This window comes from Felis catus, chromosome F1 (assembly GCF_018350175.1).
Source record: "Felis catus isolate Fca126 chromosome F1, F.catus_Fca126_mat1.0, whole genome shotgun sequence".
NCBI classification, from domain to species: Eukaryota; Metazoa; Chordata; class Mammalia; order Carnivora; family Felidae; genus Felis; species Felis catus.
Window position 1 is genome coordinate 1,014,023 of NC_058384.1, and position 1,087,003 is coordinate 2,101,025.

The 1,087,003-nt window shown below is 50.7% G+C and overlaps 11 protein-coding genes and 9 long non-coding RNA genes across 73 annotated transcripts; 8 read left to right on the forward strand and 12 right to left on the reverse strand.

Annotated features, from left to right (window-relative positions):
* The first annotated feature begins 4,899 nt into the window (after positions 1–4,899).
* CNIH3 (cornichon family AMPA receptor auxiliary protein 3) lies at positions 4,900–225,135 on the forward strand. 18 transcript variants are annotated; one of them, XR_006591400.1, is made up of 10 exons: positions 88,578–89,062; positions 130,499–130,567; positions 135,431–135,478; positions 166,149–166,261; positions 169,483–169,626; positions 169,874–170,053; positions 170,272–170,652; positions 170,925–171,467; positions 173,100–173,345; positions 173,582–174,718. XR_006591400.1 is itself a non-coding variant. In XM_045048401.1 (9 exons), exons 6-9 carry the CDS (start codon positions 166,191–166,193, stop codon positions 177,795–177,797), a joined length of 936 nt encoding a protein of 311 aa, XP_044904336.1. In that variant the 5' UTR covers positions 4,900–4,958; positions 6,941–7,132; positions 42,966–43,089; positions 130,499–130,567; positions 135,431–135,478; positions 166,149–166,190; the 3' UTR covers positions 177,798–177,892. The 18 variants fall into 18 exon arrangements, 10 of the variants coding, with proteins under 10 accessions (XP_044904336.1, XP_023103791.2, XP_023103783.2 ...); XR_006591402.1 differs by having other exon boundaries at positions 170,537–170,652; XM_045048401.1 differs by lacking the exons at positions 88,578–89,062; positions 170,272–170,652; positions 170,925–171,467; positions 173,100–173,345; positions 173,582–174,718 and adding exons at positions 4,900–4,958; positions 6,941–7,132; positions 42,966–43,089; positions 177,257–177,892.
* Positions 206,488–208,167, reverse strand: LOC109495506. The gene is made up of 2 exons (XR_002150927.3): positions 207,531–208,167; positions 206,488–207,191 (listed from the first exon to the last, which is right to left on the reverse strand). It is a non-coding gene; the product is annotated as an uncharacterized LOC109495506 (long non-coding RNA).
* Positions 225,136–228,580: 3,445 nt separating the features above from the next.
* LOC123382818 lies at positions 228,581–241,197 on the forward strand. Its single transcript, XR_006591836.1, has 3 exons — positions 228,581–233,190; positions 233,664–233,763; positions 239,911–241,197. It is a non-coding gene; the product is annotated as an uncharacterized LOC123382818 (long non-coding RNA).
* Positions 241,198–297,323: 56,126 nt separating this feature from the next.
* On the forward strand, positions 297,324–618,162 carry DNAH14 (dynein axonemal heavy chain 14). 15 transcript variants are annotated; one of them, XM_045049335.1, is made up of 87 exons: positions 297,330–297,517; positions 315,462–315,566; positions 324,754–324,917; positions 332,676–332,819; positions 338,560–338,690; positions 341,291–341,443; positions 342,595–342,707; positions 352,086–352,148; positions 356,845–356,989; positions 361,107–361,238; positions 369,507–369,757; positions 375,519–375,648; positions 380,635–380,911; positions 381,412–381,457; positions 381,547–381,644; positions 385,531–385,697; positions 386,415–386,759; positions 392,931–393,272; positions 395,759–396,128; positions 397,891–398,078; positions 401,010–401,255; positions 407,791–407,912; positions 409,769–409,940; positions 418,466–418,570; positions 418,659–418,777; positions 419,526–419,600; positions 425,224–425,311; positions 428,423–428,676; positions 432,984–433,215; positions 433,926–433,979; positions 435,391–435,536; positions 437,239–437,307; positions 438,114–438,300; positions 439,259–439,335; positions 442,155–442,326; positions 452,861–452,950; positions 454,436–454,570; positions 463,221–463,436; positions 466,040–466,133; positions 467,409–467,617; positions 468,372–468,624; positions 480,480–480,564; positions 481,944–482,173; positions 485,539–485,541; positions 490,237–490,353; positions 493,789–493,947; positions 495,494–495,626; positions 497,223–497,284; positions 498,210–498,397; positions 499,579–499,707; positions 501,589–501,726; positions 503,203–503,370; positions 504,269–504,439; positions 508,230–508,397; positions 509,676–509,768; positions 518,720–518,917; positions 521,327–521,488; positions 523,896–524,087; positions 525,398–525,579; positions 526,095–526,203; positions 527,139–527,264; positions 529,885–529,979; positions 533,503–533,662; positions 541,020–541,151; positions 541,492–541,587; positions 551,230–551,370; positions 552,492–552,707; positions 555,904–556,134; positions 556,463–556,584; positions 558,416–558,660; positions 562,107–562,525; positions 562,603–562,801; positions 568,561–568,797; positions 570,786–570,871; positions 573,448–573,604; positions 574,904–575,114; positions 577,857–577,959; positions 579,580–579,807; positions 588,800–588,997; positions 590,008–590,204; positions 594,486–594,646; positions 595,865–596,061; positions 611,916–612,028; positions 612,933–613,072; positions 615,464–615,627; positions 616,690–616,836; positions 617,926–618,162. In XM_045049335.1, exons 2-87 carry the CDS (start codon positions 315,520–315,522, stop codon positions 618,139–618,141), a joined length of 13,845 nt encoding a protein of 4,614 aa, XP_044905270.1. In that variant the 5' UTR covers positions 297,330–297,517; positions 315,462–315,519; the 3' UTR covers positions 618,142–618,162. The 15 variants fall into 15 exon arrangements, 13 of the variants coding, with proteins under 13 accessions (XP_044905282.1, XP_044905283.1, XP_044905280.1 ...); XM_045049344.1 differs by lacking the exon at positions 615,464–615,627 and having other exon boundaries at positions 297,329–297,517; XM_045049340.1 differs by lacking the exon at positions 551,230–551,370.
* LOC123382924 lies at positions 586,790–588,805 on the reverse strand. The gene is made up of 2 exons (XR_006592106.1): positions 587,816–588,805; positions 586,790–587,050 (listed from the first exon to the last, which is right to left on the reverse strand). It is a non-coding gene; the product is annotated as an uncharacterized LOC123382924 (long non-coding RNA).
* LOC123382925 lies at positions 611,588–612,938 on the reverse strand. Its single transcript, XR_006592107.1, has 2 exons — positions 612,636–612,938; positions 611,588–611,867 (listed from the first exon to the last, which is right to left on the reverse strand). It is a non-coding gene; the product is annotated as an uncharacterized LOC123382925 (long non-coding RNA).
* Positions 618,163–618,810: 648 nt separating the features above from the next.
* Positions 618,811–662,760, reverse strand: LBR (lamin B receptor). 3 transcript variants are annotated; one of them, XM_045049356.1, is made up of 14 exons: positions 662,085–662,760; positions 637,942–638,120; positions 636,265–636,468; positions 633,648–633,731; positions 632,735–632,924; positions 631,839–632,035; positions 630,784–630,838; positions 627,812–628,003; positions 627,077–627,180; positions 626,133–626,258; positions 622,643–622,811; positions 621,070–621,150; positions 620,850–620,972; positions 618,811–620,713 (listed from the first exon to the last, which is right to left on the reverse strand). In XM_045049356.1, exons 2-14 carry the CDS (start codon positions 638,104–638,106, stop codon positions 620,553–620,555), a joined length of 1,851 nt encoding a protein of 616 aa, XP_044905291.1. In that variant the 5' UTR covers positions 638,107–638,120; positions 662,085–662,760; the 3' UTR covers positions 618,811–620,552. The 3 variants fall into 3 exon arrangements, with proteins under 3 accessions (XP_044905291.1, XP_023103639.1, XP_044905292.1); XM_023247871.2 differs by lacking the exon at positions 662,085–662,760 and adding an exon at positions 641,465–641,587; XM_045049357.1 differs by lacking the exon at positions 662,085–662,760 and adding an exon at positions 640,517–640,837.
* LOC123382923 lies at positions 640,660–644,372 on the forward strand. 3 transcript variants are annotated; one of them, XR_006592105.1, is made up of 2 exons: positions 640,660–640,737; positions 642,404–644,372. It is a non-coding gene; the product is annotated as an uncharacterized LOC123382923 (long non-coding RNA). The 3 variants fall into 3 exon arrangements; XR_006592103.1 differs by lacking the exon at positions 640,660–640,737 and adding an exon at positions 641,792–641,906; XR_006592104.1 differs by lacking the exon at positions 640,660–640,737 and adding an exon at positions 641,819–641,952.
* A 12,320-nt stretch (positions 662,761–675,080) lies between the features above and the next one.
* Positions 675,081–812,130, reverse strand: ENAH (ENAH actin regulator). Of its 12 annotated transcripts, XM_045049349.1 has the most exons (17): positions 784,089–784,232; positions 743,069–743,234; positions 734,066–734,243; positions 715,991–716,047; positions 711,585–711,596; positions 711,086–711,170; positions 696,754–697,103; positions 694,835–695,629; positions 692,596–692,900; positions 691,540–691,685; positions 691,323–691,380; positions 690,543–690,591; positions 688,336–688,402; positions 685,368–685,430; positions 682,382–682,460; positions 678,539–678,596; positions 675,081–678,006 (listed from the first exon to the last, which is right to left on the reverse strand). In XM_045049349.1, the coding sequence occupies exons 2-17, from the start codon at positions 743,198–743,200 to the stop codon at positions 677,969–677,971; spliced, it is 2,472 nt and encodes an 823-aa protein (XP_044905284.1). In that variant the 5' UTR covers positions 743,201–743,234; positions 784,089–784,232; the 3' UTR covers positions 675,081–677,968. The 12 variants fall into 12 exon arrangements, with proteins under 12 accessions (XP_044905284.1, XP_044905288.1, XP_023103449.2 ...); XM_045049353.1 differs by lacking the exons at positions 711,585–711,596; positions 784,089–784,232 and adding an exon at positions 811,850–812,130 and having other exon boundaries at positions 694,835–694,951; XM_023247681.2 differs by lacking the exons at positions 711,585–711,596; positions 715,991–716,047; positions 784,089–784,232 and adding an exon at positions 811,850–812,130 and having other exon boundaries at positions 694,835–694,951.
* A 79,293-nt stretch (positions 812,131–891,423) lies between these two features.
* SRP9 (signal recognition particle 9) lies at positions 891,424–902,626 on the forward strand. 2 transcript variants are annotated; one of them, XM_006942597.5, is made up of 4 exons: positions 891,424–891,634; positions 896,611–896,679; positions 900,624–900,776; positions 901,137–902,626. In XM_006942597.5, exons 1-3 carry the CDS (start codon positions 891,563–891,565, stop codon positions 900,741–900,743), a joined length of 261 nt encoding a protein of 86 aa, XP_006942659.2. In that variant the 5' UTR covers positions 891,424–891,562; the 3' UTR covers positions 900,744–900,776; positions 901,137–902,626. The 2 variants fall into 2 exon arrangements, with proteins under 2 accessions (XP_006942659.2, XP_003999136.3); XM_003999087.6 differs by lacking the exon at positions 901,137–902,626 and having other exon boundaries at positions 900,624–901,079.
* A 13,095-nt stretch (positions 902,627–915,721) lies between these two features.
* Positions 915,722–922,033, reverse strand: LOC109495508. The gene is made up of 3 exons (XR_002150929.3): positions 921,808–922,033; positions 916,081–916,301; positions 915,722–915,968 (listed from the first exon to the last, which is right to left on the reverse strand). It is a non-coding gene; the product is annotated as an uncharacterized LOC109495508 (long non-coding RNA).
* Positions 922,034–923,746: 1,713 nt separating this feature from the next.
* EPHX1 (epoxide hydrolase 1) lies at positions 923,747–950,275 on the forward strand. 2 transcript variants are annotated; one of them, XM_023247923.2, is made up of 9 exons: positions 923,747–923,900; positions 935,546–935,733; positions 937,518–937,698; positions 943,199–943,426; positions 943,898–944,027; positions 944,445–944,650; positions 946,160–946,268; positions 949,296–949,412; positions 949,857–950,275. In XM_023247923.2, the coding sequence occupies exons 2-9, from the start codon at positions 935,551–935,553 to the stop codon at positions 950,056–950,058; spliced, it is 1,356 nt and encodes a 451-aa protein (XP_023103691.1). In that variant the 5' UTR covers positions 923,747–923,900; positions 935,546–935,550; the 3' UTR covers positions 950,059–950,275. The 2 variants fall into 2 exon arrangements, with proteins under 2 accessions (XP_023103691.1, XP_019677010.1); XM_019821451.3 differs by lacking the exon at positions 923,747–923,900 and adding an exon at positions 924,748–925,745.
* Positions 950,276–950,815: 540 nt separating this feature from the next.
* On the reverse strand, positions 950,816–979,662 carry TMEM63A (transmembrane protein 63A). Of its 6 annotated transcripts, none has more exons than XM_045049271.1 (25): positions 979,532–979,642; positions 976,600–976,773; positions 975,101–975,300; positions 972,647–972,726; positions 970,895–970,961; positions 970,008–970,045; positions 967,118–967,260; positions 965,969–966,020; positions 965,692–965,800; positions 964,786–964,856; positions 963,347–963,427; positions 962,772–962,895; positions 962,553–962,686; positions 961,422–961,559; positions 960,135–960,288; positions 957,693–957,799; positions 957,515–957,601; positions 957,041–957,103; positions 955,246–955,408; positions 954,787–954,892; positions 953,254–953,421; positions 952,699–952,786; positions 952,476–952,591; positions 952,182–952,244; positions 950,816–951,662 (listed from the first exon to the last, which is right to left on the reverse strand). In XM_045049271.1, the coding sequence occupies exons 3-25, from the start codon at positions 975,284–975,286 to the stop codon at positions 951,574–951,576; spliced, it is 2,427 nt and encodes an 808-aa protein (XP_044905206.1). In that variant the 5' UTR covers positions 975,287–975,300; positions 976,600–976,773; positions 979,532–979,642; the 3' UTR covers positions 950,816–951,573. The 6 variants fall into 6 exon arrangements, with proteins under 6 accessions (XP_044905206.1, XP_044905207.1, XP_044905205.1 ...); XM_045049272.1 differs by lacking the exon at positions 979,532–979,642 and adding an exon at positions 977,518–977,700; XM_045049270.1 differs by lacking the exon at positions 976,600–976,773 and having other exon boundaries at positions 967,130–967,260; positions 979,532–979,662.
* A 2,302-nt stretch (positions 979,663–981,964) lies between these two features.
* LOC101086029 (left-right determination factor 1) lies at positions 981,965–985,098 on the reverse strand. Its single transcript, XM_023247924.2, has 4 exons — positions 984,849–985,098; positions 983,628–983,874; positions 982,967–983,209; positions 981,965–982,694 (listed from the first exon to the last, which is right to left on the reverse strand). Exons 1-4 carry the CDS (start codon positions 985,096–985,098, stop codon positions 982,331–982,333), a joined length of 1,104 nt encoding a protein of 367 aa, XP_023103692.2. The 3' UTR covers positions 981,965–982,330.
* Positions 985,099–985,399: 301 nt separating this feature from the next.
* LOC109495509 lies at positions 985,400–987,525 on the forward strand. Its single transcript, XR_002150931.3, has 2 exons — positions 985,400–985,535; positions 987,309–987,525. It is a non-coding gene; the product is annotated as an uncharacterized LOC109495509 (long non-coding RNA).
* A 14,203-nt stretch (positions 987,526–1,001,728) lies between these two features.
* On the reverse strand, positions 1,001,729–1,005,207 carry PYCR2 (pyrroline-5-carboxylate reductase 2). The gene is made up of 7 exons (XM_023247605.2): positions 1,004,985–1,005,207; positions 1,004,834–1,004,904; positions 1,003,929–1,004,108; positions 1,003,612–1,003,833; positions 1,003,343–1,003,435; positions 1,002,961–1,003,124; positions 1,001,729–1,002,432 (listed from the first exon to the last, which is right to left on the reverse strand). Exons 1-7 carry the CDS (start codon positions 1,005,049–1,005,051, stop codon positions 1,002,267–1,002,269), a joined length of 963 nt encoding a protein of 320 aa, XP_023103373.1. The 5' UTR covers positions 1,005,052–1,005,207; the 3' UTR covers positions 1,001,729–1,002,266.
* A 181-nt stretch (positions 1,005,208–1,005,388) lies between these two features.
* LOC109495510 lies at positions 1,005,389–1,006,071 on the forward strand. The gene is made up of 2 exons (XR_002150932.3): positions 1,005,389–1,005,700; positions 1,005,806–1,006,071. It is a non-coding gene; the product is annotated as an uncharacterized LOC109495510 (long non-coding RNA).
* Positions 1,006,072–1,010,573: 4,502 nt separating this feature from the next.
* On the reverse strand, positions 1,010,574–1,014,698 carry LOC105261327 (left-right determination factor 1-like). The gene is made up of 4 exons (XM_023247870.2): positions 1,014,107–1,014,698; positions 1,012,857–1,013,103; positions 1,012,054–1,012,296; positions 1,010,574–1,011,780 (listed from the first exon to the last, which is right to left on the reverse strand). The coding sequence occupies exons 1-4, from the start codon at positions 1,014,354–1,014,356 to the stop codon at positions 1,011,417–1,011,419; spliced, it is 1,104 nt and encodes a 367-aa protein (XP_023103638.2). The 5' UTR covers positions 1,014,357–1,014,698; the 3' UTR covers positions 1,010,574–1,011,416.
* A 23,394-nt stretch (positions 1,014,699–1,038,092) lies between these two features.
* SDE2 (SDE2 telomere maintenance homolog) lies at positions 1,038,093–1,052,350 on the reverse strand. Its single transcript, XM_023247502.2, has 7 exons — positions 1,052,176–1,052,350; positions 1,046,421–1,046,538; positions 1,044,654–1,044,765; positions 1,044,239–1,044,408; positions 1,043,394–1,043,508; positions 1,041,116–1,041,611; positions 1,038,093–1,038,425 (listed from the first exon to the last, which is right to left on the reverse strand). Exons 1-7 carry the CDS (start codon positions 1,052,293–1,052,295, stop codon positions 1,038,204–1,038,206), a joined length of 1,353 nt encoding a protein of 450 aa, XP_023103270.2. The 5' UTR covers positions 1,052,296–1,052,350; the 3' UTR covers positions 1,038,093–1,038,203.
* A 1,612-nt stretch (positions 1,052,351–1,053,962) lies between these two features.
* LOC109495511 lies at positions 1,053,963–1,058,749 on the reverse strand. Its single transcript, XR_002150933.3, has 2 exons — positions 1,058,162–1,058,749; positions 1,053,963–1,055,643 (listed from the first exon to the last, which is right to left on the reverse strand). It is a non-coding gene; the product is annotated as an uncharacterized LOC109495511 (long non-coding RNA).
* Positions 1,058,750–1,087,003: the final 28,254 nt, after the last annotated feature.

The following is a 1,087,003-nucleotide window of genomic DNA, read 5'->3' on the forward strand; positions in this document are numbered from 1 at the left end:
GTGAGTACAAGTAGGGGAGGGGCAGAGGGAGAGGAAGAGAGAGAGAATCCCAAGCAGGCTCCATGCCCAGCACAGAGCCCAATGTGGGGCTTGATCTCATGACTGTGAGATCATGACCTGAGCCAATATCAAGAGTTGGGCGCTTAACCAACTGTATTACCCCTGTATTACCCTTTTAATAATTGTTGGATTCCATTTACTGAAATTTATTTAAGAATTTTGTATCCATGTTCATGAGGATATTGGTCTGTGGTTTTTTCTCTTATAATGTTTTTTGGCCTTGGTATCAGAGCAGTGCTAGCTCATAGAGTGAAGTGGGAATTATTTACTCTTCTTCAATTTTCTGGAAGACTCTGTGTAGAGTTGGTGTTACTTTTTCCTTAAATACTTGGTAGAATTCACTATCTGGGCTAGGAGCTTTCTTTGTGGAAGGATTTAAACCTTAATTAATTTAATTTAATGTCTTTAACAGAAATAGTTCTATTCAAGGGGCACCTGGGTGGCTCAGTCGGTTAGGCATCCAACTTCGGCTCAGGTCATGATCTCGCAATTTATGACTTTGAGCCCTGCCTTGGGCTTTGTGCTGACAGCTCTGAGCCTGGAACCTGCTTCCGATTTTGTGTCTCCTTCTCTCTCTGCCCCTCCCCCACTTGTGCTCTCTATCAAAAATAAATAAAATATTAAAAAAAATTAAAAAAAGTCTATTCAAGTTATTTCTTCTTGAGTGAGTTTTTGTAGTTTGCATCTTTCAAACAATGTTTTATCTAAGTTGTCAAATTTATAAGCATAAAGTTGTTTATAATATTCTCTTGTTATCCCGTTAGTATCTGTAAAGTCTGTAGTGATGTCACTTACTTCTGTCATTCCTGATACTGGTAATTTGTCTCTTCTCTCTTTTTTCCTGATCAGTCTGTCTAGAAGTGTATTAATTTTATTGATCTTTTCAAAGAACCACCTTTAGATTTCATTTATTCTGTATGTTGTTTTTCTGTTTTCTAGTTCATCGATTTTCTCTTTGATCTTTGTTATTTCCTATGTTCTGCTTACTTTGGTTTCATTTATTCTTCTTTTTCTAGTTTCATATCATAGGTCCTGAGGTCATTGATTTGAGACCTTTCTTTTATTCTAATAGGCAATTAGTGCTGTAAATTTCCCTATAAGAATTGCTTTAGTAGAATCCCACAAACTCTGATAGGTTGTATTTTCATTTTCATGTCATGAAAAGTACTTTCTAATTTTCCTTTTGATTTATTCTTTGACCCATGGGTTATTTAGAGATGTGTTATTTAATTTCCAAATATTTTGAGATTTTTCCGGGTATCTTTCTGTTATTCCTAATTTAATTCCATGTGATTACAGAACATACTTTGTATGAGTTAAGCCCTTTTACATTTATTGAGATAAGTTTTATGGCCCAGAATATGATCCATCTTGATAAATGTTTCATGTGTACTTGAAGAGTGTGCATTTTGCTTTTGTTGGACACAGTTATTATTTATCTGATTACATTTTTAAAAGTTTATTTTATTTAGTTTGAGAGAGACCGTGTGAGTGAGCGACCAGGAGATGGGCAGAGAGACAGGGAGGGAAAGAGTCTCAGTAGGCTCCCACTATCAGCACAGACTGATGCGGGGCTTGATCTCACAAACAGTGAGATCATGACCTGAGCCAAAATCAAGAGTTGGACGCTTAACCAACCGACCGAACCACTCAGGTCCCCCTCATATGATTACATTTAAATTTATCATCGGAGCACCTGGGTGGCTCAATTGGTTGAGCGTCCGACTTTGGCTCAAGTCATGATCTTGTGGTTCGTGGGTTTGAGCCCCGCATCGGGCTCTGTGCTGACAGCTCAGAGCCTGGAGCCAGCTTCACATTGCATGTTTCCCTCTCTGTCTGCCCCTCCCCTGCTTGTGTGCATTCTCTTTCTCTCTTGAAAATAAATAAAAAACATTAAAAAATTTGGTTATGTGAAATATTAGAAAAATAAATTTATCATTTATATTTGTTTTCTATTAGTTTCATCTGTTCTTTATTCCCTTTTTCCTCTCTTGCTGCCTTCTTTTGGATTTGAATATTTTTTGTGTTTCCATCTTATCTTTTTTATTTGTTTGTTTATTTATTTTTGAGAGAGAGAGCATGAGCAGGGGAGGGGCAGAGAGAGGGAGACAAAGAATCCAAAGCAGGCTCCAGGCTCTGAACTGTCAGCACAGACCCTGACGTGGGGCTTGAACCCACAAGCCATGAGATCATGACCTGAGCTGAAGTTGGATGCTTAACCGACTGAGTCACCCAGGCGCCCCTACATTTTATCTTCTTTTTTGGCTTGTTAGTTGTATCTCTTCACCTTGATGTTTTAGTGGTTACGTTGGGGTTTTAGGGTCACGGTATTGTCTTTAACTCGTCAGTCTGCCATCAGGTTACATTCTGCCACTGGAGGTGTAGTGTGAGAGCCCGTGGAGTCTACCTTTGTTTCTCTCCTCCTGGTTTCTATGCCATTGCTGTCATATCTTCTACTTATATATTTGCTATAGTACGTAAGAAACCCTAGGCTATATTGTGGTTTTTGTAACAGTAAGAAACCCTAGGCTATATTGTTGTTTTGTAAATAGTAAGTTTTTTATTCTCTTTAACTTTGTCTTTTGAAATGATTATAGATCCACGGGAAATGGCAGAGAAATGTATAGGAAGGTCCGGTGTCCCCTTCAGCCGCCTCCTTCAATGTTGATCTCTTGTGTAACCATAGGACTGCATTAAAACTAGGAAATTGGCGGGGCGCCTGGGTGGCGCAGTCGGTTAAGCGTCCGACTTCAGCCAGGTCACGATCTCGCGGTCCGTGAGTTCGAGCCCCACGTCGGGCTCTGGGCTGATGGCTCAGAGCCTGGAGCCTGTTTCCGATTCTGTGTCTCCCTCTCTCTCTGCCCCTCCCCCGTTCATGCTCTGTCTCTCTCTGTCCCAAAAATAAATAAACGTTGAAAAAAAAAATTAAAAAAAAAAAAACTAGGAAATTGGCATTGATACAACCCAGAGTTTATGCAGATTCCTCAGCTCTACATGTACTCATTTGCGTGTGCACGGATGTGTGTATGTATGTATCTGTGCAGTTTTACTCTATGCGTGGCTTCCTGTAATTGCCACCGCAAGTGAGATATAGTGTCTCTCATCACCACAAGGCTCCCCTGTACCTTCGTAGCCACTCTGCCCCCCTTCCTCCAATCCGTGACCTCCGGCAACCACTAATCTGTTGTCCATTTCGTATTCTACTTATCTCAGGAATGTTATGTAAATAGAATCGTTTACATGGTATCGTGCAATGTAAAGCCTTTTGCTTTCCCTGGAGGCCAGCCCAAGATCTCATTGTACCAAGAATTTGTGCCTTTTGATCTCTCAGTAGTATTCCTTGGTGTGGATGTCCCACGATGTATTTAATTATTTATACATTGAAGGACATTTGTGTTGAGTCTAGCTTTTGGCTATTACAAATAAAGTTGCTATGGACGTTCACGTATAGGTTTTTGAGTGTATGCAGGTTTTGATTTGCCTGGGATAAATACCCAACAGTGCTAAGGCTGGGTTGCATGGTAAGTGCATTTTTAGTTTGAGAAGAAAATGCCAAATTATTTTCCAGAGTGGCTGTAGCCTTTTATATTCCTCCCAGCAATCTCTGGGTGATACAGTTTTTCCACATTCTTGCCAGCACTGAGATTTTTTGTTTTGTGGCTTTAACGTGCATTTCCCTGGTTGCTGATTTTTGACATTGGGTCATTTGGTTGTTTTCCACCTGCATATTCACTTCATTGACATGTCCTTAACCAACTTTCTAACCGTGTTGTGTGCTTTTCTGCTATTGAGTTTTGAGAGTTCTTTATATATTCTAGACACCGAGTCCTTTGGTAGATGGGCGGTTTGCAAAGATTTTGTTCCAGTCTGTAATCTGTCTTTTTGTTTTCTCAACAGGTTCTCTCTCAGAGCAAACATTTTTAATTTTTAAGAGGTCTAATTTGTCAAGTTTTCCTTTTTACGGATCATATTATTAACGTCAGATCTAAGCACTCTTCCTAGTTGAACATCTTCAAGATTTTCTCCTGTGTTGTTTTTTTCCTCATAATTTCATAGTTTTACATTTTACATTTGAATCGATGCATTTTGAGTTAATTTTTGTAAACGGTGGAAGGCTGCGTTTGGGGTTCGTTTTTTGTTTTTGTTTTTGTTTTTGTTTTTTGCCAATTGACTTTTTATCAGTTTTCAGCATAGATATGATGTGCCTTGAAATGGCTTTCTTCATGTTGCAAGTGCCGGGGTTTATGGGGCCTCTCATATCTGTGGCTTTACAGTTTCCATGCAATTTGGAAAAATTTCAACCACTGTTTCTTCAAATATTGTTTTATGTCCCTATGCCTCGTACCCTTGGGGGATTCCCATTACATGTATATGAGGCTGCTTGACATTGGCCCACAGCTCACCGAGGATTTTATTTCTTTAAATTCTTTTTTTTTTCTCTTTCTGTTTACTTTTGAGTAGCTTCTATTGCTATGTCTCAAATTCACTAACCTTTTCTTTTGCAATATCTACTTTGCCATTGATTCTATCTGACCTAATTTTTGTTTCAGATAATGTAGTTTTTGTCTCTAGAAGTTTTTTTTTTTTTTTAAGGAGTTGTTTAGGTGTTGGCTGGTATTTTATTTTATTTTACTTTATTTTTTCAGCTTTATTAAAGTATGATTGACAAAAAAGATGGTAAGATATTTATTTTTAAAAAATTTTTCTTTGTTTAATTTTAGAGAGAGCGGGAGCAAGGTAGAGGGGAAGAGGGAGAAACAAAGAGAATTCCAAGCAGTCTCCACACTGTCAGCGCAGAGCCCCGTTCGGAACTTGAACCCACAACCTTGGGATCACGAGCTGAGCCGAAACCGAGAGTCAACGCTCAACTAACTGAGCCATCCAGGCGCCCTAAAATGGTAAGACGTTTAAAGGATACACTGTGATGATTTGATATATGTGTACATTGTGAAAGAGTTTCTCCCATCCAGTTAATTAACACACCCATCACTTCCCATATTTATCTTGTGTGTGTTTGTGCGTATGTGTGTGTGAGAACATTTGAGTTCTGTCTTAGCAAATTTCAGTTATGTGACACAGTATTATCAGCTGTAGTCCCCATGTTGTGCATTAGATCCTGAGTCCTTATTCATCTTCTAGCTGAAAGTTTGTGCCCTTTTTTTCTTTAATTTTTTTATTAAAAAAAAATTTTTTTTTAATGTTTATTTATTTTTGAGGCAGAGAGAGACAGAACATGAACAAGGGAGGGGCAGAGAGAGAGGGAGACACAGAATCTAAAACAGGCTCCAGGCTCTGAGCGATCAGCACAGAGCCCGACGTGGGGCTCGAACTCACGGACTGTGAGATCATGACCTGAGCCGAAGTCGGACGCTTAACCGACTGGGCCACCCAGGCGCCCCTTGTGCCCTTTTAACAACCTCTCTATTGTCCCCTCCCCCGCTGTGGCAACCACTTGTCTCTTTTCTGTTTCTTTTTTCTTTTTTTTTTAAATTTTTTAAATGTTTATTTTTGAGAGAGAGACAGAGAGAGAGAGAGAGACCGAGAGACAGAGTGCAAGCAGGGGAGGGGCAGAGAGAGAGGAAGACAGAATCCGAAGCAGGCTCCAGGCTCCGAGCTGTCAGCACGGAGCCCGGCGCAGGGCTCGAACTCAGGAGCTGGGAGATCATGACCTGAGCCGAAGTTGGAAGCTTAACCGCCTGGGTCCCCCAGGTGCCCGTCCGTTCTCTGTTTCTGTGAGCTTGACTTGTATTGTTTGGTTGTACACGGAGGTGACACCATGTAGTTTTTCCCCTTGGCTTAGTTCAGTTCGTGTGATGCCATCAGGGTCCATCCACGATGTCACGAGTGTCAGGGTTTCCTTTCTCGTGGCAGAATGATATCCCAGTGTATGTACGCGTATGTGCGTGTGCGTGTGCACGTTGTTGTCCATTCCTTCGCTGATGGACACTTAGGTTGTTTCCATATCTCGACCCTTGTGAAGAATGCTGTAAGAGGGGTGCCTGGGTGGCTCAGTCGGTTGAGCGTCCGACTTCGGCTGAGGTCACGATCTCACGGTCCGTGAGTTCCAGCCCCGCGTGGGCCTCTGTACTGACAGCTCGGAGCCTGGAGCCTGCTTCGGATTCTGCGTCTCCCTCTCTCTCTCTGCTCCTCTCCTGCTTGCGCTCTGTCTCTCTCAAAAATAAATAAACATTGAAAAAAGAGAAAAACAATTTTTAAAAATGTTTATTTATTTATTTTGAGAGAAAGAGAAAGAGAGCACCTGGGGGAGGGACAGAGAGAGAGAGAGAAGGAGAGAGAGAATCCTAAGCAGACTCTGTGCTATCAGTACAGAGCCCCATACACAGCTCGATCCCATGAACCACGAGATCATGACCAAAATCAAGACTCAGATGTTTAACTCACTGAGCCACCCAGGCATCCCATGAAAAACAATTTTTTAAGGATCTTCTTTTTTAAAAAATGTTTACTTATTTATTTTGAGAGAGAAAGAGAGAGCTGTGCACGAGAGTGGGGGAACAGAGAGAGAGGGAGAGAGAGAATCCCAAGTAGGCTCTGTGCTGTCAGCACAGAGACCAGTGTGGGGCTCAATCTCACAAACCGTGAAATCATGATCTGAGCCAAAATCAAGAGTCAGACGCTTAACTGACTGACCCACCCAGGCACCCCTAAAGATTTTAGTTTTAAGTAATCTCTTACTTGGGGCCCGAACTCACAACCCCAAGATCAAGGATTGCAGCTCCACTGGCTGAGCTAGCCACGGACCCCGAAAGACAGTTTTTTGAAGAGAATTACCAGGACTTTTAGTTTTGTTTAGTTTCATAAAACAAACAAACAAACAAACAAACAAAACAAATATGTCATGAAGCTTTTTTTCCTTTAGGGAGAAAAAAAAAAGGAACAATTTTCAGAAAATCAAGTAAGCCATGGTAACTTGAAAAACGTCGGGAATCACCAGTTTACAAGTTATGCGTGAACGGAAGAATAACCGTCACAGCCCCAGCTGGCCGCTTCATGCCAATGGCAGCAAACAAGGTCAACTCGAGAAAGATCAATTAAGTGTTTGGAAGTCCTGGTGAGTGCTTAAGCAGACCGATTCACGGGGACGTCAGTGTAGATCTGTCTTTGGTATGCGTATGTCAATATCCGCGGCATGTTTTTGAGTTCTGCTGTGGGATGCTGTTACGTTCATTGTCAGCAGTCGTCTGGTGTCGCCTGCCCTTGTTCACGAGGTCCCTGTGCAGGCGCTCGGGCTCCGCCATAGCGGGCCCCTCTGGCGTCTCTTCCAAGATGCTGGCTTTTCTTGGTCATTTGGAGTCCCTCACGTCTCGTGAGAACACACTCGGGTTTTCACAGGAGGACCTTTCTCTCTCCTCCCTGCATTTTCTCCTCTTGAAGTCTCAGAACTGTTGTCCAGCCGGGGAAAAGAGGCCCCTTCACGAGTCACTCACTGTATCAGGATTTCTTCTTTGTTTTCAGGCCTTGCTTGTTTTCCATCCCAGGCGGACTGCCGTTTTTCTTTTGCTTTCTCTTTCCCCCTTTCTCGCTTTTAAAACTTAGGTTATGGGAAATCTTAGTCCTGCCCAAATACAGAGACGGTACAGTGGGCTCCCGTGTGCTCGTCAACGACCATTTTTCCAGTGCTGCGGATTTACAAACATTAGAGACTCGTCTCCGAGTACAGACGTCATGTGGGGGGACGCACAGCCCTGGTCTCGTGTGGTGTGGGTGTAAGACTCCTGGTTTGTTTTCCAGGTCCAGACGGATACAACGCAAAAACTAAGAGTCTTCAGTGATTTTCAGGGGACGCACCAGGCATCTAAATACTCTCTGACTTTTTGTTTTCTGTGTGGTCCTCGCAGCCTGTAGCTTTTTCTGTGCTTTGTTTACAGTCTCTGGTTGATTTAGGCCGTATCTCATCTTTGATCTGGATTTATACTCCATGCGTGTAGTTCCTAAGCTTCCTTCGTCTTCCTCCTCTTCCCCCTCTCCTCCTCCTCTTCCTCCTTCTTTTGCGTCCTCCTCCTTCTCCTCTTCCTTCTCCTCCCCTTTCTCCTCCCCCATATATATATGTATATATACATGTATATACATGTATGTATGTATATATGTATATACATGTATGTGTATACATGTATGTGTATACATATATATACACACGTAGAATATTTTTATATATCAAGTAATGGATAAAACCACACTAAGATAAAATCACAAGAGGCGTCTGGTAGAATCCTGTCACTACTACGTACTAGTTAGCATGACTTTTCCAAATCTGAACCTCTCTGAGATTCAGCATCATCATCTATAAGTTGAATAGTGCCCACCTTTAGGAGGGTTGGTAGGATCAGAAATAACACAAGTAGGGGCGCCCGGGGGGCTCAGCCGGTTGAGCGTCCGACTTCGGCTCAGGTCATGATCTCGCGGTTCGTGGGTTCAAGCCCCGCGTCGGGCTCCATGCTGACAGCTCGGAGCCTGGAGCCTGGAGCCTGCTTCGGATTCTGCGTCTCTCCATCTCTCGGCCCCTCCCCTGCTCATGCTCTGTGTCTCTCTGTCTCTCAATAATAAATAAATGTTTAAAAAATTAAAAAAAAAAAAAGAAAGAATGCAAGTAGAGTGCATCACAGTGCCGGGAGCACAGGAGTAACTCAGGATGACAACCGCCACGATATGACACATGTGGCATGGCTGAGAAACGGGTGGCAGAGAATATTATCCCCGACTGGCGGCTACGCAGGCACCAGTGACTACAACACTGGCTGAAGTCACTTATGGAGCCAGTGACAGATCCAGAACCAAACTCATAAATGCCACTTCCTGGACGCAGAGGCTCCTGCAAACATACCCAAATCTAATTTCTGCTCGTATCTTTGTGGGTGAATTCTTTTTTGCAACAGAAATGAGACATTTCCAGCGGCTCTTTTCAGGGGTTTACTAAATTCATGGTTCCGGGCGTCTCGTTTTGGGCATTGTGCCCCAAACCGTGCCCTTGTATCCACGGTGAGACCTTGAAGGAGCCCCTCAGACCGGCACCCGTCTGCCGGGGCGTGTTGTTGAGTTCACTTGCGGACAGGCTGCCTCTCAGAAGCACGGGCTGCAAGTGGACAGCGAGCAGGCAGCCCGAGGAAACGGCCGCGACGCGACGTTTCACGGAGAGGAGGGAATGCTAAGAGTCCCGCCCACCCTGCGTCTGCCTCTGCGACTCTCTCTGCCTTGCTGTCTCTCTGACATACACACAAACGGAGTCCTGTCGAGCTTCTAGACTTTACGCCCTGGAGGGGCGTTCACACCTCTGCAACTGTGTACGCTTTCCAGGTGGAGAGATGGTCCTGTTCAGCCGTTTCTCCTTACATGGGACACAAGCGTCGCCGTGTGTCGCGGTTAATCACCTGGAGATGTCCCTAGGATATAAATTCTGCCTAAAAGCGAAAGGCGCCTTCAAGCAGAATTAGTGAAAATTGTGTGGACGAGGCTCCCGCTTTTGTCCTAAACGGACAAAGTTTGGGGAGAAAAGGACTGTTTGAAGGGGATCTGGAGAGAGGCCCCTGGAACGACGCCTGCTGATAGGAGACCTCTTCTCACTCGGGACTCACAGGGTTATGTTCTCCCTTCAGTAGGGATGACCGTGAGCAAACCGAGCAAATCAGGATGCAAGGCCTGGGAGAGAATGAAACCCTCTCCTTCCTCAACAAGAAGCAGCTGGGTTCCTCCCTCTTGTCTTTTTCAAAGACCTACAACCCCCCCCCCCCCCCCCCCCCCCCCCCCCCCCCCGCACTGAGCACAGCGGCTGTCCCTGAGGCATCTTTGTGCCCCTAGCGCCTTTCACCGTGCTTTACATACAGTAAGCACTCAATAAAGAATTAGGTTGGGTGCTGAACGCATAAATGTGTATAAGGGGCAAATCTGCCGTTTTGCCAGGCGCTGAGTGGACCACTAAGGATGTGTAGCCTGGAGTTCCTGAGTTTCACTGAGCTTGCTGTCTAGATGGGGTAGCAATTTGGGGAAGAGCTTGGCCATTATGTCTTCAAGTGTCTTGTCTGTTTCTCTTCTCCTCTGTGACTCTAATTGCACGTATGTTTACTCTTCTCATAATGTCCTGCAGCTTCCTGAAGCTGTTATTTTTTCTTTTTTTTTCCCCTTTGGCTCTTCAGAGTAGAAAACAAATCTACTGGGGCGCCTGGGGGGCTCAGTCGGTTAAGCGTCTGACTTCAGCTCTGGTCATGATCTCATGGCTGTGGGTTCAAGCCTCGCATCAGGCTCTGTGCTGATGGCTCAGAGCCTGGAGCCTGTTTCAGATTATGTGTCTCCCTCTCTCTCTCTGCCCCTCCCCTGCTCAAGCTCTGTCTCTCACTCTCTCTCTCAAAATAAATAAATAAACTTAAAAAAAAAAAAGAGAGAGAAGAAATCTATTCATCTGTCTTTAAGTTCGTCTTCATTCTGCTGTTAAGCCCATCCAGTGGTTTTTAACATTTCAGATATATACTTTTCAGTTCCAGAATTTCTATTTAGTTCTTTTTATAGTTTCTAGTTACCTGCTGGTATTTTTCATTTATTATAAACATACTTTCCTTTATGTCCTTGAGCTTAGTTATGATAATTGTTTTATAGCCCTTATCTGCTAATAGTATGTGAATCATTTCAGGGTTGATCTTCATTGATTTTATTTCTTTCTGGAGTGTAGATAATGTCTTCCTGTTTCTTTGTAATTATTCTAAGTACTTTTTTAAGTTTATTTTTTTATTTTTTAAGTTTATTATTTTCCAGAGAGAGAGAGAGAGAGAGAGAGAGAGAGTGTGCGTGCATGTGGGTGGGGGGAAGGGCAGAGAGAGAAGGAGGGAGAAAATCCCAAGCAGGCTTCTCGCTGTCAGAACAGAACAGAGCCTGACATGGGGCTCAGACTTGTGAACCGTGAGATCTTGACCTGAGCCAAGGTCAAGAGTCAGATGCTTAACCAACTGAGCCACCCAGGCGCCCCAATTGTTAAGTAGGTTAGAACCGTGTCCTGAACATTGTGAATGATGTGTTGTCGAGATTCTCAATTCTGGAATGTTCTTGTGAAGAGTTGTGTTATGTGTCTGTAAGAGTTGTGTTCTGTGTTTGTTTGTTTGTTTGTTTCTGGTGGTAGGCAGTTAACTTGGTTGCATTCAGACTGCTAGCTTTGTCTTCTGTGCTGTGAACCGTAGGTCAAATTTCTGCTCACTTCATGTAGTCTTGGCTGGATGGCTTGAGGGCTGCTTCCTCCAGTGTGGTTCTGGCACGAGCCAGGGACTCCCGCAAAATTTATGCACGCAGGCTGGGGCTCTCCCTTTCTGGCTCTCCACTTTCCAGGGTTTCCCCTTTGCTTTACAGGAGCTGTGTCTCTCTCAACTCTATGTGCTGGTGCTTCACGGGAGTAAGACTTGGGGTTTTCTTTCTGACTTTTAGCTGCCTCGTGTACTGTAATCCGAGCACGTCCCCCTGGATAAAAGCCATAAAAACCAGGAAATGCACCCACTTTTTTTCCCTCCATCCAATTGCTCACTTCCTTCCGGTATCTGCCTGTTCTGGTTACTCCCCAGTGTCTTTGGTTAGTTGTTTTTATGTTTTGCCCAGAGTTTACAGTTGTTATTTGTGAGAAGGTTGGTTGACAGCAGCCACACGGCCATGACTAGAAGCAGGTATGGAGAGAGGTATGTAGGACCACAAGATGGGGACAGATAAGCAAGTCACTGTCACAGAAGGACTCAGAGATGAAAATACCTTAAGAAAACAACTTGGCTTATAAAGAGGTTTGTAAGGGAGTCCAGGCTTGAGAAAGACAGGCTGAGCAAGGAAAAAAGGCAACAGGTGTTTAAAGGGAAGAAATTACCGAATCACTGAGTTTACAGCCAGTCTGTTGAGGGTAGAAAAATTAGTTTTCTTCCATGATTTTAGTATTTACAGAGGCTGAGACGGATCTTCAGACGTCAACTTTGTAAAAGTTAGGGAGAGACATGTTTTTTTGTAGGGGGTCAGTAACCTGCAGGAAAGGTTCGAGGTTTCATATTTTGCGGGCTGGGAGCACACAGAGCGATCCTGGTTTTTGTGATATGGTTCCGTTTGTTTGTTTGTTTTGTCTCCGGGTGCAAAGTGGACGGGTGTGCAAAGTGGACGGGTGCAAAGGTGAGGGTGGGCCAGCCAGTTCTCCTTACAGTCCAGCCCCAACCTGACACTCAGATTTGACCTCTTAGGTTGTTTTGAAAGTTTTCTGGTTCGGTGTAACTCGACTGATATCTTGTTACGTTCACTGGTTCACCGCTTATGTTCACTGGTTGTTAACACACAACTTTCTCGACTTACGACGGAGTCAAGTCCGATAAACCCCTTGTCAGTTGAAAATACCGTTAACCCGGAAATACAGTTAATACACCTGCCGACCTGGAAACTTCTCAGAAACCCCCATTAGCCTGCAGTTGGGCAAAATCATCTAACATGAAGCCCATTTTGTAGTGAAGCGTTGAGTATCTCGTGTAATTTATTGACGACTGTACTGAAGAGTGTAACGGTCTTGTGGGCAGAGAATGGCCGTGGGCGTGCGGTGCTAACCCCTTGACCGCTGGCTGGCAGGGAGCGGGACCTCTGCCCAGCCTCGCCGGAGAATGTCACAGATCGCTAGCCTAGGAAAAGGTCAAAATTCACCACTGGAAGTGTGGTTTCTACCGGCGTGTAGTGCCTTGCTTCCGTCTCAAGAGTCGGAAACTAGGAAGCGGAGCCGTTCCAGTCAGGGGCTGTCTGTACAGAGGCATCCTTGTTGCACGCTCATAAAACAGGGGCGGATCTGCTCTCAGAGCTAACTTGTAAATCCTCTGTCGCTGTCATTTACTTTTTTTTTTTTTTAAGAAAGAATTTTTCCTTTTGTTTTTGATGTCTATTTATTTTTGAGAGAGAGATAGAGTAGGGGAGAGACAGAGAGAGAGAGAGAGAGAGGGAGACACAGAATCGGAAGCAGGCTCCAGGCTCTGAGCTGACAGCACAGAGCCTGACATGGGGCTCAAACTCACGAACTGCAAGATCATGACCTGAGCCAGAGTCGGACGCTTAACCAACTGAGCCACCCAGGCGCCCCTCACTGTCATTTACTTTTATGTGTCAGAATTATTTCATCACCTTGATCAGCTCGTCTCCTGAGCTAAGGAACAAGGACCCTTCCGTGTGGTCCCCTGTGGTTTGACTGTAGAGGCGTCCTCTGTCTGAGACGCTGCAGGTTGTCAAGTTCCTGACCTGCGGGGAAATTCTCTATTACCTGTAAAGCGGATGTTCTATAAGCGTGGGTTCCAGGAGACGTCCCCCAGAGCTGACTGCCGTTGGCTCACAAGCGAGGATCGTTAAATCTGCAGGAATTTTGTAAGCTGCTCGCTAAACAAGGCCATTACTGGAAATTAAACTTTGTAACTTTCATTCAACTTTGTCATTTTCATCACAGGTTTTCTTCCTGCTGGATCCTAAGGTGGGATGTGGGCCTAGTGTATCGCTTACGGAATGTTCCATTGCTGTTTATGAAAGCAGGTTAAGCTGATGGTTAGAGACGAGGGTGGAAGGGGCGTTTTTCCTCACATACCTGCTTAAGACAGAACCTTCACCTCAGTTCAGTCCGCTCCCTCAGTCCCAGGAAGTCGAAGTCTGTTTTGCCGATCTCAGGTTGATCATCGACCTTCACCGAGTCACCCGTTTCCACGCTGGAAGGTCCTGGAAGTCCTGACCAAACCTGGTGGCCCGGACCGGACGGATGTCCGTGGCCGCACTGGCGGGGAGCACTCGTGAGTGGGCTCACTGCAGTGTCGCTGGTCGGGAGCCCCTGCTCCGGGGTTATTGCATCTCGTTTTGAGGTTATTTCCAGAAGTTTCAATTTCATGCCTGAGTTTACAGCAGAGGCTGTTAGGCGCGTGGAAGATAAAAGTAGACGCCGTCCGTTGATGGCAAGACTGAGTGACTTTGGCTCCTTTGTTGTAACGTCCAGCAGGGCCAGAATGGAACCAAGGAGCAGGCTCGTCACTTTACAAGGGTGTGGTCAGCGACGTCCCCGGGTAGCGAGAGCTTTTGTCCCAGGGCGCGTTGATTTCTCACCGGTGGACAAGGGCATTTCAGGATGAGAAAGGAGATTTTTCCTTTCTATTAATTAATTAATTAATTAATTAATTTTTAAAAGTTTATTTATTTTGAGAGAGAGCGTGTGATCACGTGGATGGGGCAGGGGGCAGAGGGAGGGAGAGAGAGAGACTCCCAAGCGGGCTCTGTACCGCCGCCACAGAGCCCGACGTGGGGCTCGAACTCACGAACTGTGAGATCATGACCTGAGCCGAAGTCAAGAGTCAGTTGCTTCACCGACGAAGCCACCCAGACGCCCCTATATGCGGCAATTTTGTATTTGCAGAGCATGGCGATGCTTACCGTTTTGTTTTCTTTTGTTTTGGCCTTTAGAGTTGTGCTTAGCAAACCAAAAGGCCAGGGAAACCTCCCTGAGGCTCTGAAGGGTTCGACACCGAGTGTGTGTGAGTGTGGCTGTGAACATGTATGTGAGAGTGTGCGTGTGTGGTGTGTGTGTGTGCGTGTGTGGGTGGGGGTGTGTGTGAGTGTGTAGATCCAGGGTGCGTCTCTGAGGTAGTTTCCGCCCGCCCCAGGGGCTCAAGGAAGGGGTGTGTGTGCTGTCCGCCAAAGTACCAACGCTTCCCCATTTGGACAGAGGCGCAGGGGAGGTTGCACGGGTCCCGGGACAGAACCGGCACAGAGGTGGGCCAGAGCCTGTCCTGCGCGCGTGAACGGCCTGGGGAGTTGCTTACAGAGAAATCTTCCGTTTTTCTCCTTCACCTGTTAATTTTGATTGACCTCAGGGTTGTTCTATTTGTTACATTTAAATATTATTGTAATGAGAAATGTTGTTTTTAAACCCTTTGCAATGCAGATTTGCCTCAACTTAAAAGAAGTTCATTGCGGAAAGATTCAGAATAACAGCACAGTGGAATAAATGTTCAACTTTTAACATAAGATTTGTTGCAGAATTCTCTTTCTTTCTCTCTTTCTGTCTGTTTATTTATTCAAGTAATCTCTATACCCAACGCGGGGTTCAAACTCATGACCCCGAGATCAAGAATCGCATGTTCTAACAACTGAGCCAGCCACACACTCAGAATTCTTTTAATTCATATTTTTAGTTTTAAAAACATCAATCCAGAAAGTTTGGGAAGTAGAATGAGAAATAGATTACCCAGGGCGCCTGGGTGACTCAGTCAGTTGAGCGTCCGACTTGAGCTCAGGTCACGATCTCCTGGTTCGTGAGTTCAAGCCCCACGTCAGGCTCTGTGATGACAGCGCAGAGCCAGGAACCTGCTTCGGATTCTGTCTCTCCTTCTCTCTCTGTCCTTCCCCCACTCACACTTGGTCTCTTTCTCAAAAATAAAATAAACATTAAAAAAATAAAAAAATTACCCATATTCCATCACCCTAATGTATTATCAATTTTGGGAAATTCTATTCCAGAATTTTATCAAATGTACATCTATGTTATTTGAAACCTTTATCCATAGTGCGCACACAGGTTTGATTGTGACTCTTTCCTCCTAACACCGACTCTAAGCATTTTCCCATCTTTGTAGCCGTCGTTTCGGTATTTGAAGCTCCCTCAGTGCCTTTCCAATGTGGGACTGTTTACAAAGACATAACTGCGCACAGGTTTTCGGCAACACGGCCGTGGTGTTAGAAGCACAGACGGGCTGAACCGAAGCCAGATCGGGGTTGGTGACGGGGAGGCACACGCTGGGAAACCGGTGCACCTTCTCATCCAGGAAAGTGATCCAGTAATTTCTGAGTTTCTCAACCAGGTGTCCAGGCGACCTAGAAAGGTGTGTCCCACATGTCTTGTTTCGGTCATGGTAAAAAAAATGGTGTCATTTGCGGATAACGGGTTTGTCTCGAGTATCGGAGATATAACTCGGGTCCTTCTCTTTGCCTGGTGGCCCTGAGTGCCTGGGGGCCCAGCAGTGGCGCAGGGGAGGCACTCTCTGTCCCCAGCCCCAGACCCCATGCCCTCCCCCCAGTCTGCTCACGGGCCCAGGCACCTCTGTCTACACCACTCTGCCCCGGAGCCATCGCTGCGTAAGTCGTCTGTGACCGACTGCAGACTTTTCACAGACGGTGCACTTGAACACGTCGATCTGATCTGATGTGGCTCTTCAAAGTAACAGCAAGGTCCGGAATCAAGTCTCCAGACTCTCCATCTTAGAAGCCACCGGGGCCCGTGTCTGAGCCGGTCTCATCCCCTGTGCTGGGCCAAAAACTGTGATAATGTAATTTCTGAGTATTGTACCTGCGGTGTTGGTATTTCACGCCCTCTGGATAGAATGGACCGCAAGGACTTGGAAAAATTAGATCTCATATCATTTTCATACAGAATCTCAAAAATCACCAAGTCCTTTTGTTAGAAAAAATTTTTTAACATTTATTTATTTTTGAGAGAGAGAGAGAGATACAGAGTGTGACCAGGGGAGGGGCAGAGAGAGTGGGAGACACAGAATCCGAAGGGGGCTCCAGGCTCTGAACTGTCAGCACAGAGCCCGATGCGGAGCTCAAGCTCACGCACTGGGAGATTGTGACCCGAGCTGAAGTCAGACGCTTAACCGACTGAGCCACCCAGATGCCCCAAAAATCACCACGCCCTTGAAATGCCGCGTAGTCCCAGGGACGAGAAGGAATGGAATGTGCACATCTCCCCGGCGCCCAGCTGTCCCTGTGTGTCCCCGTGTCCTCCCCTCGCCTGGCAGCATGGGGCCTCCTCCAGCCTGCCTTCTGGAAGCAGGAAGGCGGGCAGAGAGAGTAGACCAAAGGTAGGAACCGGTTTATCAAGTCCTCTGCCTGCCGGCCCTGTGCCTGGAGCCACATTTCTCGCAAACCTTGTTCCTCGGTCACAGTAAGGCGGAAGCGGGCCCAGGAATGAACGCAGGACCCACAGCCTCCTACTGCCGCAGTTTTCAGGCTCTTCTTGCCACCGCTCCGTCCCCGCGAGCTCTTGGGGCTTCTTCCTCATCATCATGGGAAGAAGTGTTTTCAGTGACTGCACGGTGGTGGTTGTTAGCCAGACTTTCTTGTGCTGATCGTTTCACAATATACACAAATATTGAGTCACCGTGTCTGCAGGTTAGACCTCAATAAATAAGTGCGTCGGTGAAAACAAAGAGATAAAACCGAGCTCCTTGGCTGGTCAGGTCGGTGCCAGGTTGTGTCGCCGCTGAGGGTCCCAGGAGACACGGGGGGGGGGGGTCTGCGGACACTGATGAGGGGGTCACCCTGCGTGTGCACGGCCACGACAGCAGCAAGTGTGCCCCAGAAGCTGGGTCCACGCGGCCAGGAGGGCACAGTGGAGAGGCGGCGTGGCCGGCGGCTGAGGGGTCCTCCCTGGGGCGGGGGCCCTGAGCCCCCAGGAGCGGTGGGGCTCCCAGTGCGGGAGGAGAGGGCTTGGGAAGTCGCTGAGCGCAGGGAGGGCGGGATGCGGCACGTGCCAAGTCCCTGGGGCGAGAGGAGCAGAGATAAAGGAGGTGAAGAGGGGCCAGTGAGTTTGGAGGACGGAGGGGATGGGGGAGAAGGGGAACTGTAGTTCGAAATTACAAGTTTAAGATGTCTATGAGATGCCCAAGGCGGGAGGCCTACCCACAGGGCTGAGCTCCTGTCTCCTGGAGCATAACCCGGGGAGTGGGAGAGTCCCCGAGGCCTCTGGGCCAGGGGTCGGGGGCTCTCTGAGCTCTTGCGACACAGCCGGCCCCCAGGCAGCTGCCTTCCCTTCTCGGTACATCGGAGTTTGTGCTTTCGCCTCCTCTGGGGTCAGGCCCGTCGCGGAGACTGCGAGAAGGCCGTCTGTGTGCCGCCCGGACACGGAATCGGGGACCCCTGGTGGCTGGGCCACACAGTGAACCCGCTGCCACCTGCTGACCGTGGATTTTTGTGTTACGTGATGACGTCTGGAGTTCTGCTAAGTCTAGGAATTAATCAATTTGCCGTGGCGTATCCTGGTACTTTGGGTCAGAGACCTGGGTCGGATGTACGTGTGGGGTCCCGTCCCCCTGGTCTCTTAGTTTGGGTCAGAAGACCTGGGTCAGAGGTACATGTGGGGTCCCGTCCCCCTCGTCTCTGGCATCAGGAGGGGCTGCATTTCCCGGGATGCGGTGCAGGTGACCATGCAGGTGACAGGCCCACCTGTGAACTTTCGTGTCCGGGTCTGGGCGTGGCTTGGAGCCCCTGAGTTTTGTCCCTGCAGAAGCCGCGGGGCTTGCTGTGTGCAGAGGCCCCTCAGGAGGCTCTTGGACTCAGGAGAAACCCCGAACTGCCTCACAGCAGACGGTGAGGGACTTCTCCAGGGTGGGCCCTGCAGCCAGGCCCGGTCCTGGGCCGGACTGAGAAGTGCTGGACGCCGTGCCTGTCCCCTGCCCGCCTCTCCCCGCCTGGTCGTGTTTGGCCGCGTGCCTTCCATCCGCCGCCCCCGTGAGGAGTGTTTTCCACAGTGAGCTCATCACGTTACACACTGGGGTGTGAGCGGCCCGTTTAAGCTGCACTTGTGCCTTAAAGGAAGACCGAGAAAACTCGGAGGGAGGACTCTTCAGCCGTGTGGAGGGCGGGGGGTGGGCCTGTTTGGAAGCAGGGGTGCCTTCCTGGGCATCCCTGGAAAGGTCCCGATTCAGGCCCCATCTGGTCCCCGGATCTCAAGGCCAGCCTGTTCTTGCTGCTGCCAGGCCTGTGCCTCCCGGGACAGACACTCGGGAATGCGGCTCGCCCGCCGTGCTCCCGGGAGCCCGCTAAGCTGGGGCCGCGGCAGCCCCGGTGGGGGCAGCGCCCACAGTGGCCGGTGCCGGTGGCAGGGGCGTCATTAGCCACACTCATGAATCACTGCCGGGCCGGGCTCTCTGCTGTGACTCAGCCTGAAACTTTGTTCTGCTAACAGGAAGCCAGCGGGCAGTGCAGTCAAAGCTTGTGGGAAACTCTCTGGATTGGAAACCCCTGGGTGTTTTCAAGCTTCTGTTTCTACAACAAAAAGGGAAATGATCAGATAGCGGCTCCCCGTCTCCTTCGATGCGGAGGGACCACACTGGCAGGGGGCTGTCGGGAGCCGGGCTCCTGGGTCTCGTGACGCGCAAAAGCTGTATAGGAGTTTCCACAAACAGGAAGCCGGCAAGGAGCGTGATGGGAATCGTGTAGATTAAACAGCGGGTCTGGAACGCGGGTGGCAGTCTGCCCGTGGGAAGCTCTGGGGACTGAGGATGGGCGCGGCCAGGTCGGGGAGCACTGCGCGGCCAGGAAGAGGCTGCGAGGCAGGGGGGGTGGGGTGTGGAGCCCCAGGCCGTGCCGGAGCAGTGGGCCAGCCGGGGCTGTCTGTGGACGCAGGGACAGGAGATGCGGGTGTTCATATTCCTCGTGGACGTGGGGACAGAGCCACGTGAGCCCTGGAGGCCTCTGGCCGTCCCCAGGGGCCGGGAGGCTGGAGCTCACTGGCAGCTGCCGTGGCAGGGGCTCCCGGTGGACATCTGGGAGCACCGTGACTTAGATCAGTGGCTCGCAAACTTTTGGGAGTGGGGACACCTTGTTATAGCTTGTTTTGGGGTGTATTCTTGTCCCCACTGTTTCTTTTTAATCTTTTAAAAAAATGTGTATTTCTTTTGAGAGAGGGAAAGCAAGCAGGGGGAGGGGCAGAGAGAGAGGGACAGAGAGAGAGAATCCGAAGCAGGCTCCAGGCTCCGTGCTATCAGTGCAGAGCCTGACGCAGGGCTCGAACTCACCATCAGTGAGATCATGACCTGAGCCGCAATCCAGAGTAGGATGCTTAACCGACTGAGCCCCCCAGGCGTCCCTTCTTTCCACTCTTTAAAGTATTGTTAGTTGGGAGCGCCTGGGGGGCCCAGTCGATTAAGTGTCCGACTTGGGTTCAGGGCATGATCTCGCGGTTTGTGAGTTCGAGCCCCACGTCAGACTCTGTGCTGACAGCTCGGAGCCTGGAGCCTGCTTCGGATTCCGTGTCTCCCTCTCTCTTTCTGTCCCTCCCCCACTTGTATACTCTCTCTCTCCCTCTCTAAAATAAATATTAAAAAAAGTTTTTTGAAGTATTGTTAGTTAAAAAAAATAGATTAAAATTAACTTTGCTTTAGATTTCCAAATAAAAAGCTTCTGTCTTTTTGAAACTTCTAAGACAGCTGGATAGCCGTCGGAGTTATTGCGATATTAGGATTTGGAGCCTCTCAGCTGTGGGCTGTTTGCTCTTAGGGGGTGAAGGAGAGGCCTTCAGCGCTGATAACAGGAGACGCTGTGCAGAAGTGACTGCCTGCTCGCCAACGCCCCCTCTCCCCACGACGTCGACATCTGGGGATATTTGATAAAATGTGCTTTCCCATACCCGTTACTAATCACATTTTTTATTTATTTATTTATTTTTTGCTTCTAATCTCCCTTCCCTCCAGTCTGCCACTCATCCTGCCATGAGAGCTAATTTCCGAAAAACAGATTCCATTACGCCACCTCCTTCCTCAACAATTTTCAGCGAGTCTCCCCGCTGCCTGTATGAAGTCTGGCCCCCTAGCATGGAACAAGGAAAGCCTCTCGTGGCTTAATCCTCAAACCTTTCTAGTTTCAATGTCTTTTACATCCCTCTCTGCACCCGCAATCCTGCTATACATGAGCGTCAAGCAACTGGAAAGCTTAGCTCAAACTGCTTATCTGAGACAGGGATTTATTTGCTCCTGGGGCTTAAAAAAAAAAAAAAAAGTCCATTATAGCATGAGCTTCAGGCAAGGCTTGATCTAGCAGCTGAGCAATTTCCCCAAGGACTCCATTTCTCTCTGTCTGATTTTCACAGTCCCAAGATGGTTGCCAGCAACCTTTGGCCTTTGTGTTTCTTTGTTCTCATCTCTAAAGAACAGGAGAATGCGTTGGCACCGCATTCCTAACCCACCTTCATTCTGACTAGGTTTATTTACGTCCATGTTTACCCTGCAGCCATCCCTGTGGCCAGTGGGACGTGCTGACTGGTTACCTGCTGCAGGGGTTTCCGAGGCCAGCCGCAATCCCAGCCTGTCACTGTACTTCTGACTGACTGGCTACACGTCGGGGTTCCCACGACTCCCTCCTGGGTTGGATAATTTGCTAAAATGTTTCACAGAATTCAGGGAAGCGCTTACACCTACCAGCTTATTGCAAAAGACACAGATAAAGGATACAGATGAAGCGGCGCATAGGGCGAGGTCCAGAAGGGTCCACGGAGCCGGAGTGCAGCAGCCTCCTGGCAAGCAGACGTGTTCACCAGCCTGGAGGCTCTCATTTTATTTCTTTTTCTTTTCTTTTCTTTTTAACGTTTATTTATTTTTGAGAGAGAGAGAGCGCGCGCGCGCAAAAGTGGGGGAGGGGTGAAAGTTCCAAGCTTCTAAACATGGTCTAGACTCTTTGGTGCCCCCAGGACCCACCCCTCCACCCCACTGAGAGTCACCTCATTAGAACAAAAGGCACTATCACCCAGGAAGTTCTGAGGAATTTACGAGTTCTGCGTCAGGAACTGTGGTCAAAGACAAGATATTAGTAGGAATGGGGGGCAGAGACCAATAAACATATACATATATATATTCTTACAATTTTGTAGCATTATATCCATTATTTCTCTGAGTCCTTAATTCAACAGAAAGAACCTTGAGTTAGAGAGTTGTTTTTTTAAAACATTTATTTATTTTTGAGAGACAAAGCGTGAGCAGGGGAGGGGCAGAGAGAGAGAGGGAGACACAGAATACGAAGCAGCCCCAGGCCTCCAGGCTCTGAGCTGTCAGCACAGAGCCCCGTGTGGGGCTCGAACTCACAAACCGTGAGATCGTGACCTGAGCTGAAAGCGGGAGTCAGACGCTCAACCGACTGAGCCCCCAGGTGCCCTGAGCTAAGAGGGATTCTGACTGTGCTCAGTGTAGAGGCTTGAGTGTTGAATCAATGGTTGCCAGTAATAATAATATCTTTACCGAGAGCTTTCTGCGTGCATGGCTCTTTGTTAAGGTCTCTTCCCACAAAATCGGACTTAACCCCCTTCCTCTGGCCTTGTAGCCAGCAGGCAGTGTGGCCTGGAACCCGGGCTCTCCTGCCCCTCAGCTCATGTTCTTCTGCATACTCGAGTTTCATACAGAGACTTATGTGCCCAGAGTCACTTCCCTGGATGCTGAGTCCGGCAGAGATGACAGGGAGGGTGGGGGGGGCAGAGGAGCCTGACGCTCCCCCCAAAACTGCACGGATGGTGTCGAGGAAGGTGGGGTGGGCAGGTGAGCGGAGGACCCTCAGGGCCCCGTGCAGGGTGGTTTGCGGGACAAGGGTCTCCCTCCAGGACGCCGCTTGTGGGCAGGGTCCAGGCGCGGCGGAGTATGGCGGGCAGAGAGCGAGCCCCTTGTCTCCCTGGGGTCCTCAGAAACTGGGGGGGGTTCAAGCCATTCTCTGGCCCCACAAAAGAGAGACACCTGCCAGGGTGAGGTGGCTAGAGATTACGTGTGAGAAGGCGGTGGGTCAGTGGAGAGTGGGTCCACATGGCCCACGGGGAGCAAGGGGAGAGGGGCCTCCTTTGGTCCCTGCAAACAGCCGCCCATCTGGAGGCGCTCAGCCCCACCCCACATCCCTGCTTCCTGGGACTCCCAGCTTCGGGAGAGCAGAGGGCGGATCCTCTCTCCTGGTCAAGGCACCCTTGGGGAGGGGGATGCTGTCCCAGCAGGAAGAGGGGGGAGTGGAGGGGGCCAGGTGACTGGAGACCCCATCGCTGGGCTCCCCCCCCCCCCCCCCGTACTCCCTTCTGAGCTCTACTCTTGAGCAGTCGGTTGGGAGAGACCATTCCCCTCTGATAGTCTTTTCTGGATGTTTTCCAAAGGCATTTAAACGCTGGCCAACAGAAAGGAAAGCTGTCCTCCGTTCTCTAACCACAGAAAGGAAGCCGTGGATTTAAGACCATGAGAATGGGGAGGAACAGAGACAGGCCGGCAGGAGAAGGGGCGGGGGGCACGGTGGGCCGGGTGCTCTGGGGGAGAGCTGTGCGCAGGCACCCGGCCACTCGCGAACGTGGAGCCAGCACCCTGGGGGGGAGGATGTGAAAGAGAACGGCCTTTAGTTTGTATGAGACGCCAGAACACCGTTTAGCCCACGCGCACCGAATTCTGTCTACGACGTAACTCTGAAGAACTCTGAAGAAAGTTGACATGTGTTGAGCGCGGTCTGAGACACGGGCCCCATACTTGCTCGAAAGCTCATCTTGCTTCTTTCCTGTGCTGGTCCTCTGGCCCCCAGTCCCTCTCTGTCTTTTGCTCCCCTGCTTCTTTCTTCCTGCCCCGGGTCTCTGTGTCCCCCGCCCTCATCCTGGCTGGTCTCCGGGACTGAACTTCACAGGCCGAGGCACGGGGGCCAGCCCCCCCGCCTAATCTCATCCTCACACACCCTGCCGGCTGCACACGGAGCCTGAGATTCATAAGGCAGCTGGTGACTCTCCCTGTTCACAGCACAGCTGGGGCAGAGGAGATAGGACCGCGGGCCCAGCCCTCTGGCAGAGGCCACAGCGGGGACTCTGGCTACCGTGGAGACGCAGGCCTGGCCCAGTGGGGACACACACAGGCCCGGCGGACTCACACAGGGGCCCAGCAGGACACACACAGGCAGTCCCAGCGGGGACCCACACGGGCCCAGCGGGGACCCACACGGGCCCAGCGGGGACACACACACGGGCCCAGCGGGGACACACACACGGGCCCAGCGGGGACACACACACACGGGCCCAGCGGGGACACACACACGGGCCCAGCGGGGACACACACACGGGCCCAGCGGGGACACACACACGGGCCCAGCGGGGACACACACACGGGCCCAGCGGGGACACACACACGGGCCCAGCGGGGGGACACACAGGCCCAGCGGGGACACACACACGGGCCCAGCGGGGACACACACACGGGCCCAGCGGGGACACACACACGGGCCCAGCGGGGGGACACATACGGGCCCAGTGGGGGGACACATACGGGCCCAGCAGGGACACATGGGCCCAGCGGGGACCCACACACCCAGCAGGGACACACACAAGGGCTCAGCAGGGACACACACACGGCCCCAGTGGGAACACACACACGGGCCCAGCGGGGACACATACAGGCCCAGCAAGACACACACGGGCCCAGTGGGGACACACACAAGGGCCCAGCGGGGACACACAGTGGCCCTCGCTGGGGGCAGGTGGGCATGAGGAGTGGGTGTCACAAAGCCCAGCTGGTTGTGAGTGGACCAAACTTACACTCAAATTACTTGCTGTCCCTCAGACTCTGTCTTCATCTCAAGAATGCAAATAATACTGGTCCTGCTGAATAAATAGGTAGTTTTGAGGACCGTGCAGTTGAGCGGTGCCCTCCACACTTAGGTCTGGGGTCCAAGCCCTCCATGGCCGCAGGTCAGCCAACCCTGGCACCTGCCGGTCCAGGTCGCATTTCTCCTTCGGGACTCAGCTCCCCCGAGAAGGCTGGGCCACGGCCCTGACTAGCCCTCAGTCTCTGCCCGACTTCCTGAGACATGACCGTCACCGGCCGGCACACGCCCGTGTTCACAGATCCGGATCGTGGGAGTCCAAACCCAAGCCTGGAAGCAGGTGCTTCAGCGGGTCGCTGAGGGCATCGAACGAGACCCACCCCCGAACCAGTCAGCGTGCTTGGCTCGCCGTCCGTGCTCGGTCGAGGTTTGGGAAGACTTCTGCGCTGCTCAGCGTCTAACAGGATCGTTTGCTCCCCGTCTCGGGCGTGAGCTCTTTAAAAGCCAGCCGTGTCTTCTGTTCTCTCGCTAGATCACCAGTTGTGGCTTTCGTGTGTGGGGTGATCCATAAACACCTTGACGCCCCTCCCACCCCCATTTTGGCTAACTTGTGTCTCACAGCTGCAAGAACATCAGATTCCTGCGGCAGGTGTAAGTGTCCCTGTTTCACCGACAAGAAAACGAGGGCCCAGAGGGACTTTGTGGCGGGACCGAGGTTTCGCGGCTGCCAGACTGACACTATGGCCTTGTTTGTGCCGCGCGGCACAGTCTCGGTAGAACAGATTCTAAGCCTTAATCTTATTTCCTGGTTATATCGATACCGTACAGACTCTCGGTGTTCAACAAAACCAGCAAACTCTTGATTGATTATAAAAAGTCTGGAGGTGCAGGGGTGCCTGGGGGGCTCAGTCGGTTGGATGTCCGACTTTGGCCCACATCACAATCTCGCGGTCCGTGAGTTCGAGCCCCGCGTCGGGCTCTGTGCTGGCAGCTCGGAGCCTGGAGCCCGCTTCGGGTTCTGTGTCTCTCTCTCTCTCTGCCCCTCCCCTGCTCTCTCTCTCTCTCAAAAATGAATAAAGGTTCATCAGCAACCTGGAGGTGCAGGGTGTGTGAATGGTACCAGAGCTTGAACTGAAAGCAGTAATGTGCTCCCTGTTGTGCTGCAGGTTTGGTTTTCTCCCGAATCGATGGGCTTGCAGGCTCAGTCGCGTTTGCCGCTTTGAAAGCACGCGCTTTCTCCTGTGTGCCCCAGCCACCCCGAGTCACAAAGATTTTGGTGCCCAAGGTCCTCGGGCAGTTTTCTGACTTTCAGGAATGTTGGATCATGGAATTGTGACCACTGGCGATCTTTTGGGAACGAGTCTTTGGGGACTAGCGCATGTCTCGGGAACGAAATTCCTTCATGACGGGGGTGGGGGGGGGCGTCACACAAAACCCAGCAGGGAAGTGGCGCTGCGGTGACTCAGCAGGACGCGGCGTCTGCCCCTCGTCTGAGAATGGTGGCGTGTGCGGCCCTGCGGGCAGAGCTCCGGCGCTGGCACGTCCCATCTTCACGGTCTCTGTTCCTTCCCCTTCGGGCTCGGCTCTCCCTGCGACACTCCCCTCCCGGCCCCCACCGCAAAGGTCCTGTGGCAGCCAGGACTGTGCTGTTTGCTCCTGGGCCCAGCCGTGGGGGAGCTAGTGGGCTCGGGCTGTGGGGGCGGGTCCGTGACGACAGCCCGCCTCGCCCCTACTTCCAAGGCCTTCCCTGTTCGGGGAAGCGGGGGAGCCCCAGGGCAACCCACAAGCCCCCAGGTCTCTAGCAGCCGCCTGTGGGACGAGGAAATGGTCGTTTTTACATTAGACCCTTTCTCTGCTGGAATGTTACGCGCGTTCGGCAACCGGGCCGTGGCGGTGCGGGACTAGGGAGAAGATCTCATTTGGATTCTCAGCACCCGCGTGAGAAGTCCTCGTGTTCACAAAACAGTGAATGCGCCGGTTCTCAAAACACGAGAGGCTAAATCGGGAGAATCGTAGCCACCCAGAAAAGAGGCCCGGCGTTAGCGTCGTCACAGGAGGGGGTCCAGACAGGTTGGGTTCCAGTATGGACTCTGTCACTTAATAGCACTGTGACTCTGGCCAGATTAAGTACCCTTTCTGTGCCTCCGTTTTCTCGTCTCTCGATGAGGAGAAAAGAGTAACCGCCTTCTGGGTTTATAAGAGCATTAAATTAGATGCATATCGTTATCTTATTTTATTTTTTTAAATGTTTTATTTATTTTTGAGAGAGAGAGAGAGAGGCAGAGTATGAGCAGGGGAGGGGCAGAGAGAGAGAGGGAGAGAGACAGAATCCATGAAGCAGGCTCCAGGCTCCGCGCTGTCAGCCCAGAGCCCGACCTGGGACTCAAACCTGTGAACCACAAGGTCATGACCTGAGCTGAAGTCGGATGCCTAACCAACTGGGCCACCCAGGCGCCCCAAACTGAATGAGTGTCTCAAAAGTGATTAAAATAGTGCCTAACGTGTAATAAATTCTGCACCAGGGTTTGCTGAATATGCACGCATATTTAGAAGCTCTCTCCGCTGTGTACATCCCCATGACGTTGGATACAACAGCCAGATTTGTCAACTAGGGCCCATCATTAAGCCAAAAGGCTTTGAGTATACAACAGCATACTGCAGTATGGAAAGCTCACCTCCACCCCTGCTCTTTCCTCGAGGTTGTCTGCAAGCAATGGGTACCTGGCATCGCGTCTCCCCGTCGTTGGATTCTTGCCGAGGTGCAGACGCCCATAGGCTTCCCAGACTGAGGGGCGCCATTGGTGTTTCCACCTTGAACTGAGGCAGGGCTTTAAACGGGCTGTGTGCGCTCGGCTTTGGAGAATGCTTGCTCTGCGCGGGCCCTGTGATGAGAGGAAGAAGGCCCACACCCGGCCCCTGCTGGGAGCACTCTCTCTGGGCCACACACACGCTGGGTGCCCGTGGGCCTGGGGTCAGGCATTTCTGGAGAACTGGCATGGAGTCCTAGGGGTTTCTGTCTGGAAGGAAAGTCCATCTCCCTGCGTGCGAGGAGGGCCGCCTGCCCCCCGGAGCGGTGGATGAGAGGCGTTTCCATCGTCGGTCCTCACGTCCCGTCACGCGGGAGCACTGTGAGAGCCGGGCCTGACACGCGTCGGCAGTGGCAGGTTTTACAAACCGGAAGCTAGACGGTTTGAGACAAAGCACAGCGTCCTCCCTTTGCCCGAAACACACGCTTCTCCTTCCTTCCCGGGTCTCCAGATACGTTTCTTCTAGACGGTGGTCATTAAAGCCAGACGCGGGCCTCTGCAGACTCGTGGGAGGGCGCAGCTCGGACGTGGGGGTGCGGATGCTTCCGGCCCTGGAAGGAGCCGGCTTTCCCGGCTCGCACCGTTGGATCTCGTGCTGTGTGTGTCTGTCTGTCCTGATTTGCGAGATGTGAGCTTCGGTGTCAGGGTCAGGAGGTGGCCGGCGCTCTGTGGTGCGGCCCGAGGGCCCCTCGGGATGCTCCGTGCAGGGACTGTGCGGGAGGGAGGGAGGGACTGAGAGCTCCGAGCGCCCTCACTTCGGGGGACACAGGGGACCAGGTTTCTTTGCTGAGCGCAGCTGGGATCAGATCTCCTTGCGAGCCGTCCGCCAGTCCGCATCGCTAATGGCACCAAATATGCCAATGTCCCCTTACTTCGGCATCCCTCAAAGCGTGGCTCAGCCCAGCCTCCGTTTCTCCTGCGGAGGCAGGCTTCCCTCGCTGTCCGAAGGCGGAGCGTTCCTCCGGAAACTTCCGTAAGCCGAAGCGGCGTAAACGGAAGAAGCAGGTACCTCTCGTTTATATGGAAGGCATCGGAGCATTCCCACCCCCGAGAAATAGCCCGCCAGGCTTTCCTGGTACCGTCGGGCACATCTGGCCGACGGCTGCACAAAACTGATGCTCCGAGACGCCCGCCGTGGGGAGGCCGCCTGGGGATGTCGCGTGGGGCCCGGGGACGGAGCTGGGCGGGCGCCGTCGCTGCCCCCTAGCGGCCGCTGTTTCACTTTCTCTCGTAAAAGGGAAAATCTGCTTCGGGTTTCTCCTGCTTAGCGAGACCGGGTGCTAAGGAAGGTCTTTGGAAGAAGCAGAGCGCACCGCACAGGCTTCTGGGAAGCGGGGTTCGCGCCCCTGGCATAGTCTGTCTCCCGCAGCGTCACTGGCGGTGGAGCCATAGAACGGGCGGCACAGGGTCAGACACCGGAGCTGAGGCCCGGGGCACCCGCGTGCCTGGGGAGCCAGTCTCTGCTGGTCCCTGCTGGCCACTGGGGGCCCCTGCCGGTGTCGGCTGTGACGCCGTGACCCTGTCCCGGACAGCGGCCAGAGCGCAGTCACGCCACCGCCCACGGAGGACCCTCACGGCTCCCCCTCGGCTGCGGGACAACCCGGAAGCCCTGAGCTCTGGGGGGAGGGGGCTCTGGGCCCCGCAGTCTCGACGCCGGGGTCACCGTGGTGCTTTTGCGCGGCCCCCGAGAGCGGCGTCCCCAGGGCTTCGATGGACCGTGCAGGTGTCTCCCACATCCTCCCCGGGGAAGGGGCGCCTGAGAAGGGGCGGCCTTCCAGAAGGCTGTCTGCCTCGGTGGGTCTGTGGGAGACGTGGAGGGGGTTGCGGCCTCGTGGCTCAAGTCCTGTTCCCGCGGCCCCCCACAGCTTGGAGCCCCTGCTCTGCTACCCGTGCCTCTCCCCCCCGCCTGTCCCAGCTTCATGGGATTCCCTCTCCGGACTGGCCTCGGGGGGCGGGGGGTCTGCGGTGCTCCCCGAGGACCCGCCCCAAGGGCTGCCCTACTTCTGGGAAAGGGGACAGGCTGCCGCCTGCAGGGGTGTAGACCCGCCTCCGGCAGGTGGACCTAGGGTTTTCCCCGGGGTCGGATCTGGACTCTAGGATTGTTGCAGGTGGCCGTCTGGAGCCCTGGAGGCCCGTCAGGGGGCCAGGACTTGAGGCGCGGAGCCAGGGGGAGCAGACACCCCGCTAGTGTCTCGGGGACCGCCAGCCCTCGTGCCTCGGAGTCGGGTGGGCAGGTTAGTGTTGCCGCGAAGAGGTGGGTTTGCTGCGGCTCTGAAGGGGCTTCTGGAGCGGCTGTTCACCCCCGTCCCTGCTCCTCCCGGGCCCTGTCTGCCGAGAGGGGACAGAGGACGGATGACCCAGTGCTTGAAAAAGCCTAGCTGAACATATAAAATAAAAGGCAGAGGATGTGGTTTGGGTTGTCCCCGAAAAAGGTCTCTATTTATATGTGGAAGGATATTTATAAGGATATATGTGGAAGGTCTCTATTTATATATGGAAGCCCACAAGATGGGGCTTCTTGTGGAGGCGGTGGCTGTCCTCTGCCCGAGCTGCCCCCACAGGGCCCGTGGTGGATGCGTCACCGCCGCGGTCGGGTGGGACGTTTGTCCGCTTTCTAGACCCGCGGCCCCCCGCTGCCCCCGCCACGGCTGCGGGGTTAGACCAGATGCTTCGCCTTGCCCAGACTCTATTTAACGAGTGCCTCTCCGCCTTTTAGGAGGTGACAGGAGGTGCCATTAACTCCTGTCTGTGACATGCTCAGAGGTCCCCAGATGAAAGTGCTGTATAAATACCTGGATTTTGTCCATGAGGAGAAACCTGTTTTCACAGCCACCTGTGATCATCGAGCCGGTAGACCAGCTTTCAGGACTTCGTGTTCAGATCCTCGGAGGATGCTTTCTTCCTTCAGCCTCTTTTCCTTCTTCTTCAAAAATACTGCTTAGCAGGGGCGCCTGGGGACCTCAGTCATTGGTTAAGCGTCCAACTTTGGCTCAGGTCATGATCTCACGGCTCCCAAGTTCGGGCCCCTCATCGGGCTCTGTGCCTACAGCTCGGAGCCTGGAGCCCGCTTCGGATTCTGTGTCTCCCTCTCTCTCTACCCCATCACCTTGCTCACGCTGTCTCTCTTTCTCTCTCTCAAAAATAAACATTTAAAAATAATAAAATAAAAATACTTAGGAAATTTTTTTTAAGTTTTTAAAAAATTTTAAGTGTTTATTCATTTTTGAGAGAGAGAGAGAAAAAGAGAGAGAGAGAGAGAGAGAGAGAGAGAGAGAGAGACAGAACCTGAAGCAGGCTCCAGGCTCTGAGCTGTCAGCACAGGGTCTGACGCAGGGCTTGAACCCACAAGCCGTGAGATCATAACCTGAGCTGGTCAGATGTTTAACTGACTGAGCCCCAGGCAACCCAAAACTTTGTTTTCAAAATACAGGAAGTTGGGGCGCCTGGGTGGCTCAATCGGTTGAGCATCCGACTTCGACTCAGCTCATCATCTCACAGTCCGTGGGTTCGAGCCCCGCGTCAGGCTCTGTGCTGACAGCTCGGAGCCTGGAGCCTGCTTCCGATTCTGTGTCTCCCTCTGTCTCCGCCCCTCCCCTGCTCATGCTTTGTCTCTCTCCCTGTCTCAAAAATACATAAAACATTAAAAAAAAAGTTTTAAAAAACAAAATACAGGAAGTAAAACATTTGTGCGCCCCCATCGTAGCCCTTCCCTTCTCTAGCCCCCGAGGTGACACCGTCATGGCTGTGTGCTCCGTGCCGCCGCGTCCCCCCTGCGCACAACAGAACTGAGACCCGGAAGGACGTGGGCACGTGAAGCATGGAATTTGGGGTCCTCCGGACCAGGGCTCGAGATCTGCCTCTGCCACCTGTGGCCTGTGTCCTTTGGCCTCTGAGACTCACACAGGGACACGGGCTGGGACAGGGAACGTGGGTCATAGGGGGCACAGGGGACATAGGACACGGGTCACGGGGAGCGTAGGACACAGGGAGCGTTGGACACAGGACACGGCACGGGCAGGAAGGGACAGCAGGGGGCAGCAAACCCGCACGTTCCTGCCGGGAGATGGCACCTGGCTGAGTGCTGAGGTTTTCTCAGCCTGCTCTTCACTCTGTTTCCGGGGATTTGGTCATTTCTCCTGGTCACAGTTAGATTCCCAGCTTTGTCACACAAACCACCCCCCTTTCTGGAGGATGGAACAGAAAGCGGCCCGAGGTTGTAAGGATCCACAGGAGGCTGGCGGTCAGCGCCCTGCTTCTAGGCGGTGGCACCTTGGCGGCAAAGAGCCCCTCGTTCATCATCCTTTTTTTTTTTTTTTTTATCATCAATATCAGATTATTTATTTATTTACTTATTTATTGTTTCAACTTTTTATTTAAATTTTAGTTAGTTTACCACACAGTGCAGTCTTGACTTTAGGAGTGGAACCCAGTGATTTTCATCTCTTACCTGCAACACCCAGTGCTCGTCCCAACAAGCGCCCTCCTCAGTGCCCATCCCCCACCAGCCCCCCCCCAACCTTCCTCCACTTACCGCCTTCCTCTCCAACATTTGCACACAAATCTGCACTCTATAGCTACATTATTTACTCGGTATTTTAACCGCCACTCATATGAAACGGACACAGACGGATTTGAAAAGAAGCCCACTATCATCTATGGGAATTACTATACTTCCAGTACATACTGGGCGTTGTCGCTCAGAGCGGTGGCTTCCGGAACCTTCTGATGGCCCGCTGTTGTGTGAGTGGGCGCCCAGCAGGTGTATACCCATTTATTTGTAATTTTATACATGCATTACGGTACCAATGTATTATGCTCCTTATAAATATGCATAAAAATCCAGAAAAGACAGGTGAAGATAATGTAAACAGTAGTCTTAAATGTCTTGTCAAATGCAATGTTTCTGTTACTGCCATCAGCTAATATCTGAGGCACCGTTTATGCCTGGGATTAGGTTTCTCGTTATCAACACCGAATGTAAAGGTACCTTGCCGATGGTCTTGATAATTTGGGAAACGTTTTGGCTGCCTCGTCTCCCCCGTGATGTGGCTGACCGAACGCAGGCTTTTACTTGTTCACTCGGTCTTGCGTTGTTATTTAACCCACGATTCCTTCTTAGAAAAAAATGGAGGCCTCTTGCCCATTTTTCAGATGATTAATTTAGTTAAAAACTAGGTCTGCTCTGTATATCCACTTCCCTAGGCCGTCGTAGGTCACGTTGTGAGATGGCCCCGGGATGGAGTCCCCACTGTCAACCCGGTGTCCCGTCCCTGGAGAGCTCGATGACGGATCGCTGATGAGTGGACCAGGTGAAGGTGTGAAAGCCGTTGCTTATATGAATATTAAAAGAGCCTCATTTATTTTGTATTTAATTGTATAAAAATAGCTGGAGGTTCCCCGCAGCATCTGAAAGTATCTGAAAGCGTGAAACCTTCCATAAACCGAAGTGGCAGAGAGGAGAAACAGTTACCGTTGGTTTTTATGGGAAATATTTTTAGCGTTTCCAGACCAAAGAAATAACCTGTCTTGGGCTTTTCTGACACCGTAGGGCACATCTTACCGACGGATGCACAAAACTGATGCTTAGAGGCACCTGCTGTGGGAATGCTGCGTGGGGGTCCGCGTGGTGCGGGGGGGAGGGAGCTGGGCGGGGGCCCGGGTGCTGCCCCTGTAACAGCCACTGAGGGCTATTTTCTCTTTTCACTTTCTCTCGTAAAAGTGGAAGTCCGCTTTGGATGCCTTTCAGTTAGCAAGAACAGGTGCTAATGTAGGTCTTTGATAAAGGCAAAGCGGTTTGAACTGGACTTTCAAACACCGGGGGGCACCTGCTCTTCTTCAACTACAAACCCACTACCGTTTGGCCACGTCCGTGATTTTTTTTTCCACGAGAATGTGAACTTTTTAAAAAAATTTATTTCGAGAGAGAGAGACAGAGAGAGAGCATGAGCGGGGGGGAGGGGCAGAGAAAGAGGGAGAGAGAGAATCCCAAGGAGCCTCTGAGCTGTCAGCGTAGAGCCCGATGCGGGGCTCGAACCCACGAACTGCGAGATCGTGACCTGAGCCAAGATCAAGAGTCTGATGCTTGACGGGCTGAGCCCCCCAGCGCCCCGAGGCCATGACCTTTGAGCGCAGCCGTGGCACCCTATTCATCGCTGCATTTTCAGAGCCCCGCTCAGAGCTACCAGTGGCAAATTCTTGCATCTCAAAGCAAAAGTGCTGCGGTAAAGCGTCCTGGGTCTTCCGCTGTTGGGGTCGGGTCGGGGCGAACCCTCTCCCCAGCCCCGACAGTGGGGCCTGGCACACCCTGTCTCTACAGCCGTCTCGGGGCACGTGGTCAGTGGCGTGGTCCCGCACAAAGGAGGCTGATGGGCCGTGTGGCGGGTGTGGCGTCTGCCACGGGTAGGACACGGCGGAACGGACGGGGCAGGCGCTTCCCTACCCTCTGTCCCTACACATCGCTACGGTGACATGGTTCTCCCCGCGGGGCCTTCCTGGGCCCCCTCCGGGTTTTTCAGGAGGCCTGGGTGTGCACCTGATGGCTCGATCCACTCCTCAGGGCTGGCTCGTTTCAGGGGCAGGATTCGCGGGGCCTGGAGATGGGGCACCTGCATATTCATTGGCAGATGTGGGACGTGTGTGTGTGTGTGTGTGTGTGTGTGTGTGTCTCAGCTGTTTCCCTCCCCCCTCTCAGCTCGCCTGAGCTGATGGAGGTGGGGGGAGAGTGGTCCCCATGAACCCCACGGACCTGGGTCGCTGCGGAGGGAAGGGGCCGAGCTGAGCAGATCTTGGAGGGATGCCTGGCCCTCAGGGCCTTAGCCTGTGGGGTGTGCAGGGGCGGCAGGCGGGGGAGCTTAGGTGGCCGAGCTGGCCCAAAAACCCGGATGCTGGAGCTTGGACCCCCAACCGAGCTTGCGCTAGGCTGGGGCGGGTCTGGTCTCAGCCCTGCCGGGGTTTGCTCATCGCCCTGGATTGGCCTTGGTGCCTCGCTGCCAGGGCCTTGCTGTGTGATGGGAGATGCGTTCTTGGCTTTCTGTTCTGGAGCGAACACTGGCCAAGGAGAAATGCCGCACTCACGGCCGCCGGGGAGGCCGCAGCAGCAGAGCGGGCCCTCCCAGGGGTGGCCACTGACCGCAGCCTCCACACCTCTCTGTGTGTGCGATGCAGCAGCTTGTTCAGTGCTGTGGATGCATCATTACCGCAATAAACATTTATCGAGGGCAGGGCGTTGGGTATGCAAGATAGACCTGGTGCCTGCCCCCGGAGCCTGTCTCTTTCATGCAGTTGCTGTGATCACTCTGTGACCCAGGCCGGGCGGGAGAACTAGCCTCATTTTTACCCCCGGGAAACTGAGGGAAAAGAGTGACACTCTGGGGCAGGAGGAGCATCTGTGGCTTCTGTTCCTCATTTAGTCCTGTGTTGGCACGCTACCGGATGGTGATCATCCGGATAGTTTTAACTCAGCAAAGGGTGGTTGACTGAAGGCCTGCTGGTTCCTTGTTTGCCACGACTGTGTGAGGAGAGGCCCCGTGTGTCCGTGGATTGTAGTGGAATAGTTTGGACGTGTGCAGCTGTGAGAAACAGGCAGCCTGGCTTCGTGCATGTGGTTTTCCCGATAAGCAGCCTGGAGATGGCAGGTCTGGAGCTGGGTCGGTAGCTCCGGGACATCAGGGCAGTGGGTTGGCATTTATGCTATTCTCTTGGCCCTCCCCTCACAGTCACAAGGTGGCTGCAGCAGCTCCAGCCATCACATCCCCATCATATCCCCGTATACTTGGCCCAGAGGTAAGCCCAGGACAGCATGTGTGTGGACTGTCTTCATGAACCTCCTTTCCTTTCAGGGAGGAGGATTTTTCCCCGAGCCATACGTCCACAGCAGATTTCCCAGATTTCCACTCTAATTCATTGACCAGAGCTTGTTTTGAATCCATCCATTAAATAATCTGGAAACGGGAAACGTGTTTGCTAATTTTGACTTGGTTTGATTCATGCCCTAAAGCGAGCATATTGCCAAGCAAGCAAAACTGAGATTCCGTCAGCCGGGAACAGGAAGTATTGGGAACGGACACGGGGTGGGTGAGTCGTACTGTTTGCCCCGAGTGATCGACACCCTTCGAGTTAGGAAATGACTTTTGTTCTCACCCGTCCTTCCACCGCCGTGCCCCCTCTAGTGACGCTCCCCGGTTTTCCTTTGGGTGTGGAGGGTGCTGGGGGAGGACTCTGTCTCCACCGTCCCCAGGGTGGGAACACGATCTGAGCCAGGCTGGGGGGAGGGGCTCGGTTTCAGGACTTGTCTGAATGTTGGGAGGAGATGTGTTTGCCTCACCCGGGGTGTGTGCAGGGAGCATGCTAGCCCGGGGTGGCTGCCTGCACGAATGAGCAAAGCTAACCCAGAGGAAAGGAGGATTGAAGGTGGGGACAGACGTGGTCCGAATGAAACTGCCTGAGCCCCCGTGTGCAGCCGTGACAGGTTTCTGCCTGACTATTCGGTTTCACGACCCGGTGAACCTGTGCTCCCTGCTCCGATCTGGTCTCTTACACACAAGCTAGTTTACGTTGTGAAAGCTTCCTGCCTGGAATCAGTACAGGGCAGTGGGGTGTTACACGCGAAGGAGCCGCCGACAATGTCCCATCCCTGCTGCTGGCTTGAATTTCACTGCTGTGGGGGGAGGGATGGGGTGGAGGCCGCCAAGCTGAGGGGGAGGGTAGAGCCCTCGGGCGGTTGCTAAGAGACGGAACTCCCAGGCCAGAGCCCGCAGTAAGGATGACTTCTCTTGCTTTGGTTAATATCCTGTGAAATGACTAAATGCAAATGGACCGACGGAGCGCTAGGTCCTGGGCTGACGGGCCACCCTAATTCGGTACGACCTCAACTTTATTACACCCGCGGAGATCCCATTTCTTAACAAGGGCACATTCACGGGTACTGAGTACGGTTTCTTACAGGTACTTGTACGGCCGGGGACACAGTTCGTCCTGTTGACGCCTGCTAAGCAAGAAGTAGGTGGTTAATTACTACTTGTTGAGTGAATAAACGAAATGCGTGATGTGTGATGGGATGTAAGGGGTGTGCGTGGTTAAGCGAGGTGACGGGACCTTCAGTGCTGCGTGGAGTTCGGGCCGTGCTTTGCCTACGGTGGTAAAGCCCATTAATGGGAATGCTGAGTTGATTTTGCAGGGTCAGGTGGCAGAGAGGAATGGTTTATAGTTTGAGAAGATTTACGAATCTTACTTTTGAATTAACTTTTATTTTTTTATTTTATTTTTTTTATTTTTTTTAACGTTTATTTATTTTTGAGACAGAGAGAGACAGAGAATGAGTGGGGGAGGGTCAGAGAGAGAGGGAGACACAGAATCGGAAACAGGTTCCAGGCTCTGAGCGGTCAGCACAGAGCCCGACTCGGGGCTTGAACTCACGGACCACGAGATTGTGACCTGAGCTGAAGTCGGACGCTTAACCGACTGAGCCACCCAGGCGCCCCTATCTTTTTTATTTTGAGAGAGAGAGACAGACAGCGCAAGCAGGGAAGGGGTAGAGAGAGAGGGAGAGAGAACCCCCGCAGGCTCCTTACTGTCAGCACAGAGCCCGATGTGGGGCTCGAACCCACAAACCGTGACCTGAGCTGAAACCAAGAGTCGGATGCTTAACCAACTGAGCCCCCACAGGCGCCCGGGATTTAAGAATTTTAGATCTTCGGTCTGTCTAGAGATGTCACCTTGATTCTACAAACGAACGATCGTTAAAAATACCACCGTTGGAACACCCGAGCAGCAAGTCCGCGCGGGCTCAGAACAGAGGTTCCTTCTGCGTTGAAGTCTTCGAGAGGAGCCGTAACTGACTCCGGAAAAGCAAACCTGGAAAAAGCCAGCGGTCAGACCAGCGTGACCGTGCCCACGTCTTCTACTGCAACGGGGTCCCTTACGGCCTCCACGATCGCACGTCGTCACCACACACGGCGCCTCCGCCCGAGCCTCCAAAGTCTCGCGCGGACGTGGCCTTTTCTACGGCGTCGTGACAGAGGCCGGTGCTCTCGCTCACGGGCACGTCCAGGCTGGTTCCTGCCGACTGAGCGGCGGCGGGTGCGGGTGCCGTGCTGGCGGGTCCTCGTCAACGGGCACAAGAGGAGAAGGCCGCGTGGGGGCGGGGACGCGCACCGAGAAGGCCAAGGAGAAGGCCGCGTGCAGGCCCAAGCCCCATGGTGCGGTCCAGCGAATTCCAGGACGGCCAGCAAGCGCCAGGACAGGTGTGGGTGGGTGCTCCCCTCCCTTGAGGGAGCACAGCCCCGTCATCACCTCGATTTCACGCCCGTGGGGGAGCCCTGCTGGCCGAAGCCGCCAGCCTGTGGTGTGGACGGCGACCCCGGGCGACGAGGACCTCGTTCCGTCATCCCAGGTTAGCTGTCCGAAGCTTCGTGTCCTCGTGTCCTCTGCTCCGTCAGCACATTAGCCGTCGCAACTGTTGACAGTCGTTGGGGCTTGGGGGCTGCTGCTGAGCTTGTTCTGGAAGGGGACCGTGTCGGCAGGTGCCCCTCAAATGTGGTGGTTGAGGACAGTTAAACGAGGGGACATGCAAAGGTGTGGGCGGGGGAGGGCCTAACGGGCGGTGAGGGGTGAGTCCCACCACAGGGTGACAGAGGGTGCCGGAACAGGCAGGGTGGGGGTGGTGCCCACGAGGTGCCTGCGTGCCGGGACCTGGGCCTGCCACGGACACGAGTGGCCACCGTCACCTTCAGAGCGGCAGGGGGCGGGGGGCATGTTTCCGATCGTCTGCTTCATCTATCCTCGGATGCCTGTTGGCCTCCCCCGACCAGAAGCTGGAGGCCAGGGAGGCCGCGGCCGCCATCTGCGAGGCTGGCCTCCCTGGATGCCGAGTGAGGTCCCGGGACACGGGGCGTGGGCAGTGTGTGCGGCTGGGGCCTGTGCAGTGGGGGCCGGCAGTTGGCAGCCTCCCCCAGCCACCTCTGGTCTGCCTGTCCCGGGTGTGCCCGGTTGGGACAGCCCCCTTTCAAGCCTGTTTGCATTTTGGTGGCACTTTTTTTTTAGGTGGGAAGTGGATGTTTCTTAATGCCAAGTTGTCATGTAGGTTCTCTGATGGCTCAAGGGTGAGGGGGCAGAGACGGAGGGAGGGCCACCTAAAATTAGGACAAGTCACGGGGGAAGGGCTGCCAGCGGAGAATACTGACTCGGGTAGAGGCGAGGATCACCGGCCACACGTGAGCTGGGTGCCACGCGGCGGAGAGGACAAGCTGCAGAAGGTTCCGGAACGATGACGCAGACTCAGCCCCGAGACAGAGGGGCCAGGGGTTTCCGAGCGTGTGAATCAGGGGGAGCAAAATAGCGTCCTCCTTGTGGGCTGGTGGGGCGGCGTAAGTGCGTCCACGTGTGGAGAAGCGCTCGTTGGCCAAAGCGCTGTGTCGATACGCGGCAGCCTTCAGGGAGACACCTGGCCAGCGTCAGTGGACCCAGTGGGCTGTGAGCCACCGCCTGCTCACCGTCAGCGTCGCCCCCAACACACGACTCCATTCCCTCCACCGGCAGCACGGGACCCGGGGCAGGAAGGGCAGATTGAAGAATAGGAATCGGACGCACCGATCGAGGGGGAAAGGGTGCAGCCTGGGCTTTGCCAAACTGCCGACTTTGTTCAGTGCTGGAACCATCCCCTGAGAGTCTCACGGACATGGTAGTTTTCTGCCGAGAGGAGGCGTGTGTCCTGAATATTCATGAGCAGGTGTGTGGGGGAGGGCCAGGGCCTTGAACCACCCCCAAGGCCAGGTCCGGTTTGATCGTTCCACTCTGGTTTTAGCCAAGACAGGTAGCAAACTCAAAGAGCTTTGGTTTGGGGGGATTGTCTTTCCTTTTTTTTTAAATTAAAAAAAATTTTTTTTAAGTGTATTTATTTATTTTGAGAGACAGAGCACGCAGGAGGGACAGAGAGAGGGAGAGAATCCCAAGCAGGCTCCGCACTGTCAGCACAGAGCCCGATGCGGGGTTTGAAGTCAGGAACCGTGAGATTGTGACCTGCGCAGAAATCAAGAGGTGGATGTTCAATCGACTGAGCCCCCCAGGCGCCTCTGGTTTGGGGGTATTGTCAAACCCCATGACCCCGTTCCCCTTCGTGAGCGCCGGGAACATTCCTCTGGCTCTCGCTGTATCTTGGGCTGTGTCTTCTCTCTGATTGTTCCTGGTCCCCTCTCTGTTTACGGCTTAACTTCACAACTTAAATGCAGCTTTCCTCCAAGTTCTATCTTCCCACCTTTTATCTTCTTTTCCAGGCTCCCTTCCTGCAGGGTCTGAGCTATGACTGTTTTTCTGACCCTCTCCTGGATGTCCTCATGCGCATCTCTCATCGGTGACGAAAACTGGCCACATCGAAACAACACCCGCTTTCCACCTCGCTGCTCTGTTTGCCGTGTTTACCTGCGTGGCTGCTGGGGGCCCCTACCCTGGCCGGATGCCCCGCCAGCTTCCAGCCCTTGCCCTCCATTCTCTCTGGACTCCGGTGCCTCTCGACGTCCGAATGATCGATTGCCAACCCTGTGCTTTCTTCCTGTGAGCCTCCCATCCCAGGGCCGTGGCTCTGCTCTAACTTCCACCCTGATTAACTCTACTCTGGGTATTTCAGGAGCTTCTGGGTGGGTCAGGTTTCCAGCCCATTTTCCCCGTTGTCACGCGGGTGTTCTTCTATGACACGGGTCAGATAGTGTCTGGTTCAAGCCCTGGTTGTGGCCTCAGGCCCTGGAGGATGTGGCCCCGACCTGCCTTTCCGGCCCCCTCGCCCACCGCGTCCGTCTCCTCCGGCTCCCCGCGCCGCCCCACCTGCCTTTCCTGCCTCCGTGTCCTTGCTCTGCCGTCTGAGGGACCCTCCTCGCTTCCACTCAGAGCCTCCTCCCCTGGAAGCTCTCCCTCCGCCACCTGGTTGGAACGCGTCGGTCCCCGCTTTGCCCTTCCGCATGGTTTTGCTTCCTCTTCTCCTAGGGAACCTCTTTCCCGTCTGCTTTGTATTATAGCCACTCGCTCTGTCTCCAGATCGGGAGCTGCGGGAGGACGGCCACGGAATCTTACTCACTTCTGTGGTCCCGTGGCTCCATCCACGGGACCGTGCGTGAAGCCCGGTGGGTTCTCCTCACCCGTCAGCTGGTGCACGACGACTGCCGAAGTCACACGCTGTGGGTAATCGTGGCCTTCAAGGCTGGCCTTGAAGATCGCAGCTTCAGAACCCCTGCCCTCTCGTCGCCGGGGACAGAGGCGCAGAAGAAGAAAATCCGGTTCCTGGAGGCACAGTGCAAATGCAGCTATGTTTCCATTCCGCGTGGCTCCCGTGGCTTTTGTCTCATGGCCTCGACTTGAAATTTCTGTTGGAAACTTGAAGTGCAACCCAAACTGTTCCTTCCGTGTCGCTTGGTAATATGGCTCTCTGAGCCCTCAGCTCCCGCTCGGGCATTTGCCCCGAAAAAAAGGAACAGTGCTGCCAAATGGGGCTAATTCCTCTCTACCGGCCCTGCGGGTGTCGTCGTGAGGAGGGCTTTAACCAGGCACTTGTAGACTCTCCGATACGTCAACAAGCTAAGCGTTGCGTTCATTTAAAACATGTGAATAAATGCAGCTGCATCTGGCCGTACGAACAATCAAAGGGAGACTGCGGTGCTAAACCAGGTGAGAAGAGGCTCTAAATCGAGAGAGACACCCAGCTTCAAGGATAATTTAAGGAGTATTAATAAACATATGTGGAAAACTCAGGCAGCAGAATTCATACCTCCAGCTTGCCTTTCTGTCGCCCTGCGAGCCAGCAAAACTCGTAATGACAGCTTTAGAACAACAAAGAGAGGACAGGCAGGTTACCAGAACCAATTAAGTGGCGAGAAAGGAAGTCACATGCGTTCGACACGCATGTTGGAATTCTCCGCTACTATACTTAAAATAATTATATAACTTCGTATGTCTCATTAGAAATTTTTTTAATTAAGAGTTAAGCTGTGTTCAGCTTCCAAAACCTGCGTTTCCAGCAGTCACCTTGGAAGTGTTTGTTTGAAGGCCTAACACACTTTCTCCTAAAAATACACGGGGCGCCTGGGTGGCTCAGTCGGTTAAGCGGCCGACTTCAGCTCAGGTCACGATCTCGCGGTCCGTGAGTTCGAGCCCCGCGTCGGGCTCTGGGCTGACGGCTCAGAGCCTGGAGCCTGTTTCAGATTCTGTGTCTCCCTCTCTCTCTGCCCCTCCCCCATTCATGCTCTGTCTCTCTCTGTCTCAAAAATAAATAAACGTTAAAAATAAATAAATAAATAAATAAAATAAAAATACAACTGGGTGCCCAGGCTGGCCCACTAACACCATTTAAACTTATAATATTGGGGCGCCTGGGTGGCTCAGTCGTTTGAGCATCCTACTTAGGCTCAGGTCACGATCTCATGGCTTGTGAGTTCGAGCCCCGCGTCGGGCTCTGTGCTGACAGCTCGGAACCTGGAACCTGCTTCAGATTCTGTGTTTCCCTCTCTCTCTGCCCCTCCCCCGCTCACACTCTGTCTCTTTCAAAAATAAATAAGCATTGAAAAATTTAAAAAAATAAATTAAAAACTGATAATATCAGTCGGTGCCAGGTTGTATGTCTGCAAGAAAAATTTGTAGCAAAATCCGTCTCCGTTGCAACATTAGCATGTAGGTAAGTGATTTAATCCGTCATCCGTGAAACTGATTATGGAAGGTTTTCATTTTTACTAAACAGTGACACCTATGGGGACGTAGGGCTAGTTAAGGAAGGATGATGGTATAGATCGGTGCTGGTGGTCCGCAGGGAAATGTGGGTCCTTAGGCATTCCGGGAGGTGATGGGATCTTCAGGACATGAGACCTGGCTTCCTAGTGTCAGGCCTGCCTTCCTCCTCAAGAGGGTGTGTCGCTGGCACTATTGTGCACTAACCACGCTGGGGTCGCTTTTCCTCGGCTCACACGTGGAAGAAACTGGAGGACTGGGGCGCCTGGGTGGCTCAGTCGGTTAAGCAGCCGGCTTCGGCTCAGGTCATGATCTCGCGTTCCGTGAGTTTGAGCCCTGTGTCGGGCTCTGTGCTGACAGCTCAGAGCCTGGAGCCTGTTTCGGATTCTGTGTCTCCCTCTCTCTGACCCTCCCCTGTTCATGCTCTGTCTCTCCCTGTCTCAAAAATAAGTAAATGTTAAAAAAAAAAATAAAAAATAAAAAAAAAGAAGAAACTGGAGGACAGAGGGAGTTTCCCTGAGGGAATTGAGGACAAGTTGCACGAGAGGAAAGCAGGAGACGAGGCTGTTGAATAGGGTGCGTGTGCGTACGAGAAATAAATTTGCCTGACTGGGAAAATGGGGCTGAGTCAGCAAAACCGCCCCATTTCCCCTTCAAGGAGAAGCAGCCGTTCACCAGATTTGAGCGTCTGGGCCGTTAGCAGGCGGGGCCGTGGCCTCTTGACTTCGGGAAGAAGCAGAAAGGACGCGGCGAGGAACTGACTGTTCTTTTTTTTTTTTTAATTTTTTTTTTTAACGTTTATTTATTTTTGAGACAGAGAGAGACAGAGCATGAACGGGGGAGGGGCAGAGAGAGAGGGAGACACAGAATCGGAAGCAGGCTCCAGGCTCTGAGCCATCAGCCCAGAGCCCGACGCGGGGCTCGAACTCACGGACCGTGAGATCGTGACCTGAGCCGAAGTCGGCCGCTTAACCGACTGAGCCACCAGGCGCCCCAGGAACTGACTGTTCTTTATGGGACGTGCTTCATAAATCGGTGCCTACTGTTCTCCCTCATACACAACTTTGGCTTTCACGATGATGATTTCTCTCTCTTCCATCCTCCATGCAGAGGGAACATCCGTATCCTATCTCGACACTGTTTGTCTCTCTCCGTCTCCACCACCGTCACCTCTGGATCCAGCCTGGTGCCACCATGCAGACGAAACTTCCGTCACACCTGTCTCCAGCCAAAGGTTTGGCGGTTTCCCGTCTCGTTGTAAGCGGGAGCTTTGTGCCGAGCGTTCGAGGCCCCCGCCGCATTCTGGGCTCCTATTTCTAGGCCATAGGAGCCTAGAAAGGTGTGCCACGCTTAGGGCTCTTGGTGGAAAAGTACAGAAACCATTCCCGGTGAACCTGGGCAGAAACACTTTGTTACGAGGGCATTTTGTAGCTCCCAGAATGACCGGGAAGGCCACGGAACCAGGCTTGGACATGGACAGGACCCAGGGCACTAGGTGTCTGCCCGGGGGCCATCTTGTTGGAACGCCACCATAGATGCTTGCTGTCCACCCCTCCACATAGCAGCTGCGATCGATGATCTTTGTAAAACTTAACTCTGACTGTGAAACTCCCCTGCTGCTACGTCGTAAGGAATTTCTTTGGTCTCTGTCCCAGGTTCCTAGCGTGGAGCTTCTAAAACCCACCAGATTTCCCAAGTGATGGGAGTGCCACTGTTTCATGGTGGTTCTTGATGGTTTATGCTGACGAGATAGCCCACCCCAGAAACACCAAGCCTGTGGTCAGTCGGGCTGTGAGCACGTGGTGCCAGCCTGCCCTCGGGGGAGGAGAGGCTGTTGAAGGTGCAGTCCAGGGGCGCCTGGGGGGCTCAGTCCGTTGACCGTCCGACTTCGGCTCAGGTCACGATCTCGTGCTCCATGAGTTCAAGCCCCGCGTCGGGCTCTGTGCTGACAGCTCAGAGCCTGGAGCCTGTTTCGGATTCTGTGTCTCCCTCTCTCTCTTCTTCTCCCCCCTCTGTGTTCTATCAAAAATAAATAAACATGGGGCGCCTGGGTGGCTCAGTCGGTTAAGCGTCTGACTTCGGCTCAGGTCATGATCTTGCGGTCCGTGAGTTCGAGCCCCGCATCGAGCTCTGTGATGACAGCTCAGAGCCTGGAGCCTGTTTCAGATTCTGTGTCTCCCTCTCTCTGACCCTCCCCGTTCATGCTCTGTCTCTCTCTGTCTCAAAAATAAATAAACGTTAAAAAAATTAAAAAAACAAAAAAGGTGCAGTCCAACCACGTGGCCCACGATTCAGCCCGCCAGTCTCTCCGTGGTGACCAAACCCCACAGATACTCTGGGCACTGAGGCCGGAGGGAGCTGCCCCGGTTGGTGACACACCCTGGGTCCCTGGAGGTCCCTGGGGGAGGCGATGGAGGCTCTGCCTTTGGGCCTCCCCCAGACCTGGCTTTATGTGTCTCTCCATCTGGCCGGTCCTGATTCGAATCCAGCTCTAACCACAGGCACTGCGCTTCCCTGGGGGCTGTGAGTCACCCTAGTGAGGAGGCCATAGCAACCCCTGCATTTTTAGCCACTTGGTCAGACGTGTGGGCGGCCTCAGGACCCTGAGCTCATAGCTGGCATTGAAGCAGTGACTGCCTTCTTGGGGGCTGTGCCCTTGATCCAGGGGGCTCTGCGCTGCCTCTGGGTGGTCAGTGTCAGAACCCCAGGAAACCGCCTGCTTTTCGTCTTCAACTGGATTTTATTAAACCAGAAGAAAGTGAGTTCTCATCCTGGCTGGGCCAGACGTGACCCCCCTGTCTCTCTGTCTCTGTCTCTACGTCCCTCTGAGCTCCTCCTTGTTTGCCGTGCTCCAGACACGCCGGCCTTTCCCCGTCCCTCACGCTCGCCATGCTGGCTCCCTTTCTGGGCCTCGCACCTGCCGTTCCCTCTGCCTGGAATGCCTTTCCTCAGATCTGTGCCTGGACCTTCCTGGGGCTGGAAGGGCCGTTGGTCCTGTGTGCCACGTGCGTCCTGTGCACCTCCAGACCCACCACCTGGAGATGCAGCTGGGTTGCTTGCTTGGTTATAGATCACAGGACAGGACTCAAAAGAGACGCGGTGGGTCTGTTACTGATAATTCTGCAGTCTGCCCGATCAGGTGTGAGGTCTGACCTCTAGTAGGTGGCTCTGGGGCTGTGAGAGACAAGAGGTTCTCTTTCACGGTCGTCGAAGCTTTATGGGTCTCGAGCCTTGCAGCCGCTAGCGTCCCTTCCGGTGACCCATCCAGACGCCCACGTTTGAGTCCGTTCGTGGGGCTGTGTCAGGAGCTGAGCGTTAGTGCTGTCGGGGAGCAAAAGTTCCTCTAGGGCTTTAAACAGAGGGAATTTAACGCAGGAATTTGGTAATGGAGGTCTCGCAAGAGCGGCCGAGCAGAAAGGGGAAGGCGAACGACTCAAAGGCCGGCTGCTTTAGGAAGCCCGGCCACCTCCGGGGGCTGGATGCACAGAAGAGAGCGTGGTGTTGCCCTGAGCCCACGGCCGCCACAGCAGCAGCGACCGCATCTCCCTGCCTCCCACTTCCCACCTCGCCGTGCAGAACCCGCTGGCAAGGGAGTCTGGGAAACGCAGTGTTCAATCTTCCAGCCCTGGGGTGGGGAGGGGGCGGAACTGTGGGCACAGACTCTGCCCTTCCCCCCGCTCCCCCCCAGGCAAGCCTTCCCTGCCCTCCCAGACCAGAGCAGATCACACTGGGCTCCCTCTTAGAGCTTTCTGGACCTAGACCCTCACAGATCTTCCTGCAGCTTGTTCCAGGGTATTATGTTTATATGCACACACAACGTGCATGTGTATGTGTACACTACACGTGTATTTATATCAGTTTCTGTTTTCCCTGCTAGAAGTTTCTAGAAGGCAGGGCCTGGGTGGGTTTTGCTCTTCGGTGTCCACGGCACCTGCACAGAGCGGACACTCACAAACGTTTGTGGGACGCACGCGGAGCTGCGAGCATCCCACTTACTTCACCAGGCCTCGCCTCTGGTCTGGACTCGGGCGCCTTTCCCCTAACTCTCAGGAAACCTTAGGGTCAGCAGAAGCCTTAGCTCTGACAAATAAATGTATTTGAGTCCGTGACACTGTCTCATTGTCTGCCGGTGATCCTCACGGGGCATCTTTCCTAAAGAGACGGTGATGGGGCACGTTTGACGCAGGGCTCTGGACGGAGACATGTTTTTTTTTTAGCAACAAGGACTGTGACAATCATAAGCCAGAACTAAGACATTCAGCCCCTTAACTGGACCGTTGAAGGATGGTCGATGACCACAGGATGGGTGAGTACCCAGGGGCTACCTGTGTTCACACTTTCAAGGTTGTCTCCATACTGGAGGCCGAATGAACAAAAGGATGTCAAAATTCAAAACAGCGATATTTCCTAACAATTGGAGATATTTCAGCTTCTCTGGCAATTTGATAAATGACCAGGGAGGAACAGAGAGGGCCCCCGGCTCTGAATTGGTCTGGAAACAGTGCCAGAGTTTTCAATGTGAAGAAATTCTCTTTTTGCCCCTCTCTTTCCTGGGCTTTGCCTGGTAACTACACCATAAATATCCCAAAGGAGGCAGTGCTGAGAGTGACATAGACACCTGTCACCCACCGGGCTCCAGGGCCTGGAGGGCAGAGCGTCTCGTCTCCTCTGGCCCCTCTGACTGATGTTGATTCTGACCGAAGTGTATTAGAACTTACATTAGTGTTTCATGGTCATAATGTATTTGGTTAATGATTGTTCATTTTAGTTGTCACTTTACAGATTTATTATTAATTGCTGAGAAGTCAGAAGTCCCCAAAGAATTGCTTTTTCTTTCCCTGTTATTTGTATAGTGTTCTTATTAAAGGAAAACTTTTGGTTAGGAAATGCCAATGTTTCTCAGACCATAGTCTGAGGGAGCTACAAGACCTCGACACCATTCTCTGGCACGAGCTGGGAGATTATATGTGGGGAAGGATTCTGAGGGTTCTAGATCAGTGCGCATGGGAAAGGATTCTGTGGGTTCTAGATCAGTTCATGTGGGGGAGGATCCTGAGGGTTCTAGACCAGTGTATGTGGGGGAAGATTCTGAGAGAGGGTGCTGGACTGGATCAGTAGATCCTGAGGATCCTGAGGGTTTCAGATCAGTGTAGATCCTGAGGATCCTGAGGGTTTCAGATCAGTGTCCATGGGGGGAAGATCTTGAGGGTTCTAGATCAGTGTATGTGGGGGAAGATTCTGAGAGAGGGTGCTGGATCAGTAGATCAGTGTCCATGGGGGGGAGATTCTGAGAGTTCTGGGATTCTAAATCAGTGTACGGGGGGGGGGGGTCCTGAGCATTCTAGATCAGCATACATGGGGGGTTCTGAGGGTTCTAGATCAGTACATGTGGGGGAAGATCCTGAGGGTTCTAGATCAGTGTACATGGGGGAAGATCCTGAGGGTTCTAGATCAGTGTACATGGGGGAGAATTTGGAGGGTTCTAGATCAGTTCGTGTGGGGGAGGATCCTGAGGGTTCCAGATCTGTGTACATGGGGGGAGGATTCTGAAGCTTCTGGATCAGTGTATGTGGGGGAAGATTCTGAGAGAGGGTGCTGGATCAGTAGATCAGTGTCCATGGGGGGGAGATTCTGAGAGTTCTGGGATTCTAGATCAGTGTACAGGGGGGTCCTGAGCATTCTAGATCAGTGCACATGGGGGAGGGTTATAGATCCATGTATGTGGGGGGATTCTGAGAAAGGGTTCCAGATCAGTAGATGAGTGTCCTGAGGTTTCTAGATCAGTGTACATGGGGGGAAGATCCTGAGGGTTCTAGATCAGTGTACGTGGGGGAGAATTCTGAGCGTTCTGGGATTGTAGATCAGTGTATGTGGGAAAGTGTTCTGAGGATTCTAGATCAGGAGAGGACGTAAAGTTGGATGATGGAAGCATATCAATATGGGACTACGCTTTCATGATACAGGATTTAATATCCTTGAAAAGATCCTGGGAGATGGTTCTAATATACTGCAAAGATGGCTCTTAGAAGCCTGGAAAAAACAATGGTTCATGCTAACGGAGGTAGAAATGTCAAATGCTGTGGCAGTGAAAGAAGGAATCATAAGTCTCAGAGAAGTGGGTATGCTAGAGTGGAAATCTTATCTAAAGGTTTTCCGGAAAGCTCACCAATGACTGTGTTTGGTGGGCAGGTCTGACAACGCTCTGTTTTCCAAAGTAATAAGGTACATGCTGAAGAAAGGAACACCAGCATCCTTGGGAAGCTCAGTGGTGACTCTACAGTCCAGGGCTGCTCTCGGGAGACACTGTGACAGAACCAGGTTCTCTTACAGAAGTGGAAATTATAGATTCCCCAAAGAATTAAGGCCAGGTGGTGGCACATATGTGTCAGAAGCAAAATGGAGCATGATTATTATTATAGCGAGAGGCAAGGTCAGAGTGATAGCCATAGGACCAGACTCTCGGGGACCAATGGGGATGGTCAGAACACGGTCAGAACACGGTATCCCTAGGGGCCACGAGGGATAAGTGCCATGGGTATTGCTCAGATATGCAATCAAAACAATCAAGGATGGAGGGCCAGGAGGCTGAGGGCAACTGTCACAATTTAAAAAGTAATTTTTTGACTAGTTTCCAGACATGAGACAGTTTTCGGACCCAAAACCGACTACAGAAGAGGCCAAGTCTCCATGGTCTCTGCCATAGAAGGACCCCACAGCTCCACAGCAAGGGGGTATGATAACCATTCCCCCCATCCCTATTGTCATTTACTTGGGTAGCTGGGTTTACTGACGAAAAGGGAATGTTCCGACATTTCAGTGAACGCTCTATATAGGGTCAGAGTTGAAATCGATTCCCAAAGTGTTATCAGGGCTTTCTGTAAGATTAGGGAGGCAAATGGAAGCCAGGTAATAAATGTCGTCCTGGATTCGGTATGGTTTACAGCACCTACGACGGAAATGCACCAATCAACCAATTAGGCAGAATGGCTTGACCAGTGATGTAGGCTAGCCTTTCTCACTGGTCACTCTGGTGCTAGTGAGACAGCTGTATGGATGGAGTAGTCTTGTTGGCGGGGGAGGCTTCGTGGACACAGCAGTGGGGACTCTGACTCGACAAGGCTGCTACGTATACTGCTGCTGCTGGACGCCCATCTTCTGGTAATAGGGATCAGTGCTACGCTCCCAATACGTCATCATCTCTTGAGAAGACGGACCAACCACTTGGTGTCAAGTTGATCGCACTAAACCTGTTCCCCTTGGAAGGCAGAGTGATTCATCTTACCTGCAGTAGACCTGTATTACAGGTATGAGTTTGTCTTTCCTGACTTTAGGGTCTCAGCCAGCACCGCCACCTGAGGGACTCAGTGTTTGACCCACCAACATGGGATCCCATGTAACATCTCAGTGCGTCAAGTAACCCATGGAACAGCACACGAGATGGAACAGTGGGGATGTGATTATGGGGTCCACTTGACCCATCACACTCTCCATCACTCAGAAGGTGCCGGACAGAGGGAGAAATGGAGTCCTCTTTTGAAGGCAAAACTGAGGCATCAGATTGGAGACGGTGCCCTGAGAGGGTGGGACGCCTTCTCCAGAAGGCGACATACACCTTAAAGGAATAGCCATTGTATGTCATGTCTCCAGTAGGTACCATGTATTATATGGGCCTGGACACGAAGGAGTGAAGGCAGGACTGGCTCCACCTTCCGTCACTTTCCAAGATGTACTGTTTAAACCATTTGCAGATAATGTGATTATAAATACAGTTGGCTTTAAATCTACCATCTTGTCTTCTGTTTGCTCCATCTGTGTTTTGTCCCTCCTTTCCTCTTTTTTCTGCATTTTTGGAGATCAACTGAGTACTATTTATGATTCCATTCTATTTACTTTGTTGGCTTATTGGCTTTAACACTTGGTCTTTTATTTTAGTGTTTGCTTTTGGGTTATAGTCTACATCTTCAACTTGTCACAGGTAATACCATGCCAGTCAGATATCACAAACAACTTATAATAGTATATTTCCAACCTGCCCTCATCCTTTGTGTGATCTTGTTGTAACATATTTTATTTGTATATGTGCTATAAACGTCAGAATACATTATTACTATTGCTTTAAATTGTCAGCTAGCTCATAAAAAGATTTCAATAATAATAAGTAGAACATTTTATATTTACTGTGGGAAGCAGGATTCACACAAGGTCTCCAGGAGTCATGCCCTAGTGTACATTATGCCTTGTAATATTCTCCTCCCCTTGAGTGTGGGTGAGGTTTGTGAATATGATGAGATCTCTCTGTGATGAGGTTACTAATGAGTTGGCCTTGAGTTAACCAAGACAGAGTATCCTGGTAGGTCTAACCTAATCAGGCAAGCCCTTTGAAAGACGGTTTGGAGGTCAGAGGCTCAAAGTGGGAAGTGCGGGAGATTTTCCTGCTGACCTGGAAAGGGCATACAACCATGTCGTGAATTGTCCGTGGAGGGGCCACAGGGCCAGGACCCACGGGCAGCCGCTTGGAGCTGCAAGTGATCTTCGGCTGACAGCTAGAAAGAAAAAGGGACTTCAGGTTTACGACCTTGATTTTAGTTTAGTGAGACCATGAGTAGAGGACCCTGCTAACCTGAACCCAGACTCCCGACATATGGGAGCTGTGAGATAATAAATAGGTGTTGTTTTAAGCCACTAAATTTGTGGTAACTTGTTATGTGACAAGAGACAAGCAGTACATTTACCTGCATGGTCACCTTGCTGGTTCTTTTCCTTCTGCCTGAAGGACTTCCTTTAACATTTCTTGAGGGGTTTGCTGATGATGAATTCATTCACATCCCTGAGATAGAATTGAAGGGTCTGACCAGCTTTGTGCTGTTGACTTTGGGGCTTACCCTAGGGGGATGAATTTGTCAACCTTTGTAGGTATGCATAAGTCTTTATTTCATGTTCATTTTTGGAAATCTATTTTGGTTGGGTATAGAAGTCAGGGTTAACGTGTTTTCCGGTACTGAAAACATTTTGCTCCACTGTCTTCTAGCTTCTGTTGTTTCCAGAGAGAAGTCTGCTGCCATTCTCTCTTCTGATGTGTGTTGTGTGTTTTCCTCCTCTGGCTGCTTTTAAGACTTTATCACTGGTTATGAGCCATTTGATTTTTGATGTATTTGTGTAGTTTTCTTTATGTTTTGTGTGCTTGGTGTTCATTGGGTTTCTTGCATCTGTGGGGTCTATAAAGTTTTAAACAAATTGGGAAAAATTTCTTTAGGGGTGCCTGGGTGGCTCAGTCGGTTGAGATCCAACTTTGGCTCAGGTCATGATCTCACAGTTCATGAGTTTGAGCCTCACGTCGGGCTCTGTGCTGACAGCTCGGAGCCTGGAGCCTGCTTCAGATTCTGTGTCTCCCTCTCTCTCTACCCCTCCCCTGCTTGTGCTCTGTCTCTCTCTCTCTCAAAAATAAACATTAACAAATAAAATAAAATAAAATAAAATAAAATAAAATAAAATAAAATACTTTTTCTGTGCCTCACTCTCCTTTCTTTTGGATTCTAATTGTTTGGCTGCTCAAAGTTATAGTACAGGTACTATTGCTATGTATTTATGTTCACAAATCTTTTCCTCTGCAATTTGTACCTACTGTAAGTCCATCCAGGATACTTTTAATCTTAGACATTGTAGTTTTCATTTATAGACCTTCAGTTAGAATCTTTTTAATATCTTCTGTATTTGTACTTAGTATATACAATATTTCTGCTAGCTTTTTCATCATATGAAATACAGTTAGAAAACTGTTTTTATAGCCATGTCCACGAATTCTATCATTTTTGTGATTACTGGATCAGTTTCAGTTGATAGATTTTTTTCTCCATGTTATAGATTATATTTTCCTCCTTTTTGCATACCCTGTATTTTTTGATTGGATGCCAGACAGTTAATTTTACCTTGTTTGGTCCTGGGTGCTCTTGTATTTCCTCTAAATATTATTGAACTTTATTTGGGGATGTGCTTAAGTTACTAGTTTGATACGTTTCCATCTTGTTTTTAATATTTGTTAGGTGAGAGCAGAGCAGCAGTTAATCTGTGGATAATTTTCCCCAAGTACTGGCACAGACCTTCTGTATACTCTGCTGAGTTTCTGTGAATTATGAGAGTTTTCACTCTGCCTAGTAAGAAGAGGAACTCTTTCTGTCATTGTGAAACCCCCAGGAATTGTTCTTTCTAAGACTTTCTTGTGATTCTTTCCCCAGCCTTAGTTTCCTCACACATAGAAGCTGGTCAGCATTTGGCTGACAAATAGAGGAGGAATTTCTGCAGATCTCTTAAGTTCTTTCTGTGAACAGCTCTCTCTTCTTTGGTACTTTGTCCTGGGAACACTAGCTGTCTTGGCTCTCCTGTGTTCCCGTATCTGTGTCCTCCATTCAGGGAGACCATGGGGCTCTGCCTGGGTCCCCCTTGCTCCTCTCTGAGCCATAGCCTGGAAACTCTCTCAAGACAGTAAGGGGGCCAATGTCGGACTTACGTTTGTGTTCTGCCTCTCAGAGATCACCATCCTTCATTGCTGCCTTCCATCCTGTGTCTTGAAAACCATAGTTTTATATATAGTTTGTCTGTTTTCTTAGTTGGTTCAAGCAGGAGGTAAATCTGGGCTCTGTTTCTCCATCTTACCTAGAAGTCAGCCTATAGTTTCCATTTTTTCTTTAATGTTTATTTTGTTTTATTTTTAAGAGAGAGAGAGAGAGAGAGAGAGAGAGAGAGAGAGAGAGGCAGAGAGAGGGAGACACAGAATCCAAAGCAGGCTCGGACTCTGAGCCATTAGCACAGACCCCAAGCCATTAGCACAGACCCTGTTGTGGGGCTCGAACTCACAGACCAGGAGATCATGACCTGAGCCACCCAGGCACCCCTCGTTTTTTCTTTAAATAATATATTAAACTTACATTTCCTAATACATCAATTTTCATAAATAAATCTGTGTCTTGACTCTCCCTGTGAATTGTGGAAAGAAATACAACAGCACCTCCCTTTTCAATCTCCTGGTTTTGACAAGATGTGAAAATTTCCCCCAATATATTATCATCAGATTATTATTATTATAAAATTGATTTAACTCTTCTTCCACGATTTATAATGATTTTATCATGTATGGTAACTGTAGTTACCACTTATTAGGATTTATTTCTATGTTTAACTGAATTCAAATCACCATTAGTTTTTTTTTTTTTTTAATACCTTGGCTTCTCCACGCATGAATTCATTATTTCAATTCTTCTTTTCATTGTGGAGTCCACTGTTGAAGGCAGAGTGCTTGTGCTGTGCACCATGGTGACTTTGCATTGATTTGTAATCTCAGCTTTCTTAGGGTCACCCAGAATGGACCAGTCTCTCCAGGGAGGGTTCGTTTTGTCCAATGTCACAAGAGATTTGTAAGGAATGTAATATGCTTTGTTGTTCCTTTATAATGAAAAATGAAAAGACCAAGATACTTGTGTTCTTTGGTCAGTGTATTGTGTCTCAGTAGGAAACTTACGCAGCAGGTCAAAGTGCAAAGCTTCTGTGCACCTTTCATAGCAAGGTGGTTGTGGGGAGTGAATTGTACCTCTTTTTTTTTTTTTTTTACTATTTTTTAAAACTCAAGTACAATCAACATACAGTGTTATATTACTTTCAGGGGTACAAAATAGTGATTCAATAATTATTTTTTTAAAAAAATGTTATTTAGGGGTGCCTGGGTGGGTCAGCCGGTTAAGTGTCTGACTTCGGCTCAGGTCATGATCTCGCAGTTTGTGAGTTCGAGCCCTCCATCGGGCTCTGTGCTGACAGCTGGGAGCCCGGGGCCTGCTTCAGATTCTGTGTCTCCCTCTCTCTGCCCCTCCCCTGCTTGTGCTCTCTCTCTCTGTCTCAAAAATAAAATTTAAAAAAACATTTTAAAAATTAAATTTTTTGGAATATTTTGATTTATTTATTTTGAGTGAGAGAGCGAGAGAGCGAGCATGAGTGGCGGGAAGGGCAGAGGGAGAGGGAGAGAGAGAATCCCAAGCAGGCTTCATGCTCAACGTGGAGCCCAAAGTGGGGCTTGATCTCACATGATCACGAGATCATGACCTGAGCCGAAATCGTGAGTCAGACGCTTAGCTTACCAAGCCCCTTAGGCACCCGTGATTCACCAATTCTATACATCACCCGATGCTCATCCGGATAAGGGTACTCTTAATCCCTTTCACCTATTTCACCCACCTGTCCTCTTCCCCTCCCGTCTGGTGACCATCAATTGTCTGTATTTAAGACTCTGGGTTTTTTGTCTCTTTTTTTCTTTGTTTTATTTCTTAATTCCACATATGAGTGAAATCATATGGTATCTGTCTTCCTCTGACTGACTTATTTCACTTAGCATTGTACCGTCTGGCTCCATCCACCTTGTCGCAGATGGCAAGATTTAAATCTTTTTCATGGCTGAATAATATTCCATTGTGTATACGTACCACATCTTCTTTATGCATTCATCACTTGATGGACATTTGGTTTGCTTCCGTAATTTGGCTATTGTAAATAATGCCACAGTAAACATAGGGACATACATATCTTTTTGGATTGGCGTTTTCATATTCTTTAGGTAAATACCCAGTAGTGGAATTACTGGATCGTATGGTAATTCTATTTTTAATTTTGGGGGGGAACCTCTATGCTGTTCTCTAAGACGGCTCACCCGTTTGCATTCTCACCAATCGTGCACGAGGGTTTCTTTTTCTCCACTCCTCGCCGACACTCGTTATTAAACTTTAAAAATATTTGAAGACCTCAGGGTCAGAACACCTGCCGGCGAGGTGGAGACGTCCCTCCTGTGCGCACTCCAGATCTGTGGCCAGAGTCGTCTCTGTTTGCAGGTATCTCGAGTGGATGTTTGGCAGCAGCCGCCCCCAACTGCCGTTGATTCTGTCTAAGTGCTAACGGGATCCCTCCTGCGCTTGCATCATCTTCTCTGCCTCATCTTTGGGTCTCTAACAATGCAGCAGGAATTTGCTTGATTATCCAGTGTTTGGCCCTGGAAATGCTTTATCTTTAAGGCAATTTTTGTACATGTAGGATCTTTTGGGGGAACTTTGCAGGTGCCTCTCTGATGGTGATCTTTTCCTTCTCTGAATGCCTACCTGTCACTCATTATTCGTTCCTGCCTCATTCTGCTTGTCCCCTTTTCTAACATTGGTCCTATCACATCTGACTGTCAGTATCTTGAGGGAGGTCCTTTGTGTATTTGCATACATTAGTATTTAGCTCAACGTCTTATACAGAGAAGATGTTCAAGAGATACTTGTCAGGTGGAATAAAAATATTCCCTGGCCTCCTTCTTTTCTTTGGCACCTGAATGCCCAGATCTAGACTCATGTCCCATGTGTCTTTTTAAAAAAGGAGATTTAGGGGAGCCTTGGTGGCTCAGTGGGTTGAGTGTCTGGCTTTTGGTTTCGGCTCAGGTCATGATCCCACAGTTTCATGAGTTCGAGCCCCATGTAGGGCTCTGTGTTGGTGGTGTGGAGCCTGCTTGGGGTTTTTTCTCTCTCTCTCTCTGTTCCTCCCCCACCTTGTGCTGTCTCTGTCTCTCTCAAAATAAAGAAAGAAACATTTTTTAAAAAGGAGATTTGGGGACACCTGGGTGGCTTGGCCGGTTAGGCATCTGACTCTTGATCTCGGCTTAGGTCATGATCTCATGGTTCGTGAGATTGAGCCCTGCATCCGGCTCTGTGCTGACAGCTCAGATCCTGGAGCCTGCTTGGATCCTCTCTCCCCTTCTCTCTCTGCCCCTCTCCCACTCATGCATGCTCTCTCTCTCTCTTTCTCAAAATAAATAATAAAAGTAAAAAACTTAAAAAAAGAGAGATTTGGGGGGTGGCTGGCTGGCTCAGTTGGTGGAGCATGCAACTTTTGATCTTGGGGTTGTGAGTTCGAGCCCCACATTAGGCATGGAGCCTGCTTTTAAAAACTTAGAAATAGGGACACCTAGGTGGCTCAGTCAGTTAAGCATCCGACTTTGCCTCAGGTCATGATCTTGTAGTTCATGAGTTCAAGCCCCACATTGGGCTCTGTGCTGACAGCTTGGAGCTCAGAGACCAGAGCCTGCTTCAGATTCTGTGTCTCCCTCTCTCTCTGCCTCTCCCCTGCTCACTCTCTGCCTCTCTCTCTCTCTCTCTCAAAAATAAACATTAAAAAAATTTTTTTAAATAAAATACCTTGAATATAAAAAAAGGAGATTTGGAAACTGATTTGAATCTGCTCAATATTACGAGGCATGGTTGACCCAAGGGCGGAGACTCATGAGTGGTGGGGGGAAGGGAGCTGTTCAAGAAGGAAAATACGTACTAAAACGCCATGGCAAGTGTATTGAGCATAACGTTGCAGCGTCCCGAGTGGACTAAATATGATCACTGCTCACAGCGTGCCCAAGCAGCTTTACTGGGTTATTGAGCATTCGAGACGAAGCGTCTCCGACTGCAGGACCGGTGTCTCTCAGCTCCAGCTTCTTGGGGGGGAGGGGGTAACAGCTTCTATTAGGGATCTAATCATTGTCGCTCACAGTCCTGTATGTGCTTAGAGAAACTCAAACAATTCAGCGGGGGGAGGCCAGGACCACGTGTGGCACAGAGACCGTGGTCCGGCAGTCGGCAGTGAGGTTTGGCGTCAGGAGTGTTAGCCGCAGGGGACATTGGGGTGTGGACGGTCATCTCCGTCGTCCACATCAGCGCTGGCCCTTCTCCAGGGCTCTGTCCAGGGGCGATCCCCTCCTGACGGCTGCTTCCTGGGCTTGTAGCGCGAAGCCCACTGAACCGTGGCGGCCTGGCCGCTCGTTTGTGTCTCCCAGGGGCCGTACCGTGTCCTCCGCAGCTTCGAGTACGGTGCTCGGTGCGCCGTGGTGGTGAGTGAACGTTCGAGGCGCGTCCGCAGGAGGGGCGGTGGGGTTAGCAGAGGGGTGGGCGGGGTTGCGATCCTGGCCGACCTGCCACCCAGGTGTCACACACGCACCTGGACTGCCGGGGACCTGGAGTGCAGACCGCCTGAGCGCGGTGTCATCTCACGCGCTCAGTCGGACACACGTGCGAAGGTGCGCTTGCTCCACGGGGACGCTCGTGGGCTCGCGTGGCCCATCCGGCCAGCTGGGCGTCTAGCCGGTTGGCGGGTTTCCTGCCTTCGTCGCCTGGTGTTGGCGCTCAGCCTGTAGGAGGCACGTCGGGTGTCTTCTCCTCTGGCAAGAATCCCTTTCTGTTCACCCCACAAGCACATCTGGGTTGTGGCACCCCCAGGGGGGCGTGGCCATGTGAGTTCAGCTCGAGGTGCGGGCGACGCAGCTGATCCAGCCACCGAATTTTGCTCTTTTTACACCGGGGGCATCTCCACGGGGTGCTGGTGCCCCCCACTCCCCATTGGCCCCCTACCCCAGCCCCCACACAACATCTCCCCTGTCGGAGGTGGGGCTCCGAAAACACCTGTGTGCCCCTCAGCCTGTTTCCTACAGATTTATACCCAAACATGTACCGAAGTGGAGTCTGGGTTTCTTTCACATAGCAGTTCACACTACAAATGTTTTGGTAGTACGTTTTCTTCCCTTCCCTTCTTTGCTTCCTTCTTTTCTCCACCCTTTCTCCCTCCCCTCCCCTCCCCTCCCCTTCCCTTCCCTTCCCTTCCCTTCCCTTCCCTTCCCTCCTCTTCCCTCCTCCCTTCCCTTCCCTCCCCTTCCCTTCCCTTCCCTTCCCTTCCCTTCCCTTCCCTCCTCTTCCCTCCTCCCTTCCCTTCCCTTCCCTTCCCTTCCCTTCCCTTCCCTTCCCTCCTCTTCCCTCCTCCCTTCCCTTCCCTTCCCTTCCCTTCCCTTCCCTTCCCTCCTCTTCCCTCCTCCCTTCCCTTCCCTTCCCTTCCCTTCCCTTCCCTTCCCTTCCCTCCTCTTCCCTCCTCCCTCCCCTCCCCTCCCCTCCCCTTCCCTTCCCTTCCCTTCCCTTCCCTTCCCTTCCCTTCCCTCCTCTTCCCTCCTCCCTTCCCTTCCCTTCCCTTCCCTTCCCTTCCCTTCCCTCCTCTTCCCTCCTCCCTTCCCTTCCCTTCCCTTCCCTTCCCTTCCCTTCCCTCCTCTTCCCTCCTCTTCCCTCCTCCCTTCCCTTCCCTTCCCTCCCCTTCCCTTCCCTTCCCTTCCCTTCCCTTCCCTTCCCTTCCCTCCTCTTCCCTCCTCCCTTCCCTTCCCTTCCCTTCCCTTCCCTTCCCTTCCCTCCTCTTCCCTCCTCCCTTCCCTTCCCTCCCCTCCCCTCCCCTTCCCTTCCCTTCCCTTCCCTTCCCTTCCCTTCCCTTCCCTTCCCTCCTCTTCCCTCCTCTTCCCTCCTCCCTTCCCTTCCCTTCCCTTCCCTTCCCTTCCCTTCCCTCCTCTTCCCTCCTCCCTTCCCTTCCCTCCTCTTCCCTCCTCCCTTCCCTTCCCTCCCCTCCCCTTCCCTTCCCTTCCCTTCCCTTCCCTTCCCTTCCCTTCCCTTCCCCTCCCTTCCCTTCCCTTCCCCTCTCTTCCCTTCCTCCCTCCATCCTTTTCTCTCTCTTCCTCCCTTCCTTTCCCTCCTAACAAACAAAATGGACGCTTATAAAGAATTACCTTGACCTTTTAAGGGCCTATAAAACACCAAGTTGGCATTCAAGTAATTGATTCCTCTGTAGGAAATATCTATTTGCTGCAGATCAACCACTCGGTTGTTGATTAATTAATCATGTAGTTTTGCAAAAATTCTCCTTTTTATCTCTACAGGCATAAATAATCCGCCACGGGGAGGCTGGAAACTATTTGAGAGCCAACAGCGTGAGGGGCTCCATTGGGAGAATCGTGTCTGTGCCCCAGATTTCTAGCTCTCTGCTCAGCTCCCACCTGGGGTCTGCCTGAGTGACGTGCCCTCGCCTTGTCCCGAGAACCCTGGTCGAAGAAGCGTCTCTGTCTGCTCTGGCACTCACTCACTTTGGAAAGATGTGGTAATGATTGTGGGTTCGCGTTCCCACAGCGGAGCCACATTTCCACGAACAACACACTCAGTCGACACTTGCTATGTGCCGGGCACGGTTATGAGCACTTTATGTATTAGCTCTGTTAATTCTCCCAACCTTTTGAAGTGGGTCCTTATTGGGCTCCCGATGTTACACGTGAGGAAAATGAGACTCCGAGAGGTTGATCCACTTGCCTCAGGACGCACAGTGAGGTCCGGGAGCAATGGTTTGCACTGGGGCAGTCTGACTGTGGGCCCTACACTCACGATCACAGAGGCGTGACCTCCAAATGCAGTTAGGATTTATTTATTTACTTATCTCGAAGAATTCTGACGTTGGTTTTTATATAAAATCATGCTATTGAAATTTCTTTTTTTTTTCACAGTTCAAAAGCATCTTTATTCAAGGAACTTACATCGTTAAACTATCAGAGAAATCCACAACCAGATATAATAAACTGTTAGCTCTTTGAAAGTAGTCACCCATTTTATTTTTCTTTTGTTATTCAGGATCCCAATAGATGGTCTGGAATGCATTTAATTATGCATTCAACAACCGTGAACTTGTGACTATGATATGCTATTCCAGGGCTTGGAGATAAATGAATATCACAGTTCCCTTTTGATGATGAGCTACATAGAAAAACCTGTGGGACAATGTAAGATAGTCCCTTTGTCTAACCTGGTGAATGACAAAAGATTTCCCAGAAGAGAGGATTCCTGAGCTGAGCTTTGAAAGGGGGTAGGAATACGGGATGCACAGGAGAGGGAAAAGTCAAGGGTCAAGGGAAGAAATAGTGCTTAGAGAAGGAAAAGAGGTAAGAGAAGAGGAATGCCTTGGAGGTTAGGATGATGTCACACAATAACATGATAAATAAAATATTCTCAAACAACATTGCATTGCCTTTTTCTTTTGGTAGCCCATACCTTTCTTTTTATCTATCATCTATCTATCTATCTATCTATCTATCTATCTATCTATCTATTATCTACCTATCTATTTTAATTCACATCCAAATTAGTTAGCATGTCGTGCAACAATGATTTCAGGAGTAGATTCCTTAAGCCCCTTGCCCATTTAGCCCATCCCCCTCCCACAACCCCTCCAGCAACCCTCAGTTTGTTCTCTATATTTAAGAGTCTCTTCTGTTTTGTCCCCCTCCCTGTTTTTATATTGTTTTGTTTCCCTTCCCTTATGTTCGTCTGTTTTGTCTCTTAAAGTCCTCATACGAGTGAAGTCATATGATTTTTGTCTTTCTCTGACGAATTTCACTTAGCGTAATACCCTCCAGTTCCATCCACATAGTTGCAAATGGCGAGATTTCATTCTTTGTGATTGCCGAGTAATACTCCATTGTAAATATACATACCACATCTTCTTTATCCATTCATCCATCGATGGCCATTTGGGCTCTTTCCATACTTTGGCTATTGTCCATAGTGCTGCTATAAACATGGGGGTGCATGTGTCCCTTCGAAACAGCACACCTGTATCCCTTGGATAAATACCTTAGTAGTGCAATTGCTGGGTCATAGGGTAGTTCTCTTTTTAGTTTTTTGAGGAACCTCCACACTGTTTTCCAGAGTGGCTGCACCAGTTTGCATTCCCACCAGCAGTGCAAAAGAGATCTTCTCTTTCCGCATCCTCGCCAACATCTGTTGTTGCCTGAGTTGTTCATGTGAGTCATTCTGACAGGTGTGAGGTGGTATCTCATTGTGGTTTTGATCTGTATTTCCCTGATGGTGAGTAATGTTGAGCATTTTTTCATGTGTCGATTGGCCATCAGGATGTCTTCTTTGGAGAAGTGTCTATTCGTGTCTTTTGCCCATTTCTTCACTGGGTTATTTGTTTTTTGGGTGTTGAGTTTGGTAAGTTCTTTATAAATTTTGGATACTAACCCTTTATCTGATATGTCATTTGCAAATATCTTCTCCCATTCTGTCAGTTGCCTTTTAGTTTTGCTGGTTGTTTCCTTCTCTGTGAAGAAGCTTTTTATTTTGATGAGGTCCCAGTAGTTCATTTTTGCTTTTGTTTCCCTTGCTTCTGGAGACGTGTTGAGTAAGAAGTTGCTGTGGCCCAGATCAAAGAGATTTTTGCCTGCTTTCTCCTCGAGGATTTTGATGGCGTCCTGTCTTGGTTTAGGTCTTTCATCCATTTTGAGTTTATTTTTGTGTCTGGTGTAAGAAAGTGTCCAGCTTCATTTTTCTGCATGTCGCTGTCCAGTTTTCTCAGCACCATTTGCTGAAGAGACTGTCTTTTTTCCACTGGATATTCTTTACTGCTTTGTCAAAGATTAGTTGGCCATATGTTTGTGGGTCCATTTCTGGGTTCTCTATTCTGTTCCATTGATCTGAGTGTTTGTTCTTGTGCCAGTACCATACTGTCTTGATGATTACAGCTTTGGGATACATCTTGAAGTCTGGGATTGTGATGCCTCCTGCTTTGGTTTTCTTTTTCAAGATCGCTTTGGCTATTCGGGGTCTTTTCTGGTTCCATGCAAATTTTAGGATTGTTTGTTCTAGCTCTGTGAAGAAGGCTGGTGTTATTTTGATAGGGAGCTATCGAAATTTCAAATAATGGATAGGACTGTTCAGAAGAGTCATCACTAAGAAAGCTGGACTGTTTGGTATCAGTTAGTTCCCTGGGTTCCCTAGACCCTTGGATAGAAAAGCCTCCAAAAGATCTTTTTTTAGGTCTACTTTTTTTTTTTTAATTTAAATTTCAGTAAGTTAACAAACAACGGAGTACTGCTTTCAGAAGTAGAACCCGGTGGTTCATCATCTACCCAGTGCTTGTCCCAACAAGTGCCCTCCTTAGTACATATCCCCCATCTAGCCCACCCCCCCCCCCACCTCCCTCCAGCTGTCCTCAGCTTGTTCTTTGCCATTAGGAGTCTCTTGTGGTTTGTTTCCCTCTCTCTCTCTCTTTCCCCTCCCATATGTTCATCTGTTTTGTTTCCTAAATTACACATGTGAGTGAAGTCATACGGTATTTGTCTTTCTCTGACTGACTTGTTTGACTTAACATAATACCCTCTACTTCCATCCACATCATTGCAAATGGCAGAATTCCATCCTTTTTGTTGACTGAGTAATATTCCATTGTATCTGTACACCAAGTCTTCTTTCCCCACTCACCCATTGATGGAAATGTGGGCTCTTTCCATACTTTGGCTATTGTCGATAGTGCTGCTATAAACATGGGGGTGCATGTGCCCCTTTGAATCTGTAGTTTTGCATCCTTTGGGTAAATACCCAATAGTGCAATTGCTGGATTCTAGGGTAGTTCTACCTTTAGCTTCTTTTTTAATGTTTATTTATTTATTTTGAGGTGGGGGAAGGGGCAGAGAAGGAGGGAGAGAGGGAGGGAGAGAATCCCAAGCAGTTTATGTGCTGTCAACTCAGAGCCTGACTTGGGGCTCAATCTCACAAATCATGAGACCATGACCCAAGCTGAAATCAAGATTTGGACACTTAACCAGCTGAGCCACCCAGGCGCCCCTATTTTTAGTTTCTTGAGGAACCTCCATTTTCTAGAGTGGCTGCACCAGTTTGCATTCCCACCAACAGGAGGGAAGACGGTTCTCCTTTCTCCACATCCTCACCAATACCTGTTGTTTGCTGAGTTGTTAATGTTCGTCATTCCAACAGGTGTGAGCTGGTATCTCATTGTGGTTTGGATCTGTATTTCCCTGATGATGGGTGATGTTGAGCATCTTTTCATGTGTCGGTTGGCCGTCCGGATGTCTTCTTTGGAGAAATGGCTATTCGTGTCTTTTGCCCGTTTCTTCACTGGGTTATTTGTTTTTTGGGTGTTGAGTTTGGTCAGTTCTTTATAGATTTTGGATGCTAACCCTTTATCCGATACGTCGTTTGCAAATATCTTCTCCCATTCCGTCGGTTGCCTTTTAGTTTTGCTGATTGTTTCCTTCTCTGTGCAGAAGCTTTTTATTTTGATGAGGTCCCAGTAGTTCATTTTTGCTTTTGTTTCCCTTGCCTTTGGCGATATGCCGCGGCTATAATTACGATTTAATGGAGACCAATAACATTTCCGTCATGGTGCAAAGAATTGGATTTATTGATGGCTTTGATGGCCCTTCTTTGTGGATTCAGGACGACACTGGCCAGGCCTGTTTAAAGACCTGACGAAGTCTTTCTGAGGCCTCATCCTACAACATTAAGAAAAAATAAAATGCTACATTAAATATACATTTTTGCTATAAATACTTGGAAGATGTCCTGAAAGTAATTTGCCTTTGAAGTAATCTGGCTGTGAACAATTTGCTTAATTCATGATTGGCTGCGATGTCTGATTCACACTTGGAATTCTTGTGGTTGTTTCCAAATGTAATGACATTGTTATGAATATTAATTTAGCAAATGAGGTTGACATAATATTATTACATCTCGCAGACATATAATGAAACGTTCAGCGATTGTGGTTTGCAATGTTCTTTTCAGAGTTTTGAGCCAATATTTTCCCTTCCTCAGTGTTGAACCTTCCCTTGCCCTTGGATGGACTCTGGGCCCCGCTCCTCGTCTGCTCGTCCCCTGATGCCGACCCTGAGCCGGGAGGCCTCGAGGCTGACCCCACGGTGGGTTGGCTGCAGGGCCCCTCCTCCAGCTGCCGGGGGTGTCACAGGGACTCCGCCAGGGCTGATGAGCAAGGGTGGCGAGTGCCCCATGGTGGGCACAGCACGTGACATCTTTACCACATACCCCTTCTCTCTCTTGTCATTTTCTGCCTGAGGGCGCGGGGTATCGGCTGTCTGTCCAGGGCCCTGAAGGGAGAGGCGGGCATGCCCGGCGGCCTGGTTTCCTGTCCTGCATCACCTGCCCTTGACTTTGGGATGGTGCCTGCCTGCCTCAGCATGCGCTCTCCCAGGTGGTAGGGAAGAGCCCTGGCTCTGGGACTCGGACCCACGGAGGACGTCATGCCAGCACCGACCCCTCCTGGGCGACCCTGGGCTAGCGCTCACCCTCTCCAGGCATCCGTGTGGACGTGACCGTGCTCACCTGGTCGGCACTGTCCACGCTGGCTGGCTCTGCACTGGACCTGGCAGCAGGTTCACCCTGCCGGACTTCCGGGCAGCGGGTCCCCCGCGTGGATTTGTCACTCGCTGCCTCTCCGTTCCCGCTTCCCGGAGTGTCCCGTGTGTCCCACTTCCCGGAAGCGTCCCGCTTCCCGTGTGTCTGTGCCACACGGCCGCTCTCCAGAGTGACCCTCCTGGCGGTGGCCCTTCTCCCTCTCGTGGGTCCTGCACCCTTCCCGCTGCTTTCAGAGGGGGTGGGCCTTATGTCCCAGGCAGCGCCCCTCACAGGCTTGGAGAGAGAGGATGTACTGTCAGCTTCCCAGCTTTCAAGGACCCTCACCCCTGCTTCCCCCCAAGAGACCTCATCACAGGACAGTCTGTACTCCAGTGAGGGGCAGTCGAGGGTCAGGAGTCCTCGCCGGCTCCCGACTGTGTGCCTCGGGAGCTGTCCACGGGGAGTGTTCATACCCACTTTGGTGTCCCAGCACTGTGACACCTCTGTCCCCCACCATCCTAGTGCTTCCCCGACCGCCCGTGGAAGGCGTATCACTATCTCTATTCTGCAGAGAAGGAAGGAGACTTGGAATTCACGGTCACACCGCGAAGGGGTGAGGACGGGCACGCCCCGTGGACAGCCCCGTGGCTCCCAGGTGTGAGGTCCCCGTGGGCTGGGCCACAGCCGTCTGACGGCTGGGTGCCGGAAGGAGGCCTCACGCACCTGCTGGCTGTCTCGTGCCTGCTGGCCTCTCTCTGCTCGTGAGGACAGTCCCTTCTTCCGGGAGGCTGGGCAGGGCTTCCCGACACAGTGGCCTGGGGTCCCAGGACACAAAATCTGCAGAGCCCTTGAGGTCCGGGCTCCGAAGCTCCGGTGTCACAATCGCCACATTTATTGGCCAAAACACGTCACGAGGCCCACGCGGATTACGAGCTGGCCTGCTTTTTACTGACCTCGTGCTGGCTGGCGAGGCTGCACGAGGTGCTGCTCCCGCTGGAACAGACCGCTGTCCCAAGCAGCCCCTGGTGGGAGTGGTGACGAAGTCACAGGAGGGGGGTACCCCCCAGGGCTGGGCGGGATTACAGTGGCCCACGTGGGCCAGCAGCCGGGGGCGGAGGTGGGGGGGGGGACGAGAGAGACGGAGAAATGAGGCTGTGGGCCAAGGACGGCCCGTCCTGCCTCACGGTCCACGCACACCCCGTGCCGTGACTTCTGCACGACGACCCAGTCATTTCCAGCTGTTCAAGTCAGTTAGTTCTATCGCCGTGAGCTAGCAAAATCCTAATAAATGTTAACATTTGCGTGTTGTTTTCATTAAAAAATAAATGTCATCGAAGGACAAAGGGGCTCGAAGGTACCCTGTGATTGCCAGAGGACTGACACCTGGGTGCGGCCGGCTGCCAGGCATCCCCCAGGAGGAGGTGGCCCCGGGGCCGGGACCAGAGGCGTGTCCCCCAGACTCTGTGCTGCTGGGCGGCCAGCTCTGCTTCCAAGGACGTTTCTACTGATGATATTTCCTATTTCCTCCTTTTGTTTAAGAAAAGGAGGGTTGGCGACGCTTCATCCTATCAGGACATTAACTTGCGGTTGGTCCTAACGCCCCACTTTCTGGCAGAATCTTCATCTCCTACCCGTCAGACAATGTGTGCAAGTTCAGAGGCAGGGGCCAGGTGTGTCCGCACGGCAGGCCTGGCGTGGAGGCTGGAGGCCAGGTGCAGAGGCTGGAGGCCAGGTGCTGGCTGACCCAAGGCGGGGGCGGGGTGGGCCCGGGACGTGCACTGACCCGGGTGGCGCGCCGGGATTGCGACTCGCTGGAGGAGGTCACGGAGAGGACGCGGCCGCTAGTCAAGCCAAGAGCTGGCCTGGACAGTGGGGGGCTCCTGGCCCCTCGCCTGTCCTCAGGTGCCCCTTCCGCTCACTGTTCCCGCAGTGGAGGTTCGGGAGACCAAGGTGGTATTGGAAGCACCTGGAGGGTTTACATGGCTGAACCCAGTTAAGGCCACTGCACAAACCTTTAAGAAGTGGCAAGCAGGTGCGCGGGGATCCAGGCGATCTCGCTGTACCTCGTGTGACCCCGCCACCGCCCCTACACAGTGTCTGCGTCTTTCCTCCGTCCCTCCCCGTCCTCATGCTCAGGGGTGACAGATAAATTGTATCAGCATCACAGAAGGGGACGCAGGCACGGCGTGAAGCGGGGAGGCCCACGTCCGTGAGAAGGAGAGACAATCGTGGCCGGGTTGACGGAAGGACGAGAATACCGGACATTTCACACGGGGGTGCGTGTGCACGAGTGTGTTTCGTGAACTCAGGCAGGGTAGTCAGAAGAGAATTGGGTGGAGGGAAGAGAGGGCGGAAGGCGTGTTGGAATCACAGGGGTCCCAGAGAATTTGATTGGCCGCCACCCTCTAGGATTGGCCGCCACCCTCTTGGTTGGTTGGTCCTGCGGCCGCGAGGCTCCAGATGGTGACGGTGTGGACTCGTGTCCGGGAGGGAACTAGACTCTGAGGTTCCTCTTCAAGCGAGGGTTGGACAGATGGTTCAAGGGAGTTTCTAACTTTATACTGTTGGGTACCAGGTTTCAAACTAAATTTGGCCAAGAGCTTTTCTGTTGGCCCTGGACTGAGAATAGCCTCTCATGTCCCAGCCATCTGGTCCCTCCTGGTCTCTCTTGCCGGGTGGTGTCTCCCGATATCTTCCCATGGAGAGGACAGAATTTCAGACGAAATCTATATGGTGAATGACGTTTTTCCAACCGGCGATCCCCCGGCGGGATTCTGGAGAGGCATAGGTCCCCACACTAAAGGGGTCTGTGGGGTGTGGGTCGTGTTTATGTTTGATCTGATGGAGTGGGCTCCCGGGGAGAGCCACGTTGGGGTGGGCCCTGGATGGGAGAGTCCCTGCACGAGTTTCTGGATCTCTGGTTTCTGGAAGCTTCCTTTTCTGAACAAGCAGGCTCCGGTGCTGCCCCTCCATCATCTAGCCTCGGTGGGTATGTATAAACACCTGCTACCTGCAGGTCCAAACTGGTGGAAGGAACAGTCACTGCTGGTTTGGAACGTGTCTGGTTTTGTAAGACAACACAACTAGTTAGGTCTAACCATTATCATTTAAAAAATGTTTTTTTAACGTTTTATCTTTCGAAGGACAGAGAGACAGAGCGTGAGTGGGGGAGGGAGGGGCAGAGAGCGAGAGGGAGATGTCAGCACAGAGCCCGACTTGGGGCTCAAACCCACAAACCGAGTTCTTGAAGTCAGACACTTAACCGACTGAGCCACCCAGGCGCCTCTTAACCGTTATTTTAAAGGAAAGAATCCGGTGTTATGTCCGCCAGGACTGTCTGTGCACCAAAGACCGGTACCCGGGTTTGTGGAGACCTCAAGACAGACCGCACGCTGAGCTTTCTTCCCCTCGAACCCTCAACCCCTACCTCTGGCAACCGGCATTTTTATCCCGGTGAGGTCAGGGTCAAAAGGAACGTCGAGGGCTGGTTGAAAGCGGGTCAGTCACAAAATGAGCCCACGTGACCCGAGGGGCGGAACAGAAGTGGAGGGAGGTGTCACCACTTGGTCAGCTCTGGGAAGTCTGGGGGCTCTGGCCCCCTCCTCCCGCACCTCGCCCTCTCCGTCCCACGTCACAAATGCCCCCCGCTGATCTGATTCATCAGTTTCTCAATGACAGCAAGCAGGCCGCTGCAGAACAGGTACTTTGGCCAAATAAACTTTGCGAGGCTCAGAGGTACCGGGGGTGGGGGCGGGGTGCCCCTACAAGTAGGGGACCTAAAGGTGCCTGTGGGGGGGGCTCACTGCAAATGTTTTCTTCTTGCAAACATTGCAGGCAAGGCTTGTAACGGTGCTTTAGGTTTCTTTTGTCCGGCGGTGCACCTCGGGTCGCTGTCCTGGCCCAGCCACACCTCTCGCCCGCACGTGCCTGCAGTCAGGCGTGTTCTCGTCGCAAAAGTGCGAAGCGCGGTAGAAAATCGACGTAGGGTTTGTGAGCGCTGACGCTCCCTTCTCAGGGGAGAAGACTGCACATTTCCTGGGCTTGTCCGGCAGGCCTTCAGCCCTGGGGAGCTTGGACCTGCACCCCTGTTTGCTCCAGGCCCTTTGGTCTGCGTGGCTGCCTTGTGCCCTGTGCAGGCTCCCTGCCCTTGGCCAGCTGGGGGCTTTCTCCCCTGGCTTCCTGGGCCTGCCCCACCCCCCTGCGTCGGGCCACCGGCCACTCCTCTGTGGTTTGTTTCTGTGTCCCTCCTGGATGCCGCTTCCCTCAAGTCCGTCCCGGCGAAGGGATAGAACTTTGTATGTGTTAGTTGCTTGGACGTTTTTCTTTCTTTCTTTTTTTTTTTTTTAATTTTTTTTTTCAACGTTTTTTATTTATTTTTGGGACAGAGAGGGACAGAGCATGAACGGGGGAGGGGCAGAGAGAGAGGGAGACACAGAATCGGAAACAGACTCCAGGCTCCGAGCCATCAGCCCAGAGCCTGACGAGGGGCTCGAACTCACGAGTCTGGGAGATCGTGACCTGGCTGAAGTCGGACGCTTAACCGACGGCGCCACCCAGGCCCCCCAGCTTGGACGTTTTTCAAGTTGCGTCGTGGTCATGGAAGAAAACTGTGGGGAGAAGATCAACGTCAGAGCCTTTACTTATGAAAATGTCAACACGGCCCGCAACTCCCCTTGGTGTGACAGGTGTTTTCAGACTGACTCAGAGAGTCACAACATTTGGGCTAGAAGGTGATTGAAAAGCGGGCACCGAGCAGGGGGTTCTCTTCGGTCCTTTCCTGTCCGTTACGGAGCCCGAGCTGACTCTGACCGCTGGCCGAGACAGGTGCAGCGGGCAGGCAAGCAGGCCGCCACGGTTTCATTTCTCCCCCCATCGGACCGCCTCTTCTCTCATCCTGGCCTCACGAAGGAGACCTTTCTAGTCAGAACCGTGGTGGGGGGAGGGGGGCTGAAACACCTGCGGGCGGTTATTTGTAGTAACATGGGCACAATGGCCAGGCTGGGGGGTGGTAAGAGCCGGGGACGAGTGACGAGTGGGGAAGCCTTGCTCTCCGTGACTTGGAGCAGACCCTGTGTGTTCCCCCATCTACCAGCCGGTTGGGGTTGTAAGGAAGCCACCGTTTGGTGTGAACTCAAGTTTGTTCTCGAGTACGTACAGCGAGAGAAGAACGGGAGGACGAGGCGCCCAGCACACGCCAGCCCTGCGCTCCGCGTCACACACTTGTCACGTCACTTAATCTTTTCATTAAATACTAGTAGCCTCCCAAGGACACTCGTGAGGCGTGTGCAATGTATGGCGGATGGTGGGAGTGCGCACCTGTGTGCGGCTTCCTGTTGAAACCTTCCTCCCCCCACCGCTTCCAGACACAGCCCTTCTCCTGAACGCGTTTATGATTCGCTTTCCTTTTATTGATTGATTGATTTTTTTTTTTTTTTTTGCTTTCTTTCACTTTTACCTTCTCCCTTTTCTTTCTATCCCCAAACAATCTCCTTTGTCGTTTTTGCGTGTTTCTGGACTTCGTCGACGCGGAATCGTGCTGTACGTATTTTCTGCAACTTTCCTCTTCCACGGAAGTGTTCGATTGTGAGACCCATCCGTGCTGTCGGCTGGACGTCTGGACTGCCTCCCACTGCTTTCGTGCACATGGACAGGAGGCTCAGGGCGTTACCTCGGACACCGGACCACAGGCACTCGCGTCTCCACACGCGCGGGTGATTCCAGGGGGTGCTCCAGGTGCTCGTCCCATTTATACTCCTGCCAGCACCGTGCAAGCGTCCGGTAGTTCTTCTCCATCATGGCCAACGCTGGATTTTGTCAGACCTTTTACCTCTTACCAGTCTCTTGGTGTGAAACGGTGTCTTCTGTGGCTTAATTTTGCTTTCGCCGATTATACTTGGGGTTGAACGTATTTCATTTGGACGTAGCTGTATTTCTTCTTATGCAGAGAGCTAGTTCAAGTCCTTTGTTAACCATTTTCTATTGGGATGTGTTTTTTTTTTTTTTTTTCTTCTAGACTTCTCTCAGCACAGCCCCCGAGCCTCATGTCCTCTGCCCAGTTTTGAATTGGGCTGTTTGTTTTGTTGTTGTTGACTTGGAAGGGTTCTTTACATGTTCTATTTTTAATCCCTTATCAGATATGTGATTTGCAAATATGTTCTCCCTTTTAATGGGTTTTGTTTCACTCTCCTGTAGTGTCTGTTGATGGGCAATAGTCTTTAATTTCGATGAAGTCCTGTTTATTTTCACTTTTGTTGCCTGTGTCTTGGGTGTGATATCCAAGAAATCGCTGTAGTCATGAAGACTGTCCTCTGCATTTTCTTCCAGCTCTGTAGTTAGAAAACATTTTTTTTTAACATTTATTCATTTTTGAGAAACAGAGCGCCAGTGGGGGTGGGGCAGAGAGAGGGGGAGACGCAGAATCCGAAGCAGGCTCCAGGCTCCGAGCTGTCAGCACAGAGCCCGACGCGGGGCTCGAACTCGCGATCCGTGAGACGGTGACCTGAGCCGAAGTCAGATGCTCAACCGACTGAGCCACCCAGGTGCCCCTAAATTCTGTAGTTTTAACACTTACATTTAGCTCTTTGATCTTTTTGGATTAATTTTTGTATATGATGTAAGGTAAAGGTCCAAATTCCTTCTTTTGCATGTGGATATCCACTTTTTCCAGAACCTTCTGTTGACAAGATTGTTTCCTCTCCATGGAATGCTCTTGGCACCCTCGTTGAAAATCAATTGACCGTTATTCCAGGGCTTGGCCTCACCACATGTCTCCTTCGTGTTTCTGTGGGTTTTGAGGGAACAGATACTCGTGAGTGTGTTTAGTCTGCGACCTGAATTGGAGCCCTAAGATTTCTGGAAATAAAAGAGGCATCGTTGTGGGGAAAGCCCTGGAAGTCACCACACTGGCTCTTCTGCTCCCTTCTCTCCGTCATTGAGAAGCCTTCGCTCTCGGGTCCGCTTCCACCCTCTGCTGGTTCATCTGACCGTGTATCTTGACTGACACGCGACACGTTGCTCATCGCTCTTGAGACGGTAATATGAAGAGCCCAAGGCATGCTGATTATCTCCCAGTGTGAGGAGGTAAGAGAGGTGGTCAGTCGCGGTGCTGTGCGGCGTGCATCGTGGGGTGAAGGGATTGTCCTCCTGAGCGCCTTCTTTCATTATCGACCGGTTGGCTTTGTCAAGGGGACAGGCTTCATTTTTCTTTCCTTGGAAGATGATGCGTTAAGGCCATATTTGGCTCATCTGCTTTGCTAAGGGTCTTTAGGGATGACATTTGAGTCACTCATAAATAAGCCTGGAAGTGGAGAGAGACAGACAGACAGACGTTGTCATACCCAAATTGGGGCAGGATAGGGACTCTCGGAAGCTGGAGGGGAGGCAGCCGGGGCTGGGTGTCCTGATGTGTTTCCGCACCTCTGGAATCAGACAGGACGTGGCAGGGGGGAGCATCAGCCATCCGTCCGTACAGATGAGAGCGCGGGTGTGCTGACGATGACAAAAATCAGCAGAGGAGATGGGGGAGGCTGGGGTTTCCTCTACCCTCTTTTCGTGCTCCCTCCTCCAGCTCTTCCCGCGTTCATTTATTTAACTGCGGTGTGTGGTAGACACGCAGCCATCGAAGGCCAGGCCTCAGAGTGTGAACGAGTATTAGCAGGAAGTTTTAGAGGGAAGTATTTTCTTTAGCAGGGTCTGGGGTGAAGACGGGAAAGAACAACGTCTATCACTTTTCTCCCCGAGGTAAGTGCTGACTAGTTTTTCGTCCAGAATAGTGATCGATATTGAAATAACCGGGGTGCTGTCCTATGCGTGACGTTCCCGGACGGATCCCCGCAGAATTCCCTTCTTACCTATATAGGTAATGGGAGGGAAGGGGTTTTCCTTGCCTGGATTCCTCTTGGAGAGAGAGTATGTGTTTTGGGGCAATAGTAGGAGGGGCCTGTTGAGGGCAGGGCCGGGGACCCCACGGGACATGCTCAGAATCAGAAGGCGTCGGACGCCTCTAGGAAGGGGGAGTCCCGCTAGCCCGCGGGCTGTGCTGTTCTGTGAGCCGCTCCTATATACCTGCTTGACTCTAAACCATAGAGGGGAGGAGATTTTGACTTTAATTTACTTCTCCGCCCTGTGACTTCAACTGACGTGTCGCTGAGGTCCACAGCATGTGCCCGGGGCCCGCACGCACATTTCCCGGGGCGTTGGTGGTCTCCATGAACAGACCGTGGAGAATTCGGAACTCACTTACACTTTTAGAAGAAACATTAACCTTTAAAGACATTGCTCTGAGTCCTGTGAATCTGGGGTCCTGGGCCTTCCCACTCCATCTGCCCCAGGCACATACCAGGCGCTGTAAGAATTGAGAGGACGGAGGGAGCGTTTCTGGCCGGGATCAGTCCCGAGTGACCACGGGGACGAGTCTCCAAGGACCGAGAGCTTTGCTAGGGAGAGATGGGTGGGTTTGTGTTGGGTGGGTGGGGAATGCCAGGGGTGTTGAGTCCCTGTTCGAGGGTGGAAATGCCAACCAGAGAGGGGACCAGCTCGGCGGAGCTGTGGGACGGTGAGGGACGAGATCTGAATTGCGCGTGGGGCCCAGTGAGCGGGAGCCAACCGTCAGCTACCCTCCTCATTGTTGGGAATCTCTGATGGTTTTGGACAGCATCCGAGAGATGCCTCAGGGAGGGCAACGAGGGTGCGGTAGGCAACAGTGAGGGTGCGTAGAGACCGGTGGTTTGGTCAGTGATCCCTCATCACAGATGCTTCAGAATCACCTGGGGAGCATGTTGAAATTCCCAGGACGTCGGGGTCTGGAGTCTCTGAATCAGGAAAAAGCTCTTCGACCATTTTTGTTCATTCCCTGGTTTTAAACTGCCGGCACGGTAGGGACCCTTGGGTGGCTCAGACGGTCGAGCGACTGACTCTTGATTTCAGCTCAGGTCATGGCCTCGAGGTTCGTGAACTCGAGCCCTGAGTCAGGCTCCGCGCTAAGCGCTGAGTGCAGAACTCAGCTTGGGATTCTCTCTCCCTCCCACCCTCTCTCTCTGCTCCTTCCCTGCTACTTTGGATTCAGGGCAGTGGCAACGGAGATAGACGAGAAGGGTCAAACACCCAGATCGCAACAGAGAAAATTCTGCCATGACGTTGGCTTTATTCAGCAGTTCACGAATGGAGCCCATCTCGCCCGTGGATAGGAAGGAGCCCCACTGGACTTTAGCGAAGGAAAAGTTATTGCAGGTGGAAATCATGAGCAAAGAACGCATCGTTTGGGGCAAGGGCGCCTTCCTGAGGGGGATGGAAGAGGTCCGCTGGGCGGGTGGCCCCCTGGTGCGGGCGGGCTATTCCACCATGACTCGTTCGAGTTGCTGGGGCTGGGCAAGCAGACACTTTACAGAGCAAAGGCATTAGAAAAACATTCTCAAGTTTCCGTTGCAGAGAGGCACATGCAATCCCCATAAATACCACACATCTAATTTGTCCTTAAATCTCAGAATAACGGGAGATTCACAGACAACGTTATACCTGGTGTTATATCAGACAGCGAGGTTCTGCTTGATCTTGAACAAATTGGATGTAAGTCTGGTCTGTGCGCTAGAAGAAAATTAACTGTTAATGCCAGAGCAGACAACGGAAAGGCAGAGAAAAAGTGCCTATGTAGACCCTTCCTTTTGTCATGGAGCAAAGGGCGGTAAAAATATCCACCTTGCCGTCATCAGGAAGGCAGAACTTGAATGTGATGAACAAGCATCGTTATCATTTGACACGGTATTTTGGCTCCACGATTCAGCAATGCGAGCCTTCGTGTGAGACGAGGACATGGGAGTCTCAGAGATGTCCATGCGGGTTGGCCAGCGTTAAGTCTGTGACGTTAGGACCGAGGGGTGTGTTTGGGAACGCGGAGGACCCAGCTGCTGCTGGTGTTGAGGGGGAAAATTTTTCTTCTTCCCTTCAAAGCTCCCCCGGCTGGTCTAAGAACGACATTGACACGATGAGACAGACTAACAGGAACAAATCGAATTTAATCTCGTACCTCCCGGAACCCCACACACGAGAGGTTCAAAGACAGAAAAGGTAGGGTGAGACATTTGCCATCTGGCGCTAAGGCATGGGTGGGGGCCTGGGGCCTCAGAGTGGAGGACAGTGTTGGGTAAGGAGATGTTTGCCCTGCCACACAGGCGGGCCACTCAGATATAATGTCTCTCTGGTCATAACTCTTCATTCTGGGCAGGAGCCCCAATTTTCATTCTAGGACGTTAAGGCAGGGGCACAGGTGTCTCTTGATTCGGCTACGCCTTCATGGCCTTCACCTCAGATAGGCCTCGTGCCAGAGGGGCACATTCTGGGGAGACTTGCTCTGAACCCCTTCACTGGCTTCCCCAGGAATCTGTTACAGGCCAGTAAGACATTCGTGCATGTGAACGACCCTGGAAACACCTTCTGTTCTCAGCCTACACGGCTTCTCTCCGTTTCCTTCCCTTGAAAATCCCAAGCCTGGGGCACACCCCTGGAGCCTGAGTCCCGCGGTGTGGGCCACAGTTTAGCCCTCCAACCCCATCTCTCGCCTCTCGGGGCACCCTGGGATCCTCCGGGCCAGGAGATGCCCTCTCTATCATGCTTCCATGAATTTGGTCTTTTGCCCTTTGCTTATAATGCCTTTCCTGCCCGTTTCCCTCGATCCAAAACCTACTCACTTATTTTTCAAGGCCTGACTCAACGTCCCCTCCATCGTGAAGCCTTCCAGCCCCCACAGTCATTCAACACGCATGTAACAAAAGCATCCTGCCTCTGCCCGGCACGGTGCTGATGTGAATAAAGGTGGGGATGGTCCCTCCAGGGGGTCACATATGTGCCTCCTTAGCCTACGAGGGGATGTGCAAGGTACTGGTGCGATTGAATCAAAGTGTGGTTCTTTCATTCGAGAAAGTCCCTGCCCCTGGTCGTCCTGAGCTCTGCACGTGATGAATCCGCGTCTCCGCGGAGAGTGAGACGGGAACAATCAGGTCCCAGTTTCGTGTTTGGAGTTGTTTTTGAATCTGTAGTCGGGCAACTGTCTCGAAAGGCAGACTTTGTTGAAAGAGGAAAGGGCTTTCTAGAGATACAAGTCGTCCCCTCTCATGGCGAGAACCGACTGGGCCTGTGCAGGTAGGTCACGGGCTCTTCCCTGAGCGTAGGCAGAAGTGCAGATCTGATGTGGGGAAGTTCTCACCGCACAGGAAAAGGACTTACAGAGGGCTTACAGGCTCAAGCCCCAGAGCACACCCACGTGCGCCCCACACTTCTGCGTTCGGGATCTTTCCGGACTCACCCTACACGTTTCTTCGTCCAGCTGCGCCCTCACCGTAAGCTGGTAATCCCGCAAGGACGCTGGCTGCCCCGAGTTCTGTGAGCTGCTGGTCCGGCAAATGAATGGAACCCACATGGGAACTGCCCATTTACAGTGTTAGAAGGAAACCACAGGCCCCAAATGGAATCACTCAGGCCAGGCCGCGTCACCGAACCGGGGCTTAACATCTAACCTGACTGCAGTTTCAACCTCCCCCCAGAAATGTCGTCTGAGCGGGCCAGGAATGCTCTGGTCGGCACGGTGAGGCACTCTGTCCTGAGGGCCTGTCGGTCCGAGGAAGGTGAGGTGATTCACCTGATAAGATCCCTGCCTTTTCCCCCAAGGGAAGGCCACCTGGCCTGAAGCAGTCTTGTCTTTGCTTGCCTCACCCTCCAGCCTATAGAACCTTCCATGTTGTAAACTCCCCAGAGCTCCCCTCTACTTGCTGGACAGGGTGCCGCCTGATTCGTGAGTCGATTAATAAAGCGGATCAGATCTTCACATTTACTCGGTCCAATTTTGATTTGTAACAATGGGTCGGAAGCCCGGTAGAGACCTGCACTTGCGTTTGGCCTCTGAAGCAGGGGATGGTCTCGGGGGTCCGACGCCCTCTCCGGGTGGGCAGGGTCTGAATTGGTGAAATGGTAGGTCACCCAGCTGGTGTCAGGAATCGCGTGATGCGGGGGAGCCCTCCCATCAGGGGACTCCCTGCTGACTCGTGAACGATCTGGTTCTCCCAGCGGCATCAGCATCTGGAACTGCTCAGGGGTGATGCGTGGTGACCTGGGGACTCTGGGGACGTGAGGGCAAATTCTCTGCTTCCCTGGGACACCGCCAGCCCCTTAGAGAAAGTCTGGCTTTGATGCGACTGTCGCGGCATGGTGTGCAGAGCGGGTCGAATGGGTAGCCCCCAAGTCTGGGTTCACCTGGAGGCTCAGAATGAGACCTGATTTGGAAATTGTTTGCAGATGGGATCCGTTAAGGCTCTCTAGAAGAAATCCTCCTCGATTTACGGCAGGGCCTACATCCAGCGATTGGACTGGTGCCCTTATAAGGCGGGTGAGGACAGAACCCAGGGAGAGACGGGGAGGACGCAGGCCGAGACGGGGCGATGCGGCCACGGGTCCAGGAGCGCCAAGGGCCACCAGAGGCTGGAAGAGGCGTGGGAGGGTCCTGGAGAGACCATAGGGGGCGTGGCCCTGCTGACATCTGGGCTTCAGACTTCCGGCCCCCAGCACCGTGAGGAAATCAATTTCTGTACTGTAAGCCCTCCAGGTTGGGGGACTTGGTTCGGGAAGCCACGGGAGAGGGTACCGTGTGCCCCGATGGGTGGTGCTGGTGCTCTGGGTCATGTTCCTGTTGCCCGTGTCCAGCGTGCTGCCATGGGCCCCGCAGTCTGCTCGGCTGGTGGGGGTGTGGACCTGCCCGAGGAGCCGCTGAGGGAGAGGAGGCCAGACACCCAGGACCTCAGCCTGGGATGCTGGGAGACACCGGTCACAACCCAGGAGAGGTCAAGGGACAACAGGTGGACCGCAGGCCTGTGCGGGATGCCATAAGGTAGGAAGATTTCTCCTGCACCTGGTGCCATCGGAGAAGGAAGCAGGTATGTGGCCAGCGCCCCTCTGGAAACAGGAAGCAGATCTGATAGGGAACTCGCACTTGGAAAGTCAGTGCACATATACGGGAAAGAAATGTTCCCAGTCTACAAGAGCCTGAGCTATTTTTTTATCGGAAAATCTGTGTGTTGTCAGTGGGGACTGAGCACAAGGAAAGACTAGTTATAGAAAATCTATTTATAGTTTTTGCATGTTTGAGTTTTAGTATATAAATTCCCCGGCATCCCTAAATATTTACCATAAGCTGTGTTTTTTCCCTCCTGTGTTTGCTTCCAAAACTAAACTGTGAACTCTCTGTGGGTAGAGATGATGTTGTGCCTCTTTGGATATCTGTCCCCAAGACTTAATGGGACAACCAGACACATACTATGGTGTCACTGAGTATCCGTTGAATGAATGACAATATTCAAAATGTGTAAGCAGCATTTTCTTTTATTTTTCCTCAATAGCTTTCTTTCAAATTTTTTTTAAATTTAGTATTTACTTTTATTTTTTTCCAGTCTTATTGGGATCTGTCATACAGAGCTATACGAGCCCAAGCTGCACAGCATAAGGTGCTATATGCGTACATATTGTGAAATGCTCCCCAGGAGAAGGTTAGTGAACGCCAGTCATATTTACAATGAGCCACACTTTTACAATTTTTCTTCTTGGGATGAGAACTTTCAAGATGTCTTAGCAGCTTCCAAATGTAGGGCACCGTGCTCCCCACCGTGGTCACTATGCTTGTGTCCCCAGGACTCACTCGTCTTATACCTGGAGGTTTGTACCTTTTGTCCCCTATCACTCATTCTTTGCTAGTTTAAAAAAAAAAATTTTTTTTTAATTTTTTTTCAACGTTTATTTATTTTTGGGACAGAGAGAGACAGAGCACGAACGGGGGAGGGGCAGAGAGAGAGGGAGACACAGAATCGGAAACAGGCTCCAGGCTCTGAGCCATCAGCCCAGAGCCCGACGCGGGGCTCGAACTCCCGGACCGCGAGATTGTGACCTGGCTGAAGTCGGATGCTTAACCGACTGCGCCACCCAGGCGCCCCTTAAAAATTTTTTTAATGTTTATTCATTTTTGAGAGAGAGAGAGAGAGAGCGCACGGGGGAGGGGCAGAGAGAGAGGGAGACACAGAACCCCAAGCAGGCTCCAGGCTCCGAGCTGTCAGCCCAGAGCCCGACGTGGGGCTCGAACTCACACGCTGTGAGATTATGACCTGAGCCGAAGTCGGATGCTCATCTGACTGAGCGACCCAGGCGCCCCTCTTTTCAAGTTTTAAAGAGTGTGCAAACTTTCTCAGGGGCTTTGCCTTGGACCTGCACTCTGCAAGAGCCTGAGGACCAGGGCGCAGGCTCAGGGTCCGGGAGGGGCCAGGAGGCCCCGGTGGCTCCAGGTAGGATGTCTGTCCCTGCTTGGGACCTCTGCTAGCACAGGAGTCCTGGCCCTGGGCCCCCGACTCCATCAGAGATGGAGGAGGGGGATTTTTCAGAAACAGCATAGTTTCTGGTGGGACCTTTGCAGCTGCTTTAACAAGAAACGTATTTAAAACTCCCACAGTGTAACCTGGGCTCTGAGATGAAAGGTTGGACTGAAATCGTTGCTGCTCAGAAAACCTGTCTGGGTCTGCAGTCGCCCGGCCTTTGCTGGACGTCAGAGCAAGCGAGCAGTTGAATATTCGTGGGCACGAGCTCCGCGCACCTGCTCGCACTGTGGGGGCCCGGCTACCCCGTGCTCCCACCCACCCTCACTCTTGTGAGTTCACATTCGAACCAGAAATAACGGTTTGGTCTTCTCTGGTGAGACGGAGCGTCCGGGGTAAACGACAAGCGACATTACTTCCTACGCACGGGCGAAACTGGTTCTGTGCCGGGTGAGGGCAGACCGTGGCCCTTTTTCAGAGCAGACTCTTGGAGGGTTTGGTGGGGTCTGCTGTTTGCACAAAGTGTTCATTGACACTTGGACACGTAGCTCTGATGGCTGCTCCGTATAGTGTAAGACTTTGCCCCAAACTTGAGTTTTGGGGAGGAGAAGAATTATTTTTAAGTTAATTTACTTTGAGAGAGAGAGAGCAAGTGAGGAAGGGGAAGGGAGAGACAGAATCCCAAGCTGGCTCTGAGCTGTCAGCACAGAGCCGACTCAGGGCTCGAACCCATGAACCCTGAGATCTTGACCTGAACCGAAACCAAGAGTTGGACATTTAACCGCCTGATCCCCCCAGGTGACCCAGCATATTTGCTTCTAATGGCAGCACCGTACCTGCCACGCGGCAGACCTTGACTTCACTTGAAGTTGTTTTTATTTCCTCCGGGTCGGCATTTGAGGCCGCCAAACTACTTTTCTGGTGATGCTGTGTCTCTCCCTGTTAACTCAGTCGGACGGGCCTGTTAGTAGTCGACGAGGGCACCTGCACCCCTTTACTTCCCTGGATCTTACCTGTGCTCCTGGGTGCGGTTGAACGGTCACGTCCTCCCTACAGGTACCCCTCGAATCCCAAGTCACTTACAATACACAGGACTCGGGGCCGTTAGCCCAGGCCCTCTGGGAGGCTCGGGGTTTCGGGATCTGTGTGGGCAGATTGCCTGGGTTTGAACCCTAGCCCCTCCGCCTACTGGCTGTGTGTTCCTGGCAAAGTTCCGTGACTTCTCTGTACCGCTGGGCGTCGCCAGTGGCATGGGGGGAGGGGCTCGGTCTCACTGCGGAGACGCGTTTCCCGGAGGCCCATTTCAAAGGATCAGGAGAGACCACAGACTAATCGGGCCCAACCGTCTTGCCATCTGCCCCTTGCCCCGCGCACCGGGACGTGCTCGGGCCTCGGTTTGCGGGTCCCGGATAGCGAGCTGCACAACGGCCCATTCTGTGCGCGCACACACGTAGCTGCTAAGTTTCTTGGCTCTCTGTCCTGGAAGCCAGCGTCCCTAGGCCTCGCCGTCTTCGCGGTCGGGCTCCCGCGTCGCGCACGAATCCTGGCTGAGCCTGCAGTTGCCCGTGTGACCTGACGCAAGCGGCTGACCCTCTCTGAATCTCCGTTTTCACGCGGGGGCCTCGGAGATGCTGAGACACACGTGGCAGTGCGTGAGGATCGGGGGAGACCGGGCGTGGCACGCGCTGGGGGGTCGGGTGCCCCCCAGTTTACAGAGGGAGACGGAGATTCAGCACGTAGAGGGGTGACGTGTCGGGGCGGCGTTCCGCGGATATGAGGGACCCAGAACGGTCAGGTGCGCAGAGGTCGGACGTGAGATGGTGGGAGCCAGGGGCTGGGGGAGGGGAGAATGGAGAGTTGCGGTTTCGGTTGGAGAAGGGGAACGTTTTCTGGAGACCCTCGAGTGGGGGTGATGGTTGCACAACTCTGGGAATGTCCTTCATGTCACAGAACGGAATGTGTAAAAACCGGTTAAAAAGCTAGGTTTCATGTATGTGTTACCACACCCTGCCCCCCCCCCCCCAAATGAGGTGGTAATAAGGACTCAGCCTCTGGAGGACACGTGACCCTGTAGCCCACGCCTAGCCAGGGTGCCCTGGACGTGTCACCTGCCCCAGACCCCAGAGGATTTGTGCCCTGCTTGTCAGGAGGGGACTTGGGGGGCTGCGGGGATCAGAGCAAACGGAGTGAAGGGATCTGCAGGCAGGCCTCATCGGAGCTGCGGGAGAGCTTCCTTTCTGGATGCTTCCCCTTCTCGAAGCCGCGAGCTCTGTGCACGGTGGGTTCCACGTCGGGAAGGTCGCTTGGCGAATAAAGGACGTTTGCAGGCCGCGGTCGCCGCACCACCAAGGCTTGAAATGGCAGCTTTTCTTTATCTGCTGGTGACTCAGCTCTGGGCTGGGTTCCGCGTGGTGCTGGCCGCACTTACAAAGGGCCTGGGGCAGGAATAGCCAGGAAGGCCTTCCCCAGGGCGTCACCTCAGCCTCGCGACTGGAGAGCGGGGACCCGCGGGGCCTCTCTGTCCTCACAGAACGTATTTCATGAGTTGGATGGATTTTCGTTAATTTTTGGTCACCCTCGTTCCGTGGAGCTTTGCAAACCTCGTTTGGTGAAGTCACAGCATTTAACAGACAGGAAAGGAAATTCATTCTGCTTCTTACCTGTGTCATCGCTTTATGTAATTTACTAGATAATCGAATAGCTTTCTTGGGATTCATAATTGGCTTTGTTTCAAGTGGTACATCGTATTTCTGTCTCCCTGTAGTTTCTCTGACTTATCCTTAGCTTGATTACTTTTGCTGAGTGGCGTTGAATGAAGTCGCTTTAACAGAAACACTTATTTCTTGTAAAGTCACACGGAGCAAAAACAACAGAGGGTTGTTTTCTAAGGCTTATTCTTTAAATTCGTTTTCCATTTTAATGTTTATTTATTTTTGAGAGAGAGAGAGAGAGCGCAGAGACAGAGCACAAGCAGGGGAGGGGCAGAGACACAGGGAGACCCAGAATCCGAAGCAGGCTCCAGGCTCCGAGCTGTCAGCACAGGGCCCGACGCAGGGCTCGAACTCACGGACCGCGAGATCATCACCTGAGCCGAAGTCGGCCGCTTAACCGACTGAGCCACCCAGTCGCCCTTAAATTTCTCATTTTAAAATAAATTGTTGATACGCTTTGATGCAAAACACAGATGTGTCATAGAAAATGAGTATTTTACTGTCTTGATTTATAACTTTTCAATTAAATTGTTTTCTCATTTCATTGGATGTATGTTTTCTAACAAGTGGGACCACAAATCTAGAATGCAATGTGGGCTCAAATAGATACTATTCTTGTTTAAGAAGCTCCTGAATATTTCATGTTTGGAAATGCTCGAGCATGTTTAAGCACATGCTGGCTACTGTTAGCATTTTTTATTTTCTCGATATTTTTAATCATTTTATCGACATTGTAAACATTTAAATTTAGGGGCGCCTGGGTGGATCAGTCGGTTGAATGTCTGACTTGGGCTCAGGTCATGATCTTGCGGTTTGTGGGTTCGAGCCCTGCGTCGGGCTCTGTGCTGACAGCTCAGAGCCTGGAGCCTGCTTCGGATTCTGTCTCCCTCTCTCTGTCCCTCCCCCGTTCATATTCTCTCTCTCTCTCTCTCTCTCTCTCTCTCTCAGATAAATAAGTATTTAAAAAATTAAAAAAAAAGAAACTTAAATTGCTTAAAGTAGCAGGGAAAATGAATGCTAGTGCAAATTGTGTTGATTTTTGTAGAGATGCTAACTGTAAATAGTATCACAGGTATGTTTCGGAGTGTTTTTGATACCTGTCTTTATCACAGACAGATGGATTTATATTCAAAGTCCCTCCTTTGTGGGACACCTGGGTGGCTCAGTTAAGTGTCCGACTCCAGCTCAGATCATGACCATTCCAGATCACTCCAGGTCAGATCATGACCTCCCGGTTCGTGGGTTTGAGCCCCACATCGGGCTCTGGGCTGACAGCTGGGAGCCTGGAGCCGGCTTCGGATTCTGTGTCTCCCTCTCTCTGCCCCTCCCCTGCTCATGCTCTCTCTCTCTCTCTCTCTCTCTCTCTCTGTCAAAAATAAATAAACATTTAAAAAAATTAAAAAAATAATCAAACTATGATGGAGAGTGGAGTATTGAGAAGTATCGTGTTACTTTGTACTAATTCTCACGAGTGTGGAAGGTGTTCGGGTGGTTGGGACACGCTGCAGTGACAGAAAGGTTCCCCGCAGACTCAGAAGACTGAGCTGCGTGATACTTAGGTGAACGCTAACAAATGGATCCTTGCTCAGTTTCCTTTCTTTTGTGAGCTCATTGTTAATACTTTCCATACAAATTCTTAAACCTATGAGCATGGAAACACTGCGTTTACCGCTTACACAGAATTCCGACGCGCCCATGTGACCAGAGTGATGACTGTTCAGGGCCACCACGCGATTTCCGTCCGGTGAGAATCCAGGGTGCCGATCGCATGGTGAGCCTTGTGCTGGATGAGCAGGTCGGGGCCCGTTCATCAACGGTCCTTGTGACATCCCGTGACAATTAGCTGGAATGAATGGGTTTAATTTAGAATGTAGTCACGTGTTAATTTTCCTGTTCGCTACAACAGCCGTTGTGATGTTTACCAGTCAGAACAGAAAACTTTTCGATATTGTCGTAATCACGGCAGTTACGCTAACGAATATTGGCTGGATAAACCGGGAGGTGGAAAGTTAGAGAGCTTTGAAGTCCAAGGTTCCTTCCGGCTCTGGAGAGATTCTGGAAGATTCTGGGAGATGTCCCTCTGGGGGAGAGAGCCAAGGGGAGACTGGCTTTGCCAACAGCTGGACGGAGGCAGGAAGCGATCCCCTGCAGACCGGAAAGACGCTGAAGCTGGGGTTCGGGAGGGGGACCCATACCTACACTGTTTCACGCCCCCGACTCTTGGAGCAGGCGAGACCTCAGAGACGGGGCTGTGGGTGCCCGGGGTGGGCAGAACTAGGCATCGGGGCTCCCGGCACTCCATCTGGGAGGGAGCAGAAGGCCAGAGGTGTGGGCACCCGGGACCGGTCCAGCTGGGACGTCGGCAGGAACCAGCGTGGGCAGATGACCAACCGATGGCAGTGGGAGGAGCTGCCCGGTGTTTGGTGTGTGTGAGGTCCCCAGACCCCCTGGGCAGCCCCAGCCAAGGCTGATACCGAGTTTCCTGCCGGTCAAGCGGGAAGGGGACTCAGAGTTAGATTTCAGTTGTTTTCGGGAGAATGAAGAGCAGGTACGTCGAGCAGGCGTGAGTCAGTAATCCGCGGCTGGCTTCTCCACGCGCGTGTATGTGCCACGCGAGTTATGTGAACACAGTCCGGAGTCAGACAGCGCCAGCTTAGATACACACGCACGCGGGCTCCCACCGGGCACGGTCACTGAGCTCGGCACGCTGCCGTCAGCAGCAGACGTTCAACCCCAAAATAATTATCGTTGGGTAAATTACCCACGAGGAGAAGGTTAAAAAGCCCTGGGGGCGAGAGGTGTGGAGGGAACATCTTTAGATTCTGGTTTGAACAAACCGGCTGGAAAATGCAATTTGGGAAAACCAGGAGCGTGCGTGTGCAAGGGAGGGAGGGGCAGAGAGAGAGGGAGAGAGGGAGAGAGAGAGAGAGAGAGAGAGAATCCCAAGAAGGGGCTGAGCTGTCAGCGCACAGCCCGATGTGGGGCTCGATCCCACGAACTGTGAGATTGTGACCTGAGCCGAAACCAGGAGTTGGACGTTCAACGGATGGAGCCACCCAGGTGCCCCCCACCCCCCAAAGTCAGAAGTTTTATTGTCTCAGTCTATAAGAAGCCAGGGAATTGGAAGTTCAGGCCTGGTTTGGTGGCTCTATTATGATGTCAACGGTTCTTACTCTTTTAGCTTTCCATTCTTAATGTGTTGATTGCTTCCTCATTATTGCCAGATGGCTGCTGTACCTCCAGGAATCACATCTGCATTCCAGCCCAAAGGGGTACATATCTCATAAGCTCCAAGACTGTCACATGGCCACTTGGGGCTGCATGGCGGCTCAGAAAAAAAATAAAACAGTTGCCCTTTCAATGTCTACGGTAGATGAATCCATGTAGGTTGGTCACTCAAAATCCATTCCTCATTACTTTCTCTCTTGCCTTCCTCAGGCAGTAAGTGTTACAGGCAATTCTTCCTTTTCTTTCTTGTCTTTCTTCTAACTCCCATGTGAAGGGGTTATTTATAACCTCACCACTTAGGCTGGGAATCCTGTGGGTCCCTGACACGTGCCCACCACCACTAGAGAACATTTGTTGAATTAATATAACTGCCTGCAGCTCTCACTTTCTGAAATTCTAGTCCTGTAGACAATTCTGCAGCAGGGCTGGGGAAAGGTCAAGAAAAATAGAGGCTGAGATATGTATGGAGCCTTGGAAGTCAGAGTGGTGGGATGCGGGATTCAATTTTTGTTTGACATTAGATTTCGACGTAGACACTCCTGATTCTGATAATGCTGGGCTGGATAATTCAGACCAATCCTCCCACCACACACAGTTTAAAGAGCTGAATAAAATCTCTAAACAGCTTCTTAAAAGCATCAAAGACTTGCCCTGAGAGCAAGGACTTCTGGGGACAAGTTCGGAGAGGGGTCAGGATCCGGAGAGGTCAGCCCAGCAGTGGGGGCCAGTTTTGCCCTTTGGGGCATTTGCCGATCTGGAGGAGGGGTGAGGCTGGGTTGGGCTTTTAGTGCTTTGTAGGGCTTGGGGAAAAGCCAGAGTCCAAGGACCACCAGGGCTTAGGACGTGATAAAAACCTGCTTCGGCCCGGGATCCAAAAGGACTGCTCCTTGTGAATGAGGGTGAAGCGGAAAAAACCCGCCTCGGGCAGACCACGGTCATCTGGTTACCCCTGAAAATCTCAAACCGCGAATTTGGAGTAGGGCAATTCTTTTTTTTTTTTTTTTTTTAATTTTTTTTTTTAATTTTTTTTCAACGTTTATTTATTTTTGGGACAGAGAGAGACAGAGCATGAATGGGGGAGGGGCAGAGAGAGAGGGAGACACAGAATCAGAAACAGGCTCCAGGCTCTGGGCCATCAGCCCAGAGCCCGACGCGGGGCTCGAACTCACAGACCGCGAGATCATGACCTGGCTGAAGTTGGACGCTTAACCGACTGCGCCACCCAGGCGCCCCTGGAGTAGGGCAATTCTAGCGTGCTCGCGTCCCCCAGACAGCCGGCAAAAGATGTAGAAAATCCTCCTTGGAGAAAGGTAACATCATCTCAGTCCTTGAACTTCTGCAAATAACTTTTTTTTTAAAGTTTATTTATTGTAATAATATATTGTACAATAATATATTGTATTACAATATTATATATATTGTATATATTATATACAATAATATATTATTACAATATTATATATTGTAATAATAATAAATAAATTATTTATTTATTTATTGACAATTTATTGTCGAGTTAGTAACATAACTGTGCACAGTGTGCTCTTGGTAGATGCCCATGATTCAACACTTACAACACCCAGTGCCCATCACCCACTTTCCCCTCTCCCCCATCGCCCATCCACCCTCAATTAGTTCTCTGTATTTAAAAGTCTTTTATGGTTTGCCTCCTGTTTGTAACTGTATATTTTTTTCTTTCCCTTCCCCCATGGGCTTCCGTTAAGTTTTTCAACTTCCACATATGAGTGAAATCATATGATATCTGTCTTTCTCTAATTTCACTTAGCCTAATTACCCTCCAGTTCTATCCACGTTGCTGCACATGGCAAGATTTCATTTTTCATCGCCGAGTCGTATTCCATTGTATATATAAACCACATCTTCTTTATCCATTCATCAGTCGATGGACATTTGGGCTCTTCCCAAATTTGGCTACTGTTGAAATGCTGCTATAAACACTGGGGTACATGTGCTCCTATGAATCAGCACTCCTGCATCCCTTGGGTAAATTCCTAGCAGTGCTATTGCTGGGACGTGGGGTGATTCAATCTGCAAAGAAATTTTTCTAAAAAGTTTGACATACAGTGAAAACTTACTGGACATATGAGGAGCTAGGACACCATAAGCAAGAACCAGCAGAAATAAAAGACACTAGATCAGACCCGGAAGGAACTCAAAATATTTGAACGATGGCATTTCCCTTTGATATTTTCTTATTGTTTTGGGGCCACAGAATTTATATAGCATAATTACCACCGTTAAAAGAAATGATTGGTGGGGCACTTGGGTGGCTCAGTCAGTTAAGCGTCCGACTTCGGCTCAGGTCATGATCTCACAGCTCGTGGGTTCGAGCCCCGCGTCGGGCTCTGTGCTGACAGCTCGGAGCCTGGAGCCCGCTTCGGATTCTGTGTCTCCCTCTCTCTCTGCCCCTCCCCTGATCACACACTCTCTCTCCCTCTTTCTCTCTCTCTGTCTCGAAAATAAACATTAAAACATTTCTTAAAAAGGAGAAATGATTGGTATAACATCGAAAGCAGAAAACAGAGCTGGGAAGGAGCACACCACTATTCTGTTGCTGGTTTCTGAGATCAGCCAACTCTGGTGTTTGTCTCCTCTTTTCCATTTCCATATTTTCCAAATCTTCTTTAATGAGAATTGATACTGGGAGACACACGAGTGAAAGAGAAAGTGATAAAATGTATAACCCAAAGCACGGCTGGATTCACAGTGCACAACCTCCACAGCTGTCCAGGGTCCTGGGCTCAGGAGGACCTTGTGCTTGGTTTAATGCTTTGCTGCTTCGCTCTTGAAATTCTTCGTTTTTGTTTTTTTTGTTTTTGTTTTTTTTAATGTTTATTTATTTTGACAGAGAGAGAGACAGAGTGGAGGAGGGACACAGAGAGAGGGAGACACAGAATCTGAAGCAGGCTCCAGACTCCCAGCACAGAGCCCCAGGCTAGGGCTCGAACCCGTGAACCCCTAGATGATGACCCAAGCCAAAGTCGGAAGTTCAACCGACCGAGTCACCCAGGCGCCCCCGTCTTGAAATTCTTAATAACTTTTTAACAAGGAGTCCTGTTTTCATTTGTCCTTGGCCTCCCCAGTCCTGCGTAGCCGGTCCTGACCCAGAGGCAATCAAACGCTGATCCGATGACCCCCTGTCAACACTACGACTCGCCCTAGTAGGTGCACTTCGCCGTTGAAAGGCGTCTAGTTTCCAAGTTGCAGGCGTGGCCAGGCAGCTGCAGGACGTGTCGAGGTACGGAGCAAAGACCCCAGGGCCAGGAGCGTGCAGAGCCCGTCCTAGTCTAGGACTAGCTCTCCGTAAGCCGTCCCTTCCAGCTCTCCCGCCGTTGGAATCGCAACCGTGAGCGGCACAGTTAGCGCGCCAGGGTCCGGGCGGATCAACGCCGATGGATTTGTTTCGCGCGCAGCCTGCAAGGTACCCGGTGCTCTGAGATCTGCTCCGAACCGTGATGCGCTTCCAGCGCCCCCACCGGGGTTTGCCGGTCACGTTCCAGGACGTGTGCGCTTGCTTACTGGACGCGCTGACTTCTCTGGAATTTCTTTCACTGCCCTGTCAGACAGCCCCACACAGGAGGCACGGTGAGTTTCCCAGGCGCCGGGCCAGAGGCGTCAAGTGTGCACGTGACAACCCTGCGGTTTACTGAACGTGTAGCAACTTCCCGGCCCCTGCTAGGCTCTTACTTTAACCCCTTGAAACGGATTGGTGGTACTCTTACCCCCGCAATTATTTCAGATCAGGAAACCGAGGTTTAAGAAGGTTAAGAAAGTCGCCCGAAGAGGTCTGGCTCCAAAAGCACGTGCCCTTGACAACTGCACTGGACCAACGCCAACAACAGAGTCCCGCTCGCTGTCTGGCTGCCCCGACCCCAAAGTCAGATGGTGTGGGGGGGGGGGGAGGTGGAAGCTGCGAGGGAAAAACGCCACTGGGGGCTTTTGCAGGGGCTGGGGCGTGAAGGGCACGACAGTTTGGGAAAACCCACCCTAGCAGCCCTGGCCCCGCCCCGGCCCCGCCCCGCGGCCGCACGCCCGCCCACCCCCCACCCCCGCGCCGCCGCGGGCACCTGCGGGCGGCAGCCGCGCGCGCACACACCGCCCCCTCGCGCAGCGCCCACCTCTCCCCGCGCACGTGTTCCGAGGCCCCGCCCCCGCTCCCGCCCCCGCCGCAGGTGTCCGGGGAGAGGCGGGCCGGGAGGGCGCGCTCGCGGGACCGGGGCCCGGGCGTCCCCGCCGCGCCGCGCGGTCCTCGCCGAGGCAGAGGCGGCGGCGGCAGCAGGTGGAGCGGGTTCCCGGTCCGGCCCGGGGCTCCGGGGAGGTCGGGTCGCCGCGCGGGGCACCGGCCCCTCCGCCCCCTCCCCACCCCCCCAGACCTGTGCTCCCGGAAGGGAGCCGCCGGCTGCTCCGGGGTCCGCGGGGGGGAGCTCGCCGGGCGGCGCGGGCGGGGCCCCGGTGGCGCGCCCGCCTCCCCCTCCGGCTCGCGCGCGGGAAGCGGCGGCTCTTCCCCGGGACTCCGGGCGCTCCTTGCGCGGCCCTCGCCGGCTTTGCCTCCGGGGCCCTCTAGCCTTGTCGTCCGCCGGAGTTCTCCACCGACCGCTTTCCTCCATTTGGGGACACTTCCCGCCGGCGACGCCCGAGCGCCCCCTGAGGGTCCGGCCGCCGGAGCTGCGGGGTCCCGGCCCTGCTCGCCGCCCCCGACCCTCGAGGCTCTCCCGCCGGCCTGCCTCCTCCCAGCCTCCGGCCTCGACCTGGGGGTGCGGACCTGGTCCCGTCTGCGCCCCCCAACACCCCCGGAAGGAGTGCGGTCCTCCGAGGCCCCGCCGCCGGCCATGGCCTTCACTTTCGCCGCTTTCTGCTACATGCTGTCCCTGGTGCTGTGCGCCGCGCTCATCTTCTTCGCCATCTGGCACGTGAGTAACCGGCCGCGACTTCTAACTCTTGCCGTGCGCCCCTTCCCGGCTTCTCTGAAGTGCACCTGAGGCAGGGGACAGGTGGCGGCATCCCGAGCCGGCGGCCCCGCGCTCCCTCGGAGCCCGGCTGCTGGCGGGGGGAGCGCAGGTTCCCGGGCGAGCCCCCCACCAGCCCCGGTGCGGGGCCCGGGGCGCGCGGCTGCAACCCCCCGCCCAGCCGGCTCCTCCCTGTCCGCAGTTGCGGGCCCGGCGGTTAGTCTAGTAACTGTAACAACTAACCCGGAGCGTGTCAGCGTCTGGCCGAGGCACGTTTGGAGACAAAGTGGGAGAGGGCGCGCGGCGAGCCGGGCCCGGAGGGCAGGGGACCGGAGGTGGAGGTCGCCTGTCCCGCGGCGAGTCTCCCCGTCCTCCGCTGCCACCAGCCCCTGCAAGACCCCAGCAGGTGGCAGACTGTCGGCGCCGGCGTCCCGCCGCCCTCCCCGGGCTACGCGGGCTGGGGGCCGTGGAGGTGGGCCGCGGGTCTGCAGGCGCGCTGTGGGTCCCGGGCGTGGAGCGCTTCTGCGTGGGGACCGGGGGAGGCCGCAGCGCGGAGACCAAGCAGCGCTTGGCAAGCCCACCGCCCTCAAGGCCCCCTGCCCTCGCCCGCGGGGGGCCGGTGGGGAGGGGAATGGTGAGGTCGCCAGTTCCGGACGGAGCCCGCGGCGCGCAGCCTCCCGGCCCAGCGAGCCCGGAGGCGGGGAGGGACCCTGGGATGGATTCCCGGAGGCTCGTCTCTGGCGAGCCCTGCGGAGCGCGCCTGCAGGGGCAGGTGCCGGGGAAGCAGACCAGGAGGGTAGCGGGGTGGGTGGGATGCTGGTGTTTCGTAGGAGAGGTTTCTAGAGCGTGAGACTAGGCTAGCGCAGCCCCTGGTACAGGCTCTCTGAGAGCGAGGACAGAGACCGGGCGGCAGGGAAGATGCTTGCTGGGCTTCCTTCCACAGCCCCAAAGTGAGAGTTGACCTGGGTGGTCCCCAGGCCTCCCCTTGCGTCTGGATGGTGCAAGTCTGTGCATCAGTCGGTTTAGGAATCTAGGGGGAGTTGGGGGTGAGGTGGGGTGGGGGGAGAAGGAATTCAGACACAGGAATTTCAGGCCGGATCAAAAATCCTGCGGTGGGAAGTGATGGCATTTTGTGGCCTCTCCTCTGCCCCAGGATCCCAGGTCTAATCCTCGCTACAGCATTGAGTCTAGAAGTTGTTGACGGTTATTAGGCGAGAATGAAACTTTACCTAGTTTAGAAGGAAAAGGGGTGCAGGGCAGATCACGCCCCAACAGGGCAGCACATACGTGCTCATGTCTTCAAGGGAGTTTTCTCTGCTTCCTTGGATTTGGGGAGTTTCCTTGCATTTCAGAAGGCTCATGATTCCCTTTTTTCAGACACTTCACTTGCTGTTTCCTCGTGTCTTTGCCTTGGCCAGAGGGTGGCAGGAACCAGGGCCTCCATCAAACTGCCAGGACTGGAGTTGTCTGAACAAACCTCTGAAGCAGAGCGGGTAACCAGCAAGAATAATTTGCTGTCACTCGGGGGAAGATAATAAATAATTCAAGAGCAGGTTAATTAAATGGATGGTGGGTGCCGCCCGTTGGCTAACAGATGTGTGAATCAAAGCCAGGCGTGCCGTGATCCCCCATCGGCCCCGCCAGCCGGGTCCCCAGCGCCCACCCCCTTGGCCAGGGGTAGTCGAATGCCGTCAGGTCCCGACCAGATTCCCGGTGGGAGTGCTGAGATTCCAGTTTCTAATAATGAAAGGAATCCGTGCTGTTTGAATCCACATTAGAGGAAGCGTTCCTGAGTCTCTAGCCTCTTGTTTCTTTCGTCTGTTCCTTCTCCCTTCCTCCGGATCAAACAGCCCAGAGCCTCCCCTCATCGATCGGGCTGCTGAACACTGAAAGGGGAAATCGATGCACATGTTGTATGTGTGGGTGTTGCTCATACAGTGGTAATTACTTCAAGGGAAATTTAGGAGAGCGAGTTCTGGGTTGGGCGGTGGTTTGCTTTCTTTCTGGCTTCTTCCTCCGATATTTTTTGATCTGATAAGGCGTTTTGATCGCTTAGCCTATGTGAACATCCCCAGGAATGAATGAATTGGTCACTTAACATACACCGCAGCTGGGGACATGCCCCGTTGCCGGGTCTAGGCCGTAAGTCACGAAGACGGCACTTTCTTCTTGTCAATGGTACACACCTGCTTAGGGGTCATGATGGTAGCTACTGGCATTGAGTGTGGACAGCAGGCCGGTTCTAGGCACCGAATGTTTACTTCCCACCGGAGGCCTGGGAGAAGGGGTGGCTGTGGCCATAAGCATATCGCTTTCAAGTCTCATGTTTCACTTTGAAAATTTATTTGCGTTTGTTTTCAAATGAAAATATTTTGAATTACCGGCTAATTTTACATCAGCCGCTATTTGCCACATTTGGAATGTACAGAATGTGAGGGTTTGTTTTCCGGCGTGTCTGTGTGTGTGTGGCTTTGCATGCCTGTGGGCACATGGGCTCTTTCTGCCCCGGAAGCCCTTTACTCCTCACAGCGGACATCTTATGGGCCAGGGAACTGTGGATCAGAGAGGTTATGAAACTTGCACAGCTGCTGTGTGTCACAACTGGGACTGCAGCTGAGTCCGAGCCTGGTGTGCCCGTGTCTTTTTTCCAGCTGTGGTTATTATCTTGGGCGTGTTTAACTTTGATAATAGTGGATCACGCTTTTACCCAGAGGATTACGTTTCTCTGCATAAATAAGATATCTGGAGCTGGAACTTCTGGTTGGAATCATAATCACAGAGACACCTAACATGTGTCCCTTTTAAGAGGAGGAGATTCTGTTTCTTTTTGTAAAAAAAAAAAAAAAAATCAGTGTTTCTGCTCATAAAACGATACAGGCTCCTTGTGGAAAATTTCGAAAATACAGGGACATCTATAGAACAAGATCACCGTTAACCTTATCCTCCAGAAAAGATTTGGGTGTTTCTTCTTTCAAACATTGTGTGTTTTAAAAAATTGCCTCTGGATGTTTAGAAGGGAGAAGAGGTGTTGTGAAGGGTTTCGGATGTGGACTGATGTCCGTTTCCAGCCAGGATAAAATGAGCAGCATTTACTGGCACCAGGCCTCTCAGCACCAGCTTGGTTGGGCCTTTTGCCGACCGTCACGTTTGTATAAATACAGACGAAATCAGTCTTCGAAAAGATCAAAGTTTCATTTTCAGGGTTTTGGCTTTTAAAGGTTTTTTTTTTTTATGTTTATTTATTTTTGAGAGAGAGAGAGAGAGAGAGAGAGAGAGAGAGAGAGAGAGCGCGCGCGGGAGCAAGTGAGTGGGGGAGGGGCAGAGACAGATGGAAACACAGACCCCGAAGCAGGCTCCGGGCTCCAAGCTGTCAGCACAGAGCCCGACGCGGGGCTCGAACCCACAAGCTGTGAGATCGCCACCTGAGCCGAAGTTGGACACTTAACCGACTGAGCCCCCCAGGCACCCTTAAAATTTTTTAGTACCTAGAGTCACTTTTTTTTTTTTTCAACGTTTATTTATTTTTGGGACAGAGAGAGACAGAGCATGAACGGGGGAGGGGCAGAGAGAGAGGGAGACACAGAATCGGAAACAGGCTCCAGGCTCTAGGCTCTGAGCCATCAGCCCAGAGCCCGACGCGGGGCTCGAACTCACAGACCTCGAGATCGTGACCTGGCTGAAGTCGGATGCTTAACCGACTGCGCCACCCAGGCGTCCCCAGCCTGTCTTTTTGAGACCCTGCTTTGGTCTCTTGGGTAAGGGTGCCTGTTCCGTCGGGGACAGCTCATCCCCTCTCGCGGCCGAGGTCCCTAGCCAGCGGTGTGGACGCCTCTCCAGCCCCCGCCTGGAGGAAGGAAGCTCCGCGAGCACCTGTTCTGGGTCACCGGGTGTCTCCAGAGCCGGGATGTTGCTCCGCAAGTACGAGGGCTCAGCGAACACCCGCAGGATAGCTTCTCCCTCTCCTTGGGCTCCACGCGCTTCTGGCCGATGGAGCTCGTTTCTCACGTGGCTTCTGCCCACGGGTGGTTTGGGCACGTGTGTTTTCTGCCGTCCCAGCACCTGGAAACTTGGGAACCTGTTGTGTTCCGGAAGAAGACTGGCCATCGCCGGGGGTGCAGGGCGCGGGGTGGGGCTTGTGTGGGGGGCACGGGGTGGGGACAGGTGCTGGCTGTTCCCAGAGAGAGTGTCTTCCATCGGGTGTGATGAGTGGGCTGGCTGCCCCTGCAGGGGACAGCCTACAGCATCATCGTGGTGGGTCCCCCACCGTCAGGTGGCAGAGGGGAGGGAGGAGCAGAGGAGGGGCACGGGCCCCCAGCCTGACTGCTCGATGAGGTTCCCGGCCCGGCTGGGGTGGGATGTTGTGGGCCCACCGTGACGTCTGACTGTGACGTTCGAGGGGCTGAACAAGCAGCAAAGGCAGATACGGTTGTGATCGGAGCATCCTCCTGTCCTGGCCCTGCAGCCGTGCTGGGCCCAGTCCCCTCCTGCACTGCAAGGCCCGTTCACCTGGCTTGACTCCTGTCCGGCACCCCCACCCCTGCCCACGGCCTGCATGGGGTTCCCCGCTGCTGTTCTCCCTCCGGGCAGGTCTGCAGACTGGCTCCCTCCCCACCCCACGCCCGCTGCCCTGTGGATGTCCGGTCTCCTGTGCCCTGTCGGCCATGCCCTCGGGGGTCCCCGCAGGACCCGGCATCTGTCACAGTCTCGTGCCCTCTCCACGGCCCCTGCTTTTCTTGGGGGGGGGAGGGGGTTGGGCAGGGCTCTCTTGCATGCACTCTGCTGCCCTGGTCGTGGCCCCATGTGACTGGGACCATTTCCTGTGCCCCACCCTGTGTCACTGGCCCTCACCCACCTCCAGCCAGCTCTCACCACTGCTCTCGGCCCCTTGTGCTCACGGTCTCCGAGGGACCCGCCAGGGACTCCCCGTCTGCCCATGCCCAGGGCCGCTGGAGTGGGGTCGTGTGTGGCTCACCTTCACCTCCTGGCCCTCCAGTCAGGTGATCCTGGCTGGTTCTTTCGGCTCCTGCGATGCTGGTCCACATCCGTGGTGTTTTCCCAGAGCCCCTGAAGGCCCAGCCCCCTCCTTGCAGAAGATCTCCCTTGGGGCCGACGGAGAGGGCACAGTCACTGACAGGGACACCTGGACGCCTGCCTGTCCCTGAACTAATGCCTCTGCTGCCACATTTCTCCTTCCTTCCCAGACTCAGAGCCTCTCCTGCCGGAGGCTCCGTCTTCCCCTGCTGGCGCCCGGGGATGTTGCCCGCCTCCTGTCCCCAGCTCCCGCATCCTCGACCGCCGGCCCATCCCCCGGAGTCTCTGAGCCTGCGGATGAGCCATTTGTCCGGGCCCTCCTGACTCGGGGGCCGGAGTCGCCTCACCTCGTCCTGCCTCCCCGCTCCCTCTTTCTGTTCTTGTAGCAAGTGCACAGAAAAGCAGAGGCCGAGAAGCCTCCTGGTCGCGTCATCTGGAATCAGCAGATGTTAGCGCTTTGTTGCTTTGATTTCTTGTCCACACTATTTCAGGCATTTATTTCCTCTGGCCGCTGCCTTGCGCCCACCTCTTCTCCGGTGGCTGTGGCCTATCTGGTGGCCATGGCCTCGCGCCTACCTCTTCTCTGGTGGCTGTGGCTTATCTGTGGCCTTGACGCTCTGGCCCGCATCCTCCTCATGGCTGCTCTCATGGCCTCTGTGTTCCTCCTCGTCTCCTCTTCCTCCCCTCCCTCCGCTGCCCTGTGGCTGCCCAGTGCCCGTGTGCCGGTGCCCCCGACCCTGCAGACTGTGTGTTGGGCCGCCTGCCCCACACCCTCGGCCGTGCCCTCCCCGTCCCCACGGTGACCGCCCACGGTGGCCCCGTCTCCCCGTCAGCATGTATTCCCGCCCCCCCCCCCCCCCCCCCCCCCCGCCCCGCAACCTCAGCCCAGGCCCTCGCTCTCAGAGCGTGCCCTTCCAGACCAGCACCCTTGGTTAAATGTCACCGGGATGGGGCGCCTGGGTGGCGCAGTCGGTTAAGCGTCCGACTTCAGCCAGGTCACGATCTCGCGGTCCATGAGTTCGAGCCCCGCGTCGGGCTCTGGGCTGATGGCTCAGAGCCTGGAGCCTGTTTCCGATTCTGTGTCTCCCTCTCTCTCTGCCCCTCCCCTGTTCACGCTCTGTCTCTCTCTGTCCCAAAAATAAATAAATGTTGAAAAAAAATTAAAAAAAAAAAAATGTCACCGGGATGACCCCCACCCCCCAGCCCCAGCCGCCGGAGTGACCATCGTTCCCGCTAATAGGACCTGTCCGTGTTACCTTCCTACCACTTTCGTGGCGGCCCAGCTAACAGTTCGACCTCATTCCTGGTCTTCCGTGTTCTGGACGTTCTCACCTTCCTGCAGGTACCTGCTGGGGCTGTCCCCCCGGGGCACTCTGCCCACACCTGTGTTCACCTGCGCTCCGCCCCAGCCTCTGTCCTCGGCCCCCTGGTCTGAGCACTGCCGCCGAATCAGCGGTCCCTTTTGTCTCTGCACGTGGACTGCAAGCTCTTCTGGGGCGGGAGCTGCCCCCCTCATTTGTAACCTGCGTCCTCTGCACACGTCCCTGTGGTCGGATCTGGGTAACTTACTGCCCCAACCCAGGCTGGCAAACTCCCGCTCAGCGGATGGTCTCCCAGACCCTCCTGGTTATAGCAGCAATCCAGGTGCTTATTAAAAATGCACGTTCCTGGGCCCCACTGGAGGCCCGCCTGGGAGGTGGGAGCCCAGAATCCCCGAGTTGGGGGAGACGCTCGATGCGGCGTGTCAGCCTGGGTGCTGGGGAGGAGGGCCACGCTGGTCTGTGGTTCCGATCGGCAGATGTCGGGACGAGTCGCTGTCACACGGTCTTACAGGATGATGTTGGGGCCGCGCCGATTAATGCTTCGCGATGGCGGGCGCACGGCGTCCCGCGGCACCTGTGTTTGACCGTGGGTGATCGTGATATACACCGTTCTTCTGTCCCTTGAGGGCCGGGTGTGGACAGTCCCCTTGTGGCTCAGATAAGGCAGATACTAAGTGCCAGCCTGATGTCTTTGCCATTTGGATTTCTTCTGACTTGCTTCCTCTTCTGGGAGAGGGAGGACCCTTAGAAAAAGGCTGCGGACTGTGTTAGCTTAGAGAAGAGAGTCACCACGTCCTGGCATGGCACGGTGGCTGGGCACACGAGGTACACACCCAGATCCGTGGGGCTGGAGGTGGAGGCGGGATCTTTCGTAGCCCGGACCTCTGTGTGTCAACACAGGTGACTGAGACTCGCAGGAACTTCTTTTAATGCCTCTTGGAATGTGATTAATTCCTGTAAAGGTTACCGAAAATCCCAAGTGCACAATTAAATCCTGAATTGGTCTCTGAGTACCAACCCAGAACCCAGCGATGAGGCTGGCAGATATTTTTAATTTGACATAGAAGGAGAGGCAGGCATGAGACGTTCTCACACACACTGAAATAAAGCCCAAACACAAAACACTGAAGAAGGTACAGAAATCAAGAGTAAGCTGCGAGGCTGTCACGGAGCCACCGACATGCCCGCGTGCTCAGCGTCTGGGGTGTGAGGACGGCACAGCCTTGGTTGGAGGCTCCCTGCCACGGGCATGCTCCCGGCATCGTGGCCACGTGGCTCGGCCGCTGGAGGCTGTTACAGTGTTGTGTGCCTGCCTCTGCGGGTCCGCATCCGTCTCACGCCCCGGCGCCACAGCACGCCCGGGTTTGTGTTTACTCCTCCCTCTTGGACCTAAGTTCTGCACGTTCTTCCACGTGTGACCACGTGTCTTGCCGCGGTCAAGCCTGCTTGGGCTCAGCAGCGACCCCTGGGAAAGCTGCAGATTGTTGGCCCCTGTCCACAGGCGACCCAGGGTCAACGTGCAAGTGACCCGGGGTTAGTGCACACACAGGACCTGGGTTTAGTGCACACACACACGACCCAGGGTTGGTGCACACACGTGACCCGGGGTCAGTGTATGCATGTGACCTGGGGTTAGTGCGCACGCATGACTCGATGTTAGTGTGCACGTGACCAGGGTTAGTGCACGCACATGACCTGGGGTTAGTGTGCACACGCGACCTTGGGGTAGCACACATGTGACCTGGGGTTAGCATGCACACGTGACCTCGGGTTAGCGTGCACACGTGACCTCGGGGGTAGCACGCACACGTGACCTAGGGTTAGCGCGTGCCTCAGGCTGCACGTCTGCTGTCCGTGAGATAGAATTGATGGAGGGCAGGCTCTGCCGTCCCTGTTACGCATTCGTGGCCACGATGAACAGGCGCGGAGCGTGGCTGTGGTTGGTGGCTCTGACTGGTTGTGAGGGGAATGGCAGTCACCTCTTTGTAGCCTGGTTTGTGTTGTGAATCCAGAAGCCTCCTTGAAGAGGAGGCAGCCAGTGGCTTTGGGGACAGTGATGGCCACCCCCGGGGAGTGCCCGGCTGTCCAGCGAGCGCGTGGGTGCCTTGTACCCGGGCCGAGCCCGTCTGCTCCGAGACGAGTGGACGCAGCAGTCCCAAGGGTACTGTCAGAGGACCGGCTCGCCCCCCAGGACTCGGCGCCGCAGGCCTCGGCACCCCTGTGTGACGGGGTTCTGAGAACGGACCTCCCGTCACCACCTGGCCCCCACGCTGGCCTCTCGCTGAAGGGTTTGCGGGCGCCTCTGTGACGGGCAGGCAGAGGAGCTGGCCTGCGCTCGCCGGCTTCTTAGCCCAGCTGGAGCCGATCAGGGCTGTGGAGCCGGACGGGCACACCTATCCAGTGCCCCTCATTTCACCGTCTGGTCCAGGTCCAGACTTGGGCAGCCTCGTCAAGACCCCAGGTTTGTCTGCTTCTGGCCTCGGCTGGCCTTTCTCTGAGTCTGCCTGGCTACCTGCCTGGGACGGGGACCTCACGCGGCCTGGCGGTTTCTACCTTGGGCTCTGTCTGGCTCCCCTGATCTCTTTTATTTATTTTTTTTACGGTAGTGAAATACACGTAACATAAAACTTACTGTTTTCACCCAGTTTTAAGTGCTTGCTTCAGCGGCATCGAGCACATTCCCACTGCCGTGCAGCACCCCCCCGCCCCCCCCGAACCTTCTCCTCCCAAACTGAAACTCTGTCCCCACCAAACGCCGACCCTCACTGCCCACCCAGCCCTGGTACCACTGCCCTCCTACCTCCTGCTTCCCATCTCTGTGTGCGTGTGTAAGCCTCTGTCTGGGCACAAGTTCCGTGTGCGTGTGCAAGCCTGCATCCGGGTGCGAGTTCCATGTGCAGGCGCGAGCCTGTGTCCGGGTGCAAGTTCCATGTGCGTGTGTCAGCCTGCGTCTGGGTACAAGTTCTTTGTGTGTGTGTGTAAGCCTGTGTCTGGGTACAAGTTCTGTGTGCGCGCGCGTGTGTGTGTGTGTGTGTAAGCCTGTGTCTGAGCATATCTGTATGCATGTGTAAGCCTGCGCCTGAGCACATAGAACTTGTTCTATGTGCGTGTGCAAGCGTCTGTCCGAGCACATCCGTGTGTGTGTGTAAGCCTCTGTGCACAAGTTCCGTGTGCGTGTGCAAGCCTGTGTCCGAGCAGGATGCCCTGGAGATTCCTCCGTGTTGAGGCACGTGTCAGATGACATCTGTTGTGTGTGTTCCATGGTGTGAATATCCGTCCTCTGCTGGGGCCACCTCGGGAGGGGGGCGGTTGTGTGCCCGTGCTGCTGGGAACATGGGCGTGCACGTATCTCTGGTGCCCCAAAGTGGAAACACAGGTTGGAGTGGAAATTCTGTGTTCTTTCCAGGCAGAGACTCTGGTCCTGTCTGTGCTGCACCAGATCCGTCTGGACGTCTGACCCCTAGGGCTGGCCTCTCTCCGCCTTCCTCCTGGACGGGGCGGACCAACAGCACAGCAGCACTCGCCCTGCGTCCGCTCGTGGGCTTGGGTATCTGGTCCGTGTTGCTGCGTTCCTCGGGAGTCCTCAGGTCTCGTGGGAGAACAAAGTAGTTACAGAACATTTTGTCAAGTTTCCGCTTTGGGTCCTGGGTGTACAGGTTTCATGGGATGCAGCTCTTGGCTTGGCCGGGGAAAACGCCCCTTGGCGCAGTCATCTCTTCCTAGGGATTTCCTCTGGCAGAGAACAGCGTCTTCTCCCCGATTTTAGGCCTGAGAACTGAGGAATGCACCTGAGTGAGGAACGGAGAACTCAGGGATCTTGTGAAAATGTTGTTGTTCGTTAAAGCCTTATTTGCATTTCCGCTCTCACAGTGTAGGAGGAGGCCCGGAGGCCCAGCTCTGCGGAGGCGTAGGCCGCCGCCAGGGGGAGGACCAGGCAGCTCACCTGGGCAGGGAGGAGCTGCGAGAAGGCGGCTGTCAGCTCATGGGGCCCATTAGGAGGATGGCTTCATTTTCTAGTCCCTTTAAGTTGCCTTGAGTCACAAAAGTGGCTTAAAAAAACCAAGTACGTTTGTAAAAATGTAATTTCCCTCAGTTTGTCTGTCCCTGTCTCTCCCACACAGTTACCAGCACAACAAAATACTCCTTTCCTGGCCGCACGTTTTGGGAGGATGCCTTTGCTTTCCTCTGTCCCCCCACCCCTGGGTGAGGGTTGGTGGGCTGGTGTGGGAGGCAGGGAGTGCCCGCGTGCCCATGGTTTGGGCTGAATCCCTCCATGGGGGCAGTTGACCAGACACATTCACCCAGCCCTGGTCTGCCTGGGGGTGGTCAGAACCTGGAACTGCCCGTTTTGGGGGTCGGCTTGACACCCTCTGGCGAGGATGGAGCTGTAAGTGGTCCTTTGCAGTGTCTGTAAAAACCCTAGATGCGCTCAGGACCCGTTTCGGACTGAATGACACCCTGATCTCTTTTCTGTCTACCACGTAAGGAACCGCAGGCCAGGACACCGCGAACCCACATGATGTCCCCTCTCCGTCCCTTGGCTTCCCATGCCCAGATTTCTCAGGATGTGGCCGCACGGCGCCCCACCGCCCCCTGCGGCTCCTCCCGCCGACCAGCTGCTGGGAGTCTGCGGCGGGTGGGGAGGCCTGGAGTCAGGGGCGCCGGGGCCTCAACCACTCTGTCTCCTTCCTCCGTCCTCTCTTGCTTTGACCTCCTTTTGTTCCTTCTTGCTGGCGTAGATCCTGGACCTGCCAGAGGCTGCACAGTATCACTGAGCCCAGCCGGGGGGCCCCAGGGCCAGGTGGGCGGCTGGCGGCGCCCCCTCCCCCAGAGCGAGGAGAGCTCTGGGCTGACATTTCCAGAGCAGCCTTGGGCGTCTTTGCTGGTTTCGCCTTCACACGGTCCATTTTGGCGCTGGGATACGGCTCTCCTGCTGGGGAAAAATGCAGGGGAGGAACGCAGAATCTTGGAGCCGACTTCCTTGTTTTTTTCTTATTGGCAACTGATTCATGAACCCTAAAAAAAGAGTTGATGGCAACACAGCCAGCTAGCCATAGCAGCCCAGATGGTCCTCTATATAATAGAGACATTTGTCTCTTGGATAAAAAAATATTTAAATGTGTTCTGTGAGCTGATTGAGAAAAGGAATCAGCAAGTGCAGGGCTTGTGGGCATGGAAGAAGCCCAGTGATTCCAGCCCCCAGGGTGCGAAGATTAGGAAGTGGGAATTGGCGGTAGAGAGGGCGGATGCGAGGGGGGCCCTGTGGGAGAGATGGCTCCAGGGTGCCCCCCATCCTACCCCCCGGCCTGCAGGCCGGACGTAACCCACCGTGGGGCGGGCCGCGGGCACAGGGGCTGGGACGTGTGTGCACACAGACACGGAGCTCCACGTAACCCACCGTGGGGCGGGCCGCGGGCACAGGGGCTGGGACGTGTGTGCACACAGACACGGAGCTCCATGTAACCCACCGTGGGGCGGGCCGCGGGCACGGGGCGTGGGGACCAGACCTGTGTGCACGTGGACGTGGCGGGGCTGCCAGCTGGGGTGGGTTCACAGCAGCTGTGGGGAGACCAGGGCCAAAGAGAACACGTTTGTGCCAACCGTTTCCAGATCCCACACTGAACAGAGAGGCAGACGATCCCGCTCCACTCCCCTTCTCGCTGGAAATGGCGCAGGCCTGGTTGCCGCGTGTCCTGGGCAGGCCGTTGCATGGGGATCCTCGGACGATCGGGGGCGTCAAGCTGTCGCTGGCCGCTTTGTGAGCAGGGAGGGGTGGGTGACCGCTCGGGGCGGAAGTGGGTAGAGGCGGCGGGCAGAGACGCGGGATCGTCATCTGGGGCTGGGGATCGAGCCAGATGCGCAGAGCATCAAGCCCCTTCCTCGTTACTGGAGCATGACTCATCCCAGGATGGTTTTTCTTGGAGGTTCTGAGGGCGATGAGGGAATTGAGCCGAGGCCAACAAAGCATATGTGCTGAGTGCAGAGAAACGAATGGAGAGAAATGTGTTTGGTCTCGACACCCTTTTCCCTCATTGGCTGGCATTGGCAGTTTTAGAACAAAAGTCATGCCCTGGCAAGGGGCTGGCAGCTACCTGGGAGGTGCTGATGCCAAACGGTGTTCTCCCGCACCCGCTGTGTGGATGTGCAGTCCCTGAACCTCCTGGTGCGTGTGCACGTGCGTGCATGTGAGCGCACATGTGCCCTTGTGCATGTGTGTGAGCATGTGTGCAGGTGCATGTGAGCATGTGTGAAGGTGAGTGTGCAGATGTGTGTATGTGTGGGCATGTGTGCAGGTGCATGTATATGTATGAGCATGTGTGCAGGTGTAAGCGCACATGTTCCCGTGTGCATGGGTGTGAGCATGTGTGCAGGTGTGTGTGTATGTGTAAGCATGTGTGCAGATATATGCAGGTGCATGTGCATGTGTGAGCATGTTTGCAGGTGCATGTGAACGTGCATGTGTGCGGGTGTGTGTATGTGTGAGCATGTGTGCAGGTGTGTGTGAGTGTGCAGGTTCATGTGAGCATGTGTGCAGGTGCGTGTAAGTGCATATGAGCAGGTGTGCAGGTGCATGTGTGTATGAGCATGTGTGCAGGTGAGTGAGCGCAGGTGCATGTGTGTGCATGTGTGTGAGCATGTGTACAGGTGCATGTGTGTGTGTATGTGAGCATGTGTGCAGATGACTGCAGGTGCCTGTGAGTGTGTATGAGCACTGTGTGGGTGTGTGAGCATGTGTGCAGGTGACTGCAGGTGCCTGTGAGTGTGTAGGAGCACCGTGTGGGTGTGTGAGCATGTGTGCAGGCATGTGCGTGTGTGAGCATGTGTGCAAGTGAGTGTGAATGTGTGCAGGTGCGTGTGTGCGTGCATGTGTGGGTAGGTGTGCATGTGTGTGCGTGCGTGTGTGTGAAGTGAAGGCCCTGGACAAAGCGGTCTCCGAGGTCCCCATCCAGCTCTGGGATCCTGTGGTTCTTCTATGCTCCCTACATGCATCTCGTTCTCTTCCTGGTCTCCGTGTGTGGCTTTCTTTCCCACGGCCTTGCCGGGCACTTGGGGTCAGATTCCCGAGCAGGGCTGTATCAGCTGAGGTTCTTCGGGGTCGATTCTGGCCACCTTACTCAAAGGGGTTTTTGGGAAGGGGGGTGGAGTGCACATACGATGCGTGGCAGCTCTGGGACACAGACCTGACACACGGAATAACGTGGGTTAGGTCACTGGTCTTCTTCCTCCTGTCCTTGAATCGCTGCTTCTGAGGATGGAGAATCTTCTAGGCTTGTGCCCCTGTTGGCACGTGTTGCACTGAGGGGTGAGTAGAAGTGTCGTGGGGTCTCCAGGCACCTGGATTCACCATCCCACGGGGAACTGCGCTCAGAGGGGGGAGGTGGTTCTCCGGACAAAGTCGGACCAGTGTGGAAGGGGCCGTAGATGCTGGGGACCAAGACACAACAGGTGTTCAGGACCCGAGCTCTGCAGCTTAGCCATCACCTCCCCGGTGTTCAGAGAGAGCTTCCTGGTGCCCAGACCGTGTGCCGGGTTATCCCAGGGAAGCTGCTAGAAGTTCAGGCAGCCTTGCGCAGGGCTGCTGTGCCCTGACCAGGAGGCTGGATGTGCTGGACTCGCCCGTTCGAGTGATGACCGTCCGCTGCCCCAGAGTAGAGGCCCCACCTTCTCTTCCTTAAAGTGGTCCACGGGGGCCACGTGACGCGCTTCCATGGCACGGCACACGTCTTGCCTTCTGAGCCCACAGCTTTTACCCAGTCCGCTTGGTGGAGAACTTTGCAGGAATTTAGAGGAGCACTTGCTCACCAGGAAGGACTGAGCAGCAGGCGTGCGAATCAGGAATAAGAAAAACGCGTCTTGCGAGCTCGCAGTCTCCCACACTGCTTGGCCCCAGATTCTGGAGGATAAATGGGAAACTGAACCCCGGCTCTTCCCTCTCCTCTTGGAAGAGCAACCCCCTGGCCCAGATTCCCACCTCTGCCTGGGAAACGCCCCCTCTCCCTGTCGGCGCACGTGTGACAGTGCTGAGCCTCAGTTCCCTGCTTCGCGCACAGCTGAGGGCAGGAGGCCCCGTCTGTCCCAAGGAAGGTGCCCCCTCTGTGTTCCCGCCAGGAGCCGGGAAGGGCGGGAAGGCCTTTCTCAAAAATAATAATGTTAAAAAATTAAAAAAAAAAAAAAAAGAAAGGTTCTTTCTTGGGCTCCTGGGGGGTTCAGTTGGCTGTGTCCGACTCTTGATTTTGGCTCAGGTCATGATCTCAGCATTTGTGGGTTCGAGCCCCGCATTGGGTTCTGTGCTGTCTGCGCAGAGCCTGCTTTGGATCTTCTGCCCCTCTTTCTCTCTGCCCCTCCCCCACGTGTTCTCTCTCTTTCTCTCTCTCTCTCTCTCTCCCTCTCCCTCTCTCCCTCTCTCCCCACCCCAATAATAATGAAAAAAAAAAGGCCCTGTCTTTGCAAAGGGTGTTGGTGTCCACTTTGGGGAAGTCACCTGTGCCCTCGGTGGTTCAGACTCTTGGGGCCCATCCACTGATGCTCTGAATAATTTATTTACCCCCCACCATCACCGCTGCCTCTCGAGCTACTCCCTGCTCACTGGTGTCCCTGCTCAGGCGGGCAGTGGCCAGAGGGGCAGGTGAAATGGAAATCCTTTCCGGGCCCACCCTGTTGGGCAGGGCCTCTGCTGGACTCCCGGACCTATTTTGGGCACTGGCTCATTTCTCCCGGGAAGCAGGCTGACTGTCAGAGGTTATGGACCTCTGCCCATAGTGCACCTCTCTTCTTCTCTGCCATGTTCTAGCATCTGTCACAGGATGGGACACTGGCTTGTCTCCACCCCTGGGGACTCCCGGGATACTGGCCTGTCCCCACGCCCAGGGATTCCCGGGACACTAGCCTGTCCCCATCCTTGGGGACTCCCAGGACACTGGCCTCTCCCCACCCCCCCAGGGACTCCTGGGACACTGGCTGTTCCCCCCACCCTGGGGGATTCCGGGGACACTGTCCCCACTCTCAGGGACTCCCTGGACACTGGCCCCTCCCCACCCCTAAGGATTCCTGGGATGCTGGCCTGTACCCACCCCCAGGGACTCCTGGGACACTGGCTGTCCTCCCCCCACCCCCAGGGATTCTGGAGACACTGCCTGTCCCCACCCTCAGGGGCTCCTGGGACACGCCTGTCCCCACCCCCAAGGATTCCTGGGATGGTGGCCTGTACCCACCCCCAGGGACTCACGGGACACGGGCCCGTCCCCACTTTCCTTTTCCGTCAGTAGTTCATGGAGGACAGATGGGTTGTCTGGTCAGAAAAGCTAAAGCGAGTCCCGTCTACACCACCACCAGTGAGGCCCGTGGCCGCCGTCTGCCTGCCACGGCTCTGCCCCCCGCTCTGCCTTCTTCCCTGACGGCGCACTTGACGGGAGGTAGGACGCAGGCCTGTTTGTGGAGCCCGTGAGGCTGCAGGTACGGATGCTCCCACACACTTGGCCGCCGGAGGCGTCTGTTCCTTTCAGGGCGCTTAGAGCACGGCGGGCCTCACACTTTGGGGTGCGTGCGAGGCAGTGGGACTGTTGAAAATTCCGGCAGTTCCTGCTCGTGGGGATGTGCGAGGGCTGGGCGTGTGTTCGGACACACGGGTGTGTTAGCGATATTTACCTGCCCTCCTGTTTTGTGCGGGGGCGTGGGGGGTGGGCATCGTGGTAAAGTCGCTGGTGCCGTGTGCCCGCTCCTCCGGGCGCTGGCGCGTCCGTGGGGACGGCATTCTGTCGCGAAGAGCCTACGAGTGTCCGTCTCAGGTGAGCAGCGGAGGCACGGAGGTGTGGCCGTGGGCACAGGTGGCGTGTGGCCGAGCCAGGACCGCTCCCCAGCCGCCCGGTCCCCGCGCGGCTCCCGGCCTCCGTGCCACCACACGTGTCTGCTGTGTGACGCCTTTTGGGAACCGTTTCAAGCTCTCTGTGCTCTGTAGAGATTTGTTTGTTTGTAAAGAGAACAATCGGTCTTCTCGATTCCATGCGTCTTAAAATTGCACGGATGTGAGCGGGTCTGGTGGCGAGCCCGTCATCCCGGCACGGAAGGCCTGACCCTCCGGGAGAGGCTCCGGGTCGGGTGGGGGAAGCGTGGGGCGTTGGGAATGGGTGCTGCTCTGGGCTGTGAACCCCGAGGGCCCCGAAGGGACACGTGTCACTGCCGCCGAACGTGAAAATCAGGACACGGTCTCTTCCACGGCCTCCCGCACGGTCCTGGGTGTGGGTCCCCAGACATGTCTGCGGGCCGTCTGTGGTCTCGCCGGTAGCTGGAGAGCGCGTTTGCCGAGCGTGCGCTTTGGTTTTGGCTCTTACGTTCCTGTCCTCAGATGCATTTCCTCGTTACACAATTATCGCACGCGTTCCAAGGAACAGAGCAGGGCCCGCCCTGGAGCAGGCAGCCGCGTGCGGGAGAAAATGCACGCGGTCGGCGCACGTGCTTGCTGCGTCTGCAGACCGTCTTAGGTGCGCTGCCTTTAGGACCTTGGTTCTAGCCACATCCGCGTGGAGGCTCGTTTGCAGTGAGCAAACCGGAGAAAATGCAGCAAGATGTTAGGTATACCTGGTCCTGCCTGAGCCCTGCGGGCCGGTCATCTGGACTGGAGTGACCCAGGCAGGATGGTGGGTCGTGGAAGCAAGACGGGGCGGCGGGGGGGGGGCAGCCTCCCCACTGGGGCTGGAGACTCAGGGCCCGTGGTCAAGAGCTGGTCAGAGCGTGGACGGAGCGCGGTCAAGCCTGGCGGGCGGTGTAGGTACAGCCATGGGCACCTAGTGAGGTGTGTGAGTTGCGGCAGAGCCCATGACCGCGGGGACCTCTTTGACGGAAAGCCCCAGCGAGGCGGGACCCGGGTGTGCCTTGATTTGCCCGTTGCCCCAGCTCCCAAGCTGCACGCGGCTCTGACCCTGTGGAGGAGACTGAATACACCTCCCGGATGATCTCGGTCCCACATGGGGGCTGTGGAGCTGGACCCGAGGACCTTGGAGAGGGCGCACGCGGCACACGATATCTGAGGGCCTCGCGGCCCCGACACCCGCCTGGACGCATTTGTTGAATTCAGGCAAGCTACAGATCTTGCGGGGGGAAGGCATCCTGACGCCCTGCCCATCTGTCTTTGCTCTGTCCACTCTCCGTGAGGTTTGTCTGGCTGCACGAGGGCAGGTCACTGTCCTGTGGACGCCTGACCCTCCTCAGCAGCCTCGTGGTCAGCTTGGGACCTGGTGTTTTCCTGCCAGGCCGCAGTGTCACCTGCCACCACTAGAGGGTGGAGGCTTCGGGGACAGGGGAGACGGGGCCATGGGGAGGGGGCAGGGAGGGGGGCGTGGGGAGGGTGGCCAGCAGGCCTGTGTGGGCATGGGCAGGGAGGGTGGCGGGGAGGCGGGCAGCGGGGAGGGTGGCGGTGGTGCAGCACCTCGTGGGCACACCTGTGCTCTCCCCTCTCCAGCGCTGGCCTTGCTTGCTTTGGAGGAGCAGACTTGCTCAGAAGGGTGTGGTCTACACCAGGGAAAGCTCGCGGCTCCCTGTGTCCCCTGGCCCCCTGCCCGCCCACCTCTCCTCTGCCTCTTGCTCCCCTGCTCCTCTTTCTGCTGCATCCCTGGGCTGCCCGGTGCTCGATGCTCCTGTGGGTGCCAGGCCCCCACAGACAGCCGGCCTGGCTCCAGGAAGAAGGGACAAGGACACTTGGTGTGGCCTTGTCCCCTTGCCCCTTCCTCAGCTCTGTGCTGGGCACGTCTGTCGCAGAACTTGCCATGGGGGGTGGAGATGTGGAGCACTTCCAGCCTGCTCTCAAGTCCGGGCCATGTGACATGGCCTCTGTGCTCCTGACACGCCTCTTTGCAGTGTGTGGTGGGCAGTGAGGCCCCATGGAGGGTCCTGACACCCGGGCCGGCCCAGCCTGGAAGGAGGACTGGACCCCTTGTGGCCTGTCACCGCCCAGACATCTGAGGAGGACAAGTGTACCCAAACCCGCTCACGTTCACCCCTCCCGCCGCCCCCGACCCCGAATGGAGGAATCCACGTTGCAGTGAGCTCTCTTTTCCCGGCCACCTGTCCCTGCAGGAGTTAATAGAGACCAAAATGGCCGAGTGGCCGGAAGCAGAGGGCCGTGTTTAATTCCTAAATCAGATAATCTCTCGCCCTTGGCAACGCACAGGGTGTTTTCAGCCCTGAGCAGGGAGTCCTTAGGCAAACCCATGTGTTTACGGTTATTCTTCTTTAGTCAGTCCCTGTTTGTCAGTCGCTGTGTTTGGACTTACAGGGCACAGGGGTCCTGCCTCTCAGGTAGTGAGTATAACCTAACGGGTCTGGGACGGAGGCTCACGACAAGTCCCGTCTGGGGACGTCGCAGAGAGGTGGCATTTATATGGGCCTGAGCGTCGTGACAGGTGCACAGAAGGATGGAGGGGTCGGTCCCGAGGGTCCGGATGCATCTGGAAGAACTCGTGAGGAGTCTGGCTTAGCTTGTCCGTGGAGCGTGATCTCTGAGTTGGGACTGCTGAGGCGAACGGGAGTGCATGACGCCCCCTTGCCTGGGCCGGGGACTGGGGTACACAGAAGGTGGCCGTGTGGCGGCTGGTGGGGACCTGGTTCTGTGTGGCCAGGGCCGCGGCAGGAAGTTCCCACCCAGGTTGAGGGTCAGGACAGGACCCAGTGAGCTGGCTCGGAGCCCCCAGGAGAAGGCGGTGCTCAGACACTGGGCAGAACATAGAACAAACAGGCTACGAAGCCCCCGAAACACACAGCACCTCGGATCGCTGGTTGCTCGGTGCAAGACGCCGGTCTGAAGAGGCTCCGTCCCGTGCGATCCCAACTCCAGGACGTTCTGGAAAGGGCAAAGCTCTGGGGACAGTAAAAGATCAGGAGTGGCCGGGTGCTGGGGGAGGGAGGCGTGAACAGGCAGAGCGCAGAGCATTTCGAGGGCAGAGAGAATAGAATACTCTGAGTGCTACTGTCCCGGCGGACCCCTGTCACCGTCTGCGTGTCCAGACCCACAGCACGCACGCCACCAGGAGTCACCCTGATGTCAGCGCTGGGCTTCGGGTGGCCGCTGCGTGTCGGTTGAACAAACGTCCCGCCTGGTGTGGGATGCTGGTGACGGGGAGGCCGTGTGTGTGTGGGCACAGGGACTCTGAAAAACCTGTGTTCTCCACTCAGTTGCTGTGAACCTGCAACTGCGCTAAAAAACACGTTCTGTTTAAGAAACAACTTGGGGGAATGTGGTCTGACCTCAGCCTTGTGCCTGGAGCAGGGGAGGAAGCGAGGCTGTGCAGCGGGAGGTGGGAGTCTAGAGGTGCTGGTGGAACCGAGGGAGGGGTGACCTCAGCAAAGGAAAGGTGGTAGAGACGGTCTTCCCCTCAGCGACGCGTTCGTCACGTGTCTGTTGGCACCAGGTCCCGTCACAGGCGATCCTCGTCCTCCGGAGCCATTTTGGGGCAAAGAGCGCTCTTGGGGTTGGGGAGAGGCTTGCTCGTTGTACGGGAGTTTGAGCTAGCGATGCATTTCCCGTCCCCTCACCCTGGGATGGTCTGCAGGAGACACAGACGGAAGGGTCGGAGCGGCACGCGGTCAGGACTCACTCCGCTGCGCTGGAGCCCGGGGCTCGCGGTCAGCCCGCACGGGAGTCTCTGCATTCTCTAAGCTCAGGTGCAGACTTTGGGACCGGCTTGCCCGCACGCTTCAGGGGTGTCACAGAGCCGAGGAAGGTGGCAGCACTCAGCTCAGCAGAGGGGCGGCGTGCAGGGCTTCCTGAATGTCCAGTGCGGGGCCCTGCTGCCTGCTGGCAGGACCACGTCCCGGAGTGGGAGGAGCGGGAGGTGCTCAGCTGCTGCGTGAGCGAGGGGCAAGGCAGGCCCGGTCCGGTGGCTGTCGTTTGTCCCGCGTGTGAACCGTCCGCCGTCCCTTGTTCCTTGAGTTTCTTCCTTCCTGAGTCCCCGGCCTGCACAGCCAGCCCTTAGTGGTGCGGCCTCCTGGGGTACTGTGCTCCCCAGGTGTAGGAAGCAGGATGAGGGCCCCCAGCGATGCCCACACCCCAGTCCCTGGGACCCGCTGCTGCGATACCTGATGTAGCCAAAGGGGCTTTGCGTTTGGGGTTAAATTAAGGATGCCCAGATGGGGAAGGGGTTGTCTGCTGGGCCCGACGTGACCGCAGAAGTCCTTTGGCAAAGGAGGCGGGAGGGCCAGAGTGATGTGGTAAGGAGGCAGATCCTCGCCCGAGCCTCCAGAAGGGACACGGCCTCATCGGTACTTGATTTCAGCCCCTAGGGGACCCGTTTCAGAATTCTGACCTCCGTTGTGAGCCGTTAGGATTGTGGCAATTTGATACGGCAGCTGTAGGAAACGAATACGCCCTCCTCTCCCTGTTTCCGCGTGTACCTGGAATCTTGGTACATAAGAAGATGCCCGGTGTCGCTTCATGGCTGAACGAGTCCCACGTTTGCCGCCACTCGAAGCCGCGTTCTCTCTGGCGCCGTTTGAGATCTGCCTGGCTGCATTTGGATACACAGACGCTCGGGGGGAACTTTGTCCGGGCGGGGAAATCCCCAGGGCCCCTCCGTCAACTCCCGGGTGCAGAGCGCGGGTGCAGGTCTGCTGGGTAGGGTCTGCGGCGGTGCCAGCCGAGTCGTCCTCCTCCCCGCCTTTGTTCTCTCTCACTGCGAATTCACGTAGGGGGGGCTCCTGGCAGGTCTGCGCACGCCGTGCTCGACGGACTCCTAGAGGTCTTTGCCTTGGTGGAAATTTCCAGTAAGCGGTGTAGCCCCTGCACTGGAGTCGTTTACGCAGGCTGCAGGCATGACCGGGCAGCACGAACAGAACGGTTGTCCCGAGAAGAACGGGTCAGCGCAGTGGAACGGGTCAGAATGGGTCAGCACATGCAGAAACGCTCCGTGGCCGCGCAGGGAGCCGCGTGCAGGGAGACCGCCGAGGCGAGTGTCCGGACCGAGAAGGATCCTCCGCCCCAGGCGGCGGCCACACCGGACGCACCTGCAGCAGCTCCTGAGGCCGGAGGAGCCCTTGCGGGCTGTACGGGACCATCCTTCAAGGACGCCGTGTCTCGGGGGCGGCCGGGGCTCCCCCCGCCCGAGCGGTGCTTTTCCGCAGCCGGAAGTGACCCTGGACCCGGGACTGTGCAGGGGGTGCTGACCGGCCACGTGCTGCTGAGAAGTTCCGCAGAACAACCAGTCTGGTTCTAAGCACTGGGAATTCGGCCTCCCGAGGCTCGCATGTGAATTTGTGTAAAACCACCCGCAGGTGAGCCCGGAGCCCGGCGGCCCCGCCCCGCTCCCTCGGCCCCCGCTGCCTCTGCACGTGGTGGGCTCTGAGACCCCCGGTTGGGTGGGCACAGCGTGGGGCGGGCGGGCGGGAGGACCGTCCCAACGGAAGCTTCCACATGGCAAACGTCGTAGAGCAAGTCGGCGCCGGCTCCTAAACGGTTTTCCATTCCCGTAAGCTATCGTCCGGGGAATCCGAGGAAAACATTGGTCAGAACCCGACTCCCGAGGTCACGATTGAGGAGACTCCTTGGCTCTGTGGGGTGGGGCCACACGGCTGCCGCCGGGACTCAGCGTGGCCTCCCCACCGCGAGCCAGCTCAGGGTCTGGGCTCCTGGGGCAAAGCAAGGCAGTGGGTGTGGAGCCCACGCGTTCAGTATAGATGCTGGCTTGATGGGGTCTTCTGGTCCTCAGTTTTCCATGTGCTTGTGCAGATGGTGGTGGGCTGGAGCGAGAGGGAGAGAGGAGAGGGAGACGTCAGACACGCGCACACAGGCAGGCACACACACGTGCACACACACACGCACGTGCACATGGTTGCACACAACTCAAAACTAATGAACGGTGAGCCCAGTGCAGTTGGCAGCTGCTGACTGTGGTTTATTTGGTTGGAAGCAGTGCGTTCGAAGTGACAATAGGGTTGTTAAAGCAGGGGAACGAAAAAAACCTGGTGAGACAGCTTTACTGGGTACTTTCCCAATTGCGTGAATAGTTTATGCTTATCGTAAAAATGCAAACGTCACAGAATGGTGAGGGGACCGCCCGGCGATCACCCTGTCAGCGTTCTGGTGACCGCACTGTCACGTATCTTTCAGCGGACGCACGTGTGCACAATCACACGTGAAGGAAGTTGTAGGAAGTACGTCATGCGTTCCGGGGTTTTGTTTTGTTCTTTTCACCACGACTTAAGTTGTGGCTTTTGTTGCTGTTCCCGCCTCACCGTCCCCTCCACCCGCAACGCCCGCCACAGCCCCCTCTCATACCCAGGGCACCCGTGGTAACAGTCTGGTGTCTGTCCTTCACAGATTTCCTCGCGCTCATATACAAACGCGAACACTTTCTAGGGTGTTTCTTGATGCTGGTTTTGCGTTTTCCTGCGTTTTGCTTTTCTCATGGAGCAGCGCCAGGAGGCCCCTCCGGGTCGGGATCGCCGGTAACTCCAGCCCAAGGAACCGCCAAGCCGCTGCCTGTTCTGCCCTCCTCCTACGATGGGCACTTATTTACCGTGTCTCCGGTGTTTTGGCCACTTTTCGCTCAGACGTCTCTTCTTATACACCAGTGCCTTTATTTCAATGAGCCGGATCCCCAGAAGGGGGGTTGTGGGACGCAGGCATGTAGTTTCACCAACGATAGGTATCATCTAAAGGCCGTATCGGTTCATGTTTTCACCGGCATCGGGTGGCATTCCTTTGCCTCTGCCTCCCCAACAGCAGTTTACTTAGCGCAGTTAAGTTTCTCTTGCGATCCGTAGGTATGAAGTAATATGTCGTTGTTACCTAGGTTTGCGCTCTCAGCCTATCAGTGAGGTCGAGCAACGTTCGTGAGATTGCCGATCCCTTGGCTGTTCTTGCGAAGCAGGAGTGTTGTGGCCTGGAGGTCTGACCTGTAATTTCTGGGTTTGGGGAGTAGCAGATACCTGGCCTGTGACCTTCCCCAGACCTTCTTTCCCAGTCTGCTGCCGAAGGCCAGAGGCTTGAGCAGACGGGGTCTGTACTCATGCAGACCGGCAAGTCTGGGGACAGCTTTGGTACAGACTGGACGTCGGGCGGCGGGAGGTGGTGTGGCTCCAGGCCCCGAGGGCTGCTGGCTGGCTGTGCACAAGCCCCAGCAGGCTTGATAACTTAGCAGGGAGGTTGGCCCTTCGCGGTCAGCGGGGTTCTGGCCCGTTGTCTGGTGCGGGAGGAGAAGGGTGTGGGAGGCACGGGCTCAGGGCCCAGGGGTGACGGTAGACGAGGGCTGAGCAGTGTTGCCTGACAGCTACTTCTGCTCACAGCGAGCAGGTCTTCTACGGGGCAGGGGAGCTGAGGAGGGATCCTGGTCATACAAACCACGTCGACGCAGAGGGAGCAGGACAGAGGGCTCCCCACGGGGGATCCTCTCAGGACTTCCAGAATCCAAACCCAGGGAAGAAGGATGAGCCCAGCTTGTGCCTGCTGGTGGGGTCGGGACACTAATGTCCTGTCCCTGCTGGGGGCTGCAGGACTCCTGGGCCCCCGTCCTCCCAGGCCCACTGGGCAGGGTCTCCCGGGTCTACCCCTGCGGGGCTGACAGGGCAGAGGCGGTGCGCAAGGGGCAGAAGCGGGACTCGCCAGAGATTTCCTCACTCTTGCAGGGGGAAGGCTGGCTCTCAGGAAGGGAAGCCTTCCGTGTCAGCAGCCGGACCATCAGCCACGCGTTGGCCGCTAAAAGAATTACCGATCAGGTTACAATTCGCGCCTAAAGCACTGTGTGGTCAGTTGCGTTTCAAATGGAAGAACCTCACCATTAAACAGATTGTACTTGATTAGACGTTTCCAGGGCATTCTGTGGTTTTCTTCCTTACGTTGGTGGGCCTGCCGTTCTCAGGTCAGTATTTTATGTGGGGAGCAGGTGGAGTGTAGGTATTCCTACATCTTTACAGGTCACGTGTACACACGTCTCATTGGGGGCCCCTGTCGCGATCCCTCTGTATCCTCCCCTTTGGACGGGAGGCCACATGAGCCCCGTGTGAACTCTCGGGTACTGTTGCTTTTTGCTGTGCACGAGGGTGGCCTCCTGCGGGCCTTGTGTCCAGCTTGAACAGAGTAAGGCAGCTGTGTGCCAGCCCCTCTTCCGTTTTTAACCTAAGCTCAAAGGCTGAGCTCCTTTTGGATAATCTCGATGCCTGCCTCCTTGCTCTGGAGTTTGTTGTTGTTGTTTTTATTTTTATGTTTCAGTTTTCTTTATCATTTCTTCATTCACTCTTTAAGTAGGCTTTGTGCCCGGCATGGAGCCCAATGCAGGGCTTGAACTCATGACTCTGAGATCAAGACCTGAGCCAAGACCAAGGCTCAGACACTTAACCGACTGAGCCACCCAGGCGCCCCTGTTGTTGTTTTTACGTGTTTTTTTTTTAATGTTGGTATATTTTTGAGAGAGAGAGTGAGTAGGGGAGGGGCTGAGAGAGGGGGACAGAGGATCTGAAGTGGGCTATATGCTGTCAGCACAGAGCCCAATGTGGGGCTCGAACCCATGAACCGTGAGATCATGACCTGAGTGGAAGTCAGACATTCAACCGACTGAACCACCCAGGCGTCCCTGTTGTTGTTGCTTAATGTTTTTATTTTTGAGAGAGAGAGAGAGAGAGAGAGAGAGAGAGAGAGAGATACAGAGTTTGAAGAGGGAGGGGGCAGAGAGAGAGGGAGACACAGAATTCGAAGCAGGCTCCAGGCTCTGAGCTGTCAGCACAGAGCCCGATGCGGGGCTCGAATCCATGAACCGCAAGATCGTGAGCTGAAGTCGGATGCACAACCGACTGAGCCACCCAGACGCCCTTCAGAGAGATTATCTAAATGTAAAAATCTTCCCGTAAGGAGGGTAAGTATCAACCATTTGCCATGTGGGCAGTGAAACTTACCAAACACCCTTTCTTCTTCTCCTCCTCCTCCTTCTCCTCCTCCTCCTCCTCCTCCTCCTCCTTCTTTTTTTTATGTGTGTGTTTATTTTTGAGAGAGAGAGAGCATGAGCAGGGGAGGGGCAGAAAGCGAGGGAGACACAGAATCTGGAGCAGGCTGTCAGCACAGAGCTGACAGTACAGAGCCCGACGTGGGGCTCGAACCCACAAACCATGAGATCGTGACCTGAGCCATAGTCGGATGTTGAACCGACTGAGCCCCCAGGCGCCCCTTTTGTTGTTTCAAATAAAGAGCACAGGTTTCTTCTTTTCCTCCTTGGTCATAAGCGAGGAGTGACCTGAATAAACATTGACTTCAACCATTGTCTAGAGCCTCATTCTAAACCCAGACTCAGCCGACGTCCTACAATATTTAATTGTATATATCCAATAATTCCAGCTATTTAGGGACATGCTTTATAAATAATTCAGCCTGGAGAATTCACTGGGCAGCTGACTTGTTCACAGCAGCACGCCTGAGATTTAAACAAACAAACAGAACCGTCTGCTGAGCAACTAGAGCGGCCAGTCACCAGCAGTACTCGCTTTGGAAGCTTTTGGCTAAAATAATCCCATCCTCCACGGAACAGGACGTGGAGGCTGTGATCAGTCGTGTGTTCACGTGCTGGAAGGTATCCAGAGTTACTCGGTTTTTAGGAAAGGCAAGTTGGCCTGCCCGTCAGGGCTCTGGGCTCCTGCCTCAATTAGGGCCCCAGAAAAAGACAGAAAATTACCCCGGAGCGGGGTGATTGAGGAGAGCTCATTTACAGAGCGGGGCAGGGTTCACACAGCAGGTGTGGCCCAGATGTGGGGAACGGCTGCCACCCCAGGTCTGAAGGGGCGAGGGGAATGGGCCCTCACTCATGAGAGTTGTGGGGTGTCCCCAACAGGAGGAACAGAGACCCCAAGCCACTGTCCTGCAGGAAGGGAACAGGGAGTAGGAACCCCCCCCCCCGCCCCCCAGGACCCTGCCACCTCCCACGGGCGCCTCCTGCCGGAAGGGAACAGGAAATAGGAACCCCCCCCTCCCGGACCCTGCCATCTCCCACAGGCTCCTCCTACTGGCCTAAGGTGAGAGAAGCCAGCAGGTGAGGAGGGCCGGGAGGTGCACTCTGGAGAGCAGGTGGAGGAGGGCAGAGAGGCATCTGGAGACTCCGCTTTGGGTGGAAGGAGAATGGGTCCGGGCGGGAGAGAGAAGCCTGTTCGACCCCTCCGTTCTCCCAAGTCGCTGTCAGTGTGTGGGGCCACACAGGTCACCTGCAGGCAGATCTCTGCTGGGGACCCCGACCTCTTCCCCTTTGGCCCTGGCTGTGCCAGCGCCCGCCTGGGAGGTGGGGGGCGGGGGGCGGGGAGGATTATTTGAGGCACGTGGACACCCGGGCCGCGTTGTCTTGCCTCCCCCATAAATGCTCCCGCTGTGCCACACGGCTGTGCTGTTCGCAACTGTCACTGACGCCCGCGGTAAAAAGTCCGGTGCCTGTGGCTGTCGTGCGTGTCCTCCGCTGTCGTTAAAGTACGTGTGGGAAGCTGAGGTACAGGTGTCCGGCGTTGTGGGGTCCCAGGGTCTTCGTGCGTCTGTGTGTGTTTCCCCCTCTCAGCTTTTACGTGCTATTCAGGTTTGAAGTCGTTTCTGGACCTGACTTTTATTCCCAATTATTTTTCACTCTCTTATATAGTTCTGATGAGCCACCTGACATAATTATTTTATAAGGTGGCACGTCCTTACACAGTTCTGACTGTGGGAGGATCACTGGGTCATCGGTGGGTCTGCACAGAGGCTCTGAATCCCGGGCCCCGTCTCCTGGGGGACGGACAGGGGACGGTCCCCAGCGGACAGCCCTCCCGGACATAGGATTGCCCCTGGGCTCCAGTTTGGGTGCAGAGGAAACTTGTCGTCCAGCATGCGCATACCCACCTGGGAGATGGTGCGGGGTAGCGGGGCATCCCCTCGTTTGTCTGCAAGAACGGGGTGGGTGGGTGCAATGTGCTAATGAAGTATTTATGAAGGTATTTTGGGAGGTGTAAAAACCCCTCGCGTTTGTTCCTGCACCGATTCGCCAGTTATTGCAAACACGAGGCCAAGGATACAAAGGTGGGTAAACCCATTCGTTCGTTCTCTCCGTGGGCGCTTAGCAAGCACCTGCTGTGCGCCTGGCCCCGATCTGGGTGTGGGGCATCCAGCCGTATGAGGAAAATCTTCATTTCTTCCCCTCGTTGGGTGTCCTCCTGCTCATATAGAACACTTCACTCCGGTCACCTGACGGGAGGGGGTTTCCCTGCACTGAGCAGTTCTCTGTGACATGGGCTGCGTGTCCTACAACTTAACTCGGTCCTGACCCTGTTTACCTGGAGACAGTGCGGACCCCGCTGGTTAAGGGCTCAGTCCCACGAGACTGCCCCCCACGCCAGATGCCAATGGCAGGTAGTAACTCCCCAGGTGACCCACGACCTCTGCCCAACTTGGCTATAAGCCGGAGGTTTGTTGGGCACCTCTTGAATCTGACTGATCTGCTAGAACAGCTCACGGAGCTCAGGGAGATGCTCAGCTACATTTCCCAGTTTATTAAAGGAGGCGATAAAGGGTACAGGTGAGCACCCAGGTGCAGAGACACACAGGGCGAGGTCTGGGGGCTCCCGGCCACGGGTGATTCCGTCCCTGTGATGCTGGGGTGCGTCACCCTCTCGGTGTGGATGTGCTCCCCAACCTGGAAGCTTCCGGAACCCTGTGCTGCCGGGGTTTTACGGAGGCTCCCCACAGAGACACGACCAACTACTCACTGACTCCCACCCTAATCCCTTTCTGGAGGGTGCGGTGGGGTTGACAATGCCGAGCTCCTAATCGTGGCTGGGTCCGTCTGGCAACCGGCCCCCATCCAGAAGACCACCCAGAACAAAAAGATGCACCGTTAGACCCAAGATGCTCACAGCTCTTACCACTAAGGAAACGAGGATTTTAGAAGCCTTGTGCTGCCGACGGGGGCATAGGCCAGTGTCTGCATCTTCTCTTGTCTCACAGCAGCAAGGAACGAAGCCTTGTCCCCTCTCAGCGCACCAGGTCCTGTAGTCCTGAGGCACTTGTACCCCAGCGGGACTCTGTACCTGTGTCCTCTGTGTTCTTCGCATACGTGGCCTGTGCCGGGACTCACTTTTCAGATCAAAGCTATGTTTTCAAATTAGGGTTTATAGATGTAGGCGACTAAGTTAAAGACGTTTGTATTTGCAGAGGTTTTATTTATTCACTTATTATTATTTTTTTTTAAGTTCACTTATTTATTTTTAAGAGACAGACAGAGCAAGTAGGGGAGGGGCAGAGAAAGAGGGGAGAGAATCCCAAGCAGGCTCTGCACCATGAGCACAGAGCCTGACGCAGGGCTCGAACCTATAATCCATGAGATCACGACCTGAGCCAAAACCGACCAAGCCACCCGAGCACCCCTGTATTTGCAAAGGTTTAAAATAGTATCTCCATGAAATGGCATCCGTAGGTAGGAGTCAGAGACTGAGCGTCAACCTGTGACTTGGGTCTGTAGTTCCCCAAGAGGCTGGTATGTGGGCTTTTATTGTGGGAGGGTTGCTGCAGGTGGCTTGGCGTGATCACATCCTCCGAGATGCTTCTAGAGCTGGATGGAGGGTCGTTCTCACCGGCCCTGGCGATGCTCTCCAGTTTTGATTTAGCAGATCCAGGGCGGGGCCCGTGCCCCCTTGTGGTTTGACAACTTCCCCAAGAAATCTGAAGTGCTTACCGTCCAGAAATGGTGTTCAGCAATGCTGATGTAAGCCAGTGGGCTAATTTTGCACATGAGGAAACCGAGGCACAGGGGGCAACGGCGCACGGTCAAGAGCAAAGCCAGGACCCAGACTCAAGTTCCTGACCGGCACACGATACCCTTTCCGTGAGTGCAGGCACCGCACCGTTTGTGAGCATACAGGTGGTGAGGAGCGTGAGGCGGGCTGGTGACGCGCACTTGCCATGAGATCGTCCATCCACCTGGGCCCTGCTCCGGGAACCCATGGCCTGGGCATCCTTCTGTGGGGCCCCCACGGCTCAGGGACTCCCTGCTCATAATGAGGGCCTGCTGCCGCTCCTGGGATGTGATGAGCCCCCTGCGTGTGCTGTGGGGGCAGGGTGACCTGCAGGTCCTTTTTTCTTTTCTGGTCGTTAGGGTCCCCATCCCTAAACGGATCACACACGGTTCCCAAGTTACATTAGGGCAGGCTCCTTCCTAAAATGAGCTCACTGACAGATACCAAATTTCACGAGGGATCTACGGGGGCCGTGACTCTGTCCTGCTGGTCTAGCCGAGCCCGCTGGCCAGGCCCAGCACTGCCCAGAGCCTGCGACAGCCCCAGCTACTGGAGGTTTGGGTGGTTAATTTTACATCAGCTTGATGGGGCCGTGGTGCCCAGATATGTGGTCAGCATTTTTCTGAGTGTTCCTGTGAGGGTGTTTGTGGATGAGATTAACATTTGAATCAGGGACTTTGAGGGGCTTCCATAGGGAAGATGGTCGAGTAGGATGGGCTCATCTCGTCCCACGGATGCAACGAGCCAACTCACATCAGCGTAAATGACCCAAAGACCGGCAGGACAGACTCTCCACAGCTAAATAGAGATAAGAGGCCACAGTGAAGGGTGTAGGAAGGGTAGAGATGTAGTTGGGAACCAAACCAACTGAGACTGTCCAAGGAGGGAGGGATCCCGAGGCGTGGAGAGGGAAGAGGAGCAGACCCCACCCCAGGCACGGGGACCCTCATGGGGAAGACAAATCCCCGTGGTATTTGGCTTTGAAAACCAGAGGGGCCTAACTTCGCCATTCTTAACAATCAGTGAGGCTTAACACCTGGAGCCTTAAAAGTCATCAGTTCGGCTCTGGGAGAGCCAGGAGGGCGGGAGGAAACTGAGTCCCTGTCCTTAAAGAGACCGAACAGCAAACAGCCCCACAGAGCTTCAGTGTAGAAGCAGCAGTTTGAAAAACTCCTGTGGAACAGGGGAGGGAGGTTGATTTACCAATCTGAGAATGGGTGCTGGAAGGGCAGGGGTCTTCGGGAGGCTTCCCCAAGAACAAAAGAGCTGGCAGGTGCCGTTTCTCTCTCCCGCCTGCAGCCTGGACACAGGACACCTGGGGGAACCAGGCCAACCCCCCCCCCCCCAACACTCCACCCAGCTTACTTGCGGCAGAACCTGCCCCTTTTGCTCCAGCCTCGGCAGGAGTTTTCCTGGGTGGCTGCATTGTCCCTCCCACAGCAGACCAGCACAGGCCTTGCTGGCACCTTGTGCCCTGCCCCTGCATTCTCCTGTGGACCTTCCCTGCTCCAATACACCTCTGTGGAGTCCATCCAGAGCAGTGCCCGAAGCCTGGCAGAGTGCAAGCAGCCCAGACAGGGGCCAGCACAATTCCAAAGTGAGTCCTGCCCTGGGGAGAGGGGAAGATAACCATATACACCAGTCTGACTGTGGCTCCAGCAGTGGGCTGGGGACAGACATCAGGTCTGACTGTAGCCTGCCCACCAATAAAAGATTCTGGGAAAATGCCCTGCAATTTGGAGCTACCACATCTCTGGCAAACTCCTGGTCTGATCCAACTCAAGCCCAGGGAGATCCCAGACTGACCCACTAACAACACAGAGACCAGACCCTGCCCACAACAGGCAGAGAGAGCCACTTCAGATGACTGGACAGAAGGCAAACAGAGCTGAGCCACAACAGGGTACATGCATCATACACAGGAGACACCCCTGAAGAGCCACATTCTGGTGAACAGGGGACACTGCACCATGGGCACTACCGGACCTCTTCTTCATAAGGCCATGACTTTCAAGGGCAGGAGATGCTGCTAACACAGAGAAACAGACACAGAGGGTTAGACAAAATAAGGAGACGGAGGAATATGTCCCAAATGAAAGAACAGAACAAGATCACAGCAGGAGACCTGAATGAAATGAAGATAAATAATATGCCTGTTAGAGAATTTAAAGTAATGGTTATAAAGATGACCAGTGGACTTGAGAAAGGAGTGGAGGACTTCAGTGAGACCCTCAACAAAGAGAGAACATAAAAAAGAACCAATCAGTGGTGAAGAACACAATAACCGAAATTAGAAATGCAGGAGGGAATAAATAGTAGACTGGAGGAAGCAGAAGAATGGATCAGTGACCTGGAGGACAGAGCAATGGAAAGCAATCAAGCTGAACAGGAGAGAGAAAAGGAATTATGCAAAATGAGAATACATATAGGGAGCTCAGCAAAACTATCAAGTATAACAATCGCATTATAGGGGTCCGAGAAGGAGAAGAGAGAGAAAAGGGGACAGAACATTTATTTGAAGAAATAATAGCTGAAAACTTCCTGAATCTGAGGAAGGAAACGGAAATCCAGACCCAGGAGACACAGAGAGACCCCAACAAAATGACCCAAGGAGGTCCACACCAAGGCATGTAAGGAATTTAAATGGCAAGAAGCATGGATCGAGAGAGTTTTAAAAACAGCCAGAGGAAAGAAAACAGTTACATACAAGGGAAACCCCATAAGGCTATCGTCTGATTTTTCAGCAGCAACTTTGTATGCCAGAGGGAGGGGCATGATATATTCAAAGTGCTAAAAGGGAAATTCCTGCAACCAAGAACACTCTATCCAGCAAGGCTGTCATTCACAACAGAGGAAGCGATAAAGAGGTTTCCAGACAAACCAAAGGTAAAGGAATTCATCACCACTGACATAGCCCTGCAATAAATGTTAAAGGGACTCTTTGAGTGGAAAGGAAAGACTCTAGGTAGGAGTTAGAGCAGGAGGAAGCATAAAGCGGTATAAATAAGTATATCTATAAAAATCAGTCAAGGGATTCACAAAATAAAAGGATGTGAAGTCCGACACCATATACCTAAAGTGTGGGTGGGGGGCAGGTGGGGAAAAGGAGTAAAGAGTGAGTTCAAATGTAAACTATTGTCAGCGTAATATAGACTGCCAGATGCATAACATGTTATATACAAAGCTAAGCCACAAATCACAAACTGGTAATGCATATGCAAAAAATAAGGAGAAAGGAATCCAAGAATGTAACTAAAGAAAGCCAGCAAGCCATGAGAGAAGAGAGTAAAAGAAGAAAGGAACAGAGAAGAACTACAAAAACAACCAATAAAGCAAATGGTGATAGGTACATACCTATCCGTGATTACTTTGAATGTAAATGGACAAAACATTCCAATCAAAGACATAGGTTGATGGAGTGGATGAAAAAAACCCCAGACCCATCTATATGCTGCCTACAGGAGGCTCATTTCAGATCTAAAGACACGTGCAGATTGAAAGTGAGGGGATGGAGAACCATCTATCATGCAAATGGATGTCAAAAGAAAGCTGGAGTAGCAATATGTGTATTGGACAAAATAGATTTTAAAACAAAGACTGTAATGAGAGACAAAGAAGGACACTATATAATCATAAAGGTAACAAACAAAAAGATTTAACAATTGTAAATATTTATTCACCCAACATGGAAACACTCAAACACATAAAGCAGCTAATGACAATAAAGGAAGTAATTGATAATAACACAACAATACTGGGGGATTTTAACACCCCACTTACTTAAATAGATTGAAAATCAACAAGGAAACAGTGGCTTTGAATGACTCATTGGACCAGATGGATCTAACAGATATATTCAGAACATTCCATCCTAAAACAGCAGAAAGCACACTTTCAAGTGCACATGGAACATTCTCCAGAATAGATCATGTATTAGGCCACAAAAGAAGTCCCAACAAATTGAAAAAGACCAAAGTCATACCATGCACCTTTTCTTTTTCTTTTTCTTTTTAAATATTTATTTATTTTTGAGAGAGTGCACATGAGTGGGGGAGGAGCAGAGAGAGAGGAAGACAGAGGCTTGGAAGCAGGCACCACAGAGCCCAACACGGGGCTCAAACTCATGAACTGTGAGATCATGACCTGAGCCAAAATCAGATGTTTGACTGAGCCACCCAGGCGCCACTCCATACATCTTTTCTGACCACAACTCTATGCAACCACAAGAAGAAAAATCTGAAAAGAACACAAATACATGGAGGTTAAATACATGCTATTAAACAATGAATGGGTCAACCAGGAAATTGAAGAGGCAATTAAAAAATACATGGAGACAAATGAAAAGTGAAAACACAATGATCCAAAATCTTTGGGATGCAGCAAAAGTGGTTCTAGGAGGGAAGTTTATAGCAATACAGGCCTACCTCAAAGAGCAAGAATAATCTCAAATGAACAATCTAATCTGACATGTAAAGGAGCTAAAGTAAAACAAAACCCAACACCAGTAGAGTGAAGGAAATAATAAAGATCAGATCAGAAATAAACAAAACAGAAGTGAAAGAAAGAAAGAAAGAAAGAAAGAAAGAAAGAAAGAAAGAAAGAAAGAACAGATCAATGAAACCAGGAGCTGGTTCTTTGAAAAGATCAACAAAATTGATAAGCCTTTAGCCAGACTCACAAAAAAAAGGAGAGGTGACTCAAAATCAGAAATAAGCACCACAGAAATACAAAGGATTATAAGAGAATATTATGAAAAAATTATGTGCCAACAAATTGGACAACCTAGAAGAAATGTATACATTCCTAGAAACATACAACCTCCCAAAACTGAACCAGGAAGAAATAGAAAATTTGAGCAGACTGGATGCCAGCAATGAAATTGAATCAGTAATTAAAAAAAAAAAAACAAAAACCTCCCAGCAAACAAAAGTCCAGGACCAGATGCCTTCATAGGGAAATTCTACCAAACACTTAAGAGTTGATACCTATTCTTCTCAAACTATTCAAAAGAATAGAAGAGGAAGAAAAGCTTCCAAATTCATTCTATGAAGCTAGCATTACCCTGATACCAAAAAGATAAAGACATCACAAAACAAAAAAAAGAGAGAGAGAAAAGAGAACTACAGGCCAATATCCCTGATGAACACAGGTGCAAAAATTCTCAAGAAAATATTAGCAAATGGAATCCAGCAATATATTTAAAAAATTATTCACCATGATCAAGTGGGATTCATTCCTGGGATGCAAGGAAGGTTCAATGCTTGCAAATCAGTCAACATGATACATCACATCAACAAGAGAAAGGATAAAAACCGTAATGATCCTTTCAGTAGATGCAGGAAAAGCATTTGACAAAGTATAACATTCATTCATGATAAAAACCGTCAACAAAGTAGGTTTAGAGGGAACATACCTCAACATAAGGGCCACATATGAAACACCCATGGTAAACATCATTTCTAATGGGGAAAACAGAACTTTTCTCCTAAGGTCAGGAACAAGACAAGGATGTCCACTCTCACCACTTTTATTTTTAATTTTTATTTTTTCAATTTTTATTTATTTTTGGGAGAGAGAGCATGAGTGGGAGAGGGGCAGAGAGAGAGGGAGACACAAAATCTGAAGCAGGCTCCAGGCTCTGGGCTGTCAGCACAGAGCCTGATGAACTGCAAGATCATAACCTTAGCCAAAGTCAGACACTTAACCAACTAAGCCACCCAGGCACCCCTCCACTCTCACCACTTTTATTCAACAAGGTACTAGAAGAACTAGCCACAGTAATCAGATAAGAAAAAGGAATAAAAGGCATCCAAATTGGTAGGTAAGAAGTAAAACTTTCACTACTTGCAGATGACATGATACTATATATATAAAACCCTAAAGACTCCACCAAAAAGTTACTAGAACTGATAAATGAATTCAGTAACGTCACCAAAAATTGCACCAAAAATAACAAGATACCTAGGAATAAACCTAACCAAAAAGATGAAAGACCTGTACTCTGAAAACTGTAAAACACTGAGGAAAGAAAGTAAAGATGACACAAAGAAATAGAGAAACATTCCATGCTTCTGGGTTGGAAGAATAAGTATTGTTAAAATTTCTGTACTTCCCAAAGCAATCCACACCTTAAATGCAATCCCTATCAAAATACCTACAGTATTTTTCACAGAACTAGAAAACACAATCCTAAAATTTGTATGGAACCACAAAAGGCCCTGAGTACCCAAAGCAATCTTGAAAAAGAAGAGCAAAGCTTCTTTGTGAGGCATCACAATAACAGATTTCAAGTTATAGTACAAAGCTGTAGTAATTAAAATACTATGGGACTGGCACGTAAATAGACACATAGGTCAATATAAAAGTATACAGAGCCCAGAAGTAAATACACGATGATACGGTCAATTGACCTTCAAGAATGAGGCAAGAATATACAATGGGGGAAAGACAGTCTCTTCAAGAAATGATGCTAGTAAAACTGGGCAGCTACATGCAAAAGAATGAACCTTGACCACTTTCTCACACCACATACAAAACTAAACTCAAGTTGGATTGAAGACAGGGGTGCCTGGGTGGCTCAGTCGGTTAAGCGTCTGACTTCGGCCCAAGTCATGATCTCACAGTTTGTGAGTTTGAGCCCCGCGTCGGGCTCTGTGCTAACAGCTTGGAGCCTGGAGCCTGCTTCAGATTCTGTGTCTCCCTCTCTCTCTGCCCCTCCCCAGCTCATGCTTGCACTCTGTCTCTGTCGAAAATAAATAAACTTAAAAAGAAATTAAAAAAAAATTGGATTGAAGGCAAATGTGAGACCTGAAACCTTAGAAATCCTAGAAGAGAGCACAGTCTCTCTGACATCAGCCATAGCAAGTTTTCTAGATATGTCTCCTAAGGGAAATAAATGCAAAAAAAAAAAAATGTGATTATATCAAAATGCTTCTGCACAGTGAAGGAACAATTAACAAAACTAAAAGGGAACCTATGGAATGAGAGAAGATATTTGCACATGATGTAAAGGGCTAGTATCCAAAATATATGAAGAACTTACACAACTCAACATCCAAAAAAACAAACAAACAAATAATCCGATTAAAAAATAGAAGACATTGTCCAAAGAAGACATCCAGATGGTGAACAGACACATGAAAAGATGTTCAACATCCCTGATCATCAGAGAAATACAAATCAAAACCACAACGAGGTATCACCTCACACCGGTCAGAATGGCCAGAATCAACAACACAGGAAACAGCAGGTGCTGGGGAGGATGTGGAGAAAAGGGACCCCTTTGTGCACTGTTGGCGGGAATGCAAACTGGTACAGCCACTGTGGGAAAACAGTGTGGGGGGTTCCTCAGGAAATTAAGACTACCATATGATCAGTAATTCCTCTGCTGAGTATTTACCCAAAGAATATGAAAACACCGACTCGAAAGCATACATGCACCCCTGTGTTTACAGCAGCATTACTTACAATCGCCAAGTTGTGGAAGCAGCCCGAGAGTCCATGGACTGATGATGAAAAAGAACGGAATATTAGCCATAAAAAGGAATGAAATCTTGCCATTTGCGATAACGTGGATTGCTCGTAGAGGGTACGATGTTAAGTGAAATAAGTCCGAGAAAGACAAAGACCGTACGATCTCACCCATATGAGGAATTTAAGAAACAAAACAAAGAAACAGACTAACCAAGACACAGACTCTCAACTCTGGAGAGCAAGCTGATGGTCCCCAGAGCGGAGGGTGGGGGAGTGATGGGTGAGCTAGGTGAAAGGGATTAAGACTACACTTCTCATGATGAGCACGGAATCGTGCACAGAGGTGTTCGACATAACACTGTACGTTAACTGTACTGGATTTTAAAAAGATAACTAAAAACTAAAATGGAAACGAATCTGTGACTTTGAGCACAAGCAGATTGTCCTTCCTAATGTGGGTGGGCCTCATCTAATCAGCCAAAGCCCCGAATAGAAGAGAAGACTGGCCTCCCGCGAGCCAGAGGGAATTCTGCAGCAGGTGGCTTTCAGACTGCTCCTGCAGCATCGACCTCGCCTGTGTCTCCGGGCTGCCGGCCGCCCCGCAGGTTTGGGACTTGCCAGCCCTTGGAACTGCATGAGCCAGTTCTCTCCAGAACGCTGACTGATACGGAGGTGAAATCGGGGTGAGGTTAGGGGGAGACTCAGACGCCCTGTGCCGGTCTGAAATAGTTTTCTTTTCTAAGCTCTTGGCCGGGTAGGGTTAAGCAATTTCCTTGATTGGGAGTCCTTAGAAGACAGGGCTGTCGGTGCTAAGCCCGTTGTGTCCTACCCAGTATGGCACCCTGTACCGGTGGGGGCTTAGTAAACATTTCTCACTCCCCCAGGAAGAGCGGTGAGGCTGTGCGGCCCCGTGCAAACAGCACAAGGAGGAACATCGGAGGGAGGGACGGTTTTAGTCCCCCTTCTGCTGGGTGACCTCGGGCATTCCTGACGACCCGTCATCCTCCTCGATTGTTCACTGGGAAAGCGGACGGCACCCCAATTTGGGATGTTACGGAAAACGAACACAAAATAAAACACGTGAAAATACTTAGGGAAGTTTAAGGTACCCGTGACCTGTGGGCCTTGCACGGTTTTAGGAAAGGAGGTGGGCAGTAAATTGCGTGTCAGAGACCCTGGGTCTCTGCATGCGGCGCGGCGACAGGAGCTGAGGCAGGACCCGAAGGAGCGGCTGGTGCCCGTGAGTGTGGAGCTTTCTTCCGAGGGGCTGAGAGGTGGCTTGGCAAACCCTGGCCTGGAGCGGGTCAGGGTCAGGGAACAGAGATGTTAGGACTCACGGCCGCACCAGGGTCAGACATAGAACCGGGACCACATGTCACGCCACACAGGGGTCCCCAGCAGTAAACTTGTTCCCATCAGCCGTCCCTCTCCCGTCCCAGAGCGGGCTTGGGCTGCGTGTTGTGTGGGAATGGTGTGATAGGGAATAGGGAAAAGACGTGGTGAGGTCATAAAAACCCCCTTCTTTCTAAATTACAAGTGCCTTATTATTTTTTTAATATTTATTTATTTTGGGGAGAGCGCGAGCGGGGGAGGGGCAGAGAGAGAGGGACAGAGGATCTGAAGCGGACTCTGCACTGACAGGCCGTCAGCGCAGAGCCTGATGTGGGGCTCGGACTCAAGAACTGTGAGATCATGACCTGAGCCTAAGTCGGACGCTGAACTGAGCCACCCAGGCGCCCCTACAAGTGCATCCTGAGTGTGGCTTTGGAGGACTTACGGGAAGGCTCAGGGTGCAGGTAAAAGCCTGCTTCCCTGGGGGCGGGGGTATTTATTTTGGTCCAGAAATGCTCCTGTTTGTCACCAGAGCCATGTCTTCCCGCAGATGTCTCAGGTCCCGGCAGTGGCAATTTCAGACACTCTGTGAATGGAGTGTATTGGTTTTCCCATGACTGCCTTCACAGGCCACCACTGACTAGGTGGCTTGAAATCACAGGTGTTTTTCCCTCCCACGTCTGTAGGGCGAAGTCCGCAGTCGAGACTGCTCTCTCCGGAGGCTCTGGGGAGGCTCCTGGCTTGCGGTGGCTGCTGACGATCCGTGGCTCTCCTAGTTTGTAGCCACAGCACTGCAGTCTCCCGTGTCCTTTTCTCTACGGGGATGCTGTCGCTGGATTTCGGGTCTGTAGTGTCATTTTGAGTGATTATATCTGCAGAGACCCTACTTCCAAATAGGGTCACGTTCTGAGGTTCCGGGAGGATGAGAACCCGGGGACGTTATTCGGCCCACGACACGGAGAAACAAGGAGAGGGGTTGGCCCCGCTGGACTCCGTGTGGGAGTCTGAGCACAGACCCGGGTGAGGGAGCCGTGCCTCTCCAGGTGGGCCCGGAGGCAGAGATTCCGGGCTCGGGCCACGAGCCCCCCCATTAGAAAACGATGGACTGTTTTTCCCAACGCCCAGCTGCCACCTGGCTTCCCCGGTCCGATGCGCCAGGATGCCCCTCCTTCTGTCCCCCACTCTCTGGGCACTGATTTTCCGCTGGGTGAACTCGCGGCCTCGCTGAAAGACCTGATCTGCTCGCCAGCACCTCCCCGGCGTGCACGGTCGGCGCCGGGGTCACCAGCACCGGTGTGTCGCCGATGGCCACTTGGTCACGTCCAGGCGGTTGGTTCCCTTTGTCAGATTGAGAGCAGCAGACGTGCTCAGCTCTGCAAGCCCCCCGGAGGCCACAGCGCCCGGGACCACAGAGGCCTAGCTGGTGGAGCATGGCCACAGGAGCCCTGCACGGGTGGGGTTCTGGCCAGTCCCTGCTCCCGGCCTCGTCTCCCGTGGTGTCTCCATCGGGGGGCTTTGGCCTCTGTGGCCCTTCTGCATCTCCCTCCTTCAGACCTTGCTTCCCCTTCGGGGCCTCTGCAGCCTAACTTCCTTCTAGAACTTTCCATGTCTGGCTCCTGGTCATTCAGGTCTCTCAGGTGAGGGGGCACCTCCCCAGAGACCTCTCAGACCTCCCCCCAATTCTGTTTCTTCATATCACCCCCACCCAGTCCCTGTGGTAAGTTCTGTGACGACAGGGCCATGTCTTCCCACTCACCGTTGTGTCCCGAAGCTATGAACAGGGCGGGGAGTCTTCCGGTGTCTTTAGTAACTCCGCACTTCCTTTCTGCCCTTTCGATCCCAGAGAAGCGACACTGTGTTGCAAGGCACACAGCTGATCCTGGATTCCGGACCTGGGGCACGGTGCTCGCTGTCCGAGCCCGGAGACCCCGTCATCCGAGCACGGTGCCTGGGGCTCGGCTCCCCGAACCGGACGCCAGGCAGGCGCCCCACCCAGTGCGCCCAGTGCGCGAGCAGTAAGGTCCACGCGATGCAGACTCGAGATCGTGAGGGCTCACCCAGCGAGGAGCTTGCGGAAGCCAGAGGGCACTGCCGGGAGAGAACATTCCAGAGAAAAGAATGTCTCCTAAATGCTCAGCTCTCAGTGGGGCAGCCCCGGGGACTCATTACCTATAGCGGGTTGAGATTTCAGCCACTTCTCACTCTTCCAGGAAGGGTTTGCCGCAGTGCAGCACTATTATTTTTAGCAAAATAACTGTTTTAGACAAGCAAGGTGATTTTTAATCCCCTGATTATAAATGCTGTTGGCCTGAAGAAGGAGAGCTCCTCGAGATACAACTTCCCGCCTCTTGAGGTGGGTCCAGGCCGCGAGAGTCTGCTGATGTTGTTGCGGGGAGGGTGCATCGCTAGCCCTGGTGGGGCCCCTCGCGGGGACTCCATTTGGCCAGTGAGTCGTTGCTCTGTGACCCTGTGGCGGTTGGGGCCGGGGAGAGGCTGGAGAGTCTGGGGCAGGACCTCTGTGATGAGTTAGCTTCGGCTTAGCGGTGGCACAGACAGGGCTCAAGTTCACAGACACAGCTTCCCACATGGGGGCTCCCGGGGGGCTCTGTTGGTCAAGCGTCCGACTCTTGATCTTGGCTCAGGTCATGATCTCGTGGTTCGTGAAATGAAGCCCCGTGTAGGGCTCTGTGCTGACGGTGTGGAGCCTGCTTGAGGTTCTCTCTGTCCCTCTCTCTGCCCTTCTCCTGCTTGTGCACGCTCTCTCTCTCCTCTCTCAAAATAAACAGACTTTAAAAAAAAAGTGTTGCTGGCTCATATAAAAGGGGGGAACCTTGAAAAGTACTTTGACGTGGGGCTTCTGGATGGCTTAGTTGGTTAAGCGTCCGACTTCGGCTCAGGTCATGACCTCGCGGTTCGTGAGATCAAGCCCCACATCAGGCTCTGTGCTGTCAGCACAGAGACCTCTCTGGATCCTCTGTCCACATCTCTTTGCCCCTCCCCTGCTAGTGTGCTCACTCTGTTTCTCTCTCAAAATAAATAAATTTGAAAAAAGAAACAGCTTCCCACTGAGTTCTTCTTCCTTCCTGACTTCTCTGCAGACCCCCCTGGCCTGGCCCTGCCTCTCCTGACCCGCCAGCTCCGTGCACCTGAGGCCCTGGCCTCTGACCTCCTCTAGGGCTAGTTTGTGAGTGAGTTTAGCTTTGAGAGGACGGTTCTGTCGTCTGTCCTCACTAGGCTGCGTATGAGGTCTGTGGGCCTTATTTGTCTACCAGTCACAAGGATGAGGCCTTATGCAGCACCTGGCCTGTTCCCTATTTGGGGGACTTTTAAGCGGATGCAGAAGATGACACAGGAGCCTGGTCAGCCCCAGGCGTCTGTCGCCAGCTCTGACAGCCACCGACTCCAGCCAGCCTCCTGTCCTTGACCTCCCCGCCCCCTGTATCATTTGCAGCAGATCTACAGGGAGCCTGTGGCCTGGTGCATTGGCTCACGCTTGCACTAACATCTCGATTCTGCATATTCGTTTCAGATAATTGCCTTCGATGAGTTAAGGACAGATTTTAAGAGCCCCATAGACCAGTGCAACCCTGTTCATGCGGTAAGTGGTGGGAGCTGGTGGCGGGCAGGGTTCAGGAGGGCAGGGTGGCAGGGGGCAGGGTGGTGGAGGGCAGGGGTGTGGTGGAGGGCAGGGTGATGGGGGGACCGGGGGGCAGAGGGCAGGGGGGTGGTGGGTAGGGTGGCAGAGGGCAGGGGGGCAGTGGGCAGGGTGGCGGAGGGCAGGGTGGTGACGGGCCTGTGGAGGAGGGAGGTTCTGATACGGGTGGGGCGGGTGAAGGACGTACCAGCCCTGAGTGCCTGGCTCCGGGCTGTTGAGGACACATCTCGCGCCCGAGGTCGGATGTCTCCACTTAACTCACAAGTATGAGCACCCCAGTCACCCAGGTGGGGGCCTCGTGCTGTCTTGTGGTTATTCGTCCTTGAACCAGCATGTTGTGGGGGATGGGAGCCTCCTCAGTGGTCGTTCGTGCTCGGCACTGGCCAGCGTCTCAGTGGGACACGTGCAGAGCGGGTGTTCGGGGCCCCTGACCCCACACCACCGCCCAGGAGACGCCCACCTCGAGAGGCTCCGTGGGCCCAGGCCGACTCACTTCCCGCTGGGGAACCTGACGCGGTCTGGTCGTCGGTGCGGTGACAGCCCCTCTGCCCCAGGTCGCCGCTCCGGGTCTTACCACTCCCTCTCAGTTGTCAGCTGCTCCCACATGGAGGTGGGCGTGGAGAGCGGCCTTGGTGCAGGAGAGGGATAGGGGCGCTCGTGGGGAAGGGGTGGGTGGGGTCTCTGCTTCTCTGGTCAGTGCAGCCTACTTCCCGGAGCCGGGGACCGGCCACGCACGCAGACAGGGCCTTGTCCACACTCATTCCAGACCAGCACTGCTGGGCTCAGAGGATGGGGTGCACACGGGTCACTCAGGGGGCATCTCTCCATCTGAACTCACGGGGCCCCAGCACCGATGAAGGTCCTCCCAGGCCTTTCCAGCATGGAAGCAAGTGTTGGTTTGAGTAGCTCTGTTGATACTTGTTTTAAAAAATTTTTTTAATGTTTATTTTTGAGAGAGAGGGACAGAGAGACAGAGAATGCAAGCAGGGGAGGGGCAGAGAGAGAGGGAGACACAGAACCTGAAGCAGGCTCCAGGCTCCGGGCTGTCAGGACAGAGCCCGACGTGGGGCTCGATCACGCAAACCACGAGATCATGACCTGAGCTGAACTCAGGAGTCAGATGCTCAACTGACTGAGCCACTCAGGCGCCCTGATGATAGTTTTATTTAGAGGCTGTAGACTGAACAGCAGGATTTACTAGTGTGACGCTGTCCTAACCTGGAAGGCTCGCGGCATCACTCTCTAGTGACAGGGACACAGGGGTCCGTTCTTGGAGAAAGTTAAGCTCCCTGGAGGAACCACAAGACCGGGGGACTAGGCTTCAGGGTGGCCTCCGTGAAGTGCAGGGTTTTTACTGGAGTCGCCAGGTTATGGTCGTCTTTTCCGCCTGCGGGAACCTCGTGTGTGTAACGCATGATCCTCTCCCACGCCGGCATCGTTTACGGCGAGTACAGACCTGCGCAGGGGCCCACGGCTCGCAGGCGGCGAGGTCGGGATCCGAGGTGGGCCGTCTGTGTTCTTACCTCCTCCTCTGTGTTGTCTCTTTCGGAGACCTGATTTTCTAAAGCGTGATTTCAGAATCCCTTTGGCACCCATGCTTTGGTTCCATGGCGTAGAGCCAAACCCTTTCAAAGTCGACTGTGGGAAGCAGAATTTTGTTACAAGTTGAAAGACTCCCTCAGAGGCACTTGGAAACTCCTTAGTTTTATGAAACTTGCGTTAAAATCCATCTGGTTTCCATCGGCCGGTGTCCCCCCCCACCCCGGCTAACCTGGCTCCACAGGGCCTGAAAGGCCTCACTTCTTTCTGGATGTTTCGTTTGTTTGGCAGTGGCTCGTCTGCACCCGCCAAGGGCACAGAGCTGCTCAGCTCGAGAGGGCGCGTCCCGGGGGGTCAGCTGCCTGCGCTGCGTCCTCCTAGCTGTCCGGGCTCAAATCAGGACGCAGCTCACTTAGAACACCCAGGGCTCTCTGAAATGACCCCAGGGTCACGCGAGTGCAGAAATGTGTCCTCCACTCAGCTCCGTCCTGCAAATCCGACCCACAGACAAACGTCACGGAGCAGGCAGTTTTCTTAGTTCAGATGGGACGGAGGACACAGGACCCACACGGGGGCCGAGGCGGCCTCTGCTGAGGGTCGGAGCAAGAAGGGAGCCTGCATACAGTAGCAGCTCAACTGTTGTTGATGAAAGTGAATCCTGCAGGGTGAGGTGAGCCTGGAGGCTGGGTCTCAGCTCTTTACTCCTGTCATTAGAGCCACGCTTCCAACAGGTTGTGATGTAATTAAGGAGCCTGGACCCTGCTGGCCAAACTTGTAGACAGACTGAAGGCCCAGGGAAAGGAGTCTTGTCTGGGATTTTGAAAGTTTATTTATTTTGAGAAAGAGGGAGCGAGCAAGGGAAGGACATGGGGGAGGAGCAGAGAGAAAGAGCGAGCGCGTGAGCGAGCATGAGTGGGGCAGGGGCAGAGAGCGAGGGAGACACAGAATCGGAAGCAGGCTTCAGGCTCTGAGCTGTCAGCACAGAGCCCGACTCGGGGCTCAAACTCACGAACTATGAGATCATGACCTGAGCCGAACTCGGATGCTCAACCGACTGAGCCCCCCAGGCGTCCCTCTTATCTGGGATTTAAAAAAAAAAAATCTGTTAAAACCCTACATGGAAGAATATTAGGCACATTTTCTTGGTTCTTAGGATTTACTCCCTGGCAGGAAGTTAAGCGCTTTAGATGCCTCCTTAACTGTGTTGGAGCGATCTCGGCCTCCGTGGAGGCAGCTCAGCCTCAGGAGGCTCGGAACAGTTGCTCCCCTGGGCGGTGACGCCAGCCCCGGGGGGACTCAGCTTATAAGCCGTTGCTCTAGGAAGATCCCCTAAAGTACAGACTTGCTGGGCCCTCGGGGCAGACCCCCTTCCAGGAGGAGGAGGGGGCCCCCGTGTTACTCTAGCATCTCATTTAGCCCTTCCCTTCCTTCTCCCAGTGGGGCCTTCACTGTCGCCACGGAGCGAGGGGGCTGTTGACCCCTGAGGACCAGCCCGTGTGTCCCACGGCACCCTCTCTGTGCCTGGTTCTGCACACCTTTCCTTATTCTGCACGTAGGCAGCCTCGATGCCCAGCTGCGTGGGGGTTTGTGTGGGCGCACACGTGCGTGTGTGGGCGCGCACACGCATGGTCTGCCTTCCTTGCCACGTGGGCGCTAATCTGTCCTGATGTGGGCTCTTAAAGGGCGCCCAGGAATCACTGTATGAGTCAGTTAGGGAAATAGAAGCGTCCCAGCCACCTGTCTCCTCCAGATCCGCGAGGAATTTCATTACCGTCACATCCACGGCCACCACATTGCCTCGGTAACAGAGCGCCGGCGGATGCCGCAGCCGTGCTCACAGTGGCTCCAGAAAACAAGAAAGTCATTGCGGGAAAGGGGAGGCAACACACGGTGTGTCCCCAGCAGTGAGCCAGGCTCCAGACAGGGACCTCGACATTTGCAGAAGTCTTAGCCTGGGGGCATAGTGGGATGATGACTTCCCCTAAATATACTCACTTTAGAAAAATAAAACCAATGGCGGGGATCCACCCTACCTCGGACACAAATCAGGGCACCCGTGCTCCAGGGCCCCAAGTGGGCCCAAGCTGTCTTCCCAGGAGGGCTGACTGTGGGCGCCCGGAAGGATGTCCCTGGTACTTGTCTTATAACCACAAGTTTGTGCCTTTTCACCCCTCCCCCGCTCCCTGTCTCTGATGACCACACTTCCGATCTCCTTTTTCTAGGAGTTTGCTTTGTCGTTGTTGTACGTTTGTAGATTCCACAAACATAAGTGAGATCGCACGGGATTTGTCTTTCTCTGTCTGGCTTACTTCACTCGGCATAACGCCCTCTCCTCCGTCCACGTTGTTACAAACGGCAGGGGGTTCCTTCTTTTTTTATGGCTGAGTAATATTCCAGTGTTTGTGTGTGTTGTGTGCATGTATCATGCTATGTAATAGTATACTGTATATATGCTGTGTGTGTATATGTGCATGTGTCTCATACTATATAATATAGTATATGTATACTGTGTATGTATATGTGTGTATATCATACTATATAATAGTATATATTTGCTGTGTGTGGATGTATGTGTGTGTGTGTGTGACATTTTCTTCTTCCATTCATCTATCCAGGGACACTTAGGTAGACTCCGTGTCGTGGCTATTGGAAATACTACTGACGCTGCAGTTAGCACAGAGGTGCAGATATCTTTTCCAGGCAGTGATTTCGTTTCTTCCAGGCAGATATTCGGAAGTAGAATTATTGGATTGTAGGGTAGTTCTATTTTTGACTTTTTGAGGACCCCCCCCATACTGTTCTCCACAGTGTCTGCACCAGTTTGCATTCCCACCAGCAGTGCACGAGGGTTCTCCTCTCTCCGCATCATCCTCGCTGACACTGTGGTTTCCTGTATTGTTGATTTGGGCCATCCTGACAGGTGTGAGGCGGTACCCCACCGTGGCTTTGATTTGCATTTCCCTGATGATGGGTGATGAGCACCTTTTCGCATACCCATTGGCCGTCTGTATGTCTTCTTTGGGAAAATATCTATTCAGATCCTCTGCCCATTTACAATTGGATGATTTGGTTTTTTGCTAGTGAGTTCTATGAGCAGAAACTCTCGTTCGGAGGCGCTGGGTGGGAGCATGCAGGCCACGTGGCCGGGAGGGGTCTCTGGTGGGTTCTGCCTCCTGTACTGGGGGCTGAATGTGGGGGCTTCTCAGGTTCTCGCAGCAGAACATCTAACCTCCAACCTCCCCTCTTTTCCTCTCTTGCGTCCTGAAGAGGGAACGGCTGAGGAACATTGAACGCATCTGCTTCCTCCTGAGAAAGGTCAGTGCAGGAACGCCACACCGAGGGTGGACGGCCACGGGGTCGTGGCCGGTCACACGGTAAAAGGGGCCAGCGAGGCTCATGCCTGCTCCAGCCCCGTCTTCCCCGAAGGCAAATGGCAGGGGCGGGGGAGGTGGGAGCGTGTGGAAACCTCCAGAGATGAAAAGAGCTGATTAGAGTGGTGGCCATCACCAGAGTGGTGGCGCTGGATCCTTGCGGGTGCCTCTGGTTGGATCAGGAGGTCCTCTCTCTTTGCGTGATGATGGATGGCATTTGCACCTGATGCTGCCCCTGCGGCCTTTGTTCCTGGCTGGCGCTGGGGATGCACCTGCCCGGCTCCAGGAAGCTTTTAACTAGCTGCTGGCTTTCCTTTGAGGTTTCAGCTGCCACTCAGCCTCGCAGATTGATTGACAGCGTCACGGGGAGCGTGTCAGGGCTGGGACAGGACGCGTGATGAAGGGGAGCCTGCGTTCGGAGAGTTGTTCTGAATGGATGGGCAGAGGTCACAGCCGCCGGGCGCCTCCGGAACACACGTGTGCATGCACATTCATGGGTGCGCGTGCTCTCCGAGACATAGCTGGGGAAGCCCGATGGCAGAGGGACGTCACCGTCCAGCAGGAAAGTGTGTGCAGAGAGCAGCAAAGTGTAGAGACCAGCAACTTGCAGGTAGAGGAAGCGGTACCCACAGCCGAGAGCCAGAGGACATCTCCATCTCTGTTCAGAGAGGATGGGCTACAGGACACCGTAAAGCCACCTGTCAACCCGAAAGGAGTGTTTGAGCCTCCTGTGAGTAGGAGAGAAACAGATACCTTGCCAGCATCGACAGAAGGAAAATCATCGTGCAAGCTTTTGAAACTTTTCTAGATTTCAATAATGATGCCTTCCATTGGAAGAGCGAGCTTAATCAAAAGTTAGTTATTTTTCCTGCCAATTCCTTGCCCGTTGATGTTTTCTTAGACACTCAGTGTGTTAGAGTTTCACGTCTTGGATGAGGCAGCAGGGAAGTATGGTCAGATGATGAGAAGCATATGAAAACACTAGTGATCCAAGAGTAAAGAAGGATTTAAGAGAACAGCACGTGTCATTTGGTATTAAGGGCAGTTCATGAATCTGTGAATTACTTTCCCAGGTAATATCTTGGGCACCAGTGATGCCTTCGGCTGTGACTTCCGATCTTTGGCTGGTGCTTTACGACTGACAGTGTCTGTCACATCCCTTTCCCCCATCCTGAATGTACCCCAGCCCCCCACCCCAGACTCTCTGGCAAGGCAGTAATCCACATCCTTCACATCAGGCTTGCTCACCCTTCTGACTGCTTGACCACTGACTCTGGTGGGACAGGGACCAGTGGCCTGGCCGTGTCTGCCAGAGTCCTGCCTTACAGCCTGAAAGTCAAAGCCAAGGGTGTGAAAGAAAAGGGGCTGAGCAAGAATTAGCTTTACCATTTGCAAATTTGCATAGAGTTTGCATACAGTTTCTAGAACTGTATGCAGTAGATGAGGCGTTTTGCTCCAGGAAACATATTCCAAGGGCCTTTTTCTGTTTTTTTCCTTTTCATGGGCTCCGTCCCCTCATCTCTCCCCCAAAACCCCACCTTGCTGCAGCCTCCACTGCTCCCGTGAAGGCATGTTTCGTTCAATGTTAGCAGGCAACACCAGGGGGGAAAGTTCCAGTAGACACAGGGGACAGCAAGGAGAGTTCCAGTGGACAGCAGAGGACAGGGAAGAGAGTTCCGGTAGACAGCAGAGGACAGGGAGAAGAGTTCCGGTAGACAGCAGAGGACAGCGAGGAAAGTTCTAGTAGACAGTAGAGGACAGGGAGGAGAGTTCCAGTAGACAGCAGAGGACAGTTCTAGTAGACAGTAGAGGACAGGGAGGAGAGTTCCAGTAGACAGCAGAGGACAGGGCACACTGACTTCAAGTCTGCAGGTGTGAGAGCCATGCTCGATCACTGATCACTCATCCTGCAGCCTCGCGGCCTCGGCCCCGCCACCGGCTGGGCGAGAACCTAGCCGGGAACGTGTCTCTCTTACTACACTTACTACTTACATCAGATGTGTATTTTCATATCACATGTAACTCTGTCGTGCTCGCCGTCTACACAGAAGGCCCCTAGCGGACAGGAGGTAATGTATGCAGGCTTCTGCTGCTTCCCCGTCCTGCCCCCTGCCCCGATGATCCACGAGGCCCTCAGTGCGACTCTAACCCTGGGCGCAGTGAGCACGACCCCTCCCCTGGGAGGCTGCTGGGGAATTAGCGGGGAGGACACAGGTGTGCGCAGCTCAGAACGGCTGACACCGTCACACGTTACCGCTGTCGTCCTGACCCTCGGTGGCTGCCAAAACCCCCGTGAACGCCCCCGGGGCATGCCTTCCGTGCCGAGGCGGGTGCAGGTGCGGTGGCCCATGGCCGGCGGCCTCCCCCAGGCTCCAGCTCTGGTCCTCCTGCCAGAGTCTGAGCCCGTGCCGGGCACAGGGGGAGGCTGAGTGGGTCTGGTTAGCACCACCACCTTCTGGGAACTGTACCTTCCAAGAAATTCCTTGGAACTTGTCTCCTAACACCCAGAATGTGATGCATTTCAGCAGCTGATTGTTGTGAAACCACCTCCTCAGCTTTCTCGGGAGGAAGGAAGGGATTTTCAAGTGGATCCATTTCAAGCTCTGTAATTATCAGGAAATGTGTTCTTTGGGTAATTGTCTGAACGGCAGGGTTCTTGTGTTGACGTGTGCGTATGATTCACGTTCTAGGGCAGGACCACTCTGTGAGCCGCTCTCCCACTGGAGCAGGATGTCGGCTCCGTGGGTCACGGAGAAGGGCGGGGTGGGAGCAGGAAGCGTCTGACGAGGGGCCCCTGCTGCCTCTCCAAGTTCAGGAAAGGAAGTTCAGTGAGAGCCCAGGGTCGGCATGAGCTCAGGGAGAAGCGTTCCTGGCGAGCTGTGGTCGTCACACCCTGGATTTGGCTGTCCTGGGACGTGTCAAGTGTCACTTCCCTTGGGCCAAGTTGGTCGTGTGTCACTGATGGTCTCGTGTTCGCCGGAGCCTGCGTGCGTGGCAGGACCCAGGGCGCCGTGTGGCTTGACGGAGCTGCGGTTCTCCTTTTTCCCCAACTTCCGCAAGCTTGTGTCCAGTCTCAGTGTCGGTTTTCTGACCTCTGTGGCTGCAGAGAGCCCCGGGGGATGGATGATTTTCCCTCCCTCCAGGGCTGTGGAAGAGGAGGACGGGCGGGGGGTGTTGCGTCCTTTGGGGCCGTGTAACCAGGTGGGAGGCAGCAGGTGCACCAGGTTTTATTCTGGAAAGAACGGGGTGGTGATAAGGCCACAGGAGTTACCACCCTGACCGCCTGTGCCCCTCCCCCTTCGTGCTTACCCGAGCCACACCTGCTTCGGGGGAGGGGTCAAGGCGGGAAGTACAGCTGAACGGTGTGAAACCGGCACCGCCGCAGACACTCCACGATGTGATCCCGCCGGCGGAGCTGGCGGAGGTGGGCGGTGGTCGAGTAGGAACACCACACTGCTGTTCCCGATTCTGCACCCTCCGCTGTATCCGTGGGGTCACGTCCCTGAAGCCATGACCTCCCCGAAGCCAGGGATTGTGGGGACCCTCTCCTCTGCAAGCACGCTGGGCTCTGCCAGGTCTTCCGAGTTCTGGGAGTGCCTGCTCGCCTGACCTGACGTCACTGGGGCCAACCCACTGCAAGGAGCCCGGGGGCATGGGGTGCAGACCCCAGCCCAGCTGTAGCTCAGAACCAAGCCCGCTAGATCCAGTGACCCCTCCCCCCCAGTCAACCTTCAGCTGTGCGAGCAAGTATAAATGATTATTGTTGCGAGGCGCTGAATGCTGGAATGATTTGTTATGCAGCATTGTTATAGCGATGACTGACCGATACTGCAAGGTTGTGCTGCTTACATAAGGGGGAGTCTTTTTTTTAAAAACCTGATTGTATCCTGTGCCACACATCAGCTGTTTGCTGACTCTGTACATTTATAAATAGACCGTTTCAAACTCTGTCCCAATTTCTTTGACCTCAGAGGAGGCTGCTAAATGCATTCAGGTACCGGAGCCCAGAGAAAGACCCACATCACTTTGGATCACGTTATTTGTCCGGCATTAGCTACCTGGAAGAATAGTGAAGACGGTGCCTTTTCCGTAATTCCCGGCACTCCTGCCACAGTGAACTGACTTGATCGCCAGTCTTTTTAGCCGCTGCCACTGTTCTTCCTCTGGGCTCTGGAGAAAACGGTGTGTTTAATTGAGGGACACGATACAGTTGAAAAGGGACACATAAACCCAGAGGCAGTTGCGTGGAATGCCTTAGAGACACCATCCTTGGCTCAGGAATTTTCCAGAATGGAAGTCTGTGTTGGCTGGCAGATTTCTAAAATGTGCTGGGGACAGGAGCTGTTTCTGTTTTTAGAGTGACCACTGCCCGCCTTTAAAAGAATTAGCTCTTTTGGGGCGCCTGGGTGGCTCAGTCGGTTGAGCGTCCGGCTTCGGCTCAGGTCGTAATCTCGCGGTTCGTGAGTTCTAGCCCCACGTTGGGCTCTGTGCTGACAGCTTGGAGCCTGGAGCCTGTTTCGGATTTTGCGTCTCCCTCTCTGTCTGCTCCTCCCCACTAATGCTCTGTCTCTCTCTCTCTCTCTCTCTCTCTTTCAAAAATAAATAAACGTTAAAAATTTTTTTTAAAGAATTAGCTCTTTTATATATATATTTTAATGTTTATTCATTTTTGAGAGACAGAGCACGAGCGGGGGAGGGGCAGAGAGAGAAGGAGACACAGAATCCGAAGCAGGCTCTGGGCTCCAAGCTGTCAGCACAGAGCCCAACACGGGGCTCGAACCCACAAACTGTGAGATCATGACCTGAGCCCAAGTTGGACACTTTATCGACCGAGCCACCCAGGTGCCCCTAAAAGAATTAACTCTTAATCCTCATAACGACACTGTGAAGCACTAATGATTAATAGATGAGGAAGTCTGGGGCGTAGAGAGGTTTACTGTTCTGGGGTCTCATGTTTCTCACGTCGGTGGATCTGAAGTCAACATTTTTAATCACAAAATAGGGGAAGTTGTTGCTTCTCTGACACCTGCTGTTTACGGACCACCACGACGGTAATATCGCTCAGCTATTTGAAGGGAAGGCAGGAATCCCCAAAGCCACAGGGACCCTGTAATATGCTTGGCTCACCATGATGGGGCCGAGTGGATTCCTTTAAGGCTCTTTTCTATTTCCGTTTAACTCCTTGGTAGGATAGTTCACCCCTCGAGGGAATGTTTGAAGAAAAGTAAAAATATCCTAGAACAACGCTTGCAACTAGTTCAGAAACTGTGTCTCATGTATAATGTATTTTCCATCGCTTTCTGCGGCAAAGTCCTCGTTAGAGGGAAGGACGGAACATTTTGCTCGCCGTGTGAGCAGCGGTGCTGTCCCAGGGTTGCTGAACCGGAAGCCGGGTGGTGGGGGCAGCGGGGGCTCTGTCCTCACCTCGCTCGCCCCCAAGGCCGTGGCAGGACAGGCAGCGGACCCTACAACGGCTCTGGCTCCCCATTGCCTGTGGCTGCTTGGCCGGATCCTCCCTGCTTCTTCGTCACCACCGTCATAGAGGGTCAGGCCAGTCAGCAACAGCTACGACGTCTATTTCTCGTGGGTCCGTGGGTCACTGGTTGGTCCTCTGACCCTGGCTGGGCTTACAGGGAGAAGGGGTGTCACTTGCTCTTGCCTGAGGCTCATGCGTGTCTCTGGACACAGGCCGTTAGCTGGCCTAGGACGGCCTCCACGGGGGCAGTTGGACCCGCTCCGCATCTCGTCCTCCAGCGACTCGCCCAGGCTCTGCTCACTGCGTCACGGAGAAGCCGGAGAACAAGTGGAAACACGCGGGCGCTTTTTCAAGCTTTGGTTTGCATCAGACCTCCTAGTGCCCTGTGGGCTGACGCGAGGGACACGGCCGAGCCCAGGGTGTGGGTTCAGAAGCTCCCCGGGTTTGTGCAGGGGGCAGGCCGTGCCAGGTGGCAGGTGGGTAAGTCAGGGAACCTACGCAGGAGGCTTGTCTCGGGCAACCACAGGGCGGGTAGATTTCTGCACCCCTCCCCACCTGTTTTAGAAGCTTATAAAGAGGCCTTCACGGGGTTCAGCCACATCTGTTCACGTGGTCCCAACACCAAGTCACCATCTCAGGCCTGTCCTGGGGGCAGGTCCCGGGAGCGGGGAGGGCAGGTGGAACCCGCATTCCAAAGCTAGGAGAGTGGGTGAGGAGCTCTGGGCACCAGGGTCCACCTCACCGGTCACCCATTGGTCGCGTCTTCTTGGTGACCTCCGCCAACACGGAGTAGGACTGGGAGGGACTACAGAGTCACAGGCAAAGGTGTGGCTATGGCAAGGGTACCATAAGTGCCGGCCATCTAGCACGTCAGTAGGAAGGGGATTAAGATTCAGGGATCGGGACAATGAGACACCACCTTACTCCTGTTAGAACAGGCATCAGGAAGACAAGAGATAGCAAAGTTCGGTGAGGATGTGGAGAAAAGCGACCCTCGTGCCCGGCCGGTGAGAACGCAAGTTGGTGCGGCCACTACTGAAAACAGTATGGCGGAGCCTCGGAAGTTAACAGTAGAACTACTCTGTGACCCAGCAGTTCTGCCTCTGGTTATCGATCCAGAGGAAATGAAAACACCAAGCCGAAGAGACGTGCCACCCCCGTGTACCTAGTGGCCTTATTTATAGTAACCGAGACGTGGAGACAACCCAAGCGTCCGTCAGTGGATGAGTGGACAAAGAAGATGTGGTGTGGACACCGGTGTCTTGGTCTTCCTTGAGTCCCCAGACTTTAGCACGATGTGGGACCCAATCCTGATGGTCAGCATGTGACCAGGAGATGAAATGCTAAATCTGGACCTTACGGGTCATCTGATCGGACCCGTCATTTTCAGATGGGGAAACTGAGACCTGAGGGCTCAGTGATGAGATGACATCACAGCCAGTGTGTCTGGGCCACTCGGCTGCGTGGAGTGTCTGGGGTCACTGAAGCTGGACAGAACCGGACCGATCTGTGAGCTCTCTGGGGCAGGGACCACACCTTGCCTGCTCACAAGGGCATCCCCAGAGCCGAGCTCAGAGCGCAGGAATCAGTAAGTGATGAAATTTCTGGCATCCCTACCCCGTGTCAGTGGCCATTTCACCGTGTGTAGCGTTTACTACACATGAATTTTGTCTTCCCCTAGGGTACAACCACTCACCAACATGGCACGGATAGACCTAAGAAGGAGGCGTCATGCTGTTATATCCTTGGCAAAAGGCGTGGAAAAGACCCTTGGTTATTTCAAAATAAGCTCTTCTCAGGTGAAAAGTGGTCTTTCCGTGTAGATCCAGGGACCCACAGGTGCAAGGAGAGCGGCACAGAAGCGTCTACATATTCTTCCCGTCGTGACGACCGTGTGGAGATCTCAGCCCGCTTCCATCAAAGGGGTGGCCTCGTTAGAACCACGGGGGTTCAAGGACTTCTCCTTCCCCGTTCTGTTTGGGAGCAGCCCTGAAGGTCAGCCACGTCCAGAATCGGCAATAGACGCTGGGGCAATAGATCCGAAGCACAAATCTGAGTGCTACGCCTTCTAGGCCAGGGGCGCAAACGTGTCACTTAGCTAGTGAATGAGCCCAGCCAGTGCCCAGCACCGTCACAGCGCTGCATCACAGCTTTGCTCTTCTCTGCTCGGTATCCAACAGCCGGGAATTTCAGAAGTGCATGCAGGAGGCACTTAGCACTCGCCGTGAAACCTCGCTGCCCGTGTTGTGCAAAATCGTGTGCGAGTGCCGTATGGGGAAGCGATAAATGGTAGAGTCCAATGCTTTGTTGTGTTTGTCATTAGTGGAGCTGGTGGGTCCTGACCATTTTGCGGATCAGAATCCCCCCTGGAGATCTAACGTGCATCTTGGGAGGGGCTGGCTTTTGTTGTTGTTGTTGCTTTTCCTGCTGCAAAAAGTTTTCCTGGTTCCATTTGGTCCGTGGCGTGGGAGCAGGCTCCAGGGTGTTGCAAAGCTGCCTGGTGGCCACAGAGAGAGGCTCGGGCACCAGCCCTGGCATCCGGGGGCTGCCGGAGGGGCCCCTCACGGGCTGCTGGGCTCCAGAGACCCCGAGTCATGCTGGGGGGTGAGCCTTTCCAAGAGATGCCGGCCTCGCCCAGCCTGGGGAGGGGGGCGGCCGGCCTGCGGAGGTGAGTCAGGGGGTCGCCCATCTTCCTGAAGAGTTTCACCTCCGTCTAGGAAGTGCTTCTCCTGGAAGTCATGGCGCTGGGGGTCTGCGCAGGCCAGACCCAGGGCGTGTAGATCCAAACGGGCCTGGTCCAGACCAGGGCGGCTTCCATGGCATCCAGGCTTTCACCCCCTCATCCCGGCACCTCTTCTGCACGTCTGGGAAGAGGGCGCGGCTGCCGTGCTGGTTTCGCACCTTCGAGAGACGCTCAGCACCCTCCCGCTTCTCCTTAGCCGACTCGTGGGAGAAGCGGTCCCCACCCTCCAGAGCCACATCCTCCCGGTGGAAGTAGGAGCCCAGAGAGAGGGAGGGGTAGGCGGCCCGCGGGTTCGCGCGGACCGGGACGTTGACGGCGGCCTCCACCTCGGTGGGGTAATTCTGACGGACCTGGGAGCTCACGGTTGATCGGTAACGAGGAGCTGAGTTCAGAATAGGGTGTTGTCCGGTCCGGAGGCAGAGGGTGGCCGCGAAGATGGCTCCAGAGGTCATGGCTGGAAAAGCGGTTACAAGTGGTCGGAGGCTGGTGGAAGGGTGTCCCTGGGTCCGTTCTGTCCCAACACTGTTGAAGCGGGAGACAGGTCTGTGGGGCCGCCGGGCGCACTGCTCAGGAAGGTCCGGTTACCTGTATTTGAAGACGCCCTGTGTGCGTCTCACGGGCGGCCACAACGGAGGAACCCAGTGAGAGCTATTTGGTGATTTGGCGGGTGTCCTGGTGATTCGCAGGCAGCTTCCCGGTGGCTGCCCGGGGTCTGGAGAGTTGTCTCAGCTGCGGGAGGTGGGGGGGGGGGCAGGAGGCGAGCAGCACAGGCTTGAGGAGCGTCCGTCGTCTGCTGTGTCCCTGCTGCGTGCCGAGGGAACACCTTCCCGCTCCATATCATGAGGAAGACCGGTTCCCCCTCACAAAGGAAGTCCAGGAACCCTCGTGGAGATGGAGGGAGAAACCCTGGAGCCACCAGTGACCTTGGGGTGGGTCCCCGAGAGTGGTCCCCAAAGCTGGCTGTGCCTCACATCACACTTGGAGAGGTTATTGAAGATACAGATTCCTGAATGGCCACCCCCTGTGGTGGTTATTTTTATAGGTCAACATGGCTGGGCCGCGGTGCCGAGACATGTGGTCAGACATTACTCTCGATGTCTCTGGGAGGGTATTTTGGGGTGAGATTAATATTGAGATTGGTGGACTTTGAATAAGGCAGATTGCCCTCCCTAATGTGGGTGGGCCTCATCCAATCAGTTGAAGGTCTCAGAGAACGAACACTGACCTCCCCAAGTAAGAGGCGGTTCTGCAACAGACGCCTTCAGACTTCAGCTGCAGCATCGGGCCTTCCCGGATCTCCAGTCTGGCGGCCCACGCTGCAGAATTGGGACTTTCCAAACCACTGCAAGTACATGAGCCAGCCCCTCAAAATCTTTCTCTCTCTCTCTGTATGTACCATATACGTGCATGGGACCAAGCCATGTTGCGATGAGGGAGTGGGCAGCTGATTAGGCTCACACACATGCTCACACACCATGCACACTCACACGTGCACACATGTGCTCTTACATACACATGTGTGCACATACACCACCCCTCACACACACCACGCACACTCACGTACATGCACATGCCCTGTCGGCTCTGCTTCTCTGGAAAACTCTCACCGACATCCCCGCCCCCGTGAGGTGGCGAAGCGATGGCCTCCGGCAGATGGTAGGCCCCTTGCTCGAGATCACCTGCTCCCGGGTCTGTGGCCCCGGAGCCCACGCTCACTCTCTTTCTTACTGTTGCCATGTGCTTCCGTCTGTGCGAGATGCTGACTTTCCATGCCGTTCACCAGGGGCCTGTGTCTGCAGGCCACCAACCGAGAGTGACGACACTTGGTTTCCCCTGTGGTCTCCACAGAGCGCGTGGACCAGAAAAGGAGGCCAGTTGACTCACTGCGTTCGTCAGCAAAGCGTGTTCTCACAGCTGACCTTCTAGGTGGGTTTGTGGACTCGGTGGGAAGTCCCCAGACCACTGGCCATTGTCATAGAAATGATCTTTTCTGTAACCCTTTCTTCTCTCGTGAGTGTGGAAAGAGACTCCGGGTGCTCCGGGTTTGGGAGGCGGGAAGGGGTGATGAGCGTGGGTTCCGCTGCCGGGGACGGACGCAGGGAGCCCATCCAGAATGGGGTGTGGTCAGGAGGACGGTGCCCCCAGGGGCCACCTGGGGACCCGCACACACTCCTGCCCGGTCCACAGTCTGCAGGTGTCATACCACGATGTCCCTTCAAGCCCAGGGGGGAGGGGGAAGAGGGAGAGGGTGGTTTCTGCAGGGACGTGTCCCCGAAGGTGCACAGACCTCTTCCCCTTAACTCATTGGCCGGATCTTAGGCAGATGGGCACAGCTGGTGTTGTTTTGGGGGCTGTATGCTCAGCCAAAGATGAGGGATTTTATTCCGGAGAGAAGGGGGCAGTGAACACTGGGGGATGGGGCAGATCGCAGCCTCAGGGAGGAATCGGTCTGCAGAGCCGCCCCGCGGGGCACACGGCCACGGCTGTGCACCTGGGACTCCACGGGCCGCGTGGTGGGGGGCAGACCAGGCGTCAGAGGTCGCGGTGGGGCTTGGCGGTATCCGGAGAAGCCTGGGCATCGTGGGGCTGGGCAGGGGAGCCAGGACATCCTGGACACTGGCCTCGGTGGGTTCGGGTGGGCACCGGCCTGACTTGATTCGGTCATTTGAGTGGAATTCATTTTGCTGTGCACATGGTGCTGTATCGGGTGCTGTTGGGGATGTGTGTGTGTGTGTGTGTGTGTGTGTGTGTGTGTGTGCGCACTGTGAAGACAGGCTCAGTCCAGCTAAAAGGGATCTCGTGTTTTTTCCCCCCTGAATTCCTGCCTCATAGTCTCTCAGAGCCCCCGCTACACGACACCTGATGTTATAGTCGCTCGTACACATACCTTACACATTGGTATTTTTGAAGGGTTCTTGCCCTCTTGATTTTTGTACCCACCGCACTGCCTGACGAGGTGTCTGCTTCGCGTTAGTGAGCTAAATGGACTAGGGAACGTGAGCCTGGCAGCCACCGTTATTTCCATGCTGTGCGTGGCAGACTTCTCCTGCCGAGTGATTATGGCAAGGGAGGTGACCAAGGAGAGGCCAGTGGCAGGTGCGACGTGCTTTGTCTCATCAGAGCGTCCCTCCCTGCCCGGCGGGCGAGCGAGGTCACGGACGGGCTTAGAGCGCTGGTTCTCAACCTCACGGCACGTTGGCGTTGCCTGGGGGGCCTAAGGCATGCTGCTCCGGGGGTCCCACCCCAGAGTCCCTGCGGGACGTGGCCTGGACGTCGGGGTTGGGGGAGCGCCCCTCCCCCCGGGCGGGGTGCAGATCCTGGAGCTGCAGGACGAGCCAGCCTTTGGCAGAGCAGGCGGGAGGTGGCTCAGTCTCAGCCCCGGGGGATGATTTAGAGAGCCATCATTTCCTAAATGGCACCAGGGTAAAAGCAGTAATTTGCCAGTGGGCGCCCAAGCGGACCGAAGGAGTGAGTGCCCGACTTCCCATTTCTGAGGACAGGGTGGACCCGGGGGGAGGACTCTGCCCGTAATCTGCAGAAACCTTGTTTTTCCTGGCCCGGCTTTGCTTCCAGAAGCTCCCTTTTCCACAACGTGATGAAGAGTAAAGACTTGTGTTTTTCAATCCCCCCCCCCCCCACTTCCAGGGCCCACCCTTCCAGATATCCGTTCCTGCCCTTTTCCTCATTGCTCGGAAAGCAAGAAACATTTCTGGGTCGTGTTTCTAGGCCACAAGATGTGCCAAATTCTAACGGCCTCTCGTTAGGGCTGTAGGGCTCCCTAGTCTCTGCCTCCTTGAAGTTCACCTCCGGCACCGACCTGTACCGACCCCCGTGGCTCGGCTGGGCCTCCCTGGGGTTCCCTGCTGGACCCGCGCACGCACTCCGGATGCATCTTCTCCCCACGGTTAGCTGCCACGTTGTCATGCCGGATCCGTTTGCTGCTTTTGTGGGATTTGTTACTCTTGAGGCGGTTTGGGGCGTCGGTCCTCGTCCAGCACCGTCTCACTGGCTCTGATCCCTGAGCGGTCTCTATGGCACAGTTAGAAACACATGGAGTTTTGTTTCATCGGGATAAGAGGAGGCAGTCAAGGAAACGCAGCGAATGTGTCAAGTGCCCTATACAAATGCAAAGTGCCTTTGTTGTAAAGGGACAGAGAGACGTCCTGTTCCCTTTTTGTATCTGCCAAAGGGTCGCGGCTATGATGAGATCCTGGAGGACAAGGACCACCAATTACAGCCCAGGACGTGGGCAGGGACTCATGGTGGAAACGGCTCTGGCACTGTGGCCTTTGAGCGCTGACATCACCGCCCCTCGAGGCTCAAGGCTCCGGGACCCGGATGTCCTGGTAGGAAGCAGATAAAGGAGCCGCTTAGCAAGGTTCCTGCCCTCGGGGGATGTGCTCAGATTACCTCGGTGGGACCCACGATGACAGAGGTGCCGTGTCACCCTTCCTGGGTGAGCTAGACTGTCACACACGCCACAGCGCGCCATCATGCTTTGTGATAGTGGTGATGCCCACTGCCAAGTAGACATTGGTTTGTTTGACGTTATCGATCAAGTATTTCAAGCGCGGACAGTCGGGACTTTAAGAGGAAAGCTGCGTGGGGGGGACAGGGACAGTCAGAGGTGAGGTGCTTCCCGAAGTGTGGGCTTTCTTCCCTGAGCTGCTGGGGGGGTGCGGGCGGGTCGGGGTGCCCAGTTCTCCCTGGAGTGGTGCGCAGCCCGGAGCACTTTGCTGGCGGCCTCGGGGCCCCTCCTCTGTCCCTGTCCCCGGGGCAGCCGGTGTGGGGTCACACCCATCTCTGACTCCCAGCCTCCTGCCCTCCAGAAGTCCTCGTGTTTCCGCATCCACGTTTCCCAGGACAGCCCCGTGCCTTTGTGGTTAGCAGAGATGCCCGGAGGCCAGCCGTGACATTCACCCCTGCTCTCGGGGGCCCTTTGCGTGACATTCACCCCTGCGCTCGGGGTGGGGGGGCAGCCATGACATCCACCCCCGCGCTCGGGGCTCCTCTGGTCTGATGGCCCTTCTCAGCTCGTTCTCGGCCTCCACGTCAAGTGCAGTCTGGGCGCTTTGGACCAAAGGCATCTTCTCGGCGTCAAGACGCTGTTGGGGACGGCTTGGCCTGCAGGAGAGCCGCTCCCGGGCGGGCAGCGGGGACTGTGCTGGCAGCTCCAGGTGTTTTCCCTCAGCCGGCAGCCTCAGCTCCCTGGCCAGGTTCTGCAGAAGCACTTGGCTGGTCAGACCCCACGCCAGCCTTTGCACAAGGCCCCTGGCTGGCTTTCAGAGCCTTGAGGACCCTGCAGGACCCCGCTGCCCTTGAGAGAACCTTCTCTCCCAGCCCGTTGGCAGCACGCTTTCCAGGGGAGAAGAGGGTGTGCACGCAGGTCCTATTTCACGACCAGGAACGCGTGGAAGTTCCAGCGGGTTCCTGCTGCTGCACGGGCGATGCCGCTTAGATCTTCCGGTTGGTGTCCCCCAGCCCCACCCCTCCCCGTCCCTGCAGCGTGCGCTCGTGTGATGCACACAGCTCCCTCGAATGGCAGCCCTCTCAACTGTACGGGGAGTCCAGGGCGCCAAAGGGTCGAGTCCTGGTCTCCTTCGTGACACCGTGGGTGCCCTGCGGTTCATTGCCATCCAGCCGCACCTGTCAGAACGGCAGGAAGCCTACAGACCAGCAGCAATGCAGGTGTTGTTCTTTGCAGCAGGTGTGTGTGAGCGTGTGCGCCTGTGTGAGTTTGCCTGCGCGTGCACGTGTGTGCGTGTGCGTGTGTTGGGGTGGAGGAGGTATGCAGGTGCTCCCTCATTCCGCCTGGATACTGCCGTGTGCCGCACTGCCCCAGCCGGTGGCTGCGGGGAGACCTCGCAGAGTCCTGCAGAATCAGGAGGTGTTGCAGGTGCAGAAAAATACAGGAACGTTTATGCTTCGTGGGAGTAGATGAGCTCCTGTCTTTCAAGAAACAAATCGCATCAGAACCTCTATTCTCGGGCCGCCTCGGGGACTCAGTCGGTTAAGCGTCCGACTTCCGCTCAGGTCATGATCTCACGGTGTGTGGGTTCGAGCCCCGCGTCGGGCTCTGCGCTGACAGCTCGGAGCCTGGAGCCTGCTTCGGATTCCGTGTCTCCCTCTCTCTCTGCCCCCCGCCCCCCTACTCATGCTCTGTCTCTGTTTCTCAAAAATAAACATGAAAAAAAAAAGAACCTTTATTTTTAGCTCAAGAACTGACTTAGGGATACTTGAAAGAGGTATCTGGTCAGGTGAAGACCCCAACGACAGCAGAAATCAGTAGCTGGCCACGGTCCTCGCCCGGCCCACATAGTTACTGACCGTGATAACTAACGTGTGCGGAGTGCTCCTCGGGGCACTGTTTTTCACACTCAGCTGCACGTTGGAATCCCTTGGGAGGTTTTAGGAACTATCGTTCGATCCCCAGAGATTCTGACTTAATTGGTTTGGAATAAATCCTGGGCGTCAGGACTTTTAAAACTTCCCCGGGGTAATTCTGACGTGCAGCCTGGTTGGAGACCCTTTGCTAAGCGGGCTCCGTCATTCAGGTTCTCTGACGCATTTCAGCCGCCTTGGTGGCCCGGCTGCCGGGGCTCGGCTGGTCTGGTGGCCGGTCCACCGTGGCCCTGCCCTTCCTGCCCAGGGCAGGACCGCGTGGGGCGCGAGGGACCCCATCGCTAGCTCTCTGAATCTCCTGGTACCTCCAGCAGGCAGAAGAAGCTTTTGCCGGCCCCCCAGGACAGGTAGCGTTTCAGAGCCAGAGGTCGAGGAACAGGAAGTGGTCTTGTCTCCTACCTGCGCGGTGGGGCCCCGGCGGCGGGTTCCTGAAACGCTGCGGCTCTGGCCCCACCCCCTGAGTTTCTTGGCAGGGAAGGACGTCAGAGGTCAGCGTGCTGAATGACCCCTCGTGGCCTCGTCTGCCCCTCCCTCCCCGGCGCCGGGAGCACACGCTTGTTTTGTGGGACCGTTTGGTCGCACACGTTACAGTTCTTCACCCCAAATGCATTCGCCAGCACGACCGCAACGCGCGGCCGCGCCAAGGACGCTGTCATGACAACGACATCTTCACGGTCATCTCCCTTCTCCCTGTTAAAGTGCTTTATGGGTTGGTTTTGTTTTGTTCTTTGGGAAAAGAATTCGGGATCCAGCCAAGTTTGACACGTTCTATTCAGTTGTCATGTTTCGCACAATCTCTTTCAGTCTAGTACAGTCTTCGTTAGCGCTTTGCTCAGGACACTGGCCTTTCTGCGGAATCCCTGATTTGGGTGGTTTTTCGGTGTCCCCACGCGTGTGAAGAGCAGGCCTGAGGACCTCACGTCCTGTTTCCCGTGTGAATGTTTCTGTGCAGACGGGAAGCGGGCCGGGCTGCCCCGTCCTGTGTACGTCTAGCACTGGCCTCTGACGGCCCTGCAGCCCCCGCGGCCCCATCGCTCGCCCCCCCCTACTTCCTGAGCAGTTTGCCAGCGGTGACCCCGTGTGCTCGTGAGTAAGTGGGGCGCTGGGCTCCCTGTCTTTGTCCTGCTCTGCCCGGCGCCCTCCTGTCTCTGTCCTGAGACAGCCCGAGACCTCCTCTCGCCCCGCTCGGCTCACCTCCCCTAGTACAGGGGCTGCTGTCTTCACTGCCCTCACAGTGGCCCCCGAACCGTCCCTGGTCTCCTGCTCGCTCTCTCGAATTCCAGGCAAGCGGTTGCACCTTTATCTGTTCTTGTATGTACCTCAAGCTCAGAATTGGGGTCAGACGTGCCGAACACCCACACTCGGCCACTTCTCTGGGTCTCAGCCCGTCGAGAACAGACGCAAGAGTCTAGATGAGGATTAAAATGCAGTGTCTGGTCCGGCCAGCTGCGTGGACAGTCGTGGTGGGACTCCGGTACCTCCAAGTCTGAGAGAGAGAGACAAACAGACACAGACACACAGAGACAGAGAGGGGCAGAGACAGAGAATTGGAGACAGAGACATATAGACGCACACAGAGACAGGCACACACGCAGAGATAGAGACAGACACACACAGTCAGTGAGACAGACACAGAGATAGATACACACAGAGACAGAGAGAGAGAGACAGACACACAGACAGAGACCCTCAGAGAGACACAGAAATGGAGAGGCAGACACACACACACACAGATGGACAGACACAGGCACAAAGAGAGAGAGAGAGACAGAGACATACAGAGACAGAGACACAGGGACAGACAGACACACAGCAGGTGCCAGAGAGGGGAGGGCTCCAGGCTTGTGCTGCCGCGGAGGCAGGCTTTAGACCCTGACCTGGGCACCTGCCGCGAGCTTGCAGGAGTGGGGAGAGACTGCATGCAGTTCAGGGACAGGCAGGTCCCAGAGCACGAGAAGCCAGGCCGCAGGCCTCCTCCCTAACGCTTCCCCACGGTGTGGAAGTGGCTGGTGGGGATTCCCGTTTTATCGGTTGAAGCAGGAACACAGAGCGCAACCTTGTGCGGCTCGGAGGTCTCCCTTCGGCCCACCGCAGACACGTCGCTTACTCACACCTGCTCTTTCTGGTGACCTGTCTCGGTTACTTGGGTCACCGTCTTCCGCGTCACTCAGGTTTTATTTAATTTTTTTATTTAATTTTTTTTTAACGTTTATTTATTTTTGAGACAGAGAGAGACAGAGCATGAACGGGGGAGGGTCAGAGAGAGAGGGAGACACAGAATCTGAAACAGGCTCCAGGCTCTGAGCCGTCAGCACAAAGCCCGACGCGGGGCTCGAACTCACATACCGCGAGATCGTGACCTGAGCCGAAGTCGGACGCTCAACCGACTGAGCCACCCAGGCGCCCCTTATTTAATTTTTTTTAATGTTTATTTATTTTTGAGAGAGAAACAGCACGAGCGGGGGAGGGGCAGAGAGAGAGGGAGACACAGAATCGGAAGCCGGCTCCAGGCTCCGAGCGGTCAGCACAGAGCCTGCCTCAGGGCTCGAACTCAGGAACAGTGAGATCGCGACCTGAGTCGAAGTCGGACGCCCAACTGACTGAGCCACCCAGGCACCCCCCCACCTCACTCAGGTTTAACACCACGTCCGTCCTTGGTCTGTGGGTTCCGTTTCCCATGTGCCTCGTGAATTGCAGCCCTCCTCCCCCAAGTCACTTCTGTCAGAGCTCAGACTCTCTTCTTTTGCCTGGACTATTGCAGTAGCTTACTAGCCGGGCTCCTCCTGGCCTTTGGTCTGTTTTCCAGTCCTCCCGGGTTCACCCTGCGTGACACTGTTGGAGTGACTGAAGAAGACCTTGATCTTATAAAACTGCCTTACCCCAGAGCAAACTGGGTCCCAGATTTGCAGCACAAATGACTAAATATTCCATGCTGCTTCTAAGGCTCTCTCTGATTTCTCACCACCCTATTAGAATCTGCTTCCTTCCAAACACTTATTTGCTCTCCCAGCACTTATTGAGTGCCTACTGTGTGCCAGGCCTGTGCCAAATACTGTTAACAGAGGTGTGTGAGGCTGCTCTGTGATTTCCTTTCTTTGTGCCTTTTTGTATGCTATTTTATTTGCCTGGAATGTTCTCTTTCGGCTAAACTATTATCCTGTAGTCCCAGCTCAGATGCTGTGCCTTCCGCGAAGATTTCTCTCTCTCGTCCACAAGACGAGAAATACTCTGTGCCTTCCCTGTCCTGCTGGGTTCTCAGGTGGCCCGACGGTGAAGCCTGGTGCACGCACTTGACTTCCGGACCCGGCTGGTCTTGGGACCCGCGTGTCCCGCTGTGCCATCCTCGTACACGGGGCACTCTGCTGATGAGTGGTTAGAAAATGGCTTTTTCTCCAAAGTAGGAAATGGAACAAAGCCAGAGGAAAGTGTTTAAAACCACGAATAAGTTACACATGATCCTAGGTATTACTAAATATAGCCGTGCAGAAACAAACATGTCACGATTAATTAACACATTTGTGAGCCGCCCACAATCCATTCTGAAATAAAGCCGCGTATAAAAATGTTAAATAGCGTCTCTTCATCTCTTGCTTTTCCTTCCCGCTGTGACTTAGGGTTTTATGTCTTTCCTCTTGAGGACCAGAGGCGTGCTTAGCGATCGCTCTGAAACCGGATGCCGACAGGTGCTGACCCAGCATCGTGACCCCGCTGAGCCATTTCTGCCGACGCCGCTGTGCATCCCGGAACGCGTGTCCTGTCGCCTGGGGCGCCAGGTCTCGCGTCCTCTGCCCGCCTTCCCGGCCACCGCGCCCCTCCCCCCCCCCGCAGGGGTCTGTCCCAGGTGTGTGAGTCCTGCTTCTCCCAGGACAGCCAGGTAGCGCTCCCATATTTTGGAGCCACGATTTCCCCAGACTCCACGGGCTCCACGCAGCCGCCTCTGACACTTGTACCTGTCCCATCACCCAGGCCAGCTCTTCCTCCCTCACCCGGTTCCTCATCAGAATCATGAGCACAGCATTTGAACTAGAGATCATGGGCCCCCGCCCTCTGGAAATTCTGACGTGGTGCTTGGAAATTTACATTTTATTTATTTACTTATTTTAAAGTTTATTTATTTTGAGAGTGATGGGGGGAGCAGAGAGAGAAGGAGAGAGAGAGAATCCCAAGCAGGCTCTGTACTGTCAGCACAGAGTCCGGCGTTGGGCTCGATCTCATGAACCATGAGATCATGACCTGAGCCAAAACCAAGAGTCGGAGGTTAACCGACTGAGCCACCCAGGCGCCCTAAAGATCTACCGAAGGATTCTGATGCACAGCAGTTTTGGGAACAAGCGACTTTGGGGACCCTCGGGTCAGGATGGGATCTCCCGCTGCCTTGGGTTGCGAGTGTGTATCTGTCTTCCTTCTGGATCATTCTCCTCCCGAAGGCAGAACAGCATCCTCAAGTCGTCCAGCCTTCGGAGCACCGGGCAGGACACGGCTCACGTTTATGTGACAGTCACTGCACAGGAGCGTGTTGCATGCACGCGGGTGGTGGGGGGGGGTTCTTCAAGGAGGTGAGGGGTGGGGGGGGGAACGTGTGACGTACCCAGGACTTGAGAGAAGACCCGGGTGAGAGAGATATCACTATTCTGTGCAAAACGCAGGCGGCAATCAGGCCTCTGGGGAGTCACTTTGAAATCTGTTTTCTTCCAGGCTCAAAATATTCCTCCCAGAGTGAATTATTTCCAGGCGCGAGAAAAGCTCCCCTTTATCAGGCTTTCCGACGTGCACCTTATTATTTGCTTGTTTCCCTTCTGGCGTTCTGATGATCAACTGGGTGTTTTTAAAATAGAACGTTTCAGCTCTTCCAGAATGTGGTTGCTCCGGCAACAACCTTGAAAACTCCGGAAAACTCCGTCCCGTCTCCAGACTCCTGGCGACTTCCGGCTGCCGCCCCGCTTCGCGGCCGGACCTTGGCGGAGAGGCGACCGCCGACGGGTCCTCGGCCAGCGCCGAGCTGTCCTGCTTGCCTGCAGGGCGCTGCCTTCCGGCCCCGTCCGCGGCGCCGCGCTCCAGCCCGAGCCGCGTCTCCAGCAGCCTGTGGGCCAGCGAGACACACGCCTTCCTCTGCAGCCGGGAGCTTACGAGGAACCTAATCACCGCGCGGTGGCTTCCAGAACGTGTCTCTGCTTTTACCGAAAAGCCAAACACAGGACGGACCGCGGCGCTGCGGGAGGCACGTGTGCTGCTGCTGATCACAGGCCAGTCTTGGGCCGGGTCCGCGGTGCCACCGAGGTCCCGGCTCCCGCCTCGTCCTGCTGGCGCCGGGCGCAGTTCTGGGGGTGGTGGGGGGAGGGTCGCGGCTGCTGGGGTCAGAGGGCAGGGCTGCAGCCCCCTGACTCTCCGAGGGGCTCTTTGGAGCCGGGGGCCGGTCACTGGTGCCTCTCTGACCTGCACCTCCTCCTCGGCAGAAATTCCCGTCATCCCACGTGGACGTGTGCGGCCGGGCCTTCCGGAAGGAAGGGGTGAAGTTTGCTCCCACGATGAAATCTGCTGTGTGGGGTCTGACCCGAGCTTGCACCTCCCCTTCCAGCGCGACTTTTAGTTGGTCTGCAGCACACAGCGTCCACGTCGTGTAGCTTCCCAGCGGCGTCTGCGAGGCTGGGCTCCTCGAAGTCACGGCCGTGTCCGGAAACCAGCTTGGGGGGGCAGGCGGGACGGCGCCGGGAGCCTTGCCGTTCTGTCGAGCTCTTCCGGGACGTTCCATCACAAGCGCTCCACGAGAGCGTGTACCTCTGACCCCCACTCCCGAGTCGCCTTGTGTGGCAGACTCCCATGGGCCCCCGGGGATAACAGGAGGGTTCTGGGGCAGGAGGCGTGTGCTGCTGGCGTCCCGTTCTCCAAGCACCCTCGCCTCGCGGGAGGGTGATGGTGGCGCGATGGAGCGAGGGGGCCGCACCCCTGGGCCACTTGGGCCCTCACAGTCCCGGGGGAGTAGCCGCACTGTGCTACTGGGGGAGGGCCGCGAACCGTGTCCCCTGGACATGTGGATAGAGAGGGGTGCTGGCCGTGGGGAGGTGATGACCCAACCTCAGGGCATCTCACCCACACTGGGGACCTAGTTACCATCGGTGCCGACTCAGGGTCACCTGACACCCCACCCCCCGAGAGCACGGGTCGTCTGCATTCTGAAGATCTAGCCGGAAGGCCACGGCTGGCGCCCAGTGTCCCGCCAGTCCAGAGTCACGTCACCTGGTGTGGGGGGTGGCAGGGTCACCGTGGCCGCAGAACCAGTCTGTCACCGCGTCGGCCTACGCCTCATAAAACCTGGAGAAGAGCCCCTTGTCCCTGCGCCTTCCAAGGTCTGCCCATCACAGACACACTGTCTCAGCAGCCGGGGACGTGGCGGGACGTGGTGGGACGTGGCAGGGATGTCAGTGCCCCAGGCCAGCGGCGGTTCCTCCCCACGACGTCACCTCCCTCCTCTGCGTGCCGCTGCCATCTCTCCCGTCTTTTTTTTTTTTTTTTTTAATTTTTTTTTTCAACGTTTATTTATTTTTGGGACAGAGAGAGACAAAGCATGAACGGGGGAGGGGCAGAGAGAGAGGGAGACACAGAAGCGGAAGCAGGCTCCAGGCTCTGAGCCATCAGCCCAGAGCCCGATGCGGGGCTTGAACTCACGGACCGCGAGATCGTGACCTGGCTGAAGTCGGACGCTCAACCGACTGCGCCACCCAGGCGCCCTTCTCCCGTCTTTAACGTACCTGTCCCAACACCAGCCTCTGCCACCTCCTGCCTTGCATACCCTTCCTTCTCTTCTCTTCCTTCTCTCCTCTTCCTTCTCTCCTCGTCCTGGCGTGTTGGGGACCCAGGACCTGGTACTCGACTTTGTACATCTTGTCTGCTCGCACCCTCCCGCCAGGCGGTCTGTCTGAATTTTGTTCACCATTTGTTTCCTCGGCCCCCCCACCTTGTGAGGACTGACCCTGCCCCCAGCCATCCTACAGACACTGCTGTCTCCCCAGAAGGCCCCCTCTTCCAGCACTCTCCTCTCCCTGGGCCCTCGCCAGCCGTGCAGGTGCTGAGTGACCTTGGCGGCTGGGCAGAGAGGCCATTGTCCCGTGTCCTTCTGAGGGCGCCCATCCCATCATGGGGCTCCAGCCTCGTGACCTGACCACCCAGGGGCCGCACCTCCAAACAGCACCGGGCTGGCGACCTCGCTTCAGTGTGTGACTCTGGGGGACACAGACGTCCCGTCCATAGCACCGCATGTGTTAGCGAGGGGCAGTGATGGCTAAGCGGCCTCCTTCCTCCTTCCTGCCCGCTGGGCTCACACTCCTGTTCTCCCCGTGTGGGATTAATGGTCCCCAGTGTGCCCCGCTCACCTCTCCTGGTCTCTCGCTGTGCCTCCTTGCCGACCCACTGCCCTGGACGCTCCGAGCTCAGGTCGTTGAGCCTCCTTTACTCAAGCCCTTGGGGAGCAGTGGCGGACGTCGTGAGGGACCCGGCCGGGGCTGGGGCTCCCATCCGTGGGCGGGGGGCCAGACCAGCGACCCCGGGCTCACCAGCTTATTGCTGAGTCCGCACCCTGCTTTAGCCCGCGACGGCCATTTGCGTTTCTCTTACCGAGGAATTCGCTCTGGGATGGTGATTGTGACATTTACGGGCACACACGACACAAAGTGGCACCGCGTTCCGGCCACTGTTCCGGGCCCCGCGGTGCAGCTGTGAGCATTCATTGTGGGTGTGGGACACAGGCTATAAATGAGCAAACAGATGTGTGATGTTTTCAGGTCATGATGATAAGTGTCCACTTCGAGCAAATAGAATGGAACATGAGGGAGTCTGGGGAGGGGCTCCCTGGTCAGGGGCGATGGCACGTGCCAAGGCCCCGAGGTGGCGACAGACAGGCTGCAGTTGAGGAACAGCAGTGGCTGAGTGGGAGCGACCTGGGGTGCAGGGTCGGGAGGGCCTGGAGGTCATTGTAAGGAGTCGGGTCTTGTTCTAGAAGCCACAGGGAGGCGGTGCAGGGTAGGGCAGAGACGTGGCATGTTCTCTGTGGCTGCTGGTGAAGGCAGGCCAGGAGCAGGGCTGGGGCGGGAGAGGGCCCGTGGTCAGGAGGCTGCCATCATTCCCGTGACGGGTGACGGAGGCCAGCGCCGGTCACGGTGTTTCCCGTGGCTGCCTGCTGGGGGGGCGCGCCTGCCTCGGTTTCCCCACTGCCTGTTCAGCCAGGGTCCCTCCCGCCAGCCTGGGGGGCAGCAGCGGCACGGTGCCCACGGATCGGCACCTCCAGGGCCCGTCACGGCATCTGGCGCCTCACGGGAGGCTCTGCGCGTGAATAAACGGCGGGTTCGCTCACACTTGTAGGCGCTGTATGGAGAGAGACCCACAAAGACACACGGACAAACGGACGGTGCAGACGTGTGCATGGCTCAGGAGGAACGTGGGAGCTCCCGCGGTTAGCGTTGACACAAAGTGCTCGGACACCCCAGAGCACATGGCATTTCTGGGGCCAGAAGTGAGGGGTGGGAGGAGACTTTGAAAACTTGCAGGCGCTAGAAACAGACTGGAGAAGGGAAAGGGAAGATACATCAGTTTAACTCTCAAGAGAGCTTAAGTGCTGTTTTTCCCACAGTACGTGAGCCGACAAGGGCAGGGACCATCGCACGCAGCTTAGATGTCATCTGTGCGGTCTCACTATGAGCCAGACATGATTTTAAGAGCTTCTCACCTATTCACACTCATTACAGTCCCGTGAAGTGGATGTCATTATATCCCCATTTTAGAGATGAAGAAACTGAGCCCATTGGGATTACGCAGCGCATCTGGCGCTCGACAGGCAGGTCTGGAGCCCGGGTCTCTTGCTCCCTAATCTAAAACTGTTTTCACCGGGACACCGCCCCTCCAGCCCTTCCTGAAAGCAAAAGTTGCAATATTATATTGCTTTTCCCCCAGAATGTTGGCTTGTACAAATTCCTGGTAAAGCGTGGCACAGTCCCTCTAATAGTCGCCTTTGCCCGACTCTGGAAAGCACACTCGTGTGCATAGTCGACCCTTGAACAACGCAGGGGGTTGGGGCGCCAACCCTCCCCGCAGTTGAAATCCGTCAGGTTGTATCCTGTGTTCTTGCGGTAAAGTGAGTGGAGAAAACCTCCAGCCTGTGCCGTCGAATGTGCGCGTGTAAGGGTGCCTGTGCGGTTCCGCCCCCCGTTTGCAGGGGTCGCATGCGCCGGGGGCGCTCTAGAGGGGGTCCGCCGCTCTTGGCTTTGCTGTAGGCTCGGGGCCGGGGCGGTTAGCCCACCGTCCGCCGTCCGTCCGTCCGTCCGTCTGTCTGTCCGTGTACCTGCCCGTGGGCTCTGAACAAATGCTAACTGAAGGTGGTGCTGACGACTTGCTCTCCTCCCCCAGGTGCTGAGACTCCTCTCTCCTTCCATTCACCCTCTTAAGCTCGTTTGGAGCAAAAAGTCTCCAACGAGCTGCAGGTAATGGGTAATTAACACCACTTGATGGCTGTGAAGTAGGGTAATCCTGTTTTTAACCTGGGAAAGGCTCTCCTTTGGGAGCTCATGCTCAAGACCCAGGCTGCTCCGAGCCTCGCTCTATTAACAAACTGCCTGTGGGGCTATGTGAGATGGTGTGTGTGCGTGGGGGGTCCCTGCTCCATAAAAGGTGTAGCAACAGAGCCTCGTGGAGAGGACGGGACCCCAGAAGGTGCGCCCTCGATGGTCCCAACGGGAGCTGGGCCTCCCAGCCTTCACACTGGACCTGGAGGGCGGCGGGGAGGACCGAGCGCAGAGGCCCCGAGACTCACCGTCCCCACCATGTGCACGGATTTCCGCCCCGGCCGTGGGCAGAGTGAAGGCGGAAGCTTCCTTGTGGTCCTGTGGCTTCTGTGGTCCGGAGAAATCTCCACGGATGCTCCCTGGAGTCTCGACGCTTTAAGAAGGATTTGGGGGCTCCAGGTCACTTCTGTGGGAGATCTGTTAAGTCGTGTCATTCCAGGCCAGGGAGGAAAACGTGACTGTGTCAAACCACGCCCGATGCCCCTCGGGGACGCCCTGCGCCCGGACACTCCATCCGCTGGACCTCAGCCGGGTTCCCTCTGAGGATCGTGCCTTCATTCCCTCATTCAGACGAGCGTTTCTGTCTTCGCTCTTCCCGCAGCGAGGGTCTTGCGCGCTGCCCTCCGTACTTCGGCGCCCGTTTCTTGGCGAGACGGACTCCACGCGTTTCGTGTGCACTTGCACCGCGGCCTCCGCTCGCCAGACTGCTGGGCGCTCCCGGCACCCACCTGCCGAGTGCGAACGTGGGCTCTTCGGCCCCAGCAGGCAGGCTTGTGAAACCTGCACCCCTCTGCCCTTCTCCTTCTAGAACGTTCCCTCCTGTTCATGCCTCTCCCCCTAGACCGTCTGAGCAGTTGGCTAATCACTCCCTGCATCCTGACCGCGGTTCCTACCCCCAGCACCCCCACCTTAAAGGGAAGGAGGAAGAGAGTGGGTAGCTACAAGTGTAACTTAAGATCTCTCTGGGTTCCCGCGAGTCGTAAGAGAATTCTGTTCCTTTGAAAATATGGCATTATTGTCACCTCCTCCCCAACGGGCCCCCTAGGTTGTTGGTGATAGTGTGAGGAATTCAGGCTGCACGAGAACAGGGACAAAGGCAGGTTGGAAGGCGTGGGCCGGGCAGAGCTGGAACCCAAACGTTTGGTCCTAAAAGGAACCACCCACCGCCCAGATCTAGAAAGCCCCCTGGGGCAGGAGGAGGGAGCCGGTGAGGGGGGGAGAGTTAGCCTGCTGAGAGCAGGCAGAGTGGGTGGGACGGGAGGCTCGGGCCTCAGGGGGTGAAGGATGCTGGGGGACATGGCTCCGCCCAGAAGAGTTCATGGCCAAGCCTCTGGGTTCTTCTGCAGGGGTTCTCCCGTGTGGTGGTGGCTGGGGAGCAGGCCACGCTGCTCTTAACCCGTGGAGGCTACCTGTGCGCAGGACGGTCATAGCCCCGCTGGGGGTTGGGGTTGAGGACTGAGACCCAGGGTCTTCAGAAAGGAAGCCTCTGCTCTGTGTTCTCTTCAAGACCTTGGCCTACGAATCTTAGCTAAGATGCTTCATAAAATCATTTGGGATGCTTCTGAAAGATACAGATTCCCAGCCTATGGAGTCTATCTTGGTAGACAGGTGTAGAACACAGATATTTGCAAAAAAATTTTTTTATGTTTATTTTTGAGAGAGAGAGAGAGAGAGAGAGAGAGAGAGAGCGATCGCAGGGGAGAGGCAGAGAGGGAGACACAGAATCCGAAGCGGGCTCTAGGCTCTGAGCCGTCAGCTCAGAGCCCGTCGGGGGGCTCAAACTCACAGACCGTGAGATCGTGATCTGAGCCGAAGCCAGAAGCTCGACCGCCTGAGCCCCCCGGCGCCTCCAGAAATCTGCACTTTAGCATACGTGCCCCAGGCGACCCTGTTGCAGCTGGCTGGTGGACCCTATTTTGGGAATCAGTGCTGAGCAGTCATTTCGCAGACTTGCTTGTAAGTCCCCCGGGGATCTTGTTAACCTGCAGGTTCTGACTCAGCAGGTCTGGAGTGGAGCCAAGCTTCCCATTTCTCTCAAGCTCCCCGGTGATGCTGGTGACGCCGGTCCCGGGACCACGGTTTGAGGAGTGCGGTTCTCGGTGGGTTCCTGGTAACTGGTTGGGAAAGGCCCACGCACACCTACACAGTCTGGGGGTGGGCCCCGGCCGTCTGTGTGTTAGCAGCACCCCCATTGGATTCGGGAGTGCCATGAGGCTCGAGACGCACCGCTAGATTACCGTGAGGCTGAAGGAAGCCGGCTGGGGGAGGAGGCGGGTAGAGTGTCGGGGAAGTAGAGCTCACGGCAAAGCCCATTCTGTTCCCTCTGTCCCCGGTTTCCCCTCCCCCAGAGACAGAGCTGAGGCCCCTCGGACTTCGGATGGAAGAAACCTTCCTCCCTGTGGGTGTTGGACATGAAGGCGTTTCCTCCTGGATCAAGGCGGGGGGGGGTCCCCAGTCGGCTGGTGTCCCCAGCACACGGTGCAGCCAGTGTGAGGGTCCCTGGGCAGTGGCGGTGGGGCCGGAGGGCGTCAGTGAGGCTGGGAGCTGGTCCCGAGGAGCGGTCAGGGCAGGGAGGAGCAGTGGGGGCTCGGGGCAGGGCGTGGGGGAGCCAAAGTGCCAGTGTCCGGGGCACGTGTGACAGGTGGCACGGATTTGTCAGTGCACAGCCAGGTCCCGGCTGGGGCCTCTGGGCTGAGCTGCGACTGGGCCGTTCACATGCTGGGTGCCCAGGAGCGGTGGGTAGAGGGGTGTGGGTTCGCTCCCCACCTTCTCCCTGGGCCTCTGCTGCAGAGAAGTGAGTCCACACGGCTGGAAAGCAGCAGAAAGTCCCCAGGTTTGGATTAAATGTGCTCAGGGAGGGAGGGTGAAGGAGAGGGTGGGTGGAAACCAGAGGGCCCCCCGGGGCTGGGAAGTGGGGGCTAGAGACCACACTCCTCAGCTCCAGGCCCCACCTCTGTGCTCTGCCCCCCCCCACGACCCCCCAGGTGTCCTCACGTGCTGCTGGGACCCAAGCAGGGAACTCCTCTCGCCGTCTCCCTCTGATGCCCCCCCCCCCCACCCCGGGCTCCTCGTGTACGATGGGAACTGGCCCACAGGGAAAGCGATCGGGACTGGCTTTTCTTGAGGCCTGGCCTGGTCCCTGGGATCAGCCGTGTGGGTCTGACCCTGACCCTGACCCAAGGTGGCCACACTTGGCCCAAGTGCCCAGCACGGCTGCTGGCCGCACGGGCTTCGGAGCCAGGCCCGCGGTTCCAGGGACACGAATCCACACACGTCAGGCCGATTTGTGGTGGGTTTTCACGTTACGGTTCCACACCCAGTGATTACGACCCAGTATGACCCAGAGTCTCCCGCTGACCCCTGGGAGTATCTGGTGAACATCCGTGCGAATTCCGCTAGGGCGGAACGTTAACTGGCCGGCACTCAGGTCAGCCTGGCCCCAAGCCTAGCTGTCGGCGTCTCCCTGCGAATCACGGCACCTGAGGCTGGGGCGCCCGTCTCCAGCACGAGGGGCTCACAGGCCTGGGAGCCCAGGCCCTGCCCCCGCCCCAGCTGCTGTGGGCTCCTGCCAGGCTGCCCTCCGGGATTGCTCTGTTCAGAGCGACCCCAGAGAAAATGGCCTCTTCTGGGCAAAGGGACTCAGAAGGTTTCCTGCCCGCGCTGGGGTTTCCCCGCAGCCTTCCAGCCCAGCGGTCCCAGGTTCCCCGCCTCCGAACCTGCCTGCCTCCTTCCCGCTGCCCCTCGTGCACCTGTTCACCCAGAGACAGGCAGAGACGGTGGTACCTCCACTCTGGATGCTTATGAGAAAATTGCCTCCACCCCGCCCAGCCCGCGAGGGCCCCTGTTTTAGGACCTGTTTAGCTCCGGCTGGGGAGTCGGACGCAAGGACATCATCCTTTTCTTTCACACCCAGGGGCCCGCGGGCATATAGACGAGGGGGGCTGGATGTCCGTCTGCTCCAAGAACAGTCAAGGCCTGGGTTTTCACGGTTGGAGAAGCAGGCTTGTCTCACGCCCTTGTCTTACATCCTTGGGTTTCTCTCCCCGCTTGGGGCAGCTGGGGGCTCGGTGTAGACAGGGCGGGTGCAGGTCAGAGGAGACTCAGGAAACCCCAGTTGGCTCTGGGCCATTTGGCAGAGGTTCTGGGCAAGAGTGACGAGCTCCCTGCTTGGGGACTGGCTGGTACGCGATTGTTAGCGATAATAATAGGGACAGCGCCTCTTCCTTTACGATGCTCCTTCACCCGAGAGCGGCCTCATCCGCGGGACAGGCTGTGTCCTCACCGCGGCCCCATCGGTAGGTCGTAAATGCTGGCGTTTACAGGTGAGGGAAATAGACACTGCCTGGTTAGCCACGTTCTCGGTGCCACACGGGATCATTATGTAAGTGTCGGGACTTACGTAACACTTTGAGACAGCGGGCTAATATTTTTAGCCCGATGTGGTCACGGCTGAAAACCTGATGTGAGTCCACGGAGACCGGGTCTCACCCACGCGCCCTGCAAGCTGCACCCGGCCCTGGGACCTTCCTGGTGGCGTGGTGTGGCTCTCAGTATGTTCGGTCCCGGGACGTGTGGTGGGAGACGGGGCGGGTCTGCAGGTGGGGGCGCCTTCTCACCACCTTCCCCTCCCCCAGTCCCAGGGGATCCCATCCTTCCGCTCCTTCACACCCCCTCCGTGGGGGCTGGGAGAGCGTCCGCGCCCTGCAGCCCCCCTATCCCTCAGCGGTGACCTAGGTGCCGCCTCACTACCCGCTCCTGTAACAAGTCAGGTTACCAGTCGGCAGACCACGGGTGGGCTACGGCTGGGGGTGCGTGGATACACCAAGGAGAGGGGCGGTGCAGAAATGCAGTCAAACCACCCTAGTGGCGGGGGGCGGGGGGTGGCACGTGTGGAAGGAAGGAAAGTTCTTGCCTGGGCTGGGGGCACGTGCGGGGGCCGGACCCGTAGAGGCAGGAGAAAGAAGGAAGAGTGGCCACAAGCGGCCGTGGAGGAGAAATGGCAGGATTTGGAAGCTGGCTGAGCCTGAGCGGGCGAGGGCCCTGGGTGGGGGGGTGGGGGGGGGTGGGGGGGGGTGAGGGGTCCAGGCCGTGAGGGGCCTGGGGGGTTGGTGAGGGGTCCGGGTGGTGAGGGGCCCGGGGTGGGGACGGTGAGGGACCTGGGCAGGTGAGGTTCACCCACCGAGTCCCCTACTCTGGAAAGTGGCCCTTTGAGCTCGACTCCAGGGTTCCCGGGTGTGGGCCGGTGGACGCGTGAGTCAGGGACACGCCACGTGGGTACAAAGTGCGTTTCTTACACGCGTGCCTGGCATGTGTCTCCTCTTCATTGTCACGTGGGGCGGTTAACACCGTGGCCCGAGGGGAGGGGCCTGCAGGCGAGTCCCGTACCCGGATGGGGCGGCCGGTGGCGGTTTGTTTCCTGCCCAGAGGAAGCCTGGTGGGTGACCGTGGGCTGCGTCCCCAGCGCCAGGCGGTCATGCTGCAGACACGTGTGCTTGTTCGGTCCCTACTGAGTCCCAATAGCACCTGTGAACAGATGAGCAAAGACAGCGCTGGTGGGGGGGCAGGTGCATGTGTGTTGGGGGCCGGAGAGGGGTGCCGACGCTGTGGGCCTGGGGCTGCAGGGTTGGCACGGGGTGAGGAGGGGTGGGCTGGGCGAGGCTTCTGTTAGGAAGCGGCATTTGTGGTGAGCCTTCCGGCCGGGGTGGTGGGGAGGAGTGTCCCAGGGCCCCGAGGCGCTCGTGCCCCACTGAGGCACCGAGGCACAGCACGCGCTCCTACGTGACGGGGATGGAGACCCACTTTCTCCCGTGCCGTCACTTTGGTTACCGTCCCAACTTTGACTTCCGCTAAGATGTACGCACGCTGGGGAGTTTATAAACCTTGTGGCATTTACACCCGCGTGGGCACGCTGGGGCCGGGGAACTTGGCCTTCTGCTGGTCCCAGCATCTGACCCTTCTTGGTCCGGGCTGGCCTCCCTGCCTTCATCGTCACTACATGTTCTTTCTCTCGGGCTCCCCCTGGTCCAGCCGCCACCAGGAAAAATGCTGTTTCTCAGGGCTTTCCCAGCCCTCCCAGGTTGGACATAAATACGCCTGTTTACGCGGCGTACGGGTTCGCACGGGAGGGCGCACAGGGCTCGGAGAGCAGGAGCCGGGCGGTCGCAGATTCACTGGAACCTGTATCGGCGCGTCTCTTCCCGGGCCCTCCTCCCGCCTCCCGTGACCCCCGGCGGCAAGCGCTCTCGCCTGGTACGTAGGGCGCCGAGAGCCCGGGTCCACCGGGCTTGGGTGGGAAACATGGCTCTGGGACCGCTAAGAGGAAAGCGTAGCAGAAATGGAGCGTAGCCTTGGGGCGGTGACTGGGTCATGAGCACGCTGGCGGCCCGTCGGGCAGCAGTGACTTGCCTCCGTCTAACGCGGGCCTGTGCCTCTGCTCCCCCTTCAGCTGGTGCTGCCCGAATACTCCATCCACAGCCTCTTCTGTATCATGTTCCTGTGTGCGCAGGAGTGGCTCACCCTGGGGCTGAACGTCCCCCTGCTTTTCTATCACTTCTGGAGGTAAGTCTGCCGGGGACGGGTGTGTGCTTCCTCTTCTCTGCCTGGACGGCCTGCCCTCCAGAGACCGTGGCCCCGGAGGCCCCAGCCACCTCATGCCTCCCTCTCTTCCGTTTGGGGACCCGTTCTCCGCAGCCTTCTTGTGGAGCTCCTCCCATACGGCAGCCTCGTAAGGGAAGGCCCTTCTTCTTCCCTGGTCGGCTCACCGCGGCCTCGAACCTCACACATCCCCGTTACAAGCAGCTGTAGAAGTCGCAAAGTGGAGAGAACCGCTTTGCGTGGATTAACGGATACACAAAACTCGGCACGTCCTTGCAATGGCGTGTTACTTGGTGGTAAAAGGCGGTGTTGCAGTGATACGCGCTGTAACATGGCCGGGCCTCGAAAATGCAGGTCAAAGAGGCGAGTCATCAAAGGCCATTTCTGTGAAACGTCCAGAACGGGCAGCTCTGAAGAGAAGGGAGGAGGGTTGGGGGCTGGGACAGAGGGCGGGGGACCATCGATAGGTATAGGGCTTTCTCCTTCAGGCGTGAGAGTGTCCTGAAATTCGATCCTGGTGACAGCTGGGCCACTCGCTGAACATGCTAAACATCCCTGAACCGTATATTTTAAAAAGGTGAAGTTTTTGGTATGTGAATTACGTCTTTTTTTTTTTTCAAATTTGTAAAAAATATTTATCCTCAGTTTTGAGAGCAAGAGACACAGCATTAGTAGGGCAGGGGCAGAGAGAGAGGGAGACACAGAATCTGAAACAGGCTCCAGGCTCCGAGCTGTCAGCACAGAGCCGGACGCAGAGCTCGAACCCACGAACCGCGAGATCATGACCTGAGTCAAAGTTGGCCGCTTAACTGACAGACCCCCGGGCGCCCCTGTGAATCATGCTAATAAAAGACAAGCATCTGTCAGATGGGCTGGATTTTCTGGGACCCCGCCCAGAGTTGCCCAGGGCCTGTTCAGCCCCGCCTCTGTGCGGGTCACAGTCTATGTCCTTGTCACCTGTGCTGTTCCTTGTGAAGTCCTCTGCCTGTGAGAGGAGTCACCCTGAGACCCTTGCAGTAATGAGGTGTCTCTCCAGGCGCCAAAGTCATTGTGGACTCACAAAGTCGTATCCTCAGGGCTATCGCTCCTCCCAAAGTGGGAGGCCGAGCCAGAGAAGGGGTCCTCGACGGCCCCCAGGCCCGGGGCCAGGACGTTCTCCTGAGCTCAGCCCCTCCTGTGCCCACTCTCAGGGCGCTTTACCGAAAGCGGCCTCAGCACCTGCCACCTGCTTGCAGGCTGTTGTGTCCAGCGTCCCCCACGGTGGTTCCAGGGGCCCGTGGACATAGGCTATTGTGTCCAGCGTCCTCCAGGGTGGTTCCAGGGGCCTGTGGACATAGGCTATTGTGTCCAGCGTCCTCCAGGGTGGTTCCAGGGGCCCGTGGACATAGGCTATTGTGTCCAGCGTCCTCCAGGGTGGTTCCAGGGGCCCGTGGACATAGGCTATTGTGTCCAGCGTCCTCCACGGTGGTTCCAGGGGCCTGTGGACATAGGCTATTGTGTCCAGCGTCCTCCACGGTGGTTCCAGGGGCCCATGGACATAGGCTATTGTGTCCAGCGTCCTCCAGGGTGGTTCCAGGGGCCTGTGGACATAGGCTATTGTGTCCAGCGTCCCTCACGGTGGTTCCAGGGGCCTGTGGACATAGGCTATTGTGTCCAGCGTCCTCCAGGGTGGTTCCAGGGGCCTGTGGACATAGGCTATTGTGTCCAGCGTCCTCCACGGTGGTTCCAGGGGCCTGTGGACATAGGCTATTGTGTCCAGCGTCCTCCACGGTGGTTCCAGGGGCCCGTGGACATAGGCTATTGTGTCCAGCGTCCTCCACGGTGGTCGCAGGAGCCCGTGGAGTGGGCACTTTCACCCCCATTTTACACATGACAAAGCTGAGGCTCAGAGAGGTCAGTGGCCGGCTGGAGGAAGGTCGGTCTGGTGGCCTGTGAGCCCCAGAGCCTGGCTCTCCCCACTGAGCCGTCCTGCGTCCACTGGGCGAGGTCGCCTAGAACATTCTCCGCCAAGGTCCGTAGGTTTTGGATCAGCCCCCAGGGAGGCAAGGAGCGCAGCCTGCGGCGTCCTCCCGGCACACGGTGGTGACTGACACCGTCACTGTCCTCTGACGGGGGTGAGGAGGGGCTGGAACCCCAGCCCCCACAGTGCTGGTTAGAAGATGTTCTTCTGAGCCCCTCTCCCCGCCTGGACACACAGCATCCGCCTGAGAGGCCAGAGGTCGGCCCCCCCGGTGGCCCCCACGCCCCACCCAGCCTCCCGCACCGGAGTCTCCACCTCCCGTGAACGAGGCCGGTGGTGTTTCCAGGTAGACAAAGTTAGCTTTAACACTCCTCCCCACCCCCACCCCATCTATTCCCTGTGCTTTCCCTTCCCTGGTTCCCGGCTCCCTCACTGCTCTCCCCCCACCATGGCCAGTGTTCTCTGGCTGCTCTGGGTCCTTCCAGCAAGAAGACAAGTGATGTGAACCATTCCCACTCCAGTGAGGATATGACGTCCCTCCTGTAGTGTTCAGGATTCTATTTTATTGTTTTCTTAAAGTTTTTATTTATTTATTTCGAGGGGGGGTGGAGAGCGAGAATCCCAGGCAGGCTCTGTGCTGTCAGCACAGGGCCTGACGCGGGGCTCGAACCCACGAACCGTGAGCTCGTGACCTGAGCCAGAGTCGGGTGCTTAACCGACGGACCCACCCAGGCGCCCCCGGAATTCAGGATTTTGAAAGAGGGTCTGGGGGGAGGACGGTGTGAAAACAGCCAGTGGTAGTTAAGCGAGTGTGGTCGGTGGCATTGCGGCTCTCTCTGTGCGTAGCACCCCATACCTGTGTGGATGCCCATGTGGGTGTGCACTGTGGACCCCCCCACACCCCTGTGCTGTGGACCGCCCCCCACACACGTGTGCTGTGGACCCCCCCCCCCCCCACCTGGAGGAAGGAGACTCTTCTCGCTGTCTCCGGGCGTGACACGTCCTCCTTCTGTTGTGTAAGTGGGTGGCATCCCTGTGATGCCAGGGGACCTCGGCGTCCGGGAGCAGCCACGGGCCGGGCCAGGCGGTGACTCCAGTCGGCGAAGGCAGACGCACGCTCAGCGGAGACCCCCGGACGCAGTCCTGCGTCAGGGGGGCTTCCCCGGACGCCCTCACATCCCTGCCCAGCCTCGGGGCCAAGGATGCCGTGTCCTCTTCTCCGCAGGTACTTTCACTGTCCGGCAGATAGTTCCGAGCTGGCCTACGACCCGCCCGCGGTCATGAACGCAGACACCCTGAGTTACTGTCAGAAGGAGGCCTGGTGCAAGCTGGCGTTCTACCTGCTGTCCTTCTTCTATTACCTCTACTGGTGAGTTTCTGCCCCTCCTGACGCTTTCACTCCTGCAGCAAAGGAGGCAGGTTTTTTTGGGGGGGGCCGTGAGCGTGGGGGTCACAGCCTGGCGGGTATGACGCCAGCCACCTCACTCTGGGTCGGGGGCGAGGGCTCGTGCCCAAAGGCAGAGGTCCTCGCCTGCGGGCGGGCGCGTCCTTAGGGCCACACGGTGCACCTCTGAGGAGGCGGTTGGGGACGTGTGGCCGCCAGTCCTTCCCCACAGGGCTCCCTCCACAGCTCGGCCATTCGGGCCCAGCCTTGTGGCCCCTAGTCCACATGTAAGCATCCGGGGAACCAGAACGGGGACTCCGCGTGGCAGTCACGCTCCCGGAAGGGGCACGCTGGGTCATTACATGCGCGTGCTCACAATTCTCCTGATGGTCTGTAACCTCGTGCTAATCAGGTAAAACTGACTTTGCTGACTTGGCAATTGTTCAGGAGCCTCCCCCCGCCTTGGGTAGAGTGTCCTACCCAACAGATGGTGTAAACAGGATGCCTTTGGTAGGGGGGGGGGTGCCTTTTCTTAAAGCGTCCCTCTCTGGTTCCTCTTTGGGCTCGTCTCTGGGGACCTCACCTGTCACCTTGCCACCTTGCGGTTACCTGCGGCCACGAAACCGCCAGCATCCCAGTGCTGCCTCCAAACTGGTCTGTGGACGGTAGCCGGGTGAGGAAGAGGAGGGAGGGGGTGTTACCAAGGCCGCCTCAGGCAGGGCGCAGGCTGGGCCGGCCGCGGGGTGGCCACACTTAGCCGCATTTACACACGAGCCCTGCTTCGAGCCAAGAGCTTGGTATACATCGCTCAGTCTGGAGGCCACATGCCGTCACTGCCCACACGTTAGCAGTGAGACCACGTCCCCAGACGTCACATGTTTTCCCGTGGTCACAGCTGCAGGTGCATCTCAAGTCCGGTCCCAAACATGGAGCTCCCAACTGCTGGCTGTCATAGGAAAGCTCTAGAAAAGTCTTGATGAAGTCTGGTCTTTCTTTCGCATCAGAATCAGGGTGAGGAGGGTGTGTTTCTTAAAGATGCAGATTCCTGGGTTTGGATCTGCTGACTCATGATTTCGGGGCCGGGCATCCCCCCAGGGGTAAGACCTGCCTGTCTCCCCAGAACGTCCCAGAGTCCAGAAGACCCAGAGGTCCTTGGGGTATAACTTCCTCTGGGGTAAATCAGCCCGGGGGGGCAGGGGATTCAGAGTTATTCTACCACATTCTTCTTGGGGTGGAGGGTCGGTCCAGGCTCAGGGTGACCCCTCTCCCCTCCTTCCGTACAGAGGGTCCTGGGTCATTGCCTGCTTCAACGTACAAGGAGCCCGAGGGTCTCTGAAGTGTCCCTGGAGAGTCCCAGGGTGCCCGACAGATTTGCCTGGGTCTGACTCCAAATCAGAACTTTCTAGCGACTAAAGTTTGTTCAGACTAGTTCCTGCCTTGGGAAGCTTCACAGCCTAACGGCTCGACAGCGGGGGCTAGCATGAGTGAGGCTGCTCACGGGCGTGTGCCCAGCCTCTCTTGTTGTGGGGCTCCAGGTGCCCCTGCCACAGAGTCGGGCGTCCCGTGAGAAGCGGATCGCTCAGGGCCCCGGAGCCATGGAGGTCAAGGCGAGGAGGCACATCCCTCTGCCAAAGCCCGCGCCCTCTCTGTGATGACAGCAAGTGATGTCACAGACACCCTTCACTTGCCCTCCTCGCTCTCGGTTACTTACTCACGCAGCATTTATTGAGCACCTCCTACATGCCGGGCACCCTTCTTGGGAGACCGTGGTGAGCGTGTGGCTTGACGCCTGCCCTCGGGGGGCACAGGGTCAGAGCAAGGAGAGCGTGAGTCCTACTGTGCGCACTGTAGACACGCAGGCCAGCGAGTCAGACAGGGTGTCTGCTGTCGGGTCAGCCGTGGGGGGAGGGGTGTCTACCAGCCATGGGGGGAGGGGGGGCCGTGGGGGGGCCAGCCGTGGGAGGAGGGGGGGTGTCTGCCATCGGGCCAGCAGTAAGGGGAGGGGTGAACAGAGGGAGGCCGCATGACCCAGGGTAACCGGGCAGGAGGCTGTACCGCCTCAGCTCTCTTGGCTTGAGAAGATGGCCATGTGGCATCCGCTCGGACGCGTCCCAGGAACCTGCAAATGTCTCCTGGCCCCAAGGCCACCCGAGAGCTGGTGCTGGGGTGGTCAGCATGCACTGCTGAGAGGATCCCAGGCTCCGGGCCAGACACTCGGCCGCCAGCCAGGGCCTCGGACACATTTCTTAACGTCTGTGAGGTCCTCGGGAACGAGGTGCCAGCCCCGGCTTTACTGGGGTCCCAGCGGCTGTCACTTCAGTCTGTCACCGTGCTCAGCTTGGACGCAGCTCTCTGCATGCACGTGGACCCCCTTCCCCCCTGAGGGTGGCCGGGGCTGACGGTCCTGTGCTCCCCTCGAGGCCTGCATCGAAGGGGCTGGGGGTTCTGGGGCCGGAGGGACGGGGCCTCTGAGGAGCTCTCAGAGCAGTGAGGCACCAGGTTCGACGGGGAAGGGACGCCCAGGGTGCCGGCCAGGCAGAGCGGTGGTTCCAATTTTGTTCTAGAAACAAAGAAATAAGCGAATGCAGCGTGGAGGCAGAGACAAACTGAAGGACAGACAGGCAGTGTCTGGAACACTGAGGGGAGGCGTGCTGTCGCCCTGCTGGCTTCCAGGAGGGGCAGGGCAGCCTCTGGGCACAGGCCCGCGACTGCGGCAGGGGCGCCCGGAGCCCCGTGACGGAAAAGGCTGAGCACCCACCAGCGAGCGGCCTCACCCCTGAAGCCCCCGCTGTCGAGCCGTTAAGCCTGTGAGGTTTCCCAAGGCAGGGGTGCAGTGGGCCCTCCAGCCGGGGCCCGGCCAGGGATGCTCTGTGCCCACGAGGTGTACCAGCCGTCCCGAGGCGTTCCTGAGCTTCAATCCTGGGTAGGGATTGAAGGAAAACACTGCGGTTTCTTTCATGTGGTTTTCTTCCTTAGATTATCCATTTTTCTCTCTATAATGTGAAAAAATGGTCGCTTTTCTTGGTGCCGTCTATTTTGGTATACGTGTAGATACGTGTATGTGGTGTATTTTGGTGTGGAACGTTCCTCGGTCTTGCAGAATTAGCCTGCAGCCCTTTCTAAAAGCACAGGGTTCCTTACCCCTCGCTGGCAGGGTTGGGGCACCACCTTAGCACACGTGCTCTTTTTTTAAAAAAAAAAATTTTTTTTTCAACGTTTATTTATTTTTGGGACAGAGAGAGACAGAGCACGAACGGGGGAGGGGCAGAGAGAGAGGGAGACACAGAATCGGAAACAGGCTCCAGGCTCTGAGCCGTCAGCCCAGAGCCCGACGCGAGGCTCGAACTCACGGACTGCGAGATCGTGACCTGGCTGAAGTCGGACGCTTAACCGACTGCGCCACCCAGGCACCCCGCACACGTGCTCTTAATGCACATTTGATGTCTGGATTCTGTTAGCAACAGGAGGGCCAGGGAGATACCCCGTAAGAGATCACGTAGTTTGTGTGCCCCTCGGACCTCGGAAGAGTGATGATGGTCATTGTGGTGGTGATGGCGAGATGTGATGCGGCATAATCTGGGAGCCCCGGACGCAGCCGTCATGTCAGCACGAGGCAGCTGCTGGGAAAGAATCCGCTGCACCCCTACCCCGGGGACCGCCTTACAGTCTCAGGACAGGGGACGGCCGCCATCATAGCCGTGCGGGTGAGAATAACAGGCGCGCAGCGATCCCGTCTCTCAGCAGGGGACACAGTGCACGCTCACAGCAGGTGTTTGGTCCGACGTGGTGGGAAATGATGTGGCCCGTGGGGGGCCTGGCTCCGGTGCCAGGACGGGAAGGGAGCCAAGGGCTCCGGCTTCAGGAAGGACCCTGTTGTGAGGGTCTGAGTCCTTCCCGGGCTCCCACTCACTCCTTCTCTTCCTCTTCTTTCTGCATTCAGCATGATCTACACTCTAGTGAGCTCTTAACCCGGGCCGCACAGGTCATCAGAGACGGGGACGGGAGAGGCTCGAGGCGGAGTCCTCGCGACTGGCTGGCGGTTGGAGAAGGGCCCGGACTGGGGTGCGTGAGAGACACCTGCGGACGGCGGATTCCTGCGGCAGCGGGGACCGAGGTCACGGAGCGTGGGGGTCGCTGCCCAGCCCGCACCCAGGTGGCGATCCCGTCTGGGCCACGGGACCTCTCCTGAGCAAGGACTGTTGCTGCCTGAGTGACCCCGCCCCTCTGAGCACCCCTTGCGGTCCACAGTGAGCCCGGGACCGCGGGCGGGGGGGGGCACGGCTGGCAGGCCACAAACTGCCTGCCCAGGAACAGAATGACCCAGGACCTGCTGAGGCCTCCAGGGTGTCGCGGGCTACCCGAGCCCTCTGTGTGTCCTCGGAGCCCTGCAGCGCCCTGCGCTTCCGCGGGAGGGTCTGCGGGGGAGCGGATTCGCCATTGGCTCCCACCGGCCCGAGCCCGCGGGTGGCCTGTTTTCGCGCTCTGCTTTGTGGGAGTCGGCCCGGCGACACTGGGAGCTGGGGCTCGGGCTGCTGGCCATGAATTATGTCCAAAGTCACAGGGGAGGCGGGAATCGGAGGGAAGAATGATTTTTTAAAGCATTTTCATGTTCAAAGTGTTCTTTGCCACCACAAACTGTGTTCTCCCGCTCTCGGTCCCAAACCGTCGCAGAATCGACGAAGGCAAATCGACCGGTCGACGTCGTCAACGCCTGTCTTCTCTTAAGGACCCCAAACAGCGGCACCCGGGAAACGCCCTGCACCTGCTCTGTGCTGTGTGCATCGGGCAGCCAGGAGGCGAGACGGCGCAATTACAGCCTCCTTTTGTGATGCTACGTCATTCGTTCTGTTAGTGCCACTCGAGGACTTTGGCTTATTTAGAATTTTCCCTCTGACGTCCTCTCCTGTTTGGGTAGGAGGTGTCCTTGGGGTTGTAAATAATGACAAGGCTGAGGTTTTTATGTTTAAATTGGGCACGATGATTTCTACCTTATTCCCCACACTTCCCTCTCTTCTGTGTGACACACACACAGGCTATTTATACACGTGCGCGGCTCCCGTTGGAACCGGTGACTCAGGTTTGTGAATGGTGTCTGTGCCGCACGTTGTGAGCTATGTTTAAAACGCAGTGACAGCTTGTGCGCCACACCTACCCGGCCGCCTCATTTCAACCCCTCGCGGGCTGGCTGCCTCTCAGTACGGGCAGTAAACTGGTAGGTAGGGAGGAAAAGTTTCAAAAAGCTGTTCTGTTTCTAAAAATTCTGTAGGGAACAAAACTCAGGCTTCCGCTCTGAGGCTGAGGGTATAAAACCGGAGGATTCCAGGGGGCATTTTGGGGAGCAGACTCCCCCCTGTCCAGGGCGCACCGTGCCGGCTGCGTATCGGAGGCCGGGGGAGAGCGGCCTTCAGGGCTGCTGGGCCTCGCCTCTGAGGTGGCCTCAGAAGGCCACTTGCACGTGACCCTCGCCCCCACATGTCTCTCCCTGGAGCGGTCTCCTTCGGTTTTGTACTTTGCCTCCTTCCCAAAAGGTGACAAGTGGCTCGTGATGGCATGACACAGGGACACAGAGACCGCTAGAATGGAGGGAGGGGATTCACACACACGCCTTCCCCGAGGTTCTGCTTCCCGCAGTTGAGCATTTCTTCGCAGCAAATCGTGGCGGCTCACGTTTGCCTGGGGCTTCATCGTCCACAGATTGATTTCGTTCCTTTGATCTCCTCGCCATCCTGTGGGGTTGACACGATCCTTTTCCCCATTTTCTTTCTTTTTTTTATTTTTAAAATGTTTTTATTTTTTGAGAAACAGAACACAAGTGGGGGAGGGACACAGAAAGAGGGAAACACAGAATCGGAAGCCGGTTCCAGGCTCCGAGCTGTCAGCACAGAGCCCGACGTGGGGCTCGAACCCACAAACTGAGATCATGACCTGAGCCGAAGTCGGGCACTTAACTGACTGAGCCACCCAGGTGTCCCCCATTTCCCCCATTTCCCAAGTGAGGAAGGGAAGGCTCAGAGAGGGTAAGTGACTTACCTGTAGTCACGCAGCAGCCACAGACCTGTCTTTAAACCCAGATCGTCTGACTTCGAAAACCCCGTGTCTTTTCCATCACCTGAAAGCCAGCAAAGTAGCTTGGGCTCCCGGTAAGGTTCAGTTAGCATAAATTCTGAGAAAAGGAGATTTAAAGACAGAGTGGGAGAAAAAGTGGCTGGTTTTCTTTTCCTTGGGCCCCAGCCTCAGACCTGCTTTGCTGTGTTGGGTTCTTCCCGAAGGGGGTCCCTTGAAAGCTCTCAAAGCTGCCAGCACGCCCTGGGAGCGTCTTATGCTTCTGAAAGAGGGACATCCGAGGACTTCCCTCCCCTGAGCTGTGGCTGGGACCCAAGTCCACCGGTCTGTCCGGAGCTTGAGCCGATTTTCAGTTCCCGGGAGAAGCGGACGGTGACCACAGGGCTGAGAGCAGTGGGCACCCTGTTGGAGCCGTGCTGGGTGCCGGGCTCTGGGCCACGACCCCTGACACACGGCGACCCCACGTTACCCACCAGGAAGCCAGGGAGGCTCTGGCCAGCGCGGCTGCCCCAGCGACGGAGCCAGCAGACAGGTCTCGGTGCTGTGCCCGGCGACCACTAAGAACCACACTTGTTGGGCGGGCACAGCTGCCCTCTGGGTACCTTCGCCATCACTGTTCATCCCACAGAAGTGACCTAAGGAGGGAGGAGAGTGGGGCAGGGGCAGTGCTCTGGGTGAATCCCAAAGTGGCTGATGGACGGCGCTCCCTCCCCGGCCCGGGCCTGGGCACCCAAGAGAGAGCTTCTCGGGGACACAGACACTGGGAGGGCGCTGTTGTGACTGGCTCCTGCCTCCTCAGAGAGGCAGCGCTGCAGGCCTGATGGCCGCGCCCGAAGGGGGAGCGCAGGCCCCAAGGGGGGGGGGTCACTTCAGCTTCCTTTTCACGGTGGTGAGGGAAGTTTGTAACAGCACCCACCGCACTCACTTGTTACAAAGATCCGACGTGGTCAGGGCCCTACGTGCGGTAAGTTCGGTAAGAGGCCCCCACTCCACAGGAGGCAGTGTCCTCACTGTGCCCTGTGCCCTGTGCCCTGCGCCCAGGCAGGGCAGGGGCCCCACCTGGACCAGCTGTCCTCCTGGTGCCTCGTTCCGGAGGCACCACCTCGGGGAGGGCCACGGCTAGAGGAGGGAGAACGGGAGTGGCTGTCCCAGGAGGGTGGCTCCTGGCATACCTCCTGTCTGCTCAGCGTAAATGACTTCGTGATCGGTCTTGGGCAAGCTTCCCGGCCTCCCTGCGGCTCAGCCTTCTCATCTGTAAAGTGGGGCAGTAATACCTCCCTGGCTGGTGTGCTTGTGACAACCAGGGGCCCTGTCTTGTAACGAGCCCTCCACAAACCGTGGTCCTCCGCGCTCAGCTCCCCTCTGCGCCCCCGCAGACTTGAAAGGAGCCTTTACTAGAACAACAGAGCACTTCCCCTCGTGGGCCACGCCCACAGCTAGTGAACCTTAGCTGCCTTCCTCTCGCCCATCCCGGGCCTGCTGTCCCAGGCACGCGACCCGGGTAACCGCCCAACCCTCTCAACAGGATCTTCCCCTTGCTTCCTGTTTTCAGGTGTGGGACTCGCAATAAAGTTGTCGCTGTTAAGACAGTCTTGTTCTCCCGCGTAAGAGATGAGTACAGCCAGCACATGCTTCGAGGACGATCACTCGTGCTCACGCTGTGTCCCCGCACACACCCTCGTCTCCGCCTTTCCCTTCCTGGGACGTGGGCTTGCTCCTTTCCAAACTGGGCGCTGGGGAGAGCAATCTGGATGTCAGGGCGGGCTGTGCAAGCTGGACGTGCTGGGCCACCCCTGCCCCGAGGCTTGGGCGGAGGGCTGCGGCCACCCTGGGTGCTGGACGAGGCCCCCGCGGCGTTCCCTGGATTGCGTTCCTGCTGTCCCTGTGCCCGGGAGCCGTGCAGGGTGACAGGCCACGAAGTAGAGCCTCCCGGGTCTTCCCCACGCGGCCAAGTCATATCTGCTCCCGTTAAGCTCCTGGGTGCCCAGGAGTGTCTTCGTGTGCTGAACTTGACCCCTTGGACGCCACGTGATGCCCGCACGTTCCTCCTTCCCAGCTGGCCAAGTGCTAGGCTTGTGCGAGCCGGTCGATAATTTTGTCGGGAGTTTGCTAATCTGCCGTCCGTGCACGGCCCTTACTAAAACTGCTTATGTAAGCTTACAATTAAATAAATTATATTCAAAACAAAGGTGACGTGTAGTCACAACTCCCCACCTCCTGATTATTTCAGTACGTTTTCCTGTTACCTGTGCTCCTGAGGGCGCGACTGTGGTGCCCACGCGGAAATGTTACTCGGCAGGGACAGGACGCCTCACCCTATTCGGGGCCGCTGGTGCCTCGCGATGGGCCGTGGCAGGAGTGTTTGCGACACAGACATTGGCAAAGCTGCGGATCACGTCCCCTGCTCCCCCCTACACCCCTCGCGCTCGCCGTCAGACGTTTACTAGCACGGGGCCCACGTCTACCCACAGATGGTAAGTCTGGCTCCAGGACACCCGACGGGGACGCGGGGGCCCTGAGCACCGGAACCCAGTGTCCAAGACCCTCAGGGCCAGACCTGCACCCTCCCCAGCACTGGCACCAGTGGCTGTCACTCCATGTGCTTTGTGTCCCCGAGAGATGACAGGAAAGGAGGCTTTTCACTGGCGTGTCGCGAGGGCCTGGGCTTGGGCGTGACATAAGTGAAATCCTCTGCTGAGCGCGAGCATGGTTTTGCGCTTGGACCCCGACCCCACACCCTTGAGTTCCCTTGGGGACCACTGTCCTGTGAGGGGGGGCGTCCCTTCCTAGGGGCTCCCGCGTCCTCCCACAGCTGGACCCATGCGTCTTAGGTGGGCGCTGGGGTGAGGACCGACCGTACTCGGCCACATTATCCGCCCCGCGGGCGGTCTCACGAGGGGCCCCAGGTGTCTCCGGGGCTTGGCTGAGCTTTGCACGCAGAATCGGCTCGGTGAGCACGGCTCCTTCCTTGCCGGGCATTGCAGCCTGTTGAGTGCGGGCGTCCTGCCGTTCCGGCACGCACCCGTCCCCCGGGAAAGCCAGGCTCCTCCCTGGACCAGGCACCCCAGGGGCAAACACAGCTTTTGGTTTAGAGAGGCACCAGCACCAGGAGGCTGTTTGGCTCCTAGAGGGTGACTTACATACCACCACGGCATTTCCGTCCCAAACGCCGTGATGGGGCTCTGAGCGGCAAACCCTGTCTCTTTCAGAGACACCTGGTACCTCAGAGAAACAGCACCACCTTCCCCGTCGGAATATATTCCTCACTTGAGGGCAGGGGAGGTAGGGAAAGTGAGAGCTGGATAAACACCAGTCCCTGTGTGAAGTTATGGTGAGACACCTCCATCAGGCCCCAGGGCTGCAATGGAGACAGCAGGGGCGGAGCTAGAAGCTTCCAGGGCAGGGTGGCTGGTTAATGGCATCAGAGCACAGGTCCTGTGATGCTGTTCTGATTCTCCCGCAGCTCCACGGAGAGTAAGCTTGCTTTGGGGTGGCCTTCTGGGCTCCGCGGGCTGCAGAAAGCCCTGTCCACAGAGGGGACCAGGGCTCCGCGTCATGCCCAGACCCCAGGGACGGCCTGCACCCCGCACCCTGGGCGACTGGTCTTCAAAACCAGCAACTCTTTGTGTTGAAGGAACATTTCACGATTGGATGAAGACAACTTAGCGCTTGCCTCCCAGGGAAGCAGAAAGGACACGGCCGCATGTCCAGCAGCGGCCACGTCTGAAACGAGAAAATGAGACACGTGTCACTCAGGGCTGCATTACTGGGAGACGCCCGTCCTGGGTCTGGGGAAGCTCGCAGTTGGGGAGCCCAACCCATGCCAGGCCCAGGGGGTCAGAGCAGTGGGATGACGGGACTTCCTAGGGAGACGCAGGGGCCCCACGAGCGCTGGTTCCTCGGGCAGCGGCATCCTGGACACTGGAAGGTCATCCGGATGGGGTGCGAGGGCCTGGCACTGAGCCCTGTCCCGTTGAATGGTTAGTATCATCCGTGACTCTCACGTGAAGGCCACCGATCCATCCCAGGAGGACACAAAGCTGAACAGGATTCCATCAGGACAGGCTCAGAATAGGAGATGAGGCTCCGAAAAAGCAGGAAACTCCAGGCGGGGCGAGGAGCCCAGGGCGTCTGGTGGGCAGTGGGTCCTGGCGCTGAGCTGAGGTAGGGTCAGCTTGTGAGGCCCCTTTGTGGAAAGCGAGGGTGGGTCCCCAGCGTCCTCGGCCGCCGCCAGCAATCCCGAGGGGCACTGTACAGCTTGCGGCCGCGTGCTTTACGAGGGATACCGGGAAATCGCATGTGCCCGGAGCAGGGCGTCCAGAGTCCCTTTTATAGGCTGGGCAGAGAAGCTTCAAGAAGACTGTCTACAAAGAATCCAAGGTGCCACGAGGGCGGAGGGCAGGGCCGGGGTGGAAACACCCTGCCCCTCCTTCCAGGGCGGTTCTGGAGATGCCGCAGGTGGAATTGGAGCTCTGTGCTCGCACACCTGTAGGAAGGGCAGGGCCACGCGCCCTGCAGACTGTCCCCAACCTACCTGTGCAGGGAACTCTGGTCACGGCGTCACAGGGGGAAGGCTTGCAGGGCACTGGCTGTGAACTGCAGCCGTGGGGAGGAGTGGGGCAGAGCCGTGGGGTCGAGGGTGGCCTGACAGACGAGCACATCGGAGGGGGTGGGATGGGTCCACGAGGGGAACTAAGGATCGGAATTAGTGTGCGAAAGTGGGCTTGCCCCAAATTGAACAACAGCATAATAGTCAATCCACAGAATTCAAATGCAGATAAAGGCAGGAAGGGCTCGATTCAGGATCCCATGGATTATAAACTCTCTTTTTTTTAAAGTTTATCTATTTATTTTGAGAAAGAGTGCGGGAGCAGCAGAGAGAGAGAGAGGGAGAGAGAGAATCCCAGGCAGACTCCGCACTGGCAGCACGGAGCCCGACTCAGGCTCAGTCTCACGAACCGTGAGATCGTGACCTGAGCGGAAACCAAGAGTCAGATGCTTACCCGGCGGAGCCCCCAGGCGCCCCGTAAGCTCTTGGAGGACAGGTTTGCATTAGGAAGCTCCGGACCTGGGCTTAGCTCGTATTAGGACGCAGCAAGTAGGTGCCGAATGGAACGCGGATCACTTGTGGAATCAGCGGGAAGCAGTGAGAGCTGCTCGGGGTGTTAGGAGCCCGTGTCCTGGGAGGAAGGCGGGGGAATGACTTTAACCCCAACTACTTCTGCAACATCACCCATGGTGCGGGCCCAGCTTTGGGGCCGGTGGGCCTGGTCCCAGGGAGACCGGGGCAGTGGGCAGGGTGCAGCCGGGCCCTGGGGGTCTTGTGGCTCCGGCCGTGGGGTCACCATGAGCCTGACTCCATCTTCCATGCATTTGCCCACATCTGGGCCCGCGGATGAGACAGCCTGTGTGCTCCTCCCCTCGATGTCGGTGGGGAGATCCAGCCACACACAAGCCGGCCTGTGCGACGGACCCCTTGCCGAGCCCCACCCCTGATCACAATAGAAGCCGGGGCCCGCCCCCTTGTCACTCTCACACCCTCCTGTTGGGGGCCTGCCCCGCTCCCCCGAGAGACCCATCCTGTCAGTGATTAGATGACTCCTTCCTCTTGGAGCGCATGTACCATCAGGCCCAACATCCGAGTCGCGTTTTGAGTGGGGGGTGGTGTAGCCCCCACCCCAGGGCGAGCAAGACCCGTGGTGACAGGTAGACCCTGGATGCAACGGAGGCTGGTCAGCGGCCCGCGTCACGGTCCCCGGGAGACGCTGCTGGCAGGGGGCCTTCCGTGAGCCCCTTGGAGGCTGGGCCCTTCCATCCCCAGGCCCCACCCGTTCAAGGCCCCTGGGCTTGACCGTGCTGTGCACAGACCGGCGGGCGCAGGGACAGCCGCACCACAGGCCTGTGAGGGAGCAGGTGCGAGCCGTGCACACTGTCCTCACTGTCCGTGGCCCGGGGCTCACCGGCCACACGGAAGGCGCCGTGCAGCCCGTGGTTCGGTGAGCGACACCATCGGTGGGTCATGGAGGGAGGGGTCAGAGGAGAGAAAGCTCTGGGCTAGTGCCGCACGTTTGTAATTAACCTTCCGGACAAAGAGAGGGGAAGGCGGTGCTTTTCTCCGTAATATCCTTTCTGGCTGATTTTCATCCTTGAGGACTGCCTTCCAGAGCCTCGCTGGTGGCAGCGGGCTGTTGTCGGGGGGCAGGAAGATATGGGGTCCCATCCCCTTTGAATTGGACTCCGCAGTTTGTCCACACCCCCACACCCATGCACACTCACGTGTGCTCACTCACACACACACTCCACACACTCACATGTGCTCACACACTCGTACATGTACACACATGTGCTCACACTCACACACGCTCTCACACATTCACCCCCACACCCACATGTGCTCACACACATACATGTGCATACATGTGCTTACAGTCACTCATATACATGCACACGTGCTCACACTCTCACACACTCACCCACATACCCACATGTGCTCACACACACTCATGCATGTGCCCACATGTGCTTGCGCTCACTCATACACGTGCACACGTGCTCACACTCACTCATGCACGCTCTCACACATTCACCCCACACACCCACATGTGCTCGCACTCACGTGCACACACCCACACACTCGTGTGTGCACGCTCACACACATGTGCATGCCCACATGCACACTCATGCACACTCTCACACATTCACCCCACACACCTACACGCACTCACATCCATACACTCTCACTTCAGGTACCACACTTACACACAGGCATACACTCACATCACACACCACCTACCCACACACACTCACATGCACACACACCCGCATACACCCCCTCACAGTCTTACACATTCACCCGCACTTACACATACCACACACATATGCAGTCACATTCACACATATGCTCACACACATACACATGCACACACATGCAAATGCTTTTACATCACACACCACCCCCACACACACCCCCACTCACACACGCACACACATTCACACGCTCTCACATCGCACGCCCACACACATCCACACAAACTCTCATAGCATATACCACACTCACAGCCCTACACACTCACGCATGTGTACACACGCTCACACACACGGACACCCACACCACACGCACACACGTTTACACTCTCACGCATGTACACACAGACGTGCTCTTACGTCACATACGCATTCTGACATGGTCACCCACACCTTTACACACTCACACATATACTCACACACTCTCACAGCACATACCACACTCTTACACACACCACACACACACCTCATATACACACCTTCACTCACACTCACACACCATACACATATACACACACGCACCCATACTCTCACATGTGCACTCACACATACACACTCACATATGTGCACGCACACACTCACACACGCTTTTTCTCAAGATCAGTCCCTCGGGTCCCCTGTCCTTCTAAGCCTCTGGTGAGAAGGAAAAGGAAGAGGCAGAAGACCAGGAGGGGAGGGAGGGCTGAGGGCAGAGGGGAGAGGACGTCAGTCGGCTGTTTTAAGGACATGAAAGTCCTCTCCTAAGTCGTTACGGTCTTGCCAGTTCATTTCTTTCAAATGGAGTTAAAAGGTAATCTGATAGGTTTCGTTATCTTCACAAATAATTCATAAATTCAGATGAACTCGGAACCACGACATAGCGTGTGGGAAGATTTCAAGGTCTGACAAGGTGATAATTATGGGGCCACGCTGGAGCTGACAGCCGGCGTTGCAGTGATCTCCTTTCATTGGAATTCTCTGTGTGATTAGAAAAAAGGCAACGAACAGAGTTCAGTGGGCACTCCTGCCCCAGCGCAGCACCCAAGAGGTGTGTGGTGTGTGTGCGCGGGTGGCTTCGTGGGCAGAGGACTCTCATGCGTAGCCAATGACAAGAGCAGCACAGATGTCTGCAGGAGAAGGGCGTGTTCAGCTGCAGAAGCCTGAGAGAGTCAGAACTCTGTTATCGGCACAAGGCAGCTCATGTGCGAGAGCTACTGCTCTGCTCAGTCTGGACACGCATCTCTGAGGTGAAGCCAGAGCACACGTGTTTGTCTGGTGGACCAGAAGGAAAGGCAATGACTTCTGGAAGGAATAAGGCATTGCTTTGTGCTGAGCGTGCTTAAGTTGGCAGAGTATCTTCTATAACCTTGACATACACATAAGCTCATGAAATAAACCATGAGTTTCAGGATAACCACACAGTGAGTGCCATCCATCCATCATACATCCTCCATCACCCCCATCCTCCATCACTCCATCCCTCCATCCCTCCACGCACCTATCCATCCACCCATCCCTCCACCCACCTATCCATCCACCCATTCACCCACTCACCCATCCATCCCTCCATCCCTCCATCCCTCCATCCACCTACCTATCCATCGATCCACTCATCCATCCACCCACCTATCCATCATCCACTCATCCATCTATCCATCCACCTATCCATACACCCGTCCATCCATTCATCCATCATCCACCCACCCATCCATACATCCCTCCATCCATCCACCCACCAATCCATCCACACATCCATCCCTCCATCCATCCACCCACCCACCCATTCAGCCACCCACCTATCCACCCATCCATCTATCCATCCACTCATCCATCCAGCCACCTATTCACCCACCCATCCACCCATTCATCCATCCATCCATCCATCCACCCACTTATCCATCCACCCATCCATCCACTCATCCACCCATCCATCCACCCATCCATCAATCCATCTATCTACCCACCCATCCATCCACCCCCCATCCATCCATCCATCTATCCATCCATCCACCCACCCACCCACCTATCCACCCATCCATCTATCCATCCGCTCATCCATCCAGCCACCTATCCATCCATACACCCATCCACCCACCCACCTATCCACCCATGCACCCATCCATCTATCCACTCTTCCTTCCTTCCATCCACCCATCCATCCCTCCATCCATCCACCCACCCACCCATTCACCCACCCACCTATCCACCCATCCATCTATCCATCCACTCATCCATCCAGCCACCTATCCACCCACCCATCCACCCATTCATCCATCCATCCATCCACCCACTTATCCATCCACCCATCCATCCACTCATCCACCCATCCATCCACCCATCCATCAATCCATCTATCTACCCACCCATCCATCCACCCCCCATCCATCCATCCATCTATCAATCCATCCACCCACCCACCCACCCACCTATCCACCCATCCATCTATCCATCCGCTCATCCAGCCAGCCACCTATCCATCCATACACTCATCCACCCACCCACCTATCCACCCATGCACCCATCCATCTATCCACTCTTCCTTCCATCCATCCATCCATCCATCCATCCATCCATCCATCCAAAGTGCTCATTGGGTCCTCATCCTCAGCAGATGTCGGAGATTCCACTGTGTTTCAGCCACCCAATATTATAGCTCTTTGAAACTCTGAAAGCCCTCCCGTAGTTCCTCTGTGTTCCTGTCTGCTGCCATGCTTGAACCATCCATACTCCAATGCATTGGTGTGAACACAGAGATTTGCCCCATCATGGCTTTTGCCTCTCCAACTAATGTGGCTCAATTATTTTGTGAGTTTAGTAATCTTACATAAGGTAAAGGGGGGCGAGGGGAGGCTTCCCCCTTCACCCCTTCCTCTTGCTCTTCCTGTGTTTCCTCTAAAGGTACACAAGCGAACCCGACTTGCAACCCTCCCCACCCCACCACACACACACACACACACACACACACACACACACCCTCTAGTCTCGTATTGAATAAATCATGCCCTGAAGACTCAACTTTTACCCTGAGTTAGTCAAAAACTGTTTTCTGAAGAAACCTTTCCAAAAGGAAATCTAGAAAGAAAAAAAATTCTTTCCCCCTCTACTATGTATTATTTATCTACATAGATTCTATCTTAAAACCCCAGCGGAATGTCACTGGTCACTGAGGTCAGGTTTCCGCACGTGGCCGTGAAGACGGATGTCCCAGCACAGGGGCTGTGGGAACGGCATCCTAACCTAGAGGGGAAATTATGCACAGCCAGGCAAACTGATGGGCACGTCTGCTCGAGCAATCACTCTGTCAAGCTGAAGACCTTTCCTCAGTCCCCTCCCTTAGCAAATAGAAGTCCACGTGTGCAGATAGCAACTGATAGTGTTGAAGGTCCCACGAAAGATTTTCTCTGGGACACCGGTGTTTAAATGTAACCATTCCTCCTGTTGAATTTTCCCGTCTCGTGGTTTGCCTTTCAGCGACAGAGGAAGCGGGGGGTTTTTGGAAGGTGACGGGGCACAGATCCAGCGGGTGCCTTCCAAACACACCCCCAGCTGCTTTTGCCAATGCAGGAGAGGCTAGGAGCCAGAACCCCCCTGTAGAATGTACAGAAATCACTTACCTACCAAGCACGTCATCCCACACTACTATATTTTTTGTCTCATTCCATTTTTTTACGTTGTTTTTCTGTTTCTGGTGAATTCTTCTTCACCAAGCCAGCCAACAGGGAGAATGGAGAGATGGGATCCATTCTGAGCCAAGGGGGTGTTCACGCATTCATTCAGCAGTCACCCGGTGAGCATGTGAGGTGTCCTACAGGGTGGTGGCCTATTCCGAACTCATTCACCATCCTCTGACTGTATTTACCAAGTGCTTTTCAGCTCCCTGGCACCCTGGTAGATGCTGTGAAGTTGTTTTTGTTTTTTAAAGAAAAAAAAATGCAGAAAGCAAGTAAGAGAAGCAACCTTCTCGTTCCTATAAGATCTTGAAATGCTCCCGGAAAACTAAAATTAACATGAAACGATCAAGAAACGTAACAAGACGGTCATTTCCCCCCAAACAATGGGACTTTATGTTTATGGATCCTTCTGTGTTCTACACATTCATAGAAACTTCTCTCGTGACAAAATGTAGAAATGATCCCTGAAGGGTCGTCTGAAGACAGTGACGAAGTGCAAATTTCTGTGGGAGCACCAAATGTGCATACGGGGGCCGGCCAACAGGAGCCGGTGAAAGTCAGGGAGGCTTCTCAGGGGAGGTGTTGGGGGCAGATCTCTGCCCGCAGCAGTGGGCTTGCGGGGGGCTGCTTCCAAGAGCCCGGGACAGCGGAGTGAGTAAGAAGGGGGTGCTCTGGACCAAGTCCCACCTCCGTGACCTGGTTTCATCCCGAGCCACACATTGTTCCATGTTGCACCTCACCCCTCCCCCGCACCACCGAGAAAGTCCAGAGCTGAGGCGGATTCTGTGATGAGCACTCAGGTTCAGACTGGATCCTGACTCCTCAGCCCACACCCCCGCCCCCCCACCCGCACCCCTGACCCCCCATCCACAACCCAGACCCCCAGCCTGCACCCCCAACCCCCAGCCCACGCCCCCTTCAAGGACCCGACTCCTGGGGTCCAAACCCCGGGTCGAGGCCATCGTGGGGATGACCTGGGGCCAGGGCGTGAGCCCCCAGCCTGGGGGACTAGTATTAATCACCCCATCTGGAGAAAACTGAAGGAAGAAATAAACACTATCCTTAAGTACCTCGAAGCTGGTGACTGACGCGGATTCCTCTGGAAGCATCCGAAGAGAACTAAAGGGCAGTGACCACACAGTTGGGAGGTTTGGGGTCAGTGCCCTGGGCTGCTGCCCGCCCTGACGTGGCCAACATCTCTGTATAGGAACCGCCCGTGAAGGGCCCTGGGGTTCTCCGAGGGTGGCCCCGGGCAAACCAGGGACAAGAGTCCCTTCTCTGGGTCACCCTGGTCCAGCCCTGCCAGGGGTGAGGTGGGCAGAGAGGGAATCTGGCCGAGACCCCCGGCCCGGGTCAGAGAGGCCAGTCGTGGCTGGGACCACCCAGCGAGGCCCCAGCTTGCGGGCACAGCGGGAGCACATTGGGCGAGGCCTGGGCACAGGACGAAGATGCGTGGCCCTGATGCCCGGTCATTCGGGGAGCAGCCCCGCCCCAAGCGGGGAGCCACCACCTCCCCCTCCTCCCTTGGGCTCCACACGAGGAAACTCATTCACCATCTCGTGGCTCCTGTGGGACGCGTCAGGCGCAGTTCCTGACAGTTAACGAGACTGACTTTCTGAGCTTTTTAAAGGGCCTATTGTCTCTGGAGTAATTTTAATTTGATCTCGAACGGGAATTCTTTTAAAAATGGAATGGTTTGGGGATGCCTGCGTGGCTCAGTCAGTTAAGCTACCAGTTTCAAATTTTTTATTCATTTTTTGAGAGAGAGAGAGACAGAGCACAAGTGGGGGAGGGGCAGAGAGGGAGACGCAGGATCCAAAGCAGGTTCCAGGCTCCGAGCTGTCAGCACAGAGCCCCACACAGGGCTCGAACCCACGAGCCATGAGATCATGCCCTGAGCTAAGTCGGATACTTAACCGACTGAGCTGCCCACACGTGGTGCCGGTGACAGGCCGGCTCCAGGCTCTGCTTCAGCCCCCGGCCTCCTCGACTCCGCACGGCGGCCCCTCCCGGGAAAACCCAGCAGTCTAGCTTTGCACCACTACGGGCCTTTGCACGCACACAAGGACAGAAAACAAGTAAGACACGGTCCCGGCTCTCAAGACCCGCACAAATCCTCCCTCGGTGGGGAAAAGCAGATGCTTGGAAAGGGAAAGAATGTGCCTGTGAGCAGGAAGTGGCCTGGGAATGGGGGTGGAGTCAGGGAGGGCTCTCTGGAGGAAGGGGCACTTGCTAGAGCTACACGGAGTGAAGCAGGGGTAGGTGCTTGGGCTCTGCGGTTGCCTGGAGCCGGGGTGAGTCTTCTACCGCTCGGACGGGTGTCTGTCCTGTCCACGCCTGTAACTTGTGGCGGCGTTAGGACCACTGTCCTGCACGGCTGTGCTGGGGCCCGTGGGCTGCCTGTATTGTGTAGACTGGGCGTGGGGGCAACGAGGCCACAGAGGGTCAGCCTCGTGCTCGTAGGAGGGTCAGGTTGCCAGAGCCTGTCCCCTTCCCTCTGAGGTGGGGACACCCCCCCCCCCCAGGTGAAGCCGTCCCTTGTGCAGCTGGTGAGCCTGACCAGTAAGCCATCCAGAAGGAGGGGGTTTCAGAGAAGAAAATTCGCTTTGGCTTTGTTCCTCAGAGCAGTTCCTCTGGTGGGAGGTGGGGAGGCCGCCAGGGAGAGAGGCCACCTGGGGGACAGAGAACCCTCTCCTGCCTCCCGGATTTGTGCGGGTGTCCCTGTGCTGTGAGCATGCCTGAGAGAAAGACCGGCTGGGACCGCTCACTGCCTGGCTTGTCTCTCAAGGTGCCCGTCGGGTCTGGTCCTCAGTCCCGCAGACTCACCAGAGAGCCAGCTCGGGGACCCTGGGGTCCAGGCTCCTCAGGGGGCCCCCCGCTTGTCCCATCCCTCCCCTCACCTGGGCCAACCCCCCAGTGTTTCCAGAGCTGGAGTCCGGGGCCTGGGGGACCCCGGGGTCGGCCGGCCGGCTGAAGCCTGGCCGCGGTGTGGGACTTTCCCGATGGAGCCTTGAACAGGACACTGGCTTGTCCACTCCCTTTGACACATGTGTGCGGCCTTTCCTCCGCCCGGGGCGAAGCGTCTCCCTGAGTGACCGACCGTGGGTTCCCGCAGCGAACTCTGGGGTGGGGGCTCAAAACCCACACCCGCCAAGGAGACTTCATTTCTGGGATGGGGCTGTCCCAGCAGAGGCTCCCATCCCCGGCGATCCCAGCGCCCCCTCTGGGCTCCCGACTGCACACGTCCTCTCTCTTGGCGCTGACCGTCTCGTGTCCCCGGGGGGCAAGCGGCCTGACGTAACTCACCCTTTGCAGGAGAGCATCACTCTCCCGGGAGGGCTGGCCTGCGGCAAGACAGCGGCGTCTACAAGGCAGAAGCGCTGGGTAGAGATAAGCCACGCTCATTAGGCGGTTCCCTGCCCTGCACGGCTGCCCCAGACGTCCCTCCTGTTCTGCCCAGGTGGAAACAGTGTCCCTGTTTAGAGACGGCGAGGTGGGAGGTAAATGAATCGGCCAGGAGGGGCTGATCACAGCTCATCGCACTGAGAAGCTTAAAAACCCTTGATGTGAAAACGCTAACGCCCGTCAGGTGGGGCCCGTGCTGGAGGCCTGATGTCCTTTATCTCCCGTAATCCCGGCGCTGCGAGCCTCCCCTTCTTCCAGCTGACGAACGTCGGCCCCGGCAAAGCGAAGGAAGCAGCTGGTTGGGGCTCACGCGGGTAGCGCCGGGGAGACCGTGCGTCACACGGTCGTGTGATTTTCACCAGACCCCGCTGCTGGCGACGCACCAGAGCGCGGAGGCGATCGGGACCGCGTTAAACCTGCTTCCCTCGCGAGCGTCGGGCGATTCTTGGCCTGATGTTGGCCGAAGGACGGTCTGCGGCGAGGCTGCTCGGGGCGGATGAAGCCCGAGGTTCACCTCCCGCTGCTGTGGCTGAGACCCCCCCCCCAGGCTGCCCGGGCCCCAGGCTCTCGGCCGGGCTCCCATCTGTGATGCCCTCGGTGCCCTGCCTGCCGGTGTGCGCCGGCCTTTCCCAGGCGGCTAAGGACAACGGCCCTTGGGATCGTGAAGGAATCCCCCAAACCCCGTCCCGATTCCGAATCGGAGACAAGGGGAAGGGTCAGGTAGAGGACGCCCCGCAACCCCCCAGCCACGGACAAGGCTACGTCGGAGGACACCGCGAACCCTGAGATCGGGGGGCTTCTGCCGCACGAAGCAAGTCTGAGGTGGGCAAGAGGTTGTGGCGGCGGTCTGGGAGCCGCGGTGTCTGGGACGGTGGGACGGAAGCGGGGCGGGCGGTGGGAGAGGGGTGCCGTCCCCTCTAAGGCTCGGCCGGACCCTGGGCGCTGGCGGGTCTTTCTGCTTCCCCGAGTCCCAGCCATTGGGTTCAGGCTGCCGTGGAGACCTTGGGGGTGACTTTGGGGTTGGCAGCAGAGGGGACGAGTCCTTCAGCCCTCAGAGTGGGTCCTGGCGCCACAGGGGAGCACCAGCAGGGGATGACCCGCCCGCTGGATTCGTGGCGCCCGTTGTCCACGGCAGCCCCGTCCTCCCGCGGGTCGGGGGCCGTTCCCCCGACGGGACGGTGACCCCACTTCTTGCCGGGTCTCCCGGCACGGCCGGTAACTCAGGCCCGGTGGTCCTTCCACTGTGTCCCCGTGGGAATGGTCCCCATGCTCACCCTGGACCTCCAACCCTACACGGCCCATATCCGAGGCGTGCGTAGCTCAAAATCCCCAGCGTGTCACCGGCAGTGGCGGTACAAAGGCCACATCGCCACGGCTTCCTCCCGCTGAACCCCAAATTTGGGACTAGCGGTCCGGTGGGTCAGGGCTCTCCCTCTGCCCCACTCGTACGCAACACCCCAGCCCATCCCCCAAGGAAGGCACTGGGTCGAGGTGGCCGTCCTGCTCTTCCCAGACTGAGGGACAGGGGTCACCCAGGGTGAGGGGGCAGGCACACCGGTGTTTTATGGTTGGGCCCTCCCCCGATGTGGAGGGACTCAGAGAGGGGTGTGAAGAGCGCCGCCTTCCGAAGCTACTGTTTGTGGAGAGCTCGGAGCACCGGCCCTGCCGAGCTCCTCCTCGCTCTTCCTCACGGGCAGCCATGCTGGAGCCCTTCTCCTCAGTTTCCCCCGAAACCGGTCCCGCTGAGCCCTTCTCAGGTTCCCCCATAGCCACCGTGCTGAGCCCTCCCCCTCAGTCTCCCTCAGAGCCGGATTGCGGAGCCCTTCTTCCGTTTCCTCACGGCCCTCCGTGCTGAGCCCTCCTCCACGGTTTCCCCCCATAGTCCCCCATGCTGATCTTTTCTACTCAGGTTCCCTCACAGCTGCCCCACTGAGCCCTTGTCCTCAGTTTCCACCACAGCCGCCATGCTGAGTCATTCTCCTAAGTTAGCCTCAGTCTCCCTCACATCGGGCCCGGCTGAGCCTTTATCCTCTTTATGTCCCTCACAGCAGGCCCGTGACTGACGTGGGGACTGTCTGCCTCCCGTTTGCTAGTGACGAAGTGGAGCCAAGAGGGAGCACCAGGGTTGCTTAGTGGGTGGAGCCGCAGACTTGTTTTGGGCTCAGTTTGTGATCCCAGGATCCTGTGCGTGAGAGCTGAGTGGGGCTCCGTGCTGCGTCGGGGATTCTCTCTCTCCTTTCTCTCTGTCCCTCCCCTGCTCGAGCTCGAGCTCCCTCAAATAAATGAAGAATTAAAAAAGAAAGAAGCCAGGAATCAAGCTGAGTCGACCCTGGGGTGTTTGTGAAGCAAATTGCTTTGTCTACATCATGGGGCTGCGCTCCACAGCCCGCTGGACGTGATGTGCCAGGCCCGGGGCGGGCCCGGTGAGCTGGCGGCCACATGGGGCCCACAGCCCGGGTTGGGATGTGGTCAGGATGGTTCCGTGCATTCTCTGAGCTGGTGGTTTTCCACCGCTGGGTTTGCCCGAGGAGTTTTGAAAAGAGAGACGGGGGCGCCCGGGTGTCTCAGTCGGTTAAGCATCCGACCTCGGCTCAGGTCGTGATCTCCTGGTCCGTGGGTTCGAGCCCCACATGGGGCTCTGTGCTCACAGCTCAGAGCCCGGAGCCTGCTTCGGATTCTGTGTCTCCCTCTCTCTGCCCCTCCTCTGCTCGTGTTCGTGCACTCTCCCTCTCTCTCTCTCTCTCTCTCTCAAAAGTAAATAAACATTAAAAAAAAAGAGCCAGATGGCCCGTCCACATGCCTTGAATAGTTTGCCTCGCTGACCTTTGACCTAGGGAGGGCTGCCCAGGTTCTCTACAGGTAGGGCTGAAGTGGAGAAAGGCTGGCTCACCGCTTGCCTCCCTGCAGAGGCTGGGGGCCTCCTTTAGTTTCTTATCAGCAGGCCTGGGGGTTCCTGAGGATTTGCATCTCTACATGTTCCTGGTGCCGCTGGCCCTCAGGCCCCCACTTGCAGAACCGCTGTCCTACCATCCCATTCGCGGTCTCTGACCCGTCAGCATCCTGGTGGCAACACGGCAGTGACCAGAGGTGGACGGTGGCTGTCCCGGCTCGCTGTGCACAGCCTCCCAGGGTCCTCCTTGATTTGCTGCAAACCGCCTTCCACTCTTGAGCGAGCTCTGCCCGGGCCCCTGGGCCACAGCGTCTGCAGGGGGCCCCGCCTTTGCCCCCGGTTCCCCAGCCCGGACCCTTGGTTCCTCCCCAGTCTTGCCCTGAGCCTTCCTGCTCCCGACCGCTGACCGCGGACGCCCCCCGGGGACCACATCCAGCGCTGGCTCGTGGGCTCCAGGAGGAAGGCGGCCGGTGACGGTGTCAGCGGTGAGGACATGAACGCGCTTTCCAGCGTGGCTCCCGTGCTGGGACGATAGCCTGGCATCATCAGGAGCCACCGTGGTAGTGCCATGGCTCGCGCGTCTCGAGGGCATACGCCGTGCCGGGCAGCTGGTGCGCCCAGCGTTCGCGTGGCTCCCCTGTTGGTTTCTCGTTTCTCTGCCCAGGGCCTGGGTCACGTCCCGCACCAGTGCTCGCCCCCGCACCACTGCAGGTTTCAAGTGGTGGAGCTAGTGGTCTCGCGTGGCTTGTGGTTCACTCCCCCGCCCCCGGTCCCACTTTCTAGCAGGCAGCGTGCCTGTGAGAAGTTAAAAGAGAGGGGAGATAGTGAGGCCCGTAGCCCGTAGCCGGGCTGTCTTACGTCACTGGTGAGTGCTGTGACCTGGGGAGCAGCATGGTGCCCTCAGCGGCGGGGAGCACCGCGGGGGACCCTCCGTCCCGCTGCGGTGCCGAGGGCATTCTCCCCCTCCCCCTCCCCCTCTGCAGCAGGTGCTGGGGGGATGCCCGGACAACACGTACAACTAATCCTGTCTTCATCCTGGGTCATCGGAAGTACAAGGAAAGCCCAGGACCGACGGCGGGGACGGCGGGGATGGCAGGATGCGGCTGATCTGCAAAGATCCGCAGATCATTTGATAGCCAAGGGTTCCAGACTTGCTCCCGTCCACGCTTCAGGGCGGCAAAGGCTCCCGCTAAGACGTGCGGTGAAATTCTAATCTCTGTTCTAGGATCACGTTTACATACCTGACTTAAGACTGTCTCGCGGTGGATTCAGGCTCTTTCCGAAGGCAGATTTCCAAGGGCCGCCTTACAGAGACAGTTTGTAAATCTTGGCTGAGGTGAGGTTAAGGGGAATGACATCCACGGATTGGAGAGCTCTCATCAGAACCCAGCCCTGCTGGCTCCTGGGTCTTGGATTCCCCACCTCCAGACATGTGAGGAATAAATGCTCAAGCCCCCAGTCGGCGGTATTTGGCTATAGAGCCTAAGACACCGTCCCAATGTGTGGGGGAACATGGCCGAGTCTACCTCCCCTCCATTCTGGCCTGTCAGAGGCCGTGCGTGAGGGTGCTGGGCTGGGAAGGACTGGCCGCCTGTCTCCTGCCTAATCCAGAGCCCGGAAAGTGACCCAGGCCTTCAGTTAGCGCGAGGTGTGCCCGGGGTGCGGGGCCCCGTGAGCGGATCAGCATCCGGCGGACAGTGTGGGACGGCGGGAGCCCCTCCCCTTCTCAAGCAGTGTCCACAGGATTTGCTGATAAAATGCATTTTACAGGATTTGAGAGGATGAGAAAGCGAGCGATTCTCAGTTGAGAGAAGGGCTCCGAATTTTCGGGGAGGCATGGATAATTTGGTCGGGTCCCCTGGAGACTGGCCTCTCCCCTGGCCCCTCTCCGAGCACATCCAGACATCACAGCCACAGAGCAAGGGACCTGGTCTAAAACGTGGCAATTGGACTTGGGGGACTGTGTTCTAGACCTACACCCTAGTCTTGGCCCTTCAGATGTCGCCGCATTGATGGGAAGAGTCCTAAGGAAAAAACTAAATTGTGGAGTGACAGTGTCTCCTTGACCCCCCGGGTGTGGAGGAGAGAGAACCCGTGAGTCTCCTTCCAAGGGAGCGTTTGAATGTGTCGGCTCAGCGCTTGGGCTGGACCATCCCCATCAGAGAGGAAGACGCTATCCAGTAAGAGAGAGAAACAGATTCCGGGACGAGGGGCAGGGGCCCCAGGAGTCAAGAATCACTTGGGTGGGTTCCAGGGAGGATGTTCTTTGGGAACACCAGTGAACATTGGAATTGCTGTCACGAGCACAGATGAGACCGCCCTGTGCCCTGGAATCACTGTTAACTCTCCTATGCCCTCCTCCTTCTGACCATGTACTTTCTGAGTCTCCCCCCACCCCCCACCCATGGTCTCGTTCCGGGAGCTAAAATTTGGAAGAGCCTTGTTGAGCCTTGGACCTGTGCACCTTTCCAACAGCCTCAGGCACGTAAGAAGCTCTCCATTTTCTTGAATCGATTCTGCGCCCTGGAACAACACTTGCAGGCAGGAAAGGAGGCTTGTGAGGAGGTGCTGCTGCTGGTGTGGCCGAGGAATCGGTTGCCCTGGGGATGGGAGCATGTTTACTTTGGAAGGCAGCTGTGTTCACGACTGGGGGATGTTTACTCTGATGGCTGTGCTTCCCGAAGGTGTGGAGGTTTGGGCGTCTTCTCCCACAAACCGGAAGATGATCGCCGACCCGTGAATGGGTACAAAAAGGAATAAAACCGAAGACTCGGCTGGGTGTATGTTGAACTAATGTCCGGACAGCTGGGTCTCCTTCACTAACAAACACTTTGGTTTGTCAAACCGTGTTTCCTGGAGGTTTATGTTGGGCAGGGCTGGCCCGTGGGGTCCGCTGATGAACTCCCAGCAACAAGAGCCCTCAGGCAGCCCTAAAAGACAGCCGATCTGACCCGTCCTCTGCGGCCCCTTCGGGAGGTAAAGAAATCATCCCAGTGGTATATTCTCGCTACCCTCAAGCCTCAGCCTCACTCGAAAGGCACACAGGAGAGGAGAGCTTTCGGGGCGCCCCAAAAGCCATCTGAAGAGGGCCGGGTTGTCAGGAAACAGCCCCATCCAGTCCTGTTTACAAGCTCTCCTGGGTTCTTCCTCTGGCGAGTGGCCCCTCCCCTTGGAACCCTCTTTGTTCCGGACCCATTTCAGGAAGAGTAAAATCGGAGGGGCCGAAGCCTGTGACGCCCCCAGAGGTTAGAGAGGGTACTTAACTCCTGGTCGTAGCTGCTTTATTCTTCTGCTAACGACCTGGCCCAGTGTTGTCCCCATTGAGGACGTCAGTGAAATACCAGCAAGGTTTTTCTCGCGGCATCTCCGCGAAGGTAGTCCTCTGACCTCCTCGTGGCCACCATCCCTCTTCGTTCTCGTTGTAGGTGTGCCGTGTGTGTTAGCCACGCCTTTTCCTTTTCTGTACTTTCTTATGTTTTCACATTCCGGGGCCCCGCTGATCCTGGAGAGACCGCTCCTCCCAGCATTAACTAGTTCCTGGAGTCGTAAAGGTCGTGAAGGTCATGCCAATCAACTAATCCGGAGCCCACACGCCCGACCGTCTGGGCTGTCACAGGGTGCTTGCACTGTGAGTCTCTATCCACCTGCCCTAGTCCCCGGGGCGGCCCCTACCCACCCGACACCACAGCCACCGCATCAAAGCTCTGTGCCCACCGTCCCCCCTCCCAGCCTGCCGACCGGCCCCGTGTGGTCCTGCGTGGCCCGCACGCTCCCCGCTCCTGGGGACCACAGGGAGCAGACTTTCTCAGTGACCGTCACCCCCTGATCCGCTGTCCTCACGGTGAAACCTACACTTTAAAACACTCTAGCACAGTGTGGGGGGCACGTTCATGACACTGGGTGTATACTGTTGAAGGGACGCCAGCGGGATGGACTGCTTTGCCCGTCAGAAGGTGCCTCCACGGAGCAGGAAGTTCCTGCACGTGAGGCCCACTCCCGGTCGACTGAATGCCAGGCCAAAGGTCACGGCCAAGGTTAAGTTCATGTTTCTATCATATCTGCCACATCCTTCAACCAAACCTCCCAGAGCCCAGACCACGGGAAGGTCCCGGAACAATGCCACGTGGCAGGAGGAGGGCGGGCCCCAAATCCGCTGCGTCCCCGTGACACTGGAGCGTTCAATGTCCCCTCCATAGCCAGAGCGATTCGCCGTCCCCTGGAGAAACGAATGCTCCCTGAAATTGCAAACGTTACAGCGGTCCTCGCTCGGAGGTCTGCTGGGGGCCAGGGTCTCTCCTGCAGGAGCTTGGGGAGTCTTGCCCCTGAATCCACGGGCTGTCTCCACGCTTCCAAGCTGGGCTAACTCAGGGCCACCCCCCTTTCCAAAGCTGCCACGCGACTTAAACCTGCAGCGTCTCCAGAAGAAACCCCCAGATGTGACCATCACAGCAGCTAATCATCTAGGGAAACGAGGATCTTACACGAGCAGCCATCAGTGGGAAGCATCCTACGAGATCGCAGAAGAAACGAAATTCAACACCTGTTCCTAATAAATGCTCTTTTAAAAATTAGGAATAGATGGAAACTTTCCTCACCCGATTATAAAAGTATCCCATGAAACAGTGAAACGGGCGGCCCGGCTGGCTCAGTCAGCACAGCATGTGACTCTTGATCTCGGGGCCGGGAGTTCGAGCCCTGTGTCGGGCATGGAGCCTCCTTAAAAATTTTTTTTTTAAGTTTCACACAGTGAAATTATGACAAACCAGGCACAAAGTGAGGAGGCCCATAATCACCATTATTATTTATTTTTTTGGATGTTCTGGCAAATTTGATAAAAAGAATAGAGGGGAACCTGGGTGGCTCAGTCGATTGAGTGTCCTACTCTTGATTTCAGCCGAGGTCATGATCTCAGGGTCATGGGGTCAAGCTCCAGCGTGGAGCCTGCTTGAAACTCTCTCTCTCTCTCCCCTCCCCACCCCTCCCCCACTCACGCATGTGTGCGAACACACGCTTTCTCTTTAAAAAAAAAAAAGGAAAACAAAGTCCTAAATATTGTGAAGAGAGAACAAGACTATTGTTGGCAGATGGGAATGCATCTATAAAAATTGAAACAAGTAAAACTGGGGAAAAAATGAGAAGCAATGAGTAGCTGAGATGCATAATAGAGTGCAGAGTAGCTGAATGCATAATAAATACATAAAAATTAATAGCTTGATTTTATAACCTAAAAGCCAGATAGAAAATATAATAAAAACTGGAATCCTGATTATAGGAGCAGTGAAAATACAAAATGCTTACAAACAAGCTGAACAAGGAAATTGAACAATGTACTTGGAAAAAAAAACTATAAAACTACAACACGTTCCTGAGAATTAGAAAAGCAAACGGGAAGGGAACGGTCTTGGGATATAATGATGTCAATTCTTTACAATGTACTCATTCTATTTAATGTTACTTAATTTGATCGTACGATGTGATAGTCTCATTAGTGGGGAAAAAAAATCATTCCTCCTCTCATCTAGCAGGATAAGGAGACCAAAGTATGAGTTAGGGAGGGAAAGTTAAATGACTAGGTATTAAAATTCAGAAAACTTCAGTAGCTGGAAGGTTGGTATTTGTACGGGAACAAGTCGGGGGCTCTTGCCGTGAGCCGTCATAGCACACGCTCTCTGTCCTCCTTGGCTGCCAGACGCACCAGAACACGTGATGGTTGGTTTGATCATCTGAGCCGTCTTCTACCCCTGGGCCCCGAGGCCTGGCCATGTCTGGCACACGGCGGGCACTGAACAGATACTTGCTGAGCGAGTGCATGGAAACAGAAGAACGAGTGAAGAAACACGTTCTATGGCGGATCAGGAACCCGCTATCTCTCATAGGAAAGAGACTGTCTTCGACGAATGGAACTAGGTTAAGTGGCTGGGAATTTGAGAGAGAAATCAGTTGAGCCTCACCCTACATAGTAAATTCCACACCTGATCCCACATCCTGAGCTAAATGCTTGAAGGAATGAGGTAAATGTAAAAGCATTAAACCATGGAAGAAACAGAAAAGAAAAAGTAGTAGGTATTTCCCAACCTTCCATGCTTAGAAGTGGGAAAGACTACCATTTGGCGATATAGACTTAAAACAATTTTTTTTTAACGTTTTATTTATTTTTGAGAGAGAGACAGAGCACAAGTGGGGAAGGGACAGAGAGAGAGCGAGGGAGACACAGAATCCGTAGCAGGCTCCAGGCTCTGAGCTGTCAGCACAGAGCCCGACTTGGGGCTCGAACCCACGAACCGTGAGATTTGAGCCAAATCTGAGCTGAAGTTGGACACCTAACTGACTGATCCATAGACTTTAAAGGCTGCTGTAGGTCCCGTAATCAATCATGAACTCAGATGTAAACAGATCGCTAAAATTAAAATTTCCCATGCTGAGGGAGAAATGACAGAATAAACAGGACACCTGTGTCCTCTGAGAGACTGACGTACCGATATGTGTGCAGGAAAGGAAGGGCTCAGATGTCAGTAGGGGTCTCGGTGCAGCCCTGGCTGGGCTTTGTATCGAGGCCAACGAATGTCTGAGTCTCAGTTCCTCCATCTACGATTTGGTGACGTTAGCGTCGACCTCGAGAAGTCATTGATAGGAGTAACGCAGGTAAAGTCCCCGGAGAGTGTCAGCGCTCAATAAGGGATCCTGATTATTGGCCGTCATAACTATTTCATATCTAAAAAATCTATTTCAGATCACAGCTAACTATGAAGTTAGCTTTACGCACAAAGGTGTTGACCTGGGTTCCGTCCAGTCAGAAATGCCCTAACTGACCTCCCAAGGGAGCAGCTACATAAACGAAGCTTCCTCTGCTGGCTGGGGTACCTTGTGGCCATTAAGATGTGTACGAAGTTTACAGAATACGTGGAAAAGCGCTCACAGCAAGAGGCTGGGTGAGAAACTGCTTTTGTGGTGTGTTGACAGCCTTGTAAGGGAACGATGGGACCACGGTTCAACAAGAGACCACGGGAGACACTGAAATCGAGACACTTGTTATAGGTCCTGGAGGGAGTGCTGGGCATGTGTCCAGGGGCTGCGTGGGCAGGTTGAAGCAGGAGCAGGCAGGGAGAGGTAGGACCCAGGGCCCATGGGCGGAGGGACTTGGGGTTCCCAGGCTAGGGCCAGATGAGTCTACTCAAACCCAAATAGTGGGGTTTGGGGGCGCCCCACGGGGGTCCCATCTAAGGGGTGCACACGGCACAGGGGTCTGGGAGGCGGGGTAGACGCTGATCACAGGCTGGTTCGGGAAGTGCTACCAGGAGCTTGAACCTGCTCTTGACTCTGTGGGCTGCTGTCCGGGCCGGCGCTGGTGTGGGCTGCCGTGGCGGCTGGCTTCCTGTCCCCGCAGGCTGTTAGGTGGAACAAAACAGATGCTGAGGCACCAACCACGGAGTCACTGAGCTAACCTGTCGACAGTGTGTCCTGTTGAGACGAACTTCGTCCACCACGAGACCTTGGGGAAATCGCTTCTCGTGTCTGAGGCTCAGTTTCCAAACCCATGAAGTGACTTGCTTACAGGGTCGCTATAAAGCAGAAATACACAGTGGCCGGCACACAGCAGCATTGCCCCCGACGAAAGTTAATTTTCCTTCCAGAGAGAGAAGCCTCCAAATCACATATTACTGTTTACTTAATTAGCCGCTATAGACCGCTCTTTGCAAACTTTTAATCTACAACTTCCACTTAGAATAAAAGCTCTTTTTTTTTTAAGCAAAAACAAGTTCTTTAAAAATTCTTGTTAAAAGCAATTGTAGATGTTTTCATGGCAATATTAAAATACTTTCATACATTTGCAAATATGTAAAATTGTACAGAAATATACAAACTAGCTGAAGGTACAGAGAGGAAACTTATTTTTCCCAACTCCCCAGAGGGAACAGGAAAGGGGACATTTATTAAACAATAGTCTGCAGCCACGTGACGTGCATTGTCTTACTTATTTCAAGCTTTCGGCCATTTTCTTCTTCGTTGTTTAGCAAATGAGAAAACTTCGGCTCAGAGATAGCAAGCAACTTGCCTAAGATCACACAGCAGTGGAACCTGATTGAACCCTGAGGCTGTTTGACTTCAAAGCATGGACTCTTTCCTCTGCCACTTTTGGGAACCAGCCCGTAGAAGGCGTGTCGTTAGGGCCTCGCCTCGATTTCCTGCCCCTTCTTCTCCTGGGCCTCTAGCTGTGTGCGCCCTCAGAATGGCAGGGTTTCCAAGGCAAAGCTGAAGCTGGAACTTAACATCCTCTGGTGCGTGGGGTTCCGCGCTCTCCCTAGGACTGAACTGTGTGATTTAATGCACTTGGGAGTTTATGTGTTTGCTTGCTCGTTTTTGGCCAGCGGAGGAGGGAGGATCCAGGGACAGAGATGGGCGGGAGAGCTGGGGAGGAGGACTACGTGGCTCCCTGGTGGGCCCTTGCCATCTGTATTTGTTCGTTTTTGGATCCCAACGTTGGAGCCCTCTTGGCGTATTCGGGACTTCCATGGCGTGAGTTGAGAATGCAGGCAATTGTTGTCCGCGCCTTCTTGCGGCCCGGGTGCAGCGTGTGACCGGGGCCCGGCCTTCAGAACAACCCAGCAAGGACTCGGAGTTGGGGCTGGTGGGCAGGGGGAGGCTTGTTCCAGAAGCTGAAAGGTCAATGTCCCTGATGGACCTTGTCAATGTCCGGGAACTGTTGGCATCTCTTTGGGGCCAAGAAGCAGCGCGACCCAGTTGGAGAGGGGGCTGTCTTCCTCTCTGTTCCCAGGACCCGGGGAGCAAGGCCCGGCTGGTACCCTGAGAAGTCTGGCTTCAGAGAGAAAGTCTTGGTCTCAGCATCGTCCTGGAGGGCGCTGGCCTCAGAAGGGCCAGGAGCAGACGGCACCTGTGAGATGCCCCCCCAGGGCGTCCATAGAGACCGGGGTTGGGGGGGGTGCCTCACAAGGCCGGCCTCTGAATACACGGTGGGGGAAGGGCCGTGGTGCTTTGGGACAGACGGGGGCTGTGATACGCGGGTGACCGATGCAGTCCCGAGGTCTCGACGCCTCCACCAAAGAGTGTGGGCTCAAAGCCGTAAAGACCCAGTTCACATCCACCTCCAGCACAAGCCAGGTGCGTCAGTGACACGGCACAGGAGTGGGGCCACGGTGTCTGCACCTGTGAAATCAAACCTTATCTGCTGTTTGCGGAGGTAGCATGAATAAGTGAGTCTCTAAGAGCAGCACACTCTCGGCGGGGGAGCTGGGGATTCAGTACTGGTTCTATCTGTACCGTGGAAAACACTGCCTTAGCCAATGCCAGGAAGGTGAGAGGCATCCACGGCAGAGTTTTGATTTCCTTATAATTGCCTCTTACACGTTAAAAAACGTTTTTTTAACGTTTATTTATTTTTGAGAGAGAGAGAGAGAGAGACCAAGCGTGGATGGGGGAGGGGCAGAGAGAGAGAGAGACACAGAATCCGAAGCAGGCTCCGGTCCCCGAGCTGTCAGCACAGAGGCCGACGCGGGGCTTGAACCCACAAAGTGTGAGATCAGGACCTGAGCCGAAGTCGGACGCTTAACTGACTGAGCCACCCAGGTGCCCCTAAAAGTGACCCTTTTCGGGTGTACAGTTCAAGAGTTTTTAGTTTATTTACAAAGTTGTACAACCATCTCATGTTTTTTTTTTTTTTTAATTTTTTTTTTTCAACGTTTATTTATTTTTGGGACAGAGAGAGACAGAGCATGAACGGGGGAAGGGCAGAGAGAGAGGGAGACACAGAATCGGAAACAGGCTCCAGGCTCTGAGCCATCAGCCCAGAGCCCGACGCGGGGCTCGAACTCACGGACCGCGAGATCGTGACCTGGCTGAAGTCGGACGCTTAACCGACTGCGCCACCCAGGCGCCCCCCATCTCATGTTTTTTAATCGATTACCCGGGGCGTCACTCTCTCTGGGGTTCAGTGTGGGACAGACGCATGGGGTCACAGGCCTCTGGTGCCGCACGGGAAGGCAGACCGCGTGTGCCTGCCCACCGGCCCTGCTGACCCATCGTGTCTGCCTTTGGAAACCACCTTTCCAGCTTGTTCTTTGTAGGCCCAGCGGGTCCCCCTCCTGGACATTGCAGAGTTCGCTTCTGTTGCTCTGCGTAAAGCATGTCTCAACAGAGAGCTTTGTAATTTACGTAATGGAGACAAACTGTCACTGGAAGCAGCTTTTGATTTTAAATTTTTTTTTTCAACGTTTATTTATTTTTGGGACAGAGAGAGACAGAGCATGAACGGGGGAGGGGCAGAGAGAGAGGGAGACACAGAATCGGAAACAGGCTCCAGGCTCTGAGCCATCAGCCCAGAGCCTGACGCGGGGCTCGAACTCACGGACCGCGAGATCGTGACCTGGCTGAAGTCGGACGCTTAACCGACTGCGCCACCCAGGCGCCCCAGCTTTTGATTTTATTTTATTTTTTTTTCAACGTTTATTTTATTTTTGGGACAGAGAGAGACAGAGCATGAACGGGGTAGGGGCAGAGAGAGAGGGAGACACAGAATCGGAAACAGGCTCCAGGCTCTGAGCCATCAGCCCAGAGCCTGACGCGGGGCTCGAACTCACTGACCGCGAGATCGTGACCTGGCTGAAGTCGGACGCTCAACCGACTGCGCCACCCAGGCGCCCCCCAGCTTTTGATTTTAAAGGGGAGGGCGGTCCCGAGATGATGGCGGTAGGTTCTGAGAGGTGCCCTCCTGTGGCAGGGGCTGGGGGGGGAGGGATGCGAGGAAGAGCCGGGTGGTGCATCTCTCAGCAGAGCCACGGCGCGTGGGGCGTGGACACGGGCTGAGGGGAGGGCTGAACCGCTCCACTAGCAAAGTGGGGGAAGTTTCCAGAAGATAAGTAAGCCAAACAAGACGGTAGGAGGCTCCCGTTGAAGAGAAAGCGGCCAAAGGAATTCTGAGAATAAGGGTGACGTATTTGATGCTAAGTAGTTTGTTACTTCAGTGGAAACCCAACGTCCATTTCCCCTGGGGTGAACACGGGTGTGCACGGACGTCTGTATGAGTGGATGTGCACGTATGTGTGTGCGTGTGCACGTGCCTCCGTACGACTGAGCGTGAACGAACGTGTGTGTGTGTGTGACTTCGTGTGACTGGACGTGCACATACGTGTGTGCGTGTGAGTCCAGGCAAGACGCGGGGATCCGTGTCTGGCAGGACGTGGTGTGGAATGGGGTGGGAGACCCAGGAAAGCAAGAAGATTCCTAAACTAAACCCTTGCAGCCAAACAGGGTGGGCTCACCGGCCCCGGAGAGCCTGGACGGTACACGGCCCTCCCCTGCGTGCGTTTTCCCGTCAACCTCGGCGAGCACAGTGCTTCAGCTGACATTGGGTCGTAGGATGTGGACTCACGTGTGCGTTTTGATGGCCCAGAGAAGAGCGTGGGAGACAAGCAGGAAGGAGCCTGTTCCTCCTGCCAAACCGCAGGGGCACCTGTCCACACAGCCTGATGCCTGGGGCCGCTTGCACCCGACTCGGGCACAGCTGACCCGCCCCACAGGCTGTGTGGACGGCAAAGCCTGACAAATTTCCTCGGCAGCCCTTCGAGGGAGAGTTGGCCTGTTTCTGCCTCAGAGGCCAAACAGCCTGGTGGGAATACGTCAGCCTTTGGGTCAAGGTTTAAAGAAAAACGTCTTACTATGTGGTCACATAACCCCGAGGTGAGGTTTCTCTGTTCATCTCCAGAGAAAACAGCAAATCCAAAGTAAGTACAAGAATGCCTTAAAAAAAAAGCTTTGGTCAGAGACTTTCTTTTCTTTTTTGTTTTTTGTTTTTAGTTTATTTATTTATTTTTTTTAATTTTTTTTTTCAACGTTTATTTATTTTTGGGACAGAGAGAGACAGAGCACGAACGGGGGAGGGGCAGAGAGAGAGGGAGACACAGAATTAGAAACAGGCTCCAGGCTCTGAGCCATCAGCCCAGAGCCCGACGCGGGGCTCGAACTCACAGACCGCGAGATCGTGACCTGGCTGAAGTCGGACGCTTAACCGACTGCGCCACCCAGGCGCCCCTGTTTTTAGTTTATTTTGAGAGAGATAGAGAGTGATCGGGGGAGGAGCAGAGAGAGAGAGAGAGAGAGAGACACTCCCAAGCAGGTTCTGCACTGTCAGCGCAGAGCCTGATGTGAGGCTTGAGCTCACGAACCGTGATTATCACGACCTGAGCCGAAAACAGAGTCGGACGCTTAACCGGCTGAGGCACCCCCCCCCCCCCCCGGTGCCCCTGGTGTCAGAGAATTTCTTAATCCTGTTCTTTCTACTGCCAGAAGCAGCCTGGTAGAGGCAAAGGGCACGGGTGTGGGGCCGGTCGAGGGTCGCAGGCCTGCACCCTGGCTCTTTAACACACTGGTTTCGTGACCTCGAACAACGTGCTCGACGGAGACACGTGCCTCGTGGTTTGTCAGCCGGCGACTGAGGCCCACGTCACGGGGCAGGTGTAAAGGCTGGAGGGTGTGACGATGCTCCTGGAAAGTGGTCGGTGTCCCCCCCGCCAATGTATTGCTGTATTTGGGGCATTTGCACCGGCAAGCATCCTGAGGTCTCTCTTCACTGCTCCACGGCTGTAACTGCGTGGACGGGCCCAGCCAGGAGACGAGGGCCGGCCGAGGGAACACGCTTGGGTCCACTCAGAGTCTCCACGTTAGTCTAGTGGGGAGGGGATTGGACCCGCCTGTCTCCCTAGGATCCCCCACCTTCTGAGCCCCAAGTCCCGTGTCAGGGCCTCAGTGTGTGTGTGCAGAGAGGAGGCCGAGGCGGTCAGGGACTTTAGGCCAGACTTGGCGGGGGTTGGGGGGTGGGGTCGGGGCAGCGGCCCCACGGAGGAAAGGTCCAGGCTGAGCTCTGGAGATGCTTTAGGACAAACACCTTCCCCCGCCTTGGGAAGCGGTTTGCTGGATATGTGACGTGACTACGGGATTCCCGCTTGAGCCCGGCAGTGCCCCACCTGGTCCCACAGAGGAACCACCCGCTTACCGCATGGAGAGCACGTCACAGACAGAAATGAGCCCACACCTCAGCCACCAATGTGGCCTCGAGGTCTGGCCTCTTGGACCGGACTCCGTGGTGGGATTCGGGCACCCACCGCGCTGTCTCCCGCTTGGCCGCCAACCCGGCAGCTCCCGGGAGCGCGGGATCAGGGGAATCGCGGCCTCCTGGGTCAAGTTCAAAGTCCCCTTCGGCCTGGAGAAAATCGTTGTCACCGTAACGCCGCTGGTCCCACCACGGGCAGAGCTCTTGGTGAGCACCAGGGGTCTTGCGCAGACCTCATCCTCCAAAGGCTGGATCTCAAAACGGAGGCGCTAGGGTGTTAAATCACTTGCCCAAGACAGAGCGGTCAGGTGTTCCCCCGAACCCCCTGTGCTGGCTGTGCTCGCCTCCAGGCCCCTCCCCTGGAGGCTCTGACCGGGCGGGTCCGGGTGGGTTGGTGCGATTTGGGATTTGATAGGTGATTCCTGTCACCAGAGAGGTTGGGAAATGCAGGAAGTCCTCAACCCCCTCCCCCACGGCCTCAAACTGTGACATGTGGAGGCTGAAGGCAGACTTGCACAGGACGAGGCCAACAGGCCTCTGAGGACGCCGTCCCTTGTGAGCTCCAACGTGAGGAGGTGGGAAAACCCAGTGAGAACAGCTCCCTTTCCCCTGGGCCCGACTTGACTCCTCGGGGACAGAAGACACGGCTGGTAACCAGGACCGGGGGACGGCACTGAATTAGCATAACCAGCTGCTGTAGCCGAGATGGGAAAACCAGCCGGAATGAGCTGATGACCGACGGAGGGGGACTTCTCCGGCTGCAAGGCCATCGTGCCTCAGTGCCCCGGACACCTGCAGATGCGAGGTCACCAAGCCGCAGGCCACAGATGTCAGCCAGCTGTGTGGCCTGAGTGGCTCGCGGGGTGTCCGCCCTGCAGAGTGAGTGTCCCTCCTCCCAGCTGCTGGAGACGCGCCACAGAAGGCCCGCATGTCCATGGCAAAGACAGGGACAAAGAATTTAGAAAAGCCCTTAATTTACAGCAAAACTGACAAGAAGTCTTTTGCGTTGAGACATTTCGAGGATTAAAACAAAATCATAAAGCATTTATCTCCAGGCAGAAAGTCTTTCAGAAACAGAATCGAAAAGAAAAAGGCAGGGACCCAAGGGAGACTTTGTCTAATGTTCTGAACGGGCATGCAAAAGAAGAGGGGAAAAAAAAACCACAGAAAGACCAGAAGAGAAAAAGAGAAAAGAATAAACAAAAACAATAGCAAAATAATTTAAAAACAGAACAAACTTTTCTGACTGTCTAGGATGAGAATCCTTTGGTCCTATTACCACCCGGAGAGTCTTTTCTGCTGGTGCGTGACGGCCAGAAGAATCCTTTCTCAGAAGTATCTGTTCGGATCAGGTCCAAATGTGCACAACGGAAATCAACGGATAAGCGAAAGTGGCTTCCACAAGATAGTGCTCTCCATCATAAGAGAAGTCAGAGGGAGGTCGTCCGGAGCTAAAGTGGCCATTCAGAGTCTTGAAGACCTAGGCTCCAGGCTCCCTCTTCCCACCTGCCCTTCCTTCGGCATTTGTTTTCTGCCCCAAGAAGGTCGCTCAGCCTCCGGCCATCACGCCCACAGTCTAGTCCGCAAGAGTGAGAGAGAAGGTGGCAAAGTGTGAAGTCGTGTGTCCCACTTCGGATCTCGTCTCACCGACCAGCGCTTACCCCGTGGCCGCCGTTAACTGCAAAGGGACAGAGGAAACTGGTCTTTGGCACAAGTGCCCGGCTAAAAACAAGGGATTCTACGTCTGAGGCAGGAGGGGCCCACGGGGAGTCGAGTGGCACACGGTGGTTCTCACCACGAGACGTGACGCCCTAGCCACAAGGAAGCGGCCTCTCGCTCTGGGTTAGGCAACCAACGGGGCGTGGAATAAGCCTTTCCTTTCATGCTGTGCCCCCTCCCCTAACGCGGGGAGCCCTCTCTTGACCCCCTCAACCGTTCCACCCCAACAAAGCTCCAAGCAGGCGCCCCAGGAAAGCTCTTGCCGCTCTGGGAGGTCGCCCATGCCGCCAAGTCTCACCTGCACCTCGCGACTGACCGTGACCGCCGTGGGGGCGGCGGGCTTCGCTTTGCCGTGTCACTCGGAAGCGGGCCGGGGAGAGCTTCCGTGCAGAGCCCATGTGGGCCCAGATCCCCAAATAAGACTCTGCCCATGTAAGCCTGCAAGCGGCCCCTTTCTCCCCCCGCTTCACCCCTCCTGCCCAGCTCTGCCGCGTCTGTGCAGCTGTCAGTCTGCTAGCAAGCGGGCAGGGCATGTACGCAAAGGGATAATTTATTCCCCTTCCCTAGCAGCTGCGGGGGTCACCTCCCCGGGGACAGACGCTCGCTTCCTGTACGGACAGAAAGAGGCAAAATTTGGCATCCTAACGAGCGGCCAGCTGGGGCTTCACGCCTGACGCTCTCAGGGAGGAGGAAGGGGGAGGCTCTCGTCCTGATGCGCGCGCGCGCCGCGGGGGGATGCTGGCTGGCTGCTGGGACCCGTGAGAGCCGGTGCCGCAGGCCCTGGATGCCTCCGGAGACCATCAGAGAGGGACTAGGCTTCGAAGATGAGAAGATGAGAAGGTTCGCTTTGGGGGGCGTCTGGGGGACTCGGTTAAGCGTCCGACTTCAGCTCAGGTCATGATCTCACGGTCTGTGGGTTCAAGCCCCACGTCGGGCTCTGTGCTGACAGCTCAGAGCCCGGAGCCTGCTTCGGATTCTGTGGCTCCCTCTCTCTCTGCCCCTCCCCTGCTTGCACTCTGTCTCTCTCTCAAAAATAAATAAAACAGTAAAGAAGGAGGAGGAGGAGAAAGTTTGCTTTGGTTGTTGTTTAGTCTCAGTTTTTATTTTTCTAATAAAGTTCGCCTATTTGGTTTCTGTAGCCATTTTCCCCATTGCCCATGGCCAGCCAATACTACAACCCTGTGGTGGTTCTATCAGATTCAGACCCGTGGGCAGACGTCACGAGAACAACTTCCTCGTGACAAATCTCCATCCAGACCCATTCTTCTACACGGCTCATCGTGGCCAGAAGGAAACAATGAATTCATTGCTCACAAGATCATCTAACTCCTTCTGGAACTGAGACCTTAAAGGAGTTTCTGCTAGGGCTCTTCATAAGGCGGCCTTTGTGCCACAGCGAACAAGGTAATAGGATATTCTCCTGATTAGGATTGCCATTTCTAGCAAATACAAATACAGAAGACCAGTTAAATTTAAACTTCACATAAGCAGTGAATAATTTTTTTTAAATTTTTTTAATGTTTATTATTTTTTTTGAATTTTTTTTTCAACGTTTATTTATTTTTGGGACAGAGAGAGACAGAGCATGAACGGGGGAGGGGCAGAGAGAGAGGGAGACACAGAATCGGAAACAGGCTCCAGGCTCCGAGCCATCAGCCCAGAGCCCGACGCGGGGCTCGAACTCACGGACCGCGAGATCGTGACCTGGCTGAAGTCGGATGCTTAACCGACTGCGCCACCCAGGCGCCCCTTAATGTTTATTTTTGAGAGGGAGAGAGAGAGAGAGTGCAAGCAGGGGGGGCAGAGAGAGAGGGAGACACAGAATCCGAAGCAGGCTCCGGGCTCCGAGCTGTTGGCACAGAGCCTGATGGGGCTCAAACCCACGAAGCATGGGATCATGACCTGGGCCAAAGAAGGACGCTTAACTGACTGAGCCTCCCCAGGTGTCCCCCAAAATTAAAATTTTAGAACGTTGATGTTCATCTGAGATTCAGATTGAACTGAGATTTGCATATTTTGTCTGGCAGCCTGACTTAGGACAAATTCAGCATCGAGGCTCGTAACACTGCTTTTTCATTCTGTTCCTGTGCCGCCTGATTTCCAGCCAGGCTCCGTGCACAGTCAGGAAATCAGACTGTTCCACCCGGCTTGCGACACCGTTCCCTGCAGTCACTTCTCACAGCTCAGAAACAACCCTCTTCAGCTCCTCTGAACTCTCTGGCGAGGAGGGCTGGCTCCGTCTCTCAGGTGCCAGGCTTGGATTGCTGTGTACGAGATGAGAACGTGAGGCTTCACCGCCCTGCTCGGGCAAGCTTCCTTTCTCCGCAGCCTCCCGAGAGTGTTTCAGGGTCAATTCTGACCCCATCCACAGTCAGGGTTTACGTCACTATGACCAGGACAGTCCTGTTCACCAGCCGAGCCGGTCACACTTCCTTTGTGGCAGAACTTTTTGGGAGTTTTCTGGGGGGGATGTTAGTAATGGTCTTTTTCACTTAGTTTTTAAGGTGTTTATCACTAACCCGTCCCAATTGTGTAAATCCTTCGATACCCTCGGCCACACCGGGCCTTCCATCAACTTCATCTTCCGGATGACGCCCTTCCCCCCTCCCACCTGCTCCCATGTGAAGTGGTTCATCTACTGTCCAGCCTCACCCGGGGTGGCCCTTGCCGGCCGCTGGGGACCGTCCCTCCCCTCTCGTGCTGCGTCACCTGCTCCCTGGAGGCAGCGACTCCTAGTTCTCGGGTTCGCTCCCTCGTGTTGATGGAGCAGACCCCTCCCAGCCCTCCATACCTGCTGGTTGGACGGGCCACGAGAACCACGTGTGGGATGAAGACCAGAGCCTTGGAGGGTGGCCGTGCCCTGGACTTGGCTTCGCGTGTGTTGTGGTTCCTGAGACAAGGTCTGGACCCCGTCTCCCTGCCCCCACCTGCAGCCCCTCACCCTCCATGTGAGCTGTCGGGGTGAACAGCACCGGTGAGCTACCTGACGGGCGGCCCCGGTTGGCGGGTCCCCTGCGTCCTGTGGGCTGGGTGCGGCCCAGGGACACCCGGGTGCTGTGCTGTAGGACCCACCAGCGAGAGGGACGGGTGGGGGAGCGCGTGGCATGCTTGCTTTGTGCTTTCTTCTTCACTAGCGATTAATTAAAGACAGTGCCATCTACTAACTGCAAAGGGACGGTTCTCAAAGGGGGTAGATTCATTTTCTGTCTCCAGAGTGTTCTGTTTCTGTTTTCTGATTCACACGGTCATTCTTCTCCGTCATTCACTGCTCCGCCCGACAGAATAAACATCGTGCAGGATGAGCTCTCATGGACGTCCCTCTCGTGCACGCTGGAGACAAGCGCCAGGCGCCCCTGGTCTGACCAGAGGTCATGGCAGGACCACAATCGTGATGCTTTGTGGTCCAAGCTATGCATGTGGATCAAAGTCCATTTGTTCGAGGGCAGAAGGGGCTTCCCTCCCCGCGATGCCACATGGGTCGTGAAAGACCAAGGAATCCAAACGCCTCTCTTATCCTGGACTCTCGTGGTAAGAGCGAGGAGTGCCCACCTCCGATCCCACTGTTCGGCAATTTCTTGGTCACGACTTTGCTCCCTGCTAGAAAGCATGCACCTCTGAGACCATCTTATTAACTTCCACAGCCTGAGAAAGTGCCAGGATGCTGGAAAGACAGTCTGTATCTAGAAAGTTGTTTCTAAACAACAAAATACGTTGTTGGCCGATTTCATAGGTAACTGTTTGTTATTTAATGACAATGATAGCTTGCTTTTGAATTGTACTTTATAATTTTCTTTTTTTTTTTTCAACCTTTATTTATTTTTGGGACAGAGAGAGACAGAGCATGAACGGGGGAGGGGCAGAGAGAGAGGGAGACACAGAATCGGAAACAGGCTCCAGGCTCCGAGCCATCAGCCCAGAGCCTGACGTGGGGCTCGAACTCACGGACCACGAGATCGTGACCTGGCTGAAGTCGAACGCTTAACCGACTGCGCCACCCAGGCGCCCCTGTACTTTATAATTTTCAAAGTAGGTTCACATACATGATCTGATTTGCTTCTCGGAGCTGACTGTGCAGGAGGCAGGGCAAGTGTTACACAGAGCTTATCCAGAAAATTCCATCACTTCCTCCTCCACTTTGGAGAGATGATAGAGCCTGAGTAATACTGGTTATTGTGTGACGAGAAACCACGGGGAGCAGTGTGTGCTTCATCAGAATCCTTTTGTGGGATTCTAGAAAAACAAATTCTAGGTGGCCTCGGAATTCCTCCTAATCATCTGTAGCTGCGAACAGATGGCCTTGTTCCCCGAGTCAGGATGGCAAAACTCAGGCACACATGTGCAAAATTACTCTTGAGGCTATAAACTCAGCAGCAAGGACAGAAGGTTGGAGAACAAATCTATGTTATCTTTCAGGGTGTGAGCCACGACAGCTCGGGCTTCTGCTGCATCACTGGTCCCTCTGCTTTGGGGTCCACCATCTGGACCCTAGGAAGGACCGCACTGGAGTGGAGAGAACCCCAGGGTAGCCGCTGAGCTTGGAGGAAGCTGTCTTTATCCCGGTGTGTGGAGAGAAGCTATAAAACTATGATTCTGGGGGCGTCTGGGGGCTCAGTCAGTTAAGCATCTGACTTCGACTCGGGTCACGATCTCACCGCTGGTGAGTTTGAGCCCCATGTCCGCTCTGTGCTGACAGCTCAGGGCCTGGAGCTTCTGTGTCTCCCTCTCTGCCCCTCCCCTGCTCGGGCGCGCTCTCTCTCTCTCTCTCCCAAATCAAAATAAATAAACGTTAAAAAATTAAAACAAAACTATGGTTCTGGGAACGGGGGAGCAAACAGCAAAGGTAGTCCAGGAACAGGCCTTTGTGTGTCTTTTCTGCGCGCTGCGCCCCCGTTCTTCGGACACCTCTGACTCCTTTGAAGAAACCCTTTCGCTCGGGGAGGTTCTGGCCAGGAAAATCCGCTGGCAGCCGGGGGACCACGTCCAGGGCAAGCAGGGGACCCGACGTGGCCGGCGAGGGTCTCCCACCTCCCTCTCGGCAGAGACTGGCTCGTGGGAGCACAGGTGATTCGAGTCTCTGTGGACTCAGCGGAGGCCCTCGGGAGAGGCGGTTAGAAGGAGACTAGGAGCGCGGGGCTGGGGGCTCACCGGGGCCTGTCCGGGGTGAGGCCCACCAGGAAGAAAGCAGAAGAGACAAGAGACACGGGCTCGGTGTGCTTGATCTCCTTCCGTCCCCGGGCACGGCTGCACCTGCTCTCAGCGCTACTGACTTTGGCCTTTGCAGTCACGTCGGCTGATCCGTACGTAGCGAGCGGAGAGCTCCTCCTTGGGTTCGCGCGTCTGCGCGGGCGTGGGGAGGACAACGTGGGCGTGTACGTGCACGGGGAGGGCGACGTGCGTGGGGACGACGACGTGAGGGCGCACGGGCCTGGGGAGGATGGTGTGGGCGTGCACGAGCGTGGGGAGGGCCGCCGGGGAGTGCTACTCGCTGGGGCGGCAGGTGCGGGCCAGACCGAAGGAGAAAGATCGGCGCGGGTGGGTCGTCAGGAGGTGTGGCCGGGAAAGCAGAGGTAAGACCTGGCCGCAGTCGCCGTGTTTGGGTCCAGGGAGCACTCTGTTATCAGGCCCTGAGAAGCACCTCGGGACCGTGTACGTTGACTTGGTACAAGTTATATGGCCGACGCACTTCCTTCAGGGTAGAAGAGGTGAAGAGGAGGGGACTTGACTCCCTGCCTGGGGTCCCCGGCTCGCCGATAGGCCTCAGAGGATCCGTGAGCCTCCAGGGCTATGGGCGAACACTGCGTGTACGTTCGTTTTTCTGAGCAGAGGGTCCTATGCTCCAGCAGGAAGATGCGCAGAGGGGAGGTGGTTGGACCTGAGCGGACACCCGTCCCACCCCTTCCGCCCTCCGCGCCCCTGGAATCGGGGGTGAGCCAGGGCCTGCCTGTGTGAGAGACGGGCACCGTGGTGGGGCTGCCCTAACTCGGGGAAGCAGACGGCCTCGGAGAGCAGGGACGGGAAGGTGGGCCCACGGCCCGGAGAATGAGGCGTGAAGCAGGTGGCCCCGCAGACGGGCCGCGATCTGTGCTCTGGGTCTCGGGGGCTCGCTGGTTCCCGGGTCAGGTACCCCCAGCGCCCGAAGCTTGGTTCCGCCTCTGCCTCCCCACCTGTGACCCGCTCCGAGCTCTCTGCATTTCTCTCCTCTTTCTTTTCTTAAAAAGGGACCAAGTGAGGGCTTCCGTGGTCATTTCCTTTCTTCTGCTAACGGACATAGCTGGTGTTTTTTTCTGGCTCCTTGAGATGCAAAGTTAGGTTGTTACTTGAGGTCTTTGTTCCTGTTTCATGTGGGCGTTTGTCCCAGTAAACCTCCCTCTTAGGGTTGCCAGTTGCCGCATCGGTGGTTTTCTTTTCTTTTGTGTCCAGGTATCTTCTGTTTCCCCTTTTTGTTTCTTCTTTGATCCCACCATCGCTCAAGAGCGTGCTGTTTAATTTCCACCTTCCCATCCTTCCCTACGCTGTTGACTTCTAGTTTAGTCCCTTGTGGTGAGGAGATTGGTGGGGTCTCAATCCTCCTCCGTGTCAGAGATTTTTTTTTTTTTAATGTTTATTTATTTTTGAGAGAGACAGAGTGTGGGCAGGGCAGGGGCAGAGAGAGAGAATGAGACGCAGAATCCAAAGCAGGCTCCAGGCTCCGAACTGTCAGCACAGAGCCCGACACGGGGCTCGAACCCACAAACTGTGAGATCACGACCTGCGCTGAAGTCGGATGCTTAACCGACTAAGCCACCCTGGCGACCCTCTCGGGACAATTTTTGACGTAAAGTCGATTTTCTCTGACCTAAGTATCACCACCCTGTTTTCTTGATTTCCATTTGTGTGAAGTATCTTTTCTGTCCCTTTGCTTCTGGCCTTTACATGCCCTTGAATCAACATAAAGTGAACTTCGAGCACACGGTTGGGTTGTGTGATCTTAACTCACCTTGGTAACCCTGTAAGTAACGCGAATCCTTCTCGTTTCTGTTGGAGAGGGAGGCCCCGGTGCTCACAGACTACGTGACCCGCTCCGCCCCAGTCTCCCCGTTGGCAAAGCGGGGCTGTTTCCGCAGACCCCCCGCCTCTCTCCCTCCCGCCCTTTTTTTCCTCCGGACACAAGAGGACCTGCTCAGAGGTGGGGCACAGACGCCAGGCGAGGAGTCTGGTCTCAGGCGGAAGGGCCCAGAAAACCTTGGAAACTGTAGTCTTCGTGGTCACGGGCTGACATGCTCGAGGGTCCCGTGGTTGGTACGTGATTGTGGTTCTGGCGCTCAACGGTATTAGGCGGTATTATCTGTCCCTTTCTCCGTATCGTTTGCTACCATTTTACCATTAAGTGATATCACAAGTTAGGCGATCTCCATCCACTATTGGCGGTTGTCATGGGGCCTCACCGTGTGTCTCTGCGGGCTGCTAGGGCCACGGGAGACAGCAGTTCCGCGTGGGGGAGCTGCCCACAGACGTTCCCGTGGCTCAGAGCTCCTCCGCCAGCACTGGGGGGGGGGGCAGGGAGCGTGGGGGCACGTCCACATGGCTTCAGCCCGGCCACACCTTCCCACATGCACTCCGGGCGGGGAAGGCTCCAGAACGTTTCCAGAAGGCTTGGAATACTTTTGGAAGGTTTCTTTCTCTGCGGAGGCAGCATAGAAACTAGAAGGAATGGTTGGGATTTGGACGAGCCAGTGGCTTTCACACAGTTTTGGAACACGATCCACAATACGAAATGTGTGTGTGTGTGTGTGTGTGTGTGTGTGTGTGTGTGTTCACACAAATGCATGTGTGTAACAAGTATTAAACACATAACACTTAACACACGCTGTGGCCTCCTCAGTGCTCTGATGATTCCCTCTAGTCAGATAATTCGTTCCGGTTAGAATAAATGTTAGTTCGGACCCACTAAATACAGTTACCACCGTGAATCCACCCCAGGTCGCGAGTGTGGGTCTCTGCTCCCCTCCACTTCCCCATCAGGACGGGGCAGGTGGGTGTGATGGGGACGTGCCATCCGTGCTCACCGGGCGCGTGGGAACTTTCCCAGCACAAGCGCGGGGCCTGGCCCAGAGTTGCTGGTTGTTCTTACTCTTCTGCACCCCATCCTGCCCGGTGCTGCGGGTAGGCGAGTGAGGCGTGGCCCTGTCGCGCAGGCCTTCACAGGGAGAACGATCTCGGGGCCTCTGTGTCCACCGTCAGCCAAACCCGCGTCTGTAAATAATTAAGGGTGAAGACCCAGGAACAGCACTGGACTGGACCCGAAAGAAACTTTCTTGGTTTGTTTTGGAGCCCCACTTCCTAGGAGTTCGCCCGATGGAAGAAATAACTCAAAAACAGTGGCGAGGAAGGTGAGGGACGGAGCGTAAGCCTACACTGCACGTGCAGAACGGCTGCAGGGCCAGCCTCTTGTCGTGGATGCATTTCAGTGCGTGCGGGGGAGGCTCAGGACAAGCTGTGAGGACTTCATCATGACCTGGAAGTGACGGCATGCCGTCGGTCTCCACGTCACGTGTGCGTGTTTTGTACTCGGTCCACACGGTGGATCTGAGGCTCCTGACGGCGCTGGGGGGACCTGGAACCCTTAGTACTGAGAAAAAGGCCTTTGCGGTAAAACAGGGTTCGTCCGAGCCCTGCCACCTTCCAGCCCCCGTGGCCAGTGGCTTAATCTTGCAAAACGGGGCCGGTGACCGCACCCGCGTCACGGCATCTTTGGGAAGTGGATTCAAATACTCAGAACCCCGCACGGCTTCTAGCGACGACTGGATGCTCCAGAGCTGCGTAGACTCTCCCGTGTTCACTGCCCTGTGCGCTCGGGCTCGAACCTTGGAGAACCAGAGAGAGGAGGGGTCACCGCCACGGATGAGGCTTCCCCTCACACGTTGTTCAGGCTTCCTGGAGGGGGTCGTTTTCATGGTGGGGGAGGCTGGCGGTTTCCCAAGCCTCAGAGAAGGTGGAAACAGCCGAACCCCCCGAAGGAGAACACGCCTGCGTCTCAGCCACACCCGCTCGCGAGCTCTGCCACCCCCGGCACAGGCGGGGTCACCGTGTCTCATCCCGCTTCTCTGAGGTTGACAGAGAGAAACAGACATGAGGCAGGTTCAGGAGCAACTATTTTTGGTGACACAAAGTGGCTGCAATCAGCCTGTCCTTTTTCCTGGAATAATGCTCTGCACGGAACACAGCCCATGGTGTCTGCTCTGACCTTGGCGGTGTCCTCCCACCTGGCGTTGCCCTGCCCCCACCCCTCCTCCTAACACACCTGCCCCGCCCTTGGGGGAAGGGCTCTTCCTGCCCCAGGGACGGCAGGTTCTGTCCCCAGCCAGACCTTTGGCGTCACCGGGGCCCTGCTGACATCCCGCCAGCACCACACATATTGGAGCCCAAATAATTGAAGCTCCTTCCACGTCCAAAACTGCCACCCTGGCCTCCAGTCTGACCTGACCCCCCACAGGAGGGACAGACGTGATGATGAGGGGTCCTCAGGAGACAGCCACACGCGGCCAGCCTGTTGGGTGTGGAGGGGCCTGGCTCCAAGGCCGCACCTAGAGGTCGGGCTCTTCAGATCCGGCCGCTGTGTCCCAGGTGGACGGTTCTCGATCAGCGACCTGTCCTGGGGAGGTGACCGTCGCCCCGTGACCAGCAGGTGCCGCGTGCTCCCTGGAGATGCGCGAATCGGACCTGCGACCCCGCTGCTCACACCCCACCGGGTGGATGTGGCGCTGTGGCGGGTGAAATGCGGCGCCCCCGCGCCTGGGCCGGCCGTGTGACCCGTCCTCACCTGCAGAGCGCGTCAGGCAGGCCGCGTGACCGCCACGCCTGGGCCTCAGCACGCTTGCTGTCCCTGCTCCTGTAGAGGCCGTGTTCACCTGTAGGGCCTTCTGGTCTGCGGGGGTCTTCCGCAGACCTCAGCGCCATCGGTTCTCATAGCGTTCCTTCTGGTCACGGGCTCCCCAGAGACAAGGAGCGGGTGGTCCAGTGTGGGAGGGGCTTCCAGGAAAGCACAGGGAGGGAGAGGGCACCGGCCAGGGCTACGGCGTCTCGGGCCAAGCTTCTTTAGGTCCTTCCCGGGGACAAGGAAGCCAGACTTCATTCTCTGTGCCTCTTGGTCACTGGTGCAGGACTGCCGGTGTGAGGGGCACAGAGAAGGGAGAGCCAATTTCCAGACGTTTCTTGCCTCCTTCCCTGGGGGCAGAACCTTGGAAAGGAGCTGCAGGCCCTGTTTGTTGGGAATATACCAGAAGCAGGCAAAGCCGGGAGTGTGGGGAGCCCCTCTGCGCTGGGGCCTGGCGCCCGGGCACAAGTCCCCGCAGGGCACCTGGCGCCCCGTGTGCCTCCGCAGGGGAGTAGGGAGCCAGTGGTAGGCCCTGAAGGGGCCTGGGAGGATGTCCAGAGGCGGGGCTCTTGGTCCTGATGAGACTGGAGGCTTTCTGTCTCGTCCCACCCGGGACTCCGTCACTAGGAGACAATGTGGCCGCAGCATGGCCCTGACTTGCATTCTGTGTCCCTTTATGGGGTCGTCGGTCAGGTGAGGCTGCGAGAGGAGGCCGAGGGAAGGCTCAGGAGCACAGTCCGTTACGCTCCCAGGTGCTGGCGGCGGAGGCTGCGGGCTCACAGGGCCATGTGAGACACCAGGAGGTCAGGAGACAAGACAGGAGCGAAGGAAGCATCAGGCCGGAGGAAAAGGCAGGCAGGGCTGGTGAACAGCCGAGGACGGGCCGGCCAGTTTGAGGCCCGTGGGCCGGGGGCTACGGGATGTCCCCAGTAGTACGTGGCCCCGGGATGGTCAAGGCAGAGGAGGTCCCCCCCAGCCCCGCATGGTCACTCTGCAGATCAAAGGCACGAGGGGGCCTCTGCTGCTCCAAGAACTTGTTCTCTAAAGGGGGCAGTCCCTCCCCAGCCAGAACAGGCTTTAAGATGTCAGAATATCCCACCGTACGTCCAGAATATGAGAAATGTTTGTGGTACAGCTTCTCAGCAAAAGGCGTCCGACCTATGATTCTTTGCTTCTTTCTTATTCAGTTTATTTCTTTATTTTGAGAGCGAGAGCGAGCAGGGGAAGGGACAGAGAGAGGGAGACAGAGAATCCCAAGCAGGCTTTGGGTGGTCGCGCACAGCCGGACGCAGGGCTCCAACTCACGAGCCGTGACATCGTGGCCTGAGCCGAAAGCAAGACGCAGACGCTCAGCCGACTGAGCCACCAGGCGCCCCTATGATTCTTTGCTTCTTGAGAGAAACGTCCCGTGATTTATCATTATCGAACTTAAAGCGATGGCAAGTGTCCCAGAAAAACTACCTTCACGTGTCAGTTTTAAAACCGTGTTATGTGCTGTTTGTCAGATTAGAAGCTACGTTACGATCAGTTTGAATTGAGCTGTTTCAAAAGGGTGACTTTGGTTAACACGAGCAGCCAGTGTTAGTCCTACGTTTAACTATTTTGAAATCATTTCAGACCTGGAAAAGACACAGTACAAAGCATTCCCGTGTAGATTTTACTTAGGTTCCCCACGTGTTAACATTTCACCACACCTGCTTTATCATTTCTTCTCTGCCTACACACGTGCACAGACACGCACACGCACACACACGTACATATACACACACACAGACACGGTTATTTTTCTGAAATGTTTGAAAGTACCGACCGCTCTATATTTTAGCGTGTTTCCTAAACACGGGCGCCTTCTCTTACCTGACCACGGTGCAGTCGGAAAAGTAATGCATCGACATCCCTATGATTTTAACGGAGGACCTGATGCAGTTGGCCGGGTGTACTACCCGTGTTTTGTTCTAGTCCACGATCACGTGCTGAGCTGAAATTTTATTTTAACATTTTTCTTTATTTTTGAGAGATCCAGACGGAGCGGGGGAGGGGCAGAGAGCGAGGGAGAACCCAGAATCCGAAGGAGGCTCCAGGCTCGGAGCTGTCAGCACAGAGCCCGACGTGGGGCTTGAACCTACGAACCGTGAGATCGTGACCTGAGCTGAAGTTGGACACTTCACGGACTGAGCCACCCAGGCGCCCCTCTCACACGCTGAGTTTATGCCTGTTTTGATTACAAGTGAGGTTCGCTCTGATCCTGTGTTCACAGTGTCACGTGCCAGATTTGCCCATTGTCAAGTTGATGTGGTCGTCTCTTCTAATAAGTATTTGTGGGCAAACACTTTGAAACTGTAAATATCCCATTTCTCGTGCTTTCTCTCACGGCATTCATCTCTTGTGACTGGTTCTGGCCTGAAGCGATTCTGCTGTGCTGCTTTCCAAGTGGGGCTTTCCTGTTGTCCGTGATACTTTTATGAGTTGGCAAGGCTTCTCCTCCCCCCCACCTGTTTATTTGTGTCGGTGTGGATTCATGGGTTCTTTTGTTTTTACTGGATATAATCCGTGGTGGTTTTGTGGTTCAGATTGTCCCGTATTTGGCCAGCAGAGCGGCTCCAAGCTGCCTCCTCTGTCCTTAGCCCACCTTCATCTTTGTGGAGCATCTGCTTGGTTTCTGGCTCACGAGATGCCCTCGGCTTCTCCTGTGTACTCAGTGCCCCAGCCCTGGAGCAAACCCATTTCTCAGGAGACGTGCCTTGTGATTGGAAAATGAATTCGGAAATCAAGGTCCAGGCACTGGGTATGCTCGCTGGGTTTCCCTTCTCTGGGGTCAACGTGAGCCTCCTCGGTGAGCAGACCTAGGACGTGTGTCTTATGGAAGTTTCTACAACGTGAATATGCTCCTCCACACCCATACCCACATCTGCGTGTGCGTGCACGTGGCCATGAGCTCAAGTCCACGCTGACACCTCCAGGTCCCCTGCAGTACCACACAGGGTTCATTCTACCACCCCCCCTTTTCTTATTTGGAGTTTCTTCTCCAACAGTGAGAAACCCCTCTCACTGTCTGCAATGAACAGTAAAACCTTGGTTTGCAAGCATCATTCGTTCCAGAAACATGCTTGTAATCCAAAGCACTCGTATATCAAGGCGGATTTTAAGAACCATCGGCTCAGTGGTGATCATGTGACGTTCAGTGTCACGTACAACTCGTATCGCAAGACGTCACTCGTTTATCAAGTTAAAGTTTGTTAGAAACGTTTGCTCGTCTTGCGGAACACTCACAGAACAGCAATCCAAGGTTTTACGGAATTAACTCATTTACTCGGTGCTAGAATAGAGCTAAAGTTGCATTGGAGTTGGTGACCCCGTGAGCCCCAGTGAAAACAAATCCGCTAACTGGAGCACAACATCCATTTACCTACAGTAAGTCACTCCAGTAACGTAACTTCTGTTCCCTGCGCCCCTTACCCCCTCCAAGTGGTAATTTTGCTCGTTGAAATACAGTTCGGGTCACTGTACAGACACTAACGTGATTTTTTTTTTTTAACGTTTATTCTTTTTGAGAGAGAGAGCATGGGCAGGGGAGGTGTAGAGAGAGAGGGAGACACAAAACCGGAAGCAGGCTCCAGGTCCTGAGCTGGCAGCACGGAGCCCGACGTGGGGCTCGAACCCATGGGCTGTGAGATCGTGACCTGAGCCAAAGCCGGAGCTTAACCAACTGAGCCACCCAGGAGCCCCTAATTTTTAATACGTTTTAATGGAGGAGGGGGTTCACAAATGCAAAAGCACGTAGGGCCCACGTGAGCCACACCGTGGCCCGTGGTGATGCAGCTGGGGCTGCGAGGTTTTCCACTCCACACGCTGTGTGCTTTTGGCCCAGGCCAGGTGGAGGTCTGGACTGCGTGCACCTCGAAAAGCTGGAATGTGAGGGGTGTCTGTAGGAGCCACGCAGGAAGCTGTGTCTTGGGGACCAGGAGAGCCAACGAGACGGGACCCCGTTGTGGCTCTTTCCTGTCCCCAGGAGTCCAAGGGATCTGGTCAGGAGCACCCGTGGGAAATGAGGATTGGTGCCCAGGAAGCAGTGTGTTAGGGAGCGTTTTTAAATCCACATTACTGTCTGTGCAGCATACGGATGATTTTGATGTGGCGGTAACGTCCCCCTCAGCAACTGTTCACATCGGCAGATCGCACGCGGCCAGTGTAACTTTGCCCTTTTCTCCGCTCCTGGGTGCTGGCCTCAGTGGCCCCGGGGTCTGCGTCTCTCCGTCTCTGCTGACACGCTACACCCATAACAGGTGGAATTTAACAACATTCCACTGGATTCATTTGAGATTGTAAATAGAACTACCGATTTTTTTCCAAGTCACCTGTATTTTTGCCGGTTTATGAAACGTGCGGTTCTAAACACCACGGACGCGACAGTATGGGGTGCAGCCCGAAGAATAAGCAATTATTTGCTGCAGAGAACCCAAAATAACCCCGTCAGGTGGTGCCCAGGGGCTTCCGTCAGGGGTGGGAAACGAGCCGTCGTCAGTGTCACTGCACCGTGGCTCGATGTCACTGCTCTCCGTGTCTTTTGTTCAAACACGGGCTCCTCAACTTCGGTGCCTGTATGACACGGTGAGCCTGCAGGGAGACGCGGAAGGGGGGCCATGTGCCTGCCCCCAGCAGGCAGGACTCGGTGACAGGTGCTCAGGCCCTCCACCCTCTGTCCCCCCCTACCCAGGTGAGCCCAAAGGTCACAGCGGCCTTGTTTCTGTGACTTCATATGCGAGTGGCTGTTGTGACATGTGCCCTTACAGGAGGGGGACACCGTCCTGTTGAGAGACACAGACACCAGCGTGCCACACGCAGCTCCTCTCCTACCCCCATTACCCCCGAAGGAGAGCAAAGAGCAGACAGGGGAGCCCGAGCCGGGGCCGGGGCCTCGGGGCGGGTGATGGGCGCCTTCCTCTCTGGGTGCTGCATCCCAAGAGGGGGCCGGGGACACCCCCGGGATCGGTGAGCTTCGTTCGCAGTCCAACTTAGCTTTGAAATTACAGGAAGGGCTTTCCACCTGTGAAGTGAGAGTTTTGTCAGATTAACCCAGAAAGAAAAAGTAAACCCCAGGTCAGGGGCCCATCTCTGCCACACCCCCACCCCCACCCCCACCCCCACCCCCACCAAGGCTGCTCTTGGAACTGTCCTCTTACCAGAAATGCAGCTGGGCTCCTTTAATGGTGCAAAAAAGCCCCTCCGTCAAGCACTGGCTTGGCTCATTCAGTCCGCTGACGACTCGAGGGCCCAGGGAGAGAGTCACAGGGCACAGCCTGGTCCACCTGCTGGGTCTGCCTCCCGCCCCATCCCCGCTGCTGCACCTCAGAGGAGACACAGCTGCTCCTTGGGCTCTGGGCTCCGACCCCACGGCCGCCGCTCTCTGGGGACCTCGGCTCCGGCTCTGAGCCCACTCCCCTGGGGGCGCCAGCCACGTGTCACGACGTCTAGTTGGGGTTTTCTTGTAAAGGGGGCGGAGAGCTGGGCATCATCCGTTTCAGTGTTGCTGGTTTCCCCCGGTTTACGGTTTGCAGTAGCCAACGAGGGGCAAGGGCAGCATTTAAGGAACGAAATGGAACAGGGGTGCCCGGGGTCTCGGTCAGTTGAGCGCCCACTCTGGATCTCAGCTCAGGTCATGATCTCATGGTTTGTGAGTTCAAGCCCCGCGTCGGGCTCTGTGCTGACAGCTCGGAGCCTTCTTGGGATTCTTTCTCTCTCCCTCTCTCTGTCCCTCCTCGCCTTGCTCTCTCACTCAAAATAATTAAAAAAGAAAAGAAATGGAATAAAAACAGCACAAAATAGATGAGGGCCCGGCAGAGGATGAGCCCCAGGAAGCTTCTGTTGTGTTTGTACGAGTGTGAAGGTCTTGTATGTGGGACCATAACACTGGTTTCTTACAAGATCGTCCTCACGAAGTTTGAAAACTGCGGGTTCTATTTTACCACGTCTCCCAACTCTGTCTGTTGGATCACTTGCCTCAGAATTACCTGGAGGACGGCCTGGTAGTTAACATGCAGGGTCCAGATGCCCACAGGGCAGGTCTGAGGGCAGGGCTGGGGAACCTGCACTTTTGTCCCCTGGTCTGGTCTTGTGTCCATGCGCCCCACATGCTTGGAGCTGCTTGCCCTGCGGACCAGTTCTCTGTGCTCCTCTACATCAGGACCTGGTCCATGCAGGGGTGCGGGGAAGTGGGTTGTGTGAGGCTCAGTGCCCCCACCTCCCTGCCTGGTGACTCAAGCACTCAAGTTAGTGGTCCTGTCATTTTAACAAGGTTTCACGGAGCAGAGACCCAGAGAATCTCATGTAGCAACTGCTCAGATCACATGTTTTTTTGGTGTTTTTTTTTTGTTTTTGAGACAGAGAAAGACAGTGTGAGCAGGGGAGGGGCAGAGAGAGGGAGACACAGCAGCCGAAGCAGGCTCCAGGCTCCGAGCTGTCGGCACAGAGCCCGACGCGGGGCTCAAACCCACAAACCGCGAGATCGTGACCTGAGCCCAAGTCAGATGCTCAACCGACTGAGCCCCCCAGGCGCCCCATGCAATGTGTTCAAAACTCTAAACTGCATTGTCCTCCCTCAGCACGTGCGATGTCTGCGTCTTTGAACCCGTGTGAAGATGCGGATGCGATGGCTTGTCTCCCTGTGTCACCTGCAAACTCTGCCGTTGGAGCCCCTGGAACCGCCGCCTCCATTGGTCCCCTCCCCTGCTGGCTTGTGCTGCCTCCAGGGGCCACCGGTAAGTCTCGGTCAACCGAACATCACAGAACATCATGTCGAGGGGCGATGGGGGGGCTGGTCCTCCGGAGAAGGGGCCAAGGGCCTTCCCGCACTCAGCCCCCTCCCACACTGGGGGAGCCCGGACAGCCCTGTGTTTCCTTTCCTGCTCCTGTCTCGTCAGGGGGACATCCTGTGGCTCCTGGCTGTTCCCCGACACTCCTGCCTTTCCCTGGGATGACATTTCCTGACCTGTGTCACCAGCCGCACAAGGAGAGACCCCAGCCTTATTTGAGACCCCCCCCCCAGCTGTTCCTGGAGTTTCTGGGGAGGCTCTCATGAGAACCCACAGGAGCCATCTCATGTCTCCCCAATTGCCCGTGAAGCTTGTCTGGGCTCTGATGCAGGCAGGACCCCACCTGTGTGGGGGGAGGCCCACCCAGCTGCCTGCCCTCATGAGATGGGTGTAGACTTCACTGAGTTGGGGCCACCCGGCCCCAAGCAGGAAGGAGGACAGGGCCCCTGCTCTGGTCAGTGTGTGTGCTCCTGGGTCACATAGAAGCCCCTAGAACCTCCACCCTCCCTGCAGCACCTCTCAAGGTGTGGATCCCTGAGCCCCAGTCTCCCAGAAGCCCCCGTCCCCTCCTGGCAGCCCCCATAATCCCAGCCTGTGGGCTCTCCCCCGCCCTGTCCAGGTCCCCTGGGTGAAGAGATGCCCCCAGGTGCCCTACTGCACAGCCCGCAGATAGGACGGCTCTGAATCCAGGTATGGACCCAGCGGGCGCGAGCCGGGACCTTGTGGTCCGGGTGTTTCCCTCGTGTCTGTGCCGGCCCTGGGAGGAGCCGACGCACACAGTGAGGGCCTTGCCCCTCCGGGCACCCAGCTCAGAGCAGCAGAGTGCTGACCGTCAGATGTCGGCACCACTGGCTGTGACCGGTGAGCCAGAAAGCCTTTCTCCCGGGAAATGAGCCGTGACAGGTGGCCCTGCTGGGTGTCCCTGCGGAGCTCAGCATGTGGACCCAAGTGCCCTTCTGGCCTGCTGGGCTCTCCTGCCCTTGGGACCTTGTGGAAGGCGTGGGACGCAGTGAGAAGCGGACCTTCCAGCATGTTCCCTGAATTCCCATCCGCCCTCCGCAAAGCCCTGCTCCCCACCGGGACCAGCGAGACCTCTTCAAGGGCACAGTTCTGGCTATGTCCCTCCAGGGCCTGAAGCCTTCAGATTAAGGCCCAAATCCTTCCCGTGACCCTGAACTGTTGATGGGGTTTTGGGGTGATGGGGGTTCGCAGCTGATGGTCAAGAAAGAATTCTCGAGACATCGTTGGTGCAAAAGAAGGTGATTTTATTGAAGCACGGGGACATACCTGTGGGCGGGAAGAGCTGCGCTGGGGTCGTGAGGAGTGACTCCTTCTCTACTGTGGAGGTGGGGAGGTAAAGGCAAAACGGAGGTTTCTAGAAGGACTTGATACGCTAAAGAGGACCCAGCGGGCGCCAGGGGCCTCGCTGCTGTCAAAGTTGTTTCCCTCTACTAAGGCCTTACCACCAGGAGGGGCGGGGCTCCTGGACAAATGCTCTGCTCCGTATTTGCCTCGAGCATTTGTCCGCGGGCTGCAGGTCACGAGATGTTCGGTTTCAGCCGCCTTTTCCTTCTGGCCTGTGTTCCCCCATCTCTGTGGAGGGGAGGGTGATGTGGGGGCTCCGGGAAACTGAGTCTACAGGTTTGTAGGGATGAAGCCGTTGATAAGACCGCCTTTGCCTTGTAATTTACTACCAAGACATGTGTAACCTGATGGAGACTCATGTCCTGTATGACCGTGATCTCTCTCAACCATTTGTTTTTCCCTTTTCTTTTGTCCTTGGGCAGCCTGGAGTGCCTGAGGAAGGAATGTCACCCATATCCCACCTGGGGTCCGGGGATGCTAGCTTGTGCCGGGCCTCGGCCTGCCTTGTGGTCCCTCATCACTGTCACAGCGTCAGTTAGTGTGTGAGGTAATGGCGGGCTCTTGGTCCACGTGCAGGCACGGGGCTGGGACCACGGGGCTCCTCGGTGGGTCCCTCCCCGGTCCTTGACGGTAGCTGGACCTTCTCACCTGCCCCTGGGCTGCAGGCTCCCAGGAAGGACCAGCAGGTTCTGCAGGGGCCGTTTCTGAGCAAGTGTCGGGGTGACCGTGCCACGGCCGCCCTCTGTCGGGGCGATTGCGAGTTCCACCCGGACTCGGGGAGGCCGGGACCTGCGTCTCGATGTGCTGTCCACGAACTCACAAACCTGCGTCCTCCCGAGTTGTGGCGGGACGCGGAACAGCCAGATAACGGGGTCCACCTGCCCTGACGCCCCATTTATGTTTCTGGGCTCGACACCAAAGCACAAAGTTGCGATTTTAACAGCCTCGTGCAGCGGCCCTGGGGTGACTCCTAGCGGGAAGTACTCAGCGTCTTCATGAGATTCAGGGTGAGAGGTGGGGCATCCACTGCTCCCCTGGGGGCAGCAGGTGCATCTCCTGAGTCAGGAAGGAGACCCTCACCTCCCTTCTGAGCACTGAGCAGCAGCGTCACGTTAAGTGGCTTATTTTCACTGCTTTTCTCCTCGAGTGAGGGGGCCCCAGAGCGGTCATGACTCCTACGCGAGCGGGCACCTACAGACCAAGGCTGGAGGGAGCCTTGGAGCAGGTGTGGCTGTGCCGAGGGAAGACCCCAGAGGATGGGTTGGCATCGGACGCAGAGGCTGGCGGGCGGTGGAGGCCGTGAAGGCGCAAGGCCAGGAGACGTTGGCACAGTTCTCCCTAGCGGATGGGCAGCGGGTACCTGTGCCGGCGGGGGTCCGTGTTGAGGTGGAGGTGGGAAGGGCCCGCAGCCGGGCTCTGATGGACACGATTGAGCCCTGGGGTGCCCATTACGTGGGAGACCCTGTCACACACAGGCGAGCTGCGTGCTGTGAGCAGAGCCTGACCCATTGAGATTCCCCCAAGGTGACCGTCGGGGTCACAGGTTTGTTAAAACACTGCGCAGGGGGGCGCAGGGGGGCGCAGGGAACAGCAGGAGCGCGGCCTTGCCCTCCCGGAACTTCGACCTACCCTGGGGAGACAGATCATAAAATGCTAAATGTACCCGTAAGCACACTATTTCAATAGTCACGTCATGCTGTCGCGAGAGTGATCGGGTGGTGGGGGGGTGGTGCACAGGGGTGTTGGGAAGTACTTTCCGGAAAGGCTTCTTGGGGGCCGAGTCCTCCGAGGTGAGACTTGCAGAATTCAAGGGGCGGAAGGACCTTCTGGCCGGAGGAGAGAACAAACACCCCGAGTCAGGAGGGAGGCAGGGAGGCCTGTGGGTGGGAGGGGAGGCCAGGGGCTCGCCATCCAGTTGGATTTTGCGAGGAGTCTGGATTTTACTCTAAGGGGAAAGGGAAGGGTGAGACCTGTGGGGCTCATGGGGGTGTCCAGTGCTCAGAGGAGGCCACGGGGGGACTGGGTGCCCGTTCTCAGGAAGGTGCTCTGGGTCACGCTGGCCTTCCCTGTGGTCCCGTCTCTCCAGGTGGGCAGCCATTAGAGCTCTCAGCGGAGTGCCCTCTGCCTTGATGCTCCCATTCACGTCAGGATATTAAAGCCCAGGAGGCGTTCCGTAAATTCCGCGTTCCTCAAGAGGACAGAGTGGCAGTAAGAGGCCGTGATGGGCACCACGCAGGAGGGAGGCCACCGCGAAGCTGTCCGGGAAGGGTGCCGGCTGCTTTGGGAGAAGAGCCCCGGGGCCTGCAGCGCGGACGCTGGGTCTGGGGCCCCCTTCGTGTCACCCCTGTAGGGCGGCGTGAAAGCCATCACGGTCCCCCTTCAATTCCGGATGCCTCTTCTGGGCTTCCCCGTCGGGCACGGGGCCCTAGCCTGGCAGACTGGGGTTACCTGTGGGCTTTGGTGGCAGTCACGGTGGCGTTCTGCTGCCGCTGTCTCTTCGCCTGACCTCGAGGGACCCGGCTCCGCCTGCCTCTGGGTCACGTTGCTCATCTGGCCCCTTGGCACCCGAGTCGGTACGAGAGTCAGGGGTGTTGAACGAACATGCCGAAAGGCGGGCAGTTTACTCCCTTCTGGAGATCGCGATGGACACTGTCTCCTCCTCCACCAGGTCACAGACCCTGGTTCACCTGGTTCACGTCCACCCTTCGCCATGTGACTAGGATGCTGGAACGCGGCGAGCGGCATCAGATCCCGTGCGCGGGGGCTGAGAGGCCCTGGGGCGGAGCATGGGCGGGAAATCTGTTGAGAGGATCAAGTTCAGGGCAAGGGCACAGGCCCAAGAAAGACGCCCATTTGAAGCCCAGAGAGTTTGTCTGACACAGACGAGGGGGGAGTGTGGTCAGACGTGGCCACGTGGGTGAGGGGGCTTCTCTGACGCCGACCTCATACGCGGCTGCTCACCCTGCAGCCCTTGCTGCGTTTCCAGGGATAAAACCCTAGATTGTAGCTTACCGCTTGAGTGACGGTGGTGACCTCTTTATTCCTCCTCCAGGGCCCCAGGGCTTGCTTTTAGGGGCCACATGATGTGGTCAGAACGCTTTCCCTGTCCCCCTTCATCAGTGCTTCCCGCTCCAGGCCACCGACACGCCTCCTGGAATGGTTGGTGGCATTGATGGCACAATTTTCTTGCCTCCCACAACATTAAGTCCGAGTTTTTCTTTATTTTTTTCTTTTTAATGTTTATTTATTCTTGAGAGAGAGACAGAGTATGAGCCGGGGAGGGGCGGAGAGAGGGAGGGAGACACAAAATCAAAAGCAGACTCCAGGTTCCGAGCTGTCAGCACAGAGCCCGATGCGGGGCTCAAATTCGTTAATTGCAAGATCTTGACCCGAGCCAAAGTCAGTCGCTCAGCGGACTGAGTCACCCAGGCAGCCCTGTGTTTTTCTAAAGGAATATTTCCTGTCTCCACTGAGGCTATGATGATTTGCGGCACTGAAAAGAAACTGGTAACTAAACATTCTGCTTTCAGTTTTCTTCTAGAAGTCTCTCCAGGTGAGCCACATAAGTATAGGAGGAGGTGGGGTGGGGAGGGGTCCAAAGTGCTCTTCTGTGTTCTGAGGTACAGTAGCGAGTTGAAATAGACCCATTAGATCTTGGGGAAGAGGTCAATATTCTGAGGACATCTACTGAAAGCGGTCTCGGGAGCGCTCAGAGGGAAGGGCTGATTAAGTTCATTTAAACAAATGCCATCTGTTATTGAGCCTGCGTGTGCCCGCCAGGTCCTGCGGGAGCCACCCAGGACTAAATGGCCCTGCCTACTGGGCACATATAGATTTCCCAGGGAGCCTGTCCCTCCATGTTGGAGTGGCTCCGCGCTGGGCTCTGGGCGGTCACCGGGCAGGGGCGCTCACCTGGGGAGCCCTTTGATCCTCTGTCCTAGGAAAAGTTTTACAGCGTTTTGTTCTGAGTTAACCTTAGGCCAGGAAATTAACACTGACGCGGTACAATTAATCAACCACAGATCTTACTCAGAGTTTGCAAATTAACCCACAGATGTCCTTTTTCTGGTCCAGGATCCTGCATTTAACTCTTATGCCCCCTTAGTTTCCTCCAGTCTGCATCTCGAGGAAGTTTTAGTTCGTAGGTTTGGGGGATTCCCTTTCTCAACAGCTTTACAAATGCAGGCCCCCCTTCGGGGACCTCTGCTCCGGAATATAATACCGATACTGATAATAATACTGTTTCTAGTAATTCCTAGTAATGGTGAACGTCTCTTAGGTGCTTCGTGTACGAGACACCGTTCATCGTGTTACATTTCGCATCATGTGAACCTCACAACGAGCCTGTGAGTTGGGTTCCGTTACCGTCCGAATCTTTCAGCAGAGGAAGCGGGCACAGAGAACTTAGGCGACAGAGCAGCTAAGCAGCGGAGCCGGGATTCAAACCCACGCAGGCGGGCTCCAGAAGCCCCGCGGGTCTGGAACCTCTGTGGTCGTACTTCCTCCGGGAGCCGATGGTGGTTCTGTGATTGCAGACTGCGGGGCGCTGCGACACGGCGGACGAGATCCGGGACACAGGTAGTCAAAGCAGGGCTGTTACAGAGTTCTGTCCACAGAGGAGGAAGTCCTGTCCCCGGCTAGAGAAACTTCCCGGAGCAGGTGGCAAGTCAGCTCGTCCAATACTCACAACCCCAAGTGATGTCTGCCGGGAAGTGGGGACCTCCCAGGAGAGAGCTTCCTTGTTCCCCACAGGCTGAGTGCAGACGAGGCTGTGAGGCCAGAAGGGCAGGCCTGAGCAAGGCATGTGAGGGGCCTCGAGTGCCGAGCAAAGGATTGCAGTCTGCTCCCTGCGGGGAGGGGGAGATCTGAGGCAGGGGATTTCGCAAAGATGTAAGTCGGCAGAGTGGAGGATAGATCTGGGCGGGGGGTCCCAGATTACATGCCCAGATGTGAGCTGGAGGTCACGGTCAGAGCAGGCCAGGGAAGGAAAAGCACCTGCAGAGAGGAGGGGGTGGGTCGTCTTTGTTACACAGAAAGCCTGACCCGGAAATACGATAGCTTCTCATGGGCAGGTCTTTGTCGACACGTGGTGTCCTAGTTTGGGCCCCTCAGAAGGGGACCAGAGATGAGGGCTCTGAGGCGCAAAGCCGACCTGAGGAGCAGGAGGCCAGGGTTTAGTGAGGAGACGGGGGAGCAAAGCAGCCTCCTTTGTGAGCGTCCGGAGCTAATCCCTGGCGAAGCTCAGATGATAATGTAAAACAGGCTCCTTAGAAAAGACCGCCGACGGGGGAGGGGTCTGAAGTGCTTGTACGCGGACTCCTGTCTGTGACCGTTGAGGGCAGCTCCAGAGGGGTGTTAATTCCAACCCCTGCCCGGCCCTTGAAGCAGAGAGAGACGTGCCCCCCAGGGGTCAGGGCCCCAGAGCAATGGGTGGGGCCACGGGGCGTCCGCTAACAGGGCTTGGCGGATCCAGGAGAGCGAGCGAAGCAAGACAGATCCTTCAAAATGGCATAAAGTGACATGTTTTCATCAAAGCCACAGAAGTTTCACCTGTCAGCTTTCGATGGTGGAGGACACGTACACAACGCTGACACCAGAAGTGTCACGAGGGTGGGAGGGCCTCGGGGAGGACCTGGGATTTAGCCCAGGGCGAAGGACCGGCGCGTTCCAAGAGGCCCAGTGGCGTCCCTGCGGAAGGGTCTGTTTGGTGGGAGCAGTGCTGTGCGCGTGGAAAGGGATGGCGTCATGCCTGGAACAGAGGTGTCGGGAGGAGGGAGGCAGATGCTCTGATGACGTCCTCAGGGAGTCCCGCAGGGTCCTCTGTCCACAGGGAGCTCCGGGCTGAAGAGTGAAACGATGTGTTCCTGAGCGGTGGGCACACGAGGTAGAGAGGGTAAGTGTGAGGGCCCAGAGTCAGGACCGTCCCCTCCAGCCATGGGGATCAGGGCAGGCTGCCGGGGAGCACTTGCGTTAGATCCCGAGAAGCAATTAGATCCCCACCAATCCCGGTGGGGTTGGGACAGGTGAAGAAAAGAGACTCGGAGCCAGATACAGGGACAGATTTTCTCCCCTGTGCTTGAAGAAGTGTAGACTTTAATTGACAGCCATGGAAGCCTGTTGAACTGGGACCGGCAGTGTCAGAGGACAGGTCGGCCAGGGGACTGCGGGGGGCAGGAGCTGGAAACAGTGAAATTGAGAACAGGACGTATGATCCGGGGAGATGAACCAGCCGGATGGTGCGTGACGCCAGGCGAGCGGCTCACGTCCAAGCTCGTGCCCTTTTGTGGCTCAGAGCGAGGTCCAGGCTTTCCCGTTGAGGCAAATTCGGTGGGGCTGGCCAACCTCGAACATGTCTCACGGGTTAATTAGCTTAGGTTTTCCTGCTCTTCCAAGATTTCGCTCTCGCAGCCGTGGCTGCCTCGCTGCCAGCGGGAAGCCGTAGGCGGATCCAAGACGGCCGGTGGGTGAAGCGCATCGAAATGCATCCGTCCAAAAATTCTACAAGTCTGTTACCAAGTGACAGTGTTTACTGCCGTGCAACAAAAGTTTGTTTCAAATGACCTTGAAGGAAGTTGGACCGCCTCCCGTGTCAGCCACGAGCAGATGGAAATGTGTGCGCAGACGGCAAGAGAAGAATTTATTTTGAAAGCTCTTGAAAAATCATGTCTCCTACCAGTGTCAGAACACGTATCAGTGTAAGAAGACACTCTTCTGGCACAAACAATGAGAATCTCATTTTACTCCCGACAAACAATATTTGTTATGAAACCATATGAATGTGTGCTCTGTTTTCTCCATAAAATGGTGGAGAATTTTTGTTTTAATTTTAAACGTAGCAGTCGAAGAACAAGAAACCGGAGGTTTGCAATTTGAGGTAGCCCTAACTACTCCCATCGTGATTAGAAATGGAAAGAAATGGAGTCTCCTGACGGGGAGAGCCCACAACATCACCGTCGCGAGATCTCTGTGGCCGCATGCATTTTCCCCCAAAGGCGCGGGGATATCTCTGCTTCTACGCGTGCTCCCAGAGCATCACCACCGCCCCTCCCCCCCAACCCAGAGGTGGAGTCTGTTTTCCCTCCGCTTGAAATTGGGCTGGGGGTCGGGGCTGGGTGGAATTTGCACCTGCCTCAATTTTAGACTGTGGTGGGAGAGGGACTCCAAGGTCATGGAAGGTGGGATGACTCCTATCCGGCTCACTCTGTCTCTCAAGACCCTTGCCTTTGGGGCTCAGCCACATGGGGAGGCCACGTGTCGCTGCTGTAGTGTTAGACTCGCTGACAGCCCAGCATTAACCACCAAACACGTACATGCACCCTCAGAGGATTCCAGTCGCCAGCTCCAGACCATCCTCACTGAAGCCGAGTAGAGCAGAGACCAGCTTCCTCCACCCGGCCTTGCCCGACTGCAGAGTGAAATAAATGTTGTTTTAGGACCCTGAGTTTTGGGGTAGTTTCTTAGGCAGCGATAACTGGAAAAGTCCCCTAAAGCTGAAGCCTGGGGCAGAAGAGCGTGCAAACAGGATGGCCGTGACTTCCAGGTGCCCGTTTGGAGCTCTTGACCACGAAGAGGCCGGGCAGCACGTAAGAAACTCAGAAGAATTGCAAGGATTTGTAGCAGTCCGGCCCACGAGGAACCTACGTGTGTCAGCAAGGTCAGGTTCAGTGCTGCAGGGGGATCGCTTTCGCAGAAGCACAGGCGTGAGCCCAGATGAGCACGCGCACAAGCAAGGCTCACAGTGTTACAGACGGGATCGAAGAGCCTGCTGACAAATAGCGATTCGTAAGGAAGCCCGAGCCACGGCTCCTGGACCACGGGGGCAAAACCACCACCGAGCGTCTACCTCCCCTTCCCAGTGAGGACCACTCAGCCCAGCTCTTTCGCCAGTTTGCCCATCGGTACAGAACTTCAGACACATATCACCAAAATAGGTACATATCTTTATTGATAGATTATGTCCGTGTACAGCTGTGCCGGTACAATGCATACATCTAAAAATTATGCAAAATACAAAACATTAATAGAGTTTTCATATTTAAACCCTGTCCTCTCGAACACTGGGTTCTCTTGGGCTCCGCTTTTCAGACCAGTGGTTTGGAGTTTGGATCTTAGGAAAAGCCATGACCAAATCACTGCATTGCTGTGCCGTCTTGAGTCTGTTACTTAACCATTTTAAGGTGCATCTCATTGTGAGAGTTTGGATAGGCAACAGCTGACAAAGGGACCCAGTTGTATAATGGCTATAACACAATAGCCTTTCTTTTTTTTACCTTTTGATCCCCCCCCACCCCCCCAACCCCCGCCCCAACCTTGTCTGCCTCTGGCGACCTCCAGTCTGTTCTCTGTATCTCTGAGCTGGTCTTTTTCTTTCCTTTTTTTTTTTTTTTTTTTTTTTTTTTTTTAGATTCCACTTATAAGAGAGATCATACAGTATGTGTCTTTCTCTAGCTGACCTCTTTCGCTTAGTGTAATGCCCTCAAGGTCCATCTATGATGTTGCAGGTGGTAAGTTTCATTCTGTTTATGGCTGAATAATATTCCATCGCATACATATATACCTCTATTCCTGGATCCATTCATCCGTTGATGGACACAGGTTGTTTCTATCTGCTCTTATAATTGGCACTGCAGTGAACATGTAGTTGCAGATACCTTTTCGAGTTAGTGTTGGTATTTTCTTTGGATAAATACCTGGAAGTTGAATTGCTAGATCATAAGGAAGTCTTATTTTCATTTTTAAAAAATGTTTATTTATTTTTGAGAGAGAGAGAGACAGACAGGCACCGGGAGACACAGAATGCAAAGCAGGCTCCAGTCTCTGAGCTGTCAGCACAGAGCCCGACACAGGGCTCAAACTCATGGACCGTGAGATCATGACCTGAGCCGAATCAGGACGCTTAACCAACTGAGCCATCCTGGCGCCCCTGAGTTTTTAAGGAACCCCCATACTGTTTTCTACAGTGGCTGCAACAATTTACATTCCCACCAACAGTGCATAAGGGTTCCTTTTTCTCCGCATCCTCACCAACATCTGTTGTTGCCTGTGTTAATTTTAGCCATCCTGACAGATGTGAGGTGACATCTTGTTGTGGTTTGATTTGCATTTCCTTGATGATGAGTGATGTTGAGCATCTTGTCACAGATGTATCTGTTGGCCACCTGGATGTCTTCTTTGGAAAAATGCCTATTCCAATCTTCTGATCATTTTTAAAAAGTGGATTGTTTTCTTGCTATTGAGTTGTGTGAGTTCTTTATATATTTTGGATACTAACCCCTCATCATAGATGATTTGCAAATATTTTCTCCCATGCCATAGGTTGTCTTTTCATTTTATTGATGGTTTCCTTTGCTGTGTAGAAGATTTTTAGTATGATGTCGTCTCAATAGTTTATTTTTACTTTTGTTGCTTTTGGTGTTAGATTAAAAAAATCATCACCAAGGAGTTTATCCCCTATGATTTTTTTTCTTACAAGAATTTTATGGTTTCAGGTCTTATGGTCAGATCTTTAATACATTTTTTAAAAAGTTTATCCATTTTTTCAATATGAAATTTATTGTCAAATTGGTTTCCATACAACACTCAGTGCTCATCCCAACAGGTGCCCTCCTCAATGCCCATCACCCACCCTCCCCTCCCTCCCACCCCCCATCAACCCTCAGTTTATTCTCAGTTTTTAACAGTCTCTTATGGTTTGGCTCTCTCCCTCTCTAACTTTTTTTTCCATTTTGAGAGAGAGAGAGAGCAAGCAAGGGAGGGGCAGAGAGAGAGAGAGAGAGAGAGAGAGGGAATCCCAAGCAGGCTCCACACTGTCAGCACAGAGCCCAATGCGGGGCTCAAACCCATGAATGGTGAGATCATGAATTGAGCCAAAATCAAGAGTTGGATGCCTAACTGACTGAGCCATCCAGGTGTCCCTACTCTTTAATCCATTTTGAGTTAATTTTTGTATATAATGTAAGATAATGACCTGGTTTCATTCTTTTGCACATGGCTGTCCAGTTTTCTTAACATCACTTATTGAAGAGACTGTCCTTTCCTCATTCGATATTCTTGGCTCCTTTGTTGTAAATTAATTGACTACAAATTTTTAGGTTTATTTCTGGGCTCTCTATTCTGCCCCATTCATCTACATATCTGCTTCTATGCCAATACCGTATTTTTTCATTACTACAACTTGATAATATGGTTGGAAATCAGGGAGCATGATGCTTCCAGGTTTATTCTTTTTTCTCAAGATCTCTGGCTGCTTGGATTTTTTGTGGTTCCATACAAATTTTAGGATTATTTTTTCTGTTTCTTTGAAAAATACCATTGGGAGGGGCGCCTGGGTGGCTCAGTCGGTTAAGCGGCCAACTTCGGCTCAGGTCATGATCTCGTGGTCCGTGAGTTCAAGCCCCGCATCGGACTCTGCTGACAGCTCAGAGCCTGGAGCCTGTTTCATATTCTGTGTCTCCCTCTCTCAGACCCTCCCCCGTTCATGCTCTGTCTCTGTCTCAAAAATAAATAAATGTTAAAAAAAAAAAAAAGAAAAGAGAAAAAAAAAAAGAAAAATGCCATTGGGGTTTGATAAAGATTGCCCTGAGTCTGTAGATTGCTTTGGGTCGTGTGGACATTTCAACAAGACTGATTCTTCCAACCCATGAGCACAGAATATCTTTTCATTTATTGGTGTCTTTTTCAATTTATTTCATTAATGTCTTGTAGTTTTCAATATAAAGGTCTTTTATATTGGTTAAATTGACTTCTAGGTATTTTATTCTTTTTGATGCAGTTGAAATTGGATTGTTTTCTTAGTTCCTCTTTCTGACGGTTTATTAGCATATACAAATGCAATCGATTTTTGTATGTTGGTTTTGTGTCCTGACACTTTACTCAATTTTTTTATTAGCTCTGACAGGTTTCTGGTGGAGTCTTTAGAGTTTTATAAATAGAGTATAATGTCATCTGTACATAATGACAGTTTCACTTCTTCCTTTCTGGTTTGGATGCCCTTTATTTCTTTTTCTTGCCTAATTGCTGTGGCTAAGACTCCTAATACTATGTTGAATGAAAGTAGGAAGTGTGGTCATCCTTATCTTGTTCCTGCTATTACGGAAAAAGTTTTCAGTTTTTCTATTGAGTATGATACTAGCTGTGAGCTTGGCATAGGTGGTCTTTACTATGTTGAAGTACATTCCCTTCATATCCATGTTGTTGAGTGTTTTTATCATAAATGGATGATGAATTTTGTCAGATGATTCTTCTGCATCTCTTGAGAGGATCATATGATTTTTATCCTTTATTTTGTTAATGTGGCATGTCACATGATTTGTGGATGTTGAACCATCTTTGCATCCCTGGAATAAATCCCATTTGATCATGGCGTGTGATCCTTTTAATGTGTTGTTAGACTCAGGTTGCTAATATTTTGTTGAGGATTTGCACATCTATGTTTATCAGGGATACTGACCTGTAATTTTCTTTTCTTGTGGCATCCTTGTCTGGCTCTGGTATCAGGGTAATGCTGACCTCATAAAATGAGTTTGGAAGAGTTCCCTCCTCTTTTACTTCTTTGAAGAGTTTGAGAAGGATTGGTATTAACTGTTCTTTTAATATTTGGTAGAATTCATCAGTGAAGCCAACTGGTTCCTGGACTTTTGTTTATTGGGAAGTATCTTTTTAAAAAAATTTTTTAATGTTTGTTTTTTAGAGAGAGAGAGACAGAGTGTGAGCAGGGGAGGGGCAGAGAGAGAGGGACACACAGAATCCAAAGCAGGCTCCAGGCTCTGAGCTGTCAGCACAGAGCCTGACAAAGGGCTCAAACTCATGAACCATGAGATCATGACCTGAGCCACAGTTGGATGCTTACCCAAGTCACCGAGGTGCCCCTGTTGGGAAGTTTTTAATTACTGATTCAATCTCCTTACTAGTAATCAGTTTGTTGAGATTTTCTATTTCATCATGATTCAGTCGGATTGGTAGGGCATACATTCCTAGGAATTTATCCATTTCTTCTAGGTTGTCCAATTTGTTGGCGTGTAACTATCCATAGTGTCTCTTATGATCCTTTGTATTTCTGTGGTATGAGTTGTAGCATCTCTTTCATATCTGATTTTTTAAAGTTTACTTATTTATTCTTGGGGGGGGCGGGAGGGACAGAGGGAGAGGGAGAGAGAGAGAATCCCAAGCAGGCTCCATGCTGTCAGTGAAGAGCCCGATGTGGCTCTCTCATGAACCATGAGATCATGACCTGAGCTAAAATCAAGAGTTGGATACTTATCTGACTGAGCCCCTCTGATTTGATTTATTTGAGTCTTCTCTCTTTATTTCTTGGTGCGTCTAGCCAAGGGCTCATCCATTTTGTTTATCCTTTCAAGGAACCAGCTCTTAGTTTCATTGATCTTTTCTATTTTTTCTTTAGTCTCTATTTCATGTATTTCTGCTCTGCTGTTTGTTATTTCCTTCTTTCTACTAACTTTGGGCTTTGTTCTATTCCTCGTTCCTTGAGGTATAATTTAGGTTGTTTGTTTGAGACTTTTCCTGTGTTATTGAGTTAGGCGTTTATTGCCATGAATGTCTCTTTTAGGACTGATTTTGCTGTGTGCCACGAATGTCGGTATGCTGTATTTCCATCTTGGTTTGTCTCAAGACATTTTTTGTTTTCTTTTTCGATGTCTTCTTTGCGCCCTTGGTTATTCAGTCGCATGTTGTTTAACTTCCACATATTTATGAATTTTCCCGTTTTCTTCAGGTAATTAATTTCTCGTTTCATACCATGTGGTCATAGGAGATATCCATGTGCACACTTGGCACAGGGCTGGCACGTTAAAGGTGCCAAATAACCAGCAGCCTTTCTGGGGAGAGAGAGGCAGGAAGGGAAGGGGGGAGGTGAGGGGGTGGGAGGCTTGGATCCTTGGTGTGACCCTGCCACCAGCTGGATGACCTTGGACAAGTCACCGACTCACCCTCTGGGCCTGTTTTCCCACATAGAAAATGAGCAAAGCAGACTCCTCATTTGCGGGGTTGCATATGTTTGCGCACTTTAACTTACGTTACTTTCGGCTTATGTTTTCGGTCCTTATTAGACTGACCTCCTTGAGGACAGAGTCTGTGTCTCTTACCCCTGGCTTTCTACGGAGCCCTTCTGTTCCCTCAGTTCATTCCACTCCTCTCCCAGCTCTCAGGCCCCCAATGCTGTCCAAGGTCATCCACCCCCTGGCACTAGAAAAGCTTCTGGATACCTACATACTCATCCGTCTAAAGGTTAGAAAAGCTCATCCCATCTTGGTTCCGTTTGAGTGAAAAGGTCTGACGGGGAGGGGGACTTTGGTTCTTAGAGATTGCAGGGTCTCTTAGAGCTGAGAGGCCTTCCCAGAGCCCTTACCCCATTGCAGAGTGTCCCCGCAGGCTCATCAGCCTTCCAAGGGAGAAGAGGCTAATTTCTTTTTTTCTGTCTTCCAATTTATCTTTCCATAAAAAAAAATGTTTATGGATATTCTGGAGGCCCAGGGGCCCTGCGTCGTCCTCCTGTGTTCCAGACCGCCCACCGAACTCATACCCTCTCACTGTAGAGCAATCAAGCCACGATCATTGTGGGGACAGATCTGTGTTTCCGGACGGCTCACCTATATGGGCATGTGGACCTTCCACATGGCCCAGAAGCCACAAGCAGAAAAGAGAAATTAACAGAAGGACAGAGCACAAACATTTATATTATTAGCTGGCACGTTATTTCTGGAAGACTTGCTTTCCCCAGGGAAATAGCTTGTCACAAGCTTAATTCGTTGGCACAGAGCAGGACTGAACCGTTTAGAGAGCACACGTTCATATTGATCGCCTTATTTATTTGGGACTCATCGGTGAAGACACAGAGGCCCAGAGAGGCTGTGACTTGCTCAGGGTCAAACAGCTAAGAGGTGGCAGAGACTAGACTGGCACGCAGGTCTTTGGGCTCCCGATCGAGTGCTCTTTCCTGAGCTGAAAGCTACTTTAAAATGCAGAGCTTTTCGGGGCGCCTGGGTGGTTCGGTCGGTTAAGCATCCAGCTTCAGCTCAGAGTCATGATCTTGTGGTCTGTGAGTTCGAGCTCCACATCAGGCTCTGTGCTGACAGCTCAGAGCCTGGAGCCTGATTCTGATTCTGTGTCTCCCTCTCTCTCTCTCTCTGCCCCTCCCCTGCTCATGCTCTCTCTCTCTCTCTCTCTCTCTCAAAAATAGACATTAAATTTTTTTTTAAATGCAAAGCTTTTCAAATCAAACATTAACCTCTTCAAACAAAGAACCGATCAATGATGTAGAAGGATTATTTGGGCTTGTTGGCAGAACTCTTCTCGTAAATTCTCATCATCACTACACTGTTTAGAGAGACTCAATGGCGGGGCTGACGGCGTTTACTGCACATTGGGTCCCCACCTGCCTCCTAATTGCAGTGATGCCGTTGTCACGTTCCAGTCCCTGACTGATGTCCTGCCCTAGCTGCTCCCCGCCCCATACTCCCCGCCTTTATTTCAAGCAGGAAACAGGAAGCACGGCCACGGGTACAGCCACGAGACAGGAATGCAACATTTGCTACTACATCCTTCATTAGACTCCAAAGTTAAAATAATTCATGCAGATGGCAAGGTCATCAGCGCTCTGCCGGTTTATCTTAGAAGTGTTATTTTCCACAATTCAGATGCGGGCTGGATGCCAACTCTAAGAAGGTAGAAAATTCTTACAGCGGAAAACCGGGTGTGTGTGTTGCTGACAAACTCTGAGGACCCACAGTGCGTTGCCTCATATAGAGATTGTTTTTGTTTCCTGGATCATGAATAGGCTCGATGCCAATCTCAAAGGCAAATGTATGTGGAGATGTAAAGAAATGGGCGAGTGGGGAGGGGGGCAATTTAAAACACGACAGGGTCTCTCTCAGCAAAATGAATAATAAAATTTTGGATTTGTCGTCCAACAAAAGTGGTAATGCGGGCAGACGCCGATGGAAGTGTGACCGTGGTGTTAATGACCATGGATTGAATGAAACATTGCACTGTTCTCTTGTTGTGTGAAGTTGGGGGTGAGGGAAGGAAATGCATTTACGGACAGAGCATCCCACGGAAATGAAGGCAGTTCTGCCGTTTTGTGATCTTGCCGCGGAGTTCGTTTGTCCTGACGCAGAGTTTTATTCTCTTTCATTCTATTTTCTCTCTCACTCTTCCTTCCTCTCCCTTCCTGTTCTTTCTTTCCATCTATCCGGCCCTGGTTAAACACCTTGATCTATTCCTTGATGCTGAAAAATTAATAGGTTAGGAAGAAGGCATTTCGTACTACCGTCCACGTTCACAGCTGATACACGGGCCACCGCAGCGGTGTTCACGGTAATCGTAGACAGGAAGCTACCAGCCAGGAGCATGGGTCAGACGTAGCGTCCCCACCCAGCAGAACGGAGATGACCTATAACTTCCTGCTACAATGTGGGTGAACATCACCTACACAACGTTCAGCCAGAGGAGCTGGACAAGAGAGAATATGCCATATGAACCAATTTACAGACATAGAGCGTAAAACCAGGCAAAACCCAACCCGTCCTGTTAAAAGCAAAGGCTGGGCTCATCTTTACAGCTTTTAGTGACAAGGCAGGGAAGAGACCCCTTGGGTTCCTGTAATCTTGCTTCTGGATTTGGGTGTTGGATCCACAGGTAGAATCTGTTCGGTTTGTGAAAAACCTTTGAGCTTAGCGATCCTTTTTTGCACGTAGCTTTTATTTTATTGTTTATTTTAAAGAGAGCATGGGCAGGGGAGAGGGGCAGAGAGAGAGAGATTGAGAATCCCAAGCAGGCTCCATGCTCAACACAGAGCTTATGTGAGGCTCGATCCCATGACTCTGAGATCATGACCTGAGCTGAAATCAAGAGTTGGACACAACCAACGGAGCTACTCGGGCGCCCCATGAATGTATATTTTAATAAAAGATCCCCAGACTTCACTCAATAATAGTTTTGTGGGTTTTTTAATGTTTACTTTTTGAAAGAGAGTGTGAGCGGGGGAGGGGCAGATAGGGAGACACAGAATCCGAAGCAGGCTCCAGGTTCCGAGCCATCAGCACAGAGCCCGACGCGGGGCTCAAACTCACCAACCGTGAGATCATGACCTGAGCCAAAGTCGCATGCTCAACTGACTCAGCCACTCAGGTGCCCCAGGAATAGTTTTTACAAAGGGACTTAACAAAGTATCATGTGCACGCATCCGGGACCCCAGCCGGATGGGTGTTGGTGCAGACGGAGGAAGGAGGTTGACAAGCAGAAGTCATCACACAGCCGTGTCCTTCCTTCCCTGTGCTCTGCTCCCTCCTGGCTCAGCCTGGGGTTCTGGGTTGCCCCCCTACTCTCTCCAGCTTTTCCAGTCTTGCGCATTTCACTTCATTCTGGGGAGTGACACCTGCTGGAGGCCACCCTGGGGTTAAGAGCCCCACAGGCTGAACAAGTCACGCTGGTGGTGAGGAAACAGTTTGCACCTTATTTGATACAAAGAGAACAATGAGTGTGCCTGTGACCCCTGGGTGAATAAGACAGCCCCCAGGGCCCCAAGCATTTGCAGGGTCAGGGAGGTGGGACGGAAAGGAAGAACAAAGCACAGCACTGGGAGCACAACCCCAGAGGGAGCACCCCGGACCGGCGCTCGCCCAGGCCGGAGAATCATGCTGGAATTGCGTCCCCTGTGTCTGATCTGCCACACATTCATCGTCCACGATGGGACGACCCAATCCAGGCAGAAATCTGACTCTCCCTCCAGCTGTCCAAGATGCCAAAAGATAAAACATCCAGCTCCAAAGGGACTCCCCCGCTTTGTCATCCGGCCCCGCTATGGCCGGCGGCTGCAATCGAGTCCGAAAGCGTCTCCCGCGATTAAGGACCGGGCCTTGGGCCGCCAAACGACTACTCACCTGCGGCAGGTGGCCCCCACACACAGACCAGAGACAAAGCAGGAGAAGACGCAGAGGCAGTGGGCCCGGATGCCCCCCTGAGAAGCCCCCTGACCCTCGAGCAGGGGTGAAGCCCGTCACCACCCTGGGGGAGGGAAAAAGCTTCCCCTGGCACTGGCAGCACATGATGGGGGCCCCCTTGAGCACGCTGTCTTCCTGTGGCTCGTGTCGGCAGAGCCCCGCATGGTCCAGGGGAAGGCAGGCCGGGCGGCCCGTCCACAGGCAGGCCCGCACCCCTGCCGCGGTCTCACAGGTCAGCCCGGAGACAGCGGTGCTTGGGCTGGGCTGCTGGAGGCGATCAGGACCAGCTGTGGCGGGAGACGGGATGGGATCCGCCACCACTGGGTGTCCACGTCCTGCGTCCCGAGCCGCCGGCTCGCGGGCTGAGCTGGAAAAGGCAGAGGATAAAACACTGGCCGCTGAACTGGGCTGAGTGGATGCTGTTGAGCTTTTTGTACGCAAAAGTAATAAAAATTCAGCCAGTGTCCAAAACACAACCCCACCCCCCACCCCGAAATCTGACCAGGCCTCTCCCAGCCAGGTGGCCTGTGCCCTGGGCCTGTGTCACGCGCCGGGAACAGCCCAGGTCTGCCCGCCACATGATCGTCTGCCCGCCTTCCCGGCTCACCTTGTGTTCTCCTCCTCCTCCACCTCGAAGCCCATTCCTCTTCTGACTCGTGGGTCTGTCCTTCTGGAACACCCCCTACACGTCCACACCATTACCTTGCGAGTGGCAGTGTCCGTGTGACCTCTGGCCACCGTCCCGTCAGTTCTGGGACTGGCTTGTCACTGAATAGAGACCGTTTCGGTTCCTTCCCCGAAGCATGCGTTCCCTGCCACAGCCGGTCGGTCCAGAAGTGAACACCTGGCCAAAGCGAGTGACGTAGCGACTTACGGTTTTTCTGTGGGACATTTTGGAACTAGAACAGAGAAGGAGAAATCAGTCTCTTGCAGGAGTTGGCTGTCATATTTAAGAGCCCTATCAGCCATGTTCCCTGAAACGGGGACACAGAGAAGCCCTTGGGAGAAGGAGGGAAATAAAAATGAGGGAGGGACAGAGAGATGTCATAAGAAGGCAGAGCTGAATGCCGGAAAGTTCTGACAGTGTTCAGGTTCTTGGTTACATCCTTTCCCGAAGGCCTGCGGCTTCCTCGGGGCCACAAGGTAGCCCACTGTCCGTAGTATAGACTTCTGTTCCCTTCTTTTTCTTTAAGTTTATTTATCTTGAGAGAGAGAGAGCAGGGGAAGGACAGGGAGGGTGAGAGAATCCCAAGCAGGCTCTGTGCGATCAGCGCAGAGCCCGACATGAGGCTTGATCTCACGAGCCATGGGATCATGACCTGAGCCAAAATTAAGAGTCGGACACTCAACGGACCGAGCCACCCAGGAGCCCCATCTTCTGTTCCTTTTAACCAAGACCCTCGGTGGTTCTAAAATTGACCAGTATCTTTGGTTCCTCACACACACAGTCTGATGGCATGCTTGTCAACTTGCTCCCCGTAAGCCAAAAAAAAAAAAAAAAAGTCCTTATTTGTAGCATTTGCAATTTCCATGACATAAATACTCCCACCGAGGCCAGTTTTGAGGAACCAGTTTTAACAGGCGGAGACCGATGAGCGTCCAAGCTTGGAGAAGCCGGCCCCGTGTGCCCCTGCCACGGTTTCTCAGGTCCCCATGCGTTCCTGGTGTTGTGTTGCGGCACCTCCCAGCAGCTCTCTCCCGTGGCCTGGTTACTTCCTCGGGGCCCATCTTCTGCACCACCTCCTCCCCAGAACCTTCTGGAACCCCCTCGCCACTCCCTCGGTTCCCTTTGTTTGCTCCTGTGGTGCTCACGACCCAGAGCTGAGGTTCACATGTAGACTGTGTCCCCCCGCCCCCCATCTACAACAGCCATGTGTCAGTCACGTCTGTGGCCCCGTGCCCATGTGCCTGCTGCATATGACTGAGCAGGAAGGGGCTGGGATGCCCTGCGAGCCATCTAGCAGGTGGTCCCTGGCTAGGACCCTGCAGCGGGGACCCTGTGGGGACAGGCGGCTGTGTGCTGGCTCCTCGGCCTTGGCCCTGAGACGCTTCAGGTCAGGGCGGCCCCCTGCTGATGGGAACAGCAGAATCAGGGAAGAAATCATCACCGGCCGGAGCTTGACTCTTGTCCTGGGAAAATGGCTGTGGCTGAAACAGAAGCAGTACCAGACTTTCCGGGGAGAATCCAAATCCAATGGAGTTAAGAAATACCGGTCTTTGTGGCTAAATGCATCAGATGGAAGAAGAGTGCTCAGCTCCCAAACGTTTCCACCTTCAAGGCCGTCTGCCGCCCCCTCCCCCCTCCCCTGTGCCAGGTGTCTGACTCACAGCAGCTCTGTTTTCTAAAGTCTTAGCACTCTTTTTCTTTTTTTCTTTTTTTTAATGTTTATTTCTTTTTGAGAGAGAGAGAACATGAGCAGGGGAGAGGGAGAGAGAGGGAGACACAGAATCTGAAGCAGGCTCCAGGCTCTGGGCTGTCAGCACCGAGCCCCACGTGGGGCTCGAACCCACAAACCGTGAGATCATGACCTGAGCTGAGATCAAGAGTCACTTAACCAACTGAGCCACCCGGATGCCCCCCACAGAAGTCTTAGGACTCTGATCTACAGCATTCAGTTGCCAATTAATCATGAATTGATTATTAATATTCAGATAACTTACATTTTTATAAAATTCAATTTTGTGGCACCTATGCATATCAGTGCCAAGTTTGAAAGCCAGGAGCCGTGATTGAGCCTTTCTGTATGAGGTATTCCCTGGTGTCTTCGATCGTGCCTGGGAATCGGGTTTCTCCTTGGATGCTCACCTGGAACAAAGCCAGAGAGCCTCCTCTCTGTGTGGGGGATGGCTCAGGGCCTGGCAGCCAGCAGCTGGGGACGGTGCCCAGCACTCAGGTTCACGATGCTTCTCTGTGAAACGCGAGCTGGGTCTTCCTCCCCGTCTGAGGGTCACGGCTTGGACAGAAAGGTTGGTGCTGCAAGAAGGTGGGACCCCATGGGGCGCCTGGGTAGCTCAGTCGGTTAAGTGTCCGACTTCGGCTCGGGTCATGATCTCGCAGTTTGTGAGTTCGAGCCCCGCGTCCGGCTCTGTGCTGACAGCTCGGATCCTGGAGCCTGCTTCGGATTCTGTGTCTCCCTCTCTCTCTGCCCCTCCCCCATTTGTGCGCATGAGCACACACACACACGCTCTCTCAAAAATAAATAAATGTAAAAATAAAAATTAAAAAAATTTTTAAAAAGAAGGTGGGGCCCTGCAGGGGCCCCCTGATTACAATGTCACTCTGGGATCTCGCAGCCCAAACTTGCCGTTGTGGTTCATGAAGCGAGCCGCTCCCGATCCTGCTAATTACGAGACATTATCTGAACCAGACCCTTTCACGTGAGGTGAGGCCTTTTCTCAAAACCTACCTGTCCCACCAATGGAGTTTCTAATGTTTGTTTATTTTTGAGAGAGAGAGAGAGACACAGGGCACGAGTGGGGAAGGGGCAGAGAGCGAGGGAGACACAGAATCTGAAGCAGGCTCCGGGCTCCGAGCTGTGAGCACAGAGGTGCCTCACGCACCTGACCCCCTCACCCCATCCCGCCTCAGCCCACTTCTGCCGAGCGTACTGAACTGAACGTCCCGAAGCCCGGGGTTTAATAGTGGGCGTGATCACAAGGCTCCGGCTTCAGGAATGTTCTTACGGCACATGGAGCCTACAGAAGCCTGAGGAACGCCAGCTCTGGCCAGGGCTCAGGGCCCTCTGCTGGGGGCGGTCACCTGCCTGGCTTGCCACGGGGGAAGGGCAGGTCACTGGCTGGGAACAAAAGCAGGGGAGTGGAAGAGGCTGGTGAGGGTGGTTTCGGCTCCGCTCCTCAGCCTGCTCCATCCCACCCCGTTCCCGTGACAAATACGGAGTCTGGAAAGTTCGGAGGCTCCTCGCGCTGTCCTGTGTGTCTGTGTCAGGGAAGGTCCCGCCTAGGTGCCGAGCTGAAGACCCCAGTTCAGGGGCGATGCGCTGATCAGAGCCCCACCCCGCTCGACGGGGAACCACCCGGGACCCTGACCGGACGCCCTCCAGCTCCACGAGGAACCCGGGGCCCCTGCGGGACCCTCACCCCCTCCCAGCGGTCTGAGTGCCCGCTCCCAGGGCACGGACGGCGGGCCGGGAGCGGCAGAACACGGCCTGGGACCCCACACGCCAGCTCGCACTGCAGGCCTTAGGAGAGGCAGGCCGGCCCCCTGCACTTACGTGTTTCACCTACTCACCTCTGCACGCGCACGCTTAGGACCGCCTCACCACTGCCTGTCAGGCTTCCGCCTCTCTGTTTCTTGGTTCCTCTTGGGAAACTGAGTCAGCATTTCGTCTCAGCATCGCAAGGCCCCCATCTAGCGGCCATGAGAGCCAACTGCAGCTGTGACCGTCCCCTCTGCCCCCTGGGAAGCCCCCGTCCTTAGGAAAACCAGGAAAAGCCAGGGTGATGTTTGATGTGTGAGTCAGAACTGGTGTCTAACGCGGATTGCCGACGCAGAATGGGGTGACCGTTTTAGGGGGGGCGTGTGGCACTCACGGAAGGGAGTTTGCCAGGACGGCACTTGTGCGGGGTGGGTGGGGTGGGAGGATCCCCGGAGCTGGCTGGTGGCCTCACTGCAGGACCCGGGACGGTGGGTGGAGGAGCTTGGCTCTGGCGGGAAACTCCCGAGACACCACGGGATCAGCCTCGAAAGCCACCCCCAGCCAGGGCGTGGCTCCCAGGGAGGGGTCGGCTGCGGGGGACGGGGGTCAAGTGCGCGGGTTTGGATCAGACGCGCCAGCCGTGCTCCCGCTGAAGCCATTGACCTCGGCGCCCCCTCTGGAAGTTTCAGGAGGATGCACCTGCGGCGGGGTCACACCTGGGCCCCGAGGGGGTGCTGTGAGGGTTACGAAGGGTGGAGCGCGTGCCGGGCATAAGCTAGGTGCCCCCCCCCACACCCCCACCCCGCCCACGGCGTCGCTGTTAATGCCTCCCTTTCCCTCGTGGATCACTTTACTCCCCCACCCCCACCTCCACAGCTTTGACTTGCTTTATTCTTACCCAGGTGTCTTGTGTGTCCTACTTGGGTAAGAGGACAGCAGACACACCCGTTGCTATGGTAACGGGAGCAACACAGCCAGGGCAGTGGCCCCTCCACGCCCACACCTGCAGGTGCAGAGAAGAAGAGGCGGAGAGGCCACAGGACGCCTCGAGGGGCCGGGGGGAGCTGTCAGGGTACAGGGGCCGAGGACCCGGGGCCTTTCCCTTGGCCAAGAGCCGGAAAGGAAGGCGCCACCCCACGGGGTGCCGCGGGCTCTCCAGGCTTGAGGAGCGGCCGTCAGTAACCTGCACGGACCTCCGCTCGGGAGTGCTCTGCGCGTGGGAGGCACCTGCCCCGGGAGGGGCCGCGGCCGTTTTGCTGGAGGCAGAACCTGCGTTGGGGTGGGCAGGGAGCTTGTGAGCGGCCGGGGGACCGACCGCACCAGGGCGGTGGTCCCCGGAGCAGGGTTCGAGAGGAACCGTGAAGCGTGTCGCTCGGGTCCTGTCCAACCCCCAACCCACGTGGAGAGGCCCCAACTCCAGCTCCCGAATGGGGCGGAGGAGACGGAGACAGAGAGGGCCCGCTCTCGAGGGGCCCCACCTCCGTGAGTGCCCTGTAACCCCGTGGAACGGTCTGTAGCCCCGTGGAAAAGTACATAACCCCATGGAACCGTCTGTAACCCCTGGCGCAGGGCCTGTCTCTTACAGTCCCTAAGTGTGACTACTGCCCTGGACAGGTCACCGCTGCGATCCTGCACGTGGCACAATAACGCACGGTCTGTGTGCTCCAGGAGCTTCTGTCCCGGGAAGGGGGGAGCCGCGGTGCGTGGGTAACCCGGGCAGTGAGTTTTTGGTGAGGGCTGCACGTTTTTACCGACTTCTTTATGGAGGCGACAGATGCTTCGGGTCGGACGTCAGTATTCTTAGGCGAGTTTGTAGCTGAACAGAAGACCAAATCCAGAGTCCTTAATTAATAGGTGCAGTGCGGGCGGCAGCATGGGGCAGAAATGACCCAGGGGACTCCCTCCAGGTTGTCTGCACAAGCAGCCAGCTCGGCTTCGGGGCACCTGTTCCCCTGTGGCACGTGGGCAGTGCCCGTGGCGTCCTCCCGTGAGCTCTGCGGCGTCCCATGGCCCCGGGTCCCTGCCGGTCCCCCTGCTGGAAAACAGCTTGCTTTCCCAAGAAGGCCCGGGAGCAGCCGTCCCCCAGACCCGGGCGTCCGGGGAGGTGGTTCTCCAGCCCCTCCCCTGGCCCCCAAGGTCACGCGGAGAGGGCCGCTGTTAAGCCCTGGCCCGCCCCCTCCCATGAAGACCTTGTGAGAAAGGACGACCCCACTCTTCCCTGCTCTTGCGGACCATCATTTTTTTTCTTTTTCTTTTTTTTTTTTTTAACGTTTTATTTATTTTTGAGACAGAGACAGAGCATGAACAGGGGAGGGGCAGAGAGAGAGGGAGACCCAGAATCGGAAGCAGGCTCCAGGCTCCGAGCCATCAGCCCAGAGCCCGACGCGGGGCTCGAACTCACGGACCGCGAGATCGTGACCTGGCTGAAGTCGGAGGCTTAACCGACTGAGCCACCCAGGCGCCCCTCGGACCGTCATTTTGTAAGCTTTCCCCTTTTCCTGGTGGGGCTGTTCCCTGCCCAACCTGCCTTACGCCGTGAAATGCCCCCAGTCCTGGCACGTGACTTTGTACCCCACGTGACGAAGATCTTCCAGATGGTTCGGATTCTGTGTCTCCCTCTCTCTGCCCCTCCCCAGGTCGCACGTGCGTGCTCTCTCTCTGCCTCTCTCTCTCTCTCTCAAAAATAAACATTAAACAACATTAAAAAAAAAAAAAAGGAAACGCGTGGATGGCGGCATCAAAATTCTGAAAGGTCTTAACACGTTGAAGTTTGGGGCCCACACGCTAGAGAGGAGCCACAAGGTCAAAAGAAATTTGCCACAGAATGGGAGCACTTGTCTGCATAGGGGGTCATGTGAAAAATACCTGGGCTTTTGCAGAACACAACTCCTTCCACGCCCCCAGTACCGTGCGGTTGACAAAGAAGCCAGTTCAGCCTCAGGTGATGGCAGGAGCAGGGACAGCATTCATCCCGGCAAGGTCCCCCCCCCCCCCCCTTGGCTGGCTCAGATCCGGAACGTTCCGCACAGCCCGGGAGCCTGTGACAAGCTGGAGGGCAAGAACAGCGTCGGGAACGGAAGAGACGGAGCTCGAAGAACACAGCCTTCCATTTACCACAGAGTGGCTTTCTTTAAGAATGTGACCCTTGTCCCACCAGTGACACGTGTCCCACCGCTCCATAAAGCACTCACTGTCACACTGAAGGGAAGCGTGGATGTGTCCGGTGTGGCCTCATGAAGCGGGGCTAGTACAACTTGGCAAAAGTCACAGGGAAAGGATTGTCCCAGCCCAAAGCAAACAAAAGAAAAAACAGAGACCCTCAGACATTTATTGTTCCAAAACCGTGGCGGGCCGCGTCACAGAGAGGTGCCCTGCCGCGTGCTGAGGTCGTGGAGGCAGAGCCCTGGGGCCGGGCCTCGCGAGGAGTTTGGGGGGGGGATCCTGGAAGGAGGGTCCCATGGCAGACCCTGCCAGGTGCCTCGTCAGTGCACACTCTCCCCTCCTTTTAAAATATAAAGCCCTGGGGCGCCTGGGTGGCTCAGTCGGTTAAGCGGCCAACTTTGGCTCAGGTCATGATCTCTCGGTCCGTGAGTTCTAGCCCCGCGTTGGGCTCTGTGCTGACAGCTCAGAGCCTGGAGCCTGTTTTGGATTCTGTGTCTCCCTCTCTCAGACCCTCCCCTGTTCATGCTCTGTCTCTCCCTGTCTCAAAAATAAATAAACGTTAGAAAATATATATATATATAAAGCCCTGATTTTAATTAAAAAAATTTTTTTTAAATCAGACCTGATTTTTAAAAAATGTTTTACATGTTTATTTTTGAGAGAGAGGGAATGTGAGTGGGGGAGGGGCTGAGACTTCCCTCTGCATTTTCTTCCAAGCTCTGTAGTTAAAATTTTCTTCTAATTTTTTTTTTAATGTTTACTTATTTTTGAGAGAGAGAGAAAGAGAGACAGAGTGTGAGCAGGGGAGGGGCAGAGAGAGAGGGAGACACAGAATCCGAAGCAGGCTCCGGTCTCCGAGCTGTCAGCACAGAGCCCGACGCGGGGCTTGAACCCACTAGCCGTTGAGATCGTGGCCTGAGCCGAAGTCGGACGCCTAACCGACTGGGCCACCCAGGTGCCCCAACAGCCGTGTTTCTTCTGCAAAAACAATGCCCAGGAACGTACCCAGAGGAACAGAGAGGAAGAGAAGCAAGAAAAGGCAGCGTTTTAGAAGCGGGGTGGGGAATGAACGCGGATGAGAGGATTTGGAGAGTGGCCGTCCTTGACCTTCAAGAGGACAAAGCTGGTAATGAGCTCCCAGCTCCCTTAAATTCTCTAAACCTGAGTCTCTTTCCTCTCTGGAGCAGGTTTACAGAATCTTTCCTTTTTATGCCTATTATTGAGATGTATGTTAAAAATAGATTTCAGCAACTGTTGGGGAGCATAATTATTCCTGACACCAGAAGTACATCCAGTACCGATTTCTTTTGTTGTCAGTCTCCCGAGTGCCACGCAGGATCGCACCCTGTGCGGTGGCGGCAGCTGGTTTGCAGCCGTTGACGCGTCGAACGGAGAGGCTTTTCACGAGCGGCTTCACGACGGCTCGTCTGCGGGCCTGAAGGGTGTCTGTGTGCCGTATGCCTCTCTCTCTCAGAGTAATAAATCACACCGCCGACATCACGACCAGGAAGCACACGTCCTCCTCCTATCTTGAGGGGCGTGCAGGTTATGTTTCTAAAAAATGCTCCTTCTGTGAAAGTGCCCTTTTTAAAAAATTTTTCATGTTTATTTATTTTTGAGAGAGAGAGAGACAGAGCGCGGGTGAGGGAGGGGTCGAGAGAGAGGGAGACGCAGAATCCGAAGCAGGCCCCGGGCTCCGAGCTGTCAGCACAGAGCCTGACGCGGGGCTCGAACCCACGAACCGCGAGATCGTGGCCCGAGCCGAAGTCGGACGCTTAACCGACTGAGCCGCCCAGGCTCCCCCTGCCACCGTGAAAGTGCCCTCTTGATTGTCAGGGGGGCCGTGGGCGGTTGTAAACATCCCCAGGCATTTCCGAAAATGGTCTGTGTTTGAGCGGGAGGCGGAGGGACAGGCAGGCAGGTGGTGGAGTGGCCTGTGTGCAGCGCTCCCAAGCCCCGCCACCTTCTCCCTCTGTCGCTCCATCGTCCTGGCCTCTGCATGCTCACCCCCTCCAATGTTATTGTCTTTTAGTGTTGTTTTATTTATTTATTTTGAGAGAGAGGGTGCACAAGAGGGGGAGGGGCAGAGAGAGAGGGAGAGAGAGAATCCCAAGCAGACTCTGTGCTGACAGCGCAGAGCCCGATTGCAGGGGTTGAACCCGTGACCTGTGAGATCGTGACCTGAGCCGCAATCAAGAATCAGACGCTCAACCGACTGAGCCCCCCAGCCCCCCACCCCGCCCAGCATCCAATGATAACAGCACGTTTCTCTCCGTGCTTAACATGGAGAATGCAGGGCCTTCACCGCTGTAACCGGTGCTGTGAAGTTATTTCCTGGAGGACGAACACGGCCACGATTCGGGGGTTGCCGGATGGGGAGCAGGGCAGAGGAAGGGGCCCCCGTCCGGCTGTCAGGGGACTTCTCGGCAGAGCCTTGAGGGCCAGGAGGGAGGGCGCATACTGTACTCCAAGTGCTACAAGGAAAAAATTGCCTAGCTATCTCTCCGGTTCTGTTTTGTTTGTTCAAACTTGCGCAGAGACAGTCGGTTGGCCTTTGGGTCTGGCTTCCGTCACTGACTTTACGCATTTCAGGTCTGCCCGTGCTGATGCGTGTGCAACGATAGTTCAGCCTTCCTTATTTGGGGTATTATTTTGTGTAAATGTCCCCTGGTTGATCCACTCGTCTAAGAGCACGTGGGTCCTTCCCGTTTTCGGCAGTTGCAAATAAAGCCACTATAAACATGCGCACGCTGGTTTTTGAGTGAAGTGACATTTTCCTTTCCCTCGGGCAAATATCTAGGAGTAAGGTCGCTGGGTCATGTGGTCAGCGTATGGCTGACTTTGTAGGGCGCCGTCGGGCTGTTTCCAAAGTGCTCGTGTGTTTTCTGTTCCCGCCAGCAGCATGAGCGCTCTGGCGGTCCGCGTTCCTGCCAGCCTGCCCCCCGCCCCCCGTAGGTGGGCCAGCGGATGAACGAATAGTGGCATCTCCCTAGTGGCCACTTATGTGGAGCATCCCACGTGTGCTTCTTGTCAACCAGATGGTTTCTTTGGTGAAGTGTCTGTTCAAATCTTCTGCCCCTTTAAGAAACTGTGTCGTTTGTTTCTTTAATTAGTGAGTTTTGGGAGTTCTTTGTATATGCTGGATACGAGTCCAATGGTGCAAATGTATAGATGTATTCTCCCAGCTGATGGCTTATCTTTTCATTCTGTTAGCAATGCTTCTTAAGTTTTTTTTTTTTTTTTTTTTTTTTTTTTTTTGAGAGAGAGAGCGAGAGAGAGAGTGGAGGAGAGGAGCAGAGGGAGGGAGAGGGAGAATCTTGAGCAGGCTCCGCACCGGGCACAGCCCTGCGATCATGACCTGAGCCGAAATCAAGAGTCAGATGCACAGCCACCTAAGCCGCCCCATTGTTTCTTGCTTTTAATAAAGTCACACTGGTCTGTTTGAAAGCACGGTTTAAAGAACACGGAATTCAGACATCCTGAGACTCGCAAGACGGAAAGATGCGGGTGCTGCGGACACAAGCTGGTGACATGTATGTGTGTACGTGTGTGGGCTGGGGCCTGTGTGGTATGCACGCGTGCCCGCCTTACGGGTGTGCGGCGGTGTGGCTGCGCGTCGTACGTCTGTGAGCGTGTGCACAGTGCCCGGGTGTGTGTTTGGGGCGGAATTAAGAAGCAGCCCGTCGTCAACTTTCCCGGATACGGAAAAGTGCCCCAGTTAGGGAGACTCAGTACAGAGCAGCTGGAAAGAAGCAGACGTAATAGGCCACCTCTCGTTGGAGGTTCTCTACGAAGTGTGTCATGTTTATGAGGTTCTCACGTACCTCAAGCATCATCCACGTAAGTGGCCGTAAAATACGGTCTGTGTTTTCTTCATCCGTAAAAGTGAAGGGTGGAAGTGAATACGTCATGGCCTCCTTTCTGTCCAAAGTACTGTGTTTCAAACACACATTTTCTGGAGGTACAACCATCATTTTTTTAATTTTAATTTCATTTTTTATTAAAAACTTTCTTTTAATGTTTGTTTTTGAGAGAGAGAGAGCGAGAGCAAGCGAGCACGAGCATGGGAGGTGCAGAGAGAGAGACACACAGAATCCGGATTAGGCTCTAGGCGCTGAGCAGTCAGCACAGAGCCCGACGCGGGGCTCGAACCCATGAACCACGAGATTATGACCTGAGCCGAAGTCGGACGCTCAACCGACTGACCCGCGCAGGCGCCCTGAACCATAATTTTTTTTAAAAGTTCTCAAGGAAAACAGCAACCACAAGAAAGCCGCCGTGTGGAACAGTCTGGCTGTCCCCGGTCCCCTGTGCCTGCAGCCGTCAGCAGGGCCCCAGGGCGAGGCAGGGCGGCCCGCGCCCCTTCTCCAGAGAAGCCACCAGAAGACCACAAAGGCGGGAGGCAGGAGGAGGGAGGGACTCGGCCAGCTGTGGCCCCTGCCCTGGTGCACGGTCAGGGGGCTCGCTGGTCGCCTGTGCTCACTGACCTGCTCGTCCCTTTCTGTCCCTTCCCCTCGCTCGGAAGTGATGCTCGGGGGGCCCCACCTTTTCGGTAGGGCGCTCGATCCTCCTCTGGCCTCTTCCCACCTCCAGATTACCCCATCCTCCCTGGTCTCTTGCCACATATTCACAGACGCCTCTTTCCCGAGTGAGGAAGCCAGGCCGGAAAGGGGCTCGGTGGCTCCCCCAGCTTGCGGCGCACTCACCAGCCCTGAACAGAGCTTACGATCACCGCATTCTAGGCTAAGTGACACCTTAAGTCTCCCCACAGTCGCTCGCCAGCGAACACTGACGCGGACTTCCACGTTTCTGCTTGTCACCACGGAGAGAGCCGGTGAGCACGGTCCAGACCCGGCCCGGTTTCTGAGCCGCGACCAGGGAGGGGAGCCCGGGAACGAGGCTGGCTCCAGGCCCGATGCCGTGAACTGATCCCAACCACGGAAACCCGCCTGTCATCCACCGGCAGGACTTCTGGGTCTCTTCGCCTCGCTCTCGAAAAGGCCGGTGTAGGGTCACCTTTAAAGACTACACTCGCGTTTGGAGGACGTCAGGTGCTGATCTCGTAACGTAAAGACTGATCCTTAAATGCATGGGAACAACAGCTCTCGGCGTGCGGTTCCTTTCAGAAACCGGACTAGATACTAGAGGTTGCACTTGGCGGGGCTCGGACGGTTAAGCATCCGCCTCCTAGCTCAGCTCAGGTCTTGATCTCAGGGTCGTGAGTTCAAGCCCCACGCTGGGCTCGGCGCTGGGTGTGGAGCCTGCTAAAAAAAAAAAAAAAAAAGAATTACTAGAATAATTAGAATAATGACCAAAGGAACCATATGTTGCTCTAGGCGTATACATTTACATACGCGTATAAACAGGAATATGAAACAGAGCTATTAAATAGAAATATCGAATCAGGTTGATAGCTCGTAACTTTTTGTGGTTATTTTTCCTTTGGCGTAAACGCCCAAATGTTTCCTGCCCAAGCTGAACAAATCGTGAGGCCTCTCTTGTGGCCGCCAGGCTGGACAGTTGAACCCCACACCAAAGTGTGTTTTCATCTATGAAAAGAGGATGAGCCTGTGCCTGGAGAAGGCTGTGTTAGTCGTAAGGCCCCTGTTCACGCTTGGGAAGGGAACAGCCTTTTACTAAAAATGCTTGCTCTCTTCCGGAAAGAAGCCAGCTTTCTGCGTAAGTCGGTCTGGCTCCTAGGATGACTTAGGAGAATGGTCCTGACTGGTCCATAACGAGCACAGAGGTTCCGGCAGGTCAGAAAAGAGCAGAAACCTAGCACCGCAGCCATTTGGAAAGGAATGGGCTGTGAGCATTTGTTCTAAGGCTATAAAAAGGGTAATTACCTTGGCAAGTAGTTCATTTTCTGCCCCATAAAGGCAGCTGTAGATGGGTTATAAATAAATGATGGCTCATAATTCATTAAAAACAAGAAGACGGGCAAAGTTTTAAGGAAGCGTGAGTTTTAAGGAGAACCTTGAAAATTCAGGAAAGGGCACAGGGTTCTGGAACAGCCTGAGGCCCACTGCAGACTTGGCATCGAGATAACCCAAAGGGGCTTCTTCCTTCACGGGGGCTGCACCTGCCCAGCGCCACCTGCCGCAGGCGCGTCCCTGGGGCCACCCTCCCTCCGCAGGAGCAGGCAGGACACAGGACTCGGAGTCAGAAGGATCCAGTTGACTCCCTGTCTTCTCGGCGAATCGCTTATGTCCTGGAGCCTCAGTTTCCTCAACTGCAGAATGGGTAAGAGAGCACCTGCCTCACAGGGCGGTTGTGGGTGTGGCTTATTCACTCGACAGACACCCGATCAGGGACTGAGGTCCTGCCTTGTGCCGGGCCCTGGGGGGGACAGCGCCGAGGATGTAACGCCAGGCCCGGCGCCCCTAGAATCTGAGCACCGCTGTGCTGGGCTTCCCCGAGGCCAGCTGTGTCCCAACGTCTGCGAGGGGCCCCGAAGGCCGGTGCCTTTACAAGATCGCCAGGCGAGCTCAGGGCTAACTTTACCTCCACAGCCAACGCCGCTGCTGGAGGTAAAACGCTAGGTAAATAGCAGGCGGGGGTTTCACAGGTGGTCTGGACAAAGGCACGGCAGGTTTGGCCTTGACCTTTGGACTCTAGGAAGCCCAGGACGCGTTGGCTCGTGCCCGGGAGCTGAGTTCGAGGTGCAAGGGAAGGTGTGCCCACGGAGGGACAGGGCGCTGTACTATCGTGAAGGCAGTGGGGAAGACTGGTGCTTTTCATGTGCACATGGACGGGGCCCAGGACGCGCTACCCCCCAAATGTGGGGGATTAAATATTCCCGAGCTGAAGAAATAGCAGAGGCAGGAAGGTCACCCTGACCGCCCCAGCCCCGGCCCCTCCTCCCTGGAACAGGCCATGACACCCCATGTGGAAGTGCCCTCCCTGTACCAGGAGGACAGGAGACAGTCTCGTCACCAGAGACCCAGCAACGGGAACTGGGGGCCAGGAAACCTGTGCCGACAAACCTTGTTAAAGCAACCGCACCTTCCTAGTTACTTCTCCACCACTCACCGCCCGCCCCCCTTCATCTTGAGGGTGCTTCACCATCTATCCCTTTCTTGCCCAGAAGCTATAAAAGCCTCTCGCTCCGTTTCAGACCCAATCAGGCACCCCGAGAGGGTCAAGGGAAAATTTTTGACGAAAAAGGAGAGCATTTGACAAAAATCACCACCCATTCATGATAAAGCACTGGAGGGAATGTACGTCAGCATCGCGAAGGCCACAGCTGACATCGTAAACAGTGAAAAGTGAGAGCTTTTCCTGTAAGATTGGAAACAAGACAGGATGCCCACTGTTGCCACTTAGTCAACAAAGAGCTCAAGTCCTGGCCACAGCAATTAGGCACAAAATAGAAAGAGAGAGAGAGATAGAGGGAGGGAGGGAGGGAGGAAGGAGGGAGGAGGGAGGGAGGGAGGAAGGAGGGAGGGAGGGAGGGAGGAAGGAAGGAAGGAGGGAGGGAGGGAGGGAGGGAGGAGGGAGGGAGGGAGGGAGGGAGGAAGGAAGGAGGGAGGCAGGGAGGGAGGGAGGAGGGAGGGAGGGAGGGAGGGAGGGAGGAAGGAAGGAGGGAGGGAGGGAGGGAGGGAGGAGGGAAGGAGGGAGGGAGGAGGGAGGGAGGGAGGGAGGAAGGAGGGAGGGAGGGAGGGAGGGAGGAAGGAAGGAGGGAGGGAGGGAGGAAGGGAGGAGGGAGGGAGGGAGGAGGGAGGGAGGGAGGGAGGGAGGAAGGAGGGAGGGAGGGAGGGAGGGAGGAAGGAAGGAGGGAGGGAGGGAGGAAGGGAGGAGGGAGGGAGGGAGGGAGGAAGGAAGGAGGGAGGGAGGGAGGGAGGGAGGGAGGAAGGAAGGAGGGAGGGAGGGAGGAAGGGAGGAGGGAGGGAGGGAGGGAGGGAGGGAGGAGGGAGGGAGGGAAGGAAGGAAGGAAGGAAGGAAGGGAGGAAGGGTAGAAAAAAGGAGTGGGAGGGAGGGGAGGAGGGAGGAGATCCAGATCAGAAGACCCAAAACTGTCTCTATTTGCAGACGATATGATACTATATATAGAAAACCCTAATGACTCCCCAAGAAACTCTTAGAATGAATAAATGAATTCAGTAATAATTCATGATTCAGGGCATTCTGCTAAGTGAAATAGTCCAGACAGAGAAAGACAAACACGGGAGAACATCACTTACGTGTGGAATCCAACCCTCCCCCCGCCCCCGAACTCATAGCTGCAGAGAACAGACTGGTAGTTGCCAGAGGTGGGGGTGGGGAGTGGGCCAGATGGGTGAAAGGGGTCTGGGGGTGCCCACTTCCAATCCCAGAAGAGTAAGCCCTGGGGAGGCGAGGCACAGCACGGTGACTGTGCATGGTGACTAATACCGCATTGCGTATCTGAAAGTTGCTAAGAGTAAATCCTGGGGGTTCTCATCACGAGAAACATAAACTGTGCTCTGTGTGGCGACGGATGATTTCACGATATGTACGTAAGTCATATATTGTACACCTGAAATTAATACGGCAGGAACACTTTGTTCAGGCCCGGCCAGGGGACCTCAGCAGAGCAGGAAAACATCTTCCTCCCCTGCAGTGTGTTAGGAAGACGAGTCAGACGCCAGGAAGGGGATACTCCCGCTCTTAGAGAGGACGCATGGGGGGTAAGAACACACATTTAGGTACCAGACCGCGTGGGCTCTGTTCCTGAGGGGGTCACTTACTCGCTGTGCTGATGTTGGGCAATTGAGTGCCTTAACCTCTCTGTGCCTCACTTTTCCCAACCACAAGTGTGATTAAAACCAATTTCCAGGGGTGCCTGGTGGCTCAGTCGGTTGAGCATCCGACTCGCTTTCAGCTCAGGTCATGATCTCACGGTTCATGGGATCAGGCCCTGAGTTGGGCTGTGAGCTGCTGGTGCAGAGCCTGCTTGACATTCTCTCTCTCTCTCTCTCTCTCTCTCTCTCTCTCTCTCTCTCTCCTCTCTCTGCCCCTCCCTGCTTGCACTTTCTGTTTCTCTCTCCGAATAAGTAAATAAACATTAAAAAAAAATTTCCATCTCCTGGCTCTGTGGTTCGGATAAAGTGACCTCCTTGTCGTGAAGCAGTCAGGGCAAAGCCAACACTCAGCAACACTGCTTGTTACTGTCATTTTTCTTTTCTTTTTTTAATTTTCTTTAATGTTTATTCATTTTTGAGAGAGAGAGAGAGACAGAGACAGAGACAGAGTGTGAGCGGGGGAGAGGCAGAGAGAGAGAGGGAGACACAGGATCCGAAGCAGGCTCCAGGCTCTGAGCCGTCAGCACCGAGCCCGACGCGGGGCTCGAACTCACGAACCGCGAGATCACGACCTGAGCCGAAGTCGGATGCTCCACCGACTGAGCCCCCCAGGCGCCCCTTCTTTTCTTTTCTTTTTTCTTTAACTTTTACAATTGTATTTATGTATTTATTTTAACTACCGTCATTTTTCAAGTGCCTGCTCCAAAGCCCCTTCCTCTGTGAGCCCCATCACGCCTGGTAAACGCCTCTGTTTTCTCCCTGCCATTTGTATGGTGGTTATTTATCTATAGGCTTCTTTCCGGAGGCTGTGAACGGCCCAGGGGCAGGGCTGGTCTTACTCATTAACCTGGCTTAGGTCTGGGGCAGGGACTCTCTGCTTATTTATGGTATATGACGAAGTTTTGATTAACTTAAGAAAATAAAAACTACTAAAGCAAAGGTGTTTGAACCACCAAACAACAACCTTTTATTGTGTTTTAAAAGACCGAAATCAGATTTTTGTCATGTGTTGAGAAAGGGCATGCAGAGGCAAAGACATTTCAGTCCCTTGGTTTTTTTGCTGTGAAGACTTTGGCCTTCTTGTGGCGTTTTGGATTGCTGCAAACCCAATAAAATATTTAGTTTCCTAAGCACACTGGACTTTAATCCTTGTAAGGAACCCTCCGTCTGGAAACATCTGGCATAATTTATTAACTCCTTTTTCTCGCACACTGATGGTTATACTTCTGCATTTCTCATTGGGAGCTGAGTTGCAAGTACAGTGGAGATACACGATGGGATGAATCACTTTTTTTTTTTTTTTTCCAACGTTTATTTATTTTTGGGACAGAGAGAGACAGAGCATGAACAGGGGAGGGGCAGAGAGAGAGGGAGACACAGAATCGGAAGCAGGCTCCAGGCTCCGAGCCATCAGCCCAGAGCCCGACACGGGGCTCGAACTCACGGACCGCGAGATCGTGACCTGGCTGAAGTCGGACGCTCAACCGACTGCGCCACCCAGGCGCCCCAGGATGAATCACTTTCAAGGCACAGTTAAGGAAGCTTTTCAGGATGATTTTGCAACTCGAGTGAATGCCTTGTGCGGCCCGATTCATGGGATGGTTTCAGCTCTCGGGGGCTCTGGCTGGTCCCTCTGCCCAAATGCCTCCCCCCGCAGGTATCCTGGAAGCTGGTGCCCTCACCCCTTTCAAGCTGAAGGGGAGTAGAATACGTTACCCCAAACGCGCCTCTTTGGCATAAGGGTTATCTTGACTTGGTTATTTTTATTTCTTTAGTTTTGCATGTTTGTTTATTTTGAGGGGGAGGGGAGAGCAGAGAGAGAGGGAGGGAGAGAATCCCAAGCAGGCTTCATGCTGTCAGCACAGACCCCGAAGCGGGACTCGGTCTCATGAACCGTGAGATCATGACCTGAGCCGAAATCGAGAGTCGGACGCTTCACTGACAGAGCCCCCTGGGCATCCCAGGCTGGTTAGTTTTGAACAGCAGCCATAAGAGAAGCTCTGGGAGGGGCGCCTGGGTGGTTCAGTCGGTTAAGCGTCCAACTTCAGCTCAGGTCATGATCTCACGGTTTGTGAGTTCCAGCCCCACGTCAGGCTCTGTGCTGACAGCTCAGAGCCTGGAGCCCGCCTCAGATTCTGTCTTTTTCTCTGACCCTCCCCCACTCATGCACTGTCTTTCTCTCTCTTTCTAATACAAATAAACATTAAAAAAATTTTTTTTAAAAAGAGAAGTTCTGAGAACTGACTAGAAGTGACCCTTTCGTAAGACACCTTTACGTTTATAAGGGAAATCTCCATCTGTACAGTGTCTCCCTCTCTGCACCAGGAAGGGGGGAGGATGACCAAAACTCCAGAAACTCTTACCGGCAAAGAAGGCAATGTCCTAAAAGTGCCCAACAGCCCTATCCCTTACTACTATGTTTTGTCTGAACTCACATGACCGGTTCCCCAGCTGCCCACCCCTACTTTCCCACCCCCAGCCCTACTCCCGAAGTCTCCTTTTGTCTTTAGCTGGAGACAGTATTTAAGGTGACGATCTGGGCCATTTCAGAGAGTTACTCTGGGGTCTCTCCCGTGGATGTAGGAGGTACACGTATCATTAGACTTCCGGCGGTTTCTCCCGTTACCATCTGTTATGACGAGAGATCTCAGGCGAGAACCTAGAAGGGTGGACAGAAAATTACTTTTCCTCCCCTGCAAAGTGCCTCCTCAAATCTCACACTCTCTCCTCCTGCAACCCACCTCCCCCTCCTTAGGCGTCCCTGGCCCCCCTTTACCGTACCGCTCTGTCTCCTTCACCTTCCTGGGCTGGCTGCACCCTCACCCCAGCGGAACATGAGTTCTGAGGGCTGGGCACTCTGTTTTGTGCCCCGATGGAGCCGAAGTGCCCAGGTCAGTCCCCTGCATACAGTTGGTACTCAACAAACATTGGTTGTATCAAGAACCAGCTCCCCAAGATCACCAACATCAACCATTGATAAGACAGAGCTGGAGGGGAGAACACCACCTTGACCTCAGGGTCTCCCAGAGGGAAGGGCCGGTTGGAGTTTACTGACGGTTTGAAGTTGGGTTTAAGGCAAATCTCACAAAGGGGGGGGGGGGGCATCCTAGGAAGTTTTCAACGCCTTTAGAAATACCTTTAGTATCTTCAAAGCTTTAACATTACGTTTTATATATTTTTATTTGTTTATATTATTCTGAAACCAGGAGGTCTCTGGATCCAAGCAGATGATTATTTACTTAACAGCAGTAGCTTTAGAGTCCCCCCGCAGGCTAATTCTTGCCTCTTTTGGGGCGATGTGAGAACCAGATGTGTGTACGGGGGGCTCCCTGTACCACAAGACAGGAACCCCGAAATTGTCAATCTGTTTACATAGGGCTTCATGTGCCGTACCCCGGATCCCCATAAACACGGTCTCCTTGGGAAGAGGCAGACCCCCCTGGAATGTAACTAAATGTCTCTGGGGGATACATAAGACAAGCCTCTCAGGACTTCCTCACAACCCTGGAGTGTCTCTCTGTGCATGGCCAGAGAGGTGATCCTTTCTGGCGTTCGGTTGTATCTACACGCCCTTCGACGTCTGAGGCTTGTCCTTTGACCAGATCCCAGTAAAGCTTGCTCAGAGAGCCCTATGAAAACGTTTACTTCCCAACATAGCGTCAATTGGGACTGGGGGTGGATTGCGACACAGCGGTGGCGGGACCAAAGGAAGACCATCCACACGACAAGAGGCAAAGATTGTTTATCAGGGCAAAGACGTCAGCCATCATCGCCTGCAGTCAGCACAGAGACAGAGGAAGGCAGGGGAGTGGGAAAAAGGGAAGTCACGTGTGTCCCGATCGGGGCCATCGGCACCGGGAAGGTACGGGCAGGCTGGCCAGACGCACGGCATCCGATGCGACTGGTCAGGGGCACGTGTCTGGCTTTCTCCTTCCGTCGGTCCGAGTGGGAAGTAGGCCCAGAAACCAGGCAAGTATTGATCGAGTCCTGGCTGCTTGAGGCGAGTTACAGGTGTCACTGCTTGGCCTCCTGGACCGTTTGCGAGAGACGGTGGGCTTTCTCAGAAGTCCAATCTGCAGGTGGTGGGTTGGCTTCCTGGGCTGGTTTCTGTTGACGGTGAGTCCGTTCCTGGGCTGGCCACCGCAGACTGTAGGTCAGAGCTCTGTACGTGCGGTCTGGGCACTGCTCGTTTGAGGATTGTGTCTCCCGTGGTTTAGAATGGGTGGGAAACGGGCGCCCGGGACGCTCAGTCGGTTAAGCCTCCGACTTCAACTCAGGTCATGATCCCGTACCTCATGGGTTCGAGCCCCACGTTGAGCTCTGTGCTGACAGCTCAGAGCCTGGAGCCTGCTTCGGATTCTGTGTCTCCCTCCCTCTCTCTGCCCCTCCCCTGCTGGCACTCTGTCTCCCAAAAATAAATCAACATTAAAAAAAATTTTTTTTTGAATGGGTGGGAAACAGCAAGGCAAAGATTTTGAAGCAGAGAAACCTTAGGCTGCAGCCCCTCTGTTGATGGTTCCTAGGCAGAGCTGGTGAATCTTTGGGACGTTCTTCCAATGAACAAGCGGGTTATTTGCTTGGAATAGTCAGGTTACGAGGGCGGACGGGTAGTTAGGGTTTCCCGGTGAATGGACTGAAAAGAAGGGAAGGGAAGAATTGAGATTTGTCTGGTGTCACAGACGTCCTCCACTTTAGCCCCCTCCGCAACCCCTCAGCTACGTGTGGCGCTGGGATAAAAACGAGATGGTTCTATTTCACAGGAAACCGAGATTCAGAGTTTCAATAGGCCGTCCGGGGTCACGCTTAAATTCACACCCGAAGCCAGCTGTGCAGGGCCTGTCATCCGTAAATACAACAGAGTCACGATTTCACTGGCAACATGAGTCTATCGGGGAAGAGCGGAGGAATTGCAATTCGGGACGAGCAGACATAGCAAAGCAGGGGCAGGTCTGAGGGGACAGAGGGCAGGTCAGATTCCGTTAGGTTTCAGGAGGACGTGGGGAGGGGTGTTCTGAGCAAGCGTTCGTGGAGGAAGAACAGGACGTTGTGCGGGTGTCTCCACGGCCTGCTGCAGGGAGGGATTTTCCTTTTCCCGAGGAGTCAGAGTCCCGCGTGGAAGGTGTCCTCCCTCCCCCTGCCGGGGGCCCTCGCGCCTTCGCGACTCGGGTTTTGGTGAGGTTTCCCTTCTCGTGCGCCCCCTCCGAAGCCCCGTGCTCTCTCTAGAACCGGGTGCTGCCATCCCGAAGTGTTAGTATCGCCCAGATCACCTGACTGCCGTTGCCATGAGTTCGCGCAACAGGTATAAACGCACGGATGTTTTGGGGGAGACAGAAGGTGGGGTAGACCTTGGACGGAGGGAGGACGTTTCGAGTGTACGTGTTTTTCCTGGCTGTTTTTAGGGCTGAAGCCAGAAGTGAAGTTCATATCTGCCCTTCGTTTCAAATATTCTCTGGACTGAGAGAAGGCCCTCTGAGCTGCTGAGTTACAGTAACACGTTTCTCCTTAATTCCTCGTACTCCTCCCCCCCCCCCCCCTTACCAGTAACTGGCAAAGCAGCTGGCGTTGGCGTCGAGTCGTCCGATGGACGTGATTCCCGGGAACCGGTTCAGATTTCGCCCGCGCTGTGCCGCTTCCAAGAAACACGGGGATGAAACTTCGGGCTGTTCCCAGATCCACAGCCTTCGCGGTGTGCCTTCTGTGCCACTGGCACCTTTACCACGCCGGCAGGCTCTCTGGAGAGCATCATTTTATCTGTTAGAAACCATTACAACAATAATTAGTATTGTTATCACCTTCCTCGCCGCCGCAGGGGCGTGCAGAGATCGGCCTCCGGCTCACGAACGCGAAATGCTGGCAGCGATGTCGCGGGGGGGGGGGGGGGGGGGGGGGGGGGGGGGGGGGGGGGGGGGGCTCCGTGCGGCCTTCGTCCGAGCCGAGGCCCTGAGCGTAGGAAGCGGCGGGGAGGGCTGGGCGGTTGCCACGAGCCCCTGTGCGCGGCTGTGTTCCTCTCTTCTGCCCCGGGGCGGGGGCCAGGGGGAGGTCAGCGACTATCCCACTTGCTGCGTGTTGGAATCAGCAGGGAAGCTTTGCCCGCAACCCACCCCCGGGCCGGACCCCAGACCCGTCAGTCAAAGCAGAAGTGGCCGGGCGTTGGTTTCTCCCACGCTGCGCAGAGGACTCCCAAGTTGGAGAATGAGTGGACGAGAGCCCAGTGCAGGTGGGTTTCCCAAACGCCCTGGAAATCTCTGAGGGAGATTCCCGAGAGTGTGGAGGAAGGGGGCGGACGCTGGAAGCAACGACGGTGGCCCTGGGCCATGGTGTGTCAGGCGCTGGTGGCAGCTGGGACTCTGCCCGCGGGATGGCTGCCTGGTGCCGGAGGTGGGGGTGCGTGTGCGTGCCAGACAGGCTGACGGCTGGAGTCCTAGACAGACACTCTGGACGCCTGTCCGCGGGACCCAGGGGCAGGTGGGGATCAGCTTCCCCGGAGGGACTGCTTCTTAGTAGCTGGCGGAACATAGACCCGCCTGGGCGGTGCTGTGCGGGAGCGGACACTACGGTCTTGTCCGCGACACCCACTGCCCAACCGGCCCTGAGCACCGTTACCCGCCCCCGGCGGTTCTCAGCGGCCCCGCAGGCTCCACGGTGACAGCCTTCGAGGCTGTGTTCAGGGACGGAAAGGAGCCAGCTCAGGGCTGAGGTTCACGTCTGTCTGCTCGGAGGCTGGAACGATGACCACGCAGCTCAGAAAGCCGCCTTTCTGTGGGGGATGGGCGTCTCCTCTGCAGGCTCACGTCCGGGTGAGACCGAGTCCTGCTGGCCTCCGCTGGTGACTCGGGGGCACGAGGCACCCCGGGCACGTAAGTGGGGGGTGGCTGTCGGCATAGCCTGGACTTCTAGATTTCCTCTGTTACCGCGGTTGACGAGGAAGGTCAAGTATCCACAGAGTTTCCGCAGAGGCCAAGAAACCAAACAAGGGGTACAAAGACCCCATATCCTGAGAGCTTGTGTACCTGCACAATTTCTGGAGAAGGACGGTCCGATCCGTGACGGAAGGATGCCTTTGTGAAATGTAGTCACCCTCTCGCGTGTTGTGGCAATGTCAGATCGCCAAAACGTTTCCACGCGCTCCGCCCCCGTGTTTACGCCTTCGCGGCCTAGAGCAGATGCGCGTCGCCCTCCTCTGATCCACGGGCCATGGGACTCAGGCCGAGGGGAAGAGAAATCCCCTCCAGAGCTCAGCCACGTCCCCGGAGTAAGCAGGGACTTCGATGTGATTCACACTAGAAAGGAACAAAACTAGAGGCTACAGAGAAAAGGGGGGAGCTGTGCGTGGGAGGTGTCCCCGTCCCCGGGGAGGGGCAGGGACGGAGGTTCTCGGGGACCAGGATGCGGGCTGCTCGCCCTCCGTAAGAGCCTGGCCCAGGCAGCCTCCTGCCGTGTGGGGACACCTTGACGGAACGAGGCTAGAGCCACACCAAAGGGAACGGAGACTGGAGGGAGGGGACAGCGCTGAGTGGCCGTGGGAGGCGTGGGCTGAAGCGGGGGCAGGGACGAGGAAACCTCACAGGGCAGGGAGCCTGGGGGGGCGTGCCTGCCTCATGGAAGGCCTGGCCCCAGGTTACAGCACCAGCCAGAAAACACTGCACCTGTCCCCCACCTGGTCCCCTCCAGGCCCGCTGTGGCCTCTATAGCCTGAGGCCAGGCCAAGCTGGAGAAGGGAGACTGGATGGGGTCCGGGCTCTTGACACTGTACTGGCCTTGATGTATTATTGTTTTGTTTTCTTTTAATTTTTTTAAGTTTATTTATTTATTTTTGAGAGAGGGAACCAGTTGGGGGAAGGGCAGGGGCGGGGGTGGGGGTGGACATAGGATCCGAAGTGGGACCCGTGCTCACAGCAACAAACCTGACATGGGGCTCGAACCCATGAACCGTGAGATCATGACCTGAGCCAAAATCAAGAGCCGGACTCTCCACCTACGGCGCACCCCCCCCCCCCAGGCGCCCCTGGCCTCGATGTTTCAATACCTGGAAGAATAATAGACTGTTTGTTACCTGAGAGTAACCCGGTAACCACTCCGCGGGCCCCTCGTGTGAGAGGTGCCCTCCCCGTACCTCTCCAAGGAACATTTGTCTCCAAGTCGAGGGACGATGGGAAGACTCCGGACGAACAGACGTTGCTAAGTTTCCCGTTTGCTACGGTTAGCTCGTACTCTGCTTGTTTTATGTCCCCGTGACCTCCACTCTCCAGCAAACCCAGCATCGAGGCGCTCGGCTTTCACGGTTTCCCTGAGTCTTCATTTCCTTACGGAGCCTCTCGTGTTATGTAAAATTTATATTAAATACATTTATATGTTTTTCTCCTGTTCATCTGTTTGGGTCAGCTTAATTTCCAGATCCAGCCGGGGACCCTAAGACAGTTGAGGAAAACGGTCTCTTCCTCTCCTATACTAGCGTTGTTTTCCTGGACCCGAGGGTCCGTGCCTCGGTTTCTCATCTGTGAAATGGGGAAAATAGAGTTGCTGTGAGGATGAATGCATGAATGAATATAAAGCATTCGAAACAATGTAGGAACAGTGATTATTAATCGTGTAGCAGTCCCCTGGCAGCTTGTTAGAAGTACCAGGGGTACCCATGCATTAAGTCTGGGGTGGGGGACCAGAAAACTGCATCTTAAACAGATACTCCCAGATTTTTGATGAGGGCGGATTGGAGACTATTCTGTGAAATCCTTGGTTTAGGGGAACACAGTGTCCCGTGTGTAAGACATTTGTTCTGGTTAAATGGGAATGAGGTTAGAGGGTTGGGAGAGGCAAATATTAGAAACTAGTTAAAATATTCTGTGGTCAAGATGGGGCGCCTGGGTGGCTCGGGCGGTGAAGCATCCAGCTCTTGGTTTTGGCTCAGGTCATGATCTCACAGTTTCATGGGTTCGAGCCCCGCGTCGGGCTCTGTGCTGGCAGCTCGGAGCCCGGAGCCTGCTTCGGATTCTGTGCCTCCCTCTCTCTCTGCCCCTCCCCAGCTCATGCTCTGGCTCTCTCTGCCTCAAAAATAAATAAACATTAAAAAAATAATAAAAGTGTTGGCTATTATTTAAAAAATAAAAATAAACATAAATAAGAATACCTACATCCCATAAAGAACTATCACAGCAGGTGCTGTATTCAGTGGGCGTATGTATGTGAAACACGTAGATAAAAATAATGATGAGTGGGTTGTCCTCATTTTTAAATAAATTAAAAATAATGAAAAGTTGTTTCACTGGGGGAAAAAGTCCTATCTGAAAGAAACTTCATCTGCAACCAAGAGATCACCGATTATCTGGAAAAACTCATCTCCTCTATTTTTTAAAAAAATGTTTAGGGGCGCCTGGGTGGCGCAGTCGGTTAAGCGTCCGACTTCAGCCACGTCACGATCTCGCGGTCCGTGAGTTCGAGCCCCGCGTCAGGCTCTGGGCTGATGGCTCGGAGCCTGGAGCCTGTTTCCGATTCTGTGTCTCCCTCTCTCTCTGCCCCTCCCCCGTTCATGCTCTGTCTCTCTCTGTCCCAAAAATAAATAAACGTTGAAAAAAAAAATTAAAAAAAAATAAATAAATGTTTAAACATTTTTTTTTTCCCGAGAGACACAGAGAGACAGAGCGCGAGCAGGGGAGGGGCAGAGAGAGAGGGAGACACAGAATCCGAAGCAGGCTCCAGGCTCCGAGCTATCAGCACAGAGCCCGACGTGGGGCCCGACGTGGGGCTCGAACCCACGAGCTGTGAGATCATGTTCTGAGCCAAAGTCAGATGCTCAGCTGACTGGGCCACCCAGGCTCCCGTCACTGCATCATTTCATAGCCATTTGCACAAAGGACTTCAGCACTAGCGGATTTGGTGAAAGCAAATTATATGAAGGAGTTTCCATGAAATAAGAATTGATTGAACTAGGTGCCTGTTTCCTGTAAGTTTCTAGTGGATATGTCTTCTTTTTATTCACTAAGTCAGAATGTTTGGGCCATGTATTTTCTATCAAACACCATTTTATTTTATTTTTTTTAAATTTTGTTTTCAATATCTGAAATTTATTGTCAAATTGGTTTCCATACAACACCCAGTGCTCATCCCAAAAGGTGCCTTCCTCAATACCCATCACCGACCCTCCCCTCCCTCCCACCCCCCATCAACCCTCAGTTTGTTCTCAGTTTTTAAGTCCCTTATGCTTTGGCTCTCTCCCACTCTAACCTCTTTTTTTTTTTCCTTCCCCTCCCCCATGGGTTTCTGTTAAGTTTCTCAGGATCCACATAAGAGTGAAACCATATGGTATCTGACTTTCTCAGTATGGCTTATTTCACTTAGCATCACACTCTCCAGTTCCATCCACGTTGCTACAAGGGGCCATATTTCATTCTTTCTCATTGCCACGTAGTACTCCATTGTGTATATGAACCACAATTTCTTTATCCATTCATCAGTCGATGGACATTTAGGCTCTTCCCGTAATTTGGCTATTGTTGAAAGCGCTGCTATAAACATTGGGGTACAAGTGCCCCTATGCATCAGCACTCCTGTATCCCTTGGGTAGATTCCTAGCAGTGCTATTGCTGGGTCATAGGGTAGGTCTATTTTTAATTTTTTGAGGAACCTCCACACTGTTTTCCAGAGTGGCTGCACCAATTTGCGTTCCCACCAACAGTGCAAGAAGATTCCCATTTTCCCACATCCTCTCCAGCATCTATAGTCTCCTGATTTGTTCATTTTGGCCACTCTGCTGGCGTGAGGTGATATCTGAGTGTGGTTTTGACTTGTATTTCCCTGATGAGGAGCGACGTTGAGCATCTTTTCACGTGCCTGTTGGCCATCCGGATGTCTTCTTGAGAGAAGTGTCTATTCATGTTTTCTGCCCATTTCTTCACTGGGTTATTTGTTTTTCGGGTGTGGAGTTTGGTGAGCTCTTTATAGATTTTGGATACTAGCCCTTTGTCCAATAGGTCATTTGCAAATATCTTTTCCCATTCCGTTGGTTGCCTTTTAGTTTTGTTGACTGTGTCCTTTGCTATGCAGAAGCTTTTTATCTTCATGAGGTCCCAATAGTTCATTTTTGCTTTTAATTCCCTTGCCTTTGGGGATGTGTCAAGTAAGAAATTGCTGCGGCTGAGGTCAGAGAGGTCTTTTCCAGCTTTCTCCTCTAGGGTTTTGATGGTTTCCTGTCTCACATTCAGGTCCTTTATCCATTTTGAGTTTATTTTTGTGAATGGTGTAAGAAAGTGGTCTAGTTTCATTCTCCTGCATGTTGCTGTCCAGTTCTCCCAGCACCATTTGTTAAAGAGACTATCTTTTTTCCACTGGATATTCTTTCCTGCTTTGTCAAAGATGAGTTGGACATACTTTTGTGGGTCTAGTTCTGGGGTCTCTATTCTATTCCATTGGTCTATGTGTCTGTTTTTGTGCCAATACCATGCTGTCTTGATGATGACAGCTTTGTAGTAGAGGCTAAAGTCTGGGATTGTGATGCCTCCTGCTTTGGTCTTCTTCTTCAAAATTCTTTTGGCTCTTCGGGGCCTTTTGTGGTTCCATATGAATTTTAGGATTGCTTGTTCTAGCTTCGAGAAGAATGCTGGTGCAATTTTGATTGGGATTGCATTGAATGTGTAGATAGCCTTGGGTAGTATTGACATTTTGACAATATTTATTCTTCCAACGCATGAGCACGGAACGTTTTTTCATTTCTTTGTATCTTCTTCAGTTTCCTTCATAAGCTTTCTGTAGTTTTCAGCATACAGATCTTTTACATCTTGGGTTAGATTTATCCCTAGGTATTTTATGCTTCTTGGTGCAATTGTGAATGGGATCAGTTTCTTTATTTGTCTTTCTGTTGCTTCATTATTAGTGTATAAGAATGCAACTGATTTCTGTACATTGATTTTGTATCCTGCGACTTTGCTGAATTCATGTATCTGTTCTAGCAGACTTTTGGTGGAGTCTATCGGATTTTCCATGTACAATATCATGTCATCTGCAAAAAGTGAAAGCTTAACTTCATCTTTGCCAATTTTGACGCCTTTGATGTCCTTTTGTTGTCTGATTGCTGATGCTAGCCTTCCAACACTATGTGAAACAACAGCGGTGAGAGTGGACATCCCTGTGGTGTTCCCGATCTCAGGGGGCAAGCTCTCAGTTTTTCCCCATTGAGGGTGATGTTAGCTGTGGGCTTTTCATAAATGGCTTTTAGGGTGTATCAAACACCATTTTAGGTGCTGAGGAATCAACTGATAAGTGAATATATATCCAGCCGCTAGGAATAGAGATAAATATAATACCTACCTCTGTAAATATCCATACATGTAAATGTGAAGTCCTAGAGAGCAGAGTCAGTGCCGTGGGGCGTCTCAAAGCTGCCAGTTCAAGAAGCAAAAACATACGCGACCCCACTGGTTAACTAGTAGGATTGTTTGGGGGCAAGTTACAGAAATCGGCTTGAGACACTTGACGCAGAGGGTTTTCCTAAGGGCAGGGATGCAGCTGCGCCTCGGGGAGGAATGGGACGGAAACCAGGAAATTCTGGCTCTTGTTTTGGTTCCTCTCTGCCGGCCTCTTCTCTTCCTCTGTCGTCTTCCGCGAATTGATCACTAGCACAAGTGTGGGGCTGAGTTTAGAGACCCAGCTATGCAGACAGTTAGTCTGTTTTCTTTTTTAGCTTCCTTCTCCCCTCCCCTTCCATTTCGATTCCCCGCATAACCGAAAGCACCCCAAGCTGCAGGGAGCAGAACACCCAGCCCAGGCTAGCTTGGACCCTCACACTGCAGGTGTGGTTTATGGACCAGCATCGTCCCTGTCACCTAGGGAAACACAATCTTCGGCGCCACCCAGGCCTGGTAACTCATGGTCGTACTTCCCGAGACCTCAGGAGGGTGGACGCATGTTAGTTTAAGAAGTGGCTGAAACGATAAGGCCGATCCATCCCCTCCTGTAACGACAGGGCCCAGGACACGGTCCCAGGGCTGGGGGTTGGGGGGCTCAGCAGTCACCAGCGTCCCCCTCCTGCTTTGCTCTCCTCCTCTCGGCCTCAGCACGTGCCGTCTTCCCAGGATCCCCACCCTCGTGCAGTAACACCCTATGGCTGGAAGACAGGATGCTCATCTTTCTAAGAAAGGAAAGACATTTCCAATCTCCCCTGTGCAGACTTCCCTGCCTGCTGTTGGCCGATCGTGCGGCGTACCTATTCCTAGATCTGTCGCAGGCACGGGGATGGCCTTGCCCTCAGTGCCAGACTAGCCAGTCCACCCGGATCTGGGGCGGCCCTACCTTGACCAGAAGCAGAGGGACTCCTACTCTCTGGACCAGAATTTGGCTCTGAGATCAACGACCCTGGGACGAGCGGGGCACCCGCCCTGCCTGCACGGCAGCAAACAGCCAGGTGGCCACAGCACATGCACGTGTGAGTCTCATTCCTTAGTGCACCTGTTAGTGGGGGAGGAGCTGGTGCTCAGACAGAGACGCACGAGTTCTCTGGTCATTTCACGTCAGTTCCCCGGCAACCCCCATGTTCACAGACCTGCACCAGCAACCTTCACCTCTTTGTCAGAAAGCACTTTCTCCAGAGAGACCGCCAGGACGAAATGAATGCTCTTGCATTTGGAGAGCCGGGAGAGCAGTGGTGAGATGGCCATGACGCTTTCTGGCATGACGTAAGTCACCGCGAGAGGCTGAAAGTTTTCCTTTTCGTTTTAGTTATTCCGTATGATCTGAGTCAACAACCCAAACTCTGGACTGATATATCAACTAGTAACTGCGGTTTATTGTCAGGCACTGTTCTCACGTGCTCTCCACGAATTAGGCAATACGATCACCGCCTCAACCCTGTGAAGTATATACTATTATTACCTCCAACTGACAGAAGAAAAACCAAAGCGGAGAAAGGGAAGATAACTTGCCAAGGGAACACTGTAAGGGACAGACGCGGGTCTAATGCCAGGGCTCGTGTTCAGAAGCTTTGCAGCAAAGGAGCATCCCCTGGCTTTTATGCACGTCACCGTCTGCAACTGGAAAAATCACTAGTTAAAATGATCTCAGGCAACATCCTGAGAATCCGGGATTAACAGAGGAAGGAAATACATAAATGATGTCCTTCTTTGGGGCCAATATTAACCCACACAGAAATTCATTTCTGAGTTATAAACCCCTAGGAGCGCTCTGCCCTTTGATTTTTCTTCATCCGTCTAGTGGTTTTATCATTTATAAATAAACTCAAGGGAAAGAAATGAGCTCATTATGTAATAATGCTACTCGCTGGTTTAAACACTTGGTGATCGCCTCTATATCCTCACGTGTATATGTCCCAATTACTGGCTAATAGTGTGGGACAGAAAGTATTATAACTAAGATACTCACAGGTTAGTATCTCCAGCTTTCTATCAGCTACTGGTTTTTAGTATCTACCTTAGGATGTGATTTAGTGATATATGAAGCTGATTTAGTCTACACTCCAAAAGGTAGTTATGGTTTCATTATTCTTGGGTTGTTTTTGAAAGAAAAAATGTAGTTATCTTTTTATGGTTATTCAGGAAGGACTCGAGCAGCCTTACTATATCGTCTCAATAAATTCTTTTGTTTTAAGTGCTTGGAGTTAAGTAATAGTATGTAATTCCTGGACCTCATTTTTTTTTCTAAATCAGTTCATTCAGTTGTCACCATGAGTCCTTACCTCCGCAGCGAATTCAAATGGGCAGATAGAAGGTGAGTTGTAAAATTTATGGATTTTTAAAATACTGGAGGATTTATAGGTTCACACGAGAGAATTGTTAAGGTATTAATTCATCAGTTACCACGGAACTAATCGGAAGAAAATGTTATCATCCTCAGATTTTAACAAACAAACAAACAAAAAAGCCCTGAAACACACATGGAGTATTCTATACTTGAGTTTTCCATTAAGTAATGTTAACACCGGTCTACCAATGGAAGAACATTTGTTAGAATTGCATATGAAAATTATCTCATTTAAACTGAGGGCTGGAAGGTGGTGGCAGAGGAGGAGGACCCTAGGCTCCCCTTGTCCCATGAACACAACTAGATAACTATCAAATCATCCTAAATATTCGGGAAATCGACCTGAAGTCTGGCAGAACAAACTCCGCAACTGAAGGTAGAGAAGAGGCCACGTCGAAGAAGGTAGGAAGTGTGGAGACATGGTTTGGGGGAGAAGTGGCTCATGGCTACTGTCATGGGGAGGGAACCATGGTTGCAAGAAGGGTGAGAGACAGACTGGCACAGGGGAGCTCACGAGGAAGACGAACCCCCAGAGCAATTGACTTGGAAAGCAAGAGGGGCTGAATCTCCTGAGTTCTTGTAACTAGTGGGGCTTTAAGCCTGGAGTTCTAAAGGTCAGCAGGCTTGGCTGGCATAGAGCCTGGAGGGCTTTGTGCTGCTCTTGGGTAGCAGGCAGGTAAACGACGCACGGACACGCAGCATGGAAACAGTGCTCTGGAGAGCGCCTGGGGCACATAGTGGGGAGGTCATTCGCTCTTCTCCAAGCACGACCCTGAGAGACAGCAATCACAGAGAAACCTCTCTGGGAAGCACAGGGCCACCTTTGGGAACTAGCACAGAGCCTACGCTGCTACCTAACTTGCTTCCACCAAGCCCCGCCCCTCCTTCCAGGGGATCGTCTCTTCTCGGTCATGCTTGCCTCAGAACCAGCATGGTGGGCCTCCTCCCCTAGAAGACTGGCCCAAACCCCTGCTTGCAGTGTGTCTCTGGACACGAGTTTTGTAGAGCCTCAGTTCCAGTGGTAGTGGTGACAGGCCTCATTCTGCACCACATTCAGGCCAGGTACCAAACACTGCCCAGAGCAGAGAAAGAGAGACTCTATAGATGACTGGCCTTAAGGATATAGCAGCCAGGACAAAGCACCAGAGCACAAATAGCACACATTAGAGACATTCCTGGATGCACCAGGCCCTGGAAACAGGGGACACTACACAACAGGGCTCTATAGGACCTCTTCCTCATAAGGCCATTATCCTCAAGACCAGGAGATGTTGCCAACTTTAACACATAGAAATAGGCACAGAGAGTTAGACAAAGTGAGAAGACACAGGATTTGTCCAAAATGAAAGAATAGAACAAGGCTACATCCAAAGATCTAAGTGAAATGGATATAAGTAACATGCCTGATAGAGAATTTAAAACAACGATCATGAGGATACTCACTGGACTTGAGAAAAGAGTGGAAGACATGAGTGAGATCCTCTATAGACAGATCAGAAATGACGTAGCAGAGATAAAGTGCTCAATAAATGAAATGAGAAACACACTTGATGGAATAAACAGCAGACTAGAAGAAGCAGAAGAGTGAATTAATGACGTAGAAAACAGAATAATGGAAAGTAATTAAGCTGAACAAAAGAGAGAGAGAGAGAAGAATTATGGAAAATGAGAATAGACTTAGGGAACTCAGTGACTCCATCAAACATAATAACATTAGTATTATAGGAGTCCCAGAAAGAGAAGAGAGAGAAAAGGCGGCAGAAAATTTATTTGAAGAAATAATAGCTGAAAACTTCCCTAATCTGGGGAAGGAAACAGATATCCAGATAGAGAACCCCCAACAAAATCAACAAAAGCAGATCCACACCAAGACACAATGTAAGTAAATTGGCAAAATAGTGTGACAAAGAAACAATTTTAAAGCAGCAATACAAAAGAAGTCAGTAATTTACGAGAGAAAACCCATAAGGCTAGCAGGAAATTTTTCAACAGAAACTTGGCAAGCCAGAAGGAAGTGGCGTGATGTATTTAACATGCTGAATGGGAAAAATCTGCAGCCAAGAATACCCTATCCAGCAAGGCTATCATTCAGAATGCAAGGAGAGATAGAGAACATCCCAGAAAAACAAAAATTAAAGGAGCTCATGACCACTAAACCAGCCCTGCAAGAACTATTAAAGGGTACAATCTGAGTGGGAAGGAAATACCGAAAGTGGCAGATTGAGGTGGAAACAAAAGCAGTAAAAAGGAATATTTCTGTAAAAAAGCAGTCAAGGAACTCACAAAAGAGCATATAAAATATAATAACATATGTCTAAAATGTGAGAAGAGGAGAAAAGAATGGGTTCAAACTTAAATGAACATCAGCTTAAGATAGACTGCTATTTGCAGAAGAGGCTATATACAAATCTAATGGTAACCATATATCAAAACTACTAATAAATATGCAAAGAATAAAGAGAAACAAATCCAAATACATGTCTAAGGAAAATCAGCAAACCACAAAAGAAAGAAAGACAAGAAAGGATCAGGTAGGATCTTCAGAAATAACCACAAAACAAATAACAAAATGACGATAATTACATACTTATCAGCAATTACTTTCAGTATAAATGGACTAAATGCCCAAACAAAAAAAAATACAGGGTGACAAAATGGGTAAAAAAACAAGGCCCATCTATATGCTGCCTGTAAGAGACTCATTTTAGGCTAAAGACACCTGCAGATTGAAAGTGAGGGGATGGAGAACCATCTATCATGCAAATGGACATCAAAAGAAAGCTGGACAAAGTAGACATTAAAACAAAGACAAAGAAGGGCACTAAATAATAATAAAGAAGACGATCCAACAAGAAGATACAACAGTTGTAAATAATTATGCACCCAACCTGAAGCACCCAAATATATAAAACAGTTAAGAACAAACATAAAGGAACTAACTGATGATAATACAATAATAGTAGGGGGCTTTAACATCCCACTTACATCAATGGACAGATCATCTAAGCAGGAAATCAACAAGGAAACAATGGCTTTGAATAACACACTGGACCAGATGGATTTAACAAAACAATCCATCCTAAGACAGTAGAGTACACATTCTTCTCAAGTGTACATGGAACATTCTCTAGAATAAATCACATATTAGCCCACAAAGCAAGCCTTAATGAATTCAAGAAGATCAAAATCATACCCTACATCTTTTCTGATTACAACAGTATAAAACTAGAAGTCAACCGTAAGAAAATCTGGAAACACCACAAATACATTGAGGTTAAGTAATATGCTACCAAACAATGAATGGGTCAACCAGGAAATATAAGAAGAAATTTAAAAAGTACATGGAGGAGCACCTGGGTGTCTCAGTCAGTTAAGCATTTGACTTTGGTGCAGGTCATGATCTCACGGTTCGTGAGTTCGAGCCCTGTGTGGGGCTCTGTGCTGAGGGCTCAGGGCCTGGAGCCTGCTTCAGGTTCTGTGTCTCCCTCTCCTCTCTGCTCCTCCCTGCTTGTTCTGTCTCTCTCTTTCTCTCTCTAAAAAATAAATATGCATTTTAAAAAAGTACATGGAAACAAATGAAAATGAAAATACAACAGTCCAAAACCTTGGGATGTAACAATAGCGGTTCTAAGAGGGAAATTTCTAGCAATATAGGCCTACATCAAGAAGCAACAAAAATATCAAATAAGCAACCTAACCTTACACCCAAAGGAGCTAGAAAAAGAACAACAGACGAAACCTAAAGCCAGCAGAAGGAAGGAAATACTAAAGATTAAAGCAGAAATAGGGGCGCCTGGGTGGCTCAGTCGGTTAAACGTCCGACTTCAGCTCAGGTCATGATCTCGCAGTCCGTGAGTTTGAGCCCCGCGTCGGGCTCTGTGCTGACAGAAACAGGTTCAGAGCCTGGAACCTGTTTCGGATTCTGTGTCTCCCTCTCTCTCTGACCCTCCCCCATTCATGCTCTGTCTCTCTCTGTCTCAAAAATAAATAAACATTAAAAAAAATTTAAAAAAATAAAGCAGAAATAAATTATATAGAAATTAGAAAAACAATAAACAGATTGATGAAACCAGGAGCTGGTTCTTTGAAAAACTCAATAAAATTGACAAACCTCTAGCCAGACTTATCAAAAAAAAAAACTGAAATCACAAATGAGAGAAGGGAAATAACAACCAACACTACAGAAATACAAACAATTTTAAAAGAATATTATGAAAAACTATACGCTAACAAATGGACAACCTAGAAGAAGTGGATAAATTCCTAGAAACATAAACTACCAAAACTGAAATAGAAAGAAATACAAAATTTTAACAGATGACCAGCAAAGAAATTTAATCAGTAATCAAAAACCTCCCAAAAAACAAAAGTCCAGGGCCAGATGGCTTCACAGGCCAATTCTACCAAACATTTAAAGAAGAGTTAATACCTATTTTCAAACTATTCCAAAAAATAGAAGAGGAAGGAAAACTTCCAAATTCATTCTATGAGGCCAGCATCACCCTGATATCAATACTGGATAAAGACAGCACTAAGACAGAAAATAACAGGCCAACATTCCTGATGAACATAGATGCAGAAATCCTCCACAAAATATAAGCAAAACAAATCCAACAATATGTTAAAAAAAATCATTCACCACGATCAAGTGAAATTTATTCCCAGGATGCAAGGGTGGTTCAGTATTCACAAATGGATCAATGTGATACATCACATCAACAAGTGAAAGGATAAGAACCATATTATCGTTTCAATAGATGCAGAAAAAGCATCTGACAAAGTACAACATCGATTCCTGATAAAAACCCTCCACAAAATAAGTTTAAAAGGGAACACACCTCAACATAATAAAGGCCATATATGAAAAACCCACAGCCAACGCCATCCTTAATGGGGAAAAACAGAGAGCGTTCCTTCTACGGTCAGGAGCAAGACACCAATTTTATTCACCATAGTACTGGAAGTCCTGGCCACAGCAATCGGACAACAGAAAGAAATAAAAGCATCTAAATCTGTAAGGAAGAATTAAACTCGCACTATTTGCAGATGACATGACAGTCTATACAGAAAACCCTAAAGTCTCCACCAAAAAAAAACAATTAGAGATGACAAATGAATTCAGTAAAGTCACAGGATACAAAATCAGTGTTCAGAAATCTGTTGCATTTCTATACACCAATAATGTAGCGGCAGAAAGAAAAATTAAGAAACAGTCCCATTTACAGTTTCACCAAAGAGAGTAAGATACCTAGGAATAAACCTAACCAAAGAGGTAAAAGACCTGTACTCTGAAAACTATAAAACACGGAGGAAAGAAATTAAAGACACAAAGAAACAAAGGCTTTCCATGGTCCTGAGTCGGAAGAACAAGTATTGTGAAAATGTCTATACTCCCCAAAGCAATCTACACATTTAATGCAATCCCTATCAAAATACCAACAGCATTGTTCGCACAGCTAGAACAAACAATCCTAAACTTTGTACGGAAGAGCAAAAGACCCTGAAGAGCCAAAGCAATCTCGAGAAAGGAAAGCAAGGCTGAAAATATCACAATTCCAGATTCAAGTTCTATTACAAAGTCATAGTAATCAAGACAGTATGGTACTGGCACAAGAAACAGGCACATGGATCAGTGGAACAGAATAGAGGACCCAGAAATAAACCCACACTTATTTGGTCCATTAATCTTTGACAAAGGAGGAAAGACTATCCAATGTGGAAAAGACAGTCTCGTCAACAAATGGTGTTGGGAAAACTGGACGGCAACATACAGAAGAATGGAACCGGACCACTTTCTTAACACCACGCACAAAAATAAACTCAAAATGCATTAAAGGCATAAATGTGAGTCCTGAAACCATAAAAATTCTAGAAGAGAACACAGGCAATAATGTCTCTGACATGGACTGTAGCGACATTTTTCTAGATGTCTCCTGAGGCAAGGGAAACAAAGGCAAAAGTAAACTACGAGGACTTCATCAAAATAAAAATTTTCTGCCCAGTGAAGGAAATAATCAACAAAACTAAAAGGCAACCTACAGAAGGGGAGAAGATATTTGCCAATGACATATCCGATGAAGGACTAGTATGCAAAATCTATAAAGAACAGATACAACTCAATACCCAAAGGACAAATAATCCAATTACAAATGGGCAGAAGACATGAGTAGACACTTTTCCAAAGAAGACGTCCAGATGACCAACAGACACATGAAAAGATGCTCAATATCACTCATTATCAGGGAAATACAAAGCAAAACCACAATGAGATGCCACCTCACACCTGTCAGAATGGCTAAAACCAACACAAGAAACAACAGGTGTTGGCCAGATGCTTTATCAAACTTAATCAATGAGCTCTCTCTCCTCCCCCCAATTTACTCAGTGCACTAGCTTTATTCTTGCTGAGCGTGGACGCGGATGTCAGCCTGGAGTTCGTGGGCGGTCTCCACGTGGCTTGTGCTTCCCCGGGTCCTGCCAGCCGTGCTTCAGACCGGGTCTGAGAATCCTTGTCCAGGTGTGACGGGGACACCGCTTCCAGCCTGTCGTGCAGGCACAGAGCCTGAAACGTCCAGCCTTTCCCGCCCCTCGCGGGCTTGCCCGGGGGCTGAGCCAGGCCTGTGTGAGCCATGGTGGCAGAAGATGCCTCTTCGGCAGCGGGGTTATTTTGAGCGGATTATTTTGGGAAACAGCAAACACAGGAAGGAGAAGCTTTGGAAATAGAATGGACGTTAGCCTTTTCTAAGGGACTGGACAATGACAGAGGGGATCTATCCCCCCTCCTGTGGCAGGGAGAGAAGGATGGCTACGTCTCAGGACACGCTCACCAACAGAGAAGACACGACTCAGATCTGCATGACGAACCTCAGTCCCGTTTACTTTTCCTGGTCACCTGCCCAGAACTGGCCTCGGCCACAGCTTTGCTCTCTTGGATTTAGCTGAAGCTGTGTTGAAGCCTGAGTTCCAAGCCACCTCTTTGAGATGTACTTGCTTCTCCCCGGCGTGTCCCAGGTACACATGAGGTCTGTGTATTAATAAACTACTGTTTGGAGCGCCTGGGTGGCTCAGCTGGTTGAGTGTCCGACTTCGGCTCAGATCACGATTCTGTGGTTCACAAGTTCAGGCCCCACGTCCGGCTCTGTGCTGACAGCTCGGAGCCTGGAGCCTGCTTCCGATTCTGTGTCTCCCTCTCTCTCTGCCCCTCCCCCACTTGCAATCTGTCTCTCTCATAAGTAAACATTAAAAAAAATTAAAAAGAAAAAACTTTTTTGTTTCTTTCTTGTTAATCTGTCTTTCGTGGCAGGACCTACAGCAGAGAATTTAGAAGGGTGAAAGGAAAATGGTGTTCCCTCTCCCACACCAGAATCCCCGTCTGTGTCCACCTCGCCCTTTCTCTCGCTGGGCTGCCAGAGCTCGGACCGCCCACTTTCCAGCGTATTCGCGCATCCCGTTTACAAATTTTCTGGCTTCTGGTTCATTTCCTAGCATTCTCTCGTTGCTGATCCATAACATTGTCCCATATTCCGTGACAACGGCCATGAGTCCTTTCCGCTGCCCTGTGTAAAAACAAGTTCCTCCCACCTGTATAATATTCTGTTCCGTGTGGCATTTGTGCTCTTCCTGTCTCCGTAGTGAAGACCTTGAAAACAGACAGCTGGTCTCACTCACCGTCGTTTGGTTCAAGGCCCCCAGGAACTGTAGAGAATTCTCAGCCCATGGTGACTCCCCAAACTCCCCGTGCTAAGAGACATGAGCAAACGTGAACACGGTTTCTGTCAGGCTGAGGCCAGCGTCCCTGGGACAACCCGGCCCTGCTTTGACCCGTCTGGAAAAGCTCAGAGCTGTCGAAAGAATTTGCCGTTTGTTCTAGCCAACACCTGCCAGTCGGCCTCTGACCTCCGTCTCTCAGAGCATTCGCTGTAAAGGGCACACAGTCGTGAACGTCTCTGTCCCTCCGAGGTGTATATGAATCTCCTGTAACTCCGGGGTGTCTCTCTCCGGGACATGACAGCCATCAGGAAAGACAGGGCCTCTGCCTCCCGATCCGGTGGGATGATGGTCTCGACTCTGACACTTGCCAGCTAGCGGACATAGCTGCCTAACGACGTTGTCCTTTTTCACTTCTGTGATGACTTGTGTCCCCCCACCCCACTTCTCCCTCTAAAGTCCCCAGCCACGTCTGCACAAATCGGAACGGAGCTCCGCTCTTCCCTTGCCATCGGCAGTTGGCGAATGCCGTTTCCATCACCTTGACTGACGCCCGGCCTTGCTGCTGCCCGCACCCTAGCACGGGCCGTGTGCGACAATGTTTGGCAACGCCGGGAAAAGCCTGCAAGGCCGGTTTCGACTATGGGAGTGTGGGGGGCTGTGCCGCGCGATGAACGCATGCATTCGTTCACTTCTGCATTTGTGAGTCGCGCCCCGGGCGCTGCGGCATGCCACGTGACCCACAGAGGCCGCACGAAGGGAGGACCTCGGGCTCCCAGAAACCAGCCCCCGCCACCATGGCGCTTTGTGCAGACCCCGCGGCGTGTGGAGGGCGGATGGAAATTGGGCAGGCTGGCAGATTTAATCACGAGGGTGTTGTGGCATTAGGAAATGTAGTGTGTTCTTTGCATTTCGACGGAGGGTTGTAAAACCTCACCGCTCACGATTTTGTGAAGTAGAGATAGCAAGTGAGAAGAGATCGTTTGCACCTGCCTTCCGGATTTGCGGTTTCGCAAGGTTTTTTTTCGGTTGGTTTAGCGTCTGCTGCTTGATGTCGTGTTGGAAATAGACCTCCGAGAACCCTACCTGAACGGTGCAGAATGAGTTCTAGGTGTTTTTCCTTGTTTCTTCACCCAGATATCGAGTCACGGGCTTCTCAGCCTTGTGATCATATGCCAGTACTCGGCGAGGTGCTCAACCCCTGCGTTCGATTCCCCAATTGTATTGTCTCTCCCCCCTTCCTCACCTAAAGGTTACATTTACATAAAAGATATTCAAGGATGACACTTTACCATCGAAGAGGCTTGTGTCCTTAACGTTACAGGCTGTGGCGGTGACAGGCCGGTCTGAGAGACTTCTCGGCGATCCGGGCGCAGGCTTCGACGTCGTCACTAAATCGTCCTCATTATGGAGCTGTAGCATTCTAGTGTCTCAATTACCGCCTGTTATAAGCCTCCGTCTCACGCGTTGTCTTACCAGCCTGACTTTCGTAATGCTCTCCCATTAAAGGTAAGAAATGGAGAGATTATGCTCAGCTCTTGTGCAGTTCCCAGACTGAACCACGCATCGGAATCAGCTGGGGTTTACACACACACACACACACACACACACCCTCACTCGCAGAGAGACAAATTCTGTAAATCAAAGGTTGGAGCGCAGGAATTTGTATTTTTTTTTAAGTTTATTTATTTGAGAGAGAGTGGGGAGGGGAGAGAACGAGTGGGGGAGGGGCAGAGAGAGACGGAAAGGGAGCATCCCCAGCAGGGTCTGCGCCGTCAGCACAGGGCCCGACTCGGGCCTTGAACCCGTGAACTGTGAGATCATGACCTGAGCTGAAATCCAGAGTCAGACGCTTAAGCGACTGAGCCCCCCACGTGCCCTGGGATCTGTATTTTTAAAGCCTGCCGGGTGCCATGGACACACACCAGGACTGGAAAACAAGTACCTACAGAACAGAAATGTGTTATGCAGCCACGCCAAAGGAGGGGTGTAGTAACCACAGGCAAATAATGGCCCGGAATCCAAGCGCTCCCCAAAAGACAGAGTAGCATTCTTTGCCGAACCCTGTCCTCTCCCCCCCGCCCCCCACCCCCCCGTCACAGGGCATGTCGGAGTATAAATACCTCTCTACGCACCCCAGCGTCACCAACGACGCCCCAGGAGGTGTGAGCTCACGTGAAAAGCAGATACCACGTCCACGGTGGGAGGGCCAGCCAACGTTTTAGCAAGACTTTGTTTACCTTACATGTTTCTTACTTTGCTTGTCCCTGAAATAAACTCTAAGACAAGGGCTTAGATGCAAGTGAGGGAGCGGGGAACGTGAGCCAGGGGAGGCAGAAAAGCCAATAAGGACGTGCCGTCGTGCGGGCTCCCCCTGTAGTGACCAGGGCTCGGTCCTGCAGTGTGGATGTCCTGCAGCTCAGGATGTTCCAGCAGGGGCCCGGGAAGCAGGAGGACTTCCCCACCGGCAACCGTCCCAGGCCGACTGAGGGTTGCCACTGGGGCGTTAAGTCTGGCCATTGGGGGTGGCCTTTCCCGAACAGGCAAGCTTGTGGGGTGCCTGGGGAAGCCTCCGCAGAGAAGCACAGGTGTGGGTCCCAGAGTCTAGAAGTGGCCCGTGTGCACAGATGCTGTCCGCTGTCACTGCAGGGGAACTGAGAGCAGGCAGAGGGCATCCAACATCCGTGACAATATCTGAAGCCTGAATTTTGAGCCATCTCCAACTGGACGTTACCTGGGTGTAGTCTCAAAGGCCCTGATACAAAGGAGTGACCGTGCCAGACTGACCTGGGACGTGGTCAGTGGGAAATAAAAGACCGGAGAGGACCAGGCCACAGACGTTTCCCTTCCCATGGCCACGAAAGGTTTCATTTCCTGCGAGGTAGCAGCTACTGGAAGGCATTCCAAGCACTGAACTACCTGCTCTCAGATCCTGCCTTCCTCTGTGCTGTGTGGCAGGGAACATCTTTTCCAGACTCGCTGGCTTCCTGGATAGGTGGACTTTGCCAAAGACGGAAGGTGGGGGCAGGGGATAATTCCAGAGCATTCCATCCCACCCCCCCTGCTTTGAGGTTGTTCCTTCAATCGCTGCACTCCTCTGTGACTCCACCTCCCATTGGACAGGCCGTCCCCAGTCCTGGAGATCAGAATTCCAAAATGAGTCTCACCAGAACAAAACCAAGGGGTGGGTCCCTTTCCTGCTTTTAAGCACTCTCTGGTCCACCCAGATAATCCAGGATAATCTCCACATTTTGAGGTCAGCTGATTAGCAACCCTAATCCCATTTGCTACCTTAACTCCCTGTTACCAGGTAATGTAACATATTCCTAGATTCTGGGAATTAAGATGTGGACATTGTGGGGAGGCCACTGTTTGGCCAGCTACACCATATATCTAAAATATCAGCAACTCTGTTTCTTCTTTTTAAAAAAACATTTTTTTTAATGTTTATTCATTTTTGAGAGAGAGACAGAGAGACAGAGTGTGAGTTGGGGGAGGGGCAGAAAGGGAGGGAGACACAGAATCTGAAGCAGGATGCGAGCTTTGAGCTGTCAGCACAGAGCCAGACGCGGGGCTTGAACCCATGAACCGTGAGATCATGGCCTGAGCCGAAGTCGGACACTTAATTGACTGAACCACCGAAGTGCGCCAGCAACTCTATTTCTTCTGCAAAACAATGCCTTTAGGTCCTGGAGGCGTGCATGGTTACATCTAAGGAAAAAGGAGAGGCATGGCGATATGTAGCAAATACGGGAAGAATGTCCATCTAGTAGGGTCGTGGTGAGTCATATATTTTCCTTTCTCCTAAAAGGAAGCTGGGTTCTTCTGTCTCTTTGTCCAATATTTCGTCCACATAAACACTAGGTACAAAACACCCTCCCACAAGGGAGATAAAGGTAAATCTGGCATGGCTTTCACACTCAAGTAACTTGCAATCTACCAGGAACTTACACGTGTCCACAAATAATACAGGAAACAATGAAGGGAGTGAGCAGAGCTGAGTGAAATTCTGCACACAGTCACAGAATCGCTACATCAGCCTCGAACTTCCAAGTTCAAGCCCTAGTGGTTATCTTCCAACCTTGGGAATGTCGTAAACGTCACCCTGGGGTAGACAAGGGAGGCTCAGGCTGCAGGGAGATATGGTCACAGGACACTGAACATGTTACTCTGTCTGAATCACAACTTACATGTGGGATTTATTCTTGAATCCTTTGGGACAAACTGGATGTGACCTCCTGTTCTTTCTACATCTCATGAGGTCATCGAGCAGACATTTACTACGACGAACCAGGGGCGCGAACATCTCCACGGCCTTTCATTTTTTCTCCCGCTTCCAGTGACTGTCCCTGTTCCGCGCTGCTTCAGTGTTTAATCCCTTTAAGTATCCTGTATCCTGCATTTCTTTTTTTTTTTTTTAATTATTTTTAATGTTTACTTATTTTTGACACAGAGAGACAGAGCATGGGCAGGGGAGGTGCAGAGAGAGAGGGAGACACAGGATCTGAAGCAGGCCCCGGGCTCTGAGCTGTCAGTCCAGAGCCCGACGCAGGGCTCGAACCCACAAACCGTGAGATCATGACCCGAGCTGAAGTCGGACGCTTAACCGACTGAGCCACCCAGGCGCCCCAAGTATCCTGCATTTTAAAGGTGTCTTAACCTTAAAAATTTGCGTCTCTAGAGTGATTATTTTATACAATCACAATTGATCTGTATCGAAAAAGTTACACTTGCCATGGTGGAGGTCATGTTCAGATAGAGATGACCATGGATGGAGCAGGACTGGGGGGCTGGACCCAAGGATTAGACTAGACTGAAGGGAAACAATCGGGGATCAGATAGGACATTTTGTCATAAGTCACGAGAACCAATTCAAGTTTTCAGGGGAAAGCTCGGGGAGGCAACTGGAAACTAAGGGCCGTGGAGACGCAAGAAAGCTTTGTTGCTCATCTCTGCCTCTCTCTTTGGGGCTCTTCTCTTGTCCTTTACCTACACACTGGCTGCCCCGTCAAGTCAGCCAACGTTGCACCATGTGGCCCCACACAGGGATTGCCTGTCTCTCAGTCCCAGTCTACACCGGTAGGAGGAGAATCTGACTCACCAGGTTCGGTCAAGGGTTGACCATGTCTAGCCAACTATGGGTAGGAGGGCAAGACCATGTAGTGTGAATGAGGCCATTCTCAGAGAAAGAATGATCTCCAAGAGCTTCAAAATGACGACACAATGGCGGACCATGTCCAATTTCAAGTCCAGGAGAGGCAAAAGGCATCTGTCTGGAATTAGCCAAACTCAAGCTTAGGGGCACAGTTCTCCAGACCGTCACGTCCATCCAAGACTTCTGACAGCAACTGCAAGCTTACAGGTTTCCCAGAACGACCCTCAGGTTCCAGATCTCACAGAACTCACTGAGAATCATTATACTCATGGACACATTCACTACAGGGAAAGGGCACATGTTAGAATCAGCCACAGGAATAGACGGAAGACAGTCGAGGAAGCTAAAGATGTGGGTTCCGTTGTATCAGGTGACTCAGGTAACTTGCGCCTCCCTGGGCCCTGATGTGCGGCTATGCTCATGGAGTGTTGTCAGTCCTAGAAGCTCAGCCCAGCTTTGATGTCCAGAGATCACACTGAGGCTTCGTTACTTAGGCATGATTGATTGATCAATTGCCCACGTGTTTGAACTCGGTTTCCAGCTCCCCTCCCTGGAGGTCAGGCTGGAGGCCCTGGTGCTTAATCACATGGGTGGTCTTTCTGACCTGGCTTGCCCCACCCTAGAGTACTAGGTGTGTCCCTTGAATAGTCATCTTAGTAGGATAACTCTCAGGTGTGGTCCAAGGGGCCCACCATGAATGAGAAAGACACCCCAATCGGGAAATTCCAAGGAGCTTACCACGTGGAAGCAAAGATAGTAGCTATTCTGTTTAAATGGCCTTACTACGCAAAACACGATAAAGTGCGCTCTAATTTTAAAGAAAGCGTCCCGTTTTCTGCTCTGTGGTGACCACGACAAGCAGGGTCAGAGGCCTCGTGGTGGACTCCATCCCTAGCGGATACACCGGCCCACAGTGGAGTTTACCGCGGCCACTAGTCCTAGGTGGCCGGAGAGGATGACAGTTCCTGCAGTGCCGAAGGGCATACGGGGCCACGCTCGGTTCCAGTGAGCAGGACGGGTTCCACGTCCCATGGATTCGGTGAAGTCGGGCTTCCAGATTCCACCCCCTTCCTTTTCTGTGTCCCTGCCCAGTGTCCGGGGCCCTCACAGCCGCCTTCCTGCAGCAGGGACCCAAACCCCAGGATCACAGCTTTTTCTTTCCCGCAGCCGGCTCCATTCACACACCCCTGCCCACCGTCCAAATCACTCAGCTGCCCGGGAGGCTCGGAGTCAGGTAAACTCATGCAGACTTTCAAGTTTAGTCATGTGTGTGCTTCACAAATCCTCTTCTGTTTACAGGGAAGGAGACTGGAAGTAAGAATTCAGAGTGAAGTACAGTCAGGGACTAGGTTGGGAAAGTTGCCGAAAGCAAATCTGTTATTTTAAGCAATTTGATGCGAACTTGGTCAGAAACACGGGTTCAAAGAACAGGAAATCAGGCAGCACAAATGAGTCAAGGGGAGAGCAAATTATCTCCAATTGTTGGAAATAGACTATTGCAAGGCTTTCCACAAACTAAGGTGCACAGACTCCTGCCTACTTCTTCCCAGAGGATCTAGGAAGGATCGTCTGCCTACTGATGATGTTAGCTGAGAGCACAGATAGAGAACAGAAGCCGTCTACACCAGCAATTCTCTGAGGCAAGTTCAAGGTGACGAGTCCCGGACAAGGGACTTTCAAGCTCCACCCTGTTCCAAGCTCCCTGTTCTTCTGAATTGGAATACAAGACCTATTTGTGAACGCTCCCAATGGGACCAAACTGTGCAAGTGAATGGTGTGGAAGCAGAGAGAAAAACGCGCTCGTCTAGATGGATCTGAGCCTCACGCAAGCCTTCACCACGAAACCCAGTGTGCAAACAATGCAGAAGTTGCCGGAGAACCAGCTCAGCCTCATTGGGTACGACGAAATGCAAACTCGGGGTGGCTCCCAGGGCTGAGGTCACCAGGCTTTCTCCAGACTTAGTCTCCATGTCTGTAAGATTCATGCTTGAGCGTGTCGATGTGGGAACTGCCCATCAACTCAACTCAGAACAGAAAACGGAATCTGTCTGGTGACCCGAGAGACAGAATACCTCCACAGAGGTGATACTAATTCACGCTCGGGGGACATTCTGGACTTGGGTGAATTCGCTGGGAGTGGCCTCCGTTACCGACATCAGCCACATGTTACCAGACAAGAATCTGAGAAAAGTCTTTGGATAACATTGGTTAGGAAATATTTTTTTAAGTTTATTTACTTTTGAGAGAGAGAGAGAGAGAGAGAGAGAGAGCGCGAGCATAAGCAGGGAGGGGCAGAGAGAGAGACACACACAGAATCCGAAGCAGGCTCCAGGCTCTGAGCTGTCAGCACAGAGCCCGATGCGGGGCTCCAACCCACGAACCGGGAGATCACGACCCAGGCGCCCAGATGACATTGGTTATTTCCATAGCAGGCCTAGGGAAGTCCTCAGGTTTATCTCTAGATGGGTACCGATTTTTACAACTTGATTTACAATTGGGAATTTAAGGTTCTTGATTTAAGTTGACAGATTTGTGAGTCTAAATTATTGCAAATTTCTGACTATGCCAGTGATCTTATGTGCTTAGACAGCACTGCTTTGGACGGTTATGTTAATTGCTATAATTTTCTTCTGCCATTTTGAATCAATTTCTTTTGTGTGTGTATGAAAACAAACTGTTACAAATCACCATTCTGCACCACAGCTTAGCAATCAATTACAGTATATTGAACTAAAGTGTTTCCGTTGTAACATAGAATGGAAGAAATTATCAAAATTTACTATCCATACTGAAAAGCTTGGTGTTCATTGTCTTTTGTAAACATTAAGATTAAAACAATTAGCAGGAAGAAATGAATTTTGTTTCTGTCAACAAACACAATCAATTCTATTCATCTTTTCTGGTCTTTATGGAACCCATTGTTCCTTCTGTGACAGTTGGGCAGATTTAGATGTTATTCTCCCAGGCTTCGTTGTAAATTAAACACACTCAGTAAATATTTACAGGGCGCTTAGAGTTGTAGGGTGCTGCTGGGGATCCAAGGGGACAGACCTGACTTCTGTCCTTGAATATTTAGGCTCACATTGAGATATAAAGGTCCCGGTTCAGGGGTCATTTTCTAGGTATTTTTACATTTTTTAAGGTAGAGAAAGTACTTTCGGTAAATGTAAGGTATATTCTAAGGTAGATATAGCCCTGCGACTGGGGGCTGAGGTGTGAGAACGTTCCAGATGACAAGTGAAAGGACCCTCAGTGCATTTCCAGACAGAGTCAGGTGCCCGCCTGTAAAGAAAGTGCCAGAAGGGTTTGGAGGAGGTTGTATAACAACAATTGCAGAAATCTCCCCCGGGAGTGATTTATGAATCTCCATTTCTTCTTGGAACCTCTGCTGGGTATGTTTGACCCCCTCGTTCTAGTTATTTCTTGGGGCAGATCTAAATTTTGTAGGCTTGCCTTTGTAATGGAACCAACGTGAGTTCACTCCTTGGTGAGTCAGAAACCCCACGAGGTGCATTGTCGCACGAACTTTACTTGCAGCAAATGGTTTCCAAAGTGGTGACTCCCGAGGGAGGATGAATGTGTTCCTCTCACTTAGGACGAGTATTTCGGAAGGAAAGCCTTGGGACTGCATGTAGAGGCAGGCACGAGGTCACACGTGTGCCTTTAGGGAAACATGCCTGCACATACGATGTATGTTATGTAAATGAGGCCTTTGCTCCTCCTTGGGCAGAGCTTTTCTATTACAATGGGGTAAAGGTAGCCGTCAGTCATTCTGGAGGTCACTCCGTGGTCCCTCTGTGCAGGTGCTTGTCGGGTTTCACGCAAACGGGCCTGGGTGATCGGGGTCGGCTAGAGGACCCGTCAGGACCATTGCTGTTGCTGCACAGGTGGTTTGGTTTCCACCTGCCTGAGTTAAGCTGGAGAGAAGAGTCCAGGCAAAAATGTGGGATGGAGGTCAGTGAGGAGAAGCAGGTGGGCGGTCAAGGTCAGGTCTTGGGGTCCAGCTGGTGACACCTTGACTTCTCTGGCCTGCATTTTTCTTTTTCTTTCTTTCTTTCTTTCTTTCTTTCTTTCTTTCTTTCTTTCTTTCTTTCTTTCTTTCTTCTTTCTTTCTTTTTAATGTTTATTTATTTTTGAGAGAGAGAGAGAGAGACAGAGCTCAAGCAGGGAAGGGCCAGAGAGAGAGAGAGAGGGAGACACAGAATCCGAAGCAGGCTCCAGGCTCTGAGCTGTCAGCACAGAGCCTGATGCGGGGCCCGAACCCCCGAACTGTGAGATCATGACCTGAGCTGAAGCTGGATGCTTTAACCAACTGAGCCACCCAGGCGCCCCACCTTTTCAAGGATCTTTAACAATAAAGGCTCAATTGTTGTGTGACTTACCTAATCTCCCCTAACTTCTTCATCTGAAAGTAAGGTTGAAAGTAGAACTCACTTCATAGGGTTGGGATGGGAGGTGAACGAGTCAATATACTTAAAGGACCCGCGGTTTGGTCCCGTCTGGAGACAGAAACCACACAGTAGGCTCGACTCGGGAAGTTTCATGTGAGAATGTATTAATCATGATGAAAGACTAAGTATACGGTAGAGGGAAACTCCGCGTGGTCCCGCAGGCTGAGGGAGGCGGGCAGGACAGACCTGGAAAGAGCTCAGACCTCCGTTGGAGAAGATGTGGGTCAGCCCACGAGTAGCAAAAAGTGACCTTGGTTGGCCAGGCTGGAGCTTCTGGGCGAGGAAAGCAAGCTGGCGATGAGCAGGCACGGTTGGGGCTTGCAGTGGGCGTCCGCAGGGATGGGAGCCCTTCAGGGCCCACGGCTTCCATGTTGAAAGGGCTTTGGAAAGGGTATCGCCAGGGTCACAGAGGCACCAGTTCGGGCCCGTGGCTGGCGTGGGCTCTGCTGAACGAACTCACCCCTCTACCACCGACCCCCGCTTCTGCCGGAAAGAGCAGGAGGGCCCCCTCCTCTGGCAGTGTGTTTCCAGAACTCTCTACTGAGAAAGCTGGACGCTGTGTTCACTCGAAGGGGGAAATACTCAAAGGAATTCCACTGCAGATCAGAGTTTACACTGAAGGGTGGTCGGAGCTGCGGGAGGTTATGGGGGTCACTGGTATGGAATTCAGAACGGTGCCTGGTTCTGGCTCCGTGCTGTTACTGTTGTGTTCCTTTCTCTGTTTAACAACCTTGAGTGAGGGAGACACCCGTGTAGCCTGCTGGGGACCAACGGTTGTACGGGATGTCGTCAGCTCTTCTCAGTTTTAATTTGAGAGCCAGCAGATTCTTTCTCTCTTATGAAGGGTTAAGGTTGATACAAAAAAACAGCCCTTAGCCCGAGTGTCTTTAGAGGTGTTTCTCCAGTGGGGTCTTCCCCTCCCTGCCAGCTGATTGTCCTGATTATTAGGCACTGATGCAATATGGAGGGGGGTCTTCGTACAAAATCAAAGACCTCATTTCTTTTTTTTTTTTTCACCTTTATTTATTTTTGAGAGAGAGAGAGAGACAACGTGAGCAGGGAAGGGGCAGAGAGAGGGAGAGACAGAATCCGAAGCAGGCCCCAGGCTCTGAGCCATCAGCACAGAGCCCGATGCAGGGCTCAAAATCACAAACCAGGAGATCATGACCTGAGTCGAAGTCGGACGCTCAACCGACTGAACCACCCAGGCGCCCCTTATGTATTTATTTTGAGGGGGCCAGGGGCGGAGAGAGGGAAAGAGAGATGATTCCAAGCAAGCTCCACACTGTCATCACGGAGCCCTGTGTGGGGCTTGAACGCACAAATGGTGAGATCATGATCTGAGCCAAACCCAAACTGAGCCATCACGCGCCCTCACCATTACTATTCTTGAACACATCTACTCTCTTATGTTTTGGTAAAATCAGCTTTTTAGATACAAATGTATTCTATATACACCCCTGTGAAATTGGGTCATGGTGGATTTGGTCTACTGCTCCAGTTAATTGGGGTTCTCCTGGGTCATGGCTCAGTCACCTTACGTACCCCATTCCTGTTTTACGTTGTACACACCTAAAATAGCATGCCATACACACCCACGTCTCAGTCTCTGAAAACAACTCGTAATGAGATTTGGGCCAAGGGCAGGCTAGAAACATGATGTTAGAAATCTTTCCCAGGGCACCTGGGTGGCTCAGTTGGCTAAACGTCTGACTTCAGCTCAGGTCATGATCTCATCGTTCAAAAGTTCGAGCCCCGCGTCAGGCTCTGTGCTGACAGCTCAGAGCCTGGAACCTGCTTGGGATTCTGTGTCTCCCTCTCTCTCTGCCCCTCCCCTGCTCATGCTCTGTCTCTCTCTCTCTCTCTCTCTCTCTCTCTCTCTCAAAAATATACATTAAAAGTAATAGAAAACATAACTAAAATGGGCACACATACAAATAGAACCTGGTGGCGGAATTGCTGTGGATTTAACCCAAAAGGTGGGTTTTGAGGTGTGTGTTCAGATTGTGGGGGAGTGCGAATTCACAGAGAAGGGTAGGAAGAGCTTTTCAAAAATAGACGAATTTCAGTCTCTAAAATTAGAGCTAAAAAGTGGAAGAAAGATATGACTCACGTGGGAGCTGATGTTTTTGCAAAGAAAACAATGCTAATTTATCAGTCTTACTTCATTTGTGTGATGTTTGTGTGATATGTGTTGAGAATCTGCTGTGTGTTCACCACCGCGAGAATGGTGTTGAACGAAGCAGAGAACAGGCCCTCGTGGAGCAAAGTCCAGTCGGGGTGACACACGTTAAACCAGTAATTATACCGATAAACATATAATTATAAAAGGTGATGTGATTGCCAAGGGACACAATTTAGATTGGGGCACCAGGGTAGGCTTCTTTAAGGAAGTGACGTTTCAGTTGCTCCCTGGAGGGTGAGTTGAAGTTGAAGAGGTGAGGGCTTCGGGGCAGACAGCTCAGGCAGAGGCATCAGGGTCACGGTGAGTGACCCGTGGTCCAGAGCGGAGGAGTAGAATGACAGACGGGCTGGGCTCTGGCCATCCTGGGATAGAGACCTTTGCAAACAATTATTAGACAGAATTGTTTTGGAAATCACCTTTTGTGAGATGAATGAGGTACTTTTTTCCCCAAGTACTTCACATCTCCGTGGGAAACATGATTTATTTCAGCTGTTGATGGGATTAAACAGGGTTCAGCAATTCTGGTCCTATTTTTCATTTTTATAGCTGAAAGAGGCAGCACCCACGTTCATATAACTACAACAGGTAAGAATGAAGTTTTGTTGTAATTGTTTGAACCCCCGAGTTACATGCGAAAATCCAAAAAAAAAATTCATCGTAAAAATTATTTTCTATAATCTATCAGTTAACAATTTTATTAGATCTTCCTTCAGTTTTTTTTTTTTTAGAAAGCAAAAATTTGGAAAAGATTGATTTATAACCCTGTATGCCCTAACATTCATAGGGCTGAAAGTAAAGGAAGCCCCAAAACATGTTATTTAACTCTGTAAAAATATACAGTTGATTCTTGATATTTCCAGAAGCTAGGTGCTAAAAGGTTGCTGCAAGCACTGATTTAGCAAATATTGAATCATTGCTTCGAGGGAAATACAGGGTTAGGTTCCTGAGAGCATTTACTCACAGCATTTTTATCAACTGATCAATCCATAGCCTTGTTTTATGTGTGTTTCTGTTTAAAGGTGTTTAACATGTATTATGATTCATTGACATTGAACTCAGAGCCAAGAGCACTGTAACAAAACCTTGAGCTAACTGTATCTAACACATCTATTTTCTCTCTAGGACACATCATAGCCTTCTTGCACTTAGGAACACTAGACAGCACTACATTTGGGGGCCATTTAATACAGCCAAAATACCAGCAAAAGTCATAAAAACGTGTGAAACATGGCACTGACTAGGTCTGGAAAGATCGCCCGTTCGCAGTATGAGGGCTGAGACGAGAGGTCAGGGCATCGCCTCCTTCAGCCTCAGCCAGGAACCTGCCTGTTGGGCCACTCAAAATTGTCACCGCTCTGTGCATGTCCGCACATAACCACAAAGCCCCACAAGTACTGATTTGGGGGATACACACACATCTGAGTGAGCAGGCAAATTTACAGATCTAGAACCCGTGAATGAAGACGGGCTGTTGAAATCAAATTCATACATTGACAAATGAAATAGATTCTATGGATCTCTATCATCATCGATCTAGCTCCATATCTACATATACTTTCATAATGACATGGAAGGCTAGATTTAAATTTAGAAGTATCAGATCCCTTGGGGTTCTACGCAGGAGTAGAGCAGGAAGAGTCCACTCAGCTTGGCCGGACTGGAAGAGAAGGGCAGAGGCTTTGTGCGGACTCCCTGCTCCCCCGGGAGCCGCCCAGCAGTGGAGGAAGGTCTCAGGGTGGTACTGATTACCTATGCATTCATTCTCTCAATTTTAGGCGAGTATTATCTCCAAAATATTACCAAGATTTTTATCAAAGGATTTAATTATACTGTGGTATCTTTTTACCCTAACAGGTGCCTCATTTAAACCAATGTTTTCAGAGCGGGCTAGGAAAATAGAAGTATTTTAAAACCTTTTAATACACTTTTGGTAATACAATTTTAAAGACTCTTGTTATTTCATGTCTTTCAATAATATCTTTTTGCCAAAACCATGAGACCATCAGTCTATGGATTTAGTTAACAGTTTATGGAAAATGTCTGCTGTTTATGAGCATTGCCAAATCAATTAGGTAAATCGGATGGACTTACGATCATAAAATTTGACTTCAGTTTTTAATTCAAACAAATTGATTAATAAACATTTCCAAAGCTATTACAGAAAGTACTGTGAAAGAAATTATGGATGCACTTTTAGAAATGGATTAATAAAGCCAATCAAATCAAGGTTAAGTAATGTAGATATACTCATATTAATAAGCTGTATAGATAAGAATAAATCTATATACCATTTCTAATTACCTAAATTATAATACTGCCATGTAATATATAGTTAAAAGATACATCATTCATGAATGAAGGGTTGTGATTAAAAGCATGCTACTTCTTTGGAGTTGAAAACTGATTATCAGCTTTTGTGGTAAAGCATTGTAGAGATTGCTTTGGAAATAACTCTTTATGTCATATATGTCATGAGCAAAATATCTCTACGTATTTAATGAAGGATGTGAGGCTAAAAACATGAATTTTTTTGATAGTAGAAAACATTACACATATTATGAAATAAAATGAGAAGAAAATTCAATGTAATTTAACTTCATAGTTTATAAAATTAAATCTGATACTTCATGGAATAAATTATATCTATAGTTCATGAGATAATTAGATAAAATGCTTTAACTTAGTGTATCACAGGATGAATTTAAAATAGATCTCATAACATTTTAGTCCTCAGGTTTTGTCCAGTGTGTTTTTGAAGAATCTGGTGGTCTAGAAAGTATTCTAGTTACATTTAGAAGAATTAGTGTCACTAACCTGTTTGAAGGTCTTTTATTGCTAGCTAATGTATTCTGGGGAATGAGTGTTATGAGCAGCTGAAAAATATTGCTTACGTTTTAATACTTGAAATAAAAGCCCTATTTAGTGAGCAATATTTATTAGTGATTCTGTTTTGCATTTATTGGATTCCCCATTAAGAGCAAAGAATTATTTGACACTGGTCAGGGTATGGAAGAGATGAGTCCATTGAAAGAAAATCCTCATGAATCCATTGTCCACATTATGTACAGTAATCTGCCATCAGGACAGCCTAATGGCTGTGATGTCTAGCATCCCTCTTTGCTCTTGACAGAAATAAAGACAGAAAAATGGGAAGGCTTACAACGTGCTTATAGATGCCTTGATTAATCATTAAGAGATGTGCCTCATCCTGATTTTTTCGTTTTTCGGTTTTTTGCACTGGCTTTTTGGTGTCCTTGCAAGTTTTTGTAGTGGGATTTCAGATAGGAGAGAACTTGTCTTTCTCTTGTAAAGTGGATGAAGGGATTTTGAAAGAGGGGTTAGAAAAGGCGGATCTTCAGGCTTTTAGCAAAGGGTATATACGAAGGTCTGGATCTATGAACGGGTTCCTTTAAAATCATCACTATCCGCACAGCCCCGAAAGTCTGTGATTCCTCCAGAGGCACCGTTCCCTAATTTGAAGACCATTGCTCTGCCTACGGCTGAAACAGTAAGGATGGGACAGAGTGACAGACCAAACATAGTTTGTGGGTAAAACCTGCAGAACTTGGTAATAAATTCAACTGGGGTGGGGAATAGGAGAGGAAAATGTCAAAGAAGATTCCACCCCAGAGACAGGGAAGACTGAAGAACATGGTTTCATAATCTGTCTTTTTCACCTTGTTTTGTTTTAGACGTTGTGTTGACGGATATTTCATTGAGTTGACTCTAAACGTTTTGGCTAATTTTATCAAATATAAATGATTATTGGCATATAGTATTTCCAAAATGATTTTTCCTTTTAACGCAGTAGCTTTCCTCACCCTCGACACTCAAACCCTCTCAACAGTTTCTCAAAGGCTCAAAGGCATCAGATTTTGTCCTGACATGCGGAATGATTATATATTCGAGCTTATTAACATTAAATGTGGGAAGTGTATTCTTTTTTTAAGTTAAACACACTTTTAGATACAGTAGACCCTATATTGTTTTTCTGTGGCCTCTACCACGAAATGTAAAGAAAGGGGCCTATGTGCCTTGTGCACCTGGCATATAGTAAGTGCTCAATAAATAGCTGGGCGAGTGAAACACAGGACATTCCGTGTTGTTTTTTTTTTAATAAGACACATAAAAAGAAGGTATTTTCACACCCACGCTTCTTAGAATGTTTCTCCTAGACCCATTGTATTACATCTCCATATACAATCTTTTGCTATTAACAGGTGCCTATTCATGCCCCCAGGTTGTGAAAATCTTAATCACTCCTGTCGTAGGTCCCAGAGCCGCCTGATCTGCAGTCACCGGTTTCTCCAGCATTCAGGCCACCTTCAAGCAGGTGAAGAGAGAAGTTACCCCCGGTCCTTGGCCTGCTTAGTGTGCCTATCTGATCCGCCCATGACGCGCATTTCTGGGTCCCTCAAAGGCATGGCCGGTGTCACGACCCCCCCCCCCCCCGCCCCCCTCGGGTCCATCGCCTGGATGGGAGCCTCCGCGGAGCCACCGCCCGCCTCCTCCCTCACCTGCGGACTCCATCCCCAGCCTCGGACCCCATCATGCATTGCGTGAACCACTAGCTCCAGCCCCCAGCATGCATTGCGCAGGCCTTGAGACCCTTTCTCCGGCATGCATTGCGCAGGCCCCGAGGCCCAGCACGCAGGACACGCTGCGCAAGCAGCCCCAGCATGCACTGCGCAGGCCTCGAGGCCCAGCACGCAGGATGAGCTGCTAGAGCCGCCCCACCCCCCACCCCCCCCACCCCCCCCCCACCCCCCCCCCCCCGGCCCCAGCCCCCAGCATGCACTGCGAGGGCCTCAGGATCCCAGCAGCCTCGAGGCCCCAGGCTGGCTGGCGGTTAGGAGCAGGAAGGGTAGCGGCGCCGACCCTCGGGGCTGTCCTCGCCCGGCTCTCTCCGGCGTGTGCCGGCCGGACCTTCGCCTCTTGGCCGGAAAAGGGGCCGAAGCGGCCGTGCGGCCACGGCGCTGTGGGTGAGGGCGGGCGGCCGGGACCCTCGACGGCCCCCTAACTTTGAGGGGCGGGAGGGGGGGGGGGTTGTCGAGCCGGGCTTGGGGGGAGGGGCCACGCGGGGTGGGCAGGGCTGGGGCGGGGCCGGGGGGAGGGGCCAGGTGCGGGGCGGGGCCAGGGGCGCAAGGCCAGGGCGTCGGGAGCCGGGAAGGGGCTTTATTTCTGAGAGTTTGTGCTATTACGAGGATTCTCAGTTCTTTGCGTGTTGGAGAAAGCTCGTTGGCCAGACTCCCGTGGCCTCGTGTCTTCGCGTAAAGGAGAGCCCTGTGGGTACTCTTTCTCTCCTTTCCTCATCAGCGTTTGGTTTTATTGATCTTGATTCTTGTTCGTTTTCTGTTATATTAATTTCTTTTACTTTTAGCTTGTTCATAGCCTGGCTTCTTTATTGAACACATCAGCCTTTAAAATATTAAATGCGTTAAGGGCGCCTGGGTGGCTCGGTTGGTTGAGCCTCCGACTGGGGTTCAGGTCAGGATCTCACAGTTTGTGGGTTTGAACCCCCACCCCCTGCCTCGTGCTCTCTGCAGGGAGCCCACTTGCAGGCTTTTGTCCCTCTCTCCCTGCCCCTCCCCTGCTTGAGCTCTCGCTCTCAAAAATAAGTAAACATTAAAAAAATAAAATATTAAATGCATTCAGTACTCATAAATTTTAATTTCTAAGTCTTAAGAACTACTGTAGCTGGATCCACCAAATTTGAATATGTGATATTTTCATTGTGGGATGGTTCTAGAGGGTAATTTCCTTATTTTTAATCCATGGTTTACTTAGGAGTGCTATTTCAGGCTTCTAAATAGGGAGCACTTCTAAAAGTGCATTTTTGTTGACTTACGATTTATTTGCATTATATTGGAAAACGGGGTCTGCATAATATTGAGTCTGAGATTTGTGAAGTCTTGTTACGAAGGATATGGTCAGTTTTCATAAATGCTTTATATGATTTGAAAAGTGCATTCCTTGATTTTTATGTATAGAGTTCTTTGTTAGGTCAAGCCTATTAATTGTGAAGGTCAAATCCTTCCTTTTTTTTTTTTTTTTTTCCTTTTTTAAGAGACAGGAACTTTTTAAAAACTTACTTATTTATTTAATTAGAGAATCCCAAGCAGGCTCCATGCTGTCAGCGCAGAGCCGAATGCGGGGCTGGAACTCATTAACTGTGAGATCACCGCCTGAGCCAAAACCAGGAGTCAGATGCTTAACTGAGCCACCCAGGTGCCCCAAGGGTCAAATACTTTCGTTTACTTATTACTTTAGTTCACTTGATCTGTAAATCATTGAAACGGGTGTGTTAAAATAGCACACTGTCACTGTTTTTTTTGAAATGTCAGATTTTCTGTAATTCCGTCAGGTTTTGCTTTATATATTTTGAGGCAGTGTTAGGTATGTAAAAGTTGTAAGTTGTGGCTTCTTGATGGATTTTCCCTTCTATTCTGTTGAGATGCAGTTACTCCTTCTTACTGCTTTTCCCTTACTTTGTCTGGTAGAATATTGTTACCAGTTTTTTTTTTATTAAATATTTATTTTTTAAAATTTATTTTTTTAATGTTTATTTATTTTTGAGAGAGAGAGAGACAGAGCATGAACAGGGGAGGGGCAGAGAGAGAGAGAGAGAGGGAGACACAGAATGAAGCCGGCTCCAGGCTCCGAGATGTCAGCACAGAGCCCGATGCAGCGTCGGAACCTATGAACTGCGAGATCATGACCTGAGCTGAAGTCGGACGCTTAACCGACTGAGCTACCCAGGCACCCCACCAGTTTTCTTTTTGTTTGCATTGGCATAGTACGGTGTTTTCTATTCCTTTATTTTTTTATTGTGGTAAAATACGCACAACAGAAGATTTATCACTTTAATCATTCTTAAGCGTACAGTTCAGCAGCATTAAGTACATTCACACTGTTGTGTAACCATCACCAGCATCTATCTCCAGAATGTGTCATCATCCCAAACTGAAATTCCAGACCCCTTGAGCAGTAACTCCCCTATTACCCCTTTCTCCACTCCTCATAGCCGCTAGGAACCTCATATAAGTAGAATCGTACAGTATTTGTCCTTTGTGTTTCGCTTATTTTACTTAGTGTGATGTCTTCGGTCGAGGTTTATCCATGTGGTAGCACGAGTCAGAAAATCTCTTTGTGTGTGTGTGTGAGACACTTGGGTTGTTTTTGACTCTTGACATTGAGAATACTGTTGCAGCAAACATGGGAGTGGAAATGTGTCTTCAAGATTCTGTTTTCATTGCCTTTGGCTGTATTTCCAGACGTGGGATTGCTGGACCATATAGTAATCTCCTTTTAATTTAATGAGGAACTCCCTACTGTTTTCATAGTAGCTATGCCAGTTACATTCCCACCAACCGTGCACGACGGTTCCCTTTTCTCCACATCCTCGCCAACACGTGTTATTCCTTTTTGATAATGGTCATTCTTACAGGTGTGAGGTGATATTGTGGTTTTGGTTTGCATTTCCCTGACGATGAGCGTGTCGAACACCTTTTCACGTACCTGTTGCCCGGCCGTTTGTACGTCTTTAGAAAATCTGCCCATTTGAGTTGGGTTGTTTGTTTTTTTGCAGTTGAGTTGTGTGAGTTTGTATATTTTGGATGTTAACCCCTCATCAGAGGACTGGCAGGTGTTTTCTCCTGTTCCATGGGCTGCTTTTTTGTTTTGTCGATGGTTTCCTTTGCTGTGCAGAAGCATTTTCATTTGATGTGGTTCCACTTGTTTCTTTTTGTTTGTATTATTATTTATTTGTTTTTGATGTCATTTCTTCTGGTGTTTCTTTTTGCTTTTATTATTATTGTTGTTATTTTTGTTTTTGGTGTCATCTGAAAAAAATCACTGCCAAGACCAATGTCAGGAAGTTTATCCCCTATGTTTTCTTCTAGTAGTTTTATGGTTTCAGGTCTGAAATTGAAGTCTTGAATTCATTTTGAGTTAATTTTTGTGAGATAATGTGATTCTGTACCCAATTCCAATGAGTGTGCGTGCGTGCGTGTGTGTGTGTGTGTGTGTGTGTGTGTGTGTGTGGTGGGGGAGGGCGGGGGGGAGGTGGTTCTTACCACCAAGCAATGCCCAGACACCTGGTGATGTCCTGCAGTTCAGCTCACTTCTGACACTATCCGTCTGGAGATCCCATCCCATCTCATGGGTTAAGGCCTCAGTCCTGTAACCGTGTACTCATCCTACCCCCTCCCCACTTCAATGCCAGTCTCAGGCCCAGGTTATCACCTGTGTTTCCGACTGACCAGCTGTAGATAGGAGGCTGTAATGACTCCTCTGTGGGTTCCATTACTTTGCCAGAATGGCTCACAGACCGCAGGGATAGATTTCATTTATTACCGGTTTGTTATAGATGGGTATAACTCAGAAACAGCCAGATGGAAAAGAGGCCTGGGGACAAAGTAGGGGGAAAAGGCACGGGGCCTCTATGCCTTCAGGTGCACCACACTCCCTGAGTCTCCATGTGTTCACCTGCTCAGAAGCTCTCTGAAACCTATCCTTTTGGGTTTTTACGGAGGCTTTATTGCATAGGCACGATTGGTTAAATCATTGGCAGTTAATTCCACCTGCAGCCCCTCCCCTGTCCCCAGAGGTCAAGGTGGTGGGGCTGAAAGCTCCAACCCTCTCATCAGTCATGTGGTTGGTTCTCTCGGCAACCAGCCTCCATCTGTAGGTGAGGTCCAAAAGTCAACTCATTAATGTAGCAAAGGACACCTTTATTTATCACTGTACTCATTTAGGATATTTTGGGAGTTTTAGGAGCTTTGTGCTGGCAATGAAGACAAAGACCAAATAGATATTTCTTAGGAAGTACAGTATCACAGAGGTGTGAGACGGTGGTCCGGTTTCGTTCTTTTGCATGTGGCTGTCCGGTTTTCCCAACCATTTGTTGAAGAGACTGTCCTTTCCCCATTGTATATTCTTGCCTCCTTTGTCATAAATTAGTTCACTGTATGTGTGGGTTTATTTCTGGGCTCTCTTTTCTGTTCTGTTGGTCTGTGTGTCTGTTTTTATGTCAGCACCACACTGTTATGATTACTATAGCTTTGTAATATAGTTTGAAGTCAGCTTCTAGCTTCAGTGTTTTGTTGTTTTTTTTTTTAATTTTTTTTTTTAACGTTTATTTATTTTTGAGACAGAGAGAGACAGAGCATGAACAGGGGAGGGGCAGAGAGAGAGGGAGACACAGAATCTGAAACAGGCTCCGGGCTCCGAGCTGTCAGCACAGAGCCCGACGCGGGGCTCGAACTCACGGACCGCGAGATCATGACCTGAGCTGAAGTCGGCCGCTTAACCGACTGAGCCACCCAGGCGCCCCTAGCTTCAGTGTTTTTTTCTCAAGCCTGCTTTGGCGATTTGGGGTATTTTTTGGTTCCATACAAATTTTAGGATAATTCTGTTTCTGTGAAAAATGCCATTGAAATTTTGATAGAGATAGTACTGAATCTGTAGATTGTTTCGGGTAGTGTGGACATTTCAATAATAGTAATTCTTCTAATCCATGAGCACAGAATATCTTTGTTTATTTGTGTCTTAAATGTCTTTCATCAGTGTCTTAGAGTTTTCAGTGTTCAGATCTTTCACCTCATTCGTTAAATTTATTCCTAAGTATTTAATTCTTTTTTGATTCACTTGCAAATGACATTGTTTTCTTAATTTCTCTGATAGTTTGTTGTTAGTGTGTGGAAACACAAATGATTTATATGTTTTGATTTTGTATCATGCAACTTGATTGAATTTGTTGGTTCTAACAGAACTAATCTTTCCCTCTTCAAAGCTAGCCCACAACAGATTGTTGCGAAATAATAATAAACATATATATCATAGGTCTCTGATCCTGGTTCCTGATGCAGGACTCCTAAATCCCTTGTAATTTTTTGGGTGATAGGAGTTTTTCATTTTGGTGGTGGTGGTGGTAGTTGTTCTTATGAGGTTCCTCTAGGCAGGCTCTTGGAGGCTTCTGGAGAGGGGGGCTATGTTATCGGAAAGACCCAGCCATGATCAGGAGCTTGACATTTGCAGCCCTTCCCATCCGTCAGTGTCTAGAGAGGGAAGAGGGGCAGGACGTGGAGTTAATAGCTGGTCGTGCCTGTGTGGAAGTCCCCATAAAGACTCCAGTAAGATGGGGTTCAGAAAGCTTTCAGTGTGGTGAGCACGTTCACATACTGGGAGGACGGGTCCCATCTCCACAAGGACAGAAGCTTCTGCACTCGGGTGTAGACTTCGACCTATGTATCTCTTCATCTGGCTATTCATCTGTATCCTTGATCACATCCTTTAATAACTGGTAAATTTACGTCAGTGTTTCCCTGAGTTCTGTAAATGATTCAATTAAATGGGAAGGGGGTCCCGGAAAACTAATTTTTAGCCAAGTCAGACAGAAGTTGCGGGTCTCCTGGGGACCTCCGACTGGCGATTGGCATCTGGAGTGGGGAGCAGTCTCCTGGGATTGAGCCCTTAACCTGTGGGGTCTGACATGGTCTCCGGGTAGGCAGGGTCAGAACTGAGTTAAATTGTAGGACACACGGCTGTTGTCACAGAATTGTTTGGCGTGGGAAACCACTCGTTTGGTGACCGGAAGTACCTGGGTGTGGCAAATAATGTGAAAGGAAAAGAGATATATCGGAGGAAGACTCCGTTTTTCCCATTCTGCTCCACATCACCCTGATACTCTGTACTTTTTTAAGTCCTCTTGTCAAAAACTTAAAAAAAAAAAACTTAAGATTTTGAATGGGGTTTTATTGAATGTAAGGATCAGTCAAGAGACAAGTGACATTTTAATGTCTTTCTATTAATGCTTAGCTCTTTTGATCTTCTCTAGTACGTGTTTGTTTTCTCTTTGTTAAGTTTCTGCTCTAGGTTTTTTTCTGAAAATTCTGTTTCCGGTTTTATTGAAGTATATTTGACAAAAATACTGTATATATTTAAGGTGTAGAATGTAATGATTTAGCATACGTATGCATTGTGTAACGATTACTGTGAGTAAATTCGCACATCTGTCACCTCGCAGTTACACGTGTGTGTGTGTGTGTGTGTGTGTGTGTGTGTGTGTGTGTGGTGAGAAGCTTATACTCGGCAAATTTCAGGTGTACAACATGGTATTATTAACTACAGTCACAGTGCTGGTGTTCACCTTAAAAGTAAAAACTACCAGTTATCTTACCAACAAAAGATGGGTTTACTTGGGAATAAAAGAGAATTGCAATCCAGGACAAGCAAGCCGTGGCAAAACCCCAGGCAAGTCTGGGGAACAAAGAAGAGGTACACTTTTTTTAAGGAGAAAAGCGGTAAGTTGGGAAGCTGTTATGAGCTAAAAGTCCACAGGAGTAAACTGGGAGTTCAGAGTGTGGTGGCTTCTCATTGGCTGAGCTGCTGTGAGGGGCTTGGGGGGTGGGGGGGTCGGGGGGAATGAGGAAATTGTCTCTTCCTTCTGCCAGAGTAGCGGAGTAGTATCCACGGGCAAAGGTAAGGTCAAGTTGGTCTCTTCCTGTTGGGTCTGCAGTTGCTGGGAGTGGTAGGGCTGAGATCTCCCCCTGCCGAAACCCCCTGACCACATTTTTACGCTGTACGTTAGCTTTCCAGAACGTAATCGTCTTGTAACCGAATGTTTGTATCCTTTGACCAGCATCTCTCTGTCCCCTCCATCACTCGTCCATCATTTGATTCTCTAGGAGTTGAGCTTTTTTTTCTTCTTCTTGAGATTCCACATATAAATGATACCGTACAGTATTTATCCTTCTCTGTCTGGCTTATTTCACTTAGCAGAACATCTGCAGGTTCATCCGTGTTGTTGCAATGGCCTGAATAATATACCATTGTATACATAGACCACATTTTCTTCATCCATTCATCTGTTGACAGATACTTACGCTGTCTCCCTGTCGAGGCTGTTGTGAATAATGCTGCAGTGACCATGGGGGTGCAGATACCTCTTTGAGGTGCTGATTTCATTTCCTTTGGAGGTATGTCCAGAAGTGGGATTGCTGGTCATGTGGTAGTTCTATTTTTAATTTTTTGAGGAATTCCAGAGTGATTTCCATAGTGGCTGCGTCAATTTACATCTCTTCTAACGGTGCGCGAGGATTCCGTTTTCTCTTCGTCTTTGCCAATATTTGTTATTTCTTGCCTTTTCGAGTCTAGCCTCTCCAACAGGTATGAGATGATATCTCTTTGTGGTTTTGATTGGCATTACCCTGATGATGAGTGGTGTTGAGCATCTTTTCATGTCTGTTGGCCACCTGTGTGTCTTCTTTGGAAAAATGTCTGTTTAGGTCCCCTGTCCATTTTTTCATCCAATTATTTGTGGGATTTTTGCTACCGAGTTGTAGGAGTTTGTTACATATTTTAGATATTAACTTCTTGTCACATCTGTGGTTTATGCACTTTTTATACCACTCTGTAGATTGCCTTTTCAGTTTGTTCATTATTTCCTTTGCTCTTCGGAAGGCTTTAGTTTGATGTTAGCCCCACTTGTCTATTTTTGCTTTTATTACAAGTGCTTTTTTTGTCATGTCCAAACAATCATTGCCAAGACCAATGTCAAGGAGCTTTCCCCCTCTGTTTTCTTCTGGGAGTTTCACCATTTCAGGTTTTCAATTTAAGTCTTTCATCCATTTTCAGTTAATTTTTGTGTATGGTATAAGATAAAGGTCTAATTTCATTCTTTTGCATTGGAATATTCAGTTTTCTTAACACCATTTGGTAGAAAAACCTATCCTTTGCCCATTGTATGTTCTTGGTGCCCTTGTCAAAAATTAGTTGATGTGTGTATGTGTAAGTTTATTTCTGGGCTCTCTGTTCTGTTCCGTTGGCTTATGTGTCTATTTTTATGCCAGTACCGTACTGTTTTGATTACTGTAGCTTTGTAATATACCTTTTAAGTCAGAACATGTGATACCTCTAGCTTTATTTTTCTTTCTTAAGATTGCTTTGGCTATTTAGGGTCTTTTGTGGTTTCATACAAATTTTAGGACTTTTTTTTTCAATTTCTGTGAAGATGGCATTGGAATTTAGATAGAGATAGCACTGAATCTGTAGACCATTTGGTGTAGTGTGGACATTTCCATTATATCAATTCTTCCATTCCATGCTCATGGTAGAGATTTCCATTTATTTGTGTCTTCTTCAGTTTCTTTCTTCAGTATCTTAGAGTTTTCAGTGTACAGGTTTTTCACTTCCATGGTGAAATTTATTGCTATGTATTCCATTCTTATATTATTTGTAAATAGGATTGCTTTCTTAATTTCTTTTTCAGATAGTTTGTAGTTAGTGTCAATAAATGCAAAGAAATGTATATGTTGATTTTGTATCCTGCAACTCTACTAATTTATTAGTTCTAACAGCGTTTTGATGGAGTCTTTAGCATTATATATATATATATATATATGTATGTATATGTATATATATATATATATATATATTTTACCTCTTCTTTTGTAATTTAGATGCATTTTATTTTTCTTGCCTAATTGCTCTGGCTAGGACTTCAAGTATGGTGTTGAATAGAAGTGGCGAAAATGGGCATCCTTTTCTTATCTTTGAGGAAGGGTGTTTACTTTTTCACCATCGACTATACATAAAATTATCTGTGGTCTTGTCATATATAACCTTTATTATGTTGAGGTATATTCCTTCTGTGTCTACATATGTTGACAGTTTTTTCATCATAAGAGGATGTTGAATGTTGTCAAATGCTTTTTCTGTATCTGTTGAGATGATCATATGGATTTTTATCCTTCATTCTGTTAAGGTGGTGTGTCACATTTATTGATTTGCATATTTGAACCATCATCACAACCCAGGGGTAAATCCCACTTTATCATGTTGTATCATCCTTTTATTGTGCTATTAATTTGGTGTGTTTTTTTGGTTGAGGGGTTTTGCTTCTGTATGCCTCAGGGATATGGCCTGTAATTTTATTTTCTTGTTTCCTAATCTGACTTTGGGATCAGGGTAATACTAGCCTCATAAAATGACCCTGGATGTGTTCTCTCTTCTTGTCCTTTTCTAGAAGAATTTGAGAAGGATTGGCATTAGTTCTTCTTTAAAGGTTTGATAGGATAATGTTGGCATTAATTGTTATGAACTTTCCTCTTAGAACTACTTTTGCAGCATAGCATAGTTTTTGGTATGTTGTATTTCCATTTTCATTTATTTCAAGATATCTTTGATTTTCCTTTTGATTTCTTCGTGGACCCAATGGTTATTTAGGAATGTGTTGCTTAATTTCTACTCACTTGTGAATATTTCAGGTTTCCTCCTGTTTTTGATTTCTAGTTTTATAACATTGTGTCTGGAAAAGATATGTGATATGATTTCAAGGCTTCTTTAATTTCTTAAGACTTCTTTTGTGGCCTCATATGTGATCTATCCTAGGGAATGTTCTGCATTCACCTGAGAAGTATGGATATTCTGCTGTTTGATGGCGTGTTTTCCATGTATCTGTTATGTCCATTTGGTCCAAAGTGTAGTTCAGATAAAAACTTTCTTTGTTGATTTTCTGTCTGGATGAAGATTTATCTGTTCTGAAAGTGGAGTACTAAAGGCCGCTATCTATTATTACTGCATTGCTATATATTTCTACCTTCAGATCTGTTAATATTTGCCTTATATATTTATGTTCCCTAACGTTGAGTGCCTATATGTTTACAGTTGCTATATCCTCTTGATGAATAGATTCCTGTGTCATTATATAATGGCCTTCTTTGTCTCTGGTTGTAGTTTTTGACTTAAAGTTTATTTCATCTGATATAAGCCGCCCCCCACCCCCAGTCTTTTTTGGTTACTGTTTGCGTGGAATATCTTTCTCCATCTCTTTTCTTTGAGCCTGTATGTGTGCTCAGAGTTGAAGTGAGTCTTTCGTTGGCAGCATACAGTTGAGCCTTTTTAATCCAATCAGCCATTCCATCTTTTTATTGGAAAATTTAGTACATTTACATGTAAAATAATTATTTGCAGTTAACATCTTGTTAAATCTTTTCTGGCTATTTTATAGTTCCTTTGTTACTTTCTCCCTTCTTTGCTATCTTCCTTTGTGGTTTGATGATGTGGTTTGATTGTGGTTTGGTGTGCTTTGATTCCTTTCTTTTACTTTTTATGCATTTACTACAGGGTTTTCCCTGGTGGTTACCAAGAGGCTTACATACAACCCCTTATTGTGATGATAGTCTGTTTTAAGCTGAAAACAATTTGACTTGCATACAAAAGCTCTATCCTTTTACTTCCCCCTCCCACATTTTATGGTTTTGATGTTACAGTTGACATCTTTTTATATTATGTATACATTAAAAATTATTTTAGCTATAGTATTTTTCATACTTTTGTTTTTTAATCATTATACTAGAATTAAGTGATTTATATACCCCCATTATGGTGATATTCTAAATTTGTCTATGTTATCTTTACCAGTAAGTTTTAAGTATTATACTTCCATATGTTTTCATATTACAAATTAGTACCCTTTTATTTCAGCTTGAAGCGTTCCCTTTAACATTTCTTATAAGGCAGGTCTAATGGAGATGAGCTCCTCCAGCTTTTGTCTGTCTGGGAAGGCCTTTTATCTGTCCTTCACATGTAAAGGACAGCTTTTCTGGGTACAGTATTTTTTGTTGGCAGATTTCTCCTTTCAGTGCTTTGAATATATCATTCCACTCTCTCCTGGTCTGCAAGGTTTCTGGTGAGAAATCCCCTGATTGCCTTACGGGAGTTCCCTTTTATGAGATGAGATTGTTTTGTCCCACTATTTTCAAAATTCTCTCTTTTGATTTTTGATAGTTTGAGTACAGTGTATCTTAGTTAAGTCCCCTCTGTGTTGAATCTGTATGGGGATTTTTTTTAAGTTTTTATTTAAATTCCAGTTAGTTAACATACTAGTTTCAGGTGTAGCATTTGTTGATTCAACACTTACATAAAACACCCTGTGCTCATCACAAGTGTACTCCTTAGTCCCCATCACCTATTTGCACCCATCCCCCACCCATCACCCCTCTAGTGACCAGCAGAATGTTCTCTATAGTTAAGAATCTGTTTCTTGGTTTTCCTCTCTTTGTGCCCCACCACGATCGTTTGTTTTTTCACTTAGCGTAGTATACTCTACATCCATGTCATTGCAGATGGCAAGATTTCGTTCTTTTTTTTTTTTTTTTTTTTTTTTTTTCAACGTTTATTTATTTTTGGGACAGAGAGAGACAGAGCATGAACGGGGGAGGGGCAGAGAGAGAGGGAGACACAGAATCGGAAACAGGCTCCAGGCTCCGAGCCATCAGCCCAGAGCCTGACGCGGGGCTCGAACTCCCGGACTGCGAGATCGTGACCTGGCTGAAGTCGGACGCTTAACCGACTGCGCCACCCAGGTGCCCCAAGATTTCATTCTTTTTTATGGCCGAGTATCAATATCCTGTTGTGTATTTGCACCACATTTTCTTTTTCCAGTCATCAGTCACTGGATACCTGAGCGGGCTCTAATTATAGCTTCATGCACCTGGACGTCCCAGCTTTCTCCCCAGATATGGGCAATTTTTAGCCATTATTTGAAAAAACGTTCTCCTCCTTTCTCACTTCTTCTGGGACTGTCATATCCTAATATTATTTTACTTGATAGTACCCCACATATGTATAGGCTTTCTTTAGTCTTTTTCATTCCTCATCCTTTTTCTTTGATCGCATAATTTCAAATGATCAAGTCTGCTGTTGATGCTGCTGCATTTTTTTTTCCATTAATTGTTTTCTTCAGTTCCAGAATTTGTTTGGTTCCTTTTTATGGTTTCTCTCTCTCTGTTGGCCTTCTCAGTTTGTTCACATTTTGTTTCCCTGATTCTGTTTAGTTGTCTGTGTTCTCTCGTAGCTCACTGAGCTTCCTGAAAACAGTCGTTTTGAATTCTCTGTCCAGAAATTCATACGTCTACGTTTCTTTGAGATCTGTTAGGGGAAAATTACTGTGTTCCTTGGGTGGTGTCATGTTTCCTAAGTTTGTGGAAGCCCCGTGTTGATGTCTGCTTTTGGTGGAGCGGTCTCTCTCCCAGCTTTAGGGACCGGCTTTGATGGTTAAAGACCACGTGCCGGTGGGTGCAAGGGCACTGGCTTGGGGCAGGGGGCGGTTCTGGCTCTGGGAACGACCCTGCAGCATAATGTCCGCATAGCGTCTTCAGAGAAGTCGGTGTGGGCATCGATTTGTCCCCCTGTGAGGGCTGTTACAGTTGAGGGGATCCCTCTCGGGATCTGGCTCCCGAGTGCCCTGGTAGTGGTGGCAGCACTGGTGTCTGACGTGTGGGCGCTTTGGGAGTGACAGAAGCTTTGGGGTCTGAGTCGCTGGTTACCCCACAGTGGCTGCCGGGCCTGCGACGTGGATGCCTGCAGAGTGGCCACGAATCGGCCTCTGCCTCTGCGTCGTGCACACAACTGGAGCACTTTGGGGCGCCGGGACCCACGGTACGTGTGGGGTTGCGGCCCGGGGCAGCAGAGCGGCAGCCCCTTCTGGGGGGAGGGCTGCAGCAGTGTCTCCACGCGGAACGGTCCCTCGGTGGCTAAGGCCACTGCTGTCCTCTGTGGAGCAGCACGCTGGGGTCCACGCGACTCACACTGTGGGATCCTCCCTATGAGCGCCGTGGGGGGTCTGCGGCTGTTGTGGGGGCCGCTGAGATCCTCGGTGACGAAGGCTCCCAGGGTCCTCTCCGCAGAATGTGCCACTGGGGACCGTGACGGCAGCCCCTGTGTGGCTGATGCTGACAGCCCGGCCCCTTTGTCCTCAGCAGGTGTCTCAGCTCCGCCAGTCTCCGCAGGGGTCCTTCTGTGCAGTTACTCTGTTCTCTCCTCCGCTGTGTGGCTGCCGGTTCTTAATTGGACTCTCGAGCCCCCAGGCCTTTTCCGCACGTAGCTAGCTGTCTGTTCTTTTTGTGGGGGGACAAAGAGTGGGTTCTCCTACTCCATATCTTGCTGGTGTCCAGAGGCCTGATCTCTTTTCTGTTTTTTTTCTATTTTCTTTGCATTTATAAAGTTTTGCTTTTTCTAACTTCTTAATTTAGCCTTTTTTTATATGAGATCTTAAAGCTTTTATTTACCTATAAGTACTTCTTTAGATGTATCTCACAAGTTTTACTACTTAATATCTTAGCATCTAATTGTTAATGTTTTGGATTTTCATCGTGATCCCTGAGTTACGTAGGTGTTTCTTAATTTCTGGATTTATGAGATTTCATTTTTTATTCCTTTGTTTCTAATCTGGTTGAATTGTGGGCGTGGAATTTGGATTGTATGAAGATAAATTATTTGAAATTTGTTGAGATCTGCATTATGACCAAGTAGTGGTTAATTTTGAAACTGTGCCGTGTGCACTTTAAAATACATGCATTCTCTGGGGCGCCTGGGTGGCTCAGTCGGTGGAGCGTCCGACTTCGGCTCAGGTCATGATCCCACGGTCTGTGAGTTCGAGCTCCGCGTTGGGCTCTGTGCTGACCGCTCAGAGCCTGGAGCCTGTTTCGGATTCTGTGTCTCCCTCTTTCTCTGACCCTCCCCTGTTCATGCTCGCTCTCTCTCTGTCTCAAAAATAAAAAATAAAAAAATGTTAAAAAAAATTTTTTTTAAATACATGCATTCTCAGGGCACCTGGGTAGCTCAGTCGGTTAAGCGTCTGACTTCGGCTCAGGTCATGATCTCACGGTTCGTGGGTCTGTGCTGACAGCTCAGGACCCTGGAGCCTGCTTTGGATTCTGTGTCTCCCTCTCTGTCTGCCTCTCCCCTGCTTATGCTCTGTCTCTCTCTCTCAAAAATAAACATTAAAAATTTTTACTAAAAAAATACATGCATTCTCCATTTCTTGAGTTGTACGCAGTGTATTTGTTAGGTCATAGTTTTAAATTAGATTAGTAAAATCTGTATCCTTGCTAGTTTTGTTTTTGTTTTGTTTGGTGCCAGAGGGGGTTGGCCTGATTAACTGAATTTGTCACAGTGTTTCATTATCATGCTATATTTATTTGTTTCTCCCTATGATTCTGTCAGTTTTGAATTGTGTATTTTGTATCACGTATTTTGAAGTCATGTTGTAGGTGGAAGTTCAGAACTGTTTCATTTTTCTGGTGAAATGAACCTTGATCATTATATAGTGAACTTCTCTAGATCTAGTGACTCTTTCTGCCTTACTGCCTATTTTTCTGATATAAATATAGCTATAATATCTTCATTTTGCTTACTAGTTGTCTGGTATATCTTTTTCCTAGCTTTTATTGCATCCTCTTGGTATCCTTTTGTTTTAAGTAAGATCTACCTGGATTTCTCTCCACCCCCCGGTTTTTCTATCTTTGTCTTTGTAGAGAATTTAATCTACTGGTGGTGACTATAATTATTCATATGTTTTGGGTTATTTCTGCCACCTTATGTTGTGGTTACCATAGAAACTTTAAGATGTACGCTTAACTTACCAAAGTGTCAATTTAACCAATCTTCCTGCAGAAAATACAAGGATCTTAATTTAATTTTGATCATCCCCCTCCTGACCTGTGTGCTGTTGTTATAGAGTCTGGTTCCACCTCACTTTTAATCCCCCAAGAAATAATCACCGCTTTATGTAGTTAGTGTTCATTTAGATTTACACATATTCATTACTTCTGCTAGTGATTCTTCCTTGTATCTTAGACCTGTCATCTTGGGATAGTATTCCTTCTTTTTTAAGTCCTTGTGGAGTACATTTTATGTGTCTATTGATTTTATTTGCCTGAAATGTCTTTATCTTGCCTTCATTTTTTGAAACACATTTTTGCTAGGTATAGAATTCTAAGTTGACAGCACATAGAACATTGGAGATGTTATACTGTTGTTTTAGGGGTGTGTGTGCGCGTGTGTGCACACGCATGTGTGCTATAAAGAAGTTCATACTTATTCTCATTTTAAGTAATCTGTCTCTGGCTACTGTTAGGATCTCCTTTTTGTCTTTGGTGTTCTACAGTTTCACTGTGTTGAAGGGGTGTGTGTACACATGCATGTGTACACTTATATATGTATATGTTCATATATATGAACATATGCGTTAGAATTTGTGGAACTCTGTGAAACTGTAGATCAGTGTCTGCAAAACTCTCTGTCATTATATTCCCCATTATCTCTCTTCTTCCAGACTCCTGATGAGTGTTATGTCAGATTTACCATTCTACCGTCTCTACTGTTTAACCTGTCCTCATTTTTTCCATCTCTATCCCTTGATAATTTGTTCAGATCTACCTAAATAAAAGGTGGGTACTATTTGGGAAAGGGAAGGAGGGATTGAATATTATATGGGCAGCCTACTGAAGTCAACCACAGTTATCCTTTGTTTATTTATTTTTTTTTTTTTTGGTGTTTTAAATCCCTGTTTTGTGTAAACACAGAGTTGTGTTTTGCTTCTGATATTTTGAAAGGTTCATGCATTATTCCAGTTCTTCTAGACTTACGACATAGAATATATTTTAACCTTTATTTTGTTATCTATGCACTTTAGGTATCACCCGTTGACTCCATGTTGTGAAATGGAGAAATTAGAACATGATTCATGCATTTACATTCTTAACTGGTACTTCATACTCCCAGATTTTTATTGCATGTATTATAATTTTAGTTCTTCTTGTGGGTATCTTTATACTTTTAAGTAATATAGTTAGACTTCTCTTATTTATCAGATTTAAGTAGTGTCTGTTGACCTGTGTATTTGAAAGATGAAGAACACTCATGCTTCCTATATTCCATTTACTTTCTCTTCTCCCCCTCTTGATTTTTTTCAGTACTTATACTATTTTTCCTGTACAAAAGTGTTCGGTTCTGTAATCATACGTCCGATAGTTGTTTTGACCTAATTCTATACTTGACCTAATTCTATACTTGAGTTTAATGTTCTTACCTTTGTTTTATTGCCATATTTTTGCCTTCATCTCTATGCAAAAATTATTGCATACATTTTACAAGAAAGGTCCGTGGACAATATCTTTACTGAATTCTGCACGTGTGAAAATGTTAGCTTCATACTTACACGAAAACTTGGCTCTGATAAAATTCTTAAGCCACTCTTTTCTCCTGAGTAAATGTTCTGGCATTTGAATGTTGCTGTGGAGAAGTGTGAGGTTGACTTGATTTTTTCACTTGTCTTCTAGGAAAAAAGAATAACTCATTTGATTTTTTTTTACCAACTCATTTTGATTTTGTTTAAGAGTGAGATTGAACAACTTTCCTCTTTTTTTTTTAATGTTTGGTGGTGATGGTGATAGCATGAAAGTATAAGCCACTCCACAGTTAAAGTAGCTGTTGGGACTGATGTCTCCTCTCTAGTAGTGGCTGGCAAATGATGGCCTATTGGTTGAATCTGGCCTGCCACCTGTTTTTCTGTGTCTACAAGCTGAGAATGGTTTTTATGAAGGAATAATGACAAGCAGTTTGATGATAGGTAACACCAGCTTTGAATCCCAATCACATAAAACGTTGTCCTTCTCAAAAGAATTCTATTTTCTTCATTAAAAGGTTTGTATTGGGGTGCCTGGGTGGCTCAGTTGGTTGAGCATCTGACTTGTGATTTTGGCTTGGGTCATGATTCCAGGGTCGTGGAATGAGTTTAATGCTCTTACCTTTGTTTTCTTTATTGCCATATTTTGTACGGCAATATCCCCTCCCTTCGAGTCCTGCATTGGGCTCAGCGCTGAGCAAGGAGTCTGCTTGGGATTCTCTCTCTCTCCCTCTGCCCCTCTCCTCTGCTCATGCTCACTTGCTCTCTCTCTCTCTCAAAAAAAAAAGGCTTGTATTAAAAACACTTATACTCAACTATTTTTGTACATTGAATTTCATCAATAAAACATTTGTGGAAATTTGTTTTATCTTTTGTTGTATGACGAATACATAAGTAACATCTTTGATTTTTGCCTTCTGGTCCACAAGCCTAAAATGCCCTTTGGCCTTTTAGAAAAATTTTGCCAACCTCTATTCTGTTGCAAATCCAGAATGGGTTTGATTCAGGGATGCTTTTGAATCTAGTGGGAGTCTCCCTTGGATTCGTCTCCTTGTCTCAAGTGTGGGCCCCAAATTTGTAGCCTTCAGTTCCTGGTTGCAGTAAATGATCTTTCTGTGGCCGTTCCTGGTACTCTTTGGGTCTGATTTCTACACTCTGAGTCTCATCACCAGATAGACCTGTCCCGTGTTGATACTGCTGTTGTTGGCTTCATAGCTAGTGTGGAACTCTCTATCCTTTCTATTCCAGTAAGAACTACTCTTGCCTCTGGCCTATTGCAGTCATAGTTGATTTGTCTGATGCTGAGTCACATGACAATTAAAGCTTTTTCCACCCTACATGGATTCTAGGCTAACATCTTGCCTTACTTTAGTTACAGTATACTTCCACGCCTGGGCAGAACATCATCCTTTTTTGGAAGATTTCTGGATCTTGTTAGATATCCCTCAGGAATCAGAAAACGAGCCTTTCTTTTTCTTATTTCAAAACCCGCTCCCTTTTGTTCTGTCTGAAGAATGCTGGTGGTGTATGGATATGGCCCGTTAGTACTCAGTGAATATGGTGAACGAGTTTAATAGCTTCGGCCACCGGTGATGTTGACTACCCTAAGTTCTTTCTGATGATTCTTCCTGAGGGGAGGCTCTTAAACCTTATAATTACCTTTAGTGTGGAGTTGAAGGTAAGTTGGAATTATATGCACACAAACCCGTCTTTGTAAGAAGGAAAAAGCTGCCTTAGAGGAAGTTAGAGAATATCGAGACTGCCCTGAGAGGGATAGCTCGCCTCGTGAAGGGTCAGGAAATTCTGCGATTCGGAGGAAATACTTGAAGGTCGTGGAGATGTTAAATTAAGCCTAGTGGGAGGATGGGAACCACATATGCAGGTGTGAAACTGGTAGTCATAGCTGTGAAAGCATCCTTTATGTTTAAAAGATAACATGAATGTGTATTTTGCAGCCTGTTATTTCAGAGTCCTGTTTAGAAAAAAAATATCGAAAATATACCCATTGACGTGATGACAGATGAAGACATGAACCGGGAGAAAAGCGACACAAAAGCAAGGTAAAATAAGATATAATCAAGTTAAAATCTCAACACTGTATGCTAGCGGTAAGCCCTTCTGACAGTGAAAAATGCCACGTGTCCTGGGAGGAGTCCTGGGAGGATCGGATGATGGTGCCGGCCTTTATGACGGAGTGGTCCTTAGGCGTGGTGCCGGCAGGACGGGCGGATTCACGCCGGCTCCTCGCTCCTTCCCCAGCCCAATCCTGGACGTGCCAAAAAGTGAGAGAGGAGTTGATGGGAATGGGAGAGTGACCGAAAACTGAAAAGCCCCGGGAAGGCAACAGGTGGTTAGCCGTTGGTGTCGATGGTGGATAGAAAACGACAACTCAGAGCGGAAGAGGCAGCGCAGAGAGAGTGGAGAGGAGGTTGGAGGGACCCTGTGTTTTCCTTTTTCACATTCCTCTCGGATCAGCATCCACTTGGGAAGAAAATAAGGAAACGCTGACGGGCTCAGGGTCTCCTTCCTGAAATCCCACTGAGCTGGTAGGGGGAGACTACAAAGGAACGAACCCACAAAGGACGGAGGGAGGAGACAAGAGCATGTGGGAGACACCGGAGTAGTTCTGGGAGACCAGAGACACGGTTAAGTGACTACGGATTCCGCAGAGAGGACACAGCACGCCCCAGGCGGCGGCAGGCGAAGCCCGGAAGCAGCTGCTTCACCCCTGCGTCTCTCCCCGCCCCTCCTCTTCCCTCCCCTCGGTGAGCATGCTGGGGCTGAGGGGGCAGTGGCAGTGAGAGCAGGAGCTTGGGAGTTTGTAGAAGCAGCAGGTAGAAGGCAGGTGCCCTTCCTTCACCCCACCCGGCCAGGAGAGTGTTTCTTCCTTCATTCCGATAGGAGAGTTCCGGGATGTGGGGACAGCAGACCCAGCTGAGGGCAGATTACTGTCCCCGGGTCAGAGGCGACTTTGGTATTCTTCCTCCGCTTGCCTCTGAGAACACTCACAGCCAAAGGTAAGAAAAGTGTCCTCTGGGAAACTGACCAGCCAACAGGAAAGATCTACACCTAATGCCAGCGGGGAAAACCTCCGATTGTCCCGCAGTGAAATCTGCCATTTGACAGCATGACAGAGCATGAAGAGTGGCCCCACAGCTTGATCTCGGTGAGGATTCTTAAACACGAATGGGTGACCCGTGACCGTGGGAGGGAAGTTTATAGCTTGATAGAAACTCAAATCACAGAAGCCTGTCATGGATCGTCAGGTGACCGAGGAAACAGCAGGGGGAGAATTAAAAATGAGAAACATTTGGAGGAAAAATATCTTTTGGATATTAAATATCTAATAGCAGAAGTAAAGCTGAGGAAATTCTCCAGAAAGAAGAATGAAAAGGTAGAGAGAAAATTGGGGAGTAGGAGGGGGAGGAAGATGGCGGTGTAGGAGGACGCTGAGCTCACTGCGTCTTGCAGATCACTTAGATTCCACCCACACCTGCCTAAACAACCCAGAAAACCACCAGAAGACTATCAGAACAGATTCTCCGGAGCCAAGCATAGACGAGAGGCCCACGGAAGAGGGTAGGAAGGGCGGAGAGGCGGTGCACGCTACATGGACTGGCGGGAGGGAGCCGGGGCGGAGGGGCAGCCCGCTGGCAAAGCAAAGCAGAGGCCCCGAGTCTGGCTCGCAAAAGCGGAGGGCCCGGACAGAGTGTGTTCTGACAGCAAGCGGGACTTAACATCTGGAAGGTTATAAGTTAACAGCTCTGCTCAGAGAGCGGGAGGGCTGGAGGACAACGGGAGGGAGAGTTGTTGAGCCCCGGACGACAGAGCTCAGCTTGGTGGAGAACAAAGGCGCTCACCAGCGCCATCTCCCTCGCCCATCCCCCAGCCAAAATCCCAAAGGGAACCAGTTCCCATCAGGGAACTTGCTTGCACTGCGCAAACACCCAACGCTGTGCTTCTGCAGATCCATCCCTCCAGCGGCGGGTCTGACTCCCTCCCGGTGCCACAGGGCCCCTCCCGAAGCAGATCACGGAAGGAAAAGCGAGCTGAGCCTGCCCCTCCCACCCTCATGCACCTTGCCGATCCACCCCAGCTAATACGCCAGATCCCCAGCACCACAAGCCTGGCAGTGTGCAAGTAGCCCAGACGGGCCACGCCACCCCACAGTGAATCCCGCCCCTAGGAGAGGGGAAGGGAAGGCACACACCGGTCTGACTGTGGCCCCAGCGGTGGGCTGGGGGCAGACATCGGGTCTGACCGAAGCCTCGCCCACCAACGCAAGTTATTCAAGACAGCACAGGGGAAGTGCCCTGCAGTCCCGCACCACTCCAAGGACTATCCAAAATGACAAAACGGAAGAATTCCCCTCAAAAGAAACTCCAGGGAGTAGCGACAGCTAACGAACTGATCAAATATGATTTAAACAATATAACAGAAAGTGAATTTAAAATAATAGTCATAAAATTAACTGCTGGGCTTGAAAACAGTATAGAGGACAGCAGAAACTCTATTACTACAGAGATCAAGGGACTAAGAAACAGCCAGGAGGAGCTAAAAATTCTGTAAATGAGCTGCAAAATAAAATGGAGGTGACCACAGCTTGGATTGAAGAGGCAGAGGAGAGAATAGGTGAACTAGAAGATAAAATTATGGAAAAAGAGGAAGCTGAGAAAAAGATAAAAAAAATCCAGGAATATGCGGGGAAAATTAGAGAACTAAGTGATGCACTAAAGAGAAATAATCTACACATAATTGGTATTCCAGAGGAGGAAGAGAGAGGGAAAGGTGCTGAAGGTGTACTTGAAGAAATCATAGCTGAGAACTTTCCTGATTTGGGGAAGGAAAAAGGCATTGAAATCCAAGAGGCACAGAGAACTCCCTTCAGACGTAACTCGAATCGATCTTCTGCACGACATATCATAGTGAAACTGGCAAAATACAAGGATAAAGAGAAAGCAGCAAGGGGTAAATGTGCCCTCACATATAAAGGGAGACCTATAAGACTCGTGACGGATCTCTCTACTGAAACTTGGCAGGCCAGAAAGGAATGGCAGGAAATCTTCAATGTGATGAACAAAAAAAATATGCAGCCAAGAATCCTTTATCCAGCAAATCTGTCATTTAGAATAGAAGGAGAGATAAAGGTCTTCCCAAACAAACAAAAACTGAAGGAATTCATCACCACTAAACCAGCCCTACAAGAGATCCTAAGGGGGATCCTGTGAGACCAGAGACATCGCTACAAACATGAAACCTACAGACATCACAATGACTCTAAACCCATATCTTTCTATAATAACACTGAATGTAAATGGACTAAATGTGTCAACCCAAAGATATAGGGTATCAGAATGGATAAAAAAACAAGACCCATCTATTTGCTGTCTACAAGAGACTCATTTTAGACATGAGGATACCTTCAGATTGAAAGTGAGGGGATGAAGAACTATTTATCATGCCACTGGAAGTCAAAAGAAAGCTGGAGTAGCCATACTTATACCAGACAAACTAGACTTTAAATTAAAGGCTGTAACAAGAGATGAAGAAGGGCATTATATAATAATTACAGGGTCTATCCATCAAGAAGACCTAACAATTATAAGTGTCTATGCGCCGAATATGGGAGCCCCAAATATATAAACAATTACAAACATAAGCAACTTTATTGACAAGAATGTGGTAATTGCAGGGGACTTTAATACTCCACTTACAACAATGGATAGATCAGTTAGACACATGGTCAATAAAGAAACAAGGGCCCTGAATGAGACATTGGATCCGATGGACTTGACAGATATATTTAGAACTCTGCATCCAAAGCAACAGAATGTACTTTCTTCTCGAGTGCACATGGAACACTCTCCAAGATAGATCACATACTGGATCACAAAACAGCCCTTCATAAGTATACAAGAATTGAGATCATACCATGCATACTTTCAGACCACAATGCTATGAAGCTTAAAATCAACTACAGGAAAAAGTCTGGAAAACCTCCAAAAGCATGGAGGTTAAAGAACACCCTACTAAAGAATGAATGGGTCAACCAGGCAGTTAGAGAAGAAATTAAAAAATATACGGAAACAAACGAAAATGAAAATACAACAATCCAAACGCTTTGGGGTGCAGCGAAGGCAGTCCTGGGAGGAAAATACATTGCAATCCAGGCCTATCAAGAAACAAGAAAAATCCCAAATACAAAATCTAACAGCACACCTAAAGGAAATAGAAGCAGAGCAGCAAAGACACCCCAAACCTAGCAGAAGAAGATAAATAATAAAGATCAGAGCAGAAATTAAAAATATAGAATCTAAAAAAACTGTAGAGCAGATCAATGAAACCAAGAGTTGGTTTTTTGAAAAAACAAACAAAATTGACAAACCTCTAGCCAGGCTTCTCAAAAAGAAAAGGGACATGACCCAAATAGATAAAATCATGAGTGAAAATGGAATTATTACAACCAATCCCTCAGAAATACAAGCAATTATCAGGGAATACTATGAAAAACTATATGCCAACAAACTGGACAACCTGGAAGAAATGGACAAATTCCTAAACACCCACATACTTCCAAAACTCAAACAGGAGGAAATAGAAAGCTTGAACAGACCCATAACCAGCGAAGAAATCGAATCAGTTATCAAAAATCTCCCAATAAATAAGAGTCCAGGACCAGGTGGCTTCCCTGGGGAATTCTACCAGACATTTAAAGCAGAGATAATACCTATCCTTCTCAAGCTATTCCAAAAAATAGAAAGGGAAGGAAAACTTCCAGACTCATTCTATGAAGCCAGTATTACTTTGATTCCTAAACCAGACAGAGACCCAGTAAAAAAAGAGAACTACAGGCCAATATCCCTGATGAATATGGATGCAAAAATTCTCAATGAGATACTAGCAAATCAAATTCAACAGCATATAAAAAGAATTATTCACCACGATCAAGTGGGATTCATTCCTGGGAGGCAGGGCTGGTTCAACATTTGCAAATCAATCAACCTGATACATCACATTAATAAAAGAAAACATAAGAACTGTATGATCCTGTCAATCGAAGCGGAAAAAGCATTTGACAAAATTCAGCATCCTTTCTTAATAAAAACCCTCGAGAAAGTCAGGATAGAAGGAACATGCTTAAACATCATAAATGCCATTTATGAAAAGCCCACAGCTAACATCATCCTCAATGGGGGAAAACTGAGAGCTTTTTCCCTGAGATCAGGAACACGACAGGGATGTCTACTCTCACCGCTGTTGTTTAACATAGTGTTGGAAGTGCTAGCATCAGCAATCAGACAACAAAAGGACATCAAAGGCATCAAAATTGGCAAAGATGAAGTCAAGCTTTCGCTTTTTGCAGATGACATGATATTATACATGGAAAATCTGATAGACTCCACCAAAAGTCTGCTAGAACTGATAACATGAATTCAGCAAAGCCGCAGGGTACAAAGTCAATGTACAGAAATCAGTTGCATTCTTTTTTTTTTTTTTTTTTTTTTTTAAAAGCATTTTTTTTCAACGTTTATTTATTTTTGGACAGAGAGAGACAGAGCATGAACGGGGGAGGGGCAGAGAGAGAGGGAGACACAGAATCGGAAACAGGCTCCAGGCTCCGAGCCATCAGCCCAGAGCCCGACGCGGGGCTCGAACTCACAGACCGCGAGATCGTGACCTGGCTGAAGTCGGACGCTTAACCGACTGCGCCACCCAGGCGCCCCTCAGTTGCATTCTTATACACTAATGAAGCAACAGAAAGACAAATAAAGAAACTGATCCCGTTCACAATTGCACCAAGAAGCATAAAATACCTAGGAATAAATGTAACCAAAGGTGTAAAAGATCTGTATGCTGAAAACTATAGAAAGCTTATGAAGGAAATTGAAGAAGATACAAAGAAATGGAAAATCATTCCGTGCTCATGGGTTGGAAGGAAAAATATTGTTAAAATGTCAATACTACCCGAAGCTATCTAGACATTCAATGCAATCCCAATTAAAATTGCACCAGCATTCTTCTCGAAGCTAGAACAAGCAATCCTAAAATTCATATGGAACCACAAAAGGCCCGAATAGCCAAAGTAATTTTGAAGAAGACCAAAGCAGGAGGCATTACAATCCCAGACTTTAGCCTCTACTACAAAGCTGTAATCATCAACACAGCATGGTATTGGCACAAAAACAGACACATAGACCAATGGAATAGAATAGAAACCCCAGAACTAGACCCACAAAAGTATGGCCAACTCATCTTTGACAAAGCGGGAAAGAATATCCAATGGAAAAAACACAGTCTCTTTAACAAATGGTGCTGGGAGAACTGGACAGCAACATGCAGAAGGTTGAAACTAGACCACTTTCTGACACCATTCACAAAAATAAACTCAAAATGGATAAAGGACCTGAATGTGAGACAGGAAACCATCAAAACCCTAGAGGAGAAAGCCGGAAAAGACCTCTCTGACCTCAGCCGCAGCAATTTCTTACTTGACACATCCCCAAAGGCAAGGGAATTAAAAGCAAAAATGAACTATTGGGACCTCATGAAGATAAAAAGCTTCTGCACAGCAAAGGACACAGTCAACAAAACTAAAAGGCAACCAACGGAATGGGAAAAGATATTTGCAAATGACCTATTGGACAAAGGGCTAGTATCCAAAATCTATAAAGAGCTCACCAAACTCCACACCCGAAAAACAAATAACCCAGTGAAGAAATGGGCAGAAAACATGAATAGACACTTCTCTAAAGAAGACATCCAGATGGCCAACAGGCACATCTGGGGGTGGGGGGGTGGCCTAGGTGGGTACAGGAAGATCTGCAGAGAAGATGAGTAAATTAACTGTTCAATGGCAGTTAGTCTGAAACACGATATCAAATTTTTAGGAAAGGTATGAACAAAATAGGCTCAATAGGTAATAGGGAAGATGAACTTTTTATCCACTAAAATTGTCACATTGGTAGTTATGAATCATGACTGAAACCCCCCACCCCCACCCCGACCACACATATCAGGCTCAGGCAGATTCCCAGAGTTTCTGAGTTTCTAACAGGTTTACAGGTTCTAACATAAATTCCAGAAAAAATAAGTCCAGTCTTTCACAACTTCTTCCACAGAACAGAAAAAGAGAAGATAGTCCCTAAATTGAGTGAGGACATAATCTTCCTAGTCAGTTTCATTCACAACCTGAGAAGTAAAAAACCCTAAATGCGTTATAGGTTACAGGTTACTTAACCTGTAACCTACAGGTTATAGCAGCTTGTAAAAGTGGATGATACACCAAGATCAAATTGAGTATCTCATCTCAGAAGTGCAAGGTTAGTTGAACAGTAGAAAATGCATCGATACCAATTACCATTAATAGATCAAAGGAAGAAAAGCATTTGATAAAATGCATGCATTGTCAATGATAAAAACTGTTAGCAGACTACACGATTAGGGGCATTTACCAAAAATCTGAAGCAAATATTTTTAATGGTCAAGAGCTAAAAGTGTTCCTTGTAAGTTGAGAAAAGTGACAAGGATATTTGCTATTGCCACTTCTATGTGACAGCCTATAAAAGGTCCTAGGGCAGTAAGACAAGAAAAAAAACGAGGACAAAAGGAGATGAAAGCTGAAAAGTTTAAAAAAGGAGAAACCGTAATCATTTATAAATGATGTCTAGAAAAAAGTAGAAAAGAATTTACAAAGTTTCATAATAAGTGAATTTAAATTAGCAAGACTGCTAGATTAAAATCAATTTATGTAAGTGAATTTCATTCCAGCGATAGATTGAAAATGTAAATAAATCATAACTAGCATTTGTAATTGTAAGGAAAAATCCAGTACCTGGAAAAAATCATTTTTGAAATTATATGTTTGACCTTAATGGAGAAAATTACAAAATATAATTGAGAATGCAACACAATTTGTATAGAAAAGCCAAAGGGCCACGAGTGTGTCAGCACTCTTCAAGAAAAAGAAGGTTGGGAGTCTTACCCTACAGCTGTCACAACTCTAGCAATTGAAGCACTGGGATACAGAAACCAGGAGAAACCAATACAAATAAAGAAACAGGTGGATAACGGTATATACATTTTGAGTAACACGGACTTGCTGTTACAGGTCAGGGAAGGGAAGGACGGGGTGTTCGATAATGGTGCTGGGCATCACAGATCCTTATGGGAGTGTGGAGGGGAGGGCCTGCCCCACACGTCGTACCCAAAACTCGGGGATTTAAGAACCAACATATGATGTATAAGACTTGTAAAAGGCAAAACTTTAAAACTGTTAGGAAATAGTACAAGAATTTTGTCAAGATTGGAGTAAGGGCAGAGTTCTTAAGAATAAACACAAATCACAAAGACAAAGATAGATAAATTAGCTTATATTAAAGTGAAGAACTTACGTTTGTGAAGATTTCATCAAGGAAGTGAGAGGACCAAACCGGAAGACATCTTCAGCGCATATAAAATGGCAGAAAGTTACTATCCAAAGTGCACGAAGAACTAAGCATTGTTAAGAAAGTGGCATGCGATTCAGTATAAAAAATGAACAGAGGGTATGGAATGACATTTCAATGAAGAGGAGACTGTTCAAGGAGTTTTTAGACTAAGGGGACTCAAAACACTCAAGATTTAACACCTAAGGAAAGTATCCATGAGCAAGTATAGAGAGGTCGTGCTCCGTCTTTGCGAGGAACTTCCCTTCTTGTTCAGGTGATTAAGTGTTTTCATTTACCCTACTGGTAGTTACTGTTTCCCACCGAGCAGTATGTGAGGATCTACAGAACCCTGAATTTCCCCCGCCTCGTAAAAGGTGTAAGTCAGGTGTAGGCAGTGATTGTGGATTCGGTTCTTATGGAAAGGTTTTCCAGCATTTACAAACAGGCAGTTGGCTAATGTATTGTGAAAAGATTTTGGTTTGAATCTCAATAAGTGTGGTTGTGGGTGATTGTTTTATAACGAAGGGTACTGAATTCCAGGAAACTATTCTGACCTCACTCTGCCGCTAATCGGGTAACAGTTCTTCATCTTTTAGGTGAGGTGAGGATTCTTAAGTCCTTTCCAGCATTAAAATTTCAACAATAATATCAGATCTCTTTTGCATTTAACTAGATAGCCTCTCCTTGTTCAGATCTACTTTTTAGAGGGTCTATCAAAAATTGTTTGAAAGGATAGGTGTTACATTGTATAGTATAAAGATTTAAGCGTCAAGTCCTAGAGAACGTCGACCACGCCATCTGACTTTCTTTGTCACATCAGGCTTCGGAAATACGAGGAACAGGAGTATGGAGACGACACATCATCAGAGACTCAACCAGCTAAAGCAGCAGCAAAGGAAACCTTAGAATATGAAACACTTGAAACGTTTTCTGGAGCCTTGAAGTCAGGACAGACAGAAGAAATCTATCAAGATTACTATCCAGGCATGTCAATTTATGTTTTCTTTTACAGAGATGGGAAGAAATTTCAATAGCGTAAACTGAGAAAACAAGTAACGTACACTGAAATACTAGTTCACTTTCAAAATACGAGGTTTGGTACCTGATGGGTTTCATTAGTCTTGGCAGTTGGTAATATCTTCAGATAGAGAGCTTGCCTCTTAAAGGGGACATAATCTAAATGTTGTCATCGTAATCAAAATAACAGTGATCTCGCTGCCACCACCGAGAAAATCTGACGTTTCTGTAACTTTGGGGGTTTTTGTGAGGCAAGGACTCTAAAGTTGGCTCAGCATTCCCTGAAGGCCCCCGTACCTCTGGTTGTGCCGTGACCTCCTTTGTCGCTCTTGTCTGTGGGGGCCCTGATTACTCCTCCACACGTCTCCGTTGGTTCAGTCTTCTTTCTGCTGGTCTCAAATTCTGCCATTAACCATATGTAAAATAAATTAAAATTTTTTTAATTTTTCAACTTTTATTTTGAGAGCGAGACAGAGACCGAGGGTGAGAGGGGGAGGAGCAGAGACAGAGGGAGACACAGAATCTGAAGCAGGTTCCCGACTCCACGCTGTCAGCACAGAGCCTGACGCGGGGCTTGAATGCACGAACGATCACGACCTGAGCCGGAGTCAGGAGCCGGACGCTTCACCGACTGACCCCCTGGGCGCCCTGTCCACAGCTCTTTTATGTCCTCACCTTATGAAGGTTGCTCTTGGTCTCCATCCATGGCCCCCTTCTCCCTCCAGCAGCCTCTGTGATACCAGTATCCTCCGCCCTTCCCACTTCTCTGCTCCCGGGTTGTCCAAACTTCAGCGCTACTCAGTTTAATTGCCGGTTTCCCCTGCTTTCCCTCTCGGACTGGTAAGCCTTTTTGCAGAACACTCTCCCACCCTTGTCATGTGGTGAGCCATGGTCCCCAGCATCCGTGGGGCACTCCGCACCACCTGGTGCCAGCTGGCCTGCTTTTAGCTTTGCCTCTCGTTGCCCACGGCGTCTGTTTACCCTGTTGCGGTTCAACCTTAAGCCTCTCTTACTTGTTTATGCTTCCTGCTTTATGAAAACTAAAAATTAAAATCGAGGTAATCACATGGAGACCTCTAACTTGCAGCTCCCTGGCCCCACGTCGGTACTTGTCTCGCTCCTAGAGTGCCTGGGCCTTATAGCTAAGTGTCCGCAGGGCTGGCAAAGCTTCCGCTCCAGCAGAGTGAAAAGTAGAAGAGCTGCGACCCTTCCGTCACTTTCCTCAGTAAACGGGGGGCAGAAAAACAAGGCTGGATAGGAATACAGGGGCCAGGCAAAGTAACGGCTTGTTGGCTGTGTTAAGGATTCAGGTCATTATCTTGCAAAGACAAAAGCCATGGCAAGGGTCTAAACAAAGAGCTGACATCAGATTTCTACTTTGAAAAGATCACTCTGGCTGCAGATTGAAGAATAGACTGGAGGAGAATAAGAATTGGTACAGGGAGCCTTTGGATACTCTTTTTTTTTTTCAATTTTTTTTTTTTATTTTTAGAGAGAGAGAGAGAGCACACAAGCAGGGGGAGGGGCAGAGGGAGAGAGAATGAGAGAGAGAGAGAATATCTTAAGCAGGCTCCATGCTCAGGATAGAACCTGCCATGGGGCTCGATCCCACAAGCCTGGCATCATGACCTGAGCTGAAGTCAAGAGTCGCACGCTCAAGCGACTGAGCCACCCGGGCGCCCCGAGGCTTTGGCTGTTCTGAAGGTAGGATTATCAGTCAGGGTGGTGGGTTGGTGAGAGAGAGGTGGTGTCAAAGGTGAGAGCTAGGTTTCTGGCTTGTCTGATAGAACGAATAGTGGTGCTGTTCTCTGAGGGAGCCCTGAAGAAGGGTCAGTCTGTGGGGGCTGGGAGCAGATTGTGATTTCAATTTGGGACACGTGGAATTTGAACTACCTTTGGTACACTCCGGGAGATGTCAAGCAAGCAACCGAATATGTGTCTGGGGCTCAGAGAAGCCAGGGCAGAGACGACGTACTCGGAGTAGTTATGTGGGTGGCAACTTAAACCGTGGACGCGGTGAGATTCCCGAAGGAGAGAGTATGAAGTGAGATGGAAGCGGGACCGAAGAACTGTAGCAGCAATGACCCGGGTAAAGGAGGGTGGCTGTAGTGGACACGTGGGGATGGTCAGAGCCAGGCTAGATAGAATGATGAGCGAGAGGATGAGTACGTGGTGTCACAGAAGCCAGAGGAAAAAACTACCAGGAACGAAGGAGTGGGTCCCGGTTCAAGACGGCTGATGTAGAAGGATCCTGAACTCCCCTCTTCCTGCATGCACACCAAGTATGCAGCTACATGTGTGACCGTTTCCACCGGAAAACACCCCAAAACTAGCTCATCAACTGCACATTGGAGAATGAAGGGAAAAGCCCCATCAAAATGGGTAGGAGAGACTGAGGCACAGTCTCACCGTAATCCCCGCCCACGGCCCCGTAGCCCACATCCAGGAGGGGACTCACAGTCCTGAGCCTCTCCCTGAGCCACACTGGGCACCCCAACTTTTAAGGCCTATCCCTGAGAGATGAACCCCGCAGACAGCTAGCTTTGAAGTCCAGAGCTTTGATCCAGGACACCTACAAGGCTGCAGGGAACTGAGAAACAGTTCTTAAAGGACTTAGTGGTCACCCTCCCCAGGGCCTAGCGCACAGACAGGCGAGCGAATGACTAAAATGTTCCCAGCCTTTCAGTGAACGAGGCCTATCAGATTATCCTAAAGCTCAGCTCTGAGAGTCAGCCTTCTGACATCCAGGGCCCTATTGAAATGCTCTCCAAAAAGGGAGACTGGCAGGTGCCGTCCTGACCCTCTCCCTGTGCCTTGCTCCAGAGCCCCAGCATCTCCAAGAAAGGAGCACGTATGCTCACCTGGCGCCCTGAGTTTCGTGGCTGCTGCCCTGGGGGAACCTCTAGATGGCCTGACCGGTGGCCAGAGGGGCTTACTGCAGGTCCCATAGAACTGTTATAAAGGTGGAGTTCTTACCTGGCTCCACCCAGGGCCCAGCACAGACTCAGCAGACTGGAAGAGACTCCCAGTCCTTCTGAGAAAGGGGCCTGTTGTCTTGTCCTGAAGCTTCAGCCTACAGGGCAGGCTTCTTTGGTGAACGTATGAGGGCCCACTGAGATACCCTCGGGGGACAGAGCCCAGTGGGCACATCTGGTGGGGGGTGCTCTCCTCTATCCCGCTCTGGGTCACTGGACTCTCCTGGGGCGGGGAGCTGGTGCACTAGTCTGGCACCCTGAGTTTTGTGTCTGCCACCCAGGAGACCCCTTTTGACCTCCTGGGCCCGGTGACCATGGGGCTCGCACATGTGAGTCCTGCTGAACTGTTACAAATGGAGAAATAGCTCTTACGGGCCACCTGTCCCACAGATCAGAGAGTGTAGTGAGGTGCATCCACAGTCTGTCAGAATAATCTAGTGTAAAGGGGGGGTGGGTTAATCACTTATATGCAGAATACTTATGAAGGTTAAGAAATTAAAGTAGCAAAAAGAACTATGACCACAAGATGTTGTTAATGAATACACAGGATAAAAAAGTAAATTGTGAACATCAAAGACATAAAAATGTGGGATGGAGGAGAAAAGTGTAGAATTTTAGAATGTATTCAAACCTAAGTTGCCATCAACTTAAATAGATTGTTATAAGTTGTTTTATGTAAGCCTCATGGTAAGCACAAGGCAAAAACCTATGGTAGATACACAAAAGATAGACAGGAATGTAAGAATACACTATAGAAAACCAGGAGATCACAAAGGAAGAGGGCAAGAGAAGAAGGAACAAAGGAATTACGAAACAACCAGAAAACAGTTAACAAAATGGCAGCAAGGCCATTCCTATCATTAGTTACTTCAACTACAAATGCACTAATTCTCCAAACAACAAATACAGAGTGGCCAAATGGATAAGAAACAAGACGCATCTATATGCTGCCTACAGGAGACTCACTTCAGTTGCACAAACACACACAGACTGAAATGAAAGGATAGAAAAAGATACTCCATGTGAATGGAAACCAGAAGAAAGCAAGCTGGGGTAGTAATGGACTGTAATAAGAGACAGAGACGTCAATATATAATGACAAAGGGTTCAATACAGCAAGAGAATATAACGTTTGTAAATATGGACCCAACATAGGGGCACCTGAATAGAAATAGATAGCGAAACAGTAATAGCAGGGGACTTTAACATCCTACTTACATCAGTGGTTAGATCATCCAGACAAAACAAAAACAAAACCCACACTCCAAAACAATAAGGAAACCTTGATCTTAACGTGTGAGACCAGATGGATTTAACAGATGTAGTAGTACATTTCATCTAAAAGCAACAGACTACACGTGTGTACATGGGACATGTGTGTACATGGGGCAGACATTCTTCAGGATAGATCATACAGCAGGCCACAAAACAAGTCTCAATGACTATAAGAAGATTGAAATCATATCAAGCATCTTACCTGTCACAATGGTAAAAAAACAAAAAACTAGAAATATTTACAAAAAGAAAACTGGAAAATACAGAAACATGTGGAGATTAAGCAGTGTGCTACTGAACAACTAAGGACCAAAGAAAAAATTAAAGAAATACCTTGAGACAAATGAAAATCTAAATACAGCATAGCAAAGTTCCAGGATACAGCAAAGTAGTTAGAAGAGGGAAGTTCATAGCAGTACAGGCCTACTTCGATAAGTGAGAAAAATCTCAATCTAACTTTACACTTGAAGTAGAAAAGAAAAAAAGTCAGTAGAAGGAAGGAAATAATGAAGATCAGAGCAGAAATAAATGAAATGGAGACTAAAAAGACAATAGGAAAGATTAATGACACCAAGAGATGTTTCTTTGAAAGGATAAACAGTTGAAAGACCTTTAGGAAGAATTGCGCACGCACGCACATGCACACACGCGCGCACACACACACACACACACACACACATGAAGACTCAAGTGAAATGGGTGAAGGTGGTCAGACGTACAGACTCCAGTTATAAACAAGTTTTGGGGTGTGATGTTCAGCATGGTGACTGTTAATGATACTGTCTTGCAAATTTGAAAGTTGCTAAGAGAGTAAATCTTCGAGGTTCTCATCACAAGAAAAGAAATTGTAACTGTGTGGTGATGAACGTTAGCTAGACTCTTTGTGGTGATCATCTTGCAATATGTACAAATATCAAATCATCGTGTTGGGCACCCGAAGCCAACCTGATGTTATTTGTCAATTATAGCTTAAAAAGGAAGGAGAGGTTGAAAGTAACGATACTGGTGAGTAAAATGAGGGCTGAAAGTGTGCATTGAAGTAGTAACCCCGAAGGGTCTGTCGCAGGAGTGCTGTGTGAGTGGAGGTCCAGAACCTGCCCAGAAGAGAAAAAGAAGTGGGTGGCAGAAGATGAAGAAACAGAATACTGATGACGTGCAACTCTTTCTAGAAGTCTGTGACGGAAGGCAAGATAGAGATGGTCAACTGGAGGGGTGTGTGGTCTAGGACGAGGTGATTCATGCTGGGAGCTGGACACACAGAGGAAAAGAAGAATCGTTAATAGTGTAGGCATGAGGGGGTGGTGTGGGCAAAAGGCGGAAAGGATTGGTTTGGACGGGAAGAGAAACACACCCCCCCCTTATTTAAGTCAGAAGGGACAGGAGGGAAAGACGGGTGCAGGTGTGGGTTCGTTGGCTTGTGTAGTGGCACGTTGAGAGAATGCCCGCCGGATGCCTTTGTGTTCCCCGGGAAGTAGGCATGAAGAGCAGGTGAGTAGAGAGCGGAAGGTGGTTTGAGGTGCATGGAGGAATTGTAGCCACTGATGAGCCGGAAGGGCAAGTCAGCCAGGCAGACCGGGATTTCAGGTTGTGATTAATAAAGGTGACCTTCGGGAGTTACCGATCCACTCGTTGTGGGCCTTTGTGTGACAGCACTGGGCTGCGGGACGTGGGCACGTCGAGCACGCAGAGTTGGGTTCATCCAGGGCGGCTGCTCTGCCACGGAGATGAGATCAAAAGACGGTGAGGGTGCAGCGTGTTGGCGACATAATTTCAGCTGGATAGAGAGAAAGAGGAAAATAAACAGAGGGATGATGGATCGTCAGTGATGGGGCCATGAACTGGAGGTGCTGGTGAAGTTTAAAAACGTGAGGGGCGCCTGGGTGGCGCAGTCGGTTAAGCGTCCGACTTCAGCCGGGTCACGATCTCGCGGTCCGGGAGTTCAAGCCCCGCATCAGGCTCTGGGCTGATGGCTCGGAGCCTGGAGCCTGTTTCCGATTCTGTGTCTCCCTCTCTCTCTGCCCCTCCCCCGTTCATGCTCTGTCTCTCTCTGTCCCAAAAATAAATAAACGTTGAAAAAAAATTAAAAAAAAAAACAAACGTGATGTTGGGAGCGTTAAGTGTGCAGGAAGGAGACAGGCAGGTGACGGCAGGTGCTGGGCTGTGATCGGGCTAGAGGTGAGGATGTTCAGGGAGCGGGCCAGGGTGTTGCATCAGATGTCAGAAAGATGGCAGGTCTGATTTGGGGAAACAGGCCCTCGCTGGAGCCTGGGCCCCAGATTCATTGGTGGATGTCAGTGAGCTGTGCAAGAGTAGGACGTAGTGAGAAGGCATGAGTTTCGGGCGTAGGGTCTTGTTTAAGGGGGCGAGACGTAATGGTTCGGGAGTGGAAGTGGGAGCAGGGACGAAAACGAGCCCACTTTCCAGCCTTGAGGCACGCGGGGTGCAGGACTGTCACCGACCGGTGCTTGAGAGGGCTGCGTGTGCGTGACGTCTGGGAGATCACGGGGTTTCAGTTAAGGCACAGGAGTGGGAGAAACTCCTGGGCTCGATGTTGGGGAGAAGGGAAGGTTTCACGGCTCTTTCCCACAGACGTTCTCATGGCCCCCTGGATGGTACTTGTGTTTTCTTACGTCTCTCCTCCCCAGCCCTGTCCCCGCCGCAGTGAAAGTCCTTACCCTCCTCGACGTGATTCCTCCGGCCGGGTGGGTGTGTGGTCTCTGACTCTACAGATGGGATGTTCTCTCTGTCTGTCTGTCTGTCTGTCTGTCTCCTCTGACTTGGGACTTGGGTGGAAACGGAACTTACCGGCTGTGTCGCTTGTACTCATTTTGTGTTGTATGTAATTATCGTACCCTATTCCCTACTTAACTGGAGGCTCACCACACTACATACGTTTTCATCATATCAAGGAGAAAATGTATAATTTGTTTGCTTTTGAAAAGTGCATTTTCAGTAATTTCTGCCTTCTTCATGCTGAGATCCCACCGGTCAGGTGAGTCATAGAAGGAATCTGAGAGATTGGCCAAATGTGACTTTTCTGCATTTGTATCTGTTTCTGGCCTCGTTACTAAACCGCAGTTAATAAAAAAAGCTTTTGTTTTAGATTTCACAGGAGCATTCGCATTTTAAAGGTTTATCGTAACAATAAAGTTAATACTGGTCTTTGTAAGCACTTACCATGCGCTTTAAACGTAGGAACCGGCTTCAGCCTCTAACGCCCTCCCGAGGTTCTCCCTGGAACAGTCCTCGTTTCCCAGGTGAGGAAAGGGAGGGAGACGGTTCCTCACAGAGTAAATCGCAGGACTGGGCAGGGAAGCTCGGAATGGCGCGTGGAGCTCGGGCCGTCTGACCCGGAGCCTGTGCTCTTAGAGACTGAAATTGCACTGTGATCTCCTGCGTGGCCTGGCACGTAGCGGGCCCTGCCATCGTGTATGGCGCGTGCTGGTTTCTCAGTTAATGATGCTTTTGTTTTCAGAGTACCTTCAAGAAAGTAGAACTCTGCAGGAGCTTTCAAAGCCAGTTCCTCATAAGAAGAAAGAGGTATCAAAGGAAAAAAAGGGCCCAACTAACGCTTGTCCAAAAGTTAAGAAGAAAAGGCTCGCGTCGTACGATAGGACAGGTACGTAGCATCGCAGACCCGGCTTGTTTAGAAGACACTATGTTCTTTCAGATTATTTTGTGGTTTTATGTGCTTAAGTAGGACACTGATTTTAGAAGAAACAGTCTTACTGAATTTGGGTTGCTTAGAATTGTTGGGTTTTTTAAATCCTTGAAAACCTAAAATATCAATAGATCAAAAAATTGACAGATGGTTCACTGACTGTGTTCTTAATTAGGAGCAATCCCTGAAGGTTATGGTTAGAGAAGTGTGAAGAAAATGAAGTTGTGTGGTTTTGTCTTCTCCTTTCAGTAAAATTTTATGGTATCATTATATTTAATAATTTTGTGTCTTCGTCTGACACAGAGGTTAAGTCCCCAAATAAGTAATTCATTGAAACTGAATTTCTTACTGACATTCTCCAGTTTGTACTTTCTCTATGCCTCCAATTCTGATTTGTATTAATATTTTCAGTTTGACAGGAAAAGGAAACTTTTCTATGTTTTACTGACATACCACGGTCCAAGGCAGATGAATCGTAAAGCTATTGAAGCTTAAATTTCCGGGCCTGACACAAACAGGCTTCATTCTTTTATTTTTTTTTTATTATTTATTTTTTAATGTTTATTTATTTTTGAGAGACAGAGACAAAGAGCATGAGCAGGGGAGGAGCAGAGAGAGGGGGAGACACAGAATCCGAAGCAGGCTCCAGGCTCTGAGCTGTCAGCACAGAGCCTGACAAGGGCCTCGAACCCATGAACTGCAAGATCGATTGTGACCTGAGCCGAAGTCAGACACTTAACTGACTGAGCCACCCAGGCGCCCGCTGTGTGGGTGTGGGGGTTCGTGCTTCTGCAGTCCCCTCCCTGCGAGTGCAGGCAGGACCCCAGTGGGATGGAGCCTCGCTCCCAGAAGTAGGTCATTCCATGTGGCATTTCTGAGATGTAGTTAAGGCCCTTTTTCCTGGGCAAGCCCTCCCTACTGATGGGCCTGTAAAAGAGACCAGAGGCAGTAGTAGATGCCACACTGCCGTCACCGAAGGGGCAAACTGCCATGTTGTGGGAGGGGCCCCATCGCAAGTAGCTCACGAGAGTACCCCGCCAACAGTCAGCAGGAAAATGGGGACCTCGGTCCTGCAGCCACAAGGAAACGGGTTCTGCCAACACCCGAGGGGAGCTTAGAGGCGGATCGCTTCCTAGCGTGTCTCGAGATGTGGACCTGGTCAGCCGACATCTCTGTTTCAGCCCTGCAGACGCTGAGCCGAGATCCCTGACCCGGGAAACTGTGGGGCTCTGAAGGTGTGTCGTGTTAGACCCGGTTTGTGGTAACTTGTTACGCAGCAGTGGAAAGCAGGTACAGGGGTGACATGGTGCACGTGTAGCGAAAGGCACTCCCCTTTTCTGCTGCCCGTTCTCTGGCCCCAGTTACAGTTCACGCCAGCGAACAGTTTTTCTGAAATCGGTGACTCGTTTCCCTTTATGGTTTTATGCATTTTCTCCATTTATATTCGTCCATCATGGTGGTTTAAAAATTTGTCCACATCTGTTCTGACACCCCTTCCTTCAAAAGGTGGAGCCTTGCTCTTCTGCAAGTGAAGGCCAGACTCACAGCCTCCGTTCTAACCAAGTGGTATGGTGGAAGCGACAGTTGGCAGTTCGACAAAGTACGGTGTGGTGGAAGGGACAGTGTGTGACCAGGCGTAGCGGTGCCTTCTGCTTTGTCGCTCTGCTCACTCTCTGGGGGACGCCAGTGTCACGTGGGACACTGCAGCCCCGCGGGGAGGTCCACGCAGTGAAAGAGCTGAGGCACCCGAGTGCGCTGTCCTGGAAAGTGATCCTCCCGCCCCAGAGCCTTCAGGTGACTGTCACCCTGGCCAACATTTTGATTGTGCCCTCGTGGGAATCTGGGCTGGAACCACCTAGCTAAGCTCCTTCTGAATTCCTGACCCATAGAAATTGAGAGATGATCAACATTTCTTGTTTTAAACCTCTAAGTTTTAGGACAGTTACTTACACGTTGGTGGATAACTAATACATCCATTAAATACATGCATTATTTTGTGCGTGGGAAGGTCACACAGAGAAGGATACATGCGGTACGATTCGGTTATGTGAATAAACGCTAGGAAAAACTGATCTCTAATCTTAGAACTCGGCGAGCGGTACTTCTGTGGGAACGGGTCGAAGCGGGAATGGTAATAGGGCAGGGCTCCAGGGGGGACATTAGGATGGCTGATGTCGCTTTCTTCCTGACTGCTGTGCACGAAGTCCTCTACCTGCGCGTGCCGTGTGTGCTTCTCCGTGGATGTCACGCTTCAGTGGAAGTGTTAAAGTCTATGCCTACGTGACATTTTATTGTAACCTTTTGTAACCTGTCTTTTTGAGATGATTCTTGCTGACGTGTGCCTTTGGAATTTACTCTTTCGCTCTTTTTTTGTGTGTAGAATGCCCCCTTTTCTCTTTTTGCCCGTCTCGAGCCTTAGGTTAACATGCGTTCTGTGAGTCTCTTAGAGCTCTCAGCGAGGCCCCTAGAGTGCAGCAGCGTCCCGCCTCGGAGCTCACGTGGCACTCAGTGGCAGTATGGCTGCTTGACGGCTTTTCATTATGACGACACGTTCACATGGCAGGATAGCATCATCACTTACATCTTCGACTCTAAGGCAGCAGTTCCGTTTTAAACTTTTCAAAAGAAAAGTTTTATTTTCATTCTGAAGATAATGTAATTTTCCCCTTAAGATGTCAGAACTTTTCTTCGCCACTGTCTTCACTGTCACTGCTGTCGAGGATTCTGTCCTGTGGTAGTGCCTCTTCAAGGCTGTGAGCTGAGAAGGCGAGGGAACTAGAAGCTCAGCCTCCATGCTCGCTGGTGAGGTTTTATTGTGTCTAGAACAGAAGATGCTGTGCTGTGTCTACGTAGCACAGTTAATGTAGTCTTTATGCTGCTCTCTCCCTCTCTCTTTTTCTTGTTTCATGGTTTTTCTCTGGAAGGCTTTCTCTTGAAAGTTACAATTTCCTGACCTGACTTCTGGTACCCGTATTCTTTTTGTTTTGTTTTGTTTTGTTTTTTTGAGTTCCGTGATTATTTGTTTTGAGAGAAATGGAGAGAAGGCACGCACGTGTGTGAGCAGGGAAGGGGCAGAAAGAGAGGGGGAGAGATGGAATCCCAAGCAGGCTCCGTGCTGTCAGGGCAGAGCCCAACGTGAGGCTCAATCTCACGAACTGTGAGATCATGACCTGAGCTGAAGTCAAGAGTCCGTCGCTCAACCGACTGAGCCGCCCAGGCGCCCCTGGTCCCCGGATTCGTGACTCACTGCGAAAGTGGGATGCAGGCTCATCTTCTATTTCTGATGTAAAGAATTGCTGTCTGGGATCGTACCGTGCACCCAGCATGCTAGGGCGGGGCCTCACACTCCGGTGTTAAGGTGTGTAACTACTGTCCGGTTTTAGTAAATATCTGTGATTTTCTGAATTAATCTGGCTTTCGACAGAAATTTCCCCCCGGCTTTTTGGAGGCTGTATGTTTTCCTTAAATTTACTAATGATTGTGAAAATCATTTTTTTTTAATTTGCCCTAAATCGCTTCCATTTCCCAACGGCCTCCATCAGTTCATTAAATCTGCCAGGTAGCCACCAAGAACGGACGTGTGCTTTTACAATATTGCATAAAAGGAATACGCTGGAAAAAAAAAAAAAAAGGAATACGCTGGTCAGCAGTTGATATTTTCTAATTTAATATTTTGCAAGTCTGATGGGTGAGAATGATTTTTCATTATGATTTTAAATTGTGATTTCCTGAATACTAACTGGGTTAAACGTTTTTTAGTATGTTTACTGGCTGTTTGTCTTTTCCTATAAATTGTTCACCTTTGTATCAGAATGTTTATTTCTTACTGAAATATTTTATACGTTAATTTAAACGTATTATTTAAAATACGCTTTAAAATATACGTTAATCCTTAGCTTCTTACATAGGTTATAAACATTTTCTTCTCACCTGTTAATTATGCTTTAACTTTATTGATGGTGGCTTTTTTGCACATAAGTTGCTAAATTTCAAGAAGTCCAGTTTATTATTTTTTTTTAACATGCTTTGATTCTTTTTCAGGAACATATTCTATATTTTCTTCTAATACTTCTATCATTTTCTTTTCCACATTTACTTCTGTAATCCATGTGTAATTTACACTTGCATATAACTGCATAGTTTTCCAAGTGGCTAACCACTTTGCCATTGTGATTTGTGAACAGGTAATGATTCCTCTATTGATTTGAAATATCTTTTTCGCTTACTAGATTGTCTTTTGTAAACGGTCCTATCTCTGGACTCTAATAGGTTCTCTGATCTATTTTCCTAGGTCATAACCATATCCTTTGATTTTGGTCGGTAGGTGTTTCTGTACCCTCGTCTGTATTCCTTACGTCTTGGTCCCTTGTGCCGGTCTCTGTTTGTACTAATATTAACTAGCTGCCTTGTCAGTTAAGAATTTTAAGTTTCTTTCTGTGTTTCAGCAACGGATAGGGCCCAGACGAGGCTGAGGCCAAGGGCACAAGGTTTAAAGAGGAACCGACGCTTGGGGTTTTGCAGTACCTTACCCTCATTCTGTCCTGATGCTGTTTTACATAACAGTTCGTCTCCCTTAATCCTTAGCAGAGACCCTGTTTCGATCAGCTGGTGTTTGTTGTTTCTACATGACCAGAAACCTTTTTTTTAATATTTTTTTAAATGTTTAAATGTTTTGAGAGAGAGAGGAGAGCACAAGCTGGGGAAGGACAGAGAGAGAGAGGGAGACACAGAATCCAAAGCAGGCTCCAGGCTCTGAGCTGTCAGCACACAGCCTGATGTGGGGCCCGAACCCACGAAGTGTGAGATCATGACCCGAGTCGAAGTTGGCTACTTAACCAACTGAGCCACCCAGGCATCCCTAGAGGACCAGAAATCTTTAAAAAAATTTTTTTTTAAATGTTTATTTCTTTACTTTTGAGAGAGAGAGACAGAGCAAGAGCAGGTGAAGGACATAGAGAGGGAGACACAGAATCTGAAGCAGCTCCAGGCTCTGAGCTGTCAGCACAGAGCCCGACATGGGGCTTGAACTCACAAACCACGAGATCATGACCTGAGCTGAAGTCGGACGCTTACCCAACTGAGCCACCCAGGGGCCGCAAGAGGACCAGAAATCTTGAACAACTTCAAAGCATTGCCGGTTTTGCCAGCATGGTGTTGGGATTGCTTCCCTTCCCGTGGTGTATCAAGAAAAGCTTAAGGGCTAAGAGGGACAACCTGTAGGCATGGCAGATGCAAACCAAGCAACAGGAACGTTTCCAGAAGGAGAGAATCTTTAGCCGCTAAGAGATCAAGAAAAAAAGGTCTCAAAGGTGTCTGTGGGATGAGTATCTTTAGGAAGCATATTCCCACCGTGGGTGGTCATCACTTCTTTCCCAGCCCAGCATAGGCTTCTGTTAAGAAAACCTTCTAACTGGCGCCTGTTCGGTGTCTTCTCGCGCCACCGACCGTGTGATTGCGGAATTAGGGCTTCTGCGATACCTTTCTTAGGTGGAAAGATATTATTCCTTCTTTCCAGCTTATGTTAAAAGTAAATTTTAAGCTATTTTTTCTCTTCCAATTATAGAGCCTTTGTGTAAACTTTTAAGTTCCCATTAAAATGTTTTCTCCGTGTAGAAATATTTGGAGTAGCATACATTATCCTTAAGTGATGCCCATATTCACACTTGTATTAGATCTTTTTTTTTAATGTTGTAAACAGAACCGGAGGATGATGATGTGACAAGACATATTATAAGGCTACGAGAAAAGTTTGGCTGGCAAACAATGTTACCGCAGCGCTGTTTGGAGTACAAAAGTTCCAAACTTGCAGTTCAGAAGATTATTCTAAAGGTATTACTCTGTTTTATTCAGTTTTGTGCTATAAAAGTTGTTATTTGAAAGTGTACCTTAATCTTTATTTCATTCACTGCACATATTACATCAAAATTAAATATCCCATTAATATCAAATTAACAATCGTGATTTCATAGTACATGCTTATAAAAGTGTTGGATGTCAAAAAAAAAAAACCCAAAACAATCAAAAACTGAAAGTGTGGGGCATCATTTCATTTCACTTATTCCAAGAACAGAGAAACAGATACGACATGTGTCCGAAATTTGAATCTATTCTTATGTTCCTGTTTATCAGTTATTTTGCGATTTAAGAAGAAATCCTAACGTGTGTTTGTAGCATGTATCTGCACCCTTACTGCTCGTGCCCCATTTTCTGTCTCATTATCTGTGTATGTCCTTATCCCTTCCTGTTCGGGGAAGTTCTAGCATGTCCGGGGTCACGTGACCGGAGAGTCCAGGCAGCGACAAGCACTGGTAACTCTGCCTCCTGTGACCTCCTTCATTACAGAAGATGAAAGACTGGGCAGGACCCTCTCGTCCTACTCCGGAGACCCAGGGCGCTCAAATGGCAGGCCCCAGGCCAGCAGCATCAGTGTCCCCTGGAGCTTTTTAGCAATCCGAAGTCCCCTCTCTGCCCCCGACTTGTGAGTCAGAGACTCTGGGGGTGGAGCCCAGCGATCCGCGGTTTATGAAGCTGCCCCAGGCGATTCTGACGCACAATTGAGAACGGTGTTTCTAGACCAGGGGCCGACTTCCCTTTTTCCGAAAAGCGCCACATGGTAAATATTTTAGGCTGTGCGGGCCCCCTGACCTCTGTCGTAACCACTCAGGTCTGTCATCGTGGTGCGGGAGCAACAAGTGGGTGTGGCTGTGTTCCAGGGGGGGACTTCATTTACTGAAACAGGCGCGTGGGCCCGGCCGTGGTTTGCTGGCCCTGCTCTAGGCTGTCACCAGGAGGATGAGTGCTCTTTTGATCGTTGTCGGAGGCAGCGTTAACGTAAAGGCAAGCACCACGCATGATGGAATCGGAGTCTCCCGGGTGTGAGGCTCTATCTGTACGCTCCCGGCGTTATTTTGGGCAAGTTCCTGGCCTCTCTGAGCATCAGCTTCTTTGATGTTGAAGCGGAAATAATAGTACTTAACGTTAGGGAGCTGTGGCCAGGAAATGAGGCAATGCGCGTGGCGTGTGCCTGGCAGATGGTGGGCGCCGTGGTTTCACAAAGCTGTCCGTGAGCTGGATGCCCCTGGACTCACTGACAAGGTGTGTTTCGCGTGTATGTGAAGAGAGGATTGAGAATGTGAAACAAATACTTGTTTTTAATCGAAAGACAATATTTAATTGGAACATACTGTGCTTCTCGAAGTACGTGGATGATTTAATTACATACACGACCCATTGGGAGAGTCGTGTCTGCGTTAAGGTTCTAACATCCTTAACTTTTTGAACGATAATTAGAACAGAAATGCCTCGAGTGGCCCAGTAACTGGAACACAGCCGCCACCGTGCACGTGGCCACCCAGAGCTGAGTTATTAACGTTGACTCGCGGTTTGTAGACTTGTTTCTTAAGGTTTCCAGGGATGCATTGTGTCCGGTCAGAACAAGAAAGGGGAACGGTTGAGACATTGAGAAGGAACACGAAGGGTCTTAAGGGAAGACGGTTTTTTAAGAAGTAAAACTGGATCCAGAATTTTAAATTCCAGTAATTAGAAACTGTTTACTCAGTTCAATAGCTTCTGAAGGCATCACTGAATTATAATTTTTTTAATAGTAAAATTTAATTATCCAGGAATGACTAACTTGAACTTTCTTGTAGAGGGTTCATAGTGAAAGTTAAAAATGTTCAAAACTAGAAGAAAGAAATGTCACTTAGAATTTTTCTTAATGTGGAATGGCTGATTTCTCAATAATGCCAGGTGAAAAAGAAGCAAGCATTAGGGTAAATTGCAGTGTGTCGGAGTGTGGGTTTGGTCAGACACATGCTCACATCTTAGCCTGCCCCTGCCTGTCTTTGTGGCTCTTCTCAAATGACCTAATTTCTCAAACTAGTAATTTCTGTATCTATTTAACGATCATCATCCGTGGTTAATTTAAAAAATTAAAGCAATTAAATTCTCATGGTTATTAACATAACATATATGAAAGTTATTACTTATTAAATATTTATTATTTACCTACCAAATTATTTACCTAACAAATATCAGCTACTGTTACTCTAATACTAAGCCACCGTCATTAACAAAATAAATGATTAATGTGCTCAAAAGGCTTCCGGTGTTGGAAGATTTACTGAAGGTGGAGCGTGTTGTAAAACGTATGTTGTCAAGTTCTTTGTGTGAATAAGCACGCATGAGTGAGCACATAGATCAGTTTTCGTGAATGTTTTTTCACCACGCTGTAAGAATGAAAATTATATATTTTAAATCTTTCATAAGATCGATCTTGTTGAACTTCGGTTGGACACAATTTGATGTTAACTTTCCTCAGGGATATTATTCTTAATTTTCATCTAAAATCGTTTCAGTTTATTGAGTAACCTGTTCAGCCATTTTACTACTTAATTTGATCAAGTTAATTAAAATTTTTTTAACCTCAGGAACCTTTAAAAGATGATGGAGAATTTGTATATTGCCTTTCTCGGAAAAATCGTAAAGGTGTCTATAATCCGTATGACCTCCAGGTGGTCTCTGCTCACAGAGCTAGACATGGCAAAGAATTCTGGATTATTACAGCATCATCTGTCTCCAAGGTAACAGAGGGTGGGCGTGCTCAGCTTGGAGAGTCATAATGGAAAAATATTATTCAATTTAGAATATCTTTGTGTGTTTCAGACAAACCTGGCCATTTGAGAAGTAGCTTATGTTTCAGATCCTCTTTGGGAGAAAGCTTTTTAATGGCAAGGTTCCTTTTCTTTTTTATAGAGATTTAGGTTTGGGGATTCAATTTTATCTCAAATACCTTAATGTGTGTGTGTGTGTGTGTGTGTGTGTGTGTGTGTGTGTGTTTAAAGAAAACTAGACTACAGGGATTTGCTGACATCATAGGAATTATAATAATGAAAGAAAAAACTGTTTTCTCAGGTTGGTCAGAAAGTTCATTGCCAGAGGTAGAAACCTCACTCCCCCCAATACACTCAAATAGCACTTAGATACTGATCACAAGTTGTGATGGTACAACTTGTTACTTGTTTGGGCCGTTTGTTTAGTGTCTGTGGCACCAGCCTCCCGGCTACACTGTAAGCACGTGTGGGCGGGGCCACATCCAAAGGAAACAAATCTGTAGGTGCACGTGTGGGGATGCCCCGTGTGTATTATCAACTGAAAATGGAAAGAACGACTTCTATATAAACAAAAGTATGCACATAAATACGTATGTGGTGATATAGGCATACTTTTATTCCTAGAAGACATTTAAGAAAAGGCTACCATTCACATGGGGGAAAGGGGTTCTTTGGAAGAGAATTCCTTGAGGAAAGAAAGTCCTGTGGTTCTTGAATGTCAAAATGGGGTATCTTGGCAATGGGATTATTAGCCCCTCTGGAACCACTCTACCCCTGTAGTTAAAATTGAGCTCATAAATACTACCTGTATAGAAAATGTGAGAATTTTGAGACTGAAAAGAACAGGCATCTGTGAAAAGTATGTCAAGGTGAGGAAGTTTCTCGTATTCTTTCTCTATCGGAGCACAAGAAATAGCATTAGAAAAATGGCAAGAATGGAAGCCGTGTGGGACGGGAAACCAAGTTTGGGTAGAGGCGAAGTGGTGGAGGTCGTATACAGAACAGGCCTCATGATCAAGGCAAGTAGTTACGAGGCAAACCCAGGGTTGCCTAAGTCCTTGAAAATTGTGCATATTTGTTTTAAGGAAATAAAGTCATGCTTTTGTGCTCTGTGTTTACAGGTTACTAACGTAGGTGGCGTGGAAGAAGTAGAATCTGTACCGACTGTGGAGTGGCTTTTAGAAAGAACGTGTTACCATTTATTGCAGCAGTTCAGGATATTTTCCAAGTTTCGGTGAGATGAAAGAAAACGCAGCCAATTATTTGCAGTACGGTCCTGTTGAAACCGGAACCGCTCGGCTGACATGTGGGTTCTGCCGCCCGGTGCCATCTTTGTGGGGAGTTACAGAGGAAACGGGGTACTCCATAGGGGTGTTTTAGGCTAGATGCAGGTGCAGGAAGATCCTGAACTTACTACCTCCCACAGACACAACACACCTACATGTGGAATAATTTCCTCTGGAAAAGTCCTGGAAACAGAGGACAGAGGCCTCATGGAGACGGGTAGAAGAGACAGAGACATGCTCTCACCAAACAGCCTATCCCCAGTGCGGCAGCCACAATCAGGAGAGATCTCAAAAATGTGGGGACTCTCCCTGAGGAGTAGGGAATGTTTCACACATCAGGCACCTCAATTGTTGGGTTCTGCACCGGGGAGATGAGCTGCCAGAATGTAAAACAATGGGGATTGTGTCCAGGAAAACCATAAAACTGGGGAACAGAGAACCTGCCCGTAAAGGGTTTGCACGCACACTCAACTCACCCTGGGACCCAGAACAAAAGCTGCACTTTGAGAAGCATCTAGGCCATACCGAAAGGAGACTGACCCCCTTATTCCTGAAGTGAATGCCGGAGAAGCAGGATCTTTCTGGGACGGGTGTCATTTTGCAATCCTGTTGTACTTTGCTAATGCCAGTGTTGGCATTAGCCGTTTTGGCCATCTTCCTGTAACCTGGACATGCCCCATCACTCCATGCCACAGCCGCACCACAGCCAGCCGGGCAGGCATCCTGTCCTCCCCTGGCCATAACTGCAGCCACCTTGCCAGATGAGTGCCATGCCTCTCAGTGCCACGGCCCCGGCCTCCCCACAGCCAGCAGGTGTGAGTGGCCCACACTCGGGACTACCCTGGAGTACCTGGCACTGGTGGCCAGATGGGATTGTGCTTCTCGGCCTCAGGGGTCATCTACACAAGGCCACTTCTTCAAGACTGGGAGAGGTGGCTGTTTTGCCTCATATATAGAAAAAAAAAAACAGAAAATCAGGCAAGATGAGACAGAGGAATCCTCTTCCAAATGAAAGAACAAGACAAAACCTCAGAAAAAGACCTTAACGAAATGGCAACGTCAGTAAATTACCTGATGGAGAGTTCAAAGCAGTGGTCATAAAGATGCCTCCCGAGCTTGGGAGAAGAATGGATGAGCGCAGTGAGAACTGCAACAGAGAGATGGAAAACCTAAGAGACTACCAAATGGAAGTCGGAGAGCTGAAGCAGAACAAATAACTGAAGTATACACTAAAGGGGTTCACCAGCAGACTGGGTGAATCAGAAGAGGTCAGAGAGTGAACCAGAGGACAAAGCAATGGGACTCACCCAGACAGAGCAGCAAAAACGAGAGAGATTTTTTAAAAAATGAAGACAACTTAGGTGACCCGTGGGACAATTTCAAGCAAAGTAACATTCACATTATAGGAGCCGCAGAAGGAGAGAAAAGGGGGCAGAAAAACTTATCTGAAGAAATAATGGCTGAAAATTTCCTTAATCTGGCAGAGGAAACAGACCTCCACATCCAGGAATCCCAGAGAGTGCCAAATAAGAATCCAAAGGGTTTCACCCCAAGATATAATTAAAATGTCAAAAGTTAAAGGTAGAGAATCTTAAAAGCAGCAAGAGAGAAACAACTTGTTTACACACAAGGTAAACCCAGGAGGCTATCAGCAGGTTTCTTAGCAGAAACTTTGCAAGGCAGAAGGGAGCGGCAGGACATATTCAAAGTACAAAAAAAATTGCAACCGATAATACTGTACCCGGCCACTCAGAATTGAAGGAGAGAGAGAATTTTCATATAACAAAAGCTAAAGGACATCATTACCAGTCAACCAGCCTTGCAAGAAGTTCTAAAGGGACTTGTTTAAGCTAAGAAGAAATGGCACTAATTAATGACAAGAAAACATACGAAAGTGAAAATCTCAGTGGAAAAGGTAAATATATAGTGAAGGTAGTAAATCATTTATAAAACTAATGAAATTCAAAAGACCAACATAGTAAAATTAACTAAAACTACAATAATTAGTTAAGGAATACATAAAAAGTTGTAAAATGTGACAGAAAACCTAAAACATTAACAGAGGGGGATGAAAATGTAGAATTTTGGAATGTATTCACATTTAAGTTGCTATGAACTTAAAACACATCATTATATACGTACGATGTTGTATCTGAACTCATGATAACCACAAAAACTTTCAATGAATACACAAAATGAGAAAGGAATCTCAACACTAAAGAAAGTTATCAGACATCAGGGGAAGAGAGAAGGGAAGAATAAAAGAACAGAAACTATAAAAACAGCTAGAAAACAATAACAAAGGGCAGTAAGTACATACCTATTAAAATTAAATGTAAATGAACTAAGTTCTCCAATCAAAGGATGTAGAGTGACTGAATGGGCTTCTAAAAAAAAAAAGTCTCTGGGGCGCCTGGGTGGCGCAGTCGGTTGAGCGTCCGACTTCAGCCAGGTCACGATCTCGCGGTCCGGGAGTTCGAGCCCTGCGTCAGGCTCTGGGCTGATGGCTCAGAGCCTGGAGCCTGTTTCCGATTCTGTGTCTCCCTCTCTCTCTGCCCCTCCCCCGTTCATGCTCTGTCTCTCTCTGTCCCAAAAATAAACATTGAAAAAAAATTTTTTTAAATAAAAAAAAAAAATAAATAAATAAATAAAAAGTCTCCTCCATATGCTGCTGACAAGAGACTCACTTCAAAAGTAACAGCACACAGACTGAAAGTGAAGGTATGAAAAACTATATTTTATGCAAAGGGAAATGAAAAGAAGGCTATGGTAGCTTATATTCACACAAAATAGACTTAAAGACTTATAGAAAATAAAGTAGGGCATTAAATAGATAATGATAAAGGGGTCAATCCAGCAAGAGGATATAATATTTATAAATGTATATGAACTCAACATAATGTTTAATGAACCCACCAAAATGTTTAAAGGAAATATCAACAGACATAAAGGGAGAAAGAGACAGCGATCCAATAATAGGAGGGGACTTTAACATCCCACTTTTGTTAATAATTACATCATTCATACAGAAAGTCTGTAAGGAAACATTGGCCTCAAATGACACATTAGACCAGATGGACTTAATAGATCTATATAGAACATTACATTCAAAAGCAGCATAATATGTTTCATCTTGAGTGCACACGGCACACTCTTCAGGGTAAATAACATGCTAGGCCACAAAAACATCTCAGTAAATTTAGCGAGATTGAAATCATCAAACATCTTTTCAACCATGATGGTGTAAAACTGGAAATCAGCTACGAGAAGAAAATTGGAAAAACCACAAAAATGTGGAGATTAAACAACATGCTACTGAAATGAAGGGACCTTTGAAGGAAAAAAAGGAGAAATTTAAAAAAAATACCTAGAGACAAATGAAAACATAAATAGGACATCTCAAAAATCTACAGGATGCAGCGAAAGCAGTTACGAAAGAAAAGTTCATAACAATACAGGCCTACATTAAGAAGAAAAATCCCAAACAGCCTAACTTTAAACCTAAAGAATTGGAAAAGAAGAGCAAATGAAACCCAAAGTTAGTATAAGGAAGGAAATAATGAAGATCAGAGTGGAAATAAGTAAAATAGAGACTAAAAAGACAAAAGATCAATGAAACCAAGAGCTCGTTCCACAAAAAGATGAAATTGGTGACTAATGAAGAAAAAGAGAACTCAAAATCAGAATAAAAGAAGTTATAACTGACACCATAGAAATAAGAATCATAACAGAGACAACAGTCACACACAGGCAAACCGGACAACCTACAAGAAATGGATAATTTCCTAGAAACATATAACCTAGCAAGGCTGAATCATGAAAAGGTAGAAAATTTAAATAGACCAATTACTAGTAAGGAGATTAAATAATAATCCAAAACTTCCCAACAAAGTCCAGGATCAGAATTCACTGGTGAATTGTACTAAACATTCAAAGAATATTTAATACCTATTATTCTTAAACTCTTCCAAAAAAAAAAAAATGGAAGAGGAATGACAGCTTCCAAAGTCATTTTATGAGGCCATCAGTTACCCTGATATCAAAACCAGAGCATACCACAAAAATAAAGAAAATTACGGGCCAATATCCCTTATGAACATACATGCAAAAATCCTCAACAAAATATTGACAAATCAAATTAGAAAATACGTTAGAAGGATCATACATCATGGTCAAGTGGCATTGATTTCAGGAATGGAAAGGTTCAACATCTGCAAAACAATGTGACATACTGTGATACACCACATTAAAAAAAATGAAAGATAAAAGTATCATCTCAATAGATGCAGAAAAAGCATTTGACGTAAGTCAACATTCATTTATAAGAACTCTCAACAAAGTGCATATGGAGGGAATGTACCTCAACACAATACAAGCCATATATGACAAACCCACAGCTAAAATAATATTCCAACTTTGAAAAGCTAAAAGCTTTTACTCTAAGGTCAGGATCAAGACAAGGGTGACTACATTTCTTAGCATAGAATTGGAAGTCAGCCACGGCAGTTAGGCAAGAAAAAAATAAAAGGCATCCAAATTGGAAAGGAAGAATTAAACTGTTATTATTTACACATGACATTATACTATGTATGGAAGAATAAAGCTGTAGATATTGCAATCTCAGATTTCAAGATCCACTACAAAGCTGTAGTGATCAAACAGTATGGTACTGGCACAAAAATAAACATGTAGATCAAAAGAACAGAATAGCGAGCCTAGGAGTAAACCCACGATTATATGGCCCATTAATCTTCCACAAAGGAGGCAAGAATATGCCTCGGGAAAAAGTCTGTTTCACAAATGGTGTTGGGAAAACTGGACCGCTTGCTTGCACCACACACAAAAGTAAACTCAAAATGGGTTAAAGACTGGAAAGTAAGAACTGAATGCATAAAACACCCAACAGAAAGTAGGTGGTAAACTCCTTGACGTCATTCTTGGAGATGTTGTCTTAGATCTGACTTAAAGGCAAAGGCAGCGGAAGGGAAAGTAAACAAATGGGATGGCATCTAATGGAAAAGCTTGTGAGCAGTGAAGGAAGCCATCAATAGAATGGAAAGGCCAACTGCTGACTGGGATAAGATGTTTGTAAATCATATATAATGAGGAGTGAATATCCAAAAAAAGAAAAAAAAGGAATGCATACAACTCGTTAACAAAAACAATCCAATTCATAAATGGGCAGGGGATCTGAAGAGGCATTTTTCCAGGTCCTGCATCCAGGTGGCCAACAGACACATGAAAAGATGCTTAACGTCATTAATCAGGGAAATGCAGGTCAAAACCACAATAGGATATTACCTGCTACATGTCAGGATGGCTATTATTAAAAAAAGAAATCACAAGAATTGATGGGGATGTGGAGAAAAGGGGCCCTCACTCACTGCTTGTGGGAATGTAAACTGGTGCGGCCACTATGGAAAACAGGATGGAGATTCCTGAAAAAATTAAAATTAGGACTACCGAACAATTGAGCAATTCCACTTCTGGGTATCCTAAGAAAATGAAAAGACTACTTTGAAAAGATAACGCACTCCTTTGTTTCTGGTGGCTCTATTTGCAATAGCTAAGACATAGAAACAACCAAAGGGCTCACTGATAGAGATGAATGGATAAAGAAAAGGTGGTACCTATATACAACAGAACAGTACTCAGCCAGAAAAAAAAAAAAATGAAATCTTGCCATTTGCATCAACACGGATGGGACCCTAAAGTATTCTGCTAAGGGAAGTAAGACAGAGAAAGAACTATACCACATCATTTCACGTATATGTGGAACCTAAAAACCGGAACAAAACCAAGACTCATGGATACAGAGCGCAGAGTTGTGTCTTGCCAGAGGGGAGAGGTGCTGGGTGGGGGATGAAACGAGTGAACAGAAGGTACAGACTTCCCGTTATGAAATAAGTCCCAATGATGGAATGTACAGCCTATGGAATACAGTCGCGAGTGCTGTGTTAACCATACGGTCACAGATGATAACTACATTTATTGTAGGCATCAGTTCACAGGGTATACAATGTCAAATTACTGTGTTGCACACCTGAAACTAATATAATACTGTATGTCAATTATACTGCGATACAGTTTTCTTTAGATAAAGGAAGCTGACCCATTTAGGTATGAAAACGCCCATCTTTTTGGATAAATATTGTAAGAAAAAGATTTTTTTATGGTCAGATTTAAGTTGACTGTAATGACTTTAATTTACCGTGTACTTTTCATGCATTGATTCATTAAATGAGTATTTATTGAGAGTTTGCAAAAACCACGCATTGTTCTGGATGCTGGAGAGACTCTGTTGAACAAAACAATTGTCTTGCTCTCAAATGTCTTGTAGTGGGTAAGAGGTAAAAACATAAATACGTGGAATATCAGGGGCAGAAGGAATGTTATAGAGGAAAATAGATCAGAATTAGGGGGCTGGGGCGGCTTGGTTCCAGGTCATCGCTTAACAACTCATTCAGTTCAGAGTGACACGGCGGGACAAGGACACCAGGGTTTCTGCGAGTCCGATCCTTCACACAGCGGTCCCAGATTTGTTCTCCTAGTGTTTGTACCTGGTTTTTTTCTTTCCTTTTGTTTCGTGTGTAGTTGACAACTGATGTCACATTAGTTTCAGGCGTCCGTACATTGTGCTGTGCACCACGCCGCACCCGTCCCCGAACAGAACCGTGCTGTTACCATAATTTTTTTGTTTCTAATGTATGTATTTCCTTGTGGTCTGCTGCTACCTGGTGGAGACTAGGAGAAGAGATGTCGTATCTTAAATGGTTACATTTGATATCAAATAGCTGGAATAACTAAGAACCTGAGGAAGTTTACTTTTATAAGAGAAGTGAGTGGATTTTGTAGCAGAGAAGTTACTCACTTACAAAACAAGTATTGTGTACTTTTGCTCCACCGTTCTGGGCACTGGAGGTATCATCGTGTAAAAAAACGTACAACGTCTGTGTTCCTGTAGAACTTCATTCTCATGGAGGGAGATAGATAACAAGTAAATAAATAAGATTATTTCAGCTGGTGATAGGGGCCAGAAAGATAATAAACAGAGATGTGTGGTTGCTACTTTAAGTAGGACAGCCAGAGAGGTGCTCTTTAAGCGGAGGCCTCAGTGATGAGAAGGACACGTCCACAGGGGGTCTTGAGGGAATAGTTTAGACAGAGCACACAGCGAGGTCAGAAGTTGGAAAGCAGGATCGAGGTCGGTGTGTACCCAGAGGTAGAGATGGTACCGCTGACGCCGAAGTGTCGGAGAGGTTGGTCGGCAAGGACGCGGGCTCTGGCTGTCTGTCCGAACCTGAGTCACGTGCCGTGTAGGTGACTGACAGTCCTGAGAAGTTCGTCTGCAAGAAAATAGATGATCGTCGCATCCCTGTAAATTAGGTGCCAGTGTAAACTGTCATCGTTGGGCTTTCCGCCGTCATCCTTGCCTTGTAACACATCCTTGGGGTTCGCTCCATTCTAAGTAATTTCAATTGATTAAGCTTTTGAAGCATAGTTGGAACTGGGATGAGTCATCTTATAGGACATTTAGCATCAGTAAGTCCGTGGTCAAAATGATTCATTTTTTTAAAATTCATGTTAAGCAAAGTATAAGTTAAAGTTTACGCAGATTAAAACCTATAAATTCATTTGATTTAAAAATTTTATTTTTAACATTTTGTAAAGTTTTTTTTTATGACTAATAATTGTAACAACATGTCAGGCAGAAAAAAGGTGAATCTGAAGGGTTAGTGGCTCACAGAGGCGATGTGCTGTGTCCGGTGCAGGGGGGGTTAGCGGCTTATGGAGGAGACGTGGTGTGTCCAGTGTAGGGGGTTAGCGGCTTACAGAGGTGATGTGTGTCTCGTGCAGGGGTGACTTGAGCTACAGTGCCCGCCTTTTACCTCGTGGGCCGTCCCGGAGGACTTGTGCCGTGGCCCGGTGTGGACACTCATCACACTGTCATTGGGGTGATTTGTCTGGCTTCCAGGGTTCTGGAGTCCTGAGGTTCTGTGACCAGATGGAAGGGAGACAGGAACTCAACTGGAATGCCTGTTGGGAGCCTGATTTAGGTCACGTTACCAGATCTGAGGTGTTTCTAAGGCCTTGGGTGTGCCTGTTTGTGTGACATCATGGGATGCTTTCTGAACTGCTTGCTTGTCCCTGGGGCTCCTTCAGTCTTCTGTGGTTCAGAATCAGCCAGGAAGATAGGCTGGTTCCGATTGGCCGCTCAGGCGGTCCTCTCCCAGTTGGCTCTTGCCTGCCACATAAGGAATCTCGCTTTGGCAAACAAGTGTCACCTTGAAAGTGTCACCAAGTGTCACCGTTACCATCCTTCTCAGACGGGTTCCTTGAGGTTTTAAAATTACAAATGCATCCTTTCAAAAACATAAATATTAAATATCAATATGATATACACTATCTTAATTTTTTATTTATTGATTTCTTACCAACGTTACTTTTCTTATCACTGAAAATTGAATCTTGACTCTTCTCGAAATAGAATCTCTTTTAAAACCAGTAAGCTAATAAAGGTATAAGGGAAAAGAATATATTTTTATAGATTTATATTAATTGGGATGTGGTAACTGTTAGGGTCAGGCGTAGGCTAGGGTAAAGGTAAGAGTCAAAAACTAAAAGTTTTAGCAGTCAAAGGCTTTATTGGGAACTAAGGTCTCGGGCGAGGTTCCGTGACTCAGGGAGAGAGAGAGAGAGAGGAGTTAGGGAGGTTGCGCCCGGGTGTGGTGGGGTAGGGCTTTTAAGCTGCAGCGGTTCGGTTCGGGTTTAGGTCCGGGTGGGCCTTTTTCGCGCCAGGTCGTGCTGTCGCTCGGTGATTGGTTGACCTCCAATTCGTTCTGGCAGCTACTAGGGGCTTTTCATTGGGTTGAGCTGGCAAGATGGCCGTCCCCTCCACTGTGGTTCCAGGGACGTCCTAACAGTAACTAAACTAATTATGTGTCTATGAGAATTATAATGAGTTTTGATGACATTTACTTTTCTCTATGTTCTGTTGATAGTTGGGGAGAGAAGTGATGTGGTCTGGTATTTGCTTTAAGTAAAGTTTATGATGAATGCGACCTGTTCTAGGAAATCTAGGATTTCTAAGACGTTACTAAATGTATTCCAAACCATAAGAGACTCTTACAAACTGAGAATAGACTGAGGGTTGATGGGGGGTGGGAGGGATGGGTATCGAGGAGGGCACCTGTTGGGAGGAGCGCCGGGTGTTGTGCGGAAACCAATTTGACACTAAATCTCATATTAAAAAAAATAAAATAAATGTATTCCATATAAATACATGACTTACAAATACAGAATGTAAGAAATATCTTTCCTTTCAGAATTAATAAAGCATTTGTTACTTGGAAATTGAATGTTAGAAGAATTAAGACAGAGAAGAGCAGGTAAGCTTAAAGAGGCAAATGCATTTTTAACTATGTTAAGGGGAAACCTTATTTTAAATATGTAGTATGGAAGTAGGTATAAATCACTTCTCACTCAGTGTTTGGAAAGTCACGTCACGGTTATGAGTAGGTTTAGTCAATCTTACTTTCAATCACCATTTTTGTATATCACACGTGATGATAAACACTGACGACATTTCCCAGTATGTCAGTCTGCGGCATGAGGAGATGATAGTTCTGTGAACAGCTTATGATGACTTCCCCTGGTCACTTGATTGACCTTTCTGCTTCCAGAAAGGGGAGTGACTACGTCATAGGAGTCAAATGGCTGTTAATCCTTTTTTACGGGGTCTCTGGCAGCCCCGTGTTGTTGTTGTTGTTGTTGTTGTTGAACTTTGTACTTTGAGGTAACTGTGATTGAATGCAGTTGTAAGAGATGATGCCGAGAGACATCCTGTTTCCCCCAGAGGTAGAACCCCCAAACTTACTGTACAACATGGCAGCCAGGACAGTGGCACTGACGTCATCAGGATACAGAAGATTGGTCACCGCAGGGTCCCTCGTGTTGCCCTTGTACAGCCGTACTCGCTTCCCTCCCAGTCCCACCCTCTTCTTAGCCTGTGGCAAGCGCGACGCGGGTCCCCATTTCTGTGAGTTTGTCTTTTCGAGAATGTTGTATAAATGCAGTCATGCAGTGTACGACCTTTGGGGTTGGGGTTGGCTCTTCCCTGAGCGCAACTCTGGACTTCCATCCAGGCTGCCGCATTTATCCGGCGTTCCTCCATTGCTGGGGAGCAGCGCGTGCTGGGAGTGGGAAGTACACGTGCTGTTCTCCAGCTTTTGTTTATTGTAGATAAAGCCCTCTAAACCTTCGTATGTAGGTTTTTATGGGAACACAAGTTTTCATTTCTCTGGGGTAAGTGCCCAGGAGTGCAATCCTGGGTCATATGGCGATTGCACGTTTAGTTTTGTTTTGTTTTTTCCATCCCCGACAGCAACGTAGGAGTGATTCAGCTTCTCTACCTCTGTGCCGCCATTTGGAATTGTCACTGTTCTTTTGTTTTAGATATTCCGGCAGTTTTCCGGCAGTATCATGTTGTGGTTTCAGTTTGCGTTTCCCTAACGATGTTGAGCATCTTTCCATGTGCTTATGGGCCATCTGTGAATCTTCTTTGGTGCGATGTCTCTCCATGTCTCTCTGGTGAGATGTCTCTCCATGTCCCTTACACATTTTCTGGTGGGATTATCTTTATACTGTTGAGTTTTTAAGGGTTCTTTTTATAGTCTCGACATGAGTCCCTTGTGCATGGTTTATAAACATTTTCTCCCAGATTTGGCTTGTCTTTTTTTTTTTTAATTCAAAAAATTTAGCATCTCTACATGCCAGGCATGAGGCTAGAGTTAGCCTGCTTTGTGAATGGGTTAACGTAACTCTCTAGCCTCACTGCTTTATTGGCCTGGGTGGCTTTGATGCGGAGAGCTGAACTCCTCCTCTGTTCAAGGGACACCCTTTGCTACAGGGGTGGTTGGAGGGAGGGGTGTGGGTGAGGGGTTGGGAGGAAGGGGGGTTGTTGATGGCCATTCATTTCTAGGAGACAGCATATGGTTTGATCATGTTTTCAGATCCATCTGCCAGTCTTGGTCTTTAATTGTTGTGTTTAGACCCTTGACGTTCAGTCTAATTATTTATTTGTTAGGGCTTAAGTTTGCCATTTTATTTTTTGGTTTCTGTTTCTTCCCTCTGCTTTTTGTCTGTTTCTTCTTTCTGTGGATTATTTGAATATTCAACTAAAGCAGTATTTCTTAGAATTCTATTTGGATTTTTCTATGCTATTGTTTACAGTATGTCTGTGTAGCTGTTTGGTGGTTGCTGTTGACGTAACATCATACATACGTAGCGTGCAATTTACTAGCGTTGCATTTTATTAGTTTGAGTGAACTGTAGAAACCTTACCTCTGTGTCTCTCTGCCCTCCCCCATTTACAGTATGACGCTCTTAAATGTTTCCTCCACTTGCTTTCGGCACTGTTACCGTTTCTGCTTCCACCATCAAATATACATTGTAAAACTCGAGAACGAGAACGACAGTCTATGTGTTTTTAAAATGTATTCAGTTTGGTTTGTTTATCATGCTCTTGCTTCTCAATGTCACAGGGCTCCTTGGGCTGTTTTGTTGTGTATTTCTGTTGCGAGAACTTCTGTTAGCCATTCCGTTAGGGCAGGTCTGCGGGCAGCAAAGTCTCCTGCTTCTCCCGTGTCCGAAAGCGTCTTCTTTGTTTCTCCGTCATCGAAGAAGATTCTGCTGAATATGGGATTCTGAGTGGACAGTTCTTTCCTCTGAGCCCTTCTCTTGGCCTCCGTGGTCATTCGAATTGCTTTTCTTCTGTAGACGGTTTTTTCTCTTGCTGCTTTTGACAGTTTTTCTTTTGGCTGTAGTTTTCGGAAGTTTGACTTTGATGTGTGGTGGTTGGACTTCTGTCTTTATCCTGTTGTAGTCGCCCGGCTTCTAAACCTCTGGCTCGTGCATCCGTTGACAAACTTGTTGCATTTTCGTCCATATTTCTTCAAGTGTTTTTAGCCCTGCCCTCTCCTTCCTCTGCTTCCAGGACTGGGGAGGCAAATGCTGGATCTTTTTTATGGTCCTGCTGGTCCCTGAGGGTCCGTTTATTTTTTTCCGTCTTTACTCTGTTGTTCAGATTGAATGTTTTCTGTTGCTCTTCTTTCGGTTCACTGATTTCTCTGTCCACTCCGTTCGCTGTTGAGCCGACATGCTGAGTTTTTCATTTCAGTCATTATATTTTTTAACTTACAAAATTATATGTCTTCTGTTTCTCTGCTCACCACCACCCAGGGAGGATGACCTTCCCTATTCCCTGCTCAGCTTTCCCTGAAAACCCCCAGAGGACCGCTAGGGAAGCTCACTACCAGTTGCCCGGGGCACGATGCCAGGCTCTCCACGTGGCCTTTCCCCGCTTTGGTATCTCGCTGGGATAGAATGGTGGTTGTTGAAAAGTTTTCTGTCTTGCTCGGCTGCCCCTTTCTGGCCCTCGAGCCAGACAGCAGGCGTTTCTGTCCGCACCTGTTGGCATTTCCAAGCCTGGGCTGTAGAAGGCAGAAGAAGACGCGCCTGATGACCCTGTCACTCCTGGCCGGTCTGTCTTCTCTACCTCTCAGCGTCTTCTCATGTTCACCTCACGTGTAACGTTCAGAGTTCTTAGTCGTACCTAGAGGGAAGAGTAGTGAAAAGTACACTTACCCCATTTTTATAGGAGCCAGGACCTGAGTTTCAATAGATTTCTGTGATATATGTTCTAATGCCAAGCAGTTCAATCTTGTGAGTCAAGTTTGCGAGAATGTATTTAGCTCTCTAGTACAATACGGTGGAAATTTGTTGGCGAGTTCCTGGTAACACCTTTGCCTGAATAGTCATCAGATGATGCATTATTTTTCTCTTGTCAGATCTCACCATCACAGTTCTCAATGTCTTCATGCTTTCCCCACCTATAATTGTTTTCACAGTGAACCCTCCCTAGTTTCCTCATACCTGTGTTAAAATACACACATAAAGCCAATTATATTTTTTTAAAGGAAAGAAGAAAGCTTTAAACAATGCTGGGTAATGTGGATTCGTTACTATGTGAATCTTCATCACCATTCTCCTGTGAATAAATCCCAAGATGGGGTTTGATTTTTTTTTGTAGCGGTTCACTTTCTGGAATGTGCCATTTGTCTTTAGTATGATTTCTTTTCTTCCCTGTACTAGATACCCAGGGGAGTGTCCATGAACAAATTCCACCTCTCTGAGTAGCTCCAGGTTGTGCGAGGCCTGCGTCATCTGAGGAGGCCTTTATGACAAAGACCACAAGGCCTTGGGGAGGGGGAGGGCAGTGAGAATAAAGGGCCCAGGGAGCTTCTTCGTGGTGCATAAAGCTTTCGCCAATAAAATGGAAAGACAGGAAAAGGCTAATTTCTGATGATTGTATTTTTATATAAAATATACGAAAATCAGCTATAAAAGTTAGCCACCCCACAAGGGATCGGTGAAGGGCAGAAGCCCCCCCCCCCCCCGCCCCCTTCTTTGATACACTGTTGCACAGGGAGGTTCGCTTTTCTTGATGCAGTTTTTAAGGAGCCTGATCTCTTTCGCTTTGCTCTTTTCTCCTTCAGTTCTGTCTTGTGTTGTTAGAAGTGATGTTACTCACCTTGGTGACCACGATCGGGCCGGCAGAAAGGGACAGAGGAAAGAGCAATGCCCGTCTTTTCTATTCTAGGATATAGGTGGTTGGAGAACTTAAGAAACATTCTCCAAATGGTTCCCAAGTCTAGCTAATTTTTCTTCCTGTAATTGGGGAAAACATAAATTGAGGAAAAGTATTTAAATTTAATAGGGGAAATATAACTTATGTTGTACATTGCTGCCTACTGTTTCAAAGTTGTTAGAACTCAGTGGCGTAAAAGTATATCATCGCTTGTTTGCCCTCGTATTTTTTTACTCAACACACCCAATACCAGAACCTTGCTTTCAACATCATCAGCCAAACAAACCCCATTATGCTTACTAATGTTTATTAATGTCATTTAAAATACAGTAGATATGACACATATGGATACGAAACAAATTACACGGTTCCCTCTAAGTGAATTGTATTCATTTTGAACAGGAGCCAGATAAGTCTGGAAAGTTTTTACCTTTCAGGTCATTTTTGTGCCGCCATCTTTTTGGGGCTGATGAGTTATTTCAAGGCTGTCTGCTCTATGTAAAGGGACTTTGTGAAGATGCAGTTGATTGCAAACATGGAAAAGAATATGAAGAAACTCCATCTGCCGTTTGCCTCATCAAGGTGAGGAGCAGCATACTACTGTTAGTCTCTATTTGCAGGTAGAAACCAGGAGGAACAAAAGGAGTTTTGAATCAAAGGGATACCTGTCTCTAGATCCAGAAGAAACCATCACTACAGATGACTAACGTTCCAAAATAGTTGCAAAGAACATCATTTCCATGGATAGTCATTTTTAATAATTAATAACATTCCTTATTTAAAAAATTCTTTTAAGTATATTTACTTGAGAAAGAGTGAGCAAGCAGGGTAGGGGCAGAGAGAGAGAGAGAGAGAGAGAGACAGAGAGAGAGAATCCCAGGCGGGCTCCGCACTGTCAGTACAGAGCCCGGTGAGGGGCTTGAACTCACAAAACGTGAGATCATGAACTGAGCTGAAATCATGAGCTGGACGCTTAACTGACTGTGCCGCCCAGACGCCCCTAACAACATTCTTTATACATAGTTTCATCCCTCAGTTTAACCTAAGTCTGTTATGAGGCCATTTCTTTATTTTCAAAACTCTAAATGTGCAATATCATTTATAAATAGTAATTTCTAATATATAATTGTTAGCTACCTGCGATGTTCTTCTCTCTCAAGATTACGTGGCAAGAAATTGTCATAAGTTGCCACTTGGAGGTTTTGCTTCAATTTATGGGTTTTTCTGTTCCACAATTCTAAGAAAGGGTGACCTTCTTTTTAAAAAAATTTTTTTAATGTTTTTATTTATTTTTGAGATAGAGACAGAGCACGAGTAGGGGAGGGGCAGAGAGAGAGAGAGACACAGAACCTGAAGCAGGCTCCAGGCTCTGAACTGTCAGCTCAGAGCCCGACGCAGGGCTCGAACTCACAGACTGTGAGATCATGACCTGAGCTGAAGTCGGATGCTTAACTGAGCCACCCAGGCGCCCCAGAAAGGGTGACCTTCTTAATGAATGTTTTAGTTTATATAGTTCTTTCTTTTTTTTTTTTAATGTTTTATTTATTTTTGAGAGAGTGACAGAGTGAGGGTACGGAGCAGAGACAAAGAAGGGAACAGAGGATCCGAGCGGGCTCTGTGCTGAGAGCAGGGACCCTGATGCGGGACTCGAACTTACGAGCAAAACCATGAGATCGTGACCTGAGCCAAAGCCAGACACTTAACTGACTGAGCCATCCAGGCGTCCCTAGAATAGTTCTTTCAGAGAGGTTAAAGCATATAGAACTGTATGTTTTAAGTGTTTAGTATACAGTTGAACAGGATTCCAGCAGCTCTTGCTTCATTTACCCACTGTGTGAAGGAGGTACTAAAAAGTAAAATTGATAGTCATGTAGACTTAAAAATAGTGAAAGGATTTGATAAATCAACTCAAATTGGATAATCAACTAAAAAATTAATTGTGTTGACTATATATGTGTAATATGGTTAATACCTATAAATCAGCGTATTTTTAGAATTGATTGTATATAGTGGCTGATACGTAGATGCTTAATAAGAGTCTTCGAGTGAATAAAAGAATTAATGAAAAAATGAATTATTACAGATGAAGTGTATTTTTATAACTGTATTGAGATTAATGTTTCAAAAGGATTAAATTCAAGTTAAGTATGAGACATTTCATTGAAGAGTACTTTTATATGGTTTTGTTCTAGAAGGAAATTGGTTGGACAGCTATATTAGATTGTTTTATGAGTGACCGAGTCACAGAATTTACCAGTTAATGGTGGGCGTCAAGGCAAAGGAAACTTTAGTATATCCGTGAAGGCTGTGCCTCATGGATGGTAATGCTCACAGAGTGACAGAGAAGGGATGATAGGACTCTTCCCTGGAGACCTTAGACCCTGTAAATATTTGTCAATTACCTATTTTACGCAGAGGAGATGGGTAAAACTAAAAATGAGGTATTGTTAATTTTCCTTTGCTTACAGTTTATTGGAAGAGATGATTCTTTACACAGAAAAATGATTGCTAATTCTAGAGGCAGTCCCTCAACTTTGCTAATCATTCTAGCCAACCAGGTAGCAAAATAGAAGGCAAGGAGGATTTATCGGCAGACGATGCTTGTGAAATACTCACGCCCCAGAGATTCGGGGGAAGCGGAGACCAGCCTTTGCAGTGGAAGGCTAGGCGTGTTGTGGGAAAGGAGGACGTGATGAGCTGGGCCGCGCTGGACTTGAGGAGCTGGGGAGCTGGGTCGGGGAGGGGGGGGTGTATGTGAATGTGAGGAAAGCGCTCAGTTTATGTTAGATTCGAAAGTTAGGTTAGGTCTGAATGTTGGGCCAAGAATAGCAGACTGAGGGGGAGCTAGGAGCTGAACCTGCTGTGAGCGGGGGCGCTCCTGGTGGGGGTCGTGAGGAAAGTTCGCGGGGACAGGAGTTCCTGAGACCCACTGGAGAAACCAGGCCCAGAAGGAGGGACAGCAGGGAATTGTAGTCTGGAGAACCGAGTCGGGGGTCAGGAGTCAGAAGGTGGACTGCTGGGGACGCAGGTACCAAGGAGGGGTCCCCGAGGCAGGTGTGGGCGTGCTGTGTGGACGAATGTGTGCCACAGGGCCCGGAGCGAGTGTGCGCGTGCTGTGTGGACCAGTGTGCGCCGCAGGGCCCCGGAGCGGGTGTGTGCGTGGTATGGTGGGCAAGCGTGCGCGTGCTGTGTGGACGACTGTGCGCTGCGGGGCCCTGGAGCTGGTGTGCGCGTGCTATGTGGATGAGTGTGCGCCACAGAGCCCCGGAGTGAGTGTGTGTGTCTTGTGGACGAATGTACACTGAAGGGCCCTGGGATGAGTGTGCACGTGCTGTGGTGAGCGGGTGTGTGCTTCAAGGCCCTGGAGCAGGTGTGTGCGTGCTGTGTGGATGAATGTGCGCCACAGGGCCCAGAGCGACTGTGCACGTGCTGTGTGGACGAGTGAGCGCCGCAGGGCCCCGGAGCGTCCACAACAGATGGGAAAGGGCCTGCGTTCTCATTTCGTCCAGACCTAGGGAGACCGGTTTATCCAAGGCCATAGAACCAGCTGGAGAGTTGGGATTTGCGTTCAAGAATAATTGTGTCTTGGGGGCTCAGTACTTTGCCTCGTGAAAATGTGAGTGTTTGTGTCGCACCCCTGTTGGGGGAGAGTGCGGTGGGCGGTGCTAGTCATCTACACGTTTCACAGGCTCCCCGCGCGGTTCTTCTGCAGAGTAAACTCTGAGAATTATTCTTAACAGTGATTGAAAGTTTCTGAACATGTCATTTTAGGAAAATTAATGTGATGTCACTTTGTGGGGGAAATGGAAGGCAGGGAGAGGCAAAGAGATGGTTAGAGCACTAGAATAATGCAGGTGTGAGCAAGAGTGACTTCAGTTAGTGGTTGGCAGTGAGCTCAGAAAGGAAGCGACATTTTGAGACACCTTTACTGGAAAGATCAGGGCCTGGTAACCAGAAAAAGGACGAGGAGAGGGAGAACACAGAGTTAATGCAGAATTTTAAGGTTAGGGGAGCACTTTTCAATCTTTTTTTTTTTTTTTTTTTTTGCAAGCCTACACTTACCAAGTATTAGAGTACCACTCGGGATAAAGGTGCGTGTTTGTCGATGAAAATGCGTTTTGGTGAGAGAATTAACACATGGTGGGAAAAACAGGAAAACACTGCAAGGAGGAAAGACGCTGGGCTACCGTGAGTGGGTGAAATGTCTGTGTGCTGTGGGGCCCAGTAGCACAGCCGATGGGATTTCCCCCGTGCTGCATTCCGAGTGAGCTCAGCACACACTTCACGTCATTTGGATTATTTAATTTTAGCCTCTTTATCCGACATTTAGTGCTCACATCTGTAATTTTGCACGCAATCGAGATTTCAAGGGTAAAAGCAATTCCTGGGTTTGGTGGCTCCCCGGGGCTCCAATATTTCAAAACACCCCAACTCCTGAGTTCTTCTGCTTAGGCTTAATCTTCATTACAGTTAAAATAATAACGTATTTTTCTGTGTTTTATTAAGATGTAGTTTAACTGTGAGTGTGTGGATTTGAAGAACACGGAAAGCATTTGGTGTACAAAGCATGATGTATATGAAAGAGAGTTTAAAATATGCTCTTTATGACATGAAAGGGTGACCAGGATGTTTCGTGTCTTTTTTGTTTTTTTTGTAACAAACTTGACTTTCCAACATTCAACATCTCTCGGGGGAGTAGCTGGATAGGTCCCGAACGTATTCTCTGGATGGATTTTGTGAAGAACAGGCACGGCAGGCTACCCAGGCAGTGAAACAGCTTGAGGATATCAGAGAGAAGGCTATTTGCGAAATGAAACGTACATTTTTAAAGGTAATTCTTTCATTCTCTCCTCTCTCTCTGTCAGCCTGTAACGTACTGACCTACTGATCGAAGCAGCGTCTCCCGGTTGCGTGCCTGGAGGCGGAGTTAGAAATGGGCAGGCGGAGGGACAAAGGTGGTTCCTTAGGCCAAGCAGCTAATGCCGCATGGTCACCGGGCACGGGACACTTTGCAGGGGCCGTGTGGGGTGCAGGTGTACGCGCGTGCAGGTATATTCCCCCCCCCCCCCCCCACCTTGTGAAAGTTCGTTTACACCACTTTGCTTCACAGCAGGTGTATATGCATAGCTGGTTTGTTAGCTGAAATCCAGAGAGGATGTTGCTTTTACAAAAAAAGGCCAGAAGCACAGAGAACCCTCCGCGTCTATTACAGCGGTGGTTACGGGGCAGCAGGGCTCCGGCCCAGCTCCTTCCCCGGGCCCCGCGTGGCTTCCCTTTGGCCGGGGCTTCGAGAGCGGAGGCGTCTCTGAGCGCCAGTTAGTTTTGTGCAGCTGTCAGCAAAGCCTTTTGGGGTGTGGGAAGGCTCAAAAAATTTCCATATAAATTAATGGTAATGGCTTCTTGGCTTTATGCTGCTGCGGCTTTTGGAAGGTTTCGTAGCAATTCTACCTTTGGAGAGTGGGGGAAGCCTGCATAAGAGTGTGTGTGTGTGTGTGTGTGTGTGTGTGTGTGTGCGCGCGTAAATGCACACGTATGGATGTTTACGTGTATACCTTCAAGATACTTAAAATCTGACCCGACCTGGCATATATAGGGAAATACGATTTGTTACAAAGTTCAGTGTTTATAAGACAAAAACTCATTGCTCAAGAGAAACATAACCAGATGAGACAAAACTTGCCTGAGGATTTTATGAAAAGGACTCAATAATTCAATGAGCAGTGTCCTCAGAACATTGTTGTCTGAGATGCTGTGACTCACTTGACAGGATTATTTTACGGAGTTTCCCCGGTCGGGGAATGACAGTGCGTGGAAGTGTCATTCACAGACGCCCTTGGATGAGGGACTGATGCCGTGTCGTCTGGTTACAGGCTGGCGGCCTCTCTCCGCTGCTTTGGCCGAGTCCAGGCGCACAGCGGAGGCTCTCGGGGGGAGAGGTGGACCGGGTCCCCCTCGGTTTTCAGACAGAGTTTCTCTGAATTAACTTCTGGTGGAGACTGGGTAGCAGTGAGTTCAAGCCTTCGCCTGTTGACAAGAAGATGCAGTGCGGCTGTTTTTCATCAATGGAACAAGGACTCTCCTTCCTCATCTGGTTCCTCAGTCACCCTAACTTCCTGAAGCCCAGTCGTGTCCCAGGCAGACTCCGGAACACTGGCCAAGGGATTAACGGCATCTGTCTTGCGACCCTGGTTACGGATTACTCACAGTCTGGTTTCTCCCATTCAGCTTCATCAGGGTCTCATCATAAATATTTGTTAAGAGGTTTCCATTTAAGTTGTGATAGGCAACAAGTCCTCCCTCCCTACAGAAACTAGTTTGATTTGGTTTATATGACTTATAACTGAAATGTTTAGACTTTTGTTCAAGTTTTTATTTAATTCTCGTTCGTTAACATATAGTAAAAATTGGTTTCAGGTGTAGAATTTGGTTATTCATCTCTTACATACAACACCCAGTGCTCATCACAGCAAGTGCCCTCCTTAATGCCCATCGCCCCCACCTCCCTCCATCAACCCTCAGATTGTTCTCTATAGTTAAGGCTCTTATGGTTTCTCTCTCTCTCTCTCTCTCTCTCTCTCCCTCCCTCCCTCCCTCCCTCCCTCCCTTTATTTTTCCTTCCCCTATGTCCACCTGTTCACTTTTTTAAAAAATTTTTAATGTTTATTATTTATTTTTGAGAGACAGAATGTGAGTGGGGAGGGGCAGAGAGCAAGGGAGACACAGAATCCAAAGCAGGCTCCAGGCTCCGAGCTGTCAGCACAGAGCCCGATGTCGGGCTCAAACCCACGAACCACAAGATCATGACCTGAACCAAAGTTGGATGCTTAACTGAGCCACCCAGGTGCCCCCCCATCTGTTTTGTTTCCTAAATTCCACAAATGAGTGAAATCATATGGTATTTGTCTTTCTCTGACTCACTTACTTTGCTTAGCATGATATACTCTAGCTCTATGCACATCATTGCAAATGGCAAGATTTCATTCTCTCTCTTCCCCCTTCCCCCTCCTTCCTTCCCTCCCTTTCCCCTCCTTCTTCCTCTCCCTCCCCCCTTCCCCTCCCTCTGCCCACTCCTGCATGCTCACTCTCTGCCTCTCTCTCTCAAAAAAAAAAAAGTTGCTACAGCTGAGGTCAGAAAGGTTGCTGCCTGTGTTCTCTAGGATTTTGATGGTTTCCTGCCTTACATTTAGGTTTTTCATCCATTTTGAATTCATTTTTGTGTCTGGTGTAAGAAAGTGCTCCAGTTTCATTCTTAGGTGGTCACTATCCAGTTTTCCCAACACCATTTGTTGAAGAGACTGTCCTTTTTCCACTGCATGTACTTTCCTGCTTCGTCAAAGATTACTTGGCCACACGTTTGTGGTCTATTTCTGGGTTCTGTCTTCTGTTCCATTGATCTGTGTCTGTTTTTGTGTTAGTACCATATTGTCTTATTGGTTACAGCTTTGTAACACAGCTTGAAGTCCAGGATCGTGATGCCTCCTGCTTTGGTTTTCTTTCTCAGTATTACTTTGGCTATTTGGAGTCTTTTCTGGTTCCATAAAAATTTTCAGATTGTTCTAGCTCTGTGAACAATGCTAGTGGCATTGTGATGGTGATTGCATTAAAGATATACATTGGTTTGGGTAGTACAGACATTTTAACGATGTCCGTTCTTCCAATCTGTGAACACGGAATGTTTCTCCTTTTTTTGCAACGTCTTCGGTTTCTTTCATAAGTGTTCTATAGTTTTCAGGGTGCAAATCTTTTATCTCTTCAGTTAAGTTTATTCCTAGGTATTTTGTGGGTTTTGGTGCCATTGTAAATGGGACTGGTTTCTGAATTTCTCTGTCTGCTGTTTCATTATTGTATAGAAGTGAAACAGATTTCTGAACATTGAGTTCGTATCCTGCGACTTTGCTGAATTCATGTGTTCTAGCAGTTTTTTGGTTGAGTCTTTCAAGTTTTCTACAGAGTATCATGTTGTCTGCAAATAGTCAACGTTTGACTTCTTCCTTGATGATTTGGTAGTCTTTTATTTCTTTTTGTTGTCTGATTTCTGAGGCTAAGATTTCTAGTACTATGTTAGATAGTATTGGTGAGAGTGGACATCTGTGTCTTGTTCCTGACTGTAGAGGAAAAGCTCTCTGTTTTCCCCCATTGAGGATGATATTAGCTGTGGGTCTTCCATATATGACCTTTATGATGTTGAGGTATGTTCCATCTATACTTTGTTGAGAGTTTTTATCATGAAAGGATGCTGTATTTTGTCAAATGCTTTTTCTGCATCTATTGAGAGGATCATATGGTTCTTATCCTTTTATTAACAGGGTATATCAGGTTAATTGATACGCGATTAGTGAACCGACCCTGTAGCCCAGGAATGAATCCCGCTTGATCATGAGGAATACTTCTTTTAATGTACTGTTGGATTCGATTTGCTAGTATCTTGTAGAGAATTTTTGCATCTGTGTTCATCACCTGTTCATTCTCCTTTGTCGTGGGGTCTTTGCTTTTGGAATCAAGGCAATGCTGGCCTTGTAGAATGAGTTTGGAAGTTTTCCTTCCATTTATATTTTTTTGGAACAGCTTGAGAAGAATAGGTAGTAACTCCTTTAAATATCTGGTAGAATTCCCCTGAGAAGCCATCTGGCCTTGCACTCTTGTTTGTTGGGAGAGTTTTGATTACCGATTCGATTTCTTTGCTGGTTATGGGTCTGTTTAAATTTTCTATTTCTTCCTGTTTCAGTTTTGGTAGTTTGTATATTTCTAGGAATTTGCCCATTTCTTCCAGATTGCCCCGTTTGTTGGCATGTATATATATTTTTTTAATTTTTTATTTTTATTTATTTGTTTTTAATAATTTTTTTTAACGTTTATTTATTTTTGAGACAGAGAGAGACAAAGCATGAGTGGGGGAGGGGCAGAGAGAGAGGGAGACACAGAATCGGAAGCAGCCTCCAGGCTCCGGGCCGTCAGCCCAGAGCCCGACGCGGGGCTCGAACTCACAGACCGCGAGATCGTGACCTGAGCTGAAGTCGGACGCTTAACCGACTGAGCCACCCAGGCGCCCCAAATTTTTTAAAGTTTATTTATTTTGAGAGAGAGAAAGCTCACAAGCGGGGTAGGGACAGAGAGAGACAGAAAGAGAGTTCCAAGCAGACCCTGTGCTGTCAGCACAAAGCCCTGTCTGGGGCTTGAACTCACAAACCATGAGGTCATGACCTGAGCTGAGCTTAAAGTCTAATGCTTAACCAGCTGAGCCACCCAGGCACCCCTTGGCATGTAATTTTTAATAATAGTCTCTTATAATTGTTTATATTTCTGTGGTGTTGGTTGTGATCTATCCTCCTTCATTTGTGATGTTATTTGGGTCCTTTCTCTTTACTTTTCGCTGAGTATGGCTAGAGGTTTATCAATTTTATTAATTCTTTTGAAGAACCAGCTCTTAGTTTTGTTGATCTGTTCTGTTTTTTTGTTTGTCTACATCATTTATTTCTGCTCTAGTCTTTATTATTTCCTTTCTTCTGCTGGCCTTAGGCTTGATTTGCTATTCTTTTCTAGCTCCTTTGAGGTGTAAGGTTAGGTTATGTATTTGGGACCTTTCTTCCTTCTTTTGTTAAAATTTTTTTTAATGTTTACTTTTTGAGAGCAAGAGAGAGAAAGCGAGTGCAAGCAAGCGGGGGAGGGGCAGAGAGAGAGAGAGAGAGAGAGAGAGAGAGAGAGAGCGAGCGAGACAGAAGATCCAAAGCATGCTCTGTGCTATTAGCACAGAGCCTGACGAGGGGCCCGAACCCACGAACCGTGAGATCATGACCTGAGTTGACATCAGACGCCTAACTGACTGAGCCACCCAGGTGCCCCCTTTCTTCCTTCTTGAGGTAGGCCTGTATTGCAGTATACTTCCCTCTTAGGACTGCCTTTGCTGCATCCCACAGGTTTTAGACTGTTGTGTTTTCATATCCATTTGCTTCCATGTACTTTAGTTCTTTAATTTCTTGGTTAATCAGTTCATTCTTTAGTAGGATGTTCTTTAATCTCCATGTGTTTGTGGTTATCCGAATTTTTTCTTGGGGTTGACTTCAAGTTTCATAGTGTTGTGGTGTGAAAATATGCATGGTATGATCTCAATCTTTTTGTACTGTTGAGGCCTCATATTTGATCTGTTCTGAAGAATGTTCCATGTGCATTCAAAAAGAATGTGTATTCTGCTGTTTTAAGATGAAATATTCTGAATATATCCATTAAGTCCATCTGGTCCAGTGTGTCATTCAAAACCACTGTTGCCTTGTTGATTTTCTGCTTAGATGTCGTGTCCATTGCTGTTAGTCGGCTGTTAAAGTCCCCTACTATTATTGTATTATTATCAGTGAATTCCTTTATGTTTGTGATGAATTGATTTATATATTTGAGTGTCCCCAAGTTTGGGAATAAAAGTTTGTAATTGTTAGATCTTGATGTATAGACCTCTTAATTATGATATAACGGCCTTCTTCATCTCTTCTTACAGTCTTTGGTTTAAAAATCTAGTTTGTCTGATACAAGTATGGCTACTCCAGCTTTCTTTTGACTTCCATTAGCACGATAGATGGTTCTCCATTTCCTCACTTTCAATCTACAGGTGTCTTTAGATCTAAAATGAGTCTCCTGTGGGCAGCATATAGATGGGTCTTGTTTTTTTGTTTTTTTTTTTTATCCATTCTGATGCCCTATATCATTTGATTGGAACATTTAGGCCATTTACATTCAGAGTGATTATTGATAGATATGAGTTTGGTGCTATTGTGTTATCTGTAAAGTTGGTGTTTCTGGTGATATTCTCCGTTCCTTTCTAGTCTTTGTCACTTTTGGTCTTTTTTCTCCCACTCCTAAGAGTCCCCCTTTAATATTTCTTGCAGGGCTGGTTTAGTGGTCACAGACTCCTTTAGTTTTTGTTTGTCTGGGAGACTCTTTCTGTCTCCTTCTGTTCTGAGTGACAGCCTTGCTGGATATAGTATTCTTGGCTGCATATTTTCCCCCTTGAGTACGTTGAATGTATCCTGCCACTCCCTTCTGGCCTGCCAAGTTTCTGTGGACAGATCTGCTGCGAACCTGATCTGTCCTCCCTTGTAGGTTAAGGACTTTTTTCCCTTGCTGCTTTCAGAATTCTTGCCTTGTCTGTGTGTTCTGTGAATCTGCCTATGATATCTTGGCAGTGGCTGGCTTTTGTTGAATTTGGTGGGAGTTTTCTGTGCTTCTTGGACTTCAGTGGCTGTTTCATTCCCCGGATTGAGGAAGTTCTCAGCTATAGTTTGCTCAAATAAACCCTCCGCCTCTTTTTCTCTCTCTTCTTTTGGGACTCCTATGATACAAGTGTTTCTGTGCTTTTTCCCTAAGTCTGTATTTGTGATCCAGTGCCTTTCTTTCCCTCTTCTTTTCTGAGTCATTAGTTTCCATAGTTTTCCCTTCCATGTCACCAGTTCATCCCTGTGCTGTGTCCGTCCTCACTGGCATTGCATTCAGTTGGGCTTGCAACTCAGTTACAGCATTTTTAATTTTGGCCTGACTGGGTTTTAGTTCTTTTATCTCTGCAGTAAGGGATTCTCTGGTGTCTTCTGTGCATTTTTCAAGCCCAGCTAGTATCCTTATAATTGTTTAATTCTAGTTCAGACATCTTAACTTATGTCTGTGTTAATTAAAACCCTATCGGTTACTTTTTCCTGTTCTTCCTTTTGGGGTAAATTCCTCCGTCTGGTCATTGTGTCTACATCACTGTTTTTTGGTGTGTGATTGTTAGGAAAGCCTGAGAGTGATGGCTATATTAAGAAGAGGTCCATGGGGCGCCTGGGTGGCTCAGTCGGTTAAGCGGCCGACTTCGGCTCAGGTCATGATCTCGCGGCCCGTGAGTTCGAGCCCCGCGTCGGGCTCTGTGCTGACAGCTCAGAGCCTGGAGCCTGCTTCAGATTCTGTGTCTCCCTCTCTCTGACCCTCCCCCGTTCATGCTGTCTCTCTCTGTCTCAAAAATAAATAAACGTTAAAAAAAATTAAAAAAAAAAAAAAGAGGTCCAGAAAAGAAGGGGTGAGGCAGCCCCTCTGCACTCTGCTGTCGTGTTCTGGCTGCTCCTGCCCTCAGGCCAGTCCTTTGCACGGTTTCTCCTTGCCTGCATGGGGGGTGTTTGGACCTTGTCCTCTCACCGTACGGCAAGTTTTAACGAGATGTGTTTTGGTCTGCTCGTTAATAGAAGCTAGATCAAAAGAAAAAGAAAAAAGAAGCTAGATCCTGTTTGCCCTAGAGACGAAATTTGCAGCCTCTTTGATGAGTAGACTTGATGCGTGGGGGAGGTCTGTGCTGGTCTTCTCGGTGAGGGGCCTGCAGCGCTGACTCTCAGGCGGACTTGCCCGAGCGAAGATGCACCTGCAGGGCGCAGGGGCACGGGCGGTGTAGGTGGCTCCTGTCTCCACTGGGGGGTGCTGTGTTCACTGAAGTTCATCAGTGCTGGTGGGCTGGAGCTGTGGCAGTGGCAAAATGGTGTCCCCCCCCACTCATGTCCCCAGAGTGGCGAGTTCGCACCTGTCACTTTTCAGGAAAAGCAAACAATCACCCCTCTTGTGTCCCCAGCTTCCGTCAGATCCCTGCCTTCGCCCTGTCTGCGTCCGAGCTGTGTGCCAGGCGGCACAGTACTCCTGTGTGTTATCTGAGGCACGTGGCTGGGTGTCAGAACTCCACATTTTAAGGTCCCACGTGGCACAGACCCCCGCTGATCCTCTGGAGGAGGGTCTCACTGTGCTTTTGCCATTTGCCGTTTGCCAAGGAACCTTTTATTTAGATTTGACTCTCCCCCGTTGGCAGCTCTTAGCGTACTTGAGGAGGGTCCCTCTATGCAGGAACGCTTAGGTAATCATCAGTATGTACTTCCCGTTGGACTTCCATAAACTCGTCCGCTTGTAAGGGACACCCTGAACTTCATAGGCCTCTTTTGGTCTGCTCTTCAAATACAGTGCAAACATAAAGTTTTTTGAAAGTTGTCCTAATAACGTTGAGTTGTAGTGTTATTTAGACTAATGAAAATACTATACATTAGAAATCGTGCTGTATTAACATAGAAAGTTGTCACTTGTTTCTCCATTGTTTATTGAATTGTAGGTGGCAGAAAAGAAAGAAATTAAAGAATATTTTGAGTCAAACCTCTCTGAAGACTATACAACACATTTCAAGCTGCCTGAATATCGACGTTTATTAGAAACAATTTTGAGGTTTCTGATGCTGGTTGACTACATATTTCAGGAACTCATCCGTCAACTGATGAACACTGCCGTCACACTGCTTTTGGAATTATTTAATAATTCTGCTAGAGTGCCATTTTCAAGGGAAAGAAAGAATGAAAATCTCATCAAGTAAATCACACTTTTTTGGCTTGTAAAAAGAATTTATGATCATAATGTAATATGTTGCCACTTACGGAGGAGATATCCAATAACTTAAGCTAGAATTTGAAAATTCTCCTTGTAAATTATATGTACTCAGTTTTTGCAATATTCTGAACTTCTTATCTGGTAATACCTTCCTTAATACTGTCCACGAAATTTAAGAAAATTTCCCTTTTCCCCTTTCCACCCCCAAATTCTGCATAGGTTAGGTTGCCCTTTGAGATACATGATGTCCAGTGAAATTTGAAATTCAGATTAACAATGAATAATATTTTAGTATAGTATGTCCCAATATTACCTAAATTATTGTTTATCTTGGAACTCAAATTTAATTTGGTGTTCTTTATTTTTAATTTGTTAAACCTGGCAATCCTATGCGTAGGTATACTGTATCTTCAAAGTTCAGAACTAGCCCTTAAAGATGTGTGAGGCTGATTCTGGAAGTAGCCACAAGGTTCATTTGGAATTTGGGTCAATTCCAACTATCTATGGAAAACAAAATGTTTTTAGCTTCTATTTAAATACTATTGTTAAAACATTTTTCTTATTTTCCGCAACTGGATCTATCACTGTGCCTTGTGAGCCATGGAATATGAACTGAGACTGTAGATACTTTATGTTCAAACCGTCAAAATTTAGCAGTATTATTTTAAGTCAAATCAGAGTTTTAGTATCATAACTGGAGAGTGAAAAATATATCAATTCATAAAATTTTGAAGAATTTTAAATATGTTATTTCTCTAATTTATTATTGGATCCAGCAGAGCTTAAGTCATTGATCTAAAGCCTCATAAGTGCTTTGAGTCAGTGCCAGGACTTTAACCTATATAAGAGCACTATTTAGTAATAGCGCATTATAACTTTATTTCTCCTAAAACCACAAGTATGTGTGTATGTGTGTGTTTGTGTGTTTAGGAGAAGTTTTTAATTTGGAACTTCCTTCCTTCCTTCCTTCCTTCCTTATTTATATTTTAGTGTTTATTTTTGAGAGAGAGAGAGCACAAGCAGGGAGAGGGGGACAGAGGATCCAAAGAGAGCTCTGTGCTGACAGCAGACAGCCCAATGTGGGGCTCAAATTCATGAGTCACGAGATCATGACCTGAGCCAAAGTCAGACACTTAACCGACTGAGCCACCCAGGCGCCTGAACATAATTTTTTAAAATATATATTTATTATTATATTAAATTGGTCATATACTAGAAAATATTGAAAACAAAAATTCCCCTAATTCCATCGCTTAAAGACAATGTCTTATTGTTTTGGTACAGTTTCTTCTAAACTTTTCCCATGTATTTTTCCATGGTACTATTTCATAGCTTATTTTAAAAATACAACATGCCTTGTATACTTTTTTTTTAAGGTTACAGGAGAAATACTTGTGTATTTCAGTGTATGTATTTTTGGAATCATACCACCTGGGTTAATCCCTGTTTCATCTCTGACATGTGTGACTTAGGTTAGCTAGGAGACTAACAGAGGTTACATAAATTCTTTAAACCTCAGTTTCCTCATCTATAAACTAGAGATAACAATAATACCTATATCATTAGGTTCTTTGAGAATAAACAGATTAAATGCCTGCTAAGTAGGTGCTACCATTACTGAATCTGTTCCCACTGACCTCCTTAACAGTATTGGTTTGTATTTCCATAATGACTGATGATATTGTGCATCCTTTGATATTATTGGCTATCTGTAGATCTTCTCAGACAAAATGTCTGTTCAAGTCCTTTGTCCATTTTTATTTTTATTTATTTTTTAATGTTTATTTTTGAGAGAGTGCAAGCAGAGGCAGGGCAGAGAGAGACGGGAACAGAGGATCCAAGTGGGCTCTGTGCCCACTTGTGGAGAGCTTGATGTGGGGCTTGAACTCATAAACTGCGAGATCATGACCTGAGCTGAAATCAAGAGTCAGACACTTAACTGACTGAGCCACCCAGGTGCCCCCGTCCATTTTTAAATTATGTTGTCTTGGGGGACCCTGAATAGCTCAGTCGGTTAAGCATCCGACTTCGGCTCAGGCCATGATCTCACAGTTTACAGATTCGAGCCCTGCATCGGGCTCTGCTGACAGCTCGGAGCCTGGAGCCTGCTTCGGATTCTGTGTCTCCCTCTCTCTCTGCCCCTCCCCCATTCATGCTCTATGTCTCTCTATCTCAAAAATAAACATTTAAAAAAACTGTATTGTCTTTATTGTTAAGTTATAAAGAATTTTAAAAATATATTTTGGGTACAAGAGCCTTATTATCATCAAATAATTACTTGCAAAAATTTTCTTTCATTCTATATATCATCTTTTCACTTTCTTGATAGTATCCTTTCAAACACAAACGTATTTTGAAAAAGGCCAATTCTGGGGCGCCTGGGTGGCGCAGTCGGTTAAGCGTCCGACTTCAGCCAGGTCACAATGTCGCGGTCCATGAGTTCGAGCCCTGCGTCAGGCTCTGGGCTGATGGCTCGGAGCCTGGAGCCTGTTTCCAATTCTGTGTCTCCCTCTCTCTCTGCCCCTCCCCCGTTCATGCTCTGTCTCTCTCTGTCCCCAAAATAAATAAACGTTAAAAAGAAAAAAAAAAGAAAAAGGCCAATTTATTTTTTCTTTGGTTGTACTATTTTTTAAAAATTTTTTAACGTTTATTTATTTTTGAGAGAGTGACAGAGCACGAGTCGGGGAGGGACAGAGAGAGGAGAGGGAGACACAGAATCCAAAGCAGGCTCCAGGCTCTGAGCTGTCAGCACAGACCCCAACACAAGGCCCAAACCCACGAACTGTGAGATTATGACCTGAGCTGAAGTTGGACACTTAACCGACTGAGCCACCCAGGCGCCCCTCCTTGATTGTACTTTAACTGTTATATAAAAGAAATCATTTCCCAATCCAAGATCATGAAGATTTATACCTTTATATTCTCCTAAGATTTTTAATTTTAGCTGCTGCATTTAGGTCTTTGATCCATTTTGTTTTAATTTTTGTATACAGTCTGAGATAAGGGTATAAATTCATTCTTTCCCGTATGGATATCCAACTGTCCCAGCACTGTTTCTCAGAAAGACTATTCTTTCTCCACTGAATTGTGTTGGCATCCTGTTGACAATCAGTTGACGATAGATGTATGGATTTATATATGGACTGTAAATTTTGTTCAGGTGATCTCTATGTCAGTACCACAGTCTTGATTACTGTAGCTTTGTAGTAAGTTTTGAAATTGGAAAGTGTGAATTTTATAACACTGTTGCTTTTCAACATTGTTTGGACTATTCTGGGTCCCTTGCATTTACTGTGAACTGTAGAGTAAGATTGCCAATTTCTATCTAAAACAAAAACAACAACTGGAATTTATGTAAGGATTGCGCTGAATCTTTAGATAAATATGGGGAGCATTTTTATTTTAACAGTATAAAGTTTTCCAGTCCATGGATGTGAGATTGTCTTTGCATTTATATGGGTAGTCTAATTTCTTTCAGTAGTCTTTTACGGTTTTCAGTGTATGTGTCACACTTCTTTTGTTATGTTTATTTTGAAGTATTTCATTTTTTTGATGCTATTGTAAACACCATTTTTTAAGTTTTATTTTGGATTATTAATTGCTAACGTATTGAAATATAGCTGATTTTTGTATATTGATCTTGTATCCAGCAACCTTGCTCAACTTGTTTATTAGTGCTAATGGTGTGTGTGTGTGTTAACTCCTTAAGATTTCCTATACAGGATTGTGACACCTGTAAATAGAGATCATTTTACTTCTTTTTTTCCCAGTCTGATATCTTTTATTACTTTTTGTTGCCTGATTGCCCTGGCTAGAATCTTCAATACAACGTTATTAGAAGTGGCAACAGTGAACATTCCTGTTTTATTCCTTGTCTCAAGAGGGAAACTTTAAGTCTTTTATCATTAAGTATGATGTTAACTGTGGGGTTTTTGCAAGTGTTTCTTATCAGGTCGAGGAAGTTCCCCTCTATTGTTAGTTTGTTTAATGTTTTTGCATGAAATGTTGGATTTTGTTAAATGCTATTTTTCTGTGTCAGTTGATCATGTGTTTTTTACTTTATGCTGCCAATATGGTATACTACATTATGTTACATATATACATTTTTGTATGTTGAACCAACCTTGCATTTTTGGGATAGTTTCCACTCAATTATGATATATAATCCTTTGTATAGGCAGCTAGATTGAGTTTGCTAATATTTTGTTAAGGATTTGTGTGTCTCTGTTCATAAAGGTATTAGTCTGTAGTTTTCTTATGATGTCTGTGTCTGGTTCTGGTTCCAGGAAAATTCTGGGCTCATAGAATGAACTGGTATAATTTCTTTCTCAAGTATTTGACAGACTTCACAAGGAAACCTGTCTGGGCCCAGGGCGTTCTATTTTGAAAGCTTACAAATTATTTGTTCAGTTTCTTTAATAGATGTCCTATTCAGATTATCTGTTTCTCTGATTTTTATGAGGGGATGTGGAAAGATTTTTAAAAAAGTTCTGTGCCATTCTCTTGCTGCCAGAAGCTCCTAATAGTTTTATTTTCTGCCCTTTTCACCTTAAATTGAGATGCCTATCTTATTATGGTTTGATATTGCTTTTTAACTTAATCCGATAGTTTCTGTCTTTTAATTAGGAAATTAAACCTATTTAGATTTAGTAACTGGTATGCTTTGCTTTTGCACCTCCCATTTCATTTATGCTTATTATTTATTTTACTTTGGTTTTTTTCTCTTTCCTTTTCTGTTTTCTTATTTTTCTTGATTCACTCAGATGGCTCTTAATTCCCTATGCCTCCTTCTTACCTCCTTGTTTTAGTGTTTCTTATGCTTTGCAGTGTGTTTACGTATTCTCCATCTTCCTAATAATTATTATTTAAATTCTATTTTTGTTAGCTTATATCTGTAAATCTTTACTTTTCCATAAAAATGCTTCACTTATTAAAGCTTATTTTTAGACAGAGGGAGAAGGAGCACATGCACGTACATGCACACGAGCAGGGGAAGGGCAGAGAGGGAGGGACAAGAATCCCAAGCAGTTTCCATGCTTTCAGCGCAGAGAGACTTTCTGTCTATGGATTTACCTATTCTAGGTACCATTTGGTGGTACCTCTACCATTTGGTGGAGTTCTACGATATTTGTTCATTGTTTCTGGCTTATTTCTCTTAGCATAATGTTTTCAAGGTTCATCCATGTTGTGACACGTATGAGAATTTCCTTTTTAAGGCTAGATAATGATTGTATGTGTATACTAGATTTTATTTATCTGTTCATCTGTCGATAGACATTTGGGTCATTTTCACCTTTTGGCTATCGTGAATGATGTTGCTATAAACATTGACGTGTAAATATCTGTTTGAATCACTGTTTTCAGTTCTTTCGTTTATATGCCCTGAGGTGGCGTTGCTGGATCACCTGGTAATTCCACAGGTAACTTTCTGAGGAATTTCCCTGGTATTTTCCACAGTAACTGCCCTATTTTAATTCCCACCAGGAAGCACCAGGATTCTAATGCTCACCAACACTACTTTCCTCTTTTAGAGAATAGTAGCCATCCTGTTTGGTGTAAAGTTACATCTCATTGTGGTCTTGATTTGTATTTCCCTAATGATGAGTGATGCTAAACATGTTTTCATGTACTAATTGACCATCTGTATATCTTCTTTGGGGGAATGTCTAATTATTCATGTGTTCTGGATATTAGTAAGATATCAAAGTTTAGAAAGACTTTTTTTTCTTATTTCTTAATCTAGACTGTACAAGAATATCTTTACTTTCCCTGGGAAGATAACAAATGATGGTGAAGAATTTGTTGGTAATTCAAATTTACGTGCCACTTCTGTTTTAAAGTCAGAAGTGAAAATGGAAGCAGATATTAATGAGGTAAGTGGTCTTTGAAAAATATAAGCACAGATTTTTAATGTAAAATGAATAAGTTTTGTAATTAAAAATGTGATTTATGATTATTCACAATTGTTTGCGCACCACACACACATACACGTCCCTCCCACTGTAGAAAGCTGTAATGACACTTATCTCAGTTGGTTCATTTGTTCATGCATTATTGAGTACTTATTATACACCGGTCACTGGGCTCGGCTCTGAAATTTCACCAGCGGGTGGAACGAATTCCCTGATCTCTTGGAGCTTATATTCTGCACCAGGAGAGACAGGGACTGAAGTGATGAGTGCAGTGAGGAAACACAAAGGTAGATAAGGGAATGCGGAGTGCTGCCGTATGCTGGCTTTCACACGGGACTGGTGCGGGAGGGCCACCCTATCTAAAGTAGCAGTTACCCCCTCCGCCCCCACTATTGTCTACCTTTGACTCTTTACCATTCTACAGAAAACAGCAAATAACAAAAACATTTTTTGTTGTTAACTCAAAAATGACACAAGCCAAATTATAAAACCTCTTAACAGAATCCTAGAAAAACTTACACTAGGAAATCTTTTTTTTTTTTAATGTTTATTTATTTTGAGAGGGAGAGAGAGTGCATGTGAGTGGGGGAGGGGCAGAGAGAGAAGGAGAGCAAGAATCCTAAGCAGGATCCATGCTGTTGGCACAGAGCCTGATGCAGGGCTCGATCTTACGAACCATGAAATCGTGACCTGAGCCCAAATCAAGAGTTAGATGCCTGCCTGACTGAACCACCCAGGTGCCCCGGGAAATCTTTTCTTGACATGAGGAATTGTATCCTGCCCCCGACAATATTTTCTCGGGATTCAACTTTATACAGTAGATACTTTTCCTGCTTTGCAAAAGCAGCATTTTTATGAGATAGCACTGTATAATATGTATGTTTTACATATTTTTAAATATTTTAGGTAGATTTGGTAACAAGGGAAAATGTTCACGTTTTAAATTTCAGTTTGTATTTCTCCTATTAGTAGCTTAATTCTGTATTTTTAAAAATACGTTATTGGAGGGGCGGCTGAGTGGCTCTGTCGGTTGGGCGTTCGACTTCGGCCCAGGTCATGATCTCACGGTTCGTGAGCTCAAGCCCCGGGTCAGGCTCTGTGCTGACAGCTCGGAGCCTGGAGCCTGCTTCGGATTCTGTGTCTCCCTCTGTCTGTCCCTCCGCTGTTTGCACTCTGTCTGTCACATTGTCTCAAAAAGAAATAAATGTTAAAAAAAATTTTTTTTTAAATATGTTATTGTAGACTCATATTTTGCCTTCTATGTTTTTTGTCCATTTATCTGCTGAATAGATTTTTCTATTATTTTGTAGGAATTCTTCGTATTTATATTGCAATTATCTTTTCTGCTAGATGGCTTGCTACTTTTATTCCCTCGTGGTAATTTTTATCAATAATTCTTCATCTCAGTGTAGTGGAATTTATCAATCCTTTTATTTGTGTTAGTGTCTGAGATTAAATTTACCATCCTGAGTCATAAATATATTTTCCTTTATTTTCTCATAGAAGCTTTAGAGTCTGGCCTTCACATGTGTCTTTAATGTGTCTGTGTGTAGTGTAGGCTGGGGTCCATTTTCAGGTATTTCTGTGTGAGTAGCCATTGCCCAGACGTAGTTTCTTTACATCCTTTCCCTGCTGATCTGCACTGGAAGCTCTTTCTTTATCATTTACCATCTGATTCCCGTATGTGGGTCTTCTGTTCCCCAGCTGTTACTCTGTCCTGTTGATCTATTTGCCTCTCACTGTGCCGATCCCACACTGGATTAATGGTATATAGCTTTGAGATAAGTCTTCTTTTATTCTCAGCCATTTGCTCTTCTGTATACAGTTTAGATTCAAACCCTATTTGGATTTTGGTTGAAATTGCCTAGAAGATGGGGAGAGTTAATATTTTATGATATTGAATCTTCGCGACATGATTGTGCTATTTAAGTCTTCTTGAATTTTTTCAATGTCTTTTATAATTTCTCCATAAAAATCTTAGATTTTTTTTGTTAGATTTAACCTGTGAGCCTTGTAGCCCCAGCCTGTACTGGGAGTTGTTATTTTATTTATTTATTCATTTTTAATTTTTAATGTTTATTTATTTTTGAGAGAGAAACAGAGCATGAGCAGGAGACAGGCAGAGAGAGGTAGACACAGAAGCTGAAGCAGGTTCCAGACTCTGAGCTGTCAACACAGAGCCCGACGCGGGGCTCAAACTCACCGTGAGATCATGACCTGAGCCAAAGTCGGACGCTCAACCGACGGAGCCACCCAGGCGCCCCGAGAGTTGTTATTTTAGATGCTTCTACTAGTTCTTTATGAACACTTTAGAATAGAAATATTTTTAGATAAAAACACATGCACGGTTTTTTTAAATTTTTTTAATGTTTTTAAATTTATTTTTGAGAGAGAGAGAGAGAGACAGAGTGTGAGTGGGGAGGGGCAGAGAGAGAGGGAAACACAGAATCTGAAGCAAGCTCCAGGCTCTGAGCTGTCAGCACAGAGCCGGACGTGGGGCCTGAACTTGTGAACCACTTGGGACTCTCACTCCTTGTCTTGTTCTAAATTGTCCTTGTTCTAAATTGTCCTTGTTCTAAATTGCATTTCTCTGATGACAAATAATGTGGACCACCTTTTCATATACTTGTTTGTCACCTGTATACTTTTCTTTGTTGATGTGTCAGTTAAGGTCTTTGACTCATTTTTAATTGGGTTATGTGTTTTCTAACTGTTGAGTAGGAAGGGTTCTTTGCATATTTTAGAGAACAGACCTTTAGCAGCTATGTCTCTTGCAAATATTTTCTCCCATCCTGACTTGACTTCAAGTCTTGTGGCTTGACTTCACTCTCATAACTTTGGCTTGACTTCACTCTCATACCTTTGTATTTTGCCAAGAAGCTTTCTATTTTCTATTTATTTATTTATTTTGCAAGAGAGAGAGAACGGGCAAGGGAGGGGCAGACCCATGACTTCCACCTTACCACATGCTGGCAATATAGCCTTTAACAAATTAATACCAGCTTTTTTATATATAATAAGAGTAACCATTTCTGTCCAGGTTGCTGTGAAGATGAGGTGAGGGCAACTTGTTTACTCTAGCGCCTAGGACATGATAAGCACTCACCCAAGAGTAACTGTCCAATAATAGAGTGTGCTAGGAGTATACTGTATCAGGTGTACTCAAGCAGTGGACATAGATACAAGTATGCCGTATCGAATAGTAGTTGTACTACATGCATTTCAGGAATGATTCTACGCCAACTATTTGTAATACTGTAACATGAGAAAGTGTGTAGGGTTCAAGGTCCGGTCGTTACCAGGATTAGAGGTTATTTTCCAGAAGGAGCTATACAACGCATTATGTTTGTTTGAAATTGTCTTTGAACTTCTTGATTGTGATAAAACATACATAACATCCACTTGCCCGTTTCGAGCATATTTTACACGTGAAATTCAGTGGCGTTACCACACGCGCGGTGCTGTGCGCAGTCACCATTACCCACTCTGCAGCAGTGTGTCACCCCCCGAAACTCCCGCGTTTATTTGTGTACAACCTCTAAAGATTGCGTGTCCCCTTCGGCATCTGCTCAGGCTCTTCCTTAGCGGCTTCACAGGGTGCTGACGATGTTTGTTTACAGTGTCAACCGCCTTTATTCGTTATGGAGTAGTTGAGGTTCTGGCAGGTGAGTGAGACAACCACTCTGAGAAACCCTGGATGCCTCCAGAACAGCGGGCTGTGTGTGGGTAAGAGAGATGGATACATTAGTTGAGAACACCTGCCTAGACAGAGCCTACGAGCAAATACATTGTCTAAGAAAGGTGTTTTTCCGTGAAATAGTCTGGCTGTTTCTCAGTAGGGACGCGTACCTGTACCGGGATGTGCGTATTCTCAGTACATATCCTCTGTACCGGGATGCATATACTCCAGTAGGGACAGGTACCCGTACTAGGATGTGTACACTCCAGTAGGGACAGGTACCTGTACCTGGATGTGTATATTCCAGTGAAGAAGTCAGACCTGCAGCAGTGGTTTTGAAGGAGATTCCCGATTTCTAATTCTCAACTGTGAGTACACAGTAGACTCACTTGCACAGCTTTTAAATGATTCATATTCTTGGTATAAAATTGTTCAATCAATGTATTGTACACCTGAAACTAATATGACATTGTATGTTAATTATACTTTTAATTACAGAAAGATTCTTGGACCCTGCCGCAGACCTTTTAACTCAATCTCTGGGGATAGGGCCCAAGAATTTGCATTTTTAATTTTTTTTTTTTTACATTTATTTATTTTTTGAGAGACATAGAGAGACAGAGCACAAGTTGGGGAGGGTCAGAGAGAGAGGGAGACACAGAATCTGAAGCAGGCTCCAGGCTCGGAGCTATCAGCACAGAGCCCAGCACGGGGCTCGAACTCACAAACTGTGAGATCACGACCTGAGCCGAGGTCGGACACTTAACCGACTGAGCCACCCAGGCATCCCCAGGAATTCATATTTTTAAAAAAAAATTTTTTAATGTTTATTTATTTTTGAGACAGAGCATGAACGGGGGAGGGTCAGAGAGAGGGAGACACAGAATCCGAAGCAGGTTCCAGGCTCTGAGCTGTCAGCACAGAGCCTGACGCGGGGCTCGAACTCACGGACCGTGAGATCATGACCCGAGCCGAAGTCAGACGCTTAACCGACTGAGCCACCCAGGCGCCCCCAAGAATTTGTATTTTTAACAAGCTCCCAAGTGATCAATATGTAACCACTCTGGTGTTAATTTACACAGTCTTTTGGGGGAACTCCTGCATTACAATGCATCGTGTATTTTACATTACCTTATTTTAACATGCAAGTATTCATTACACCAAAGTTATTGTTTATCATTTAAAGTCTAGGTCAATATTATCCTGAATTGAAAGGAATATTCTTTCGGTTATATATTGTCACTGTCACTCTAATATCTATTAATTAGATTTTGAATCATATCAAAGTGGAGAGCAATTTGAGAAAAGTATATGCACCAGTATTTGAAGTGACTCTACGCTTGAGGCCTCCTGAAGAAAGTGACTCTTCAGAAACTTCCACAGAGAACTTTCATGAGGCTGACAATGGCTCTGAAGAACCTGGGGTGTGTGAACAAGAGGAGGCACCAAAAAATGAAGTCAGTTGTGTCATAAAACAGTCGAGTGAAGAAATGCCAATAATGAAGAAACCAAAAGTTTGTTACAGCCTTGAAGAAATACCTTCAGGTAAGATGAGTGAGACTATTAAGAATGAAAGGAGATACGCTAACAGCCGGAAAAGAGCACATGACAGAAAATTTTAGTAGTTTATCTATTATCGCTGACCGGCGATAATAAATATTAAGAAATAATATCATTTCTCAGCAGTATAAATGTTAAGAAAGCTCTAAGCACAAGCTCAGGTCATCTGTGGTGCATGTGAGCGATAACACCGTTACTCATTCTGGTCTCCTACGCACACCATTCTCAGTCCTGGGGCCTGATGACCCCCTTCCTGGCAGTGAACACCCCTGCGTGCTTGTCAGAAACCCAGGCCCTCAGACCGCAGCTCGGCCCTCATTATCACAGTCCGGGGTGTGGTGGAGTGCTAGAATGCTACCTCTTAGGTGACCTTCCAGCGTATTCTCGGATGTCTGCAAAGCACTGCCACGTAGCAAGTGGTCACCTAGCTGGTTTAAATACCAATCAGTGTTTCATTCTCTCTTTTTTTCAATGGACTCTTGTAGACATAGAAATCATGACCGAGTTCGAGAATAAATATATGTGTGATGAGTAAGTAGCAGACCTTTTTGATATTACAAGTAATTGTAGTCTTTGGTGGTTACTGCATTTTTATGAAATATGCTTTTATCTTTTTTCAGGTTTTCAGAATTTGCTACAAATCTCTTCATAGTTCCCAACAGATTAGATTTTTCAAGAAAAATTCAAAATATGGTGACTGACATTGAAAAACGTATAAGTAAGTGTTTTTGAAGCGTAGCTAGATACACTGTCTCCTTCGGGAATATTCTCTCAGGCTCAGGCATCTGATGTTCACACCCAGTGGTGGAGCACACACCCCCGTCCATTGGGATCGGGAATGTGCAGTCTTTGGGATCAGTCAATGTGAATTTGGGATTATTTGAGGATGTGTGACTTCTACACGTAACTAGAATGCATAAAAGACGGGAATTAGGAAAACAGTGTAAGGTTTGGGTTTTTTATATACCACAGAATTTTATAAGACTTAACTAAGTTATATCTTACTAGCATAACAGATACTGTTTCCATCTGAAACCGATTTTGATCAGTCCTTTTCTAGTTCTGTGTATCCAGTCTGACGCTACACAGCTATTACTAGCCTGGCCACCGAACGTGTCCCTTCCTCTCGGTCTGAGTCTTAAAACCTCTTAAAACAGCAGGACCCGTGGCAACTCTTAGAAGGTGTATATTTCCTCTTGTTATTAGTCAGTTTGGGGAGGGGTGTTTTAAGATTGTCAAATATCTTTTTGTTTCTTCTGAAAATTTTACCCCCTAATTTTAGCCTTTATTAGCGGATCTTATCACCTTAGCAGATCCATTTCTTCATTCAGTTATTTATGTAAATGTGGACTCACTGATCTACATTCACATTTGTATATGTTTGCATACATACGTGCATTTGTGTGCATGTAAACTTACTTGAGAAAAAAAATAAAAAATTTAAACCACCCCATCATTTCAGCTGCCTGCATATAACAACTATGTGTTTTCACATAGTTTTTGCATTTTTACCTTCATAAGCATACAAGAGTGAAACTTACATTTAAAATGGTTTGTTATCAGGGTGCTTGGGTGGCTCAGTCAGTTAAGCATCTGACTCTTGATCTCAGCTCAGGTCGTGATCTTGTGGTTTTGTGAGTTCGAGCCCCGCACGGGGCCGTGCGCTGACGGCTCAGAGCCTGCTTGGGATTCTCTCTCTCTGCCCCTCCCCTGCTCACACTGTCTCTCCCAAAAATCAGTATTAAAAAAAAAACTTTAACAAAACATTTTATTATCACTTAGCGTTATATTGGAGGCATTTTCCTCATTGCTGCAGTCGCTCTCATAATTGTCACTTAGATGGCTAGATAACACTCCCTTACACTAACGTGCCATAATATGTTTAACCATGCATGCAAAATTAAACGTGCTCATCCTATACCCAGTCATGAAGTTAACGTCTGGCACACGGCTTGTGGCTTCCATGGGGTCCTTCTCAGACTGAGTCCACAGGAGCGGCACTGATGGGGCAGAAGTCTTTCTCGTGCTGGTTGGTAGTCCTTCTGGGTTAAGAAAATTAACCCTTAATCTTTAATAGGAGTTTTAAGAAAAATGGGTCATTTGCCTTGATTTTATGGTGATATTTTTTCCTAAGCAGAACATTATTTTTAAAGTATAACATCTGTAGAGCCTTTGGAAAAAGGCTTCAGGGCGTGGTATAGTAGAGACGCTTGCCCATATTATGATCACATATTATGAACAACATTCTCCTACTTGTCTTCTAATTATGATTTCATTTTTATGTTTAAGCTTTCGATTGCTCTAAAATGTATTTGCATACACTGACTTATAACTTTTTCCCAAAGCACTAATGATGTGTCTGTCCCAGTATCATTCGTTGAATAATCCATTCCTCACCCTCTCTGACTTGAAACGGCACTGTGATCATTTATTGTATTTTAGTATTTTATTTTATTTCATTTTTGGACCGTGTCTATAACTCGTGTGCCAGTGCTGTGCTGTTTTAATTATGTCACATTTTGCCCCCAGGGATTTCCTAGGTTCAGGGATATTTGTGTTAGTCTGGGGAATGTAAAGAGAGTATTACTGTTACTTAATTTGTTGCTCAGGTTGGCCTTATTTTCAGAGAACTGCTCTTTCCGAATGGGCCCTGTGCCCTTTTGTGGAGAGCACTGTAGCTTCTTTGGGCACAGGAGGCTCACACCCGTCTTGTGTTTCCTCGGGGACAGCCGCGGGACGGGCTCATTGTGGGAGTGGGGCCGCTTAGAGGCCCATCAGTGAAAAGACCTAGAAAGTAACGTGGAAAGTAACAGTGTAGTTACTGACTTGTTACGCAGGTAGAATAATGTCAGAATGGCTACTCCGCACCTGTTTGAGACGCAAATGTATCAACCAGAGTGTTTGTGGGCGGTTTTTTTTCCCCCTCTGTCCTTAGAGTTTTCAGTCAAAACACTGCTCTCCAGAGTCTCCTTTGTTACCCCTCCTCTTGAGTCACTAGTAACACAGCAGGCTACTTTGTCACCATCCGTATTCGTGTTGGGTTCTCCCAGCATCCTGCTTGGCGTTTTAAGACCTACTACGTCACTCTGTGCGCCATGCAGTTTGTGGGTTTTGACAATTACGTATCCGCCATCCAGGTTCCATACAAAACCACTCCATCACGCCCAGGTTCCCTGGTGCTGCCCCTTCGTGGTTGGACCCTCCACACCTCTTACCCCTGGCAACCTCGGATCTGTTTCCTGTCTTTATAGTTCTGCCTTTTCCAGAAGGTCATACAAGTGGATGTGTAGGTAGCCTTTTGGGTCTGGCTTTTTTCACTTAGAAAGATGCATTTCAGATTCATCCATCTTGCTGCGGGGGACAGCAGCCTTACTCCTCTTCATTGCTGAGTCGTAGTCTACTGTCTGGATATACCAAAGTTTCTTTCTGCAGTCACATCTGGGTCGTTTCCAGTTTGGGGCAATTATGAATAAAATTGCCGTAAACATTCACATACAGGTTTTTGGACAACGTAAGATTCCTTTTTTCTTGAGTTGATAACCAGGGGTGGGTTTGCTGGGTCATATGGTAGGTGTATGTTTAATTGTATGAGAATTGTAACGTGGTTCTATCATTTTGCATTCCTGCCAACAATGTATAAAGCTCCAGTCACTCTGTATCCTTGTCACCTCTTGGTATTGTCAGATTAAAAAAAAAAAAAAAAAGTAGCCATTCTGTAGGTTGTAGTGGGTCTCATTGTGGTTGTATTTTGTTTCCCTGTTCGTCTCTTCATGAGCTTATATGCATATGCTTGGATACATTTTTTGTGGTCAGATCTTTACATCTTTTGCTTATTTTCATTAGGATGTTTGTTTCCTTATTGTTGAGTTGTGAGAAGTCTTTATATGTATCGTCGATACAAGTCTTTTATGAGATACAAGATTTGCACACATTTTCTCCCAGTCTGTGCCTCATCTTTTCATTCTTTGTCACAGAGTGAACCTTCTGAACTCTGATAAAGTACGGCTCACCACTTTTTTTCTATTATGGGTTATGTTTTGTTACCTACAAACTCTTTGTCTAACTCACAGCCAATACAGATTTTTCCTGTATTTCCTCTTGGAATATTAATAAAGTTGTGCTTTATATTTAGGTATATGGCTTATCTTGAGTTAATTTTTGCATAGTGTGTGAAGTGTAGGTTAAAGTTTTGTGTTTGTTGGTTGGTTGGTTTTTGCCCATGGACACCCGGTTTTTCAGCTTGTCTGTGAACGCACTGGCGGTGAAGCTTTGTCTCCCGTTCATCCCCTCACTGTGCTGGTCTAATGCTCTCCACGTGGCATCACGTAGCATGGGCATTCCAACTATTTCTTAATGACTTTTCTTAGCTTCTATTTAATTATGCCTCGCCCCGACACCACCCGGTACCTGTGAGTGGTTCTGTTGTTTCCATAATATTAAATCCAGACTTTTACACTGTCTTAAATTCCGTTTATCGGTATAGAATACTATATAGCCCTCATAAATTAGCCTCAGTCCAGTAGTTTTAGATGTCATGGATAATTTTAAGGTGTTGTTTTCAGTGGGACATCAGAAAATACTAACTTTCGAATTATGTATTTTAGCCAAGATTATTCCTCTTTGCCAAGATCCCCGCCTGTCTGTCTTTACTGAATCGGTTTTAATTGTGAATTTACCTAATAAGACTGAAAGTGGCATTGCCTGTAAGAAGACAACCAGATGGCCAGATTGTCAGGTTCTTTTTGAAATGGATCCTACCTACCAAAACAAAGTGAGTTTAAGAACGATTTGTCTTAGGGAATACTGGGCTGATTCTTAGATTAAAGGGATTTATTGAAAAATTTGAGTATCCTAACTTAGGACAATTGAAATGCCATTTCCATCTTCTCCCCCGTCTGTCCCGCTCATGTGCTTTCAGCTCAGTTCTTCTCCTTTGTTCTTTTCCAACTTCCCCTCCGAAAATGAGCTTTCTGTTTTATGGTTCTTGCATGATATTGACTTCCAGTCGTTGACCTGCATTGGCCCCTACGTTCCTGTTGCCATCTGGCTGGGTATTTTTGTTCAGATTTACAGGAGAATCTAATTGTCTTCACTTGGGTCAGATGATTCCTCGTCCAGGAGCTGTGTCTTGGGGGAGTTCACACGGTACATAGAAGTGCCCTGGTGCAGGGCTGTGCACAGTGTCTATTCTGAAGTGGGATGTCAAGGGAGGGAATGAGGGAATTGGTGTTTCTAGGCCACGGCTCAAGACAACATGCTGACGATAAAGATAAATGGCTTGGTAGGCCTTTTCAGAAACACCACATATTTAAAAGGCTCTCTTAATTTCTTAAAGTCTTATGTCCAACATAGTTCTTTAGTGTAGGTTCCCAACAAAATGAACTCCACAAAAAACTATGGTTTTAAATATTTTAATAGAACTATTAGCCCCGTAGAGCACAAGTTTTTTACTCTTAAAATTCTGACTTTTTGACATTTTTATTTACAGATTGCCAGTCTCCTGACTATTATTGGTAACTCAATGGGCCTGGTTAGTGCTTACAGCTGCCAGTTTAGAAAATACTGTACCATCGTACAGAGTGCCAAAGTCATGAGTATGAAAATGTTCTCTATGGAAGAATTAACTCCAACACAGTTTAAAACTATACTAGCTAAATTCAGAAAGTATCTGAAACACATTGTCAACATGGTCATTGAGAAACGCATTGGTATTTTCAATGTTACAAGTCTCGACTATCAGTCAGAATGCTTACCATATGTTGAGAATATCATACGTCTGAGTCACGACCTCCTGCGATCTGTAATTGAAAACAAGAGCACAAATCTATTAGAAGTAAGTATTTTTGGAAATGCCTCTTGCGTGAGAGTCTTTACGAGTATTAGGTTATAATTTTAAAAGACGTACTTCGGAAACATACTTGATGAGTGTTATCCTCAGAAATGTGATACGTATTACATTTGTTTGGGTCTTTGATCAGATGTCATTTCCTCAAAGAAGCCTCCTCCACCATCTCTAAAATTGCACCCCACGTTTTCCCTTTTTTCCCTGCTGGGAATCGTTGCAAGATTATAAATGTGAAAGCGACATGATACCACTTTCATTTCTGCAGGGACCACTCTGGCTGCAGCATAAAGAATGGATTCGGGTAGGATGAGACGGGAGGAAAGTGGTTTCTGGACCCTAGGGGAGAGGTGATGAGCGCTCGGACAAGGGCAGTAGCAGTGTGGAGTCTGGGGAGCGGAGGGAGTTGAGATCTATTTCAGAGAGAGAATCGACAGGTTTAGTGATTGGCAGAATGTGGGAATAGGGAAAGTCAGGAATTAATGACACTTGCAGCGTGTTGGTTAGGCAGCGGGGTGGGCCGTGGGGTGCAGGAGAGGGAGCACCGTGCTTGCTTCACAGTGCCGTCCTCAGGTAGAGATGTGCACGTGTGTATGTCCGGCCAGCAGGAGGGAGTCGGTAGGGGAGCGCACATTTAACAACCAGCATCCACGTGGTCCTAGAGGTCGTCAGAGTGAACGGGAATGCCCCGGTTATGTGTGTGGTGACGATGGAAAAGAGCCTCCAGAATATCAATATTTAGGAGGTTGTTAGAGGAAGGGGAGCCTGCAGGGTGACCGGAGACATGGGGAAGCGAGGGAGTGTCCGCAGAAGGAGGGAGCGTTTAGTAGTTGTTAAATCCGTGAAGAGTGAAGAGGATCGCAAGTGTCCGTTAGACCAGAGGCACTGTGTGCTGTGTACGTTGGGGTTCCCGTCATCTTTACAACCACAGCAACCCCGAGACACATAGGAAGTCACTTCTGGCTCACTCGGGACCGAATTCCCCCAACAAGGATCCAAAAGCCCCCAAAAGGCTATTAAACGACGGGTTTCTCTGTCTCGTGCGCAAAGAAGTCTGGGTGCCGGTCGCCCAGGCCGGTCCGATGGCCGCACGTGGCCAGGAGCCCGGCGTCTTGGCTCTTTCCGCTCCGCTCCCGTGGTGGGGACTGCTCCACTCGCGCCGCGCCCTCTCTTAGGCAGAAATTCGGGGAAGCGGCAGCGTGGTGCATGTGACTGCACGTCCCCGTGCCGCCTCCACCTCTGGCTGCAGAGGGACCTGGCCCAGTGGGTGCATCTCAGGCTCCTCTTCCGTGGCGGCGGAGGGAGGCAGGCGAGAGAGGGGTGGCTTGAGTGTCAGGTCTGCCAGTTCACGGCGTCTGCGCACTCGACACCTTGGCTGTCCGCACCCTTCTTCCCATGTATCCAGGTTTAGGGGGCACAATAAATGTTCCCACTCTGGGAATAAATATAGCCAGCTGGGTACTGAGCCAACTGAGAAGTAAGACAAGGTAAGGCAAAGGGAGATGAAAATAGTTCCTTTGTTGTTGACTGATAAGGTGGACCTTGGGGAAGATGGCTTCTATTTATTTAAAATTAGCCCTCCCCAAACTGAAGGCCAGAATGAGGGAGAGACTCAGCCCTCTCGGCACCGGCTGCCCTGGAAACTTTGGCCAGCCCCTGGCCTTGTCCATCAGTGAGCAGAGGGTAGCACACGGCCTTTGTGGGGCAGGCTGGCTGGCTGAGAGGAGGTACCTGTGCTGAGCCTGGCGCTCCCTGCCCCCACACTCCGCATCTCGGGAGTCACTCGGCTTCACCGGGAGATGGGTGCGAAGCGGTGGGACACCAGGGGGCTAGGCGAGCGGGGCTCCCTCCTCGTGGACACCTGAGAGGTAGGGGTGACTGTGGGCCCCACGCCACGTCCGGCCCTCCTTATCAAGTGCAACCTGGCTGCTTAGTGTTCTGGTGATCCGTAAATAAAGACCAGGCTGCAGCCCCCCTGGCCCGGTGTAAGATGGTGAAGGGACAGGGTAGCTGTAATTAAAACTTCCCTCCAAAAAGAAAAAAAGAAAATGGAGAAGTAGCTATCTTTAGTGGTCTGCAGCTAATACCAAATCTTGGTGGACGGAAGGGACAAGAATTTGCTTCTCGGTAGACTAATTTCTGTGCTTAGTCAGTCTGGCAGCCTTCCTCTCAGATCTCGGGGGAAATCTCCGTCTCTTGTCCCCTGCGGCCCCGCTTGTGCCCGTAGGATGACTCTCCGGGTGTATCATTCTGCGTGACCCGCCCCATCCGAGCCGGGCATTGGTGAGGTTGTGCTTGCTGGGCACTGAACAACTACGGCAAGGGCATGAGTTTGGACACCTGGGTGGGCCTTAGGAAGCATCACTGATGACTATTAGGCTTGGACTTTCTTTTTTTTTTTTTTTTAAATGTTTGTTTATTTTTGAGACAGAGAGTGAGTGCAAGTGGGGGAGGGGCAGAGAGAGAGAGGGAGACACAGAATCTGAAACAGGCTCCAGGTTCTGAGCCGTCAGCACAGAGCCCGACGCGGGGCTCGAACTCATGAACCATGAGATCATGACCTGAGCCGAATTCGGATGCTCAACTGACTGAGCCACCCAGGCGCCCCAGGACTTTCTTCCTTAAATACTTTTTCCCTATCTGCTTCTGGTTAATTGCATACAAGTCCAGGTGTGATTTTTAAGCCTGAGACCTTTTTATATTCAGCTGCTGTCTGTGCTGCACACTACGGTTCTGTGTGTGGCGCTGTTTGGAACATGGACTTGGGGGGAAGTTACACCCTTACTAGTCCGCCGGCGAGCTTTCTGCCAGTCCTGTCGTCCCACCTTCGGTGAGGGTGCTCGGTTAAGGCAGGGCTCTAGTCACCTCTCCTGCTAAGGCCACCACTGAAGCCGCCTCTTTCATTGAGAGCTCAGAAGCGGTTAGCTGTCTCAACTTCTACGGCCTTTGACTTCAAGAATCCTCAAGTCGACTCTGTGCAGAAGGCAGAGGAAGATTTTCTTACCAGAGCTGTGGTTCCCTCAGTCTCTGCCCAGCTTCGTGTGGCGTGAGGTCGTCTCCCGGGGTTTCACTGAAAGTAACAGAAGAGACGGCACGCGATACCAAGTTTTCCTACTATTCGCCCGAAGCTGTGGCTTTGGTTAGCGCACGGGATCAGCCCCAAGCAAGAGCAGGCACCATCGTGACCACTGTTTTGCCACCGCCGGTAACAAACGCAGCTTCCCAAAAGAAGGCAGTCACCAGATTCAAGTGTTCCCAGCGTCGCCGTCCTCAGGGAAGTCAAATCCACAGGGAGGTCCCACCGCGCCCCCGTTTCAACGGCTACAATTGAAAAGGCCGACAATAGCACGTTCTGAGGAGGACGTGGAGGGACCAGAGCTTCCGGCCGTTGTTGGTGAGAACGAAGCAGGTGCAGTCACTTAGGAAAACTGGCCCTTTCTTATAAGGGGACGTGTTCACCGACCACTGGACCCGGCAGTCCCACGGCACGTCGTTTACCGAACAGGAATAAAAACAAGTCCACACAAAGACTTTGACTCAAATACTCGCAGAAGCCTCGCCCACAAGTACCACACCACAGCCTGTAGTGAATCCAGATTCCCCACAAGACGTGAGCAGAGAAAAGGCGGCACATTCGTGCGTGGGCATAGCGTTCACTGGGGAAAAGGAGCTTAACTCCCCCTATGTGCGATTTGGATGAATCTCAAAAATACGTTGACCGAAAGAAGCCAGACACGGAGTGCCTGCTGGACAACTCCGTGTGTATATCACGTGACAAGTCCGAGTTTACCCGTGGTCACAGCAACCAGAGGTGGCTGTGTGAGGCCAGGGGCAGGAGAAGATGGGGATGGGGCCCGAGGCGTCTCAGGGCAGTGAAAGCTTTGTATGTTTTGATTATGGAGGTAACTACACAGGTGCATAACTGTGTTAAAACTCACTCTAACGTTCAGTTAGCATCTTTTATATGTAAATTTTGCTTCACCTGATTTTTTTAAAAAAAAATCTTGGCCTTTCCATTTCCTATGTGGAAGACCTTAGTTAATATCCTTATTCTCACCCTACCTCAGTTTCTTTATCTGTAAGTTGGGGATAATATTAGCCACTCACCTGGAGAGGTTGTAGGAGTGAAATCAGGTACCGATCATAAAGCTCTCAAACGCTTCCGGAACACAACCCTAAGACACATGTGAGCCTCCGCAAACCGCATCTCTGCGGCTGGAAGAATCAGGGTTTTTTGTTCCAGAAAACTCTCTGGGTTGTAATTGGTTTAGGAACCTTCTGAAAGTTCTCTCTGTTCATCCTCTCTCTGGCTCCAGCATGCTCCCTGGTGTGTTTTTATTTATTATTTATTTCCTGAGGCTTCGGGTAGCTTCCCTTGGTGTGGTTAAGGCAGTTCCCCTATCTGGATGAGAGTTACTAATCTGACACGAGTAATTTTTATCAGAAATGAATTTTATCAAATGCTTCTTCTGCATCTATTGACATAATCATGCAGGGCTTTTTCTTTAAGCCTTGAATGTGGTTGCTGCATTAATTGACTTTCTCAGGTCGCTCTTGCCTCCAGACTGCCTTAGCGGCCAGCGTGCACGTGCACATACACGAACTTTATATTTTTAAAATTTTTTTTAATGTTTATTTACTTTTGAAGGAGAGGGAGACCGAGCGCGAGTGGGGCAGGGGCAGAGAGAGAGGGAGACAGAGAATCTGAAGCAGGCTCCGGGCTGCGGCCCAACATGGGGCTTGAACCCACAAACTGAGATCATGGCCTGAGCTGAAGTTGGACACTCAACTGACTGAGCCACCCAGGCTCCCCTGCAGGCATTGTTTTTAGGACTTTTGCATCTATTCCCGTAAGTGAAATTTGTCTGTGACTTTCTTTTACCATCCTTATCGGTCTTTGATATCCGTGTCCTACTAGTGACATAAAGGAAGTTTAGGTATATTTCACCTTTTCCTGCCCTCTCTTGCGCAAAATTGGAATTACCTGTTTTCTTTGTGATACAAATCTACATTTTAAAATGTTTCTTTTCTCTGGCCTTTAAATGGGATTTGTGGGTAAAGTCAAGATAGCCGTGTTTACTCGGTCTTTTGTTTTGAACATTTTCAATCAAATGTGGAAGTTTTATCCTCAAAACTATAGATGAAGACTCCAAGTTTATTAAGGTAAAGCTACTTGCTCAGGGTCACACAGTCAGGAAGTGCTGGAGCTGGGATTCAGACACAAGCCTCTCCGTAAAGCCTGTTCGTGTGAACTGCTGGTGGGTTAACAGCGGTGACCTCTGATGATGGCGTAATAGGGATTTTCTCTTTTAAAAGCTTTTTTGTATTGCGTGTTTTGTACGAACATCTATTTGACGATCAAAGAGAATACAGTGCTTGAAAAATTAGACACATACGGTCAATTAACTCAAGCCTGTGAAATTGAAAATGGAAATGACATTGCTTCCAAAATCACGCCAGAGTATTCATTAAGAGCCTGGAAGTAGGAGACAAAAATAAAAATTGTAATGTGAGTATAGAAATGCAATTATTTTGAAAGTTTCATGGAATGATATAAATACACTTAGGAGAAGTATTGATGTTATGCATATAATTCTAATGAATACTTATAATGGATAAAAATAGGATTTGGAATCATGTTCGGGTGAATCATAGCTCTGTAACTCACTACACCTTTGCCTGTAGTAAGGTCAAAATTGAATCCCTCTGAGACTCCTTTCCTCCTGCATAAACCGGAGAAGACAACACCGAATGAACCAACACGCGATCGGAGCAAAGCGGGATCACGTATATACAGAGCTGGAATGTACACGCTCCAAACGTGGTAGCAATTCCGCGTTACCCACGTGGTGGCCACACCCTTCCCGTCGTTGTTGAGTTCATTTCTTAGGGACAGAATTATTCACAATATTACTTCCTTTATATCTTAGCGTTTATTTTATATGCAGGTGCCTTCACGTTCCCTCTATTAACAATAGAAAGGGTTTGAGCGTGTTCACGCTCCAGTGTTTAAACACTATCTAGAATAATGTCTGGATGATGTCTTTGTTTTCTTGTGAAATTATAATTCTGTAAGGTAGTGACAGATGCTAAAAGAGTAATCCGTCTTCTAAAACCGTGAACAATCCTTCTGTAATGACAATTGATGTGTTAATGATCCAGGTTGTGGAGACCTCACTGAGGAGGATGGAGTGCGATCCCACTGAAATTGAAGAATTTGTGGAACATTTTGCTTTTTTGGAGGGGATTTCCTCAAAATTGTCTGTGTTGGAGAAAGAACACTCCGTCGTTGCTCAGCTGCATTCTGTCGTAAGGTATTACCAGGTCCAGATTTCAGGAGAGCAAATTGCCATCTATAAAATTCTTCTCGTCAAGTTTGGGCAACTAAAAACCTCCTTGAAGTTAAGGGAGATGAATAAAGACGCCGCTATTGCTAAATTCAGAGACAATCTGGAAGCTCACATCACGGGTCTGCGAGTTGACGTCAGCAACTTGAAGGCCAAGGTCAGTGTGTGTTTTTCATCAGAAATCAGCTGGTTCTTAGTTTCCCGTAGGCCTAATAAGCATAGCGGCACTTGCTGCCTGCAGAATCGCAGGTAAATAATTTAATCCAAGTGTTCCTCACCTAGACTCCGCAGACAGCACGTCGGTGACTTGTGAACCTCAATGGGAGGAAAAATTGCATGTCTGTTTTCACGAACCTGTAACTGACATTTAGCATTGTCTTCGGTGATGAACGCATGCAGACCACGAACAACAGCACAGTGGTGACTTTTTCCGTAGGATTCGTCGTTCTGCCACAGGAGGCCCCTGGCCCAAAGGGCTAGACCCGGGAAGTCTCTCTGGGCCTTATTCCAGGCCGGCGGTAACGAGCGCTACAACTTGAGTCGCTTCAGAGGAGCAAAGCGTACGATAAACCCCCTCCCCGAGGGTCAGAGATGCTGTGTGCCGAGTGCTTTACGCCTGTACCTGCCTGCAAATAACAGTGAGATTTAAGGAGGTCTAGTAACTTGCTGAAGGTCACACAGCAAGTCAGAGCCAGGCTCCAGAGACCGTGGTTGTGTGCACCCCTCTGCCCTCAGCACCACCCCAAGTTGTGAGTCCCATACTGACTGTGCCTCGGGCACAGTGTCATTCAGTGAGATTATGCCTGTTCAGTTTCTCCACCGACATGGGCGATCTGTACTGTTTCACACAGACACAGGAAGGTGAAACACATTCCTCACGAAGGTGCTTGGTGCACACATCCCACCTGCGGTCTTTCAGATATGACTGAGGGGCTCTTGGGGGCTCAGGTGGGCGACTGACTTTAACTTTGGCTCAGGTCCTGATCTCCGGGCTCGTGAGTTGGAGCCCCGCATCGGGCTCTGGGCTGACAGTGTGGAGCCCGCTTGCGATTCTCTCTCTCTCCTTCTCTGTCCCTTCCCCTGTGCACTTATTGTAAATAAACAGTACTCGAAAGTTACAGGCCCTTACACAAGTGTCCAGTTTACACAATTCACATTTGTTTAAGTGTGCAAGGTGGGACACCCGACCGAGACCGGGGCCTGTGTTGCAGGTCGTGTGTACCAGTGAGCAGAGCTGAGCTGAGCAGGTACCGACCTGTCTCCCCCAGACACACGGGGTGGGGCCTCCTTACCGCCTTCTGACTTGAACTGTAACGTTTCACACGATTTACGTACCTGAGGGCTGAGGTCCTTCTGTGAAGATCTCAGTTGGAAAAGGCAGCAGACGGGGCTGCGGAAACCGACCGCCTGTGGGCCAGAAAGACCCTTTCTACAGCTGCCTCTCCCGGGGGTTCCTCATTGACAAACACAGATGAATGTTCACAAATGGAAAAGTATGGGAGATGCCTAAGGAAAACTTTATTATATACGCATGACACGGGCATCCCTCTTACAGAGTACATATTAAGCTCTATCCATTATCACCAATACCGTTTAGTAGTTTCATACAGTGTATTACGTTATGATTGTTCTCAACGTTTACTGGGTGACCACACTGCATATAACACAACGTCACACGCAATTCCATTCTACATTTTCTGTACAAGGGTCCATGAGGTGTTCAGAAATAAGTGGATGAAACTGTCCTTCATCTTGAGAAGCTGATAATTTAATAAGTAATAAATCAGGGAAGACCTTTACTTCTATCTTTGTTTGGAGGTCAGTGTTGCAAATGCCCACAATTTCATGTGCGGTAGTCAAACCCAAATACAAGGCAGCGTGTGACAAGCGCCCTGAAAATAGTACAAAGTTACAGAGTTACGGGGTGCCTGGCCATCTCAGTTGGGTCGTGAGTTCAGGCCCTGCATTGGGTGTAGAGATTACTTAAAAAAAATAAAATCTTTTTAAATTTTGTGTAATGTGTATTTTTGAGAGAGAGCGGAGAGGGATAGAGAGAGAGGGGGACACAGAATCCGAAGCAGGCTCTAAGCTCTGAGCTGTCAGCGCAGAGCCCAATGAGGGGCTCAAACTCACAAACTGTGAGATCATGACCTGAGCCGAAGTTGGATCCCCAACTGACTGAGCCAGCCGGGTGCCCCTAAAAAAATAACATCTTAAAACAAAAAATTGTACAAAGTTAAACAGAATCAGAAAAAGGAAATGACTTCAGGAGCCAGCCATACCCTGAAACTGCCACTTACCATTTGATGATGGGACAATTATTGATAACTAGAAGTTCCCTGAAAAATTGTGAAAAATATTAACTCCTCTCAGGATTGTTGTCCAGATTTAGTAAGTAAGGTAATGTGTTACTTAAAGTTCCACGGTGCCCGAGAGAGGGAAGAAACACGACAAATTATTGCTACGATGGTAATAATAATTAAAAGTCCTCCTGATAGACACAAACAATTATAAATTAAGGACAGTCCTTGCAGATGCTGACTGTTTATTAAAGCTTAGGTCACATGCTAACCTGCTGTCAGTAAAACATGTTGGGGTCCTGAACGGTATGATCTCTTAGAATGTCTTCCTGCCGTGTTTCAGATCAGAACTCCTGTTCTGCTCTGTGCCGAGACTGGTGTGGCCAGCGCCATGGAGATGATGCAGACACTCACGGAGGAAGCCGCGGGTCTGGCTCACAAAGCTAGAACCTACTCCAAATTCCAGCACTGCTTTGACGACGCCGAGTCCCACATGCACTCCCTGAACATGGAGGACGTCGCGCAGATCGTCCGTGCGGAGATCGCCGACATCGAGTATGACCTGACCTTGAGGAAGACACTGTGGGCTGCACAGGAGGAATGGAGAACGCTCCTTAGGGAGTGGAGGAACAGACCTCTCCACAGTGTCGACACAGAATCCATGCAGAGAAACGTTTCAAGATGGATGCATGTGATCTCCGTGCTAGAGAAAGGTAATGGCATCTATTTCAAGCTTTCCCACCTAGAATTACGCACACCGCATGGCCTCTGGGTCAGGAAGATCACTGTTCTTGACCTTAACCACTTTGCCTATTCCCAAGGCCTGGCCATTAGTGGCTGGAGAGGCAGCACAGGAGCGTAGGGGCCGGAATCGTTTCCTGAAGAAGAGAAAGATTAAAATTTGGTGGGAAAAAAATTTTTTTGAGTAATAACAATTTTGTGTATTCTTTAGAAGCCATTTCCCTAGGCCAGACCGCAGACGCTTCACCACGATCGCGGCTTTGATGACAGAGGCCCACCCGTACGCGGAGGGTTCACCCAGATGCTCACTGTTTTCGCCCACAGCTTCCCTTGGACAGTGGGAGAAATAGCTAAAAAGTCCCTTTGAGAGGTTTCCCTTCTGCGAATCCTCAAATTTGAAATCTCGCCGACACTGATGTTCCTGTTCCAGCGATTCTGTGAGACCTGTCCTCTCCGCAAGGCGAGCGTCTCACCCGCCTGGCAAGGGAGCACCTTCGCTCTTGATGCTCCTCCCTTACCCTCAGGACGCTGCAGACTGCAACCTCCTCGCCAGAAAAATACTTGACCTTGCTCGGGTTTGAATTCTACGAGAAATAATAACAATATCACAAAACATTTAGAAAAGAGGAAAGCCGGGGACACATCATCCGTAGTGTCACTGCTGGGACGTGACGCTCGTTCTGCGAATCCTCTCCCGGCGCCTTGTCCCGTCTCTGCCCCAGCGAACGGTGTAGCAAATAGACACTGCTTCTCTTGTCCACATTTTCCCAGAAAAATCTTGCTCTTTTCCAAAATGTAGCCTTAGAGAAGCCAAGGCTATTCTCTTTTCCTTTAGGTCTCTAGAAACATTTTATCATTCAGCATGGCTTTATGAAAGAAGCCCCATCTGGACAGACTGGATATTCAAGCATATAGGTGTAGTTTTGGGGTTTTCTGAGTCCCCGTCTTTGGCTAGGCCTCTGTCTCCTGTCTTTTTCTTTTAGGAGGTTTGAACCTTCAGCGGCAGAGGTTTTGAGTCCTGTCTGGCAAAGTTTGCCAGGGCCAGAGGACAGACTGGCCCTGGTCTGTGGCAGAACTTTGACCTACATGCCTATGTTGCAGTGTTAAATATGTTCTTTATGAAACGCTAGTGAGGGACCCCGCCCTTTGATGGTCCTCCTTACTGAGCAGAATGTAAAAGCCCCAAACCTGTAACAGTCTTTTGAATGTGTATACGTGTACTAGTCTGTATATCTAGTCAGTAAAAATCTGGGAAACTTTGTGGTAGCTGGCTAGCCCTGGCGTCAGATTTGCCAAGAAAACTTGGCTTTCCTGGTCTCGGGTTTTAATCATCAGTTCTGATAACTGTTCCTGTTTGTTTTTTGTTTTAATTTTTTTTTTAATGTTTATTCATTCTTGAGAGAGACAGAGCATGACTGGGGGAGGGGCAGAGAGAGAGGGAGACACGGAATCCGAAGCGGGCTCCAGGCTCGGAGCTGTCAGCACAGAGCCCGACGCGGGGCTCGAACTCACGAACCGTGAGATCATGACCAGAGCCCAAGTTGATGCTTGACCGGCTGAGCCACCCAGGCCGCCCCTGTTGCTCTTCGTTTTAATCCACAGTTGATTCCTCTGGGAGGGTGATGTTAATAGAACTCACTATTTTAGTACAGCCTAATAACTGCAAAACTAGAATTATGTTAAATAGCAAACTTGTTTTCTGGTTTAAAAAGTATGATTGGTTGTTATTTGCAGGTTTACCTAAAAACGACCTGGTGACCCATCTTAAGCAATCAGTGACAGAATTTAAACAAGGGCTGCCTACTATCATAGCTCTGGGAAACCCCTGTCTGAAGCCAAGGCACTGGGATGCTCTCCAGATTATTGGAAAGTCAGTTTCTCTTGATAAGAACTGCACAGTAGAGAATCTTCTAGCTCTCAAGGTAAACAAAAATTATTTGAAAACAAAAACAGGTTGAAATACCAGAGGGGCCAATTTTTTAAGCAAGTGAGTAAATCTGCAAGGAATAGGAATTGGAAAAGGGAGACGTTGGTCGACCGTCCGTGCAAATGGGAGTAAGGCTGGCAGGGGACAGGTGGTCAGAAACTACGTGTAGCTGCAGGGACGGGGTACGCCGTTCCGTGGCACCGTGATCCCGGTGATTCGAGAGCAGCGGCGGTGGTTTGCCTGTGTGACAGATGAGATTAGTGTTTTATTTTGTAGCGGGGCTACTTCTCACAGAGAGCACGCCTTCTAGGAACAGAAACATCAAGCTGCTGTATTCCGTTTCACGTAAAATGAAGAGCATGTCGGGATGGCTGTGCCGGTAACTTGATATGATACTTAAAATACACAATTAGGAGCTCTTTGCTTTGCCATCTAGGTTTTGTTATAAAAATAGAATCCGTGATTTATATGGTTACAACTTTTTCTATTTTCATAACTAGTTTACAGTAAGCTTCATTTTTATTTCAGGCTTCGTGATTAACAGCATCTGTTGTCATTTAAAATAGTATTTTATAATTTTCTACTAAATGATCTGTCAAAATGAGGAAATGGGGGGGGGATAGTTTAAGGAATTTAAAAAGAAGAAGTTTAAAAGACACCTTTAGGTGATCTTTAAAATTAGATTACTGCATCTGTCTTGCCCTGACCTTGATTTTCCCCCTGAACTCACATATCCGCTTCCCTATTTAGTAGGTGCACTTACGGGTCTCAGAGACCTCCCAGGTAGCGTTCTCCGTCTCCCAGACCCCACCCTTCCTTCCCTTCCCCGTCTCGGCACATGGCGCCTGCATTGTTTTCCAGTGGCTTGGGCTGAAAGTGATGAACTAACCTTTCAGTCTTCTTTTGCTCTCTCCATCCTCATCCTGTCTAAATCTCTTACCCTGTCTTGGGTCATCACCAGGCCTCCTAACTGATCTGTGTGCCAGCGGTGAATTCAGCAAAATGTCTAGATAACTTAAGAACATACATGTCAACGTCATTGGCTAGGTGTATCCAAAACAGCATTCCAGAAACATAGCACAACTGCAGTGGCATTTTCCTTTACAAAGTCTTGGGCTATGGGAGTCATCATCCCTGGGCAAGTCACGTAAAGGGTGACATTTGGCAGTCTAGCAGCAAGCACTAAAAGTGAGGGCAGACGGGCCTCGAGGGGATCCGCTGGTGGGCTGGTGGCTCCAGAACCTAAAAGGGTTCCAGCGTGCTATCCCTGTATTTCTAATGTGAATAGATAGTTTAAAAAGGGATTCTCATGCAGTTTTCAAAGGATCCAAATTAAGACAGTTAATGCAACATCTGAACAAAAGTGAACAAGGTCTTCAGCCTCTGCAACGCCGTCGGCGGGAGTCAGAGGAATCCTCTCTTCCCGAGGTTGATCGTTGCAGTGGTCAGAGGGGAGAGCAGGCCATCAGCTGCTCATCTTAACCGAACTCCAAGAGTTCCTGGAAGATGTGGGTCATCCTGTTTCTGTTCACCAACTTACGTAGTAGAGCATGGGTACCTAGATGGACAGGATTGGGCCTCGGGACCCAGCCTTCATTTCCTACAGGATGCGTATCACGTGGTTGACCCAGAGACGGACGGCAGTCATGCTGCAAGACTGCTCAGGACAGCCCGTGACAGGAGCCCACTTGTGGTCCTACCAGGTGGATAAATGATGACGTTATAGGACAGCAGTTTCTGTCCAACATGTTATGTAGTCTCTGAAAAACCTGTGACATGTCACAACGTAAATTCAGAGGAAGAGCTCGATAGTTTCCATAAAACGAACACAGTCACTTCGTGGTTGATCTTTTTCACTTTAGAAACCGTGTGCTTTATCACAGAGGCAGATAATCAACGATAGGCCTAAGACTCATCGGAAGCCTCCTAGATATTACCAAGTTACTTGGGAGATCCCACCATTGGTCAGTCAGGTCCCAGACTCAGACCATAAGGCGTTGAAAGGGCTATACGTACACTTCGTTGAGATTTTGCCCTCCACGTTCTCAGTGTTTGGAGTTGATCATTAGCAATTTCAGAATGTCAGTGTGACGCACAAGGTTCTTTGTTCGGCGCAGAGGCTTGGCGGTCCTATGGTTGCCTATCTGCCTTTGGCTGAATAATCTGCATCCAGAGGCACGCGTCCTTCTCACACTGTCTGTTTAGGCCATAAGCATTCAGCTGATTTCATCACCGTGATGCCCGTCTCTGGTAGGTGATGAACACTGGTCGTGTTTTACCAAAACACAGGTTCAGGCATCACTCTTCAACCCCATGGAGGTGACATGTGGGACCAGCGGGAGATCCTTTGAGGGATAAGAGCAGTTAGCCCGTGAGTTAATTCTCCGATGTGGAAGTGCAAAGCTCTCCCAGTATTTCTGTGGCAGTGATTGTGAGATCTTGTATCAGGATCTTGTCTGTGGGGACTGGAAAGAAGGCCTACGCGTATGCTCCATCCACCAATGTATGCTCGAGCCACTTATCCTCATGGAGATAAGGAAGGGAAGGGAAGCCGGGGAAAGCTGGGTCTTTCGGATTACGTTCTCTCAGATCGACGTATCACGAGAGTTACTGTCAGAAGTAAGAGTGTGTCGCGGAGGGGTGAGGCCGTCGGCGTTAGTGCAGAGAAGGGAGTGCTGAAGGGGGTAGGGCCATCTGCACGGGTACCGAAGGTGGTGTCCACTGACCTTCTCGCGGGCTGCAATTAGAGGAAGTACACGATGACTAGAAACTTCACTGAGAGCTCAGAGTGGGAAATGGGAAATGGCTAGGAAGGGCCTTGTCCTGAGGATCAGGCCGGGAGGGGCACGCTCACGGAAGTCCCGCATCGTAAGCGCATCAGGAATCCTTCGTCCGCTGAATATTAAAGAATGATGTTTCATTTCAGATGTTTCAGCACCAAAACGAAATAAACGAAATCTCAATCTCCGCCACTAAGGAGGCTATTCTTGAGCAAACGCTGTTTAAGATTATTGATCTGTGGAACACGACCCCGTTACACTTGGTTGTGCATCACTCCGAGACGTACTCCGTCCTGATCATTTCGTCCATAGACGACATACTCACTCAGCTGGAAGAGTCTCAGATCACACTGGCAACAGTTAAAGGGTCTTCCTCTCTCGGGCCCTTTAAGGTAAATATTACGGCAAAGGGAAAATACTGTCATTGTTTATAGTTTTATTTGTCACTTTAATTTTGTGCATTTCACAACCTTTTGAATTGTGTAAATCATGTACATACCCATATAGAAATGAGATTATTTAGTATTTTGAATACTAGAAATAACTTTTTTGGGAAACATTAACTGTTCATGAAGAGTTGTCATAAACTTCAGTTTGGGCAAATAAAATAAGTTTAAATCATACAAAAATAGGACCCCGTAAGCCAGGACTTACCGGCAGTGCCACTGCTACTGGAAACATCCGTGGTTTTGGCGGGGCCCACGCCAATCCCACTGCCTGCAGACTCTGCTTGCTGACGCAGTCACTTCATTTCTGTTTCCTGTGCGGTTGCTCTTAAGATGAGTCCTGTGTGTCCACACCTGTGTGTGTCCCTGCCGTTTGCTAGAACGCATCATGATTAGGAATTGAAACATCGGGTCAGCTCAGGTTCAGTGGTCCTGATAGTCCCTCTCTGCACAGCCCCACGTCCACTAACATGGCCAAGAATCACTTAAAGAATTAAGGAAAGTCAGCAAGGCATGTAATAATAGGAACGTCCTTAATAGTAAAGGTACCATAATTGATTATAGGTAGTGTGACAGAGAGAAATGTGTACCCATCAAATGGAGTTCATATTATTAGCAAACACACTAGCATTTAGGGAAGATGTCAGTTAATTGAACCTTAGAGGGGGGAAAAAAACTCAATAAATTGCAAAAAAGGGATAAACCATATAAACCATATTCTCCAACCACAGACATTAAAATAAATGAACAGAGAAACAACAAAAAATAGACAACAGCAGCAAAACTATCACAAAAAACGAATTTAAAAGCATCCATAAGAATATATAGGAAATGTACTAAAATATTTTAAAATTAGAAAAAGCAGAAAGAATTCTAAATCAAACCTTGTCACAATTGGCTTAGAGCCCCGTGAAAAAGAGGATTTAGAGCACCCGGTGCTTTCATTAAAAAGTAAAATGAAGGGGTGCCTGGGTGGCTCAGCTGGTTAGGTGTCCAACTTCAGCTCAGGTCATGATCTCACGGTTTGTGAGTTCGAGCCCCGTGTTGGTCTCTTTGCTGACAGCTCAGAGCCTGGAGCCTGCTTCGGATTCTTTTCTGTGTCTCCCTCTCTCTCTCTGCCCTTCCCCTACTCACACTCTGCCTCTCTCTCTCTCTCAAAAATAAATGAACATAATAATTAAAAATAAATAAATAAAAAGTAAAATGAACATAGTGAATGGTACATGGGGTGTACTCAAGCTGAACAACAGCACGCCTGTGTGCATACATACCCGCGCACACACACACGTGCACACACACCTGCACCTGCACATACATGTACACCTGCGTGCACGCACATGCGTGCACACTGACTTCCGCTTCCAGGTGAGGGACCGGATTCACCTTCCGCCTGAAGTACCCACAGCAGAACAGAAGAAAAGAGACGGATTGTGCTTCCAGGGCGCGACATCAGGCATCGAACGACAGGACCCCACAGAGAAGGGAAACAAACGAGAAGAGCCGAGGTGGCCCCCACCTGAGTTTACAGGCCTTGCGTGGGGGTGAGCAGGGTGACCCGGCCAGAGCCTGGAAAGAGGAGGTGCTGCTGAAAGTCGGCCGGAGCCTGCAGGCTGCAGGACCAGGGGGGCACAGCTCCAAGGGCCCGTGGAAGTACTGATGCTGGCACGTGAACTCCAGGAAATTCCCGGGCACCCGGGAAATGACGACATGTCAGGGTGAGGGGACCACTCACACTGGGCTGGGAGCAGTGCCCGTCCACCAGCCGCATTACATGAGCGGTCGATGGAGCGCTTGAAGGGCACAGCAGTTAGCCTTATGTTAAACGCTGCTCTAACACACCTTAACAGCAAAACCCGTGATGATGAAACCGGTTCTAAGCAATTTAACAGCACTCGGAACAAAGCTCAGGAATATTCATAGGAAAATATTTATAGGAATATTTATAGGAAAAGTATCCAGTACCCACATGATAAAATCACCGTGTCTCGAATCCAACCAAAAATTATCAGACATTTTAAAAAGTAAGAAAATAGAATTCATAATGAAGAAAATTTACTGATGGAAATGGATCCTGAACTGATGCAGCAGTCTGAATTGGAGACGAGGACGGTGAAACAAGTAGATTGTGGAAGACCATATACACCAGATACAAACGTGGAGACCAAAGTCACACTTGTGTGGATAAAAACCGTAATACCTTAGGTGAAATACACACCTTTGGGGGAGGGGGGGAGGGAGGGAATTGACTGCAGGTCAGAAGGTGAAATGCACACTGGGGGGGATTGACCGCAGATCAGACTTTACAGGAAAGAAGATGAGTGACTTTAAAGTTTTAAAAAGAAGAACAAAGTTAGACCATCAACACTACCTGATATTAAGACTTCTTGTAAAGCTAATCAAAACAGTTCTTTGTATTGGCATAAAGACAGACAAATGGAACAGAATAGGGATTACAGGAGCACCGGGGTGGTGGTGGTGGGGCTCAGTCGGTTAAGAATCCAACACTTGATTTCAGCCCAGGTCATGATCTCACGGTTTGTGGGTTCAAGACCCACTCAGGCTCAGCACTGACAGTGCGGAGCCCGCTTGGGATCCTCTTTCTCCCTCTCTCTCTCTGCCTGTCTCAGTCTCTCTCCCTCTCTCTCTGTCCATCCTCTGCTTGCACTCTGTGTCACTATCAAATAAACCTAAAAAAAAGAATAGAGATTACAAAAAAATTATGTGTGCATACACACACACAGGCACCTGATTTTCAACAAAAGTGTAAAGACATTTCCAGAAAGAAGTCTTTTTAGAAATGGTGCTGACAAAGCCAACAGTTATATGCAAAACAAATTTTTAACATCCCCTCAAGCCATATCTTGTAGCACATGTAAACTTTAACTCAGAAGCAGATCATAAACCTAAAAGAAGAAATTTGTGAAACCTTGAGAAGAAAACAGAAAATTTTTGTGACCTCAGGCTAGGCACTTTTCTTCAGCGTGACACCCAAAGACTGATCAATAGAAGGAAAAATCTATCACCTGGATTTCATCAAAATTAAAAATTTGTGCTCCTCAAAAGACACTGTTAGGGCAAAAATATATATAAGCCAGAACTGGAATAAAATATTTGCAAAGCCTATGTTTGGTAAAGGACTTCTTTCAAGAATATATAAAGAACTCTCAAAAAAAAAAAAAAAAAACAAAAACAGAAATGGGCAAAAGATTTAAGTAGATACTTCACCAAAGAAAATATTTGGAGGGAAAATAAACATGTGAAAAGAGGTTAACTTCATTACTCATTGGGGAAAAGTTGGATTCCCAGTGAGGCACCACTGCACGTCTTATGGAATGACTAAAACAAAAAAGACTGATCACCCCAAGTGTTGGTGGGAACTCTCGTACACTGCCGTGTAACAGGTAAAATGTTATAATCACTTGAAAGGTTTCTTTAAAAGTTAAAAAATAGACCCACCACGTGATGCAGCCATTCCACTCCTAGGTATTTACCCAAAAGGAAGGAAGTTTTGTGTCCATACAAAGACTTACACCTGAATATTCACGGCGGCTTTATTTGTATTAGTGAAAAACAGACGCAACCTGGGTGGACGCTTGGTGGATGATACACACATTGTCGTATATCTATACCATGGAATACTACTCAGCAGTGAAAAAGAAATGCAGTACTGATCTATGCAACAACATGAGCAAATCTCAAAATAATTATGCTGAGTGAAAGAAGTCAGACCAGAAAGAATACCTATCATATGGTTTCATTTATATAAAATTCTAGAAAACATAAACTAGGGTGTAGTTTCAGAAAGTCAATCTGAGCTTGTTTAGGGATGGGAATAGGCAGGTGTAGGGGAAGGAATCACAGCAGGGCACAGGAAACCTTTCCAAGGTCAGGGTATGTTCCTTATCGTGAGGTGACTGCTTCACAGTTAGAAACACATGTCACCGCTGCAACTTCTTACTCAACATGTCTCCGGAGGCAAGGGAGACAAAAGCAAAAGTGAACTACTGGGACCTCGTCAAAATAAAATCTTCTGCACAGCGAAAGAAACAACCAGCAAAACTAAAAGGCAACCGACAGAATGGGAGAAGATATTTGCAAATGACATATCAGATAAAGGGTTAGTACCCAAAATCTATAAAGTACTTACCAAACTCAACCCCCCAAAACCAAATAATCCAGTGAAGAAATGGGCAAAAGACATGAATAGACACTTCTCCAAAGAAGACATCCAGATGGCCAACCGACACATGAAAAAATGCACAACAGCACTCATCATCAGAGAAATACAAATCAAAACCACAATGAGATACCACCTCACACCTGTCAGAATGGCTCACATGAACAACTCAGGCAACAACAGATGTTGGTGAGGATGCGGAGAAAGAGGATCTCTTCTGCATTGGTGGGAATGCAAGCTGGTGCAGCCACTCTGGAAAACAGGATGGAGGTTCCTCAAAAAACTAAAAAGAGAACTACCCTACGACCCAGCAATTGCACTACTAGGCATTTATCCAAGGGATACAGGTGTGCTGTTTCGAAGGGACACATGCACCCCCATGTTTATAGCAGCACTCTCAACAATAGCCAAAGGATGGAAAGAGCCCAAATGGCCATCGATGGATGAATGGATAAAGATGTGGTATGTATGTGTGTGTGTGTGTACACACACACACACACACACACACACACACACACACACACAACGGATTATTACTCGGCAGTCAAAAAGAATGAAATCTTGCCATTTGCAACTACGTGGATGGAACTGGAGGGTATTATGCTAAGCGAAATTAAAGAAAGACAAAAATCATATGGCTTCCTTTATATGAGGATTTCAAGAGACAAAACAGGTGAATGTAAGGGAAGGGAAACAAAAATAATATAAAAACAGGGAGGGGGACAAAACAGAAGAGACTCATAAATATGGAGAACAAACTGAGGGTTATGGGAGGGGTTGGGGGAGGGGCGATGGGCAAAATGGGGGAGTGGCACTAAGGAATCTACTCCTGAAATCGTTGCACGATATGCTAAACTAACTTGGATATAAATTAAAAAAAAAAAAAAAGAAAACTAAAAAAAAAGAATGATTTAGATATATGCACAGGTACGTATATTAACATATTTAAATGTAACTATAATATCAAAAATACAATTGTAGAATAATGCATATAGTACAATTCAATATTTGTTTTAAAAAAATCTAAAGTTATCTATCTTTTGTCTATATTTGTTTGAGTGTAGAGGAAAGCACCAAATGATTCATAGCAAACTACTAATAATGGTTACCTCAGCAATGTGTGAAAGAGAAGATTATAAGCTTTTTCTTAATATACCTTAGTACTATTTCCATCATATGAAGATGATGTGCTACTTTTACAATTTTTAAAAATATAATAAAGAAAAATGGGAGGAAATAATCAGGAGCTGTCTCTGGGTGTTAGGATTTTGAAATTTTTTTAATTACGTTTTCTTTCTTTTTGTGTCTCAGTTTTGCAATGACCATAAATGAATTAAATGAATTTAGTTTTAAATAAATTTTAAAAATCAGAAGTCAACTATAAAAGAACTTTGAAATGTAAACAAGAAGCCATTGTACTCAGTGGAGCTTCACTCGCCAGCCTGACTGTAATGTTTGCTCACAGTAACATTTAAAATGTGAAACTCATCAGATGCTTTCCATCAGAAGAATGCAGAGTGTTTCTAGCCTATGAAATTTTTGATATTTAAAAAAATCACACATGTCAAAACATTCAATTGTGTGATTTAAAAATGCACCATTTACTGAAGTCAGTTATACCTTAATAAAGGTATTGAGATATAAAATGGATTTAGAGGGAAACATGGAGATACACCGCAAAAGTAAATGACTTATGCGTGGGTCCGTCTTATGAGTCCACGTTAGGGGGTGGACCAGTCTCCTGGTTTGTAAGCATTTTAGTACTAATTGGTTTTTAACCATTTTTCTCTTACTTTAATAAATATACTAGCTGGAGAAAGATGTGATATCCACACAATGCTTACTATATTTAATTAAAAGAATGCGGGGCACTGGGTGGCTCCGTCGGTTAAGCCCCCCGACACTTGATTTCGGCTCAGGTCATGATCTCACGGTTTGTGAGTTTGAGCCCCGTGTCGGGCTCTGCACTGACAGCTCAGAGCCTGCTTGGGATTCTCACTTTCTCCCTCTCTCTCTGCCCCTCCTCTGCTCATGCGCTGTCTCTGTTTCTCTCAAAGTAAATAAATAAACGTTAAAAAAAATTTTTTAAATAAAAAAAAACTGTGAGTACTGATGTAAAGCCTCTCTAAAAGACACTGTTAGGTAAAAAAAGCCAAAAAAACAAAACACAAAAAAGTTAGAAAGCAATGTGTATAATATGAGTGCATTTATGTAACATTAATGTAATATGTACTATTTATGGTTACATAAATGCAGCCATATTATACACCTTGTTTTGTGACCATGCATGTGTTTATCTTACAGGATCTTGTGGAAAAGTGGGATCAGAACTTGTCTCTCTTCTCTTCTACTCTTGAGGAATCGATGAATTGTCAAAGAAATTGGCTTTATCTGGAACCAATCTTTCATTCTGTGGAAATACAAAGGTAAAAAAAAAAAGCTATATAGAGGTTAAAAAAACATTTGGTGGGTATTTATTGCCTGTAATCCCTGAGAAGTCATTTGTTCAATGAACATTCTAAAATAATCTGCCACGGGCACAGGAGTAAATTGTGCTGAATTATTATTTTTCCTTTCATGAAAGCAAGCATCAGCTCTTTAAAAAAGTCCTGTTTCTCAATTTTAGATATAAAACTGTTAAGGATTGGGTAAGAAATGTCAGGTCATTGTAATCCCTAAACCACAATACCGTGTGTCTACTTAGTTCTAGAACATTAGTGTGGTGTTGATATGAGCAATACACATGTTTTTAATAGTCTACATACATGAATGGTAGTTTGTTTCTTTGGACCAGGTGAAAGAATGGAGGTCCTAGACAGTTGGGGGAAATTCTCCCTTTTCTTTTTATTCACGGCATTCATATTACTTGGTCTCTCTTTAGAAAGTCACTGGTCTTAAGAGTGCGTAACTTGTGACATCTGTGTTGTCTAGACAGAATTTAAAGTGTTGACCATAAATCACACAAGCTAGCTTAGGAGCCGTCCTGAAGTAAGTAGGCATCGCAGAGCGTGTGTTTGTAAGGTGTTAGAGCAGATGAGGGGAGACCTTGGGTATCAGGTTAAGTATTGCGAAGTTTATTTTAGGGGCAGAGGGAGCTTCAAGCGGCTCACGAAAGAAAACTGTGTAGGTTTGAGTACTACGTTGCAGAGAACAATATCCATTTTTGTAATACGTGTATATTTCTTGTCGGAGGATGGCTTTCTAAAGGGCTTGGGTCAAGCTCTAGTTATTGTGTAGTTCTCATGGGAAACCACATACCTGGGGAATGTGTCCTTTGTGGTTACAACTTAGCGCCTTAAATTCAAACTTCAGTAGTCCTCTTTACGAAAGACTTCTTAATCGATGGAGAGATACGACTTCTGGCTCAGAGTGTCACCATGTCGTTCTTCCCCGGCTTTGCTATGAGAGAAAAGGGAGCATGTAATTAAGGGGTGCTGAAGACTCCTGCACCCCAGTGCTAAAGGAAAGGAAACACACGTCTGCCATGGCCCTGCCTTTGAGAAGTGGAGAAGGATGGTGGGCCCTGATTCCGGGGGGGGGGGGGAGTGTGAAAGAGAGGAAGGGGAAGGGAGGTTCATTAGCAGGGAGAATTCCTTACAGAGACTGTGTGAGGGACAAGGATGCAGTCCATTCCCCTCTCTCCAAACTCCCCGTGAGGTCCCCCCCAGAGCCTCCTGTTGCACTCGGGAGGGTGCCCGACAGAGGGGAGGGTGAAGGCCCCTCCTTGATAGGACTTTTGCTGAGCTGAAGAAGTTTCTAGGCCCATCGCCCCAAATGGGGAACGGGATAGTGGTGGGGGGCTCGTGGAAGAGCTTGACAGGTATTGCCCTGGGTTGGGGGCATCGGAAATGAGGACCTGCGTCTTCTCTGGACAGAAGCACGAGAGCACCTAGCTGCTGTGGGCCACCGGTTCTCAACCGCAGGCGATGTTGCCCTCTCGGGGACATTGGGAGAAGCTAGTGCCAAAAATAGCTGCTTGGAGAAGCAGCTCTCTAAGATCCCACTTCCTCTAGAATTGCAGTGGCCTTTGTTTTCCTACATCCTAGGACACAAGTCACTTTTACTCATGTTATGTGGAACTGTGTTTATCTGTCTCGGAACTCGCACCAAGTATAATCCCGTTAAATGACGGAGGGATGTCTGGTTTGTCACAGATTTCCTACGTGTGCGTCGCTGTATATAATAAACGCTATAAAATATCTGTAGTTAATGATCAGCAAAAAATAAAACATGTCACGACATTTTTAAGCAGATGACGTTCTCTCTTGTTCCCTTCCTAAAGGCAACTCCCTGTGGAAGCAAAACTCTTCTCTCAAGTGATCTCCATGTGGAGAGAAATCATGTCAAAAATACAGAACAAGCTGGATGCTTTGCGGATAACCATTTCTGCAGGGGTCCTTGAAACTCTGCAGAATTGCGATCTGCATCTTGAACGTATAATGAAAAGTCTCGAGGTAACACCGGCAATCCGAAAGTGGGGAGTGATTGTATCTGCGAAATGTAATGTAGGGCATGACGGAAACGAATCCCAACGTGGATTTTCTGTACTGTAGCTGCCCACGATGCTTCCGGCTCTCGCCAACTACAGGGTTAATGAAAATACTATCAAGTCAGACAAAAAAGTGGATAGACCGATCTAAACGGCCCGAGACAAAACCAATTTTTCAGTGCCTAGGTTTCCTTCTCTTCACATTGGGAATAATGGCGGTGCCTACCTTGAGGGGCTTTGTGTGAAATAAGATAATGCGTTTACAGCACAAGAGCTGGCACGGAGAAAGTATTTCATGAGTGCCAGTTATTTATATTGGCACTACCGTTGTTATCAAATTGACAAAATCGGCAAAAGTTGAAATTGAAAATAGTTCGATGGCTTTATTTTTTTTAATTTTTAAAATATTTTTTAAAGTTTATTTTCAGGAGAGAGATAGAGAGAGAGCTCAAGCAGGGGAGGGCCAGAGAGGGAGGAAGAGAGAGAATCCCAAGCAGACTCTGAGCCATCGGCACAGAGGCCGACTTGGGACTCAGACTCACAAACCATGAGATCATGACCTGAACTGAAATCAGGAGTCAGATGCTCAATCTACTGAACCACCCAGGCGCCCCTTTAATTTGATCTTAAATCCAGTATAGTCAACATGGAGCATAATACTAGTTTCAGGTGTACGATATAGTGATTCAGGACTCCTGTATCCTACGGTGCTCATCGTGATAGGTGTACTTTAATCCCCTTCACCGATTTCACCCATCCCCCCCCCCCACCTACCCTCTGGTAACTACCTGTTTGTTCTCTAGAGTTAAGTGTCTGTTTCTTTTTTTCCCTTTGTTTATTTGTTGTTTCTTAAATTACACATGTGAGTAAAATCATACGGTATTTGTTTTTCTCTGACTGACTGACTTCACGTAGCCTTTTACCCTCTACGAGTAATCCATGTCATTGCATATGGCAAGATTTCATTCCTTTTTATGGCTGAGTAATATTCCGTTGTGTATATACACCATATCTTCTTTATCCATTCATCATTCAGTGGACACTTGGGTTGCTTCCATAATTTGGCTATTGGCGATAGTGCTGTTATAAACATTGGGGTGTATGTATCCTTTTGAATTAGTGTTTTCATATTCTTTGGCTAAATACCCAGTAGTGGAATTACAAGATCATATGATAGTTCTATTTTTAATTTTTTGAGGAACCCCCATATTGTTTTCCATGATGGCTGTGCCAGTTTACATTCCCACCAACAGTGCCCGAGGATCCCTTTTTCTCCACATCCTCGCCACATTTGTTGTTCCTTGTGTTTTGGATTTTAGCCACTCTGACAGGCATGAGGTGATATCTCATGGTGGTTTTGATTTGCATTTCCCTGATGGTGAGTGGTGTTGAGCACCTTTTCATGTGTCTGGTAGCCATCTGTATATCTTCTTTGGAGAAATGTCTGTTCATGTCTTCTGCCCATTTTTTATTTGATTATTTGGGGGTTTTTTTTGGTATCAGGATATGTAAATTCTTTATATATTCCAGATACTAGCCCTTTATCAAATATGTCATTTGGAAATACCTTCTCCAATTCTGTAGGTTGCCTTTTAGTTTTGTTGATTGTTTCCTTTACTGTGCAGAAGCTTTGTATTTTGGTGTGGTCTCGCTTGTTTATTTTTGCTTTTGTTTCCCTTGCCTCAAAAGACATATACAGAAGGAAGTTACTATGGCCAGTGGCAAAGAGGTCTGTGTTCTTCTCTAGGATTTTAATGTTTTCATGTCTCACATTTAAGTCTTTAATCCATTTTGAATTTCTTTTTGTGTATGGTGTGAGAAAGTGGTCCAGTTTCATTCTTTTGCACGTAGCTATCCAGTTTTCCCAGCACCATTTGTTCAAGAGACCATTTTTTTCCCACTGGATATTCTTTCTTGCTTTATCAAAGATTAATTGACCATATAATTATGGGTTTATTTCTGGGTTTTCTGTTGTATTTCATGGATCGATGTGTCTATTTTTACGTCAGTACCATGAAATCTGGGATTGTGATGCCTCCAGCTTTGTTCTTTTTCAAGATCACTTTGTCTACTCAGGGTCTTTGGTGGTTCCATACAAATTTTAGGAATGTTTGTTCTCATTCTGTGTAATGAGAACATCCTGGGAATAAATTCCACTTGATCATGATGAATGAATTTTAATGTATTGTTGGGTTCGGTTTGCTAGTATTTTGTTGAGGGTTTGTACATCTATGTTCATCAGAGGTTTGGCCAGTTATTTCTCTTTTTTTTCTAGTGTCTTTCTGTGGTTTTGGTGTCAGGGTAATGCTGGCCTCATAGAATGAATTTGGAAGCTTTCTTTCCTTGTCTATTTTTTGGAATAGTTTGAGAAGAATACGTATTAACTTTTTAAAAAAACGTTTGGTAGAATTTACCTGTGAAGCTCTGGTCCTGGACTTTTGGTTTTTTGGGAGGCTTTTAAGTACTGATTCAATTTCATTGCTGATAATCAGTCTGTTCAAAGTTTATGTTTCTTTCTGATTCAGTTTTGGGAGGTTATATGTTTCTAGGAATTTATCCATTTCTTCTAGGTTGTCCAATTTGTTGGTACATAATTTTTCATAATATTCCCTTATAATCTTATAATCCTCTGTATTTCTGTCTTGTCATTTGTTATTTCTTTTTCATTTCTGATTTTATTTGAGTCTTCTTTTTTTGGGGGGGGATGAATCTGTCTAAAGATCTATCAATTTTGTTGATCTTTTCAAAGAACCAGGTCTTGTTTTCATTGATCTATTCTATTGTGGTTTTTTAGTTTCTGTTTTGTTTATTTCTGCTCAGTCCTTATTATTTCCTTCCTTCTACTGATTTTGAGTTCTGTTCTTCTTTTTGTGGCTCCGTTAGGTGTAAGGTTAGGTATTTGAGATTTTTCTTCTTCATTGAGGTAGGCCTGTATTGCTATAAACTTCCCTCTTAGAACCACTTTTGCTGCATCCCAAAGGTTTTGGACCATTGTGTTTTCCTTTCATTTATCTCAATGTATTTTTTAATTGCCTCTTTGATTTCTTGATTGACCCACTCATTGTTTAGTAGCATGTGTTTAACCTCCACGTATTTGTGCTCTTTTCAAATCTTTTCTTGTGCTTGATTTCTAGTTTTGTAGCATTGCAGTCAGAAAAGCATGGCACGACCTTGATTTTGTTAATTTGTTGAGATTTGTTTTGTGGTCTAACGTGTGATCTGTTCTGGAGAATGTTCCCTGTGCAGTTGACAAGAATGTGTATTCTGCTGTCCAGGGATGGAATGTTCTTAATATATGTTAGATTCATGTGGTCTAATGTGTCATTCAAAGCCACTGTTTCCTTATTGATTTTCTGTTTGGGTGATCTATCCATTGATGTAAGTGGAGTGGTAAAGTCCCCTACTATCATTGTATTACTGTTGATTATTTCCTTAATGTTTGTTATTAGCTGATTTATGTATTTGAGTGCTCTCGTATTGGGTACATATTTTCAATCGTTCTATCTTCTTGTTGAAATAGTCCCCTTATGATTATATAGTGTCTTTCTTTGTCTCTTGTTACAGTCTTCAATCTAATGTCTACTTTGTCCAATATAAGTATTGCTACCCTGACTTTCTTTTCACTTACTTTCTTGATATATGCTTTTCTATCCCTTCACTTTCAATCTGTAGGTGTCTTTAGGTCTGAAATGAGTCTCTTGCAGGCAAGATGGGTCTTGCTTTTTTATCCATTCTGTCACCCTGTGTCTTTTAATTGGAGTGTTTAGTCTGTTTCCATTCAGAGTAATTATTGACAGGTATGTACTTATTGTCATTCTGTTACTCGTTTTGTGGTGGTTTTTGTAGTTCTTCTCTGTTCCTTTCTTCTCTTGCTGTTTTCTCTCATGGTTTGCTGACTTTGTTTAGTGATATACTTAGATTCTCCTCTCTTTATTTTTTGCATATCTATTACTGGTTTGGGATTTGTGGTTCCCATTGGGTGTGTATATAACATCTTATGCATATAGAAATCTATACTAAGTTGATGGTCGCTTAAGTCTGAGCCCATTGAAAAAGTACTAAATTTTTACTCCTCTCCACATTTTATGTATATGGTGTCATACTTTACATACTTTACTTTTATTTTGTGAATCCCTTGACAGATTTTTACATATATACTTATTTTCACTGCTTTTGTGATTCCTGCTTTTCTTACTCCTGTTTATGGTCTTTCCTTTCCACTCAGAGTCCCCTTTATCATTTCTTGTAGGGCTGGTTTAGTGGTCATGAACTCCTTTAACTTTTTTGTGTGTAGGAAGCTCTCTATCTCTCCTTCTGTTCCAAATGATAGCCTTGCTGGATAGAGTATTCTTGGCTACAGGTGTTTTCCTTTAAGCACTTTGATTATATCATGCCCCTCCCTTCTGGCCTGCAAAGTTTCTGCTGAAAAATCAGCTAATAGCCTTTTGGGGTTTCCCTTGTATGTTACTGTTTTCTTTTCTCTTGCTGCTTTTATAAATGTTTACTTATTTCTGAGAGAGTGACAGAGAGAATGTAGGCGAGGGGCAGAGAGAGAAGGAGATAGAGGATCTGAAGCGAGTTCTGTGCTGGCAGCCCAAAGCCCATCGTAGGGCTTGAACTCACAAATGGCAAGATCATGACCTGAGCTGAAGTTGGACACTTAATTGACTGAGCCACCCATGTGTTCTCTCTTGCTGCTTTTAAAATTCTCTCTTGATCACTACGTTTTGCCTTTTTAATTACTATGTGTCTTGGTGTTGGCCTCTTTGGGTTGGTTTGTTAAGGGTTTTCTGTGCCTCCTGGATCTGAATTTCTGTTTCCTTCCCCAAATTTGGGAAATTTTCAGCTATTATTTCTTCAAATAAATTTTCTGCCCCCCTTCTCTCCCTTCCCTTTCTGGGATCCCTATAATGTGAATGTTACCGTGCTTCCTGGTGTTTCTGTGTTCCCTTAACCTGTTCTCGGTTTTTATTATTCTTTTTTCTCTTTTCTGTTCAGCTTGATTGCTCTCCATTACTCTGTTTTCTAGGTAGCTGATCCATTCTTCTGCTTCCTCTAGTCTACTATGTATTCCCTCTCATGTATTTTTAACTTCAGTTGTCTTCTTCGTCTCTGATTTCTATCTTTGTTGAGTGTCTCACTGAGATGCCCCACTGTCTTCTCAAGTCCAGTCATTTATGATGGTTACTTTAAATTCTGTCAGGCACATTACTTATCTTTCTTTCATGTAGCTCTCTTGATGTGATTTTGTTCTGTTCTTTCATTTGGAACCTATTCCTCCGTCTCCTCATTTTGTCTACTGCTGTGTCTGTGTCTCTGTTAGCAAAGTCAGCTGTGTCTCCCACACTTAAAGCAGTGGCCTTAGGAAGACGAGGTCCTGTAGTGCCCCGCGGTGCAGTGTCCCCTGTTCACCGGAAAATGGTGCTTCAAGGGTGTCCCCTCTGTGCGTTGCTACAGGGGTGTCCTACTGTTGTGACCGAACTGTGTTCACCTTCCGTCCAGTCATCTGCAGTGGCTCTGCCTGTTGTGGGCCGGGTCCGGTCCCTGTGCGGTTAGTGGGTCGGTCTGGGGCACGGCGGATCAGACCAGGAGTTTGCTAGAGATGCGGTAGCTCCAAACTGCAGGGCACTTCCCCTGTGTGGTCCGGAGAAACTTGTATTGGTGGACGAGGCCGCAGTCAGACCCGATGTCTGCCCCCAGCCCCCCGCTGGGGCTACGGTCAGACTGGTGTGTATGTTATCCTCCCCTTTCCCAAGGGCAGGACTCACTGTGGAGCGGCGTGGCCCCTGTCTGGGCTGCTTGCACACTGCCAGGTTTGTGGTGCTGCTTCGATGGGATCTGGTCACGAGCGTATTAGACAGGGTGGATCCACAGCATGCACATGGATGGGAGCACTGTGCTACCGTGGTCTGTGCAGGTGTGCTGTGGGAGGGGACCTAGAGCTGAGGTCTGGCTGGAGGGGGACTGTACACACCCGAATAAGGGGAGTTGCCGTTAGCAAGTTAGTTCCAGGAGGTGTCAGGATATCTCGGCTAGGGGGAAGGGCGGGAAATGGTACCTGCCAGAAACTTTGTTCCTGGAGAACTCCCGCACCGATCTCTGTCCCTCCAGCACAGCTACTGATTTTTAAAATTCTAGATTTTTTAGTCCTGTTGGTTGTAAGAACTTGTGAAATTTGACCTGTCTCATTTTCCAAGCCAGATGTTATGGGGATTTGTTTTTCTCATGCTGGCTCCCCATGAGAGGCTCTGTTTCTCTCCCTTCTCTGCACCCATTCTCTCCTGCAGACAGACTCCTAGGTCCATTTAGGTCCTCAGCACCACTCTGCCCTTCCTCTCTTCCCCACTGTGACCTCTTCTCTACGTTTAGTTGGGGGGGGGGGATTGTTCTGCCAGTCTTTGTGTCATTTTCTGAGTTATATACGCTGACGTAGGTGTACCTGAGTGGTGGGGCAAGCCCGGGTCCTCCTACTCTGCCATCATCCCTAGAAGTCCTAGTTTGATAATTTTATAAAGTAAGTTATTGATTCCATATATTTAAATTGCCAGGGCACCTAGGTTAAGTGGCTTAGTCGATTAAGCATCTGAATCTTGGTTTTGGCTCAGGTCCTGATCTCACAATTTGTGAGATCGAGCCCCACGTCAGGTTCTATGCTCAGTGCAGAATATGCTGAAGATTCTTTCTTTCTCCCTCTGCCCCCTCCCTGGCATGTGTTCTCTCTACATCTCTCTCTCTCTATCTCAAATAACAAAACAAAAAACACCTTTGCCAGAACATTAAATTGTCATCTAGACATACATATTTTTTAAATATCGGGTTTTAATATTTGAGATTCGGGGTGAATATATTCACTTCATAAACCAAGATCTCTTTCCAGTTTTTTATCTCTTTCTCCTTGTTGAACACAATTCACAGTGGTTGGAATGACCTCTCCAGAATACCTACATATGGCAGTTTCAGCCTATAGAAAGTTCTCTGCCCAGGAAGACCTTCTGCTATATGAATCCAGGATCTGAGGCCCCTCCCAGAGGGATCTGGTTAATAATAGCAAGTTTACCGAGTAGGGACTGAAATAAGTCTTCTCATTATTTCTAGCGCATCTTTGGACTATTACTAAGCATCATTACCAACCAGGGATTTTCCATTTATTCATGTATTGAGCACCTGCTTCATACCAGGCACTGCAGCTGCATACTGGGACTCCCCACATCCTCCCCTCCTATTACAGAACTCGAGATCTATTATAGGAACCAGAGTAGAGAGATGCTAGCATGTGATGTATGCTGTGATGGGTTGGATGGTATGGTCACATGAAAGGAGAGAGATTCACCCCTTGCCCTGGGAGAAGTGAGAACTCACCTGGGTTTGGGAAGAAGCGTGTGAGTTAGCCAGGCGAAAGAGTCCGGGAGGGGGTGGCTGGGAGGAGCACCCTAGGCCAGGGGGAAGAACACGAGCAAGTGTGGCACGTTCGGGAGTTGTAAATGGGTTGGTACAGAGGATGCCTTGGTCGCAAAGGGGCAAGAGGGGAAAGGGGAGATTCTCCGGGAAGCAGGACCAGATGACGAAGGGCCTTGAATGTCATTGGATTTTTGACTGGGGGAGTAAAATGACTTGATTGAGAAATGTGTCCGTAGAAGGGAGCACAGAGGATGTCTAGATCGGGGGCAGTGGGAATACATATACAGAAACCAGTTAAAAGGCTAGAAGTCCTGGGGGGACTGAGGGAGGACGATGGTCAGGATGAAAGAAGGTGGACCGGGAGCTTCAGGTGGGTGTGTGGAGGAGAGAGGACAGAGGCCCAGGGTCATGGCCACGGGAGGGGAAAGTGATTACACCGCAGGGATAGGAGGTAGGGGGAGGAGGCTTGCGTGGAAACAAGTGAATTCTGTACATGTTGGAAATCTAATTCTTACGGGGCAGTCAAATGAACATCTTCGATCAGCATTTGGACGCGTAGGTGTGGGACACAGGGAGGTGACAGGAGCCACGGAGCAGGTGCCCAGCCGGGCAGGAAGTAGAGTGGCAAGTGGGAGGAGAGAGGGGCTGGGGAGCGTGGGCTCCACAGCAGTCCTGGAAGCAAATGGTCATGAGTGGCGGAGGGATGAAGAAAACAGGAGAGTGGCATCCCTGTCAGTCCATTAGCAGGGGGGCCACCGGCAGAGGGACCTTGTCCTCAGCGGGACCACGGGGTTGGGCAACAGCAGAAAGGTGGGACCTGGGGGCCCACAGCGCTTTGTGAGTGGTGTCTGTGCGCGTGTGTTCACCTGCGGGACTTTTGCTTTTATTTTCATTTGTTTTAGTTTTGTTTATTAAGAATTGTTTTTAGCAATTTAAGCACAGATCGAGCACGGGTCACCCTTTTACTGGTAGTCTGCACACTGCAAGTTAAATACTGTGGGTTTTGTGTGTAAACAGAGGCCCGAATGGGGAAGTGCGTCCTAGCATAATTAATCATAGTTATGAACTCTTATTTCTTTCGGTTCCGGACAGGACTACCTTGAAACTAAAAGAATGATTTTCCCCAGATTTTACTTTCTCAGCAACACTGAACTTCTCGACATCATAGCGAATAGCAGAAATCCAGAGTCTCTACAGGTAATGTCATCATTCCACGCTCAGCGATGCTATTTCCCAACCAGGTCAGAATTTCTCAGCGGTGCTGACATTCGTTTCTGGTCCACAGCCTCATCTTGCGAAATGTTTTGAAAATATAAAACGGTTACTGCTGTGGAAGCAAGAAATTGGGCCCCCTGCCGTCATAATGCTCATATCCGCTGAAGGAGAGTGCCTTCTGCTGCCCAAGTACGGTTTGTAGGTTACAGACTCAGCATTCCCAGTCTGTAAAACTTCTTTATTGAATAATCTGCTTGGACATTTCTGATATTTCACGGAAGTTTGCTGAGCCAATGATTTCTTCAAAGCTAACGTACCTATGCAGAATTTTACCTTTCCGTTTCTGTATTTGTTGCTATCGTCCTGAATGCCACCACGAGGTTTTGTTCTAGGAACTTAGGAAGGGGATTGGCAATTTGCTTGGGGTTGTTAATGCTGCTTCCCCTGCTTCCTCCCCGACCACGGGCCCCGTTGTGAATGTCCCCAAGTTAGCCAGGTCCTGCTGCCACACTGGTCCAGTTTGCCAGCCAGCCTTTGGCGTGTGCTTCCTGATGTGAGCTGACTAAAAAGGCTACACCCATGTGCTCCCATCACCAGCCTCCCTAACCCAGCCCTGCCCCAGGCCGGCTGTTGAAAAGAACCAGGGAGGAATACAAAAACGCTTTGTAATGTAATTTATCTACTTTATCAGTTCACATCTTACTGGAAACTCTTAATTTTGTAAACCCCTGGTTTCCACGTCAGGATTTCCTCAAGTTAGGTGGTATGTTTTCCGTGTAGATTTCCAAATTAAGATCTAGAATAAACAAAATCACAGATTTATGATCTTTTGACCTGTGAATGTTATAAGTGTAGAAGACTTAGTCTACAGTCTTATCAAAGGAATGAGACATGAATAAAAAGAATTCTTTGCAAATTATTTTTGAAAAAAATATAGGAAAATTCGAGTAAGAAGTGCCGTGGAACAGTGGCTGGTAAATGTTGAGAAAAGCATGTTTGATGTGCTGAAAAAGTGAGTACGATTTTTAAATCCTAAGATTACATTATATATATTTTAAACTCAGTTAATTATTTATTAATCTAAGTGGGAAGTATCCGCAGAAATGTATGGAGTAAAGTCTTTGAAATGGGCTTGGATAGAACACGATGGCATATGGCTGAATGGAAAATAATCATTTTTACGGTGTGAATGTCCGTTTGAGAGCATCATCACAGAACGCACTTGGGCGGGTTTTGTGTGCTTTGAGACTCGCAACTATCTTCAAACTGGCCCGGACCTGAACCTGGGGTGGGCATCGCCACCTGCTTCCAAAAGAGCCAGCTCACCCGGCTTCTGCTTCCTCACACTGTTTGTTCGGTTCGGTCTTCACAATGTTCTCCTCCTTACATTTCAGTCTGTCGTTGGCTGCTGTTCCTGAAGGAAGAGCCTCAGAGTGGGAACTTGTAAAACTAATTTGACTAGAGCGGTCTTGTACATTTCTAGTTATTTGTGGTCGATTCTAGAAAGGCTACTTACTGCTTGGGGGGTGCCTGCGTGGCTCGGTCGGTTAAGCATCCGACTCTTGATTTCAGCTCAGGTCATGATCTCATAGTTCGTGAGTTTGAGCCCCACATCGGGCTCTGTGCTGACAGTGTGGAGCCTGTGGATTCTCTCGCTCCTCCTCTCTCTCTGCCCCTCTCTGGCTTGCTCTCTATCTCTCTCTCAAATTAAATAAAAATAAACTTAAAAAAAAAAAAGAAAAGCTACTTATTGGTCTTGAAGGTTTTAATATCTGTATTTATTAATATGATCCTGAATGCCCACACAAGGCTTCTAGAGTAGAGTAGATTATTATTTACTTACATAAATAACCACAGTGGCTTTCCCTGGCTCTGGTTTTTCCCTGGGGTGATGTGATAAGGGCCAGATGTCCTCTTATGTGTGAGGGCAGGAACTCCTGTGGGCAAGGACGCCCCCCCCCCCCGCCCCGCCCCGCCCCGCAAAAGGCATCTGGGCATTTGAGAGACCAACAGATTTCCACTTGTTACTCTGGGAGTTTTCTGGTTAGAGAGTCTTGTCATTTGCTAATAATGCTAATAATGATAATACTGCTACTAAGGTCTCTTTACAGTCCTTTGAAAAGTGTCACTTCCTTTTCATGTTGTTTAGGATGACAGATGTACAGTGTTGAAAAGCAGAGGTGACAGTGAGCATCCTTCTCTTGTTCCTGACTTTACTGGGAACATCTCTAGTATTTCCATTTGTAATGATGCTTAGATTTCTGGAATATACCCCTCATCAAAGTAAAGAGTTTTGTTCTATTCCTTGTTTGCAGAGTTTTTAATAATTAAAGGATGTTTATTAAGATCAGAGGGTTTTTTTAATGAAACTATCAAGAATCCCAAATACTCTTTTAACTTTGATTTGTGGTTGTCATGAATTACAATAACAGATTTCCTTATGTTGAATTTTCCTTGTTTTCCTGTTCATTCTTTGGTCCACTTACTTTTTTTTTAGAAAACTGTGTTAAACATTTCTTCCTTTTCTGTGGATTTTTATCCTTTTCGTATTTCTAGCATTTCTTTCTTTCTTTTAAAAATTTTTTAAAAGGGGCGCCTGGGTGGCGCAGTCGGTTAAGCGTCCGACTTCAGCCAGGTCACGATCTCGCGGTCCGTGAGTTCGAGCCCCGCGTCAGGCTCTGGGCTGATGGCTCGGAGCCTGGAGCCTGTTTCCGATTCTGTGTCTCCCTCTCTCTCTGCCCCTCCCCCGTTCATGTTCTGTCTCTCTCTGTCCCAAAAATAAAATTAAAAAAAAAATTTTTTTAATATTTGTTTATTCTTTGAGAGAGAGAGAGAGTGAGCATGAGTGAGAGAGGGGCAGAGAGAGAGGGAGACAGAATCCAAAGCAGGCTCCAGGCTCTGAGCTGTCAGCACAGAGCCCCACATGGGGCTCGAACTCACAGACTGTGAGGTCATAACCTGAGCTGAAGTCGGTCACTCAACCAACTGAGCCACCCAGGCTCCCTCTTTCTTTTTTTTTTTTAAGTTTATTTATTTATTTTGAGAGAGCACGCATGCATGTGCGAGCTGGGGAGGACCAGAGAGAGGAGAGAGAGGATCCTAAGCAGGATCCACGATGTCAGTGCAGAGCCAATTCAGGACTCGAACTCACAAACCGTGAGATCATGACATGAGCCCGAGTCAAGAGTTGGATGCTTCACTGAGCCACCTGGATGCCCAGCACTATTTTTAATAAATAAATGCTTCACCACCCGTGTTGCCTCCCTTAACCTTGCCGCACGTCTGCAGGGTCCCTTCCGTAAACTCCCCGAGCACCCTCGTGTGTGCTCCTTCCCGCGGTTTCCTGTTGTATGTCTTCTCGTGACTGGGCTCTTGGTTTTGGTGGGGGGAGTTCACTTACTGTTGTTATATTGAGTTTCCTCATCTCTTTTGGGGGAGACATGCCAAAGTCAGAGACACTTTTTCCTGGTGAATACTCTTAAAATGTTAATGCAATCAAAGCCTGTGGTAAAATCCGATTTGTCCCCAGTGTTCATGGTCACTCCAGAATGCCCTCCCGTCACCTCCGTAATCATGTGGGATTTTATTCCAAATTGAACTCCCTGTGTATGCATCTGTAATTCTCTAGTGTTAGTAATTTTTTGGTCTGGTTTTTGTTCATGATGGATTCATACGTCTCACACTGTAGAGTTTAGTTTCATTCTGCTATATATTTCCAAGTAATTTTTTCAGAAAGCATCTGTGAGTGGCAAATATTTTTATTTTGCTCTCTTACTTGCATGCTAATCTGAGTGGAATTAATTTCTAAGTTCAAATCCAACGTGTTGAATGCTAGCTCCCCCAAAATATCACCAAAGCGATGCGTTGGTGAGGAAGAGCTGAGTGGATCGGGTCAAGGAGAAACACCGCGAGACCCTCGGAGCACCAGGCGGGCAGGACAGAGCTGGAATGTCTGCTGGGATGCTGCAGTGTGGCCTCAGGCGGGCCTCTCGGTGGGGGGCTTGATGACACCTGGGTCAAGAGCAGGAGACAACAGCGCAGGGGTGGTGGACATGCAGGGTCTGCCCTTTTCTGCCGGGTTTTGGGAGAAGCATGGATTTCGTTCTGATACGTGACCATTCTGCAGGTCAGCCCAAACTGAGGTCTTCTCTCACCTTGGAGAAGTTACTTTTATTTTATCGAGTGTTGCAGGACTTGGCAGTGTTCTGTCTCTCCAGGTGAGGTTCGTATTCAGAAGTGACGCTCCCCTCTGGCTGAGCGATCGTCAGCCGCCGCCCACCCGTGACATGCATCGGGTCCCGGGGCCTCGGATGTGTGCTCGCTTTGGGAACGGAGCTGCGCGAGGCTGCGTGGGCTCCGTTCACACCGCGCCCCTGGGCAGACTGGGTTATTCACGCTCACACCGGCGAGTCCCTATCCCCCGGCGAGCAAACAACAGTGCGTAATCGCCCCGGGCCGCCCGCCACGGCTGCGGTTGGCAGGACGGACGCGGGGGCCCAGTCCGTGGTGGCTCATCTCTCAGCGTCTGCAGATTCCTTCTGTCTCTCCCGGAGCCTGCACACCCCCTCTGTCACCTCCCGGGTCACCTCGCTGGTCCCGGAGTTCCAGCCCCGCTTCAGATCTTCCTCCTCTTAGGGGAAAATGCCAGGGTCCCCTTCCCTTGTTTGCGCTCCTCCCTCTCTCCCCACCCCCACCCTCCCTTCCTCTTTATCTTCCCCATCCGTGGTTCAGGGTGTGTGCTGTGATTTCGGGCACTGCTCTGCTGCTCCCTCCAGCATTCGCCCTAGGAGGCTCCCAACGCCCCCACCCCCGCCCGGAAGTCAGCGCAGGGCAGGTGGTGGGGACACAGGCAGAGGTCACGGCTCTCGTGACCATCCGAAGATGCTCCCCGGGTGCCGTTGTGTTTGTCACACCCGACAGTGGTGTTCTTTGGTTTCTCTGCTCTTCTTTCTGTAATTCAATCCCAGTTTGCTGTCTGTCTGCGAGACACTTTCCACGTCGTCAGTGTCCCGGAGCACACTTTGTTGTCGTCCAATGTGGTGTGCATGTGTGTGCGTGTGTATGTATAAAATATGTAATATGTGTATTATATATAATATTCGCGTCTCATCTGTCATTTGAAAGAATATGGTTCAGGATGAAGACAGGATTATTAAGTCAAAAATCTTGATCCACTCACACTATAGACTATAAAAAATCAGAATAAATATTTCCCAAACCCTGGGGGAAACAAAATAAAGAAAATACAGTATGCAGTGGGTGGGGGGAGAGGGTCAAAATAGGAATACGATCCTAATTAGAAGATCTTGTCAAAAGATAAATGGAACTATATCCTGTTACAGAGATACAGCCATGCTACAAAAAGTTATGAATAAAAGCAATAAAGACAGTTCATGGAATAGCAAACCAAAAGAAAACAAACACTAAATGAAATAAAAGACCAATTTAATTGATTAAACATACATTCGCCACTGATGTTGTCTTGAAATATATAAAAAGTCACTATAAACCTATTTGCCCTCAGTGGCAATGATAAAGAAGAAAATAATAAAAACAGACACCATTTGCAATTACAGCAAAAATTAGAATCAATATTCATTTTAAAAATCAAGTAAATTCTAGGGGCACCTGGGGGGCTCAGACGGTTAAGTGTCTGACTCTTGGTTTCAACTCAGGTCATGATCTCACGGTTGGTTCTCTCTCTCTCTCTCTCTCAAAATAAATACACATTTTTTTAATTAAAAAATAAAAATCAAAGTCTAAATAAAGATTGATAAATGAAGTATTAGAAGAAAACAGATTTAGTGTTGAGAATTTCTAATTTCAGTGAGAAAACGTGTGAGAATTTCAGTGAGAAAATGTGAAGAGTCATCAATTTGACTATATAGAAACTTAAAACTGTGAGTGAAAAAACCCCGCCGTAACAATATGAAGACATATACTGATGGCACACATGAACTTAGTCTTAAAGAAAAATTTCTACATATTTTTCATAAATCCTGTTTTCTTCATTATGACTCATTTTTAAAGTTAAATGCAAGGCTTTACTGCTAAAGTTCATTTGGTGGTTTCAGCCCAGTACTCCATCTTGTACAAATTAGTATTATTTTTTAAACATTTTATTCATTTTTGAGACAGAGAGACAGAGCATGAGCATGGGAGGGGCAGAGAGAGGGGGAGGGAGACACAGAACCCAAAGCAGGCTCCAGGCTCTGAGTCAGCACAGAGCCCGACGCGGGGCCTAAACTCAGGAACTGTGAATCGTGACGTGGGCCGAAGTCCGACGCTTAACCGACTGACCCACCCAGGCACCCTTGTACAAATTATTTTAAATGCTGACTTTGTCACTGATAGTATGAAGTTCAAACCTAAATATGGTGTCGTCTCCCCCTTCTAGCTTTACCATCCCCAAAACTTGGTGGCCCCTCACTGGACACGTACAGGTGGTATTAAAGAGAAGTTTAAGGAATATTAATTATGCATGAATTAAGGCTCTGTTATCTCTAGCATTTGATCCCATACATGTACCTAGAGTTAAAAAATTAGAGATCCTAAGGGAAAATCTTGTCACGCTTGATCATTAAGGGGCCACAATGATCACATGTAATAATGGAAATAAAACGTTTTGTTTATAGATTTGTAAGTCAAGGGGTCGAAGACTGGAGCTACCAGACTTTTTCCGTGTGGGTGGTGTCTCATCCGGGACAAGTGGTCCTCACAGTGGTAAGTTCATTTGAACTAGACTGCCAAGGAAGCAAAGATGTAGAAATAAGCCATCACGAACGGTACTTATATGTGCCACTTACTTTGAAATGCATCAAAACATAAGATGGACGAACGGACGGATGCATGGACAGATGTGCAAGAAGGCAAATGTAGCAAAAAATTAGCACATAGGTGGTGGGTATATGGGTATTCGTTTTATAATTCCACCTTCTCATGTTTTTAAATGTTTTCATAAGAAAACGTTGAATGAAAATAAATCGCACACTATTTTCTTAGGGATGTCACTCTGTTGCATTGTGCTTGTTTTCTACCATCGCCATTAGAGAGTTACCACAAACTTAGCACACGTTCATTACGTCGCGGCTCTGCCGGTTCCAGGCCCCCCTGGGCTCGCTGGCTAAAATCAAGGCGTCAGCCGGGCCACATTCCTTCCTGGAGGCTCTGGGGGAGCCTCCCTTTCCTCATCTTTTCCAGCTTCTAGAGACCACTGACACCCCTCGGCTTGTGGCCCCTCCTTCATTTTCAAAGCCAGCGTGGTTTGTGTCTGTCTGGCCGGTCTCCTTCGTCTGACCTCCCTCTGTTTGCAGGCAGAGATAGTTCTCCCATGTGATCATGTCGGGACCACTCAGATAATCCAGAGTAATCTCTCCACCTCAAGGTCTTGATGTAATTAAGTGAGGTGCCAGACGCACCTGGGGATTAGCACCTGGTGCTAATCTTTGCAGGGAGCCATCGTTCTGGGCCTCGAAGGAGAAGAGGAAGAAACGCCAGGCACGTGTGGCACCAAGAAAGCCAAGGCGGGCAGCTCCTGTGAGCAGAGCCAGTGAAGTGATGGCTGAAGCTGAGTGTATGAAACCTGCAGAAAAAGACAAGGAAGAGGAAAGACCCCAGTGGACACCCCCCTGTAACAAACAGATGAAGGAGGGGGCGGTGCAAGGCTGGAACCGAGTGCCCAGGAGGGGGTCCTGGAAGCTAAGGCAGGAGAGAGGGAATCTGATGGACTTCCCTCTAGAAAAAGTGCCTGGTCATCATTTTAAGATGCTCTAGAGAGGCCTGAAGAGTCCTCTGTGTCCCTTGGCGATGAGGGTCTGCAGGAACCATGGAGACAGTAGTTTTCCCGCAGCGGTGAAGGCGGAAGTCCCGTCATCAGGAGTTCCTGTCGTCGAGTGGCTTTATTAAATCCTCTGTTAAATGTGAAACCAACGTCACCTCGTTTTACTCTGCCTTGTGCCACCACAACGGCCGAGTCTCTGTTAAGAGAACCTGGGATTATGGACCCGAATTCCGATGTCAAATCCCCTTGGTCCCGTCTGTCGTCCCCTTGACTGAATATCGATCAGATCCTCTAAGATCCTGGGCCGAGGACTTGCTGAAGCTGTTGTCTGCAAAGGCGGCGAAATTGTAATGAATCCATCTGGATGTTTCTGTGGTTTACCGGGCATTCAAATGATCGAATCTGCTCTACGAAGAAAAGATCTTCCCCAGGTCCCTGGTCCTCCAAAAATGTTAACAGTAAGAAGCAGGCTGGATCATTTCCAGAAATGCTTTATTATAGGCTTGAGCTTAAATCACCGAACAGACTTTGCCCCGTTTTCTCCCAGGCTGCCTACTGCTCATCTCTCCTCCCTGTACAGTTGACAGCCTCCCTTTCTCCTGCGCACGTGACGTGACCGGGAACCTTCTCCCGGCAGACGCCTGTGGGCGGGCGGGGGTGAGATGTTTGCACGCTCTGGCCACCGACAGAATTCCAGAATCCCAGCGTGGGTTTATCCAAGCCGTAGCGAGTGAGGACTCCCTTCCATCCATCTACATAAATAAATGAAGATCTGGTTCCCGGTCCACCTCACTGGGACCAAATCCTCCTCCGTCCCCACTGCTGCAGCCCGGGGAGGGCACTCGGCCCATTGGATGCTCTCCCTCGAGGCTGGGAATCTTGAATAGATGCCTCAAAACCCAGCAGTGGGGTGGCTTCTGGCTCTGGTATGTGCTGTGGCCTCGATGATGGTCCCTGCTGCCTGGCCCAGACTTGCTCCCGCCTACTTCCTGAGCCTCCGTGTCCAGCCTCCTGTTGATCCACTGCTGTGGGTTACCACATCCTTGAAGAAAGTCAGCCTGCAGCACCGACGGGTGCATCAGGTGTCCCATCCTCTACCCTCTGACCTTGCTCTGGGCAAAAGCTCCCCCCCCCCCCCCCGCTATACAGATTGCCTCCATGTTAATTATTCCGGTATTTATTTCTTCACAGCCTTACTTATATGCTTCTTAGGCACTTCAGATTCATAAAATCCCAAAACGAATTCACTGTCCCCTCTCACCCGCAGCACACCCCTCTTCTCCCTCAGTAGGACTATCCTAGTGGCCGAAATCACGATTTATCTCATTATGGGGCAGAAGCCTACAAGCCTCCTGACGTGTCCCCTCCACCGACTTCCAGGTCAATGTGACGTTAATCCAGTAGCCTTCTTAAAACAGCTCTGGTGTTTATGGGAAGAATGAGTGTCCGAAAATGGATCAAGTAACAAGTTATTCAGAGTTCCTGAAAATTATGATTGCAGACACCATATTCTAAGACTAGTATTTCTGGGTTCAACTGAGGAAACGGTGCTGACTTCCTGTTGGGGTTTTCTACCATTATCACTGTCCCTGGATTACTACTCAGGCTAGTGATGGTGGTTAAGAATACAAGATTTCAGGGCACCTGGGTGGCTCGGTCGATTAAGCGTCCGACTTCAGCTCAGGTCATGATCTCACGGTTCATGAGTTCAAGTTCCACATCGGGCTCTGTGCTGACAGTGTAGAGCCTGCTTGGGATTCTGTGTCTCCCTCACTCTCTGCACCTTCTCCACTCAATGCTTTCTCTCTCTCTCTCAAAAGAAATAAGTAAACTTAAAAAAAAAAAAGAATACAAGATTTCAAAAGTATAAATATTGGTGGTAAATACATTTCGGCTTCTTAAAAAACAAGGGCCCCACAGGCGTTAACCCGAGTTCAGTGTCTTACTCTCAGATACGTACGAGCGGGTAAACTGCGCACACTCACGTGGTATGAAAACGTCTGGTTTAATTCATCAAGTTTATTCTTCACTCGTCATCTTGACCTCTTTTTCAGAGCCAGATCATGTTTTCTAATGATTGCATCAGAAGTTTTGCAAGCTCTCGTTCAAGAGAGGAGCTGGAGAAAGTCCGTGCTGGTCTGATGGGTCAGCTGGAGGAGATTTCGGAGCTTGTGGCGCTGGGTCGCGGTAACGCGCGCACGAAAGCCGTCCTGGGAGCGCTGCTCACGCTGTACGTTCACTGCAGAGACATAGTGGGGGACCTGCTGCTGACAGGGGTCTTCAGTGCAGATGATTTTGAGTGGACAAGGTGAGTAGGTGAGACGACAACACCACCTAAAATAACTCGTCCCTCGTCCAGCGCTCCCTCTCGGTAAATTAATTCTCTGCCTCAGATTTTGTCGAACCCAAGTTTTACTTTTCCAGGACGTGTGGAAATTCTGAGCAAACCGTGTCGGTTTGGATACCGCGTGCCTCTGCTGCTTCCTCCTTTCCACTGTCCTTCCGCTTGGTTCGAACCTCTTTCTGCTCCATCTTCCTGGACTGGCTTCCTTCTTCCTGTGGTTGCGTTTTCCCTCGCCTTTCAGCCAGAGGGCAGCTCTCAGTGGGCAGTGACAGCAGCTCTCCCTCGGGCCTCCACTTCCCCCCGTGCGCGCTCCATTCTGGGACACAAGTCAGGTGCCAGAACCCCTTTCTCCCAGCAGGAGCCTGGGAGCGCGTACTCACGCTTACGTGGTGTTTCGTGTGCAAACACGACACTGTAGAAAACAGAACCACCGGCTTTGGGGAGAAAAGATCAAGCAGAAGAGTCCTGTGATAAATGTGCAGTTTCAAACTTCTGAGCTAATTTTTCTCTACGGTTTCCTCTGTTGATGGAAAAACAACTGTCCTGCCTGCGTAAGGTCTTTGGCTCTTAAGAAAAGCTCACTGTTAAGAAATTCTGCGTTACTATAAACCTCCTTATTTTTGATGTGACAATTTCCTTAAACTCTAGGGAAAATGGAGCAGAGAGGCCGATATATTTGACTAACACCACTTGCGTATATCTTACCAGAGTACTTTCTATTTGACACATACTCACACGTTCGTCTTCTGGCAGAAGTATAACGGTCTACATTTTTAATTGCCAAGGAAATACGCCATCTTTTTGAACCATCACCCCAGAGTTTAGTGTGTCATTGCTACTTTGCTAGTGACTCTCGGAGAGTGAAAACCAAGGGTGGAAGAGCATATGTAGAAAAGCAAAGTGGAAAAGACGTGATTCCAATAAACCCTGAGAGCACCTGTGATTCTAGGGCTACGGTTCCCAAATTACAGGCCAGCATGACCTAAGGCACCACAGGGAACTCACAGGACACCAGTGAGCAAAAAAATGTTAAACTTTTGAAGGACTCGGAGGGATACAGAACACCTGTCAGACACCAGGCAAACTAGTAGCTCCGAGAAACTGACAGGTTTAACGTGAGACCACGCGATAAACGGTCAGTGATTTCTTATCCTTGCAAAGCTAGGTTTTGGACAGTTTCCCTGATTAATAAAAAAGGCAAGCACTAAATGAACATTAACGTGAAACAAGATTGGCAGTATACTATCTGATTCTAAGGTTTGAGAAATTATGTAGTGTACAACACATACACACATCCCATCAGTAAATAACTGTGATTATTTAACAATGACAAAAAAAATGATTTTCTCTTGGGGCACCTGGGTAGCTCAGTCATTTAAGCATCTGACTCTTAATTTTGGCTGAGGTCATGATCCCGGGGTCATGGGATCAAGTAGAAAGATAACCCATGATCAAGGATTGAAAAAAATTAACATTGTTAAAATGTCCATACGACCCAAAGTGATCTATGGATTCCATGCAAACCTTCTCAAAATTCCAATGGCAATTTTCACAGAAATAGAAAAAAAAAATCCTAAAATTTCTGTAGAACCACAAAAGACCTCTCAAATATCCAAAACAGTCTTGAGAAAGAAGAACAAAGAAGGAGGTATCACACTTCCTGATTTCAAGCTGTATTACAGAGCTATAATAATCGAAACACTATGGTATTAGCATAAAAATTGACACATAGACCAATGGAACAGAATAGAAAGCCAGGAGATAGATATACATATATATCTATATATATGTATATATAGATATGTATAGACATGCATATAGACGTATATACGTGTATATATATGTTGACGTATATGTAGTCAATCTGTGACCAAAGAGCCAAGAATAGGCAATGGGGAAAGGATAGTCTCTCCAATAAATAGTGTTTGGAAAACTGGACAGCTGCATGCAAAGAATGAAATTGGACCCCTACCTGATGCCACTCACAGAAACCAACTGAAATGGATTAAAGACTTGAACATAAGACTTAAAACCATAAAACTTCTACACAAAAACATGGACAGTAAATTCCTTGTTATTGGTCTTGGCAATAATTTTCGGATTTGACACCAAAAGTAAAGGAAACAAAAGCAAAAATAAACAAATGGGTCTACATCAAACCAAAAGCTTCTGCACAAGAAAGGAAACCATCAATAAATTTAAAAGGCAGCCTATGGGGGCACCTGGGTGGCTCAGTCAGTTGAGCGTCCGACTTCAGCTCAGGTCAGGATCTCTCAGTTCGTGAGTTCAAGCCCCACGTCCGGCTCTGTGCTGCCAGCTCAGAGCCCGGAGCCTGCTTTGGATTCTGTGTCTCCCTCTCTCTCTGCCCCTTCCCCACTCACACTCTGCCTCTCTCTGTCTCTCAAAAATGAATAAATGTTAAAAAAAATGTTTTTTAAATAAAATAAAGGCAGCCTATGCAATGAGAGAAAATATTTGCAAACCATTAATCTAATAAGGGGTTAAGATCTAAAATATATAAAGAACTACAACTCAGCAAAATAAATGTTTTTGATTAAAAAAATGGGCAGAGGAACTGAATAGACATGCAGTCGAAGGAAGAAATGCAGATGGCCAACAGGTATGTGAAAAGCTGTTCGGCACGACTAATCACCAGGGAAATGCAAATCAAAACCACAATGAGATATCACCTCACATGTGTCACAATGCCTATTACCAGAAAGACCAGAAGTAACAAATTTTGTTGTGGCTGTGGAGAAAATACATTTATACACTGTTGGTGGAGATGTAAATTGGTGTACGTACTCTGGAAATGGATGGTGGTCTCTCATAAAATTAAAAATATAACTACCATGTGATCCAGCCATTCCACTTCTGGGTATTTTCCCTAATGAAATGAAATCACTATCTCAAAAATATATCTGTACCCCATGTTCATCGTACCATTATTTATAATAGCCAAGACATTCATTAACTGATGAAGGGATAAAGAAAATGTGGGGGCACCAGAGTGGCTTAATCAGTCGAGCGTCCGACTTCAGCTCAGGTCATGATCTCATTGTCTGTGAGTTTGAGCCCCATGTTGGGCTCTGCTGACAGCTCAGAGCCTGGAGGCTGCTTCGGATTCTATGTGTCTCTCTCTCTCACTCTGCCCCTCCTCCCCTCCTCCCCTCCTTCCCTCTCTCCCTCTCTCTTTCTCTCTCTCTCTCTCAAGAATAGATAAACATTAAAAAATATTAAAAAAGAAAATGTAGTACATGGATAGAATGGGCTATCATGCAGCCATAAAAAATGAAGGAAATCCTACAACATGGATGGACCTTGATGGCATTGTGCTAAATGAAATAAGTCAGATAATCTATGACCCCACTTATATGGGAAACCCCAAAACACTGAATTCATAGAAACAGAGAAGAGATTGGGGGTTGCCAGAGGCCGGGGATGGAGCTGGGGTGGAGGGTGGATGAAGGACGTCATAGTACCAACTTCCAGTTATAAATAAGTTCTGGGGATGGAATGTATAGCATGGCGCCTGTAGTTAACAATTCTTTATTGGAACGATGCCAAGACAGTAGATCTTAAATGATGTCATCACAAGAAAATGAAGTTCATAACTGTGTGAATGAGGGATGTTACCTAAATTTATTGTGATTCTTTCACAATATGTACGTGTATCAAATCATTATGTTGTGTGTTCACCTTTAACACAAAGGTATATGTCGATATCTCGATAAAAATGGGGGGGAGGGAAGAACATATACTGTAAAGCTACAGATTGGTCACAAGTTTTACCCAGAGCCTCTTATAAAAGAAAAGATTTACAGTTAGCACACAGTTGACGGGGTCATAAGATAAATACAATGGTTTTGTTCGATACTAAGAACAAAGAGCATTTCCCTCAGTTACCCTTATAGGAAGGGTCCTGGTTATAATGAGCAATGTCATAAGCCACGTTTTTATTGAAAACCGTAATAAACTTCATAGGGATGATTCTTGTATAAATCCTCCGTTAGTGCTGCCCACACCACACCAAAGCAGCGGCAAGATTCAGCAAGGCCATTTTCCTCGCCGGGAAAAGTGCCCGTAAGCTTGTAGAGTTCTGAGTCCTAATATTTCGTGTCTGATCTGTAACTCCTGTCATTTTTATTTTAATGTTTGTACTTGTTTTTTAGTCAACATCCCGTTTTTAGTTTTTATTGTTTCTACATGTGCAAAAAAAACTAAAAATAGTTTTGTCCAAATAACATGAGCATTGAAAATACCGTTCTCAGACATTTGCAGTATCAGTGGAACGAAAAACAACAGCTGTGCTACGTGTCCCAAGGCGATGCCAGCTTTACTTATGGCTACGAGTACCTGGGCTGTACCCCCAGACTGGTCCTTACGCCCCTCACCAACAGGTGCCAGCTCACGCTCACGGGGGCTCTGCTCTTGAATCTCGGAGGCTGCCCCTCTGGGCCCACCGGGACGGGCAAAACAGAGAGTGTCAAAGATCTAGCAAAGGTAAGCGGTTTCTGTATCCAGAATAAATACACAGACCTTAACAGTACCTTAAATTTACACCGTTTCTGCTATTGAAATGTTCCTAACATTTAACAGACATCTCACCACGCTCATTAATTCATATAATTCGTCCTTTAATTTTTAAACGTCCACAGTGCACGGGGACTTGGCCTCTCTGCATGCCGAGCGTGTGTCGTGTTTGGGATTCCACCGGACAAGCTGACGCGTGAACGGTGGTCTTGTCCCCCTTCATTTAAGGGTGACCCGTTTTGTTTGAGCCCCCCACACAGACTTTTACCTAGTCTTTGTGATTAATAGCAGTGTGTGTGTGTGTGTGTGTGTGTGTGTGTGTGTGTGTGTGTGTGAGAGAGAGAGAGAGAGACAGAGACAGAGACAGAGAAGTAACTGATGAACGCAAGGCATATTTGACGTCCCTGGAACGATGTCACTGGAATGCTTTTTTCTCAGTTACTCGGTGTGTTTTAAAAACAGGACCTTAGCGTTCCCCGTACTGATCAACTTAACAAACAGCATATGTGCATTCAGACTCCACTCGGTTTTGAGTGTCTCTAAATTTGGTGGGTAATGCATGCGTATAGTGCAACGTTTTCTCAAAAGAGTAAAGACATTTTATTACTCTAGAAGTTTTAGCATTAGTGTGTCGCGTCAGAAGCTGAGCAACGTACTAAAATGATGTTGTTGTTTTTCAGTCGTTAGGCAAACATTGTGTGGTGTTCAACTGTTTTGAGGATTTGGATTATAAGGTAAAGTCTATTCATATCTATGCAGGAAAAAATAGCATACGTAGAAATCGTTCACGGAGGATTGAAGGAGCAAGGAAAATAGTTCCCTTGCAGAGACCCTGAGTGTTAGCAACTGCAAGTGCTGTTAATTCTTTAAACTAACGTAACTGAGACTTGCAACATTCTGCAGTTGAACTACCTAAGACAGTGGTTTTCAAACTTTCTAATGGGGGACTTTTCCAAACAAAACCTGATATGGGACGTGACTATATTAAGAAATTAAGAGTACTGCTTTATTATCATAAATTTATAAGTTCTAACCTTATACCTTTATTTACTGAAAAGGTAATCATTAAGAACAATGAGGCTATTAACACAAAAACGTGAGGCAGGGTTGATACGGAGGATTGAGTTTATGTCAGCCTTGTTATGATAGCACGTGACCTAAGGCGTAGCTCATAACATTCTGAAATATTTATTAAAGTTTAATGTACCTCTGTGCCCGTCCCAAATTGACCTGAAGTTTTGAAACACTCTATTTTGTCTTGCATGTTAAGTTCCGGCCAGTTACCTTTTATGGCAGTCAGTTGATTTGCAGTTCAAAGTCCATTATCGGGAGATCTTGCGTTTTCAGTTTGTGCTCACTTAGCACATCAAGAATATCAGTGAAACCTAAACAAGCTGATTGCATCCGTATCATTAAGACCCTTAGGAAGTAGTCTCTTGTCTCTTCCTGCGGCGGGGGCAGCAGGGCTGGGGGAGGGACAGGACTGAGGCGCCTGCCCGCCCACGCAAAACCTGAGGGGGAGCTGGGAAGCCTGCTAATCAAATAATATTTTAATGCAATACTTTTTTAGAATCAAAAAACGCACGATAAACCAAATATCAAAATTTTAAATAAAGACACAATGTGATTCCTGCAGCCAGTGGGGAGAACCAGGCCCTGTGTCCCACCCGGAGGGGCTCCCATGTGCGCTCCCATCTCCCAGGCCCCAGCTCACACGGTCCCTAGCCTGTCTTTGTCCACACAGGTTCTGCCGGGCCTACAGAGTTTTCACTTGTTTCTGTGGCCAGCATTTACCCATTGGTAGGTTCCAGACCGTGAGTCTCCCGGGAGCGCCGAGAGCCCCGGGCACTCGGACCTGCACCTGCCGGGGCTCTGGGGGGCCGCCCCAGTGTGGCCCAGCTCCCGCAGGTCCTCGGGTGCATCACCCAGCAGCAGCACGCCCTCTGCTCGGCCCCGAGGCTGTGGCTGCAGGAGAGCCGATGTGAGGACCCCTGTGCTGAGCCATGAGCTCCCCAGAGCGCCAGCCTGCCCTGCGGGGTCCGAGCACCTGCCGCGCACAGTGCACCTGTTCGGGTAAAAGGCCGAATGCGCGCACGGAGCCATGGCCCCGGGAGAGTGATCACCTGTGTAATAATTGTTTTCAAGATAATAGGAAGACTCTTCCTCGGACTGGTTCAGTCGGGAGCGTGGTGCTGTTTGGACGAGTTCAATCGGATCGATGTGCAGGTCCTCTCTGTGATTGCGTCGCAGATCCTAACAATTAAGGCCACAAAAGACAGCTATTTGGTCAGGTATCGGTTGAATGTGTTTGGTTACTTACTATCAAATACTTTGTTGTACAGTAAGTGTTTGGGTTTGGGTTCTTCCCCCCTCCCCGAACATAGACCGAAAAGAATGACATTTGTCTTGAATGTCCCCTTTGCTCGTCAAGTAACGTGTGAATATATGTAACTAACTTTCATGCCAACCTGGGGGTATCCAGGCTCTTGCCCAGCCTTGGAACGGTCTTGGGAGCCACCAGGACAAGGTCGCAAATATGTTCCAACTAATTTTACTTTAGGGCTTAAATTCTCTTAGTACCTATTTCACGTGAAGAAACCAAAGACTTTTTCTTTAATTCTACATCTTTTTAAAAAATAAAATTATACTGGCCACACACCTGAAGCCCTCCCTTATCCCATTACTCTGAATTAATAGACTTGTATTGAAAAAATCCTGTAAAAATACTATTTGTATGTTCTGATTACTAATGTTTACTAATCCAAGCAAAAATGTCTTTCTCGTCAGATAAATTCAGGAGCTTACACGATTTACTTTATGGGTGTAATTGGACTTGTGGGTTTAAAATGTCTATTACAATCTTTTTAAAAAAAAAAAGTGTGGGGGGGTGTCCCCAGGCTTTGTTGCCAGTGTTTTTCCTTTCCTGCTTCGACCACCCTCACCGGTATTAGATGTCCATAAAATCACTGGAGGATTTCTCTCCATGGTCCCTCTGTCTGGTGCTGGCAGCAGGGCGCTAATGTCCATGCCAAGGGTTCTCCTTCCCAGCGTTCCCAAAATTACTCAGTCGGGGAGCCGAGGGCGGGCTGTGTCCCGTGCTAACGCAGGAACTCTGCGCCATGATCACTCTTTGCTCCATGCTGTCGCCAAGGGAGAACCCTGTGTCCGAGGGTCTCCTAGGGTTCTTTTCCCGTTCAGTCAGTTCATTCAGGTGGGTGCCTTCCCGCCTCAGGCCCCACAAAACTCCGCAGACACAATCAAATAAATCTGAACCCCAGCAGGGCTCGCAACATGAGCTCGAGATCAGCCTCTTCTTTCTCTCTTACAGTCATTTTTCCCCAGTCCGTGCGGTTTGGATTTAAATGTAAAACAGCCTTAGGAAAGTTCCCAAGCTCACTTATAGTTTGAACGTCCTTTGGCTTAGAGAAAACAGTCCTCTTAGTAATGAATCATATCGTACAGGGGAGGAAAATTTTTCCTTTACCCTTTTAGGCTCTTTTGGCCGACGTAAGATAAATTAACAGGAGAAAACTTTAATTCCATACAACGGGGAGCCTCACACCCACGTGAGACGTTCAAAGACAGGCAGACGGTTAAGGTTTGTGTGCCATCCTGAGCTAAGGAGAAGGGGGAAGGAGTCTGGGGCGTCGAGGGAAGGAAGAGAACTCACAGGAGATGGGAAGAGCACATGTTTGGTGGACAGACAGTTGTCGTGTCCTGCAGAGACCATGGGACACAGGAATTGGGATGAGCAGGCTGTGCTGAGCTCCCCGCGGCTTGCCACACGCGGCCCAAACCTGCCGTAGTCGTCTCTGGTGACCACTCTCCTTCTGGACCGGGCCCTCCGTCCGAATTCTTAGAAGCAGTTCAGGGGGAGGTAGAAGGTTCTTTCTGGGTTTTTCGGGCCTTCGTTTTCAGGGAAAAATAATCCACCTACCAGAGTGGCACATGGGGGTGGGGGCTCATTCTGAACCCCTTTCCAATGTCTTCTAGGTTTGTGCTGGAAGGAAAAGACATTCGTATCAATATGTCTTGTGCGGTATTTGTCACCATGAATCCTGAGTAAGTATCGGTTAACCTGTGCTGGCGGTTGGAGGCAGGTCAAAATCTTTTCTTAAATCTTAGCCATGACGCAGTTGTCTGACACTGTAATCTGCCATCCCCTCGCCAACGCCCGAATCTCTCTACCCCCACGTGTCTTAAACAGCCGTGGCTCCGGAATTATCCACGTGGACGTTTCTGACAGGGATTTTTCACTTCATGAATAGCCAGGGAGAAAGGCAAAGGTCAGCAGTTTGTCACAAAGAAGACAGAAAACAAACAAACAGAGAGTAGCAGAGGGAGTAGAATATGGTGGTTACAAGGAGCGGAGGCTGGGAGGGCTCGAGGGAATAGAGGGAATACGGATGGTCCCATCTGATGAGGGGATGGGGGGCCCTGTGGGAGGAGGCACAGGAAGAAAGGACAGTAAAGGAGGAAGCTCTTGAGATGAAAACTACAATAGAAACTGTCTTGCAAACTTGTTTTCAGGTAAAGGTCACACAGGGCGCCTGGGTGGCTCAGTCGGTTAAGTGTCCCACTTCAGCTCAGGTCATGATCTCACGGTTCTTGAGTTCGAGCCCCGTGTCGGGCTCTGTGCTGACAGCTCAGAGCCTAGAGCCTGCTTTGGATTCTGTGTTTCCGTCTCTCTCTGCCCCTCCTTCCCTGCCTCCCCCTCACCTCTCTCTCTCAAAAATAAACTTAATGTGACAAACTAGTAGAAAGCTAACTGGATTATTTGGGGGGAAACTATATTGTGTGGTTCCTCATTAGAAAAACTGAAAAGTGGTCTGTTTTTTTTGTTTCTTTGTTTTTCTTACCCGCTTAAGGTACAAAGGTCGAGTAGAACTCCCAGATAACTTAAAATCTCTGTTTCGCCCAGTGGCGATGATGGCTCCCCATTATCAAATGATTACTGAAATAATGCTGTTTTCATCCGGTTTCAAATCTGCAAAATCCCTCTCTGGAAAGCTGGTTAGCATTTACGAATTAGCTAACAAACAACTCTCACAACAGGTAACAAACTGCTTTTCTCAAAATAGAAGTGATTCTATGAAACTTCAAATGAGACTCTTGGGGCATCGGACCAGGGATGACCTGGGGAAATAATGGAGCTGGAATCCTGTTAGCGCATCGGGTTCATGAGCCAGTGCGGATGTGAGGTGATGTGTAAAGTCAGGCAGGGCTCTAAGCCTTTCTTTCCTCTGGGCCCTGGAGACAGTCACGAAGCATCTGCTCTGTTACATGATGGGCTGCTCTCTCCCTACCAGGCAGCTGACAGATACAGCGGTGACTGTCACACCTCATTGTGCTTCGAAACACTTGGGAGGACTGGTTAAAACACCAGTCACTGGACTTCTCCCACCAGCTTTCCGCTTGTCTGGGGTGGCGCTCGAGACTTTGTGTTTCTGACAAGTTCCTAAGAGTGCCTGATGCTGCTCATCTGAGCGCCACATGTTGAAAACGATTGCCCTGGGATACACCAGTGTGAAGAGTACTTGTCTGTAACCTAACATGGTTGGGACAGGGACAGCCAACTTTCTTTTTAGAAGGAGGCTTCGAGGGTCCTCCTGGGGGGCTCAGTCGGTCGAAGCGTCCAGCTCTCGATTTCAGCTCAGGTCACGATCTCACAATTCGTGAGGTCAAGCCCGACATCAGGCTCTGCACCGAGCCTGAGTGGGACTCTCTGTCTCCCTCTTTCTCTGCCCCTCCCCCTTCTTGTGCGCGCTCGCGTGCGTGCGCTCTCTCTCTCTCTCAAATAAATAAACTTTAAAAAAAAAAAAAGGCTTGGGGCACCAGTTTGGGAGGGAAGCGAGGGGATTGGAAGCAAAATGGAGGCTTTCTTGAGTTGCATCGTGGTCTGTCTCCACGGTGTACGTGAAGAGGGAGTTGACTGTGTCGGAGACGCATTTATTTCCAAGTTCCGTTTTTCCCTGAGACACTTTAATAACTCAAATATTTTAATGCTTTATAGGATCATTATGATTTTGGCTTGAGGTCTCTAAAGACAGTTTTAATAGCGGCTGGAAAGAAGAAATGGGAGTTTAAACGGTGAGTTGAATTTTGATTGAGTGTTAGGTCAAAGAGAGTTACATGACATGGGGAAAATAATTTGTAAAACTCTAAGTCATGATGTCAAGATAAAACAGGGAGCTCTCAGGATGTTTAAGTAGAGATAAAAATATGGTAGAGGTGAAGAATGTTTAAGAATGTGAAAGAAGAAGAAAAAAAATGCACAAAATCCCTGGGTATTTTTCCACAAAAGGACCTATTCTTTAAAAAAAAAAAAAAAAAAAAAAAACTGTATCTTAGCTTTATATAATGAAAGATACACTGGGGCGCCTGGGTGGCTCAGTCAGCTAAGTGCCCGGCTTCAGCTCAGGTTATGATCTTGTGGTTCGTGGGTTCAAGCCCCACATCAGGCTCTGTGCTAATGGTTCAGAGCCTGCTTGAGATCTTCTGTTCTCCTCTCTCTCTGCCCCTCCCCACTTGTGCACATGCTCACACATGCTCTCTGTCTCAAAATAAATAAACCTAAAAGATACACTGGAATAAAAGGCCTCATTTAAAATGAGAAATGTAAAAAACCTATATGAATATGCCTATATGAAAAATGTGTACGACCCACACGAAGAAAACATTCGTAAAGGACACAAATGAAAATGTGAATAAATGAAATAATATACCAGGTACGTAATATTATAACATCTTAAAGGGCTTAGCATCATAAAGATTTAAAGACTCTAAATGTTCATTTATAGATAGAAACACAGCCCAGTGAATATACCTAAAGGTATTATTTGTTTTTAGGTGGGCTGATTCTAAAGTTCACATAGACAAACGATAAAGACTAGCTAGAAAAATGTTTAAAGGTGAGAGCAGTGAAGGAGAAACATCCCTGTAAGTATTGAGACGTATTATGGAGTTTCACTGGTCCCGGCACCGTGGTGCTGGCTTACGGACAGAGAGGCGAGCCATCGGGTCAGGAGAGCAAGCCCAGAGGCGGGACCTCACGACTGGGCATGTATTCTGTCATCAGTTGTGAGGCAAGAACAGACTTCCAGTGAGTGCTGATGGGGAACTAGAGTGCCACGTGCATAAGACCGAGTTGGAGCCGCAGCCAACGTCATTTTCCCGGATAAGAGGACCAAAAAAGCACGAAAAACATACAAGTGTTTGAAGAAACGAAATGCCCTTTATATCCTGCAACTAGAGAAGACCTTTAAAACTAAGACTCAAAATCCAGAAGCCATAAAGGTAAAGACTGATCGCTAATGGTCGAAAAACACGGTAAGGTCAGAAGACAGATGATAAACTGGAAGAAAGGCGTTTGCATTTCCTGTCACGGTGGGATTGGTCATCCCCATGATGCGTGAGGACTGCCTAGAAAATGCAGGGAAGACATCGTAGGGCCAAGGACAGTTCTCAGAAAAAGAAACATAAAAATCTTGAAGGGGCGCCTGGGTGGCTCAGTCGGTTAAGTGTCGGACTTTGGCTCCGCTTATGGTCTCGAGGTCCGTGAGTATGATCTTGAGGTACAGAGCCCTGTATCAGGCTCTGTGCGGACAGCTTGGAGCCTGGAGCCTGCTTCAGATTCTGTGTCTCCCTCTCTGTCTGCCCCTGCCCCACTTGCAGTCTCTCAAAACTAAAGTTTAAAAAAAAGAAAAAGTGCCCAGTAAAAAGTACCTAATAAATGTTAGCTATTACCTATCTTTACTAAGGATCGAAGACTTAAAAATTACCACCATCCTGATGAAGAATTTCTGGACCAGCCGTCGACAGGAGAGGAGAAGGACACTTTTGCACAGAAAACTCTTCTTCCTTTGCCTCTCTACAATTGTATCCCACCACATGCAGTTATTTCTTTCGGTTGCCGGTTTAATATATAAGAATATGTGGTAAAGGGATAAATGTGTAAAATGTTGTTATGGGACAACATATTATGTGACAGCTTTTACATCTGGAGCCCTTTGTGGCAAATAACAGAAAACTGAAGCTGGCTTAAACAGTAGGAGGAATTTACTGGTTCAATCAGAAAATGCAGAGGAGGGCGGGGTCTGATGACTTGGATGCAGGTTTCGGCTTTATTTCTCTGTGATGTTGTCAGCACTGCAGCCCTGCGCGTCCTGGCTTGGTCGGCTTCCTTTCTGGTGGTTTGGAAGGATCCCCGGAGCCACCGCCCCACTGAACCGAGTCCCGAACCACTCTGAACACACAGGGCATTGGAATCACTGTGTCCTCGTGACTGCCACTGACCAGAGCTGGGATCACAATCCTTTAAGGAACATTTGTTAGCCCCCATTCTTGCCTTTCAAAACTCCCTTATAATCATGGCTTAAACATACAGCCTGGGCAAATCGGAGACAGTTAAACTCCAGTCTGAACCTGAAGCTAGTGGGAAAAGAAATGCACACGCAAGGCCCCTGGACCTGTTACGTTAGCTGTCAGGTGTTCACAGGACCGGTTCTGTAGCATAGTCTTGGCCACTGTTCCCAGCTATATAGCCTGCAAGCCGACTTCTCTGGCCCACCTAGAGATTTTTAATAAATCATCATGTTACTTTCCATTTCATATCAGCCCACATGGATTTCTGTTGTCGGCCACTGAAACACCTTACTGATACAATGCCCATCCCTGAATCAGTGACTGGGGAGTGGCATTATCCTGATTGTTCGAGACCAGCCACGGTCCGTCTCTGGATCTGGGGACCAGATTAGCCTCACCCACACCACGTGGCTGCTCTGCAGTGAAGGAGAGGGGGAAAGGATGTGGGGTGGCCACCTCTAAAAAAGACTAAAGATGGCCTTTAATGTCAGCAGAGCGTACTTGCTAACTTGTTCTTTATATGTCTTTTCTTTCCCCCCTCAAAGTAACACCAATAGCGAGCTTTCTGAAACGGATGAAAGTCTGATCCTTACCGAGGCTGTAAGAGAAGCTAGTTTACCAAAATTTCTCCCTGAAGATGTCCCACTTTTTGAAAAGATCATGGCAGACATTTTTCCTGGAGCAGCAGTTTCGACAGAAAATCAAGTTGCCTTGGAGGTAATAAGACTTTTGGAAATCGTCACAAGTGGTTTAGATGTGGAATATTAGGATAAAAAGCGTAATGTAAGTTAAAAATAGTATAGTTCTTCCTGAAATAGTCTATTCCTGTTATAATTGGGGGGATTAAAATACTTGCACGTATATTTTCCCTTTGGGAGAGACACAGCCTCGACGAAGAAGCTTCAAGCAAAGAAGGTGCTCTCGATTTGGTTTCCCGGTTTTCCCATCTTTCCAATGGGAGTGATAATGTTTTCTCTTCCTCCTGTAAAGGGGTGCTTTCAGACTCAAATTAGGTCAGAATTATGAAAAAAGACTTTAACATGCAAATAGTTTGTGATCGTGAAAGATTAGGTGTTAATGATTGTAGAGCCCTCTGTTTTCCCTCTTACACCTGCGGCCTTACGGTCATTGCCTTCGTGTGGGTGGGACCTCGACAGCTCTCGTACTGGGAGCCAGCCTCCCGCTACCCCCTGGCCTCATCTGGGACCGGTGGCCGCCAGCAGTGCTTTCCAGAAACGTATGTTTGATCACATCAACAAAGCCACTGTTGGACGAAACCCAAAATCAGTTACCCTGACATATATTCTTACGATGCCTCCACGGTCTGGCCAAACCAGGCCACCTTTCCAGGATCTCCCATCCTTTGTCCTTCTGCCGTTCTTTCTGTCCTGGATTTCTCCCAGTTCTCTGGCTCTTCCTGGGCTTTTATCAGGTGTCAGGCCATCAAACCCACAGATTCCTTTCCCTGGGACCCTGCCCAGTTTTTAAAAAGACTGTGTAAAGTTTATTTTAAAATACATGGGCACCTGTTGGGATGAGCACTGGGTGTTGTATGGAAACCAATTTGACAATAAATTTCATATTAAAAAAAAAATACATGGTTTCAGTAGCTTATAGTTGAAACACCTTCATAATGATCTGTTCTTTAAATACAGGCATAAACTATATATGTAACTTCATTCCCAGCAGGCGCAGAATACGTATTATTTGTAGGCCACATGAAGCACTTCTCAAAAACTCATTCATTAGGTTATGTATTTGGGAGCATGTTCCTTGAAAACCATGTGGACCAGGAGTTTTATGACAGGCTAGTTCTTTCATGGTTCTGGTCTAGTTAGATTTCATGTCCCTCCTGGGTCAGTTTCGTTAAACTAGGTAACATTCTCATTTCATTCAAGTGTTAGAACGCCCCATGTGGATTTGAGCAAACCCCTACCTTGATATCCTTTCAGTTTCCAATTTCTGACGTCATTTGCCTGGTCATTTCTGGTTTTCTTAACTTGGGTTTTCTCCATTACATAGATTGCCTAGAAGTTTATCTAATTGCTTTCTTCAAAAAAACCAGCTTTTTATTTATTTAATACCTCTTTTTGATTTCCAGTCTTTCAATACCCATATTAATATTTTTTAAGTATCTTCCATTATTCCTCTGGGTTTTGTGTTGTTTTTCTCTGTCCAGCTGTTTGAGGAAGATGTCTAATCCATGTAGTTTATTTTTTTACTAATGTAAGTTCATAAAACTATATAACTTCATCCAAGCACTGCTTTAGTTACATATGCTTATGTTCAGGTAGGTAGGGTTTTCCCAAGCATTTTTTTCTCTAGAAATCCGATAGCTAACTCTTCCTTTTTTTCCCTAAGTGTTCCTTTTTTTATATATAATTTTTTTAATGTTTATTTTTGAGAGAGAGAGAGAGACAGATGTGAGCAGGGGGAGGGGCAGAGGGAGGAGACACAGAATCAGAAACAGGCTCCAGGCTCTGAGCTGTCAGCACAGAGCCCAATATGGGGCTCGAATTCACGAACCGTGAGATCATGACCTGAGCCAAAGCCGGATGCTCAACCGACTGAGCCACCCAGTACCCCCTCCTAAGTGTTCTTTTAAAACAGAGTTTTTTCATGCTTTTAATTTCCAGGTAAAGAATCTTTTTATTTTCTGATTCTGTTGCCAGCTACTTACTGAATTATGTTCAGAGAATATTGTCTTTGTTATTTTTCCTTAGGAATTTAATTTAGACTTTTTAATGGCCTAATATATAGGTAATTTTTATGAATATTCCCTATGCACATGGAAAAAAGATATATTCTCTTATCGGCTGCAAATATAGACAGAGTTCAGTTTATCTCCATTTGTTACGACTCTTAAATTAGCGTTTGTTAAGTGGAGCGCAGGATGTGGGAGGGTGAGCCACGGTCAGCAAGAGACCACAAGAGACACTGAAGTCAAGATGCTTATTACGGGAAGTACTCTGTACAGGCCTCCAGGGCCCCTCAGGGCAGGGCGCAGGCAGAGAGCAGCCAGGCCCCCGGCACATGCCTTCATCAGGGTCCGTGGGTGGCGTGCTTTGGGGGCTCCAGTCTAAGCCAGGGTTGGTCAGTTCACACCACGCACAGCAGGGTCTTGGAAAGTTCCACGTGGGTCCTACCTAAGCTGTGCATGGGGAAAAGGCCCTGGGTGGTGGGAAAGACCTACCAGGAGCTCGCACCTGCTCCCGACTCCGACTCCGTGGGCTCCTGTCCCTGGGGGCGCTGGTGTGGTGGCTTCCTGTCCCCGCAGGCTGTCAGGCAGAACAAAAGTACCTTCTCTGAACCCTCAACCCCATTTTCTCTGTCTTCTTGATTATGTTCTGTGTCCTTATAGCCAGACGTGTACCTGTGTACTTGTTTTCCTTGGGCCCAGAGAAGTGAGGGGATGTCTCCTACTAGCACATGAATGTTTACTCCTAGGATCTCTGCCTTCTCCTAGTTGTTAGTATGTTGTTTGATATACAAACATCAATACCGAGTCATTGTATGAGTTGTGCCCTTTAATAATATACAGTGCTTTTGCATTTCTTGGCTACTGCTTTTTGGCTTGAATTCCACTTTGGTAAGACTGTTACTCCATTTTTTGTTTGCCTGGTATACTTTTGGACTGTTCTTCTTTCAAACTATAATTTCCACCGAGTGAAGTGGTTTTTTAACTTTTGTTTTATTCTGCTGATGTTCCTGCAGGTTAATATTTTACTCTAAGGGTAGCTTTGTACATTTTTATAGTAATACCCATAATTTCCTACTTACTTGGGTATTGTCTGTTAGTTTCCTGATATGAACAATGAGGAAAATTAGTTCATGTCTCTTCTCCCCTTTCTGTTGTCTCTTTGCCCAAATTTACACAACAGTATTACTTGCCTTTTTTTTTTTTTTTTTTTGAATCTTTGTAAATTAGAAGTGGTATCTGTGACTGCGGGAAAGGCACCCGTGAACTTCCTGTGCTCCCCAGGCCCCTGGCCTCATCCCTCCCACTCTTCTCAGCTGTGTCACTGCGGCACGGCCTAGTGACACTCAGCTGCTTCCCGATGTCGTAGAGTTTTTGGTGAAAGTGGTGTCATATTTTTATGATACTCCTAGAGGTTTATTACAGGTGTATTGAGATGCCTTTGATTCGAAGCTCCTCTCGAATATGGCAACGTTGCTGAATTCTCCTATTTGTCCAAAATTAGCTCTGATTTTGTGTGTCCTCTTGGGGGTTCCCATCATACAGACAGTGGGACCTCCTCCCTCCAGTCCTTGGGTCTCCTGTTCTTCTTATGATACTTTTCCGGTGTGAAATCACTCCCACATTCCTGGGATACTCCATGCTTTATCGCCATGTGATTTTTAACACACCAAGAGGAAGTTAGTTAATGTCTTATTTAGGATTTTCACATGTACACTTACACGTGAACTATCCTTATCTGTTTTTAGAACCAAGATTATTACTAGCTCCTCAAAATAGGCTGAACGACAGATGTTCTTTTGTTTTCTGAAAAAAACTTGCTTGAGATTGAGATGAACTGTTGCATAGATTTTTGGTCAAACTCACTATGGAAGTATTTGGATCTGGGTTTTGTAGGGGTGGGAAGGAGAAGCTTTGACTACTATTTTAACTTTTTGTTGCTTAGCGATCACATTCCCTATTTTGTATATAACATTTCTGTGTTTCTAAATTTTTTAACTTATTTCTCCCACTCTCATCAGTTTTCAGTCTCTGCTACAGTTATTTCTTTTTCTCATTACTGATCATTCTTTCTTGAGGTCTGCCAATAGTTAGTTTTCCAAAGAGCTAACTTTTGGTTTTGATTATTTTCCCTTTTTTTTTTTTTTTTTTTTTGTCTATTTGGTTGATTTCTTTCCTTCACTATTTACATATTCCTTTATTTCATTGGACTTGTTCTCCTTTTTCCTAGTTTCTTGAGTTTAATGCTTAGTTTATTTACCTGTGTTTCTTCCTCAAGTATTTAAAGATCTGAGTTTTCCTCTATATACTCTTTTGGCTGTCTCCCACAAGTTTTCACATGTAGTGTTTTAATTAGCATTTCTCTAGAAAGGTTTCTTAATTGCCTTTATGACTTTTTGTCGCCCAGGAGTTTGTTTGTTTTTTTTTTCCAAATTCGGAAAATCTAAACTACCCTTTTATTATTAATCTCCATTCATGGTTAGTTTTGACTGGGGACAATATGCTGTCCCGTATGTATTTATCCCTTTGAGATAACCTTCTTTGAGCTTTTCGACCTCCCCTAATGGTATTGTTTTATAAGTGATTCATGTGTGCTTAAAACAATATGTATTCTGTGCCCATTGGATGTAATGTTATATATGTACACTATTCTGTCCCCTTGATATCTGTTTCATTTTTATCGATCCATCAGTTTCTGGAAGGGGTCTATTAAGATCTTAACTACAATTGTTGATACATATTTTTTCCCGGCCTTTCCATCAATTGCTGGTCTTACGTAGTTTGAAGATGTAAGTGGTATATATATTGATGTCTTCGTCTTAAATTCCACAGATGAGTGAAATCATATGGTATTTGTCTTTCCTTGACTGACTTATTTTGCTTAACATAATACCCTCTAGTCCCATCCCTATTGTTGCAAATGGCAAGGTTTCATTCTTTTTATGGCTGAATAATATTCCATTGTGTATTATACCACATCCTCTTTATCCGTTTATTTACCAGTGACACTTGGGATCCTTCCATATCTTGGCTATTGTAAATAATGCTGCAATAAACATGGGGGTACATACATCTTTTCAAATTACTGTTTTCTTTTTTTTTTATTTAAAAAAAATTTTTTTTTCAATGTTTATTTTTTGGGGACAGAGAGAGACAGAGCATGAACGGGGGAGGGGCAGAGAGAGAGGGAGACACAGAATCGGAAACAGGCTCCAGGCTCTGAGCCATCAGCCCAGAGCCCGACGCGGGGCTCGAACTCACGGACCGCGAGATCATGACCTGGTTGAAGTCGGACGCTTAACCGACTGCGCCACCCAGGCGCCCCTCAAATTACTGTTTTCATATTGTTTAGGTAAATACTGTGGAATTATTGGATCATATGATAATTTTATTTATTTACTTATTTATTTTGAGGAACCTCCATACCGTTTCCCACAGTAGCTGCACCAATTTGCATTCCCACCAACGGTGCACAAAGATTCCTTTTTCTCCACATCCTCGTCCACACTTATTGTTTCTTGTAGGGTTTTTTTGTTCTTTAATTTCTTTATTTTTAAATTTTTAATTCTGATGTAGTTAACATACAGTGTTGTATTAATTTTAGGGGTAAGTATAGGAACTCAATAATTCCATATATTGAATGCATTCTTTTTTTAAATTTTTTTTAATGTTTATTTATTTTTGAGAGACAGAGAGAGACAGCATGAGCGAGGAAGGGGCCAAGAGAGAGAGGGAGACCCAGAATCCAAAGCAAGCTCCAGGCTCTGAGCTGTCAGCACAGAGCCCAACGCGGGGCTCGAACTCACGAGCCGTGAGATCGTGACCTGAGCCAAAGTCGGATGCTCAATTGACTGAGCCACCCATGTGCCCCTTGAGTGCATTCTTAAATCCCCCTCTCCCCCCCACATTTTAGGTATATGGTGTCATACTGTATATCCCTTTATTCTGTGAATTCCTTGGCTGATTTTTATGGATACATGTAGTTTTACCTCTTTTATGCTTCCTGCTATTCTTCTGCTTATGATCTTTCCTTTTCACTCAAAGAATCTCCTGTATCATTTCTTATAGGGCTGTTTGGTGGTCATGAATTCCTTGAAATTTGTCTGGGAAACTCTGTCTCTCCTTCTGTTCTGAAGGACAGCCTTGCTGAATAGAGTGTTCTTGGCTGTAGGTGTTTTCCTTTAAGCTCCTTGAATATACCATTCTGCTCCCTCTGGCCTGCCAGGTTTCTGCTGCACAATCAGCTGATACCATATGGGGTTTCTCTTGTATGTAACTGTTTTCTTTTCTCTTGCTGCTTTTAAAATTCTCTCTTTATCACCACTTTTTGCCATTTTAATTACTATGTGTCTTTTTGTGGACCTCCTTGGGTTGATTTTTTTGGGGGTTCTCTGTGCCTCCTAGATCTGAATTTCTGTTTCTTCCCCAGATTTGGGAAGTTTTTGGCATTATTTCTTCAAATAAATGTTCTGCCCCCTTTTTTCTCTCTTCTCCTTTTCGGATCCCTATAATGCGAATGTTATTACACTTGAAGGTGTTGCTGAATTCTCTTAACCTGTTCTCAGTCTTTATTAGTCCCTTTTTTCTCTCCGTTCAGCTCGATTGCTTTCCATTACTCTGTCCTCCAAGTTGCTGATCCATTCTTCTGCTTCCTCTAGTCTGCTGTTGATTCCCTCTTGTGTATTTTAAATGTCAGTTATTGAGTTCTTCATCTCTGATGGGTTCTTTTTTTGTTTTCTCTCTGTGATGGTCTCACTGAGGTCCTCCACCCTCTTCTCAAGTCCAGTGAGTATCTAATGACTGTTACTTTAGATCCTCCATCAGGCATATGCCTTACCTTTGTTTTGTTTAGATCTCTTGATGTGAATTTTTTCCTGTCCCTTCAGTTAGAACATATGCCCCTGTCTCATTTTGTCTCTCTGGGTCCGTTTTTATGTGTTAGGAAAGTCATCTACATCTCTTGCTCTTGAAAGCAGTGGTCTTACAAAGAAGTCCTATGGTGCCCTCTGTTCTGTTCACTAGAACTTGGCACTTCAGGGGCGTCTCCTTTGTGTGATGTGTGTGTCCTACCATTGTGGCTCAGCCGCCTTTGCCTTCAGTCCAGTCGTCTGCAGTGTCTCCCTTTGCCTCTTGTGGGCAAGGTCCTTGTGTTGTTAGTGGGCCAGTCTGGGGCTCCCTGGGCTCAAGTCGGGCCAGGCCTGGCATTTGCCAGAACTTTGGTGGCGTCAGACTACAGGACATATTCCCTGTGTTGGGTGGGGCCAGAGTCAAACTCATACGTGTGATTATCCTACCCTTTCCCTGGGGCAGGAGTCACTTCAGAGTGGTGCTGGTCGCTGTTGGAACTGTTTGTACCCTGCCATGCTTGTGGTCCCACATTGGATAGGCTTCTGCCGAGGGTGTGTTGGAGGGGGCAGGTCTTCAGGAGAAGGTGCAGGGGCGGGGTGGGAGGCGTTAGCAAGGTTTGCGTGGGTGCGGGTGGGACCCGGAGCTGAGGCCTGGCCAGAGGTGGCGTGTCTGCAGGAGAACACGGGGTGGAGCACACTGTTAGCAGGCCGGCTGGAGAGCGTCCCCCTGCACCGGTTCCTGCAGGTGTCTGTGTACCTAGGCCAGGGGACGAGGGAGGGAAATGGTGCCCACCAGCTCCTTTGTTGTTGGACAAGTCTCCGAAGATCCCCGCTCCTCTAGCACGCGTTCTGAGATGAGCAAGTAAGCCTCTTCCCGTGTACCCCACGTGTTTTTCAAACTGCTGCTTTTTTTTGCTATGTCTCAGAGGGGCCGTTTGTTGTGCTGTGTCTTTAAGGGCAAGGACTCAACTTCCTCTCCAAGCTGCTAATATTTAAAGTTCCAGGTGTTAAGCCCCACTGATAGTAAGAACTCTTGAAGTTAGGCCCCTCTGGTTTTCAAAGCCAAATGTTATAGGGTTTTGTCTTCCCCATGCAGCACCCCTATGTCTGGGGTGCCCGGGGTGGGGTCTGCTCCTCTTCTCCCTCCATGCCCACAGGTCCCTCCCTCCCACGGACAGTGTCACAGGTCAGTTCGGTTCCCAACTCCGTCTCTGCCCTTCCTACGCTCTTCAATGTGGCCTCTGGTCTACGTTTAGCTCTGGGGAGTCTGTCCTGCCGGCGGGTCATTTTCTGGGTCATTTACGCGGATGTTAGCGCTGTCTCCTTGTAGCCATTGTGTCCGAGGGATGAGGTGAGCCCAGGGTCCTCCTACTCTGCCAACTTCCCTGGAAGTCTCTCTGGGAGTTTTTAAAACTTTCATTTTGTCTTTGATATTCTAAACCTCACTTTAAATTCTCTAGTTAGGAAGTTTCATATTCTGTTAGCCCTTTTAACATGTAATCATTTATTTTTAGTTCTCTAAGTTGATAGCAAGGAGACTTACCCTGTCAGATTCTCTCTTCCACATGATTAAACGAGTTGGACTTTTCCAGACCACCAAATTGTAGGTTCAAACTCTAAGCTAAGTAAGCTGAATAAGCTTACCTATTCCCACAGCACTTACATGAGTTTTAGATCTTGTACGTATTTTTTTGTGTTCTTATTTTAATAAAAATGCAGTTTGATATCAATTCTATGTATATCTCTCTGTGGTGCTCTGCGTGGTTTCCAGGGGAAGCACAGTGGATATTTGCACCTAAGCTATTGCCTATATTTTGAATATCTACATTTACATTTTGAGAATTTTCACTTTGCTAGAACAAAGGAAGGAAGATGTTAGTTGACAAGTCTTGCTTTCTCTGTCTTATATAAGCATTTTTCATCCCAACCCGACAGGACCCACAGATTCCTTCCTGTCCTTCCTCCAGTTATGTGTTACCCTTAACATTTCTCAAGTCACAGCTAAAACAAATAGCGTGGCCATCATAGCAGCATTTCTACATGCACATCGATGATGTGACTTTTTAACTTCATTATATATTCACGTTTTCATCAGTTTTACAGTTTTTTGCAGCCTGAGCTTATAGAAAAGTTTTCTGTAAAACCTATCAGTGTATTCTGCTACTTTCCCCTTCATACAATTTTTATATTGCTAAATATGCAGGCTCTCAACTGTTAAATAAACAAACTGTTAATAAAATGTTACCAAATAGCAATATATGGCTCAAGAAATAGCACAAAGATCACGATTTAAAGTTATCATTTTAATATTAAATTTCGAATAATCCAGTCTTTAATGGTGTATTTTGGATGGTTTACACAATGATCGGTCATATAGCATATCCACACAGGAATATATGTTGCTAAATAAATATTCTGTAGGCATGCTGTTTATACTTCCTGTTCATTTGAGATACAAGAATCCGAATTGCATGCGATGGGCGAATGGAATATATCCAACTTGTTCACGTTTCTGTCGCTGACAGTATCTAACAGTGTGGGTGGGGGAGGGTCATTAACTCAGAGCAACCAAGGGATTAACAGAGAATTACTGAAACCATATCCTGCAATAAACTATATATAGTTTGTCATCCGGTTGACTCTACGGAACATCATATACAGCCATAAATACTTGACAGTACAATTATGATTTTATGTTAAAACCTTCTGTGAAAACCTTCAGCCAACTAGGATTACCTGTCCAAATATCTCTTCTTTGACTGTCCCATCTCTGCTGATCTTCTGTGCTAGCCATGCTATCCCTAGTCCACTCCTGCGGGCCTGTTTGCTTACATCCAGGGAGATGTCTAGGTTTGTATTATCCGTGGCAGAGGACTCCTAGCCCCTGCATCTAAAACCGCTCCAAGTACACGCCTGAAGTGGGTGTCTCATCAACTCCACTTAAATGAGATTGCTCTCAGCCGATTTCCTACCCCCAGGGGCCTTGCCATAGGAACTACTTTTTCTCTGTTTGTACAGCCCCTGCTGAGTGTTCTGGGTCTCCTTCAGCTGCTCCCTTGTCCCACTGTGGGAATGCAAGGAATGGGAAATGGACTGGGAGAGGTCGGTGAGAAAAAGGATAAATCCCGCTTTTTTCTGTCGACAATTACCAATAGTATTGACCCCACCGTGGAAGGAAACCTGGCTGCCCTCATAATTCCTGTGTTATAATATTAAGCATCTTTCCAAGCTGCAGCCACTTCTGGATGTTTTAATATATAACCACATCAAGTCTTCAATCTTAACAAATTGTACTTACTATCCTAGAATATTCTGAACATGGAAACATTAAGATACTTGTTACAGAGCCGAAAATCTACCTTAATGGTGATTGGAATTACACAAAGATAGAGACTCTTAAATTTTCTTTCAGTGTAGGATAATTAGACAATCGTACTATGGTAACAGACAGTTCTTAAATACATCCTAAAGAATAAATTCCTAAATTGAAGGAAGGTCTGTGAATCTGCTACCGGGGATCTGTCAACATAAAATTTTGTGTGTATCGTAGTTTGGGGGGAAAGTAATAATCAGGTGGAGGAACTAAGAAATTAAGAACTACTATCTTCAAGTGCAGTATTCAGTACCTGGTTAAGAGAGATTTTATAGGATTATGTATTAAGGGTTCAATTTGCAATGCATTTTAAACGTATTTATTTTCTTTCAGAAAGTGGTATCTATTGCAACACAACAGTTGGGTTTCCATCAGTGGCCAGCTCAGAACAAGAAAACCATACAGTTTTATAATCAACTTCAGGTAAGTGTAGAATGGCACGTTGGCACTTCTTTGCTCCTGAATTATAATAGGTCTGATCAAGGAGAAAACCAGGATAACGATAAAAGAGAACTAGTCTAATGTTCTTCAGAGTAAAGTGGCTTACTCATTTGTTTACCCACGTGTGGTTACTCAGCCCTCACTTTAACTTTGAACAGATTCATTTTCTTCACCTTCATCCCCTTAATACATAATTGTAAAAAACCCCACAAATGTGGTATAAATGTGGCCTTCCATAACTATACCTTCTTTGAATTTCCCATCCCTGTGAATGAACCATTTGGAAACGGTGATGCATTTCATTGATGACTGGTAAAACTGTATGCCTTTGTCTATATTTACTTGCCATTTGAGTGTCCTGTGAATTGCCAGATTATGTAATATACTCATTTCTCAGTTGAGTTTTTTGTCTTCTTCTTACCAAACGTGTAGGCTTTTCATTATGCATTTTATATCCTATTTCTTAATTGTTAGCAGGCTTGGTTTCTGGTGAGAGCCCTCTTCTGACCTGCAGGTGGCCACCTTCTCACTGCGTCCTCACATAGTGGAGAGATACGGAACTGGTCTCTGCTTCTCTTTCTAAGGACACTAATCCCATCACGGACCCACCCTCGTGACCTCATCTAAACCTAATTACCTACCAGAGGCCCCACTTCCAACATTATCACATTGGATGTGGGCTTCAACATTTGAATTTGAGGGAGACACAGACATTCACAGACTTTCACTCCATAACAGCAATTGTGATCGGGTTGGAGAAGAAGATGAAATCAAGCAGGTTTTATAAGAGCTGAGGGACTTTGGACAATGTATAGCTAGTGATTTGATTTACTAGATCAGGAATTAAGAGAAGTGACAAGTGTGAAAAGAAGGTGTAGAGTAGATTATGTTGACTCTGAAACTCTTGTGAGATATCCAGATGGAAATATACAGTAAACTACCAAAATTTCACTCAGGCACACAGAACCAGAGACTGGAAGAAATGCGTACGTTAGGAAGTCATTAGAACTCAGGTTGTAGTTAGAGATATTCAGGTTGATGAGACAGGATAAGGCCAATGTAGGAGAGAGAGATAGAGAGAGAAGGATGAATTAGGGAAGACTAACACGGAAATGGCATTCAAAACTCAAAAGAGAAAAAATTCAGAAGAGGTAAGCTGAGAGAAAACATATTACAGAAACCAATCTTCGAGAAAGGTACAGAAATAAAGGAGAATAGGAAAGTGAGACAAAGTGTCAAAAATAAGAATTGACAGTTATGCTTTGAATTTGAAAATTAGATCTCTGTACATTTTGACATTAGCCTAGTCAATGAAAACAGAACACAGATTACAAGAGATTGAACAATAATTTGAAGGAAGGGTTTGTGGATATCAAGATGTATTTGTAAATAAGAACCTTCAGATTTCAATTTAGCTGAACCATCAGTAAACCAAAATTAAATCACAAATTTGCAATTTTGTTTTAGACTTGTGTTGGTGTGATGTTAGTAGGCCCAACAGGTGGAGGAAAGACAACAGTCAGAAGAATTTTAGAAAGAGCATTAACACTATTACCAATTGAAGACTTCCTATCAACTAAAGAAAGCGAATCTATTTCACAGGTAAATTGTGTACTAACCAAATGTTTCTATTTCTTCAGATCTTTATACTTCAGTAACATTTTATATCCTATTTATATAAGTATATTCTTATTAAATTTATTGCTGGGAATCTTGTAATTAGGAATCATTGTAGTAAATGGGACTTATTTTTTTCATTTGAATCTCAAACTAGTAATTACTAGTGTAAAATAAATGTAGCGAATTGTATATTTATTTTGTATTTAGTCACCTTAATGGACTGGTAATGGTAAGTTGTAGTTGTTTTTATAGATGATCAATTGAATCATCTTCAGTGAATATAATTTTGTCTCTTTTGTATTATTTATATAATTTATACTCTTATTGCATTGATTAACCCTCCAAAACAACGTTAACCGTAATAATATCTTATTCCTTATTTTATCTGAAATGCAGTTAATATTTCTACATTTAATATGGTATTTGCTCTTGGTGTATGATAGATACTCTTTCATACTTTGGAAATTTTCTTCCATTCTCATTATACTTTGGTTTTTGACTTTTTGGGGTTTATGAAGTAATTTTTTAGAATCTATTGTAGGATTTTTTAGAATCTATTTTTTTATGTTTTAATTGGTTAATGTAATAAGTTATGTTGATAGACTTGCTAATGTTAAATTGTCCTTGAATTCCTAGAATAACTCCCACTTTTTCATGATATATGTATTTTTTTTTTTTAACTTAAATGGTAGTTAACGTACAGTGCAACATTGGTTTCAGGAGTAGAATTCAGTGATTCATCACTTACATACAGTACCCCAGTGCTCATCACAACACGTGTCCTCCTTAATACCCATCCCCCATCAGGGCGCCTGGGTGGCTCAGTCAGTTGGGCACCTGACTTTGGCTCAGGTGAAGATCCCACGGTTTGTGGGTTTGAGCCCCAAGTCAGGCTCTGTGCTGTCGGAGCCTGGAGCCTGCAGCCTGCTTCGGATTCTCTGTTTCTCTCTCTTCCCCTCCCCCACTCACACTCTGTCTCTCTCTGTCTCTCAAAAAATGAATAAACGTTAAAAAAAAAGTTTAAAAAGAAATACCCATCTCCCATCTAGCCCACTCCCTCCATCAACTCTCAGTTTGTTTTCTTTCATTAAGAGTCTCTTGTCGTTTGTTTCCCTCTCTTCTCTTCCCCCCCCTTCCCATATGTTCATCTGTTTTGTTTCTTAAATTCCACATATGAGTGAAATCCCATGGTATTTGTCTTTCTCTGATGGACTCATTGCGCTTAGCAGAATACATTCTGGCTCCATCCACGTCATTGCAAATGGCAAGGTTTCGTTCTTTTTGATGGCCGAGCGATATTTTATTTAATATAAAGTTAGATTCCAATAAATAACGTGTACTTGAGTTCTCTTATTTAAAGACCCGTTGGCAGTATATTCCAAAAGTTTTAGAAAGTCAAGTTTTCAGTTTTGTGGATTTGTTTTTTCAGTTCGTGTGCAATTCCCTGCTTCAAAATCGCGCCTGTGGCGCTTCATAGCCTTTGTTCTGTTCTCTTTCTACCTCCCTGTCAACCAGTCGGAATTGGTTCTTAACCAGTTATTGTCATTAATAAGAGTGAGCTATGACAGTAGTAATAACATTTATGGAATACTAAATATGAGTCAGATACTGGCTAAAGCACTTTTAGTTGAATTGTCTCATTCGTCCTCACAATAGCCCTGTGGGCAGGAATTTGTTTTATTAAAAACATTTTTTAAATTACATAAGAAGTATGTGCAATTGTGAGAAACTTGGGGAAAATGCAAAAACATAAAGAATTAATAACCACCTAGAGAGAATGACTACAAACATTGCTGTATTCCCTTTGATTATTTTTCCCACACAAAATATATTTTGAAATAATTGAGATAGTACTGTGCATAAATTACCGAAATTTTATTAATGTTGGCATTTTCACCTAATACTGTATACTGAGAATTAACCCCATGTCATTCAAATTTTCTTACAGTGTGATTTCAGTGACTGTATTCTGTATACATGACTATACTATCATTTATTTATAATTCTCTCATGCGTAACATTTTTAAATTTGGTGTTTTTAAAAATGTAATGACAATAAAATATTTAGGTTGGTGGCAGGGCCTTAGGTAATGGAATTGTTTTTTATTTTCCTCCTTAGTTCGTGGCTTTTTGCTCATTAGTCTCTTCAAGGCCTTCTCTTTAGTTTCTTTTAGTGCAGTTTCGTTTCCTTTATTTCCTAACCTTACCTTCTCTTCCCTCTTCATCATAGGAACCCTATAATGTGTTTACTGTGGGTCCTTGTATAGGTGTATCCCTTGAAAATGTCTCTCTAGGAATGGGATTGGTTTGCAGTAAGGTATAATTTCGCTACCTACTGTGAGGTGAGATTGAAGGTGAAACTCACATATCATGTAATTAGCCACTTCAAGATGTACAGTTCAGTGACATTTCGTGCACTCACAGTGTTGTGCAGTCACCACCTCTCTCTGCTTTCAAAACTCTTTCATCACTGCAGGAGAATACCCCGTGTCCATTAAGGAATCTCTCCCCATTACCTTCTCTCTCTATTCTCTGGAAACCGCTGGGCGGCTTCCTGTCTCTATGGATTTGTTTGTTCAGAATGTTTTGTGTAAAAGGAATCACAGCATGTGACCTCTTGTCTCTGGCTGCTTTCAGTTAGCATATGTTTTTCAGGTTCATTCACGGTATAGCATGTGTCGCTGCTTAATTCCATTTCATGGCCGAATAATGGTCCATTTTGTGGAATCTTTGTCGATCCATTCATCACAATGTATCTGTTCCTCCTTTGATGCATATTTGAGTTGTTTCGGCCTTTTAGCTGTTATGAATAATGTCACTACAACATTTGTGTACAAGCTTTTATGTGGGTATATGTTTTCATTTTACGAGGACATCTGTGCCTAGGAGTGGACTTGCTGTGTCATACGCCAGTTCTGTTTACATTTCTGGGGAAGCACCACACTCTTCTCCACAGCAGCCGAACCATTTTAAATTACCACCAGCACTGTAACGAAGCTTCCCGCTTTCTCCAGATCCTCACCTACACTTGTCTTTGTTTTTTTCCATTTTAGTGGATGTGAAGTGGTATCTTGTAGCAGTTTTATCTGCATTTTCTTAATTACTGATAGATGTCGAAGACCCTTTTACGTGCTTACAGGCCATTTGTGGATCTTCTTCGGAGAAACATCTATTCACATCTTTTGTCCATTTTATAATTGGATTGTCTTTTTGTTGTTGAGTTGGAAGAATTCTTTATATATTGTGCTTATGAAGCCCTTATCAAATGCACGATTTGCAAATATCTTTTCCTGTTCTGTGAGTTGCCTTTTTGCTTTCTCGATAACGTCCTCTGATGCACTAAGGCCGTTGATTTTTATCGGGTCCAATTTATTTTTTCTTTTATTGCTTGTGCTCTTGGCACCCAATCCAAGAATCCGTTTACAAATTCAAAGCCGTGAAGATTTACCCCTGTGTTTTCTTGTACTAATTGTGTACTTTTAGTTCTTAAACTGAAGGAACCCATCCATTTTGAGTTAATTTTTTGTATATGGAGTGAAGTAGGGGTCCAACTTCATTCTTTTGCATGTGGATATCCAGTTTCCGTTCGTTAATGAAATTATTATTCTTTTCCATATAGAATGGTGTTGGCATTCTTGTCACAAATCAGTTGGCCATAGGGATGCCTGGATAGCTCAGCTGAGCATCTGACTCTTGATCTCAGCTCAGGTCCTGATTTCAGGGTTGTGGGATAGAGTCCCGCATTGGGCTCTGTGCTGAGTGTGGAGCCTGCTTAAGATTATCTCTCTCTGCCCCCCTCCCCTGCTCCTGGTCTCTCTTTCTCTTTAAAATAATTTATAAAAAATCAGTTGGCCATAGATGTTTGCGTTTGTTTCTGGACTCCCAGTTTTATTCCATTGTCCTGTGTGTGTCCTTGTCCCAGGATATACATAATTTGATTATTGTAGTTTTCTAGTAAGTTTTGAAGTTGGCAAGTATGAGTCCTCTTTGATTTTTTTTTTTTTGGTTTGTTTTTGTTTTTTAATATTATTTTGGATATTTGAGGCCCCCTTGGATTCCATATGAATTGCCTATCCCATTCTTTTTTCTGCAAAACAGGCCATAGGAACATTCATAGGGATTACAAAGTATCTGTAGATTACATTAGAGAATATTACCATGTTAACAATATTAGGTTTTCTAGTTTACAAACATAAGATGTCTTTCCATTTTTAGGTCCATTGTTTGTAAGTAAGAAAATTTTTTTCTTTTTTGTAGTTTTCAATAGGTAAGTCTTTCTCCTCCTTGATTAAATCTATTTCAAAGCATTTTTTTCTTTGGATGCTACTATAAATGGAATTGCTTTCTTAATTATTTTTTGGTTGTGTTGAAGTGGGTTCGTTGGTGCTATATATAAATGCAGCTGGCTTTTGTATGTTGATCCTGTACCTATAAATATGCTGGTTCACTTATTAGCTCTAGCAGTTGTTTTGTAGATTCACTGGGATTTTCTGTATATGGAATCATGTCATATTTCAGTAGAGATACCTTGACTTCTTTCTTTCCAGTTTGGATGCTTATTACTTTTTTTTCTCACCTAATTACCAGGCTAGGACTTACAGTACAGTGTTTCATAGCTGTGGTGAAAATGGGAAGTCTTGCCTTGTGCCTGACTTGAGGGAGAAAGTTTTCAGTCTTTCACCACTGAGTGTGATGTCAGCTGTGGGTTCTGCACAAATACCCCTAATCACAGTAAGGAAGTGCCTTCCTATTTCTAGTTTGAGTGTTTTTTCTCCTGAAAGGGTCTGGAATTTTATAAAATGCTTTTTTGCCTCTCTTCGTATGATTATGTGGTTTGTTTCTTTTGTTATATTAACATGATATATTACATTGGTTGTCTTATGTTGAACCTGCCCCTCCATTCTTGAAATAAATCTCATTTGGTCTGAGTGAATAATCCCTTAATGTGTTGTTGTGTTCTGTTTGCTAGCACTTTCTGGAGAATTTTGCATCTGTGTTCATAAGGGATGTCTGTCTGTAGTTTTCTTATGGTGTCTTTGTGGGGGTTTAATATCAGGGTAATTCTGGCCTCATAGAATGTGTTAAGAAGCATTCCCTCCTTTTCTATTTTTTGCAAGAGTTTGAGTAGCATTGGTGTTAATCATTTTTCAAGTGTTTCGTAGAATTCATCTGCCATCTGATTTTGGACTTTCTTAGAGATTTGGGTTACTAATTCAATCTCTGTTTGTTACAAATCTGTTGAGATTTTCTACTTGTTCTTGAGTCACTTTTGGTAATTTTTGTTATTTCTAGGAATTTGTAGCCCGTGGACTATGTAATTTGCTCCTGGTGTTCTCTTACAATCCTTTTAATTTCCTTAAGGCACTAGTAATGTTCATACTTTTATTTCTGATATTATTTATTTGTGTCTTTTTTGTTTAATAATCATTTCCTTTTCATTGAGGTATTATTGACATACAATATCATATTGCTTCAGGTGTACAACCTAGTGATTTGACTTCTATGTACACTGTGAAATGATCACCACTAGTCTAGTTACCACCTGTCACACACAATTAATGCAGGATTGCTGACAATACTCTCATGCTGTGCATTGCAGCCCCATCACTTACTTATTTTATAGCTGGAATTTTTACTTCTTAATTCCTTTCACCTATTTTGGCCCCTCTACCAATTCTCTTCCCCTCTGGCAACCACCAGTATAGTCTCTGCATCTGTGAGTCTCAGGTTTGTTTTGTCTTTTAGGTTCCACGTATAAGTGAAATCATGTGGTGTTTGTCTTTCCCTCTCTGACTTATTTCCTGAGCATAACCCCACGATCTATCCATGCTGTTACAAATGGAGAGATTTCTTTCTTTTTTAATGACTGAGTAGGATTCCATCATGTGGAATCCTTATCCACTCGTCCATCATCTTTATCCACTCGTCCATCAGTGGACGTTTAGCTAGCTTCTGTATCTTGGTCATTGTAAACAATGTTGAAATTAACATCGAGGTGCATATAGCAAATTAGTGTTTTTGTTTTCTTTCAAATAGATACCAAGGAGTGGAATTGCTAGATCGTATGGTAGTTCTATTTTTAGGTTTGTTTTTTTGTTTTTTTTTTTTTTTTTTTTTTTTAGGAAACTCCATACTGTTTTCCGTAGTGGCTGCACCAATTTACATGCCCACCAAGAGTGCAAAAGGGTTCCCTTTCTACACGTTCTTGCCAACACTCGTTTGTGGGGTTTGGGTTTTGTGTGTATGTGTGTCTTTTTGATAATAGTTGACAGATGGTATCTCACTGTGGTTTTAATTTGTATTTTCTTGATGATGAGTGATAGTGGGCATCTTTTCCTGTGTCTGTTGGCCGTCTGTAGGTCTTTCTTTGAAAATTGTCCATTCAGGTCTTCTGCCCATTTTTTAATCAGATTGTTTGGGTTGTTTTGGTGTTGAGATGTATAAGCTCTTTATATATTTTGAATAGTAACCTTTTATTGGGTATATCATTTGCAAATATCTTCTCCCACTGAGGAAATATTACAATTAAAACATAAAGTTGCCCTTTTGTTGTTGATTTCCTTCACTGTGCACAAAGCTTTTCATTTGGATGTAATCCCAATAGTTTAGTTTTGCTTTTGTTTCCTTTGCCTTAGGAGACACATCTATAAAAATGTTGATATGGCCAGTGTCCGAGAGATTACTGTCTGTGGTTCTCTTCTGGTTTTTTTATGGTTCCAGGTCTCACATTTAGGTCTTTAATCCATTTGGAGTTTATTTTTGTTCCTGGTGATGGAAAGTGGTCCAGTTTCATTCTTTTACATGTAGCTCTCCAATTTTTCCAGCACACTGAATGAAGAGACTGTCTTTTCCCCATTATATATTCTTGTCTCCTTTGTCATAGATTAATTGACCATATAAGTGTGGATTAATTTCTGGGCTCCCTGTTCTGTTTTATTTACGTGTCTGTTTTTGTGCCAGTACCATACTGTTTTGATTACTGCAGCTTTAGCATACAGCTTGTCATGTGGAATTGTGATACCTCTAGCTTTGTTGTTCTTTCTCAAGATTACTTTGGCTATTCAGGGTCATTGTGGTTCCATGTAAATTTTAGGATTGTTTGTTCTAGGTTTGTGAAAAAATTGTATTGGTATTTTGATAAGGATCACATCGAATCTTTAGATTTCTTTGGGTAGTATCAACATTTTAACAATATTTGTCCTTCCAATTTGTGACTATGGAATATCTTTCCATTTATGTGTCATCTTCAATTTCTTTCATCATTGTTTTATAGTTTTCAGAGTATGGATCTTTTACCTCCTCGGTTAAGTTTAATCCATAGGCATTTTATTCTTTTTGGTGCAGTTACAAATGGTAGTTTTTTTTTTTTTATTCCTCTTTCGCTACTTCATTATTAGTGTATAGAAACACTATTTCTTGGTATTCATTTTGTATCCTGCAACTTGACTGAATTCATATATTATTTCTGATAAGTTTTGGTGGAATCTAGGATTTTTTATGTATAATGTCATGTCTTTTACAAATAGTGCCTTCCTTTCTACCAGTATGGATGCCTCTTACTTCTTTTTCTTGCCTGATTGCTGTGGCTGGGACTTCCAGTACTGGGCTGAATAAAAGTGGTGAGAGTGGCTGGCCATCCTTGTCTTGTTCTTGATTTTAGGGAGAAAGCTCAACTGAGAGTTATTTTATGGCTTCTTTTCAGACTAACCTTCATCCAGGATGGTTTCTGTCAATTTATTGTCTTTTTAATGGGCCAAGTTTTTATGTTTCTTTACACGCCTTGTGATATTTGTTGAAAATGGGGCATTTATAAAAACAGCCACCTTTCCCAGTCTTTACAAAGCTGCTCTGTCACGGGGTTGTTCCTCACTGATTAGCGGGGTCTCCTCTCTGAGATGAAAGTTGAACATCTTCTCCAGTTTTTTCTGGGCAATGCATCTTGACTGGGCTTTCACAGTTTGACTTTCACCATTCCGCTGGCTACACAGCTTAACTTGAGTGTCTTAGTTTCCTAAAAATTCCTCCTACCCTAGTGTCTCCCTCAGGCTCTATATGGTCTGTTGCTTGAATTCATCCATAAGGTCTGGTTTTAGGCTTTTGTGGGTCTGTAGTCTCCCTGAAGCCTTCACAAGAAGTGCCTGACTCTTTTCCCACCTGAGATCTGAGTTTGGTGGAACGGACACCGGTCCTGCAGGCAGCCCCCAGGCAGGCTAGAAGGTAGCAGACAAGGTCTTCTTGGGTGCCAGCTCTGACCTGAAGCTAAAAACTGTCTTCTGCTCTCCCGCATCCATATGTCTAGCCCTGACTCCAGACACACCACATCCCAGTTCATATGTTGTGTTCCTGGATGAGGACCAGTGGGATTTGTTCCCCCATTTCTTCCAGAGATATCATTATAGTATTTAGAATTTTTAAAGTAGTGATTTGAATATTATGGCTAATTTTAAAAAGTCAATTGTTACTGTCCTTTTTAAATTGCTGTCCTTTTTAAAATTTAAGTTACTGTCTTTATCGGGTATCTTTCTTTGGAGTGAAAAACCTCTCCTAAAACCCTTTGGTGTTAATAGCGCAAAAATGTAAATAATTATACTCTGGCTGATGCTTTTAAGAAACCGTCCTGGATTTTGTTCAGGTTCCAGGAAGAAAAGGAAAGGTAGATGTTTGTGTTTTAAATCCAAAGTGTATCACTCTTAATGAACTATATGGACAACTGGACCCTAACACTATGGAATGGACTGATGGATTATTATCAAGCACAGTTCGAAATTATGTATATTCTAATACTGCAAGGTACTCAAAAAAAGACATCGATCTTGGACTGAAATCAAGAATCTCGGATGCATCTAATGTAAGTTAATGTGGAAGGATTATTATTATTTGACTCTGTGGATTACTTTCATTGTTTAAAAATTGGTATTTAAGCATTATTAGATACTTACCAGTATAAAAGTAAATTTAAAAGTTATTATAATCAGTTTTTAAAAAGAAAAATTATAAGCTATGAAAAACAACAGAAAATATGTCATTGCGTTTTAAAATGGTTGGTAAACAATAAAATGAAAGATACTTGCTTTTAAAGGAACACAGGGGATTAGGTGTTAGTGGGGGTTGCTCTGATGAATCTAGCACCACCAGGACACCTTACAAATTAATGAGCTACGAAAACACTTCGGTGGAAAAGCGAATAAAGCTTTTGATACAAAGTTCATCGTAGAATAAACATAAATAGCAAAAAACTTTTGAAGACTTGTGTTCTCATTAGTTATAGAGCTTACTAGTAAATTTCATTAGCCAAACTATATTAACAGAAGAATGACATTTAGAACCAAACAGATAAGCAGAGTTGTTGTTTTTTTAAGTTTTTACTTAAATTGTAGTTAACATAGTATAATATTAGCTTCAGGTTACAATATTGTGATTCAGCACTTCCCTACGTCACCTGATGCTCATGCTCACAGGTGCACTCCTTAATCCCCGTCACCTGTTTCACCCACTGTCCTACCCACCTCCCCTCTGGTGACCAGCAGTGTGTTTTCTGTAGTCAAGAGTCTGTTTCTTGGTTTGTCTCTCTCTCCCTCTCTTTTTCCCCCTTTGCTCATTTGTTTTGTTTCTTAAATACTACATATGAGTAATGTATAGATTGTTGAATCACTATGTTATAGACTGAAACTAATGTAACACTGTATGTTAACGACACTGGAATTAAAATAAAAAAAGAACACTATTGAGTCTTCTAATCCATAAAAGTATTTATATCATGGACACACACACACACACACACACACACACACACACACCTGTATATTCTGGATACAAGTCCCTTATCAGGGACTATGATTTGCAAACACTTTCTTTCATTTTGTGGGTTGTCTACTTTCTTGAAGGTGTCTTGTGAAACACCAAAGTTTTCAACCCTGATGAAGTTCAGTCTACTTTTTACCTTGTCACTTGTTTGTTTGTTTTTTTTTTTTTTGATATCATAGCTTTAAAAAGCTTTGTATAATTCAAGGTCACAAAGACTTTCTTTTAAGTTTTATTCTAAGAGTTTTATAGTTTTAAGTTTTACATTTAGGTCTTTAGTCTATTTTCAGTTGATTTTTTGTGGACAGTACAAGGCAGGGATCCCAGTTCAGTTGTTCCGGAATTATTTGTTGAAAAGACTATTCTTAAAAAAAAAAAAAAAAAAAAAGACTATTCTTTCCCCCATTGCTTGTATTGTCTTGTCACCCATGTCAAAATCAGCTGATCATAAATGTAGGGATTTATTTCTGGACTCATAGTTCTGTTCCATTCATCTTCATATCTGTCCTTACGCTAACGCCACACTTGAAAACTAGAGCTTTGCCCTGAGTTTTGAAATAGAAAATTAAAGTCGATTTTAAGACCTTGGCAAACTGATTCTGTAATGTATATAGAAGAACCAAGGGCCATGACATTCCCAAATTTAAAAAAAGGGAAGAATTTGGGTGATGAGATCTGCCAGATGTCAAGAATTATTATAAAATTAGGGGAAAACAGTGTGTTCTTGGTGCAGAAAAAGATGGCAATTCTGGGCTATTATGTGCCTGTGACATAATGTAAACATGTACGTCAATTTCATAGGGAAATTGACAAATGCAAAGCTAGTGTGAGATTTTATTACATCTTCCTCAGTAATTGACAGAGAAGGAACATGACACAATTCACTAATTATACCAGTTAGAAATGGAAATAGGAAAAATTCTAACAGTGATGCCGCTATGAAAACTATATTGGAAAAATGTACAAGAAAGGAACTTGTCATAGCAGGATGGCAGGGACGGGGGCAGGGGAGGGGAGGCAGGGATGCCTGTACAGTTGGCAAAAATTGAATAAATGGAAGATATACTCTATTCCTGTATAAAAGGACTTCCATCCTAAAAATGCCAACCTATACCAAATTAATATATGTATATAGTGTCTTTCCAAGCAAAATCCCAATTAAAAAAATTGAATTAAATGATTGTAAAGTTCATTTGGAAGCACAAATGTTCCAAGAGTTTTAAGAAATCTGGGAAGAAAACCATAGTACTTTATATTTCTAAAATGTTATTACATTTTAGAAACATTTAACATTTTAGTGTGTTACCCCAAAATTTTAAAACTACTGTGAAGGAGGGTCTAGGAAAAATATATACTGAAATATCAACAGTTTCTTTATAGATGGTGGGAATTCAGAGAACATTTGCTTTCTTGCTTTATGGCATTATTTTAATGCTGTACAACAAACATGTACTAACTGGAAAAAAAAACTGAAAGAATTTTCTAGAAGAAAATGGCCTGTACTCACAACTCAGCTAAGCCACCCTGTGCTGGTTACAGGGAGGTCTTTCAGCCACAGAATGTGTGCCTTTTCTATTTTAGTACTCAGCATATTGATATGTTTGAGTTGGAAAGTGTGATGAAATAAACATTATTGATTACCTGTTTTAGGTTTTCAAACTTGATTCCTCTGATATAGCAGATATTGACGATAATATTTCTAAGAAGGAGATGGAGACAGATGTTAAAATCCCAGAAAGTCAGAGTAAGTGTTACTATTAAATTCAGTAAAGATGATTCATTAACAGGGAAAAAACTGAACAAATGAGCTGAATCTATATCTTTAAAAATGTTGATTTTTGTTCCTATACTATTTATTTTTCCCTCACTTAAAATTTATGTACGTGCGTATTTACCGCATGTTATAGCATCCTACCTACATACATAATTATGGCGCTGAAGCGGTAGGTCGTGCACGGCCCTTTCAGCTTATAAACGGACATTAATATCTCACAAGAACCAAGCAGACGTTCAAGTAGAGAGAAGTCTTGGGTGGAAGCCTGCGGACGTTCCCAGCCCAAATAACACAGCCCGTACACACGCGTCTAAACAGAACTACGCATCCATCGTGTGCTGCTTTGTGGCGTGGGTGTGCGGTGCCGGGTGCGAGGAGGCGGGACACAGAGAGCGTGTGGTAAGGCGCCTGCTCCGGAGGAGGTGAGGGTCCCAGCCGGAGCCCCATCAGCTCACTGCTCCGGGCTGAGCCTCGAGCACCACAGGCACCAGCCGGACGCTTATGTTCCAGGCCCGGAAAGAGACTTCTGCTCTTGCTTGTCCTGATTTAGAATTCCTGAATGTCTGTGTGTCCCTCTCCCGCATTCAGGTTGGGGAGTGTGGTCTGCGGGCAGAGCAGGTGCCTTCCGGGGGTTCTAAGACAGGCCTGGAGGCAAGTATGGCCGCCGCTGACTTAGCATCCCGGCCTCTTGGTCCTGGCCCTGGGATCCTTTAATGTCCTTCAGGCGGCTAACTCTTTTCCGTCTGCACGGTGACCCACACACTCCTCCCCTGTCTTGACCGACAGATTTCCTAGAACTGAGGAGCAGGTTGGTGCGTGTAAAACATGGAAAGAGGAGCCAGTGGGGCCACAGCACAAACAACTCTATTTGTCTACTTGCCTTCTCTGTCCCCCAGAGGCAGCATGTCCAGAAAGTATCCTGGGTGGAAGGGGAGCTCACCAAGCACATGATTATGGGAAAGACAGATCCAGGGTCTTGCTCTTCTCCAAACGTAAGGGCCGACTACACAAGCAGCAATCAGAGAACGTGGGCCGGGTTTGAAGAGTGGTTAAGCCTGTGGTCCGAGTAGTTCTTTCTACCTAACATGTTAGAGACTACACATGAACACATTCACTCTGCTGTTCTCTAGGATGTCATTTTTCACCTTGTTAGAAAATATTTTCCAAACAAAATAGGGAATTTGTAAAATTGTAACACAAGAAGACTGAGATACTCTGTTACATTAAAAATATTTCTCTCTCCAGACCACGATTGGCAGTGGATTATTTTGGATGGTCCAGTGGATACGTTTTGGGTAGAAAATCTAAACTCCATGCTGGATGATACTAGAACGCTGTGTCTGGCAAACAGTGAGCGAATAGCCTTAACTAGTAACATACGAGTGGTTTTTGAGACGGACAGTCTCTCTCAGGCCAGTCCTGCAACCGTCAGCCGGTGTGCGATGGTCTACATGGTAAGTTCCCAAAAACAAACGTCTTAAGGAAAACGTGTTGTTTAGGGTAATAAGGGTAATAACTAGTCATTACCTACAGCATTCCTGATGATTGTTTTATGATTACCTCTGGATCTGGCAGGGTTTTGTGTCCCCTCAAGTCTCCTAACCCTGGAGTGAAAGGAGCGTAGTCTCTCCTGTTTAAATGAGGACGACCCAGTAATTGGGGTGGCAGGTGTCCCACAACTGTGAGCGGTGCTTTCGATGGACAGCACAGGCTGCTGGTGGCTTGTCTTTCCCACGGAGGAGAGACACCTTTCCTCACCTGCCTGTGCCCCTGAGGGCCCGTGAAGTATATTTTGCCAAGACAGTGGTGGGGGATGGAAGGCACACAAAGATTAAGTGTCTTCTCTCCATGAAATTAATCATTAGCCATGGTTGGCCCTGTGTTCTGATCCGCTGAACTCGCCGTAACGAAGCTAAGAACAGCGCTGTTTTTCTGGCTAAGCCACTCCCTTGCCGGGTACACGTAACCTCCCCCCCAACCCCTCCCTACACACAGTCCCCCACCATGTGTTGTCTTGTAAGACCAGGGTTAAAACCATAAGTCGTCTCAGAGACAGGTGCTTCTTCAAGGTCTTGATCAGCTGCCCTTTGACGACTGATGATGCTGTGTTTTGCTGGGGGCGGAGGTGAAGTAAAGATAGTAAGGAGGAGGATGGACGCCTCATTTTTCTTTATTTACGTAAAATTACCTTGTGCTTTATATTGTTAGGATCCTGTTGATCTGGGATGGGAGCCCTATGTCAAGTCATGGCTGTTGAAAACTTCTAAAATTATGAGTCAAACAGGAGTGAGTTGTCTTGAATTCTTGATGAAAAATAGCGTCACAGACGGACTACAGTTTATAAAGAAGCATCAGAAATGTCAGCCGTTTCCTGTACAGGACCTAGCAGTGGTCACAACTCTCTGCAGGATTCTCGATGCCTTCTTTGAGTTCATGAGTGAAAATGGAGGCTTTGGAAAATGTGAGCTTTTTCCCCTTCTAAGTCATATCAATGGTCTTGTGTGTCACTTAATCAATGCCAACTATTTATCACCTTCTATTAAATTTTACAAGAGAAAACAGAGAAAGGAAGACCAGGAATTTTCAGTCTATTTGAACCAGACACACATGGAAGAAACTAAAAATCACTAACAAAGGGGCATATCAGTGACGTAAACTAATGTCGTGCATATGTTGGTGGGTCACATGGAAAACGAGGATAAGGAATTCCAAGAGGGTCTTTCTGAGGGAAGAATGCTTTGCTTGTTTGTGGTTTTAAGGATTCTTAGAGATGGAAATAAGGGAGGGAAGTGTGTCCAGAATCCTCGGCAAAAGCTGTAATCATGCACAGGTGTAAACCTGGAGAGTAGTAAAACGTGTTGGGTGAGAGCAAAAGATTCTGGAGATAGTGTAGCATTATTGCTAACAGCACGGCCCCTGAAGTCAGAAGCCTGCCTCCCAACACCGGTTCCATTGCTTCCCGAGGAGATGGCTAATTAGGCCAGGCTCCCAACGCTGTCTCTGAAACCCAATTCTGGATCCCCCAAACTAACAGAAATGGTAAGAAGCCCCTGAGGTGACAAGAGGGTAAGGTCCCACGTGGGGAGCACGGTAGGTCCGAGAGGAAGAGAGCCGGATACCACGAATGGGCGAACATTTAGGTTGGCCTCTCCCCTTCTCGTGGCTCTGAATGGACCGTCATTCCTGCCTTTGCCCATCGGCACGGCCCAGCCCGGCTGGACGGAGGCAGCAACAAAATACCGTGTTGGCAGTGAGGCCCCACGAGGTTAAGGAGCAGGTAAGTGCATGTTTCTTCCCACTGCCACCCCTGCCCCTGCCCATCTTAAAGTCTAAGCGATTAAGAGAAAGAGCCCGCATTTGAAAGAGAGCAGTGTCAGCGAGGATCAGGTTTCCTGCCTTGAAGAGCGTCCACTCCCTCTCCGGATACACAATTCCAGACGCACCAGGGGCAGGAGCCGGGGAAGTGGGAGCGCTGGAAACACAGCAGGAAGCGGGTGAAAGAAAGAACACGATAAATGGGTTGGACGCTGACTTGGTCACCTGAGGGTCTCACTTCCCTTGGCGTCCATCATTCTCTCTAGGTCCATCCAGGGACGCTACAATACGCGTAGCCGCGCGGGCACGTTTCTGAATTCGTGTTTGCATTTTCTTCGGGTAAATACCCAGTGGTGGGATTACTGTCTCTTATTTTCCCTTATTTTTGAACTTTATTACAGGGAAATCTCAGGGTTGCGTACATGTGGGGCCCATACCTGATGTCCTGTTTTCTCTTGGGACACTTGAGTCAGCCAGAAACCTAGGCAGGAGGACGTTTCCTTGTAGCTTCCCTCAGCGGCTGACCTTTCCTAGTCCCGTTTTCACCGGGAAGCTCTTTCAGGGCCTCAGGGCCCCAGGTCCATTCGAGAGTCTACTCCTGCTGCCTTCCCTCTCTTGCACAAAGTCCACCCTCCTGGATCACTCACAAAAGCCGGGTTCTGCCGCAGCCCGTACTGGGTGCCACACCCCAGGGCGCAGTGGGAGGTGCGTGCGCATTCACTCCTCTGACTTTCTTCTTTGTGTCTGATTCTGAGGGAGCGCCCCACCCCCTTCTTATAGCTCAGCTGTGGTTAGCTCTTGTTAGGATAGTTTTTCTCCATACTTATGTGTTTGTGTCTGGCTGATTTGCCACATTAATGAGATTCAGTAAATTGGAAAACCTATTTGAGATGGATAATTTTGAAGTGAAATATAAATTTTCCCAAGTGATCTTTAAAAAAGGAAAAATCTGATAGAAAGTTTAATTTTTTTAACATTTATTTTTGAGAGAGAGAGAGAGAGAGAGAGAGGGAGGGAGACACAGAATCTGAAGCAGGCTCCAGCCTCCAAGCTGTCAGCACAGAGCCCGATGCAGGGCTTGAACTCACAAACGGTGAGATCATGACCTGAGCCGAAGTCGGACGCCTAACTGACTGAGCCATTCAGGTGCCCTGAAAGTTGAATTTTTAAAAGCCTTCTCCCACCCTCCCAAAAATACTGAGCCAAGCTCATTAAATTTTGTTGGTAAATTTCACCAAGCTTTTGCAGAACAAATTATCTTTATAGAATCTGTTCAGAAGGACAGAAAAAGAAGGAAAGCTGCACAACTTGTTTTATGAAGTTCGTATGCAGTTGATGCCCAAACCAGACAAGGTGATACGGAATGGACAATTATAGACCAAGTCTGTTCATAAATGTGGATGCTGAGATTATAAAAAAAAATGCTAGAAAACTAGGGGGACTAAAAGATACACCACGACAAAGTAGCTTTGCCGTCAGCATGTAAGAATGATTTAACGTGACAGTTATCCATCAGAATAACTTGCCAAATAAGCCTATCAAAAGAAAGAAACTATGTCATTATTTCAGTAAATGGGAAATGCATTTAAATAACATTGTACAACTTATATGTTAAAAGACACTTGGTGGGGTGCCTGGGTGGCTCAGTTAATGGACTTCAGCTCAGGTCATGATCTCACAGTTTGTGGGTTCAAGCCCCACATTGGGCTCTGTGCTGACAGCTCAGGGCCTGGAGCCTGCTTTCAGATTCCCTCTCTCTGGAGCCTGCTTCCCTCTCTCTGACCCTCCACCCCCCCCCCCAAAATAAATAAACATTAAAAAAAATAATAAAAGATACTTGGCAATCCAAAAAAAGATAACTTACTTTTTTTTTTTTTTAATGTTTATGTATTTTTGAGAGAGACAGAGACAGAGTGTGATCGGGGCAGGGGCAGAGAGAAAGGGAGACAGAATCTGGAGCAGGCTCCAGGCTCTGAGCAAGCTGTCAGCACGGAGCCTGATGCGGGGCTCAAACCCACAAACCGCGAGATCATAACCTGAGCCGAAGTCGGACGCTCAACCGACTGAGCCACCCAGGCGCCCCAGAAAGATAACTTTCTTAACTCTTGGCTTTTTCTATTAAAAACCTACAGTAAACATTTTCAGCGGTAATCATTAGATGCATTCCTATCGATTCAGAACCTTGGGAGTTTCTTGGGTGAATCTGAAACTGGCACCCACACCTGGAGGGTGAGGAGAGACCAAAGAAAGAGGCAGACTAATCCAGATTGGGAGCTGGCAGGGTTTTCTTTTTTGTAATTGAAGCAGAGTTAACAGACAGCATTGTTAGTTTCGGGTGCAGTACAGTGATTCAACCTTTCCGCACCTCACCCTGTGCTCAGCATGACGGGTGTTCTCTTAGTTCCCTTCACCTGTTCCACCCATCCCCCACCCAGCTCCCCTCTGGCAACCACCAGTTTGTTCTCTGTTTTTAAGGGTCTGGGGTGTTTTTGTTTTTTGTTTTTTGTTTGTCTCTGTTTGTCTTTGTTCATTTGTTTTGTTTCTTAAATTCCATGTATGCTCGAAATCATATGGTATTTGTCTTTCCGACTGATTTCACTTAGGATGATGCCTTCTAGGTCCCTCCATGTCATTCCAAATGGCAAGATTTCATTCTTTTTCATGGCTCAGTAACATCCCATTACACACACACACACACACACACACACACACACACACACACACCACTTCTTTATCCATTCATCTGTTTTTTGTAAGTTTTTACTTAAATTTCAGAGAGTGAACATACAGTGTTATATTAGTTTCGGGTGCACAGCACAGTGATCCAACACTTCCCTGCATCACCCGGTGCTCATCACAAATGCCCTCCTTAATCCCCATGTCCTATCTCCCCGTCCCCCACCACCTCCCCTCTGGTGACTGTAAGTGTGTTCTCTAGAGTTAAGAGTCTGTTTGTTGGTTTGCCTCTCTCTCTCTTTTTTCCTTTTGCTCATTTGTTTCTTAAATTCCACATATGAGTGAAATCATATGGTATTTGTCTTTCTCTGACTTATTTTGCTTAGCATCATACTCCCTAGCTCTGTCCACATGATTGCAAATGGCAAGATTTCATTCTTTTTATGGCTGAATAATATCCCATTGTATATATATACACCACATCCTCTTTATCCATTCATCAGTCACTGGACACTTGGGCTATTTCCATAATTTGGTTATTGTAGATAGCGCTGCTATAAACATAGGGATGTATGTATCCCTTTGAATTAATATTTTTGTATCCTTTGGGTAAATACCTAGTAGTGCAATTGTTGGGTCATAGGGTAGTTCTATTTTTAACTTTTCAAGGAACCTCCACACTTTTCCAGAGTGGCTGCACCAGTTTGCATTCCTACCAAAAGAGCAAAAGTGTTCCCCTTTCTCCGCATCCTCACCAACATCTGTTGTTTCCTGCGTTATTAATTTTAGCCATTCTGACAGGTGTGAGGTGGTATCTCCTCATGGTTTTGATCTGCATTTTCCTGATGATGAGTGATGTTGAGCATCTTTCCATGTGTGTGTTGGCCATCTGGATGTCGTCCTTGGGGAAAATGTCTGTTTATGTCTTCTGCCCATTTTTAATTGGATTATTTGTTTTTTGGGTATTGAGTTAGATCAGTGTTTTATATATTTTGGATACTAACCCTTTATTTGCAAATATCTTCTCCCATTCTGTAGGTCACCTTTGAGTTTCATTGATTGTTTCCTTCTCTGTGGAGAAGCTTTTTATCTTGATGAAGTCCCAGTGGATTATTTTTGCTTTTGTTTCCCTTGCCTTAGGAGACTTATCTAGAAATAAGTTGCTACAGCTGAGGTCAAAGAGGTTACCAACTATGTTTTCCTCTAGGATTTCTATGGTTTCACGTCTCACACTTATGTCTTTCATCTATTTTGAATTTATGTTGGTGTAGTTCCATTCTTTTGCATGTAGCTGTCCAGTTTTCCCAACACCATTTGTTAAAGAGAGTGTCTTTTTTCCATTGGATATTCTTCCCTGCTGTGTCAAAGATTAACTGACCATAGCGTTGTGGATTCATTTCTGGGTTTTCTGTTTCGTTCCACTGATCTATGGATGGACACTTGGGTTGTTTCCGTATCTTGGCTATTATAAATAACGCTGCAAGAAACACACGGATGCTATGTCTTTTTGAATTGGTGTTTTCAGTTCTCTTTAGGTAAATACCCAGTAGTGGACTTCTGTTTTCAATTTTTTGAGGAACCTCCCTACTGTTTTCTACAGTGGCTGCACCAGTTTGCACCCACAGCGGTCCAGCACAGACCTCATCTGTCAGTTTCCTTGCCTGTAAAAACCGCCTGCTTCTGCTGCTACAGTTCAGTACGCTAGGGAACTAAGAGATGACGTTTGTCTTGGGCAGCTATGGGTAGGTCTCCACACCTGCTTTCCAGAGTTTTAAAAGTTTATGTAGAGGCCTTAATGAGGTTTGGTAACGTACATAGTCCAGATGGTGTCAACACGTTGCTGTCTCAAGGCCGCATCCTTGAAATGGCTCCGATGGAGGAAGCGGGCAGAACATCTATCCCCAGGACAAGGGAGGGGAAGGAACCTCTGATTACCTCCATCCAGCTTAGAGGTCACCAGCAGTCATGTCTTCTCGATGACTTCCTTCACCATTTTATCTCCTGTGACGGGTTTTTACAATCTTAATTGCCCCCTCTTCCACAGTGTGCCCTGAGTGGTCAGCATGGGGTCTCAGCAGCGTGGAGATGGCTCGTTTGGTGGTTATCTGGCTGCACTGGGGCAGGTACCACAGCAACAATACAGGCACATTCAGGAGAAGACACAGATGAAGATCATGATTCCCAAAATAAGCAACAATGTTTGTTTCCATTCAGAGCCCCGTGATCCAAACCACTGATTTCTCAAGTGCCCTAGGCTGGGGCTGGGATCATTAACACCTTCACTTGTGGGTTCATGTGACTTAATAAATATGATACGTTAACAGACTCATCAGGTATGAACGCATAACATTTTGCTTGTATAATAGTACGGGGGCCTCCTTGTTAGACAGTAATCATGGCCAAGGCCATCTTATTTTGTAAGACAGCTTTTCCATTAGAGATATTTTCAGATTCAGTAAAGATGGGCTTTGTTGGCTCTCCTGTGAGGCTTGCCGAACGGATTTGGTGGCTTCTGTGTGTGCTGTGGTGCCCTCCAGGCCGGTGGAGGAAACAAAGGTGGCAGCCATGCGAAAACAGGATGTGCCCACCTTGCCTTGGGGAGGGAGAGGTCGACAGCTTTAGAAACCTGACTTGGTTGTGCATACCACACCTGTTGGCCAGGGGCGGGAACTCCTCTGTTCCAGTGGGAGGACTCATTGCAAGTTCTAGGAGATAATGTCTTCCCAGGCATGATGGGGCTTGGACGTGTCCTGTGATTTTACGTCTTTGTGCTACTGGGTGTTTGGGCTGGGGTCCCCAGTCTGGCCCATGGGGCAGTAGACTCTGACTGTTCACACGTCTTAAAGCCTGGGGCGGTACTTCAGTCTACCCGGCCAAGGAGATCTTACTCGTTAGTAATTCAGTCTGCTGCTTTATATTTTTTTCAGTTAACCTTTCTGCTTGCAGAAGACACTGGAAGGTGCATCCTGCATTTAGTGTGGTGTTCTTTTGCCTCGTCTTGTATATCGTGACCTTTAAAATGTGGCCCTCAGTCATCGTTCTGTTCAACAAGGGCATTGGTATACGGGGCTCAGCTTCTTTAGTCCCCTCGCGACAATAGCCGGGCTTGCATAGCAGTAGGGGAAAGCTTGGGTTAGACCCGATGTGGCGTCCAGACCAAATAGGACATGTTTAGAACCCTCGCTCAGAGGGAGGAGTTCAACATAACCAATGTGTTGATTCTTGATACCAAAGCTTATTTTTCTTCAGGCCAATTAAATAGAGATCTTTTATAAATTAATTTTGACAATATTATCTGGAGGTACAAAAATGTTATTTATAGAGAGCATATACCCATACACATACATACACACCCAGACAGCTACAGAGACCCTATAGCTTTAATAATAAAATGTACCCAGGAGTCTGGTAAAACCCACTAGTGTATAAATAACAGTTGAGCTCAGACCGTGTCCGTGGCAGATGGGGCAGGTTGAGGTTTCCCGACCGAATGGCCAGAGTGTTTTACTGGTATTCGCCGGGAAGACTTAAGGTTTGTGTTTGCCCTTGATGAGTTTCCTCCTGGAGGCTGAGGCCTGGATGTGGGGGAGAAGCTTGTACTGCCCCCTGTATCCACCCTTCTGTTCCTGTCTCAGGTGCGCAGGGGCGGCGTCTTAGTTCTCTCGTGGGGTAATCACATTTTAAAGACATGATCAGATTTCCATTTTCAAGGGACAGAGAGAAAATGTAAGTTTTCCTCCTAGGACTTTTGGGGTGTACTTCTGTATTAGCAGACGTCCGGGGTAGTCGCTGTTTAAAATCTGTCTTCAGGGGCGCCTGGGTGGCGCAGTCGGTTAAGCGGCCGACTTCGGCTCAGGTCACGATCTTGCACTCTGTGAGTTCGAGCCCCGCGTCGGGCTCTGTGCTGACGGCTCAGAGCCTGGAGCCTGTTTCCGATTCTGTGTCTCCCTCTCTCTCTGCCCCTCCCCCGTTCATGCTCTGTCTCTCTCTGTCCCAAAAATAAATAAACGTTGAAAAAAAAATTAAAAAAATAAAATCTGTCTTCATATTAGGGTCAGATGACATGGGGCACTTCATCTGCTTCGTTGTCCAGCCGAACGTCCTCCCCTCTGCTGTCCTCATTTTGTCCGTGATTCCCCCTCTTAGATTCCCCATCAGGATTTGTCCGAGGGCTCGGGCCCTGACGTGTGACACTTGGGCCCTCCTCGTTCCGTAAAACCAGCAGACGGAAGGGGGGCAGACAGGTGCACATCTCGTTCTCACCTCGGTTCTTCTCACTTCCTAACCCGAACTCCAGACCCCGCTCGGGCGTCAGTGGCCAGCCCCTCACGGCAGCCACCGGTGCCCTTCTCTGCTGCGCCGTGCTACCGTGTGTCCTCAGCTCACATCTGACTCAGGGGCCATCCCTCCCTGTGCAGAGGTTCGTGGCTAGCCTGGGACTTCCCCTCGTGGATGCCTTATTCCCAAGTCGAGTTTCTTTTGTCCCCTGACAGTTGTAGGTTTGCTTCCCGGGTGGAGTTCAAATTGGCCCCTATACGCGGAGGCAGGGAGACACCCAAGAGGCCACTCCAGGTTGTAGGTGGCTGTGGCGGTCAGCAAGAGAGCCTACGTACAAGGCTCGTCTTGAAGGACTGCAAGATGAGCGGATCCCCGCACCCACGCACAAGAATCTTAAAAGCTTATACAGAGGCCTTAGCGGGATTCAGTCATCCTATTCGTTCAGGGTGTTCTCGACAACACGTTGCTCTCTCGAGACCACATTCTTGGAATGGCTCCTGGCGTTGGAACAGTGGGCAGCACGTGCACTCCGATGACGGGAGAGGGGTAACAAATGTCCAGTTGCCTGGGTCCAGCTTGTGGCCCAGCCGCGGTCATGTCCTCTCGATGGCCTCCTCCAACAATTCTGTTAATGCTGCGTTTACTCCTGTTACTATTCACCATGGTCTTGGGGGTGCTAATCAATGTAGCAATAGTTAGAGGGGAGAAAGGAGGTTTCTGAAAGTAAAAAGGAAGAGGGGCATCTGGCTGGCTCCGTCCGTTAAGTGTCTGACTCTTGATTTTGGCCAAGGTCACGCATGAACTCAAGGCTTATGAGTTTGACCCCATATCGGGCTCCGAGCTGGCAGTACGGACCCTGCTTGGGATTCATTCTCTCTCTCTCTCTCTCTCTCTCTCTCTCTCTCTCTCTCTCTCTGCCCCTCCCTCGCTCATGCTCCCTCTCAAAAATAAACATTAAAAAAACAGAAAGAGACAAAACTATTACTGTATGCAGAGGCTATAGTCCTATTCATTATTTAAAAAAAAACAGAAAAATCAGCAGTTGATTAGAATTGGAGATTACAGCCAAGTCACCAGATGTTAAATCAGTGGGCAAACATCAGTAGTGTACTTACCACCAAGTTTCATAAAAATATCCTTCTATATTTTATAACCTGGTTATGAAATATATTTTGTTATAACCTATATTTTTTAACCTTGTTAGAGTTTTATTTTTAGCTGAAATTATCAACAGTGTAAAAAGAAAACCTCAGACTGGGAGGAATTATTTTCAAATCACATTATCTGCTAAAGAGTTAATATCCAGAATATATAAGGAATTCCTGCAACTTAACAAAAACCCAAACAACCTAATTGTTTATTTATTTATTTTGAGAGAAAGAAAACAGGGGGGAGGGGCAGACAGAGAGGGGTGCAGAGGACCTGAAGCAGGCTCCGAACTGTCAGCACTGAGCCCGAGGTGGGGCTCGAACTCATGAACCGTGAGATCGTGACCCGAGCCGAAGTCAGACACTTAACCCACTGAGCCACCCGAGCACCCCAAACAACCTAATTTAAAAGTAGGTGAAAGGCCTGAATAGACATTTCTCCAAAGAAAATATGCAAATGGCCAACAAGCAAATGAAAAATGCCCGACATCACTAATTACTAAAGAAATGCATGAAGGCAAAACCACAGTGAGATACCACTTCATAGCCACTAGGATGGCCATTATAAAATTTTTTGAAAATAAGAAGATAACAGATTGGGGCATGGATGTGGAGAAATTGGAACTCTTGTGCACTGTTGATGACCATGTAGAATGAGGCAGCCGCTATGGAGAACGGTATGGCTGTTCCTAAACAGATTGGACATAAAATTATCACTTGACCCAACAATTCCACTTCTGAGTATATATGCAAAAGACCTGAAGCAAGGACTTGAACAGGTATTTGCACACCCGTGTTCACAACAGTGCGATTCATAATAGCCCAAAGGTGGAAACCACCCAATGGTCTCTTGACAGAAGAATGGACATTCTTCAGCCACAAAAAGGAATTCTGACACACGCTACAACATGGATGACCCTGGGGGACAGTATACTAAGTAAAATAAGCAAGTCACAAAAGGACACAATTGTATGAATCCACTTATATGAGGTACCTGGAAAAGGCAAATGCATGGGGACAGAAAGTAGACGAGCGATTACCAGGGTCTGGGAGAAAAGGGAATGGGGAGTTATTGTGTAAAAGGTGTAGAGTTTTAGTACGAGATGATGGAAAGTTCTAGATATGGATGGTGGAGATGGTTGTGCAAAGCCATAAACGTACATAATGCCATTGAACTGTACAGTTAGTGGTCAAAATGGTCAATTTTATGGTATATATTTTACCTAATAAAAAGAGTTTTTTAAATTATTCCCCCAAATTTTTCAGGACTTTATATAAACCCTCAAATATGGAGTGGCATTCCTGCCATCATAGACCATTCCACACCCTACAATATATACGTATATGGAGGATTCTTCCTCCACATTTTCAGCTAAACTATCGACCGAGACAGGATAGAGGGGAGAGCAGATGTAGAAGTTACCCGAGTCCGGGGATCTTTTCACAACTACTAAAATTTCCAATACATAAAATTCTTAAGAAAATGTTTAACCTTACAGATCATGAAAGGAACATTTCTTTGAAAATAGCATACAATTTTCATCTGATAAGAGATTTTTGAATGAAGAAAACACACCGATAGCTAAATGTATTCACCTATAAACTCTCACAGAAGTTATTTGAGGTATAAATTGATTCAGCCTTTCTTAGTGAACCATCTGGCAATATATGTTAAAAATATGGGGTGCTTGGGTGGCTCAGTCGGTTGAGCGTCCGACTTCAGCTCAGTTCACGATCTCACGGTTCGAGAGTTGGAGCCCCGCGTCGGGCTCTGTGCTGACAGCTCAGAGCCCAGGGCCTGCTTCGGATTCTGTGTCTCCCCCTCTCTCTGCCCCTTCCCCTGCTCACACTCTGTCTGTCTCTCTCTCTCTCTCAACAATAAATAAACATTAAAAAAAAATTTTTTTTGAATAGCAAAATACTCTGCCCTAGAATCTCTTATTCTAAGAATTCATTATAAAGAAGTAATAACTGAAGTATATAGATTTATGCACAAGGAGCTTTATTTATAGCAGAATTATTTATAATCATAAAACAGCAAGAATCTGAATTCCATCAGCAGGAGAAGGACTTCCTGGACTATGGTGTGGCAGTGTCGCATTTTACTGGAAAGACATGAAGATGAACTTAAAAAGCAGGATGAGAAGCCAACCCTCATTCTAACTTTTGATTTGAGCTTAGATGTTAAAGTATTGTATTTAAAAATACTAGAATGACATTGTATTATTAAATTCCATCATGACATGCATGAGCATTTAATCATCGTTACCCACGTGTGGTGGAATCATAGAATGGCAGGTTCTACAAGAAGCCTATATTATGTCAGTGTAAAGAAAACAAACATCATAACAACAAAAGTAAGCTAAAGGGAGGAAGAAATAATCGCTCACTCTTTGTGCTCCTGCATGGTGTGCGTGAGGGGGACGAGACAGGTGGGTGACGGGAGATGGAAGGAAACCAACACCCCGTCCCCCTGCCGAAGATGCACCTGTTTGCTGTTTGTTTCAGCGAATTTAAATCTGTTGTCTGAAAGCGTCCTTCTCTTCATCAGGACCCATGTATTATTTAGTTTGTCACATGTACCACATTACCTGAATGTTCTAGGGTTTCATGTTAGAACAGTCAAACTTACAGAAAAGTTGCTAGAATAGAATGACGAAGTATGTAGATGTACGCTTCAAATAAGTAAGAGGCATTTCAGACAATGGCAGGTCCGTTCCCTGCTCCTCTTTCCTTCGAAAGGTAGCTCGCACTCTGGTCTGATGAGTAGCTGTATGTGCAAGAAAAACCTCTGTGACAGTTCAGAAATGAAACGGTGTTGAATGTTAAACCTCGCTAATTAACCAGGTAAATTCTGGGTCTATTGTTCACTGCGGAAAAATACTCTTCCCTTTTTAAGGTGACGATTGGAAGGACGTTTCAACTGGGGAGAAGAATTCTCCACGTGCAAAAGTTTCTGCCAAATTCAAGAATACAGAAGAGAGGTCAGTGATTCATTCAGCAGACATGGTTAAGTACCTTCTGGGTGCCAGACCCTCAAATAAGCACAGAATTACTAGGCAATAAACCTGTACCAGTTCTGGAAAGAAGGGGTCGTGTTTGTTCTGTCTGGAGTAGCTGATACACAGTAGGAATTCAGTAAACATTCTCTAAATGAACTGTTTCACAGGACTGGAAATTTTAAATACCGTTGTGTATGTGTACTGTAGAAGAAAGTTTGCCAATACACTTCGGTTCAGTGATCTGTTTTTAGGATTTTCATAATTTGTAAATAATTTTATGATAATGCTAAGTCCTGAACTATTTTACATGCCTTGAAATCAGGCCCAAGCCCCTGATTCAGCTCCATCACCTTCGGCCCGGTTTCTGTAGAATTTCAGGGTCCACAGACCAGGGTGACCCCGTCAGCCCAGACTGGACGAGACTCTCCCCACACTTACAGCACCTGCCACTAGCCAGGTTGAAGTAAATCAGGCCCTAGGACTTGGTTGAGAGGAGACAGTATGAGCAACTATTCACTTGCTTGTGTATTTCTACATAAAATGGAAAAATACCAGATCCTCTCCCAAAAGATAGGTAAATCTCAGCTAATAACTTGACCTAAAATAGAAGTGAATCACGTGTACTAAATCAGTGAAATAAAGGTTGACTACAAATCTCTTACACTAATGGTACTTTAAAAATAGTGACAATATTGGGGCGCCTGGGTGGCTCAGTCGTTTAAGTGTCCAACCTCGGCTCAGGTCATGATCTTACGGTTCGTGAGTTCGAGCCTAGCATTGGGCTCTGTGCTGACACCTCAGAGCCTGGAGCCTGTTTCAGATTCTCTGTGTCTCTCTCTCTCTCTGCCCCTCCCTCATTCACACTCACTCTCTCTCTCTCTCTGTCTCAAAAATAAACATTAAGAAAAATTGAAAAAAATATTAACAGTATATAATCTACATGACTTAGCAAAGAAGATTCTACATTAACCTTAAAACATTTATGTCAAGGGGCGCCTGGGTGGCGCAGTCGGTTAAGCGTCCGACTTCAGCCAGGTCACGATCTCGCAGTCCGTGAGTTCAAGCCCCGCATCAGGCTCTGGGCTGATGGCTCAGAGCCTGGAGCCTGTTTCCGATTCTGTGTCTCCCTCTCTCTCTGCCCCTCCCCCGTTCATGCTCTGTCTCTCTCTGTCCCAAAAATAAATAAATGTTGAAAAAAAAATTTAAAAAAAAAAAAAAAAAAAAAAAAAAAAAAACATTTATGTCGATACCTAACTGTATCCTAACGTTTAATAATGAGACTTGGACATGAAATTGAAATACATCACTGAACTTTCTTCTAAAAATGTTAACCTTCGTCCTTCCACATGCATCTACCCCAGAGCTGAAAGTACATGGTATCTGGAAAAGAATCCTGATAAATTGAAAGTAGTGATTCAGAAGCTCTTCATGTTTGCATTTACGTGGGCGTTTGGAGGCGTTTTACAACATGAAAGTGACCCTGAAGGTGAGACGGTGCTGTATCGGAGCTGTGATCCCAGTTCAGCCGCCAGAGTCACTTACGGCTTCGACAATCTCGTCCGCAAACTGTTTGAAAATAACCCACAAATAGGTAAGTTCTGGGCGGTGTTCGGGGGAAACAGTCGTAATTATGCTCACTTTAGAATGTTAGTTTGAAACTCCGTATGGTTGGGCTCATATTAAAATACCCATCTTGGAACTGGAGAGTGTGATGCTAAGTGAAATAAGCCATACAGAGAAAGACAGATACCATATGGTTTCACTCTTATGTGGACCCTGAGAAATTAACAGGAACCCATGGGGGAGGGGAAGGAAAAAAAAAAAAAACAGGTTAGAGTGGGAGAGAGCCAAAGCATAAGAGACTCTGAAAAACTGAGAACAAACTGAGGGCTGATGGGGGGTGGGAGGGAGGGGAGGGTGGGGGATGGGTATTGAGGAGGGCACCTGTTGGGATGAGCACTGGGTGTTGTATGGAAACCAGTTTGACAATAAATTTCATATATTGAAAAAAAATAAAATAAAATGCCCATCCTCGCAAATGTGAGGTGAAAGGCAAAACGTTACTATCCACACTCCAGCCCCGTCCTCCCAGGAAATGAGGTAGAAGGAAATTAGATTCCGGGCTGCTTCTGGCTTCCCAGGAAGCTGTAATGCAAGGAAGGCAGCGCCTCCAAACTGTGACCTCAGCCCCGCTGAGCCCTTCGGCTGAACAGCTGGGTCTGTGTTCTCCACGGCATCTCCCAGCGGGAACTTCTGCAGAAGGAAATACCTGTTTCGTATGGTTTTATTTTATTTTTTTAACGTATGTTTCATGTTTATTTATTTATTTAGAGAGAATGAGCAGGGGAAGGGCAGAGAGGGGGGAGAAACGGAGAATCCCAAGCAGGCTCCACACCATCAGTGCAGAGCCCGACGCAGGGCTCGAACCCATGAACCGTGAGATCGTGACCTGAGCCGAAATCAAGAGTCAGACTCTTAACTGACTGAGCCACCCAGGCACCCCATATTTAAAGACTAACATTTTAAAAATTATCTTAGGAGGACTTAGGTTTCTTTATTGTGTATGTTTTTTGTATCAGTTCTAACAAATGGAATCTATCCTAACGTTCTGAAACAGTCACCCTTACCAATTAGCTGTTGTCGATTAAAGGGACCTGGAGAAGACAAAGACTCCATTGGTTCAGGTGCCCGAAAGGCCCAAATACTGAACGTGAATATATTTAGAAGAACTTTGTTAGATAAAGATGAGAGAGAAAAAAAAAAATGACCAGAAGTACAAATTCTACTACTTTGTGTGATGTAACTCTTAAAGCATCCTTTTGAAGTTATTTCTAAAAGTTCTGTTTAAGACGTCTGGATCGCAAAGTTTTATGTTATTTCCTATGGAAATTAACTTTTAACGTCAAAGCATGGCATGTTAATTTGTCGTCAAACTCTGTGATTCGACTTGATGTCGCTAACTCTTATGGTGTATAAACTGCCCTCAGTTCCATTGTTTCCTCTCCCTGTGAGCCTGAAGACAAGACCATAAATTACACATTATCTTAGATTGTTGATCTCAAAATGATAAATAGGAAATTCTGTTCTGTGATCTGAAGCACCAGTGGAAAAGCTAGTTTGGGACGAGCGCGTATGAAGGCAAGGAGGGAGAGGCAGGTGGTAGCAGTTGTACAAAGTACGAGACCATCCGAGTGGAAACGAGAAGAGAAGGCAGCCCACAGACCTCCCACTCGTAATCGTCCCGTGAACAAAATTGTAAAACACAAAACAATACCAACACAGTCACCCATCATTATATTAACTCATTCCAGATGAAAGTATCGGATCCTAACAGAGACTTTACTTTAATGTGAATGTGTTTAGGGTTCTCTAAAAGATAAGGAAATGGCATCTGTTTTTACATAAATAAGCAATTATGAAGCAAAAACAAACAAACAAAAACAAGTAGAAATGAACAAACATGTGGCTATGAAAAAGGACCAAATAGAAATTCTACTCTTGGCATCACCAGAGAAAGAATTAGTAAATAGAAACCTAGAGACAAGTCTTCGAGTTTTCCTCATATTGACTTTGTGTATTTCTTACTAAGCTTAGTTGTAAGTATTTCATCTTTTTTTCCTTTGGTTTTAGGTTTGCCATTCTAAATGGTAGCACTTAAAAGTGCTTCCCCAGTAAGTGTGGTCCTGGTTTTGTTATTGTGTCCGCACTCTTCTCATTTTTAGGAGCTGTATTTGGTTCCTTTGTTTCAAATAGGCTTTGTCACTTTTTCATAGTTTCTCATTCTTTTTAGGTCTTTTCAAGCTTACTTTTATTTCTTTAAATGTAGCAAGCATGGCCGTCTTAGATTATGCACCTGATCATTCCAGTCATTCAAGTCTTGTTAATTTATGGCTGTTCCTTTGTTTCTGCTCATTACCTTTAACTGATGATTAAATTTGAAAAAGCTATCTGTAGGAATAATTTACGGTTGAGGCTAACAGTTGCATTCTGTAGAAGGTGTACCCACTGCAGCCGTCACAGCTAAAGATCGTCAGTACATGTTACCCTTAGGGCAGAATTAGGTGAGGGGCAGGCTCGTTCCCTGACCGGAAACCGTTTCCTCACAAACTAGCTCTTAGTTGTAGGAGATAAAAACAACAGAGAAAGAAGGCAAAGGACGGAGGTTACAATGAGCCCCCTTGCAGAATAGTGGCTTCCCGGAGATTCCCACATCTCACCCCTTGGACCCTGTGAATGTGCTGTCTCATAACAAAAGGGAGTTTATGGATGTGATGAAGTGAAGGATCCTGAGATGGGAAGATTATCCTGGGTTACTTTACGGGGGGCCAATCTCGTCACAGGAGTCCTTTCCGATGCAAGAGGGAGGCGGAAGAGTCCGAGAAGCGGGTGTGAGGATGGAAGTGGATGGCTGAAGAGATGGGCAGTTGCCAGCTTTGAAGATGGAGGCGGGGGCCACGAGCCACGGACAGCAGGTGGCCTCCCAAAACTGGAAAGGGAAAGAGCGGGATTCTCCTCGAGAGCCTCCAGAGGAACAGAGTCCTGCCAACATTCTGATTTTAGCCCAGTGAAAACGGGCTGGACTCCTGACCTCTAGGACTGAAAGAGAATAAATCTGTGTTGTCTTAAGACCCCTAAGTTTGTGGTGATTTGTTACAGCAGCAATAGGAAACTTACACAAAGGCATTTTTAGCCTGAACTCCTGCTTTCTTTGCTTGATAGATATGCAGATAATGCAGAAGTGAAATCAACATGTGTACATTTGTTGGTACAATAGACACATTTCTCAGCTCTTTACTTGTGTCACCCTTCCCTTGGCGGCACAGCCCAGTGCCAGGAGGGGAAAGTGACGGCGTGTGTGTGAGCAGCCAGCTTCTCAGTTGTGCGGGACCCTACCAGGGAGGCCCATTTCTCGTTAGCCCCACACGAAGGACTGAATTGTGAACTATTGAGTGTGAGGCAGTGAGTGGCTGGGAGAACAGCAGTCAGGATTCAGAATGGGGCATATCAAAGGGACATGAATCCTGCTGAACAACTTTAGGACTCCAAGGAGCTCTACCCATGAGCTGCTGGGGACACCTTACCTGAGGATCCCATGAGCTGCTGGGGACACCTTGTCTGAGGATCCCCTGAACTGGCCCATGGGCACCCGAACACTCCATGAGCCTCACCCATAAACACCCTCATCCGGTGGCCAGCACCCTGTGTGCACCACAGAAGGGAACTTTTTCAGACGGCTGGTACGAAACTAGCCCAGCTGCAGGATTGGGAGAAATCACACGCAAATACAGCATCCAACCACCACCTTAGGGAAAGCAACAGGGAGGCTGTCGGTGCCCCGCCTGGCCAGGCAGGATGGAGAGAAGGCATACATGCCCAAAAATTACCCAACTGGAGAGAACCAGAAGAGTGCAGCAAGCGTTTCCATAGAAAATACTGAGAAAGCCTCAGAATCCTCAATGGGTCGAAGGGAGTTTTTTCTCTCCCACAGCCAGTTAGTAAAGACTGGAGGAAACTGCATCATCAAATGTGGAGACTGCAGTGAAGGACTTCAATGAGCATGAAAAGTCAAGGACACATGGCAGCCAAAGAAGTGCAGTATTTTTATAGTAACTGGCCCCAAAGAAACAGAGGTCTGTGGTTTTCCCAGTAAGGAATTTAAAATTCTTGTTTTGAAGAAGCCCAGTGAGCTAAAAAGAAAATACTGAAGATGATTCAATGAAATCAGGAAAACAAAATAAGAAATTTAACATGAACAAAATAAGAAATTTAACAGAGATAAGAATCATAAATAAGAACCAAACACAAGTGGTGGAGCTGGAGAGCACAATGAATGAAACAGAACATCAACCAGACTGGATCAAGCAGAAGAAAGAACCTCTAAGACAGAAAGCAGGTCATTTGAAATTATCCACTCATAGGAGAACAAAGAGAAAAGAATGAAGAAAGCCTGTGAAATATCGGATATCATTAATTTTTAAAACTCTACACATTACTGGGGTCCCAGAAAGAGAAGTGAGGGAGAGAGGGGCAAAGGCTTAAAGAAATTATGGTAGAGAGCTGACTGAATCCAGGGAGAGATTTAGATACCCGTTACATGAATTTCAGAGGTCCTCCAATAATTTCAACCCAAGAATCTTCTCAGACACCTTATAAACTATCTAAAGAAAGATAATTTGAAAATAGGCAAGGGAAAAAATTGCCCACCTACAGGGAATACCATAAGGCTCAGCAAATTTCTTGGCACAAACCTTGCACACCAGGAGAGAATAGGATGATATATTCAACGTGCTGAAAGAAAAAAACCTGCCAACCAAGAATACTTCACCCCACAGAGTTGTCCTTCAGAAATGAAGGAGGGATGAAGACTCTCCCACGCAAAAGCTGGGGAGTTCATCACCACTAGACCTGCCTTACAAAAAATGCTAAAAGGAGCTTTTCAAATTGAAATGAGGAAGGATGTTAATTAGTAACAGGAGAACACGTGAAATTGTAAAAAACATTGGTAAAGGTTAGTATATAGTCAAATGTTCTAATATTGTAACATGTCGGTCTGTGGATCACTTAACTCTAGTATAAAAATTAAAAGATAAAAACATTAAAAATTACTGTAGCTCCAGTAATAAAGAGAAGTAAACTGTGACATGAATAGCATAAAATAGGAGGAGGGGTAAAAGAGTTTTTGCATGTGACTGAAATGAGCTTGTTATCAGCTTAAAAGACTGTTACAGCTATAAGACATTGTATGCAAATGTCATGGTAACCACAGACCAAAAACCAAAAACCAGCTGTAGATACACAAGAGATAAAGAGAAGGAAATTCAAGCACACCACTAGGGAAAATCATCAGTTCACAAAGGAAGGCAGGAAGAGAGGAAGAGGGAACAAGGGAACTATGAAAGACTGAGTAGACAAAACAGTCCTGTTTTGGCAGAAGGACAAAGCTGAAGGCATCACACCCCCTTATATCAGACTGTATTACAAAGCTATAAAAGTCAAAACAGCATGATGCTGGCACTGAACACAGACGCATGGACCAGTGGAACAGAACAGAGAGTCCAGAAACAAGCCCGTGCTTATATAGCCAACCAATTTTTGACAAAGGCACCAAGAAGATAGTCCCTTCAGTAAAGAGAATTGGGAAAACTGGATAATCACATGCAAACTGAATAATGGAGTCGGACCCCTATTTACACCACTGACAAAAATTAACTCAAAATGGATTAAAGACATAAATGAATCCATAGAACAGGAGAAAACGCTTGCACGCCATATACATGTGTGATAAAGGGTTCATATCCAAAATATATAAGGGACTCCTACAACTCAAGAGCAACACATAAATTTATAAATAACCCCAAATGCTCTGATTAAAAATGGCAGAGGACCTGAACAGAAGACACTTTCCCAAAGACACACAAATGACAGATAGGGCCATGAAAAGTCCAGTGTAATCATCATGTAAATGCACATGAAAACCACAATGAGGTATTATTACCTCACATCTGTTAGAATGACTATTATTAAAATGGCAAACGACGGCAAATGTTAGGATGTAGAGAAAAGGGAACCTTGTACACTCTTGGTGAGTATTTAAATTCACACGGCCACTGTGGAAACATTATGGGGTTGGTGCAGCCACTGTGGGAGACAATATGGAGGTGACCCAAAAAATTAGAAATAGAGCTACCGTGTGATCCAGCAATCTTATTTTGGGTGTATATCCAAAGGCAATGAATTCACTGTCTCCAAGAAATAATATTATCCCCATGTTCATTGCAGGATTATTCATAATAGCCAGGACATGGAAACAACCTAAGGGTTCATCGACAGATAAATGGATAAAGAAAATGTGATATATATAGCAAAATAAGTCAAACTGAGAAAGACAGATACTGTACGATTTCACTTATACGTGGGGCCTAAAAAAGCCACACTCCTGGAGAATAAGACGGTGGCTGCCAGGTGCCCGGCAGGTGGGGGACATGAGGAGATGTTGGTCAACGAATACAAACTTCCAATTATCAAATAAGCAAAACTGGGAATGTAACGTGCAGACTGTATGTCGGAACGTCGCTAAGAGGGTAGATCATAAGTGTTCTCACATGTTCACAGACAGATAATTATGTGAGGTGATGAAGTTATTAACTAACCTTGTTGTAATTTTTTCTCAATATATGTATGTATCAAATCATCCCATTGTGCACTTTAATCTTACATGATATCATTTGCCATTTATGTCGCAATAAAGATGGAAAACTAAAAATTTTTTAAATCAATACCAAGTGTTAGCATGACTATATAGCAACAGGTGGTTTCATATACTGCTAATTGTAGGATAAAAACACAGCCACTCTGGAAAGCGGTATGAGTTTCTTAAAACGTTCAATATGCATGCACCATATGACCCACCGTCATGCCTCTAGGTACTTATCCCAGATCAATGAAATCTTATATTCAGTCAAACCTACACACAAATATTCATGGCAGCATTGTTCGTAGTTGACAAAAATTGGGAAGAACTCAAGTGTTCTTTAATGGGTCAGTGGTTAAACAAACTGTGGTCCACCCACACAGTGGAATACTATTCAGCAGTGAAAGGGAATGAGCTATTGATGAAGAGTGATGAACAACAGGAATGAATCTTAAATGCATTATGTAGTGACAGAACTTAGTTTCAAAAAGGTGCATACTGTAGTTTTCCATTTCCATGACAGTTTGGATAAAGCAAATATAGAGAACAGGGGCATCTGGGTGGCTCAGTTGGTTGAGTGTCCAACTCTCCATTTTGGTTCAGGTCATGATCCTGGGGTCACGGGATCGAGCCCCACATTGGGTTCTGCACTGATAGTGCAGAGCCGGCTTGGGATGTGTTTGTTCGTTCTCTCTCTCTCTCTCTCTCTCTCTCTCTCTCTCTCTCTCTCAAAAAATAAATAAATAAATAGATAAAAATAAAAAAAATAATAGATCAGTGGTTGCCAGGGGTTAGGACTGAATACAAAAGGGGTAGGCACAAGGGAATTCTGGGGGGTTTTAGAATTGTTCTCTTATCTCGTCTACTGCAGTGATTACAAGAATACATGCATGTGGTAAAAAAAAAAACAACTCATAGAACTGTATACTCCCCAAAAATGAATTTTCCTGTATATGAAAATTTTAGAAATGATTCAAAGAACTATATGAAATATTAGCACTGTTATCTTCATATGGTGAAACCATGGCTCAATGATCCTGCTTTTATTATCCTGTATTTTCCCGAATCTATTAAGAAAAGTTACTAATTTTATAATGGAAAAGTGAATGTGATTTGCAAATAAGTGGCAGACTTACCTGATATATTGTTTTGACTCTACCAGTGACTGTCACTTAATAATATCCAGCACAGGGTGATAAGCAGGACGTCCGGGTAAGACCTCAAAGAGTATCACATCATGATTCACCTTGCTTTGGGAATATAAAAAAGATGTTTTTATATAATTAAAGATAAGAAGAAGAAAAAGATAGGCCTGTTTTATATATTTGGATATACCCTTGGTGAACAGTTACTGTTTCTAGTTCAACAATTAGATTTTTCACATAGAGATCATATCATTAATGAAAATTCCATAAACAAACCTTTCTTACTTGGACCTGTTTATTTGTCATTTTCAAACACAGGCATCAGCCTACCAACTGGTAAGCATTCGATCTTTGGGTATTTTGTGGATTTACAGCAATGCGAATTCATACCATGGTCAGAGTTACTTCCTAGTATTCAGACCCTCATTCAGAAAGGTAAGACTAATTCTAAGAATCATTCTCTAACTTTTCTAAAATATTGGAATTACTCTACATATAAAGGTAGATATGTTAGCAACTTTGAAGATTGATATATTCCAAGTTCATGCGGGATCTAGTTTTTTTCCCCCTTTTTTAAATATGATTTGTTGTCAAATTGGCTTACATACAACACCCAGTGCTCATCCCAACAAGCGCCCTCCTCAATGCCCATCACCCACTTTCCCCTCTCCCCCACCCCCCCATCCACCCTCAGTTTGTTCTCTGTATTTAAGAGTCTCTTGCGGTTTCCCTCCCTCCCTCTCTGTTTGTAACTATTTTTTCCCCCTTCCCTCCCCCATGGTCTTCTGTTAACGTTTCTCAATATCCACATATGAGTTGAAAACATATGGTATGTGTCTTTCTCTGCCTGACTTATTTCACTCAGCATGATACCCTCCAGTTCCATCCACGTTGCTACAAATGGCAGGATTTCATTCTTCCTCGTTGCCAAGTAGTATTCCATTGTATATATAAACCACATCTTCTTTATCCATTCGTCAGTTGATGGACATTTAGTCTCTTTCCATAATTTGGCTATTGTTGAAAGTGCCGCTATAAACATTGGGGTACAAGTGCCCCTTGCATCAGCACTCCTGTATCCCTTGGGTAGATTCCTAGCAGGGCTGTTGCTGGGTCATAGGGTAGATCTATTTTAATTTTTTGAGGAACCTCCACACTGTTTTCCAGAGCGGCTGCACCAGTTTGCATTCCCGCCAGCAGCGCAAGAGGGTTCCCGTTTCTCCACATCCTCGCCCGCATCTGTGGTGGAACCAGTTTAGATCTATGTTTACAAAACATGCCTTTAAACAAGTAACCACTGAATGTTGCTTTCTGAGAAACTGGAATATATTTGATTGTGTCAGGTGTGCATGGTGAAGCTGTAGTTGATTGAAGGGCTTCCTGATGGAAAATACGTATCATTTTAATTAGCTGTGATGACTGAGAGCAGAGAAGGGGGAGGACTTCTTTTGAAAGAGGAAAAGTAGGGGAGCCTGGGAGGCTCATGTCAGTTATACGTCCCGACTTCAGCTCAGGTCATGATCTTATGGTACATGAGTTCGAGCCCCACGTCAGGCTGTCTGCTGTCAGCCCAAGCCCACTTTGGATCTTCTGTCCCCTTCTCTCTCTCTGCCCTTCCCCTGCTCACATCCTCTCTCTCTCTTTCTCTCTCAAAAATAAACATTAAAAAAAAAAAAAGGACAACCGTATATGTAAGAACTACACTTGATTATAAAAGAAACTGCTAATGAGAAAAAACCAACTGCGACTTAACACCCACAACATGCTGCATGGTTTTCATTCTCAACTTCTGCTTATACACATAGAAAACAAAGATGTAGAAAATTGTTGTGCCGTGAGAGCTCGGTTGAAGTTGAGGCAAAGCTGCACATACAAGAAATTCAATAAATGCAAATGGAGTTGGATTTCTTTGACGTTAGGCTTCTCTCATCAGTGAATTTCAAAGTTTGGTTATAAGACTTTTTGATAGAAAACAGCCAGAGATACCATAATTATAGGCATCCGGAAAGCTCTAATTTTGAACTAATTTATACAAACAGTCTGCGTATACGATGTGGAGAAATGCTGGTACCAGATCATTTGCATAAATAGAAGCATCTTACATACCTGCTCAGTAGGTCAGGAACAGGGAAGAGTCCACCAGTATAACCAAACAACTTTCACTTGTTGGTACTATTGAAGATGCGTACCTTCAATCTGAAAATTATGTGTTCCTTATTTTTTATTTTTTTAACAAAATATACAATATTGATCTTAAAAAGTACATAAGTATTAGTGGGGGATTCTGTTTCTTTGAAACCTCTGAATTGTGTCTCATATGTCAAAGCAGCTGATGTTGGTTATTTTTATCCTTAACTTTTACTACTACATACAAAAATATAACAACGTCAGTGTACGTAACTCAGTATCTTAGTGTGCCGTTCCTATGGGAAAACAGAGGTATTTCCTCCAAACCTATGAAGATCCCACTTCCCCCGGTTCCATCTTATCCTAATTGTAGGCAACAGGCTTAGAAGAAACTGAAACCCTCTCAAGCTTTCAAACCCAAACCTGTAACAGGAATCTAAATGTCACAGCATCACAACGGCCTGTTCGATCCAGCACCATGCAAAGTAAGTTAGGGGTCCTGGTCCAGGACAGTCTCTGGCATTCCCACAGAAAAAAAAAAAAAAAAAAAAAAAAAACAGAAAAAAAAAACCCACATTTTGTTCATAGAATAATCCAGAAAGCATCTCAGAAATACCACTGGCTGTGTGAGGTGCTTTGGAAGGAAAGCACTGGAAGGCAGTTTGTCAATACGTATCAAAATTATAAACCATGTCCCACTTTGTAGTGACCCGACAACTGTGCACATGAGAAGCTATGTGCAAAATGGTAGGCATATATTACATAAACTCAGCCCAAGACCGAAACCACAGTAATTATCCATTGCTGGAGCACTGGTAAGAAAAGTACAATACATTCATCAAATAGAAGAATATTAGCTGGAAAAAAGTCTCTGTGGGATAGAGGATCTCTAAAATGTACTAAATTTTTAATAATTGCTGTGCAGGGTACACAGTGTGGGGTGGGGACTGGTCCCTGGGATGGAAGGAGTGAGGAAGAGACCGCTGAGTGCATTCCCTGATGTACGTTTGAATTGTGCACCATGTGAATGTCCTGGCTGGTCCGTTTCTAGTGCTTCAGAGATGAAGTGAGGTCTGTGTTGTATTTAACCCTTTCGAGAGTTTTGGCCGTGTAATGTGGGGGGAAGAATTGGGATGGTATTCACAGGAAGCTGTTGTATCAAGAGAGATTTGGTTTAGTTTTTGTTTGTGTGTGTGTGTGTGTGTGTGTGTGTGTGTGTGTGTGTGTTTTACTTCCTATAAAATTGCCTATATTCAACGGGTTTTTACTAAATGTCAGTTTCCCATAGTTCAACCAATAAAAAGATTGGAGATACTAGTGCATACGTGTTTCCACAATGGAAAATTTCAGCAGAAAGAAAGAGACAGATCATGGGGGGGTGGGGGGGGGGGGGAGAAGGCTCACCAAAGGAGCGAAGTTCTTTAAAAGGACGCAGGAGAGGGGCTGTCTTCACTTGCACTCCAGGGAACGAGGAGGAGAAGCAGGCAGAGCACAGGGGGGTGGGAGGGTGGGAGGGTGTGTACATGCTAGACTTAGGGATGGGGGGGTGGTTTCCAGCTGCGAGTGTGGACGAGATCCGCAGGGACCCCCCTCCCAGGCACTTGCATCGGGTTTCGCCTATCCACACATGTTGATATCGCTTTATACCAAACAGACTTTTCCAGAAAGTATTTAGAACCTAAAAAAATAGCTTAACATTTATGTATAGGCTATTTGAAACTTTTTTTAAAAACTTTACCTTAGGAACTTCAATGCTAGCTGACCCGCAAGCATCCAGCGAGAACCTCTTGAAGATCACAGAGTACGGCGAGAACATCAACCATATCGCCACCAGCGACACGGTGTCCTTTTCTTTCCTCATCAGCCTTCTTTTAAAGAATTTCTGCCCTGTACTTCTCACAGGTATTAAAAAGATTTAAAGAAGGAGAATTTCAGAGGCACCTGGGGGACTCAGTCAGTTAAGTGTCCAACTCTTGATTTCAGCTCGGGTGATGATCTCACAGTTCGTGGCTTCAAGCCCCACGTCAGGCCCTGTGCTGACAGCCTAGAGCCTGGAACCTGCTTTGGATTCTGTGTCTCCCTCTCTCTCTGCCCCTCCCCCACTCACTCTCTGCCTGTTTCTCTCTCTCTCAAAACTAAATAGGTAAACCTTAAAAAAAAAAACAGGAGAATTTCAGGGTTAGGAAGAGGCTTAGTAATTACTTAGTCTAAACATTTTATGTTAAAACTTGGGGAAAAGATATGCCCTGAAAAGCTTTATATACTATATATCAATATATATTCTTACTAAAAGTATATGAATGCCCATTTCCCCACATGTTTGCCCACAGAGGACATTATTAGTCTCTTCATGTTTTCATTCCTTCCCAGACAAATTCCAGAAGTGCACTACAGGATTCATACATGCATGGCCTTCACAGCCTGTGGGCTGATGGCCCCAGAGGGTGCCTGATGGTAGGAACGTTGATTGGTTTAGCTAAATTTACTCACATAATTACATACAAGGAAAAAATTAAAAGAAACTGCCTGATTTTTTAAAAATTTACACATATAGTTCCTCAACCCAATGTTAAGAATTTTCAGTCTTTTAACATTACCAAATGAGTAATTCAATACGGTCCCACTTCTTTGTTAGCATTTATTTTACCCTTTTCTTACCATTTCTGGCTCCTACGCGGTGCTGCCGGTCACCAGAGGCAACAGGATGACACTCCGAGTCCCGTACTCGGCAAAACAAAATCGGAACTCTCAGATAATCCACACCTTGCCTCCAATTTGGTCTAAGAAAATTCTTATTCTTACTTAATATTTGGTGGATTGTAAAGTCATGACTCCCCATTCTGTTGCTATAGTTCATCCTCTCCTCTCTCCCCAAGACTGTTTTGGCAAACATTTTCAGGGAAATTCATTTCATGGAGTAGCTCTGCTCTGCTAGAAGCAAAAGGATTTGTGATAGGTGTGAATGAACATTTGATTAAATACAACGGCTAACTCCTGGGGCATCTGGGTGGCTCAGTTGGTTAAGCGTCCAACTTCGGCCCAGGTCATGATCTTATGGTTCATGAGTTCAAGCGTCAGGCTCCGTGCTGACAGCTCAGAGCCTGGAGTCTGTTTTGGATTCTGTGTCTCCCTCTCTCTCTGCCCCTCCCCTGCTCATGCTCTGTCTCTGTCTCTCTGTCTCTCAAAAATAAACATTAAAAAAAAATTTTTTTAAATAACGGCTAACTCCTAATCTATCCTTTTATAAGAGATGTAAATAATTAGAGCAGATTTCATATTTACTCGCTGGTTTACCCAATCTTAACCACATATTTTAAAAAGGGAAGAAAAGAATCCATTTTTTCACACAATTTTCAAGTAAAATGTTACTGGTTCATCTTAGTATGTTAACGTCTATTCATTTTCTTGGCTATAAATCTAACCTAATGTCTTTTTTTTCCCCCCTTAGGAGACTCTGGTGTTGGGAAAACCACTACCATTAATCAAATGCTTGAAAGGTTGGAGGGCCCTGGAGCATTTGATGTGAAATATGGGTCAATTTTAGGAGAAGTCCTGTTGTATAACGAAATTAAAAAATCAAGGTTGTATATTTAAACTCTAAATTTGATTTGTGTGGTAAAAAAAAAAAAAAGTTTGCTCTAATATATAAATGTGCCTTGTTTTAAAAAGCAAACCTGTTATGTAAAAATGCAATATTACTCAAAAGAGGAGTTAAGAAAATCTTTACTTTTCCAAAGTATTAACTCCCAGATTAATTCCTTTAAATGAGAAATTTTTACATTTATTTTAAATACAACTAAATTTAAAATCTCGATTTTTTTACATAACAAAGTTATTTAAAATCTCAATTTTTTTTACATAACAAAGTGCAGGTATGAGCTATTTTCCTTCCTGAAGAAGTGCACCTGAAACATACAAATGAAGTGTGGCACGTAATGGGTTCTCTTGCACTACAAATACATTTTCTTCTCATGAAATACAAAAGTATTCTTTACAAAGAACTTTGTCATTCTCTGTGTCTCTTCCTGAATTACAAAAGAAGGAATGAGAAAGAATCCTAGAAAAATGCAAAATTTTGAAGTTAATTAAAATGGTAGGTGTGCTGTTGTTTGGACAGAATAAGCAGGTGGACCGTGGGGACACCCGTGTCGGGCCCTCTTGTAAACGTCAGACACCCAGGTCCGGGGCCCCCTCGAGGCCCAGCACGAACCCCGGCCCCGGCCCTGTGGCTCAGGCGCAGGTGCGGAAGAGACACCTGCCCTCCCTGCAGGTGGTCTCCTGGTGGGGAGCCTGGCTGACTCCCCCCAAGCCGCGGTCCCATTTTGCATCCGCACTAGTCAAGGCTGCCCTGTCTTCCCAAGACATCATGAATTCCTGCCCCTGTCTTTACCCAATACCACTCTTGGTCTGGGCCATTGTCACCTATGTGTTACACGAATGATTTGGGAATAGAATCCCACTGACCTTAAATGAGGCTGTAAGAAATCAGAAAAACATTTAATACCATAAGAATTTTTCCTTATCTGAATTGTTATAGTGGACCTTAAAAAATAAATCTCACTCTATGCTCACTATCTAAACTGAACATTTTAATAAAGAAAGATAATATTAAAAAGAAACACCTGAAGCCAAAACCAAACTAGAGGTGAGCAGGGCTTTATAAAGGGACAAGTGAGTTAATAATGGTTCACTACCCATCGGAAATACCAATAGCCTGGAATCCTAAGAATTTGTTTGTTTTTAAAAAAATTTTGTTAATGTTTATTCAGTTTTGAGAGACAGAGCGTACGTGGGGTTGGGGCAGAGAGAGGGAGACACAGAATCCGAAGCAGGCTCCAGGCTCTGAGCTGTCAGCACAGAGCCCGACACGGGGCTCGAACCCAAGAGCTGTGAGACCTGAGCCGAAGTCGGATGCTTACCTCACTGAGCCACCCAGGCGCTCCTGTCTGGTTTGTTTTTTAGAGTCAGCCTGTGTTGTTAAGTCTGGGTATCGGTTGTGATGGTGACAGTGGTGACACGGTGTTACCTGTAAAAAAGCGGAAACAGGAAAAAATATTTGTTTCCCTGTAGGAGAGAGAGATAAACTCAACACCCTGACACTTTGATTACATTTTGTTCCTCCAGCTGCAGTGGCGAACAGGCAAATTTTGAATCTTTAAAACCTTTTGTTCCAACAGCCTGAAGCAGAATATCAGCATCTTGCTTTCTGAAAGTCACAAGACAGGATCCGCAAGTCTAGGTGCGTATTCATTACCTCATGTGAAAACTGCTTCCTGTCTCTGCTTGTGCAAGTCACGGTGTGCTTGTCGGGAATCTCGGAACCAACACTTCCACTGACAGTTTCAAATGGAAAATCCTGAAAAAGATCCACTCTCCTGTCAAACGCCATGCCCCACCCAAATGCTGGAATAGTTATGGGAGAACTTGCCAGAAAGTGGGACTCCGGCTTCCCCGGGGATTCTGGACTAGGTCTAGGTGTCCCTGGAGGCAGCGTCGGCCTGTTTTATTCTCGTGCTTGTGGAGAAGTTAAAATTCTGGATGAGCTTCCGGAACCTCGTCCTGGAGAGCCCTGACTGAAGGGTTTGGGAGCAGCCCCCCATTTCTGAAGAGGAAGAGCCAGCCTCCCACGGGGAGCTGCGGGGAAGCGAAAGGGCCTGGCCGCAGGGTTCCTGCCACAAGAGTTTTGGGGTCTGGTTTTCCCATGACATTTGCTGTCGTTCCATCCCAAGTGGCCGTGGTAGACAAGCCTCACTCGGGGAATGAATGGGTCCTGCTTCCGATGCCTTCGGTGGACACACCTGTGTGCGGCCTTCACGCCTCTCACGTGCACTTCCTTCCAGTAGATGCGTAACGTCTTGCAAACCTAGATATTTTTAAGTCGTAGAAAGTTACCCGTGTCGATTGTGCAGAAAAGTACAGAGTTTGTGGCTGCCATACCATTGCACGTGGCCGTGGTGGCACAGAGACGCTGCACACCACATACGAGTAAGGAAGTCACTGGAGACATTCCTTCTCTCCCTGAACTGTCCTCGGGGTAATTGCTTGAAAATGACTACAATATACTAAAATTGTGTAATTTTCGTATTTCCTAACACCTTAAAATAAATCACGGATATTCTCAAAGTACTCTAAATTTGTGTTTCTTTCCATATTTGGCCTAACAGATGGGAAGACTATTAAAAAGCCAGAAGTCAAAACTGAAGAAAGTTCACTGAAAGACAATAATAAAGGAATTATCGTCTCAACGATAAATTTTAGCATCAGTATGACCGCTGCCAAAGCCAAGGAGATGATCCTTAAGAAGTTAGTAAGAAGAACGAAAGACAGTCTTGGAGCGCCAAAGAGCAACCAGGTAGAGCCCTCCCATGCCTTCTGACCAACTTCACCCACTCACGTCACAATGTGACTTATTTTCATTAATAATAATAAACAGAAAAGGATAAGTGTAGCATAGAGTCCTGCGCGTTACTAGAAAATGCACTTTGAAATGGAGGCTTTGGTTTTTGGTTTTAATGTTTTTTTAAGTTTATTTTTGAGAGAGCGCGAGTGGGGGAGGGGCAGAGAGCGAGGGAGACACAGAATCCGAAGCAGGCTCCAGGCTCCGCGCTGTCAGCACCGAGTCCGACGCGGGGCTTGAACCCACGAGCCGTGAGATCGTGACCTGAGCTGAAGTCGGACGCTGAACCGACTGAGCCACCCAGGCGCTCCATGGAGACTTTGGTTTTAAAAATCAATATAATATGGTTTCCAACACGATGAATTATACTCATTCAGAATTACTAAAGCCAAAAGAAGCTCCTGGAATCTACATTAAGCGTGAAAAGAGAAGGCAGGAAAATGTGTTAGATGCCATTGGTTTGGGAACAGCGTATTTGACCACGTTTTCTTCCCGTGAGCATGGCCCGGGACCGTTAAAAACCAAAATTTAGCTGAGTAAACTTTTAACACTTATTGGCTTTATTCAGTTATTTGTGAATCTGCGAGGTATCCACCTAGAGACAGAGGGAGCTCCACGAAGCTGTACGAAACGAACGACTTTTCCAGGCGCAGGGCGCGGGAGCAAGGAGGTTACTCCGGGCCAATAGCGGTTGGTCGTGGTGGTATCACTGTCCTCCAGGCTGGCACGGTCCGCCGGGCAGATGACCTCATGGTGCTGAGGGTCTACTTTAAGATTCCATTCTGGGAGAGCAGACAGCTGTCGCTCTGGGTTTGGTGACATGGGGCTTACTGTTAAGTGATGGCTCAGGGTCTGTTGTGTTATTTTGAACATGACAGAGGGAAACTACCCACAGCCTCAGGGAACGGTACCAAGAGGATGACCTTGTGGAGCGGTTTCTGCTCTTCTGAAAACGTGCTGCCTTCTAAAATCCTGTCTTCAAAACGGAATCGGGGCTGCTGCCTTTCATAGAAAAACAGGGCTGTCGTGACACGTGACTTTGTTCGCGCGCCGCAGCATAATTACTGTTCCTAATTTGTAATTTAAAGGAAGGCAGTACTAACTCATGTCTTCTAAAACCTTTTGTCTTCCTCAAGATTGTAATATTCATTGATGACCTGAATGTGCCCGAATCGGACACGTATGGGGCACAGCCGCCCCTGGAGTTAGTCAGACAGCTACTGGATTTGGGAGGACTTTACGATACCAAAAAACTCACGTGGAAGGTACAGTGTACCTAAGATCTTGTTCACATTAACTGTGGTTACTCAGCAATGAAATATTTATAACAGCTTTGAGTGAATTGAGAAATTTAGAATATCCAGTCAGATGAACATATAGAACAAATCCAAAATCCTAATTTCACCCTAATTTAACCAATGGCACCTTTTGCAATTTGACATAGGTCCGTGGGTTCATGGAGATTCTTGCAGTAGGATTAAATATTGGTAAAAATTACAAGTGTCCTGTAGGTTTAATTTCTGGGTATATATAAATGCTCACTATTATCGCATCAAGAGTTATCCAAACTTTTCAGTATGTTGGCAGTTAACGCATATGAGAAAAGCTAGTGAAAATGTGCCCTAACAAATACATCCTTACTCTCTATGGAAGACTACTCTTCATCTTTCTTTTCTTTTTTTTGTTTTTATAAATTTTTTTCTAATGTTTATTTGTTTTTGAGAGAGAGAGAGAGAGAGAGAGATAGAACATGAGCAGGGGAGGGGCAGAGAGAGAGGGAGACACAGGATCAGAAGCAGGCTCCAGGCTCTGAGCCATCAGCACAGAGCCCGACACGGGGCTTGAACTCACGAACTGGGAGATCATGAACTGAGCCGAAGTCGGACGCTCAACCGACTGAGCCCCCCAGGCTCCCCTCTTCATCTTTATTTTCAAGAACACAGATCAAGGATCTTTAGTTGTATTGCAGAGTTCAACAAATTCCCAGGGAGCTGTTCCTGTGCGATTATTTTTGTTAATGGAACCAAATCAGAATGGCTTAAGGTTTTTAAAAAGTAAACGGACATGCCTCATTCGATTCCTTCTCGGTAAATCACAAGCCCTGTGCTCCAGAACGGACTTTATCTGTAGAATTAGATGGTTGCATTACAAATGGTTTCGTGTCTCAGAGAAACTTGGGCCCAGGATCCTGGACGGCACCCTGGCTGATGAGTGGTGTCAGCTCAGACACCAGACCATCCTGAACCATCCATTGAGCCACAGTGGAGGGAGAAGCCCAGGGAGAACCTAGGAGACTAGGGCAAGAGAGGGAGCAAGAAATGGGTCTGGAGGACAGCCTGGAGAAGTTCTGGAACTGAGAAGAAAGTAGTGAAACCGACCTTTTGTGGAGTTTCTGTGGCTGGGCCGGGGCCCCAGGCAGAAGCACACCTGTTAAAAAACATTTCCTGTGCGTAGATGTGTGCATTTCCTGTGTGCAGGGCCCCACCCAGCTTGCAGGGCTGGGATGCTTGTGATGTGACAGTGCATCCACGGGCTATGGCTGGATAGACAGTCCCCAAGCCAGCCCTGGCTTTTCTGGAGACTCAGTCACGTTCCTCTGGTTCCTTGCTCATCACCAGGCTCTCTTCGCTAGCCTCAATAACATGTTGCTTATTTTCCAGTAACTGCTTTTTAAAAGACAGTCTATTTCTGGGGCACCTGGGTGGCTCAGTCGGTTGAGCGTCCGACTTCGGCTCGGGTCATGATCTCGTGGTTTGTGGGTTCGCGCCCCATGTCAGGCTCCGTGCTGATAGCTCGGAGCCTGGAACCTGCTTTGGATTCTGTGTCTCCCTCTCTCTGCCCCTCCCCTGCTTGTGCTCTGTCTGTCTCTGTCTCTCAAAAATGAATAAATGTAAAAAAAAAAAATTTTTTTTAAAGATAGGCTATTTCTTGATGGCCTTTAGAAAGCCTCCTAGAAGTAATATGCCTTGGAATTGCATTTTAGGATTTTGGTTACTTCTAAGAACATAGATCTCTGTTATCATCATAACTTTTGTTTTTGCAGTAAGGGATTTTTTTGTCTAAACAAATGTAAATCTTGGTTCGTTGGGGGCTGGGAAATGGGTGATACCTCACTTTCTGCATTGTCCTTTTCACTCTTCCCACAGAATATTCAAGATCTTTCTCTGGTTGCCGCTTGTGTCCCTTCAGTAGCCAGGAGGCACATGAGCCCGCGTCTCCTCAAACACTTTTCCGTTCTGGTGCTGCCGCATCCTTCACAGAGCGCCTTACGTACGATTTTCCAGGTAACACGTCCACTACATTTTCTACTGAAAAAGAATTTTAGTTCCGCAGTGTGAGAGAAAACGTGAGAGTTTAAAACCACTGATGTTGAACGAAAATTCCCTTAAGGGGATGGGTTTTACTCCCCCGCTTTCCAATTCTTTCTGGCCTGTGGTTGTAATTTGTCTCTAAATAGCAAAAATGTTGTGTTAGTGTGCATAAGAAATATATGTGGTGCACACTTTTTAAAGATTTTTTTTAGAGTTTATGTATTTATTTTGAGAGAAAGAACAAGCACGTGCAGAGTGGGGGAGGGGCAGAGAGAGAATCCCACGCAGGCTCCCCACTGTCAGCACTGAGCCTGATGCAGGGCTCTATCCCATGACCATTGAGATCATGACTGGAGCCGTAATCAAGCCCCCCAGGTGCCCCGAGAAACACCTGTGATGCACATTTAACGCGTGTTTGCAGTGTAGACCCTCAGACCCCATCTTCACAGGATTCTGATCCAGTGTCTCTGGGTTGGAGCTCAGGGAGCTGAGTCATTAATCAGCACACCTGAATTTTTGCTAAATGATTTGTTCTTTTGTTTCATTGTAGAATACAAAACGAGAGAAAAAATCTGAAATGCCTTATTAGAAAAATAGCTCAACTTGAAATTAGTTTGATTAGAAAAATAAATCTGCAGGGCACCTGGGGGACTCAGTTGGTTAAGCGTCCGACTTCAGCTCAGGTCATGATCTCACTGTTTGTGGGTTTGAGCCCCGTGTCAGGCTCTGTGCTGACAGCTCAGAGCAGCCTAGAGCCTGCTTCAGATTCTGTGTCTCCCTCTCTGTCTGCCCTTCCTCCACTCACTCTCTGGCTCTCCCTCTCTCTCTCTCAAAAATAAATAAAAACATTTAAAAAAAATTTTTAAAGGAAAAATCTGCGAGATTACCAATTTCTTCAAAACTAATTATATGTTTTCTTCTTCATAATATAAAATTTAAATATTAATTTTTAAATCTATTTTTCAAAAAGCACTTGGTAATTCTACACAATAACCCACACCTAAAAGAAAAAGTCTTGATGTAGAAGAATGTGTGTGTGCATGTGTGTGCGTGTGTGTGCATGTGAGTGTGTGTGCGTGTGCGTACATCAACCCAAACCAAGGTAATGGTTTTATCACTTTGTGTTTCATCTCATGATCCCTACTGAGGAGCAAAGAGGTACAAGAATTGCCAGGGCATCCGGTGGGATACACACAAGTAGGGCATGAATATTCCCCAGAGAACGCACAACACAGCCCTCTAGATCACTCACCAGACTCGGACCGGCCGGAATTCTCCCCAGTTTGCGAGAACTGAGTGTCTGCCGTCTGCTCAAAATGGATTCGAGATGCTAACGGTTTAAATGCCATTAATCCTCCGTGAGAGCACACGCCTCTCCTTTCTATCAGGGATTCCCTAGGAAGGATCGTGCTTAAGATTTGGGGCTAACTATAGCATTTCTTTCTAAAGGCTCATTTGGGAATGTACTTCTCCATCAATAACTTCACCGTCGACGTCCAGAGAAGTAAGGATCAAACAACATCTTGCTCTCTGGCTGTGTACCACCAAGTCTGCCAGAACATGCTGCCGACCCCCGCCAAGTGCCACTACATATTCAACCTTCGAGACATGTTTAAGGTGTGTTTTCAATTCATTCGCTAGCCTCGTGGTAAATGTTAAGGTGAGCAGATGTATTTTACTAACTTGATTCTTTTCTCCATTTCTCTGCCATCAACATGCGATTATTAGAAGGGGGAGAAGGAGAAATCCAAGTCGATTCGTTTTGCTATTTCTCAGCCACTTATCCCGGGAGCCACTTAGAAAAGAATCATTAAGATAATTCCACGCAGAGAATTCGGTGATGAAGCTGCTAAGACCGTTAGCGTATTAAGATTCTCAGCGGGGAAAGCACAGACTTGGGGTTTGCTCTCTTTCCGAGATGTTACTGCAGCTCTCGGGAAGTGAAAGCGTACTTGCATTTCATAAAGATGCTTGAATTTCCACAAGCCCTGCTCTTCACGACAGGAAACGTTGCCCGCGGTGCCGATTCGGTCATTAGCCTCGGTCAAATAATTTTCCGAGTGAAAATGTGAAGACCGACTATTTTGAATTTGGTCTCTCCCTCCTTGCCATGGACTCCATAGTCCAAGATAGTGCATATCATGTTTGAGCCCCAATTCACAGTCTTAGGACACGTCAACCTTAAGAAGCACGTCTCTGTCACCACCGGCACCCTGCCTCCAGGTCGGCACCGAAGTCCAGACTCGGCTTCCCGTGCTGGCGAGGCCTCCGAGGCGCCTGGCCGAGGGGTCCTCAGACCCTCTCCCTCCAGGGGCGATGCCATGCCGTCTTTCCCTGACTGGTGACCGGCCCATCTCCTCAGAACTTCAGTTTGTCACTTGTAGAGATGGACAGTTCTTACCTTGGATAATTGCTCCTATTTTTACAGAATCCTAAACGTGCAAAAATTGAGCCTTTACTTCACACACTGCCTTCTAATGTTAAAAAGGAACTCTCATGCTGCGATCTCTAATAGCTTCTCCTAGGCTTGCTACAAGCTGACAAGGCCGTTATCAACTCCAAAGAGACGGCGGCCCTGTTCTTTGTTCACGAAGCCACTCGAGTGTTCCATGATCGCTTGATTGACTCTGCTGAGAAAGGGCTTTTCTATCAGTTTCTTTCAAAAGAACTTGAGAATTATTTTCAGGTAAACTTCTATTTTAAAAAGTATTTCAAATGGTATCTTGGGCAAAAGTGTTGTTTTCTAAAAATCCTCAGACATTTCTATTTCTTTATTTTAATTTTTTAATTATTTTAGAGAGCGCGAACGCAATTGGGGGGGAAAGGGGCAGAGGGAGAGACAGAGAATCCCAAAGGGGCTCTGTGCTGAGCCTGGAGCCCAGCGCGGGGCTCGATCCCACGAACTGTGAGATCATGACCTGAGCCAAAATCAAGAGTTGGACAGACGGTCAACCAACTGAGCCGCCCAGATGCCTCCTTAGACATTTCTATGGTATTAATGAAAGGAGTTTTATTAACAATCCCCTTTTTTCACTTGATAATGTCTAAATAAGTCTAGATTTGATATGATGGAAATGATCGGGTCTGGATGCCTCTGCTCGTGCATCTGGCCTCCGCGAGCCCTGAGGCTGCTCATTTCTCTCCGGGCCGGGCAGGCGTGTGCACTCGCGGTACCTGCGCCCCCTTCAACTTTGTTCTCCCAGGTGCCCTGTGGTCCAGGTCCCGAAGGAAGGAAGGAGGTTCCATGGACCGGCCCACGAGGGTTGTAAGGAAGCGGAGGGACGAGCTCAGGGCCTTTGAGGGGCCTCCTTGCTGGCTCCTCTCAGGAGAATTAGGGAGACGCTTTGGAATTCCTTTTCTGTCTTCTTGGTGGTGCCTCTTTCTCTCGGCCCATTTGCAGGAGCCCAGGAAAGATGAGAAAGTCAAAGGTACTACTATATTTACAACAGTAAAAACAGAATGTTGGAACACAGACCTTATCCATAGAGATACACACATGAACATAAACTCAGAATACGACACGTGCACGGGTATGTCGATCTGTGTTCGTGAACATACGTACTTTTCACACAAGACACAAATTCAAAAACTTTCAAAAATATTTTCTAGGGGCGCCTGGGTGGCTCAGTCGGTTGAGCGTCCGACTTGGGCTCAGGTCATGATCTCACAGTTTGTGAGTTCGAGCCCCGCATCGGGCTCTGTGCTGATGGCTCAGGGCCTGGAGTCTGCTTCGGATCCTCTGTCCTCCTCTCTCTGCCCCTTCTCCGCTTCACTGTGTCTCTCAAAACACACACACACATTAAAAACAACAACTATTCTCTAGACACTCTCATCCTTATTTTTTTCTAATCCAAGTTCTCTGCTCCTCCGTCCAGATCCCTCTTGCTGTCTTCATGTTAACACACATCACTCCGCCTGCCCATCTTTTTTTTTTTTTTTAACATCTAGTAAAATAATCCTTCTGCTAAGTGCCCAGGGGTAATCTTTCCTATGCCCATGTTCAGCTCCACCTCTACTCTCTTGTGGAGTCTCTCAGGGCTTGGCCGGCGGCCGGTTCACCTTCCTTGGACCTGGGGGTAGCCCGCATACCCACCTCGTAGTCTGAGGTGAGAATTAATGGCACTAATTTACGTCAGGTGTTTAGAACAGCTTGTGAGGGAAGAACTAGACCTTATATCGACGCTTCGAATATAGACAGGTGGTTTGGCAGAAAGAACCTGAACTCCAAAGCCAGACCTTGGTTTGCCGTCCAGATCTGTCTCGTGCTCCCCGGGGTACTTCACGCTCAACGCGCAAAACCACCTGCAAGACCGTTCGGTGTTTGTCCACTGTGCCCTCTGCACCGCCCGGTCGCCCTGGCCCGGTGTTTCCCACCTCGGGTCGGGGGTGTGGCACACCCACCCAGGCCCGCAGCTGTACCAGAAACCTCGGCATCTCAGCCCACGTGGTGGCCGGAAGGTAGCAGGGTCCCCTGTCTCTGCCTCCACTCGGTGGGTCCCTCCCCAGGCGCGCCTCTGGCCACCCCTCAAGATCCAGCTCGCACTTCCTCTTTCGGCGGATTTTTCTGGCCAACACCATACCCTTTCCAGTTTGAGTGTCCCCTCTCTGTATCTTCCTAGGACTCTGGACTCTTCCTACCTTACAACTTATGATCATGTGATTACTTACCTCTCCCTCCAGCCTCTGAGTCCATGAGAATGAAGTCATTGATTTTTCTCTCTTCCTAAGTCTCCAGAATTTAGCACCCTCCTTACTCTCAGTTGGTGCTTGATAAAGCTATCTGGGGGGAAGGGAGGGAGGGAGGAAGGAAGGAAGGAAGGAAGGAAGGAAGGAAGGAAGGAAGAAGGGAGGGAGGGAGGGAGGGAGGGAGGGAGGGAGGGAGGGAGGGAGGAAGGAGGGGAAGGGTAGGAAGGAAAGGATGCAGAAACTTTGCTAAAATAACTACCTAAAGAGAGCCCATTCCTGCCCCTGGTGAAGTTCCTAAACTCTCTCCTGTAGATGCCGACTGCAGTTCAGATTTAGGGCTTTGCTAGACCGGGGGCGCCTGGGTGGCTCAGTGGGTTAAGCGTCTGACTCTTGATTTCGGCTCAGGTCACGATCTCACGGTTCCTGAGTTCAAACCCCGTGTGGGGCTCAATGCTGACAATGCAGAGCCTGCTTGGGATTCTCTGTCTCGCTCTGTGTCGTATTTTATTTATGATTTATTATTTATTTCACAAGCTTAAAAAAAAAAAAAAAGACTTTGCTAGACCAAGCAATAGCTGTAGAGGGGTAGGACACGAGTTTGCCCTAGACTCCTGCCCTGTGGCGGGCCGCAACAGCTGCGGTGCCCCAAGTTAAAGACGGAGTAACAAACCTTCCCGAAGGACAGAAGGTCACCAGTTAACCCCGTGCGAATGAGGGTGTATGCAGTATCAGTCCGTCAGCTGGTCGGCTGGCTGGCTTTTTAAATAGCAACATGCGGTGACGCTGACAGCAGCTAACGCTGGGAGCACGCCTGTTTTCAGAGACGGTCTCCAAGGCATCCCTGCGAGGTACGTTCCGTTGTTACCCTCACTTTACAGATGAAGACACTGAGGCAGAGAGGGGCTGGGAGCTTGTCCGGGATGACAGAGCTCGCTAGGTGGTGGGGTCCTCCAAACCCAGGGTAGCTGCCTCCAGGTGCCCCCGGAACCGGAGCCTGACCTTGTCTCCCGAGGGCCCGTCAGGAAGTTGCGTGCCGGACACCACGTGACGGCAGTGCCGGGACCCCACGCGGGGGGCGTGTCTCTGGAAGGGCCGAGACAGGTCCACGCACATGCCGCGAGGACGGGACCAAGAAGGAATGCTCCTTCCCCCTAGTTTTAGGGGAGCAGGACATGGTCCGACTTCAAAGGGGAGGTAGCCCGTGACCTTGGTACGAAAGATGGGAGCTGGCCCCGGGGGAATGGGATGGTGTCATTGTTGACTAAACTACAGACTTTATTTGGAATCGCCAGCGTTTAATTAAGCATTCGTGGAGGCGGGGAGATTGCAGTTTGGGAACCATCATCACGTGGATGGGTTTGCGAAACCACCACCGCGGTCGTGACCTAGAACTGTTCCCCGCCCCCACCCCTGCTACCAGCTGCACGGTGGTATTTAACACACGAATAAGGGAAGAGTCTTTATTTTTCATTGTTGGCGAGACTTCAAGGTGCTGTTTCCACAACAGGGGCTCTTAGGGCCCGCAGGCCTTCAGGGAGACCGTAGACGGAAGTCCACATCGGTGCGTGTGGTTTCCTTTGCAGCCCCTGTATGTTACTCTCTGCACTTAAAATACCGTCCCGAGAAGGGCTGCATAGGCCTCGCGGCCTAAAAAGGTCCATGGCCCAAAAAGGTGAAGAACCCCGGGATCGACTGTGCCCAGAGCTTCTCCGGAGTAGATATATTACATTCGTTTTCATAACAAGTAGAATTTTGCTCTTAACAGATATTCAATTATCATCTTACAATAGATTAATTGGACCAAAGAAAAACTGATGGACGACTCAATTGTCTTTGTGGATTTCTTGGATATAAACAAGCCTCACAGGAAAAAGTTCTATCAGAGCACCAGCGACTATGAGAAACTGGCCAGTGTACTGAATGAATTCCAAATGAAGCTGAGTTTATCATCCTCGGAGGTACAGACACGCACCACGTGAAATCGGAGGAGTGCTGTTCTTGTGTGCGCGTGCGCGTGTGTGCCCGCGAGTGTAAGAAGGAGCAGGGGAAGGGTGTGTGCCCCCATCAGGCGGACCATTGCAACTGCGGGTCTCCACGGCTCCGTCCTGGCTGGCTTCCGCTAGCAGGGCGCGTTGTAAGCCAGGTGCACGACTCAGGCTGTGGGGGCTGCGGGGTCAGGGCGAGAGGGGCTGAGAAATGCAGGAGAGGCCGAGGCCGCTTCGGGAACAGCCCCCCTTACGTCGCGGTCGAGGGCAGAATGGTGTCGGCACAGAGGCGCCCTCTAAGTCACAGACGCCTGACCCCATTTCCTGGGAACTCCCTCCCCGCCCCCATGTCCCGCCCCTAACGGAGCAGTAGAGGCACAACCTGGATGCTGTTGTTCCCCTGCTCCTCCTCTCTCCAACCCGTACCCCTCCTCCTCCTCCTCCTCCTCCTCCTCCTCCTCCCTCTCCTCCTCCTCCTCCTCCTCCTCCTCCTCCTCCTCCTCCCTCTCCTCCTCCTCCTCCTCCTCCTCCTCCTCCTCCCTCTCCTCCTCCTCCTCCTCCTCCCTCTCCTCCTCCTTCCCCTCCTCCTCCCTCCAGCCCAAACCCCCTCCTCCCCCTCCTTTCTCCAGCCTGTACCTCCTCCTCCTCCTCCTTCCTCTCTTCCTCCTCCTCCCTCTCCTCCTCCCTCTCCTCCTCCTCCTCCCTCTCCTCCTCCTCCTCCCTCTCCTCCTCCTCCTCCCTCTCCTCCTCCTCCTCCCTCTCCTCCTCCTCCTCCCTCTCCTCCTCCTCCTCCCTCTCCTCCTCCTCCTCCCTCTCCTCCTCCTCCTCCCTCTCCTCCTCCTCCTCCCTCTCCTCCTCCTCCCTCTCCTCCTCCTTCCCCTCCTCCTCCCTCTCCTCCTCCTTCCCCTCCTCCTCCCTCCAGCCCAAACCCCCCTCCTCCCCCTCCTTTCTCCAGCCTGTACCTCCTCCTCCTCCTCCTTCCTCTCTTCCTCCCCCTCCTCCTCCCTCCAGCCCGAACCCCCCTCCTCCCCCTCCTCCTCCCTCCAGCCCATACCATCCCCCGGCATGCCCACAGGAACACTGACGTAGGGACTGGCCTCATCGCACACGTTTCCCTTCCACACGTGTGACCCAGTTGACGGGATTGGAGAATATTGAGTCTCACTCCTGGGTCCCTGTATGCACAGCTGCAGTGAACACATGATTTGCCTGTGCCTCCAAGCAGTTTTCTTGTCCCCTTTCCTCTCCCAGACTTCTCATTCCATGGTGTTCTTCAAGGAAGCCATAGAACACATCGCAAGAGCGGCCAGGGTCCTCCGGCAGCCGGGGAGTCACATGTTACTGGTAGGGATTAAATTGCTCAGATATTTTTAAGCTCGCAAAGTAAACATTGAGGAGGTCTGATAAAATCTACCTCGCTTGCAGAAGTCCTATTTACGCCAACTTTGTACCAGTGGAAGCTTGCAGCCATCGAGCCCCGCGGCAAGACCATTTTCCTCTCTAGGGTTTGCATGAGACCTGTGTCCGCACAGAAAAATGCTTGGTTTGGGAAGGCAGGTGATGGCACTGTCACCGTCTGTCACATGTCCCCAGCACTAGTGCAGCCTCTGTGCAGGTGGAACTTGAGAACAGTGCAGTTACTGGAAGATTGACTTAGAAACATGAGTCTTCGCACAAAGTTCTACCTCTCACGAAAGCAAGTGGGAGTTAGATTTTTGGACAATCCCCAAGTAACTGGACTAGAGGAAAGCTTTCAGGAGGCTCAGTGAAGTCCAACATACTCGGCCAATTACACGAATCATGTTATTCGTGAACATTTAAGCTACCGTTCATGCCTATTACTTATCTATTTCATACTATTGTAACTGTTTGCTTAACACCGTTTTTTTTTTCCCAGAAGTGCTAGAGCTTTCTTTAAACAGACGTGTGCAAGACTAATTAAAAGGAGTTAAAATTTGAAAAATTGAATTGAAGTAAAAACACGAAAGCCAGTACTTTCTCCACCAAAACGCTTCCTTTACTAGCCTTTCTCACCTCATAAATGGCTCCCGCGTAGATCTGCTCTGGCCAGAAAGCCAGGAACCCCTCATTCTTGAGGCGTCTCCGTCACACCCCACCCTCGGTCATCAGTATGTCCTGGCGATGCGACTTCTGAGATGTATTCCAAGTCTGCTCTCTTGTACGCATCTCCGCTGTCGCCACCCTGCCCGGGCCGCTCCCACCTCCCCTGGGCTCCTGCAGCCGCTTGCCTCCCGCAGTCCCTGTCACTCGTCCCTTGATTCCACTTCCTAGTCCTTAGCGCTATCTGATCTGATCTATTTAATTTGTCACTTACTTATTATCTGTCTCCACATTTGGAACAGAAGCTCTAACGGCGATGATTTCCTCTGTCTTATTTCCATTATCAGCACGTTATTTTTTTGCTCCCAAATGGTACATAGTCTCCGTTTGCTTCTTTTACCACAAAGTGACTCTTTCTTTCCTAATAACAAGTAAGTTTACCAAAAGTTCTCAATTCTAAGATTCCTGAGATTGCATTCAGAACAATTTTTTAAAACATAACACTCAGCTGGAAGCTTGCCTCCTTAACGATGCCTTCTCACGGCCCTATCATCGTATCAGAGGCCCTGTTAAAATACAAGGTAAAGCCTGGCAAGTCCCTGTTTCCTCTCTGATCCTGTGTCTACTTTTCCCAGTTTAACACCATCAATGGATCTTTGCCCTGGGTCAAGCTAGCACTAGGGTTCACTTGTGTAAAACAGTAATATGGGGGCGCCTGGATGGCCCAGTCAGTTGAGTGTGCAACTCGATTTCAGCTCAGGTCATGATCTCACGGTTGTGGGATTGAGCCCTGCATTGGGCTCTGTGCTGACAGCATGGAACCTCCTTGGGATTCTCTCTCTTCACCCCACCCCGCCCCCCTCCCCCACTCACACTCTCTCTCTCTCTCTCTCTCTCTCTCTCTCTCTCTCTCTCAATAAATAAATAAATAAATAAATAAATGTTTTTTTTTAATTTTTTAAATTTATTTTTAAGACAGAGAGAGACAGAGCATGAGTGGGGATGGGGCAGAGAGAGAGGGAGAGACAGAATCCAAAGCAGGCTCCAGGCTCTGAGCTGTCAGCACAGAGCCCGACTCACGAACTGTGAGATCATGACCCGAGCCAAAGTCGGACGCTTAACCGACTGAGCCACCCAGGAGCCCCTAAACATTTTTATTTTTAAAAAATAAAAATAAAACCAAAAAGTCACAGCTGGCATTAAAAAACAAAAAACAAAAACATGACTGAAAGCTGACCCAGCCTGAGGCTTCAGCAAGAAGAGGCAGCTGGAAGGAGTGTAATGGCTTGACGAAGAACGTTTAAAACAGATTTAAAAATGCACAAGATCTGGATTCGTTAATTCAAATGAGCTTAGTTGAATAGGTAAAGTAAAAAACAAATCCTACATGACTTGTTAAAAGTAAGCGTTACTTAGTTCAGCTGGATTGTGTCGCTGAACTACCAGAGCCAGAAAATAACCTTCTAGAGGCTGCCCTCCCACCTTGGCTCATGGCTTCTGTCTCCAAAACCGGCAACATGGCATCTTTCTGACCCTTCAGCTGTCACACCTCTCCCTCTGTCTCTCCATCTGACCACAGCTAGGAAAGGTTCCCTGTTTTTAAGGACTCATATATTTAGACTGGGTCCAACCAGATTATCCGAAATCATCTCCCCATTTCAAGGTCGTTAATTTTAATCACATTGGCAATGTCTTTTTTGCCATATAAGGTAATCCATTCACAGGTTCTAGGGACATATTTGGGGGTGACGGCGAGGGTTGCAAGGGTATTATCCTGCCTAACACAGACAGTACAAATATATATTTCTTTTAACTGCTTTCAAAGACGGGTACATAAAACAATAATTATAAAATTGTTAGGCTTATGACATAAATATTTAGTATCTATAATAATAGCACAAAAGAGGAAGGAGCAAATGGAGTTATACTGAAGCAAACTTTCTATGTTTTACTGGAATTAAGTCAGTATTAATCTGAAGTAGATAAAATATCCAGCATAATTCCTAGACAAACCATGAAAAAAAAACTCAAAAAATACATTATAAAAAACAACAAATCAATTAAAATAGAACTCTAGAAAATATTGAGTTAACACTAAAAGAAGGTAGTAAAGGAGAAACAAAAGGGAAAAAGACACAAGACATGTAAAAAACAGCAAAATGGCAGACGTAAATCAAATCATATCAATCATAACATTAAATATAAATCCATGAAATGTTCCAATAAAAAGAGATTGTAGGGGGGCGCCTGGGTGGCGCAGTCGGTTAAGCGTCCGACTTCAGCCAGGTCACGATCTCGCGGTCCGTGAGTTCGAGCCCCGCGTCGGGCTCTGGGCTGATGGCTCAGAGCCTGGAGCCTGTTTCCGATTCTGTGTCTCCCTCTCTCTCTGCCCCTCCCCCGTTCATGCTCTGTCTCTCTCTGTCCCCCAAAAAATAAATAAATAAATGTTGAAAAAAAAGAAAAAAAAAAAAGAGATTGTAGGAAGCATTTGTAAAAGGACAAACTCCAAGCATACACCATCAACAAGAGTTGCGCTTAAGATTCAAAGACACAGAATGGTTGAACGTGGAAAGATGGAGAAAGATAAGTCATGCCAACAATTCCCACAAGAGAGTTGGAGTGGTGATACTAATATCAGACAAAATACACTTTTCAGGGAAAAAAAGTGTTCTGAGGGAAAAGAAAGATGCTGTGATGATAAAAGGATCAATCACCAGAAAGATATAACAGTTATACACACACACACACACACACACACCCCTAACGACTAAGCCCAAAATATGTGACGCCAAACAGACAGCAGCGAAGAGAGAGAAATCAGCGTTTCAACAGCAATGATTGGAGACTCGATGTCCCCACTCTCAATAACTGGCAGAGCTGCTAGATAAAAATCAGCGAGGATGTAAACACATCGATGATATTGTAAAACAACTTGACCTAGTTGACATATGTAGAAGACCCCATCTAGCAGCAGCAAAGTACATGTCCTTCTGAAGCTCGCTGGAACATTCTCCAGCATAGACCACCCGCCAGGCTCTAACACAGGCCTCAAAGTTAACAGGATTGAAGTCATTCGAAGTAGGTCCTCTAACCACAACAGAATTAAAGCAGAAATCAGTAACAGAAAGAAACTTGACATATTCACAAGCATGTGGAATTTTAACAACATATCCCTATGAGTCAAAGCAGAAATCACAAGAGATATTAGAAAGTACTCTGAGATGGATAAAAACACAAGATACATAGAGCGGTGCTTGGAGGGAGATTTACAGCTATCAATGCCGATATTTTTAAAAAGAAGAAAAATCTCGACCTTCCACATTAGGAAACCACAAGAAGGAAAGAAAACCCAGCGCAAGCAGAAAGGAAGAACCAATAAAGATGAGAGAAGAAAGTAGAGAACGGAAACACAATAGAGAATATCAATGAAACCAAAGGTTTGCTCTTTGAAAAGATCGACAAAATTGACAAACCAAGAAAAAAAGAGAAAGAAAAGTCCATTATTACAATTATTGAAACCAGGAGTTAAGGAGAGGACGAAACTACCAACATTACAGAAATAAAGGTTCTACGAGAATACTGTGAACACCTGTCTGCCTGCACATCGGATGGCCCAGAGGAAACGGACACTTGCTGGGAAGACACAGATGATTGAACTAAGGAAGCCAGAAGTCTGAATAGACCTCCACAACGAGATTTAACTGGGAATTTGAAAACTTCCCGTGAAGAAAAGCCCGGGGCCAAACGGCTTCCCTGGAAAACTCTGTCCAACATTTAAGAAACAATTAAACGAATCCTTACAAACTCTTCCAGAGAATAGAGGAGGGAACAGATCACAACCCACCCACGAGGCCAGTATCGCCCGATACCAAAACCAGACAGACACATCAAGGCAAGAGAACACTACAGACCAAGATCTCTTGTGAATAGAGTTGTAACTTTCCTGAACAAGGTGTCCGTGAACCAAATGCAGCAACATGCTAGGTATCCTCCGCGGTGGCCAAGTGAGACTTCTCCCAGGAATGCGTGTCTGCATTAATATCCAGAAAGCGGTGCTGCGGTGAATTGTATTTATACGACACAGGGCAAAAACCACAGGAGTGTCTGTGCAGAAAATGTGTTTGATAGAATCCAACACCATTTATGATCGTTCTAAACTCTCAGCAAAAAGAAACAGAAGGGAGCTTCACCAACCTATAAAAGGCATCTGTGAAAAACTTGTAGTTAGCCTCATGCTCACTGGTGAAAGAATGTTTTTCCCTCAGACCAGGAACAAAGCAAGGATGTTGTCTCCCATGATTTCTACTCAGCCATACACTGGTGCTTCAGCCAATGCAGTTAGACAAGAAAAAGGGGGGGGAAAGGCATCCAGATACTTATAAGAAGTAAAACTGTCTTTATTCACAATCCACATGATCCTGTTTCTAGAAAATCCTAAGGATGAACCAACTGATTAAAAATAGTCCAAGGGACACCTGGTTCACTCAGTTAAGAGCCCGACTTCATCTCAGGTCATGATCTCACAGTTGGTGAGTTCAAGCCCCACATCGGGCTCTGTGCTGACAGCTCAGAGCCTAGAGCCTGCTTCCAATTATGTGTCTCCCTCTTTCTCTGCCCCTCCCTTCTGCGCACGCTGTCTCTCTAATAAAACATTAAAAATTAAAAAAAAACATAGTAGGAATTGCTAGCAAGGATACTCTGTTTTTTCGCTGGTGGGAAGGCAAAATGGCACAGTCACTTTGAAAGGTAAGTTGGTGGGTGTTTACCAAACTAAACGTAGCCTCACCCCATAGTCTAGCAGTCACGCTCCCAACATATTTGAAAACTTCTATCCTCACAAAAACCTTCCCATGCATGATGATAGTGACTTCATTCTAAACCTGACACAACCAAAACGTCCTTCGATAAGAGATGAAGTGGAGTACAATGGAATATTATCCAAAGACCCGAAGAAATGAAATAATCAAGCCACAGAAAGACATGGGCAAATCGTAAAGGCTTGTTGCTGAGTGAAAAAAGTCAGTCTGGAAATCCTACACGCCGTGTGATTCCAGCCCTGTGACATTCTGGAAGCAGCAAAACCACAGAGATGACACATGATTGGGGGTCGGCACGGGCTTGCAGAGAGAAGGGAGGGTGAGACACCTGCTGTCGGAGAGGAGCGGCTATTCTGTACGATGCTGTAAGGAGGAACAGGAACATGCGTGTGTCCAGGCCAAAGAGAGAACCTTGATGTATAAAATTTTCAAAAAGTCATTTAGGCGGTCGGGGGTCCCGGGATGGAGTGCAGAATGTGACAGGACGATCAGACCGTTGCCAAAGGTGCAGCCAGCTCCCCGAAGAGGGTGGGGGGGAAAGGAAGTGACCTGAGGAACTCTGGAAATGAGTGGCGTCTGTAAGACCAAAGGTGGAGGAAACCGCTCGTGAGCACTGATCTGGAGCTGATGGAGTGTGTCTGTGGGAGGACGGTTAACTTCTGATGCCACCATATGTATGTACGTACGTGTCACAGCTGAACGGTTAGGTAAAGGATGGCACGCGGGGCAGCCAGTGTTCTCACTACGGGAGTAGGCAGTTAAGACGAGCCAGCGGAAGAGGCGACAGTGATCCGTGGAGTGACGGATGAGAGGTGAAGACCTCAGTCGAACTCACATTGGATTTAACGTGGACGGTTACATACAGACGTACTTACGGGAAAGTGTGCGTGCACAAGGTTGGCATACAACCACAAGTGTCCTCGTATCAGCCGAGAGAAGCTGGAAACGTGCAGCAGGAACACAGGCACACCCAGCACCCAGGTCTTGGTTCCTGATGCCATCCTTCAATAAGAGGGCCAGGGCTCCTGGGGAAAATGGCTTACTGAGGGCTGGCATGAGAGGCACCGTATGACCATGGAATGTCTTGGCTTGTAGGGCCAGAAAGGAAGTGCTTCAAAAGACTCTCAGTGACAGGAGTATGTCAGAGGGATAAAAGGAGCCAACTCAGAGATCTCCCGGTGGCCGTACCCCAAAACAACAAAACAAAGTAGCACTGGTTATAACTCAAATGATAAATCTCCATGAGTCCATGCATGTAAAAACATGATTGGATAAACAAGTGGGGGAAAGAGACACATCTCCCATACAGAATTCTAAATAATGTATGCAGATATCCGCCCGCAAGGAGTTGGAGCATAACTACCCCCTCCTTGACTGTGAGCTGCTATCAGTGACTTTCCCCCCAAAGGGTGCAGAGTGGAAAGGGGGAAAAGCAGTAACTTCACAGTGGAGAAGCCTGACACACACACACAGCATTATCTAGGTGGCCAAGGTCAGCATCGACGGTGATAAATCGTGTTGGTAAATGGCACTTTATCCCTGTGGTCTTCCCACCCCAAAGCACGTACCCCTAGTGTGGTCACAAGGAAAACACCAAGAAGGTCCCAACCACGACGCCTGACCAGCACTCTTCAAAACTGCCCAGGTCATCAAAACCAAACAAACAAAAACGAAAAGTCTGAAACTGTCATAGGCCAGAGGAACCTACGGAGATTTAACTACTAAATGTGATGTGGTGTCCTTGATAGGACCCTGACCCAGAAGGGGACGTTAAGGGAAAACAGAGGAATGCCAAATAATGTATGGATTCTAGTTAATAATTACATATCAGTATTGTTTCACTAGTGGTAACATGCATCCTACTAGTTAGATGTTCGTAGGGGAAACTGGATGTCGGGTATATGACAATTATCTTTTGTATCTTGGCAATTTTATTGTAAATCAAAACCCTCCTAAAATTTTTTTAAAAAACTTATTTTTTTTAACGGACAAGAGATTTAACTAGATAATTCACTAGAGAAGACGCATGAATGCTAGTAAGCATGCAAAAAAAATAGTCAACATCATTAATCCTCAGGGAGACACAAATTGAAACCACACTGAGATGTCACCACACATCTACTTGAATGACTGTCGTCAAAAAGATGGTCAGTAGCCAGTGTTGACCAGGATGTGGATAAACTGGACCTCGGATACATTGCTGATGTAAAAACAGTTTGAGCATTTCTTCTGAAGTGAACCCAGATTTACCCTTTGACTGGGTGGTTCCATTCCTCCATATCTACGCAAAAGAAAGTAAAACAAACGTTCTCTCAACGACTTGCACAGAAAGGATCACGGGAGCATTATTATAGCGGCCACAAAACGGAAACTCTCGGAACATCCATCAGTAGATGATGCATAAACAAAACGTGGTCTAGCCCATCCAACAGGATACTATGTAGCAGTAAAAAGGAGCAAACTACTAACACACAAGAACCACACACCATCCTGCTGAGTGATGTGCAAAAGGCTTCATGTTTATGATTCAGTTTGTAGGAAACATCCGAACACTGCGAATCTGTAGAGACAGGAGCATGTTAATGGTTGCCTGGGACTGATGCCAGGATGAACACTATAGACAGGCCTTGGGGTATCTTTCTAAACATGGACTGTGGTAGGGGCGCCTGGGGGACTCAGTCGGTTAAGCATACGACTCTTGATTTCAGCTTAGGTCATGATCTCATGGTTCATGGGTTCGGGTCCCCGAGTTGGGCTTCGCGCTGACAGCATGGAGCCTGGAGCCTGCTTGGGATTCTCTGTCTTCCTCTCTCCCTGCCTGTCCCCTGCTCATGCTGTGGCTCTCACCTTCTCTCAAAATAAATCAATAAGCTTTTTTTTAAAAAAAAAAATGGACTGTGGTAACAGTTGCATAACTCTGTGATTTTACTAAAAATTATCAAATGGTACGTATGAAAGCCGGTGGTCTGTAAATTATACCCCAGTAGAGCTAATACTTTGGTAATAAAGGTAATACTTTGTCATGATTACCAAAGAGCACTTAAGTTTTTACTACTCAGAATAAAAGACCTACTTCAATTCTTATAAATGAGAAATCAAATATTGGCAATAACATAACGATGATTTTGTAAACCTGTCGATGCCATTTTTCCAGATGGGGTTATCTTTACAATGAAGGCGTCTCATACATTTCAAGAGACCATAAAGAGCAAAGAAGAAAATACTGCATGTGTATGAACACCTTACAGAACTCTGATCAATGCTTTAGCTATGTTTAATGTGTTTCCCAAAAAGGTTATAAAAATAGGTACTTTCACTGTGTGAATTTCTGGTGCACAAACTTGGGAAACGGTGAAAGATTGAAAGATTCCCGGGGCGTCCACAGGAATCTCACATTGGATTGTTCTTCTTCCAAAGATTGGAGTAGACGGGTGTGGGAAGGAAGCGTGTGCGACCCTGGCGTGTCACCTGATGGAGTGCAAGCTGTCCCCTGTGCCCTCAGCTCACAGTCAGGCCCATGCGGAGTTCAAAGAAGCCCTCAAAAGGGGGGTCATCCAAGCAGGATTAGAAGGGAGCCCCACCGCTTTGATAGTTGCTAACATAAACCTAAAGCAGGTAAGTACCTTTGATCTTTGTTATTTGCTGACGTTTGCTGTGTAAGTGGCTCCCCTGCCCATTTAATATCCGGAAAGAAAATCTGGCCGGTCCCTGCTGTGTTGTTCATGATTCTGCCCTTCCCCACGCACAGCCCACAGAGGCCCTGGTTGGGAACCCACACTGCACGTAGTTTTGCATGAGCCCTACGACAGAAGCATTTTCCGTCTTTATAATTTTCGTTGTAATCAACGAAATATAATTTTCGTTGTGAGTAATTTGTGTAGCTGAACTTGTTTTCTAGTCTGGGTTTTGGAAAAAAAAAACACAGAAACACAAAACAAAAAACGCTATCATCTGAATCCGCTGTCTACTCTTGGGCACAGCATCCTGTGCTAATTTCACCGTCGAATTTAGCACTTTCCTTGCAGGAGATGCTTTGTTTACGGGTAAGCAAAACAAACAAACAAAACAATGCTAATCACCCAGCTACTTTTTTAATCTGTTGCTTGGTGTAAACCGTGCCTTTCCACGGCCTCCACGGAACTGGGGAATCCGGCTCAGATTGTAGTTACTTCTTTGTGGCGACATTTAAAGGCAACATTGTTTATGATCTATGATCCAGACTCATACACTTATGAGTGTTGTTTCACTTTCCTCTTGTTTCTTCTCTAATCCTGAGCCTCTGTCCCTAGAGTTTTGTTTTTCTTTCATGTGCTATTTCGAGGGTAAATCCGAGTGCTATATTGTATCTGCTGTTCTCCATAGTATCCAATTTTCTGCCTTAATTATATGTCTTCCCTCTCCCAAATTTATTTATTTTTTTAAGTTTTGTTTTTGTTTTTGTTTTTTGAGACAGAGACAGGGTGAGTGGGGGAGGGGTAGAGAGAAAGAGAATCCCAAGCAGGCTCCACGTGGTCAGCACAGAGCGCAAAGTGGGGCTCGAACACATGATCCGTGAGATCATGACCTGAGCCAAAACCAAGAGTCGGTGATCAACCAGCTGAGCCACCCAGGCACCCCTCCCTCTAGATACCCCGCCCTCTTCCTCTGCTTGAGGTTTCTTCCAGGCACTTCTGGATTTCAGAGGCTGTCCTGTCTCATGCCAGGGGCCTGCTGTTTAATTTAAGAAATCATTTTTCAGAAAACCACTATCAGGTCAAAGCTGAGATGGACCCATCTTACCCAGGACTTCAAGGTCATTGGATCTCGTCTCCACACTCTACAGGTTTCTCCTGGCCGCATCATTGCTTTCCATGTGAATCCCCAAAATAGTGTCATGACCCTGTTAAATTAACATTCGTTAAGTGGAGCACAGGGGGATGGTGAGCCACAGTTCCGCAGAAGACGACAAGAGACGCTGAAATAGAGAAGTTTCTTACTCACAGGTCCTGCAAGAAGCACACGGCCTGCCTCGAGGGACCGTGCGGGGAGGTCAAGGTGGGGTGCGGGCAGAGAGGCAGGACCCGGGGCGTGTGCCTTCATCGGGGTCTGTGAGTGGAGTGACTCGGGATTCCCGGGTCGGGGCCAGATCTGTCCGCTCAAATCTAAAGAGCGGTGTTTCAGTGCGCCCCCACGGGGGTCCTATCTAAGGGGTGCACTCGGTACGGGGACCCCGGGTGGCGGGGAAGACCTACCAGGAGCTCGTTCCTGCTTGTCACTCTGCCGGCTACCGCGTGAGCGGCTGGCGTACCATCAGGGTCCCCGCAGGCTGCTCGGTGGGACAGAATAGATGCCGAGGCCGCGACACCACAGGGTAGCTAAAACTACCAGTGGGAAATCGGTGTGTTTCATAAGCTGAGTCCCGGGAGCGACAGGAAATCCGGTAGCCCTGCGTCAGCAATCCTGGCCCCTGCCCGCCAGCTGGCTGCCCTCCCCCACCCCCACCGGGGCTGAAACACCAGGAGCCTGAGGAGCCTGAGGATGGTAGAAATGCATGTTTTTTAAATACGGCTTGGATTTATTCTTAAAATGAAAATGCTCGTACTTTTCAGTAAGAACTCCTCTCGTAGAGTTTCTTTCACTGCCCTTTGTCCCCTGGCCCCTCTCTCGCTGGATCTGGAACCCTGCCGCCGTGTTGCTTGTAGCCCGTGCGTGTGTGGTGGTCTCCATAAGCCATCTGGAGCCAGGTCCCCGCGCCGCTCGTACCGCCCCCCGCCCCCCACCCCCCACCCCTGCCATGAGTCTGGTCCCAGGGGCACGGGCGTTTGCATGCCCTCAGTACCGCACACGTCTCTCTCCTGTTCCAGTGAATGAACGGAGGGACGACGCTTATTTTTACTCAGACACAAAAGACATTGGATGGGTTTAAGAGAAGTTTAGCTTTCAAAAAAAAAAATTTAACCTGAATTGTCCTTAAATACTTCGGCCGTCTCAGTTTGGTGTGTTAAGAATGGAATCACTCCTGATTGAATATCCGTTTCACCTAAGGAGTCATTTTTGGAAGATTTGGACAGCGTTCTCAACTCGCAGAAAACCCTTGACTTGTTTGAAGATGACGAGCTGGGCTCCGTCGCGCTACAGATCCGATCCTTTGCTGAGCCGTCTGGTTCTGTTGACGACAGGCAGTCTTTACTCGCACTCTTCCAGAAGGTGCGCTCTTGTGGGTTCGCTTCGGCAAATTACCACTTACCTTAAAGGTAGACACGTGTATAATTCTGTACGTGGTTTCCAAGTTGGATCATTGTTTTTAGTCTTTAAATGAGCCTTGCTTTTTTCTTTGTTTTAATCCTCTCAGGAGGGGATAAATGAGTTTTCAAAGCTATAACTAATGGGTCCACTCAAACCATCCCCACACATAGACACACACACATCACACTCTTAGGGAAAGCCAAGATTAGCAAGGATCTGGGCCTGCCCGGTGATCAGGGGCTAAAGAAAATGGTAACAGTGAGAGGCAATGATGAGAGAATGAGGGGACGCCTGGGGGGCTCAGTCGGCTCAGCGTCTGACTCTGGATCTCAGCGCAGGTCATGATCTCACGGTTCGTGGGTTCGAGCCCTGCATCAGGCTCTGCGCTGACAGGGCGGAGCCTGCTGGGGATCCTCTCTCTCTGCCCTTCCCCTGCTCGTGCTCTCTCTCTTTCTCAAAATAAATAAATAAACATGAGAATTTTTTTCTAAAGAAAAATAAGGTAAAAAAGAGAAATAAGATCCTGGGAAGGGCAGGATCCAAGAGTCCTTTCGTCCCTTTGACAGCCCTGGGAGTGGCACAGGAGGAGTAATCCAGAGAGGGCAGGTGATAGTCAGGAGGAGCTCAGCAGCGGGGTCGGCAAAGGACTGGGTGGGAGGGAGACAGAGTCCAGACCAACGAGCTAAGCTTTCTGTGTCTTAAAGACGAGATGACTGACCAGCGGCTCAGTGGAGACAGACGTGACCGCCCAGACCAGGTGTTCACAGGGGAAGGACCACAGGCCGACTTGTTTCTGGGATCCGTTTCTGTCTATCATGGAGTCATCCGAAAATTGAACTGGGCCGTCTTCCATTCTCAGTGGACGGTTAGTGATCCGGCACAAGGAGAAGATGTAGAAAATTCCAGGAATGGGATCCACAATTAAGAGACAATGTCATATGAATGGATGTTTACGTTGAGTTATATTTTTATTTTATTTATTTATTTTTTTGAGAGAGAGCAAGTGTGAGCAGAGGAGGGGCAGTGAGAGAGAGAATTCCAAGCATTCTCTGTGCTGTCAGCAAAGAGCCCAGTGTGAGCTCAAACTCACAAACCACGAGATCATGACCTGAGCCAAAGTCAAGAGTCAGACACTTAACCGACTGAGCCACCCAGGTGCCCCGAGTTATATTTTTTAAATCCTATGGCAGAAAGAACAATTTTTCTGATCCCTGGTGGCACTCCAGTGCCTTGTTACCAAATCGGTGTATATAGATTATGATCAGTAAGAACAGCAAAGAAATTCTCATTTGGAGTGTAGAGAATAGTGCACGCCAGAAGTAAAAAAAAAAAAACAGGCCAAGAATCCCAGTTAGAAATCAGTTGCAACTGTTTATTTAATTACTTACATGTGCATTTCATGCCACAATTCCACTTCCAAAAATGATTTGAAGTGTCTTCCAATAATCATAACAGCAAAGGCATACTTTAAACTGTGAACACTGACTATCCTCAAGTAGGAATTGGGGGACGAGTCAAGCAAAGAGAGGTCATTTCGTTTTTGATTTAAACATTTCTGTGTTGTATGCATTTTGCGGCGAGTGGTTTAATTTGCTTTTCTACGTTTTTGAAAGCCGAAAAGGCAGAGAAAGAATCTTCCGCACATCACCCTTCCAGCCTTAGCACGCTCCTGGGGCACACAGGTTCCTTCACACGCAAGCACACCTTCGCTTTGTACACACGGGACTGTGCGTTGAACGCTGATTGACCGCAGCTGCTTTCGGTAACGTGGGTTCCTTCAAAGTGACACCTGGAAACGAGGGGGACTCTGTGCCCACGCCAGCCTGGCAAGAAGCCAGGAAAAGCAGCCGCGCCGCGAGGCCTTCTGGAGGGAAGAGGCGGGGAGATTTCGCGGAAACTAGCGCTTTGCCAAAGACCTACAGGAGCCTGGGGGCTCCGATCCTTCTGCTGTGGGAGTTGAGGGATGCCCCCTGTCTGTTCTCTCTGTGCCTTTCGGCGTTCCATCATCTGCCCACTTGTCCCCTTGGCTTTCTGAGCGTCCCGAATGCCCGCACCCCAGGGAAAGAGGGCAGCAGACGCCCCCCCCTCCCCCCACCGCGCCACATCTGACCTAAGGTCCCTGGGGAGCAGAACTTGAGCGCCACACCCCCCAGGGTCCGACTTGTACGAGGGGCGCTCCGGGCCCCCCCGCCTCCAGCACCACCCGGCTGCTTCCCCCGCAAGAGCTCCCCGCTCTGGGAGGCCCTCGGTCTCCTCTCCGCCCGTTGGGTAAGGAACGGAAACGAGTTCCAAATGGAACTTCCATCGCAGTGTTTTTTCCAAAGCAGTGGCTTCCACGTTCACGACCTGTGTTTTTATTAATTTGCAGAGAATACATAAAAATCTTCACGTCTTTGTGACCGTGAGTCCCACAGGACCCAGCTTCCGCCGGCAGTGCCGACTGCGCCCTTCCGTGGTCACCGCCTGCACAGTGGACTGGTACGGGGAGTGGCCAGAGGACGCCCTCCTCGCTGTGGCCGATTCTTTCCTAAGAGAGAAGGTGGACTTAGGCAGCAGGGAGGTAAGCACGGCCTCCTTTAAAGACCTGACACGAGAGGCGCCTGGGTGGCGCAGTCGGTTGAGCGTCCGACTTCAGCCAGGTCACGATCTCGCGGTCCGGGAGTTCGAGCCCCGCGTCGGGCTCTGGGCTGATGGCTCGGAGCCTGGAGCCTGCTTCCGATTCTGGGTCTCCCTCTCTCTCTGCCCCTCCCCCGTTCATGCTCTGTCTCTCTCTGTCCCAAAAATAAATAAAAACGTTGAAAAAAAAAATTAAAAAAAAAAAAAAGACCTGACACGAGGGAAGTTCCAGGCTGTTAACGGCGTCCGGCAGAATTACGTCCGGGACGGCAGTGAATCCTAGGTGGACAAAAATGTGAACTACGTCAAGCGGTTGTCTTGACTCTGTCAGCTCCCGTGTCTTTTGCCCCCTGGTCCATCCGGTGTCAAAGACGCCCAGACTCCTCCCTGCCTGGGTCTCCCCGCTACTGTGCCCCGAGGAGACCAGCAGGTGTCCTTGACGGGGAGAAGATGTGCCAGATGCCGTGGTGAGGTGGCCGCAGCCTTCTGTGTGTTCCCCGGAAACGCCTCTGGCTCGTGTGCGGCAAACCACATTCGCTCAGAGTTCGCGAGCCGCAGTAAGGAGGGCTCTTTACCCAACCTTTAAGAACAAAGGAAGCTGTAAAAGCATACACCCCGAAACTCGGTGCGGCACCCAGAAAAGGGCTTGCGGCCTTACTAGCCAAGCGTCCAAGGAGCGAAAGGCTGGGGGGAGAGTCTGTGCAGAGCCGGCTGGGGGGACGCTGGCCAGGGAACGGCTAGACCCCCGTGGGCCGGGGTGGGCGCCAGCTTGTGTCCCAGACAGAATTCTCCCTGAAACTTACCCCCGGGCGTTCTTTCTCCTCTGGTCTTCCCACCCAGCGTATCAGTATATCCTTTGAGGCCTTACGGTGTCACAGCTTTACTTCACTCAAGGAAGTGAAATTGAGTCTTGTGCATTTGATAACCCACTTTAGGAAAGGATGATAGGAGATGTTAGTCAGTCAGTCAGTCACCGTGAACCTTGGCCATGATGACGGCTCCGTAAACCCTTGGATGGCTGTAGCAGAAATGCGGGTCAGGCCCGGAGGAACGAGTCATTAGTCACTGGCCATATTGTTGCCTTGTCCACTCCTGACACCATCCAAACCCCTAAAACTTCTATTTTCTTGGTCCCCTTCACCCAGGCTCTTTATCAACTGCCCCGCACACCAGAATGATACTCTTTCAAGTTACTCAGCATGTTCAATTTCCCCTTTCTTGATGCATAAATTCTTGAAAATTATTATTTTGCAGCACTTAAAGGAAAAACTCGCCTCGACGTGTGTCCAAATCCACAAAAGCATAAAAGACTTGAACACAAAATACTTTCAGAAAACCGGACGGCATAATTATGTCACTCCCAACAGCTACTTGCGATTCATGGATACATTTGCTCACATTTTGAGGTCACGCCAGAAGGAAATGCAAGCAAAGAGGTAAGACTTTGAGGCCAAATCAGAAACGCGTATCTTTTTTAAATTGGTGCTTTTAGGGGCACCTGGGGGGCTCAGTCGGTTAAGTGTCTGACTTCGGCTCAGGACATGATCTCACCATTTGTGAGTTCAAGCCCTGCGTCGGGCTCTGTGCTGACAGCTCGGAGCCCGGAGCCTGCTTTGGATTCTGTGTCTCCCTCTCTCTCTGCCCCTCCCCTGCTCGTGCTGTTTCCCTCTCTCTCTTTCTCTCAAAAATAAATAAACGTTGAAAACAAATTTTTTTAATAAATAAATAAATTGGTGCTTTTATTTGTAAAAGAAAAAAGAGACACAAATACAAAAGAACGAGCCAGAATCTATCTTCCCAAGGGGGAAAGACAAAAGCCCAAGAGGTAAGGCGTTCGGAGGCTGCCGCAGGGAGTCGGCACCTTCACGATGACGGCACGTGGGCACAGAAGGTCCTGCTTCGCTAACGTCTCATCGTGTCTCACACCTTCTGAACCCTCTCTTCCCCGCAGGAGTCGTTTGCACATGGGCCTGTCCAAGATCCTGGAAGCCAGCGCTCTGGTTGCAGAAACACAGGAGGAGCTCTTGATTCTTGGCCCTCAGATAGAACAGAAAACAAAGGTGCGTCTGGTGCGAAACCTCTTTTGAATACTTTATAGTTGAGTACGGCAGGCTGGGAAGCCGAGCCCTCGCACTTGGCAGAGACGGATCAGAGCCCCGCTGTGTTAGCACGTGGCTGCGTGGCCTCTTGGGCTCAACTTTCTTATCGTAAAATGAGCAAAACAATAACAATGATAGCAAAATAGTAACATCGTTGTATTTTCTAATTAAGTGTGATAGCAGGCATATAACTAATTATAAAAGCTCACACAGGAAAATTCTGTCATTCTTAGTTAAATCAACCCAAACTATGCTGTAGTAACTTGCAACCTGCAGGGTGTTCTAAAAATCATGCTTCTCACACTGCCTGGATGGCTCAGTCGGTTAAGCATCTGACTCTTTTTGTGTGTGTGTGAGAAAGAGAGAGACAGAGTGGAGGAGGGGCAGAAAGAATGGGAGACACAGAATCCAAAGCAGGTTCCAGGCTCCGAGCCGTCAGCACAGAGCCCGACACGGGGCTCGAACTCACGAAGCGCAAGATCGTGACCTGAGTCGACATCGGACGCTTAACCGACGGGGCCCCCCAGGTGTCCCTAAGCATCGGACTCGTTATCTCAACTCAGGTCTCGATCTCAGGGTCATGACTTCAAGGCCCATCATTGGGCTCCATGCTGGGTGTGAAGTCTACTTTAAAAAATAGAAAATAAATAGTAACAATAATAATAATAATAAAATACGAATCATACTTACCACTCTTGACGTGCACTGCAAGAGAATGATCTTGGCTATGTCATCCTCTCTGGTTTCGTCTGTTAACCAAATATATTTAGTCTGATTTTGATACATTTTATAGTAATTAAATGAGCTGTGGATTTTTCTTTAAACGAATTTCTCTTCAAAAAAGAGATGCCGTGTCTCTGAAAATTCATCTTCCAAAGAACTGTGTGTTTCATTAGGAAAAGGAAGCCCTGATGGAAAGACTGTGGAGAGATTCACAAGTAGTTGAGAAAGTTCAGATGCTGGTTCAACAAGATGAAGAAATTATGGCAGAAGAAGTCAGAATTGTGGAAGAATGTGCTCAGGTAAGACTAAAATACAATCCATGACAATCACTTGGAGGTTTGCAAAATTATCCCCCAACCCCAAAATTTGAAGGTGGGTTGACTGCTGTTAAATCTATCGTGCTCAAGTATGGATGCTTTTAATTCTTAGCCCCACAAGGATTTATTGCAGACGGAACTGGGAGCACAGAGACGCAGGATCCCTGTCCCCCAGAAAGCTGCCTCCCCAGGCAGAGACAGAGACAGCCCCGCTCTCGGGGTCACCACAGCGGGAAGTCCCCTGAGCCACATCACAGACACACGTGGCCTGCGAGAGGGGCGCCTGCGGGGACCGAGCCGCCCCGGGCACCCGTTGTCACCAGTTACACGCGTAACCGGTCTTAACCCCGTTTCACTGGCCGAGCCCTCCTCGCCCTCCGGTGGGAGCCCGGCAGGAATCCACTTGGTACAGCTGTCGGCCAGCTGCCCCCCTGGGCTGCTCGGGCGCACCCTCTCGGAGGGCATGAGGGGTGAGCCTCTCGCGTCTTCCACGGGCGGCGGTTTCTCCTCCATCAACTCCATCCGTCCAAAAGCTACACGTAAGCCGGTCCCCGCGATCTGTGTGCAGTGACTTATTTGTAAATGACACGCACGAGCTCCTATCGCTAGCAGACATCACAGCACAGTCAGCCCCCACGGGCGGGTTCGCGCAAGCAGAGTGAATGCGGACACACATCTCAGACGGTCCCCGAGGGGACTTACAGACGTGACGGCTGGCTCCGTGTCAGGCCCGATTCGATCAGCGTCGTGTTCACGTTAGGCCATGGCTGAGGAGACGGGGGGAAGCTCATGGCCGGGACAAGCAGGGAGCGGCCGCCCCCTCTTTACCCCCTCCTGCCTCCGGGTTCACGTCCCCAAGCCCCCGCTCCTCTCGGGAGCCTTCTAGGACCCTGTTCGTTTTGAGGGCTGGCTTGCTTCACACTCGATGGCGTAAGAGCAAATGCCCTTCCTTGCGTGCACACAAGCACACGTCCTAAATGGTGGGCCACCCCCTGCCAGCCCTCCCAGCGGTGGGCCTCTCCCCTCCCTCGGGTCTCCAGAGTCCCCCATGGGCGACCCGCGGGCCCTGCTGGGCCTGATTTCAGTCTTTAGCTTCCGGCTGAAAGAAAATGGATACAGAAGAGTTCATGTTTTGTTCTGCGGTTCCTGTTTGTGCCCCCATCACGGGGTGTGGCTTCAGGGACAAGTCCAGGTTGTGCGGGGCCTGAAGCTCACACGGCTTTGGGGGCATATTTTTTAGAATCTAAAATTACTAGTTCACAATTAAACATAAAAGTATTTATTTAGATAAATAAAACATCAAATGAAATACAAATTTTTAAAAGCTGACAGTTACTACAAACGTCACAAAATCTAGAAAAGTAACATGATAATGTTTGTTGATTATCTGCCTTAGATGCCCGGTAACGCCTCCCCCCTGCGTTTTCCCACTGCGGGCTGAACGTGTCCTCGTGTGAAAATCAGGGCTATCGTTCCCATGGGGTGGCCAGCACAGTTCACAAAGGTGCGGTTTTCGTTTTTGCTGGTTTAAGGCGTTTTCCTTCAATTTCGTAATGTCACTGATAACACCATGAATATTTTTAACGTCACTCTCGATGGCTGTAGGCAAACTGGCATTTCAAGGTTTCTTGGGCGGTGAATAATTTTAGATGTCGAGTGAATGGAAAGCATTCGTTACCAATTTTCCACCAGTGTCTCCAGTTGTTTTCTGATACTCGTGTTTTCACTCATGTCAGTGTCAGTATTTCTTGCACACTCAGCCAGAACCTTGAATTTTTCCAGTGTGATCACATGACACATTCTTCTCTATGAATTGGATTATTAAGCAGACAAGAGGCAGATCATTACCTCTGTCCTAAATGTATTTTTTCCTCTTACTAAACTATAGCTTTTGGTATGACCTGAAAATTGTCATCGCATTTCCTCCTCTCTCCACATAATCTGTATGGATTTTAACACTTAATCCCTTTCGTGTTATGGTCCACGAATTTTTGCCTTCAGTATTTATTTGTAAATAAAAATTTTAAATTATAAAATAAGGCACTTTTCACATATGTCTGTGTGAGGAACCTGTAATTTTTCACGGTTCATTGAGATATCCCAAAACAATTTTTTAAATGCGGTCACTATTCCCCAAAACTTAGAAATTCTGATGAATTCTTTTTGCGTAGCCTCCCTTCCAGAAAAGCGGAACACGAATGGCAGGTTTGGAATAGTGTGCCCTGCGTTATCTGGAGTCGTTGCGAAGGCGTGAACTTCCGCTTTGAGTAGGTGTCTGTGAGAACCTGACCCCCCACTTCCTGATCAACAGAAGGACTTTCCACAGAAAACCCGGGTTCTGGATGCAGATGTCGCCAGCCTCGTTTCTCTGCCACTACCCACTGAGCTCTGTCGTACGAATGTATCTTACAACAGGACCCCTGGCCCCAGCACCGCAGTGTCACACGACCAGGAAAGCTGGGGCGGGGGACGGCAGAAGTATCTGGAAGTCGTTCTGACTTGAGACGGCTTTTGCAATAACGGAATTATACAGCGAGGTGACCGTGCACGGTGTATAAACCCTGTGCGTTCACACGGCCTCGGGGGCTTCTGACTATTGCAGAGAACCGCCAGAGAGATAAGGAGTGTGCTGCCAGCTCTGGACAAGGCCACCGTGGCCCTGAGCACCCTGGATAAAGCCGACATCACCGAGCTAAGGTAATGCACCTCGTTTGTTCTGAGTTGGAAAAGCTCAAACTAAAGCATAAACGCGTGGTAAAGTTATGAGTCTGTATTCAGACATTTTCAGATTGAGTCCCTTTTGCCCGTCTTGGCTACTTTAAGTTCTTCACTCTGTGCGTCACCTGCCGCACCTTCTCAGTGTCTGGTGCCATCAGAGGCAGGCGCGTTGGCATTTTTTGGAGCCTCAAGAAAGAAAACCGACTGCCAGGTAAACTGCGTGATGGGCTTCTGGCTGTGAACCAAACGCCAGTCTCAGAGACGTGAGATGTGCCCCCGGGACCGGCGCAGCACCGTGTGCCCAGGTGTGCAGGCGGAAGCCAGGGCGGTTCCGGAAACCCCTGACGCGGGGTGATGTGGGGTCCCACAGGTGGGGTGACAGCGGTTGTGGGGCCGCTGCCTGTGCCCACGGGCTGCAGGGACACAGGGACACGCGCCTGGTGCTGCAGCCCCCCGGGACCCACCGCCCTGTGCCCGAGCCCAGGCGCCTACTGCGCGGGAAGCCAGGAAGGACCAATGTGTAGGAACATACCAGGAGAAATGAGATGCTCCGAGGTCCAGAACCTGACCTGTGTGTCTAGTTTGGATCTTTGGGTGAGACACTCCAGACTGAAGCTCCGCAGCCCAGCAGGCAAGACTTGCCATCACCTCTCAGATATGTTCTGTTTTCTATTATTTATAGAAAAGTAGGACATGTATTGCAAAACTTTTTTTAATGTTTATTTACTTTTGAGAGAGAGAGAGAGAGAGAACGCACATGTGAGCAGGGGAGGGTCAGAGAGAGAGAGGGAAACACAGAATCTGAAGCAGGCTCCGGGCTCTGAGCCGTCAGCACAGAGCCCACGCGGGGCTTGAACCCACAAACCGCAAGATCATGACCTGAGCCAAAGTTGGACGCTCAACCTCCTGAGCCCCCCAGGTGCCCCAGGAAAAGTAGTATTTCAATTAAAGATGCAGGAGTGAGCAAATCCACCATGATATTTACAACATTAGTAACTCTGGGGACAAGAAGAGAAGACGGCAAAGAAGCACTCTTTAATCAGCGTGACTCTACGGGGAGGAGAGTGTGCGCCATGGGCTGGGAGGCTGGTCCCATAGCGACAGTCGGACGCAGAGACAGACGACAGGAACAGAAGACGTTTTTGATCGTTGTCCTTTCTCGCCTCACTCACGGGAACGCGTCCTCACGCGGTCATCCCGCAGACATTCTCAGTGTCCGACGAGGCGGCCGGGAAGCGGAGGACCTCGTGAGACCGGACAGGTGTCTGCAGGAGGAACGTTCTAAGCAGGAGAGATGGAAAGCGCCAAAGTCCAAAAGCAGAAATGTGCTTCCTGGGTTTCAGGAGCTGCTGACGCCACGATGGCTGCAGCCTGTGAGCGCGAGGGGGTGGCTGGAGTTGGCATGGGACGGGAGCCGCGCCCGGGCCTCCCCAGCGTCACCCTCCCTGTACCTCCCGACTTTGTCCCAGAAGTCCTGTTCTCTTGGCTTTTCTCCGGCAGATTCCCAGGAGAGCCCAGCTCGATTTCCAGTTGGCTCCTGAGCGCAGGGTGTGAAGGGGGCTGAGCCCACGGCTCCAGTGCCAGGCCTCCTGGGTTGGGACCCTGGCTTTGCCGCTTTCTACCTGTGGGGCCTCTCTGGGCCTCGGTTTCCCTCTTGTGCAGCGGGGATCACAGGTTGGATGAGTGGAAACTGTGAAGTGCTCACAACGGAGTCTGGCTTGAGGCAGGTGCTAAGCCACTTCAATGCTGACAGGTGTCCTTGGACCCAGCGGCTCCCCCCACCCACAGTAGCTCAGACAAACTCCCTCCCCCGGGATTCCTTCCTTGTGTCTTGCGGGGGACGGGGGGTGGGGGTGGTGTTTGTCTGTCTAGGATTCTCCCTTGTGACGTTGCTAAGGCGCATGTCTTCGACCCCAGTGCCAGATAACGGGGGAGCCTTGTGACACGATCATTGTTGCTGCTCTTAGGAAGTGCAGCAGAGGCGCCCAGCGGAGACCAGTCCAGTCCGTTCTCCTTCCTCACGGCCGTTCCCAGCATCTGAGTGCAAACAACGGCCCGGTGACGGCACGGTCCTTTGCCAGCTAGCAACGTCACCGCTAGGAGGGAGATAGGAGAAGGTGCAGATTGGAGCAGTAGTGAGCCTCTAAAGCAGATTGTCAGTGTCAGTAGGTCTCACTTGGAATCGGGCATGTGTTTCCGGAAGGTGACATGTAGGCGGAACTGTCGTCAAGTCAATCTGTTTTCCCTTTAATTTACATTAAAATTTTAGAGATAATACATTTCATCTCAATTTGACTACATTCCTGTGATGTTTGCTTTAAAAAAAGGCAGGGACTCCTGGGCTGAGTGACCGACTCTTGATTTCAGCTCAGGTCGTGATCTCGCGGTTCGTGAGTTCAATCCCTGCATCAGTCAACACAGAGCCTCCTCAGGATTCTCTCTCCCCCTCTCTTGGCCCCTTCCCTGCTCGTGCTCACTGGCTGTCTCTCTCTCTCAAAGTAAATAAATAAATAAACTTAAAAAAAAAAAAAGAGCCAAACACAGGCAAAACTGAGGAAAAGCTTGTTTTTGGAGCTCTCATTTCTCCTCTGGGGACCTTGTCTCTCTCTCGCCAGTTCCTCTGTTATGATCATTCTCCTTACTTCAAAAAAGCCATACTGAGAATCCCAGAAAAGCAATCTGATAAATTAGTTCTAAACACAGTGTTAATGACTTAATTAGTCCTGAAAAATATCTGCATTTTAAAAGGAGACTGTAAAAGAACAAAGGTGAATCTAAATGAATGAATCTCTAATGATGAGATTTAAGGCGGGGCGGCCTTCCCGGTGACCCCTGTAGACAGTGTTGCACTCGTAAATCTGGCTTCGTTGCCTGCCTTCTTTCGGGAAGTGCGTATGGCTTCGTGTGGGGGAGACCCATTACCACGGGGGGACCTGCCCTTTTGTTCCCGAGTCCCAAAGCCTGTCGCATAGCAACCACACCTGGTGGCTTTTCAGCGAAACTCGCTTCTTGTGACTGTTATCCTGACCCCTGGCTCTCCAGAGTGTCACCTTCCCGCTACTCGGACTAGGACACAGCGAGAGGTGGCCTCCGGTGTTCCGGTAATCACATTATTAACCACCTGAGAGACGCCCCCTCCCGCACGGTGTTGTTTCCGTGACTTTACGATAGGAGCCCGAGATCAGGATGAAGAGAAGTCAGATGACGCATTTGAGGGGAGGGGTGTGCTGGTCTCATCACGTCGTCACTAGCACATCGACGCTGGGACGGAACGGGAGGCCTCCGACTCTAAGGAACTGTGCCCTGAGTGCGTTCATAGTGACAAGAACTGCCCTCTCCCTCACCGTTCTGCATGTTCAGGTCTTATCATCTCGTCTTCCTAAAGCAAAGATGCCCACATTCAACAGGCCCCCCTGTTTAAAGATCCCCGAGGGTGAAATCGCACGACCGTGCCTGTTCAGTATCTGTGCGTACTGACCTCGTGGTTTCCCGCCCGCTGCAGGGTGTACACGCGGCCTCCCTCCCTCGTGCTGATGGTCATGAACGCCGTGTGCATTCTTCTGCAGAAGAAACCCAACTGGGCCTCGGCGAAGTTGCTTCTTTCTCAAACCGGTTTCCTAAAAAAACTGATCAACCTGGACAGGGACAGCATCCCCGACAAGGTAAGAGAGTCGGTGCCTAATTAGTGCGTAATTAACGCACTCCACCCCTTGGTCCCCAGTGTGGAACTTGGACCCGTGCGCTCCAACTGGAAGGCGGTGGTGCAGCAGGCCCCACGCCCACACGCGGCGGGGTTGCCGGGAGCGTCCGGGGACAGCAGCCCGCCGCGCCGCCCACGTTGGAAAACGCCTCCACCGAGGATCTCTGTAAGGAGCGGGGAGGCCACCGGTGGGAGAAGGTCTCTCTGGGTGGATCGCACCACACCAGGTAACGCAAGGAGGGAGCGATTCAAGCGTCTGAGATTTTTTTATTTGAGATACAGTTGGCGTGTAACGTTGTATTGGTTTCAGGTGTGCAGCATTCGGTGCTTGTTCCCGGAATGATCACCACAGCGCACCTGCTTATCATCTGTCCCCTCCTAGCTACAAATATTTTTTCTTAGGATGATAGATGATAACTTGCAAGATCTACTCGGTAACGACCCTCAAATGTACAACACGGTATTGTTAACTATAGTCATCGTGCCGTGCGTTACATCCCCAGGACTTACTTATCTCTCCTAACTGGCAGTTGGCACCTTTTGACCCCTTTCACCATCCCTCACCCCCACCTCTGGCGGCCACCGGTCCACTCTCTGTGTCTGTGAGTTCAGTGTTTTGTTTCAGATTCCACATCTAAGTGAGGTCGTCTTTCTCTGTCTTATTTCACTTAGTGTGATGCCCTCAAGGCCCATCCGTGTTGCCACACTGGGAGGATTTCCTTCTTTATTACGGCTGAATAATACTGCATTGTGTGTGTGTGTGTGTGTGTGTGTGTGTGTGTGTATCGCATTATATATGTGTGTGTGTAGATCTATATCACATTATATATTTGTGTGTATGTATATATATCACATTATATGTGTGTATATATATATATATCACACTACGTGTATGTGTGTGTATACATATATCACATATGTGTGTATACATATATCACATTATATGTGTGTGTGTATATATCACATTATATGTGTGATATATATATATCACATATACGTGTCTGTGTGTATATATATCACATTACATATGTATGTGTATATATATATCATTATATATGTGTTATGTATATATATGTCACAATATATGTATGTGTATATATATATATTGCATTATATGTGTGTATATATCATATTATGTGTGTGTGTGTATATATATATCTCTCACATATATGTGCATGTGTTATATGTATATCACATTATTAGTGTGTGTGTATATATATCGCATTATATGTGTGTTTTATATATATATCACGTTATATATGTGTGTGTATATATATGTGTCACATTATGTGTGTGTAGATATATCTCACAATATATATTTGTGTGTATGTATATATATCACATTATATGTGTGTATGTTATATATATCATATGTGTGTATACATATCACATTATATATGTGTGCATATATATTATATCACATTAATTACATGTATGTGTGTATAGATATATATTATGTTATATATGTGCGTATGTATATATATATATATATCATGTTAGATACATTGTGTTATATATATATAGATTATATGTGTGTGTGTATATATATATATCACATTATATGTATATGTATATATATCACATTATATGTGTGTGTATATATATCACATTAATTATGTGTATGTGTGTGTATATATATTTACATTATATATGTGTGTGTATGTATATATATGTATATCACATTATATGTTGTGTTATATATATATCACATTATGTGTGTGTGCATATATATATCACATTATGTGTGTGTGTATATATATAACATTATAAGTGTGTGTATGTATATCACATATATGAGTGTGTGTGTATACGTATCACATTGTATATGTGTGTATATATATATATATCACATCATATATGTGTGTGTATATATATATATCACATTATATAGGTGTGTGTGTATATACACATCACATTGTATATGTGTGTGTATATATATATCACATTGTATATGTGTGTGTGTGTATTTTTTCTTTATGTGTTCATCCTTCAATGGACACTTAGTTGGCTCCCATGTCTTGGTTGTTGTAAATAGTGCTTCAGTGAACATAGGAATACATGTACCTTTGCAAGTTCGTGTTTTTGTTTCTTTTAGGTAAATGCCCAGACGTAGAACTGCTCGATCATATGGTAGTTCTGTTTTTAATGTCATTGAGGAGCCTCCGTACTTTCTTCCATGATGGCTGCCCCAATTTACATTCCCACCACCAGTGCACAAACGTTCTCTTTTCTCTACATCCTGCCAACACCTGTTGTGTCTTGTCTTTTTGCTACTAGCCATTCTGAAAGGTGTGGAGTGGTGTCTCATTGTGGTTCTGATTTGCATTCCCCTGATGAGGAGTGATGTTGAGCATGTTTTCATGTGTCTGTTGGCCATCTATGTGTCTTCTTTTAGAAAAATGTCTATTCAGATCCTCTGCCCATTTTTTAATCAGATTGGGTTTGGGGTTTTATTTATTTCTGTTTTTTGTTTTTGTTTTTGGTGCATTTTGTTTTTGTTTTTGTTTTTTGCTGTTGAGTTGTATGAGTTTTTTATATACGTTGGATATTAACCCTTTATCAACATATGTGGTTTGCAAATATTTTCTCCCTCTGCGTAGGTTGCTTTATCATTTTGCTGATGGTTCTCTTTATCGTGCAGAAGCTTTTTAGTTTGATGTAGTCATATTTATTTATTTTTGCTTTTGTTGCCTCTGTTTTTGGCGTCAAATCCAAAGTCATTGCCAAAATCGATGTCACGGAGCTCACCGTCTGTGTTTTCTTCCAGGAGTGTTATGGCTTCAGGTCTACCTCCAAGTCTTCAATCCATTTTGAGTTATTTCTGGGTGTGATGTGAGATAGGGGTCCAGCTTCCTTCTTTCACATGTGGCTGTGCAGTTTTCCCAACATCATTTATTGTGCAGATTGTCCTTTCCCCGCCATATATTCTTGGCTCCTTTGACATAAATGAATCAACTGTACATATGCATGGGCTCCTTTCTAGGCTCTCTGTTCCATCGACCTGTGTGTCTGTTTTATGCCAGTACCACACTGTTCTGATCACTGTAGCTCTGCAACACAGTTCAAAATCAGGAAGTGTGCTGCCTCTAGCCTTGTTCTCCTTTTTCAAGACTTTTGGGCTATTTGGGATTTTTTGTGGTTCCATATACATTTTAGGATTATTTGTCCTATTTTTGTGAAACATGCTATTGGAATTTTGATAGAGATTGCATTCGATCTGTAGATTGCTTTGGGTATTACAGACATTTTAACAATATTCTTTCAATTGGTGAGTATAAAGTATCTTTTGACTTACTGTGTCTTCCTCAGTTTCCTTCATCCGTGCCTTATAGTTTTCAGGGTACTGGAAGGTCTGTCATCTCCTTGGTTAAATTTATTTCTAAGTATTTTATTCTTTTTTTTTAATGTTTATTTTTGAGAAAGAAAGCGTGTGAGCAAGCATGAGTGGGGGAGGGGCAGAGAGAGAGGGAGACAGAGAATCTGAAGCAGGCTCCAGGCTCTGAGTTGTCAGCACAAAGCCTGATGTGGGGCTTGACCCCCAAACCATGAGATCATGACCTGAGCCAAAGTTGGATACTCAACCGACTGAGCCACCCAGGTGCCCCAAGATATTTTCTTTTCGATGCAACCACAAATGGGATTGTTTTCATAATCTCTCTTTCTGATGGTCCATTGTTGACGTAGAGAAATGCAGCTGAATCTTGTATATTGATTTTGTATCTTGCAACTGTAATGAATTTGTTTCTTCTAACAGTTTTTGGATGGAGTCTTTAGGGCCTTCCACATGTAATATCACGTCCTCTGTAATGGTGACAGTTTTATTTATTCTTTTCCGATTTGGATGATTTTCATCTCTTTCTTGCCCAGTTGCTCTGGCTAGAAGTCCCAATACTGTGGGAAGAAGCATCCTTCTCCTGTTCCTGATCTCAGAAGAAAAGCTTTCAGCCTCTCACTACTAAGTATGATGTTAACTGGGGGCTTGTAATGTACAGTCTTTATTATGTTGAGGCGTATTCTGGCTATACCCAGTTTGTTGAGAGTTTTTTCATGAATGGATATTGAAGTTAGTCAAATGCTTCTTCTGCATCTATTGAGATGATAGTATGATTTTTATGCTTCGTTTTCTTAGTGCGGTGTATCGCAATGATTGACGTTGGACCATCCTTGCCCTTGGGAATAAATCCCACTTGATCATGGTTTATGGTACTTTTAGTGTAATAGTGAATTCAGTTTCCTAATATTTTGTTGAGGGTTTTTGCATCATTGTTCATCAGGGATATTGGTCTTTAATTTTCCTTTTTTGCAGCATCCTTGTCTGGTTTTGGTATCAGGGTAATACTGGCCTCATAGAGTGAGTTTGGATGTGTTTCTTCTCTTTCTGCTTTTTGGAAGCCTTTGAGAAGGATTGATATTAATTCTTTTTAATGTTTGGCAGAATTCACCACTGAAGCCAACTGGTCTTGGACTTGTTTGTTGGGAGCTTTTTCACCACTCATGCAGTCTCCTTACCAATAATTATTCTGTCCAGATTTTCTATTTCCTCATGATTCAGTTTTGGTAAGCTGTATGACTTTAGGAATTTATCCATTTCTTTTAAATCGTCCTATTTGTTGGTGTGTAACTGTTCATAGCAGTCTCTTGTGACCCATTTGTACTTCTGTGGTATCAGTTGTGATATCTCTTTTGTTTCTCCCTTTATTCTTTGGGCACTCTCTCTTTTTCTCTTGGTGAGTTAGCTACAGGTTTTTCAATTTTGTTTGTTTTTCCGGAAAAACCGACTCTCAGATTCATTGATCTTCGCCACTGCTTTTTCAGTCTCTGTGTCGTTGATTTCTGCTCTCGTTCCTGATGTTTCTTCCTTCTACTAACTTTGGACTCCACTCGTTCTTCTTCTGCTAGTTTTTGGGGGTGTGTTGAATTACAAGACTGACCCTCAGGTCGAAGCAAATAGGCGTCTTTCACTGAAAGGCTGGAAACTTTTCAGTCGCCCTCCTGGGTGCTGGGCCCTGGGGTGGGTGAGTCTGCACCAGCCCTTTCAGGACTGTTTCTCAGCTCACTGTGGCCTTGTGGGTCTCATGAATAGAAGCCCTATGGATTTGCAAACCTAGGTGTTTCCAGTATCTTCTCTCAGGTACAGGTCTAAAAAGTTGAGGTGCCAGGGGTACCTGGGTAGCTCAGTCGGGTTAGGTGTTGCAGCTCAGTTCAGGTCATTGTCCCCCAGTTCGTGGGTTCGAGCCCTGCCTTGGGCTGCATGCTGACAGCTCAGAACCTGGAGCCTGCTTCGGATTCTCTGTGTCTCTCTCTCTGCCCCTACCCGACTTGTGTGTTCTCGTTCGTTCTCTCTCTCTCTCTCTCTCTCTCTCTCTCTCTCTCTCTCTCTCTCAAAACTAAATAAACATTAAAACAATTTTTTAATTTAAAAAGTTGAGGTGCCAGATGTGGGGTTCAAGCCCTCTACTCTTCAGAGAGAAGCTTGGGCTGCTGAGTTCCCTCCCGATTGTGGGTTACTGTGCCAAGAGTGGAGGTTACGGCGAGATTGCGTCTTAGCTCCTCCTGCCCATTTCGAGGGTGTCTCAGAACATCCACGCGATGTGTATGGGTCATTCAGGTCGTGTCTGGGTTTCTTTTGGAGATGACTGTTCTGTGTGTAGTTCCCGGTGTGTCCGTGGGAGGGGGCGAGTGTGGGATCCTCCTACATCGCCATCTTGAACTAGATCCCTGAGATTTATTTTTATTTGCTCAACAAATATTCATAGAACAGCATGTGCCAGAAACTCTTACGAACACTTAAAAAATATTAGCTCATGCTTGAGGAGATGGGGGACAGACTGGGGCATAGAACAAATTGAAGAAAATAAGGTAGTCTGGATGCCTAGTGAAGGGCTTTGCTGGAGTAGATTGAATTCAGAAGAATATAGATTTCCCGTAGGATTCCAGGGGCATGAGAACAGGGCCAAGGCCTGCAAGCATCGGGCTCAGGGCCCCGGGCAGGTGGGAGGCCGTGCTGGGCGGGTGAGTCTTGGACGAGCAGCTTGGTGGAGTAGCTTCCTTCCAGGGGACATAAGAGACATTATGCTAGGTCACAGGAGCAACCCGTTCCTTTATACGGAATAGGGAAGCCAGACATCCAAGAGCTCACTGCACAGTTAATTAATTACTTAGAATGATGATCTGGCTATTGGGATGTAGGGCCCTGTATGAACAAGGTGAATTGTTTAGCAAAGTGTTAATGTCGATGTCCGTATTATTCGTGAATTAACGTAACAGCTGCTCGCTCTCTGAAGCGTTCTTACCAAAAGGATTCCCTGTGGTTTAAACAGATCTTTCAAGCTAAAATAATAGCTCATCTAAAGAAGTTGTTAAAAGCATGACAGTATTCGAAGCAATAATGAGAACGCCAATAGTAATCCGATAACGGGCCACCTGCCGTCTAAATTATTTAGCAAAATGGTTCTGTCCTACAAGAGGGGAAATGCCTGGTTGGAAAGGAAGACAAAAGGACTGTCAGTCTGAGAAAGATTTTATTCCGGTTCTGACTCCCCAAAGTAGATGAGAAATAGTATGTGCCCGCCTCGGAACAAGGAGTACCACGGAGCTGAGGTGGCTCTCTGGGCATGTGACACGGATGAGCGAGAGAGTGTCCTCAGTGAGTCTCCGTGTCCCCCGGCCGCGCCGCCACCCCTGACTAGACAGACCTTTAAATAGGCACCGTGCCCGGCGGATGTGCCTCTCGGGCGGCAGAAGCTGTGGGCGGGGTCCTGCTCCCTGACGCCTCAGGTGCACGAGGAGGCTTCAGACCTTGCCAGCTGGAGGAAGTTAACCTGGTGTACTTTTGTTTTAAAACGGAGTTCCCGGGACAGCCGGGGGGCTCAGTTGAGTGTCCGACTCTCGATTTCGGCTCAGGTCATGATCTCATGGTTCCTGGGATCGAGCCCTGTGTTGGGCTCTGCACTGACAGCTCAGAGCCTGCTTGAGACTCTCTCTCTCCCTCTCCCTGCCCCTCCCCCCCCCTCTCCTTCTTTTGTCTCTCTCTTAAAATAAGTAAATAAACTTAAAAAAATAAAACAAAGTTCCTTTTTAAACAGTACAGCAAAGCCGCTGTGACAACAGTAGCAATAATCAGATGTTTACAGCAGCGACTTCCCCCTCCTCTGCTGCAGGGCCGTTGCACCCGCGGCTACGTGTCGTTAATTCTGCCACCGAAGAGTAGTTGAGTATTTCTCATACGAAATGAAATTTCACTTTCATGTGAACTGGGGGAAGAAAGCCTCAGCTCAGCACGTCTTTTTCTTGTAATACATGAATTGTGTTTTCTCTAGGTTTTCATGAAGCTGAAAAAAATTTTGCTCTTCCCTGATTTCAACCCAAGCAAGATTGCCCTCGTTTCTATAGCCTGTTGCTCTATGTGCCAGTGGGTCATAGCTTTGAATAACTATCATGAAGTGCAGAAGGTACGCCCTTTCCCCGGAAATATCGAGAACAGCCCGGAAGTAGCTCGTGCTTAACAGTGCTCACAGAATACCTCACGAGAACCACTTTCCTCAAAGACCCTATGCTGACGCCTGCAGATAGCAGGTGCATCTGTCGGGTTGTTTTATTTATGGCAGCTGTGCTGTTTTAGTTGTTTTCGTGTGTGTTACCACACCGAGTTACTTTACACCCCTTTTGTGCACATCATTCCGGGAGAGGTTGTTATAAGAATTGACACAAATGCCTGCCAATCAAAAGCGACATTTTTAACGGCGCACTTGACCTTTTTGACCACTTAGGTGTTGTGGCCTTCTTTTTCAGCTCGTGGGCCCCAAGCAGATCCAAGTGGCAGAAGCTCAACGTGTCCTAAAAATCGCACGACAGAGGCTGGCCGAAAAACAAAGAGGTTTGCAGCGGGTAAGGCATTATTTGCTTGTTAAACTTACAGCCGCTTTGTGAGACGACTCGCCAAGAAGAGTCATTGTCCCAGGAGAGTTTACCAGTTCAGGAGAAAACGAGGATAACAAGGGTGGTGAAGAGATTAATCGTGGTTAAGTAAATAACAGAGACACTATATGTAAGGCGCCATCACATAATAAGACGCTCAGTAATGCTAATTATTACTGTGTCCGTAATATATTGACCTGTTTCACCGAATTTCTCCCAGGAGAGCTTTGTGACTTCAGTTTACCGAAGACTCGCCCAGTATCAACCTGTGTTCTTAAAAACTGTCCTTAACCTGTTTATATCAATTACTCTGTTGCTTTGTAAAGACATGGTTGTTTCTTTCTTTCTTTCTTTCTTTTTTTTCTTTTTTGATGTTTATTTATTGTTGAGAGAGAGAGACAGAGTGTGAGCAAGGGAAGGGGCAGAGAGAGAGGGAGACACAGAATCTGAAGCAGGCTCCAGATTCTCAGCAGGCTCTGAGCTGTCAGCCCAGAGCCCCACGTGGGGCTCAAACTCACGAACCGTGAGATCATGACTTGAGCCGAAGTCGGACGCTTCACCGACTGAGCCACCCAGGGTGGCTCTTATAACCCAAGACATGGTTATTTCTTAAATGTCTTGGTTTTAAGCTAAAGTTGGGGTATCATTATGAGAGCCAGGACTGAGGTCACCAGCCCTCGGACACACATCCTGAGAGTGGGTGAGGTGGCACCCTGCGGATGGCCACATAGCAGGGAATGTCTCCCAAACCCCTACATTTCAATGTGGTTATCTACACTTTAAAATCTGGGAATTTATTTAATGGGGCACCCGGGTGGTTCAGTCAGTTAAGCGTCCAACTTCAGCTCAGGTCATGATCTCACGTTTCGTGAGTTCGAGCCCCGCGTCAGGCTCTGTGCTGACAGCTCGGAGCCTGGAGCCTGCTTCCGATTCTGTGTCTCCCTCTCTCTGCCCCTCCCCTGCTGGCACTCTGTGTCCCTGTCTCTCTCTCTTTCTCTCTCTCAAAAATAAACATAAAAATGTTTTTTTAATTTAAATCTGGGTATTTGTTTAAAATTTGAATTTCTGTCTTCTCCTGATTAATTCAGAAGATCCGGCAGCCCTGGGCCGGCATGCTCACCAGGCGATAATGAGCCCCCAAGTCACGTCAGGCATTTCTGTCACCTGCTTGGCCCCCTGGGCATTTCTTGCAAACCCAAATATATATATAAAGTGTTGGACATTTTTGAAGGAAATTATTAAATTTTTTTCCTTATGTGGATAGGTCATTTTTTTGCTAATATTTTGTTGCAGGTTATGATCTACCTATATAGTAATATATAGATACGTGTGGATAATAGCTGACATCTATGGTGTGTGTGCAATATGTTGCAAATACTATGCTGCTGCTTTATACAGACTTGTCATTTAATCCTCAGGTCAGCTTTCAGAAGGTTTATAAGGGCGATGTTTGTAAGGGAGAAAACTAAATCGAAAGATTCAACATTTGGGGCGCCTGGGTGGCTCAGTCAGTTGAGCGTCCGACTTCAGCTCAGGTCACGATCTCACGGTCCGTGAGTTCGAGCCCCGTGTCGGGCTCTGGGCTGATGGCTCAGAGCCTGGAGCCTGCTTCCGATTCTGTGTGTCTCTCTCTCTCTGCCCCTCCCCCGTTCATGCTCTGTCTCTCTCTGTCTCAAAAAAAAAATAAATAAACGTTAAAAAAAAATTAAAAAAAAGAAAGATTCAACATTTGCCCAGCATCTTTTTTTTTAATGTTTTTATTTTTGAGAGAGAGAGAAGCGTGAACAGGGGAGAGGCAGAGACAGGGGGACAGAGGATCTGAAGCAGGCTCCACACTGACAGCAGAGATCCCGACGTGGGGCTCGAACTCATGAGCCATGAGATCATGACCTGAGCTGAAGTCAGACACTCAGTTGACTCATGCCCCCAGGCGCCCTATTTGTCCAACATCTTGAGCCTCTACGTGGTGCCCACGCTCTAACCCAGGCCGTCTCGCTCAAGCCCACACACTGACCTCCGACCCTACAAAACTCTCCTATGCAGGAGTGATATGGGAGGCATCCGGCAGCCATTGTGGCTCAGGCACCAACCAGGGAGCGCCAGCTCTTGTCACAGAGCAGCTTCAGGTCCAGAGGCCACCAGAGAGGACCGACGGGGGGTAGAGGGCCAGGGTGGGCAGGGGTAGGGCCGACAGTGGGTTCTCCAGGGCATGAGGCAGGCCCGTTCAGCAACCACCACAGGTGTATCTCGACATTTTAACAACCGGTGTGCCTACATCAGTGTAGTTCTGTCCCACACACAAGTTAATGATCCAGGAAAGGAAAAAGTCTGCTTCGGAACTTAAAGGAAAACAATTAGACGCTATACAACCCGGTAAGCAGGCAGTTCGAGAACAGATGCAGTCGAGTCTCGGACAGCACCGGTCCGTCTACACGGATTTTTCCCCATAAATACCAGGACAGGCCTGTAAATGTATTTTTCTCTTCCTTATGGTTTTCCTAACGGCATTTTCTTTTTTCTACCTTGCCATATTGTAAGAATATAGTCTGTAATACATGTGACATGCCACGTGTGTGTTAATTGGCTGTTACCAGTGAGGCTTCTGTTCAACAGCAAGCTATTAGAAGAGAACTTTTAGGGAGTCAAAAGTTTTACGTGGATTTTCAGTTGCATGGGGGGTCGGCACCCTAACCCCTGTGTTCAAGGCTCAGCTATAATTTTTAATTTAGCGTAAATGTCCATTTGGGCTTTTTTTCCAATAATTATTAGAAACACTATGTAAATAAATCTTAAAATGATGATGTGCCTGGTTTTCCAGGACATTCTTAGTCACTAAAAGTCAATTCAAGAAAACTTGAGGGATGCCTGGGTGGCTCAGTCGGTTGAGCGTCCAACCCTTGATTTCGGTTCAGGTCATGACCTTATGGGTCATGAGTTTGGGCCCCGCATCGGGCTCTGTGCTGACGGCTCAGAGCCTGGAGCCTGCTTGGGATTCTGTGTTTCCTTCACTTTCTGCCCCTCCCCCGTTCATGTTCTGTCTCTATCTCAAAAATAAACATTAAAAATTTTTTTTAAATAAATAAAATAAATTTGCAAAATGCTAAATCAATATACAAAAATCAGTTGCATTTCTATAAGCCAACAACAAACTATCAAAAAAGAAATTAAGAGAACAATCATATTTACAATTGTGTCAAAAGAATAAAATGCCGAGGAATACATTTAACCAAGGAGGTGACAGACCTATTTTCTGAAAACGTTAAGACACTGAAGGAAGAAAAGGAAGAAGACACAAATAAATGGAAAGATACTCCATGCTCATGGCTGGGAAGAATTAATATTGTAAAGCGCCCACACTACCCAAACCAAGCCTCAGATTGGATGCCACCCCTTGTCAAAATTCCAAGGCACTTTTCACAGAAATAGAACAAACAGTCCTAAAATGTGTATGGAACTACGAAATTTATTACCTTCTGTCTTTTTGATGATGGCCATTCTAACAGGTGCAAGGTGGTGTCTCATTGTGGTTTTGTTTGATCAGCATTTCCCTGATGATGAATGATGTTGAACATCTTATCCTGCTGGCCTTTGTGTGTCTTCATTGGGAAAATGTCTGTTGAGTTCCTCCGCCCATTTTCCAATCAGATACTGTGGTTTTTTGTTATTGAATTGCAGGAGTTCTCTGGAGATTAGCCTCTTCTCCAACATATGGGTAGCAAAACTGTTCTCCCATTTTGTTAATTGTTCTTTCATTTTGTTGATTATTTATCTTGTTCTGCAGAAACTTTTGAGTTTGAGATAGTCCCATGAATCAATGTTTGCTTTTGTTGTTTGTGGTGTTGGTGTTACGGCCAAAAAAAATCATTACCAAGTCCAATGTCGAGCAGTTTCTTGCCTACATTTCCTCTAGGAGTTTTATGGTATCAGTTCTATGGTATTTAGATTTGGAGTTAATTTTTGTGAGTGGTGTAAGATAGGAGTCTGCTTTCATTGTTCTGTGTGTTTTCCCAGCAGCATTTGTTGAAGAGACTGGCCTTTCCCCATTGGGTGTTCTTGGCTCCCTTGTTGAGTTGCCAGATTTGCCAGATTTGATCCTGGGCTCTCTACTCTGTTCCACTGGTCTGTGTATCTATTTTATGCCAGTACCACACTGTTTTATCACTGTATAGAAATGCTACTGGTTTCTGTGTGTTGGTCTTACATCCTGCAACCTCACTAAAATCGTTGATTAGCTCTAACAGTTTTTTGGTTGAGTCTCTGGGATTTTCTATATACAAAGATCATATCATCTACAAATAGTGACATTTTTACTTATTCCTTTTTTTTTATTTTTTTAATCTTTATTTTTGAGAGAGAGAGAGAGAGAGAGAGAGAGAGAGAGAGCATGTGAGCAGGGGAGGAGCAGAGAGAAAGGGAGACACAGAATCTGAAGCAGGCTCCAGGCTCTGAGTTGTCAGCACAGAGCCTGACGCAGGGCTTGAACTCATGAACTGTGAGATATGACGTGAGCTGAAGTCGGACACTCAACCGACTGAGCCACCCAGGCGCCCCAACTTATTCCTATCTGATTTAGGTGCTTTCTATTTCTTTGTCTTGCCTGGTTACTCTAATCAAGACTTCCAGGACTACATTGAATAAGAATGGAGGGGGCGGGCATCCGTGTCTTGTTCCTGAGCTTGGAGGGAAAGCTCCCAGTTTCTCACCGTTGAGTATAACGTTAGCTGTGGGTTTGTCATAACTGCTTTTTATTTTATTTTTTTAATTTTTTTAATGTTTAGCTTTGAGAGAGAGAGAGAGAGTGAGTAGGGGAGGGTCAGAGAGAGAGGGAGACACAGAATCCGAAGCAGGCTCCAGGCTCTGAGCTGTCAGTACAGAGCCCAACGTGGAGTTCAAACTCACAAACACCGAGATCATGACCTGAGCAAAATCAGACGCTTAACTGACTGAGCCACCCAGGCTCCCCTGTAACTGCCCTTTATCATCTTGAGGTTTGTTCCTTCTGTATCCAGTGTGTTGACAGTTTTTATCATGAAAGTGTATTGTGTTCTGTCAGATGCTTTTTCTGCATTTATTGTGATGATCATGTGACTTTGATCATTCTATTGATGTGATGTCAAACATGTACTGATTTGCACATGTTCAACTACCCTTGCATCCAGGGGTTAAATCCTTCATGGTCATGGTGTAACAAATCTTTTAATGTGTTTTTAAATCCCGTTTGCTACTATTTTGTTGAGAATTTTTGTATCTATATCCATCGAGGATATTAGTCTGTAGTTTTATTTTTCAGGTCAGTTGCTTTATTATTCTGTAGTTTGGGATAAATAATTATGTTTCTGGATCTCTCTTGACTCTCTGTGTTGGTCTCTGTGCATTTGATAAAATAGCCACCCCTCCCTGTCCTGACAGAGTGGTCCAGAGGAGGGGATGAACCTCATCAGCCCAGCCTGAGCTCCTGGTTGTCTCTCACACCACTGCGACTGCCCAGGCAGCCTTGTGCGTTCTCAGTGGCTCCCCGTATTCAGCGTGTGCCAAGATCTATCAATGTCCCAAAGATGAGCATCTCAGTCAGCACTGAGGCTCATTGGAAGCCTGTGTAAATAGTTCTCTTCAGGGACAGCTTGGGAGATGGGTGTTTCTGTCTGCATCCTCGGCACTGAGCCAATTAAGATCTGTTTCTTTGTTTATTATAGTTCTATGGGACCCACAAATGCAAGAGCTGCTGGCCACCAAAGCCAGGTGCTCAAGTGGTATATCCTCTGGGCCACAGCCACCAAGGCCAGGATGCCATATATGTGCACAAGTTCCTTCCAGGGAGAGGGCAGAGACCTTGAGTGCGCCAAAGGGAGAATGTGGAGATGGTACCTACTGGTCCCCCCTAAATGTGCACTAAGCTAGAAGCCTGGTCCTCAGGCCACAGCCTCGTTCAGAGAGGCCTCTTTAAACAAAGCCTGGGAGGGAGGCATTTCTATCTCCACCTTTGTGCTGCGTCCAGGGGGAACAGCCAGTCAGAAAGTATTTGTTTGCTATAGTCTAGCGGTCTTATGGATGCAGGCCCTCTTGGCTTTCAGAGCTAACTGTTCGGACTCCCATCCCTCAGGCAGAAGTCTTAAAAGTTGGGTTCAAAACCTTTGCCGTCAGGGAGAAGTTGGGAGTTGGGAGTTCTCTCTTGTGTATCTCTTGCGTATCGCTGTGCCAGGGGCGGGGTTATGGTGAGAGTGTGTCTCAGCCTTCCGTGTTTGGATGTGAGTACTTCTCGTTCACCCAACATATAGGAGTTGCTCCGCTGGTTTCCGAATTTCTTTCATGGGGAACAGCCCCATGCGTGGCCGTAGGCTTGGTGTGGCCACAGGAGCAGGTGAGTTCAGATTCCTCATCTCACCATTTGGGACTGGAACTCCCTTTCACTTATTCTTGACTCGTGGTGTCTTCCATTTTGGTATGTACTCATTTCCCATGATCCTCACGATTTTTTGTGTATTTTTTATATTTTCACTCATTTACCCAACAAATACTTATTTATAATACTGTCTATTTGTTTTTATTATTATCAAGTAGTAGGCGAGAAAAAAATAAAGTCTAAATTTCAATCAGAACCTTACTCACTGATACTCTCCATTCCCCTCCAGCTCGCAACATGGCCTTCATGAGAAGTTGCTAATATGTTAACTCATTGAACTCACACAAGTGTATTTGAAATGTATATATGTATATAAAATACTGACAGATACACTTAATACTTTAAAAGTGAGTGTAGTAGTTAACTCCACTGATTTTAAGCCCTTCACTGAGGTTTTCTCCTCGCTGAGTTATATTCTGTCTCCCATTTTAAAAATAGGTCTCTTGTTCATCTGTGCCCTAGTGTAAAAAATAATTCATAAAACTCTAGGGAACTTAGGGGAAATCAATAATGCAAGAACATATTATATTACATGAACATTCATTTAAAAATGTTACCTTGGGGAGTACCTGGGTGGCTGAGTTGATTAAGGGTCCAACTCTTGATTTTGTCTCAGGTCGAATCTCATGGTTCATGTTTGAGCCCCACATCCGGCTCTGCACTGACTGCACGCAGCCTGCTTGGGATTCTCTCTCTCCCTTGCTCTCTGCCCTCCCCCATCCTTGTGCGCATGCTTTCTCTCTCGATCTCTCTCAGAAATAAATAAGATTTTTAAAACACGTTACCTTGGGAACACAGCGTTGTCATATAATAGAAATTCCGTGTGTTTAAAGATGCTCAACATCACTGACTGTCAAGGAAGATACAACAAGATGCCATCATACACCTGTCAGGGTGGCTAAAATCAACAACACAAGAAACCACAGTGCTGGCAAGGATGGGGAGGAAGGGGAACCCTTGTGCACTGTTGGTGGGAATGCAACCACTGTCGAGAACATTATGGAGGTTCCTCAAAGCATTAAAAAGAGAATTTCCATATTATGACCCAGTCATTCCACGACTGGGTATTTACCCAAAGAATACAGAAACACTAATTCGAAAAGAGGTATGCAACCCTGTGTTTATTGCAATGTTATTTACCAAAGCCAAGACATGGAAGCAACCTAAGTGTCCATCAGTAGACAAGTGGATAAAGAAGATGCGGCATATATACACAGTGGAATATTACTCAGCCATAAAAAAGAATGAAACTTGCCATTTGCGATAACGTGGATGAAGCTAGAGAGTATAATGCTAAGCAAAATAAGTCAGAGAAAGAAAAACACGTATGATTTCGCTCATATTTGGAATTTAAAAAAAACAAACAAGCAAAGGGGAAAATTGAAAGAGAAACCAAGAAACAGACTCTTAACTGCAGAGAACACAGTGCTGGTCACCAGAGGGCAGTGAGTGGGGGGGATGGGGGAAATAGGAGATGGGGGATAAGGAGGGCACTTGTGATGAGCACCGGGTGATGTAGGGAAGTGTTGAATCAATGTATTATACACCTGAAACTAATATAACCCTGTACATTAAACTGGAACTAAAGAAAATAAAAAATTTAAGTAAGTAAGTGATGGTACAAAGCAAAAAAAAAAAAAGATTTCATGTGTTTAATTGAATCTGTAAGTCGTTCGCTTGAATCTTTATATGACTCGCTCGGCCATGAGTAGCAAGAGTGTTTTCTCAGAAAAATCAAATCGGAGGGAATGAGCAAACAAACACAACATTTTATATCAGAGTAGAAGCAACGGAGTAATGATTGTGGGTGAACCTGGAGTGAGTCGTAAATCATTAGTCACTCCAAAAGTAGCTCGTGTGTGTATGTGTTTAAAGATTAGGTATTTTCACCAGGATAACATGTTTAGAATAGGAGGAGAAATCACAAATTATGAACTGCGTTCAGTAAGCACAGTTTTGTGTACACAGTTTGTGAACCTGCCGTGTTCAAGTCCCCATGCTAAATACAGCCTTCCAAGATTTTGAGAAGACGAAAACATCTTTCAAAACTACAAATGACAACATAAAGATAATATAAGGATACTGAGGCCACAACCCCAGAGATAATAACAGGCAACGTATAATTACGTCTCACATGGCAGTCGTAAAGTGTGGATTTGACAAGACTGAGGCTTTGTGACAGCTGCGAGGTGGTGAGAATTTTAAAGAATGCCTTGGATTTACATCCCTTTAAGGAACGGTTTCAGGCATTAGGAAAGGACGGGAGCCACGTCCCAGAAGGACGCACGTTTAAGGAGTGTTTCAGAAATGTGGACAAAATCAGTCTGGCTGCAGTGTACTATTACGGGAAAGGACGTGGCATGGGGGAGGAGGGGGTTGGGGTCAGACCATGGAGGCTTTCATTGACAAGGCCAGAAATTTGAGCCATATCTGTAGGCAGTCACTTCTACAGAGACTCAGATGCTCCAATGCTTTTGAGCAAGGGCGCTAGCAAGATAAGTGGTAATTGAAGAAAATCATCGTATCGGCTGTTCATGAAAATGTGTTGCCGGCCGACTGCCTGCGGACAGTCTAATGGCCACTTCGTCCGACCAGCCTCACTTCGAAAACTCATCGGTTCCTCCAGGCTGGTCAGTGTATCTAGAATGACGAAGTTCAGTCATTTTGTTAGAGAAGGAAACTGGATGTGACACAACACTTTCAGTGCAAAAAATAAATCAGAAAAGGATGAATCTTCAAGGGCCAAGCTCGTAAGAAAGCCTAGTGAGGAAGGTGGCATTTTACACAGTAACTTTAGTATCAAGAAATCCTGTACTGGGGCGCCTGGGTGGCGCAGTCGGTTAAGCGTCCGACTTCAGCCAGGTCACGATCTCGCGGTCCGGGAGTTCGAGCCCCGCGTCAGGCTCTGGGCTGATGGCTCAGAGCCTGGAGCCTGTTTCCGATTCTGTGTCTCCCTCTCTCTCTGCCCCTCCCCCGTTCGTGCTCTGTCTCTCTCTGTCCCAAAAATAAATAAAAAACGTTGAAAAAAAAATTAAAAAAAAAAAAAAAAGAAATCCTGTACTTAGTTACTACATTTTTCTTGTCAACACAATCCTCTGTCCAGGATGTGTAAATGGAGTGGTTACACACCATACGCGTACAAATGATGGTTAAACTCTTGAGGCAACACGAGAGTGACACTTGGTCTCAACAGTGAACGAACTGTCTTTCAGGTGGAAGAACACGTGCTGGCCTTGCAGGCGGCCTACAAAGACCTCGTGGCCAAAAAGCAGCTGCTAGCAAACAGAAGGAAACTGGCCACCAGGCGCCTGCAGTGTGCATCTGTCTTACTAACCAGCCTGGAAGGCGAGAAGGTGTGGCTCTCTCTGGCTTTATGATCCGTCGTTAATGGCTACTGGGCTTGGCGAACCCAAGATGTCACTTTCCCTGAAGGTCGTATCACGTACCTCCTCAAGCTCTCTTCTCGTCCAGTCTTTTTTACTGAGATCAGCAGACACTCCTGATAAAAATAAAGGAGTCCTGGGGCGCCTGGGTGGCTCAGTCGGTTGAGCGTCCGACTTCGGCTCAGGTCATGATCTCACGGTTCGTGAGTTCGAACCCCGCGGCGGGCTCTGTGCTGATGGCTCAGAGCCTGGAGCCTGGTTCGGATTCTGTGTCTCCCTCTCTCTCTGCCCCTCCCCCGCTTGTGCTCTGTCTCTCTGTCTCTCAAAAATGAATACATGTAAAAAAAAATTTTTCTTTTAAATAAACAAAGGAGTCCTGGTCAAGTAGCCTTAAGACAGAGGGAACAGACTGCACAGATCAGACCTTACTTTCTCTTGCTCCCAAGACGTCAGTTCCCTTGTCTGATGAGGGGCACAGAGTCCATGAGTGTGTCATGAGCTCCCCGGTCCAGCGCAGGGACCACCCCTGCCGAACGCATGAAACAAGGGTGGCTGAAAGGGAGGGGATGTCATCAGGAAGGGAGAGGAACACCTCTAGAGCTCTTTCATCTTCTGTTTTACATTCCCCCTGATCCTCCCTAAGCTTCACCCTCCTCCTCCGAAAGTGAAGTCAGTGGCTTTTGCTTAACAGGGTATTAGAAGTGCCAAGTGAGATGTTCAAGGTAAAATGCCGGTTAGACATGTTAGGATTCGATAAATGCCGATCACTATTATTATTGAATATCGTTAATAATACAATGAATTACTCTACTTATGTTAAAAGTTATCTTCATCACACAAAGGATTTGACATGGCTATCAGCCCTAACACACATGACACTGTTGACAAATCCAAGGGTAGGACTCGTGTTATCCTCAGAAAACAGTTTGTGTTAGAATGTCCTCCATTACTCCCTTCGATGCAAACACCGATGAAAAGGGTCATAGTGGTAGCAACGCTGGGTCCCAGTGGAGGACCATGAATATGTTAATGTCTCATGATAGCATATTTGATGTCAAGTTTCAAGAGCTCACTTTTATGTTAACATTTAGACTCAATGGCCAGAAACAATCGATCAAATAGACAAGAAGTTGGAAAGAATCTGGGGTGACGTGCTTCTTTCAGCAGCGTGCATCGTCTACAGCGGGGCGTTGACAGCAGAATTTCGCCAGTTGATTGTGAACAAATGGGAGACTCTCTGCACCGAAAACAGCATCCCTTTGTCGCCCCACTTTTCTTTAATTGAAGTCATGGCCCCAAACCACGAGGTACTAACGTATTTCTATTATCAGTTAAGGGGCTGCTGTTGTTGATTTGAATTCGGGGCATAAGTGCATTTTGTTTTGGCTTAGATCTTTTCCCCAACTTGTTTTAACAAAGGAAAATACTGAAATTTGTTCCGGGTCTTTAAAAAAAATTTTTTTTTAATTATAGTTCTTTTTTTTTTATTTTTTTAACGTTTATTTTTGAGACAGAGAGAGACAGAGCATGAACAGGGGAGGGTCAGAGAGAAAGGAAGACACAGAATCTGAAACAGGCTCCAGGCTCTGAGCGGTCAGTACAGAGCCCGACGCGGGGCTCGAACTCACGGATCGCGAGATCATGACCTGAGCCGAAGTCAGACGCTTAACTGACTGAGCCACCCAGGCGCCCCTTTTAAATTATAGTTCTAATGCCTCAGTTAGTTCCATCTCTTTCCCATCCTCTGGGCAGAAGTCACAGAATATCCTCTTACTCGTTGTAATCCTCCCGACCTACCCTAAGAAGTATAGCCAGTTTCTCTCCCAGAAACCCCTTTCATTAATAAAATCGGTGAACTTACTGAACCACAGGTAGCGTTCTTAGAAAGAGCCAAAAATATAGACCTCACATTTATCCACGTATCAATAAATATTTGTTGTCGATCTATGTTGAAAGGATAAAAAAAAGAAATACCTCTTTTTTAATTCATCCCCAAAGAGTAATTTTAGATTGATTCCCCCAGTGATAACTCAACTTAAACTGACTATCCAATCTATAAAAAGTCTCAGAAGCAGATACTGGCTTCTCATTTTCATAATAGTAGTAACCAACTTAAGCCCAAACATATCCGTAATTACATTAGATGTAAACAGTCTTAAAGGTCCGTATGTGTGGCAGGACAAACGGTGACACCAAAGGAGAACAGAGAGCCCAAAACAGGCCCATACACACATGGACAAAGCTGATATTACAGTGCAGGGAGGAATGGGTAGTCTTTTCAGTAAATAGGGCTGAGTAATTGAATATCTGGAAGGAAGGAAGGAAGGAAGGAAGGAAGGAAGGAAGGAAGGAAGGAAGGAAGGAAGGAAGGAAGGAAGAAGGGGAAAAAGAAAGAGAGAGAGAAAGAGAGAGAGAGAAAGAAAGAAAGAAAAAGAAAGAAAGAAATTTGACCATGACCTCACACCAAACATAAAAAGTCAACTGCAGTTGAACTGTGGACCCAACTGTGGAACACACAGGAATAAAGCATAATTTAGGAGAGTATGTTCATGACCCAGGTTAAGAAAAGATTTTTCAAGCAGAACTAACCATAAAGGAAAACATTAATCGAATTACATTAAAATTTACACCTTCTCTTCATCCAAAGACACCACTGAGAGGGTGTAAAGAGAAGTCAAAGAACAGGAGAGGATATTTGTAACACCAGAGTTCAACAAAGGGCTGAAGCATCCTAGCCGTGGTACAGTAACCAGCAATCAATGAGCAAAAGACGTTCAACCCAGTAAATAAATGGGCGAGAGCCTTGAACAGGTCGCTCACAAGAGACTATGCAAATAGCCAATAAATATTTGAAAGGGGCTTACCGTCACTATTCATTGGGGAAATGAAAGTTAAGTCTAGAGATATCACAACACATCAGCCAAAGGACTAAAATCTGAAAGACTAACAATATTAAGAGTCAGCACGGATCTGGAGTAACAAATTCTCATATACTGCTGGTGAGAATACAAAATGCTAAAATCATCTTAGAAAGCCGACTTTAGCTACAAGTATTAAAAATCCACATACCCTAAGACCCAAGATTCCTAGGTGTCTCCCCAAAGAAATGCATATATACGTTGATCAAAAGAATATAAAAGAACGTTCATTGTGGCTTTGTTTTAGCCAAAAACTTGAGACACAATCCAAGTGCCCTCCCCAATAGGACGGATAAATAAATAAGCCTGGGTATGTTCATACAGTGGATACAGTTGGAGCACTACACCCACGAAACCAGGCAGAAAAGAGGATATACTTTAACTTTCCTTGATCGAAAGTTCCAAAATTAGCAAAATGAAACTATAGGAATACCTACTTCAGTAAGAAAATAAGGAAAAGCATAAAAGTTGGGGGCATGATTAATTTTTTAAAATACAAACTCTGGGGGCGCCTGGGTGGCTCCATCGGTTAAGCATCCAACCTCAGCTCATGTCACGATCTCACGGTTTGGGAGTTCAAGCCCCACGTCAGGCTCTCTGCTGACAGCACGGAGCCTGCTTCGGATCCTCTATCCCTGTCCCTCTGCACCTTCCTCACTCATGCCCTCTCTCTCAAAAATGAATACACATTTTAAAAAAAAATCCAGAAGCAATTACTGAATATGAAGTTTTCTTAAAAAAAATAATAATATAAAGTAGAAACTCGAGTCAGCAGCTTATATCTCTGTCCACGCTGACCTCTGCTCCACGCCTCTATTTGGGGGCAGTCTGTGCCCCAATCAGCGGGACTCCCTGTGGTTTTCAGGATTCTTCGCCCCCTCATGTTTCCTTCTATGTAGACGTCAAGAGCACACAGTTCTTCACAGGCTCAAACAAAATCTTTTTCTTTCTTCCAAAACTGAAAAGTATCCTTGGCTCCTCACGGGGATGCCCTGGCGCCTCTCCCTGGAACGTCTCTGCTGTCCTTTCCTTCCCCGACCTCCATGGGCCTTCTGGGCTTTTTTCTCCCAACCTGCTGAGACTGCCAGGAAATCCGGATGAAGCTTATCCATTGGCGTCAGCTTCGGAGTCAAACCCTCGGTCTGCCTCTTACTCTGACGGCACGACCGCGGGCGAAGCCCAGTTCCTCCTCCTGAGAAGTGAGGGCTGCAGCAGTGTAACTAGACGGTGGCGGGTGTGCGGTGGCCACCGCGCCTCCATCTGTACGATTCTGTGGCGTCGCGCGTGTCACAGACGCATCGGAGCCCAGCGTCCTTGGGAACAGGCGCCCGTCCTATTTCGTATCGATCTCCCGTCGCATCTTTGTTGTGAGGGCCGCTCCTCCGTCCTGATGAACAGAAAGGGGTAATTTAGCGAATAGTGACCCGGAATTCGTATCCCGGTGTTTTAAATGATTCGTGTCCTCACTCCTTTTAAACGTCATTGGCTTTTTCGAGAGCAGTGGCCCTGTAGGGTGCCTCAGTGTCCCGTAGGGACACACGCGCAGGCGTGCGGAGCAGTGGAAGCACTAACGCTCTCATTCCAGATCCGCCGGTGGCATTCTCAGGGGCTCCCGCTCGGTCAGTATTCAACGGAGAACGCCATCTTGACCAGGAACAGCCTGCAGTGGCCACTGCTGATTGACCCACATAAGCAGGCTCACAACTGGATCCGGCAGACGGAAGGGTCCAGGCTGCAGGAGCTCTCCATGGAGGACGGCAGCCACATCCAAACTATTGAAAATGCTGTGAAGACAGGAGGGAGTGTCCTCTTGCAGGTATTTGGACGGAATGGCCTAGCTCCCTAATTCTGTGCGGCTGCACTGTAGACCATGCACCGAGTGTAGACTCCCCTAATTCCCTGCAGCTGCAGTATAGACCACGCGCCGAGCATAGAGACTAAAAGCTTTTAATTACAGGTAACTTTGTCAAGGGAAAAGTAATAAGTACATACGTACAGTGACTTTTCGATGTTCAGTTCTCTCAGATCAGGCTTTCTTTGGTGCCCAAGTACTAACAAGATTTACATTTTTAAATGCTGTGACTTTCCAACTGACTTATTTATTATAAGATGAACTTTTTATCTTTGTCTGTTGGGTCTTTCAGAATCTCCCTGAAACATTAGCTCCAAGTTTAAAGGCAATTTTGAAGAAGGAGATCTATCAGAAAAGAGGACAATATTTCATAAGGGTCGAGGATTCTGAGATTGAATACAATTCCCAATTTAGGTAATGTCTCTCACAGTTAAATTGAGTCAAATGTTTGTGTTCTCTAAGATCGATATCATGGAAGGCCCTGTGCCTCAGTCCCGGTGAGCTTTTCCTGGAGGAAATGGTGAGATTGCGTTTGGAGTGTTTTGTTTGTGTTTCCGGGGCACATTCATCAGTACACAGAAGAGAGAACGGAGTTTTGTTCATCAAGCCGTTCCCAACCAGCATTTTCCGTGCCGTGCCTGATAAAACCTGGGGCAAGAGGTCCCCAGAAAGGCGTGGAGCGGCAGCCAGCCGGAAGCCGGACCCCACTCGACCCGACTTGATCTGTTTGCATCACATCTGATTTCGGCAGAAAAAGCTTCTGCTCCTTTATCAGACAAAATCCGTACTGGATATGTGGAGGGAGCAGGGAGAGATTTTGCCTGGTCCGATGAAAACGCTTCCATGTTCCCGGCAGTTAGGGACCTTCAGGAACTCTGCCCCCCCCCCACTCCCCGACCAGCCAGCTTCGCCAAGGACTTTTATACAGTCACATTGAACACTATAAAAATGCAGTTCCCGAGGGAATGAGACATTTGAGTTGCCAGAGACAAGCACTCTCCCCGTGAACTCATAACCAGCAGGTCGTTATGTAGGGAGTGATCAGCACAGGGGAGTTAGAAGCTGGGTTTACTGGTCCCCAGCCCGGTGCGCTTAACTGCGCTACAGGGGCTCTGACACACTGGGTCCTCACCTGGTCAGTGGGTCGATCTGTCGGTCAGCGGGTCCTCGCCCCCGGGCAGGGTCCCAAAGTCTGGCTCCTCACCACCCTCTTGCAGCCGGGAATCCCCTCTCCCAGCCTCCCTCCTTCGGTTAAGAAAACATTTTGCAAAGTACAGTTATGTTCCTCCAAACAACATTCTAGGGATTTGATAGGTGTCACTCAAAAAAGGGGTCCCATAGTTTTGAAAAGTGCGAGGTTAAAGAAGGTTAGACAGGAGGCTTTTTCCCTCGAGGACTTAAAACCCCTGATTTAACAAACACTCTCCGGGACACAGCCGACAAATTATGGACTGAGCAACAGCCCCAGGAATGAATGAAGCAACGTCTTGCTGAGTGGAGAGCCTGGTGCCCGTGTCTGAATTGTGTGTGAGGAGGGGGCAGAGGGCACGGTCGCGGAGGGCAGACTGGCGACAGGTCCCCGCTCTGTCACTTTCTGGCCGTGGACTGTGAGCAGCTTACGTGGACCCTCGCAGCCCCCATTCCACCCTCTATAAAATGGGACGAGGAATCGCCCCTGCTGTATTGGGGTATCGGGTCATGTGGAGACCGCACAAGGCCCAGAATCACTCCTGACCCTCCCCCCGGGCACCACCCTGCTCCAGGCCACCATCACCTCTCCCATGTTAACCAGTCTCCCGCTTCCTTCTCCCGCATCCCCACCCCCACCCTGGTTACTGTCCAGGCGGCAGCTGGAGGGGCCCGTTGGAGAAGGCCGGCCACCCTCTGCCCCCAGCTTCCGTGGGGGCTCTCACTCGGTGCAAACACCACGGTGCTGACGGTCCCCAGAGGGCAGGTCAGGGCTCCTACTAGTTAGTTAACACTTTGCTCTCCTCTGTCCCGATGCGGGGACCAAATATGGTCGGAACGTAATCTGTGGCTGTGTTTTATTTTAAGTTATAAATAGCAAATTCATTCACAGAGTATAGATTGAGAGCCTATTTTGCATACAGGGCTGAACAACACTAAAAATTAACCGTGTCTGCTTCCGGAGAAATATTTCTTTCCATTATTTCATAAATTAGTTTCCTTTGTTTTCCTGCCGCCGCGGGGCCTTTGAATAACTGGCGTCTTTCTCTTGCTTTAGGTTGTTCATTTCCACAGAGGTAGACAACCCCCGTCTTCCTCCGTCGGTTTATAACTTTGTTACCGTGATCAACTTCACCTTAACGTTCCGAGATTTGCAGGATCAACTCCTTTCTACGGTATTAACTCACGAAGTTCCTCACTTAGAAAGTCAACGTTTCCAGTTGTCGGAGAGGATATCCCTTGATGCTGGGACTCTTGAAGAGCTAGAAGAACAAACGTTAAATGTACTGGAGACCGTGCAAGGTTAGTGAAGGTATTTCGTGGCATTGGGAGACCTTTGCTAACTCCGTGAAGGACAGAAGAAAAGCCAGAAGGGCCCTATTCTGAATCGGTACCAAAAATACCAGATCTGCCGTTTCCATTGGAGAACTGATTGATGGGGGTGAAACACCCTGTCTCTAAAATGAAATGCGGTCCCACCTCTGTGTCAGCTCGTCATGCCGCAGGACATTCGCCACGAGGCAGTCAATAGAAGTTGTAAGAAAAATCCTACAGAGGCTGGCGGGTGCCTCCTTGTCCTCTGCCATTTATGTCAGTTGTCTGACATCTGTTCTATGTATCAGGTTGGACTGGAGACCTAAAGAGTAGGTTTCCCCACGAATTCATCGCTAACATATACAAGGCCATACTGCGGTGACTCGTGTGTGTCCCATTAAAAGATGGTGTTTATTACAATAGCAGTAGAAACGGTTTTCCTCTTCGACACAGGAAGTAGCTAAGAAACCATAGTCTTTACATTTCAACAAAATAATTTCTAAACAGCTAAAGATGAAGCATTACAACTTCCTGGGGCGCACTGGCTGCTCTGCCCCTGAAGGGGTCCTGGATCCCCAGTTTCAACACGCAGGATGGGGGTGCGCTCACGCGAGCAAGCATGAGACGCTAGAAGGGTGTCCTACGGGCGCCGCCATCCGACACTGTCTACCCGGAGCCGGCATCAGATTCCCTTCCCCTTGGGGTTTCAGTCCCACGAGACCGCCCCCTCCCCACAGACGGGCTTCAGATCGCAAGTTCCAGGACCCGTCCTGAGGTCTGATTCGTTTGCTGGAGCGCTCACAGAGCCCAGGAAACCCGTTTGCTGTCTGGATTCCTGGTCTCTTGTGAAAGGATGGAACTCGGACCAGCCAGGTGGGCGTAGACGAGGTCCAGGGAGGGTGCGGCTGCCACGTTAACCCTCTGTCCACTGCCCTCCCTCCCGGTGAGGTGATCCGCTGTCCTTAGGTGGAGTCCAGAGTCGCCTCGCTAACCTAACAAAACACACCTTTCTCACCCTCTTCTGTCCTTTAGAAATCCCCAGGGTTTTTAGAGTTCTCAGCCGGGAGGAAGACCTCGTGTATATTTCTTATTATAGGTCACAGGGTCACAGCTCATCTGAGGTCACATACTTGTTATCTAACGCTGGGTTCCTGTTCGTTCTCTCTCTTTACTGGCGACTCTGGGGCTCGACCGACTCTCAGATGCTTTCGTTCCTGTTAAGGATAGACTACATTCCTTCCTGTTCTAATCACAGCCTTACGCTATTTCTGTGTAACGTACGGCTAAGCCATGCTTCTGTTAATGACAAGACCAGTCACATGGACGAGGTTGTCACATCTGTTTCCCTCGGGAGGTGGAATGAGTCAGCAGCAAAAGCAGGACACGTAGGTCCTAGGTGACACACAGAAGGCGACACGGTTGGTCCGACTCACAAGTCCCGTTTCATGAACCGCTATATATGCAACTGTCACGTTTGGGCTATAACTTTTGTCTACATTGAACCAAAGACAGACTTGATGAGACAAAAGGAAAGTTGTTTCTGATAACACACATCGGCACATGCCCGCACACGTCCACACACGCCCGCACATGTCCGCACACGTCCGCACACGTCCGCACACGTCCGCACACGTCCGCACACATCCGCACAGCGTGTCATTATGCCTTTGGTGCTTATTCCTACCGCTTGTTCCTCGTGGTAGAGTCTGAGGGTTTTTTTTTTTAAGTTTATTATTTTGAAAGAGAAAGAGCACAAGCGGGGGAAGGGCAGAGAAAGAGAGAGAGAGACAGAATCCCAAGCAGGCTCCACACTGCCAGCAGAGAGCCCAGCACAGGGCTCAGTCCCACAAACTGTGAGATCTTGACCTGAGCCGAGATCAAGAGTCGGGTGCTTAACTGACTGAGCCCCCCTGGTGCCCCTCTGAGATTTTTGTAAAGACTCACCTTTTACTAATAGTGGTTATAATTTTACCAGTAGTGGTTATAATAAAAATTGTTCTGGAAAAAAACTAAAGAGACTCCTTGACTCAGTACATATTTTTTCTTCCCTTTTTCCAAGTTTTAGTAAAGTAGATCATCCTTATATCTCTTTGTAAATATTCTCTCTTTACTGTGGCTCCCCAACCGCTGTGGGAAACCCAGGTAGAGTGGGGACTATGAGAGGTAGCCCACAGCTGAGGTCCAGACATCACTTAGGAAGCATCACCGAAATCGAGAAGCATGCAGCATCCCGGTCGTGGAATGTAATAATCCCATCATTCCTTGAAATGATCATGTGAAGCTGGGTTTAGTTCTAGATACCACGTTTGAAGAGGGCTCTTTTCAAACCAAGGTGTCCCAAGGTAAGCATCAAGGACAGTGAGGAGTCTGTCAATCATATCATTTACAAAAGCACCTGAGGAAAATGGGAATGTTTTGTTCATAAAATAAAGAATTTATGATGGAAATATGAGAATCGTCCTAAATATTCAAAAAGGATAGAATTATTCTGTGTTTCTAGAGCAATGCCTTTTCAAAAGATAAGTTGTAGCCTGATAGTGGAATGAGAAATCACTTTCCTTGGTCATTATCAACTTGATTTGCTTCACAAAATAGAATACAATAGAAAATATCAGAGTGCATCACAGGAAATAATGAGGAACTTGTTATTTTCTGGAAATTTGGTTTTCATTTCCTTCCGTCCTTCGGATGGAATGGCTACTTACTATGTGCTTACAGTAAAAATAGAACCCACATGGGGTGCCTGGGGGGTTCAGTTGGTTAAACATCCGACTTCAGCTCAGATCATGATCTCACGGTTCATGGGTTCAAGCCCCACATCAGATTCTGGGCTGACAGCTCAGAGCCTGGAACCTGCTTGAGTTGTGTGTCTCCCTCTCTGTCTGCCCCTCCCCCACTCATTCATTTCTCTCTCTCTCTCTCTCTCTCTCTCTCTCTCTCTCTGTCAAAAATCTATAAAAATTAAAAATAGAACCCACACACACTGAAATAATATAAAGAAGAGATAAGTGGGGGAGGGGGGGTACATGTGTGCTATTAACCAGATTATTCAGAAATATGACTCAGTTAAGAGCCCATCTCCAAAATAAAACCACCAAAAAGTCAACTGTAAAAACTCTTACAGAGGGGCACCTGGGTGGCTCAGTCGGTTAAGCATCCAATGCTTGATTTCAAGCTCAGGTCATGATCCTGGGTCCGTGGGATCGAGCCCCACATCGGGCTCTGTGCTGACAGTGTGGAGCCTGCTTGGGATTCTCTCTCCATCTGCTCCCTCTCTCTCTCTCTCTCTCTCTCTCTCTCTCTCTCTCTCTCTCTCTCTTTCAAAATAAACTTGAAAAAAGAAACTCTTTAGAGAAAGATTTGAGGATGAGGGAATGTACTGTGTTTAACATTCCCATGGTTTTTATTCATTCAAATTCATTTTTTGTCTGTAGCATGTGTGTTAGATGATGAGGAAATTGTAGACATCTTAAAAAAATCCAAAACGGCTTCAAATGAGATTTCCAAGCGCATCAAAGCGACAGAAAAAGCAGAAAGTGAAATCCAAGCGCTGCGGGAACACTACCGGTCTGTCGCGACTCGAGGCGCCCTGCTCTACTTCCTCGTGGCCGGGCTCGCCCGCCTCAACTCCATGTACCAGTTCTCCCTGGACTGGTTTCGCCAGGTGTTCGTTCGATCAGTAGCTCCCCGGAACAAAGAACAGGAACACGGCCTGAAGAGCGAGAAAACGTCTCAGAAAAAAGTTGGTGATATCACAGACCTCGCCAAGGAACCAAAGTTCGAGAGCGACAGGCATCTCTTGGAGAAACATCTTCAACAGTCAGTAGACGTGCTGACAAGAAATGTTTTTAAGGTGAGACCTTCTCTTCTGTGACTTTTACAGACTTCTGTACAGGAGGAGGGCTAGTCTGACGTTACGTTTCCCCCTAGGTGGTGTCCTCAGCTCTGTTTCATCAACACAAGCTATGTTTCTCCTTCCGGCTTTGCACCACGATCATGCAGAATAATGCTAGGGGCAGTCCAGTGCCGGATGACATCGGGTCCCTACCGGACGAAGAATGGGACATCTTCTTACATTCCGACACGTTGACGAACGTTAAAGGTGTGATGCCCCAGCCTAGACTTAACAGTAAGTAAAGGGTCCTTGCTCTGGGTTCAGCAAAAACCTGTTAAAAACGTGTTTCCCTGAAAAACCCTGAGAGATGTTTAAGGTGCTCCAAGCCGGTGTTTCTATACGGACTAAACTAAAAGTAGCTTCAGGTCAAGTGTGACGTGTGATTCATCCTTGTATCTTCATCCGTTAAACATATAATTGGTGCTTAGTAATTGTTGAAGAAGTGAATGAATGAATGAATGAATGAATGGCGTTTGCTGTGGTTATTGTAATCCTGTTGTATTACACCGAATGCCCAGTGCTGGTCATTAAGGACACATGCACACACACGTACACACACGCACACACACTGATTAAATACCACCTAGAGCGAAACTTTACCCCTCCTAACCACAGTCCCCCTCAGTTTCTTATGAAAATTCCTTGAAAATTTGAATCACAAAAAAATCATGCTTCTGCAAAATGGTTAGCAAAACCACGTAAGTGCGGGATCTTTTCAAATCCTCCTGTGCTGCACATTTTTAAATATATTTATTTCTTAAATTGTGGTAAAATACACACAGCATAGAATTCACCTTCTCAGCTATTTTTAAGCATGCAGTTCAATGGCACATCGTAGTGCTGTGTTGGGACCTTAAGTCACAGGAAGTGTCCAGTTAAAGGTCGTCTGATGCTGTCCCCGAGGGAGAAGAGGGGCTGGTTTGGAATGTCCTTGGCAAGTTTTTGAGACTATTAGCAGAGCATAGAAGTCAGAAGGGAAATACAAAAGAATTGCTCTTGAGGAGACCAGACGTTTGGATAGTTTTGTTTTGCTTTTCGTTTGTTTTTATTTTACTGAAGCCTGGTATGCGGATGTTTGGTCAGTAAATGTTCTTATGAGTTTATTAAGATTGCTTTGCTTGCAGAAAAACAGACAATAACTCAGTATCTTGGGGCACCTGGGTAGCTCAGTCAGTTGAGCGTCCGACTTTGGCTCAGATCGTGATCTCGGGGTTCGCGAGTTCGAGCCCCGCGTCGGGCTCTGTGCTGACGGCTCGGAGCCTGGAGCCTGCTTCGGGTTCTGTGTCTCCGTCTCTCTCTGCCCCTCCCCTGCTCACGCTTCTCTCTCTATCAAAAATAAAAACATTAACATTTTTTTAATAACCCAGTATCTTAAACCAAAAAATGAAATGAAATAAAAATGTTGAGGAGGAGTCCGGGGTATCTCAGGAAACAGCAAGGAAAGTACGCAGAGCCACGCAGCAGCACGAGAAGAGCGGCGACCGCCGTCACCACAACTCAGCGCCCAACAGTCCTCGGTCAGACCCCACGCGTCCCAGAGGGCGGGTCTGCGCGCCACAGCCCCAGTCGGGGGCCCACTCCCGAACCCCTCACCTGTGACCAGGAGACAAGGCCGGCAGCCAGACAGCCAGCCCACCGGCATCCCCTGCACTCGGAACCCTGAAAACATCTCCAGTGTATTTAAAGAAACAACAAACTTTAATAGCTTCCTTTATTATTATTATTATTATTATTATTATTATTATATAAGCAGCATGGGTTTATTAAGCAAACCGTTACAACCTACAGAGAAGCAAAAAGAAGCAAGTGAATCTTGTGTGATTCCACAGTCCTGAGATAATCGCTGTTAATATTTTTGTGGTTTTTCCTCCCACTAGTTTTCCTCCCTATATGTCTTCTTTACATACATTCATACTTGTATAGGAATACTCCTGTATTCTTTAAGGTGACTTTGCTGAACAGACTTACACCTAACCTTTTTCAAATTAACGACATGTCACAAGGAGCTTCCTCTGTCAGCAAATAGACTTTTAATGTCTACACGACATTCCAGTTTTTGAATGGACCAAAACTCAAGTAACCACTCTCTTAAGTTAGAGACTTGGGTCTCGAAGCACTATGGTTGACATATAAAGTATCCTTTTCTGTCCACAGGGACTGAAACTAGAAATCGATATCATATGAAAAATCCAAAATGTGGATATTAAATAACATACTCTTAACCAATGGGTCAAAGAAGTCACAAGGGAAATTAGAAAATATCTTGAGACAAATAAAAATGAAAACAATACGTCACTTATGGGATACAGCAAAAGCAATAGTAAGAAAGAAGTTCATAACTATAAATGCATACAATAAAAAAACAGGTCTCAGGGCGTCTGGGTGGCTCAGTCAGTTAAGTGTCCGACTTCGGCTCAGGTCATAATGTCGCGGTCCGTGAGTTCAAGCCCCATATGAGGCTCTGTGCTGACAGCTCAGAGTCCAGAGCCTGCTTCCGATTCTGTGTCTCCCTCTCTCTCACTCCTGCTCATGCTCTGTCTCTCTCTCTTTCTCTCTCTGTCTCTCAAAAATAAATAAAACATTAAAAAATATTTTAAGGGGCTCCTGGGTGGCTCAGTTGGTTAAGCATCCGACTTCAGCTCAGGTCGTGATCTCACGGTTCGTGGGTTCGAGCCCCGCGTCGGGCTCTGTGCCGACAGCTCAGAGCCTGGAGCCTGCTTCGGCTTCTGTGTCTCCCTCTCTCTGGCCCTCCCCAACTCACGCTCTGTCTCTCTCTCTCTCAAAAACTAAATAAACATTTAAAAAAAATTTTTTAATATTTTAAAAAAACAGGGTCTCAAATAAACTACCTCAAAGAACTAGCGAAAACAAAGAACTAACTAAACACAAAGCTAGCAGAAGGAAAGAAACAGGAAAGAATGAAGCACAAACAAAATAGAGAATTAAAAAATAGAAAAGAAAACCTATAGCTGGCTTCTTGAAAATATCAACAAAATTAACAAAGTCTAAGCTAGATTAAGAAAATAAGACTTGAATAAAATCAGAAATGAAAGCAGGAACATTAAAACTGATGCTCAAAAATAAAAAGGATCATAGGGGACTACTATGAACAACTATATGCCAACCAGTTGGACAGCCTAGAAGAAATGGAAACACATAATCTACCAAGACTGAATCATGAAGAAATGGAAAATTTGAACAGACTTATAACAAGTAAGGAGATTGACTCATTAAGCAAAAATCTCCCAACAAAGAAAAGGCCTGGGCCAAATGGCTGCACGGGAAAATTCTACCAAACATTTAAAAAAGAATAAACACAAATTTTCCTGAAACTCTTCAAAAAAAATGAGGAGGAGGGAACACTTCCAAGCTTGTTCTGGAAGACCAGCGTTAACCTGATACCAAAGCCAGGGATTCCTTCAGAAAAGAAAACTACAGACCAATATTTCTGATGACTATAGATGTAAAATTTCTCAACAAAATACAGCAAACCAGATTCAATAGCCTATTAAAAGGATTACACACCATGACCAAGTACAATTTATTCCTGGAATTGCAAGGACGTTTTTACATAAGAAAAACCAATCAATGTAATAACCACATTAACAGAATGAAGGACAAAACCACATGACCATTTTAATTGAGGCAGAAAAAGCATTTGATAAGATTCAGCTCTTTCAGGATTAAAAACACTCAACAAACTGGGAATAGAAGCAAAGTACGTCCACAGAGGAAAAGTCATTTGGGAAAAACCCACAGCTAACATTCTACTCGGTGGTGAAACACTGAGTTTTTCTCTAAGATCAGAAACAAGGCAAGGATGCCCCCTGCTCTCACCACTTGTTTTTAACAACGGAAGTTAAAGCCAAGCATTAGACAAGAAAAAGAAAGAAGAGACATCCAAATTGGGAAGGAAGAAGTAAAATTATCTGTGTTCACAGATGACATGATCTTCTATGTAGAAAACTCTTAAGTGTCCACAAAACCCCTGTTACAGGTAGTAAACCAAAACAGCAAAGTTGCAAGATACAAAACCAATGTACATCATCAGGTGCTTTTTTATACATTAACAACAAGTAATATGAAAAGGAAATTAAGAAAACAATCCCATTTATGATAACATCAAAAGGAATAAAACACTTCGGAATAAACCTAACCGAGGAGGTGAAAGACGTGTACACTGAAAACTATAAAACGTTGCTTAAAAACATCAAAGACAACACAAATAAATGGAAAGACATCCCATGTTCATGGATTGGCATACTTAATATTGTTAAGATGTCCATACGAACCCAGAGCAATCTACAGATTCAGTGCAATTCCTAACACAATCCCAAAGGCACTTTTTGCAAGTATAGAAAAATTCTTCCTAAAATTCATGTAGAATCCCCAGGGACCCTAAATAGACAAAACAATTTTGAAAAAGAAAAACGAAGTTGGAGGCATCATACTTCTTGGTGTCAAGCTATAGTATAAGGCTACAGGAATGAAAACAGTCTGGCCCTGGCATAAGGACAGGTAAACAGACCAATGGAGCAGAACAGAAATTAACCCTCACCTATATGGTCCAGTGATCTTCAACAAGGATGGAAAGACCACTCAGTGGAGGAGAGGACAGTCTCTTTAACAAATGGAGCTGGGAAAACTGGATATCCACATGAAAAGAATGAAATCGGATCCTTATGCCAAATCAAAAATAAACTCGAAATGGATTCAAGATCTAAACATAAGACCTAAAACTACAAAACTCTTAGAAGAAAGCCTAAGGGAAAAGTTTTCTGATACTGGAGTCGGCAGTGATCTCTTGGATATGACACCAGTGCACAGGCAACAAAAGCAAATACAGACAAATGGGACTACATCGAACTTAGAAACCTCAAAGGACACAATCAACAGAGTCGGAAGGCAACCTGTGGAATAGGAAAAGCTATTTCAAATTACATATCAATAAGGATATATTAATAAGGATATTGATAAGGAGTTAATGTACAGAGTACCTAAGGAACTCAATAACTCAACAACAACAAAAAATCAAATAACCCAATTTAAAAATGGGCAAAGGACTTGAATAGACGTTTCTCTAAAGATGATACACAAACGGCCAACAAGCATATGAAAAGATGTTCAACATCCTTAATCATCAGGAAATGCAAATCAAAAGATCATAATGAGATGTCATCTCACACTCATTAGGATAGCTGCTGCAAAACAAAACAAAAACAAAATAACAAGCGCTGACAAGGATGTGTGGATATCAGAACCCTTGTGCGTTATTGGTGGGATTGTAAAATGGTGCAACTCTTAATGGAAACCAGTATGGAGGCTCCTCAAAAAATTAAAAATAAAACTACCGTATGATCCAGCAACACCGTATCTACGTACATAGCCACAAGAATTGATAGCAGGGTCTCAGACTGATATTTGCACACCTATGTTCACAACAGCCGATAGGTGTAAGCAACCCAGATATCCACCAACAGGTGAATGGATAAACAAAATGGTGTATACGTACAAGGGAATATTTTTCATCCTTGAAAAGGAGGTCACCTGCTACGGCACGGATGAACCTTGAGGACATCGTGCTGAGTGAAATAAGCCAGTCACAAGGAGACGAAGACTGTAACTGCACTTACACGAGGTATCTGGAGTGGCTGGGATCCTAGAAACAGGAAGTATGACGGGGGTGCCCAGGGGCTAGGGGAGGGCTGTTTCACGGGGACAGAGTTTCAGACTCTCAGGGGAAGTTCCGGAGATCTGTTTCACGACAATATGAACGTACGTAACACTGATGAAGTCTACACTCACAGTTGGCTAAGATGAGAAATTTTATGTGTTTTTGCCACAATAAAAAGCGGCCATTTGTGTAACTGATTTTTACATAACATGGCTTTTCCTCGACAACAGGTATTTATTAATCGTCTGCTTTTGGTGAGCAACTCAAAGGTCCAGAACATCGTCTCTTTTTAACATGCTCCTTCCCCATTCTCTATTAGACAGGTATGAAACTTGCAGAAATCGGCACCTTCAGTGGTTGTCGGATTCCACGTGGAAGCAGTGTCTGTACGTCAGCCACGAACTTGAACCGTTCGCTCTGCTGTGCGAGTCCCTTCTATCAAATGTGTCACAGTGGGACGCTTTCAAAAGCAGTGAGGCTGTCTATTGCCTGATGAGCCTGCCTTTCTCTCCAGAAAAGGCTCCAGCGGAAGAAAGGAAGAAACCACCGGAGGGAAGTAAGACAGCATTCAGCGTTCTGTTTACTCTGACCTAGTCGCGCGTGTGCGTGTGTGTGGATGGTCAGCTTACACACGTGGCTCGATATCTTATGAGAAAATCGCAGGGAGGAACGTAGCTCAGCCGTGAGCCCGGCTCGTGTCGCTTAATGCGGGCTTCACGCGGGTCTTGCGACTGAGCACGAACTCGGGCGGCTCCCGCGCCACCCACCGCCACACGTGCACCCCACCCATGTCCCATGGGTCGTTGTATGTAGCAGGTGCGCTCTGGAAGTCGCTCACTGCAGGTGGCGCTGTTTTCGGCACACCTGTCCTGTCGCGTCTGCCCCTCGGGCGCCCTGCCCTGCTCGCTGCCCCCTGACCTCCACCCACATCCTAGCATGTCTCCCTCCACACTCCTCTCCACTCTTCTTCCAGATTCCTGACACAAGATACCTACCACTCTGTCTCGCGGGAACCGACACATCCTTACAGGCATTTCCTTTGCTCTTTTTCCTTGGGACAGGCGGCCAGAAAGGGAACTCGTGGATCAAAAGCATATTATTTTTATGGTAATAGATTGCCGCTAGGTTGCTTGTCTGAAAAGTCCAGCATAATTTCTGTTTCCACCAGCGATACATGACTTCCTCTTTTCCAAGAGGGCTATTGATTTTTTGGTAACTTTTGCCAATCTGAAAACGTTAAGGTACTCTAACTTGGATTTCCTGGCCAGCACTACATTTAAGTACCTGACCATTTGGATTTACCTGTTAATGTACTCGGCCCATTTTTCTACTGAATTGCTTATTCTTCTTTGGCCGTCTGTAAGAACCCTACTGGTGTAATCGATGATCAGCTTTGTTTTGTTGAGGATGCTAACTTGTTCGTTCAAGTATTTTTACAAATCGGTCACTGTCGGTTGGATTTATCGATGGTGTCTGTGCCGGCCATGCTGAAGTGTCTGTGTGGCCAGTAGTCACGTCTATTTTTCTTCCTTTTACAGCTTCCTGATTTCCAGTTCTGATTTAGAAGCTCTCCTCCCCGCCCCCCCCCCCGGTCATTATTTTGTAAAGTGAAGATCTTTTTATTTTAGGGGGAACAAAACGATTTATCCATTTGTAACTAGACTCTCATGTATCGTAGGCTTTTTTTTTTCTAAGACCAGCAAACCTGTTTTCACTCTATTCAAAAAACCTATTTCTATAATCCAAGTTGTATTTAAAGGTAGACGCTGGGGAAGGGAAATACCTAGGGATAGGAGGTAGGTAGAAAGCATGACTGCGTCGGGGATGGCTGGAAGCAAAACCAGAAGGCTCCCCACCTCGTGGGGCGGTGAGCCCAGGGGACCCTGTGGCGTGCACGAAACAACCAGATACGGATAATAGCCAGTTCTTCCAAAATTTAGGAATCGTGTTGCGTTTCCATTTAATTCTCATGTCCCATATCTGTTACGGGTAGATTATGAATAGAAATCTCTTTTTTGTATATATTTAAAAAAAAATTTTTTTAATGTTTATTTATTTTTGAGAGAGACAGAGACAGAGTGTAAGCACGGGAGGGGCAGAGAGAGAGGGAGACACAGAATCCGAAGCAGGCTCCGGGCTCTGAGCTGTCAGCGCAGAGCCCGACACGGGGCTCGAACCCACGAACCACGAGATCGTGACCTGAGCTGAAGTCGGATGCCTAACCGACTGAGCCGCCCAGGCGCCCCATGAATAGAAATGTCTAACCCCTAGAGTTATCAGTGTGTATTCACCAGGAAAGCATGTATTCACATGCGGAGCAGGTTAGGAAGTGTCGGCCAAGCCCTGCTCCCTGGCCCGAGGTCCACCTCACCTGTGACCTCAAGGACCCCTCAGGTCTTATAGGAATAAAGTTCGCTTTAAAAGAAGTCAGCCATGTCTAAAAAAAATTGACAGTTTTATGCCAAAATTTTCATCGCGGTGTCTCTTTAGTGACCCGGGGCATTTGACTGTCCATCTCTGTGTCTCTCTCTAAATTTTATCTAGCTGAACTTCTGAATGAAGTTGAAGAAATATATAGTCCTGTGAATTTCCACTGGGAGAAACTCACTCCATTTCAAAGACTCATTCTGGTAAGATGCGCTACAAGAAAGTAGTGATGTTCTCAGTGTTTTGAGCACTTTACCAGTAACTGAAACCATTCCCATTTAAATTGTTATTAGCAAAATACGTGGATTTTACGAGTAGTGTTGATGTTGGAGGGAAGCAGTCAGCTCCTTACTGTTTCTTTTGTGCGGAGGGTCCAGTCGGGTGGTGCTCCGCCCCCCCTCCCTCCCCCCAGGGGACGAGGACTTAGAAAGTGGGTACATTTGAGAGATGAACAGGCCTTCTCCCCAGCCCCTTTCAGGACCCGCCCACTTCTTCCAAGTACATCATCCTGGATTCACCCTTATCACCCAAAAAACTCTTTCGTTTCCTCATCTGCCATCTAGTTTGGTGATGGAGAAATCCCTCCTCTCTCTCCCACCTCCGCCCCGACTTCTGCAAACAGCAGCCTCGACAGCCGGTAACCCTTCGATTTCTGCCTTAAATTTTACTCCAGAGGGTGATTGCCCCAAACACTGCATGTGGCTTATAGACATGTTCACTTTGTCTTGCTTGTCCCAACATTTCGAGTGTAATTTGTCCCGGACCAACCAGTGGATCTGAACCTGTGGAGAACTTTCTTACGAGGCTTCAAAGTCTCGAGGAAAGAGAACCAGACTAACACAAAGATGCATTTAAGCCGCGTTAACACGAATGCCGGGCACCGGTCGGCGGGTAGGACTCCCCTTGTGGAAGAAGCGATGTGCGCGCGCGCACAGAGAACGGAAGGAGCCGCAAGAAACGACAGTGGTCTTCTAGAAAATAGGGCCTTCGTTTTTCAACTTCTGCCCTTTCGTATCACTCGAGTTTTATGTAGCCAGTACGTATGACCTTCACGGCGAAATTAACTGGTCGGTAAGGCCTCTGCTACATTTCCTTGGCCCGGTAAGCGCCAGATGATCTCCGCTCGTGAACTGCGAACTCTGTGAGTATACTGATCCGGTTTCCCAAACCCACAGTCGGAAGACCTGGCCTGATAAAGTGTTGCGTGTACGTACAAAGAAACTGGTTAGGATATTTGAAACGGGGTCTGACCTGTAAGAGTCAGAAACTGAGACGCCCCCTGCGAGGTGAAGCGAGACGAGATTAGAAAGAAGGCGGGGCGCCCGGGGAAGGACGATACCGCAGAGCCCCGTCAGGACAAGGCCCGGTCCGGTCAGCGCACCGCTCGCCATCGCGACGGCCTGCCAGACAGGAGCGCGGCCGGGAAGGATGGCGACGGGGGGACGTGGATGCCAGGAACCTTTCCAGAACTGCTCGTGGCTGCTTGGAAAAGAGTTCAGCACACCCCCGACCTACGGTGCTGCTCTGTTGGCCAGTAAAGTAAGGGGGGCGGGGGTACACTCACATCTGGGAGCACAGACGCTCGGCGGTGACACCCTCGGTGATGACGTGTGGGGACCACACCTCACTGTCTGCTGGCCTCAGCTGATTCTAATGCTTCCACTCACTGGACACACTGGCCGAGCTTGGCCCTTAGACCCCAGATGCTCTGTGTGCGGCCGATACTCATTTAAAAATATACACACACAGGGGCGCCCGGGGAGGGGCTCAGTGGGTTCAGCGTCCGACTCTTGATTTCGGCTCAGGTCACGATCTCTCAGTTTGTGAGATCGAACCCCGTGTTGGGCTCTGTGCTGACAGTGCAGAGCCTGCTTGGGATTCTCTCTCTCCCTCTCGCTCTGCCCCTCCGCCCCCCTCAAAATAAATAATAAATTTTGTAAAGACTTGAAAGAAAAATATATACATAGACACACACATACATGCTCCACTTAAGTCAAATAAAATTAAGATTAATTTTTCCAAGAAATAACAGAAAAGATTCGAATTTGACGTATTGATCACATGTATTATGTTAAACAGTGACTTTGCCGATATTTGACAGAATCGACATGTAAAAATGGCAACTTCCCACGGTCCAGCCCAGGGCACCCTCACAGACCCACACGGTTTCAGCTTTGCCTTAACTGACAGACTCTCTGATGCTGAAAATGCTCAGGACAGAATCCATGGTCAGTTCCCAGAGAGCACAGAAGTGGCTCGTTTGAAACGATTTTCATGCCGAAGGTGTTTCCTCCGAGAGGTGCAGTGATTTCTTCCGACGGGCCCTGAGCCCCTCTACTCACCACGTGGACACGGTTTCCAAAACCTTTCGGTCCCGCTAGAGTTCTTTCCGGATCCGCACCCAGCTTGCTGGGCTGTTTATCTCCGTGTTGTTACTAGAGGAGCCAGGGCGCTCCTGACTTCCATCCACACGCGGTGGGGTCTGCCTGCTCCAGACGCAGACAGCGGGGAGGACGCGCCCACGAGAAATCGGGGACCATCACCTGGATCTCACGTCCGAGGCAAGATCTCTGTCAGAGTGTGAGAGACAGAGGCCCCGAGGAAGGGCCACGTGAGGGCCCCCGAGCGGTGGCCGCGGTCTCCCCACCGCACAGACCCGCCCGCTGCGGTCTCCCAGAACGAGGGACACCGCAGAGCTCCGGGGACGGCAATGACGAACGCCTCCTTGTTTGGTTCCGTTTTGCCACAGGGAACGTGCCTTTGGTGCTTTCTCTTTCAGATCAAAATTCTTCAGCCGGAGCAGCTAAAGAATTCAGTGAGAAGGTTTGTAACTGAAAAAATGGGAGATGAGTATGCTCTCAGGACTGGAATTCGTTTGCAAGAGTCCTATGAGGGATCCAGTGCCACAACGCCACTGATGCTTCTGCACTCCCACGGTAAGAGGCCCGTGCGGCGCTCACCAAACGGGGCGCCGGGGGCTCCGTCGGCGAGGCGTCCGACTCTGGGTTTCGGCTCGGGTCACCATTTCATGGTTCGTGAGTTCAAGCCCCACGTCGGGCCCTGTGGTGACAGCGTGGAGCCTGCTTGGGATTCATATTCTCTCTCTCTCTCTCTCTCTCTCTCTCTCTCTCTCTCTCTCTCTCTCTCAAAATAAATAAACTTTTAAAAAAAGGCGTAGAGAAGTAGGTTCTGTGTTGGGTATTTTTATGTTTAAAGTCTTTTCCTATTCTTCCTCACATATTTGGGGAAAGGGACAGATTAAAACGTTAAGTTATATGAAGACTGAATGTTCCCAAAAATGTAAAAGAACAAAGAAGAATACAGTTTCCCGGATTCATAACATAACCGTGGAAAAACTTACCGGTACCAATTTTCTGTGCAGAAAATATCTCCTATACATGTATTACTGATCTGGAAGTTGGGATTGCCCTTGTATTTATAAACTGTTTTAATATGTTGGCTCATGAATATGTATATAAAACAAACCATCAGAAAGCGGCCCCGTCCACCCAGCCCTCGTATTCCTCAAAGCTCCAAATGCTTTTTCCCTTGTCTTTGCCCAACAGACCCTAAGCAAAGTATTTTAACTCACCTTTCATTCTTCATCATCTCCAGATCAAATATGTCTTTAGAATTCACCATTTTCAAACTTTGATTCTATTAGGCAAAAAAGACTTAGGAAAGTGTGTCTTTGTGGAGGCTTTGTCTCTCTAACCTTTCATGTAAAGCAGCCACTCTGTGCCTGACACACTCATAGGTGCTGTGCATTTCCTGAGGACGTAGCCCAGGGTGGCTGCCGGGGCTCCAGCCCTCACGCCCACACTCCAAACAATATATAGAATGGAAGAAAGGAAGTATTACACAACAATTCAACAAACTGCTACCAATTTAGATGCCCATACTTAGCTGCTAAAAATGAAGTATTTCAGCTGGGGACACAGTCATCTTGGGTAACACTGGGGTCAGCTGCTAAGGAGAGGGGGACAACTAGATGCTGGAGTGGATAACCAGCAGTCACTGCTGTAGGTAGGTACTGTCACCCCCCATATGTTAGAAAACCCAGGCCACCCAGTTAGTAGCAGAACCAAGATCTGAACTCCGTGTTTGATCCAAACCCTGCAGTTTCCCCTCTGTGACTGCGCCTCCTGCCACAACCCCATCATCACTAGGTTGCGTTTTTTTAAGAGGGAACGAAATGTATTTACAACAGGGTGCACGTTTCCACGTTGTTACAGGGACTGACCTCACCAACATGCTCCTGAAGTTTGCGCAAGAGTTGAAAGGAAGAACGCAGCATGTGACGGTGCTTTCCCTGGGCCGTGGCCAGGCCGCTAAGGCAGAAGAGGTCATTGTGAAGGCCCTGAGCAGCCCCACACAGTGGGTCTTCCTCCAGAACTGCCATCTCGCCACGTCGTTCATGCCACGGCTCTGCTCCATCATAAAATCGTAAGAGGCTTACGTGTATTTGTAAGGGATCCGCTAAATACCAAAACAGTGGGATGAGGGGCGCCTGGGGGGGCTCCGTCGGTTGAGCCTCCGACTCTTGATTTCGGCTCAGGTCATGATCTCGTGGTTCACGAGTTCAAGCCCCGCGTCGGGCTCCGTGCTGACAGTGTGGAGCCTGCTTGGGATTCTCTCTGCCTCCCCCTCTTTCTGCCCCTCCCTCCTCCCTCTCTCAAAATAAATAAATAATCTTTAAAAAAAAAAAAACAGAGAAAAACAATGAGGTGAAAGTGGAAATGAACGCATTTAAGCAATAATAAAATAAAGTGCCGGGCCACTCGGGGGAAATTAAGCTTTCTTACCTGGGTTCTTCTTCCCCCAAGAACTTTAAAACTCCACTAAGAATACGTCGGTTTTACAGGGAAAAAAAGCCTCCCTGACTGTTGCTCTCCGTTCCGTTGCCCACTTTCTCCTCCTCAGCCCTCCCTCTCAGCAGAAAACATGCCCCACGCACACACGTGTGCATCCAAACCTTAGAGTTTAACATTCTACACGATTCCAAACAGCTCCTGTCCCTCCCTTCTGGCCTATCCTTAGCGCTTCCTCTGACTTTCTCTGGCTCCATCCCGTTGCAAAGAGACGCTCACTCAGGCAGAAGCTGCCCGGGGCTCGGGCTTCTTGTTGGCGGTGGAAGTAGCTGGAAGGTAGTTAGGCTAACACGGAGCGGCGGTGGGAGGGGTTTAAACTGGTCGAGTTTTAACCGGTTGCCATCGATAGTTTTCTCTCCAACGGTTCACTTGTGTCGACCTCACCTGGGTGGTCGGCGCTGTCCTGTGAGTGTGTGCACATGCGTGTGTGTAAGGCCCTCCCCTTCACACTGTGTTCTAAGGCTGGGCACACCCACAGGGAACCAGAAGCCAAATGCACCTGCCTCGATTAAATTTCTAAAAGCTTCGCTAGGATCGTCCGTTCTGTTCTGACTCCTGTGCCTTCAACAGTTTACAAAGTTCTTAATAATCTCCTTCTCGTATGTACCTTGCCATTTAAGAGCCAGAAGACGGGCGCCTGGGTGGCTCAGTCGGTTAAGCGGCCGACTTCGGCTCGGGTCACGATCTCGCGGTCCGTGAGTTCGAGCCCTGCGTCGGGCTCTGTGCTGACAGCTCAGAGCCTGGAGCCCGTTTCCGATTCTGTGTCTCCCTCTCTCTCTCTGACCCTCCCCCGTTCATGCTCTCTCTCTCTCTGTCTCAAAAATAAATAAACATTAAAAAAAAAATTAAAAAAAAAAAGAGCCAGAAGACAAGACTGCTCAGTGGTGTAATTTCGGTACTTGTAAACCTTGGAAGGTGACATGATAATTCCCGCCACGCCCCTCATTCATTAGTCATTCGAACACTACCAACAGGGCACCTGCCAAGAATCAGTCTAGGGACTGTGCGCGGGAGGGACCAGACGACGTCGGTCAGCCTTCCAAAGTGCACTAGGCTCGAGAACAACAGAATGGCAGATAGCAATGTATCATTTTAAAAAAAGAGACTACGGGCGCCTGGGTGGCACAGTCGGTTGGGCGTCCGACTTCAGCCAGGTCACGATCTCGCGGTCCGGGAGTTCGAGCCCCGCGTCGGGCTCTGGGCTGATGGCTCGGAGCCTGGAGCCTGCTTCCGATTCTGTGTCTCCCTCTCTCTCTGCCCCTCCTCCGTTCATGCTCTGTCTCTCTCTGTCCCAAAAATAAATAAACGTTGAAAAAAAATTTTTAAAAAAATAAAAAAAGAGACTAGTTGGGGCGCCTGCGAGGCTCAGTCGGTTGAGCGTCTCGGTTTCGTCTCAGGTCACGATGGCACAGTTTGTGAGTTCAAGTCCAGCATCGGACTCAGCACCGGTGCAGAGCCTGCTTGGGATCCTCTCTCTCTCTCTGCCCTTCCCCTGCTCTCTCTCTCCCTCTCTCAAAAATAAATGAATAAATAACCTTAAAAAAAAAACTTTTAAAAAAATAAAAAGAGAAATTAGAGGAATGTTCTTCAGAACAGAATTTCAGAAGCTTAATAAAAGTAGTTAACAGCACATAAAAAAAAAGCAGTCTATGTAGTCAGAGTATAATTAAGAGGAATTCACACTTCTTTATCAAATCAAGCCTTTAAGGGTTTAAGACTACAGCCTACTATGGGAGAGAAAACTGTGAAGCAAATTCTTTAGATTTAAGAGTTAAGGAAATGTGTTCACAACATATTACTAAGGAAAACTATCAGGCTACAAACCGTATTACAGTGTAGTGTTTTTATTTAGAGAAAGAGAAAAGGAAAGGCGTACTTACACCTAGTTAGTGGGATTTTACTGGGTGGGTATTTATTCTGAGAGAGAGAGAGAGAAAAAACACATGTAGGGGAGGGGCAGAGAGAACCCCAGGTCAGCTCCACGCTCGGTACGGAGCCCGACGTGCGGCTCGAACTCAACCGACGGTAGATCGTGACCTGAGCTGAAACCGAGTGAGAGGTTCAACCAGCTGAGCCAGCCAGAGCCCCAGGGTTTTAGTTTATTTTTGTTTTTCTGTTTAATTCTGTGTTGGATTTTTGTTGTTGTTGTCTTTTGGGTTCTGTGGGGTTGTTTCATTGAAGGCAGGAGAGGGAGAGCTGGGGGGCTCATTCACGATTATTTAAATGAGCTCTAGGTCACTTCCAACACAGAGATTCTGGGATTCCTAAAAACATGTTGGTTTGGCTGGACTATTTTTATCACCCTTCTGTTTTGCAGATTTAATAGCCCGGATGTGACAGTGGACCCTGAGTTCAGGCTGTGGTTAAGCTCAAAGTCGGGCGGTTCTTTCCTGATTCCTGTTCTTCAAAGGAGCTTAAAGGTACGGACAAAGCAGGACGGGGCTTGGTATTGACCGCGGAACACTGAATGTACATTGTCTTGTGTTCATAACTCGGATTTCGAAGAGGGTGCTGAGTGTAGCACGCTGAGTCTCTCCTCTGCGCTCGGCCCTGCACTGTGGTCCAGGAGGGACACTAACACAGCAGGCCAGATCCCTGCTTCCAAGAGACTCACGGTTCGCTGGACATTTTCTCAAACAGGGATGCTTAGACTTCCGGCACCTGTGAACCGGAGCACGGGATCTGTGTCCTCTGCCCTTTGGCCCAGGCTTTTCCTTCCTCTGCTGCCCTGTCACCCCACAACTCATTCTCTGGAAAGGCTCTGGCAGAGAGCAGCCAGAGAGCAGGTGTTGGGGACAGGGGCCCGAAGGGCGGCCTCGCGGAACATTTCACCTCAAGCAGGTCCATCGCTGCGATTAGCAAGCCACGGCTGCGCTTCAGATATTAGCAACTTTCTTCCCCAGAGTCACACTTTCTCTCTCCCTCTCTCCCCACCTGCCCCCGCTCTCCCTCCCGCCTTCCCCCTCACATATGCTTCCTTACGCGGGTGCGAGACACGAGCAGGAGTCTCCAAAGATCAGTAATGACAGGAACACAACGAAAATTCCTCATTTCCGCATCCTCAGGGCTTTCTCAGCCAAACTTGCTGGCCATCTGCAGTGAAGGGGATTCGAAAGGTCAACATGCTGGGAGGTACGGAATACCCACTCCGCTGGGCGCTCTCCAGGCCCCGGGCCGCAGTGTGAGAGTCTTAGGCCCCGGGGCGGGGACCGGTCCCTCCTTCTCTCTCCCCGGAGAGGATCTGATTGTGCTCCCCAGCAAACCCGCGTTTCTCTATCCCTGGAAGGAGGGGCTGCTGTGCCGGACACTGGCTGTTCCAGATAAGCAGCGAGGTCCTCTTCCGGGACACAGACCCCGCTGCACACTCAGGATACATCCGACTCCCACTGGGTGGCCCTGGGGGGCATCAGAGCCTGGCACCAGGAGCGGCTCTGCGAGTGGTCGGTCTGAGCCTTGACCCAGAAACCTGCTGTTCACGTACACACGTGTCCGTGTATCACCTACGCGATCCCACCCACGGATCCTCACGCGTGCACACGCACACAGCTTGTATGTGTTTGTGTACAACGTGCAGACGAGGGAGCTTTGCAGACACGTCACGGTTTCAACAGTTAACAGCCACACTCTTTTTTTTTAAATTGAGTCCTATCTTCTTTTTTTGAAGTTTATTTATTTATTTATTTGGAGAGAGAGGGAGAGAGAAAGAGAAACATCCCAAGCAGGTTCCGCGTTGTCAGCACAGAGCCCGACAGGGAGCCCGAACCCACGACCCCGGGATCACGACCTGAGCCGAAATCGAGAGTCAGACGCTCAGCCGACTGAGCCACCCAGGCGCCCGACGGTGTTACACTTTTCGTTTTAAAATCTGAATTGGAACAATAGGAAATCTGGTACAGTCCTCTTACGGAAACTTTCAAGTGAAAAAAGAATTAACCCGGGGTTTTTGTTGTGCCCTCGTAGCCAGTCCCCTGCCCCGCTCTGTCCCCTCTAGACCTGGTGCCTGTGTCTCACGTGCTGTCCTTCTCACACCTCTTCTCAAGATTGCAGTGGAAAATCCGCAAGGATTGAAAAGTAACTTACTGCAGACGTTTGGATACAGTGGCAGCGGAGTGGTGACAGAAGAGACATTTGAAAAACTGGACTGCGGACCGTGGTGGAAAAAGCTTTTATTCGGCTTCTGTTTTTTCAATGCTCTCATCAATGAGAGAAAAAACTATGGAACACTGGGCTGGAATATTGCTTACAAATTTAGTTCTTCAGACTTGGAGGTAAGTGCCATACCTTCAAAATAAACAGTAACAACAAATGAATAACAATATATACAAAGTACACGGACACTGAGTGTTTTTCCCGTGAACTCCGTAACTAGGTAACAAAGGCTAATGTTTCAAAGCTTGGATCTCCGAGCTCGCTTTTCTGGAAACAGATCACAGCTCTCCCGCTTATAGATGTATGAGTGTTTACTCTGTTGGGCGAGCTCATTAACTCTCAGGGTCTTGGTCCTGGACCAAGAAAGGAAAAAGCAGGATGAGGGAAGGCAAGCCAGATGTTACACCCACTCGAAAGGGCACCGAACGAGGCAGGCTAATTAACATAGGTCACGTAGCACAGTGCGTGACTCACAGAAACCGCTCGAAATGTTTGCAGTTTCTGCTGGATTTGGGTAAAGTAGGAGAGAGCGCACTGACCCACTGGCGGGGGGGGGGGGGCACAGCTTAGGAGTCTTTCTTTACTATTCTCTGTCTAGAACCTTCTCTCTGCTTCCTAATGCATGGTGCTTTTTTATTGCTAAGGTAAACATGTGGCGACGCCTGCTTAAACTTTCGCCAGGTTAGATTACAGGCCAAAAACCTGAGCAAAATCTTGATGCCGCCTCTGGGTGTCCACCACCTAGACCCGCCCGGACGGGCGCCCTCCCGCCTCTTCTGCGTCCTCATTGGGCTTCTCGGCACTCACGCCCTCTGCCAGTCAGAGTATGTGCCTCTGCCCCTCACCAGACAGGACACCGAACGGCTGTGCTCTGGGCTTTTGTCAAGGGATATGGGCTCAAGCACTTTGTCCAAACCCCACTCAGCCAGCAGGCTGACTGACAACACATTGGGGGAAATACCTGTGGCATCTACTATGTCAATGGCTAATATGCCAATGTGCTAACTGTGTGAGGATTCCTTGTAAATTAAGAAGAGAAAGAAAACACCCCAATGGGTGAAGGACCCGGACAGGCAGTTCACAGTATAAATACAAAAAGGCAATCAGATGATGAAACTTTGTTCAATTTCATTAGTAGTCGTGCTGTTCGTTTTACATATCAACTTGACTGGACCCCAAGACCCCCAGGTATTTGGCCAAACGTTGTTTTGAGTATGTTTGTGAGGATGTTTCTGGGCGAGATTCATATTCATACCGGTAGGTCATAAAGCAGATCCCTCTCCCCGATGTGGGTGGGCCTCGTCCAGTCGGTCGAGGGACTGACTAGAACAGAAAGGAAGTCCTCCTGCCTGTCTGCCTTTGAGCCGGAACACTGGCTTTTTCCAGCCTCTGGACTTGAACTGAAACATCGGCTCTTTCGGGGCCTCCAGACAGGAAGTGCACCGTCGTCTCTCCTGCGTCCGCGGCCACAGGTCTGGAGATTTGTCAGTCTCCGTAATTACGTGAGCCAGGTCCTAACAGCAAGTCTCTCTGCATGTGTGCTCCTCACCTGGCTCTCTGGAGAACGCGGACTCCTACAGCCGTCAGGGAAATGCTCGTTAGAGCCGCAGTGAGATACCACCTTTCGCAACCACAGTGGCTAAAACAACGGCACAGAGAGGCAGGAACTGTCACTAACTTTCTGGAAGGCAACCTGGTAATCTGTATCAAAATTCTTCAAAGAATTCCTATTATCGTTGATGTAGAAAGAAAGAGTCACATTGATAGGACTGATCAGGAAAATTGGTTATAACCGAGCCCGTCAGCAGCATTTCATTCTGTGTGTATATATAATTCATCTCTCTTACAGATGATTTTCTAGAAAACGCATCCTAAACCACCTGCAGGGGAGCGGACGGTAGGAAGTGGGTGGCCCGGTGTCAGCAGGTCTTCTGTCGCCCCAGAGCGCGTGTGAACTTGGCGCAGGCTGGCATGCCCGGGGTGCTTGATGCTCTCTTGGCATTTTGCAGAGAGGCTTGCTCAAGCCGGAAGCAGCTGGCTACATCATGGTGCTGTTGTCCAGAAGAGGACAACCGTCCCTCCCCTCCCTCCTTCCCCCTCTCTGTGCGGCGCGTGCGACAGCAGCCTTGCCAGTGGAGGGAACGACCCTGCGGGTGCCGAGCCGACGGTCTGGAAGTTCTGGGAGCTTTGCGGGAAACTGGATTTATGCACAGCCCCCCTCCTTAAGGAAGTGGGAACTTCTAGTTCCCTGGGAAGTTGAGTTTGGACACAGCTCCCCCCACTAGGGGGAGCGCCCGGCCAGCCAGCTGGTGGTCAGGCAGCTTGGGGTGTCCTGGGGGACCCTCAAGGTGACCGTGTCTACTGGCCCACAGGGCCAAGCACCAGTGCATTCTCCACCACACACAGGCTACGGCTCCCCAAAGCCCCCCAAAACCTGGGCCTGAGCCCCAAGGGCAAGACCGAGAAAATCACATACCTAATGCGATCCCGTGGCCAGAGAGAGAAAGAACAGGAAATGGAACAAGCAATGGAACAGAAAATTGTACGAGCCCGAAAGGATATACACGCTTCACACACACGCACGTATTTCACACACATGATGTTTGTAAGTGAGCCCGTGTCAGTTTCTTTTTACCTTCTTGACGGAAGAGGCAGCAAGATGGTAAAACTGACTTCTAAAAATATAGGAAAGAAGTTCCTGGAAATACTGAGAGAGAGAGTCATGAAATACGATTGCCAAGTCGCATCCCAAACTGATAAATGCCCTACAGGCAATAAAGCCGTGCCTTTGGTCTGTAATTTTCTTGATGAGCCGGACACCGTTTGTGCGTCTGAGGGACAGAATTCCTCCGCGTTCTTCTCGGAAGGAAGCACATGCAGGCCGTCGGCCTTCTGTAAACTGGACTCGGACAGAACTCTGGGTGCTCTGACCAATAGCACGTCAGAACACAAGTGGGCGCTCCTGGAGCACTTGAGCGTCCGTGAAAGAGCGCCGGATGCTGTGCCCGCCTGACGTGGGACAGATGTGTGCTCGCCCTTCGGCCTCCTCCCCCGTTTTGGAGTTTTTACTTTCGTCCGAACAGCTCTGCTTATGATTTGCATAACCTCCAAAGGTTACTCGTTATCACAAAATAACAGGGCGGGGGTCGGGGCGCTTGGCCCCCGTTTGCAGGGGCAGGCCAGAGGCGCATCGGTGCCCAGGCCCCGCACACCGTCCTCAGCAGACGCCGCGCACCGAGACTTACGAGCTAAACGCGAAATGAGACGGGGGGTCGGTGAGGGGGGACGGTGGTGGTGGTGCAAAGTCGAGCCAACGGCTGGAAAGATCAGATAGAAGGAACACCCCGAGCACGAGAAGGAAATGACAAAACGATGGAGATCATGAGGGACAATTAAGATGTCTGAAGAGTAACCTCACCTTCAAACGACAGGGATTCCGGCCGAGGAGATGGAGAAAAACAAAGTAGGAAGAAAGCGGTTTTACTCCCCCCCCCCCCCCACCCGACTGACGACAACAGATCGACAACAGATTGGAGTCTGCAGACTGAGAACGCTCACAGAGCCGGCAAGAGCTGTGACGACCCCTGGTGGCGCTAGGCTGGTCAGGGGTCCCGCCAGAAGGCAGTGGGGGAGCAGGCACGGGCCCGGAGAAGGCTGTGTGGGGGTCCCGCAGTGGGGGGTGATTCCTGCATGGGGTCCTGCACAAAGGGAAGTCCTGGGGGGGGCCGGGGGGGAGGGTCCTGCAGAGGGGGTTCCTGCATGGGGGGGGGGGGGGCGGGAGGGGTTCCTGCACAGCCCAGCCTGGCTCTGGCTCTCGTCCTTGCAAACTCGGTAGCAGCCGCGTGCCACCGCATCAGGGCCGCCGAGGCGGAGACACAATGAAGGGAAGTGGCCGAGTGGGGAGTGTGGAGAGCAGGAAATCTGTGGCCTGGCCGCATTGTTAAATCTAAATAGACAACAATGAACTGTTGAGCGCCAGTGGCCTAAGTGCTAACACAGATGATTTAAAAGGAAGGCTCGTGCGACAAGAAAAGTCCCATGATCGTCTTAGGCTGAAAACACTAACCTCTCTCAGCGGAACCCAGAGGTCGGGGACAAGGGGCACGTGTGCACCGGGGTCCCGCGAGGACAGGAAGGGGAGGCCGGGCGGGCAGAGGAAGAAGCGGGAACTGTTCCCACTAGGGGCGGGGAAGTAACTGTCGCCTTCTTGTCCCTTGAAAAAAGAAATGTTACTAAGACTTGAAGCAACGGAAAGGTTGCCTGTGTCTAAATCAGCAAAGAAGAGAGAGGAAAACAGCCAGTGGACCAACCCGTCAGAAATGAGGAGGGAGAGAAACAACAAAGTAAGTAAATGGTAGCCAAGTAATACGGAAGGAACCTTCTCAGGCCGTGTCCGAAACGTGAGCGGGCCACGTTCCCTCTCTAGGAGGCACGTGCAACTTGTAAGAAGAACACGCCTGTTATGGAAGACGGTTCAAAACTGCCAAGAAAGTAAAACCAGCGAGAAAGCGGGAATGGCAGTGTCACCGTCAGACAAGACGGGGTTGAATCTGAAAAGGCACCAAGGAGCAGGAAGAGGACATTTGTGAGGAAACGACGGTGTGAAACCCGGTAACTCCTGCGGAGAGTGTTCTGGGGACTGATGAACTTGAGCCTCACGTCGGCCCCGGGAAGAGGGTCGTCCTCCCGCATTTGAGGCTGAGGGAGCTGCAGGAACGGACAGGATTCGAACACAGGCGGCCTGGCTTCGGAGTCTGTGCGCTCAGACATTACACGCTCCGGTCCCGACACGTGGCAGACCGTAGCCTACGGTGGCACGTGTGCACAAATGTGCGTGTGGGTGCGTGGGGACGCGTACATGCCTGTGCGTGCTACGGGTGTGTGCTCCTGTGTAACCACTAGGGGGGATTTCAAATCCCCTTTCGGAATTAGGGCGCTCCCATAAGCAAGAGTAAGACAGATAATAGAATAACGTAAGCAACAAATTCAATTAAGAAGAGTTTTGTAGAACCCAACATCCCTCTAGTAGGCAGCACACGTTTTTCTTCATACATCCAAGGAACTTGTAGAAAGTTCAGCCAGGAGCACGGCCACGGAATAAAATTTTAATTATTGTGTGGGCCACATTCTCTGATCGTAATCTAATAAGTGATAAAAATTCAACCCCAAAGATCTTAAGGTGGAAATTAAGAAACATGCCTGGAGAGAAGTCTTTTATCGAAGAGGATGTTCAAAGGAAAATCACAAAATATCTCAAACACAAAGGAAATGAGGTAACTTCATACTGAAACTATGACAGTATAAAATATGCTCAGAAAGGAATAAACTATGGCCTTAAATATCTTCATTATTAAAGAGGAAGTGCAGGAAATTCATAGTCATCTTAAGAAATTAGAAAAAACAACAAAAGGGACAAATGAATCTAATTTTAATAGTGATAAAATAATACACAAAAAATAGTAGAATGGAAAAATAAATCCAAAAATTGGTTTTTGATAAGACAAAGTTTGAAAGTCTATATGGATCCAATGATTTCTGGGAAAATACGAATTATCAAAATTGACTCCAAAAATATGAAAGTTCTGAGTGGACCAACTGCTATAAGACACTGCAGATAAACATCGGAATGAAATGGTTTCACAGCTGAGTTCACTCTGGACCTTAAGACACGGACATTGATATTATTTAAGCTATTCCAAGCCTTAGAAAAAGATGGCAATTTCCCCAATCCATTCTATGAAACCATAATAGTAATGTGAATACCTGATAAAAATAATATATGTAAGAATACAGGCTAGTTGTACTTAGGACCTGATGTAAAAAATTCTGTATAAATTATTGATAAGCTTCAGCAATGAATCAAAAGCATAACACACTATGACCCCCTAGGGCTGAGTCCAAGAACACAAGAATGGCTCAATAGCTGGAAATGTCTAACTCGCTTTCCATGATCACATCAGTAGATGCAGAAAAGCCTCTCATTCAGGAAGCCATCAAGACCCCAGAGGAGAAAGCAGGAAGAAACCTCTCTGACCTCAGCCGCAGCAATTTCTTACTCAACACATCTCCAAAGGCAAGGGAATTAAAAGCAAAAACGAACTATTGGGACCTCATCAAGATAGAAAGCTTCTGCACTGCAGAGGAAACAATCAACAAAACTAAGAGGCAACCGAAGGAATGGGGAAAGAGATTTGCAAATGACATACCGGATAAAGGGCTAGTATCCAAAATCTATAAAGAACTCACCAAACTCCACACCTGAAAAACAATCCAGTGAAGAAATGGGCAGAAGACATGAATAGACACTTTTCCAAAGAAGACATCCGGATGGCCAACAGACACATGAAACAATGTTCAATGTCACTCATCATCAGGGAAATACAAATCAGAACCACACCGAGATACCACCTCACGCCAGTCAGAGTGGCTAAAAACTACAAATCGGGAGACTACAGATGCTGGCGAGGATGTGGAGAAAGGGGAACCCTCTTGCACTGTTGGTGGGAATGCAAACTGGTAGAGCCGCTCTGGAAAACAGTGTGGAGCTTCCTCAAAAAATTAAAAATAGAACTACCCTACGACCCAGCAATAGCACTGCTAGGAGTCTACCCAAGGGATACAGGAGTGCTGATGCATAGGGGCACTTGTACCCCAATGTTTATAGCAGCACTTTCAATGGTAGCCAAATTATGGAAAGAGCCTAAATGTCCATCAACCGATGAATGGGTAAAGAAGTTATGGTTTATATATACAATGGAATACTACTTGGCAACGAGAAAGAATGAAATCCTGCCATTTGCAGCAACGTGGATGGAACTGGAGGGTATTATGCTGAGTGAAATAAGTCAGGCAGAGAAAGATACCATATGTTTTCACTCATATGTGGATCCTCAGAAACTTAAGACCATGGGGGAGGGGAAGGGTAAAAAAAAAAAAAAAAAGTTACAGAGAGGGAGGGAGGGAGGTGAACCACAAGAGACTCTTAAACACTGAGAACAAACTGAGGGTTGATGCGGGGTGGGGGAGAGGGGAAAGTGGGTGATGGGCATAGAGGAGGGCACCTGTTGGGATGAGCGCTGGGTGTTGCATGGAAGCCAATTGGACAATACATTATATTTAATATAAAAAAAAATTAGAAAAAAAATCTGGGTTCGAAAGGCAGGACAGTGTCAAGTTGCTTAATTTTTCACATGACATCAATTTTTGCCTACCCACAAAAGGCAGGCAGAAGAAACTTCAAAAGCAGTATGTTCGAGGTGCTCATCAGCGGGATGAAACATGCATGACGAAAGGTACATTATGGGCAAGCTTCTGTCAGTAGTTCATCCATCGGTGGCTGTGTTGTGTACCATACGAAGACACCTGCGCAGTTTAACAAAGACATTGTTGGTGCCCTGTGTAGAGCACCACATGAAACCCTACTCGTTCCCTCAGGGAGAGGTTTGTGGGTGTGTTATTGTTCTCCACAGCTTTCCAAGACTTCAGTGGTCCCTCACAATACGGTCTGTTGGCTTCTAGCAACCCGGGAACTTCCGTGGCTGTCATTTGGCTGCTGTTGGCTATTTGATACGTAGCTACCTGCGCCCTGACTGGTGGTACGACATGCCTTTTCATCACGTAGCGTTTGTGACCCATTCTTGGTATACAATTACAACTCAAAGAATTACTTGTTTATTTCTCTGTCTTAAGACCAACTGTTGGTTCATTTGAGTTTGGTACATTAATATTAATGTATAGATCTACATAATATCAATATAAATATAATACTAATAAATATCATAAATAAAAAAAGAAGTCTCGTTATGAATTCAGACACCATTCCTGATAAGAACTCAAAAATATATAGGGATTATAAGGGACTACTTAAATATGGGAAAGACTACCAAAAAACTATAGCAAATATCATTTTAAATAGCCAACACTGAAGTTGTTTTTATTAACATCAAGAATCAAAAAAAAAAACAAACAAAAAGAATCAAACAGGGATGCTGATTACACCATTAACGTTCAGCATCGCCTCAAAAGCTCTGGTCAACGCAATGAGAAAATGACATAATTCACATTAATGATGTCAGATCATATTAATCCGTATTAAGGATGAGGGAATAAAAAGAAAAGTGCACGTACAAGCTATATCGTCCAGTTGCAGTACAACTGAGCTGTCAGCACACAGCCTGACGTGGGGGTCGAACTCACGAGCTGCAAGATCATGACCTGAGCCCAAGTCAGTCGCTCAATGGACTGAGCCACCCAGGCGACTCTGGACTAGCATTTTTGGAAGGAAAACAGGAAACAAAGATGAAAGGGAGGGAGGGGAAGAGAGCTGGAAGTTGAAGTAGAGAGGTGGGGAGGGGGGTCGGAGAGAGAAGCAGGAATGAGATCCACTCGGTGCAGGGAGTTCAGAGAACATCTGTGTAAAGGGGCCCAAGAAACCTCCCAAAGCCAGCGGGGCCTCCGGGAGGGGATCTGACTGGAAGAGCAGGGGTCCCCAAAGACTCACGTCCCCTTGCTTACCCCGTTGTGCCTTCCGAATCTGGTGCCACCAGCTTGTGGTGTCTGTTCCAAATAATAGTAATAATTTTAATTTAGTAATTCGATGTTCAACAACAAAAAAGAGTTAATGGATGAAAATGTATATCCTGATATTTTTATCCCTCTTGCTATTTCCACGTACAACTGACCCTTGAACAAGGCGGGGGTTAGGGGCACCGACCCCTGTGTGGTTAAAAATCCACGGATAACTTCTGATGCCCCAAAGCTTTATTAATAGCCTACTGTTGACTGAAAGCCTTACCCATAACGTCAACAGTCAATTAATACGTATTTTGTGTGTTATATGTATCGTATACTGTATTCTTACAATAAAGGCAGTTCGAGGAAAGAAAGCATTACTAAGAAAATCACAAGGAGCAGAAAATCCATTTACGGGAACGGTGAAAAATTCACATATATGGGGACCCACATACGTCAAACCCACGGTTGTGCCAGGGTCAACGGTATTTTTAAAGAGAAAATACAGGTAGCTGTTGCGAGTTGTTGATTTTACGTGCAAACATCAAAGTGGGCTGCAAACACGTTCTGAGATAGTAAAGACTGGTGGACTTTCTACAGGTTGCCATAAAGGTGCTGGAGAGCTCCCTGAAGGCACAGACCGGGATTTCGTGGCAGAAACTGCACTACCTCCTTGGGGAAGTGACTTACGGCGGCCGGGTGACGGACACCTGGGACAGGCGGTGTCTAAACACCCTTCTGCACAAATTCTGTAACCCAGAAGTGCTGAAAGATGACTTCAGTTTCCCCAGTGATGAGGTGGGAACAGGCATTTACTTACAGTCCTCGATCACTGAAATGTAGTTGCGTTATCTAAAACCTGCATTTAAATGGATTTTCATGGTCACTTTTAATGGCTCTTATTAGCTGCCAGCAGCGTAAAAACAAGCCACCATTTCCCATGTCAGCTGACATTTCATCTTCCCACGCATCCTCTCAAGGCCAGAAAGACCAGGGTCTGACCTCTGTCCCCTGACTTATCCAAGAAGCAGACCATTAGGTCAGCCTCCGTGCAGGGAGAGAATTGGGCTCCACGTTTCAGAGGGATCGCGTCCAAGCAGCCGTGGGCGTCTCTTTATCCAGCATAGTCCTGTTCGTCATTATCACCTCATAGGTTCTAGAAGGCCCGTTTTCTCCCCAGGGGATGTGACACGGGACTCAGCCTTACAGAGGGGAACTTAGCCACACAGCTAATCGCAGGAAGAAAGAGCTGGTGACCAGCACGAAGAGCTCTCCCACACCATTAAGTAGCTTCTCAATTAAAACAAATGTATTATGCGTTTCATAACTGGGATTTCGTATCTTTTGACCACCTTCACCCATTTTGCTCCCCCCCGCCAAGTGTTCAGACGGAGTCTTAACATCGTTGTCACATTCCTTCTATAGCTTCACCGAAGAAAGGCGGTTTGTTAAGGCTGGATTGTGTCCGTTGTCGGTGGGTATGGGTCACTGAGGCAACAGGTAGTCAGAACCAAAGTGGTTTCCCTTCTTCTGTCTCTCTTCCCAACAAGAAAGTTACTGTGCGTATCCCAGAGCCACACTTTACAAGCGCAGTCGTCCCAGAGGTAGCTTTTGACAGGAGTGTCTGGAATATGCCACCCAGAAGTAAGGGGAGCCTTCCGTGTAAATGTTATGGGAATTTTATATAATTTACGTATGGTATTTATATATTTGTATATGGTATAAATTTTATGGGAAGAAGCATCCACACGCATTACGGAAAGTAGGTATCGCTCTGGACAAAAACTGACAAGTGGTTAAATGTTCAGATACATCAGCCAGTGCCGAAATCCGCGAGCTTGAGGGATTACATACACATCGTCCAGTCCTTACCTGACGACGACACGCCTGGGCTCTTGGGACTGCACCCGGAGGCTGTAAGGGGTGGCAGAGAGATCCAGGGCCGGCAGCTTGTGGACAGTCTCATTACCATGCAACCCGGGACCAGCGCCGATCTCGTGGTCCGGTAAGAACTCACTAGCAACTGTCGTTAGTCGGAAATTATTAAATATTCATATTAAATAATTAAGTGTTAAGTGAATATTTAGGAATTTGAAGCGCTACAGTGCGGAACTTGCAGACAAATAAGTCTAAGATATAGTGGGGGTGCCCAGGCGGCTCAGTTGGTTAAGCGTCCAGTTCTCGGTTTGGGCTCAAGTCACGATCTTGCGTTTTGTGAGATCGAGCCCCGTGTGGGGCTCTGTGGTGACAGCGTGGAGCCTGCCTGGGATTCTCTCTCTCCCTCTCTCTCTCTCTCTGCCCCTCCCCCACTCATGCATGCGCAGGCTCGCTCTCTCTCCCTCTCTCAAAGTAAACTTTAAAATAAAGTGCAAAATACAAAACAATCTGAACAGAAACTAAAGTGTAAGAGGACAGTATGATGAAGAGGGCCAACGATACCCCAGTCACAGGGCCTCAACAGCCTTACTCTGCTTATGCATAAACATAGAATGCCTGTCTGCCCGTCAAGGCCATTGTGAGCTTTAAAAGCTGTAACAGATGGGGGCGCCTGGGTGGCTCAGTCGGTGAAGTGCCCCACTTCGGCTCAGGTCATGATCTCACGGCTCGTGCGTTCAAGCCCCACATCAGGCTCTGCACTTCGGATTCCGTGTCTCCCTCTCTCTCTGCCCCTCCCCTGCTCATGCTCTGTCTCTCTCTCTCTCTCAAAAATAAACATTAAAAACCTCTAACAGACGTAACCCAGATTCTCAAGCCTCCGCAGCCTGTAACTAGAAGACAAGGTCACGTTTGTCAAGGCCACAGCTACGTGGTGTGAGCTCAGTGGCCTCACTGCCTCCCCAGCAGAGTGTGTTCCTGCGTCCTCTCGGGTGCTCGTTCACACCCGCTGAGGACGCAGGTGGCCCACGCAGGCCTCGCCTCCTTCTTCCCTCGCTGAGTTCAAATCCCAGTTCCACCACCTGACTTTGCAGACTTGGGGACGTCAGTTAAGTCTTCAAGTTCATCACGTTCGCATCTGAGATAATAACCGTGCCTACCTGTGGGGCTGTTCTCGGAATACGAGTTCCTCAGGTTAAGGGCAGCTTAAAAATCTAATTCTTCAATGTGTAAGTCTTACAGATTTTAACAATAATTTTTAAAAGGTCTTTGAATAGCGTTTGGTTATCTACTGACGTGAACGCTTTCAAGTATAATAATATTCATTACAGAGTTAATGTACTTCAGCTACCTCACCGCCAAACCTTCTTCAAATCTTGCAACAATGCTTATAAATCTAATAATTAAACAAATACGTGGGATCTTAAATTCTCTTATGTCTTCAAATATATCAACTTAGCTTAATTTCAACTCAAAATCATAAATTGAAACCAATTTCCCCACTTCCTGTTGTAAATTAGAGTCCCAAAGCTGACCTTCAGGTGTTAAGAGCCCCAAATCTCTTAAATATCATAAATATTGAAAATACCAACAGGTACAGATTCCTCACCACGAAAGTACCGTCACTATGGTTTTGATTCCATTAATCCTGTCTACACCAACTTCTCAGTCTTCCCCGGGACCAGTGGCGCCACTGTGCGTGACATGGGAGTTTGCCTTCTTGGTGTGTTTCAGGTTGGGGGCAAAACAAGTAAACTGAAACCAAAATTTAAACCACTTGGGAACACGCATCGGATGCCTTGAACCCCGATTATACTTGTCGTTAAGGTCGTCACAACTCCAACCCCCGGTGATGGTGTGGCCCACATCCCCAGGATCCGAGTCCACGTTCCCCTAGGCTGTTAGTCTGTGGGCTCACAGATCGGGTTTAGGGCCCTTGTGCTCTGCAGGAGCGCCAGCGGACCTGACCACCTGAGTCCTCAGTCTTGTCCTTGCCGCTGGTGCACGGGTGGCCCCGCTCTAGGTAATCCCCCCTGTGACGTCACCACAAGGTTCTATAAAAGCTGGGCTGCAGCTCAGGCTTTGCGGGGGATGGGCGTGTGCGGCCAGGACCTTCTGCGCACAGGCGCCCCCAATGGTAAGTTCCCCCGAGTAAAACTGTAAGTGGTCCTCTTAGTCTGGAGGACACGTCTCCCTCCTCCACCTCCTAACAGGCTCCTAAGATACACATGTCTTTTTTATATTTTTTTTCCACTTAGTTCTAAAACCTCTGAACCTATTGGAACTCTGTACGCTTTGGTCTTCTCGTCTCTTTGTTGTTGTTTAGTTGTTGTTTTCTTGAGAGAGACAGAAACCGAATGAGAAGGGGAGGAGCACAGAGAGAGAGAGAGAGAGAGAGAGAGAGAGACTCCCAAGCAGGCTCCGTGCTGTCAGCACAGAGCCCAACGCAGGGCTCGAACCCATAAAACTGTGAGATCATGACCCGAGCTGAAACCGAGAGTCGGACACTCAGGCGACCGTGCCACCCAGGCGCCCCTTCCTGTCTCTGGAGCACAAAACTCGTATTAAAATGGTATCTGATTGGATCCTCACTGTGGCTTTGGCTGACCATCTGGTGCTCTCTTCCAAGGTCACTGCACTGACACAAAACAGGTGTAACCGAGCACTCCTACCTTCTACGTGCAGGAAAGCTGCACACACAGCGAAAGAGGAGTGGCTACTTGGAAGCCTTCCCATGTGCCCCCAGAAGATCAGGTTCAATTCCCTGCGCGTCCTGCGCTCGTAAATACTGACGGCTGTGCCTCCCGCCTTCAACAAATTCGCCAGTAAGAGATAGGTTATGGGGCTGCTGTTTGCAAGCATGTTGAGTGTGTTTATCCGTGCCCCTCGGGCATTCTGGGAGGCTGGGATGGCTGCCATTATGCTGCCTGTGCTCAAAACACACTAGAAACTTCTCTGCATGACTAGATCTAAAAGATCCGTCCCATTTGACTTAACGCCCTCAGGGGTAGCAAAGAGTTGCCCTTTGAAGATGTGTGCTTTTTGAAGTCTTTTGAATCATCAGAAGCCACCTTGGACGAATGCCACTGAGCAACCTTGCTTTAAAGTCACCGCCTAAGTGTGAAAACAAAAATGGGAAAACCTCCTACTTGGCGTGAGGGGTGAGGGGACACAGAAGCAGTGCACAGAAGCTGTGGCTTCCAGGCTGTCGCTCACCGTGCAGGACGACACCCTGGCTGTGTGAGACCTGGGTGACGGCTGAAACCAGCCCCTGCCAGCAGTTAGAGTAACAGCACCAGCTCAGGGGAGCTTTAGTGTTTAGAGCTCGTCCAGCTTTTGCGCTCTGCCCCGCCTGGTCCAGGCCTGTGCCCCCACGGGCCGCCCAGCGTCCCCGAGGAATCTGACACGCGGTTGGTGACAAGCACACGCTGTCGGGTTGCCGCCTGCATCTTCATTTCGGTATTGACACTTCACGCAGATGCGTTCCGACGATGAATTGTCGACAAAGAAATCTTAAGAACCCTTTAAAAATACATATTTTCTTGGGGCGCCTGGGTGGCTCAGTTGGTTGAGCGTCCGACTTCGGCTCAGGTCACGATCTCAAGGTCCGTGAGTTCGAGCCCCTCGTTGGGCTCTGGGCTGACAGCTCAGAGCCTGGAACCTGTTTCAGATTCTGTGTCTCCCTCTCTCTCTGCCCCTCCCCCGTTCATGCTCTGTCTCTCTCTGTCTCAAAAATAAATAAAGGTTAAAAAAAAATTTTTTTTAAATACATATTTTCTTGTAAACGCCTAAAGTGCAGGGGGTGCCCGGGTGGCTCAGTCAGTTAAGTGTCTTTTTTTTTTTTTTTTAATGTTTATTTTTGAGAGAGAGAGAGAGAGACAGAGCGTGAGCAGGGGAGGGGCAGAGAGAGAGGGAGACACAGAATCCAAAGCAGGCTCCAGGCTCCGAGCTGTCGGCACAGAGCCTGACACGGGGCTCAAACCCACAGACTATGAGATCGTGACCTGAGCTGAAGCTGGACGCTTAACCAACTGAGCCACCCTGGCGCCCCTTAAGTGTCTGACTCTCAATCTCAGGGTCGTGGGTTCAAGTCCCGCATTGGGCTCCACACTCCTTGTGGAGCCTACTAGAATAAAAAAAAAGATTAAATTATAAATAAAATAAAAATTTCTCGGGAAGCAGGGCAAGGGGCCAGTTTTATCCCGACCATTGATTTCAGTTCGGGTCGTGATCTCACGGTTGATGAGGTAGAGCCCCGCGCCGGCTCCACGGCTGGCCGCTTCCTCATCTGTAAGACGCACGGACTCCGTCGTGTGCCTAGTCGCGTGCGGCTGTGAAGCGGCTTGGCCCGGGCCTGAACAGCGGGCTGTCCTGGGTCACACAGATCCGCATCTCTCCGTGTCCTTTGTAGTCCCGAGCAGAGTAACGACGAACTGCTGATGGAAATCCTGTCCGACCTGCTACAGCGGCTGCCGAGGTCTGTGGAGAAGGAAGAATGTGCTGGAACACCCAGCACCTTGAAGTGCATCATGTCCAGCCCCCTCTGGGAGTCTCTCTGTAAGAGCGTCCAAGGTAGGCACAGGACGTGCGTCCTCGGGGAAGGACTCTGGCCCCAAGGGGAAGGGGTGGGGGTCCCCCAAGACCCCACAGAAGCAGCCAGGCCGAGTGAGGGAGGCAGTGCGGTCTCTACGCCCCCCCTTCCCACTCTCCAAGCTGAGAGACCACCCCCTCCCCCTCTCCAAGCTTGAGGCAGAGAAGGAAAGGGTGCTGTAGCTTTGTCTTCCTTTCTGGTTTTGTTGGGGCAGGGGGGTAGGGGGGTGGGTGGCTGGGAGACTAAAAGTGAAGAAATATGCTTGCAGCAAAGCAGGAAGGAGCTGCCCTGCCTGAGGCTATAGAGCAGCTTGGGGGGTCCCTGCCCCGCCCGGCCTGCCTGCGAAGCACGAGGAACGTGGACCCTCTGACCGGCGGCCCCCGCTCTGAGGGCTCTGGAAAGGGGGCAGGCCCAGGGGTGACGGGGCACCCAGCCCCGGGGGCCAGCGTCCGGGCCGTGGCAAATGACCCAGTCAACATCCATATCTTAACCGTTTATTTTTGAAAATTTTTTAAATATTTATTTATCTGGGGGAGAGCGCAAGTAGGGGAGGGACAGAGAGACGGGGACAGAGGATCTGAAGCGGGCTCTGAGCTGACGGCACAGAGCCCGATGCCAGGCTTGACCCTCCCAAACCGCGAGATCATGACCTGAGCCAGTCAGACGCTCAACCAGCTGGGCCACCCGGGCGCCCCTATACCTTACCCCTTTAAAGAAGGTTCGTCGGGAACCCAATGCTGAGCGGTAGTCTGTGACATCGGTGCTGTTGTGGAGTCGGAACCACGGTCAGCACCCTAGGGCTGTGGCCAGGTCCAGCCGCCGTTCATTCCCGTGCAGCCTGAAAGCTGAAAGGGTCTTACATTCTTTAGTGGTTGGAAAAAACCAAAAGAAGAATATTTTAGGACCCATAAATATCATATGAAACAGGAACGCGAGGGCTGCTGCACAAATAAAACTTTATTGGCAAACGGCCAAGCTTATCAGTTTCGTGGGTCCGCGCCTGCGTTCGCACCACGGAAGCAGAGCCCAGCAGTCGTGACGCAGACGGGGTGGCCACGGAGCCTGAAGTAATTCCTGATTTTCTGCAGAAAGTGCGTTGCGATCGCTGGTCTTGACACAGGAAGTTCCTTCCATTTCCAAAGCCTGTGTTTCTCCTTTTATCTGAAAAATAACCTAATGTTCTGTCTTTCTCGATCCAGGCTATGATCCCCTCATCCACTGTGTCCTGCTAACCTTTCTGAGCCAAGAAATCGAACGATTTGATAAGTTCTTATTTGTTGTGCATGAATCTTTGAAAGGCCTTCAACTTGCGATAAAAGGAAAAACCATCCTCACCCAAGAACTGGAGGAAATGTATGAGTCTTTTCTCAACAGAAGAGTGCCTACGCTGTGGCGGGTGAGAGCCGTCACGCTACCCCATTAACTGCTGAGCCGTAAGCGTGGGGTGCGGGCAGGGGGCGGGGGGCGTTCACCGTGGCACCCGATGAAGTATTAAGTGTTACTGAAAGAAGCTGACGTACGTTGGGTGTGAGCAGGTATTAATAAAACCTCTTAGAGGGCAATCCGGCAATTCCACTCAGATAAACTGAAGATGTGTTGTTAATTTTAAGTTTCAGAAAATGATGTCATTTTTAGAGATTATAAAAACCTATATACTAATGTGTGCATACGTGTGCTTATAAAAACGCATCTATGCTTTAGATTCAAGAACCCCCAACCGAAAGTCTTGGAAGAAAATGCACAGACAACTCTTCCCAGCGGTGGCCTTAAATGAGGGAGACTGGAGGGTCTTGTGGGTGGGAAAGAGGCTTTAACTTTACATTTTACGTATCCTTGTATCTTACTGTACTGTTTTGATTTTTTTTTTAATCACATTCATGTCTTTTTAAGTTTTTATTCCGGTATAACTGACCTACAGGGTTAGATTAGCTTCAGGTGTACAGGACGGTGATTGAACACGCGTACTCACTACTCTGTGCTCATCACGACAAGGGTGCCCCTTAATTTATCCCCATCCCCCCACCCCGCCACCTCCCCTCTGGTGACCAGCAGTGTGTTCTCTGTAAGTTAAGAGTCTGTTTTTTGATTTGTCTCTTTTTTTGCTCTGTTTCTTAAATTCCACATTTGAGTGAAACCATATGGTATTTGCCTTTCTCCGTCTGTTCTTTGGCTTAGCATGATACCCTCTAGGCCCATCCACGTTGTAGCAAATGGCAGCATTTCATTCTCTGCTATGGAGGACTGCTATGCCGTCGCGTACATATGCCTCTTTGTCCGTCCACTCGTCTATCGATGGACTTGGGTTGTCTCCACCCTTGGCTACTGTAAATAGTGCTGCAGTAAACATCAGGGTGCACGTATCTTTTCGAATTAGTGTTTTTGGTTTCTTTGGGTAAATACCCAGTAGTGGAATTACTGATCATATGGTGATTCTACTTTTAATGCTTTGAGGAAACTTCATACTGTTTTCCAAGTGGCTGCACCAGCGTGCATTCCCACCAATAATGCAAGAGTGTTCCCCTTTCTCCACATCTGGGTCAATATTTGTTGTTTCTTGTGTTGTTGACTTTAGCCATTCTGACAGGTGTGAGGTGGTATCTCATCGTGGTTGTGATTTGCATTTCCCGGATGATGAGTGACGTTGAGCATCTTTTCATGTGTCTGTTGGCCATCTGGATGTCTTCTTTGGGAAAATGTCCGTTCGTGTTTTCTGCCCATTTTTAAATTGGGTTATTTTTTGGTGTTGAGTTGTATAAGTTCTTTATATATTTTGGGTACTAACCTTTTATCAGATCTGTCATTTGCAAGTATCTTCTCACATTCAGTAGTTGTCTTTTAGTCTCGTTGATTGTTTCCTTTGCTGTACAGAAGCTTTTTATTTTGATTCAGTCCCAATAGTTTATTTTTCTTTTGTTTCCCTTTTCCCAGAAGACATGTCTAGAAAACCATTGCTACAGCCAATGTCAGAGGCATTACTGTCTGTGCTGTCTTCGAGGATTTTATGGTTTCAGGCCTCACATTTGGGTCTTTAATCTATTTTGACTGTCATTTTTGTGCATGGTGTAAGAAAGTGGTTCAGTTTGATTCTTTTTCTTGGAACTGTCCAATTTTCCCAGCACCATTTGTTGAAGAGACTGTCTTTGCCCCATTGCATATTCTTTCTCTTTTGTTGAAGATTAATTGACCATATAATTGTGGTTTGACTTCGGGGCTCTCTATTCTGTTCAGTTGATCTGTGTGTCTGTCTGTCTGTAATACCATCCTGTTTTGATTACTACAACTTTGTTGTAGGTCTTGAAATCTGGGATGTGACACCTACACTTTTAGTCTTCTTTTTCAAGATTTCTTTGGCTATTTGGGGTCTTTTGTGGTTGCATACAAATTTTAGGATCGTTTGTTCTAGTTGTGTGAAAAAATGCTATTGGTATTTTCATAGGGATTGCATTAAGTATGTAGATTGCTTTGGGTAGTATTGTTAAATATTTTAACAATATTTATTCTCCCAATCCATGAGCATAGAATATCTTTCCATTTGTTTGTGTCATCTTTAATTTCTTTCATCAGTGTTTTATAGTTTCCAGAATATAGGTCTTTCAGTCCTAAACTCTTTAGTCAAGTTTATTCCTAGGTATTTTATTATTTTTGGTGCAATTGCAAATGAGACTGTTTTCTTAATTTCTCTTTCTGTTGCTTTATTATTGGTGTATAAAAATGCACTGGATTTCTGTATGTTGATTTTGTGTCCTACAATTTTACTGAATTCATGTATTAGTTGTAAAATTTTTTTAGTGGAATCTTTCGGGTTTTCTATCTACAGTGTCATGTCACCTATAAGTAGTAAATCTTTACTTCTTCTTCACCAATTTACATGCCTTTCATTCTTGTCTGATTGCTGTGGACTTTCAATACTATGTTGAATACAAGTGCTGAGAGTGGACATCCTTGTCTTGTTCTTGATCTCAGGAGAAGAGTTCTGTTTTCCCCATGAAAGAAGCGATGTTTGCTGTGGGTTTTTCATATATGGCCTTTATTATGTTGAGATACCTTCCCTCTAAACCTACTTTGTTGAGTGTTTTTATCATGAATGGATGTTGTACTTGGTCAAATGCTGTTTCTGCATCTATTGAAAGGATCATATGGTTTGTATCCTTTCTCTTATTGATGTGATGTATCATGTAGATTGATTTGTAAATATTAAATCACCCTTCCATCCCAGAGATAAACCCCACTTGATCATGGTGGATAATTTTTTTACTGTATTGTTGAATTCAGTTTGCTATTGCTTTGGTCAGGATTTTACATCTGTGTTCATCATGGATATTGGCCCGAGTTCTTTTTTTTTGTAGTGTCTTTTTGTGGTTTTCTGTATCAGGGTAATGCTGGCCCCCTAGAATGAATTTGGAAGCTTTCCTTCCTCTTCTATTTTTGGAATAGTTTGAGAAGAACAGGTATTAACTCTTCTTTAAATGTTTGGTAGAATTAGGGGCGCCTGGGTGGCTCAGTAGGTTAAGCGTCCGACTTCAGCTTAGGTCACGATCTTGTAGTTCGTGACTTTGAGCCCCACATCAGGCTCTGTGGTGACAGCTCAGAGCCTGGGGCCTGCTTTGGATTCTGTGTCTCCCTTTCTCTCTATCCCTCCCCCACTCATGCTTTGTCTCTCAAAAATAAGTAAACATTTTTAAAAAATTAAATGGCGCGCCTGGGTGGCTCAGTTAAGTGACTGACTTCGGCTCAGGTCAGGATCACATGGTTGTGAGTTCGAGCCCCATGTCGGGCTCTGTGCTGACAGCTCGGAGCCTAGAGCCTGCCCCAGGTTCTGTGTCTCCCTCTCTCTCTGCCCCTCCCCTGCTCATGCTCACTTGCTCACATGCGCTCTCTCTCTCTCTCTCTCTCTCAAAAATGAATAAACATTAAAAAAAATAATAAATTTAAATATTTGGTAGAATTTACCTATGAAGCTGTCTGGTCCTGGACTTTTGTTTGTTGGAAGTTTTTTGATTACTGATTCAATTTAATTGCTAGTAATTCATCTGTTCAAATTTTCTATTTCTTTCTGATTCAGTTTTTGGAGTGTATATGTTTCTAGGAACGTATCCAGTTCTTCTAGGTTGCCCAACTTGTTGGCATACCATTTTACGTACTGTTCTCCTATAATCTTTTTATTATTCTGTGGTGTCAGTTATTTTTTTCCCTCTTTCATTTCTGATTTGATTAGTTATTTGAGTCTCTGTTTCTTTTTTTCTTTTTTTTCTTTTTGAGGAGCCTGGGCTACGCTCTTATCAATATTGTTGATCTTTTCAAAACTCCAGCTCTTGGTTTCATTGACCTGTTCTATGTTTTAAATTTCTGTTTCATTTATTTCTACTCGAATTTCCTTCCTTTCCTTTCCTTTTTGGTTTTATTTGTCCTTTTTCTAGCTCCATTAGGTGTAAGGTTACGTTGTTTGAGATTCTTCTTGCTTCTTGTGGTAGCCCTGTGTTGCTATAAACTTCCCTCTTAAAACAGCTTCTGCTGCATCCCAAAGATTTGGGACCATTATATTTTCATTTTCATTTTCTCCATGTGTTTTTTATTTTATTTCCTCTTTGATTTCTTGATCAAATTGATCCATTTATTGTTTAGTAGCGTGTATTTAACCTCCATGTATTTGTGTTCTTTCCAGATTTTTTTCTTGTTGATTTTTAGTTTCATAGAGTTGTGGTCAGAAAAGATGCATGCTATGACTTCAGTCTTTGGAATTTGCTGAGACTTGTTTTGTGGCTGGATATGTGATCTGTTCTGGAGAATGTTCCATGTGTACTTGAAAACAATGTGCATTCTGCTGATTTTGGATGGAATGTCTGAATATACCTGTTAGATCAGCTGCCCCAGTGTGTCATTCAAAGCCACTGTTTCCTTGTTGATTTTCTGTTTACATGATCTGTCCATTGATGTAAGCAGGGTGCTAAAGTCCCCACTATTTTTGTATCCTTATCAATTGCATCCTTCATGTTATTAGCTGCTTGATGTATTGGGGTGTTCTATGTTGGGTGCATAAATATTTACAATTGTTATATCTTCTTGTAGGATTGTCCCCTTTATTATTATATACTGTCCTTCTTTGTCTCTTATTACAGACTTTGTTTTTTTTTTTTTAAATTTTTTTTTTAACGTTTATTTATTTTTGGGACAGAGAGAGACAGAGCTTGAACGGGGGAGAGGCAGAGAGAGAGGGAGACACAGAATGGGAAACAGGCTCCAGGCTCCGAGCCATCAGCCCAGAGCCTGACGCGGGGCTCGAACTCATGGACCGCGAGATCGTGACCTGGCTGAAGTCGGACGCTCAACCGACTGTGCCACCCAGGCGCCCCCAGACTTTGTTTTAAAGTCTATTTCGTTCAATAATAATTGTTACCCTGGCTTCCTTTTCACTTCCATTTACATGATAAATGCTTTTCCATCCCTTCAATTTCAACCTGCAGGTGTCTTTGGGAATGAAATGAGTCTCTTGTAGGCAGCATATAGATGGGTCTTGCTTTTTTATCCATTACGTCACCCTAGGTCTTTTGATTGGAGCAAAATTGATTGCGTCCATTTACATTCAAAGTAATTATTGATATGTATGTACTTACTGCCATTTTGTCACTCCTTTTATGGTCGTAGTTCGTCTCTGTTCCTTTCTTTTGAGAAGTCCGCTTTCTTTAGTGATATATTTGGATTCCTTTCTCTTTATTTTTTGCATATCTGTTACCAGTTTTTGATTTGTGGTTAACATTCGGTTTGCACGTAATGTCTTATGTGTATAGGAGTCTATATTAAGTTGATGGTTGCTTAAGTTTGAACCCATTGTAAAGGCACTAAATTTTTACTCTTTCCCACGGTGTAGGTATCTGGTATCATACTTTACATACGTTAATTTTGTGAATCCCTTGACAGATTTTTACATATATACTTATTCTTGCTTTTGTGATTCCTGCTTTTCTTATTCCTGCTTATGGTCTTTCCTTGCCTCTCAGAGTCCCCTTTATCGTTTCTTGTGGGTCTGGTTTAGTGGTCATGGACTCCTTTAAACTTTGGGAAGCTCTTCTCCATCCTTCTATTCTGAATGATAGCCTTGCTGGATAGAGTATTCTTGGCTGCAGGCTTTTCCTTTCAGCACTTGGATTATATCATGCCCCTCCCTTCTGGCCTGCAAAGTTTCTGCTGAGAATGCAGCTGAGTGCCTTATGGGATTTCCCTTGTATGAAACTGCTTTCTTTTCTCTTGCTGCTTTTAAAACTCTCTCTTGATCCATGCTTCTTGCCACTTAAATTCCTCTGTGCCTTGGTGTGGACCTCCTTTGGTTTTGTTAGGGGCTCTCTGTGCCTCCTGAATCTGGACTTCTGTTTCCTTCCCCAGATTCAGGAAGGTTTCAGCTGTCATTTTTTTCAAATAAATTTTCTGTCCTCTTTTCTCTCTTCTCCTTCTAGGACCCCAATAATGCAAATGTTATTAGGCTTGATGGTATCACTGAGTTCCCCTAACTTGTTCTCATTTTTTCTTTTTCTCAACTACTCAGCTTGATTTCTCTCCATTACTCTGTCCTCCAGGTCACTGATCTGTTCTTCTGCTTCCTCTACTCTACTATTTATTCCATCTTGTGTATTTTTAATATCAGTTATTGTGTTCTTTGTCACTGATTGGTTCTTTTTTATGTTTTCTGTCTCTGTGTTGAGGGTCTCACTGAGGTCCCCCACTCTTTCTCAGTCCAGTGAGTATATTTATGACCATTACTTTAAATTCTCTACCAGGGAGGGGCGCCTGGGTGGCGCAGTCGGTTAAGCGTCCGACTTCAGCCAGGTCACGATCTCGCGGTCCATGAGTTCAAGCCCCGCGTCGGGCTCTGTGCTGACCGCTTAGAGCCTGGAGCCTGTTTCCGATTCTGTGTCTCCCTCTCTCTCTGCCCCTCCCCCGTTCATGCTCTGTCTCTCTCTGTCCCAAAAATAAATAAACGTTGAAAAAAAAAAAAATAAGTAGGGAGCAGGCAGTAAAGTAAGAAAGCCTGTCGCTGAGCCGTGGTAAAGTCCAAGTCCTCCCCTGAAGAGTCTGCAGCCCAAGTCCAGTGTGAAGGGCACGTGGAAACGCAACCAGAATGCCTCTCGGGGAGAAGAGACCTTCCATCTAAGGCCCAGGGAGTCGCACACGTGTTTTGCAAGGAACAATCAGTCAAAAATAGCTAAACACACATAAACACAAGGACCGTGAGTGAGAACCATAGCGAAAATACAGCACAGGTGACCTGGGCAGCTCGGTCAGGTAGGCGTCCAGCTTCAGCTCAGGTCATGATCTCACGGTCCGTGGGTTCGAGCCCCACGTCGGTCTCTGTGCTGACAGCTGGGAGCCTGGAGCCTGCTTCGGATTCCGTGTCTCCCTCTGTCTCTGTCTCTGTCTGTCTCTCCCTAAGTAAACATTTAAAAAATAATAAATAAATAATAAAACAGTACAGACTGACCCTAACACTTCAGACATTTGAATTATCAGATATAGATTACGACAAAATACTTCCCGTGTTTAAAGGAACAGAGATTTAAACAAGCTACGTATTTTAGGAGAACAAGGAACTACTGAAAATGGCAGAGCAGATTGGAAGAAGAATCCAGAAATGAAAATCATTCATTAAATAGAATGTGATAGTGTTCGCAGGCGTGGCAGGAGATCGAACGGAACCAGAAAAGAGAATCAGGAAGCCAGAGAATGGAACAGAAGAGAATGCAGCCCAAAGAGACTGAGGATGGAAATAGGAAAGAGCCATTGGGATTGGTAGGGCAAAGTGAGAAGTCGGACACAAGTTTAACTGAAGTTCAGGGAGAGGAGAGCAGACAGAACAGAGGCAGTAATTGATAGGATAAAGGCTGAGAGTTTTCCAGAATTAACAGATGGGAGAAATTCAATCCCAAGCAAGATAAAGTCTTAAAAAAAAAAAAAAAAAAAACTTGCACATATATACATGTTCATGGAACTGCAGAAAATCAAAGGAAAATCTTTTTTAACATCTGTATTTTTGAGAGACAGAGAGCGTGAGCAGGGGAGGGGCAGAGAGAGAGGGAGACACAGAATCTGAAACAGGCTCCAGGCTCCAAGTTGTCAGCCCAGAGCCTGACGTGGGGCTCGAACTCACGAACTGCGAGATCATGACCTGAGCCGAAGCCAGATGCTTAACCGACGGAGCCCATCAGGTCCCCTAGAAAATCAAAGGAAAATCTTAAAGAAGCTAGAGGAAAAGTAACATTCAAAGGCATGAGAATGGCATCTTCATTATGTTGGGAGAAGTGAAATGTTACACTAAAGCTGTGCAGACGAAACTCTTGTTTCTAAATTGAGGATGAAATAAAACAGGCCAAAAAGAGAGAAAAACAGAATTCGTCATTAGCAAACGCTAATAATGTGAGCTAACTGACATACTTCAGGCAGAGGGGAAAGGGAAACAATTGAAAGGTCTGAGACGGGAGAGGAGGAAAGCAAGTGGTAAATCGATCCCGACAAAGATCAGGCAGCGTACTAGCATCCGGCTTTTGGAGCAGGACGGGACATTGACCAGATGAAGCGGAGGGACGAAGAATAACGTATAAGCCAGGCCTGGGGAGCATATGGAGGTTTCAGGTCTCGTGTTATCAAGGAGGCTAATTAACAATGACCTGGAGACTCGGGCAGGTCAAGTATGCACGCTGTGGTTTTTAGAGCAGCCACTAAAACAGTCGAAAAAAATTGCACAACTTCCCCAATCTTAGAGGAGGGAGAGAAGCTTGTTCTGCTGTTTCGTGAACGAGGAGTTTTTAAGTTCCAAGGTGGCACACAGCCTGATCTCGACTTCGTAGGTACGTAAACCCTTGCACCTGGGCATCAGGGGACACGTACGATGATATTCAGAACATCGTCGTTAGTCACAAACAGTTCCAACGTGTCACCCACAACAGAATGGATAAATACGTGGTGTATTCACACGACAGACAATACAGTCATGCAGGGGAATGAACCACAGCTACAGCTTTGTCGACAGAAGGAAGCTCAAAGACGATGACAAAACTACACACACACCCCCTCGTCACTCGTCACCACTCAGGCACTACGTCTTTGCACGCTTGCCTGCTTGTTGAAACTAATTTCTAACTCCAAAACTGTACTCTCAGTGCTTAGGGGTCATTTACACGTGTGCCGAGTGCGGAAACGTTTCAGTCCCCCCCCCCCCCGCCGTGTGCACAGCCCTTCTCTGTGCATACTCCCCCCCCCCCCACGCACACTCCCCCTCCGTGCACACTCTCCCTCGGTGCACACCCCCCCCCGGGCACACTCCCCCTCTGTGCACAGCTCCCCTCCGTGTACACTCCCCGTGCACAGTCCCCACCGCATGCACAGTTCCCCTCCATGCACAGCTCCCCTCCGTGTACACTGCCCCCCCGTGTACAGTTCCCCCCCCGTTGCACACTCCCCCTCTGTGCACAGCTCCCCTCCGTGTACACTCCCCATGCACAGTCCCCACCCCGTGCACAGTCCCCCTCCATGCACTGTTTCCCCCCCGTGTGCACACTCTCCCCCCATGCACAGTCCCCCCCCCCGTGCACACTCCCCCCTGTGCACAGCTCCCCTCCATGCACAGCTCCCACCATGTGCACACCCCCCCCCTGCACAGTCCCCCTCCGTGCACAGCTCCCCTCCGTGTACCCTCCTCCCCTCCCCGTGCACAGTTCCCCCCACCCCCCTGTGCACACTCCCCCTCCGTGCACAGTCTCCCCGCCCCGTGCACACTCCCCGCTGAGATCAAACGGGTGACATCCGGCTTCCGGTCGTAGCTCTCCTAGTGTCACACGGGTGCTCTCGTCGTGTCTAGTGCCGCAGCTTTCATGTTTGTGCTTTTGGCTGGTGGTTTTGCTGCTCACGATGGCAAAGCCGAAATGCCGTGTGGAGTCCCTGCCCGGAAGGCTGTGATGTGCCTTATGGAGAAAGTACCTGTGTCAGATCCGCTTCATTCACTCGTGAGTTCTAGTGCTTTTGGCCGTGGGTCCAGTCTTAACGCATCAATACCATCAAGATGTCTTTAAGCACTTTACTGACTATGTGACAAAAATGTAAACAGGAACAATAGTTCAGCGCCCACTGACGCAGTGTTCGTGGTGACTTCACTACACAGAGAACCAACTGTGTACAGAGCCATATATGGAGAGAGAGCTGGAAGAGAACATACGAATTTGCTCTGGGTGATACGATTCTGCGTGATTTCTATTTTTGCCTCGTCCTTCCTAGATCTCCATATTTAGATGATGAGACTGTATAGGAAAAAGCTGAATGGCACTTTTAAATTTAAAAAAAAAAAAAAGGCAAAACAGAAAGATGAATGACTCCCGGACCATAGGCTTAATCAGAAAACCAAATCACAGAAACACAACGTTTATCAGAACAAGAATAAAATCAGCCGTGAAGTTCTGGCAGCCTGGGGTAGGAGGCGAGCAGGATTGTCGAAAAGGTAACACGATGTTGAACACAAAACCATTGCACCTGAAGTTTAATTCTCCCTTTATAGTTAGTACCAGCCTCCCTCAAACCCTGGATCCTACACCAGATTAAAAACCTGTATAGAGGGGCACCTGGGGGGCTCAGTCACTTGAGCGTCTTGATTTCGGCTCAGGTCATGATCTCATGGTTCGTGGGTTCAAAGCCCTGCATTGGGCTCTGTGCTGACGGTGCGGAGCCTGCTTGGGATTCTCTCTCCCCCCCACCCCGGCCCCAACTCGTTCTCTCTCTCTCTCTCTCTCAATTAAAAAAAAAACCTACACAGGCACATCAAAAAGATGCTTAACATCATTTGTCATCAGGAAACTGTGAATCGAAACCATAGTGAGATACAATTTCACACCCACCAGGGAGAGTAGAATCCAAAGGGCAGGTGATAAGGAACGCGGCAGTCATGTGAGGCTGGGGGCTTTGCGTGCTTGATGGGAATGTAAAATGGTGTGGCCGCCCTGGAAAACAGTCTGTGAACTCCTCAGAAAGGTGAACAGTCCCCATCTGACCCAGCACTCCTACTCCCAGGTATATACCCGAGGGAAATTCAAACCTTGTCACACCGAAACTTGCCACGAATGTCACGGCAGCATTGTTCGTAAGACAGAAACCACGCCAGCGTTCCTGACGAATGGACAGACAGAACACGGTAGGTACACAGACGTGATACACACGAGCACGTCTATACCGAGGAACATTATTCACCCATCAACAGGACTGAAGTATAGACACGCTACAGCCTGAATGACCCCCAAAACATCATAGGAACTGAGAGAAGGCAGTCCGAAAGGCCACACGTCCTCTCACTTCCATGAAACGTCCAGAATAGGAAACTCGGCCGAGCTGGGCGGTAGATGAGCCGTCGCCCGGGGCTGGGGATGGGTGGCTGACTCGCCAAGGGCGTGTGGGTTTGGTCTTCAAGTGATGAAAATGTTCTAAAAATGATTGTGGTGATGGCTCCACAAGGTGATGAATATACTAAAAAGCATTGAAGTGAGTGAATTTTACGCTATCTAAATTGTATTTCAAATTAAAAAAAAACAAAAACAAAAACAAAACCTGCCCACAAAACCCAGAGTCCCAGAAAGCGACGACAACTGTGCGCACGCCGGCACAGAAGGTTGAGGTGCTGAGTCCGCGGACACGGGAACTGAGGGGCAGAGAGGCTAACTTGTGACAGGTCCGGGATGTACATGAGTTCAAGGTCAGGCTGAGAGAACGTGGCCCCCGTGGGTCGCTAGCAGGTACAGCCACCCACGGCTGAGTCGGCACCCCTGCCAGAGTGACCCGGGCTGAAGCTGGCCGGGTGGAAATGTCCGGCTTGGACGTTCGGGTGGCCGGGAGTGCCGCCGGCTGTGTGGCGTGCCACACGGACGGCGGGCGGAGAGCTGTCTGAGGGCAGATGACCACAGCCTACTGTGGACACAGAACATCTGAGGACCTAAAAGGACTTCCAGGCACAGCTTCCACTTCTATTCTTGTAAGATTTGTGCCCCTTGACAACATCACCCCCATTTACCCCGCCCCCGCCACCACCGTCCTAGTCTCAGTCTCTACGAAACGGGCTTTTCTGTCTTAGATTCCACACGTGAGTGATCCGGTTTTTAGGTTTCTCCGTCTGGCTTCTTTCGCTCGGCAGAATGCCCTGCGGGCTCATCCATGTTGTTGCAAACGGCAGGACTTCCTTCTTTTTTTATGGCTGAGTGACACCCGATTGCGTGTGCGCACGCCACGTTTTCCTCTTCCGGTCACGCGTGGAGAGACGCTTGGGTTGCTTCCACATCTGCGCTGTTGTGAATAAAGCAGCAGGGAACGTGGCAATGCAGACCTCTCTTCAAAGCACCGATCTCTGTTCCTGCGTATAGGTGACCCGGGGTGGCCTTGCCGGGTCGTGTGAGAGTTCAGTGTTTAAGTTTTAAGGAGCTACAGTACTGTCTTCCGTAATGACCCAACCATCTGAAATTCCCGGCAACAGTGTATCAGGGTTTCTTTTTCTCCACATTCTCCCCAACGTTTGTCATCATCTGTCCCCTCGGTAATGACCATCCTCCAACCTTCATGAACCAACCTTCATCCGCAGGTGTGAGGTGATGTCTCCTTGGGGTTGGGTTTGCAGTTCCCTGAGGACGACTGATGTTGAGCACCTTTCCAGGTACCCGTTGGCCATTGTGTATCTTCCTTGGGAAAAGGTCTCTTCAGGTCCTTCGCCCATTTTTTAATCGGATTGGGTTTTTGGCTGTTGAGTTGGATGAGTGAGTGCTTTATACACTTTGGATTTAACTCCTTGTCAGATAGATGGCTTGTGAATATCTTCTCCCATTCTGTAAGTTGCTTTTCCAGTTTATCAATTGTTTCCTTTGCTGTTCGGAAGGAATCTGGTCCCGCTTGTTTGTTTTAGCTTTTGTTGAATGTGCTCCGGTGTCTTTTCCAAGAAATCATTGCCAGGACCATTGTCAAGGATCTTTTTCCATGTTTTCTTCTAGAAGTTTTATTGTCCAGATTTTATTTAAATCTTTGAATCATTTCTACTTGACTTTTTTAAATTAAATTTAAATTAATTAACATACAGTATAGTATTAGATTCAAGAATATAATTTAGTGATTTGTCATTTACATATAAAACCCAGTGCTCGTCCCAGCAAGTGCCCTCCTTAATGTCCGTCAACCCATTTAGCCCATACCCCCACCCATCTCCCCTCCAGCAACCCTCAGTTTGTTCTCTGTATTTGAGTCTCTTATGGTCTGCCTCCCTGTTTTTTACCTTATTTTTCCTTCCCCGATGTGCATCCATTGTGTTTCTTAAATTCCCATGAGTGAAATCATATATTTGTCTTTCTCTGACTTATTTTGCTTAACATAATACACTCTAGCTCCATCCACGTTGTTGCAAATGGCAAGATTTCATTCTTTTTGATGGCTGAGTAATATTCCATTACACACACACACACACACACACACACACACACACACACCCCATGTCTTCTTTATCCATTCATCAGTCGATGGACATTTGGGCTCTTCCCATAATTTGGCTATTGTCGATAGTGCAGCTATCTCCTTTGAAGATAGGAGTGCATCTCCTTTGAATCAGCATTTTTGTAACCTCTGGATAAATATCTAGTAGTGCAATTGCTGGGTCGTAGGGTAGTTCTACTTTTAGTTTTTTGAGGAACCTCCATACTGTTTTCCAGAGTGGCTGCACCAGCTTGCATTCCCACCAGCAGTGCAAAAGAGATCCCTTTCTCCACACCCTCGCCAACGTCTGCTGTTGCCTGAGTTGTTGGTTTTAGTCATTCTGACAGGTGTGAGGTGGTATCTCAGTGTGGTTTTGATTTGTATTTCCCTGATGATGAGTGATATTGAGCATTTTCTCCTGTGTCTGTTAGCCATCTGGATGTCTTCTTTGGGAAGATGTCTATTCTGTCTTCTGCCCATTTCCTCACTAGATTATTTGTTTTTTGGGTGTTGAGTTTGGTAAGTTCTTTATAGATTTTAGATACCCTTTATCTGATTTGTCGTTTGCCAATATCTTCTCCCATTCGGTCAGTTACCTTTTAGTTTTGTTGATTGTTTCCTTCGTTGTGCAGAAGCTTTTTATCTTGATGAGGTCCCAATAGTTCATTTTTGCTTTTATTTCCCTTGCCTTCAGAGGAATGCGTAGTAAGAAGCTGCCGTGGCCAAGGTCAAAAAGGTTGTTGCCTGTTTTCTCCTCTAGGATTTTGATGGTTTCCTGCCTCACATTTAGGTCTTTCATCCATTTTGAGTGTCTTTTTGTGTATGGTGTGAGAAAGTGGTCCGGGCTCATTCTTCTTCTTGTCACTGTCCAGTTTTCCCAGCACCACTTGCTGAGGAGACTGTCTTTATTTCATTGGATATTCTTTCCTGCTTTGTCAAAGATTAGTTGGCCACACGTTTGTAGGTCCATTTCTACTTAGCTTTTGTGAGTGGTGTAAGATAGGGATCCAATTTCATTATTTTGCATGTGGAGACCCAGTTTTCCCAGCTTCATTGGTTGAGGAGACTGTTCTTTCCCCCAGTCTGTGTTCCTGGCACCCTTGTAAAAATGAGTTGACAAAAAAAAAAAAAAAAAAAAAACTAGTTGACCACATACGTCTGGGTTTGTGCCTGGGCTCTGTTCTGTTCCACTGGTCTATGTGCCTGTTTTTATGCCAGAACCGTATTGTTTTTACTACTACAACTTTGTAAGATACCTTCAAATCAGGGAGCAGGATGCTTCCAGCTTTGATCTCCTTTTTCAGAATTGCTCTGGCTATTCGGGGTCTTTTGTATTTCCATACAAATTTTAGAATATTTTTTCTATTTCTGTGAAAAATGCCATGGGGATTTTGATTAGGATTGTATTGTATTATAGACTTTTCTGTGGAAAGAATTTTTCACAATATTCTTCTAATCCAAGAAGACAGGAAGTCTTTCCCGTTACTTCTGTCTTCCTCACGGTCTTCCACCAACTTTGTATATTTTTTAGTGTACAGGTCTTTTATCTCCTTGTTGAAATTTAGTCCTAAGTATTTTGTTCTCTTTGATGCTATCGTAGATAGGACTGCTTTCATGATTTCTCTTTCAGACAGTTTGTTGGTAATGGGTAGTAATGCAACTAATTTCTCTGTTGATTTTATATCCTGCGATTTTACTGAATTCATTTATTAGTTCTAACAGTTTTTTGGAATCTTTAGGGCTTTCCATGTATAAGATGATATCACCTACAAACGGAGGCAATTTCACTTCTTCCTTCCCAATTTTTATGCTTTTCTTTTTCTTGCCTAATTGCTATGGCTAGGGCTCTCTGTACTATGTTGAATAGAGATGATGGGAGTTCGTGTTCTTGATCTTAGAGGGAGAAGGTTTTAACCTTTCACTACTCAGTATGATGCTAGCTATGGCTTGTCATATGTGGCCCTTAGGCTGAGCAAGATTCCTTCTATACTAATTTGTTGGGAGTTTTTATCATGAGAGGATGTTGAATTTCGTCAAATGCTTTTTCTCCATTTACTGAAATGATCATGTGATTTATCCTTCATTCAGTTTATGTGGTGCGTCACATTTATCGATTTGCCCGTGTTGAACCATCCTTGCATCCTGGGATGAATCCCACTTGATCGTGGCTTATGATCCTTTTAATGTGTTCCTGGAATCCATTTGCTAGTATTTTGTTGAGGATCAAATAAGTAGGATTGAGTGCTGGGTGGTTGTGTTTTTAGGATACAAGCGCATTAATAAACAGGGTGGAAAATACAAAGCTGACACTACAGAAGATAGAATTCTCCAGAAAGGCTGTGCAGAGCATGGGGCAGGGGTCAGCTGGACTCTGCACTGGAAGGAGAAGAGGCAGCTCATCAGTGGTTGGTGGGTGGGTTATAGGATTTGGTGTGGGGGGCCGCGAGTTGGAATTGCTCACAATTGCTCACATTTAATGGTATGTCGAGTTAGCCGCCCAGAGAAGGGGGGAGGGGCAGACCAAAGGACTTAGGAAGAGTGAGAAAGGCGTTCAGCCAGGATGGAAACATCAGGCATTCTGTCTGAAGCACGGTCACCATGACGGTCGGTCTTTGGGTTCCCCATTATGTGCTCTCCACTGGAAAATGGTGTCCTCCTGCCATCGTTCTCCCTGGCAGTCGAGTCTGTTACCAAAGTTTGCAGAGATGTTCCCAATGACCCCAAAGACAAATCCTAAAAAAAAAATTTAAAAGTGATGTGCTTGTCTCTAAATCCCAACAGAAACATGCCTACAAGTCCTGTAAGCCCCTGAGTTCCTGGGTTAACGATCTCATCCAGCGAGTGAATTTCTTCAACACTTGGGCCAAAATGGCTTACACTGCAATACATCATCGGTACGGATGAAAGCGGCTTTATTCTCTTGCTTAATTTTGCGAAGAACTTAACGGTTTACCACGCAGTTTCATATGGTTGGACTTTTGGGTTCTCAGAGCAACATGTGAATCCAGTGGGGTTGGGGGGGGGGGCGGGGACTGTTGTCTTCAGTCTAGGATGGAGACCTGGAGACACAGGATACCCTGGGTCCCGTCCGTGGTCCCTCCGCTCAAGGACACACAGGACCAGACCTGGCACATTTATTTCCCTTCCTGTTATTCTACACTCTGTCCTGTGACACCAGCAGAGGGAAGTGCAAAAGGAAGTACGGGTTAGTTACGTGTAATTTTTAAACGAGTTTAATACATAGATCAAAATCATTTGAAGGGCACGAGAGCAGCTGTCGCTCAAGGAGCGCCTGTGTCCCACGTCCTCGTGTGACTCTGACAGTGACCCTGCGAGACGCAGTCAGCCCGGTCATCCGTCACCCTTGTCTTAGATGTGAGCGAGGCACAAGGATGTGAAGTAGCTTGCCCAGCGTTTCACAACTAGGGTAGAAGCCTTGAGATTTGAAGCCAGAAAATCTGGTTCCAAAGTCTGTGCCAAACCGCCTTTTGTGCCACTTACCTCTAAGCAAATGCTAGGACCTATCCTCTCAGAGTCACCAGCCGGAACAATCCATAGACTCCTCAGCGCCCAGTCAGGATGCCCAGCACATCCCTCGTTGCCTAAATCCATTGCCTTCCAGCAAGTTAGGGCCTCACCCTTCAAAGCCACAGCTGGTCTCCCCTGAAGGACAAGACGAGGGTCCCGAGTGGGAAAAGCCTGAGATGAGAAGGGGAGGAGGGGCCGTGGAGGGCCTGGCCGCGTGGATAGGCGATGACGGTGCCCTTGACCCCTCGGTCTACGGTCTGCCTCCTACAGGTACGTGAGATTTGTCGCCACCGGGAAGCATTCCATTCCGTCATCCACCCAAAGCCCCAGATCCTCTGACAATAAAACCAGTGACTTCTGTGAAGGATTTCCTGCAAGATACTGGCTCCCAGCTTTCTTCTTTCCGCAAGGTGAGTGTGAGAACAGGGCCGGGGCCCCCTCCCAGCCCCCCACGTTCGTGCTCCCTGCCAGCCTCCCTCCTCCTCCCCTTCAGCGTGAAAGACCCAAAGCCACAGCCCTGCATCCCCAGGCACTACGCCCTGGGGGTGGGGAGTCTCTCCTCCCTCCCTCCGCTTCCCTTCCCTTCCTCACCCCACCTCCCCCCTCCCCAGTAGGACCACCCTTGCCTGACTGCACCTGCCCCTGGCAGGAGCGTCACCACCTCCACCGACTCTGATGTCAAAGGCCGACGTGGCCTCCCTCAAAGGCCACCACACTTTATCGGGGCCGCGGGAGGTGGGTGCCCCCCAAGGACAGAATCTGCGCCTCAGCCATTTCTGTTCATTCATTCATTCAACAAAAGCGAACGCCTGGAACCGTGCCGGGTCTCGGGAGCCACTGCTCAGGTCACACGGGAGGGGAAGACGTCCCCACGGAGGGCGTTACGATGAGTGGTCGGGTGATGGGGCGTACAAGACATCACGGAGCCCCACGCGGGCAGCCCCCCATCTTTCTACTCCAGGCCGCGCAGCCCCCAGCGCCTTAAACTCCCGATATGTAATCCCAGAACCATTACACGAGTTTCTGAACGAATGTGTGAATGAGTGAACCAGTGAGGGCTTTGGGAGCATAAAGCAGGGGGACCTGAGCGGGGACCAGGAAAGGCTGCTGAGACAGAGAGCCGGCTGCCGGAAGCGGCAGGTGCCGAGCACACAAGGGGACGGCGGTTAATCCCCGGACCCGTTCTCACCGAGGGCCGGGCACTGTCGCGAGCTCTCTGTGGAGAGCGGTCCTCACGACAGTCCCGTGGTGGTGTTCACACGGCCCTCCCTGTTCTCAGGAACCCTGGCACAGAGAAGGTAAGTAATTTTCCCAAAGTCACACAACTGAGCCGGGATCGGAACTCGGCTCGTGTGACGCAGAAACCCACGTGTTGAAGCACAGCATTGGCTGGGAATCGCGTTTCTGTTCGGGCCAAAGGCCAGATACGAGGGGGGAGAAGGCCACGTGAAACGTTCAGTGTGGGCAGAGCGAAAGCCCACGAAGGGCGAACGGTGTGGGATGAAGCTGAAAAGGTGGGAAGGGCTGGCTCCTGGTGGGGGCGGGGGGAGGGGGGGGGCCCTGACCTGACTCTGCAACACGGGGGAGGAGCCGGAGCGGAGCCTGGGTCCCAGGCACTTAGGCGTCTGCTTTATTTCCCAGGCGAGAATTGGCGGTGGCCTAGAAGGACGACAGAGGAGGGTGGAAGAGAACAGTCGTAGGACGCTGAGGGAGCAGAGAGGGAGGCTCCCCGGTCTTGGGCTCAGAGAGCTGGGTGGCGGCTGACGACCGTTACTGACACAGGGACACGGGGACACAGGGAGAGGAGCAACGCGATGGGCAGAGAGGTGGCCGTCACCTGTCAAGTCTGAGACGTTCGGAGGAGACCGCGTGGTGGGCGCTGGGCAGGTGGCTCTAGGGGGCTGGAGCTCAGGAGACACGGGGGCTCGACAGCGTGGCAGTGTCACTGAGCGCCTGGGGGACAGGGCCAGGGCGTGCCGGCTGCCACCAGAAGCACAAAGAGGTCGGTGGCCCCAGTCTCGTCCCCTGGAGGCCGCGGACCCCCGAGAGGCGCGCAGAGGAGGGCCGGGGCAGAGACGGCCTCTCGGGCCTTGGAACGTCCTGAGGAAATTTGGAGAAAGAGCGTCCCAGGAGGAGGGCGGGAGCAAAGTCACCAGCCGGGTGCCCGCTCAGACATTTCCCGCAACGGCACAGCACGGGAAACACGCCAGTGTGGCGGGGGCCTCAGTGCCCAGGTGACTCGGTGAGCGCTGGTGCGGAGACCCCGGCAGGGGCATTACACGATTCAGAAGCAGAGTGAAGCTCCTAACCTGGCAGTTCACACAGGATGGGTTAAGCAAGAGGGGGAGCTGGCTGGCAGAACAGTTGGGAGCTGTGTTAGGAATCCTGGTGTTAAGACACAGGACGCAATCCAAACCTGCTTGAGCAAAACAGGGCAAGTCATAGGCTCATGCGAGTGGGAAGGCAGGCCAGAGGTTCGGCTTCAGGAACGGCTGGATCCAGGTGATCGACTGTCCTCTGCCTCCTCATATCTGGGCTGTTTCCACTCTGTCTCAGTCTCCTTTTTCTCAGCTGCACGTGGCCTTTGTCCACGCAGCCAAGGGGACACCCAACAGCTTGGCGACCCCAGAGGAAAACGTGCCCTCCTTTCCCACTCGTCTGTGTGCCGTTTCTCGACTGAGACTCTGACGTGCTCGGGTCTTCTCCTTGCTCCCGGGAGCCAGCTTGTGGCCGGGAGGGAACGCAGAGCCCTTGGTGCCCCTGACTCGCAGGGAACTCGTCGCTCTGTGCTTTCCCCAAAGCCTTTCTCGTGGCCGTGCTTCACGACTACGGACGGTCCCAGGGAATCTCTCTCGGCGCCCTCACGTTTGCCCACCGTGTGATCTCGGACACCGCTGACAGCAGAGACGAGGGGTTCTCCGCGGCCGTCCCCGGGAACCTCAACACGGTCAGGACGGCCTTTGAGGTACCAGAACGCTGAGGGCACTGGGGAGAGCAGTCGTGCAGTCGGTCCTCCCCTCGCCAGCCTCCACTCGGCCTCCCCCGCGCCACGCACCACACAAGTCCCAACGCTACGCGCGGACCCTCCGTTTCCCCTTTTCCTTCAAGCACCTTTTACTTTTTCCTACGTCTGTACTATGGCAGAATATACATAAGGTAACACTGCACTTGCCATCTTAACTATTTCCGTTTTCAAAGCTTATTTAGAGAGAGAGTGCGTGCAAGTGGGGTGGGGCAGAACCCTGGGCGGGGCTCGAGCTCACGAACTGAGAGACGGTGACCTGAGCCGAAGTCCAGAGCTGGACGCTCACCCGACTGAGCCCCCCCAGGCGCCCTCATGCTCACCGTTTCTGAGTGCACAGCCGGGTGGCCCCGAGCACGTCCACGCTGCGGGGCGGCCCTCACGCCCTCCACCTCCGGAACCGAGGCACTGTCCCCGTGGACGTCCACGTCCTGCCCGCCTGTCCTGATCGCATCTATTTTTTGTCCCTATAAATCTGGCGACAGGAGCCTCCTGTAGCGTCTGTCCCTGCGACTGGCCCCTTTCACTCGGCACAGTGTCTCCAGGACTCATCTGTGTGGTGGCCGGTGTCGGGACACAGGAGCGCCCCTCCACGGTTTCCGTGGCTTCAGTGGCCCGTGGTCCCCGGTCGGGATCATACAGTCCCCCTCCTGAGTGTCAGAAGGTCAACAAGAAGGGGGGACGCGGCCGACAAGGCATCTTGGGAGGGAGGGAGACCACATTCACGTGGCTTTTATTACGTGTTGCGAGAACTGCTCTATTTTGTTCTTAGTTATTGCCATCACCCTCTCCCCGTGCCCCGTTTATACACGAGACCACACCGTGGGAGTGTAGGGAGACCCCGGTCCACACAGGGCTCGGTGCGAGCTGCAGCTTCGGGCGTCCGGGGGGCGGGTCTCGGAGGGCAGCTCTCCGTCTCCCCCAGGACCCTCCCCCAGACGGAGCTTCGGTTGAAGGAAGCGCCCTGCCCGGGGACCCACCCACACCGCCTCTCTTTCATCTCAGGGCACAGACCGCACTCACGTCGGAGTTCACGTTTTCGGTTTATTCGTCGAGGGCGCAAGGTGGAATCGGGAACAAAACATACTAGAGGACTCGCTGCCTCGTGAGCTCTGTTATGATTTCCCCGAAATCTACTTCCTGCCAACAAAGGTAATTGTGCAGTTGGCCTTGTGGGCCTTCCCGCAGGGACCCGAGCCGTTCCTTCCTGTCCTGTTCCCTGTAGTTTCACGAGGGACATTTGCTGATACGCTTTAGACAACATTAAAAAAAATTTTTTTTTTAATGTTTACTGTTGAGAGAGAGTGCGAGCGGGGAAGGGGCGGGGGGGGGGGGGGGGGGGAGACACAGACTCCGGGTTCTGAGCTGTCAGCACGGAGCTGGACGCAGGGCTCGAACCCATGAACCGGAGATCATGACCTGAGCCAAAGTTGGATGCTCACTGGACTGAGTCACCCAGGCGCCCCGGTATGTATTTTTAATATGTACTTTTCAGTACTCACTGAATCACACATATAAAGTTAATAAACACAGTACTTATAAATTCTGCCTCAAGAAAGTTCATTTTTTTAAACATCGTTGTTTTAACGTTTATATTTTTTTGAGAGGGAAAGAGGGAGGGAGGGAGAGCGAGCACACGCAGGGGAGGGGCAGAGAGAGAGGAAGACACAGAATCCGAAGCAGGCTCCAGGCTCTGAACTGCCAGTGAAGCCCAGTACGGGGCTCGAACTCACAAACTGTGAGATCGTGACCTGAGCTGAAGTTGGACACTTAACCGCTGAGCCACCCAGATGCCCCTAGATGGCAAACATGTAAAATAGCCTGAGTGGCTCAGTCGGCTGAGCGTCTGACTTTGGCTCAGGTCACGATCTCACGGTTTGTGGGTTCGAGCCCCCGCACCGGGCTCTGTGCCGACAGCTCGGAGCCTGGAGCCCGCTTCGGATTCTGTGTCTCCCTCTCTGCCCCTCCTCCGCTCACATTCTGATGTCTCTCTCGAAACTAAACATTAAAAATCCTTTAAACATAAAAATAAATACAACAGCCTAGAACATTGCTAAAACCTGGAATAGATGCTCTACCAGCTGCTTCTCCAGACTGTTCCGGAGGCCACGATGGTCACACAGGTCCTCCGGCCACAGAACCCCTAACCAGCCGCGTGTTCGGCGAGCGGCCGTCCCCCGAATCTGGCGTGTGGAAAGTGAGCTCCTGCTTTGCCGTCTAACTGTTGGATTTGTCTTCCAGCCTTCCACTGAGCGAGCAGGTGCTTCTGACCAGACAGATACGCAGCTCTACACGTTTGAGTGCCCGGTGTATCAGACGCCTGAGAGGTCAAGAACTGTGACGACCGCTGGCTTGCCTGCAGACTTCCTGACCTCCGTGCACTTACCCACGAAGAGACCCCCCAGTCACTGGGTCACAACGCGGGTTGCCTTGCTGTGTGAGAAAAAGGAGAAATAAACGTGCGCGCCACCCCACCTACTTTTTGTCTCTGAGCGGATTTGTGACTCAGCACCCGCCACGAAACACCCGCGTGTTCAGCCAGACCGGACAGGTGCGGTCTTCTTCCCTCTGTACCTGCAGCGGGGTCTTCCGGCTGCCCCATCCCAGGTGAGTGAGTGCCCGGGGGCGTCCCAGGTACAGCAGGTGGGACTCGGCCGGGCGCCGTGGTTTCCACTCGGAAGACGGCAGGGCGTGTCGTCTGCGGTCACGTACGACACAACACACGCGAGGGGGTCCTCGGGAGCGCTCTTCCCCGGCCCCACGCAGGCCGCTTCCCTTGATGAGACGTGGTCTTGTGGCTCCACCAGACCTCCTCCCACCGAGAAGGTACCTGGGCTCACCTCACCGACACAGGCCTCCCACGTACTAGGCGCTTCCGTGGCCCCGACAGACTCCCGTGAGAGTGTGACGGGATCTGAATGGCGCGGCCGTTTCTCTCTCCGCCAACAACCAGGACTAAACGCACGGCCACGAGCCGGAAGCTGGGGCCCCCAACCAGCCCCTCCCCTCTCCAACCTTCTGAGAGCCACGATGCAGGCAGGGCGGGCGGTGGTCACCTACGGGCCCCCGTGTCGGCCCCAATGATCCCAGAGTCACAGGCACAAGGAAGAGGCTCTGAGGCGCAAAGGCCAGCATCTTTTTTATTTTCAACTTTATTTCCAACTTCAAACTTCATTATAAAACTTGTCAAACAAACATGTCAAAAACAACTAAAAACAAATCATAGCTGATATCCAGAAACTGCAGCACTATGTTGGTAAAGGCTCTTTTCACATTACCAGAGAAAGAACTAGACCTCCTCCCTCCTCCCCCAAAGCTTCGTTGGTGACTCGAGGACACGATGGGACACTCTTCCCGACGCAGGAGAAAAGCTGCTTGCTTCCATCAGCGTGGAAGACGCGAAGACCACGGGGTGCGGGCGAGGGTGCCAGAGGCCGCCGGCTCACCACCACGTTCGCGGAGCAAAGTCACACACGGCGCCCACGGCAGCGCAGGACAACACCGCGGACCCGTGTCTCGTCTACAAGATGCATCGACGCCCCAGACGCTCCGTTCGATCCCCCACAGTTAAGATCCCGAGAACAATTTAAATACAATCTTTTAGTGAATCTGCTACTGGTCCGTTACAGGACAATCAATTAGGAGACTACATCGACTAGAACTTCACAGCTACGGCTGCCCCGCGCACCCCCGTTAAACAAAAAACTAAAACGGACCAATGACTGAACAAAATAGACTCTTCCCTTCAATTATCTGTAGATCAACAGGCTTCTAAAGAGGAGCGCCGCCCCCCGTCACGGGGAGGAGCGTTGGTGAAGACAAGGGACGTACGAGCTACAGTATAAACAGCGTGGCCTCACCCGGAGCAAAATCACGGTTTTATCTTAAAAAAGTCAAAAACGTACAAAAATATTAGCCCGAAATGGCAAGTTTTCAAAAACCAATCTGTGTAAAAATGTTTAAATAGTGCTGTGACTCCAAAAATATATATTCTATTTTTTTTTTCTATCTGCAACAGTTTATAAAGGCAAAACGGACACCTGCGCGTGAGGTAGCAAAGCCAAATCCGCCAGCTTTGGGTTAAGGAAAACACCCCTCCCGGGTCTTACCAGCATCTTTTAGACAACGTCAAGTGAATTCTAATGGTTTCACAATTTTTAATCGACAGGTATGACTTTATAAAATTTAATTTAAAATACTGCAAACGTTTTCGTTAAAAAGATCCTTAGTCCTAACGCTTATTTCACATTCAAAATACTGTACAGAAAGACCCGCAGTCCCCATATATTACATAAAATCTGTGTACTTACACTTTCCGGCGCAGTTCCAGAAGCGGAGGGTAAGCGAACTGCTGAGGGTCTCCCTTCATCTGCCCCTGCGAACGGCCCCGTCCCCGCTCACAGAGAGCACCGGGTCCCCGCTCACGGCAGCGGACACGGGACCCGAGTCCTCTTTCAAACCCCGTCGCCCACGAATGATTTACTTCGGAAGCAAGCGGACGCGAGTTCTCTTCACGAGATGTGGACGAGGCTCCACGGGGCGGCTGGTGTCACTTAGGAAACACGAGGACAGAAAGAAACAGTCACAGCTGGAAAGTCCTGGAGACCCACAGACGTCACCGGGATTGTCTCAGTGCATCTTCAAGGACGGCCCGTCTCCCGGCACAAAGCAAATCCCAACGATCCCCCTTGTCCTCCGTCCGGCGTCAGGACCGAGTGGCCGCAGGCGTGGCTGCGTTAAAAGACCACCGGGCCCCCCGGTCCGGACTCAGAAAGAAAAGTAAGACCCCGTCGGTGCGACAGATGAAGATTCGCTCCGGAGCCTTCTCTTGGTCTCCCGGGGAAGCCGCGGGGCAGGCGCGTGGGCGGCTAGTACACGCGGGGCAGGATACGGTAGGGCACCCGCCGGCAGTACTGCTCCCACGCCAGGCCGTACCGCCTGCGGCAGTGGCGCTCGTCGCGGGCCTCCCGGTGCACCAGCAGCACGGTGAAGTAGGCGACGTAGAAGTACGGCAGAGCGTGACCGAAACCTGGGTCACGGCACAAGCGTCAGTGACGTTTCCGATCCCTACGCGACACTCCCCCCAGCCCCCCCCCCCCCCAAGGTGAACCGCGAGATTCCCCAGGCGCCCCCCCCCCACCCCCGCCTCTGCCCGCCGCGCTCACCACAGGGGAGGGACCACGCCAGGGCCATGAGGAGGTCACCCAAGTAATTGGGGTGGCGAACAAAGCCCCACCATCCAGAAACCAGAAGATCTTTGCCCGTCGAGGTGTGAATGGTTTTCAAATCTAGGTGAAAGTAAAAAGACATTTGTAATCACCTCTAGACAGACGGACGTAAAATCTTTGTGTAACGCAAACGTCATAAATATAACCCCGTACTTACGTGCAAGCTTTGGATCAGCGGGATTTTTCCGGAATGCGTTTTTCTGAGAATTTGCACATCGGAAGATTACGTATCCACAAACTGTAATGTTTTTAAAATCTCGTGTTAACAATTTAGATACAATCTAATATTTAAAAGCATCAGTGATTCCACTTAGGAATTCTGTGCTTTGAGGAAACTTCCAAAGTAGAGAATACTCTGCTCTCTTCAGGAACAATTAAAGGGGCGCCCGGGGGGCTCAGTCGATTGAGTGTCTGACCCTTGATCTTGGCTCAGGTCGCGATGTCACGGTTTGCGGGATCGAGCCCCGTGTCAGGCTCTGCGCGGACACTGCGGAGCCTGCTTGGGATCCTCTCTCTCCCCCTTTCTCTCTGCCCCTCCCCTGCTCGCATGCTCTCTCTCAAAATAAATAAACATTTTTTAAAAACTCAAACCCCTGTCACCTCAGGACATCAAGAGAGGAGTATCCTGAAATGTCACTACTGTACCGCTTTCCTCATCCACCGGGGGACACAAAACCAACCGATACGGTGCCACCCACACACGAACGCTAATCCGGCCCCGGTTAGAACCACAGCAGTACTGGGGCTCGCTGCTGCTGTCACACCCACGAGCCAGAACACGGACGCCGCCTGGATCCGAAGCAGGACGAGACCCTGCACGTACACGCACACACGGAATCCCCCCGCACCCCGACGGCTTTCGTCCGGATTTCGGAGCGTCAGATTGAGAGGCCCTGACCAACAACCGCTGGCCATTAGCCTTCGAGTCTGTCTGTCAGTCCCCCATAGCGTGGGAAGGAACGATCCCCGTCTGTTGCTGACCTGCAAACTACGCGGACCGCCTCGAGTGATACGCAGGAGCCGAACCAATGTTGAAACTGAACCTTAATTTTAAGCCTCGCCTTCAATCTCCTCTTCTCCCCGGGATGCCAATCAGAGCAGCAAAACTCCCTATATTTGGAGGTCGCGCTAATTTTCCTGCCCCGCCCCCGCTGGAGGCATTTACCAAACACGTCACAGAAGAGCCGCACGGGACACTCAGCCAAGACCACCCGCGATGCTCCTCGGCTCCGGCCAGGCTGCCCTCCCCCGCTTCCGCATGTCCCCCCCCCTTCCCCCCCCCCCGTCACCCATCCCACTTTACCCGCTACAGTTTACACTTCAGATTGACCACCCTCCCCCCCCACCGAGGCTACTCGGACTGCTATTCCCCTGAGACCAGTCCCGACCTCCTTCGACACAGCCGCAGTGGGCGGCGGGCCCCCCACTCGTGCTCGTACGCCTCGCCCCGCGCCCGAGGGCAGGCCGGGCTGGCACAGCAGGACCAGACTTCCTGCTTTTCAAGACGCCCACCAGAAAGAGCGGCCGCTGCAAAGAAAAACCACCCCAGGAACGAAGCACCCATTCTCTCTGCAAGGCAAGCGTCTTTTCAAATGACTCATCAAACCACTTACGTCACACCTGAGCCAATCACGTCCCTCTCCGAGGGCGCGCTGTGAATGGGCCCGTACGAGAGCCCAAGAGACTCCGTGCGCGACATTTAATCCACAGAGACAGAGGTCGGCACTCACGTTTCAGGGCGATGATGAGAGAGGCCATCGGCCAAGACACTTCATTTGGGTGGCCGACCAGATAAAAGGCTTGGAAGCTGTAGATGAAGGGAACCCACACCAGGTCTCCGAACGCCAGCATGAACCCAAACCCGTCGTGGGTGATGTCCATGGTTGTCAACAGTGCTTCCTGTTAGGAAAGAGAGGGAAACGCAAATTTTAAGAACGTTTGGGGAGGGGGGCGGGGGCCGCCTGGTGGCTCAGTCGGTTGACTCTTGATGTCGGCTCAGGTCATGATCCCAGGGTCGTGGGATCAAGCCCCGCATCAGGCTCTGTGCTGACAGTGCGGAGCCTGCCTGGGATTCCCTCCCCCTCTCTCCCCCCGCCCCTCCACTACTCGCACACTTTCTCAACAACAACAACAAAACACTTGGGGAATGAAAATTCTGTGTTCCAAGTGTTCAAACAAAGCACCGGTTCACAAACGGATGCAGGGCTCTGGGAGGGCACAGCAGCTGCAAGTTATAGAAGAGGGGAGGGGCGCCGGGGGCTCAGGTGGTTAAGCATCTGACTTTCCGCTCAGGTCACAATCTCACGGTTTGTGGGTTCGAGCCCCGTGTCGGGCTCTGCACTGACAGCTTGCTCAGAGCCCGGAGCCTGCTTCGGATTCTGTCTCCCTCTCTCTCTGCCCCTCCCCTGCTGGCACTCTCTCTCTTTCTCTAAAACAAATAAACATTAAAAAAAAGGTGGGGGGAAGAGGGGTTCTGGTTCCTGGGCCCGTGTCCCTCACCAGGTCACTTTGCCGCCTTCATCTCCGCTCACGGTACCCTCTCATTCCACGATCTGGAAATGACACGTGTCCAAAACGCCTCTCATGCTTCCCGCCTTCACCCGGGCCGTTCTCCGACCTCGGCCTCCGGCTCCCCAGTCACCCCCCAGCTGCCTCCCCTGGACCCCTCAGACGAGGCGCTTGTCGGATGCCGCGCCTGCTCACAGTGGGCGTGCCAAGTCCTCACTCTGGCAGGGACCCCAGGTCTCCAGCTCATCACCGTCACCCCAGCACACGGCGCACGGCTGGCGCACTACACAGTCAGCATTTTCGGCGTTTGCTGGAGGAATGACGACACCGCCGGCTGCCCCGTATCAACCCCGCGTGCACCCGTCTCCCTTCTGATCACAACACACGGGATGCCCCTGCTTCCCCCTCCGCTGATGATGCAGGAACAGGGTTTGACCCGCACACGCAAGCCGCCAGATCACCGCTGGGCCCAGACACCTGCAGGCCGGACTCCAGATCGGAGACGCCACTGAGGTCAAACTCAGAAGGCCCGGCCCGAGGGAACGTCTAACCACCTCCAACCTCAGGCCACGCGGCTGACGCAGGACAAGCAGGGAGCAAGCTCCACTGAGGGGTCCGAGGCCCAGGTGAAAGGAACAGGTGGGAACTCCAAAGACCCCTTTCTTCCAGAAAGCAAGCAAATGGACCATGGAATAGAAAACCGAAGTCACAACCTCCGGGCCCTCAGGCCACACTCAAGAGCAGCGATCCCCGCGCACGATCCCCGGGCACACAGGCTCTCAGGTCCTGCCATCCGATCTCCCGGGAGCCAGCAGCCTGGTGCACGGGACAGGAGCAGGGACGAGCTGCCGGGCAGCCACTGCCTGGTCAGGCGCTCCCAGGACGGCCTTGCAGACAGAGGGAAGTCACTTCTATCTAATTACCGTCCTCCGTTCCCTCAGGTCAACCAACTAACAAGAAGGGGAGTCAGCCTCACTGCCCGGCCACAGCCGGATGCCAGCGAAAATCATCAAGTCAAGCCCCTTTGTCCACAGAGCTGGGGCACTGATGACACACAGGGAAAACCACCCCCAACTCCAGTGCTCGACCCCCAGGACCTGCGACAAACCGCCTTCACAGAAATCAACAGAAGTCACCGTTCAGCGAAATCTCTGGAACACATGAATTTCCAGCGAGGGCCATGGTGACTCCCACCGCGTGACAGCAAGCTAGAAGAATTGCTCATCGCTGAAACGCCACCAGAAAGGAGTGTAAAGAGACATCTCTGTGACACCCAAGCAACAGTGAAGCATCACCGGGCTCCTGAGACGGAAGGTGCCGGCCCCCTGGGAGCTGCCGACTGCACCACAGCGGAGGACACCCACCCGCAAGTCCTCTGGGGGGGACCTGGAACCTTCTGAGGCCCCAGCGGCGGGTGCCCCACGGGCCTGCAGTTCTCAGAGCACAGAGCCAGGAGCTTGACAAAATCCGTACCCCGGCTACTCGTAGCTGAGGTTCATTTACCTTGAAAGGCCCTGACCGAACAAGAGGCAGATTACGGAAATAGCAACACGACGCTTTCCGAGTCACCCTGAGAGACTCCGTGACCCGGTGCAGCAGCCAAGCCTCCGACTCGAGAGGTCAACACACTGTCGTGAAGACTGACTCGGACGTGGTGATGTAGGGAGGCCAGTTTTGTTTTTATTAAGTTTACTTAGAAGGCGGGGCAGAGAAAGAGCAGGAGAGAGAATCTCAAGCAGGCTCCACGCTGTCTGCACATATCCTGATGTGGGGCTTGAACTCACGAACTGTGAGATCATGACCTGAGCCGAAATCAAGAGGTGGATGCTTAACCGACTGAGCCACCAGGCGACCCTGATTTTGTTTTTAAAACCGGAAGAAAACTCAACTTGAAACCTGGAGGCACAGGTTACAAAGGTAACAGGAAATTGATAAAGTAAAACAGGCCTGAGGAATACATGATTTTTAAAGGGAATATATTGAAACAAAGATTAGGAAAATATAAGCCCGTCTTCAAAAACTAGAAAACACTGATCAGACTTTTTTTTTTTGTTTTTAACGTTTTACATTTGAAAGAGAGAAAGAGACAGAGCATGAGCAGGGGAGGGGCAGAGAGATGGAAACAGAATCCGAAGCAGGCTCCAGGCTCTGAGCGGTCAGCACAGAGCCCGACGCGGGGCTCGAGCTCATGAACCACGAGATCGTGACCTGAGTGAAGCCGGACGCTCAACCGGCTGAGCCACCCAGGTGCCCCAAAAACACCGATGACGTCTCCATGTGCCAGTAAGGGCACGTGTTAGGAGCTCAGCTTTACTTACACCCGTTTCCCTGGTTATCACGACTCCTCATTTAAGATGCATCCGAAGGGAGCTATTCTGTACATTCTGAAGCACCACCACCAAAACACCTGCGCTATTTAAGAACCGGCTGCCGCCTGACGATCCAAAGAGCAGGACCCTAACTCCGTGCTGATCTATCCGTCCACGTTCGTTTGACACGGTGATTAAGAAATTAGGGTTTATTTATAGGAACCGGACACACGCACAGATCTTAAATACTTCGCGCCAAGGAGCAGCTGATGCACATGCTCACCACGCCGCGTGGACGGGCGCCCCGCCTCCTCCCAGCAGCCCTCCTCACCCCGTGTCAGAGGCCGCTCGCCCACACTCAACGCCGCCAGACTCGAGGGCCTCTGCCCCTAAGATGACTTACCTCGTTCCAGAGCGCGTCCACCACATACAAGAGCTGGAAACTGTTAACCAGAGTCATCGCTAAGGACGGGGCAGCTCGGTTCTGCAGCCTCATCTCAGCCAGAAGCATCGCCAGGTTCACCACCACCTACAAGAAAAGGGGCAGGTGCGGTCTCAGGGCGCCGCCCAGACCCGTAGCAACAACGGCGACCTGCAGGGGTGACGCCAACACCACGAACCCGGGAGCGGCACTCCGGGAAGGACCCCCGGTCGCCTCCCCGGTACTCCGGTCAGAACTACGTCACTCACTCCAGTCATGAGGACGCGATGGCCCCTGACAAAGTACGTGACCGGCGCTCTGCAAATGTCACGGTCACGAGAGGCAGGGAAAGACTCAGGAGACAAAGCTGAACCGCAACCACAGGCTCGAAGAGCCTTCGAGAGAGGGGCCCAGGACAGAAAAGGGCCAACGGTGGAGGAAGCGGGGAGGGGGGGGGGGTGCAGAAAGAAGGCCTGGGGATTCAGCTACTATCACTGTGACAGTGGGAATCTGCCGGGCGGATACGGACACAGGGGGAGAGCGAGGTGCCAAAGAGAATCCTGACTGTGTGTCTGCAGTCCTCCCACAGGTCTACGATTGGGTCAGAATGCATTTTCTTTTCTTTTTAAAGACAGGGAAAATATATTTTTTCTCACGTGAATTCACCTACACGATCACCTTCCTACCTAAATATACCGATATAAGCAAAATAAAACAAACTCTCCATCTTTAATCACCTGGAACAGGGCACCTTAACCCTGTGCACTCTACTTACGGGAACAACAATACCTGAAATACAGACTCATGGAAAGCTGTAATCACTCCTAAAAAAATACCACCTCCCACTTTAAGTTGTCTAAAAATCTTTTCTAAACACAAGACTAATTTGTACTCCTGAACTGAATTTAAAAACAAAGAAGACATACCCATCCAATCAATCCAGGGCGCAATTCACAAAAGTATTTGAGGTCAAAAGTACCGATCCGAGGATTCAATTCACGGCCGATGAAGAAATCATAGATGGCATTTCCTGGAAAGGGAAAAGTTCTTACCCAAACAGTATGGCAACGGTGAGGCTTTAAAATAAGCCCTGCTGTCTACCGTCCAGGGTCCCAATTCAGCCTCTCAGGGAGCCCGGCAGGCACTGGCGTGGGCAGACGGGCACAGAGGCGAGGACCGAGGAGGCCGGAGGGTGCCCACCCTGGCTGGAAGCAGCTAGGCCCCTAGGGCCAGGTGCCCTGATTTTAAGGGCACTGGAGCTTTTTTTAAAACAAAGACTCACCATTTTTTAAAATAAGCAACCTGAGTTTTTAAAATATTTGAATACTTGAAGGTCAGAATCAACCAATGTATAATCTCTGTTATTTTGGGTCGTTTTAAGGACGTTTATGAGACCAAAAAAGAAAACTGTCATAAACTGTGATGCTAAGTTACTAAAATGTCAGTTACTATAATAAAAAAGTTACTAAAATAAACTGTCATCAAGTGACTGAAAAAGGAACAGAGATGAATAGGAAAGTCGGAAAAAATAGCGAATAGATTCTTTCCCTTTAAGCGTATCTTCCTTCCCATTTTTTTTCCATCCTGTTATTTCTTCCTCCTCATCATGGCTGTGACCTGGAGCTGGCGGGGGGGCGGGGGGGGGGGTGGGGGGTGCTTACCGGAGCTGGAGGGGGCCAGGGCACCGGGAGGTGCCCCCGCCGCCCGCACCGCCAGGTAGACACTCAGGCCCAGGGAGAAGGCGGCAGCGGCCAGTGCGAACTGAAGGAAGTGGCCGTACACGTAGTGCAGGTCCGCGCCCCAGAAGACGGCTGCTCCTATGACCGCGGACGTCAGGAGGAGAGCACAGAACCCTTGAAAGAGAAAGAGAACACGTGCACGTGACACCCAGGCTTCGCAAGATCCGTACCCCTGAGGAGACACCGCACCGTTGTTGCTTCCGAGCTTACTCGCACGAATCGGGCTCAGAACACACGAGCGGGCAAGCAGGCAACGCCCGGTCTTCAATACAGACGCTGGATCCCTCATACGGGTCAAGTATTTTAATTTGCTTTTGAAGTTTATTTATTTTGAGACAGAGACAGCACGAATGGGGAAGGGGCAGAGAGAGGGAGAGAAAGGGTCCCAAGCAGGCGCTGTGCCCACCTTGGAGCCCGATGTAGGGCTCGAACCCACAAAACTGTGAGATCATGACCTGAGTCAAGACAAGAGTCGGACACTTCACCAACTGAACCACCCAGGTGCCCCGGGTTTTCCAATATTTTAATAGTTCATATGCTATTCGTTTTCACTGTGAATCATCAATATGTGCTTTTCATGAAAACAAAGCTAAAAGTGCACAGAAATTCACTATTAAACAGCAGAGAAGAATCTCAAAATTCACATAATCCTAACCTTCGGGCCCAAGTCAGTAACAGAGCTGTGCCCAACACACACACACACACACACACACACACACACACACACACACACAATCCGCGGGGCCATCTTGGCAGTTACACCAGTGTACTTTTACCTGAAACGCCTTACCCGCGATGGTTCCAGAAGATCCTAGCTACATCCCACCTCCCGGGGAACAGATCCCAGGACCCTGGCCTCAGAGAGCCCAATGCTCACGGGCCATCGGGTCACAGGCAACTCCCGACTCCACGGCGCCCGGGAGGCCCGGGAGGCCCGCGCCAGCCGGCCCCGCTCGGGCTCGCGTGTGCCCGGCCTGCCTCTTCCGCGAGCCAAAGCAGGAGTTACGCGTCCGGAGGGAGCGCCCCAAGAGCCGCCACGCTCGGATCGACACGCAAACGGAAGAGAGGCGGCCGCGGCTCCCGCACGAACTCTAACACGGCGGCTCCCGTGCAGCAGTGCGCGGTCTCTGGGCCACCGTCGAAACCCGCCTGCGCCGCACGCCAGGTTTTGGCCCTAGGGTAACTCCGAACGGTTGTAACTTTCCCTTCAGCTTTTTAAACCATTCGTTTGCTCTCGTAAAATGTATGAATGTTAAAGGAAAACGGCGGCAGACGGAACAGCTTCCTGCCCTGTGGCCCACGTGCATTAAAATGAACCCTTCACGATGGCCTGGGCGCTTCCTGTGTGAGGGGTAAAATCTCACCAACAGAGACCGAGGACGACGGAGGCAGAGGAACCAGACGGGGAATCTGGAATCTGAAAGAGAAGGACCGGGCAGCTGGTCCAGCGGGCTGCCATCCAGCTGGCGCCCTGTCGGAGGGGCCACAGTCCCTCACAGGGGACTGAAAACAGAAAGCGGGACCTTTTACAAAAGAAGGCAATCAGCGCCCAGGAAGAAGCCACAAAGATCAAGAGACCAGAGGGCAAGAACCTCCCCACCGTCCCGACTCAGCCTCACTGGTTCTAACAGCAGCAAATCTGGTAAAAGTTTGTAAACGCCCGACAGCGGCAAGTGAGTGTTAAGCACCCACCACGGGTCGGGCACTGAGCTAGGCTCGATGTTTTCCACACGGCACGACAGGCACCTACGGGATCTTCAGCTGTCCTTTGAGAATCCAGCAGAAGGACTTCACAAAGCAGGCGCTAAATAAGCCACAGGATAAAGTACCCACGGTTAGAAAGGTAAAAAGTGACAGGACTGGGGCGCCTGGTGGGGTTGAGCATCTGCCTTCGGCTCAGATCACGACCTCACGGTTCGTGAGTTCGAGCCCCCCATGGGGCTCTGCTGACTGTTCAGAGCCTGGAGCCTGCTTCCGATTCTGTGTCTCCCTCTCTCTGCCCCTCCCCCACTCACACTCTGTCTCTCTCTAAAAAATAAACATAAAAAAGAAAAAAGAAGTGATAGGAATAGGGTTGAAAAGGCCAAGAACGAGAATGTACAATGTAATTCCCAAGGAAAGGAGGACAGTCTACGCAGTCCTGTTAAAGTGGAAAACCCTTTAGGGAGAACTCTCCTAAGAGTAGGGCAGCCGTACCCGACGGAGGTACAGACCTGCCCGGTACTCACAGCCGACAAGCCTCCCGCAGGCCAGCCCCCTGCCCGGCACCAGGGGTCCCCAGGGACCCACAACCAAGGCCCCCGGCCCGGGACTGTCGGGGAGGCCCATCAACAGGATGATGGGGACAGAAAGAGAGCACTGGGTCACAGGGGAACGTGGAGTCACCAGAGCGCACCCGAGACCGGTGGAACACCGAACGCTATCTACCCTGCAATTAAAATAAAATTAAAAACTAAAACTAAAAAAAATACATAAAAAGGAGAGAAAGGGACCCGAGGGCTCCTCTGAGCAGAGACGTGACAGGAATGATGCAGCTGCCACAGGACACTCTGGGGACAGTTTTCCAGAAAAAGCACCGTGGACCCAGCCAAGTGACGCCAGAGGCCAGGAGTCGGGGGGTGAGGGGTGGGGGTGGGGGAGGAGTGGCCGAGAAGCCGGAACGGGCCTCCCCAGACCGTGGCGGTGACCCAGGGCGATAAAATATAAACACGGCGACCGGTGACCGTACTAGGAAAATGAAACCGCGTGCCAGGGAGAAGCGACGGGCGCCGTCCCCGCGCCCGCACCCGCACCCGCACACCCCCCGCCCGGCTGGGCCCGGCTCCCACGGGTGGCGGAGCGCGACGCTCGCAGGCTTCCTGCGCTCACTGGTTGGCGTGAAAACAACAACTCACCGTTGAGTCTGTACTTGAGCCTTCTTCCATCAGCAAGGGGCATTCCTTCCACAACCTCAAAAAGAAGAGAAAGGGATTTTCTCCACCTGAGACTTTAAACGGCCTCGCGTCACACGTCGTCGTCGATTCCCCCGCGCGGGAGGAGATCCAGGACCCCCGTAGGGAAGGCGGCGGCCAGCGGCAGGCGTCTCACGGGCACCCGCTCGCCGGCGGAGCCGTTCCGCCGGGATGTCTCCGGCCCGCGCCCCGGTGGTAGCGGCGACGGCGGGAATGGCCACCCTCCCCCGCCCCCGCGTGCGCCACCACCGGCTCCGCGTACTTCAAACCCTCTATGATCTCGTCCCCCGCTCGCTCCCCACCACCGAGAAAGCAGAGCAGGGGCCTGCGGTCTCCCGTCGGCGAGGCCCCCGTGCGCCCGCGCCCCACCTAGCCGCGGACGCCGCCTCGCGTACTTCTCGCTCCTCGACCTACACAGGTGCGCACGCTCGGTCCCTCAACCGTTCCACGTGATCCTTTATCTCCAAGAGACGGGGAGCACTTCGCGCGCGAGGAGCACTCCGTCCCTCCATCGGCAATCGCGCACGGCACACCCGCACCAAAGGTGCTCGACAGACACGCGCCTCCCACGAGAGGAGTCAGAATAAAACCCCCACTTGCCCGACAGCGGCCACAGCTTGCTCCCCAAAATAACTATTCAGAAATGTCGCAATTCATCTTAAACACGAAACACCAGGGGCACGTGGGTGGCCGGGGTTAAGCGTCCTACTCTCGATTTCGGCTCAGGTCACGATCTCACGGTCCGTGAGTTCGAGCCCCGCGTCGGGCTCCGTGCCGACAGCTCAGAGCCTGGAGCCTGCTTGGGATTCTGGGTCTCCCTCTCTCTCTGCCCCTCCCCTGCTCACGCTCGCTCTCCCTCTCTCTCAAAAATAAATAAACATTAAAAAATTTTCTTAAAGAAAAGTAAAGATACAGACTGAGGTCCCTGGAACTCGGGAACTTATCAGTTGAGGAGGGAGGAGGTCCCGGGACAATGAGCCCCACCAGCAGAAACTTACCTTCCCGACCGGCAGCAGGTAGAACAGAGCCTGCATTAAAAACCAGAGGATGTAGACCCCAAACACTCTGGTTTCCCACAAATCCTGCCAGGCCGGCAACGGAGGCGGGAAGTTCAGAAGACTGGGCTCCTTCTGTTTACACATCAACAGCAACAGGCAGAGGCAGGCGGGCAGTCCCAGCATGATGAGAAGCACGCCTGCAGACAAGGCTTGAATCTCAGTCCAGTTTATCTCGCTCTGTCAAGACCCCTCGGGACTTCTGAAGTCAGAACTGGAGCCTGGCTAACCGCTGAAAGCCGTTTCTAACGGGCCATCACAGACTCCTGGCTGCACCTGCCGTGCCCGGTGGGCAAGCGCCGTGGCCACTGAGGACATCAGCCGCTAGCCAGCACCGGACAGCTGAGCTCCGCCCCAGAAACCAGGCTCCAAAACGTGTCAACTCCATCCACTAGGGAGCAGACAAGCTGAGATTCCAGCAAGCTGAAGATCAGAACATCTAAAACCATCAGCCTCCTCTTTTTTTAAAAAAGTAAAGCACTCTATACACCTAAGTTTCTAACAGAACAGATTCCCACGTAGCAGGTGCACAGATTCTAGGCACGTCGGGACACCGTCTCTCACAGACCCGCTAGCCCACAGGGTTTGCTTGCAAAACACGAAGCAATTAAGCCACGCAGGACTTGGAGCCGGCCGAAAGTATTTTCTTTTACTAGCTCACAGATCATCAGTACTTTCAATCACCGCCCACTTACTAGCAGCGAGCCCGGGCCCCCACCCGGCTTGTGACCTGGCCGCCTCACATACCTCCCGAGAAAGGCCTTTCCTTTGGCGCCACTGCCGCGATGGCTCGTGCCCCCACCGCCCCCCCCCCCCACCAAGCAGGGGGCGCTGCCTACCAGGGACTCCCCCAAACTCCAGGTCCTTGGTCTGCGTGGCTGGAGCTTGAGAGGTTTTCAGCGACGCAGATCTTGTCGTCGTAACAATGTTTTCTTGCTTTGAGTCCATTGCTTGCATCTCTTCTCTTCTAGGACGCAGGCTATACTGTGTAGATGCATAACTACGTTCCTCTGACAGATGGAATTTTTCCTAATTGAAAAATAAAAAACACTAATATTTACAGTCAATAATTATCAGGGTGCCTTGGGTGGCTCAGTGGATTAAGCAGCTGGACTCCGGCTCAGGTCATGATCTCACCGTTCACGAGTTCAAGCCCCGCGCCGGGCTCTGTGCTGACAGCTCAGAGTCTGGAGCCTGCTTCCGATTCTGTGTCTCCCTCTCTCTCTGCCCTCCCCCGCTCATTCATTTTTTTTCTCTCTCTCAAAAATAAACTTAAAAAATTAAAAAAAAAATAAAAAATAAACTTATGGTCAGTAATTATCATTAATGCCATCGCATTAACTCAGGATCTTAATATAGCCGTCTACTAACAAGAATACATTTGTTAAATTATGTTGAGCCTTAATTTAAGGACAGAAAAGATTATAAGAAAACACTGGTTTTCAATGTGATTTTTTTTTTTTAACTTATTTTCAGGGAGAGAGAGAGAGAAAGAGAGCAAGTGAGAGAGACAGCAGGGTTGGGGCACAGAGAGGGAGACAGAGAATCCCAAGCAGGCTCCGCACTGTCAGCACAGAGCCCGACGCGGGGCTCGAACTCATGAACCGTGAGATCGTGACCTGAGCTAAAACCGAGAGTCGGACGCTCACCCGACAGAGCCCCCCCCCCCCAGGCGCCCCTCCAATGTGATTCTTGAGGGAAAGTCACTGTAACAAAGAGAAAAAGCGGGGGGAGGAACGGGACACCTCGCACCTCAGCGTGTCTGTGAGGCATGCCACCCCTCTCGGTGCGCTCAGTCTCCCCGTTGTATCTGCTGATGCTATTTCCAAATGGCTTCTAAAATGAAGAAGACGGAATATCGTGAACTTAAGAAAGAATCAGACCTCATTAAACAGAACATGATGTCCGAATGTTGTTATGAAATCAAGCAATAAAACAAAGATTTTCACAGCTTCAACTCTGAGGGATTTCAGCATACTTTTGTTAAAAAGGAAGAGGATTAAAATCGATTAGAATTTCCCAATCTTTAAGTGACTGGATTTGACAATATGAATTTCTACACAAGATCTTTCATTTTTTAAACACAAGCAGACTCAACGTTATAATGCCATTGTTCAAGGGCAAACACTAATAATATCTGCTAGGAGTTAGATAAGGTAAAACTCAGTTAGTTCATTCACTGGTTAGGAAAAAGGGGGAAAGACATTCACTGGCCCAAAACAGCCACCAAGGGGAAATTAACAAGCAGCAGGCACTGGGGAAGCCCTGCCCATGACCCACAAACTGCCTCCTTGCTGGGTTCCGGCTGCCCGGTTTCTACTGAGCCCCGCGTTCTCTCTGCCTGCCTGTGGGTCCCCGGCCGCGAACCTGCACCCTCATCAGGCAGCGGAGAGCATTTATTGCACCGAACAGGGGAAGTGCATCAGCTTGCAAAAGACCTTCCGGGCAACGCGTGGCTGAAATCTGTCACTGAGCTCCCGTCCACATCGCTGATACGTTATCACACTAATAAACCAACAGGAGAAAAGCAAGTTAAAAATGCAAGTATGTCCTCGGGAGGCCCACTGGCGAAGGACGGCAGTGATGTGGTATCAGATTCTAGCTCCAATCAAAGCCAGACTGAGCGGTGAGAAACCTCAACGTGTACCTCAGTTTACCAAAGTGCCAACAAGCCGCTCAGCAAATACCTCGCTCTCCGCGGCACGGAGCGACAGCCGTGACCCCGTACTGCGGGAACCCTGCTGGGTGCAAGCTGACAGGACGCTCACGCAGTGAGGCAAGTTACTGCGAAAGGTCACGATGAGGCACCCACGGCAACAAGGTGCAGTGACCGTCACAGCCACACGCAGCACAGCGATGGTCTTTCCCGGGCAACACACCGTCCTCACTCCCGCGGTGGCTCCGCGGTGGCCCCGGGCTCCGCCGGGGAGGAGCACAGCCAGCCTGCAGCCCTCGGGTCACCAGGACTGGAAGAAGGTCACACTGCAAGAATGTAACGGGCACTAAATGCTACAAATGAAAATGTGACAGAAAGCGGCACGCGTCACCCGCCTGGTAAGGAGAGCCGCTGTCGGACGGAACGTTCGAGCTCACAAGCAATTCTCAGAACGCGAGGTGGAGCGGTGGGCGGACACTCTCTGGCAATCGCGTGGGCCAAAAAAAGAGGCCAATTATGGTAATTCTCAGAATGAGAAAATGGGCATCACACGCTAGATAGTGGTATAAACCTTGCGCAAGCGATCTGGCAGCGTGTATTAAAGGCCTCAAACCCGCACTACCGCCGGCCTGGCGGTTCCGCTTTTAAAAATTTATCTGAAGGAAACATCAGATGTTGTATAAGCATATCTGCTCACCACAGTGAAAATTTAGAGAAGAGGCTAAAAGCCTACCCACGAGGCATTTTTTAACAATGACGTCACATCTGCAGAATCTGTGGTCTATCCAAACAATACCATACGACAAAAATGACGTACAAAAATGTAATGCGTGTTATTCCCGATATATTTTAAAATTTACAAATCTAGCTTCAAAACGGTGTGTATTTCATCCAGCTGCTTAGGGTTATTAAAAGTCTGTGTGCCTTTTACCCAGTAAAGAGGTAATATTAAGTGAACAGAATAAAAGATCATGTTTATTCAATTATTTTTCTTAAAAATCACTACTAGGGGCACGTGAGTGGCTCAGTCAGTTAAGCGTCCAGTTCTTGATTTCGGCTCAGGTCACCATCATCTCACGGCTCATGGGACCAAGCCCCACCGATAGTGCAGAGCCTGCTTGGGATTCTCTTTCTCTCTCTCTCTCAAAATTGATAAATAAACTTACAAAAAGAAAATCATTTCTATTTAGCCTGCCATCCGAGACAGCCACCGCACAGGGGCCTACAGGCTTGCACAACGACCTTTCCAAGCTTCAACTCGGAAAGCAACTCCTCTGAAGTTACCGTCGTGGGAGAGAAGTCAAGGGCAATGACACTGACAGACCAAGAATACGTTTTTAGAACCCAGTGACGTCCCACTGTCGTTTTAGACGTGAACATCTATAAACTGTAAAACTTTTTCAGTTCACGCTGCAGTCCTCCTCCATTTCCAACGTGAACACTGCTCTTTTTTAAAACCACAATATTAAAAAACACAGTATCTTTTAAAACCACAGCACTCTCGTAACTGAACCTTCTCTTTCACCGGTAATCAGAGCCTCGCGCTTCCCACTCTTCCCGACCCCCGCGTGAGGGTGTGGCCTTCCCGAGCCGTCGCGTTGGACGGGAGGTCCCCTCGCTGCAGGCAGTCTGGCGGCACGGCACGGAGGGAAGCCTGTTGGGGACCCGACCCCGGACGAGGGCCGAGGCCTCGCGCGAGCCGTGTGCACCCACCAGCACGAGCGGGGTCAACTTCACTTCCAACACTTCCTTCCTCATCTCCTTAATGTCGGCCTGGTGCGAGGCAGAGGCGGATCGGCGGGAGCTTCGGGGAGGTCGGCCCGGGGATCGGGAGCGGGACCTGGACCTACTCCCTCGGCGTCTGGAGGGAGAGCTGGAGGCTGAGCCGCTCTTCCTTTGCCTGAAGGAAGTCAAGGGCTAGAGAGGGACAAGAAGGCACAGTTTTACCACGAGGCAGACCCGGTACCGTCGGCTCTGAAACCTCCCCGGGCCTCAGGCCATCTGAGTGCCCGCTGGACCCGGCCAGTGACACGCGGGACGCACGTGGCCACTCCACGCCTGACCCTTCTCAGAAGGCAGAGCCACGCGGAGTGACCGCGCCTAAACCAGCGAGCCGTGTGCTTTCCAACGGCACAGACTAGAAGGGCTCCCTCCAGCCCGCTGGGTTAACGGGTGATGGGACCGGGACGGACGGCAAGAAACTCGGTCCTACGGTTTCACTCTGGGCGACACGCACAGGCAGGTCTGGAAAATGGGCGCGAGGTGCATTACGCTCAGCGACGCCGCACCCCGCCCTTTCCTCTCCCACCTGAGTCCGTGTGGCCCAGGACCGAAGCGTGGCTTGACACTTTTTAACTGATTGCAGACAAGAGCAGAAGGAAAATGCAACTTTGTGACACCTGAGAACCCCTGAAATTCAAATGTCAGTGTGCACAAATGAAATCTTATTGGAACACAGCCACGTGCATCCACTCCCGGCCTGCCCTGCTGGGGGCCGCTCTCACGCTGCAGAAAGATGGCCCAGGAAGCCTAGAACAGTTACTATCTGCCCCTGTCTTCAAGAACTTTGCCCCCCCACCCCACCCGGGCCACAGGCCACCGGTTCAAGAACCGTTTCTTACTGATCTGTGACAAAAAATGAAATCGAGAACAGATGTGGAGAAATGTTTATAGCGTTTTGACAAAGTAATTTTAGGCTTGTTGACTCTAACAATAAAAAGTTGGGGCTTTTACTTTGTATGTCTTTTTCTCCATCCGAAAATAGAGCCATCTTTCCGGTACTTTACATATGATTTCCACCCCTGGGATCAGATCATTTTGAGCCCAGGCGCTCACAGACACGCCGAGAAGCCCCGGGCCAGACTTAAGTCTAATCAGCGTCACTCTCCTGATTAAATCCTTGGTGGTCAGGACGAAGCCCAGACCCCTCCGGTTCTGCTCCCGTTTAACCCAATCCTCGCCCACCACGTTCTTGGCCCTCTGGGTAACCACCCCCGTGGCCCCCACCCCCACCCCCAAGCCGTTGGCATGCTGCCCTCCACCCCGAGCTCCCTGTGTGGCCTCGGCACCTGCCCAGGTGTCCCCTGCAAGCCTGAGACTGGGACCACCCCCCACCCCCATGCACAACAGCACCGCCCGCCAAACGTTCCCCCCCCCCCCCCCCCCCCCCGCCCCAGGAGAGGACCCATGGAAGGTCTTCTCCAAGAGGCTGGGAGCCTCCCGGAGACAGGCCGCCGTGCGCAGCCGTGCGTCCCCAGGGCGGACCCGGCGTCCGACCCAAAGCCGAAACACGGCCCTGCTGGGGGCCAGGTCGGACCGCCCTGAGCTCAGCCACATCACGGCCCTTCCCGCACCGCGTGACCGCCTCTGGGGGAGCCGAGGGGCTCGCACCTTGATGTCACTCTCCTTCAGCTCGAGTTCCGTCCCGTCCTTGTACTTCACGGTGTAGAGCTGGGAGCCGCTGTCATGGCTCAGAATTTCAACTTCGTAGTAAAGCGAGCTCCCGGGCCAGCGACCCCGTACCACCTCCCCGTCGGCGAACTTCCGACTCGGCATCTTCGAACACCAGTCTGAAAAGTCGGAAAGGAAACACCGGCGTCACCGTGGACACGCTTACGTGGCTCTTTCTTTCGCAGACTGAACACTCATTCACAACCTCCCCAAACGCTTAACTGGTCAAGATCTTAGGACCAGGAAGGCCTCTGGAGGGGAGGAGTCCGACCCTGAAGTGCGCAGGTGTTAACCGGTTTTCCCAAGGACGGAAACGCAGGCAGAGCTGGGACCCCCAGAGGCTGTTCTTCCCGCTGCGCGTGTATCAGCTGGAGTCACTTTACCCAGGATGACCTCGCCACCGTGCCACTGTGGTGCCCACCAGGGACCCACAGCAGCAGGATGCAGCAGGACACGAAGGCACCACGCGGCTTTCGCTTTGCACAACACTTTTACGCCCAAGTGACCGGATCACTTGTTATACAACAAGGCACGGCCACAAAGGATGACTTTTCTGATTTATAAATTCCCATATAGGGCGTGTGGCTCAGTGGGTAGAGCATGCGACTCTTAACCTCGGATCGTAAGTTCAAGCCCCACATTGGGCATAGAGCTTACTTTAAATAAACAGAGAAATTCGCATGGTCTTACAAAGGCTTTAAAGTGTATTTAATTTCTAACACATTATCTACATGAAATACAAACCCTAAGAAACCAACCCCTGGGAAAATCACGGATGTACAATTAACATTCCTACAACCCACCAACAAGGAGAGAACTATTTCCAAATCCGTGGCGAATAGCAAATTTGGGGTTCTTTCATTCAGCCTTCGTCTTACAGCTAAAGTCCCAAATGCATCCCAAGCATCTGTGTCGCCCCACGGCCAGCCGGGCAGACCCCCACCACTGTCCTGACTCCCCACCCCCACCCGCCCCCGCCCAGGAAGCCCCGTTCCTCGTTGGAAACCACACACAGTCCGAGAGCTGTCGGCCCCCCTGTCCTCAGAGCTCACCCGGCTGCAGGGTGGCTCCAGCTCTCAGGACCGGCAGGTTCCCGGGTCACCCCAGTACCCCCCACCCCCAGCCTTGTGTCACCGGCCAAACCAGCTGGGCCTGGTCTGAGCAGAGTCACCTTCCTCCCGCCCAACTCGACAACCCCACCCAGCCCGGCCGTCTGGGCCCACGAACACACACCCCTGGCCCAGCTCCTCCAGGGGTTCAGGAAGGAGAGGGTTACGTTACCCCGCCCGCCCCCGGGGGAGAATCTTTCATAAGTGCTGCATTTCTTCACTGTTAATCGCCTGAGAAGGTACTTTACAGGCCTCGGTTGTTTAGAAAGACAGCGGCCAGGCGGGCAGATGAAAGAACCCAGCAGCATACACTAGTGATTAGGGGGCGTCGGGGCTACGTGTGAGCTGGGACAGCACCCTCTGCCCAGCACCGGCCGAGATGGCATCACCTGGCACTGGATGGGGCGGGGAGAGGGGCTAGGGGGTGAGGTCACAGGGGTCACACCTGGCTGAGGACTCACGGGGAGTGGGGGGAGCACTAGGGAAGCAGGGGGCAGGGGGCAGGGCACATCTCGGGGCACGGAGGAGGGGCACAGAAAGGAAGGTGACAACAGCCAAGTCGGCCTGTTTCAACACTTAGGTCAAGAAAGAGGAAGGAAGTGTGCCGTCTCCTCTGTTCTCTCGCGCCCCTCCCCCTCCCGGGAGCCCCCCCCCCCACACCCCGGCCTTGGCTCTGATTCCCTGATGTGGGCCACCGGGGCTGAGAGCCAGCACTTTCCACACGAAGATGCCATTCGTGTCTCCGACAACGCTTCACAGACCTGAAACACACAGCACCCCCGACTTTTAACAGAGGGTTTGTAAACAGGCCCGTGAGCAGACACAGCACCTTTCTGAACACTTACTTACCGGGACCTTCTGTTACCTGGTTAAATACTCCAGCAACACTGGGTCTGGTGGCTGAGACAAAAGGCTGGCCAGCACCCCCTCGGGACACCACCACCTTGTCAGCAAGTGCTCCCAAAGATGAAACCAGAAAGGTCTGTGCACCTGCGCTGCGCACACGTCCTCCCACCCCTGTGACCCCGCAGGCCCGTCCCAGTAGCACCTCCTGGAGGAGAGCGGCCAGGACGGGACACACGGGCCTCTCTGCCATCACACACGGAAAGGCCTCCCTCCAGTGTGAAAAGAAAAAAGCTGTTGACCGAACACAAAGTCCCCAAGCCACGTGCTTGCTAACTTCACTGCCAAGGCGGCCCCAAAATGCTACCATTCTCGCACAGGACAGCGGGCTGACCGCAGAGCAGGTGCTTGCAAGGGTTTCCCGCCCTCCTCCGCACCCTGCCACGTCCCACCCGACCCGGCAGCTGACCGCCTCCCTCGCACAGCTGGGCCCAAGGCAAACACCGGACCGCTCCCAGAGTGACAGAAATGTCCAGAGGGAAGGCCCGGCCGCTGCTGCTCACCCTTCTCCCTCCTCCGGAGACAGCGCTCGGCGACTAAGCGGGGCGGCGCAGCCGGGTCTACACACCGGGCCCTGCTCACAGCTGTTGCCCGCGTAACCACCCTCGCTCTGGTGCAGGCGGCAGGTGCGCGCGCCCCGTGCAGGCCTCCCCGGCCAGCTCCCGTCCACCCCCCCCCCAACCGCCGGGCCTTGTCGGGGGGCTCCTTCTGAGGCCTTGAAACGGTGAGAACACAGGATCCGGCTGTACTGAGCAGGGGCGAGCAGCCCGCATCACCTTCCTCTCAGAGCCGGGGGCCGGGGGCAGCCAAGCCGGAGGGCATCCCGGTACCCGCTGTCCCCCGTCCCGCCCGCCAGGCTCCCCCATCCCCGCCGGCGCATCTCCCGTCGCCCCCGTGTCCCCCGTCCCGCCAAGCTCCCCCATCCCCGTCGGCGCATCTCCCGTCCCCCCGTGTCTCGTGTCCCCGCACCCCCTCCGCCAGGCTCCCCCATCCCGGTCGGCGCACCTCCCGTCCCCCGTCCCCCACCCCGTGTCCCCGTCCTGTCCGCCAGGCTCCCCCATCCCCGCCGGCACACCTCCCGTCCCCCCGTGTCTCGTGTCCCCGTCCTGTCCGCCAGGCTCCCCCATCCCCGTCGGCGCATCTCCCGTCGCCCCCGTCCTTGTGTCCCCCGTGTTCCGCGTCCCGCCCGCCAGCGCACCTCCCGTCCCCCACCCCGTGTCCCCGTCCCGCCCGCCAGCCTCCCGCGTCCCCGCCACCGCACGCAGGGACCCGAGGCCCCACCGCCGCCCTCCCGGCCGACACCGCCGCCGCGCGCCCAAAATGGAGGGACGCGTCCTCGATTCGGATCCACGGCGGCTGCACTTCCGCCGCGGCCCGGCCGACCGCCAGCAGCGGAAGCCGAGGCCGCGCCCCCGCCCCGAGTTGCCGAGAGGCGGGCGCGAAGCGCTCACCTGTGCCGGGCTCCTGCGGGACACGAACGGCTCCGGGACAGTCGCCGAGCAGCACCGACGGCGGCTCCCGCGCGCACGACACCGCCCCGCCGCGCCCGCGCCCCCCGCGCCCGAGCGCGCGCCGCGCCCCGCCCCGGCCCCGCCCCCCAGCCTGGTCGCCCGGGGCTCCCATTGGCCCCTCGGCCTTTTGAATCGTCGCCGGCGCCGCCGATTGGTCGTGCGTGTGGCGCGTCCGCCCCGCCCGGCGGGGCCCGCGGGGAGGCGGGGAGGCGGGGCGGTGGGGAGCGGGGCCCGCCCAGCGCGCGCTTATCGCCGCTGCCCAGGCGCCGCGCCCCCGCCCCGCCTCCCCGCGCCCCGGGGTCTCGAGTCCCCGCCGCCGCCGCGGGCTTCGGGGCGCAGGGCGGCCTGGAGGCCGAGATAATAAACAGCCGCCAGGACAACAGTACGTTCGCGTGCGGACGACGCGGATCAGCCGTCCGCGGCCGCAGGTGCTTCGGGCCGAGACGCCGGCAGAGCGCTCCCAACCGCTTGGTGCTGCGGCCGCCCCGAGGGCGCCCGACTTCTTTGTCCTGGCGGCGGCGGGCCGGGCCTGGGCCGCGGGCGGGGGGCGCAGGGACCGGGGGGAAGGGCAGGGGTGGCTCGGGGTCCGGGCGCAGGGACCGGGACGCGCAAGGACTAGAGCGTGCGGGGACTGGGGCGGGGGGGAGGGGGAGGGGGCACGGGCTCCTGTCCCGCGACGGCCGCGGGGGCGGAAGCGGGGGCTGGAGGTGCCAGGGACCAAAAACTCTTCGACGCTGAGCCTCCGCCCGCATCCCACGAGACTGGTGTTAATTGGGCCACATCGCCAATCATTACGTTAACTCCGGACACGGTGTGGATCCTAAACCCTTTTTTCCTCCAAGTTATCATCATTGGTTAGTTGGGTTTCCTTCCTCTGAGGTCGAGAATTTAAAGAAGTCCATTGAAGTTCCCCATTTTGCAGTGTGGTCTTACAGTATTTCTTAACCCGACTACTAGGTTAACCTAACCTACCAGGTAAGTTTTAGTGAATTTCAGTTGTCAAAGCACTATCCGTTCAATTATAAGAAACAGGCATTTTCATGTATAGCCCAGATTCAGTCTCAAGAGTTTTCTTACCTAGAAGTTATAACAAAACATCCAGGTTTACTACTTAAAAAAAAAAAAAAATCTAGTAAGCTGGGCTTTCTCAGACATTCACAACCAGTGTGAAAGTTTTCATTAGAGCCTTTCCTGAAAACAAGCCCTGACCTCAAGTCGTCCACTGTCCTGGGATTTGCCCTGTGGAGGTCTGAGCTACAGAAATGCACATTGATTGCACTTCAAAGTCAGAAAACCTAATTTGGGGGCAGAGCCCTAGGCCTGGGTCGCTTTAACCTTTAAGGTAGGTAATATTTGCAGCAAGTGACACAGAAATGAAAACACTATCTCAGGTACAAGGGCCCCTAAGATAGCTTCTATTCTTCATAGCCAAGTGGTGCTGTGCTGTTCTCTTTGCTACGTCCTACCCAGAACCAGGGTTTCACTGGGTTTCCCTTGAGGTACACATTTCCTGGATCATTACCGTTCATGAGATAAAGGATTCTCTTACACACACACACACACACACACACACACACACACACACACGCACACACACTTCACTTTAAACGTCAGGTTCCTAAAGCTTCATAACAAAATGAAGCTAAAAGATCATAAGCCACCAGATTCAGCTTATAAATTATGAATCACCAAAAACATTTTTCAAAACAACTGATCTTGACCTCAGAGAAACTAGGCAACAGTTACTGTTTGTTTCTCGTTTAGTAGACTGGAGTATGTCGTGAAAAATCAAGCTTAGTACCTCGGCCGCTTTCTCGGTGAAGAAACGGTTAGTGTTCTCTTGTTTTTGCTTTCACAGGGACAACGGACAGCGTGTATACTTGGGAGTGGAGAATTTCCGGGGCTTGCTCTCCGAGAGATGCTTGCCAGCCACAACTGGCCAGATGTGGCTTCGTGGAACAGGCAACGAAGACCTCACTTACAGAGCCACGTCTTGGTGCTGCCGTCGTGAATGTAGCCGCGAGTGGCACAGCCCCCCTCCCCCGTTTGCAAGGAAGATGAGAAGTGGAAGGGCCGGGAACCCCACACCGGAAATAATAGGATCCTCCCTGCGGATCCCTCACCGCCCTTCTTCGGTCCTGCTTCCCAGAGGATCTGGGCTGTTAGGACTAACAATTCTCGTAGGAAGTAGGTCTAGGCTCCGTACCACGTGGCGTGAGGACGTCCAGTTGGACCCATCTGGTGCTGTTTTCGGGAACACGCTGCCACACCCTGGTTGCTGCAGAAAACTTTTCATCAGGTGGAAATCCCCCGGGGGCCACCTGATAGCACATTTCTACGGAGGTCTGATCTGAATCGCTTCTGTTCACGCCGAAGCGGAGTTCATGGTGACGGTGAGGGAACAGCTATGTCCGTCTCGATACTGACTGTCTCATTTTTATTTGAAACACATTCGTGTATATCTGTAGCACTTCCCTGGTTTTTCTCAACGTCTCACGAGCACAAGGGGAGGCTTTGAATGAATTGATCCAAATACCACGCTCTCCTCAGCCTTAACGGAATCTCTTAATCCATGTAGTATGAATATGTGATTTTTTTTTCTGCCCAAATACTCATGCTACATGCTCCTGAGAGCTGCTGGGTCAGTACTCGAGCCGACTCTGCGACCTCCAGGTAACCCGTGTTGGCATCACACGCCATCCGTCTGAGAGAATCACACGGATTTTTAGTCATTTATGTCGGTGTGTGTTCTGAGTAAAATGCAACATACTACTGCGCTCCAAACAGGTTTTAGGTTGTACAATCAATTAGGATGTTCTTGCTTCAAATAAAGTGAAGAAACTTAAAATAATTACGCAAATTTTATTTTAAACATTCATCTCGAGGGGCACCCGGGGGGCTCAGTCGGTCGAGCGTCCGACTTCGGCTCAGGTCACGATCTCCCGGTCCGTGAGTTCGAGCCCCGCGTCGGGCTCTGTGCCGACAGCTCGCAGCCCGGAACCTGCTTCGGATTCTGTGTCTCCCTCTCTCTCTGCCCCTCCCCCGCTCATGCTCTGTCTCTCAATAAATAAACGTTAAAAAAATTTTTAACATTCATCTCGAATATTTTACATCATCGCCCTCAAGCGTATTTTACGCAGATCTAATTGCACTGGATCGTGTACTCATAAGGATTACAGTGATCCTGCCCTGGTTACCTGAGTCTTTGTTCCAAGACAGGCCTTGGGAAGGACAGCCAGTCCTCCTGAGCCCAGAATCAGGGCATCAGAATGAAGAGTCCTGGAGGGAAGAATCAAAGGGTGGAGGCAAGGCCAAGTTCCTGTGCTCAGGGAGAGCAGTCTCGGGTGTTCTTTGGCCCCGAAATGTAGACAGAAAGCCCACGTACGAGCCGCTTTCTGAGCGGCCTGAGAAGCCTCCAGCTCATGGAACAGTGGGGTCAGGTGGAGTGAAAGCTCCGTGTGTCTTGACGTTACCAGCCTCGAAGCTCAGAAGTCCCCAGGAGGGACAGAACGTCCTCTAGTCTGGCTTCTAGAGGCACACGTACAACGGACTTCGAGTCATCCGTTTGTGTGATGGGGGAGACGCCCGTGACGGGGTGAGGGTGGTGACAGGTGTACGTGGGACGTGTCCTGGGAACACGACAGAGGAAGGTTTATGTTGGACCGTCCGGAATGATCTCACTTGTAAAGCACGAAAGTACAAGGTGCGAACTTCCCACGGTGTCAACCCACAGAGCAGCATCGGGACGGCACCGCCGAAAATGTCACATCTACAGACACGTAGCGTTCCCTTTTTAAAAATGCCCAGTCCTTTTTCCTTTTTAACTTCTGACCTTCTCCGTGCTCGTTCTCCGGGCCCCGGAGACCACTGCCGTTGATTCGTAGGTTAAGCCAAGACTTAACCCCTGTGGTGACCGGAAGGAAGGACGCCCAGGGCGTCTGTCTCTGGGGCTCCTTCTGGGGCCAGGATAGGCTACCCGGGAACCCTGATGCTCCGCTTTTAAAGAAATGCCCGAGGCCTTGACCCCAGTCTTCCTTCCCATGAGCCTATGGGGCAGTATATTCGCTTCTGGGCAGTCCTAGCGAGCTGACCACGGTTTCAACGGGATGCAGCTCCCTTTTAAACGTTCCCAACCATAGGGTCAAATTAGGGGCTCCCGTTAATAACGAGTTTTCTGTATCGCATCCAAAAGGGCAGCATAACTTCCTGCCGGTTACTTTGGAGACACTTGGCTCGCTCACTACCCTACTCAGTAACACCTGGAAACACTAACAATTTTTTTGCTTCCTTTGTAACTAGCGTAAAATACACATCACATAAAATTTATCATCATAACCATTCTTTTTAAGTTTTTTATGCTTATTTATTTTTGAGAGAGAGACCGAGTGTGGCCAGGGGAGGGGCACAGAGAGGGAGACACAGAATCCAAAGCAGGCTCCAGGCTCCGAGCCGTCGGCACAGAGCCCGACGCGGGGCTCGAACTCACGGACCGTGAGATCATGACCTGAGCCGAAGTCGGCCGCTTAACCGACGGAGCCACCCAGGCGCCCCTATACTAAATTTTTCTAGGAACGGCCAATACTGTTTTCCACAGTGGCTGCTCCGTGACCTTCCCGCCAGCAGGGCACAAAGCTTCCGGTTTCTCCACATCCTCACCAACACCCGTTATTTTCTGGTTCTTCGGCTTTTTTGTTTTTAGCAGCCATCCTAATGGGTGAAAGGTGGTCCTCCCGGTGTTCTTTCTGTTTTTTCTTTTTCTTTACTTATTTATTTTTAATTTTTTTTTTTTAATTTACATCCCAATTAGTTCGCGTATCGTGCAACAATGATTTCAGGAGTAGATTCCTTAGTGCCCCTCCCCCATTTAGCCCACCTCCCCTCCCACAAAACCCCTCCCATGACCTTCGGTTTGTTCTCCATATTTAAGAGTCGCTTCTGCTTTGTCCCCCTCCCTGTTTTTATATTACTTTTGTTTCCCTTCCCTATGTTCATCTGTTTTGCCTCTTAAATTCCTCATATGAGTGAAGTCATAGAATTTTTGTCTTTCTCTGACTAATTTCACTTAGCATAATACCCTCCAGTTCCACCCACATAGTTGCAAATGGGAAGATTTCATTCTTTCTGATTGCCGAGCAATACTCCATTGTATATATATACCACGTCTTCTTTATCCATTCATCCATCGATGGACATTCGGGCTCTTTCCATACTTTGGCTCTTGTCGATAGTGTTGCTGTAAACATGGGGGTGCATGTGTCCCTTCGAAACAGCACCCCTGTATCCCTTGGTTAAATGCCTAGTAGTGCAATTGCTGGGTCGTAGGGTAGTTCTACTTTTAGTTTTTTGAGGAGCCTCCATACTGTTTTCCAGAGTGGCCGCATCAGCTCGCATTCCCAGGTCCTCCCAATGTTCTAATAAGATATTTGTGAACTAAGGATATCTTTATCACGTAGGCTGAGTCAACCACACAGGACACCGTTAGACAACGATGGCTCTAAGCCACTAACTGGTGTTCGTGTCGTGCGTTTTGTTTTTGTTTTTGTTTTCGTTTGCACAACACAAGATGGCTGCCGAGAGAGCATAGCTCAAAATTCTGCTAACTCCTCGAGGCCAACGCCGAGAGTGAGAAAAATGCTGGAGAACTCTTCCAGTTCCCACAGGAAAACGGGACTGGAGAGGAGCTGACGTATAAAACATTAACAAAAGTAAATCACCACAGAAGCACACCGTCGCCTCAAATCGCTTTATCTCAGTGTAGGTCAAGGTGAAGGAGGACGCGCCTCACGGGACTGTCCTCCGCAAAGCAAGAGAACGTTCCTCCGAGGGGGCCGTGTTCACAGATGCCGGTGAAGCCAGTAACCCACCTGGGGCTCCAAGGAGGACAGAGACGTGTCAGACGCTGTGGACGGCACCCAGCCTTGCAGGGCAGGTGCTGAGGTCACAAGAGTCTGATGCTACGTCTTCCCTTAAAACATAAACAGTTGGGGGCGCCTGGGTGGCTCATTCGGTGAAGCGCCCGACTTCGGCTCGGGTCACGGGGTCACGATCTAACGGTTCGTGGGTTCGAGCCCCGCGTCGGGCCCTGTGCCGACGGCTCAGAGCCCGGAGCCTGCTTCGGATTCTGTGTCTCCCTCTCTCCCTGCCCCTAACCCACTTGCACTCTGTCTCTCTCTCAAAAATAAATAAACATTAAAAAATAATAACAAAAGCACGGAGACAGGGGCAGGAAGCACTGCCCTGGGCTGTGCCGACTGACTGATTAGGGACCCTCAGGTTGGGAAGGGGTCAGAGACAGCGGAAGTCTCTAAGGACTTTGGAAACCAGGGGCTAGCTGCTGCTAGGATAAGATCACTTATTACTGTTCAGTAAAACCTCGGTCATGAGACCCTTCAGGTGCACATCCGGGACCATAAGCTTGGAAAGGATTGCTAGCATGAATCTGGGCGGCAGAGGTAAAGGAAGTTTCCAGAGGAACGTGTAGGTGGTAAAGCAGACATACGGGACCCCGGACGTGGGGCTAATGTGAAGCTACGGCTGCCTCTTGCCCTGAACAAAGTGTCATCGAGGCAGCTGGGGCCCTGGAGGAGGGTCACTCTGTCTGTCTCAAGGACTGTCAGTGGGGTGTAGACAGTGAGGAAATTCACATTTTCCTTCTGCCTTTGCTTCCCACATCACTAGTGCTTGGGGGTACCTCGGAATCCCAAACTGTCCCCCTGAAGGGGCTTGGCCCCACCAAGGGACTTGGTGAACTTATGGTCGCCAGGGGATGGCAGGAGGCCAGGGACAGGCTGGCAGAAAGCCCTCCCGTCGGCTGAGCCGGCCGTCCGCCCAGCACACGCAGCCGGGCCTCTGAGACCTCACCCACGGGCTGTCCTCAGAGGGTCTGCCGGAGGCCTCGGGCAGAGAGGGGAGGGCGCGGGGCGCGAGCCGGCTCATCATACTCAGACCTGGGGTCCCCAAGGTCACACGGCCATCCTCGCCCACGTGGGAATGACCTTGCTTGGTCCGGCCACGGGCTCGGGAGGGCCTCGTGGTGAGTTTGGCTTTCTGTCGGTGAGACCGGAGTGGTTTTCAAATGTTGTGGCTCCGGCAGTCCACGCGCCAAGTGTGACGAATCCCGGTGACATCCCCGAGCGCCTCTACTGGCTCTGCTCCCGCGGCGGGGATGCTTCTGCTTCCATTTCTCCCCCGCAGAGAGCGGTTTCCCGTCCACGCGGGGCGGGGGGGCGGGGGGGACACAGGAGCAGGAGGCGCCAGTGGACGGCACTCGGGGGCGGCCTGCACTGCCATCTGCACCGCTCGGGAACCTTCCAGAACCTTGTTGTTGGGAGCACACGAAACCGAAAGCCAAGGGGCTGGAAAGTCTTCCGCTGTTTGTTAGGCACCTGAAGAACTTCAGAGAGAACAACATGTGACCCCTTTGTTTTGTTTCAAGTTTTTAAACAGGAAGAACAAAACAAGGGCTTGACGCGCAAGAGAATCGCGGGGCTCTCCGGGGCCTGCAGGCACCCCCTTCCCCCCCGGGGCTCCCTCCACGAGGGGGCCCGGAGCCTGGGAGCCCGGCCTGCACCTGCCCGCGGGCCCGGCCTCCGACGGCTGCGAGGGTCCGAGAGCCCAGCCCGGCGCCGACCCGGTGGCCTTTTGGGGACGCTCCGTGTGCTCTTTGTAAGAACCACAGAAGGTCAACTGGTGCAGAAGACGGGGAGCCGGGCCGGGGGGCGGACCCGAGGTTGTCCGGGCCTCGGCCTGACCTCACTTCCTGGAGGGCAAGGTCGTTGCCGCCCGTGCCCGTGAGCAGGAAGCGGGCAGGCCCCCCGTTGTGCCCGGAGGTTCGTGAAAGAAGAAACAGACGTGTCAGAACCTCTGTGGTTTGGTTAATGTCGCAACATGGAAACCGGGAAGCTGATCTTGGGGGTGCCGGGGGGCCACCTCGGCGGCTGGAGGCTCTGCCCTCCACGGGTCCTGGCGGCCAGCCAGGCGGGAACCCTTGGAAACGTGCCCAACATGTCATCGTGTCGTCAGGAAGGGCCAGAAGAGAGTCTACCAGGATGATATTTTTTTAAAAATTAGCTTGATCGTCCCTAAAAACTAACAGCCCCTCCCTAACTTTGCCAGAGTCAGTGGGTGACAGGAGGTGGGGACGCGTTGACGCCCTTGGGTGGGGTCACAGGGCGTCCCAGCGGGCAGAGGCAACCTGCCTTTTTAAATTTTTATTTTTAACGTTTATTCATTTTTGAGAAACAGAGAGAGACAGAGCGTGAGCAGGGGAGGGGCAGAGAGAGAGGGAGACACAGAATCGGAAACAGGCTCCAGGCTCCGAGCCGTCAGCCCAGAGCCGGATGCGGGACTTGAACCCGCGAACCGTGAGATCGTGACCTGAGCTGAAGTCAGATGCCCAACTGACTGACCCCCCGGGTGCCCCCAAACCTGCCTTTTTAAGGCTGTGAATGGGCTTGGCCTTGAAAGCCTGTCGGGCGTCAGTCGGTCAGCAGTCTCCACCAGGGGCTGCGAGCGCTAAGGCGCCGGCAGAAAGGGCCGCCCGCAGGCGGCCGGGAAACCGTCTTTGCTGGAAAACCTCGCGACGCGAGGCCAGTGCAGGGGGAGGCGCCAGGTAAGGGCAGAAGTGCAGAGGCTCCGTGTGACGAACCACCCTGTGACGGTCACACCCGAGGGGCCCCGACGCACAGGCGGGGTGCACCTCACTGGCTCCGGGGTTCGGGGAGAACACGAGCCCCCTGCAGTCCACTGGCAGCTGGCGCAGCAGGTAACGGAGACCCGAGGAGCCCAGGAGCGGCCGCGCCACACTCCGCACGTCACCTGCCACCCGCTTCCCCCCTCCCCCCCCCCCCCCCGAGTTCTCGTTGTCCCAAAGGATTGGACGCCACCGGTGAAACTTCCGCGGGCACCCCCAGCTGACTGCGGTGCTCCTGTTCCCTGGTGCCCCTGGCGGGCTGCGAACCCGTCCAGAGGGTGGCGCCCCGGGAGGGGGACCTCAGAGGTACTTTGATTTTAATTAGCACCGGGGACTTAAATACCCAGGTCCGGGGCAGGAAGGTGGCCCGGGAAAGTCCCAGGCTGTCAGGGGCTGCGGGGCGCGGGTACCCAGCTGCCTGGGTGTGGCCGGAAGCCCCTCCCAGTTCAGCGGGCGTGGCTCTGCCCCGGGTCCCAGAACAAGGACACCTGCGTGCAGCCACGCGGGAAGCCACCGCTGCAAACGCGCACAGGCCCAGAGCGGCAGGAAGGCACCGGCGCTTTGCTCGGGGTGAAGGGAGCATCTGGGGGCAGGGGAACACGTCTGCAGGGACCCCGAGTCCCCAGACTTTGGGTCTCGGCAGAAGGGACCTCGTCGGGGGTCTCTGGGGAGAGCAGACAGCGCCCCACGGCCCTTGGTGTCCCCCAGGGGCCCCCGCCCGGCTGATCGCGGCCACAGGCTCTCGGGGCGCTCTTGCCTTGGGAGGGCATCCTGCCAAGAAGCTCCTGGAGCCCCGGGAAAGGCCCCTTCCCAGGGGAGGGACTCATCCTGTAAATTAAAGGGCTCATTTCAAAGACACTTTTAATAATCCCAAGGGTTGTTGCCGGAAAGAAAATGATAGAGTTGGCACCCTGAGGGACGGCTCGCCGGGCCGGTGCAGGAGCCCGCGCTGGGGGCTGTAGCCCTCAGGACGCTAGGGAAGGGGACGCGGGGCTCGCGGACGGACCGCGGACAAACGTCCACTCGTGCAGGACAGGGTCTACTGGGCACCCGTGGTGTGCAGGCCCGGGGCTGCCGCCTGGCCGTGGCCTAGTGGGACAGACAGACGGGGCTGGCACCCGGACAGCGCGGGGACATTCCAGTCGGACCCTGCAGGTCGGGGAGAGGCCGTTCTCCGCGAGCAGCACCCCCTTGGAGATTTCCCTGCTGTGGCTTCGGAAGGACCTGGGGGTGGGCTCCCTCCCTTCGTTTCTTTTTTCAACTGTTTTTAATGTTTATTTTTGAGAGAGAGAGAAAGGGAGGGAGAGAACGAGCGGGGGAGGGGCAGAGAGAGGGAGCCACAGAATCGGAGGCAGGCTCCAGGCGCCGAGCCGTCCGCACAGAGCCCGACGCGGGGCTCGAACCCACAAAGGGCGAGATCGTGACCTGAGCCGAGGTCCAGGTCGGACGCTCAACGGGTTGAGCCCCCCAGGCGCCCCCCTCCCGTCTGATTTCAGCTCTCTCTCTAGCAGCTCAGCGGTTCTGAGCCCCCCCAGGGACGCCTGGCCCCGCCCCCGTCAACCCAGGTTACAAAGATCTCTCCTGGGAATGTTTTCTCCTGGGGACTGAGGCCAAAGAAAACGCTCCCCCCAAAGAAGAGGATGTCCTTACTCCTCCCTCCTCCCCCCACCCCTCCCCACCCTTTCCCTCCCTCCCTACCTCTCTCCACCCTACCACTCCCCCCACCCCTCCCCACCCTACCCGTCCCCCCACCCCTCCCCACCTACCCCTCTCTCCCTCCCCCTCCCCCCTCCCCTCCCCATCCTACCCCACCCCACCTACCCCTCCCTCTCGCCTGAGTCCTGAGTCGCTGAATCCCAGGCTGCCTACCTGTCTCCACCTACCCCTCCCTCCCTACCCCATCCCCCCACCCCTCCCCACCTACTCCTCCCCACCTACCCCTCCCTCTCGCCTGAGTCGCTGAATCCCAGGCTGCCTATGCCTCCGGTGCGGACTACAGAAAGTGACAAATAAAACAGGTCCCTCCCGGATCGGACACCGCCCCACCCACGGCCCGGGCCTGAAGCTTGGTCGTCCACCGTGCCCCTGGCAGGATTCGGGGCCTCGGGGACCCGGGGTGGACACCCAGCACGGCAGCCCCGAGACCGGGCTGACCCCCTGGGACCCCTCCCCAGGGAGACACCCGCTGACGGTGCCCTCGCGGATGGACACAGTTACCACGGAACCCGATCATCGGCTGCTTTATCTGTAGAACCTCAGCGGCGGGTGAGGGGAAAATCCCGGTTTTCGTGGCGCTCTGCAGCGTTCAGTGCGTCCACGCGGTGTGTCCTGTGAGCCTCACCGACAGCCACGGGGGAAGGGCCAACTACCCACCCCCTTTCACCGGTTTTCTCCTCTGAAAGGGTGAGGTCCTGTCCTGTGTCCGCGTCCCATCTTTCACAGTGGTGCCCAAGGCCCTTCCGAGTTTTCCCCGCCCCCCAGCCCTTCCCTGGCCTCATCCTCCCCCCCCCCCCCCCCCCCGCCCCCTCTTCCCCTCCGCTGACTCAGCCCCAGCCACCCCGGCCTCCTTGCCCTTGCCTTCCACCCCAGGGCCTTTGCACATCCCGCCTTCTCTGCTAGAACACTTCCGGACGCTCTGTGGCTCTCTCCCTCTCTTCTTCAGGTCTTGCCCCCACGTCACCATCTCGGCAAGGCCCCTCCTGACCACTCTATTGAAAGATACAGCCCACGACCAAGCCCACGCTTCCTTTCCTCTTCTCCACGGCACTTTCCATCAAACACATACACCTCGCTCCTTTTACCTCCTTGGGTGTCTGAGGACTAGAAGGCCCTGCAGGGTGGGCGGGTGCCCGCTTCCCCAGCCCCAGGACGACCCCCGGGGCCACGGCAGGTGCTCCCTCAATACCGAGGAAAGGAATGGCTGCTCAGCCTCCCTTCCGCAGCCTATGCCTCTGGGCGGCTGGCTGTCCTTTCTCCACAGCACACGGCGGCTGTGGTGTGACCGGACGCCCTTTGGGCGGCAGTGTGGAGAAGGGACAGTCTCCAATCGGGCAGCGGTGGCCATCGGCAGCCAAGCCCCTGTTACCCCTTCTGCGGCAGCTCAGTAATTTACCCCCCAGGCACCTCTTCATCACCGAGACCCCCCTTTGTTCTGGGAGCAGCATCTCCTGGAGCCTTTATTCAGATTACTTTTTAAGTGTCTGTGAGACACCTTCAGGCTTCACTTTGTCCTCACCTGTCGGCCTTGGGGGGGGGGGGGAGCCAGAGACCAGGTAGGAGGCCAGGAGAGGACACCGGGGGCCGGAGGAGTCCCAGGCGTGCGCCCGCCATGCAGAGCCCCCTCCAGGGTCCAGGGACGCAGCGCAGGCACCGGGGGTCCAGGAGCAGCGGCTCCCAGCACACGATGCCGGCGCCCGTTACAGGGGTGTGTGCACCGCCTGGCCCCGCCGAGGACGTGGTCTGGCCCGGCCCCAGCCGGCGGGTCCCTGCAGCGATGCTAGGGGCAGGGGGTGGGGATGGGGGGGCGCAAGACCACCGAGGTGATGCGTTTGCTCCACTGAGGCCCTGATTTCCTTAATCGCCATGACAGAAATGAGCTTCTCACCTGCTTGGTGGCCGGGGCGTCATTCACGGCCCCCAAAGGCGGAAGCAAGCGGGGCACCCACAGACAGGTGAATGGATGAACGACACGGGGTTGGATGGAATAGTAGTAAGTCTCTTTTTTTTTAATGTTTATATTTATTTTTGAGAGAGACAGAGCGTGAGCAGGGGAGGGGCAGAGAGCGAGGGAGACACAGAATCCGAAGGAGGCTCCAGGCTCACGAGCTGTCAGCACAGAGCCTGACGCGGGGCTCGAACCCACGAGCCGTGAGATCGTGACCTGGGCCAACCGCTCAACCGACTGAGCTCAACCGACTGAGCACCCCCAGGCACCCCAAATTGTGTTGTTAAAAAATAAGGAAATCCTGATACCCTGCCACCACATGGGCAAACAGAAGGACCGTTACGTCAAGTGCGCCAGTCACGAGAAGACAAATTCTGCGTGATTCCACGTGCACCTAGAATGGCCAAATTCAGAGAAACAGAGAGCAGAGTGGTAGGGGCCTGAGGCCGGGGGGCACGGCTGGGGGGTTGCTGTTTAATGAAGGCACGGTCTAAGTTTGAGAACACGGAATGTTCTGGAGACGGACGGCGGTGATGGCCGCACAGCACTGAACGTGCGTAATGCCACCGAAGTGAACGTCCAAACGCGGTTAAAACGGTAAATTCCAGGCACGTTGTACCACCACAGCAAGTTTTTCACATCTACGCCCAGCGCTTAGATGCGTGTGTGTTTGGGTGGATTTCATCCGCAGAACCCATCGGCTGGGGCACCTTTCGGTGTTTACTTGGGGGAAGGGGCAAGAGCGGCAGGTCCCAAGACCTAGTTCCTGCGTTGAGACTCCCGCGGCTCATCTGGCAGCCACGTGGCTTCTGGAAAGTCAGTGGCTCTAGGCAACGCATTCTCCTCGTTGGTAAAGTGGGGACAACGATCACGCCTACCCCGTGTGGCTCGCTATTAAGGTCAGAAGGGGTAATGCAGTAGGCACTCGGCGCAGCTCCCGACGCGCAGCAAATCCTCCAGCGCTGCCCTCGGGGACGGGACGTGGACGACCCGGTCCCTGCCCCTGCCCACTAGCGGTAACGATACAAGGTTAGACCGTGAACATATCCACAGGCAGGAGACAGGAGACCACGACAAGAACACAACTAAATAAAAATGGTCATTCTTGAGGGGGCGCCTGGGGGCTCTGTCGGTTAAGCGTCCGACTCTTGATCTCAGCTCAGGTCTTGATCTCAGGGTCGTGAGTTCAAGCCCCGCGTTGGGCTCCATGGCGGGGCGTGAAGTGTCCGTGACAAAAGTTCTTTTTTTTAATGTTTAATTCTGGAAAAAGATTGTGGTCATCCTTGAAAAAGGACGTGGCTCACATCAACTGAGGACACCCTTAGGTGCAGACCATGCCTGAGGTTGGCCAGGGAGGGGTCCCCCATGGTCACCCCCAAGGACCACTTCCTGGTCACCCCAGAGGAACTTCTTGTGGGAGACTCTGGTCACTCAGATCTTAGCTGAAACGCTGTCTCCTAAGAGGCTTTTCCCCTCACCTGACCTACAGTAGCCCTTCCAGTACTCTTGAGGCCGTTACCATTACTTTCTTCGGGAGTACCTAAGGGTATTCGATATTATCTTGTTCACCCTCGGCCTTCCCCCTCCCCAGGGTGGAGACTCCCCAAGGGCAAGGGCTCCTCTGTCTGGCCAGCACATGGCAGGTGCTCAAGGTGCCTGCGTGAGTGACGAGGCCCAGGCATCTGCATTTTGAGTTCCCACAGTGATCCAGAAGTGCACCTGGGTTAGGGGCCCGAGGCCCAGCGAATCCAGCCTGTCACCTACCTGACATTCCCCAGCTTGTGATTCAAGTACTGGTGACTCAGCCGGAGCGATGGAGACGTCAGCGGGAACAGCGGGACCGCCTGCTCCTGCTGGCCCTCCCACACAACCCACCCTTACAGCGAATCCCAGGAGACCAGAGCCTGCGCACCAACTGCCCCGCAGTCCACAGGAAATTGCAAGAGGTCTTTAAGCAAAAGAGTGACCCAGATTATTCTTTTTTTATTCAAGGGACCTAGAATAGCCAAAAACAAAACAAAACAAAAACACACAAAAAAAAAAAAAAAACAAAAAAAAAAGAAAGGAAAAATTCCTGGAAAAGAACAAAGATGGAGGGCTCACACTTTTTATTTCAAAACTTACCCTCTTGTAGTAATCAAGACTGTGGTACCAGCACAAGGGTAGACATATAGGTCAATGGGATGGGATTAAGTCTAGAAATACACCCTCACATTTACAGTCATCTGATCTTTGACAAGGGAGCCAATACAAATCAATAGGGCCAGAAGAATCCTTGCAACAGATGGTGTTGGGACAATTGGATATCCACATGCAGAAGAAAGAAATTCGATCCCTACCTCACACCATATACAAAAATTAGCTCGGAATGGATCAAAGACCTAACTGTAGAGATAAAATGACAAATCTTAGAGGAAAAATATAGACATAAGTTTTGAGATTGATTAGGCAATGGTTTCTTAGATATGATACCAAAAGCATAAACAATCAAAGAAAAATATAGCTACTTTGGACTTCATCAGAATTGAAAACTTTTGTACCTTCTAAAGGACTTTAAAGAACACTATCAAGAAAGACAGAATACAACCCACAGAATTGAGAAAAAGGTTTGCAAATCAAATATCTGCTAACAGACATGTTTTAAAAATACATGAAGAACTCTTACAATTCAATGATAAGAAGATAAATAATCCAATTTTAAAATGGGCAGGGGTGCATGAGTGGCTCAGTCGGTTGAGCGTCCAACTTCGGCTCAGGTCATGATCTCGCAGTTTGTGAGTTCGAGCCCCATGCTGGGCTGCATGTTGACAGCTTGAAGCCTGGAGCCTGCTTCGGATTCTGTGTCTCCCTCTCTCTCTCCCTTCCCCGCTCATGCTCTGTCTCTCTCTGTCTCTCAAAAATGAATAAATGTTAAAAAAGATTTTTTTTTTTTAAAAAAATGGGCAAAAGATCTGAATCGACATTTCTCCAAAGAAGATATACAAATGGTCAATAAGCCTATGGAAAAATACGCACATCATTAGCATCAGGGAGATGCAAATCAAAATCATACCACTTCATACCCACTAAGTATATAGTAAAAAAGACAGACAGACGGACAGACAGAAAGACAAAGAGAGAGACAGAGAAATAGTAAGTGTTGACAAGGATGTGGAGAAAACGGAACCTTCATACTCCACTGGGAGGATTATAAAATGGTGCAGCCACCTTGGGAAATAGTTCCTCAAAAAGTTAGACACCGAGGTACCATATGACTGCCAGGTATATAGAGAAATGAAAACATACGCCCTTACAAACACTTGTACGCAAACTTCATAGGCAGCATTATTCATAGTTGCCAAAAGGTAGAAACAACTCATTTGGTGTTCAGCCCATCATCTGGGGAACGGGTAAATGAGATGTGGTATAACCATCCATCCTGCAGAATATCATTGGCCCTAAAGAGGAATGCTAACATGGTACAGTATGGAAAAGCCTTGCAAACATCACGCTAAGTGAAAGAAGCCAGTCACAAAAGAGCACCCAGTGTATGATTCCATGAATATAAAATGTCCAACATAAGCGAATCCATACAGACAGAAAGTCGATTTGTGGTTGCCTAGGGCTGGGGACAGAGGCAGAAATGGAAAGTGACTGTCGGTGGCCCGGGGCTTCTTTTGGGGAGGACAGAAATGTTCTGAAGTTGATTGTGGTGGTGGCTGACACTGCGAATACGCTGCAAACCACTGATTATCCATTTTCAACAAATGAATCACACGGTATGTGGATTATTTCTCAATAAAGCTGTTGCATTTTTAAAAGTTTTTAAAATGTTTTTTATAAAGCTTTTTTTAAAGTTTATTTATTTTGAGAGAGAGAGAGAGAGAGAGAATGAGCAGGGGAGGGGCAGAGAGAGGGGGACAGAGGATCCGAAGGGGGCAGTGAGCCTGACACGGGGCTCGAACCCACAAACCGTGAGACCATGACCTGAGCTGAAGTCGGAAACTCAACCGACTGAGCCACGCCGGCGCCCCAAGCTGTGGCATTTTTGCAAGGTGTTCTGCAGCTGGACTGGAGCAGGAGAGCACGAGGGTGACAGGGCAGGAAGGGGGCTGCTGGGGGAGTTCAGGGTGGAGCCCAAGGATCCTGTCACTGACGGAGCTTGGGCGTGGAGGTGGGTGTGGCTCCTTCTTAGTGTCACCTGTGCGGCCACGTCCCGTGGAGGTGGGAGTGGATACTCCCGTGGAGTATCTCCTTTATTTATTCTTTCCCCAGAGATCTGTTAGGACGGGCACAGTTTATGTGCTGTGAAACTGAGGCTCAGAGGGGTCCAGGGACCTGCGGGGTCACACGGGATTGGCGGAACTGGGGTCCGAGCCAGGTGGCCCCACCCCAAAGCCTGCGTTCCTCCTTGTTCCTTCTGGGCCAGGCGACGGGGAGCAGGGGACACCACTTTCCGAGAAGGAGGGACGAGGGCTGGGGGTCGAGGAGCGAGGAGGAACTTGAGAGGCCTCCGGAATGGCCAGTAGGTATTCCACGTGGCCACGGGTTACGTGAAACAGGAGGCCTAAGGGACGGACGTCCGTGTCATCGAACACACCTGTTCTCCCTGGGAGTGACCATCACACGGAAGTGCTACTTGGGATGAAGTGCTACTTGGGATGAAGACCTGAGGCCCGCCCTCCCCACCCCCCACCCCATGCTTGGGGAGGGAAGAGGAAGAGGAACCAAGGAAGGAGGTGGAGAAAAATCCAGAAGTCAAAGGAAAGGCGGGAGGGGTGAAAGGAGAGAAGGTCCCAGATCTCAGCCCTCCTGGAGGGTGGAGACTGACAGAGGCCACGGCCACCAGGGTCCGCGTGGAGGGACACGGCCAGACGGCAGATGGGTGGGAGAGGGGCACGGAGACATCTGTGTAAAAACCACCGAAGGAGATCCCTCTAAAGGCGCCTGGTCGTGAACGGAGGAGAGGCTCCTAAGAAGAACCGCGGACTCTGCCTCCAGGGGTCAAGCCTCTGCCGGGGTCCGGGGTCTGCGGGCTCCCGGGTCACCCTTCCCTGCAGGGGGGGTGCAGACACTCCCTCCCCGCCCCCGCCTCTCAGCCCAGAGCAGGGGCCGTGCTGGCGGGTCTGGCTTTCCCGCTTTGGGAGCATAGGACAGATTTCAGTGATAAAGGACAGTCCGCAGACGTTCGGGAACCGCAGAGAAGCTCTATCGCGATACAATAATTCAAACCATTCCGAAGTTTGGATTCTGCTCCGATTGCCCCCTGCCCACAACCCCTCCTCGTCGAGCTTGAGGAAACTCTGGCTTAAAGCCAAAGTGGCAACGGCCGCCCCAGCAGCCACCTGCGGCCCCGGCCCCAACCGGCCGCACCTGCCCTTGACCTCTCCCAGCTCCAAGCCTCAGCCGCCACCCGCCTGTGTCCCAAACGCCGCTCTGCTCTCTCGAGTCACACCCTCTAGGCAAGCGCAGGCTGAGTGAACAGCACCCCACCCCGTGCTTCTGGGTCAAGGTCCCCAAGGCCCCCTCACATCACTGTTACCCCAACAAGGGCCCGCCCAGGCTTCTAGTTCCAAGGCAAACCTGGGAGCCCCGCACTGCCGATCAAGCATCTGCTGGGTGTGACAGACAGCCGTGGTTCCTGCACCTGCCAGCAGGCCGGCACCTTGGCCCCGCCCCAGGGTCACTTCACCTGTCCCTCTAGTCACCCCTCTCTGCTCTGGGCTGGCTTGGGTCCCCCCGCCCACACCAGCCAGCAGGGGTGGGATTGCCTGGTGCCCCCCATCCCACGGGCCACTGTTCCTCCCAGCCCCCTCCCGGGTCCCCTGGTGTCTGCAGGCGGGAGGGGGGACTGTCTGGAGGGCAGATGGGGCAGGGGGCGGGGCCCAAGCCCGCAGGGACCGGAGGGCGCTGCATTCAAGCACAGGAAAACCCAATTGGCCAAAAATACACGAAACAATCCCCTAAAAACAAACTCCCTTAGGCAAGCCTCCTTTGTGGCTCGGTAGCCCCGCCCCTGCCCAAAGCGGTGCGGGTGCCCTGGGGTCTCTCGGGGAGCGCAGTCCCCCCACCAGCATCCTGCTCCCCGGCGGACCCCGACCCTGCGACCCCCCCCTCCACCCCCGCTGGTTCAGAAATAGCCTGGTGGGCCCCTGGGGGGAGGGGACCCGGGAACCGAACAGGACAGGCCGGCGGGGCAGGTGCGCGGGGTCTGGCCTGGCCGGAGCGGGACTGACTCAGTGGGAGCCCGGCGCCCACCCCAGCTAAGGTGGTCAGGCTGGGGGCCCAGCCCCACAGGAAGGGCAGATAAGATCCCGTGACCAGCACTGGCTGCCTGAGGCGCTGGGTCGAGAAAGAGTCTGAGGATGTAATTCTGCCCGGCAAGAAGGATCTCCCGGTGCCCAGGGCGGGGAAGGAGGTGGAGACTCGAGGACCACAGATTTTCCCTCTAAATTAAAACGTCTGGGGCGCCTGAGTGGCTCAGTCGGTTGAGCGTCCGACTTCAGCCCAGGTCATGATCTCGCGGTCCGTGGGTTCGAGCCCCACATCGGGCTCTGGGCTGACAGCTTGGAGCCGCAGCCTGTTTCAGATTCTGTGTCTCCCTCTCTCTCTGACCCTCCCCTGTTCGTGCTCTGTCTCTCTCTGTCTCAAAAATAAATAAACATAAAAAAAAAGAGTCTGTTTCCATTGAGCTGACAGTAAATAAAGCTTGACCACTGGGGTTTCTCCTTTGCTGAAAGTTGTTAAAACAAAAACAAAAACAAAGACTTCATCTTGGGATTTACCCACATGAGAAAATTCTGAGCAACTCTCGGTTCCCCTTCTTAAGGACGGGACTGGAGCCCTGTCTGGGCATTTATCCAGAGGCCCCCACCCGCAAGCCCACTGTGCGTCCTGCAGGAGGACGGACCCATGGTGTGGCCGCACAGGTGCTGCGGTCCTGAGGCCGCCTGGGCCGCAGGTGCAGAGAAGAGGGCAGAGTGGGGGGCAGAGGCGCTGGGGGTGGGGGGCCAGGGGACACACAGCCTGGAGGGAGCTGGCGGGAGGCCTGGGCTGGGGCAGCAAGAGGGGTTCTGTGCCCCTGTCGCCTCCGCCGTGCTCCCAAGGCAGTGGGAGTGAGGCTCCCCGGGGTGGCCTGGGATTCTGATGGCCCGGGAGCTGAAGACGGAAGGTGACGCACGAGTGGGGTGGCTCAGGGCACAGGGGGGCCAGGGTGGGACGGGAAGTAAAATCAGAAAGAGGGACCTGACCCCACCGGCTCAGCCCAGGCTTTGGAGGAGGAAATAGAAGCCTCATCTTTTTCTGGGTGAGCAAAGCGGGTGTGGCCGGATCTTCCTGCCCCGTGTCAAGATTGGGGGCAGGGGCAGGGCCCCCCGGGGTTGTGGTCTGGCCCCCCAAGCCTGACGCATCCTCCCCCTGGAAACAGGTGTTCTCCTCCAGAGTCTCTGGCTGCAGGTGTGCGGTGCCCGATGGCCCTGGAACCGCGCGGGGGACGAGTGAAGTCAGGGGAAGGGCCCCCTCACCGCCACCCCCCCCAACCCCCTGCCGCTAGGTCGGCAATGTCACAGGGTGGTTACACAGTCAGGTCAGTGACAGAGACCCGAACTTTTACCCACAAAAAGGCGATTCATCGGAAAGAGGACGAGGTGGCAGGAGCACGGTGTCCGGGCGTTGGGACGCCAGCAGAGCACCCCCCCACCCCCCGCTCATCTGCGCTTCCTCCCCATCCCTCCCCCCGCCCCCGCAGTCGTAATCAGAGCCCTTAACGTCATCGGCACCCTGTTGAGCACTTGCCAAGCACAGAACTGACAACGTTACCCGGTTTCGTCGTCATGACAACCCCGTGCGGTATAAGCATGATTGTCACCACCTCCGTTCTGCAGATGTGGGACCGAGGCACAGAGAGATTGAGTAACTCACCGAAGGCCACAGAGCCAGGACACGGAGGGCCAGATTCTCGCACACTGCTCTCCTGTGCCGCCTCCGTCACGAGCTGGACGGGACGCCCCCCAAATGTGCCTCCTGCCCTTGCCGAGTCCCCTCCCCGTGACCTCAGAAGTCAGCAGGGAGGACAGGCAGGAAGAAGGCGGAAGGGCCACTGTGAGGCACCTGGGTGGGTTACCGTTTCTACGGCAACGTCACACGTTTCCTGGGCTCAGCTGCACCACAGCCCCCAGAGGAAAAGGAGACCCAGCGAGAGAGGACAGGCCTGGGGCCTCGCTCACCTCAGCCGGGGCCTCGCCGGCACAGGGGCTGCGGGCCTGTCGGTGCACAGAAGTCACAGAAGCTCCAACTTCTCGCCAGGCCTTTCTGCTCAAGTCCCGTGTCCAGGTTCTCCAAGTCCTGACCCTCGAAGCCACCAGAAGAGGCCGTGGGGCAAGGTCCTCGTGGCTCCCACGTAAACCGCCTGCACGGGTGCCGCCCTCCCTGCGGCCGCCACCCACTTCCTGTCTCAGTTCTCCGGGTGCAGCCCTCGCAGGGCAGGGGCAGGGCCGGCCGGGAAGTTCTCCTTTCCCCGGGGAGCCAGTGCCGGGGTGGGGGTGGGGGCAGCAGCTTCTCCAAAACCATGCACCTGTTCCCAGGCTCCTTCCAGAAACACACAGAACTAAACACCTGTCCCCTCGCTGTGGCCCCGTGCTCCTCGATGAGGCCCTGAGAGGCCCCCGGAGTAGGTTTGGCCAGGGGATCCCCGGGGGGCTTGCTGGCTCTGCCCCCTAAGATTGTGAGTGGAACCCCCTGCAATGTGTGCAGAAACCTCTAGAAGGAGGAGTGACGAAGGCAGACTCAGAGAGGGCTTCTTTAAAACCGTGAGTCCCCCCCTAAGTTAGGGGCAGGGCCCAGAAACTGCTTTCTCACGAGCTCGCACCAAGACCCAAGACCATACGACCGCAGGCCCTTTGCACTTGTTCCACGAGAGCCCTTGTGCCCCCGCTTTCCCCCAGACCGGCGCCACGCTCCCTCTGTCTCACCCGTCTCTGCTGAACATTCCTCGGAGGTCTTTCCCGACCCCCTGGTCTAACAGACAAACTAGTCGTTTTGCAGAATCGGCACGTCCTGAGCAACGTTCAGGAAACACACTAAGAAAGATTTCATTGTTAGCCTGAAACTCGGATGTAACTGGGTGCCCTGTATTTTCATTTGCTAAATCTGCGGTTCCTGGGGGGGGGGGGTCTGCACCCCCAGCCCCTGAGACAGGAGGCTGTTTGCAAGCTGGAGTTTTCAGGGGCGGCAGGCGGGGGCGCCTGTCACTTGCCCCCACCCACCAGAGAGAAGGCAAGTGGTCTGGGGCGGGCCTGGGCACCTGCAGAGGGGGCATAGGGATTTGGGGGTCAGGACCGGACCTAGGCTCTTTCTTCTCCTGTCTGTCCACCCCAGGTGGTCACACACGTCAGCGTGGGTCACGGCAGGTCGGTCACCTGCTCCACGTGGGACCCGGGGACCCCTGCCCGAGGAAGCCGGCTCCATGGGGCCGACTCAGAAATGGCCAACTCCCACCCTGGACGCCAGGAACTATGGCAACTTGGGGTTGGGGTGAGTCGAGGGTTGGTTTGTGCTGACGTCCTAGCCCCAGGGCCCTGGAATGTGACCTTAATTTGGAGACAGGATCTGTGAGCTGATAGAAAACATGTTGGTCTCCACCCCTGGCTCCTGAAACCCTTGCCATTTCCTGGTTTATTTATTTTGAGAGATTGCACGCGAGTGAGGGAGAAGGAGAGAGTCCCACGCAGGTCCCTCCCTGTCGGCACAGAGCCTGACACGGGGCTCGAACCCACGGACCACAAGCTTGTGACCTGAGCCGAGGTCGAGAGTCAGGTGCTTAACCGACTGAGCCACCCAGGCGCCCCGACTGTCTCCTGTTCTAATGAGGCCACTCCCGATGGGCTCCTGGGTGGAGGCAGTCACGGGAAAGACTAAGTGGTGATTCTCCGGAAGCGTGGGACTTCCAGAAGCCCCCCCCAACCCCGCCCCATTCTCTTGAGAAGGGAGAGGGACAGAAAATGGAGTTAATACTTGGTCACACCTACGTGATGAGGCCCCCATAGAACCCCACTAGTCGCGGGTTCCGAGAGCTTCTGGGGGCGCGGGGAGAGTGACACAGGCACCCGGGCCTGGAGCTCACACGGACCTCGCTCCCCGACTTCTGTGAGGCGCTCTCGCGGATCAATCCACCCTGGGGGAGGGATCGTGGGAACTCTGGTTTGTGGCCAAACTGGCAGTCGTGGGTCCCCCGGGGGGCTTACTACTTGCCGCTGACGTCGGCCGTGGGGGGCGGCCTCGGGGCACCGAGCCCTTCACCTGTGGGCTCGACGCGATACCCGGGTGCACAGGGTCAGAACCGAGTTAAAGCACAGGACCCGGTTCGCGTCGCAGAATTGCTCGCTGGCGGGGAGAACGCCACACGTCTGGTGCGCCCAAGTGTCAGAAGCGACAGGTTCTGTGCGAGTAGGGAGGGAGACAGACGGGGAGGAAAAGATCTGGAGTTTTCCCTACAAAGGAGGCAGGCCGAACCGGAGTCTGGCCTTAACACCGTCTTCAGGACGTCGTCAGGAGGCAGTGAGGTCAGGAGGGTGGGCCTGGCCCCGTATGACCTCACCCGAAGGGGGGACTTGGGCACAGACGCGTGTGGAGGGAAGACGGTGAGGACGCGGGCAGGAGACGGCGTCGCAGCTCACGGAGAGAGGCCTGGACACACTCCCCCCCCCCCCCCAACCCCGGCGCCCAGACGAGCCAACCCGCCCACAGCTTGATCTGGACTTCTAGCGTCCACACGGTGAGGTCACGACACCGCGCTGGGGCGCCTGGGGGGCTCAGTCGGTTACGCGTCCGACTCCAGCTCGGGTCATGATCTCACAGTACGTGGGTTCGAGCCCCGCGTGGGGCTCTGGTGCTGACAGCTGGGCGGCCTGGAGCTCTGGGTTTCCACGGCTCCGTGACCTGGGGGAGCCCCGCTGGGGCGGCCTCCAGCCCCGGGAGCCTTCCTGGTTCTGGCTTGGGTGGCCGTGTGGACCCAGCTCTGCTCGGCCAGCGTCCGGATCTCGGACCCCAGCCTCCAGAGCCGCGAGGAATCCGTGTTCGTCGTTGAACCCCCCACCCCCCGGCCCCTGCCCCTCCAGGCCAACGTACGGAGGCCAATTTTTAGTGACTGCCTGCTTGTGCCTGGGGACTCCGGGTCAGAGGAAAGTGGGGAGAGCGGAGGGGTGGTGGTCCTGGGGCCCTGTGCCCCCTAGACGGGCCGTCAGCGCCAAGAAGGGTCTCCTCACACCCACCCAGATCCCTCCACGCCAGCCACACGTGTCCCTGCAGCCCCCAGCTGCCCCCGATGCTCCCCCACCGCTCTGGCCACGCAGGCTGGACGTGCTGCCGTTTGCTGGTGACTTCCCCCGAGTGGGGTGCCCAGGGACGGGTCAGGTGGGCTGGGGCCAAGACGGCTCCACAGACACCTTCTGTTTGATGCACCCTGAGGTCTCATTAGCCCTCCTGGACCCAGTGTGGACTGTGCGACCTTCCCGGCCACACATTCCACCTCAGGCGCATCCACTGCAGACGCCTTCGCCTCGGTTTCCCTAACTGTAAAATGGGGTGAGCACAGAGAGCACCTGCCCAGCCGGCTTGCGGAGGGAGGGGAGGCAAGGACGGCGGGCCGCCGCCAGAGGGCGCCCGAGCGCCACCGCCCCACGCTGTGACGGGTCCTGGCTGCACCTGTGACCCACAGCCCGGCAGCCCGGGGCCAGGAAAGCTGCTCCCAGCGACCCCTAAACCAGCTGCGCCTTCCCTGCACCCCACCTCCCTCCTGGAAGGCTGAGTGTGTCAGAGACCCGCCCCCAGACGTGCATCAAACGTCAGGCGCTGTGGCCGATGAGCAGGTGTGAAGGGTGCCTGGTGGGAATCGCGGGGACAGTGTGACCGGGCGTGATGCAGATTTGCTCAAAGAATGCATGTGACCCGCAGCCCGGTCACGGCCAAGAATACGGCAGAGCTGAGTCTGGCGCTTTCCCCAACAACCCCTTCGCTCACCCGGCCTTGGTGACCCTCACGGACCCTGTCACCCCTCATGCCCGTTACCCTGCATGAGAGCTCCCAGAACAGGGTCCCTTCAGTGGAGAACGCTCCAGGGCCACCAAGACAGGCGGCCCAGGTGGTGAAGTGAAAGGGTCTGGGGAATGATGCCTGGGACACAGAAGCAGATGCCTGAATTCCACTTCCTCCTCTTGGCAAGGAAATGGGGCCAAACCTCTTTCCAGTCAGGGCCCCTTCCTCTTAGTGGAGGGTGAAGCCAAGGGTCCATCTAGCTTAGAACAGAGAAAAAGTCCTGTTTCCAAAGAATCTGCCCAGGTCTTGGCAACCAAGGGAGTATCAGGACGTGATCTACGATAGTCAATTTTACACATCAAGTTGACTAGGCCGTGGGGTGCTCAGACGTTTGGTCGAATGTTGGACTGGATGTGTCTGTGACGGTGCTTCTGGACGAGAGTAACATCTAAACCAGTAGCCCGAGCAAAGCAGATTGCCTTCCCTACGCGGGTGGGCCTCGCCCAATCAGTGGAAGCCTGACTAGCACAAAAAGGCTGAGGCCCCCAGAGTTAAGAGGAAAACCCTCTATCTTCATTGTTTTTAAGCTGGGGCATTAGCTTCTTCCTGTCTATAGACTTGAACTGAAACATCCACTCTTCTCGGGTCCCCAGCCTGCTGGCCTTCGGACTAGAGCTGTATCATCACCCCTCCTGGGTCTCCAGCTTGCTGACTGCACACTTGGGACTTGTCGGCCTCTGTGATCACGTTATACGTATATATGTATATATACATCATACACATACGATATTCCTTATGCGTGTATATGACGTATATACGTCTACATATATTCCTGCTATGCGCACATACACGCATCTAGTTCTATTTCTCTGGAGAGCCCTAGTACGGTGTCCTAATCAAAAGAGCAACACGACACCGTCTTACTCTCTTCTGCCACAGTGGCAAAGACCAGTCCTTTGGGCACAGGGAGGAAATTGGCACGTGTGCAAATCTGTCGAGTCAACATATCCTCTTTGGAGCCCGTCCTTGGAAACAGCTGCACGTGATGGGGGCGTCTCGCGCACGTTAACGACGTTCATGAGGACGTTGTGGTCCCCCCACCCGCCAGCACCCACGGCCTCCCTCGTCAAGGGGCTCTAACGCCTGGCCAATCAAACCAGCCTCCCGGCCACAAAGACTGGCTCAGGGTTGGGCCCCTGGCCACGCCAGGCCAATTAGAGTGAATGGGTAAATGCAGGAACTGATTTTATTTTTATTTTTTTAAAGAGAGCTTGCTTCCTCTTCTGAGAAGGTAGTTGTCAGGCTCCCGGGAGCCATCTTCCACCGCCAGGGAGACGGCCAGCCTGCCGATCCCAAGCCCCGGGAAAGACTTAGAGCCACATCAGCCCCACGCCAGAGACTTCTCCCGGGACAATCGTTTCTCTTGATTGATTCGGTAAGTTTAATTTGCGTTCCCATAATCCTGACTGGTTCCACAGGGCTGCACCGACCGCTACAATAGCGGGAAAGACCATCCAGCGGCCATCAACAGGAAGTTAAGTAACTGGCCAGGATCCTGATAATGAAATCTTTCATAACGATTAAACGTGAGGATGTAGGTCTATAGTTGTACGTGTAGAGACGAGTCCACATTATAGTATCGAGTTCTTTTGAAGGTAATAAGACAGCCACAGAATATGCTCTGGACGAGTATGCAGCAGGAGTCTTACCTCCAGGGGGTAGAACCATAATTAAATATATGTAACAACTTTAGTGTTGTCTTGATATCCTTCAGTGCCAACCTCTTACTTTTCTTTAATGTTTGTTTGTTTGTTTCTTTATTTGGGGGGGAGGGGCAGAGAGAGAGGGAGAGAGCATCCCAAGACTCCACGCTGTCAGCACAGAGCCCGATGCAGGACTCGATCCCACAAACTGTGAGATCATAACCTGAGCAGAAATCAAGAATCGGAGGCTTAATAGGCTGAGCCATCCAGACACTGCTAACTTCATACTTTTCTAATCAGAAAAAAAAAAATTACTTTCACTCTGGAAAAACGAGAGAATATTTGACATGTTGTGTTTTCGAGAGCTTGGAATGTTCCCGTGTCAAAATGGCCACTTAACAGGGCCCCTGGGGCTCAGTCAGTTAAGAATCCAACTTCGGCTCAGGTCATGATCTCACGGTTCGTGGGTTTAAGCCCCGCGTTGGGCTCTGTGCTGGCAGCTTGGAGCCTGGAGCCTGCTTCGGATTCTGTGTCTCCCTCTCTCTCTGTCCCTCCCTTGCTCATGCTCTCTCTCTCAAAAATGAATAAACGTTAAAAATATTTTTTTTAACGGCCACTTAACTACACATGCCTAGTGGAAGGGTGGAGGTCCAGTGACGGCAGCCAATGAGGTGGGGATTTGCAGCAGCGGAAACTCTCCCTCCCTGCCCGGTGGGGACGCAAAGTCGTGCAGCTGCTTTGGAGGACATTTTGGTGCCTTCTTAACAAAACCTAAAAAACACACCCTTCCCGTACGATCCAGCAATCACGCTCCTGGGTGTCTCCCCGAAGGAGGTGAAATTTCTATCCGCACTAAAATTTCCACGTGGGTGTTTTAACAGCTGTATTCAACATTATCAAAACTTGGAGGCTTCTGGAACTTCTATACCCTTGCCCCTCAGTGCTCAGCCTGGATCGCCCTTCACACATTCACCCTCCAAAGTTGATCTCAGACGCTTCCTCGGCCAGGAAGTCTTCCTCTGCACTCCCCCAGTACCTTTTTCATGCTGGTCAGGAATCCCTTCGGCTGCAAGTAACAGAAATTCTGACCAGCAGTGGCTTCAACACATGGGGGTGGGTGGGTATTTTTCCCTCAAGTAGGAAGGTAGAGGGTTGCTGACATTGGTTCAGTGATGCAGTAATGTCAGATCTGGGGTCTCTGAGATTCTCTCCACCTTCTCCTCATGACTACAACATGGCTGCCACTGCTCAGAGCATCAGACACCCACATCACATTCAAGGAAGAGAAGTGAGGGGCAGAGCAGGGTAGAACATTTCTCCTCATTTGCCTTTCTCGAATCCAGGAGGGAAAAAGGCTTTCCCAGGAGTTTGCAACAGGCATCCCTTATACCACACTCTAGAACAAGGGCCCCTTTAGCCCCAGCCTGGACCTACACTTCTGAGATGAAAGGACATGAACAAAATGGGGTCATGTCAACAGGAAAGGCCTTTTTTTTTTTTTTGATCCTCTTTACCCATTTCACCCTCACCCCCACCCCTGGCAGCCCCCAATCTATTCTCTGTATCTATGAGCTCAGGGTTTGGGTTTTCAGGTTTCACTATAAACACGATCCTATGGTACTTTTCTCTGACCCATGCCGCTTAGTGAAATGTCCTCGGGTCCGTCTGTGTTGTTCCAAGGGGCAAGTTTCATTCTTCCTTATGGCTGAGTCATATCCCAGTATCCTGTGTATAATCACATACGTATCATCACTCACCCTTCCACGGACACTCGTGGCTTCCTCGCCTCGGCTGCTGTAAACAATGCTGCCGTGAGCATGAGGGTCCTAATTAGGGTCCCGATCAGGGTCTCCCTCAGACAAACAGCCAGCGGAGGACTTCCTGGGTCACAGGGTCATTCTACGTTCAATTTTTCAGAGGACCTCCGCGCTGTTCTCCAGAGCGGCCGCACCGGGTCGCATTCCCACCTGCACCGGACCAGGCGTCCCCCTTCTCCGCATCCCCGCCGACACTGGCTGTTCTGTTTCTGAAGACGGCCGTCCTGACAGGTGTGCGGTGCTCTCTCGCTGTGGTGTTGACCTGTATTTCCCTCGGGATCGGTGACGCTGAGCATCTGTTCCGGTGCCTGGTGGCCATCTGGACGTGTTCTTTGGAGAAATGTCTGTCCCGAGCCTCCCACTATTTTTTAATCAGATTTTTTTTTTTTTTTTTTTTTGCTATTGAGTTGTGTTGAGTTCCGCCTGTTTTGGACATCAGCCCCCCCACCGGACAGACGATCTGCAGATCTCTTTCTCCCATCCTGCAGGTTCCCTTTTCCTTCTGTTGATGGCCTCCTTTGCTGTGCCGAAGCTTTTTAATTTGCTGTGGCCCACTTGCTCATCTTTACTTCCCTGCCTTTGCTTCTGGCCTTTAAGACAAGTCGCTGCCGTTTCTTGTACTCCTGAAATGGAGTGCGGCCCGTAACTCAGAAAGTCTGTGAGGCAACATTCATGAGGCTCTGTGTACACATAAAATACCACCACCGCCTTGTGGCTGTTTACATCAACCTAAAAAATTTTTTTCTGAAGTGTATGCATTTATTTTTGAGAGCGAGAGCGAGCAGGGCAGGGGCAGAGAGAGGGGGAGTGAGCGAGAATCCCAAGCAGGCTCCACACCATCAGCGCGGAGCCTGATGTGGGGCTCAAATGCATGAACCAGGAGATCATGACCTGAGCCGAAACCTAGAGTCGAACGCTCAACCGACTGAGCCACCCGGGCGCCCCATAGATCAACCTTAACTTCTAAAGCGTGCAGTCCACGCCGCTGTCAGTGGCTCACTCCCAGGTTATAAAGTCCTGCTTTCGAGGGCTGTGTGTTTTCAGCAAAGAAAACCACCCCGCATAACCTTCTAAGGACACAAATGCGCATTTCTAGTGGTAAAATCTGTCGCAGAGCAAGATCACGAGAGACCAAGCCGTTTGGACCGTTAGAAGTTCGCCTTGAAACTTTATCTGTTGTGCTATTCTCCCATATGCTTCTGGCCCACCCCCTGGGCAGGTCTGCAGACGACAATGTATTTAACAACCCAAATATAACGGAAACAGCGGATGTCGTCACGCCCCCCCCAACCCCCCCCGCCCACCGAAGACCAAATACAAAGGGCCAAACCAGCTTTCCTATCACTCAGATGCCCGCTCTCACCCCCCAAAGGGTCAGCAGAAAGCACATCGGAGGAGGAGTTTTTGTTTAGGTCACGTAAAGGAAGTTTCTGAAAGTTCCTCCCAAACGCAAGGCAGCAGGGAGCTTTACCCTGGAACCCCGAACGTCCACCTCTGCTGACGACACAGTCACGGCTGGTCCTCGCACACCTGCTCCGTCCCCCAGCTACCGACTAGAGATCTTCTGTGCGTTTCTGTAATTACCGACCGCGGGAGGCTTCCTCATTCGGTCTTCGCAAGCAAACCAAAAATAGAACTTCTATGAAAATATGTAAATACTGTAATTGAGTTTGGAATATTTCGCATCAACTACAGATGTCTCAAGATAGAATTTTCTTCCTAGCTCATTCACTTTCGTTAGAAACGCTTCAGTTTCCCAAAAAAGGAACACTCGCGTAACGAAAAGCCTATCTTCTTGCCGACAGAAAAAGAATTCCAGAGCACATGCACACCCACCTAGAACTGAAGGAACGGGACATCCGCGAGACAGGGCTCAACTTTTAGTCTCCACACCTTCCGGCTGGACCTCTGACTTCGTGCCGATTACCTTCCTGTTGTCGACACCAAGCAAGTACCCAGGACGACACTCAAACGGGCTGGCGAGGAAGGAGTGACAACATGTGCGCGTCTACACAAGGGCAGAGGGCAGGGGGGCCAGGGCATAGCAGGGTCAGGAGACACCCAACCGTGGAGGAGCCCCTCCCCCCGCTCCAATACACAAGGGCATGCGGCCTCCGCATCTGTGCACCGAAGCAGCTCCGGGACCAGAGTCGCAGGATGTCCTGTCGTTGACGCAGGGGAACAGGAGCCCGGGGTGCACACAGACAGTGCCACCGCACTGTGCCTCCGGGCTGAGGGCTGCGACCAGACGCAGGAACGCTGCCAGGCAGACACCAGTGGTTCCGTGGGCACCACCGGGATCCGGAGTGACGGCACCAACCTCAGTGGTCGCCTCCCAGATTCTTCCTTGTTCCGAGGATGCGTGTTCCTGAGCGATTGGGGCCTAAGGATTCGGGCCACTTACAAGCTGCGCTTAAGGTAGAAGAGGGAAGTTTCCCTTCTCTCGGATCAAGAAAGAGTAAGGCAGCCAGCCAGTGGCCGCAGAGGAGACGCCACCTGTGAGGCCTAGAGGGAGGGGACCGGGCCCTGCACACCCTTCCCCTCCGGCGAAGCCGGTGGGCCCCGCGCGGCCAGGGTGAAAGCAGTGACTTGGGCATCAGGCCCGAGGAGGGGCGCAGGGTGGATTAACGCAGATCCTGGAACACCACCAGCTCTCAGAGACCACTAACCCCAAATCTGCTCTCAGCCAAGGACAGGGGCAGTGACAAGGAGCGGTCCCCGTGGAGGGCCAGCTCCCGGCTCAGGCCCGAACACCCCCACCCCTCACCCTGGATACCTAGTAAGTAGAAGAAAAACGATGCCGGGTGTTAGCACGACTCTTCCGAGTATCTCAACCCTCCCAGTAGTTTTCTCAGGGAAAAGGGTGCTTCCGGAGATTCCGTGCCCACCACAGGGACCCTGCGGGCCGTTCCCAGCTCTACATTAGCTCCTCGCCCGCGTCGCCCGGCCAGCCACCAGCGTGATGGCCGGAGGGCTGTGAACACAGGCGCCACCAGACTCGAGGGGGCACAGGGCCAGGGGAAGTCCCAGACACCGGGCCCCTAGTGTGCGGCGGACAGAACTGAACACGGGCTCCCCTGGGATGGGACAAGGAAACTCCTAAGTGGAGACTTCCCACCTAAAATTCAATGAAGCAAACGCAGAGACGTTTAAAAATGACTTTGCTGTTTAGAAAAGGGACTTACAGGCTCCATGGATGTGACTAAGGGCACGGAACGTTGGGAGTTTTGAGAACCGATTTTGCAAAGCTGCCCATTGGTGCACAGTCTCGGGGGGACCGCGATGCAGGGGCCGAGTGGGAGCCCAGAACCTACCTTCCTGGTCTCTAGATCTGAATGAGGACTCATGTACCTGATCCTCAGTGTAAATTTCTTTCCCTCTCAGTGTCGTTTCTCATGAAGGCCAAAGGGCCAGCTACACGCTTTTCTATACACACGAAGCCTTCTCACAAAACCGCCACTTATGAAGAACACAGACTCCTTGAACATCATTCGCTATGTTAGTGATTTCTTCTTTACGTATGGAAGCGATTCTGTTACCTGCTGCGGAAGAAATCACTCTTGGAAGGGAGGGGGAAAGAGTTAAAGTTAGACACGATGAACTCGGAGGTTGTCACCCGCATATGGATTTTTTCATTCGGGGCATACAGACTTGGTTTTCTAATGAAACACGCGAGCGTTCCTAATGGTTTTGATTCGAACAGAAAGTCGTATTCAGAACACCATGGAGGCAAGGTCACGTCTAGCGGCAGGTGCGCTGGCGTATTTGAGGCTCCAGGTTAGGGAGTTTCTGGGCAACAGACATTGTAATCGTTGGAAGGAAAAGTCCTTTACAAACTACTTAGACAGCTACACGTACCCAGTCTGTACGTGAGCAGTGTCCACACGTGTGCCCTCACCGGGAGACCCCAGCCGCCCACGGGGTCTGCACCGCGGATGCTGGTTTGTGTCAGTGCTCGATATCCTGACCACCCGAAACTCACTGTTTTAGCACTTTCTTTTCTAATCAATCTTGGGCTTTTTTTTTTTTTTAATGTTTTGTTCTTCTAGTATCTTTAAGATACAAAAATCTCTTGATCTTCAACCATTACCTAGAAATGACACAAGGGGACCCACACAGCCCACGGACCTCCAGCAGGGCTCGGCTCACGCAAATGCCCTTTCCTGAAGGGCCATCCGCTCTAGCGTCTTCGTTTACTGTATTCAGACCCACGAGAAAGCTACTCTGAACAGTGAATGTTCTGGGACGCCTGGGGGGCTCAGTTGGCTAAGCGTCTAACTTTGACCCAGGTCAGGTCATGATCTCACAGCTCGTGGGTTCGAGCCCCGTGTCGGGCTCTGTGCCGACAGCTCGGAGCCCGGAGCCTCCTTCGGTTCTGTGTCTCCCCCTCTCTCTGCCCCTCCCCTGCTCACACTCTCTCTAAAAGATAAATAAACATTAAAAAAATTTTTTTGACGTAAATGTCCCCCACCACATCTTTATGTACCTACAACGGTTCTGTTCACTCAGATCCACGGGTCCTTGGACACACACTTCAAGTTCTAACTCAAAAGTATCTAAGTACAAATACCGAGTGACTGTTCAGTGACAAGTCAGAAGTACTGACCATCAGGACTTTCGGTGTTACTCTCGCGATCCCTTTCTCATCCCTTAAGTTCTGAGGAGACGTACAGGGACAAATTCATGTAGTTAAAACAAAAATGGCACCACAGGAACAGGTCTGCCTTCAGGAAACAAGACTACAGAGCGTCGACATAAAGGAGCCTCTAGAGAGTTCTTTCACACGGCTCACTTCATGCAATGCCATTTTCATGTTGCCAGTGACAGAGGTGACAGGATTACAAGGTGGCCACCGACAGAATGACAGCGACTCTGCGGCATTTGTCAACGGTGCTCCGTAGAGCACTTCACGATGGCACCGGAAGGAGACACAGGTCCTCGGACACACGCGTGTGGCTGTGCAAATTTAATTGGTTGTCACGTTACTTGATGTACTTTTGAGCGGGATTTGTGATTGATACATGAAGGGAAGCAAAAGTCTGAGACAGGACAGGGACAGGGACACCAGCGGACCGTTTGGGGACGGTGGACGCTGACGGAGGGAAAACCCAGGTCTGGCAAAACAAGAAAGCCAGGATAGCCCGTACCTCTGATGAACACATTCAAACTGTAAAATGGCACTCAAAAATCAGTGTTTCGTGAAGTCAGGTAAAAAGTGCCGCTGCTTAATGAAGGTTTCGAGAAGCTGGCACACTGAGTAAATGGACACCGCAGACCAGACTTCACGGTGTCTAGAATTCAGGGCTTGCTCAGGCCCTGCTCCCTGCAAACCACACGGGGAGGCCGGACTGCGTGCGTGAGCGTCTAGGCCGCAGAACAAAACGGAGTGAAATCAAACTTTCGTCACTCTTGACTGGGAGACGCCAACAGGGCTGAGAGGTGAGGGGACACACGACAGCCATTCTGAACAAAAAGTACGCACGACCACATCTGTGTCTACGTTACTCAGTGTGTTCGACTTAGGGACTCTGGAGGGAACGGTGACGTGCCGTGTAAACTTTACGTGGTGAAGTCCTGGGCGTTTTGCACGGGCTTTCCACATGCAGCAGAACTTACTTCAGAGCCGACAGCCTATTTCACAGTATTATCTGAGCGTCACACACAAGCAACATGTATATACTGCAAGTTTATTTCAATCACACAAACGAAGTTAGCGTGTAGGAAATTTAAATGAAACAGTACGGTAAAAATGGCAGAGAACCGAAAAGGCTAAAGAGGAAGCACACCTAAAGCACGAGAATCCAACATTCGTTAGTGTTTCGTCCTCGGTTCCGACGGACACTTGACGCTGGCAAAGCGTGGACGAACCGCGACCGGGACAGCCGTTCCGGAGAGACCTCGGCACCGGCGGGAGGTGTGTACATTCAGTTGGTTTGCGATGGACCGTCGGCCGTTGACACAGCGCACAGGACGGATTGGTCACGGGTCAGATCACAGTGTTGAGGAAAGAAGTGCCTTCCTGTAACTAGAAAGGACCCCTGAACTGCACTCAGCTTCAGACAGCCCGTGGACTAGAGCACAAAAACCATCGTCTGACGGGGTTCCGAGGAACATCGCTCCGAGAACTTCCCGCATGAGTTACTGAAATCTCTAACGATGACAAAACTGTCACGTAGGACAGCGGATGTGTACAGTGATTTCATCAAACGTCTTGTAAAGAACACATTTAGCAATCCGGGATAATGCAAAATGATGGAAAATGGCGTGATTCAACACTGGTTTTCTGTCATTTTACACAGATATCCTGCTAATGTTAGACCAAAAGGCACGAGACAGTTAGTGCGTAAACCGGTTCCTTTTTGAGATCTAGCGTTTTACTGCAGTCTTTTATCTCACTTTGGACCACGTGCACCCAGCATCCTATCCTACCAGAGACCAACAACCAACAAAATCAAGTGATTTCTCACCAGATTTATAGGGGACATAAGCGTTTACACCATCGAAGTGTCTGCATAACCGAAAGTACAGTAATAAAGATGAAAATGCCTCCTAGTTCTTCTAGAAAACAGTACTTCAGAAGCCTGCCGCATCTTGAATGCCTTTACTACTGCCTGACCATGAAGAGGGACAGAAAACACAACCACAGACCTGAGCGAGGACAGCTCACCCATCACAGATTAATGTCAAACCGCAGTCTCTACACAAACGGGAACTACCGTAAGCAGGAAAAACCTCCCTCGTTCACACCGTTTGGAAGGGTAATGGCAAATCCGCAGCCTTTAGAAAACTACGCTATCGACAAGCTCCGTCTTCCCAAATGAGATTACGAAATCTAGAAAGCAGATGAAAATGGATTACTTCTTCAAAACTTTAGTGAAACTTCAGATAATCAAAGATTTCAAAGCAAGTATGGCACGTAACTGAAGCATACATCAAGACGGAGAGCCTGGAGAGTTTCTGATTTCCTAAATTTTCAAAAAAAAAAAAAAGAAATCTATCATTGCAACATACAGAATGTCTCCCCTATTTTAGTCTTCATGAGTTTCCAAGAGAAGGGTGTGGATTACGAACGCACGCACACACACCCGAGCGGGGTCGGCAGAGGATCTAATCCCGTCCTCCTACCCCAAGTCTCACTCTGTCACCAGAGAACTACTCAGAGCCCCTCGCCGGTCCCCGCTGCCGCGTGACTGACGCCTGTGACCTCAGTCGCTGCTGACATTGCCACTTCTTATGTTTCCACACAACACAATTCAAGAGCAGCTTTCCTGGTCAGAACATGCACCCGAACACCTGTCCGACTGCAGGGCACCTAGGTCATAGTAACTGCCAGATTCAGGGAGCGAGTTTTCGAGTCCCACAGTATGATGTGATTCATGTGAAGCTCAGAATCATGTTTCAGACCACTGAAATTACTGAAGCTGAAATACGAACAGCTGAAGACATGATGTAAAAGATTAAGTACTTGGTTCTGCTAACACATTTACCAATTAAAGTCACAAAATATTCCTCATTATTATTCATGCAGGTAATTGAGAACAAAAGACAATGCAGAAATTAACTTTAAATGAAAACTTATTCCTTCCCTTCCTCCCACCCCCTACACTCTACAAAATGTTTTCCCTGGGACCAGGCCTTGAAAAGGCCACTACATATTAGTGTGACATGCATTACTGTTTGCAATTAAAAAAGCTAATTTTGTGGTGGCTGTAATTACATTATAAAAATGTCCACATGCATAAATCTAAAAAAGGTTGAAAACCTACAGTAAATCTACAATATATTGTTTTACATTTGACCACTGGTGTGTGTTATGTAGGAGTCATAGATTTGGTAAAGCATTTTAACAATTTAGGAAGGCATCTAAATCTTTAAATTCTGGATGAATTTTATGTTGTAATCTACAAAATTGCATGAAGGCTAACTCGAGAGACTTCCTATCGTTCTAAAATTCCTCAAGCCAGACAAATCATTTTTAGGACACTTTCTTATCAATATCGCCCTTTGAAAGCACATACAATTCCATTCGTTCCACGTTTTAGGATCTGAACCTCCACAGGGCTGACCTCAATTACGGAATATCACACGTGATAGGAAGACAAACCTGAGAGAAACATTTACAATACAATAGCGTAACTTGCTAAATTCTTCATCAGCACTCTCTGAAAACAAACTTCTTAAGCCTTTCTCCTCTTTATTTTAGCAATGGGTTGTGGAAAACGTGCGATTTTGTCTTGACGTGAAAATATTTCAATGCACGGCGATTCCGCCTGATGGGCTTAGGATTTTCTGCATAACCGTTAAATGGGAACTCTTATCCGACCCTTCCATCCTGTTGAAAAGGTCAGAAGAAAGCAGCAAACTGGAGGGAAATCGCTGATCGCCAGAGCAACAGCATCTGAAGGCTCACAAGTGCGCCGGCTCTCCTCCTTCCGACCATCCGTATCCACTTTCTTCTCGCGGCTCACGAAACGTAGGGGCTTGTTGTTACCAGCTGTCGTTTGCAGGGGTCTTTTTTCTTCCTCCAGCTACGGTCCTGTTTCTCCTGGGCTTGCTTCTCTACGCAGAATTGGACTTGCTCAGTTCTTGCCTGATCGCTGGGTACGAGAAGGAAACGCATTGCGAGTAAATTTGATGTGGAGGGGAAGATTCATTCCTAAGAACCCTCAGCGACTGTGTTCAAGCGCCCAGCAAAAAAAGATGGACTGACCTTGCACAGACCTTTGTTTTCTTAATACAAAGATGGTACTAATTCTTATGTGTGTACACACACACACACACACGCACACTCATTCACTCGCTCTCTCCCTCTTGCTTACAACACAGAAGAGTGGATGCCGCGGGCTCAGAACAAGAGGGCAGCGGGTGGGACTGGAGGACAGGCAGGGACGGGCCAGCGCCCCTGGACTCCACACCTGAGATGTCAGGACTTCTTTACCTGGGTTTTTACGGCTTCCACTGTCAGGAGCGGGCTCTTCCCGCACCCGGACCCACGCGAAAGGCAGGATACTATGCGAAAGTAATTGGTTTATGCCCCAAGCAACAAACTGGTTATTTCTTTATGTGCAGATCTTTAAAGACAGGTATCGTCAAACGGTACAGGGGCAGCAAATCTGCTGACATACTCACCATCAATGAGCTCTTCTTTTAGCTTTGTTAATTCTTTTCTCATTTCATCTAAAATGTCCTAAAATATTAGAGAAAAACAGGAATGCAGAAAAAAATTACTCCTCCAGATACTCTTGCTTGCATAAAATTCTGAGAATATATGAAGTCTGATGTACGGTTTTGCTGCCAGACCACTTATGTCTTAGGGTAGCCTTGGCAAATCATGTTTTAACAGTCTTCTCTGATTCCAGCCTAGTGAAACATGAGACACCAGAATGCTTTCTAAAACTAAAAATAATTCTGCTGTCCAGAGAAAGGCAGGATTCAGATGATTTCTAGAAAAGACAACAGGTCTGCTTTGAACCTCATCTTCTGGGAGCGGTCTGAGAGTTGGTGCAGAACGAAATTTCAAGGAACAGGAAAACTACACCAGACGAGCAGATCCTGGCCAAGCGGTGATCCGGTCTGAAGCACAGGATTCCCCGGGGACCCCGCCACAGCTGCCAGCTGTGTTTCGAGGACTCCGGGACTCCCCTGGCGGGCCAGGGCTGCCCTACCGGGTGGACACGAGGCTGGAGGGGGCCCTGCTGGACCCGCAGGTCCGAAATGGCAGGTACCAGCCGCAAGCAGCCACCGAGCACCGGAGACGTGGCCAGGCTGGGCTGAGACGCATCGCCCGTGTAAAACGCACCAGAGTTCAAAGATTCGGCGTGAAGAAATAATGTGTAATGACGTGTAATAGCTCTTCAGTAATTTTTAAACGTTGATTACATATGGAAATATTTAGTTCTATTAGGTTAAATAAGATATATTAAAATGAATTTCGCCACTTCACGGACTTCACACGGCTGCCAGAGATTCTCCGGCATTCACGTGACCCCTGTCACACTACGATGTAACAGTGTCGACCTGGATGTTCCTTCCTCCAGGAAAACCATTCCATCCTCAAATATTTTGCAAAATCTCGATTTCCAAGTTGATTTTGGAATAATAGACACCCCCACCCCCTTAAAAAATGACCAAGAACGGGGTCATGTGACAACTAAAAGGGTTTTTGACAAGGCGATGCGATCTGAAAAGTAACAGCTACCCTCGGGGCGGACTAGTTCCCAGGGCGCGACCTTCTTTAACGTTGCACACTTCAGGTTCAGATTCAGCTGCTCTGTTTAAGGTTCATTTTCTTAAAAGGTTTTTCAGGTTTAAAATAAGGTTGAAACTACCAGTAACTCCCCCACTTTACAATAAGGAACAAGCACACAGCAGTTATCGGAACAGCCTCACTGTGTCCTTATTCCAATTACTAGGAAAATCAGCGCTAAAACCAAACCTTTCCTCTCTTCTCCTCCCCTACAGACAGCCAAGAGTGTACCACGTTCTCAAGCGTGTGCAAGTACTCTACTTTAAAGTGTTTTCAAGAAAAGAAAGTCACGTTAGATATACGGGAAAATAGGGGCTTGATCATCAATGACCTCAAGCTTCCTTTTCAAACTACCTAACTCAATTTAACTTTTCAAAAGCTTTGCAGTTTGTAAAAATTAGGTTTATCCGAAACATTGTTAGTATTTCTCTCCTTCATTCGTATTTGACTTTAATTCCGAACTCCTACCACTGCAACATTATCCGTCCCTTTTTGAGCCACGAACATCTGCTAGCATTTAAAAAAAGGAGTGACGCCATGGGGAGAACAGGCTTCGAGGAAAGGTCTGGGTTCTGATCCCGACTCGAACTACGGACGGGGCCGCAGGGCTGAGCGGCGTAACTTCTCAGAACCTCCGAAGCACACAGTTGGAGTATACACAGTTGGGAGGCTGTTGGACGGGCCTCCACGAGGATCCCTAGACGGTGCCGCACCGTGAGCCCGGCCAGTGCCCGGCCTGCGCGTCCGCCAGGGGGTCGGTACGAGGCCACCATGGGGCCTGGTGTGGTCACCGCTGTCAGAGGCCACCGGGTGTGCGGGGTGGGAAGGCCAAGGGGACACTCTCGCTGCGGCTCCTCTGGGCTCAGGTGCTCCGGCTGGCCTTCCCCTTCGAATCTTTTTAACACTACCGATTTTTTAAAAACGTATTCCACCTCCTCTAGGAATAAAATCTTGGAAAGTCCACCATCTCCTCACCCGTCACTCCTTCTCCTTTCCTGCTTCTGAGCACGTCCTCGTACAATGTGTGTCCATGTACGACATGCATCCACGTACGATGCACGTCCGCGTACGACGCGCGTCCGTGTACGACGCACATTCGGGTACAACGTACGTCTGTGTACGACGTATCCAAAATACGGACATCTTTTTCTTTTTTATAAAGGTGGGATAACTGTTGGCACGGGTTGGTCACTGTTTTGCCAGCACGGGTGAGGGCTCACGATCCAGTATTAAATGCTCCCAACTGACTCCTTCATGGCCGCTGGGTGTTCCCCCACTGTCCATCTGTATACTTCTACAGTATTTTCTTAGCATAAATTCCTGGGAGTGAAATTTCTGGGTTCAAAGGTAAGATATTTATCTTGTTTTCCCAAACTGCTTTCTAGAAAACAGAGGTACCGGAGAGTGCCCGTCTCCCTCACATTCTGGACAAGGCCAGGTCTGTTGGGTCCATTTTTGCCAGTGTCCGGTGACAAGTGCAAGCCTATTTCCCTTCACAATTATACGCCACGCACTCACGTTTAAAGTTTATATTGCGCCACTGCTGGAGCTTTACATTAATGCCCTGAACCAAAAAAATTAAGGTTTGAAAACAATAATACACTACTAATGCTATTTCATTTGTATAAAAATATGTAAACTCTACATTCTTTTTTCAAACTTTCCTTTACTTGAGAAAGGGAGAGACAGAGGGAGGGAGAGAGAGAGGGAGGGAGAGAGAGAGGGAGGGAGAGAGAGAGGGAGGGAGAGAGAGAGGGAGGGAGAGAGAGAGGGAGGGAGAGAGAGAGAGAGACATGGAGGGAGGGGACGGTGGAAGAGAGAGAGGGAGAGGGAGGGAGAGGGGGAGAGAGGGGGAGAGAGGGGGAGAGAGGGGGAGAGAGGGGGAGAGAGAGGGGGAGAGAGGGAGAGAGAGGGAGAGAGAGGGAGAGAGAGGGAGAGAGAGGGAGAGAGAGGGAGAGAGAGGGAGAGAGAGGGAGAGAGAGGGAGAGAGAGGGAGAGAGAGAGAGAGAGAGACAGAGAGACAGAGGGAGGGAGGGAGAGGGAGGGAGAGAGAGCGACAGAGAGAGAGAGAGACGGAGGGAGGGAGAGGGAGGGAGGGAGAGACACGGAGGGAGGGAGGGAGGGAGGGAGGGAGAGAGAGGGACAGAGAGAGATGGAGGGACGGAGAGGGAGGGAGGGAGGGAGGGAGAGAGAGAGAGAGAGAAAGAGAGAGGGAGGGAGGGAGAGAGAGAGGGAGGGAGGGAGAGAGAGAGAGAGAGAGAGAGAGAGAGAGGGAGGGAGAGAGAGAGAGAGAGAGAGAGAGGGAGGGAGAGAGAGAGAGAGAGAGAGAGAGGGAGAGAGAGAGAGAGAGGGAGGGAGGGAGAGAGAGAGAGAGAGGGAGGGAGGGAGAGAGAGAGAGAGAGAGAGAGAGAGAGAGAGAGAGAGAGAGAGAGAGGGAGGGAGGGAGGGAGGGAGGGGGACAGAGAGAGAGGGAGAGGGAGAGAATGAATCCCAAACAGGCTCAGTGTGGTCAGCGTGGAGCCAGACACAGGACTTGAACTCACGAACTGTGAGATCACGGCCTGAACCGAGATCAAGAGTCAGACTCTCAACCGACTGAGCCACCCAGGCGCCCCTTAACTCTACATTCTTTTCAAGCGCGTTCACGCTCTGTCGAACACATGCACACGAGACAGTTCTAGAAAGAAACCAGTGCACCAGAGGCAGCTGCCAATGAGCGTGCCTACCTGCTTCAGCCTGTCGTAGTCTAGCCCCTCTGTCTGGACGCCGTTGGCACTGGGCTGCGACGAAGGTGCAGATTTTGGTCTGTACAAACAGAATTTCCAGGACAGGTAAACGACACTTAGGATGTTTAAGAAGTTCACAAAAAACTGCAAATTTACCAACCCGACACCAGATTTAAGTCCTTTTCTTAAAACACACTGTGTTAACAAGTTAATTGTCAAAGTTGCAGGACCGACTGGAACAGAAAGCAGAAAGTATTTCTCGCGGGGCTCAGGGTTTCCAGCCGTAAATGGTCTCAGTAAAGAGACCAGGCAACGCGATGGGACCGCGGCGCTTCTTCCGGCAGGAGCGGAGGAGCGCGTGCTCCGGGCAGGGGCTGGAGCGAGGCCGCGTGCGACACAGTCTCGTTCTTCTAAAACCGTGCGGTGCGCACTAAACGTCTGGCGAACTGACCCCTAATGTGAATCGGTTGGCAAATCCTGTGCCTTGGTTTTGGGCCAAAAAACACTTTCCTGATGAAGTTTTTACGGAGATGTCATCTGAACAGCGTGTTTCCAGCTAACTACTTCCACAAACTTATTTTGTTTGTTCGTTCGTTCGTTTTAAAAGGAAATGCCACACAGAAGCAGACTGCCAACTAGGACTACACTTTTGGAACGCGAGGCTCTACTAAAACTTCCACGTGAAGAAGTCAGTCTTAGAAATCGGGTATTTTAAACAGCAGTTTCAGTATCAAATAAACCAGTCCTGTCTCCTCTCCAACTCTGGCAACCAGAGAGAAGCCCAGGGGAAAACCTGGAGTTTTACTGGGCATTCACCCAGGTGCTAGTTAGCCTGGTAAAGTGGCCACGCTCTGAGGGCCACACATCGATGCAGATGCAGACTAGTAGTCAAGTCACATATCCTCAAGCTCACGGAGGACCAACGTCACAAATCTGCACCAGGACTCGGTACCCATCACTTTGCGAAGCCTCTTACAAGGCTTATCATCCTCTAAACCCATAGACGCTGGTCGTGAAGATGAACTATTGAGTTACTTTGCTTTCATATCAAACATACGACTGCTTAAAAGGCTGGGAGGGAGCAAGTCGACCGATTTGGTATCATTAGGCAGCCGCCGCTCTGCCCTTAGGAACAAGGGAAGTAATACCTTTCAGAGAACTCCCCTCAGTAAGCACTGAGCTGGGCCGGGGAGAAGATTTACAGGACACAGCTCCTTTCCCCTGGGAGGGGACGGACCCCTTTACACTTCGCCGAGGGGACTGTTGAATCCCCTAGTCACCGAGGGCGTGCAGATCCGCGGCAGGGAAGGCAGGGGTTCCCTGCAGAGCCCGAACTAGTGAAAAGCCTTAATGGTCGACAGACACACTGTGTGCATTTCCCTTCCCCACGCTGTCTGCTCCTGCTCGTCGAGTTACGCTGTTAATTCCTCTGCTTCTCTTTTACTCTTTACATTAAGGTGGTACAACCAGCAAATTCTTTCCTCCTAAGCTCTATCATGAATATCCCCTGACGTTCATATGAGTGCCTACAGCCTGCTAACTAACTGGGCGGTATGTTATGACTATATCCGTATTTATTAAATAATACAAAACATTATACAATAAACGATTGAGGAAACATGCAATTAAGAAATTTTCATTCATGCTAACATGCAACCCACCACCACCACCACCATCATCACCATCACCACCCCCAGCCCCATCACCATGATAATTAACTAAAGGGGGGAACTTTTCATACTGAAGGAAAAAAGTAATCACCACTTTTTTTAAAAAAAGGTTTATCAACCTTCTGGGGGGGGGGGGGGGCTCTACGTGGGAAAGCAGCAAGATAATGGAGAAGAATAACAACAGAAAATCTCGTTAAATGCTATTTTTCTCTCTTACGTACTAGCAAATTTTCTAAGTCTTTTGGTTACAACGATTAAACCACCTCAAAAAAAAAAAAAAGCAGGAAAAACGATTTCACACTTGTGATATAAACATTTTATGCAGGTTTAACTGGCTGACAAACTTTAAATCTTTTCAGCATCAACAGCATGAAAATAATTTTAGCTAGTATCAATTTGGCCGAATACAATCTGATTGCAGAACTTCTAAATCACTGCCAGGGACACCCCTCTGTATACTATTTAAGTCACGTTCCCGGTAGACTTGATGTGAATTTTTAAAAACAGGTGCATATAATAACATGGGCAGATCTCGGTTATTTCTAACCCATGGATTTTCACTGAAAATTGATAACAAAACGAGGTTTCCCAGAGGTTTTTGTGTTACCTCTGGATACCTGCCTATAAAATAAGTACTATAATATTTAAGTCGCTATTCTGCCAAATTAATTCTAAATATCGTGCGAGCACTTGAGGATTTTTAAAAATTGTCAACTTTTTAATTAAAAAATACGAAATGCACGGTTCTTCTCTTAACTTTAGTAATGAAAACAAATGGTACAACAGGACTTATCCTAGAGAACAATCTGCTCGGGATGTTAGATGTCAGATTGCTAAAGACACTCAAGTACGTAGGAGACAGAGATTTTCCTCAAAGAGTAAATTTTTCACAATTGCGGCTGTAATAAAGTCCCGTGCTCCACCGACAAACGGTAAGAAATCTTCTGCTCCACCTTTTAAAGGCTTTGCCTCCTACTTCTATGGAGAACAGCCTTTCGAAGAAAATGCACAAGCTACCAAGAGCCTGGAGAAAACACAGGGACCGAGACCCCTCTCATGGCCCTGCGGACGTGTGCCCCGCTGCTGTTTATCCCCAGCCAACTACAGAGTGATGGTAGGGGGGTGAATACTATTAACTCTTCTAATTACAATCTCTTAGAGTTTTTAAAAAACTCTAAATGAAGCTAAATGTGAAAGGTCTGACCTTCCCAAGTGTCCCCCTCGTGGTGATTACCAGTCCAGGTAGAAAAAGCTCAGCCCTGCCCTGAACGTGTCAGTTAAAGGTCTCAAATCACAAAGTCACATCGGGGTGATACCTGTGTAATGAATCATAGGACCTGTTGTCAAAAACAATCTGATTTTTCCTTGGAGAATCCCGTCTATGAAGGGGAAAAACCATTTAAAGGGAAATACAATAGAAAACTTTTAAAAAGTAATTCTCACGAGGTTACCGTTTTATAGGTTTGCAGTCACAGCAAAAACAATTAAAGGAGTCCATTACCCTTAAAACAATCATTTTTTTCCAGTCCAGAAGACGGTATCTGGTCACTCCCTCTACTTGATGACTGAGGACAGAAAGGGGACAGACGCGCGCTGACCCTCCGTACAGACAGACAGCACACACGCAGACACAGTAAAAGCTGCCCACGCCGAGTATCGCCAGTACCAAGACCCAATAAAAACCACCGCCGCTTTAAGTATACACAAATCAACTCTTCTGAAAGAGCACGTCAACGACTTTTCTTCTACCTTGAATGTAAGATCTGTGAGCTCTTACTGAAAACCACAGGAAGAACTCACAAAGGTCCCAATGGTACATTCCAGCCACAGTCTGAAGTATTCGAACACTCTTGCTTTCACTCTACCATCCGAGGTCTTCGCTCAGCGACTACAGCACAGTGCAGTATCTGGCGTGTGTTGTAAGGTATTAACCCACCTTACCACTGACGTAACTTCGACAGGGATACTCATGACAGAAAGAGGTACTTTCACTGCCCTGCAAGGGTGAGGTGCACCTAAATAAAAACGTGAAGTGGCCAATACACTGGCTCTCAGAAGGAACAGGGGAGGAAACGGGCAGAAAAGCGATACAGTTCTGACTCTCAGACATACTTCTAAAACCCTCTTAGGGCTTAAAACTGCTTATGGTGACATTTTAAGGCAGGAATCACTGGCTGGATCCAATCCATCAAAAGGTGTATGAATGGTCAGGAAACAACAGACAGTTTCACAATTTCCATTTCAGGAAAGGAGAAGCAAGCCATCCACCAGAGCAGAACACGATTACGACACACTCCTGAGTAACAGGATCCAGTGTTTGGTGACTCAACAGAAAACTCCTTTTCTTAACGTGATTTTCAGAACACTTCCTTAACTTCCTTTAGAAATCTGAAAACTCTTTCAAAGAATTCTTTTTAAACTTGTTTTACTGTTTATTTTTGGGGGAGAGAGAACAAGCTGGGGAAGGGCAGAGAGTCTGACTGGGGGCTCGAACTCACAAACTGTGAGATCATGACCTAAGCTGAAGTCGGACGCTTAACCGACTGAGTCCCCCAGGTGCCCCTCAAAGAGTATTTTTTAAATGAACCCAAACACATCGAGGAACCTCCTGTGTTTGGAGAACCTCTCCCAGGTCCCTCCCGAGATACCCCTTCCGGCGTGGACTTGGGATTAGCTTCAGGCAAGCGCAGCAGGGAACCCTTGTCACTAAGGTGGAGACGAGGACTAGATGCGGAGAGAAGGAATTCTAGCCCGCCGCACTTCAACCTTCAACAGACACACAGGACACCACCGGTCTGGTCTCTGGGACACACTGGATAAACTGAGCTTCAAGACGTGCTCGTGAAGAAAAGCCATGCAAACTCCCAGGGACGCGCTGGAAGGCCCTATCAGTCAGGTTATCTGATAAACACCGATCTTTCTACTCTACTGAAAACACGGCCACAAAAGCAATTCCTGCATTTTTTTTCCAAAAGTCAGATACACTCATCTTTCAGTCACAGAGAAACCAGAAGATTCTATACATTGAAAAAGGCTCCGTTTCTTTGCGGAACTCACGTAATTGTGCCACTGCCCCGTCTCTGCCGGCACAGAGAGCCCAGAGAAACACACCCAAATTTACGATCAGGCTGATATGGGACAGATCTGTGTCGGGGGCGGGGGCGGGGGCGGAGGGGGCGGGGGAGGGGTGTCTATCCTCGTATTTTTCCCTTTTTAGGTTTCTATCATTAGAGTCAAGTCTGCTTTTTTAAGAGGCAAAAATAAGGCAAATGAGGCCAGAAAGAAAAGGCAAAAAACTGTTTGGTCCCGAGACACATACTCTTTTCTGGAAAAAAAACCCCAAAAAACAAAAACCAAAAACCAAAAACAGAAGTCCTTTAAACTGTCTCAGAAATCAAGGGAAAGTCTCATCTATGTTCAAGACCTGTGATACAAATTAGTTATGACAACAAAACACGCCCAGCTAAGAAATGCTGTTTGCTAAGACCACGCCTCGTGGCCCGGGAGAAGCAAGGTTAACCAGTCTTGTTTCTGGGCACTTTTTCTAAGTTGACTATAATTAAAAGTTTCAACTGAGAGAGAAATCAATCTTTTTACTTCACAAATTCAGAACTTCAGGTTTTATTTTGCTCTTTCTTAAACACTAAATGAAATTTCTCTCCGGCTGCTTTTCAGTTTAAAACATAAAAGTTTCTTTCAAAAATTACATTTACAAAATGAAGGATGTCACTGAGACTAATGGGGAAATGTGACTACGTCACATCACATCATGGCTCAATGTTAACTTTCTTGCAAGCGAGAACGGTACTAGGGTTCCGCAGGAGGACAGCCTGCTTGCTCCTCAGGGAAAATGCAGAAGGATGAAGGATTCAGGATGAAGCAAATTTGCAAACTGCTTTCCAGAACTCCAGACAAACAAGCGTGGATGTGTAAAGAGGAGCTCAAAGCCAACGTGGCAAAACTGGGAACTGGGGAGTCTGGACGATGGGCATACGGGTGTTTGCTCTTCTCTCGACTTTTCTGTAGTTTTGAATTCTTCAAAATAAAACCGTTCGGAAGGACCAAAGTGATCTCAAAATTTCAGACAACTGGCTAACAATAAGCCTACGGTGGGGTCCAGACAATCACTAAGAAGAACAGAACGTGCTCAGTGGTTTCCAAGAGCAGTAGGATTACAGGTTTTATTCGCTCCTTTGCACACTCAAATCCACCATTTGATTTTTCCTACCACGGAAACGTAGCCGCTAACCACGTGTAAATGTGAACCTTAGAGAACACAGGTACCTGGAGATGACAGGTGACTTGCTGCCATTCACTGTATTCGCTCTTTCCCAAGGTTTTCTTGCTGGTTCTTAAAAATATGGAACATAAGTTATTAAATACCTTATGTGCTCCCAGAGTTACTGTGAAACAAATAACAAAATCCTAGACGCCACTATACATGTTTAGGCAGTAATACAGATAAACAAAAAATTTTTCATTTCAATTCTGAGCTTTAATTAAAATCTGTAAGGATTCTGGGCGCCTGGGGGGCTCAGTCTGCTGAGCGTCTGACTTCAGCTCAGGTCATGATCTCATGGTCCGTGAGTTCAAGCCTCACGTGGGCTCTGGGCTGACAGCTCCGAGCCTGGAGCCTGGCTTCGGATCCTGTGTCTCCCTCTCTCTCTGCCCCCGCTCCCCGCCCCCCCCCCCCCCGCTTGTGCTCTGTCTCTCTCTCGCTCTCAAAAGCAAACATTAAAAAAAATTTTTTTTAAAAGTAAAATCTATAAGGATTCTAATTTGTATAACCTCAGACCTTAACACAGGAAGAAATGAATAAGCAAGTGTGACCAGCCCCCCTAGGAAAACTGCAGACTGTGAAATGTAAAACACTGTATGTCTGCACGCCAGGGGCTAAAAGTCTAAGGAGCAGGGCTCCCTATCGGATGAGGAGTTCTTGGCTGGGCGGTCTATAGATACGCCTCAGGGAACATGCAAATGAACCATGAACACGTTTGTATAAAAATACAGTCGGCCACCCCTTCTCATTGGGGGCGGGAGGATTCACAGCTCTTTGCACCTTGTGAACAGCTCTGGGACCCTAACTTACAGCGGAGCTCTGAAGAATCTGTGCTCTTGGTAACAACACACACATAAATTTTGGCTTATGGAAGAAAGATGAAGTTATTACAGTAAGTGGTTCACAAAACAGAGGATTTTTAAGGAAGGCAATGTCAAAGTGATCTGAGTCCTATTTAGAGGAAAAACAATTCACAAAGTCACAGTCTTAACTACAAGATAGCTATCGAAGTACCGAATAGTCACCATCCAATAATGAGAATATGAGACTATTGTTGGGTTTTTTGGAGAATGGGTTACAATCACAAAAATGGAAATTTTTTAGGATTTCTAAATAGTGCAATTCTAGAGGTCGCTGGTAGTCTCCAAATCAAAACGAGTAGGAATGAACATGGACATTTCTCTGCAGTGATTACTTATGGGTCATTCAAGATAGTAATTCATTGAAATCATCACATTTATTCATGTTGCTTTATTCCAAATTAGAGAAAAAAGCTGAAGAGACAGTCCAGCTCTTTGTCTTTTGGTCAAACACAAGGAAATGACACGTAAAACGTGAGAGCCTCACATCCTAGGCACGGACACCGCGCTCGTGCAGTGCCCACAGTGACAGGCGGTTTATTTGTTTTCTGCATGAAATACTCTCCACCCAAGATTTCTCCACGTCAGAAACTGCACTGAATTCAACAACGCTTTTCAAAGACTTTAACGAGATTTTCCTTTTACCTTACAAATTAGAAGCTTTACTTCCTTATCAGTACCACCCAAATGCATGGTTAAAATGACAATGCTCTCTAGTTGAGAACATTTTGAGCTGGATGCTAGTACTAATAACTACAGGCTCACTTAATCTTTTTTTCAATAATGTTTTTTAAGGTTTATTTTTGAGAGAGAAAGAGACAGAAAGAGAGAAACGGAGCATGAGCAGAGGAGGGGTAGAGAGAGAGGGAGACACAGAACCGGAAGCAGGTTCCAGGCTCTGAGCTGTCAGCACAGAGTCCGACGCGGGGCTTGAACCCACGAACAGTGAGATCGTGACCTGAGCCGAGGTCAGCTGCTTAACCAGCTGAGCCATCCAGGCGGCCCTCACTTAATCTTTACCTTTAAGAATGAATGATTAAAGATACTTCCCTTTCACCTATGTATATTTCCTTGCTTTAGCAAATAACGTCAAATCATTAACAGTAGTACACACAGAATGCGTTAAAAATTATGATTTTCAAAGAATCACCAGAAAAAATCTTCAGGTTTTAACGGATCACAGAAGCAAAGGAAAAACAAGTCATTGCTTCTGAGCGTGAACGAAACACTTTTAACATTTTCGTGGCCAAGCAGGTACTTGGTCCAAACATGGGTAAAGGGGAATTTTTAATTGAGGGGCGTTAGTATTTTGAGAAGGTTCTCAAAGGTTGAAATAGATCTCCTAAACTTACCGGGTGTACTTGTCGACGAGGCCTTAGAAGTGACGGGCTCGGAATCTTCCTAAACATACAGAAACTCGTATTAACCACACCACATCGGCTAGAATAACCCGGGGCACAGACTCAGTGCCACACTCTCCTCCGCCTCCAGTCCTTCTGGTGCGCTGCCCGCCGTGTCTTTTGTCAGCCTCCTGCCCCTTCCGTTCCAGCACAGACTGTCCTCCTCTGCCCCAACTCCCCTCCCCGGGTCCTGTCCTCGAGCACCCTCCCTGAGCGGCACCAGCCACCGAGACAGAGCCAGATGTCACAGACGGGTCGGGGTAATGGCATGGAATACCAAACTCGGGGGGGGCGGCGAGGGAGAACACCTGTACTGCTTAGACACCGGGGCACCAGGCAGATAAAGCCTGGCTGACATGGGGAGGGAGGAGGGGGCACAGCCCAGAACCATGGGGGAAACAGTTCAAAACCAGGATTCAGTCTAATTCCTTCGTTTTCAACAGCAGGTAACTGAGACCCTAAGAGATTTTAAAGCTCAAGTGAAAGATCATTCTCTCACCTAAGGTACAGCACTTACTCTACAGGTTAGAATTCAGTCCTTTCCCCACAAACTCAACCCATCTTACGAAGAATGCTAGTAAACATTTACACGTGAGGCTCCAAACAAGCCATCTGTTGTACGTGAAGGACCGAAAGAAGCAGTGACAGATTCCAACTAATCTCCAACACCGTCTCCCGAAGGAGCTCCGCCGGCTCTCGTGCCCCAGCCAGGCAGACTCTTCATGAACTCACGTGTTTGTCCTCTTTCTGTTCGGTGTCTATCGTTGATCCCTTTTCAGCAATTCTTCTCCTAGAAAGAGGGTATGTCAGATTGTTAAAAAATTCATCTAACTCTTAGCAGAACAACTACTTCTCCAGAGGGGAAGAACTGTGCCCGGCTCAATTACAGCTGAATGAAACGAACACGACCCTCTCAATCGTGACCACATTCACGTAACTCCCCGCTTACCTCCTGGCCAGCAGGGCGCTCATCTCCTCCATCAGCCCGCTGCCCCCTAACGGGAGGGGTCCGTTCCCACGACCCGTGTCTGATTTGGACAAGGCCGGGTTCGCGCCGATGGTGCTCCCTCCACTCGGGAAAGAGGCATCCTCCACCTTAATGAGAATAGACACACGGTGAGCCCCTACGTTAGACGACCCAAGCGTTACATTCAAAACAGAAGGAAGACTTAATTTCGATACAAACATCTAAGTATTATTTGTAAAATCTTTTTAAGAACCTATGGAGTGAATGGCGTGGATTTACATAAATCGGTGGAAGTTTCGTCAAAGTTAACGTCAACAGTAATGGGATAAAACGGGATAGAAAATAACGGGATAAGACATGTCTCCCTGTTCGATACACTGACAAGGACATACACTTTGGGAGGGGGAAAAAAAAAGGGTAACCTGCCCCAGAATGCATAATACAATGAGGAAACCTATCAGGGAAACCAAACTGAAGGATGAGCCACAAAATCAGTGCCTTGCAGACGTCAGCAACGTCAACGTCGTGTAAGAAACACTGAGGGGCTGACACAGATTACAGCATACTCGGGACATCACGACGAGATGGACTCCGGGATCTTGGGCTAGAAAAGTGGCGGAAAAGACATCGCTGACCCCAGATGCAATCTGAGTAGGTCTGTAGATTGTTAACAGCCCATCGATCCAGCTTCCTGACTCTGATCATTCTACAGTGGACACACAGGTGCATGTCCCTGTCCCTACAAAGCGGGATTTACGGACACTGTGGAGTGGTGTGTCTGACAAAAGGGGAGAGTATTGTGTTCGCCCAGAAGGAAACACAAACACACGGAAAAATCAAAGCAGATACTGTAAGCGGTGAGTCTGGGCGACGGGTTCACAGAAACTGCACTCTCTCAACTGTTCTGAAGTATAAATTATCTCAAATTTTTCAGTCAATGAAGTTCGTGAAAGTAGAATACGGTAAACTCGGTACTTGAGTCGCTGAGAAAGGACAGGACACACACACAGAAAAGGGGACACTCGGAAACGCATTTACCCGGGACACTTTCCTCAGTTTCGCTCCGGCAATCGCAGCGGCAAGTCCAGTCAACGGGCGATTGTCTTCAGACACTGATCCCGCAAAAAATCCAGATGCGGGGAGTGGGGGCGCGGGAGGGGGCGGAGGAGGGGGGGGGACCTGGTTGGGAAGGGGGGGCGGGGGCGGTGGGGGCGGCGGCCCCGCTGCGGGGAGCGGAGGGGGGGGCGGCGGCCCCGGGTGGGGGGGCGGTGCTGCGGCGGCCGGGGCGGGGCCAGGTGGGAGCGGCGGTGGGGGCGGAGGTGCGGGTGGTCCCAAGACACCGCCTGCAGGAGAGAGACGTTAGACAGCCGGTCAACGGGGCGCCGCGCGGTACCCTCTTTGGGAAGCGGTGCAGGACGCCACCGCCTCCAACTCTCACTACTGTTGGTGAGCTCCGCTTAGCACAATGTTAAAGTCTGGATCGGGGTGAAAAAGATACTAAATTGTAAAGCCAAAATAGAGGACTTCTTACTTTCGATTTTTGGGTGTTCCCGGGATTTGGTAAATAAAGTAAGTGCTCGCAAAATCTGCGCCTGGGGCAGCGTCCCCGAAAACAAGCTAGTGTATGTGAGGGCGGTTAGTAAGGCCTGAAGAAACAGACCCAAAGTCGTCTGCGTGCACCCCCAAAGGCTGAGACAGTAAGTCTGCAGTGGTGGAGACACTGCCTGTGCCGACTGAGACCATGAGAGGGCGTGGGTCCCCATTCCAGTATCTTACGCATGTCCCACACTTAAATCCAGTGTGCACAGAATCACCGAAATGAAGGAATCTACTAGAACAAAGCGCAACCTCAAAACAACCAGCAGTAATTAAAGGATCCGGAATTGGAAGTAGAGAGGTTTTTTTAGTCTAGAAGACAGGGGAAGAGAGAAACGTCTCCACGTCTAGTAAAACCACAGAGAGAGTGAACACGAACTTCTTTCGTATCAGAAGAATGACCTAGTAGGCACTCCCCTCTTGGGAGAGTTTCAGGACAAATAAAATGCTATTTGCACAATGGGTGGGGATTTTCTGCAGCTGCTAACTGAGCACTGACTGAGCGGTTCACACAAGCTGAGAACACCAATGGCTCCTAGAAGAGCACAGAGCAGGGGACGCCTCTCTTCCCGGGCAGTGGGCCCCGAGGGCGGGGGGGGGGGGGTGGCTGTCAGGTCAGGCTCACTGTGCCTCTCTGTCCAGCACTGTGGCCATATGTTACGCATCTGCACATACTAGAATTCTGGCTCAGTGTTTAAGCCAACCTGATAAGTCAACGAGAAAAAATATGTACACAGCAGTAACAAGTCTTATTACTTAAGAACCAAGATTTTTTGAAGGAGGTGTTTAATTTAAATCCAGACTGTAACACTGTTTCTTTATAAATACAAATCTGTCCTATCCCTTCCTTTACTTCCTGCTAAATCCTCTTTTTGAAAAAAAGAGTTGCTAAGCATCGTCTTTACTTCCAGAACCAGGTCCTCCTCTACTTACAAATAATCCACCCTCGGAAGGTCACATCCGCCCTCCCCCGTGACCATGACAGCACGGCTGGGCAAGGGGAGGGGCGGGAGGGGCGGGAGGGATAACGGGAGAGGATGCGAATTCCCTTCCAACCACCCCTTCAGCCCACCACTGCCTGTCACTCGGGAGCACGGAATCCACTGGGGCATACAGCAAGCCTGCCATTCTTCCCACTGCTTGTGCAAAGTCAGGCTGCCCCACAGGATTCAGGGTGCACCTACCCCCTCGAGTCCGATGTGGGAAGCCCAAATGAGACAGGGCCCACGACCGGAACTGTGCCAGAGCAGACTCTGGGATGATACGCTTAATGACTACAGCTGGGCACCAAGTCTATCCTCCAAATTTCCCACAAATTAAAGGGACACAAGGGAGATCACATATTCACTGTGCAGACAAACGTGTAAGTAACGTCTTCCTAGTGAAATTGGAAAGATCTGTGTCGTGGGGGCCACCAGATACCGGACCCCCCCCGCCCCGTGATCCTGTGGGAGACACCAATCGCTGTGGGAATTCCTCATATGGATCCTCCGAACGCAACCGATCCAGCAGAAGACCACCTCACTCGTCGGCCACTTGTTCAAACTACAGACAGCGTGGCACGGTGACGGGAGGCCGTCCGCCTGGAGACACCACCCTCCCCGTCCTTCCAGGCAGTGACGGCCGCTGGCGCGCCACCTTTCGAGGGACGAGTCGTCAGCAGCAACGACGGAAGCCTTACCCTGTTGGGCTGGAGTCTCGGCCGGCTGAGAGGCTGCCTGCGAGCCTGGCTCAGAAGCAGAGGAGTCCCCCAGCACAGAGTTTAGAGGAGTCTCCGCAGGGGCAGGCGCAGGGGCAGCTGCAGAGGGAGAAGGGAGAACACTAGGCTTGGAGGAGGGAGTTGAGGCAATGGGGGTGCTTGGAGGAGGAGAGGCTTGAGATCCACAGTGTGAGCGCGGTGCGAGGGAAGGCGGCGGCGGCGGCGGCGCTGCTGGCCCTGAGGTAGGCGGCGGAGACACCGGACACGTGACAGAGTCAAGCGGCCCGTTGGGTGCTGTTGGTGACGGAGGCAGTGGGGGCACAGGAGAAGAAACACAGACAGGGAGGACAGGCCTCGGACCGGTCGCTTTGCCGGGGGGGCTGCTAATCATGACCGGAGGAGATGGAGGGAGGGGCGACACAGTGCAAGTAGACCAGGCACAGGGCTTCGCGGCTGGAGGCTGAGAAGAGGGTGTGTTCACGGGAGAAGAAGGCCGAGAGTTTTTGTTCAGAGGACGAGGAACCGTAGCGTAATGGGGAAGAACGGGGTGGAAGGCTGAGCCTACAGATGCTGCAAAACGTGTCGCCGAGTGCCGAAGAGGTGGTGTGGGGGGCGTGCAAGTAGGTGGCAAAGCGGTCACCACAGCATAGTCAGGACTGGCGTCTGACCCTGGAGCTGCGATGACTTTAGCATAGGATGGAGGAGGTGCCGCAGGAGGCTGGCAGCCGGCATACTCGGGCAGCGGCGCGCTATACGGGGAGCTGTCGGAGGGCGGAGCTGCGGGAAGGTGGGGAGCGGCAGCAGAGACGGGATAAAAAAGGAGAGAGAAAAAGGGAGCTAGTGAAGCCACAGAACCAGCACTCGGACACAGTGCACACACGCAGACCGCGGTTAGTCCCCGAGAACGCGCTCACTCGTCCATGCATCCTGAGACCCAGGGGAGGAGGAGGACACGGGCTCGCTTTCCGTCTGGCGAGCGTACTGACACACGACATTGCTAACTTAGCTCATCTTTGGCAAGAAGAAGATTCTATCTCAAGTCTCATTATTCAGTCCACTAAAAGGACATTCAAGTTACGTGAGTAGGACCACAAACAGAAGAGTAAGTCTGCTTGTTGTTTTACGAACAAATAGCGAAACTGGCAAAAAGTTTCACAAAGGGCTAAGGGCCCCCTGTTCGTGCTTATTTGTGGATAAGTTTTGTTTCTTTGGTTGGCTACAACCCCAGAAAATAACGAGGCAGTTAAGAACAAGTAAATTAGCTCAAACGACAACCCATCAACCACACTGAGACCTTGGATACAGGCCATATGGAATAGGAAAATAATTCTGAGATCCTAGGACAGTAAATGTCAATTTTAGTGAACGTCTCCAACTGTGCTTTTTAACGCTTACATCTTTCGATAAATTCCATCCGATTTAGAAATTTTCACTAATTTTTTGCAGTACTAGAATACACGGAAGCCAGTCGGTTTTAGAGAGGGTACTTTTCGCCTACTATTCTGAATTCCTCCTCCAAGCACTTTAGAGCACAATCAAACAAAGTTCTTGAACAGGACAGGAGTCAGGACAATTTAAGCAACCTCAAGGGGGGGGAGGGGGCCGTGTTCTAAGTTCATCCAAAGTAAACACTTCCCACAAAAACACACTTGCACTTTACAGCCAATTTACAGGGAGTGAGAAGACTTGGAAAACCGGGCCGCGCGTTTCCGACTTTCTCAAGCCCCCGGCGCTAAGTGCAGTAACACCGCGAGGGGGAAGGAGGCGGCAGAGCAACAAGTGCGGCCTGCTTCTCCGTGTCCCACTTGCCGCCCGCCCCCCACGTCCCCCCACGCCCCCCACGCCCCACCCCGCTCCTGCCCGCACATGCACCCGCACCGAGCACGGCGCGCGCTTCTTACCGGCGGCCGACAGCCGGCGCTCCCGCTCGCGCTCCCACTCCAGCTGCTCCTGCCGCTCCAGCTGCTCCTGCCGCTCGCGCTGCTCCCGCTCCCGCTCCCGCTCGCGCTCGCGCTCCCGCTGCTCCTGCCGCTCGCGCTGCTCCCGCTCGCGCTGCTCCCGCTGCTCCCTCTCGCGGTCGAGCCGCTCCAGCCGCTCGCGCTCCAGCCGGTCCTGCCGCTCGCGCTCCCGCTCCAGCCGCTCGCGCTCCAGCTGCTCCTGCTCCAGCCGCTCCCGCTCCGCGCGCTCCACGCGCTCGCGCTCCACGCGCTCCCGCTCCAGCTCCTTCTGCCGCTGCTGTTCTTGCAGCTGCCTGGAATTCCGAGACCAAAGCCATCAGAGCGGCGCGGCGACGGCCGCCGTCCTTAGAAGCCTACTCGCGACGAGCCCGCGTGCGCCTCCCTTCCGATGCACAGGCGAAGCGAGCGGAGCCTGCCGTCCACGGCGGCCCGCACCGCTTCCCAGCCTCACGGAGATGAGAGTAACTTAGCAGGGTCACTAGTAGCACACGACACTAACGGCTCATTTTAGTGTGCGCTGTTCACGAGGGAAGTGCCACAAATAAATGAATTTTCCAAGTAACTGAGCGTACCACCGTAGTGACCCAGTCACTCTTTCGAATGTTCACGATACAAGTTAATACGTCATCATTTTAGAAATACAACGGCCGGCGAGCCACGACAACAGCTCCGCCAAAGTTTGCTCCATTTATTTTTAAGCCGTTTCCCTACTGCTTCTGAAGGATCGCTACCGGCAGATTTGCTAGGAGAAAAGGTACACATATCTTAAGATTCTGGATACATGGCTCCAAACTGTTCAGGATTAGTGGCTGGGCTTCCCAGCAGCCCAAGGATAGAGAGAACTTCCTTCCACCACTGGGGTCTTTAACTGCTGCTAATGCACGTGCTGTCAGTCACATGACAGCTGGCCTCCTGGCCCCTGCAGCCTACTGGGACACAGCTGCCTGGGTCCTTTGATGGGTTTTCTCCCGGACAGTTAACATTCCATCCTCATTTGTAGAGCTCTTCTCTCTATCAAAGCTAACAACCCACCGTCACAGATGTTGGTCGTATGTATTTTGAACTCTTATTACGGCTTTTTAACTGCCTTTGATTTTTAAAGTGTCATTTAAAACTGTATTATGTTACATTTGTTAAAGTTGTAATACGGCTTTTAACTTTTACATAGAGAGTCTAGTGGTGGGATTCCTTCATGTGCTCTGCCTCTGACATCCCTCTTAGCCCCTTCCCACAAGATTATGGAATTACATGTTTTTACAACAAAATCCTTAGCTCATATGAAATTCACCTCGGGTTTGGGCACGCAGTAGTGAGCCACATCACTGTACCTTTACTGGCAGAAGATGCCACCTTTCTGTGTGTTGCCTGTTTCTGAAATTCCACAACATTTGGTTCGTGGATGTTTGTCTAGAGTGGCACCAGTATGCCTGGACGTCTGAAAGAAATGATCTAGTAGGGTGCATCCATCCTTATTCCTCATCCTTTTGAGTTTTTCTAGAGGATTCTCAGATACTTCGCTTTCTCTGGCTAAGTTTTAGAATCACTTTGTTAAATCTACCCCTTCTGCCAAGACCTATCCTTCTCAGTCCTAGTAACACTTTCTGAACTTTGAAGATCGATGGAAAACATTCATGTCTTTTAACCTCCTTGTCTAAGAATGTATGGAATGTCTCAGCATTTATGCAATTAAATTAAAAATCCCCTTCTTTCATGCTAGGACTTCAAATGCTGGCTGTGGAATCGCTGTGATTATATTAAAAGCTACAGAGGCCCAATGTATGTGGCTGTGAAACATATAGCTTGCTTTTAACTTCCATACATACATATAACAGAGCAAGCAAAGGTCTCCAAGTACCCACCTGGACCCGAACAACAGTCCTGCCATAAAAGTTAACTTTCTCCAAATAAAAATACTCGGCCCCATCTTCTACATAATAATCTCATAGCACCGTGGGTAAGATTAAATGAAGTAATGCCTTGAAAGCTCTTTAAAAAGTGCCTGAAAGCATATGAACGCTCAATAAATGTGAGCTATAATAATAATTGTTTGGAAATTTCAAATTAGGACTTTCCTTGGACTGGCTAATAGCCTGGCTGGGTTCCAATTAGAGGCAGAACTAAATGACAGAGGGTGTATGCTAATCTTTGTTCCTCCCAGCACTAGCAATAAACCACTAAGATTCTTCCAGAAATCTCTCCCCGTTTCCTAAACTGACTATAAAAAAGGAAAGAGCCCACTTGACAAGTGAACCAATCCCACTTCTGTCGGAAGAACCCGAAGCCTCCCTTGGGACAGGTCACCGGACTTGACAATATTGCAGGAGACGGGGTGCCTGGGGGGCTCAGTCGGCCGACAGCTCAGAACCTGGAGCTGCTTCAGACTCTGTGTCCCCCTCTTTCTCTGTCCCTCCCCCACTCACGCGCTGTCTCTCAAAAATAAATAAATGCTAAAAAAATATTTTTTAAAAAAGAATATTGCAAGAGAGAAGCAGAAGAAACCTACGGCAGTGCTCAGGACAGGCAGTGGTGGAGACACTGGCTGGAACATAATAAATCAGAGTTTCAGGGCACAGTACTGACTTTGTTATGCTGCTGGACAACCGCTAACTGCCAAAGTTACGGAGGGTAGCAGTATCGCTGCAGGGGTGAAGGCAAGAAATTCGGTGTACTCACAAGGATGTTTTCAATAATAAACTGGGTAGACAGAGTCGGTTCTTTTTGTAATACCTTCTAATAAATAAACTTGGCTGGGACGTACCATTAAACTTAAAACACGGTCTGTGTCAAAAAATAAGGGCATACGCTATAATGGAATCGTCTAAACAACCTATTGGTCCAAAAGGCGAAGAGACGCCCACGTTATTCTACCCAGAGCGCATCTGCGTCCGGAAGCTGAGGGGAGGTATCTCAGGGCACGGAAGCTCACGGAGAAATCTGTGACCAAAGACCCAAGTCACTGGGCCCCTGCACGCTTCCGTGCCACCTCTTTCATTTTACTCCCGTCAAAGAACGTGGGTGCACGAAGCTTACCAACAAAACCAACAGACGACTGCTCCGACCTTTCCAGCCCTGGCTCCAACACCAGAGACCATTACTGCCAACTCTTTTTGGACGTTCCTTCTGTTTTCACTTTAGAGACTGCCTACCGATGCCTCCCGTGGGGCCCTCACCATACCCGGGGTCCCTAAGCACAGTCCCAGCAGAGTAATGAGATCCATAATCAGAGTTTATGTCACTGACACAATAATGTAAATACTGTTCACGGCTAAACCATAGAGTATCCTAAAACTACACTGCATTTCTTTTTATTTATTTATTTAAAGTAATCTCTGCACCCACGGTGGGGCTGGAACTCATGACCCTGAGATCAAGAGTCGCATGCTCCACAGACTGAGCCAGCCGGGAGCCCCTCACTGCAGTTCTCATTCAAGTTCTTTGGGTTTTGATGGTTTGTTTGCTTGTTTTTACCTCCAAGTTAATGGCCACTTCTCCAGGCGACACAATGCTTTTATCACTAAAAGTAAGCTTCAGTCACAGGCAGAGGCCAGGTCTGAAGGATTACTGCATAATGGCATTTACAGCCAGGGAATCCTGACTTAAGAAGATTATTCCACAGGTTATGATATTTATTCTAGGGTTCTCAGCCTATCAAAGATCAAGAGTATCTACTGATGTGGGAGAGGAGCACATTGCCAGATGGCTTCCCCACGATCACGGACACACGGCTGGAGGAGGCAGTTCACAAGCTGCAGAAGATTCCACTGACCGCACAGTCTCTTGATTTGAAGGACGGACGGAAAGCGTTAAAAGCCCCTGGCTCATTTCTAGCCCGCTCACTGAAAAGATGCGCATCTAAATATATTTCCCAAAGTAGTGTGTCAACAAGAAAATCTCAGGCTTACAAATCTTTAGTAGTGTGAATAATTCTCACCTAAACGGGATGGCGTACAAACATGACATTCACACGTTTGGATCTCTAAAGCAGGACGTTTGTATTATCTTTTTGGGGGGGCAGTTTCCAAATTTATAATCTCTGCTTTTCCCAGAAACACCACTCCCGACTCTCATACAGGAAACGCAGGGGACGCCTCCTCCTAGAGCTGTGCTGCACGGTTTCTTCACTCTTTGCTAGAACCATCCGAGGACCTCTCCAAAGTACCCCGTCAAAGGGTACTGGAAAAATGTATATTTTCTCAGAAACAATTACAGCGCAAAGGACCAATATCATAGCCACCAAGAGCATTTAAAAAACATCAAAAATAGTTCCTCCTACCACCCAAACACCCCCTTCCTCGAAAGAAGTCTCCCCAAATGTCAAGAGATGCCCAAAGCACTGGCCAACGGTGACAGTAATAGTTTTTTAAAAATATATTCAGACACGTATTTAGTTTATGTTGACCCAAAGACTATTTTTCTTAAAGTGAGCAAAATATAATGAAATTTAAAACCACATTTTGTACAGCCTTACCTATGATGAAGAGTGTTATTAGGTAGATAGAGAAATGATTTAAAGTCTGAGTTGACAACATTTAGTAACACTACGATGCTACCGACACTTGTCAGAAAAGAAGACTACATACATCTTCTGATCACATCACGTGGGTTATTCCACTTCTTCATTAGTAAGCAAATACAAAACGGACCAGATGAAAGCAGAGGATGCAGGTCTGTTACAGAGCCCTAGACACAGGCCCGTACTCACAGCAGCAGGCGGTCGACTCTGGGTCCATCCGGCCCCGGCCGGCTGACTGGGGGGCTGTACAACCGCATGGTTCCCGGCCTGCTCTGTGCTGGGACTACCAGGCCCTTTTATATCTTTCAGGTAGTGGTGCCCATTCGCTATTTATAGACGTTAACTAAATTACGTCCTATGTTGAGACTGAACACAGGACTGACTCATGTTTCTTAAATACGGTTTTCATCACAGTCAAAGAAGCCAGATATTACTAATACGAGTAGAAACCAAAGACTGACGTCAACAAACGATACGTACGGGGGTAGAGAACTAACCAGTAACTACCGTCACGTTACCAGAGTCAAGGTACTGGACTCACTAAGACAACACCTGGAGTAAACATCTGTTTCATCAACTCGAATTCACGCTCATTGAAACAGAAAGATTAAACTTGTAAAATGCACACACACCTTAACAGTCGTGTCACAGAGCGTGTAACAAAACACAGCTTCCGATCTCGCTCTCCAGAAGCAGAGCCTTTCGATCTGGCGCTGATGTCAGGTCTCCACATACGGTGGCTTCTTGAGCTCCCCCAGTTCTCAGCTGTTCAGTCGCACGGTACCCGCTTTGTCCTTCACAGGTGAGCCACCTCCTGCCCCTCTCCGCCACAGAACCTCACCTTCCTCGCTCTTCCGATAAAATCACGACACCACTTTGGATCCCAATATTCACGGCCAATCACATCTGTTCTTCCGAGCAATTTCTTCCTTGTTCTGGTGTCAAAAATCACTGTCTCCTCCCCATCTGGTTCTTTTCTTTACACTATCCCTACTTCACCCCAAACTCTCCAACTGGAACCGTAAACCCTCTCGACATGACCCGGCGCATCAGGTGATCCGCTCCATTTCGTGTTTCCTCATTCTTGCTTTTCCCAGGAAGCACCTCAGATCCCTGGCCCATTGGACGGGCCCCGAGGTCTGGCTTTCACCTTCAGTGACGCTGGGAACTCCCTAATCTCATCCCAAGATGGGTGCCTTGTTTCCTGGTGGGGCCACGATGTCCTCATTCCTGAATGGTTTATTCTCTCACTTTATTTTTAAATGTTTATTTTTGAGAGAGAGCATGCGTGAGAGGGGGTGGGGCAGAGAGAGAAGGAGACAGAGGATCTGAAGCGGGCTCCGCGCTCCAACTCACGAACCGTGAAATCGAGACCTGAGCCCAAGTTGGATGCTTAACCAACTGAGCCAGGCAGGCGCCCCAATTCTCTCATTTTAACAGAACGCCCCTTCCAGTAGCTTCCTGGGAAGTCGTACAGAGAAGAAGTTTGGAAACAACCTCTCAGGATTTGAAGCCCTCCCGCCCACCCCAAGTTCTACTCTCGCAGTCTACAACTCCAGTGACAGGCCCTGTCGGTGGGTCTGTTTTTCTCACTTACTGGGCCGGACACTGGCGAGTCGTGTCCATCCAGACCTGGGCCCCACAAGTGAGAACCGAGGGCCCAAAGCCGGCCACTCCCGCTTGCCCCTGCTGTCCCCAGCAAACTGCAAAGAGGCGAACCACTGCCACGGAAGCCTCGTGGCCACTCTCTGGCTAAAACATTTACCACCTGGCCCTACTCGGAAAAGGTCTGCAGCGCTCTGACCCACACGACCACATCACTGAGGTCCAGGAAACTTTCTCCTGTCATTTATTTGCAAATTCTGTTTCCTCAGGCTTTTCGTTCTTTGCTCCCTTAAAGCTCCCATTATTTGGATATCAGACCGCCTAATCTGATCTTATTTTATTTTCTTTCTCGTTTACTGTCCCTTATCTTTTATTATAACTATTCCTAGGGTAATTTATTTTTCAAAACTTCTATTTTTTCAATGTCTAAGTACATTTCCTTACTCTCTGAATGATTATTTGTTAAATAACTAGGGTTTCTGCTTTAGGAGTGAAATATATTCTCCTAGTTTTCCAAAGCTGTTACAGTGTATTTTCAGGTTTTCTTCTGCTCCCTGTATTACACCTATTTCCTCCAGCTTCAGTTTGTTCTGTCTGTTGTCATCTGTCTTCAGGCCACGGAACACAGGAGCCCGGCTGGCTGAGGCAAGGACCAAATACTAAGGGTCCGCTACAAAGTATCTTCTTCCCAGTAGATCTAACCCCCCAGCAAAGATAGATTACGGGATCCAGGCCAAAGGAAAATGGTGTATACCTTTCTCGTTATGGGAAAATACTTAAGTATTAAAAAGCAAGGTGCCTTTTTATTATACGACAAATTCAAGACAAGACTACTAAAAAGCAATTTCTGGGGCACCTACGTGGCTCAGTCAGTTGAGCGTCTGACTCTTGATCTGGTCATGATGTCATAGCTCGTGGGATTGAGCTCCATGTCGGGTTCTGTGCTGATTCCCTCTCTTCCTCTCTCTGCTCCCCGCCCCCCCCCCCCAAAGCATGCCAGCACACGCTCTCGCTCTCTCTCTCAAAAATAAATAAGTAAAAAGCAGTTTCTTAGCATGGCATACAAAGCACTTTGCGAGCTGGACTCGACCTCCTGGTCTAAGGGGGGGGGGGGAGGAGGAAGGAGGGCCCCCTGCTCGCCCCTGCCCTTACCCTCTGCTCTTCCTGCCTGGAATGCTCCGCCAGGCCCCATTCAAGGCCTGGCTCAAAGCCATCTCCCCAGGGAAGCCTCCTGCCATCTCCCAAGCGGCACAGACAGAAGCCTAGGAGCATGAAAACAGCGTGTCTTGTCTTATCTAACTCTACTCCGAACCATATACACTCACGTTTTCTGTCTCTTATACCTAACAGCTACACATACGTGAATTCACTACCAGAAACTTCCTGGCTTTTTCTTAGAAACTTTATTCAGGTCTCTACTCTCAAGCAGCCTACGATGTTCGCTGTGAAGGAGACCAGACCCTCAACGGTAAAAGGTAAAAGAGCGGGTGATTAAGTCGTAAGGGTTCAGAAAAGCAAGCCACCGACACACCCGGAGGAGAGTCTGCGGACAACGAGCGGCCGCCGAGCGAGGCACGGAGGAGACGCCGGGGCGCAGAGACACCGCCGGGGCCCAGGACCCCGATGCCCGCAGACGTCCGGCCAAAGAACTAAGCCGGACGTGAGGACGGCTCGCGGGAGCGCTGAGGGGCAGCGACACGCGGGACCGTCTGGACTCATTCCGGTCCGCAGACGTCAACGGTCAAACTCTCCCCTCCCGGAATTCCAGAAAAACCCTGACCGTGCCTACACAAACTCACGACAAAGTAGAACACGGAGGGGTCGGCGGCAGACCAACTCCATCATCAGGTCTACGGAGGCGGGAACAGCAGAGCCGGAAGTGTCGGCCTCCCGCCCGCCTCTCCGTAGACAGCGTAGCCGAGCACCTGCCCGGCGCCCCTCCGCGCACGTCCGGCGAAGGTCCCAACCGCGCGCCGCGCCGTCACAGCTCCCCCAGCCCGCTGTCTCCCAACAAAACCCCCTCCGCTCGCACAGTCCCTCGCGCGGCTCCGTCGAGGACAACTCACCCTCCCCCCCCCCCCACCCCCCGCTCGGGTTAAAAGCCGTGACCCTCCCCTGCCGGCACCCCGCCCCCAAGGAGCCCAAGACTCTGCCTTCTCGCCACGGCCACCCCTCGGCGGAAGCCACCCCCGCGTCCCGCCTGCGTGCGCGCTCCCCTCGGGGCCAGTCTCCGCGGCGCAGCCAGACGCACCGCCGAGACGGCAAGACGACTCACGTCCATCGAGACCCCTCAGCGGTTCCTCCTTCGCTCAGAACGAAAGCTCAATTCTCCGCAGTCGCCTGCCGCGTCCCGCGTGACGGGACCCTCCGCGGGCTTCAAACCCACCTACCGCTCGCCCTGTGCCCTTGTTCTCTCTGCCCCGGCCTCAGGGGCCTCTCCGTCCACGGGCACACGCGTGCACGAGCACCACGAGGCCTCCGCCGGGGTGCTCCCTCCGCACGCGGCACGCTTCACCCAGACACCCACCTGGCCGGCGTCCCCTTGCCCCTCTGGCCCACACGCCCGCCTCTACTCGGTCTCTTCCGGGGGCACTACTCGCCTACGAGGTCGACGGTCCCTCTGACTGGGGGAAGGCTGTTGACGTCCCCGCCCCGCTCCCTGCCCCGCTGCGTCGTAAGCAGGGGAACAGACGGCGCCCGGAACCTCGCTGCGCCGCAGAGCGGGGGCGACCACGGCCGGCATCCGTGCCGAACGTGGCTGAAGCAGACGGGAGGAGAGGAGGCAGGAGAGGCCTCCCGCGAGGCCAGGGGACAGGACGCGAGCGGGCAACGCAGCCACGATCAGGCCGACTAATACCGCACGCCCTGTCTGAAGAGCAGCCGCACCGCCACCCTCTCCTCCCCGAGCTCAGCTCGACAGACGCAGCGGCGTTTACCACCGACTGCCCTCTAAGCAGACACGCGGCCTCGGGTGAGTCACGGCTTTGGGGGAGCCGGGGCCAGCTCGCATTTGTGGGGTCCCGAGGCCGGTCGGCCCTCCACCCTTCTTCCCTACCCAAAGGACAGCCTGCCAGTCTGTGTGCTCTGCCCGCCTCCGCAGACCCCCGTCCCCGGCAGCCCTCGCTCTCAGGGAGGCTGTGTCCAGCAGAGACGTCACCTCCATGATGCAACGGGAAACCCGAGCCAAGGACGGATGCCATTCGATCGAATCCGTTTACAAAGAAGCGGACCACTCAAGATTACCAGATATTTGAGGAATATGGAGTACAAAAGACAAACAACCCAGCTCTACAGGAGGGAGAGGACTCAGAGAAAGGACGAGAACATGAGAGACTTAAGATACGGATCGTGAGTCTGGAACAGGCTGTTAAAAAGGGAATGATTACAAAACAGAAAAAGCTCTCTTGGAGATTAAGACTGATCTTTCTTTTTTTTTTTTAATTTTTTTTCAACGTTTTTTATTTATTTTTGGGACAGAGAGAGACAGAGCATGAACGGGGAGGGGCAGAGAGAGAGGGAGACACAGAATCGGAAACAGTCTCCAGGCTCCGAGCCATCAGCCCAGAGCCCGACGCGGGGCTCGAACTCACAGACCGCGAGATCGTGACCTGGTTGAAGTCGGACGCCTAACCGACTGCGCCACCCAGGCGCCCCAAGACTGATCTTTCAATAGAGATCCACCACGTCCCACCCGATTAGGTGGCCGTGAGCCAGGGGTGTGGCCTGTGGGCATGTACAATGTGGCCTGTCTGGACAGTAATGCCTGGTAAGTGTAAAATACATTACGAATTTTAAAGACTCAGTATGAAAAAGAGAATGTAAAACACCGTAACAATTTCTACACTTACTTTATGCTGGAATGATAATATTAAAAAAAATTTTTTTAATGTTTATTTAGTTTTGACAGAGAGAGAGAGAGAGAGAGAGAGCGAGCGCGCACAAGTGGGGGAGGAGCAGAGAGAGGGGGAGACAGAATCCCAAGCAGGCTCCAGGCTCTGAGCTGTCAGCACAGAGCCCGACGCGGGGCTCGAACTCACAGACCGCAAGATCACGACCTGAGCTGAAGTCGGATGCTCAACCGACTGAGCCACCCAGGTACCCCTGGAGGGATAAGATTTTAGATAAACTGGGTTAAACACAATATATTATTAAAATTAAGGTCACAGGTTTCTTTTTTACTTTTGCTAATATGGCCACTAAAAATTACATACATGGGCCATACTGTATTTCTACTAAATAGTGCTGGTCTAGGATATGTGGCTAAAAATATTGCCAATGATACAGAACAAAAAGAAAAAAGCAGAAAATGAAAAAATAGAAGTATACTGAAGCAACAACCCTGGAGGCCAGCATCTGACATGTAGGAGTTCCCAAAAAAAGTCAACAGAGAAAACAGAGAAGACATGTTAAAAAAATAAATTTTTTAAAAAAAAATTAAGAGATGTGCTTAAGTTTTCAAATGGAAAAGGTCTATTAAATATTGAGGTTAAAGAAAGAAATGAGGGAGAAAGAAACTACAAAACTCAAAAACTTTAGCTAGTCACATATTCGTGAGGACTCCAACTACCCTGGTTAATGAGGTTTAAAGGGACCCCAGAGTGGGGTAGGGGGTGGGGGGGGGCTCCCCTGCAAACACACGGACAAGACAGCACACCCAGGGGGCGGAGCGGGACGGCAGGACCACTGAGCCCCCCTCGCAGAGGGAGCAGTGAAGAGACACAGGTTCAATTTGAAAGAGAAACCGACAGCAGGACTACAAATAGTGGCCACTGGTAACGGGCAGGGACACGAAGAATTCGGGTTTCCTAGTAAAGTCAGCCTCCACTAGCCATCTCTCGACTAATCAGGAGACAGAAATAGAAACATATTATCTTGCGCTATGGAAGAAGCCATCCAAAATACTAAAAGCAGAAACGGTTAGGAGGGATTGATTCTGGAGATTAACACGAAGGGAAGGCCACACGCTCCCCCATCTCCGGCCCTCCGGCGCTACCTGGGATTCTACCATGAACACACGACTTAAAGAAGAATTAATCTGACAGTAAGCAAGTGGGAAAAACTGAAAGGGATCTAGGTTAAAGGCCAGAAAACCAACCAGAAAACGATGGCCGTGCGTAAGGGAACACACGCCAGAAAAGCTATCAGTGACGAGAATGTCCGAAGAGACAATCTGTCAGGCTTTCCGAGACAGAAGTCACAGGGTATGCCAGAACAGAGCCTGTGAATGAAGATAATTACAGACCTCCCAAAGCAGAAAGTCCGGGTGAAATACGAAGAGAAGGAAGTGTGTGCGCCCTGAGGTATTAGCGGGATACCCAAACGCATGCGTTCCGCGGCAGAACACTCACTGAGGACCACTCGTTGGAACCGAGGGGTCTGTGACCCTCCGAAATGTCATGCAGGTGTTGCACAGAAGAGCACGTGTACGCGCATTTAAGAAGGATGCAGGGCTGGGTGGAAGAGGGCAGGAGTCCACTGCTGGCACCAAATTCTCAAAAGGACGCGTGGATTCCATTTCATTGGAAATATGGATCTCAGGTGCAGGATCACGGCTGTAAACGTGGGAGCCGTCAGCATAAGACAGTTAAGAGAAAACTACAATATCCCACAGAATCCTCAGTTTTTTGAAGGTATACCATGTACGGAAAAAACCCAGAGACCGCCAAGAGCACGCCCTTGCGGAAGAAACGGAAGGGAGAGCAGTCCGCGATGAACAGAGACTACAGTACCAAAAGGAAGAAAGCAGAGGCAGGCTGTGCCCCAGGAGAAGAAACCTAAACCAGAAACAAGCCAATGATGATGGAAGCAGCATTTCCAGGAGATCAGAGCAGACACCAACAGATTTCACCAGATAAAAATGGAAGCGGGTGGAGGAGAGCAAAGGGAAGGAACAGAGATAAAAATGAACACCAGGAGAAAGAAAGTGGCGTCCAATGGAAGGTTTATCCAAGAGAAAGAAGAGGGGCGCCGGGCTGGCTCAGTTGGGTGGGAAGTGCGACTCTTGATCTCGGGGTTGTGAGCTCAAGCCCTACGTTGGGTGCGGACATAAACATTGGTTTTTTTTAATTAAAAAAGAAAAAAAAGAAGAAAGTCTGTGTGTGACTATGGACAGAAAATAACTTAAAAATTTACACCAATTTTTTGGACGATTTCAAGTCTTCAACTAAACAAGTAATATAAACAACATCCAATTTCAAATCCTGACGTATCTTCCCACATACGAGCAGAAAAGCCTCAAGTCCAGCTGAGCGCTGCAGGGCTAACACCCAGATGGGACAGATACACACAGCGTTTTCACAGCAATCAGTAAAAAATTCGCTCAATACTCATTTCCAGTACAGCCTCGAGCTGCAAGTCGTGGACAGCCCTCCATGTAGCGGACGGCCCTTCAGAGACCCTTAACCAGCCGGCAGCATCCTCTGCGGCTCCGGTCTCTACTCTGTGCTGTCCTCGCCCAGCACCTGTCCCCAGGGCCACATGCTTGTCTGCTCCACAACGTGAAAAGTTATCCGTTACATTTGGGTTCTCTCCTGGTTCTTCCTGGCTTTCTACAAATGGGTTACTCCTGATAATACTACAATCATTTTTTTATTAATTATTTTTCCGTGTGTATTGGGGGGGAGGGGTGGGCAACAGTATCATTACAATTTCTAACTCTTGAAGAAATTATTTTGGAATGTTTAAAACACTCAATACAGAACTTTTAAACCTTCCTTATTTCTACAAAAACTTAAGTTTTATTTCTGTTACAGCATCACTCAAAAGAGTTGGACAGATTTTCAACCAAATAGAGAGGGATTTAACCAGAGAGGTTGTGATGAAAACAAAATTCATTTCGGAAGGGCCTTCCTCAAGGGCCACGCATTTACACACAGAACGTGGTGAAAGATCCCCGTCTGTCTGTCTTTCAGAGGAACATGACACACATATCAAGACAACATGGAAAATACGAAGAGTGTTTCAAATGTGGATCCAAATCAAAGGTCACAGGAAGAAACTCTAGCTTGCCATGGAGCAAATGTTTGTCAACTGGAAGAATCCATCTGTAGGACGGTTATCAGCTCTCTGTAATAAACAAGTGACCTACTAGTGATTAAAAATAACAGGGGTGCCTGAGTGGCTCAGTTGGTTGGGCGTCTGACTTCGGCTCAGGTCATGATCTCATGATTTGTGGGTTCGAGCCCTGCGTCAGGCTCTGTGCTGACAGACAGCTCTAGCCTGGGACCTGTCTAGGATTTTGTGTCTCCCTCTCTCTCTGCTCCTCCCCTGCTCATGCTCTGTCTCTCAAAAGTAAATAGACATTAAACAAACAAACAAACAAAAGGCAATGTCAACATCTCCAAAAACTTTTCATTTGTTTAAAGTGGAAGGCCTGGGAGAACCTGGATGGCTCAGTTAGTTAAGCATCCAACTCTTGATTTTGACTCAGGTCATGATCTCATGGTTTGTGAGATGGAGACCCGAGTCAGGCTCTGCACTGACAGCGTGGAGCCCGCTTGGGATTCATATTCTCTCTGTCTCTGTCTCTGTCTCTCTCTCTCTTTCTCTCTCTGTCTCCCCCCCCCCCCCCCCCGATCACACTCTCTCCTACTCTCTCTCTCAAAATAAATAAAAGATAAAATAAAATAAAATAAAATGGAACACCTGGTTTCACTAATTCAGTTTTAGTTGCTGAATGTATATAAAACTCTTTTGTTACAAGTTTGGTAGCTTATAGTTCAGCAACTCTGCTAATTCAGGAGAAAAAAAAACTATACCTAATTGAGGCTGTGTTACAATTTCAAATCTATTTCTTTATAAAGGGCATTGAAGCAACGAGATGATACTATTGATCTCACTGAACGAGCGATTTAATCATGAACAGAGTGAGTTTGTATCCTTTACTAAGCTCTATGGTAGTATCTCGAGATCAGAGACTTCTCCGAACAGCCAACGCGACGCCAACTTTCTAGTTAAATTAGTTATGTGAAAGCCGTAATGACCACAGATCAATCTATAACCACTATAAAAATAAGACTCCGTGAAGTGAAAGTCATTTCGTATGCTGCTAAGTGACTTTTAAATGGCTGACAAGACACAATCTACTTCCTATACCAGGATGCTCGCGGGCCTTCCGCAGTAGAAAGAAAAACTACAAATAACAACTTTTAAATTTACCTTCTTTGAATTTCCAATTCTTCTTGTGATGGGCCATTTTGAACTTGGGCAGGTAGCTGTGAATTTTGTCTAGGCAATGTTGGCCCTAAAAAGGGAGGAAAACATTATAGATGAACATTATCTTTATAGCTAGCTGGACAGAGGAGATAAAATCATGAGAAGAATAACATAAAACCATCACATATTTACAAATGTATCTTCTTTTTTGTTTAGCAAAATAAAATATAAGCTTTACATAACACACAGCAAATGAAAGACTGCGACATAATACTGCCATCATCCCCAGAAGGCTTACTTGAAACAAATGGAAAACACCAACAATAAAGGAAAATAAACATTTACATATGAAGAGCTTGAGGAAAACAAGTGTTCAATGAGCATCTGAATAGGCGCCTGAGCTTGGCATTTTCTAGGACAATGAGACATTCTCTTCAGGGTACTTATTCATGAAGTGGGGAGGGAGAACTTAAATGAAAAAAATCAGAATTCAAAAACTCACCTAAATAGAACACTGGAAATGAAAAACAGGAGAGAGAGAGCATGAGAACCTTATTACTAGGATGAAGTATGCTAATGCATTTATCAAATTTGCCCAATTTAAGCTGCCATTCTTATTTACTGGCTTGGCATTTCCAGCACTGGTGAAAACAAACATTTGCTAAACTTCTAAACAGAATTAGCCTACTTCTCTGAATTTTTAATGTAACAGAGGTAATCTTAGCAACTTTTCATTTGGGGTAAAAAACAAAACCCCCCCCCAAAAAAAACAAAAACCAAAAACCCTGCGTTCAAACCAACACGGCTCTGTCACGAGAAACTAATGACCCTTCATTCCCACGTACCATGTACAATGCAGACCCATTTTTAGCATCTTATAAAGAATGCCATTAAATATGGGACATTTTAATGTCACTGGATATAAAAATTAAATGTATCATGAGAGAAATGAACACTGGACCTAATATGCAACGCCCACGGTTAAAACAGAACAATCTTGAACTCTAACCCAGTAAACAAAAGAATCCAGTAAACAAGTAAATCTAGTGTGTCAGCAAATGCCCCTAACAGATATTGTGAAAGTGTTCTGTAGACCACTACTACAAGAAAGAGTTGATGGACAAACACTTCTGTGTACTAACGCCAATGCTCGTATCTCTAAGTTAACAGCACAAGAGCACCAACTGTGTGCCGTAGAGTGAAGTGACCCTCACAACTAGAAGGACATGGCAATATAATAATACAGTACTGGTAGGTCCCAAATGTAGAAAAGCAGATGCTTTGATCTAAACTTACCTACTAAATTTTTTCCTCATCTCTTTCCCCATTTCTAGATTAATCATGTAATTTGTCTTTTGGAGGACAAATTACATGACAACTGCAGTGATGTATTTCATTAGATTTCCTAACAGTCTGCTATTTTGATAACCACATAAAGGAAGTATTAAAATGTATTAACCCCATGTCATCAGCAACAACAAAAAAATCAAAAAGCTTTTTAAATTAAACACGCACTTAAATCTGCATAAACAAAAAATAAAACTTGTCTAGCAACCAGCCTGGAATTCTTTCCTTCTCTTGGGAATGAACATACTGATGTTAAAAACAGACTATCACATTAAGCCATACACTAATGTCTAATACTTTTATGAGGAGAAGATGTCTCACCTCTTTGGCAGAAGGAGGGAGAAAATAGAAGATCAGGGTGGGGGTAAACCTGAGAAAATAGAAACTATTTGGGGGAAGCATTTTTTTATAATCCAAAGTTACATCTTTCCAAAAATATTAAATGTTGAGCATGTAGCTTGGGCAACTCACGAGACCATTATGGTTTAACTCTTTTTTAAAATACTGTTTATTTAAATGAAAGCCTGATGCTGCTCGAATAACTAAACAGCTGGATGCCAGCAGGCCAGAGAGACTAGTCCGGCACCCACTTCCACCTCCACGGGTGCGCCAGACTGCTCACACCCAGAGCAAGCACGTGTTACCTCCACTGTCGTGCCAACAGAGGAAATTCACCAACAGAAATCTATTGATACAAGTTTTAACTCAAATATGTAAATTTAAGGAAAAGGTGTCAAAATTTCAACTCAATCCTGATTTTATTAAACAGATTTGAAAAAAAACAAAAACAAAAGTTCGATAGAACTCGAAAAAGCTTGAATGAGAAAAAAGTATTTTTTAAAAGGAATGTACAGAAACTGTTTTGGTTTTTTTCTAAGTTAAAAACTTAATGAATTTTTTTTAAAAGCAGGTTTTAAGAATGTGGGAAATATTTTCTGGCTGGTATCATTAATTATAAAGATAACGTACTACAGTTTATTCGTGCAGCTAAAACAGGAAAACTTCAAGGAAAATCCTTTTAAAATGAGGGGAATTTTGATCCGAGAAAAACTCTAAAGATGATTTTCTACACGGTTCTTTGTGATAACGGGCAGCTGGTCTCTCCATAGACCTCTGCACGGTGGCCGGAGAGGAGAAGCCGTCTCCCTGGCGTCTTCTCGTACTTCTATTTACTTTAGTTGTTTTGTTGGCTTCTTCTCCATTAGTACTGTCAAGTCATGACAGTGACACGCTGAAATTCATGTGCATTTAAAAATAATGTAAATATACTGAAAGCGATGGACAGGAGAGTTCTGGGTCAATTATGAACTCCGGTATACGAGGTCATGCTTCCTGTCAGCCCGCTGGGTTCTACAACTGGTCAATTACAGCAACATGAGACGGCAACTATGACCAATCACGGCTGCCAGCTGCCATTGTATTTTCTGTAATGTAACAATTATCTTACTTTTCACGTGGGTCATATTCCTAAATGGGTACCTGTCTTCTCAGAGAATGCAAAAAAGGCACTTTCCTACGCAGCGGGTGAATCATGAGCTCTGAGCTCGTGTGCTGGCTGACTGTTCTCCTCCGGGAGAAAGTAAGAGGAGAAACCAGGGAGCCGGGAAAGTAAGAGGAGAAACCAGGGAGCCGGGAAAGTAAGAGGAGAAACCAGGGAGCCCGCTTCGCTCCCCCTGGAGCGTCATAAAGAACAGCGGCGATATTCGAGGATTAGTTCCTCTGTTTTATTACCACAGCCAAAGACAAGTGCTGATATTAATTTGTCCTGGCTACAATTCACGTAGCAGAGATGTGACTTAGTTTCTGATAAAGAAAATGTGTCCATGTCGCTGCTATGTTCTCTATAAATGATGGAAATCAGAGTGAAGGGTCCTGGAAACGAGGACTTCATACTGAGTTTTGGCTAATGCACATCCACCTGCCACCACGTTTTAATTTTCACAAATGTAGTTTTCACACTTAGCCACAGACTATTTAAAAACACAGGACTAAAAGACCAATAGGTGCTATGATACACAATACAATCAAGTGTAAACTTAGCAATGTGGTCATTATATTGTTGTACACAGATCGATTAAAGGTAATAATGGGGAAAATCTGCTTTTTAACACATTATTTTTACAACTTAAAAATTCATCTTTATTAAGGGCAAATCAATCTTCTCTCTGCAGTTGGGTTAATTGTATCTATTATTCTGCATGTGGAACTCAACACGGTAAGTAGCAAAGTACAGAACACCAAGTAGGTTCTCAGAATGAAGTAAAAAAAAAAAAGTCCTCTAATAACAGCAATACGAATAATAACTCATGGCTAGTTCAAAAGGTGGCCTAGAAGAACCCCCAGGAGGAGGCAGAGAATCACAGGTGAGATAAACCCCGGGGAAGACGGGGGCTCGCGAGGGGCCACACCCCCCAGGCTCACTGCTGTCTCGGTCTCCCCTGAACAATCCCAGAATGTTAACTTCAGGTGATTAAGAAATACATCCGAGTTTTCATTTTTGGAAATTTCTAACACATGCTTCTTTGCCTCAACCAGCAAGTACATAAATTTGAAAATAATTCTCTTTATAGCTAAAGAAACAATATCAGAAATACTGAAGAATCACATCAAAAACTGAGTCACATGGATAAGTACATACACACAGCTGAACTGCTCATCTAAAATTTGAGCAGTAGGTCACTTTATGATTTTCTCTCTCGTAAGATAATCGGGCCAGTCAGGTATACAGGAGTAAAAAAAGATATATATACAGGAGCCAATAAAAAAGAAGTTTTAAGAATTACAAGTCACTTTTTGAACTTGGGTTTTCAAACTGGAAAGTGTGAGAATCAAATGATACAAACGACTCGGACGAAGGTTTGTGTGTGCGTGTGCGTGCCTCTGGGGGTGTGTGCGCACGCGGCCCTCTGCTCGGGTAAGGGTACGAAGATGCACCTGTCTGACTACCTGTAACCCGGGGCAGCTGAGCGGCACAGCCGGCTGCTGCGTGCGAACGGCACACATGTGCGCACGCGTGTGCACAGGAGCGGAAGAGCACTCGCTAGGCCCAAACCCACTCCTCGGCAACAGGTGCCTAACCTAGTGAGGGAAGAAGGCCGTCCCTCCCAAGCCAGCCCGGTGAAGCAGCAATGGCTTACGTCTGCCTCACGACATGGGTCACCTCAAACTTCATTCCTGAGCAAAAGCTCCCTTCAGATAAGGCACGTTCCTCAAAACACACTACGGTGGGTGTAATGCTGTCCCTGAAATTGTAAATTAAAAGACTGCTTCAAACAAAAGAGTTAAAAACAGAAACAAAAACCCCTCTCGTTCATGTTGGAAGAACTGAAGAGGAATTCGTTTTAAGACTCTCATTCTAACCAAATCCCCACTAAGAAGCCAACTCAAAAGCTGCCCAAATCACCTACGTGGGCCCCAACAGTATCACAACATGAAACAGTAGCCGCTGTGGATCCCAAACACCACAAACCAGACTATGGCCTACGGAAACAAAAGTTATGGAAATGTGCAAGTAGTATGTACCACAGCTTGAAAAAGTAATGTAAACATAATGTTGCTTACCACAGAAAATACATCGCAAATTAGTGCTGTCCTGGGTAGCAGCAACCTTGCTCTGGGCTGCAACAGACACCTTGGTGTTAGAAGCTTCAAAGGACAACGGGGCCATCTGAAGAACTTCACACAAACTAAAAGGTGCTTTGAAAGGTTCAAAATGTTTTTATACATACGTCCTATCTAGATCCTCATTCTGGAAGCTCTGTAATTTAATAAAAACGTATCTTCTTTAATATAAATTTGAAAAAGAATTTTTATGTGTAATCTTATTTGTGGAAAAACCCTGTAATAAGCCACAGACCAAACGATGCCCTTAGAGCTTGTGTTCCGGGTGACACAATCAGAGAGTGCGATCCATTTACATTTTACGATTATGTTTTAGAAAGTAAATGGAACGGTTTATGAGGTCAAGACCCAAGGCTGAGTTCGTTCCATGGAATTACTGCTCATTTAGAAGACTTGACGGCTGAGAAACATTCTGGAGAAATGCTCACGATGAGCTCAGCGTAAGATGGACTCAGTTCCACTAGTTGAAAAAGACAAAAGACGTTGTAAACAGCCTGGAGAAATTAAAGTGTCTTATTAAAGTCACTGATGTAAATCAGAACATCTTCGTTTGCTTTGCACTTTGAAACGCATCAAAAAACTATTGTTTTAAGAAGCCACATTTTGTTCTTTTTTTTTCCTCAATGTGTATATATACTTGACAAGATATCATATTAAAAACGTGTGGCCACATCAAACAGTCATTTAATATTTAGGTTATCTACATTAAAATTTACCTTAAGTAATAATGAAATAAATTCCCTTTAAGAGAAAAAACTCAACAAGAAGGTGGTAATTTATGAAAAGGGGAAGAAAGGGTTACATAAAATCAAGGTGATGCTCAAAAGTGGGGTAGAAAAAACAAAATTAGTATTTTTCTTAGGATTACATTAATGACATCGAAAACTTTACATCAATAATTTTCTATAAAATCCCCAAGAAATTCTTTTCAGCATGGGAAATATTTTCCTTTTCCATTGGTATTAACCAAAATCAACGAACAGATTAAAACATACTGGCTTAAGGAAGACTGCATAAAGGCTAACAAGACGGTATTTTAGATTTCCCCTAAACTGTGCTCTTTAGGTAACACGATTAATACTAAAAAAGTCTCCACAGAATCAGAACAAACCAACTTATATTTAAAGATTGTACATCTGAACATGGTAATAAATCTTATATAATCAGGAGAATTTATCATTTTTAGAAATTAGATTTAATATAATCCAATTAAGTTTAAATCTTGCTTTAAAAACAATACATACAGCAGATATTTTCAAACAGAAACAGAATAAATAAGATTGATAAAAGGCACCTTTGCTAAGTACCTCCAACAACCCACTCGAGGCCTGTGAGAGCCGCAGGCACAACATTACTGTAATGACAGAAGAGACCACAGGCATGCATATAACATGTCTACCAAGTCAAGCACATCACTGCAGAGGAGAGAAACGATTTAGGAAATTGTCAATAATTCTATTTCAAGTTTAAACTTTAAAAGAACCTGTCTTACCGATGTCTGTAAATGACACTTCTAATAAAGCCTTTATTAAATAAACATGCCTGGTCTTCAGCTTTTATTCTTCAGTTCCTTTAATTCATATTTAAAGGAAAAAAGAGTCAGGGAAATATAAAAACTCACAAGGAAAACCTGAGAAATGATGTCGCCTCTGACAGCAAAGAAACTGCCACATTCCAGTACCGATCATTTCGGCAGAGTCATCTGACAAATTGTCAGAATGCAGGTGAACCGTTAGGACTGCGTGAGACAGAACATTTTCAACCAGAAACGTCTGTGCTTGTCACAGTTTACGCTATCACGCCTCACGCTTGCGCTTGGGACCCTCAGGCACCTGCTTTCCAGGACCCGGGGGTGCTCCCCGCCAGCTCGCGGCCACCTCTCCATCCTACTGCAGTTCCCCTTCCCCGAGACACTGAATAATTCATTCAGTCACATGCATACGCCTGCAGGCACTTCCTGCTGAACTCTGATGCTCACTGGGGAGGGGGGAGGAGGAGGAGGAGGGAGGAGCGTGGGAAGGAGCACTCACTGTCCGGTGCCGGGAGGCCCGCAGCGCAAGCAGGGTCACGGCTGCCATCAGTACCCCGGGCACCGCGCATGTGCCTCCGCAACAGCGGCTCTCCCCGCGTCGGCCTCGCTGTGAACGGGCTCCGAGCCGGGAGAAGAAAGGACGGGCCCTCCAGGAAAGCATCAACTGAGGAGTAGGTTAAGGGGAATCAAGAAAGCAAAACTGAGCATCTCTATTTGACTTCCGGAGAAGAAAACTGACGACGTGTATCAGCTACTCTGACCACAGAACGGTCTCGTCGTGGCTGTTTGCTCATTTCTAACGTGGTCTGGAAGGCAGCGATCCCTCAGGCTCGGCCTTTCGCCACTCTCTCCCCGTAGGTGTTCGTACGAGTGGCGCAACGGTGAAGGCCGGGTCAGACAGCAGTAGCGAAAATGAGAGGCGGGTCAAATCGATGGGCATGACTACATTTTCCCGCTAGATGTGATCACTACAGCAGACCCGTAGCATCCCATCCCACGGCCACTTGTAAAGGGGATATTACCCATCTCGTCATTTCTTCTGAGGATTAAATGAGATCGTTTGCCTAAAGCCAGTTTTAATTTGATTTACTCTCTGGAAAGCTGATCTGTCGAGTGAGCACACATCACCAGCTTCCAAATGAGCAGTGTTCATGCTTCTGACCATCAGTAAGGGCCCCCCGGTATTTCCCTCGTGGTTGCAAAGTCCTACTACATACACTGAAGGGAATGAAAGCAAACGTGTGTGTGTCTGTTCTAAGGCGTCCAGAACCGAACGCAGGGAGACACTGCGCTGCCTGCGTCAGAAACAACACGAAACAAAAACACGTACCACGGGAATGCCGACTGCTGCAGCCACTACAGAAACAGTATGGAGGGTCCTCAAAAATTAAAAACAGAACTACCCTAACTTCCGGCAATCCCGCTTCCAGGTACATATCCAAAGGAAAGGAAAACATGGTATCCAGGGAATACCCACACTCCTCAGTTTGCTGCAGCATCACTCACAACAGTCGAGACACGGAAACTACCTGAGACGAAAGAACAAAGAAGATGCAGTGTGTGTGTGTGTGTGTGTAATACTCCATTCCACAACACGATGTGGAACACTACTCAGCCATAAGAGGAAAATCCTGTCATTGGCAACAACATGGATGGACCCTGCGGGCATTATGCTACGTGAAATGAGCCAGGTGGAGAAAGAGACCACGTGGCATCACTTGTACGGTGACTTAAAACAAACAAACACACTTGGGGCGCTTGGGTGGCTCAGGTGGTTGGGCATCTGACTTCAGCTCAGGTCATGATCTCACAGTTTATGAGTTGAGCCCTGCGTTGGGCTCTGTGCTGACAGCTCGGAGCCTGGAGCCTGCTTTGGATTCTGGGTCTCCCTCTTTCTCTGCCCCTTCCCCGCTCACACTCGGTCTCTGTCTCAAAAATAAACAAATGTTAAAAAAAAAAAACAAAAACCACCAAACTCATAGAAACAGTAGAAAAGTGGTTGCCAGGGCCCATGGGGGTAAATAGGGAGAGGTTGGTAAAAAGGTACAAACTTTCAGCTGCAAGATGAGTAAAGACTGAGACTCTAATGTAAAACATGGTGACTACAGTTTCATAGCACTGTACTGTATAAATGAAATTTGCCAACTCACCAAAATCATAAAAAAACAAAAAAAAGAGGTAAGATGATGGATGTGTTAACTAACTAGATGGGAGAAATCCTTTCACAATATATACTATATCAGATCATCATGACATACACTTTAAATATCTTACACAATTTTATTTTTCAGTAATACCTCAATAAAACTGGATGTATACACGTGTGTGTGTGTGTGTGTGTGTGTGTGTCAGACTGCAGGGCTCCGTGCCAGAAGAGGTGAGAAAAGAGTAAACTGTGTTCAGAGGGATGGCATTTTTCAAGTGGCGCTTTAATACATTTTCAAAAAGCTCTTCCTCTTAAAATATGTGGTTTTTAACAAAAGAAAATCTTTACCTATCTCAGGAATTGGAGCACCACGCATCTAAAGCCACACCTGGAACAGCGCCCACAGCCGCACTGCTCTCCCGTCCGTGTGCTGTGTCTCAGGCAACACTGCACATGTGATGGGCTTCCCCTGCCTCTCTTCATCTCTTCGCTCTTTCCCCAACTTACAGCCTCAAAGGCATTTTATTTCCTTCTAAGCAAAAACGTGAGTGAGAACAGCTGCTAACAGCTCACAGACTGCCGATCATTTACTAGAGGCCAGAACGGCGACAGTCTCCATGTGCTCCCAGCCCAGCACCCGATCCGCCGTGGAGGCTCTGCCTCCGGCCAAAGAAGCCTCAAGAGTCAACCGGAAGTAGTGGCCCGGTCCTGCCACCTGCTAACACTTGTGTAAAGGCAGGAGTGACCCACGTCCCACATCCTCTTCCCTGCAGAGCTGAGCCGTCCAGCAGACCAGCTGACAACCTCCCCCCTGCCTCGGTCACTAAAGACATTATTATTAAGTATGTGCACGGCCAAGCAGAAGACTATTGTCAAAAACCCGACCAGCGTTTGCTGGAGTACTGGCTAACTCTTCAGCCCGCATGGTGATCTCAGGTGCACAAACTAGAAACCTCGGGCCCTCCGCACCCATTCCTTTCTACTACTATCGGTTAACCTACTTGCAACCCCGTAATCTCTCGAACAGTCTCCACTGCCACGGGTCATGTACCATGACCTCTTGTCCACACTGGTGGTTTTCAAAGTGGGACACATTTCTCCAGAATGCTAAACATACACTGGGGTGGGCAAGAGAACAGCATTTCTATTTCTGCTCATTTTTCTCTCATCCTTTTTCTTGCTTTCTTAATGTTTTATCGTGTACTCCGTATGTCCACACCGAAGTGCATATACTGAACCATACACACACCCGGAGCAGGGGAGAAGCTCAAATACGAAGATACCAGCAGCCTGGGCGATGACGACAGCATCACTGGACGAAGCTGCCCATTCTGATCTCGGTACCTCCCCTTCCCCACGGCAGCCAGTGAGACCCTAACGACCGAACCAGACGGAATTGCCTGCCTTGGTAAAATTTCTTCCACTGCTTCTCACTGCTCTTAAGATAAATAGCAAACTCCAGTGCCTTCTCTCCGTGACATGACCACTGCCCATCTCACCCAGTCCATACTCTGTCTCCCGATGGTCCAGGCACACTGGTCTTTCCATCTTTCAGATGTGCTCCCCCTATGTCCCTCCCTCCACAGGGCCACCTCACACGCAGAAGGCCCACGCCATTCTTCTCGTGGTGTGGTCGGCGGGAGTATTTCCTTTTGAGCCAACTAGAACTTGTGAGCAGCCAACACTCAACTGGAGTCCCTATTACCCCCAGACAAGTAAGAGAACTACCCCCTTCACCAGGAGCGCTTTCCCCTACTTCAAGTTTTATCATGTATGTTTTTTTCTGTTAGCCACTTAAAAAATCTGAAAGGAGATAATAAACATAAATATAAACTTAGATAATTATCAGAATTTCTAAGAAAGATGAAGAATCTATCTAAAGACTTAGGAGAAAGGTTTTAGTATAATATTGCAATTAGGCAAAGTGGTCCAAACTTACACTTGGATGAGAGAGAGACAGAGAGAATGGACTTGCGACAGCCCACAAAACTGAAGTCGGGTGGGGGTGATGGTAAAGACGTGCAGTTCCGTGGGCAAGGTTCATGGGGGGGGGGGGCGCACTCAGTGACATGAGGATGTCTCAGATCGTTTGTAAGGAAAGTCACAACTTTGCTCGCTTATCCACATGTAGAGCTGAAAGTCTTGTCACCACGAGAAGTGTTTTCATTCTAAATGTACAATATGGAGACTTTCAAACACCAAGTCTCTTCCCTACTTTTACAGGAGAAAAAGAACGAACAGAACCAGAACCAATAAAAGTACACAGTTTCTAAGCTAATGCTCTTGGATGTGGGGAAAAAATGAAGGCAAGGCAATTCTGGGCAGGAAAACTGAGCTCAGAGACAAAAGAGGATGAATGTCAGAGACTTCACCAATCGGTCATGCATTCACCTCTATGTACAGCTTGGCACGGAAAATTACTGCACAATTCTGCCATAACTCACCAAGTTTTTAAATGCTGGGGGTATAAAAAAATCATTCATTCATTCATTCATTCATTCATTCATTCATTCAGAGAGTGCGCTCACACAGGAATGCTAAGGCGGGGGATGGGGGGGTTGGGTGGGGAGAATCTCAAGTAGGCACGCCCAGCACGGAGCCTGATGTGGGGCTCAATCCCACGACCCTGGGGTCGTAACATGAGCCAAAATCAAGCAGCAGACTCTTAACCAGCTGAGCCACCCAGGCACCCCAGAGATTAAGTAATCTCTGCACTCAAAGTGGGGCTCGAACTCATAACCCCGAGATCAAGAGTCGCACGTTCCACTCACAGAGCCAGCCAGGTGCCTCTAAAATGTTCAGTTTTTTTAAACTAAAGAATCCGTGGAAGGCTTTTTGCTTTGCTCTGAAGCTCTTTATTTTAAAAAACTGCTAAGATCCATGGGGCACCTGGGTGGCTCCATCGGTGAAGCGTCCGACTTCAGCCAGGTCACGATCTCGCGGTCCGTGAGTTCGAGTCCCGCGTCAGGCTCTGGGCTGATGGCCCGGAGCCCGGAGCCTGCTTCCGATTCTGTGTCTCCCTCTCTCTCTGCCCCTCCCCTTCTTGTGCTCTCCCTCTCTCTCAAAAATAAACATTAAAAAAATTTTTAACTGCTAAGATTCAGTCATCACTTTTACTGTACACCAGTCACACAACTTTAAAATGAGGAAGCCAACTGCTGAAGCGTGCAAATCCACTGGCACGGTGAAAAAAGCACACCTGGACACAGGAGACACGCTGTTTACTAGCATTTACTTATCACACTGCCAGGCAGGACACATGCTCTTAGAAGACGGCTGAACCTTGAAAACATCACACTAACTTCGGTCCTATCAACACAAGGTCCACCCCGAGTGCCATCTGCGGAAGAGACCAGAGACCCGCTCCCGGTCACCTTCAGGCTGGGCAAGTGTGACTCAAGGCTTAAGTGTAGAAGACCGGTGAGCCTGAGGGAGTAAGGAAAAGGAATTCTTCTACGGCAGCACCACGGTAAAGAGCAGAACAGGGTTTGTAAAGGAACCTCCTCCCTGTAAACGTGTCTCTTCCTACACAAATGACACCGTCATAACCAAATACCCCTGAGAATTTCCAGAAAACAGAGGTCATCTGTTTCCTGCGAGAATTTTCTCAGATGTTGTAGAAGCCCACGGAAACAACAGGTCTACTCACGAGGACTATTCCTGGTTCCTCCGCACGAGAGTACGCTGTTGGCTCACGCCACCTGACCCCGCTGCTCTGTCCCACGCGTGGGACTTGGGCTGCCTCACAGACACTTCTGACCACGTCTGTCTTCTCTGCCCAGGTCACAGCCCCTTCGGTCGACTATTTTAAATTACTCGCTTTCGTTTCCCTCATAGCACGCAACCTAGTACCTTATTAGGAAAACAAATACTTTTCTTCTTTGACATTATGAGACCACCTGCCTCTTAGGAGTTTTTTATGGATTACCCAAACAATATTCTTTATGGATAAAATACCGATTTTAAAGATACCACTGTTTAATACCATCTTCAAAAAATGGATTAGAATTTTCCTATCTTGCCTACAACATAAAACAGGAATGCCCGAGGTTCACCCACACGCACGGCACTAACGTGCTGGATACAAACACAGACGGACAAGCCCACAGCCCACAGGCCACTGCCACACTTCCAGGCGGATGAGAGCACAGCCGACTCCCAACCATTACATCTGCACAGCAGGCCTGGGGGCCACTGTGGGTTGTGACGGTCTCCCCAAAGAAGTGGATCCTACGGTTCATTTCTTACCATTAATGAACAGAATAGACTCTATTCGATTAAAGCTTCTCTCGGGGCTCCTGCGTGGCTCAGTCAGTTAAGCGTCCGACTTCGGCTCAGGTCATGATCTCACAGTTCACGGTTTTGAGTCCCGTGTCGGGCTCTGCGCTGACAGCTCAGAGCCTGGAGCCTGCTTCGGATGCTGTGTCCCCCTCTCTCTGCCCATTCCCCACTCAGTTTCTCTCTCTCAAAAATAAACAAACATAAAAAAAAAAAACCTTTAAAGCTTCTCTCTACCCCCTACATCCGTGTTTACAGATGGAAAAGTCCTATAAAACAGGTATCTGAATTTCTGACATCTAGCAAATGCTTCTCCAATCTATGGGCAACAAGTAGGACTAAAATCAGGACTTCAAGTGAAGTAATTGTACATAGATTACTATTCTCAGGCACTGAAACCAGCAAATCATCAAGGATGACATCCTTGGGTCACTGCAGCACAATTAACTAAACTTAGGCTAAATGCAAAATACGCTGAGAAATGCGGTCCCCCGCTAGACCTGCATCAGGCATTATGAGATGCCTAACCGTCTGACTGCCAGAGAAGCAAAGAAACGAGAAGGAGACGTAGACAGACTGTCATGTCTGCCTGACAGCCAACTTCAGGCTAAAGTAACCTTCGGTAAGACCAGGACATGTAAACTAATCAGAAAAGTCCTATCTGTCCCTTTTAGTCATTCGGTCACATCCATCTTGGAGCGGGACAAGGTATCCTGGGCCTACAATGTATGACGAAGGCCATGCTCGTGAACAGCGCGATATTAGAGTTGAGTTGTGGCCAAGCTGTTTGCTTTCCCAAACAGCAAGTGATCAGGAGCTTGTAAGTCTTGAAGTAACCATTTTCAGTTCATTTATTATAAATAATAATCCCCACATTATATGATCATGTAACCATTCATCTATGATAACATAACCAAGAAGTCACAAACGTACCAGTTAGAAACCGGAAGAACCTGAATTTCTAAGAGGCAGAGCTAGAACAGCAACCACAGATACTCGTGTTGGACAGAAGGTGGTTTCAATCTAATCGCCGGGCAATTTCCGTACGTCAGGCACAAAACAGGGCCACCAGACCTGCATTCTCCCTGTCGTTGACAGATGAGGATGACGGGGGATCAGGACTGGGATCAGGACTGGGCTCCGCCCACTTCTCCGACTGGTGAAGTCCCTCCCTCACACACCCAGCCCGCAGTAAGTCATCCTGATGGCAGGAGAAAAGATACAAAACAGACAAAGAGGGAATAATAACAATAGGAAGAGAGATTTCTCTGTTATAGGCAAAGCAAGGCTTGTATTGAAGACAGAATCCTGCACTAAAGACATCAAAAATATGCAATAATCAATTCTCATCCACTAGCCAGTCTTATCCCACAGGCAAGACGTTTTCACTACGCTGCCGGGAAAAGCTAAAGAGACGCTGGAAATTCTTTTCTCAGTCAACAGTCTCCCTGATGACGGGTTAGGGCAGTCATTCTCAAAAGTTTTGGTCACGGGGCCCCCAAACTCTCTTAAAAATTACTGAAGCCCCTGAAGAGCATTTGCGTGAGTTACAGCTGCTGTCATTTGCTGTATTAAATAGACAATATTTTTCCACTTTTAACTTCTAGTAATTCACTTTAAAAATAGCAATTAAAAATTATCATTATTATTTTCCAAATAAAAAAATATTAGCTATTAGGACAGCATGCTTTTCTATTTTTACAAATCCCTTTAATGTCTGGTTTAGTAGAACACAGCTGCATTATTTCACTCTCGTTCACATTCGGTGTGTTGTGTGCGGCACGCTGTTCCAGCTGAAGTGTAAGGAAAATGGAGTGCCTTACGGACCCCCTGAAAGGGTCTAGGAGAGGGTCCTCAAGGGTCCTCGGAGCACACTTTTTAGATCCCTGAGTTAGGGCTTTCAATTCAAGATTTCTGATGCTGCAGGTAGTTTAGCCCAAAGAAAAGGAGAATATGGAGAACACTCAGGCAGACCTCAATCCAGGCATCAATCCCTCTCATGACACGACACGACACGACACGACACGACACGACACGACACGACACGACACGAAAGGAGTGGTAGCTACAAAGTGAACATTCGAACTTTCCCCCTGGTGACTAAAAAACTAGATACAGAATAATTCCAAGGATTAGTTAGTGTAAATGCTAGAGGGCGGGGTTATCCCAAACAGATGAGAAGGACGGGATACATGAGTCATTATCATTTTCATGAATCCAACAGTCACTTTCTTGTCCCAGAACTTCAAGGCAGTCCTTGTGGGTGAACGTGAGATCAGAGAGCAGAGGTGCAAAGGGAGGCCCAGGGAACAGAACGTACCAGAGGCAGCCTTCCAAGAAAATCTGGCTCGGTGTACCCACTGAAAGTGAGGGTACCTACGTACCATGCTGGGGAGAGCTGAGACCCACCACCCACATCACTTTCCAGAAACCCTCAGTTCCCCCATGGAACCCCAGTTGGGAAGGGCAGAGACACAGGCTGGACACTGAGGCTGCGTGACGGGTGGGGCACAGAAACTAGGAGCCTAGCTCGGCAGCCCCTAGCCTGGTCAACAGCTGGAAACCCTTTGTTACTTTAACCAACACCCTCGACCAGACAGATGTCCAGAGTGAGCCTGTCCAAAGAACTATCTTTCACGAGTAATCAAAGATACATAATGGGTCATGTTTTCAATTCAGGTACTGGGATTGTTTCAACTTTTCTTATCAGTATCTTGGCACAATCACAAAAGCACAAAAAGATCTGAAAATTCCTAAATGTCAACGACAGTCCATTAGAACTTCTGATAGGTTTTAGATTAATTATCTCCACGAAGAGCTGGTAAATTTCAGTCCCAAACAAAGCAGCTCAGGATCTGAATAAGTAGGTGTAACAATGTATGGCACACATTGTTCCCACAACTTTCCAAGACACACAACTTCAGCTGTGTCCCAGTGGTCTTCTGGTGACAGCCTGAAAATCACCGCTCTCATCTGACCAGCATTCTCTTCCATGGAAAAGGACATTCGTATGTAACGCACACGCTAACTCTCTTAATAAATCACTGAACTGTGGGCTTAACATTAACGTATTTGCGCTCTAATTTCATTTTAACATCTAATAAGTTAGTAAGTTTCTTTTCCCTACCGTGAGCTACTTGAAAACAAAACTGTGCCCGTGTGCTTTTCTTTCTAGAACCCAGACTCAGGTTCATAGAGAAATCAGCTTTATGCTGAACTACATTTTCATTTCCATGTCTTTCTCTCAAACCGGGGGCTTTCTTCATCTGACAGTGGGGCCATTTGGTCTGCAAACACGCCGCTCCCCCAGGCTACAGCGGGCGTGGGGCGTGGGAAACGACCGGCTGGGATTTTCTCATGCACACACTCACCTAAGGGGACACGGTGCTGGAACACGGGCTTCCTGCTCAAACTCGCCTGGCCCTCACTGAAATCTCCGGTTTCAGTTTTCCTCTCTTGTCAGGACCCCCAGGCTCCCGCAGCCCCCTTTCCAAACCACCGCCGGTTGCTGGGGTCTGGCTTCATCCACAGGATCCACGTGCTCCCAGCCTCCCACTGAGCGGCATCACGAGGCTCTCAAAGCGATCACACCTACCTTCTGCCCCAGGACAACCCAATCGTTGGCTCCTTCCCTGCCGGGCAGCCTCCCCACCCCGGCACTTACACTGTTACACTGCACGCACTTTTCACACTCAGCTCACAACGCCACCTCAGCAGGAACGCACGCCCAGCTGCTCCGGCGAAAAGCAGCCTCGCTCCCCTTCACGTGGAACTTCTTTCGGATTATAGCTGTGTCTTATCCTACGAGACCAGAAGAAGCCTGGAGGAGATCTGAGTCTAATTACCACCCCTGGCATTTAGATGCACTCATATGATGGATGAATTCGCTAATTTCCTGTGAGGAAATAAAAGCAACGAGGCAGGTCTTCACCAGGGGGTAAAGCCAAGGAAGAAGCTGGAGAAAATTTCAAAGTCTCTCTACCACTTTTTAGTCCTCGAAGTTAATCCACAGAGCAGAATTTTCTAGGAATTTATAAATATCAGCGTTCAAAAGTAACACTTTATATCTCGCTACTGCTAGCGCCTTCATCTCCTGTAATTCCCATAACGATATCCTAACACATTCCCACAAGGGAAACCACTTTGGAGAAGGTGCCCGCCAGAGGAGGAGACATCTTGGGCTCCAACCTAAGTGCTTTCCACCGAATCACAATAAAAGACCGTGACATTTTACTGAAAGACATAAAGCAAAAAACAAATAAATGAAAGTTCCTTTCTTTCCTATTTTCTCACCCTAAAGTGACTTCCCTCAAAAGCCTCTTAAATGCACTCTGAAGATGCCATTTGGGAAGCAGAGGAGTGGCCTGAGGGCCAGGGGACCCAACCCCAGGCCGCCTCCCTCTGGGTCCTCGGCCTCGGGCCTCCTCCGGGTGTGTCTGTCAGGTTATGCAGGGCCTGAGGGAACCCATGTCTCCCCTGCCAATATTTGTGACTAGAAGCCGGGGTCCCAGTTCCTGCAGATCAACCTCACCTTACTGTGAAGACTGACTTCATAAGCAGAAGAGGGCAGGGCAAAAGTGAAGCAGCAGGTGACGGTGACGCCACCTCCAAAAAGACAGTCCCACCGACCCGACCCCAAACCTGAGGAGCAGCTAATGCTTCCTGTTTCTAAAGGTTATCGTGCGAAAAGCAAAGATAGGACGAAACAGGCAGAGAGGGAGAGATTAGGGCCTGAGGTCCCGGGGGGAGGGGGGGGCAGAACACGTATTCTGGAACAATGCTGGGAGCGCTGACCTGGCCGACCTGGCCTAAGGTCCCTCTAAAGAATGTAACAGACCCCACCTGCGCCCCCTCAGGTCCCCCTAGGAATCTGACTGAAGACCTGGCTGCAAATAAGGAGTGGCATAAAACCTGCGCCACACCAGGGACCACGTGGCCACAGACAGGAGCTGAGCAGGACTGCACGACCCAGCCCCTGTGGCTGCCCAGCAGTGAGGGATGAGGGGAGAGGGATGGGAGCCACCAGAACCTTACAGAACAAGGACCCCTGCCTGCTGTCGCGGGCGTTCACTCTCGCGTGTCCCCTCCCTGTAACAAGAGCTTCCGTACTCCTCCTTCCTCATCTTCTACTCGCATCAACTTCTACCTGCTGCTCACTTTACTGTGCCCACACCTTCCTCGTTCGACGTGGCGAGACAACGAACCTCAGTGTGAGGCAGAAGTTCTGCGACAATAGTGACAAGCTTAAGTGACCAAACAAACTATGTGGAAACTACCACCCAAGGTCACGTGTGGGATCCTCCCAGGGTCCGATCCTGTACGGTTTTCTGGGGGCACTGAAGTGCTCCCAACGCAGGTGTCCAAACTGAATCTGTGCCTCCCCACCCCCGTCCCCGTCCGCTTAAGGCCACGTTCACCACGGCCCCTGCCGGACACACGTGGCACCACCTGACCACGGCACAGTCTCGTCCCGTCCCGCCTGGCACACCACTGGACAACTGTAAGCGAGTCAGGGCACAGGGCCACATCACGGCTGTGGCCCGGGGCCAGTCCCCGGACTTGTGCAGGCTGTGCCCCCGCCTCTCACAGGAGGTCACGGCCGACTGTGGGCCATTACAAAGACCACAAGTGACGCATGTGCCCGGTCGGGAGCCGGCGGGCGGCAGGCACCTGATGAACACGTCGTTCCCGCCTCAGCCCTGCTTTAAGGACAAAATGCCGACGGACGGGCATGGACGGTCATAGTGTCACCTGTGCTCCACTCTGCTCGCTTTTTGCTGGGGCTGTTTCACTTCCGGGGCAGCATCACAGTGGCACCAACCTCCTGCCGGGCAGCCCTTCCCGTCCTAAAGCACCCACCTGGTCACAGGAGCACTCACCCAGTGTCCCCCAGCCCGGCACCGAGTCGCAGGCCCTCCCAGCCTCCCCGACTTCTCCCTCGGGGTCCCTTCCTCCATAACCCCTTGCGCCCAGGCCACCACACGTCTCTTTGTTGTTTCCCAATCTCCCCAAGTTGCAATGCCCCCAACCCCATCTAGAATGTTCTACCACTCGTGAGGCCTACTCATTCTTCAAAACATAACTCAAGTGTCATCTTCTCTTTAAATCCCCCCTTTGACCCTGGAACCTTCTCGGGCATTCCAAAGGCCTTTCTGCATACTTCACTCACAGCACTTCCACACCATGGGCCAACGAGCCGCTCTCATTTCCAGCAGCTCCGGCCAGACTGGAAGCCCAGGGGCCGGGGACAGGCTTCTCTGGCGAGAACACTCCCAGTGCCTGGCACAGACCCTGTGCTCAAAACGTACAGGACAGCTTCTGCAACATGACCTCAGTATTGTCCTGTGGATACTGCCATCTTCGGGACTGAAAACTTCAGGACCGAAAGTGTCGCTGGTAACTTAAGATATTTCTAGAAACTTTTTGAGATTTTTAAAATCCAATTAATTCTAAAGCATATCTCAAAAATATTAAAAAATGCTGAGATAAAATTCATATAAATGCTCCCATTGAAAGATACATCAGACCAAGTTTCGAGCAAAAAAAAAAAAATTAATGGAATCTCTCTATATTAAATGTTTTAAAAAATAAAAAAATATTTTTTTAAACATGAGGATTTCTTTGACTGTGGTCCCATCTTCAATAGCTATAAAATAATATCTATCAAAAACAGTCTTAGTTAATGGTAAGTTATTTGAAGGTGTTCCTTCTACAAAGGTATGCTTAATCTTGGTTGAAAAGAACAAAAGCAGAACATACTTGCTGGTTTCAGTCTGATTTTCCTTTTAAACAAGTGAGTTTAAAAGATTATTTCCTATTTTCAAATGACCTGGACCTTTCTCAAAAACAGATTGTGCAAATTTACCTCCACTAATCATCACAAGGACTAACTGTGTATTTTATGTAATCCACAACTATTGTCTGCAAAACTGTTATAAATGTACTTGACAAATAACACAGAAATGAAAAATAATCAGTCTGGATAACACATTTTGAATGTAACTCTTTAAAATCGAGTCTACGTCTGTTAGAGAAGGGAGACCGAGAAACTGTAGCATTTGGTATAAAAGAATGAAGCCTAATTCAATTCTTTTTCAAGAATGTTAGAACATGTGATTTGTGTTTTTTAAATTCCAAATATAACTGGCTGTATTTAGCACCTCCTGTACTTTCCAGTATATTAGATAATTGCACAGCAAGTTAAAAACAAAATAAAGGAAAACATTCCTGCCACCCTCCCTTTTCATAAAAGAGATGGAAATATCACACACACACACACACACCCCACACAGAGTACCTCATAAAGGTCAGTATGAATAGCCCCAAAGAAAGCTGTTTTTTAATTAAAAAAAATTTTTTTTTGAGGGTTTAGAGGACTCGGGGGCAAGGGAGAGAGAAAGGAAAACCGGGCTATTGCGGGTTTTGGCAGAACGGACGGGTTAGTGACCACTGCCCCCGCTTGGCGCCTCGGCGGCCAGGGGCCCCGACCCCCACGTAGGTCAGAGCGGCTTCACGGTCTCGTCTGTGTGTGCACTGGGTTTCTGAAGAAGACGTTGTCTGAACAGAGGTGTGTATGACTTTAACAAGCCTAAAACTTACTTAGAAGGATAAACCGGTATTCAGTGGCTAATACTGACATTAACAGCTAAACAGCAAACAAAGAAACACAAGTATTCAATATACAAAAGTGGTTTTGAAAAGTGCTAACCGTGAAGAAGCAGGAAGACGGGGATCTGCAGTCACTTTACCTTTAGGAATGTTTATTTCTGTTGCTTCTGATCAGAGATTTATTGGGCATATTGTTTGTGTAGGGAGGGGACACACAAGTTAAGCTTTTTCGACTTGGTTTTGGCAGGAAGACAATGGATGGTTTCAGCAAGGAACTGGCTGTGGACCCAGAGCAAACAGCTGTGGAAGGCAAGGCATGCTCCAGATGAGAGGGGACATTACTGGGGGTGTTTGCTTAGGTGGCTGGGAGGGGCCCCCTGAATAATACTGGGGTGATACGTCCGGATCCCAGTTTGGAGATCCACGGAAAAAATTTTACCCTTCTGCTTCCTAGCATCTGAATCCTCCTGTGCCTCCATTTCCAAGCCAATTAATTAATGTCATCAAAGATCAGAAATTACCGTTTATCTATAGTAATTTATGAAAAAAGTCATTTTCTAAAAAGATCAGACTATAAAGAACACGATCCATCTCACATGCTTTGTTTTCTCTAATGGAACTGCCATCAAACCAAGGGCCTCTGTGCCTTGACAGGGGCCACGATGCAGAGAGACAGTTAAGACGGGCCAGCCTGTCCTAACAACCTCTCCGTCGCCTCAGCCCACGGCAGTACAGGCTCAGGCTGCGACACAGAAGAGAACAAAACTTCAAGACCAACTGAGAAGACTCTGCTAAATGTTTCTGCCTTACCAAAATGTTTGTAGCTAGTGAGATGATGGGCGATCTTCGGAAATTACAAGAAAATGTAATTGAGTCTCTCTACATTAAGACTCATTAATTTCAAAAGATCCAGATCAGAAGAAAAAACATTAATTAGCATTTGCCTTTCGAAAGCCAACTATCGGACTACATGCTGATAAAAACAATCCTTTCCATTTAATTAAAAAAACCTGGATGACAAGATAAAAAACAATCATTTTAACCACTTCGATAGCATTCAGTTCCTAATATAAGTCCACCGACACTCTTCTGAAGGTTGAGAAATAAAAATAATGCTCGTCTGTTTTAAACACAGCGAAGCCGAATGTCACTGTCTACATACCCCCTCCACACTCTGGTCCTTGGATTATGTGTTATGCAGCTGGCCTCTTCATGGGATGTGAAGGGTCACAACTCTGGTTTCTTCCCTAGGGTGAGACCATGACGAGAGAGGAGCAGCACTGTGCCCGCGACGGCGCCCACAAGGGACCCCCACCGGCGGCACTTCGACCATCCACACCCATGACTGTACACACCGGCAAGCGGTCCCATGCTATCTTCTGCACTTAGTGACAGATCAGAAGCTCCAGAGGCCTATTTTCTCAGATCGACAGGATGTAAGAGCTATGTACAGGTTATCTGCAGAAATCTTAATTTCCTCAAAAGATCTAACATAAACCATCTACAGGCATAAGAACGTAGTTTCGGCAAGATTCCCAACTGTCTTCTTGCTCTGAAATTCGTATCTGAAATAGACTAACACATGGGCTAGATAAGGCATGGTATAAATAAGGTATCTAACATATCTATGATAGGTTTTCAAACTCTGTACCTTCAACAGAATATCCAAAATTAATCTCTCTCCCCTCTTAAAATACACAAATTTTGTTGATAGCACATTCATATCATCAAGATCACTACTAACAACACAACAAAGGCAAGAATAATTGTATTTCTATTGTTTTACATACGACACTTACTTTCAGAATATAAAACCTATCTCCCCAAAGAGATAACCACACATTGGTGTATTTCGTTTTCAATTCTGTGGACCAAAATTAAAACACAGCTTATCTCTGATACCTATATAGTTTTAAACCCTGGGTTTTTACAGTGAATTATCTCTGCAGATCTTTAACCATCATCAAGTGTCAGAGGAAATGCAATTCATGGCTTGCACCACCTGAGGGCACTCCTAAAAACTTTTAAACAGCTTTCAGAATCCAGTTCTTGCCTACTAGAATGAGGGAAACCCAGCCCTACTTGAGGCTCATGGGCTCAGTAGTGGCTTCAAAAACGTGTTTCAGAAAACACTTGTGTCTTCATACGAGGTGAGATGATAAATACATGTAATTTCTATCCACTGCACATTCTCTGAGCCTCACATCCGTGCAACAAAAGCTGAGGTTCTAGAGAAGAATGAGCATAACTAATTTACAAATGACAGGGTTACAAATTTACTAACTAACCAATCTCATAAGACTATCTTCAGGCTCTACGTTTAGCATCAACAAACAAAAGTTCACCTTTCTGTGGAAAACAACAAAAATTCAAGGATTATTTCAAATCTATTTAACACATACACACACATGGCACCTCGGTTCAAGGAAATGAGTAAGCCTGGACACCGTACCTGTTTCCTGTGAATTCAACACCTCTAAGGCATGCATCATGGCACTTGCGAAGACATTGGCATCCTCCTTGCTGCCAAAGTTGAGGCCATACACCTGTCTGGCGTCTCGCCACTGGTGGAAGGTCTGTGTAGCTTGATTGTACTTCAACCCTTTAGGAATGGCACAGTTTATCACGACCTAAAAGACAGTAATTCCTTATAGAGTCAACCCAGTAAGTGGCAATATCAACAAATCCTGATTGGATAGACTCATTCAAAACTGGTCCTGATGGACCTTGGCCAAAACAAAACAAAACAAAACAAAACAAAACAAACTGGTTATAACAACTATCAATGGTAAAATCAGCCTGTAAAAATAACAGTCTGACGGAAGTTAGCTGTCTGATGGTTACAAAGGTCTGGCCTTTAAACAGTAAATCAGCAGGACAAAAGAAAATCCGTATCTTCGTTAAATATATTTTTAACATGTTTATTAAAGCATTATCGGGGCGCCTGGGTGGCTCAGTCATTTGAGCGTCCGACGACTTCGGCCCAGGTCATGATCTCGCGGTCCGTGAGTTCTAGCCCCGCATCGGGCTCTGTGCTGACAGCTCAGAGCCTGGAGCCTGTTTCGGATTCTGTGTCTCCCTCTCTCTCTGGCCTTCCCCCGCTCATGCTCTGTCTCTCTCGGTCAAAAATAAACAAACATTAAAAAAAATAAAAAATAAGTAAAGCATTATCAATTCAGAAAGCATACAAAACGTAAGCACGCATCTCAGTGAACGTTCCCACGTAGCCAAAATCCTGATGGAGAAATAGGATGTTAACACCAGAAACTTCCTTCCTAAATGCTCCACCTCCCAAAGGCTCTAGCGCAGTTCCACCTCCCAGATCAGGCCTGCAGCTTTCTGAACTTCACGGCACACGACTCAAGTACAACTGTGTGTGGGCGTCATCGGTCCGCTGCGAGCGGCTGTGCTTTGTCCTCTCCCGCTGCTGCTGCTCGGTGGCACTCCATCGTACAGACCGTGCCTACTGACCCATCCTCCCAGTACTGGACATTTGGATTACTTGCAGTTCAGCGCTATTAAAAGCAGTGATGTCACGAACATCCCGCACGTCTTCCGTCTTCCAGTACATGAGCACCCACTCTGTCGGGCGTATACCCGGGAGTGGGGTGGTCACGGGCCAAAGATACGTTCGGCTTCAGCAAAAAACTCCACGTGGCATTCCAAACTGGGTCTGCCAATTTTCACTCCCCTGGCAGCATGCGACAGCTTGCACGAGTGCACAAACAACACCACGTTATTGGAACTGTATTTCTCTGATCACTAATGAGATTTAGTGCTTTTTCATGTTGTAACGCCTGTCTGGATACCTTCTTTTATGAACACTGCTTTAATTAAATCTCTTGCCCGTTTTTGTACTGAGCCATCCATCTTTTTCTTTATTGATTTGTAAGAGTCCTTTATATATTCTGAACAAGACCCCCGTTACCTGTGCTGCAAGTATCTTCTCCCCTAACGGTGTCTTCCGATGAATGGAAGTTCTTAACTTTTATTCGGTCCAAATTAGCCTTCCTTTCCTTTCACAGTTAATGCTTTTATAACCTGCTTAAGAAGTGTTTCTCAGTCCCAAGACCATGAAAATACTATCCCGTGTTATTTTAGGAGCTTTATCATTTTAACTTCCAGAGTTACATCTCCAATCCACCCGCAGACGGTTTAGGCCTCTGGGGTGAGAGAAGGCTCGAGTTTCCTTCCCAGGATGGCCGTCCAATCGATCCGGCACTATTAACTGTGCTTCAGGTTTCTACTTGCCACAAATCAGGTGGCTAAACAGCTCCATTTTGTTCTACTGGTCAGATGCCCACCTGTGAGCCAAAAGGAGAGTGTCTCCCTCATCGCAGGCTTCTCCTAAGCCTTGACTGCCGCTGGAGTGCTGTCCTCCTTACTCTGCCCTTCATTCTTCCAGGGCTATCTTCAATCCTGTGTGCGGCCACGGCTCTGTATTCACACGATTCATTCTGTGTTGGTTATGCCATCTGCCAGTCTCTGCTTTTCACTGGAGTGTTCAGTCCACTTATGATGTTTCATATAAATTTGGGTCTAAATCCATCCTACCTTCTTTTGGACTTAATTATTATTACCCTTCTACTAGCTCTAGTCACACCGCTGTTGTGCTAGCGGCCGCCCTAGAGATCACGACAGGCACCAAAACATGACTGTCACATTTATGCAACAGCTGATCGCTTAGGATTTGCCCACATTTACACTTTCTGCTGCATTTTATTCCTCCTGCCCCCTCCAGGCTTCTGAGGGGACCCTTTCTGATCCCCAAAAAACACGCTTTAGAACTTCAATTTCTTTCGATGCAAATCTCCTCGTGATGAATTCTCTCCATTTTTGTCAGAAAGTGTCTTTAAATCACCTTCATTTTTGGAGAGGATTTTTATCAGGTACAGAATTTGAAGGGGTCATCTGTTTTCTTCCAAGCCCAGTACCTTCCTAGCTCTTGCTGGTTCTGCCACTGGTCAGCTGGTCAGTCAGCTGACCACTCTCGCTCGCTTCAGTCTTGTTTCCACTGGCAGCCCGCAGGCCTCACGCTGCGAGGCGTGAGCGTCCGGTGTTCGCGACGGGACAGGTTTAGATGGTTTTCTTTCCATTTACCTACTTTAGGTCTACAGCATCTCTAAGTTGACGTTCTATTACAAACTTGAAAATTCTTGTTCATGATCTCCTCAGTTTTTCTTCTGCCCTCCATCGTCTCCTCTCCTTCGGGCCCCCAATTACACACACAATTCCCACTATATTCACTAGGTCTTTTTTCCCTTAATCCCCTTCACCTCTTTCACCCAACCCCCCCACCCCTGCCCACCCCCATTTATTCTCAAGATTTATGAGCTTTTGTTTTTTAGATTCCACATATAAGTGAAACCCTATGGTATTCATCTTGTCCCTACTCTCCAGATCCATCCCGGTCGTTGCAAATGGCACGGTGTCTTTCTGTGTACCTGGCGGAGTAATCCTGTGTTGGTCATGTGTCCCAAATCCACTGTATCCTCGGACCTAGGATTTGGGCCTGGGTAGGGCCAGAGCCATGGCTGGGTTAGGGTTCGGACCCAGGAGAAGACAGGGGCCTATCCACCCACAGTGCAGAGACCTCTCCAGAGGGCAGAGTTGAAGGCAAGGGTCACAGTTTCTGTTTTAGGACCACACTGAGGTTTGGGTTAAGATTAGATTTTCGCTCAGGGGCACCTGGGTGGCTCAGTCGGTTAGGCGTCCAACTTCGGCTCAGGCCACGATCTCGCAGTTCATCAGTCCAAGCCCCGCTTCGGGCTCTGCGCTGACAGCTCAGAGCCTGGGGCCTGCTTCAGATTCTGTGCCTCCCTCTCCCTCTGCCCCTCCCCTGCTCACGCTCCATCTCTCTCTCAAAAATAAACAAACAAAAAAAGATTAGATTTTTGCTCAGAATCATACTCTCCAGTTCCATCCATGTCATTGCAAACAGCAATGTCCTTCTGTGCTCCTGGCTGCGTAACATTCCACTGTGTACACATACGTCTTCTCTGTCCTTTCGTGTGTCAGTGGACACCTGGGTTACTTCCACATTTTGGCTACTGTAAGTATTGCTGCAGTAAACGTAGGGGTACGTGTATCTTTTGGAATTAGTTTTTGTTTCCCTGGGTCTCTTAAGCTCTTTTTTATACGCCCATCTTTTTCTCTCCCCGAGTGTCTTAGCTTCAGTCTGAACATTTTCTTATGATCTGTCTTCCAGTTTACGAATTCTTTTTAGCTGTTACTAATTTGTCGTCATAGTCATCACTGACCCGTCAGCATCAGTTATTCTTCCATTCTGAAATGTCCTTTGGTTCTTTTTTCAAGCTTCCAGTTCTCGGCTGAAATTCTCACCTTTGTGCTATTTCCCTGAATATATTTAGTATTAGTTAAAGTCAATTTTTGATAATTCAGCTAACTGGATGGACTCCCAGTGGATCTGTTCTATTACTGCTCCTCTTGTCTCCTCATATGCCTGGTTACTTTGACCTAACGCCAGACATTGTGTGTGGACAACTGTATGGAAAGTCTGAGACCCACAATGATGCTCTAGTTTTCCAGGGAAGATTTATGTTTGCTTCTGGCAAGCAGCTAGGAAACTAACAATCTGAAGTCAACTTCATCCAACAGTGAACGAAGTGATTACAGGCTGGGTTTCAGTTCCCATAAAGGCCAGCCTCACTCTGAGTCAAACCTCTTCCCACAGGACAGGGCTTCTGGGTCCCACATCACAGCCTGGGGATTACCAAGAAAGCTCTCCCCTCATTAGCAGGCCCTAACTTTGGATTTTTGTTCTGCTGGTCCCAGGAGTCTGCCAAAAGCTCTGCCCAGTCCTCTTTCAAAACCAAGACATGACTCAGAGGTCTGAAGCTGGGCTCACTTCTCTGGTTCTCACTTCTTTCTGATCTTGGACCCAGAATTCTTCTTTGTCATGTAGGCTCTCCAAACACAGTTTCTTCTTAACATTCTGTCCAATTGTTTTAGTTCTCACAGAGAAGCTCTATGTTACCTCAACTACCAATACCCAAACTTGAAATTATTTTTAAAATATGGCCTTATATTATAAAATGTATAAAATATGAAGACCTTATACTAAGTGAAATAGGCCAGACATAAATCGACAAATACTGTCTCATTCCACTTATCTGAAATACCTGTAATAATCAAACTCAATAAAAAAAAAAAGATAGAATGAAGGCTGCCAGGGACTAAGGAAGAGGAACACAGGGACTTCCTATTTAACGGGTTTGGAGTTTCAGTGTGGGAGGATGAAATGGTTCTGGAGATGAACAGGGGTGATGCTCAATACTGTGAAGGCACTTAATGCCACTGAATCGTACACTTAAAACTGGGCAACATGGGAAATTTTACATTGTGTGCACTTTACCATAATTTAAAAGAGGATGGCCTTTTGTCATGTGATGTTTATAAGCATCGAGGTGGGGGGCCACACACAAGCCATCCATAAAGGTGTAAGTCTCACCGCAAGGTGGGTCTGTATCCCTACTTGGCAATCAGTCTGAAAAGGTCAGGCAAAAAAAAAAACCAGCCACATTCATTTTTTCAATTGTTCAGTAACAGAATGTTAAGAGAAGGGGGGGAGATTGTTACTTAAATCACATTATGTCATCACTGGTTCACTTTCTCCACTGTGAGAAATTTAACACGTTCGTTCAATTGCTTCATTCATTTTTAACTTTCAAGGGTAGGCAGTGCCATACATTACCTCGAGAAACTTTATTTTTTATTCATTTATTTTATTTTATCAAGTAGGCTCCACACCCAACATGGGGCTTGAACTCATGGGCCCTGCAATCAAGAGCAGCGCCCTCCACTGACTAAGCCAACCGGGCACTTCTCTACAAACTTCACAAGTAAGGGAAAGCCCGCGTGTTCATTTAACACTAAGTGTTTGCTCAGTGTCCACTAGGGGCGCCCTCACGTCCGGACCTGACAATAATGCGCGGGTTATTCTCTAGATTAACGGTGACGTTCCATCCTACACGTGCTCACCCACTCCCCGCCAGACCCTAACGAGCACACTGTGCACTGAACGCCTAACTCTTCCTGGTCTCCTTGGTTCAACACCTGATCTCATCTGCGAAGTTGTCCACGACCCTCTTCCCTGTCTTCTCAGCAAACATCCTTCTTGTATACCTCTCTGTGCTGTGAATGGCACGTACCAGGCTGAAACCACTCACCGCGTGTCTTCCCCCCCATTCCCTACTGCCGCCCTCCTGCAAACCCAAGCACGGTGCCCAGAACACAGGAAGCACCAAGTGGGAAGCAAAAAAAAGGGGGGGGGGGAGGAGTAGGTGATTTTTTAAACGGCTCTTACTACAGAAAGTTTAGACACTGTTTAATAAATTATAGTCTGTTTCAGCTTCACTGATAACCATTGAAAAATATAACAAGGTACTCTGGAAAACCAATTATTTATTAGATTTATTCTTAGGTAATCATTTTTGTTACTCCAAGCAATATCTTTATAAAATTATACAGCTGACCCTCGAATGACAAAGGTTTAAACCACATGGGTCTACTTACCCACAAACATTTTTCCAAAATAGTCTTGTTTACAGTCCTGTAAGTGTATGTTCTCTTCCTCATGATTTTAAGAACATTTTCTTTGCCCCACCTTACTTTAAGAACAAAATGAATAATACATATAAACTACAAAATATATGTTCATTGACTATGTTATTGGTAAGACTTCCAATCTAGGGGTGCCTGGGTGGTTCAGTCGGTGAAGCGTCCAACTTTGGCTCAGGTCATGATCTCACAGTTTGTCAGGCCCTGTGCTGACAGCTCAGAGCCCGGAGCCTGCTTCCAATTCTCTGTCTCCCTCTCTCTCTGCCCCTCCCCTGCTCACGCTCTCTCTCAAAAATAAACATTAAAAAAAAAAAAAAGACTTCCAGTAGACAGTAGGCTATTAACAGTTAAGCTCTAGGGGAGTCAAAAGTTATACATGGATTTCCCACTGCACGGGAGGCGATGGCCCTAACCCCCAGCTTGTTCAAGGGTCAGCTATATTTTCAAGTTGTTTGTTGCTAGTTAAACTGCTCTTACATCCAGCAACCATGATGAGCAATCTTACTAGTTCTCATATTTTATCTGCAGCTGCTCTTGGCATTTTTTATGTACTTCAGTGAATAAGGTCAACTCTGTTTCCAATCTGTATAGCTTGTGTTCCATCATACTCATGTCACTAGGTTACCTCCGCCTCTGCAATGCTAAATGAAAATGACGAAAGCTGAAATCCTCAACTAATTCCCGAGTTTGATGGAAATCCCCCCCCGAATATTATACTATCCGGTAAGATGTGTGGTGTGGGTTTATACAATGCATCCTTATCAGCTTAAGAAAATTCATTTTTATGCCAAATATGCTGAGATGCTTATGTACGGATTTTATCAAATGCTTTTTCTGAATCTCTCATTTCTTGCATGTTTCTCCTGGTAAAGGACATTAAAAAATTAGCTGATGTTAAACTAGCCTTACATTACTGAGATGGAGACAAACCTTATTTGGTTAAGAGGTGGTATTTTTTTCATATACATCGCTGCATTTGGTCCATTGATATCTTATTGAGGACTTTTGTATCTATGCCAGTGTTCATAACTGAGGCTGGCATATAATTTTCCTCTCTCAAATTATTCTGTTTCAGATACCAAAATTGTACTAACCTCATAAAATACTACTCTTTAGAAGAGTTTGTATAAAACAGGTAACAACTTAAAGGTTTTTAAATTTTGTTTATAAATACTTTAGATTCCCTCCCTCCTTGGTTTTTAGATTTTGGGGGGAGACTATTAACTATTGACTGTGGGTCTGTCTTTCCATTATTCTGCCAGTCTTGGTCAATTGTATTTTTCTACAAAATGACCCATTTCTTGGCATAAAGCTGTTTATGATACAGTTGATCTCTTTACCGTAACTATAATGACATCTCTTTTCCAATCCTACTATTTTTTGTAACTTTTCATTTTTTATTTGATTCTACCAATTTTTCCATTCAATGAAACAGCTTTTGGGTTAATGATTTCTATTTACGTTTTTTATTTAGTTAATTTCTCCTTATATTTTTACTATTTCCTTCTGTTTTCTTTGGGTCAAGCTCGCCATTAAGATTTGTCCATCTGAGGGCAGCTTAGATGTGCCAGAGATTTCTATATATCACATCCTGTCACTCAAGTCTAAGTCTTTTATTTTCCAAACATTTTTTACTCTTCATGATGATGTGATTTTCACGTCATGAATTTAGAAGTGTTTTTAAGTTTCCAAACATTTTGGGACACCTGGGTGGCTCAGTCACTTGAGCGCTGACTCTTGATTTCGGCTCAGGTCACGATCTCGAGCCCTGTGCTGACAGTGCAGAGCCTGCTTGGGATTCTCTCTCTCCCTCTCCCTCTACCCTCCACTGCTCGCTCTCTATCTCTCAAAATAAACAAATTTTAAAAAAGAAAGAAGAAAGAGAAATCCACACTCCTTTGCGTCCTATGCTGATGGTGTGTGGCCCAGCGCGGAGCCCCACCCCGTGTAGACGGAGGTCTCAAAGCCCAACCTCCTGCAGGCCCACAGCGGCTGCACACCGACGACAGACCTGAGTCCGTAGCTATTCACAGTTCTTAACTGCCATCCTGAAACACAAGGCTGCCGCGGCACCTGTCTGCACACTACACCAGGGTTCCTGGCAGAAACCCGGGGACCGGCCTTTCCTTAGTTAAGGACTCAGCCGGAAATTTCCTATTTTCCTGCATGGGTTTGACACTGGTCGAGTCCACCACCTTACCAGAACCAAAAGTATTTCATAAATCTGTCCATTATACAAGTTCTTGCTGCAGTTCGCATATACTTGGCGCTGGTGAGGCCCCACCCACGTTCCCTCTGTCTACCTCTGCTCGCAGTCCGCTGAGACCCAAGACATCACGTCATCAGGCAGTGCAGTCACCTTTCTGAGAAATCCGGAGCAGGGAAATAGGAAAGGCTTAGTTTTCATCCCAGGCACGAATTACAAAAGCCCAACTATTCCAGCAATCTTAAAACCTACAATGTTTCCATCATACGTGAATTTACAGTATTTGCTGAAATTACTAACATCTTCAACTCCCTCCTCTAGTCCCACACCTTTGGCAGGAAATGAATTCCTTAAACACACAACCTGCTATTTAAGTGGTATTTCACATTTTTTTGGTCCTAAATTTACCTTAGATTCCCAAACCTAGCTAGCGGGAAAGCCAGAAGCTCTAACGAATGTTCATAATTTAAAGTCGTATTTGTATTTTTGTACAGTTAGCTCTAACTCCTCATCCATCCAAGGTGGACAGGGTGGGAAGGGAACCCCATCCCAGTTTTCCCACACGGAGTAGGCTGACTGCAGTGGCCAAGAGCTCCTTCAGGGTGCGGACTACTTTACAGTCCTTCTGTAATTCTACACAACTTTCACTAGAAGGTAAGAGACCCTTACCTGATGGTCCTGAATCTTCCTGCCCACCACTCTGAACGTGTTGTTGCCTGTATGGTGATATATGTGAACTCTGCTGAACCCCGTTGAGCCACCAGCTGGCACCCACTTCTTGTTGGCATCGTCATAAACCATCACAGCAGCTCTTGCCTGACAAATACTCTGTTCACTGTAAAAAATAAAACATGCAAACTTAAGACATTTAAAATATGCTAAGTTTCCCATTCGGCTCTACAAACCAGAGTGAGCCCACAATTAGTGCCTCACTGGCTGCTAGAACAACGGGGAACATGACAGAGGCTTCCTGCCTCGATGGGTAGAGTCTAAGGGGGCAAAAGAGACCAAAAACTGAAGTGCAGTGTGGGAGCGGCGGGAAGTCAGGATCCACGAAGAGCACATAAATAAGAAACACAAGAAATGTTTTCTAATCTAATACACTGAGTATCTAATACATTCGTCAAACTGAACACAACCACAGATATAAATTAACCGTCATCGTTCAACTGCACGTATGTTTATAATACTGGTGACCTGTGATTACCCACTCTTTACTGGAAAGGTGATTCTTACCATCGGGCTTGCTGCAAGGCCAACGTCACAAACTCTGACCACTTCCATCCGGGCCGTGAGATATGGAGTGGCCACTAACAATCATGGCAATGTGACTTAAGTCCTTGACTCCACGTGGGCAAGACAACATCCCATGTTCATTTAAATATGCGAAGGTAAAATGAGATCCTTTCTAAAGATCCCTCGAGATTTTAGATTCTAACCCTCCTAAGGAAACATTAAAGAAGAAAAGACTAATTTCCAGGAAGGATCTTTAAATCGCATTTTCATTCCCATTATTTGTTACCAAAAAAGACTGAGATACACAAATAAAATGTAAAGATGATCCTAATTTCATATTATGTACTAGGTTCATCTTTTAAATATTCTATAATACTAGTGGGGAAAAAAGGGCTGATTTGAATTTTATTACTTCATACCATATCTTATTTTTAAAAAATCAAGTACCAAGAGTGGGTAACAGAAGAAAACAGGTACGTTATGTTAGGCACCAATTAAAACGACTCAATCTCCACGTCCAAGACTTAGCTGATGCTTAAAGCGGAGACCAGTGGAGGTGCTCCCAGTGGCTCAGCCAACCTTACCCTTAACAAAAGTACTGCCCGTTCTACCAATTTTAGCCTCAAAGATTTTAAACAGTTATCAGTGTGGGTTCTTGGCCAATATCCTCAAAAACAAGTCACTCTCAGACCCTCCCCTCTTACTCACACCTCTGCCCCGTCCCTCAATAGCCTGTGTTTTACTCTTATCATGTGACGTGATGACAGAAGATCAGGGGAGACCCACTGGGGTGACAGCACTGAGCGACACGGTTGCTTCAGAACAGCGAGGTCATCACTATGTCTACCTTTCCATCAGAGAAACTTTACAAAAACGAACTCATAACTAGTTCTGGGAATAAAAACAAGTTAGTTACAAAAAGTGTGAGTTATTTCTAAATGCCTAATTAAAGAGCACCTGTCAGCTCAAAAGTTGAAATCTCTTCATGGCTCACAGCAGAAATACTTGCCAAGTGACAGCATTTACAGGGCCCTGCACAAAGATTATGTGAAACAAGCTTAGGCAAAGTGCCCCTTACAGCATACAATCCAAGACACAAATCTACCATTAATCGTAAATAACAAATCTGTAAATTAATACATAACAGTATTTTCCCATTCTCAAAAATTAGTATTTCGGGACATATGTTTCCTAAGGTTCAAAATACACTATCTCCTCCAGAAATCCCAGCGGGATCATATAAGCCAAAGCAATAAACCCCCATTTGTTGTATATTAAATCATTCCATGCCTAAAAAAAGTGTTTGTTTGTTTTTGAGTTTATTTATTTTGAGATACATAGTGAGCAGGGGAGGGGCAGAGAAGGAGAGAGAGAATCCCAAGCCAGGCTCTGTGCTGACAGCAAGGATCAAACTCACAAACCGTGGATCATGACCTGACCCAGAATTAAGAGTTGGACCCTCATTCGACTAAACCACCCAGGCGTTCCCCCCACCCCAATTTTTTTAATATACATAGGAAATCTAAAAGCAAGAGATGCCCCCACTTTTACCTCCATTTTCCTTCCCCACTGCTCTAGAATGGGTTTCTGGAGACATTCCAAATACTGAAGCACACAGTTGACCAAACAGCTTTGACTAATCCTTGATTAACCGAGACACATACAAACTACTTAGCAATCAAATGTCTGATCACCTCCATTTCCCTGGAAAAGCTACAACCACAGAAACAAAGCCAGATGGACACAGCCAGGTAGCCAAGGACAAAAATGCAAAAATTAGTTGACTAGTTTCCTAATGAAGATGAAAGGAAATCTTCAAAATGAGAAGTCAAAAATATAAATCCAGCTCTAGACGAAGCCAAGAAGCACCAAGAGAGGCCAAGATTAAAGAGAAGAAAAAGGAGCGGGTAACAGGAACATGGCCATGTGGCAAAGCTGTAAGGGACAGGTTATGCCCAAATAACCCTGTCGTCCTGGAAGCCACCGGGCGCTCAGGGAAGCCACGGCAAGGCCCGGACAAGAAGGGATGGCGCTGACCGCTGGAATTCTTAGTGACAAACGCAAACCAAATCTTTCCAGTTCCATTCCACAGCATCGGAGGGCCTGTCCTCACTGGACAGACGTCTCTGCCATTATAAACATCCCTTGGTCTGTGCCCCAGTTCCAGGTAAGGGGCTCCTAAAAGCCCTGGGATCTCCTGGGCGACAGACATGCCTCTGGTATGCTAATAGTGGCTCCATGCTTCAAGATGGAGGCTGGCTGCCAGAAATACCCAGCCTGCTTAGAGGGTTGAAATTTTCAGTTCCACCCCAGCCCCCACTTCCGGGGAAGGTAGAAGGGCCAGAGACTGACTTCACTCACCAGTGGGCAATCATGTCATCACTCACGCCTACATAACGAAGCCTCTATAAACACACCCAGACAAGCTTTACCCCGAGGTGCTGGGAGGGTGGCAAGCCGGCAGAGGGCACGGGAGCCCTGTGCCTGCCCCAGAGTGTGCACTATGCAGTTTTTCCACCTGACCGCTCCTAAATTATATCCTTTATTTAAAACAAAACAAAGAATAGTAATAGTAAGCCGAGCAGTTTTCTGACTTCTAGGAATTATTCTAGCAAATTACTGAACTTGAAGGGAGGTGGTGGGAATAGCAGAATCTGTGGTCAGCTAGGCGTTAAATGTGCAGGCAGCCCAAGGAGCCCACTGGCTGCTGGTCCCTGAAGTGGGGCCAGTCCTGGGGGACCGAGCCCTTAACTATGGCACCTGCGCTAACTCCAGAGGGTGTCAGAAGTGAACTGAACAGGGACGCCCAGCTGGTGCTGGAAAATGGAACTGGCGGTTGGTTGATGCAAGAAGAAAACCACACAGACACCAGCTCCGATTAAAGGTGAGCATAAAATAGGCCAGTGGTACCCAGTTTTGGATTTCATGAACCCACAGACTTCAAAAATAGACTGGATGGATCTACAATCAGCTGACAAAATTTTGGTCTACTTTCCAGGGAGGAGATGGGGGGTGGGGGGAGGGAGGAAACATCACAGCAACTTATTAAAATGAGAATATTCTGGAACTTAAAAATCTCAAAATAAAAATCATGTAATGTAATAATGCAAATGTAATAACTCGCTTTCTATACAATTCTCTAGAACACAGTCTATTTTTTCCCCATTTCTCCCTGGTCCAGTGAAATACTTAAAAGGGTCTGCTTTCAAGTAGGACTGGCCTCAGTCACAAAAGAACTGCCTATACGTGGGTGTATATATGAGCAATGGAGAATTGACAGAAACAGCTTACAGATTTTTCTGATAGATTTCTAGCTTTCTCTAGGATTTTAGCTGAGAAAACGAGTAAACTTACAAATTGCTGAAATTATATACATATGTGTGGTTTTTCAGGGAAAAGTGAAAGATTTAAGTACCAAAGCTACTGAAGAGTCAAAAAAAAAAAAAATTAAGAAGATGAAGATCTAAACAAAAGCAAAGCAAAAGAGACAAAAATTTTATGACCCTTCTAATACCATTCTATCTGTGTTATACTAAGCCTCTAAAATAAACACCTAGTCGAAGTCAACATTCTGAGTCAGTAAAGGAACTGCACATAAGATTAATATTAATATTAATTTTTTACTAAGCTACAGTTTTGTGAAGATCAAGCACTAAATTAGTTATAAATAAAAATTTCAGGGGCACCTGGGTGGCTCAGTGGGTTAAGTGTCCTACTTCAGCTCAGGTCATGATCTCACAGTTCATAGGTATGAGCCCCAGGTCGGGCTCTGTGCTGACAGCTCGGAGCCTGGACCTTACTCCGAGTTCTGTGTCTCCCTCTCTCACTCTCTCTCAAAAATAAATAAACATTAAAATTTTTTTTAAATTTCATTTTATGACCAAATGCATTAGGAAGATATTTCATCTTCCTAATATTAATTTTGGTATTTTAAAAACCATGGTATAAAAACCATGACACTACATTACAATTTTGTGGCTTCACCAGGTAATTCATTTCTGATTACAGCCGAATTTCTGGGACGAAACTACATGATGGTAGAGAAGGCATGCCAAATTCTATTCTCATAGGTCCCAGGGTTTAAACAGCAGACTAAGGATTGCTGGGTTACTCTCCTACACACCACTTACTGAGGTTGCAATAAAGCCCAATTTTTGAAAACAGCAACTTCTCAAAGACACCACTCGTTAGTCATTAACTTGTCAATAAAGCATGACTATGACAGTGCCTCGCACACAGTAGGCGCTCTTTGAGTGCCTCATCAGTGCAGTTTTACCCAACAAAATCCTACTCCTCAAGGCCTGAATCAAGTATCATCCCTTCTGAGAAGTGTTTCTGGGGTCCCGCTGAGTTGCCGTAGCATTCGGTGATCTTTCAACGAGGACGACTCTCTGAGATGTTTGAGCCACAAGAGGGGGCCGGGATTTTACTTGAGGCCTTTAAGCAGAACATGACTTCCGTTTTTAAAAGCGGACCAGAGCTACTGTGTCAAGAAAGAGTTCAGGAAGGTGACAGGAACTCAAGCCGCTCAGGCTGGCATGAAGACCAGTGCGGGCCATGCGCGTGGGGAGGCATGGGGAGGGCAGCACGTGAACCCAGGCCGGAAGCGCACCAGACGAGTCTGCTGCTAGGAGACGGCGGGAGGGGGGGGGGGGGGACAAGCAGAGGCAGGAAGAGATAATGGACAATACCCAGCATTTTACAGATAAGGAGTATGGGGTGCAACGCCATGTGCATATCACTATTGAAAGTCATGGTCCCAATTCACTTATTTATTTTTACACACATATAAATGTGCCTTCCGCACCCCTGAAATCCCCAATGTGCAACACAGAGCCTAACCCGTGGTTAGGCTACACTATACAACCTCTACTATACAACTAACCTCTTAGAGAAAGAGAATTAGCACCTGGTCTGTTGTGATACTGAGTCATTCCATGAACTAAAATGACAGTAATTCAGAAGATAAAATATTAAAACAGAAATTACACCAAAAGTTGCAAATTTTTAAGACAGGATTTCCCATCTTCTGCTCTGATGTCAATATTTTTGCTCAAGCCTGCAATTCTATAACATGTCAAGCATTAAAGAGGCTGAAAGCAAAACAATGTTAGATTTCAATTCAATTCCACAAACACCGTTCACGCCTATATTGCACAGCTCCTCGGGCACAGTAAAACGGAACTAGGCCACCTCAGTTATAAAAGATTATGCACTCCGGCTGGAAGAACACCTGTGTGATGTTAAGCACCAGCAGATCACGAGAGTGCTTTTTCTCTTGGCTCCCCACTCCAGGATCCAGCAGCCCTGCAAACCCATGGGTCATTCCAGAATCCTCCCTACCCTCATCCGCCCAGGCACTCAACTCGGCAGCAAGGCCTACCAATTCTACTTCCTAATGAACTTCTAAATTCTTTAGCTCCCTTTGCTCACAGTGCTCAGAAGCTCTGGGCCCTCCCCAGTTTCTCAGCAGTCTCCTAACTGGTATTTCTGACTGCATCTTACTCCCTCCTCCAACGCTTCTGCAGGGGCATTTTGCTAAGTGAAGCCTGATCGTGTCACTCTTCAGGTTAAGACATTCCAAAGACTCATTTCAGGACAGACTCTGGCTTCCTAACATGGCAGACAAGGCCCACGGTGATTTGACCTCTGTGTTCCTCAACATCCTTTCTTTGTTTCAAATATGTATTGATGGCACCTGGGTGGCTCAGTCGGTTAAGCATCCGACTCTTGATTTCAGCTCAGGTCATGATCTCAAGGTTTGTGAGTTTGAGCCCCACATCTGGCTCTGCTGACAGTGCAGAGCCTGCTTCAGATCCTGTCTCCCTCTTTCTCTGCCCCTCTCCCGCTCACACACACACACTCTCTCTCTCTTAAAAATAAACATTTTAAAAAATAAAAATTAAAAAATATGTAAAGTAAAATTAAAAATGTTTAAACACACATAGGTATTAGGCATGTAAAATGTGCCAGGCACCACTCCACCACCCTAGTGCTGGGGACACATCTGTGTTCACAACAGTCCACCCCCAACAGCACAGTGACCATGATGCCATCCTTGTCCATATATCCACACCCTGCACCTGCCTGTCCCGTTACCTACCTGCACATTGCCTCTTCCCAAATGCCTTCTGCTGCCTAGTACTCAGCTGGCCCCCCAATTTTAGACACAAGTGTTACATCCTCTTGAAAGTTTTTCCTGCCCCCCCACCCCCACAAAAGGAGTTCACCCATTCTGTTCTCACAACCCACTATGTGCACCACCTCTCCACCAACATCGTACTAAACCCCTGAAGGGCAAGCACTGTATCTTTTCACCTCTCCTAGTTAAGATCCGTTAAAAATAGTGACTTGAAAAGTAGTGACAGACAGTAATTGAAAAAAGTAAAAAAAAAAAAAAAAAAAAAAAAAAAAAAAAAGTAAGTTTTGGTAAGAACCCCGAAGTATGCGAGGGAAAGCCCCCTTTTTTTTACTTTCAATACCCATATGGACAACCTACCAAGCCCTCTGCTTTCTGGCTGTAAAACCTATCATCAGCACTCAAAAGCCAGAGCCGGGAGGCTCCCCACACCCCACTCTCTTCTCCCAGCAGTTGCCTTGTGTCCTGATCAAGAGTCAGCTGTGTTTGTGCCCAAATGTAGCCATTCCGACTGTATTTGTCTCGCAATTGTGCAACTGATTAAGCTGCCACTGTGCGAGTACATAGAAATCCTACCAAATTAGGTTGAGCATTTCGGAAAGTCTCTGTCAAGGTCTGAATCACTCAACAGCTGTGAGGCACGATATCAAGGGCGGAGGGCTCACCCGGGTCTGGCAGGGTTCACATTCAGAACACTTCACCTGCGCCCCAGTTCTCTCCCACCTTCCAGAAACCAAAGCTGAAACGCATGATACAACACGGGTGTGCCTTAGGAAAAAAAAATAATGTAGAATTCTCACCACCAGACCAACATGAAAAGCTTAAGAGAAAAAGGGTACAGAATTAACACGTACGTTATAAGGTAGACTAAGACGTTTAAAGGCACGTATCATTTTTAAGGACACCACACTTCAACTAGTTCGGTTACCCAACCATTACCATTACCACCAGGGCAGGTCACCCTGGGCTTGAGAGCTTAGGGCACAGTTAGGAAATGCTAAATAAGCTTTTCTCCTTCACGAAAAACTTGCTAAGATTCAGGGGGAGAGCTGCCTGCTAGTAACAGTCAAGTGCCGCTGTCATAGCTGTGACACTGAGGGACACATGAGAGATGTCAATGCCACTGACAGAGACAAAATAAAGGCAGCAATCCGTTTTCTGCAAGGCAAGAAAACCGTCTGGGAGGCAGCGGATCCAAGTACGTAGAAAGGCAAACCCTCCCGAGAAGACCACACAGTTGTACACCTTTCTAAGAAATGCCAAGGTTAAAAAAGCAAGTAAAAACACCAGTGTGTCACTACTAAACTCTTTGTCCCACAGCACGCGAGAAGCACACGTGCAATCTGGCATAATAACTGACCCAGTCACCGACCAGTACATCTAAGGCAAGATAGCATGTGTTAGAAAATGTTTGAGCAAATCTGTTGGGTATTCCTGTAGGCTGAAAAAAAATCTCTTAAAATAGGGAGAAATCATTAGGTTGGGTAAAATGTAGAAGTACCTGAAAGGGGGCACTTACTTCTACATGTGGTCATGCGTTTTCAGGAGTAACGAGGATGGTCTTTATAGCCACCTTTATGTACTACCTGGCTTCCACCATGAACGCCTCCTACTTGAATTAAGTACAAAAAAGAGCTCGACTCCATCCACAGCGTCCCTGGAGAGGGAGGAGTGACAGAGCAAATGAAAAGGCACAATCGTGGTGTTCTCGAGAACACAAGAACGGGAGTTTGTGGGGAGAGAAGAAAAGGGGGTCATGCGGGGCAGGAAGCAGCAGGAGCAGTGAGGTGATGGGGACCTCTCAAGGGCCACCCAGACTGGGCACGGATGGAAGCAGATCTGGCCTCACCACAAAAGAGCACAGGGAAACTCAAGCCCGCCCCTCCCCCCCATCCCCGCCTCTTCTGGGGCACCCAAGAAGACTAGGTAACAAAAGTAAAGCAAATGTTTTGTTTTCTTTTTTTATCGTGGGGCGGGGAGAAGCAGAGAGAGAGAGAAAGAGAAAGAGAGAGAAAGAGAAAGAGAGAGAAAGAGAGAAAGAGAATCCCAAGCAGGCTCTCAAGCCCAACATGAGGCTCGATCCCACGACCCTGAGATTATGACTTGAGCAAAATCAAGAATCAGACACTTAACTGACCGAGCCACCCAGGTGTCCCAAGCAAATGTTACTTTTATAAAAATATTAAAACCAACTGCATCAGAAGACTGCACTCTACAACTATCCATGGACGAACTTATTTTCAGAGCCTATGTTTTAACATATGACTTCACTGCATGCACAAAAATCCTAACAGAATGAAGGAAAATATATTAACGGGTTACTCTCCATAGTACCTTGTACAGACAGACACACCCCCTCTAAAAGTCATAGTATGGGACGCCTGGGTGGCTCAGCCAGTTGAGTGTCCAACTTCAGCTGAGGTCACGTTCTCATGGCTTGTGAGTTCGAGCCCCGCACAGAGCCCGCCTGGGATCCTCTGTCCCCCTGGCTCTCTACCCCTCCCCTGCTTGCACTCTGTCAAAAATAAATAAAACTTCTAAAAAAATAAAAATAAAAAATAATAAAAGTCATAGTCATAAGAATCCAAATCTCTTTACGTTATCAAAGACCTAAAACCCAGAAACACTTCAGTGACACAGGTATTTAATTACTGAGCCAGTGTTGTGAAGAAAACGATGCTAACAAAAATACAAATATATGAATACAGCACTAAGTGCCACACACTATTCTACGTACTTTGCCTTTATTAATCCATTTATTTGCCAACCTTCTTTGGTAGGTATTTGTCAATATCCCCATTGTACAGACAGGAAATTGAGACAGAAAGGGCGTTCAGAGCTGCCAGTCTGCTTCAGAGTACGGGCTCATGGCCACTCTACCTGAATAACAGAGTCTTTCCATTCTATTAGTCGCACAAAACTACCTCTTCAAAGTTTTCTACTGTCTCCACATTATATTTTATGTAATGTTTTATTTGAAGCTAGGGGAAGGGAATCCACATACAACTGACCCTTGAACACAGGGGCTTCAATTGTGTGGGGATTTTCTGATACATGACGATCCATCCTGTAAACATATTTTCTCTTCCTTATGATTTCCCTAACATTTCCTTCTCTCTAGCCTACTTAGTGGTAAGAATAAAGCATATAATACATATATAACATATAAAATATGTACTAATCAACTGTTCATGTTATTTGTCAGGTTTCCCAGTCAACAGGAGGCTATAATAGTAGTAAAGGGTTTTGGAGTCAGAAGTTATACGCGGATTTTTGACTACACGAGGAGGGTTCGGTGCCCCTAACCCCTGTGCTGTTCAAGGTCAACTGTATATACAACGGAATATTACTGAGTCTTAAAAAGGAATGAAATCTTGACACGCACTACAACATGGATGAACCTTGAAGACGTCATGCTGAGTGAAATAAGTGAGACCCAAAAGTACAAATACTGTGTGACTCCATTTACGCAAGGCACCGGAAGTCAAATTCACAGAAAGGAGAACAGTGGCTGCTGCCAGGGGCTGAAGGGAGGGACGGATGAGGACTGATTATTCAATGCGCCAAAGTTCAGTCTGGGATGATAACCAAGTTCTGGAAACAGGTGGCAGTGACGGGTACATAATAATATGAATATACTTAAGGCCACTGAACACACACCTAAAAATTACAAAAATAGTAAATTTAGTTATATATATTTTACCACAATGAAAACTATATACATAATAGTTTTAAATATTTTTAAAATGTAAGAAAGTATTTCTGTCCAGCAAAGAATAAAACTATGTTCACCTCACTTGCATTTGGTTAAAGGTTGTATTAACACAAGTTTAAAAAACTTAATTTTACTAAAGAAAACGGATGACATCTTACAGAACTAATCTAACTTGTTATAATAAAAACTTTAAGGTTTGTTATGTTCCTTTGTTTGAGATACTCCACTGCTCTGACTTGTTTCTAAGACATCTCTTTGGGTTGTTACTGACAAGCCACTTCTTCCTTCTTCTAAACTTTGGCTGTAAAATCTCACTCCCATGTATTTCTGGCCCCCGCAAGGACTAGAAAGAGGGTTCCCAATGATCCCTACCCTCCTGGTACTCACACCATCGTGTAATCTTCTCCCACCGCACGTGGGCAGGATCCAGCGACCTGCTTCCATTCTACGGCAGAAGTTATGGAATATCATTCCCAAGATCAATTTACAAAGACAGTGGCTTCCGCTTGAGGAAAAGGCCCACGTGACAAGGCCACCTGGCAGGAAGGAACTGACCCCCGCCTCAGTCCAACAGCCCACAAGCAACTGAATCCAACCAATAACTCTGTGAAGGGGCCTCGAAGCAGGTCCTCCGGCGGTGACTTTGGCTGGGACTGTAGCCTTGGCCAGCATCTCAACAGCACTTGCTGAGAAAGCCGTACTCAGATTCCCGATCCACAGAAACTGTGTGATAACAAATGTGTATTGTTTTAAGTCATTATGTTTTGCTGTAGTTTTACTGTATGGCCATGAATTACTTCACCACCTGGACCGATACCCTCTCGTCTGTCCCTAAGACCTTAAACTTTTCCCCCCATTATATTAGTTCCAGGTGTACTGACAATGATTCAATATGTGTGTATATTGTGAAAATGATGACAATACATCTAGTCAACATTCATCATCCTACACAGTTAAAAATATTTTTTCTTGTGATGAGAACTCTTAAGAACTTAACAAATATAGGGGCGCCTGGGTGGCTCAGTCGGTTGAGTGTCCGACTTCAGCTCAGGTCACGATCTCGCGGTCCGCGGGTTCGAGCCCCGCGTCGGGCTCTGGGCTGATGGCTCAGAGCCTGGAGCCTGCTTCCGATTCTGTGTCTCCCTCTCTCTCTGCCCCTCCCCCGTTCGTGCTGTGTCTCTCTCTGTCTCAAAAATAAATAAATGTTAAAAAAAATTTTTTTTTAAAGAACTTAACAAATACACAATACAGCACTGTAATGAGACTCCTTGGGGATCTCACACTCCATACACCCCATGGCACTTCGCACGTGACACACACACAGGGTGCATATTCTCTAGGCAGGCACCCACCTTTATGAATTGAACTTGCAGTTTCAAAGATCGATTTCCAAGATACCAGCGAACCTAAAACCTCATTAATAGCATGAGAGCTGACAAAAAGTATATACATTTAGAAACAGTCACAGAAGGGGGAAATATGTGGAAACACTTCCCTGGGCAACACATACCTCCGCTATCCTGGCAAATCCTCCCGTTAACGAGAAATTTTTCTCAGAACCACTGATCAGAGATGATTTCACCTGTTTCCCGAGGGGTTTGGCCTCACATTATTTTCACCAGGTTATAGGGCAAAAAACAGCCACCGTACTTCCAAGCACTGCCTGAGTTAAAAACATCAAAGGGGCGCCCCGCTGCCTCAGTTAGTAGAATGTGTGACTCTTGATTTCAGGGTTGTGAGTTCGAGCCCCATTTTGGGTGTAGAGATTACCTAAAAAAAATAAAATCTAAAAAACTTTTATAAAGACCATATACAGATGATTTTAGCTATAAAGACATCAGACAGGACCAAGTTAGGACTGACTTAGAAGTAAAAACAGGTGTGGGGCAGGGGAGGCTGGGGTTTCACTTATATCCTTCATATTCTCACTTTGGTAGGTTATTAACCTCCTGAGGTAATAATTCAGTGAACACGTGTGACAACAAACCAAAAGACAAGTGCCACATGCGATCAAGAGAGAAAAACTGAAGAATGCTGTAGGATCTCAACCTTCCCCCCCAAAAAAGTCTGTGCCAGGAGGGTCTGCTTCTGGCCCAAGCAGTGGCCTCATGGGCTTTTTTCCAAATGAGCCTCCTATAGATAAAACTCTAAACTCTCGGTAAAATGTACAGAACGACAATCTGAAAGTGCTGAAGAATGACTGGAAAGCAATCAGCTCTGGTAAAAACAAACAATACAGGAAGAGATCCCTGATTTTACAGCTTCAGCCCAAGGACAGGCCCAAAGTCTGTTAGGCAGAACAGCCCTAACAGAAAACCCTGTGTTTCTAGCTTCAAGAACCAACAGATAGTGCTGAGGGCAATGCAAGGTGCTGGAAAATTGGGAGGATAACTGTAGGGGAACAAAGAGGGGGTGCACAGTCTAACTCTCTTGGCGACCCCTAAAATGATGCACGTGCGGGAACTTTCTGAGCAACCTCTCCAAGGCTAAAAGACCAACTAAAACACGAGTGGCTGCCCGCCTGCTCTAACAAGGTCACCACCAGTCCGCAGATCACTGTAAGGGAAGTCACAGGCTCCAGAGTACATCACCGACCAGGCCCCTAACTCAATGAAGTACTGAGCAGCCTCAGAGGAGAGACAGAGACCAGAGCCTCGCCACAAGATGAAGGTGAGCAGCGTTGGACTGAAGGCGGCTACTATCTCCATGTTCAAGGATAGAACTGAAATGAGAAGACAGGAAAGAACAGGTGAGAAATTTTTAAATACCAAATGAAATCTCTATTATTGAAAATATGTCGTTTTCCTTACTATTGAAGATTAAAACTCTCTGGATGGGCCTAACAGAATGGAGATGGCAGATGAAAGAATTGGTGAACTTTACCAAGTATCAATAGAAATTACCCAATCTAAAGATGAGAGGAAAAAAAAGACTGGGGAAAAGATGAACCTTTAGGGTGGTACCAGCAGGTCTAACATACGTGCAAGAAGAGTCTGGAACCAAAACAAAAACAAGTGTAAAAGACGTGGGAATAACCACAGGCAGGCATATGGTAGCCCAAGATAAAGAGAAATGCTTGAAACACCAGAAAAAAATGAAACATTACATATAATTCAGATGACCATGGACTTTTCTTCAGAAACAATTGGGACCAGAGGACAGAAAAACGTGAATGTCAATCCAGACCTCGTGCCACCAAAAAAATTAATTCAAGATATATCATCGACTCAAACAAGCTCAACGTAGAAAGGTTTTAGACGGAAACAGAGTGTCCAGTGAACAGGGGACAGGCGAAGTTTCAGCAAAAACCATGGAAGAAAAAAGTCGGCAAGTTAAAATTTACTCCCATCCAAACACACACCTTTAAGAAAATGCACATGTATGAACACTAACTAGATCTCAGTAAAGCTATCACAGAAAGAAAGGAAGGAGGGAGGAAAGCAAGGCTCAGAGGAGGAAAAATCAGCAAAACATAAACCTGACGTGTATCCAGGTTCTATTTTTAAAACTCCTGCAACTAAACACAGATCCTCCACCCACTTATGACCGGATGAGGTTATTACGTCTTGATAATGATATTTTTTAAGTCAAAATGCACCTAGCACACTTAGCCTACGGAACATCCCACGTGGCCCCGCCCACCGCGCACGTGCTCAGAACACTGACACTAGCCTACGGGTGGGCCAAATCCTCCAACACAAAGCCTCTTTTACAACAAAGCGTCGAGTAAAACTCACGTAGTTTACTGAACGCCGTACAAAAAGTGAGGCCCAGCACGGCTGTGTGGATACAGCATGGCTGCGTCCATCGTTTGCCCCCCGACGGTGTAGCTGCAGGGGAGCTCCAGGCCCAGCAGCCCTGCACACCGCCGGCCTGGGAAAAGATCAAGATTCAAAGCTGCAAGTAAGGTTTCGGGCCACTGTAAAGCCAGAAAGTCCTCGGCTGAACCACTGGAAGTCAGAAACCGTCTGCAATTCAAGGACAGATAACCCATCGAATATTGGGCAAATAACTGGAACAGATAGAACATGATATATAAATGTGATAAACATGATATAAACATGATATATAAATGGTCAGGAAATCCACAAAAAAGGGCTAAACATCATTAGTCCTCAGGGAAACACAAATGGAAATCACAATGAGATACCACCGCCCACCCACCCGAATAGCTACGATGCGGCCCGACCGTGGCCTTCACACACGAATGCCTCGGGAGCTCCGAAAGGCCGTGTGGCACCTGCTCACAGAGCTCAACATGTGTCTACCCTCTGACCCTTCAATCCCAATGCTAGGTGACGCCAAGACCCGGAAAGTGCCCGGATATCCCGCAACAGGAAAACGGTAACTGTGGTGCGTTCACACAATGCTGTGTCACCGAGCAGGAAAGGCTGATACCTGCAACAACGCAGGTGAATGGCACACGCATCCGCTGTGAAGGAAGACTTACACACGGGGACGCATTTTGTGACTGCTAACAAATGACGCTCTGGAACGGGAAACGCTCGTCGATAGCAGAAATAAACGGTTACCTGTTTATTTCTGCACAGAACAGCGGTTACCTGTGCAGGAGAGGGACGAGAGTGGGGATGACATGGGAAGGGACCTCAAGGAACCTTGCCTTCTGCCTCCCAGCATGTTCTGCATCTGTCAAAACTCTCCCAACAGTTTTGCCACAAGAGGAAGAAAAACTATTACTGGACCCTGGTTAATGATACACATACTGAAGTCCTTGAACAGTGCGCTAGCAACTAGTGACATACATCTAAATAAGCAATTTATACACACACATATAAATGGATAGATATGTGATAAATACAGGAAAAGATGAATGGACAGACAGGTGGCTGCTGGAGACAGGAGGCTGGGAGGGGTGAGGTATGGCGGGGGTCAAAAGGTACAGCCTTGCAGTTATAAAGAAGTCCCAGCATGACAAATATAGTTAATAACAATGTATTGTGCACCTGAATGTGAGCAAGACAGGAGATCTTAAAGTTCTCACCACAAGAAAAAATATTTATAACTGTGCATAGTGACAGATGTTAACTAGACTTCCTATGGTGATCATCTCACAGTATAAACATCCATCAAATCATTATATGCTGTTCACATGAAACCAGTATGTCAACTGTATCTCAATTAAAGAAGAAAAAAGATATAACCACACGTAATTTTTCTTCACATTTGTGCCAAAATCCAGTAAGCATATACATTTCATACTGCTGAAATTAAAATCCGGAACAATGTTAAAAAAAACATTAACGGAATCTGGATTGTGGGTGTACTTATTTTCACTGAACAATTCTTTCAACTGTTTCGTACGTTTGAAATTTCTCACGACAAACTTTTGGGTAAGGGGGTTAACCCAGGGCTCATGCCTGTGCAGCATTCTCTGTAAAGGAGCTAATTATGCACACACTTCACACCCATAATGACAATTATATGACACGGTACGTTTTAAAATCTTTGTTAACATAAAGAAAAGACAAAAGACTGGCATGCTTTATTTCCCCATATCCATTCAAATAAGAATTCTAAAAGTTTTAAACGGGATCAGTTTAGAAACAATGTGTAGATGAAAATAGTCTGGCAGCAGTATAATGACTGGTCCCCTCCCCTGTTCTCACTACACACACACACACACACACACACACACACACACACACACACACACACCCGTAGAGACAGTTTCAGCAGTAGCTGTAAGCACCACACAGGTATTTACAGCCCATACTTCTCTCCTCAGCTCCAAACCCACATGGGCGACTGCCTAGTATGTCCCGAACAAACCTCAGAACACCCCCTCTTTGCTTTCCCCACCCTAAGTGCTCCTCCCTCTATTTCCATCCCCGCTGTCGGACACCGAAGACCCCCTGCAGTCTGGCCCCAGCTAGACAGAGCAGGGCTGCTCCGACTGCCATTTCTGCATTGGCCAGCGCCACCCAAGTGTCTCTCCTGGCCCCTCCTCCTTCGGCCAGGCAGCCACGGAGTTGGCGCATCCTTGTCTCCTGCTGCTGCGGGGCTCCATGTCTGCCTCCCCGCCCAGCATCAGCACGCCCTGGACAAGGACAGGCCTCCAAACATTACCTGCAAGATGGAACGTGCCACTTTGCTCCCTAGGAGACTTTAGTTAAGAGTATTTTAAGCAGGACTTTTACAAAAGAGGTCCACATTTCTGCTGGTTTAACTAATGTCACTTTCAGGTAAACTGTTAAAGACGGTTTATTCACATAACCACACCACTTCTGTAATTAAGACCAGATGACACTGAGACCTTAGATTTCCTCATTACAGAACTACCGCTAAGTATACGTGTTACCAAAACCATCGCTACACAAACCATATCGTTCTTCCTCACAGAGCCCGCAGTTAACAAGGCTTCCGATTTCCTTCCGAAATCGTAACATCAGTGGCAAACTGTAGGGAGCGGGTGTCTTCAGATGCACAGAGCATGGGTGTGAACCTCGCTGCCAGCTCTGAGGACTCCATTCACACAACTGTGGACCCAAACACGTTATTTAGCCTCTCAGAGCCTCCGCCTCCACATTTCTAAAGTGAAATCATAGTAGTACCCACCTCGTAGAACGGTTCTGAGAATGAAACCATGTGCGTCAAGCACTTCAAGGGCCTGGCACACGGGGAATACTCCGTAACACCATCCGTTACTAGAACTGCAGCAACGGCACTGTGGCAAAGGAAGATAGCAACTCAACGGGGTTCCAGAATCACAGGTGAGCACAACACGACCAGACTACCACCGTGCACCCTTCACATGTGACGTGCTGACAATGTGAAGACCCACCGCGTGCGTGGAGCCGTCCTCCGACAGGTGCAAAATCGGGACTTCCCACTCTGCCGGTGTGGGCGTGCGTGAACGGAGCCTGGCCAACTTCCTACCATCTGTGATCACCGGGGCCTTCCTTGTCTCTGCTCATCCCGGGGCTGCTGTTTTATGGGCAGCTACCAAGGCTGGGTGGCCAGTTATAGGGCTGGGACTTCACAATGGCCCTGAAGCGTCGCACCCTTGTTTCTATTTACGTGATCGGCCACCGTGTGTGACTCAGCAAGGGTTATGGGTGCTCTGGGTCCTAAGAAGGTGCTTTTTGTTAATGTTTAATGTTTGAATTAAAAGCCAACTCAAAACTAGACGTATGTCCACATGACACCGTAGTACCTCAGATACTTGGTCAAACTAAATGGATCACGACCTGATGCTGCTCCTGCTGGCAGATGGCCTCCTGAGCCTGCTTGTCTCATCATCCTAAGGAAACCCTCAATTTTCCCAGAGTACTTCTTGAACATTCATATGCGCCAGCTGCCAACTCCTGCTCAAAACTATTTCCTATGTTGCGAAATTCTGGCCTGAATCCTGGCCTGTCCTCTGCAGCTGGGAAAGCATGTCCTCACCGCTTTCCCGTGTAAGGCTCCTGCATACACACCAGGAGTCCGGGCCCTAAATGCGACGCACCAGACCACTCGGCACAGTTAGCTAGATCAGGCAAGGTCGGCACGCTTCAGTTCTGCGAACCGGACCACGGGACCGCACACAGCAGGAATAACAGAAACGGCTATCCGAGGATTATGTGAGATGGCACACGGCGGACCTCCAATAACCTACACCGGTCTGCGAGCCCTGGAGAACCCACGGCAAACACATTTCTTGCAAGTTTCATGTTTGTTTCATATTAAAACTTAATGAGTATTCTGCAATTCACTCCATTATCCAACCTGTTTTATTTTAATATGACGCTCCCCCAAAAGCCTCTCGATAGAACTGACCCTCCAGGTAAGTATGCCACATTCATCTCGCATACCACGGCCTGTCCCGCAAGGGTAGGAGAGCGCCCGCACAGAAGTCATGGGACTGTCACTGACAACAGAGTATCATGACGGAAGCAAAGAGGGATTCAGGAGTCACTAGCATGATGTTTCGTTCACACACTTCAGCGGCGTGTTGAGAGGAATTACAGCACCGCAGGATCTAAGAGAATCACCGGCCATAATCTGAACAACAGCGGCCCACTTGTACCACAGGTCTTCGGCCCGATACGAACTGCATGCCGTTCAAGAGATTTTGGCACGTTTTGTCCTGTGCTTCCACAAAATGTTGAAACGAGGTGGAATGGTAGCTATTACGTGTTTAAAAAGAAGGTGCTGGACAAAAAGGCCTCAGTGCTGTGCTTTTCTGATACTACTGGCAAAGCGGAGTTATATTACAATCAGTGGTTTCTTTTTTTATAATTTTACAGTGTTTATTTTTGAGAGAGAAACAGAGAGACAGAACACAAGTGAGGGAGGGGCAGACACAGAGGAAGACACAGAATCCGAAGCAGGCTCCAGGCTGTCAGCACAGAGCCCGATGTGGGGCTCGAATTCACGAACCGTGAGATCACTACCTGAGCTGACGTCGGCCGCTTAACCGACTGAGCCCCTCAGGCACCCCAACAGTCAATGGTTTCTTTGCAGGCAAGACTGTTTACTGGCACCTGCCAAAGTGGTAACCGAGTTATGCACCTTGCCTGGTATCAGCCGTAAAAATTCTCTTTGGTCTACATTAAGAAGCTGAAAGGAGTATGTGCACAATAAAAGTTCAGGTGAGACAGGGGCGCCTGGGCAGACTCTTGATTTCAGCTCAGGTCATGATCTCATGGTTCAGGAGATTGAGCCCCATGCTGGGCTCTGAGCTGACAGTGAGAAGCCTGCTTGGGATTCTCTCTTCCTCTCTCTCTCTCTGTCCTTCCCCTGCCCACTTGCTCACTCTCAAATAAGTAAACATTAAAAAAAAAAAAAAAAGTACAGGTAAGGCTAGGAATAGAAAGATGATTCTGTCATCTTGAGAACCAAACACACTGCTTCTCTGGCATCTTGACCTGAGCCAAAATCAAGAGTCAGAGGCTCCACTGACTGAGCCCCCAGGCGCCCCCTCACCGAAGACACTTTCAAGCACAGCACAGAATCTGTTTCTGGGATTTCTTCAATGAAATCCCATCATCACAATCTACTAAACCTCGTCATGCCCACGGAGGCACCAGTCTCTCTTTTCCCCGTTCCGTTCAGCATGCTATTTACTGCTGGCCGTGCGGAAGCGGAAAGCCTTCCTCGTCTCATCATCTCGTTAGTGGTTACCGCTCAGTCTCCTCTCCCCGTTCACATCCACTGGGCCACCCCTCCAGCAGGCCTGCAGGGGCCACAGCAGTCAGTCTAGGAATAATCCTACCACCGATGATTCCCACTGTGTTACAACGATTCTTTGACCCGAAGGGGTGGCAGGGCAGCGGGGTGTCCTGGCAGCACCTCTATCCACAATGTTAATACGTGAAGCATAGTCAAGTGTTTGCCGAATGTCAAATGAGCAAATGAATTTACCACGCCCACGTGAAACACTGGACAACCACTATTTTAATCTTTTCAGACTTTACAAAATTAGAGATCAACTTTCACAGAAATAACCTACAACTCCATATTTGAAATCAAGGGAAAATGCACTATCCAAACATCCAGAATTGATACAATTTAAGAAAAACAGGCATATAGAAAACTCAACATTTACAGTATCAGGTCTATGCCACTGAAGCTTGGGAGCAACTCACTCTTAAAACTACACTAATCATGGCACAAAGATTTCTACTCATCAGATCACAACGAGTCACATCTTGACACGAGTAGGTGGCCGATCTTACTTCACTCCCAGCAAAATTAGGGGAAGGTACTCCCAGCTCCCCAACAGTCTCCGAATCATGAAACGTGCTCTGTCATGACAAATGGGTACCTAAAATACCACACACTACCCAGAACATTCTAATGTATGATGTTTCTGCCACGTTCTCATCTGTTAGCTTAATCTTTTCCATGTGTGGCAGCTGACTACCAACTGGCACAGGTCCCAAACCCTGATCTTATTCCTCTGTCATTCACAGCATCTCCAAGCACAGCTGTGGGATTTTCATAGTACATCTAAAAATATAAAGTTCAAACATTCAATGAATTTCATCTAGCATTTAGGAATATCACTGAACCTAATTCACGTTAAAGTAATTTAGCAGAAGGCAGCATTCAAAATGATGCATAATCCAATTCATAAAAAATAAAAATGTTTTGGGCTGTATTTTAATTTTAGAAGTGTCCTCTTTTTTCTTCAAGATACGTAATGCCTGCATCTAACTGCACTTAGAGTAATTGTTTTATTATTATTTCCCTTTTGGCTAAAAATTTAGAAACTATAGCTTCCTCAGTATCCTGATATAATTCTCGGCCCTCCCAGGACTGTAACAGAGAAACCGGCTTACTTCGTCTTTGCTCCAATGACCTCATAAGCCACTTAAACTGCAAAAGGTTCGTGTCACCTTTTAATACTGTTATTCTGCAAGTCCCATCGCTAGTGAGACAGACAGATGGCTCCATCTCACAGGAAGTACTCCTTATTGAAAAACCCAATACTCAGATACTTTTCTCCCCTCAGTGACCATCACCACAGGGACTTACACTTAGGTGGAACCCAGCAAACCTGTCCGACTGGTCCCTCGACCAGTCAGCCCCCGGGCTGGATCAGCAGGGGGTCCAGGGGGGCTCAGGGGCACTTCAGCTCTCTCTGGGCTATGATTTCCTGATCTCTATAACAAAAGGACTCCTGAAGTCACCCAAGTCGTATCACAAAATAGGAGGACCACACACAGCCCTAGTGATGCTGTCCATACAGCTGCAGACTAAGACGGGGCCGGGAGGGGGCAGATCTGGCTTCAGATGAAGCTTTTTCAAAAAGTTCAACTATTTAAATTTATCAAGTAGCACTCAAATTCTACTACAAGAACAAAGACTACACATAGTCTTGTCCAATTATTAAGCCTGAAATGAGTGATTTAGCCTATTATGCCACTCTAAATTAGTTACAACAATTTCCAGGAAATTTAACTCACTTGGTCTAGGATTAGGGTTAAAAACTGGATCTACTAGACAGACAGCCGTTTCTCTTCAAAAGCACTAAATAAAAACACAGGCAGGTGATCCAGATGCAACCCGGTGGCAAAGGGTTTCTCTCGCAGCCGGCAGCTGGCAGGCAACTCCTCACACAGCTGCCACCTAAGACTGGACTCGCTCTACATGTTCTCATGAGAATGAAACACCTGACCGGTGAGAGGAACACGGCACATCAGGTGAACAAGCGCCGTCGCTGGCAGCTGGTGTGGCACCCTTTCCGTCATTTCAATGAGCACCTGGGGCACAAGACTCACGGGAACCTCCCCCCACCTTCCGCATCTCCCCTGCTTTCTCCCTCTTAAAGAAGACCAGAGCAGCTCTCCAGTCACACCCGGGACACCACCCCTGCCCACAGCAACCACTCGTGTGTGCTTCTGGTCCGCAAAAGAGCAAAGATGCTCCCAGGGACGCGTGACAGTGTGAATCTTTACCCGGAGAGACTCTGTTTTGTAAAGGTAGTGCCCCGGGACCAGCTTAACCCTGAAACCCAGCCCGCCACCCAAGCTGGAGGACGCTATACAGAATAATCTGTCTTCGTCCAACAGGTCAAGGACCTGTTCCATGTTAGGAGACATGTGACAAGGAAACCCCGCATGCCATCTGGGCGGACCCCTTTGCTACACTAAATCTGAACACATTTTCATAAACGACTCATAAGGCCTACAAGGTATGGTCTAAGATCATAGTCTGTGGCAACCCAGATCTAAAGTTAAGCTGTTTAACTTTTTTTTTAAATCTTTTTAATCGGTGGCATAAAGAGTTTCCCTCTATTTGATGTTTTTTACAAGTACGGTATCAGCATTATCTAGTTCTATGCTTCCAAATGACCTTAACCTTCACAAACCTCTGCAAGGTCAGTGTCTTGATGGCTTTTTAAAGACACGGTAGCAGCTGCGAAGGACTGAGGGAACCTACCACAGAGCGTGCAGCTGGACCCAAACCCCTCACACAGAGTTTACTACAGCCACATTCCAGGCAGGGCAGTTAAGAGAGAAGGAAGGTGTTTACCTTACAAGAGCATTCCTGTGCTCTACTCCCCAAATACTGAAACTTTATTTTTAATGATTAATCATTTAAAGAGAGAATATAAAATATACCATCTCCTGCTGCCGTCTAAGAAAAACCTACACAAAAGCACACAGGGAACAAGTGAGAAGGGAGGAGGGAAGGAAGAAGAGGAAGAAGAAAGGGAGAAAGAAAAAGGGAAAAAAGAAAGACAGTCAGAAGGTGTATCCATAACAAAAGGCACTAAAAGTCCTACATCAGCAGGGGCTTCAACGGGAGAAGGGAGGCCTCACCAAGACCATCAGGTGTAATAAGGTACTTGTCTCATTAGAGAAGATACAGTCTTTGGTAAATTTTCAAAACCAACAAAAGTAAACAAACATACACGTTTTCAGAGCCAATGGCACTCACTCGTGGGCACACAAAGTATAACTTTCAAACCAAAGGGGAAAAGTCCACCTATCCAGTGGAAGGCGGGAAGAGTAGAGAGGGGTGAAAAAGAATAAAAGCAAAGTAAATTAAAGACAAAGGCTGGAAAAGCAATCTTAATACCCAATAAAATATAAAGCAAAATACAGAGGCATGGCAGTTAACAGAATAAAAAGATAACTGACAGAAAACTACCATCTTAACTGTGATAATAACGTTTGATTCAAGCAAAAATCAGTGGATGCCAAACACTGAGATGGAGATGCTGCCCATTCGTTCCATCTCAAGGCATCACCCCACAGACTACTTAATGATAACAGAGCATCACGGAGGCCTTTGTAACAAAGAGACGTGATGCACGCGCACCATGTCAACAAAATGATCAAACCTAACATCCCAGAACTGGAGAAAAAGGTCATCACGGGTTTCCACGTGACAGGCTGGAAAGAACACAACGTCGCTATGTAATATTCCTGCCTCAAATGTTTAGCCCACATACACTCAAGCAGAAACAATCGAACATATCCAAAATAATGAGCATTTAACAAAGCTACTGGCCAGGATTCCTCAAAATGGCAATGGCAAGAAAGGGGGAGGAAAGGCTGAAGAATGGTTTTCAGAATCTAGATTAAAGGAAACCAAAGAGACCGGATGAGCAGATGTAACCAGTGAATGGACGGAGGGGAAGAGCAGTAATGAACGTCGCTGGTAAACTTAAGAAAATCTGGGTGAAGACGGTACATCAGACATCACGCATCAGCGTTAAACACCTACAGCGGGACGACTTCGCTGTGTGACAGAAGCAAGTGCCTGTGCTGTCACATTGGTGGGGCTGCGTGCAGCTCTCAAAGGCTGTACCCAACACACAAATATACAAGGGGAGTATACCTGGGGAGTAGAGCACAGGAATGCTCTTGTAAGGTAAGCAGATATGAAAAAGTATTAACTGGTGAATCTATGTAACAAGTACATTAATTTTCTTGGTAACATTCTTGTAACTTTGAAGTCTTTCCCAAAAAAGTAAATTCAGAGGAATGTCAAAATAAATAAAGAGGTTACACACTGATGAAAACAGGAGAGTAACATCTATTTACCATGAACAAATTCACTTTAAACAACATGCCTCGGGGCGCCTGGGTGGCGCAGTCGGTTAAGCGTCCAACTTCAGCCAGGTCACGATCTCGCGGTCCGTGAGTTCGAGCCCCGCGTCAGGCTCCGGGCTGATGGCTGGGAACCTGGAGCCTGTTTCCGATTCTGTGTCTCCCTCTCTCTCTGCCCCTCCCCCGTTCATGCTCTGTCTCTCTCTGTCCCAAAAATAAATAAAAAACGTTGAGAAAAAAAAAAAATTTTAAACAACATGCCTCAAAATATACCTAACAACTAACAAAACTGTAGAAAGAAAATCAACAATTATTCTTAATTTAACCTACTGCTCAGAACTGACAAATCAAGCAAGCAAAATATAAGCAAAAATATCAAAGTCCTGAACAACACAATTAGAAGGCTCAAACTGGAAGTACACAGAATGCCACTCCAAAGAGAAAATACATAGTTTCTCTAGCATATCTGAAACATTTATAAAAATAAACCATGTATTGGAAAAAAGGACACCTTGTTAAATGCCAAAGAGTCTATTTTATAGATTATGCCCTGATATAATACAATAAAATCAGAAATGTATAACAAAATAAGTATCAAAAAATTCCCAAATTTGGAAACCAGAAAGTATGATTACATAACCCTGAGGTTAAAGACAAAATCAATAAAAGTTAAGAAACATTTAGTAAACAGCTGTTAGAGCAAAGGCGGAACAGGCGGAACTGAAGAGGAAAATGTGTGGCTTTAAACACATTTATCAGAAAATAGAAAAGGTAAAAAATTTTAAATCAGAAGAGAAAACTCAAAGGAATAAAAAGGAAGGAAATCACAAGAAAGTTAGAAATCAATGCAAATTTAGACCAAAAGAACAAGTGAGGAAATCAACACCACCGAACCTGTTCCTGGTCGATGCTAATAAGCCAGACAACAGGCTGCTGAGAGTGATCAAGAAAAAGAGAAAGACGACCCAAGAGTAGGGAACTAACTGGATTTTCCTAACACAGGAATTTTAACTAAACACTACTGAATGCCTAATCTAAATAACTACCAAAATTGTCACAAGAAAATATAGAAAATTTGAATAGATTGAAAAGAAAAACAGATCGAAAAACACATCAGAAGATTAAAGAAACTGAAATGGCAATGTTCCTCTCACACTCACGCCCACCACATACACACCACAGACACATATCACACATACCACACATGCACCACTCACGCGCGCGCGCGCACACACACACACACACACACACACACACACACCAGACAACACCAACACAAACTCCTGAGACTATTTTTATTAGGTAAATTCTATCAAGTTTTACCTAATGAGGAAAGTATTCTTATCTTAAACAAGTGTGTTCAGAAAGTAAAGACCAAAGGCTGCCTAAATCATTTTATCAGGCTACCGTGATCTCGCTTCAAAAACCAGGTAAAGTTACAGGCTAATTCACTTACAAAAGTAGGCGTATAAATTACGGACCAAACAGATCCAATAGTGTACTTAAAAAAAAAAAAATAGGGGGCACATGGGTGGCTCAGTCGGTTGAGCGTCCGACTTCCGCTCAGGTCATGATTCACGGTCCATGAGTTTGAGCCCCGCGTCGGGCTCTGTGCTGACAGCTCAGAGCCTGGAGCCTGCTTCGGATTCTGTGTCTCCCTCTCTCTCTGACCCTCCCCCGTTCATGCTCTGTCTCTCTCTGTCTCAAAAATAAATAAACATTAAAAAAAATTAAAAAAAATAGATTATCCATATTAAAAGATAAAAAGAAAAAACATGTCTACCTCAATAGAAGCAGAAAATTTGAAGGAGTCTATTTAGTAATTTTAAAATCTTATCAAGCCAAGAACAGAGGAGAGTTTCCTCCTTTTGGTAAAGGTTATATACACCACAAAAGCCCACAACAAATACAGAGAAACTTCAGCCGAGCCCCTGCTTCCGGTGAGTCACAGAAGACTGTACTGGCCAACACGGAAAAAGGAAAGAGAGCTCACCTGAAGAGAGCAAGCTGGCACCATGGCCAGTGACACCCCCATCTAGCTAAAAGAACCGATGAAGTCCATTCCCCACCAGATCTGTACGTTTCATGCAATCTCAAACCTTAGTCAGCTTCCTCAAGAAGCTCAATAAATTAAGCTTTTTATGCAAAAATAATGCAACACCTAAATCAAGCTGAAAAAGAATAAACTTGCACAATCAGGCAGTGAGACATACTATTAAATTCTAGACGCAACAGTGAGAACAGCAAAGTATGAGCCCAGGCACAAGGGCCACACAGAAAAAATGGGAACTTTCTCTGTGACACAGAATGAAATGATGACTTAATAAAGGCTAAAAGGGCATCTCAAATCAATGGCCAAAAAATGGACTGTTTAATCAATGGTTCTTAACTGTCCAAAATGTGGACTCTACCTGAAAACAATCATTTTCCCTAAGAAAAATTAGGTAAATAATTTAACTAAGATTACATGTGGAACTGGGGCGCCTGGGTGGCGCAGTCGGTTAAGCGTCTGACTTCAGCCAGGTCACGATCTCGCGGTCCGTGAGTTCGAGCCCCGCGTCGGGCTCTGGGCTGATGGCTCGGAGCCTGGAGCCTGTTTCCGATTCTGTGTCTCCCTCTCTCTCTGCCCCTTGCCCGTTCATGCTCTGTCTCTCTCTGTCCCAAAAATAAGTAAACGTTGAAAAAAAAAAATTTTTTTTAAAAAAATAAAAAAAAAGATTACATGTGGAACTTTTTTTTTTTTTAACACTTATTTATTTTTGAGAGGCAGAGACTGAGCATGAGTGGGGAGGGGCAGAGAGAGAGGCAGACAGAATCCGAAGCAGGCTCTAGGCTCCAAGCTCTCAGCACAGAGCCTGACGTGGGGCTCAAACTCACGAACCACGAGGTCATGACCTGAGCCGAAGCTGGACGTTTAACCGACTGAGCCACCCAGGTGCCCTGATGCGGAACTTCTTGAAACCTCACAGGATTTTTTTTTTAACAACACATACAGTTCTTTACTAGAGTTCAAAGTACATGTTTATAAGCTAGGAAACTATTAAAGGGAACAACCCCTGAAATGACTTAAGATACCATAGCTTGCAGCTCCCATAAAATTATTTTTAATTATATAATACTCTAAATTAGAGAAAAGTGGACAAAGTACACCTTCAAATAGAGCCTTGCTTTTCTCTTTCTCCAAAATGCAGTTCTGTAAATCCTAAAGTTCGTCCCTAGTGCCATGAGTCACTCTCATTTTCAAAGACAACACTCAGCGCATATAAATCAAAAGGACTATGGAAAACTACATTAAGGATGACATTTGTATTTACCAAACGTAAAGTTTTAAAAAATCATAGCATCAGCCAATAAACAAAAACATAAAAATGAAATCACTCTAGGGGCGCCTGGGTGGCTCAGTCGGTCAAGCGTCCGACTTCGGCTCAGGTCATGATCTCACGGTCCGTGAGTTCGAGCCCTGCGTCGGGCTCTGTGCTGACAGCTTGGAGCCTGGAGCCTGTTTCGGATTCTGTGTCTCCCTCTCTCTGACCCTCCCCCGTTCATGCTCTGTCTCTCTCTGTCTCAAAAATAAATAAACATTAAAAAAAAAAATGAAATCACTTTATATAAAATTTCAACAACTTAAGTAGCATATGGCTATGGGACTGAATGGTCAAATTAAAAATTGTCAGTCACTTAGAATTATAAAGAAACAAGATTATGGTCAAACAGAAATGTGTCACATAAAACAAATGAAAATAACCACCAAAACGCCTTTCACATATCAGGTTGTAAGGGGTCAATGTTATTTTTTCAACTATAATTCAATGTAAAACTTTCTGTGAGAAAGTGCTGCTAGAAATTTCTGCTAGAAACTGCTAATAAGCAAAAAGTTGTGCGTATGCCAAAAAACTTTCAGTAACAGTACAACGTTATGAGTAAAATATTAAGTCATCCATCGCACTGAATAAACTCAGAATCCTAAGCAATTTTTAGTGGTGGACAATAAAAATAGGAATGCTTTGTCCCTTCATTGTGAAAACACCCAACTCTTAGGGGGCATTCCAGGCAAATTAAAGTCCAGACTCTTTTTACCATTTTTGGCCAATGAAGTTACTACTGTTCCTTTTTTCCTTCAGACCATGTCAGTGCCTTGGGAGAGAAGGGACAAATGGAGCCAGAGGGGAAATCAGAGCTTCCTACAAGCAGGAGCGTAAACAAGCTGGTGGGAAACACGCACTGGCTGCTACTGAACAAGGGAGAGCTACACACAGTTTACCCACTAGAAATACCACCAGTGTTTACAAATCCTACGTGTTAACATGCAACACTGGACTATGTTAATAACAACATGTATAAGACCAAACAGTAGAAAGCCTCCTTTTGTATTCAGCTGAGTATCACAAAAAAGCACAGTGTATTTATAAATGGGGAAAACACAAGACTTGAAAATAAGCATAATTCAGACTGTTTAGGCAAGCCCTAAGTGAAAAGATCACAAAATGGCTGCAAGCATACTTTTGTCAACATTAATTAGACATTACAGGAGGGGCTGTCCAGGGTTAGACAATTTATACCCAAAGGGGATGATGTCACCCTACCGTGTTGATTTCTCTCAGGGTTTCTGAAAGAAAATCTACACAAGAGAAAAACAATTCCAAAAATATGAACCCAGAGCAATCAAATGCTTGTTCATCTCTGAAATGCAAATAGGAAATACCAAATTATAATCTTAAAAAACGCAAGCACCGTCACAAACACAGGTTACCGATCTCCACTGAAAACCAATGCTGAGTTACAACAGGAGTCCTCTATCCTATACTGGTTTTACTTATTTTTTTTTAAATTTTCTTTTAATGTTTATTCATTTTTTGAGACACAGAGACAGAGCATGAGTGAGGGAGGGGCAGAGAGAGAGGGAGACACAGAATCTGAAGCAGGCTCCAGACTGTGGGCTGTCAGCACAAAGCCCAACATGGAGCTCGAACTCACAAACCACGAGATCGTGACCTGAGCCAAAGTCGGACGCTGAACCGTATACTGGTTTTAAACTAGCATCACAGAATTAGAAAAGCAAAAGCAACTAAATAGATCGTATTCGAGAAATAATTTTAACACTAACTACAATTAGGTGGAAATACACACTCTGTCTTGAAGTGAAAAATGATAAATACTATTTAAAATTCTTAAATTCTATCAAATGCTAATGAGATTTCTATTGAGAAGGTTAGGGATGCCAGAAACGAAGAACACTGAATCAAGGACTCTACCCCCAGCCATTAACTAATTCGAAGGCTGACAGCCAAGTTCACGGTTAGCTTCACTCACTACCTGGACAGGAGCTTCACAACCATGTCATACTCAATTCTCACAAAATTCACAGAAGTAGGTACTGTTGCTATCCCCATTTTGCAGATGAGGACACTGAGGCTCAGACATTGAACCACTTGCCTAAGGTTATAAATGTACGAAGCCATAAGCCCAGGATTCAAACAAGAGCCATCTGAGCCCAGGGTGCTTCCCCAAACTACCACCAAGTGTGTATAAATTGGATCTTTTTCATTCCAACTTCTTCACCCGTGTGATGAAACATTCTAACAAACGTAAAAAGAGCAATAGTGTTTTCAACTATGAAACAAGACAGATCTAGAAGCTGTGGAAAGGAGAGATCAATCGATAAAAACAAATGCCCTGATATAAAAATGGACAATTCATAAAACATTTAGAGAAAATGGACAGAGATGAAAAATATTCAAGTTCTCTATGGCAAAGAAATGCAAAGTAAAACAAGATATCCTTTTAAACCCTGATAGTGTCAATGTGGGAAAGGGGCCTACCTTGTTGATAAAAGTGAACCAGTACAACCATTTCCAAGGGCTATTTGCCCTTATAAATCAAGAGTCTTTGAAATGTAGACAGGCAGTGACTCAGCCAATTACATTGTTTACAAGCACGTTACTTAAGGTAAGTGTGTATGTACATATAAGAATGCTAAACCAACAGCCCCTCTGGATGATGGAAAATTCCAACATGGGACCAACTAGGTGAACACATTTTCAGACTGATTTTTTGGGGGGGGATACAACTGAGCCCCTAACAAGTATTTTCATGATCTCTTGTGCTTTGAAAGCATGAAAGATCTCATGAAACTGCAGATATTCAGTCACTCGTGAATAGACACGCATATGGTAGTTTTTTAAATAATATGGATCTATGCTATATTTAAAGCTGACTTTTTAAATATTAAATAGGGAAAAACAGGATACAAAACACCTATTTTAGGACCAAAGAAAGACCAATACAAAGAGAATATCTTACAGTCAACTCTATGCTTGGCACCTTTACAGACATCGTCCCTTATTTCCTGACAATCGCCCTGTAATGTACTGTTGCTCTCACTTCACAGATTTGGGAGCAAATCTCAAGTTAAGTAATTCAGGGAACCGGTCCAAGGCAAGGCTAATCTTCACACCAGACCTTATATACTCTACCTCAAAGCCCATGCTATTTCCAAGATGTCACTCCAATACATTCCTTTCTCCCGTGGTATTAGAACTGATATTATAAAGTAAAATCAGTAAAAGACATCCAGAACATATTTAAAACATGTATATTAAAAATGAAACAATACTGCTTTCAAAGCACAAGAGATCATGAAGATACTTGTTACGGGCTGAGTTGTATCCCCCCAAAAAGTCCATCTGTTGGAGTTCTAACCCCCAGCACCTCAGAATGTGACTGTATGTGGAGACGGGTCTCTAGAGAGGTAATTAAGGTAAAAAGAGACCATACTGGTGGCCCTAATCCTTCTGAGAAAAGATGAGGACAAAAAGGGAAGAGAGTGCGAACACGGCAAGAAGGGGGCCGACCGCAGGCAGAGGAGACAAGCATCAGAAAAAAACAAACCTGCCAATACCCCGTCTTAGATTTCCGACCCCCAGAATTGTGAGAAAACACACTTCTGTTTCAGCCACCATCTGTGGCACTTTGTTACAGCGGCGGTAGCAGGCTGATACAGTGCTCTTACTCTACAAATACTGAACGCTGTAAAAACCTACAAATGACGTCCCCCGGTTTTAAAGAAAACATGCTCCTTCTAGATTATTCTAAAGCACCAAAAGAAAATATTTTACAAATACATTTTTTTAAGTTTGTTTATTTTTGAGACAGAGAGAGAGAGACCGCAAGTGGGGAAGGGCAGAGAGAGAGGGGGAGAGAGAGAATCACAAGCAGGCTCCACACTGTCAGGGCAGAGCCTGATGCGGGGCTCGAACTCATAAGCCATGAGATCATGACCTCAGCCGAAGTCAGACGCTTAACTGACTGAGCCACCCTGGTACCCCTACAAATACTTTTAAAGAAATATTACATCATTTTAGAAATATACATAAATTTAACCTCCTAGAATCACCATGTTAGTTAAAAAGCACTGCTGGTCCATTCAAAATAAGCATGAATAACCTTACAATCCTAGAACTAGACCCTCTGACACATACCCAACAGAATAACTAAGCACCTGTCAAGGCCCGCAGGCCAGAAGCCCCGTCCCCTGAAGGGAAAAGCCACCTGCCCAGCCAGCTGCCCGCTTCCTGGAGATCAGGTGCATTCATGCAGCCCCACAGCACAAACACTCCTCCCAGCTCATGGCAAAAGAAAAACACAAAAAAACAAAGCCTCACACTAAACTCTGACTGACTGCCAAGCGCCCTCGAACATTTGAGAAATCTTCTAACTTGAAAGGTAAGAAACAAAATAGAGGGAGAGGAGAAATTTTTTATAAAACAAGACAATGCAGGGAAGAGGAAAGATTGCAAATCATATATAATTAATATTTTCAAAGGGAAAATAAAGATATTCATTGGAGAAATAAGAATGTTATTAGAAGAAATATATATAGGGGCACCTGGGTAGCTCAGTCGGTTAAGTGTCCAACTTCAGTTCAGGTCACAATCTCATGGTTCATGAGTTCGAGCCCCGCATCGGGCTCCGTGCTGACAGCTCAGAGCCTGGAGCCTGCTTCGGATTCTTTGCCTCCCTCTCTCTCTGCCCCTCCCCTGCTCACGCTCTGTCCCTCTCTCTCTCAAAAAAATATTTAAAAAAAATTTTTTTTAAGATAAATGAGGAAGAAAAGAGAAAATAATAAAAACTGGTCCAGGGCACCGGGGTCGCTCAGTTGGTTAAGCATCTGACTTCAGCTCAGGTCATGATCCCACAGTTTGTGAATTCAAGCCTCACATCCGGCTCTGCACAGACAGCTCAGAGCCAGGAGCCTGCTTCAGATTCTGTGTCTCCCTCATTCTCTGCCCCTCCCCCACTTGTGCTCTGTGTCTTTCTCAAAAATAAATAAACATTAAAAAAATTAAAAAAAAAAAAAAAACTGGTCCAAGAGGCCCCAAAACCCCATAACAAGACATCTTCCTTTTCAGACAATCCAGTACCAAAGGAATAATAAATTGCTTTAGCATCGAAGGGCACATGTTTCTAGATTTAGAGCATCCATCAAGGGGCGCCTGGGTGACTCAGTGGGTTGAGGATCTGACTTTAGCTCAGGTCATGATCTCATGTTTCGTGAGTTCAAGCCCCACATCAGGGTGGCTGCTATCAGCATGGAGCCTGCTTTGGATCCTCTGTCCCCTCTCTCTCTCTGTCCCTCCCCCACTTGCACACTTTCTCTCTTAAAAATAATAAAATACTTAAAAAAATAAAAATAAAAATAAATGAAGCATCCATCAAAAGCCAAGCACAATGAACTGTTTTTTTAGATTCACACTAAGACACGTAAAGTTTCAGAGCACCAGGAATAAAGGCAAGTCCTAAAGACTTCCAGAAAGACAAAACTGGTTTCTTCCAAAGGACTGAGAAACAGAAGGACATCAAATTTTTCAGAGCAACATTGGAAACTTGAAGACACTGGAGTGATGCCTTCAAAATTCTGAGGAAGAATAATTTCCAACCTTGACTTCTAGCCACAGCCAAATTACCAATCAAGATTTTAAAAAAGATATTATTCTCTCTTTTTTTTTAGTTTATTTTATTTTATTTTATTTTTTTATAATTCTTTTTTTTTTTTCAACGTTTATTTATTTTTGGGACAGAGAGAGACAGAGCATGAACGGGGGAGGGGCAGAGAGAGAGGGAGACACAGAATCGGAAACAGGCTCCAGGCTCTGAGCCATCAGCCCAGAGCCCGACGCGGGGCTCGAACTCCCGGACCGCGAGATCGTGACCTGGCTGAAGTCGGACGCTTAACCGACTGCGCCACCCAGGCGCCCCTAGTTTATTTTTTTAATTTATTTTTGAGAGAGAGAGCAGGGAAGGGGCAGAGAGAGAATCTCAAGCAGGCTCCACACTGTCAGCACAGTCCCCAATGTGGTGCTCAATCTCACAAACCATGAGATCATGACCTAAATAGATACCAAGAATCAGAAGTTTAACTGACTGAGCCCCCCCCCCCCCCCGCCACCCAGGGCCCCTCTAGTATTCTTAATATTGTAGGTCTAAAAGAACTTGCTTCCCATGCCTCATTTCTCAGGAAGCTACAAGTGGTAACCAAGACAAAAAACAGGCAAAGAGAATCCCCGGGACGGTGAAAATTGTACTACAAGAAGTTGGCCACAAAAACAACTGGTCCAAACTGGAACAGAAGGTTAAAGGTATCCAAGAAGAAAATAAGCCTGGTCTGTGCTAAAAGGCAAGTTAACCATCAGTGGGAGAGTTTGAGGCTGGGTTAAGTAGTGAGTGCATGGAAAATCAAGCACACGCACACTAAGATTCACTAAATCTAGATAAAACAGTCTTTTGCAAGGTAAATGTGATCATGGTACACAACCAAGCTGAGCTGTAAATGGTGTTTATGTAATCATTAGAATGCAAATCCTGGTTAACCAAAATTTGTTACCTAACTATCTACAAGATGAAAAGAAAAACACACATACATCATGGGGAGACAGTGCTAAAAAACCCCTATCTTCCATAACAGGAAGTCAAGAGACAAATTCTAAAACTGGAGCAGGTTAAATGTTGGAAATACCAAGAAACTGTAGAAGCAAGGAAAAAGTGGCAGTGGTTCCTGTGGAAACCTGGATTCTACAGGAAAAAAGAATAGGGCTAAGAAGCCCTTTTTTTTTTTTCAATTCTAGGTCCTGTATTACTATTTGACTTCACGAACTATATGCTAGTTTAATGAAAATTACATTTTAGAATCCAGCTTTAAATTTTAAAAATCACGCTTTAGAACAATATTTAATTACACAGGAAAGTATTCACAGTACATTACCAAGGAGGAATCACAATATAGAACATTATGTTCAATTAAAAAAACCAATCCTACATAAGAAAAAAAATAAAAATACACACTGAAAGTATTTTTTTCTGGAATAGTGGCATTATTTTCACTTTCTTACGTAAGTTTTCTGTGTTGTTCAAATTTTCTATAATTTACGTGCATTACTTTCTAATTCAATCAACCCAAGAAAGAGTAAAAGGTTAGTAGAGCCCCACGACCGATGAATTAAATTAATACTGATTCCTGCCCCAATAAGTCACTTAGGCCCCACCATGCAGTTAAAAATAAACTTGTGATTTTGATAAATACTATAAAAACCCTGGGGGACACTCTTATAATCTAGCAAGAAAGCAAAACAATGCCCGGTCCTCACATGTTCTCATTTTTTTCCAAGGGTGCTTCCATTTCATCAGTCTTAAACTTCACACCAAGATTACGAGACTCAGAGAGCTGACTTCCAGCTAGACGACACAGTCGCTTTCTAAGCTTAAAATGTAACCGAAGAGATGGAACGAGGAAACCACTTAAACCTTCCCTTATGTCCAAAACAGAGCTAAAATTCAAAGAGAAAAAAAGGCAACCAACAAAAAAGAGGAAATATTTGTAAGACAACAGCTACGAATGCTGGCTTTGGCCGACACACGCATGCTCGGGCAAGAACAAATCCTCAAATGTTCCTGACATTATAATATCCCAACCTTAATGCAAACACTCATCAAAAGTAGAATGGACAAACAAAGCAGCCTTTCACAGAGTAAAATGAACGATATGCATGAGTGACACAAATCTGACGTTAGAGCGAAAGAAACCAGACCCAGAACATTGCGATTCTAGTTACAGACGTGCCCAAACAGGCAAAACCAACCTAGGTGGTTACATGTCAGACACTGGTTACCCTGTGGGGACAGACTGTGACTATGAGAGGGCAGGAGGGGAGCAGGGTTCTCTTTAATCGGTGCTAGTTACGCCAGTCTGCTGAGTCAGTGAAAACTGAGTTAACTCTCGGGACGTGTACTTTTCTGTATATGTTATACATCAATGCAAACTTCAAATCAAAAAATGATAAGATTCAGATGACCCGCAAGCACATGAAAAGATATTCAACATCACTAATTATTAGGGACAGATGAATCAAAAACCACAAAGTCCCACTTCATACTCACTAGGATGGCCACAATAAAACCCAAAAACCCATACACAGTACCTAAAATCAAGTGTCGGTAGAGGATGTGGAGAAACTGGAACTCTCGCCCATTGCTGATGAGAACGTAAAACAGTAGGGCCCCTGGAGAAACCGGTTTGACACACTGCCAGTAATTTGAACGTGGATTTAGCGCATGACCCAGCAATTCCACTCCCAGGTGTATGTCCAAAGAAACTGAAAGAGGCACTCCAACAAACACTTGTATATATGTGTCCACAGCAGCTCTACTGACAACAGCCGAAGGCAGAAACAACCCAAATAGCTACCTACAGATAAACGAACAATCGAGATGCAGCCTATCCACATACCCAGCAAAGGAGTAAAAGGAATCAAAGTGTGAAAACCACTGAAGTAGACACCTGCTGGAACGCGGGTGACCCCCGAGACCTCAGCTAGACAGGAGAGGCTGGACACAAAAAGCCACATGTTTTATGATTCCATTTATATAAGATGCCTCGAATAGGCAAATCTACAGAGTCAGAATGCAGACTGGTGGTTGTCAGGGACTGAGGGGACGGCTGGGCAGGGGACGGGGGCAGGAAGAAACAGGAAGTGACTGCTTCATGGGTACAGGGCATCCACTTGCGGTGATGAAATCTGGAACCAAATCGTGCTGACAGTCACACATTGTAAATGTACTTAATGTCACCCAAATGTACACTGTAAAATGGTTACCATGGTGTGAATTTTACGTTACATATTTTACCACCATAAAAAAAATGTTTTCGAAAAAAGGGAACATTTAAATGCAGGCCAGGATACAGTAAGCACTCTCCATACATTGCTAATTGGAACATAAACTAAAAACAATCCATTTTGCAAAGTATTTTGGCGATTAATGAGTAATTCATCTTTGTCCCAGTTCATGTCTCCTCCTGAGAGCCCTAAGAAACGAAAAAGCTTTAGATCCAAAAGGGTCCGCTGTAACAGTTATAATAGCAAAACAAGCACGCGCACACACACACACACACACACACACCACCAAAAACAACTAAATGACAAGCCATCAGGGAATAGGTAAGTAAATCAACAAGATAGTTAGAAATTACGGCAAAACTAAAAATGTTTACTAAAGGCATCTATCATAAAATGGGGGAATGTTTATGTTACGAAGCAAATGTGATTAAAAGCAAGGAATACAAATTCTATAAACAAGAACACCTCAAAGAATGTTTACTATGGGTTTGCTGCGGTGACTGTTTTCTTTTCTGCCTTCTGTCCCTTGAACAAAGCAAGCTTTCTCATCTCAGGGCCCTTGGAACAGCTCTGTTGACTCTGAGTACTCTTCTTCCTCACCTCACATGACTGTCTCCTCATCTTTCAGGTCACCTCAAACTTCACCCCTTCCCTACCTACTCGGATCACATCAGGCCTCAGCGCATCCCCTGCCCCGCCCCTTTCCCACCCCACGTTTTATCTTCTTTGCACCCATCTGAGAATAACTGACTTACTGGTTCATGTTTCTCCTCCATCCCCTACTAGGACGTACGCCCCCTGGGGACAGAGGCTTTTACCTTGTCTAGACACATATCCCCACCAGATAACCGTACCTGCCAGCAAAAATGAGTATTTGTGAAGCTAATCAACGAATACCAGTTGACTGATTAAGGTGTTCCGTCTACTTTCCCACAGTTTGTCAATTTTCTATAATAAACACATATAATTTTTGTTTTTAATCCTGTTTTTAAATATAAAACTATTTCAATGGGTAAATAATTACTTACCAAACCAAAGAAAATATAGAACTTTGTTGGATTCTCCCTAAGGACAAGCCAGAGATCTGGTTTTCAATCTTAACAACAAAAATAACTAGTTATAAATCCTTCCTAATAGAGGATAATGCTCTAGTACGCTTTACAGTCTATCTTTTCTATTTTCAGAAGCTCAGAGACGTGTCCCAAATTTCTAGTTCCACCACTCATGCCCTTCCCCGAACACACACATCATTTGAGTGGTATTTTAAAAGAGTCGCATGTGAGGCATGAAAATTATTTCAAAACTCACTGGAAACAGTATGCAAAAATATGAAATAATGTTGAGAAACAAACAAACTTCATTTTACTCTTATAAGTGAATTTAAAAAAAAAAAAAAAACAGCCTAACTACATTTACTCTTCTGATCTGTAACTGAAATGCAGTTTCACAAGAATATAACTATATTTAGTATCTATAATTATATTTATGTTGCATCCATATATAAAAACTTGAAAAAAATTTCCTTTTCTGAAGAGTTGGTTGAGATATTTGAGAATCAAGTATGATGGGACACCTGGGTGGCCCAGTGGGTTAAGCAACCAACTCTCGATTTCAGCTCAGGTCATAACCTCCCAGTTGTGAGATCTAGCCCCGCTTAAGAATCTCTCTCTTGGGGCACCTGTGTGGCTCAGTTGGTTGAGCGTCCGACTTCAGCTCAGGTCGTGATCTTGCGGTCTGGGAGTTTGAGCCCCGCGTCGGGCTCTGTGCTGACAGCTCAGAGCCCGGGGCCTGCTTCGGAGTCTGTGTCTCCCTCTCTCTCCGCCCCTCCCCCACTCATGCTCTGTCTCTGTCAAAAATAAACATTAAAAAAAAACAAATCTCTCTCTCTCCCTCTGCCCCTCTCCCCCATTTGCGCGCGTGCGCACACACGTTCTAAAATTAAAAAAAAAAAAAAAAGCACTACCATTTTGTAGAGGACAATGCCAGATTCCAATAAAATACAAGCATTCAAAATTTACTGTTATTATGTTTCCACTAGTGATTGGAAAACTACCCATCCACTAAATCAAGGTTTGAAGATGTCCAGCTTAAGCGCTGAAAATCTACTGAGCTCGGGCCAAGAACGCAACCCTGAACATCAAGACAAAACATAACAAAACGGTCATTTCCACTCATCGTTCTGTAGTTACCAGTCTACTAACCAACGTGCCAGCAATTTTAAATGCAGATTTAAGTTCTAGTCACAACGATACAACCAAACTACATACACAAACGTACCTCCAAACTCTTGTACCTCACCCTTCCGGGCCCAGATACACCAAAGACCTTCTAGGTGACGTCCCTAGGTAGCACACGCAGACTTCCTAGCTTATGACTGACAGCTTGAAGCCCAAGCCTAGACACTGGGGTTATTCAGATCCTGGCTTAGGATGCAGACGCGTTATCTGGTATGTAAAAGAAGAGCATACACAAGAGCACACGAAAGGTACTCACCGCAGGTTCTCATTTCTGTAGTATTCAAGAAGTGTTCCCTCGTGACCGAAAGAATCTCAAGACAGCAGTACTAAGTCACAGGGTGGCAATCAAGTTAGTCTCTTCTGTAAAGTCTTGACACAACTGGAACCATCAGAACCGGTAAGATACCTGCCCCCCGGATGCAACCCAAACCCACTAGGCAAGCTCAGGATTCGTGCGGTCAAGTAAATTCTACGCCAATGCTTCTAAAAGCTATTCGAATTGAAAATTCCAACACAAAATATGAATAAATCTCGCTCACGCTGCCATCCAAACAATAGGAAGGCACTTGTGTCTCTGCCGTTGCCAAAATAACACGCAGCTAATTTTTCGTGTTCTCCCACCACCAGCTCATGATTAAACGCTGAGCAAGAAAAGAAGACAGAAGCAACATTTTTAATTTGCTCAATACTAGCTGTCAACTCCTCTTCCAAGGAAGCTCCCCTAAAGAGAAAGGTTATCAGTTAGAAGCATTACCAGCCAGCAGAACTAAGTGAATGTAACCGAGTGAGCGGGCATACACTCATCCTCGAGGCAAAGGAGCACGACCCGACCCAAGGAACCAGAATGCAGACTGCAGCTACAACCAATGTGCACCTAATCCCCAAACGGACTGTTCAGCAGCTGCTGCCCCTGCAAAGCTGCCTCCAGCCTCCTCCAAACATCCCCCTGGAGGAAAATGACAACGTCCTAACATTCAACTTTCCGCTAACTGGGGAAAAGAAAGGGCTAACCAAGGGCCAATATCCCTAAAAACTACCACCACCAGCAGCTCTTTGCATGAAGGGCTTACTTACCCATCTCCCTTGAAAAGAATGGCCATCCGGATACCACACTGGCCACGGGGATTGCTTTTAATCAACCAGGTGCCGGTCTGATATTCCCCTCTCCTTCTCTCTCTCCTTCTCTCTCTCCTTCCCAGAGAGTAGCGCACGGAACTAAGTGGCAATAATCGCCTCTGTGCCTACTGTCACTCCTGCTTCATCACTCACTAGAGAGGAGGTCACGGACCCTACAAAGTGCTCAGGGCTCCCCCCATCCATCCATCCATCCAGTCCACCACTATTCCCGACAGCCTGCTAGATGTCAAGCACTATGCTGCCTTGTTTTCCTCTGAGTCACTGATGAATCTTCAGGGATTTCAGAAGCAAAACTCAACTGGGGATTTTCATAATCTGCTTACGACGCTGGAACGAACGAGACTGCTGTCTCTGAGCCTTGGGCTTTCTAACTACCTTTATGCGGACGACTACCAGGAAGCCCTTCAAGCAAAACAAGACAACCCACAGGATGCTGCCACAGTAGGAAGGCAAAAGGCTAGGAAGCCCCAGCACCCCTACGATGGGTACCCTGAACTGCAGAGACGGCCAACCCACATCGATTCATCTCCCAAAACGGCATTTGCCAACTTTTGAGGCCAGTGACGAACACGCCGTGCAGACTTCAACCCAGCACTGCACACGCACAGCTGCGTGGAACGGCATCTGCCGCTGCCACGTGCCACGCATTCCGACACGGTCTACTCTTCCAGTTGTGATAAACACGGTTAAAAACTCGGTTTGAGGACCACCACCCGAAAACACTCCCTAGCCTTATTGCGGGGACAGAGGAAGGGAGAACTACTGGAGAGAAACCCGTCAGGACCCGGAGATGAAGGGGAGTCCCCGCTCCCCAGGCAGGTGAGGGAGCAGCACCAAGGGGAAGGGGGCCTCCTGGCCCGGGCATCCCAGTGTGAACTCGGGATGAACGGGTGGTCCGGAGAAAGATTTCTAAGACATCGGGTCAACGTGTCTAGCAAACAGAATACAGACACCGAAAACATCTGGGACGATTAAACGTACTGGGTCGAACCACATCAAACCGCCGCTTTCGAAATGGTCTCTTTAGGAACATCTTCCATTTCTAACCGCTCCGTAGGTCACCTGGGCCACTTCTGATGAGAACCCTGGGGAGGGCCAGCAGCTGCCGTGGACAAGAGCCACACAGCGGCCCACCTGCGGGTGTCAGGGCGCCGGGGGGTGTCCGCGCTGCGGGCGGGGCCTCTCCTGGGGTCTCCATGGGGTCCCCCTTGGGGTGTCCGCGGGGGTCCCCACGGGGTCTGGGCGCCCAGCCGCCGCAGAGTGTGGGCCACGGGCCGTTTCACGACGGCCCCTGCGGCACCGCTCAGCTCGGTCGGCCCGGGGCGGGTGCTCGGGCGGGGGTCGCTCGCCGGCGGCACGAGGGACTGGACGAGCAGGAACTGGACGACGTGGCGGCTGGGGGCTGCTGGCCTCCAGGGGTCGGCACCGCCCAGCGGCAGACAGGCCGGCCCTTTTCCAGCCGCGTTCAGGCGACAGGTCTTTGTTCCGGACACGGTCCTCGGTCTTCCGACCGCGCACGCCCTGCAAGGTGCATCCTGACCCCGACTCACCGCGCCAGGGCCGGGCCTCCTCGGCCCTCCAGGGTGGGATGCGCCTCAGCCCCGAGAAGGATGCTCCTCGGCCCCGGGAATGGACGTCCTCCTCATTGCCGGCTGGGGGCATGCTCCTCGGCGCCGAGAAAGGAGACGCTCCTCAGTGCCGGTCGCGGGGGGGGGGGGGGGGGGGGGGGGGGGGGGGGAATACGCCTCAGCCCCGAGAACGTCAGGCTCGGAGCCGCCCTCTCGGCCAGGGCTGCCGCCCTCCCGGCATGCAGTGCGGCCGACGGCACCCACACTTCCGGCCGGCGGCCCCCGCCCTCCAGACGCAGCACGTGCCGGGGCGGGGCCTAGCCGTGCCACACACGCGGGGACGCGGGGACAGGCGCCGCGCTCCTCACGCGCCGCTGACGTCGAGGCCACGGTGCACCGCGCCCCCCGACCGCGTCCCCGCCCCGCGCCAGTCCCCCAGCCACGAGAGAAGTCCCAGGCCCCGATTAGGGGGCACGCTACTTTCCGGCGCCGCGAGGCCCACCCGGTCCGCTCGTGTTTCCGCCCACGGGACCCGGGCTGGGGCCCAACCCGCCCCGCGCAGTCCTCAGAAAGTGGGTGCGGGCCCTGACGGTGGACATGGCCCTCGCCAGTCTGGGGAAATGCACTTGTGTGCAGAGTCTTGTGCTGGGAAACGAGACACCCGCCCGGGATTCGGTCTTCGCCAGAAAATCCCTGCCCCGGTCCCGGTTCAACTTGGCCCGAATCTTCCGACGCGGGACAGGGAGAGCGGGCCGCGTGACACCAAATTCCAGAACACCTGCGCCACCCTTCACGGCCCGCGGTGTTGCCTCGCCGCCGCCGAAGCCACTGCCGTAGGGACGCTTCCGCACACGAGCCCCCTCACCCCCGGTCCACCTGTAACCTGCTCGTGTGCCGGCAGCCCTCCCGACCTACCGCCGTCCCACGCACGCAGTGTGGCCTCGAGAACGGCCGGCCACGGGGGAACCCCGCTACTGTGCGCGCTCACGAGCGGAATGGAAACGAGCCAACCCCCCCCCTACCCGGAACAGAGGCCGGGCGCTGCCAACGGGCCGGGGCGGCGGAACCGGGGACGGGTCCCACACGTCCAGCTGGGAGCCAAACTCCAGGGCGTCTCCCGCACAGCACGGTGACCACAGCTCACCATATACCGTGCACTGCAACGCTGGTCAGACACTGCATCTCAAAAATGTTCTCCCCACAAAGAAAAAGGTAATTATGTGAGGACACGGGGGGTTACCCAACCTTACTGTGGTCATCGCTTCCCAACATACATGGATCCCAACATCAAGGATTCACACTACACACTTTAAACTTACCTATGTTATATGTGAACAAAACCTCAATAAAGCTGGGGAAAGAGGTGGATATGTAAGGTAATAAATAAACCTACCTCTTTTTTTGTTTAAAAAAATTTTTTAATGTTTATCTTGGGGGGGGAGGGGGCAGAGAGAGAGGGAGACACAGAATCCGAACAGGCTCCAGGCTCTGAGCTGTCAGCCCAGAGCCTGATGTGGGTGGGGCTGGAGCCCACGAACTTCAAGATCGTGACCTGAGCTGAAGTCGGACACTTAACGGACTGAGCCACCCAGGTGCCCCCCTTTTTTTTTGAGAGAGAGAGAGCACGTGCACCCACCCGTGCAAGCAGAAGACCAGAGGGAGAGGGAGAGAGAATCCGAAGCAGGCTCCAGTGGGGAGCCCAACTCAGTGCTCAAGCCCACAAACAGTGAGATCATCACTCGAGCCGAAATCAAGAGTTGGGTGCCCAAATGACTGAGCCACCCAGGCACTCATCTTAAACCTACCTTTTTTTGTTTTTTAATGTTTATTTATTTTGAGAGAAGGAGAGTGACAGAGAATCTCAAGCAGGCTCCGAGCTGGACAGCACAGGTGGATGCAGGGCTCAAACCTGCGAACAGCGATATCATGATCTGAGCCAAAATCAAGAATCCAAAGCTCAACAGACTGAGCCACCCAGGCGCCCCCCCCCCCAACCCTACCTCTTAACGACTGAGGTTATTTTACACGTACATCGCGAGGACCCTGTCATTCACCCACCACACCCCTCAATGGTTTTTATCAAATTAAATATTTTGAATTCAAACTTCTAGGGGCCACATGCGCCTCTAACAACTGAACACATCCCACCCAGGCACGCTCTTTGGCCCACAGCTTCAGCTTCACCTAAGCTCTCCGTGGCGTGCCTGTTCTCCCTTGCAAAGCTCTACTCCCACAGCTGGGGTGACAGGAGCATTGGCTACGGAAGGGAGGGACCATCAGGACCCACTTACGCTCACACACACTCTCTCCTGGGAGCCTTCTCCTCAAATCACGGACTTCAAAAGCAGCTAAAAATCTGTTTCTACCCCCAACATGAAACATTCTATGTACTCTCACGTTAGATGTGCAGAGAGGGTGTTTTTAACGTGTCAACTCTTTAAGTCTTATTAAGACCATGCAACGATATGGCAAAGTGTTCAGGATGCTGTGTTAAATGAAAGCTACCAAAGGTTATGCAACTACAGTGTCAGGATTTATAGGTAACTTCCTTCGCTTTCCTGTAGTCCACATTTTTGTTGACAGTGCTTTTAATTTTAAATTGGAGGTGACGGATAGGTTCACTAGCTTGACTGCTGTGGTGATGGTTTCACGGGTACGTGCATGTCAAAACTTATCAGACCGCACGCTGAATATGTGACGCTGATTGTATACGAAGAGTACATCAATGAAGCTGTTAAAACGTCTCCGTGGTATGCAGTGTTTGAGAAACCATGGCAGAATGACATAAACATGTAACTACAGGACAGGCTGGAAGGTGGGGGATCAGACAGGAATCTCCTCCATAAAGTCACTCAGAGAGTGAATTTCAAAACGAAGAAATGACAATCACGAGAAAAAAAGAAACACACTTCTAAAGAGAACTCCTCACACACACCCAGTGCGCAGAAGCCTTCTTTACTTGAAGCAAAAAAGAATTCGCAAGTTAAGGGCTTAGGAGAAGAACTTTAGTATTGCAGAAACGATTCTGAATTAGACAAAATCCAGAAGAAAGGCAGCAAAGAACTTTGAAGACACTAGAGTTCTTCCCGTGGATTTGAGAAGCCTCAGAAAAAATAGGCTCAGAGAAACGGACAAGATAAAACAAAGAGATGGGGTTTTTTTTTGTTTGCTTAGGGATTTATGCTCTTTGTGCCTCGCTTTTATAGGTCACCCTGTTTTTTGTATTTTATCTATAATTTAGTAAATTAGTCCTTTCCATTTGTTTCCTAAAATATTTTCCCAATCTTTTTACTTTGATAAATATTAGTAAAATACTTCCCCAAGGGCTCTCAGATTAGACGGTAACCCTTTTGGGTTGGTTAGCTATTCTAAAAAAAAAACACCTGTATTACCTTAGAGACTGAGAAAAGAAGAAAGTAAGTCACTAACAAGTCTTTTTATCAGCAAATCCATAATTTCACCTATAAATGAGGTGAAAAAAATCACCTAAAGCTAATCCAAAGTAAAATGACTCTCTCGTTAACAAGTATCTTGGAAAATATAGAGATTTTAAATGTTAAAAGCTTCGTAAGGTAGTGGAGGTGAAGCGATCTGTCCCAGAAAACGAAAGGGCGTTCTGTTTCCCACATCTGGACTCTAACCACAAGGAGCTGAAGAAGCCCAGATGAAGGTCCCCTGAAGGGGACACAGCCCGGGTCCTGGTACTAGTGACACCTGTCGCAGGGTCGATTCTCCCCAGCTCACACCCTTACATGGCGTGGACATCACCGTTATCCCTGTATCCCCAAATAAGTGGGAAAGCTAAGGAGAAAGTGCGCCTGACCTGGTGGGATGCGAGGTGGCCTCTCCCCTCGTCTGACACTGGACGGTGGCAGGCTGTGGTCAACGATGTGCATGTGGAACACCCAGGACCCCCACTCTCCTACCTGACCCACCCCTGAAAGCAGAGTGGACAAGAGCCTAGCAACAGTCCTAACTGAAAAATGCATCTTCATCCCAACAGTCAAAAGACATGAAATCCCTAGTTAGGAGATGAATATTATAGTTTCAAATACTAAGGTACAAGCAACCACTTAAAAGCAATACATGATACTAAATAATTGTACATTATTTCTAAATAATTCTCACCTCCAATTCTAGTTTTTCTGACTTACCCAACACAACATTTGGTAGACGGAAGTGATTTTCTTTTTAATAGCTCAGAGTCTAATAAGAAATGACCTGCTGTCTTACCAAGTTTCTTTGACATTTTCTAGAATCGAGTTGAGCCTCACCTTCTCTTATTACCATAAAGGAAGGGGTTGCTGCAAGCCTCCTTCCTCAACAAGCTCTATAATCCTGTAAATTCAACAGATTCCTAAAGTATTAATCAACTTTTTCCATCACAGCTCTTCACCTTTGAGACACATTTCCCATCTTTTTTATATGTAACTGAATTTTGCTACCTTCCCCTCAGCTGGGGATCATCTTGGGTGTGTGCTTCCAGTGCTCCTCCTCGGACTCGGGAGAGTGTCCCTGCCCGCCACCCACTGGGGCTCCTCCCGGTGCCCCACCCGCACTGGAGAACAGGGACATGACCCAAGCGGGGCTGTCGCCACTCTAAATCCAAGATGTTTCCACCTGAAGGCTACAGAAAACATTCCCTGACTTCCATCTACGAAAGCCGGACGAGCGGGGATGTGCAGAAACCACGTGAAGCCACGCAGAGGGACACGGGGGGGACTCTGGGCCTCCAGACCGCAGCTCTGCCCGCCTCCCCGGGCCCCACGGCCGCTCGGGTCCTGGACGCCACACACTTCTGGAGTGGACGTGAACTTCCTTCACCTCCTCTCCCGCAGGGACACAGCCAGCTGAAGTGCAAACGGGGTGCGGCCCCGCCGCCTCGGGAACACCGGGTGACTTCCAGACTGGTCTCGGCTGTGTCATTAACCTCTCGTGTCTTCCGCTGGGCCCTCATGCCAATAAGGGCCCCAGTAGGCTTACGAAGGCCCGGGCAGTGACAAAACTGAACCGCCAAGCATGCCGACGGTTCAAGTTGCCGCGCGTCCGCTGAAGGACCGGTGCCACGTGCAAGCAAGGAGCAGTGTCTGCCGGCTGGGGCCACGCTGCAGGGGGACGCTCACGCGAGGGACAGCCCAGTAGGAACCCCCGCACTCAGCCATGGGGGGCGGGGGGGGACAGGTAACACTGCTCTCACTGGAAGAAAATAACGGCATCGAAAGCTTACAACATGAGGGCAGAAGATATTTGTGTTAATGTTACAAGCCTTATATTGACATTTTTTTGGAATTTAGCCCTTTACGTTATTTTCTCAGTTAAAACTCTAAGAAAACACTGTCGTTGTGATACCTATTCTTCAGCAAGTATAACTTCATAGGAACATACCACACACATTGATCTGGACACGTGAGATTTAGGGTGCTGAGTAGATACTCAGCTGTCAGCTTATCATCTAGAGCTCATGAGAGAGAGCGGGCCAGAAATTGAAGGGTGGGAGTCAGCAGCACGCAGGGGTGAAGCCCAGGGGCTACGAACACCGGGGAGGACCGAAGTCTGAGGGGGACAAGAGAAGGGAGCGCAGGGGAGGACCAAGAGATGAAGCCAATGGTGGGGGGGTGGGGGGGGGGGGAGCCAGAGCCGCAAGTCCCCACATCACAGAGGCTCCAGGCCAGGACGGCCCACCGCACCGGGGGCTGGGACAAGGCCAGGGGCGACCAGGAATCCCTTCCCGCCTCCTCCTCCCTTCGGAGAAGACATTCTACCAGCACATAACCGCTCGGAATCCTAGAACGACCGTTTCGAGAAAAGCCAGCGTGCCTCCAGAGTTAACGATCTGCCAGCTAAAGAAGCATCAGTGACTCGGGCTCCATCAGAGGAGGTGCCCCTGGACAGGTGGCTCCCGAATGGGACTCCGGAGGCCACCGCTGAGCATGCAGAGCCCACTGGCTGGGGGAAGGACAGGGCCAGCTCCCAAGGGAAGGGCGCTGGAAACACTCACCACTTTGTCCCACACCATCCAACTTACCAAATCAATTCAGGGTGTTGGAAGCAGAACAAGACAGTGGCTTCCTGCATCCACGGCTCGGCATTAATGAAAGCCCACCTGGGCGGCCAATGCATCACCACGGAACTTAAAGGAAGCCGAAGGAGAGGCTGGTGGGCAGGCCCCCCTTCTCCCAAACCCAATCCCCGCATCATTAGCCTCTAGATGTGATTCAGGATAAAGCCCAGCGCAGCCGTGAGTCAATTCTTCTAGATTGAAAGGTCAACATCAAAACATTGTCCGCTGCTCCAGCTACAGTGAAGTGGACACTCTGTACCTTCCCAGGCTGGCAGGAAGACTGCTACAACGCTTCTGGAGAGCATTTGCATTACGATTCAGGAGCTTTTAGAACTGTTTCTATTTATTTGGAGATCTAATGCTATTTCTGGAAATCTATCTTAAGGAATTAGTCTGCAATAAGGAGGAAAAAACCCTTTGGGTTCCTGAAAGCATCATTCATTATACAAAATCACCTTCAACCATGTAAGTAGCCATTTACAAGGAAATAGGTAAATTACAGTGAAATATGCAACTAATAAAATTGAGTTTTTTTAAAGCATAGAAAATGCAAAACATCAAGTGAACAAAAATGCACAAAGTATAATCAAACATGTACGTAAATGTACAAAAATAAAAGGAGGACATTTTGGGGGTCCCTGAGTGGCTCAGTCAGTTAAACGTCTGACTTCGGCACAGGTCATGATCTCACGGTCCGTGAGTTCGAGCCTCGAGTCCGGCTCTTTGCTGACAGCTCGAAGTCTAGAGCCTACTTGGGATCCTGTGTCTCCCTCTCTCTCTGCCCCTTCCCAGCTCACGGTCTCTTTCTCTCTCAAAAATAAACATTTAAAAAAAAAAAAGGAAAAAAAATTTTTTTAAGATGGTGCAACTGTGAACAGAAATGGAAGCAAACAGTAGGCTAACTCTGGTTGATCAGGACGGGAGCATACCAATTGGGGAGGATAGGGGGCAAGGGGGTCTCGGGCAGAAAATTTGCTGGAATATTCGGTGGGCTGAGGGAGGCAGTCAGAGGGAAAAATAAGTTCTTTAGCTAAAGAATGGGAACAGAGACACCGTGTCCAGCAGAAAAGAAGTGGAACCTCACATCAACTGAAAGCTGGGGTGACACCTGGCTTCACTCTGGCCCCACTGCCCGTTATTAGACTGCCAGTCCCCAAATCACCTCCAGCTTATCCGCGAAAAAGAAAAGCATGAATTCAGAAGATACTAAGTAGGTGCTCCAGTGCCGACTGGCTTAAGACTCCGGACGGCATCACATCAGAATTCTCTAGTAACCACGTACCTCCCGGTTATGTTCATTCTACACTGTTGGAAAATAACCTGCATTCTCTGTACATGCTCCCAGAAGGAACAGCACGGAAGATGGGCCAGAAACAAACTGGGAAAGGGAACTCGATCTTCTTTATGTGATTAGCTGTAACATTTATAATTTCATGTACAATTAGCCATAATATGAAATAATACAAACTGCATCCTTTAAAAATACTTAGGAAAAAACACCTAAAACTTATGACATTTATGATTGGTGGTCAAACTAAACTCATTAAGTGTCCAAAATACCACTAAGGTACATTAAATTTACTTGAAAAAGCTACAGAGGTAATTTTATGAAGACCACTAACCAGAAAAGAAACTGATGCCAAGAGAGGGCGCCGTCCAGTGGCAGCTGGGCGCCGGCTGTGGAAGCTGGGGCCCGAACCCCCGCTGCCAGCAGCACTGTGTTTGTTCTCTACACCTCTGTCCCCATTTGGAACACAGCGAGGGGACTCATCCTTTAGGGATGCCACAAAGATTAGACAAGTCGGTTTATCGAAAACACTTGGAAGCCGGCCTGGCCTAGGTCACAGAGTAGACACACGAAGCTGTCCCTCAGTCCTGGAGGAGGACAGAGCCAGTGGCCGGAACAGCGCTGTGAATGCACGTGAGGCCCCCAAACTGCACGCTGAGGACAGTTAGGACAGTACGTTTTACCATGTGTATACTGTGCCTCAATTTTTTAGAAAAAGGCTTTGCTATTAGAATTTTAATTTCTCCTGGAGAAAAAAAAAAACACTATCAGATTCTACATGAGACTCTATGCAAATCTAGGATTCCTATAAAAATAATCTTTATCAATCAAGGGATTCTGATATCAACTTCTGGGTCATATTTCTAAAATATAAATTTCTAAACAATGTATTGTGCTCCGACAAAGCTCTAATGTCTGAATTATTTCACTTGAATTTTCCAGCAAAAATGTATTCATTTTTGAGTAAATGATAACAAGACCAAAATACAAATACAACACAAAGCAAAACCAGAAACCCTTTCTTTGAACACAAGCATTTTGGTGTAGCTTCTACACAGGGGCAGAAAGACCTCACAGGCCTTAAAGGGAGCTCATTATAAAAAGCAACAAAAACCATCTTTAAACGTGTGTTTTAAAATAAAACCTTGCAAAATAGCCCCAAAGCACATCTCTCCGATTACGAAATGAGCACGCGGTGCAAAGGGACGGAGAATACCAATTTACTACACCCTATACTGACTGACAATGCTTGTTGCATAGCAACGAGATCCTGCGGTCTGAAAGCAGACAGAACCCCTTTTCTTGACTCGCCGAGCCACACTTAACCCCATCGAGGCTGAGAAAGGATGCAAAGACCGTTTTACAGACACCACTACCAACACCCGCGGTCTGAGGATGCAAATTCTAGAACTAGAGAATCCCAAACCCAAATCCCAGCCCCTGTGCACCGTGAAAGAGACTGACGTCTCCTCGCTCTCAGGGCTTCCCTGCTAGAAACAACTGCTACTCATGGTGGACGCCTTTCTTCTAAAAGCATCACCTGCGAGAGTTGGTTTTTTTAAAACTCCAAGGTAATAACATACCCACGCACCTTTTGTTGCATAATTTAAAAGAAGTAATTTGATACTTTCAGTTTAGTTTCTAAAAATTGTAATTTATAAGCAAGGGCTACAATTTCCTAACAGTTTTCTCCTACTTAAAATTTATTGGAACTATTTTTATGTTATTACCTATATGGGTAACTAGTAACATCTCATAAAACTTTTTTTTTTAACAGAATTCAGTTTCGTCTAAAGAAAACCAAAAGCTTGCAGCTATTCTGGCCCTGGTCTGAAATCCTTTCATTGTGCTGGGATTTCCCCATTTCTCTTGAGAAATGACTGCCAAGCCCCACCAAAGACACCCGACTAAATACAGATAAACTCACAACCGTGTTCCCCAACTTTTCGAAGAGAAGGCCCTTTAAACTCATGAAGCGTAGGGGCACCTGAGTGGCTCAGTCGGTTGAGCGACCGACTTCGGCTCAGGTCATGATCTCGCGGTTCGTGCGTTCGAGCCCGTGTCGGGCTCTGTGCTGACAGCTCAGAGCCTGGGGCCTGCTTCGGATTCTGTGTTCCCCCCGCCCCGCTGTCTCTGCCCCTAACCCACTCACATTCTGTCTCTGTCTCTCTCAAAAATTATAAATAAACATTAAAAAAAATTTAAATTCATGAAGTATATTTTTAATGTACATTGACAGAGAAAATGTGATTTAAAAGCAGTCTGAATTTCCTATCTTTTAAATTAATCTGTGTAATGTAACAGCACGTACACACACGTGCCATCTACCGCACGTGAACACGGCATCTCAGATGACAAAGCTCGGTGCACACAGGTGCACACGGACTCCTCAAGACAAGCCTATGGCTGCCCCCGGAGCCCACAGATTGGAAGTCATTCATCTACGAGAAAAGCTGGAATCACTCTGAAGACCTGGGGCAAAGCACATCCAGGTTGGAACTGAGACGGCGCCGGGTCCAGGAGGATCCAGCGCTCGCCGGCCGGGCACTCCCGGGCCAGGGCACCGCCGAGGTGAATTCCTCCCCCAAAGGGCAGCTGTGCCCACACAGCACGTCGTTTCACTTTGTCGTTCAAAGACTCACAACGCCCAGCCAAGTGCGCCACACGGCCCATCGCCTCCTTCCTGCGCAAACTCCTAGCTGAAGGCAGACACCGCCCTGGATGCGATCTTAGGGAGGGAAAATTGAATCTGAGAAGCAGCACCGGAAGGTGACAGAATTAGAGGCCACACAGAATGCTAGAGCCGGGGTCTTTGGAATCACACGGGACTCTGATTTGAACCTCAGCTGTCATTCGCCAACCACACGACTAAGCCTCAGTTTCCTCCACCGTAAGTGAGGACACCAACCTCATGGCTCATCCTAATCCATCACATAAAGTGACTCACGGGAAGCACTTAGCAAGTCTCCTGGCCTGTCCCTGAAAGTGCAACAAAGAGTAGCTATGACAACCACAGATGTACTCATTCTACGTAAGCAGAGAACATTAAAAGTTGTCCTATGTAACTGGCTGGCCCATTTGGTTTGTACCCAGTGTAGGCAAAGGTTAGCCTCGGAAACACTGTGATCTCTGGGACTCGTGCCCCGTGCCCGACGTGTATCGGGATCAATGAGGACAATTCAGCAAGTCTTTGGGACACAAAAGTTAATCATGAAAATATCTTTAAAAAACAATGAACTGGGGCACCTGGGTGGCTCAGTCGGTTAAGCACCCGACTCTTGATTTCAGCTCAGGTCACGATCTCACGGTTTCGTAGGTTCGAGCCCCACGTCGGGCTCTGCGCTGACAGTGCAGAGCCTATTTGGGATTCTCTCTCTCTCTCTCTCTCTCTCTCTGCCCCTCCCCTGTTCATTTTCTCTCTCTCAAAATAAATAAACTTTAAAAAAAAAACCACTAAGTTTATTTTAAATACTTACATGCAACTAACAATGAGGTATAACAATTTCTTTGAATGGGTTTTATTTTGTCACATTAAAATTCGAAAGCTTATTTTTTTCATCTTCATATAGTTTCTAACTTACAAATGGGAATGTATGAAAGGACTTTCAGGATAGATTTTCTTTTTTAAAACACTATTTACAAATTGTGCTTGTGTTACCAAGCTAAATAACCAAATAGATGAGTCTTTTGCAATAAAAGTAGGGAACAGCAAGAATATCACCTTTTTTTCTCACTTAAACACAAAACATTTAAATGTTTTAAATGTCAAACTTTTGAGGCGCCTGGGTGGCTCAGTTTGGTAAGCGTCCGACTTCAGCTCAAGTCATGATCTCACAGTCTGCGAGTTCGAGCCACGCGTCGGGCTCTGTGCTGACAGCTCGGAGCCTGGAGCCTGCTTCGGACTCTGTATCTCCCTCTCTCTCTGCCCCTCCCCTGCTCGCACTCTGTCTCCAATCTCTCAAAAATAAACATTAAAAAATTTAATAAACGTCAAACTTTTTTTTTTAACTTTTAAAAATTGTACAGTAGCTCCTGACATTACCAGATTCAGAGCGGTGGTTCACAACTGGGTTGACTTTTCTCCCGTTCAAAATCTGACACTGGACACATTTTTGCTTGTCACTACAGGGCAGGGGGGTGAGGGTAGGGTGGGGCGAACTACTGGCATCTAGTGGCAGCCACCAGGGGCAAGGCTGGGCATCCTACAATGCCCAGGGTAGCCCCCACGAGACAGAATCATCTGACCCCAAACATCAATACAGCCGAGGATGAGGAACCCCGATTTAGAGGTTGGGATCTATCCTGAAGGAAAACTTGCTTTCTTACTAAACTTTCTTTCAACACGACTAGAAATACCCAGGATTTCCAAGCATCGTTTGTTGAAAAGATGATCCTTTCCCCATCGACTGGTCTTGGCGCCCTTGTCAAAAGTCCCGTGACCACAAATGTGCAAGTTTAACGTCCAGGGTCTCTATTTGGATCCACTGGTCTATGGGGCCAGTCTGTGCCAGGACCACACTGTTTTGATTACCGCAGCTCTGTAGTAAGTTCTGAAATCAGTTAAGTGAGAGTCTCCCAACTTTGTTCTTTTTCGAGATGGCTTTTGACTATGCCGGGTCCCATGGGATACCATCTAAATTTCAGGATGGGTTTTTCTATTTCTGCAAAAATATGCCGGATTTTGACAGAGATTATATTGAATCTGTAGTAGATCACTGTGGGTAGTACTGTCATCTTAACGTTAAGTCTTTAATCCAGGGACAGAGCTCTGTTCAAGTTAATTAGGTCTTTGATTTCTTTCGGCAATATTTTATAATTTTCAGTAGACAAGTCCCTTCCTTGCTTAAATTTATTCCTAGGTATTTTATTATTTTAGACACTACAGTAAATGGAACTGCTTTCTTATTTTCCTTTTTGGATTGTTCACTGCTGGTGTAAGGAAACACAACTGATTTTTGTGTGCTGATCTTACACCCACAACTTTGCTGAACTTGTTCATGAGTTCTAGTGGCCTTACAGGTGTCCTGCCTGTGTTTATATGTAACGTGTGTGTGTGCACGTCCGCCTCTGTATCTGTCACCTGGGGCCGTGAGCTGATCAAAGGGAGAGATGGATGAGGCCAACGCTGCGGTCCACACCCAAATGGGAAACTCAGACGAGAGATGACGTCGACATCCTAACCCCCAGTACCCCAGAACATGACCTTCCTTGAAAACAGGGTCATTACAGATGAATTAGTTGTGATGAGGTCACACTGGGGTAGGCTGGACCCTTAATCCAATATGACTGGTCTCCTTAAAAGAGGAAACCACCACATAAAAACAGAGACACACGGGGAAAAGACAGCCATATGATCAGAGAAGCAGAAATTGGGAGTGATGCATTTCTAGAAGCCAAGGATTGCCAAGGATTGCCAAGGATTGCCAGCAAACACCACAAGCTGGACGAGGGAAGGAAGGAAGGAAGGAAGGAAGGAAGGAAGGAAGGAAGGAAGGAAGGAAGGAAGGAAGGAAGGAAGGAATTCTGCCTCAAGACTGTAACACAAAACCCTGAGTTTCCAGCCTGCCTTACAAAGCTCAGACTTATCAACCCCCAATACCATGAGTCAATTCCAATCATCCATCAATAAAGGAAAAGAGGGGATCTGGAGATCATAAGAAAAAACTGCCTACTTCATAAATGTGGCCCACGATCTATACCAAAACCTGACTGCATCAGTTTCTGGGGCTCCTGGGTAGATCAGTTGGGTGAGCATCCAACTCTTGATTATGGTTCAGGTCATAATCCCAGGGTCATGGGTTCGAGCCCTGAGTCGGGTTCCACACTGGGCTTGGAGTCTGCCTGGGATTCTCTCTCTCCCTCTGCTCCTCCCCCTGCTCTTATACACGTGCACACTCCCTCTCTCTCTCTCTCTGTCTCTCAAGAAATAAAAATTTTAAACATAAAATAAAATTTTAAAAAACCTTATGAATCAGTTTCTAATTTTAGTGCTTTCCACAGATTCAAAGAGAACCGCATCAATTAATCAGTTAAAGGGAAACAGGCTTGCTGACTGGGTGACAGGAACTTATTCATATAATCAGGTTTCCAGGCAGAAAAAAATACACTTGATGTGTTGTCCTTACGCTTTCAAGTACATTACATATTAACATTTACATATAAAAGTTTTTTATCCAAATACCCCATCGTGACACCTTTGCTTTGTCACTTATTCATACCTGTACACATACCGTGATCACAGGGATACAAAAACATACTGTGTTTAACGCAAAATTGTTCAAAGTACTGTCTTAATACCTTTGAAAATCACGATTCAGAGAGAGAATTAAAATGGGAAGGTCTAAAACAATCAGTAATCATGAATTTAGCTTTTACATGTATTTTTTTAGAGTTACTGGAAGTCCCTGATTATACCCGGCGTGTTGCAAAGCGCTTACGGAACTGGCTGGAGCGAAGAGAAGCCTCCAGTGCGTCTCCGAGGGGAGTTTATGCCTGGAGTGGCAAACGCTCTGGAAGGTGGACAGATGCTCCGAGCTCACTACAGGAGTGATCGCTGAAGACGCGGACTAGAAGAGGAAACCGCAGCGAGAGACACCGCGTGGGCACAGAGGCAGCTTTCTGGAAGACAGAACAGAAGGAGCAAGACCAAAAGCCCAGTAGCGCCCCTGGGGAACCTCAAGCACGCCATTCCAAAATGAACGAGGGGCACTGAGGCGCGGCTGGAGGGTCTGCAGGGCCCCGAGCGCCAGGCGGAGGCGCCCCTTCCGCGGGCCGCGCAGGGGCAGGCCGAGGTTCTCCAGAAGGACACGAGGGGGGCACCAAGCATCACACACGGTGGGAAGGTGGAGGGGCGGAGGCCCGAGGGTCCGATGGTGGGGAAGGGAGGCTGGTCCCCCGTGGCGCAGGTGATGGTTCTACCATTCAGGGCTCTGCTTCTCAATCTGAAGAATCATATTAACATATTTCAGACATCATTTTAAAATTTAGGTTCTTTAAGAGTTTAACGTTCCTTACTTTTAGAGTGCCTAAAAACAGAAGTCTTTCATGGTAAAAGCTGAAGAAAAAAGGCAAAGAACATTCAGAAGCCTGTGCTTACTAATACAAAAGCAAAGGCACAACACGAAGAGAGCGATAACTAGAGCACACCAAATCCATAAATCCTCCAAATGCGTTATGTCAGACGGCGAGACAAGGCAGCAGATGCGTAATCTCATCGTGCACAGAAAGACCCTGAGGTCTGGGCAGCCAACGGAAGGGCTCACAGCCAGCAAAGGGAAGGGCTCTGAAGCTAAAGGTGATTCTGTTCAACTTGACTTCTCTTCCCAAAATGAAAACACCGTGAAAAACCTCCATACCCAGAGGAACACGAGAGGATGACAGAGAGACTTTCCTTAAAGTAGACGATCCGAACAAAATAACAGATGAGTATGACAAAACACTACAGCAATACAAAACAACGTTGTCGATCTGCCATAAATAAAAAGCACTCTGCGTGAGAAAAATTTTAAGTATGATTTGCAGACATTTCGAAAGAAATCAAACACAAATACACGAAATGGTCTCTAGCCTCACGATACCATCCATATACCATTCCTCAAAGCTTTTGAAAAGTGATTCATCGCTACGCCCCCGCCTAAGCTATAAGCACAAGGGAACGGGTCATGTCTACGCTCACCTTTACTGTTTTAAAGTGGTTTTTGAGGATTTATCTTTTTGGGCCGTGTCTCTAACTTTGGAATCCCAGAGCAAGAAGGATCACGCAGGAACCATGCCTGCAGGCCATGACCAGGAGCTCAGTCTTGAGTGTCACGGCAGGCGGAAGCCACGGGGCGTGTGATATGGGAGACTGAGCTGACCAACCGTGAGCTACGCAGAGCACCTGTGAGCTGCTGTGGCACAGGTAACAGGAGACCAGATGGGACAACCGCCCGATGCAACAGCAATCCAGAAGCATACATATGTTAAAACGTAATACAGGACAAAACAGGTTCAGGGGTCTTGATGGGATTCGCTGCCAGATGCCCCTAAGATGCCAGGGTTGCCCAGGGATGCAAAAGTAACCTACCGCCACAACACCCACCACTGAACTAACCATTCGTAAAATCAGTCCCCATCAGGCGCCTGGGTGGCACAGCTGGTTAAGGGTCTGACTCTTGATCTCGGGCGGCTCAGGTCACGATCTCACAGTTTGTGAGTTCGAGCCCCACGTTGGGCTCTGCACTGATGGCGTGGGGCCTGCTTGGGATTCTGTCTTTCCTTCTCTCTGCCCTCACCCACTTGTGCATGCTCTCTCTCTCTCCAAATAAATAAGCTTAAACATTTTTCAAAAAAAAAAATCAGCCCCTATCAAACATCCCTCCCTGTCGGTGGCCGTCCAGTTCACCTTCTCCCTGTCGGTGGCCCAGTGACTGACGGACGCTTCAACGACGGAGCAACACAACGCAAACCATGCACGAAGCAGGAGTGCAAACCTTCCCAGAGACGCGGGCCTTCGTGACGTCACTGAACACGACACGAACAGTTTCCAACCAGCGGCAGAGCCACTGACAAAAACAACAATTTTGAGAGGGACGCTGACTGGGCAGGAGAACGAGAGGGCGGCTGACAGGTGGGAGGTGTGCTCTATATCCTGACGTGGGTGGTGGCTACACACGCATGTAGACGCGGTAAAACTCCATCACGCCGTGTGTGCGCTTACAATACACTCCGCCGTATCTACGTTAGACCTTAAGGGGGAGAAAAAGGAACGCAAGATGTCCTGTGACCTCCAAGAAGCACTGGGTCTGGATGTGAGGCCTAGAAACCCTACAGCCAGCCGGCCCCAGAGGCAGAGAGGTGGCAGAGACACCTGGGCGCAGGGTGCCAGCGGCCCGCTCTGCCCCGGACCCCCAGTGCAGGGCAGCAACCGTGCCTAACATCCTCACATGGGGCAGGCTGTTACTTGCAGCCAGAAGCATCTTAACAGAGACAATGAGCAAGTGACTGGAGAAAGCCAAGACAGACGAGGCAACAGGAGGTCAAAGAAATACACCGGAAATCGAGGTAGAGCCCCTGGCCTTCCGAGTGGAGCCCCTGAGCATTTTGGCAAAACGACTTTCTTTGGGAAGACGCTAGAAAAGTCTATCACGAGGGGCGCCTGGGGGGCTCCATCAGTTAAACATCCGACTTCGGCTCAGGTCACGATCTCGCGGTCCGTGAGTTCGAGCCCCGGGTCGGGCTCTGTGCCGATGGCTCAGAGCCTGGAGCCTCCTTCGGATTCTGTGTCTCCCTCTCTGCCCTTCCCCCACTCACGCTCTGTCTCTGAAAAATGAATAAACGTTTATTTTAAAAAGTCTATCACGATATGAAGGGTGCAGTTCTATGCTATCTTACAATTTTAGAGAAAAATTATGTAAAAATCAGCAACTAACACTTGATTCACTCTTGTTCCATTCTAAGAATTTAACACAGCTGCAACCACAACACGAATGTTTTCATAATTTTGTTTCGTTCTTCGAGAGGAAACCCAAATAAAACCTTTCCTCCCTACCTGGCTATCACTGAGGTAGCACTCCTCTTGTAGGGTCAATTCATTTGACATGGCCTTGCCCTTGTACCAATTTCCTTCAGAAAATAAAGATCCCTTATGTGATGAGATCACGAAGAAAATAAATCACTCACTCACATGTCTGCATTTTAAAAGTTCTGGAAGTCCTAGAAGTTCTAGGACACAGAGGCCCCGGGGCAGACTGGTCAAAAGTGTGAGCCCCAGAATGGCCTGCCTGGGTCGGAACCCCCGTCCGCTGGGGACTAGTGGGTGACCCTGTGGAAGCCGCTCTTCTGGGACTCTGTGTCCTCATCTACAAAGTAACAACGGCTCCTACGGCAGAAGTTGTTGGAGGAGCATTAAATAGGCAATATGTAAAGTATTTCAGTCAATGAGTACTCAACAACTGTTAGCTATATTTCAAAACCTAAGACAACCAAAGTATATAAACGCCAACGGTGGAACTGAATTATTAGCAAAGGAAAAACTTTCTTAAAATCCCAGGCATTATGTTTAAATACAAGCACATACAGTTTAAATAAAATTAAGACAAGCAAACATGGAAACAGATGTTGTACTTATACTGTAAAGGAGCTATAAGTTTAATTTCTAAAGATAGAACTTCATTTTTATTTTTTTTAACATTTTTTTTTATTTCTGAGAGAGAAGAGGGAGACAGAGCATGAGCAGGGAAAAGGGCAGAGAGAGAGGGAGACACAGAATCCAAAGCAGGCTCCAGGCTCCGAGCTGTCAGCCCAGAGCCCGACACAGGGCTTGAACTCACGAGCCGTGAGATCCTGACCTGAGCTGAAGTCGGATGCTCGACCGACTGAGCTACCCAGGCGCCCCGAGAAGAACTTTTTTTTTTTTTTTTAATTTTTTTTTTCAACGTTTATTTATTTTTGGGACAGAGAGAGACAGAGCACGAACGGGGGAGGGGCAGAGAGAGAGGGAGACACAGAATCGGAAACAGGCTCCAGGCTCTGAGCCATCAGCCCAGAGCCCGACGCGGGGCTCGAACTCACGGACCGTGAGATCGTGACCTGGCTGAAGTCGGACGCTTAACCGACTGCGCCACCCAGGCGCCCCCGAGAAGAACTTTTTTAAAGGTACCATATCAAATCTATTGTGCTAGAAACTACTGTGTTGCCGTACCTTTAGAGAGGATGTGAAAAATCTGAGTACAGAAAGGGGGGGCGGGAAGCATGGAAAACTTGGTCAATTCTCTCCTCTACTCAAATTAATCCATTAATTTATCACAAGTCTAATTAAAATCCCAACAGGTTTGGAGGTGTCACTTTTCCTTTTATTTCATTTTTATTTGTTTTAACTGATAAAATAATTCTAAAACCCCTTTAGAAGAATGTATTAAATGGAAAAGCAAAGTTTTGAAAGTTCTAAGAAAACAAACAGTAACTTCCCTTACTAGACATTAAACTACAAACTTACAGTTGTTAAATCATGAGGAAATAGGACCGAGTTAGATCATTATCACGTCCAGAAACAGAACTCGGTGGTTATGGAAACCCAGTACGTACACATGAACGTGGCGTTTCAAGCCAATGAGAAAAGATGGCTTAGTCAACAGAGGATGGTGACAGGTGACCAGACACGCGATACTCAGATCCTAACCTAAACTCCCACCACCTTACATCAAAATAAATTGTAGGTGGCTTACACTGAAACATAAATGAAGCCATAAAGAGAAAAGAAGAAAACGTAGGTGAGTACACAGACAATTTTAGGTTGGGGAAGGCACGACAGCAAAGGCAGAAACTATCAAGGAGAGGACTGACAGAGGCACCTCTCTACCGAAACAAGGAAAACTAAAAGCCAAGGTGAATCGTGTCCCAGCTCCGTCCCCTGCAGTCTGCTCCCACGCAGACTCTGGGTTTGACCACATGACCGGCCAGGGCCCAGGAGACAAGGGGATAGGTGACAGGCAGGGATCCGACAAGAGCCTGCACACCAAGGCTGCCACTTCTGCGTGAGCTGCCCACAGAAGGCCCGAGAAGGCCCAGGTGAGTCCCAGGGAGGTACCTCACGCGCCTCCTACTGGCTGCGAGCTGGGGTGTCAACCACGCGGGAGACGTTATACCTGCACGATGAGGAGCTCCCTGTTGAAGACACAATAAATCACTGCAGGAATGACTTAACATCTCACCGGGAAACAGACAAGCACATGAACAGACGATTTGCACAAGTACAGGGATGTCCAATAATCACACGAGGAAACGTCCGACTCTCCTAGTAATCAAAGAAACACAAATCAAAACACTGACGGGTGCCTGGCTGGCCCAGTCGGTGAGGCCCATGACTCCTGATCCCGGGGGGTTGTGAGCTCCAGCCCCACCATGTTGGGCATAGAAAGAGCTTAAGAAAAATCTAAAAAATAAAACACTGAGATAACGCCTTCTGCCTATCAGATTGGCAAAGATTAAAAATGCTGATACTGCCCTAAATTGGACGGAATGTTAGAAAGCTGACACTCTCGTCTACTGTGGCTAATTTGGTAACGTGTATCAGAAACTAATAAAATTCCCTTTCGTCTGGTAAACTCATTTATTTTTCACTCAAATATTTACTGTGGACTCATAGACACCTAGGTGGGAACTAGGAACACAGCCAGATCAGGCAGGACCTTAATAATCCGGGTTTTATTCTGGGAGTACTAAGATGCCACAGAAGGCGTTAGCAGCGAATGACAACAGCAACCAGCCACGTTTACGATCATTCTGACTGCTGCCCAGAGAAGGGGGGATGAAGATAGAAATGAGAAGACGCTACGTGTCCACGTGAGGGGCACCTGGCTGGCTGTCGGGGGAGCATGGGACTCGATCTTGGCATTGTTAAGTGTGAGCCCCACGTTGGGTGTAGAGATTACTTAAAAATAAAACCTTAAAAATAAATAAATGTTCACACGAAGGGACCGGTGGCCCATATTTGAGTGGCGTCAGAGAGACGAAGAAGCAAACAGGTTGACCTCAGAGGACCTAACAGAAAAAAGTAAGAGAGAGGAAAAAATACATACTAGGAATTTATCCCAGAACATAAATAGATGTGCAGATAAAAAAGATCAAATATGTACACAAAGACATATATCCGAAGATGTTCACAGCACTGTTTTTATAATAACAAAAACAGTGAAAAAAATCTAAAAGTCCATCCCCTAAGGAGTAAATTGAACAGATTAAGGTCACCCAAAGCATAGTGAAAATACTACACATTCTCTTAAAATTACATAGATCGGTACTGAGTGACAAGAATTATGTAAAAAGGCATCAGTTACAAAACATATAATGTAGAACAATTTCACTTACAAACAGTACGATCTCACTTTTACTTAAAACACACTCGTACATACATAAACATACTTATGGCTGCATATGTGCGTTATAAAAAGTCTAGAAAGCTATAAATCAAAACAGCAAAACTTTAGATAGTTTGATTTTGAGTTATTAACATCTTCATACTTTCCATACCTTCTGAAATCTACATCAAAACTGTACTGGGAGTTTATAATGGAAGGGAAAAAGTAACTAAAACAAAACAAAACAAAACAAAACACTGACCAGACATTAATTGGGACAATAGTCATTGGTTCATTTTCTCAAAATACTGCAAACGCAAAGATTAAAGAGATTACAAAGCAATAAAAATAACAATGTTCTAAATTAAAACTTATGATTCATAAATCTTAAAGTGTTAAAAACTCAAGAGTCACAATTTGCTGGCAACCCCAGTCTAGCATGAGAAGGGGAGAGGTAGGGACATCTCAGGACTCTAGAACGAAGCAGACACTCAAACGGAACCAATGCGCGGTCACCCTAAAACCACAGGAAGGTCCCTTCGCTGCAGGGGTGAACGCCCAGCCTGCACCCCCCTGCGATGCGACCCAAAGAGCTATTCCTTTTATTTCACTCATGCTCTGGGTTCTTCAGGAAGCTTCCACCGCACCCAGCTGACACAAGTAACACAGAGACCGAACAAGACAGAACACGGAGGGCCTCGCACACACAGTGAAAGGCAGTCAGTTTTGGACTTCGTGCCATGAGATGCACTGGTTACCAAGACCACATGTTTTAGAAGAACTTTACCCCTGGAAAAGTCCTCGGTCCATCTAAAGATGTCAAGACTACTCTGTTCCCCAAAGACAAAGCTCTCTTTGGTATCTGAGGGTATTGCAGACATACCCAAGAAAAATCACCAACAGATTACACGGTTCTCCTAAGATTCTCCTGATTTGCTTCATGGACCATCGGTGAGCTCACCATCAGGACCCCTGGCAGGGCCACCAGAGGGAGGGCCCCAAAGCTGTTTAGGCCGCCCAAGGCGCCTCAGCGAGGCTTCCCTCCCGCACTCCCACCTGCCTGGCTGTCTACAGGGAAAGGCCCAGGGACTCGGTCTCCGACCTCTCTTCTTTAGAAAATACGAACACATTCATTTAAAATATTAGCCCAAAGTTGTAAAGATGTCAGAAACTGTGTACAGCGAATGACAAGATCTATTCTAGTGAATAAGAGGAAATAATAACCCCAGGATGAGGTAGCGTGGCTGAGATATCATCCACATACCCTAAACGTCACCATTTGAAAAGATCAGATTCAGTGGGTTGTGCAAACGTCAGCACCGTTTCATTCCAGAACATCTTCGTCCCGGGAGAAAGGAGCCGGGCACATACCCACAGGAGCACCCACTGCCCACTCCTCCTTCAGTCTCCTGCTCGGGCCCTGGCCACCGTTTATCTTCCCGCTGTCTCTAAAGACGCCTCTGCTGGACACTGCCTATCACTGCAATCCTGTAACGTGGCCTTTCGTGTCTGACTTCCCTCCCTGAGATGTTTTCACCCCTCTGTGGCATGTGGCACTACTTTGTTCCTTTTCACGGTCAAATACTATCCCATCGTATGGACATACCACACGTTGATTATCCATTCATCATCAATGGACGTTCGGGCTGTTTCCACTTTTTGACTATTGAGAATAATGCTGCCATGGACGTCCGCGTGCTAATTTCTCCGTGGACCCACCTTTTCATTTCTCTGCGGTCTACAGCTAGGAGAGTAACTGCTGGGTCAACAGCAACTCTACGTTTAACCTCTTAAGGAACTGCCAAGCTGTTTTCTAAAGCGGCTGTGCCATTCTCTTTCTTGTGTAATGTTTGTTTATTTTTGAGAGAGAGAAAACCCGCGTGCACGGGAGCAGGGAAGGGGCAGAGAGAGGGGGACAGAGGATCTGAAACAGGATCTGCACTGACAGCACAGAGCCCAACGCGGGCCTCGAACCCACGAGCCACGGGATCATGGACGGAGCTGAGGTGGGACAGCGCCGAGCTCCCCAGGCGCCCGCCGAGCTCCCCAGGTGCCCACGGCAGCTGTAACCATTCTTAACGCAAGTTTAAGAGACATCAGGCTTTCAAAGAAGGGATTCACTCTCATCAAGTCCATTTTGTGCGCCAAGTGCTACGCCTGGGTTTTATAGAATTTCTGATTTGGTTTTCCCAGTAGTTCTATAATGCAAAAAGTATCTCCATTTTCAAAACAAATTCAAATCTCAGACCATAACCGACTCAAAAATCAACCACTTAGTAAATGACAAAATAGAAGCCAAACGCAGGCTGACTTCAAAGCCGGTCCCCTTCACCCTCTGCCGAGCAACCGGTATGCTTAGATGCATGCACACTGTTTCACACCAAAATGGTTCTTTGGAAAAGCTATTTGTTAATTAAATTCATTAGAATCATTCTAAAACAGAAGCGTCACAATGGAAAGAAATTTCTAGAAAATATGAGCTCTCTTGTTGCACAACTCACTGTTTACTTTCTTTAGCAAATGACATTTGTATGCAGTATTACTGAAAACAAAACCTATCTATATATTGCCTAAACGTTATACAGATCAGCTTCTTCTGCCAAAGTTCTATGAATGGCCAAAAAAATCTGGGTATCTTCCACCGTGGACTGAACTGTGCCCCCAACATTCACAAGTTGAAGCCCTAACCCCTAATGCGATTATATTCGGAGATACGGCTTTTAGGAGGTAATGAAGATTACATGAGGTCATAAGTTTCTGTGGTTTAAGCCACCCAGTCTACAGTATTTGGTTATGGCGGCCTGAGCTGAGTAACACATCGTCCTTCATGAGTATCAGAAACTATCCAATTATTAGCATTTTAAGCAGTGGTAAGAATCAAAACAAAGGAGGCACTAAGTGGAAGTAAGTTAAACCCACACACATGCAAAAGCTTTCTGCTAAAACAGTATTTACAAGTCCCATGATCGAAGAGACTGTAAAACAGAATGATGGCCCTTCTATTAACTCAGGATGCAACAAGGTAGTCCAGGATCATGGTATCCTCCACAGGGCTCTGGAGTTAAACAAACCCCAGTCTCGCTCTTTTTGGCCATTTCTTAGCTTTCTGTTTGAATAAGAAACAAACTCTACACCTATTCCTGTGCTCCAGATGCTGGCATTAGTTTGAATTAAATTAACATTTATTACATGCCAAATACTATAATACACCCTTTCGTACCCAGAACATCTTAAAGAACATTACAGGTGCTCCCAAAACGGTGGTTGCTATTACCAGTGAACAGATCCTGGAAAGGAATACCCTAGTCAAAGCCAAACATTTACATGAACACCCACTATTTGCCAAATATTTTACCAATACCATAAACATAAAAATGCAAACCCTGCAGGGGTGCCTGGGTGGCTCGGCTGGTTAAGCATCCGACTTGGGCACTATCTCCGTCGGTGAGATCAAGCCCCACGTCAGGCTCTGCACTGCACCACCAGTGCGGAGTGGAGCCTGCTCGGGATTCTCTCCCCCCTGCGCCCTGCCCCTCTCTGCCCCTCTGCCACTCAAGTGTGCTCTCGCTCTCAAAATAAATAAATAAACCTTTTTTTTAAAAAAATGCAATCCCTGCCTTCAAGGAGCTTACAATGAAAAGAGACAGATAGATTCAGATATTTATAAAACAACACAGTAAACGCAAAAGCAAAAAAATATACAGAGCATAGGGGAACACAGGGGAATGCCAGAAAACTTCATAAGCCCTTATCTGGAGAAACATCTATTGAGGTACAGCTCAACTCAGACTCCTTTAACTTTTACGAATACTCAGTCTCATCCATCAACTGGGGGGAGGGAGGGTTAAGTCGACACAGGAAGTGTTTAAGTCCCCTCTTCCTCTCCCACAACCGCATAAAAACTGAAATCACATTTTCCCAAATCCTTCTTTCGCCGGCGATAAAGACTGGGTGTTTTGTAAGTTACACAATTACCCTAGATTGAAGCTGTGAGTAGGGTAAAAGTAACCAAAACCATCAGTCCGGTATGTGATTCCTTCTACACCAGCCAAATGGGGTCTGCCTAGTTCCTCTGGGGGAAAGTCACACATCCAACAAGTACAGTGTAAATGAAGAGCAATGACAACAGAGACGCCAGTCTGTGCCTCCTTTCATGGGTATGTCACTTGTCACCTGACACGACAATCCTGTGAAATAAAAGGATACCTCCATTTTTACCAGTCTGCTCAATTAATGAGAAAATCCCGAATCTTCTGAGCCTTGACTGTACATTCTAAAATGCATCTTAAGCGTATCACTACCATAAATGAAGGTAACAAAATCCTAACAAGTATTTCGAAGACTCTAAACATCCACATAGGAAGGAAACGTCAAAGATCAATCTCCTCACTTAGGAAGTAAGAAGGCTGGACTAGATCAGACGAGAAGGACCATTCCAGGAAACACCCCCACTGCCACACTCTGGGTGGCCACACGCGGGTCCCAAACAAACACCACTCATGCACGCTTTCCCACCAAGCCCAGAAATGCATTTATGTGTGAGTCAACAAGGCAGCCACCAGCAGTTGGGAGCAGATAAGCAAAATGTAACCTACTTACCATCCTTGAACTAGAAAAGGCCCAGAAAGGTAAAGCAAACTGCCCGAAAGTTTAACATAACTAGTCTAAAACAGAGCTGAGCCGGGAAACAAGAGCAGGAATAGAACCGTATGCTGCTTTATAAAGCATACAAAACATCTTCTCTGCCCTTATCATTTGACTCTCACTACCCAGGCAATAACTGTCCCTGTTTTTACATATTTTTAAATGCGGATCAGTGAAATAACGTGATTAGCTCAAGGGCATCCAGCTAGTAAGTGGCTTTGATGAACCCTCATAACTCTACCACACCTTTTCTTTTTAAGACGAAAGTCGCCCGGGGGGCGCCTGGGTGGCTCAGTGGGTTGAGCGACTGACTTCGGCTCAGGTCATGACCTCACGGTTCGTGGGTTCGAGCCCCGCGTCGGGCTCTGTGCTGACAGCTCAGAGCCTGCAGCCTGCTTCGGATTCTGTGTCTCCCTCTCTCTCTGCCCCTCCCCTGCTCATGCTCTGTCTCTCACTCTCAAAAATAAATAAACATTTAAAAAAAAAAAAAAGTCACCCAGTAGAGAATGTAAGTATGGACGATTTACACGTAATACGGACCTAAGAACGTCTGAGCTCTTAGCCACTAGTCTACACGCAATTATGTTATATCAGACAAGCTCCTCTTTCCATCAGAAAAGAGCTTGAGGAAGTAACCAACTAGGTTAAAAAAAAAAAAAAGTCACTTAAAAGGCCTACACTATGTTAAAATTACATATACACACTCCTGCCTCAAACATAAATCCTCTTCCACTTCTAAAACATTACACAAATGAAAAATAATAGAACCAAAAAGTTGCACGTTACCCTAATAAAACTACCAGTTTTCTGGGTCTCCACCTTTTTTCACCGTCTCGAGTAAGAAACACACTTTCTCGTTTTGTAAATGATCCTCTTTAAATGAAGTATTAACACATAATTCCACATACAGCCTTTGACACGTGTAGCATGCCTTTAAGATGGTCTCAAGAATGGACAGCATCACTCGGTTCCCTCCAGCCTGGGAATATTACACGCAGCGAGCCTGCTATTCCTGAAATTGAAGTCATCTGAGAGATCTTATCATAAATACTTAAATGGCAACATATTCATCATATCCTCTCTTCGGAACTCTGACCAACTGAAATGGAAATTCCTGCCCATGCATTCCTATTTCTGGATGGACTTTAAAACATCAGAACTACTCCTTAATATAAAGACTCAATTTAATACTACAACGCGTATGTCCCACAGCACTTAAAAGCATCATTGAGATGAAGTCAAATGTTCATATAACCTGAAAAGCCCTTTCTTAAGCACCAAAATATCCCAAAGCCTTTTGCAACCGGCACAAGGACCTTTTATTCCCATACCAAACCAGCCTACTTTTATAGGGATCTGTGGAAATGTGTCCACCTGAGTTGTACGAACCACCTGCCAAACCATCTAATGCCTACCAAGTGAAAAGCTGATCCTCTTTTGTGCTCTTAAATTATTCAAAATGAGCCTACAAAGAATGGCCGTGGACTACCTGGACGAGCCTTTCAGACCGCTGCACCAGCTTGTTTTTGTGCTACTGGAAAGTATTCGTGGGATTCCTTCCTCTCCAAATTTAGAAAGGAACAGAGCAGGAAGCATAGAAATTACAAATCATTCTTCCTTAGAAAAGGAACTTTTAGGGGAAGACGTAATTTACCTGTGACAGGCTGACAACTATACAGGAGAGTGATCAAACTTCACTGAATACCCAGAACTACTTTTTTAAATTTTTTTTTGGTTCATCACCTCTGAATCAAACAACTTTATAATCATTTTATTTTAAAACACCCCAGTTTCACTGTTCTACATTTCTCAATGTTGATATAAATTTACCCAAAATTTGGGGGGAAAAAAAAAAACTTGTAACTTCTGGTCTGCAAGACTCCTACAGCATTAAATCTTTGAAAAAAATATCAACAATCGTATGAGAAGATATAAGGTTACCCATGTTTTATTACAGTTCCTGCGTTTTCAAGGACATCAGTACGTGGAGGAAAAAAACCATGCTCAAAACCCACGGTTCAAGTTTTTCAAGCCATATTTTACAAAGATGATGTTTTTGGTTTGCATGCCATAATTACATTTTAAACTGATCCTTCCCGTTTGAAAATAAGTTGTGTGAAATGACTAAGGAAAAGGGATCTCTTAGAGGCACAGCACTAAACACATTTTTAAGGCCAGGAAGATCAAGGTTTGAAACTTGGAATCACAGAAAACAGAACTCAAATTCCCAGTAAGCTACAGTAAAAAAAATACAGCTATGTCACACGAGAATGTATTAAAAAAAGGGGGGGGGGGAATGTTCAACCTTGATGGAATAAAAAGAAGGAAAACTAGCGTTGGAAATGGAAACTACTTAAATTGAGGCAGAATCCCCATGACATGACATTTTCTCGCCCAAGCGAAGGAATCCGCAGATTTCGAATCGCCGAAATCTCGCATCGCCTTCGGAAGGTCTGGGCAGCGGCGGGCCGTTAATCTTTAACACAAAGGAGCGAGCGCGGCGAAGGCGCCGCGAGACCACCGCCCCCCGAGGCCGGCGCCCGGCGCCCCCGGGACCCCCGGAGGCGGGACCCCCGCGGGCGGGCTTGCGCGGACCCCGGGGCGCCTCGCGGCCGCCCCCACGCGCGGGGAGAGACCGCCGCAGCGCCGGGCCCGCCGAGGCCGCCACGCTGCCCGACGGCACCCCGGGGCCGCGCTCGGCGGCGGGGGAGGCGCCCACGGGCAGAGGCCAGCGCGCCCCCCACACCCACGCGGGCCCGCGCCCCCCGCCCCGCCGCCTCCCGGTCACCTTCGGGCGCCCCGCGGGCCCCCGCGCCCGCACGCTTGGGGCTCCCAAACTTTTCTGCTCCCCCCCCCCCACCCGCCCACCCCCGTTACAGCCGGGCTCTCGGGACGAAGGCGCACGACTCCTCACCTCCGCCCGGAACAATGCCCGTCTCCCGGCAACGCGCACGCCGGGGCCTGCGGCCCCCTCCCCATCCCCACCCCCGGGCCGGGCCGGGCCGGGCGCGCGGGCGGGGGAGGGAAGCGGCCGAGCAGGGCCTCGGGGACGGCGGGCGGAGCCGGGCGGCGGCGGGTGCGGAGCGAGGCCCGAGGGACAAAGAGACGGAGGCGCCGAGGCCGGGCGGCGCCCGCCGGGGGTTGGGGGTGGGGTGGGGGGGGACTCCGCGGGGTCGCGGCGCCCGCCGCACAATGGCCCGCCGCCCCCGCCCGCGCCCTCACCTCATGGTGCCGGCGGCCGGGGACGCGGGGGGCGCGAGCCGGGCCTCTCCTCCGGGGGCGGGGACGCGGCTGGCGGCCGGCGCTACACCATGTCCCCGCGCGAAGCGGCGGCGCCGGCCGGACGCGGGAGACGCGGCGGGGGCCGCGAGGCTGCGAGCGCGGGGGCCGAGGCTGCGCGTCGTCCCGCTGCGGGAGCGCCCGGCCGCCCTGGGAGGGGAGCCCGCCGCCGCCGCCGCCGGGCCGAGTGCAGGCGGCGCCGCAGCCGCGGAGGAGAGCCGCGAGCGCCGCGCGGGGCCGGGGAGGCGGGGCGCGCGGCCGAGGAGCACGCAGGCGCCGCCCTCGCTCCCTCCCCGCCCCCTCCCGCCCCTCCCCCTCCCCCCCGGCGCGGGGGCGGGGCGGGGGGCGCGCGGCGAGGGGCGGGGCGGGGAGGGAGCGCCCCCGCGTCGGCCGCCCGGGCCCGCCGCCCTGCGGAGCGGGCTCGGCGGGGCCCCTTTGTGGCCTCTCGCCCGCCGCCCGCGCTGCCCCCGGGCCTTCCCCGGCTGCCGGGCTGCGGGGGCCTTGCGGGGGGGGGGGCGGGTGGCTAGCGGGTCCTCGGTGGGGGGGGGGGGTGGCTAGCGGGACTGCGGGAGGCAGGGGGGCTGCCTGGCGTGCGGAGGCGGGAGCAGCGGAGGCCTGCGGGGGACAGCTGGGGGCTGCGGGGCAGTGGTACTGCGGCGGACAGCGGGGCCTGCGGGGGCGGCAGCTGGGGGCTTCGAGGCCTGCGGGGAGGAGCGGGCGTTGGGGGGGACAGCGGGGAGCTGGGGGGGGCTGCGGGGGTCGGGGGGACAGCGTGGGTGGGGGGGATTGCGGGCTCTCCAGCCGGCTCCTGGAAGGGGGTGGGGCGCCTAAATGGGCCGCGAGGGCCGCCGGGGCGCCGCACCAGCCGGGAGACACGGGAGACACGCGCACTGGGGGCGGGCATGACCTCATCGGCTGGCTCACGCGGGGGGGGAGGGGGGAGGACGCGGGCCGGGGGGCGAACCCGCGACAGTTGCAAAGGCTTGCGCAGGTCTTCCCTGCGCTCCAAGTCACCCGCTTTGAGCTGTCGAGTGGGGCGCCGTGGAAATCCACGGGGGCGGGGGGGTGGGGGCCGTCTTCCAGCGAGGCAGAATTTATGGTGTGGGAGGTTGTCGGCCCCCAAAGCAAATCCGGGAATCCAGTAAGAATTCAGACTGGACAAATGGCAGGCGTCCTGCAGTCGCCAGGAGGAGGAGGAGGAGGAGGGTGGGTCTCCTCTGGGGTAGGTGGCCCGGAGGAAAAGGTCTGCTGCTGCGGGGTCCCCGGCGGCCTGCGCGGGCCCGTCCAAGATGGAGGCCCAGGCAGGGCCCCAGGAAGCCGTTCAAAAGTTTGGATGGTTTATTTTAAGACGGAGGTACGATTCCAACTGTAGTTATGCCACTGGAGACCGTTTACACTTGCAAAGGAAACGTGAGCAGGCGACAGGCATGCTTGGTCAATGCCTGGCTTGTCTGTGATGGAACCGCGCGGCCCAGTTTTCACTATAAAAAGCATCCTGGTTTCAGACTCGACGCTGAGTTATTTTCTTTTCGGAACCCGCAGCCTCCAACCAACAGTGACCTGCAGCTATGGCACAGGACCAGGGTGGCCTCAGGTGGCGGAAAGCACAGTGCCTCTGCTTTAACGTGGTGTTCTTGAAGAACGCTAATTTCCGCCCACACACCTAATTACAGCTTACCGCCACACAGCATCTTATTCAGGGACCTCCGAGCGCTGGGAGAGAACACCCTCGCCAGTCAACTGTCCTTGTTGCCACATTACGGGCAGAGACAGGGAGGTGAAGAGCTCAAGAACTGGACGAGTTAGTTCAACGGGCACCGTTAAGAATGATAGCTACCAACTGTGAAGGTCATTGTCTCCGCATCAGTACCGCGGTGGTTTCCATCATGAAGACAGGGGCCCTTCCAATATTACCCTCCCAATTAGCCAAAGACCATTTGCTGCCGAGGCTTTTTTTCTTGGAAAAGTAATAATAAGACGTGCTGAAGTATGTTGGGGAAGTATTAATAAGACATGTTCGACCACAGAGAATTTGCACCACATTGCCTGAGTCCATTCATAGCAATACAGTAAATCCAACAGAGCTTGTGTTTCAGGGAAAACTCTCAGGAAGGGCCAAAAGGGGTGGAGATTTTGCTGTAATGACTCAAACCACCTCCTGTCAGAGAGAGAGGCAAGGATAAAAATGCCTTACAGATGACTCCATAACTTACTTCTCGTTTGTGAAATTTAATCCATGCCGCACTCAGTAAGCGATCTGTCCCATCTCTATCCTGACGGCAAACATTCCAACGGTATGGGCACCGAATTAGGCAATCCGGGTGGAAAAGCCTCCTCTTATTTCCTGTGTTTATTAAAAATGTACCAGCCAAGAATCTTGGCTGCCTACGGCCATTTTCATCCTCTCGCATGGCAGCTCGCCAGTTGGTCATACCATTGCCTTTGGATTTAGATATGGCAACGGGTGGCCTGACCTCCAAAGGTCATTCTGTGGAAAGGCAATTTGTTGTCTTCGGGACAAAAATGTTATTGCTTCTCGTGCATATTTGGTTTAACAGTCAAAGAGGGCCCAGAGGAACTGGAGCTAGGAAATCACAGACTAATTCTGGCCACAGAGGAAACTTTGTGGAACATGTCACCCTATAGAATTAAAGAACGTTAGGGGTGCCTGGGTGGCTCGGTCGGTTGAGCATCCGGCTTCAGCTCAGGTCATGATCTCACAGTCTGTGGGTTCGAGCCCCGCGTAAGGCTCTGGGCTGACAGCTCGGAGCCAGGAGCCTGCTTCATGTTCTGTATCTCTCTTTCTCTCTCTGCCCGTCCCCCACTCTCTCTCTCTCTCTCTCAAATAAACAAAATTTAGAAAAATATTCTTTCTAAAAAAAGAATTTTAGAGATGGAAAGAATCTTAAATCCATCCCACTCATTTTTTTCCAAAAGGGAAAGTGAGACCCAGAGAGGTTAAGTAAATTGCCCGCCATCACACAGCCCCTCTGTGGTCGGACTTGAACCCAAGATTCAGAGTTACCAGTGTACTGCTCCTTCCGCCACATCACACTACCTTCCTGTGGCAAGAGAAACAGCGGCGTGAGGCGGTCAGAGTTAAAGCTGATTCGCTTCTCGTGGACCCTGCTTAACAATTAGACTCTGTTGGCTCGGCCGGATGGAGAAAATGGTCTGAACTCTCACAAGTGTTGTCCAGCCGGAAGCCCAATGCCTGGCCCTTCTGTGGGCATCCAGATGTTAGAAAGGCAGGAAGGTCTGCCTGCTCTAATCTAAGATGAAAAGGAGACTAGTCCTCAAAAGACACAGGCTTTCTCCTTAATACTAAGTGTATGAACGTCCACCTCCCTCCCTAGAGCAAGACCCCAGCGGCAATCTAGAACAGCCAGCGGAATAGACCTGCCCCGAGCCCCAGGCGTCCACAGCCTTAATGCTGGTCTACACCTCTGTTAGCAGGGTGCACCCAGGCGGAAGATGAAACAGAAAATATGCTTCTGTCGAAGATGACTTTGCTTTGGGAGTGTTGTCAGTCTGGCTCCGAGGGTTCTCTCGGAACATGCCGTGTTTAAATTCGTCTGATACATCAGTGTGGGTTTGCCCTCCATTTATGGGCATGACTAATGCGGTTCAGCAGTCAGGCAAACAGCGCGAGAGATTGTAGGCACGGTCTCCCCAGCGCCCCAGAAAAGGGCTCTCCCCTGAAAAATTAGGAGTTACTTAGGGACGGGACGGGTGAGGAAGAGAAGGTAGTCTCCAGTGGGTCGTGATGGTACCCTTTCTACTCCTCTGTATCGGTATTTTTTTCTTTTGTGGCAGTTCACAGCAGAATTTTTGTTTATCTCTCCAAGAATGGAAAAAAGAAATAATGTAGAACATGATATTCCAGTAGGACTCAAGATATTTTTCTTACTCATCTTTCAGCTCTAGCCGCCCATATATAATCTGGGTCCTAAAATATTATCAGGAGACATAGACGCGAGGGGAAAGTATTTGCCTCTGACATTTGCTTTTTTTTTTTTTTCTCTCTCTCCCATGTGTCATTTTCTCCCTTCCAAATTAGGACTTATTCAGTTAATTTCATTTCCTCTTCCCAGAGTCTCTTTTCACAGCGCTGCACTGTGTGAACTTGACAGAAGATTGTTAAAGCCCGAACGGGAATGTTGCGGTAACATTAATTGGGAGAGACCGTATTCTATAAAACGCAAGACTACATCATTTCCACAAAATTCAGCCCCGGCCGCTAATTTAAAGAGTACGGCAGGTGGGCTCAGTTCTAGATAACAATAAAATCATGGTGCTCTACAGATGGGATTTAAAAGAAGCACCACCACAATCTAATTCTGAGCTCTTGGGTCTCGCAGAATCTGCCAGTGGCTTGGGAAGAAAAGCTAGCGGTTTCCTTTCTTCTTGCCTTGATTTCCTCGTCCCGTGTACTGTAACGTAATCAAACTTGAGAATACCGGGCAATCACCTTAGGGACCGTGACGATCAGGTGACAGCTCACCTTGGAATCTCTCCTCAAAGGAGATCAGGAGGAAAGTTAATAAAGAAAAGATTCGTTTCTGCCTAATCGCAGTAGAGAAGCAAGGTATTACCACTAGCACGTATCCTGAAGAAGCTGTCGGGAATTAATTCACACTGCATCACCCCACGTGGTTTGGGGCTCCCCTCCCACATCCAGGTTGTTTCAAAGTCCATTAAAAATCCTGATTATCCTTCTCGTTGAAACTGTTGCCCAGCACGGTGATCCGGCCAAATTCTAGTTTGAGAAACTATCTTTGCATCTTGATTTTTCTTAAGTTTAAAGTCCAAATCCAGTCTCTGGTCAAGGCTTGCTACAGTGGGAAGAAAGGTTTAACCTTCACGCATTTAGCGCCTTTGGTGTCAAATGATGAGATCAAATGGCGTTGTCCCATCAGTTCTACACAAGAAGGGTGGAATTTGTAAAGTCCTTGAGAAGGTAGCCGGGGGTTAAATACTTCTAGTAAGGGAATTGAACTGCAAATCAAAAAGTAAGGAAATGAAGGGCAGAACAGAACCTCTCCTTCTCCTCTCTCTGCACTAACCATACCTGCTTTAGATGGAAGCCGATATGGATAGGCTCTACGTTTGAGAAAAGTAATGTTCTGGAGCCACAGGAATGTGGGAGCGGAGCGTGGCTGTGATTGGCCCGCGATGTTATCTGCCAACCTGCCAGGCATTTATGTACCTCGGTTCATCCGACATGCCTGGCCTGGGAGGTGGGTCCCCTGAGGGTCATCCTCACAGCTCCCCAAAGTGAAGCACAGGGAGGTTAGGAGGCTGGCCCCAAGCCACCCAAGCAGTAGAAGAGAAAGCTGGAAAGGCCGGTTCCGCGGGCCACGCTCTTAAGCTCTGCCCCCGATGGCCTCTTCGATTTCACTTCCGCGATTAAAGACAGAAAAAGAGAAAAGGGCTCAAAGTCCACTTAGGAACCGGGGCGAACATTTCAAAACAAAACAAAACACTCACAAGTCACTTACCTCTTCCTTTCTGCCCCAGGTAGTCCGCCCGGTAAATCCTGGGGCTCAGGCCACCCGGTCATAAATAACCACCACCTGCCCCCCCCCCACAGGCAGAGATTTGTATCCTGAGCCTGAGCCTGAGTACCCAGGCTCGTACCTCGCGCAGTGTAGGGACCCCAAAAATGAGCTCAAAGAGTCTCCAATGAGACACCACTAATAATGTCTGTTTGTTTGTTTTCCAGAATAATAACGCGACTGAGAGTTTGTTTGCTTATTTTCCAGAATAGTAAGGCTACTGAGAAGTGACCCCTCCGCCACACCTTCACCTCAGGTATCCCAGGCTGACCGAGGAGCAGAGGAACGGGTTCTTGAACCAACTCAGTGAACCCAGAGCTCCTGTAGAAACGCTTGGAGTGTGTTGGCTGACATTTTTGGTGGGATACAGGGCAATCGACAACGAGGCCAAGCCCAGGTGTGTTTTTAAAGGGATCTCCAGGGGCGCCTGGGTGGCGCAGTCGGTTAAGCATCCGACTTCAGCTCAGGTCACGATCTCACGGTCCGAGGTCCCTGAGTTCGAGCCCCGCCTCAGGCTCTGGGCTGATGGCTCAGAGCCTGGAGCCTGTTTCCGATTCTGTGTCTCCCTCTCTCTCTGCCCCTCCCCCGTTCATGCTCTGTCTCTCTCTGTCCCAAAAATAAATAAATGTTGAAAACAAAATTAAAAAAAAATAAAAAATAAAAAACTAAAGGGATCTCCAGAAGGATCTGCCTTCTCTTTCTTATTAATCTTGCAGTCAGTATCAGGGAGGCGAGATGGGGGAGGTGCCACACTCCCTGGGTGACCCCACGCTGCCTGGAACTTTGGTTGTCTGCAGAGCAGTCGGACATAAAGTCTCAGTCTAATAGGAGACTTAAAATCTCTGTAAAGGACTCGTCTATTTTTCTTCCTTTATCTTTTCGGGAGAGACTTTTTTAGGCCTGAAGGACTCACTAAAAATATATCACCAATGCACGTGGTTATAATATGTCAGGGAAAGGCCTTGAATGGAAGCCTACTTACTATCTTAGCCTCTCGTCCGTGCTTTCTTGTCTAATCCAGGTGGCATTTCAGATCTGTCAAGCATCTCGTCGTTCATGTTTCCTTAAATAGCTCCCGTTTTGTGTGTTTTTTGCAATGTTACCCTCACTGAGCGTCTAACTGAAGTTGAGTTTACTCAGCGTCTCTCACTTGCAAATAATATTCCCCTTCAAAAGCTCACAGTCTGGGGGCGCCTGGGGGGCTCAGTCGGTTCAGCGTCCGACTTCGGCTCAGGTCATGATCTCGAGATTTGTGGGTTTGAGCCCCACGTCGGGCTCTGGGCTGACAGCGCGGAGCCTGGAGCCTGCTTCGGATTCTGTGTCTCCCTCTCTCTCTGCCCCACCCCCACTCATGCTCTGTCTCTGTCTCTCTGTCTCTCTGTCCCTCTCAAAAATAAACATAAAAAAAATTCAAAAGCTCACAGTCTGGTCTTTTCCTTCTTATTTTTTACTTTATTTTCTCCCCAATTGCTAATGAGACGATAGCCTCGAGTTGCTTGATTTGAGTTATTTATATCTTCCAGCCTCTGTTCAGTATCAGGCCCGGTCTGGTGTTCCTTTCTGACTGAACGATGCCCAAATTAAGTTAAGAGTCAATTCCTAAGACAGCTGGCCTGCGATTCTTCATCTTCCTCTGGTATCCGGAGCACCGGACGGTCTGTTTAACATTGAACGTTGGCGTCTCTAGCTAAGCTCATAGTTTATGTCAGGTTTGACTCCCGGGACTTTCAAAGGAACTCTGTTCTGTGACTGGGTGGGGGGTTACAAGCAGGGAGGGAAAGGTTCGCACCGTCTAGGTGGTGAGCAGAGATGCAGCAAACCTCTTGACGTGGGGCAATCTGATCTCTTTGGTGCCTCCTTGACATCAGTCCATCGCGTGGAGGCCCGGAATGGTCTCCTAATGGTGGGGTTTCTGGTGAGATGACACTGAATGGTATACAGCAACATGGGCCCTGATGCTAAATCTAACACAACTACTTAGCCGTTATTATCAACTTGTCAAAGAAAAGGAACTTTTCTGCTTTGTCCTTCCCTCCAGGTCCCTTTATCAGGCTTCTGATTGCCACTGACAAAAACCCAATGCCAAGTAGCTTAAGCAAAAGAAAGAAAGAAAGAAAGAAAGAAAGAAAGAAAGAAAGAAAGAAAGAAAGAAAGAAAGAAAGAAAGAAAAAAGAATTTACCATGTATTTCAAGTGCGATCTTCAGGCTAAGCTAGATCAGGGCTCAATGTCACCATCTCCAGCTTCGTGCATTGACCTAGTCTCTCCTACTGCCCAAGTCCCAATGTCACATTCTTCCAGCGCTGTGATCCCCAAGCTGGACAGCCTGTCCAACCAGCAAGGACTCCAGACCAGCTTGAGCCGCATGACCATCCCGAACCAGTCCTCGGGACCAGGGTAAAGAGGTTCTCCAGCTGGCCAGGAGAACATGGGTCATGGGTCCACCCTGTGGTCACATTCTTTACAAAAATGATCATGATAAATATAACTTATGCTAATAGATAATATTAGAATAGTCATAATAATACCCCAGGCCTTTGGGCTGGTCTCCCACATTGATGCTGAGCTCGGTCACGTGACTCACTGTGGCCAATGAGATAATAGCAAACGTGACACAAGCAGAGACTTGTAAAGTCTTGCTCACTGGGGCCTGCCCTTACGTGTTGCTCTTTGGAAACCAAAATGCCACGGACACGTGAAGAAAGCTAGGCTCGTTTGCCAAAGAATGAAAGGCCACATGGACAGAAGAGAGTTGCCTGAGTGGAGGTCCTGGACCAACAGCCTGTCAACCCCTGTTTGTGAATGAGGTTTCTAGACCATCCAACCCCACCTGAGCTGGTCCAGACCAAAAAGACTGCCCAGTCAACCTATAGAACCATGAGAAATAATGGTTATCGCTTGAAGGCCGCTTAAGATAATGGGCAGATTGCTATGTAGCAAGACAACTGATATACCGATTCTCTTCAAGAAGTCCCCATGGTGTTGGAGTAGGCCAATGGCTGCTGTCGTGAGGAGGCGATCTGTGGGAAAGCCCAGCTGAAGCGTGTCCAGGTTCCGATGTCAAGGGCCACTCCAAGGACCCCTCAGGGTCCACGTGGGGACAGCACACCTCCTCACTGGTTGATTGGTTGATACACTGGAGAGTTCTTCAGGCAGAAGAGAGCGTAGGAAATGCAGGATGGGCAAGAGTGAGCAAAATGATAAAAATTCAGGGCCTCAAAATAAATAAAAACTTTAAAAAAGAGGGGGCGGTGCCCGGGTGGCCCGGTGGGTTAAGCATCTGACTCTTGGTTTCAGCTCAGGTCATGATCTCACGGTTCGTGGGTTTGAGCCCCGCATCGGGCTCTGTGCTGACAGTGTGGAACCTGCTTGGAAATTCTCTCTTTTTCCTCTAAATAAGTAAATAAATAAATAAATAAATACCTTTAATGTAAAACAAACTAAAAAAGTTTCTTTAAATTTTTTTTTTATGTTTTTATTTTGTTTTTGAGAGATTGACAGAGTGCGAGTGGGGGAGGGGCAGAGAGAGAGGGAGACAAAATCCGAAGCAGGCTCCAGGCCCTGAGCCTGACTCGGGGCTTGAACTCACGGACCATGAGATCATGACCTGAGTCAAAGTTGGACGCTTAACCGACCGAGCCACCCAGGCATCCCTCAAGCCTTGACTAAAATCTCATTTAAATGTTCCAAACTGTTCCCAGTGGGCTCACGAGATATTAATAGTCATTGTGGTCAAGTTTAAGGTTCCAGTGGGAACAGCACCCTTCTTAGGCCATCAGGTTGGTGATGAGGGTAACTGTGAGGACGATACTCCCTCTAATCCGCCGGACTCTTCAGAATCACTTGGCAAAGTTCTCAGTGAGGGACCGCTGTCTGGCTAAGGAGCCAGGCGTGAGTTGGGATGAAACCCAGGTTTCTCTCCGATTTGAAAAAGACACTGAGGTCATCCTCCAGAAGAGTTCAAGAAGACCATTTCCTTCCAAGGAGAGAAGAGGAGAGGAAGCAAATATTCCTGGAGGTCTCAGAGCGAAATGTTAGATCTTGGCCTGTCGCTGTACCAGGCGGCAATCCAGGGGAGTAACTGCAGAAAAGCTAGAGTTTGTGAAAGATCCAAGGAGGCTGTAAGAAGGACACTCAGAGCTCAAGACACTTAGGTCTGACAGATGTGGACGTGGGGGTCAGGAGGAGGGAAGAACCAGGGCAGACTGGAGAGGAATGAGAGGCGCTTTGCAAACACTTGGGGCGAAGTGTTGGGCAAGAGGGTCCCGGACCCAGTAGATTACGTGTGCCCTCACTGGAGGACCCCTCCGTGTTTTTCTCCTTGGGGTCCCAAGTCACTCTCTGGTGCCCTGGACAGGTCGACTGGATTGTCATGCATGCCAGAGGTGGAACGGCTTATAACAATCACTTCCTTTTTATTATTATTATTATTTTAGAGAGAGAGGAAGAGAGGGGCGAAGGGACAGAAGGAGAGACTCCCAAGCAGACTCCATGCTCAGCAAAGAGCCGGACGTGGGGCTCGATCCCACGACCCTGGGATCATGACATGAGCCGAAATCAAGAGTCGGACGCTCAACCGACTGAACCACCCAGGCGCCCCAATGATCACTCCCTCTTAAACGGTTGTAACAGCCAGCTTGCGCTGAGGGAATGATTTCTCACGTAGTAAAGCGTCGGGAAAGGCGGGGGGTGGCTGGTGTCTCAGTCAAAACCGTCTCTGTCTTTTGTTTTTACCTCCCTGAGCGTTAGTTTCTTCCTCTCCAATTGGCTCTAACCGTGGCCGCCAGCACCTCCTGGCTCCCCTCTTATTTGGCCATCAGAGGGGGGATTCCAACGGACTCCAAAGGACCGTGGGCGAGGAAACAGAGACCGACTTTCATCGACTCGTCTGGGCCGTGTGCCAGCACCCAGTCTAGCCTGGGTCCCACGCCTGGCCAGGGAACCCTTCTAGAACCAGACCCTGCAAGGAGAGAAAAGGAGGCTCCTCAAAAGAAGAGAGGGGTTTTCTCTGAAGATGGAAATAAGACAGCTGCACACCCTTCTGGCTTCCTTACAAAGCCCTGCTGCTTCCCAATGGACCGCTCATTTAAGGAGTCAGATGGAAAAGAACAGAATAAGGTCTAAATAATGGCAGAGTGCCTACGGACCGAGTTCCGGGCAATGTCTCTCTCTCTCTCCCTTTATTTTCTTTTTTCATTTTATCTCCCTCCATATTTGACTTCCTCTTAATGTTTTATTTCTAAGTAATCTCTGCACTGAACATGGGGTTCAACCTCAGAACCCCGAGATCAAGAGTCGGACGCTCAACCGATGCAGCCAGCCGGGCGCCCCTCCGCGTTTCTTTTCACCTGGATGTGTAATCAAAATCGTGAACATAACAATAAAAACGAAAATACAGAAGAATAAAGAAAGCTTTTATTTTTTAAATTTTTTTTTTCAACATTTATTTATTTTTGGGACAGAGAGAGACAGAGCATGAACAGGGGAGGGGCAGAGAGAGAGGGAGACACAGAATCGGAAACAGGCTCCAGGCTCTGAGCCATCAGCCCAGAGCCCGACGCGGGGCTCGAACTCATGGAACGCGAGATCGTGACCTGGCTGAAGTCGGACGCTTAACCGACTGCGCCACCCAGGCGCCCCTAAAGAAAGCTTTTAAAACCAGCAGTATTCTAGATAACCCAGTGGTCTGCATAATAGAGATGCATTCAAAACACAGAAAAATATTAAGATAACGTTTCAAACGGGTGGAAGGTGGTTTGTCAATCCTTAAATTATTTCTAGTTCTCATGGAGTTTGTGATTACCCCTACTAACATCTTGTTGAGTTGCTTTTCGCTAATGTGTAGAACAGGGGTTTGTATTATATTGCCTACTGAATTTTACTGTGTAAATGTCTCCCTTTGTTGATTGGATGGACCAAGAGGTCCTTTCTGTATTTGTTTCTGTCTGTGCCCGTTTGGATTATTTTCAGACATCAATCCAGGGGCGCCTGGACGGCTCAGTCCGTTAAGTGTCCGACTTCACTCAGGTCATGGTCTCACGGTTTGTGGGTTCGAGCCCCGCATCAAGCTCTGTGCTGGCAGCTCGGAGCCTGGAGCCTGCTTTGGATTCTGTGTCTGCCTCTCTCTCTGCCCCTCTGTCACTCACGTTCTGTCTCTCTCTCTCTCTCTCTGTCTCTCAAAAATGAATAGACGTTTAAAAAACATTTTTTTAAGACATCAATTCGTAACTAAATAGAACCAAGAAGAAAGCCTGTAAACTCGGATCAACCGCCATGTTTTTAATTGATTTCATCCACCGTCTAAGTTCAACTTATTGTTTTTAAATAAAATGTATTGTACTATAATAGCACTCCCTATGTATACGTTATTTCAAAGAGCTTTAGCAAATTTATAGGCCATGCGACCACCGTTACAATCAAGGAAAAGAAAAAGTCCATCACCCCAAAAAGCTCTTTGGTGACTCCTAGCTTCCTTCCCTCCAGGCTGCTTTGTGTCATTACACATTAGGTTTGTTTTTCCTAGAGTTTCATACAGATGTGATCTCTCAGTGTGTACTCGTACATCACGTCCTTTCGCATAATGTATTCGTGATCCTTCCAGGCTGTGTCCAACAGTAGATCGTTCCTTTTTATTGCTGAGTAGTATTCCACTGTATGGATAGACCGCAATTTGTTTATCCATCTATCTGTCGATAGACAGTTGGGTCCTTTCCAGTTTTTAAGCTATCATGCATACGGCTGGTACGAACATTCACGTACAAGCCTTTGTGGGAACGTATGTTTTCGTTTCTTTGGGGTAAAAGGTTTCGATTTGGAATGGCTGGATCACATGATTAGTATATATTTGACTTTGACTTTACAGAAAACTGCCACACTGGCTTCCAAACTGTTGTGCCATTTTCTATTCCCCGTATATGAGAGCTCCCTTCGCTCCACATCCTGTCAACACTTGGTCTGGTCAGCCTTTTCAATTGTGACCGTTCTCGTGGATCTGTGTTGTTATCTCACTGTGGTTTTAGTTTGCATTTCCCTGGTGCCTGGCAATGTTGAGTGCCTTCTCGTGTGCTTGTTGGCCATCTGTATACTTCCCTTGGTCCTTGTTATCGCCGCTCTTACATGGTTAGGCTCTCTGGTCTCGAATGTAAACTGCTAATTCAACTCCACTGCGAATCCAGGTCTGATCGTATCCTCACCCTACTGAGAAGCCTTCACGGAGCCCTATTTGCTCAGAATAAAGTTGGCACAAGACTTTTTTAAGACCAATTTCCTGCCACTTTCCTTCCTTATCTTTTCTCCCTATGCTCGCATTAAGGTCCAGCTCCAAAGCCTCCTCTTCTGGGAAGCCTCCCCAACCTCCTCGGGTAGAGCTAACATCTATCTTCAGGCTTCTTTGGCGCTCGGCGTGAGCTGCTACCACAATCCCCACCGCACCTGACGCTGCCCGCCTGCCCGGAGTGTAACTCTTCAAGAGCAGCACATTTTTTTTAATGCTTATTAAACACTGCACCCTCCTGCACCCCGAGGGCCTTGCAATGACTCCTGCTTGGAACAGGATGCGTGACTGAGCGGTTAAACACAGCACCTGCCTTGAGACCGACGTCCACCCTCTGTAGACCTCTATTTCCTCGTGTACACTGAACGTACGAGAGCCGATTCAGAACATCTTCCGGGTCTAATGCTTTGAAATTCTATATTTTGTATTGGAAAGTGGGTGAAAGGGTAGGTTTCACCGCATTCCAAAACTGGTTGACGGTCCAGGGGCGCTAATTAGATAACTGGATTGTCTTTGGCCGTGATGCTTGCAGGAGCAGCGTCTGATGTGAGAGGAAAGTGACAAGGTGAAAATGGCTCCCTTCCCAATCACCTTTGCTGGCCGACTCGGATGATGAACACGTTGCACCCTTTGAGGCTAAATCTCAGCGCAGCAGCAATAGCACGTTCTCATGTGTGCCCGCGAGTCCATGCCGTTATGTTTCCATGTGTCATGAGCTTTTTCTTCCACAGTTTGAGGGAAGGCAGAAGGAAGAATGATAGGGGCGCCTGGACGGCTCCGTCCGTTAAGGGTCCGACTTCAGCTCAGGTCATGATCTCACAGTCTGGAGGTTCGAGCCCTGCATCGGGCTCTGTGCTGACAGCTCGGAGCCCGGAGCCTGTTTCAGATTCTGTGTCTCCCTCTCTCTGCCCCTCCCCTGCTCATGCTCTGTCTCTCTCTGTCTCTCAAAAATAATAAACATTAAAAAAAAATTTTTTTAAAGAAGGAAGAATGATAATAGTTGGGAACACGTAGTATACGATTTAGCTGTAGAGTCACAATTCAAGCGACCTAGTAATTCTGACTTAAATTGTAACTTGTAGTATTGATCATCTTTAAAAAAATTTTTTTTAAGTTTATTTATTTATTCTGAGAGAGAGAGTGTGTGAGTAGAGCAGGACAAAGAGAGAGGGAGAGAAAGAATCCCAGGCAGGCTCCACGCTGACCGCAGATAGCCCGACACGGGGCTCAAACTCATGAACTGTAAGATCATGACCCGAGCCGAGATCAAGAGTTGGATGCTTAACCAACTGAGCCACCCAGGCGCCCCTCATCTTTTTTTCAAAAAAAGGTTGTTTACCAGGTATATCGAGTTAAAAATATATGATGAGACTTTTTTTTTTCTGTATATAACAGGACAAATATTGTTTTAAATAACGCAGGTTATCTATCATATGTTTTGACCCATAACATCCAAGAGTTTCTTTCCCCCATGATTACCCTGGAAAAAGTCAGAAATCGAAGCAGTCTATGAGAGCTTCTGAACTTGGTCCCGGTGTTGCAGCATTTATTAGCTGGCAACAGCCAGGGCCAGCTGTATAATTTGGATTTCAAATTTAGTAAGTGGTAAATCATTCGTAAGACCCAAAATACACCAAGCTTACAGCAGCGACAGCATTGTTCGCAAGCATTTCAGAAAGACCACAAGCACGCTGCCAACATGTATTAATTGTTCTATAAAAAGACGCACGTGAAGACACGCTCCGCAAAGGCCTGATGGAGCTGAAACCGCATTCGAATAACCATGAACCGTCAGGTAACTCAGAAGTGAAAGCTGCTCGTGGAATTCTGTCACAACCGCCTTCCAAGACCCCTTCATATTTTGTAGGAGTTTTGTCCAAATTAGGGCCATTCTTCCTCCTCTGACAGTTTGAGAGCCACATTGGATTGGCCCATTCTACAGGTGTCTTTCCCATACATAGCAGGTCGATATTCCCACCATTTTCAAAAAGGTGCCAGGCCAGAACTGCCCCTCTGGTTGGCTGTCTTCCACCATCTAGAAAAGGAGAGAAACGGTCTTGGGCAAGAGTCTACCCGGCGGGACTCCTGTAAAAAACAGGTTTCGTGGTTTGTTTTGTTTTGTTTTGTTTTGTTTTAACTCTACAGTATCCCCAAGAGAGTCCAGAACAGGAAAACCTCCCAAACGCATAATGTGAAGTGATTATTTTTTCAGGATGCTTTACCATGCAGCTATCAAAAAGGAAGTTAATTACTTAAAAATATGGGGACATGGGGAAATGCTCTTTAACATACAGTGAAATGAGAAAACCAGGCTCTCAGATTCTAAGAATAGAATAAGGCCAACAATGGGGCGCCTGGGTGGCGCAGTCGGTTTAAGCGTCCGACTTCAGCCAGGTCACGATCTCGCGGTCCGTGAGTTTGAGCCCCGCGTCGGGCTCTGGGCTGATGGCTCAGAGCCTGGAGCCTGTTTCCGATTCTGTGTCTCCCTCTCTCTCTGCTCCTCCCCCGTTCATGCTCTGTCTCTCTCTGTCCCAAAAATAAATAAATGTTGAAAAAAAAAAGAAAAAAAAAAAAGAATAAGGCCAACATTTATTTATTTATTTTTTCACGTCCATTTATTTTTGAGGGAGAGAAACAGCACACGAGAGTTGAGGAGAGGCAGAGAGGCGGGGACAGAGGATCCGAAGCAGGGTCTGAGCTGACAGCAACCAGCTCGACGCGGGCTCCAACATATACACACGGGTACAATATATGTACCTATGTACATAAGTCCGTATACATATGTGTGGGCTGTGTGTTGGGGGGATTATATAGAATGGAGGGCTATGCAGAAAATGTTAGCCAAAGTTATCTCTGGACAGTGGCACTATTTTTCTTTTACTTACTTTTCCGTAATTTCTAAATTTCCTATCATGAATGCTTCTTATTTTGTGATAAAAAAGGTATTTTTAAAAGATCTTTTAAAATAATTGATTATAGGCCTCTTTTAAGGGGCCAGCTCTTCTGTGCATTGAAAATACAATTTGGGGGGCACGTGGGTGGCTCGGTCGGTTGAGTGTCCGATTTCAGCTCAGGTCATGATCTTACAGTTTGTGAGTCCGAGCCCCGCATCGGGCTCTGTGCTGACGGCTCAGAGCCTGGAGCCTGCTTCAGATCCTGTGTCTCCCTCTCTCTCTGCCCCTCCCCTGCTCGCACTCTGTCTGTCTGTCTCTCTCTCTTTCTCAAAAATAAACAAAAAATTTTAAAAATTAAAAAAAAAGGTCAAGATGGTAAATTTTACGGTATGTGTATTTTACCACGGGAGGGAAAAAAAAGTAACATCTCTTAGCAGAAATTTAGGGATCTCTAGCATCACTTTTGGAGTTTGGGAGGTTGTTTTTGTTTTTTTCCCAGAAATCAGAGACAAGTGCTTATTACTTCTCTGGAATATCCTATTTTGTTCTAGTCACTCTGGGACTGGCTTAGTTTGTAAGTTATATCTGTATTTCACACTCACATGTCAGTAGTAATTGTAAGTGGATGAGGGCCGGGGACTTGGGCCTCTGGAAAAAGGATCAGAGCAGTGGTAATGTAAACGCTCACAAATCCTTCTAGCCATTTCAGAAACTGCTACTTCCTTTCCCCACTCCCAGTAAAATGTCCAAGTTTTTGAAAATCTTAGGTGTCTCTGAACCCTTTTGGAAATATAAGATAGTACTTTACTACACTCCCATCTGTAAAGTCACTTGTCTTAAAAGACAGAAAACATTGATGGACCCCCCAAAATTCAGTTACTTGAAATGCCTATACACACGTGGCTGCAAACCAGAAATGTAGACAAATACTTGACTTAATTATAACATTTGGTCCAACGCTCCTAACTTTGCATGAAGGAGAGATTGTCTCGTTCAGCGGAATGACTTCCTTAACAATGAACCATTCATTCGCATGTGATTGCCCCAGAAGGAGAGAATTACCAGTTCTTCAAAGTAGCTTTATAAAGCAAAAAGTTAGCCTTTTGGGGGGGTCAGAAAGGCTGGGAACAGGTAGAGGCAAGAATTCGGATCTGGATTCATTCAGCCGGTTTCACATGGATGTTTTTGGTCTGAGTTCTAAACCAGTGGCCCTATTCTGATTAAAAAAAATTTTTTTTTTATTTAGGTTTACTTATTTTTGAGAGACAGAGAGAGACAGAGCACAAGTCTGGGAGAGGCAGAGAGAGAGAGACACGGAATCCTAAGCAGGCTCCAGGCCCTGAGCTGTCAGCACAGAGCCCGATGCGGGGCTCAAACCCACGAACTTGTGAGATCATGACCTGAGCCGAAGTCGGACGCCCAACCGACTGATCCACCCGGGCGCCCTGCTATTCTGATTTTTAATGCAAAGAAATCTTCATCATGCTTAACACAGCTGATCTAAAGGAGACTTTATGTGATCAGCACAGCAGAGGGAGCAAAGGCTGAGCGGGCCAAGTGGCCCCCGTCCTCTGTCTTGAAGCCAAGGTAGACATGGGTACAGAGGTAAATAATGGAGGACGCATCTACTTATCCCCCCTCGGGAGACAGTTTTTCACCCAGAATCGTCTACACAGCACCGTTCACCTGGGTTGAAGTCTCCTTAAAATGAAACAACTCCGTGCAGGGGGCTCTTGTAACGACAAGAAATCTACAATACCACGGGGCTTGATTAAGCAAAGTTAGCAATGGGTTTTAAGGCAAGAAGAAAGAGGTTCGGGAAGACGGGGAGAGACAGTTCCTGCAGAAAGGCAGTTGGAACAAAGAGCTGACCCTGGGAGGAAGAACACAGATGGGGGACAGCGAGATGAGCCTGTGCTCATTATGGTCATTACTGGTACCATGACAGTTTGACTGGCACAAGAGAACAGGAGCCCAAGGAGCGTGAGAGATTTATTGGAGGTCAGACAGCCAATCAAAAGGCAGGATGGAATCTTTATTCCAGGACTCTTGATTACACATGTTGACCGTCAAACTGCGGAGGTCATAATTACAATGTTCGGCATTTGAATGGGAGATAGAGCATTTTCCTAAATCGTAAAGAACCAAAACGTATTTGTTGGCCGGGACCGCTTTTAACAGAGCACCACGACTGTGTGGCTTAGCCCAACAGAAATCATTGCCTTCGTCCTGGAGACGAGAATCCAAAGTCAAACTGTGAGGTGACTCCTCCCGAGGGCCACTCCACGTCTCTCGCCTAACTTCTGGTGGTTTTCTGGCAACTTTTCACATCCCTTGGTTTCTGCCAAGAGACTTCACTCTCCACCTTGATGTTCATACAGCGTGTTCCCCGTGTACGTGTCTGCGTCCGAATTTCCCCCCGTTTTTTATAAGGACACCAGTGATCTTGGATTAAGGGCTCACCCTACTCCCGTATGACCTCATCTTAACAAATCACATCTGCAGTGACTGTATTTCCAAATAAAGTCACGGTCTGAGGTCCCGGGGGTCGACACATGGATTTTTGAGGGGAAGCAATTCCACCCAGAGCACACCTCCGCAAACCCAATGGCTCATCATCGACGCTTTTATTCCAGGAACTCCGTGGGACTAGAGATGATTTTAAGACCCTCTACTCTGCCACAGTGTAGTGACGCTGAATGCCTTAGGGCAGATATGTCTCCTGGGCGGCTCTGTGGCTAATTTTACTTTATTCTCAGGAATAAGCAATCATGAATACTTGATGGGCTCGTGAGCCAAATGCCTGGAATCCGTTGTTTGCGTTCAGATTACAGGACACAAAGACCTTCACTGCATTTGGAGAGAGAGACCGGCAAATGAGTTGCGTCCACCCAAGAGCCTGGTCCCTCGGGTCACCTTTTCTGCTTTAACATTCAAAGGCTGATCCCAGGAGCAAACACTGTCCCCAAACAAGGGTCTCGCCTCATCCACTTACCAACTATGAAAACAGGTTCAGATCGGTGGTGTAATCGATGCCCTAACACAATCCGCGAGGACAGCCTGAAGGGGTGTTCTTTTTTTTCTTCTTCTTCTGTTTGGTCCATTTTTTTGTTGGTTTTGATGGAAATCTCTATTTTGAGAGGGAAAGTTATAATTGCTTACTGGAAACAGATGTTTTTTGAGTCAGTGGATTAGATGTTTTTATGACTATATTGATTTCGGTTTCATGGAATGTTGCGCACATTCAAATATTGTATACGTGGATACACACATGAAACCTATCTGTAAATTACCAACTGTAACAATAAAATAAATACACGTGAAACCCACCACCCCGATTAAAGACCAGACATCACCCATCACTCCCCGCTCCCCCGGGATGTACGTAACGTCCTCGATGTGTTGTTTTGCCTAGCGGTGTGTGGAACGCCCGGAAAGCATTGAGTGCAGGACGCCCGGGGGGCTCAGTCGGCTAAGCGTCCGACTCTCCATCTCAGCTCAGATCTTGAACTCAAGGTTGTGAGTTCAAGCCCTGAGTTGGGCTCCACGCTGCATGTGAGGCCTACTTAAAAAATAAATAGGGGCGCCTGGGCGGCTCAGTCGGTTAAGCGTCCGACTTCGGATCGGGTCATGATCTCCCAGTTCATGGGTTTGAGCCCCACATCAGGCTCGCTGCTGTCAGCCCGTCGGCGCAGAGCCTGCTTCGGATTCCGTGTCTCCCTCTCTCTCTCTCTGCCCCTCCCCTACTCGAGCTCTCTCTCTGTCTCTCAAAAACAAATAAACGTTAAAAAAATTTTTAAATAAACAAAATAAAACTGAGGCGTCTGGGTGGCTCAGCAGGTGAAGCATCCAAATCTTAATTTCGGTTCAGGTCATGATCTCACCGTCGTGAGATCAAGCCCCACGCAGGGCTCCCACTGGCAGGGCGGAACCTGCTTGGGATTCTCTCTCTGTCCTTCTGTCCCTCCCCCATGCTCTCTCTCTCAAAAAAGAAAGGTTTAAAAAATAGATAGATAGATAGATAGATAGATAAATGGAGGGTAGTATATGTAATCTTTGCTCAGCAATTTGCGTTCAGCACTGTGGCTCTGGGGTCTACCCCTATGGCCACATGTAGTTCTCACTCCTTTCAGTTGTCACGTAATCGTCCCTTGTGTTAATGCTGCAGTTTACTCGTCCATCTTCCTGGAAAGGAACACTCGAGTCGTCCGCAGTTTTTGTCCTCGTGTGAATAAACAAACATTCCACGGGTCTCTCGGTACATATGTCCCGAGTTACTCCGGGGCATTGGTTTTCAAACTTAAAAAAAAAAAAAATTCTGGACACGTGTCATAAACGTATTCTGCACGTACAGTAAGAATTGTATACATCTTCAGTCCCCACATGGGAACTCACGCTCAGATGAAGCACTTGATAAGACAGAAGTTCTCCTTACTATGGACAACGTCCCTTAAGTTTCTCTATTGTATTCCACGTGGTTTGTTACAAATGCTGGCTGTGTACTAGGACTTGGGGAAGCCGAAAGTTATACTTGGATTTTTGACTGCTCGGGGCCCACTGCCTCTGGCCTTCCCTCCTGTGCCAGGGTCGACTGTGTACCCGGGAGTGAAACCGCCAAGCCGTAGCTCTGTGCACGTTCAAGTTCACAACCAAATGCCACAGTGTTCTCCAAAGGGACCCTGCGAGTCTACCCGCCCTCCAGGGGTGGGGGCAAAGGCCCCAGTGTCACACCCCCTCCCAACACCTGCTCGCTCGCGCTAACCGGCGGGCTGTGCAAGGACATCTCACCGAGGTCTGCATTTGCAGTTCCCGGAGGAATGATGAGCCCGGACGTGTTTTTGAGTCTTTCCTCACCTTCTCCGCGACGTGACCACTCCTGCCTCTTGCCCACTTTTCTGCCGGGCTTTCTGACACGGCACCTTTTGGACAAATGACGTCACGGCGTGGGCTCGTCTCACCCAGGACTTACGTGGGAAGATAACCCCGTTTGGGGCGCGGGGAGCCAAGGAACTTGAGCTGGTTTGGGGGACTGAGGGTTTTTGCCACCGAAGCCTTCCCGTCACCCTTGTCAGGAGCAGGCGTGCCTCAGGACTACTGCCCTCTCTCAGCTGGACCCAGGGCTCTTTCTCTTTGTCCCTTTCTTGAATGCGTAATAGTTGCCGACGATGACGATCTGAGGCTGTCAACCTCTTCTCACTGACACTGCCGGAGACACAGCCGCCTCCCCTCCCCCACCCCTGCCTGGTGCCCTGTCATATTTCTTTTCCACCCTTCTTACTCCCCTGCCCCCCTGACGCTGGGATCATGGGCTCCTGCACACTCTAGAAACTTCTTTTGATGGCACCCGTGCTGTCATCTGGAGCTGAAATTCTGGACCTTCTCTCTGTGTCCCCAGAAGAGGTGGAGAATCGCGGGCCACCGTGGGCTGGTGGCATTGTCATGGTGCTGCTCACGGACCCCTGCCCACGCGTTTCACCCAGAGCCCCGTGCTGCCGCATCTGGGCCACCCGGGCCTTGTCCCAGGAAGCCTTTTGCGGCCGCGGGGTCCATGAAACCACATCACAAACGGATGATGGTTTTCCATGGTGACCACGTTATAATTGGGGTCTGTGTTGTCGACTAAATCAAGCATAAACGTAGCCACCCCAATATCATTAAACACAAAATTCGAACAATACACAGGCCTCCGTAAGGATGAACTTCTGACCCTGAAAACGAGCGAGGTTCTGTTCACCGCTCATGTGACTTGGAACACGACTTTGTTATGACAAGGGTCACAGGGCTCCTGTGGCTTTGTTTCAACGCCGTTACTCTCGGGAGCGGCTCTGGGCCCTGCTTCCCACATTTCAGGGCTCCCACCCTGGGCTGCTTGGAGCCCACGCACCTGGAGGGAAACTTTGGACTTGACATCCAGCCCCTCGGGCGCCCACCTCTAAGATGCCAAGCCAACAAAAGCAAAGGGACCAACAGGCCCCCTCCTCTGCTTCAGCCAGAGAACACTTGTTTTCTTTTTTATAAAATGAATCCCGTGTAAGAACTCATTTTTCTAAATGCAACTTCTCATTTCTTTTTTTTTTAACTTTTTTTTTTTTAATGTTTATTTATTTTTGAAGCAGAGAAAGAGAGAGCATGAGGAGGGGAGGGGCAGAGAGAGAGGGAGACACAGAATCCAAAGCGGGCTCCAGGCTCCAAGCTGTCGGCACAGAGCCCGACGCGGGGCTCGAATTCACAGACCGCTAGATCACGACCTGAGCTGAAACCAAGAGTCGGACGCTTAACCAACTGAGCCCCCCGGGGCGCCCCCTTCCAGTGACAATTTGATGGCTGCTCAAGGACCCACAATCACCCCTGTCCTGGCTGCTATAACCTTCTGTGTCCTTCCTGTGGCCGACCGGGGCTGCCTCTCCAGATCGCTGCTCCCTCCGTCCCCAGTAGTGGAGTTTGGGCCCCACACCCTCACCCGGCCGGACGCCTCCTTTCCCGGCCCCGCCATGGTTAAGCGTGGCCGCACGACTGTGTTCTCCACTGGGAGAACAGAAGAAACTGCTTCTCCACGTACCCTCTTGTACCATCGCCCAAGCTGAGCGACACCCTCCCACACACCCACACGCAGACGAGGACAAGTCTGGAGGAAGGAGCAGCGATAGGAGGGTCGCTGCAGGACCGTGCGAAGCTCGGCTGCCCCAGCAGTGGGGACACCTCACCTCCAGGTTGGCCTAAGGGTCTGTCGTCAGTCGCCACGTGAGTGGTCTGCAACCCTATTCTGGAAGACAATCAGCAAATCCAGTAGTTTTAGAGTCGAGAGAAGTCTCGGGGCCTTGATGCTCGTTCTAATCTGGGAGGGGGGGACGCTGCTTTTGGATTTCCGAGACCCCGGGGAGCTGGGGTGTGGGGTGGGATCAGACTTGACACGGAGACAGAGAGACCTCCCCCGGGGACCAGAGAGCTTCCCTCCATGCAGAAGGGGGGTGCAGGGGGTGCGGGGGGGGACCCAGCTGGGCGACCATCTCAGGTCCCCCAGCGAGTCTGAGATCCCCTTTGACCGTCCTGAATGAGATCTCTGCTCTGGGGCCCCCCATCCTGGTCCAACCTCCTTTGCCTTTATTTAGTTTGTTTGGGTTTATTTATTTATTTTGAAAGAGAGAGAGTTTGAGCAGGGGTGGGGCAGAGAGAGAGGGAGAGAGAATCCCAAGCAGGTTCCGCACCGTCAGCACAGAGCCCGACGCAGGACTCAAACACAAACCGTGAGATCATGGCCTGAGCCGAAACCAAGAGTCCGATGCTCAACCGACTGAGCCCCCCGGGCGCCCCAACAGCCTCCTTTGCTTTTAGAGAAGGCAACTGAGCGCAAATGGCTTCTCCAAGGCCACACGGTGATGTAGCAACAAAGCCGGGACCAGAACCCGGATATTCCTGGGGCGCAGGCTATGCCGATGCACCGTGACGAAACTCTCGGTCCCATTTCACACTGTAGCGTCAGCCCACCGTGCTCGGCGGAAAGAAACGTCTCTCGACCTTGGCCTCTCATCTGTCTCACCACGGCTGACATTCCTGCTTGCCCTCCGGAGTCTCCTGCCTAGGGCGCTGCCCTTACCCGAGGGTCCTCCCCTCTGCCTGCCAGCACTGTCTTCTCTTCCCCCCCTACTCTTCTCTCCGAAGACACCCCCTTCTGTCTCACCCCAGCGCCTGGTCTTCTCTCTCTCCTCCTGGTCTTGGCACAGCACGTGCCCAGGACCCCTCGGAGGACAGATCGCCTGGAAGTCCCGTCTCGCGACAAGCAGGAATAAACGAGCAGCGAGCCACACAAGGCTGGTTATCTGGAAAAGTCCATCACCTCCACCGTAGACACTCGGAGCCACATTCTCAGAATGAATGAGTGTAGGGAAGGGGCCGGATTCCCCGAAGACGGCGCGTCCTCCGCGGCTCATACGTTCTCCCTGTCGGCACCTTTCCGGCTGAAAAGAAATGGGAAAGCCGTGCGTGAGCTCCTCTCCGCTGCTCTTTAGATCAAGAAGGAATCCCACATGCTTCCACGGCCTCCATATTTCTCTGCCTTCTCTCCTTTCCTCTTTGTTTGAGGATCCAGACCATTGAACAGACAAGGGTCAGAGCTAAAAATAAACCCATTTCCTTGCACCGCCGATGATGTCATTCGCCGTGTTCTTAGGTCTCCAGAGTCCACACCAGACGCCCAGGCACTTGCAGAATAAGGCCTCGGATGGCAAGCGGCTTCCAGAAGTCCGGGGCATTGGCGCGGCCCCGGGGCTGGGCTCCCCCCCGGAAAATTCATCCCTATCGCCGCTCACACTCGTCACCTTTCACCCCGAGATCTCACCTAGATTTGTCGCCAAGCACATTGCTTACCAAGAACGCTGCTCTCGGCAGAAGGAGGCCCGGGCTCCACAAAACGAGGCAAAGGCCTGAGCGGCTGGGGGCATCTCCAGCCAAGTCAGGAATAAAATGTACTTTGTGAAAAGTAGAGAGATGTGGAAGACGGGTCCAGGCCAGGGTGGAGGGAGCAGGGCCCACGCCCAACAGTGCCCTTTTCCTGGACCAAACACTTATTTTTTTTTTTTAAGATTTTATTTTGAAGTCACCTCTATACCCAACGTGGGGCTCGAACTCACAGCCCCGAGATCACCGACTGAGCCAGCGGGGCGCTCCTGGACCAACCCTTTCTACAGAGGGCTGGGGAGTCCTGTCAGTGGCCTCCTCCTAAGACCACGTATCGGCAGAGCACAAAACACGGACTTCACCGACTCCACCCCTTGGTTTTGGAGGGTTAACTTCCTGGTAAACAAGGGTGAGAAAATAATGCACAACGATACTCCCTCCGTACTTCTCGTGAACGTGGGCTCCCTAGGTCTGAGTACCTGGTGGCTCCCCTCGGTGATTACCATCTGGGGCGTTGGATGCTTCCACTCTTTCTACCGACGTCCTCAAGTGTCAGCCAGACCCCCCAGCAGACGCAAAGACGTGATCGTCAAGCGTAAAGAATGATCTCTTGCCTCCACAGGTGACAAAGCCCAGAGTGGCATTTGTCAATCTCAGCTTTCCTCGTTTCGCCTGAGTTTATTTATAGAGGCGAAGCCGTGCCTCACCCCCTCCACATTCTCTCCCGCGTCCCTGTGACCCAGCTCAAGCTTGAGCGAGTTGGCTGGTGGACAGTCAGTGAGGTCTGAATATTTACATAGAGTCAAGGAAGAACACACTTCAGTATTTTAAAAGCCTGGCCTTAAAAATAGCGGTACAAATATTTCAGGATCAAAAGAATCAGTCCCAAAGCCCTTCGTTAGCCCCTTCCCCGCCCCCCTCCCCTTTCGTAACCGGAAGACTTTTTCGTGACCCACTGCATCTGGGGCCGGTGTCGTGTTTGTGATGTTTATAGTAACCAAAACCTCCAGATAAATATTTTGTGTCGTTACAAAACGTTGAGCAGGCCCCAAACTTGGAATAATCTGAAAGAGGACGAAACACTCCATGTGGGGCAGTCGGGAACCACCCCCCCACCGTTGTCGATGTAACTTGGACATGGGAAAAGAAAGAGCCGGCCCGAATGGTTGCCATATGTCTGCCGCGAGTGGACTTTGCAGGGGGGGTGGGGGGGCGGGGGAAGGGGGCACGGAGGAGGGGGCTGCGCCCAGTGTCCCGACAGCTGGTCACGTGCGGCGCACCAACTTTGCACCTGTTAGCTGTCGCCCGGTGGACGTCTGTGTGATAAATGATTAACGGTCTCCACGGGGCTCTTCTTAACGCTAAAAAATTCAGCGCATATGGTTCGGGCCGGCCCTCCGGCCCGTCCTATCTGGCGGTCATCGTGGAGGTACATTTGTTCCCCCGGGGCCGTAACGAGGAGTCTTGCGGCTTGCAGGAGAATCTTGGAGCCAACGACACAGAGCGTCAGTCTTTAGGGACGTGAGAGGAAGAAACCGTGTTTGGAGCCTTCGCGCAGAGCCTTCTAGAGGAATACGCGGGGTCGGTGCGGCGGGAGCGTGGAGAAAAAGGAACAGGAGCTTTGTAAAGACAAAGGGCACAGCTAAACTGATAACATTCCACAGGAGAGAGAGAGAGAAAGAGAGAGAGAAGATGGGGAGAGGACGCTCCCAGGCGCGCAAGCATCACGCGTGGCTGTGGGTTCGCGGGAACGGGGGTGGGGGGGCGGTGGTCTATGACATAGGAACCACAGCTGTGGCCGCATCCCAAGGTCGTCGTGAGGAATAAAAGCTGCCACGTACAGGCTGCTCACGACACCGCCGGGCACACGGTGAGCCTGGCCCACAGTCACCGCTACAACCCTGACCCGACCTCTGAGACGCTGCGAGCCAACGGCTCCCGTGAGCCACGTTTCGCGGCAACGACTAGAAACCTCGAGCGGCAAATCTTCACAAGGGCTTTGATCCGGAGCAGGGATGTTCCCGGGTCTGTTCCCCGAAAGCCCTGGCCTGGGGCGGCGGCAGCCCATCCCCACCCAGGAGAAACCCTACCCTCAACCCGGCTGAGTTAGCAGAAGGCTGGCCTCCTCCCCACCCGGGGCCTTTTTGCCCTTGAGGAGTTCAAAGCATTTCTGGAAGCTTTGCTAATGGGGCAAGGAAGGCTGGGTGGAACCTGAGATAGCTCCCGCCAGGGCCGCGAGCCAACAGCTGTGGCGATGCATTTGCGGTGTCCCGTGTCACTGCATCTGACCCCGGGCCCGGGGATCCCTGACAAATGGTTTTCATCTGTCTGGAAGCCAACAGGAGGTGAATGGGAGCCAGACTCTGGCCCCAACAATGGTTCCCTGTGCATGCCGCCCCCCTCCCCCCTTATCCTCGTCCCTGCCAGGGAGTCTGGGGGGGAAGGCGGGTTCCCACACTTCGGATCAATGAGGGGACTATTTTCTCTCCTGTTTTCAGGACAGAGTTGTTTGTTTGTTTCTTTGTTTGTCTGTTTCACTAGGACATTCAGGGAACTTTCTTGTCCCAGGGAACCTGACACCTGGGGCCCGCCTAACCGGTTTTGAGCACTGACCGTCATTTGAGGAGGAACGGTCACGCTAACTGTCCTTTCCTGAGCACCTACCTCGTACCTCGCAGTGTCACAGGTGCGTCGTGTACATTGTCCCACTTACGTAACAGTGTGTCCCCAGGACCCCGTTATCGAGCAGGACCCCCTCGATAACGGGGTCCAGTGATGGCCAAGGCGGAAACCGACTCGCTTTCCCCTCCACGGGCGGCCGCCTGGTGTTTTAAGGAGCATCTCAGAGCATTTTGTCCTTCTCGAAAATAGTTTATAAAGTTTCCTGGTCATCAAAATAACGTATGTTGATGTTAGAAAATTTGCAAAATGTGAAATGCATTAAAAAGTACTAATTCGGGGCGCCTGGGTGGCGCAGTCGGTTAAGCGTCCGACTTCAGCCAGGTCACGATCTCACGGTCTGTGAGTTCGAGCCCCGCGTCGGGCTCTGGGCTGATGGCTCAGAGCCTGGAGCCTGTTTCCGATTCTGTGTCTCCCTCTCTCTCTGCTCCTCCCCCATTCATGCTCTGTCTCTCTCTGTCCCAAAAATAAATAAACGTTGAAAAAAAAAATTTTTTTTAAGTACTAATTCTACTACCCCCTTTAACCGTTAGAGTTTTTCCTTAGGTAGTTTTCTGTGCATATATTTATCCTATTGCTTTTTCCCCCCCAAATTGGGAACCTGAACCTTTTCAGACTTTCCATAGATTTTTTATAAATCTACTTAAAATACCAGGAAACCTATTTCACCCGGTGAAGAAACCATGGGCTTCTGAAGTTCAAATATAGCTCAGAAAGCCGGCCAAGCAATTTCTAAGAGGGGACTATATTTGGCAAAATGCCTTTTTCCACCCTGACAGAGGCTTTAAGCGCCTGATCAGTTATTTTTCCGGCAGTGGGACCGCTTTCCAGAGGCAACCGGTGGCTATTAGCATCATTACAAGTTCTTAAACCTCTTTAGGCATTAATCACGCTGCAGATGTCGCAAAAATTTAGTGGCTGAGAAGGAACATACATTAAAGTCTCCAGCTGCCAGCTCAAGGTCACAGGGACTATAGCCTCGTTCTCTTAACGTGGACGTCCAGCCAGACCCCATCAGTGGCATTTTACCGTCGTTAGACCCAAGGAGGCTTTGCTCTGCATGTAATTTAGCATTTTCTATTTTCACTCGGCCTCCCGGATAGCTGTGTGAGTTCCTTTAAAACATCACTCCTTGGGGCCCCTGGGTGGCTCAGTCGGTTAAGCGCCCGACTCTTGGTTTCAGCTCAGGTCATGATCTCACGGTTCATGGGTTAGAGCCCCACGTCGGGCTCTGTGCAGCTCAGAGCCTGCTTGGGAGTCTCTCTCTCTCCCTCTCTTTCTCTCTGCCCCTCCCCCAGTTTACACACTCTCTCTCTCTAGATAAATGAATAAAATTTTTTAAAAAATTTTTGGGGGGCGCCTGGGTGGCTCAGTCGGTTGAGCGTCCGACTTCGGCTCAGGTCATGATCTCGTGGTCCGTGGGTTCAAGCCCCGCGTCGGGCTCTGTGCTGACAGTTCAGAGCCTGGAGCCTGTTTCAGATTCTGTGTCTCCCTCTCTCTGTCCCTCCCCTGTTCATGCTCTGTCTCTCCCTGTCTCAAAAATAAAATAAAAAATTAAAAAAAAAAATTTTTTTTGAAAGTCACTCCTTGGATAGAAAGCCCATCATGGGGTTCTCTTGTGGGCACAGAGTTTATACTCTGTTTTGATTGTACCTTTGCCCCTGAGATACGAACCAGTAGCATTTTGCCTATCGTGTCCGATCACATGGGATTATTTCTAGTAGAGGCGGCTTTGCCTGAAAGACAGCCAATAATCTGAAAAAGCTCTTTACACTGGAGACACGCACGGGCTTCCTGGCAGGGTGTGCCTAGAATTGCAATGTCTCCTCTGCCCGGAAGTGGCCCTTGGTATCCACGCCTTCTGCGCCCGCGTGCACAAAGGTACACGGATTGCTTGGGCGCTGAACGTGGTCGCCCTCTTTGACACTTTGAACTTCATCCCCGGACGTTGTACGAACCATTTCTGCAGGAGCATGCCGGCGGGACGGCCCTTCCCACGGCTTCTCCAGGCGGCTTTGCGTGTCCACTTGAGAAATGGCACGGGGCGATCGATTTCACCGGGGCCCTGTGGGTACATACGGAAAAAATGTGGGAGCTATGTCACGAACCACAGTGGTTTGCGTTCCGTGTAATTTGAAGACAAGATTCCTTTGCTGCCAGTCACTTACCTCCCATGTGACCTCCGTCGCCAACATTTCGTAACCGCCGAGTTTTTGCCAGCGCCCGCATGCAGAGATGGGTTTGTATTGAAAAGCACATGAGAACAGCACATTCTGATGTGGTTAATGTATCAGCAGTTTCCACCCGAAGCCTTGATGGCTGCCCGGTCCCTTTCAGGAAACAAAAGACCCGGGGAGGCCAGCTCATTCTGTTAGGGCTCCTGGAGGGAAGGGGGACAGGACGTCAGAAATAAAAAGAAAAGCCTTCTTCCTTTGAATTACCCGAACGTCCAAAGATGGGCACAGTCACAGGGGAGAGTACTGGGCTGTGCATTTTGATCTGATTTTTTGGACCATCCCCTTCCGACTGGGCAGCTCAACTGCGGCCGAAAACCGGACTCACAGCGGCTCCGACGCGTAGAGATTTCTTTTTTTTCACATAACAAGGAGGCGGGAAGCCGGCGGGCCGGGCCGGGTCATCAAAGACTCAGCCCTTCTTCCTGGTCCACAAGCCTCGCCAGGTCAGGCTGTGTCCTTGCGTTTGCCCCGTCACGGAGGCAAGGCCGTGTCGGACGCTTAACCGGCCTGGGTTTTTAAGGCAGGAAGAAGGGGTCAGGGCCATGCTGGCCTGATGGCCTCCCTTCATCTGGGAAGTGACAGGTCTCCCTGAACCCTGAACCGGGTCACGTGACCACACTCAACAGGCTCGGGTGCTAGCTGGGAGCGCCGCCCTCGTGAACAGCGTGGCTCCGTTAGTGCCCACGTGTGGTCAGAGGCTACTTGGGGACCGCGGCGGGGACAGGGTGCTGAGCAGTTGTTCACATGGGTTCCCGGAGGGGTGGGCGTCCCTCATAACCCTTGCTTACGTGACAGCAGTCCAGAAAGTTCTGTGCATACATGAAAAAAACTGTTTTAGTTGATTTATTTTGTTAGAGAGAGTGAGAGGGACAGGGGCAGAGAGAGAGAGAGAGAGAGAGAGAGAGAGAGGCAGAGAAAGAATCTCAAGCAGGCTTCATACTCTCAGCTCAGAGCCCGATGTGAGGCTCGAACTCATGGACTGTGAGATCATGACCTGAGCTGAAGTCAGACGCTTAACCGACTGAGCCACCCAGGGCCCCCAGGTGTGAAAATTTCTGTAACAGAATGCTAATTCCCCCTTATAATTAATTATTATGAAATCGCACTGGGTTAAAATTAAATTGGGTCATTTCTAAGAGGTAAATCCGACCATTGTAACTCCCCCTCCCCCCCCAACCCCTGCACTTAAAACCCTTCAGAAATTTTCTGTAGCTTTGAAGGTAAAATGTAAAATCCTTGGCATGTCCCCTAGAGACCCCCGGGGACACAGCCCCTGTTTATTTCAGCAGCCTCTCACCTGCCTCTCTGCCTCAGGGCCCTTGCACCTACTCCTCCTTCTACTCAGAAGCCTCTCTCTCCCCTCTGGGCCTGTCACTCCCTGCTTATTCTCCAGCTCTAAGACGAGAGTTTCCCTGGAGAAACACTCCCTGACCTCTCGGTCTAGCGTGGGGCAAACTCATATGAACGCCAAGTACCCCAATCTCCTTCGCGTGTATCTGAAACACTAGTCGGCAGTGAAGTGTTTCAAGTCGGCTTGCCCTGCTAGAATGTCAGCTGGGCGAAGGCCCTAGCGTTCTTGTTTACTGCACCGGGTTCATTGTCTGCCGTGAAGTCAGCACTTAACAAGCATCACTGAATGAATGAAATGAGATATTAAAAGCACGAGACTGCTTTTGCTGACAATTATGCATTTGTGCCGCTCAAAACATGGTCCCCAAACCGGTGCCAGTCCGCAAGAGGTTGGCCGTTGACCCGCAAGATCAGTATAGACGCTGAAAGTCAACACTGAGGGGCACCTGGGTGGCTCGGCCGGTTAAGTGCCCGACCCTTGATTTCGGCTCAGGTCGTGATCCCAGGGTCGTGGGATCGAGCCCCACGCCGGGTTCCGCACTGAGTGTGGAGCCTGCTTGAGATTCTCTCTCTCTCTCTCTCTCTCTCTCTCTCTCTCTCTCTCTCTCTCAGATTTAAAGAAAAGTCAGCGTTTAGAAACTTCATAGCAATTTTAAAAGTGTCACTCTATCATTGGAAATTTTTAAACAGATAGTTTTAGAAACGTTCAAGCCACCAATAAAAGACTAGCATTTCTAACAATGGAGGGTCAGCCCCTCCCTCCCTGCGAGGGGGTGGCCACACAGCCCTCCTGAGTGGGGTCCTGTCCCCCAGCTTCACAGCAAGTTGCTCCATGTGGACACGCGATGTCATTTGCCCGTGCCTCAGTTTCCCCCTGTGTAAATGGGGCTGATGACGATTCAGCAGGGCGATCCCACGCGGGGCGTTCAGAAACGCTACCTGAGCGTCTGATGTTATTATTCGTGGTGCAGGAGAGAGCCATGTTGCACAAAATAAGAAAGGACTTTTAAAAAATAAAACACGGTTTTGATGAAAGTAACACTTGGGCTATGAAAGCACGCTGAACCGGGATTGAAGTCAAACAGCACCGAGAATAAACAGCCCGCCGGGAGGGCGAGAGGCTGCGTGTGCCCCAGGCAGGCTGGGACCTGGCTCTGATCTCCTATCAAGGAAAATATTTGCACAGCAGGGCTGGCAAATTCGAGCACGGTTCTTCTATGGGAAAACTTGCAGTCAGAGAGGGAGGGATGCGTATATGTTTTTTACTCTAACATTCTTCTCCAGCTCAGAGCGGACGCCAGAAATCTCATCCTTAAGGCTGCGTCTTCTTGGTTGAACGAAGGCTCTCACGAAACGTGCGTTAGCTGGTAGGTGGTAGTCTCTTTTGAAGTTCTTGTCAGTCATTTACACCTTAGTATGAAGAAGGAAGTTGAGGGAGGCTTTTGCTCATTTCGTGCTCTAACGGGCCCTGGCTCCCTAACCCCACCCCGGCCCCCCGCAAGTCCTGCCCATCATGTTCAGCTTAGCTCATACCTTCCACTTGAACATCGCCCTGGGGCCGTCCAGCTTCGCTGTTCGCCCGCCTCCCCGCCAGGACAGGACTCCGCACGTGTCTGCACCCCGCCACCCCCGGCTCCAGGAGGCTCCGTGTGCGTTCATCTTATTCCCGTCTCGGCGCTCAGGGACCACACCTGACGCTTCCTGGTCCCCTCTCCTCCCCCGGCACAGACCTGCACACAGGACACTTCTCGTTGGGTGACGGGGAAGGCGAGGTAGAAAACCCAGGGCACCTGTGCCAGTGGAGGGAGTGAGGGGCAGGCAAGGTCATGGTGACCTTAAGAGAGCATTTTCGGTGGGGTATACACTGGGGGTCGAGCAGCAAGGGGGTTGGAAACAGTGTGGGCAGGAATTGCAAAGGGGAGTCTTTTTCTCTCTCTTTCTTGCTTCCCTTTCCTTGTTGTCTTCTTTCCGTTTTAAATTTTTTTAAGTGTTTATTTATTTATTTGGAGACAGAGCAAATGGAGGAGGGGCAGAGAGAGAGAGAGAGAGAGAGAGAGAGGGAGAGAGAATCCCAAGCAGCCTCCGCGCCGTCAGCGCAGAGCCCCACGCGGAGCTCGAACGCACCAACCGTGAGATCGTGACCCGAGCCGAGATCAAGAGTCAGACGCTCGACCGCCTGAGCCCCCCAGGTGCCCGTCTTTCCGTGTTACTGAGGTCTAAGGGCCCGGCAGCCACGTGCAAGGTCGAGGCGCGCAGCGCATGAGGACTTGACTTCCGGGTCGTGAAGCGGTGGCCACAGCCGGCTCGGCGCGGGTCGCCCCATACGCCCGCAGAAAAGCGAAGAAAAATCGGTTTTCTTCCTCGTGACGAGAACTTTGAGAATTTACTCTCTTAGCGACTTGCACAGACGCCCCCACAGCAGCGTCAGCTACAGTCACCGGGCCGGCCGGACGTTAGTCCCCAGGGTCACTTGGCTCGACCGGGGGCTCCACCCTTCTGACCCCCGCCCCCACCACACCTCTGGTAGCCGCCCGTCCCGTCCCTTTCTCCGTGAGTTTGGACTTTGTTTCCCTTTGTTTTAGATCCTACGTGTAAGCGAGAGCCTGGAGTGTTGGCGTTTCTCTGCCCGACTCGGTCCCTCCACACGCGCGACCGAGCTCCGTCCACGTTGTTGCAAATGGCAGGATTTCCTTCCTGGTACGCGCACATGTGTGAGTGTGCGTGTGTATGTGCGTGCACGTGTGTGTGTCTTCCTCGCCCACCGCCCGTCGATGCACACAGGTTGTTTGCACGTCTGGCTGGAGGAAATAACGCACTAGGAGCACGGGGTGGGCAGATGTCTCTTGCACACGAGCACGGGGTGGACGTGGCAATTGGCTTCCCGGAGACAAACACCCCAAGTGGAGCTGCTGGACCGCGTGGGAGCCCCTCCTCACTGCGTGAGGTGCTCCTGCGTGCTTCACTGGTGCTCCCACCAACACCCGGAAGGGCTGCCTTTGGGCCACATCCACGCCAGGCCTGTCGTCTCTTGTCTTTCTGATGCTGGAAAGTCCTTTATAAAAAGAGGGGCGCCCGGGTGGCTCAGTCGGTTGAGCGTCCGACTTCGGCTCAGGTCAGGATCTTGCAGTTTATGGGTTCGAGCCCCGCGTCGGGCTCTGTGCTGACAGCTTGGGGACTGGAGCCTGCTTCGGATTCTGTCTCCCTCTCTCTCTGCCCCTCCCTGGCTCACACTCTGTCTGTCTACCTCTCTCTCAAAAATAAACATTAAAAAAAACATTTTTTTTAAGAAAAAGAGTTTGTCGGGGCGCCTGGGGGCTCAGTCGGTTAAGCGTCCGACCCTTGACCTCAGCTCACGTCTCCATCTCAGGGTCGTGAGTTCGAGGCCCGCGTTGAGCTCCATGCCGGGCGTGGCGCCTAGTTAAAAATAAGTTAAAATGGGGCCACTTTTCAGCCGAGGCCCCCCCCCAGCTGCCCCAGTCACTCAGTGTCACAGAGCTAGCAAGCCGTGGGGCTGGGGCTGTCCCACATGAACAGCAGTGAAGGGAAGGACAAGGGACCCAGACGCAGGCAGCTTGGCAGGTTTGGTGACGGGAAACCGCGGGCAATGGTCATCTGATGTCCTCTCTGTGAACTCAGGGTGGGGTGACAGCGGAGGGGCCATGGGACAGCCGAGCACCTGGCAGGGTCCATCCGCCGGAGTGGGGACTGGTTCCCACTTGCCTCTCCCCACGTCCACCCTGCAAGCTGAGGGAGGGACGGAGGGCCTGTCTTGGAGGTGTCCCAGCCAAAATGCCAACGTAGTTCCAGAAAGAAGGAGGACTCCCTGGTCACCTGCTGGCACATGTCGGAACAATGGTCCTGCTGTGTCCTGGAAAACTTCGCGGCCACACCCCTGTCATTACCGTCCCTATAATCCTCCACCGGCTCTTGGATCAACTTTGTAATTTGTACGAGCGTTCATTTTTGACTTGCCGAATCTCTGCAGCATGACGGCTTTTAGTTCTGGAATGTTCCGCTCACCCCATCGCTCATTCACTCATTCCACAAATGTTTATTGAGAGTCAGGCAGTGACACCCGATTCATCCAGCGTGGACGCCCCCCTCCAGGGCCGGGGGACGCCTCCGCTCCAGCCGGACTAGGACGGAGACGGTGCCCGGCATGCAGGCAGCTTAGCCAACGTGTGTTGGCTACACAGGGCGGTGACTGTGACGCCAGAGGAGGTTAGGCTTCAGCTCCCACCTTTAAGTTGGAGACCCCGTCTTGCACTGGCCCCTTCCCAGGCTCTGGGAGCGGCCCTACTGTGTGCTTTCACAGTTATAAGGTTTTTGGGTTTTTTAAGTTTATTTATTTACTTTGAGAGAAAGAGAGAGCACATGAGCAGGGTAGGGACAGAGAGAGAGGGAGAGAGAGAGTTCCAAGCAGGCCCCACGCTGTCAGTGCAAAGCCAGACTTGGGGCTCGAACCCATCAACCGCGAGATTGAGACCTGAGCCGAAATCGAGCATCAGACACAACTGACTGAGCCCCCCAGGCTCCCCGTCACGGTTCTACATTTTTATAAAAATTTCGAAAGTACGATATTTTCACTGGCGTCACCTCTATCTCTAACCAGCTCCCTCTGTCCCCTGCCCTCAAGTCAAGGGACGCTGGAGTGGCCACGGGCCTTTGGAGACCCGGCTAAGAGGAGCTACCGGGGAGACATTTCGTATGGGCCACGGGGGACATATTCAGGCTGCCTTTTGAGGTGTGCTGAGGTATCTCTAGCTGGCCGGAGTAGGAGCGACTTCCAGGAACATTCCAGCCGCCCGCCGTGGAGACTCGCCCGTGCCACGCGAGGGAGCAGGATCAGCTGTGGGGTCACAAAACTGAGTATCTCCTGGGTTCCTTGCACTGTGGGTGTGTGGGTGTCAGAGAGACCAGATCTTTCTCAAAGAGGGCCTCCAGAGTCATTGAAGCCGCCGGCCGGGGCAGACACCCAAGTCCGGTTCAAGGTCTATCCTTGGTCCTAGGACATCCATCCAACCCTTCGAGTCAATGGCCCAACCTCCTGGATGTCACTCTTGTGAAGACAGCTCGACCACTGTCTCCAACGGGCAGCTAGGTCGCCGTCAGCTATTCGGAACGGACACATCCGTCAGATCCCAACCCCCTTTCCGTAACATCCACGTAAATCCCGTCACTGCCGGACTCCTTGGACCAAATGGTCACACCGGAAGCAACGACCGTGAGCAGCGACGTCCATCCGTTCGTTCATTCAACAAATGTATGGAGTCCTTACTATGAGTCAAGCAGTGGGGGTGAAACATTAAATAAGACAAAGTCCCCTTCTTGGGAGAGCTTGCGGGCTCATGGGGGTGGGGGTGAGCCAGCCGCACACTGAGAAGGGCGGTGATGAGCTCGTGGGTGGGGCGGCCCACGCGGGCCAGGCGAGTCAGGGAACGTTCCTGGGAAAGGCTGAGTCAGGCGCTTGGCAGGGATGCGGTGGCCCCGGCGGGAGGGGGGACTGGATCAAAGGTTCCCAGGGCCGGCCGGTCATGAGAACCACCTGGGGGGAGCCTCACGACTCCCAGACGCACCCAGACCTACTGACTCAGAATTTCAGCGGGCTGAGCCTTAGGAATCCGCCTCAAAAAAAAAAAAAAAAAAAAAAAAAAATCACCCAGTGGTGTTTTTTGATCAACCAGGTTTGGTGAGATGTGGATGCACTTTGTGATTCGGGGGTTGGGGGGAAAAGCCTGCAGGTAGGGGGGCGTCGTCTGGTGGGAGGAGAGAGAGGACACAGGTGGGGGGCGGCAGGGAGACTTTCCAGGCTGGGGGACCCAGAGCCCCCAGGTGGGCCGTGGGAACAGACAGGGACACAGGCACTCAGCTTGGCAGGGGCCCACGTGGCTGCCGGCTAAGCCGGGCTCCCTTCAGCGGGCACAGCGCCAGGGGCACGGGGCACCCGGGCCTGGGCCATGAGCCGGACGGAGAAGGGCGGGCTGCCCAGCGACCCTGCGGCTTTCCGGCCCCCTGAGCTGTGCGCCCCGTCCAGCCTCCCCTTCTTAAGATCAAGACACAGCTCGTGCTGCCATTTATCTTTGAAAAAGGTGGGTTTTTTAATGTCTATTTGAGGGGGGGGAGGGGCAGCGAGGGGGACAGAGGATCCGAAGCCGGCTCCGTACCGACGGCAAAGAGCCCGACTCGGGACTGGAACTCACAAACCGCGAGATCGTGACCCGGGCTGAAGTCAGACTCTGTGTCTCTCCACTCACGCTCTGTTTCTCTCTCTTTCCCAAAAAGAAATAAAGAATTAAAAAAAAATTTTTTTTAAAAGAAGAATGCTGCTCTGAACATTTGTGTATACGTTTTTGCATAAGCATAGGTTTTCAATTCTCTTGGGTATGCTTGCAGGAGCAGAATTTCTGGGAAGCCCGTGTTTAATTTTTTGTTTTTCAATTTTATTTGAGACAGAGGAAGAGAGAGAAGGGGAGAGGGAGAGGGGCGGAGGGAGAGAGGGAATCTTAAGCAGGCTCCACCCCCCAGCACAGAGCCTGACGGGGCTCGATCTCATGACCCTGGGATCATGACCTGAGCTGAAATCAAGAGTCGGACGCTCCGGCGACTGAGCCGCCCGGGCGCCCCCCACGTTTAACTTTCTGTTTCGCAAAGCAGTCGCTGCATTTTACACCCGCACCAGCCGTGTGTGGACGTTCCCACTGCCCACACCCCCACCACTCTCCTGGGGGGCAAAGCGGCTCCTCACTGTGGTCTCCATTTGCACCTCCCCTGTGACAGACGACGTCCAGTGTGTTTTCATGTGCTCATTGGCCATTGTCTCTCTTCTCAGGAGAAATGTCTATTCGAAGCCCATGCCCATTTTTTTTTTTAACGTTTATTTATTTTTGAGACAGAGAGAGACAGAGCATGAGCAGGGGAGGGGCAGAGAGAGAGGGAGACACAGAATCCGAAACAGGCTCCAGGCTCTGAGCAGTCAGCACAGAGCCGGACTCGGGGCTCGAACTCACAAACTGGGAGATCATGACCTGAGCCGAAGTCGGACGCTTAACCGACTGAGCGACCCAGGTGCCCCGCCCATGCCCATTTTTAAACTGGGTTTTGTTTTTATTGTCATGTTGTAAACGTCCCTCATATATTCTATATACGACTCCCTTATCAGGCGTATGATTTGTAAATATTTTCTCAAATTCTGTGGGTTGCCTTTTCACTCTTTTTTTTTAACTTTTAAAAAATGTTTATCTATTTTTGAGAGAGAGGGGTGAGAGCGTGGGCAGAGGGAGGGGCACAGAGAGAGAAATGGAGAGAGAGAATCCCAAGCCGACTCCGAACCGTCCTCGGGGAGCCCGCCGTGGGGCTCGATCCTGTGAGATCATGACCTGAGCCCAAACGAAGAGTCGGACGCTTAACCGATTGAGCCCCCCGGGCTTTTCACTTTCTTAATGGCGTCCTTGAAGCGTAAGAGTTTTTAATCGTGATGAGTCCAATGTATCTATTTTTTCCTCTGTCACTCGTGCTTGTAGTGTCATATCTAAGAAGCCACTGCCTGATCCAAGCGCTTAAAGATTTGTTCCTGTGCTTTCCCTTGACAGTTTCATAGTTCAGCTCCTGCATTTAGGTCCATGACCCACTTTGGGCTCCTTTTTATAGGATATGACAGACAAGGCTATTGTCGTTCTCTTGCGACTACTGTATCTTTGTCGTAAGCTTAGAAATCAGGGAGCGTGAGACTCCCAACTGCTCTTTTGCTGTTGTTTTCGTTGTTTTGACTATTCTGGGTCCCTTGGATTTCCATATGAATTGTAGGATCCCTTTGTGGACGTCTGCAAAAAAAAAAAAGGCAGCTGGGACTTTGGTAGGGAGAGTATTGGCATCATCTGTTCTTGAAGTACGTCTGTGAGGTCACTAACAGGAGTATTTATCACCTGTTGGTACTCCAGTATTTATTATCTGTTTGACAGATAGGAAACAGAGACCAGGACGGTGCATTTTTAAGCCCCTCGGTCTGACAATGCTGTTTTCGACAGCCGAGCAGATGTCTCCTAAAATCCCATGATGCCTGTCTCCGTCTCTGTCCTCAATTTGCAAGCAACTATTTACTGAACAACTGCTCTGTGCCACGCACAGTTCCAAGCACTCAACAATTTAAAGACCAAGCTTAAGAGAGGACCATTTGAAGCGTGCTGTCAAAGCAATTGTTCTTTCTGATATAGAGAGACGGTGCCCCTTAGGGATGTCCGTTCTCTTGATCGTCCAGAAAATCCCAATTAAATTTTTTTTTCAATGTTTTTATTTATTTTTGGGACAGAGAGAGACAGAGCATGAACGGGGGAGGGGCAGAGAGAGAGGGAGACACAGAATCAGAAACAGGCTCCAGGCTCTGAGCCATCAGCCCAGAGCCCGACGCGGGGCTCGAACTCACGGACCGCGAGATCGTGACCTGGCTGAAGTCGGACGCTTAACCGACTGCGCCACCCAGGCGCCCCCCCAATTAAATTTTTTTAACGTAACAACTTACAGGGGCGCCTGGGGGGCTCAGTCGGTTGAGCGTCCCACTCTTGATTTCAGCTCAGGGCATGATTTCACGGTTGGTTCGTGGGATCGAGCCCCACGTCGGGCTCCGTGCTGTCAGCACGGAGCCCGACGCGGGGCTCAAACTCACGAACCGTGAGATCATGCCCTGAGCCGAAGTCGGATGCTTAACTCACTGAGCCCCCCAGGCGCCCCGACCGGCAATTTAAAAACGTCACGTGAATGTGAATATCCGAATCGATGCAAAACCCCAAATCTCGAGCCTCCAGCTCGCTTGAGCCCCCCGAACCCGCAGAGGTGAACCCCCTCCTTGCTCGGAGACGACTCCGTCTGTCCACTTGGGGACAGCACACCCCTCCCGTGGACTCTGCTGCCTTCCACCCTTCTGACCACTAACCAGGATGAAGCCACGGCATGGCCGGGCCAGAGACAGGCTGGGTCTGAGACAGGCAGAGAGGCTGCTCTAGGGGAGCATCTGTCTCCTAGAGCCGCTGGGAGACAGCGGGCAGGATTACGTGGGAGGCGTGGTGGCACGGGGGCGGGGGGGGCGGTGAAGAGGGGCGAAAGAGTTTGCAAAAGAGAGATTATCAGTTTGGGAGTCGTCCTTCAGGACACAGGAGTCCAGGGGCACAGACTCAACGTGCTGCCTGAAGGTTCTAGAAGCGTGAAGCCAACGACGGGCCTCGCTAAGTGAGGGAGAGATGCCAGGGTCGCCCGGCAGACGATGAGGCAGGGGAGACGAGGTTCAGAGAGGCGGGCATGCTGGAATGGATAACATTCTGTGCAGCAGGGGAGCCTGCAGACTGTACTCCCTGGGGGGGCCCGGAGGTAAGCGCGAGGGGGCACCAGTGTCACCAGGAGCCTGTCAGCTCACCAACAGTAACGGGGACTTTGGGGCGCCTGGGGGCCTCAGTCAGTTGAGCGTCGGCTTCCGCTCAGGTCATAATCTCACGGTTCGTGAGTTCGAGCCCCCCGTCGGGCTCTGTGCTGACAGCTCAGAGCCTGGAGCCTGTTTCAGATTCTGCGTCTCCCTCTCTTTCTGCCCCTCCCCCACTTGCTCTCTCTCTGTCTCAAAATAAATAAACATTTTGGGGGCTCCTGGGTGCCTCCGTCAGTTAAGCGTCCCACTTGGGCTCAGGTCATAATCTTGAGGTTTGTGAATTCGAGCCCCGTGTGGGGCTCTGTGCTGATGGCTCACAGCCTGGAGCCTGCTTCCGAGTCTGTGTCTCCCTCTCTCTTTCTGCCCCTCCCCCACTTGCTCTCTCTCTGTCTCAAACATTTTTGGGGCTCCTGGGTGGCTCCGTCAGTTAAGCGTCCCACTTTGGCTCAGGTCATGATCTTGAGGTTTGTGAATTACAGCCCCGCGTCGGGCTTTGTGCTGATGGCTCAGAGCCTCGAGCCTGCTTTGGATTCTGTGTCTCCGTCTCTCCCTGCTCCTCCCCCTCTCGTGCTCTGTCTCTCTGTCTCTGTCTCTCTCTCTCTCAGAAACAAATAAACGTTAACACAATAACAAATGGTAACGAGGACGAGAGGACCCCAAAACAGCAAGGACCAGAAGTTAACCCCCAGAAGCCAGGTGGCTGCCGTTATCATCGCTCGGGGGCCGGAGCCCCTCAGAGGGCAGTGAATAGAACACAGCGAACATACCTGGGCGAAAAGCTTCTGCCCCGTCCGTAGGACCACGGACCGAGAATGGATGATCGGTAAGACGAGGTCAGCCGCTGCAATACACAGTCGTGCTCCTTTGCTCAGTTTCCGGAAAGGAGCTAGTTTGCAGACCCAGGACCCGTGGAGAGTTCAGGTCCCCCCAGTAGGAGGGCCCTTTAACACGACGGCGGTGCACGTGGCGGGCGTTCCCCCAGCTTTTCCCTACAGCGGCCCGTGGTGTTTATGTCGGTAGCCGTGTGTTAGCTGCTCTTTCGAGGATCGAGACCCTGAGACCTGAAATTTCATCACGGCACCCCGGTTAGAGTGCGTGCGGAGGGGGGCCAGTTAGTAAATGGAGGCTAGCCCGGGCCTGCCCCCCCCCACTGGCCCCGTGTGTGCCCACGGGAGTCCACGGGCCCAGCAGGTGGTCATGTCCCCAGCCCCTGAATGTGTCATTAGAATGCACATACCTTGGGTTCTCGGCCTGCGGGATGCAAACTACCCAGCAGAAAGGCCTTTGAAACGGCTTGGCTGGTACCACGCCTGGTCCCAGGAGCCAAGATAGTAAATGAAAAACAATCGCGCGTCGGCGGGGATGGAGAGGGGACGGGGTTTCACAGCAACTCCTGCAAAGCGATTGCAGAAGGAATTCGGGCTCCTGAGGGGTCTAGGGCTGGCGGCCCCCATCACGGCTCCGTTGATGGCCGGTCTGCGCCAGCACGCGTCGGGCAGACCCCGGGCGACGACAACAGATGACTGTGGTCCACCAGACGGGAGCCACAATCTGCAGCTGCCGTTTGCTGGGACAAATTAACATAATTGCACATAATATGAGGCCACGGAGCCAGGGAGCGTATTCTTTTCCGTCCCTACCAAAAGGGGATCAGAACACTGGATTCATTTGGAACAGACAACATATACGTTTACGGTCTTGCCCCAGGGCGGCGTTAACGCTCCTGCTCTCGGTCTGATGCGGTCCCGAGAGACCCGGACCGGCTGGGTGTCGATGACATCGCGCTCGTCGGACGAGCTGAGCCAGCAGCGACTAGTGCATTAGAGGCCTCCGTACCGCAGGATTCCAGAGATCGGGAGGAAAACACTCAATGTTCAGCAATATTTTTAGGGGTCCGGTGGTCTGGTGGAACACAGGCCGAGACGTCCCCCCAAAGTAAAGGATATGTTACTGGCTCCTGCACGTCCCGCCACAAACACGGGAAGCCCGCACCTGTGGGGCTCTGAGACTTACAGGTAGCACGTTGCACCCCCGGGAATATCACTTCCACCCACGCACCACGCAGCGGGGAGGCCGGTCACCTTGAAGCAGGGCCAAGGGCAAGAGAGGGCTCTGCGGAGAGCATCCGGGCTGCCGCACTCGCGGCCCCACCGCGTGGACCCTATGGCCCGGGTGGCCCTACGTGACTAGAGGTGTCAGCGGAATTTGTGACACGTGCCAGTGGGAGAATCACAATTCAGATCCCCCAGGCTCTTGGAGTGAGTTCATGCCGTCTGCAGCAGAGGATTAAATACCTTTCTAGAAACCTTCTGGCATGCCGGTAGGCCCTCCTAGAGACAGACCTTGACCACGGGACAGGTGACCAGGCATCCAGAACTGCTCATCGTGAGCTTAGATGCCCAAGGCTTTGGCATCCTAAGGCCAGGTGGTCCTAAAAGGGCGCACCGTGAAATGACAATGGTACATCCAGGATCACCCGAGAGCAGGGCTGAAGGGCATATGGGATCTAAGCCAGTTGGTGGGCCAGACCCCCGTCTCTACTGACCAAGCACCTCTCAACTCACTCCCGTGGCTCCATGTGGATGGCAGGTTATGACCGGTTAGCGGAAAACGGAAGGTGGCCGCTCTGTGGTACCATTCAGGGGTGACCTCGAGAAACAATGGTAGGCGGAGTCCTCTCAGCGGCCAGACCTTCCGGTGATGAATCCGTCACCCGGTTTGTGAGAAAAAAGCAGCCGGGTGTGGAATAAACAAGGGCTCGTGAGTAGTGGTGAGCGGCTTGGCCTTGAAAGAGACACATCTGAAGGCGGGAACTAGGACGTCTGTGATTCGGAGACTTCGATGGACCTATGGGAGGGGGCGTGCCGTGCCGAGGTCACCGGTTAGCTCGCTAATGTCCCCGAGATAGCACCTGCCGAGGAAGAAGTACTCAGTAACCGGGTGGGTTGGAGTCACCCCAGTGCAGGCCACGGTGGGCGGGACACGGGCCACCCGTGGGCCCAATGGCGCCAGTGCCCTCAGCGCCGCTGACCTGTGCGCCCAGCCTGCCGGCAGAGAGACGGGTCGGAGCGCTCTCTTTGGTCTCAACCCTCGAGGAGTCCAGCCAGCCGCCTTAGAAGGAGTCGCAATTAGATGTTTTTAACAGCAGACGGGCAGAAAACCGAGTATTCATGAGGTCTGGGCGGGAATGACTACCTTCACAGCTTTACAGCAAGGGAGGCGACCAGTGACGGGGAAAATGACCAGATTTGAATATTTTAACACTTAAAACTTTTATGCAAATACAGAGGCAACAGACTGGGGAAGAGTTTGCATTGGACTCGAGATGCAGAAACGAGGGGCGCCTGGAGGGCTCAGTCGGTTAAACGTCTGACCTTGGCTCAGGTCACGGTCTCACGGCTCGTGGGTTCGAGCCCCGCGTCGGGCTCTGAGCGGACAGCTCGGAGCCTGGAGCCCGCTTCCCAGTCTGTGTCTCCCTCTCTCTCTGCCCCTAACCCACTTGCACTCTGTCTCTCTCAAAAAATAAATAAATAAACATTTTTTTTAATTAAAAAAATTTTTTTAACATTTATTTATTTTTTGAGAGAGACAGAGTGTGAGCACGAGATTCCGAAGCAGGCTCCAGGCTCCGAGCTGCCCGCACGGAGCCCGACGCGGGGCTCGAACCCACGAGCCGCGAGATCGTGACCTGAGCCGAAGTTGGACCCTTAACCGACTGAGCCACCCAGGCGCCCCACGTTTTTAAAAACTTTTTTAAAATAATAGTTTTCAGGGGTTGCAATGTATTTTGCTGGCGAGGAGGTACAGCCTTAGTTTACTTGAGGCTTCCTTTTTCTTTTTTGTAATTAATTCTGCAAGAGCTAGACAGGTACTCCGGGGACATCTCTGCCTTCCTCCAGGCGGGGCCTCAGCCAGCACCAGTATCCAAGGGCTCTGGGTTCGGTCGGCCGGCTCGGGGTCCCACCAGACCGCGGGATCCACGTTACGGCGAAAGAGGGTCCGGAGAGGCCGGGGAGGGTGATGCCTGCCCGACCACCTCGTCAGAGGCCGTGCTGGAGCGGCCTGTTGAAGCATCCCCGTGGGGACACTGCAAGGTTGGCGACAAACCCTTTCAATCTGGGAACCGAGAGGTGGGAGCGCGTCCAGCTCTCCCCACCACCTCTCTCCGTGCCCCGCTTGGGGGACCTGTGCCTCCAGTCTCCGTGACTCTGGGCTCCGCGGGGACAGAGGGCCTGGTTCCACCGAGGGACACAGAAAAGCCTGCTCTCTGAGCTCCGGCTCCCATGTGGAGAGTCCCGGCTCTTTGCGCCAAACGACCGGCAGGCATCACGTCGGGGGAAAATGCAGGCGATGGGCAAGAGGAGGTAGGATGCTATGACGCATTGGGGGCAGGAGAGTACGTGTCAGCACGCAGGTGACTCCTACTGTCCCCCGCCCAGTTCTGACGGCTCAGGGGCAAGGGCAGCCGTGGTGGCCGAGAAGCACACGGTGACCCGGAACAGGTGCCTCAGAAAGAAGGCTCTGGGCCCCCCACCAGCAGAGGTGCTACCTGTGGGTGAGGGGAACCTCGGGTGGACACTGGGGTCAAGGGGAGAAGAGGAGGGTCACCTCGAGCCCCCAAACGGTCTGCCCCACCCCCTTAAGTTGCTCCAGGAGCAGCCCCCTGGGTCTGGAGGGAAACTTCTAGAGGGAGAGGATCTGGGCGCACGAAGGGTGGTAATAAGCGGTGCTGCGATGTGGTCCCCATCGGGACCCGGGGCCTTATGCCCACAGCAGCCGGTGGGGCCACCAGTGCCCAGCCTCGCTGTCAGCCGTCTTGGACTCACCCCTGTTGTGGAGTCTAGTTCCTTCCCGAGGGCCGTCCTCGTCCTGTGACGGGGGAATCGGGGACAGAACGGCCTGGCCCCGCGCCCTAACCCACGACAGCCCTGAATGCCCTTGGGGCTGGTGGACGGCCTCGAGGGGGCTGCTTCGCAGACCGATCCCGCCGCTTCCTCTCCCTGCTGTGGGAGCTGACCCCAGACGGCTCCTCGGGAACCGTCCCGCGTGCCCCCGGGGAGCCCGCCGGGGACACGGGCATCTAAGCAGACCTGGAGGGAGCAGGAAGGGGAGATGGTTCCAGGCAAAGGGACAGCGAGCCCTAAGGCAAGTTGGTCCCTGGGGTCAGGACAGCAGCAGCCGAGCCCTGCAGGGGAGGGAGCGGAGGGGCCGAGCGGGACCAGGATGCCATCACCGCTGGGACTGGGCTCTGCGTTCCGAGTGGAGGCAAGGCAGGGCTTGGATGCGACAAGTGACACAGTCTACCTTCAAATGTAAACACATCTGGCTGCTGTATCGTTGGGGCAAGGGTGGGCACCGGGGGACCGCTTAGAAGGGTATGTCAGCCCCCCCCTCCCCCGGGAGGGGGGATAAGAACACAGCGGGAAGGAGTTGTAAACGAACCTGGTTCCAGGCGTGTTCTGCCGGCAGAACAGGGGGATCCGTGCAGGTACGGCAGAGAGAAACGTACTCAAGCCAACAGAAATTCCTCCCACCTTGCTGCTTTGGGTTTCCAGATATTGTTATCGAAAATTGTATAGAGGAGCGCCTGGGTGGCTCAGTCGGTTGTAAATAATAAAACATTTTTAAGAATGTTTGCAGAGTACATTTACACAGTCTATTATTTTCTTTCTTTATTTTAATGTTTCTTTTATTTTGAGAGAGACAGACAGAGGTCGAGCAGGGGAGGAGCAGAGAGAGAGGGAGACACAGAATCCGAAGCAGGCTCCGGGCTCCGAGCTGTCAGCACAGAGCCCGATGCGGGACTCGAACCCACGAACCCGCGAGATCACGACCTGAGCCAAAGTCGGACACTTAACCGACGGAGCCACCCAGGCGCCCCACGATCTAGTGTTTTCAACCAATCGATCTTTAATGCTGTCTAGTTGTCAGTAAATGTTGTTCTACATAGTCATTTTTTAATGAATTAATTCCCATAAAATTCCGTAAAATCAATCATTTTCATGAGTGTGTACTTCGTCCCCTTTTGGGGAACTTTTAGGTTATGTCTCGGCTTTTTACTACAGTAACCCCCATCACTCTAGGGTAAATGCTAAGAAGTAGGGTTACAAGGTCAAAGAACGTGCGCATTTCTAGGGTTTTCGAGATGCAGTCCCAGTTGTCCAAGCACCTCCAAACTGCACGATCTCCACACAGAGCTCTAATTCGTAGATGAACGTTGGCTTTTCGCTCAACGATGAACAAAATACATGCGCCGAAACAAGCAAGCAGGAAGTCACAAGCTCTCTTTGGAAGAATAATCGGCTTCCCAGGCAAGGACGTTACTTGTGGAAGAGACAACAGAAGAGATAGATAGAGGGAAGGTAGCTGGACGCCTAGAACGTGACGAGGCAGGTCTGTACTCGCGCGGGACCTGACCTTCCAGAAGGTTCCGTCTGGCTTGGCCTCTGGTTAATGGGGCAGCCATCCCAGGGACTCTTGATGGTACTCTGCCTGCCTTGCACCTGTCCCCACGCAACACCCCTGTTAACACTTGTCCAACGCCACCTCCTCCTGCGGGTGGCTCTTGTAGGCTAGTCGTTGCTTTGGAGAGGCGCTAATACATCCTCGTCCCTTCCAGCACGGACGTTTTCTGCTGGTTCACAGAAGAAATGGCGGCATTGGCAGAAAAACCGGGTCAGAGGTGGAATGCGGCTAGCACAGACTCCCACAGGAATCGGCGTCCTCTAAGATGACCGGCTCATAAGCCAGAGAAGACTCTTCTGCGGGGACATCAACAGCCACCTTGACCTCACGCCCTAGCCTCACATCCCGGGCCCCGACCCAGGCTCATGGTCTCCCGTGGGCTCTAGCCCCTGGCTGCGATTAACGGCCCCACTTTTCCTAGCAGCCTGTGGAAGACACCTCATTTGTCACTCCTGACTCCCTCCCCTTTCCTTCCCGTGTCTGGGCTGCCGGCTGTTTCCATCCGCCCTCTCCCCTGCCCGTCCGCTCCTTCCCTCCATCACCTTGGCCTGCAAAAAGCTGGCAGTCCCGTGAACCGGGCTTCCATGAAGGTCCAGAGGACCTCCCGCAGCTCCACACACGTGCAGGGTACCGTTTCTACTCTACTCTGGCCCCCTCCTTGCTTTTCAGCTTCAGCCTGCCTCCTCCCTCATGGTGCTCCTTATGATCGGACCCCCCCCACCAAAGCGATCGCCTCCTGTGCTTCTATTCCAGCGTCCCCCTGGCCCCTGCCGCCGTCCTCCCTGTTTCTCGGTCTGCTGAAGCCCTTCTCATCCCGAAAGGCCGAGTGCCTTCTCCAGGCAGAATTCATCACCCTGTCTTCTGTGTTCCCACCACACTCCGTCTCCCGCCGGGGAAGCAGTGATCATGGTATCAGTTGCCTCCTGGTAGACAAGCAGTTCACTGAGGACACGGGGCATGTCTCTTTCTTTCATTTGTGGACTCCTAGGACCTCGCTCGATGTCAGGCATACAGCAGGTGCTTCCTAAACACTGCCCGAAACTAGGCTGACTCCGAACCAGATTCACGTCACCTGACCCTTATCCGGTGCCTTCGAAACGCTGCTCCGGAGCAAAGCATAGGGAGGACGAGCTTCCCGTAAGGCGGAGCGGACGGACTCCTGTCCCAACTCCCCACTGGCCATTTCTGTCACCTGTTGAAATTCTAGTGGAAATGCACTCTTCTGGGTGTGGTATTACCTTCAGCTCTGTTGCTATTGTCCCTGGGAGGGATTAATTTTCACTACTGCTGACCCTAGTAAAGTGTTCATGCTCGAGGGGAACTTGGAAGGTGCCCCAGCGCCTCTCCAAAGCAACGACCAGCCTTCAAGAGCCACCGGCAGGAGGAGGTGGCGGTGGAGAAGTGTCTGGAACGCTGGAAGGAGGCAGGGCCAGGGCAGGGGTGAGGGGCTGCTTGAGGGGGCAGCAAGGAGGCGCGGGAGTCAGGGCAGGGGGTGCCCAGTGGGGGAAGGACGTGTGTGCTGGGAGGGAGACAGCAAAGTTCCTGCTACTCCCCAGTCTGGGCAAACGCGTTCCCCCTGGACAGTACTGATCCCCAGTTTTGATTTCCAATCACCTCCCATAAATCTCCTTTTTGCTAGAGTGCCAGAATTTTCTCAGGTAATTTTCCAATTTCAATTCGCCTTAATCTTAAAAATAAATACATGCCTCGTGGCGTTTTTTCAGAGGGGTGGGTGTTTGATGAAATAAAATGAGTGACAACAGGGTGTCACAACTCAATAGAGGTTTCGCGTGGCTGGTTTAGAGTTTCCCAGGGAGTGGGCGTTTGATGAACTGAAAAATGAAGCGGTTCCCAAGTCACTCTGCCCCTACTATGCCGATTTGCAAGCGCGTAACCTTCCTACACTGCTGAAGAGCTCCCAGCCCTGGGGTGAATGAACCCTGCAAAGCTAGTACGCGGAGCTCACCCGGCAGGCAGCGGGGAGAAGGCTCTGGAAGGAAACGTTAGCAGTCAGCTGATGGCAGCACGGCCCCGGGGGAGGCGGAGCCAGAGGCGGCACCAGCCAAGGCCACTGGACAGGCATCCCGGTTATGGCCCGAGAGCCTTCCTGGGAACACTCCGGACAGCGGCAGGTGGGAGCCCTGGCCTCACATTTCGCGCTAAAAGAGGCCACCGCCTGGGGTACCCGGTGGCTCAGTCGCTTGAGCGGTTAAATGTCCGACTTCGGCTCGGGTCATGATCTCGCGGTTCCTGAGTTCAAGCCCAGCGTCGGGCTCTGTGCTGACAGCTCGGAGCCCCGGGTCCTGCTTCAGATTCTGCGTCTCCCTCTCTGCCCCTCCCCTACTTGTGCTCGCTCGCACTTTCTCTCTCTCTCTCTCTCTCTCTGTCTCTCTTTCAAAAATAAATACACATTAAAAACAAATTTTTTTTAAAGAGGCCACCACCTAAATGGGTTGAGATGCACCATTCCGGCTCTTTGAAGTCAGAGGTTCACGCCGCCCGGAGAAGAGGGGAAAGGGAAAGTTAGCCTTAAGTTAGCGTCTGTTTCTTCTCGGGCTCCGTGGTGCCTTTCGGGACTGGGAGAGACCAGGAACATCTTCCTATGTTCGAGGGCAATCCGTGCCTTAATTTCACGTTGTTTAGCTCTGGATGACGTAGGGTCATCCGGCGGATGGAGAATATAGGAGTCTTTGGTATGTGATGACAACCTCGGATTAATCGTCCGAATTGTGACCTTCCCATCTCCCAGACGGGATCCCTTTCGGCCAGGACCCGCCTCCAGGTCCCAGCAGGTGGTGTTGCCGATGTGGAGACACCTTCACAGGCGTCCTGCTGATCCCCAGGTGACTTGCATCCTTTCCCCACGTCCCCAAGGGCTCACTCCCTCTCCCTCCGGATTTTCCTGTCTCAAAACTCCGCCTAGCTGCCGGTGGATGGGACAGCGATAACGCAAGTCAGGCCCCTGTGGACGTTGTCTGATAAACCAGAACTCTCTTTCAAAGGACGTCTGTACCCGCTGTCCGTATACGAAGCGAAAAAGAGAAGGTCCTTTGCTGAGCTCAGACGGGGGCCCGGAGCGCCGACCTGCCCCTTCCAGCCCCTGGAGAGCCAATCCGTCCCGGGCTCCAGAATCCTGCCGTCGTCCAAATCACAAGGTCTCCATCTCCCAGGGAAATTTTGTCAGCTGGCATTTCAATGGCTGCTTTAAAATATTACAAAAGATCTGGCAGAGTCCCCACGGGAGGGGCGGGCACCTGCGTCCCGGCTTGGAAGCCAGCAGGCAGCACGGGGGAGTCTCGGTGACCGCTGCCAGCTCGGCCCGGTGGCTCACTCGCTGCCACCCCGTTGGCTGTCGATGTGTCCCACGAAGCGCCTGGTTGAGGGAAGGCCTCAGGAGGAAGCAGAGAAGGGAGAGAGAGAGGGTCGGGCGGCGCGTCAGCTTGACGGTCCCAAGCCGCTTGCCTGCCGAGGCTTGTCCAGAAAACTGCCAGTGGCCGCTTGTGACCAGCCAGCAGGGAACAGACGTGCAGGGGCACACGCTCGGTGTCCCGGGGTTTCTGGATCCCGCACCCCTGTTGAGGGGGGCCACGCAAGCAATTTCTGGATCCCACACCCCTGTTGAGGGGGGCCATGCGAGCAGCTTCCGCTGGGTCGCCTACTTAATCCAACACAGTCGTCGCTTGGATTTTTCTGGAAGGGAGGGGGGTGCTCTGCCTCAGTGAGCGGAGGAAGCCGCTTGGGTGTTGGAATTAGTGAAGTGCAACGTGCGTTCTTGGGAACCGGTGAGCTGTTCCCAGGACAAGGAAGCCGTGACACGAGGCCCGGGTTCGGGGGCTGATCTCAGGGACCTGCTGGCCATAGCAAACCCACCCCCTCCTCCAATTCCCGTCCCCGGCCCGACTCGCAGGCTCACTGTGTGCTCCAGCCAGGTCCCCAAGCATCCTGTCCTCTGAAAACGGACCCGTCCCGCAGGGCACACGCCAAGGGGGTCTCCCCCTGTGGCATCAGGGACAGATTGTGACACTACTGTGGCCAGAGCCAGGGGGCTCCTGGGTGAGGGGCGCTGCCCTCCCCCCCCACCAGACCCTCGGCCCCACGCGGAGCTCCATGGGCTCACCCTCGGGACTGTCCTGACAGGCAGCTTGAAGCAGTGAAGGTCCGGGAATTGGGAACAGCACAGTCTGGGCTTAGGGACAATGATCATACATGCCTTACAGAGTCACTGCAAAAAAATGAGCTAAGAGATGTGAAGTCTGAGACCAGGGCTCTGCCCACAGCAGGTGCAGCGGCTTAAGTGTGAGCCACCTTTATTTTGACCCTGGACGTGCCTCTGTTCTATGCCTCAACACCCCCCCCCCCAACGGGGCCACACTCCAGCCATGATGTCTTTCAGATGGGAAAACAGGGGCTGCCAGGGGCCATTGTACTGCCACCCGCCCCACACCCGTGTCCGGGGCCCCGCGGTGTGATGCGACGTGTGCCCCAGATGGCCTCCCACTTCTGTGCTCCAGAACCCGCTGGCAGGCAGACCACCCTTCTCCTCCTGCCCCAAGCTGGGAAGAAACACAGTCCCGTAGCCCAGATACGCGCATCTGCCTTTCCCCGGGGACGTGAGCCGCGCGGCCGTGACTGTGACCGCGGAGGCCCCGCCGGGCACCGGTGGAGCGGGACGTTCGCGAGCCGTGAGCTCTTCACGCTCCCCCCCCCCCATTTGGCCGCCCCTCTTTGGCCAGGCCCCGCCGTGCTCTGCCTCGAGGCCCTGGAAGTCAGTGATCTCCGAGGTGGTTGGTTGTTTTAAGGGGATTCGAGCGATCGATCGCCAGTGTCTCGCGAAACAGAAAGTCCGGAAGGAAAGCCGAAATGCTTCCTTTCTTTCCTGCCTCCGACGACCCGAACCACAGAATCAATAACGCCGTTCCAAGCGCAGCGTCCCCAGGATGAGACAAGAACCCGCTGGGGGGCCTGGCCGGGCGTCCGGAGCCTGCTGTCTCTGGCCGGGGCCCCGCTCTGCCCCGTGAGTGCCCGTCCCTGCCTGGGATGGCAGCCAACGAGGCCTCGCAAAGTTCTCGAATTTCATAGGGGGGCTTTGTTCAGGGCTTGGGCCCTCACAACGGCGGGCGCGGTCTGCCTGCCCCGAGGAAGGCTCGCCATGTCCTCCTGGGTTCCCGCTGCCAGCCGTCACCGACTCTGTCCTGTGGGCGCCTCCGACCACATGTTACCAAAGCAGCAGGGACAGGCTCAGGCTCAGGACTCCTGTCCGTGCTTCCCTTACCACGGCCGTCCCACATTCGGACATTTCTGGTGTCACAGACCACCCAGCCGCGGTTTGAGGACGTGCTGATTAGAGACCTCGGGGTAGCTGAGGTTCCGGACGTGTCGTGGGGAAGACGCTGTGGGAACCCCGTGCCTGGGGGGACGAGGGTCTAGAGGCAGAGCTCGGGGGTCACCCCTGCACGCTTGCCCCTGTGCTCACTGTTCCCGGGGGGAGCAAAGTATTGATTGCGAGCCCCTCCGTCTACGGATCTGTGGGTTTTCTAACTTGTAAACAAAAGAGGCCCCGGGTGCTGGGGGCCCAGTCCGTTAAGCCTGGACCGCAGCTCGGGTCATGGTGTCACCACTCGTGGGTTCGAGCCCCGCGTGGGGCTCTGTGCCGACAGCGTGGAGCCTGGAGCCTGCTTCCGATTCTGGGTCTCCCTCTCTCTCTGCCCCTCTCCCACTTGGTCTCTCTCTGTCTCAAACTAAATAAACATTTTTGGGGCACCTGGGTGGCTCCGTCATTTAAGCGTCTGACTTCAGCTCAGGTCATGATCTCGCGGTTTGTGAGTTCGCGCCCCACGTCAGGCTCTGTGCTGACGGCTCGGGGCCTGGAGTCTACTTCAGATTCTGTGTCTCCCCCTCTCTCCGCCTCTCCCCTGCTCATGCTCTCTCTCTCTCTCTCTGTCTCAGAAATAAATAAACATTAAAAAAAAAAAAGGTCCATCGGGCATCTGAGTGGCTTAGTTGGTTAAGCATCAGACTTAGCTGAGGTCATGATCTCGCGGCTTGTGAGTTTGAGCCCCGCGTCGGGCTCTGTGCTGACAGCTCGGAGCCCGGAGCCTGCTTCGGATTCTGTGTCTCCCTCTCTCTCTCGCATTCTGTCTCTGTCTCTCTCAAAAATAAATAAAAACATTACAAAAAATTTTTAAAAAGAAAGAGAGAAAGAAAGAAAGAAGCTTTCTGTAGCTGATGCGCAGTCCCTTTTAACGGACGGCACGACCAGACCATGACAGCAGCTGACAGTCTTGTAGGTTTGCCCTGATCGCGCCGCGATCGACACTGGTTTCCGCTCTACCGCTGTCCCCACGGTGCAGAAGGGAGTTCGCCTTTTTCCTCCTTTTGCTTTTGCCACGCGGACTCCCTCCCAGGGCTCAGAGCAAGGGGCAGGTGCGTGTGGGTCAGAAAGCCTGATGTTACGCGAAGAGTAGATTTAGGGGAGGGTCACACTCCGTATTCAGATCAGTTTGCGTTCTTGGGCCTTGGCCTGGGAGGAGAGGAGGGTGCGGGGCAGGGAGCGTCCCCGGTGATCTCTGGAGTCCCCGTTTGACTGTCACTCCCAGACCTGATAACATCGAGGTCTGCCGCTCCTGCCCTTCGCAGGAAGTTTTTGTCCACGTTGAAGGCGAGAACGAGTTGGTTCCAAGTAGCAGAAACCAAATCAAGCCAGCTCACGCACGAAAGGACAAGTCACTGAGCGGGGTAGAGGGTTTCTCTCCGGCCCACCGGCAGGCAGGTGGGCAGTGGCCACAGGAGCGAGATAAAATCGGGGACGGGAGTGTCTCCACGTGACATTTCTGCGCCCATGTCCACTCCTCTTGCTCTATAATGGACTTTCTTTTTTATTTAGTTATTTTGAGAGAGAGGGCGTGGGGGAGGGGCAGAAAGAACGAGAGAGGATCCGAAGCAGGCTCCGAGCTGTCAGCGCAGAGCCCCACGCGGGGCGCGAACCCACGAACAGTGGGATCGTGACCTGAGTTCACCCTGTGCCACGCACACCCTGCTGCCCCGTCCCGGTCAGGGGCCCCGGCTGCCGCGGAGTGAGCCCTGGGCCGTGTGGCTTCTGCCTCCCGCCACCTGGCTTCTGGGCCAGCACACGTGGGCCTTTTAAGTTTTTGTTTATTTTTTTTAGTAATCTCTACACCCAACGTGGGGCTCGAACCCACAACCCGAGACCAGGAGTCTCACGCTCCTGTGACTGAGGCAGCGGGCGCCCCTCTTTGAGTGGCCCTTCTCCTGCCCCCGCCCCCACCCCCACCCCCACCCCCACCCCACCCCCCAGCCATCCCAGCACCCTGGATCCATTCGTTCCCAGCTCCCTGGCTCCCACGGCCCGGACCATCTCCTCGGCTCTGGTTTGGGGACCCTGCCTGCCTCCTCCCTCCCCCCAAGGCTCCCCTCCCCCACCTCCCATCCTATAGGGACCAGAGAGAAATGTCTCCCAGGGCCCGTCCCCTACTGACCCTCCCTCCGTCCTCCCACCGCCCCCAGTTTGGCCTCAGAGCTGACCCTCCGTGCTGACACCATGGTTCTCATCCTCGGGGCGGCTCATTACCCACCTTCACAGAGAGGGACACAGTGACAATCTAAACCAAACGGAGAAAGCAGGAGACATTTTTTAAAAGAGAGAAAAAACAGATAATTTCGAGAGGACATTAAGCTCCATTCAGGGACACAATCCCCAATCAACAAAATGCAAAGCAGGTGGTGACTCCAGGGGGCGGCTGAAAGGCAGCCCTGGTGGTGAGAGTGTCCCACGTGGCCTCTCTCGCTGGCCGCCCCACCCCCAGCACCAGCCCCGCGACGTCGGTGGGGGGGAGGGGGGTGCACGTCTGAAGGGTTCTGGGCCTCCCCTGCCTCCCTGAGCGCTTACGAGGCCTCCCTCGTCGGGGAAACTGAGTCTCCCTGACAAGTAATTAACCCTCGTGATGTCTCCCGGGGCACTGATCAGGGTCGGGGGTTGAAGAGTTTGGCTTCTGGAGGGAGGGGAGGGCAGTCAAGCCTGGGCCCCCCGCACCCCGGCCCGAGGCAGTGGGGCGCTCCCAGCCGGCTCGGGCCTCAGGATTGTTCTGGGGGGGGGCCTACTCCCTAGCAGACTCTACCCGGGGGTCTGGTTCCTTTCAGCGTCTTTTCTTAACTCGGGAGTCAGACAGTAGCAGATGGGAAGAACCACCTGTGCTCAGAGAAGATACCAGGGTACTAGAGATCCAGACCGGGCCTCAGGGAGCTCACCGCCCCGGGGCGAGAGGCCAGACACAGAAAGACAGGCCGTCGGTGCATCCAGCGTCACGAGACAAGGTATTTCCCCCAGCCGAAGGCCAGGAGCGCCAGCATTCGCCGTCTGTGAACCGTATCGGTTCTTCCTTCTAAGAAGCCTCAGGCTCCCTGCCAGCGTCTCGGGAAACCTTGGTCAGATTCCCCCTCTTTCATTCTTCTCCATTCCAAGGCCGCGACGTCTCACGCATCCTTATTCCACAGCCAGGAGAGCGAGAAACGCGGGCCACAGGCCGGCCCGCCAGGCAACTGGCCCAAGGTCGACACAGACCCGAAGGTGCGGCCAAAGGTTTTAGAATCCCCACGGGCACCTCCGTCTTCACGCCCAGAATGAGTTTGCTGAGTGTCTAATTGTTAAGTGCCCTCTTGGAAGAGGCAGCGTCCAAGGAGAATCCGAGAATCGGGGAATGAGAGCCAGCACGCGGGGGCTCGCTGTCGATACAGTGATAACGGAACACGACGTTGACCGGGGGGCAAAGGGAGGCTGGGGTGTGAGTGATCTTCCTGTAAAGGACCGGATCCGAAAGAGGAAAGGTTTTGGGCTTTGTGGGCCAAATATCACCTCTGTCACCCCTTCTCCTCCTCCTTCCTCTTCTACTTTTTAAAAAAAATTGTGTTGGGGCGCCTGGGTGGCTCCGTCGGTTGAGCGTCCGACTTGGGCTCAGGTCATGATCTCATGGTTCGTGGGTTCAAGCCCCGCGTCGGGCTCTGTGCTGACGGCTCAGAGCCTGGAACCTGCTTCGGATTCTGTGTCTCCCTCTCTCTCTCTGCCCCACCCCTGCTCGTGTTCCGTCTCTCTCTGTCTCAAAAATAAATAAAAACCTTTAAAAAAAATTTTTTTTAATTGTGTTAAATTACAGACAACATAAAATTTACCTTCTTCCCTGTAGGGAAAGGACAGTCTCCCCCGAAAAAATGATGCCGGGAGAACTGGATATCGACAGGCAAAAGGATCTAATTGGACCCCTACCTTACACCATATACAAAAGTTAACTCGGGGAGACTGGGTGGCTCAGTCAGTTAAGCGTCTGACTCTTGATTTCAGGGTCTTGATCTCAGGGTCGTGAGTTCAAGCCCCATGCTGGGCTCCACGCTGGGTGTGAAGTCTACTTAAAAAAATTTTTTTGACTCTGGGCACCTAGGGGGCTCAGTCAGTTAAGCATCGAACGTTGGCTCAGGTCTTGATCTCGTGGTTCTTGAGTTCGAGCCCCACGTCAGGCTCTGTGCTGACAACTCGGAGCCTGGAGCCTGCTTTGGATTCTGTGTCTCCCTCTCTCTGCCCCTCTCCTGCTTGTACTCTGTCTCTCTCTATCTCAAAAATAAATATTAAAAAAAATTGTTTTTTAAATTGACTCGGGGCACCTGGGGGGCTCAGTCAGTTGAGCATCTGACTCTTGATCTCAGCTCAGGTCACGATCTCATGGTTCATGAGTTCAAGCCCTGCATCGGTCTCTGTACTGACAGCGTGGAGCCTGCTTCGGATTCTGTCTCTCCCTCTCTGTCCCTCCCCCTCTCAGACATTGTCTCTTTCTCTCCCTCTCTCTCTGCCCCTTCCCTGCTGATGGGTGCACACACAAGTTCTTTCTTTCTCTCAAAATAAATAAACACTAAAAAAAAAAAAAAAAAAAGGACACCATCAGCAGATTCCAAAGGCAACTTTGAAATGAGAGAGAAGATTTCCAAAAGCCACTTTTCTGATCGGGGGTTAATACGCAGGCGATACAAAGAACTCCTACAAGTCAACAACAGAAAAATCAAATAACCCAATTATAAAATAAGCCAAGGGCTTGCGTAGACACCTCTCCCAAGACGATGGCCAACAAGCCTACACTCAACATGACTAATTACTTGAGAAACAGAAATCAAAAACCACAGTGAGGTATCACCTCACGCCCATGAGGATGGTCCCGATCAGAAGGAAAAACAAACCAACCAACCAGTAAATAAAGTGTGCTGGCGAGGATGTGGAGAGTGGGAAGCCTCGAGCACTGTAGGTAGGACCATAAAGTGGGTGCAACCGCCTGGGAAAGCGGTGTGGCGTTTCCTCAAAAAGCTAAACACAGACCCCGCGACCCCACTGACGGGTATGCGGCTCACATCCAAAAGGACTGAAGCATGATCTCAAAGAGATATTTGCACACCCATATGCACAGTAGCCGAGAGGTGGGGCCAACCCAACGGCCCTCAGTGGATAAATAAATGAGACACACCCATATGCACACCATGGAATATTATTCAGCCCTGCAAAGGAAGAAGATCCTGTCCGGTCACACGTTACATGCGACGGAACAGGGGCGAGACATGAGGACGTCGTGCTGAGAGTAATCAGCCCATCACAGAAAGGCGAATGTTGTGGACTCCACTTCTGAGAGGCGCCTAAAGGACATTCGTAGAAACAGAAGGGGGAACGTAGCCAGGGATGGGGAGAAATTGACAAGTGCTGGGGGACGGGTACAGAGTTTCGGTTTTGCGAGACAAATTCTGGAGACCCATCTTACGACAACGACAACGTGAAAACACAACACCACTCACTGAGCCTTACGCTTAAAAACGCTGACGAGGATACATTTGATCTCACGGTTCATGAGATCGAGCCCCACGTTGGGCTCTCTGCTGACAGAGGGGAGCCTGCTTGGGATTCTCTCTCTCTCTGCTCCCCCTACTTGTGCTCTCTCTCTCTCTCTCTCTGAAAATGAATAAATGAACATTTAAAAAGCAAATAAAATAACAAATCAAAACGTAAAAAACCAGCCCTTGCAAAAACAGGCTATCGCTAGATTTGGCCCACACACCATAGCCTGCTGACCCCTGGGCTAGACCGATTACACGAGACCCAGATTCGGCAAAATGTACAGGGTCTAATCCGGGACAAAGGGGAGTCATCCTACACGAGAGACGGTAAGGTGGTTAAGACTCATCCCTAGACGTTCAGCTCTGCCTTGTACCGGCTGCACGATCTCAGACAAGTTACACCCCCTCTCTGTTCTCAGCTCATCAGTAAACCTGGGGCGAGCACCGACCCTTCCTTGTGGCGTCATAGGGAGGCCCCCACGAGAGGACAGGCAGAGAGCGCTGGGCGCACGGGAAGACCACGGGGGTGTCGGCCTCTAGGCCGGTCAGGAGGAAGAATCTGGAGCATTCCGTTCACGGCTGAGGCCGCTGGAATCCCGCGATGAGGTAGCGGTGGGATCCGTTTGCTCCAGCGGACCGGGAGCTGTATGGTCCCCTCGCCCTGGGGCTCCCGCGAGGGAAGCCAGGCCCCCCAGGCTAACTGATGGGACATTGGACCTGCCCCTTGGCCGCAAGCTTCAATGCAGGGCAGGGCAGAGACTGTCCCCTCCAGATACAAGCGGGGGTGACCGGAGCAGGAGGGGCAGGGGACGAGGGAGTCACAAGAAGGAGAGCCCGGCGCAAGCCTCACACCAAGGGGCCCACACACTCTCTGTGTCACACCAGTGGGTGTGCCCAGCGGTGACAGGGCCAGGGACAGGAGGATGGCCGTGCTCACGCTGGCTCCTTAGCAGGCAGCAGAGAAATTCGGGATCAGGATCAGAATTCTGACACTCGCCCTTTAATGCCGGATTTAAAACAGCCTCCAGCTCCCACCCCCCAACCCCCCAGGCCAGCATCAGCATTCAGCCCCCTGTGGGCACAGCCCCGTGGGAATCAGTGTGGGAAGCTAACTGGGAAACTTCAGCCGTGGCCGTGGCCGTGGCGGGCTCACGTGGTTCCAAAACACGAGCCAGCGCGGGAGGCAGTCACGAGGACCGCGCTGGCTCCAGCCTGGTCCCTGAGTGCTTCCGAAGCGGGAGATGGGGCCTGGGGTTCGCACCCGCCCCCCTCCCAGCGAGTCCCCAGGGGTCACTACCGGACTTGAAGGGCACCCAGGCCAGGTGGTGGGTGGGGATCTGTTTGGTTTTAGAGGAAAAACAACCACAGATCGGATTTCAAGGCTTTGAGTCTCTCCACGCCCTCCTTCCAGTCTTTTCTAAATAGTCTGGAGCCAGGACCACCCCCCCACCCCCCACCCCCAACCCCGCTCCAGAGGGGAGGTGGCCACGCAGCCAGCCGGGCTCCAAGCCCCCAGACCACCTCCAGCAGTCTGCCAGGCTTTCCTGGATGGGGGGGGAGACAGGAATCCGTAGGAGTGTCCAGCCCAGTGATGACCAAGCCTGGGTGGTTCTGACACCAAGGGCAGGACGCCTGCAAGGTCCATACTGGGAACTCAACCAAGAACAAAAGAGCAAACGAGATCAATTTTCCTCCCACTGGAGCCAGGATTTTCTGAAGCCAAAGCTACCGATGTTCAGAAACGCCTTCACCCTGTGCAGGGACCCCACGCCCATCAGGACCCCCTCCGTCCCCCCTCCTCCTGAAAACCGGTCAGGTCCCTGCCCACTCACACCGGGACCCCTCCGAAGTGGGAGCAGCCAAAGGTTCACGAGTTGCTTCCCCGAGGGTGGGTTAGCCCCCAAACTAGGGCCGGGTCAGGAGTGAGGGCGTTCAGAGCCTAGAAGTCCCAAACCTCCCAGACGGTGCCTTCCCCAGCCCTGGGCACTGCGTCCAAAGTCAGGGAGGGGGTCGTGTTGGGACAGAGGACCACGTCACTCGTCACGTGTACCTTCAAACACAGCCTTTCCGCCACCCTTGGGGGGTTGTTCGGAGAACGGTGGCATCACACATCGTCATTCCCTCCGCGGCATGCTGACCCCGCGAGCGTCAGACCCCAGGTCCAGGCGTCAAACCTCCGTGGCCAGAGCAGAAGGCTGTCGAAGATAATACAGGAAGGTATGTTTAGACATCACGGCCCAAAGCTGGTTCCCTCTAACCGCATATCCAGCTCCCACCGAGACAAAAATTTACATTAATTTGCATTTTAAACAATTGATTAGTCTTCCGAAGAGTACTGATAGACAGCAGCAATTACCAACCAAGTAATCAGTTGCAAATTGCCAATAATTGCTGTCATTTCGAGTGTGTTTTTTTTTTCCCTCTTCATTTTCTTCTCTCGGCTCTGTCTCTGATTTTTTTTTTTTTTTAAGGAAGGTCTACACCTGGGGGGGCGCCTGGGGGGCTCAGTCCATTGAGGACTGGCCCACGTCATGATCTCACAGTTCGTGGGTTCGAGCCCCACGTCGGGCTCTGGGCTGACAGCTCGGAGCCTGGAGCCTGCCTCAGATTCTGTGTCTCCCTCTCTCTCTGCCCCTCCCCCACTCACACTCTGTCTCGCTCTCTCTCAAAAATAAATAAACATTTAAAAAAAAGTAAGTAGTACCCCCAAAGTGGGGCTTGAACTCATGACCCTGAGATCAAGATCACGTGCTCCACTGACTGAGCCAGCCAGGCGCCCCTACCTCTGCCTTTGATTTTAAACCAACAGATTTTGGGGCGCCTGGGTGGCGCAGTCGGTTAAGCGTCCGACTTCAGCCAGGTCACGATCTCGCGGTCCATGAGTTCAAGCCCCGTGTCGGGCTCTGGGCTGATGGCTCAGAGCCTGGAGCCTGTTTCTGATTCTGTGTCTCCCTCTCTCTCTGCCCCTCCCCCGTTCATGCTCTGTCTCTCTCTGTCCCCAAAATCAATAAATGTTGAAAAAAAAAAATTAAACCAACAGATTTTTATTGACCTTTAGACAAGGCGTAGGCTAGGAACCGTGGCGCCTAAAACGGACACCATCCGAGTATTTGCAAATGAGATATTCGTGGTCTGGCGAGGGTAGGAACACGGAGAAGAAACCCAAGTGTCAAAAGAATGGTAAGTGACGTGCACCGGCTCTGAAAAAGTGAAGATGACACTGGACGTCCGGGGAGTCTGGTCTTAAGTTGCTTAAGTCGTCAACAACTCCCCTTTCCAGGGGAGTGTTGTCCTTTACCTCCGTGGTTTCCAAGCTTGGAAGTCTACGAGTGGTTGACACAAGTTCAACGAACGACGCGTTCTACGGCCAAAACCACCTGGGGGACGTGCCAGTCGGGTTTTTTAACACGGAGTTGAGATGTGATTGACACACAGCCCGCGTCGTCTCAGCGCCCACCCCGCGCAGAGCGTCACATAGGTTTCGAGAGTCAGGGTGCCTAGCAAACGAGTTCGAGACAGTGCAGGCCCCACACTCGACCTTGGAAGAGTCCCTCCTCCGCGCCCCGTTCCCCACACCCAGGACAAATTAGCATCTTCGTAGACCGGGTGATTCTGGAGAGCCTAAACGTTCAACTCGGTTTACACGGCAGAGCTCAAACCTCATGGTCTCCCTGGAGTTTCCCCCAAAAGCCCAGCCCATACTCACCCCTCTTTCCTCAGATCTCCAAAAGCACTTTGATATCACCAATTCAGAGCCCCACCTTTGCCTGTCTCCTGTTTATACGGTTCCGAATCTCATACTGCCCAGCTCGGCCCAGAGCGCACACTCCGTGTTCACTAACGACAGATCGGCCAGTTGTTAATTGCACTCGAGGGTCGAGAAGAAGAGTGGACGCGGGGCTCAGGAGACCAGAGTGGAGATACTGGCTCTGGCTTATTGACTGTGTGACCTTAGGAAAGTTACTTAACCTCTCTGGACTTGAGTTTCTTCAACTGTCCCTCATAAGGTCGCCGTGAGCATGAAGGTGAAGTACCAGGCACACAGTCAGCATTTAACACACGTCGGCTGTTTTCATTACCGATCTGCAGTGCCTGCTGTCCTCGGTCACCGAGGGAGGGACAGAACATGGCCCGTGCGTGGAGAGCCAGACCTCGAGGGCAGCCCGAAACACCGGCCCGAGACATTGATTGCTTATCTCTCCTGAGATCTCAAAGCACTTCAAAATCCCAACTTTGCAATTTTCCCGGGAGTCCCTTGACATAGGCTGGAATCCAATATAATTACCCTGGGTTGGGGTGGGCGGTTAGCGGCCTGCTCAAGGTTACTTCCCAGGGTCAACCGCAGGCCAGAAATAGAAGTTGGCTCCACGGTCACCTCTTTGTCTCAGCAGCTTCCTCTCAGCGTGGTTCTGGCAAAGATAAAGCACCAGGAGCGAGGCAGCACCTGGGGTGAAGGTCAAAGAACAGCGTCTGTGTTTAGCGCGGCCTTGATTGACGATGCTTTTGTCCCGTCGGCCTCTGCAGGCTGGCTGATCGCCCCAGCAGCCTCCCGTCCCTGTCCGAGCCTCAAAATAGTATTCCCTGACCTCCATTCAGCAGGCTCTGGAGGGAGAGGGAGAGCAGGGGCGCACCGGGCGCGCCATGGGGAGGACTCACCAGCACACAGCGGCTCCCTGACCTCAGACCTTCCTGCTCCCCACCCCCCGGGGCTGCCTTGGCCGTCGCCACACTCACCAGCTCCTTGGAAGGAGCCCACGGTTCCCTTGCCACTTCCGTAAGCAGGAAAAGTTCGCCGCCGCCAGCCCCTCGCCCTAGCACGCATCCAGGGACCGACCTGGCCACCGGCCTATTTATGACCGTAAATGCGGTCCAGTGCAGGAAAGGGCACGACACAAAACCACATAAGGACAGCTCGCTGAGAAAACTCGTCCTGTGTGTGTGTCTGTGTGTTTTCAAACCCCTCTCTTTCCTCCCCCTCTGGTTCCTGAGTTCTTGCGTTTACAGTGATCACAGTTCACGGTTTATGGAGGCCCATGCTGCATCCGGGGCCTCCCTCGACCGCCCAGATTGTCACGGGGCATTTACTGCCTAAGTCACCCAGACAGGATGGGCAGGCGAGGTAGAAGGTGACCAGGAAAGGACAGTGATCTTCGTTGGGGACCCCTCGTCGCCAGAAAGTGGTGTGAGGGGGTGACAGATGGACGATGGGGGAGCCCGGTGGGCCTGACTCCTTGCCGGTGGAGATGTGCAAGCAGGTGGGGACCGAATCAGGAAAGCATAGACGTACAAACAGTGAATTCCGGGCCACGCTCTGTCATCACGACAGTCATGTGCAGCGACGGTCTGATGACCCAGACGCTATCCTCACGGCGAGAGGCATGGGTGGGGATATCCGAGGGTAGCAGTGCAGCCGGGACCGGGGCCGGGAGGCTGGGGCTCAATTCCTGATCATCTGTGCATTGTCTCTGCACCGTTGGTCAGCCGCTTCCTCCAGAGAGCCCTCCGGTTCACAGCCGCTGCTCGCAGGGCTTCACATCTGCTCTTTATCACGCAGAGCATACCAAGCTCTTTGTTCCTCTGAGTCTCTCTGCCCTCCAGTAGTTGACAACATGTGCAGAACACAGTGCTGCCTCTGCGAGAGAATGTGCTAGAATGTTCTGGAACCATCCTCTCAAAGTGTGCCTGTCATGGGACACCTGGCTGGTTCATTCAGTGGAGCGTGCGACTCTTGATCTTGAGGTCGTGAGTTTGAGCCCTGCATTGGAGAAAGAAAGAAAGAAAGAAAGAAAGAAAGAAAGAAAGAAAGAAAGAAAGAAAGAAAGAATCAGTGTGCCTGCCTAGAGCAGTGTTCCAAAATCTCACTTTTCACACTGAGAGCTAATATGCAAATCAAATAAAAAGACCCACTTATTTGCATTTTATATGTATTTTAAATGACCTTCCCCTATACCTGATCTCATCCAATTATAGATACCATCAATAGAAGATATTTTTGTAGACCACCAAGGGGAAAAAAAAACTTGCATTGATTGCAAAATGCATCCTGATTTCAGAGATATTAAAATGGGGGGGGGGAGTGCATCTTAGAATTGATACAATATCACACGCAGAGTAATAATCTCCTTTTCATTAGCTTCTGGCAGTGAGTCAGGCCACCGCACCCCACCCTCTGTGAGAGTCTGATGTGAGGCCAGCCTGCTCCGGAGTTGATGCGGCTCGAGAAAGCCCGGGGGGAAAGGAAGGTGGGGGTGAACGGATTCAGCGTTTCCAAGGACGAGGTACCACACGGGTGAGCAAGTCCAGTCCCCCCACCTCTGCTTCCTGGGTCTGCCAAATAACTGAGCTCGGGATTCACGGACAGGGACCCGGGGAGGGGGAGGGACGAGCCTGTAAGGGGTCGCCCGTGTCCGAGGCAGTGTAGACCCTGCTGCAGGAACGGTCCCGGCCACGGAGCTGAACGAAGCCTCCGTGGAGAAGGCGTCCGACCTGAGCCAGGAGGCAAAGCATCTCAGGACCACAAAATGCAAGGGAGGCGGAGAGACGGGCACCAGGACCAGGTGACCGTGCTGTCCTTTAGTGACAGCTGACCACGGGCAGCAAAGCCGGAGGAAGAGGTAGGCAGCTGACTTCAGGGTCGTACACAAATGCCTCAGGGTTTTGGACCTTCTCGGGCTGGCCGTGGCCACCATCCAGTTTTTGAGCTTGGGGATCATTGATGTGAAACAACATTTCAGGGGAGAGGGGGAAGGCACCTAAGGAAAAAAATACAAGGAAAATACACCCCAAGATTTATTGGAGGGACTATTACCAGAAGGAGGACAGGACAAGACAGAGCGGTTTGGGGACACGGGGGGGCAGAGGTCACCGACCTGGATGACTAACGTGAGATCGGAGAAGAATCAGCCTTCAGGTGGCTGGAGGCAGTCGTGACGCTGGGGAGGGAACGGGAGGACGCCGGGTCAGGAGTCGCTCGCACAGAGGTTCTGACGTCATGGGAAAAGATGAGAAGCAGAAAGGAAGGTTCGGGACCTCTCCGGAGAAACTGGTTTTTGTTACAAAGTATTTGAAACACGCTGAGTAATATAGACAACAATAGAGAGGCACCTCGGATACAGGGGAGAGGGGGCTCCCAGACCCGGAGGGAGTGCTCCCAATTGGGGAGGGGATGCTCCCAGACCCAGCAGGAGTGCTTCCAGACCTGGAGGGGGGTGCTCCCAGACCAGGAGGGGGGATGCTCCCAGACCGGGGGGGGGGGGGTGCTCTCAGACTGGGAGGGAGTACTCCCTGACCCAGAAGGGGGGTGCTCCCAGACCAGCAGACCATGCTACAAAGCCAGTCCAGAGAAATTATCAATTTCCTCTTCCTCCTGCACGTAAAAGCTATGTTTGCAGGATACCATAGTCTGGTAAGTGCGTAATAGCGGATGTCTAAAAAACAGTGAGAAAATTAAAAACAAGGAGCATACCTCAATCAGAAAATACTTTATTGCAGGGGCGCCTGGGGGGCTCAGTCTGTTAAGCATCTGACCTTTGATTTCAGCTCAGGTCATGATCCCAGAGTCATGGGATCGAGCCCCGTGTTGGGCTCTGCGCTGACGGCGTGGAGGCTGCTTGGGATTCTCTCCCTCCCTCCCTCTGTCTCTGCCCCTCCCCAGTTCATGCGCGCGTGCTCTCTCTCTCTGTCTCTCCCTCAAAATAAATAAGTAAACTCAAAAAAAAAAAAAAATACTGTATTACTAAAACACCCTAACCATCATCTGAGTTTCCAGTGAGTCGTGATTTGCCTGCTGCTGGAGGGTCCTGCCTCCCTGTTGGCGGCTGCTGACTGGTCAGGGTGGTGGGGCTGAAGTGGTTGGGGCAGTTTCTGAAAATAAGACAAGTTCGCCTCATCGCTGGACTCTTGCTTTCATGAGCGAATTCTCTGGAACACGCGACGCAGCCTGATCGCATCTGACCCCTGGCGGAACTTCTTTCGGGACTGGAGTCCTGCCTCAGACCCTGCCGCTCGCTGCCTTATCGGCTCAGCTGATGTCCTGTTCCGAATCCTCCGTTGTCATTTCAACGGTCTTCCCAGCGTCTTCACCGGGAGGACCTTCCACCTCCAGAAACCATGTGCGCATCCGATCAGGTTTGACGAGGAGATCGCAGGCCTTCGGTCCCGCCTGCAGCCCCCCCTTCTGACCCCGGTTCCCTTGCTGTTTCCACCACAGCTGCAGGGGCTCCCTCCCCTGACGTCCTGAACCTTCAATCTGTAAAAAATGCGATATCTGTGAAGCATAATAAAACGAGGTAGGCCTGATAAAAAACACTCAGATGGTCAAGTGTCCCTCTTTCCATGTATCTGCTTCAGATTCTTTTAAAAACATTTTTCCCCTTGGGGCACCTGGGTGGCGCAGTCGGTTAAGCGTCCGACTTCAGCCAGGTCACCATCTCGCGGTCCGTGAGTTCGAGCCCCGCATCGGGCTCTGGGCTGATGGCTCAGAGCCTGGAGCCTGTTTCCAATTCTGTGTCTCCCTCTCTCTCTGCCCCTCCCCCGTTCATGCTCTGTCTCTCTCTGTCCCGAAAATAAATAAACGTTGAAAAAAAAAAAAATTAAAAAAAAAACAAAAAAAAAAAAAAACATTTTTCCCCAAAGAAAAAACAAACATCGCAGATAAAACTGAGGTCACTCGCATTTCCCTCCTCCCCTTCCCTGGAGAGAAACTCTATTCTCCTCTTGCTCTGTGGTCCTTCCAATTATTTGTGTTTCTCTTACGACCGAGAGAGAGGGACCCGAAAATATTATGCAGGGATTCTAAATTGTTTATATACACAGAACAATAACATGCATATCTTTTTGAAATTTTCTTTTATTTCACTCAATACCTGTGCTATGTGTTGGAAATTCATGTATATTAATATGTATTATATACATGTATATTATATACATGTATATATACATGTATATTATATACATGTATATATACATGTATATTAATATGTATTATATTTTATACATATAAATATAAATTTATACATATAAATATACATATACATATAAATATGTATAAACATGTATTATATTATATACATGTATATATACATGTATTTTAATATGTATTATATTTATTTTAACTTTAATATCATATGTCCTTATATGCACATGCCAGGATTTATTTCTCCATAAACAACAAATCAATGGGCATCGAAGGTGTGATCCAAATATATGTCGTGCACGTGCCCAAGAGTTGTTTTTTTTTTCATGTTTATTCATTTCTGAAAGACAGAGAGAGACAGAGCACAAGCAGGGGTGGGGTGGAGAGAGAGGGGGACACAGAATCCGAAGCAGGCCCCAGGCTCCGAGCTGTCAGCACAGAACCCGACGCGGGGCTCGAACTCACAAACCACGAGATCAGGACCCGAGCTGAAGTCGGACGCTCAACCGACTGAGCCACCCAGGCGGCCCTGAAATTGCTTTTGTAATCTATGCCTTTTTTCCTATGGGGTTGGTAGTTTTGGGATTTTGTTTTGTTTTGCTTTGCTTTTTTAAAGTTTATTTATTTATTTTGAGAAAGAGAGAGAGATTGGCAGACAGAGAGAGGGAATCCCAAGCAGTCTCCATGCTGTCAGCACAGAGCACAGCTTGGGGCTCAAACTCACAAACCATGAGATCATGAACTGAGCGGATATCAAGAGTCAGACAATTAACTGACTGAGCCATCCCGGTGCCCCTGTTTTTTTGTCTTTTAACTAATTTGTGGGAGTTCTTTATATATTTTGGGCAGAAACCCCGTCAGGTGCCTATGGTCGTAAATATCTTCTCCCCGTCTATGGCTTGTCTTTTAACACTAGTCGGTGTCTTTAGTTTTCCTTTTCATTATGAAAATATTCAATCAACCACAAAAGTTGAGAAAAGAGTAAAATGAAATCATATTATCCGTTACTCAGACTCAATTGCTAAAAGGCTTTGTCTCATGCGCTTTGCCTCTTTTTTCTGTCTTCTATCTCTGCTAACATATGTTCTTTTACTATTTTTTTTAATGTTTATTTATTTTTGAGACAGAGAGAGACAGAGCATGAATGGGGGAGGGGCAGAGAGAGAAGGAGACACAGAATCCCAAGCAGGCTCCAGGCTCTGAGCCATCAGCCCAGAGCCTGACGCGGGGCTCGAACTCATGAACCGTGAGATCGTGACCTGAGCTGAAGTCGGACACTCAACCGACTGAGCCACCCAGGCGCCCCTTTTACTATTTTTTTAAAGATTTTATTTTGGGGGCCCCTGAGTGACTCAGTCAGCTGAGCGTCCGACTTTTGCTTTCGGCTCAGGTCACGATCTCGAGGTTCGTGAGTTCGAGCCCCAAGTCGGGCTCAGTGCCCGACGGGGCAGAGCCTGCTTGGGATTCTCTCCCCCCACCTCCCCACACCGATTGCCCGCACTCTCTCTCTCAAAATAAATAAACAGTTAAAAAAGATTTTGGGGTGCCTGGGTGGCTTGAACCCACAACCCCGAGATCAATAGTCACACGCTCCACTGACTGAGCCAGCCGGCGCCCCCCTACTCACACATTTTAAAGCAAATCCCAGACTGTACATCAGCAGCCGTCAAACCACGGTGGACACTCAGTACTCCTGCCACCGTGACACCTGCCAAAATGAACACTTTCTCCGCCACGTCACCTCGGGCGTAGTGACTGTGGATACCTGGGAGTTTTTCACTGGGCTTTGATTCTTCTGCTGCCAATCACAGACGTCCCACTGCCTGGCCCCGGGGTTACCACGGCCGTCCTTCTACGTGAGGACGACCCCGGAGGTTCCATCAGGTGGCAGCCAGAGAAGCCGGTGACAGCCTGCCCGCCCCCTGCGGTGTGCTCGGATCGAAGGGCGCAGATGTTTCCGGGGGGAAAGGGGGACTTGGGTACAAATACTAGATTCCCTTCGCTAGAAAGTCTAGGGATTCCTCCCTGCACTGCTGAGCCCTGCAAAAGAGCCCAAGTCACTGGAGTTAACGGGAAGATTGGAGCAGCTTTGGATAAGACACCAGTGAGGTAATGTCTGGTTTTTGTTGAATATCCCGGATAGATTACTCACCCTCGCTAGATACAAGGTGAAGATACCGTCGCGTACAAACGCAAATCCTGCAGGAAACGGGGCCCCCGCTGGCCCCGGACTGGGGAGCCCCTGTGCTGTCCCAAAGACCCCAGGCAAACGGCCCAGTCGGCTCTGTGATCTTTGCAAACTCCTTTTCCCTGGGACCCCAGGCCACCGCCGAGAAGCGAGGCGAGGTGCTCTCTTCCGGCAAGATCTCCTCTCTGGCTGCAGGAGAGCCTCCTGTAGCCAGAACAGGCCCCCAGGGCGGCGCTCAGCAACTCTTGCCTTCTGGGCCCTCAATCCTGTGCCTGGACCAGTCCCTCCCATTTAAAAAGCACTTTCCAGGGGCGCCCGGTGGCTCCATCGGTTGAGTGCCCAACTCCTGATTTGCGCTCAGGTCATGAGGTCACGGTTGGTCGTGGGTACGAGCCCCACATTGGGCTCTGCGCTGAGCCCGGAGCCTGCTTGGGATTCTCTCTCTCTCTCTCTCTCTCTCTCTCTCTCTGCCCCTCCCTGCCTCGTGCTTGTGCACACACTCTCTAAAACAAAAAAATTTTGTTTAAGTTTATTCACTTTTCAAGAGACGGAGAGAGAGAGAGCATGAGCAGGGGAAGGGCAGAGAGAGGGGGAGACAGAATCCGAAGCAGGCTCCGGGCTCCAAGCTGTCCGCACAGAGCCCGACGCAGAGCCCGGACCTGGAGATCGTGACCTGAGCCGAAGTCGGACGCTCAACCGACTGAGCCCCGACAGGTGTGATTTTTTAAAAATAGAAACACAGTCAAAGGGGCACCGGGGAGACTCAGTCAGTTGAGCATTCGACTCTCGGTTTTGGCTCAGGTCGTGACCTCACGGTTCATGAGTTCGACCCCTGTGTCAGGCTCTGTGCTGACAGCGTGGAGACTGCTTGGGATTCTCTGTCTCCCTCTCTTTCTATGCCTCTCTCTCTCTCTCAAAGGAAATAACATGAAAGAAAGAAAGAAAGAAAGAAAGAAAGAAAGAAAGAAAGAAAGAAAGAAAGAAAGAAAGAAGAAATTTTATTTTAATTTTTTTTAATGTTTATTTATTTTTGAGACAGAGACAGACAGAGCATGAATGAGGGAGGGTCAGAGAGAGAAGGAGACACAGAATCCGAAGCAGGCTCCAGGCTCCGAGCTGTCCTCACAGAGCCCGACGCGGGGCTTGAACTCACGAACCGTGAGGTGATGACCTGAGCCGAAGTCGGAGGCTCAACCGACTGAACCACCCAGGCGCCCCAAGAAACACATTTTAAATATGTTCTTTCTCTCAATCTTCAGAATACAGCTGTGCCTGGTGACTGTGGATTCAAATGTCGGCCTCTCTTCCTTTCTTCTGATAAGGCTGGAAGGGAAAATATGACCCCGCACCAAAAGGGAACAAACCGAGGCCACAATTGTTCAAGAGTAAATATGCACAGCAGGGGACCCTGGACTCCGACACAGCTCTCCTGGCCGCACCTGTCCAGACCCCGGGGTCCTGACTCCTCTCAAGTCCTTCCTCCGGTCGGTCCCCCTAAACCTCTCAGCTGTGCCCATCGTCACCCCTCCGGGCACGGTGCTGGGCTCTTGGAATCTGCTAGCTAAGCGAATTCTCTCAAAGCGCCTATGATGCTCCTTCTACACAGCAGGAAGCGGATGCCCGTGGTGGCTGTGATGTCCCCAAACGGCGCCGGGGCCGTCTGGCTTGGTCCTAAGGGCTCGCCCGCCTCAGACTCACTCAGGGAGTCCCTCGAAGGCACCAATCGTCCATATCCTTATTCCCCAGCCCCAAGCACCATGTCTGGGACAACGGATGTGCTTGGCAGCTACCTGCTGGGTAAGCACTCACGTAGCCCAGGACGGAGGCGGGGAAGGAGGCTTAGGAAGGCCATTCTGTCTGAGCCTGGACCCCCAGGCTTTCCCCGGGCACAAACTCCTTCCCCGGCTTTACCCGAGACCCCCAAACACCCCACCCTCCGATGGACTCCGAGCCACCGTCTCCTGCAAAGGCAGGACCTACTGCACGGCTCCGGGGGCCCCCAGCCTGCCGCCCGACGCCAGTCCCCAGGACCGCACTTCTGTGTCTGCGCTTAGAGGCCACGGGCTCCCCGCGAAAGCTGGGACTCCGACTCGCAGCTTCCAAGGTCACGTGCGGAGGGCGGAATCAGATGGGGAGCCCTTCCCAGAACGTCCGGGCGAATCAGCTGCTCAGGTTGGGACAAATCCAGAACATGTGCCCACACGGGGCAGCGGATTGCACGCCCTAATGTGAGCCAGCTGGTCTGCAGAAATGGCCCACGGGAGGGACGGGGGCCTGGAAACCGCCCAGAGAGCAGACTCCTCGGCGGGGGGAAGTGATGAGTCGACTCTGCCCACGAACAAGGGCTTTACTGAAGTCCTTGCAACAGGCCTAGCAGCCGCTCACCTTGGGGTAGCCAGAGTGGGGTGACCCCTGACCCTTGGCGGGGGGGGGCACCTGGGAGCTCAGTCGGTTGAACGTCTGACTTGGTCACGATCACACAGCTCATGAGTTCGAGTCCCGCGTCGGGCTCTGCGCGGACAGCTCGGAGCCCGGAGCCTGCTTCGGATTCTGTGTCTCCCTCTCTCTCTGCCCCTCCCCTGGCCACACTCTGTCTCTCTCAAAATAAATGAACATTAAAAAAATGTTTAAGATGACTCTTAGATTCAAAGTTCTAAGGCATCTGGCCCCAGGCTTGGCACGGACATGGGTGAGCGTGGCCCTGGGGGCGGGGAACCGACGTGGCCACGCTGGGGGCAGCGTGGGTGCAGAGAATCGAGCCTGACACACAGATGTGCTAGGCAAGACGGGACAGGATGGCCGGACGGGACGGCTCAGCCTTGGGTCCGGAGAACAACTTTCTTCCGCGTCTTCCTCTCTCAGCCACGGTCACTGCCGCAAATCAGCAAGCCAATTACCAGGTCCAATTATCTCCCTTCAGCCTCCTCCTGGCCCCAGCTGCCACGGCTCTTGCCAGAACTCTGCTCACCAACACCCTGGCCCCAAAAGCCCCAAGTCAGCGAGAGAAGGTTCTGCCCGCCGGGACCAGCTGCCGGGCTTCCCGACGCCAACATAGGCCACGGGAGTTCAAGGCCGGCTTCAGAGCGGTGCTGGGGCCCGTGGGCCGCTGCGTCTGGACCGAAATGAGGTGGGGGCGCCCGGCCCCCTGGAACCGCAGCAGCCGATGGCCGCACCCCTACCCTAGGAAGTCGGGAGGCTTTCGAGGCCTGTCGCTCCGTGGTCAGGGCTTGCCTAGAGCCGAGCCCGGGCCTCCGGGACGAGCACGGCTGGGAGACGGGCCAGGGCTCACTCGGGGACGCTGGGAGAGTCCCAGCACCGTGCCACGGCCCGGCCACGTTCCCTTACGCTGCCAAAGCAGATGTCCCACCTCTGCCCAAGGGTGAGGCCGAGACCCACCGTGTCTTCCTGCCCCGAGCGGGGGCGCTCACTCCTGAAGACGCCCACGCCAAGGAGCCCTCCGAGCGGTACCACGGTGACTCAGCCCCCCCGCCTTGCGGCCCAGGGGACCAGGACCGGGCGCGCGTCGCCGGGCAGTTGCGCATCCTGAGAAGCAGCAGAAGTGACTTGGGGCCGCTGCTTGGAGAACAGGGGCGTATTGTGCCGTTGGGTGCAGACGGCCATAGGACATCTGTCGGCCCTGTGCAGACGCCATCCGGGCCCCACGCAGGGGGTGGACGGGCCGGCCGGGAAGCTGGGTGGTTTCCAACCGGAGTGGCAGGAGGGCGGCTGTGCCCGTGGGATGCTGGCGACCCACGTCCAGTAGAAAGGAGGTTTAGAAGCCACGAGGGACGTGTTTCCCAGCCCTCACCCCACGCGTGTGACAGTCCGGATCTCAGCACGCGCACCTGACATGTCTCAGGGGGTACAGAAACCCCACTAGTGGGTGATTAAAGAATGTTTTCCTAAAATCACTGGTCGGTGGGGGCGGGCAGTTTCTCCCTGCGTCATCAGCAACACTGACTGAGCGAGACAGTCTGAAGTGTCTGGTTACAAAGGTCAGCGCCTGCCCCCCCCCCCCGTCGCGCCCCCCCCCCCCCCAGCCCCTTCATCCTGAAGACAGACCACAAAGGGCAGAAATGCTTCCCAGGAGCCTGAGCCACCAGACACACCCAGCTTGCAGCTGGTCGCTCACCGGGGGGACACAGAACACCCCACCTTTGTACCGAAGACAAAGGCTTTGCACACGTTGTTCCGTCTTTGGCAGTGGCTGGAGGGCTGGGTGAGGTGGGCAGAGACGGGAGCAATGGACAGACACTCTGTGTGCGCCCAGCGTCTGAGGAGGAGAGCGCGGCCAGAGGGGGGGACGGGACGTGGGACGGAGCAGTCAAGCCTCCGACTGGCTCAGGTCACGATCTCACGGTTGGTGGGTTCGAGCCCCGCGTCGGGCTCTGACAGCTCGGAGCCTGGAGCCTGCTTCGGCTTCTGTGTCTCCCTCTCTCTCTGCCCCTCCCCTGCTCATGCTCTGTCTGTCTCTCTCTCTCTCAAAAATAACTAAACATTAAAACATTTTTTAAAAAGACAAAGTCGAGTCGGGGTGCTGGGGGGCGGGTGGGAGCACACGGCCCTCCGTGTCTCCAGGGGCCTCTACTCCCTTCAACGCTCTCTCTCCCAAGCCCACCAAACCCCAGGTACCCCAACCTCTCGCTGGGGAAGGTCCGCACCTGCCCCCTGAAAGCTGGTCTCTGCTCCCACCCTCTGCATTCGAAGGCCTGGCCATTCCGTCTGTCATAATCTGGCCTTTATCCTCAAATCCCAGCTCCCCTGTGCAGCCTGTCCCGATTCCCACCCACCCCCCCAGAGCAGAATTCTGAGACTTGATCGTGAACGTTGCTCATTACTGCTAGCCCCGTGCCGGACCCTGTCTTTCTTGTGCTGGGCCCACCCCGCCCTCACGAAACCCCAGCGAGTACCAGCTCAGAACGTGTCGATTGACTGCTGGACTGAATGACTGAAGACACAGGCAGCCGGGATCAGTCAGGAGCCTGCAGTCACCACTTCCCGGGCCACCCAGAGGGTTTCCAAGGCAGACCTCGCCGCCGAGCAGAGACGTCATCTGAGTTATTAATTAATGCAAACACAGTTCATCCAAATGCTCCAGGGCATGGTTAGAAAAAAAATCCAGAACACTGAAAAAAAAAAAAAAGGATAAAAATAACATTTACCAGCCTAGAAATAACTCCCAGGCTTTTCTCCCCTCCCTCCCCCCCCCCCCCCGGGCCCCGTCACCCTCCAGCTGGTTGTCCCCTTCCCGCACCTTCCCACCCAGCTTCTGTGGTGATTAACAGAACTCCCACCAGTGACTGCTAATTGGGTTAATGGAGGGACTGCGGACTTGTACTTGTCCCCGGGCTGCCAGGCCCACCGCCCTGGCTGCTTCCCGACTACCTGCCTCTCCTCTGTCCCCGGCTCACTAATTTGCAACAAGCACCTCCATTGTCACCCACACGTGGGACTTTGGGGGTTCAAGTGAATCTCCCTAAGGCGGAGAACAGAGGACGCTGCTATTTCGGTTTGTCTCGCGGACAATGGGGCCATTCTCTGGGGCCCGTGGGCAGCGCGGGGACCGAGTGGTGGCGGGGGGGGGGGGGGGGGGGGAGGCGGCCAGGCAGCAGCGTGCTGGGGCCCAGTGGGGGGAGCACACGGGGGCGAACTTGGGACTTCTCTTCCCAGCTTCTTGAGACTCGCATTTCATTCCAATCTATTTCAGATGCAACTGACAGCCAGGAGCCTGGGGATCTTGGTGTCCCCGCCTCCACGGGCGGGCCTCAGAACACCCTATTGTTTTCCAGATGTTTTCATTCTGCCCGAGTCTGTTTCACCTTAAACAGATCATTACCTGCCCAACTAGGGCAACGTCAGCCTTGTGGAGCGGGGTGCCCCTGAGACAGCCTCGCACCTGGGGGCGCCTGGACCCGCAGAGGCTGGGGGTTGAGGGGGGCATCCGGGTTCTAACCCTTCTCTGGTCTCTGAGCCCCTGGCTCCTGGAAGGAGCCTTGTCTCTTAGAGGAACTTTCTCTCCCTTTGCCCCTCCCGGCCCCGGGGTAATCCTACTGTCACCACCAGCTCCGGAGTGCTGGGTGGGGTCCCAGGGGCAGCTCTGGGCTACTCCCACAGACCCGCCAGGGAGAACTGTTTGGGACACTGTATACAGTCACACCTTCTACTGTCTGGTCCTCACCGCTGAGCCCCTGGCGGGGGGGGGATGCTTATGTCCACCTGACTCCCCAGTGTGCCCCTGTGCCCAGGTCCTGGGGGCTCCATGCGTGCTCGGCATTGCCTTGGGCTTTGACTATCTGTCAGCTTGCCTTAGCCCTGTCCCCCTGTGCTCTCACTAGCGTGTGAGCTCCCCGCACTCAGCTTTGTTTTCACTGGAGCCCGGGAGAGGTGCTCTATGAGTAATTAATGAATTAAACTGGGCTGCAAGTCCCTGGCGATCAAAATAGGAGCCCGGTGCGGGGGCTGGGGGGGGGGGCAGTGTCTCCAGAAAGGAAGGGTTGATGGAGCAAAACGTCACCGTCACCGAAGGCACCAGCAGCTTCCCCGGCTGAGCTGGGAGTGTGGCTCCCTGGGGACGTCTTCCTGGGGGGGGGGGGGGGACAGGGACAGCTCTCTGGGACTTTCTGCTCACCACTGCCCTCCGCTGGACACAGGGACGCGTCCGCTTGCCTTCCTTCCCCACTCTGGACACAGCTACTGGGCTAACCGGTTTCTCGGTCGGCTCCTCTTACCCGATTTGTTTCGTGTGACCCAGGAAGGCACCAGAGGAGCAGCGGCTGCTCTGACTCCCAGCGACTAGTGGGTTCATCAGACTTCTCACTTATAGGTCGCGTCGGGTTGGGGCGCCTGGATGGCTCAGTCGGTTAAGTGTGGCCTCCTGATTTTGGCCCAGACCATGATCTCATCATCGTGGGAGTCCTGCGTCGGGCTCTGTGCTGGGTGGGAAGCCTGCTCGGGATTCTCTCTCTCCCTCTCTCTGCCCCTCCCTGTCTCTCTCTCTCTTTCTCTCTCTCAAAATAAATAAATAAACATGAAAAATGAAAAGCAAGTCCCCTCAGTTTGCCAAGAAGCTGTTTTCATCTCCCCAAACGGAACTCGGCTGGGCCCCAGGGCTGGCAGGGATTTGGACACACGAATCTGAGGCTCGGGGAGGAAGGCAGGACTGAGCAGGAATCTGGGGGGAAGAACCGCAAAGGGGGACCCCCGAAGTCTGCTAGCTCGGGACGGCTCCCGAAGGAGTTGGGGGCCCCAGGATGCAGAGCAGGTAAAGCCAGGTGGGGAGAAGGAGGGACAGGGCCTGGCAAGTCTGGGAAGTTTTAAAGACGACAGGGTGGGGAGTGGCCTCAAATGGGGCCGAAGAGTCTAGTCAAGAAAGGACGGAGAGGTGTCTGCGGGGATCAGCGGACATCTGTGAGAGCCGCTCAGGCTGCAGGGTGGCCGCAGGGTGGCCAGAGGGGACACGTGCCACCCACGCGCTTGGGCTGACGGGGGGCAAGGATGGGAGAGCACAAGGGCTTTAGGTTTCGGCCTTGCTTGCTGGGCAACGGAGAGCGAAGTCCTACACCGATCTGTGCAGTATAATCTACTCTCAGACTTGGTTTCCACTTTTTTTTTTAATGTTTATTCATTTATGGGGGGGAGGGGAGGGAGAGGAGAGAGAGAATCCCAAGGAGGCTCCAGGGCGGTCGGCACAGAGCCCGACGCGGGGCTCGAACTCAAGAACCGCGAGATCAGGACCTGAGCCGAAATCAAGAGTCAGAGGCTTACCTGACTGAGCCGCCCAGGTGCCCCCCCCAAGATTTTGTTTATTTTTTAAATTTTATTTCTTAATTTTATTTTTTTTTTTCAAAAAAATTTTTAATGTTTATTCATTTTTTGAGAGAGAGAGAGAGAGAGCGAGCGAGCATGAGCGGGGGAGGGGCAGAGAGCGAGGGAGACCCAGAATCTGAAGCAGCCTCCAGGCCCTGAGCTGTCGGCACAGAGCCCGATGCGGGGCTCGAACTCAAGAACCGCGAGATCATGACCCGAGCTGAAGTCGGATGCTTCACCGACTCGAGCCCCCCAGGCGCCCCTCAGACTTGGTTTCTTCATCACCTAGAAAGGAGAGTTGCACAGACCCATAATCCCCTATCCAAACTCCTTGCGGCCACATGCTTTTGGGAATTCACAGCTTACTGGATTCCACAAGGCAACACGGTGCACCCGCCGTGAACCACCTAACACCACCGGCACAGACCAGTCTCCACCCTGTGCTCAAACACGCCAAGTGGGACAAATAAAGACTCCAAACAACCTTCCAGGAGGTCAGGTCAAGTTTTCTACCAACAGAGTTACTAAGATACTTTTGTTTTTCTGGGCTTTGCAGATTTCCAGGGTCGTGATAAGGACTGGAGGGCCCCCCTCACGGGATTGTTTTAACGCCCAAATGAGATACGTGTGTGTGACAATGAAGCCAAGTGCACTTTACAGAGGGCACTCCTCTGGTAGCCTTCCGGAAGCCGCTTGTCTACAGCTGGGAAAATAACCTGGTTCAGAGAATGCATCGAGTGTAGCCGTGGGCACTGGAATGATCCACGGAAGTCTAACCTCTTCCTCATCCGCATTTCTCTCTCTTCAGGGGCCGGGCCCAGGCCGAATGACGGGCACCCTCACCTTGGAAATCCCTGCTGTACTGTCACCCTTTCCGCCAAGGTGTGGTCTCCGTGAAGCTGGGACGAGGTCCGCCTTGCAACTGACAGACGTTCCGTTCCTCGCTGTGACAGAGCTGCATTGTCTCAACTTCTATGGTCTTTTTTTCCTCTGGGTTTTTTTTTTTTTTACTGTTTATTCATTTTTGAGAGACACAGCGGGCAGAGAGAGACTGAGACACAGAATCCGAAGCAGGCTCCAGACCCTGAGCTGTCAGCACAGAGCCCGACACAGGGCTCGAACCCGCGGTCCGCGAGTCGGACGCTTAACAGGCTGAGCCCCCCAGGCCTCCCGCTTCTGTTCTTGGTGGCTCTTCCACTCAATTCTCATTAACTGGGCCCCTGGCCCTCAGTCCTCCTCTTCATCATACCCTCTTTCCTACCCACAAGTGATGTTAGTAAAGTGTGGACAACGCAGCTCACCATTTCCTCCCTCCCCGTCCCCCGCAAGGCAGGGGGGAACCTTCCCCCGGTCACACATCTGTACCTTTGGCCCTCCCCTTCACACTCTCTTTGAGATCCCACTTTGCAATTTCTCTTGTACTTTTCATCTCTCTGTCTCGTACGATTCCATCTCTGGAAGTTACAAACAGGCACAAGCTCTTTCCATGTTAAAAATTAACACTCTCGGGGGTGCCTGGGAGGCTCAGGCGGTTGAGCATCCGACTCTCGATTTCAGCCGGGGTCAGGATCCCAGGGTTGTGGGATCGAGCCCCGTGTTGGGCTCTGCACTGGGGCTGCTCTCTCTCTCTCCCTCTGCCCCTCTCCCCTGCTCTCTCAAATAAACAATTTAAAAAAACAAAAAAACAAAACACTCTTTCTTCGCCAATGTCTTCAAACCACATTGTGAGCCTTCCGTGTATCGTTAGGCTCTGATAGAGTATAAAGCGGCCGCCTCCACTTTTCCATCTCTTCGCTTCTTTCCATCAATTGCACCCAGACCCCGCAGGCTGACCGCGGCCCCTCCGGCCTAGGTCACCGACGACCACCATCAATCGACTTGTTTCGGGTCTTTGCACCTGTGCCCTGTCTGCCGCCTGAGATCACTGACTGGTCCCTCCTCAGAACCTGCTCCTCCCCTCACGTCAAAAACCCTCCTGGCCTCCTCCTTTTCTCTCTCTGACAATTTCCCCTCTGCCTCTTTTGTGGGCTCTGCTCCGTCTCTCTAACCCTTCGAGCTTGTGGCTGTTCCCCAGGTTTGCCGTTAGTCTCCTTTTCTCACGCTGTCCTCCCACGCTGTCCTCCCACGAGGAAGGCTCCCTGATGCCCTATCTGCTGATGACTGCTGCTTCACACCCCTCCTGCAGTTTCTGACGGAGACACCAGCTCAGCTACCCGAGGGCTCCACCTGGATGTCCCGAAGTTCAAGCCCAGAACTGAACGCCCCGTCTTCCCCAATCTCCTCCTAGCTTACTCTTTTTTCCTTGCCCTGTACGGGGTGACAGCTGGAGCCCTATGAAAGGCATTGAAAAACTCATCTATGGTGGCAGAAAGCAGATCAGGGATCGTCTGGTGGCAGGGGTGGGTGTTGGGGGGGATTAAATACAAAGTAGCACAAGGGAACTTTCTGGAGATGAAGAAAGGTCTCCGATCCTGATTGTGGTATTGGGCATATTGACCAATGGGTATACACACATATACGTTGGTCAAAATGCAGCGGACTGTACGTTTAACACCAGTGTGTTTTACTGTACGTAAAATATAACCAAACAAACTTGGTGAAAGCAAGCGTCACCCCACTGCCTGGAGAGCCAAGGCACATCTCGTACCCTGGCGCAGGGCACCCTGGCTTCTTCTCTTCCCCCCCGCCCCTACACACCCGCACACTCCCTGCTCCCAGATCTGCAGTGGGCCTGGCTGTCCCAGGCACCCCCGGACTCCGCTAGAGCGCCGGCGACCCCCAGGCCACCGCGCTTCTTCCGGGGCCCAGTGAGCCACATAAAGGTCCGTCGCCCAAACTTTTCGGTTGCACTCCTGCGTTTCTGTCTCCTCCTCCCTCGCTAGGCTGCGGGCGCGACAGCCGGACCCGGTGGTCTCCGGGCTCTTGTCTCCTGCGCTTCCCGCCCAGCGGCTCCACCGCGGTAGCGGGACCCTGGGCCTGACCACGCAGTTCCGCTCCTCCAATCCTGCAGGGGGCGCTGTGGCACCCTGCCACCTGTCTCCCGGCTCTCGACTCCTCCCGGCGAGCTCCCAGACGCGCACGCTCGCGGCTCCGCCCCTCCTGGCAGCATCCCTCCTTCCCATTGGGCGAGGGCGGGCCGGGCCGTCCAATGGGACGGGGCGTTGGTGCGAGGAGGCGCCGCCATCTTGGGCCGCTGGGTCTTCGCACCGGTCGCTGGCTCCCCGAGGTGGGTGGAAGGTGGGTCGGGTCGCTCCGCCTGCGGTCGCGGGCCTCGCCTCCTCTCGCGCTCCGCTGCGGCCCCACGATGCCGCAGTACCAGACCTGGGAGGAGTTCAGCCGCGCGGCCGAGAAACTCTATCTCGCCGACCCTATGAAGGTAAGTCGCCGGCGGGGCCGCGGGTCAGGATGTCTTCCCTGCCGCCCGCGCGGCCTCCAGAGCTTCTCCAGCCCCCTGGCCGGTGCTGGCGGTGAGCGGAGACGGACTCTCTCCTCCCCGGGGAGCGGCCGGACGGGGTTCTCGCACGGCCCTGCGCATGCCCTCCTCGCCCCCAGGCCCTCAACCTCCCCGCCGCCTTCGCTGGGTTTACGTGTCTCTCAGGGCAGGGCTCCTCCCCCTGCAGCCGCGGCCCGGGTGCCCTCTTCCGACCTCCTGCAAATAAAACCGGGACGTTTGTCTGTCCCCGCCGAGACACTTGAAAGAGGGCCCCCAGTTGGGAGGCATCCGCACCCCTTAGAATCGTGGTTCTTAACCTTTCGGAGGTCGGTGCCCTCTTGAGTAAGTGAGAGTGCTTGCACCGTTTCCCCAGAACATCAGCGTTTGCAGATGGGTTTAGGGGGCTCGTTCACCACCGCCACAGAAGTCGTAAGTAGATGCCAGAGGTCAGGTCACCGTTAAAGGGCACGGAAGTCCCAGTGGCGGGAAGTTAAGCCTTCGGGTCTTGATTTTTCTTCCGCTGGAGATTTTATTTATTTTGTTGTCGTACCCAAAGAGTGTTTAAATAATGGGGCGCCTGGGTGGCTCAGTCGGTTGAGCATCTGACTCTTGATCCCGGCTCAGGTCATGACCTCAGGGTTTGTGAGTTCCAGCCCCGCATCCGGCTCTGTGCTGACAGCTCGGATCCTGGAGCCTGCTTCGGATTCTGTGTCTCCCTCTCTCTCTGCCCCTCTTCTGCTCATGCTCTGTCTCTGTCTCTCTCTCAAATATAAAGTAAGACATAAAAATAATAATAAATAGCTCCTTGCTAATTAAAAAGCTTGCTAGGTTTCTAGACCTAGAAAAGTAGCAAGAAGCTGTAAGACAATAAAAAGTCCATTCTTTACAGTAAAAGGTTGCAATGATAAGGGGTGGTGGAACGGGTTAGATGTTTTGGGGGTTGAGTATGTTGTTTATGACCGGATCCCTGGCTCCTCCATTGGCCGACTTCCCTGTGTGCAGGGACGCTGCTTCTCCAGCTCCAGCTGCGGGGACAGTGCGGCCCAGGACTCGCGTCCAGCAGTACCCACAGCTACCAGAGTGTTTGAAAACAGGGCAAAGAACATACACGTTCCCATCGGGAGCCATCATGTTTCAAGAGCAGGGTCGGGAAAATGAAAATAAAATGGTAGTTACAGAGGATTGCTGTGAACACGGCCAGTCTAGAAGAGGCCAGAGGGGGAACCTTTCAGCTCCTCACCCCATAGAAAATCCCAGTGCCCTGAAAACCTCTGCCTCCTCATGACAGCCTTCTGCGGGTGTGTGGGGAGGAGTGCGGAGGGGGAGCTGGACCAAGTTTTCTTGGGCGCCTTCCAGGTGACAGCCATTCAGGTCCTTCTGCGTGTGATTTATGTGAGTGGTTAAGACCCTCCCTGGAGGGAAACGAACAGTCTTTGGTACGTTAGCTGGTTTGCCCGGGGTCTAAGAGGTGAAGCCAAAGTTCAAACCCACTTCTCTAAACCCCGAGTCTGAGCTCTTCCTGCCGGTCTGTGAAGACGAAGAGACGTTTCCTCGGTCGTGCGGAACCCTCTGTCCTCTTCCACCCGTTGAGCCCGTCAGCACACCCGCCACCTTTAACGTCGCTGGAGACGGTGTTCCCGCTGGACCACGTAACAACCTCCTAGTCGGTCCTTCTGTGTCTCCGGTCCCTCCTTCATTCACTCAGGCCACACCGTCTGAGACAAAAACCGACTTCTCTGTTTCCTGCTTAAATGGTGTGTTTACACCGACTGCCGGAGAAAGTCCAGGCTCCCGGTCCACAGTCTGACCCTCTCAGTCTTTCTGGCTTTTCCTCCACTCTGGTGCCCTGACTTTCCAGAATTGTCTTCGTTCGTGCAGCTGCTTCAGCTTCTCCCCTGCCTTCTTCCCTAGAAGCAGAACGGCATGCATTTCCACAGCTGCCTTCGGGAAGCCTTCGCACGCCTCCCCTTCCCCCAACTTAAATCATTGTTTTCTCTTCTAGCATTTCCCCCCGCCCCGAGTATGCCTTCGTGGGATTTGATCCGTGCTGTCCTCTGTCTGGTGCTTCGGTTGAACTCACAAGAAAACAAGAACCTGAGGGCTTTTTCTCTCTTTGTGGCGTCTGACCTGGTTGTCTTAGGTGCCCCCTAACTTACAAAATGGACCCTCTTACAGTGACTCTCACTTCTCCTCATGAAGCCAGCAAGCATTCTTTTAACAGAGAGATGACTTTACATAGCTGTCGTGCTTTGTACATTGTAAGGTTTCGTTGTGTTTCTGGAAAGCTGATTATCTAAAACATGCAGAACGGAATTAAATAGCCCAATAAATAGAATCGGGTGTCCAAAGATAATCTAGTTGTAATTTACATAAGTGCTTGGTGAGTTCCCTTTTGCCCTTCACCAAAACAAATCTCATGGTGGCGGCCTTTTTGTCCCCCAATCCTGGGAGAGCAGAGAGCATGATGGGAAAGGCTGTAGGTTACAGCTCTCAATACCCCTTTTTATATTGTTTCCAGACTTGTCTTGAGATTTCAGGTTCTACATTGTAACCATTTTAAAAACGTTCCTACTGGGGCGCCTGGGTGGCTCAGTTTGTTAAGCGTCTGACTTCAGCTCAGGGCATGATCTCGCGGTTCAGGGGTTCAAGGCCCGAGTCAGGCTCTGCGCTGACAGCGTGGACTCTGCTTGGGATCCTCTCTGCCCCTTCCTCTCTCGTGCGCTCTCTCTCTCGTTATTCTTAAAAAAGAATAATGTTAGCCAAGTTGTGAACTCTGTCGGGAGGTGCTTTCTTTGAGGTGAGTATTTTCTTGGCTGCCTAACCGTAGCATGCCGAGCAGTGAAAGGAATTGTGTAGCATGGCGCTCAATGTAGGAATTACTCCGGAAAAGTTGAGGACGGAGACTTCTTTCCAAGACAGGGTTCTGCTTTTCTGTCGTAACGCATCGTGTCGTGCCATCATGATAAAGACGTGTTTGTGTCCGAATCCGCCTCCTGAGAGCCTGGAGGAGGGATGGCAGGGACCGCCGCGGCGGGGCTTCCTGAGACGGATTTGGACCCAGACGCCCCGTCTGCTGTTTTTCCCACTGCTTTTCCCATCATTCCTCTGTGGCGGGGTGGTGGGTATTGCAGGGTAGGGAGAACTTTCTCCTCTACCCCCCTTAGGTTTAGTATTTAAAACTGGGGACCCGCAAATCACCCTGACAAAGGACAGAGTAACAGAGGAAAAAACCCCGACACGTGTGCACATGAATGTGCGCGAGTTCACAAAGCAGTGTGACTGAGGAGACAGAATCGGGGCCTCTAACCCGTCTTACCAAGGTCCTAAAGTGTGGGAAGGAGGGTACCCAAAGGAAAGCGGGTTTGGAACTTGCGGGAAGAAGGGTATGCTGTGGGAATGTGTGGTAAATGAGAGTCGTAAGGTTTGCGATGCCCTCTTTTCCCAGTAAGGAAGAAAGGGACACCTTTACTCTTAGAAATTTATGTCGGGCGCCTGGGGGGCTCAGTCGGTTAAGCATCCGCCTTTTGATTTCAGCTCAGGACATGATCTCAACGTTGGTGGGGTTGAGCCCCACGTTGGGCTCCATGCTGACAGCACAGCCTGCTTGGGATTCTCTCTCTCCGTTGCTCTCTCTGGCCCTCCCCCTCGCACATGCGTGAGCGGCTCTCTCAAAATAAATAAACAAACTGAAAAAAAAAAAAAAAAGAAATTCATGTCACTTTTACAAAGGTTCATTTATGTCCTGCTTGTAGCCAGAAGGGGCAGAGAGAGCTAATTGCTCTGAGCTCGGGTCAGTCCTTATGCCAGAGTGATAGGTTTGAGGTGGCATGGTGGGGTCCCCTTCAGTAAATAGACCGTCCCCAACTTAACGTTGGTTGGACTTTCGGTGCTGCAAAAGCAATATAAGTTCAGTAGAAGGCATGCTACGAATTTGAATTTCGATCTTTTCTTGGGCTGGTAATCAGCAGACAATGCTCCCACGAAGCCGGGACCGCCGGTAGCAGGCCATAGCTCTCCATCGGCCACGCCATCAAGAGGATAAACAGCCGGTACGCTCCGAACCCCTCTGTACCCACGCAGGCATCGTTTGCAGTGTGGTGTTCGACAAATTACATTAGACGTTCAGCATTTTGTTATCAAATAGGCTTGGTGTTAGATAATTTGGCCCAACTGGAGGCTAATGTAAGCGTTCGGAACATGTTTCGGGTCCGCTAGGCTGTGACGTTTGGTAAGTTAGGTATGTGAAATGCATTTTCGACTTAACGATATGTATTTTTTTAAGATTTTATTTTTAAGTAATCTCTACACCCAACGTGGGGCTTGAACTCAACAACCTCAAGATCAAGAGTCTACTGAGCCAGCCAAGCACCCCCTTTCTTAAAAGTGATTTCTACACCCAGCATGGGGTTCGAATTCACAACCCTGAGATCAAGAGTCGGATGCTGTACCGACTAAGCCAGCCAGGCGCCCATGATATTTTCAGTGTATGATATTTTCATCTGATGGTGGGTTTATTGGGACATGACCCCATCATAAGTCAAGAAAGGTCTGTGTATCCTAAGCCGACTGAACCACCCAGGCGCCCTTAAGAAAGGTCTGTGTATTCTTGATGCCAAACCACCTGAAGAGTCTCCTGGACGTTCCCTGCATGTGGGTGTGTTTTGGGAATTTTCGGTACATCTCTTCCAACTGGCTGCAAGTTAAATACCCGGCTTTTAAAAAAGTTTTTGAAAAACGAATTGTAGCGATAGGAATGGACTGAAATACCTTTTCCGACCTCGTTTCGATAATAGCAAAGATGCTTCTGGGTGTTTTGGCTATTAATTCTAAAAGAGTGCTTTCAGCGTACCTGAAGACTAAGTTATTTTTGAAAAATGTTTTCTGACTTCACTGTTTCTAAATGTGTATTTTTATTTCAGGCACGTGTGGTTCTCAAATATAGGCATTCTGATGGGAGTTTGTGTATTAAAGTAACAGATGATTTAGTTGTAAGTATACATTTTTATTTGTTGCATACTTCCAGACTTGTTGGAATTAATCCTTTTGAAATTACTTCTGTAGCATTTATACAGATCGCCTGTTAGGATGCTTACTTTGCATTTTGTCCCAAAGTCAACCTCATTCTAGAAGCTGCCTTTATAGACTTTTGGGGAATAACTTCCTTCATCAACACAGTATGTCAGGTGTAATTTAATTACTTTCAGACTTGAAGCGAGAGGAGTGTGGAGACCCAAAGTGGACGCTCCTTATGAGCGTGTGAGAAGGTGACGGTATTTGAACGCAGGTTCTGGGCTTTAGAGTCCACCCTCTGTCCTTCCCCGTCTGCTCTGTCTTGTCACTTGCACACATCCCGGTAGTCCCTCGGCCCCCTGCCACCTGCTCCCCACCGGCCGCTGCTCCCCACCGCCAGTGGCCGTCTGCTGAGCTGCTCTCCCCTGAGCTACTCTCGTCTGCTGCGCTGCTCTGGGTGAGATCCCGTCAGCGGCCCCTCATTCTCAGACCTCATGTTCTCATCAGCTCGCATGTTGCCGGACCCCCCTGCTGGTCTGATGCGGGCAACCACTCTCCGGTGGGAATTGTTTTGGCACCTGTTGTTCCATTTGACTTTTTTCTCTCTTCTCTGTTTCATTCCTCTTTGTAATAAGTATTGGTTTCTCCAGGATTCTGTCCTTGGCCATCTTTCCATACTGCTTCTGGAGCGGTCCGTTCAGCCACGGAGCCCAGGACTGCCTGGGTCGAGGCCTGTCTCCAGATTTTTACATTTAGCTCATGCTTTTCTCCTCACTTGCCGCCCAGCTCTCTGTTGAGCATCCTCGCGTCGGTGCTTCTCAGAATTAGCCCATCTAGAGTGGAACCAGACTGCCACCTCCCGTTTCCTGGCCTTGGTTGGTTACACTCTCACCCACCTGCTCGGAAACCCTAGGATCATGTCAGGCTCCCTCCTTTCCCGTCCTCACCTGCACCGTTCTGCACTCGGAGAGCGTGTATTTTGATCCTCTCACGTGCCCACGTGCTCGCCCGGGCCTTCGGGAATGACCGGCCCGAGCGCCCGCGTCTCATGTCCCGCCACGAGGGCCCCGTCTTCGCTCTTCTCCCCTCAGTTCAGGGCGTCGTCCTCACCTGGCGAGCCTGCCAGACCGGTCTCCTGACTGTGTGCCTGCCGCCGGTTCATCTTCAGTGGTCCCGAGGGACTTCTACAAACGCACATTTGCTCATTAGGACCCTGCCGAGAAACCTTAGTGCCTCCCCCATCGCTGCTCGCATGGCCGCAGCCTCGTGTCCCCTCCACCCTTCGCCTTTTCTGTTACCTGGGGGCTCCTGGGACCCGCGGGCTATCGTGAGCTTTCCCACTTCTCCGTGCTTCGGAGGGATCTGTGTCCGTGTCTGCAGCTCTGAATCCCACCCCCGCCCCAGTGTGGCAAGACTGATGCTTCTCTTCCCAGACCCAGCTCAGAGGGTTGCTTCCCTCCAGCTTTTCTTTTTCGCTCTCTTTGTCCTGTATCGTCATTGTTTCATCCTATTTGTCTTCGTAGTAGATTGTGGGCTTCCGAGAGAACAGGGAGCAGAGAATTCTTACCTGTGTTGCTAGTGGTTAGCATGATGTCTTGATCCGGAGGGTACTTAGCGAGCAGGCGTTTATTTTCCACTACTGTTTTCTTTCGTAAGGTTTAGTTTTTTAAGTTCTCTCTGTGCCCAACGCGGGGCTCGAATTCACAACGCCAAGATCAAGAGTCACTCGCTCCATTGACTGAGCCAGCCGGGCACCCCGGTAAACATGTTTTTTGTAGGTTAGTTCTTTTAAACATCTTCTAGTGACTGGAAATCACTTTTTGTCTCCGGTTATGTATTATACTTTTGCATCGTATATTTGTGTTGAAGGTCCCATTGTCAGGTTGCACAAATTCAGACTTTGCGTGACCACCACGTGTTCCGGGAACCACTTAAGTTGGGTGACGTCACTGGAAACGTGAGACAGGACAAGTAAGCGGAGGTGCAGTCGGTCACACCTGGAATCAAGGCGTTTGAATCCTAGCTCGGCCCTTTCCCGGCCCTTCAGCCTTGGAGAGGTTTGGGCCAAAAGTTTGGCTTTCCGGGCCTCAGTTTCCTGACCTGGAAGCGCCCCGGCGGCAGTCACTTACCCTACTGGGGCGTGGCCGTAAACCACCTGTGGGGAAGGACGAGGCTCTGCCCCGCCTCTTCTCGGGCCGCACGCGTGTCCCTGAGCCTTGAGCGTTCACTCTGAGGATCGTTTCCCTGTGACGGGCACGGAGTGGAAACTGCTGCATTCTGTGTTTAAAACAGCAAACAACACAGAACTGACGTTCACACAAATTGAGGACCTTCCGCCTCTGGTCGTGATTCTGCCTGGTTCAGGACTCCCGGGTGGCGGTTTTGGGGAGGACTTGATGCATCACTCCTGTGATTCCTGTGACCAGATCGAAATACAATCTTGTTTCTTTGTTAAAATTGCTGAGAGTTAGTCCGTGTTTGGAAGGAAGCAGACACAGTTGAACCCATTCTCCTGAACAGTAGATCTGGGAATCCGCTCCAGCGGTAAAAATCTGGTCTCTACTCACCCTTGAAACAAGTTTGCGTACCTCCCTTGCTAATGCGTTTTAATAGTTAACGGTCCCTTCGCAAACTCAGCCTTGGGCTACATTTATTGTTGTCCCCATGTGGCTTTGACTTTTCTATAATCCCATTTGTGCATCGGTTTTTCCTCCTCCCATGACCGATTTAAACATCTTCTATGAATCTGAAATCTTTTTTGTGAGACCGGAGTGACAAGGCAGATCCATTCGCCCTCACAGCCTCATCACGAGATTGTCACACATCCCACGATGTGTGAGCAAACATTTTCAGTAAGTGATTTTGGAGGGCAGAGTGGATTCAGACCATTTGGGGATGATAAGATCGAACTGTAGATTACTTAAGTTGATGAACATTATTGCAGGATCGTTCATTCCCTTTGTTTAAGGCTCATGTGAACCCTTCAGATGGGCCGGAGAAAAATGGACCTATTATTACAAAATGAGGGAAAGAGCTGCCAGCTGAAATTTGATATTTTTGAAGACTGTAGAAAAATGGTATTTGAGAGACCTCCGGCAGGTCTTAAGTACCTGCCTAGTGAACAGTGTAACTTACAGCAAAGAAGAATTTGGTTTGGATTAAACACCGTACATCCCTTCAGCATATCAAGGTTGGACAGATTTATGCGGTTTAGTTGAGGCAGTGACCAGCTGTGAGCAAGTGATGCTGGATTTTCTCTTAAATTCTCATTACTGCCTCCTCCCCATCTCCCATTTGCGGTAGGAAAAGTGATCCTGGTCCTGCTATGCTTTCCCCAGTATAACTCCATTATTTATGACCAGATCCCAGGGGAAAAATAAGCTGATTCCAGTCCTTGAGTCCTCATCAGACCCCACAGCAGGATTTAGCTTATTACTTAATTGGTCATTTTTGAGACACCTCTGATAAAGTTCATTTCATTTTTTTAATTGACAGCAGTGGAGTTGGGAATACTGTAAGATACTAAAGGAATGTAATTGCTGGGGTCTTAAAAACCTGAGTGTATTGGGGCGCCTGGGTGGCTCAGTCTGTTACAGCTTCTGACTTGGGCTCAGGTCATGATCTCCTGGTTTGTGAGTTCGAGCCCTGCGGTCGGCTCTGTGCTGACAGCTCAGAGCCTGGAGCCTGCTTCAGATTCTCTGTCTGTCTGTCTGTCTGTCTGTCTCTCTCTCTCTCAAAAATAAATAAACATTAGAAAAAGAAAGAAATGATTATATTTGCCTTAGTATGACCTCTGGAGGGAATGGGATAAAATGTGGTAGGAAAGACTCAGGTTTGTACCCAATCCTACATTTGCTACATTGTTAATCCAGTTTTAAGAGTTAATGTGCGAGTTAATGTGCGCTTTTGAAATTTCTGGCAGTGTTTGGTGTATAGAACAGACCAAGCCCAAGATGTCAAGAAGATTGAGAAATTCCACAGTCAACTAATGCGACTCATGGTAGCCAAGGAATCCCGCAGCGTTGCCATGGAAACGGACTGAATGGTTTGGAAGGAAGATGACCCTTCTTTGGAAGTAAATATCTTTTGAATTTGAAAACAGTGTCGGGAGAGAAAATACTTTATGTAACTAAGTGGGCTCTTCAGAAGCGGGAGATCGTTTTTTGTACTTTTTTGTAATGTTTGCGTTAGAGAGCTAGGACTGTAAATGCTTTCAGGTAGAAAGCCTTTATTTATTTTTGGAAATTGAACAAGAAATGCATCTATGTTGGAAACTTTTTGCAGATCGATGTTGGGCGAAATACATAATTATTCCATGGTTAAGTTTGTATCCGTAATTTGAAAATGAGCTGTCAATAAAAGCCCATTCTTCCTTAAATTTAGTGAATCTGTCTTTAAAAGAAAATGAACCGTATACATTTTGCTGCATTGATAGGTTTCTTCTGGAGCATAACGATTGTGTCGTTGAGGACCCACCACCGTCGGGTACGGTGAGTGGAATTCTGTGCACAGCAGCACGCCTGTCTGTGGGCGAGGCGTCTCAGCTGTGTCTCCAAGTGATCATGGAACCAAGTATGCTTGACCTAAAACGTTGCGGCTTTAGCCTGCAGTTTTTACCATAAAGGATTCGTAGTATCATTCGCTTGTTGAGCAGATATTTGCTTTGAATCCAGCTTTCAGTGCCCGAGAACAACCGCAGTTACTTCAAGCGCATGGTCACTGCTGTACTGAGACCACCGTATTCCAGAAGGCCTTGCCACGCGTTTCCCGTCTGTGTTTTCTCAGAAGGGCTAACGATGTGACCCGTGAAGTCTGCGGGTGTCTGCGCCACCGCTGCCCGTCTCTCCCTTCACCAGGATGTTGTGTGACTGTCACGATGTTATGTTGTCCGCTGAACCAGAAGTATGAGGTTATTTGATACTCATCGTATAATTGTAACCCGAGTTTCACCACCTAAATGTTCGCGTGTTGCTTCCTATGTTAAAATATTTTTTGTTAGGAATTTGTCATGTTGAACAACATTTTAACCTGGGAAATTCCGTCAGCCATATGACTTTTTTCATGTTTCCGAGAAGTCTATAAAATATTATATGGATATATGTTGTCTCTTGAAGTTTTTAACTTCTCAAGAATTTATGGATTTCTTGACTGGCATATACTATATTCATTTAGTCTAAAATAAGCCTAGTGATACTGTAATTTTTTTTTGTCTGTCAGTGCCTTTTATTACATGACTTTCTGTGAAGATCTATGTTGATGGCAAGGTGGTTTTCTTGGTTAAGAAAAGTAACATCAAATAGTAAAGGGTATTTTGGGTTTGTGGTACCCCCGCCGCCTAGAACGAATGGGGTCACTGGAGGATTTTTTGGATCTTTTTCCTCTCATTTACACCTTCCACTTCTTAACGGTACTTCGTAAAAATAACCTGGAAGGGACAGACTGGGATTCGGGGTCCCGGGGTCCTCGTAGCTCAGAGCAGAGGGCGCACGCACGCCAGACTCCCTGGCCTCCAGTCTTGGCCCCACTGCTCGCCGACCCTGGTCTCAGGGTGCTTCGGACACCAGGCTCGCAGGTGCTCCTGGGACTTGACGAGGGCTGAATGGCGTCACCTCTTTCAAGCCCTCAGCGCGGTCCCCGCGGCGGGAAGCTCCATCACAAGAGCTGTCGGCAGGAGGACAGTTCTCAGGGAAAGGGTATGGCCAGCCTTTAGTTTTATTTCATAATTTTAATTGAAGGATTATTTAGGGACAGCATCTGCCTTTTCTGCCGAGAGCTGTGTCTATTATTAAACGCTGCTTCTGGCAGTCGGGAAGTGAGACAAGACTGCCCGCAACGGAGCGTGTTCTTCTGTGGGGAGAAGCCGAAATCCTCGAACCTAAAACTTGTGTTTATTTGTCCCTGCACAAAATAAAGTTATTAGGAGAATCCGTTGGTAAACGTTTTGCATTTCTTAAACACCACATAAACAACAAAACAGCAAACATCGTATGTTCTGAAAACTGCAGTGCCGTATCCTTCATTGTTCGTTTTTTGTTGGTTTTTTAATCATGAAGTGTTTCTAGACGCTGTAATCCGGCTTCCGGGGACGAATTTTCAGCACCTTGTCGGTGGCGTGTTTGATCCAACACTGCTGACGCTGAGACAAGCCAGGAGAAGTCACCGTGGTGATTGAGATTCCAGATGTAGTCAGCAGGTCAGATCGTCGCATTTCGTGTTTCTCTGACAAAGGCCCACTCTCTGCACCTTGTGAAGTGTTGCTGGTCGGCCGCACGTGTTCTCTGCCATCAAGGGTTGGCTTCTCCCCCTTGGGCCTCCTGGCCGGCCAACCTTTTGTCTTAAAAATAATCTTTCTCAGCCACAGATTTTAAGTCACTGATGAGACGCGGGATTGGCAGAATTTTACAGTCGATACCGCCTGCTGCCCTTAGAAATACCTAACGTTAACAACCGCCTGGTGGGCATGGCCTTCACAGTATTCTAAAACCAGTTCAAAATGAGACATGTGAAATTAGTTGCCCAGGAGCAGGAAGAGGTCCTGTCCTTCCCGCGTACTGAAAATGAACCTAAAAACCAGATCCCTGTATTCACTGCGCCCCTACCGTGCAACCTAGTAAAACCCGCCTTGTGGTAATGGCAGTATCGTAGTAGTTCGTAGTATTTCTCTTCGAGACGCAAGGAAAATGTTCCCCTAGTACTGCGGTTAAAATTTATGAGAGCGGAAGAGAGTCCCAAGTATGGCATCCCTCTTGCGCTAGTTGGGGGGCGCCTGGCTGGCAGAGGAGAGTGCAGATCTTGGTCTCGGGGCCGTGAGTTTGAGCCCCGCGTTGGGGGTAGAGGTTACTAAAAAACAAAAGCGCTGGTTGGGCTGGTTCCCGATGAGGCGGAGCTGAGTGCGTGGAACAGCTGTTTGAGGACCGTGAAAGGAAACCGGTGGATTAGGGGAGATCAGAGTTTGAAGTACCACTGAGCCAGCGGTGAGTCCTCTCTCCCCTTCTGGTATCCCCCAGCCTGAACTCGGCACACCGAGAACCTAGAAGTGAGTCCTGGGGCGCAGACGGGGGACCTCAAGCCCTCTCGGTCTGGCTCAAGGAGAAGGGTAACTCCTACTACGCCCAAGAGAGTGTAGAAATCCTTTGTTTTGGTTTTTTCCCTTGTTTTGTGTTCCCTTACAGCCCTCCCCCCAGGCAATCCCAGGACGGTCAGGGCATCACCTATAGCTGTATTTCCAAGAGGGTAAGAGCCAGTCTCCACTGCATTTTTCTCTGCCCTCCATCTACTTGGCCTGGGTGTAAACACCGTGGCAAAAGTAGTCTAGTGGCCGGAGAACGAGAGATAGAAGGAACCAGAAAGTATCAGAAGTCACAGAGAGGAAGAATTCAGAAAGTGACCTGGTAAATTGTTTGTGAACTCCTGGGTCCATTGCTGGGTCCATTGCCAGCCTGCACATATGTATGATCTGATCCTTTTCAGCAGACCAGAGACTCCGCCTGAACTAATAAAGAGACCACCACCCAAATCCCAGTCGGGCCACTGGGAGGCATTCACATGCAGTAGGTCCAAAAAGCACTGCAAAGATTTTGAAAGTTGAACTCATATTCCCACTTGCCTTCTGAAGGCTAGGATTCCAGTGTCTGATCAGCTGTCAAAACATTTGCCTGATCTTATACACATGAAACTAACGTTTTATGTCAGTTACGACGGAGTTAAACAAATAAACCTTTGCCTGCAACCTAACCAGGTTGACTGCCTGCTGAAAGAAAAACCTGGTATTTTCCGTAGGATTCAAACAAGACCCAGTTTGATGATGTTCGGAATGTCAAGGAAACCATCCAGAATTACCTGGCATACCAGGAAATGGGGAGAAATCTCCACTCTCAGAAAAAGACCATCCGGAGATGCTAGCACTGAGCTATCACAGATGTTGGGATTATTTGACAAAGACATTAAAGCAACTATTACAAAAGTGTTCCAGCAAGTAATCAGGAATAGTCTTGTTGCCAATGAAAAAACCCAAATCACAGCAAAGAAATAGAAGATAGCTATGTATGTATGGAAGAACGAAGTGGAAATTTCAGAACTGAAACACACAGTAACCAAAATTAACTCCCAGAATGGTCTTTAGTGTAATGGAGGAAAGAGCAAACTTGGAGATAAACGAAAAGAATTTAATCTGAAGAACAGAAAAAGATTGGGAGACAGCAAAGACACGAGCAGAGCTTCAGAGAGCTGCAGGACGATAATACAGGGTCTGACATTTGTGCCTTCAGAATCCCAGGAAGAGAGAAGAAAGCATGAAATATTTGAAGAAACACTGGCTAGAAAATTTCACTCAAATTTGGTGAAAAACTTAAACCTATAGATTCAGGAAACTCGGAGACCCATGCCCCAACAAGTACATTTTAATATCAAAAGATAGGTCCTAAGAGCTTTAAAACATTGCCAAGAGAAATTAAGATTTAAATGAGTGAGCTATTGCATTCCCTAAATTGATCTATACCTCCATTGTATCTCTAGTTAAAATCCCAGCAGGCTTTTTTGTAGAAATTGATACTCTGATCTGAAATTCACATGGAAAAGCGGAGGACCTGGTCGAGAATAGGGAACAGACCCACACACACGTGGGTAACTGATATGTTATAGAAATGCAAAAACGAGTCATGGAAAGAGGACAGTCTGTTCCACAAATGGTGCTGAGATTATTAGATATTTGTTTTGGATTTTATTATGTAATCCACACCCAACATGGGGCTCAAACTCAACAACCCCAAGATCAAGAATTGCACGTTCCACCAACTGAGCCAGCCAAGTGCCCTGCAAATAATGTAAACTTTGGCCTCTGCCTTGTACCATGTACAAATATTAATTTAAGATGAACCACAGGGGAACCTGGGTGGCTTAGTCAGTTGGGCATCTAACCCTTCATCTCAACTCAGGTCTTGATCTCAAGGTCGTGGGTTCGGGCCCCACATTGGGCTCTGCTCTGGGCATGGAGACAACTGAAAGGAAAGTATTTTAAAAATTTAAAATGAACTATGGATCCAAATATAAAGCTATAAAAGTTCTAGAAGAAAACGAGGATTTTTGTGACCTTGGTTAGGCAAACATTTCTTAATCTGTATGCAGCCTATAAAAAAAAAAAATTAAAATCTTCTGTTCTTCCAGAGTCACTGTTAAGACAATGACAAGCCACGTATCAGAAAAAATTATCTGTGAGGCTCCTAGGTGGCTCAGTTGGTTAAGCATCTGGTTCTTGGTTTCAGCCCAAGTCATGATCTCATGGTTCGTGGGATCGAGTCCCATATCAGGCTCTCCACTGTCAGCAGAGTCTGCTTGGGATTCTGTCTCTCCCTCTCTGCGCCTCCTCCACTCATGCGCTCACTCACTCTCTCAAAATAAACTAGAAAAAAAATTATTTGCAAAGCATATATATATAATATATATAAGAACTCTCATATAAAAAACTGAAAACTCAATAACCGCCCCCCCCAAAAAAGTACACAAAAGATTTGCACAAACACTTCACTGGAGAAAATGTACAGATGCCCAAAAGCTCATGAAAAGATGTTCAACATCATTAGTTGCCATTTAAAATCAAGTTTAAAAATAAGAAGAAGCAACCAGAATTCTCATGCAGCTGATCGGAATGTAACCTGATACAGCCATTTGGAAAACAGGCAGTTTCTTTTAAAATTATGCATACATTTACCACACACACAAAGGCCTGTACGTGATATTATGTGATATTATTTTAAAGTAGTCTCTACACCTAACATGGGGCTCAAACTCACAACCTCGAGATCGAAACTCGCATGTTCTATGGACTGAACCAGCCGGGCGCCCCAACTTCTACATGAATATTGATAGTGGCTTTATTCACTAATAGCCCCAAACTGGGAACAACCGAAAAGTCCATCAACAAGTCCGGTTACTGGATAAACAAGTTGTGGCACGTCCACACGTGGCCATACCACTCAGCAATGAAAAGGAATAAACTGTCAACACACACAACAACATGGGTGAATCTCAAAATAACTATGCTCAGTCAAAGGAACCAGATGTGCAAGAGTTCCATACCGAATGATTTAACTTAGGTAGATTTCTGGAAACTGCAAAATAATCGACAGTGACTGCAGATCAGTGGTTCCCTTGGGGTAAAGGGGCACGTGAGCAGAAGGAATTGCAGTGAGACGCGAGGAAACTCGGGGGGGGGGGTAACGGGGGTCTTCACCAACTCTCTCTTCCTGGGCTGCTCCCAGCCAGCATCTGACCACGGCAGGGGTGCCAGCAGCGAGCCAGTCCTGCCCCATGCGGCCTGGCCACCACTTCGGGTGGCACTGCCTTCTGAGGCTCTCCCCAGCCTCTCCCTTCATGGGTGTTTCTGCCAGTAAATCTGCACGTTTCCCATTCCAGCTTGGTGTGTTTTCTGGAGGACTTGACTTTATACAGTGCCTTCACGTGTGTGTCGTCTGAATTTGAAGATGTTTGCTAATTTTCTGTTGAGTTGTTGGCATTTCTTTAAGGGTTCTTGGGAGCTCAGACGAGTTCCTTAACCTCAGTGCCTCAGTTTCCTCCTATGTGAATGGCAATGATAATAGTATTTCCTTCATAGGGTTGTAATACAGATGAAGGGAATTAATCACGTGTAAAGTACTTAAAAGCGTGCCTGGCACATAGCAGTCTCTACGTGTTCAGTAAACATAAAAAAAAACAGCGGTCCTGAGTGTGTTCAGAATGTCCTTTGCTATGTACGTTGCAAACGTTTTTGCCCAACCCGTCCCTCATGCTGCACTTTTGCGTGGGGATGATTTGGTTCCTTGCAAACCGGTTTCTTTCCTGTGGCTGCCACATCAAATCACCACAAGTTTAGTGGCTTAAAACAACACGAATTTATTCCCTCAAAGGATCAGAAGTCCAAAGGGACTCTTAAAGAGCTGAGAAGTTGCCAGTAGGGCTCGCTCCTCCTAGGGCCTCTAGGGGAGAATCCATTTCTCTGCCTTTCCCGGCCCCTGGCTCACGGCTCCACATTACATCACCCCATTTCTTTTTTTTTTAATTTTTAAAAAATGTTTATTTTAGTTTCGAGAGAGAGCAGGAGCAGGAGAGGGGCAGAGAGAGGGAGACACAGAATCTGAAGCAGACTCCAGGCTCCGAGCTGTCAGCACAGAGCCTGACGCGGGGCTCGAACTCACGGACTGCGAGATCATGACCTGAGCTGCAGTCGGATGCTTAACCGACTGAGCCACTTGCACTCCATTTGCACCCCATTTCTGTCTTCACATCACCTCTGCCTCGTTTGTCCTTCTTGCTTCCCTCTTACAAAGACTCTTATGATTACGTGTAGTGCCCATCCACGTACTCCAGGATAATGTCTCCATCCCAATCACATGTGCAAAGTCGCTTTTGCCACCTAAGGCCGTATATTCACAGGTTCTGGATATCTTTGGGGGAGCCATTATTTCTCAGCCTACTAGAGATGGGCCTTTTGTCAGACACAAGTTCCAGATTTGGACACTGGCCACTGTCTCTCCTAGTCCATGGCTTTACGGTTTGGGCTGGATGTCAGTGTGGTTGGCATTCACACACACAACTCAGAAGCACAGGAGAGTCAAAGCCTGTGAGCTCACCCTTGGCCGACTTGACCAATGGGGGGCTGGGAGCTATTCCTCCCACTCCCTGGGAGCCGGGTGGACGGCTCCGGGACTCAGTTTATAAAGCTCCTCAGAAGGTTCCATAGAAGCAAGCACCAGTGGCCAAGTTGAAAACACATGCTTGTATTGTCTTTTCCTCCTTTGAACCTCTCAGCCCTCACTCCTGTCCCTGGGATGATGTCCCAAATGAGCTACTTGTCTGGAAGCCCACGTCTTACCCTCTGCTTACAGAAATATCTCAGAAATCAGAGCCAGAAAGAAAAAAGGAGGCAGGAAAAAGAGAGGAGAGGAAAAGCAGTTCAAGACTTAGATAACAGGAATCAGAAGAAGGAAAATGAAGAAATCCTCAATAAGATGACTTAGGAAATGCTTGCAGAAGTAAAGGACATGACTCTGCAGACTGGAGGGCCCTCCTAGCGCCTCATGTAACACGTAAAAGTAAACCGAGTATCAAAGCCAGTGACGGGATTTCAGAACAGTGCGGGTAAAGAAAAGATCCTAGAAGCTTCCAGAGGGAAAACAAGGTTCTTTAAAAGGATCGCGCATCGAAATGGCTTTGGACTTGGGGCGCCTGACTGGCTCTTGATCTCAGAATCGTTGAGCTCGAGCCCCACGTTGGGTGTAGAGATGACTTAAACAAACAAACAAACAAAAAAAAGAAGGAGGATGACTTTGAATTTGCCAGTGGCTACTACCAGAAACTAGGAGATCATGGAGCAAGGCCATCAAGCTTCTGAGGGGAAAATCTTTCCATTCTGGAGTTTTGCATCAATCACTGGGAAACATCGAATAAAGACGTTCTCCAGCCACACTTCAATTATGTTTTGCTGAGGTAACAACCCCCACCAATCTCAGTACCGTGAACAAAGTTTAGTTTTTTGCTTACGTTAGAGGTAGCTGTGGTTCCACAATCCTGCTCATGCTCCAGTGTCTTGACTCCAGGGTCGAGGAGGAAAGAGCAAAATCTCACAACAGCTCTCAAAGCCGGTGCTCAGATGTTGCGTCATATTCTATTGGTCAAAGCAAGAGACACGTGCAAGCCTGCCATCGGTGACCTGGGGAATTACACTCGTCTGCAGGGAGGCACCGGAGGTCACGAAGCAAAGGGCAGGATTGCCTGGGAACAGAATCCACACGATGTCTCAAAACTTTACCTCCCACCTCTGGGATGCATTCCTCCAAAATAAAGGAGTGAGCCAAGGAAGAGAGGGGTGTGGGATACAGGAAGCAGACTCGTAACAGGAGGGCCCCAAAAGGGTCCCCAGGGTGGAAGTGAAGGGGAGCCTGGCCGCAGTGGTGCACCAGGCGTGGGGCAAACACACTAGACCAGGCAGGTCGGAAGTCTCCATGGGCACTTAAGAACCATGAATTCGAACCAAATCCAACCTGAATGAATTTACTCGGAAGAGCTGTGCATGACCGATTGGGGGGTTGGTGTTGAAGTTGGGGCTCCAATCATGCAAAATTAAGACATGTTAATGTCAGGGAAAATGAGTTAAACAGGAAAAGAAAATTGATCATGGTTCTATAGATCAGCCCTGAATTGGCTTCATAACAATGAAAACAGTGAACAATTATATAACTAAAATTAGTTGGGGATTTGGGCAAGGATGGGAGTCCACAGAGGGACGTCAGTTGAAGTAAGAGCTCACTTCCACACTTCCTGTTGAGGCCTTCCACACGTAGTGGCAGAGATGTGAGTGGGGACAAAAGGGAACCAACATAAATACACAAATATAAAAAGAATCCACTAGAAGGGTTAAACCTGGCTTTTCACTCTTCCAGGAGAATGGGGGTTGGGGGTGAAACTACTATTGTCTTAAACACTTTGAGCCATTTGACGCTTCAGATTAAAACTGACGAATGAATGCTCAACATCATCATCATCAGGGAAATACAGATCAAAACCACAATGAGACACCACTCACACATGTCAGAATGGCTAACATTAACCACTCAGGCAACAGCAGATGTTGGCGAGGATGCGAAGAAAGAGGATCTCTTCTGCACTGCTGGCGGGTGGGAATGCAAGTTGGTGCAGCCACTCTGGACAACAGTATGGAGGTTCCTCAAAAAATTAAAAATAGAACTACCCTATGACCCAGCAATAGCACTGCTAGGAATTTACCCAAGGGATACAGATGTGTAATTTGTAGGGGCACATGCACCCCAGTGTTTATAGCAGCGCTATTGACAAGAGCCAAAGTATGGAAAGAGCCCAAATTGTCCATTGATGGATGAATGGATAAAGAAGAAGCATGTGTGTGTGTTTACACACACACACACACACACACACACACAATGGAGTATTACTCGGCGATCAAAAAGAATGAAATATTGCCATTTGCAACAACGTGGATGGAACTAGAGGGTATTATGCTAAGCGAAATTAGTCAGAGAAAGACAAATATCATATGACTTCACTCATATGAGGACTTTAAGAAACAAAACAGATGAACATAAGGGAAGGGAAGCAAAAATAATATAAAAACAGGGAGGGGGCAAAACATAAGAGACTCTTAAATACAGAGAACAAACTGAGGGTTGCTCGTGGGGTGCTGGGTGGGGCAATGGGCTAAATGGGTGAGGGGCATTCGGGAGGGCACTTGTTGGGATGAGCAGTGGGTGTTAAACATAGAGGATGAATCATTGGAATCTACTCCTGAAATCATTATTGCACTAGATGCTAACTAACTTGGATGTAAATTCAACAATAAAAAAAAAAAACGTGATTAAAACACGGGGTGGGGGGGAGTTTAAAGAACAGCGCCCCCCCCCCATCAGTGCCAAACTGGAAAAAAATTATTTTCATAGTCAAATGAGGTGTAGAAACAATGCAGTGTCCGGGGCAGACCCGGACTGAAGAGGGCTGAAGAGGGGCCTTCCTGACCTTGAACTTTGTGTTTACTTGTGAGCTTCTTGACTTCCTCCTGTTGACTTGATTCTCACACAATTATGTCGTTGATCATTGCCCTTGACACCCTGAGAACAGGGTACCTTCCAAGGTCTCGGGACACCTGGAGGAAGTAGTCTGGGGAGTCAGTGCAAAGTCACGTGGAAGAACTTTGGGGATCAGTGAGTAATAACCTACCTTTTTGGGGACGTGGGGAAATGTTTTCAAATCCAACAAAACATATCTTCAATTGGTGCCTGGTTTTTTGTTTGTTTGTTTGTTTTTGTTTTTTTTTTTTAATTTTTTTTAACGTTTATTTATTTTTGAGACAGAGAGAGACAGAACATGAATGGGGGAGGGTGAGAGAGAGAGAGGGAAACACAGAATCTGAAACAGGCTCCAGGCTCTGAGCTGTCAGCACAGAGCCTGACGCGGGGCTTGAACTCACAAACCGCAAGATCATGACCTGAGCCTAAGTCGGACGCTTAACCGACTGAGCCACTCTGGCGCCCCGGTGCCTGTTTTATAAATGTGAAATCCATAGAAAATCTAAGACTACTTCCTAGTAGTAACTCAGTACATAGGATATATTCTGTATTAGTCATTCCTGATCTCCCCAACAGACACCTTTGCAAACTATCTTGCATCATGTTCACGGTCAAGTTTCTAGAAACTAGGGATTCTGCTCATGTTTTATTTATTGGGTGGTTCCCATGTGGGTGGTTATCATATGTATTGGTAGCCCCATATACTGACAGATGACTGGTAAATATACTTGACTATGAAAATGATGAGTCGACACAGATATGAAATTACTCTTTTTATTTTGTTTTTATTTTTTAATTTTTAGTAATCTCTACACCCAACATGGGGCTTGAACGCATGACCCCGAGATCAAGAGCCACACGTTCCACCAACTGAGCCAGCCAGGTGCCCGATACGAAACCATTCTATATAATTAACATTCTTACAAAATTCTCTCTCACCAGGACATTTTGTAAAATGCCTATTTGGTATCCCCACCCTCGCTTCTTTAATGTCCTGGTGGATTTGCAATCTGTTCATCTTGAAGTAATGAATCGTGGGCACTCTGCCCTCTTGAGAACCTAAAGTGGAATAAAATGTAGGCAGGTTCTGATGCAATCAGCAAGCTCTCGGTTGGTGTCTGGTAAAGGAATTTATTGGTGAATATGGGGAGTGTCCTGATAGCAGATCGCGCAGGGCAGGAGTCCCGGGGGTGAGCCAGGGTGAAGGAAACGCTTGAGGTGAGGAGAGAAAGGGGCAGCGGTTTACAGGAACCAATCCGAGCCTGGGGTTTGAACTCAGGCACGACGCATGCTCTAGAATATGAAGGAAAAAGCAATGAACCGGGAGGGTCCGGTGACCTCAGAAAACAACATTTATAAGTTAATTCTTATTTGTATCCATGTGCATGGTTTTTAAAAAATAAAATAATCAAGGCTTAGAATAAAATAGAACAATCCCCATCCCTCACGTTTCTTATTCTACCTTCCAAGTCTTTTAGCATTTCCTTCTGTAAACGGAAATCACATAATGCGAATTTCCAGGTTTGTCGATTTGGGACATTGTCTATTGATTTTATGGTGGGTAAAGACTTAAGTCGTGTACCCCCACCTCCACTGCTTGGAATGCATCCTTCCCAACATAGTGGCTTTTTGTTAGATCAGCAGTTTCCACAATCGTGACCACGTAAATACTACTCACAGCAGAGCCAAGCAGGGTGCCATGATTACGTTTTCTTTGTTTTTCAACTCTTTCTTTTGCTTATTTTTCTGTGTTCCTTTCCCTAGTTTTTCCCCCCAAATATGCCATCATATCCGACAAATGTCTATTCATTTTATTTTCCAGAAGCTTCTATCAGTTAATGTATGTATTTCCTCCCCTCTCTGGGGACCTGCCTCCCGGGGCCCTGGGCCTGCTGCACAGTTACCAGCCTGCTGTACTCCTCTGTATTAGATCCCCTGTTCCCAGTGACCGTGTCGCCTTTCATAATTTACTCCCTTGTTTTGCCGGAGCACATCCACTGGTTACATCTCAAGAAAGGGTACACAAGAAATAAAAATGTTTTTAGTCCTTGCATGTGTGAACATGTCTCTAATTTGTCCCCATACTTCATTATAGGATTCTTCGTTGAAGATAATTTTCCTCCAACTTTTGAAGGCCTGCTTCACCATCTTATGGCATCAGTATTACTGCTAAGAAGACTGGTGACATTCTGGGGCACCTGGGTGCCTCAGTCGGTCAAGCGGCTGACTCTTGATCTCAGCTCAGATCTTCATCTCGGGGTTGTAAGTTCAAGCCCCGCCTTGGGCTCCACACTGGGCGTGGAGCCTATTTAAAAAAAGGAGAGCATCTGGGTGGCTCAGTTGGTTGAACATCCACCTCCTGATTTCGGTTCAGTTCATGAACCCAGGGCTGTGGGGTCGAGCCCCACTTCAGGCTCTGCACTGAGTGGAGCCTGCTTAAGAGATTCTCTCTCTCTCTCTCTCTCTCTCTCTCTCTCTCTCCCCCTCCCTCCCTCCTTCCCTCCCTCACTCCCTCTGCCCCCCCCTGCTTGTGCTCCCTTCTCTCTCTCTCTCTCAAAATATAGAAGACTGATGACATTCTGACCAATGAGTGTTTGCGTTGACCTCTTTATGTTTTTGTTTTTCTCTAGGAGTTTTTAGGAGCTTATCTTTTCTTCAGTATTTTGAAAGTTCACGACCACTTGCATTGGTGTGGTTCTGGCTTTTTATTGTGTCTTTTCAATCTGGAGACTTCTGTCCTTTCGTTTGGGAAATATTCTTGGATTATTTCTTTAGTAATTTACTTCTGTCTATATTATCTTTTCTCTCTTGTGGAACTCAGATTAGTCTGCAGATTTCTGGATTGATCTTCTGATTTTCTTTCTTTCTCTCTTTGCTGTCCTCCCTCCCCCCTTCCTTCCTTCCTTCCTTCCTTCCTTCCTTCCTTCCTTCCTTCCTTCCTTCCTTCCTTCTTTCTCCCACTGTCTATCTCTTTGGTTTCTGTTCTGTTTTTCTGGGAGAATTCCTTAACTCCATGTTCTGACTTCTCTGTTGAAATTTTTATTTCAAAAAGTGTTACCTAATTGTCTGAACGCTTCTTTGGTTTATCACCTCCTGTTCCTGCTTCATAGATACAATTCATTTCTTAGCTCTGTAGATAATTCTAGCTTCTTCTTTTGCCTGCGAGCTCTTTCCTTCTGTGCTTTGCCTTTTATGTCAGAGGCTTTCCCCAAGTGTCTGATCATTTAATATTTAGGAGTGAGGCCCAAAAACACCAGTTGGAAGGTCTGTGTGCGTGGTGGGCGGGACCCCAGGTTGGCCTCAGTGGAGGGAAGATGGGGAGCCGCAGTTTTGTTATGAGGCCCCCAAGTGTCATTACCATTTGGCCAGTGGCCTTGAGGGGTTTTTTTTCCTTTCCTTAGGGAGGGGACCCTACCACATTCCCCCCATTGATGCTCGGACCCCTCTATTTTGGGTCAAAGAGCATCATCTTGGTTTAGAGGTTTATATTTTTATAACATCACTACATGCGTGGCCATCTTCTCTTAAATCATGTCCTCAGTGAAACTGAGACAACCAGGGGAACTAAACAGGGTAGGATTAAGCATGCTTCCAGAATTAGGAGGATAATTTTTATGAGAGTTTCGAATCCCTCGAAAGTTGAAAACCATCCTCTAAATAACTCCCCGGGGTTTTAACTGTTTCAGGTCTGGCTGGGGGCAGGAGAAGTCCTTTTCATTTCCTCTGTGATCTCTTCTATGACTTTTTTAAAAAAAATTATCTATCTGTAGGCAGCAGGTGCCCAGCTTAAACTTTTTATGAACTCCTCCCTCAGAAGCAAGCAGGTAGTCTAAGGCCCGGCGATTTTGATAGATGGCATTGTGCATTTCGGTTTGCTGCTTGGCCGGTAAGTCAAGAGCTCTGGCTGTTTCATTGGTGACAATTTCTACAACTGCTTGCAGCCTGATTATGAGGGTTAACACGTAGGTGGGAGTGCGGTGGCCCCAGCACCGTCCTCTGCCCAGGTGGCAGGGCCACGATATTGGATTATACACTCGGGAGGCCATTCGTCGTCTTTTAATTGCTGATTTGTGGGACACGCCACTTCCTCTGAGTCTCCCTGTCCCCACACACTTGGACTCCCAAACGTCTCTCTCTGGCAAGCGGGAGCAGGAAGAGGGATGGACAAAGAGTTCCCAGCACACGTGACCCTGACCAGCCTGGGGGGAGGGCCGTGTAGGCTGTCCTGCCACGTATCCAGGACAGTCCACCTGGACCCCCCATTTGATGGCTGCGCTGACACTGTCCCAGGCCTCTCAGGGAAGAGAGAAGTTAGACAAGGGGTGGGGATCTGGTTCAAGGTGATCTGGGGTCCCCCACCATTGGGTTTTCCAGGCAGTTAAGTTATAAAGTCTTTGGCCTAGGCAGGTTAAGTTTTTAACAGAGACGACGATGAACTTTGCCCCACCAGGCAAGAAGGTTTTTCCCAATAATTGAGCTTTAGAGAAGCCAAACCCCAGCAGGACTGGGGTATTTTGTTTTACTGTAAGGTTTGTGGGGATCTGATTTTCTAGTCTCTCATGGCCATTGTTTTCCCGTGTTGGCACCAACGAAGCATCCTGTCCACGAGAGGCAGGTGAGTGGGTGTCACAGAAACCTCTCCCCACGTTTGCAGCCGGCCCGGACGGCCTCGGCCAATCCTGTGGCAAAGAGTAGAGCAAGAATCACAACAAGAGCAAGAAACAGGGCGTGACAGTGCGTCACAGCATGGAAACATCTAGAAAATAAGGACAGTCCTTTGTCCCACCAGACCTTCGATTCCCCTTCGATTCCTCAAGCTCCTGGCGTGCGTAGCTCAGTCAGCTTCCGGAGTGACTAAAGCAGGGCTGCGGTCTCCCGGAGCCTCTGGAGTGGCAGAACCTTCCGTGTGGTCAGCTTGCGCGGCGTGGATGGATCAGGAAAGCACTCCCAGCTTCGAGATGCCGGCTTCGCTCTGCCGTAGTGAATCCAGGGACCCACTTTGACCACCTTTCCTGCGGTAGGGGTGGACAAAATGACAGTGAACAGGCCCCTCCAGAGGGGTCTTAGGGGTTGGGCACTCCACCCCTTCACCCACACAGCGTCTCCTGGTTAAAGGGGCGAGCGTCTGTGGTCAGACTCGCAGGGAATCACTCCCTGACCCCCGTGGTGTAAGGTGGTTAGGGTAGAGCCGAGGGCCCGCATCTGTGCTCGCGGGGTTAGATTGTCTATCTCATTTAGATCCCCCCTCATGCCCTTGGTATTGGGGGGAGGGCGCCCATACAGGGTTTCATAAGGGGAGAACCCCGTGGGCTTCTTCAGCCTCCCACCTGCGGCTGCAGTCTGCCTCCCAGAAGGTCCCTGATCTCTCCCTGCCTGATGTTAACCCTTCCCTATTCACTCCTCCCCTGGAACAGGGCCTGTGACTGGTTAGAGAACAGGGACGATGACGGCTCTGGCTTCTTCAAGCTGATAAGGGGCGGTGCGGGGGTACAGCAGTCAGAGTCAACCCAAGTGGCCCAAGCCCAGTGGCCACGGTATGGTTGACAGGGAGGCTGGCAGGCATGAGACGGCATAAACGTGAGCAGACGTGAAGAGAAAAACACAAAGTAAAGATTCTGCCGACCAGCAAGACGGCATCTTAAGATGGCGTCCACGGTTTCCAAACCCGTCGGACAATCTCGGAGAGACCCTGACTTTGTAAACAACACACGTCAGGGAATCTCTTGTAACCCAGGTGATGGAGAAGCGGGAGCATTAAGTAATCAGTGGTGGCTCTGTTTCCAGGAGTTTGGCCCTAGGTTAGTTAAAAAAGACTTTTTCAAAGCCCCTGATGCTGGTGAGGTGTTATTTGGAGTTTTGCTGAGTATAAGCAGACAGTGTGCTTTACTTTGAGGTGTAAGACTTTTCCGAGAGCCAGGAGTCCGACTAGAGAAAGAGTCAAAGCAGTCGTTCACCCTTATTCATTTGCAGCTGTTTAGGGAAGCCATACCTGGGTATTACTTTATAAGGCAGAACTTTTATTACTTTCCGTGCCTTTTCTGTTTTGTAGGAGAAGGCCTTTACTCAGTTCGTACAAGTATTGGTCCATACCAGCAGGTGTTGGGATTCCTTTGACCTTGGCATCTGAGTGAACCTGTCAGTCTTCCCTGGACAGCCTCCGGTCCCTCGATTATCTGGGAGAGCAAGTTTGTGGTTGAAAGGAGCGTTTCTAAGACGCTGATATTCCTGGCACAACTGTCCTTGACGATTTTTTTTTTTTTCTTCAGTAAACATCCTTTGGGCCCTTTGATAAGTTTCATCCCTCCCTCAATGAAAGGCCTAATGCTGTGTTTTATTAATCTTTTTAGCTCTGTGAGCTCGGTAATCATAATTGCCCAGCTCTGTTTGTAACCATTCCAAGGGCTGGAAACAGACCCCAGAGCCTAGGAGTCAGACCCCAGTTTAGTTTCTTGGGAGGGTAGGTGGAATTGAGTCTTCCTTAATAATTGATATAGCAGCAAACTATTTTCCTGAACCCTGGTATCTACAGCCTACGACATCCAGAATTCCCCAAAACTCACACAATTGTTTATTCGGAGTTAGTAGCACCACAGTCTCTAATTCAGTTATAATGTCCCTTCCCAGCAAGGGAGTAAGGCTCTCTGGCATCATCAGGAAAGAAAGAGAAAAAATCAGGTTTCCCAAAGACATCCCAGGGGCTGAGCGAAACATTTAGTTACACGTTTTCCGGAGACGCCTCTAATCGTCACGCTGTGTTTGGATGGTTGGAAAGGAGGACAGAAAAGTTCACTCTGGTCAACTTTTTTTAGAGTTACCCGAGGCTCTGGGTTTCTGGTAGACAGTTGGTTTAGGGGAGCCACCGTGAAGAGCCCCAAGCCCCGGTCAGTCCCTTCCAGGGACACTGGTTATCTGAGCCCTCACAGACACAGGGCCCCGAGGGCATTCAGATGTCCAGTGATCGTCTCCACAGAAGGGGCATAGCTTATGGGGTTTTCATTTCGCTTGTCCCCTCTGAGGACGTTCTCATTTTAGTGCTCTGAATTCACGGCCATGTAAATGGCACCTGGGGCCAGGACCTCGGGAAGCCTGGTCTGACATAGTACGGAAGGCCACCACTAAGGCCTCAGATTGTTCTTTTTTTTTTTAATTCTCCTCTTGATCCTGGTTGTAATAAACCCCCCTGGCAGCTCGTAAGATCTCCTCCTTCCGGACCAACAGCAAGTTTTTGCCGTTTTCTCCGAATATCTGGGGCCCGTCGAGTGACAAATTTGTCTTTTATAAATTTTTTTTTTTCAACATTTATTTATTTTTGGGACAGAGAGAGAGACAGAGCATGAACGGGGGAGGGGCAGAGAGAGAGGGAGACACAGAATCGGAAACAGGCTCCAGGCTCCGAGCCATCAGCCCAGAGCTTGACACGGGGCTCGAACTCACGGACCGCGAGATCGTGACCTGGCTGAAGCCGGACGCTCAACCGACTGTGCCACCCAGGCGCCCCCAAATTTGTCTTTTAGAATCGTCTCAGCCTCAGGGGTGTCAGGGGGGATAGCCGTATATTTCACGAGAGCCCCCTTAACCTTTCCAGGCAGGCCACCGGGGTTTTATTATGTGTCTGTAAGACAGTGGCTACTTTAGCATAATTGAAAGGCTTAGCTTCAGACCTCCTGACCATATATCAAATTTCTTTGTAAAGATTTTCCTTTATAAACCTTTTACAACTTTACTTTGCTTTTAGATTTGACCTAAGCTTTTTTTTTTTTTTTTCCCTAAACAGCCAGTCTCATTTAGGACAAAATTACCTTTTTTTTTTTTTTTTTTTTACCTTTAACAAAAAAAGTATTTTCATTCCTTATATATTTTTTATATATCTACTTTTCCACACGCAGATTGCTTTCCTTATTTCCATCAGTCTTAACTGCATTTAGCAGAATTTTAACTCATAGAAACTTTAGTCTCCAGTGAAAACTAAGTATAACCAATTGTGACCTGTTACATCAGAATTTCTTAGATGGCAAATTTTTGAATCAATTAAGCACAAAACATGTTTTCCCACAGATCCAAATATCCTTAGTTTTTTGCAACAAGTCAGAAGCACAAACCTACATATCTAGTAATTAGTGCTTTAGCCTCTTATCTCGTTAGACATCCAATGAATTCAATCCCAATTTATCATGCAAGCAAAAACTAATGTTTTAGGTTACCAAAGACTTTGAAAGCTATCTTTTTTTTTTTTTTTAATTAGTTTTCTTTATTTTTGAGAGGCAAAAAGAGAGGGAGACACAGAATCCGAAGCAGGCTCCAGGTTCTGAGCTGTCAGCACAGAGCCCAATGCAGGGCTCAAACTCACGAACCGTGAGATCATGACCTGAGCCAAGTCAACCGACTGAGCCACCCAGGAGCCCCTTTGAAAGCTATGTTAACAATTACTCATGAAAACTATGAGACAGACGAAATTAACCACCACTTTAAGCCATCCTTTTGTTAACAAACTGGAACAGAGATAACATGAGCTCATTTGACCTTCAGCAAATCTAGGTAGAGTAAAAGTTCTTTCTTATTTAATGTTGATAAGCATTCTTTATCTCAAACCAACAAACTTAAATTGGCTTAAACATTGAATACGTTTTACTTGGGTCCACATAAGACAGTTTGTTCCCCGTGGTTGATTTTTCCCTGGGACGTTGGTGGGGAAATCTGACTTCGGGGGTCTTTGCTCCTCGACCTCTGGGGAGGTCAAACTCCAGGTTTGTTTTGTGTTTTGTTTTGTTTTGTTTTGTTTTGTTTTGTTTTGTTTTGTTTTCCACAGGTGGAATTAGGCAGTCAGTGTCAGTCCGGAGAAGCCAGGGGATTTCCCTGAAACAAAGGGAGTTTAAGCAGCTGCTTGGGAATATTCCTTGAAGTCCCCGTTCTGAGGTAGAGTAACCAGAGACAGTTGGCTCTAATCATCACAGTCATTGACCCAGCAAATGAGGGAGAGACAAGTCCCCACACAGTCACACGGCGACTCCAACCCACAGCCGAGCGCCCAGCGCCTTAGAGTTGTGGCTTTGTTCCTTGTCCCTTTTGGAACAGCTAGGGCAGCTCCGGGAGGTGATCAGGCTCCCCTTCTGCCTCTCAGGGGCAGGTCTGCCAAGAGGAACCTGGGTTCTTACCGGTCTGATGGGCGGCGCTCCCTGCGTGGTTCCTGGGCCTCACGGGTTCCGCTGGCACACATGGGGTCCTCGCCCCGGCCAGAGGGCTAGTCTCGTGAAGATCGAGCGATCCCCTGGTGCCAGGTGAGCCTCCTCTCCCTGCGCCCCGGGGTTCTCATCCCTGGTGACAAAGGAGGTGGAAACGCACCGTCTCTGAATCCCGGACGAGCCCCCAAGTCATGCAGCAGGATTTTCACACAGAGTCGTGACGTCAAGGCTTTTCTTTCCTGGAAGCAACTTTATTCCTGCCAGCACCGCTCAGTTGGGTTCCTACCCAAAGAACTGAGTCCCGAACACCACGTGGCGTAGTTTTTTAAATATATTTTCTACTTCCTTGTCTCCCGTATATGGTAACATGCAAACATGCAGTCTGATTCAGTGGTCTCCTGTTACAAGGTCGTGAGGGATGCTGTCACATAGGCGTTTGGCCAGGTTGCCTTGAGGTTTCTTTTGTTTTTTTTCTTTCCTTAGGGAGGGGACTCTACCACAAAACAAGGTTCCTGTTTTTAAAAAAAAGTGGTGGGTCAGATTTGGCCCGTGGGCTGTAGTTTGCTGATGCCCCACAGGTCTAGATCAAGAATCTGCTTGCTTCCGGTTGAAGAAAGGTTTTCAGCTTTGTCTTGCTAACTCAGTCACCCTGCTTTCCACCTTACAAAAACTCGTTGACATTTCTCCTCCGCTGCTATCTTTTCTCCCACTCACTTTATCCCTGTGGAATTTACAGCTGTTTTCCCCCTCTGTAGTTATTTTCACGTTGTTTTCAGTAGCGGAGACAAATGCATATGTTTGTTAGGTCCACAAGTTTTTAAGCTTTTTCTTTCAAAATAATTCCAAACTTAAAAGTTGTTGCAAGAATGGTACACCCTTTACCCAGTTACAAATTGTTAATACTTTACAGCATTTCCTTTATAATTTCCCCCTCCCTCCTTCTATAGATAGATAGATAGACAGATAGATACAACCATTTCAGACCTGGTGTTCTATTCACTACTCCTTAAATACTTAAGTGCAGTTTAAAAAAATTTTTTAATGTTTATTTATTTTTGAGAGAGAGAGAGACAGACAGACAGTGTGAGCAGGGGAGGGGCCGAGAGAGAGGGAGACACAGAATCCAAAGCAGGCTCCAGGCTCTGAGCTATCAGCACAGAACCCGACGCAGGGCTCGAACCCACAGACTTTGAGATCGTGACCTGAGCTGAAGTCAGATGCTCAACCAACTGAGCCACCCAGGTGCCCCTTCAGTGTATATTTTCTAAAAGCACAGATATTCACTCAGAAAAGAACTCAATTTTCCAAGATTTATAATGCCGTTGTTGAATCTACAGACCTTTCTCAGATGTCCCCCGTAAGTCCTTTCTAGAACTGTTCTCAGCCCAGGGCCAGGTCCAGGTACAACACTGCGGTTGGTTTTCAGGACTCTATAGCCTCCTTTAATGAGGAAAAAAGCCTGTCAGCCTTGTTTTGTGTTTCGTGACACTGACGTTGTTTTGACATTGCCATTTTTGGAGATACAGGCTGTTAGTTTGTGGAACGTTACTTAATTTGGGTTTTGGGTGATTTTTCTCATGTGTTCATTTTTGACATAAAGAATGCTGTTTCCTTTGTGGTGAATCCGGAACTGATCTACAATTTTTATTTAAGATTGCTCCCCACCCCCACCCCCACCCCACCCCCCCCCCCCCCCCCCGGAAATCATTTTTCATTCTACTTGAGGTTCCTGGAAACTTTCCAGATGTTACAAGCACAGAACAGTCTTTGTTCTGATTTTTTTTTTTTTAATCTAATGTATTCTAGAGGTCCCATTATATCCACTCTTTTGCTTCATAAACCTTTTCGGTGGCTTTTGACACATGACAGTGAATACATGACTGTCTAAACTTTGCCCTGTTGACTGGGACTCTGCCTTATTTATTTATGGACTGCATATACACAGTCTGCGATTGGAAATGCCTTGCACTATCGTAGATTTCAGATTCCAGTGCTGAGCGGATGATGTAACCAAGGAGGAGGGTGTTAGGACACAGCAGTGAGCCCTGAGGTGACCGTCTCACCGCAGTTACTTGGTTTTATTTTTTTAATCTTTTATTTTTAGTTTATTTATTTATTTAGAGAGAGAGAGAGAGAGCACAAGCAGGGGAAGGGCAGAGAGAGGGAGAAAGAGAAGCCCAAGTGGGCTCCAGCACCATCAGCCCAGAACCTTATGTGGGGGTTGGAACTCAAGAACCTTGAGATCCTGACCTGAGCTGAGATCAAGAGTCAGATGCTTAACCCACTGAGCCCCCCAGGCGTCCCCACTGTAGTTCGTATAAAAACAGTTACTGAAATGTAATTCACACACTATGAAATCCACCCTCCTAAAGTGTACCGTTGGGGCGTGCAGCCATCACCAGGACCTAATTTTAGGGTTAGAAGGCGATTGCCATCGTCACGCCCTTGTACGTTGATTTGTTACAGCAAATTTGAGTCCCTTGGTGAACTGGCCAGAACTTCTATGTGAAAGATTTGGGGGAAGGTTGGTCTGTGTGTGTGTGTGTGTGTGTGTGTGTGTGTGTGTGTGTGTGTGTGTAACAGACGGCAAGTTTTGGAAGAGTACAGAGATGCCAGGGCCCGCAGGGTGACAGAAGGCTCCTGCAGGAGGGCACCACTTCCGGGTGCGGCGCGAGCAAAGGCCTGGAGGCAGCGACGGTCCCGTGTACCCACTGGCCCGAAGCAGCCTCTCTGGATGCAGGGGAGAGTCCGGGGCGGAGGTGAGCGGCCAGGCAGGAGGCCGAGGGTGTCAGTCCGCAGCACCCCGCCCCCGCGACAGGCCATCCGCCGGCTGAGGCTTGAGGGTGCCCGGCGTGGGGACAGTCGCCTGCGGAGCGCGGGAGCGAGGCGCCGCGGGGGCGCGAGCAGGTTACCGACCCTGGGCCGTCCCAGGGCCAAGGTCCGGGGATCGGTGCCCGCGGGAGCACTCAGCCCAGCACCCGCCGCTCCCGAGTCGGCGCCGCAGACCCGGGTCCTCACCGGGAGGACCGCGAACGGGCCCCACTTTCGTGCACACCGCGTGGAAGTGTGCCAGCGCGTGGCCCCGCGCGTGGGCGAGGTGCAGGGGCGGCGAGGTCTGCGGGGAAGAAGCGGGAAGGACACGCGGCGTGCGAGCCACACCCCCCCACCCCCCCCACCCCCTCCCCCCGAGACAGCCCGCCGAGGGGCCGCACTCGGACGCGCCTCTGCGCGAGCAGGTGCGCGGCGGCGCGCAGGTGACGCGCCCTTCCCGGGTCGCTCGGGTAACCCTGCCGAGTCGTCCCCAGGCCGTGGGCCCCGCCCCCGACCGCCCCTCGGGGCCGAGCCTGGGCGGGATCAGCGCGGGGGCGCCGGGAGCGGCGGAGCCACAGTCCCAGCGAGCGCGCCGGAGCCTGGGGCCTGGAGCCGACGACCGTAAGGGGCGCGGGCTGGGGGCGGACGCGTCGGGGGGTGACTGGGGGCGCGCGCTGGGGGGACGGGTGTCGGGGCGCGGTCCCGGGGGGAAGAGTGGGTGTGGGGGCGCGGTTCCGCGGGGGACGGGCTCGGGGGGGGGGGGCAGTGTGACTTACTCTCGCTTCGGCGACCCGCATCTGCACCCTACGGAGGGCCTGGCACGCCCATGCCTGCCCCCTCCGTGCCCCCGGGGCTGAAGGGGCGCGGCGGCGCTCCCCCCCCCCCCCGCCCCGCACTCTCTCCCCGAGAGTTCTGCTAACAGGGTGCGTCGCGCCCCGCGGTGAAAAGCACGTGTTTGTCTCTGGACCCCTAAACCCTGCTCGGATCTTGAGTTTGGAAGGCGCTTTCTTGCCTTCGCTGTCTGCCGCCCCCGCCCCCGGGGGGAAAGGGGTGCCTACAGCCACCTGAGGGGACCCGGGCCTGGGTCCCAGTTCGCCGTGTGGCCCTGAGTTGCACCCGCCCCTTTCTGAAGCCTAGGCGAGGCGGGATCGTGGGGGCAGCGGCTCTAGCAGTGGTCAGGCCCAGTTTGACTTTTTTCTCCACCTGCTCCCTCCCGCCCCCACCCCCCACCCCATAAGCCTCGGGGTCCGCAAAGCCTGGATGTGCCCTGCGCCCGCGTGGGCAGACACCCCTCCCCCTTTCTAGACTTCCCTCTCCCTGCCCGGGCAGCACCCCGGCTGGGGGGCGGGGAGGCCTGTGCATTCGGGGTCCCTGCTGTCCCTTCAGCGCCTTTGCTCGGATTTGTGAGCTCTGGTGGGAAATTGCTGAGGACACTGGCAAACGCTGTTTCTGTGCCCCTCCGCGGCATCGCCGAGAGCAACCGTTCTCAGGAGGCCTCGGGGGCTCCAGAAAGTAACACTGGCCTCTGCCCCGATGGCTGGAGGTTGTTGCCTGAGCGAGTAGGGGCTGGAGGGCAGAGCCCCACTGGGCCTGGCTTAGGAAGAAGTTCTGGGATTGTTCAGCATTTTTCCCAAACGTCCGCACTCGGAGGGCCATGTGAGGACACTCTTGTTTCCCTGAGGAAGCGTGGGCTGTGCTCAGGGGCGCCTTCTGCCCTGGGCGGGGGGCTCAGCAGGGAACGTGGACTCACTGGGCTCCCAGGTTTGCTGGGGAGAGGTGGACAATAAAATAAACTTGTAAAATGTAGAGTACGTGTGCCGTCGGGTGTAGAGCCCCGGAAGAGGGAAGGGGGGTGTCCGATAAAAGGGATGCCTCGTCTGAGAGATGGTGGTCGGATGACCCCGAGGAGTTGGGAGTGGCCGGTTGCCGTCGGGGGTGACAGTGCACCAGGCTGAGGGAAGAGCAGGAGCAGAGGCCCCGTGGCAGGAGCAGTCCTGGCATGGATGAGCAAACAGACTCTGTTTGCTGCGTGCGGGCGGGCCTGGCTGCCAGCAGTGTCCTTTGGTGTGAATGACCTCTTGCATAAACTGAACCAGCTTGAGAGCCAGAGGACTCAAACTTCTGAACCTATGCTGCCTCTCCCCGACCCCCCAGTGCCAGGAACGGGAGGAGCTCCACGGCCAGTAACTGCTCAGCAGGGCGGCCGAGGTGAACCTCGACACCGTCTGCTCCGACCCGCGCGGTCCCCTGTGCCTTAGGCACTCTGGCCAGACCGGCTTTGGGGAGCGGGGTGCCTGCCGGAAGTGGCCGGATGCCCTTGGGCAGGGGGGCCTTTCGAGAAGGAGCACTGGCCATTGCAGGAAGCAGAGCACCTCCCCCAGGAGCCTCCCGCTCACGTCCGGGCATCAGCTGGAGTTCGCAGGGAGCCCCTGCCGTTGATCCGAGAGCCCAGCTTGCACAGGCTTGGTAATCGCTCACCCGACAGCTTTGACTTCCCTCCCGGGCTCCCGGCCCAGGCCCGGGCCCCACTTCTCCACCCTTGAGCGGATGACACAGAGCTGGGCTTAGGGGAGAAGCGAGGGCCGGGGGCGCCCAGCCGGCTCAGTCCGTAGAGCGTGTGAGTGTTGATCTCGGGGCTGTGAGTTTGAGCCCCAAGTTGGGTGTGGAGGTTACTTACAAATAAAATCTTAAAAATAAATGAACAAGGGAGATCTAAGCATGAGCGGGTTGCCACCGCCGAGGGAGGAGCCCAGAAGATACCCACCCGGGGCTGGGTGTGAAGAAAGAGCAGGTGCGTGTTGGTTCGGGGGGGGGGGGGGCCCTGGATCTCATGCTCAAAACCCACCTCTGCAAGGGCCCTAGAGCCCGTCACTAGTGATTGGAGGGAACGCAGCGATGTGGACAGAGAACTGGTGTGGAGAGAAGAGCGGGGTCATGCACTGGCCGGGCTGAGACGTCCCCGGCCCAGGCCTGGTCCGGGGACGCAGGAGGCCGGGCCAATCTATCTGCAAGGCTCCTCGTGGCTCCAGCGGGTGGTGACTGTGTGGTTAAGTCCAAACTGATCTTCAGGGAAGGAAATTTGTAGGCGGGGTGCGGTCGGTTCAGATGGGGCCAGGGTGGGCTTGAAGCCCGTGCCAGGCCCGCTGAGGGCAGCTTCAAGGACAGTGAGGGCTCCGGCCCCAGGGTGCGGGGCAAGCCCTGGGACAGAGGGCAGGGACTTCGGATCGACGCAGAAGGGTCACTGCCCAGCCCGGCGGGCCTCCTGGGGACAGCGGGGGACTGCCGGTGGGTGTTCTTGGCCTGGGCCTGGCCCTTTAGGAGCAGACGCTCCCGGGTGCCATGGGGACAAGGTGGGGTGCAGCAGGGAGAAGGCCTCCCTCCGCACAGATCCCCCAGAGCACCCAGCCACCCGCTGCCCTGAGGAGGGAGGAGTGGTTGGTGCTCCAGGAAATCCTCCCTGGTGCCCGGGAGAGGACCTCGCAATCCCATCCCTGCTTACATAACGTAACACAGCTGAGCCAGCCAAGTTCAAACTGGTGTTTTTGCTTTCGCTGAGGTGTGTTTACCTTGCCAAGGGAGGTCCTAGTTCATCGTTCCTTGACTCCTGAAGGCCTGGCCGAGGCCCCTCCCCCCAGCGGGGCTCACAGACCTGAAGTGGCCCCCCCATCGTCCGTGTCCGGCGGCTGGGGACACGGTCCCGCTGCAGCTAAGCCTCCACCTCTGAGGCCTCACTGGAGGTGCTTGCATTTCGGGAACAAAAGGGCTCTTCTGTCTGAGGAGCTCAGAGATGTTCCAGAAGATTCCATAGGAGGAACAGGAGGTCAGGTCAGGAACAGGGGTTTCTGCTGCCTTTGGGGAGGCCGGGTAAACTGTGTTCAGGGGTCTTCTTGGGGCTTCTGAGCCGGTGGGCTCAAGAGAACAGCTTCGCCCGAGCTTCGTTTTTGTGAGTCTCTTTAAGACAGAAGGAACCAGCCCTCACTTGTCGGGGTTAGTGGGTGTTCGAAGAGCCTTCCCTCCCAGGGCTTCTCCCCGCCTCCTCGCAGAAGGCCGTGGTGCCCAGATGGACCGTCCCCACCAGGGGCCCACGGGCGGCCTTCAGCCGGCTGTGTCCTGCCCCCGGAGCCCTGGAGGGCGCAGGAAACCGGGGGACTTGGCTTTTCCCTAGGGGACGGGCGCCCTTGGCCTCACTGAGTGGTGATCCTCCCGTGTGTTCCCCTTCTTCTCGGGACTGGACAGACGGGGCCTTCTGGAAAGTAAGAGAAGTGCTTTGGTTCCGGGGCCAGGATCAGTCCGGCCTGTGACCAGCACAGCTCGGGGAAGTCTGAGTCTCTTACCAGGTTTTTGGGGGGTCAGGGGGGCAAACAGATGTACTTTCCGGCTTTCCAGGGTTTTTTTGCCCGTGGGAGGACCTGCTTGCTAGGCCGCATTGTCCCCGCAGGAGCTGACGGGCCCCGCCACCAGGTGCGGGAGGGTGACCTCGTCCCCCTCACCCGGCTCCAGTCCCCGCCCTCCCACGGAGGCAGGGCTGTTCTGTCCACCAGGACCTTCGATGGAGTTCCAGACGTCGTTTTTGGCTTCTGCGACTTTTATTCCTTTTTGCTGCCCAGACTTTGCCGCAAGCAAACTAACCCCAGGCCCAGAACATTCCCGGACACCGGACCCCGGGCCCGAGGGGCCGCCCTACGGGAAGCACAGAGGCCCTTTCGCTGCCGTCCAGACGGGAAGGCGGCTTAGGTTCCTCAGCCAGGGCCCAGCCAGCGGCGCTCTCCGGTTACACAGCCCTGAGGAGGCGTCCTGAGCCCGGAGCACATTGGTCGAGGGCTGGCTGAGCTGGGGGGCGAGGGCGGCAGAGCGAGGGAAGGAGATCCGGGGTGCTCGGCCGGGCGCCACCTGGCCCGCTACCTTTATCCTCGGGAACCGGAGTCTTTTCTCTGCTCAGAGATGCCAAGTGCCGAAACCCCACGGAGCACAGCGCTTTCCTCGAGGCGGCGAGCTGTGGTTCGCTCGGGCTCCTTCTCGTGTCACTTAAAACCGATGGAAAACTGAGCCAGGAGACAGAACAGGGTCTCAAGTGACTCTCCCTGGGCGCGAGCCCCCAAGCCCCTCCTTGCATCGTTCAGCTTCAGGCCTGCGTGAAAGGCTGTGTAGACGAGCCTGGGGAGGGCTCGACTCGGGCCGGCCGAGTCCCCCCCCAGAGGTGCCGGGGGCCTCTAGCCCAGCCGGGTGGCCTCCCTCCTCCCACCGAGGCCCCTGCGGCAGGTGCTGGGCGCCCCTCGCTTTCTGCCTTCCGCCACCCTGGGCTTTGGGGCTCACGTTCCCCGGGTCCCGCCTGCCCTTTCCTCTACAGAGACCACCAAGCTTCCTGTCGTGGTCCCAGCAGCACATGTCTTCAGGGAAGGTTCCCTCGGCCTCCTCTGCCCCTCTTGCCCACCTGTCGCGTTCTCGGGATTTAAGTGCAAAAGTGAATGCCCAGGGCGCCCGGGGGGCTCAGTCGGTTGGGCGTCCGACTTCGGCTCAGGTCATGATCTCATGGCTCGTGGGTTCGAGCCCCGCGTCAGGCTCCGTGCTGACAGCTCGGAGCCCGGAGCCTGCTTCGGATGCTGTGTCTCCTTCTCCCTCTGCCCCTCCCCTGCTGGCACTCTCTCTCTCAAAAATAAATATTAAAAAAAACCCTTTTTTAGCGAGTGCCCGTGTGGGGGCACCACCCCTTGACCGAGGTAACTCCTTGAATCCCCAGCTCAGCAAGGTCTGGACAAGTGGGGCCACCAGCCTGAAGTCACATGGCTGGCGAGTGGCAGGAGCACAATTGGAGGCCAGAGGTTGGTGCCTAAACACCGGCCGGCTGACCCCTGGCTCCCTGGACGCCCCTGTAACACCAGCAACACAAGTCCTGTCTGTCTGTCTGTCCACGCAGGCGCAATTGGAGAGTCGGGTTGGGGGGCGAGGGGTCCACCCCGGAGCGTCCCCTCCAAGGCAGCTGGATGTCCCTTCACTGTGGCCCAGAGCAGGGCCCCCCCCACCAGGAAGCCTGCACCACCCCCCACCCCCTCCCCCCTGTTTTTACTTCTCTATCATTCTGCTTTGGTTGCCTGCAAACTGCATTTTCCCTTCCCTAGGGGCTTGGCTCTGGGCTGTTCTTTCTCCCAGGGCTTGGCTCCCGGCCTGGAGGAGGTAAACAAGGCCCTTGTCACGGGCAGGGGTGCAGGGCCCATCCCGCCTTGCCCATCTTGAGTCCCCATCCTCGTCTGGCCACTGGGGTTCCAGGGAAAAGGCTGTGGGGGCACAGGGGGCGCAGTCCGGACGTCCTCTCCCCCTCCTCTCTCTCCTCTTCCCCCCCTCCCTCCCCCTCCCCCCCTCCCCAGGCTTTCCCGCTCTGTCTGGGCCAGCTGCCACCAGACCCAACAGCGAGCAGGGATGGCGTCGCAGGGATGGCGTCGGGGAGCCCCTGGGAGCCGTGCGTTGGCGGCAGGAGGGCGGGAGGCTCCCTGCTCCGCCGCCTTGGCAGGCCCGCCCTGGCTCCGAAGGGAAACCATCTGCTATTCCCTTTCCGCTGGATGTTCCTTTGCCTTCCTCCAGAGAGGTGTGGGGAGGGCGGCGCGGGGCCCGGGGAGGCACGCACACCCCTGCGCCCCACTTTCTGTCTGGCTCGCCTCCCCCGTTCTCGCTCTGCCCCGCAGTGTGCCGTCCAGACAGACCTCCCCCAGAAGGAGCCGAGGCCCTCGCTCTCATGTGAGTCTGAGTCACTGGCAGGAAACCCTCAGGAAGCAGGGCAGAGGGCGGAGGCCTCCTGTGCACAGAGCTGGGCCCTCCCGGCCTCTTTTCTCGAAGAAGAGCCCGGGATGCCCGGCCCCCACCCCGGCCCGTACAGGTGCCCTCAGAGCTGGGCTTAGCTGGTCTGAGGGTTCTCGCACCTGCCTGGGTGTGAGGCCGGGGGACCGGGGGGTGGGGGGGGGTGGTCTCTGAGGACGGGCTGGCAGGACTCCCCACTAGTGTTCAGCAAGGTCCAGAGTCTGAGCCTCGTCTTCTGGATCCCAAATCCTGATATCTGCAGGCCACCGGGCACCCTGGCTCTCCAGTCTTCCTTCAGGGGGAATTTGCCAGAACACCACCTCCCACCTACTCAGCCTTCTCCCTGCATCCCACGGCCCGTGTCTCAGAATAGTCTAAGAAGTAGATGATATATATAACTCCTCAAGGAGAATTCAGCCATCTTTCTGGGCACGAGCTCTGGAAATTTTCAACATTGTCAGTGAAAAATTTTTAATTTTGATTTATTTTTTGATGTTTATTTATTTTGAGAGAGAGCGCGGGCAGGTGCGGATGTGTGGCCAGGGGAGAGGCAGAGAGAGAGGGAGACAGAGAATCCCAAGCAGCCCCTGCGCCGTCAGCACAGAGGACGCGGGGATCGAACTCACGAACCGCAAGATCGTGACCTGAGCTGAGATGAGAGCTGAGATGCTCAAGCCACTGAGCCACCCCAGGCGCCCCTCGAAGAATTTTTAAATTCATTCACTCAGCAGAGATTTTCTGAGCATCCAATACGTGCCAGGTGCCGGGGACCAGCGGGGAGCCAGAGAAGACATGGCCTCTACTCTCGGGGAGCTTACTTCCGGGGTGCGGTGGGAGGGTGGGGGCAATACTGCCGCAGGACCTTGAACAGATGTGACCGTGACTCGAGCTAGGGGTGGGAGGCGCACAGAGCTGAACTAGGTCACGGGAGGCTGCCGGGAGGAGGGACGCTGGATTTGAAGTCTGGAGGATGAGCAGGGGTTCAGGAGCTGAGGGGAGAGGGTGCTCCCGCACCGCAGGAGGGCGAGGAGGGGAGGGGTGGGCGGGTCAGAGAGCACAGGTCCTGAAGGGTTAGCCAGCCTCTCGCTGTTGCAAGGACAGCCGGAAGCTGTCCCAGGGTTTACACCAGGGATGTGCAAGGTCAGGTTTGTATCTGCAGAAAGTCACTCTGGCCGCAGGGCATGCTGGGGGCGGGGACAGGGAGGCAGAGCACGTGTGAGGGGACCGGACAGGACCTTTGCTCTGCTCCAGGGGAGGTGGCCGTGCAGGTGGATTGAGATCGACTTTGGAACTTGCCGATTGATTGGATCCACGGGGGTGGGACGAAGGAGGGGGTTTCAAAGACGTCGCCTGGGCTCTTGGCTTGCCATTCGGGGGGTGGGTAGTGCCCGCGACAGCGAGGGAACCCCGAAGGAGACAAATTCAGGGGCATAAGGTCACGGTGCGACCGCAGACGCGCGAGGAGGGGATGTTGAGATGCTCACGAGCAGGGGAGGCGGCAGGGGGCTGCTGGAGTCTTGGTGGGAAACACGCACCTGTCTGTCTGTGCAGGGGTGACGGCGGGAGCCACGTTCGCGGAAAGGGTGGCCCCGTTCGGACACAGGCTCTCTGGCGCCCCAGCCAGCTTCGTTGTTGACCCACTGGTTTCCGGAGGCCTGTGGGTTTCCAGATCGTCCTTTTTACCCCCACGACGGGTCCTTGGCCGCTAGAAAGTCACCCAGCAGGATCCCAGCCACAGCTGCTCAATTGGTCTTGTGCGGAGAGGGCGTCTGACGCACTGTGGAAGTGGGGCCGCAGGAAGGCCGTCACCCTTCTTCTGGTCTTTCCCCTTTAAAAAATAAAATAAAATAAAAAACAACCATAAAATAATCACTCTGCCGAAGGGGCACAGATTCGTTCTGTGACTCAGTCACAGCGCATTTCATCCCCAGCTGGTGGACCCTCGGGTTGTGGCCAGTCTTACCCTTCTACCGAGAGAACAGGGAGGCCACATTGTATGTAAACAGAGGTCAATGTTCCGCAGAGAGAGGCCCCCCTCCCTGCCCCCAGGGCTGGGGGGGGGTGTCGGGCAGAGGCCGCTGGTGTTTTGCATTCTGACACCTGTCAGGAAGTTGATTCTCACTTAGAGAAGCAGCCTGAGGGGCGCCTGGGGGGCTCAGTGGGTGGAGCCTGCAACTCTGGATCCCAGGGTTGTGAGGTCGAGCCCCACGTTGGTTACTTAAAAATAAAATCTGTAAGAACCGAAAGGACAACTTTGAAGGCTGAGCATTTGTTGTTGAGAGTTTGTCCACAGGGAACTGGATATATTATTTCCCCCCCTGACTTTTTTCAGTTAGTGAGGATGATGTTAAGGTTTATATAATAGAAAACTCAAAGCAGCAGTGGCTTAAACAACGTAGAAATGTGTTTCCCTGTCACACAGAGGAAGTTTAGGAGTAAGTAGTCCCGCGGTTAGCAGGAACCCATTTTCCGTCATTGTCCTGGTGCTGACCTCTTTCCTCAAGAAAACCTCATGGCCCAAAATGGCTACCAGAGTCCAGGCATCACACCTATGTCCCAGGAAGCGTGAAGGGGGAAGGGCAAAAGGCACGTGCTTCCCAGCCGAGTGCAGGCTCTTTCCAGTCTCCCACACACAGGCAGGACCCATGCACCGTTGTGCACGTTGTGCACTGCACAATCTTAGAGGCTGCCACGCACGTCATCCTCTAGATGTATGTAGATCTTACGTACAAGTGCTTTCTGGCAGATGGCGATGAGGCATCCTATGACAAAAGCAGCAGATTAGGTTAATTTTCTGGCAGCGTTTTGAAGAATGGGGTCTTTTCCTAATTCACACGGAGGTACTGTCTGGGCCACAAGCGGGGAGGAGGGGGGGGCTCTGCCCCAAATGCACCTACAGCTCTTTGTCAGCACCTAATCGCTCCTTTAAATCCTCAGTTCGCTGCTAAGCTGCAGGGAGCACCAGGAAATGCAGTGTTTAGCTGAGCTTTGCCAACAACAACAACAACAACAACAACGATTCCCTCTATTCGATTCCATCTCGAGGAAGGAAGGGGCGAATTTAGCCGCCAGGCTCAGCCACCCCGTGTCTCAACCCGCGGGCGCGTTTGCGGAGCGGCCGGGGTTAGGGTGCCGAGTTTTGAGGAACTTGCCCACGCCCCCTTTTTGTCACACAACCATGCCGTGCTCCCCTCCCCGAGTGCCCGTCCTCGCCTCGCTCCGGAGTCTTGGTTTGTAATTTACAGGAGGGCCATCCGAATGGCAAACCCGATTTCTGAGTTAAAACTCCGGGCTTCCTCATGGAAAAGGAACCGCGTACACAGGAGGCAAGGTAGAGACCCGTCTCGCTGGTGCAGGTAGAAATGGAAAGAGTGCGCCCCGGAGGTCCCAAGTGTCCACACCTGCGCCGAACCCGGATGTAGATCCTAGAGGCTCCTTGCTTACACGGCGCACTGTCTCTCGGCCTCGTAAATTCCTGTTTATCCTTCAAACCTCTGCTCCGCTCCCGCCTCGTCCGTGCAGCCTTTGTGGCCGACTTAACCACTGCTGCGTTTGCACGCTTCTCCTCGTCTGTGTAGACGGCTGTCATCACTTGTTCATCTGTCTGCCTGTCCTACCAGAGCATGAGCTCCGGCGGCACAGGGCTGTGACCCACCTCCTGTGCCTGCAAAGGGCCGGGCTCACGGTCACAGCCACGCGGTGACCGCCGAACCCGCCTGTGGTCCCACGAGCCAGCTTGCGTTTCCCCTCCCGGGGCCCCGATCCGAATCTCTTACCTGAAAAGAACGAGTGACTTCTGGTGCCTTCCAGACCGCATTCAACTTACAAGAGTTGACTTCGGCTTTTAGGACCAAGCCTCAAATGAGTTGTACGTACGGTTTTGAAGCTTGTATTTTTGCCCCGAGCCAAACAGAAACGCGGCCTTCAGTGAAACTCCGAGGCCGACGTTCCGTTTACCGGCGACAGGAAGCACCTGCCCGGCTTGACCTCCTGCGTTTAGAGCCGTTACCTTGCGGGAGTCAGGCTCTGAATCCTCAGATCTCGCCGAGTAAAGAGTCAGAACCCGGGCGGGGGGCCGCAGTCGAGGGCCGGCGTGCAGGCTCGGGAGGCCCGCGACCACGGCCACCCCAGGCTCCCCACGGGGTGTCCCCGCGGCGGTGACCCCGTGCACCCCTGAGCTGTGTCCCGCACCTGCCCGAGCCTGGCTCCTCGGGTGTCTCTGGCCCTGGCGACACACGGGCCTGTGCCCCCTGCACACTGTCATCGCGGTGAGTGCCGGGCCGGGCCCCACCACCAGAGGAAACTCCACGCTGCCGTCTCGTGGCCCTGACAGTGGCCTTCCTTTAGGAACGGTCTGCGGGACGTGCAGTTTTGTGTCTGGCCCGTTCGGTGCGGACCGTTGGGGACACCCCTGCGTGGACGGATGGCGTCGGGGACGTTTCTAGGTGTGGGGCTCCCCACCTACAGCTGCTCGGTGTGGCGCACCCACGGGCACCTTCGGGCTGGGTCTGCGCCTCGGGGCGAATCGCGGAGTCCTCGCGTTTGTGAATGTCCAGTTCTAGTAGATTCTGCCAGTGCTCCGGAGAGGTGGTGGGAAAGTCTGCTGCTAGATGTTGACTTCTCCTAGCTTCTCTCTAGGAGTGACCGCCACTATGGTTCCGACGGTGCCCTCCACGTGCCCTCGCCTCCTTAAAGGGAAAGGTCTCACTTGAGTCTCCTGGTGGCAGGGCTGAGACCTCCCCAGCCTCCCCGCCTCCCCGCGTCAAGCTGGGGTGATGGCCGCACTGTCTGTCAAACACAAAAAATCACCAGATCGAACACTCTAAGTGGGCGAATTATATGGCCCGCGAATTGTGCCTCGATAGAGCTGTTTTAAAAAAAAAGCTGAGGGCTCCTGGGGGGCTCAGTGGGTTAAGGGTCCGCTCAGGGCATGATCTCAGGGGCGTGGAGCCTGCTTTAAAAAAAATACAGCTGAACCGCGTGGCCGTGTTCGGGCCCCCAACACTCGCCGGGCCCCAACCGGGTGTGCCCGGCCCCTGATGGGCACCCTGGGGACAGGCCCCTCCCAGAGACAGCCAGGGGTGGAGCCTCGGGAGCTCGGCATTCCTGGGGGTGGGGGCGCACACACACACACACACACACACACACACACACACACACACACACGAGGGTGGAGAGAAGCTTCCAGAAGCATGGAGCAGAAGGCCCCTTAGAGAAACAAGAGGCCTCAGAAGTGCAGCCCCCGCATCCAGGGCCGCGAGAGGCCACCCTGTGTTGGTGTTTTCCCAATTCGGTGGATGAATTTCAGCTCTTGTCTTTTTCCTGCTGATTTCTGTTTTTTCCACGTGCTCAGACTCTTCTTTCACAAGTTCCCGCGGTCGGGGGCTGGGTGGGAGGGAGGGTGGGGGTCGGGGTCTCGGCCGGGGGTGGGGAGGGGGGGGGGTCTCTGCACTGACGGGCCCTCCTCGCTCCTGCAGGAATCATGTGGCTGGAAATTCTCCTCGCCTCAGTGCTGGCCTTTGTCGTCTACTGGTTTGTTTCCCGGGACAAGGAGGAAACACTGCCACTGGAAGATGGGTGGTGGGGCCCCGGGGCGAGGCCCACGGCCCCAGAGGACGAGAGCATCCGCCCTTTCAAGGTGGAGACGTCAGACGAGGAGATCAAGGTGAGGCCCCTTCCCCAGGCGGGGCTGAGCCGAGGGGAGGGCGGGCACGCCTGGCTGTGTTCCCCGGGAGGCTGGGAGTGGGGTGCCCTCCGCTGTTCTCACACCGGCCAGGGGCAGATCCTACAGAGACGTGCCCAGCCCGCCCCGTGCCCACCCCGTCCCCCTCTGCCCACCCGCCCCTCTGTTCCTCCCTCCCCTGCCCAGAGCCCAGCAGCACCAGGTGATGGGCAGGGGGTGCCAGCTGGCCCTGGGCGCGGGCATCACGGGTCACAGACAGCATCTGCTCTCCCCTCCTCCGCCCCCTCCTGCCACCCTGGGGGTGAGTTTAGCCAGAGAAAGCGAGCAGGTTGTCATCAGGGCCTGGGCGGGGGTCCCGAGTGAGACGCAGGGCCGTGGTGACGTCAGATGCTGGGGTCCAGAGAGGCCGCCGCAGGGCCGGCACTGGTGACGCGCCTGCTCTGTGACAGCTGTTCGAGGCCCCATTCAGTCCCCGTGGGAGGCAGGACCGTCGTTCCCTCTGCAGGTGCAGGAATTGAAGCTTTTTTACCCAAGGTGACCGAGGGATGAGCAGGATTTGAACCCAGGTCCGTCAGCCCCAGAGCCCAGCCCCCACCCCGCACGCTGGAGTCAGCTGGGACGTGACCAGGGGGGTGTGCTGCCGTGGGAACTGGGCCAGGAGGGTGACCCGGACGTCCCCTCCCGTTCTGAGCTCGTCGGAGCACGTGTGCGTGCCGGCGCGGGCTGGGTGCTCGGAGAAGAGAGGGCCCCTCCCTCCAATAGCTCCTAGTCCCGTGGCTGAGAAAGGAAGGTGCAGAGAAAAGGTAGCTGAGAGATGCACAGGGGGACGTGCTTTCACGAGTGCCCAAGTCGTGAGATTTCCGAGGAGGAAAAGAGTACAGAGCAGAAACTGGGCTGCGCCCAAGAGAAACCAGGCTGAGGATAACGCCTTTCGTGGGTTCCTAGACTTGGAGTCTGAAACGTCCGGAATCTGGGAGCCCGGGGTGCTATGGAGGACACCGAGGGGGCCCGGGCTGGTCCCCTGGCCTCGCCTGCTAGGCTCGCGCCTTCCTTCTCTCCCGGTCTGTCATTTTATCCCAGCCGAGTTACGGCGTACCGTTCAGTGCTGTGTACCCGCGTCCACAAACCACAGCCCTGGGACAGATCTGTCTGCCCCCCGGGTTATACAGCCCCCGTGTTGAGAATAGCCTTTACATCTTTAAAATGGCTGAGGACATGACAAGAATAATGTCTCGTGACCCGTGAGAATCACCTGGCCTTCAGACGTCAGTGTCTGCGAATAAAGTTTGACGGGAACACGGCCGTGTGCATTGGTCCGCGCCGTGTCTGTGGCTGCGTCCGCGCCGCGAGGACAGAGTGGGCCAGCTGCAGCTGGAAAGGGCCTAGAACGTTCATAGTGCCTGGCCTCTTACAAAAAAGTGTGCCGGTCCCCGCCAGAGGTCAGCCTAGGTCCGTTCAAGATGCGTGTAGCGGTGATGCGCTTAAAAACAAAGAGGAGATATACGGGTGACGGGTGACGTGGAGGGTGAAGGACACAGCTTTGGGAACAGCTGCGGTCATGGGAAACGAGGTGCCTTCTGGAGAAAGCGGACAACCCCGAGGGCACCTGTGGGGACCCGGGGGACCTCACCCTCCCCGAGGGACTTGGCTTCGCCTCCCCGGTCACAGTATCTGGCCGCTGCGGGTGTGCTCGCCTTCTGGAAACAAACCTTCTGTGCTCTGCCCCACCCACCCCTCTCTCCCTGGGGTCCTGCATTTCGCTCCAGGACTTACACCGCAGGATCGACGGGACCCGTTTAACCCCACCTTTGGAGGACAGCCGCTTCCATTATGGCTTCAACTCCAACTACCTGAAGAAGATCCTCTCCTACTGGCGGAATGAATTTGACTGGAGGAAGCAGGTGGAGATGCTCAACAGGTACCCTCACTTCAAGACCAGGATCGAAGGTACGTTCCCCAGACGCCAGCGGGAGAGGGGTGTGTGTCTCAGGAGCGGCCTTGTAGCTGCCGGAGGGGACCCAACTTAGGATCCAGTTACTGGTCCTTGGGGTGTATTTGCAGGCTGACCTCACTGGGGCAAAAAGAATGCAGAGTCCCCACAAATCCAGTGCGCTTTAGAGCGAGGCAGGAAGACACGTCAGTAATTTGAAAGCCAGAGATACTCAGAATCTGGTCCGCCGCTCCGTGAGGGTTTGGAGTCCTTGACGCCGTGACTGCTCAAGGGCGCTCAGCCCGGCGGTCAAGGTCCTGAGAACGATTGCCCTCCCTGCCTGCGGCTCGAGACCTGGCGTCCTGCCACTGTGGGATGCCGCTGTCCCTCGGCATCACCTGGGAGGTCCCTTCCCGCCCAGAACTGTCTTGGCAAGGTGACCTCAAGATCATTTGGGGTGAGGGAATAGTTTCCTGGGTGGAAAAGCATTTTCCCCCAGTTCTGCTGAGAAGTAACTGACGCCCGTCACCGGGTAAGCGTGAGGCGTGGGGCGTGATGGTTTGATTGACATCTACCGTGAAGTGATCACCTGGGTGGGGGGAGAGGAGGTGTGTGGGGGGGGTTTCAGCTCACATCCAGCTTCTCCTGTAGAGACGATACAAGGAGAGAACAAACTCCTCTCCCCGTGCTGAGATCTCAGGACTTACTCTGACTCTCCCTACGTACCCACAGCGGCGCCAGCTCCCGTCACCAGGCTGGACGGATGCCCCCCCAGGGCTCACCTCGACCTGGGGTGTGCACCTTCTGACCCCTCCCTCCGGCTCCCCCGCCCCCACCCCTCCTCTGGTCTCTGTTTTCTACCATTTCGGCTTTCGTTTCGTTTTAGATCCCACATATAAATGAGATCACGCGGTATTTGTCTTTTTTCTGTCTCTGGCGTGTTTCACTTAGCTCAGTGCCTTCAAGGTCCACCCATGTTGTCATAAATGGTAAGGCTTCCTCGGGGCGCCTGGGTGGCTCAGTCGGTTGGGCGTCCGACTTCGGCTCAGGTCATGATCTCAGAGTCCGTGGGTTTGAGCCCCGCGTCGGGCTCTGTGCCGACAGCTCAGAGCCTGGAGCCTGTTTCGGATTCTGTGTCTCCCTCTTTCTCGTCAGAGAAAGTTCATGCTCTGTCTCTGTCTCAAAAATAAATAAATGTTAAAAAAATTTTTTTTTAATTAAAATAAAAATAAATAAATGGTAAGGCTTCCTCATTTTTTTTTAACTTTATTTATTTTATTTGCTTGAGAGGGAGAGAGAAAATCCCAAGCAGGCTCCATGCTGTCAGCACAGAGCCTGACTCAGGGCTCGAACTCATGAAACTCAAGGTCAGGACCTGAACCTGAAATCAAGAGTCAGACACTAACTCTCTGAGCCACCCAGGCGCCCCCAAGGCTTCTTCGTTTTTAAAGGCTGAATAGTATTCCATTTATATTTATAGAAAAAGACCACATCTTCATTATCTGTTCATCTACTGATGGATACTTAGGTAGCTTCCTTGTCTCGACTACTGTAAATAACGCTGCAGTGAACGGGGGTGCATTATCATCATCATCATTATTTTTAGAGAGAGAGGGAAACTGTGAGTGAGGGAGAGGGGCACTTTAAAAAAAAAGCTTATTTATTTATTTTGAGAGAGAGCAGGGGTGCCCCTTTTTTGATCATGGCCATTCGACAGGCATGAAGTGGTATCTCATTGTGGTTTTAATTTGCATTTCCCTGATGATGAGTGATGGTGAGCATCCTTTCATGTGTCTGTTGGTTGTTGTCTGTCTTCTTTGGAGAAATGTCTCTTCAGGTCCTTTGCCCATTGTTTTAATTGAGTTATTTGTTTTTCTACTATTGAGTCGTTAGGAGTTCTTTATGTATATTGGATACTAATCCCTTATCAAATGTATGGTCTGCAATTAGTTTCTCCCGTTCCCCAGATGGCCTTTTCGCTTTGTTGATGGTTTTCTTTGCTGTGCAGAAGCCTTTTAGTTGGATGTAGCCTCCAAGAAACTGTCATCAAGACCCACGTCAGAGAGCTCTGTGTCTGTTTCCTTCTGGAAGTTTTATGGTTTCAGGTCTTACATTTAAGTCTTTGATCCATTTTCAATTTCATCTTTGTGAGTGGTGTGAGGTAGGGGTCCAGTCTCATTATTTTCCATGTGACCATCCAATTATCTCAGCGCCAGTTACTGAAGAGACCGTCTCCTCTCCATCGAGTGTTCTTGGCTCCCTTGTCAAAGCTTAGCTGACTGCATATGCCCGGGTTTATTGTGATTCTGTTCCGTTCATCTGTTGGAAACACTTATTTTAACCCCAGTACGATTGATTGATTAATTGATTGATTGATTTAGAATGCTTATTTACTTACATTGAGAGAAGGAGAGAGCAAGCAGGGGAGGGGCAGAGAGAGAGGAAGAGAGAGAATCCCAAGCAGGCTCCACACTCAGTGGGGAGCCTGACATGGAGCTCTAACCCATGAACCGTGAGATCACGACCTGAGCCAAAATCAAGAGTCAGACACTCAGCTGACTGAGCCCCCCAGGCGCTCCTTGGAACAATTTCAAATTTACAGAAAAATAGTGAGGACGGTACGGAAAGTTCCCCTGTACCCACTCCCAGTTTCCCCTTACCGTTAACCTTAGTCTGGTACATTTGTTACAAGGAATGAACCAGTACTGATATGTTAATACCTCCACTACAGTCCATACTTTATTCAGATTCCCTTAGTGTTAAAAACATCTTTACTTTTTAAAAAATTTTTTATGTTAATTTATTGGGGGGGGGCGGGTCAGAGAGAGAGGGAGACACAGAATCCGAAGCAGGCTCCAGGCTCCGGGCTGTCAGCACAGAGCCCGGCGTGGGGCTCGAACTCACGGACCGCGAGATCATAACCTGAGCCGAAGTCAGATGCTCGACTGACTGAGCCCCCCAGGTGCCTCAAAAACATCTTTATTTTTTAAATTCTATGGTTGTGGGGCGCCTGGGTGGCTCAGTCGGTTGGGCGTCCAGCTTTGGCTCAGGTCATGATCTCACGGTCTGTGGGTTCGAGCCCCACGCCGGGCTCTGTGCTGACATCTCAGAGCCTGGAGCCTGCTTCGGATTCTGCATCTCCCTCTCTCTCTGCCCCTCCCCACTCATGCTCTGTCCCTCTGTCTCTCAAAAATAAATAAACATTAAAAAATAATAATAATAAAATAAAGACTGAACAATACAGTGTCCACAGACAATGGGATATGGCTCAGATTTCCTCAGTCTTCACCTAATGTTGTATTTCTGTCCTGGGACCCCGTCCCGGACACCCCATTACGCTTTGTTTCCATGTCTCCCTAGGCTCCTCTGGGCTGTGACAGTGCAGACTTTTTACAAAAGGCTCACAGATCCTAACTTGCCTTGAGCAAAAATAGAACCCTACGTACATTCTATTTTGGAACGTGGTTTTCCACTTGACAACGTATCCCGGGGTCCTTCCGCGTTGCTAAATGCACTCCTATTCGGGGGCGCCTGGGTGGCTCAGTCGGTTAAGTGGCCGACTTCGGCTCAGGTCATGATCTCGCCGTCCGTGAGTTCGAGCCCTGCGTCAGGCTCTGTGCTGACAGCTCAGAGCCTGGAGCCTGTTTCAGATTCTGTGTCTCCCTCTCTCTGACCCTCCCCCGTTCATGCTCTGTCTCTCTCTGTCTCAAAAATAAATAAACGTTAAAAAAAAAATTTTTTTTTTAAAGAAAAAAAATGAATGCACTCCTATTCATAGGAGACCTTACCTCCTTTGGAACACACTGCACGGCATGCAGTTATTTCGAATTCAGATTGTCACCTTTTCATCTGAGTGTGAAGTTAGGGAACACCCACTCATTCGCGCCCGTGCTGGCGTGCGCACGGCGGTCCTTGGAAGCTGTCCCCCGGGAGGGGACTGGTGGCCGGGGAAAGGGCCGAGGCCAAGGCTGACTGTTCACTGTTCCCTTGTATCCTTTTTGAATTTTAAATATTTGAATTTTATTTTCTTGCTTTTTATTTTTATTTTAGTTTAGAGAGAGACAGAGCACGAACAGGGGAGGGACAAAGAGAGAGGGAGACCCAGAATCCGAAGCAGGCTCCAGGCTCCGAGCTGTCAGCACAGAGCCGGACATGGGGCTCGAGCCCACAGACCACAAGATCATGACCTGAGCCGAAGGCGGACGCTTAACTGACTGAGCCGCCCCAGCGCCCCTAAATGTTTGAATTTTAAAAGCGAAAGGGTGCCTGGGCGGCTCAGTGGGTTGAGTGTTCAACTCTAGGTCACGATCTCACGGTTTGTGGGTTCGAGCCCTGAGTCGGGTTCTGTGCTGATGACACAGAGCCTGCTTGGGATTCTCTCTCTCCCTCTCCCTGTCTCTCCCCTGCTCACACGTGCTATCTCTCAAAAATAAATAAATGAACTTAAAAAAAAAAAAAATGAAGACAGACGTTAAAAATCAAAGAGGAAGCCCTCCTTGTTTCCCGGCAGGTCTGTAGAGCCCCAGGCACCCCAGACCCAGGCTGCGGGCTCAGAACCCGGGAGCAGAGCTGGGCCCGGGCCTGGCGGGTGGTGAGGGGCCTGACGGGGGTGTCCTGGCCCAGCGCCCGCCGGGACAGAGGCTGGAGGCGAAGGGACAAGGGCCCTGAACCTCAGCCTCCCTGTGATCAGCAATGCCGTTGTCTCTGGAGGCCCTGCCTCACCCCCCGAGGGAGGCCCAGGCCTCCTTGCAGAACAGGGAAGCCGGCACAGAGGCTGGAGCCCGGGGGTAGGGGCAGAGAGGACCCCAGAAAGTTCGGGGCGTGAGGGTCGAGGACGGCAGGCAATGGAGAGGAGGGAGGCCCTCTGAGACCACCCGGGCCGGGGAGCCAGGGGAAGACTCTCGGAGGCTCTCTGGGCCCGGGGCCAGGCCACCAGCGCGGGGATGAGGCTGACGGCACCTGGGTGCAGCCACCGCAGGCCGCTGTCCGGACGACTCAGGGCCGGGAGTCACCCCACCTTGTGGCGCTAACGGTGTTTCTGTGCTGTGACGTCCTGGGGAACCCCGAGGTGGTCCCGGGGTCAGGCGGTTTCCGGGAAGGGAACAGCCCTTTAATAGCTCTCGCCTCTGGGTTTTTGAACATCCAGGCACCCCTTAACTTTTTTTTTTAAGTTCATTTATTCATTTTAAGAAAGAGTGTGAGCAGGAGAGAGGCAGAGAGAGGGAGACACATAGAGATGACTTACAAAAATAAAATCTTGGGGCGTCTGGGTGGCTCAGTCGGTTAAGCATCCGACTTGGGCTCAGGTCATGATCTCGCAGTCCGTGAGTTCGAGCCCCGCGTCAGGCTCTGTGCTGACAGCTAGGAGCCTGGAACCGGGTTCGGATTCTGTGTCTCCCTCCCTCCCTGCCCCTCCCAGGCTCGCACGCTGTCTCTGCCTCTCGAAAATAAACTTTAAAAAATAAAGACAGACAATATCTCCGATGCCCGCCGGCCTGACTGTGCTCGTCTCCCCAGGGCTGGACATCCACTTCGTCCATGTGAAGCCGCCCCAGCTGCCGCCCGGCCGCACCCCCAAGCCCCTGCTGATGGTACACGGCTGGCCCGGCTCCTTCTACGAGTTTTATAAGATCATCCCCCTCCTGACTGACCCCGCGAACCACGGCCTGAGCGAGGAGCACGTGTTCGAAGTCATCTGCCCTTCCATTCCTGGCTACGCCTTCTCGGAGGCAGCCTCCAAAAAGGGTACGGGGGCTGCGGGGGGCGGCGTGGACCAGGCCTGCCCGCCAGGCGGGGAGCCAGCACACCCTCTCGGGCTCTGAGGTGGGCGAGGGGCGGTGGTGACCGACGCTGGCCCCGGGGCCCCGACTCCCGTGCCCTCGGGAGCTCCCCGCATCTGGGCCCCGGGCTGTCCCGGGCCAGCGAGGCTGACCGAGCCCCACAGGAGCACACTGGTGGCTGGCCTGAGCCCATCGCGCCCTCGCTGCTTGGCTGTCCCCTCGCTGTCCCTCCCTGCCACGCGGACGCCAGGCTCGCTCCCCGCGGGGCACTGGCCGCGGCCTCGCCACCACCGTTGGGGCCTGAGACGCCTCCTCCCCTCCTGTGAGCTGCTGTCACCCTAGCGGGGGGCGAGAGGGGTGTGAGGAATTTCACAGGAGCCCAAGAGGGTCCCACGAGTGACTTCCTGTGACTCTGTTCTCCTTCCCTCCCAACCAGGCTTGAATTCAGTGGCCACCGCCAGGATCTTTTACAAACTGATGCTGCGGCTGGGCTTCCGGGAGTTCTACATTCAGGGCGGGGACTGGGGGGCCCTGATCTGCACCCACATGGCCCAGATGGTGCCCAGGTGAGTGTGCGTGTGCACAGCCCCCGCGAGGTCGCCGTGTGCGCGGGGACGGCGGGATCTGCCGGCGGGGGGCCACCGGGGGGGTGTCTGTGGGCCCAGGGGGAGAGCACGGAGGGTCCCCTGTCACCCAGCCGCGCCCGGAGCTCTTTGGTGTGGATCCTCTCCGTTCGGTATCACACGGGGTTGGTGACGCTGGGCCCGGTGCCCAGGCAGAGAGGGACAGATAGAGGAGGGGAACGTCAGAGTGGACCCTTCTGGCGGCCTGAGCCCTGGGAGAAGCCAGAACTTTCTGGAAACTCTGTATTTCCGCCCCCCCCCCCCCACGCCTCCCTCCTCCTGCCGGCCGGCCTCCCCCGACCCTTGCCCTGGCCCTGGCCCTGACGCCAGCCTCACCGGCCCCGCTCTCTGCCCTCACAGCCATGTGAAAGGCCTGCACTTGAACATGGCTTTCATTTTAAATGGCCGCATCCTGACCCTCTTCCTGGTTCGGCATTGCCCGAGGCTCTTCGGTTTCACCCAGAGGGACATGGAGCTGATGTTGCCCTTCAAGGAGAAGATTTTCTACAAACCGCTGCGGGAGAGCGGCTACATGCACATCCAGAGCACCAAGCCCGACACCGTGGGTGAGCCCGCACTCGGGACACGGTGGCCAGGGCGGGGGTCACGCCCCTTCCATCCAGCCGGGCGCTGGCGGGGGGTGGGGGGGCTCACCCGCCCCAGAAGCCGCGCTCCAGGGATGCACACCGCCTGCGAGGGACCTGAGCTCTTTCTTAGGCTGCGTGTCTCCGCTGAGGTCATTTGAGGTCAGTTGTCCCAGACGACAGCTTGAGCTGATGCCGTGTGCACTGGCTTTGACCCCTGACCCCCGGACTCTATGAGCCTGAATGGAGCAGGAAGCCTGGGGTCCCGGCAGCCCCAGGACCATGGGGGGTGGAGGGGGTCGTGTCCATTTGTAACGGATCCCCTGTTTTGGACGTTTAGGCTGCTTCTTACTTTTCACTGATCAGAGGTATAAACCAAAAGCCCCACCTTTTCTTTTTATTTTTTTTTTTATTTTTATTATTTTTTAAAAAATTTTTTTTTTCAACGTTTATTTATTTTTTGCGACAGAGAGAGACAGAGCATGAACGGGGGAGGGGCAGAGAGAGAGGGAGACACAGAATCGGAAACAGGCTCCAGGCTCCGAGCCATCAGCCCAGAGCCTGACGCGGGGCTCGAACTCACGGACCGCGAGATCGTGACCTGGCTGAAGTCCGACGCTTAACCGACTGCGCCACCCAGGCGCCCCCCCCCCCACCTTTTCTTTTTAAATGTTTATTTACCGTGAGAGGGAGTGAGCAGGGGAAGGGCAGAGAGAGGGGGAGACAGATTCCTAAGCAGGCTCTGCACCATCAGCACACAGCCTGATGTGGGGCTTGAACTCGCAAACCAGGAGATCACGACCTGAGAAGTCAAGTCGGACGCTTAACCGACTGAGCCACCCAGGCGTCCCAACCCCACCTTTTTTTTTTTTTTTTTTTTAGTTAGTTTATTCATTTATTTTAATGTTTATTTTTGAGAGGGGAGGGGCAGAGAGCGAAAGAGGGAGAGAGAGCCAATCCCAAGCCGGCTCCGCGGTGCTCGCACAGAGCCTGAGGCGGGGCTCAAACTCACAAACCCTGAGATCATGACCCGGGCTAAGATCAAGAGTCTGACGCTTGACCAGCTGAGCCACCCAGGCGCCCCGGGTCTATTTATGTATGCAAGTAATCTCTACACCCAAAAGGGGCTCCAGCTCGTGACCCTGAAATCCGGAGTCGCACACTCCATCAAATGAGCCGACCGGGTGCCCCCGAGACCCCACCTTTTAAAAAACAGCATTCATATAGATCTCGCTTGTGGACCTCCCCAAACACACGGCGCTGCCCGCGTAGTGGGTGGGCTCCCAGGAAGCCGTGAGGGTGTCCCCCTTTTTCTCAGATCAGGATTCCAAGGCCAAGGGTTAAGTAGACGGGGTGCAGAGCACCCCAAGAGTTAGGGCAGAGCCGTGCTCTGACCTGGGCGCCGCCCTGTGGGGCCCGCAGCACCCCGTGTCCTGACGGCCAGCTCGCAGGTCCCAGGCCTGTGTCACTCCCCGCCTCTCCCCTTGCCAGGCTGCGCTCTGAACGACTCTCCCGCGGGCCTGGCTGCCTACATCCTGGAGAAGTTTTCGACCTGGACCGATTCTGAGTTCCAAGAGCTGGAGGACGGGGGCCTGGAGAGGTGAGCCCCCCACCCCCGCCCCGCCAGCCATGGGCCCGCGTCCCGGCAGCCAGCGTCCCTCCGGCCGACGGCCAGCACCTTCCACTCACTGCCAGATGCTCCTCAGACCCTCACCTCAGGTCCTCCGGATGAGGAAGCAGACAGAGGTCTGGCGACTGGCTCCGGGCCTCGCCGCGGAGGGGTCAAGACCAGGGTCGAGCCCTTGAGAATGTCTATGCTCCATTTGCTAAATAGCACCCCTGTCCGCCGGCATCAGGGGGTCCAGAGGGCAGCGATCACCCAGGGTCCCCCTGCTCTGAACCCAGGAGAGCCTGGCATCACGGCCACCTGACCGTGTGCCCCGGGGAAGGCAACCCTGGACGCTGCCTCAGAAAGACTGGGGAAGCTTCAGAGGCTGCAGCCTCTGCTACCCGGCCAGCCCTGACCCGGCTTCTGCAGCATCCGTCCCTGTCTTCGTTCCTTCGGGGGCACGCAGAGCGCCAGAACCCGTGCCGGTGTGGGAGCAGAGGGAGAGGGGGCTGGCTCCCTTCTCGGGCGTGGGGACCGTGTCTAGGCCGTGCCGGGCACGCAGTCGACAAATCCGTAGTGGACGGAGGAGCTCTGAGAGACCGTCCAGAGAAAGGAGGCTTTGCCTTGTCTGAGGGGTGGGGCAGAAATGACTGGGAGAATCTACTGGATTTGGGCTTTGAGGGATGAGTAGGAGTTTGCCGGCGGACAGGGTGGAAGAAGGGAATTTAGGCGAAGAGAAAACACCAGGTGCTCCTGGAAAGGCTGGCTCGGCGGAGGCCTCGGGCAGGGACGCAGGGGCCGGGCCACGAACCCATGCACAGCCCTCATCCTGGGGTCTGTTCCCTACCCCACATTGGAGAGGACCCCAGGGGGATGGGCCTCCACCAGGAGCTCTTAGGCAGGGCTGGCCCTGTTCCTTGCCCAACAGTACCTGCAGCCAGGTGAGGGGTCCCACCAGACCGCCCCCCCGCCCCCAGGCTGACCACCCACTGTAGCTGCCGCCTGGCCCCCGGGGGCACCAGAGCCTGGAGCAGGGGGCAGGCGCCATCAGCTCTGTGTTCTAGAAAGATCACTGACTGCGGTAGGCCGGAGACGGGTGTGGTGGTAGTTTCCAAGCCGGGACCGGAGCCGAGGGAATACGGGAGCCCTTAGCCACCTCGCTGAAAGCCCAGTTCACCGGGTTTGAGAGTTGATTCTAACCATTCGGTTCCCATTGACCGCTCTCCATTTGGAGGTTTCCTCGTCTCTGTTCCCACTCCGGGCCGCTGTTGCTGAAGACTAAGAATGTGGAAACGAAGATGCCTGATGAACGTGTTCATCATTCCGGAGAAGCCTCTTTTCTCCCAAATCCCTCGTATTTTCATATTAATGTTAATGCTCTCCCTCCCCCCGTCACTGTCTCAAGCCGCACCGGTGGGGAGCAGGGCAGGGGTGAATCGAACGTTCCTTAAAACGTGGTGCCGAGGATAAAAACATACTTGGCCGACCGCCTCCAAAGAGCCGACACAAACAAGTAAATTCGGCAGATTGGCTTCGGTTCAACTAAGGTCGCTTCCCTGGAGGCGGAGAGCTGGGCAGGCGCAGTGACACTGCGGGGCCTCCCCCTTGGAGGGGGACAGCCAGGGCGTCGTGGGGTTGGTGTGAGGGAGGTGGCAGGGGAGGCAGAGGAGGGGTGCCTCAAAGTGTGCACGTGCGCGTGTGTCCAAGAGGGGCTGGGCACAGAGCACACTTCTGTCCCGGACGTGCTGGGTGCCGGGTGCCCACTGGGGAACGGGACTGACATCTGAGCCTGGGGAGGGGTCCAATGGGAGGAAATGACCCTCTCTGTGCTTGGGGAAATTAGCGGTTGGCATCAGGGCAGGTGGGGCAGCATCGGGGGGTGCTGGGGGGACCCCTGGCTTACTGGCTGCGGGAGGGGGACGGAGGAAGGTCTGGGAAGACAGAACGTAGTGAGAAGGGCGAGTGTGGATGGAGAGTTGCAGCGTGGGGGGGGGGGTGGTGCCGAGGCATGGGGGAGGGCGGGGGCGGGGAGGGGAGGGGAGGCAGAAGGCAGGCCTGGGTGGCATCGCACGGCAGACCGTGGGCAGGGGAGGGAGACTTGGCGGCGGATGGAGGGATCGGGCCCCCCGACAAGGAGGCTTAGACCTCCTAAGCCCCCAGGACTGGAATGGAGCAGGGAAGGCCCGAGGGGAGCTCTGTGCGGACTTGGGTTCCCTCAGGAAGGCTGGCGGGGTGGGGGCTGTGGGTGGCACGTGGCCATCGGGACGCACCGAGGGTTGGGACCTGTCCCCAGAGCTGGAGTCCCCTGGGGTCTGCGGACCAGCAGGTGGGTCTGGGTGGCCGAGGGCACTGGCAGGGCGTTGTGGGAATGAGAAGAGACAGGGTGGGAAGCTGGAGGGTCTGTGCGCAGTGGATGTGGGGTTTCTAGGGTCAAGAGGACCAAATGGCTCTTTCCTCCCCAAGGGTGGAGCCCCGCAGCCTGGGTGGGGTCCCCTTGCTCAGCAGTCCCAGCCTGAGTGTGTGTGTTGGGAGGTGGGGTGGTCTGCACAGGGCCCCACGACTCCTAGGGTGACTCACTTGGCGGGAAGCTTGTGGGTACTGCCAGGCGCATCCGGGGGCTCCAAACGCTGCCTGGAAACCCCGTCCTGCCCAGGCCCTGGCAGGGGCGAGCCCACCTGGGGATGGTCCACGAGGGCCAGAGGTGGGCAGCCACCTCCGGGCACCCGGTGGTGACCAGCCCAAAGCCCCTGGGTTCGGTTGTCCTCACCTGCTGCTTCCTGCCCAGGTGGGACCGCTCTGGGGGTGGTCGGGGGTGCGGGTGGCCGTGAGGGCCAGCGGAACCTGCCTCATGCACGGTCCGCATGCCTCGTCACCTGCGGTCACGGTGGCTGGTGACCCTGGGCGGAGCCTGCCTGTGCCCCAGTCGCAGTGAGGTCTGAGGGGGGGAAAGCAGGCGGGCCCGGAGGCTGCCCTCTGGTGCACCCGGGGCTCAGCGGCCGTCTGGTTCTGCTTCCGCAGAAAGTTCTCCCTGGACGACCTGCTGACCAACGTCATGCTCTACTGGACAACTGGCACCATCACCTCCTCCCAGCGCTTCTACAAGGAGAACAGGGGGCAGCTCTTCAAGCAGGATCGGTAAGCCTGGCCCAGTCCAGAGGCCTCCAGGGCAGGGAGCCGCAAGACAAGCCGGCCTTGAACCCGAGGGCAGACGCCCAGCGTGAGAACGAATTTGTGGGTGGGCCGGAGGTGCTGGGAGAAATCTTGCGCGTCTAGAGTTAGCTCAGGAAGGGAACGCGGGGCCGGCCCGCTGTGCCACCCCTGCTTCTGGGGCCCCTTGGAACCTCACACGGAGACCCTCAGGTGGCAGCGGAGGGACAGGGGACACCCGTCCCACCTGGCCCTGTTCCCCAGCCCGGCCAGCCCTTCCAGAAAGGCCCTGGGTGGGTTGGAGTTGAGGGCGCGGTCACAACCCTGGCGCTGACCTCCTGTCCCCTCCGCCCCGTCCCTGAGCCCCCGCTGTGGGGACAGAAGGGGACCAGGATGCGACGTCGCCTCTCAGGGGATCTCTGTCCCTTCCAGGGTCAAGGTGTCGGTGCCCACCGGCCTGGCCGCCTTCCCGTGTGAGCTGATGCACATACCGGAGAGGTGGGTGAAGGGCAAGTACCCGAGGCTCGTGTCCTACTCCTACATGCCCCGCGGGGGCCACTTTGCTGCCCTCGAGGAGCCGGAGCTGCTGGCCCGGGACATCCGCAAGTTCGTGGGGCTGCTCGAGCTGCCCTGATGCCGCGGGGGTGGCCCCCGGGCTGAGTCTCCCTCCCGTCAGTCAGCCGCCGCCTCCCAGTGCGGCCCCCCACCCCTTCCCTGCCCCCCCCCCCCGTCTTCTCTTGGCAAAGGTGTATCCCACCCTCCGCCCCCTCCCCTGCCCGTCCTGAGCCCCGCGCGCGCTGCACGCACCCTCCCACATGCAGGTGGTTGCCAATAAATGATTTTAGTCCTCAGAGCGGCTGGAACCAGGTGACCTCTGTTTGTCCTGGCCCCACAAGGGGTCCCCTCCCAGGAGAGCTGGCAGGCGTACGGTCTGGGCTGGGGAAGGAGCCCCCACTCGACCCCCCCACCCGGTGTCCTGGGCACCTAGAACACCCAGCAGGGCCTGAGGCTGGGCGGTGCAGGGGTGGGGTCTCAGGAGGCCTGGGCCACGCCCTGCCCCTGCAGGATGGAGCCCCACCCCTCCCCCCTTCCCTGCAGGATGGAGCCACCCCCCGCCCCCACCCACCCACCCCGTGCACAAGGGCCCCCTGACAGCAGTGAGAGGCTGCTTCTCTGGCAGGTGCCCAGAGCGGAGTCCCTGTCCCACGGGGAGAAAAAAGGCAAGGGGCCACCCGTCCTCACAGCTTAAGGGTGGTGCCTGGCCCAGCTAGGGGCAGACACCCTCTCTTCCTCCCCCCTGCCCTGCTCAGGTTTCCCCCTGGCTCCAGGGCACTGGGAGCACTAGCCCCAGCCTGCGAGGGAGCAGGTGGATGGGGCCCTGACCTCACCAGTCTGGCCGAACGAGCGCTTTATTCGTGGTCCTCCTGCCCTTGCCTGCTGCAGGGTGACCTGACCCAGCCACTGTCACTGGCAGTGTGATACAGAAACAAGGAGCCTGGTCCCTTCCTGCTCCCGCGGTGCAGCCCCGATGGGTGGGAGACGGCTGGATGCGGTGATGGGGGGGGTCTGGAAGGAACCCGCCCGGAGCTGCGCGCGGGCTCTTTGGTTATCAGCTGGGTGTGTGCCCAGGAGTGGTGGGCAGTCCGTCCTCACAGAGGAGCAGTCCTTCGCTGTGTCCTCCCGGGTACCTGGGACAGCCGCAGGGGCTGCTGGGGCACCGTTCCCACATGTGGTCCTGCGGAGTCACCAGGGATGTGTCCCAGCTACAGAGCCGGGACGTTGATGCAGAAGGGGGACCCGGAGACGCACAGAGTCCCCCGCACGCACCGGCCCCCCTCCCCGCTGCTGTGACCAGAAAAGCCGCCGCCGTTCCCTGCGTGGCGGCCCCGCCCTGTCTTCCTCGGCCAAGGGCCCGGGGAACCTTTCTGGGTCCGTCTTCCCAGAGCAGGTGTGCTCCACACAGGTCAAAGTAGTCCTGGGCCTGGTTGGGGCCCGAGTCAAGCCACTTTTCCACCTGGGTCTCCTCCTCTACGTCCTCGGAGCCTGGCCCGGCCGCCCTCAGGCCTCCTAGTAGGCAGCCGGCCTGCTGTCACTGTCGCTGTCCGCAGGGCCCTGGGCGGGACACTGCCCCAGGACGGTCCCACTGATGTCACAGACGGCGCCATAAGTCTGCTGATGCTGTGGGGACAGGGCCGTTCTCTCCGAGGACAAGCCGCTCAGAATCCGGGGCACGTAGGGCTGCCGACATACGGGGGCATGAGCACCTGGAGCGGGGGCTGGGCACGAGATTCCTCCCCACTCCCCCCGCCGGCCCCTCCCCCAGAGCCTGGCTGAGAAAGGCATTTCCGCCACCCGCCTGCCCGTCTCCTCGTCTCCTCGTCTCCTCGTCTCCTCGCCCGCGGAGGCAGGTGCACCCCCTGGGTAGTGAACCTGAGAACCGTCTCCCTGGGGCTGGTCCAAGGACTGACACCCATCAGAGTGCCTGAAGCGGCTAGAGAGAAGGCCGCTGCTGACAGGGTCCCTGTCCCAGCCCTGGCTCTTGTCAGGGACCCGGAGCAGGACCCCGGGGGCTTCACGCAGCAGGCCGCAGCGGGCATTAGCCACGCCGGGAAGGGAGGAGGGCGCCCGGTGAAACATCCAGCCCGCGGGACCGGGATGCCCTCTCCCGTGACCTCAACGTAGGAACGTGGCTGCCACGCGGTCGGGGCCCTTCCGTCTGGACAGGAGATGCTCGGCACGTCGCCCGGGGACACTCACCGTGAACGGCGGTGGCCTGTGGGCCTCGGCCTCGCTCCCTTTGTCGCTGGCCGATTCTTCCGTCTGCAGACACAGCAGAAACTCGCGATGAGAGACCAAACGGCCCTTCCCGGACGATCACCCTCCCAGCACACAGACCGGCACCGCTCGGGATAAGAGCACCCGCTGGTGCCAGGCTCCGGCAGCAGGGGCCGGGGCGGGCGGCGCAGGTAGGGGCGGGGAGCGCAGGGCGCACCCCAGCCCCAGGCCTGCCCCACGGAGAAGCTGCACGCGCTGGGACGAGGTGGCCCTTACCCTGTAGTTCAGAGGGCTGAGGTGCTTGAAGCATCCGAAGCAGGTGTAGGCCAGGCAGACCAGGATGGTGAGCAGGACGGCCAGGAAGGTGAACAGGGTGAGGGGGGCCTTCAGACCTGGGGGCACAGGGACGCCAGCCTCGGTGGGGGGGAGAGGGGCCACGTCTGGGGCAGGAGCCATGTGTGACCTCTCCCTCGGGCAGAAAGGAAAGAAAAGAGCCTACCCCCCTGCCCCCTGCCCTCCAGCAGATGGGGTGGTGTCTTCATAGCTGGGACAGACAGAGGGACCTGCTGGCCTCGCCCCCGGTTGGACTGCAGGAACTGGGACACCGAGTCAATGGCCTGTGCCGACGGTCAGCCCCCTCCAGGCTCCAGCGTCCTGGGCCAGCGGGACGGAGGCTCCCCCACCTGGCCGGGGCTAGGTCACGTCCTGTCTGCCTTTTTCTTTTCCCGAAGAGTGTCCGTTTTCCCTCCCCCACACCCACCCCCCAGAGAGCAATCCGGCCCGCTTGCCCGTCCCCTCTGGTTCAGCCCCTGCGGAGCTCACAGAGGGACTGCCTTCTAAGGCTTCTCGAGCGACGCGGCCTCCTCCAGGGCTCCCCGGGCTCAGGCCAGCTCGGGAACCGGGGCGTCGGCGCTGTCCCCAGCCAGCCCTCAGCCCGGGTACCGCGTTCCGGCTGGACACCGGGTTGGATGCTGCTGGGCTGGCGTGGATGCGGAAAGAGGAGGCCGAGGGCCGCCACCCGCCCCCACCCCGCCCTGGTCAGAGGGCCCCTCACCCAGGCGCAGGAAGGAGAAGAAGTAGAGCCAGAAGAGGCACAAGATGGGGGCGGCCAAGGCCTGGTTGACGGCCGCTAAGTGGATCCTTTTCTCCAGCTTGGCCGGGAGGTAGGCGAAGTACAGGTTGTGACGGTCCACCAGGTGCTTGAGCAGGATGTAGGTGAGGCCTGCGGACACCGGGCCGTGAGCAGCAAGCCTGGCGGGGCCCAGGGGCCCCCGTGCCCCCTCCCTCCCGGGGCATCGATCTGTCCACGGGGCCGGGCTGGTCCGCCATCTGACTACACGAAGGCAAAGTGGGGCTCAAAGCAGATCCCGGCAGCTCGGGCGTGCTCTCGCGCGCGCTCGCTCGCTCGCTCGCTCCCCCGCCCTCTCCCAGCTTCTCCCTGACCCCAAGGAGTAAAAGGCAGCTGTCATTCTGCCCCTAGGGAAAACAGAAATTCTAGGATCATTTTGCAGAAAGAAGTTACTTTGTACCGGATGTCTGGCCCGACCTCTGCCCGGGCCCTCCCCCGCGAGCCCCCCACCGTCCTGCCGGGCTCCCTCTCTCCCTCCCTTCCCGGCTCCAGCTGACCCTCCGCACTCCTCAGGCAGCAGGTGCCGCAGGGTCCTGCCCCAGGGGCGGCACACAGGGTGGATGTGCTTCTGTTACAGGATCTTTAAAATTTTGTTTTGTTTTTTATTTTTATTTTTTTAAGGTTTTATTGTTAAGTAATCGCTACACCCAACGCAGGGCTTGAACTCACAACCTGAGATCCAGGAGTCACACATTCCACCGACAGAGCCAGCCGGGTGTCCCTGTTTTGTTTTCAAAGAGTAGTACTTTTGGGGCAGCTGGGGGTTCAGTCGGTTGAGCGTCCGACTTCGGCTCAGGTCATGATCTCACGGTTCGTGAGTTCGAGACCCGCGTCAGGTTCTGTGCTGACAGCTCAGAGCCTGGAGCTGCTTCAGATTCTGTGTCTCCCTCTCTCTCCCCCCCTCCCTCACCTGCGCTCTGTCTCTCTCAAAAACAGACACTACAAAAAAAAAAAAAAGTAAACCTGTTGATTTTTTAAATAGTTCAAGAGTAAACGGAAAACTAAAACCTCCTCCCGCCCCTAAACCTCAGCTGCAGTGCCAACAGTGTGCTGGGTGTTCTACTTCCTTCTAGAATCTTCCACCCGTCTGCAGTTCCTCACGTTTATTTTAGCTGCGAGACCTCGGTCTTTAAAGTCAAACAGTCCTCAGCTCAGATCCTGGCTCTACTCCTCACTCGTGTCACGCTGAGTGTGAAAGGGGCCACAAACGAGATGCGTCGAGCGGTACGAGTGACAACCCGCGGAGCGCACACATTCAGAGCGCGTCTGCCCTGCGGCGCAGTCACCCGCGAGCCAGGCGGTAGCTGCCGGACGCTGGGATCAGGGCGCCACCAGGGATGGCCAGCAGGACCAGGGATGTCCCTGTGGCTCCCGGGCGCTGCAGAAGTCCTCAGTGTGCGGGGGGCACCCCTAGGGTGCCCCGAGGGGTCAGCCACCGCCCCCGGGGGCCACACTCACCGAAGGGCGCGATGATGGGGCAGGTGATGCTGTAGGCCATGATGACGGTGAAGACGCACAGCATCCACGCGTACATGGCTCCGAACTCATACTGGAAGGCCTGGTTCTGTGCCGAGAGGGCAGAGCGCAGGGTTTGCTCCAGACGCCACCCGCCCACGCCACGGGGGCCGTAAGGGGAGGACTTTGGAGACGGGAGGCTCACGGCTGCCCCCTGCCCCACGGACCTCTCCGGCCCGCCCCGGGTGCCGTCTGCACGGACCTCTCCGGCCCCGCTCGCCTCACACCCAGGCCGCCCGGGGTAAAGGAGTCTCGTTCTCTCAGTGTTTCCCTTGCTCCAATCGGGTCTATGCAGCAGGCCCGAGAGTCCCGCGTCTATGCAGAGGACAGGTGCAGAGTGCATCCCCCCCAGGACGCGCCTCCTGGGTGATCACCGGCCCCGTGGAGGGGGGCGGGGTGTACCTGCTTGATGTTCCTGCGGTCGGCGGCCGTCTTGGCCACGACCATGCGGCAGGTGTAGAGGACCAGGCCCGGCAGCCGCAGCAGCTCCATGCCGTTGCCGATGAAGGCCGAGGCGATGACGTAGTTCACAAAGAAGGCGCCCTGGTCGGGCAGGAAGACGCACCTGGGGGGCGGCCGGGCTGTGAGCCTCTTTCCCGCCCCGGGAGGGGCGCTCGGCGGGGCGGGAGCGGAGCCCCTGCATTTGGTGCGGACGCTCGCTCCGTGTTCCGGGCTCAGAGATGAAAGGGGGGCCCCGCCCCTGCCTCTGCCCTAACCCCGCCGCTGCCCTGCCCTGCGGGAGCCTGCATCCCAGTGAAGGGGACACGCAGCGTGCCAGATGTGACGTGTGCTCGGAGGAACCGGAGCAGAGGAGGGACGATGTGCCCCCTGTTACACGGGCCGCCAGAGAGGCCTAAGGAGGTGAGACCCGTGCTCGCGGAGCAGGAGGGCAAGGACAAGCGTCCAGGAACCGGGCAGAGAGCGGCTCTCGGCGGGTGCGGGATGCGTGCACCGACAGGGCAGGGGAGCCGCGGGCCAAGGAGAGGCAGGGCACGCGTGCAGGGAGGGCTGGGGCTGCACGGGGGTGGCCGGAGAGGTGCTGGCGGACCAGGTGCAGTGGGGAGGGCACGGAGGGGACAGGCGCCCCAGGGCCCCTCGGCTGGAGCAGCCAGACACTCGTGGGCAGCCCTGGGCGCGGGGCCGCGGGTGCACGGGGCCCGCAGGCTCCAACTCGGGAGCACGAGGTCACGAAGGCCGGGGTCCAGCTGAGGTCACTGAGAGCAGAGCCACTGGCGTCGGGGAGACGCAGGAGAACCCGCGAGGGGGAGAGAACCGGGACAGGGCCGTCCCGGAGCCTTCGCGGACGAAGGCGTGACGATGTGTCAGACGCGGCTGACGGTTCATGAAGGTGAGGGCCGAGCCCCGAGCGCCGATCTGGCCATCCGGAAGCCACGGTCCACCCCGACGGGAGCTGGCCGGGTGTGTGGGTGCCCGCCTGTGGCCGCCAGCCCCCGAGCCCTCAGCCTGACCAGCAAGAACCCACGTGGAATAATTCGGTCTAATCTTCCCAGGAAACGCGGCCAGCCTTCCTACCAGCCCTGGGTTGGACGAGTCAATGCCAAGGCTGGGGGCCGGTATTAGGGCCCAAAGGGTAGGGCAGTCGGGGCTCAGGCCGAGTTAACGGGCTGGGTAGCCCAGGGCAAGCTATTCCAACACCTCTGAGCCTCAGTCTCCCCATCCATAACAATGGCGCCTACCCCCACAGCTTGTCGTAAAGGTTCAACGAGAAAAAGAATAAAGCATTTAGCCCGCAACGCCCTCTCAGGGGGACACACCCCAGAGACAGGTTTAATTCTGTTCTCCGGGGTAAACAGGGCCCGGGCCCAACCACACAGCCGCGCGGCCGTCCCCGCCCCCGCCTCCCCGGCACCACTGGGACCCACGGGTTCCCTCTCCCCGAGCGGCTCCGTTCTCAGTAAGTGAGTTTCCAAGAATGAACAAGACTGCCCCTGATGGAGTTTCAGCCTAAAAGATTAATCACACTTCTGCACACATGGCACAAAGCGGGTCAGCTCCCACAGGGCGGCCTCAGCCCTGCCAGGCGCCGGGGGCTTCCCCGGCCCCGATGGCCTCAGGGGGAGACGTCTGTGCCGGGCACAGGTCGCCGCGCCCCCAGCCCCAGCGCAGCCACGGCCGAGCCCCCGTGGGACCTCTCCCCGGGACCGCGGCTCCAAAACGCGACGTGGCCGATACTTACTCCAACCTGATAGAGGCTTCGGAGGAAGTTTTGTCAAAGAGCCACCGGAAGAAAAAATCCAGACTGGAAGAAAAATGAATCCCGTAAGAATTTATCTCCAGCCCTCCAGGTGATCGCGACCCGTTTTCATTCTTCCCTGCTCTCACCAGCAGGCGGGACATCGGGACCCCATCTGTCGTCTAAGGTGCCCCCCACTCCAGAGCAGCCAATGAGGGGCTGCTCCAACGGCGGCCCCTCCCTTAAAATCAACACAGCCGTGACTCGACCCTCCCCCTGGGCAGAAATGTTGTCTTCAAGCTTCTTTTTAAGGAAGAGAGATCTCCAGAACAATCCGTGAGCCTGCCGCCCAAAGGCACCCCAAGTGGGAGGGACCAGCTTAAGTGTCGTCAGGGATCTGCATCCTCTAAAACCACTTGGGGACGGAGCCGTCCAGACCCTGACTGTGAACTCAGGGCAGGAGGTGACGACGCGTACCTGGTGAGGCCGAGGGACGGCAGGATCAGCACCATGAAGATCAAGAATATATAGACCTTGGACATCATGATCTCGTTTTCTCCTGACCTGCAGAAGTCAGAGGTGAGCCCTGCCCGGTGCCCCCCCAAGACCCCTGATGGGCGCCCACGGACGCTGTCGGGCGAGCGTCCTCACTCACTTGGTCCAGTGAGACTCCAGCAGCGTGGAGTAGTAGACGATGGTGGGGAGCAGGGCCGAGAAGGACCACAGGAGGAGGGTCGGGAAAAACTGACTGATGACCGGGTCCTGCAAAACACGGCCCACAGAAGACACAGGTGGAGGGGCTGTGGCCACGGGGGCTTGGAGGCCACGACCTGCTGTCACGGCGACTCCGGGAACTCCCGGTCGCCCTTGCCTTGCCCCCCAGGGCCGACGCTGTGCCCCATACAGAGCAGGTGTCCCGTGCCGTTGGCCGAACAGACCAGAACGGCGCTTGGTGTTAGTAGGGCTGGTTGAGCAGAGAAAGTAACTTCACCTACAACCGATCTCCACCTGTCTGACTGCCCAGAGCGACCGCGCCCCCCCCACCCCCACCGCCGGCTCCCCTCTGCGCAACCAAGGGCAAGTGGGAACACGGAAGCCAGGGCCTCCCCAGGAGGCCTGCCCGCTCAGCTCCCTCCCGCCCAGCAGTGACCTTACTCCGCCTGTGCCTGTGATATGCTCACTAGAGCAATCACACGAGCTGCCTACTTTCCCTGATAAAATGGGCATTTTTAAAAAGCTGCGTACTGGGGTGCCTGGGCGGCTCAGTCGGTTGGGCGTCCGACTTCGGCTCAGGTCATGATCCCAGGGCCGTGGGATCGAGCCCCACGTCAGGCTCTGCACTAAGCCTGGAGTCTCCTTGAGATTCTCTCTCTCTCTCTCTCTCTCTCTCTCTCTCTCCCTCTCTGCCCCTCCCCACCCATGCACTCTCTCAAACAAAAAATTTAAAAAATGCTATTGAGGGGCGCCTGGGTTGTTCAGTTGGTTAAACATCCGACTTTGTCACGATCTCGCGGTTTGTGGGTTTGAGCCCCGCGTCGGGCTCTGTGCGGACAGCTCAGGGCCTGGAGCCTGCTTCGGACTCTGTGTCTCCCTCTCTCTCTGCCCCTCCCCTGCTCGCACTCTGTCTCTCTTTCTCTCTCAAAAATAAAATAAATATAAAAAAAATGTTTTTAATGCCATTGAATGAGACGAGTAAATGAACTGTAGAAAATGGATGGAATAAGATCCAGGAGGGTCCTGTTCTTAGAACAGTGTTGCAGATATCTGTAGATTCTTGGTTTACCATAAGAAACCGAAACTGGTTTAGGGAGAATCAACAAAGAGGGTTCCACTTGGCCGATTCCACCCTCAAAAGAACAGACTCGGCCATCCATGCAAAGATGCGCAAAGGCGTGAACACTGACACGCTTTTAAAGATAAATAAAATTCTTTTTTTTTTTTTTTTAATTTTTTTTTTCAACGTTTATTTATTTTTGGGACAGAGAGAGACAGAGCATGAACGGGCAAGGGGCAGAGAGAGAGGGAGACACAGAATCGGAAACAGGCTCCAGGCTCTGAGCCATCAGCCCAGAGCCCGACGCGGGGCTCGAACTCACGGAGCGCGAGATCGTGACCTGGCTGAAGTCGGACGCTTAACCGACTGCGCCACCCAGGCACCCCAAAGATAAACAAAATTCTTAATGTGCACAAGGGGTTATTACTGTTATACACCGAGTCGGGTAAGAAGGCCTGGGCCACACAGCAGCTTATGTGGTCACCATCACCAGAACCCCTCAAGGATCATCCGGCAGGTGCCTTCGCCCCAGCTTTGGGATGAAAACCCAGGGTTCGGAATTCGTCAGCTGGGGAACGGCACAGCGAGGCCCTCACGCCTTCTAGCCCCGCATGCTTGCCCTGAGCGTGACTGGCTGAATGCCAAGTGGAACTGGAGAAAAAAGAAAAAGATTTAGGGGGATATTTCAACAGAGCCAATTATGGGAAATCAGTATCTTTTTAATTTTTTTACGTTTATTTATTTATTTTGAAAGAGTGAGCAGGGGAGGGACAGAGAGAGAGCAGGAGAGAGAGAATCCCAAGCAGGCTGCACGCTATCAGCTCAGAGCCCGACACAGGGGCTCGATCTCACGAACTGTGAGATCACGACCTGAGCCAAAACCAAGAGTCGGACGCTTAACCGCCTGAGCCCCCAGGTGCCCTGGGGAAACCAATATTGTTTTCAAGCAGGGCCCAGTTCAGGAAGCGTTTCGTTGTCTCGATTCGTCTAAGATTTTAAATAATCGTTTGTTGCCTGTCTAGAATCAACGAGTCGACGATTACGTAACAGATACTTAACTTTCCATCAGTATGTGCTGTTCAGCTCACACGACCCTACCGTTGAACGTTCAGATTGATTTCGCAAACACGCACGGGCGCGCGCGTGTCGTAAACCAGTGTCGTAAATGTGGCCACACCTGCTCAAGGCCTAAAGGCACGGACGTGAGCTGAAAGGCACGGCTCCTGGTTCAGCCCCCACGTCCCTGGGCTCCAGCCACCGCCCCCCCCCCCACGCCTTCTCGTCCCCAGCCCTGCAGGACGGGCTTGTAGTGTGGTCACTCACATTGAGCTCACGGATGGGTTTGGTGACATTGAACTTGTCAATGGTGGACAGGATGATGGCGGGGGTGGTCAGGAAGAAGAGCCCCACGAACAGAGTGAAGTTGATGCCCAGCCACTGGAGCCACCAGCGGAAGCCCTGGACGGAGAGGTTCTTCCTGCGGGGGGGGGAACACAGGCTTGGAGGCTGAGACCCCCTCAGGCGGGGCTGCCGACCACGCCCCCGGTGCCCCCAGGTGGGTCAGCAGGTCACATCGAGGCCTGGCGAGAGACCAGACTGAGGCACTTGGACCCCAGGAGTACAGGTGAGCCCTCTGTACCGACCTTCAGCTCCAGCAAGGTCAAATGCGGGGTCCCCTTGAGTTCAGAGGGAAAACAGGTTATCCACCGCTCACACGGCTCCCCGGCCACAGCCTGGGGGCCAGAACCCACCGAAGGGACTCCACGGTCACCCAGACAGACAGAACGAGGCTACGACACGGCCATGTCCGCAAGGACTGGTGACCAGCAACACGGGGCCGGGGGCTGGGTGCACGCAGGGGGAGGGAGGGAGGGGACAGCAGTGCCCAGGCCCCACGGCGGCCATGCTGGCCTCTCACCCCACCGAGAACACAGCAGCACGCTGCCCCCGCGTTTGGGAAGCCCTGTGAACCATCAGAGGCCAGCTCGGAGCCATGGAGACGCTCCCAAAGCTCGCTCTGGGCGGGGAGCTGAGGCCAGCCACGCTGGGGGCTCTGCTGGGGCTGCCCTCACCCCCGGCACTGTGCTCAAGGCTCACCATCGGCCCCCGTGGACGCGGCCGAGCTCAGCAGCGTGTCCCCGGGCTAGACCTAACGCCACACGATACAGCAGCCAGGGGCTACCGAGCCCTGAACCGGGGCTGGTCCGACTCAAGAGAACATACACGCCGGATTTCAGAGCTACTAAGTATGAAAAAGAGACGCATCTCCACTAGAAGGTAACTGATCACGTTAGAGTGATAATATTTCGGATATAGAGGGAGAGAGAGATTATGAAATTAAGTTGAACAGTTTCCTTCCACTTTTTCAACGCGGCTGAAAGGAAACTGGAAATTATAGACGTGGTTCCCGGACACCCCGGATGCCGGGGGGCATCGCTGGAGCGCAGTGCCGGGTGTGGACGCCCCCCCCACCTGACACATCCCCCCACGCCCACCCTAGGCCCAGAGCGGAGCCAGGAGCTATGGTGGGGGGCCCTGAAGGCCAGCTCGCACCTGTGATGCCCGGCCTGGGGCCCCTCCCCCCTCCCCGGTCCAGGGCTGGGGCCTCACCAGCAGATGTCCTCGGGGTACGTGGCAAAGGAGACCGTCCACTTGGAGATACGGAGCTCCGCGCTGCAGGAGGACGGCTGGGGCTCGCCTTTGCACCGGAGGCTCTGACACTTGCAGGCGTTGAAGTCTTTGAGGATGCTGCCAGGAAGGAAGAGCAGCCGTGGCCGTGGCCCAGACACCAGGGGCACCGCGCACACGCGCAGAGAGGACCCAGTGAGGGTGGGCGCCGCGGGGCCCCAGGCCGTTGCTCTATCAGCGGGTTGCTAGGTTAGCCGTTGCTACGGCTCACGGGGAGGACTTGGTCTCATCCTCAGGACCACGCGGCAAGCCGGGGGTCACTCCTGCCTCCACGTCAGGATCCCGAGGCTCTCCAGCTCAGGTGCGCACCCCGTCTGGCCGCTGCACCCCTGGACCACGGCTGCTCCCTGCGCCATCATCACCCCCGGCCGCCCAGGAAGCCGGGGCCACGGACGCACCGCGTGGCCGGGCCAGGGCCTCGCTGTCCTCACTTCTTCCCACCCTGACGCCCAGGGACCCCCGGACTGCCACCTGGACCCCCGCCGTCTCCACGCCCCTCACTCCTGCCTCAGCACGCCCCCCTTTCCACGAGCCCCTCCTGGCTCTGGCCTGGCTGCAGGGGACTTTTCCCGGGTGTGCGGTGCCCGCAGAGAGGGCAGGGAAGGGGCACTTGTGTGGCCGCCTGCGTCCCCCACCCCAGGCGTGACGCCACTCCAGGAGCCAGAGCCCCGTGCTGGGGCCCACGTGCGCTCCGCAGCCTGGCCCCGGGGCCCCCAGCTCTGCAGCAGGGAGACCCCCAGTGCCTGGGGTCTGTGCATCTGTGCGACGGAAAGCCCAGCACAGAAGATCATCTGCGGCCCAGAGTGGACATCTGAAGGGGGCGGGCAGAATGCTGGACGCCTTCCCTGGCACGGCTGGTGGGAGCTCGGCCCGGGGGTGAGGCCACGTCAACCCACGAGGGACTCGCCTCGCGCGAGCATCACCCTGCGCGTGTCACACGCACCCGGGCTGGGATGATGGGGGGAGTGTGGCCTGCCCCAGCCCCAGCCCGTCCCAGGGGCGGGTCGTAAGTCACCTGGAGGGGACAAAGGGCCCCGGACGCGCCCCACTCACTAGGTGGCCATGGACTTCTCCTGGAAGGTGACGAAGGCCATGCCCAGGGGCTGCTCCTGCACCCGGCGCTCCTCGTCCGCGATCCTCTCCAGCAGCCTGTCCCTCATGCGCGCGTAGTAGGAGACGGCGTCCTCCTGAGGACACGCACCCCCTCGTGACCACGGGCCCTGCGCGGCGGCGGGGACCCCGTGGCACTCCCGCGGGGGGCCGGGCCCTCACCCACTCGCACCCCGGCACTTTGCAACAGCAGAACTGGCCGCAGGGCCTGGGGTTGATGAGGGTCCACTGGCCTGTCTTCGCCCGCAGGTTCGTGTAATAGGTCAGGCTCTTTTCTGTCTTCTTCCTGCAGGGGTGGGGGTAGGGGGGCACACGTCAGAGTCACCATAACCCTGCGGCACAGACCCCACGCCCACTGTCCAACCGCCAGGCCCAGGAGCTCAGCTTTCTTTTTTTAAGTTTATTTTGAGAGAGAGAGAGAGAGAGAGAGAGCGCGCAAGCCGGGGAGGGGCAGAGAGCAGGGGAGAGAGAATCCCAAGCAGGATCCGCGCTGCCCAAGCGGAGCCCGACGTGGGTCTCGAACTCACGAACCGATCCGAAACCAAGGGTCGGAGGTTTAACCGACTGAGCCCCCCCGGCGCCCCAGGGGGTCAGCTTTCCAAACAAGAAAGGGGCAGAGCCCCCCTCCTGCCTTCCCCCTGGGGGCTCCGCCCAGGCCCCCCGCCAGCAGCGAGGCAGCAGGGTGGGCGGCCCAGGAGGGAGGGACAGGCTTCCGGCCGCCGACCAGCCCCGCTCACCTCTCCCTGCACAGGTGAATCAGCCTGGCCACGTCGTAGCACAACTGTACGTCCACCACTTCACACGTGGGATACGCGTCCCTGTGCGCAAGGCAGGCCATTGGAGAAGAGAACCCCCCGCCCCCGGCAGGAGAGATCCCCCACCAAGTCCCCGAGGGTATTTTTCGGTGCCCACAGAAACCTCTTTCCTTTCGTCTTTTTACAAAGGGTGAAATTTTGAAATTCAACACAAAGAGGCCTTTTTTTTTAACAGCACGAAAGCAAGCGCCTGAAACTGACAGGCTCGTGCCCGCTCGGCTGTACGTCAGCGGGCGCGTGTGGGGCCAGATGAATCCGGTTCGTGACCTCCTTCACCCACCCGGAGGAAGAGCACTATCGTCTGCTCTGGCTCACGCCTACCTTGGGCCGTGCGGAAATCCTACCCAGCGTGTGGCCCCTTTCTGAAGATCACAGACCTTTCAGGTTCAATGAACGCAGGGGGCTCGCAGCCCAGCAAACGTCTACACCCGCGTTAACGACCGTAGTACGACCCTCACAAGTGTGCCGTGTGTGGACTCACGCCGGCCGGGTGCTCCCACGGTATTCACTATGCCGTCCTCACCACAGCCTGGGAGGTTCTGTCCCCATTTTATAGATGAGGAAAATAAGGGCCGGAGATGTGAAGCGACTTGTGCCCAAGGTCACACCGCGAGTGGCTGTCGGAGCCCAGATGTGAATACAGGCAGCCGGGCACCAGTGGCCGCTAAACGATGCTCCCTGCCCACCAGACACGCAAAATCAGGCACTCGCTCTGTTTCTACGAATCGCCGTCGTCCATAAATAGTGTTGAGTTACACCGTGGTCACCCCGAGTCCCCGCTGCAAGTTAGTGGCTGCGGGACTGGGAGGGGCGCGTTCGGACTGAAGCCTCGGCTCGCCACCCGGGGCAAGCCCTCCAGCCGGGGTCCCGGGGCCTCTGTACCTGCCCTCCCTTCTCCTGCTCCACACCCCCTCCCCTGCATCCCTGGTACCCCCCCACCACACACACACACACACACACACACACACACACACGGCCTCCCCCAGGGGAGCCCTGCCTCCGCCTCCACCGCAGGACTCCTTGGTGCAGGTGCTCCCTCCAGAGACACCCGTGGGCTTACGCCTGTGCCAGCACAGGCCCCCCCCCCCTCGGAGACCCGCTCGTGCCCTCGAGCTGTTTCTCTGCACCTACACCCTGGCCTGTGCTCCAGCTGCTGTGGTCCCCCGGGGCGGCCTGCAGCGGACAGGCCTTCTAGACCCCAGCCTTCTAGAAGCCTTCCACAGCAGAGCTGGCACACGGCAGCCATGGGATGCTCGCACGGCAGGGCCGGGCCCTTCGCCAAGTCTCTGGGCGCCCAAAGAGAAGACAGACCGGCCGCCTGAGGCACCTGCCCTGCCTGGAGGGGCCACAGCCCTGCTCACCGGAAGTGGGTCTCCACCGTCTCCTTCTTGCTGTCTCGGGGGAGTCCCGTGATGAACAAGGTCCGCCTCACCTGCCAGAGACACACATGGGGGCGGGGGATGTCACCCCAAGGCACGCCAGTCCCCAGGTGGGCCCAGGGTTTCCGCCCTGTTCAAGCCCGCCCAGCCCCGCCCCTCCCCACGAACACAGTGAGAGCTCGGAGGGGCCGGTGCTCCCCTGGCAGAGCCCGGAGGGGGTCCTTCACATGCTTAACCGACTGACCCCCCCCAGATGCCCCTAATCAGAAAAATTTTAGAAGCTAATGTCAGGCATCTGGGTGGCTCAGTCAGTTAAGCGTCCGACCACTGATCTCGGCTCAGGTCACGATCTCACGGTTCGTGGGATCGAGCCCCGTATCGGGCTCCGTGCTGACAGGGCAAGGCCTGCTTGGGGTCCTCTCTCCCTCTCTCTTTGCTCCTCCCCTGCTCGTGCTATCTCTCCCTCTCTCTCTCTCTCAAAAAATAAACACATAAAAACCTTAAAAATAACAAGTGAATTGGGGCGCCTGGGTGGCTCAGCCGGTTGAGCCGTTCGTGGGTTCGAGCCCCACGTCGGGCTCTGTGCGGACGGCTCGGAGCCTGGAGCCTGGAGCCTCGGATTCCGTGTCTCCCCCTCTCTCTGCCCCTAACCCACTCGCACTCTGTCTCTGTCTCTCTCAGAAACAAATAAACATTAAACAAAAAGAAATTTATGAAATAAAAAAAAATTAACAAACGAATGAACGAAAAGCTGAAGTCAACCGTGAGCACAAACAGGCCAGGTCCCACAGAGGCCGCTTTGAGCCACGGACGGCTCCCGTGTCCTGGCAACAGGCCGGGTCAAGGCTCCGCTCTGGCCCCACCCGTGACCCTCCCCGCCTCGCTCACCGAGTTCTCCTCCTGGTACTGGATGGACCGGGTGTGGTGTCTCATGAAGCCCACGGTGAGGAGGAGATAAATGACGGCAAAGATGGTGTGCAGCCAAAGGAGGTCATCGCTGGGCGGGGACACCTGCCATCAGGGCCCGGCTCCCACACAGGGTGGGGTTTGGGGGGACCCCGGGCCCTCCACGTCTCCTAACCACCCCCCACCCCCACCCCGCACAGCACAACTGCCCGGGGCGGGCAGTGCCCGCGATGCCCTGGCCCCCCAGGCCCGTACTCACTCCGTCTGCAGGTTTGCGATGGTCGTCCTCCCAAAGCTGTAAGGGTCTTTGTCTGCAGACAAGCAAGACACTTAGTCCTAGGGTCACACTAGGGAAGGGGGACAGGGGCGGCCCGCCTCGGTCCGTGGGTCTCTGAGGAAGCACGAGACGGCCAGGCCCGTCAGAGGACAGGGACCGGCCGCCCGGTCTTTTCAGAGCTGCACCAACCCAAGGCCCCGCGTTACCCGACAACCTCTTCCCGACCCGCCGCGTGGGTAAGTCACAATCGGAATTTCTCTTGCTTTGAGATTCTTGTGACATTCCCTGAGAATCTGAAATCCTCCTGAACGGGTCCCAAAACCGAGCTGGGAATCCCTGGGCATGAGAAGTGGATTCGTGGGGCCCCTGGCTGGCTCAGTCAGCACAGTGTGTGACTCTGGATCTCGGGGTCGTGAGCTCCAGCCCCGTATTGGGTGGAGAGAAAGAGAGAAAGGAGAAAGAGAGGGGAAGGAAGGAAGGAAGGAAGAAGGGAGGAGAGGGAGGGAGGGAGGAGGGAGGAGAGGGAGGAGAGGGAGGAGAGGGAGGAAGAGAGGAGAGGGAGGAAAAGAAGGGAGGGAGGGAGGAAGGTGGGGAGGGAGGGAGGAGGGAAGGGAGGAGGGAGAGAAGAAGGGAGGGAGGGAGGAGGGAGAAAAGAAGGGAGGGAGGGAGGGAGGGAGGAGGGAAGGGAGGAGGGAGAGAAGAAGGAAGGGAGGGAGGGAGGAGGAAGCGGATTCTTTGGCATTTTGGAAGCCGGCCTCCCGCACTGGCAGGACACACGGTTCCAGGCTGTGACTTTGAGTGTCACGAACATCTCCCACACCCACTCACCGAGGCCTCCCGACTGTGATCGCGTGGGGGCAGGAAAGTATGAAACGCTCTCCGAAGGCCCCCGATCCCACAAGCCTTGGGGTTTTATTCCCCTTACTTAGAACCGAAGCTCACACCGGGGGCCCAGCTCCTGGCCCAGGCTCAGGTCCGGGGGTGGGGGGGCCTCTTGAGAGGCACGGCCAGGCAGAGGGGAACGTTCCGGAGTCACCCCGAGGCCTACTGACACCTGGGCCCGCCCCAGCCCCACGAGCCCCCCTGAACCCCACCCCGGGCCGTGAGTCACACAAGACGAGGGGACATTACCCAGCAAATCACCCGAGAGGTTGACGGGCAGGATGACGCACAGGGACAAGCAGCTGACGACCACCAGCAGGAAGATGACGTGTCTCTGGAAGGACAGGTAGTGGATGGCGTCCTCCCCACACCGCTCCAGAATCTGGTCATCGCTGCCCAAGACACGCACAGGGGACCCGGGTGAGCGGCAGGGCCGGGCCGGGCCGTCCCGTCTCGTCACACCCCAGGACACCAAGCTTCCGGTCGCACAGCTCCGGAGGGCAGAGGCAGGGCAAGCCCGGAGCCTCCTTCCCAGCGCCCCACACCACACCCCCCCACACCACACCCCCGGGCACCTGCTGCCCGCATCCCTGCAGACACGTGTGCAGGGGGAGGTCCCGCAGCCCCTCCTGCTTCTGTCAACACGTCAATCGTTCCGGGCTCCCCACCCTGCCGCCCGGCCCCCTCCGTGTCCTGCTGGCCTCACGGGGGCTCCGTCCTTTCCTCCTTGCCCTATTTGGACGCTCCGGCCCCCTTGGGGACCTGGAAAATTCCAGTCGCTGACAGCCAGAATGCCCCAGAGGGAAAAGGGGGGGGGGTCTCCCTGAGGGTCCGGCTTCCAGAAAATCAGGAAAATTCTGCGCGGGCAGTGCTAAGAGAAGCGGGTGTCACGGCACCAAAGCAGATCCGAGAGGTGGGAGACCGGCGGGAGCCACGGGCCACACGGCAGGCGGCCAGGGGGGCACGCCAGGCCGGGCGGGCACCGGGCGGATGCTCAGAAGCCAGCCTGCTGACGGACGTTACCCTGCGTGCTGTTTACCTGGAGGACAGAGCTTTGCACCTGACCACACCGGCTGCACTTCCCAATCACCTGCCAGAAAGTACCTGCCCTGCCCCCAACCGTGCGCACTAAACAAACAGGATGGGGGCCCAAACCTAACCCGGGCGACTTCCGACTTTCTTTCGTCAACAGGTTTTCTGGAGACACACCTCTGACCGACTCCCTGTCTTGCCAGGAAGGCAAAGCCAAGCAAGGAAACTGAGGGGATGCTTTGAATGTCACCTGCGACACTGGCCGCGAGCAGCTGTTAGAACGCAACTGTGGCCTTAAAACAGTCAAAGTATCCTTTCTGCAACAGGAAGGAGTGGACACTGAAAACATATCTAATACAGTGTTACAGGGACACGCAGAGTCCCAGTGTCTGATACAGTGTTACAGAGACAAAGTGGGGACACTCAGAGTACTAGTGACAGCCCCCCTCCAGAGAAATGCCTGTGCCAGCAGAGGGAACTGGGGGGGTGGGGCACGGAACAGGGTGGGGTATGGAGGGGAGAAGGGGGGTATGGGGAGAAAGGGGGGTATGGGGAAGAGAAGGGGGGTATGGGGAGGGGAAGGGGGGTTGGGGGAGGGGAAGGAGGTACAGGGAGGGGAAGGGGGGCATGGGGGGGAGAAGGGGGTTGGGGGAGGGGAAGGGGGTATGAGGGAAGAGAGGGGGTATGGGGGAGGAGAGGGGGGTATGGGGAGGGGAAGGGGGGCATGGGGAGGGGAAGGGGGGTTGGGGGGAGGGGAAGGAGGTACAGGGAGGGGAAGGGGGCATGGGGGGACAAGGGGGTTGGGGGGAGGGTAAGGGGGTGAGGGGAGGGTGGTATGGGGAGGGGAAGGGGGCATGGGGAGGAGAGGGGGGTATGGAGAGGGGAAGGGGGTATGGGAGAGAAGGGGGGTATGGGGAGGGGAAGGGGGTATGGGGGAGAAGGGGGGTATGGGGAGAGGGAGGGGGTATGGGGGAGAAGGGGGGTATGGGGAGAGGGAGGGGGTATGGGGGGAGAAGGGGCGTATGGGGAGAGGGAGGGGGTATGGGGGAGAAGGGGGGTATGGGGAGAGGGAGGGGGTAAGGGGGGGTTGGGAGGAGGGGAAGGGGGTATGGGGAGGAAGGTCTATGGGGAGGAGGGGGGTGTGGGGAGGAGCGGGTGGAGGGGGAGAAGGGGGTATGGGGAGGAGGGGTGGAGGGAGGAGGGCTACAGAGCAGATCTGCCAACAGCCTTTGCGGGTTACCATGAAATGACGACGCAGAATGCCTCACGCCGCCCCACCCAACCCAGGCTGAGCGGGGTCCCCACCGCCGGGACAGGGGAGCGGCCTGAGCCCCACCCCGCAGTGGCCACAGGCCGCAGCCCCCCAAGGGGCACCCGCCGTGGGCACGTGTCAGGGGAGGGTCTAGGAGACCTAAAATCCTCTCTGTGTGCGCCGGACCCGCGCTCGGAGTGACCTGCCGCGTCCGGAGGAAACGCGTGCCAGTGACGTGACTTCGCGGCGGTGGGCAGGCAGGGGCCGGCCGACCCACCTCTCCCGCTGTGTCGCCTGGGCCCCTCTTACAGTCGTGGAAACTGAGGCCCGGGGAGGGGGACGTACCCGACGTCCCGCAACCACCGCATTTCATCAATTCTAAGAGGCCCTCCTCTTTCACCACCTCCGAAACCGCGCCTCCTCCGCTCCCAGCCACTCCCAGCTTCACAGGATTTCTCCCCACGGGCCCCAAACGTTAGCAACAAGGAAACTTGGAACCGGAGGAGTTGAAGGCGCAAAGCCACCGTCATTCCTCTGCTTTGCGCTCAAAGACCCGGAAGAGCCTCCTTCCAGCTGTGCTAGTGTTAGACACTAAGAGCGGTCGTCCCTGCCCAAAGCGAGGGGGAAAGTGGCTTGTGCAGGCCGCGTGGGCCACCTGCGTGCCGGGCCCCCACACGAGGCTCCGCCTCGAACCCAGAAGCATCTAGGGACCCATCTCGGCATCAGGCATTCCGGGTCCTTTCCTCCTCGCTGGCCAAGCGCAGAGGCAAAGCCACCCGAGGAGAGACAGGCAGACACGCGCGCCCACCCGCTAACACACCCACCCACATTCACGCACACACCCGCTGTACTCACTGCAGGCGGAAGATGGCAGTCAGCCAGGGACAGCATCCCTGGGAACGGAGAGATCAGGGATTAGCTTTGAGCATCTGTCCCCGGGAGGCGGATAGAATCACCTCCTCTGACGGTCACTAACCATCTAACCTCCCGTTATGTAAAAGCAGCGCTTTTGTCCCAAATCCAGCAAAGGCTACGGCTTGTCCCCAAGGCGACAGAGTCCACCGGCCCCCAGTCCTCTGGGACACGCACCCTGTGCCTGGAATGCTCGTAAAAACCTCTCAAGTTTTGACCGTTTGCTCCAGGGGCGAGGCCTGAACTTGAACCGAGAGCCGGTGAGAGCTCAGAGCGGTTCTGGAACTGTTCTGCTGGATCGCCCGCAGTGCTGACCGAGACGCAGGACGGACACAAGGAAACAAGCCTCACGGATGGGACAGGCCCCCCCCCCCAGGTGGGATTCCGGAGGGAAGAGGGTCTGTCGGCTGACTGTCCATCGCGTCTCTTGATCGTAACCCCTCCGCCCCCAAAGCTGGGCTGGACCCCGGCCCACTGGGCACCTCCTCAGGGTCAGGTGGCGGGGAACCCGGCTGGGGCGCCCACCTCTGACTCGCCGCCAGCAGGCACGTCAGCAATGAACTGTCACACAGATCCCTGCGTGTGATCAGAGCCGAGCGCTGGGACCACAGGGGACTCGGGAGCCCCTGCCTCAGAGTTAACCCCGTGTCACCCCCTGGGCCTCCCCACTGCATCTTCCCTGCAGTCCGTCCCAAGTCCAGGGGGCTCACCACCAGCACCTGCCACTCAGGACGCGGGGGGCCAAGTCGGCCCCCGAACAGGTACCCGGCTGCCCTGCCCTGCCCCGCCCCCACCACGGGCACAGCCACGCCTGTCCCGTCGATACCAACCAGCTCGCTTTCAAAATCTTGTTGCCCAAAAGAGGACGACGATGACAGTCTCTGGAACCTGGAGTCGCTGGGAACACAAAAGGGAAAAAATGCCAGGAAATCCTTTTTCGAAGTCTGAAAACCTCCGTCCGGTATTCCGCCATCCCTTAGAGCCCGGGACCAAAGCTGCGGCCTTCCTCCAAGTCTGGGACAAGATCTAACTCAGCCCGTGAAACACACCCACCAGGGCGGCGACCGCACCTGGGCGTGCAAGGCATGAAACCCCCGCGTTACGTGGGCCGGGTGACAAGGGGTCAGGGCACCGGCAGGCCGTCCCCACGCCCCGCACCCTGGGGCCTCGGCTCCGGGCCCACCCAAGGGGACTTCAGACTGTTGACATTTGCGATACGTCTCCCGGCACGTCAGATTAACCTCGTCTTATCAAATCGACACCACCACTGGCTGCAAGGGACGTAATAATGTTATGAACCGATGAGAAAGACTAAAGTGTGACCGCCATTGATGACAAGATGCACCCCACTTTCAGCGACAAGAAAATGGGAGCGCGGGCGTCTGAATGCTGGGGGGGGGGCTCCCCTCCCCTGCCCTGTGTGCGGGGGGTTGGTTGAGGTGTGTGAATTGTTCATTTTCACTTCCAGTTTTCTAGAACCGATTCCAAAACCTCATTCGCAGGGGCAGAAGACAGGAAGAACCTTGACTTTCAAAGCCTTCACAGGCAGCTCTCTCATTTGACCTTCCGGGTGCCCTGCGGGGGACAGGGGACAGGAGGAGAGAAACCCCAGAAGGTGGGGACTTGACCCCGGCCTTGCAGCCAGGGAGGAAGCGGGGCCTCCTGGGGTTCACAGGCTCAGTACTTTTCCAGTGCACGGCCCCTCCTGGGACTCGGGGTGCCACAAACACATCACGTCCCCAGAGTCCCCCCAAAACTGTCTAAGGCTCCCAAGAAGCCCTCGGGGCAAGGTGAACACCCTCGGGCTTTCGCAAACGCCAGGACCCAGGAGGCAGGAGGCAGCAGGGAGCTTTCGCAGCGACGTGGCCCGTGCCTCGCACAGAGACCACAGTCCAACGCCTGTGCAGCGAGGGTGGAGGTCGGCCTGGGGAAGCCGAGCGGCCCGGTGGGGGGAGCCTGGCCACAGGGGTGTCTCCCCCCACTGCTTCCTGTCCTGCATCTGACACCAGGTCCCAGGCCGTGCGACAGCCAGCCGGGGCCGGAGACGCCAGGGTGCGGACCTAGAGTACGGTCCCCCCTTGAGGAGTCGTGAGCAGCCAGGGGAGGCCAGGTGACGTCCAGCCAAGGGGGTCCCTGCTGCACCAGACTCACCCGACGCTGGCTGAGTGAGGGCCACCAGCCCACGCTGACCCTGAGCGGGGACAGGAGCAGCTCCCAGGGGGCTCGCCTCGCCCCCAGCCCCCAGCTAACTCATGTCAGAGAAGGGACACTCTTTCAACATTCAGGGTGAGGAAGAAGAGTGGCATCCCTCTCAGCTGATAACGAAAGCCCCGAGTGTGTAAAGCAACTAGACTTCCTCCAACAAGGTTCACGGCCACGGCCACGGCCGGGCCACGGCCGTGGGAGAGGCACCTGTGGTGAGGAGAGACGGCTTCTGACCCAGGCCTGGCGGACAGATGTGCTCAGTGAACACAGTGAGGTGTCAGCATCACGGGTGGGCCCCTAGCCCCGTCCCAGTGACACACACACACACACACACACACACACACTCTCACGCTCTCGAGGTGACATGTCCTGGTTACCTGTCTGCTTCTGACACCAGGGCGATACGGCCATAATCCCAGAATCTCCTTCTTATGATGGAAAACACCAAGATCAAACACTGACAGGAGAAAAGAAACCAAGTAAAGTGACTTCTCATTAGACACACCCGCCTTAGGGGCAAAGCCCACCAGCCCCAACCCAGCGGGGCTACAAGGGCCCAGAGAGGGCACCGAGCCGCCCGAGGCCACACAGCTCAACCATCCGACGCTTCGCCCACCGTCTTCACGGGCGCCTGTCGCCGAGGCCAGGGCACGGAGGCCACGAGCCCGGCCCTGAGCTGGCCCCGGCGCCCTCCTCACCAGGAGCACCGGCCCCGCCGACCCTGCGCTGATCAGCCCTCAGTGCTCCTGAGCAGGAAGGTGAGACCAGGCCTCACAGCCGCCCAGGACCCGCTTCCTTCCTCTTACACAGAACTGCACTTAATTACAGAGCGAGGAAGCAGAGCTCCCCCAGGCCGAGCCGGGAGCTCCCCCAGGCAAGCCCCGAGGACGCCAGCATGGAGGGGGGACAGTGCCCACTGAGGAGCCTGGACTCTGGCAGCTCGGTCTCCACAGCCTGGGGCCGTCAGCCGATCGCTCTAAACCCCGTCCAACTGTAAAATATGTAAGCCCCACACCACCTCCTCCGCGTTCACCTTGGCCGTCCTCAGACCCGGTCTTGCCTGGACAGACCCCTGCCCTTCAAGGGTCAGGGAGGGTGACACAGAGCCGTTTTCAATTCGCCTACCCCTGCCGGCCTCGGTCACAAACCAGGCTTTTATTTTTCATTTCATTTCATTTCATTCTATTTTATTTCATTTCATTTTATTTTATTTTTAATTTTCGTTTTATTTTCGTTTTATTTTCATTTCATTTTATTTACTTAATTTTTTAGGAACTAAGCTTTTTTTTTTTTTAAGGTTTATTTATTTATTTTGAGAGAGAGGCAGAGAGAGCAACCAGGGGAGGGGCAGAGAGAGAGAGAGAGAGAGAGAGAGAGAGAATCCCAAACAGGCTCCCCAGTGTGGGGCCCAAACCCATGAACTCGGAGATCATGACCTGAGCCGAAGTCAGGAGTCAGATGCTTAACCGACCGGGCCACTCAGGCGCCCAGAACTGACCTTTTAAATGTGGGTTTGTCTCCCTAAAGGGAATCCAGAGGCCAGAACCCCACAGGGGCCACGTCCCTTTCGGGACCGTCTCCAGGTGGGCAGGGAAGCTGGTGACTATTCCCGGAGGCAGGTGAGTCACGTCTCAGGACAAAGCTGAAGGCCGTCCGGCAAGCGCCCCCCTCCACCCCGCCGCCCCCTCTGCTGCCTTCTTGGGGTGTGTGTCTCACGCGCCCATGTTCTCCTGGCCGCTCTGGCTCACGTGTGCACCCATCACGTCCCCTGATAAACACCCAGCTCCCCTCGCCGGCACCCCTGCAGCCGTGTCCACCCTCACTCTCCAGCGTCCCTCCTCGTTACTCCCACCAGCCCTCAGCGTCGCCGGCGCACCCCCGGGCCCCCCACCCCTGTCACCCGAGGCTGGTGTTCTCAACCTACACGTGGACTCCAAGAAACGGGTTGTCTGGCACCTAAAAGCCCTTTCTCATAAATGTTTTTAAAGTTTATTTATTTGAGAGAGAAAGAGAGAGAGACAGCGCACGAGCCAGGGAGGAACAGAGAGAAAGGGAGACAGAATCCCAGGCAGGCTCCTCCCCATCACCACAGAGCCCACTGTGGGGCTCGAACCCACGAACCGTGAGATCAGGACCTGAGCCGAGATCAGGCGTCGGACGGTTGACCGACTGAACCCCCTGGGTGCCCCACAGAGCCCTTTCTCGTGAAAGCGACGTGAGTGGCAGGTGGGTTCCCATGCCAGCCTCTAAGGTGCCACTGTGAGGCAAACCCTGGGGCAACAGGGCGGATCTGAGTCCTGGGGACACCCCCTCCCCGCACAAGCTACTCATTTATACCCTCAGCAGGAGGTATGGCCACCCCACAGGCAGGAACACAAGAAGGGGCCCCGTGGCCCCCGGGAATCCCACCCAACCACCCGCAGGGGAGAACAGCGTACTGAAAACCGGGGGACCCCCTGGGAACAGGCAGGTCTGGGCCACTGAAGGCCGCGAAGGTGGGCCCTCTGCTCCACGACTGATCCCCTAAAAGGCCCAGGACCCAGCGGGGGACAGGAGGTGACATTTCTAAGCTGGGAGGTGCGGCCACTCTATTCCAGTCCATGCCTCTGGTCCCTGTGGACTGACCCCTTCCACAGGTCTCACCACGCGACAGGCTGACTCTGTGACCAGAGGGACAGCTGCGTGTTCTCCACCCACAGAGCACGGCTCCCTGGGGTACAGCAGGTGAGGGGCAGAGGTGATGTGTGAACTCGGGCACGCCTGATCCCATACCTGAGTTTTCCAGAAGGCCCGGGGGGAGAGGGGGGGACACGATTCAGGAGGGGACTCACCAGGAAGCAACTGACGTCTATGAGCAGGACGGTGGGGACGCCCCCGAAGGTGACCCCCTGGAGCACGGTGCTGTTTTTGGCCGTGTTGTAGCAGTACGAGTCGTTGGGCTGGTCCCCGATGCCCAGCCGCTCACGCACGGACACCGCCTTGGACCGCCACAGCTCCAGGATCAGGGAGTTGTTCATCGTGCCCCTTCTCCCTGGAGAGCAAACCGGGCAGACGGTCAGGGCCAGGGGTCCCCGGAGGGTCCCCCACCCGTGCTGGCAGGGCCCGAGGTGGGCACAGGGGCCGCTGGGTGCTGGGAGCCAGCAGCAAGCAATCAGGGAGAGGCGGGCACCGGGCCCCGCGTGCCTGGCAGAGCCCAGGAGAATGGCCCCATTGTGGGAACAGTCCCAAGGGTCAGATGGCCCGGTGGACAGCTCATCAGGACACAGCAGGGAAGGGGGGGGGGACAGGGGCCTGCCTCCTAAGAGGTGCCTGAGCTCCTGCCAGGAAAGTCTTCTCCGGGGAGCCCCTGGGGGCTCGGGGGGACAGTCAGGGGACAGAAACGAGGGAGATAAAGGTGGGAAAGACGAAAACACAGGAAGAAACAAATCAGGAGGAAGGGACGTCCATCCAAATACGCACACACATGTCAGCTCCAGGAAGGCCCTGAAGGGGCAGCAAGAAAGGGCAAGGGGGGGTGGTGGAAGTGGGTGGGAAGGAGGGGCACACCCCCGCCCTCCCGGGGAACCCCCCCCCCATCTCTCCAGTCTAACAGGAAGGCCCGGCCTTTTCAAAGCAAATACGACTCCAGGTTACTCCAGGCTGCTCGTAGACCTTTCCTTTCTGAGGCTTCTGGGAGCCCTGGGAAGCTAGGAAACCACCAGTGTTTGTCCCTGTCATCGAAGGCCCCCAAATTAGCGCCCCCTCACACCGTCTGTGGCTGGAGAGCCGGGAGCGGTAACTCAGCAACCCTTCCTCAAGCTCCGACTCGTCTGTCAGGGGACTTCTGCGAGGTCTGCTATCTCTAACCTGCCACAGGGACAAAAGTCTTGGGGAAGGGACGGAGATATTTGGACTACCTGGCGATGCGGCTGGGGTGGTGACTGCCACTTCGACCCCCGGGACGGGGCTGGCTGGGGACAATGTCACACACACACACACACACACACACACGCGCGCGCACACACACACACACACACACACACACACACACACAGGATGGACTGCAGGAAGCGGGTAGAGGCAGCTCCAAGGGCATGGGAGGATGAGCCAGGAGCCTGAGTCACTCTCTCACCCCTTATGAGAGGTTTGGCAATGGCCGGACGATGTGACGCCAGACCCACGGTGCTGGTGGCCCTCGACAGACTCACAAAGACTACCTCTGGGAGGCAGATCTTGGTTTCCCTGCTTTAAGGGTCGCCCAGCAGCACCACCCCCGACAGAGCACCCGGCCTGATGCTGTGAGGCCAGCGCCTGCCCCCCTCCCAAAACCCCTGTCCTGCCTCACACATACCAGACGCCCAGGGAAGGAAGGACTGCGGGCGAGTCCCTGGGCGAGGTCCTCAGCCAGTGCCGGCAGAGACAGGAACAGTCCCGGCCGCCTCCCAAGCCGCCTCGGGCCTGCCACTCACTTCCTGCTGGGCTCTCCCGACCCCAGGACCCGGCCGCTCGGCCTTTCCAGGCCTCCCTGAAGGAACGCAGAGTCACCAGGAGCTGCCTTTTCCGCTTTGGCTCACGCCCGCCCCAAGCCTCTGAACTCAGGGCCTCACATGCAGCCTTTGGTGTTTCCACCCTGCTTCCCCCGCCCAGCTCCCCCCCCCCCCAGTCCCCCACCACCACCCAAACTGGTTCTGGGCACTCCTCTGTGCTGCCTGCCCCTCTCTCCTCCTCCAGCATCAGCAGCCTGACCTCTGGCTCGAGGCCCCGCTGGGCCCAGGGAGGGTCCACTCCACAGACGCATGGGTGGCTGTGGGCCCCCGGTAAGGGCCTCCCCAAGGGCAGCTGCTACCCGAGGGCCAGAATCAGGAAAGGGGACACAGCAGAACAGGGAAGGCTTGAAAGGTAAAGTGGAAAGGAAAAATCACGCCCATAAAATGCTCACAGAGGGAGCACTGTCCCTGGAAAGGAGTGGCTGCTGGGGGCGGGCGGCCCTGGCTGACGCTGCCTGAGGCTGAGCACAGCAGAGGTCCCCTGGGAGGAAGCCCCCTGAGGCTCGTCTTCCTTGTACCCCCTTCCACCCCGGGCACACCTCTGGGTCCCTTCCCTCCTGCCAAACTGGCTCCCTGGCTGGTTTTACACAGTCCGGTAAGAACTGGCCAGGTCGGCCAGCAAGGACTGCCGGCCCGGTCGGGGGGGGGGCCTCCGGGCTCCCCAGAGCCAGCCCCCTTCCGGGGGAGGGCACAGCTTTGGAGGGGGGCGGTCTCTCTCAGACCTTTCAGCTCGATCGTGGACTGTCCCTGCGCTGGACACACATGGCGTCCAAACTCTGCCGAAAGGTCGCGCTCCCTCCAGGGCCAGCTCCCCTGCACTTTCCCCAACAGGACGCTGGGGACACAGCCAGCACAGGGCAGCCTCGCGGGCTGGGGAGGAGGCCCTCCTTCATGGACGTGCAGTCCTCCCTGTGTGCGTAGGCAGACCTATGTGAGTGCCTAGCACGTATCTATGCCTTCCAGAGGGTTCTCCACCACCAACGTGAGGGCAGGAAAGCCACAGTCACCGTGGAGGCCCCGCAGCCCCTGGAGCAGCAGGTGACTCGGGTCCCCAGCTCGAAGTTCAGCCCAGGTGCACCCCAGAGCCTGGCCGTGGCCGTTGGGAGGGAGGGCTGGGTCCAGCAGCTGGTCTCCCACTTGCCACAGTGCTAACCCACGGCCCACGTGTGTCCAGCAAGGACCGGCCCACGCAGCACACCTGACCACCTCCCCCTTCCTTCCGGAAACGCCAGCAGAACGTAGCACCAGGTGCGTGAGCATCATCAGTTCTTACAAAAAGGCCCCACACAAATTCAGGGTATTTTTATCATCGCAGATCTTCGGTTTTGTTACAATAACAAGACCACAAGCAGCCCGGGTCCCTCCACCACGGGAGGGGTGGACTCGGAGCTCCCAGACGCAGAAGAAGGTTGTGAAGGAAACACAACGGGGGGCGGGGGGGGACCCAGGAACCTGGACAGCTGTCCCCTCCAGAGATGTCAGCCCTGGGGCGTCAAGAAAACGGCCCAGCCTTTGGCTACAGTGGGAGGCAGCGCGCCCAGCAGATACCTGAGCAGCCCTGGAGTTTGGGCTCAGACAGCAGCTTACACGCTCAGTGCCTTGACTTCCATCCCTGTGAAGCAGGGCGGTGGTATTTCTCTTAACCCGGGCTGTTGGGAGGCACACGCCTGAGACCGTGTGCATGAAGCACTCAGCCCAGCGCCTGGTCCGTGAGCACCCAAAGGCTCCTGGCTTTTATTTTAAGTCACTCCTCCAGCCAATGGGAAATACAAGGTCAGCAACCCGGTCCAGGTTTTTCCCCTGTTAGAGCCCAGGGAACAGCCAGGGAGACCTTTGCCCCAACACTGAACAAAGAGGTGGTGTGAAGAGAGGTTTCTGCTTCTGCTCACGTCCACGTGGAGGCAGAAGCGACTCAGGGCTGTGACAGGTGTCCCAGGAGGGGAGGAGGGAGGAAAACAGTGATGCCCGCCGGAGGAGAAGGGAGAAACAATACGGGTTGTTTCTCGGGTTCGGGATGATCTGGAGTCTGTCCCCATCCCCCACGGCCTCAGCCCTGTCGGAGCAGGAGCCAGGGCCTCAGAAAGGCGGGTCTCCCTCCCCTGCCCCCTTGTGCCCCGGGCTGCACTGGTGGGCACAGCCCCCTGGCTTAACCGCGAAGCCTGGACACCGCGGGGTGGCGCGCAGGCACTCCTGGGCCTGAAAGGAAGCTCGAGGTCGTCTGGTCAATCACCCCGGGCAAGTCCTGCGCCAGCGGCCGCCCCACCCGGGGTTGGGACGTGCAGGCCGCCCCGGAGTCTCAGGTAGCCCGTCGTCTTATCAGGTCCCCGAACCCGGCGGTTTGGGTTTCCAGGTGGAGATCTCCTCCTCCTCCCCTCCCTGCAAGGCCCCCTCCCCCCACACCCCGGCCTCCCTGGACTCCAGCAGGGCCGCAGGCAGGGGTCACCGAGGGACGGGCCCAGTGGCTCCCACCTGCACCCCCCGGGGGGGGGGGCGTCCGAGAAGGAAGAGCCCCCCCACCCCCCCCACCCCCACCCCCGGCTGCGCTCCTGCTCCCCGTCCGGCCGGGTCAGCCCCCCAGCGAAGGCCCGGGGGCGGGGCGGTCCAAGACGGCTGCGGGGAAGCTACAGAAGCACGTCCCCGCCCTGGCCGGAGACGGGGTCCGCGCGGGCCGGGACCCTGGACTCGGCCCCGGGAGGGCTGCGGGCGACCCCGACCCGGCGCCCCTGCCCACCGTACCTGCGGCGCCCGCGCGGCGGCTGCACCTGACCGGCGGGTCCCGCCCCCGAAAAGTTTCAAAGTGAAACTCCGGGCGCCTCCCGCACATGCGCACCGCGGGCCCAGTTTTCGGATCCCGCCCCCGCCCCCGCCCGACCGCGCGCCGCCCGGGGACTTACGCCCGGAACCTGACCCCGCCCCTGCGCCCCCGGGGCCACCTCGCGGGGGGAGGGGGCGCGGGTCCAGGGGTCCAGGGGTCCCGGGGCGCGGGGGTGGCTGCTCCTGAGGCCCTTCTAGGGGTCCCGCTGGGGAGGGAGACCTGGATGGCGTGTGCCCTTGCAGCCCCGGCCTCCTCCGCCTCCGGGCCTCTGTGGTTGCAGCGATAAAGGCTGTATCTTATCTCCCTACCCATCACTGTGACCCTGACCTGAGCCCCGGCCTGTGGCTCCCAGCGCTGGGCTGGGGTCCGGGTGTCTCCTGCTGCTTCCCTGAGGGGTCTTTTCCGCCCCATCTGGCCTCCTCCTTCTCCCCACCCTGCTCCCGCCCCCACTAGTTATTTCCTGGAGTTTGCAGAGGGCCCCTGAGCTCGGCCCTGCGCCCCTGAGCTCGGCCCCGGTCCGCTCAGCCCAGTCCACTCACCCCTGCGCTTGGCCCCGGTCCTCTCGGCACTGGTCCCTCCGCCCGGTCCAATCACTCCTGCGCTCAGCCCTGGCCCGCTCAGCCCCGGTTCGCTCGGCCGGTCGACTTAGCCCCTGCACTCGGCCCATGTGCTTGGCCCTGGTCCCCTCCGCCCGGTCCACTCACCCCTGCGCTCACCCCGGCCCGCTCTGCCTCTGCGCTCAGCCCTAGTCCACTCAGCCCCGATCTGCTTGGCCCCGGTCCGCTCAGCCCCTGTGCTCAGCCCTGGCCCTCTCAGCCCCTGTGCTCTGCCCTGGCCCGCTCGGCCCAGTCCACTCACCCCTGCGCTCACCCAGGCCCGCTCAGCCCCTGCGCTCTGCCCTGCAAGTGTGTGGACATCTATCCTTTCCTGCTCTTACCTCCGCTGCCCAGAGCCTCACACTTGATCCCCCCCCCAAGGTGATGGGGGGGGGGGTTGGCTGGATGTCTGCCCCCCCCACCTACCCAGACTTATCAGACCTCCTTTCACACCCCTCTCCTGCATGTCCCCACTGCCTCCCTGCCTCAATTAATGCCACCAGCACCTGCCTGGTCTGTGCTGAAGGGTCCAGGGAAATGCCTGGTTCTAAGTTTATCTATTTTGAGAGAGAGAGAGAGAGAGAGGGCACACGTGCACAAGACAGGGAGGGGCAGAGAAAGACCAAGAGAGAATCCCAAGCAGGCCCTGCACTGTCAGCGCAGAGCCCCAGGCCGGGCTCAAACCCAAGAACTGTGAGGTCATGACCTGAGCTGAGATCAAGAACCCGATGCTTAACCCACTGAGCCCCCCAGGCCCCCCAGCAAGTGCCTGGTTCTAACTAATCTCTGTAATTAGAATGGTGAACCCACCCACTGACCAAAAAAAGAAAAGAAGAAACGTCAGGGTCTTTGACTTCACAGCGAAGGGATTTCTAAATTTTATTTTCAGTAGGTTAAGTTTATTTCAAAATCAAGAGAAGGCCAAATGGGTGAGACGGTGTATTGAAGTAACTAACCACAGCCCCTGTTATGGATCAGTGTAGGGGGTGCTTAAATCTCCAATAAGTATATGGGAGTCAGGAATCGTTCTGTTTGATGGGGAAGGAAATAGGGGTTTGCAGAGTGTGGAATTCAGAGCTAATTAGTGCTGTGCAGACCGGCTAGGAATTAAAGTGTCCTGGCTGGGATCCTGCGACAAAGTCACAGTTTAAAGCCCCTATAATCTGGGCATTCTAAATTGTCTGGGGCCCCCAGGTGGCTCAGTCGGTGAAGCATCCGACTTTGGCTCAGGTCATGATCTCACAGTTCGTGGGTTCGAGCCCCGCATCGGGCTCTGTGCGGACAGCTCAGAGCCCGGAGCCTGCTTCGGATTCTGGGTCTCCCTCTCTCTTTGCCCCTCCCCTGCTCACGCTCTGTCTCTGTCTCTCTTTCTGCAAAATAAACATTAAAAAATGATAAAAAATAAATTGTCACAGCCAACGTTTTCCACAGGTGCTCCCCTCATGTGCCCCTAAATCTAAAGGAGTGACCTACAGGCTTGTGCCACTGATGATTTTCATCACAGACTTTTTTATTTTGTAGCAAGTAGAATTGAAACAAAGCCGGCTTGCTGTGCCCAGAACCGTAGGGCGTCCACCACGACAAAAAGATGTCTGTTTCGATTGTAAGAGGACAGACACACAGGGCTCAATGTGTTTCAATCCTAGCTTCCTGTGTTGCTCGGCCCCTTCCTTGATTTTCTAAGCAGGTTGACCTAATCTCTATAGAACTTTCTGTTCCCTCGGGGTTCCGGGGAAACTAGAGAAATACAGAATAAAACGTGTTTCATTTGTTTATTAGATGATGCCCTTACAATCCGGGTTGGAAATGCATAACCCGTACTTGACGGGACCACGTAGGCCCTTTCCACAGAGCTGAGCCCAGCCCCAGTGAGGGGACCAGGAGACAGTGACGGTTTGGGAACTGACAGAGGTTAAGTGCTTGGGATGTGCAGTGAATGACCAGAGCAAAGCACGGGAGTTGTGACCCTGGGCAGAAAAATTAGGAGGTGAGCTGAATGGACACAGGAAGTGAATTCTGAGCTCAGTAGATGGCCCGGCGTTGGCCATCAGCAGTCCTTAGTCCCCAGCTGTCCCGATGCCCGGATGCACACAGAGGCAAGTCCATCGGAGGCCACGGCCAGCCCTAAGGCCCCAGCCTCCTGGGCACGGGCGCCCCGTCCCACGCGCAGCTGCACTTCTCCACCCTCATGTTGGGCAGGCTGACCACCTGGGGCCTGGGCCTGCCGCCCTCCTTGACGCCCACGATCAGGGGCAGCGAGGTCGTCTCCGAGGCGACGCACTGTCGCGGCCCCGGGAACGGCCGCCTGAAGGTCGGGGGCTCCGGGGGCTGCTGGCACGCGCCCACACACTCGTAGGCCAGGAAGCCCGGGGGCTCCAGGACCCAGTTCTCGGCCCATCGCATGCCCCGCAGGTCAACGTAGGTCTCCTGGCGGCAGCAGCGGGCGCCCTCCGCCGCCGGCGCCTCGGGGTCACAGTCGCCCTGAGCTCTGCGGGGACGGGAGGGGCGCAGGTCAGCTGAGCTCACGGGGTGGGGGGTGGGGGGCCCCCGGGAGGGAGATTTACCGCCAGCTCTCGTCACGTTGCACGGGCTGGGGTTTGCGCCGGGGACGGGGAACCACCAATAACCAGACCCTGCGCAGTACGTGACCTTAGTCCCGGGAGGGGGGAAACCCCGCGTCCGTTGATTCCCACGGCGCCCCTGGGAGACCCCGCGCCAACCCGCCCGTTCGTGGGGGCCCCCGAGGGCCCAGGCGCCTACCCGTAGACCCCGAGGTCCAGGGTGTGCAGCTCCAGCTGGGGCTCGCCCTGCCCCGTGCCCTCCTGGCCCTGGGACGCGAAGCGGAGCAGGGTGTGGGCGCCCGAGGCCCGCGGGCCCAGGTGAGCCCTCTGCACGGACACCTGCAGCAGCAGCGGCTGCCCAGACCGGCCCAGCTGGCGCCAGAAGTTCACGGCCTCGGTCACGTCGAAGGCCTTCCAGCCACTCCCCTGGAGGGACACCAGCCTGGGACACCCGTGGAGACGGGGACCTGAGCTGGGGCTGGGGACACCCCTAGGAGGAGCCTGCCCCCTCCCTGGCACTGGGCCAACCTGCCCCCTCCCCTTCCCCTCCCTCTCTTCTCTCCCCCCCTCTCCCACACTAGGCCCACATGCCACCCACCCCTTCTCTCCCTCCAGCCCCCTCCCCCCGCCCCTCCCCCTCTTCTCTCCCCCGCCCACTAGCCCACTTGCCACCCTCCCCTTCTGCCCTTCCAGCCCCCTCCACCTCCCCCTTCCCCCCTCAGGGCCACCCACCCTGTCCCCCCTCCAACAGCCCCCCTCCCCCCCACTCCCCGCCAACCCCCACCCACCCTGCCTTGCTGGGCCCACCGGCACCCCAATCCCCTCCCCTCCCCACTGGCAGCCCGCCACGGCCTCCCCACCTGGAGTCCACCAAGTAGGTGTGGTTCGAGCTGTCCTCGTGGATGCGCAGCCACTCGACGGTGACGCGGACGCGGGCACCGTGCGGGGACAGCCGCTCGAGCCTGCGCAGCGCGGCCTTGGGGACCGGCTCCTGGAAGAGGCGCAGCACGGCCTGCACCAGCTCGCTGTTCGGGGGCAGGCGCCCCTCCATGCCGAACACCAGCACGTGCGTGGAGGCCTCGGCCGCCAGCAACCTGCCCGCCACCTCTGGGGACGGGAGCAGGGTCAGGAGGCAGGTCAGGCCAGCTGGGAGGGCGAGGGGCCCAGAGCCAGTGAGCAGAATCCCCCAGGAAGGCAGGGAGAGGTGGGGGCAGGGCCTCACCTGCACAGCCTTTTTTTTTTTTAAGTTGAGCAAGTGCAAGAGGGAGGAGGCAGAGAGCGAGGGAGACAGGGAATCCCCAAGCAGGCTCCGTGCTGACAGCGCAGAGCCTGACGTGGGACTCGATCCCACGAACCCCGAGATCACTACCTGAGCCAAAACCGAGAGTCAGACGCTTCACCGACTGAGCCCCCCAGGCGTCCCGACACGCAGCCTTCTTTAGGCGAAGGCGCTCAGCTAAAGTGGGGGGGCCAGCAGAGAGAGGGAGGCAGAGAGCCACCGTGGAAATCTGTGGTCACCAGCCGAGAGTGGCCTTTCCAGGAGGGAGGGCAAGAGCCCCGACTTCCTCTCCTCTCCCTGCCTGAGGGGCTCCTGCCCAGTGAAATGTCCCCAACCGGAGGAAGAGGCGCCTGGGGCCTGTCACCAGCTCCTGTTCCCCAGAGGCACCAGGCCCCGTGTCCCCAACGCCTGAGGCTCCGGGCTGACGGTGGGACCACCTGACCATCGGCCACGTGGCCGCCAGCGGTCAGCTCTGCAGAGCGTTCAGGACCAGCCTCCTCGTCCCCAGGCCTCCAGGCGCCTGACCGGCTAAGGCCATCCTCCCTGTCACTAGCCCCAAGTCCCCTTTCTCTGTCTCCCCTCCTCCCACGGGGCTTCTGCACCCACGAAGGTGTCGTTCCTGCCTCGCCTCTGCCAGTGGGGCCCCTGGTGCAGACGGAGACCGGGGCCCCGGACGCAGCCACGTTCACGGTCCCGTGGAGCCGGGCCCCCCGCCCCACGACGGCCACCCCGGGACAGGCCCGCCGGCCTCGGCCTCCCCGCTCCCAATGAGCACCGGGCTGCGGCGGGAGGGGGACCTCACCTCGGACTCTCTGGCTGAACCTCTTCCTGCGGGAGTGGGCGCCGTGGCTGCGCCGCAGCAGGGCCACGTACTGGGCCCTCACGTGGGCCGGGGTGACCAGCCCCTCCACGTCGCGCTGGTCCAGGACGGGCGCCTCACGGAGACCCAGCTGCCGCAGCAGGCTGGCCCGCACCTGCTCCCCGGTCAGGGCGGCCCCGGGGCCCGTCAGGGGCAGCGCCCAGAGGGCCCAGCACAGCCACAGGGGCCTCATGGTGCCGCCCGGGGATGGGGGGGGGGCGCGGGGGTCAGAGCGCACGCGTCCCCTGAGGAGGCTCGGCGAGGGTCCCAGCCCGGTGTGCAGAGGGCCGGGCCGGGCCAGCTTTATAGGCAGCCCTGAGCTGGGCCCGGGTGGAGGGGGGAGGTCACACCCCTCGGACCTCCTGGGAGCTCAGCAGCCAGACGGTCCTTGGGCCTCGAGGAGGGGCCGTCTGGAAAGGGCACAGAGGCCCGTCTGGACTGTGGACAGCTGGCTGTTGCTATCTGCACGGTGGCCGGGAGCCCCTGCCTTGCTTCGCGCCTCCTGCCCTGTTAACCTCACAGATGTGTCTCCTGGAGAAGAAGCAGGCGTCTCCTCTGTGCCACGTTCCCAGTCTCCCCAGACACAGAACCGACCGGAGTGTGGCCCTGGCGTCCAGTTGCTGGCTGCAGGTAGAGTGCCTGCCCGCCACCAGGGCTCTTGGATTAAGGACCAGTTCTGGTGCAGGGATGAGCCTCCGGCCTGGTACTCGCAGGGCGGTGGGGGCTGCTGAGATCCTGGGCTGTCCCCGGTGGGAAACCCCTGCTCCGGGGACCCTTCCCACGCCAGGGAACCTATGATAATTTAGCACCGATGGGTGGGTGTCCAATAAGGACCCTCCCTCCCCCTCTTCTTGGCTGTTCATGGATTCAGACATTAGAGGGGGGAAACCAACCCATGGCCCCTTCCGACTTCTGAGCCAGAAACCGAGGGGGGACATACTCAGACTCACTAATTAGTTGCCGTTTATCTGAAGTCCGGATTTCAGTGGGAGTCCTATACTTTGATTTGCTAAATCCGGCAGCCAGAAAGCCAGTGTGGATTGGGACGTTTGTTACAATGGGCCGTGGCAGCCCCATCCGTGGTGATGCGGAGGCGGGAGTCTGGCTTCCACCTGCACAGGGTCCCTTGGACCAGAGATGCTCAACAGCCCTGGGGCCAGATCCTGTGTCCTGAGGGAGGAGAGAGGGGTGAGGGAATGAGGGATCAGTGCCACTGCCTGAGGGCCTGTTTGGACCCAGCCAAGGGCACCGTGGGGGACACCGGACCGGCCTGAGGTGTGGGCAGCGAACCTGGCACCCAGCTCGTCCCGGAGAGATGGGTGGTGGGGGCCGGGCTGGGCAGGCGGTGGGAGCCACCACCTCCCTCTGCCCCTTCGGGCCAGGATTTGACCCCAGCCAGAGTCCAGGCTGCCACATGAGGGCCACGGGAAAACGTGGGCTCGGAGGTCACCCTCGGCCTCCATGCTGGGGGACGAGCCCGACCGGACCTGGGCTCAGAAGCAGAGGGGACTCGGTCAGTGAAGGCTGGAGCCCAGGAGCGGCTTCACGTCAGCATCACCCTGTCCCCTCCTGTTCAGGGCCGGCTCTGCTGTGGGTGTCCCAGAGATGGCCCGAGGCCCGGCCCCAGGTGCCCTGGGCTGTCCCAACCCTGCCGCCCTCAGCCTCCCAGACCCCGGGCCTGGGGCCCACGTGGCCCCTTGGGGTCCTTCCAGGATGGCCGGGGTCCACGGGGCCGCCCTTGCCCGGGGCTCCCTCCGCAGGAATGGGGACCCGCGTTTCAGTTCGTCCAGCCCCTTCCCGGCAGGAGTGAGCCCTGGGCTCTCCTCGCTGTGCCGTCCACGAGCTGTGTGGCCTCTTGAGTCACTGAACCTCCCTCCTGACAGCTATCTGCTAGTCAGCTGGGTGAGGCCAGTAGAGCCTTTCTGGAAGGACGCCTTTGCATTCAGACAAGGAGAGCTGATGTGGATCCGGGCTCCTAAGCCCCTCCCCATGAGCTCCCAGGATACACATTGTTAATGCCCCCATCTGACAGATAAGGAGAGCACACACAGGCAGGTGATGAACTTGTCCAAGGTCAGGGGCCAGGCCGGGCACCCCTCAGTGCTCTCATTAACAGTCTATGACCTTGGGCAAGGGCCTCAACTGCTCTGAGCCTCTGTGAAATGTCCACATTGTTTTCCACCCAGGGTGTGGGGAGGGCGAAGGAGAACCGTGAGGTCCCCAAAGGGAAGGGAGGCACCAGGCTGTGCTGGGGTGAGAGTGCCCACTGTGCATCCCCCAAAATGGGCAGTGGGGCACCCTTTGGCTCCTAAACACAGCTTTGTAGGGAGTGCCTCCCGTCCCCTGGGCCCCCACGCTATACTTGGGCTTCCTTTCCTGTCAGCTGCCTCTTTGTCCCCGCAGGTGTCCCCAGGACACGGAGAAGGAGCCAAGTCATCAATAAATATTTGCTTAATTAGCTGAAGAGAAAGGGAGGGAGGAAGAGTGGGTTATGGAGATGCATGGCTTCCAGAAGATCCTTCTTCAGGGCAAGATTTGGGGAAAGAGACTGGCTTCTGTGGGCATTTTTGTTTTTGAACGTTTTTTACTGGGTAGTAAAAAAAGAGAGTATTATTGCTGACAACTCTCCCCAAGAGAGAAAGAAAGAGAAAAGGAAGGAAGGAAGGAAGGAAGGAAGGAAGGAAGGAAGGAAGGAAGGAAGGAAGGAAGGAAGGAAGGAAACAAGGGAAGGAAGGAAGGAAGGAAGGAAGGAAGGAAGGAAGGAAGGAAGGCAGGCAGGCAGGCAGGCGTCTGCGCTGGCCTACTGCCTAATAGTGATCGTTCTGTTTGGAGTTTCTGAGCCCTGGGCCTCTGGGTCATTAGAAGGGAGAGGGAGGGCGGCATCTGGACTGAGGAGGGGTGGTTGGGGAGGAGGGCGGGCCAGAGCGCTGTGGACAGAGACCAGCAGGCGGCAGGCGACAGCCGCCATCGGGAGCACAGCCTGGAGATGGGCCGGAACCAATGCTCGTCCTCCAGACGAACATCTGGGTGTTTTCTCCACCCGGGGCTGTGGTTCACCGACGGGGAGGGAGACCATCCACCCGCCGGGATCGCTGCCTGTCCCGGGGCTCCTTCGCTGGTGACCGTACTGTCCTACCTGTGTCACCGATCCCAGGTCCTACCAGAGCTTCCGTGCTTTTGTTCTGGGCGGAGTGAGACCCGCAACACAGAGAGCAAAAGACAGATATGTCGTGGAAATTGCGGGGTAGAGGGCCCCGCAGACCAGGCAGGGATCCAGCTCCAAGCCTCTGGGGCGCAGCCGCCCTGCCCCCTCCAGCGGCTCCCCCTGCCCCAGCGCCGGAGGAAGATGCAGGGGTGGGGAGGGAGGTCCCCGTGCAATCACGCATGCGCACACCGTGCACCGCTGCGCGGAGGCTGGTGCGGGTCCCCATGTGGCCCTCCGGGGAGGCACAGAGGACAAGCACTGGGGGGGGGGGGGTCCTCCCCACACACCAGCAGTCCCAGTCCAGGGCGCCAGGAGCCCTGCAGGCCCCGTGTCACCCGCCAGAGGTCAGCCGCCGGCCGCATTGGTGGCGTGGGAGCCCCGAGCCTGCCTGGGTCACACGGGCAGGAGGACGGTGTGGGTGGGACAGCTCAGGGACAGGAAAGCCAGCCTCCCTGGGACTCTGGTGGGCTCTGAATATGGGGGCCCCCACATTGACCTGATGGCCCCCACCTCCAGTCCGGTCCCTCCTCCCCCCCATCCCCTCAGGTACTTCCAGCCTCAGACAACTAAGTGACACTGTCCCAAACTGTCCCCAGGGAGAGAAAAGGGCCAAAGGCGGCTCCGCGGCTGCGGGAGGTCTCCTTCCTCCAGCCACCGCTCCCGGGCACGACCCGGGCCACCCCACCCCTGTCCCCAGACATGCCCCCCAGATCGCGGTGCCCCCTCCGAGACAGCTTCTGGCCCCAGAAAGCCTCCAGACTCGGGGGGCCACCCCACCCCGTAGTTGTGGGGCTCTGCCTCTCTCATCTCATCTGGCTGAGTTACCCAGGCGCCCCAAACTTAACTTTCTTAAAGTAAAACACTGTGAACATTAGCACTGTGAAAGACTCCTCCTGTTTATTAAGCACCTACTGTATGTATATGATGGGCACTCTGGTGACATCTCGATTAACCCCAAGACGTTCCTTGCCAAAAAAAGGACATAATTCCTAGTTTACAGGTGGAGACATATTGAAGAGGGTAGAAAACTCGCCGGACGACACGCAGCTCGTGGACGGCACAGCGAGGAGAGCCCAGGGCTCACTCCTGCCGGGAAGGGGCTGGACGAACTGAAACGCGGGTCTCCATTCCTGTGGAGGGAGCCCCGGGCGAGGGCGGCCCCGTGGACCCCGGCCATCCTGGAAGGACCCCAAGGGGCCACGTGGGCCCCAGGCCCGGGGTCTGGGAGGCTGAGGGCGGCAGGGTCGGGACAGCCCAGGGCACCTGGGGCCAGGCCTCGGGCCATCTCTGGGGCACCCACAGCGGTGCCGGCCCTGAACAGGAGGGGACAGGGTGATGCCGACGTGAAGCCGCTCCTGGGCTCTAGTCTTCACCGCCCCGAGTCCCCAAATGTCTTCAACTGCAGGCCCTCGGTCAGAGCTGTCGAGGGTCTCCTCGTTCTCGCCACCCCAATGCCCCCTCCTCCCCTCGGGGACAGCAGGTCTGGCTTTGAGATGACTTCCCCGCCCAGCAGACCCCACAGAAGGCCCGGCTCTGCCCAGACCCACAGCCTGGGGGGCAGGGCCCCTCTCCGTGCATGACAAACGTGGGGGCAGGCCCCCCCGTGACCAATGTCCCTGTCCACAGTGGCTTTCTTCTGCTTGATTGCCCCGTTGTTTTACGTCCCCAGCAAAACTCTTGAACCCAAGTGGAATCCACATCCGGAAGAGGGGCTGTGTTTGCAGAGGGCTAACAGGTCTGGGAGAGTGGCCCTCTGTCTGTCTCCACTGGTCCCCGCGCTGGGTCCACACTCAGCCTGCTGTATTGAAGGCAACTCACCGTGTCTCTGACCCCGGGCCAGAAGGGCCCCCTTGAGCCGCACACGGCAGGAGGCCAGGGAATGAACGGGCTTCTCTTTCCTCCTGGCTGCGGGGGCGTCTGGCCCGACCCCCCACACTGAGGGGTGACCATCTGGGACCAACCATCCATCCCTCGTCCTGGAGGCTGTGACTGCCGCCTCCCTCTGCCTTCCCCACCCCCACAGTCCACCGGAATCCCAGACAAACTTTAATCAGAGGTACTCTATTAATTAAAACCCTCCCAAATTAACTCAAAACGGATCACAGATCTAAGTCCAAAATGCAAAGCCGCAGAGGTGCCTGGCTGGCTCCATCAGTAGAGCAAGTGATTCTTGATCTGGGGAGTCGTGAGTAAGAGCCCCACGTCGGGGGTAGAGTTTACTTTTAAAAATATATAGGGGCGCCTGGGAGGTCCAAGCATCCGACTCTTGATTTCGGCTCGGGTCATGATCTCACAGTTCATGAGCTCGAGCCCCCCATCGGGCTGTGTGCTGACAGCTCAGAGCCTGGAGCCCGTTTCGGATTCTGTGTTTCCTTCTCTCTCTCTGACCCTCCCCCATTCATGCTCTGTCTCTCTCTGTCTCAAAAATAAATAAACGTTAAAAAAAAAAAAATTTAAAAAAAAAATCAAGTCGATTAAAACACAACAACCACCAAGCAAAAACCCTCCAATGACTTCCTGCTGTACTTTTGGATGGAACTCAAATATCTTAAAGCCCAGGCTGACCTGGGCCAGGCTCACCCCCCTGCCTCCGAGCCCGCGGTTCCTCATTTGCTCCCCGACAGCCGGTCACGTGGGCCTTCTTACCGTCCGCACACCTGCCATGCTGGTCCTACCCCAGGGCCTTTGCACTAGCCGTCCCCTCTGCCTGCAAGGTGCTGCGCCCTGACCTTGGCAGGGTTAGCTAATTCCAGAACTCAGATCAGACGTCACGTCCTCAGAAAGCCCTCTCTTGCCCATGCATAAAATCTGTGCGTCCCTTCCTGCCCCCACCCATCAAGGTCTCTCTTATCATCCGGCTTTATTTTCTTCCGGCTGCTTGGTGCTATCTGAAATCACCTTCTTTATCTGTTTAACTGCTTGTGGACCGACTCCCCATTAGAATGTAGACACCACGGCTCGGTGACTTTGTCCGGCCCATTCACCGCTGCGTCCCTGCGGGAGAACGGCCGCCAGCCCCCTGTGCTGGACAGTCGATCAATATGTGTTGATTGCATAAAGGAAGTAACGAATGGCAAGATGGAGTCTTCGCTCTGTGCGAACTTGGTGAACGTCTCAGGATCTCCGTCTCTTCGTAAACTCGATTTTCCATCCAGCTCCAAAGCACTAGGAGAGAGCGAAGGGTGGGGGGCTTCTCCCTGGACAAACCCTCGTCCGCCTGAGAGGCTGCAGGTTCCCGCCATGGATGGCTTCCCGGGGACCGGGAAGGGTCGTCAGCTCCCCAGCTGTGGCCCACCTGCCCCGGAGCCCCGGGAGCACCAGGCTCATGCGGGCAGGGCCGTTCCTCGTGCAGCAAGCCCTGCTGTGGACCGGGAAGTCTCTGCACCCGCCTGGGACCCCGGTCCCAGCAAGGAGCGGGGCCCCAGGTCCACACAGGGGCCCCAGTTGGTTTTGTGCTGCGGGGCTGACCCTGAGCCTTACTGAGGAGGTGAGCCCGACTTCATTTCCTTCTCCGGAAAATAGCTCTGAGGTGTGCGGTCTCCCCAGGCCCAGGAGAGGCTCTGCCCCCACCCCCCGGGAGCCCACAGGGCCCCCCCCCCCAGTCCCAGGGCATCTCCTAACAGGAGGGCACCTTGTGCATCGAGTGGGGGCCTCACTGGCGGGGACGGGGTGGGGAGAGGGAAGCCCCACAGGACAGGGCAGAATCAGAACAGCAGGAGACACCCAGACCCCAGCCCGGCACAGTGCAGAGCGCCACAGGCCGGGGCTGTGGTCACGGTCACGGGCAGGCAGGTGTGGAAAGGCTCAGAGCCGCCAGAAAGGCTCTGAGGGCAAGCTTCCTTGTTCTACAGACGGGGAAACTGAGGCCTGCTGAGGTCCTTGCTAATGGAGCGGCAAGGCTGGAGTCAAATGTCTCGGTCATGGGACGCCCCGCCCCCACGTCTCCAACCCCAGGCCCCCAGAGCCCCACGCACCCCCCATGCTCTGTGCAGTGGGCCCACGGGGCTTTCCTGCGGGAGAACAAAACTCCAGTTAGAGAGCCTCAGCCCTGCAGTTAAAACTGCAGTAACACGGAAAGTGACGGAGGGCCGGTCCCCAGGGCGCCGTGTTCCCCGTGCGGGGCTCCAGTGTCCTGCCCTGAGCCCTGGAAGGGAAGGAGGCTGCGGGGTAGGTGGGAGGCCGGGGAGCAGTCTCGGCACCTGCGGGCCGGTGTGACCACCGGGCTCAGACCGCGGGCTGAGGGAGCCTCGCGGGGGCACGGGCGGGACCAGTGAGCTGTGTGACCTTGGGCAGCCCAGGGCCCTCTCGGGACAAGAGGGATTCGACCTGCGTGTGCTCACGTCCCTCCAGCGACGCCGGCTCGAGACCACGGCCGTCTCCCCTGGTCGGGAATCACCCACGACGTGTCTCTGTTTCATCTTGAGTCCATTTTTACAGCGAGAAGCATCCGCTCTGTGTGAGCAGCAGTTGAGTGAAACAGAAAGCATCCGCTGGGGTGCGTGCATGTGCGTGTGTGCGCGCGTGTGCGTGATGGTGCAATCCCTTCCCTGCAGCGCTGGGGACCGAGGGGACATGAGCAGGCTAGCGGCGGTCCCAGGAGACGTTCTGGTGTCTCCGGAGCGGGGACAGCTGTAGGGAGACCCCAGACACGGGGAGCCTGGAGACAGCAAAGGAACAGAACGGGAGACACCACAGCCCCGACCGGCGGCGGCCGGAGGTGACCCCCATGACCGCACTGGTGGGACAGATGACTGACTCTGCAAGGTGGAGGCAGCCGCTCCAGCCACGACCTTCGCCTGCCGCGCGCCTCCCCACTCCCCCGGGTTCTGGTTCCGGAGCCCAGCCCCCTCCACCCGGATCACTTGTGGCCTCTGTCGCTGGCCAGGCCTCTCCTCCGCCTCGTCCTGCGAGCTCCCCGCACCCCCGCGCCCCTGCCCAGACTGCCTGCCCTTTGCTCTCTGGTCCTTCTCTTCCCCTTCTCCCTGTGACGTCCCTGTCCCCCAGACTCTGCGTGTTATGGGCTGAATGGTGTCCCCAGAACTCATGGGCGGAAGCTCTAAGCCTCAGATCCCAGAACGTGACTGTACTCAGAGGTACGGCCTCTAAGGAGGTGACTGAGGCAAAACGAGGTCGCGTAGGTGCCCACAGGGGATTTTCGTTGCTGAAACCCCCCGGGCTGGGGGACTTCTCTACACAGTCCGAGGAAACGGATATTCTGATGTCCTCACTCGGATGCGCACAGAGTCCTAACTACCCGGCTCTAAGTTACGCTGAGGCTAGTGCGCCCACACCTGGGGCCTCGGCCTCTGCCCCCACGTGTTGTTCGGAGGTGGGGTCCCCCGGCAGAGTGGGGTGCTCACGGGCTCTAAGTTACTGCGGCTCACCACAGCCCTGGGCGACCCGGAGCCTCGTTCTCCTGGCTCGTATAAGTGGGGATCGAGACGCCCACTTGACGGGGCGACCAATGCAGACGGGCGACCAAGACGAGGCCGGGCTTGTGGGGCTCGGGGCGGCCGGCGTGAAGGGGCCCGGGCCGGGCTGCGACCTGTACTCGGCGCTCAAGGACGGCGGCCGCTGTTCGGTCGTTTCTCAGAAGCCTGACCTCCTTGCAAGACCTGCAGGTCAGTGAAGGGAGTCGCCGAGCGGGAGGCCTCGGCCCCTGCTTTCCCTCACCTGCCCCCACCCCACGGTCCCCACCGAGCCCCCTCTCAGCGAGTGCCAGGCTGTATACTGAGCACACAGGGTGAAGCCTGTGGGGGGGTGGGGGCACCTTATGTGCACAGTGACCACACAAACTCTTTTTTTTAAAGTAGGTTTCACGTCCAGTGCGGAGCCCCACACGGGGCTTGAACTCATGACCCTGAGATCAAGACCCGGGCTGCAATCAAGAGTCAGATGCATAACCGACTGAGCCACCCAGGCGCCTCTTAAATTCAGTTTTTACAGTTTTTTTATGCTTATTTATTTTTTGAGAGGGAGAGAGAGCGAGTGAGCGCGGGGGAGGGGCAGAGAGAGAGGGAGACCCAGAATCCCAAGCAGGCTCCAGGCTCCGAGCTGTCAGCACAGAGCCCGACGCAGGGCCCGAACCCACGCACCGTGAGATCGTGACCTGAGCCAAAGTCGGACATCCAACCGACGGAGTCCCCCAGGCGCCCCTGCAGTCTCCTTTCTTAAGTGGAAATAGGCCCGCCCTCCACCCCCTGCTTAAAACCCCCGTGGGTGCTCCCACCTTCGATCGTGGGGTCCCACAGCCGTGCCACGCCGGCTCTGGACGCCTGCCACGCGGAAGACGCTACCGACGGTGAGTGCCGGCGGGCAGCCCCCGCCTGGCACAGGCACCTCTTCCCTCTGGAAGGTCCCCTTATCTTTCAGGCCCAATCCGCAGCGTCACCGCTCCTCGCGAGCACCTGCCGTCTGCTCCCGGCGCTCTTACCGCCTGTCGAGCGTTGACCGCCCGGAGGGACGGCCGTTCCACGTCTCCTTCCCCCACCAGATCGGAAGGCCCTTCGGGGAGGAAGACACTGGGTCACATCCGCCGCTCTGGTGTCCCGCACACCGTGGGGCTCCGGGCGTGCAGATCGAGTAAATCACTGACCGGTGACCTCACGCGAGTCTCCCACCGAACCGGGTGCCGCCTCCGCCTCCGCCCGCATCACCTCCCACGGCCGGGGAAGGACAAGGTGGCTTCAAGGCCACCTTCCGTCTCTGCCTGGCCTGTCCCCTGACCCCACGGTCCCCGGGGTGTCCGACCCCCAGGGCTGCCCTGGACATCTCAGGATACTGACAGCAGCTCGGCGAGGGTCTCGGTAGGCAAATACTTTGTAGCTCATTCCAGATAAGCCGTAAATAAACGCCTCCTCCGTCTTCGGCTCCTTTCTGGCGTGTCTCCTCGGATGCCCGGGCGTGTTGGCTGTGGCCACAGCTCGACTCCGTCCAACAGCATCTCTCAGATTCACAGGACGTGCCGGGAGGCGGCCCCCCCCCCCGACCACCCGAGGACTCTGAGGTTTGGGGTGGGAGACGAGGACCCGCCAATTCAGACAGGCGACCAAGACGAGGCCGGGCGCGTGCGGGCGAGGCTGGGTCTGGGGTCTGGACTCAGGGAGCATCTTGGAGAGCAGAGGGCAGTAAGAGTGGAAACGGGACTCAAGGCTGCTTTCCTCTCCACTGGCCTCCATTAAAAAAGGCAGGCGAGGGGCACCTGGGTGGCTTGGTCGGTTGAGCGTCCGACTTCGGGTCAGGTCATGATCTCGTGGTCCGTGAGTTCGAGCCCCGCGTCGGGCTCTGTGCTGACCGCTCAGAGCCTGGAGCCTGTTTCCGATTCTGTGTCTCCCTCTCTCTCTGCTCCTCTCCTGTTCACGCTCTGTCTCAAAAATAAATAAATGTTAAAAAATTTAAAAAAAAAAAGGCAGGCGATTGGGGCGCCCGGGGGGCTCAGCCGGTTCAGCGTCCGACTCTCAGTGTCGGCTCAGGTCACGATCTCACGGTTCATGGGTTCGAGCCCCCGCATCGGGCTTTGTGCTGACAACACGGAGCCTGCTTGGGATTCTCTGTCCCTCTCTCTGCCCCTCCCCTGCTTGCTTGCTCTCTCTCTCCTTCTCTCAAAATAAGTAAACAAACTTAAGAAAAAAGAAAGGCAGGCGACCGGGGGCACCGGCTGGCTTGCTCGGTGCAGCGTGACTCTTGATCTCCGGGTCGTGAGGGTGAGCCCCACGCTGAGCGTAGAGATGACTTTAAAAATAAGGGCAGGCGATCACTTGGTTTGAGAACCAGTCTGGAGCCAGTGGTGCCGGGAACCGGGGCCGTGGCCGCCCCTCCCCCCCGCCCCCGACCAGAGCTCTGGATCTGGGACCTGCCTTCCTAGCTGTTATGTTCCCTGAGCCCCAGGTTCCTTTCCGATCCCCATGAGAACAAGAGCAACTCCTGGTTATTGGAGCAGCGTCCTGTCGGACCGAGCCCAGCAGGTGAGTTCCCGGAGGACAAAGCAACTTGCCTCAGGTCACATGGCTACCAAGGGATGTGACTCTCCAGACCTCTTGCTGAGAAGCCTGGACACGGGGGGCCGCTCCACAAGGCCTTCCCTCAGCCGGGCCACCCAGGAGGCAGCGAGGGGTGCGGGCGGCCGAGAGGTCACCTGCCTGCACACCGGGGGCGGTGATGCTGGGGGCAGGGGCAGAGGCTCGGAGGAGGAGGAAGATTCAAGAGCTTCCTTCTAAGGGACACTAAGCCGCTTTGTCACTATGTCACGGGGAATACGTGAAATCACCTGTCACAGCTGGCAGAGGCAAGGAGATGGCTCCGTGTCCCTGCAGGGTCTCCTCACGTGTCTGGCGACCTGGGGCCTCAGTGGTTAGCGCCTGGTGCCCTCTAGTGGCGCAGCTGGGCAGTGGGGCACCCGCAGCCAGAGCACAACGTCCTCCCGGGCCTGTCCCTTTGTCAGGGGCACGTATGGGAGCGACCTGCTGTCCCTGAACGCTCTCTGGGGGACAATGGGGGACACTGGAAAGAGGAAGTGGGGTCTGAATTCTGGGATTCCGGCCCCAGCTGCCTTAAATAAGTGCCTTGGGTTCTTTATGTGAGCGAAGGGATGCCCACGCCTCCCCCGCCCCCCCGCCTGCCTCGGGGACCCTGGAGAGACAGGTGACAGCTCCTCGCCAGGTCAAAAGCATTGCTGAAGAGCAAACTATTGCACTCATGAGAAAACAAGTGACAGCGCAGGTCCCGGATGCCAAGGACGGATGGAGGGCTGGTGTGGGGGAAGGGGCTGGGGCAGGGGAGCCAAGGAGGAGAAGGCGTCCCCCGCAGAGGCGACGGTGTAAGTGCGGCCGGGGAGGGCGGCGGGGAAGGGCGTCAGGAGAGACAGACACGTCCGTGCAGGGCGAAGTGAGCCTCCCGGGGAGAGCCAGGCCACGGGGTTGGAAATGCTCACTTCCCGACCCTTTCTCTTAATCCAAAAGGCAGGTAGGTCCGTACTGCCCAACCCGATCTACAGACTCGATGCTCTGCCTATCAAAATTCCAGGGGCATTTTTCACCGAAATAGAACAAACCATCCTGAAATTCGTGTGGACGCCCAAAAGATCCTGCACGGCCGAGGCAAAGCTGGAGGCACCAAACTATGTTACAAAGTGACGGTAACACAAACAGTATCGTGTCCGCGGGAAGACAGACACGTTGATCGAGGGAACAGAACAGAGAGCCCCCAAATAAACCCACACGCATACAGGCAGGTAATTACGACAAAGGAGGCAAGAGTATACAACCGGGGAAAGACAGTCTCTTCAATAAATGGCAAGAAAACTGGACAGCTGCATGCAACAGAATAAAACTGGACCGTTTTCTCACACCACACACAGGAACTAACTCAAAATGGATTAAAGATTTGAAGGTTAAGGCCTGAAACCATAAAACTCCCAGAAGAAAACATACATGGTAAACTACTAGACATTGGTCTTGGTGATGATTTTTTTTTTAATTTTTTAAATGTTTATTTATTTTTGAGAGACAGAGAGCGTAGTGGAGGGGCAGAGAGAGGGGGAGACACAGAATCCGAAGCGGGCTCCAGGCTCTGAGCTGTCACCACAGAGCCCGACGCGGGGCTCAAACTCACAGACCTTGAGATCGTGACCTGAGCCAAAATCGGACGCTTAAATGACTGAGCTACCCCGGCGCCCCCTGATGATTTTTTTTTTTAATTTGACACCAAAAGGAGAAGGAACAGAAGTGAAAATCGACAAGTAGGACCACATCGTACGAAAAGGCTTCTGCACAGCTCAGGAAGCAATCGACAAAATGAGAAGGTGGCCTACTGACTAGGGGAAGACAGCATATCCGATTAGGGGGTTATAGCAGAAATAGATAAAGAACCCACACAGCTCAACAACAGTAACAATCATTTCATCAGAAAATGGGCCGAAGATCGGAAGAGGCGTTTCTCCAAAGAAGACAGACAGCAGCCAACAGACACGTGGAAAGATGCTGAACGTCACTCACCATCAGGAAAATGCAAATCGAAACAATGAGATACCACCTTACGCCTGTCAGAATGGCTAAAATCGTAGACCAGGAAACGAGGGCGAGGATGCGGAGAAAGGGGCACCCTCGGGCACGGTTGGTGGGAATGCAGACTGGTGCAGCCACCGCGGAAAACGGCGCGGGGGCTCCTCAAAAAACGAAAAACAGAAATACCACGCCACTTCTGGGTTTTCATCTGAAGGCAACGAAAACGCTGACTCGGAAGGGTGTCTGTCCTCCCACGTTCGCTGCAGCGTTATTTACAATCGCCAAGACACGGGAACAGCCAGCCATCGACAGGTGAACGGACGAAGAAAATGCGGCGTAAATTTAAGGGAATATTACTAGGCCATAAAAAAGAGTGAAACTTTGCCATTTGCAACAAGGACGCATCTCAAGGGCATTATCCTAAGTGAAATTCGTCAGATAGAGAAAGACAAAGACTACATGATACGATCTCTCTTACATGTGGAATCTTAAAAAACCAAAAACCAAAAACCAAAACCAGGATCCTAGATACAGAGGATAGATTGCTAGTTGCCAAAGGCAGTGGCTGTGGGGTAGATGAGATGGGTGAAGTGTTTTTCTTGTTTAGTTTAAATGAATTAAATAGGGGCGCCTGGGTGGCTCAGTCGGTTAAGCGGCCGACTTCAGCTCAGGTCACGGTCTCGAGGTCCGTGAGTTCAAGCCCCGCGTCGGGCTCTGTGCCGACAGCTCGGAGCCTGGAGCCTGCTTCAGATTCTGTGTCTCCCTCTCTCTGACCCTCCCCCGTTCATGCTCTGTCTCTCTCTGTCTCAAAAATAAATAAACGTTAAAAAAATTTTAAAAAAAAAAGATAAATGAATTGAATAACTTGTATTTTTTTTAAGTATAATTTAGGGCGCCGGGGTGGCTCAGTCGGTTGCGTATCCGACTTCAGCTCATGATCTCGCGGTTCGTGGGTTCGAGCCCCGCGTCGGGCTCTGTGCCGACAGCTCGGAGCCTGGAGCCCGCTTCGGATTCTGTGTCTCCCTCTCTCTCTGCCCCTCCCCTGCTTCTGCTGTCTCTTTCTCTCTCTCAAAAATCAATAAAAGACTTTACTGACTCAGGATGTCAGCAACTAGGAATTTGAAGTTTTTCCCATTAAAAAAAAAAAAAAGGGAAGTAGGAATATTTGCTTCTACGAAACAGAAAAAACTAAAACGTCTACTTCTTGAAGCACGTTTCCCAGAGGCTTAATACCGTCAGAACAAGGTTCCCACCCTCCAGAGTAGGCTGTGAGGAGGCCAGTCCTGACCCCCTCGGCTTTCTGGGTCTCCTTCCCAGGCCCCTGCCAGGGACCCCTGCCTCCACCCCAGCTCCTCACCAGCTGGGCCTTCTCGCCCTTCCTCCTGCGGAGGGCCCGTTGGAGGGGCGAGGACAGCTCAGGGCTTCGGAAAACGGGTCTTAGGTTTAAGCCACGGGCTTTCCTCCTCACTGGCTGCGTTCCTAACTTCTCCCAGCTCCAGTGTTCCCATCAGTAAAATGGGGAAATACTAATTCCACCATAATTCTCAAATTAGGGGCGCCTGGGGGCTCAGTCGGGTAAGTGTCCGACTCTGGGTTTCGGCTCAGGTCATGATCTCACGGTTTGTGGACTCGAGTCCCACGTCGGGCTCTGCGCTGACAGCGGGGAGCCCGCTTGGGGATTCGGTCTGTCTCCCTCTCTCTCTGCCCCTCCCCCACTCACTCTCTCTCCCTCTCTCTCTCTCTCTCTCTCAAAATAATAATAATAATAATAATTCTCAACTTAAAGATGAAATGAGGTCGTGCATCTCGCACATGTAACATCGCGCCTGGCGCTCGGTCGGTTCAGGCACTTCGCGCGTTTTAGGTCACACGGGAGGAGCTGTTGACCAGGAACAGCGACAGGGTGTGCCGCCTGGTAAGGGCTACCCGGGCACAGGGACGTGTCCCCAGGCGGCCGGCGGAGAGCAGCGCAGACACTCCCCCCCCTCTCCCCCCTTCTAACTGGGGATGCTGGGTCTGCATGCTGGCCGCCACGACCTCAAGGGAAAGAGAGAAAGAAAATCAGGTGAGAAGACAGCCTCGATGCCACTTTCCGGAAGTAGCTACTGGTAACAGTGGGGCCGAGATTTGTGCCGTTTCCCAGGAGAGCAAAACTGGGGCAGCAGAGAAGGAAGTTTGGGGGGTCCGGAGAGAAGCCAGCTGTGGAGTGGGGATTGAGGCCTGCTCTGGTCCTGATGGGGGCGGGGGCAGGGGACGGGGGTGGGGAAGGGCAGGGGGCAGGGGCTGGGGTGGGGGGTGGGGGTGCTGGAGGCAGGGGGCAGAGGGCAGAGAGCAGGGGGCAGGTGACAGAGGTCAGGGGGGAGGGGGGCAGGGCAGGCAGTTACACACACGCCTTCCTTACACCCCCAGCCCTCTCCGCACCGCCTTTTCCTCTGCCTGCCACGTTCTCCACGTCCCGTGTCCACACGTGTCCCTGGCCCCCGGGCCACCCCGAACAAGGACGGTCTTAATGACCGGGGACCGGGGCGCGGCCAGGCCGCACAGGCGCCGGGCAGGGGAGTCCTCGGCACGCACTTCCTGGCGAGGCTGCGCGAGCCTCCAGCACCAGCTCTTACTCCTGAAAGCCTTGCAGGGGGCACTCGGGCCCGAGCTCAAAACCTGCGCAGGCCTGACTCTCGGGGGGGCCCTGTGACCCCCCCCGGGAAGCTCCCAGCCTCTGGCTCTGTCTGCCTGCAGCTCCAGCCCCCCGCAGCCCAGGGCCACTCAGCTCTGTGGGAAGCTGGACGCAAGTGTCCTCCGGGGGGTGACGCCCTCCTCCCTCTCCCTGGAGGTCGAATCCAGCCCTGCCCTGACCGGGTCGAAGGGCCGAAGCGAAGGGCAGGCGCCCTTAGCAGGGGAGGTCCCCCTGTGCCGGGTGGGCCCCGCGCACCAGGGACGAGCCAGGGCCCGGCAGCTGCAGGTCCTGGGTAAGTGCGTGTTGGTGGATTTAGGTCCGGGAGGGGGTGGCCTTGGGTGGGGGGTGAAGGAAAGATGAGGGTCACCCGTCACCTAGGCCAGCTCGGCAGCGGGCACAGCGCCCAGAGGACGGGATCGAGTGTCAGACGTGGGTGTGAGTCCTGGGCCTACTCTCCAGCCAATTACACTTGGGCGACTCACTTCACAGTTTTTTAATTTAGAAAGAATTTTTCTAACATTTATTTCTGAGAGAGAGAGAGAGAGACAGAGCATGAACGGGGGAGGGGCAGAGAGAGAGGGAGACACAGAATCGGAAACAGGCTCCAGGCTCTGAGCCATCAGCCCAGAGCCTGACGCGTGGCTCGAACTCCCGGACCGCGAGATCGTGACCTGGCTGAAGTCAGACGCTTAACCGACTGCGCCACCCAGGCGCCCCCACAATTTCTTGTCTTTAGACAGTGCTCCCCACAGAAGGGGGGGGCACCCGGTAAGGTCCTGGAGTTCTCTAGAAGAAATTAAGATTAAGCATAAAAAAGCAAGGGAATAGGGGCGCCTGGCTGGCCCAGCTGCTAGGACGTGCACAACCACTGACTTTGGGGTCGAGAGTTCAAGCCCCACGTGGAAGGTAGAGCTCGTGTTAAAAAAAAAAAAAGGCGGGAAAATACAAAATAAAACTTTATTGAAGCAACTAAACAGCAAACCAGAGAACACTTTGTTCCATGGGACACCTAGGACAGGCGAGTTAAATTATCTGCGCACTTTTCTGATTGGAACAATTTTAAGTTGCTCGCACCTTTCCCGTCTGTAACTCAAAGCGAACAGCCCCGCTCACGTTTGTACCTCTCTGTCCTCAACCCGGCAGCAGGCCGACGGCAGCAGGCCGACCCTGCCTCGGGCTCCGGCTGGAGGACGTGACCGAAGGAGCCGTCGGCTGCAGGTCTGCAGACCTTCTTGCCGAGCGGGATTCGGGACCGCCCCCACCCACCGCCGCAGCGTCCCACAGACGGGATCAACCCCCCGAGCAGCGTTCCCCCCAGCATCCGATCGCGGCATCAACCCCCCGAGCAGCGTCCCACAGACGGGATGGGAAACCAGCGTGGCCCGGCCTGAACACATCTGAGGATTCGTCACAAGGCCCTACACACTAGGGAGCCGAACCCGGCCCTGCACAGCCCCTCGGGGATCGGAGGCCTGGTGGCCTCACTCCTTCTTGCCTCCGGGGGCCGGGTTTCTCGTCAGGAGCTTCCCGGAGTTGGAATGGGTCAGCGTGGACACCGTGGGGGACTCCAGCTTCACTCTGTCCAGGAGGGTCTTCTTGAGTGCGGCCGGGGAGATCTTCTCCTGGTCGGCCATGGACTGCAGCTCCCTGCGGACAGAGCCCCGCGGGGGTTACGGGAGCCCGAGCTTCACGAGGCGGCCCGGTGCGCACGACCCCGGGCCCCCGAGAACCCGAGCCCGCCCCAAACCACAAGCCCCGGATCAAACGCGCCCGGAAGCTTTTCAGAAGCGCTCTTTAGCTGCGTGTGAGTCACCACCGGGTGTGCAGCTCCCCACGGTGCCTGCGGCCGCAGGAGGAGTCGGCACGGAAAAGCCCCGGGTTTGGAGTCAATGCTTCCCCGGCCCTGCCTCCACCGCGTACTGGCCGCCTGAGCTTGGGGACATCGTCTCTGAGCCCCACCTTCCTCACCCCGATAGATCACAGCCACCCCGCCACCACGGCCAGGGTGGGCATTAGCGAAGTAAGACCTGCAAACTCTCAGCTGAATAAAGTCAAATGAACCGTGGCTCTGTGGCTCTGAGTGGAGCACAGACTCTGACGCCGCTCATGGACCAGGGACGGCAGGATCTGCCCGACGTGGCTGGCCCCGTGGAGGCCACGGGGAGATTAACCCACCGTGTTCGGATACAGGAGGCCTCCACGGCGTTGATGAGCAGGGAGCGGAAGCCCCCGCTCTCTAGGAAGTGCAGGGCGTGGATGGTGGCACCCCCGGGTGAGCACACGTTGTCCTTGAGCTGGCCGGGGTGCTGCTCTGAGGCCAGCAGCATCTTGGCGGCACCCTGGGGCGGGAGGGAAGAAGGGGAGGCAGGAGAGGATGGTGGGCCTTCCGAACGAACTTCGACGGGGGCTTCCCCATGCCCGGTACCCTTCCCCACACCAGCCCCGCCCTTCCCCAGCCTTACCCCGGCTTCCCCACCGTGCCCCACCCCCAGTTCAGGGACCCACGGAACCCCCATCCCACACCCCGGTCCAGAAAGTGCAGCGTGTAGATACCAACCAGCAGGGCCTGGGCCCCCAGTCGGACGGCCAGGCGCCGGGGCAGGCCCATCTTCACCCCGCCATCAGCCAGCGCGTCCAGGGCCATGAATGCCTGCGGGGACACTCGCTGAGCCCCAGGGCAGCAGGCACCCGGGGCATTCCCTAGGGCCCGCTCTCCCGGTGACCGGAACTGGCCGCAGAGGCTGACCTCCTCCGCTAGCTGGCCACGACCCCAGCCCCAGTCTGCCTACAGCCCGCCTGCCGCCCTCGGTCCCCAGAGGGCCTCACGTAGGCAGGCCCGCTGCCGCTGAGCCCGGTGACGGCGTCGATCAGGTCCTCCTCCACCTCGGTGCAGAAGCCCACGCTGCTCATGAGCTGTTCCAGAAGCTGCCCGTCCTCCACCAGGGCGTGGGTGCCCGTGGCGTACACCGTGGCGCCCTCCCGCACCACCACGGGCGTGTTGGTCATGCAGCGGATCACCTTGGGGGCCGGCTGGAACGCCATCAGCTTCTGGGACGCAGAAGAGGCCCAAGTGAGTCCCTGCGGCGCAGCTTCCACCGGCACCCTGCCCCCTCCCACAGGAGCACCCGGGGAAGAGGGGGCACCTTCTCCACAGAGCTGATGGTGACACCGGCAGCACAGGAGACCACGATGTGCCTGGCCTGCACGTCCGCCCCGATCTCGTCCAGGATGAAGGGGATGATGTGCGGCTTCACGGCCAGGAACAGGACGTCACTGTGCCTCACCGTCTCCTTGTTGCTCCGGGTCAGGTTCACGCCCATCTTCTGCAGGAGGAGATGGTCCAGCTCAGGGCGCGGGGCGGCCTCGCTGGGCCCAGGTCCTCTCGGGGAGCAAGCGAGCCCCTGCCAAACCCACTCTGCCCCTGTAGCCTGGAATTCCTGTCCCTTGGGGACCCTGCCCCTCCCCCCAGGGGCCCAAAGTCCCTGGTCCCACTACTAGGCGGGTGAGCTAAATGCCGGATACGGACCAGCTTCTCCGAGGCAGCCAGGAAACAGCTGTCTCCCATCCAGGGGTTCGCATGGAAAGAGGCGCAGGCAAAGGGAAAGGTGAACCGGGAGCGCCCAGTGGGAGGCAGAGGAGTTGGGTCCAGCCTTGGACCATGGCTGGACACCTGTTCGCCGGGCCGCGCGGTCTCCGCGTGGTCCAGGGGCGACCCGGAGGTCACCCCTCCGCTTTGGACTCCAAACTGAAAAGCGGGGCCCTCCAGTTCTGGGAACTGCCCAGATTTAGGGTGAAGAACTAACTCAGCCAGCTTTCCCAGCGATCACTCGTGCCTCACAATAACTCCGAAAAGGGGCTACCGTGGGCTCCGCTTTGCAAAAGAGGAAACTGAGGCTCAGCGTGGTTGAGCACCTTAGCGTCGCACTGCCAGCAGGTGAATTAGGCAGTTGTTCGCCGCGCATCAGTGTGCCGGGCGCTTAGCACACCTCGGCCTCCATCAATGTCGGGCCCACCCCGCGCCGTCCGCCCCCTCCCCGGCCCCGCCTACCCGGAGCGAGGACACGGTGGGCAGGTCCATTTCCGGGGAGCTGGCTATGATCCTGTGGGCCGACAGGATGCCTGCGGAGGACGGGACCCGTCAGCCGGCGCCCCCGGGAGTCCCGGACGCGGCTGCGGCCCGTCCGCCCCCGCGCGCTCACCTGCGGCCGTGAAGCCCCGCGCCAGCGCACAGGCCAGCTGGCCCGCGCCGATGAAGCCCACGCTCATGACCGCGGGAAGGGGCTCGGCGCCGCCCGGGAGCTGCACGAGGCCGGGCCGACAGAGCCCCCAGACACCCGCGCGCGCCCCGGAAGCCGGACCCGCGGAGCTTCCGGCGGCTTCGGGACCCCTCCCCACTGCCTCCGCGGCAGACGGCGCCGCGCGCCACGCGAGGGCGGCCAATCCGCGGCCAGAAGCTCGACGGGCCAATCCGCGGCCAGAAGCTCGGGCGGACCAGTCCGCGGCCGGGAGCTCGGGCCGTGTGCCCGCCCCTTGCGTCCGGGATTGGGCGGTCGGAGCCTCCGGAGCGGAGGCCGGAAGTCGTGTCCTCAGCTGGCGTGTTCGTCTGGGGGCTCCTCCAGACGTCGGGGGGGTCCGGGCGCGGGTCAGGCGGAAGTGTGGCCAGAGTTCCGCCTGGGGCGGACCGGCCGCCGCCGACTGTGGGCGGGAGGCGTCACCGGGTTGCAGGGATGAATGGGGCGGGGATCGGGCCGGCTAGCGGCGGCGCGCCCCCGGCTGAGCGGGGCTGCCGCTGGAAGCCCCAGCTGCCCGCTCGCTCCCGGCCCGCGGGCGTGGTGGCCGAGCAGCCGGTCCTCGGCTGGAACCTGCAGGGCTCCCGGGAACTGGTCCCGAGGCGTGGCGGATAGGCTCCTTTCCGGTGCTTGGGCGGATGGACTCCTGAAGTAGGGAGGCGGCCAGCCCCCTGCCGGTCGACCGCCGTCTGTGCTTCCTAATTCGCCCTTCCCGGTTGATCTCCACCCAGGCACACACCTGCGGGCAGAGCGTCCCCCGTGGGAACCGAGACTTCCCCTGGAGCGCAGGGGCCGCCCTGAGCCTGGTGCCCGACCCCAAGACCGTGGTGACCTGACCTTCACTGCCCACCTGCTCGGACCCACGACCTGTGTCCCACACTTTCTTTATATGAACCTGGACGTGCTTTGAGCACTTTGGAGACGGTCTTTGAGACCCTAGTCTGCGGTCTCCGGGTGGTGGTCTCACCGAAATAAAATTCCTTTCCTGTTTCCCCACCATCCGTCTCTCTGCCTTTGATTTTGTGCGTGGCCAGCAGCCGAATCTGGTCTGTCTGGGACCCCCAGGGCCGGGTGCTCTCGCCCCCTGCGCCCCGGACACAGGTAGGGCCCCGCCAAGTACAGGGAGGTCTATGCCTTCGCCACCCCACCGCTCGGTGTATACGCCCCACACACGGGCGGTTTCCACTTCCATCCGCAGTAAAGGTGTAAGTAAGGGGCCTCGGGGACCGGGTGACAAAAAATACGGAGGAAGAACGCAGCATCCCTGAAGGATTCGCAGGAGCGGGAGAGACTGTGGCCTCCCCAGCCCCTGTCTGCCTGCGGTTCTGCAGCCCCGCCCCTGCCCCCTCCCTGCACCCCTCCCTGGGCTGCGAGCTTCCTCTACCTGCTCCCCCTGAGCAGGCCCCACCCTCTCAGTTCTTGCACCCTTCAAGGTGCAGGCCAAATGTTCACTATTTTTATATTAAAAGTTTTTATTTGTTTTTATTTTTTTTAATGTTTACTTATTTTTGAGGTTGAGAGGGACAGAGCCTGGGCAGGGGAGGGGCAGAGGGAGAGGGAGACACAGAATCTGAAGCAGGCTTCAGGCTCTGAGCTGTCAGCACAGAGCCCAACTTGGGGCTTGAACCCAGAACGGTGAGATCATGACCTGAGTGATGTCGGATGCTTAACCAGACTGAGTGCCCCCGGGTGCCCCATAACTTTGTCTGATTAGAAAAGGAATACAGGCAGGGGCGCCTGGGGTGTTCAGGTCAATCAGACTCTTGATTTCCGCTCTGGTCATGATCTTACCACCTCTTGAGATGGAGCTCCTCGCTGGGCCTGAAACCTCAAGATTTTCTCTCTGTCCTTCTGTGCCTCCCCTGCTCCGGCTCGCGCGCTCGCTCTCTCTCTCTCTCTCTCTCTCTCTCTCTCTCTCTCTCTCTCTCAAAAAGGAAAGAAAGGAATACATGCATATTGAGGAAAATACGGGAAATACAAAAACAGTAAAAGTTAAAAAGGGTCAAAATCACCTACAATCACACCTCCTAGGGATAGTTTTTTGGAAACATTGTTGGTGTATTTCCTTAATGTTTTATTTTACAGGCGTATAGACTTTTCCATCTTTGGAAATAAATGATAAACGTAACAGTCTTGAAATTTCTATACTAGATACGTAGTAAGCATTTCCCAAGGCCATTGAAAAGTTATTTGAAACAAGATCTTAGTGATACTTGGCATTCCATTATGTGGACGCGCCACACAGATGTAACCGCTGTCCCAAAGGTCAGAGTGAGGTCCATTCACTGCACAGATGCCTACCAAGCCAGGTTCTGGGGAACAGCCATTGGCAAAGCAAAGTCCCTGTCCTCACAAACTTACATCAGTTTTTAAAATTATTCACACTACTGGGAGGAAACCTTTGCCTAACTCTTTGGTTATTTCCTTAGTTACGTGTGGTTAGTGGCTTTTGTTTTTTAATATTTTTAAAAATTTTTTTTTATTTTAACGTTTATTTATTTTTGAGACAGAGACAGAGCATGAGCAGGGGAGGGGCAGAGAGAGGGAGACACAGAATCCCAAGCAGGCTCCAGGCTCCAAGCTGTCAGCACAGAACCTGACACGGGGCTCGAACCCACGAACCGTAAGATCATGACCTGAGCCCAAGTCGGACGCTTAACCGACTGAGCCACCCAGGCGCCTTAACATGGTAGTGGCTTTAAAGGCTCCCCATGATGGCCACCCTCCCCCTCCTCCCTCCCTCACCCCTACCTCCTCCTCCACTCAGGGGGGTTCAGCTGCTGAGGCCCCTCCCCCCTCCTCCCTCCCCACAGCGCCTGCCCCCCTTCCCCGACAAAGTGCCCCCACTTGTCCAGGTGCTTATCCCAGGGGCCCTCCTTCCTGGCCTCATGAGCAGGCTCCCATGTTCTAGGAATGGACGTGACCCACACATGACCCAGGGAGGATTCTGAACTGCTTCCCGCTAACCCTGTGGCAGAGCCCTTGCCCCCAACCCTTCCTGACTGAGGAGGTTCTCCAGGAAAGCACACTTTGCGTGCACTTCTTCCAGCAATTCGTGTTGGCTGTAGAAAGAAAAATGTAGTGTGATCAAAGGGAAAAACGATCATTGCTTTTAATCCCACCACCTAAAGAGATCCAACATGACTCTTCGGAATATAGCTCGACGCCTCTTTGGCTTACAAATCCCGCACGTATTACATCTGCATCTGATTTCTTTATTTTTTTAGTGTTTATTTGTTTTGAGAGAGCGTGGGGGTGTGAGCGGGAGAGGGGCACAGAAAGAGAGAGTCCCAGGCAGGCTCCATGCTGTCTGCGAAGACCCCGATGCAGGGCTTGATCCCGTGAGACGTGGGATCGTGACCCGAGCCGAAATTAGGAATCGGATGCCACCCAGGCTCCCCGCTTCAAGTCTTTGGGACTTCCTCTTCTGCCTCTGTTGGTTCCCATCCTGCTGGCAGCTCCCGGCTGCGATCTGAGTCCGGCCCCCCAACACGGAGGACAGGGAGGGACGGAGGAAAGAGGCCGCTCCAGGTGGGCAGGGGGCAGGTGCAGTGAACACAGGGAACTGACCTACGAGGCTGCAGGATGCTGGACCCCCGCACCTGCCCGCCACGTCCTAACAGTTCACAGAGCGGCCGCAACGGGGTTCAGTCACCCATACCCTCCAGATGCTCCCGGCGCCACATCTCTGTCTCAAGGCCGTCCTTGGGGCAGCTTCCCGGAGAGGGCTCCCGGGGCCACATTCCAAGGACGGGAGAGGAGGTGAGGCGCCTCCATTGCCTGGGTCCAGCTCACAGGTCAACTGGCAGTCACATCCTCTCATTGACCTTCCCAAGTAGCCTCATCTCGGTGCCTCCAGCCAGAGAAAGTTCTCTGCTTTGAAGGACTCATGTGATAAGATCGGATATACTTGGGTCATCCAAGATCACCTCCTCATTGTGAGGTCTGTAACCTTAACCATCTTCAAAATCCCATTTGACATGTAACCTAACGGGCTCCAAGGACTGGGGGGGTTGGATGTACTCGAGGAGAATATTCTGTCTCCCGCACTGTCTCCCTGCGCTGATGAACACGTCCTTACATTTTGAAACGGAGTCAATCTCCTGGATTTGTTTTTTAGCTCACATCGGATGATGCGAACAGACTCGTCCCTGCCCCTGATGGAGTGTGACTGGCTGGGGGTCCACAGGTCGTTTAGAGCCACGGAGAGGTCACGGAGTAGCTGGTAGGATTCTTTAGAAGGGTATGCTATCCTTCCTGTAGAGAAAACAGCTGTGCCTGGTGCCCACAGCATCCCACGCGGAAGGCTGCCTTCTGGAGGTGACCTAGCCACCCCTGGGTCAGAGCCACGGCCTCCCTCCCCGCCTCCAACGGTATGCCTGCCACGTCCTCAGACCCTGGCTGTCCAGAGACTAACGCCACCTTCCCCTCCACCGTCCAGTTGTTCTTTGTTAGCTCTGTGGGTAAACTGAGTCCCAGATCTTCAACAGCCGTGCAGAAGGGACTCCAGCTGACTGGGAAAGGTGAATGCAGGGGGACTGCCCGATGTGGCGGCTTCCAAATGACCCGGTGACTAATGCCCGTGTCGTCAGCCCGGCACGCTTCCTGGGGCTTGCAGCGGGAAGGAGCTTTATAACGCATTCTCCACAGATCTGCATCGCCTCGGTCTTGATTTCTTCACCTGAAAAATGGGACTAATAATACCTACCTCAAGGAATCCGTTGCAGGAATTAAGTGCTGTCACGTATACAAGGTGGCCTGGTTTATGGGGAGCGCTCAGGACATGTTAGCTTGCCTGCCCCACCACTGTCACCCCGTGCCCTGTCCCCATGAGAGTTAAATTCTTTCTTTTTTTTATGTTTGTTTATTTTTGAGAGAGAGAGAGAGAGCACAAGTGGGGAGGGGCAGAGACCGAGGGGAACAGAGGATCCCAAGCGGGCTCTGCTCTGACAGCAGCGAGCCCGACGCGGGGCTCGAACCCACGAACCACGAGATCGTCCTCTGAGCTGAAGTCGGACGCTTAACCGACTGAGCCCCCAGACGTGCTTTCTAAAGCCGCGGCACACGTGAGGGATCTCGTTTACTAGTTTTGGAATGAGACTCCGGGGAAGACACACAAACGAAATGTAGTCCAAACTTGGCGATTTCAGTCTTCGGCACCCCAGAGGTTGGGGGTCTGTCACCCCCCCTCTTCACGTCATCATGTGACCCGGTTCCCTGTTACTGCCCCCTTTCGTCTTGTGTAAAGAGTGCTAGAAACGAGGGGCGCCTGGGTGGCGCAGTCGGTTAAGCGTCCGACTTCAGCCAGGTCACGAACTCACTGTCCGTGAGTTCGAGCCCCGCGTCAGGCTCTGGGCTGATGGCTCCGAGTCTGTTTCTGATTCTGTGTCTCCCTCTCTCTCTGCCCCTCCCCCGTTCATGCTGTGTCTCTCTCTGTCCCAAAAATAAATAAACGTTGGAAAAAAAAAAAAAAAAGAGTGCTAGAAACAACTGCAGAGACCCAGTGAAACATCACTTTATTTTCTTTGGGCCGGTGATTGACAATCCATTGTTTTTGCTACATTTGTTTAAAAAAAGGAAACACGTGTGGGTTCTGGTGGTAAATTCTCTAAAACTGGGGGGGGGGGGGGGGGAAGAAGCTAACTTCGCACAGGCAAAGCCGGTCTGGGGAGGTGCGGGAGAGGGCAGGGCTCCCTGCCCCCGAGGGTAATGACTCTTACAGCTGATTCCCACCTCCTCCTTTTTCAGAGGAACCCGGTGGCCCGAAGTCTGCCCCATCTGCCTGAGGTCACAGGTGTGGCCCTGCTGGCTCCAGAAACCAGGTGTCCTGGGTCCCTGCCCACTGCCCCCAGCCGGACGCCCCTCGTCCTCCCTCCCAGCCATCTCCCAGGGAGCGGGGGACCCAAGGACGTTTACAAAAGTCCAGAATGGGTCAACGTGTTGGGGAAACGGTTGTAGGGGAAACGGGAAGTTTTTCGTTGTGTTTTAATCCCTCCTGCCATAGAGTAAATCAGCCTGTTTCTCCCATTCTCATCATTGGGGTGTGTTGTCCTCAAGCTTCGTTGCGAATTTGCCAGAGAAGGTCCCGGCTCACCATCTGTCCGTGCTTGGCTACATCCTCTACAGAGCAGTCTGGGATTCCTTCTGGAACTCGGCAATCCCACTGCATTAGTTACTCCTGTAAGTGCTTGGGGTGACGGAGGGACAGGAGGACAGGGGGAGGGGCACGTAGGCAGGAAAGTTACCGCAGGGGCCACGGCTATGGTGCTAAGTTGGAAGATCTGCACCAAGGCCCCGGGCGGTGCACCCGTCCATCGGAGACCTCGGTGGCCACGGCCAGCCCTAAGGCCCCAGCCTCCTGGGCACGGGCGCCCCGTCCCACGCGCAGCTGCACTTCTCCACCCTCATGTTGGGCAGGCTGACCACCTGGGGCCTGGGCCTGCCGCCCTCCTTGACGCCCACGATCAGGGGCAGCGAGGTCGTCTCCGAGGCGACGCACTGTCGCGGCCCCGGGAACGGCCGCCTGAAGGTCGGGGTCTCCGGGGGCTGCTGGCACGCGCCCACACACTCGTAGGCCAGGAAGCCCGGGGGCTCCAGGACCCAGTTCTCGGCCCACCGCATGCCCCGCAGGTCAACGTAGGTCTCCTGGCGGCAGCAGCGGGCGCCCTCCGCCGCCGGCGCCTCGGGGTCACAGTCGCCCTGAGCTCTGCGGGGACGGGAGGGGCGCAGGTCAGCTGAGCTCACGGGGTGGGGGGTGGGGGGCCCCCGGGAGGGAGATTTACCGCCAGCTCTCGTCACGTTGCACGGGCTGGGGTTTGCGCCGGGGACGGGGAACCACCAATAACCAGACCCTGCGCAGTACGTGACCTTAGTCCCGGGAGGGGGGGAAACCCCGCGTCCGTTGATTCCCACGGCGCCCCTGGGAGACCCCACGCCAACCCGCCCGTTCGTGGGGGCCCCCGAGGGCCCAGGCGCCTACCCGTAGGCCCCGAGGTCCAGGGTGTGCAGCTCCAGCTGGGGCTCGCCCTGCCCCGTGCCCTCCTGGCCCTGGGACGCGAAGCGGAGCAGGGTGTGGGCGCCCGAGGCCCGCGGGCCCAGGTGCGCCCTCTGCACGGACACCTGCAGCAGCAGCGGCTGCCCAGACCGGCCCAGCTGGCGCCAGAAGTTCACGGCCTCGGTCACGTCGAAGGCCTTCCAGCCACTCCCCTGGAGGGACACCAGCCTGTGACATCCGTGGAGACGGGGGCCTGAGCTGGGGCTGGGGCTGGGGGTAGCCTGCCCCGCCCCCCTCACTGGGCCCACCTGCCCCCTCCCCCTCCCCTCCCCCTCTTCTCTTCCCCCCCACATTAGGCCCACCTGCCACCCTCCCCTTCTCCCCCTCCAGCCCCCTCCACCTCCCCCTTCCCCCCCTCTGGGCCCACCTGCCTCCCCCTCCCCTATACTAGGCCCACTTACCACCCTCCCCCTCTCCCCCTCCAGCCCCTCCCCCTCCCCCTCCCCCCCCAACAGCCCTGCCCCCCAACCCCCCCCCAACCCCTACCCACCCCGCCGTCCTGGGCCCACCTGGGTTCCCCTCCCCTCCCCTCCCCCTCTTCTCCCCCCCCACTAGCCCACTTGCCACCCTCCCCTTCTGCCCCTCCAGCCCCTCCCCCTCCCCTTCCCCCCCTCCAACAGCCCTGCCCCCCAACCCCCCACCACCCCCTACCCATCCCGCCGTCCTGGGCCCACCTGCGCCCCCCTCCCCTCCCCTCCCCACTGCCAGCCCGGCCACGGCCTCCCCACCTGGAGTCCACCAAGTAGGTGCGGTTCGAGCTGTCCTCGTGGATGCGCAGCCACTCGACGGTGACGCGGGCGCGGGCGCCATGAGGGGACAGCCGCTCGAGCCTGTGCAGCGCGGCCTTGGGGACCGGCTCCTGGAAGAGGCGCAGCACGGCCTGCACCAGCTCGCTGTTCGGGGGCAGGCGCCCCTCCATGCTGAACACCAGCACGTGCGTGGAGGCCTCCGCCGCCAGCAACCTGCCCGCCACCTCTGGGGATGGGAGCAGGGTCAGGAGGCAGGTCAGGCCAGCTGGGAGGGCGAGGGGCCCAGAGCCAGTGAGCAGAATCCCCCAGGAAGGCAGGGAGAGGTGGGGGCGGGGCCTCACCTGCACAGCCTTCTTTTTTTTTTTTTAAGTTTATTTATTTATTTTCATAGAGAGACAGAGCAAGTGCAAGAGGGAGGAGGCAGAGAGCGAGGGAGACAGGGAATCCCAAGCAGGCTCTGTGCTGACAGCGCAGAGCCTGACGTGGGACTCGATCCCACGAACCCCGAGATCACGACCTGAGCCAAAACCGAGAGTCAGACGCTTCACTGACTGAGCCCCCCAGGCGCCCCGACACGCAGCCTTCTTTAGGCAAAGGGGCTCAGCTAAAGTGGGAGGGCCAGCGGAGAGAGGGAGGCAGAGAGCCACCGTGGAAATCTGTGGTCACCAGCCGAGAGTGGCCTTTCCAGGAGGGAGGGCAAGAGCCCCGACTTCCTCTCCTCTCCTTGCCTGGGGGGCTCCTGCCCAGTGAAATGTCCCCAACCGGAGGAAGAGGCGCCTGGGGCCTGTCGCCAGCTCCTGTTCCCCAGAGGCACCAGGCCCCGTGTCCCCAACGCCTGAGGCTCCGGGCTGACGGTGGGACCACCTGACCATCGGCCACGTGGCCGCCAGCGGTCAGCTCTGCAGAGGGTTCAGGACCAGCCTCCTCGTCCCCAGGCCTCCAGGCGCCTGACCGGCCAAGGCCATCCTCCCTGTCACTAGCCCCAAGTCCCCTTTCTCTGTCTCCCCTCCTCCCACGGGGCTTCTGCACCCACGAAGGTGTCGTTCCTGCCTCACCTCTGCCAGTGGGGCCCCTGGTGCAGACGGAGACCGGGGCCCCGGACGCAGCCACGTTCACGGTCCCGTGGAGCCGGGCCCCCCGCCCCACGACGGCCGCCCCGGGACAGGCCCGCCGGCCTCGGCCTCCCTGCTCCCAACGAGCACCGGGCTGCGGCAGGAGGGGGACCTCACCTCGGACTCTCTGGCTGAACCTCTTCCCGCGGGAGTGGGCGCCGTGGCTGCGCCGCAGCAGGGCCACGTACTGGGCCCTCACGTGGGCCGGGGTGACCAGCCCCTCCACGTCGCGCTGGTCCAGGACGGGCGCCTCGCGCAGGCCCAGCTGCCTCAGTAGGCTGGCCCGCACCTGCTCCCCGGTCAGGGCGGCCCCGGGGCCCGTCAGGGGCAGCGCCCAGAGCGCCCAGCACAGCCACAGGAGCCTCATGGTGCCGCCCGGGGATGGGGGGGGCGGGGGTCAGAGCGCACGCGTCCCCCGAGGAGGCTCGGCGAGGGTCCCAGCCCGGTGTGCGGAGGGCCGGGCCGGGCCAGCTTTATAGGCAGCCCTGAGCTGGGCCCGGGCGGAGGGGGGAGGTCACACCCCTCGGACCTCCTGGGAGCTCAGCAGCCAGACGGTCCTTGGGCCTCGAGGAGGGGCCGTCTGGAAAGGGCACAGAGGCCCGTCTGGATGCCGCACCAGCCCAGGGCCTCTGGCTATTGCTGTCTGGGCAGCTCAGTGATAACTTTAGTGTCTGTTGAACTTCCCTGGCCCTGCCCCAGTCCTAGTCTGCGAAAAAGGGGGCCTATTCTGGGAGAACGAGAGTCCTATGAGGAGACCGTTTAAGTCTCTCCTGGAGGCTAGTGTGGGTCGCCGTTTGGTCATCAGGCAGGAAGGACTCTGGGTTCCTGCAGCGAGCTTCCCCAGAAGCCCCTGGACTCCTGTTGCCCCTTTCTCTGTCCCTGACAGCCCCTCACCCCCCCGCCCCGGCTCCTCTCCACAGGCCCTGGGAAGACCGTGTCCCGTCCATGACAGAGGAGGCCCCTGCGGTCAGGACCGGCTCTCCAGGGGTCCCAGGAAGAGCAGTTTTGCAAGTGTTTGCTGTCACACGACAGACTCGAAGCTCTTTAGGCAGGAACTTCATTCTGGGGGCCCTCCATGCCCTAAAACAGAGGCCACAGCTGCCCAGAGTCTCGTCCTGCCCACAGCCTCAGGTATGGCGCCCACGGGGGTGGGAGCCCCCAGTGCCACAAAACACACAGTTGAGACTGGCTGGGTTCAAAGGTGGGGCAGGTCTAATAGCCAGCAAGTTCCTTACACCCCGGTGCCTCAGTTTCCTCATCTGAAGGATGGGTAACAATCCGGTCTACTTCACAGGGCTGGTCCGGAGATCAAACGGATTAACACGCAGAGGATGTTCAGCCCGGCCCCTAGCAAGTAGTGGCGCACGATAAGGGGTTGCCACCTGATCACCTGTCCACCCAGTGCACCTTCAGGGCACGGCTTTCCTAAAAATGCCAGTAACGAGAACAGTCGTTTCTCGAGTGCCCCCTGTGTGCCAGGAAGCCTTCTAAGCTCTGAACACGATTCACAGCAGCCCGAGGCGGCAGGCGTCCCCTCCCGACACGCAGCCAGAGTTCTGCCCAGGGAAGGAAGGTGTCCCGGCTCACTCAGCCGTTGGAGGCCAGGAGGCCAGTGCCCGAATCTGTCCACAGAAGCCCCCACGTGGCTCAGGGGATTTGGGGGGGGGGGTGGAGGAAACATGTGGGCCTCATAGCCCGGTGTTCTGACACGGCCTGTGCCTGAGCGCCAAGAGGTCCCGCAGCCAGGAAGCCCCCCGCCTCCTCCGCGGTTCGCTGCGTCACTGACAGGTCTCCCACGCCACCCCCCTGCCTCTGTGCTCCCACACATCCCAGGCAGAGGAGGAGAGAAACTTCTCGTGCTCAAGGGCGGAATATACTCTGGATCAGAACCCAGGGACATCATGCACAAATTGCCACCATGGGCGTATGCATATGAAATATGTAATAACCTGTAATAACGGTGGGGGGGGGGCGGCACTTAGAACTGGAGGAATAATAATAACACTGATCGTGAACCTCATGGTAACAGTGCCTGCGGGTTACACACGATTCTGAGTGCTTTACACACGTTAACTCTTTTGTTTACACTCCGGTGTAATCGACATGTAACATTACATTAGTTTCACGTATACAAAGTAATGACTTGATTTGTTTACTGGGCCACCTGCTCCCCACAGTAAGTCCGGTTCACATGGGTCACCACACGTAGTTACAGAATTGTTCTCCTTATGCCGAGAGCTTTAAGACGGTACCGAAAAAAAATTTTAATGGTTATTATTCACTTTTGAGAGAGAGAGACAGAGCGTGAACGGAGGGGACAGAGAGAGAGGGAGACCCAGAATCCGAAGCAGGCTCCGGGCTGCGAGCTGTCAGCCCAGAGCCCGACAGAGGGCTTGAACTCATGAACTGCGAGATCGTGACCTGAGCTGAAGTCGGACCCTTAAGCGACTGAGCCACCCAGGTGCCCTATTGTCCCCGTTTTGGAAAGAAACTGAGCCACGACACTGCTCCCTGGCTTGCCGGAGGTCGTCCGAAGGGAAGGAAACGGGTTTTGGCACATATGTTCCCGGTACGTGGAAGGGGAAGACAGAAACCAGGCAGCAGCCGGACCAGAGGAGAATCGGGGCCTCATCTCCTTCCCCACCGCCCCCGCCCGTCCCCACCCGCCTCGCATCTGCAGAATTAGTGCAATTCACAGGCAGGAGCCCATGTCAGAGCTCACGTCTCCCATAGTCTGAACCCCCCTGCACGGCGAGGCGCCGCCCCTCCCTCCCCGCCCCCCCCCCCCTCCAGCGGCCCCACAGGCCTCCCGCTCGCTCTGGCCCCAGTGCATTCTCCCACAGAAGGGAAGCTGTCGCTTTTCTTGGCGAGTGATTAGCAGGGACTTACTTGATGCAAACATTTGGGCCAAAAGGTGCAGAAGTGTCACATTCCCAGGCAAGCGGGACCGTGTCCCTTAGTCCTGGCAGCTTTTCTGAGCTGGTGTCCCATAAATATGCAACGGTCCATCACCCTTGCCGCGGGGTGAGCGGAAGCCCGGTGGCTTATCACTGGCCAGTAGGTGCCAAGGAAGTAACACCTGGGCTGCCTCTTGCACGCCAGGGACCCCTCCCCGGGCCCCCAACATCCCGGCCCCAGGAGCTCCCTGGGGCTGGAGCCTCACAGTGAGGCCGATGGGCGCCTGTGCTGGTTCCAGCAAGGACGAGGTGTCACAGGCTGCTGTGAGCGGACAGGACGCTCCCCCCGCCCCGACACCTCTGGGAGCCCCCTGTGCCCCTGGCCCCTTTTGCACCAGGGGTAACCGACCGGTTACCCTGAAACTTCACTTTCCCAAGAAGAAAGTCAAGCAGAAAAACCCTCAGACCTTCTTCTGCTGGAATCTCTGCCTCCCCCAGGCCTGTCACCGTGCTCCTGGCCTGGCCTCCCAGCACGGAGAAGACTCTAGAGCGAGTCCTGAGTGCGAACTGGACCGCGAGTCGACACCCAGCACCTCTGACTGAGGAACGGGCTTCTGGGCCCGGGTGCTCAGGGGGGTGTGGGCACCTGGGCAGGTGGCTCCCCGGGATTGTGGGGACCTCCCTCAGGGGAGAGCCTGGGGGCCCTCAGCTCCCACCCCAGAGGGACTGCCCCGCAACGTGCCCCTAATTCTCCCCCCGCACCCCCTACTTTGTAGCCTCGGGGATCTGAGAGCTGAAATGCACCGTCCAGGCCATTCTGCCCACCCCCCGGTTTTACTTTATTTATTTTTTATGTTTACTTGTTTATTATTTTGAAAGAGAGAGAGGGAGAGGCAGAGAGAAGGGGAGAGAGAGAATCCCAAGCAGGCTCCGCACTGTCAGCACAGAGCCCGACGCGGGGTTCGATCTCATGAACCGGAGATCCTGACCTGAGCCCAGATCAAGCTTACCCGACGCAGCCCCCCCCCAGGCGCCCCTCTCCCCTACCCCCACCTCCCGTTTTCAAAGCCAAGAAAACCGAGGCTCAGAGAGGCGACCACTTGGCCAAACTCGCACAGTCACGGATGGCTGACAGTTGAAGCCAGGCCGTCCAGTTCCCAGGCTGAGCTCCTGCCTCACACTGGGGCCAGCAGGGCGCACCCGGCGGCCCCAGTGAGCTGGGGACTCGGTCAGTCCGGGTCGGGCTTGGACTGGACGGGGGCCACGGAGAAACCGACAGACAGGCAGCCCCCCTGACTCCTGAGGTTTCCTGGGCACAGGCTTTTGGTCCCGAATGTGGATTCCAGGCCGACTGAAGTTCTGCTGGGGAAATAAAGTAATTGGGCAATTAGCCAGTGGCCAAAAAGAAAAAACACGAATGTGGATTGGGATGCTTTTTCCGAGGGACTCATCAGCCAGCAGGAGGGAGGGTGGTGGCCTTTGTCATGCGGAGCCGGGAAGCAGGCCCACCCTGCAAACACTGTGACCTGTGGACAGTCTGGTCTGGCAGCCTGTGGGGTCAGAGTGGGCCCGAAAAGGGGGAGAACTACGAAATCACCTCTTCTGACCTCGTGCGAGGAAGACTTACAAAGCTGTCGAAATCAGCCCTCGCTCCCCGGGGCTTTGTAAGGCAGAAGGCCAAGCCACTTACCACCCTGTACTGTAGGTTTCCAGTTCTGTAAAGACCTTTTTTTTTCATGTTTGTGTGTTTGTTTACGAAAGAGTGAGAGAGAGAGTGCGCGAGCATGAGCAGGGGAGGGGCAGAGAGAGAGGGAGGCACAGAATCGGAAGCAGGCTCCAGGCTCCGAGCTATGAGCACAGAGCCCGACGCGGGGCTCGAACCCACGAACCATGAGATCATGACCTGAGCCGACGACAGATGCTTAACCAACTGAGGACCCCGGTGCCCCTTCCTCGTGACTTTCTGGGTGATGTTTTCCTTTCTCCGCCTTACTTCCTTGAAAGAATACCGTATATATAACACACAGAACATGCAACCTACACGTTCACCAGCTATGCTGTCCGTAAGCTCTGGTCCACAGCAGGCTGTTCACTGGTGGTTAAATTGGGGGGGAGTTGAAAGTTCCACGCAGATTTTGACTGCACAGGGGTTGGCGCCCGGACCCCCACATCGTTCAAGGGTAGGCGGTACGCCACACCCCTACGCATGCGCACTCGGGCTCAGCACACGCCCCAAGTCCCCTCCCTCCTCCTCGGGTGGCCCGTGCACAGCCCAGCCTTCCGGCTGGCTCCGGCCTCTGGGTCGGGGACTCCTCGGTTCCTGCGGTGGCTCTCCCTGACCGGTGCTGCCCGGCCCAGTCTTTCTGCACAGCTTGGCCGTGGTGGAGCCACAGCGCGGGCCACCCTGAGCTTTGCAGGAGGGCTCCCCGCCCCGCACCTGCCCCGTTCTGGCATCTTCCCTCCCAGGTCAGGTTTATTCCGTGGGCGAGCCCCGGGGTGCGGTGATTTCTGCCCAAAATCACCCAGGAAGCTGCAAAATCACGGACGGCTGGACCCCAGGCCTCCTGAGTGGGCCTCACTGGGCTACACGGTCCAGGAATCCGACAGATGCAGGGGGGAGGCTGGCTGGGACTGCGAGGGCAGGCCTGTGAGGGAGACGACATCTGTTCTGCCATTAAGGGCATGGTAACCTGGCCCATTCCAGACAATTCCTCGGCTTCCTGATTGCCTGAGAGAGGAAAGAAAGGGCTCAGAAAAAAAAAAAAAAAAGAGGAAAAGAATTTTTGTCGTGAGGTCTTTTCTGGGCTTTTCCTGAGCGTTCGAGAGTAAGAAGAGAGGGACAGAAAGGGGTTTCTCTCTCTAAACCCTCCAAACACAATCACGATCTATGCAAACGGAGGTTCCTATTCAACACTCTGGAGTTCACACCCTGTGGGTCAACATTTCCCTCTAAATCTCTGTTAATTCTCGGGGCGCGGGGGGTGGGGGGCTCAGTCGGTTAAGTGACTGACTTCAGCGCAGGTCATGATCTTGCGGTTCGTGAGTTCGAGCCCCGCGTCCGGCTCTGGGCTGACAGCTCGGAGCCTGGAGCCTGCTTCGGATTCTGTGTCTCCCTCTCTCTGTCCCCCCTGCCCCCCGCCCCCGTCTCAAAAACGAATACACATTTAGAACATAAATAAATAAGCATTTTCCACCACCACCCTCTCCTGCGAAGAAACTCTTTTCTGTCTTTCTGGATATCTTCACTTTCCAGAGCCCTGGCCCAGGAGCAGGAGGCCAGTGCTAAGTCTGAACCGCGGCCCCTCTGCCTGGGGGACCCCCCAGCCTGTCACTTCTGTGGCACAGACCCAGGTTCCTCCTCCCGAGCACCCCTGGAGGCTCTCCCGAGGCCCAGCCCGGCTCCCCGCACCCCCCCCCCCCAGCCACCAGCAGCACCCTGGCCTCTCACAGAACAGCCCAGGGAAGGTCAGCTACTGGCTGGCTCTCCGTTTCTTCTTTGCCTTGGAGACAGTCTCCACTGGCAGGTGTAACATAAAGTTCACTTCCTTCATGAAAACCCCTCGCTGGTGCTCTGACCACCGCCTCTCTCCCTGCCCCGTCCTCCCTCTGTTCCCTGGATGCCCTTGACCCCTCATGGGAACACCGGGTGACACTCCCTCTTGGCAATCTGGTGCCGGACAGAGTTATCAGCTTGGCCGGGGACGGACAGCCTCTGGTTGGAACCAGTAATCCTGCCCAGCCCAGTGCCCGGCAAACAGTTGGCACTCAGGGTTGGTGGGGTGGGGATGGGGGGCAGGGAGAGGGAGGAAGGGACGAGAGAATACATGGGTGGGCGAGTTCTTTTTTTTAATCTTTATTTATTTTGGGAGGGAGAGGGAGAGCATGAGCAGGGGAGGGGCAGAGAGAGGGAGAGAGAATCCCAGGAAGTTTCTGTGCTGTCAGCGCAGAGCCCGATGGGGGGCTCGAACCCACAGACCGCGAGATCGTGACCTGAGCCAAAGTCGGACGCTTAACGGACTGAGCCCCCCAGGCGCCCCTAGACGGGCAGTCACATTTTCCAGGCGGCAGGTACCGAGTCGGTCACGTGGAGCCAGAGCCCGGGAGCAGCAGCAGGGAGGCTCTCTCTGCAGGGCGGCTGATAGCGGGGAGGAAGGATGTGCGCGCTCTCGGGGGGGGGGGGGGGGGACGGGGCAGGTGGGCTAAGGGCACAGGGGGCCCCCGGGAGGCCGCAGCCTTTTGTCAGGAGCTGTCTGGGGAAGGAAACCAGCTTTGGCCCTTTTGTCCCCTCCAGCCTGCTTCCCCCACTCCCCGCTCTTCATTAGGGAGTGTGACACCGGGGCCACCGCGCAGCCCCCGCACCTCCTGGGAACACCTGTTGCTTCCTGCGTGGCTCTCGCTGCCCCTTGAGCATTTGGCTCCAAGAGGTTCCTGGTGGGAGCTGGTGGGGTTTCTAAAGAGACGAGTGGGGGGGGGGGGAGGGTGTGCGTGCACATGATGTGTGTGTGTGTGTGTGTGTGAGTGTGTGTTAACTTACACGACCCGGTGGACGCCCCGCTCAGAAACCCCAGGTGCAGCCCCTCCCCCGCTCTGCAGGCTGTCCTCCCCTCAGAGTTTCAACAATCCCGTGGGTGACTTGGTCCCTCTGTCGCTTTGCAAACGTGTAAAACAGCACACGCAAGCCTGGCGTCTCGGTCCCGGGGCCGCAGACGGTCTGTTGGGTCGCCAGATAAATGCAGGGGTCCTGTGTCTGTTCTGGGATCACCCGCGCCGAGCCGGTGCTCGAAGCCCCGGGCACAGCTGCCACCCGGGAAGACACGCGGGAAGACAAGGGGTCTGCCCAAGTCTCTCCAGGGACAGGTGCCTGGTGTCGAGGCTCGTGGCCGAAACACCAAACACGTACCATCTCACGGAGGCCGGGCCACGGGGCCAGGAGCGGCTTTGCTAGATGGTTCTGGCCCAGGGTCCCTGGGGGTTGCGGTCAGGACCACAGTCAGGGCCGCGGGGTGGCCTCCAGCTGGGGTCGCTCACCCCTCGTGGACCCAAGGCAGCAACCCCAGGTGGAACTCTCCAGAAGCTCCAGGACGCAGCTGGAGGGAGGAGGTCGGGGCTGGAAGTAGAAACCTGGGAATTGTCTAGATGGAAGTCGAACAGGATGTCTCAGAAGCCAATTCTGAGACCCATTCTGGTTTTAGTTTCAAATGTGACACTTTGGCATTCATTTTGATTTTCTGAAATTCTCAACTAAGACAGTATTTATCTTGACTCCTGAGTTTCCGGAGCCTCCTGAATGTCGCATGCAAGCTGAGTGCGTCACTGACCCCACTCTGGTCCCAGCCCTCGTGGGAGAGGGGAGGAGGAGGGGGCAGGAGGGGAGGAGGCTCGGCGGAGACAGGCCCTCGCCCCTCCGGCTCCCTGTGCCCCCCTCCGCTGTGGCCACATCACCAGGCTTGCTCCCGAATGTGGGAAAGGTGGGAGGAAAGCTTAGAACTTTCTAGAGCCCAGCCTCAGCCTCTGTGGGACGTCTCTGGGCAGACCCCCCAGTGGCCTTTGCCCTCACGTCAGTTTCTTCCCTGGGGGGCGGCTGAAGCCCGTCTAAGGGCAGAGCCCCTTGTGAGGAGAGGAGGTAAGTCCAGCCAGGGATCCCCAAATGGTGTCCCGTGTCCCCTTTCCTCAGCAGGACCAAGAGCAGGGGCAGGCCGGGGCCCCGTGGCTGCCTGCCCCTACCCCCACGGCGTGGAGCCCACGGTGTGTGTCTGTCCGGGGCTCCAGGCCCTCACGTGTCTCTACCCTCAAAACAGTGGAGGCTGGGAAGGGAAACCGAGGCCAAAGTGCCCAAACTAATTCCGTGTCAAGGCCACGCAGCCTGTCAGGGGCCCCACCGGGATTTGAACCCAGGGCCCCTGAGCAGCCAGGCTGCCCCACTGCTCCTTAATCTCGTGGGGAACAAGCCCCTGATCCCAGTGGATGGGCCACTTCTGAGTGGAGGGCTCAGTCGGTTGAGTGTCCGACTTCGGCTCAGGTCATGATCTCGCGGTTCGTGAGTTCGAGCCCCGCGTCGGGCTCTGTGCTGACAGCTTGGAGCCTGGAGTCTGCTTGGGTTCTGTGTCTCCCTCTCTCTCTGTCTCTCTCTCTCTCAAAACTAAACATTAAAGAAAAGGAAAAAGGAAAAAGGAAAGGAAAAAAGAAAGGGAAGGGAAGGGAAGGAAAAGAAAAGAAATAGAGCGATGAATCAGGAAATGTGTGCCTGAGACCCAGGCCAGACCGGCTGGCCTCTTCCCCCAGCAGAGGCCCCCCCCCTCCCTGCTTCTGAGTGGCCCCAGTGCCTCCTGCCAGGCAGTGTCACCCTCTGGTCAGGCCCAGCCGGCCCCTGAGCCATCGTCCCCATCCTCAGAACAAGGAGAAGGCCCAGCCTTCGCAGGGTTGTTAAATCAGTACTTATGAAGCACTTAAAACGGTTGCTAGAACACGGAAAGCCCCAGGTAAGTGCCTTATAAAATAAAAAAAGGAAAAGAAAGGACCCCAGAGGCTGTTTAACTGACCCCAGAGCCCTCGGGCAGGACCCATCCACGGAGCAGGGACGGAACAGCACAGCCCTGGGCGGCGGGAAGGGAGCATCACGGAGGCAGGTGGTCAGTGAGGACCCCTCGGGAAGAGCTGGCGGTCAGCAGGTGTGTTTACAGGAGCCGCCTTTTTTTTTTTTCAAGTTTATTTATTTTGAGAGAGAAAGTGTAAGTGGGGGAGGGGCAGAGAGAGAATCCCAAGCAGGCTCCACACTGTCAGCGCAGAGCCCGACGCGGGGCTCGAACCCACAAACCTCGAGACCATGACCTGAGCCGAGGTCGGGCGCTTCACCGACGGAGCCACCCAGGCGCCCCTTAATGTCATCTTTATACTCTCTGTGTTTTCCAGAATTCTTGCAAGCTTTTGTTCTAGAATCAGAAAAATGAGGGTTTTTTTTTGGTTGGTTTGTTTGTTTGTTTTTTGGCGTGGCTGTCTTGAATGCACCGATGCTGGTGTTACAACAGATAGCTCGTCACAACAGACGGCGTTACAATAACCCGCCCGCTTAGAACCTTGGGTGAGTGACGTGACCACTGACACTGGGTCTGGTTAGGCACAACGAGGGGCGAAAAGATTGCCAGATCCGGCGGCCTGGCAGAAAGTGCCCATTCCCTGACTCGTCCCTTCGCCACGCTTTGTGCCAGAGGGGATGCCGCGGGGGAAGAGTCGTGCCCACCCCAGGGACGTCGGACTCAACCAGGCTGTTTATGGGATTGGCTGTTTGCTGCCCTTACACTTTGGGAAAACGTTCAAGTGCTTCTTGGCCGCACAAACTGAGCTACACTCCTTAACCCACAAAGTCAAAGGAACTTCCTTCCAAGCCCTCAGATGTAGAGCGTTTGCGAAGTGGTCTTGCAGACTAGAGAGAGGACGTCCACGTGGCCGACAAACCCCAGCCTCGCTGGTCATCGGGCCACAATCCGCTGTCAGGAAGGACAGAAAGGGTTGACGTTCCTCCGTGTCTCCCAAAGCCGAGCGCATCCGTTCCTATGACGGGCGTAGGCGTGTACCCGACAGAAAAGGGTCTCGCGTTCGTCAAAAGCGTGTGCTAGGACGTTCATAGCCGGCCGTCGGTGATGCTCCCACACCGGAAACCATGCAAAAGTCCGTCGGTCGTAGAACGGACGCGGCAGGGCAACAAATGTGAATGGACAACTAGCCCGAGCGGTATGCGGAATCCCACACGGACGCGCGCACAACAGAACTGACTTCGCGTTCGGTTTCCGGAAGCCCGGATGGCATGTGCCCTTGGGAGGCGCGGCCCAGGAGCAGGCCTCAAGGGGCTTTGCCGGTGCTGGTGACGATCAGATTCTCGCTGTGCGTGCTGGTCACACAGTTGCGTTGTAAACAAGCCACCCTGTGCACTACGGCTTAGTCACGGGTTCTCTGTAAGTGACATGCAGCGGTACGTTTATTGAAAGGCCCCATTGGGGCGCCTGGGTGGCTCAGTCGGTTTGTTCATTTCCATTTGTTTTGGGGGCGCCAGGGTGGCTCCGTCGGTTGAGCGTCCGACTTCGGCTTCGGTCACGATCTCGAGGTCCGCGGGTTCGAGCCCCGCGTCGGACTCTGTGTGGACAGCTCGGAGCCTGGAGCCTGCTTTGGATTCTGTGTCTCCCTCTCTCTCTCCATCCCTCCCCCGTTCATCCTCTCTGTCTCAAAACTAAACAAACATTAAAAAAGAAAAGAAAAGAAGAAAAGAAAAGAAAAGAAAAGGCCCCTTAATGAAAGGACGAGTTGAGAGCAGGAAGAAATACTTCCCTAGAACACCACCGAGGCTTGCCTGCCCTCGAAACCAGGGTCTGGTCGTCTTTCTCTCACCACGTAAGTTTACGTGTTTCTGCAGACACGTGTGATTGGAAACTAAGTTCCTTTTTGCGTATATTGGATCGATTTCCCCCAGTACGAACTTCTGAATGCAGATGAGTGGAACTTGTGCTCTTTCTCTGGGGAAAATTTTCTTTCTTTTTTTGTTTTTTTTTATTTTTTTTAACGTTTATTTATTTTTGAGACAGAGACAGAGCATGAACGGGGGAGGGGCAAAAAGAGAGGGAGACACAGAATCTGAAACAGGCTCCAGGCTCTGAGCCGTCAGCACAGAGCCCGATGCGGGGCTCGAACCCACGGACCATGAGATCATGACCTGAGCTGAAGTCGGGCGCTCAACCGACTGAGCCACCCAGGCGCCCCTGGGGAAAATTTTCAAAGAAGTTTCTTATGTTGCCCTGGGTTTCTTTCTTCCCTGTGGTTAAATTATTCGACAGGCTCTTTTCTCAAGCTCTTTATTTTTCCACAATATTGTCAGAGTCTCTGTCTCCTACATCCTGTGAAAGGAAGGAGAAGAGCCTGGGGTGGGGTCTCCTCCCTCGGTGTGAGGTGGGGGGACCTGACCCTGTCCCGCTGAGTGATCCGGGGGTACAGGCGCGGGGACGGGTGGGAGCCGGCACCCCGATCGGTCTAGGTCGGCCCCTTCCCAGGCCGACCGCCACCTCCAGTACTGCTGTTGTCGTAGATGAGCTTGTAGCACAGTCACAAGCCACGGGTTCAGCCAGGCGCCCATCAGCACATCCTCCCCGAGCCCGGCAGCTGTGACCCAGACGCAGCCTGGGCCTGGACGGCCCCCCTTCCAGGAGGGGAGACAGACAATAAAGAAGACGCCAGAGAAACCACATAAGGGAGAGGAAGTAAACAGGGTCATGAAAGAGAGAGTGACAGGGGTGGCCTCCCCGAGGGGCGGGGGGGTCGTCTGGGATGGAAAGGGCCAGCATGAAGGGGGGCGGAGAGGGCCGATCCAGGGAGGCAGCAGGGGTGTGGGGCCCAGGAAAGGTGAGGTGTGTGTTCCAGGAAGTGGCCCATGCGGGTGCAGACAGAGGCAAGGGGCAGGGGCTGGAGGAGGAGGGGGTCCCCGGCCATGGGAGGGCTCTGACTCAGAGGCCTAGGGGTTCTAGGTCAAGAAAAGTGACACTATCTGATTTGCATTTCATGTTTTAAACTTTTATCTATTAAGTAATCTCTACCCCCACCGTGGGGTCAAACTCTTGACCCTGAGATCAAGAGTCACACGGGGGCCGCCTGGGTGGCTCAGTCGGTTGGGTGCCCGACTTCGGCTCCGGTCATGATCTCACAGCTCGTGGGTTCGAGCCCCGCGTCGGGCTCTGTGCTGACGGCTCGGAGCCTGGGGCCGGCTTCGGATTCTGGGCCTCCCTCTCTCTCTGCCCCTGCCCTGCTCATGCTCTGTCTCTCTCAAAAATAAACATTAAGGGGCGCCTGGGTGGCTCAGTCGGTTAAGTGTCCGACTTCGGCTCAGGTCACGATCTCGCGGTCTGTGAGTTCGAGCCCCGCGTCGGGCTCTGTGCTGACAGCTCAGAGCCTGGAAGCCTGCTTCGGATTCTGTGTCTCCCTCTCTCTCTGACCCTCCCCCGTTCATGCTCTGCCTCTGTCTCAAAAATAAATAAACATTAAAAAAAATTTTTTTTAATAAAAAATAAAAAAATAAATAAACATTAAAAAAAATTTTTTTTAAATCAACCAATAAAAGCCCACATGTCGGGCCACTGCAAGTCTCCAAGCCCGGCACGTGTCAGGGCACAGGACGCTGGCCTGGAACTCGCATCCATAAGGGCTCTCATTCCAACGGGGTCTGGTCCAAGAGCCCCACTCACTCGCGACTCCTGGGCTTTGTCTGACGGCGCAGGGTCGTAACTCCAGCCCCCCAGCACTAGAAGGCACCGGGCCCAAGAGGGGTGCTTTAGGGAAGTGCCTCGTTGAATCCTGAGGCCACCTAGGAGGCAGGGACGGTGGCCCCTATTTCACAAGTGAGGACGTAAGGCTCACGGAGGTCGGATAGTCAGCCGACCGGGCCGGGGTGGGGACGAGGTGGATTCTCCTCGGGAGACACTCAGACCCTCACCCAGAAACCCTCGGGGCCCCACAGGGGCAGAGGGCGACGCAGAGGTCCTCAGAGGCCTTTCTGGCACCTTCCCCTCTGGGCCGCGGGCTGGGCTGGAGGCTGAGCCCGGCCTCCCCGAGGGGTGCTCTGGGGCCATTCTGCGGAGGGAGACCAGGCTGGGCTCGGGGAGGCTGGGCGGGCGAGGAGGCCGGAAGGTGATGGAAACAGCAGGGCCTCCGAGCCCCAAGTCCTCGGCCTCTCTGCGCCGTGTGCCTGGGTCAGTACTGGTCAGCCTCAGTGTTTTGTCTGTAAAACGGGGTGGAAACAGGGTCTGCTCTGAAGGGTGATTGTGAGAAGCAAGAGAGAAGGTGTTTGCACAGCGCTGGCGCTCAGATGCTGTGTTTATCTGGGGAGGCCCGGGGTGGGGGGGGCGGTCTGCTGGGGGCTTCAGGGTCAAGGGCCGCCGCCAAGCCTCTCCGCTCAGCCCCGGGCACTAGCTGCGTAAGGGAGACCTCGGGGTGGCACGTGGACCCCCCCCCCTTGATAGCCATGTTGTGTCGGGGGCGGAACAGTAGCTTTCGACCCCCAAGTCACAGATTAGGTAGGGAACGTGGGAGATCGGGGCGGGGAGGGGAGATAATCCGTTTCACACCCCCAGTGATAATTCCGGCAAACCTTCCCCTGTATGTCCTGGGACGTCTTCCCGAGGTATAATCTTTGTTTTCGCATAATGATCTTGCTTTCTCTACACATGATTTTTATATCTGGCTGCTCTTACCTGTACCCCAGGTGCGATATTCCGTTCGTACATCTTGCCATCATTTTCACCCCTTCTTTCCCCTTTACCCAGTTTGGGACTCTCCGTTTTCCCAAAAACCATGTTTCCATAAAGAATGAATGCCCAATTTTGAATGCTTTCAAAATTGTTTTTATCAACAAACCCTATTTCTTTATATTTTACTTTTGTTTTTGAGAGCAAGCCTGCGCATGCGGGAGCGCCAGTGGGGGAGGGGCAGAGAGAGAGGGAGACACGGAATCCGAGGCAGGCCCCAGGCTCCGAGCGGCCGGCACAGCGCCCGACGCGGGGCTCGAACGCACGAACCGGGAGATCATGACCTGAGCCGCAGTCGGAAGCTTCACCCACTGAGCCTCCCCAGGCGCCCCGCCCCCCCCCCCATATGTTTTATAACACAAAAAGGAAGCGGTTGTCGAATATGCAAATTCCTCCAGCAGAAAACAAGAGTAAATGAGTAGGAAGGAAGCGTTTATGGAGAAGCAGAGGTTTGGGGGGACCCTCGGCACGCCTGTGAATGATGGGTTCACGGCTGCGGCGCGGAGGCAGAGGGGAACTGGGAGAATCCAAGAGCCAGGAAGGACTGAGTCTGGTCCAGTCCCGGCCGGCCGCCCCTGACCGTAAGCTGTCCCTTATTCTGTGTGGGGGACGGTGGGTCTGAGGATCTGAGGGACCCTCTCCGCCGCCAGCCCCTCCTCGCTTGCTGATCCCGTTTGTAGGCGCCCGGCTCCCCCTGCTGGCAACAAGGGCCTGCCTTCCTCGCAGAGCTGGGCGGCCTGTTCGCCGGGTGGAGAACCCTTGCTGCATGTAGGACGGCCTCTCACACCGGCGCTTGGGCTGCTCTCGGCTTTGCTTTCAGTAAACCATTCTGTTCCGGTCATTTGCCTCAACAGCCGTCCAAGGCATCCCATGTCGACAGGCGCAGGGTTCAAACACACCCCGTGATGGGCCGGGTGATCCACTGATGAACGGGGAGAATATTTGGAATTCTATTACCGCCTTATAGGATACATCACATTAGTCCAACAGTACGTGCCCTCATTCAATAAATATTACCCGGCATGAACGAAGCAGGCAAAAATCTCTGCCATGAATGGAGCTTATTCTCCGTGGGGGGAGAGGGATATTTGATAAGTAAAATAACTAGTAGGAGCATTGGCAGATGGAAAAGGGCAGCGGCTAGTCCGGACTGAGTGAAACGCACCAGGTTTCAAAGACTTAGTACCAAAACAAAACAAAACAAAAAAGCAAACTATCTTATTATTGTCTTATATTGATTACATGTTGAAATGCTATTTTGAATACATTGGGTTCAATAAAATGTTCGTTTTCTTTTTTTATTTATTTTTTTTAATGTTTGTTTATTTTTTTTATTAAAAAAAATTTTTTTTTTCAACATTTATTTTTGGGACAGAGCGAGACAGAGCATGAACGGGGAAGGGGCAGAGAGAGAGGGAGACACAGAATCGGAAACAGGCTCCAGGCTCTGAGCCATCAGCCCAGAGCCCGACGCGGGGCTCGAACTTACGGACCGCGAGATCGTGACCTGGCTGAAGTCGGACGCTCAACCGACTGCGCCACCCAGGCGCCCCAATGTTTGTTTATTTTTGAGAGAGAGAGAGAGCATGAGCAGGGGAGGGGTAGACAGAGAGGGAGACCCAGAATCCCAAGCAGGCTCCAGGCTCCGAGCCATCAGCCCAGAGCCCGACGCGGGGCTCGAACCCACAGACCGCGAGATCATGACCTGAGCCGCAGTGGGATGCTTAATTAACCGGCGCCCCTGTACTCTTTAATGTGACTGTGGGAAAATTTCAGATTACGTGTGCGGTTCACACAGCTTTTCCATCGGACGACGGTGGCCCCCAGAATACTCCGGCACCTTCTGTTTATTGAGCACCCACAAGCTGTCAAGCATTTACCTACAATCTTATTTAAGCCTCGGGAGCCGAGAACGGATAGGACCCCCATCTCGTGGCAGGTTTAGGGACCGGATGCTCGGAAAGTTTACGTAGCTCGTTTGAGAAAACGCTACTACAAGGTGGGAAAGGCAGGATTTGGTCCACCAGGGCCACACTTTGGGCCGACGCTTTCCGCCCAGTCAGCACGGCGGTGGCAATGAGGCAGCCCCAGCCGGCAAGATGCCCCTTCCGACAGGTCACTTTGGCCGGAGGCTCCTTTGTCGGCCTGGCCGAACCTTCCCGGGAAATGCGTTGCAGTCTGGGAGTCCTGCTACACTGGCCTCTCTTCTTCCCTCGCCTTCCACGGGAGTCCTGCGTCTGGACCCTTCCTGCCCAATTCCGCACCGGCCCCCAGAGGATCTCCTGGACGTCTATCTCCTCCCAAAAGACCTCCATTCGTGGACAGGTGGACATGTTAAACAAAAAAAAAGTATTTGCAAAGAGACCAACTTGAGGGATGAGAGGAAACGTGTCCCCATGAAAGAAACAAGATCTGGTTAAGTGTCCGACCAACTTCAGCTCTGGGCATGATCTCGCCATTTGTGGGTTCTTGCCCCGCGTCGGGCTCTGTGCTGACAGATCGGAGCCTGGAGCCTGCTTCAGATTCTGGGTCTCCCTCTCTCTGCCCCTTCCCCACTTACATTCTGTCTCTCTCTCTCTCAAAAATAAATAAAAACATTTAAAATTTTAAATAAACATTTAAAAATTGAAAGAAAGAAAAAAGACAAAGAAAGAGATTCGCCAAGCCCAGCGTGCACGTGCACATTTATAAGACCAAAGCCAGCGTGACCAGGTCCGATCTGGAGGGAGAAAGATTTTCTACGGGAAAAATCTAACTGTTGAATCGACAAGGACATGAAGAGTGGTAAACGGCAGACTGGATGCGACAGAAAACTCAGGTTCCGTGGGAACAGAGCAGAGAAAAAAGCAACAATTGACTAGTAGGAAAAAAAGGTCTAAAATAAGGCCAGTCTTGAAACCTCAAAAGGGTCACCCGATACTAAGAACTATTAAGGAAGAGACCACGCCTAGAAATAACCTGGCGACTTTTTAATGTTTTTTTCATTTTTGAGAGACAGAGCGCAAGTGGGGGAGGGGCAGAGAGAGAGGGAGACACAGAATCCGAAGCAGGCTCCAGGCTCCGAGCTGTCGGCACAGAGCCCGACGCAGGGCTCGAACCCACGAACCGTGAAATGGTGACCTGAGCCGAAGTTGGTCTGACGCTTAACCGACCGAGCCACCCAGGCACCCCACCTGGTGACCTTTTTTGATTGAAGGAGAAAGAAAATATAGAGGTGTCTAAGGAGAAAAACTCACACCGTATGTAATGAAACAGAAATGACACTCAGAAACAGGCATAAAGCTTCTTCCTCTTCCCTGACACCAAAAAACAATAGCAAATATCTGGGCGTTTGAAAGCCAAGGTTTGGATGTCCCAGTCAAGGCCTTCCCTGTGCGAACCAACAGAATGCCGGCCATGTGAGGGTTCAGAAAGTGCACCACTCACATACTCTTGATATTAAAAAAGAAAAAGAGAGGGGCGCCTGGGTGGCGCAGTCGGTTAAGCGTCCGACTTCAGCCAGGTCACGATCTCGCGGTCCGGGAGTTCGAGCCCCGCGTCGGGCTCTGGGCTGATGGCTCAGAGCCTGGAGCCTGTTTCCGATTCTGTGTCTCCCTCTCTCTCTGCCCCTCCCCCGTTCATGCTCTGTCTCTCTCTGCCCCAAAAATAAATAAACGTTGAAAAAAAAAAAAAAAAGAAAAAGAAATTAGGAATACCAGAGGACCAAAGACAAAAATAAAGAATTAAAGACCTGGCCAGGCTTCAGGCAGCCAAATGATGAACACTCATTGGGGCCCAAGTAAAAACCTGAGCCATTACAGAAAAGGGAAGGGAGGGGAGTTCAGATATAGTAAAAATAATTAATTAATTAATTAATTAATTAATTAAAAGCAATTAATGGAAACCAGGAAAAACATAGTAAAACCTCTGGAAGGTTGTTTTCTATCACCATGAAACGAATACTCAAGACATGCTTGGAAATACCAAAAAACGCACTCGTTTTGGTTTTATTTATTTATTTTTTTTTTAATTTTTTTTTTTTAACGTTTATTTATTTTTGAGACAGAGCATGAATGGGGGGGAGGGTCAGAGAGAGAGAGAGGGAGACACAGAATCCGAAACAGGCTCCAGGCTCTGAGCTGTCAGCACAGAGCCTGAGGCGAGGCTTGAACTCTAGAACCGCGAGATCATGACCTGAGCCGAAGTCGGACGCTTAACTGACTGAGCCACCCAGGCGCCCCCAAACGCACTTCCTTTTGAAACTTCGGTCGATTCTCTCTGTAGACACCTGAGCTCAATCCCAAGATTTGTTTCGGCCTCGGAAACGTCGGGCCAGATGCTGGACATACGTCCGCACCTCACTCCCCCTTGCAGACTCTCACCTGCCCCAGGGGGAATCTACAGATCACAGGGGATCGCAGAAAAGGGTTTTTCTTTCTCTGAAACTTGAAGCCCTGTGATCCCTCCGAAGTCATCTGATTCGGGGCCGTCCGCTGTCCCGTTTTGCCCAACCATGTCGCGGAATGCCAACCAAGAATTCCTGCCCCCTCTGCGCAGGGCATCGCGGCAGTGACTTTCGTTCAGGAAAATCGTCTGCAAAATCAGATCACGTAGGGCGCCTGGGCGGCTCGGGTCATGATCCTGGTTCGTGATTTCGAGCCCGGTGTCGGGCTCCGAGCCCGCTAGGGATCCTCTGTCCCCCTCCCGCTGCCCCTCCCCCGCTCTGTCCCCTACTCTCTGTCTCTCTCTCAAAATAAATTAAAAAAAGAAAGAAAGTTGGGGCGCCTGGGTGGCTCGGTCGGTTAAGCGTCCGACTTCAGCTCAGGTCACGATCTCACGGTCCGCGAGTTCGAGCCCCGCGTCGGGCTCTGGGCTGATGACTCTGAGCCTGGAGCCTGCTTCGGATTCTGTGTCTCCCTCTCTCTCTGCCCCTCCCCCATTCATGCTCTGTCTCCCTCTGTCTCAAAAATAAATAAACGTTAAAAAAAAATTTTTTTTAAAAAGAAAAAAAAAATCAGATAACACCGACAGCTAAGAGAGTGTCTTCTAAGCGCTGTGCAGGGTTTAGCGCTGGACATTTACACCTTGTGTACCCTCCACCACAACCCTACCCCCTACTCCTTTTACAGGGGCCTGGCCTGATTCCAAGAGAGGCCAGTTCACGTGTCCAAAGCCACACGGCGAGTGAAGCCGCGCGAGAGCCAGGACCACAGGGTCTCCAGAATCCACGCTCTCAACCGCGACACTTAAGGGGCGTCGCTCTGCCCGGGAGGAGAGCGCGTCCGCGCGAAACCAGGCACACCGTCTCATCCCACCGAGTCAAGGCTCAGAACGGGTGTGTCTGAACGGTTTCGCCAAGTTCAAATGACCCCTTCGGATCTCAAAATCTACGCATCTCTTGGCAGTTTGCAGACCGATGCAGGCGCACACGCATCCGTAGTGTGATAGCAGAGGGTCGGCTTCTGATACACCGACCGGCCCTCCTGTGACTATGAACTATAGACCCTGCACGGGATATAAAAACCCAGCTGAATACACTGCCGAACGACCAGGAGCAGGCAGAGACCGGAGGGTCGCTGACACTTGGAAGAGGCAAGGGCTCTAGGGAAGTCTCCTACTCTTACAGCTTTGGCCCCACCCCTGGGCACCGTCCCCGGGCACTCGCACACCGAGGAAATCTGGGAGGCACAGGACAGAACCGATTCTCCGCATCATTTACCGCGTCCAAGACTGAATCTGAAGCCGTCTCGTGGGTGAGGAATTGGGAGAATGAGACCCCTTCTCAAGAGAGGCCACCAAGACTGACACCGAGATAATCCAGTGTCAGGCTGAGCAAACAAGGGAGTCCGCGATCGTTAGGCGAGGACTCAGCTGTCCTAACCGTGCTCAGGGATGTGCCGGAAATCATGCGGGTACTGTGAAGGCAGGAAGTGCCAGCAGAGAGACAGAAACTTAAAAAAAAAAAAAAAAAAAATCCATAAAATGGAAATTGTAGAACTGAAGAATATAAAATCACAAAATCCAGTCCGTTCCTTATACGGGCTTAGCAGAACAGAAAGGAGATCATCAGAGAACCTTCTACACGGCAGAAGTTGATAGACACGTGTGCGTGGGAACAGGGTACAGAACACTTAGGCACGGAAGGGACCACACAGAGGCCTGCTGGCGCCCTTGTAGGCAAGGTCTCTGAAGGAGGGGAGAGAAAACATAGGACAGAAAAACAATCTGAAAAAACAACGGCCACAATTTTCCCAAATCTGATTAATGGTATTAAGTTTACAGATCCAAAGGGGCGCCTGGGTGGCTCAGTCAGTTAAGCGTCCGACTTCGGCTCAGGTCATGATCTCACAGTCCGTGAGTTCGAGCCCCGTGTCGGGCTCTGTGCCGACGGCTCAGAGCCCGGAGCCTGCTTTGGATTCTGGGTCTCCCTCTCTCTCTGCCCCTGCCCCTCTCATTCTGTCTCTCTCAAAAATAAACAAACATTAGAAAAATTTAAAAAAAAATTTCTGCAGGCCAAAGGGAAATGATACCAGATCTCTAAGTAGGAATGAAAAGCATCAGAAATGGTAAATATGTGCATAAATATAAAAGACTTTTCCTCTTAATTTAAAATACATAACAAGACCATAAAAGACAGGGATGGTAAACAGACCTCTACAGTTGCAAGACTTCCACATTAAAAAAAATTTTTTTAATACTTATATTTGAGAGAGACAGAGCGTGAGCAGGGGAAGGGCAGAGAGAGAGGGAGACACAGATTCCAAAGGAGGCTCCGGGCTCCGAGCTGTCGGCACACAGCCCGACGCGGGGCTCGAACCCACGAACTGTGCGATCATGACCTGAGCCGAAGTCGGACACCCAAACTGACTGAGCCCCCCAGGCACTTCTCAAGATTTCCACATTTTATGGGAAGTGGTACATTAACTCTAGGTAGACTGAAAACCTGAGAATGTATATGGTAACTTCTGGAGCCTCCGCTAAAAAAATTATGCGAAGACCGTACAGCTAAAAAGCCAGTAAGTTAAAATGCAATTCTAAAATAAAATAAAAAACTAAGCCAAACAGAAAACAAGAAAATGATAAACCAAGGGACACCCAGGGGGCTCAGTTGAGCATCAGACTTCGGCTCAGGGCATGATCTGGCAGTGCATGGGTTCGAGCTCCACCATCAGGATCCTCTGTCCCCCCCTCTCTGCCCCTCCTGGCTTGTGCTCTCTCACTCAAAGGTAAATAAACATTTTTAAAAAATAGAATAAAATGATACACCCAAATCGAACTATGCCAATAATCACATCTAATGTTAATAAACACACAGAAAAGGCTCAGCCTGGGGCACCGGGCTGGTTCAGTCAGTGGAGCACGCAACTCTTGACCTTGGGGTCGTGAGTTTGAACCTCATGTGGGGTATAGATATTATTTTTTAAAAACCTGTCTGGGAATGCAGGCTGGCGCAGCCACTCTGGAAGACAGGATGGAGGTTCCTCAAAAACTAAAAAGAGAACTACCCTACGACCCAGCAATTGCACTACTAGGCATTTATCCAAGGGATACAGGGGTGCTGTTTCGAAGGGACGCATGCACCCCCATGTTTATAGCAGCCCTATCAACAAGAGCCAAAGTATGGAAAGAGCCCGAATGGCCATCGATGGACGAATGGATAAAGATGTGGTGTGTGTGTGTATATATTATATATACACATATAATATATATGTGTGTATATATAATATATACACACACACACACACACACACACACACACACACACACACACACACAATGGAGTATCACTCGGCAATCAAAAAGAATGAAATCTTGCCATTTGCAACTATGTGGATGGAACTGGAAGGTATTATGCTAAGTGAAACTAGTCAGAGAAAGACAAAAATCGTATGACTTCATTCACATGAGGACTTTTGAGACAAAACCGATGAACATAAGGGAAGGGAAACAAAAATAATACAAAAACAGGGAGGGGGACAAAACAGAAGAGACTCATAAATATGGAGAACAAACCGAGGGTTACGGGAGGGGTTGGGGGGGTGGGAGATGGGCTAAATGGGTCAGGGGCACTAAGGAATCTACTCCTGAAATCATTGTTGCACGATATGCCAACAAATTTGGGCGTAAATGAAAAAACAAATAAATGAAATTAAAAACTAAAAAAAAATCTGTAAGTGATAAGGACATAAATAAATAAGTAGCAGGGCCAGAACAGATAAAAGTGTGAGATCCAAGTATATGGGGTCTACAGGAATTTCCCTTTTTTTTTTTTTTTTAAATTTTTTAACGTTTATTTATTTCTGAGACAGAGAGAGACAGAGCATGAACAGGGGAGGGTCAGAGAGAAGGAGACACAGAATCCGAAACAGGCTCCAGGCTCCGAGCTGTCAGCACAGAGCCCGACGCGGGGCTTGAACTCACGAACCGCGAGATCATGACCTGAGCCGAAGTCAGCCGCTCAACCGACTGAGCCACCCAGGCGCCCCTTCCCTTCTTTTAAATAGAAAGACACAGAGAGGTAAGAAGTGAATGAACAGAAAAAGGTATGCAAACAGCATCAGAAGGCCGGGGCAGCTCTAATTCACATCAGATACAGCGGAGTTGGAAACAAAGGACGTCACCAGAGGTAAAGAGGGAAGTTTCGTAACAACAAAATGCTCAGTTCATTCGTAGGATGTAACATAACCTAGTAACAGACCTTCCAGATATGGAGTAAATCGATACGATTAGAGGAACGGGACCATGGCACAAACACAATAGATTAGAACACCTCTCAACACATGACACACAAAAAATCTGGAAAGACACAGAAATGTGAATGATAGTATTAATTACCTAATTGGCATTACGGAACAAATTCACCCACCGTTTCGGAAAACGTATTTTTTTTTCAAATGTATGTGGAACGCTCAGCAAGACAGGCCATGTACTGAGTCATATCATGAGTAAGACTACAAAGATTGAAACCATAAACATATCCTCCAACCTGGATGGAATGAAAGCACAAATCAGTAAGGTATTTAGGGGAAAGAAAACAAACCCCTGTGAAGTAGGCAATATACTTCCAGATAATCAACCCAAAATAAATCTAACACCAATCTAAAGCGGTGCTTAAAGAAAAGCGTGTAACTTTAAATACTTGTATCAGAGAGAGGCCTAGGGGCGCCTGGGTGGCTCAGTCAGTTGAGCATCTGACTCTTGATTTCGGCTCAGGTCGTGATCTCACGGTTCGTGGGTTCAAGCCCCGTGTCAGGCTCTGCCCTGGCAACGCGGAGCCTGCTTGGGATCCTCTCTCTTTCCCTCTCTGCCCCTCCCCTGTGCGCACTCTCTCTCCCTTCCTTCCTCTCAAAATTAAAGAAAACTTAAATTAAAAAGTAAATAAATAAACAGGGAGGGACCACCATGAGTAATTATGTCCAAAAAACTAACAACTTGGGTCAAATGAATAAATTCCTCGAAAACACAGCTGACCCTTGAACGATGCAGGGGTTAGAGGCATCGACCCCCGGGCAGCCGAAAAGCCGTGTGTAACTTTTGACGGTCCCCAAATACCCCGGCTACCCCTACCCTCCTGTGGACGGGAGGCCTGACTGAGAACATAAACGGCGGCTGAACACCTACTTTGCAGGTGGCATTCTCACAATAAAGTGAACTCGAGAGAAGAAAACGTTACTGGGAAAAATCCTAAAATACGTTTACAGTGCTGTGCTGTACTTACTGAAAAAAACCCACATACCTGTGGACCCGTGCTTCCCAGACCTGTGATGTTCAAGGGTCAACAGTATGACTTGCCTAAACGACACAAGAGGAAACCAAAAGGCCGACCAGCCCTATAGGTATTAAAGAAAACGAAATCTGTTATAAAAACCCATCCCGCAAAGAAAACTTCCGGCCCAGACGGTCTCACACATTAATTCTATAAAGAGCGAACAAAAGGAGAGTTGGAACTGGGTTATTAAAAAGTCAGCTTTAATATCAACAGGAAGAATGGCCAAGAGCCACCACTATGCACGTTAGAAACGCCAGACGATACAGGAGGAGGAAATCGGCCACGGCCATTCATTTCTTCTTCCCCCTCGGCGGCCTGGCGAACAGAGCGGGGTCCATCTGTTCCCTGGCCAGGCCGCGGACAGAAAAGAGCCTGGCGGCCCGCTCCCGCAGGGTGCCCCCACATTTCAGCCCCCGGGCCGTCAGTTCACTCTTGAGCCTGTCCAAGCCCAGCACTTCCATTTCCGCCGCGGAGGTGAATGCCAGCAAGTCTAGAGTTGCCAGACCAGGATCCTGAGAGGAAAGAAAAGAAAGTATTTAAAACCAGCTCCTCCCCCTGAGGACTCTCCTTAACTGTCCACGGTGCTCTGCTGATCAAGGAATTCTCATTTAATTAGCCGTATCTCGCTACTGAATTTTAATAATCGTCTACGTGTCATTCCACACAGATTCTCATTACGAACACTGACGACCATGAATTTCTCATCTGTACATTTAGAAACAAGCATTCAGAACAGTCACAGAAGTTACAAGATGCCCAGATCCCTTTTTTAAGTGTATTCATTTCAAGAGAGACAGAGCGGGAGGGGAAGGGGCGGAGAGAGAGGGAGAGAGAGAGAATCCCAAGCAGGCTCCATGCTGTCGGCCCAAATCGGGGCTCGAACTCTCAAACTGCAAGATAATGACCGGAGCCGAAACCAAGAGTCGGACGCTTCACCGACTGAGCCACCCAGGCACCACCCCCCCCCCAGATTCTTAATATGACTTTTCTTCTTTTTTGGATTTTCCAGTAGGTCAAACAGCAAGACACATCCAGCCCAGCCCCACACTGTTACAACCAAGAGAGGCACCCTCGTAAAGTTTAACATTCATGAGACTCCAGGCCTGCACATCTTCTGATTCCATCACCCTGACGCTCTAACTTAATGATTAAGACTGTTTGAGTTCCCACGTTTATAACTCAACAAATCCAAACACGGTTCAACAGCCTTGTAATCGTTCGAGCCGTCCGGCAGCCTTTCCAGACTCTCAGACGCAAGGAAATACTTCTAGCCAGGGACGCTCTGCAAAGGACAAAAATGTTCACATATGGGAGTTTTTAAAAAATATATTCAATGGGGAGCCTGGGTGGCTCAGTCGGTGAAGCGTCCGACTTCGGCTCAGGTCATGATCTCGCAGTCCGTGGGTTCGAGCCCCGCGTCGGGCTGTGTGCTGACAGCTCGGAGCCTGGAGCCTGCTTCCGATTCTGTGTCTCCCTCTCTCTCGGCCCCTCCCCTGCTCACACTGTGTGTCTCTCTCTCAAAAATAAATCAACATTAAAAAAATTATAAAAAATATATATTCAAGAAGAGTAATTTTCCGTCACAGTAAGTTATTTCTCAATCGTTAAAGAGTTCTAGGGACAGAATCTTAATCCTTCTTGTTGAACTTTATTTTTTAAAAAGAACCATGTTGGTAGCTTTCAGGAGTAAATCTTGGTTTCATTATTTCTGGCCAAATCCTAAATCACCACCTACGGCTGCACACGGTGGTGAGGAACACATCCGTACCTCCCCACCAAGAACAGTTTCCATGACTGAAGGCTCAAAGAAGTCAACCGGGTCTTACTCCTTATCCTATGCCTAAAATATCCCTTTACTCACGTTTCTATGACTTCAGACGGGAAAAAGCTTCTAATGTATAAGAATACTATAGGGGCGCCCGGGTGGCTCAGTCAGGTGAGCGGCCGACTTCGGCTCAGGTCATCATCTCAAAGTTCATGAGTTCAAGCCCCGTGTTGGGCTCCGAGCTGTCGGAGCCTGGAGCCTGCTTGGGATTCTGTCTCCCTCTCTTTCTCTGCCCCTTCCCCGTTCACACTCCGTCTCTCTGTCTCAAAAGTAAACATAAAAAAAGAGTAACACAAAAGCTACAGGCTGACCCTTGCAGAGATGGCGTGAGAGCCAAATTAAAGCCCTTTGCATAAACAATTCCACTGTCCTCCCTAGAGAATGCAATCGATGCCTTCCTGCTTTGAAATTGAGGGTAGGGAAGGTGCTGGTTAAACAAACAACGATAGGCTTCGTGTTTACCGAAGGACAGCAGGTAGTTCCGGGTGCATCTAGTCTAAAAAGCAAATCATTAGTAGATCAAACGGTAAACGTTGAAGAGTCTTCCTGGAAGCTGGTCCACTGAAGGCCGTGAGTCCTGAACAACCGGAGGGACACTGGGCACGGCGAAAACCATCCTTTGATGGCGGGATGCAGAGCTTAAGGTGCGAAGACAAATTAGAAGGCAGCTGCCCCTCTCCCTGCGGAGACAGCGTCACGTCCCGCTGACGCCAACTGTCCCAACAGTCTCGCACGCGAGAACGAAACAAAGCAACCGGGGATCCGGTGCTAGAAGATGAGCACATTTCAGCCCCTCTAAAATGCCATCTGCCGCGTCATGGCTCGTTATCGTCTGTGTCATCGACGAACAATAAACAGGGGCGCCTGGGGGGCTGCGTCCGTTGGGCGTCAGCGGTTGGCTCCGGTCGTGATTTCGCGGCTCGTGAGTTCGAGCCCCGCGTCGGGCTCGCTGCTGTCAGTGTGGAACCCGCTTCGGACCCTCTGTGTCCCCCTCCCAGCCCCTGCCCCACTCGCGCGTGGGCGCCTGCACTCTCTCAAAAATAAACATAAAAAAAAAAAAAAAAAGGACAACCGATACCAACTAAACTATGATATGTGACGTGTGTCCAAATTCACAGATTACTAAAATGGTAAATGCGCAGCTGAGAACCGATAAACTAGGGAACCAGGGACACCGCCCCGTGGCAAAACGATACACACCCCAGACTTGAAAAGGATTTTCGGAGGGGTTAGGCAAGCTTCACTCATCGCACCGCTGGTCATTTAACGGACCTTCCCCCAAGCAGCCCGGGGGGGGGGGAAAGCACGTTTTCATTTCAAGGACTTACTGAGGCCATAAGGCTGACGTGGCCGGAGACGGGGCCCCAAGTCACTTACCGAGTTTCCTGACCGGCCGTCCTCCGGTTTGGTCACGGGCGCGCTTCCCCCGCACTCTCCGGGCGCTACCTCGGCAGCCGTGTCAGTCGCCTCCCGTGCCTGTGCCTGTGACTCTTCGGTCGGTCCTGCCCCGGCCGCCCCCTCTTCTGCGGGCTCCTCGCCCCCGGCCCCTCCCTGCTCCAGGCTCTTCTCTGTTTCCACGGCCACGGTCCCCCGCTCGTGCCCCCCGGCGGAGGTCCGGCCCGGCCCGGCGTCCGCGGAGCCCGCACACCCAGAGCCTGGCCCGGGCGCCTGCGGCGGCTCCGGGGGCCTAGAGTCCACAGCCCGCACGCCCGCCCTCGGACAGCCACCGGCAGATTCGGCTGCCGCCTCAGCGCCATCGCTGTTTCTGGGAGTGTGGAAGCTCACTCCTGAAGTGCCGGGAGCTTCTTCCCCGTCGCCATCCGAGGTCTCTGAGCTGGACTCCTCCGCGGTCTCTAGTCCTTCCGTGCCCAACCTGCAGGGGACAGAAAGGCGTGACACCACCCCCAGCTTCTATGTGGACAGAGCCCCCGCCTGTCCAGGGAGCGGGCCCTGTCGGATCCAAGTATCTGCTCACTGGAGATGGAGGGCAGGTAAGTTCCAGAAGATACTCCAGGGGATAAGCGGATGGCGAGATTCAGTTACGACCGGAACCCGCCTGGAACCCACTGTCCTAAAGATCCGAGAAGGACTCCTCTTTAAAGGCGTGAATCTCTTAGAGCAAAACTGATTTTTGTCTAAAGCTATTTTTCCTATCTCCTATGAATCTCAACTGTTAGAAACTAGATAAGATAACAAGCAGTTAAAAGAAAAGTCTGTAATTGCCCCAAACTGGAAACTTCCCGAACTATCGACAGGAGAAAGGAGAGATAGAAAAGATAATACTTGGCACTAAGGAGGAACGAATGACGCATACAATCCCAGCCACGCAGGGCTGTGGGACACCCCCAGAAAGACAAAACCATCACAGATCAGCGGGGTTCGGGGTTGGGGGTGCGGGAACTAACCGTGAAGGGGCACACCGGCAATTTTTAGGGAAATGCGATATTCTGTATCTTGATTTTGGTAGCGGTTACACGATTTTTCAACACTCACACAACTATTCAATCAGAACGTGTGAACTTTGGCGTATATAAATCATATCTCGGGGCGCCTGGGTGGCTCAGTCGGTTAAGCATCCGATTCTTGATTGTGGCTCAGGTCATGATCTCGCGGTTCGTGAGTTCAAGCCCCACATCGAAGAGCCTGCTTGGGATCCTCTCTCTGTCTCCCTCTCTTTCTGCCCCTTCCCTGCTCACACTGTCTCTGTCTCGCTAGCCGTTGCCCCAACACACAACACCGCTACCTTTTCTCTCAAGAACGCTTGATTCCTATTTCACAAAGAACACCCCAGATTCTATGCTGGACTCGCAGAGTTACGTGGTCTTCGGTTAATAATTTTCTTTCTATCCCCAAGGCGGAAGCCAACAAGGAAGCAAGATCCATCTAGACGGATTTTCTAGAACTCGGCCCAAGGGATTTTCTAGAACTAGTAACCGGAGGACCAAGTGGGAAGGGCGGGAGAGCTCCCGGGGACGGACAAGAAAAGGCACCACTGTGCTTTCCAGCGGCAAGTGCACAAGAGGCCAGGAGAGGTCGGGCAGCGGCCAAACACGTCAGTAACGACCGTGAAAAACCACAGAGAAGACAGAACAATCTAGAAAGTTCAGCTTCCACCAAGAATGTCTGAAAGTTAACTCTTTCAACGCCAAACAATAATTCAAGTATAAACTTACTTTTGGGTGATCTTTCACTGTAAAAAAACCCTGCTCCTTTAGACGGCATGCCTGGTACTCGAGGCAGAAGCCACGAGCGGTGTGTCCAGTGTGACAACCGTGCAGACTTGAAGACCGAGGCATTCTGGAAATTTCTGAGCTCCCTTCAAACATTACTTTAAAAAGCATTTATGCCAGGGGCGCCTGGGTGGCTCAGTCGGATAAGTGTCCGACCCTCGATTTCGGCTCAGGTCGTGATCTCACAGTTCACGGGTTCAAGCCCCACGTCGGGCTCTGCACTGCCAGTGCAGAGGCTGCTTGGCATGCTCTCTCTCCTTCTCTCCCTCCCTCTTTCCCTCCCTCTCCCCTCCCCTCAAAATAGATAAGTGAACTTAAAAAATAAATAAAAATGAAAAACTAAAAGTGTTTATGCCAGAGAGACAAGAAGGAAATGCGTCAGTCCGCACAGATCTCTTCGCGATGAAAACGAAGCACATACTTACCAAAAGCATTTCCTCTTCCCTGAACGGGCTCCTCTGTCCGTTTTTGATTTGTTGGGTCGTTTCCGACTCTCCCCAATTTCCGCCGACACCACCTTGCTGGAAGCAGCCTGCATACCTAACCACAAGTGTTAACAACTCAGTTACGCTGTCAGGAGTTAAGGACAATTAAAGAAGTCATAACCAGTACGGACTACAAGACAACTGCGTTGTCATCCAAAGCTCCGGATCTAGTCTCTTATCGGACCAAGATTTGCTACGGTTACTGTGAGAGTCACCTCAAATTTACACAGAGCTAAGCACTGAGCATTCCGGCTCTGGAAGCAGGTTTGAGAACACCAGCATCCAGTCTGCAGCCCTGACACGGACAGGTTCGTGTCCGGCCTCCCCACGCCTGCTGGTCTGCCCCCTTGTACACATCACTCGGGTATCACTCTGTCATAACCTCCTGACTGAAAAGATTCCTTCTGATTCAGCCGAACCCCCAACGGCCCCAGCATTAACGCTCTGGATACAAAAAACACACACGGAAGCCAAGGACCGTCGTTCTCCTTAAAATACCATTAAAAACACTGACCTAAAACTAGAAACAAACGTGCTGAGGTCTCAACTCCTCCTGAAGACACAGGGCACCCCCACCGAGCACAAGGAGGTTCTTACCTGGGGCCCGCGGGAGTCAAGTACAAACACCGTGTGAGTGTGCCGTCTGTGCTGGGGCGTAAGGAGCGTGGGTTGTCACTGAGTGGAGACCCCCACCCCCCGGCCTCCATCCGGTCCTCGGGGCTCTGTAACCCAAGGGACCCGAGGACCGCCCTCCGTGTGCGGGGGACGGCGTGCCTCCTTCTCACCTTTGAGGACCGAGTCCTCCAGGCGCTCGGCCATCTCGTGGCACTGCCGCTGGTAGGCGGGGTTGGCCGAGCAGGGTCTGGGTTCCGCCAGCTTCCGCTGCAGCCGCTCCAGACGCTTCTGCTCCTTTTCAGCCTCTCGCTCGGCCTGCTGTTTCACCCACTCGGCCATCCTGGGACGCGAGAGACGATCACGCGCCCGCCCCTTTACGCAGAAAGAGCCCCTCCCCCGCGACAAATTCGCCCTGTCCCGCGCGTGCTGTGACTTTCCCTCGGACAGGGAGAGATGAGAGTCGAGAGCGATGGATGAGAGCGCTAACATTTCAAGTCTACGTTCCCGTACGCACGGCACGCGCACGACCACCACCGACAGAAAACACCGCTCTCTTCGAAACAACCAAAACAGGGGGCGTCTTACGCTTTCTCGTGGTTGACATCTCGCAGCCTCCGCCCGCTGAGGTCCCGGCAAGCCTCTCGGTTGGTCGTCTTCTCGATCTGAGCACCAAGCGCGCGGAGCATAGATCCGAACCCTGAGCAGATACACACGTTGGGAGAGAGCAGCTGAGGGGGTTCAAGGGGGTGGGTAAAGGCCAATTCGCGAAAACAGTGTTCGGCCACAAGAGTAAAAAGGATCTCTTTCATTCTTTTTTTTTTTTTTTTTTTTAAGAAAGGGATGTCGGGACCCCACCCAGGTAAAAGTACCGATAAACTCGATTCAGCCTCACACCTTCGCCCTTCCTTTGGATCTCCGCAACACTGCGTCCACACCACTGACTCTTCGGAGGGCTTTGCCCAGTGCCACAGATCCCAAGATTCCCGGATGAAGAACTTAAACAAAACTTCATGGTGAGGGGCCCGTGGGGTGGCTCAGTCAGCTAAGCGTCTGGTTTCAGCTCAGGTCAAGATCTCACAGTTCATGAGTTCAAGCCCCACATTGGGCTCTGTGCAGACAACGTGGAGCCTGCTTGGGGTTCTCCCTCTCCCTTCTCTCTGCCCCCACCCCCTCCCCCGTTCGCATTCACGTGTCCACTGTCTCTTTTTTAATTTTTCAAGAAAATTTTTTTTTGTTTTTGAGACAGAGGGAGCACGCACGCGAGTGGGGGGGAGGGGCAGAGAGAGAAAGGGAGACACAGAATCCAAAGCAGGCTCCGGGCTCTGAGCTGTCAGCACAGACCCTGACACGGGGCTCGAACCCAGAAACAGCGAGATCAAGACCTGAGTCGAAGTCGAACGCTTCACCGACTGAGCCACCCAGGTGCTCCAACTCTCTCTCTGTCTTAAATATACTTAGAAAAAATTTTAATAAAAAAATTAAGAAGTAATTTATGGTGAGATTTTGCGGTGAGTTTCAAAGGAAAAGCAATTTTAAGTTGTCACTGGCTCATATGATCAGCTTCATTCTCCCGGACACAGTTTCAAACAGCAGCAGGATGATTGTAATTCGATGCCAGCTCTCTGAAAACCGCACCAAATCACGGTAGGTGTTGAGAAAGCTTCGGGATTACAGGCCAGTACATCAGGAGAAATACCCAGAACCCCTGTTATTCTCAGTGTTGGCTCGTTTCGTTTCTTTTCCCTCAATCTACCCCGACCTGGAAATGACTGTTATTTCACAAGCTGACGTCAGTCCTCCCTTGGAGCTACAATAACCAGACAAAATCTTGATGAAAGCAGCCGATTTAGTTGTTTTAATGTTCCTCCTTCAGCAAACTGGACAGAGTAATGATCATCTCTCATCAAATCTTCCCCGAAGTTTTAGAACCTAGGTTGCCCGAGTGCTATCCTGCTGACGAAGGTAGAAACTAATCAGACAATATAGTCCTCAAAAAGAATAAAAGAAACGGGTGCCTGGGTGGCTCGGTCAATTAAGCGTCCAACCCTTGATCCTGACTGAGGTGATGACCTCAGGGTTCGTGAGATCAAGCCCCGCATCAGGCTCTGTGCTGACAGTGCAGAGCCTGTGTGGGATTCTCTCTCCCCCCACTCTCTGCTTGAGATCTCTCTCAAATAAACTTAAAAAAAAAAAAAAGGAATGAAAGAGAAAATATTCAAAACTAGGTAAGTAACTCAAGGAGTTCAGAAGGCAAACAAAACCGGAAACTACAGAGGCCAAGGAGCTGGTGAATTTAACGCACGGGGCTCAAGGTGGGGGCTCCATGGTGAGCAGCCGCCGCTCCTGTCCTACCTCCTTTGCCACCGCGGAGCCTGGGTTCCAGACTATAGACGGCGCCATGCCGCACTCTGTCACTGGTGTCCGTGAGCGATCCGTCGCACTTCACGAAGAAGCATTCTACTGGAACATCCTAGAGACAAGTTTGGGGTTTTTAAATGCTGTTTACGAGACAATACGAGTTTCCTGCAGGAAGGGGCCTGGCCTGTTATCTTTTCATTACTCCAGTTACACGCAGAGAGCGAGTGGTCGACGAGCATTTGCTGAACTGAGAGTCGAAACTACTGAGAGAAAAAAGTCATTTCGCACAATTTTTTCCTGACACCTCACCATGACACGTACGAGAACTTTTTGTCTTTTGGGTGAAAATAAAAACCGCTGCCTTCTTCTCTGACAGGAAACCAGAGACAAGGTAGGGAGCTGTATGGGGCTCAGACCCAGTTAACTCTGCAAGTCCCATTCTGTCCTGACTTTTGTAAACAGGGAATGTCAAGCCGAACAGGTTTGGAAGTGACCGTAAGTATTCTGGGCCAGCTGGCGGCGGTGATCTCTGCTCGTGTACCCGACTCACAGCAGAAGCCGGCATAGCGCTAAGCCCGCTCCGTGTATTTCAAAAATTCTCAGAACAAGTGGTAGATAAAAAATATATAAACTGTTAAGTCTTTCTAACCAAGTCTGTGATGCCATAAAGTGAGACAACAGAGGAGTACCCTCCGAAGTACACAATTAAATCTGTAACATCAAGTGCTAAGAGACCAAACCCCAACAAAAGGAAAAATGCATGACTAGTGGGGTGCCTGGGTGACTCCGTCCATTGAGCGTCGGACTCTTGATTTCGGCTCAGGTCAGGATCTCATGGTCGTGAGATCAAGTACCGTGTTGGGCTCCTCGCTGAGTGTGGGGCCTGCTTGGGATTCTCTCCTTCCCCCCCTCTGCCCCTTCCCAGCTTACGCACACAAGCTCTAAGAATTTTTTTTATTTATTTTATTTATTTATTTATTTTTTCAACGTTTTATTTATTTTTGGGACAGAGAGAGACAGAGCATGAACGGGGGAGGGGCAGAGAGAGAGGGAGACACAGAATCAGAAACAGGCTCCAGGCTCCGAGCCATCAGCCCAGAGCCTGACGCGGGGCTCGAACTCACGGACCGCAAGATCGTGACCTGGCTGAAGTCGGACGCTTAACCGACTGCGCCACCCAGGCGTCCCTAAGAATTTTTTTTAAAATGCACGATTGGTATCTTCCTAAAATAGACACAACGAACACTCACTCTGAACCACACCACACAGCTATTTCAACAGGAATTACCTGTTCATTCAACAAATATTAAGTCCCTACTGTTTGCCAGGTACTTTCTAAGCGCTGGGATGCTGTAGTGAATAACACAGCGAACACAGACCCTCCCTCATGGAGCTTACACTCCAGTGGGGAAACCCAGATGACGAACACACGAAGTACATACTATGTCAAATGGCGATGAGCAGAGTGAAGGGGCAGCATACGCAGACGGGCATGGTGGTAATACATTTTACATACAGGTGGTCAAGAGGAGCCTCTTGGGCCAAGTGACATTTGAGCGGAGAATCAAGCAAAGGGAGAGAACAGGCCACGTGGGGGACAGCACTCCAGAGAGCCCAAATGCAAAGGCGGGCAGGAGGGATAAGCCTAGATACGCATGGAACAGCAACCCCACCGATGTGGCTGGAAGAAATCTACAAAAGGGGAAGGAGAAGGCCTTAGAAGCCACTGTAAGGACTTTGGTTTTACTCTGAATGATGCCACTGCAGGGTTTTGAACAAATTGAGAGCTGACTTATAGTCTTTAAGGATCACTCTATGGGGCGCCTGGGTGGCTCAGTCAGTTAAGCATGCGACTTCGGCTCAGGTCATGATCTTGAGATTCATGGGTTCGAGTCCCGTGTTGGGCTCTGTGCTGACAGCTCGGAGCCTGGAGCCTGCTTCGGATTCTGTGTCTCCCTCTCTCTCTCTGCCCCTCCCCTGCTCACGCTCGGTCTCTCTCTGTCTCAAAAATAAATAACACATTAAAAAAATTTAAAAAAAAAAGGATCACTCAAGCTGGTGAACTGGAAATGAGACTACAGAAGCAGAGACGTCACATCATGACAATCCAGGTGAGACGCGAGGGCCATCTGCACCAGGGGTGGTAGACGGAAGGTGATGAGGACCGTGAGGGGCCCTAGTGCCCTGAGTGAGGGCAGTGAGATCAACAGAGGAATACAGAGGAGCCCAAAAATCTGGTCTAAGGGGAAGAGTGAGACGGCACGTATTTGGGGAGTACTGGTCTCATGCTGGGTGTGCTTCTTTGAGAGGCCTAACAGCCATGCGAGATGCGGGGTAACCCGGTGGGGACACAAGTCTGGAGTCTAGGGCAGAGGGCTGGGCTGGAGCCTTACATCTGGGAGACGTCAACACACCGATGGTACTTACCGCCCTGAGAATGGACGAAGTTGCCCACGTCGGGGAGGAGGAAGCGTCAGAACAAGGATCAGAAAACTCGGCCCGGCCACTCTAAGGTTTAGAGACCAGGGAGATAAGGAGGAAGCTGCAAGAGACACTGGAAGGGAGGCTAGTGAGATGGAAGAGAATGAGGGTGACGCCTGGACCGGTAAGCAAAGCATGCCAAGGAGGGAATGGTCTCCTGTGCCCACGGATGCTGAGAGGCCACGAGAGAGGAAGACTGGAAACTGATCACCAGATACGGCAACACCTAAGACCCTGACTTGCAAGGCGCGAGTTGGTCTGCTGGAGTGATGGGCACGGAAGCCCAACTGGAGGCCCTAACGAAGGAGAGGTAGGGTATTTTCAAGGGTATTTTCTATAAAGAAAACCAGGGAAGATGAGGGGACAGCTGGAAGGGATGTGGGCTCAAGTGTGCGCACTGGGAGGACTGATCCAGGAAAAAGGGAAAACACTGGGAAATGCAGGGGAGAGAGAACTAACGCCAAGTAAGCCATTCAGTAGGGAAGACGGGACAGGACACTGGGCGAAGTGAGGGTAATTACAATTTTTTTTTTTAATTTTTAATGTTTACTCATTTATTTTCGAGAAAGAGAGAACACAAGCAGGGCACGGGCAGAGAGAGAGAGGGAGACACAGAATCCAAAACAGGCTCCAGGCTCCGAGCTATCAGCACAGAGACTACGTGGGGTTTGAACCCACAAACCGTGAGATCATGACCTGAGCCGAAGTTGGATGCTTAGCCGACTGGGCCACCCAGGTGCCCCCAAAATTCTAAGTAACTTTAAAAGACATTCATGCGAAAGCAGAAAAATTATATACACCACACTCCATTTCCAAACAAGAACTGCTTGTTAAGACAACTGATCAACAAAATTGCATTTTCTACTTGTCACATTCTTGTCAACAATCACTAGTAGAAACCAGGAGCAAAGGAAATTTAGAATCAATTCAAGGGCCTTTAACCTTTGCACATTATCAAGTTTTTCGAACACAAAGCCTGAGGCTACCAGAGACAGACCAGTAGTTCAACAAAGCCAAGTTTATTGACTTACTGCGGGCGGGGGGGGGGGGCGGGGGGTTGCACTCGCAGGGGTGTCTCACCACCACCACCAAAAAATAATTGTTGCAGGATTTGGGGCAAGGGTGGAATTTGGGTGAAATTTAAATGAAAGTGTTTTGAGAGACTCAAAATGAGCTGAGCTGTGTCTAAAAGGGGCAACATCAGGTCCAGACTACGAAGTAGATTAGATCCAGGCTCCTGTCTCCTTGGAAACCACAAAGTTAAGATAAACGTGGAATGTCGTGTTCAGAACTCCGAATCTGAAGTTCTGCGCCCGGGCTGGAAATCCAGATAGAGTGCTTCTCTGGATCAAAGGGACTTAGATTCTCCAGGAAAGAGTGGGATGCTTCATTCTTACTGATAACGTTTCAAACAGGAAAGTGTCTCGTAGTCTGTAATTTTCTAGATCGAGGCTTCTCGGTGAATCAGAAAGCAGGAGACTGCCGAGGGAGTCACGATGACATTTCACAACCGCACCAGGTCCCCGGGAGAAATAAATTTCCTATTAATTCTGCAGCCGGCTTCATCTGTGCTATCCTAGGCTGCAGACCAGCCAACAGATTTTTACTCTCTCGGTGGGAACTAACACTGACTTCATCCTGCGTCCCAATAATTTGGCTCTAAAAAGCACAGATGTGGGGCACCTGGGGGGCTCAGGTCACGATCTCGCAGTTCCTGAGTTTGAGCCCCCGCATCAGGCTGTGTGCTGTCAGCTGGGAGCCTGGAGCTGCTTCCTATTCTGTGTCTCCCTGTGTCTCTGCCCCTCCCCTGCTCATGCTCTGTCTCACTCCGTCTCTCAAAGATAAATAAATGTTTAAAAAAAATTTTTTTAATAAGTAAATAAATAAAAATAAAAAGCACAGACGTGAACTTGAGCTATTTTTATTCGTTCCAGTATCTCATCAAATGCCCTTTCATAAGTTTCTTGTTTCTGTTCACACATGCCACGGTTATATTTCTTGAGCACCCGACTGAATCCTTCATTTATATTTCTCCCCTCTTACTTAGAATTATTTTTTCCAATACTTCTCATGATTAAGATCCTATTCTTTCTGGTCATTTTGGATCAACTGCCATGAGATAAGAAATATTTTCAGAGATATTAAAATCCCATGTATTTCGTACTAGATTCATGAAATAAGATTTTCAGAGATGTTAAAATCACTAAACTAATATTTCACTTATTCATGAAATAAGATTTTCAGAGATACTAAAACCCATTTTGTAAAACAGTTCCCCACCTGGATGGCCAAACACACCTCTGACAGCTTTCACACTGGACTGCAGTGTAGAAAAACAAATGGGGAAGCTGAAAAACCACATTATTTGGAAAGACGTGTTGCTTCCTCACGGAACCGGTCCAAATACAAATTCGGTTTAGACTGCAGTGTTAACATGTGTTAAGCCCGTAAGTAACAAAGCAGAAGAAAACAGCCTAGGAAAAGAGGGACTTCGTGAAGTTATAAAGAAAAACAGACGACTCCATCAAGTGCCAAAATTAAAAGCAGATTCGGGGAGACCACTGAAGAACCAAACAGGTTCAAGGTTTACCAGTTTACGGCTGGTAAAAGCTGCTTGCTTGCCTATGAAGTAAACCGCACACAGAACTTCACAAGTCCGTGACAGGTGTTCAAAAATACGCACGGACAAACGTGACCGCCAAATGAAGAGATCTCAACGACAGACCGCACGAACCCACGCCCTCACCAGGACACGAGTGGGAGGGCTGGGCCCCGACCGGCGACCTTAACAACCCATTTCCCGTCGCCCTCCGCCACCATCCCGTGGCCCGGGTTTGGACAGGGCACTCTGTCCCGGGTTGGAGCTAACCGGGCTGGGTGATCAGGGGACAAAACGCATAGGGTGCATGCAGGGGAAATGTAAGGAAATGAGCCTCAGGAGCCAGCGGGTCCCACGGCCTCCTGAACGCACGGAGGAACCATGCCCCGGGGCGCTCAGAGTCCAGCCCGAGGGCCGGACTGAGCGCCTGAGAGCGGAGGGGCTGCTCCCCGCTCTGGAGGGAGACAGAACCACCACCACCCCAACACAAAAGCAAAACAAGGCCTCAGCAGCAGCTCGAAGCACCTTCACGCTGGGGGGCCTGCAGCCCCAGAAACACAACCCCAGGGAAGAGACGCGCCCCCGCCAGACCCTGGTCACCCAGCCCTGCCCGCCCCGCCCCGCTCCGCCCGCCGCTGTCTCCCTCCTCCCGGGGAGCGCGAACCCCACCTGATCCTGGCAGTGTCGGCGGATCACATCGCGTACGGAGCACGAGGCCGAGGCACAGCGCACCGCCTGGCACCCGAGGCCGGGGCCGCGAACCCACACCAGCGCCGCAGCCTCCGCCATCTCAGCGAGCGACGGCCGGGGGAGAAACAGCCACGACTGGCCCGGCGCGCCTCGATGGCGTCACGGGGCCTTCAGCGCCCCGCCCCCACAGCGGCCGCTCGCCCCGCCCCTCCCCTGGGGCCAGTCACGTGGGCCGGGCCCCCGCGCCGCGCCGCGCCGGCGGGGGAGGGGAACGGGAAGGGCCTGGAGGAGGCCGATAAGGCGCCGGAGCGCGCGGGCGAGGCGTTGCTAGGAGACGTTGCTGGGGCGGGGCTCGGGGGACCCCGTATAAAAGGCCGCGCGGGGCCGGGTTTCCAGCGCTCTGGCCGCGCGCGATAAGGCGGGTGCGGGGCGCCGCCCGCGGGCCTCGGCCCTTTCGGTGACGCCGCGCGGTTATTTTTGGGTCTCGGCGAGCCGGGGCCAGAGGAGGCGCGCTCCCCGGGGGCGGGAGGCGCGGCCCTGCAGTCCCGGAAGCGGTTGGGGCGGCCTCCTCCGGCCTCGGAGCCGCCCCGCCCAAGGGCCAGGGAGCGGCCGCGGGGGCTCCCCGGTGGCCCAGCGCCCACCTCCTCGGCAGCAGCTGCCGGCCGCGCGCAGGGCCTTCTTGCTTCCTGCTGTCGGCGCCGTTTGCACACCGCCTCCCCTCTCCCCCTGGAGCGGGCCGCGGTGGGGTGGGGCGGGGTGGAGAGCCCAGCGGCCCGCGGTGCGGGGACGCGGGGGCGATGGGGACCGCGGCTGGCCGCCCGCACAGCCAAGTCCCCCGAGGTGCAGAGGGCGAGGCAGACTGACCTCCCGGCGCGGGGACTCCACAGGGCTGACCCGAGGTGGCCACCCTATGCGGTTGAAGACACTGGGCAGAGGACACCTCGCAGAGACTCGGAAGTCACTGAAGGGTGGCTGTAGGAGCGAACTCGGAAGGTCAAGGCCCCTGAAGTTACAGGCTCTAACTCGTGTGTTAATTTCCCTGACACCAGAGGGAAATGGACGCAAAGAAAGGGCCCAGGGACAGAAGAGTTACACCAAATGGTGAGGATGTCGTGCCTCGAGAGCAGTGCTTCCGAGAGTGGCTCTCGTGGTGACCCTGGTTGGAGTCCATGGGGGCCCCACCAAGTATGAAAACACAGTGGGGGGGGGGGCGCTTGAGCGGCTCAGTCAGTTAAGCCTCTGACTCTGCGTTTCTACTCAGGTCATGGTCTCCTGCTTCGTGGGATCGAGCCCCACGTGGGGCTCTGCACTGACAGCACGGAGCCTGCTTGGGATTCTCTCTCAAAATAAACGGACATTAAAAAAGAAATTAAAAAAAAGGGGGGGGGGGCACCTGGGTGGCTAAGGTGGTTGAGCGGCAGACCAGCTCAGGTCATGATCTTGCCATTTGTGAGTTCGAGCTCGGCGCCGAGCTTGCTTTGGATTCAGTCTCCCTCTCTCTGCCCCTCCCCTGCTTGCACGCTCTCTCTCTCAAAAATAAACAAACAGTAAAAAACAACACAGTCCAAACTTTGGAAAACTTGAGCCTCCCGACTGTCCACCCTCAGTGCCCCCTGAACGTGCAACCTCGAGGGAGCCAAGCCAAGCCCCAAGCCTCTTTGTTCATTCATTTCTTCTTCTTCCTTGGGATTAAAAAAAAAAAAAAAAAAAAAAATGGCTATCTCAAAGGTCCTCCTCTCCGACAAGCAAACAGACAAAAGACCAGCTTCGCTTTATATAACATTTTTGTTTCAGGGCAATGATTCAAATATGTAAAGATCAATTAGTCCTTTTTAGTAAGGAAAGTCCACATCATTTATTTACTGGCATTAAAGCTCATCCTTCTAAAACCAAGTCTGAATGAAACTGTTCACTCTTTATCTCATTCTTACACTTAAATTCCTATTATCAAAAAAAACAACTCGAGGGGCACCTGGGGGGCTCAGTGTCTGACTCTTGATTTCGGCTCAGGTCATGATCCCAGACTTTGGTGGATGGAGCCTGCAGTCACACTAAGCCTGGAACCTTCTCTCTCCCTCCGCCCCTCCCCCACACAATGGTCTAGCTCTCTAAAATTAAACAAATGAATAACAATAACAAGGAAACTGAGTTACCTAAAGCTAGAGCTCTGGCCAAGGTCATAGGAGTAGAAAAAATTCTAGGCAGGTAGCTGATTAGCTGGGCAGCTGAGAGTATACAGTGGTGTCTAATGGGCACTGTTGTGTGGCCAGGCAGGTCGGCGATTACGGAAACATAGAATTGCTGTCACCTTCCCCACCTCATGGTGTCAGGGGAGGCACAGGAAGACGCATGTAGGGTTGGGACCAGTAGGTGGTGAGTGGGTGGAGGTCAGTTCCTCTATTAGCAAAATAGTGTAGCCCTGCTCCGGGGACATACTCGGTGTTCTTTCCAATAAGCCACGCTTTGTCCCTGCCCGCGTTCTCCAGAAGGTTGACTCTGGCTCCACCTTTGCTCTTTGAGGACTGGCTGGGGCCGGGAGGACACTGTGAGAGCGTCCCGGGGCGATGTGGGATAATTGTCCCCTGCCAGGAAATGACAGCTCCCGACAATGTTTGTGTGGCAACCCATGACGGGCTCAACTGAGCCAAAATGTCACGCTGGGCCGCAAGAACAGGAAGCGAGTCTGGACATTCTGGCAATTTTTACCAATGACAGCAGGGCTCCGAAACTGGCGAATTTGCAGACTACGTCCCTGTGTGACATTCAGGGCACACGGATGTGTTTTCGGCCATGTTCATGCTCAGGGGCAAGAAAAGGAAGTTGTTAATGCCATCGTTATGACAAAAGACAATGGTACGGCTTGGCTCCTCCTGTGCCACGAACACAAAAGTGCATAAACTCCTAAACTGGCAAGTGTTGCCTTCTAGATGGTTCCAGCCCCAGGAACAATGAGGTCAGCTCCTAGGATGGAAAAACAGCTTCTGGGTAGGAGCTGTGGAGTCCACACTGGGGGGTGGATGGCGTGGGAGGCGGAGCCTGACACAGGGACCCAAGACGTGTGGCAGCCAGGGAAGGCACAGCCCCACCCTGCCGCCTTTATTGGACAGAAGGAAACAGGACACGTCAAGGGCGAGGTGGAGTTGAGGGTAGAAAAGGTGTGCATTTAGCCCTGGTGCTGGGCAGGAGCCGGAGAGGACAGAGGTTCCGGAAAAGTAGGGTGGCGGTGCCCGGCCGGGAGAAAAATCTGGACCCACAGCCAGTGCTGGGTACAGAAGCCCACCTCTCTGCAGTGTCCGCAAGAAGGAAGGATCTTCCTTCGGGGTGGACTTTCATCAATAAATTCGGTCACTCCCGATCGCCCTGGATATTACCTTGTTTGATATATCACAACACTCGCTTCCAAAGGCCTCTTGGTTATCCTCATTCGTAAGTCGCCATCAAATAATGCTGTTACGATAAAAAAAAAAATTTAATTTCGGTCACTGTATTAGAATTATAAAGCAAAACTGGCGTAGCACACATCTTCCATAAATGGAGTATCTGAGCACTGGAATTCTTTCAACATTGAAATTCAATTTCTCTCTTGGCAATAAAGACCCATAGTTCTTTATGAATTCTGCATGGCCAAGCCATTGAAAAGGGGATTTTTCTCCTGGAAAACTCATAGGTCTGTAGGAATATTTTTTAATGATCTGACGTTAGAATGTGTTGACTGTATTAGGGTTTTCTAGAGAAACAGAGCCAATAGGGTGGATAGAGAGAGAGAGAGAGAGAGAGAGAGAGAGAGAGGGAGGGAGGGGGGTACAGGCATACCTCAGAGACACTGTGGGCTCAGTTCCAGACCGCCACAAGAAAGCCAATATCGCAATAAAGCAAGTCAAAGGAATTTCTTGGTTTCCCAGTGAATATAAAGGTTAGGTTTACACTATATTATAGTCTATTAAGTGTGCATTAGCATTACATCTAAAACAATGCACACACCTTAATGAAAAAATATCTCATTGCTAAAACATCCCAACCACCATCTGAGCTTTCAGTGAGTCGTAATCCTTTTGTGTCTGGAAGGGTCTCCATATTGGGGGCTGCTAGTTGGTCAGGGTGGTCGGTGCTGAAGATTGGGGGGCTGTGGCAATTTCTTAAAATAAGACAGTGAAGTCTGCCTCATCGATGGACTCTTCCTTTTTTTTTTACTATCTTTAAAATTTTTGTTTAATGTTTATTTATTTTGCAGAGAGAGACAGACGGAATCCAAAGCAGGCTCCATGCTCTGAGCTGTCAGTGCAGAGCCCGACGCGGGGCTCGATCTCACAGACCAAGAGACCATGACCTGAGCCTAACCCACGCTTTGGACACTTAACCAACTGAGCCCCCGGGCACCCTCTGATACACATTTTAGAAGCCCACCAAACAGGGTAGAATTTTGAACATTCATGAACACATGGGTTAAACGCTAACGAAGAAAACTCAACTGTCCAATATGGCGGCATGTGTCCCCGTAGCCGCTCCGGTCCCCTCTCCTAAACACCTATTGTACTTTAAGGCAGTTCAAATAGAGGGTCAGACAAACTGTTTTGTGTACAAATAACCAATTTTCTCCAGTTACTATAAGATGACAGTGATTTTAACACATAATTTCTCTTTTAATTGCCCAGAGCCTTGTGCCCCTTTGGACGAGAAGATAAAGGGATTCTCCGATTTTCTGTAAATTCGTAGAGGGCTCTCCTTTGAATATTTACTAAAAATCTGCAATGCATGTATCTGGGCTCTCGGAAGGAGTCATAAAGGAAACAGAATGCATGATATCCTGTAATCACCGTGGAAAGCCTCTGGACGCTGGCAGAAGGTTCGAAACAACACACATTAGCTGCTGCAATTTGAAGATGCAGGAAATTCATACACAGCCTCCAGCTGATATTAATATTAAATTAAAGGAGGGGGCCCCTGGCTGGCTCAGTGGGTGGAGCGTGTTGACTCTTGATCTCAGGATTGTGAGTTCGAGCCCCACGTTGGGTGTAGAGATTACTTGCAAGTAAAATCTTGGGGCGCCTGGGGAGCTCGGTTGAGTATCTGACTTCGGCTCAGGTCACGATCTCGCGGCTTGTGGGTTCGAGCCCCGCATCGGGCTCTGTGCTGACGGCTCGGAGCCTGGAGCCTGCTTGGGATTCTGTGTCTCCCTCTCTCTCTCTGCCTCTCCCCTGCTCAAGCTGTCTCTCTCTCTCTCAAAAATAAACATTAAAAAAAGAAAAGAAAAAAAAATTTTTAATTTTTTAATGTTTACTTATTTTTGAAAGAGAAAGAGACAGAGTGAGAGCAGGGAAGGGGCAGAGAGAGGGAGACACAGAATCCCGAGCAGGCTCCAGGCTCCGAGCCGTAAGTGGGCCTTGAACCCACGAACCTGAACGACGAACTGGGAGATCATGACCTGAGCCGAGGTCAGACGCTTAACCAACTGAGCCACCCAGGCCATTCCAACAGGCGTGAAGTGATACCTCACTGTGGTTTGGATTTGCATCTCCCTGATGACTAATGAGGCTGAACCCCTTGTCATGTATTTTGGAAAATGTTCTTTGGAAAAAGTGTCTGTTCCGGTCCTCTGCCGTTTTTAATTGGATCATTTGCATTTTTGGTATTGAGTTGTGGGAGTCCTTTATCTACGTGTTGAATATTAACCAATGGGGTATTTAAAAAAGAGAGAGAGAGAGAGAGAGAGAGAGAGAGAGAAACCGGGCAATTCCTCAGGGCATTTACGGAGCTCGGTTCATTGTAATACATAAAAGCACACTTCGTTCTCCATATACCCGCAAAACCTACTTTACCATATGTGTTTTTTCTGGCTTTTAGCATCGGTGCTGGTGAGCTATCTCGTTCTTTCTGCCTCTGGGGGGACAAGGTAATAACAGAACACAACGGCATTACTTGCCCTCCTCCTGCTCGGGAGCAGAGGCCAGCGCGCAGAGGAACTTACGGTGTCGAGAGAGCTTCTGTATCGTCCCAGCTCCCACCGAAGATTTAGTGGCCCGCCGTGTGAGTTGGTCGCTCAATTCAATTCCACCGCCATTCATTTCTCACCTCCTAAGTGCTGGAGAGGAGAGGTGGGCGGCAAGGGACCGGACGCAGAGACAGCGACATAAACAGGCGAGGGTCTGTGCGCCACATGCTCCAAATCCCTAATACAAGCATCTTAAAGCATCTCAGACCAACACCGGCTGTGGCGGCGCGCACACGCACACGCGCACGCACACGCGCACACGCACGGCATCCCGTAGGCACGTAGGAGAGACCGGAGCGGAGACGCCGGGTTTGGGAGGGGTGTGCGTGGATAAACTGATTGGGGACACACGTTCGCGCACACGCGCTACTTTCTAGAAAGGCCCCGAGGAGCAGAGCTCGGGGTTCAGGAAACAGCGCGAAGTCCATCCGACGTTACTGTTAAACGCGTGTGCAGCCAGGGGGCGCCTGGGTGGCTCAGTCGGTTAATCGCCTAACTTCGGCTCAGGGCATTTTCTCGCGGTTTGTGGGTTCGAGCCCCGCGTGGGGCGCTGTGCCGACAGCTCGGAGCCTGGAGCCTGCTTCGGATCCTGTGTCTCTCTTTCTGTCCCCCGTTTGCACTCTGTCTATAAATAAATAAATAAACGTTAAAAAAAAAAAAACACACGCAGCGGGGGGTGGGGGGAAGGGGTGGAAGCCGCAGAAGATAACGGCTGGGGAGTCGTTGGGCTTTTTAATGCCAGGCTGAGGCATCCAGACCTCAATCTGCACAGAAGGAGAGACCACAGAAGGCTCTTTCTGTTTGCGTTTCTGTTGAAATACAGCCGCCGCACAACGTTTCACTCGTTTCAGGCGTACAACATAGGGACTGGACAAGTCTACACTGTGTCCCTGTCATGCTGTGACAGGCTGCCACCTGTCACCCTGCAGCGATTACAATACCCCCGAGTCTCTTCCCTGCCTGTGCCTTCTGTCCCCGTGGGCAGAGCAGGTTTCGAACAGAGAAGAGACACGATCAGACACATACTTTAGAGCAATGACCCTGGAGACTCCTAGACCCTGGACTCCTCTTTGACTAGTATGGAAACAGGCTCAGAGAGGTTGAGTGGCTTCACCCAAGTCACACAGCAAGGCGGGGGGGGGGGGGGGTCAGAGCCAGGATTTCAGCTCCGGCTCTGATTCTGCAGCATGGAGACCTACAGTGAGTCTGCTGTTCCCAGGGAATGGGGCACTGGCGGGGGTCAGAGAACAGGTTTGGGGCGCCGAGGAAGCAGAATGGACAGGCAGCCGCCCAGAGAAATCACCGCCTGGAAGAGAGTAGGTCACGGAGCGAGAAAGGAGACGTTTGGCCAACCTCCAGCCTGGCGACTTCTTCCCGCCAGAAACCCCCAAGGTCACTGCCAAGTACTGAGCGGGGCGTGTCTGGGGCTCCCTTCGGTCGTGTCTTTATCATCAAGGACCTTCTTGCCAGATGCCTTTTCGCCGCCTTCCCGCGGGTCTGTCTGCCCCCTCTCCCTCCCGCCACAGGCCGCGCCGTGAGTTCGTGTTCGTGATATTCTGCTGTTATCTGCACGAATCTGGAAGACGCTTGTGTGTTTGCGTCACAGACCTGTGCAAAGAGAAAAACCCCAGAAAAAGGCCAGCTGCTGCCGTGGACTTTACGGAATGCAGGTGCAGGCGAACACGTGAGGTCCGCGCCCGGCCCAGAATCCCATGACGGGTCTTCGTACCTTGTTTGCACGTTGAAATGGTCATTTGCTGTCCCCGAAGCAGGGGCCCTGTGTGGTCATTTGCACGCCATCTAGGACTTTCTTCAGGGCTTTCGTCAGTGGCTTCCTGGAAACACCATTACCTTTTTTCTATGAAAGCTCAACACTCACAAGACGTCAAGACCTGTAAGACGTCCAAGCTGCCTGCCCTCAGGGTGTCCCAGTTGCTCTCAGGCCCCACCCCCCTCCCCCCAAAGTTTAACCTGCTGGATTCCCTAACCCAGTGACCCCCTCACCTCTATCTACCCGTGTCCTCAATTTGTAAAGCCGAGGGTCATCACAGATCCCCGTACTTTGTCATGCCCCAAATCTGATGGCTGTCCAAGGCCTTTACACCTCTCTCCCAGCCCTTCTGCCCCCAGGGCTAACGCCTGGTTTCAGCCCTCCCCACCTGGCCCCCTCCGCAACCCCCACCTGTACTCCGCAGCTGCCAGGGACCTCCCTGAAACCGACTTAGTGACGTCAGATAGGGGACAGTCAGGTCCCCAGACTGGCCCTGCTGACCTCCGCCCCTCCCCCACCGGACTCAGCCCTGCTGGCTTCTTCTGCTCCTGTGTCCACCTCCTTATCCACCCCTGCCTGCCTTGCCCCAGCATCCCTCGCCCTCCACCAGGCCTCCGTGCTTCTAGCCTCCAGATAGCCGGTGCTCGATACGGATTCGGCCAGGGAACGTTTACTCATTGTCACTAGCTGCGTTGGAAGCTTTAGTTTTCCTAACTTCAAGTTCTCGTTTTTGGGTGGGGATCGCGCCCTATTTGCTTCAAAACAGCAGAGTTTAAGCTTTTCCTCCCATCGCCGTTCCCAGCCTAGAAAGGCTCTGACCTTTGGGGGCGCCTGGCTGGCTGAGTCAGAAGAGCGTGCGACTCTGGATCTTGGAGTCGTGAGTTCGAGCCCCACGCTGGGTGTGGAGATTCCCTAAAAATAAAACAAGCCTCTGACCTTCGTTATTCCAAGTGGGATTGAGAGAGGGGTGCTCTCTAGGACTATGGAGGCAGCTGAAATTCTGTTTATACCCAAATCTAGTCTCAAATTACGAAAGGCTTAACATGGGGGTAGAGCTAAAAGCAGCAGGACAGGGGCACCGGGGTGGCTCAGTCTGTTGAGGGTCTGACTTTGGCTCGGGTCATGACCTCGCGGCTCGTGGGTTCGAGCCCCGCGCCGGGCTCTGTGCTGACAGCTCGGAGCCTGGATCCCGCTTGGGATTCTGTGTCTCCCTCTCTCTCTGCCCTTCCCCGGCCCGTGCTCTCTCTCAAAAATAAGTAAACTTAAAAAAAAAAAATGTTTAAAAAAAGTTACTCAAAAGCAGCAGAATAATCTTGAGTCCTGGAGAGTACGGCAAACCTAGAGGCACACAAATGTTCTTAGTTTTAATAGAGTCAGATGTATCCATGTTTCCTTTTGAGTTGAGCGGGGTTTTCCTGTCTTAAGAAATGCTTCCAACTCCGAGGTCAGAAAGATTCACGTGTGTTTCTCAGTCGGGGTTTCTTTTGTTTTGGTAGAAAAGTGCTTTATTTGGTGTTGAGTTTTATTAGAGACCGAGGGAGGGATTCTGCTTCATCCTTTTTCGTGCGGATAATAATTTCATCCAACTCCATTTATTGAACAGTCTCTCCTTTCCTCACGGTCTTAAATGTCACCTCTGACGTCTGGCAGCTTCGTTCCGGCCCGCTCTATTCCGCCGGTCGGTTGGTGCCCCGGCCACCACGACTGCAGAGCTCTGATTACTATCATTCAAAATAGGCCTCGGTGTCTACAGGGACAGATGCGTCTGGGAGATCTTTTACAAGCATCTCGTCTCCTGTTCACAGGAGCAAAAACCCAAAACAACCCAAATGCCCCTCAGGACATTGCCCCTAGACAAGCTGTGGGTTTCTGTTTAGAGTTTATTTATTTATTTTGAGGCCGAGGGAGTGTGAGCAGGGGACGGGCAGGCAGAGAGAGAGGGAGAGGGAATCCCAAGCAGGCTCCGTGCTGTCGACTCCGAGGCCGACGCGGGGCTCGATCTCCCCAACCACGAGATCGCGCCCTGAGCCGAAATCAGGAGTCGACCGCTCGACCGATTGAGCCCCCCCAGGCGCCCCCTTGGAGCAGCTGTGTTTTATCCCCACGGTGCAAAATGATTCGGCAGTTACGAGAATGAACTACAGCCACCCATGACGACACGGCTGAACCTCAGCAATCCGTTAAGTGAGAAATTAAATTCCGCAAGATTGCATTCAACACAACATACCCTTTGCGTCAAGTTAAAGATGACCGAAATAGAAACGTACTTTTCCGGAATACACCGGCATGGACTAAAATGGTGTAAAAAGAAAAAAAGCAAGGGACTAGGAGCAGAGGATTCGGGACGAAAGGTTCCTTCAGGCGGAGTCCCCGGTGTCCGCGGGGGCTGGGTTTGGGGGTGCCTGTCGCGTGGTTACAAAGAACTCAATAAACACATGCATGAATGAGGAGGATGTGTTTAGCCCAATGCTGAGGGCAGAAAGATTAAATAAAATAAAAACTATAGAAATGGGCTTTGCGAATGTATGTTGAGTTCTCAATGTGCCGGGACCGGGGGCACCCCGCGGGCCTGGTCGGTACAGCGTGTGGCTCTCGATCGCGAGGTCGTGAGTTCAAGCTCCGCATCGGACGTAGGGCTTCTTTTAAAATGAATAACTGATAGGGGGGCGCCTGGGGGACTCGGTCAGTTAAGCATCCAACTCTCCGTTTCGGCTCAGGTCATGATCTCACGGTTCCTGGGATCGAGCCCCGCGTCGGGCTCTGCACCGAGGGCGTGGAGCCTGCTTGGGATTCTCTCTCTCTCTCTCTCTCTCTCTCTCTCTCTCTCTGCCCCTCCCCCGCGCGTTCTCTCTGTCTCACTGTCTCTCTCTCAAAATGAATACACTTTAAAAATAAATAAATAAACAAACAGATAAACAAGGACCTAAATACCTGCTCGGAAACGGCCTGACAAAGATGTCATAAAAACTGGCAGACCCGTGCGATTTAAAAACAATACAAAAACATCACGCTGTCCTGCGTGCGTAGACAGCACGCTCCTGGTGGGTAATACAGGGTTCTCTGCCCGGCGTCCCTGTCTGTCGCTTCCTCTCCCTACGGCCCCAGTTAGCAGGGGAAAGAATTTCTAGTTTCCCCGTGAAGACACGGAGTTGGGAGGGTTGTTCGTGCGAGCGTGGGGTCCACTCGAGGTAGACCATAGCACATCCTTCCCCACCTGTCTCCCTCTACCCGTGCGTGCTCTTCCTACGGACCGGCGGTTCTCAAACCTCCGCGCCATCCAGAGGAGGTGTTCGAACGGGGTGCTGGGCCCCATCCCCAGGGCTTCCGATTCTGCAGGCCTGAGAATTTGCATTCCTAACAAGTTCCCGGGGCTGCCCGAGACCACGTTCCAGGTCCCAGATCGAGGCACTTGGGTCGTGACAGACCCTGGGATCCCTGGACCTCGGGCCTTCCACGAGAAGCCATTAGAAAGTGTGGAGTCCGGGGCGTCCCGGGGGGCTCAGTCGGTTGAGCGTCCGACCGCTGACGTCGGCTCAGGTCGTGAGTTCGAGCCCCGCGTCGGCCTCTGCGCGGACAGTGTGTCGCCTTCTCGGGACTCTCTCCCTCCCTTTCTCTCTCTGCCCCTCCCCTGCTTGCACACCGTCTCTGGGCCTGCGATCGGGACGCACAGTCAGCTATCCACGGAGGGATTGGGGTCCAGAGGTGATAGGCCAGCCGTGATAGCTCAGGAAGCATTTTCCCGTCAGAGTAACGCAGGGAGGAGGCACGCCTGAGTTATCAGCCGCTCGCGTTTGCCCAGAAGAGACGTCCTCTCACGGAAGCATGGCCTGAATTGGGCTCAAAGGGCATCCAGAGACTGAGCGTCGAGTCCGGGCCTCCTCCGCGGCCTGTCTGTTTTCCTAAAGTCTGAGTCAGGAGCCAAGGGCCACGCGCACCGACGCGCAGGGACAAACCCAACAGTGAGCCCTTGAGGCCGGAGCACGAGCCTGGTTCACCGACGCCAGACTCGGGGTCAGGGCCGGCACCTTCTCCCCGAGGGTCTGGAGCGACATTTTCACCGTGGGCCTCGTCACTGCCGCCGCTGCAACCGAACGGCAGGCTTTCCGGCCCACGGGCCCTGGCAGGCCGAGGACTTCTGATCTCACGCGCTAGGCTAACCGAAGTCGCCCCTTGCCAACTGGGAGGTGGCTGGAGGCAGCCTCGCTGCCGAGAAGCCAGGTGGCCCGAGGTGAGGACACTCGACGTTTTCCAACACCTGCGAGGCAAGCTCGAACAGCATCTTGTGGTGATTTACTGCTTAATTATAACCGGACCCACGTCTGCCCGGGCCTGTACCAGCTGGGGACGTCTTTCCCTGTCATCCAGCACGAGGCAGTCACAGCGGCAGCTTCTGAGATGACTGTCGTTTACGGTTCACGAGTTATTTCTAAAGAGGTACCCAGCCAAGTCAACCAAAACAAGGATGCGAGAATAAAGCAAAGAGAAGAGAGAGAGGCAGGTTGTTGCCAAAGGAAATGGAGGCTGGCGGGGCGCCTGGGGGGCTCAGTGGGTTAAGCCTCTGACTTCGGCTCAGGTCACGATCTCACGGTTCGTGGGTTCGAGCCCCTCGTCGGGCTCTGTGCCAACAGCTCGGAGCCTGGAGCCTGCTTCGGATTCTGGGTCTCCCTCTCTCTCTGCCCCTCCCCTGCTCACGCTCTGTCTCTCTCTCTCTCTCAAAAATAAATAAACATAAAAAAACTCAAATTAAAAAACAAACAAACAAGAAAACGGAGGCTGGAGAGGCCCTGAGCTTCGGCGTGATGCAACATTCTCCAACCTGGGCCACGGACGGGTTTTCGATCGGGATCAAGAGACCCCTGGAGCTGTCCCATGATGGGGTGCAGGAGTGGGGAGGGGGGACAGAGACAGAGAGACAGAGACAAATACATACTTCCTGGAGAGCAGAAGTCAGGCCAAAATCTCTACTTCCAAAGTGCCTCTGGGCTTCGATACCCTGAGCACAGAGGATCTGACGCGGGAGAGCCAGGGCGTAAGACTGACCAGGGTGACCCCAGCAGCGAGGGGACAGCTGGCCCCGAGTCCACTGTCTCCCGGCCGGAGCATGAAAAGGGGCATCCGGGTTTCAGTCTTGCTCCAGAAGCCAAGCGTTCGTCACCGGGATTTGGAGTTCCCTCCAGCCTTAAATTCGATTTTCCTGCACGCGTCCCCAGTGGCGTCGAGAGGTGCCCCCTCGGTGGCTCTGGACCCTCCTCCCGGTCTGGGGAAACCTGAGGCACGCCGGGAAACGTGGTCTGAGGCTTTGAAGGAGTCACGGGAGCTGTTGCTGTCATTCTGGAATCTTCTAAAATCCCTTTCATCTGAAGATCTCAAAGACCCACGTAAACATTAATTATTCCCACAGGACTGGTTGGAGGTAAACAGATATTACGATCCTATGAGCCTCTCGCCGATGCTTGTCTACACCTGCAGACGTCAGTTCCCATCCTATTATTCGCTTCACAAAAAAAGTAACTATTTTCCCCGCAATTTGTAGGGAAAACGAACTTGCCTATTAAGTACGTAGCCATGGGCCAAAGTCTCTGGGCTGTACAAAGAATTCCCCCGCCCTCAGGGAGCTCACAGCCTATTAAAGAGATAAGATAAGTACATACAATGAATAATAACATAAAAATTATTTTAAGACAGGACACGATTAGTGCGAAACGAGAGGTTTTCCGTGGGAAAGAGCATCATGGTTGCTGGTAGTCCAGGAGAGCTTCACGGAGGAGGATTTGGACTGGACCTTGGATACTCCGTGTGTGTGTGTGTGTGTGTGTGTGTGTGTGTGTGTGTAAGTGAACACGTGCATTCCAGCAAGGGATGAGAGCAGGGACAAAGGGACTGAGGTAGGAACGTGCCTGACTCCTTTAGATGCCAGACGGCTTGATATTGTCACAGCTAGAAGAACAGTGAACAATAAGGTGACAGACCCAGGGGGCCCGGGACCAAATGGTGAAGAGCCTTGATAACAAATTCTCAAGATCTGGGGGCACCTGGGTGGGTCAGTCGGTTGAGCCTCTGACTCTTAATCTCAGGGTCGTGAGTTCGAGCCCCCTGTTGGGTGTGGCGACTACTTAAAAACATTCTCAAGATCTTGACTCTTATATTGGGGTGCCTGGGTGGCTCAGTTGGTTAAGCATCCGACTTCGGTTCAGGTCACGATCTTACAGTTCATGGGATTGAGCTCCACATCAGGCTCTGTGCTGGGCTCGGAGCCTGCTTGGGGTTCTCTCTCCCTCTCTCTCTCTCTCTGCCCATCCCCTGCTCTTTTGTGCGTGCCTCTCTCTTTCCCTCTCAAAATAAATAAACTCAAAAACGAAACTAAAAAATAAAAATACAGTCAAATATTCTAATACCTTCTAAATAGTCAAATATCCTTAGCTCAGTAAAGTTCTAGAGTCAGAAGTAATAATAATAATCCGGGGCGCCTGGGTGGCTCAGTCGGTTAAGCGTCCGACTTCAGCCAGGTCACGATCTCGCGGTCTGTGAGTTCGAGCCCTGCATCGGGCTCTGGGCTGATGGCTCAGAGCCTGGAGCCTGCTTCCGATTCTGTGTCTCCCTCTCTCTCTGCCCTTCCCCCATTCATGCTCTGTCTCTCTCTGTCTCAAAAATAAATAAAGGTTAAAAAAAAATAATCGTACACAGTTGTATGGTCCTTTTAAGCACTTTACCTATATTGACCCATTTAATTTTTTTAAAAAGCTAGTAACAAAGGGCCAAACATGATGCCAAAGCAGGGTAGAGAGATATAACCATAGGAAGCTGGTTGACTAAAGGTTCAGGTAATGGGATATGGGATTTTTTTTTTAAGTTGGATTTTCTCAACAAGTCATTTTTTCCTGGTGTATATGACCTGTCATTTATAAAATGACAGAACCCTTGGGGCACCTGGGTGGCTTAGTTGGTTGAGCGTCTGACTTCAGCTCATGATCTCGAGGTTCACGAGTTTGAGCCCTGGGTCGAGCTCTGTGCTGACAGCTCAGAGCCTGGAGCCTGCTTCGGATTCTGTGTCTCCCTCTCTCTCTGCTCCTCCCTCGCTCACGCTCTGTCCGTCACCCTCTCTCTCTTTCAAAAATAAATGATAAAAAAAAAAAACTTAAAAGAAACCCCAACAGAAACCTTGATACTTACCAATCGATGAATCTCATTAGTGTATATTTGAGACACGGACATACCGTGTGCATACGGACTTTATATTCTTGCAACTGCAGTTTGAGCCAGATGATGTCACAAAATACAGAGGATAAATCTGGGTCCCAACTGAAGTGAACCACCCCCAGGAAATTCAATACAGACTGCAGAGTTTAATTGTTTCACTGTCTTTCCTCAACCTTTCTGGGGGAGGACCCCTCCATCCCTCTGCCCTGTTCCCCCCACCTCCTCACCTGCCTCCTTCCCCCCTGTGTCTCCCTCGGCCATTTCACAAACGTGTCGCTTTGCGGCGTCTCGTCTGGATTGCTTTTGTACGTTTGGGTACGAGGTAAGCAAGTGGCTAAAATGTCAAGGAGAGTAGACCGTATCGAAGATAAGAGCCATTCCAAAAATAGTTGTCTGCCTCTCAGGGTTTTTTTGTTTTTTTTTTTTTTTCATGCCAGTAATGAAGCTCGCTGCCTTTAATTATAGTTTGAGACACTGTGTTGAAATATTTAATCTCAGAGTAATGACTGGATTTTAGTTTCCTAATTGGCATCCGTGCGTTCAGCATCTGTGCCAAAGCCCGAATCTGAGAAGCAGCACACAACCCAAGACACGGGCTGTATACGTAAAACTTTCTGATACCTGGCGCCTTGCCTCCAGGGCAATCGTGTCATAACCAAGGAAGGAAGGATACGTATCACATATTTTATGATTCCACTTATCTTTTAATCGCTAACCAACAACCTGTTCGAGCGTAGGAGTCAAACAGAAAGCCTGTGCGTGATCAGCGTACAATGAAGAGTAATTACAGCCCCGAAGGACCCTTGGCCTCGGAAACAGATCTTGTGCTCATTCTCGAATGGTATCTCAGCTACCTGGGAGTAGTTCCCAGAAGGTACTGCCCCACCCACAACGGGGTGACTTATTTAAGACCTTGTGAAACCAGCTTGAAAGGGCTAGAAGGGGAGGTTGGGTGGAGAAGGCATCGGCGTGAACTCTGCCCACCGAAATTCTTTCCTGCCGCCCTGGGAGGAGAACCCCCAGATGCGTCGCTTGAGCCTCTTGCTCCGATCGCTGCTAGCTTCGTAGCATCTGGAGCAAGACACAAGTCTCCGTGCACAACAGCCTCTTTGGAGCGGGCCGATACTTGCTGTGGGCGTGGGACCTACATGCTCACATTCCCTGAATAATGTATGCTTCCTTTGGCGGTGTTTATCCAGCCTAAGTTACACACCGTGGGGGTGGAGGTGGAGGCGGAGCTAGAGGTGGAGTCAGCTCGTAGCGCTGCTCTCTCCGCTGCTAGTCTTGCAAACGTGGGAAAACAAATCCCCGACGGGCCCGACGGCAGCAGCCCTCTCCACTCAGGACAGGGTCTAACCAGCCACACTGGGAACTTTGGAGCTCCGTGTGCTCCCGGAGGCCACGGCCCGCACGTTTCTCTGAAAGTGCAGACCGGGCTCTCTCCTGCCACGCGTGAGTAACAGCGCGTGGGAGGGACACGAGGCCGGCGTGGGGACACGGTGAGTAACCACGGGAGCCACTCCCAAACACCGAACCATCCTGCTGGTTACTGAATAGGGTCACCGTGGCAGGCCTCTGGGGGCCACCAGATGCGGGCGGACGCCGGGCGCCCACGCTGACCCCTGCGGCCGCCTGCGTGTCCCCTGCATGTCATACGCCGCATCCTAAGTCCCCCGGGGCAGAGCCCCCCGTCTCAGCTTTTACTCTTTCCACCTTCAGATGAAGGGGCCCGATCACGTTCCGGACGCCGCGCTCCATGCTGTTTCGTGAAACGGGATCTTTCTCCTCGCGTTACAGAGAAGAAACTGACGCTCAGGGGACAGACCGCCGGGAAGAGACGGCGCCAGGAAAGAACCCGCGCCCATCTGACTCCAAAGGTGACACTCTTACCACTTCCTCATTTCCATCTCCCCCCCCCCCCCCCCCCCCCCCCGCCAGCTCTGGCGGGAGTAGACCAGCAGCGGGGACGCCAGCCCCCAAGAATCACGCGCTCTGCTCAGGTCTCCTCCGGTATCTGGAGGGACACAGCAGCAGCAGGTGGGGAGAGGAGCTGGTTCCTCTCGTTCCGCTTTCTCCACGGCGACACGGGCTGAAACCCCCCCCCCCCCCGTGCTTCCCCCCTGCACCCACCGCAAGAACCAGCATGGCCTCGGCCCGAACGAAATCCAAGCGGTTGCCAGAAAAGCGCGTGCAGTTCGGTTTGGGCCGCTGGGGATGGAGGGCCCAACTTTCAGCAGGATTTTTAATCCCAACCCACGAAGCGTGGGATCATGGCCTGAGCCGAAGTCAGACCCCTGGCCGACCGAGCCGTTGATGATAGAGTGTCATTCACATAATCTAAAAGCCCAACAGGAACATCACCGCTCATTTTTATAAACACACGCTGGGGACGCCTGGGTGGCTCAGTCGGCTGAGTGTTCAACTCTTGATTTTGGCTCATGATCCCCGGGTCGTGGGATCGAGCCCCATGTCGAACTCCACACTGAGTGTGGAGCCTGCTTAAGATTCTCTCTCTCTACCTCTGTCCCTCTTCCCCACGCACACTCTCTCTCTCTCTAAAATAATAATTAGGGGCGCCTGGGTGGCGCAGTCGGTTAAGCGTCCGACTTCAGCCAGGTCATGATCTCGCGGTCCGTGAGTTCGAGCCCCGCGTCAGGCTCTGGGCTGATGGCTTGGAGCCTGGAGCCTGTTTCCGATTCTGTGTCTCCCTCTCTCTCTGCCCCTCCCCCGTTCATGCTCTGTCTCTCTCTGTCCCAAAAATAAATAAACGTTGGAAAAAAAAAAAACATTTTAAAATAATAATTAAAAAAACCCACACACATTGTATAATAAAAGCATAAAAATATGAATGGCAGAGAAACACAATGAGATTCTTGATCACAGTTTCTCTGACAAGGGAAAAGAACGGGACGGGGGAGGGGAACGGTGTTCAAAGTGGATTATAACCATATCCGTTTTGAGTCTGGTTCATCTGCGAAGAGAAGGGAAACATTTGAAAGAAACATTTGTTACCACTGTACATTCTGGCTCATGACTGTATAGGTTCCTGATATGGTCTCTGAATTCCTCTCAATTTCTCTCGTCAAAATAAAATACGTTTACAAATGTCGTACGTCACAGCCACGATTGACTGCTGAAAGGGCACTGTGGGAGGCTATGGGGGTCTTGGGGTGGGTTGGAGGCATGGCCAGGAACTCTTCCCAAGGAAGGAGCAGAGCCTGTGGGAGTCGGGAGGGTCTCCCCCCAACCCCAGGAGTTCTAGAGTGACACGGGAGACGATTCTGGAAATCCAGATGGCAGGGACGTGGACGGGGCAGTCAGTGATGGATATGCAGGGGAATGGACGGACTCAACAGAAACTGAGGAGGTCAAATGGCCGGACCTGGGCGGGGACTGCAGGGGAGGGGAGAAGAGGGAGCCAGACAGGGGCCTTCGTGTCCAGCTCTCGCCCTCCTGCGGGTGCCGGCGCCCCTTGAGCTATGGAATGCCGAAACGAGGCCAAGTTCAGCGAGGAGCACCATGGATTGGGTTTGGGACTTACCGATTTTGAGGTGCCCGTAAGACATACACGGAAAATCGGGGTGCGAGTGAGAAGGAAGTGGAGATAGATAGGGGCCACCCCAAAGCCAGCGACACCGCTTGACTGATTGTCAGACGCACCCAGGCCCGGCCTCTCCTCTGTGACGCGTCCACACGGCCACTCTCGGGTCGGCGGCTGAGGAATCCCGTGAGGATTCCTGGGCTGTTACCCGTCTACACCCGGGCAGCGTAACCCTTCCAAGCTTAGTTCCGCTTGACTAAGGTGTTGAGGATTCTGTCTGGATTTCTGTTTTCCTCCTGTCCACCACCAGGCCCGCTAGGCTCTCTCTCGAATCCTTGCGGGTCCCTTTCAGGTCCCTTTCAGCTGGACTCCGCTGTGGTCTGAACGTCTGTGTCCCCCTCCCAAATTCTTCTGTTGCAAACCTAACGCCCAAGGAGGTAGGGTCCTGGGGGGCGATTAGATCCCAAGGGCGGAGCCCTCATGAATGGGATTGGTGCCCCCCCCATAAAAGAGGCCCCAGAGAGCCCCCCACCCTTTCCACCTGGTGGAAGCGGGTCTCCATCAAACACAAAAACCACCTCGGTGGGGACCGCGGCTGGGGCCCGGCCCTGCGGGGGACCCTGGGAGACAACCTCGGACACACCTCCGACTTTTCCTGCCCGAGGGGTGAGGAAGTGAGGGACCCCACCCCCCGCCACGTCCCATCAAGTCCACGGGGGTCAAGTCCAGGCATGTCTGTCCCTCACGTGGAGAGAGAGAATTACACGTGGGTGGAGAATTACATACAGGTGCCTGGGGTAGGGCCGCCTTGAGAACGTTCTGGAATGCCGTATGGGGAGGAGATGCGCCTCCCACGAGGACTCTCACACCCCGGGTGACAAACAGACTCTGAGGTGGCCCCCGTAACCCCCACGTCCCGGGACCCACCCCCTGATGTAATCCACTTTCCACGAGGGGGGGCGGGACGCGCCGTGACCCGCGATCACCGGCAGAACGTGGCAAAGGGGACGAGGTTGCGTTATAAAGCTTCCCGTCCTCGATGGCCTTGCAGAACAAGCTGCCACACCGCAAGACGGCCTGTGGACGGACCCAGGCGGCAAGCCGCTCGTTGGGGAGGAGCGTGGCCTCCGGCCCACCGTCCGCAGAGAGCTGGGCCCCGGGGGTCACGGCGGCGAGGCGCGGAGTCCTGCCAACAGCTGAGCCCGGACGCGGGTCCGTTGCCGGTCAAGCCTCCAGAAAAGCGTGGCCCGCGGACACTGGGACCACGGCGTCTTGCGGGACCCGGGCCTGACCGCACCTGCCGGGCCTCCCGACCCCCCGGGGCGTGAGACAGCAAGCAAGCGTGGCTTTGAGGCTCGGGGTTTCTGGTCATTCGCTGCACATCACGGGAGCCAAACGCGCTTCCTCGTCCCCTGCGCCTCCCGCCTTCTCCTGGGGCCTTTTCTCCGCGTCCACCGCCAGCAACTGTTTTCCTTGAAACCAACGTCTCGCTTTTTTTTTTCTTGTTACAGAACTAATACATGTGTATCCTACAACGTTTATAAAATCTCTATAAGCAGGGCGCCTGGTGGGGGGCTCAGTCGGTTGAGCGTCCGGCTTCGGCTCGGGTCATGATCTCCCGGTTCGGGAGTTCGAGCCCCGCGTCGGGTTCTGGGCCGGCAGCTCGGAGCCTGGAGCTGCTTTGGATTCTGGGTCTCCCTCTCTCTCTGCCCCTCCCTCGCTCATGCTCTCTCTCTCTCTCTCTCTCTCTCTCTCTCTGTCAAAAATAAATAAAACATTAAAAAAAATTTTTAAAAATTACTAAAGGGGCGTCTGGGTGGCTCAGTCCATTAAGCACCTGGCTCTTAATTTCGGCTCAGGTCATTCTCACAGTCTGTGAGTTCAAGCCCCGTGTCGTGCTCTGTGCCGACAGCGTGGGGCCTGATTCAGATTCTCTCTCTCTCTCTCTCTCTCTCTCTGCCCTTCCTCTGCTAGCACTCTCTCTCTCTCTCTCTCTCTCTCTCAAAATAAATAAACTCTAAAAAAAAATAAGTAAAAATTAAAAGATTATTTTTTTTAAAAAATCGGTGTAAGCCAAAAGAAACTGGCAAAATTCACTCAACCTTTTCGGAGGTAAGTTCAGACGCTCGCATGGGGCTTTCCCTGTGAGTCCCACGTGCATTTATTCCTTTTCACCCCCGCTCTGGACGACCCTTTGCCCAAATATAAGTTTCTAGTTAGAAACAATTGCATGCACATGGATTGTTCCTGGGCTTTCCCGAAGAGGAGCTCACTCCAAACACCCACCTACTTGGAAGGAGAGGGTATTCCCGGAGAGAAGAGCTCCCGAGGGACAGCAGAGCCATCGGTCAACATTTGCTCCGAGGGGGTCTCAGAATGCTCGCAAGAGGACACACGAACCAAGTGTCTAAGGCCGTGGATCCCGAACGTGTTTTCGGTAAATAAAAGTCTTCTGAGCTGGGAATTCAGGGGCGGAATGTAGCAAAGGAGGGACAGCAGGGACAGGGTTGTTTTGTACCCCCCCCTTCCCTTTTGTCTTCGGTCTTCACCCCCCGGCAGGGGACGGCACACGCTCCCGCGGGCTCCGGGCTCTGAGTCTCCAGGTGGCGGCTCTAAAGCATTTCCTCTTTTCTCTCTTCCTCCCCAGCTGTCCCTCTTTCTGCCGCTCACAAAGCGGTTTCAATTCTACCGGGATGTGGCCTCCGTGAGGCCACCGGCCCATCAGTGAAGCTCCAAGAGCTTAGATCTAGAGGCGAAGCCCCGTGCGCTCACCGTGACGTGCTGTGTCGTCGTCGCTCTGGGCGCTCTCTGTGTCCCCAGCGCCGCGGGCAGCCGAGGAGAGGATGTGAGGCTGGAGAGGGGCCAAGGGGGAAGCCAGGAGCTCAGCCGCCACGGCACGGCATGCCCGCTAGGGTGGTCCTAATAATAAAGACAGCGACAAACGTCGGGGAGGGTGTGGAGAAATCCCTGTACCGCTGGCCGGAATGCAAAACGGTGCAGCCCTTCGGAGAGCAGCCTGGGGGTTCATCCAGAGTCCCCCCCCAGAGCCACCACACGACTCAGCAATGCCACTGCTAGGTAGACACCGGAGCGTCTGTTGACAAAAGTCACACGGACACGAATGCGCCCAGCAGCCTCGTGCATAACAGCCCAGAAATGGAAACAACCCAAATGTCCGTCAACTGCTGAAAATGGAGAAGCATATCCCATTCAGTGAAACTGATTTGACCATTAAAAAAACAAAAAACAAATCACAGTCCCGGGGCTCCTGGGGGGCTCAGCCGGTTGAGCGTCCGACTTCGGCTCAGGTCACGATCTCACGGTCCGTGAGTTCGAGCCCCGCGTCGGGCTCTGTGCGGACGGCTCAGAGCCTGGAGCCTGTTTCAGATTCTGTGTCTCCCTCTCTCTGCCCCTCCCCCGTTCATGCTCTGTCTCTCTCTGTCTCAAAAATAAATAAACGTTAAAAAAATAAATAAACATTAAAAAATTAAAAAAAAAAAAAGAAAGAAAAGAAACGCAGTCCTGATACGTGCTACGATGTGGATGAACCTTGAAAACCGTTATGCCGAGTGAAAGAAGCCAGACATCAGAGGCCACTCATTTTATGATTCCGTTTCTACGAAATCTCTAGGCCAGACAAATGCTTGGAGACTTGGGTCTGGGGCCACGGATGGGAGGATGGGCGTGGCTACTGATGAGGTCAGGGTTTCTTTCTGGGGTGATGAAAATGTTCTCGAAGCATGTGGTTGCTCTGTGAGTATACTAAGACCCCTGAGCTGCACGCATTAAAAGGGTAAACCTTTTGGGAGGCGAATCATAGCTCAATCAAACATTTTTTTGTAAGCAACTGAATATCAATATATCAGAATAGCCTGCGGTTGTGTTTTTTTGTTTGTTTGTCTTTGGGGTTTTTTTTTAAATTGTTTTAGTTTATTGATTTTGAGAGATTGAGCGTGAGCACGACTGGGGGAGGGGCAGAGAGAGGGAATCCCAAGCAGGCTCCGCACCGCCAGCAAAGAGTCCCACGCGGGGCTTGAACCCACTAACCGCGAGATCATGACCCCAGCAGGAGTCAAGAGCCGACCGACCCACCCAGGTGCCCCTGTCTTGTCGTTTTTTTAAGCGTTACACGGCCAACGTTTATTTTTCATTTACCACTCGCGTTTAAATTACGGGAAGCTCCGGGGCAGAGGCACTTTCCTCTGCCGGCTTAGTTTGATGTTCAGTCACCGCGTTCTGAGCGCGTTCCAATTAACTCGTCCCTTGGCGCAAGATGCGCACTTCTGCGAACAGGTGGAAGAGACGCACGCGCCCTGGGGTCTCCGGACGGGACCCGGGCCGCTGACCCTGCATCCTGCAGCCGACGCTTGCTCTTTGGAAAAAGAGGCCCGTCCCCCTCACCCTGAGGCCACCGGGTGGTGTAGCCTCTTCTCTCAGCGTTCAGAGACGCCTTCTCTCCTGTCAAGCCCACCCTGTCCTTTGTGTTGAAGAAATATCCCTGGTGCTACTTTTGCTTCGACTTGCCAATGCACGAAAGTTCATCTTTTGTTGAACGAGCGTATCTCGTCCCTTTGTTGGCACCCGTTTAGTGTCTCGTGCAGAAGGACCCCATAGCCGAGGCTCCAGTGATTATGGGACTTTCCGGCGCTGACCAAGGTGACCAAACTCTCGTCTCTAAGTGCCTCCCTGCCACACGGCAGGCCATCGCGGCCTAAGAGCGCCTATGAGCCGTATTTCCTTCTCCTGGATCTTGACCTCTGAGAGCAAGGCTCTCCACGCGCGCCGAGGCTGCCTGTCGGGATGGACACCCTACAGTGTCACTCACCTGAACACACAGAGGAGTTACACACGCTGGCGCTGTCAGGAGCGCGGAGGTGTTTACTCAGCACACGGATGGCCGTTCCCCACTGTTCCCACCGTGTCGAGGTTCAGTCTCCCCACGTCGGGGAGCTAATGACAATTGCCTGTTTGCCTCTCTACCGAAGACACCGATCTGCGTGACGGTTCAGCGGGTGACAGCGGGGAAGCTGGGGACGTTGCCTCGAGCCTGCAGCCCGCGCCTCTGTCAGGGCGGGTCATCGGGGCCAGGTTTCGCCAGTTCTACACCCGTCTGTGTGCATCTGTGTGTGTGTGTGTGTATGTGTGTGTGTGTGTGTGTGTGTGTGTATTTAGTTCCGTGTACGTCTCCATTTCCCTTTTATTTAGGCTGCTGGGCGCTGCTGGTTTGTGACCACAAAACAGGTGTGACGGCCACCACCGTCGAGAGCCCCCCGTCACCCGTCTCGCTGGTGTGTGGCCCTTCTGGCCAGCCATCCCTCCTCCCGTGCACCTGGCCCCTGCTTGCCATCTCTACAATTTCGTCGTTTCACGATGGTTAGACGAACAGAACGACACGCTCTCGCCTTCCAGGCTGACTGTCTCCACCGAGAGGGCTTCTTCGGCCATCCATCCAGGTGCCCGTGTACCCGCACCTCCTTTGGTTTAGATGCGGAGTCATATGCCACGGTACGGGTGGACCACGGTGGAGGCCACCACAGTGGAGGCCATCGGTTTGGGCACTGGGGGGGGGGGTTGTTTCCGGTCTGGGGCCAATGCGAAGAGAGCCACGACGAACATCCGTGCGCAGGTTTTGGCGTGGATTTAAGTCTCCGTTTCCCTGGGATGGGTTCCCCGGGCGCTCACGGCGGGGTCACGTGGGACGTGCTGACTTAATGATGAAAGACCCAACCACGGTCCTTCGGAGACGGGCTGTTCCGTGTCACACGCTCTCCGGCGACATCCACGTGGTCCGATTTCTCTGTGTCCTCGCTGGCATTTACTGTTGTCATCGGTGTTTCTTTTAGCCATTCTGATTATACATATATATTTTTAAAGTTGAACAAACATGCATCAGACTTTTGGCAGAGTGGTTATTTCTGGGGTTTGTGTGTGTGTGTGTGTGTGTGTGTGCATGTGTGTGTGTGGAGGGAAGTGCTTAACAGGATGGAGGAGTTTTTACTTTCTATGTTGTATATTTTTACAGTGTTCAGATTTTGCCTAACTCGGGGCAATTTTGTGTAACTGAGCCCGGCCGGCTCAGCGGGTGAAGCGTTTGACTCTCGATCTCGAGGTCGTGAGTTTGAGCCCCACGTCGGACGGGGAGTCTACTGGAAACGATGTCTTTTGTGGGTCACCTGGGGGGGGGCTCAGTCGGCTCAGTGTCTGACTCTTGGTTTCAGCTCAGGTCGTGATCTCACGGTTCGCGAGTTCGAGCCTCGCATGGGGCTCTGCGCTGGCAGCTTGGGATTCCCTCTCTCCCTCTCTCTCTGCCCCTCCCCTGCTCTCTCTTGCGCGCGCTCTCTCTCAAAAGAAATAAACTTTAAAAAAAATTTCTTTTTTTGCATAACCCAGTGAGTGTTTGAAATCTAAAACTTAGCGAGGATTTTTAAAAAGGTAACAGGGAAAAAGTAAAGTATTATAAACTAGTCTGGGGAAGAGCTTGCGCGCAGAGGAAGGGAGAGGTGGGCGGTAGAGGGGAAGTTAGCCTCGAGGGAACGTTCTCTCTGATGGAGCCCAGAAAAGAAACCAACAAAAAGGGGAGAGGCTGATAGTTCCGGACGGAGGGAATGTCTGAGAGCTGGCTCTTCCCTGTTTGGCCAAGACCCTCCCTCCTCTGCCCTACTCTGCGTCCCTCTCCCTCCTGCTTCCAGAATTCTCTACACAACTGAGAGGCAGGAGGAGGGAGAGGCGAGGCTTGCTGCTCTCCAGCGCAACTGTACCCCATTCTCCCAGGCACCCCTCACAGCGCCCCGGGACCCCTGTCTCCTCTGGCCGGTACGGGGACCCAGAGCAGGAAAGTGAGGGTCTCTGAGCCCCAGGAACGCCGGGGAGGGTGGCCCGGTGGGGACGTCTGCAGGGGAGCAGGACCTGGTGCCCGATTCCCTGGATGGTCTTGGTGAACCCGGAGGCCACGGTTGAGCCACGGAGAACCAGACCGTGCTGCCTGAAGACGTGGTCGCCTTGGCCCCTCCTGAGGAATAAGGCCCTCGCTCTACTCTCTTACTTAGGCTGCCAGATGCTGCTGGTTTGGTGACCACAAAACTAACAAGGGCTTAGGGACGCCACCCCCGGGGCTGGTCCGGTCCTATCATCCCTGTTCTGTGAGGCTGGACGGGGAAACTCGCCCCGCGCCTCAGCTCTCTCGGCCATAAAATGGGGGGATTTGCTCTGAAGTTTCAGGAGAATAAAAGACTTACAGGAGGAAAGCACCTAGAATAACGCCTGGCCCTCGGCGGGCGCCAAGGACACATCGGCTATAATCAATCCAGAGGGAGCGGTGGAAGGGGCCGCCCGGAAGAGGTGGAGAAGGAGAGAGGACCGAGGACAGGCGACGAGTCCCCGAGAGGAAAGCTGGGGCCCGTCTGAGATTGTTCATTCACGCCAAGACTGGTGTGGGGTGTTCGCTGTCTAACCAGAAATGCGCTGGGCCAGGCAGGGCTAGGACAGGTATGTCTGGGCTCCGTCTTCCGGCCACCCAGGGAAGGGGACGGCGGGGTGGCCCCACGAGGACAATGTGCTGATCCAGGCAGGTAATTGGGGCTGGAGGAACAGGAACCCACTGGAGCTCGCCGGGTCCAAAGAGGGTGTGGAGGGCAGGGCCCTATAGGAAATCTCACTTCTTAGATCCAAGGGCAGGGAAGGGGGGCAGGGGGGCGCGTGGGTGGAGCCTCAGGGGACCGATGGACGCAAGGGGAGGCTCCCCTCTGCTCTCCCAGGGGTTCTGGTCCCTTCTGCCCCACCTCTCCCGGGGCTGCTCTGCTCATCTCTGTCTCAACCAGTGCCCTCTGCTTAATTTTCTCTCCCACGGCCACTCTCGTCTATCAGATGCCGGCAGCTAATCCACAGTGTAGCCCGCCAGCTGGGGGACCGGGGGCCAGACTCCCAGCCCCGGTCCGTCAGCAGCGGGCAGGGTAGTCCGTCCGCCTCAGCAAGCGCATCGCCCCTTGAGTTCCCCTGCGGGATCGCTTTGCGTTTCTCTTCTTGCGTCGCAAGGTCAACGTGAAGACAGAAATTTGGGGCCTTTGGGTTGAGGCTTTTCGTGCTTGGTCAGACCTGTCCACGTTGCCCTCCCGCCTCCTAGGCCCAGAAGATTCTGGCTTGGCCCTCTCCAGAAATCCTTTCAAAGAACACAAAGGCCAGCCCCCTCCCCCCCCCCCCACCACCTCTCACACTCACTCCACACAGCCCTGGCAGGTGCAGAAGTAGCCTGTCTCCCTGAGTGTCGGCCCTGCCTGCCCACTGTTGTCATGCGTCAAACCTCAGGCATGAGAGACATTGGCTCAGTAAATTCCTAGGGAGCCTCCTGGGCAGGTGGCCGTGACCCTCTCCTACCAGCAGAAGGACCCAAGGGTACCGAATGCCACAGGGGGACGCCGCTGTCCTCCTGGCCCTCACTCAAGAGACAGGCATAGGCAAAATGGTCTAGTAGGTGACGTTCGTCCCCAGTATGTCCTCCCCTCCCCTTTCTGCATCTCCCTCCAAGTTTGGGGGGTGGGGGGGTCACCTGCCCTCCCAAGGCCCCTCCCCTCCTGCCCTCCCCAAAGCCCCTCCCCTCCTGCCCTGGGAGCCCTGCTCCCCCAGAACAGGTGGCCCTAAACACACAGACCGGACTCCCCTTCCCCAGCAATTTCTGTGACTCTGACGTCATCGCCTGTAAACCGGGGGCAGGGGAAGGGATGATTTCTGTGCCCTTTCAATTCCAGCGCACGATACACGATGCCTGTTTTGATTAACCCTTTAATAGCATGAACAAATGACTGAATGAATCTTCAGGACTTTCATCAATACCTTTGTATTAAAACTAAATTTGGAGTTTATGTAATAGCGGCGGGGGGGTGGGGGAGGCAGGGGGGCACGGGAACCAGAAAACCACCATAAAAAGGAGCATCTGGTTTTTTCTCCGGCCTCCACCCTGGACCGGGCGCTGAAATGAGGCTCTTCTCCCAGGACAGGCAAAGCGGTCATCTGAACTCCCCCCCCAAAAGCCCCTAAATCATGGCTAAGAAGTTGTAAACTTTCGTACAGTGTTTCTGTCGGTCAGGACTGACGGACCTGCCTTTGTACCGAATGACGACACCTGCCAACAGAGACGCTTCCTGGGTCGGATAGTAACTCAAAAGACCCATTGTTTTAGCCACAGGAGGGCAGGGCATCGATTTTATTTGGTGCCCTGATATCTAACGCTGCCCTGAGACGATGGCACCATGGGTGGCCTTTAAGTCACTGACACCACAGTGGCCAGAGCGGGGCCCTCAAATAAAGCCATTGGCACGATTCGTTCTGGCTGGCAGCCGTCATTGCCCGTTCACATGTATGCATGTGTGGGAGCCAGGAGAATAATTCCAATTTCAAACCAAGGGTCCAGTTGCCAGACTGTGACGTCAGGCCACGTGTCCTGGTGTTGCCGGTTGTGAAAACGCGCATCACAATATCATACGGTTCTAATTGTACTTAGAAGAATTTTCGCATGAAAAATCTTTCCACGATAAAAGCCATATAATCATATTACTAACATTTTGGAATATTAAGAAGAAAAAGATCCCACCCATAATACCACTAGCCTGGCGTGTAGGTAGGCATACACAAGTGTATAATTTTCCCAGCACGTTACCAAAATAAACACACAATTTTATATCCTACTCTCTCCAACCAAATTACCCTTTTTAAAATTATTTTGTTAACGTTTCATTCATTTTTGAGAGACAGAGAGCTCGGGGGGGGGGCGGGGTGCAGAGAGAGAGAGGGAGACATAGAATCCGAAACAGGCTCCAGGCTCTGAGCCCCACGCGGGGCTCGAACTCGCGACCCTGGGATCATGACCTGAGCCGAAATCAAGAGTCGGACACTCAGCCAACTGAGCCACCCAGGAGCCCCCAAAACCCTACTATAGAAGGGAAAGTACAGGTACAAAATGGACAAGAAACAGAAGAGATGCTAAAGATAGTAAAAACTGGCCGGGGGTGTCTTTAAGCCAGGTGAGCAGGAGAAAAAAAAGATAACGCACACACCGCCTCGTAGGAAAAGTCTTCCTTCTCTGAGGATCCCTTGGAAGGCGCCGTTGTCCCGCGTCGTTTTTCGAGCTCTGCTCATAGATGCGCTACGTGGGAACGACTCTCGTTTTGCAACGTGGTCGTAAACGGGGGCCAGACACAGACCAACCAGCTAGGCTCTGACCCAGGGACGGGGACATCAGCACTCGCGGGCACCTGCGGAGTCAGGTCCTTCCCACGGGGTTTCTCCCCCAATAAGCCGGGATCAGGGCGCCTGCGCGGCTCAGTGGGTTGAGCGTCCGCCTTTGGCTCAGGTCACGATTCGTGAGATCGAGCCCTGCGTCGGGCTCTGTGCTGACAGCTCGGAGCCTGGAGCCTGCTTCCGATTCTGTGTCTCCCTCGCTTCCTGCCCCTCCCCTGCTCATACTCTCTCTCTCTCTCTCTCAAAAATAAATAAACACGAAGAAGAAGAAGAAGGAGAAGGAGAAGGAGAAGGAGAAGGAGAAGGAGAAGGAGAAGGAGAAGAAAGGAAGGAGTTTGGTGAGTTTCACTGCTCACATGGCAAATGATTGATATTTACCCTCCTTACAGGAAGATTTTTGCATTTAGATACTAATCTCTCTGAGGGGCGGTGGCTCAGCCGGTTAAGCATCCGACTTTGGCTCAGGTCATGATCTCACAGTTTGTGAGTTCGAGCCCCGCGTCGGGCTCTGTGCTGACAGTGTGGAGCCTGCTTGGGATTCTCTGTCTCCCTCTCTCTCTGCTCCTCCCCTGCTCGCAATCTGTCTCTCTCTCAAAAATAAATAAAGATTGGGGCGCCTGGGTGGCGCAGTCAGTTAAGCGTCCGACTTCAGCCAGGTCACGATCTCGCGGTCCGTGAGTTCGAGCCCTGCATCGGGCTCTGGGCTGATGGCTCAGAGCCTGGAGCCTGTTTCCGATTCTGTGTCTCCCTCTCTCTCTGCCCCTCCCCCATTCATGCTCTGTCTCTCTCTGTCCCAAAAATAAATAAACGTTGAAAAAAAATTAAAAAATAAATAAATAAAAAATAAATAAAGATTAAAAAAATGAAAAACAAAAAAATAAAAAAACATTGTGGAGAAAGGTTAGGACTCATCCCCTCCCCCACACTCCCTGCCCCCGAGGCTTCCACAGAACCCCGAGCGCCTCCCGAGGATGCGTCACCCCAGGCTGAGGGTCACCCCTTTCTCAATGGGGCAGGAGCCACATTTTTCCCTTTGTAGCAAATGCCTCACATAGAGAAGGTACACAGTAGGCACTCAATAGATGCTGTCAAACTGCCCTCGTCACCCCTCGTGAGCCACTAGAAGGCCCGGGAAAGACCTGTGGGCAGACCCTGGCCTCACATCTGTAAAAGGCGACTTTGCTGTTCCCACTTTGTCAGGAGTCGGGGTCACCTTCTCCCAGTTTTTATACTTCAATTTTTGCTGATGAGAGAATACAATCTTACTGCAAAAAAATTAAAATCTGAGGGCGCCTGAGCGGCTCAGTCGGTTAAACAGCAGATTCTTGATTTTTAGCTCGGGTCGTGATCTCGTGGTTCACGGGATCGAGCCCCGAGTCGGGCTCTGTGCTGGCAAGCGTGGACCCTGCTTGGGATCCTCTCTCTCTGCTCCTCCCCTGCTCGCTTGTTCTCAAAAAGAAAGATTAAAAAAGAAAAAGAAATTAAAATCTGGGAAGCATAGGCTACAATAAAGTAAGAAACAAAAATCTAACCCATCCAAATACCCACTACGTTTTAACCGGAATTATTTGGATCGATGTTTTTTTAATTTTCTTTCCCCATTTGCTAGCACATATACTGACTTCTAAATTTTCCAAGCACTGGGCCGATTAGGAAGAGGGATTCTATGCCCACAAATGAAAATTTGTAGGGGCCCTTAGTGCAACAGATAAACTTTTAGTGATCTCTCTCTCTCTCTTTTTAATTTAAGAGAGAGCTCGCACCCTCGGGGGGCAGAAAGAGAATCTCAAGGAGTCTCCATAGTCAGCACAGAGCCTTACGCAGGGCTCAATGTCACGACCGTTGAGATCTTGACCTGAGCCAATCAAGAGTCAGATGCTTAACTGACTGAGCTCCCCAGGAGGCTCCCTCCTTGGCGGTCTCTTAGTGTTGGAGTTTCTTTGTTTCCTGCTAAGGTTAAGGGACGGAGGGACAGAACCTTGCCTCTATAATGACAAGAGATGCCCCATCAGTGACTCCTGGTAGGTAGCTGTGAATAAGCCACTTTGGCGTCCAGGATAGCCCAGAAGAGCCAGGAAAAGGTGATCACCCTTGGAGGGAGTGCAAAGGTATTATCCGGGATAACTGAGTCTTACATAAAGTGGGGGTGGGGGGACCCTTCTCCATGGAATAATGGACTTTTTCCTGTCGATGCTGAGTAGCACTGGGGTGTCCTTGCCGAGTATCCGGGGAAGGACAGCCCTCGCAGGCCCAAAGATGGCCCAGGTGGATTCAGTCCCTCTCTCTCTCTCTCTCTCTCTTTCTCCCAGGGAGATGTGAACGCTCCTGTGGACCCGGCACAGAAGGATCTTCCTCCCTCCCTCCTGTTCCTGCAATCACCATCCTGCCGCAGAGACTGAGGCACATCGTGGGGCTTCGAGTAACGTGTCTACCTCTTCCTTAATCTTCTTCCCTGACCCTCATGTAGGAGTACCGGGCCGTGCTATGCCCTGGGGGACACTGACTGGCTACCCAGCAGGGGACGGAAGCCAAATCAAGCATGACGAATCCTCCAAAGGTGACCAGGCCCTGCCTGCCTCCAAAGAGGTCACGGCGTGCACGTGAGAATGAACACGGCCATTGCACACTGTGGTCAGACACGGCAGATGACGCCTTCTGGAAACGGCAGAGGCAGAGTTGGTACAGTGAGCCCGGAATCTGTCAGTGCCCCGTACCCATCCTTTCGAACTCTCCCAGGGACCTGGCGGGGCAGGATTAGTGGTACACTTCACGGTAATTTTACTCATTTTACAAACGGGGAGACTAAGACCCAGAGAGGCTAATATTCAACTAGCCGGAGGCGGCAGGGCAGGATTCAAACTCAGGCCCATTCGATCCTGAAGCCTCGCCCCCTCCCGCCGGGCCTCCTTTTATCCCTGCTGTGCCCGGGGGTTAAGGGAGGGAGGTGGGGGGGCGGGTTTGGGCTCAGGTCACCATCTCACAGTTCGCGGGTTCGAGCCCCGCGTCGGCTCTGCGCTGACAGCGTGGAGCCTGCTTGGGATTCCCTCTCTCCCCGCTCTCTCTGCCCCTCCCCTGCTTGCTCCCTCTCTCCCTAAATTAATAAATAAACCTGAAAAAAAAATTTTTTTGAGAAAATGACTTTATAAAAAAAAAAAAAAAACTTCCCAGGTGCCACTCGCTTGGCGACTCGAGGCGTGGCCCTGGGCCTCCAGCCTCCGAAACTGCTGTCGCTTCTTGGCACGCCCTCCTCACGGCGGGCCGACACTGACTGGTGGAACCAGGGCACCTGTCTCGTCATTTACGGAGGAGGTGAAGGTCTCCTGCGTCCAGGGAAGGCATCCCCGATGTACACGGGGGGCCCGGCTGCAATCCCACGGCCGCTCGGGGAGCAGGGAATACGCAGGGGACGCCACGAATCATTGACAGTGCGCCCGAAATCAATAAAACATGAATAGTGACCGCCCCAGGCCAACGGGCAGATTTCACGCTCACATCCTCATCCCAAGAAAAACATTTCCAACTGCCCTCTTCCCGCTGAGAATACAAGGAAACGTGTGCAAGGAAAGGCACATCTTTCCAGAAGCGCCTCTCCTACGAAATGCATCTCACGGTCGATTGCAAAACCCTGTGTAGTACAGTTGCTTTTTGTTTATTCTTCTGTCGTATACTTTTTGAAAAATGTTTTTTTAAGTTTACTTATTTTGAGAGAGACCAAGAGAGCAGGGGAGGGGCAGCGAGAGAGGAAAGAGAGAGAAAAACCACGCAGGGGCCACACTGTCAGCGCAGAGCCCAACGTGGGGTTTGCACTCACAAGCCGCGAGATCCTGACCTGAGTGGGATGCTTAACCAACTAAGCCACCCAAGCACCCCTTAGTTTTTTTTTAAAGTAGGCTCCACGCCCAACGTGGGCTTGCACTCACGGCCCTGAGATCAAGAGCTACATGCTCAGGGCACCTGGGTGGCTCCTGATCTCGCGGGTCGTGGGTTCGAGCCCCGCGTGGGGCTCTGGGCCGACAGCTCGGAGCCTGGAGCCTGCTTCGGGTTCTGGGTCTCCCTCTCTCTCTGCCCCTCCCCTGCTTACGCTCTGTCTCTGTCTCTCTCTCTCTCTCTCAAAAATAAATGAAACATTAAAAACAAATAAAAAGTATCCAAGCCCTTGCTCCCTCTGCGATTACAGTCTAGGTGGAGAGACCACAAATCAGGAAGCAAGTCAGCAAAATATCAGCTTGTGAGCATTGCTGTGATATGATCCCGGGAAGGTGACAGAGGACAATATGGGCGGTAGGGATGGGAACACAGGAACTTGGGGTCATGCCCTGAGACCTCAGAGCAGCCCAGCGGTCTGTGGGCTATCGGGGGGGACAGGGGATAGGTCCCTTCGGCCCTAAGGACTAGGGCCCCTGGGAGGGCGGCCTCAGCAGCGTGGGCCAGACCTGTGCCCCATGGTGAGGGCGGCGCCCCCCCACTCACGGCTCCACGTGATATGAGCACAGCCCCTCCCATCCCTGCCTTAGTCCTGCGGGGCGGGGAGCAGTCCCATCGTGGACAAGGACACGAGGAATACTCACGCCAGGCCCCCCGAGGAGCACTGGTGTGTCCCCAGATGCGGCCGCTAGGGTTGGAGGCAAGGAGGCGAAACAGGCTCCCGGGGCAGACCTGAATTTCCGTCTCCCTGCCGGGTACTTGTCTCCACTGTAGCGCACAGGCCCTTTCGGTGGTGACCCAGGCACGTGTGCCTGCTACAGCTTTGAGCTGCATGATTATTTGTAAATACTTGACCTTTCAAAAGTTCATTGGATTTGGGGCGCCTGGGTGGCTCAGTCGGTTAAGTGTCCGGCTCTCGGTTGCAGCCTAGGTCATGATCTCACGGTTCGTGAGATCGAGCCCCGTGTCGGGCTCTGTGCTGACAGCTCACAGTCTGCTTGGCATTCTCTTCGTCTCTCTGTTCCTACCCCACTTCCATGCACTCTCTCTCTTTCAGAAATAAATAAACTTAAAAAAAAAAGAATTTAAAGAGATCTTCATTATAAAGTCTTGATCGGGAATGGAATATGGCCATTTCAAGCATAAAACTTGATATAAAATATTATGTTCACAGACACAAGCTCAATGCTGCCAATTGAAACCTTTGAAAACATCTTACTTGGGAGTGTTACGCTAGTTTCATGGTTAATATCTTCCTTAAGATGCAACCAGTTTTGTTTAGTGATTATGTAAGGCAGAAAAATGAATAATGAAATTTTTTAAGCAATGGCTCCAAATCCCCTCCACTTTTCTTTCGTGTACCCGACAAACAGGATCCCTTTCTAAGAGTAAAAAGATAGGAGAAAGTGGGAAATACCGCCCGACAAGACAGTGAGGTTAGCCCCAAGGTGGCTGGGCTGCAGCCCCCAGGTGGGGGTTCATTATACTATTCTTTCTACTTTGGTCATATCTTTGACAATTTCCAGGAGCGATCCCCGTCCTGCGAGCGCCGATTGTCACCAGAGCTGTGGGAGCCCCTGCGTGGATTTGAGCAAGGATGCGACTTCAGCTGATTTACCTTCTATAAAGGTGAGGAGAGACAGAAGTGGGTCGTCCTGAGGACTTTTCAGAGGGAGGGACCAGCAGGACCACGAGGGGGAGAAGGGGGGTCTCCAGGAGGATGCCTGTGCTTGCTGGTGTGAGGACTGAGTAAATCACGGTGCTCTTTACTGGGCAAGACTGAAGGGCAAAACACTTCTGGGGACAGCACTGGGATCCAAAGCCTCAGGATGGATTTTTCGATAAAATGCAAAGGAGAGAATGTATAGATAAGAGATTTAATAGGCAGATCAGCCATTTATTTGACTCCCACGATACCTACTGAAATATCTATAGATGAAATGATGTTAAAAAAAAAAAAAAGTCTGGGATTAGCTGCAGAAGAATTCAAGTGGGAGAGGCAGGACAAGTGAGTAGATGAAATGCGAGACTGGTCACGAATAGCTCATTTTTGAAGCGAGATGATAGGTGCATGGGGGTTCATTATACTATTCTTTCTACTTTGGTCATATCTTTGATGATTTCCATGGCTAAGGACGTACAGCAAATTCGGAAA

What these genes read in the sequence shown, in the direction of transcription:
- TMEM63A (XM_023247919.2), bottom strand. Translation starts at nt 979,619, where the DNA reads ATGTGCGGGAGGCGCCCGGAGTTTCACTTTGAAACTTTTCGGGGGCGG. An exon ending in TAGACGTCAGTTGCTTCCTG is followed by an intron (nt 972,727 to 975,100) that starts GTGAGTCCCCTC and finishes TTCTCCTGTCAG; the next exon opens with TGTTTGATCTTGGTGTTTTC. An exon ending in AACCCATCCGTGAGCTCAAT is followed by an intron (nt 957,800 to 960,134) that starts GTGAGTGACCAC and finishes CGTGTTTTGCAG; the next exon opens with GACCCGGTCATCAGTCAGTT.
- CNIH3 (XM_023248015.2), top strand. Translation starts at nt 88,982, where the DNA reads ATGGCCTTCACTTTCGCCGCTTTCTGCTACATGCTGTCCCTGGTGCTG. An exon ending in TCTGCTTCCTCCTGAGAAAG is followed by an intron (nt 135,479 to 166,148) that starts GTCAGTGCAGGA and finishes CTCCCCCTTCAG; the next exon opens with CTGGTGCTGCCCGAATACTC. An exon ending in TGTAACCTCGTGCTAATCAG is followed by an intron (nt 170,054 to 177,256) that starts GTAAAACTGACT and finishes TCCTGTTTTCAG; the next exon opens with GTGTGGGACTCGCAATAAAG.
- LOC101086029 (XM_023247924.2), bottom strand. Translation starts at nt 985,098, where the DNA reads ATGAGGCCCCTGTGGCTGTGCTGGGCCCTCTGGGCGCTGCCCCTGACG. An exon ending in GTTCAGCCAGAGAGTCCGAG is followed by an intron (nt 983,875 to 984,848) that starts GTGAGGTCCCCC and finishes TCCCGTCCCCAG; the next exon opens with AGGTGGCGGGCAGGTTGCTG. An exon ending in CTGGACCTCGGGGTCTACGG is followed by an intron (nt 982,695 to 982,966) that starts GTAGGCGCCTGG and finishes CCGTCCCCGCAG; the next exon opens with AGCTCAGGGCGACTGTGACC.
- ENAH (XM_023247677.2), bottom strand. Translation starts at nt 811,914, where the DNA reads ATGGGGAGGGGGCCGCAGGCCCCGGCGTGCGCGTTGCCGGGAGACGGG. An exon ending in GGGCATTGTTCCGGGCGGAG is followed by an intron (nt 743,235 to 811,849) that starts GTGAGGAGTCGT and finishes TATTTTTTACAG; the next exon opens with TGAACAGAGTATTTGTCAGG. An exon ending in AACTGAGGAAAGTGTCCCGG is followed by an intron (nt 691,686 to 692,595) that starts GTAAATGCGTTT and finishes ATTCTCATTAAG; the next exon opens with GTGGAGGATGCCTCTTTCCC.
- SRP9 (XM_006942597.5), top strand. Translation starts at nt 891,563, where the DNA reads ATGCCGCAGTACCAGACCTGGGAGGAGTTCAGCCGCGCGGCCGAGAAA. An exon ending in ATCTCGCCGACCCTATGAAG is followed by an intron (nt 891,635 to 896,610) that starts GTAAGTCGCCGG and finishes TTTTTATTTCAG; the next exon opens with GCACGTGTGGTTCTCAAATA. An exon ending in AAGTAACAGATGATTTAGTT is followed by an intron (nt 896,680 to 900,623) that starts GTAAGTATACAT and finishes AATTTCTGGCAG; the next exon opens with TGTTTGGTGTATAGAACAGA.
- SDE2 (XM_023247502.2), bottom strand. Translation starts at nt 1,052,295, where the DNA reads ATGGCGGAGGCTGCGGCGCTGGTGTGGGTTCGCGGCCCCGGCCTCGGG. An exon ending in GCCGACACTGCCAGGATCAG is followed by an intron (nt 1,046,539 to 1,052,175) that starts GTGGGGTTCGCG and finishes ACTTGTCTCTAG; the next exon opens with GATGTTCCAGTAGAATGCTT. An exon ending in GATGTCAACCACGAGAAAGC is followed by an intron (nt 1,044,409 to 1,044,653) that starts GTAAGACGCCCC and finishes CTCGCGTCCCAG; the next exon opens with GATGGCCGAGTGGGTGAAAC.
- LBR (XM_045049356.1), bottom strand. Translation starts at nt 638,106, where the DNA reads ATGCCGAGTCGGAAGTTCGCCGACGGGGAGGTGGTACGGGGTCGCTGG. An exon ending in TGCCTCACAGACACGCTGAG is followed by an intron (nt 632,925 to 633,647) that starts GTGCGAGGTGTC and finishes TTTTTCAATTAG; the next exon opens with GAAAAATTCCATCTGTCAGA. An exon ending in CGCTGATCCAAAGCTTGCAC is followed by an intron (nt 620,973 to 621,069) that starts GTAAGTACGGGG and finishes ACTTTCACCTAG; the next exon opens with ATTTGAAAACCATTCACACC.
- LOC105261327 (XM_023247870.2), bottom strand. Translation starts at nt 1,014,356, where the DNA reads ATGAGGCTCCTGTGGCTGTGCTGGGCGCTCTGGGCGCTGCCCCTGACG. An exon ending in ACCTACTTGGTGGACTCCAG is followed by an intron (nt 1,012,297 to 1,012,856) that starts GTGGGGAGGCCG and finishes CGGATGTCACAG; the next exon opens with GCTGGTGTCCCTCCAGGGGA. An exon ending in CTGGACCTCGGGGCCTACGG is followed by an intron (nt 1,011,781 to 1,012,053) that starts GTAGGCGCCTGG and finishes CCGTCCCCGCAG; the next exon opens with AGCTCAGGGCGACTGTGACC.
- EPHX1 (XM_023247923.2), top strand. Translation starts at nt 935,551, where the DNA reads ATGTGGCTGGAAATTCTCCTCGCCTCAGTGCTGGCCTTTGTCGTCTAC. An exon ending in ATGGCCCAGATGGTGCCCAG is followed by an intron (nt 944,028 to 944,444) that starts GTGAGTGTGCGT and finishes CTGCCCTCACAG; the next exon opens with CCATGTGAAAGGCCTGCACT. An exon ending in CAGCTCTTCAAGCAGGATCG is followed by an intron (nt 949,413 to 949,856) that starts GTAAGCCTGGCC and finishes TGTCCCTTCCAG; the next exon opens with GGTCAAGGTGTCGGTGCCCA.
- DNAH14 (XM_045049335.1), top strand. Translation starts at nt 315,520, where the DNA reads ATGACAGATGAAGACATGAACCGGGAGAAAAGCGACACAAAAGCAAG. An exon ending in AGAGCACAAATCTATTAGAA is followed by an intron (nt 386,760 to 392,930) that starts GTAAGTATTTTT and finishes TTAATGATCCAG; the next exon opens with GTTGTGGAGACCTCACTGAG. An exon ending in TCAGACCCTCATTCAGAAAG is followed by an intron (nt 490,354 to 493,788) that starts GTAAGACTAATT and finishes ACTTTACCTTAG; the next exon opens with GAACTTCAATGCTAGCTGAC.
- PYCR2 (XM_023247605.2), bottom strand. Translation starts at nt 1,005,051, where the DNA reads ATGAGCGTGGGCTTCATCGGCGCGGGCCAGCTGGCCTGTGCGCTGGCG. An exon ending in CCATCAGCTCTGTGGAGAAG is followed by an intron (nt 1,003,834 to 1,003,928) that starts GTGCCCCCTCTT and finishes TCTGCGTCCCAG; the next exon opens with AAGCTGATGGCGTTCCAGCC. An exon ending in GCCTCCTGTATCCGAACACG is followed by an intron (nt 1,002,433 to 1,002,960) that starts GTGGGTTAATCT and finishes CTCTGTCCGCAG; the next exon opens with GGAGCTGCAGTCCATGGCCG.